Below are 1,153,433 nucleotides of genomic sequence, written 5' to 3'. Positions count from 1 at the left end.
TGTAATGTTGTAATTCCCCTCAGTTGTAATGATGTCTGCAGTTTAATTGCAGACTGAGTTTGAATGACTAATAAATTTAGACACACATATTTGCAAATTGACACCAAAGCACCGGTGAGAAAAATGACACAGCAGCTGATAGGAGCGTGGGAATTGCTGTGAACGACGTTATTATGTGAAAGCTTGATGAGTACAGATCAAATTCCTCTCTATGCATTTTTAACAGAGGCATTATCCTGTTTATTTTAATTGGGCTAATGCCTCTACTTAAGTACTGGAGAGAGGAATTTCAGAGTGACATGTTACGCGATCGTATATTAGTATCATATGGTGTAATATCATGGACACAATGGCCTCGATACTAATCCACCATGATGGGGTTAAATAGTTAAATAAGGGGAATGCAACCCCAACACGCCTCACACATGCCCGCCGTCTTTTTTACAGCGGCTGATATCGGGACGTCCAAGTGTCCCACCGTGGAGAAACGGGATACTTAATTAACATATTTAATTTGGGCTCCTACAGTGTAATTGGGAGCCCAATTTAAAATTTACTGTTGCTGCATGGGTTTCCCAGGGGTCAGGAAACTCGGCAGTGAAAGGAAGGCGGGAGCAGCCGACTCCACAAAGTAAGTGTCTCTTTCAGCATTCCTTGTGGGCCAGGAGGAGCAGGAGTGCTCCCTCTAGGCCCCTCAAGGAAACCTTCGGTCTCCTCCCTCCCGATCTTGGGCCTCTCCCCCCTGCCCCAGCCCCAGCCCCGATCATGGGCCTCTCCCCCCTGCCCCAGCCCTGATCGCAGGCCTTTCTCCCCAGCCCTGATCGCGGGCCTCTCCCCCCAGCCACAATCGTGGGCCTCTCCAACATCCCGATTGCCGGGGACCGGCCCCAAGGGTACCCAGCTGCGGACTCCTGCTGCTGCTGTTCCCTTCCGCTTGCAGGAGCTCCGGATCCCCGGCCTTGCTGGGTTCTTCAGCCATTTTCGGCCTCACCCATACGGTCCCCGCCTCCCCGTAAATATCGGGGCCAACATTTCATTTGGTGTTTTCATGTAGCTGTATGGATAGAGGGTTGCTCTGGGGAGAGAAAGCAAAGAATACAGGTGAGGTGAGAGTAAGTGCCCTTGACATCAAGGCAGCATTCGACCGAGTGTGGCAACAAGGAGCCCTATTAAAACTGAAGTCAATGGGGATCAGGGTGAAAAATCTCCAGTGCTGGAGTCATACCAACTCGAAGGAAGATGGTTGTGGTTGTTGAAGGCCAATCATCTCAGTTCTAGGACATCACTGCAGGAGTTCCTCAAGGCAACGTCCTAGGCCCAACCATCTTCAGCTGCTTCATCAATGACCTTCCCTCCATAATAAGTGAGACTGTTCGCTGATGATGGCACAGTGTTCAGCTCCATTCGCAGTTCATCAGATAATGAAGCAATCCATGCCCGCATGCAATCACATCTTTCCTGTAATGTGGTAACCAAAATTGTAAGCAGTACTCAAGCTGTGGCCTAACCAATGTTTTATACAGTTCTAGCATAACCTCCCAATAGCACATAGGGCTATTGAGTATAAAAGCAAGGAAGTGATGTTGAATTAGTACATTTGGTTAGACCACAGTTGTAGTATTGCATGTAATTCTGCACACAGCATTATAAGAAGGGCATAAGAGATATGGAAAGGGTACAGCAAAGGTTCACTGGAGTGACACCAGGAACAAGGAGTTGGAATTATAAAGAAAATCTCGAAAAAATGCAGCTTTTCTCACTGGATCATAGAAGGTTAAAGGGCGTCTTATAGAAGTTTATAAGATTATGAAATGTTTTGCGAGGGTACATAGTGAAAGATTGTTTCTACTGGTTGGCGAGTCACTAGGCTCAACATTATCTTGAGAAGAATAAAGGGAGAAGTTAGAATTTTTATCACAGAGAGGGTGGTTAGAATATGGAATCCCCTTCACCACAAGTGGCGGTGGAGGCAAAGACCATAACATAAATTAAAATGGAATTGGATAAATATTTGAAAAGGAAGAATAGAAAAGGATATGGAGAAAGGGCAGGGAAATGAGATTGGAGTGGACAGCTCCAGTTAAAAAGCTAGCCTGGCAACTGGCATGATAGGCCGAATGGGATGCCCCAAGCTGTAATTTCTATGATTCAATGCTTTCAATGACATTCATAGTTTTATCATAGTTTTTTAATGGGGGCAGTTTTATCACCTGGTTTGAATGTATTAATCCCTTGGGTCCTTGGGGTGACCATTATGACTCAAACCTCCCATTTCTTGTTCTACCCTCCTTAAGCCCAATGTATTTTTCCACATTCCCATGAACATTTGATGCTACCCTGGATTATTATTATACACCAGCCTTTTCAGATTCATATTGGTAAAATATACCTTCAAGGGAGGCACAAAATGGCCGGTAGTAGATCGGCTGCCCGTTATATATGCCGACTGGTTTTCCTTTCTATTGACTTCAATGGCAAATAAGATTGGGCGGAGTGTATAATGGGCAGCCAATCCACTATCACTCGTTTTAGACCCATGTTGAAATTGTATTTCAGCCCCAAAGTATTCATGAATGCATTCCCCCATTAGGCTCTCCGTGTGGAGGATCTGAATTCTACCCTAACCAGTGATGATGAGAATAATATTTTTGCACAACTTCTGAGCCTAGAAGCAAAGGGGAAGGGTAATAGTTACCCCAGTTATACCAGCAAGCCTCCTCTTCACCTCACCCAACAAGCCACCTTTGAAAGAAGACTAATCTTTAATAGCCTTCTGGGTGTCAGTTGCTCTCTGTGTAGGATTTCAATCTGAATAGGTTATGATCTCACACTTTAAGATGCCTGATTCCCAAGTCTCAATGATATAACTGTTCTATTTCCTAGGCAACTAGGAATTGATGCACCTTTCATTAAAAAAACAATTAAGGCTTGTTGTTTGAATCAACTCCTCAAACATCTGCTTATGGAATCTATTACATCCCAGTCTGCAAATACTGATAAAAGTGACAGACAGGAAATCTATAACACACCTTTACCTTTCCAGGAGCAACCTCCTTCCCCTTTCCACATATTCTTGACTGTAGGAACTTCTACGTCCTTGCAATTTTGAAAGTTGAAGGTTTGATTACCAACCCACAGAATTCTCCCAGAAAGAGGAATTCCTTGAACTAGAACCATCAGCCTTCAATTGATAACCTTTGTGTAGATTCAGGTACATTTTATGACTTTACTGTATGCCCTGCTTCCTGCACTAGTGAGGGGAAGAGAACATTCAAGTCCACGTAGTTAGCTCTTCCATTCAACTGATTTATAAAAAAGATCTTCCATGATGTTTGCAGATGTACAAATCTATTTCCCAGGGAGAGTAATTGAATTGAAAGTAATGTGCACAATTATTGTCAAATTGATAAGTAGGTAGAAATTGCTGGTTTGATGCAAGTAGTCATCACTAATTCAGGACATTACACAAGATTGTATTCATTTGCTTCAGTACTGGTGCAGTGCTAGTACTAGCAGCAGATAGCTTAGTTGGCAGCATGCTCATCTCTCAGACAAAAGGTTGTGGCTTCAAGTTTCACATAATCTAGACTGATACCTCAGTGCAGTACTGAGGGAGCACTGCACTGTCGGAGGTACTGTCTTTCAGATGAGACATTAAACTCAGGTGAACATAAAAGATCCCATGGCACTATTCGAAGAAGAGCTCTCCCACTGTTTTGGCCAATATTTATCCCTCAACTAACATCGCCAAAATCAGATTACTTGCTCATTCATCTCATTGCTGTTTTGGGACCTTGTTGTGCACAAATTGGATGCTGTGTTTGCCTACATAACAACAGTGTCGGCACTTAAAAAATAATGTATTGGATGTGAAGTGCTTTGGGATGTCCTGAGGACGTGAAAGGCTCTTTATAAATGCAAGTTTTTTCTTTCCTTCTTACTTTATAACTTGAGAATGGTACTGGTTTCCTTTAACTTTCTTTTAACCTGTCCTTAAATGTCTCATTAGTTGGAAGAACTACTGCTTGATATATTTAATATAATAGCTTGTTATATTTTTACTGGTATGTTGTCCAACTCACACTTGTGCCCATAAATTCTTGCTCCTGGTAATGTACCGAGATTGGCATCTTGTATATCTATCTGTTTAACTCAACCTTTTCTATAATCCTATCCTCACAAATTTAGGAACTCTATAGAAAGGGTCTTTTGCCAGTACAACAAAAACAGGCTATGTAACTGAAACTGTGATTATGCAATTGATTTCAATGATGTGAAAATCGGTCGGGTTCTGCAATAGCCTGGCGATCTGCTTCGCCAGATTACTGCTCAGGAGGTGAAGGTAAAAATTACCCCTGATGTGCCTGTAGTTTGCTGTAATGAAATAAAAGATGGTTTTAACATGCAATGCTGGTCGAGTACAAAGCCATTAGCGTTGGTCTATCTAGAAGCATCCCTGATATCTATCTGTACAGGTGTTGGTGCCCTACATCACAGATATGAACTTCAAAGGGTGCAAGGGGTTGCCCTGTTTGGCAAATATTCTGTGGATGTCTGACAGCTTATTTGATTTTCTTTGTTCAAAACTGCCTCCTCAAAAAAGCCACATTCCACCCCTCTGTTCTTATAAACTACCACCCGTTCTCCAACTCCCTTCCCTTTCTAAGTTCCTTGTATGTATTGGCACCTCCCAGATCTCTCCCGCAACTCCTTGTTTGAACCTCTCCAATGGGGTTTCCGCCCCTCCTATAGGCCTGAAATGACCCTAACCAAAGTCATGAACGACTTTCTCTGTCATTGTCACTGTGCATCATACGGAGATGTATGATGGGGTCAGCTTCCACACATAAGCTGATGATGCCCTCTCTACCATCTCCCTTAACCGCTCCATTGCCTCTATGCTGCCAAACAAAGTTGAGTTGAACTGAGACATTATGGAATGCTTCAAGCTGCTCAGCCTTTCATAGAGATACATAGAATTCCATAAAAGTTACAACATGGAAACAGGCCATTCAGCCCAACCAGTCCGTGTCAGCATTTACCCTCCATGCGAACAAATAGTTCTAATCACTTCTAACCACTCTATTCCCATAAGCCTTCAACCTCTTTTCCTTCAACTACTTTTCCTTCAACCACCTATCTAATATAACCATGAATGTTGATGTAGTTTCTGCCTAACCACTAACTCTGGATGTGAATTCCACAGCCTCACAACTCTCTGTGTGAAGTTTCTCCTGCCTTGTGTTCTAATTCTCTTACATTTAATCCTGTATCTGTGGACCCTCATTCTTGACCCCTTAACTACTGGAAATGGTCTGCTTCTGCCCTGTCCCATCCTTTTGTAATTTTAAAAACATCTATTATATTGCCCCATAATCTGCAATGTTTTAACAAAAATAGACCCAACTTTTCAAGTCTTTCTTCATATTTGTATTTCCCCATACCAGGCAGCATCCTTTCTTCCCTTCTGTAATCTGTAGGCTTTTAAATCTCAGTCTTGGTACCACCCAATCATTACTTTAATGATGGGTTTAACCAGCATAGCCAAGAAGGAAGCAGATTTATACATATGCCCTCACGAGGCAATGAAGGCCATAAGCAGAAGAAGAGGACACAGTGAACATGATACCCTTTCTCCTACTTTTGGGAAAATGTTCTTTGACACCAGCAGGATGTGGATTTAGCCATGGAACACTTGTGGACCTGTGTGTGACAACTCATGCAGAGCCTATAATCCACTTTGCGTGTTGACATTGCCAATGTCAAGGTGCGGACAGGGATGTTAGACATGAGGGGCATGGTTTATTAAAATTTAGTATTGCAGACCTTTGGTGCTCTCTGAAGGTTTTCCAACCGATAAGGGGATAAAATTACAGTCTGCTCTGTACTTGACTTTAAAGTAGTAAGTTATTTACGAGGATGTTGCCAGGGCTGGAGAATTTTAGCTATGAGAAAAGATTGGATAGGCTGGGGTTGTTTTCTTTGGAACAAAGGAGGCTGAGGGGAGATTTAATTAAGGTATATAAAATTATGACAGGACTAGATAGAGTGGATATGAAGGACCTATTTCCCTTAGCAGAGGGGTCAGTGACCAGGGGGCATAGATTTAAAGTAATTGGTAAAAGGATTAGAGAGGAGCTGAGGAGAATTTTTTTCACTCAGAGGGTGGTGGGGGTCTGGAACTCGCTGCCTGAAAGGGTGGTAGAGGCAGAAACCCTCAACTCATTTAAAAAGTACTTGGATGTGCACTTGAAGTGCCGTAACCTACAGGGCTATGGACCAAGTGCTGGAAAGTGGGATGAAGCTGGATAGCTCTTCTTCGGCTGGCAGGGACATGATGGGCCAAATGGCCTTCTTCTGTGCCGTAACTTTCTATGATTCTATGATTATGATTTCAGAGTTCCCATGTGAAATTTGTAGACGAGCCTTGATGAGTAAGGTTAAATGCAATGTGTTAGGCACATGATTTTAATATCCTTAAACCTTGAAACTATTTTATCTAAGCGTGCAAGCTTAGGTTCAACCCGAGACTTGTTGCTATCGGTGCTCCTGTGGGTGCCTCTCAGAGCCAGCATTGTGCCTTTAAACCGTAGAAGCCCCTTCCCACAAGTACCTTTTGTTAATGATTACAAAAGGAACGACTTTAATTGTTGTGAATGACATTATGAAGGGCCGATTCCATCATCCTGTGCTCCTAGCAGACAGCCACAGTCGCAGGGAGTGCATTGTGAGAATTGGTCTGCGATTTTTCTGTCCGTTAAAATGATCTTGCCATTTCGGGCAATAAGCTTAAGGGGTTAAGCTATGCACTCGTGATTTCTCATCATGCACTCCATCATGAATGAGCTCAGAGCTTAATTTGCCTATTTATAGCTTATACAATTTATAAATCGTACCACTCTAATACAGCAGAAATAGGCTACCCAAAGGAGAATAGTAAATGATGAAATTTATCTCTCATGTATTCTTGCTCAGTCAAGGAATAAACCTCATATCCCATTACCAGATCATAACCAGAACAGTCAAGTGCAGTACTTTAGCAATGTAACGGTAGAACTAATTACCAGAGACATTTTATTAATTTAAAGTTTGACTTGTGGAGGGACATGTCTCAAAGAAGAGCAGAGATTATAGATATGTATTCTACTGCTGGAGGCTAAATTATTATTGACATTTTGTAAATCATAAATTAACATGATGTGAAATGGATTATTCACGCTGCAGCTTCCAATGAAAAGTAAATGCCAAAAGATCTTCTTCAATTCTCAGTCCATTTGTAATATGCATAAATGACTAATAAAACAAAAGAGCTCATTAATATTTCAACCTTACTGAAAGAAAGTACTCAGTTCACTGCTGGGTGCAATGTCAAGGGTGTTCATGTTCAAATCTTCTATACAGTTGATCAGTTGAAATATCTCAAATAAAGTGGATTTGTTGTTTGTGGGACTTTGCTGTGCACAAAATAGCTTCCATGTTTTCCTGCTAAACAATAGTGATTACGCATGGAATGCAATTTATTGGCCGTGAAGCCCTTTGGGATGTTCGAAGTTTGTGAAAATTCTTTACCTCTTCTTGTTGGTAAGAGTTGAACTGATATACCCTCAGTTATCTGAACTTGGACATTTTGTGCTAATTCTGTCTAGTTTTGATCAAGAACGTATTGTATTTGACTTTTAAAGGAAAGTATCACAAATGTCCAGAGGGATAAAACACTTTTTTTGTATAAGTGCACCTCCATTTTCTGAATTCCACCATTTTGTTTACATTTGGTTTATGGAAACCAGGGAGAAGATTCCTTTCATATGTCATAAAGCTTGGGAACACATTCCTTCATTTGATGTTGACACATAACTTGAGCAGCCCATTACGTGCTTTTTATCTTGCAGAAAATCTTCCGTCAGTGAGTTCAAAGATCACAAAATAAATATGGATGAGGAAGGCCATTCAGCCCACCTTAGTTTATCCATCCAGACAGACCCTACAGGGCCTCTGTTATGGCATTCTATTATCTCCTAAAAGATCCCTTGAACCAGTATCCCTTGGTCATACTCTCACAATTTCATTTGAAGTCATTTTCTGAATTTACCTTTTCCATACCGTTTACTATCTTATGTATCTCTTTAAGGACCCCCTTGGTCGCTTCCTCTTGAGGCTGAAAAGCTCAATTTTCTCCAGTCTTCCATCATACGCCTGACACAGTGGATTCATTTTCTCCAAATGGCCTTCAGAACTTGAATGTCTCCCTTGACAGAACCTCTGCCAGTGGAGTACTGCATTGAACTATCAGCCTAGATAATGCACTTAAATCCTGGAGTGAGGCAGAACCTTTTGACTCAGAGACGAGAGTGCTACCGACTGAGCCAAGCTGACACTAATTTCCCACTCCCGCGGACTCTGAAAATAAAGGCACTTGCAGGCCTTCTTGTGTTTAATAAATAAGAGAGCAGATGTTCCTGTTTTGCGCACAGGAATTAAATAATGCATCAAGAAGATCGCAAGACTTTCCTCTACGTGCTAAGGCAATTATTTAACACCTGAGAGGAAGGTCAATCCGTCTGTGTTTCTGAGAACTTCCAGCATCTGAAGGATTAATAATCTGCTGTGGGCAGAAGATGAATTCTGTAAAAATGCTGCAGAAAAACAAAGAGAAAACAAACAGGAAAAAACAAAAATAAAGGCCGGGAATTTCCTTGGAACCGCTCCTGCTCTGCCTCCGTTACTTACATGCGGAAATGGCGTCTCTGACGCACTTCTGGTGAAGTTACGGTGGTGCAGTGGGGGTAGATCAAGGAAATTCCCAGCCAGAAACTAAACTGGACCAGCTACATAAATACTGTGGCTACAAGAGCAGGTCAGAGGCTGGGTATTCTATGGCGAATGACTCATCTATTGACTCCCCAAAGCCTTTCCACCATCTACAAGGCACAGGTCAGGAGTGTGATGGAATGCTCTCCACTTGCCTGGATGAGTGCAGCTCCAACAACACTCAAGAAGCTCGACACCATCCAGGACAAAGCAGCCCGCTTGATTGGCACCCCATCCACCATCCTAAACATTCACTCCCTTCACCACCGGCGCACAGTGGGCTGCAGTGTGTACCATCCACAGGATGCACTGCAGCAACTCGCCAAGGCTTCTTCGACAGCACCTCCCAAACCTGCGACCTCTACCACCTAGAAGGACAAGAGCAGGAGGCGCATGGGAACACCACCACCTGCACGTTCCCCTCCAAGTCACACACCATTCCAACTTGGAAATATATCGCCGTTCCTTCATCGTCACTGGGTCAAAATCCTGGAACTCCCTTCCTAACAACACTGTGGGAGAACTTTCATCACACGGACTGCAGCGGTTGAAGAAGGCGGCTCACCACCACCTTCTGAAGGGCATTTAGGGATGGGCAATAAATGAGTTCTCCCTGGTGTCCTGGCCAATATTTACTCCTCAACCAACATCACTAAAACAGATTATCTGGTCATTATCTCATTGCCGTTCGTGGGACCTTGCTCCGTGCAAATTGGCTTCCTTGTTTCCTACATTACAACAGTGACTACACTTCAAAAGTACTTCATTGGCTGTAAAGCGCTTTGGGATGTCTTTCTTTCTTTCCCCCGTTCTTTCTACATAGGCCTGCAATTTTTATCCTTTTCATGTATTTATGCAATTCCCTTTTGAAAGTTACTATTGAATCTGCTTCCTCCACCCTTTCAGGCAGTGCATTCCAGATCATAACAACTCGCTGAGTGAAAAAAATTCTTCTCCTCTCCCCTCTGGTTCCTTTGCCAATTATCTGAAAATTTCCTGGGAGAAACGGCGTAAATGGCGTAAACAGCCCCAGCGGAAATTTAACCCCTCCCCCATGGCTTTCATTTGGCACTGAGAGACTTCTGTGACCTGCTAACACCAAACTTAAGTTGTAATCGGCATCCTGTTGTTTATAACAATTCTCAGACTACTGGGGCCCATGTTTTGGTGCAAAAGTGGTGTAGTTCTGGCAGAGGGGATCAGAATTTGGGGGTAAGTCAGATATGCCAGAGTTACGCCTGTTCTGAAACACACGCTAAATTCTGGTAGAATTGGCTGCTGGCAAAAGATGCGTCTGATCCCAAACTGGTGCTCATATGCAAATGACAGGGCAATGAGGGCCAAAGCTACTGTCTCTGAAATACAGGACTGCCATTTACACCAGAACAGCACCTGACTTAAGTTAGGCCTGTAGAAATGAAGGGGTAAGTTACCTGCATGCCTTGTCCAACTAGGAAGTGGTTGAGTTCACAGGCTTTGAATGTCCATAAACTTTGTCTGAAACATCAGGGGAGAATCTTGTAAGAACATAAGAACATAAGAAATAGGAGCAGGAGTAGGCCAATTGGCCCCTCGAGCTTGCTCCGCCATTCAATAAGATCATGGCTGATCTGATCCTAACCTCAAATCTAAATTCATGTCCAATTTCCTGCCCGCTCCCCGTAACCCCTAATTCCCTTTACTTCTAGGAAACTGTCTATTTCTGTTTTAAATTTATTTAATGATGAAGCTTCCACAGCTTACTGGGGCAGCAAATTCCACAGACCTACTACCCTCTGAGTGAAGAAGTTTCTCCTCATCTCAGTTTTGAAAGAGCAGCCCCTTATTCTAAGATTATGCCCCCTAGTTCTAGTTTCACCCATCCTTGGCAACATCCTTACCGCATCCACCCGATCAAGCCCCTTCACAATCTTATATGTTTCAGTAAGATCGCCTCTCATTCTTCTGAACTCCAATGAGTAGAGTCCCAATCTACTCAACCTCTCCTCATATGTCCACCCCCTCATCCTCGGGATTAACCGAGTAAACCTTCTGTACCCCCTGAGCATAAAGCATCACCTGGGCAATAAACAGAGTGGAACATCGGGCGGCGAGGATCGCATGCCCACAATGGATCCTGCTCAATTTTCCCTCTGTTTAAATGAATGGAAGGAAAATCAGATGGGCTCTGTTACTAGCGTGCGATCCTCTCCACCTGATTTTCCTCCCTGCCCTCCACCCAGGCGATGATTCATACCGAGGCAGCATAGCTGAAAATCTCCCTCCATTAGTTGTGACTGAAGCAATCAGGAAACTCAGACTCCCTCTGGAACTATGGTGTAATTCTGCCAAAATGGCCGAGTAAATTTGTGGTTATTGTTTTGCTTCTGTCCTAAACTATTAGATATGAGGAGGGCTATTTACCAAGATTTATTTGTTGTTCTTGGGATGTGAGCAACACTGGCAAGGCCGGCATTTATTGCTCATCCCTAGTTGCCCTGAGAAGGTGGTGGTGGGTCTTCTCCTTGAACCGCTGCAGTCCTTGTGATGATGGTGATCCCACAATGCTGTTAGTTATGGAATTCCAGGATATTGACCCAGTGCTGATGAAGGAATGGTGCTCGGCTCAATGGGCCGAATGGCCTCCTTCTGTGCTGTAACCATTCTATGATTCTATGATATGGCCAAGTTAGGATGGTGCGAGACTTGGAGGGGAACGTGCAGGTGGTGGTGTTCTCATGTGTGTGCTGCCCTTGTCCTTCTAGGTGGTAGAGGTCACGGGTTTGGGAGGTGCTGCTGAAGAAGCCTTGGCGAGTTACTGCAGTGCATCCTGATGGTGTTCCCATGAACTTACCGTTCTTGTCCTTCTTGACAGTAGGAAACCTCACCGCTGCCAACATATATCACAACTCACCGCAAGCATGTACCCATAAGGTAGCAATATCTCGGCAGTGTTTAGTGAGTAGTAATCCTTGTTAGTGAATGGTGATCCGTATTAATGAGTGGCGATCATTGTTAGTAAGTGGTAATCCTCCTTAGAGAGTGGTAATCCTTGTTAGTAAATGGTAATCTTCATTGGTGAGAGATACTCTTTGTTAGTGACTGGTGATCCTTGTTATTAAACGGTGTTTTTCATTAGTGAGTGGTAAGCCTTGTTAGTGAGTGGTAAGCCTTGTTAGTGAATGGTAAGCCTTGTTAGATCCCACTCCAGTTCTATTATTCTTTAAACTGGCTGTTAAATTACGACGTCAGCTGTGGATCAATGGTGGCACTCTTGCCTCTGAGTTAGAAGGTTGTTGGTTCTAAGCCCCACTTCAGAGACTTGAGCATGCAGTCTTGGCTGACACTTCAGTGCATTACTGAGGGAGTGCTGCACTGTCAGATGAGATGTTAAACCGAAGCCCTGTCTGCCCACTCGGGTGGATGTAAAAGATCTCACTGCACTATTTTGAAGAAGAGCAGGGGGGTTCTCCCCGATGTCCTGGCCAATAATTATCCTTCAACCAGCATCACTAAAACAGATTATCTGATCATTATCTCATTGCTGTTTATGGGACCTTGCTGTGTGCAAATTGGCTGCTATGTTTCCTAAATTACAGCAGTGACTACACTTCAAAAGTACCTCATTGGCTAGAAAGTGCTTTGGGGCGTAATGAAAGGTGCTATATAAATGCAAGTCTTTCTTTTTAAATGGTAGTCCTCATTGGTGCTCATTATTTGAGCTTTACCTATTTTTCACTGTTGCTCCCTGCACCATATACTCTGTGTAACTTGCTGAACTGTTATTTTTTCTCACTCTGAGTATTCCTGGGTAGAGCAGTATCCATTTGTGCAAATTGTCAGCAGTACTTTATTTAGAAGGCACACATTTGGAAGTCATGAAGTGAGACAATCCTGTCCCAGGTGGAGAAGTTCCTGAGGAGGAACCCCTTTGACCACAAGGCCGTCAGACAGTGGTCGACACGGAACATTGTGGGGGTTCTGCAGGGAAAGGAGAGGGTGGATCCGATCGGGCAGTTCCCCGACCAGACGGTCGATGTCATTTGGCAGAATGTCTCATCACCGGAACTGAGCAACAGGCACCAGGAAGTATCTTGGATGTTGGTGAGAAGGGCCGTCCCCGGGCGGTCTTTCCTATACACATGGAATCTCAGCACCACCACGGGCTGCCCTCGAGGCTGCGGCGGGGACAAGACCATTGTCCACCTCCTGGTGGACTGCCCCTTTGTGCAGAAGGTGTGGAGAGAGATGCATTGATATCTGACTCAGTTCATCCCCAAAAGCTCGTTAACACAGGACGCTGCGCTATACGGGCTGTTCCCCGGGACGCAAACTGAGACAGATATCACCTGCTGCTGGTATCGGTGAAGGAGGCCCTTCGGTCTGCCCGAAACCTGCTGGTCTTCCAGCTGAAAGAGCTGTCCATGACCGAGTGTCCAGCAGTATCCACACTCCAAGGTCCAGGAGTACGTGCTGCGGGACGCACTGAAGTGAGGTGCGGCCTACACAAAGGCTCTATGGGGAAAGGCCACCATGTAAGGCCATCCCACTTTATATTGTACAGAATGTATTAGAAGATATATAATGTGTTTTGAATTGTAATGATGGGATCGGAGTGTGTACGATCTGTATTGCAGTGGTTTGAGTTGTAATTGTGTATTTACTTTGAACTGTGTGCATCCTTAAATTTTATGAAATAAAGTATATTTTGAAATTTAAAAAGTTCTGACTAGGTTCTGTGGGACTGGATAGGGCTAGACCTACTGGAAGTGAACAAGGGTGCGCTTCTGGCAGGCAGCATGTCAGAGTCCATGAGGAAAAGCATCATCACCCTCATCTACAAGCGGAAGAGGGAGAGGGAAGAAATCAGAAATTAGCGACCCATTTCCTTACTACAAGATTCTGTCTAAGGTCATCGTCAATGGGCTTAAGTCTGCTCTGGAACCGGTGATCCACCCCGATCAGACCTGTACTTTACCCGGCAGGAAGATCTCTGATAGACTTGCGCTGCTCAGGGATATGATCGCCTACGTGCAGGACTGGGGGGTGAACACCTGCCTCATCAGCTTGGACCAGGAGAAGGTCCTCTACAGGCCATGTAAACAGTATAAGGTTAGTAAAGGAGGGGTGAGACCAATTAGGGACCATAAAGGAGATCTACTCATGGAGGCTGAGGGCATGGCCGAGGTACTAAATGAGTACTTTGCATCTGTTTATACCAAAGAAGAAGATGCTGCCAGAGTCTCAGTAAATGAAGATACAGTTGAGATTCTGGATGGGCTAATGATTGATAGAGAAGAGGTACATGAAAGGCTATCTGTACTTAAAGTAGATAAGTCACCCGGTCCAGATGGGATGCATCCTAGGTTGCTGAGGGAAGTAAGGGTGGAAATTGCACAGGTACTGGCCATAATCTTCCAAACATCCATAGATATGGGGGTGATGCTAGAGGACTGGAGAATTGCAAATGTTACATCCTTGTTCAAAAAAGGGTGTAAGGAGGCGCTCCCTCTCCATAACCAGCAGGAACCTGGTGATAAGGTGTGAGGTGCTCATGTTGTTGCTCTACGTGGCCAGGGTCTGGCCCATTCCCCGCCGCTCCACCATCACCCGAGCTATCTTCCACTTTGTCTGGAGGTCCAAGGTAGAAGGCATCCGCAGGGACACCCCATGTACAAGCTCCCAGACAAAGGGAGGAAGGGCATCCCCAATGCCACCCTGATCCTGATGGCCACCTTTGTGTGTTGCTGCCTCAGGATGTGTGTAGAGCCCCAGTATGCAAACACCAAGGGTCACTATGTGCTGAGTTTCTACCCGTCCAACACACTGAGAAGACTAGGTCTGGCCACGCTGACCGAGCAGTCACAGGATGTCCCGTCCAGCTGGACCGGGCCCCCGCCCCCACATACTAAGCTTCTGTTTGGCCTTGGTGACCCACTCCTCCCAGTTCTTTGTGCAGGCCTGGGGCCCCCCAATCCAGATCCCTAGCACCTTCAGGTAGTTGGACCTGACGGCGAAGGGGACAAAGGACCGGGTCTCCCACCTTCTAAAGAGCATGGCCTCACTCTTGCCACCGTTCACTCTGGCCACTGAGGCCAGCTCAAACTGCTCACAGATGCAGAATGGGTGTGTAAATGACAAATGAATTTCAATATAGATAAGTGTGAGGTGGTGCATTTTGGTAGGAGGAATAAGGAGGCCACATACTCCTTGGATAACAAGAGTCTAAATGGGGTGGAGGAGCAAAGGGATCTAGGGGTACAGATACACAAATCATTAAAAGTAATAACAAAGCCATAAAAATGCAAAGAACTGGGGTTTATTTCTAGAGGAATAGAATTCAAAAGCAGAGAAGTTATGTTAAACTTATATAGAATCTTGCTTAGACCACACTTGGAGGACTGTACACATTTTTGGTCTCCATATTACAAAAAGAATATAGAAGCACTAGAGAAAGTGCAAAAAAGATTTACAAAGGTGATACCAGAACAGAAAGGGTACAACCATCAGGAAAGGCTGAACAGATTGGGGCTCTTTTCTCTAGGAAAAAGAAGACTGAGAGGTGACCAGATGGAGGTCTTTAAAATTATAAAGGATTTGATAGGGTAGATGTAGAGAAGATGTTTCTTCTTTTGGAAGAGTCCAAAACTAGAGGTCATAAATATAAGATAGTCACTAGGAAATCCAATAGGAAATTCAGGAGAAACTTCTTTACCCAGAGAGTAGTGCGAATGTGGAACTCGCTACCATAAGGAGTGGTTGAGGAGAATAACAGATGCATTTAAGGGGAAGCTAGAAAAGTAGATGAGGGAGGAAGGAATAGAAGGATCTGTTGATAGGGGGATATGAAGTAAATAGAGTGGGAGGAGTCTCGTGTGGAGCACAAATACCGTCATTGGGCCGAATGGCCTGTTTCTGTGCTGTAAATTTTATGTAATTCTATTAAATCTCCCCTTTACCTTCTCTTCTCGAAGGAGACAACCCCAGCTTCTCCAGTCTCTCCACATAACTGAAGTCCCTCATCCCTGGTACCATTCTAGTAAATCTCCTCTATACATGCTCCAAGACCTTGACATCCTTCTTTGGTGTCCAGCATATTTTTAAAAAATTCATTCTTGGGTTATGGGCACTGCTGGCAAGGCCCCCATTTAATGTTATAAGAACATAAGAACATAAGAAATAGGAGCAGGAGTAGGCCAATCAGCCCCTCGAGCCTGCTCCACCATTCAATAAGATCATGGCTGATCTGATCCTAACCTCAAATTTAAATTCATGACCAATTTCCTGCCCGCTCCCCGTAACCCCTAATTCCCTTTACTTCTAGGAAACTGTCTATTTCTGTTTTAAATTTATTTAATGATGTAGCTTCCACAGCTTCCTGGGGCAGCAAATTCCACAGACCTACTACCCTCTGAGTGAAGAAGTTTCTCCTCATCTCAGTTTTGAAAGAGCAGCCCCTTATTCTAAGATTATGCCCCCTAGTTCTAGTTTCACCCATCCTTGGGAACATCCTTACCGCATCCACCCGATCAAGCCCCTTCACAATCTTATATGTTTCAGTAAGATCGCCTCTCATTCTTCTGAACTCCAATGAGTAGAGTCCCAATCTACTCAACCTCTCCTCATATGTCCACCCCCTCATCCCCGGGATTAACCGAGTGAACCTTCTCTGTTCATCCCTAGTTGCCCTTGAGAAGGTGGTGGTGAGCGGCCTTCTTGAACCGCTGCATTCCGTGTGGTGACGGTTCTCCCACAGTGCTGTTAGGAAGGGAGTTCCAGGATTTTGACCCAGCGACGATGAAGGAACTGCGATATATTTCCAAGTCAGGATAATGTGTGACTTCGAGGGGAACTTGGAGGTGGTAGTGTTCCCATGCATGGGTTTTGGAGGTGTTGTCGAAGAAGCCTTGGTGCATTGCAGTAGTGCGTCCTGTGGATACGACACACTGCAGCCACAGTGCGCCGGTGGTGGAGGGAGTGGATGTTTAAGGTGGTGGATGGACTGCCGATGAAGCTATGGTGGTGTCGAACTTCTTGAGTGTTGTTGGAACTGCACCCATCCAGGCAAGTGGAGAGTGTTCCATCACACTATTGACTTGTGCCTTGTAGATGGTGGAGAGGCTTTGGAGAATCAGGAGGTGAGTCACTCACCACAGAATATCCAGCTGTTGAGCTGCTCTAATAGACACGGCATTTATGTGGCTGGTCCAGTTGAGTTTCTGATCAACGGTGAGTCCCAGGATGTTGATTGTGGGGAATTCGGTGATGGTAATGCCGTTGAATGTCAAGGGGAGGTGGTTAGACACTCTCTTGTTGGAGATGGCCATTGCCTGGCACTTGTCTGGCACGAATGTTACTTGCCACTTATCAGCCCAAGCCTGGATGTTGTCCAGGTCTTGCTGTATGCGGGCACGGACTGCTTCATTATCTGAGGAATTATGAATGGAGCTCAACACTGTGCAATCATCAGCAAAAATCCCCACTTTTGACCTTATAATGGAGGGAAGGTCATTGATGAAGCAGCTGAAGATGGTTTCGCCTAGGACGCTGCCCAGAGGAATTCCTGCAGTGATGTGCTGGGGCTGAGATGATTGGCCTCCAACAACCACTACCATCTTCCTTTGGGCCAGGTATGACTCCAGGCACTGGAGATTTTCTCCTTGATTTCAGTTTCACTAGGACTCCTTGGTATCATAATTGGTCGAAATGCTGCCTTCATGTCAAGGGCAGTCACTCTCACCTCATCTCTGGAATTCAGCTCTTTTGTCCATGTTTGGACCAAGGCTGTAATGAGGTCTGGGGCCAAGTAGTCCTGGCGGAACCCAAACTGATTATCAGTTGGCCTGGTGAGTAAATGCTGCCTGAGAGCACTCTCGATGACTCTTTCCATCACTTTGTTGATAATTGAAGGTAGCTTGAAAGGGTGGTCCTTGGGTGGGCTGGATTTGTCCTGCTTTTTGTGTCCAGGGCATACCTGCACAAATTTCCACATTGTCAGGTAGATGCCAATGTTGCAACTAGAACAGCTTGGCTAGAGGCGCGGCTAGTTCTGGAGAACAGGTCTTCCGCACAATAGCTGGGATGTTGTCGGAACCGGTGCCTTGCTGTGTCCAGTGTATTCTGCTGTTTTTTGATATCATGTGGAGTAAATCAAATTTGTTGAAGGCTGGCATATGTGATGGTGGGGACCTCAGGAGAAGAATCATCCACTCGGTACTTCTGGCTGAAGGTGGTTGCGAACGCTTCAACCTTGTCTTTTGCACTCCCCCTCCCATTAATTGCTTAATTGTCCATACCCATTCGCGACTGGATGTGGCAGGGCTGCAAAGCTTTGACCTGATCCGTTGGTTGTGGGATCGCTTAGCCTTGTCTATAACATGCTACTTCTGCTATTTAGCATGCATGTGTTGTAGCTTCACCGGGTTAGCACCTCGTTTTCAGATACGCCTGGTGCTGCTCCCGGCATGCTCTTCTACATTCCTCATTGAACCAGGGTTGTTCGCTTCACTTGATGGTGATGGAGGAGTGAGGAATATGCTGGGCCATGAGGTTACTGATTGTGCTGGAATACAATTCTGCAGCCGCTGATGGCCAACAGCGCCTCATGGATGCCCAGTTTTGAGCTGCTAGATCTGTTCTGAATCTATCCCATCTAGCACGTTGGTAGTGCCACACAACACGATGGATGGTGTCCTCAGTGTGAAGACGGGACTTGTTCTCCACAAGGACTGTGCGGTGGTCACTCCTACCAACACTGTCATGGACAGATGCATCTGCGACAGGTAGATTGGTGAGGACGAGGTCAAATAGGTTATTCCCTTTTGTTGGTTTTCTCACCACCTGCTGCAGGCCCAGTCTGGCATTTATGTCCTTCAGGACTCAGCCAGCTCGGTCAGTAGTGGTGCTACCGAGCCACTCTTGGCGATGGACATTGAAGTCCCCCACCCAGAGTACATTCTGTGCCCTTGCTACCCTCAGTGCTTCCTTCAAGTGCTCAACATGGAGGAGGACTGATTCATCAGCTAAGGGAGGGCGGTAGGTGGTAATCAGCAGGCGGTTTCCTTGCCCATGTTTGACCTGATGCCATGAGATTTCATGGGGTCTGGAGTCAATGTTGAGGACTCCCAGGGCCACTCCCTCCTGACTGTATACCACTGTACCACACCTCTGGTGGGTCTGTCCTGCTGGTGGGACAGGACATACCCAGGGATGGTGATGGAAGAGTCTGGGACATTGGCTGATGGATATGATACTGTGAGTATGGCTATGTCAGGCTGTTGCTTGACTAGTCTGTGGGACAGCTCTCCCAATTTTTTCACAAGTCCCCAACTCTGACTGAGGAGGACTTTGCAGGGTCAATTGGGCTGGGTTTCATCGTGTCCGATTTCAATGCCTAGATCAAAGCCAAGTGGTCCATCCAGTTTTATTCTTCTTATCCTGTTTTGTAGCAGTTTTTGATTCAACTGAGTCACTTGCTAGGCCACTTCAGAGGGCAGTTAAGAGTCAACAATGTTGGTGTGGGACTGGAGTCATATCTAGGCTAGGCCAGGTAAGGACGGCATGTTTCCCTCCTGAAAGGGCATTGGTGAACCAGTTGGATTTTTATTACAATCCGACAACTTCATGGTCACTTTTACTGGTACTGTTCTTCCAATTTTACTAGAAGCTGCTGTGACTTTCCCTCCCAGGCTGAAGCAGGGCTGTCAGGAAGAGCAGGAGTGTTTCTCTGGGCCACACAAAGAAAGTCGCTGCCTCCCTGTCCCAGATACCCTCCTAGGAGGCCCCCTCAAATCTCCCTTCCCGCAACTTACCTGCTGTCTGGCAAACCTTTCCTTTATTGCCGGTTGGTTGCCTCTGGCCACCCAAACTTCTTCTCCCACCTGCCTGCCAGCTGCCACTTAAAACTTTCCTCCTGTTTAGAGCGGGCAGCTGTCTGGTGGCATGCAGATGAGTTAAAATACTCCGGGCCTCAAACTTACGCCAGCAAGTGTGTTTTGCACCCTCCTCATCCCCTGTCTGCCCGAAACCCGTCAGGGGCTAAAGTTGACCCTTCTGTGATTTACATGTCCAGCCTGAGACTTGTTACAGCTGTGAGGAATGTGTGTGTGAGTGTGAGAGAGATTGGGGAAATATGAAGATACTTCTGATCTTCTCAGCTCACATGTATATGTTTCCCTTAGGTTGGCCTCCAAACATCACTATTCCTCTTATGCCTTTTGCTGCAGGACTAGGAAGACTGTCGTTAATACCAAGTGATCTGAACTGGGCCAGTTTGAGTTATGTCAACAGATATCTGTACCGATGGATGTGCAAGGCCCCTTAAAATACAATCTGAGGCTAACTTTCCGCCTTCAACAGTGCTTTGACTATAATGAGCAGAAAATCACGGATAGCGTGCATCCAATTTTCAGGAATGCGTTTCCGGAATGCAAAGCTCAACAGGAGGTGAAAATTTTCCACATGTTGCCTTTCGGAGCCCTCTTGAGTCCACTAGTGGTCTTTCTGTGGGGATACTCGACCGCCTACCACCGCTACTGTGGATGAACTGGTCAACCCTGTGGAGAATCATTCTGTGGTTCTATCAAGCTCAAGAATGGGATTAGGCTGGGTGGCTCATCTGGAGAAAAATACTTGAGAGGCTGAATGGCCTGTTTCTCTGCTGGAACATTCTATAGGGCCAATTTTCCTGACTCTTGCCCCTGGGGCTTTCCTAGGGGAAGGGAGTGAGACGTGGTGGTGCAATAGGTACAGGCCTCATTTTCTGACTGCAAGGCTTGCTGTGTGCCTCAGCACAGGGGCAATGGGTGTAATCAGACAATAACTGACACTGAGCCAAAGAAGGAGACATTAGGACAGGTGACCAAAAGCTTGGTCAAAAAGGTCGGTTTTAGAGGGAGAGCGGTGGAGAGGTTTAGGGAGGGAATTCCGGAGCTTAGGGCCTAGATAGCTGTCAACGATTTAACAGTGGAGAGTTTAAATACTATTATATAATCCTCTTTGCTTGACAGCCTGTGCTGTGTTCTTCTGGGATAATTTCTGATTGATGGAAACCATTAAATTACTGCCTTGTACAGATAATGCTTAATGAGATGATGGTGCTGGAATTGTTATTTTAAAATCTACCACATTTATCTAAAGCTACCGAACCAGAAATTTATAATAATAGTCTCATTCGTCTGATTGGATGAGATGAAAATAGACTTATGTACATGTAAAAAGAGTATTAGTCATTCACTCACCGACTCCCATTCTTGTCTGAATGTCAGTAAAATCTGCCTCTCATTGAATCTGCATCAAGCTCCTTGTCGATGAATTGAACTGCGTGTGGGTGGGGGAGGGGTGCACCATGTCCAGCAGCCATTCTTCTACGTCATCTTAATCTATCATTCTCCAATTTTCTGTGCATTATGTCCAATTAGTTGCAGATGTCCTGGGCCAACTTGCATGATGTACAAATTTACTTCAGATGATGAAGTGAATTAAGGGTTATGCTTTGCTCTTTTCATCAATCAGTGGTTAATTACCCATCCATCGTAGAAATGAATGAACCAGAATCAAGATGGTGGCTGTGATTGATTTTGTTTCCAAAGTCTTAGTGCAGTCTGAGTATTAATGAATGCAAACCAGCCAATCAGGACCCGCCCTTAATAATCATGCTTTCGCACAGTCTAACAAAAGGTAGTTCTTCCCCTGTGAAACAATAATTTAATGACCAGTTTAAAGAAAGATAGAACTTGCATTTATATAGCATCTTTCACATCCTCAGGATGTCCCAAAGCTGCACAGAAAATGAATTACTTTGGAAGAGTAGTCACTTATGTTTTGTAGGGAAACCTGGCAGTCAATTTGCACACAGCAAGGTCCCACAAATAGCAGTGAGATAAACGAGGTGATGATAGGGGGAATAAATGTTGGCCAGGATATTAAAGGAACTGCCCTGCACTTGGAATAATGCCATGGGATCTTTAATGTCCACCTGAACAGGCAGATGGGGCCTCAGTTTAACATCTGTGAAAAAAGCACCTTCAACAAAGCAACACTCCTCAATACTGCACTGAAATATCAGTTTAGATTATGTGCTTAAGTCTTTAGAGTTTGGCTTGAACCCACAACCTCCGGAGGTAAGAACACTACCACTGAGACAAGGCTGGCACTTAATGACTGCATGAATATTTACAAAGGTCATCGCACCCCACATACACTCCCCTACCCCACCATTCTGGTGAGGCTTATTCCACTCCCTGAGACCAGGGTGGTCGTGGTAAAGTGAAAAGTTAAGAAATTGATACATTGCCTGCAAAGTCTCACCTTGGAATGTCTGCAGACACCTGGATAAAATTAAATGGTGTGTCAATCAGTTGTCTTACTTAATCTATATTCTCCTTACAAGGGAAATGGCCACGCACGATCAGGTGCAAAAAAGTATCACAGAGGGGACAAATGGCTACAATCAGGCTCTGAATCACCCATGAGGAGGAAACTCTTCAATTCCTTGACAGACATACTGGGGAATGTGGGAGATGGAGAAGTTGGAGGATAGCTGTCAGAAGCATGTTAGTAACAGTATGGATCAGTGAGTTGTTACTGTCTGCACGCCTTCCCATTAACCATAAGGCCTCCTATTAATCTCCTTTTAAGTCACATGGGAGTCCTCCCTCCTAAAAGTCTTCTCTTTGTAACCCTCCTAGGTGCAAAAGTCCTAAAGAGTAGTCAGGCAGCTCCACAGCAACCACTCCAGCAGCATCACCACCATATCCGTCATGGAACCTTACCTGTTCCAGCACTAGCCCAGATACACCCATTGGAGGGATTGTAGATAGCGAGAGGGTTTATCACAGGGTGAAACACAGAGCACTGGTGAGCAGAAGGAGCTTGGAGGAGACAAACAATTAGGGAGCATTGCACTCATATAGTTTCCTGGCACGTAGTGGGGATAGTGGATAAATTGGAGGAGTCCACTATCTGTATCTACAACACTGCAGGAAGTTTGCCAGTCCATACAGAAGGCCCCAGAGAATGAGCCAGTCTAGGAGATATCTGCAGTGACAAGATGACAGGAGAAGGTTCTGAGGACAATTGTAACTTTCGTAGCGGGTGGCTATGACAGCTTCTATAGATGGTTTGCAAGATACACTTAATAGCAGAGGGCTTTCAAGGTTTAATTTGATCTGCTGTTCAGCCATCCGTTAGCCCAAATGTGTCCATGCCCATTACAAGTGGATTGCAAGGAATGGTAAAAGAAGGCTTTGTCTCTCAGGATAGTGACACTGATCTGATGCCCCATCTAATGCCAGTACATGAAGGAGCTTTATACCAGGGTCCAGCAACCCTTGCAAGGGCAACAAAGGTGCAGCCGGAAGCAGGTCTTTCAGGGGACAACAACTTCACTGTAATGAGTGCCACCCTCCTCTCAACCATCTGTCACTCAGGGAGCACTACGTAGAAGTAAGGGTTTAGAAGTACGTATTAGTAAGAAAGTAGGTACGAGGTGTAGTTATGATATTAGGAAGTAGAAGTAGTCTTATGTGACCTACTATAAATCTGAAAATTATCAGCCAAAGTATGTAATTGTGTATTATTATACCACCATTAGTAACTCCTTGTTCTTAATATAGTGAGGGAGTGATTTATCCCAGAAAGGGCCAAAGATTTATTTCACTGGGGCACAGTGCTCATATTAAATTGATTGAGGGAGCTCTCTCAGTGTCTCATGGTCTAATATGAAAGCCATGAAGGATTTTTTTTGGAAACAGTTGGTGATTATTTCCTATTGTTTTACATCGAGCTACATCAAGTTACATTGAAACTACAGCACAGAAACAGGCCATTCGGCCCAACTGATCTATGCCGGTGTTTATGCTCCACACAAGCCTCCTCCCTCCCTACTTCATCTAGCCCTTTCAGGATACCCTTCTATTCCTTTTTCGCTCATGAGAACGTACGAACATAAGAACATAAGAAATAGGAGCAGGAGTAGGCCATACGGCCCCTCAAGCCTGCTCCGCCATTCAATCAGATCAGATCATTCCCCTAGAGTCCAAAAATCTATCTATCTCAGCCTTGAATATTTTCAACGACTCAGAATTCACAGCCCTCTGGGGTAGAGAATTCCAAAGATTCACAACCCTCTGAGAAAAGAAATTGTTCCTCATTTCAGTCTTAAATGGCTGACCCCTTATCCTGCAACTATGACCCCTAGTTCTAGACTCCAGCATGGGAAACAGCCTCTCACCATCTACCCTGTCTAGTCCCCTCATAATCTTATATGTTTCATTTGGAACACCTCTCATTCTTTTAAACTCCAGAGAGTCCAGGCCCATTCTACTCAACCTGTCCTCGTAGGACAACCCTCCCATCCCAGAAATTAATCTAGTGAACCTTCATTGCACCACCTCTAAGGCACGTATATCCTTCCTTAGATAAGAGACCAAAACTGTACGCAGTACTCCAGGTGAGGTCTCACCAAAGCCCTGTCCAATTGTAGTAAGACTTCCTTACTCTTGTACTCTAACCTCCTTGCAATAAAAGCCAACATGCCATTTGCTTTCCTAATTGCTTGCTGTACCTGCATGCTAACTTTTTGTGTTTAAAAAGCTTATCTAGCTTCCCCATAAATGCATCTATGCTATTTGCCTCAACTACTCCTTGTGGTAAAGTTTCTCCTGAATCCTCTATTGGATTTATTAGCGACTATTTTATATTTATGACCTCTAGTTTTGGACTCTCCCAAAAGTGGAAACATTTTCTCTACGTCTACTCTATCAAATCCTATCGTTATTTTAAAGACCTCTATCAGGTCACCCCTCCGCCTTCTCTTTTCTAGAGAAAAGATGTTCCAGCTTGTTCAGCCTTTCCTGATAAGGATATTCTCTCAGTTCTGGTATCATCCTTGTGAATCTTTGTTGCACCCTCTCCAGTGCCTCTGTATCCTTTCTATAATTTGGAGACCAGAACTGTGCACAATACTCCAAGTGTGGCCTAACCAAGGTTCTAAACAAGTTTAACATAACTTCTTTGTTTTTCAATTCTATCCCCCTAGAAATGAACCCCAGTGCTTGATTTGCCTTTTTTATGACCCTGTTAACCTGCATCACTACTTTTAGTGATTTGTGTATCTATACCCCTAGATCCCTTTGCTCCTCTATCCCGTTTAGACTTAATGGGCTCGATGTTAGCAGGGCTGCGGGTTTGCGGCGGGGGGGCTATCGGGCGCGTGGGTAACGCGCCCGGTGAAATTAGTCAGCCACCCGCGCGATCGCAGCCCAATTGGATCCACTTACCTGGTCTTCCGGGTTCCCCACTGCTGAGCTGCGCGTCGGGCGGGCTGCGCATGCGCAGTAAGGTCTGTCAGCTGGAGGAGCTCTATTTAAAGGGGCAGTCCTCCACTGACAGATGGTGCAACAAATAGAAAAAATTACAGCATGGAGCAGCCCAGGGGGAAGGCTGCTCCCAGTTTAATGATGCCTCACTCCAGGTATCATTGGATGGGGTGAGGAGGAGGGGGAGGACAGAGATCTTCCCCCCGGCGGGCGGGAGGAAGCGACCTGCCTCTGCCACCAGGAAGGCCTGGCTCGAGGTGGCAGAGGAGGTCACCTGCACCACCAACATATCGCCCACCTGCATACAATGCAGGAGGCGCTCCAATGACCTCAGTAGGTCAGCCAAAGTGAGTACACTTACTCATTCCCCTACACTCCATCTGCCACATCACCGCCCCCACCCCACACCTCCTTCTGCACTGCCAACACTACTCTGTCACATCACCCCTCATACCCACTCAAAACTCATCCACACTTACTCACCTCGCCAGTACTCATCCCGCCACTACCACTCAACCCAATCCTCATACAATCTCATGGCTCTTTCTCATACTCACCCTCTCGTGCATCTCTTTCACGGTCAGCCTCACTCAACCTGCCACTACCTGTGCTGCAGCCACAGGGCATGCATCACATATGTGCAGTAGGCAGCGTAAGGCAAACGTGTTGTGAGCATGAAGGGGATGCACAAGGGTGTTTGAGGGTTTGTCATGGTTGTTACTTATATTGAATTTCTGACCAACTCACATTACATATTATATTGGCACCACTACTGCCACGTCTTTGCGAATCTTGTCTGGTTTGTGCAATAATGCCCTTTCCTGAGGATCACTATGAAGACCCACAACTGATGCCGCCCATTGTGTCACTGCAGAGTGGGTGTAGGTGTATTTGCAGGGCTCTTTTGTGCAGACGGCTGAGAGATGTCGGCGATGTCCCCGGTGGCACCCTGGAAGGATGTGGAGAAGTTGTTGAGGGCAGTGGTGACTTTGACAGCGACAGGTAAGAAGATAGTGCTCGGGCCAGCCAGGAGCAGCTTGGCATGATGGAGGCTGCAGATGTCCACGACTACATGTCGAGTGACTCTGAGCCTCCGTGTGCACTGCTGCTCAGAGAGGTCCAGGAAGCTGAGCCTCGGTCTGTGGACCCTGTGGCGAGGGTAGTGCCCTCTGCGACACATCTCTCTCTGCGGTAGCCCTCCCTCCTGCTGTACAGGTGGATGTGTCACAGCACTCTGTTGTGGAGCTCCATGTGTCAGAGGTGGACGGCGTGGATGGCGAGGCTGGTGATGTTGTTCGCCCTCCGAGGAGGTCATGACTGCAGCTAAGGTGGCCCCCATCCGGAAGATGTACATCTGAGGGGGTTCACAAGGTAGGTACATGTCTCTGGACCCCGGGGTACGTGTGCAAGTTGGTGACTTTGATTGTCAGGAGGAGGGTGGTGGAGGCCAAACTTTGTCCCAAGTGACAGAGTGGCCTCCTGCAATGAGTGAGGGTCTCCCCCAACCCACCTGTCAAATGGACCTTCGCAGCTGCCACAGGCTGATGGCTGCAATAGGTCCATTTGAACTGGGAGTGTTTCCCCCGGTACAGGAAACAGTCCCAGTTTTCTATAAAATCCCACCCCTCCTCACATAATCCCTTAATCAGGTCAGTTAATGACCTGAACAAGCAAAATAAATACCTTCAAGTGGAACCCCGCTGGCTTTAATTGCCTGCGGGATTCCCACCAGCGGGGGCTGCGCGCGCACGCCGGCGCGTCAGTGGGGAACCCGGAAGTGGGCGGGTTGGAGCCGAGCTCCCGACCCGCTCTGGGATTCTCTGATTTTCGGAGCCCCCCCGCCAGGAACGCACCCGATAGCGAGTGCTAAAATGATGCCCATTATCCAAGAAGTATATGGTCTCCTTATTCTTCCTACCAAAATGCGCTGCTTCACACTTATCTATATCGAAATTCATTTGTCAATTACACGCCCATTCTGCAAGTTTATTAATGTCCTCTTGCATTTTGACGCATTCTTCCTTTGTATTAACTATACCCCCCCCCCCCCAAATTTGGTGTCGTTTGTAAATTTTGAAATTGTACTTCTGATTCCCGAGGCCAAATCGTTAATGTAAATTGTGAACAACAATAGTCCCAGCACCGATCCCTGTGGAACACCACTTCCCACCTTTTGCCAGTCTGAGTAGCTAACCTTAACCCCTACTCTCTGTTTTTTGTTTTGTAGTCAGGTTGCCATCCATTCTGCTATCTGTGCCCTGACTCCACATGCTCTGATCTTAGCCAGGGAGAGCTGCTTCCCTCACCCACCTCTTTGTTCTCATCATCATCACCTGGGAGGATGAACCCTTTCTGAGTTGCATAGTTCTGCAACCTGCAGCAGGCAATGGTTATTCTTGAAGCCCTTGCCAGGTTGTACTGCAAAGATCTTCCAGGCCTATCAAGGCACATGAAGTGGGAGCTCAAAATGCTGATTGCTTGCTCTATGACAACTCTGGTGGACCTTGTTATTCCTGTTTTCTGCTGTGAAGGTTGGATCCCAGAGAGATGTCACCAGCTGGGGCTGCATGGGAGGTCCCACCTTGATTGCTGGGATCCATGGCTGGATTTTCCTTCTCCACACCACCCAAAAAATGGGCAGTTTGGGGAAGGAATGTCCAAGCCTGTAATTTCCAGAGACCCTCATGTTGGATGGTTCTGTTACAGACAGCAGTACAAGCCAACTGCCCCAGGCTCCTCAACGGAAACATGAAGAGGACACAAGGACGGCTATCAATGGCAGGCTAGCTATGTATAAATTTTTGACACAGCTATATTATGTATAGTGGAATATTCTAACCTTGTAAGAGGGTATATTGGCCCAGAATTTGCTGGAGCGGGGCATCTCATGACGTGCCCAGTTGTTGGATGTTTTCCCTCACCCCTCAGCTCGAAAAATTTGCTGGAAGTGCGAGCTGATGGTGAGGTCAACAGGGCACCTGTGACCTTGGTGAATGATAGACTGTTGGTCCTATCTCCTCAACCAATTAGATAAAGAAATAGGAACAATGGAGAAGGAAATCAGGTATTAGAGTCAAATTAGATACAGAAAGAGAAATAAAGAGAGGGAAAGAAAGATTGGATTAAAAGAGAGAGAAAAAAGAGACAGAAAGGAAAAGCAAGAAAAAATTAAAAAACCTCTAGGAGCAATTTTCTATCTACAGGAATGAGGCTCCACAATTTCAATTGTTTGCTTTCTGGATCGGAGGGGTTGAGTGGCATTGCAGGATCATAAATCTAGTCATTGAAAGGGTCCTTATGTCGTTAAGTACCAACCGTAACTTTCTGTGGCAGTTTAATTCGTATTATGGCGCAAATGCAGCAATTTTTGAAACACACAGGGAGGTTGACGGCGAGCTCCCATTTTCGCGAGGCTAACGTTGGAGCAGCACAAATCATCCAGCAACTTTTGGCGATTCGCAACACACAGATTATCTCTCCCTCTCCACAAACTGCTGAGTTATTTACACACTAATAACAGCATGCGAATTAAACTCGCCGTTATTTTCTCAGCAAATTCTGGGTTGTTGAGCTTGACCCTTATGACCCTTTCTACAATTTGGTTTCTAGTCTTGTGATTTAGGTTCGAGAACCTGCAATGAAACACTCCACGACACAAAGTTACTTTAGAAGATTTATTCCATAGACACAAACAGATCATACATTACCGATCCGGGAGCTACTAACAATCCTCACTTGGTCTTAGCTGTAAGCTTGTCTCTTCTTGGGTATAGGCTCAATTCAAGCAACCTGTACTTTCGCTATTTAAACTCTAAAATCACAAACCTATGTGACCACTGGCTTCCTGTTAACAGTTAACTCAGTACACCTGCTCCTCACATGATTATATCAAGAGGAAAGAAACAACTCCATATAAAGTAAACTGATAAGACAAAACTAGAAACTAATTAAGACCGCATCTATCACAACAGGTAGCAGCAGCTAATGATACTGGTTCTTTTGGTTTTAAGGTTAGCTTGGCCTGGGCCTAAGCAAGGTCATGGAGCTATTATTATATTCACATCCAGACACTGTGGTTTTACCTGTCTGGTTCTTGACCGTTCTGCTTAGTGCAGAATTGTCGAGAGTTGCTAACATTTAACATTAACTGTTGAAGTTCTGCTGTCCTTCAATGTGACCAGAATGCCTCTGGCATGTTTCAACCTCTTCAAAATATCCCAGAATCTGATATATTTTGTATGAATCAGAAAAAAAACATGGCAATAAAACAAGTGAACTGGGATATTAACAAATGGGTTCCATTTTCAGCATGTTACGACAGAAAGTTGTTGCAGCACAGCATCCCCAGTGAGTGTGTGTGGATGGGATATACAAACAGGCTGTGGATTACAGCAAAAGGCAAGATAAAGAACCCCCCACATTAAAAAGATAAGTATACCACAACAGCAACAGCAACAGCAACGACAACGGCATGCATTTATATAGCACCTTTAACATAGAACAAAAATCTCTTCAAGTATAAAACTGTTGTAGTTGCATCGATAGAAAATAACAGTTGTTGCCATGAAAGATATGGTGAAGCAGTTTGAGCTGTACTCTAATGAGTTTCCAATATTTCATTTAAAGTAGAGTCCTTTGCAGATGTTAAGCCTTGGGCTGTCTTACCGTGGATAACATTGCTGGTGGCCATAGACATCTGGGTTCTATTTTATGACTGAGGTTTTATGGTCAGGGCAAAGAGAGAAGGAAAGAGGACAGCTCTGTGGAATTTCTCATCAGAGAGGACACAGGGGGGCACTAAAGTATGCTTCTCACTGAGAATATGTGGTGTCAGGTTAGCATTCCGAATGTGGTTACATGGGGAGTAGGAAACCACAATCTTTTCCTGAATCGTTAAACAACCTACTTGATTAAAGCCCATTTGATCAGGTGCAGAGGCTGGGGGTCGTTTTGTCTAACCTGAAGCCCAGGATTTTAGTCAGTCACTGTTGAGGAAGGCTATAGGTCTGCCGCAAACACTTAACATGAGGTCGTTGGCTTAAAAGGTGTCAGAGAGGTCTCTAGTGTGTAAAGGAAAAGTTTCAGGAACAAGGACATGAACTCTGGTTAAAGAAGCTCTGCAGTGAGCCAGTAGGGTCCTGGGGAATGACCATGTCCCTTAACGGGGCTCATCAAGCAGGTCTTCAACTGCTTTTTGGATTCCACTGGCCAGCATTGGAGAGCTCAGTACCTGAGGCGAGAGGTCTCCATGTGAGAGCTGGGAGAGAAGGTCGTCCAGGCTTCCAGATTAGGTGCCTGTGATTTGGAGGTGTACAGTGATGCATAAATGTCTCTGAATTCCCAGTCAATATCAGGGGCTTGGAGTTGAGTTTGCAATCTGCAATGGTTCTATTTTGTGTTCTTGTTTCTTTACATGAGGAGCTTTCCAGGCTTGTTGCTCCAGTGTACCAGAGGAGATATCTAAGCCCGTTTAAAGCAAGTTTTTTAATGTTTCTCTAGCCTTCTGGTGCTTTCTGACCAATGCTTCTTTGTTGGATTACTAAGTCTCTTGTCCTTTGTTTCAGCTATCACTGGGTTTGGGCACTCTATACTTCTAGATGTGGTGTAGGTGATTAGGAAAGATTTTTTTTTATTCGTTCATGGGATGTGGGCGTCGCTGGCGAGGCTGGCATTTATTGCCCATCCCTAATTGCCCTTGAGAAGGTGGTGGTGAGCCGCCTTCTTGAACCGCTGCAGTCCGTGTGGTGAAGGTTCTCCCACAGTGCTGTTAGGAAGGGAGTTCCAGGATTTTGACCCAGCGACGATGAAGGAACGGCGATATGTTTCCAAGTCGGGATAGTGTGTGACTTGGAGGGGAATGTGCAGGTGGTGTTGTTCCCATGTGCCTGCTGCTCTTGTCCTTCTAAGTTGTAGAGGTCGCGGGTTTGGGAGGTGCTGTCGAAGAAGCCTTGGCGAGTTGCTGCAGTGCATCCTGTGGATGGTACACACTGCAGCCACAGTGCGCCGGTGGTGAAGGGAGTGAATGTTTAGGGTGGTGGATGGGGTGCCAATCAAGCGGGCTGCTTTGTCCTGGATGGTGTCGAGCTTCTTGAGTGTTGTTGGAGCTGCACTCATAGGAACATAGGAACAGGAGTAGGCCATTCAGCCCCTCGTGCCTGCTCCGCCATTTGATAAGATCATGGCTGATCTGTGATCTAACTCCATATACCTGCCTTTGGCCCATATCCCTTAATACCTTTGGTTGCCAAAAAGCTAGCTATCTCAGATTTAAATTTAACAATTGAGCTAGTATCAATTGCCATTTGCAGAAGAGAGTTCCAAACTTCGACAACCCTTTGTGTGTAGAAATGTTTTCTAATCTCGCTCCTGAAAGGTCTGGCTCTAATTTTTAGACTGTGTCCCCTACTCCTAAAATCCCCAACCAGCGGAAATAGTTTCTCTCTATCCAACCTATCTGTTCCCCTTAATATCTTATAAACTTCGATCAGATCACCCCTTAACCTTCGAAACTCTAGAGAATACAACCACAATTTGTGTAATCTCTCCTCGTAACTTAACCCTTGAAGTTCGGGTATCATTCCAGTAAACCTACGCTGCACTCCCTCCAAGGCCAATATGTCCTTCCGAAGGTCCGGTGCCCAGAACTGCTCACAGTACTCCAGGTGCGGTCTAACCAGGGTTTTGTATAGTTGCAGCATAACTTCTGCCCCCTTGTACTCCGGTCCTCGAGATATAAAGGCCAGCATTCCATTAGCCTTCTTGATTATTTTCTGCACCTGTTCATGACACTTCAATGATCTATGTACCTGAACCCCTAAGTCCCTTTGGACATCTACTGTTTTTAACTTTTTACCATTTAGAAAGTACCCTGTTCTATCCTTTTTTGATCCAAAGTGGATGACCTCACATTTGCCTACATTGAATTCCATTTGCCACAGTTTTGCCCATTCACCTAATCTATCAATATCACTTTGTCATTTTATGTTTCCATCTACACTGCTTGCTTACAATCTTTGTGTCATCGGCAAACTTAGGTATGAGACTTTCTATGCCTTCATCTAAGTCGTTAATAAATATTGTGAATAATTGATGCCCCAAGACAGACAAATGGCAAATGGAGAGCATTCCATCACACTCCTGACTTGCGCCTTGTAGATGGTGGAAAGGCTTTGGGGAGTCAGGAGGTGAGTCACTCGCCACAGAATACCCAGCCTCTGACCTGCTCTTGTAGCCACAGTATTTATATGGCTGGTCCAGTTAAGTTTCTGGTCTATGGTGACCCCCAGGATGTTGATGGTGGGGGATTCGGCAATGGTAATGCCGTTGAATGTCAAGGGGAGGTGGTTAGACCCTCTCATGTTGGAGATGGTCATTGCCTGGTACTTGTCTGGCGCGAATGTTACTTGCCACTTATCAGCCCAAGCCTGGAGGTTGTCCAGGACTTGCTGCATGCAGGCTCGGACTGCTTCATTATCTGAGGGGTTGCGAATGGAACTGAACACTGTGCCATCATCAGCGGACATCCCCATTTCTGACCTTATGATGGAGGGAAGGTCATTGATGAAGCAGCTGAAGATGGTTGGGCCTAGGACACTGCCCTGAGGAACTCCTGCAGCAATGTCCTGGGGCTGAGATGATTGGCCTCCAACAACCACTACCATCTTCCTTTGTGCTAGGTATGACTCCAGCCACTGGAGAGTTTTCCCCCTGATTCCCATTGACTTCAATTTTACTAGGGCTCCTTGGTGCCACACTCAGTCAAATGTTGCCTTGATGACAAGGGCAGTCACTCTCACCTCACCTCTGGAATTCAGCTCTTTTATCCATGTTTGGACCAAGGCTGTAATGAGGTCTGGAGCCGAGTAGTCCTGGCGGAACCCAAACTGAGCATTGGTGAGCAGGTTATTGGTGAGTAAGTGCCACTTGATAGCACTGTCGACGACAGCTTCCTTCACTTTGCTGATGATTGAGAGTAGACTGATGGGGCGGTAATTGGCCGGATTGGATTTGTCCTGCTTTTTGTGGACAGGACATACCTGGGCAATTTTCCACATTGTCAGGTAGATGCCAGTGTTGTAGCTGTACAGGAACAGCTTGGCGAGAGGCGCAGCTAGTTCTGGAGCACAAGTCTTCAGCACTACAGCTGGGATGTTGTCGGGGCCCATGGCCTTTGTTGTATCCAGTGCACTCAGCCGTTTCTTGATATCACGTGGAGTGAATCGAATTGGCTGAAGACTGGCTTCCGTGATGGTGGGGATATCGGGAGGAGGCTGAGATGGATTATCCACTCAGCACTTCTGGCTGAAGATGGTTGCAAATGCTTCAGCCTTGTCTTTTGCACTCACGTGCTGGACTCCGCCACCATTGAGGATGGGGATGTTTGCAGAGCCTCCTCCTCCCGTTAATTGTTTAATTGTCCACTACCATTCACGGCTGGATGTGGCAGGACTGCAGAGCTTTGATCTGATCCGTTGGTTGTGGAATCGCTTAGCTCTGTCTATAGCATGTTGCTTCCGCTGTTTAGCATGCATGTAGTTCTGAGTTGTAGCTTCACCAGGTTGGCACCTCATTTTTAGGTACGCCTGGTGCTGCTCCCGGCATGCTCTTCTGCACTCCTCATTGAACCAGGGTTGATCCCCTGGCTTGTTGGTAATGGTAGAGTGAGGAATATGCCGGGCCATGAGGTTACGGATTGTGCTGGAATACAATTCTGCTGCTGCTGATGGCCCACAGTGCCTCATGGATGCCCAGTTTTGAGCTGCTCGATCTGTTCTGAATCTATCCCATTTAGCACGGTGGTAGTGCCACACAACACATTGGATGGTATCCTCAGTGCGAAGATGGGACTTCGTCTCCATGAGGACTGTGCGGTGGTCACTCCTACCAATGCTGTCATGGACAGATGCATTTGCGACAGGTAGATTGGTGAGGACGAGGTCAATTAAGTTTTTCCCTTGTGTTGGTTGGCTCACCACCTGCCGCAGGCCCAGTCTGGCAGCTATGTCCTTCAGGACTCGGCCAGCTCGGTCCGTAGTGGTGCTACCGAGCCACTCTTGGTGATTGACATTGAAGTCCCCCACCCAGAGTACATTCTGTGCCCTTGCTACCCTCAGTGCTTCCTCCAAGTTGTGTTCAACATGGAGGAGGACTGATTCATCAGCTGAGGGAGGGCGGTAGGTGGTAATCAGCAGGAGGTTTCGTTGCCCATGTTTGACCTGATGGAGTCCAGAGTCAATGTTGAGGACTCCCAGGGCCACTCCCTCCTGACTGTATATCACTGTACCGCCACCTCTGGTGGGTCTGTCCTGCCGGCGGGACAGGACATACCCAGGGATGGTGATGGAAGATTCTGGGACGTTGGCTGAAAGGTATGATTCTGTGAGTATGGCTATGTCAGGCTGTTGCTTGACTAGTCTGTGGGTCAGCTCTCCCAATTTTGGCACAAGTCCCCAGATGTTAGTGAGGAGGACTTTGCAGGGTCGACTGGGCTTGGTTTGCCTTTGTCGTGTCCGGTGCCTCGTGGTCCGATGCCGGGTGGTCCGTCCGGTTTTATTCTTATTGTGACTTTTTTTAGCGAGATTTTACAACTGAGTGGCTTGCTAGGCCATTTCAGAGGGAAATTAAGAATCAACCACATTGCTGTGGGTCTGGAGTCACATATCGGCCAGACCGGGTAAGGACGGCAGGTTTCTTTCCCTAAAGGACATTAGTGAACCAGATGGGTTTTTACGACAATCCAGTAGTTTCATGGCCACCATTACTGATACTAGTATTTTAATTCCAGATTTTTTACTTAATTAATTGAATTTAAATTCCCCAGCTGCCGTGGTACGAGGTACTTGCTACCTGTATGGATGAGAGCAAAGACTGCAGGGGGGATTGGCAAACTGACCATGGCACTGTGGTACAGGGGGCCATTCAAGTGGGGGGTGTGAAAAGGAATGTGGTAGTGGTAAGGGGTAGTATAGTCAGGGGGATAGACACTGTTCTCTGCAGCCGCAACCGAGAGTCGCAAAGGCTGTGTTGCCTGCCCGGTGCCAGGATTAAGGACATCTCCTCGTGGCTGGAAACGCTGAGATAGTTTGAGGAGCTAGGGTAATAATCTCTGGATGACTACCTGAGCCATGTGCAAATTGGCATAGGGACAAATAGATCAGAGAATTAAATGCGTGGTTCTAAGAGTGGTGTGGGACACAGGGGTTTCGATTCATGGGGCACTGTCACCAGTACTGGGGAAAGAGGGAGCTGTTCCGTTGGGATGGGCTCCACTTAAACTGGGCTGGGATCAGCATCCTGGCGAATCGAATAACTAGGGCTGTAGATAGGGCTTTAAACTAAAAAGGATGGGGGACGGGTCAGGTGAGGAGAAATTCAGAAATCAATGAGAAAAGTCAAGGCAACAGAGCAGTGTAGTGATTTGGGTAAAGATAAGCAGAGTGTGGCAGGAAGAGACATAGAATTTACCAATAATACAGCATCAACAGGTAAGGTCAAAGCAGGCAAAAATAGTAAAATGTCAAAATTAAAAACTCTTTATCTGAATGCACGGAGCATTCATAGAATCATAGAATCATAGAAGTTACAACATGGAAACAGGCCCTTCGGCCCAACATGTCCATGTCGCCCAGTTTATACCACTAAGCTAGTCCCAATTGCCTGCACTTGGCCCATATCCCTCTATACCCATCTTACCCATGTAACTGTCCAAATGCTTTTTAAAAGACAAAATTGTACCCGCCTCTACTACTGCCTCTGGCAGCTCGTTCCAGACACTCACCACCCTTTGAGTGAAAAAATTGCCCCTCTGGACCCTTTTGTATCTCTCCCCTCTCACCTTAAATCTATGCCCCCTCGTTATAGACTCCCCTACCTTTGGGAAAAGATTTTGACTATCTACCTTATCTATGCCCCTCATTATTTTATAGACTTCTATAAGATCACCCCTTAACCTCCTACTCTCCAGGGAAAAAAGTCCCAGTCTGTCTAACCTCTCCCTATAAGTCAAACCATCAAGTCCCGGTAGCATCCTAGTAAATCTTTTCTGCACTCTTTCTAGTTTAATAATATCCTTTCTATAATAGGGTGACCAGAACTGTACACAGTACTCCAAGTGTGGCCTCACCAATGCCCTGTACAACTTCAACAAGACATCCCAACTCCTGCATTCAATGTTCTGACCAATGAAACCAAGCATGCCGAATGCCTTCTTCACCACCCTATCCACCTGTGACCCCACTTTCAAGGAGCTATGAACCTGTATTCATAACAAGATAGATTAATTCATTGCACAGAGATAAATGGGTTTGATCTAATAGCCATTACAGAGACATGGTTGCAAAGTGACCAAGATTGTGAACTAAATATTCCAAGGTACATGACGTTTAGAAAAGACAGGCAGAATGGAAAAGGAGGGAGTGTAGCCCTAATAATAAAGGATGACACAAGGACAGTGGTGAGAAAGGATCTTGGCTCGGAAGATCAGGAAGTAGAATCAGTATGGGTGGAAATAAGAAATAACAAGGGGCAGAAAACGCTGGTGGGAGTAGTTTATAGGCCCGCTAATAGTAGCTATACCGTTGGACAGAGTATTAATCATGAAATAATAAGAGCTTGTAACAAAGGTAATGCAGTAATCATGGGGGACTTTAATCTTCATATAGACTGGGCAAATCAAATTGGCAAAGGTAATTTGGAGGACGAGTTCATGGAATGCATTCGAGATGGTTTCCTAGAACAATATGTCATGGAACCAACCAGGGAACAGGCTATTTTAGATCTTGTATTGTGCAATGAGACAGGGTTAATTAGTAATCTCACAGTAAAGGATCCTCTGGGGAAGAATGATCATAATATGATAGAATTTCACATTGAGTTTGAGAGTGAGGTAAATAAGTCCGAAACTAGAATCTTAAACTTAAATAAAGCCAATTACATAGGTATGAGGGGCGAGTTGGCTAAGGTAGATTGGGAAATTAGATTAAAGGGTATGATGGTTGAAAAGCAATGGCAAACATTTAAAGAAATATTTCAATATTCTCAACAAATATACATTCCATTGAGAAATAAAAACTCCACAGGAAAAGTGATACACCCATGGCTAATTAAAGAAGTTAAGGATAGTATTAGATTAAAAGAAGAGGCCTATAATGCCAAGAAGAGTAGTAAGCCTGAGGATTGGGAGAGTTTTAGCAACCAGCAAAGGACAACCAAAAAATTGATAAAAAGGGAGAAAAGAGAACATGAAAGTAAACTATCAAGAAATATAAAAACGCGATTGTAAGAGCTTCTACAAGTATGTAAAAAGGAAGAGAGTAGCAAAAGTAAATGTTGGTCCCTTAGACCCTGAGACAGGAGAAATTATAATGGGGAATAAGGAAATGGCAGATGCATTAAACAAATATTTTCTATCTGTCTTCACAGTAGAAGACAAAAAACATTCCAGAAATAGTGGGGAACCCAGGGGCTAATGAGAGTGAGGAGCTTAAAGTAATTATTACCAGTAGAGAAAATGTATTTGAGAAACTAATGGGACTAAGAGCCGATAAATCCCCTGGGCCTGATGGCCTACATCCTAGGGTTCTAAAAGAGGTTGCTGCAGAGATAGTGGATACATTGATTGTGATCTTCCAAAATTCCCTAGATTCTAGAATGGTCCCAGCGGATTGGAAGGTAACAAATGTAACCCCGCTTTTCAAGAAAGGAGGAAGAGAGAAAACAGGGAACTACAGGCCAGTTAGCCTGACATCAGTCATCCAAAAAATGCTGGAATCCATTATTAAGGAAGTGGCAACAGGGCACTTAGAAAATCATAATATGATTAGGCAGAGTCAACATGGTTTTTTGAAAGGCAAATCATGTTTGACAAATTTATTAGAGTTTTTTGAGGATGCAACTAGCAGGGTAGATAAAGGGGAACCAGTGGATGTAGTATATTTGGATTTTCAAAAGGCATTCGATAAGGCGCCATGTAAAAGGTTGTTATGCAAGATAAGGGCTCATGGGGTTGGGGGTAATATATTAGCATGGATAGAGGATTGGTTAACGGACAGAAAACAGAGAGTAGGGATAAACGGGTCATTTTCAGGTTGGCAGGCTGTAACTAGTGGGTTACCACAAGGATCGGTGCTCGGGCCTCAGCTATTTACAATCTATATTAATGACTTAGATGAAGGGACCGAATGTAGTGTATCCAAGTTTGCTGACAATACAAAGCTAGGTGGGAAAGTAAGCTGTGAGAAGGACACAGAGTCTGCAAAGGAATATAGACAGGTTACTTAAGTGAGTGGGCAAGGTGTCAGATGGAGTCTAATGTGAGGTTATTCACTTTGGAGGGAAGAATAGAAAAACAGAATCTTTTTTAAATGGTGAGAAACTGTTAAATGTTAGTGTCCAGAGAGATCTAGGTGTCCTGGTATAAGAAATACAAAAAGTTAGCATGCAGGTACAGCAAGCAATTAGGAAGGCAAATGGCATGTTGGCCTTTATTGCAAAGGGGTTGGAGTACAAGAGTAAGGAAGTCTTACTACAATTGTTCAAGGCTTTGGTGAGACCTCACCTGGAGTTTTGGTCTCCTTATCTAAGGAAGGATATACTTGCCTTAGAGGCGGTGCAATGAAGGTTCACTAGATTAATTCCTGGGTAAGAGGGTTGTCCTATGAGGAGAGGTTGAGTAGAATGGGCCTATAATCTCTGGAGTTTAGAAGAACGAGAGGTGATCTCATTGAAACATATAAGATTCTGAGCGGGTAAAGGCTGAGAGGTTGTTTCCCCTGGCTGGAGAGTCTAGAGTTGCAGGCTTAGTGGTAGGCGATTTAATACTGAGATGAGGAGGCATTTCTTCACTCAGAGGGTTGCGAATCTTTGGAATTCTCTACCCCAGAGGGCTGTGGGTGATGAGTCGTTGAGTATATTCAAGGCTGAGATAGATAGATCTTTGGACTCTCGGGGAATCAAGGGATATGGGGATCGGGCAGGAAAGTGGAGTTGAGGTTGAAGATCAGCCATGATCTTATCGAATGGCGGAGCAGGCATGAGGAGCTATACGGTCTACTCCTGATCCTATTTCTTATGTTCTTATGGTCAGGGTGAGCAGGAGGGTGACCAAGGTCTGGGCTGATATAGATGTGGGACTGTTACTGCAGCTCGGGACTCTTGACATGTGCGACTGCTTCAGAAAGAAGGAGTTTATTCTAGACTCTGCCTCATGTGGGTTTGAGTGGAAGGATTGGAAGTTGAAGGGAAATGTTCAGAGTCTACAGTGCTGTGTGAAGTAACTGGTCTCAACCTTCTCAAATTCTACACAGGCAAGCACCGGAGAAATCAAGTTGGGCGAGAGTATTCCTACAGCCTTTCTGAGAGGCTAAACATTGCAGGACGATTCACAAAACACTCCGACTACAGTCTTTTCCTGTAGATTTCAACAGTTAATTTATTTTCACTGCAAGAAAGTTCTTGGATACCAGAGCAAACTGGGAGAAATCCTTGGTCTGTTACATTTTAGCTTTGACTCCATTACAGAATATTACATTTTATTACTGTGAAAAATAGAAAAACATTCAAGATATGTGGTCCCAGCAGAAAAAAAGGAAAAGTGCAAAGAGGAAATGTGTTTTTGAAAAATTAACTCAGTCGAATGTCTGCTATCTGAACCCTGAATGTCTGAACTGATCCATTATCGCAACAGCCTAATATGATATTGGAATAATTGATGGAATTGAATGTATTGAGGGCACAAATAAATTAAATTACCCTTTTGTGTATTCCTAAAACTCAGGTTGCAATTCAGTCCGTTTTACAATAAAAGGAAAAGTCTGTTATATATTTTTCCCAATTACTGTTTGACTATCAGAATTCCCTAGGTTCTAATTAGCTCAGACAATTGATATCATGCTGTGAGTGGAAAGATGCCAGTTTAAAGCTTGCTGTATTGAAGATTGATGCATACAGGTACAGAGTCAACCTGTCGGCATGAACTGACTGAATTCTAAGAAGCAACACAAGTTAGAACAAAAACATACATTCGCAACTGCCAACAGCAACACACTGAAAAGAAAAATTTGCACTCATATTGTGCCTTATCACATCATTGAGAAACATTCAAAGGACATCTTGCAAATTAATTTTTGATATGTAGACAAACATAGTAGCCAATTGGCACACAGCAAGATCCCATGTTGTTAAATCGGCACATCTAGCAGCTAATTTATACACAGCAAGGTCCCATGCTGTTATATAGGCAAATACAGCAGCTAATTTATACACAGCAAGGTCCCATGCTGTTATATAGGCAAATACAGCAGCTAATTTATACACAGCAAGGTCCCATGCTGTTATATAGGCAAATACAGCAGCTTATTTATACACAGCATGGTCCCATGCTGTTAAATAGTTAAATACAGCAGCTTATTTGTACACAGGAAGATCCCATGCTGCTACATAGGTAAATACAGTAGCTAATGTGCACACAGCAAGACCCCAAATTGCTATATAGGCAAATATGGCAGCTAATTTGCACACGGCAAGATCCCATACAATTTTATAGACAAATGCAGCAGCTAATGTGCACTGGGTCTTTTGTTTTTATAAATTCTCCTTAAACTATATGAATCAGAAGGGTTGGATTCAGGCCCCACGCAAGACAGCCCCAGCGAGTGGAGACTGGATCACCGGCTCTGAATACTGGATTGATATCCAATGGGGGTACTTGGGTACGATGGATGCAGGTTGTACCCCCACCCCTCATTGTAAAGGGTAGGTGGGGCTCTTTATCCTTTTGCCGCCAATCCAGGAGAAGGTACTCCGAAGATAAAAATGGTGAGGAAGACAATGGGAAACCACCTCAGCTACTCTTCCATATTAAGTGGCTCAAGAATCTCATGTGTGAGATGAGCTGGGACCGGCCCTAGGGCAGAACACAATGGATAGATGGACTAGTGACAGTAATAGGGCTGTTCAGGCCACTGTGAACTTAGAATTTTACATTCACATTAACTCATTTCCACTAAATAATGAACAATTAGTACATTAGCAATCACATGAATGAAAATGAAGATGTGGACTGGAAAATATTTTTAAAAAATCACTATTAATATTTACTTAACATATAAAATTGGGTCTGTGATTAAAAGTCTTATTGCATTTGTTGTTTTCTTTCGTGGTGAGGGGTGGGGTGGAGGGAGAAAACTGCTATTTTCATTTCCTCCCTTATCCTTCCATAAATTCTCCTCAAACCATTGGGCGTAATCGGACAGGTTCCCTCATTGCTGCAGAACCAGGGCTGCCGATTCACTATCATACATTTTATACTATCGCACAAAGTCACAATTACCCCCATAGAGTGAACACAACTTTATCTTTTGTAATCACTAAAAGAATTCCTTACCCAAAGTAAGGGTAAAGAACTAACAGAATGAAACAGGTGTAAGGAATCTTACAACACCAGGTTATAGTCCAACAGTTTTACTTTAAAATCACAAGCTTTCGGAGGCTTTCTCCTTCGTCAGGTGAGTGTGGGATTCCTTGAAAGTTACCGCATATATAGTCAGAGAACAATGCCTGGTGATTACAGATAATCTTTCCAACTGCCTGTTATCAAGGCAATCAAAGGAATTGAATAGTGTTCAGACAGAGAGACATTAGATACAAGACTACTGAATATACAAACGGCCAGAACCAAAGTCAGAGAGAGAGAGAGAGAGAAACATCCGAAAGGAAGAGAAAGAGAGAGAATGTCAGTTGTATTAAAAATAGATAACTTTTTTTTCCCGCTGGTGGGGTTACGTGTAGCGTGACATGAACCCAGGATCCCGGTTGAGGCCGTCCTCATGGGTGCAGAACTTGGCTATCAATTTCTGCTCGACGATTTTGCGTTGTCGTGTGTCTCGAAGGCCGCCTTGGAGAACGCTTACCCGAAGATCGGTGGCTGAATGTCCTTGACTGCTGAAGTGTTCCCCAACTGGAAGGGAACCCTCCTGTCTGGCGATTGTTGCGCGGTGTCCGTTCATCCGTTGTCGCAGTGTCTGCATGGTCTCACCGATATACCATGCTCCGGGGCATCCTTTCCTGCAACGTATGAGGTAGACAACGTTGGCCGAGTCACAGGAGTATGAACCATGTACCTGGTGGGTGGTGTCCTCTCGTGTGATGGTGGTATCTGTGTCGATGATCTGGCATGTCCTGCAGAGGTTGCCGTGGCAGGGTTGTGTGGTGTCGTGGACGCTGTTCTCCTGAAAGCTAGGTAATTTGCTGCGAATTTCCTCCTCAGAAGACTAACACGGGACGCAACCAACAGAGTACCCTTCGTCATCCAGTACTTCCCCGGAGCGGAGAAACAACGCCATGTTCTCCGCAGCCTTCAACATGTCATCGATGACGACGAACACCTCGCTAAGGCCATCCCCACGCCTCCACTACTCGCCTTCAAACAGCCACCCAACTTCAAACAGACCATCGTTCGCAGCAAATTACCCAGCTTTCAGGAGAACAGCGTCCACGACACCACACAACCCTGCCACGGCAACCTCTGCAAGACATGCCAGATCATCGACACAGATACCACCATCACACGAGAGGACACCACCCACCAGGTGCACGGTTCATACTCCTGTGACTCGGCCAACGATGTCTACCTCATACGTTGCAGGAAAGGATGCCCCGGAGCATGGTACATTGGCGAGACCATGCAGACACTGCAACAACGGATGAATGGACACCGCGCAACAATCGCCAGACAGGAGGGTTCCCTCCCAGTCGGGGAACACTTCAGCAGTCAAGGACATTCAGCCACCGATCTTCGGGTAAGCGTTCTCCAAGGCGGCCTTTGAGACACATGACAACGCAAAATCGTCCAGCAGAAATTGATAGCCAAGTTCCGTACCCATGAGGACGGCCTCAACCGGGATCTTGGGTTCATGTCACGCTACACGTAACCCCACCAGCAGGAAAAAAAAGTTAACTGTTTTTAATACAACTGGTCATTCTCTCTCTTTCTCTTCCTTTCGGATGTTTCTCTCTCTCTCTCTGTCTTTGGTTCTGGCCGTTTGTATATTCAGTAGTCTTGTATCTAATGTCTCTCTGTCTGAACACTATTCAATTCCTTTGATTGCCTTGATAACAGGCAGTTGGAAAGATTATCTGTAATCACCAGGCATTGTTCTCTGACTATATATGCAGTAACTTTCAAGGAATCCCACACTCACCTGACGAAGGAGAAAGCCTCCGAAAGCTTGTGATTTTCAAATAAAACTGTTGGACTATAACCTGGTGTTGTAAGATTCCTTACATTTGTCCACCCCAGTCCATCACCGGCATCTCCACATCAGAATGAAACAGGATCAGAGGAGATATTTACAAGGCTGTAAAACACCTGTAAAATTTCTGTAAAAATGGAACATGATCTAGCAGTCTGTCTACTCCAGATCTGTTCTCTCTGACCTGGATAACAGATTTATTTAATTCACATTAAAGGATGCAAAGTCACTTAAGAAAGTATTTTCTTATTTACCTATTAATTCTGTTTAAGAAGGCTTAGATTAGCTTGCTCAAGGAGGAGAATTAGCATTCTCAAGCTTCAATTGTGAAAAAAGTAAAATAAAATTAGAAACTTTTTGTTTGGACTGGCACAGAATAATCTCACAACAGAATTATAATATGAGGAAAAGACAGTTTAATAATAAACATTTAACTTTCATTGATAATTAATATTTGATTTTGGGTAAGTGCATTTTTTTTTTCTTAAAGTTTAGATATCTGGATAGGTCTAGAGAAATGACTGTCTCCCTAGGCTGGCCAGTTACTTAAGTTTTCAGCTCATACATTGTGATGGTGAAGCATACTGTAAATTATACAAATAAAGCTACTAAACTGTCAGGAGCTGTCCTATTACTTTCATCCTACAAAAATAATCACCAAAAACACATTTTCAATAAGAATGTAAACACTTAAATTCTGCTTAAACTGTTCTCTCTCTTCTATTTTCTTGCTTTTATTTTTATTTCTAACCTTTTAATGAAATGAATGAATTGGATCAATTTTAGCTCTTTTCTAACTTTAAACCTTTTAATATCTACATCTTTCACCTGGTTCCCACCCTCCATTTTGGAAAGGGGAGTTCCAAAAAAGTAGATTTTCATTGACTGAAAGCAGGCTTTAAAGACAGGTTTCATATCCAATAAGATTGCTCTAAATCTGAAGAGTGACTCGGTTGTGTCAAAGACATGATCGGTTCGACTGCCGATGAACAAAAAGGCATCAAACCAGGAACAGGGTCTACCAAGCTAATCTGCTTAACAATATCTCCCAGAACCCAGAAGCACATAGATGAGTGAGTTTTTCCAACAGGACTGTAGCTGGATTGGTTAAAATGAGGCTGCTTCTTTTTAAATAAGTATGTTTTTCATCTGCTCCTTGATTGGTCTTCATTTAAGTCAAGAGGGCAGTTGAGTAGCCTGTTCCTTGACCTCTCCCAGTGCCACTCTGAAGCTGACTGCTAGGAGATATATGAGGACAGTCCGGGGGTCTCTGCGATTGTTTCAGGCTCCTTATGAGAAAGTGCCTGACCTCCACTGTCTCCCCTTAGCAACATGGCTGAGATCAGACATTCACCATGTGAGGGAAACTTATTTATGTTCTTGTAGATTTTATAATGGTCCACAGGCAAGCATTATCCTTATTTATACCTACATAATTTTGGAGATAATAAAAACTTAAATGATTTGTGTCTGCACTTATGTCTAATTGATAATCAACCGGACTACATTCAACCATCCATACCAAATGCCCAACATCACCAGATCCAATAACAAACAAACACATATCTTATGTCTCGTGCTGCCTCATCCTTTGTAGAAGTACGTCAAGGTTTTGTCAAGGTTTTCTCTGGGTATGGTGTCGTCTTTATGCAAGTCACTGAGACATCACTTTAGATAAGAATGTCTTCAAAAACTGTGAGCTGCAGTGAATAACAATTGATATTCTTTCCTTTGCCATAAAACTCTTTACAAACAAATGTTAAATTGCATGGGATGATATAAAATACAATTCACACTCAGATGAGCAGCTGATTTTTTTTGGGTGACTAAAATTGACAATTATGATGTTGCTGGACGTGAATATTCTGGAGCATGTCCCAAGTAGATGAGTTCAAAACAGTTGCGTGATCTCGGGAGCTGTTCAAACACCGAGAAGGCAAACGATTTTGGGGTTAAACCACAACTCACTTTGGCCGAGAAACTGTAAGATAGTCACATGTTAACACAACCAGCAAATATGATGCAGGAACAGCTGTCGTCTGAAAACACACAATACAGCACATACTCCATGAGAACACACGCAGGTTAAAAAATCCATCCCTGTACTGGATTAGCTACTTTCTATTTGGAGCTCCAATAACATGTAAATGGACAATAAAGACATTTAAACTGTTCTTGCCATTGTTAGATTTTATAGGGATAGGATATTACTAAACCCTATATACAACTGCAGATAATACTGAACTATCTCTCCAATCTGGGAAAGGAATGACAAGATTTCCAGCATATCTGGGTTTTATGAAGCATTGCTGAACTTCTTCATTGTTTCAACACACTCTTTTGGTAGTCTGACTGTCCATAATGGACCACAAGACAGTTCATCTTTGCTGATAATGTAAGACAAGTATGGCAAGTACCACAGTAAGTAACGTCACCTTCACTACACAGACTCGGTGTAACATCAGATATTGACAAGGATATCAAGTGGCACAAAACCCTTTTTCTTCCCGCTGCACACCTTAATGAAGCCGTTATTCTCTTCACCCTTGTCCACACAGATCTGCAAATAGAGGGAAGCGTTTAACAGCGAGCTGCATGGCGATTCACATGGCGACATTAAAACTAGCGGCAATACGCTAGAAGCTAATTCTCATGAGCTGTGACAATGAAAGTGCACACGTGATGCCTAGTTTTAATGCAAATTAATCCGTCAGTCTTATTTCAGATCTGGACATGTGACAATATCAAAGCCTAATCACAAGGTCTGATGAAACTGCGGGTCATTTTTAACTGTACTGCCCGTGTGGTGACCTGTACTGCCCGTGTGTGATCCACTCTGCCAAGTTACCATCCAGGCTGTGAAGCTGAAAATTACCCTCCCCACTATCTTTGAAGGTGAATATATTATTCAAACTTTTGTGTACATTGCATAAGGATATTAACTTCTCAGTCAGATAAAGCAGGATCCAACGTTGCTATGGCGCAAGTGGTAGGAAATACGATGATGTATTTCCATCATTTGAATATTACAATATACCCATTCATAAATGGGTGGACATATTACACCCGCCACTTCTGCTGGGAAATTGGAGAATGGGCCCCTGATATTTTCCCCACCCAGTTCTTTGTCAATTTGTTATAACTGATACTCCTTAAAACTTGAGGATTCACACAATGGTATCGTGAACCAGGATGTAAACCCATATCCAAGCCCAGGCAGAAGCCAAAAAAATGGAGCTGGCCATCTCCCTCAAATACATAAGCAGAGATGAGTTGCTCAAAACAGAAACAGGCAGATGCTTATCCTGGGAAAGTTGGCTCAAACATTACACAGCCTGGATTTTCATAGGCTCCTGTGGAATATTTGCTGTGTAATGTATAGAATGTTCCGTACACATTCTGTGCAATACACTCAGATCCTAGAGACAATCCTCTTGTTGCTGAACTTTTGGAAAGTGCATGAATTTGGATGACCTCATCAGTGGTGAGTCCGCTATCTCCTGCATCCTATTGGACATGGTGGGCTGTGAGGTGTCAATATAGTCACTGCAGAGAACCGGGGAGGAACCTGTGGTGTAAAATTTTAGTGCTGCTATAAATTGGCAATTAAACAGAGTTAGTCATGGGTTAATATGTAGCTGATAACGTATGAGGTGAAAATGACAAATGCCGCTGTCCTGTCAGTGCCAAGCAACTTATCCTTGGCCTGAGAATTTGATGATTCCTTGTCCTAGAGACTCTTTCTCCTGCCTTTGTTCCTTTTCTGTTGCTATAGAAATATAAGCTTCGTTCACTGCCGTTGACTATCCACTTCAGCAGTATTTAATCCTCTGTGGAAAACATAAAGTTGGGGTAACTTCAGCAAAGGTAGAACTAGCATTAAACTAATCACTACTGCAACACTCACTGCCACTGACGGGATCACTTGGCCATGTGTTGCTGATGGGGAACTTCGCTCCTGCGTGTCAGGAAATTGCAGGGGGCACTGCCCTCAAAAATCACTGGCATCATACCCACAACTTCTTGATATGTGTAGCTGGCGAGTGAGATAGCATGCAGTCAGAAAAATCAGCCCTAATATCTCAGGCTTACAATTAAATGCACCTCTGTACAGAATCAGCCCTCACATTCCTCAGTGAGAGAACTTCATGTTCTGGAATATTTAAAACATTTCTTCCAAAACCAAGAATGTGATCCTTGATCACAAATCAATTACTCTGACCCAATGACTTTGTGGGGTGAAATTTTTGCCCTTTTATACCAGACTAATAATGAGCCAGATCCACTACCCAGTTAATACGGAATTTGAAAGGACTTGTCCTTTAATGATCAGGAAATGATCCATTAATTACATTAACACAACCATATGAACCTTTAAGTGAGGCTTCATTTACTATTGTTTTATTTACACGGCATAGCTGTGATATGATTGAATAGGGCTGATTTTCTGAATGTGTCCTCTGGGAACGGATATTGGGAAATCGCTCCATAGTTTTCTGGATCGAAACCATGGGAAACCATGCCTTTGTCTAGCGTTAACGGGACGGTAACGGCCTCAAAATGGAGTCAGTAGCCTTAGCGTCCTGTTAACATCAGAAATGTGTCCAGCTCCACTTTGAAATGAGGCCTAACCGGCGGGTGTCCAAAGGGCTCATCTGTTTCAGGCGATAAGCACCTTTTAATATGGAAATCGGGGTTCTGTGACATAAATTGGGCCCCGATTGCCATTTTAGGTTGACCTGGTTGGAGTTTCTGCAGTGTGCAGGGTGATGGAGCTTTTCATTTTTCACCTAGAGGCAGAATCCTATTGTATGTTTCCATGTAGGAGATCCATGGCAGGATTTTTGGGGAATTATTGGAGACAGGAATAGTGTCTTAGGGTTGAAGGTGGTTCAGGGCAAATATAATGTTAATTTATAAAAAGGGAACTACAGACCAGTGAGCCTAACATCTGTAGTAGGTAAAATATTGGGAAGTATTCTCAAGTAGGGAGTAATGAAGCTCATTGAGAAATATGGAATAATATAGAGGAAGTCAGCATGCTTTAAGGGAAATTGAAACAGAAAATGCTGGAAACACTCAGCAGGTTAAGCAACAAGGAACCAAGGAGCCCTAGTAAAACTGAAGTCAGTGGGAATCAGGGGGAAAACTCTCCAGTGGCTGGAGTTGTACCTAGCACAAAGGAAGATGGTAGTGGTTGTTGGAGGCCAATCATCTAAGCCCCAGGACATTGCTGCAGGAGTTCCTCAGGGCAGTGTCCTAGGCCCAACCATCTTCAGCTGCTTCATCAATGACCTTCCCTCCATCATAAGGTCAGAAATCGGGATGTTCGCTGATGATTGCGCAATGTTCAGTTCCATTCACAACCCCTCAAATAATGAAGCAGTCCGAGCCTGCATGCAGCAAGACCTGGATAACATCCAGGCTTGGGCTGATAAGTGGCATGTAACATTCGTGCCAGACAAGTGCCAGGCAATGACCATCTCCAACAAGAGAGAGTTTAGAGAGTTTAACCACCTCCCCTTGACATTCAACGGCATTACCATCGCCGAATCCCCCACCATCAACATCCTGGGGGTCACCACTGACCAGAAATTTAACTGGACCAACCATATAAATACTGTGGCTACAAGAGCAGGTCAGAGCCTGGGTATTCTGCGGCGAGTAACTCACCTCCTGACTCCCCAAAGCCTTTCCACCATCTACAAGGCACAAGTCAGGAGTGTGATGGAATACTCTCCACTTTCTTGGATGAGTGCAGCTCCAACAACACTCAAGAAGCTCGACACCATCCAGGACAAAGCAGCCCGCTTGATTGGCACCCCATCCACCACCTTAAACATTCACTCCCTTCACCATCAGTGCACAGTGGCTGCAGTGTGTACCATATACAGGATGCACTGCAGCAACTCGCCAAGGCTTCTTTGACAGCACCTCCCAAACCCGCGACCTCTACCACCTAGAAGGACAAGAGCAGCAGGCACATGGGAACAACACCACCTGCACGTTCCCCTCCAAGTCACACACCATCCCGAATTGGAAATATATCACCGTTCCTTCATCGTTGCTGGGTCAAAATCCTGGAACTCACTTCCTAACAGCACTGTGGGAGAACTTTCACCACACGGACTGCAGCGATTCAAGAAGGCGGCTCACCACCGCCTTCTCAAGGGCAATTAGGGATGGGCAATAAATGCTGGCCTTGCCAGTGACGCCCACATCCCATGAACGAATAATAATAAAAAAAAATCTATGGAGCAAGGTAGGGTTAACATTTCAGGTCGATGACCTTTTGTCAGAGTCTGACGCTTCAACCATTTTACAGGTGTTAAATGGGCACCTAAGGGTCCAATGTGGCGGGGGACGTGCCTGGGCTCATTCTGCGCCAAATGTCCGCTGCCCGCCATATTGGTATAGGTCCTGACTCCACATTAAATCCACGTGCCACTGTCGACCATCGTTTGCCCCCTCCCCACTGATCGCCTCCTAGCCTGGACTCTCCTTATCACCTCGGCTGGTATCTGAGCCGGCCAATCTTCCTGCCCTTCAGGTCCGGTGAGCTGCCTCTGAGGCCGTGACTGGTGTCTGCAACTCTCCGGTAATAAACAAAGGAGGCTGGCAGACCGATTTCCCTCGGTCCTGTCACCGGCCTATTTAGGCGCATGTGCTGCACTCGGATCGTGTCCCAATTCAGGCATGATTCAATTTCTAGGCCAGTGATTTTTCATTTACATTGGGAGTGGATTGATGTACTTAAATGTTCTTTCCCAGTTCTGTAAATTTCCTGGAAACTTACTATGGGAATAGGGAAAGAATAGTGATTGAGCAAAGGCAAGGGTAAACAAAGCCTTGCATAGGGCATGCTGGCATACCCCAGGTATGCCGAAATTCCCCAGGCATGCCGGAATTTTTGGGGCTTGCTGGCATTCCTGGAGAATGCTGGATTTCATGGGGCTTGCTGACATTCCTGGGGTATGCTGGATTTCCTAAGGTTTGCTGGATTTCCTGGGCTATGCTGGATTTCCTGGGCTATGCTGGATTTCCTGGGCTATGCTGGATTTCCTGGGATATGCTGGATTTCCTGGGCTATGCTTTTGTGTAATTAAAAACAATTGCAGGATGCAGCAAAGCAGTTGAAAGGGAAAGAAACCGCTGACTGAATGTGGATGAGCTAGGAGAGCAGGTGGGAAAATCTATCGTTGAGCTCAACTTGTAGTGAGTTAGTCACAGTCTGTCAGTAGAGAGACCCAAGATTATTCTGTCCACTTTGCTGATGGAATAAATTCAGAAATTATCAGCAACAAAACCTTGTGACTACCACCTACTCTTAAAGGTGTGCTTTCTTTAAAACGTCGAGCCATAATTTGATGAAAGGATATTTTGGAGATGTTATTGTGCAGACTTTATTTTTTCATTGTTAGGTAGTTAAATTCAACATAAAACTGAAAGGGTTTTAGGCATTTTTTACCTGATTTTCTTTCAAGTTTATCTGTCCTTCTTCTTTACAGCCTGTGAATGTTTTGGTGCATCTGAAGACCTTTTCATCTGCCATCACTCTCTGAACAAATGTTGCAGGAAAATACCCAACTCGGTCAGCAATTTTACCCTGGCAAATGGAAAAGAAAAATAAATGAGTAAAGAAGGGATAATTTCACATGGCTCCACTGCTACAGAAGAATCAGGACTATAATGTTACAGCCCTATCTCTGACCTGTGCTGGTGTCCAGCCAGGCTCCTTACTGGCACTAGTGTGTCATGACGTTACCTCAGCTCTAATATCCACGCCCTTCTCCATTGAAAATGTTTGTTACTATTTAAATGAGGATTGGAGGGGGAGAGGGACACCAGATGGCTTGTGCTCTGACCATTCATGTTTTTCACTCAACCCAGACTGATGGGATGAAAGTTTTCCTTTGTTGGTTCTAAGGGTGAAATGAGCCCAGGCAGTTTCAACCCAGGTCCTAATAGGCATTGTCCACAACAGAAAGTTGCCTGTACTTTAGCACTAATAAGCACTAAATAGGCAGACTGACTCAGAGACTGAACGGGTTGGCTGGTCTAGGAAATGGGAATGTCGTGCTGTAGGTTCTGTTCAGAGGTTGTGGTTGAGGCATACTGCTGGGTAGAGTAGAGGGAGCTTTACTGTATAGCCCCAAAATTGCAAGACTCCATCTGATTGTCCGATGGGAGCACAGATCAAGTGTGGAGGTCAATGCACCTGATTCACTGTACTCCAGCTTTTCCGGCCATTAAAATTGGGAGCATGGGAATCAAGTCAAATTGGAAAGCCTGAAACGGGGACGGTGACCTCTGTGCTTGGTCTTCCAAAGGTGCTAGTGCATTTGGTTGCTATATCATGCTGTATAGTAAGAGAAAGAGTAGACAAGGGTAATACAGTAGATGTAATATATTTGGATTTTTGAAAGGCCTTCGATAAGGTACCGCATTGAAGACTCATGACTAAGGTCAGCACATGTGGAGTCAGGGGACAAGTAGCAGAATAGCAAGCTGGCCTCAAAACCGAAAACAGAGAATAGGGGTTAAGGGTAGCTACTCAGACTGGCAAAAGGTGGGAAGTGGTGTTCCACAGGGATCGGTGCTGGGACCACTGTTTACCATTTACATTAACGATTTGGACTTGGGAATGGGAAACACAATTTCACAATTGGCGGTTGACACCAAATTGGAGGGTATAGTTAGTACTGAGGAAGATTGCGACAAAACACAAGAAAACATTAATAAACTTGCAGAATGGGTGTGTAATTGGCAAATGAATTTCAATATAGATAAGTGTGAGGTGGTGCATTTTGGTAGGAAGAATAAGGAGGCTACATACTGCTTGGATAATAAGAGACTAAATGGGATAGAGCAGCAAAGGGATCTAGGGGTACAGATACACAAATCACTAAAAGTAGTGACACAGGTTAATAAGGCCATAAAAAAAGCAAACCAAGCACTGGGGTCCATTTCTATAAGGATTGAAATGAAAAGCTGAGAAGTTACATTAAACTTATTTAGAACCTTGGTTAGACCACACTTGAAGGACTGTGCACAGTTCTGGTCTCCATATATAAAAAGTATATAGAGGCATTATAGATTTACAAGGATGACACCAGAACTGAGAGGGTATATTTATCAGGAAAGATTAAACAGGCTGGGGCTCTTTTCATTAGAAAAGAGAAGGCTGAGGGGTGACCTGATAGAAGTCTTTAAGATTATGAAAGGGTTTGATAGGGTAGACATAGAAATGTTTCCACTTGTGCGGGAGACCAAAACTAGGGGCCATAAATATAAGATAGTCACTAATAAGTCCAATAGGGAATTCAGGAGAAACCTCCTTACCAAGACAGTGGTTACAATGTGGAACTCGCTTCCACAAGGAGTAGTTGAGGTGAATAACAGAGATGCATTTAAGGGGAAGCTAGATAAACACGTGAGGGAGAAAGGAATAGAAGGATACGTTGATAGGGTTAGATGAAATATGGTGGGAGGAGGCTCGTGTAGAGAATAAACACCGGCATGAACCAATTGGGCCGAATGGCCTGTTTTGTGCTGCACCTTCTATGTCATTTTATGTAATCATAAGGGGTTATTCATCGATCTTGTAGTCCAAGTGTGAAACTGAGCTTGCAGGGTCTGTGAGGTCAGAGATACGATTACAACACTGTAGCCCCATTTCTCTAACCACTGCTCCCTGAAGGTACAGCTCCCCGCAGGGACTGCAGGATCGTGGAATCCCAATCTGATCTTGCAGACCTGCCTGCAGAGCCTGCTCTTTATTTTTCTGCAAATAGAAAAATAATAAAAGTTCCATTATAAAAATGTTCCTATACATTCCAGTGAGGTAATTCTCGAGTCATAGACAAAAGCACATAAGTAACAGTCTTCATTTTTCTATATATCGTAACATTTTGCATTTTATTCTGCAACTTCTTATTAGTTATAAAAATATAGAAGATGGGAAAAAAGGCCGTTTGATTGACAGTCAAGAATCATCCAATTGGGTAACAAAGAGTCTTTTCGCTTTCCAATTGGCGTGGGAAGGCGGTGCCCCGTGAGAATGGATTTGTTGGGCGACTGATGGCAGGAGCCTGGGGGCAGAGCAGTTGGAGGCAGGAGGTCATGTGATGAAACCTCCAGGAATACATTCAACTAGAGTTCGCAACTCTAAATGCACTACATCTGAAATATCAGCAGCGTGGTTTTGGTTTCTGTTTTTTTTAAACATAATGATTCAAAATGTGATTACTTAACAGCAAATTATTTTTTAAATCTATGTATTAACTACAGCAGTAGTCATACTTCTGCCACCTAAAAATCTACATTGATAATTGTCCAGCAGCTTTATTTAACTGATTCAAATAACTTCTCGGGGGTCAGCCTACAAGGCTCTGCTACCAGTGCAGAGCCTTGATAGTGTTGAGCGCAGGTCAAAGATTCAGGCCTAGAGTATTACACGCCTAATGCTGATCCGATAGTGTTGAGCGCAGCTCTAAGATTCAGGCCTAGAGTGTTACACCCCTAATGCTAATCCCATAGTGCTGAGTGCAGGTCAAAGATTCGGGACGAGAGTGTAACATCCCTAATGCTGATCCATGCTTGTGTCTAGTGTGACTCTACTACACAATGCAGCTGCACTAAATGACCCCTGGTATATCATATGGGAGATGTCACCCATCATTCCCTTTAATTACATTCATGGCAGCTCCATACAGTTAACAAAAATACTGTGGGAAGGTTTCCTCTGTAGAGCAGTGTAATGAAATCATAAACCTGTTCCTTATAAACTCCCCCCTTTGTTGTATTATTTTTTGGTATGACTGACAGGCCATGGGTGATAACATATTGGATTTGTCAGTCATTCTCTGCAGTGTTGGTAACTGGCACAAACAAAATGTGGAAACAGTGATTCAATATGTACTTCAACATGCTGCCCCGTGAAATTACTGGATGCTGAGAGACATATTGAGCAGTGGCCTGTGAGACTGATTGCTCCAGCAATTGTGAAGCTTAGCAGTGAGTAGAGGGAATTTAACACCACGTTTAATTTTTTTCTTCATGTCTTCATTTTCATCAGTGAACAAAGTAAAACCCTTAATCCTCTTAGTGGTGGTGCTACACGGCTGATCATGTAACTTATTATTCGATTCGTCCTTCCCCACACACCGTCTGTAAAATCAATACAAGTCCAGTGTTTCAACAGTACAGTCATACTACATTTTAATTATTAATATTATTTATTAATGATAGCAAAATATAGCACTGGAGCCATTTTGCAATACCAGCTTGTCTCAGTAGCATTTTTGACACTGAGTCAGAGGGTCGTGGGTTCAGGCCCCAGTTCAGGACTTGAGAACATAACTTAGGTTGATACTCCCCTGTCATACTGAGGGGGCGCTACATTGTTGGAAGTGCTGTCTTTCTGATGAGACATCAACTGAGGTTCTATCTGGGTTTAAAGATCCCATGGGATTATTTGAAGAGCAGCAGGGGAGTTCTCCTGATGTCCTGGCCAACATTCCTCCCTCAACCATGAGTAACAAAAATAAATGACCAGGTCACTATCTTATTGTTGTTTGTGGGACATTGCTGTGTGCAATTGCCAATGTAACAACAACAATGATCACACTTCCAAAGTAAAGTAATTCATTGTACACGAAGTGTTTTGGGATGTCCTGAGGCACTATAAATTCTTTTTCTCTATTGATTTTGGGGTAGATGCATGAAGGAGAGATGTGCTACCAAGCAAGCTTCAAGATCATCTGTGCACGGCCAGCTGGTAGTAGAGGGGGGAATGAAATACAAGTATTAAGTAACAGATTAACTTTTCATGGACCAAAATGAAGAAATCCAGTGCTTAAAAACTAAATAAAGTGCTAATAATATGCTAGTATTCACTGCTAAATGGCCTGCATTTTAAACCAACAGAAAGAGTAAGGAATGTAATAGAACTAAATCTGGAGGAAATGATGTGCTTTTGTTACACTGGACTGCATGCTGTAATGGAGTTTGTCACAGCAAGGCTACTGTATATTAATCAATTGCAATTTCCTCTTCCAAATATATGGCCTGGAGCTTGGTGAAGACAAGCAGTAAAAGCAGGCCTGATATTTACTATAACAGGATAGGCAGACCAAAGATTATTGACACTGATTGTTGTCTCCACAGGAAGTCTATTGAAAAATTCTGCAAAATGTTGCATCCCGTCTGGTCATAAGTCCATGGAGCAAAACCTTTGTCGCAATTTTATTTCAACAGTTATTCATATTAACATGATTGATAAAAAAACAAAATAAATATAACTGAGTATAATTTCCGCAGGGTTCTCACCGTAATTTCTGCAGAAACCTGGAAGAATGGGGCAAACAGCCACTTAATTTCTCTGGGGTTTCCACTGATCCTCCACTGATGTAACGGCAGACGGTTGGGAGCCCCCAGTGGAAATTACTGATGATGCTATATGTAGCATAACAAACTTAACAAGAACCATTAAGGGTTACGAAGGGAAACTTTCTGGTCCTGGTACCATCGTTCATAAGAGTAAATTTTCAAGTTGCTAAGGCCGATGACACAGGATCCGTACCGGCACTAGAAAATGTTGCTTCAAACCATACAGTCCGATCTATGCCTTTGTGGCGTGGAGGGTGGGGCTGGATGTGTGACAGTGACTGCTGAGGCAATGTGTATGGAAGTGAGGGCCTAGTTGGTCCGTTGAAAATCCAACTGTCACTTTGTGTTTGCTTTCTTTTATATTAAAAATCTGGGCATTATATGAAGTATATAAAATGCCTGAAATTAACCAAAATGTATATGGTAGAATAGTGGTTATGTTACTGAACTAATAAGTCAGAGGAAATTAGTTCAAATCTCATCATAGCAGTATGAGAATTTGAATTTAATTTGAAGAAAAAAACAAAAATCTGGAAATAAAAAGCTGGTGTCAGTAATAGTGACCAGGAAGCTGTCGGATTGTCATAAAAACCCAACTGGTTCACTAATGTTCTTTAGGGAAGGAAACCTGCCGTCCTCACCCATCTGGCCTATATGTGACTCAAGTCCCACACCAACGTGGTTGACTCTCAACTGCCCTCTGAAGTGGCCTAGTAAGTCACTCAGTTGTATCAAAACCACTACAAAGGAACAAAAGAATAAAACTGGACGGGCCATGTAAGAAATATGATTTCTAGACCAAATCATAATCATGCAAAGCTTCAGGCGCTTGGCTAAAAAGCGATGCTGTGGGAAGTGCAGACCGTAAACCCGTGAGACAAAGGGAGCCAACATTCCACAGGAAATGATAAGTGATTGGGAAGATTGCAGAGACAATTGAAGCGTGAAACATACACATTCAAGACCAACTATCAGAAACAGATAACAAGAAGTCCCAAGGCATAATCAAAGACTCAGGACATCGACACAGACTAAGTCTGATATGTTAATTGAAGGAGCTTTATTCAGATAATTAGATAACCTTTGTGATTGGCATAGACAGGATGAGACATCTTAAATGTCTGCATCCGAACAATCCAAATTAATATTGTGGCGCAAAAACAGGACACAGTGGGGCCTGCCTACACAGAAATATAAGGGCACGTTCCTCCCACATACACTAGATAGAATTGACAACAATTAACCCCACAGAAAAAGTGCCTGACAAACAGTTAACATCATACAATCAATATCCGAAAGATGTCTGGAACAATGGCCACCCTGGGGGGAAAATGTCCGGGACAGACAACATCATGGGGCTAATGTCGTTAAGCTACTAGAAGCAAATACACTTCAGAAAGATATAAGAACTGGGGCATTATCCCATTAAAAGTTAGAAGCTTCTCAGGATGGCGGAGGTCCACACACCCTACGAGCGATGTCTGATCAGCTCGACATCTCCTAGGGATGGAGCAGATTGTACAATACTTGTTTATTTGATATAATTGTATTAGAACATTGTTATATAAATACTTGTTGTTTGGTATAACTGCATTGTTCTTGTGTCTATACTAAAGCTTGCATGTATGGTCACTCTCGGGCCCGAATCATCGTGGAAGTTATTATTAAGAAGGATTAACAACCCTTGGTAGCATTAATAATAACATATTTCCAACAGACCACTTGGCTGTGACCTAGGCATCGAATCAGGACACAACAAAGGCACACCCAGCCCAATTGACCTTGCAAAGTCCTCCCCATTAACATCTGGGGACTGGTATCAAAGCTGGTAGAGCCGTCTCATAGACTAGTCAAGCAACAGCCTGACATTGTCATATTCACAGAATCATATCTGTCAACCAATGCCCCAGACTCCTCCATCATCATCCATGGCAGGTCAGGCCCATCACCTGACGAAGGAGGAAGCCTCCGAAAGCTTGTGATTGTCAAATAAAATTGTTGGACTATAACTTGGTGTTGTAAGATTGTTTACCAGAGAGAGGGGGGTGGATATGACCCTGTGAGTCCTCAACATTGACTCCGGACCGTGCAAGGTCTAATGGCTTTAGGTCAAACATGGCAAGTGAATCTCCTGCTGATTACTGCCTACCACCCTCCTTCAGTTGACGAATCAGTACTCCTCTGTGTTGAACGCCACTTGAAGGTAGCAAGGGCACAGAATGTACTCTGGGTGGGGGACTTCAATGTCCATCACCAAGAGTGGCTCAGTAGTACCACCACTGACCGAGCTGGTCGAGTCCTGAAGGACATAGCTGCCAGACTGGGCTCGCAGTAGGTGGTGAGAGAACCAACACAAGGAAATAACCTACGTGACCTCGTCCTCACCAATCTACCTGTTGCAGATGCATCTGTCCATGACGGCATTAATAAAAGTGACCACCGCACAGTCCTCATGGAGACCAAGTCCCATCTTCACACTGAGGACACCTTTTGCATGTTGTGTGGCACTACCACCGTGTTAAATGGGTTAGGTTAAGAACAGACCTAGCAGCTCAAAACTGGCCATCTATGAGGCACTGTGGGCTATCAGCAGTAGCGGAATTGTATTCCACCACAATCTGTAACCTCATGGCCTGGCATATCCCTCGCTCCTCCATCACCTCCTCCCGATATCCCCACCATCACAGAAGCCGGTCTTCAGTCAATTCGATTCACTCCACGTGATATCAAGAAACGGCTAAGTGCACTGGACACAGAAAAGACTATGGACCCCGATAACATCCCGGTTGTAATGCTGAAGCCGCGTCCCTAGCTAAGCTGTTCCAGTACAGCTACAACACTGGCATCTACCCGACAATGTAGAAAATTGCTCAGTTATGTCCTGTCCACAAAAAGCAGGACAAATCCAACCTGGCCAATTAGCGTCCAATCAGTCTACTCTCAATCATCAGCAAAGAGATGGAAGGAGTCGTTAACAGTCCACCACGTACTTGGCTAGTGCCTTTTAGGCACAAGTCAGAATTGTTAGATCAGTTACTAAACTAGTAAGACGGGGGGGGGGGGGGGGAGGGGCGGGGCGGGGCGGGGCGGGATCTGGTGAAAATAACATAAGTCTGATGATAAAAGAAATACATAAGTACAAAATGACTGTTAAAAATAAAGTGAGGGGAACAATTATTAAAAACAATTTAAATTGTTTGTACAGCAATGTGCACAGCATCTGAAACAAAACGAGGGAACAGGAGGCAATAATTTGTAGCGAGGAGTCAGATGTAATAGGGATAACTGAAACACGACTACATAAAGAACAGGACAGGCAGTTAAATATTGCAGGATATAATGTATTTAGAAAGGATCGGGAAGGAAGGGCGGAGGGGTAGCTCTATTAATTGGAGACAACATAGTGGCAGTAGAAAAAAGGGACATAAGTAACATTAAGACAGAAATAGAATCCATATGGATTGAGACTCTACCATTACCAACAAGCCAGGGGATCAACCCTGGTTCAATGAGGAGTGTAGAAGAGCATGCCAGGAGCAGCACCTGACGTACCTAAAAATGAGGTGCCAACCTGGTGAAGCCAGAACACAGGACTACATGCATGTTAAACAGCGGAAGCAACATGCTATAGACAGAGCTAAGCGATTCCTCAACCAATGGATCAGATCAAAGCTCTGCAGTCCTGCCACATCCAGTTGTGAATGGTGATGGACAATTAAACAACTAACGGGAGGAGGAGGCTCTGTGAACATCCCCATCCTCAATGATGGCAGAGCCCAGCACGTGAGTGCAAAAGACAAGGCTGAAGCATTTACAACCATCTTCAGCCAGAAGTGCTGAGTGGATAATCCATCTCAGCCTCCTCCCGATATCCCCACCATCACGGAAGCCAGTCTTCAGCCAATTCGATTCACTCCACGTGATATCAAGAAACGGCTGAGTGCACTGGATACAACAAAGGCCATGGGCCCCGACAACATCCCGGCTGTAGTGCTGAAGACTTGTGCTCCAGAACTAGCCGCGCCTCTAGCCAAACTGTTCCAGTACAGCTACAACACTGGCATCTATCCAACAATGTGGAAAATTGCCCAGGTATGTCCTGTCCACAAAAAGCAGGACAAATCCAATCCGGCCAATTACTGCCCCATCAGTCTACTCTCAATCATTAGCAAAGTGATGGAAGGTGTCGTCGACAGTGCTATCAAGTGGCACTTACTCAACAATAACATGCTTGCTGATGCTCAGTTTGGGTTCCGCCAGGACCACTCGGCTCCAGACAACCTTGGTCCAAACATGGACAAAAGAGCTGAATTCCAGAGGTGAGGTGAGAGTGACTGCCCTTGACGTCAAGACAGAATTTGACCGAGTGTGGCATCAAGGAGCCATAATAAAATTGAAGTCAATGGGAATCAGGGGGAAAACTCTCCAGTGGCTGGAGTCATACCTAGCACAAAGGTAGATGATCGTGGTTGTTGGAGGCCAATCATCTCAGCCCCAGGAAATCGCTGCAGGAGTTCCTCAGGGCAGTGTCCTAGGCCCAACCATCTTCAGCTGTTTCATCAATCACTTTCCCTTCATCATAAGGTCAGAAATGGAGATGTTCGCTGATCATTTCACAGTGTTCAGTTCCATTTGCAACCCCTCAGATAATGAAGCAGTCCGTGCCCGCGTGCAGCAAGACTTGGACAACATCCAGGTTTGGGCTGATAAGTGACAAGTAATATTCGTGCCAGACAAATGCCAGGCAATGACCATCTCCAACAAGAGAGAGTCTAACCACCTCCCCATGACATTCAACGGCATTACCATTGCCGAATCCCCCACCATTAACATCCTGGGGGTCACCATTGACCAGAAACTAAACTGGACCAGCCACATAAATACTGTGGCTACAAGAGCAGGTCAGAGGTTGGGTATTCTGCAGCGAGTGACTCACCTCCTGACTCCCCAAAGCTTTTCCACCATCTATAAGGCACAAGTCAGGAGTGTGATGGAGTACTTGCCACTTGCTTGGATGAGTGTAGCTCCAACAACACTCAAGAAGCTCGACACCATCCAGGAGAAAGCAGTCCACTTGATTGGCACCCCATCCACCACCCTAAACATTCACTCCTTCCACTACCGGTGCAGTGTAGCTGCAGTGTGTACCATCTAGAAGATGCACTGCAGCAACTCGCCAAGGCTTCTTCGACAGCACCTCCCAAATCCACGACCTCTACCACCTAGAAGGACAAGGGCAGCAGGCGATTGGGAACAACACCACCTGCACGTTCCCCTCCAAGTCACACACCATCCTGACTTGGAAATATATCGCCGGTCCTTCATCGTCGCTGGGTCAAAATCCTGGAACTCCCTACCAAACAGCACTGTGGGAGAACCGTCACCACACGGACTGCAGCGGTTCAAGAAGGCGGCTCACCACCACCTTCTCAAGGGCAATTAGGGATGGGCAATAAATACTGGCCTTGCCCGCGACGCCCACGTCGCATGAATTAATAAAAAAAAAGATAAAGGATAATAAGGAATTGATCACGTCAATAGGTATATTCTACAGACCACCAAATAGTGGAAGTGCAGGAAGAAATACGTAGACAAATCTATAAAATGAGCAAAAACACTGAATAATAATCATGGGAGATTTCAACTTCTCCCAAACTAACTGACGAGAAGAGGTAGGGAAAGGGGAAAGGGGAATGGAGTTTTTACAGTGTGTATATGACTCCTTTTTTACCCAGTATGTGAGAAGCCCAACAAGTGAGGAATCACTGCTGGATCTAGTAATGGGAAATGAACCAGAGCAGGTAGTAAAAGTAGCTGATGGGGAACATCTATGGGATCATAACATAATGAGGTTTAAAATAATGATTGAGAAAGATATAAGTAAGACAAAGACCAAAGTAATAGATTGGAAAACAAGCTAATTTTGAGGGGATGAGAATGGAACGAGGGCAGGTAAACTGGAAAAAACTTTTGACAGATCAAGAGATAGAACAGCACTGAGAAATGTTTAAAATGGTGATCAATAGAGTTCAGGAGAAATATATTCCTCTAAAAAACAAGAACTAACCAATAATGAAACACCATCGATGAATAAAGAGATAAGGGTAAAATGGAAAATAAAGGCAAAGGTATACACTAAGTACATAAACAATAAAGGAGAGGATGACAAAAGGGAATACGAAGGAAAGAAGTCAAAAAAACAATTAGGATAGCAAAGAGGAAGTACACAATTAAATTATGAAGGAATATAAAAAGAAATAGTACATTATTCTACAGACACATAAATAACAAAAGAAAAATCAGGATAGGGATAGGGCCACTAAGGAATGCACAAGATAAACTCACAGGTAATGTCAATGAAATGGCAGAAATATTGAATAGTTACCCTGCCTTGGTATTTACCAGGGAGTTTAACAAGGTGAGTACGACATTAGAAGAAGGGATCAAAAACGATATAAAGACATTTAAGATAGAAAGGGGGGAGATAATTGATAAACTGATCAAACTTAGAGAGGATAAAATCCCTGGTCCAGAATTGTATCTGGGCATATTAAAAGAAGTTAGGAAAGAGATAGCAGAGGCACTATTACATATACATCAAAATTCATTAGAAAAGGTATTAGTGCCAGAGGACTGGCGGACAGCTAATATTATTCCTATATTTAAAAAGGGAGATAGAACAAATCCAGGGAACTATAGCTCAATTAGCTTAACATTGGTGGGAGGAAAGAAAATGGTATCTTTACATAAAGATGGACTTGTGTATAGAGGGTATAATTTCAAAGTTTGCGGATAACATGAAACTCAGAAATGTAGTAAACAATGTGGAGGATAGTAACAGACTCCAGAAGAACATAGGAAGACTGGTGAAATGGACAGACATATGGCAGATTAAATTTAACGCAGAGAAGTGTGAAGTGAGGCATTTTGTTAGGAAGAATGAGGAGAGGCAATAAAAACTAAATGGTACAATTTTAAAGAGGGTGCAGGAACAGAGAGACCTGGGGGTGTATTTACACAAATCTTTGAAGGTGGCAGGGCAAGTTGAGAAGGCTAAAAAAGCCTATGGAATCCTGGACTTAATTAATAGAGGCATAGAGTACAAAAGCAAGGAAGTTATGCTAAATCTTTATAAAACACTGATTAGATCTCAGCTGGAGTATTGTGTTCAATTCAGAGAACCACACTTTAGGAAGGATGTCAAGGCCTTAGAGAGGGTGCAGAAGAGATTTACTAGAATGGTGCCAGGGATGAGGGGATTCAGTTATGTGGAGAGACTGGAGAACCTGGGGTTGTTCTTAGAGCAGAGAAGGTTAAGGGGAGATTTGATAGAAGTGTTCAAAATCATGAACGGTTTTGACAGAGGAAACAAGGAGAAACTGTTCCCAGTGGCAGATGGGTCGGTAGCCAGAGGACACAGATTTAAGGTGTTTGGCAAAAGAGCCAGAGGTGACATGAGGAAATATTTTTTTACGCAGTGCGTTGTAACGGTCTGGAATGCACTGCCTGAAAGGGTGGTCAAATGTAAGGAATCTTACAACACCAGGTTATAGTCCAACAAATTTATTTTAAAATCACAAGCTTTCGGAGATTATCTCCTTCGTCAGATGATTGAATGAAAAGGTTCTCAAATCGCATATCTTATACGATGTTGGGACAGCATCACACCAATCAAAAGGTGTCGTTGTTATTCAAACAGGCCAGTCACGGAGAACAGCACGTCCCAGTTGCAGGAAAGGATGCCCCGGAGCATGGTACATTGGCGAGACCATGCAGACGCTGCGACAACGGATGAACGGACACCGCGCAACAATCGCCAAACAGGAGGGTTCCCTCCCAGTCGGGGAACACTTTAGCAGTCAAGGACATTCAGCCACCGATCTTCGGGTAAGCGTTCTCCAAGGCGGCCTTCGAGACACACGACAACGCAAAATCGTCGAGCAGAAGTTGATAGCCAAGTTCCGCACCCATGAGGACGGCCTCAACCGGGATCTTGGGTTCATGTCACGCTACACGTAACCCCACCAGCAAAAAGGGGGAAAAAAATTTATATGTTTTTTAAAATTCTCTCTCTCTCTCTCTCTGCCATTTTAAGTTTCTTTCTGCCTGCCTGTGTAAAAGACACAATGTATATTGAGTGTACTGGGACGTGCTGTTCTCCGTGACTGGCCTGTTTGAATAACAACGACACCTTTTGATTGGTGTGATGCTGTCCCAACATCGTATAAGATATGCGATTTGAGAACCTTTTCATTCAATCATCTGACGAAGGAGATAATCTCCGAAAGCTTGTGATTTTAAAATAAATTTGTTGGACTATAACCTGGTGTTGTAAGATTCCTTACATTTGTCCACCCCAGTCCATCACCGGCATCTCCACATCATGAAAGGGTGGTAGAAGCAGATTCAATAGTAACTTTCAAAAGGGAATTGGATAAATACTTGAAGGGAAAAAAATTACAGGGTTATGGGGAAAGAGCAGGGGAATGGGACTAATTGGATAACTGTGCCAAAGAGCAGGCACAGGCACGATGGGCTGAATGGCTTCCTCCTGTGTTGTACCTACTATGATACTATGATGACTATGAAGATGTAATAGAAAAACATCTAGTAAACGAAAATATAATAAAGAGTAGTCAGCATGGATTTCAGAAGAGAAAATCATGCTTGACCAACCTTATTGAATTCTTTGAAGAAGAGAACGAATAGACAAGGGTAATGTAGTAGATGTAATATATTTGGATTTTAAAAAGGCCTTCAATAAGATACTGCATTGTAGACTCATGACTAAGGTCAGGGCATGTGGAGTCAGGGGACAGGTAGCAGAATGGATAACAAGCTGGCTACAAAACAGAAAACAGAGAGTAGGGGTTAAGGGTAGCTACTCAGACTTACAAAAGGTCGGATGTGGTGCTCCACAGCGATCGGTGATGGGACCATTGTTGTTCACCATTTACATTAACGATCTGCTTTCGGGAACTGGAAGTACAATTTCAAAATTTACGGACGATACCAAATTCGGGGATGTTGTTAATATAAAGGAAGAATGCGTCAAAATGCAAGACATTAATAAACTTGCAGAATGGGCATGTAATTGTCAAATGACTTTCAATATAAATAAGTGTGAGGCATTTTGGTAGGAAGGATAACGAGGCCACATACTGCTTGGATAATAAGAGTCTAAATGGGTTAGAGGAGCAAAGGGATCTAGGGGTACAGATACACAAATCATTAAAAGTAGCAACGCAGGATAATAAGGCCATAAAAAAATACACCAAGCACTGGGGTTCATTTCTAGAGGGATAGAATTGAAATGCAGAGAAGTTATGTTCAACTTGTACAGAACATTGGTTAGACCACACTTGGAGTACAGTGCACAGTTCTGGTTTCAATGTTTTAAAAAGGATATAGAGGCATTGGAGAAGGTTCAAAAAAGATTCACAAGGATAATACCAGAACTGAGAGGATATACTTAGCAGGAAAGGCAGAGCAGGCTGGGACTCTTTTCTCTAGAAAAGAGAAGGCTGAGGGGTGACCTGATAGAGGTCTTTTAGATAATGAAAGGGTTTGATAGGGTAGACGTAGAGAAAATGTTTCCACTTGTGGGGGAGTTCAAAACTAGAGGCCATAAATATAAAATAGTCACTAATAAATCCAATAGGGAATTCAGAAGAAACTTCATTACTCAAAGAGTGGTAAGAATGTGGAACGCGCTACCACAAGGAGTAGTTGAGGCAAATAGCGTAGATGCATTTAAGGAGAAACTAGATAAGCACATGAGTGAGAAAAGAATAGAAGGGTATCGCCGAGGTGGGGGGAGAGAGAGAGAGAGAGAAAGAGCGAGACGTCATCCAGTAGTGGAACAAAGACTGGAGGGCGCTGAAGATCGGGGTGGGGGGGAGAGGGAAAGATCGGGGGGGGGGAAGGGGGAGATCGGGGGGAAAGGGGGAGATCGGGGAAAAGGGGGAGATCGAGGTAGATTTGGTGGGAGACGGGGAGATCTTGGGGGGAGAGGGGGAGATCGGAGGGGGTGAAGGGGTCATTGGGGGGGAAGAGGGAGATTGGAGGAGAGGGGAAGATCGGAGAGGGAGATATTGGGGGCTGAGAGGGACATTGGAGAGGGAGACATTGGGGGCTGAGAGGGACATTAGAGAGGGAGTTATTGGGGGCTGAGAGGGACATTGGAGAGGGAGTCATTGGGGGCTGAGAGGGACATTGGAGAGGGAGACATTGGGGGCTGAGAGGGACATTGGAGAGGGAGTCATTGGGGGCTGAGAGGGACATTGGAGAGGGAGACATTGGGGGCTGAGAGAGGGACATCAGAGAGGGAGACATCGGACATCGGAGCAGGGGGGTGCAGGTGACATCGGTGGAAAGGTAGGTTTATTTTGTTTTGTAACTTTGTGTAATGGTTTTCTATTTAATTTATTTTGTTTATTTTTGCCTGATCCGGGAAACCAGGCGTGAATCGGAAGCCGTGGGAAAGCCGCCCAGGTAAGTTTAAAACCCTTTTAACTATCTACTATGTCAGAAATAAAGTACCTTAAGTTCCTCAATGAGGTACATTTGGTTCTTTAACTTCCGCATTCGGGAAGCGCGCGGCACATGGGCGCGTCTGTGGGAAACCCAGAAGTCGGAGGGTTGGGACCAGCTTCCTCACCCGCTTGGGATCTTTCCGATTTTCGCGGTCCCCCGCCCCCAATACACCCGCAATTTGATTTGAAAATTGGGCCCATAGTCACTGTTGGAATGTAAGAAATGATTGTAAACAATTTTACAACACCAAGTTATAGTCCAACAATTTTATTTTAAAATCCACAAGCTTTCGGAGGCTTCCTCCTTCCTCAGGTGAATGTGGAACTGAAATCCACATTAAAATAAAATTAAAATGGAATTAAAATAAAATTGTTGGACTGTAACTTGGTGTTGTAAAATTGTTTACAATTGCCAACCCCAGTCCATCACATGTAAGAAATGAGGCAGCCAATTTTTGCACAGCAAGTCCCACAAACAGTAATGTGATAACGATCAGATAATCTGTTTAGTGATGTTGTTTGAGGGATAAATATTGACCAGGACACTGGGGAGAACTCTCCTACTCTTCTTCGAAGAGTGTCATGGGATCTTTCTCGTCCACCTAAGAGGGCAGACAGGGCCTTGATTTAACATCTCATCCGAAAGACAGCATCTCCAACAGTGTAGCACTGAAGTGTCAGCTGAGATTATGTGCTCAAGTCTCTGGAGTGGGATTTGAACCCATGACCGTCTGATTCAGAGACGAGAGTGCTACAATTGAGCCAAGGCTGACAATGTTCAATACAGAGGGAGTGCTGCCCTGTCGAGGTGACAACTTTCAGATGAGATGTTAAAACTGAGGTAGACTTTAAAGATCCCATGGCACTATTCGAAGAAGAGGAGTTCTCCCGATGTCCTGGCCGATATTTATCCCTCAAAAACAGATCATCATTTATCTCATTGCTCTTGTGAGACCTTGCTGTGCACAAATTGGCTGCCATATTTCCTTAATTACAACAGTGACTACACTTTAAAAAAAAAGTACTTCATTGGCTGTAAAGTGCTTTGGGACATCCTGAGATCGTGAAAGGCGCTACATAAATTAATTCTTTCAGCTCTGCCCTCTGAAATCCCCCGTCACCCTTTCCTGCTTCTCTTTTTCCTTCAAGCCATCTGCTGATACAAAAGGAAAGTTCTGCTGGCTCCCTCTGCTGCACCACCTTTTATCGTTAGTTATACGTGAAATATATGTGGGAAGTCCAATGCTGCAGAAACTTGCACGGGACACCCTTAACTGACCCTTAACATGACTTTAACATGCTAAACACGACTTACTCTCAGACTTTGATCATTACACTGGGTGCACAGGTAGAGTTTAAGAAGATGAATTAAAAGTGGACAAATGCTCCAAAAGGCCCAATCCACAGCAACGCTCAATTTGCATGTGACATAAATATATTAACCAGAGGAATGTCTAGATTAAGTGTTTGTGTAAAAGCAACTTTCTCTCTCTAAGTCTCCTTCTGAACCAGACCATCTGTCATCTTATTTTAAAAAAATGTGCAGAATGAACCAGCTATCAACCATTTCTTGCTAGAAACGTTTAGCAGAGAATCTGCTACTGCTACTGCGATGCCTGACTAACGCATCACTCCCCAAGGAGGGAGAAGCTGGGACTGGCACCCTGATGGGGAAGAGTGGTAGCGTTAACTGGAATGGAAGGGGTGGGGAGAATGCCAGCACTAACTGAAAGAGAGGAAGGCAGGGAAGAGTGCCAGCATTAATTGAGAAGAAAAGTGAAGGGGAGCCAGCCTGAACTGGGGAGAAAACAGTGCCAGTTTGAACAGGATGTGCAAGAGCACCAGTTCAGGCTGGGTTGGTGGGGAGAAGGATGCCAGGTTGAATTGGAGGGGGTGATGGGGGGGTGGGGGGTGAGAGGGAGAAGAGTGTCAGCATGAATTAATGGGTTGGAGAGGCAGAGAGTATCTGTGTGGGCAGGATGGGGGTGGGGGGGGGGTAGGGGAGGGTGGATGGAGTGCTGGGACTCTATGAACTGCCTCTTAGAGCTGGGTTGGAGGGAGATCAGATGCTGGAGAATGACTGTTGAGGTAGCTTTTGAAGAATTGTTTGTCTGTTAAGAACCCAAATAGCATTTTGTTGTTCCTTTTCTAGATTAAAAATCTATCAACTGTACTTTAAAGTGTTTTAAATTAACCAAAATGCAACATTTTGAATGTAAAAAATCCAAAATTTTCCAGGTTGAGAATGCCCCCATAGCCCTCCAGAAAAGCATCACTAATTTCCATACTTTTAGGCTTGGAGGAGGGGGGTGAACACATTTGAAAGGAATGCATACAATTTTAAGTTTGTGGCCTGCAGCCCTGACTGGAATGATCCCACACTCAACAAGGTGAGGTTCAAATCCTCTATTTGCTACTAGACAATTGATTTGAAAAAGAAAATTAATTAAGACTTTTATTCTCCCTGTGATAGATTATTTGCTGCTACTAGAAGAAAAAGGTTTTAAAATAGAAAGAGAAATAATTAATTTCGAAATGACAGAGAGTCATTTTCAATACAATTCAGCAATTGTCCATTTTTAGAAGAAAAAGGGGTAATTTTTTGTCTTTAGTGCAGGGGCAGTAATCTGGTGGAACGGATTTCCATCTGATATAGAACCCATCCGATTTTCATTCCATTGAAATCAGTGGAAACGAAAATCGGGTGGATCCCATAACAACCGAGTGATTTGCTCCACGAGATTATCACCCATGCGGTGAGGACAAAATTTTATCCCAAAAAGTGCTGTGCCCTTTGGAAATGCACCAAATAAAGTCTCAAGTATAGGGGTACCCCTAGAAAATAAATGTACATTCAACATTTGTATTTCCTTTAAGAGTGAATAGGAAAGACTATTTCCTCTGATTGGGGAGTCACTGACGAAGAATGAGGAGAGAAGTTTGGAGAAATATCTTTACACAGAGTGTTGTTGGAGCATGGATTGGATTGCCACAAGGAGTGGTAGAAGCAGAGACACTTGTATATTTTAAGGGAAGAGTAGATAGACATTTGAAACAGAGAAAGATACCGGGCCATGGGTGAGAGCGGGGCAGTGGGATTATTTTTGGATTGTTCTAGCAAAGAGCTGGCACAGGCTCAGATGGGACGAATAGCCTCCTTCTATGCTGTAAACCTCTATGGTTCTATGGTAAGCCAATTTTTTCTCCTGAGTTCTGCACATGGCTCTTACAACAGTCAGCGCAATGGGTTCACGAACTCAAACCTCCCATTTTGATCTATAAATGCTCTTATACCATTTTCCATGCTACTGGCAGCCATTCTGATGAGCACATTAAGGAAGGTCTAACTGCAACCTCTATGTGAAGTGTTGTTTTTATTTTGTGCAGTGAGTGTGTTTAGGGTTATGAGGGACCGCTGCTGTTCCACCTTGTAACTCTTGAACTTGGTGTGACATGGTCTGCCTCGGCACGACAAAGTGATCCATTAATGGAAACAATAAGTATGGTGGTTAGCTGCGAGGTTTCCTCATGTGCTTTTTGGGATTCTGCTGGCCTCTATGAGCTGGTGAGGATGAGGGTCCTATATCTTGCCTGTACTTGCTGTGTGGAGTTTTATGCTTCTGGAGATGTACCTTGTCACTTGTGCAGCTTCTTGTGGAAAATGCCATGAGAAAGGCAAATGGGATTTTGGTTTTTATGTATAGAGACACTGAATAAAATATAAGGAGGTGATGATGAATCTGTACAAAACATTAGTTAAGGCCACAACCAGAGGACTGTCTGCAGTTTCGAGCACTTTGTCCTATAGTCACCGACCCTCCTGCCAATGGGAACATCAAAACGCCTCATAATTTTGAACACCTCTATTAAATCTCCCTGTAACCTTCTTTGCTCTAAGGAGAACAATCCCAGCTTCTCTAGTCTCTCCACATAACTGAATTCCCTTATCCTTAGTACCATTCTGGTAAATCTCCTCTGCACCCTCTCCAAGGCCTTGACATCCTTCCTAAAGTATGGTGCCCAGAATTGGACACAATACTCTAGCTGAGGTCTAATCAGTGATCATAGAATCATAGAATGGTTACAGCACAGAAGGAAGCCATTCGGCCTGTCGAGCCTGTGCCAGCTCTCTGCAAGAGCAATTCAGCTAGCCCCACTCCCCTGTCTTTTCCCCCTAGTGATTCATAAAGGTTTACCGTAACTTCTTTGCTTTTGCACTCTATGCCTCTATTTATAAGCCCAAGGATCCCGTATACATAAACAGGCTTGCAGTGTGGGAGAATAAATGGAAAATAAAATTGAATATAGTGAAGTGTGAAGTGACTTACTTTGGTAGGAGAAATAAGGAGACCACTTATTCCTTGAAAGGTAAGAAACTAAATGGGGTAGAGGAGCAAAGAGATTTGGGAATACAGATACATAAATCTCTAAAAGCAACAACACAAATTGATAAGGCTATAAGGAGTGCAAACAATACTGGGGTTCATTTCTAGAGGAACAGAATACAAAAGCAGGGAGGTAATGTTACATTAATATAGAACCTTGGTTAGATGGAGCCGTATGTACAGTTCTTGCCTCCATATTACAAAAAGGGTATTGAAGCACTGGAGGAAGTACAGAAACGATTTACAAAGATGTTACCAGAATTGGGAGGATGCAACTATCAGGAAAGATTAAGCAGGCTCAGGCTCTTTTCTCTGGAAAAGAGAAGACTAAGAGGAGACCTGATAGAGATCTTAAAAATATGGAGGGGTGGAATGTTAAAATATGGTTTAAAGCCAAGCATGGTCAATATCCCAACTCGCATAACTCGCATAAAGCTCCCAAACATTTAGCAAAAGGGTGCTGTTAATAAGAGGGGGGACAAAGTTGTATCTCGGTGTGTGTGAACAAAGACAATTTGTAAGAGACAGAGAACGCTGAAACTTCAGAACTATGAACACCCAAGAGGTCATTGAAAGAACGCTGAGGCATTAGAATAGTGAAAAACAAGTAAGAAGTCAAGAGACAGGACGTACTACCACGATATAAACATATTAAGATCTGATAACAGTGGAAGGCTTCATAAACAACAAGAAGGCTGAGGTGGAACAAACTGTTTATGCAGCAAATAGTATAAACAATCCTTGATGTTTTCTGAGAGTCAGCAAAGTGGGATGGTTTACGGCCATGAGATAAGACCAGCGGTGCCTAAGTACAGATCAATGCAGCCGAATAGTATAAAGATAGGGCGTGCTCCCTCCCAAAGGTTAGAACTCTCAAGAGGGGATGGTCGGAACTCCATTGCCACAGGCAGTCCACGAAGGCTAAGTCTGATCAACTTGGGTTCGTGGACAGATCAGGTTGTACTGATTACTTGTCATTTAATGTAATCTGTGGGCAGCGGTATTATAACTATAATACTGTTGAATATAATGTTGAAGTCAGCTGTAGTACAACTCTGTTGTAAATCAATCTATTAAGCTTGCTATTTTATAACCACTTAAGCTAGAATCAAGCGGAAGTTATTGTTGAAGGATTAACAACCGATAGTTGCAACAGTAACGGGGAAAATCCGCTAACAGTGGATATGGAGAAACTGTTTCCACTTGTGGATGAGTCCAGAACAAGGGGGGGGGCTTAAATATCAGATAGCCATGATCAGATCAAATATAGAATTTCAGAGGAATTTCTTTACACAGAGAGTGGTGAGAATGTGGAACTCATTGCTACGTGGAATGGTTGAAGCAGATAGCACTGATGCATTTAAGAGGAGGCTTGATGCAAATCTGAGGGAGAAGGGAATAGAGATATATGGGGACACAGTGGGCAGAAGTAATTAGAGTGCAACCAGGCTTGTGTGGGGTATAAACACTGGCATAAACCAGTTGAGCTGAATGGCCTGTATCTGAGCTGTCGATTCTATGTACTTCTATGTAAGATGCACACAAGGAACAGTTGCCGTACCAGTCGACAACAGGATTACCTTGGAGGCCAAAGCTCAAAAGAGATGAAGTCATTCAGAACATGGCCCCACCCCACCAGATGCACTTCCAATATTAACATTAGGGAGCAGTTGCCATCCCCGAGAAGGTCCTCCTTTAGTTCAGCCTTTATGAATGATAGCTCCTGCCAGTTTGCTAGAGGGGAGGAGAGTGCGGTGGGATAGGATGACATTATTGCTTCACCTCTGGAGTCTGGGCTCAAATTTAGGCCGTATTGATGAAATAAAAGTGTTTTTTGTTAAAGCACCTAAAAATTTGGGCTGTCGCAACTCTGTTCCCATGGGGACATGAGACAAAAAATCCCTCCCAATGAACATTGAGAGGGGGGGGTGAATTTCCCTGGGGGAACTCCTGCTCGATTGTCGTAACTTAGGCGGAAGAGTCAAGGACACCCCAGAGAAACAGCGTAAATGGCATTTAGAACATTTTCCACGGCTTCTCTGCTGAAGTTAGGGCGGATGGGCAGGAGAACTCCGGTAGGAATTCACCCTCGACTTTACTAAGGTTGCTTAGAAGAATGGGGGTGAAGCTTTCAACTTTGGTGGGGGTGTAAAACCGAAGGTATAGGATCGGACGCCCGTTATACACCCCATCCAAAGTTGAGAGTTCAGCCCCAAGAGAGAGAATGGAAAATGGTAACCTTGGAGCTTGGAGTCCAACCAGGGTAATGAAAGGAAAACCCCTAGCTTGTACATGACCTGTGTTGGATCTGAAAAGGGGCTGTGTACTGCTGCGTTTGGGTCAAAGAGCAAAAGTATTCCATTCTCTTTAACACTGTCATGGACATGTCGAGGAGGGGCCATGTCTTAAATAATATTTGAAAACAAATTCCCTACAGCACCCTGCACACCTAACATGTTCATTATGATCATCTAATCTGAGATAACCACATTTAGTAAGCAGCCTTGAATACAGGCTTATTACTGATTGCATATGTATTCTGCAATGCTATTATTACAAAATGCATCCTGATCATTTCTTTTTTTTTTCATTTCTTGGGATGTGGGCGTCGCTGGCAAGGCTAGAATTTATTGCTCAGCCCTAGTTACCCTGAGAAGGTGGTGGTGGTATCATTTAGCTGTTATACCATCTAAGTAATTACATGAGTGTTTAAGATTCTTCTTAAGTAGACGTCATCATACTTCAGGAGTTGCGTGGAAAACTTTGGACAATGTTTGTATACGGACAGAATCGTAGAATTCGACTACACAGGAGGCCAGTGCTAGCTTTCTGGAAGAGCTATCCACTTGGTCCCATTCCCCTGCCCTTTCCCCGTATCCTTTTAAATGTTTCTTCTTCAAATATTTATCCAATTCCCTTTTAAAAGCTATAATAGACTCTTGCTTCCACAACTATTTCTGATGGGGCATTCCGTGTCCTAGCAACCCTTTGCATAAAAAAATTCTCCTAACATCTCATTCATCATAAAAAAAAAACTATTACAAAAACTGTTTGTGAGTGAAGTGATTTTAATACATATCAGAGACGATCCTGGCTGGCGCTGGGAATGTGCGGTTGGAAATATTGGCCTTTATGTGTCTGTGACCGCATAATATTTTTACTCATTATTAACGTGCTTTAGATTTTCTGGTTATTGAGGGGTAGAATTTTCACTGGGTTTTCCCAATCTTCCAGCGTGTATGTCATTTCCCTGGGGTCTCCGCTGGTCTTCCTCTAAAGTTATGGTGGGAGATTTACCCCCAGGTGTTTATCAGCTGGTGGAATAATTTCTCGTTACAGCCTACAAGATTAAGGAGCCTTACCTTCCACCATTCTTCATTAGAATCATCTAGCAGAGAAACTCTGTCTCCAGCCCTGTGATTTTAAGCAAAGAGATAAAGTTAGCCTCCAACTGAATTTAACAACCTTAAAACTTCCTCAAATGATAGAGAAGGAAGGATCCTTATTTAATATGAATATTATTCCTCAAACCAGGATCTGAGCACATATCAAGGCCGACACTTCAGTGCAGTACTGAAGGAGTGCTGCACTGTCGGAGGTGCTGTCTTTCAAATCAAATGTCTGACTACTCAGAAGGATGTAAAAGACCCCATGTCACTATTCTAAGAAGAGCAGAGGAATTCTCCTGGTGTCCTGGTCAGCATTCTTCCCTCTATCAACACCAACAAAAATAAATTACTGGGTCATTTATTCACTTGCTGTTTGTGGAATCTTGCTGTGCACAAATTGACTGCTGCACTTGCCTAAAAAACACCAGTGACGGCACTTCAAAAGTGATTCATTGGTTCTAAACTACTTTGGGACGTCCTGAGAATGTGATGAGGTGTTATATAAATGCAAATTCTTTCTTTAAGTGGAAACAAAATGTGAGCTGCAAGAAATATATTTTGCTTATCAGAAAATGTCACAAGTATTGAACTACCCTGATGACTCACTGACTAAATGCATTATAAATAAAAAAAACTCTGGAAATGTAGTCTGTCATGGAGCAGTGCCCTCAGGAGAAAAGAGGAGCTAACTTTAGAAAGCAGCATGGGTTGGGGTATTGGGGATACAGTGTTCCTGCCATATCTCTGGTGCACAGGATTTCAGAAGAACTGGCCGCTCTTTGTTGGATCTTGCTGTGCAGATATTGACGGCTGTTTTTGCCGATAAAACAATAGTGACTACATTTCAAAAGTAATTCATTGGCTGTGAAGTACTTTGGGGAATCCTGAGGATGTGAAAGAAGCTGTAAAGGACAAGGGAACATAGGAATTGCTCGATGAGAAAAGACCAAGATCCATCTAGTTCGTCTTCTACCATCCTGGTAGTTGCATGATACAATGATAATGGAGTTGCGAACTAATCATCTCCCTGGTGTCCTGACCAATATTTATCCTTCAACCAACATCACTAAAACAGATTATCTGGTCATTATCTCATTGCTATTTGTGGGAGCTTGCTGTGTGCAAATTGGCTGCCGTGTTTCCCACATTATAACAGTGACTACACTGCAAAAGATCTTCATTGGCTGTAAAGCGCTTTGGGATGTCGTGAAAGGTGCTGTATAAACGCAAGTCTTTCTTTCTTTCTTTTCTTTCTATCAATTAGTTTACACAGACCCAGAAATTATATGAGCTTTGGGAACCATAGCTCCAAAGTCACCTGTTCCTCCCAAACGTGCTACACTTACCAGATGCCATGTCTTAAATTACTCATAAACTATATCCCAAAATGTTATTTTCTGAAAGAAATCTATCAAATTTGCATTTGAATGAATCAACACTACCTGCTTCCATCGTCTCCCCAGGGAGTCTGTTCCATAGATTCACCACTCGCTCACTGAAATATTGTTTCTGTAGATTAGTTTTGAATTTCCCCCATTTCGAATGTAGGCCATGTCCTCTGGTTCTACTTTTCTGGGCAAGGTGTAACAGCTTGTCATGGTCTACACTATCTACTCCCTTTAGAAAGCTAAAAACAGCAATCATTTCGCCTCTCAACTTTCTCTTTTGCAGTGAGAACATGCCCAATTTACGTAAACATAAATGTAAGTTCTTTCTTCCTATAAGCACGGCCGGTGAGCGAGGCTCCCTGCTGGTAGCATACAGATTGGAAAATCAGCCCTGTTCAGCATCTCAAGTATGTTGAAGCACTGAAGTGATTAGCGATTTCTATGAACCCAACCCTAACCCGACTGGCGAAGTGCTAGATATCTATCTGTTCCAACGTCTGTTTGTTTGGTATTACTTTCTGCTGAGGAATGGAACTTTCACAGACACTTGTAAAGTTTCCATTATAAATCACGCTCAGGAGAACAAGCCAGTTACATCATAGCATTAGCTGCGGTGACAATACATCTTACAATGAAACCTTGCAGACTCTTAAACCACAGTCTCTAGAACACAAGCTGCATTCATTTGAAATGGTGCCAAGAGCAGCTTTGACAAGTAAAATTGGAACTGCTGTTACTTTGGAAAGAGGGAAGATGAAATTAAAAGGGGCCGATTTTGACTTTCGAGCGACCGACCAGCGAAGTGCACTGGCGGGCCGTCCGTTCCGGCTGCAAAGCGACAGCTGCCATTTTGAGGCCCCAAATCAAACTGGCGAGCTGTGGGGCGCCAAACGGGTTGGCCAATATTGAGATTTGGTAACATTTTACTTGTTTTGGGTAAGGACATGGGAGGGGGGGGGCTGCTGTCTTTACAAGGCAGTGTTCTCGGCACAGTGGCAGAGTGTATATTAGGTATTCGGGCTGGAGGACTGTGCACCCCACGCAATTTCTCCTCTGAATTCCTGATATGCGCTTCCGTCACACAAAGCTCTATGCTAGGAGCTCTGACTCTATCGACTGGATTCTCCTCTCTGCGGCGGTATCACAGTGAGGCAGGACTTCTGCCTGCCGCCCCCATACCTGGAGCAGGTTGTTTATTTTAGCAAGGCTGGATTCACCACCAAGAGGGAGCCTGCTAGGAATATACAATGAGTTACATCGAACTTACAGCACGGAAACAGGCCATTCGGCCCAACTGGTCTATACCGGCGTTTATGCTCCACATGAGCCTCCTCTCTCCCTACTTCATCTAACCCTATCCGGATACCCTTCTACTCCTTTCTCACTCATGTGTTTATCCAGCTTCTCCTTAAATGCATCTTTGCTATTTGCCTCAACTACTCCTTGTGGTAGCGTGTTCCACATTCTAGCCACTCTTTTGGTAAATAAATTTCTCCTGAATTCCCTATTAGATTTATTTATGTTTATGATCTCTAGTTTTGGACTCCCCCAAAGGTGGAAGCATTTTCTCTACGTCTACCCTATTACTATCTTAAAGGCCTCTATCAGGTCACCCCTCAGCCTTCTCTTTTCTGGAGAAAAGAGTCCCAGCCTGTTCAGACTTTCCTGATATGGATATCCTGTCAGTTCAGGTAACATCCTTGTGAATCTTTGTTGCACCCTCTCCAATGTCTCTAGGTCCTTTGTATAATATGGAGACCAGAACTGTGCACAATACTCCAAGTGTGGTCTAACCAAGGTTCTATATAAGTTTAACATAACTTCTTTGCTTTTCAATTCTATCCATCTAGAAATGAACCCTAGTGCTTGATTTGTCTTTTTTAGGCCTTATTAACCTATGTTGCCTCTTTTAGTGATTTGAATATCTGTACTCCTAGATCCCTTTGCTCCTCTACCTCGTTTAGTCTCTTATGATCCAAGCAATATATGGCCTCCTTAGTCTTCCTACTTAAATGCACCATCTCACACTTATCTATATTGAAATTCATTTGCCAATTACACACCCATTCTGCAAGTTTATTAATGTCCTCTTGCATTTTGACACATTCTTCCTTTGTATTAACTGTGCCCCCCTAATTTGGAGTCGTCCGCAAATTTTGAAATTGTACTTCTGGTTCCTGAATCCAAATTGTTAATGTAAATTGTGAACAACAATGGCCCCAGCACCGATCCCTGTGGAACACCATTTCCCACCTTTTGCCCGTCTGAGTAGCTACACTTAACCCCTACTCTCTGTTTAGGAATATTAGAAACAGGAGTAGGCCATTCAGCCCCTTGAGCCCGCTCCACCATTCAATTAGATCATGGCTGATCTGTATCTTAACTCCATTTACCCGCCTAAGCTCAATATCCTTACCTAACAAAAATTTAGCGATATCAGTCTTGAAAACTCCAATTGACCCAGAATCCACAGCCTTATGGGGGAGAGAGTTCCAGATTTCTATTACCTTTTGTGTGAAAAAGTGCTTCCTGATTTTGCTCCTGAATGGCCTAGAGCTAATTTTAAGATTATGCCCCATCTTGTTAATCCCCTCACCAGAGGAAATAGTTTCTCTGTATCTACCCTATCAAATCCTTTCAACATTTTAAACACCTTGATCAGATTACCCCTCAATCTTCTACACTCAAGGGAATACAAGCCAAGTTTATGCAACCTGTCCTCATAATTTAACCCTTTAAGCCCCGGTATCATTCTAGTGATTCTCTGATTCAGGGCACAAACTCCTGGTGGTGCAGCACTGGAAGAGGCGGCAGGGCGTTGGAAGGGGGACAGAAGAGACCAAAAGAGGATCCCAAAATGATTTTTCGGCCTCAGCGAGACTGGCAGCAGAGGAAAATCCAGCCCATAAAGTCTATCTCACTGCTTCAGTCAGATTTGCACACACATGGATTTAACTACGTGGGAAAGGCCAACTCATTGTAGTGAAACAGTAACTAACAGTTTATGTTATGGGCAAAGTGTTTTTAAGTAGTTTTGTAAAAATACTTCACTTAAAAAGACTAATGCAGTAATGTCATCACAAAGTGTAGGTGTCTTTTATCATTACAGCAAATTATTTTGCAGTGCTGGGAATGAACTGCTGTTACAAGAAAGAGAGTGAGTGGGTGTAAGACAGAGAGAGAGACAGAGAGATAGTCAGAAAGAAAGAGAGGAAGAGACAGGGAAAGTGAGAGACAGAGAGACAAGCAGAATTTTTTTTTCTAGTTGCACTTTTTTCAGTATCACACAGAGGCCGATAATATTCAGTGTAACTGAAGCTCTGAATTTATTTGAATGGACTGTGTCTGTTTTTATCACAAGTCTCATTTCTAGACAACCTCTTAGTTTAGATGTAAGTGCAAATCCACACAAAATAATTGGGATAAAGTTGGTAAAATTGGATTGAATCACAATTCAAGTCAAATGCTTCAGCCGTGAAATGCAGTTAGTTTCATTATTGTTTCAACTTGAATTCACTTCATAATTGGGGAGATTCCTAGTGAAACGGATTAAACAATTCTACAGCTCTTCACACCAGCACCAGGAACGGCACGTGGCACATTGTGGGCACATATTCTGTTTCTCAAGGGGAGGGGGATCCACTTTCTGTTGCTGTCACAGACGAGCTTTTGGATTATTCGGGATGATTTTACAGGGAGTGGCGCTTGCAGCTTGTGCATCTTGGGAAATCGCAGGCACACTGCAGTGGCTTTCTGTCCTTTGGAATTGTTGGCCTGCACGCCCAAGATTTCCCTGGATGTATTCTCTGCAACCATTGGCAACAACGGATCACGGAATTACCCCAAATGAATACAAGTACCATTGCACTCCCTAATTGGATACCAACCAAAATGAAAGGCCCCATTTCTCCTCTCGCAGGTACTCTGCACCCCCAATACCTACCCCAAACACTCACTATTCTTCTTCCTGGCTTAGCTCCCCCTTGAACAAACCCATAGCTGCTCTCTATGCCTCTCTCAGCATTCTACAACAGGGTCATTAAGACTCCTTAACAGCAGTAACCTCAACTGCACCATTCTCCTTTCCCACACAGTGCACTGCAGTCCCGCTCACCCCACCCACCACTGCCTCCGATCAACAATAACCCCCCCACCCTCCATATTTCTCTTCAAAATGTCCGTTCACACGCGATCAAGGACCTCGCCATCCACAATCTCATTGTGGATAATAGTACTGACATCCTGGATTTTCCTGAAACTTTGTTTATGGGTGGCAAAACCTTCTCCATACTGAAGCCTCCCTGCCTGGCTATAGTTTCCACCACCTGTCCCACCTAAACCCCATGGTAGCTGTGTGGCCCTTATCACACCTCGGTCTCTTCCCCTACTCCTCCAGCACCTACCCTTCCTTCTACCACCTACCTTGTTGCAGCTTTTTTGTCTCACCTTTAAAATAACGCCCCACCAAACCCCTTCTCAAGTTTTTCTCTGAGATACCCAACCTCCTTTCCTCCCTTAGCCTTTGCACTGAGCTGCTCCTCATTCCCGGTGATTTCAACTTCCATCTCAACTCACCTTATGCTCTCTTCTCTGATTTCATTGCTCTCTTGTCCTCCCTAAACCTCTCCCTTCGTATAAACCCACCTATCCACACTCACAGCCTCCTCCTCAATCTTGCCATCTCACATGTCTGCTTTGTTCCCATGGTCTCAATCACAGGCAAGGCCATCTCTGACCACTTCTTTTTATCCCTCACCACTCACATCCCACTAGTCCCTCCAACCCCACTTCGTTCTGCAGCCACCCTGGAAACATTCTCCCCCAAGACACTAACAATTACACTTTCAAACTCCCAACTGCCCAACCTTTGGCCTTTCATTTACCGTGATACTTCTGCAGCTGTTGATATGCTCATCCACTCCCCCACCTCCACCTTTGATGTGTTTGTCCGCATTAACACCCGTCCTATAAATTCCTCAGGTATGGGCCCCATCTTCATTCCATCTAGTCCAATGGGCACAGTCTTGAGCGTGTCATAGAATCATAGAAACTTACGGCACAGAAGGAGGCCATTTGGCCCACTGTGTCTTTTTTTTTGATTTGTTCATGGGACGTGGGCGTCGCTGGCGAGGCCAGCATTTATTGCCCATCCCTAATTGCCCCTGAGAAGGTGGTGGTGAGCCGCCTTCTTGAACCACTGCAGTCCATGTGGTGAAGGTTCTCCCACAGTGCTGTTAGGAAGGGGGTTCCAGGATTTTGACCCAGCGACGATGAAGAACTGCAATACATTTCCAAATCGGGATGGTGTGAGACTTGGAGGGGAACGTGCAGGTGGTGTTGTTCCCATGTGCCTGCTGCTCTTGTCCTTCTAGGTGGTAGAGGTCACAGGTTTGGGAGGTGCTGTCGAAGAAGTCTTGGCGAGTTGCTGCAGTGCATCCTGTGGATGGTACATACTGCAGCCACGGTGCGCTGGTGGTGAAGGGAGTGAATGTTTAGGGTGGTGGGTGGGGTGCCAGTCAAGCGGGCTGCTTTGTCCCTAATGGTGTCGAGCTTCTTGAGTGTTGTTGGAGCTGCACTCATCCAGGCAAGTGGAGAGTATTCCATCACACTCCTGACTTGTGCCTTGTAGATGGTGGAAAGGCTTTGGGGAGTCAGGAGGTGAGTCACTCACCACAGAATACCCAGCCTCTGACCTGCTCTTGTAGCCACAATATTTATGTGGCTGGTCCAGTTATGTTTCTGGTCAATGGTGGCCCCCAGGATGTTGATGGTGGGGGATTCGGCAATGGTAATGCCGTTGAATGTCAAGGGGAGGTGGTTAGACTCTCTCTTTTGGAGATGGTCATTGCCTGGCACTTGTCTGGCGAGAATGTTACTTGCCACTTAACAGCCCAAGCCTGAATGTTGTCCAGGTCTTGCTGCATGCGGACATGGACTGCTTCATTATCTGAGGGGTTGCGAATGGAACTGAACACTGTGCAATCATCAGCGAGCATCCGCATTTCTGACCTTCTGATGGAGGGAAGGTCATTGATGAAGCAGCTGAAGATGGTTGGGCCTAGGACACTGCCTTGAGGATCTCCTGCAGCAATGTCCTGGGGCTGAGATGATTGGCCACCAACAACCACTACCATCTTCCTTTGTCCTAGGTATGATTCCAGGCACTGGAGAGTTTTCCCCCTGATTCCCATTGGCTTCAATTTTACTAGGGCTCCTTGGTGCCACACTCGGTCAAATGCTGCCTTGACGTCAAGGGCAGTCACTCTCACCTCACCTCTGGAATTCAGCTCTTTTGTCCATGTTTGGACCAAGGCTGTAATGAGGTCTGGAGCTGAGTGGTCCTGGCGAAACCCACAGAACCCGTCTGTGCCGGCCGAAAAAGAGCTATCCAGCCTAATCCCACTTTCCAGCTCTTGGTCCGTAGCCTTGTAGATTACAGCACTTCAAGTGAACATCCAAGTACTTTTTAAATGAGTTGAGGGTTTCTGCCTCTACCACCCTTTCAGGCAGTGAGTTCCAGACCCCCACCGCCTGCTGGATGAAAACATTTCTCTTCAGCTCCCCTCTAATCCTTCTACCAATTACTTTAAAACTATACCCCCTGGTTATTTACCTCTCTACTAAGGGAAATTTGTCTCTCCTATCCACTCTATCTCGGCCCCTCATAATTTTATACACCTCAATTAAATCTCCCCTCAGCCTCTTCTGTTCCAAAGAAAACAACCCCAGCCTATCCAATCTTTCCGCATAGCTAAAATTCTCCAGTCCTGGCAACATCCTCGTAAATCTCCTCTGTACCCTCTCTAGTGCAATCACATCTTTCCTGGAATGTGGTGACCAGAACTGTACGCAGTACTCAAGCTGTGGCCTAACTAGTCTTTTATACAGTTCTAGCATAATCTCCCTGCTCTTATATTCTATGCCTCAGCTAATAAAAGAAACTATCCAGTATGCCTTATTAACCACCTTGTCTACCTGTCCTGCGGCCTTCTTGGATCTGTGGACATGGACTCCAAGGTCCCTCTGTTCCTCTAAACTTCTCAGTATCGTACCATTTATTGTGTATTCCCTTGCCTAGTTTTTCCTCCCCAAATGTACTTCCTCACACTTCTCCGGATTGAATTCCATTTGCCACTTTTCTGCCCACCTGACCAGTCCGTTGATATCTTCCTGCAGTCTACAGCTTTCTTCCTCACTATCAACCACACGGCCAATTTTTGTATCATTTGCAAACTTCTTAATCAAGCCCCCTACATTTAAGTCTAAATCATTGATATATACCACAAAAAGCAAGGGAACCAGTACTGAGCCCTGCGGAACCCCAATGGAAACAGCCTTCCTGTCACAAAAACACCCGTCGACCATTACCCTTTGCTCCTTGCCACTGAGCCAATTTTGGATCCAACTTGTCACTTTCCTTTGGATCCCATGGGCTTTTACTTTTCTGACCAGTCTGCCATGTGGGACCTTGTCAAAAGCCTTGCTAAAATCCAGATGTAGACTACATCAAACGCACTACCCTCATCGACCCGCCTTGTTACCTCCTCAAAAAATTCAATCAGGTTAGTCAGACACGACCTTCCCTTAATAAATCCATGCTGACTGTCCTTAATTAATCCGTGCCTTTCTAAATGATGATTAATACCGTCCCTCAGAATTTTTTCCAATAATTTGCCCACAAATGCCCATCTCACACACAACTGGTTTAGCCATCCATCACCAGGTCTGGCTGGACCACATCAAGTGCTATTGGGCCTCATTCTCCTCTGTCAAAACCATCCACTATGCCAGGATCATCCTGGAGACATAAGTTAACCCATGGTTTCTTTACTCCACTACCAATCGTCTCCTTAAACTCCTCCCCCACTCCACCCTCACCTCCCATAACAAGTGCAAGGAACTCATGGACTTCTCTGTCGCGAGATTATGATTATCTGTTCAGCTGCCTCTACTGATTCCATATCCACATCCCCTTGCCCACCAGGCCAAATATCCACACAGGCTGCCCCCACCCTAACTCTGATCCTGCATCTTTCCCCCTTGATGCCCTCTCTGAGCTGATCTTGCCCTACTCCCTTGACCCCATTCTCACTAAACCACTGGTCACCCAACTTTCCTTTCTGGCCCCCTGCTAGCTGACATTTTATTAGTTCTTTCTCCTCAGGTACTATGCCTCTCCCTTTCAAAACCGCCGTCAACACCCTTTCCTCAAAAAACCCACCCTTACAAACTACCGCCCCATCTCCAAGCTCCCTTTCCTCTCCAAAGTCCTTCAGCATGTTGCCACCTCCCAAATCTGTCCATCTTTCCCACAACTCCATGTTTGAACCCCTGCAATCAGGTTTCTGCCCCTGGCACAACTAAAATGGTTCTAATCAAAGTCACAAGTGATTCTTCAATTCCCAACACGTACTCCAGACAGGCAAAGTGGGAGTAGAACTTGCTGTTGCCTTTGGACATCAGTCGGAATGCCCGTAAGCCAGTAGTTACTGTAACCTGCCCTCAGCTGTATTCAACCATTCTCATTCAATTTTCCCTCTGCTTCTCCTCATTTACTGATCTGGTCATCCTTAATACTGAATTTTTTGCCAACATGAATTGACTTTAAACAACTAAAATTAATAAAAGAACGAACTTGCATTTATATAGCATCCTTCACAACCTCAAGATGTCCCAAAGTGCTCCGCAATCAATGAGGTACTTTTGAAGAATAGTCATTGTTGTAATGTAGGGAAATGCAGCAGGCAAATTGCGCTCAGCAAGGTCCCACAAACAGCAATGGGATCAATGGCCAGATAATCTGTTATTGGTTGAGGGATAAATATTGGCCAGGACACTTGGAGAACTGCCCTGCCTTCTTTAAATAGTGTGTTGGGACCATTTATACCCATTTGAACAGACAGGCAGGGCATTGGTATAACATCTCATCTGAAAGATGGCTCCTCCAACAATGCAGCACTTCTTCAGTATTACAATGAAACGGCAGCTGATATTACATGCTCAAGTCCTGGAGTGGGGCTTGAACCAACAATGCTCTGAATGAGAGGTGATACACTGCTGCCACTGAGCCACTGCTGTATTTGCACAGAGAAATGTTAGCAAGGTTGTTGTAAGTAAGGTAGTAGTAATTAAAGTAGCAGTGTTATTGAAAGTTCATTATACAGCCATGATGGGAAAGCGAATATGCTGCAGGAAGGAGTTTCCAGGGGCCAAATCACCCTCTCTTAATCGACACTGCTCTCATGTTTAAAGGCTATATAACTAGAGGTCACAGCATGCAACAAGCGAAGGTACTCCACACATAAAATAGCTCACTCCTGGTGAGGAAAGAATAGCCAAGTTGTTTGGGAGTGACGACTCGGAAGATGTGTGGTCCTCACAGATGGTAGCAAAATGCAGAGCTTGCGGTATGTGCAATGGGGTAATTGTCTGACTAGATGCTGCCAGTAGGGAGCCTCACCGGCTGGAAGCACATATTGCTTCTTGGGCACAACTTGGGAACACATTGTGCCTGATTTTCCAACCAGTAATTTGGAAAATGACCTCTCATATCATTTGTACAATAGGTTCATCATGTCCACACAGTGATCGTGAACAAATGCACATGACAATGCGGTACCCTTACATTTAAATGTGTTTACTCCTAATGCACCATCTGCTCTCCACAACAACTTGCATTTATATAGCGCCTTTAACATAGTAAAACATGCCAAGGCACTTCACAGGAGCGTTATCAAACACTGAGCCACATAAGGAAATATTAGGAGAGGTAACCAAAACCTTGGTCAAAGAGGTAGGTTGGGGAAGGTTTAAACTAGAATGGCAGGGGGATGGGAACCTGAGCAGGGAGACAGAGGAGGGGGAAACAAGGATAGAAACAAAAGACAGAAAGGGAAGAAGCAATAGTGGAAGGCAGAGAAAACAAGGGCGAAAAACAAATAATGCAAAATAAAACAAAGATGGCTAGCAATCTTAAAAAGACAAGTCTAAAGGCATTTTGTCTTAATGCGCGGAGCATTCGCAATAAGGTAGATGAATTAGCAGCGCAGATAGATATTAATGGGTATGATATAGTTGCGATTATGGCGACATGGCTGCAGGGTGACCAAGGATGGGCACTGAACATCCAGGGGTATTCAATATTTAGGAAGGACAGGCAAAAAGGGAAAGGAGGTGGGGTAGCGATGTTAGTAAAGGAGGAAATCAATGTAATAGTGAAGAAGGATATTGGCTCGGAAAATCACTATGTGGAATCTGTATGGGTGAAGCTAAGAAACACCAAGGGGCAGAAAACGTTGGTGGGGGTTGTCGATAAGCCTCCAAACAGTAGTGGAGATGTAGGGGAGGGCATTAAACAGGAAATTAGAGACACATGCAAGAAGGGTACAACTATAATCATGGGTGACTTTAATCTACAGATAGATTGGTCAAACCAAATTAGCAATAATACTGTGGGGAGGAATTCCTGGAGTGTGTACATGATGGTTTTCTAGACCAATACGTTGAGGAACCAATTAGAGAACAGGCGATCCTAGACTGGGTATTGTGCAATGAGAAAGGATTAATTAACAATCTTGTTGTGCGGGGTCCCTTAGGGAAGAGCGACCATAACATGATAGAATTCCTCATTAAGATGGAGAGTGAAGTCGTTGAATCCAAAACTAGGGTCCTGAATCTAAATAAAGGAAATTACGGAAGTATGAGGTATGAGTTGGCTAGGATAGATTGGGGAACTTTACTAAAAGGGATGACGGTGGATAGGCAATGGCTAATATTTAAAGAACGTGTGCAGGAATTACGACAATTATTCATTCCTGTCTGGCGCAAAAATAAAACAGGAAAGGTGGCTCAATCGTGGCTTACAAAAGAAATTAGGGATAGTATTAGATCCAAAGAGGAGACATATAAAATTGCCAGAAAAAGTGGCAAGCCTGAGGATTGGGAGCAGTTTAGAATTCAGCGAAGGAGGACAAAGAGATTGATTAAGAGGAGAAAAATAGAGTATGAGAGTAAACTAGCAGGGAACATAAAAACTGACTGTAAAAGCTTCTCGAAATATGTCAAGAGAAAAAGATTAGTGAAGACAAATGTAGGTCCCTTACAGTCAGAAATGGGGAACAAAGAAATGGCAGAACAATTAAACACATATTTTGGTTCTGTCTTCACAAAGGAGGACACAAATAACCTCCCAGAAATGTTAGGGAACCAAGGGTCTAGTGAGAGGGAGGAACTGAAGCAAACCAGTATTAGTAGAAAAATAGCGCTAGGGAAATTAATGGGGCTAAAGGCGACAAATCCCCAGGGCCTGATAATCTACATCCCAGAGTACTAAAGGAAGTGGCCCTGGAAATAGTGGATGCATTGGTGATCATCTTCCAAAATTCTATAGACTCTGGAACAGTTCCTACAGATTGGAGGGTGGCAAATGTAACCCCACTATTAAAAAAAGGAGGGAGAGAAAAAACAGGGAATTACAGACCAGTCAGCCTAACATCAGTAGTGGGGAAAACGCTAGAGTCTATGATAAAAGATGCGATAACAGAACACTTGGAGGGCATTAACGGGATTGGACAAAGTCAGCAAGGGTTTATGAAAGGAAAATCATGCTTAACAAATCTACTGGAGCTTTTTGAGGATGTAACTAGTAGAATAGATAGGGGAGAACCAGTGGATGTGACGTATTTGGATTTTCAGAAGGCTTTTGATAAGGTCCCACACAAGAGGTTAGTGTACAAAATTAAAGCACATGGGATTGGGGGGAATATATTGGCATGGATTGAGAATTGGTGACAGACAGGAAACAGCGAGTAGGAATAAACGGGTCTTTTTCCGGGTGGCAGGCAGTGACTAGTGGGGTACCGCAGGGATCAGTGCTTGGGCCCCAGCTATTCACAATATATATCAATGATTTGGATGAGGGAACTAAATGTAACATTTCCAAGTTTGCAGAGGACACAAAGCTGGGGTGGAATGTGAGCTGTGAGGAGGATGCAATGAGACTCCAATGTGATTTAGACAAGTTTGGTGAGTGAGCAAGAACATGGCAGATGCAGTATAATGTGGATAAATGTGAGGTTATCCACTTTGGTTGTAAAAACAGAAAGGCAGATTATTATCTGAATGGTGATAGATTGGGAAAAGGGGAGATGCAACGAGACCTGGGTGTCCTTGTACACCAGTTGCTGAAAGCGAGCACTCAGGTGCAGCAAGCAGTTGGGAAGGCAAATGCTATGTTGGCCTTCATTGCAAGAGGATTTGAGTACAGGAGCAGGGATGTCTTACTGCAGTTATACAGGGCCTTGGTGAGACCACATCTGGAGTATTGTGTGCAGTTTTGGTCTCCTTATCTGAGGAAGGATGTCCTTGCCATGGAGGGAGTGCAACAAAGGTTTACCAGACTGATTCCTGGGATGGCAGGACTGATGTATGAGGAGAGATTGGGTCGACTAGGCCGATATTCAATAGAGTTTAGAAGAATGAGAGGTGATCTCATCAAAACATATAAAATTCTAACAGGACTGGACAGACTAGATGCAGGGGGGATGTTCCTGATGGCTGGGGAGTCCAGAACCAGGGGTCACAGTCTCAGGATATGGGATATGCCATTTAGAACCGAGATGAGGAGAAATTTCTTCACTCAGAGGGTGGTGAACCTGTGGAATTCTCGACCACAGAAGGCAGTGGAGGCCAAGTCATTAGATGTATTCAAGAAGGAGATAGATATATTTCTTAATGCTAAAGGGATCAAGGGATATGGGGAAAAAGCGGGAACAGTGTACTGAGTTAGACGATCAGCCATGATCAATTTGAATGGCAGAGCAGGCCCGAAGGGCTGAATGGCCTACTCTTGCTCCTATTTTCTATGTTTCCACGTTTCTATGTTTAAGGAGCGCCTTTAAGGAGGAGGGAGAGGCGGAGAGGATTAGGGAGGAAATTCCAGAGCTTAGGTCTAGGCAGCGGAAGGCACGGCTGCCAATGGTGGAGCGATTAAAATCGGGGATGTGCAAGAGGCCAGAATTCGAGGAGAGCAGAGATATTGGAGGGTTGTAGGGCTGGAGAAGGTGACAGGGATAGGGAGGGGCAAGGCTATGGAGGGATTTGAAAACAAGGATGGGAATTTTCAAATCGAGGCGTTGCCGCACCGGCAGCCAATGTAGGTCAGTGAGCACAGGGGTGATGGGTGAACGGACTTGGTGCGAGTTATGATACGGCAGCAGAGTTTTGGATGAGCTCAAGTTTATGGAGGGCGGAAGTTGGGAGGCCGGCCATGAGAGCATTGGAATAGTCAAGTGTAGAAGTAACAAAGGTATGGATGAGGGTTTCAGCAGCAGAAAAGCTGAGGCAGGGGCGGAGACGGGCGCTGTTACGGAGGTGGAAGTAGGGGGTCTTGATGATGGAGCAGATATGGAGTTGGAAGCTCATCTCAGAGTCAAATAGGACACCAAGTTTGTGAACGGTCTGGCTCAGCTTCAGAGAATGACCAGGGAGAGGGATGGAGTCGGCAGCTAGAGAAAGCCAGAGGGACCCAATCAACCTGTAACTGAACCAGAACCGCACCAAATATAATCACATTCACTTGGAACAAACACCAGCTCAGATCAACACTATGCGAAATTCTGACACTTACGGTGAGTCACTGAGCATTGGTGAGGAAGGAGCAACAGTGGTGGTGGTTGATGAGGGCTCATCTGGTACTGGGTTGGGTTCCAGCATGGTGCATGCCCCTTCTGAGTTGCATATGGATGTAAACTTCAGTATGCCAGCTTTCATGAGAAAACTGGCGTAGTATCAGGCCCATATTGAGGAGTCTTTTGTCGCCTTTTAAATGACACTGCGAGGTAGTGTGGGTAATGTGGATGAGTCCAACACCCAGTCACGGCTCACACTCATGGCATGGACACTTGGGCAAGGTTGGGAGCACTAATGGCACCTATGGAACTGTACCTTGCATCATCCTCACTGTTTCTGTGTCTCACCATCTCAGACTCACCCACTCCCTACCTGTTTCTATCCTTTTCATTATGTGTCTCCCTCTACTTGCGTCTTGTTTTTCTGTGTGCTTTCCCGTACCTTTTCATCCTCTGTCTTTTTTCTGTCTCTTTTTTGTCATTTTCATCTTCACCACTTGGCCGTTAATCTAGCAGGTGGATCGCCCGCCGGTCACAGAATCCACCCTATTTTTACTTCCAAATGGAAATTGGGTGGCTTCTATAATGGGCAGGCGATCAACTCCACTAGTTTATCTCCCAAACGGTGAATGTAAAAATTTCCCCAGTCACAGTTAAAATAGGCAGAGAGAAGCCTATATATGCTAGTCGATTTATGGTGGTGCGTATGGGGAGTCAAGACCAAGGGTAGACTTCAGGTGAAGTGGGGTTACAGGGTGTGGGACAATTGGACCAGGGTGCGAAGACATAATTCAGACCCCATTTTAAAGTCCTGCATTTTGTCCTTATTTTTATACAGTATTTTGATTTTATCTTATTATTTGTAGTTAAAAAGCAAAATTTACAGCAATTTGGGAAGCAAAGATGTGGGAATTTTAACCCCCACGACGGGCGGGAGAGGGGGGGAGGTTAAAATTTCAAAAATCTGAAACCCGACCCCCCAACCCACCTCTAACGGAGTTCACGGAGGTGGGTTGGGGGTCGGGTGGCTAACCTGCTCCCGAGAGGCAGGTCAGTTATTTAAATATGTTAATGAGGCTGTGTTGCCTCAAATTTTAGCAGACTTTTACATTTAACGGCTGTTTCCGAGGGCTCTCAGGTACCTGTCAGCTTCATTTTATTACTGCATTCATGTTAGTGTTTTGCTGCAAAAGGCAGCTCTAAACTTAGGGGGCCGGGGGAGGGGTCAACATAGTAATATAAACCAGACAGTGCTCATTCCCTTAGCGACATGGAATACCAGCTACAACATACAGCTACAACACTGGTATCTACCCAACAATGTGGAAAGTTGCCCAGGTATGTCCTGTCCACAAAAAGCAGGACAAATCCAATCCGGCCAATTACCGCCCCATCAGTCTACTCTCAATCATCAGTAAATTGATGGAAGGTGTCGTCGACAGTGCCACCAAGCGGCACTTACTCACCAATAACCTGCTTACCGATGCGCAGTTTGGGTTTCGCAAGGACCACTCGGCTCCAGACCTCATTACAGCCTTGGTCCAAACATGGACAAAAGAGCTGAATTCCAGAGGTGAGGTGAGAGTGACTGCCCTTGACATCAAGGCAGCATTTGACCGAGTGTGGCACCAAGGAGCCCTAGTAAAACTGAAGTCAATGGGAATCAGGGGGAAAACTCTCCAGTGGCTGGAGTCATACCTAGCACAAAGGAAGATGGTAGTGGTTGTTGGAGGCCAATCATCTCAGCCCCAGTACATTGCTGCAGGAGTTCCTCAGGGCAGTGTCCTAGGCCCAACCATCTTCAGCTGCTTCATCAATGACCTTCCCTCCATCAGAAGGTCAGAAATGGGGATGTTCGCTGATGATTGCACAGTGTTCAATTCCATTCGCAACCCCTCAGATAATGAAGCAGTCCATGCCTGCATGCAGCATGACCTGGACAACATCCAGGCTTGGGCTGACAACTGGAAAGTAACACTCGTGCCAGACAAGTGCCAGGCAATGACCATCTCCAACAAGAGAGAGTCTAACCACCTCCCCTTGACATTCAATGGCATTACCATTGCCGAATCCCCCACCATCAACATCCTGGGGGTCACCATTGACCAGAAACTTAACTGGACCAGCCACATAAATACTGTGGCTACAAGAGCAGGTCAGAGACTGAGTATTCTGCGGTGAGTGACTCACCTCCTGACTCCCCAAAGCCTTTCCACCATCTACAAGGCACAAGTGAGGAGTGTGATGGAATATTCTCCACTTGCCTGGATGAGTGTGGCTCCAACAACACTCAAGGAGCTCGACATCATCCAGGACAAAGCAGCCCGCTTGATTTGCACCCCATCCACCACCCTAAACATTCACTCCCATCACCATCGGTGTACCGTGGCTGCAGTGTGTACCGTCTACAGGATGCACTGCAGCAACTCGCCAAGGCTTTTTCGACAACACCTCCCAAACCTGTGACCTCTACCACCTAGAAGGACAAGGGCAGCAGGCACATGGGAACAACACCACCTGCACGTTCCCCTCCAAGTCACACACCATCCTGACTTGGAAATATATCGCCGTTCCTTCATCGTCGCTGGGTCAAAATCCTGGAACTCCCTACCTAACAGCACTGTGGGAGAACCTTCACCACACGGACTGCAGCGGTTCAAGAAGGCGGCTCACCACCACCTTCTCAAGGGCAATTAGGGATGGGCAACAAATGCTGGCCTTGCCAGCGATGCCCACATCCCAAGAACGAATAAAAAAAAAACATCTTAGTAGGTGGTGCTCCTCGTTACTGGAGGCGAAGTGCTAGCGACTGCAGACACAAAGACCAGCACCGTATTTTGCAGCCGCAGACAGGCCAAGCTGTCAACCCTACCATACATAGCCATCAGTGCAGTTTTTCTGCTCTGCCGCAGAAGACCTTCTACATTTCCTCCGATTTCCCCTCCCGCCCTGTGGGAAATTGCCTGGCCTCAGTTTGATTTGTTGGCCTACTACAGCATGGCCAACATAACTCGATATGGGGAATTGCAGATGTGAACCCACAACCTACCATTCCATGGGGCTGATATTCCGACCCGCGGCACTTGAGGACCAATAACACTTTGGGCGCTGGGACCCTGCATTGTCTTGCTCAGAGGCCTATCTCACACCCTATCCCTCATGTGCTTGGCAATACTGGTGGGGTAAGCCTACGCCACTAGGATTCTGTGCGCCAACTGTATGCAAGAATCATAAAGGCATGATTTATGATTCGTGCGCACCCATGAGGACGGCCTCAACCGGGATCTTGGGTTCATGTCACGCTACACGTAACCCCACCAGCAAAAAGGGAAAAAAAAGTTACGTTTTTAATATTCTCTCTCTCTCTGCCATTTGGGTTTCTTTCTGTCTGTCTGTGTAATTGACACAATGTATATCCAGTGTACTGGGACGTACTGTTCTCCGTGACTGGCCTGTTTGAACAACAGCGACACCTTTTGATTGGTGTGATGCTGTCCCAGCCTAGTATAAGATATGTGATTTGAGAATCTTTCACTCATTCACCTGATGAAGGGGATAATCTCCGAAAGCTTGTGATTTTAAAATAAATTTGTTGGACTATAACCTGGTGTTGTAAGATTCCTTACCCTAAGGTTTGCCATCAAAAGGCGAATGTGCTGCCATCATGTTCCCTCCTCTAAAATATGGTACTGTCAAAATTGGAACTCCAACACACTTCCCCACTATGCAGTCCTTATGTGGTTTTAGTTTGGTTAAAGTTAGCCTCTGATCAGTTCCTGTATCCATCAGTAAAGAGGGAAAGGGAAAACTACAAATGTCGCAAATCTGAAATCAAAATAAAAGTGCTGGAAATTACACAGCAGATCAGTCTGCATCTGAAAGACAAAAGTCTCTCCTGGTACAGGCTCAGTTTTGATGAAGGTTCTGGGACATTAATCTGTCTCTTTTCGTTTTAGATGCTGATGGACGTGATGGGGCTGTTTTTACAAAGGCAAGGCTCCATGAAAGGAAAATCAGGGGAGCGCACCTGCGATTTCTTGAGATGCAATCCTGTGGGGCACAGCTCCCTTCTGTAAAATCAACCCTGATATATATCCCAGCATTTCCTGTATGTGCTGTATTAGTACCCATAGCTTATAGCTTTGCTTTTTTGTGTGCCTGTATCTATACATGTAGAGCTGATTCAAATGAATACCTTCATTATTACACCATCTAGTTCACCAACACAACACAGGCCTCGCTGTCAGCTCATCCTGTTGAGTCTCACATAGAAAACACAAAGCAATGTGGCAGTGCAATAAATACAGAGAGGAAAAGATGTAAAAGCTCTCTTGTTCTTTCTCCCTTCCTTCTTTCTAAGGTCAAATTAAACTTCATTATGCACCTTTTGCTTCAGTAAGTCATAGAATCATGGAAATTACAGCACAGAAGGAGGCCATTAAGCACATTGTGCCTGTGCCACTGCTAGCTCTGCAGCTGCAGACTTTCACTCTAATATCCCATTCTCCGTGATTGACTAATGCAAAGGAAGGAAATAAGACTGTGAAAGAAATAAATTTTAGCAATTTAAAGAGGAAAGGTAATAGCTCGTGTGGGGTCAGCATATCTTGGGCAATTATAATTATCTCTTACAGATACACAAAGCAAGGAGACTGTCATCAGGAAGTGAATAGACATGCAGCATCTAGTCTGAAGTATGCTGAATAATTCAATACAGCAGATTATCGTGCTGTTAATGCTGTTGTTGAACCCAGACAAAAGCTAACATGAATAGTTTGACAGCATAAAGTTTCTGATACAGACAATTAAATCGGATTATACTGGATACATGCTGGTGCTTTAATTATTCGCCTAGCGGCTGGAAAATTACAAGAACATTTTGCTAGATAAGTCTGAGGTCAGGAAAGTGACAATAAAATTGCTTTCCGGCAGTTATACTTACTGCATTTCCAGATCATCATTCTCTTGTGGTACGAATCTGTACAAGGCGACATAATTGAACTGCTGCAATATGTCCTTGTTTTCTGGCCCTTTCAGCTACAAAAAAAAAGAGAAATGTAAGTAAATAAGTCACAAGAAACAAGGTGACTTGGACCGTCAGACTCCCTCCTGCCCAATTAACACCCCTTCACTTTGTCTCTTCTATCATATCTTTCATTGCACATTGTCCTACCCACTTTCCCATGATTTGTACACTTCACCCAATTCTCATTTAACCCAAACGATATTCTGCATTTTCAATTCCCCAATTGCTCGTGCAACAAACCCTTATCCAGTGCTCTTTTGGCTCAGTGATAGCACTCTCGCCTCTGAGTCAAAGGGTCGTGGGTTCAATTTCGAGTACACAGACGTGACCCGATACTTCAGTACTGAGGGAGTGCTACATTGTCCGAGGCGCTGTTTTTCAAGTGAGATGTTAAACTGAGACCCTGTCTGCCTGCTCAAGTCCCATGCCACTCTTTGAAGAAGAGCAAGGGAATTCTCCTGGTGTCCTGGCCAACATTTATCCCACAACCAACACCACCAAAACAGATTAACTGGTTACTTATTTCATTGCTATTTGTGGGACCTTGCTGTTTGCAGATTGGCTGCTTTGTTTCCTTATATCACAGCAGCGACTACACTTCAAAAGTACTTCATTGGTTGTGAAGCGTTTTGGACATCCCAAGGATGTGAAAGTTGCTATATAAATGCAGGTTCTTCTTTTAAAATGTCTTGATTGCTTTTACACCTGATGGCTCACTGATTTAAAGTGCTCTTTAGGAATGGCACTGAATGATCAGCAAGATTCAAAGTTCAATTACAGGGTTGTGGTGAGTTTTGCCAATATTAGCCAGGGTGCTAATTAAAAGAGGGGGATGGGGGTGAAGGGACTAAAATTGACATCATTCTCTTTATGGGAGGATGGGATAGCAAAATCAGCCAGCGCTCCCACTCCTGATTGATTGCAATCCAGTGATTCATGCTGGAAGTCTGTCTATACGAATGACAGCTGAAAGCCGCACCAAACTCACCTATGAAGGTCAAGTAGTCCAGTATAGAGTGCACAGGTTCACACATAACAACAGCTACTGAGATGCAAATTGGCTGCCATGATCACTTACATAACGTGGAGAGCCGGTGATGGACTGGGGTTGACAATTGTAAACAATTTTACAACACCAAGTTATAGTCCAGCAATTTTATTTTAAATTCACAAGCTTTCGGAGGCTTCCTCCTTCCTCAGGTGAACATTGTTTTCCAACAACATTCACCTGAGGAAGGAGGAAGCCTCCAAAAGCTTGTGAATTTAAAATAAAATTGCTGGACTATAACTTGGTGTTGTAAAATTGTTTACACCTATATAACAACAGTGCCTGCACTTCAAAGAGACCCAGATGTTATGAGATAAGGAGCTATATAAACAAAAGTCTTTCTTTTACTTAATGTGTCAGCCATGGTTCAGTGGTAACCCCACTCCACAGACTTGTGCACATAATCTAGGCTGACACTTCAATGCAGTACTGAGGGAGTGCTGCACTGTTGGAGGTGCCACCTTTCGGATGCAACGTTAAACTGAAACCCCGTCTGCCCTCTCAGGTGGACATTAAAGATCCCATGGCAGTATTCGAAGAAGAGTAGGGGAGTTCTCCTTGGTGTCCTGGCCAATATTTATCCCTTAACCAACATCACTAAAAAACAGATTATCTGGTCATTATCTCATTACTGTTTGGAGGATCTTGTGTGCAAATTGGCTGCCGCATTTCCTACATTACAACAGTGACTATACTTCAAAAGAAAAAAATACTTCATTGGCTGTAAAGTGCTTTGGGACGTCCTGAGATCGGGAAAGGCACTATATGAATGCAAGATCCTTCTATCAGGAGGAAAGGGCTAAGATCATGATTTCAAGGGGGGAAAGGAATTGATGATTAAAGTATTAACTGAGCTGCACAGTAATTTATTTCACTTTTCTAAAGTGCTTCAGAGTAAAATCAGTTTTAAATTCTTGTTAAATATCTCCGTCAAGTATGACACTTTAACGCTCTTGCTTTCTGGCAGTTTCTGTTTGGTTTGCACAGCAAGACACTTGCATCCTGAATTCTATTTCAGTTTTATATAGTGTGGGAACGTAGAAGATGGAATTCAGACGTCACTTTACCAGTCTAAGTGCTGCCCCCTCTTCACACCAACTGTGTTAAATGACTACAGTGCACTTTTAGTCATAGGCAGGTGCAGGAGCAGCTCTTTATGTCAACAGCTTTATGCTACGTGAAGCCTTGTTGTAGCATTTCTATCTCTTGTGAAGTATAATAAAAGGACTGGTTCCCTGACCGGGCACTCTCCACTCACGGGGAATCACGGATTTTCAACACCTGATTCTCTGTCCGTTTAAATTAGTGGACAGAAAATTAGGGCCAGTGGATTCATGATTTACCCCCAGTCTCCCCATGAGGCCGTTCTGCACTGAGATTATCCAAAGGGACAGGTACAGAAGGTGGTTAAGAAGGCATATGGAATACTTTCTTTTATTAGCATAGGCATAGAATATAACAGCAAGGAGATTATGCTAGAACTGTATAAAACACTAGTTAGGCCACAGCTTGAGTACTACGTACAGTTCTGGTCACCACATTACAGGAAAGATGTGATTGCATTAGAGAGGGTACAGAGGAGATTTACGAGGATGTTGCCAGGACTGGAGAATTTTAGCTATGTAGAAAGATTGGATAGGCTGGGGTTGTTTTCTTTGGAACAAAGGCAGCTGAGGGGAGGTTTAATTGAGGTGTATAAAATTATGAGGGGCATGGATAGAGTGGATAGGAAGGGTCGCCCGTTTGGGACGGAGATGGGGGGGAGTTTCTTCTCCCGGAGGGTCCTGGGTCTTTGGAATTCTTTGCCTGGGGGGCTGTGGAGGCCGAGTCATCAAATGCGTTCAGGGCTGAGTTAGACAAATTTTTGATCAGCGAGAGAGTCAAAGGATATGGGGAAAGGGCGGGAAAGTGGAGTTGAGGTAAAAATCTGATCAGCCATGATCTCATTGAATGGCGGAGCAGGCTCGAGGGGCCGAATGGCCTACTCCTGCTCCTATCTCTTATGGACCTATTTCCCTTAGCAGAGAGGTCAATAACCATGGGGCATAGATTTAAAGTAATTGGTAGAAGGATTAGAGGGGAGCTGAGGAGAAAATTTTTCACCCAGAGGGTGATAGGGGTCTGGAACTCATTGCCTGAAAGGATGGTAGAGGCAGAAACCCTCATCACATTTAAAAAGTACTTGGATAAGCACTTGAAGTGCCATAACCTACAAGGCTATGGACCAAGTGCTAGAAAGTGGGATTAGGCATGATAGCTCTTTCTCGGCTGGCACAGACACAATGGGCCGAATGGCCTCCTTCTGTGCCATAAATTTCTATGATTCTATGAAATGAGAGAATCAACCCTTAAAGTTCTACTCTTTTGGACACAGGTCCAATTTTCTGAATGCCATGTCTGAATATTGGGAAATTGTGGGCATGCTCCAAACAATTTTCCATCTGTTCATTTTAAATGGACTGAAAATCGGGGGAAGTACAGTTGCCATTTCCTGCTATGCGTTCCTGCTGAGCGAGGCTCTCAGTTGGCAGCCCACATTCAGAAAATCCGACTTTGGGGAACCCACAATACGACTGAAGATCCCAGAATTTGGAGAATGCATCTGGAAATTTATGGCTGGGAATTTCCTCGGAGTTGCTCCCGCTCTGCTGCTGTAACTCCGTTGGAAGTGCGGAAGAGTGGGAGCACCGGAGAAAATTCCCAACCCAAGCTTTTTAAATGTCTCGCTTGTCCATGTACTTGTATTGTCTTTATCTATCCGGGTAAAAATTCCCAGTGGTAAATTTCACATGCAAGCTCTTCGCGTGCTTGTACTACCCGGGATATCAGGATCTCTTCAAACAACCAAGAAAACTCAAAGTGCAACATCATATTTATTTAACAGTAACAGTGATCCAACCTACTTATTATCACTGTGTGACCCTTGGGTTCCTAGATGTGCTTCTCTAAGTCTTGGCTCAGTGGTACCACTCTTGCTTCGGAGTCAGAAGGTCGTGGGCTCAAGACTCACTCCAGGGACTTGAGCACATAATCTAAGCTGACACGTCAGTGCAGTACTGAGGGAGTGCTGCACTGTCAGAGGTGTTGTCTTTCGGATGAGACGTTAAACCAAGCCCCATCAGCCCTCTCAAGTGGACATAAAACATCCCATGGCACAATTTGAAGAAGAGCAGGGGAGTTCTCCCCGGTGTCCTGGCCAATATTTTCCCCTCAACCAACAGCACTAAAAAGCAGATTATCTGGCCAGTATCTCATTATTGTTTTGTGGGACCTTGCTGTGCACAAATTGGCTGCAAGTTCTTTTTTTATCCTGTTGCTGTGTCTAGGCACCACCTGAGGGTTGGTGTCACTACAGGTGGTTGGCTGTTGCTCTGGTATAAGAGGCTTTTGAGACCGACGTGGATCCCATCTCCTGACGGCTGAGGCGAGACTCGCAGCGGGCTGTATCTCTTGTGTGACTGCCTGAATGGCCTGCCCCTGCCTCTTACATGCTCTTGCAGTAGGTCACTGAGGGGCTAAGCTGGAAACCTGGCATATGCCACTATCCTGAGAAACAGCAGTATTATGTCAGTCAATTCTAATCATGCCTTTGTTAACGGGCTGTGTTTCAAGGTAACCAATGATCAGCAGGATAGCAGATCTAATGGTTTTCACTAGATCCTGAAAGCCCTGGGAGAGTGTCTAAAGGTCAGAATTCAGAGCTCTTTCAAGCTTGTACCTCAGGGTTTTTGTGTCAGCTCTGGCTCATTGGTAGCACTTTTGCTTCTGAGTCAGGAGGTCAGGGGTTCACGCCGTACTCCAGAGACAGAATCTAGGCTGACACTTCAGTGCAGCACTGAGAGAGTGTTGTGCTGTTGGAGATGCCGTCTTTTGGATGAGATGCTAAACCAAAGTTCCGTCTGCCCTCTCAGTTGGATGTAAAAGCCTCATGGCACTATCAGAAGAAAAGCAGGGAATTCTCCTGGTGTCCTGGCCAATATTTTTCCCTCAACCAACACTACTAAAACAGATTCTCTAGTCATTTATCTCATTGCTGTTTGTGGAATCTTACTGTGTTCAAATTGGCTGCCGCATTTGCCTACATAGCAACAGTGACTGTACTTCTTAGGATGCAAAAAGCAATAAATACAAGTTCTTTCTTCTTTCCAATGAGGATGAGGCAGTGACTTGTCCTGGAATGTTGCTGCGGGAGGGGACGGTTGCAGAATGGAATGAAACTGCCACAAGCTTCATTGATCTCTGATGTGAGGCAAACAACCTCCCTGGTGTTGTTGCGTATAAATCCAGTGGACCAAATCAAGGCCCCTGTCATATGCCACACATCCTGGTGGAGCGATCCTAAGGTGTGATGTTCAGCGAACATCCATCTTTTCAAAGCAGGACCCGTGATATCTGAGTTCGCAGCTTCCTCAGTCAAGGCAAGGAATCTCTGCAACCTCCCTCGTGCTCAGTGAGTCATCCAGTGCAGTATTCTCATCCCCACAATCTAGAGATCCCCCCTCCACCCCAGGTGAAAGTCTCTGAGCGGGTGTGTGGGGCAGTTAAGTCATGTGATGATGGTGGTGTTATAGAGAGGAGTGAAGCACCAGAGGTACAAGGGCCAGGACTGTCATCATCATCCTTGTTGCCATTATCATCATCATCATCATCATTTTCACCATCAACACTTAAAGGACTTCTTTCCATCTCGTCCTCATCATTATCCTCTTCCACTCCCTGTGCTGTGCAGGATCTACAGATGAAGATGAAATGAGGTAAGAGTGACAAGATAGAGACAGCTCCTGAGTTTAATGGCAACTTGGTCTCATAAAGTTCTGTAACAGGTGCAGGTACAGGTTAGCACCCACTCACCTGCAGCCTGCGCTGACCCACAGACCTTGCCATCGCTGACTACCAAAGACGCTTGCCTCTCCTTCAGCTCAGGTGCCTGCTCCTTGAGATCTGTCAGGTCCTTTTTGGCTGGGAATCCACCTGCCAGTGGCCTGCCTTTCCTGAGCTTTGTGTGTCAGTTTCTCCTAGAACAATATGAACAGCGAGAGGTGAAGGTAAGAATATGAAGGCAATCTTCCAGGTGGCAATAGGCAGGAAGGACAATTGCTAGAAGGACCCTGTGATATGAGAAGTTGAAGTTGTAAGAGGCAACAGGCGAGAAGGGTGTCTGAGGGGAGATCCAAACATAGGGTCCAAGTGGAAGAGTTAGAAAGCCATTGAATCAGGGTGCACTGTCAATGAGGACTTGTCATTTCATTCAAGAACTCAGATTGGTTACTTGGAGAGGTTCCCATGGTGTCAAAGTGAAAAGGGGATGGTCATCCTTCTCTTAACGTGCCTGCCTTGGTCAGGTCAGTGCACTTTTTCCAACACAGTTCCACTGTCCTAAGAGTGAGAGTTAGCACTCAGCGCCACTGTCACCTCCCGCCACATGGCTCTGGTCACTGCCTTCGGTGGCCTCTTTCCCTGTGAGCCCAACAGGTGGCCTCACTACCTAGCGGATCTTATCCAGGAGGATCCTAAGGTCGGATCTGCAAAATTCTGCCAGCCTCTTTCTGCCTCCACTTGCAGGCCTAGTGTGTGAAGTTGAAACCATGATGAAGTCTTGAGAATCACAAATGAATCCTGTGATAAGAAATCACTGCAGTGAATGTGTTGACAATAGTTGGAGGAGAAATCACACATCACTTATCTGCTGTCACCTTTAAGTTGCTGCAATCTTTTAGATTCTACAGCAGCAAGTTTCCTGCCTCTACCCCCAACCCCACCAATGATTTACTCCCTTGCCTGCCATTCAATATATAAATAAGCTGACCCTGTGAATTCTGGAGGGGTCAGTGGCACAAATCACTGGTTAGGTGGAGGTCCTATCCATCCAACGAAACTGCAGTGCAAACAGCAGCACGGATTTTCGGGATAAGTGACACTGATGGATATGCACTCAACAGACATTGGCATATTAAACCACCCTTTTGTTCCTCAGGAGCAATCTTCACATGCTTACGGTATAAGAAACTGGGATTTATATTCTCTGTAGCCTGCAGAAGTAGCTAGCAGTAACCAATTTTAACAGTGGGGGAAAAATTGGACCCTGCTTCACCTGTTTATCGTGTGTAGAACAGGAGCAAAAATGATCAGTTTAGCAGCGCAATGTCCCATGCCAGAACGACGCCTGAAACATGTCCAACACCATATTGCCTCGGGCGACATTCAGGCGTTCCTGTCAGTCACCTGGAACAGATGTTAGGCCCCTGGCATTTGCTAATGAGAAGCCTAACATCCGTTTAAGGATCACACTCTGAAATTGATCAAAAGCTAGGTGGATTTTGCGCTGCTTAGGTTCTGACTAGATTTTCAGGCACTACAGCAGCCTAACTAAAGGGACCGCTGGAGGCCACCAAAGACAATTTATGTATCCTTTTTTTCACATACCTTAATGTGGAGCCAGCTCCACATGCCGGAACGCTAAGCTGCATCAGCACGGCCAATTGGCCCCGGTTAGTAACGAAGGCCGAGGCCCAATTTTGAGCCCTCCTCTGGCCAGATTCTCTGGCTGCGCGTTGCAGTCGCACCACCCATTTCGTGCCCAGAGTTGGGCACTAACCAATTTCTCCCCCAGTGCGTGCTGTGTTCAGCAAGAAAGAATGCAGTTAAGTAATTCATCTTAGGCAAAAAAGCTTCTGTAACCATTTGGCTTTGTGGTAAGACCCAAGTTATCAATGAGGTGACCTTTAACAAGGGGTAATCTAACTTTACCCTTTATTTTGGACATCAGTGCATAATTCTGTGCAGTCTGTTCATCATTGAAGATTTCCTACAAGTTTATTAACTGTCTCCAATTTTGAAGTGCAGGTGGGACATCTACTTAATGAAGTTCTCAAGTCTTATCCTTCAAAGTCCAGTAAAAAGGAAGTCCCATTCTATCCACTCACAAACTAGCTGTGCGTCAAGGAAAAGAGGCGCTCTGTGTTTGCCTTGCATTTTAGGCTTGTGCATGACATTCAGTGGCTGATGGCCATTGCTTAATGAGTGCTGCCCACAGATAAACCCTGTTTTGTCAGGGTGGATTTTTTGATGATTGGGCATCTGGCTGACATCTTCATTGCGATTTCATAGTTCCCATTCAAGTGTGAGATTGGCCTATGGGAAAGGCCAGCTTCCTGAAAAAGGAAGAGTGTAAGATCCCATGGCACTATTTGAAGAAGAGCAGAGGTGTTCTCCCCGGTGTCCTGGTCAATATTTATCCCTCAACAACCATCACTAAAACAGATTATCTGGTGATTATCTCATTGCTGTTTGTGTGACCTCGCTGAGCACAAATTGGCTGCCATGTTTCCTACATTGCAACAGTGACTACACTTCAAAAGTACTTCATTGGTTGTAAAGCGCTTTTGAATGTCCTGAGGTCGTGAAAGGAGCTATATAAATACAAGTCTTTCTTTATGTCAAGGATAGAGTCCATGTTTGTCATTTGACAAAAGATATTGGAGAGTTTTTATATAAGAAATATCTGCTGTAGGTTCTAGAAACATAAGCAGAATATGGCTAAAACAGGTATTGTGGGTAGGTGAAGCCCGTTAGTACAGTCACGTAGCCCAACTGACATTTGCTGATTTTGCTATCTATTTTTACATTCTTGAACAACACCAGTTAGAAAAAGGATGAACTCAGTTGAACAGAAAGGAACAAAACCGTAAGAATCACAGATAGGGACGGGGCCCAGTGTCACTGGTCTGTGCCTCGTATTGCTGTGGCAATACACTTTTATCACTAAAAAAATGGAAACCTGTAAATATGATAGTGTTTTCTTTACTATTATTTTGCTTAGTGTTACTCAGCATTGTTTTTCATCGATTCCATATAGTACATTATTTAATCACCGCTGAACAGAATTACAGAAATAACACAAATTCCAAATTTTATAAATGCATGCTCCCGGCACTGAGTCTTGCCTACTGGGGGAGCATATTGGGAAATCAGTCCTTTGGAGTAAATAGAAATAATAACATCCACGGTTAATACAAAACAGAAGTCAAAAACAACTAATGCAATTATGTAATTATGAGCCATATTTTTGGCGCTAATACTTGGAGGATATCCTTATTAGGAAAGGCTGAACAGGCTGGGGCTCTTTTCTCTAGAAAAGAGAAGGCTGAGGGGTGACCTGATAGAGGTCTTTAAGATAGTGAATGGGTTTGATAGGTTAGACATAGAGCAAATGTTTCCACTTGTGGGAGAGTCCAAAACTAGAGGTCATTAATATACAATAATCGCTAATAAATCCAATAGGGAATTCAGGAGAAACTTCTTTACCCAAAGAGTGGTAAGAATATGGAACGCGCTACCACAAGGAGTAGTTGAGGCAAATAGCATTGATGCATTTAAGGGGAGGCTAGATAAACACATGAGGAAGAAAGGAATAGGAGGGTATCCTGATAGGGGTAGATAAAGTAGGGAGGGAGGAGGCTTGTGTGGAGCATAAACGCTGGTATAGACCAGTTGGGCCGACTGGCCTGTTTCTGTGCTGTAGTTCCGATGTAATTCGATTTTCCTCTTTTTGTCAATAAGAGCCATGAATTTCCTCAGGAGTTCCACAAGACACCTACTATAACTCTGAGTTGCCGCTATTTCTGCAATTTTCTACTTGGCCTTGTCACGGGTAGAACTTCCACCTGCTTCTGGTAAGGCCAATGACATTAAGGGTGTCCCTGGGCCTCAGTCTGGACCAGACATCAGGCCGGAGGCTGGTACAGCAAGAGAGAAGAGACATACCCATTTCCAGACAGGCTCAAGTCGGCCCAAGTCCAGAAAAGCTGTCTGGACCTCTTAAGATTGGAAAATTGGATTGCACCCTTCCTTACATTGGGTGCTGAAGGGTGGGCAGGCCCGGGATTTTCTTGCTGCCTGTGTCAAGTGGGTGCGGGAGAACCACCATTAGTGATGAGGCTACCTGCCAACTCCATGTAAATTAGATGCCCTCCCACTGATCCCGCAAACTCCCACCGCATCAACGCTGGACAGTACCAGCGGGCACAATCCCGGCATGACTGGCAAGATCATGACCACATATTCTCAGGGCCAACGGAGTAATTTGCCTTACTGCATTGGTTTAACAAGCCAAAGTCAAGGGGTGAGCAATTTTGCTGCAGATTGCTTTGTGCAACACAAATCCATTAAATTCAGAACACTTCTTTCAGCTATTGTGACAGTCTCACAGGTATGCTAGGGAGCAAAAAGCTTGTAAAATGGAAAAACCTCAGGGCCAAACGGGTTACTGAAACTGCTGAAATTCTTGAAACTAAAAGGGGGTGTGTTTGGGGATTGGACATTACTTACTGAATGAAAGACAACCAGAATGTAATTGTAATTATATCTTTGGACTTGTTAGGCAACTAAACTAGTTATTGGCAAAACAGCCAGAAATTCTCTAATCCATCAGTGGGGTGCGCAAATCATATTCATAGTGTTTCCTCAAAAAGTTAGTAAACAAGGCAAAGGAAAGGAACTAAATATCAGCAGAAACCTCGACGTGTTACTGTCTGGAAGCAGGAGTCCTCCAACATGATGCTCTTTCTCGCTCAGGATAGCGGCATATGCCAGCTCTCCCGTCAAGCTCAATCCATGCCTATTCCACTTGCACCTAGGAGGCAGACTGCCCAGGCAGCAGCAACAGTGATGCAGCCCACAGCAAGTCCTTCCTAAGACTCAGTTGCCATGAGGCAAGGGCCACCTCAGTCCTAACAGGCTCTTATTCCACACGTGTAGCCAACTACCTCTTGCAACACTGGCTTTCAGACTGCACCTAGAAGAAGCGCTAGGATTGGTCATTGGAAAGCACAAGGGGCACCCAGGAAAGTATAGTGATAAGAAGTGGTAGAAATGTGAACGGGACATGATGGGCCAATCATTAAAGTGATGGGCTTGAAATCGCTCACCTTGGGACGCCGTATGGCAATGGCGTCCTCTCTCTCCGCCGGCGAATCCAGGAAGCAAGTTCGCGAATGCGCACGTGTGCACTAAAACCAGGAATTCGTGAACTTGCTCCCATTGGTTCGCCGGCGGTTTGACAGTTCCAAATTAAAGGGGCATGGTATGCTAAAATCAGAGAAATCATTAAACATTCATAAACTTATCCATCTGCCCAGCTGGAACGAAAATGCATACGTCAAATGGAAAATACCAGCCCTACACTACTTTTTAAAAGCGCGATGATAGTTAATGACTGCGAAACAAAAAAAAATTAAATTTTAAAAGTGTGGAATGTCATATTACTCTTATTTTAATATTTTTTGATCATTAAAAAACAATTAAAAATTAAAAAACGTTTTTTACTTTTAACTTCTGTAAGTTTCATTACATTAAATCATTTGCTTGGCTTTTTATAATAAGGTATATTAAATTTTTATTTAAACATACAGAAGTTAACTGTAAAGGAATGATTTCTACTCGCCTGCTTGTGGGAGTGACTTCTCTTCTTGACAGATTCTGTGGGCATGACTTCCATTCCCACAGTCTGTATCGGATCCGAATTAACCTGTGCTGAATTCACAGCGCACAAATTACAAAAGAATCGAAGAAGGAGGAAGTGGACATCAGGAACCATGAGGTAAGTATTTTCCACAGGATATGCAGACAGCCTCGCCACGCCGGTCGGAGCAAGTTCCAGCCTGAAATTATCCTGTTGTTCAATCATCTCCCTAGTTTTAAGACGTATTAGTGGGCAATGTGGCATGTTTCTTTTATGAGACCCAAAGATCGATGATTTCACTATTAGAGCAGCCATGAATGGGAGCCATATTAGTCCATGTAGAATGAGTATCTAATGATCTGTGTATGTATTTCTCTGGCACCCAGGGCTGTAAACTCCACTAAATCCAAACCATCCTGCTGCAGGCCTGCAGTCCTTCCCTCACCTCCTGCAGGGATTCCAGTTCTGGGCTGACAGTCTGGGTCAAATAGGTTAGGGACGCTCCAAAAGGGGCAGGCACAGAAAGTGCCCATCGCCATCTTCGCCAGAAATGTTGTCGGGGGCAAAATTGGGTGGAATCCCAGCAAGAACAGGTCCCACCCAAAAATCCGTTACACTAAAGGATTCCCCACCATCATTGTGCCCCACTTTTGTGAGGAAGTATCAAGGAAATTTGGAGTGAGAGTTTTCTACCAGTTTAAATAGATACAGATCCTCAGGCAGTGGGATACTGAAACGAGAAGAAACTCCACGCAGCCAGCGATACATATATTACAGATGTTTAATGATCTATCTACAAAGGCAAATGTTCTGAATCTACGATTAACTGATTTTTGGGTCTTGTATAAACTTCCTATCAGAGATTATTATTTCACCTCTTGTATCTTAGATCTCTCCCATGGGTGAGTCCCAACTCTCCGTGCCTTCGAGAATATCTAACATTGCCTTGAGAACTAGGTTAGCTTTCAGTAACGTGCCGGAGATAACAACAGCAAACCATTTCTGGTAATTGTTTTTAGCGACTGGACTTATTTCATGCCTTCATAAGGTCTCACTTCACTCTTCAAAAGTGGTAGAGCATCACACCAGTCCTTGTCTTAAGTTTATTTTACAAAAGCACGTAAAACGCAGTCATATAACATAATTCTACATTTCCAGAAGGCAACCTTCCATCTAACTCCAGGAACAGGCAAAATAATAAAGAAAGAATTTGCATTTAAATAACACCTTTCATGACTTCAGGACGTCCCAAAACGCATTACAGCCAACAAGTACTTTTGAAGTGTTGTAATGTAGGAAACGCTACAGCGAATTTGTGCACAGCAAGATCCCATAAACAGCAATGAGATAATGACCAGATAATCTGTTTTTTTTTAAGTGATGGTGGTTGAGGGGTAAATATTGGCCAGGACTCCCCTGCCCTTCTTCAAAATAGTGCGATAGTTACGTCCATCTGTGACATGGTGTCATCTGAAAGACAGCACCTCCGACAGTGCAGCACTCTCTCAGTACTGCAGTGAAGTGTCAGCCTGGATTTTCGTGCTCAAATCTCTGGAGCGCAGACTTGAACACACAACCTTCTGGCAAGAGTGCTACCACTGAGCAAAGGCTGACACTTAAAAAGACAATTAAAAAAATTACAACTCTAAGAACTAAGCTAATCCTTTGTAAAATCCACACAGGCCAGATTTTCCTCCTCGGCCGGTGTTCCAGTCCACCCGGTGCTATGAATCCGCCTGGGTCGGGGTCATTAGAGATGCATAGTGGGCTCCCGGTGGGATTCCTGTCATGAAGAGGGAACCCATAAGTGCTAAGTGGGCGATCCCAATGGAGCTGCAGAAGATCTGGCAAAGGATCTTAATAGGGCAGAAGCGCCCCAAAGATCAGAAACCAAAGCCCACCGGAGGTCTTGGCCGAGACTGGGGCCTTCAACAGGTAAGTTTTTGTGGTGGAATTGAGAAGAGGAGGCCTCTCCCTTCATAGGAGTAACTCAGGGCCGTTACCACAGCTTTCCGGGCCTATTGCCACTTTTCACACGGCAACTCGAGAAGCTACCGTAAGAGAGGCAGATAGGATGGATTTCTGCCAGGGACCCAGGTCCCGCCCTATCGCTATTTATATGTGGCAGGTGGGGAAGAGGAGACCAACGGCAGTGGGAAATGTAGGCCGGTCAGTGAGGTGGTGGTAAGCGTCATCGCTCACCTTTTCCTTCATTCCCCACCGCTATGCCACCTGGAATCAAGCAGGATCATGGAGGAGAATATTGACTACAGTGTTTTTTCTTTCTTTAAGGAAAATCAAACTAACTGGTACTGACGGTTGCTTCTGAGATTTCAAATTATCACTTCTGATGGGACTTTCCAACTTGAGCAGAACAATCTTTTTTTAAATCTCGTAAAAGAGTTACCGGGACTTCATGGCTTTTGATTATCTTAACTCCCAAATTCAAATTTTTGTCGTATATATCAATGAATTAGACTTAAATGTAGGGAGCAGATGATACAAAAATTGGCCATGTGGTTGATAGTGAGAAGGAAATCTGTAGACTGCAGGAAAATATCAATGGACTGGTCAGGTGGGCAAAAAAGTGGCAAATGGAATTCAATCTGGAGAAGTGTGAGGTAATGCATTTGGGGAGGGTAAACAAGGCAAGGGAATACACAATAAATGGGAGGATACTGAGAGGTGTGGAGGAAGTGAGGGACCTTGGAGTGCATGTCCACAGATACCTGAAGGTAGCAAGACAGGTAGATAAGGTGGTTAAGAAGGCATACAGGATACTTTCCTTTATTAGCCGAGGCACAGAATATAAGAACAGGGAGTTATGTTAGAACTGTATAAAACACTAGTTAGGCCACAGCTTGAGTACTGCGTACAGTTCTGGTCACCACATTACAGGAAAGATGTAATTGCACTAGAGAGGGTACAGTGGAGATTTACGAGGATATTGCCAGGACTGGAGAATTTTAGCTATGAGGAAAGATTTGACAGGCTGGGGTTGTTTTCTTTGGAACAGAGGAGGCTGAGGGGAGATTTAATTGAGGGGCCTAGATAGAGTGGATAGGAAGGACCTATTTCCCTTAGCAGAGAAGTCAATAAACAGGGGTCATAGATTTAAAGTAATTGGTAGAAGGATTAGAGGGGAGCTGAAGAGAAATGTTTTCACCTAGAGGGTGGTGGGAGTCTGGAACTCACTGCCTGAAAGGGTGGTAGAGGCAGAAACCCTCATCGCATTTAAAAAGTACTTGGATATGCACTTGAAGTGCTGTAATCTACAGGGCTACGGACCAAGAGCTGGAAAGTGGGATTAAGTGGGATCGATCTCTTTTGGCCGGCACAGACACAATGAGCTGAATGGCCTCCCTCTGTGTCGCAAATTTCTATGATTCTATGATTCTAAAAAGGAACTGTCAGTCAAATACAAACTGAACAAATCACACTGCATTGTTGAAGACTGAATTATCATTCTAGCCTAGAGAGTTAAATAATTTGGGGCAAATTTGCATGTACCCACTCACATTTGGGCAGGTGCATTGTAAGTCCCTGAGTGCACCCATTGGGAAATGATGGGAGTTAAGGCTATGGCAGAGTGCACCCCATGAACAACTTTCCGCTTGCACCCATCCCAGATTCGCTGAAAAATCGGCAGGAGGCAGATGGAAAATCTAGCCCTATTTGTTTACTTTCCAGGAACCAATCAAAAAACACTTACTTCGCTGTCTTTGGAGATGACTTATAAGCTCCTTTCCAAATTCTTTCTGTGGAGGTGTACACCCCTCCCTCGCTTCCTCACCCTTGCACCCCCCAGCTTGTGACAACCTAACCCCTGACTCACTGTCAGCATTGCTACTGCGTCAGCATTAATGTTCAGAAATAATGAACCAACACATCTTTAAAAATATGGCTTGTATTTTGATTTGACATTAATTTTTTTCCCTTAATTAACTGTTACTTATATAATCTTCCTGATATATAATGCAAAAATCATGAAGAGAAACTGGTTTTAATGAACGTTCTCACGTGTTCTAACTTTAACTGGACAGAATAAGTATTGAGACATGGGCCAGGATTTCATTGGAGCTGCTCTCGCAACTTGGCCGGAAGTGCAGCGTAAGCGGTGTTTCTAACACTTCTGGCGAAGGTACGGTGGAGGCCATAATTTTAATCAAAAAAATTCATATTGATGCAAAATTCATGCCACACACATTCGATAGTCTGCATCTTTTAATATTTACAAAGGGGAAAAAAACAATGGCCCAGAAATTATTCGGAGAGGCGAACCAACAGTGCTTGCCGCTACATAGATTTTTACTAACCCACTAACTTTATTGGGTACACTTCCCCTAATAGGAAGTGGAGAAGAGCCCAGCGTTAGCTCCAGAGAAGCTAGGACCCATGGGAGAAGTGACAGGAGCACTCTCTTCCCTCAACCAATCAGATTGCAGAATTGTTGACAAGCTGTGAAGAGTTTCTACAAGCTGGAACATGAAATCCAGGAAGTGAAAGGTACAATATTAAAATCATTCGTAAAAACAGTTATAGACAGTGAAAAAAAAGTGGGTAAGAAATAATCAAATTAAATGAAAGAGACAGAAGAGAAAAGTAAAAAAAAATTGTTCATTTTAATTTTTTTTTAATGACCAAAAACTATTAAAATAAGGATTAATGAGAGGCTACATTTTTAAAAGTTAATTTTCAGTTGTTTCGCAGTCATTAAGGCTTAGTTTAGACCTGGTATTTTAAGCATACCTGTTTTGTGACGATATTAATTACTTTCCAGGTGGGCAGCTGAGCAAATTGGCACTGGTCCTTTGCGTCTACTGATTCCAGCCAGTGATATCCCTTTAATTCGAAGCTGTCATGTCGCCAGAGAACCAGGAGGAGCAAATTCTGGATTTCCGTGTTTCACTGCACACGTGTGAACACCGGAATTTGCTCCTGTATTTCACCACTAACAATCGTGAGCACTGTTGAGCTCACTGTTTTTTTTAAGCAAATTCTGGAAATGTATCAGAATTACGAATGACATTTCACTTCCAATAATTATTTCCCAGTCAAGGGAGAATTATAACTCAATTTGCTTTTTGTGTAAAGTTATAATAATGGATCCAGGTGCAGTCACTCTAATTTTGATCGAGTAGGAGAGAGACTGATCGGCACAGGATGCTGACTGCCTCTCAGCATCACATGACAAAGGGTGATTAGCCTCTGGTAGAATGGACCTTTTGCACAAAGCGCGACGTAAAAAGTACCCTTTATTCTGCAGGCCGACTATCTTCTTTTAGAATCACATTTGATCCTCTTGCATAAGTATCCATCATGTCCTGACAGATGCTGCTTATTTATCACAGAGCACAGAAACAGTGGTAACACCTGAACTAATGCTGTTGGCCGAAGCATAATTTGATTTGTGTACCTTTCTTTTTTATTCGTTTATAGGATGTGGGCATTTATTGCGCATCCCTAATTGCCCTTGAGAAGCTGGTGGAAGGACGCCTTCTTGAACCACTGCAGTCCGTGTGGTGAAGGTTCTCCCACAGTGCTGTTAGGAAGGGAGTTCCAGGATTTTGACCCAGCAACGATGAAGGAACAGCGATATATTTCCAAATCGGGATGGTGTGTGACTTGGAGGGGAACGTGCAGGTGGTGTTGTTCCCATGTGCCTGCTGCCCTTGTCCTTCTAGGTGGTAGAGGTCGCGGATTTGGGAGGTGCTGTCGAAGAAGCCTTGGCGAGTTGCTGCAGTGCATCCTGTACATGGAACACACTGCAGCCACGGTGTGCTGGTGATGTAGGGAGTGAATGTTTAGGGTGGTGGATGGGGTGCCAATCAAGCAGGCTGCTTTGTGCTGGATGGTGTCGAGCTTCTTGAGTGTTGTTGGAGCTGCACTCATCCAGGCAAGTGGAGAGTATTTCATCACACTCCTGACTTGTGCCTTGTAGACGGTGGAAAGGCTTTGGGGAATCAGGAGGTGAGTCACTCTCCACAGAATACCCAGCCTCTGACCTGCTCTCGTAGCCACAGTATTTATATGGCTGGTCCAGTTAAGTTTCTGGTCAACGGTAACCCCCAGGATGTTGATGGTGGGGGATGCGGCGATGGTAATGCCATTGAATGTCAAAGGGAGATGGTTAGACTCTCTCTTGTTGGAGATGGTCATTGCCTGGCACTTGTCTGGTGCAAATGTTACTTGCCACTTATCAGCCCAAGCCTGGATGTTGTCCAGGTCTTGCTGCACACAGGCATGGACTGCTTCATTATCTGAGGGGTTGCGAATGGAACTGAACACTGTGCAACCATCAGCGAACATCCCCATTTCTGACCTTATGATGGAGGGAAGGTCATTGATGAAGCAGCTGAAGATGGTTGGGCCTAGGACACTGCCCTGATGAACTCCTGCAGCAATGTCCTGGGGCTGAGTAGATTGGCTTCCAACAACCACTACCATTTTCCTTTGTGCTAGGTATGACTCCAGCAACCGGAGAGTGTTCCCCCTGATTGCCATTGACTTCAATTTTCCTTGGTGCCACGCTCAGTCAAATGCTGCCTTCATGTTAAGGGAAGTCACTCTCACCTCACCTCAGGAATTCAGCTCTTTTGCCATGTTTGGACCAAGGCTGTAATGAGGTCTGGAGCCGAACGGTCCTGGCGGAACCCAAAGTGAGCATCGGTGAGCAGGTTATTGGTGAGTAAGTGCTGCTTGATAGCACTGTCGACGACACCTTCCATCACTTTGCTGATGATCGAGAGTAGACTGATGGGGCGGTAATTGGCCGGATTGGATTTGTCCTGCTTTTTGTGGACAGGACATACCTGGGCAATTTTCCACATTGTCGGGTGGATGCCAGTGTTGTAGCTGTACTGGAACATCTTGGCTAGATGCACAGCTAGTTCTGGAGCACAAGTCTTCAGCACTACAGCTGGGATGTTGTCGGGGCCCATAGCCTTTGCTGTATCCAGTGCACTCAGCCGTTTCTTGATATCACGTGGAGTGAATCGAATTGGCCGAAGACTGGCTTCCGTGATGGTGGGGATATCGGGAGGAGGCTGAGATGGATCATCCACTCGGCACTTCTGGCTGAAGATGGTTGCAAACGTTTCAGCCTTGTCTTTTGCACTCACGTGCTGGACTCCGCCATCATTGAGAATGGGGATGTTTGCAGAGCCTCCTCCTCCCGTTAGTTGTTTAATTGTCCACCACCATTCACGACTGGATGTGGCAGGACTGCAGAGCTTTGATCTGATCCGTTGGTTGTGGAATCGCTTAGCTCTGTCTATAGCATGTTGCTTCTGCTGTTTAGCATGCATGTAGTCCTGAGTTGTAGCTTCACCAGGTTGGCACCTCATTTTTAGGTACGCCTGGTGCTGCTCCTGGCATGCTCTTCTAAACTCCTCATTGAACCAGGGTTGATCCCCTGGCTTGTTGGTAATGGTAGAGTGAGGAATATGCCGGGCCATGAGGTTACAGATTGTGCTGGAATACAATTCTGCTGCTGCTGATGGCCCACAGCGCCTCATGGATGCCCAGTTTTGAGCTGCTAGATCTGTTCTGAATCTATCCCATTTAGCACGGTGGTAGTGCCACACAACACGTTGGATGGTGTCCTCAGTGTGAAGACGGGACTTCGTCTCCATGAGAAAGATACCCGAAAGGCAGGGAGAGAGAGAGAGAGAGAGAGAGAATATCCAGTTGTATTAAAAAGATAACTTTTTTTTCCGCTGGTGGGGTTACGTGTAGCGTGACATGAACCCAAGATCCCGGTTGAGGCCATGAGGACGGCCTCTACCGGGATCTTGGGTTCATGTCACGCTACACGTAACCCCACCAGCGGAAAAAAAAGTTATCTGTTTTTAATACAACTGGACATTCTCTCTCTCTCTCTCTGCCTTTCGGGTCTCTTTCTCTCTTTCTGTCTTTGTAATCTTACCCATTGTGTATTCAGTAATGTTTTCCGTGGCTAACCTGTCTGAACACCAACGACACCTTTGATTGCTGTGATCATCTCCCAACCTAATATATGCTATGCGATTTTAGAACCCTTCACTCACTCACCTGACGAAGGAGGTAAGCTCCGAAAGCTTGTGATTTTCAAATAAAACTGTTGGACTATAACCTGGTGTTGTAAGATTCCTTACATTTGTCCACCCCAGTCCATCACCGGCATCTCCACATCAATGTACAGAGCCTTGGTCAGACCCCATCTGGAGTATTGCGTTCAGTTTTGGTCACCAAACCTCAGGAAAGATATATTGGCCTTGGAGGGGAGACAGCACAGATTCACCAGAATGATATCAGGGCCTAAAGAGTTAAATTATGCAGACAGGTTACATAAACTTGGTATGTATTCCCTTGAGTTTAGAAGTTTGAGGGGTGATTTAATCAAGATGTTTAAAATGACAAAGGGATTCGATAGGATAGTTACAGAGAAACTATTTCCTTTGGTGGGGGAGCAAGGGGGGCAAAATCTTAAAATTAGAGCTAGGCCATTAAAAAGCCAAGTCTAGATGAAGTTTGCAGCTACAAGCTGGGATAAATAGGAAAGTGCTTGTCTCAGTAAGTTCTATTCTGACAGGACTAGACAGACTGGATGCAGGGAGGATGTTTCCCCCAGTTGGCCGGGTGGGGGGGGGGTCCAGAACGAGGGGTCACAGTCTCAGGATACGGGATAGGACATTTAGGACTGAGATGAGGAGAAATTTCTTCACTCAGAGGGTGGTGAACCTGTGGAATTCTCTACCACAGAAGGCTGTGGAGGCCAAGTTGCTGAATATATTTAAGAAGGAGCTAGATAGATTTCTAGAAAGAAAAGGCATCAAGGGGTATGGGGAGAGAGCGGGAATATGGTATTGAGATAGAGGATCAGCCATGATCATACTGAATGACGGAGCAGGCTCGAAGGGCCGAATGGCCTACTCCTGCTCCTATTTTCTATGTTTCTATGTTTAACTGTTGCTTCTATAATGGATGGCTCATGCGAGGTTTTTGTACCACTTTTAAAGCATGTCTTCAAGTGAAGGAAGTGGCAGAAGCCCCCAAAGAAGGGAACAGGATATTGCAAGGAGGCAGAAAAGAAGAGAACACAATATCAAGTGAACTTTTCTGACACAGCACTCCTCACTGAGGTCTTCAAAGGATCTGCATGACCTATAAATTCTTTGAGGATTAATATCTCATATGGGACTGTTTCCTCAAATATTGCCTCCCTCTCCTTTCCTCCATCCTGCAATGCTCCTCCTCATCCATTAAAATAGCAAACAAGGGAGTCCCAGTTGGAAATCCCATAGTTGGTTTTCAAAATCTCTTACTGTGGGTGGGGGCAAAAATATCCAGTTGTCTTAGTGGCTCTCAGGCTGTCAAAGGCAAATTCAGTTCCATCCACAAGTAAGGTCAATAAAAAAGGCTTTAAAAGATCTTCTGTTACTCCAGCAATCTCTCCTGAAAGTTTCTTCAGGCTGCAGGCTTCAAAGTAAAGCACTTCCAGCAGTCTCAGCTGTTACTGGAAACAGGTATCTCTCATTTTATTCATTCTGTTACCCTTGGTGCAATGGAAACACAAGACATTGGATTTGGGGACTCCACTGCCATTGCCCCTCAATATAACTGCCTGTACTGAGTTCCCGGAATCAGCAGCAAACACAATTGTGTAAGGCCCAGATCTCAAACTACAGCGCACCCATTACGGGGCAGACATCCAGCGGAAATTGATCCTGCCCCAGCAACCACCTCCAAAAATGCCAGTCGGCTTATTTAAAGGCAGAAATTTGCCCCAAATGGCGAGTAAACTCAGGAACACTATCTGTGGAAGTTAGAGTAACTACTGCACTTTGTATGACCACCTCCCAGATACCAACTGATGATGAAGCAGAAATAAGCCAAATGAAAAACTGCTCCAAAATGGAAAGTAACAGGTGTGAATGAGAGAATCCAGCAGGAATGTGAAATAGACATTTTGATTATCAAGTCAATTAGAAGGTATTTTCTATTGCTGACCATAATTCTCTATCCATTGCTTTTTTAAACACTGAAATTTGCATGTGTGTCAGACATGTCTCAAAACTGTTACACACATAAATAAATGGCTGGGAGTGCGGTTTTTCTGCCTTGTGGGGGTGGGATTCACCCAAAAGACCTCATTAACCTTAAGCTGGAGAAACCTCTGCTACTTGAAGCAGAATTGATGCTTATACTTAGAATCATAGAAAGATTACAGCACAGAATGAGGCCATTTGGCCCATCGAGTCCGCACCAGCTCTATGCACGAGCAATCCAGCTAGTCCCACTCCCCTGCTCTATCCCCGTAACCCTGCACCTTTTTTCGTTTCAAGAAGTTATCCAGTTTGCTTTTGAAGGCCATGATTGAATCTGCCTCCACCACTCCCTTGGGCAGTGCATTCCAGATCCTAACCACTCGCTGTGTAAAAAAGTTTTTCCTCATGTCACTTTTGGTTCTTTTGCCAATCACCTTAAATCTATGCCCTCTGATTCTTGACCCTTCTGCCAATGGGAACAGTTTCTCTCTCTCTACTCTGTCTGGATCCTTCATTATTTTGAATACCTCTATCAAATCTCCTCTCAACCTTCTCTGTTCCAAGGAGAACAATCCCAGCTTTTCCAGTTTATCCACGTAATTTAAATCCCTCATCACTGGAATCATTCTAGTAAATCTCCTCTGCACCCTCTCTAAGGCCTTCACATCTTTCCTAAAATGCAGTGTCCAGAACTGGACACAATACTCCAGTTGTGGCCGAACTAGTGTTTTATAAAGGCTCATCATGACTTCCTTGCTTTTGTAATCTTTGCCTCTATTTATAAAGCCCAGGATCCCGTATGCTTTCTTAACTGCTTTCTCAATCTGCCCTGCCATCTTTAATGATTTGTGCACATATACCCCCAAATCTCTCTGTTCCTCGACCCCTTTAGAGTTATGCCCTCCAGTTTATACTGCTTCTCCTCATTTTTCCTACCGAAATGCATCACCTCGCATTTTTCTGCATTAAACTTCATCTGCCACGTGTCCACCGTGACTATATCCTCTTAAGTCATGAGTGCTATTTGCAATTTAAATAATGGAGCACCTCAAATTTCAACAGACGGAGAGGAAGTCAACGATGGATAACAGCCTTTATGGTGCTTGAGCAACACCCCCACCCTGACTATAAATCAGTGTCCCTGATAATATAGTGTTCATTACAATTTTTCATTACACAGCTTAAAATAGCTCTGACTTGATGAGCAATGCCATAGGAGATCTACTAATATATATCACACGCATATACATATATATTACTTACGTTAAGTCAAAGGACACACTGGAGTAGATTTACTGCCCGGGCGTAAAACACCACCTGGGCGGTGCGCAAGGCTGAAAATCAGGTGGAGAGGATCGCATGTCCATAACGGATCCTGTCCAATTTTCCCTCTTAGTAGAAGGAAAATCAGGCTGGCTCTGGTACTGGCATTCAATCCTCCCCGTGCGATTTTCCTCCACCCAGGCGATAATTCACTCCATGTAATGATTGTAGCGTCATACCCTGTAACACATAGTGTATCATTCATTCTGCTGGAAAAGTGCAGCTGTATGTTATCAGGTGTGTCCCTTTCAGGCTGCATGGTCTAATTACTGTGCCTTGCTGAGGTCAGTTAGAGGCTAATTGCTCTTAGTCTTTTTCTTTCTCGGTTATAATTTCTTTAAAGTGTGATCCCTAATGGATAACGTTATGAATTTACATCGCTGGTACAGAGCTTCGCTCGTTGGAGCGGATATCGGGAAACCAGGTTCGCACTCCCCATGGTTTTCTGCCTGTTAATTTTAAGGGGCAGAAAATCATTGGGGAGCAGCCATTAAATTCCTAATATGCCCTCCCAGTGGGTGAAGTTCCATCCCAGGAGTGCCAGTTCATAAAATTCATGAATTACAAATGCAAAAAAGGGCAGAGGAGATTATGGGGTGATTTGATAGAGGTGTTTAAAATTATGAAAGGATAGGACGGGATAGGTAGAAACAGCCTGTTTTCAATGATTGTGGTGTCTAGAACATTGGGACAAAGATATAAGATTAAATGCAAGAGGTTTGGGACAGAGAGCAGGAGAAACTTTTTCTACTCAGAGGGTTGTGGAATATATTATCGGGCTGAAGCTGAGACCATGTTCTACATTTTAAAATAGGTTGGATAGGTGATTGAAGGAAAGGCTGATAAAGGGATATGGGAAGAGGGCGGGCACTTGGGTTTAGGCACTGCTTGTGTGGAGGATAAACACCAACACGGACTGATTAGGCCGAACGGCCTGTTTCTGTGTTGTTACTTCTATATAACTTCATGTAAACCCCATTAAGATCAATTAGAAGTGATATTTCTGTTACTAGGGAACTTACTCTGTAGATTGGAAATGATTGGGCTTCTTATGTTTCACTATGACCATTTGTGACAGTGTGACACGTGAAGTGTGATGGTCACATCTCGAAACAATTATATGGAGAGATAATCCTTCATGTCATGCAGTGTGTTTCAATCTCTGAATTGCCTTGACCATGAGGGGAGGGGATAGGGCGAGAAAGTGGAGTTGAAGTAGAAGATCAGCCAGGATCTGATTGAATGGTGGAGCAGGCTCGAGTGGCCGTACTCCTGCTCCTATTTCTTATGTTCTTATGTAACAATGTGTTGCCAGACCAACTTTGTGAGGGTTGTTTCTGCCTTTGCCAAAGAGCCTGTCCTTTTTTCTGACCTTGTTCTGATTTCTGGCTCTGTAAAATCTGCTTTTCAGCATTAGGGTAAATTTTTGTCGGTGATGTCTCTACATTATCTTCAAGAGAATTCACAACCCTTATAAAGATTGTGAAGTGCCATCATTCCAAAGCATCATCATGGGCTCAATTTTGAAATGGTGGCGGGTTGGCAGCAGTGGGGGGGGGGGTGTGGGTGGGGGTGTGAAGGTGCACGTGGCAAACCTGAATAAAAATAAACTTACCGTTTCCGACGCGATTGCAATGTAATTGATGGTGATTCAAATTCTTTCCGGGTTTCGGGCCCGGGAGCCAGCCTGATTGACAGGCTGGCTGGCGACAGGGGCTGCAACGCCGAGATGGGGGAGAGAAAGAGAGAGAGAGAGAGAGAGAGGGAGAGAGACATCATCCAGCACTGGAACAGAGACTGGAGGGCGCTGAAGATCGGGGTGGGGGGGGAGAGGGGAAGATCGGGGGGGGGGGGGGGGAGGGAGTGGAAGATCGGGGGGAGAGAGTGGAAGCTCGGGGGGGGGGGGGGGGGAAGAGTGGATGATCGGGGGGGAGGGGGTGGGAAGAAGGGAAGATCGTGGGTTTCACCAGGCATGAATCAGAAGCCGTGGGAAAGCCGCCTAGGTAAGTTAAAAATTGTTCTAACTACCTAATGTGTCACAAGTGGTGGTAGAAGTTTGGAACTCTCTTCCGCAAGCGGCAATTGATACTAGCTCAATTGCTAAATTTAAATCTGAGATAGAAAGCTTTTTGGCAACCAAAGGTATTAAGGGATATGGGCCAAAGGCAGGTATATGGAGTTAGATCACAGATCAGCCATGATCTTATCAAATGGCAGAGCAGGCACGAGGTGCTGAATGGCCTACTCCTGTTCCTATGTTCCTATGTAAAGTGCCTTATGTACCTCAATGAGGTACATTTGATTCTTTAACTATTATCCCGCCAGCTTTAATTGCCGACGGGACTTCCGGATTCGGGACGCCCGCGCGCACACAGGTGCATCTGTGGGAAACTCGGAAGTCGGCTGGTTGGAGCCGGCTTCCGAACCCGCATTGCATTTTTGCAATTTTCACAGCCCCCCCGCCCCTGCAATTTAAGTTTAAAATTAAGCCCCATAAGTCTAAACAATTCACAACGCTTCTGAAAATACCAGGCTTGCAAAAACTGCAGCAATGACACATATATTTGCAAGAACACTACAAATCCTTTTAAATACTGAAATTTGGAATTTGAAAAGTTGTCACGTTATAGTTTCGATTATTCCTACAACTTCTTCGAAAGTATCAGATTCAGTAAAAATTGTGGCCCTGAATTTCCTTAGGGTTCCGCCCTATTTCTGCCATAACTGGTGGAATCAGGAATCTGGCAGAACCCACCGGAATAAAGGACGAGACCTGGTAATGCCAGTTCCCTGCCAACTCCAGGAGTCCCAGGTTGGCCTTGTAACGGCAAAGTCTCCTTTCACTCCCTACGAGACCAATGGCGCCAAGAGGATGGACCCAGGGACAGGGACTTCCTACGCCGGGAGTTCAGGCTTCCTTGGTTTGGAAGATACCTGGCTTATTACTGGAGCCTGGTACGCTGGGAGAGACGAGGTACACCAGGCTCCAGTTGAGTGCAGGTGAGTTCCACCGGGGGTGGGGGGGTTCCAGGATGGGGACCTGTGAAGACAAGGTTGGTCATTTAAGAAAAAAATTGGATCAGGCCCCTTAGGTAGAGAGGGAGCTGAATGTGGTCCCGGGGGGGCTGTCAGCGGACTTTCCGGCCACATGGGGCGCTGAAGATGTGCCTGTAAAGGCACAGATACCCTCCGACCTTATACAAATGCGGTGCCCTACTGCTGACCCTCAACACCAGTGGGGTCAGTGCTGGAGGGCACCAGCAGGCAAGATCCCTGCATAGCTGCTGGGAACGCAGCTTTCCGGGGCCTATAACTTTGTATTTCGAACAGGAGAATTTTAATTATTGACAAACCAAGGGGGAGGGTCAAGGGTCATAGTGCAAGAGATCATCAAGGTTGAAAATACAACAAGAGGCGAAGCAAATCAGAAAGTAGCGATGCTAAATTTGGGTTTTAAAAGCCTGATTGTAGGAGGAAGGATCGATTGCAGGAGGCAAGGAATTCCACAACTTTGAGGTCCTCGGAGAGCATGAATTAGAGGATGAAACAATGCGTCTTCATTTCAATGAAGGTAGAAGGAAGATATTGTAGAAGAGCTTAACAGAGATACAACAAAACTGTGCAACAATTACACATTTTTTTCTAAGGAATGTAAATGGGAGGGGGAGGGTGTAGGAGGAGTGAAATGGTTGGTGAATGGAGCTGTTGTCCCACAAATGGTTTCTAAGATGATCTTATCAGAATTGTCCTCATATTCTTACCAGAGAACTGGAAGGCTTCCTTTCCTCCCTGATGATATTTTCGAGCCCATTCTCTAGAGAGCCAAAAACTACAAAGGAAAGAAAAGCATGTGCTATTGCTGACAGCTAAAACTCACTCAGTTCTGGTTTCATTTTCCACACCAGGTTTAACATTGCACTTCACGTCTCATTAAATTGGAAAAGAATGGATTTTAATATTACTCATTGACAATTTTCAAAAAGCAAAATGTGAAACATGACAATACATAGAATGTGAAAACTGATAAATTACAAAGAATCGTGCTCACATACCACTGAGGTCTGGTTCAATTACTGACATTAATTAAATGCTGCTTAAAATTTATATCAAGAAGTCTGATAAAAGAACACAGGCATGCTATGAAGAGAAGAATGTACAGGCGCTAAGCCTTCAGGATCCTGAGTGCTTCTAACACACAGATAATTGAAATATAGATTTTAGTTTCATGCTTACCGCTGTCACTATATTTCCTGCTCAAACTCAACAGTCCGCCAGGAACATCGACGCCTTCCTCTGGGACTTCAGCCAGATCAGAAGCCTGAAATAAAACGAAGAGAACAGTAAGGGTGTGCAATCGCAAACGGAAATTAAAACCAGTCGCAAAGGTGAGGGTTCAATAACTTCAGTATAATGCTAGTTAAAAAAAATGTAAAAATACCACAGATGCTGGAAATTTGAAACAAAAACATAAAAAGATGGAAACGGACAGTGGGTCAGTCAGCATCCTGTGGAGAGGGTAGTCTGACAACATTTTGGCTATGTACCCTTCTTCAAAACTGAAAAATAAGAAACAGACAGGATCATCGATATGATCAGAAAAAGCGGGAAATATATATATATATATATAAAATAAACAGACACAGAGAGCAAAGACCGATGGAAGGATTTAATAGATCATCTCAGTTAATCAATAGGCATTTTCTTACATTTTCCTCAGACCTCACTTCCTCAGTTATTCATACACTCTTTGTTTTGCTAACGTCTTTTATTTCTTCACTGCTTCTATTACTTGACTGAGATGATCTATTGTATCCTTCCACTGATGTTTCAACTATGTCTGTTTGAACATTTGTGTTTTTATATACATTTCCTTATTTTTCTGAACGTATTAATAGGCCCATCTCTTATTTTTCAGCTTTGAAGGTTACGTACCCAAAACATTGACTGCCTGGGTTTACCATATCTATATTATTTAATACCTTATATACATCAGTGAAGTCCCCCACTCTTCCACTTAACTACCTTCTTTCTAGACAATAGTTTAAACTTCTCTAATCTTACTGCTCACTTCTTTGCCTTTACACCTGTTGCACCCTCTGCAATTCTATCTGCAGCATGGTGACCAAATATGTGGTAAATTTTACAATTTGGCACTCACAGCTCTGAGCTTTGGCGATGGGAGCGCATAGTGGGAATTTTGCCGTGGATAGAAAATTGTGTTGGCTACAAATCGGGCACACTGACCTCTGCGCCCAAATTCCTGGTATGGGCTCCCATTATAGGATCCTCTGCGCTTGGAGTGCTGAATCATTAAATTTACTTCAATTTTCCAGGTGTGCATTGACCTGTGAACTGTAGAGTTCCAGGATAACCTCCATGGTCATGTAAGGGAGGGGAGAGGACAATTCTGCGATTTGGTGCTGACAGCAGGGAGCAATATTTGTAGGAAGTACCTGCAAGTGCAACTCCCCGCTGGAAATGCCAGGTTGGGGAATCATTCCGTGCTCTATTGTTCTGGTTAGAGCTCTCCTTGCTTTCTTAACTGCTTCATCAGACTGTCCAGAGATTGAAAACAATGGGTCAATTCCAATTACCGAGTCCCTTTCTAATTCTCCCTCTGCCAATTCAGTCCCATTTAACCAATGTGGAATATTATACATTAATCATTGCTGAATTTCACTTCTCACTGTCTGCCTGATTGAACAGCCGTGTCCAAACCCATGTGCAAATATATTGCTGTATCCACTGCTTTCCTCATTTTACTGCTAATAGCAAATACGGGCAGCTGATATTTAGTTTAGACATCAATACTGTGTTGAAAAAAATTAAATAAAGAATGTAAAAACATTTTTTAAAATTGTAATTTAAGATCTTGGGGCCGGCTTTCTGAGTTCGAGCTCCCGACAGGAAATCTCAACCATTGGCCGCACATATCAGGAAATTTTAATGGATGGAATATCGTGAGTACGGTGCCCACAGTTTCCAGATATGCATGGCTGGTGGGCAAGGCGCCCTGCTGGCAGTGCGCATTTGGAAAATTGGCCCTCTCATGTAACTATATCAGCTCCACCACTAACAGCAAAAATAAAAATGGGAACAAGGTACAAATGTTCTTAGCTCGGGCTAGTGATCAGTGGGAGGGTTAAGCTTCTACTGGGGTCAGCCGGAGTTATTGAAGTCACAGTTTAACAATGAACTGAACGTGATTCCAAAAGGGTTATTTACGGAGTTGCGCTGAGGCGAATCGGATCCACTGCCAGACCCTGACTTCTTGGTTCTTTGAGCCAGGGAAGTCCCGAACCGGAGGGCTTCATACACTGGATCTACTTTACTGCCGCAAGCTTTATCAGAAAATAAACAGAAAGAGACAAGTGAGCAGGGGGAAACTGGCAGCAACGAGCTACACAAATAAACAAGACATGCTTCTGCCCTGAATACAAAGAAGCTCAGTACTTACCAATAGGCATCACCTCTTTGATGCACCCATATTGTTCATGGATTAATAATGGGGAGCTATAGTAACGCCGGAACCCCTTTGGCTATCAATAGAGAAAATGCATCCAAATAGTGATTAGTACAAGATGATAACAGAGGATCATACAGCACAGGAGGCCATTCGGCCCATCATTTCATTTGAGACACCTGAGGTTGTGAAAGGCGCTATATAAATGCAAGTCTTTCTTTCCTTCTTTCATGCCCTCAGGGCATCCCAAAGGGCTTCACAGCTAATGAAGTACTTTTGGAGACTAGTCACTATTGTTGTAGAGGTTAATGTGGCAGCTGATTTGTGCACAGCAAGATCCCACAAACAGCAATGCGATGAATGCCCAGTTAATCTGTGTTTGGTGGTGGTGTTGGCTGAGTAAAGCACATTGGTCAGGTCACTGCTCTTCTTTGAATAGTCCCATGGGACCTTGTTCCTATTAGTTCCCCTTTGGCAATACATTCATTTCTTAAATTGCAGTACACATCAGCAATTGTAAAAATGAATTCTTAGCAACAATAAAGTTAACTGCAAAGCTAAAAATTCTCTCTGAGAAACAGGTAAAGCTAACCTCTTCATTTGCAGTGTGTACATTGTTGCAATTCTTTGCTGCGCAGAAGGTGCCTGCTATTTATTTGTATTCTAGTTTCTCCTTTAAAAAAAAATTTTTTTTATTATTCGTTCATGGGATGTGGGTGTCGCTGGCGAGGCCGGCATTTATTGCCCATCCCTAATTGCCCTTGAGAAGGTGGTGGTGAGCCGCCTTCTTCAACCGCTGCAGTCCATGTGGTGAAGGTTCTCCCACAGTGCTGTTAGGAAGGGAGTTCCAGGATTTTGACCCAGCGACGATGAAGGAACGCCGATATATTTCCAAGTCGGGATGGTGTGTGACTTGGAGGGGAACGTGCAGGTGGTGTTGTTCCCAATGTCCTGGGGCTCTTGTCCTTCCAGGTGGTAGAGGTCATGGGTTTGGGAGGTGCTGTCGAAGAAGCCTTGGCGAGTTGCTGCAATGCATCCTGTGGATGGTACACACTGCAGCCACTGTGCGCCGGTGGTGAAGGGAGTGAATGTTTAGGGTGATGGATGGGGTGCCAATCAAGCGGGATGCTTTGTCCTGGATGGTGTCGAGCTTCTTGAGTGTCATTGGAGCTGCACTCGTCCAGGCAAGTGGAGAGTATTCCATCACACTCCTGACTTGTGCCTTGTAGATGGTGGAAAGGCTTTGGGGAGTCAGGAGGTGAGTCACTCGCCGCAGAATACCCAGTCTCTGACCTGCTCTTGTAGCCACAGTATTTATATTAAAAAAATATATATAGTAGATTCCTCCCATATTAGTAACCTATTTGCTAAAATGTCCCAGCCTTGATAACCAACAATTAAAAGAACTTCATGCCATGAAGTTTAACCAATAAATGAAAGGGGTGGAAACCAGGTGAGTGGGCATTTAAAATTGCCTATGGACTTACCCGCTGAGGTCCCGCTCTCTTCCTGCAGGTTCCAATTTTAACCTGCTCTTCTGATCAGGCGGGAAGGATGCCTGCCGACAACCAGTGGGGTCCTTCTTTAAATATGCAGATCAGGCTCCGATGTCATCAGGGCCGGACTGCTATTTTAATTAGAGGCCTGCGAATGGGAAGCTGGTGTGGATTTCCCGCCAGGTCAACCTAGCGGGAAGAGGAATCGGGGCCAGAAGTGGCCCAAAAGATAAGTGATTTTTCGTTTTGATTTACTTTCCTAGTGGGGCCAGAGGAGCAAGGGTGTCCCTCCAGGCTCCACAAAAAAAAGTTTAAATCTCCCCTACCCCTGGCTTGTCCCCTCCCTCGATCGCGAGGCACCTCCCGAACTCTCTCCCAGTACAAGTATGAATCAAAGATCATAATGCCTTTTGCCTCTTCTCAGGACTGTGCCCAGGCTGAAACTGGACATTCCACCAGGGCCACCCCCCCCCCCCCCAGTACCAATGTGAATCAACAATTGGGACAGATGCTCCTTGTATCTTCCACTCAACACCTTCAACATCTCCTCTTGGAATGTGCCAAGCCATAATACCACATTTGGAGGTGCCACCACCATATCACTTTCCAAGGTGATGGGGCTAATTTTCAGTTTAGGCACTCAACAGATGGTTATGGTAGTTTAGTGGTTATGTTACTAGACTAATAATTCAGAGAATATGAGTTCAAATCCCACCATAGTAGCTTGAAAATTTGAATTTAAAAAAATGGAAATGAAAAACTGGTATGGGTAAAAGTGTCTATAAACACTGTCGACACCAATGTAGTTAACTCTCAACTGCCCTCTGAAGTGGCCTAGCAAGCCACGCAATTGTATCAAACCGCTACAAAGAATAAATATACTGCAGTGGTTCAAGAAAAAGGCCCACTACCACTTTCTCAGGGCAATTAGGAATGGTCAAGAAATGCCAGCCTTGCCAGTGATGCCCAAAAATCAATTTTTAAAAAAACAGGAGGTCAGCGGGCAATGTGCCCGCTGCCTGCCCGTTGTAACTGCCATGAGACCTGACTCATTTGAGGCCCAGGCCTTGTCCTCAGTGCAGAATAAAGTGAGAACTGTGTTGTCAAAGATGTCACCTTTCGGATGAGATGTTAAACTGACATCCTGTTCGCCTATTTCCCTGGATATAAAGGAATCTGTGGTGTTTATTGAGAAGTAGGAAGTTCCCTTGGTGTCCTGTCCAATATTCATCCCTCAACCAACACCACCAAAAACAGATTAACTGGTCATTATTCTCATTGCAGTTTGTGGGACCTCGCTGTGTGCAAATTTGCTGCTGTGTTTGCCTGCATAACAACAGTGACTGCACTTCAAAAGTAATTTGTTGATTGTGAAGCAGTTTGCAACATCCTCTGAACGTGAAAGGTGCTATATAAATGCAAGTTCTTTCTTTTTTCTCCAGAACTGTTCAGAAATCACACTTAATATAAGCTTGTAGAGAGACTGTTTTATATAGGTTCTCAGCTAATAGGAATGAACAACTCAAGTGCATTAATAATGCAAATAGATTACTACCAAACAATAATTCCAATGCGTCAAAGGATATCAAAATAAATAGAGGGAAATATCCTATGGTATGCAAAGCCTCCAGTCAAGGCGGCATTTGTGTTACTGGGTTTCTTGCTTTAGAGATTGGTGTCAGATGGAATATTACAGTTTTCTGATTGCACACTCCAAGCCTGTCAGGAGTACATATCATATGCGTGCAGCTCATAATTTCCCGTATGTGCACAATCTCCTGATATGTACCAAGGGCTAAGTTCAGCCTCTAGCAGGGCGTGATTAGAAAATTTACCTTGTAGTGCTTTTAACCTCAGTAACAGTATAAACAAACAAAATGTTCCTGGGTTCATTCATCACTAAATTGCCTCGCCTACAATATTACTTTTTCATTTGTATGAAAACAGCAACACCAATTAGGCTGGTGAGACTATTTATTTTCTGCCACGTGCTCCCATCCAGTTTTTAGTCATTGTTTGAAGTTTGCGCTAGTCATGGAGAAGGATTTTCCCCTTTTTGAAGAATTAAACACCCCTTGTTGAAAACTGAGAGCATCAAGCAAGCCCATGTTTGGTGGTCTGCATGGAGGGCAAAAATCCTTCTAAAATAGCCTTCAGCTAGAGCCCTTAACAACCACCAGAGTGAAAAGATTTGCATTGCATGAGTCTGTGACATATTCAACCCTTGCTCCTAAAGGTGAAGGGACAGTGTTTCACCTACTTCAAAAATTAAATTTGGATTTAGTATTATAATTTAGCTCCAAAATCAATGCTGCTCAGCTATTACTGCCATGGGTCTTCAGTATAAAGCTATTTAATTGCATAATTAGCTGTGGAACAAGCTAACATTTAAAATTTTACAAATCTTAATTTCAAATTAGCTGAAAAAAAGAAAATATTTATAAATAAATCATTGCGCTCAAGTCATCTGCTTACCATGCAACAGTGTCTAGCTGTATTCGTACAGCAGTTGAAATATGCAACACAGAAACGACAGGCAAACACAATCTATTAACAACCCTTTTTAATTTAGGCTCCCGCATGCATTGTGGCCTGATGATGGCTGACTATCATCAAGCACTGAAACATTTATCAAGTCATCTCTAGGCTTTGTATTTCAAACCACTGTGATAGCAAACATTTTACAATAGTACAATGCGGTTATTTGGCATCGTCTTTCAATGACAGGTTTTATCGCTTGCCAGCTGCCTTTCACTTACAAAACACAACTTTTGCTATTTTGATTAAAAGTTAAAAGATCATCTTCTAAATGTCAATGCAATGAAACACTATACTGCGTACATAATGGTCATGCAATCCAATCTCGCCTCAGTGCTTTTAAATGAATGATGTGCCTTCAGTTACATTGTTTTAACATTCTTCACCCATTTCTCCCCCTGTTCCCTGAAGGTGTTGATTCCTTGTTGGAATGTGGTTCTAGGGTCACTGGTCATCCTCTGGTACTTTCTCCAATTGGCCACTGTTCACGTGTGATCCTTTCCGGTGAGAGTTGGCAGGCTTTTCAACTGCAGGAAGCATCACAAACGAGGCTGATCCTGTCCTCAGCTGAAGTCCACAGTAGGACTTGCTGGACAGCAAGCAGGGGCAAGAACCTTGGCCGGTTCTCCATTCCGTGACTTAGGAGTACTGAGGCCAACTGTGGTGCCTCTACTTCTGGTCCTGGCTGAGATCACCAATTTAGTACAGGCCAGGGCTAGAACCTGGGACCTTGCTAGGCTATATGGCTCATCAACTCACTCATTAACTCTTGCTTGATACTAATGTCATACCCAGGTTGCTTTTGAGATAAAGAATATAAAAACGGGTCCCACTGTGAAACCAATCACACAGTGTGCTACACCAAGCCTTCTGGTAAAGGTTTTCAGATTACATTTCTAAGTTTTTAAAGCTTGTTTTATCTGGTTAATCCAAATTATGAGCTGAGGGTGTCATTTAAATTAAATGAGTTTCCAAACAACAAAGTCAGTTTGCAGATAAATGCACATTTAGGACAGAACAGCTACATTAGTTCCTGTTGTCTTTATAGGTGCGCAGGTTAGAATCTACATTTAGATCTCCAGCTATGTAAATCGACCCCCAACTGCGGCTACTTTCAGGCTAAAACCAGCCTATAATGCCAGTTTTCACTTAACCTTTGAGCCAAAGAGCCAGACATGCCTTTCCATTTTCTTTCTGTCAATCACATTACATACTGTCAGGAGAAATTTACATGAATACTTCCCATGGGCCTGTCCCCCAGCAATCTAAAAAATCCCTCCCCCACCCTGACTGCTTTTCCCAGATTCTTTAAAACAAACTGCTGTCACAATACATTAACCTCTTTCAGGACAGTATTTGTTTTCCTGTGCCGGAGTAAAAAATACAATCGGCTTTGTGGAAAGAATTTTACGAATTAAGAAACACTCTACAGTTCTGTCACTTTGCTTTACCATTAGTTACCACTATTACCATTATTTACCATTAGTGAGTTGCATAAAATGACTTTTTTGTTAAGCTGTTACGTGATGGAAAATCTGTGCAAATTTTAAAAGCTGCAAAGCACAATCAGCCTTCAAGGGATTAACCTTCCGGCCTACAGTGTTGGGTCTATTGCTATGGTAACCATACTATATACACAGTGCTGCTTACCAGTTTGCCCATGCATCGCTGCTGTTCAACGCCGTCAATGCATTTGTGATGGATGCTCATCTTACAAGCCTTGCAGCGCAGCCCAAGTTTGGCATTGGTGCCTGTCAAATGCATATGCATCACTAGTCAAATCAATATTTTCCATTTATCTAGTTAGCAATTAAGTGATCTGAATGAACTGAGAGTGCTAACATTAACCTTAAACTAGACCACTGGAAATTAATAACAATTGAATCCTCTTAAAACCAGATCAGGTTTGAATTTTTTTGTTGGTAAGCGATTACTTTCTCTCTTTGTTTCACAGTCTCTTGGTTTCTGTTGACATTGCTTTTAACCTGTACAAGAATTGCATAGATTACAATACAGAATCAGGCCGTTCATCCCAACCAGTCACGTGTTGGTGTTTAGCCTCTATGTGAGCAGTGGTCTTAATTCCATGTGTTCACTCTGTTCCCATATCCCTTTATTCTCCTTTTCCTTCAACCACCTATCTAACCCATTCTTAAATGTTGACTTAGTCCCAGCTTTAATCGCTAATTCTGGTAGTGAATCTCACAGCCTCACAACTAGGGTTGCCAACTCTAGTTGGAGGCATTCCTGGAGGTTTGATCACGTGACAGTCTCCCCACATCATGACTGATCAAGTGACATTCGATCATGTGACATCCGACCACATGACTTCTACAAATGTTATTGCATTTACCTTATAAAGGTTGGGTCCCCTGTCGTTGAGTATTTTTGCTCGTGATTTTGCACCAGCAGCTGTTGTGCAACAAGTTCCAAGAACCAGGAAGCCACCCATGAGCAGGGGAAGAGGGGAAACCCGAGGGTGAGGAAGAGGGAAAAACAGAGGGTGAGGAAGAAGGGAAAACCGAGGGTGAGGAAGAGGGGAAAACCGAGGGTGAGGAAGAGGGGAAAACCGAGGGTGAGGAAGAGGGGAAAACAGAGGGTGAGGAAGAGGGGAAAACAGAGGGTGAGGAAGAGGGGAAAACAAAGGGTGAGGAAGAGGGGAAAACCGAGGGTGCGGAAGAGGGGAAACCGAGGGTGCGGAAGAGGGGAAACCGAGGGTGCGGAAGAGGGGAAACAGAGGGTGAGGAAGAGGGGAAACAGAGGGTGAGGAAGAGGGGCAACAGAGGGTGAGGAAGAGGGGAAACCGAAGAACCCTCCCCATTTCAAAGATCCCCCATTTCAGAAACCACCCTCATTTCCGAGACCCCCGACTGCCGAGACCCCACCGACTGCCGAGACCCCACCGACTGCCGAGACCCCACCGACTGCCGAGACTCTGCCGATTGCTGATTCTCCAGCCCCCTCCCAACCCTCTGCGGGTGACGTCACCAAGCTGGATGCTTCTTTAACAGTAGCTGGTGATGTCGTGGGGCGGGAGCGGGGTGTACTGCGGCGGGAAATTTAAAGAGCTGATCTCCCGGGCTGCTGGAGGCAACGCTTGGGGAGGGACCCCCGATTCCTGGAAATTCCCAGTTATTCCGGGAGGGTTGGGAACCCTATTCACAACCATATGCGTTCAAAAACGTTTCTCCTGCTCTCTGTCCTAAATCTCTTAGACTTAATCTCACATCTGTGTTCCCACTTTCTGGACCCTTCAATTACTGGAAACAGTCTATCCCTTCTCTTCATAATTTTAAGCACCTCTGTGTAAATGTGGCCTGGTCTGATTTGCCCTATCCCAGTTTATCCATAGAAACATTGGGCTCTGCTTGACATCTCCTGATCATGACATGACTGTGAGAACCACTGCCATGAACCGATTTCTTATCACATCTTGTCACAATTCATTGGAGCATAATAAGCTATGCCACATAGAGGGAAATGTATATTTTAAGTGTGGTGTGATCTTGCTGGCTTTTGAATCATTCACGCTCACTGGAGACCTTTAATCAAATGGAGCTCCATTTCTCAGCAATGTAAGGATTAATGTAATATTCACATGGAGTGATGAACTTCTGTCTTTGGATGTCACCAGTACTACATTTCATAAATATGGTGTGTTCTTAAAGTATGCTTTACAATCTCTAAATAATAGCACAGGTCCAAAAAAATTAAATTACAGATATTCCTACACCACTACTGTAATCAAGCATCAGAAGTCATCCTTCATTAGTCACTGTATAATTGGGGATTCTGGTTCCATATCAAGTCCTCAATATTTTTAAACATCTCATAACAATCATCAATGGTTATTTGCACACCATTTTATAAACTGCTTAACATATTTAGGTGCAATTCTTCTGTTTGTTATTTTAACATCATGTTAACAACAAGCATGGACAGATTAAGTGAGTGGGCAAAACGATGGCAGATGGAGTTCAATGTGAAGAAGTGTGAGGAGCTTTGGATCTGAGAAAGATAAATTTGAGTATTTTCTAAATGGTGAGAAACTAAGAACTGTGGAGGAGCAAAGAGATTTGGGTATCCAAATACACAAATCATTTAAAACTAGTAGACAGGTACAAAAAACAATTAAAAAGTCTAATGGAATGTTAGCCTTTATCTCAAGGGGAAAACAAAAGGGATAAAGTTATGCTTCAGTTCTATAAAGCCTTGGGTCAGACGCCATCTGGAGTAATGTGTTCAGTTTTGGTCATTGCACCTCAGGAAGGATATATTGGACTTGGAGGGGGACAGCGCAGATTGACCAGAATGATACCAGGGCTTAGAGGGTTAAATTATGAGGACAGGTTGCATAAACTTGGCTTGTATTCCCTTGAGTACAGATGATTGAGGGGTGATCTGATCGAGGTGTTTAAAATGTTAAAACGATATGATAGTGTAGATGTAAAGAATCTATTTCCTCTGATGTGGAAATCAAGAATGAGGGGAAATAATCTTAATATTAGAAAGAAAGAAAGAAAGACTTGCATTTATATAGCGCTTTTCATGACCTCAGGACGTCCCAAAGCGCTTTACAGCCAATGAAGTATTTTTGAAGTGTAATCACTGTTGTAATGTAGGAAACGTGGCAGCCAATGGCGCACAGCAAGCTCCCATATACAGCAATTTGATAATGACCAGGTAATCTGTTTTAGTGATGTTGGTTGAGCTAGGCTATTGAGTGATATCAGGAAGCATTTTTTCACACAAAGGGTAGTAGAAATCTGAAACTCTCTCCCCCAAAAAGCTGTGAATGCTGAGACAATTGGAGCTTTCAAGACTGACATCGATAGATTTTTGTTGGGTAAGTGTATCAAGGGATATGGAACTATAAATGGAGTTGAGGTACAGATCAGCCATGGTGCAGCAGGCTCGAGGGGCTGAATGGTCTACTCCTGTTCCTAGGTTAAGGACGTTGTTTAGTACAGGAATTTCACTCGAACTGGGAGGGGTCAGATATAGTGAAAAGATTCATATTAACAATAATCTTATTAACCAGTGAGCAACAAAACTCACATAAAATACATATTTTTCAGCTCCTTTAGTAAAATATTTTCTTTTGGAAATGAGGTGATATTTCTTAAGGAATGCAACTTTCAGAGCTTAACTGCACCCAGTAACATTGTTTAGTGTCATCTTTAACTCGATTGTATCATTGCTGCACAAATTAATTTCACGAGCGAACATTTTCCTTTAAACTGCTGTACTAGGCTTTCATTTTTACATGTAACCAATATTCAGATGTTGAAACCACAGAGCTTGGGATTTAAAATCCTGGATGCCGTGCACAATGCCTCCCTTTAACATTGCAAACCTCAAGAGGAACAATACTGATCTAAACCTGCATGGTTTCTGAACCATTAGGGTGGTGTCCCCGAGAATACAGAGAAGGGCCCGACTCATTGAAGTGCTCCCATCGGTAAATATTGACTCATTTAATATTCTTACAATGCTGCTTTGGTATTATCAGCACTTGCATTAGAACGTTTATTCTTTCATTGTCTACGAAAATGGTTACATTCAACGCAGTAGAATACTGCATTGAAGGATGGATAATACCTGCTAATAACAGTTCATCAATACCAGAGGTTCATCTCTATAATCATAAAGATTATCAATATGCCTGCACACTTCATTGCACAAGACACTAACAGAAGAAGGAACTGCTTACCAACAATCATGTGGTTGCAGGTATCGCAGAAGGTTGGTTTCTTAAAGATGTATTCCAGGAAGGAATGTGTCCTGTTCTCAGGCTGCCTCTGGGTTTTGGTTGGGGTGGACGTTTGACTTTCTGAGACTGGGAGCTGTCCAGTGCTGGAACTGACTCCAGGCAGCAGCTCCACCTGCAGTTTTGTCTCACTGCTCGTTCGTTGGAAGAAGTTCTCCGCACTTTTACTCCTCAGCCCTTTTGTCTTGAATGACAGTGAACGCTTTAGCTTCTGCAGCTGTAATTGAATAGAAATGGTGTTTAAGTAGATGAGAGACATGACGAGGCTGTGGAGATGTCTAGCTGTGGTTGTGTTGAGTCCCAGAACTCTAACTTTGTGTCTGAGAGAGGATGTAGGGTTACTTTAGCTGAGTTACTTTTGAAACTGTATCCTTGGAAAATACTGTAGAGATCAGATTTCTGGCCTTTCATTGTTCGGATGCAATTAATATAGTGCTGCCAAGGGCCTAGCGTACAGACAGACAAATATTGTTTGTAGTTGCTTAAAAAAATTCTCAGCACTTTTCTCTCCTACCCTCTTGAAGGTATTTGCTACAAGTGCCTGTTACCCTCTGATGCCTTGTTCAAAGGTTCTTATTTATGTGTAAGCCTAAATGGTGAGTGGTGACAGGATATTCAGGGATGAAGGGCATCACTTCTAAGCCAGATTCTGTTGCCACCCGATGTCTACAAACCTGAACTTTCAGCAGGGGTCACTGGGCAACTAAAAGGAATCGTAGAATCAGAGAAGGTTACAGCATGTAAGGAGGCCATTCGGCCCATCGAGTCCGCGCTGGCTTTATGCATGAGCAATCCAGCTAGTCCCACTGCCCTGCCCTATCCCCACAGCGCTGCACATTTTTTCCGTTTCAAGTACTTATCCAGTTCCCCTTTGAAGGCCATGATTGAATCTGCCTCCACCAACTCCTCGGGCAGTGCATTCCAGATCATAACCACTTGCTGTGTAAAAATGTTTTTCCTTATATCACCTTTGGTTCTTTTGCCAATCACCTTAAATCTATGCCCTCAGGTTCTTGACTTTTCTGCCAATGGGAACAGTTTCTCTCTATCTACTCTGTCTGGACCCTTCATGATTTTGAATACCTCTATCAAATCTCTGCTCAAACTTCTCTGTTCCAAGGAGAACGATCCCAGCTTCTCCAGTCTATCCACATAATTTAAGTTCCTCATCCCTGGAATCATTCTAGTAAATCTCTTCTGCACCCTCTCTAATACCTTCACATCCTTCCTAAAGTGCAGTGCCCAGAACTGGACACAATTCTCCAATTGTGGCTGAACCAGTGTTTTATAAAGGTTCATCATGACTTCCTTGCTTTTGTACACTATGCCTCTATTTATAAAGCCCAGGACCCCTTATGCTTTTTTAACCACTTTCTCAACCTGCCCTGCCACCTTCAACGATTTATGCACATATACCCCCAGATCCCTTTGTTCCTCTACCCCTTTTAGAATTGTGCCCTCTAGTTTATATTGCCTCTCTTCGTTCTTCCTACCAAAATGCATCACCTCGCATTTTTCCGTGTTAAACTTCATCTGCCATGTGTCCGCCCATGCCACCAGAGTATCTATATCGTCTTGAAGTCTATCACTACCCTCCTCACTGTTTACTACCCTTCCAAGTTTTGTGTCATCTGCAAATTTTGGAATTGTTCCCCATACTCCCAAGTCCAAGTCATTAATATATATCAAGAAAAGCAGTGGTCCCAGCACGACCCCCGAGGAACACCATTGTACACCTCCCTCCAGTCCGAAAAACAACCTTTCACCACTACTCTCTGTTTCCTGTCATTTAGCCAATTCTGTATCCATGTTGCTACTGCCCCATTTATTCCATGGGCCGCAATCTTAATAGCAAGCCTACCATGTGGCACTTTATCAAAAGCTTTTTGAAAATCCATATACACCATATCAACTGCATTGCCCTCATCTACCCTCTCTGTTACCTCATCAAAACACTCCATCAAGTTGGTTAAACACGATTTGCCTTTAACAAATCCGTGCTGGCTTTCCCTAATCAATCCACACTCATCCAAGTGACTGTTAATTCTGTCCCGGATTATCGTTTCTAAAAGTTTCCCCACCACCGAGGTTAAACTGGCTGGCCTATGGTTGCTGGGTTTATCTTTACACCCTTCTTTCATCAAGGGTGTAATATTTGCAATTCTCCTGTCCTCTGGCACCACGACCATATCTACGGAATGTTTGGAAGGTTATGGCCAGTACCTCCGCAATTTTCACCCTTATTCTCCTCTGCAACCTAGGGTGCATCCCATCAGGACCAGGTGACTTATCTATTTTAAGTACAGCTAGCCTTTCTAGTACCTCTTCTTTCTCAATTTTTAGCCCATCCAGTATCTTAACTACATCTTCCTTTACCGAGACTCTGGCAGCATCTTCTTCCTTGATAAAGACAGATGCAAAGTACTCATTTAGTACCTTGGCCATCCCCTCTGTCTCCATGAGCAGATCTTCTTTATGGTCCCTAATTGGCTCCTCCCCTCCTCTTACTACACATTTACTGTTAACATGTCTGTAGAAGACTTCTGGATTCCCTTTTATGTTGGCCGCCAGTCTATTCTTATACTCTCTTTTGCCCCTCTTATTTCCTTTTTCACTTCCCCTCTGAACTTTCTATATTCTGCCTGCTTCTCACTTGTGTTAGCAACCCGACACCTGTCACACGCCCCTTTTTTCCACTTCATCTTACTCACTATCTCCTTTGTCATCCAGGGAGCTCTGGCTTTAGTTGCCCTACCTTTTTCCCTTGTTGGAATGTACCCTGTCTGTACCCAAATCATCTCCTCTTTAAAGGCCGCCCACTGTTCAATTACAATTTTGACTGCCAATCTTTGATTCCAATTTACCAGGGCCCGATCTGTTCTCATCCCACTGAAATTGGCCCTCCTCCAATTGAGTATTTTTACTTTAGAGTGCTCAGAGTCGTTTTCCATAGCTATTCTAAACTTTATGATACTATGGTCACTGCTCCCCAAATACTCTCCCACTGACACTTGCTCCACTTGGCCCGCCTCATTCCCTAGAACCAAGTCCAGCGATGCCTCCTTCCTCACTGGGCCAGAAACATACTGGTCAAAAAAGTTATCCTGAACACATTTCAAAAATTCCTCCCCTTCTTTGCCCCTTATATTATTGTTATCCCAGTCTATATTAGGATAGTTGAAATCTCCCGTTATCACTACTCTATGGCTTTTGCACCTCTCTGTAATTTCCTTGCAAATTTGCTCCTCTATATCCTTCCCACTAGTTGGTGGCCTGTAGAATACACCCAGTAGTGTTTTTTTTATTCGTTCATGGGATGTGGGCGTCGCTGGCGAGGCCAGCATTTATTGCCCATCCCTAATTGCCCTTGAGAAGGTGGTGGTGAGCCACCTTCTTGAACCGCTGCAGTCCGTGTGGTGAAAGTTCTCCCACAGTGCTGTTAGGAAGGGAGTTCCAGGATTTTGACCCAGCGACGATGAAGGAACGGCGATATATTTCCAAGTCAGGATGGTGTGTGACTTGGAGGGGAATGTGCAGGTGGTGTTGTTCCCATGTGCCTGCTGCTCTTGTCCTTCTAGGTGGTAGAGGTCGCGGGTTTGGGAGGAGCTGTCGAAGAAGCCTTGGCGAGTTGCTGCAGTGCATCCTGTGGATGGTACACACTGCAGCCACTGTGCGCCAGTGGTGAAGGGAGTGAATGTTTAGGGTGGTGGATGGGGTGCCAATCAAACCGGGCTGCTTTGTCCTGGATGGTTTCGAGCTTCTTGAGTGTTGTTGGAGCTGCACTCATCCAAGCAAGTGGAGAGTATTCCATCACACTCCTGACTTGTACCTTGTAGATGGTGGAAAGGCTTTGGGGAGTCCGGAGATGAGTCACTCGCCGCAGAATACCCAGCCTCTGACCTGCTCTCATAGCCACAGTACTTATATGGCTGGTCCAGTTAAGTTTCTGGTCAATGGTGACCCCCAGGATGTTGATGGTGGGGGATTCGGCGATGGTAATGCCATTGAATGTCAAGGGGAGGTGGTTAGACTCTCTCTTGTTGGAGATGATCATTGCCTGGCACTTATCGGGCGCGAATGTTACTTGCCACTTATCAGCCCAAGCCTGGATGTTGTCCAGGTCTTGCTGCATGCGGGCTCGGACTGCTTCATTATTTGAGGGGTTGCGAATGGAACTGAACACTGTGCAATCATCAGCGAACATCCACATTTCTGACCTTATGATGGAGGGATGGTCATTGATGAAGCAGCTGAAGATCGTTAGGCCTAGGACACTGCCCTGAGGAACTCCTGCAGCAATGCCCTGGGGCTGAGATGATTGGCCTCCAACAACCACTACCATCTTCCTTTGTGCTAGGTATGACTCCAGCCACTGGAGAGTTTTCGCCCTGATTCCCATTGACTTCAATTTTACTAGGGCTTTTTGGTGCCACACTCGGTCAAATGCTGCCTTAAGGTCAAGGGCAGTCACCCTCACCTCACCTCTGGAATTCAGCTCTTCTGTCCATGTTTGGACTAAGGCTGTAATGACGTCTGGAGCCGAGTGGTCCTGGTGGAACCCAAACTGAGCATCAGTGAGCAGGTTATTGGTGAGTAAGTGCCGCTTGATAGCACTGTCGACGACACCTTCCATCACTTTGCTGCTGATTGAGAGTAGACTGATGGGGCGGTAATTGGCCGGATTGGATTTGTCCTGCTTTTTGTGGACAGGACATACCTGGGCAATTTTCCACATCGTCGGGTAGATGCCAGTGTTGTAGCTGTACTGGAACAGCTTGGCTAGAGGCGCAACTAGTTCTGGAGCACAAGTCTTCAGCACTACAGCTGGGATGTTGTCGGGGCCCATAGCCTTTGTTGTATCCAGTGCACTCAGCCGTTTCTTGATATCACGTGGAGTGAATCGAATTGGCTGAAGACTGGCTTCCATGATGGTGGGGATATCGGGAGGAGGCCGAGATGGATCATCCACTCGGCACTTCTGGCTGAAGATGGTTGCAAACGCTTCAGCCTTGCCTTTTGCACTCATGTGCTGGACTCCGCCATTATTGAGGATGGGGATGTTTGCAGAGCCTCCTCCTCCCGTTAGTTGTTTAATTATCCACCACCATTCATGGCACCTCTATTGTTCCTTAACACTAGCTAAACAGATTCTGACTTTGACCCCTCCAGGACATCCTCTCTCTCCAGCACTGCAATATTCTCCTTAATCAATACTCCCACCCCCCTCCTTTCTTTCCTTCCCTATCTTTCCTGAACACCTTGTATCCAGGAATATTTAGTACCCAATCCTGCCCTTTTTTGAGCCAGGTCTCCGTTATCGCCATGACATCATATTCCCATGTGGCTAATTGTGCCTGCAGCTCACCAACCTCGTTTACCACGCTTTGTGTGTTTACACACATGCACCGCAAACCTGTCTTAGACTTTCTTGTATTCTCTCTTGGTCTGACCCCATCTAATACCTTATTATTTTTTACTCTAGGGCTATCCTTCCCTCCTGATGCTTCGTGCCCCTTGTTTCTCCTTTCCAATGCTACATCCTGGTGCCCATCCACCTGCGAAATTAGTTTAAAACCCCCCACCCCTCCACAGTACTAGCAAACCTCCCCACGAGGACATTGGTCCCAGTTCCTTTGAGGTGCAACCCGTCCAGCCTGTACAAGTCCCACCTCCCCCAGAACTGGTCCCAATGCCCCAGGAATCTAAAGCCCTCCCTCCTGCACCATCTCTCCAGCCACGCATTCATCTGCTCTATCCTCCTATTTCTATACTCGCTGGTGCGTGGCACCGGGAGTAATCCGGAGATTACTACCTTTGAGGTCGTGCTTCTTAATCTCTTTCCTAACTCCTTAAACTCTGCCTGCAGGACCTCACCCCTCTTCCTGCCTATGTCATTGGTATCGATATGGACCACAACCTCTGGCTGTTCACCCGCCCCCTCCAGAATGTTCTGCAGCTGTTCAGTGATATCCTTGACCCTGGCACCAGGGAGGCAACATACCATCCTAGATTCATGTCTGCGGCCGCAGAAATGCCCCTATCACTATTGCTCCTGTGACCTTTCTCCTCCCCCCCGTACAGCCGAGCCACCCATGGTGCTATGGTCTTGGCTCTGGCTGCACTATGCAGAGGAACCCTCTCTCTCACCAGCATTCAGAACTGAACACTGGTTAGAGAGTGAGATGCACTCAGGGGACTCCTGCACTACCTGCCTGGTCCTCCTGGTCTGGCGGTCACCCAGTCCCTCTCTGACTGCACTGTCTTAAGCTATGGGGTAACCAACTCCTGAAACGTGCTATTCACGTAGATCTCAACCTCGTGGATGCACTGTAGTGACGCCAGCTCAAGCTCCAAGACCTGGAGCTTGAGCTCTTCCAGCTGACAACACTTCCTGCACCTGTAGTTGTCCAGGACACGGGAAGCGTACTGGAGTTCCCACATGGCACAGGATGTGCATTCGACAGGTGTGAGCTGCCCTGCCATGCCTCGATTTATTAGATTAACTAAACTTAACAAAAATAAACTAAAGACTTAAAAAAAAAGACACTCACCAGAAAAAGAAAACCTCACCAGCTAGCAGCTAATCAGCTCCTTCCCTTATGCTGATGTCACTCTTGACTTTCTTACCTCGCTCCTTCAAGCCCTGAACTCTTTACCCTCCGACGCTCCACCTCCGATTCCCAACAAGTCCACTCCTTACTTCAGGCACACCGAGGCCTACTCCCCGGGCCGCACTCTTTACCTAGTCTGGTGCTCTGTGCTCCACCCCCAATTCCCAACAAGTCCACTCCTTACCTCAGGCGCTCTGATCGATGCCTACTCCCCGGGCCTCACTCTTTACCTAGTCTGGTGCTCTGTGCTCCACCCCCAATTCCCAACAAGTCCACTCCTTACCTCAGGCGCTCTGATCGATGCCTACTCCCCGGGCCTCACTCTTTACCTAGTCTGGTGCTCTGTGCTCCACTCCCGACTCCGAACAGGTCCACTCCTTACCTCAGGCGCTCTGATCGATGCCTACTCCCCGGGCCTTGCTCTTTATCTTCTCTGGCTCTCCGACACTGCGCCCCCGATTTCGAACAGGTCTGTTCCTTACCTCAGGCACTCCAGTCAACATTCCCCTCCCCAAACCAAACCCACTGAAGGCCAACTATAATACCGCTTTCTCTGGCTCAGCTAAGATTGGCTTCTTACTTTTGGGTTTTCATTCAGATGTTTTTCTCGTGTTCAGCACCACAGATCATTCCTGTAAGTGAGGCATCATTACCTAGTTTACAGGAGATATCTATTCCTCCTCAAATATAGAAAATAATAAACACAGTGATCCTGCACTAATACCTTTCGTAAAATGGGTGCTGAGATAGTGTGCCCCTTATCAATAACTAAATGTGGAGTTATTGCCTAATTTCTCACGGAGTCTCCTGACTCTTTCTTCATGGCCTTGAAGAACTGGTGATCTGGGAGCACACCCCTTGAGATGCTCCTCTGGTCCCCAAGGAGGTCTCATCAGGAACAATGGAAATCAAAAATGTATCTCTCAAAATCATATAAAACAGCTAACCATACATGCACTTAAGGATGCAGAAAACGTCAGCAGCTCTCAAGACTACCCCCTGGACTGTCAGTAGTTTCCAACTAATCAATGTTTGATACAAATCCATTTACAACCCATTTGTAAAATCCCACTTGAAATAATTGACCATTCTCCTGAACAAAGCAACGAAAGGTTGCAACTGAAACATTAGATGCTTAATAGCTTCCTGACTCATCTGATAGACAGTTAGGCCCCGATATTTACGGGGAGGTGGGAGGTTGAGGGGGAGCGCGGCATTTAATGGCAGGACCTGATTATTATCTTTTTCTTCTGTTTCCTGCCAGGTAGCCGGCCAAATTGACTAGTTGGTCGACTGCAGGGTGGGAAAATCAGTGGCAAGAGGCCCTTGGGGATGGTTTCCAGCAATCAGATGCAAGATTAGGTCGGGACTTGGGGGTGGAGGAAGGTCGCTGATCGTGGGAGTGAGGGAGCTGGAGATCGGGGATTGGGGGGGCGATCACCGATCGTGGGGGGGGTGGAGACAGAGGCCACGATCGGCAGAGGGAAGCCTGAAAGCCTCCTTGAGGGGCTCGGGCAGCACTCCAGATCTGTGGACAGTACTCTAAGTGTGGTCTAACCAAGGTTCTATATAAGTTTGTCGTAACTTCTCTACTATTGTATTCTATTTCTCTAGAAAAGAACCCCAGTGCCTTGTTTGCACTTTTTATGGCTTTGTAAACCTGCGTTGCTACTTTTAATGATCTGTATCCCTAGATCCCATTTAGACTCTTATTTTCCAAGGAGTAGGTGGTCTCCTTATTCCTCCTACCAAAACGTACCACGTCACACTTATCCATATTGAAATTCATTTGCCGTTTACAAGTCTGTAAATGTCTGCTTGTATTTTGTCTCAGTCTTCCCCAGTATTAGTTACACCACCAATTTGATGTCATCCACAAATTTTGATATTGCACTTACGATTCCAGAATCCAAATCATTTATGCAAATGGTGAACAACAGTGGTCCCAGAATGGATCCCAGCGGAACACCACTTCCCACCTTCCGCCACCTTTAACCCCTACTCTCTGTTTTCTGTTTTGTAGCCAATTTCCTATCCATTCTGCTATTTGTCACCTGACTCCACATGCTCTGACTTTAGTCATGAGTCTACTATGCACTACCTTATCGAAGGCCTTTTGAAAGTCCATGTATCCATTGCATTACCCTTGTCTACTCTTTCTGTTACTTCTTCAAAGAATTCAATAAGGTTGGTCAAGCATGACTTTCCCTTTTGAAATCCCTGCTGACTATTCTTTATAATATTTTAGGTTTCTAGATTTTTTAAATTATATCTAGACTAATTACTCCAATATCTTTCTCAACACCGATGTTAAGCTAACTGGCCTATAATTCCCTGGATTTGTTCTATCTTCCTTTTAAATATAGGAATAACATTAGCTGTCCGCCAGTCCTCTGGCACTATTCCCTTTTCTACTGAATTTATATATAAAGAAGCTAAGGAAGAGACAGTAGAGGCACTAGTATGTATATATAAAGATATATATATATATATATATATACATACATACTCGTGCCTCTACTGTCTCTTCCTTAGCTTCTTTTAATATGCGCGAATGCAATCCATCCGGACCAGAGGTTTTATCTTCTCTAAGTTTGTCTAGTTTATCAATTATCTCCCTCCTATCTATCTTAAATGCTTAGCGTGCATTTCCTGTACACATTAACTTTACTTCCTGTGTTACGACTCTATTTCCATTGTATCATACCTGGGTATTACTTTAACTGACAAAATAATGCACCATTATACTTAGCTTTAAGTCCTCTCAAAACTACTGCTGTGCCTCAAAGCTGAGTCTCTCACATCGATTCCTCTAGGTGGGACTACAGACCAGTTTTAATAATTTAACTTTTAAATGTTATGAAAAGTAATTTTCACAAATTTAACTATTACAACATACTTATTTTGCTGTCTGCCTCAGGCCTCTTTTCCTTCAGTTGCTTCTGCTGGGCTCCCTGAGACTTCCTGGTGCTTCATAACTCCATAGGCCATCCTGGCTTGCCCCTGCCTCTTTGGTTATTTTAATATTTTCTTTGGCTATCCCCCTCAACCTTGCCATCTCACATGTCCTCTCATATTCTCATCGTCTCAATCACAGACAAGGCCATCTTTGATCACTTCCTTGTATCCCTCACCACTCTCATCCACTTTGGTAGGAAGAATAGAACAGCAGAATATTTTTTAAAAGGTGAGAGACTAAGAAATGTAGGTAGTCAGAGGGATTTGGGTGTCCTTATATGCGAATCACAGAAAGTTAACATGCGGGTACAGCAAACAATTAGGAAGGCAAATGGTATGTCAACCTTTATTGCAAGGGAGTTGGAGTATAAGAGTAAGGAGGTCTTGCTGCAATTATATAGGGCTCTGGTGAGACCACACCTGGAGTACTGTGTACAGTTTTGGTCTCCTTACCTGAGGAAGGATATACTTGCCTTAGAAGGGATGCAATGAAGGTTCACTAGATTGATTCCTGGGATGAGAGGGTTGTTCTATGAGAAGAGATTGAGTAGAATGGGCCTATACTCTCTGGCGTTTAGAAGAATGAGAGGCGATTTCATTGAAACCCTCATAAAATTCTTAGAGGGCTTGACAGGGTAAATGCTGAGAGGCTGTTTCCCCTGGCTCCCACCCTGGTCGTTCCCCACAGTGCGGTCTCCATCTTTGCTCCTTTAAGTCCAAGGGGCGCAGACTTGAAAAGTTTATGGAGCACAACTGGTTTAGCCACTCCTTGCCAGATCTGGCTGGACCACATCAAGCACAATCGGGCCCTACTCTCACTACTCCAGGATCATCCTGGAATGCAAAGATAACCCCCAGCTTCTTTACTCCACTACCACTTAACACCTCTCCCCTGCCCCTTCCATCCTCACCTCCATAAACTGCGAGGAGCTCATGGACTTCTTTGTTACCAAGATTGAGACCATCCATTCAGCTGCCCCTGCCACATCCCTCCCTTCCTCTTGCCCACCAAGCCAAGGTTCCCCCTGCCCTAGTTCTGAACTCATATCTTTCTCTAGTTTCTCTCCTATCTCTTCTCATGCCCTTTCTAAGCTCATGTTGTCCATGAGACCTACCTCCTGCTCTCTTGACCCTATTCCCACTAAACTGCTGACCACCCTTCCTGGCCCCCATGCTGGCTGATATTGTAAAGGTTCCCCCTCCTCAGGTACTGCCACCCTCCCTTTCAAATTTGCCATCATCAACTCCTTCCTCAAAAATCCCACCCTTCACCCCTCTGTCCTTGCAAACTCCGCCCAATCTCCAAAGGTTTTGAACATGTTGTCGTCTCCCAAATCCATGCCCATCTTTCCCGCAACGCCATGTTTGAAACTCTCCAATCAGGTTTCCTCCCCTGCCACAGCAATGAAACAGGCCTAATCAAAGTCACAAATGACATCCTCTATGACTGTAACTGAGGTGCACTATCCCTCCTCATCCTTCTCGGCCTCTCTGCAGCCTTTGACATGGTTGACCACACCATCCTCCACCAATGCCTTGTCTGATTCCACTATTCAGTCTTGGCAGAGAATCTCCTGCTATGGTTTCTCTTCCTGCTCCCGCACCATTGCCTCTCGTGTCCCTTAAGCATCTATCCATGGCCCCCTGTTATTTCTATCTACATGCTGCCCCTCAGCGTCATCATCTGAAGACATGATGTCAGGTTCTACGTATACGCTGATGACATCCAGCTCTACCGCATCACCAATCAACACCTCCACTGCCTCTGTGTTAGCACACTGCTTGTCCGACATCCAGTCCTGGATGAACTGCAATTTCTTCCAACTAAACACTGGGAAGACTGACGCCATTGTCTTCGGCCCCCGCCACAAACGCCGTTCCCTTGCTACCGATTTCATCCCCCTCCCTGGCCACTGTCTCAGGCTGAACCAGACTGTTCACAACCTCAATGTCCTATTTGACATTGAGTTGAACTTCCGACACCATATCCGCTCCATCACCAAGACCGCCTATTTCCAATTCGGTAGCATTGCCCATCTGCACCCCTGCCTCACCTTATCTGCTGCTAAAAGCCCTCATCCATGCTTTTGTTACGGTCAGACTTGATTATTCCAATGCTCTCCTGGCCGGCCTCCCTTCTTCCACCCTCCATAAACTTGACCGCATCCAAAACTCTGCTGCTTGTATTCTAACCCGCACCAAGTCCAGTTCAGCCATCAGCCCTGTGCTCACTGACCTGTATTGTCTCTCGGTCCACCAACACCTCAATTTTAAAATTCTCATCCTCATGTTCAAATCCCTCTATGACCTCGCCCCTCCCTATGTCTGTAACCTCCTCCAGGTCTACAACCCTCCAAGAACTCTGCATTCCTCAAATTTGAACTCATGCATCCCCCATCATTCCATTACCCCACCATTGGTGGCCGTGCCTTCAGCTGATAGGTACTTAGCTCTGGAATTCCAACCTTAAACTTCTCCGTCTCTCCACCTCTCTCTCCTCCTTAAAACTTATCTGTTTGACCAAACTTTCAGTCACCTGTCCTAATATCTCCTCCTTTGACTCAGTGCCAATTTTTGTCTTATTACGCTCCAATGAAGCACCTTGGGACGTCTTCCTATGTTAAAAGTGCTATATAAATGCAAGTTGTTGATGTTGTTATGACTGGGGACTAGGGGAGGGGGGGGGTCGTGTGATTAGGGCTCCGGGCGGGGGAGAGTGAAAATGGACTGGGAGTTGGGGGAGAGGAGAATGGAGAGAGGGAGAATGGGGTTCGGGAGAGAGACTGGAGACTGAGGGGGGTCAGGGAGTTTGGTGCTCAAGTGGGGAGGGCGGAAAGGGAGACTGGGGAATGGGATGGAGGTGGGTCCCCACATTTCCCGTAGAGCCAGGAGCAGCAGCAGCAGCAATGGGAGCAGTGCCATGAGAGGTTCGGGAAGCATTGGGGGGGGGGGGGGTGTTCCGAGAATACTGGAGAGGATGGTTCTGAGAAGACTGGGGTACATCCTGGGTTCTGGGATCAGTGGGAGAGGGATCAGTGGATCTGGGAGAATTAGGCAGTGAAGTCTCAGGGTCCGGGAGCACTGAGGGCGGTTCCGAGATTAGGGAGCACTGGGAATGCAGTCTAAGACTTTGTGAGTACTGCGATGACCCCGGATCTGGATGTGAAAGGAGGAAGCTTGAGGAGAAGGTTTTAGAGCATTGCAGGCAAGGCAGTATTCGGGATTGCTGGAATCTGGAAGATTTGACAGGGAAGCAAGTTCTAGCTGCCTTGTATGAATGGTGGGGGGGCTCAAGATGATATAACCCAAACTGCCAATGACCCCTTTCAAACCATCAGGCCCCAACTCCTCACCATGTTTCCAACCATCATCTTCCCTCCCCAACCTATCCACAGCCCCTGTTATGTCCTTAGGTACCCCCCCCCCCCGCCCCTGTCACTTTCTCCACTATCAGCCATTTCCTGTCTTTATGTTCCTGCCTTAAGGCATTTAAGTATGAATTATCTGCTTCTTAAAATTATGGATAGAAATCATAGGCTGGAAGATACACAATTTCCTGAAATGCTCTCCCAGGGTGTACCAGGAAAGCAGAAATACATAATTTACCCTTTAACGCACTATGAGTGAACTTGCCGACAAACAATCTTTAACAAACATAAATTTCCATAAACAAACAAAAATAACCTTAAAAATGCTCAAAAGCTCATTGTTTATACAGATTGTATGTTTAGATATAAAAAAATCCTTAAGCCTCAAAAATTGATCCTAGGATATATATTTAAACTCAATTTTCAGCAGTGATAAACAGCAATCCATTCTCTGTAAGCTATCTTTCTTTTCTAACAAAGAAACCATGATTACAGATGTTGCCTCTCAAATGTTGTCTGTCTGAGCAATTCATAACAGAAAACAGCATTTTGTCATCACTTGCCTGAAGTAAAGCTTTGACAATTCAATCACCAGTTTCTTTCAAAGTCTTTTGGAGAAAATAAAAAAAACCTCTCAAAACCTCACAGGATAAGATAATTCACCCTTCTACCTTCAACTCTTGTTGATACATAGATTGCATTCAGGGATATTCTGCAAATTGCACATGCTCAGAATGCAAGATTGAATCCTAGGAAATCCAGCAAACTATATACTTCAAATGCACAGTTGCAGTTGAAAGCTCTCTGTAGCTGTCGTGAGATAAAAATATTCAGTCGAAGCCTTGGCTTTCGAGATATGCTGAGGTCTTGAAATAGGCTTATGTGGAGCATAAACACCAGCACCGATGAGTTGGGTTGAATGGCCTGTTTCTGTGCTGTACATTCTATGTAAAAATGTTAATGAAGGCATCAAAAAACACAATAGCCATCATAATGAGTAAATTTAATCTTGTTATTGAGAAATATTTTTATTTTTTATTTTGTTTAAAATCTCATTTTGGATATTAGAAATTTCAGTTATTGAAGAAATGGTGGATGAAATTTTTTCAAAAACGTTTTGAGTGATTTGATTGATTCATCAACAAACTGCGATGGTGAAGGAAATCTTTTGACAGTGTGTGAAGCATTATAAATGGTTACATAGGGGTAGATGTTCGCTTTCACTGCCCGGGTGGTAATCAACCGCCCGTTATAGAACCTGCACAAAAAGAGGCAGATTCCATTAAGTCAGACGACCTGCCCTGCTAGATTATCACCCAGGCGGTGAAGATGAAAATCCATCCCATATGATTTTCAAATATTAATTGTTGACATCACAAGTGTGAATCAAAATGTGACAAGAAGAAGTAAGGTATTTGGGCAGGAAGCATGTACCGTATTAGAATTTTATTTTAATATATATAGATACATACACACAGTTGAAACAACATACATGCTATTAGCACGAGGCAATAAAGCTCATGGGCTAGAAATTCGGCTGTGTAGTGCCCATTGTTTTGGCACTATGCCACCTCCCGAAGGTCCAAAATGGTGTCCGGGATGCGCGTGCATGACATGCACTGTACGCCATCTTGGTAAAGGAGTTTGCGCAGGCGCAGATAACGAAAGCCGGCAGCGTGTAAAGTAAGGAGAATATGCATTAGATCAGTGTGTAGACACCATTTTGGTACTTAACACTGCAGCCAACGCACTGTCTTAACCACGACCAGCTAAACATGTCCTAGACGGCCTGGAGGGCCCCCCACGAGTGCTATTTAAAGGGACCATGCAGGATTTACAGGTTAGTTGCTGGATTATTGCTTCTGACTGCTGATGCATTTGTACCTGTTTTTGGTGATCTCCTTAACTTGAATACTAAGACTAGGGGACATAGCCTAACATTTAGGACTTTAAGGAGTGAAGTTAGGAAATGCTTTTACACGCAAAGGGTGAGAGAAGTTTGGAACGCTCTTCCGCAAATAGAAACATCGAAAACATAGAAAATAGGAGCAAGAGAAGGCCATTCGGCCCTTCGGGCTTGCTCCGCCATTCAAAATGATCATGGCTGATCGTCTAACTCAGTACTCTGTTCCCGCTTTTTCTCCATATCCCTTGATCCCTTTAGCATTAAGAAATATATCTATCTCCTTCTTGAATATGGAATTCCACAGGTTCACCACCCTCTGAGTGAAGAAATTTCTCCTCATCTCAGTTCTAAATGGCATTCCCCGTATCCTGAGACTGTGACCCCTGGTTCTGGAGTCCCCAGCCTTCGGGAACATCCCCCCTGCATCTAGTCTGTCTAGTCCTCTTAGAATTTTATATGTTTTGATGAGATCACCTCTCATTCTTGTAAACTCTAGTGAATATAGGCCTAGTCAACCCAATCTCTCCTCATACGTCAGTCTTGCCATCCCAGGAATCAGTCTGGTAAACCTTCGTTGCACTCCCTCCATGGCGAGGACATCCTTCCTCAGATAAGGAGACCAAAACTGCACACAATACTCCAGATGTGGTCTCACCAAGGCCCCGTACAACTGCAGTAAGACATCCCTGCTCCTGTATTCAAGTCCTCTTGCAATGAAGGCCAACATACCATTCACCTTCCTAACTGCTTGCTGCACCTGAATGCTCGCTTTCAGCGACTGGTGTACAAGGACACCCAGGTCTCGTTGCACCTCCCCTTTTCCCAATCTATCACCATTCAGATAATAATCTGCCTTTCTGTTTTTACAACCAAAGTGGATAACCACACATTTATCCATGTTATACTGCATCTGCCACGTTCTTGCCCACTCACCCAACTTGTCTAAATCACATTGGAGCCTCTTTGCATCCTCCTCACAGCTCACATTCCACCCTAGCTTTGTGTCGTCTGCAAACTTGGAAATGTTACATTTAGTTCCCTCATCCAAATCATTGATATATATTGTGAATAACTGGGGCCCAAGCACTGATCCCTGCGGTACCCCACTAGTCACTGCCTGCCACCCGGAAAAAGACCCGTTTATTCCTACTCTCTGTTTCTTGTCTGTCAACCAATTCCCAATCCATGCCAGTACATTCCCCCCAATTCCATGTGTTTTAATTTTGCACACTAACCTCTTGTGTGGGACCTTATCAAAAGCCTTCTGAAAATCCAAATACACCACATCCACTGGTTCTCCCCTATCTATTCTACTAGTTACATCCTCAAAAACTCCAGTAGATTTGTTAAGCATGATTTCCCTTTCATAAGCCCATGATGACTTTGTCCAATCCTGTTAATGCCTTCCAAGTGTTCTGTTATCACATCTTTTATCATAGACTCTAGCGTTTTCCCCACTACTGATGTTAGGCTGACTGGTCTGTAATTCCCTGTTTTTTCTCTCCCTCCTTTTTTTAATAGTGGGGTTACATTTGCCGCCCTCCAATCTGTAGGAACTGTTCCAGAGTGTATAGAATTTTGGAAGATGATCACCAATGCATCCACTATTTCCAGGGCCACTTCCTTTAGTACTCTGGGATGTAGATTATCAGGCCCTGGGGATTTGTCAGCCTTTAGCCCCATTAATTTCCCTAGCACTATTTTTCTACTAATACTGGTTTCCTTCAGTTCCTTCCTCTCACTAGACCCTTGGTTCCCTAATATTTCTGGGAGGTTATTTGTGTCCTCCTTTGTGAAGACAGAACCAAAATATGTGTTTAATTGTTCTGCCATTTCTTTGTTCCCTATTATAATTTCTCCCATTTCTGACTGTAAGGGACCTACATTTGTCTTCACCAATCTTTTTCTCTTGACATATTAGAGAAGCTTTTACAGTCAGTTTTTATGTTCCCTGCTAGTTTACTCTCATACTCTATTTTTCCCCTCTTAATCAATCTCTTTGTCCTCTTTTGCTGAATTCTGAACTGTTCCCAATCCTCAGGCTTGCCACTTTTTCTGGCAATTTTTTATGTCTCCTCTTTGGATCTAATACTATCCCTAATTTCTTTTGTAAGCACGGTTGAGCCACCTTTCCTGTTTTATTTTTGAGCCAGACAGGAATGAATAATTGTTGTAATTCCTGCGCACGTATTTTAAATATTAGCCATTGCCTATCCACCGTCATCCCTTTTAGTAAAGTTTCCCAATCTATCCTAGCCAACTCGCACCTCATACTTTCGTAATTTCCTTTATTTAGATTCAAGACCCTAGTTTCGGATTCAACTACTTCACTCTCCATCTTAAATGATGTGGAGATGCCGGTGATGGACTGGGGTTGACAATTGTAAACAATTTTACAACACCAAGTTATAGTCCAACAATTTTTATTTGAAATCTACAAGCTTTCGGAGGCTTCCTCCTTCCTCAGGTAAATGTTCAGGGATATGGGGCGAAGGCAGTTATATGGAGTTAGGTCACAGATCAGCCATGATCTCATTCAATGGTGGAACAGGCTCGAGTGGCTAAATGCCACTGCCACTTGTGGCCTTCTGTTAAGCACCACCTTCTCCTGCAAGAAAGCGGGATGTGTGTCAGTGAGTGTCCTGCAGGATGTTTGGGTGATGTGCCTGTCATGGTTGAATAGCTGCCAGTGTGTGTGACCTGTGAGTTGTGGGTGTGTGGCTTGCAACAGTGGTAATGTGTGAGGGTGAGAGGAAGCATCTGATTGGAAGAGTTGAATACTGATTGAAAGAGTTTGTTGGTATGTGGGTGATGGGGGTGTAGCGCGTGGTGCAGTGGATACGGCTAGTGGTGCAGTCGGTAGGAGATGCCACTTGACAGTTGACCTCATTCACCTTGACCACTCGTGTCAAAACATTGAACTTCTTCCTGCACTGCATCCATGTTCATGGTGCTATGCGTCTAGCATTGACTTCGTCCTCTACTGCCTCCCACTGCCTTGGGAGCTTATGTCTGGAGGGCCTTTTGCCTCCTGTGGATATAGGAGTCCTCTCCTGCTGTCCACCTCTTGCACCAAGGCATCTAGTGCATCATCAGAGAAGCTTAGTGCAGGCTCTCTCGCAGGCCCGATACAAACTCAGGTTTGGCGTGCAGATTGGAGGATGTGGGATTTAATAGTCCGCAACCTTTATTCAATGTTTTAACATAACTCAACAGTTTATAAACATAGGGATGGGACCTGCATCTGTGTTTTACGTGAGCAATGTCTGATCTCCCTTCATATTCCGAGTGGACCTGTTTCTTATTTTTTGCAAATAAGATGTGCAGGCTGCGTTTAAGAGGTGCAGCCTGCCTTGAAGAGGTGCGATCAACTCACCCGAGATTTGGGCCCCCCCGTGCTGGTGAGAAGTGGAGAGAATGGAGAGACGTATGCAGCTAGGGCTCCACACTGCGCATCAATCAGGTAACTGAAGTTGCAGCACCAATCTAACGTGCTGGCTGTGTCGATACCATCGGGTGCAGGCTAATCGTGCAGCGCGATGCCCGCGCCCAGATTCGGGGGTTCACTAATTTAACCCCCATGAGTCCAACACTAGCATTTTATATGTGGTCTCACCATCATGGCCTGTGTAAATCTGGTGTTTCCTTTTATAACCCAGCAGATCTCCCATGGCATTGCTTCAGGTGAGCCAGGAGTCATGCTGTTGCTAGGCGGGGGGGGGGGGGGGGGTGTTGGCCTGTGGAAATGGGGGAGTGCCGCACATTTTCACTGAGAGGTTGTTTGCAAGAGATCCCCAGGAATAGTGAAGATATTTTTGATTGGTTCCTGGAAAATAAACAAACAGTATTTTCCATAACCACTTCAGGTCGAGAAATAAACGTGTTCCCCTTATATACCACTGTTAATTATGTAAACAAATATCTGCATGTAATAAGGGTCAGCAGCTCTTTACCTTAAATTGTGCTCTCACTGCAGAGTCTCGTCAGCTGGGATCTCAGAGTGGGAATTCAAGCACGCGAACACTACATTTTGATCGGGTTAGTTTCCCCTTTCTCGTGTTACTAGCTGTTTCTGAGTCTGCCCATTTTTGATTTGTAGTTTTTGTACATAGTGATTGGTGGTTTTCATTTCTGATTGCTATTTCCTGATTGGGTGATGTTATCTTATGAAATTCAAGCCAATTAGGTGCAAGCGTGAAAAAGAACTGTATATCTTTAGTTGCTCACAACAATTACCGTTTTATAAGTATTCGCTGGTAAGGACCAGTTTTGTCCCTTAAATGTGGTTGCTCAGATTATTTTTGGAGCTGAGCTTTGTGACTCTTGTTTTAACATACTATTTTCTGTTAGTAAGGGAGTTTCTCTGCACATTCCAAATGACCGACTCTTTCTTTTTTTAAATATTGTTGGAAGGAATAAGCCAATCAACTGCAAGAATAAGCCAATCAACTGCTTAAAATAAATTTGCCGAGAATTAAGTATTACACATGAAGTGTGATGTAACAGACAGGAAACGTATGCATCAATACCATTTTCAATATATGACTTGCAGATGTCCCTTGCTCTCAGTAGATCTGAGGATATGCTACAAAGAACAAACAGGGAGATTCAGTTGAAAAGAGGGATAATTGGCCATATGCAAGAGTGACTTACTTTTATGAATCTGTCTTTTGGAATAAGCAAGGTTGTATAGCTTGGCTGCAGAATCGGTTTGTGTTTTTGATATAAATGTGACTCCTAATGTTGACAATTATGGATGTTTTATTACGGTTATGCATGAGTATGGTGTAGCTGAAGATTATGGTGTTCAATTCTCTCCACTAGGTGGTGATGTGGGGAATAGACCTAATTATGGGACTGCTCAATGGTACAGTGGTTGAACAATCAGGGAAGGTGCCGAGTATGAAGGAGGGCATGGTTGTGTTTGAATTGTGTGAGCAGGCTACAGGATATTGGTGTTTTCAGTTGGCAGGTGGCGGAGAGCGCACAGATATTGGCTGGGAAGGGGCTGTGGGATAGGCAACTGGTGAGGGAGGAGGATTATCAGCTGGACAGGTAGGTGGTGGGTCAGTGATAGAGGTGCAGAGTCAGATGACTGCAAAAGGATCCTGAAAGGGGAATGAGGAAATGAAATGCAGTGATAAACATACTGGGAGGTTCAGTCGCGGCTGAGAGACTTGGAGAGGTTGTAAATGTATAGTGAGATGGAGACTGGGAGAGGTTGTAAAAGGATAGTGAGATGGAGACTGGGAGAGGTTGTAAAAGGATAGTGAGATGGAGACTGGGAGAGGTTGTAAAAGGATAGTGAGATGGAGACTGGGAGAGGTTGTGAAAGGATAGTGAGATGGAGACTTGGAGAGGTTGTGAAAGGATAGTGAGATGGAGACTGGGAGAGGTTGTAAAAGGATAGTGAGATGGAGACTGGGAGAGGTTGTGAAAGGATAGTGAGATGGAGACTGGGAGAGGTTGTAAAAGGATAGTGAGATGGAGACTGGGAGAGGTTGTAAATGTATAGTGAGATGGAGACTGGGAGAGGTTGTGAAAGGATAGTGAGATGGAGACTGGGAGAGGTTGTAAATGTATAGTGAGATGGAGACTGGGAGAGGTTGTAAAAGGATAGTGAGATGGAGACTGGGAGAGGTTGTAAAAGGATAGTGAGATGGAGACTGGGAGAGGTTGTGAAAGGATAGTGAGATGGAGACTGGGAGAGGTTGTAAAAGGATAGTGAGATGGAGACTGGGAGAGGTTGTAAAAGGATAGTGAGATGGAGACTGGGAGAGGTTGTGAAAGGATAGTGAGATGGAGACTGGGAGAGGTTGTGAAAGGATAATGAGATGGAGACTGGGAGAGGTTGTGAAAGGATAGTGAGATGGAGACTGGGAGAGGTTGTAAAAGGATAGTGAGATGGAGACTTGGAGAGGTTGTGAAAGGATAGTGAGATGGAGACTGGGAGAGGTTGTAAAAGGATAGTGAGATGGAGACTGGGAGAGGTTAGAAAAGGATAGTGAGATGGAGACTGGGAGAGGTTGTGAAAGGATAGTGAGATGGAGACTGGGAGAGGTTGTGAAAGGATAATGAGATGGAGACTGGGAGAGGTTGTGAAAGGATAATGAGATGGAGACTGGGAGAGGTTGTAAAAGGATAGTGAGATGGAGACTTGGAGAGGTTGTGAAAGGATAATGAGATGGAGACTGGGAGAGGTTGTGAAAGGATAGTGAGATGGAGACTGGGAGAGGTTGTGAAAGGATAATGAGATGGAGACTGGGAGAGGTTGTAAAAGGATAGTGAGATAGAGACTGGGGCCTATGAAGAAAAACATTAATTAAGATAGTCATAGGAACAAAAAACAATTGGATAGTTAGGTTAGGTGCATCAGTGTGAAATATGTAACTTTTTAGGCTTATATTTTGTGAGAAACTTTACAGACATGGATATTTGAGTTTGTGAGAAAGAAAAATGGTGGAGGAAAGGGTTTCAAAAGTGATTTCATTGGTTTAGTTCTTCTAAATTTAAACAGATAAAAATGTGTGACAGAGTATGACACCAGCAGGACAGGAAATGTGTTCTTTGTTACCATTTTTAAGGATGTGCTGTTTTATATGATCTGGCTGGGCCACTTGAAGCGCCTATCGGGCCCTTCTCTCCTCTGCCAGAACAGCTCACTACTCCAGGATCATCCTGGAAGGCAAAGAGAACCTCCAACTTCATTTTTCCACCACCAACTGTCTCCTTAAACCCCTCTCCCCTGCCCCTTCCATCCTCCCCTCCAACAATGAGAGCAAAGAGCTCATGGACCTCTTTGTTAGTCGGATTGAGACCATCCATTCAGCTGCCTCTGCCACATCCCTCCCTTCCCTTTGCACACCAAGTCAACGTTCCCCCCTGCCCTAGCCCTTAACTTGCATCTTTCTCTAGTTTCTCTCCTATCTCCCCTCACACCCTCTCCGAGCTCATCTTGTCCATGAGACCCACCTCTTGCTCTCTTCACCCTGTTCCCACTACACTGCTGATCACCCAACTTCCCTCCCTGGCCCCCGTGCTGGCTAATATTGTAAATGGGTCCCTATCCTCAGGTACTGTCCCCCTCCCTTTCAAATCTGCCGTCATCATCCCCCTTCTCAAAAAACTCACCCTTCACCCCTCTGTCATTGCAAACTACCACCCCATCTCCAACCTCCCTCTCCTCTCCAAAGTCCTTGAACGTGTTGTTGCCTCCCAAGTACGTGCCCATCTTCTCCGCAACTCCATGTTTCAATCTTTCCAATCAATTTACGCACCTGCCACAGCTCTGAAACGACCCTAATCAAAGTTACAAATGACATCCTATGTAACTGTGTCCATGGGTGTGCAATCCCTCCTCATCTTTCTCGACCTCTCTGCAGCCTTTAACATGGTTGACCACACCATCCTCCTCCAACACCTCCATTGTCCAGCTGAGTGGGACTGCGCTCACCTGGTTGCATTCTTATCCATCCAGTCGTAGCCAGAGATTCACCTGCAATGGCTTCTCTTCCCATTGCCGCACTGATACCTCTGGAGCCCCCCCAAGGATCTATCCTAGGCCCCCTCCTATTTCTCATCTACATGCTGCCCCTCGGCGACATCATCCGAAGACATAACATCAGGTTGCACATGTACGCTGATGACACCCAGCTCTGCCTCACCACCACCTCTCTCGACCCCTCCACTACCTCTGTGTTGTCAGACTGCTTGTCCGACATCCAGTACTGGATGAGCTGAAATTTCCTCGAATTAAACATTGGGAAGACCGGAACCATTGTTTTTGACCCCCGTAAAAACCCTAGGTACCGATTCCACCCCACCCCCCCCCCCCCGCCACCAATGGCCACTGTCTCAGGCTGATACAGACTGTTCACAACATCTGCATTGTATTTGACCCTGAGCTGAGCTTCCAACCTCATATCCTCTCCATCATGAAGACCGCCTACTTCCACCTGCATAATATCGCCCATCTCTGCCCCTGCCTCAGATGCTTTTGATACCTCCAGACTTGATTATTCCAATGTTCTCCTGGCTGGCCTCCCATCTTCCACCCTCCGTAAACTTGAGCTCATCCAAACCTCTGCTGCCCATATTGTAACTCGCACAAATCCTGTTCACCCATCACCCCTGCGCTCGCTAACCTACATAGGCTTCCCGTCCACCAACGCCTCGATTTTAAAATTCTCATTCGTGTGTTCAAATCGTTCCATGGCCTTGACCCTCCCTACCTTTGTAACCTCCTCTAGCCCTACAACTCTCTGAGAAATCTGCGTTCCTCCAACTCTGGCCTCTTGTGCATCCCTTACTTCCTTCACCCCGCCATTGGCAGCCGTCTAGGCCCTAAGCTCTGGAAATGCATCCTTAAACCTCTCCGCCTCTCTCTCCTCCTTTAAGATGCTCTTTTAAACCTATCTCTTTGACCAATCTTTTGATTACCTGTCCTAATGTCTCCTTCCTTGGCTTGGTGTCAATTTTTGTCTGATTACGCTCCTGTGAAGCACCTTGGGACGTTTTACTACTTTAAAGGCGCTATATAAATGCAAGTTGTTGTTCTACAACAACTGGGGTGTTATGCCATGTCATGCACAAGGTATTATCAGGTCCATAGATTTACCGTAACTGAATCTGACATATTCAATTCGTACAATATGGTATTCAGAGATTTTTACCAATGCATTGAGGATCAAATTCTATTACTGACTATTTTTCATAAAAACCATAAATGAGTGGCCATAATCATTTTTATATATTCCCTTATCTGCGTGTTTCATTTTTATCTATTACCTTTTTTCATGCCTTGGATACTCAGGAAGATGATAGGCAACATATAGGAGATTGAAAGTAGGTATGTGGGGGGTGATTTTAGTCTGCCTACCACCCCATTCACATTGAAAAATGGGGCAGTAGGCAGACGAGATTTAAATAAAAATCTACCACTCACTGGATGCCTGAGGCCCATCCAACTCAATCTTTGAACAGGCCTCGAAATGGCGGCCAGCGCTCCTGCCCTCAAATTGCAGGTACCAATCGGTGGAGCATGTGTCTGCATGCTCTGCCCATTGGTACCGGACACAGAGTGGTCGAACCAGCCTGAAGGCCGCTCTGGAAACATTGCAACTTAAGTTTTCTAACTAATTTTTATGAGGCTATGCGTGCTCCTCCTGGCCTTAAAAAAATATTTCGGCCCGCTGCCGGACATTCCGTGCCTCTCTACAGGATTGCTCCCCCCCCCACCCCCCACCCCACCCCACCCCACCACACCACCATTTAAGTGCACACTTCGGACTCGGCTCTGCGGAAGAGCCACCGGATTCCACGCAACCCCAATCGGCAAGCTGTCTGCCAATGCTCAACCAGCAATGGAAGCTCACCGATATTATGCAGATGAGGCCTGACCATGAAAATGGGTTTGGCCTTCCGCTGGTGCCATCGGGTTGGCATAGCGGACGCTCCGCCCACCCGATTTGCACCACAGTTGAAAATCACCCCCCACCCCACCGTGGTGTTTAATTGTAGTAGGAAGGGGGGTAACTGTAGTGTTTAGCAGCAGTTATGAGGAGTGGTGCTGGATTTTTGTAACACTGGGGAGTAGCTCTGGTGTAGAGCAGCAATGTGTAGGCAGATCTGGGGTTAGGTAGCACTGGGTGGTGGGTTTTGGGATTTTGCTTATTGGTGTCTGGCAGAAGTGGGTGAGGAGAGTGCTAGGGTTTGGCAACAATAAAGGATGGGGAGGAAATATGCCACGATATAACAGAACTGAGGTGTGGGATCACTAGGTCTGTCAGCATGCAGGGTGTGGCAGAACTGGGGAGGGTGTTGAAATCTGTAACAGGGAGTAGGGTCTTTTGGTGTGCCATCATGGGGGACAATCCTGGTGTTTTGTACAACTCGAAGTTACTGGGTGTGGGTGTACTGAGGAGGGGGGTTTCCGGGTGTGGGTGTACTGAGGAGGGGGGTTGGCTGGGTGTGGGTGTACTGAGGAGGGGAGTTGCCGGGTGTGGGTGTACTGAGGAGGGGAGTTGTCGGGTGTGGGTGTACTGAGGAGGGGAGTTGTCGGGTGTGGGTGTACTGAGGAGGGGAGTTGCTGGGTGTGGGTGTACTGAGGAGGGGAGTTGCCGGGTGTGGGTGTACTGAGGAGGGGAGTTGCCGGGTGTGGGTGTACTGAGGAGGGGAGTTGCCGGGTGTGGGAGTACTGAGGAGGGGGGGTGTTGGCTGGGTGTGGGTGTACTGAGGAGGGGGGGGTTGGCTGGGTGTGGGTGTACTGAGGAGGGGGGGGTTGGCTGGGTGTGGGTGTACTGAGGAGGGGGGGTTGGCTGGGTGTGGGTGTACTGAGGAGGGGGGGGGTTGGCTGGGTGTGGGTGTACTGAGGAGGGGGGTTGCCAGGTGTGGGTGTACTGAGGAGGGGAGTTGCCAGGTGTGGGTGTACTGAGGAGGGGAGTTGCCAGGTGTGGGTGTACTGAGGAGGGGAGTTGCCAGGTGTGGGTGTACTGAGGAGGGGAGTTGCCGGGTGTGGGTGTACTGAGGAGGGGGGTTGCCGGGTGTGGGTGTACTGAGGAGGGGGGTTGGCTTGGTGTGGGTGTACTGAGGAGGGGGGTTGCCAGGTGTGGGTGTACTGAGGAGGGGAGTTGCCAGGTGTGGGTGTACTGAGGAGGGGAGTTGCCAGGTGTGGGTGTACTGAGGAGGGGAGTTGCCAGGTGTGGGTGTACTGAGGAGGGGAGTTGCCAGGTGTGGGTGTACTGAGGAGGGGAGTTGCCGGGTGTGGGTGTACTGAGGAGGGGGGTTGCCAGGTGTGGGTGTACTGAGGAGGGGAGTTGCCAGGTGTGGGTGTACTGAGGAGGGGAGTTGCCAGGTGTGGGTGTACTGAGGAGGGGAGTTGCCAGGTGTGGGTGTACTGAGGAGGGGAGTTGCCGGGTGTGGGTGTACTGAGGAGGGGGGTTGCCGGGTGTGGGTGTACTGAGGAGGGGGGTTGGCTTGGTGTGGGTGTACTGAGGAGGGGAGTTGCCGGGTGTGGGTGTACTGAGGAGGGGGGTTGGCTGGGTGTGGGTGTACTGAGGAGGGGGGTTGCCGGGTGTGGGTGTACTGAGGAGGGGAGTTGCCAGGTGTGGGTGTACTGAGGAGGGGAGTTTCCGGGTGTGGGTGTACTGAGGAGGGGAGTTGCCGGGTGTGGGTGTACTGAGGAGGGGAGTTGCCGGGTGTGGGTGTACTGAGGAGGGGGGTTGGCTTGGTGTGGGTGTACTGAGGAGGGGAGTTGCCGGGTGTGGGTGTACTGAGGAGGGGGGTTGGCTTGGTGTGGGTGTACTGAGGAGGGGAGTTTCCGGGTGTGGGTGTACTGAGGAGGGGAGTTGCCGGGTGTGGGTGTACTGAGGAGGGGGGTTGGCTTGGTGTGGGTGTACTGAGGAGGGGAGTTGCCGGGTGTGGGTGTACTGAGGAGGGGGGTTGGCTGGGTGTGGGTGTACTGAGGAGGGGGGTTGCCGGGTGTGGGTGTACTGAGGAGGGGAGTTGGCTGGGTGTGGGTGTAATGGGGAGGGGGGTTGGCTGGGTATGGGTGTACTGAGGAGGGGTGTTGCTGGCTGTGGGTGTACTGGGGACCGGGGTTGGCTGGGTGTGGGTGTACTGGGGAGGGGAGCTGCTGGGTGTGGGTGTACTGAGGAGGGGTGTTGCTGGCTGTGGGTGTACTGGGGACCGGGGTTGGCTGGCTGTAGATCTTCATCGATTCCCCTCCGTCCTGAAATTTTACAGAAGAACTTCCCCAGAGTTGACGAAGCTTCAATTATTTAGAGCACACTCTGCGGATTACTATAATTACCAACTGTATCATAGTAACAATGCAATGAACACTTAAGCAACTTAAAGCCGGTTCCTAGTCACAGCTGGGAACACAGCTTTTGGGATTTTCTTGGTGTGTGACATGGGCGGAGAAAGAAACATTTCAGGTCGATAAACTTTCATCAGAACTGGAAGAAGTTGAAGATTATCCACTTTGGTTGTAAAAACAGAAAGGCAGATTATTATCTGAATGGTGATAGATTGGGAAAAGGGGAGGTGCAACGAGACCTGGGTGTCCTTGTACACCAGTCGCTGAAAGCGAGCATTCAGGTGCAACACGCAGTTAGGAAGGCGAATGGTATGTTGGCCTTCATTGCAAGAGGATTTGAGTACAGGAGCAGGGATGTCTTACTGCAGTTATACAGGGCCTTAGTGAGATCACATCTGGAGTATTATGTGCAGTTTCGATCTCCTGATCTGAGGAAGGATGTCCTGGCCATGGAGGGAGTGCAACGAAGGTTTACCAGACTGATTCCTGGGATGGCAGGACTGACATATGGGGAGAGATTAGGTCGACTAGGCCTATATTCACTAGAGTTTAGAAGAATGAGAGGTGATCTCATCAAAACATATAAAATTCTAACAGGACTAGACAGACTAGATGCAGAGAGGATGTTCCCGATGGATGGGGAATCCAGAACCAGGGGTCACAGTCTCAGGATACGGGGTATGCCATTTAGAACCGAGATGAGGAGAAATTTCTTCACTCAGAGGGTGGTGAACCTGTGAAATTCCGTATTCAAGAAGGAGATAGATATATTTCTTAATGCTAAAGGAATCAAGGGATATGGGGAAAAAGCGGGAACAGGGTACTGAGTTAGACAATCAGCCACGATAATTTTGAATGGCAGAGCAGGCCCGAATGGCCTACTCTTGTTCCTATTTTCTATGTTTAAACAGTTTTTGAGCAAGTACAGAGCCAGGAAAGGGTGGGGGAGGGAGGAAGAAGAGCGGAGGAAAGAACAAAAGGGAAGGACTGTAACAGGGTGGAGGGCAGGAGTGATTAAATGACAAAAGGGATGATGGTGCAAGGCAAGCAGGGTAGTAATGGGACAAGAAGAAGTTTACAACATGGAAACAGGCCCTTCGGCCCAACATGTCCATTTCGCCCAGTTTATACCACTACGCTAGTCCCAGTTGCCTGCACTTGGCCCATATCCCTCTATACCCATCTTACCCATGTAACTGTCCAAATGCTTTTTAAAAGACAAAATTGCACCTGCTGTCTGACAAAATGGGAGCAGTGGTTATGATCTGAAGTTATTGAAATCAGTGTTGAGTCCAGAAGGTTGTAAAGTGCCTAAATGAAAGATGAGGTGCTATTCCTCAAGCTTCCGTTGAGCTTCATTGAAATGGTGTAGGAGGCCAAGGACAGAGAGGTCAGAGTGGGAGTGGGAAGGGGAATTAAAATGGCAGGTGAGCGGCAGGTCACAGTTATGCTTATGAACTGAGCAGAGGTGTTCAGCAAAGCGATCACCCAATCTGTTTTTGGTCTCCCCAATTTAGAGGCGATCGCATCGTGAGCAGCGAGTACAGTATACTAAATTGAAAGAAGTACAAGTAAATCACTGTTTCACCTGGAAGGAGTGTTTGGGGCCTTGGATGGTGGGAAGGGAGGAGGTGAAGGGACAGCTGTTGCATCTCTTGTGCTCGCACGGGGAGGTGCACTGAGGAGGGGAGCGGGTGTTGGGGGCGATAGAAGAGTGGACCAGGGTGTCACAGAAGGAGCGGTCCCTTCAAAATGCTGAGAGGGGAGGGGAAGATGTGTTTGGTGGTGGCATCGTGCTGGAGATGGCAGAAATGGCGGAGGATGATACATTGAATGTGGAGGCTGCTGGGGTGGAAGGTGAGGACAAGGGGGACCTATCATGGTTCTGGGTGTGAGGGGAAGGGGTGAGGGCAGAAGTGTGGGAAATGGGACGGACACGGTCGAGGGCCCTGTCAACTACAGTGGAGGGGAATCCTCGGTTGAGGAAAAAGGAAGACATATCAGAAGCACTGGTGTGGAAGGTGGCATTGTCGGAACAGATGAGACGGAGACGGAGAATCTTGGAGAAGGGAATAGAGTCCTAACAGGAAGTGGGGTGGGAGGAAGTGTAATCAAGGTAGCTGTGGGAGTCGGTGGGCTTTTAATAGATATTGGTTGACAGCCTATCCTCATAAATGGAGATAGAGAAGTCGAGGAAGGGAAGGGAAGAGTTGGAGATGCACCATGTGAAGGCGAGGGAAGCGTGGAAATTGGAAACAAAGTTTATAAAATTTTCCAGTTCGGGGCGAGAGCAGGAAATGGTGCCGATACATTCTTCAACCTGAAACGTTAACTCTGTTTCTTTCTCCACAGATGCTGCCTGACTTGCTGAGCTATTCCAACATTTTCTGTTTTTATTTCAGAATTCCCGCATCTGCAGTATTTTGCTTTTCATATAATGAAGAGGCTTTTTTCTCTTCATTGTGAAGTGTAGTATAGCACATCACTGGACTTTGGGCAATGGCAGTATTCATGAGAGATGTTCTTACTATATCTATGCCTAGGTGGTTGATGTTCTCCATGCAAATGTCAATGATATCACCACCATGCGCACTGGTGAACTGCACTGTGGGTGGCCCATTGGTCCATTCTAACCATATCAGCTTCCACTGCTGTATATCAAGTGACTGTTTAACACAAACTCTGCTCTAGCAGACTTGGTTGTAAAATACTCTCACTATGGTCTGTATTCCCGGACAATTCTGGAGGGGAACTCAGCATGATGAACTCCCATTCTGTACCAACTGGAATCTAACCAACATCCATCAGTGCGGTCCCTTCTTCACCAGTGCTTGGTGCCTCAGTCTGTGAGCCTTTCTCGACATCACTACGATCTTCTTCCATATTGTGTGTCTCTGTGCTGTGTCTGCTATGAGTGGGGCTGGTGTTAATTGGTACTGTTGCAAGCAGTGCTTTTCAAGTGTGCCTTGTAGACCACTGGGCTCGCCTTGCTCTGTGAAGACAGCAGATGGGATGTTATGAGTACACAAGCACATTTAATATTTTGGGTAATGTATTCTCATTACATGCACTGTTGCATGTTGTAACATGTTAATGAAACAAATGCAAATAACATATGACTAATATGGTACATTTTTTTTTATTCGTTCATGGGACGTGGGCATCACTGGCGAGGCCAGCATTTATTGCCCATCCCTAATTGCCCTGGAGAAGGCGGTGGTGAGCCGCCTTCTTGAACCGCTGCAGTCCGTGTGATGAAGGTTCTCCCACAGTGCTGTGAGGTAGGGAGATCCAGGATTTTGACCCAGCGACAATGAAGGAACGGCGATATATTTCCAAGTCACGATGGTGTGTGACTTGGAGGGGAACGTGCAGGTGGTGTTGTTCCCATGTGCCTGCTGTCCTTGTCCTTCTAGATGGCAGAGGTCGCGGGTTTGGGAGGTGTTGTCGAAGAAGCCTTGGCGAGTTGCCGCAGTGCATCCTGTGGATGGTACACACTGCAGCCACGGTGCGCTGGTGGTGAAGGGAGTGAATGTTTAGGGTGGTGGATGTGGTGCCAATCAAGTGGGCTCCTTTGTCCTGGATGGTGACTTCTTGAGTGTTGTTGGAGCTGCACTCATCCAGGTACGTGGAGAGTATTTCATCACAGCTACAACACTGGCATCCACCCGACAATGTGGAAAATTGCCCAGGTATGTCCTGTCCACAAAAAGCAGGACAAATCCAATCCGGCCAATTACCGCCCCATCAGTCTACTCTCAATCATCAGCAAAGTGATGGAAGGTGTCGTCGACAGTGCTATCAAGCGGCACTTACTCACCAATAACCTGCTCACCGATGCTCGGTTTGGGTTCCGCCAGGACCACTCGGCTCCAGTCCTCATTACAGCCTTGGTCCAAACATGGACAAACGAGCTGAATTCCAGAGGTGAGGTGAGAATGACTGCCCTTGACATCAAGGCAGCATTTGACCAAGTGTGGCACCAAGGAGCCCTAGTAAAATTGAAGTCAATGGGAATCAGGGGGAAAACTCTCCAGTGGCTGGAGTCATACCTAGCACAAAGGAAGATGGTAGTGGTTGTTGGAGGCCAATCATCTCAGCCCCAGGGCATTGCTGCAGGAGTTCCTCAGGGCAGTGTCCTAGGCCCAACCATCTTCAGCTGCTTCATCAATGACCTTCCCTCCATCATAAGGTCAGAAATCGGGATGTTCGCTGATGACTGCACAGTGTTCAGTTCCATTCGCAACCCCTCAGATAATGAAGCAGTCCGAGCCTGCATGCAGCAAGACCTGGACAACATCCAGGCTCGGGCTCATAAGTGGCAAGTAACATTCGCGCCAGATAAGTGCCAGGCAATGACCATCTCCAACAAGAGAGAGTCTAACCACCTCCCCTTGACATTCAATGGCATTACCATCGTCGAATCCCCCACCATCAACATCCTGGGGGTCACCATTGACCAGAAACTTAACTGGACCAGCCATATAAATACTGTGGCTACGAGAGCAGGTCAGAGGCTGGGTATTCTGCGGCGAGTGACTCACCTCCTGACTCCCCAAAGCCTTTCCACCATCTACAAGGCACAAGTCAGGAGTGTGATGGAATACTCTCCACTTGCCTGGATGATTGCAGCTCCAACAACACTCAAGAAGCTCAACACCATCCAAGATAAAGCAGCCCGCTTGATTGGCACCCCATCCACCACCCTAAACATTCACTCCCTTCACCACCGGCGCACTGTGGCTGCAGTGTGCACCATCCACAGGATGCACTGCAGCAACTCGCCAAGGCTTCTTCGACAGCACCTCCCAAACCCGCGACCTCTACCACCTAGAAGGACAAGGGCAGCAGGCGCATGGGAACAACACCACCTGCACGTTCCCCTCCAAGTCACACACCATCCCGACTTGGAAATATATCGCCGTTCCTTCATTGTCGCTGGGTCAAAATCCTGGAACTCCCTTCCTAACAGCACAGTGGGAGAACCGTCACCACACGGACTGCAGCGGTTCAAGAAGGCGGCTCACCACCACCTTCTCGAGTGCAATTAGAGATGGGCAATAAATGCCGGCCTTGCCAGCGACACCCACATCCCGTGAACGAATAAAAAAAAAAAAAAAATCACACTCCTGACTTGTGCCTTGTAGATGGTGGAAAAGCTTTGGGAAGTCAGAAGGTGAGTCACTCGCCATATAATAGCAAGCCACTACCTGCTCTTGTAGCCACAGTATTTATGTGGCTTGTCCAGTTATGTTTCTGGTCAATGATGACCCCCAGAACGTTGATGGTGGGGGGATTCGGCGATGGTAATGCCATGAATGTCAAGGGGAGGTGGTTAGACTCTCTCTTGTTGGAGATGGTCATTGCCTGGCACTTTTCTGGCGTGAATGTTACTTGCCACTTATGAGCCCAAGCCTGGATGTTGTCCAGGTCTTGCTGCATTCGGGCACGGACTGCTTCATTATCTGAGGGGTTGCAAATGGAACTAAACACTCTGCAATCATCAGCGAACATCCCCATTTCTGACTTTATGATGGAGGGAAGGTCATTGATGAAGCAGCTGAAGATGGATGGGCCTAGGACACTGCCCTGAGGAACTCCTGCAGCAATGTCCTGGGGCTGAGATGCTTGGCCTCTAACAACCACTACCATCTTCCTTTGTGCTAGGTATGACTCCAGCCACTCGAGAGTTTTCCCCCGGATTCCCATTGACTTCAATTTTACTGGGACTCCTTGGTGCCACACTCGGTCAAATGCTGCCTTCATGTCAAGGGCAGTCACTCCCAGCTCACCTCTTGAATTCAGCTCTTTTATCCATGTTTGGACGAAGGCTGTAATGAGGTCTTGAGCCGAGTGGTCCTGGCGGAACCCAAACTGAGCATCGGTGAGCAGGTTATTGGTGAGTAAGTGCCGCTTGATAGCACTGTCGACGACACCTTCCATCACTTTGCTGATGATTGAGAGTAGAGAGATGGGACGGTAATTGGCCGGATTGGATTTGTCCTGCTTTGTGTGGGCAAAACATACCTGAGCAATTTTCCACATTGTCGGGTGGATGCCAGTGTTGTCGCTGTACTGGAACAGTTTGGCTCAAGGCGCGGCTAGTTCTGGAGCACAAGTCTTCAGCACTGCAGCCGGGATGTTGTCGGGGCCCATAGTCTTTGCTGTATCCAGTGCACTCAGCCGTTTCTTGATATCACGTGGAATGAATCGAATTGGCTGAAGACTGGCTTCTGTGATGGTGGGGATATCGGGAGGAGGCCGAGATGAATCATCCACTCAGCACTTCTGGCTGAAGATGGTTGCAAACGCTTCAGCCTTGTCTTTTGCACTCACATGCTGGACTCCGCCATCATTGAGGATGGGGATGTTTGCAGAGCCTCCTCCTCCCGTTAGTTGTTCAGTGTCCACCACCATTCACAACTGGATGTGACAGGACTGCAGATTTGATCTGATCCGTTGGTTGTGGAATCGCTTAGCTCTGTCTATAGCATGTTGCTTCCGCTGTTTAGCATGCATGTAGTCCTGTGTTGTAGCTTCACCAGTTTGACACCTCATTTTTAGGTATGCCTGGTGCTTCTCCTGGCATGCTCTTCTACACTCTTCACTGAACCAGGGTTGATCCCCTGGCTTGTTGGTAATGGTAGAGTGAGGAATATTCCAGGCCATGAGGTTACAGATTGTGCTGGAATACAATTCTGCTGCTGCTGATGGCCCACAGCGCCTCATGGATGCCCAGTTTTGAGCTGCTAGATCTGTTCTGAATCTATCCCATTTAGCAAGGTGATAGTGCCACACAACACATTGAACGGTGTCCTCAGTACGAAGACGGGTCTTTGTCTCCACGAGGACTGTGCGGTGGTCACTCCTAGCAATGCTGTCCCAGACAGATGCATCTGCGACAGGTAGATTGGTGAGGACGAGGTCAAGTAGGTTTTTCCCTCGTGTTGGTTGGCTCACCACCTGCCGAAGGCCCAGTCTGGCAGCTATGTCCTTCAGGACTCGGCCAGCTCAGTCAGTAGTGGTGCTACCGAGCCACTCTTGGTGATGGACATTGAACTCCCCCACCCAGAATATATTACTGCTAGTTCTGTGCCCCTTGCTAATCCCTGCAGTTCCAATCCTTTTAGGCTCATGATCCCAAATAAATTGCTAGTCATATTGTCCACCATCTGTTTGACACTGTGCCCTCCCATTATGGGTTGGTGATTGACTCAGGGTGATTTGGCCCATGCACATTTCATCTTCCACTGCAGTTTCTTTCACATCATGGTATGTATAATGTAACGCTGCTTTGACGGCCTTGTTCCCTATATCCTTACTGATATTTCTGTCAGTACAATATTTTTTGCATAAAGATCCCATGGCATTATTTGAAGAGCAGCACGGGAATACAGGTGTCCTGACCAACATTTATCTCTCAACCAACAACAGCAAAAAGTAACAGGTTAACAGGTCATTTATCTCATTGCTGTTTGTGGGACTTTACTGTGTGCAATTTGTTTGCTGTGTTTGCCTACATTACAACAGTGATGACACTACAAAAGTAATTCATTGGCTGTGAAGTGCTTTGGGACACCTGGAGTTCTATTTCTTATATCTTTAACAACTATTACTTTCCTTCAGGCCCACATATATCCTATGTTATTTTACAATAACATTCATGCCTTATGTTTACTTTCTTTAACATGTGATAAATTGCCACAGTTGTTGTCTCCCTTGGATATTTAAGGACCATTGTCCTCCACCAAAGTCTGTTCATTTCGTTCCAAGTCACCAGTACGTGCAGACCCCTGTTGGAAAATTGGGCTTTTCTCAAAGTGAAATTGCACCATTATCTACAAATATTGTGCACAGCACCACAGGATTAACAAACATTTCAATGTTTATTATGGTTAACTGCTTGGGGAGCACAAAAGAATCATTATTGCATGTGCATCTTGATTTGCTGCTCTTTTTTCACACAAATCACATTCTACAGAAACACATGTTTCAATACTGTGCATCCCTGTGATTGTATTAGTGAGTTGTAAATTACAATGAAAAATTGACACTTCCTACATTTTAGGCCATAATTCCTAAGAACTCCCAGTCTCTGGAATGGCTTTTTACTCCATAGCAGCTTTAGTCTTTGCACAGCCAGTATCAGGATTCTTCCCTTGTGCTGACATTGTCCTACTTTTGTTCCAAATAAATCAAATCTCAATCTTGTTACACTACCATGTGCTAAATTTAATTTCCATCCCTTGTCTGTCCCTTTGCGGTTGTGCCAATTATGTAGCATTATGATAAACCCTGATTTCTGATTTATTTAAGTTACTGGCCTCACCTTAACTGCAGCAGCCAGAAAGTTCAGCATAGCTCCAAACTTGTTTCTGGGTGTACAAATGGGATGTATAAAAGGATAACCCTATTCCCCAGCTAGGTTATAGAATCATAGAAAGATACAACACAGGAGACCATTCGTCCCATCGTGCCTGTGCTGGCCCTTTGAATGAGCTACCTAATTGGTCCCATTCCCCTGCAAATTTTTCTGCTTCAAATATTTATCCAATTCACTTTTGAAAGTTACTATTGAATCTGCTTCCAACACCCTTTCAGGCAGTGCATTCCAGATCACAGCAACCCATTGTGTAAAAAAATGTCTCCTCATCTCACCGCTGGTTCTTTTACAAATTATCTTCAATCTGTGACCTCTGGTTACCGACCCTTCTGCCACTGGAAACAGTTTCTCCGTATTTACTCTATCAAAACCCTTCATGATTTTGAACACCTCTATTAAATCTCCTCTTAACCTTCCCTGTTCTAAGGAGAACAATTCCAACTTCTCCAGTCTCTCCACATAACTGAAGTCCCTCATCCCTGGCACCATTCTAGTAAATCTCTTCTGCACCCTCTCTAAGGCCGTGACATCCTTCCTAAAGTGTGGTGACCAGAATTGAACACAATACTCCAGTTGGGGCCTAACCAGTGATTTATAAAGGTTTAGCATAATTTCCTTGCTTTTGTGCTCTACGCCTCTATTTAGAAAGCCAATGATTTTGTATGCTTTTTTAACAGCCTTATCAACTTGTCCTGCCACCATCGAAGATTTGTGTGCATATACCCACAGGTCTCTCTGTTTCTGCACCCCTTTTAAAATTGTACCATTTAGTTTATATTGCCTCTCCTCATTCTTCCTACCAAAATTCATCACTTCACGCTTCTCTGCATTACATTGCATCTGCCATGTGTCTGCCCATTTCACCAGTCTGTCTATGTCCTCCTGAAGTCTGTTACTATCCTCCTCACTGTTTACTATAGTTCCAAGTTTCGTGTCATCCGCAAACTTTGAAATTATGCCCTGTATACCCAAGCCAAGGTCATTAATATATATCAAGGTTGATAGTGATTTTACTCTGCTGAGAAAAAGCTTGTTCCTGAAATTGGGAAAATGTTAGCAATTACAGTCTAATTTTCCCCCTTTTAATCGAAAAACAGGAGAAATCCTTGTTCTTCATTCTAATTTAGAAGTTTCTAATTGCCATTACAGGGGCGTACCCTTCTGAAACATTTGATTCATGAGAATGTGGCTTTTTGGCAGTAACGAAGAGAAAAGATGTACCCCCTTTGCTGATTCTTCTCATTATACCCTGCACTTGACATTAGCAAGACGTGGTGAACTTCTTTCACTGCTTTTTACTTTTAGAATAAAACTGACATCTTTTGCTAAAGTTAGCACCATGCAGTCATAATTAATTCTCCTTCTTTTGTCTGGATATGTGCAGGGACGATAGCCAATGTTTAAAAAGATGAAGTGTTATCATCAGTACTCTTTTAAGAGTACAATTAGGTAAGCAATTTCTGCTTCACACTGACTTCAAACTTGTCAAGTGTGAATTGAGTGTCAAGACCCAAACAGGCTCCGTAGTGTAGAGGAGTAACTTCCAAGGAGCCTCACTCCACTGCAGGTTGGGCCCTGACTCTGGACTCAGGCTGTATTTACATAGCAATGACGGTGTAAAGTTATGATGTGGAGATGCCGGTGATGGACTGGGGTTGACAATTGTAAACAATTTTACAACACCAAGTTTATTTTAAATTCACAAGCTTTCGGAGGCTTCCTCCTTCCTTCTTCCTCGTTCACCTGAGGAAGGAGGAAGCCTCCGAAAGCTTGTGAATTTAAAATAAAATTGCTGGACTATAACTTGGTGTTGTAAAATTGTTTACAGGTGTAAAGTTAAGCCGCTTTGCACTGACACAACTGTGGTGTAAGCGCTTGTGCTTTGAAAAACAGGGACCGTTTTCATTGGAACAGAGGAGATTAGAGGGTAATTTGATAGAGGTGTTTAAAATTATTAAGGGTTGGAACAAAGTAGACAGAAACAGACTGTTTTAGTGGTTGAGGGATTTACAACGAGGAGACATAGAAAAAAGATTAAATTCATGAGATTTAGGACAGAGAGCAGGAGAAACTTTTTTTATACAGAGGGTTGCAAGGAGATAGTGGTTGAAGCAGAGACCTTGTCAACATTTATGACTAGGTTAGATAAATGGTTGAAGGAAAGGGGGATAAAGGGATATAGGAATACGGCGGGTACATGGGATTTAAAGTCAGTTGCGGGGCAACTACTAGAATCTGTCAGTGGGATAGAGTGACTGAGCACTTGAACAGATAGGAGCTAATCAGAGAGAGCCAACATGGCTTTGTTAAGAATAAGTCATGTCTGACTAATCTCGTTAAATTTTTTGAAGAGATCACTAATGAGGTAGATAAGGGAGTGTGTCTATGGATGTTATTTATATGGACTTCCAGAAGGCAGTCGATAAGATTCCACAGAAAAGATTAATGGTAAAAATGAAAGCGCATGGAATTGGAGGTAGCTTTTTGACTTGGGTGAAAATTGGTTGAGGGGTAGGAGACAGAGAGTGGGGTAAAGGGAATGTACTCAAATTGGCAGAATGTGACAAGTGGTGTTCCCCAGGGATCTGTTCTGGGGCCTTAACTTTTCACCATATTTATTAATGACTTGGATGAAGGAATTGAGAATTAAATATCCAAGTTTGCTGATGACAGTAAGTTAGGAGGGACAGTAAGTAGTGCAGACGGGAGCAGAAAGTCACAAAGGGACAGAGACAGATTGAGTGAGTGAACAAAACTACAGCAAATGAAGTTCAATGTGGGGAAGTGTGAGGTCATCCACTTTGGATACAAGAAAGATAAATTGGAGTATTTTCTAAATGGTCAGAAACTGGGAACTGGGAAGAACGAAGAGATTTGGGAGTCCAAGTTCGCAAATCATTAAAAACTAGTAGACAGGTACAAATCCGGCCCAATGAGGAAGGAGGCTTGGTGGACTTGGTTCTAGGGAATGAGGCGGGCCAATTGGAGCAAGTGTCAGTGGGGGAGCATTTAGTGAGCAGCGATCATGGTATCATAAGTTTTAGAATAGCTATGGAAAAGGACACGGACCACACTAAAGTAAAAATACTCAATTGGAGGAGGGCCAATTTCAATGGGATGAGAACAGATCTGGCCCGGGTAAATTGGAATCAAAGATTGGCAGGCGAAACTGTAATTGAACAGTGGACGGCCTTTAAAGAGGAGATGATTCGGGTACAGACTAGGCACATTCCCACGAGGCAGAAAGGTAGGGCAACTGAAGCCAGAGCTCCCTGGATGACAAAAGATGAAATGGAAAAAAGGGGCATATGACAGATGTTAGGTTGATAACATAAGTGAGAACCAGGCAGAATATAGAAGGTTCAGAGGGGAAGTGAAAAACGAAATAAGAGGGGCAAAGAGAGAGTATGAGAATACGCTGGCGGCCAACATAAAAGGGAATCCAAATGTCTTCTACAAGCATGTAAACAGTAAACGGGTAGTAAGAGGATGGGTGGGGCCGATTAGAGACCATAAAGGAGATCTACTCATGGAGACAGAGGGGATGGCCAAGGTACTAAATGAGTACTTCGCATCTGTCTTTACCAAGGAAGAAGATGCCGCCAGAGTCTCAGTAAAGGAAGATATAGTTGAGATACTGGAAGGGCTAAAAATTGATAAAGAAGAGGTACTAGACAGGCTTGCTGTAATTAAAGTAGATAAGTCACCCGGTCCGGATGCGATGCATCCTAGGTTGCTGAGGGAAGTAAGGGTGGAAATTACGGAGGTATTGGCCGTAGCCTTCTGAAAATTGGTTAACAGACAGGAAACAGAGAGTAGCAATAAATGGGTCTTTTTCAGGGTGGCAGGCGGTGACTAGTGGGGTACCGCAGGGATCAGTGCTTGGGCCCCAGCTTTTCACAATATATATCAATGATTTGGATGAGGGAACTAAATGTAATATTTCCAAGTTTGCTGACGACACAAAACTAGGTGGGATTGTGAGTTGTGAGGAGGATGCAAAGAGGCTTCAAGACGATTCAGACAAGCTGAATGAGTGGGCAAATACATGGCAGATGCAGTATAACGTGGATAAATATGAAGTTATCCACTTCGGAAGGAAAAACAGAAAGGCAGAGTATTATTTAAATGGTGATAGATTGGGAAATGATGATGTACAAATGGACCTGGGTGTCCTTGTACACCAGTCACTGAAAGCAAGCAGTTAGGAAACTTCATTGCAAGAGGATTTGAGTATAGGAGCAAGGATGTCTTACTGCAGTTATCCAGGGCCTTGGTGAGACCACACCTGGAGTATTGTGTACAGTTTTGGTCTCCTTACCTAAGAAAGGATATACTTGCCATAGAAGGAATTCTGGAAAAGGTTCAACCAACTGATTCCTGGGATGGCAGGACTATCGTATGAGGAGAGATTGGGTCGACTCGGCCTGTATTCACTCGAGTTTAGAAGAATGAGAGTGGATCACATTGAAACGTATAAAATTCTGACAGGACTAGACAGACTGGATGCAGGGAGGATGTTTCCCCTGGCTGGGGGGGGGGGGGGTCTAGAACAAGGGGTCACAGTCTCAGGATACGGGGTAGGACATTTAGGACTGAGATGAGGAGAATTTTCTTCACTCAGAGGGCGGTGAACCTGTGGAATTCTCTACCACAAAAGGCTGCGGAGGCCAAGTCACTGAATATATTTAAGAAGGAGCTAGATAGATTTCTAGACACAAAAGGCATCAAGGGGTATGGGGAGAGAGTGGGAATATGGTATTGAGATAGACGATCAACCATGATCATATTGAATGGCGGAGCAGGCACGAAGGGCCGAATGGCCTATTCCTGCTCCTATTTTCTATGATTCTATATTTCCAAACATCCATAGATACGGAGGTGGTGCCAGAGGACTGAAGAATTGCAAATATTACAGCCTTGTTCAAAAAAGGTTGTAAGGATAAATCCAGCAACGATAGGCCAGTCAGTTTAACCTCAGTGGTGGGGAAACTTTTAGAAACGATAATCCGGGTCAGAATTAACAGTCACTTGGATGAGTGTGGATTGATTAGGGAAAGCCAGCATGGATTTGTCAAAGGCAAATCGTGTTTAACTAACCTGATAGAGTTTTTTGATGAAGTAACAGAGAGGATAGATAAGGGCAATGTAGTTGATGTGGTGTATATGGACTTTCAAAAGGCGTTTGATAAAGTATCGAATGGTAGGCTTATCATCAAGATTGCGGCCCATGGAATAAAGGGGGCAGTAGCAACATGGATATAGAATTGGTTAAGTGACAGGAAACAGAGAGTAGTGGTGAACGGTTGTTTTTCGGATTGGAGGGAGGTGTAGAGTGATGTTCCCCAGGGATCGGTGCTGGACCACTGCTTTTCTTGATGTATAATAACAACTTGGACTTGGGTGTACAGAGCACAATTTCAAAATTTGCAGAGGACACAAAACTTGGAAGGGTAGTGAACAGTGAGGAGGATAGTGATAGACTTCAAGAGGATATAGACAGGCTGGTGGCATGGGCGGACACGTGGCAGATGAAATTTAATGCAGAAAAATGCGAAGTGATACATTTTGATAGGAAGAATGAGGAAAGGCGATGTAAACTAGAGGGCACGACTCTAAAAGGGGTACAGGAACAGAGAGATCTGGGAGTATATGTGCATAAATCGTTGAAGGTGGCAGGGCAGGTTGAGAAAGTGGTTAAAAAAGCATACGGGATCCTGGGCTTTATTAATAGAGGCATAGAGTACAAAAGTATGGAAGTCATGATGAACCTTTATAAAACACTGGTTCGGCCACAACTGGAGTATTGTGTCCAGTTCTGGGCACTGCACTTTAGAAAAGATGTGAAGGCCTTGGAGAGAGTGCAGAAGAGATTTACTAGAATTATTCCAGGGATAAGGGACTTTAGTTATGTGGATAGACTGGAGAAGTTGGGGTTGTTCTCCTTGGAACAGAGACGGTTGCGAGGAGATTTGATAGAGGTATTCAAAATCATGAAGGGTCTAGTCAGAGTAGATAGAGAGAAACTGTTCCCATTGGCGGAAGGGTCAAGGACCAGAGGACATAGATTTAAGGTGATTGGCAAAAGAACCAAAGGTGACACGAGGAAAAACTTTCTTACACAGCGAGTGGTTAGGATCTGGAATGCACTGCCCAAGGGAGTGGTGGAGGCAGATTCAATCATGGCCTTCAAAAGCAAACTGGATAACTTCTTGAAATGAAAAAAGGTGCAGGGTTACGGGGATAGAGCAGGGGAGTGGGACTAGCCGGATTGCTCGTGCATAGAGCCGGCACGGACTCGATGGGCTGAATGGCCTCCTTCCATGCTATAACCTTTCTATGATCTATGATTCTAAAAGCATGTTGGCCTTTATTTCAAGAAGGCTTCAGGAGACAAAGAGGAGGAGATTATGTTTTGATTGTACAGTGCCTTGGTCAGACCCCATCTGGAGTACTGCATTCAGTTTTGGGCACAGTCCCTCAGGAAGGATATACTAGCCTTGGAGGGGGTGCAGCGCAGATTCACCAGATACCAGGGCTTAGGGGGTTAAATTATGAGGACCGGTTGTATAAATTTGGCTTGTATTCCCTTGAGTATAGAAGATTGAGGGGTGATCTGTTTGAGGTGTTTAAAATGTTGAAAGGGTTTGATAGAGTAGATGTGGAGAAACTATTTGCTCTGATGAGGGAATCATGAACAAGGAGATAAAATCTTAAAATTATAAAATCATTTTCTGCTGTCTGAGATCGTTTGTCCATTCCAGAGCAAAATCAGGAAGCAATTTTTCACAAAAAGGGGAGTAGAAATCTGGAATTTTCTCCCCAAAAGGCTGTGGATGCTGGGTCAATTGGAGCTTTCAAGACTGAGATGGATAGATTTTTGTAAAGTAAGGTTATCAAGGGATATGGAGCAAAGGCAAGTTGAGGTGCAGATCAGGCATGATCCAATTGAATGGCGTAGCAGGCTTGAGGGGCTGAACAGCCTACTCCTGTTCCAAAGTTCCTATTAAGACTACTACTCGTGGAGGATAAGCACCAATATGGAACGGTTGAGCCAAATGGCCTGTTTGTATTGTAATTTCTGTGTAATTCTATGCATCTTAAAGATGAAAGGTTGATTAAAGAAGATAACAACAACTTGCATTTATAGAGCACCTTTAACATAGTAAAACATCCTAAGGTGCGTCACAGGAGCGTTATCAGACAAAATCTGACACTGAGTTACATAAGGAGATATTAGGGCAGGTGACCAATAGCTTGGTCAAAGAGGTACGTCTTACAGAGCACCTTAAAGGAGAAGAGAGTGGTAGAGATGCAGATAGATTTAGGGAGGGAATTCCAGAGTTTAGGGCCTAGACAGCCAAAGGCACGGCCGCCAATGGTGGAGCGAAGGAAGTCAGGAATGTACAAGAGGCCAAAATTAGAGGAACACAGAATTCTCGGAGGGTTGTGGGGCTGGAGGAGGTTACAGAGATAGGGAGGGACGAGTCCATGGAGGGATTTGAAAACAAGGATGAGAATTTTAAATTTGAAACGTTGCTGGACCAGGAGCCAATGTAGGTCAGCGAGCACAGGGGTGATGGATGAACGGGACTTAGTGCGAGTTAGGATATGGGCAGCAGAGTTTTGGATGACCTCAAGTTTAGGGAGGGTGGAAGATGGGAGGGGGCCAGGAGAGCTCTGGAAGGTCAGGAAAGCATGGATGAGGGTTTCAGCAGCAAATAAGCTGAGACAGGGGTGGAGACAGGCAATGTTACAGAGGTGGAAGTAGGCAGTCTTGTTGATAGAGGATATGGGGTTGTAAGCTTAGATCAAGGTCAAATAGGACACCGAGGTTGGGAACAGTCTGGTTCAGCCTCAGACAATGGCCAGGGAGTGGGATGGAGTCAAAAGCAAAATATTGCGGAGGCTGGAAATCTGAAATAAAAACAGAAAATGCTGGAAAAGCTCAGCAAGTCAGGCAGCATCTGTGGAGAAAGAAACAGAGTTAACATTTCAGGTTGAAGACCTTTCATCAGAACTGGAAGATGGTAAAGAGTTAAAGTTTTTAAGCAAGTACAAAGCCAGTGGGAGGGGGGGGGGATTAAAAGAACAAAAGGGAAGGTCCATAATAGGGTAGAGGGCAAGAGTGATTAAATGACAAAAAGGATAATGTTTCAGGGCAAGGAGGTGGTAATGGGACAGGTTAAAAAACAAAAGGTTGGTCAGGAGTAGCTGTAAATGGCAACAGTAGAACCATTACCAGCACTAGCTGTCCGAAAAAATGGGAGCAGTGGTTGCGATCTGAAGTTATTGAAATCAATGTTGAATCCAGAAGGTTGTAAAGTGCCTAAACGAAAGATGAGGTGCTGTTCCTCGAGCTTACATTAAGCTTCATTGGAACAGTGTCAGAGGCCGAGACAGAGAGGTAAGAGTCGGTGTGGGACGGTGAATTAAAATGGCAAGGGACCGGCAGGGTCATGCTTGCGGACAGAGCGGAGGTGTTCAGCAAAGTGATCAACCAATCTGCGTTTGGTCTCCCCAATGTAGAGGAGACTAATGGAGTCAGTGGCTAGGGAGTGGAGTTTGTGGCGGGTGCCAAAGACAATGGCTTCGGTCTTCCCAATATTTAATTGGAGGATATTTCTGCTCATCCAGTACTGGATGTTGGACAAGCAGTGTGACAAATCAGATGCAGTGGAGGGTTCGAGATAGATAGTGGTGAGGTAGATCTGGGTGTCGGCAACGGTAAATGTGGAATCTGATATGTTTTCGGATGATGTAGCCGAGGGGCAGCATAAAGGTGAGAAAGAGGGGTCCCTGGATAGATCCTTGTGGGACTCCAGATGTAATGGTGGGAGCTGGAAGAGAAGCCATTGCAGGAGATTCTCTGGCTACGACTGGATGGATAAGAATGGAACCAGGCGAGCACAGTCTCACTCAGCTGGACAACGGAGGAGAGGCGTTGGAGGAGGATGGTGTGGTCAACCGTGTCAAAGGCTGCAGACAGGTTGAGAAAGATGAGGAGCGATAGTGCACCATGGTCACAGTCAGATAGGATGTCATTTGAGATTTTGATAAGGGCCATTTCAGTGCTGTGGCAGGGGCAGAAACCAGATTGTAGAGGTTCAAATATGGAGTTGCAGGAAAGATGGGCACAGATTTGGGAGGCACCAACATGTTCATGGAATTTGGAGAGGAAATGGAGTTTGGAGACGGGGCTTGTTTTCAAGGACATGATGGGTTTTTTGGGGAGTGGGGTGATGATGGTAGATTTGAAAGGGAGGACGACAGTTTAAACATCTTCTATTTTTCCTATTACTGTTGCTGTTGATTTTGGGAATAGTTAAACAATGATTGCTGATGACACAGGTTGAGTAAACAGACTTGGAGGAGTTACTGCACAGGAACATGTGAGAGACTGAATCATCATTGGTAAACACTGTCATTAATTCTGGGTGCTTCAGTGATCATGTCATTTCAATCCCGTATGCTAATTCAACCTTTTCCACACTGTTGGGCACAGTAATTCCTGCAAAACATTTCCCAAGGGATGTTGTCTGCAAATTGCAGAAAAGATACTGGCTTATAATTTCCCCCTGCACTGGTATTTTGTGACTGAAGCATTTTTCATAACCGTCGCAATGCTGATTGATGAAAATGTCTCACGACGACAGGTTTCCTTCATGGACTACAAATCTCCATAGCATACCCAGCAGTAACTGTCCATAACGCATGCAGCTGCAATTATACTCATTTTCACATCTCCTAAGCAACTAACGAGCCAAAGTTGTTAATCCAGCTGTGCACTGAGTGAACTTGACTTATGCTGCAGTGGCTGAATGTAGTGAAGGAAACTACATTTGCCGCCTTCATCCGATGGAGACCTGGTTATATTTCCGAATGAAATCTTAAACAGGCAAAACAAACAGTTCAACGTTAAGCAAAGGGCAACCACCATTCTCAAGAGAGACTGCTGCCAAGGAAGAGATTAGGAGGCAGTGTAAACCTGGGATCCAGGACAATTAGAAGGCTGTATAAAAAAAAGATAACTATCAGTTTGGCTCCACAGTAGGGTCATCATCTTATGTGGATCACCTTATACATGTTCTCAGTGTGGCAAAATCACATCTATTGCTGATGTCTGAGTTACAATTGTAGTGTGGCACTGGAATCAGATGGAGGCCAGATCAGGAAAGCACAGGTGGTTTCTTTCCCTTATGGACATTACTGAACCAGTTGGGTTTTTAAACAAAAGAACAGCTTTCGTGGTCATTTTGCTCTGGTGCCAGCCCACAAATTACCAGATTCATTCACAGAATCATAGAATCATGAAATCATAGAAAGGTTACAGCATAGAATGAGGCCATTTGGCCCATCGAGTCCACGCCGGCTCTATGCAAGAGCAATCCAGCAAGTCCCAGTCCCCCGCCCTATCCCCATAGCCCTGCAATTTTTTTCCTTTCAAGTACTTATCCAGTTCCTTTTTGAAGGCCATGATTGAATCTGTCTCCATCACCTCCTCGGGCAGTGCATTCCAGATCCTAACCACTCGCTGTGCCACTTTTGGTTCTTTCGCCAATCATCTTAAATCTATGCCCTCTGGTTCTTGACCCTTCTGCCAATGGGAACAGTTTCTGTCTATCTACTCTGTCTAGACCCTTCATGATTTTGAATATCTCTATCAAATCTCCTCGCAACCGTCTCTGTTTCAAGGAGAACAACCCCAGCTTTTCCAGTCTATCCACGTAACTAAAGTCCCTCATCCCTGGAATCATTCTAGTAAATCTCTTCTGCACCGAAGGCCTTCATTTCTTTCCTAAAGTGCAGCGCCCAGAACCGGACACAATACTCCAGTTTTGGCCGAACCAGTGTTTTGTAAAGGTACATCATTAACTTCCTTACTTTTGTACTCTATGCCTCTTTTTATAAAGCCCAGGATCCCGTATACTTTTTTAACCGCTTTCTCAACCTGCCCTACCATCTTCAATGATTTGTGTACATATACCCACAGCTCCCTCTGTTCCTTTACCCCTTTTAGAATTGTGCCCTTTAATTAATATTGCCTCTCCTAATTTTTTCTACCGAAATACATCACCTCGCATTTTTCTGCATTAAATTTCATCTGCCACGTGTCCGCCCATGCCACCAGCCTGTCTATATCCTCTTGAAGTCTATCACTATCCTCCTCATTGTTCACTACCCTTCCAAGTTTTGTGTCATCTGCAAATTTGGAAATTGTGCCCTGTACACCCAAGTTCAAGTCATTAATATATATCAAGAAAAGCTGTGGTCCCAGCACCGACCCCTGAGGAACACCACTGTATACTTCCCCCCAATCCGAAAAACAACCGTTCACCACTACTCTCTGTTTCCTGTCACATAGCCAATTTTGTATCCATGTTGTTAATGTCCCCTTTATTCCATGGGCCGCAATCTTAATGATAAGCCTACCATGCGGCACTTTATTAAATGCCTTTTGAAAGTCCATATACACCACATCAACTACATTGCCCTTATCTATCCTCTCTGTTACTTCATCAAAAAACTCTATCAGGTTAGTTAAACACGAATTGCCTTTAATAAATCCGTGCTGGCTTTTCCTAATCAACCCACATTCGTCCAAGTGACTGTTAATTCTGTCCCAGATTATCGTTTCTAAAAGTTTCCCCACCACCGAGGTTAAACTGACTGGCCTATAGTTGCTGGGTTTATCCTTACACCCATTTTTGAACAAGGGTGTAACATTTGCAATTCTCCAGTCCTCTGTCACCACTCCCGAATCTAAGGATGTTTGGAAGATTATGGCCAGTACCTCCGCAATTTCCACCCTTACTTCCCTCAGCAACCTCGGATGCATCCCATCCGGACCAGGTGACTTAGACCATAAGACCATAAGAGATAGTAGCAGGAGATAGGCCATTCGGCCCCTCGAGCCTGCTCCGTCATTCAATGAGGTCATGGCTGATCTGATTTTTACCTCAACTTTACTTTCCCCCCTTTTCCCCATATCCTTGCTGATCAAAATTTGTCTAACTCAGCTTTGAATGTATTCAATGACTCAGCTTCCACAGCTTTTTGGGTTAAAGAATTCCAAAGATTCACGACTCTCTGGGAAAAGAAATTCCTCCTCATTTCCGTCTTAAACGGGCGACCCCTTATTCCGAGACTATGCCCCCTAGTTTTAGATTCCCTCATGAGGGGTAACATCCTCTCAGCATCTACCCTATCGAGTCCCCTCAGAATCTTGTATGTTTCAATAAGATCTCCTCTCATTCTTCCAAACTCCAATGAGTATAGACCCAACCTGTTCAATCTTTCCTCATAAGACAACCCTTCCATACCCAGAATCAAGCTTGTGAACCTTCTCTGAACTGCCTCCAACGCAAGTATGTCCTTCCTTAAATAAATGCACCAGAACTGTACGCAGCACTCCAGGTGTGGTCTCACCAGCACTCTACAGTTGTAGCATGACTTCCCTGCTTTTATACTCCATTCCCCTAGAAATAAAGGCCAATATTCCGTTTGCCTTCCGGATTACCTGCTGCACCTGTACGTTGACTTTTTGTGTTTCATGTATGAGGAAACCCAGATCCTTCTGTACCGCAGCATTTTGTAGTATTTCTCCATTCAAATAATATTTTGCTTTTTTTTTCCTCCCAAAGTGGATGACTTCACATTTTCCCACATTATATTCCATCTGCCAAATTTTTGCCCATTCGCTTAACCTGTCAATATCCCTTTGCAGACACTTTGTGTCCTCATTGCAACTTGCTTTTCCATCTATCTTTGTATCATCAGCAAATTTGGCCACAATACACTCTGTTCCTTCATCCAAGTCATTGATATATATTGTAAATAGTTGAGACCCCAGCACTGAGCCCTGCGGCATCCCATTAGTTACAGAGTGCCATTTTGAAAATGACCCTTTTATCCCGACTCTTTGTTTTCTGTTAGTTAGCCAATCCTCTATCCATGTCAATATATTACCCCCAATACCATGAGCTCTTGTCTTGTGCAGTAATTTTTTATGTAGCACCTTATCGAATGCCTTTTGGAAATCCAAATATACTGCATCCATTGGTTCCCCTTTATCCACTCTGTCCGTTACTTCCTCAAAGAACTCTAATAAATTTGTCAGACACGATTTCCCTTTCATATAACCATGTTGACTCTCCTTAATTGTATTATGAGTCTCCAAACGTCCTGCTACTACTTCCTTAATAATCGATTCTAGCATTTTCCCAATGACAGATGTTAGGCTAACTGATCTATAGTTACCTGCTTTCTGTCTCACTCCCTTCTTGAATAAGGGTGTTACGTTTGCGGTTTTCCAATCCGCTGGGACCTTTCCAGAATCTAGTGAATTCTGGAAGATTACAACCAAGACTTATCTACTTTAAGTACAGCCAGCCTTTCTAGTAATTCATTTCCATTTCCATAACTTGCTCTGGATAGTCCTGAACTTACAATCTCTGGGTCAGTAGTCCAGTATCATAACGAGTACACTATCATACCCTGCCTAATGTAAGGTATCATACACGATAAAGGCAACTGTTACTCAATTTAAATGAGGTACATCCCTAGGCCCAAGTTAAGAAGAATGGCACAGGAGTAAGGAACTATACAAAATAGTGGAGTGATATGCACTGATTAATAGATGCCATGATTGTAAAGTCAAATGAAAGCAGAATACATTTAACATGGCCCAAACTACCTTGTCTCAATGCACAGATATTATTCTTACAGCTAAAATGGCATACATCTATCATGCACAAATTACCACAGCTTGTGCAACTGACGCTAAAATGGCACTGACACCTTTGAAGGATGATATCTTACATTAGCACAGACACAGTGGAAGGCCCACTTGCAGATCAGCTGGCAATCACCAAATGTATGCAATTTTCTCCTTTTTGAACAGCATATAATTACTCCCATGAATACTGATACAGCACAACAGTGCAATCACATTATAGCAATACAACACTGAAATAGAGAAGTGGGCCTAAGTACTCGCAAGTGTCCTTTTTGCTCTCTTCACGTACAAAGCAGACTGCAAGCCCCTCAAGAACACACCTCTCCTAACACTACATCATCACTCATGCTTACATTAACCAACAGCCCAGAGACAAACATCTTGGGTCTTTCAGATTTTGAGGGGGATGGGGGAAAAACATTCTCCACTAGGTGATAAGGACCCAGAAAAGGTTCCTGATAAGGAGCCACAGGTGCAGGGTGGAGGCACAGCTAACTGACTGACCCTCATGTATTGTCTCAGAACACACTGTTTACTGATTCAGCTTTCCAACAGAATATGACGTAACACCAGGACCATGTTGAAAGGTCGTTTGAGCAATATCTGTAGAGTTTCGGGGGATCGGGCAGGAAAATGGAGTTGAGGTCGAAGATCAACCATGATCTGATTGAATGGCAGAACAGGTTCGATGGGCCATATGGCCAACTCCTGCTCCTATTTCTTATGTTCTTATGTTTCAAAGAACAGATGATCAGTTATCTTCTGTGCCATGAATGATGGAGCAGCTTGACTGGGACCTCCAGTGACTATGGCAGTAACACAGCTCAGACAGTCTATTAGTGAATCACAAGAGACAGCCATCTGAGAAAAATTCTGAAGACTCATACAGCACCTTGCTGCACGCTTACGCAGATCAGGGTGCATCCAGAAGAAAAGGCCTCCTGCAGCACCATTAAGTGTCTGGGCATATCAACGGTCGAATGCCAATTGTACCAGTGGAATTATGTCTTTTGTTTACTAAAATTATTAAGGATGAACTTGTACAGAATTCCACGGCTACACTGTCAAGTTGTAAGGTGAATATATCACTCAAGATCGATTCTGAAGTATTTTCACAGCAGTTAAAACTGGGACACTAGAGCAGCCCACTGGCAGGTATATCACGGGAGGGAGATGGAGGGAAGAGGAGAGTTCAGGGAGCACAGAGAGCTTAGGAGATGTATCATTCACATGTAAAACAGCAGGCTTGGCTCAGTATCACTTCTCCCTCTAAGTCAGAAGGTTGTGGGTTCAAGCCCTACTCTAAAGACTTGGGCACATAATCTAGGCTGAAATTTCAGTGCAGTACTTTGGGAGTGCTGCACAGTCAGAGGTGTTGTAGTATGAATGAGATATTAAACCAACGGGTTCTGCCCTCTTAGGTGGATGTAAAAGATTCCATGGCACTACTTGAAGAAGAACAGCAGTAGAATTCTCCTAGTGTCCTGTCCAATATTTATCCCTCAACCAATGCCACCAAAAAAAAGACTACCTGATTATTTATCTCATTGTTGTTTGTGAGACCTTGCTGTACACAAATTGGCTGGCGTGTTTCCCTACATTACAACAATAACTACACTTCAAAAGTACTTCATTGGCTATGAAGTGCTTAGGGGCATCCTGAGATTGTGAAAGGCACTATATGAATGCAAGTTTTTTTTGTTTTCTTTACCTTAAACTACTTAGGCATGGGGGAAGGATGATGGTGTTGAGGGTCTGCAAGTTCCCAGATAACACAAACATCTGTGCTGGTGTCAGAACCCCTGTGGAGAAAAGAAGATTACATTCTGATCTAGATGGGATGGGGAGTGAGCCTACATCCAGCAGTTGACATTTAATGTAGATAAATGTACTGTAATGTAAGTGAGTAGGGTTAACGCCAAGCATGTGGACACCATGCTGGGCTCTGAATGATAGTCTGTTGAGAGGGAAAGAGACCTAGATATAATAGCGCATTAGTCTCTAAAGGTCCTTGACCATTGCTGAGAGGTTATAGCGAAAGCAAGTAGAGTATTAGGATACATAGCTAGGACGATGCAATACTTCTAGGTCATTGTTACCTCCTGGAACTCATTTTGATCGTCTTCATGAGTAGGAGAGGAATTTGCCAGAATTCTTTACCCCTTGAATTGGCCTATGTTTTTTTTAAAATCTGTTTATTTGTCTCTCCCAGGAGAGTAAATGGCAACTGGTGAGTGGAGAGCATCGTGTTGCTTTGTTGCATGGAACAGATGCAGTGGACAAAACTGGTCTTTTTCTGACTGTCTTTATCGTATGTTCACATGTTAGTGCGTCAGCCTCAGTCCCACCAGAAAAGGCTGTGACTGAGGTGTGTTGCCTAAGCCAGTGAGGCCTGCAGGGACTGTTAACTATCTGTACTGCATTATGTGTGATATTCCAAGCACCAACAGAGATATCTAAAGAGTCACTTGGTTTCTTTGCTTTTGTATAACTGACTATCTTTTCTGCACGAAGAATTACAGACTTGCAGGTATATTAAATATGAATTAATTTAATTATGTTTTGCATGGCTTGTATTAAGTGTGTTTATTGTTTTTCCATTGTGTGTAAACTGTGTGTTGGTTGCTGATGTGCTATCTTACTTGAAGAAGTAGCACGGGTGAGTTGCTGCTTTGTCAAATGATTAGTTGCAGGAGGCACAGAAGGCTCGCTACCTGTATCTGTGATTAATCCTGATGTATCTGTTAATAGTGCCCAGAGTTTATTGGAGCTGTTGTGAGTTCACTGTTTTCAAACGTAATGTCCAGTTACTTGTGCGGCGCTCCTTGGCAGCACAAAACTGTGACTGAAATGAATGCCCAATGGCTGCTCCTGTGCCACTCCATGCTTGCCACTATGCAGGGCATTTCCTCAGGATGGCCACTGATCTTTAAACAGAACACTGGGCATTTTTGATGCCTCTGAATAGCTCCCTCAGCCATGACTGCATCTTGGAGTTTGGAGCCAAAGTCCTCTTATAGTGGCAATGGAAGCTTATAAGCGAGATGCTCCTATTGCGACTATGGCCTGTGTTGCCATTTGTGGCAGCACGTACTGAGTGTCAGGCTGAAATGCAATTGGTCTAAATTAACCATGATATCTTCCAGTGTTGTGTGTGTGGAGCCAAGTGACTATTCAACACAGATAAAGTGATCTAACACCTCTGTTGGAAAGCAGACCAATTAGGATCTGTTTCCTTTGGCAACTCATGAGGGGGACTCAGGAAACTGCACCTGCTCACCCTTCATCAACCCCCACCACAGCTTCGTCAGCAGTGCTCAACCCTGTGCTTCTTCATTATAATCTTCCTAACTGTGCGTGTCTGTGCTAGTGCATCTGATTCAAGTGGGTGGTGATGCTTGATGAGTGTTGCTCTTTGGGTGTACGTTGTAAATCGCTGGGTTCTCTGTTCTGTGAAGAATGCAGATGGGACATTATATAAATACATTTTCCAATTGCACACACCAAGCACAGAGCCTCCTGTCCTGGAAATGCATACTGGAATCCGTACGTGCACAGCCCATGATGTTCAATCCATTAAAATTAACCACGATTTCCCAATATGGACTCCCGGGGGCGAAGCCAGGCAACAGGAGAATGCAATCAGAAAATGTAACCTTATGAGCACATAAGCACTCTCATCCATTTGGGTACAATACAGTGGCATAGTTGGGAATGGAAATTTGAGTGGGCCCCAACTTATAGTAGGCAGGTAATAAGCAAAGGTCTGATGTCACAGCAAATCATTTATATCGTAAATGATTTAGAACAATTAAAACGCTGAATGCATTAAATATCGCCCCAGTACTTCCATTTAACATGTTTTTAAGTAGACAAAACGACCCAGAGCACTTATGAAAACATCCTGATTAACAAAATATAAACAAGCATTGCTACAGAAAAAATTATAAATGAGTCCTAACTTTAAAACGTTATAAAACCCCATAAAACCTCTTGAACGAATAATTCAAGAGAAGTCTCTCACCCCTCTTTTTATTGCAGTCCCTGCTGCAGTGGTGGAACCAGTAGAGGGTCTGGGAGGGGGGCATAAAGATCCCTCCTGCTCCAATAATTTTGCGATCAGCCAACGTGGCTTTGCAGGACCACCTCCATTTAACTCCCAGGAACCTCTATTGCCCGTCTTCAGCCTCTAGGTTCGGCCTGCAAGTCAGGCTTTAGGACTAAATCAGCATTCCTGATTTCCCAGCACAGTCCCCTTCTTGCAGCACTCCCTGATGGTCTCTTTCTCTCCAGGCATTCCCCACTTGTCTCTGGCCCTGAGCACTCTGACTTCTACCCCTTTAGAAATGGTGGTAAAGCTATGTTGGGAGGAAGAGGCGAGGGTAGGGGGGGGGGAATCTGCTCACGGAGGGCGCTTGTTATAAGCTAAGTTGGCCAAATGTGGGGGGCTAAATCGGTCAAATCTGGCGTTCGACTCCCCTAAACCTTCGACCCTGGCTCCACCACAGCAATGCTGTTGAGTACAACGTGGAACAGCATCATTGGACGAGCAATCCCTGGAATTATTGTAACTACTTGCAGCTCCTGCGCTCCCCACTCCGCCAAATAGACATCTCGCTGGCATCTGCTGCGTCTTTCTGACTCAGTCTGCTCGCGGTTGCTATGCCATCACAACCACACAAGGAGCATTAGTGAGAGAAGGCGGCATAACAGGCGAGTGAGTGATTGCACAAAGGCTCAGGTTTGGGTGGGCCATGGACCACCCAAGCCCACCAATGGCTATGCCCCTGGTACAATGCTGTTGTTACATTATGCACAGTGTCTAAGTACACATTGGTATAATATAAGATTCAAAACATAGAATAGATGATTAATATTCCAGTTGGTCTCCACTTTTCCCACATTCACAGTCCAGTCTCTCTGATCTAATATTCCCTCCTCCAATATTGCGAGCTGTTCATGCTGATGGAGCCCACAATCCTTGCCATGCTCTGCTCACAGAATCATAGAATGATACAGCAGAGGAGGCCATTCGGCCCATCGCGCATGTGCCGGATCTTTGAAAGAACTATCCAATTAGTCCTATTCCTCTGCTCTTTCCCCATAGCCCTGCAAATTATTCCCTATTAAGTATTTATCCAATTCCCTTTTGAAAGTTATTATTGAATCTGCTTCCACCACCCTTTCAGGCAGTGCATTCCAGATCATAACAACTCACTGCATAAAAATGTTCTCCATATCTCGCCTCTGGTTCTTTTGCTAATTACCTTAAATCTGTATCCTCTGGTTACCAACTGTTCTACCACTGGAAACAGTTTCTCCTTATTTACTCTATCAAAGCCCTTCATGATTTTAAACACCTCTATTAAATCTCCCTTTCACCTTCTCTGCTGTAAGAAGAAGAATGACAGCTTCTCTAGTCTCTTCACATAAATGAATCCCGCATCCCTGGTACCATTCTAGTAAATTTCCCCTGCATCCACTCCAAGGCCTTGACATCCCTCCTAAGGTGCGGTGCCCACAATGGGACACAATAATTCCAGCTGGGCCTAACCAGTCATTTATAAAGGTTTAGCAAAACTTCCTTGTTTTTGTACTCTATGCCCGTATTTATAAAGCCAAGGATCTCGTATGATTTTTATCCTGCCATCTTCATAGATTTGTGTAGATACATCCATAGGTCTCTGTTCCTGTACCCCCTTTATAATTATACCATTTAGTTTTATTGTCTCTCCTCATTCTTCCTACCAAAATGCATCACTTCACACTTCTCTGCGTTAAATTGAATCTGCCACATGTCTGCCCATTTCACCAGTCTGATTATGTCCCCGTGAAGTCTGTTACTATGCTCCACACTGTTTACTACATTTCCGAGTTTTGTGTCATCTGCAAACTTTGAAATTATGCGCAGTATACCCAAGTCCAGGTCATTAATATCAGAAAGAGCTGTGGTCCTAATACCTGTCATTTATTACTTTTTTTCCCAAGTGACAATCAATTTTGTCTCGGATTATTGTCTCTAAAAGTTTCCCCACCACTGACATTAGGCTGACTGGCCTGTAGTTGCCGGGTTCATCCCTCTCCCCTTTTTTGAACAAGGATGTAACATTTACAATCCTCCAGTCCTCTGGCACTACTCCCTTATCTAATGAGGATTGGAAGATTGTGGCCAGAGCCTCAGCTATCTCCATCCTTACTTCCCTCAGCAACCTAGGATGCATCCCATCTGGACCGGGTGACTTTTCTACTTTGAGCGCTGCCAACCTTTTAAGTACCTCCTCTTTATCTATTTTTATCCTATCCAATTTCTCTACTACTTCTTCAATTACTGTGACATTGGTAGCATCTCTTCTTTACTGAAAACAGATGCAAAGTACTCATTTGGTACCCCAGCCATGCCCTCTGCCTCCACAAGAAGATCTCCTTTTTAGTCCCCAATCGGCTCCACCCTTCCTTTGACTGCCCTTTTACCATTTATATGTTTATATAAGACTTTTGGGTTCCCTTTTATGTTCCCTGCGAATCTAATCTCATACACTCTCTTTACCCCTTTTATTTCCTTTTTCAGTACTCTTCAGTACTTTCTGTATTCAGCGTAGTTCTCTACTGTGTTATGAGCCTGAAATTTATCATAAGCCTCCTTTTTTGTTTCATTTTAATTTCTATATCTTTAGTCATCCAGGGAGCTCTAGCTTTGGATGCCATTCATTTCCCGCTGGTGGGAATGTGCTTGTCTATACCCTTTTTGAAGGCCTCGCGTTGCTCATTTACTGTTTTACCTGCCAATCTTTGATTCCAGTCCACCTGGACCAGATCCACTTTCAACTCACTGAAATTAGCCCTCCTCAAGTTGAGTATTTTCACGTTCCTTGTCTTTTTCCATAATTACTCTAAACCTAATGATATTTTGATCACTGTTTCCTAAATGCTGTTTGACTGAAACATGCTCCACTTGGCCCACTTCATTCCCCAGAACTTGCTTCCTTTCTCATTGGGCTGGATACATACTGGTCAAGAAAGTTGACTTGTACACATTTCAGGAATTCCTCCCCATCTTTGCACTTAAACTGTTATTTTCCCAATCCATATTAGGATAACTGAAGTCCCCCATTACTACTACTATTTTGTTCTTGCATCTTTCTGAAATTTGCTCCTCTGTCTCCTTCCCACTATTTGGTGGCCTATAGTATACACCCATTAGCATATTAGCTACTCTATTATTCTTTAATTTTAACCAAGTAGACTGTCTTTGAACCCTCAAGTACGTTATCCCTTTCCAGTGCTGTAACATTATCTTTGATCAATATTGCCAGTCCCTTCCTTTTTTTCCTTCCCTATCTTTCCTGAATACATTGTAGCCAGGAATATTATGTTCCCAACCCTCTGCTTTGTGACTATGTAACAGTTTTGCTTTTAAACATAAGGGCTGTGTACAATTAGGTGAATTGGCCCATCAAAATTCCTTTCTACAGCACACATAAGAACATTAGGAACAGGAATAGGCCATTCAGCCCCTCGGACCTGTTCCATTATTCAATTAGATCATGGCTGATCTGCACCTCAACTCCATTAACTGGCCTTTGCTCCATATCCCTGGATAGCCTTACCTAACAAAAATCTATCTAGTCCTTTTTGAAAACTCCAATTGTCCTAGCATCCACAGCTTTTCGGGGAAGAGAGTTCCAAATTTCTATTACCCTTTGTGTAAAATAGTGCTTCCTGATTTCACTCCTGAATGGCCTGGCTCTAATTTTAAGATTAAAACTCATTTTGCCATTATGACACGGATATTAGAATTTGCATAACCTTTCTATTTTCACCTCAACTATCTTGCTTGCTCCATCCTCAAGATTTCTTGGTGTTTGTTTGGCATATATCTCTAAAACTGTGACTTTCACTTCATGTCCATTTATATCCTGTGCCATTGCTGTATATCAATATTACTGCCTTTCCTTTGTGCATGATCTTTAAGCTGTGCAACTCTCTATGCACCTCCTGCAAGGTCCTCCAGTTGTTAACACGGAGTTCACGTTGTCTGTGACACATTGCCATCCTCATGTTCATGCTCCAAGATAGGGTCCATACCCAAAGTGTCTTGACTGCTTTTTCTACAGATGCTGCCTGACCTGCTGAGTGCTTCCAGCGTTTTCTGTTTTGGTTTCAGATCTCCAGCATCTGCAGGCGTTTGCTTTTTGCCTCTATCATTTTTGGGGACTGTCCTCCCTCACCATAAATCTGAGTTCATTTCTCCGTCACGCAGTTCATAAGCCCCTGTAGTGCCTCGTCCTGGAATCTGGCTTTTCTCTGCATTTGTTGAGCCAATTTCAGAGGACCCCCCCCATATATGTCTTCACTTTTCAGTTCTCAATCCAGTCTTCAGTTCTGATGAATGGTTACACATCGAAAATATTAAATTGTCTTGTTTTTTTATAGATGCTAACTGATCACCTGTGTATTTCCAGCATTTTCTGTTTCTATTAAGAAAAGTGCCTGTTGCTGGACAAACTGCTTAGCATAAAGTTATGTGTACTGATCGTGAAGTAAAATACAAAGAATTTCTCTGCTACACACTTTTTTTCTTGCGTACTTTCAATTGTAATGCCGGATTTTCTGATGTGCCAACTATTTCACACGGTTACTTTTTGGTTGCGTAGTTGGATAGATGATTAAAATACTGCAAGTTGTGTAGCATGTTACGTAGAAAACCATTTTGAAACCTTAGTTGCAAACATGGTCAAGTGCATAATAGTGGAGGTGACAGGTGCTATTCACTGATAACTAAATGGCTTTTTAGCTGTTAGTTCTATCAGGAGTAAATACAGTACATGTAAACAGAAAACGGGTATAGTCATCAGCTACCACCGTTCCCAAAGCCTGCTGTCGAAGCATTATGGTATTTAAAGGAATGTTTGCAGCAATGAACTGATAGATAGAAGGGATCAGACTGTGCAGTTTAGCGATGGCTTGTCGTGAGACATCGCTGCTTACTGTCAAGCAGACCTATTAGATAAAGTGTGTGTTTTGAATACAAGGACAGACATCTCTGAAGGCTTGTTCCATACACTCAGAAATAATATTAACAAGGTAAAACTGTTTTGTTTTCTCTTCGGGCTAGACTTTCCGGTCCTTGACAATGAATGGGCAGTGACCCTGAACCAGAAGAACATTTGTCACAGGTTTACAAAATATCGACTTTAAAAGCCATAATACCCCAGGTACTACTTTAAGCCATTTTAAAGAGCCACTGCCAGCTGGTTAATGACTTCTAAAATATGAGCAATCTACATAATGATTTACAAGTGACCTGCTGAATCCCTTTTTAAAATTTGGTCTCAAACAGATATTAAAACAGCAAACAGATAACATCAACTGCAACACCTACCCATCCAAGTACTTAACCTGTCTAATATCTAACCTGAGTTTTTGGAACAAGATACTCTTGTTTGTTCCAAGAATATAGCTTGCCAAAAAAAATTCAATGAACAGGCCCATTAAAAATAAATATATATTTTTTAAAAAGCTTTTAAATTTTCTAAATTTTTAAAATTTTCCCCGAATGTGGGATCGAACACACACTGGATTCCAGGATTGAATTCCAGAATGTCTAAATCTACAAGAGTATCATGTGTAGAATCCTCATTCTTATTTAGAAAGAAAATAGGTCTGAAACGGGTTTTAACGTAAACAACTGCTGATGGGCCAACTATTTGAAGAAGTTCTAAAACGAAATAAATGAATTAGTGGGCGTTCCGCCTCTAATGTTTCTTTGAACTCAACTGTTTACATTTCTAGGAAGCTTTAAGCGTCATTTGAAAAGCCATTTATTTCCATTTGAGTTTGTGTGAGAAGCACCATCATACTAATTTACCTTTAGAATAACACAGCCCCGTGGGGGTGGGGGGAATTTCTACACAGTCCCATGTTCTGGGGGACATTACTTCTGTAAAGATTCTTGCTTTGGGGGGCAGCACCTCCCCACCGCCCCCTGTTTTGGGGGACAGCACCTCCCCACCGCCCCCTGTTTTGGGGGACAGCACCTCCCCACCGCCCCCTGTTTTGGGGGACAGCACCTCCCCACCGCCCCCTGTTTTGGGGGACAGCACCTCCCCACCGCCCCCTGTTTTGGGGGACAGCACCTCCCCACCGCCCCCTGTTTTGGGGGACAGCACCTCCCCACCGCCCCCTGTTTTGGGGGACAGCACCTCCCCACCGCCCCCTGTTTTGGGGGACAGCACCTCCCCACCGCCCCCTGTTTTGGGGGACAGCACCACCCCACCGCCCCCTGTTTTGGGGGACAGCACCTCCCCACCGCCCCCTGTTTTGGGGGACAGCACCACCCCACCGCCCCCTGTTTTGGGGGACAGCACCTCCCCACCGCCCCCTGTTTTGGGGGACAGCACCACCCCACCGCCCCCTGTTTTGGGGGACAGCACCTCCCCACCGCCCCCTGTTTTGGGGGACAGCACCACCCCACCGCCCCCTGTTTTGGGGGACAGCACCTCCCCACCGCCCCCTGTTTTGGGGGACAGCACCTCCCCACCGCCCCCTGTTTTGGGGGACAGCACCTCCCCTCTCTCAATCCCATTAGACTCAGGGCTTTCCCTGAAAGGGGAGCAGCTCCCGGCCACACCAACCAAACTGTCTGGAAAATCCCTTCTCCAGGTAGCTGCCCCTGACTCGGGTCGAGACCTCGGCCCCTATCCCCTGGTCACTTTAGATACCCCCCCCCTCCCCTCCCAATACCTTGGACTCCCGCTGACTCAGGGTTGAAGCCGGTGACACGGGCGTCTCTCCACCGATCCGCTCGTTTTCTTTCTCCATCTCGTCCATCCCCGGGTTGGCTCCGGTCTCCTCCGCTGGCAGCTCTCGGTTCGGCATCTCCCAGTTTTACTCTCCGCCTTTACAGCCGTCCAGTTCACGGCATCACAGGGAGCGGGGTCCGTCCGAGAGCCGGGGGGAGCCGAGCCCACCGGTCAGTGCGGGAATGCCGCCGTGTCGCCTGGAGTGACCGGCACCGTCCGAGTCCCGGTTCAATCCCGGTTCAGTCCGTGTCCCGGTTCAGTCCGTGTCCCGGTTCAATCCCGGTCCAGTCCCGGTTCAACCTGCTTGGTGTGACTGGCACTGTCAGTGTCCCGGTTCAGTCCGAGTCCCGGTTCAATCCCGGTCCAGTCCGTGTCCCGGTTCAATCCCGGTTCAGTCCGAATCCCGGTTCAGTCCGTGTCCCGGTTCAATCCCGGTTCAGTCCGAGTCCCGGTTCAGTCCCGGTTCAGTCCGAGTCCCGGTTCAGTCCCGGTCCAGTCCGTGTCCCGGTTCAATCCCGGTTCAGTCCGAATCCCGGTTCAGTCCGTGTCCCGGTTCAATCCCGGTCCAGTCCGAGTCCCGGTTCAGTCCGTGTCCCGGTTCAATCCCGGTCCAGTCCGTGTCCCGGTTCAGTCCGTGTCCCGGTTCAATCCCGGTCCAGTCCGTGTCCCGGTTCAGTCCGTGTCCCGGTTCAATCCCGGTCCAGTCCGAGTCCCGGTTCAGTCCGAGTCCCGGTTCTACCGCTCGCTCCTTCGCCTTTAATTATTCCCGGTTCTCTTATCCACAAGTCTCGGCGCTTTCCCAACTCTCTGGAGTTTTTAGTGGGTTTTTTCCCCTCCGACTCCTCACGTATTTCCTACAGAAAGCAGTCGCCGAGGGTGAGGGGGTGGTGGTGGTGAGGGGGGGAACATCAATCTACTGAATCCGAGGGAGATGGAGCCGCGGCTCAGACCCCGGCGGTCGCTCCGGCGCTGACTGACAACCGAGGGAGTGGGAGTGGGGGAAAGTGCAGCAACAGCGCCCAGCCACTTAGAATGAAACTTTGATGCCTGTTCGTCCCTCGCCAGCCGTTCAGCGAGGACAACTGGAGCCAATCGGTTCGGCACCTGTTGCTGGCGCGGATTAGGTTCTTGTTGAGTAAAGTTTGTACGAGAATCCTCGATTTGTTACTGTTTCCCTGCAACCTTTCGCATTCCTACATGTTGCTCAGTATATTCTCCCCTCCCGCCCGTTGATGGAAATGGTTTAACCTCATGATTTGCTTGTGCGCAAAGATACAACCATGTTCCAGGCTCAGCTTTTTGCAAAAATAACTGAAAGGCTGAATGGAGGTAGATGTCTGTGCTCCTGCCCCCTGCTCAGGTAAGTGATATTCTTGCGCAAACTGGACAAAGTTATAAATAAAAAGGAGAAAATTAAATCAACAAAACCGAAAATGCTGGAAATACACATCAGGCCTGTCAGCAGCTTTAAAACAGATTAACACTTGTGGAGTCGGACTGTAACCATTTCCATTCCTGTGTTCTGAGGCAGGTCTTAAACCCAAAGGGTTAATCTGTCTCTTTTCTCTTTACAGATGGACCTGCTGTGTATGCCCAGTGCTTTCTATTTTTGTGCACCCCTATTGCAGAGTATCAAAGACTGCTAAAAAAGAGGGGGATTTATTTTTAGATTTGAAATCGTTCGGATTTGAGGTTTACTGAAATTTCTGGTCATCTGGAGACTTAACTCAAGTGGTTAACAAATCAGAATAGTGGCTGCCCTTACTCATGCTGCTTAATACGGGCAAGATTATGGGCCAGAAATTGCTAGGAAGTCACGTCATTAGAATAACGCATTAAAGGCCTCACCACTATTCGTAAAAAATCCAGCAATTTGCGAAATAAACGTTGGAGGTCCATAAAGGGAGCAGTGAAGCTGTGAAGTATAACTCCAGCTGGTAGTGAATTTTTCCTAGAAGCTTTTAAAATTCTTTTTATCTGCCTTGGCAGTTTTTTGTGCCATTTACACACCTGTTACTATAGGAAAGCAATAACTTTCAGGATGCAAAGCTGTTTGGATTCTCAGAAGAGGATCTCTCATTCACATGCAAAGTAGATAGATTCTTCCAGAAAATAACATTTTGGGATACAGTATGTGAGTAATAAGAGACATGACATGTGTTGCATCGAGTTACGTGGAGTCTATAGCACAGAAACAGGTCTATGCCGGCACTTATGCTCCACACGAGCCTCCTCTTCATTTAACTCTATCAGGATACCCTTCCATTCCTTTCTCCCTCGTGTGCTTATCAAGCTTCCGCTTAAATGCATGTATGTTATTTGCCTCAACTACTCCTTGTGGTAAGTGTAGCATGCTTGGGAGGAAAACGATGACTTTGGATCTATGGTTCCCGAGCTCTTCACCACTGGGGGTTTCCTCGTGTCATTTCTGGCTGTGTTGTAGACTAGTTGATAGCGATTGACTGCTATGATTAGTCAGCAACTCCATTATCATTGTATCATGAGACTACCAGGATGGTAGAAGGTGAACCAGCTGGACCTTGCTCTTTTTTCATCCAGCAATTCCCATGTTCCTATAAAAGCAGCACACTGGCATACCCACTGGGTGTTCCACTGTTCCTGATGATGATGGACACTGTTACTGGTTCTATACTTCAGGGATCAAGAATGTTTATATTTTGCACACCTATCCTACCATTCACCATTAACGTCTCAAGAACCAATATATCAATTCCCAATCACAACTGGTTTGCAATGTCCTCTTCCTGTGCTTGTTCTCTTTAATTATTTTCTTACTTTTCCTTTCTGTCTCTTTTTTCTCTCTCTCTCTTAATCCACTCTCTTTCTGTCCCTTTTTATTCCTCTTTCTGTCTGTATTTCGTTTGACTCTAATTCACCCTATTACCTTCTCTGTCATTCACTCTGTTTCTTTCTCTATCCTTTTCTTTCATTGGTTAAGGAGATAAACCCTTGGGCACAATGTTCACGAGGTCCCAGATGCGACAGTGACATTGCTGCTCCATTTTCGGATTGTTGTTCCAGCAATTTGCAGCATAAATATTGTGCAATGACAGTGGTGAGTATAAAAATCCAATTAACGTCGTTCGCCGCCAAACCCGCCATTGCAACAATTTCTGGCCCAATAAATTAGTTTCACACTAAGGAGTGTGAGTGAGGACAACCAACACTTTGATCTGTATACTAATGTTTGGACCGATATGTTTGTCATTAATGATACCATAGCGTAGTGATTATGTTACTAGTACTAGTAATCCTAGAACACGTGAGTTCAAATCCCACCATGGGAATTTGAATGCAGTTTTAAAATAAGTAAATCTGATAAAGAGCTGGTATCAGTAAAAGTGACCATGAAGCTGTCGGATTGTCATAAAAATTCAACTAATTCACTAATGTCCTTTAGGGGAGGAAAACTGTCACCTTTACCCAGTCTGGCCTATACGTGACTCCAGTCCCACATTAACATGGTTGACTCTCAACTGCCCTCTCACGTGGCCTATCGAGCCGATCAGTTGTATCAAAACCACTACAAAGAATAAGAAGAATAAAACCAGATGGACCACTTGGCTGAGACCTAGGCATCAAATTAGGAATCAATAAAGGCACACCCAGCCCAGTCAACTGTGCAAAGTCCTCCTCACTAACATCTGGGGACTGGTGCCAAAGCTGGGAGAGCTGTCTCGCAGACTGGTCAAGCAACAGCCGGACATCATCATACTCACAGAATCATATCTATCAGCCAATATCCCAGAATCCGCCATCACCATTCTTGAGGTGGAGGTACAGTGGTATACAGTCAGGTGGGAGTAGCCCTGGGGCCCTCAACTTTGACTCTGGACCCCATAAAGTCTCATAGTCCTCCCTCAGCTCAACTTGGAGGAAGCACTGAGCGTAGCAAGGGTACACAATATACTCTGGATGGAAGTGAAGGCCATAGCTGCCACGTGAACAAACCAACACGTGGGAATAAACTACTTGACCTCCTCTTCACCAATCAACTGCCGCAGATACATCTGTCCATGACAGTATTGGTAGGATTGACCGCCGTGCAGTTCTTGTGGAGATCAAGTCCCAAGTTCACAGTGAAGACACCGTCCATCGTGTTGTGTGGCACTACCACCATGCTAAGTGGGATAGATTAAGAACAGATCTAGCAGTTCAAAACTGGGTATACATGAGGTACTGTGGGCCATCAGCAGCAGCAGAATTGTATTCCACCACAATCTGTAACCTCATGGTCCAGCACATCCCTCGCTCCTCCATCACCATCAAGCCGGATGACCAACCCTGGTTCAATGAGGAGTCTAGACGAGCATGCTGGGAGCAGCACCAAGGATACCTGAAAATGAGGTGCCAGCCTGGTGAAGCTGCAAGACAAGACTATATGCAAACTAAACAGCAGAAGCCACATGCTATAGGCAGAGCTAAGCAATCCCACAACCAACGGATCAGGACAAAAACTCTGCAGTCCTGTCATAGTCGTAACAGCGTCCAAGGCCCAATTATCTTTAGCTGCTCTTCAATGACTTTCCCTCCATTCAAGGTCAGAAGTAGAGCTGTCTGCTGATGTTTAGTTCCATTTGCAATTCCTCAAATAATGAAGCAGTCCATGCCCACATGCAGCAAAACCTGGACAACATCCAACCTTGGGCGAATACGTAGCAAATAACATTTGCACCGCACAAATGCCAGGCAATGACCATCTCCAACATGACAGAGCCTAACCACCTCCCCTTAAGATTTTAAAGCGTTACTATTGCATGATCCCCTAGTCAGGAGTAGATGGAATACTCTCCACTTGTCTGGATGAGTGCAGCTTTTTTTTTATTCGTTCATGGGATGTGGGCGTCGTTGGCAAGGCCAGCATTTATTGCCCATCCCTATTTGACCTTGAGAAGGTGGTGGTGAGCCCCCTTCTTCAACCGCTGCAGTTCGTGTGGTGAAAGTTCTCCCACAGTGCTGTTAGGTATCGAGTGCCAGGATTTTGACCCAGCGACGATGAAGGAATGGCGATATATTTCCAAGTCGGGATGGTGTGTGACTTGGAGGGGAACGTGCAGGTGGTGTTGTTCCCATGTGCCTGCTGCCCTTGTCCTTCTAGGTGGTAGAGGTCGTGGGTTGGGAGGTGCTATCGAAGAAGCCTTGGCGAGTTGCTGCAGTGCATCCTGTGGATGGTACACACTGCAGCCACAGTGCGCCGGTGGTGAAGGGAGTGAATGTTTAGGGTGGCGGATCAGGTACCAATCAAGTGGGCTACTTTGTCCTGGATGGTGTTGAGCTTCTTGAGTGTTGTTGGAGCTGCACTCATCCAGGCAAGTGGAGAGTATTCCATCACACTCCTGACTTGTGCCTTGTAACTGGTGGAAAAGCTTTGGGGAGTCAGGAGGTGAGTCATTCGTCGCAGAATACCCAGCCTCTGACCTGCTCTTGTAGCCACAGTATTTATATGGCTGGTCCAGTTAAGTTTCTGGTCAATGGTGACCCCAAGATGTTGATGGTGGGGGATTCGGCAATGGTAATGCTGTTGAATGTCATGGGGAGGTGGTTAGACTCTCTCTTGTTGGAGATGGTCATTGCCTGGCACTTGTCTGGCGCGAATGTTACTTGCCACTTATCAGCCCAAGCCTGGATGTTGTCCAGGTCTTGCTGCATTCGGGTAGGGACTGCTTCATTATCTGAGGGGTTGCGAATGGAACTGAACACTGTGCAATCATCAGCGAACATCCCCATTTCTGACCTTATGATGGAGGGAAGGTCATTGATGAAGCAGCTGAAGATGGTTGGGCCTAAAACACTGCCCCGAGTAACTCCTGCAGCAATGTCCTGGGGCTGAGATGATTGGTCTCCAACAACCACTACCATCTTCCTTTATGCTAGTTATGACTCCAGCCACTGGAGAGTTTTCCCCCCGATTTCCATTGATTTCAATTTTACTAGGGCTCCTTGGTGCCACACTCGGTCAAAGCTGCAACATTGAAGAAGCTCGACACCATCCAGGACCAAGCAACCTGCTTGATTGACACTCCATCCACCAGCTTAAATATCTGCTACCTCTACCACTGGCATACCGTAGCTGCAGTAGGTACTATCTACAGGATGCACTGCAGCAAGTCACCAAGGCTTCTTCGGTAGCACTTCCCAAACCTGCGACCTCCACCACCTAGAAGGATAAGGGCAACAGGTGCATGGGAACACCATTACCTCCAAGTTCCCCTCCAAATCACACACCATTCCGAATTGGACATATATCGCCATTCCTTCATTGTCGCTGGGTAAAAATCCTGGAACTACTTACCTAACAGCATTGTGGGAGCACCTTCACCACACGGACTGCAGCAGTTCAAGAAGAAGGCTCACCAACACCTTCTCAAGGACAACTAGAGATGGGCAATAAATGCAATAGAAAGAAATAATATGCATTTATATAACAGCTTTCACGACCTCAGGACATCCCAAAGCTTTTACAGCCAATGAAGTACTTTTGAAGTGTAGTCCCTGTTGTAACGTAGGAACCATGGTAGCCAATTTGAGCACAGCAAGGTCCCACCAGCAGATAATCTGTTTTATTGATGTTGGTTGAGGGATAAATATTGGCTAGGACACCAGGGAGAACTCCCCTGCTCTTCTTCAAAATAGTGCTATGGAATCTAATATGTCCACCTGAGAGGGTAGACAGGGCCTCTGACAGTGCAGTACTCCCCCAGTGCTGCATTGAAATGGGAATTGAACCCACATCCTTCTAACTCAGAGGTGAGAGTGTTACCACTAAACCAAGGCTGACACAAGGATGACAGAGACTTGTGCTGGGCTACAGTTTCACAAGCAGCAGCGGCTGTCCAATCCTCATCTCAGGAGCTGTTGTTATGTGTAAACCTGTGCACTTTATACTGGACTAATTGACCTTCATAGATGAGTTTGATGCTGCTTTCGCTTGTCATTCATACAGAGTTCCAGCATGAATCACTGGATTGCAATCAATCAGGAGTGGGAACACTGGCTGATTTTGATATCCCTTCCTCCCATGACAAAGACAATTAATGTCTCATCCAAAAGATGGCACCTCAGTACTGCACTAAAATGTCAGCCTAGATTATATGCTCAAAGCTCTGGAGTGAGATTTGAACCCATGACCTTCTAACTCAGAGGTGAGACCGCTACCAACTAAGCCACAGCTTTGCCAGCGATGCCCATATCCCAAGAATGAATAAAAAAAACATCAGGGGTAATTCACAACTTACTGCTGAGCATAACACTGGCGTTGCAGTTTGGGGACCCTTTATAGAAATCAATGGAAAGGAAAATCGAGCAGTTTATAAGGGGCACCTGACCTGAAACACCAGTTTTACACTCTGGCAGAAAGTTGAAAATGACCCCAATCATCACCACAAGAAACATGGATTGGCTTTTTAGCAAATTCAGACACACAGGTGAGATTGCCTGCTACCAGCACTTAACTGAAAAACCTCAGGCATGCTCCATCCACAATGGAATGAAAAGTGTAGGCAGCACATCCGCAATTTTCTGATATCCGCTGGTGGTGGACGATGGGGTTGATTTGAACTTTTGAGTAGCTGCACAGTGGAGTGGGCTGGCAGCCTGCCCGTTCCGACGATGAAGAGGCCGGAGCCATTTTGAGAGCCAGGCCTCATTTCAATGGAACCAATGAGTTCCAGACGTGAAACGGGCGTCCTGATGTAGCTCGCCGGATTCAGGCCGGCAAAATATTGGGCGCTGCAGCAAGGTAAGTCCAGGGAGCGTGTGTCACAATCACGGAGGGAGATGTGGGCCTCCCGGCCCCACAAAAGTAATTAAAAACTTCCCTTTTTAGGGCCGCTTCTGCTCTATCGCCAGTGAAACTGGTTGGAGAATGCACGGCGCGCAGACTAGTTCTGTCCTAAAATGGCAATCAGGGTCCTGTGTTCATCATAGAATCCTGATTTGTATATTAAAAGGGGTCTATGGCCTGATACAAGCAGGTGCTTCAGCCACCGAATTGTAGGCCTGTCAAAGTGCCAGCGTCTGCGTTAATGGGGCAGTAAGTCTACCGATCCCATTTTGAAGCTGTTACCACCCTGCTAACACTGATTTCGGCAAGTTAAAATTGACCCCGAGGATTCAGAAAATCTACCTTTCATAGCGTTCTCATAATTAGCAATGTCCTACAAGAATGCTAGGAATCAAAGCCACCTTCCGCATTAAATTAATTGTCACAACAGCTCTTTTTTCAGTCATAGTGGTAAAGCTTGTCGGAGGAGAACATACACAAAGGGCCATTTTGACTCTGTGCATGAATGGTGATTTTTCTTTTTAAAAAAGGACATGGCTGGTACAAATCTAACCCGAAGGAATAGAGCTAAATTTGGATTTTTGCAAATTAATCCGAACTAGATCATTTTAGGTTCAGAATTCAGTGTGGCTGTAAACTCCAGGAATAATATAAATCAGGCCTTGCAGTGATTGGATTTGAAAATAATGAAACCAGTCGTGTTATATAAATTGATGACTGGCAGTCTTAACAGTAAATACTTTCATTTCCGTACTGCCACTACTTTGTCTGCCTTGTAACTTTAAATAAGTTCTGAAAGAGTTAATTTGTTTTGTCAGTGGGAGCTAAATGTTGCAGCAGTTGTTCCATTGAAAGCTGCATTGTTCCTAATCTTCAAGCTGCTTTTTTGAGCTCCCTGACAAAACATGACTGAGGAGAATACAATCAAAGACATAACGCACATATTGTTTAAATACCCGGGAATAATATCTAACTGGTTCATTTTTACTAAAATAAAAGCAGAAAATGCTGGAAAACACTCAGCAGGTCAGGTAGCATCTGTGGAGAGAGAAACAAAGTTAACGTTTCAGGTCAATGACCTTTCATCAGAACTGGAAGATGATTAAATTTTTTGAACAGGTAACAAGGATGGTCGATGAGGGTAACGCGTTTAATGTAGTGTACATGCATTTTGGCAAGGCTTTTGACAAGGTCCCATGTGGCAGACAGGTCAAAAAAGTAAAAGCCCATGGAATCCAAGGGAAAGTGGCTAGTTGGATCCAAAATTGTTTCTGTGGCAGGAAGCAAAGGGTGATGGTTGATGGATGTTTTTGCGACTGGAAGGCTGTTTCCAGTGGGGTACCGCAAGGTTCAGTACTAGGTCCCTTGCTTTTTGTGGTATAAGTGATTTGGACTTGAATGTGGGGGGCTTGATCAAGAAGTTTGCAGAAATTACAAAAATTGGCCATGTGGTTGATAGTGAGGAGGAAAGCTGTAGACTGAGGGAAAATATCAATGGACTGGTCAGGTAGGCAGAAAAGTGGCAAATGGAATTCAATCCAGAGAAGTGTGAGGTAATGCAATTGGGGAGGTCAAACAAGGCAAGGGAGTACACAGTAAATGGGAGGATACTGAGAGGTGTAGAGGAACAAAGGGACCTTGGTGTGCATGTCCACAGATTCCTGAAGGTAGCAGGATAGGTAGGTAAAGTGATTAAAAAGGCATACGGGATACTTTCCTTTATTAGCCTTGGCATAGAATATAAGAGCAGGGAGGTTATGCTAGAATTGTATAAAACATTGGTTAGGCCATAGCTTGAGTACTGCATACAGTTCTGGTCACCACATCACAGGAAAGATGTGATTGCACTAGAGGGTACAGTGGAGATTTACGAGGATGTTGCCAGGGCTGGAGAATTTTAGCTTTGAGAAAAGACTGGACAGGCTGGGGTTGTTTTCTTTGGAACAAAGGAGATTGAGGGGAGATTTAATTGAGGTATATAAAATTATGACAGGACTAGATAGAGTGGATAGGAAGGACCTATTTCCCTTAGCAGAGAGGTCAGTGACCAGTGGTCATCGATTTAAAGTAATTGGTAGAAGGATTAGAGAGGAGCTGAGGAGAAATCTTTTCACTGAGAGGGTGGTGGAGGTCTGGAACTCACTGCCTGAAAGGGTGGTAGAGGCAGAAACTCTCAACTCACTTAAAAAGTACCTGGATATGCACTTGAAGTGGCGTAATCTACAGGGCTACGGACCAAGTGCTGGAAAGTGGGGTTAAGCTGGATAGCTCTTTTTCAGCCGGCACAGACACGATGGGCCGAATGGCCTCCTTCTGTGCCGTGACTTTCTATGACTCTATGACTCTATGGTAGTGAGTAACAGTTTTAGTAAGTACAGAGCCAGGGTAAAGTTGGGGGTGTGGGGGGAGTTCAAGGAGAAAGGTCTGTGATAGGGTGGAGGGCAGGAATGATTAAATGACAAAAGAGATAATGGTGCAAGGCAAAAGGGGGTGGTAATGGGACAAGTAAAGAAACAAAAGATGGGTCTAGTGGAGTTGTAAATGGTTACAGCAGAATAGCAGATGGGGAGGGAAGCATGGAAAATCTGGCAAAGAGGAGAAGGCTCCCATGACTTGGGAATGTGGCCGAGAAAGACGGATAGACCCCAGGGGTGCGGACCACCCCACCGGCTGTGTACAGATAGGGGACCCACATCCCAAGCACCAGCTCAGACCTCCTCCACTCCCAGTGGCTCTGGTGCAGCCATCCTTCATTACCAGCACCCGCTGTCCGAGAAAATGGTAGTGGTGGTTAAGGTCTAAAGTTGTAAAACTGAATGTTAAGGCCGGAAGGCTGTAAAGTGCCTAGTAGAAAGATGAAGTTCACGAGCTTGTGTTGAGTTTCATTGGAACAGTGTAGGAGGCCGAGGTCAGATTGGGAGTGCGATAGAGAATTAAAGTGGCAAGCGACCAGGTGCTCAGGGTCACACTTGCGGACTAAACAGAGGTGTTCAGCAAAGCGATCACCCAATCTGCATTTGGTCTCCCCAAAGTAGAGGAGACTGCATTGTGAGCAGTGAATACAGTATACTAAGCTGGAAGAAGTACAAGTAAATTGCTGTTACACCTGGAAGGAGTTCATTTTTACTGTTGTCTCAGACAGCTTCATAATATTCAATGGTTATTTAAATGATTGAAAATAATGCAGTCACTACAAAACCAGATGATATTTGAGCTAGCAAAGTGTAAATGCTTTTAGGAACAAAGGAGAAAGGAGGGAATTGGGGAGGGTAAAAAAGACACGGAATCAATAAAGAAAACAGAAACAGAAAAGATAAAATAATGAAAAAAATAAAAGAAATTAATAAGAAAACAGAAACAAAAAAGAATCGATAAAAAATAGAAACTGAAGGAATCAGTAAGAGAAAAAGAAATCAGTAGAAAAATCCTGGAAAGAAATAATATGAAAGAATCAGTATCAAAGAATCGGAAGGATTCAATAAAAAGCAGAAACCTTCATTAAAAAGCAAGGAATCGGTAAAACCAATTAGAGCAATTGGTAAAACAGGAGAAAATGAAACAAGGAATCAGTAAAAAAATAAAATCAGAAAGAAGCAGAAATAGAAATAGAATCAGGAAAAAAACAGATAGAAGTGATAAAAAATAGTAATAAAAAACAGGAGGAATCAGTAAAAAAAGTCGAACAAATCAATAAAAAAACAGACAGAATCAGAAAATAAACAGATGGAATCAATAAAAAAAGAGGAATCAATAAAAAAGAGAAACAGAATAAATCAGTAACAAAGGAATCAGCACAAAAATAGAAGGAATCACTTAAAGAAAACAGTAAAATCAGGAATCAGTAGCTAAATAGAAGATATCAATACAAAAGACAAAAGGAATCAGTAAAAAAACAGAAGGATCAGAAAAAAACAGCAGGAATCAGAAAAAAAACAGAAGGAATCAGTACAAAAGATAGAGAGAATGAGTCAAAAAACAGCAGGAATTGGTTAAATAAAACAGCAGGAGAGATCAGAAACAAACAGAAAGAATCAGTTAAAAAAACAGAAGGAATCAGTGCGAAAAAAGAAACAAAAACCAAGGAATCAGCAATCCAGAGAAACAAAGGGGATCAGCAACGAGACACCAAATCATAGCAGGAAAAAACCCAGCAACAACTAACATTTTCTGCAATTTGGGCATATTTTACGAATTGGTATTCTCAGTCATTGATCTTCGTACCTGGAGGACAGATTGGCAATTTGGGCATGGAGATCAATGGGCCCTGAAGAACCTTTCTGTCCACGGTGAAATTCGTAAAATTTACCCTCTTGGATTTACCCTCTTAATTTATTGGAATGTTTTACCACAAGTAGCTAGTATGGCAGACTGTGGCCTCCATTTTCTATTCATGCTGATGACGGGGAACCTCACCCAAAGTTCCAGGCATGATGCTTGCAATTTTCTTATATGCACATATTTGGAAAATTGGATATGGGGAAAGGGCAGTAACACGAGATTAAAGTAGGTAGCTTCAGTTGAAGAGCTAGCATGGGTACAGGCACAATGGGCCAAATGGCCTCCTATTGCGCTGTAATATGATTCTAGGAACTAGACACGGTGTTGTTTGGTTTCACTTTTGGGAACCGGCCCAGACTGATGGGATTAAAACCCTTTGCCCATTGACTGTAAGTATTAAGCAGAAGATAGATTAAGCAGTAGTTCCTGGGATCTGAGCATAACCTGTCTTGCGAACATGTGTGATATTTGCCATCTCCTATTCCATCATCACTTTCTTTCTCCAAACCAATTTTTAATGAACTGGGCAAGTGTTGGCAATTGTTTTGGTCAGCATCTGTTAAGGAGCTGAGTATGGATTTCACTGGCACTATTGTCACATTCACATAAATAGCAATGAATGATTATTAAAGGAGCCTTGGCCCCCAATTTCCTGCCTGCTGGAGTGGTGGAGTATCTTCGGTGGAGTGAGATCTCCACTCTACCTTTGATTGTGCCCCTGACGCTGGCCCATTTCTGGTAAGTGTTTGACCTATTTACGATGCCCCGAGGGCCTCGACGGTCCAAAAAACATTTTTTTTTAAAGTTGCCAGTTCTCTATTATACCAGTTTCTCTAAGCAGTCATTCTGTTATTATCCCATCAGTTCTCTTTGTATGCATGGAAAGAGGTGAACATTTCTTGTGCCCTCCCCATTGCCATCAGAAATTATAACTGAAGGAAAAGGGTAGAACTGGAGAAACCCCGGTCGGGGTGCAACCAAGTGGTGGGCGGAGGTCCCGCCCCAAATTCTACCCCTGAATATCATAATGTCTTTACACCGATTCGAGGGAGGAAATTTGGGGTCACTCCATTGTCTTTATTTTAAAATTCATTATCCAGTAAGAATTCGCAAACAAAATAGAAGCCCAGAAATTCCAGTTGGCAAAGAGCCATAGAAGTCCGTAGCACAGAAGGAGGCAATTCGGCCCATTGTGGCTGTACCAGTAATTGAGAAATCTAAAACTATTTCCGCTGCCCAACAGTCAGCCTTGAATCACAACTTTCTGTAACTCAACACTGGGAAGACTTAGACCATCATCTTTGACCCTAATCACAAATTCTGTTCCTTTGCCACCAATTCCTCATCCTCTTCTCCTCTCCTCCCCTCCCCCCCCCCCTCCGACTACTGTATCAGGTTAAGCCAGATATGGGCCAAAGGCAGGTACATGGAGTTAGATCACAGATCAGCCATGATCTTATCAAATGGCGGAGCAGGCACGAGGGGCTGAATGGCCTACTCCTGTTCCTATGTTCCTATTTCCAACCACTGGGGTCCTCTTTGAATCTGATCTTATTTTCTGAGTATGAATGCAAGCTGTTGTTTCCCTGCTCTTTCCCCTGTATCTTTCAATGCTTCAAATATTTATCTATTCTTCCCTTAAAAGATGCAATGACGTCTGCCTCAACTACTCAATACTAGTGAATGAATGCTTAACATGTTTATAAAACATTCTTTTTTTGAATTTGTTCTCAGGATGTGAGCAACATTGGCAATGTTGCATTTATTGCCCATCCCTAGTTGTCCTGAGTCAGTGGTGGTGGGCCTTCTTCTTAGTTTGTACAACTGAGTGGCTTTTTAGGCCACTTCGTGTAATGTGGACTGAAGTCGTGTGTAGGCCAAACTGGGCAGTGGTGGCAGGTTCCCTTCCCTGAAGGACAATAGTGAACCAGTTGGGACAGTCTGGTAGCTTTCATGGTCATGTTTTCTGGTGCCAGCCCACAAATTATCCCATTTTTTGAATTCAATTTCACAACTTCGGTAGTCCAATACCATAACCACTATACTACGGTACTCTTTTACTGGCTTCTATTTAAATGCAGGTTTTAACCCATTGATTTTTAATGGGTTAATGTCTGTGACTAAATGGCAAACCAAAGAATGTCACATAAATGAGTTACGCATTGGTCCAGTGAAAGTAATAATCGTTTCTAGCTGTAAGCTGTAGCTCTGCTATAATATAGGGGTCAATTTTCGGATGGCAGGGCGGGTGCGTTCATGGCAGGGGGGCTCCTAAAATTGGGGATTCCCGGAGCGGGTTCAGAGCTCGGCTCCAACCCGCCCACTTCCGGGTTCCCCAATGACACGAATCGGTGAGCGCACAGCCCCCGTACGCGGGACTCCCACCGGCAATCAAAGCCGGCGGGATCCCACTTAAGATCATTATCTGGGTCCTTGAGGTCGTTTACAGACCTCATTAGTTGGAGATTTTAGGAGGATTCGGATTTTAGACTACCCAGAGCGTGTTTCCCATGCTGGGGGATCTCCCTGTTTAAACAGATGTGTTGCAGCCAGTGGCAGCTGCAAAGGTCCATTTAACAGGTGCGGGGTAAACCCTCATTCATTGCAGCAGGGCACTCTGTCATCTCAGACAAAGTTTTGCCTGCCACACCGTTGTCTCCACACTCCAAATTATTAAATCATACCCTAAACTCTGCTGTCCAAACACATTTACCTACTTTGTGGACCCCCTCACACTCACACCGTCAGGATGGGGGTGGGGTTCCATTGCTACATTCATCACTCCATTGGAGGACGAGCAACATCACCAGCCTTGCCAGGCATGCCGTCCACCTCCGCCACGTGGAGCTACACAACACAGTGCTGCGCAACAGGCACCTGCACAAAGTAGTTGTGCAACTACACATACACCCACTGTAGGGTGACCCAATGGGTGGCATCAAGGGTGTTCATGGAGAACCTCATGAAAGGGCATTATTGCACAAGCCAGTCAAGAATGGCCAAGATGTGGCAGTAGTGGTGACAATATAATATGTAATGTGAGTTGATCAGAAATCAAATATAAGTAAAAACCATGACAAATCCTCAAACACCTTGTGCATCCCTTCATGCTCATGACACGTTTGCCTTACGCTTCCTACTGCACATACGTGATGCATGCCCTGTGGCTGCAGCACAGGTAATGGCAGGTTGAGTGAGGCTGACCGTGAAAGAGATGCATCAGATGGTGAGTATGAGATAGAGCCATGAGATTGTATGAGGATTGGGTTGAGTGGTAGTGGTGGGATGAGTACTGGTGAGGTGAGTAATTGCAGGTAAGATGAGGATGAGCTTTGAGTGGGTGTGAGGACTGATGTGATAGAGTAGTGTTGGCAGTGCAGAAGGAGGCAGTGATATGGCAGACGGAGTGTAGGGGAATGAGTAAGTGTACTCACTTTGGCTGATCTACTTAGGTCATTGAAGCGCCTCCTGCACTGTATGCAGGTGCGTGATATGTTGGTGGTGCTGGTGACCTCCTCTGCCACCTTGAGCCAGGCCTTTGTGGTGGTAGAGGAAGGCCACTTCCTCCTGTCTGCCGGGGAGAAGATCTCTGTCCTCCCCCCTCCTCCTCACCCCATCCAGTAGGACCTGGAGTGAGGCATCATTAATCTGGGAGCAGCCTCCCCCTTGGGCTTCCTCATGCTGTAATTTTGCCTTTTTTCTGCAGCATCAGTCAGTGGAGGACTGCCCCTTTAAATAGGGCTCCTCCAGCTGACAGCCTATGATGTGGGTGCGCAGTCCGCCCGCTGCACAGCTTTCCAGAGCGAAACCCGGAAGCCAAGGTAAGTGGCTTCAATTTACTTACGATCGCGTGCCAAACCCACCGATTTCACTGGGCGTGTTACCCACGCGCCCAGCCGACTCCCCGCTGCTAACCCGCCACCCTCCTAATATTGGGCCCATAGTATTTATAATTCTTGGACTCTGTAGTATTCATTATTAAAGTCCAATGTAAGTGATTAGTAGTTTTAATAATGCTTTCATGTGAAAGCATATGCTGTAGTTTTCATTGGATATCTGATAGTCTTCATCAGCTTGAACATACATTTCTCTCACTTGATGTCAAGTTAATTTAAAGACTTGGTGAAACTGTTCATTTGGATGTTACCATCACTATGTTTCAGCAGTCTTCGTTGGGCCAGGACTCGATGTTTCGTGCAAATGCATTTGTATTTCGAATAAAGCTTGGAATGAATTTAGCATGTTTCGTCAGTAATCTGAGATTTTAAAATCTCAGACCATTTGATGACTCCTTTGACAGAGTCTGGCCCTGTTCATTCTTAACCAAGTTACTATCGCATGGCCTTCTACCAAAGCTCTGTTAATGATGACATAGTTGGATCACTCTATCTGTTTTGTACATGATGGATCATCCTCTTTTTCCATTAACTCGGAGTTCCCCAGGGTCCTATCCTGTCTGCCACACTGTTCCATCTTCATATTAACTGCCTAGTCTGGCCCTTTTCCTTTCTGATTATGTGATCTACAGTCATCAAATTACATAGAATTTACAGCACAGAAACAAGCCATTCGGCCCAACGCCGATGTTTATGCTCCACACAAGCCTCCTCTCACCTTACTTCATCTCACCCTATTAACATAGCAGATTGCTTCAGATCATCTGCTCACTTCATTTCACGTTACTTGCAGTCAGCAGATAGCAGAGACTTTCATCCCATCGGGTTGGGGTGGTTCTGAACTCAGGTTCCAGAGCTGGAAGGTTACTGTCTAGCCCATTGAGCCCTCCAGTTCCCTTAACAAGTGTTAAAATCATACGTGGCTTTATATTGCAAAGAGGAAATGGCCTCTGCATTTGCACTGTACTGTTTGAAGCGGTTTCCTCTTTCGCGTTCGCACAAGATTCTAATGCCCAGTGGCAAAGATATACCAGAAATAGAAGTAAAATAACTTCAATTTAATATTTGGTCCTGTACCTCTAACTAGTACGGTGTAGTACTGTGTGCTGCAAAATAAAATAGAGCAAAAAAAGAATGGCTGGAGGCATTGTGAAGCACATTGTAGCAACTCCCCCCGCTGACATCCAGCTCCCAGAGGGGAGTGTAATCCGAGTGGGGAATGATTAATGAAAATGACCTCTGAAAATCCTCCATGATATTGGTAAGCGCTGATCTTGCTGCAACGTGGTGTGGCCACTTTAGCATCTATATTGAAAAATTCACCACACGTTCCAGTTCACTGTTTGCTGGATTAAACGATTCACCATCTGTCTTTTTTTAAATCTTGAGTCGGAAGCCATTATTACAATAACAACTAAAATTTTTATAGCATTCATCACATTGAAAGATGCCCACGGGTACGTTATAGGGCAACGGATAGCGAGTAGACACCAAGCAGGAGGGAGAAGGGGAAAGAGGGTTGGGAAGGAGTAAAAGTGCAGTGTAAGAGAAGAAGCTAAAGGAGATTTTTGAGGATAGGGAGGGAGGTGACATCAGTGGAGATGCTGAGGGGGCAAGTGCCAGAGGGCAGAGGCAGCAAAGTGGCTGAAAGAACAGCCACCAAAAGTGTAGCAGAGAGAACAGGGAACTGGAGGGTGCCTGGCGGACCATATGGCCAGAGAAGGCTGTTGCATTTTGGCTCTGTTCCCCCCCTTCTTATCCTAGATTCTTTTCCTTCTATATTTAGATAGAATCATAGAAAATTACGGCGCAGAAGGAGGCCATTCGGCCCATCGTGTCCATACTGGCCGAAAAAGAGCTATCCAGCTTAACCCCACTTTCCAGCACTTGGTCCGCAGCCTTGTAGGTTACGGCACTTCAAGTGCACACCCAAGTACTTTTTAAATGAGTTGAGGGTTTCTGCCTCTACCACCCTTTCAGGCTGTGAGTTCCAGACCCCCACCACCCTCTGGGTGAATAAAAGCCTCCTCTGCACCTGTCTAATCCTTCCACCAATTACTTTAAATCTATGACCCCTGGTCACTGACCCCTCTGCTAAGGGAAATAGGTCCTCCCTATCCATTCTATCTAGTCTTGTTATAATTTTATACACCTCAATTAAATATTCCCTCAGCCTCCTTTGTTCCAAAGAAAACAACCCCAGCCTATCCAATCTTTTCTCATAGCTAAAATTCTCCAGTCCTGGCAACATCCTCGTAAATCTCCTCTGTACCCTCTCTAGTGCAATCACATCTTTCCTGTAATGTGGTGACCAGAACTGTAAGCAGTACTCGAGCTGTGGCCTAACTAGTGTTTTATACATAAATGGGTCCTCCGTTCCTGGCGGCCCTAAGAGTATCGTCACTGATCCTGTTTAGGTAAAGTTTAGGTTAGGTGCCCAGGATAATGAATTGCCCGAGCTACTGGATCTATTCTGTGCCTCCACAGGGCCTTCCTCATACTTTTGAAAAGCGGTAAAGCATCATATCAGACCGCGTTGAAGACTTTAACAAGCAAATTTATTGAACAAAAGATGAATAAGCGAATACCTAACAGTAATATAATATACACACATTCCTGAAATGTGTACTAGAGAACTTTGTTGAACAGTGTGTTTCTAGCCTAACCAGGAAGGAAGCAGTGCTGGATCTAGTTCTGGGGAATGAAGTGGGGCAAGTGGAGCATGTTTCAGTGGGGGTGCCTTTGGGGAAAAGTGATCATAATATCATTAGGTTTAGAATTGTTATGGAAAAGGACAAGGAACAATTAATGTAAAAATACTTAACTGGAGGAGAGCTAATTTCAGTGAGTTGAAAAGGGATTTTGCCCAGGTGGATTGGAATTAAAAATTGGTAGGCAAAACAGTAATAGATCAATGGGAGGCCTTCAAGGAGGAAATGGTTCAGATACAGAATAGATACGTTCCCACGAAGGAGAAAGGAAGGGCATCCAAAGCTAGAGCTTCCTGGATGACTAAAGATATAGAGATTAAAATGAAACAGATAAAGGAGGCTTATGATAAATGTAAAGTTCATAATACAGCAGAGAACTAGGCTGAATACAGAAAGTACAGAGGAGACCTAAAAAAGGAAATAAGAGGGGCAAAGAGAGAGTATAAGAATAGATTAACGGCTAATATAAAAGGGAACCCAAACATCTTTTATAAACATATAAATAGTAAAAGGGTAGTCAAAGGAAGGTTGGGACTGATTAGGGACAATAAAGATCTTCTTGTGGAGGCAGAGGGCACGGCTGAGGTATTAAATGAATACTTTGCATCCGTCTTCACTAGAGAAGAGGATGCTGCCATTGTGGCAGTGAAGGAGGAGGTAACAGCGATATTGGATAGGATAAAAATAGATAAATAGGAGCTACTTAAAAGGTTGGCAGTACTCAAAGTAGAAAAGTCACCTGGTTCAGATGGGATGCATCCTAGGTTACTGAGGGAAGTAAGGGTGGAAATTGCGGAGGCTCTGGTCTCAATCTTCCAATCCTCCTTAGTACTGGAGGATTGCAGATGTTACACCCTTGTTCAAAAAAGGGGAGAGGGATAAACCTGGCAATTACAGACCAGTCAGCCTAATGTTGGTGGTAGGGAAACTTTTAGAGACAATAATCCAGGACAAAATTAATTGGCACTTGGAAAAGTTTGGGCTAATAAATGAAAGTCAGCACGGATTTGTTAAAGGAAAATCATGTTTGACTAACTTGATTGTGTTCTTTGATGAAGTAATGAAGAGGGTTGATGGGGGTAGTGTGGTTGATGTGTATGTGGACTTTCAAAAGGCATTCGATAATGTAATAGACTTGTAAGCAAAATTAAAGCCTATGGGATTAAAGGGACAGTGGCAGCGTGGATACAAAATTGGGAAAGGGACAGAAAGCAGAGAGTAGTGGTGAACGGTTGTTTTTCAGACTGGAGGGAAGTGTGCAGTGGTGTCCCCCAGGGGTCAGTATTAGGACCACTGCTCTCTTTGATATATTTTAATGACCTGGACTTTATATAGGGTATACAGGGTATAATTTCAAAGTTTGCAGAGGATACGAAACTCCAAAATGTAGTAAACAATGTGGAGGATAGTCCTCTGGCCCCTTGTTGTCTTGTGACTGAGTTGAGAGCTGCTACATCGCTTAGACTAATAAAAAGGCTTCACTTTTGTCACAGAGATCATGGTGGTAGTGAGGAGGCCAAGGTGAATCTGAAGGTGAGCACGAGAGTATTATGGTCAGTTCTCTGGGACAATGGAAGCCAGCGGAGCTTGGTGAGGACAGAGGTTATTGGGACAAGAGCCTTGGTGTGGATGAGCTGTGGCATTCTGAGGCCCAGCGAGGAGAGCTTTGGAGAAGTCCAGTCATGAGGTGATAAAAATGTGGATTGGAGAGGAGAAGAGGTAGGTAAGGATGCAAGCGATTTTTATCATTACTTCATGCCATCAATAATTCTACCTGTGAGTTTCTTAAGTCATCAAAAGGTTGGATATAACAGTCATTGCTTGCACATAATGCCACTGCTTTGCCCAGCTTGCTGGCCATGATTCTAGCTCCATCTTCTGCTCATTGCTGTTTTGCTGTGATTAGAGTCATTTTAAAGAAGAAAGAAAGAACTTGCATTTAAATAGCGCCCATGAGTACTTTATTGGATGTGTACTTCTAAGGTTAAATGTCCTCATTGCATGTTTCTGGCAGGAGCTCACATTGGGAAATCACACACAAAGGCCATAATTGAGAAATCGCACTCCCAGTTAAGGCTCCACGCCAGCAAATTGAAAATTTACCCTTGAATTCTGTGTGCAAATTGGTTGCAAATTTCCTACATTACAACAGTGACTACACTTCATTGGCTGTGACATCCTGAGGTTAAAGGTACCATATAAATGCAAGTTTGTTCTTTCTTTCTTTCTCCCGTTCATTTCTAATATCTCTTACTTTAATACAAGAAATTTCAGTTTCCTTGTTTTCCTTATCTGGCCTGTCTATCATTGTTATTTTCCTGTCTTTAAACATAATTTGACTTTTTATTTTTACTGTTTTTTGGCAATTATAATCATTTGTTTATCTCTACTTGCCAACCTTTTAGCTTCTCTCCCTCTCTGCCAAATCTCACTTAATTGAATTCTAATTTCTGCAGTTATCATCCTACATGGCGTAGACCATGTTTACCCTACAGTTGCTTATATTCATTCCCACAGGCAATTTAAATGGATGAGCCAACTTGTCAATGATGCTTAGAGGAACCTTTTTCCTTTGGTGTATTTTCGTGGTACAGCAAAGCCAGTCCTCAAACTTTGCCCTATAGCTGACAAGATCATTTTGATCTTATTAAGGTGTCTCATTTGCTGTTGCTAGCAGGCAGTATAACACTCCACAGAGAAGAGCAATGCTGTCAGGCCTTGTAGCACTGTTTTTTCCAGCGGGTGAACAATCTTATACCTTTGTAGCTTTACAGTTTCTTCTTTAAATTATCTGTGGATTTTTGTTGCAGGGAGGAAATGGCCCCAGCAATCACATCATGCCATGTGAGGCCATTTCCACTTACCTACTCATGCACAATTCTGATGTCCAGGTGCAAAGATTTACCGGAAATAGAAATAAATGACTTCAATGATATTTTTCTTCTGTCAAGTAGTGCTGTGTGCTGCAAAACTAAAATCAAGGAATAAGAAATAGTTTGGAGCACAGTGTGGTACCAGTGCACTAACAGAAACTAAAATTCAGTGCTTATTGTTGATATGAATAATTATCATCAAAATTTACTGTCTTAAAGACAAAGAAAAGGAAAACAGATGTGTTATGGATAATGGATAACTCTGATTAAATATAACTCTAGATATTGCTATTTAAGTAAAGTTCTTTGTTTATCTGTAATTGTTACGAAAATGTCACATGTTAAATAGTAATTACTGAGAGTCCATCTTTGCCGTAATCATTTTAGTTACCACACTGTAAACTGTTATAACAGGTACAAATGTTGTACTGTCGATAGAGGTGTGTTATCATTGTTATTATTCAGCAATTCATCTTTCTTTTTAAATGAAATTAATTTTTAGCTAATTTTGTGCTCATCAAAGTGAGGAACGTCACTGCCGAGGAGAAGGATACTTTTTCATCTTGCAGTCACTGTTGTTGTGTAGGTGAACATGGCAGCCAATTTGCACACAGCAAAATCCCACAAATGACGAATGAATGACCAGATAATAGCTGGAATTTCCTCAGAGCTGTTCCTGCTCTGCTGCCGTAACGTCATCGGAAGTGCAGCACGTCTGGCGAAGTTACGGCGGTGAAGTGGGAACAACTCCGAGGAAATTCCCGGCCAATGTTTTTAGTGCTGTTGGTTGAGTGAGGGATGTTGGCAAAGAAGCCAGGAGAATTCCTTGCACTTCTTCGAATTCTGGATTGACATCCAGTGGGCTATTCACATCCGATGGGTGTTAGTGGGACATAAACATCATTCTGCTATCTAGTCAATGGGCAAGGCCATATGTTTTAACTATCAAGTTAAGACACTATAGTTCCAATTAATGCCTGAAGCACAACACCTAATTGTGCGAAAGGAGCCTGCTTGTAGGACAAGGCTACATCTAAAGAAGGAAATGTAAGGAATCTTACAACACCAGGTTATAGTCCAACTGTTTTATTTGAAAATCACAAGCTTTCGGAGGCTTTCTCCTTCGTCAGGTGAGTCTACATGAAAACCAAGAGCAGGAAGCTTGAGAAACTCGGCATCACCACCAGCATCAACCAAGCCTCCCCCGGTACCACGGTTGCAACCACAGGGAAGTCTATCGTCAATTTATCCGACCATACCCTTCAACCAGACAAAATCGAAGTTCTCAGCCGAGGGCTCAATTTCTGCCCCACCACCAAAATGGCCCCCTTTGGTCTCGCGGCGGACACAGAGGAATTCATCAGGAGAATGAGGTTCCAGGAATTCTTCCACAAATCCCAAGATTTCAGCAGCGAACCCAATGAGACAATCAACGATCCGGAACAGCAGACAGAGGGATCCGCGGTACAGCAACCGAAGAAGAAAAAGTCAAACTGGACTCCTCCGGAGGGTCGCTGCCCTCAGCTTGACATGTATGCTCAAGCTGTCAGGAAATGCGTCAATGCCAGATTCATCAGCCGCACTCACAAGACAGTCCAGAATGTCACCCGAGCACAACGCAACGCCATCAACGCTCTCAAGATCAACCGCAACATCGTCATCAAACCAGCGGACAAAGGAGGAGCCATCGTCATACAGAACAGAACGGACTATTGCAAAGAAGCATACCGACAACTGGACAACCAGGAACACTACAGACGGTTACCAGCAGATCCGACCAAGGAACACACCCACCAGCTCAACAAACTGATCAAGACCTTCGATCCAGACCTTCAAAACATCCTACGCGCTCTCATCCCACGTTCTTCCCGCGTGGGAGACTTCTGCTGCCTCCCAAAGATACACAAAGCCAACACACCCAGACGTCCTATCGTATCAGGCAACGGAACCCTGTGTGAGAACCTCTCTGGATACGTCGAGGGCATCCTGAAACCCATCGTACAGGGAACCCCCAGCTTCTGTCGCGACACTACAGACTTCTTACAAAAACTCAGCACCCACGGACCAGTTGAACCAGGAACACTTCTCACCACGATGGACGTCTCGGCACTCTACACCAGTATCCCCCACAATGACGACATCACTGCAACAGCATCAGTACTCAACACCAACAACAGCCAATCCCCAGACGCCATCCTACAACTCATCCACTTCATCCTGGATCACAATGTCTTCACCTTCGACAACCAGTTCTTTACCCAAACACACGGAACAGCCATGGGGACCAAATTCGCACCCCAATACGCCAACATTTTCATGCACAAGTTCGAGCAGGACTTCTTCACTGCACAGGACCTCTAACCAATGCTATACACCAGATACATCGACGACATTTTCTTCCTATGGACCCATGGCGAAGAATCACTGAGGAGACTACACGATAACATCAACAAGTTCCATCCCACCATCAAGCTCACCATGGACTACTCCTCAGAATCGGTTTCTTTCTTGGACACACGAATCTCCATCAAAGACGGGCACCTTTTTTTTTTATTCGTTCACGGGATGTGGGCGTCGCTGGCAAGGCCGGCATTTATTGCCCATCCCTAATTGCACCTCACTCTACCGCAAGCCCACTGACAACCTCACGATGCTCCACTTTTCCAGCTCCCACCCTAACCACGTCAAAGAGGCCATCCCCTATGGTCAGGCCCTGCGAATACACAGGATCTGCTCAGATGAGGAGGAACGCGATGGACACCTACAGACGCTGAAAGACGCCCTCGTAAGAACGGGATATGACGCTCGACTCGTCGATCGACAGTTCCGACAGGCCACAGCGAAAAATCGCATAGACCTCCTCAGAAGACTAAAACGGGACGCAACCAACAGAGTACCCTTTGTCGTCCAGTACTTCCCCGGAGCGGAGAAACTACGCCATGTTCTCCGCAGCCTTCAACATGTCATCGATGACGACGAACACCTCGCTATGGCCATCCCCACACCTCCACTACTCGCCTTCAAACAGCCACCCAACCTCAAACAGACCATCGTTCACAGCAAATTACCCAGCTTTCAGGAGAACAGCGTCCACGACACCACACAACCCTGCCACGGCAACCTCTGCAAGACATGCCAGATCATCGACACAGATACCACCATCACACGAGAGGACACCACCCACCAGGCACACGGTTCATACTCCTGTGACTCGGCCAACGTTGTCTACCTCATACGTTGCAGGAAAGGATGCCCCGGAGCATGGTACATTGGCGAGACCATGCAGACACTGCGACAACGGATGAACGGACACCGTGCAACAATCGCCAGACAGGAGGGTTCCCTCCCAGTCGGGGAACACTTCAGCAGTCAAGGACATTCAGCCACCGATCTTCGGGTAAGCGTTCTCCAAGGCGGCCTTCGAGACACATGACAACGCAAAATCGTCAAGCAGAAAATGATAGCCAAGTTCCGCACCCATGAGGACGGCCTCAACCGGGATCTTGGGTTCATGTCACGCTACACGTAACCCCACCAGCGAAAAAAAGTTATCTGTTTTTAACACAACGGGTCATTCTCTCTCTTTCTCTTCCTTTTGGATGTTTCTCTCTCTCTCTCTGTCTTTTGTTCTGGCCGTTTGTATATTCGGTGGTCCTGTAGGTAACATCTCTCTGTCTGAACACTTTGATTGCCTTGACAACGGGCAGTTGGAAAGATTATCTGTAATCACCAGGTATTGTTCTCTGAATATAAATGCGGTAACCTTCCATGGAATCCGACACTAACCTGACGAAGGAGAAAGCCTCCGAAAGCTTGTGATTTTCAAATAAAACTGTTGGACTATAACCTGGTGTTGTAAGATTCCTTACATTTGTCAACCCCAGTCCATCACTGGCATCTCCACATCTAAGGAAGGAAGGCAGACAAGTGATAAGGAAGTAACACTCCTTGCAGTTCATTAGAGGGCCTTCATTAAATTTCACCCTTTTTGGTATTGTTCTGTAACTGTCCTTCAGCCTCATGATTTGATTGACAGATATAACAACAACAAAACAACTTGCGTTGACATAGCGCCTTTAACGTAGTAAAATGTCCCAAGGCACTTCACAGGAGTGTTATCAAACAAAATTTGACACTGAGTCACATAAGGAGATATTGGGACCGATTTTCGGATGACGGAGCGGGAGCGTTGTGGGCGGTGAGGGCTCCGAAAATCGCTAAAATCTGGAACGGGTTCAGAGCCCGGCACCAACCCGCTGACTTCCGGGTTCCCCAGTGACGCGATCGGATGCGGCGCGCCTCCCGAATGCGGGAGTCCCACCGACAATTAAAGCCGGCGGGATGATCATTTGCATAGTTTGACAGATAATTAAAGTACTTGAAATACTTGATTGAGTAGACATTTTGGCAGGGCTGCAGTTTTGAAGGCTCCTCAGCGTGTTTCCTGTGCTGTGAGAAACACTCCCTGTCGCATCAGACATGTTTCAGCCAGCAGTCAGTGGGAGATGCAAATGATTATTTGACAGATCGGGAGAAAACCTAATTTATTGCAGCAGGGCACTCTGTCACTTCAGACAAAGTTTTGGCTGCAAGACCTTTGTGTTTTCACTCAAAATTCTTACTTTCCATCCAAAACTCTGCTGTGCAAGTATATTTAACTACTTTGCGGACCCCCTCAAACTCACACCGTCAGGATGGGGGCGCCATGGCTGCATTCACCACTTCATCCGAGGACGAGCAACATCACCAGCCTCGCCAGGCACGGCGTCCACCTCCGCCACGTGGAGCTCCACAACACGGTGCTGCGTCACAGGCACCTGCGCAAGAGCACGGAGGGCAACAACAAAGAGAGCGACGTCGCAGGAGGCACTACCCTCGCAACAGGGTCTACAGACCGAGGCTCAGCTTCCTGGACCTCTCTGAGGAGCAGTGCATACGGAGGCTCAGAGTCAGTCACCAGGTAGTCGCAGACATCTGCAGCCTCCTTCATGCCGAGCTGCTCCCGGCTGTCGCTGTCAAAGTCACTACTGCCTTCAACTTCTTCGCCTCCGGATCATTCCAGGGTGCCATTAGGGACATCGCCGTGGTCTCTCAGTTGTCTGCACACAAGCGCATAAGGCAGGTCACCGACGACTTGTTTCGTAGGGTCTCGCACTACGTCAACTTCCCCATGGACGACCTCAGCCAGACGGAGAGGGCAGTGGGATTCCACGCTGTGGCTGGCTTCCCATGGGTGCAGGGTGTAATCAATTGCACTCATATAGCAATACGAGTACCTCCACACGAGCCAGGACAGTTCATCAACAGGAAGGGCCATCACTCCATCAACACTCAGCTCGTTTGTGACCACCGCAAGAGATTCCTTCATGTGTACTCCTGATACCCTGGCAGCTGCCGCGATTCCTTCATCCTCTGGGAGTCCAACATCCCGCCCCTCTTCCATGCACTGAACACCTGCAAGGGCTGGCTCCTCAGGGACAAGGGATAACCCCTGCACACGTGGCTCATGACACCTCTGAGGAACCCCATCATCGAGCAACAGCGTCGATATAACAACAGCCACATTGCCACCAGGTCTACAATTGAGCATGCTATAGGGCTGCTCAAGATGCGCTTCAGGCGCCTTGATCGTTCTGGGGGAGTGCTTCAATACGCACCAGACAGAGTGGGACGCATTATAGTCGTCTGTAGCGCCCTGCACAACATGACACAACAGGGAGGGGTGCCGCTTGAGGAGGCCCCATCCACATCTGCCACCCACATTGAGGAGGAGGAGGAGGAGCAACCCATGGGCAGAACAGCGGCTCACCTGGCTGCTCGTGAGACCAGGGAGTCACTGATATGTGAACGGTTCTCCTAACATCAGGCAGTGTTAAGAGTCCAGCCCTCACCACCTGGACAGAGCAGCGGCCACACCAGCACCCCACCCCAACCCCTGCATAAAACAGTCCTGCAAATACACATACGCCCACTGTGGAGTGACCATATTACAGAGGCCAGTCAAGCATGGCCAAGACGTGGCAGTAGTGGTGACAATAATAATATTTAATGTGCGATTTTTAAAAAGCAAATATAAATAAAAAATATGACCAACCGTCAAACACCATTATGCATCCCCTTCGTGCTTACAAAACCTTCGCCTTTCGCTTCCAACTACTTCTACGTGGTGCATCCCCTGTGGCTGCAGCAGAGGTAGTGGCAGGTTGCTCATGTTCATGCCCTGACCGATTAGATGCTTTGGGCCTACGCCCCCTGGGTTTTGGTGCCCGTGAGGGCCCCTCCAAAGACTGCTCCACCTGCACCTGTGCAGGGGCAGACTCGGCCACCTGGAGAGGAGGCAGCATTGCGGGTATTGGTTGAGCGGGGAGCAATGGGTGAGACGTGGGGGCGCTTTGAGTGGCGTCCCCACTTCCATGTCCCCTTTCGCTGTCATCCCTCCCCTGGGCCAGACCCACACCACTCCTACCACTCTGCTGGACAACAGTTTGGAGGACATGTGTGAAGCCGTGTAAGGCCAGTGCTAGTGTATCTGCCTGCCTGTTTAAGGCGGCAGAATGTTGTTCAACTTGAGTCCGAACGGCCGTTGTCAGGGCCTGAATGGACTCATTTGTGAGCCGTGCTTGAAGCTCCATGGAGGCTAGCCTTCCCTCCATTGCAGACATTCCCGCACTTACCCGCGACACTATCTCAGAGATGCCCTCACGTCCCTGTGACACTATCTCAGAGATTCCCTCCTGTACCTGTGCCACCATTCCATTCATGCAGGAGATGGACTCCTCCATCCTCTGCATGATTGTGGAGAGTGCGCGTGGCACCTGTTCCCGCACCTCGCAAATGTGCTGCTGCCCCTTGATCATTCTCCTTTTAAAGTATGGCCATCAGGGTTCTGCATCTGTGTCCAGCTGAGCAGAGCCTGGAGAGGAGTGCACGCACCGAGGTGGACTCTCCACAGCTGCCCCTGCTACCAGTGTCTGCTCATGCTCACGTGTGTGTGGCAACTCACCATGTGCGACCCCAACTAACTGCGGACTGGGACCCACCAAGGTGTGTGTATCTGCTCAGATGTGACGATGCACCCTCAGAGGCCGGCAGGTCCTCTGAGGAATCGCCCTCCGCCGTCACAGCAGTCGCTGAAGGCCATGTAAGAGAGCAGAAGGCAATATTAAGCATGATCACAGACGTTGACGTGCTGAAGGTGGCGAGGCTGTTAATATCAATTCGTATTGTGTGTACTGAATGTTAAAGTTCTGTCACCAGACGTTTGTCGGGTGCCAGTCTCGATGTCCCCGACGGACAGGCACTCAAGGGTGCGGCTCAGCTCCAGCACCTCCTGCTCTCCGTCTGTGAGGACCCCCTCCAGTCCTCGCCCTCTCCTGTGCATTCTGGGCGCTCCTCCTATAAGGGGAGAAAGTACAGACGTGTGAGTGAGTAATGGTGACGTGGCCAACCAATGAATGCATTGGTTTGGGTGCGGATGACCGTGATAGAGATGCATCAGTGGGTGAGTATGAGACAGAGCCGTGACGTTGTATGAGGATTGGGTTGAGTGGAAGTGGTGGGGTGAGTAATGGGGAGGTGAGGAAGTGTAGGTAAGTTGAGGATGAGGTTTGAGTGGGTGTGGGAAGTGATGTGTTAGAGTAGTGTTGGCAGTGCAGAATGAGTTGGGGGTGGGGGCGGTGATGTGGAAGACGGAATGTAGGAGAATGAGTAAGTGAACTCACTTTGGCTGACCTAGTTAGGTCATTGAAGCGCTTCCTGCACTGGATCCAGGTGCGGGAGATGTTGCTGCTGCTGGTGACCTCCTCTGCCACCTCGAGTCAGGCCTTCTTGGTGGCAGAGGCAGGCCACTTCCTCCCGTCCGCCGGGTAGAACACATCCCTCCTCCTCCTCACCCCATTCAGTAGCACCTGGAGTGAGGCATCGCTATATCTAGGAGCAGCCTTTCCCCTGTGCTGCTCCATTGTGCTGTGTGGGTGTTTGCTCCAGGAGCAGCCATTGGAGGACTGCCACTTTAAATAGACCTCCTCCAGCTGACAGCCTGTGATGCGGGTGCGCAGTCCGCCCGATGCGCAGCTTTCCAACGGCAAACCCAGAAGCCACGTTAAGTGGCTCCAATTTACCCGCAATCGCGTGGGGAATGGACAGATTTTATTGGGCGGGTCACCCACGCGCCCAATGGCCCCCCCCCCACCACCCCCAGCTGCCATTCCGCCTCCCTGCTAATATCGGGGCCATCAGGACAGGTAACCAAAAGCTTGGTCAAAGAATTAGATTTTAAGGGGCATCTCAAAGGAGGAGAGAGAGGCAGAGAGGTTTAGGGAGGGAATTCCAGAGCTTGGAGCCTAGGCAGCAGAACGCACGGCCACCAATGGTGGAGCGATGGAAATGGGGGAAGGGCAAGAGGACAGAATTGGAGGAACGCAAAGATCTCGAAGGGTTGTAGGGCTGGAGGAGGTTACAGAGATAGGGAGGGGTGAGACCATGGAGGGATTCAAAAATCAGGAGGAGAATTTTAAATTGGAGGCATTGCCAGACCGGGAGTCAATGTAGGTCAAGGGAGCACAGGGGTGATGGGTTGTGAAGCTATCGATACGATAACAAAGTTGGGGAGTTGTGTTATTTAATACCATGAAACATGCAAATTGTCACATAGAAGGAGTAAGGAAAAGGTATGAAAAGTAGGTTTTGAAACAGACACTTTAGAATTCGATTAAGGTCTGATCAACCTGTATACCGAGTTTAGAACTCTGACGTGTCTGAGTTCTCCGGTTAAAACTTGCAAGGTTTCTTTGTAAGTACTGGCTGTTAAATGTATGTTTAATTATTGTAAGCTTAGTAATTCTGTGACATCTATGTTACGAATCCTATTATTTTGCGGAGTAATTTACACCCATCTCTACCAGTTATGGCCATGGAAGGAGTGTTTATATTGTGGCCTGTCAGACTGTTAATCAGCCTGTGAATCCTTCCACTAGTTCACACTTGCATCCAAGGGAAGAGTGTGAAGATACGAAAACAACAACAACCAGTAATAAGAACAAATAACCCAGTAGGAGGCTCTGAAAAAAGGGTATATTCATTACAATGGATTGTGAGTTACTTCTTCAGAACATCTCTGCAAAATATCCTCTTTCTAGAAAAATCTATGAATAAAAATGATTATATTATATCTGTTATATTATATAGTTACACTGATTTTCCTGTAAGGTGGAGCAGATTTATATATATGGAACACATGTCAAGCTGAGATTTGTATGTGGATTGATTTGTTAGTACTGAGACTTTCTCTGCTGTAGAGATCCACTTTCTGGTGGTTGTAAGCTTACTTAAGTATTAGCTTGATTTAGTGGTATCATTCTTATTTCTGAGCCAGAAGATCGAGACTTCAAGCCCCATTATAGACACTTGAGTATCTAGGCTGACACTTTAGTGCAGTACTGAGAGAGTGTTGTATCGATGGAGGTGCTGCCTTTTGGCTTGAACCAAAGCCCTAACTACCAGTTCAGATGGTTGGGGGTGGGGGGAGGATGAGGGGCATGGGGTGGCATCGTCGGGCATGGGGGTCACCGGGGGGTTAGTCATCGGGGGGAGGGGTCAGTTATCGGCGGTCAGTCATCGGGGGGGGGGATCGGGGGTCAGTCATCGGGGGGATCGGGGGTCAGTCACCGGGGGATCGGGGCTCAGTCATCGGGGCTCAGTCATCGGGGGGATGGTCAGTCACTTGGGGGGGGGGCGGGATCGGGGGTCATCGCGGAGGTCGGCGATCATTAGGGGGGATTTGGGGGTCATTGCGGGGGTCGGCGATCGTTCGGGGGGGGTCAGGGTCATTGTGGAGTTGGCGATTGTGGGGGTGGTCGAGTGTCATTGCAGGGGTCGGCGATCGTGGTTGGGGGTTCGCTGCAGGTATGCTTGTTGGGCCTGGGGGAAGCATTCCTCCTCCTCTGGGTGCACAAGCTATGCTATAAAGGCACTTACCTACAATTTTGGGCTTTCTTGCCTCTTCTCACATGGCATGAAGGAGAAGGCCTGGAAATCCTGGCCCCTGGGGGCTAAAATCAAAAAAGCTTTGAAAATGGAGGCCCACAACCTCTTTAAAAGCTTCTAATGCCCAACCCACGTCCTAAGAGCGGGTTGGTCACCCGCCCCTCATCTCGCCCCCATGAAAACCGGAAATGGGCAGGATGGAGACAGGTTGGGGGCGAGTTTTAGGATTTTGCAATTTTTCCTGCTCCCCCCAGCCCCAACCCACCCGTTTTTCCAGGCTAAAATCATGCCCTATAGTTCAGCACTAGCTAGCACTACATTGGCAATCTCACTTCTCCTCTCCCTTTACATTACAGTTCTATCATTATTGGGAAAGCTTGCATTTTGCCTGCTCTGGTTTCACACTGCTGCCTGCACAGACGCGAATTACATGGCCAAAAATAAAGATGTAACTTGTGATTCCTAAACTTCTGTGCATGCAATATCATATATAAACAAGTCGGATTCTACACAAATACAAAATAGGCAGGGTGAGCTCCATGCACCGACAACCCCCATGCAGATGTAGGGGACATTTTGTATACAGTGCTCACACACACCTTCATGCCCAATTTGTGGCTTCTGTGATTCCCTGTCTATTAAAATAATGGGTGCAAGATTGTTTGAGTTGCAAATTGGGCAGGCTGACCTATACGCTCGAATTCCTGATGTGTGTTCCCTTCATGCAAAATTTTTAATTGGGACTGATAAATAGTAAAATTTATCCCATACAAAAAACGCTTTGATTTGAAGCAGGGACTTTAGAGAGAGAGAGAGAGAGCACACTATGGAAATAGGAATGCCAGATCAGTGCAGTAGAGGGTGCTCTTTTAATGATTTGGACAAGGTAACTTGCTGGGGCAGTGTGGAGAGAATATAGGGCTGATTCCCCAATCGGGGCTTCTGACGGGGATGAGAATCAGTCATTGTGGATCCACAATTTCTCAACCAGTGTCCTCTGAGCGCCACCTCTCACCAGGAGCACCTGATTGGGGAATCAGCCCTTTATGAAACCTGTGCTGTATCTAACCCCTTTTTTACTTTCTGTATAATGGGTGGCATCGCAGCAGGGTACTGACAGATCCGACTGTTACATAAACAGGTGTCTCATGAGTCCGATGGTTACTGACAGCACAAAACTGAAGAATTGGCGCTGGGTGTGCTCCATGCTGACACAGAGTACAAAAAATAGTAAATCTTCCCTCCTCCAGCATCTTTACGAACACAAAATGAAATAAAAATACATTTTTAAAAATCCTCAAAAAGATAATTTGCTGTTAGAAGTGGGAATGCATTGATATAGTGAAGCTGGGTTGTCATTCTGGACCCGTCACACATAAACCCTCATGTCATTGTTCAGCTTAATTGAAATCAATGGCTAGAAAATTGGAGAACTGTGACTCTGGCACGCTGACCTTGATCTGCATGACCAGCAAGCACTTGTAATGAAGTCCCACAATTTCCATAGAACCATAGTATAGAAGGAGGCCAATTAGTCCATCGTGTCTGTACAGACTCTTTGCTAATCCCACTGACCTGTGCTCTCCCCTTGGCCCTGCATCTTCCTCTGCTTCAAATATTTGTCTAATTTTCCTTAAAACAGGCAACCATCCCTGCCTCAACCTCCCCTCACCCATTGCAAAGCATTCCATACTCTAACATACCGCTGCATAAATAAATTTTATCCTGACCTCTCCTCACTCTCTAAGCGACAATTTTAAATCGATGATACCTCATCACTGACTCCCCAACCACAGTAAACAGTCTTTCCCTATTTATCAAAACCCTTCAGAATTAAAAAAAATCTTATTAAATCTCCTCTTAGCCTTCCCTGCTCGAGTCTAAATAGTCTCAGTATTTTGAGGCTCTTATATGTCTTAATATTTCTGGCAATCTAATTACAATGGGTAATGCTGACTCTTCAATATTTTATTACTAAATAGGAGGTTGATTTGAAGACTAGTATTATGCGAATGTGTTTGAATGCTGCACCTATTGCACGCATGTCTTTCATCTTCAGCAACAAAAGCTGTCCTTTTTACACATTCAGTGTGAATGTTTATTGACACAAGAAAGCTGGCAGGCAATTTTGTGCCCTGGTCTGTAAGAGTGCTTGTTTTTATGGGCACAGAGTACAAAACGGTCCCCTCACACTGCTCTTTTATCTGCCAAAAACCAGGTTCCTTTGTATTCATTTTTAAAATTGAAAGCTCGTCAAATATGCTTATTTAATTTTTTCTGACTTAACAGCTTTCTGTTTATTCATGTGAGCTCTGCGTTATCAAGCAAAGCAGTACTCAGATGAAAGAGCACATTGAATATGTCTCATTAACATATCTGGACTTTTTGCAGTCAATCATATACAAGATTTTATTGATGTTACAATATGCAGATGGACGCTGGGTATTGCATAATGCATATTCTGCCTGCGTGAGCTTCTCAGAATCGCCTGTCACCTACAATCCCCGAGACTGGTTGGTCATCTGCCTGCGGTGGTTGAGTCTGCCTGAAGCCTGTCTCCTTGGGAAAAAAAAACAAGACTTGTGAGAAAGGACACTCCTGTTTTCCATTTTGAAGTGATTCTATTATCTTCGTCTAGTTTATCGTAGATTTACCTGGAGGGGTAGACATCATACCCGATTCACCATTTTCTGTGTGGGCCACAAATTGGGAGCATTGATCTCCGCACCGAGTTCCCAATATATGTTCCTGTTGAACGAAGCTCTGTGCTGCGAGCGCTGAATTGAAAAGTTACACCATAGTACTGTTCAGATCTTTCTAAGGTCCAGTACATGCAACCCTAGAATACAGTTCCTCTGCACCTAGCATGTACTGGCTCCCACTCCCAACTTGAACTGCCCCATTCCATCTCAAGTCTCCCTCTGCCACCGTGCCCTGTCTCCGAGCCTGATCCAGGCTTGAGTCCTACCAAGGCGGTCCCGGGGCTTCCCTCTAAACATTATTTTCACCGTTTTCTGAGCTACCTTCAGCAGTCCCTTTTGAGGGACTCTGGTTTGGACACCTACCGCTCACGGGTCAGTGGACGGGGCTTGCACAGTGCAGTCACCGCGTGTTTTAGTTTGAAAATAGTACTGGGGTCCAACCTACGTCATAGGACCCCCATCTAGCCTACAGTAATGAGGCTCCCACCTGTTTCTGGTGGGAGTTTTGGCCACCTATTTCAAGGCTTGCTTGAAAATGGCAGTGGGCGAGCTTCGAGCGGGAAGACAGCGGTGAGTCATTTTCAGCAATTTTGGTCATGCTGCCACCCTGTTTCCGTCGAAAAATGGGGCAGCAGGGAAACCCAAATCGCCCCTATACTAAGGGGTATACAGTGAGAGTGAGAGTTAAAGACAAACCCAGAGAAACAGAGATGACAACCAAAGTGTGGGAGAAGCAGAGAAAGCAGGAGAATGAAAAAGTGGAAGACAAACAAAATTAGAGTGCAGATAAGCAAAACAGAGAGGGATGCCCGATTGTTTCTAATTTTTTTTTGTGAGCAGTACCACAGTAGATCAACCATATTATGGGCTGGATTCTCCTCCACAATGCCGCCCAAAGTAGAGCAGAATACTGGCAGATAATGATGGAGAATTTGGGCGGTGAGGCCTAACACTGCCTCACAACCCAACCTGCATTTCTCTACTCGTGCCTCTGCCTAAACCGCCACTGGCCACTCCTTCCCCACCCACTGCATGCAAATGGTGGTGGAGGCAGGGCCCAGGTCCCCGACAGACTTCCCTTCTGTTACCGCTTATTCCCGGGCCAGTCATGGGGAAGGTGATGGTTGGCTCTGGGGAGTGTTTGTAATGGCTCTGAGATTCCCCCACAGAGAGAGAGGGCCTTGCAGTTGCCTCCTCCCTCTCCATTCTGGTCGCCAATTACCTTGGTTTCTGCCAAGGTCTATAAAGCAGCTGATGTGCTGATCCTTGGGGCACTTTTGCCCCTTTAACTGCCCAGCCACCTCTTCTGGTGTTGCAGCGGCAGTCCTGCTGCAGCACTGCTGGGATTTTGTATCTAGGCAATGGCGGCCTCCCACTTGCTGGTGGAAATCCCGCCAGGAGCCCACCATGCATACCAGATGAACCCAGGAAACTGCATTGAGTGGTGGCAGTGTCAGAGGGACGGAAAGAAGTCCAGCCCCACTAGAACACTGCCACTAGGAAGAGAATCCCAGCCAGCATGTATTCGATTGATATCTTTAGAAGGTGTTCTTATGGAGGATGAAGGAATGGCAGAGGCACTAAATGAGTACTTTGCTTGGGTTTTCACAGAAGACTGGTCTTGGGAATGAAAGGGTGCAAGAGGGGAAGGTGGAGACTTTAGCTAGGATGACCAGATAGGGAAGTAGTATTGAAATTCAACTGCAAAAGGCACCAGGCCGTGTTGGCTTTGCACCCTAGAATTCCAAGGGAAGTCAGAGAGGAAATAGCAGAGTGTCTGACCACAACACTTTAAATATCCCTGGATATGGAAGTTGTCCCAGAAGACTGGAGGTTTGGCAATATAACACCTCTGTTCATAAAGGGAAAATTGGGTAACGATAGACTAGTCAGTCTAACATAAGTAGCGGGGCAAGCTTTTAGAGGCCATAATATGGGATGAAATGATTACTTAAAAAGACATGCGTTAATTAAGGATTTGTAAAGTGCAAGGTATGTCTGAGAAATCTAATAGAGTTCTATGAATAAATAATGGAATGTAGTGGAAGTGTATGCGGCTTTTCAAAAGGTGTGTGGATAAATATTTGAAAATAAAGTTTAAAAGGGTCTGGGGAAAAGGCAGGGAAATGCAAGTATTTATAGATAACTTTTTCAGAGATCTAGCACAGATGCATTGGGCTGAATGGCCTTCTTCTGTGCTGTAAAATTCTATGATTCCAAGTAAATGCTAATAATTTCAGCATCTAAATGCTCACTACTGATTTTTTATTTGTTTTTTTTCCCTGGTGCTTTTGAAAACGTGTTTACCTTTTGGTTTTTTATCTGTCTCAAGGCCGAGTTTGTATATATTTTATATAAAATTTGAAGTGAGTATAGGATTTTACAATTCCAGCAGCAGTGTCCCAGATATGCCCCAGATTGTGTTCCTGTATAGGATCCCAAAGCTTTCATGCACAGAGAAAAAAAGAAAATAGGAGCAGGAGTCAGCCATTCGGCTCTTCGAGCCTGCTCCGCCATTCAGTATGATCATAGCTGATCCTCTATCTCAATACCATATTCCCGCTCTCTCCCCATTCCCCTTGATGCCTTTTGTGTCTAGAAATCTATCTAGCTCCATCTTAAATATATTCAGTGACTTGGCCTCCACAGCCTTCTGTGGTAGAGAATTCCACAGGTTCACCACCCTCTGAGTGAAGAAATTGCTCCTCATCTCAGTCCTAAATGTCCTACCCCATATCCTGAAACTGTGACCCCTCGTTCTGGACTCCCCAGCCAGGGGAAACATCCTCCCTGCATCCAGTCTGTCAAGCCCTGTCAGAATTTTATATGTTTCAATGAGATCCCCTCTCATTCTTCTAAATTCAGGTGAATACAGGCCGAGTTGACCCAATCTCTCCTCATTTTTTTTATTCATTCATGGGATGTGGGCGTCGTTGGCAAGGCCAGCATTAATTGCCCATCCCTAATTCCCCTTGAGAAGGTGGTGGTGAGCTGCCTTCTTGAACCGCTGCAGTCCGTGTGGTGAAGGTTCTCCCACAGTGCTGTTAGGAAGGGAGTTCCAGGATTTTGACCCAGCGACGATGAAGGAACGGTGATATATTTCCAAGTCGGGATGGTGTGTGACTTGGAGGGGAACGTGCAGGTGGTGTTGTTCCCATGTGCGTGTTGCCATTGTCCTTCTAGGTGGTAGAGGTCGCGGGCTTGGGAGGTGCTGTTGAAGAAGCCTTGGCGAGTTGCTGCAGTGCATCCTGTGGATGGTACACACTGCAGCCACTGTGCATCGGTGGTGAAGGGAGTGTATGTTTAGGGTGGTGGATGGGGTGCCAATCAAGCGGGCTGCTTTGTCCTGGATGGTGTCGAGCTTCTTGAGTGTTGTTGGAGCTGCACTCATCCAGGCAAGTGCAGAATATTCCATCACACTCCTGACTTGTGCCTTGTAGATGGTGGAAAGGCTTTGGGGAGTCAGGAGGTGAGTCACTCGCAGCAGAATACTCAGCCTCTGACCTGCTCTTGTAGCCACAGTATTTATATGGCTGGTCCAGTTAAGTTTCTGGTCAATGGTGACCCCCAGAATGTTGATGGTGGGGGATTCGGTGATGGTAATGCTGCTGAATGTCAAGGGGAGGTGGTTAGACTCTCTCTTGTTGGAGATGGTCATTGCCTGGCACTTGTCTGGCGCGAATGTTACTTGCCAGTTGTCAGCCCAAGCCTGGATATTGTCCAGGTCTTGCTGCATGCGGGCACGGACTGCTTCATTATCTGAGGGGTTGCAAATGGAACTGAACACTGTGCAATCATCAGCAAACATCCCCATTTCTGACCTTATAATGGAGGGAAGGTCAATGATGAAGCAGCTGAAGATGGTTGGGCCTAGGACACTGCCCTGAGGAACTCCTGCAGCATTGTCCTGGGGCTGAGATGATTGGCCTCCAACAACCACTACCATCTTCCTTTGTGCTAGGTATGACTCCAGCCACTGGAGAGTTTTCCCCCTGATTCCCATTGTCTTCAATTTTACCAGGGCTCCTTGGTGCCACACTCGGTCAAATGCTGCCTTGTTGTCAAGGGCAGTCACTCTCACGTCACCTCTGGAATTCAGCTCTTTTGTCCATGTTTGGACCAAGGCTGTAATGAGATCTGGAGCCGAGTGGTCCTGGCGGAACCCAAACTGAGCATCGGTGAGCAGGTTATTGGTGAGTAAGTGTCTCTTGATAGCACTGTCGACGACACGTTCCATCACTTTGCTGATGATTGAGAGTAGACTGATGGGGCGGTAATTGGCTGGATTGGATTTGTCCTGCTTTTTGTGGACAGGACGTACCTGGCAATTTTCCACATTGTCGGGTAGATGACAGTGTTAGAGCTGTACTGGAACAGTTTGGCTAGTGGCGCGGCTAGTTCTGAAGCACAAGTCTTCAACACTACAGTCTACAATACGACAGTCCTGCCATCCCAGGAGTCAGTCTTGGATGAATCATAGAATCATAGAAAGGTTACAGCACGAAAGGAGGCCATTCGGCCCATCGATCCACGCTGACTCTAGGCAAGAGCAATCCAGCTAGTCCCACTCCCCTGCCTTTCCCCGTAGCCCTGCAATTTTTTTCCTTTCAAATACTTATCCAGTTCCCTTTTGAAGGCCATGATTGAATCTGCCTCCACCACTCCCTCGGGCAGTGCATTCCAGATCCTAACCACTCGCTGTGTAAAAAAGCTTTTCCTCATATTAACTTTGGTTCTTTTGGCAATCACCTTAAATCTATGTCCTCTGGTTCTTGACCCTTCTGCCAATAAAAACAGTTTCTCTTTAGCAAGTCTGTCTAGACCCTTCATGATTTTGAACACCTCTATCAAACCTCCTTATCAAATGACATTACCTCAAACTCCCAGACAATCTACTTCTATAGTATACCCACTTCTAAATTTGCCTCAGCATCATTGCTAAAGAACACATCAACGATGGTAGTCATCCAATGTACATCCGACCCCCAACATATGCCAGCACTGCTCTGATGGGGCCAGATTTTGCTGCCAACTTAACGGAGAGTTAAATGTGCATGCTGTTATCAGTGTGTAAATCGTCCAACAACTTGTAGTGAGGAAGATATATGCCACGAGTTGTGAATCGTCATAATTGCTGGATAATTTGTGCTGCTCCACTGTTAGCCTCGTGAAAATGGCATCTCTTCCTCAACCTCCCAAGAAATTGCTGCATTCGCAAAATAATTGCCAATTAAACTCACCGCAGAAAGTTAGGGCTGGTACTCAACAGCATAAGTGCCTTTTTAATGACAAGATTTATGTTCCTGCAAAGCTACTCAACCTCTCCGGCCCAGAAAGTGAACAATTAAAACTGTGGAGTCTCATTCCTACAGGTAGTAAATTGTTATTAGTGATTTTTAACATTTTTAATTTAAAATTTTAAAAATATTTTTCTTACTTTTCTTTTCTGTCGCTTTTTTCTCTCTCTCTTAATCTTATCTTTCTTTCCCTCTCTTTATTTCTTTTTCTGCACCTGATTTGACTCTAATTCACCCATTTCCTTTTCCTTCTCCGAGGTACGATCTCCTCCCCCCCCCCCCCCCCCACCTTCGACACCAATCCCTCCAAGAGGCCCGATCTCCCTCCCTGCCACTGATCCCTCCCCGAGGCCGAATCTCCCACCCCCACCCCCCAGGCTCAGATTCCTGGTGCTTTGGCAAATGCTGGAGTCTGTTGATGGCTTGTTATCATAATATAATACCTTCTGCATTACATCATACAACTCTCCTACCGTAAAACAGCATATCACCACGAGTAGCACCACAGGACATTCACTAATGTCACTTATTTGCACATACGCAGAGGAATTTTCAACTTTGGAAGGGGCGTAAAAAAGGCAGTTTCGGATTGCCCGCCCGTTATACACCCTGACTAATCTTCCTTCCCATTGATGCCAGGCATAATTATTTCATGGAAGAGTCTCCATCGGTAAAGGCTGAAAAAGTGAATAATTTAGAAGTCTTCATGGATGATTTGGGGGTAATATACTGGTATGGATTGAGGATTGGTTAACAGACAGAAAACAGAGAGTAGGAATAAACGGGTCTTTTTGAGGTCGACAGACTGTGACTAGTGTGTTACCGCAGGGAACGGTGCTTGGACCCCAGCTATTCACAATCTATATCAATGATTTGGATGAGGGGACCAAATGTAATACTTCCAAGTTTGTTGATGACACAAAACTAGGTGGGATTGTGAGTTGTGAGGAGGATGCAAAGAGGCTTCATGGGGATATAGACAGGCTAAGTGAGTGGTCAAGAACATGGCAGATGGAATATAATGTGGAAAAATGTGAAGTTATCCACTTTGGAAGGAAAAACAAAAATGCAGAGTATTTTTTAAATGGTGAGAGATTGGGAAATGTTAATATTCAAAGGGACCTGGGTGTCCTTCTACATGAGTCACTGAAAGCTAACATGCAGGTGCAGCAAGTAATTAAGAAGGCAAATGGTATGTTGGCCTTTATTACAAGAGACTGCAGCGGTTCAAGAAGGCGGCTCACCACCACCTTCTCGAGGGCAATTAGGGATGGGCAATAAAATGCTGGCCTCGCCAGCGATGCCCACATCCCATGAACGAATAATAAAAAAAAAAAATTGTGTACAGGAGTAAAGATGTCTTACTGCAATTATATAGGGCCTTTGTGACACTGCACCTGGAGTATTGTGTACAGTTTTGGTCTCCTTACCTAAGAAAGGATATACTTGCCATAGAGGGAGTGCAACGAAGGTTCACCAGACTGATTCCTGGGATGGCGGGATTGTCGTATGAGGAGAGATTGAGTCGACTGGGCCTGTATTCACTAGAGTTTAGAAGTATGAGAGGTGATCTCATTGAAACATACAAAATTCTTACAGGGCTCGACAGGGTAAATGCAGGGAGGATGTTTCCCCTGGCTGGGGAGTCTAGAACCAAGGGTCACAGTCTCAGAATAAGGGGTAGGCCATTTAGGACTGAGATGAGGAGAAATTTCTTCACTCAGAGGGTGGTGAATCTTTGGAATTCTCTACCCCAGAGGGCTGTGGAGGCTCAGTCATTGAGTACATTCAAAACAGAGCTTGATAGATTTCTAGATATTAAAGGCATCAAGGGATATGGGGATAATGCAGGAAAATGGTGTTGAGGTAGAAGATCAGCCATGATCTTGTTGAATGGCGGAGCAGGCTCAAGGGGCCGGATGGCCTACTCCTGCTCCTATTTCTTATGTTCTTATAACCTGAAAGTCCATGGCCAGTGTGAAGCAATTATCAATAAGGCAAATCAGGAAGCAATTTTTTCATAGAAACGCCAGTGGAAATCTCGAATTCTCTCTCCCAAAAGGCTGCGGATGATGGGTTAATTGAAATCTTCAAGACACATAGCGATCTTTTTTTGTTAGGTAAGGGAGTCAAGGGATATGGGTCAAAGCCGGGTAAATGGAACTGACGTACAGATCAGCCATGATCTAATTGAATAGTGGAACAAGCTCGAGGGGCTGAATGACCTACTCCTATTCCTATGTTCCTGCTCTTCTCCTTTTCTAACCCAGTTAAGCTGTTGCACTTTTTCCACTGACCCTTGTTCAAACTGACACACTTCCCTTCCCTCCTGCCAGAATTCCTGCTTGTATTCTTTGCTTCCATTCCAGTTCATGTTATCACTCTCCCTCTCCACTCCCTCTCAGTTAATGCTGGTACTTTCCTTCTTTCCCTGCCCCACAGCACTGTTCCCAGCTTCTCACCCCTTCCTCCCAAAGCATCTCTTCCAGTTTCATCCCTTTCCCTCTTCTCAGCCATTTTCTTCTTACCTCCATTGCCATCCATTTACCTCTCCCTTCATTGTCATCAAATCTCCCCTTCATTTTCCCCATTCCTTCTGCCCTTCACTGCCATCCACTCATGTCTCCATCTATTTTCCCTCTCCCCAAGCATTCTAATCCTTTCTTATCTAATTTTCCAGTGTAGCCTTTAGATTGTAATTATCAAAGAATTTCCTGCCTTAAGAGGGTTGGTTCTCAGGGAGAACCTGATCAGTTCATATTCTCAACCAGTTTTTCAAAATTTCAAGTGCAACACCGCAGTGTACCAGACTGGAGGAAACCCAAACTGATGCGTGTTCATCCTCTGTTAATTTAATTCATTCTGAAACGAATCTGCTCTCTTTGCGAGTGTATGGAAGAAGGACGTGACAACTGCAGACTTCAATTATTATTGATTACAGCAAACTAAGCTTAAATTACGTGGAAGAAAACCAATATGGAACATAATCTGTTTGCACAGAGAAAATGCCACAGGTTGAGGTCTTGTCATCAAGTAACTCTGTATTTATCATAAGGACTCTGTCTTTCAAAATAGTTGAAATAAAACAATCATCTTGTCATACTTGATGTTGATTTGAGGTTATTTTTACCCCTGACGTTGGATCGATTTGAAAGCGTCTGTTGCTTTGACTTCATAATCACATTCATTCTAATTAAAGTCACTAAGTGTATTACTCCACATGGAAAAATAACACCATTGAATTGGAAATTATCCAACTTTGCATATTTGATTAAAAAATTCAGCAAAGTATAATTTCTGCCTGTGTCTGAAACTAATCAAATTTAAATGTAGCCTTAACATTTCTTTCAGTGCAACTTGTGGTTAAAGCTAGTGATCTGTCATGGGAAATTTACTCCCAAATCAGAGGACAGTCCTGAGTAAAATCAGGAATACTGGTGCTGGCTGTAAGACGTGCTCATTGCCAGTGAAGTACAATCCTGTGCTGGGGCGGTGACTTGAATTTTATGATATCACATTTCAGGCGCTAAACTTTGCACGAGCGCACATTGGGAATCATATGCCACAGGATTTAAGGACGGAAAATCACAATGGGCCCCAAATCAAACCTCCACACCTAAATTTCCGATATGTGTCCCCGTCACTTGAAGCAATGCACCAGGTGACCATAAGACCATAAGAGATAGGAGCAGGAGTAGGCCATTCGGCCCCTCAAGCCTGCTCCACCATTTAATGCGATCATGGCTGATCTGATTTTTATCTCAACTCCACTTTCCCGCCTTTTCCCCATATCCTTTGACTCCCTTGCTGATCAAAAATTTGTCTAACTCAGTATTCAATGACACGGCCTTCGCAGCTTTTTGGGGTAAAGAATTCCAAAGAATCACAATCCTCTGGGAGAAGAAATTCCTCCTCATTTCTGTCTTAAACGGGCGACCCCTTATTCTGAGACTATGCCCCCTGGTTTTAGATTTCCCCATGAGGGGTAACATCCTCCCAGCATCTACCATATCGAGTCCCCTCAGAATCTTACATGTTTCAATAAGTTCTCCTCTCATTCTTCCAAACTCCAATGAGTATAGACCCAACCTGTTCAATTTTTCCTCGTAATACAACCCTTCCATACCCGGAATCAACCTAGTGAACCTTCTCTGAACTGCCTCCAATGCAAGTATGTCCTTCCTTAAATAAGGGCACCAGAACTATGGTCTTACCAGCACCCTGTACAGTTGTAGCATGACTTCTCTGCTTTTATACTCCATCCCCCTAGAAATAAAGGCCAATATTCCGTTTGCCTTCCAGATTACCTGCTGCACCTGTATGTTGACATTTTGTGTTTCATGTATAAGGACACCCAGATCCCTCTGTACCGCAGCATTTTGTAGTATTTCTCCATTCATATAATATTTTGCTTTTTTATTTTTCCTCTCAAAGTGGATGACTTCACATTTTCCCACATTATATTCCATCTGTCAAATTTTTGCCCATTCGCTTAACCTGTCAATATCTCTTTGCAGACACTTTGTGTCCTCATCGCAACTTGCTTTTCCATCTATCTTTGTATCACCAGCAAATTTGGCCACAAGACACTCTGTTCCTTCATCCAAGTCATTGATATATATTGTAAATAGTTGAGGCCCCAGCACTGATCCCTGCAGTACCCTACTAGTTACAGATTGCCATTTTGAAAATGACCCTTTTATCTCGACTCTTTGTTTTCTGTTAGTTAGCCAATCCTCTATCCTTGCCAGTATATTACCCCCAACACCATGAGCTCTTATCTTGTGCAGTAATCTTTTATGTGGCACCTTATCGAATGCCTGTTGGAAATCCAAATATACTGCATCCATTGGTTCCCCTTTATCCACCCTGCCCGTTACTTCCTCAAAGAACTCTAATAAATTCATAAAACCATGTTGACTCTCCTTGATTGTGTTATGAATCACCAAATGTCCTGCTACTACTTCCTTAATAATCGATTCTAGCATTTTAATTGTAAAATTTAATCCAATGGCTTTAATGAGAATTCTGGGAAAATTCAACAAATCTACAAATTTGCTTGTTAAATTATATCTTTTAAGTCAGCAGAAGCTCAAATTTGGCTGTTGGGTTCAGGCTATGTACTGTTTCATATCAGCTGAAGCTGTGAAGCCGACAGGTGGGAGAGGGTTGGGCGAGGGTAGGGGTTAAAATATCAGGGTTGGGCAACCCGACCCCATTCCTGCCCCTTTAAATTTTAAAGTGCAGAAATCAGGCCAAGGACAAGGCTCCCGCAAAAGGCAGGCGCAGGCCTAATTAACATGCCAAAGTCGCAGCCTCATTGGCCCGCGACTTAAATTTAATAGTAGTGAGGGGGAGGCCTGCTCTGTGGGAGTCCTGGCATCTGATCTGCCGGCTCCCCAAGTTAAGTGGCTGTTTTAGCTGTCCTTGTGGAACAGGAGGAGCACCAAGGCCCCTCAAGGAAGCCATTGGCCTCCCCCAGCCTCGATCTCCAGCCTCCCCCACCCAGCCCTCCCAATTGCCGACCTCACCCCCAGCGCTCCCGATCGCCAACCTCACCCCCCAGCCCTCCCGATCGCTGACCTCACCCCAGCGCTCCCGATCACTGACCTCACCCCCCAGCCCTCCCGATCGCTGACCTCACCCCCAGCGCTCCCGATCGCCAACCTCACCCCCCAGCCCTCCCGATCACTGACCTCACCCCAGCGCTCCCGATCGCCAACCTCACCCCCCAGCCCTCCCGATCACTGACCTCACCCCAGCCCTCCCGATCGCTGACCTCACCCCCAGCGCTCCCGATCGCCAACCTCACCCCCCAGCCCTCCCGATCACTGACCTCACCCCAGCGCTCCCGATCGCCAACCTCACCCCCCAGCCCTCCCGATCACTGACCTCACCCCAGCCCTCCCGATCGCTGACCTCACCCCCAGCGCTCCCGATCGCCAACCTCACCCCCCAGCCCTCCCGATCACTGACCTCACCCCAGCCCTCCCGATCGCTGACCTCACCCCCAGCGCTCCCGATCGCCAACCTCACCCCCCAGCCCTCCCGATCGCTGACCTCACCCCAGCCCTCCCGATCGCTGACCTCACCCCCAGCGCTCCCGATCGCCAACCTCACCCCCCAGCCCTCCCGATCACTGACCTCACCCCAGCCCTCCCGATCGCTGACCTCACCCCCAGCGCTCCCGATCGCCAACCTCACCCCCCAGCCCTCCCGATCACTGACCTCACCCCCAGCCCTCCCGATCGCTGACCTCACCCCCAGCGCTCCCGATCGCCAACCTCACCCCCAGCCCTCCCGATCACTGACCTCACCCCCCAGCCCTCCCGATCACTGACCTCACCCCAGCCCTCCCGATCGCCAACCTCACCCCCAGCCCTCCCGATCACTGACCTCACCCCCCAGCCCTCCCGATCGCTGACCTCACCCCCAGCCCTCCCGATCGCTGACCTCACCCCAGCCCTCCCGATCGCTGACCTCACCCCCCAGCCCTCCCGATCACTGACCTCACCCCCAGCCCTCCCGATCGCTGACCTCACCCCCCAGCCCTCCCGATCACTGACCTCACCCCAGCCCTCCCGATCGCTGACCTCACCCCCAGCGCTCCCGATCGCCAACCTCACCCCCCAGCGCTCCCGATCGCCAACCTCACCCCCCAGCCCTCCCGATCACTGACCTCACCCCAGCGCTCCCGATCGCCAACCTCACCCCCCAGCGCTCCCGATCGCCAACCTCACCCCCCAGCGCTCCCGATCGCCAACCTCACCCCAGCCCTCCCGATCGCTGACCTCACCCCAGCCCTCCCGATCGCCGACCTCACCCCAGAACCTCCCGATCGCTGACCTTGGCCCAGAACCTCCCGATCGCCAACCTCACCCCAGCCCTCCCGATCGCTGACCTCACCCCAGCCCTCCCGATCGCCGACCTCACCCCAGAACCTCCCGATCGCTGACCTTGGCCCAGAACCTCCCGATTGCCGACCTCACCCCAGCCCTCCCGATCGCTGACCTCACCCCAGCCCTCCCGATCACTGACCTCACCCCAGCCCTCCCGATCGCTGACCTCACCCCAGCCCTCCCGATCACTGACCTCACCCCAGCCCTCCCGATTGCCGACCTCACCCCAGCCCTCCCGATCGCTGACCTCACCCCAGCCCTCCCGATCACTGACCTCACCCCAGCCCTCCCGATTGCCGACCTCACCCCAGCCCTCCCGATCGCTGACCTCACCCCCAGCCCTCCCGATCGCTGACCTCACCCCCAGCCCTCCCGATCACTGACCTCACCCCCCAGCCCTCCCGATCACTGACCTCACCCCCAGCCCTCCAGATCGCTGACCTTGCCCCCAGCCCTCCCGATCACTGACCTCACCCCAGAACCTCCCGATCGCTGACCTTGGCCCAGAACCTCCTGATTGCCGACCTCACCCCAGCCCTCCCGATCGCTGACCTCACCCCAGCCCTCCCGATCACTGCTTGAAGCTGATATCCCCTTCCTAGTGCCGGAGATTGATCCCAAGGGTCCCCGACCGTGGCCTCCTGCTGCCAAAGTTCCCTCCTGCCCGATGGTCAAGCTGTCCATTTGACTGGCTTCCGGGTGGAAGGCAGCCCCACACAATGGCAATGAGGCCCTACTGTTATGATTGGCCTTGCCGAGTTCTTCAGGGGATTTTGGCCTCCACTGCACCCTCCCCACTCCCCGTTAATATCGGGGCCATTGAATCTGAGAGAATATCTAGCGCAGACTGAAATTTGTAACAATAGCTTTACGCCAATAGCAATTTGTGGGTTATACTGACACAAGTTATACTATCACTGATCTAAGTTATTTACAAAACTTAGTCACTGGGTGCGTACCAATGAAACATGTAACATTATAAAACTCTTGTTCGCTGGTTTTGTCTACTTGAAGAACAGCCACTTGACCAGTGCATCATTTAATTCTTTGTAAAACCATGTTTTAGTTATTGGTTGGCTGAATGTTGCCCATCTGTCCATCAAATATTGGCCATCAGCTCTTGCTGACTGGCAATTTCTATGTCTAGAATACTTTGCCTTAGGCAAAATTTCACATTCAATGACCTCGGTGCAGAGAGGAGAAATAATTGAAGATGAGCTCTGGAAAATCATATCTTGGACATCCATTGCAATGTCATTGCTTTCTGTAATATTGTTTTTGCTAAATATCAACAGCAGGAAAGCAAGTTAATACGTAACACTGATATTTTGCTTAAGGCTGTACTTTACAAAACAATTATGCTCTGAATTTTCTATTCATTACAGAGAACTTGAAGCGGGTGGGGCCAGCGAACAGTAGACCCACTGTAATCCGTCTGGAAGATTCAGGTAGAGAATTCTACCGCTCAATATTACCTCTCTACCTCTCTCTCCTCCTTTAAGACGCTCCTTAAAACCTACCTCTTTGGCCGAGCTTTTGGTCACCTGTCCTAATATCTCCTTGTGTGGCTCGGTGTCAAATTTTGTTTGATAATTGCTCCTGTGAAGTGCCTTGGGATGTTTTACTACGTTAAAGGATGAATGCAAGTTGTTGTTATATATACTATTATTAATTTAACAGCAGCAGTCACTGACAATGGCAAACCATTGATAGCCTAAAGATATTTGAGATTTGCCATGCAGCAGATTGACTTCAGGATGAGATGTATAAAAACTGCTTTGCCCATTGAAAATATGGACACCACCATCTCAGTCCCTCACATGACAGTCTCAATTAGGGCTACAGGAAAGGAAAAGAACAATGAGACTTGTCAACAGGGTATGGTAGCATAGTGGTTATGTTAGGCCTGGACTAATAATCCAGAGGCATGAGTTCAAATCCCACCACGGCAGCTGGGGAATTTAAATTCAATTAATTAAATAAAATCTGGAATTAAAATACTAGCATCAGTAATAGTGGCCATAAAACTACCGGATTGTCGTAAAAACCCATCTGGTTCACTAATGACCTTTAGGGAAGGAAAGCTGCTGTCCTTACCAGATTCTGGCCTATATGTGACACCAGACCCACAGCAATGTGGTTGATTCTTAATCGCCCTCTGAAATGGCCGAGCAAGCCACTCAGTTGTAAAATCTCACTTAAAAAAAGTCATAAGAATAAAACCGGACGGACCACTGGCCATCGGACATGACAAAGGCAAACCAAGCCCAGTCGACCCTGCAAAGTCCGCCTCACAAACGTCTGGGGACTTATGCCAAAATTGGGAGAGCAGTCCTACAGACTAGTCAAGCAAAAGCCTGACATAGCCATACTCACAGAATCATACCTTTCAGCCAATGTCCCAGACTCTTCCATCACCATCCCTGGGTATGTCCTGTCCCACCGGCAGGACAGACCGACCAGAGGTGGCGGTAACAGTGATATACAGTCAGGAGGGTTGTGGCCCTGGGAGTCCTCAACATTGACTCTGGACCCCATGAAATCTCATGGCATCAGGTCAAACATGGGAAGGAAATTCCTGCTGATTACCACCTACTGTCCTCCCTCAGCTGATGAATCAGTCCTCCTCCATGTTGAGCACCACTTGGAGGAAGCACTGAGGGTAGCAAGGGCACAGAATGTACTCTGGGTGGGGGACTTCAATGTCCATCAGCAAGAGTGGCTCGGTAGCACCACTACTGGCTGAGTCATGAAGGACATAGCTGTCAGACTGGGCCTGCAGCAGGTGGTGAGCGAACCAACACGAGGGAAAAACCTACTGGACCTCGCCCTCACCAATCTACCTGTCGCAGATGCATCTGTCCATGACAGTATTGTGTAGGAGGGACCACCGCACAGTCCTTGGGAAGATGAAGTCCTGCCTTCGCACTGAGGGCACCATCCAACGTGTTGTGTAGCACTATCACTGTGCTAAATAGGATGGAATCAGAACAGATCTAGCAGCTCAAAACTGGGCATCCCTGAGGCGCTGTAGGCCATCAGCAGCAGCAGAATTGTATTCCAGCACAATCTGTAACCTCATGACCCGGCATATCCCTCACTCTACCATTACCAACAAGCCAGGGGACCAACCCTGGTTCAATGAGGAGTGTAGAAGAGCATGCCAGGAGCAGCACTAGGCGTACCTAAAAATGAGGTACCAACCTGGTGAAGCTACAACTCAGGACTACATGCATGCTAAACAGTAGAAGCAACATGCTATAGACAGAGCTAAGCGATTCCACAACTGACGAATCAGATCAAAGCTCTGCAGTCCTGCAGTTGTGAATGGTGGTGTACAGTTAAACAACTAACGGGAGGAGGAAGCCTCTGTAAACATCCCCATCCTCAATGATGGCAGAGTCCAGCACGTGTGTGCAAAAGACAAGGTTGAAGTGTTCGCAACCATCTTCATCCAGAAGTGCCGAGTGGATGATCCATCTCGGCCTCCTCCCGATATCCCCACCATCACAGAAGCCACGGACTGCAGTGGTTCAAGAAGGCAGCTCACCACCACCTTCTCAAGGGCAATTAGGGATGGGCAATAAATGCCGGCCTTGCCAGCGACGCCCACATCCCATGAACGAAAAAAAAAAAGACTTCAGCCAATTCGATTCACTCCATGTGCTATCAAGAAATGGCTGAGTGCACTGGATATAACAAAGGCTATGGGCCCCGACAACATCCCAGCTGTAGTGCTGAAGACTTGTGCTCCAGAAATAGCCGCGCCTCTAGCCAAGCTGTTCCAGTACAGCTACAGCACTGGCATCTACCCGACAATGTGGAAAATTGCCCAGGTATGTCCTGTCCACAAAAACCAGGACAAGGACAATTACTGCCCCATCAGTCTACTCTCAATCATCAGCAAAGTGTTGGAAGGTGTCGTCGACAGTGCTATCAAGCGGCACTTACCAATAACCTGCTCACTGATGCTCAGTTTGGGTTCCGCCAGGACTACTCTGCAGCATTTGACCAAGTGTGGCTCCAAGGAGCCCTAGTAAAATTGAAATCAATGGGAATCAGGGGGAAAACTCTCCAGTGGCTGGAGTCATACCTAGCACAAAGGAAGATGGTAGTGGTTGTTGGAGGTCAATCATCTCAGCCCCAGGACATTGCTGCAGGAGTTCCTCAGGGCAGTGTCCTAGGCCCAACCATCTTCAGCTGCTTCATCAATGACCTTCCCTCCATCATAAGGTCAGAAATGGGGATGTTCGCTGATGATTGCACAGTTTTCAATTGTATTCACAACCACTCAGATAATGAAGCAGTCCATGCCTGCATGCAGCAAGACCTGGACAATATCCAGGCTTGGGCTGATAAGTGGCAAGTAACATTCGCGCCAGACAAATGCCAGGCAATGACCATCTCCAACAAGAGAGAGTCTAACCACCTTCCCATGACATTCAACGGCATTACCATCACCGAATCCCCCACCATCAACATCCTGGGGGTCACCATTGACCAGAAACTTAACTGGACCAGCCATATAAATACTGTGGATACAAGAGCAGATCAGAGGCTGGGTATTCTGCGGCAAGTGACTCACCTCCTGACTCCCCAAAGCCTTTCCACCATCTACAAGGCACAAGTCAGGAGTGTGATGGAATACTCTCCACTTGCCTGGATGAGTGCAGCTCCAACAACACTCAAGAAGCTAGACACCATCCAGGACAAAGCAGTCCGCTTGATTGGCACCCCATCCACCACCCTAAACATTCACTCCCTTCACCACCGGCGCACTGTGGCTGAAGTGTGTACCATCCACAGGGTGCACTGCAGCAACTCGCCAAGGCTTCTTCGACAGCACCTCCCAAACCAGTGACCTCTACCATCTAGAAGGTCAAGGGCAACAGGCACATGGGAACAACACCATCCCGACTCAGAAATATATCGCGGTTCCTTCATCATCGCTGGGTCAAAATCCTGGAACTCCCTACCTAACAGCACTGTGGGAGAACTTTCACCACACGGACTGCAGTGGTTCAAGAAGGCGGCTCACCACCACCTTCTCAAGGGCAATTAGGGATGGGCAATAAATGCTGGCCTCGCTGATTCCCACTGACTTCAATTTTACTAAGGCTCCTCGGTCAAATGCTGCCTTGATGTCAAGGGCAGCCACTCTCACCTCACCTCTGGAATTCAGCTCTTTTGTCCATGTTTGGACCAAGGCTGTAATGAGGTCTGGAGCCGAGTGGTCCTGGCGGAACCCAAACTGAGCATCGATGAGCAGGTTATTGGTGAGTAAGTGCCACTTCAGAGCACTGTCGACGACACCTTCCATCACTTTGCTGATGATTGAGAGTAGACTGATGGGGCGGTAATTGGCCGGATTGGATTTGTCCTGCTTTTTGTGGACAGGACATACCTGGGCAATTTTCCATATTGTCGGGTAGATGTACTGGAACAGCTTGGCTAGAAGTGCAGCTAGTTCTGGGGCACAAGTTTTCAGCACTACAGTCGGGATGTTGTCAGGTCCCAATGCACTCAGCTGTTTCTTGATATCACGTGGAGTGAATCAAATGGACTGAAGACTGGCTTCTGTGATGGTGGGGATATCGGGAGGAGGCCAAGATGGATCATCCACTCGGCACTTCTGGCTGAAGATGGTTGCAAATGCTTCAGCCTTGTCTTTTGCACTCACGTGCTGGACTCTGCCATCATTGAGGATGGGGATGTTCATGGAGCCTCCTCCTCCCGTTAGTTGTTTAATTGTCCAGCACCTTTCATGACTGGATGTGGCAGGACTGCAGAGCTTTGATCTGATCCGTTAGTTATGGAATCTCTCAGCTCTGTCTATATCTGTACCCTCTGTATACACATAAGGGTAAGTTCAGAAATCCCACACTCCCAGTAGTGAGCATTGCTCGATGGGAGTGAAGGCAGGAATGATTCTTTGATCCGCATTCCCCTCAAGTGAGGCTCGGCATTCAGAGTGCTGGATGTCTGAATTTATCCTACACATTGATGGAGATAGTGGTTGAAAGGAACCTGCTCGAAAGTTCTACAACAGATGGTGTAGAGTTTCAAGAGTTATTAAAATCATTTTCAGAAACTTTGCTTCTTCATGTCTTTACAATGTGGTGGATGTCATTCAAAAAGCTTGTGACCAAGAAGTGACCTACGCAGTGCAGTAGAACTTTGTAATCTTCTGTCAGATGCTTATCATCCTTTGTTTCCCTTAACCTAGCTGGCTTCATGTTTGACATCTATTCAAGTGATGGGATGTGACTGTTCCACCCATGCAGGATTCCAGCCCCAAATACGGAATACAGACACCGAGCAGGCTGCATATTCTGTTATGCTTCAGGCTGCCCTGTAGTGTGAAATTAAATTGTTAACAGCAGACTGCTTTTATCAGCCTTCCCTTGTAATGGATGATGGATTTATATTAAATCTGCAGGGCTTTCGGGCAAAAATAGCTTAATTTCAAGGAGACGGTATTCTCCTGAAGTAATGCAGGCGTACAATCACCAATCACTAACCCCATCATACAATTTCAGGTCACTCTCTAATATTGGATTTCAACCATTTTCTAACAGTACTATTAATCAGTTGCTTGATGCTGCAGCGTTCACTAAAAGGCTTCTCTGGCTCGTTCCATAAGCTATCTCTTGCTCTGCTTACCCTTTGAACTTTGCCATCTCCCTCCTGTGCTTTAACACTTATATCCCGAGCATCAGTGTTTTAAGCTGACAGACAGCATGTCAGCCCATGTGAGAGCTTCCTAGTGTTTCTCAAGAAATATCAGCTTTTTCCACTGGATTGGATGCTGTATCAACCAATCACATCGGTTGGAAAGCAGGATTGGACCCTGTCAGAGCCAATTAGAGGGTGGGACTGAAGACTGTCCGAAACAATCAGACGTTACTTTCTCCCACTGTTGGTTGGACTCAAACTTGAGGCAGAAAAGCTTTAAGATGAGCTGGTGGTTTAATAGTCACAGTTCCAAGAATGTTCATTTATCGCCTGCCCTCAAATAACTTATATATAACAAATAAGCTGTTAAATCGCTGCTTTTAATTATATTTTTATTTTTCTAAAAGGAAATTTCTTAGCCATTGTTATTTGTGAAAAGACCAGTTGGGTTCTTTTTTTAGATAAAGAAATGTGAATCCATTTATCTGGCATTAACCGTGCATTCCTATCACTGCACTTGCAGATCCGCCAGAGTTTGGAAATAAAATCAGGAGTATGGTTGGAGTATTGGTGTGCTTTACTTGATTTAAAAATGCCTCTGAAAATTAGGATTCTAGTACAGTGTACTACTGTGGACTGTTGGCCTGCTTGTTGGGGAGATGCTGGATGTGTTCTGTAACTTTGAAATACTGTATGCTTTTAGTTTGTTCACGCACTCAAGATGGAGCTTTATCCAGTACCAACTGGAAGAGCCTGAACCATCTGTATAAGAGCAGTTAAATGAGTGACGTGAGTAATCAATAAGAGTAGGGTTGATTTCAGACTGGTGATAGTTAGCTCCCCCGAGAGTAAGAACTCAGCTGCTCGTTTCTGTGCCTGCATTTTATGTACTGTTGATTTCCTTTTAAATGATTGCAGTGTCTAATGATTTTTATTCCCATTACAAAAATAAACTTTTTTGAAAGCCACATAGGCTGGAAATTATGGTTGGTGATAATAGGAGTTAAATGCTTAATGAATTTGTATGACATTCCTCTGTGGCTATTTTAATGAAGGAACTAACCCATTTATCTTAAAAGTGATAATTTTAATATAATATATGCTAATGTAGGTATAATCAGCACAAAGCAATTTCCCAATTTTCACATATATGGAGACAGTGATGGGAGCCAGTCTGACTCAGAGCAGATAGGGAGTGATCACTTCCTAAAGTAAACTCTAACAATGAATCTCTGAGAGCTCGATTTCTATGTGTTTGTTTTCTGGGGCAGTTTTTATTTTTCATTCTTTTATTCTTGGATTTTTGGTAGCAACATTTTTTACTGCTCCAATTAAAGATCAGTGGGTTTGATTTTCATCCCCTTCACTGGGTGGGAATGGTTTGGGGACGGGCGATTAAAATGGCAGCGCAGCAATACTGTCCTATTCCCATCGACGTCCAGGTCTTTCCCATTTTGGTTAGCTTTGAACTGGGCGGCCTGGAAGCCTCATTAGCCCGTGAATATCAGACTCCTATGATGTCAACAGTATTGGATGCAATTTTGAAGTACCAATGGGTGACCTGCACCATGCACACTCCGCCCATTGGTACTTGGCACAGAGCAGCTCAATCAGCGTTCCTTAAGGGGACCGCTGCAGGCCACTCAAAAACAGTTTAAAAAAAGATTTGTAAATGATTTCTGTGGGACTAGCAGGAATATTAATGCTTCTCCAGGCCCCACAAAATCCCCCCCCCCCCCCCCCCACCAACCGATGCCAAACCCTCCATTGTATTGCCTGCCCCATTTAACTCACTTGCACCCGGCTGGGCTCCACAGTGGAGCTGCCAGATTTCTTACCCCCTCTGATTGGTGAGCTGCTTGCCGATGGAAAGCTGATCTGCTGACAACTTGCACCACAGGGGTGGCTTTGCCAGTGGCAGTCAAGGTCACCACTGTCCAGATCTTTTATGCATCTAGCTCATTTTAAGCTAACACAAGGGAAATTAGCAACATCAGTCAACCCGCAGTACACAGATGCATCAAGCAGTTCACTGTTGCTTTAATCACTAGGGCAAAACACCTTTTTCACTTCCCCATAGAAAAACAGAAGCAGGATGAGAGAATTGCAGGATTCTTAAAGTCCAAGGTGTTATTAATGGTGCCCAAGTGACCATCTGGGTCCCTATACACAATTTCAAGGCCTCCATAATCCATTGGTGCACAGGTGATCGGTGTCCAGCCATAAAGGACAATGCAGGTCAATACCTCTTCCCAGACAGCAGTCATAACACCTTTATTTCAAGACAATCCCCTGTGCCTGAGCTTTTTGAAGGAGAAGGCAGATTACATGGATAGCTCCTAGGACACCCTGGCTCATGACACTATTGAGACAGTCATGTACAAGAGCAGAATGCAAATACAATGAGGCTCATGCATCTACCAAGATCTTTATCAAACACACTATAGACATCTTGAAGTAGCAATTCAGATGCCTAGACATATTAAAGGGTGCCTTATAAGAACATAAGAAATAGGAGCAGGAGTAGGCCAATCAGCCCCTCGAGCCTGCTCCACCATTCAATAAGATCATGGCTGATCTGATCCTAACCTCAAATCTAAAATCATGTCCAATTTCCTGCCTGCTCCCCGTAACCCCTAATTCCCTTTACTTCTAGGAAACTGTCTATTCCTGTTTTAAATTTATTTAATGATGTAGCTTCCACAGCTTCCTGGGGCAGCAAATTCCACAGACCGACTACCCTCTGAGTGAAGAAGTTTCTCCTCATCTCAGTTTTGAAAGAGCAGCCCCTTATTCTAAGATTATGCCTCCTAGTTCTAGTTTCACCCATCCTTGGGAACATCCTCACCGCATCCACCCGATCAAGCCCCTTCACAATCTTATATGTTTCAATAAGATCGCCTCTCATTCTTCTGAACTCCAATGAGTAGAGTCCCAATCTACTCAACCTCTCCTCATATGTCCGCCCCCTCATCCCCGGGATTAACCGAGTGAACCTTCTTTGTACTGCCTCGAGAGCAAGTATGTATTTTCTTAAGTATGGACACCAAAACTGTATGCAGTATTCCAGGTGCGGTCTCACCAATACCTTATATAACTGCAGCAATACCTCCCTGTTTTTATATTCTATCCCCCTAGCAATAAAAGCCAACATTCCGTTGGCTTTCTAGATCACCTGCTGCACCTGCATACTAACTTTTTGATTTTCTTGCACTAGGACCCCCAGATCCCTTTGTACTGCAGTACTTTCCAGTTTCTTGCCATTAAGATAATAACTTGCTCTCTGATTTTTCCTGCCAAAGTGCATAACCTCACATTTTCCAATATTGTATTGCATCTGCCAAATCTCCGCCCACTCACCCAGCCTGTCTATATCCCCTTGTAGGTTTTTTATGTCCTCCTCACTCTCTACTTTCCCTCCCATCTTTGTATCATCTGCAAACTTTGATATGTTACACTTGGTCCCCTCCTCCAAATCGTTAATATAGATTGTAAAGAGTTGGGGACCCAGCACCGACCCCTGCGGAACACCACTGGCTACTGGTTGCCAGTCCGAGAATGAACCATTTATCCCAACTCTCTGCTTCCTGTTAGATAACCAATCCTCCACCCATGCCAGAATATTACCCCCAATCCAGTGATTCTTTATCTTGAGCCTTACAATAATACAGCCTCACCAGGGTCTCCCAGGTTATTATAGTCTTCTGCCTGTTGCACAAATTTGCCAGTTGGAGAGGCCTAACAATGCAATAGATGGAGGAGGAGGCCTTTCAATCTCAGATCTAAAATTACCAATTGAGCTAGCATCAAGTGCCGTTTGCAGAAAAGAGTTCCAAACTTCTACCACTCTTTGCGTGTAGAAGTGTTTCCTAACTTCACTCCTGAAAGTCCTGGCTCTAATTTTTAGGCTATGTCCCCTAGTCCTAGACTCCCTAACCAGCAGAAATAGTTTCTCTCTATCTACCCTATCAGCTCCCTTTAATATCTTGAAAACTTCGATCAAATCACCCCTTAATCTTCTAAATTCCAGCAGTGATGTCTGCCCAGTCCTTGACACTTTCTGGTCCATCTACTGCCATTAATGTAAGGGTGGGAAATTCTGGATGTGGTATTACTCTGAGCTACAGCAGACTCATCCGTGCTTGTTCCAGCGATGTCCAATTATCTTTGTGGGCTGAATAGCCTACTCCTGTTCCTATTTTCCTGTGTTCTTCCTATTTTCTCTAGTAACAATGGAAGCAGTGAAGCCCTACAAAATGGCTTCCTGCATCCAATCCCCCAGCATGCTCAAGCCAAACAGGACAGCCTCTTGGAGACTGCAGACCAAGAACTGCATGGTATGTTCGCAAGACATCCTCCCATTATGATAAGGACCTCTGTCACTGGGTTGGGGTGGGGGGGGGGGGGGGGGAGGGTGGTTGCTGGAGTTCGATGTAGATGCCTCTGAATTTGCCACACATGCCATGGTGGAATGCATTTCACAAGTGTTCATGCACAGCAGTACAGATCAGGTAGTGGAATCCTCTGTAGTCACTACCCACGTGCTGTAGGTTTCTTGGTACTTCCTCTAATGGCAGCAAAATATTAGTGATCAGATAATATGCTTTTAAATGAGCTTCAAATCCCAACACCTAGCACAGGCCTTCTGGTCAGAAAGCTCCTGCCATCCTTTGCTATCACCACATATATTTGTTCATTCATGTTCTGCCAGTCTGCAGTGCACCCTTCTCAAACCAACTATCTAAATCCCTCAAAGTGGCTGTACCTGTGTTGGCATCTGTGCTTGTGGAGTGCTTGACCAAGAGTGTTGTGCGGCACTGGGCTGTTAGCCATGTGGGCACTTCATGCTTGCTCTTGGGGGGTCACCTATAGAGAAAGAAGAGGAACATATGTTAGAATGCTGACTGCAAAATACTCCTTCAAATATAGCTAGAGTGCGTGTCATGATGATTTGCTAGTGTACATGTGTACGAATGAGTGTGTAGAGAAATAATAATTGGAAAATTATGATACTAGCCCTCAGCTTTGGTGAGGCTTTCAGCTTTACCTTGACTCACTTTCCATTGTTCTTCAACCTCAAGATCTACAGCCTGGTCTGCATCCTGTTCAAGTTTGGGGAAAATAATGGGACTTAAGATAGTCAAATCTGCAGGATTTGATGGTTTCCACCCCAGAGTATTAAAATAAATAAGTAAGGAAATTGCAGAAGTAGTAGCCATAATTTTCCAAAGCTCTCTAGATTCAGGAATTGTGCCTTTGGATTGATGACTGTAAATGTCACTCCATTATTTACGAGGGGAGGGAGGGAGAAACCAGAAATCTACAGACCTGTCAGTTTAACACCAGTTGTGGAGAAGTTACTTGAATCTATCATCAGAAACAGTGTGACTAAGCACTTGGACAAGTACAAGCTGATCAAAGAGGGCCAGCATGGATTTGTGAAGGGTAGGTCATATCTGACTAATCTAGTTAAATGTTTTGAGGTCACTAACATGTTGGATAGGGAGTGTCTATGGATGTTGTCTACTTAGACTTTCAGAAAGCATTTGATAAGGTTCCACACAAGAGATCATTAGCAAAAATAAAAGCACATTAAATTGGAGTTAACCCTGTGACATGGATTGTTAATTGGTTGGGAGGATGGAGACAGAGTGTAGGAATAAATGGGATGTGCTCTGATTGACAGGATGTGCCAAGTGGTGTTCCCCAGGGATCTGTACTTGGGCCTCAGCTTCTCACCTTATACATCAATGACTTGGATGAAGGAATAGGGAGTTGAATCTCCAAGTTTGCAGATGACACTCAGTTAGGAGTGTAGATGGGAGCAAAACTGTGGCAGGTGGAATTTAATGTAGGGAAGTGTGAGGTCATCAACTTTGGACCCAAGGAAGACAAATTGGAATATTTTCTTAATGGCGAGAGACAGGAACTGTGGAGTAGCAAAGGAATTTGGGTATCCAGGTACAAAATCACTAAAAGCTAGTGCACGGGTACAAAAAGTAATCAAAAAGGCTAATGGAATGTTGGCCTTTATCTCAAGGGGGCTGGAATACAAAGGGAAGAAAGCGATATTTCTGTTGTATAGAGCTTTGGTCAGACCCCATCTGGAGTACGGAATTCAGTTTTGGGCACCACACCTCAGGAAGGATATATTGGCTTTGGAGGGGGTGCAACGCAGATTCATTAGAATGATACCGGGGCTTAGGGGGTTAAATTATGAGGATAGGTTCCATAAACTTGGTTTGTATTCTCTTGAGTTTAGAAGGTTGAGGGATGATCTGATTGAGGTGTTTAAAATGATAAAGGGATTCAATAGACTAGATACAGAGATGCTATTTCCTTTGATAGGGGAATCCAGAACAAGGGGGCATAATCTTAAAATAGAGCTAGTCCATTTAGCAGAGAAATCTGGAAGAACATTTCATACAAAGAGTAGTGGAAATCTGGAACTCTCCCTCAAAAGGCTGTGAATGCCAGGTCATTTGAAATTTTCAAGACTGAGATTGATAGATTTTTGTTAGGTAAGGGTATCAAGGGATATGGATCAAAGGCGGGTAAATTGAGTTAAGGTACAGATTAGCCATGATCTGATTGAATGATGGAGCAGGCTCAAGGGACTGAATGGCCTTCTCCTGTTCCTATGTTCATGTCCTAAAGCAGAGAAGTAATGTTGAGATGCTGGAAGTTTGAAGAACATATACAATATGCAGAAGTGTCCATTGTAGATTTGTTCAATCCAGACTTGTAAACCTACATTGACTTGATTAAAGTTGCAAATGATGGATTCAGACAGTATATGGGACTCATTAACAAAATGCACTATCTGGATTTGTGAATGGATACTATTTAAATCCACATGTTTCTTCACCAATTGTTTCACAACTGCAGTTGGTCAATTGTTTCGCACAACCCTATTGCTTACTGTTCTGGAAAATGCCTATCAACTGAATTTCAAATGGCAGTAATAAATACTTTGATGGGCTGAAAGGCAGTGTATAGCCCAAAAAGTATGAAACATAGACACATAGAAAATAGGAGCAGGAGTAGGCCATTCGGCCCTTTGAGCCTGCTCCGCCATTCGTTATGATCATGGCTGATCCTCTATCTCAATACCACATTCCTGCTCTCTCCCCATGACCCTTGATGCCTTTTGTGTCTAGAAATCTGTCTATGAGAACTAAATGGGCTTGGTGCTCTTATAGCATTCATCTGCTTTCTGGGTCTTGTGACAAATTACATAAGCACAGATCAATGTTGCAGCCTTAAATCGCCATTAAGCGGCTTTAATACTCTACCAGAGCCCTGTTGTACCAAAGGTTCCCAATCCATGGGTCTGGTGCAGCTGCAAACCTGCTGGATTCGTCAAGGCGGCCGGCAGGAAGACCCAGTGACAAACCTGTGCATCAGGAAACGACAGTTCTAGCAGGATCCTCGCGCAGTACAGAAGTAGAGAGTTTGTACAGGAAACATACTGCCTGAAGAAGATGATTTGCTCTCACGGCGAGGTGTGACTGGGAGGACAACAATAAGCAGTTGTTAAATGTATTCAGTTTATTTGACTTTGCAGATCTTTTAATTAATATTCAGACGAGTAAAATGATTAACATAGTAGAACTGAAACAGAAAGGGTTCTCTGGGGTACCAGGTGGGGCAGATGGTTAACACTTTGCCACAGAGAAAATTTGCAACATCAGTCAATCAGCAGCGCACAAGCAAGTTGCTGATATTGTTAGGAATGTGAATGAGTTCAACATGCAGTCAAACGCTTGAAGATTTATTTAGGATTAAATGTTACATATATACTCACGACAAACACTGAGATTACAAAGGATGCTTTTCCACAGGAGATACACATTACAGTCGGGTGAATTTAACCCTCCAGATGGCTCCCTTCTTCATCTTCCCTAACTCACAGTGCTATGATCTTGCTTTTAAGCTTAGCTAATAGGCCATTACATCACCTCCTCCATGACCCTTCTCCCGCTCTCAATCTTCATTCTGAAGTCTTATGTTCTCAAGTTGAACAAAAAAACATTGGTGTTTTAGGGTCAGCATTTCACAAAAGGAGCCATACTACCAAAACAACGATATTGAGTCTCCAATTTAAAGTGATAAAGCAAATCCAAATGTAAACATGTGCAAGCCCGGCCTTGGAGACTGCTGCAATAACCTTTGGCACATACACACTGTCAGTCTTTCAATTTTAGGTTTAACTACAGAACTTAATATAAACATAGGAACATAGGAATTGTTGGACCAAAAAAGACCCTGGTAGTCGCATGATACAGCGATAATGGAGTTGTTGACTAATCATAGCAATCAATCTCTATCAATTAGTCTACAACAGAACCAAACATGATACGAGGAAAACCCCAGAGGTGGAGAGCTTTGGGAACCATAGGTCCAAAGTCACGTATTCCTCTCAAACATGCTACACTTATCACATGTCATGTTTCAAGTTGCTCATATATTGTATACAAAATATTATTTTCTGAAAGAAATATAAATGAAATATAGTATATAGTATAGAATATAAGTAATCATTTTGTTTAAAATGGATTTCTTAACTATTTCTCAATCTTAATCTCTAATAACATGAAAGTGTGCAAAGATGCTTTTCTCAATGAGTTTGGACAGTTTCAGTCCAGTTTTAAGTGGGTGTGGGCCAACTGGTACCAAATGGTGATCTCACTCCAAGAGGACCACAAGGATGGCTAGTGAGGTAAATGGGAACATAGGAACATTGGAACTCCTAATCCTATGTTCCTAGGCCATTTAGCCCCTCCAACCTATTCTGCCATTCAATGAGATCATGGCTGATCTGTGACCTAACTCCATAAATCCTTCTTAGCCCCATATCCCTTAATACCTTTGGTTAACAAAAATCTATCAATCTCACATTTAAAATTAACAACTGAGCTAGCATCAACTGTTGTTTGCGAAAGAGAGTTCCAAACTTCTACCGCCCTTTACGTGTAGAAGCGTTTCCTATCTTCATTCCTGAAAGTCCTGGCTCTAATTTTTAGGCTATGTCTCCTAGTCCTAGACTCCTCAACCAGCAGAAATAGTTTCTCTCTATCTACTCTTATCAGTTCCCCTTAATATCTTAAAAACTTAGATGAAATCACCCCTTAATCTTCTAAATTCCAGGGAATACAACCCTAGTTTGTGTAATCTCTCCTCGTAATTTAACCCTTAGAGTCCAGGTATCATTCTAGTAAATCTATGCTGCATTCCCTCGAAGGCCAATATATCCTTCCTAAGGTGCGGTGCCCAGAACTGAACATAGTACTCCAGGTGTGGTCTAACCAGGACTTAGTGTAGCTGTAGCAAAACTTCTACCCCCTTGTATTCTAATATGGAGATTTTATATTGTTGCAATGGGGGACCTCTTCTGGAAATAGGATTAAGACACCTTAGTGTAGATTTTCAGCTCCACTGGCACATCGTACGATTCGCTGGGGAGCTTTAATGTGGGCTCACAGTGGTATTGCATAGTTGGTGCTAGAGGCACATCTACATACGCAATCTGATGCAAACAAAGTCATGTAATTTAACGGTGTTAACACTTGATTCATGCAGTGCATTTATCATCCCCATATAACCTGAGCATTAAAGGCTGGTCATGTCCTGCTCTTTCAGGAAGTGGTTTCTTTAAAGGGATGCTCCTCCATTTTGAGTTTTTGTTGACCAAAAAAGAGATGAATGAAGGGGTGCCAGTGAGGTTTGTCTGCTCAGGAGTAAGTTCCACCCTCACCTGCCATTATCCACTGAGTGTTTACCGATCTAGGTGCAGCTACCAAGATCACAAGAGAACTGCCTTTGCAAACTAAGGTTCACTGGGGAGGCAATGCTGAAATTGTGCCATCTGCTGCAAGCTGACCTGAGGACCACCTCAAACACAGGAACTTCATTGCCAAGGTCGTGATTGGCCTCAACGTCTATGCCTCTGGGTCCTTTTGGGCTGCTTCAGGGAGAATTTGCAACATCAGTAAATCAGCACTGCACAAGCAGATCAGTGAGACCTTGTTCACCACCTTCATCACTTTCCCCAGAGCAAAGCAACAGCAGAACGACAGTGATCTGCAATTCTTTCACGTCGCATTCAAGTTGTTATTTGTGCACCCATGTGGCCAGCTGGGCCCTAAACACAACCCCACAGCATTCATGAACCACAAGTGATTCCACTCCACCAAGTAGTCACTAACCAGGAAAAAGCAAATTCCACTTCTCAGGTAGCAGTCATATTGGGGTGAATTTCTATAGGGGTTGTCCCAATTGTCCACCGGAGTTGCTTCATCATCTTTCTTTAGCTAGTTTCCCCCAGTCCTAAAACTTTTTGCACATTCGATGCCAGTCTCTAGGTGATGCAAATTGAACTGGCACATTGCATCACTTCCTGCGAGGCACGGCCTACTGCTTCCCTGTGGGAAGGGTACCTTGGAGTACCAAACAGAACAACCCTCCTTTCCCCCACCTCTTTGAAGCAATACCTCTATCCCAGTGTGCGTTAAATCTGAGGCTGTATCTTAACATTGCTCTATTATAATTGTACACACATTTTACTGACTTGTCCCTTTAAATGGCTGCTGCAGCCCTTCAAATAGATGCTGCCCCTGAATCAGTGAGCTCACTCTGACAGGCGATCTCCCCACTGAGAGCTCACCTTGAACAAGTAATTAAGGGGGAAACAAATCATATAGAGCGGGAATAGCTGTACATAACTCAGGGGGGTACAGAGTCTACAACGCATTGTCCCCACCAACGGCATGTGGCCAATGGAAATTCCAGTCACTTGTGCACAGAAATGGAGCTTGACTCTGCAGCTGGTTGTGCTGTGCCTGATATGGAAATGCATGATGTTACCTGAATGGGATAGTATTGAATTTCCCACTAAGATTTCATGCCTGAGGAGAACAAAAAATATATTTGAAAAGGGTTCTGGTATTATGAAAAGTAAGATTTACAGATAATGGATCGCATAAAATAAGCTATTGATTTAGTTCTTCAGTATAAGTGTCGAATTTATGCTTGTGGAATGAGGTGCTAAAGCTGCTAGAGACATTTTTTCCCCTAATCCATTTATCAATCTAAACTAAAAGTAATGCTGTAATGTCTTCACAAGCAATCAGACTTGGCTAAGATCCACACCCACTTAACATTCTCTGTATATATTACAGCTCTGCTCTGTTGCAATATTCATTGGTCTCTGTGAGCATCCTTTACCTGCAAACACATTAATCATTTTTCTAACCTAACAAATGTCTTTTCTTATTTTATTAGATCATATTTGTGTACATCAGTAACTTTACATCTCAGAGAATCTTCCTGAGCCTCTAATTCTAATAGTCCTTTAATAACTATAGGAAATAACCATTCCCATTAAGAAGAGTTTAAATATCTCCTCTTGCTGCTAAATATTATTACAATCTATCTCAAGTCTGTCATATGAATTTACTCTGAATATATCTTAAACTGCTATATTATGGAGGATCACTTGCTGATATAAAGACTATCATCTGACAATATTACCGATTCACCATGTAACGATTTCAGATGACTGAAATCAGTTCATTTTTATGCAGGAGTAAGACTAACAGGACTATAATTTCCTGACTGATCATTTTACCTTTTCTTGAACAAAGGTGTAACATTTGCCACCCAGCAATTCCCATTTCCAACGATTTTAAACATCCTTACCATTCCCTCAATCCAAAGTACAAGATGGTCCAATTCATCTCTGAGTGGTCCCTCTCCTTCATTTTATTATCCTTTTTATTTATTTACTTGTAAAAGCCCTTGCTATTTCCCTGTTGACCTCCAGTCTTTTTCCAATGCTCCCTTTGGCTTGATCTGCCATTTTTCCCAACTAATTAATCTGGCCTAGGTCCCCTTTCATACCACTGAAATTAGAGGTTCAGAGGTCGTGACAAGCACTATATAAATACGAGTTCTTTCTCTCTTTATCAGACCGCTGATCACTGGGACCTCTCCAAGTTCATGGTTTAGGTATCTTGATGGAAAATATATCTTCCTTCCTTCCACTGCATTTATTTCTTGTATACTCACTTTTGAAAGAGACAGCCTAGTGAGTTGTGGTCCAATCTGATCAAACATTTGTAAACTTTTGAAGTATTCTCTCAGTGTTTGTAGACAGTAGGGTCAATTTTCCCAATGAGTGCTCCTGCCGAGTGTGGTGTTGTGCCGGGAACATTCAGAAAGCCTGCTGTAGTGTGCTTATGGGCCCATAGATAGTTTGCAACCAGTATGAGTTTTTGATGTCCACAACAGAGCAAAGTGCAAAGGTGAAGGCTGGGTAGGGGCCCCAAATGACTAACCTCACTAGGTCCCTGACATCCTAAGGCAGCTGTGCATTGAGTTCCCAAAATAGAGAGTGTTTCATTCCCCAGCAATTATATCCCTTGCCTTCAGATCACACAAATAGCCAGTAAGATTGATATAGTTTAATCTGCACAGTACTGGAGAACTGAGAGTAGGTAACTAATTGAAAAGTAAGATATTTTCCATCTTCACATTGACATACTTTCAATTCTCTGGTACAGTGCTCACAAATAGCTATCACTGCTATTCAAGTATGCTTTCTCATATTTTGCAGCAAAAATCATGCTCCTTTCATTAATGTCTACTGCTTTTTGTTAATTCCATTCAGCATTATCATCAGGGGATTTGTAATTATCAGGCCAGCCTTAGCGGGATGCTTTCTCTGATGCTACATAGGGCTCTGGGGTCTGAGGGTTTGTACTTGCCTGTCGAACATAATGGTGCATGAAACTGGTCTCATGTTATAATGCCAGGCCAGCTAAAAAGAAATATTTGGCATCCAGATGCACAGTCGATCTCAGGGCAAGGAACTTGTTGTCAGATGGCAGTACCTTCTAAAGGACTGTTGGTCACCCGTAAAGGGGAACAACATTTTGAAAGTTTACGAAGGTGCAGAAGAAGATGGGGTGTAGCTGTAAGAAGCTTTCAATAAATGACAACGTTGCAAAGCATCCGATCAGATGAATATATTAAGGAGTAAACAGGAGAATATCTAGGAACCACAGATAAAGCTGCAAACAAACAAACAAAGCAGCTACTGGCAGCAAGTGACGCTCATGGAATGAAGGACCAAAGAACCCAACATATTGAAAGGGGCTTCCCTTACAGCCCCTGTTTCACACGCTCCAAGTGCATTACGAGACATTCCCTAATTTGAATAAAATACGACGTCATATCGAGCCTAGCACACAATTGGTGGACAGGCTCAGAACATTATAGGACCTCCGGGGGTGGGGAGCTGAATATGTTATAGCGGGCTACACATACTGGGCGCCTGTGCAGGCCTCAGACTTCAACACCCCATAATGCTCATAATGCCGGACCTCAAGCATTGCATTAATGGCCCATTGTGAAATAAGAGAATTTTGTCTCACTCTTTGTTTCCTGCACCAGCTAGATATCTCTAGGTCTAGTATTGGCCTCTGTGATTGGTATCCTCAATTGCTTTTGAAAGTGCAGTGTTTATCTAATCAGAACCGTGCACTCTCCACATCTATGATTAGCTGCGATAATATCAATGGAAGTAGTTTCGGGGTTTTAAATTAAATCTTGCTGAAATATTTAGAAGCTGTCATTGATGCAATAGCACAGTGTATATATATCTTTTATACCCAATTTACCAGGACCCTTGATGATATTAAATTCGCTGTAATATTGAGAGACTTATTAAAGCAAATGACAAACAATGAAAATAAAGGAAAGAATAAGAACTCATGAAATGAAGGATGGATTTATTAGAAGGAGGTAAGTAAAAATGTAAACTAAGGGAGAGGGAGCCAACTGCTCAAAACTTGGCTATTGACACCTGTGTGGAACCATCTACCCCTCAGCAAAGGGCCTAAAGTGAGGAACATTCTGGATGAATAAATATAAAAGAACGCTTTGGACTATTAAAGCAACACTTCTGAGAGACCAAAAAATCTGATGAAGATGAGGATTTTATCATATTTTGATATCACAGTGCTGGAAACCAGTCACTGAATTGATTGTCACTTTACAACACTTTTTTCACCATGTATTTGAAGATGGACATGTAAACATTTTAATTTGGAGACACAGGGCAGGTCACCTGAATATTTTATTTAGTCAGTGAAACATACTGCTTTTTTTCTTTGCTTAAAGACTACAAAAGAAAAAAAGTCCTCAACGTATAAAATTCTGCTGCTTTGTTCAGTGATTGTGATGAGGTACTGTCCAGGTGTCCCCTTTTGATGTTTGTAATAATCTATCTAGCTCATCAGTTTTGCCTAAGTGACTCACTAACTGTGTTAGTTGCTCAGAGGGTCCTATGTCTGTGCTAGGTGTGTCCTATGATAGTCCCTATGGGGATTGCTTGCTTTCAGTGCATCTCCTGTCATAGAGATACATGCTGGCAGGAGACTGATATTAATTCAAAAATTAGCCAACTGTTCCTGTGCTACTGCATGCACGCCTCACTTAAGCCACCTGGGTCAAGCACAAACCAACTACATTGCCATGAAGTCGCTGAACCTTTCTGCCATGGTTGTCTAGATTCTGTCTTGAAGTCTATTGAATGAAACTTGCCATTATGGCCTCTTAGGTTTTAGACCCCGATACCTTGATCAGTTGAAACTTTGGCTTCCCTTACGCCAGTGCGGGCTCCACACCAGTTGCCAAGTGGTCAACAGCAGATTTCTGTTTTGACAACTGTTTTAGGATAGTACCAATCACATTACTGAAGATTACTGAAATGGGCACCCTTAATGCATCTTGCAACATGTTGCACATGGAGTCCAATAAGTGTTGGACATGTGCTTCTTTTGAAAACCAGCCCTGTAAGCTTTGATTTCTGAAGATAGCCACAGGGCTTTTGGGCATACCAGTCTTCAACCTACTAATAGTCATCACTTACCTAACCACCAGCTCTGCTCCTTTCTCCCCCGTGTTCCATGTCCCACTTCCTCAAACTCACTGCCATATTTCTGAGCTGGTACTTGCTTCATGTGTTGGTGTTGACGAAAAGTGCTCTGAAGCTGCTTCTTCCTGTAAGGGCCTGGGGTTTTGTTGGGAGGTTGCAGCCTGATTATATGAGGAAGCTATATCTTCATGTGAGGGTTAAAGTATGTCTGTAGGCCAGGTGAATACAAAGTCTGTACCTAAGAGGTTCCACTCTGCAGACAGCTGAGTAAGGCAACTTCAGTCAAATAAACACATCTTTCATGATTACATCTTAAAGTACCGGCAGGCTTGCCACTTGTTACAGGAACAGCATAGAATTAATTCTGATATCAATATGTATCTACCAGGCTGAAATCTGGCAACTGCTGGAGAGCCAGATAAGGAAAAAAAAAGAGAGGATATTTTTTCAAATGATATTATAACTATCATGTTGCCTTGCCTATCAATCCCTCGGAGTAAACTAGCTCACAGCTCTTAAACATTCCAGTAGGGAGAGTGAGGACCCCTACAATGAGCAGAATAGCACATCTCTCACCACAAACTACTAGAAGGTAGATTTCCCCTTCCCACCACAACTGCAGCACCGCTCCCCACCCCCAACAACAAGCATACGGCTGAAACACATGTGGGACATATCCTAGTCAGAATGAATGATGTTTGGCCTCCACCTGGAACTGAAGCGGACTGGGGCTCAGCACATGATGTCCGCCACCCTGTCCCAGCACCGCAACTTACCCACCCATCATAAAGGACAATAACTTCAACCAACATGTGCAAGAGTAGGTGAGGTTCTCCACCATAACCGCAGGCCTAACTAATCCCCAGAAACCAAGGCCTAACAAGCTGCCTCAATTCCTTGACCTGCACAATAGCACCAAGAAACCTGGTTGTATCAATGCACTCCTTCTGCAAACACCACGCAATCAAAATATACCACGGTTTCATGAAATATATATGCCTCTGTGGCTCTTTAAAAATTAAAAAAAATCTTCAGAAGAAAAAATAAGAATTGTAGTTAGATTGCAATCGGTACATTACAGTTAATGTTCATAAATGTTTATTTACAAACATACCTCAAACCCAATTTTCTTATTAACTTGTATTGAATTTATATATTTATTAAGTCATGATGTATTGTCACTGATTTGATAAATAAGTGCCTTAAAATGAAAATTACTATTCCAGTGCAGTAAAAAAGAAAAGGAAAACTGCAAATCCGGGAAATCTGAATTAAAAACAGAAAGTACGAGAAATACACAGGAGGGCAGTCTCTCATTTACAGCATAGAAGGAGACCATTCATCCCATCATGTCTGTTCTAGCTCCTTGCTGGAGCCTCCGTAAATTAACATAGAATCATAGAATCATAGAAAGTTTACAGAACAGAAGGAGGCTATTCGGCCCATCGAGTCCACACTGGCTCTATGCAAGAGCAATGCAGCTAGTCCCACTCCCCCGCCCTATCCCCATAGCCCTGCAAATGTTTTCCTTTCAAGTACTTATCCAGTTCCCTTTTGAAGGCCATGATTGAAACTGCCTCCACCACTACCTCGGGCAGTGCATTCCAGATCCTAACCACTCGCTGAGTAAAAAAGTTTTTCCTCATGTCACCTTTGGTTCTTTTGACAATCACCTTAAATCTATGTCCTCTGGTTCTTGACACTTCCACCAATGGGAACAGTTTCTCTCTATCTACTCTGTCTAAACCCTTCATGATATTGAATACCTCTATCAAATCTCCTCTCAACCTTCTCTGTTCCAGGGAGAACAATCCCAGCTTCTCCAGTCTATCCACGTAACTAAAATCCCTCATCCCTGGAATCATTCTAGTAAATCTCTTCTGCACCCTCTCCAAGGCCTTTACATCTTTCCTGAAGTGCGGTGCCCAGAACTGGACACAATATTCCAGTTGTGGCCGAACCAGTGTTTTTTAAGGTTCATCATGACTTCCATACTTTTGTACTCTATGCCTCTATTTATAAAGCCCAGGATCCCATATGCTTTTTTAACCGCGTCCACAACCTGCCCTGCCACCTTCAATGATTTGTGCACATATACCCCCAGCTCCCTCTGTTCCTGTTCCTTTAGAGTTGTGCCCTCTAATTTATATTGCCTCTCTTCGTTCTTCTTACTTTGAAATGTATCACTTTGCATTTTTCTGCGTTAAATTTCATCTGCCACATGTCCGTCCATGCCACCAGCCTGTCGATATCCTCTTGAAGTCTATCACTATCCTCCTCACTGTTCACTACCCTTCCAAGTTTTGTGTCATCCGCAAATTTGGAAATTGTGCCCTGTACACCCAAGTCCAAGTCATTAATATGTATCAAGAAAAGCAGTGGTCCTAGTACCGACCCCTGGGGAACACCACTGTACACCTCCCTCCAGTCTGAAAAACAACTATTCACCACTTCTCTCTGTTTCCTGTCCCTTAGCCAATTCTGTATCTATGTTGCTACTGCCCCCTTTATTCCATGGGCTGCAATCTTGATGATAAGCCTACCATGCGGCACTTTATCAAACGCCTTTTGAAAGTCCATATACACCACATCAACTGCATTGCCCTCATCTACCCTCTCTGTTACCTCATCGAAAAACACTATCAGGTTAGTTAAACACGATTTGCCTTTAATAAATCCGTGCTGGCTTTCCTTATCAATCCACACTTGTCCAAGTGACTATTAATTCTGTCCCGGATTATCGTTTCTAAAAGCTTCCCCAACACCGAGATTAAACTGACTGGCCTATAGTTGCTGGGTTTATCCTTACACACTTTTTTGAACAAGGGTGTGACATTTGCAATTCTCCAGTCCTCTGGCACCACGCCCGTATCTACTGATGTTTGGAAGATTATGGCCAGGACCTCCACAATTTCCACCCTTACTTCCCTCAGCAACCTTGGATGCATCCCATCCGGACCGGGTGACTTATCTACTTTAAGTACAGCTAGTCAATCTAGTACCTCTTCTTTATCAATTTTTAGCCCATCCAGTATCTCAACTATATCTTCCTTTACTGAGACTGTGGCAGCATCTTCTTCCTTGGTAAAGACAGATGCAAAGTACTCATTTAGTACCTCGGCCATATCCTTTGCCTCCATGAGTAGATCTCCTTTATGGTCCCTAATCAGCCCCATCCCTCCTCTTACTACCCGTTTACTTTTACATGCCTGTAGAAGACTTTTGGATTCCCTTTTATGTTGGTCGCCAGTCTATTCTCATACTCTCTCTTTGCCCCTCTTATTTCCTTTTTCACTTCCCCTCTGAACTTTCTAATTCTGCCTGGTTCTCACTTGTGTTATCAACCTGACATCTGTCATATGCCTCTTTTTTCCATTTCATCTTACTCACTATCTCTTTTGTCATCCAGGGAGCTCTGGCTTTAGTTGCTCTACCTTTCTGCCTTGTGGGAATGTGCCTAGACTGTACCTGAACCATCTCCTCTTTAAAGGCTGTCCACTGTTCAATTACAGTTTTGCCTGTCAATCTTTGATTCCAATTCACCCGGCCAGATTTGTTCTCATCCCATTGAAATTGGCCCTCCTCCAATTTCACCATTTCAGGTGTACACCGTTCTTTCATTGGAAAGGGAGACTGGAAGATAAGAGAGCACCTTAATAGGAGGGGAGAGGAACAATCTTGTAATGATGAAGTAGCAGGAATGCTGACTCTTGTCACAGAGAAAGGTTAATGGGGTCTAAATTTAGCAGCACTGTGCCCGTTTTATGGGCCTAAAATGGGCGCAACAATAACCAATTTAACAGTGTAGAGGCCCGTGCCAGGAGTGTGCCTCCTGGCTCCACAAAACAACTGCGGGGCACTGTCAGCCCACCCTCGCCCCCTCCCAATTGCCCACATCTCCCAGACTAGCAAAAATAAATGTTAAATTAAAATTCATCAGTACACTTAATTCCTGCTTCCCCCAACCCAAGCAAACTTCTTCCTCATTTGCAGGCAGGTACCAGAAGCCTCTGTGATTGCATTGACTCGGTCGGTGAACTCTTTCCATGCAGCCTTCATCTGCGCTTTTACTGGAAGGTAGTCCAAATACATCCTTTGGTGCACTTCCTGCAAAAGGACCTTCAACCCCCCCAGCATCAAAAGAGGTGGTGCTACCAATGTATCTCTGCTCTACCATTGTGAACAATTCACTGCAATCTTGTCACCACCACAACTTTCTCTTTGGTCGTGCAATGCAGCTCTTTAAGAGCTGCTGGTCACTAGATTTTCTGCTCGTCAGCCAAATGTGTGACTGGCTAAGGTTGCTGGGTAAGCTTTTCAATTTAGGGAGAGGGACTTCTGTTGGAAAATTTGACAAAGCCCAGTCCCTGAGCAGTTGGCACAGGCAAACCTGCAACATGGGCCAGTTCAACTCTATTCTTTCCATTATTGGAAAACTGGGGCAATATCCTGGAATTTCCTACCTAACACCATAGTAGAAGCACCATCACCATAAAGACCGCAGTGGTTGAAGAAGGCCCACCACCTCCACTTCACAGCAACCAGGGATGGGCTATAAATATGGCCTCCCGAGAACAATATATTAAAAAAGAGGGTCAATTTTATTGAATGCACACTCCTGGTGTGAAAACTTGCCCGTCGGGAGCACACATTGGGAAATAACGTGCATTCTACAATTTTGTGTTCAGGTATCTCAATATCCGCTCTGGGAGTGCACACTCATAAAATTTATCAATATCTTCACTTGCAAAGGTGATTATGACCCATTTGCTTATTTGGTCAGCCTTCCTTGTACAAAAGAAATGGTGCAGGGCAACAAACATTAGGGTAAATTTAGCAACCCTGCACTCCTTGTGTGAAGCCATGCTGAACAGGAGTGTGGATTATAGAATCAGGCCTATAATATTGCAATACCTAGCTGCAACCTGTGCTCCCATTGACGGAGGCTCCAAGCCTGGAGTGCAGCAGCCCCGAACTTACCCATGTCTTTGTTGTCCCAGGCAATGGGGGTTGAACAGGTTAACCCTTGAATCTGGGCGCAGGCATCGCGGTGCGTGATTATCCCATGCCCGGTGGTTCCGATACAGACAGCATGTAAGATTCGTGCTGCCTGATCATTTACCTGATTGTAGTGCAGCAGCCAGGTCTGTCTGTGATGTTCTCACCAGCTTTGCACTTCTGACCAGCAGGGGGGCCCAGATATCACCTGAGTTGCTTGCACCTCTTAAAGTCAGCCTACACCTCTTATGTGCAAAATATAAGATATGGGTCAGCACGGACTCTGAACGGAGATCAGACATCGCCCATGTAAAACACAGATGCAGGTCCCGTCCCTATGTATACAAACTGTTGAGTTATATTAAAACATTGAATAAAGGTTGCGCACTACTAAATCCCACATCCTCCAATCTGCACGCTAGACCTCACCAATCTGCCAATCTGAGTTTGTACCAGGCCTGAGAGAGAGCATGCACCAAGGTTCTCTGCTGATGCACTAGAGGCCTTGGCGCAAGAGGTGGACAGAAGAAGAGGCATATATCAACAAGAAGGCAAGAGGCCCTCCAGACATATGCTCAAGAAGTAGTGGGAGGCAGTAGGGGACGAAGTCAATGCCAGGGGCATAGCACCACGATCATGGATACAGTGCAGAAGAAAGTTCAATGCTTTGACACGAGTGGTTAAGGTGAGTGAGGTCAACTGTGAAGTGGTTGCTCCCAACAACTGCACCACTAGCTGCATCCACTGCTCCACCCACTACACCCTCATCACCCACATATCAACAAACTCTTTCAATCAGTACTCAACTCTTCCAATCAGATGCTTCCTCTCACCCTCACACATTACCACTGTTGCAAGCCGCACACCCACAACTCACAGGTCACACATACTGGCAGCTATTCAACCATGACAGGCACATCACCCAAACATCCTGCAGGACACTCACCAATACACATTCTGCTTTCTTGCAGGAGAAGGTGGCGCCTAACAGGAGGCAGTAAGTGGCAGTGGTATTTATCCCCTTGAGCCTGTTCTGCCATTGAATGAGATTGTGACTGGTCTGTGACCTAACTCCATATACCCGCCTTAGCCCTTAATACACTTGGTTAAGAAAAATCTATCAGTCTCAGATTAAAATTAGCAATTGAGCTAGCATAAAATGCCATTTGCAGAAGAGCGTTCAAAACTTCTACCACTCCTGACTTCAATTCTGCAAGTCCTGGCTCTAATTTTTAGGCTATGTCCCCTAGTCTTAGTATTCAAGTATAGGAGACCTCCAAAAACAGGTACAAATGCATCAGCAGCCAAAAGTAATAATCCAGCAACTAACCTGTAAATCCTGCATGGTCCCTTTAAATAGCGCTTGTGGGGGGTCCTCCAGGCCGTCTACGACATGTTCAGCTGGTCGTGGTTAAGACTGGTTGGCTGGAGCATTGAGTGCCATGGTACCTATCCCTTTAAATCAGCATTGCAAACTGATCCAACGCATATTCTCCTTATCTGCGCCTGCGCAAACCCCTTTACCATGATGGCGTCCGGCACACGTTGTGCTTGCGCATTCCGGACGCCATTTTGGGACCTCAGGAGACCGCGTAGCACCTGAAAAACGGGCACTACATGGCCAAATTTCTAGCCCTATTTCTTTTGTCATGGATTTTTCAAAGACTAACCATAGCATTAGAAGTGGTGTCAGGCTTGGCTCAGTAGTAGCACTCTTACCTCTAATAATAATGACAATTAATATTTCTAAAGCTCACAGCCGGCATCCATAATTGTCACCATCTTTAATACTCAAATCAGCCATTCGCTTAAAAACAAGGAGTTAGCCTTGGCTCAGTGGTAGAACTCTTACCTCTGAGTCAGGAGGCTGTGGGTTCCAAGCGCCACTCATCGACTGTGGAGCACAGAATCTAGGCTGACACATCAGTGCAGTATAGAGGGAGTGTTGCACTGTCAGAGATGCTGTCCCCCAGTTGAGATATTAAGCTGAAGCCCTGTCTGCACTCTCAGATGGATGCAATAGATCCCGTGGCACTATTCAAACTTGCTAACATATATTTATCAAGCAACACCACTGAATCAGATTATCTAGTCATTTATTTCATTGCTATTTGTGGGATCTTCTTGTATGCAAATTGGCTGCTGCATTTTCCTAATTAGCAACAGTGGCTACACTGTAAATATTTAGTTGTGAAGCACTTTGAGACATCCTGAGGATGTGAAGGGCACAATATAAATGCACGTCTTTCTTTAACTGTGGCTAATTTGGAAATGTTCTGTTTACCATGGGCCCTGAGCCTGAAATAGTGTAAAATAAGCTTTGACATGTAGTAATAACCTACGATTTCACTAATTTTTCATCTGGGGATATGTGATCTGCTGTAGTGTAATGCTGGCAGCACTCTGAGAGGTAGAGAGATGAATGACTTCACTAACAACAATAAATTTGCCAATTATTCTAATTATCTTTCCATTCTCTAGATTAAGCCTGATATGACTACATTATCTTTTACATTTGATTTCCTGCTTTAAAAGTGGTCAGTTGGTTCATATCCCTGTCTATATCTGATAGGCTGCTGGGCATCCCTTGATCCAGTTATAGAATCCTAGAATGGTTACAGTACAGAAGGAGGCCATTCGGCCCATCGAGCCTGTGCCGGCTCTTTGTAAGAGCAATCCAGTTAGTCCCATTCCCCCCACTCTTTCCCTAAGCCCTGCAAATGTTTTCCCTTCAAGTATTTATCCAATTCCTTTTTGAAAGTAATGATAGAATCTGCTTCCACCACCTTTTCAGGCAGCACATTTCAGATCATAAATATGTGCTGCGTAAGAAAGTTTTTCCTCATGTCGCCTTTGGTTCTTTTGCCAACTATCAAACACTTCTGTCAAATCTCCTTTTAACCTTCTCTGCTCTAAGGAGAACAACCCCAGCTTCTCCGGTCTATCCACAAAAACTGAAGTCCCTCATCCCTGGAACCATTCTAGCAATTTTTTTCTCTCTAGGCCTTCACATCCTTCCTAAAGTGTGGTGCCCAGAATTGGACACAATACTACAGTTGTGGCTGAACCAGTGTTTTATAAAGATTCAACATAACTTCCTTGCTTTTATACTCTATGTCTCTATTTATAAAGCCGAGGATCCAGTATTCTTTTTTAACCGCTTTCTCAACCTGTCCTGCCACCTTCAAAGATTTGTGCACATATACCCCTAGATCTCTCTGTTCCTGCACCCCCTTTAGAATTGCAGCATTTAATTTATTTTGCCTTCCTGCCAAAATGTATCACTTCACACTTCTCTGCATTAAATTTCATCTGCCATGTGTTGGCCCATTCCACCAGCCTGTCTATGTCCTCCTGATGCCTATCACTATCCTCCTCACTGTTCACTACACTTCCAAGTTTTGTGTCATCTGCAAATTTTGAAATTGTGCCCTGTACACCCAAGTCCAATTCATTAATGTATATAAAAAAAAAGCGGTGATCCTAGTACCGACCCCTGGGGAACACCACTGTATACCTTCCTCCAGTCCGAAAAACAACCATTCACCACCACTCTCTGTTTCCTGTCACTTAGCCAATTTTGTATCCATGCTGCCACTGCCCCTTTTATTCCATGGGCTTCAACTTTAATGACAAGCCTATTATGCGGCACTTTTTTGAAAGTCCATACACACCACATCAACCCTCTCTGTTACCTCATCAAAAAACTCAATCAAGTTAGTTAAACATGATTTGCCTTTAACAAATCCGTGCTGGCTTTCCTTTATTAATCCAAACTTGCCCAAGTGACTATTAATTTTGTCCCGGATTATTGTTTCTAAAAGCTTCCCCAACACCGAGGTTAAACTGACTGGCCTATGGTTACTGGGTTTATCCTTACACCCTTTTTTGAACAAGGGTCTAACATTTGCAATCCTCCAATCCTCTGGCACCACCCCCGTATCTAAGGAGGATTGGAAGATTATGGCCAACACCTCTGTAATTTCCATCCTTACTTCCCTCAGCAACCTAGGGTGCATCCCATCTGGACCGGGTGATTTATTTACTTTAAGTACAGCTAGCCTTTCTGGTACCTCCTCTTTATCAATTTTTAGCCGATCCAGTATCTCAACTACCTCCTTTAATTGTAACTTTGGCAACATCTTCTTCCTTGGTAAAGACAAATGCAAAGTATTCATTTAGTACCTCAGCCACGCCCTCTGCCTCCATGCTTAGATCTCCTTTTTGGTCCCTAATCGGCCCCACCCCTCCTCTTCCTACCTGTTTACTATTTATGTGCCTGTAGAAGACTTTTGTATTCCCTATTATGTTAGCTGCCAGTCTATTCTCATATTCCCTCTTTGCCCCTCCTATTTCCTTTTTCACTTCTCCTCTGTACTTTCTATATTCAGCCTGGTTCTTATTTGTGTTATCAACCTGACATCTGTCATACGGCCCCCTTTTTCTGCTTCATTTTACTCTCTATCTCTTTCATCATCTAGGGAGCTCTGGCTTTGGTTGCCCTACCTTTCCCCCTCTTAGGAAAGTGCCTAGACTGTACCCGAACCATCTCCTCTTTAAAGGCTGCCCATTGATGACAGTTTTGTCTGCCAATCTTTGATTCCAATTTACCCGGGCCAGATCTGTTCTCAACCCAGTTCTGGTAAACAGAAGTTGCAGTAGACCATTTAAAATATATTACGGGCAGGATTTCCCGATTTGCCTCTGCCGACTATTCAGTGGAACTGGGGTGGGCGGGGACCAGCAATGGGCCAATGTCCATTTTAGTTCCCCACCCCCCCCCCATCCGATTTCCCAACAGGCAGAGCCCAGCAGTGTGTAAAATGCCTGCACTTCCTCTGACATATTTCCCATCACTGGTGTCATAGCAATGCCGGATGCCAGGGACACCTGTTCGTCTCTGATGTATAGTGTTGCTATGGCAGTGGAGGGGAGAAAGGTATTGAGCTTTTAAAGAGCAGGAAGCGTGGCGAATTGATTTAAAAAACAATGTCTACCAATGTCTACAAGAAAAAGATTTTTATTTATACAACGCCTTTCTTGACCTCAGGACGTCCCAAAGTGCTTTGCAGCCAGTGAAGCATTTTTGAAGTGTAGTCACTGTTGTAATGTGGGAAATGTGGCAGCCTATTTGCACACAGCAAGACCTCACATATGGCAGCGAGATTGTGACCAGATAATCTTTTTTAGTGATGTGGGTTGAGGGATAAATATTGACCAGGAAAAACACCCCTACTCTTCTTCAAAATAATACCAAGGCATCTTTTACATCTACCTGAGCGGACCTCGGTTTATCGTCTCACCTGAAAGCTGGCACCTCCGACAGTGCAGCACTCTCTCAGTACTACTCTGAAGCATAAGCTTGGATTATGTGCCCAAACCTCTGGAGTAGGACTTGAACTTATAACCTTCTGACCTCAAAGGCGAGAGTGCTGCCACTGAACCACTGCTGATAAGATACACTGCATTAGGCTTCTGAGCACTACTGCAGCAAATCTATGGTCAGGCTCCTCGGTAGAGCCTGGAGGGACCACCTTAAATATATTAATGTCCCCAAAGCTGGAAGATTGACCAGTGTGAGCGGCGCATCTTTATTGTGAGTGGAAGTCCCATCATATCGGTGACAAGTGCCAAATTGGCAAAAGTGGAAAATTTAAGTCTCAGTCTCGATGCCCATTATCTTAGAATCATAGAATCGTAGAAAGGATGCAACATGGAAGGAGGCCATTTGGCCAGTTGAGTCCGGGCTGGTTCTATATATGAGCAATCCAGCTAGTCCCATTCCCCTGCCCTATCCCCATAGGCTTGCACATTTTTTCGTTTCAAGTACTTATCCAGTTCCCTTTTGAAAGCCATGATTGAATCTGCCTCTACCACCCCCTCGGGCACAGCATTCCAGATCCTAACCACTTGCTGTGTAAAAAAGTTTTTCCTCATGTTCTTTTGCCAATCACCTTAAATCTTTTGCCAATCACCTTAAATCTATGTCCTCTGGTTCTTGACCCTTCCGCCAATGGGAACAGTTTCTCTCTATCTACTCTGTCTAGACTCTTCATGATTTTGAATACCTCTATCAAATCTCCTCTCAACCATCTCTGTTCCAAGGAGAACAACCCCAGCTTCTCCAGTCTATCCACGTAACTAAAGTCCCTCATCCCTGGAACCTTTCTAGTAAATCTTTTCTGCACCCTCTCTAGGGCCTTCACATCCTTCCTAAAGTGCAGTGCCCAGAACTGGACACAATACTTCAGTTGTGGTTGAACAGTGTTTTCTAAAGGTTCATCATGACTTCCATACTTTTGTACTCTATGCCTCTATTTATAAAGCCCAGGACCTCGTATGCTTTTTTAACCGCTTTCTCAACCTGCCCTGCCACCTTCAACAATTTGTGCACATATACCCCCAGGTCCCTCTGTTCCTCTACCCCTTTTAGAATTGTGTCCTCTAGTTTATATTGCCTCTCCTCATTTTTCCTACCGAAATGCATCACCTTGAATTTTTCCGCAAAGTGGCATGGGCCGACTTGGACTACCCTTCCAAATTTTGTGTCATCTGTAAATTTTGAAATTGTGCCCTGTACTCCCAAGTCCAATTCATTAATATATATCAAGAAAAGCAGTGGTCCCATTACCGACCCCTGGGGAACACCACTGCACACCTCCCTCCAGTCCGAAAAACCATCACTCTCTGTTTCCTGTCATTTAGCCAATTCTATATCCATGTTGCTATTGCCCTCTTTATTCCATGGACCGCAATCTTAATAGCAAGCCTACCACGTGGCACTTTACCAAATGTTTTTTGAAAATCCATATACACCACATCAACTGCATTGCCCTCATCTACCCTCTCTGTTACCTCATCAAAAAACTCTATCAAGTTGGTTAAATACGATTTGCCTTTAACAAATCCATGCTGGCTTTCCCTAATCAATCCACACTCGTCTAGGTGACTATTAATTCTGTCCCGGATTATCGTTTCGAAAAGTTTCCCCACCACCAAGGTTAAACTAACTGGCCTATAGTTGCTGGGTTTATCCTTACACCCTTTTTTGAACAAGGGTGTAACATTTGCAATTCTCCAGTCCTCAGGCACCACCCCCGTATCTGAGGATGTCTGGAAGATTATGGCCAGTACTTCCGCAATTTCCCCCTTATTTCCTTCAGCAACCTAGGGTGCATCCCATCCGGACCAGGTGACTGATCTATCTTCTGGGATTAGTGCTTAAATACTTGGGCCATGATATTCCTGGAGCTGCAGACGGTGGGCAGGCATTTGGGGTGGAATTCGGTTACGCTGAGATTCCGCCCCATTTCAACTAGTCCATTAAATTCCAGTGGGAATGGGGGGGGGGTTTGTGAGTTGATCTTTTTTTTAATTCGTTCATGGGATGTGGGCGTCGCTGGCAAGCCAGCATTTATTGCCCATCCCTAATTGCCCTCGAGAAGGTGGTGTTGAGCCGCTTTCTTGAACCGCTGCAGTCCGTGTGGTGACGGTTCTCCCACAGTGCTGTTAGGTAGGAGTTCCAGGATTTTGACCCAGCGACGATGAAGGAACGGCGATATATTTCCAAGTCGGGATGGTGTGTGACTTGGAGGGGAACGTGCAGGTGGTGTTGTTCCCATGTGCCTGCTGCCCTTGTCCTTCTAGGTCGCAGGTTTGGGAGGTGCTGTCAAAGAACCCTTGGCAAGTTGCTGCAGTGCATCCTGTAGATGGTACACACTGCAACCATGGTGCGCCGGTGGTGAAGGGAATGAATGTTTAGGGTGGTGGATGGGGTGCCAATCAAGCAGGCTGCTTTGTCCTGGATAGTGTCGAGCTTCTTGAGTGTTGTTGGAGCTGCACTCATCCAGGCAAGTGGACAGTATTCCATCACACTCCTGACTTGTGCCTTGTAGATGATGGAAAGGCTTTGGGGAGTCAGGAGGTGAGTCACTCACCGCAGAATACCCAGCCTCTGACCTGCTCTTGTAGCCACAGTATTTATGTGGCTGGTCCAGTTATGTTACTGGTCAATGGTGACCCCCCAGGATGTTGATGGTGGGGGATTCGGCGATGGTAATGCTATTGAATGTCAAGGGGAGGTGGTTAGACTCTCTCTTGTTGGAGATGGTCATTGTCTGTCACTTGTCTGGTGTGAACGTTACTTGCCACTTATCAGCCCAAGCCTGGATGTTGTCCAGGTCTTGCTGCATGTTGTCCAGGTCTTCCGCCTAGCCCCCATGTTATAGGGACCTGTATGTGGGAGCTCCTGGACTTCCCTGGGAATTCTGCTATAACGCCTTTGAAGGGCGTCTTGGCAGCTGAGAGCCGGAGTAAATTCCATTGAGGGCCTTACGATCCCCCAAACCTTCTCTGGAGAAAGGTAATGGATGCCGGAGGGGATTGATTACCTTCCCCAATAGGCTTGCTTGATCATTTGGAGCAGAAGATTTGTAAGGATTTTGGACATTGGGTCAAACCTCATTTTACTCTTTTGAACTACTGGATGATTCAACATAAAGGGTTAACCAGTCTCTTTAAGGATTTGGACATTCACTTGCATAGTACATTTGCAGAACATTTGAAAGCAAGGGATAACTTGCCCTGCATATTACAGTATAAATGCACAATTGCAGAACAGCGAAGTGCAGACTGTTTAAACTGGACAGTTGGACATCCTGCAGTTTAATACTGCATGAGCAAACAGTACAGAGACTCGAGACAGGCTGCGACTGTCAATAACAAATGATAAGGAGAAGCTTCCAGAAGGTTTTCAAGGTCAACAACAACTGCGAAAGACAAAGAATTGATAGGGCAACTGGCTTCGCGTAAAGGGGTGGATATAAGGGGTTCGTACAGTCCATGAATGGTCCAACCAGCCATCCATCTTAATGCTATGAACAAATCTGGCCTTCTTGTAACTTGGTTCATGCCTATTTGCTCAGAAGCATATAAAGATAAGACATCGTAGCAGTCAAAACAGACGACAACATCGGAGAAGCTGGAAGAAGCTTCAAGAGTTAACGACTGCAGCATACGTTCCTTCATTGAGACTTTTGACAAAAAGACTTTGATTCTGAGCTCTGACCAAACCACTTTGTCTCTAAACTTTGATGAAAAGACAAACCTTGATGAGAAGAACTCCTCTTACCACTGTAATCAACTCCCTACTTTTGGACCCAAACTACTGCTTTGATGCATAAGATTGTGTCTGTTACTTGCTCACTTTGCTTTGTGCCTGCTTATGTGCTCTTTTAAATCATTAAGTAAGGAACGTTGCGAACCCCCACTTGAATTATCGGGTAGAGTAATTCACGTATTGATTGAGTTGCTTCATGCTTGCTATATGCTCTTTTTAAATTACTAAATAAAGAATCACTTTGATTCACAAAACTACCCCGTCAGGTCGCTTTCTTTGCCTGAACTATCATCCAGATCCATGAATCTCTGGGAAAGACCTTAAATTCCTTACAGATGTGAAGAACAGGATGTTCCTTCTGGCCCTTGCTGGGCCTCCTCTTCACCATTGGAGAGACGTGGCAGCGCTCCAACACTCTACCCTGGGATCTAGGTTGGGGTCTCCAGGTGCCAGCATAAGTGGGCTTGAGAGTTTGAGGAGCAGCCCAACTTGTGTTGTTTAATGAAACAACACAAAGACCAAGCATCATAGGATTCTCACAGGGGTTAGAACGTTCAGAAGATGCCTTCCAAGGAGTAGCAATGTTAGAGGATCTGTATTATTGACTATTGTCAATGAGGCCTGAAAGGAGGAACAGGTAAGATAGGTAGGGGAACAACAAAATAACTGTAACTGGAAAACAGACTCAGAACCAAGAACTGTAATTAATGAGGAGAGAGTCTGTGAGGCCTTAAATTATTTCAATCTGAGAACTGGTACATTAGCAAATGTCCATTAATGTAATTGAGACATTCTAATGAGTGCAGACCAAGATAGAAACAAATGTGTTCAGTAAAACTAAAGTCATTCATTGAATAGTTAGTAAGATATTGATAAATTATTTTAGGACATCAGTGAATTGATTGATGGTCATTATAAAAAAACTAATATCTTGTAAGAGATTCAAATATTGAAGTTTATTCAGGAGCACACACTTGAACTAGAACAAGTCAAAATATTAACTTGTAGATTACAGGCAAGCCTGGGCGTTTTAAAAGTCTTCAGTCCATGTTCTGTGACAACTGGAACGTACATTAATATTAAAGTAATAATGTTAGTCATATATTAATAGAAGCCTTGTTACTGTAGTATTAATCTTCTATCTAAACAATTTAAAAATGTTTATCTCTCTTCTTGTAACTGTTTCTTTACCACAGTTTAATTCTCTCTGGCATTTTCTCTGTTCCACTTTTTTCTCCCCCCGTCTGTCTCCCTCCGAATGGCTCTCACAGTTTTCTCATTGTGGTGCCACACCAGGGGCTGGGAGATCCAGCAGCCCCAGTAGAGGGCTGAGCCTGACGTCAGTAATAAAAGGGAGGGGGAAGGGAGGCGCACCATAGAGGGGGGAGGGGCCCACTCAGCAGCCAGCAGTGGGCCGCTGTATTTTTGTGGAGCCAGGACAAACATTCCGCCTCCTTCTGATCCCACAAAAATTCCCCCCCAAAACTTTGCAGACAATTTCTGGAGCGGCCTCCGGCAGTCTCTTTGAAGATCAATGGTTAGATCACTCAATGCCTGGTATAAATGATGTGGAGATGCCGGTGATGGACTGGGGTTGACAATTGTAAACAATTTTACAACACCAAGTTATAGTCCAACAAAATATTACAGGACATTTAAAATAAATTTGTTATTACAGGACATTTAAAATAAATATTACAATACATTTAAAATAAATTTGTTGGACTGTAACTTGGTGTTGTAAAATTGTTTACAATGGTATAAATGAAACAAAGCATGTGCAGTGTACACTCCAGCCATTTCTATGTGAAAATTGCAAACGAGGTCCTAAAACTGGCAAAGGACCCTGATTTCCATATTTAAGTAGCCTACTGTTTGTTTCGGGCAGATGTGCTGTGCACCCATTTACAGGCCAGCCTGAAAATTGCATCAGACAAAGCTTGGGTACCCAACGGGTGATCGAGGTGCGCCCACCACCAGACCCCCGATTTTCAAAACAACACGGAAAAGGGTCTGACATGTGGATAACAAACAGAAAAGAGTCTGGCATGATGATAACATACGGAAAAGGGTCTAATGATGATAACACATGGAAAAGGGACTGACATGATGATAGCATATGGAGAAAGGTCTAACATGATGGTAACACATGGAAAAGGGTTTGACATGATGATAACACATGGGAAAGAGCCAGATGTGTCCATAAAGTGTGGGAAAGTATGCATTGTATCTGTAGACTGCGAGGTGTGCTGACTGATGGTTTTTTCATGTAATTCAGCAAAACTGCGTTTGCTGACACAGCAAAGAGTGCTGGCTTTTAATTTTTCCTGCAAATACTGACATATTCCTTAGGGCCCCTTACCCTTCCAAAAGGCAGAGTCAGTTATCCAAAAGAAAGCAGTGGTAACATTACAGAAATGCGTTGTATTACACAGCACTGGGACCTGCAGTGGGCTGTGGGGAGGATGCTTATAGAAGTAGAAGAGTAATAGATGTTATAATGATACCCCTTCAAGCATTGCTTACATGGCGATATACTGTGTTCACAGTGGTGTATTGGAGTTCCTGTTTGGGTCTGATTGGATGGAAAAAGAATAACGGATGAGGACAGTACTCGCGTTGGGCTAGGATGAGGTTTCTGACTTCACTCTGCCACACTTCTTCTATGCTCTCCAGCCTCATGATTTGCAGAGTAACCTTTTCAAAAGTTTCTGAGCCTTCTTCCCATGTAGGATTGCTCCCTCCTGTTATGTGCTACCTGGTCCATCAAGTAGCAAAGTAAAGACTGATTTACCGAATGTATACACCAGGCACGGAGCCTCATGCGCCGGAAGCATGCATCAGGGAATTATTGGCTGTTCTCCTCATGGTTTTCCATATGGATGGAAAATCATGGGGAGGGTACCACTGATTTCCTGATAATTGCTTCTAGTGGGCAAGGTTCTACTCCTCGAGCCCACATTCAGAACATGAGTCCTGTAATGTTGAGATGCTGGACGTTTGAAGGGCACATACAGTGTCACCCAAGTGTCTGCCCTACATCCCAGAGTGTGTGTGAGTAAATGAAAACACATCATGCACCTGGGTTTTGTTGTAAGTTTGCTTTCTGGGCTCACCTTTACAGCTGTAAGTGTAGTAACAGTCCCAGTTTTAAGTTGCAAGTAGAAGGCTTGCTCTGGCATCCATGTGAAGCTATGAAAGAGCTGAAATGTGCAGGAATACTTTCTTTTTGGCCTCAGTTGAGGTGTAACATATTGAGAGGACACATGTACATGCTTTGCCCATCCATTCGGCATAGGGAAATGCTGGGTAGACTCACCGTGGTAGATGTTCTGATGCTGGCCAACTTCTTATTCATCTGCTTCCAGTTCCTCTGAATGTTTCAGACTACCTTGAACCTTTTTGCCACCTCCTCCCATGCAGTCTGCCTCATTGCCCTATGAGGAGAACGCCCTTCAGTGCCAAACAGCTGCGGAGTCACATCAGTCAATGAAGATATTCTTTATGGTGTCAGGCCAGCTGTTGCAACAATTTCCTGACTCCTGTCTTCCTCCTGCAGATCAAAATCAAGTCAGCTTTAATTCTCAGCTGCAGCTCTTAACACTGATTTCCCATGCCCCTACCCCCATTGAAGAAGCTCCCAGTGAGAGCCTAATCCAGGCTGAGGACTCGCTATGAATATATAATTAGGTCGACCTTGAGGTGGGTCAGCTGTTTGTTAAATGTGCGAGTGGAAAGTTCACACTCTGGACTAGAATTGGATTAGGGGATCCCCAGCAGCCTGCCAGATACATAAACATAGGCAAGTAACAGAAACCAACCAGTGGGTCTTCTGGGCCATCGGTCTTAGCAAGTCCTGACAGTTTTACATTTGGCTTTTTGCTGGCTTCATGAGACCTGTACTTCAGGAACCTTATGACTCCAGCGCAATGTAAAGGCATCTTGAGTGTCAGTACTTCACAAGATCACAATTACGGATGAGGAAGGCCGTTCAGATCACTCTTTTCGAGAAGAAGAATGCCCCAACATCAGTCCTACGTTCTCAATCTGCGTCACCTTGTCCTAATCTAACAATTTAATTTGAAGTAATTTTTCCACATTTACTTCTATGAGATCATCTCTCAGATGTCTCCTTTCAAGCTCCAAGTATCTTCGATCTTTCCCCATAAATTCAATGGTTGTGTTATTAACTAGCTGCTTCTGATCAATTCTCTAGTACTACATTCAGGGCATTCTTTATTACTGAATTACTGGTTCAGATGAGGTGACAGGTCACACAGTACACCAACCATCCATTGCCTAGTGTTTTAATAATGAGCGGAAATTCAGCAAATTAGAATGAATTATTTATATGATAATAACTGAGGAGGAGTGCACTAATCATAAGATTAACCAGCACGAGGATTTGTTTTAATAAGAGGCGAAGCTGAGTCCCAAAATGGAGCATGTCATTGAGAAATCCCAGATAAAGAGGTACCTTTAAGTTCACTATGGCTATTGCAAGTCTTTTTTTAATAATGTTTTAAATGTATTTTCAGTCACTGTCTAGTCCCTTGAGTTTGGTGCAAAACGATTATAGATGATTTTTGTTTTGGTGAACGTTTGTGCTCCTTAGGGTGAGGGATGTCGCTGGAGGAGTCGAAAACCTTTTTCACTTTGGACACTATATCAACTGTGACAAAAATAGAAGCTGTTTTAAAAAACTAAGATAACTTAGATTACAATAAATGCTGTTCCTTCCCCAAGTTTAAAATGGATTGCCCACCCACAAGAATGCCAAGAAGATTCCTTGACTGTGATCAAGATAAAGGTTTTATATGATGGGAGAAATGCATAGAGTGGAAATGAAGACTTCAAGGTGTGAGCAAACACTCTGATTACCTACTGTGAACTATACCTCAATGGCTGGGTGCTATCGTTGTATTTTTAAAAAGGTTCAATTCACTGCAGGCTCAATACAGTCCCTCCAATATTGGATTTTAATCTGAAGGAAATATTAAGAGAATTGGCATTTGATTCAAAATAGTATTCCTACTTGGATATTTGGTTTAGTTAAGCTTGTGGACAATCTTTCATTCAAAGGGAAAAGTGTGCTTATGGCTGTGTCAAAATCTAGTGTTGTGTATATCTCACAGAACCAATTGGCACTGCTGCATTATTTGGGTTGGATTTTCCCCCAGGGCAGGACTTCCACATGCTGCCCTGACCCTGACTTATTTTCATGAGGAAGCCCATCACTTACATCGAAACTACAGCACAGAATCAGGCCATTTGGCCCAACTGGTCCATGCTGGCATTTATGCTCCACATGAGCCTCCTCCCTCCTTACTTCAACTAATCCCATCAGGATACCCTTTCCCTTAAGTGCACTGTGAGGGTGCAAAACTCTGTGGTGATGCGGTAGGACAGCCATTGCAATGCCAGAAAGAGCAGGACACGCAGTTAAAGGGGACAAAAGCTCCCCAAAGAATTTTTTCAAGAGTGGAGAATAAAGGCTGTTACTGAGCTGCATGCACTTCAGGACTGGGAATGGGGGAAGAAGAGAGGGAGAGTTGACCCCTATCAGGCTTTCTCCCACCAACAAGGCCATTAGTGAGCTTATGGCCACTGCCTCGTCATGTACTGCCACCCCTCTCTTGCTGATGGCTGGATTTTGCGATACTTCAAGTGGGAGGAAGTGAAATCAGCCAGTTTCCTTGCCTTCCCCCCACCTCCCACCCTCACACCCTCACACACACACACACACAGAGTGAGCCAGACAAGGGTCAGATGGCCAAGGCTCCTGTTTGGGAGAGCAGGTAGGAGCATGTCCAGCATTACAGGGATGATGGGGTAGGACTCCCTGCTTCATTTTCTGCTGCTATACTGCCAGGTTTTGGTCGATAAAGCAGAGCAAAATCCATCCCAATTTGTGTCATTACATAACAAGACTTTTCAAAAGAAGAAAAAGTTCTCACAGCAGATGGCTGCTTCATTGAACTTTATATACCGTACATACAACAACACAGCCTTACACTGATAGCATTGCCTTGATCCTAAACTTCTGCATGTATGCTTTAAGCGTAAATAAATACCATAGCGATTTTACAACAACAAGAACTTGCATAAAGAATGTCCCAAGGCAATTCATGGATGACGATAAGGAAGACCGACACCGAGCCAGGAAGGGAGAGATTAGATGGGGCAATCAAAGGCTTGGTCAAAGAGATGGTTTTTGAAGAAAGAGAGGGAGGGGGAGGGGCAGGAACATTTATAAACGGAGTTCCAGGATGTCCGGCCCAGGGGGCTGAAGGCTCTGATACCAATAATGGGCAAAGGGAAAGGGGGAACGCACAAAAGGTCAGAGAGAGAGAAAGGGGTTGTTTGGCGGGGGAGGGGGGAACACAGAGCTGGAGGAGATTGCAGACATATGGTGGGAAAAGGCTCTGGAGAGACTTATAAACAAGGGCAAGAATTTTTAAATGAATGCGGTGGTGGAAGAGGGACCGATGTAGGTCAGAAAAGGACAGGGATGATATGGGGTAGAAATTGGCATACGTTGCACCTATTTTTTCGGTGTAAATCGTGCGCAAAGCATACCAATTTAGCATTAGTCCCACTGCCAAATTTGTGGTTTCCATTTTTTAGGCCCTGGAATATGTAAATTGGAGGCCTAACGTAGAAACATAGAAAATAGGAGCAGGAGTAGGCCATTTGGCCCTTCAAGCCTGCTCCGCCATTCAATATGATCATGGCTGATCCTCCAACTCAATACTATATTCCCGCTCTCTCCCCGTACCCCTTGATGCCTTTTGTGTCTAGAAATCTATCTAGCTCCTTCTTAAATATAATCAGTGACTTGACCTCCACAGCCTTCTGTGGTAGAGAATTCCACAGGTTCACCACCCTCTGAGTGAAGAAATTTCTCCTCATCTCAGTCCTAAATGTCCTACCCCTGATTTTCCTGAGACTGTGACCCCTCGTTCTGGACTCCCCAGCCAGGAGAAACATCCTCCCTGCATCCAGTCTGTCTAGCCCCATCAGAATTTTATATGTTTCAATGAGATCCCCTCTCATTCTTCTAAACTCGAGTGAATACAGGCCGAGTCGACCCAATCTCTCCTCATATGACAGTCCTACCATCCCAGGAATCAGTCTGGGGAACCTTCGCTGCACTCCCTCGATGGCAACTATATCCTTTCTTAGGTAAGGAGACCAAAACTGCACACAATACTCCAGGTGTGGTCTCACCAAGGCCCTGGATAACTACAGTAAGACATCCTTGCTCATGTACTCAAATTCTCTTGCAATGAAGGCCAACATACCATTTGCCTTCCTAACTGCTTGCTGCACCTGCATGTTTGCTTTCAGTGACTGGTGTACAAGGACACCCAGGTCCCTTTGTACATCAACATTTCCCAATCTATCACCATTTAAATAATACTCTGCCTTTCTGTTTTTCTTTCCGAAGTGGATAACTTCAAATTTATCCACATTATACTGCATCTGCCATGTATTTGCCCACTCACTCAACTTGTCTAAATCACCTTGAAGCTTCTTTGCATCCTCCTCACATCTCACGAACCCACCTAGTTTTGTGTCGTCAGCAAACTTGGAAATATTACATTTGGCTCCCTCATCCAAATCATTGATATATATTGTGAATGGACCCCTTTCAATAATTAGTTACTGATGAGCAGGGTAGGTGTCGGGCCTGCCCCGCTCAGTATTCTTCAGTGGCCCCTGCAGCCACCAGGAGATAATCGTTCATTTAATTTTTTTTTAATAGCACCTTTCTCCCCCTGACCACAGTCACCTGCTCCAACCACCTCTCCCGGAACTTACCTGAGGGCTGCTGCCAGCAGCTCGAAATTCATTTTTCTTTTGGGGCGAGCTGCCTGTGGAGGTACACTGAGGCCCCGACTCATTTCCACCTATAGGGTCTGAATTCCAGTTTCGGGTTGAACAGGGCAACAAGGCTGTAAATAGTCTGGTTCAACTTGAAATGGAGATGGAATCAATGGCAAGAGATTGGAGTTTGTGGTGGGGAGCGAAGTCAATGGTTTCATTGTTGTCAGCGATGGTTCAATTGGTAGCATTTTTGTCTCTGAGTTAGTAGGTTGTGGGTTCAAGTCCTAATCCAGGGACTTGAACACAAAATCTAGGCTGACACTCCAGTGCAGTACTGAGGGAGTGCTGCACTGTCGGAGGTACCATCTTTCAGATGAGTCATTAAACCAAGGCCCCGTCTGCCCTCTCAGGTGGCTGTAAATGATCCCAAGGCACTATTTTGAAGATGAGCAGGGGAGTTCTCCCCGGTGTCTTGGCCAATATTTTTCCCTTAGAAACAGATTATCTGGTCTTTATCATATTACCGTTTGTAGGACCTCGCTGTGTGCAAATTGGCTGCCGTGTTTCCTACATTACAACAGTGACTACACTTCAAAAGTACCTCATTGGCTGTAAAGCGCTTTGGGACGTCCTGAGGTTGTGAAAGGTGCTATATAAATGCAAGCCTTTCTTTCTTTTTTCAATGTTGAGCTGGTGAAAATTATGACTGATTCAAGATGGATGTTGGACAAACCGTTTGACAGCACAGAGGCACTTTAGGGGTCAAGGGAAGAAGTGTAGAGAGTGGACATCATTGGCATATATTTGGAAGATGACCTGTGTCTGCGAAAGCTGTCACCGATGGCAGCATATAGATGAGGAAGAGAAGGGGACAAGGATAGATCCAGGACCAATGGAGGTGACAGTGTGGGGGAGGGGAGAGAAGCCCTTGATGGAGATGTGTTTGGTTAGGGAGGAATGTGAGGACAGCCCCACAAAGCTGGGTCATGGAGGAGCGATGTTGGAGGAGGTTGGTACTGTCAACCATGTTGAATGCCGCAGAGAGGTGAAGAAGGGATAAAGCACCATGGGGTTACAGTCCATTTTAGTGCTTTGAGAAGTTTGGCAGCTGGACAAGAGGGATTTGAATGGGAGAGATGGACAAGGATCAGGGACTTTAGTCAGTAACAGTCTGGTCTTACTTATGATATTTCCTCATTCTAACTGATAGTAGACATGGAGTAACTCTTATGAACTCACGAACCTGCTTCAGTTCTTTCTGATCTAGGACCATGAAGCTTTGCAACGGGAACTTTAATTCATAAAATCTTCCTCATAATTGAGCTATGCAATCGAAAATGTACAATTTTGTGTCATGTGGGGTGTGACTCACTTGCAGTAAATCTGGCACAACCGCTGAAAAAGAATTGACCTCTGAAATTCCTTCTGAAATTTCTGGGACACAGCGGCACAAAACTATCGTAATCTGGGCAGGCAGGGATGGGATTTGGAGTAGAATCCATTTTCGCGGCTCCTGCCCCTTTCTCTGCCTGTCAACGATTCCGCCAGAAGTAGGGGTGGTTGCATAATATGCCCGGCCATGTATTTCCCATTATTTGTTTCCTGTGTGCCCAAAACCAACAGCTGCAAGAGCTGGCCATTTTTTACATTATATCTTGGAGTTCACACTTAAGTTTTGGCATGTGCCAGAGCACCATCCCTCCCTCTCCGCCTGAGCCAGGAACTCCATCAGCACCATAGGTGCCCACCGGTAACATGTTAGTGCATCTGACCCTGGGATATGAGCTGGGGTCAGGCACACAGTCATAGGGTAGGTGGAAATTCTGCTCGGCCTAAGATTAGCACATAAAGCACCTTCCCAGGATTACTTGGGCTATGGTGTATTGTACAATCGAAATCGAAGCATCAGAAACAGCTGCTCCCAGCTCAGAGGGTGAGGAATAAAGATCCCCCTCATTACTCCCAGCTCAGAGGGTAAGGAATAAAGATCCCCCTCACTACTCCCAGCTCAGAGGGTGAGGAATAAAGATCCCCCTCACGACTCCCAGCTCAGAGGGTGAGGAATAAAGATCCCCCTCACTACTCCCAGCTCAGAGGGTGAGGAATAAAGATCCCCCACATTACTCCCAGCTCAGAGGGTGAGGAATAAAGATCCCCCTCACTACTCCCAGCTCAGAGGGTGAGGAATAAAGATCCCCCACATTACTCCCAGCTCAGAGGGTGAGGAATAAAGATCCCCCTCATTACTCCCAGCTCAGAGGGTAAGGAATAAAGATCCCCCTCACTACTCCCAGCTCAGAGGGTGAGGAATAAAGATCCCCCTCACTACTCCCAGCTCAGAGGGTGAGGAATAAAGATCCCCCTCACCACTCCCAGCTCAGAGGGTGAGGAATAAAGATCCCCCTCACCACTCCCAGCTCAGAGGGTGAGGAATAAAGATCCCCCTCACGACTCCCAGCTCAGAGGGTGAGGAATAAAGATCCCCCTCACTACTCCCAGCTCAGAGGGTGAGGAATAAAGATCCCCCTCACCACTCCCAGCTCAGAGGGTAAGGAATAAAGATCCCCCTCACGACTCCCAGCTCAGAGGGTGAGGAATAAAGATCCCCCTCACCACTCCCAGCTCAGAGGGTGAGGAATAAAGATCCCCCTCATTACTCCCAGCTCAGAGGGTGAGGAATAAAGATCCCCCTCACCACTCCCCGCTCAGAGGGTGAGGAATAAAGATCCCCCTCACTACTCCCAGCTCAGAGGGTGAGGAATAAAGATCCCCCTCATTACTCCCAGCTCAGAGGGTAAGGAATAAAGATCCCCCTCACTACTCCCAGCTCAGAGGGTAAGGAATAAAGATCCCCCTCACTACTCCCAGCTCAGAGGGTAAAGAGTAAAGATCACCCTCACCACTCCCAGCTCAGAGGGTAAGGAATCAAGATCCCCCTCACCACTCCCAGCTCAGAGGGTGAGGAATAAAGATCCCCCTCACCACTCCCAGCTCAGAGGGTGAGGAATAAAGATCCCCCTCACCACTCCCAGCTCAGAGGGTGAGGAATAAAGATCCCCCTCACCACTCCCAGCTCAGAGGGTGAGGAATAAAGATCCCCCTCACTACTCCCAGCTCAGAGGGTAAAGAGTAAAGATCCCCCTCATTACTCCCAGCTCAGAGGGTGAGGAATAAAGGTCCCCCTCACTACTCCCAGCTCAGAGGGTAAGGAATAAAGATCCCCCTCACCACTCCCAGCTCAGAGGGTAAAGAGTAAAGATCCCCCTCACCACTCCCAGCTCAGAGGGTAAGGAATAAAGATCCCCCTCACTACTCCCAGCTCAGAGGGTAAGGAATAAAGATCCCCCTCATTACTCCCAGCTCAGAGGGTGAGGAATAAAGATCCCCCTCACCACTCCCAGCTCAGAGGGTGAGGAATAAAGATCCCCCTCACCACTCCCCGCTCAGAGGGTGAGGAATAAAGATTCCCCTCACTACTCCCAGCTCAGAGGGTGAGGAATAAAGATCCCCCTCACTACTCCCAGCTCAGAGGGTAAGGAATAAAGATCCCCCTCACTACTCCCAGCTCAGAGGGTGAGGAATAAAGATCCCCCTCATTACTCCCAGCTCAGAGGGTGAGGAATAAAGATCCCCCTCACTACTCCCAGCTCAGAGGGTGAGGAATAAAGATCCCCCTCACTACTCCCAGCTCAGAGGGTAAGGAATCAAGATCCCCCTCACCACTCCCAGCTCAGAGGGTGAGGAATAAAGATCCCCCTCACCACTCCCAGCTCAGAGGGTGAGGAATAAAGATCCCCCTCACCACTCCCAGCTCAGAGGGTAAAGAGTAAAGATCACCCTCACCACTCCCAGGTCAGAGGGTAAGGAATCAAGATCCCCCTCACTACTCCCAGCTCAGAGGGTAAGGAATCAAGATCCCCCTCACTACTCCCAGCTCAGAGGGTGAGGAATAAAGATCCCCCTCACTACTCCCAGCTCAGAGGGTAAGGAGTAAAGATCCCCCTCACCACTCCCAGCTCAGAGGGTGAGGAATAAAGATCCCCCTCACCACTCCCAGCTCAGAGGGTGAGGAATAAAGATCCCCCTCACTACTCCCAGCTCAGAGGGTAAGGAGTAAAGATCCCCCTCACCACTCCCAGCTCAGAGGGTGAGGAATAAAGATCCCCCTCACTACTCCCAGCTCAGAGGGTGAGGAATAAAGATCCCCCTCACCACTCCCAGCTCAGAGGGTAAAGAGTAAAGATCCCCCTCACCACTCCCAGCTCAGAGGGTAAAGAGTAAAGATCCCCCTCACTACTCCCAGCTCAGAGGGTGAGGAATAAAGATCCCCCTCACCACTCCCAGCTCAGAGGGTGAGGAATAAAGATCCCCCTCACTACTCCCAGCTCAGAGGGTGAGGAATAAAGATCCCCCTCACCACTCCCAGCTCAGAGGGTGAGGAATAAAGATCCCCCTCACCACTCCCAGGTCAGAGGGTAAGGAATAAAGATCCCCCTCACCACTCCCAGCTCAGAAAGTAAGGAGTACAGTTCCCCCTCACTACTCCCAGCTCAGAGAGTAAGGAGTACAGTTCCCCCTCACTACTCCCAGCTCAGAGAGTAAGGAGTACAGTTCCCCCTCACTACTCCCAGCTCAGAGGGTAAGGAGTACAGTTCCCCCTCACTACTCCCAGGTCGGAGAGTAATGAGTTCCTTCATTGTCGTTGGGTCAAAATCCTGGAACTCCCTTCCTATCAGCACTGTGGGAGAACCTTCACCATACGGACTGCAGCAGTTCAAGAAGACGGCTCACCACCACCTTCTCAAGGGCAAATAGGGATGGGCAATAAATGCTGGCCTCGCCAGAGACGCCCACATCCCATGAACGAATAAAAATAAAGTACAGTTCCCCTTCACTTTACTCTGTCCCAGCAATGTGCCTGAAGCTCAACCTCAGACAGAATTTTCACATACCAGCTTATCCTAATCTGTGTGGCCTCTGGGTGAAAATGCCAACTTAGTGCCAGAGGTGGATTAATAACACAAACAGTAGTAGAGAATGGAAGGTCCACACTGCAGAGCTTTCACTTCTGTATAGTTCTTTATTAACATGTCCCTATACAAGGCACACACAGGACCCCCAAGAGCGGGTGGGTTGGGGCGGGAGGGAGCTTAAAGGAACAGCATTATGGAGCGGGACCATATTCTGGCTCCAACTCACCCACTTCTGGGTTTAATCCAGGCAGGTTTGTATGCGTGTGCATAACAGACATCAGGAAGTCCCACCCCCACTTAAAGCCAGCGGGCTGATACTTAAAGGGGCAATGTTCCTCATTGAAATACCTGAGGTACTTAATTCTTTGTGTATTGGAAAACTTAAATGAATGTAACCTTTCCTGTTCGGGTTTCCCATCATTTCCAATTCACGTCAGGTGAAAGTGGATGGGAACGGCTGGATCCAGGAGGTGGGTGCCTTTATTGCACTGCTTGTGTGTGCAGAGACGCAGGAGTGCTTCATCCAGGCCCAACAAGCTCACCTGGCCACGATCGGCTGATTCCCCTCCCCCCCCCCCCGATGGTGGAACCCCGCCACCCCCACCCGATGGTGGCTTCCCACCTACCTCTGACTCTTCACCCGACCTCCAGCGACCTCCGATCTGTCCTGGCATCAGAACCCCCAATCTCCACCTCGCGGCCCAGCCGATCTTCTCCCCAGCCCATCTGATATCCTCCCCGGTCCATGATCCCACACTCCCTCCCTCCCTCCGATCTCCACCTCCCGGCCCTCCGATCTCTATCTCCTGGCCCCACCGATCTCCATCTCCTGGCCCTCCGATCTCCATCTCCCAGCCCTCCGACGTCCTTCCCAGCCCTCTGAATCCTCCCCGGCCCAAGATCCCACACTCCCTCCCTCCCTCCAATCCCCGAATGCGGCCAGCTACCGCAAGCCTTTCTGTCCGACAGCCAGCCAGCCTGTTAATCAGGCTGGTTGCCAGGTGCGAAGCCCAGAAGTAAAATTTGTTGACCTCACGTGACCCGCCAACTTACCTTCCAGGTTTCGTATCTGAAAATCTTCTCTCCTGACAAGTGGTCAAAATCATGCCCTTAGACACTGCATTACCTTAGTCTCATTATAATTTTGTTCTTTTGGATAATTGCGCACTGTATCAAAGAACACTCGTGGGCGTAGTATATAGGCCTCCTAATAGTTGCAACTCTGCTGGAAGAAGTATTAATCAGGAAATAGTCGGGGCGTGTAATAAGGGAACAGCTATAATTATGGGGGATTTTAACTATCATATTAACTGTACAAATCAAATTGGGCAGGGCAGCCTTGAGGAAGAGTTTATTGAGTGTATTAGGGATGGATTTCTTGAGCAGTATGTAACTGATCCTACAAAGGGGCAAGCAACCTTGGACCTGGTCCTGTGTAATGAGCCAGGATTAATTAATAATGTCCTAGTTAAGGATCCCCTTGGAATGAGTGACCATAACATGGTTACATTCCATATCCAATTAGAGGGTGAGAAGGTTGGTTCTCAAACAAGCGTACTGAGCTTGAATAAAGGAGACTATGATGGTATGAGAGCGGAATTGATTAAAGTGGACTGGGAAAATAGTTTAAAGGGTAAGACGGTACATGAACAATGGTGTTCATTTAAGGAGTTAGTCTACAACTTTCAAAAAAAATATATCCCACTGAGGAAAAAAGGGTGTAAAAGAAATGACAGCCATCCGTGGCTAAGTAAAGAAATTAAGGATAGTATCCGACTAAAAACAAGGACATATAAGGTAGCCAAACTTAGTGGGAGGATAGAAGATTGGGAAGTCTTCAAAAGACAGCAAAAAGTAACGAAAGGATTGATTAAGAAAGGGAAGATAGATTATGAAAATAAATTAGCAAAAAATATAAAAACAGATAGCAAGAGTTTCTACAGTTATATAAAAAGAAAAAGGGTGGCTAAGGCAAACGTAGGTCCCTTAGAGGATGAGACCGGGAAATTAATGGTGGGAAACATGGAGGTGGCAAAAATGCTGAACAAATATTTTGTTTCAGTCTTTATGGTAGAGGACACTAAGAATATCCCAACAGTGGACAAACGGGGGGCTCTAGTGGGGAGGAGCTGAATACGATTAAAATCACTAAGGAATTGGTACTCAGTAAATTAATGGGACTCAAGGCGGATAAATCCCCTGGACCTGATGGCTTACATCCTAGGGTCTTGAGGGAAGTGGCAGTAGGGATTGTGGATGCTTTGGTAATAATTTTCCAAAATTCTCTGGACTCGGCAAAGGTCCCGGCAGATTGGAAAACTGCTAATGTAACACCGTTATTTAAAAAGGGTAGTAGGCAGAAGGCTGGAAATTATAGACCAGTTAGCCTAACATCTGTGGTGGGTAAAGTTTTGGAGTCTATTATTAAGGAGACAGTAGCGGAACATTTGGATAAACATAATTTAATAGGACAAAGTCAGCATGGCTTTACGAAGGGGAAGTCATGTCTGACAAATTTGCTTGAGTTCTTTGAGGATATAACGTACAGAGTGGATAAAGGGGAACCAGTGGATGTAATGTATTTAGACTTCCAGAAGGCATTCGACAAGGTGCCACATAAAAGATTATTGCTCAAGATAAAGAATCACTGGATTGGGGGTAATATTCTGGCATGGGTGGAGGATTGGTTATCTAACAGGAAGCAGAGAGTTGGGATAAATGGTACATTCTCGGACTGGCAACTAGTAGCCAGTGGTGTTCCGCAGGGGTCGGTGCTGGGTCCCCAACTCCTTACAATCTATATTAACGATTTGGAGGAGGGGACCGAGTGTAACATATCAAAGTTTGCGGATGATACAAAGATGGGAGGGAAAGTAGAGAGTGAGGAGGACATAAAAAACCTACAAGGGGATATAGACAGGCTGGGTGAGTGGGCGGAGATTTGGCAGATGCAATACAATGTTGGAAAATGTGAGGTTATGCACTTTGGCAGGAAAAATCAGAGAGCAAGTTATTATCTCAATGGCGAGAAACTGGAAAGTACTGCAGTACAAAGGGATCTGGGGGTCCTAGTGCAAGAAAATCAAAAGGTTAGTTTGCAGGTGCAGCAGGTGATCAAGAAGGCCAACGGAATGTTGGCTTTTATTGCTAGGGGGATAGAATATAAAAACAGGGAGGTATTGCTGCAGTTATATAAGGTATTAGTGAGACCGCACCTGGAATACTGCATACAGTTTTGGTGTCCATACTTAAGAAAAGACATACTTGCTCTCGAGGCAGTACAAAGAAGGTTCACTCGGTTAATCCCGGGGATGAGGGGGCGGACATATGAGGAGAGGTTGAGTAGATTGGGACTCTACTCATTGGAGTTCAGAAGAATGAGAGGCGATCTTATTGAAACATATAAGATTGTGAAGGGGCTTGATCGGGTGGATGCGGTAAGGATGTTCCCAAGGATGGGTGAAACTAGAACGAGGGGGCATAATCTTAGGATAAGGGGCTGCTCTTTCAAAACTGAGATGAGGAGAAACTTCTTCACTCAGAGGGTGGTAGGTCTGTGGAATTTGCTGCCCCAGGAAGCTGTGGAAGCTACATCATTAAATAAATTTAAAACAGAAATAGACAGTTTCCTAGCAGTAAAGGGAATTAGGGGTTACGGGGAGCGGGCAGGAAATTGGACATGATTTTAGATTTGAGGTTAGGACCAGATCAGCCATGATCTTATTGAATGGTGGAGCAGGCTCGAGGGGCCGATTGGCCTACTCCTGCTCCTATTTCTTATGTTCTTATTTTCTTATGCTCTTCTTCACTGATGAGGTGCTGAAGTTAAATCCAATTACCAAGTATGCCCATCAGTATCTCATGAGCACAAAGCAGAGTTTGGGTGCTGGGCTGTGGAGTGAACTCACTCATGTTAATTAACACTGCAAACAAACTGTATAAAATGTGACTAGTGATTTTCAACAGGGGTGGACCGAGGGACACAATTATTGTACAGATACCTGTGTTTATGGCATTAAGAATATCTGGCAGAAAATAGAGAATGCAAATTGTTCCCTGTGCCTGTGATATTAAATTTCTATTGAAGGAAAACTCCCGGCTCCAAGCAGCTTTATTTCGTATACACAGAGCACTCCTTCAGTATCCTGTTCACGGCACAAATTCATTTATATAATTTATCTAAGTTGTCTGTTGGTGAATGTTTTCTACTGACTGAAATCAGCCATTACCAGCACTGGAGAGATCATCAGCAGCCACTTTGTCACAAAATCGTCACACTGCTTGCAGCTGGCTGTAATTATATGAAGATTCGGGTGTTTACAACTATTTTTTTATTTTGTTTGACTGCAGGATGGCAATTAACACACAAGAAACTCACTTCCTGTTTAATCACAAGCAAAAACCGGCTTTTAATGAGTTCTCATAACTAGACTTCATTGGTTTTTGATAGGTTATCTTCCATCAACTTGTGCTGTTGAAACTTAAAAGCCTGTGGCCTACATTCCAACATTCAGGTATTAAACTACACTTGCGACCACATGTAATTCTTTAATTTGTTCTTGGGATGTGGGTGATGCCGGCAAGACTACATTTATTGGCCACCCCTTGTTGCCCTGAGAAGGTGATGGTGGGTCTTCCCCTTGAATCGCTGCAGTCCTTTCAGTGATGGTGTTAGGTAGGGAATTTGTAGCCAATGTGTCTATCCAATTTTCTTCTAACAATGACTGAGTGGCTTGCTAGACCACTTCAGAGAACAGTAAGCATCCACCACATAGTGTGGGACTGGAGTCACATGTAGGCTAGCCTAGGTAGGTTCCTCTCCCTGAAGGACATTAGTGTCAACTCAGAAGCTTTTGTGGTTCTTTTTTCTGGTGGCAACCCCAGATTACCAGATTTATTGAATTCAATTTCACAACTTGCCATGGATGGGATTTTAACTAACTTCTGGGTTGCCAGTCCAGTACCATAACCACTAGGCGAAATACCTATCATTAGTTATACGTATCTACTGTTGAATGTCAACCGGCCATATTCTGACCAACTGCACAGCAATTTAATGCTACTGGTTAGGTAAGCTATTCACTGGAAAGTTAGCTGGAACTAGCGCTGTGAATTTCCTCAGGACCAATCAGTTGCTGTAACTTCGGTGGAAGATCGGCAGAAACCTTGTTTATGCATTTATCAGGGTTATGGTGGAGAAACCACGAGAAAATTCCCCGTATGGGTAAATATAGCCGATTAGCAACGGCGATCTTGCATTAATATAGAGCTTTTAGTATAAGAAACTGCCTTGACACTGTAGTTTCACACTGGACTGCACTTATACTGCAAACTCTAACCAATGTGAGACAACCTGGCTTCAGTGCGCTCAGGGATGAGATCAGGACATGAGTTACGCTGCCACTTTTGCAATGATGTACACCTTAAACAGCTTTGCACTGATGTGAAATTGGCAGTGTAACTGCAACCTTACAGTAAAATATTCATGCCAGCAGAACTCAATTTGATAATAATCAATTAACCGGAGTAGCATCACTGTAGTGTGCACTTTAAAACTATGTAGTTCATAGAAAATTACCCCAATTATTATACACTCAACAGAAAAGACTTCAGTAGAAATTAATGGGAGGACAGTTGTAGCTTTTTAACAGTTATGTGCTTAAGTAGAGTAAATTATAGTATTATATTAAGGTGTTGGATGAAAACACATTGTAAAAATAGCAGGATAGAAGCACACTGCTGATATCCTGAACAACACATTCAATGCCAAACAGTATTGTATGTTTTATCACTGAAATGTGATACCAAAAGATAAAGATACTAATGGTGACTGATTAACCTGAATTCTTAAACATTATTAAACACTGGTAGACCCCCCTTGGCACTGCTCACGAGTAGTGCAGAACCTGGAGTGTGGATTCTGATGTTTACCGTAATCTTGCTGCTGCCTAAACATGGCATTAGTTAAGATGTGGAGATGCTGGTGATGGACTGGGGTTGACAATTGTAAACAATTTTACAACACCAAGTTATAGTCCAGCAATTTTATTTTAAATTTAAAATAAAATTGCTGGACTATAACTTGGTGTTGTAAAATTGTTTACAACAGGCATTAGTTAACACTGCAATACAACAAATTTACCAAAGCTATATATCACATGACTAACACAAGATAAAATTATTACACACCTGACTGATGCCGAGAGATGCAGGACCCCCAGAATGAATATTTTTAATGTTATTTATCGACCACCGTACAAAACTTGTCTATATTGAAAATTACTTTTTTTGTTCTTCCCTCTCCATAGTCCTTTTATTCCCCATTATTTATATTGCCCTACCTCCCATGGTGAATTTACAATATTTGCTTAAGATGCAGGTACTTTTAATTATTTGCTTATTCTCCCTCCCTCGCTAAAAAGTCTTAATTTTTCTCAGTTATTTACATGATTGAAAAAGATATTCTTTGCCCCCCCAACCTCTATGGTAGTTTTGTTGCTGAAGCTGTTGATGGTTCACCATTGAATTAAAGAGATTTTTTTCGATATAGCTGAGTTTCCAATGCCTAGCGACTGAACAGATGGTCATTCTCCATGATCCAGTCCTGTCCTGACTGACTGTCTGATTGATTCTGGCCATTATGTCTAAAGTCAGCATCAAAGCACCTCAGAAATAGGTACCCAGGTCTGCATCCCCTAAAGATTCCAATCTCTGCTTCCTGTGAAGGTGACATTTTTTTAAAGTGACAATCTTCAGGGATCCAGGCTGTTTCCCTGGCTAGAACCCCCTCCTCCCCCCATCTGTCCCTGGTGGGACCCACATGCACCACTCATGGTGTACCTCATCTGGGTTTGTCAACCCTCCCAGATTGCCTGGGAGTCTCGTGGAATGGGGTATGAATTTTCTAGACTCATCAATGCTTGTGTAGCATGGCCGGTGGCTGTGTTTAATAGTGTTCCATTAAATACCTCATTAAAAGAGATCTTTGATGAAATGTTATCACTCCACAGGATCTTGTAACACTGATGGAATGAAATAGATCTGCCCTCATTTTTGATCATCATCTCTAATCTTGAAGAAGAGCTACAGGTTACAATATTAATTACCTATTTATACTTGAAAACACCAGCGGGTTGAGATTGCTGCTTTGTAAAGGCACCATGCTGAGGAAAGTCTAAGTGAAACCTTAAGGTTTAGTAAACTGTTATTTCAGACCATGAAAACCATTTATATCTTCCAGCAGAAAGTATTTTAAATGCACTTCAATCCTTTTTTTTTTCAAAAACTGGCTTGTTGCTCCATTTGATAACAGAAAAGAAAATGATGGTTAGTCTAGCAACCAAGAGGTCATGAGTTCAAATCGCTCCATGACAAGATGTGAAATTTGTTGTGACTGGACCAGAAAAAATGACCATGAAAGCTGCTGGATTGTTGTTACACGCACAACTGGTTCACAAATATCCTTCATGAAGAAGAGCCTGCAGAAACTAACCAGTTTTTGATAAATACATTAAAGAACATTTAAAATACCTTCCGCAGTTAGACAGAAAAAGATTTTAATGCTCTGAAATAACACGGTTTACTAAACCTTGAGGCTTCACTTAGACTGTGCTCAGCATGACGCCATCCCATGTGACTCCTCTGAAGCTGCGTAGCAAGTACTGCGTTCAGTTTGGGTCAACGCAACTCAGGAAGGATATAGTGGCTTTGGATAAGTTTGCCAACCCTCCAGGATTGTCCTGGAGTCTCCAAGAATTAAAGATTAATTTCCTTGACATTGCTACAAGCAACCCAAGAGAAAAATCATAGGGATATTAAAATAAAATTGTGTGTTTCTTTTCATTTCCTTTGAGCACTTTCAGTTTATTAATTATAAAAGTTTTGGAGATGTGGGAAAAATGGCCATATGACTGGACGGGGCAGTTGGAGACAAGAAGTCATGTGATGAAACCTCCAGGAACAAGTCCAACCAGGAGTTGGCAACCCTAACCTTGGAAGGGGTGCAGTGCAGATTCACCAGAATGATTCCGGGGCTTAGAGGGTTAAATTATTCTGACAGGTTGCATAAACTTGGCTTGTATTCCCTTGAGTATAGAAAATTGAGGGGTGATATGATCAAGGTGTTTAAAATGTTAAAAGGATTTTATAGAGTTGATAGAGAGAAACTATTTCCTCTGGTGCGGGAATCAAGAATGAGGGAGACATAATCTTAATATTCATAGTGTCATAGTAGGTACAGCACAGGAGGAGGCCATTCAGCCCATCGTGCCTGTGCCAGCTCTTTGAAAGAGCTATTCATTTAGTCCCACTCCCCTGTTCTTTCCCCATAGCTCTGTAAATTTTTTCCCTTCAAGTATTTATTCAATTCCCTTTTGAAAGTTACTATTGAATCTGCTTCCACCATCCTTTCAGGCAGTGCATTCCAGATCATAACGACTCGCTGCGTAAATAAATGTTTCCTCTTGTCGCCTCTGGTTACTTCTGCCACTGGAAACAGTTTCTCCTTATTTACTCCATCAAAAGAAGGACAAGGGCAGCAGGCACATGGGAACAACACCACCTGCATGTTCCCCTCCAAGTCACACACCATCCTGACTTGGAAATATATCACCATTCCTTCATTGTCGCTGGGTCAAATTCCTGGAACTCCCTTCCTAACAGCACTGTGGGAGAACCTTCACCTCACGGACTGCAGCGGTTCAAGAAGGCAGCTCGCTACCACCTTCTCAAGGGCAATTAGGGATGGGCACTAAAAGCTGGCCTTGCCAGCGCTGCCCACAACCCATGAATGAATGAAAAAAAACGTTCATGATTTTGAACACCTCCATCAAATCTCCCCTTAATCTTCTCTGCTCTAAGGAGAACAACCCCAGCTTCTCCAGTCTCTCCACATAACTTAAGTCCCTCATTAGAATAAGGTCATTCAGGAGTGAAATCAGGAAGCATTTTTTCATACAAAGAGGTAGATCTTGACTTTGTGCGATAGTGTAAAATGGGTGATTGTGAGTCGGCAGCCTCATGGGAGAGATGTAAAATGGGCTGCCGACTCACCATCACCCATTTTACACTATTGCACAAAGTCAAAATCAACCAAAAAGAGTAGTAGAAATTTGGAATTCTCTCCCCCAAAAGGCTGTGGATGTTGGGACAATTGGAGCTTTCAAGATTGAGATCGATAGATTTCTGTTAGGTAAGGGTATCAGAGGATATGGAGTAAAGGCAGGAAAATGGAGTTGAGGCGCTGATCAGCCATGATCCAAGTGAATGGCGGAGCAGGCCTGAGGGGTTGAATGGCCTGCTCTGTTCCAAATATTCCTAAGTTCCTATGTTACTCAAGCATTGATGTTGCCACAACAGATAAACACAAGCAGCTCCACCAGAAATGTACATTGCATCAAACTGAAGGCTTCTGTATCCTGAAATATCTTCTTACTGGCACTTTAACTGCATGACAGATTTAGTGCTGGGGTAATGATTTCTGGATCAGTGTGTTTTAGTTGTATTTATTGGTGAGACTTGCTGTTATAACTGCGCAGACTTTGACTGATAGCATTTCCGATCACTGTCGTTTGAATGAGATGCAAATTAAAATGGCTGTGATTAACTACTTTTGAGGCACATTTAAATATAAAATATTAACCAGAAATAAATATTAAATTCCTCTTTCTAGATTACATGGTCAGAATTTTTAATTTCAATATATTAATAAGCTATAGATTCAAGATGTTGAGGTTGAAATTGAACCTCGCTGCACTTGTTTTATAATTTTGGGGACCAACATCCTCCACCCAAAGAACGCCTGAAAGATATCCGACCCGATATTGGGGTGAATGATTTTTCAGGCATCCCTGATAGCCACCTAAAACAGGCGTTAGGCCCCTTACATATGGTAATAAGGGACCTAGCACCTGTTTTAGGCCCCCTTCACTAAAATGTGATATCGTGGAGCCTTACAGGAGCCAGGCCTGCTCCACTTGAGACTCTTCAGTGATTGCTGGGTGTCCGCCTCCAAAAGGTAAGTGTTTTTAAAAAAATACAAAAACATCATTGCTGTGGAGTCAGGAGGAACTGGAGTGCTCACCCCGATTCCACAGTAATCTGATCTCTCCTTTCTCCCCCCGTTGCTGCTCTACACTCCCCCTCCTGGGACTTACCTTCAAGCCATTGCCGACAAGACAAGCAGCCCGAAATGAATCTCTCTGAATGGGCAAGCTGCCGTGGAGGTGCAACAGGTGTCGGCAGTTCACCCAATTAGTGAGGCCCGAGACCCAATTTTGGGCCAGTCTTGGGCCTCCCGGTTCGGGCGCGAGTTGTGGTCACGTGTTGCGTGTTGCCTTTATGCCCGAAACTGGGCGCTGACAAATTTATACCACAGTGTGTCTGTGTTCTAGCAGTTCGTTTTGGTTTAATTCAAACACTTTCAAAAACTGATTTTTCTGAGACTCTCGTGTGTTCAGTTTGGTTCAGTCGGTAGCACTCTTAACTCTTTGTCAGAAAGTTATGGGTTCAAATCCAACTTGAGTATATAATGTTGGCTAGCACTTCAATATGGCACTGTCAACTCTACTTGGATCTTGAGATGGGTATAAACGATAGGTGTTACCCAGACTACCATTCGTCCCTCAGTTAGTACCACCCAATACTGATTAGCTGGCCAGTTGCTGTTTGTGGTATTGGCTGCTGTATTTTCCGACAAAACAACAGTGAGTCCAATTCACAAGTAAAGTAACTCATTGGGTGTGAAATGCTTTGGGAAGTCATAGGTGTGATAATGGGCTGCATAAATGCAAGTTCTTTGGGCTCGATTTTAGCACCCGCAATTGGGTGCGTAGGTGGCGGGTGGGGCTACGAAAATCGGGGATTCCCGGGGCGAGTCGGGAGCCCGGCTCCAACCCGCCCATTTCCGGGTTTCCCACTGATGCGCTCACATGCGCACGCAGCCCCCGCATGTGGGACTCCTGCTGGCAATTAAAGCCGGCGGGGTGCCACTTAAGGTATTTATTTAGGTATTTCAGGTCGTTTAGAGACCTGATTAAGGAAATAATTTACATGGGGTGGGATTTTGCAAACAACTGGGACTGTTTCCCGTACTGGGGGAAATGCTCCCAGTTCAAATGGACGTGTTACCCCGGGGTCCAGAGACATGTACCTACCTTGCGGACCCCCTCAAATGTACATCTTCCGGATGGGGGCCCCGTAGCTGCAGTCATGACCTCCTCGGAGGGCGAACAGCATCACCAGCCTCGCCGGCCACCTCTGACACGTGGAGCCCCACAACAGAGTGCTGTGACACATCCACCTGCACAGCAGGAGGGAGGGCAACCGCAGAGAGAGATGCGTCGCAGAGGGCACTACCCTCGCCACAGGGTCCACAGACTGAGGCTCAGCTTCCTGGACCTCTCTGAGCAGCAGTGCACACGGAGGCTCAGAGTCACTCGACATGTAGTCGTGGACATCTGCAGCCTCCTTCATGCCAAGCTGCTCCCGGCTGGCCCGAGCACCATCTTCTTACCTGTCGCTGTCAAAGTCACCACTGCCCTCAACAACTACTCCTCCGCATCCTTCCAGGGTGCCACCGGGGACATCGCCGACGTCTCTCAGTCGTCTGCACAAAAGAGCCCTGCAAATACACCTACACACCCACTCTGCAGTGACACAATGGGTGGCATCAGTTGTGGGTCTTCATTGTGATCCTCAGGAAAGGGCATTATTGCACAAACCAGACAAGATTCGCAAAGACGTGGCAGTAGTGGTGCCAATATAATATGTAATGTGAGTTGATCAGAAATTAAATATAAGTAAAAACCATGACAAACCCTCAAACACCCTTGTACATCCTCTTCATGCTCACGACATGTTTGCCTTACGCTGCCTACTGCACATATGAGATGCATGCCCTGTGGCTGCAGCACAGGTAATGGCAGGTTGAGTGAGGCTGACCGTGAAAGAGATGCATGAGAGGGTGAGTATGAGATAGAGCCATGAGATTGTATGAGGGTTGGGTTGAGTGGTAATGGAGGGATGAGTACTGGTGAGGTGAGTAAGTGCAGGTAAGATAAGGATGAGGTTTGAGTGGGTGTGAGGAGTAATGTGACAGAGTAGTGTTGGCTGTGCAGAAGGAGATGTGGGGTGGGGGCGGTGATGTGGCAGACGGAGTGTAGGGGAATGAGTAAGTGTACTCACTTTGGCTGACCTACTTAGGTCATTGGAGCGCCTCCTGCACTGTATACAGGTGGGCGATATGTTGGTGGTGCAGGTGACCTCCTCTGCCAGTTCGAGCCAGGCCTTCTTGGTGGCAGAGGCAGGCCGCTTCCTCCCGCCCGCCGGTGGGAAGATCTCTGTCCTCCCCCTCCTCCTCACCCCATCCAATAAGAGCTGGAGTGAGGCACCATTAAACCTGCGAGCAGCCTTCCCCCTGGGCTGCTCCATGCTGTATTTTTTCCTATTTCTCACAGCATCAGTCAGTGGAGGACTGCCCCTTTAAATAGAGCTCCTCCAGTTGACGCACCTTACTGCGCATGCGCAGTCTGCCCGACGCGCAGCTCAGCAGTGGGGAACCCGGAAGAACAGGTAAGTGGATCCAATCGGCCTGCGATTGCGCGCGAGGCAGACTGATTTCACCGGGCGCGTTACCCACGTGCGCAATCGACCCCCCGCCGCGAACCCGCCGCCATGGTAATATCGGGCCCTTTGTTTCTCTATGCAATCATAGAAGACCATTGACATGATTTCTTGGAGGTGGGCCCATTTACTAGTTGTCATGATTTCTCTACAAATAGCACACAGATGAAACTGTGCTTTTCTGTTATGCCAAGTTATCAACTTTTCTCCACTTTATTTGTAGATGGGGATTGAATTATGGGCAAAGAATTAAGGCAATCATACCTGCAGTAATCTAAAATGACTGAATCGTAGTGCTGCTAAGTTGGATGTGTTTATGATCACAATGATAAAATTATCTTGGATCTTTGAACTGCTGTTGGAATGAAATCCATTTCTTCAGAGCTGATAATCTTGGGAGAATAAATTTGAGGTAGTGAAACCACTCCCTCTTAAAGAGAAGGAGAAGAATTGGACCTCTGTCTCGATCATTTTACACTGTGGTTATTATTCCTCGGATAGATTGTATTTTAGGGACACGTCAAGGCCAGAGAGCTGAAAGCACATCTTGTCAAAAAATCTAACCATGGTCAAGTTCTTTACTCAAAGAATGATAAATGTTTGGAATAATCTATCAAGCAAGGTACCAAAGGCAAAATCATTATAGTTCACAATACAATTAGATGCCATGATAGGATAATGTACTGGAGGGTGGAACTTACATGGCTTTCCTTATGCTGTATAAATGCATAACACAACAACTTTAGCATCAGTAAGAAGCAGTTTCCAGTGTGCACTGATGCTAAATTCATACAGTGTAAATCCAGAGATAAGGACCTACTTGATTTCACCTTAGTAGCCTGTTCCAACACTTCTTGGAGTGATGGGGCGTTAGTTTTCTCCCACAGTACCCCACATGGGGTAGTTATGAGAAGAAAACTGAACGCTAATTCTACCTCAGACATACTGGCCTGGATTTTCATCCGTTATCCTGCCCCTAAGCAGACAGGAGAGTGGCAGAAACCGGAAAAAATGGTCAGCGAGCCCTATCGCTGCATCCCCACCCCAACTCCAAACTTCCTTCCCCTGCCGGGACTGCGGCTGCCCACCCCTCCCTGCCCGCTACATGCAAATGCCAGCAGTGGGGTGAGGCCCAGGTTCCTGGCTCGTTTGCCTCCACTCTGTCCCTAGGACTGTCTGGAGAAAAGTGACAGCAGGCCCAGGGCAGCAATGGTGATGGCCCCGAATGTTGTCAACGGAGGGAGAGGGCCTTGACTCCCTCCGATCCCTTGCCTGCTGAAGGCCTAAATCTCAGCTGAAGCCGACAGTGGAAGACTTGCTCCCGTTTTTGGAGCCCTGAAACTCCTTTAATGTTTCCTCACACCTCTTCTGATGCTGCAGCATGGTCCCACTGCAGCAACGCCTTAGTCTTCCTCAGGGTTACGGTGGGCTCCCACCTGCTGGCGGCGATCCTACTTGGAGACCACTATGAAAGCATAAGGAACCCGACCCAGGAAACCAGGCTGGGGCTGGGTCTGGGTCTGCAGATGGAAGTCCCCCATGGACCCTGTCAGGAAAAATTAACAGAAATCCAGCCCGATGTGTTCCTTCTCATTGCTATCAGAGTAGCATTAACAGAGACTTGAGAGGCCATTGTTTTTCTGATCTCTTGACTAGAGATTGGAGAGGAAGGGAGAGCTTTAAGCAACTGGAAGAAAAATAAATTATAACCTGGGAAGATCGAAGCTACCACAAAACTTCTCACTTATACATGGCAAAAACTGGTCTGTGGTTCAACACCGGGACACTAGATTTAGATCTCACTAATTGCATTTCCAGTGACAAACTGCTAATCGAGTGGCAGAGTAGCATTGCTGCTTCTCAGGTTAGTTAACGGAATGTCCTACTCTGGAAAAATCTGGCACTTCAGCTGGAGGTCAGGAGTGAAAATATACTTTCACATGTATTCACAACAGTGCTTTAAAGGAAGACCACCCCTCCTTGGTGATCCCCTTGGCAACCTGGTTGACTGCAAGAACTCAACATGTGGAGAATGAAAGAGATTCTGTGACACAACGGGGTAAATTTTCGTCTTGCCGCCCAGGTGTAAAACAGCCGTTCTGGATCGACCCCCACCTCCCCCCGCCCCCCCCCCCCATTATAAAGCGCCCAATTTTCATCCTATTGATTTCAATGGAAATAGAAAATTGGGAGGTTTTTGGCCGATCTGCAATGCCCAGTTGGAACGTTGAAAGTTTACCCCAGTGTGTTATCGTATCAATGTGGTTCATCGTTAGCACACCATCATCTTGTTCTTTACAAAATACTATCTTCAGTTACAAGCATTCGGTTGGAATACAAAGGGGAGGAAGTTATACTTCAGTTGTATAGAGCCTAGGTCAGACCCCATCTGGAGTAGTGCATTCAATTTTAGGCACCACACCTCAGGAAGGATATATTGGCCTTGGAGGGGATGCAGTGCCGATTCACCAGAATGATACCGGGGCTTAGAGGGTTAAATTATGAGGACAGGTTACATAGACTAAGCTTGTATTCCCTTGAATACAGAAGATTGAGGGGTGATCTGATCAAGGTGTATAAAATTTTAAAAGGATTTGATAGTTTCTCCGTATCGAACCTATTTCCTCTGGTGGGGGGAATCAAGAACAAGAGAAATTGGGCTATAAATTCGGCTGCATAGCGCTTGTTTTTTAGGCGCTACGCGGCCTCCTAAGGTCCAAAAATGGCATCCAGAATGCATGCGTGACGTGTGCCGGTCGCCGTTTTGGTAAAGGCGTTTGCACACGTGCAGATAGCGAACACCAGTACCATGTGAAGTAAGCAGAATATCCATTAGATCAATGTGCAATGCTGATTTAAAGGGATAGATACCATTTTGGCACTCAACGCTCCAGCCAACGCACGAACAGCTGAACATGTCACAGACGGCCTGGAGGACACCCCACCAGTGCTATTTAAATGGACCATGCAGGATTTACAGGTTAGTTGCTGGATTATTGCTTCTGGCTGATGATGCATTTGAATTTATTTTTGGAGGTCTCCTATACTTGAATATTAGGGCTAGAGGACATAGCCTAACATTTATAGCCAGGACTTGCAGGAGTGAAGTTAGGAAATGCTTCTACATGCAAAGGGTGGTAGATGTTTGGAACGCTCTTCTGCAAAAGGCAGTTGATGCTAGCTCAATTGTTAATTTTAAATCTGAGATTGACAGATTTTTGTGAACTAAGGGTATTAAGGGATATGGGGCTAAGGCGGGTATATGGAGTTAGGTCACAGATCAACCATAATCTCACTGAATGGTGGAATAGGCTCGAGGGGCTAATTGCCAATGCCACTTACTGCCTCCTGTTAGGCGCCACCTTCTCCTGCAAGAAAGTGGGACCCGTGTCAGTGAGTGTCCCGCAGGATGCTTGGGTGATGTGCCTGTCGTGGTTGAATAGCTGCCTGTGTGTGACATGTGAGTTGTGAGTGTGCGGCTTGCAACAGTGATAATGTGTGAGGGTGAGAGGAAGCATCTGATTGCAAGAGTTGAGTATTGATTGAAAATGTTTGTTGGTAGGTGGGTGATGGGGGGTGTAGTGTGTGGAGCAGTGGATGTGGCTAGTGGTGCAGTTGGTAGGAGATACCACTTGACAGTTGACCTCACTCACCTTGACGACTCGTGTCAAAGCATTGAACTTCTTCCTGCACTGCATCCATATTCGTAGTGCTATGCGCCTGGCATTGACTTCATCCCCTACTGCCTCCCACTGCCTCTTGATCATATGTCTGGAGGGCCTCTTGCCCCCTCTGAGGATATAGGATGCCCCTCCTTCAGTCCACCTCTTGCACCAATGCCTCTAGTAGAGCACCTTGGTGCACGTTGTCTCTCAGGGCTGGTACAAACTCAGATTGACAGTTTGGTGAGGTCTAACATGCAGATTGGAGGATGTGGAATTTAGTAGTGCACAACCTTTATTCAATATTTTAACATAACTCATCAGTTTGTAAACATAGGGACGGGACCTGCATCTGTGTTTTACGTGTGCGATGTCTGATCTCCGTTCAGACTTTGTGCGGACCTGTATCTTATATTTTGCACATAAGAGGTGCAGGCTGCCTTTAAGAGGTATGACGAGTCTCACATGCTGCCTGCATCGGAACGACCGGGCGCAGGTTAATCGCACACCACGACCCCCGTGCCCGGATTCGGGGGTCATCGGATTTAATCCCCAATATCTTAAAATTAGAGCTAGGCCATCCAGGAGCAAAATAAGGACGCACTTCTTCACACAAAGGGTAGTAGAAAGTTGGAACTCTCTTCCCCCAGAAGGCTGTGGATGCAAAGACAATTGGAGCTTTCAAGGCTGAGGTCAATAGAGTTTTCTTAGGTAAAGGATATAAGTTGAGGTGCAGATCAGCCATGATCTAAATGAATGGTGGAGCCGGCCCGAGGGGCTAAATAGCCAACCCCTGTTCCTAATGATCCTAAGAATCATTCATTATGGCTGCAAAACCACTGAGAGAGAATATAGTTCTATTAGGATTCCAAATTGTGACATATATATTCCCATTGCCTAATGACAACTTACAGAAGAGGAGCATTAGTGGCAAGAAAAAACTATGTATTTTTTAATTAATTATTCATCTGAACTCTAATTTACAGTTTTTAGCTATATAATAGCTTCAAGGGGTAGGACAGAAAGAGACTTTCAAAACATATTAAGTAAATAACAAATTAAAGTGAGTAAATAGAAATAATTTAATGAACAATAACTCTGAATTTGTCTGATAGATATACCTGTTTAGTTACCAGTGATGTGGACAAGACGTTTGGCACAGAGGAGGGTAAACATGAAAGAAAGAACTTGTATTTATATAGCCTTACACAACCTCAGAACATCCCAAAGCACTTTACAGCCAATGAGGTACTTTTTGAAGCGTAGTCACTGTTGTAATGTAGGAAATGAGGCAGCCAATTTGCGCACAGCAAGATCCCACAAACAGCAATGAAATAAATGACCAGTTAATCTATTTTAGTGTAGTTAGTTGAGGGATAAATAATGGCCAGGGCACTGGGGAGAACTCCCCTGCTCGTCTTCGAATAGTGTCATGGGATCTTTTATGTCCACCTGAGAGGGCAGACAGGGCCTCGGTTTAACATCTCATCCAAAAGACGGCACCTCCAACAGTGCAGCACTTCCTTGGAATGTCAGCCTAGATTATGTGCTCAAGTCTCTGGAGGGGGACTTGAACCCACGATCTTCTGACTCAGAGATGAGAGTGCTACCACTGAGCCAAGGTTGCCACTCATATACCTTACTCATCAGAGCAAAATGCAGCCTAGTCCTTTCTGATTTCTTTCCGGATCTCCAAAGATTCTGATGTGCATGCCATGAACCACCTTAACAGCCTCCTACTCCGAGTAGCTTTCACACTCACTCGGATCCCCCTGCTTGTGGACAGAGACTACAGAATGCACTTTGGACCATCGAGAGCATGCACATCTCAAACAGATCCTTATGCATTGCCTCGGAAGAGGCAGCTCCAAAGTGAAGCGGCGGTTTCTCCAACTGCTCTCCGAGATTGTTGCCATTCCTCATCTACAGCAGCAGTCACACACTGATAGTCGGCATGTCTGTATCTGTGACTGTCCCTATTGGCAAAGTGTGGAGTTACTGCAGCTCATTATACCTATTCTTTCCATTAGATAAGTCCCATTTCCATCTGGTAATGTCTGCATTCAGTACAATGTAACTTCCTACACAAATGAGGAATGGCACAGATGCAGGTTTTAAAAGGGAAAAACATCTATTAATGTAAAAATAATGCTCTGCATAATATTGACATATTTAAGTCAGTGTCTAATAGTCAAATGATATTCATAATATTTAAATGAAGGGTTCAGTGAGTGGGCATGTCAGAAAACATGATGGGATGTATTGGCAATTGGTAAAGAGCTTTAAAGATGCACAATCTCACAGAGGTGATGCTGTACTTTACAACTATCTCATCAATTGAATGTTATAACAAAGCCAGTCCCAATTGTTATCTGTTAAATCACCTTTCCCATACTTTCAAAAGGGAATTGGATAAATACTTGAAGGGGAAAAATTTGCAGGGCTACGGGGACAGAGCGGGGGAGCAGGACTAACCAGATTGCTCTTGCAAAGAGCTGGCACGGGCTCGATGGGCCGAATGGCCTGCTTCTGTGCTGTAACAATTCGATGATTCTATTCTATAAACCTTTACATGCGCATAAAACTCTGCACATGAATGAAACTCTGTACATGCATGAAACTGCACATGCATGAAACTCTGCATATGTTAAGAAAATTTCAAGGTGTTCTGGGACGACGTACCAACAGGTGCTTCCAACTTCCATCAGCAAATGCTGAGATGCTGACAGCATTGGGAAAACACTAACTGTCAAAGAGTACTCACTATGTTAGTTAATTTGTTGCTCACCATGTCTAAACAGTGTGAGGCAGCAACAAACAAAAATAAAGGATGTTGGGTTATGTTGCCAAATCAATTGAGTTTACATACCCAAAGGTCATGCTGTACAGTTCATTGGTCAGGCTACATCCACTGGAGTACTGTGTAACAGTTCTGGTTACTGTGACACAAGGGGCCACCCAGCTCATAGAGGAATGTAGGCAAGAGCAATGAGGCTGATCCTAACGTCAGAGCAAAGGGTTATGGGGGCTACTCTCTCTGGATGTATATTCAACACTTTGATAACTTTTTGTTTGAAGAAGAATTTCCTGATATCAGTCCTAAAATTACCTTTTACTAGTTTGAACCTGTGTCCCCACGTTCTACTTCCACAGTTTAATTTAAAATAATACGCAGGCTTATCTTTCTCTTTACCCTTAACAACAACAACAGCAGCAACAACTTGCATTTATATAGCGCCTTTAACGTAGTAAAACGTCTCAAGGCGCTTCAGAGGAGCGTTATCAAACAAAATTTGACACCAAGCCACATAAGGAGATATTAGGACAGGTGACCAAAAGCTTGGTTAAAGAGGTAGGTTTTATAGAAGGAGAGAGAGGTAGAGAGGCGGAGAGGTTTAGGGAGGGAATTCGAGAGCTTTGAGTCTAGGCAGCTGAAGGCACAGCCTCCAATGGTGGAGCGATTAAAATCGGGGATGCACAAGAGGCAAGAATTGGAGGAGTGCAGAAATCTCGGAGGTTACAGAGATAGGGAAGGGCAAGTCCATGAAGGGATTGGAAAACAAAGATGAGAATTTTAAAATTGAGGCATTCCAGGGCTGGGAGCCAATGTAGGTCAACGAGCACAAGGGTGATGGGCGAACCAGATTTGGTGCGAGTTCAGGCAGCAGAGTTTTGGATGAGCTCAAGATTATGGAGGGTGGAAGTTGGGAGGCCGGCCATGAGAGCATTGGAATAGTCAATTCTAGAGGTAACAAAGGCATGGATGAGGGTTTCAGCAGCAGATGAGCTGAGGCAGGGGCGGAGATGGGTAATGTTAAGAAGGTAGAAGTAGGTGGTCTTGGTGATGGAGCAGATATGTGGTCAGAAGCTCATCTCAGGGTCAAATAGGACGCCAAGGTTGCGAACGGATTGGATCAGCCTCAGACAGTGGACCGGAGAGGGATGGAGTTGGTGGCTAAGGAACGGAGTTTGCGGCGGGGACCAAAGACAATGGCTTCGGCCTTCCCAGTATTTAGTTGGAGGAAATTTTTGCTCATCCAGTACTCGGATAAGCAATGTGATGAATCAGAGACAGTGGAGGGGTCGAGGGAGGCGGCGGTGAGGTAGAGCTGGGTGTTGTCAGTGTACATGTGGAACCTGATGTGTCAGATAATGTCGCCGAGGGGCAGCATGTAGATGCGAAATAGGAGGGGGCCAAGGATAGATCCTTGAGGGCCTCCAGAGGCAACAGTGCAGGAGTGGGAAGAGAAGCCATTGCAGCTGATTGTCTGGCTACAAGTGGATAGATAAGAATGGAACCAGGCGAGCGCAGTCCCACCCAGCTGGATAACGGAGAACAGGCGTTGGAGGAGGATGGTGCGATCAACCATGTCAAAGGCTGCAGACAGGTCAAGAAGGATGAGGAGGGATAGTTTACCACAGTCACAGTTACATAGGATGTCATTTGTGACTTTAATAAGGACCGATTCAGTAAAGTGGCAGGGATGGGAACCTGATTGGAGGGATTCAAACATTGAGTTGCAGGAAAGATGGGCACGGATTTGGGAGGCGACAACACGTTCAAAGACTTTGGAGAGGAAAGGGAGGTTGGAGATGGGGCGGTAGTTTGCGAGGACAGAGTACGCAACACTCTTACATACTCTAGTATCACCTCTCAATGCCTCCTTTCCAGGCTGAAAAGCCCTAGGCTGAGAAGTTCCTTGGAACTGTTCCCACTCCACCACCATAACTTTGCAGGAAGTGCGGCCTGTTTATGCATGTAAATGTGGTTTCCGTCACACTTCTAGCAAAGTTATGGTGGTGGAGTGGGAACAGCTCCAAGGAAATTCCTGGTCCAAGTCTCTCCAGTTTTGCCTCATAGCACATACCCTTGGCACTGGAGATCAGCCTTCTGGCTGGTCTCTGCACTGCCTCCAGCGCTTAAATGTCTTGTGTTGTTTCGCTACCAGAATTGGTTGGAATATTTAAAGTGCAGTGTGACCAGAGTTTGAACTTCATAGAAAAGCGGTAGATGATAAATCAAAAGAGGTAATGATTGAAAAATAAAATACTGCAGACAGCACAGAGAAGCTGGCCCTAGTGTCAGGGGAAGAGTTACAAGGAATGATTTGATAGGATTTGAAATTTAGGATTCAAAAATGCACATCTCTGAGGCATCTAAGATCTAAGATACTTAATGGGTTAGAGAAAGTAAATCTGAAACAGGACATTCAGTTACCCCAGGGCACAAGGACAAGAGGGTGCCAGTTCAGGGTAGTGAGGAATAAATTTAAGACAGATGCCAGGAAATATTTCTTTACATAGAGGGTGATCAACACAATAGTATGATTGCCAGCAAGGGTATTTGAGGCCGGAAATCTGCATACTTTAAGAAACTGACAGATGTTGTAGTGGGTAAACATTAGGGCTGGTAATCTGGAAGGGTCTTCTTCATCTGAATGGATCTTGTGATTCTATCACTGAATCAACAGAGTCTTTGTGGAATATTTAAGATGGTGACAGCAGCAAGGAGAGACAATCTCTCTTTCTATTATCCTGACACTTTTTCTTGTCACCTTTGTCATTTGGTTACACTAGCATAGATTGGGAATGGTTGTTACAACACGGTCTTCTCCCAATACTCTTTACTCATGGTTATAGCAACAAAGCAGTTTCCAAGAACAGGCCCGCACCTCTTAAAATCCAAAACTTGTGCTCTGAGTAAATGGGTTCGCATGCTGCAGGACTAACAATGACCATTTTCTGGAGCTACACAATGGAAAGATTTATGGGATGTCTACGGTACCCTTCTGATTGCTTTAATGGGCAGAAAAGTAGCACACTGACAGGCCATACATTTCAGGCTAATTTAAATGAAACTTATTTACTGTGAGACATAAATCTATACAGAAGCAAATCAAATCATCAGATAAAATTGCAAAACAATACTTAACCCATATTGATACATGAAACCACTTCTGAAACCAAAATAGCAAAGCATTTCAGAATGATTAGAGCCTTTTTGCGATCCCTTTAACATTTGAATTAATAATTGGAAAATCATAGGCAGTACATGCTTGAATTTCTGATACGCCCTATATACCTTTGAAGCTCCCCACTCGCAGAACGTCAGAAATGTGTCAAATTTATATTATAGATATATTTTAGATCATGATGTAGGGTGAAGCCCATTGCTGCCACAGTACTCACCGAGCCAATGATGATAACTGAACCGGGTTTTCAACCTTTGTAAAATGGATGGGTAACATCACAATCAGTCTTTCTTTACAGAGTTGCTGACTTGGCCTTTGCATTAATTTTTTTTTATTCGTTCATGGGGATATGGGCGTCGCTGGCGAGGCCAGCATTTATTGCCCATCCCCATTTGCCCTTGAGAAGGTGGTGGTGAGCCAGCTTCTTGAACCGCTGCAGTCCATGTGGTGAAGGTTCTCCCACAGTGCTGTTAGGTGGGGAGTTCCAGGATTTTGACCCAGCGACGATGAAGGAACGGCGATATATTTCCAAGTCAGGATGGTGTGTGACTTGGAGGGAAACGTGCAGGTGGTGTTGTTCCCATGTGCCTGCTGCTCTTGTCCTTTCTAGGTGGTAGAGGTCGCTGGTTTGGGAGGTGCTGTCGAAGAAACCTTGGCGAGTTGCTGCAGTGTATCCTGTGGATGGTACACACTGCAGCCATAGTGCACCGGTGGTGAAGGGAATGAACATTTAGGGCGTTGGATGGGGTGCCAATCAAGCGGGCTACTTAGTCCTGGATGGTGTCGAGCTTCTTGAGTGTTGTTGGAGCTGCACTCATCCAGGCAAGTGGAGAGTATTCCATCACACTCCTGACTTGTGCCTTGTAGATGGTGGAAAGGCTTTGTGGAGTCAGGAGGTGAGTCACTCACCGCAGAATACCCAGCCTCTGACCTGCTCTTGTAGCCAAAGTATTTATGTGGCTGGTCCAGTTAAGTTTCTGGTCAATAGTGACCCCCAGGATTTTGATGGTAGGGGATTCGGCGATGGTAATGCTGTTGAAAATCAAGGGGAGGTGGTTAGACTCTCTCTTGTTGGAGATGGTCATTGCCTGGCATTTGTCTGGCACGAATGTTACTTGCCACTTATGAGCCCAAGCCTGGATGTTGTCCAGGTCTTGCTGCATGCGGGCACGGACTGCTTCAATATCTGAGGGGTTGCAAAAGGAAATGATGTCCAATTCTATCTGTTTCTGCCCACAGTTGTTGCTTGTCTTTCAGATAGTTAACTATTCTGACAGGGTGATCCACCAGCCTCATGTTTGATGGCCCTTGATGAGAAACAAAATGCTGCTTCCTGATGGGTTACTCTGTAATTGTTGCAAATAGAAGATAGATGTCAAATTATTGTCATTAATATTTTTCTCCTCTGAGGACGTCATCTATCCAGTTCAAAAGCTTGAGAGATATGTCAAAGGAGACCAGAAAGTCAGTGAGGCTGGAATGATTTAACCAAATAAAGCCTCTAGAAATGTCAAGAACTACCGATCCAATTTTGTGCAGGGCCTCGAAAGAACCACTTCATCTCTGCATCAAGAGACTGAGAGCTCATTGACAAGTAAATTATTTCGCTCTTAAGGTAAATTGGTAACCAGGTAACAGGTTGCTGTGTTTGAGATGTCGAGACAGTGTTCATTTGTTGTGCTTCCCATTAGCTGTGACAGAGATGGATAGCTCTGTGTCGTGATCAGAATTTGACTTTATCCCTTCTTGTGATCTAGGCACAATGGTGAACAAAACCAATCCCCTGAACTCAAGTCGATTTCACTCACCCCATAATCAGCATGTTTGGCCCATTCCAATGGAAGTTGCTGAGTTAAGATTCACGTTGCCTCATTTTGCACAGCTGCTTAGAAAAAATACACAATTAGGATAAAAACCTAAGAAAATGGCACAATATGATGTCTGCCACTTTTACTAGCAAGTCAAGATACACTAGTCAAGATATACTGGGGAGAAAAAAAGCTCACGTTCCTGTGTTAAAAACAAATGGCAAATATTGAGTGGGCGTTCACAGTATCGTAAATTCACAGAATCATGTTTTTGAAATTTTCCAAATGGTAATATTAAAGAGCAGGTGTTCTTGTCGTGACAGGGCATGTAAAGTCTATTGCACAGAGTAAGGACAACATGAAAGATGTCCAGGTTTCCATATCAGTTCATCAGCAATTAAGCAGCTGTATGAATTAGAGGGGGCCAGGAAGTGGCATTTTCTCAAAGGAATAATTAACAGTCTGACAAAGAGCTGCTTCTATTTTTCTATTTTGGGCCACTCTCACCCTGTTCCATAGGGATTAATTTCTCATGCTGTATATATTTGCAGGAGATTAAGATGCTGTGTCTAATGGTCTGAGCTACATCTGTAAATGCTCATCAATTTTCTAAGACCAGGTTCTTAATTAAATGATAAGGGGATGTAGTTTATAAACACAGCACATTTTAATTAAGTTCCTTATCAAACCATGCAAATTGCCGAAGTCTATTTATAAAATTAAAGTTATTACAACTATATTTGATGGAGAGCCTTGCTGTAAAGAACCATTCTATACGTATGTTTTCCCGTTGTAAATCTTGGGTTCAAGCATTTCAAAAAGTTCCAGGAAGGAAAGAAACAAAGAGAAAAATGGAACAAATTTCCTTGAACACAGATTCATTTCAAAATTCTGAAGAGATTGTATTCCACCTTCCTCATTTTCCCCATCAACTTTCTCCTCCATCCTGAATGCATCGATTCCTTGTTAGGGTGTAGCCCCATGGGTGCTGTGAGCTCCCTAGTGCCTCACCCAAGTGCCCATTCTTCAGGTGTGACTCTAGTTAGTTGGTGTTGGCATTTCATTTTTCCATAGAGGGCAGTTTGGGCGCACACACTTATCACTATACATATTCCGTAAACTTATAACATCTCAAGAATATTTTCTTTCCAGCTCAAATTGGGACATAATAAAAGATAAGAGACTGGAGGAGAGCCCAGAAATATCAAGCAGAGACACAACCACAATACCATCACGCAGTATATTGCAATGCAAGCATTGTTTGATGGTATCTATTGGAGACAGAACTGCAACATATGGTCCTCTACCATTATTATAGAGAAAGGAAGAAAGACTTGCATTTATATAGCACCTTTCATGACCATAGGAAGTCCCAAAGCACATTACAGCAAATTAAGTACTTTTGAAGTGTAGTCACTGCTGTGACGTAGGAAACACAACAGCCAATTTGCACACAGCAAGGTCCCACAAACAGCAATGAGATAATGATCAGATAATCTGTTTTTAATGTTGGTTGAGGGATAAATATTGAACACTGGAGAGAACTAACCTGCTCTTTTCTGAATTGTGCCATGGGATCTTTTATGACCACTTGAGAGGGCAGATGTCAGTTTAACATCTTATCCAAAAGATGGCACCTCCAACAATGCAGCACACCCTCAGTACTACACTGGAGTGTCAGCCTAGATTTTGTGCTCATGGCTCTGGTGTGAGAGGCAGTCTGCCAGCACTGTCAGTGTCCCCAAGGGAACAAGCACCCTGTGATCCATTCGGCAATGATTGCTCCACATCCTTGATCTTGACATCAAGGCAGCATTTGACCGAGTGTGGCCCCAAGGGGCCCTAGTAAAATTGAAGTCAATGGGAATCAGGGGGAAAACTCTCCAGTGGCTGGAGTCATACCAAGCACAAAGGAAGATGGTAGTGGTTGTTGGTGGCCAATCATCTCAGCCTCAGGACATTGCTGCAGGAGTTCCTCAGGGCAGTGTCTTAGGCTCAACCATCTTCAGCTGCTTCATCAATGACCTTCCCTCCATCATACGGTCAGAAATAGGGATGTTTGCTGATGATTGCACAGTGTTCAGTTCCATTCGGAACTCCTCAGATAATGAAGCAGTCCGTGCCCGCATGCAGCAAGACCTGGACAACATCCAGGCTTGGGCTGATAAGTGGCAAATAACATTCGTGCCAGACAAGTGCCAGGCAATGACCATCTCCAACAAGAGAGTGTCTAACCACCTCCCCTTGACATTCAATGGCATTACCTTTGCCGAATCCCCCACCATCAACATCCTGGGGGTCACCATTGACCAGAAATTTAACTGGACCAGCCATATAAATACTGTGGCTACAAGAGCAGGTCAGAGGCTGGGTATTCTGCGGTGAGTGACTCATCTCCTGATTTCCCAAAACCTTTCCACCATCTACAAGGCACAAGTCAGGAGTGTGATGGAATACTCTCCATTTGCCTGGATGAGTGCAGCTCCAACAACACTCAAGAAGTTCGATATCATCCAGGACAAAGCAGCCCGCTTGATTGGCACCCCGTCCACCACCCTAAACATTCACTCCCTTCACCACCGGTGCACCGTGGCTGCAATGCAGCAACTCGCCAAGGCTTCTTCAGCAGCACCGCCCAAACCTGCGACCTCTACCACCTAGAAGGACAAGGGCAGCAGGCACATGCGAACAACACCACCTGCACGTTCCCCTCCAAGTCACACACCATCCCGACTTGGAAATATATCGCCGGTCCTTCATCGTCGCTGGGTCAAAATCCTAGAACTCCCTACCTAACAGCACTGTGGGAGAACCTTCACCACATGGACTGCAGCGGTTCAAGAAGGTAACTCATCACCACCTTCTCAACGGCAATTAGGGATGAGCAATAAATGCTGGCCTTGCCAGCGACACCCACATCCCATGAACAAATAAAAAAAAACACACTCTGGAGGATGTGAGCTTGCAGATATAGCACCAGATGAGTCACAGGGCACAGCTGCTGAGGAGCAAGTGTTGATACCAGAGCAGGAGCGGAAACTTGCTGCCCAAGTGGTTAAGTAGTTAGTAGAATGATGGCAGATGAGGGACGTCTGGGTTTGCTGCCATGTGATCTCCCTGGCCTATCTTCTGTGTTCGTGTGTGAATTCCTGAGATAAGGAAGCATTGCAAACAATTCCCATGTCTGGTAGGGAAACAAAACAACAGTATGCCTTTAAGAGATCCCTTTCTGTCTGATGATAACCTTGCTAGTCTTTAGCGTACATTTTAAATGGATGAGCTTGGCTTTGGGTGGGAAAACAGATAAAAGGTCGGCTTGCTCACTGTGCCCTGAATTGGCTGTCTAATGAAGCTCTTGCACACTCTGAGCGAGAAGGAACATTGCCAGTGCACAACCTGATCGGGAGTCTTGCACACAGCACAAAGTGGGCAGTTAATTCCATGACTTGAGATTTTTGCAGCTCAGTTCACCCAGTTTTGGCTGGCAGGAATTTCTACCCTATATCTAGTGTTCAGTAATATAACGCATCACATGAGCAATGGTCCTTTTCAAGTATTTTACCACCTGGAGAAATCAGTCACTATTTAAGCAATCTGATTTATAACATACAATCCTAATTAGATACCTGAAAATCTGACACTAAGCAAAGCAAGGCATTCCTAATTCTCTGTAACTTGTTCACACAGACGACAAACTGTTTACATAGTGATCTATGAAAACAGTACATATCCAAACAGTGAGAGAAACCAAATCATGAGAGATTCCTCTTTTTCGTTAAGATAAATATGATAGTACCATGAATACTCATCTACCATCATGGACTCAGTAAAACAGCAGCCATTTGAACTGTGTATTTAAAATAAATGGGTTAACACCGGCCTTAAAATAATATTGGCTGGAACTTGCCCCAAAACATTGCCCTTCAGAAGATTTTCTCTCTTTAATTTTCTAAAACACTGTGAAAGTCAAAATATGTATCCACTGCACTGTCTTTGTTTATACTCTCAGTAATTTCCTGGAACAGTTCAATTAAATTAGGGAAGCACAAACTGCCCTTTACAAATCTGTGGTGACTCTCCTTGATTAGCTCATACCTTTCTAAGTGTCCACTAGTGCTATCCGTTATTGTTGGTTCTCCCCAGTGCCGACTCTATGACATTACACAGTTCAATTCAGGAAATTAATGTCAACAGGGTCCAGGTCATCACTCGGGTTGCCAATCCTCCCAGATTGTCCCGGAGTCTCCAAGAATCATAAATTAATTGTCCAGACACTACTGCAAGCAACCTGGGAGAAAAATCATAGGGTCATTAAAACAAATTGTGTATTTTTTTATTTTCTTTGAGCATTTTAGCTTATTAGTTATAAAAATAATGGAGAGGGGTGAAAAAGGGTGTTTGACTGACACTCAAGAATCATCCAATCAAAAAATGAAGAGTCTGACTGCTCTCCAATTGGTGTGGGAAAGCAGTGCACTGCGAGGATGACCAATGGCGGGAATGTCGGGGCAGGGTAGTTGGAGGCAGGAAGTAATTTGTTGAAACCTCCTGCAATAGTTCCAATGAGAGATGGCATGCCTTGTCATCGCTGCAGTTAGATTAACATTTAATAGTCTAGAAGTGGTGAGCTTTATTCAGAACCTCCCTCCAATAAAAGTCTTGGATTGCATTCTGATACCAAGGCTGGGTTTACTTAGCATAAAATTGACAATTAGTTCTGGCAATATTTGAAGGTGGGGAAATTCCATTAAAAGTTGAACATTTCAGCACACTTTTTCACCTGATACTGGATAGATCATCCCATGGAATGATGACACCACTCAAATCATTCAGGGAACTGTATTTTCCTTTTTTTTCATAGATTTATAACAATTATCCAAACAACGAATGACCAAGTAATTAAACGAATTGTGTGAAGTGTGTTACTGCAGTCAAAGATCATTATTTCTTGTTTTCTTGGATTTGTGATAGACTACCATGAGGGAGATTTTCACTGGCGCCACTGGGTGGAAATGAGTGGTAGCACCCCTAAAACGGTGGAGGAAAGCTTACTGCCTCGTTACTCCACTCCCGATCCTGTTTGCGCCACCTTTGGAAGGACTTACCACTTGGCAGTTGGAGCGCCTGCCTGATTCGGCTGGTTGGCCCTCTTCCTATGCGAATTGTACATAGGACACTAATTGTCATTTTGGTACACGACTGGGTAGGGCATGCGCTGTGCACACTCAGCCCAGTTTCACCTGGCGGTCCCGCTGAAGGGGAGTCAAAAATGTAAGTTTTAAATTATTTTTGTGGGGCCAGGAGGAGTAGGACCACTCCTCTGGACTCCATCGAATCAACATGGCCTTCACTCCCACGAACGCCCACCCCCAGACTTACCCTATCGCCAGCCAGGTTGGCCTCTGGGCCCGGAGCCAGTGAGCTGCAGTGGCATGCCCACTTGGCACCTGCAGCCCGTTGGCAGCATGGTAGTGAGGTCCGGCCCCCAAAATGGACCGGGCCTCCCATCAGCGATCGGCCGCCCAATAATTAAAATCTACCCCCATGATTGACAAATTCTTACACCAACACTGCAATACAGTTCAATTACTGAGGTGATTTTTGTCCTCCCGTCTGCCTGGTTGCTACTCAGGCAAAACATGCCCAAAGTGAGCTCGTGCCCGACAACAGAATTTCTGGGTTCAGGTTACCTACATTAGCCAGACATCTCCCCCCCCCCCCCACCCAGTGTAGATCTTCCCCTGGTCGGGCTCTGTGCCTGGAAGTAGGAGGAGAATCAATTGCTGAGAGGCCTGCATCAGCAGTAAAACGAACATACGAAAGTGAACAGCAGGAAAAGACCAGCTGCTCCGCACTCATAATCCCTGGAGCATCATGACTAGACACTACCTACACCTTCAGGCCATGTAATCTCCTGGGAGGGGCAAATCACCCATGGCCAAAAAGGGGGAAAAAATCTGGAAAATTCCTCTCAGACCCCCCCCCCCCCCCCCCTGCCGAGCGGTTGAATTCAGTCCAGGAGATCACATTGACTATGCGTGTGTTAACTGTTAAACCACTTACCTTTTATATGATGTGATCTCTGCTCCAGCCAAGAACCGGTCCAGCTCTTTTTTGGAGGTGTGCAGAGAGCCAGCACACACCGCACAGCTGGCAATGCATTCCAGAGGCTCGCTCCTTTCTGGGAAAAGAAGAAACACCTAACATCTATTTCCTACTCTTGCGTAGTTTAAATGCAAGATCCTTTGGCCCTTCCCAATCTGTCAAACTGAAATAATCAATCACTAAGTACGCAATCCAGCCCTTTCATTATTTTATAAACCTTTATCAGGTTGCCTCTAAGTGTACGTTGCACTAAAGTAAATACACTCAGCTCTTTAAGCCTAAGCTTAACCCTATCTCTAATGGCCATAGGATGCAGGGGCCTTCTGGCTGCTGCCCAAAAAACAGCAACCAGAAGGCCTTCAGTCACGGTCTTCTTCTTGCTGGTGCTAAAAAAGGCGGCACTTACCCCTGCCGGCTCCAACATTTGGCATTCGGGCCCTGCTATTCGAGCTGCGCTGGATGCAAGGTCTAAAGCCCAATTTTCCTCGGCACATCTCCATATGAATGCCTACATGGCATAGATACAGGAAACAGGAGGGACTATTAAGTCCCTCCCACCTCATTAAAATGGGATTTGAATTCTGCTCCCCTCCAGGGAAACCCTGGTAATTTCCGGAAAATGCAAAGAAGGTGGGGATCTGACATCACAGGTCTCCGTCTCTTTTTCCTCTGCTTTGCACCCCAGAACCAACCGGATAATTGGCCTCACTGCTGCTACCCAGGCTGAATTTGAAGATGCTTGAATTCCTAGGGGGAATTTTAACTCTCTTCACCCTGTGGCAGAACATGAGCAAAATTCAATCAATGCACTTGCTCCTTGTTTCCCGCCTCATGGCCATTTTAACTCCTCTGTTTTCTTGGGCGTTTGAGGTGCCCGCCTCACTCAGACGGAGCCTCATGGATAAATGTAAATTGGGGTCCTATGATATCATTAGGATCCCAATGCAATTTTAACTGCCAACTAGGTGGACCCTCAGCTCAGTAAAATCTGGCTGGCACTCAGCACTTTACCATACATAACAAATCAGTTAAGTTTAAAATTCATCTTTGTGGGGCTAGGAGGAGCAGGAGTTCTCGTCTGGGCCCCACAGTGACAGTTTGGGCCGCTGCTGCCCCAGGTTATCCCCCCCCTTTCAACTCAGTAAAACCCGCCCAAACATCCCCCAGCGGCCTCTGAGCTGCCCAATTTTTGCAGGCCGCAAGCTGGCATGCTGCCTCTGGACATCCGTTATGAGCAGGCAACTGACCGGCAGACAGTGAGACCAGGCTGTTAAAATGGATACTTAACAAGCAAAACTTGCTCAGTTGCACAGACAAAGGTCAAGATTTTCCAATGCTGTTTCTGTGACAACAGGAATAAATACACTGCGACTAAATTGCCTTTAAGTTTGAAAATTTACTGAGCCTTGACTAATGCGCTCTGTTACCTGGAGAAAGAATTCATCTTTCCGATGTTTTGGTGAAATAGCTAGGATGATCAGCTCAACTCCAATTTTTTCATCATAATGAAGCCTGACCTCAATCTATATCATTGATTTCAGGCTGCATCCCTAACTATTACAAGCCTTGGTGACCTATCAGTATGATACTTTCCATTTGATTTAAGGCAGGCCTTTCTCAGAACTAAAACCCTGGAAATCTGCAATCCTGAGAATGACATTATTCCGCTAATGGCCAACCCGCAAGTAAAATAAAGTGCTTAAATTCCAATTCCACAAGACTTTTTTTAGTCACCTTTTGATGAGGTAAAGGGGTCTCTTTCTGAGCATGCGCTGGTGAGAGGCAACTTTGCCTCCTGGTGGTATTTATTGGAAAATCATGGAAAATACACCGTGCTTTTCTGTTATGTGTTGACAGTGGGCAAGCTTCCTTGATGCTGACATGTACTTGGAGCTCACCCACCCCAAGTATCAGCTTGGCTCATTTGGTAGCACTCTCACCGCTGCGCTAGAAATTTGTGGGTTCAAGCCCCAATCCAGGACTTTGAGCAAATAATCTAGGCAGTACTGAAGGAGTGCTGGGGTGTTATGTCTGAAAAAACACTCAATTCTCATAGTGTCCCAGCGAACGCACCTCCCTCAACCAACGCTACCAAAAACAGATTAACTAGTCATTTATCTCATTGCTTTTTTTGAGATCTTGCTGTGTGCAATTTGCCTGCCATATTTATCGTACATAACAACAGTGCTTAAAAGTAATTAATTGATCACGAAGCACTTGGGTAAAGTGTTATCTGTCATAATGGCCCCAATATTTACGGAAGGGGGCGGGGTCACCGGTCAGCGACCGGGAAACCCAGAAATATGGGAAAGGCAGAGGTCCTGCTGAATTTAACGGCAGGACCTCATTAGAATTTTTTTTCTCAGATTCCTGCCCAGCAACTGGCCAGATTGAGAGAGTGGCTGGCTGGCGGGGAGGAAGGCCTATGGTAGGAGGCCGCAGCCAGGGACTGGGGAGGAGGGAGAAATCCTGGGGGTGGAGGTGGGAGATCATAGGGGGTTGTTAGAGATTGCGGTGGGGTGGGGGGGGGGAGACATCGGATCGTGGGCGATCGGCTGAACATGGGGGGGGTCTGGAAATCACGGCGGGGAGACGTCGGATCACGGGGGATTGGCCGATCGCGGCAGGTTTGCTTGAAGGGATGGGGGGAAGCATCCCTGCTCCTCCTTGTTAATTGTATCATGTGATTTATATCAATTAATGTTAATTGTATTCAGTGTGTATCTTGTACTCTTTTTATATGAGAGCTTGTCTAGCGTGTGGTGTGTGTGTGTGTGTGTGTGTGTAAGGGGAATCTCTGTGTGAATAAAGGCTTGGAAGCAACTGAAGACCAGGCTCCAGTATTCTATCCTTCACCACTTGGTTATCCAATTTATAAAACTCCTGGCCCACAAGCAGTGCTGGAAAAGCACTAACCTGCTGGATCCGGCGATTCTCGTCTCTCTTTAGCTGCCAGGTCTCCCGTGCTGGAGGCGTTAAATCCAAATGGCTGCTGAAATCTGAGGCACGCAGCCTTATTTAAATATTATAATTACTGACCCGCCTCTCGAGAATGGGACACTCCCCACACCCCCAACCCACCGCGGTTAAACCGGAAGTGGGCGTGTTCACAGCGGGTTGGGGTCGGATTCCCATTTTTAAGAATTTAAACCCTCCAGCACTGTGCCGCCCGTCCTGGAGGGGTTAAAATTCCCTCCAATGAGTGGGATAATTTTCCATAGCAAGTGAGCTAGATTACATTAATTGAAGGGTCCATTCAGCGAGGTGAAGTTATTTACTAATAATAATTGAGACATGCTTCCTGCTTCCTTTGAGCTTTTGCAACTTCTTATTTACACAAAAACCAGCCTCCACTTCACAGCTGGAGAAAATACATACTGAGCTTTTAAGCTGCCAAGAGTTGGACACTGATAACCAATCAATTTTCCAGCACTACTAATGAAAAAATGAGCAAATGCTCCACAACAGACCAGCGGGAGTCAAACCCCCCACACAGGAAAATGAGTTTATATTCCATCACTGGAATACCAAGAATTGCCCCCTCCCAAATACAAAAAAAACTTGCATGTATATAATTCCTTTAACATTAAAAAGTCCCATAGTGTTTTACAGAGAAAGAATAAGGGGAGAAGTGCCTGAAAACTAACTCAAAAAGATGGGTTTTGAGAAGGTTTTTGAAAAGCGAGGCAGAGGGGTTTAGGGAGGGAGTTCCAGAGAGTAGTACTGAGGCAATTGAAGGCTCTGCCCACAAATGGGATGGGGGGGTTGTGCAGATGGCTGGACAAGGTTGCAGAGTTAAGGAGGAACGAGGCCGTGGAGTTATTTGAAGATGAGGACAAGGATTTTAAATTGGATGTTTTCATGGACAGGGAGCCAGTGTAGGTCTACTAGGTTGGGGGTGATGGGTGAGTTGGATTTAGCGTGGGTCAGGACATGGACTACTGTGTTTTGGACAAGTTGGAGTTTGTGGAGGGTGGAAGGCCAGCAAGGAGAGAATCGAGTCTGGAGTTAATAAAAACATAGATAAGTGTTTCAATGGCAATGGGGCTGAGGTAGAGGCAGAGATGGGCAGTGTTGCAGAGTTGAAAGTAAGCAAATTCGTGGTGGACAGGATGTGGGGTTTGAAATTGAGCTCAGGGTTGAGCACAATGCTGAGCCTGTGCATGGTTTTGTTCAGACTGAGTAATTAGCCAGGGAGGGGTGGATTTTATGATGAGCACTGATAACACTGGTTTCAATCTTCCTATATTCAGCTGCAGGAAGTTGTGATTCCCCCACAGATTGACATCAGACAGGCGCAGGATTGAGAGAAGTGTAGAGAGGTAGAGCTGGGTGTTGTCTGTGTACATACGACCCTGTGACTGTAGATGCTGGCACATATACACACACATATACATGCACACACATTCATATACACACACTCGTGTGCACACACACACGCATGCACACATGCACTCTCTACACCATCAAGGCAGATTAGTTTGCACTCCAACACTGCACAATGAAGCATTATGTTGGTTGTAATGTGCTCGGGCAGATCCTGAGAATAAAACAGCAGCAACTACACTGAAAGTAATTATTTGGTTGTAAAACGTAGTCACTGCTGTTTTGTAGAGAAAAGCAGCAGCCAATTTGTGTGCAGCAAAGTCCCACAAACAGCGACAAGATGAATGACCAGTTAATCTGTTTTTTTGTGGTGTTGGTTAACAGTTAGCCAGAAAGCTGTGAGATCTGCCTTGCTCTTCTTCAAATCGTGTCAGTGGATCTTTTATATCTACCTAAGCAGACAGCAGGGGGTTCAGTTTAATGCCTCATTTGAAAAACAGCACTGACAGTGCAGCACTGAATTATCAGCCTAGATGACACAGTCGAGGCCTGAAGTGTGGCTCGAACCCACAATCTTCTGATTCAGAAATTACCACTGAGCCAAACTGACATCAGCTGCTAGCCAATATAATCTTTTATTACTTTCTGAACCTTTGTGATGGCTCTTTCCATTCCAGTCAGCTGTTTGCTAACTGGCACAATGGTAACTAAGTGTTGGATTTACAATGTGTTCCGCGTGACCCAGGATCAAGCTCGTAATCGCAAATCTGTATGTAGCTACAATCAACGTGCTGTTTTTTTATATAATAACCAGTGTACAAATCTTCATGAGAGAAATGATTTTCACCTGTCTTTACTCAGCACAGGCTATTCACTATGTCAGTTTCCAATTTTATCTCTAATCCCTTATTTACAGAGAGATGATGCTGGCTCCTAGAATTATTGATGATACTGTTTATATGGAATTATATTTAAACTTGCACTGCATAATGGACAGCGTAAACTCAGATTAATTAAATTAGTTTATTACATACAAACACAATAAGCTTTTGTTTAACCACTTTCCTTATTGACACGACAGCCAGACTCAATAGGTCTAGAAATTGGTCCGTGCAGTACCAGTTTTTCAGGCGCTACTAAGGCCCCAAAATGGCGGGCAGGAAGACTGCACACATTTCCAGCCGGACATGCGCTGGTGCAATTAGTGCAGGCGCAAATAACGAACGCTGGAATCATGTAAAGTAGGGAGAAAATGGCTTCAATCAGTGTTCAACGCTGATTTAAAGTGATAGACACCATTTTGGGACTTATTGCTCAACTCAGTGCACAGCCTTAACCCCGACCACCTGAACGTGTCTTAGAATGCCTGGAGGACCCCCCCATCAGCGCTATTTAAAGGGACCATGCAGGATTTACAGGTTAGTGGCTGGATTATTGCTTCTGGCTGCCGAGATATTTGTAACTGCTTTTGGAGGTCTCCTAGACTTCAATACTAGGACATGGGGATATAGCCTAACATTTAGAGCCAGGACGTGCAGGTGTGAAGTTAGGAAATGTTTTTACATGCAAAGGGTGGGGGATGTTTGGATCGCTCTTCTGCAGATGGCAGGTGATGCCAGCTCACTTGTGAATGTTAAATCTGAGATTGATAGATTTCTGTGAACCAAGGGATATGGGGCTAAGGCGGGTATATGGAGTTAGGTCACAGGTCCACCATGATCTCATTGAATGGTGGAACAGGCTCGAGGGGCTAAATGTCACTGCCACTTGCTGCCTTTTGATATGCGCCACCTTCTCCTGCAAGAAAGCGGGACGTGTGTCTGGGTAATGTGCCTGTCATTGTTGAATAGCTGCCAATGTGTGTGGCCTCTGAGTTGTGGGTTGGTGGCTTGAACAGTGGTAATGTGTAGGGGTGAGAGGAAGCATCTGATGGGAAGAGTTTATTGGTATGTGGGGGTTGTAGTGCATGGTGCAGTTGGTAGAAGACACCACTTGACAGTTGACCTCACTCACCTTGACCACTCATGTCAAAGCATTGAACTTCTTCCTGCACTGCATCCATGTTCATGATGCTGTGCACCTGGCATTGACTTCATCCCCCGTTGCCTCCCACTGCCTTTTGAGCATATGTTTGGAGGGCCTATTGCCCCCCCTGCATTCCCCCCCCCCCCCCCCCGGATATAGGATATCCCTCCTTCTGTCCACCTCTTTCACCCAAGGTCTCTAGTGCATCAGCAGAGATCCTTGGTGTACGCACTCTCGCAGGCCTGGTACCAATTCAAATCGGCAGATTGGTGAGGTCTGGCGCGCAGATTGGAGGATGTGGGATTTAGTAGTGCGCAACCTTTATTCATTGTTTTAACATAACTCATCAGTGTGTAAACATACGGATGGGACCTGCATCTGTGTTTTATGTGTGCGATGTCTGATATCCATTCAGACTCCGTGCAGACAGTAGACTGTTATTTTCAGCAAATAATAGGTACCAGCTACCTTTAAGAGATTTCTAAGAAACATTCTCCCTTTAAGAGATTGCACTCCCTCTGATGGTGGAAAGTGCAAATTACATTGATTCCACATGCAAGGCCTGGAAAGGAACGCTGATTGCAGGTAAGTGCTCTGGTGGGTCCAAACTTGCATCTTGCCTGCGCAGGGGCCATTGGGCACGGGGTACTAGTGCATCGCGCTACCCGTGTCCAAAAACGGCCCCTATCATCTTTTTCCCCCAAAGAGGCTGGAAAGGGATATAGACACGTTAAGTAAGTGGGCGAGAAGGTGGCATATGGAGTATAATGTGGGGAAATGTGAAATTATCCACTTTGGAAGGAAGAGTAGAAAAGGAGAACATTTTTTAAAAGGTGAGAGATTAAGAAATGTAGATATTCAGAGGGATTTGGGTGTCCTTGTTCACAAATCACAGAAAGTTAACATGCAGTACAGCCAGCAATTAGGAAGGCAAATGGTATGTTAACCTCTATTGCAAGGAGGTTGGAGTATGAGAGTAAGGAGGTCTTGCTGCAATTATATAGGGCTCTGGTGAGACCACGCCTGGGGTACTGTGTACAGTTTTGGTCTCCTTACCTAAGGAAGGATATACTTGCCTTAGAGGGGGTGCAATGGAGGTTCACCAGATTGATTCCTGGGATGAGAGGGTTGTCCTATGAGGAGAGATTGAGTAGAATGGGTCTATATTCTCTGGAGTTTAGAAGAATGAGAGGTGATCTCATTGAAACGTGTAAAGCTCTTAGAGGGCTTGAGAGGGTAGATGGTGAGAGGCTGTTTCCCCTGGCTGAACTAGGGGACAAAGTCTCAAGATAAGAGGTCGGCCATTTAGGACTGAGATGAGGAAAAGTTTCTTCACTCAGAGGGTTGTGAATCTTTGAAATTCTCTACCCCAGAGGGCTGTGGATGCTGAGTTGTTGAGTATATTAAAGACTGAGATAGATAGATTTTTGGGCACTAATGGAATCAAGGGATATGGAGATAGGGCAGGAAAGTGGAGTTGAGGTCGAAGATCAGCCATGATCTTATTGAATGGTGGAGCAGGCTCGAGGGGCCTTATGGCCTACTCCTGCTCTTATTTCTTACGCTCTTATGTAATACTAGAGGGCTAATTTTACCAGTGCATGTCACAGATAGGCAAGGATGGAAAATTATGAGCGTCACCACCCCGCCCCCCCAGCCCCCCACTCCTCTTCCCGATATCCTGATAAGAATGGCAGACGGCTGGGAAAAGCTGCCCACTGATAACAGGCAATTGTGAAATTGGTGTCAGAAGTGGAAAAGTCTTTCAGTCCCTAGTACTGGCAATCCTCGCTTCGATGAACATAAAATTTACTTAAAACTATAGATTTTAAAACCTACAAGCCTCTAGTTCTACATTATAGCAGGACACAAGAGCTGAATCAACATAAAACTCGATACATGATTCAACTGTTGATTTCCACTAGAATGAATCTGACTGCACAGAACCCGAATTGAACGAACCCTACCTTTCTGATGGGTTTCCAACCGAAGATAACGATTTTGACTTTGTTTTCACTATAAAGTGTGGCAGTGAAATCAACTGTCAAAGCAAAGTCAGTAGTGACTAATAAACGTGGCCAATGGAAGCAGGGGTTTACATGGGTCCAGAAAGTCATCCTGGCCTTTCAGTAATGTGAGAGTGACAGAAATTAATTATAAATATGAGTTGGAGAACTGCTGTTATAGTTATGATCTATTCCTGGCCCACATTCCAGTCCGGCGAGGCCCCGTGTTAGGACTTTAGTTCCCCTGCATTTACCCCTTATATTTGCTGCTCATCGTGTGATCTCCCCTGCATGCTGTTCCAACTGAGCTCAATGTAAGCTTAAGGAATCATTGGGGTGATTCCACAATCTGGCACTTCAAATTTCTTGAGATGCATTCCCTGTGAGCACCATTTTCTGCTGGAAATGCCTGATCATAGAATCGCCTCCAGTGACTCATCTTTCTTCTTGGCACTCTGCCATCCTCTGGTCTGAATATTGGTCCCAAAATTCCTGGAACCCCCACCTGCCCTAGCCCCAGGAAGGAGATCCCATCACTTGTTGGAACACTTCTGCTGTAACTCTGGCGGAGGTGTGGCAGAAGGGTCACAGAATAGTCCAGGAGTTGGATATCCTGGGTTCTGGCCTTTGCTGGCATCACAAGGCCAGTGATGCAAAGGGAGCAGAGCTGGAAACAGGGTTGGGGGTGCAGACTTCCAGGCCGGAAGTTTCCTTGGTCCCTGCCTGTCAAAGGCCAGGCGGAAGATTAGAGGACAGTACACCCAGTGAGACGAGGAATCCCATCCTCCAGATGAACACAAGTAGGCAGGGAAGTCGTCTGGGCAACCGAAGATCAGGAGAATTTTTTTAAAAGTAAAATCATTTTTAATTTTGGCACCCTTAAAAAAAGAGGCTAAGGGAGGTGCAGAAATTATTTCTTCAGGGAGAGTGTGGGAAAACACTCCTTCCGCCCTTCCTTGTATGTCAGCAAATGCCAGAGTTTGCTGGAGTGGGGCTGGCAGGTGCTGGAGGTGCAGCTGTAGTGGCAAATGAGGTGACCTCCTACTGACCCCACCTACTCCACTGGCGGGGTGCAAAGATCTTCTTTGAGATTCGTTCATCAGACATTCGCACCACATGACCGGACCATCATAGCCACGCCTTAACGATCAGAGTATCTATGCTTGGCATCTCAGTTTTTTTTTTAAGAACTTCGGTGTCAGGGTTCTTCCCATCTGATCTTCATTAGTCGTCTCAGGCAGCTTAGATGAATATTGGATATAGCCTCACTTTCCACTCTACAAAAATAGTTTTAAAAATAATTTTGAAATTAAATTCTTTATCACAGCCCATTTCCCTGATCCATCCTCATTCAGGTTAATCGGAGTGATGAATGAAGCAGTGTACCTGTTAATACTGATACAGCAGTGGGTGCCCAAGTATTTTATATACATGGGCTGCATAAGTTCATATCAGAAGGCTAGATATACAGTTTAAATCCAAGTCGCCATATATTTCAAGTTGCCGATACTAACAGGTCTTGATGATATGATTGAGGATTTATCCATTAATAAGGCAGCAGCACTAAAAACAGCAATTTCCAAACTTCCAGGCTCACCAATGTTCAAAGAAGACAAAGCAGTGAATGAGAAACATAAGCACAAAAAGGGCTGAGGTGTTTAGGCTTTGAGGGCTGGACTACCAGAGCTATCAGATCATATGGCCCTAGGGCTGCAGGTTGAACACCCCTGTGTTGCAGTGTCATGCAATGCCTGGGAAGACTGGAGTCCATGCAGCCCACACATTAATGATATTGGCCACTTACAGAACTGCTCTCCACCTCCAAATCCATTCATTTTTTAAGGTTTATTTTTCATTCAGAATCACATCGGTACAATCGGTACTCATCACCTTTGATGGAGTGCCTGAGTTTAAAAAGATATTAAAACTATACAGTGACAGTATAAAGATACAGAAATGACTGCAGAATACGTTTGCCCATTAAGCATTACATTGAGTTCCCAGTTGACAGTTTAAAATAGATATTTAGACAGTACTGTCATTGGGAATTTTTTTGTTGTAAATGGTTTTAGAAGTCGAGTGACATACATTACAATTCAGGGCTGCTGCTTCCTTTTCTGTCTCTGTACGATTACTTGAGTTTGAATAAAGGTCATTGTCGGTATTTTGAGCTTAATGTTTATTCCATTGAGTTCTGACATTGTTTGAAATTTCACATCTACTGCATGCAGCAGTGGAATATTTTGCTCCGACACCAGCAACTTTTCTCAAGGAGATCTCTTACTGGGACAGATCATTGCAATGCATGGCAGTTTCGAATGAGATTTTTAGTTCTTGCTCTGAAATGAATAAACTGCCCCTCGCACAAAGAAAATGGGGGCAAGTTTCCAAATTGCCTTAATTTTTAATTACAATTTACTGTTGTGTGCAAACTAGTGGGCTTGGTGCTTACCATTTCAATATGGCAGACGTGGCTCAATGGTACCATTCTTGCCTCTGAGCCAACAATTATCCCTCAGCCAACACCCATTAAAAGAGATTGGTCATTCATCTTATTGTGGTTTATGGGACCATACGGTGTGTAAATTTGCTTCTGTGCCAGCCTACGTAATAACAGTTACTGCACTTCAAAAGTAATTAATTGGCTGGGAATTGCTTTGGGATGTCATGAAAGGTACTAAAGACATGCAAGCTCGTTCTTTATAATGGCAGCATTTCTGCGGGTTCACTGTTTATAACACAGGAGTAAAATATTGTTGCTTTGGGTTGAAGGTTGGATTTGTCCAATTATTAATGTTGAAACATAAATATCACTGTTAACTCTACTTATGTGAAAAATACTAGTGAATCTCTCATGCCATTGCTCACAGATAGCATGGGGCCTGAAGCACAGTTGTGATGGTTAGCTATTAACACCTGGCCTGTCCCTTAAAGAGCAAGGCTTAACTACTCCCTGGGAGAATACAGGCTATTGTAGATGCTTGTAGTTACTCAGATAAACTAAGGGTTAGTGAATTGCTTAGAAAGATCAGGCTCCAGAAAGAAATGACAGGGTTTCTTTTTTTAGAGATTGTTTTGCACCTGTAACATAATGTGACATCTGGAGTGCCACATCTGGCTGAGGTTTGACATCTATACTGTGATTTCAAGAACGTGACATTTGAACTGTAATACCTGGGGTGTGATGGATATACGAAGACATTTTAATCTATACTGATATGTAACATAAGAGTTCCTTCATTCAACCACTAATCTACAGAATAAAAAAGGATTGTAATATATCCCACTTCTGTAGATTATAGGGTTAATTTTACAAATGTGTATTCATGATGTAGGGTTTTGCTTACCATGAGTGCATATTAAGAATTTATAGAATTAGCATAGGCTAATATATTTTTTGATGAAAAGAAAATCTTGCAGGGTTCACCGAGCTTCAAATACAAATTCTGAAAATGCATTCTTGGCAGGGTCACGAAATTGCAAAATTTACTTTTATATTTTCGCTCTTTTATTTTACAGAAAACTCTATTATAAAATTATTTTTAGACATTTTAGAGGCCAAGCAATCTGTTATCTTTTGGAAACGTTTTGACTGCAGAAATCATTTGGGACAATAATTACATTTAAGCGTTGTGCTTTAAAGCAAAGTGAATTCACACAATGCTTTTTTTTTAAAAAAGGCGCTGAGAAGAAAGGTGGCTAAAATACTAATTTTCCCTGAAGTCTGCAAGATAACCACCTCACACCCATTGTGTTTGCAGACCTCTGGTCCTAGGTATTTGGCAAGGGTAATCTGGCACAGGGAGATTAAAAAGAACAGAGACAGAAATACAAGCAGTCAGTCAGGTCAGCAAAGGCTTCGAGGTCAGTCAGGTTTTTTAAAACAAAAAGCTGTGAAGGCACGTTTTTGCCAGGCTCAGAAGGATAATGCAGCAGAATTGTTAGCAGTTATTTATTTTTAAGTGAAGCAAGACAACCCACTGATGTGGGGTAGTGTAGTGTGTTCATTATATATATATATATATATATATATATATATATGTTTGTGTAATAATATAAAATTATTACACAACAACTTGTGTTTGTGTAATAATATAAAATGTAATTATATGTTTGTGTAATAATATATAATTACATTTTATATTATTACACAAACACAAGTTGTACTGATTGTTGTTCTGTATGTACTAACTGTTGTTCTGTATGTTCACTTGCTATGGAATACAGCAGCTTAACAATTCAGATCCGGCCTCACCTTACTAAGTATTTTCTTGGTCCACCTTCAAAAAGATTGGAGAGGCACATGGGCATGCATGCAAGATGCATGACTATCCAGTTTAGATTACAAGGGAATACTATTGTTATACCCTTGGATTACCTTGCATTATGACATTGGGTTCCATTTACCGGAGCAACTGACACCAGTGAACCCAAGAAGGTATCTGAATTTGTAACTCCATCTTAATTCTGCCTTTGGTCATCATAGAAATACTCGTGCCCAATTCCTCTGGGATTAAATAGGTGCTGTGTGTATCTGTGAGGAAGGAAGGTGCACTCCATATCAGGGAGAAAGAAGCTCTACTTACATGGATTTCTCAGTAGTTTGGCTTAAATGCAGTGATGACTTTCCATGTATGTCAGATATTCAACTGACAAAAGTAATGGGAATCTTGCCTGCTTGGGAAAAGTATGGTGCTGATGAGCAGAGCTATTCCAAACGGATGCTTCTGGGTCACTCCCAAACCAGTGCTGGAGGTAAGTTGGGAATGGCTCCCAGTGAGAGTAGGAGCTGCGCGAAGGAAAACTCTGTGCCTCATTTGCCTCCCTCTGAGCCCTCACATTCCCATTCCCAATGGAGGTCCCAAATCTAGATTCCCACACACTTTATTAAATCCCTCTTTCTGAAAAACTAAAAATTCCTCGGTTGGGATTTTCATTTTTAGCATTTTTCACCCGATCTCCACATCCCTTGATTCCATCAGAGTCCAAAAATCTATCAATCTCAGTCTTGAATATACTCAACGACTGAGCATCCATAGCCCTCTGGGGTAGAGAATTCCAAAGATTCGTGACACTTTGAGTGAAGAAATTTCTCCTAATCTCAGTCCTAATTGTTCAATCCCTTATCTTGAGACTATGCCCCCTAGTTCTAGACTCTCTAGCCAGGTGAAACATCCTCTCAGCATGTACCCTGTCAAGCCCCCTTAGAATCTTGTATGTTTCAATGAGATAACCTCTCATTCTTCTAAACTCCAGAGAGTATGGGCCCATTCTACTCAATCTCTCCTTATAGGACAACTCTCTCATCCCAGGAATCAAGCTAGTGAACCTTCATTGCACTGCCTCGAAAGCAAGTATATCCTTCCTTAGGTAAGGAGACCAAAACTGCACACAGTACTCCAGGTGTGGTCTCACCAAAGCCCTGTACAGTTGTACAAGACTTCCTTACTCTTGTACTCCAACTACCTTGCAATAAAGGCCAACATATCATTTGCCTTCCTAATTGCTTGCTGTATTTGCATCTTAACTTTCTGTGTTTCGTGTACAAGAACACCCAAATCCGTCTGAACACCAACATTTAATAGTTTCTCACCATTTAAAAAATATTCTTTTTATCTATTTTTCCTATCAAAGTGAATAACCTCACATTTCCCCACATTATACTCCGTCTGCCACCTTCTTGCCCTCTCACTTAACCTGTCGACATCCCTTTGCAGGCTCTTTGCGTCCTCTTCACAGCTTACTTTTCCATCTAGCTTTGTATCATCAGCAAACTTGGATACATTACACTCAGTCCCTTCATCTAAGTCATTAAGATAAATTGTAAATAGCGGAGGATCAAGCACCAATTCCTGCGGCACCCTGCTAGTTACAACCTGCCAACACGAAAGTGACCTTTATTCCTTCTCTGTTTTCTGTCCAATTAACCAATCCTCAATCCATGCTAATATATTACCCTCCAATGCTATGAGCCCTAATCTTGTGTAACAACCTCATATGTGGCACGTTATCCAATGCCTTTTGAAAATCCAAATATACTACATCCACTGATTCCCTTTTATCTACCCTGCTAGATACACTCTCAAAAAACTCTAATAGATTTGTCAAACATGATTTCCCGTTCATAAAACCGTGTTGACTCTGCCTAATCGTATTATGATTTTCCAAGAGCACTGTTACTACCTCCTTGATAATAGATTCTAGCATTTTCCCTACTGCTGATGTCAGGCTAACTGGCCTGTAGTTCCCTGTTTTTTCTCCCCTTCCTTTCTTGAATAGCGGGATTACATTTGCTACCTTCCAATCCATGGGGACCGTTCTAGAATCTAGGGAATTCTGGAAGATAAAAACCAATGCATTCGCTATCGCTGCAGCCATCTTTTTTAAAACCCGAGGATGTAGGCTATTAAGTCCAGGCGATTTGTCGGCTTTTAGTCCCGTTAATTTATCTAAAACTTTTTCTTTAGTAATCTTAATTACTTTTTGTACCTCCCTCTCATTAGAGCCATGGTTCCCCACTATTGTATCTTCTACTGTGAAGACAGATATAAAATATTTGTACACTTATCTTAGCACTCATCCTTGTACCAGAAAACTTCTTCCTCATTTGTTCCCTGATTCCCTGATGGAGTAGAAACCTTTTCTGTTCATGGAGGCCATTGCATTGTACCTACAGGTGCCATCAGTAACCCTTTTACTTTAGGAAATCCTATACTGCAGTGAAATTGGATTGTTGTGTCATACCGCTGTTGCTGTTCAGTGGAAAAGGAGATGAAGGCATAGGTCTGTGAAACAGTGCATCAGTCATCTATTTAATAGATCTAAAGACTAGAAATTGGCTGATACTGCAAATGTCTTCTGTGATAACCTGCAAGGAGCTAGAGGCATAAAGGTTGAGGGCCATGGTGAGTTTGACATTGCTGTCAGTACCATCTCTGTGGTGGAGGCTGTCTGAATTTTTTTTGCAGCAGATAAAACAGATCTAACTGCTGAACCAACACCTGCCAGATAGATGTACTTGGGCCTGTGGATATGGTTGTTGGGATAATGGTGGGCCCAGGCAGTCCATTTCTGCTGCCATTTGATCTCGTTGGCATGCCTTCTTTGTTCTTATCATTCTCTTGAGTGAAATTGTGTGTTGGTGCAATGAAAGCATTCTCCGTATCTTGCAAATGAATTTCAGGGGGGGATGGGGGGAATGGGGGGGGGAATGAATGAAAGGGGGAAGGGGGGAGTTAACAGTGTGCCTTTAAGAGAATCCTCCCTGACATTTAACATTCATTTAGAGAAAGCAAGCTCTGCATTCACCAGAAAAACAGGAACTTCATTCTGCCTCATTTTGCCCTTATATGGATTGAATTTATCTGCATAATGAAGTTCCCACACACTCTGCATGAGAGACAATGACCAGCAGACAACCAGATCCAGAAGCTTCAGGGCAGTGCAAAGTTGGGGGGGGGGGGATGGGAGGGGAGTGGAACGAATGAGGGAGCCGTGTAGGGGGAAGGGTCACCAATAAATATTAGCATTGTCTGCAATATAGTTTATTTAGATTTTCAGAAACCTTTTGACAAAATTCTACTTGAAAGACTTCAAATTAAATTAAAAGCCATAGGAATCGGGGTTAGAAGATGGCACTGGATAAGACACTGGTTTAAAAAGTAGGAAAAAGAAGGGTAAATTTTCTGAAACACCACACCTCAGAGAATGAGGCACAAAGGTCACTGCACCAGTTTGGGCGCTCCAAATTTTCTGGTTATTATGAACATGCATAAATGACAGGCAGGAAAAGACCAACTGGTCCATCAAGCCTGTCTCACAGAGCCATGTTGCCATTAAACATCATTGTGTTCCCAGCCACCAATGGCCACGTAATCTCCTGGGAGAGGCAAATAAAAACAGATTTTAAAAAGTCCTAGGCCAATTCAGGGAATAAGAATTCAGGAAAATTCCCCCCTGTTACTTAAGGGGAACTGATAAGGTAGTTAGAGAGAAACTATTTCCGCTGGTTGGGGAGTCTAGGACCAGGGGACATAGCCTAAAAATTAGAGCCAGGGCTTTCAGGGTTGAAGTTAGGAAACACTTCTACACGTAAAGGGTGGTAAAAGTTTGGAACTCTGTTCCACAAACAGCAGTTGATGCTCGCTCAATTGTTAATCTTAAATCTGAGATTGATAGATTTTTGCTAACCAAAGGTATTAAGGGATATGGGGCTACAGCGGGTATATGGAGTTAGGTCACAGATCAACCATGATCTGATTGAATGGTGGAACAGGCTCGAGGGGCTAAATGGACTACTCCTGTTCCCATGCTCCTAAGATCAAAACAAGTTCCGGGAGATCACAGTGACCATGAGATACATCACCCAACATCCCACCTACCTTTTGCTCACAGTGATTATCAGCCTCAGCCAGGACTCGCCCAGCTCTCTTTTGAACATTTGCAGCAAATCGACACTCCCTGCTTGAGCCAGCAACCTCTTCCAGAGGTCTGATCCTCTGCAAAAGGAAAAGCCTCCCGATACTAAGTATCAATCTTGTGGCCTTCCTCTGAACCTTTTCCATGGCCTTTGTATCATCCATCATGTGAGGGGACCAAAACTGGTGTCTGAATCGATATCGCCTGTTTTACACTAACGTCCAAAGTCAAAACAACCCCCCGTGATTGAACCCCTATCATTTCGAATTTAGATAAACATCCCAAGTACTGAAATTAAGTTTCAGCTAGTAAATTTCCAGACAATATAAAAATAAGTAGAGCAGTAGACATAAAAGGTGCAGGAAAATATTTGCCAAAGGAGGCTGACTGGTTCAGCAATTGGAAAAACACGTCAAATTAAGTTTAACGCTGATAAATGCAAAATATTACACTGAGGTTTTTTTTATTCGTTCATGGGATGTGGGTGCCGCTGTCAAGGCCAGCATTTATTGCCCATCCCTAATTGCCCTTGAGAAGGTGGTGATGAGCTGCCTTCTTGAGCCATTGCAGTCCGTGAGGTGAAGGTTCTCCCACAGTGCTGTTAGGTAGGGTGTTCCAGGATTTTGACCCAGCGACGATGAAGGAACGGTGATGTATTTCCAAGTTGGGATAGTGTGTGACTTGGAGGGGAACGTGCAGGTGGTGTTGTTCCCATGTGCCTGCTGCCCTTGTCCTTCTAGGTGATAGAGGTCGTGGGTTTGGGAGGAACTGTCGAAGAAGCCTTGGCGGGTTGCTGCAGTGGATGGTACACGCTGCAGCCACGGTGCGCCGGTGGTGAAGGGAGTGAATGTTTAGGGTGGTAGATAGGGTGCCAATCAAGCAAGCTGCTTTGTCCTGAATGGTGACGAGCTTCTTGAGCGTTGTTGGAGCTGCACTCATCCAGGCAAGTGGAGAGTATTCCTTCACACTCCAGACTTGTGCCCTGTAGGTGGTGGAAAGGCTTTGTGAAGTCAGGAGGTGAGTCACTCACCGCAGAATACCCAGCTTCTGACCTGCTCTTGTAGCCACAGTTTTTATGCGGCTGGTTCAGTTAAGTTTCTAGTCAATGGTGACCCCCAGGATGTTGATGGTGGGGGATTTGGTGATGGTAATTCCGTTGAAAATCAAGGGGAGGTGGTTAGACTCTCTCTTGTTGGAGATGGTCATTGCCTGGCACTTGTCTGGCGCAAATGTTACATGCCACTTATGAGCCCAAGCCTGGATGTTGTCCAGGTCTTGCTGCATGCGGGCACGGACTGCTTCATTATTTGAGGGGTTGTGAATGGAACAGAACACTGTGCAATCATCAGCGAACATCCCCATTTCTGACCTTATGATGGAGGGAAGGTCATTGATGAAGCAGCTGAAGACGATTGGGCCTAGGACACTGCCCTGAGGAAGTCCTGCAGCAATGTCCTGGGGCTGAGATGATTGGCCTCCAACAACCACTACCATCATCCTTTGTGCTAGGTATGACTCCAGCCACTGGAGTGTTTTCCCCCTGATTCACATTGACTTCAAATTTACTAGGGTTCCTTGGTGCCACACTCAGTCAAATAATGCCTTGATGTCAAGGGCTGTCACTCTCACTTCACCTCTGGAATTCAGCTCTTATGTCCATGTTTGGACCAAGGCTGTAATGAGGTCTGGAGCCGAGTAGTCCTGGCGGAACCCAAACTGAGCATCGGTGAGTAGGTTATTGGTGAGTAAGTGCCACTTTATAGTACTGTTGATGACACCTTCCATCACTTTGCTGATGATTGAGAGTAGACTGATGGGGCGGTAATTGACCGGATTGGATTTGTCCTGCTTTTTGTGCACAGGACATACCTGGGCAATTTTCCACATTGTTGGGTAGATGCCAGTGTTGTAACTGTGCTGGAACAGCTTTGCTAGAGGTGCTGCTTGTTCTGGAGCACAAGTCTTCAGCACTACAGCCGGGATGTTGTCGGGGCCCATAGCCTTTGTTTTATCCAGTGCACTCAGCCATTTCTTGATATCACATGGAGTGAATCGAATTGGCTGAAGACTGGCTTCTGTGATGGTGGGGATATCGGGAGGAGGCCGAGATGGATCATCCACTCGACACTTCTGGCTGAAGATGGTTGCAAACGCTTCAGCCTTGTCTTTTGCACTCACGTGCTGGACTCCGCCATCATTGAGAATGGGGATGTTTGCAGAGCCTCCTCCTCCCGTTAGTTGTTTAATTGTCCACAACCATTCACGACTGGATGTGGCAGGACTGCAGAGCTTTGATCTGATCCGTTGGTTGTGGAATCGCTTAGCTCTGTCTATAGCATGTTGCTTCTGCTGTTTCGCATGAATGTAGTCCTGAGTTGTAGCTTCACCAGGTTGGCACCTCATTTTTAGGTATTCCTGGTGCTGCTCCTGGCATGCTCTTCTACACTCCTCATTGAACCAGGGTTGATCCCCTGGTAATGGTAGAGTGAGGAATATGCCAGGCCATGAGGTTACAGATTGCGCTGGAATACAATTCTGCTGCTGCTGATGGCCCACAGCGCCTCATGGATGCCCAGTTTTGAGCTGCTAGATCTGTTCTGAATCTATCCCATTTAGCACAGTGGTAGTGCCACACAACACGTTGGATGGTGTTCTCAGTGCGAAGACGGGACTTCGTCACCACAAGGACTGTGTGGTGGTCGCTCCTACCAATACTGACATGGACAGGTGAGGATGAGGTCAAGTAGGTTTTTCCCTCGTGTTGGTTTGCTCACCACCTGCCACAGTCCCAGTTTGGCAGTTATGTCCTTTAGGACTTGGCCAGTTCGGTCAGTAGTGGTGCTACTGAGCCACTCTTGGTGATGGACATTTAATTCCCCTACCCAGAGTACATTCTGTGCCCTTGCTACCCTCAGTGCTTCCTCCAAATGGTGCTCAACATGGAGGAGGACTGATTCATCAGCTGAGGGAGGGTGGTATGTGATAATCAGCAGGAGGTTTCCTTGCTCATGTTTGACCTGATGCCGTGAAATTTCATGGGGTCCAGAGTCAATGTTGAGGACTCCCAGGGCCACTCCCTCCTGACTGTATATCACTGTTCTGCCACCTCTGGTGGGTCTGTCCTGCCGGTGGGACAGGACATACCCAGGGATGGTGATGGAAGAGTCTGGGACGTTGGCTGAAAGGTATGATTCTGTGAGTATGGCTATGTCAGACTGTTGCTTGACTAGTCTGTGGGATAGCTCTCCCAATTTTGGCATAAGTCCCCAGATGTTAATGAGGAGGACTTTGCAGGGTCGACTGGGCTTGGTTTGCCTTTGTCGTGTCCAATGCCTAGTGGTCCGATGCCGGGTGGTCCGTCCGGTTTTATTCTTATCGTGACTTTCTGTTGCGAGATTGTACAACTGAGTGGCTTGCTCGGCCATTTCAGAGGGCAATTAAGAATCAACCACATTGCTGTGGGTCTGGAGTCACATATAGGCCAGACCAGGTAAGGACAGCAGGTTTCCTTCGCTAAAGGACATTAGTGAACCGGGTGGGTTTTTAACGACAATCCAGTAGTTTCATGGCCACCATTACTGATACTAGTTTTTTTTTATTCCAGAATTTTTAAATTTAATTTGAGAACTAAGTATTCCATGAATGAGAGAGAATTACACAGGGAGAATTCAAATGGGACCTATGAATAATAGCAGGCGCATCATTTTCAATATGCAGCCAGTGTAGAGAGACAATTAAAAAGCTAATAGAATGTTGGGATAAATACAGCCAACCCCTGTTTATTCAAAGTTGCTTCATTCAAATTATCCATTAATTTGATTTTTTTTCCCACCACAAATGCGTCCTGTGCTGTTTTATTTACATAGCTTAGTTTAAATTACTGAATGATTCAATTTTTAAGCAAAAAATAACTCTGAATTAAGAGTAGACTGTAACGAGAACCGTGACTCTCAATCCTTCTGCCTCTGGGGCGCAACAGAGGAAAATCAGCTCCATTGTTGTATTTTAATGAAGAGTTCCCTGTTTAATTCTTCAATTACCTCGGTGCAGTATGTATAAAGCAACTGAAATAGATATCTCTTACTCATAATATCTCCAGTTTTTTGGTAATATAGCTGTTGACTGGCTGGAGACCTCAACTGTGTGTTGCTTTCTTGGAGCTGTGCTGGCTAACTCTGAAGATGGCGATAAATTCACCAGATCATGTTCTTATCTATAGGGGAATCAAAGGATATGGGGACTGGGCAGAAAAGTGGAGTTGAGGGCTAAGATCAGCCATGATCTGATTGGGTGGCGGAGCAGGCTCGAGGGGCCACGTGGCCTACTCCTGCTCCTATTTCTTATGTTCTTAGATTAGCAAAGATCCTGAAGACCCATCTGGAAAGGTTTGGCAAGATTGATGACCAGAGACTCCTCTGCCCAGGGTGGGATATACACTTTGTTTACCTAGTTATTCTTGTACATACCCTTGGTAGGTTTGATGAAGAACTGTAAATACGGGTCTATATTGATTTTAGCACACTTCTGTCTCCACGGTGGCTGACATACATGAATGGAGAAACACATAAAAAGGAGGCTTAACAGTTTACTATTGCAAGATTCCAAATTCATTGAATTCATCACAAATTAAGCTAAATGAAAATACAAGCGCTGCCTTTCCCGATTCACTTAACTGAGCCAGAGGCAACAAAAAGGCATTTTTCAAAGGTCATATAACTCACTATGATTCAGTGCAGAGAAGACAACGAAAGGGAGATTTGGAGTGATAATGGAAGGATTTAGAGAGAGAGTGATAAGGGAAGGGAAAGGGCGATTAGGGAAGGGAGTTAAGGAAAAGGGATTAGGAAAGGGAGATGAGGAAAAGGGATTAGGAAAGGGAGATGAGGAAAAGGGGTTAGGAAAAGAGTGGTAAGGATAGGGCAATAGGGAAGGAGCAATAAGGAAGGGGCAATAACCGAGGGGTGATAAGGAAAGGGAGATAAAGAAAGGGTGATAATGAAAGAAGATGAAGAAAGGGATTAGAAAAGGGAAATAAGGAAACGAGATAAGGAAAGGGCAATAAGTAAAGGATGCTAAGGAAAGGGTGAAAAGGAAACAGAAAAGCGAATGGGAATGGGAGATGAGGAAAGGAGATTTAAAAAAAGGATTGGGAAAGGGAGATTAGAAAAGGGATAAAGTAAGGAAAGGGTGATGAGGAAAGGGAGATAAGGAATGGCTGATAAGAGAATGGGGAAGGGAGGTAAGGAAAGGAGACAAGAAAAGTGTGAAAAGGAAAGGGCTATAAGGTTAGGGAGATAATGGAAAGGGATTGGGAAAGGAAAATGATGAAAGGGAAATAAGGGAATTATCATAAGGAAAGAATGAAAAGGAAAGGTCAGTAAGTAAATGACAATAAGGAAAGGGAGATAAGGAAACGGAAATACAGAAAATTTGCAAGGAAAGACGATAAAGAATGAGTGAAAAAGAAAGGGTGGTAAGCAAAAAGTGGTAAGGAAAGAGTAGGAAGGAAACAGTGATAAGCAAAAGGGATAAAGAAAGAATGGTAAGGAAAGGGAGCTAAGAAAAAGGTGGGAGAGAAAGTATTATAAGGAAATGATGGTACGGAAAGGGTAAAAAGCAAATGGTGGTAAGGAATGAGGTGGTCAGGAAAGGAGGTGATAAGGAATGAGGTGGTAAGGAAAGGAGGTGATAAGGAATGAGGTGGTAAGGAAAGGAGGTGATAAGAAATGGGGTTGGAAAGGAAAGGGGATAAGGAAATTGTGGTAAGGAAAGGGAGTTAAGAAAAGGGTGGGAAAGAAAGCGTCATAAGGAAAGGATAGTGAGGAAAGGGTGAAAAGGAAATGGTGATACGTAAAGGATAATAAAAAGGGATAAGGAAGGGGGATAAGGAAAGGGAATAAGCACATTGTAAGAAGGAAAGGGAGATAAGAATAGGATGGGAAAGAAAGAGTTTTAAGGAAGAGATAGAAAGAAGGGCAGACTTGCATTTATATAGTGCCTTTCATGATCTCAGAATGCCCCAAAATGCTTTACAGCCAATGAAATACTTTTTGAAGTGTAGTCATTGATGTAATGTAGGAAATGTGGCAGCCAATTTGCGCATAGCAAGCTCCCACAAACAACAATGAAATAAATGAACAGATAATATTTTTTAGGTGTTTGTTGAGGGTTAAATATTGGCCAAGACACGGAGTGAACTTCCCTGCTCTTCTTCGAATAGTACCATGGGATCTTTTCTGTCCACATGAGAGGGCAGATGGGGCTTTGGTTTAACGTCTCATCCAAAAGATGGCACCTCCAACAATCCCTCAATACTGCACTGAAGTGTCAGCCTAGCATTATATGCTCAAGTCTCTGTGTGGAGGGTAAGGAAAGGGTGAAAAGGAAATGGTGATAAGGAAAGGGAAAGGAAAGGACATGACATTCCAGATGGAGTGCGCAAAGTTCTATAGCGCTGTGTCCCTAGATTTCCAAAAGATATTTCAAAGGTAGTCAAAAAGTTGGCTGCTGCTTCAGTGTCAGTGCTGGAAAGTTCAGTAAAAATGTTAAGTGAACATTTTTCTCCACAAGTCACAAAATGGCTTTATGTTTAACAGATGGAGGGCAGTCCACATAATGAGCAGACTGGTCAGTCTGCAACAAATTTATGTGAAAGTAGAATGATTTTGTAATTTCCTTTTTTTTGTTCCCTGCATAGTACATAGAAAATTAAGAGGGAATGAACTTCATGCTGACATCTGAAATGGTAAAAGAAAAATGTTCTCTCCATTATCACCATGAAATGAATTCTCCTGAAAGGGTGTGTGGGAGGAAATCTCTGAATAACGTCCTTTAATATTGCTAAGCAGAGGGAAGGATGCTCTCACACCATGTCTGACTGCCCGTGTTTATCATTTCAATTAGAAACCTGATGTGATTCCATGTTTAGCTGGGAACAGTGACTAACCAATTATTTTACTTCCTATTCATATAAATAATTAACATTCTGAGGTCGGAAGAAAGCACAGTTTGTAGCCCTAATAATCAATCACTTCAGCACAACAAAATACATTTACTGACAGGCAGCTTAATTGGTGCAGGGTTGGAAAAAGAGTACACCAAGGGGTAAGTTCACTGGACTTGCTCTCCCATTAGGGAGCCACGCTGAAGGGAGCCCAGTAGGGAGCGTGGGTCAGAGATAGGGATGGGACACAGTTACGCCGATTCTTGACCTACACTCCCTTCGAGAGCAACACCCTGATAGGAGTGGAGGATTGGTGAATTTACTCCTGACCACTTCACTGCTGTACCAGAAACTGAGTGACTGACAGATGCTGAATTTATCATAGTTGTTGGCAGTGTCAGTACTGTATGGCAGACTGTGCTTTGCTGCACTGCCATATCAAGGTCATTTTATAATGTCACCTGTGTTGCTGCATCTAAACACCAACAAATCATGAAAAAGAGCTCTTGTCACCTCCAAGGCATTCTGTAAGGATAAGAACCAAACTAAATTCTGAACCTGAAATGACTGGAATTAGGCCAGTTCAGGATAATCACCAACTGCGCTGAAACTGCTTGGCTCAGTTGATAGCACTCTCACCTATCAGTCAGAAGGTCATGGGTTTAAACCCCAATCCTGGACTAGAGCACGTAAACTAAACTGATGCTTCAGTGCAGTGCTGAGGGAGTGTTGGATTCCAATCAAGAAGTGTCAAAGCCTGGGAAATTCAGGACCTGCTGGTATTGCTGTCTGTTCAGTTGGTATTCTATTTTATAGTCTCTGATGGCTCCTGACATCTCAATGTCACAGAAGGAAAGATTTTCATCTTTAATGGTTAGGCATAAAGCATTGCCTGGGTGCAGCACAAAGCGGGAAATGAGAGGATTATAACAAACGGGTGAAGAGATTGCTACCTGTATGGATGAGATCAAAGACTGCAGGGAGGATGGGCAAACTGACCACGGCACTGTGGTACAGGAGGCCATTCAAGTGGGGGGAGTAAAAAGGAATGTGGTAGTGGTAGGGGATAGTATAGTCAGGGGGATAGATACTGTTCTCTGCAGCTGCATTCGGGAGTCCCGAAGGCTGTGTTGCCTGCCCGGTGCCAGGGTTAAGGATATCTCCTCGTGGCTGGTAAAGAACTTGGAGCATGATGGGAAGGATCCAGTTGTCCTGGTCCATATAGGAACCAACGACATAGGTAGAACTAGGAATGAGGTTCTGCTGAGGGAGTTTGAGGAGCTAGGATCTAAATTAAAAAGCAGAACCGCAAAGGTAATAATCTCTAGATTACTACCTGAGCCACGCACAAATTGGCATAAGGACACACAGATTAGATGGTTAAATGCATGGCTGAAAGAATGGTGTGGGAAGCAGAGGTTTCAATTCATGGGGCACTGGCACCAGTACTGGGGAAAGAGGGAGCTGTTCCATTGGGACGGGCTCCACTTAAACCGGGCTGGGACCAGTGTCCTGGCAAATCAAATAACTAGGATGGTAGTTAGGGCTTTAAACTAATATGAGGAGGGGAGAGTTCAGGTAAGGGTAATTTTATCAGTCTAAAAAGAAAAGTCAAGGCTTTAGAGCAGAGTAGCAATTTGGGTAAAAACAAGCAGAGTGTGTCAGGAAGGGACAGAGAGTTTAACAAAGGTAATAGGGCATTAGTGACTGAGGTCACATCAGGGAAAAATAAGTAAAAAGTTAAAATTAAAGGCACTGTATCTGAATGCACGAAGCATTCATTACAAGATAGATGAATTAACGGCACAAAAAGAGATAAACGGGTTTGATCTAATAGCCATTACTGAAACGTGGTTGCAGGGTGACCAAGGTTGGGAACTAAATATTCCAGGGTATTTCATTTTAGAAAAGATAGCCAAAATGGCAAAGGAGGGAGGGAGCCCTGATAATAAAGGAAGAGATAAAGACAGTAGTGAGAAAGGATCTTAACTCAGAAAATCAGGATGTAGAATCAGTATGGGTGGAGCTAAGAAATAACAAGGGGCAGAAAACACTGGTGGGAATAGCTTACAGGCCCTCTAACAGTAGTTATAGTGTTGGACAGAGTATGAATCAGGAAATTAGAGGAGCATGTAACAAGGGTAATGCAATAATCATGGGGGACTTTAGTCTTCATATAGCCTGGGCAAACCAAATTGGCAAAAGTAGTTTGGAGGACGAGTTCATGGAATGCATCTGAGATAGTTTTCTAGAACAATATGTCGAGGAACCAACTAGGGAACAGGCTATTTTAGATCTAGTATTGTGTTATGAGAAAGGATTAACTAGTAATCTTATAATAAAGGATGCTCTGGGGAAGAGTGATCATAATATGATAGAATTTCACATTAAGTTTGAGAGTGATGTAGTTAAGTCTGAAACTAGCATCTTAAATTTAAACAAGGCCAGTTATGTAGGTAAGAGGTGCGAGTTGGCTAAAGTAGATTGGGAAATTAGATTAAAAGATATGACAGTAGATAAGTAGTGGCGAACATTTAAAGAAGTAATTCCTAACTTCCAACGACTATACATACACTTGAGGAATAAAAACTCCACAGGAAAAGTGATCCAACTATGGCTAACTAGTGAAGTTAAGGATAGTATTAGATTAAAAGAAGATGCTTACAGTGTTGCCAAAATGAGTGGTAAACCTAACGATTGGGAAGGTTTTAGAAATCAGCAAAGGGTAACCAAGAAATTGATAAAGACAGAGAAAATTGAATATGAGAATAAACTAACAAGAAATATAAAAACAGATTGTAAGAACTTGTACAAATATATAAAAAGGAAGAAATTAGCAAAAGTAAACATGGGTCCCTTAGAGGCAGAGACAGGAGAAATTATAATGGGGAATAAGGAAACGGCAGAGACATTAAACAAATATTTTGGATTTTAATATGCCGGCAAGAAGAGTCAGTGGGGGGGGGGGGGGGGGTGTGATTTGCGGGTGAGAAACCCGGAAGGGAAGTAGGCGGGTCATGAGGCCAATCAAAGCCTCTTCCAGATTTCGGGCCTGGCAGCCAGCCTTATTGGGAGGCTAGCTGCAATAGGAGCTGCATATCCGAGAGGAGGGGGGGGAGAAAGAGAGAGACCTCATCGGCAGTTAGGATAGAGATGGGTGGGGGGGAACAAAGATTGGAGTGGAAACATCGGACATTGGGATCAGAGTGGAGACATTGGACATCAGAGATCAGAGATCGTGGTGGGGTCCAGGCAACATTGTTTTTAAGGTATAGTCATTTATTTATTTTTTTACAATGGGAAATGTAATTTTATTTAATTTATTTACTCTTTTTCACTGATCTGGCCCTTCCGCCTGCTTTCACCAGGCATGAGTCAGAAGCTGTGGGAAAGCCTCCCAGGCGACGTTAAAATCATTTTAAGTGCCCAATACACAAAAAAAAATACCTTTAAGTATCTCAATGAGGTACATTTACTCCTTTAATTATTGGCCTGCGGGATTTAAGTGGAGGCGGGACTTCCTGTTGACTGATGGCTCATTCAAAAATGTGTGGATTTCAGCCGGGATGTCTGCTCGCTCCCAAAAAAGCAATTTTGATTGCCCCCCCGACCCCCAACCCACCCGTTTTTCCCTTTTAAAATCCTGCCCTTCATATCTGTTTTTATAGTAGAAGACACAAAAAACATACTGGAAATAATGAGGAACCAAGGGTCTAATGAGAGGGGGAAACTTAAAGTAATTAAGATTAGTAAAGGAAAAGTTTTAGAAAAATTAATGGGACTAAAATCTGACAAATCGCCTGGACCTGATGGCCTGCATCCTAGGGTTTTAAAAGAGGTGGCTGCAGAGATAGCATTGGTTTTTAATCTTCCAGAATTCCCTAGATTCTAGAATGGGGATTGGAAGGTAGCAAATGTAACCCCGCTATTCAAAAAAGGAAGGAAAAAGAAAAAAGGGAACTATAGGCCAGTTAGCCTGACATCAGTGGTAGGGAAAATGCTAGAATCTATTATTAAGGAGGTAGTAACAGGGCACTTAGTAAATCATAATATGATTAGGCAGAGTCAACACAGTTTTATGAAAGGGAAATCATGTTTGACAAATCTATTAAGAGTTTTTTGAGGGTGTAACTAGCAGGGTAGATAAAGGGGAACCAGTGGATGTAGTATATTTGGATTTTCAAAAGACATTCAATAAGGTGCCACATAAGAGGTTGTTACAGAAGATTAGGGCTCATAGGATTGGGGTAATATATTAGCAAGGATTGAGACCATTTAACGGAAAGAAAACAGAAAGTAAGAATAAACAGGTCATTTTTGGGTTGGCAGGCTGTTACTAGAGGGGTGCCACAGGAATCGGTGCTTGGGCCTCAGCTATTTACAATCTATATTAATGACTTAGATGAAGGGACCGAGTGTAATGTATGCAAATTTGCTGACGATATAAAGCTGGGTGGGAAAGTAATCTGTGAGGAGGATGCAAAGTGTCTGCAAAGGGATGTCGACAGGTTAAGTGAACGGGCAAAAAGATGGCAGATGGAGTATAATGTGGGGAAATGTGAGGCTATTCACTTTGATAGGAAAAATAGAAAAACTGAATATTTTTTAAATGGTGAGAAACTATTAAATGTTGGTGTTCAGAGAGACTTGAGTGTCCTGGAAAACGAAGCATGGAAAGTTAATATGCAGGTACAGCGAGCAATTAGGAAGGCAAGTGGTATGTTGACCTTTATAGAAACATAGAAACATAGAAAATAGTAGCAGGAGTAGGCCATTTGGCCCTTCGAGCCTGCTCCGCCATTCAATATGATCCTCTATCTCAATATTTCAATATTCCTGCTCTCTCCCCATACCCCTTGATGCCTTTTGTGTCTAGAAATCTATCTAGCTCCTTCTTAAATACATTCAGTGACTTGACCTCCACAGCCTTCTGTGGTAGAGAATTCCACAGGTTCACCACCCTCTGAGTGAAGAAATTTCTCCTAATGTCCTACCCCATATCCTGAGACTGACCCCTTGTTCTGGACTCCCCAGCCAGGGGAAACATCCTCCCTGCATCCAGTCTGTCTAGCCCTGTCAGAATTTTATATGTTTCAATGAGATACCCTCTCATTCTTCTAAACTCGAGTGAATACAGGCCGAGTTGACCCAATCTCTCCTCATACGACAGTCCTGCCATCCCAGGAATCAGTCTGGTGAACATTCCATGGCACTCCCTCTATGGCAAGTGTATCCTTTCTTGGGTAAGGAGACCAAAACTGCACACAATACTCCAGGTGTGGTCTCACCAAGGCCCTGTATAACTGCAGTCAGACATCTTTGCTCCTGTACTCAAATCCTCTTGCAATGAAGGCCAACATACCATTTGCCTTCCTAACTGCTTGCTGCACCTGCATGTTTGCTTTCAGTGACTGGTGTACAAGGACACCCAGGTCCCTTTGTACATCAACATTCCCCAATCTATCACCATTTAAATACTACTCTGCCTTTCTGTTTTTCCTTCCGAAGTGGATAACTTCACATTTATCTACATTATACTGCATCTGCCATGTATTTGCCCACTTACTCAACTTGTAAGTTGCTCTGCGGTTGCCCTCCCTCCTGCTGTGCAGGTGGATGTGTCACAGCACTCTGTTGTGGAGCTCCACGTGTCAGAGGTGGACGGCGTGGCCGGCGAGGCTGGTGATGCTGTTCGCCCTCCGAGGAGGTCATGACTGCAGCTACGGCGGACCCATCCGGAAGATATACATCTGAGGGGGTCCACAAGGTAGGTACATGTCTCTGGACCCCGGGGTAAGTGTGCAAGTTGGTGAATTTTCTTGTCAGGAGGAGGGTGGTGGAGGCCAAACTTTGTCCCAAGTGACAGAGTGGCCTCCTGCAATGAGTGAGGGTCATTGCCTTGAACCCTCTTTGCATCCTCCTCACAACTCACAATTCCACATAGTTTTGTGTCGTCAGCAAACTTGGAAATATTGGGCTTCATTTTAGCACCCGCTATCGGGTGCGTTCCTGGCAGGGGGGGGCTCCGAAAATCGGGGAATCCCGGAGCGGGTCCGGAGCCCGGCTCCAACCCGCCCACTTCCGGGTTCCCCACAGCGCGCAGCCCCCGCAGGTGGGAATCCCGCAGGCAATTAAAGCCAGCGGGGTGCCACTTAAAAGTATTTACTGAGGTATTTCAGGTCATTAACTGACCTGATTAAGTGAATATGTGAGGAGGGGTGGGATTTTATAGACAACTGGGACTGTTTCTCATACTGGGGGAAACACTCCCAGTTGAATTGGACGTGTTGCAGCTGTCAGCCTGTGGCAGATGCAAAGGTCCATTTAACAGGTGGGGGGGGGGGGGGTGCGGGGAGACCCTCACTCATTGCAGGAGGCCACTCTGTCACTTGGGACAAAATTTGGCCTCCACCACCCTCCTCCTGACAATCAAATTCACCAACTTGCACACTTACCCCGGGGTCCAGAGACATGTAACCTACCTTGTGGACCCCCTCAGATGTACATCTTCCGGATGGGGGCCGCCGTAGCTGCAGTCATGACCTCCTCGGAGGGCGAACAGCATCACCAGCCTCACCGGCACGCCGTCCACCTCTGACACGTGGAGCCCCACAACAGAGTGCTGTGACACATCCACCTGCACAGCAGGAGGGAGGGCAACCGCAGAGAGAGATGCGTCGCAGAGGGCACTACCCTCGCCACAGGATCTACAGACCGAGGCTCAGCTTCCTGGACCTCTCTGAGCAGCAGTGCACATGGAGGCTCAGAGTCACTCGACATGTAGTCGTGGACATCTGCAGCCTCCTTCATGCCGAGCTGCTCCCGGTTGGCCCGAGCACCATCTTCTTACCTGTCGCTGTCAAAGTCACCACTGCCCTCAACAACTTCTCCTCCGCATTCTTCCAGGGTGCCACCGGGGACATCGCCGACGTCTCCACAAAACAGCCCTGCAAATACACCTACACCCACTCTGCAGTGACACAATGGGTGTCATCAGTTGTGGGTCTTCATTGTGATCCTCAGAAAAGGGCATTATTGCACAAACCAGACAAGATTCGCAAAGACGTGGCAGTAGTGGTGCCAATATAATATGTAATGTGAGTTGATCAGAAATTCAGTATGAGTAAAAACCATGACAAACGCTCAAACACCCTTCATGCTCATGACACGTTTGCCTTACGCTGCCTCCTGCACGTATGTGATGCATGCCCTGTGGCTGCAGCACAGGTAGTGGCAGGTTGAGTGAGGCTGACCGTGAAAGAGATACACGAGAGGGTGAGTATGAGATAGAGCCATGAGATTGTATGAGGATTGGGTTGAGTGGTAGTGGCGGGATGAGTACTGGCGAGGTGAGTAAGTGCAGGTAAGATGAGGATGAGCTTTGAGTGGGCATGAGGGGTGATGTGACAGAGCAGTGTTGGCAGTGCAGAAGGAGATGTGAGGTGGGGGCGGTGATGTGGCAGATGGAGTGTAGGGGAATGAGTAAGTGTACTCACTTTGGCTGACCTACTTAGGTCATTGGAGCGCCTCCTGCACTGTATGCAGGTGGGCGATATGTTGGTGGTGCTGGTGACCTCCTCTGCCACCTCGAGCCAGGCCTTCCTGGTGGCAGAGGCAGGCCGCTTCCTCCCGCCCGCTGTGGGGAAGATCTCTGTCCTCCCTCTCCTCCTCACCCCATCTAAAGATACCTGGAGTGAGGCATCATTAAACTGGGAGCAGCCTTCCCCCTGGGCTGCTCCATGCTGTAATTTTTTCTATTTGTTGCAGCATCAGTCAGTGGAGGACTGCCCCTTTAAATAGAGCTCCTCCAGCTGACAGACCTTACTGCGCAGTCTGCCCGATGCGCAGATCAGCAGTGGGGAACCCAGAAGACCAGGTAAGTGGATGCAATTAGGCTGCGATCGCGCGGGGGGCAGACTGATTTCACCGGGCGCGTTACCCACGCGCCCAATAGCCACCCCGCCGCGAACCTGCAGCCCTGCTAACATTGAGCCCATTACATTTGGTTCCCTCATCCAAATCATTGATATATATTGTGAATAGCTGGGGCCCAAGCACTGATCCCTGCGGTACCCAACTAGTCACCTCCTGCCATCCCGAAAAAGACCCATTTATTCCTACTCTCTCTTTCCTGTCTGTTAACCAATTTTCAATCCATGCCAGTATATTACCCCCACTCCCATGTGCTTTAATTTTGCATGCTAACCTCTTATGTGGGACTTTATCAAAGGCCTTCTGAAAATCCAAATAAACCACATCCATTGGTTCTCCCCCATCTATTCTACCAGTTACATCCTCAAAAAACTCCAGTAGGTTTGTCAAACACGTCTTCCCCCTCACAAATCCATGTTGACTTTGTCTAATCCCATTGATATTTTCCAAGTGTCCTGCTATCACATCCTCCATAATAGACTCCAGCATTTTCCCTACTACTGACGTTAGGCTAACCGGTCCGTAGTTCCCTGTTTTCTCTCTCCCTCCCCCCCTAAACAGTTGGGTTACATTTGCCACCCTCCAATCCACAGGAACTGTTCCACAATCTATAGAATTTTGGAAGTTGATAACGAATGCATCCATTATTTCCATTGCAATCTCTTTTAGTACTCTGGAATGCAGATTATCAGGTCCTGGGGATTTATTGGCTTTCAGTCCCATTAATTTCTCCAGCATTATTTTTTTTACTAATACCAATTTCCTTTCATTTCTCCTTCTCACTAGTCCCTTGGTTCCCCAGCATTACTGGGAAGTTATCTGTGTCCTCCTCCGCGAAGACAGAACCAAAGTATCTGTTTAATTGCACTGCCATTTCCATGTTGCAAGGGAGTTGGAGTACAAGACTATGGAAGCCTTGCTGCAACTGTAAGGGCTTTGGTGAGACCACACCTGAAGTACTGTGTGCAGATTTGGTCTCCTTATCTAATGAAGGATATACTTGCCTTGGAGGCGGTGCAACAAAGGTTCACTAGATTGGTTCCTGGGATGAGAGAGTTGTCCTATGAGGAGAAGTTGAGTGGAATGGGCCTATACTCTCTCGAGTTTAGAAGAATGAGAGGTGATCTCATTGAAACATGTAAGATTCTAAGAGGGTTTGACAGGATAGATGCAAGGAGGATGTTTTCCCTGGCTGGAGAGTCTAGAACTAGGATACACAGTCTCAGGATAAAGGGTCGGATATTTAAGACTGAAATGAGGAATTTCTTCACTCGGAGGGTTGTGAATCTTTGGAATTCTCAACCCTAGAGGGCTGTGGATTCATAGTCATTGAGTATATTCAAGGCTGAGATCGATAGATTTTTGGACTCTAAGGGAATCAAGGGATATGGAAATTGGGCGGGAAAGTACAGTTGAGGTCGAAGATCAGCCATCATCTTATTGAATGGCGGAGCAGGAAAGTATGGCCTACTGCTGCACCTACTTCTCATGTTCTTACCTATTGCAAGTTTGGATTTTGCATTAGAAATCTTCTCAGATACAACAGTGCTGATCACTCCCATAAGTGAACTGAGTGTCTTACGTTTAGGGATGTGCCCATACTTCCCAATATCTAGTTATACAATAGTGTAACTCAGGGGGTAGCAATTGTATGCCCTTATGGTCTGAACTGAATATTCATATCTTTTGCATGAGTGCTTCTTTAATCTTTTCAAAGACAGACTGAAAAAACACTTGGTACGATGAGGTCAGATACAAATCGTTAAACTGTTTTATTTCAAAGCAAGTGATCATGCAGAGCAATAGTTATGATGAAACTCACTTAGTTCAATTAGTACAACTTATCTTCATGTAATAATATAAAATAATGAATATTTCACACTTCTCTACATCAGTGGGTCACCTTACTTGACTTAAATGAAATAACTCCTAATTAATCTGCATTCTCCTAATGAGCCTGCCCTCCCAGCTTTCGGTTTTAAGAACCTGACTGACTTTACAGCCTTTGCTGGACCCTGACAGCTTGTGTCTCTGTCTCTATTTTATCTCCTGATGTTTACAGATAAAATAGAACGTCTGCCACACCATGCTTGCCGAGTGACCTGGACCATAAACCTCCCCATAACAATGGGTGAAAGGTGATTATTGATTGCCATGACAGGTTAACACATTGCTTATTATTTACAGCCGATGGGGAAACAACATCAAAGCTTACTTCATTTACATTTTAACCACTTCTTATCTCGGTGCCTTTTTTAACTTCTGGAAATACACTTAGGATTTTAAAGCAAACATTTAAAGGTAACCCTTTCTGTGGAGATCTTGAAACATGACGGTCCTCACCTTTATACACATGGGATGAAATTTTCCGACACCCCTCTCTACTCACACGTAACGGGTAACTTATCAGAAAATTGCAGGTTCACCACTTCCAATTTTAAATGAATTGGCAGTGCACCCACGTTTTTCTGATCAGCCACCGGATAAGTGTAAGGCCCCGACAGTTGCACGACGTCTCGGAATATTTTGCTCTCAGTTACTATTGGGGCATAGCATGCATGATGCAAACCAGAAGTGTGAACGGCAACATCTCAATGAGATAGGGATGTCTTAGTCCTTGTGCTCAGCCCCTCTCAGATCGGAATAGATGAGAGGGACAAGGCCATGGAGGACCTAAAAAGGTGCGTGCCCTTTTTTTCTCAGGGTCCCCATAGGTCTTTGGGGTTAGAGGTCTTGCTGTAGCTTTTGGCCAGAAGGACGATCATTACTGCTGCTGCAGGCTGAGAGGTGTGGATTTCCGCCCTTGTTTCTAGCTACAAGGCCCTGTCAAAGGGCAGACCTGTGCCTGGGGTACATGGACCTTGTAAGCACTCACACTGTGCATGGCACAGGCATGGTGGGCCGAATGGCTTCCTTCTATGCTGTAAGATTCTATGATCCTATGGTTATCCATCATAAGCTCCCTATCAATGGGATTCCAATTGGCGAACAACACAGTAAGAAATCGACAGGGCTACTTGCTTTGTTCAGAGTGTTATATTGAGATAGCATTGGTTTGTTTTACAGTTCACTGCTTGGGTGTTCTCCTCCAAGCAGTGCTGATGTTGTGTGAGTCCCATTCAACTCATATCTGATCAGGGAAAAGCAGGGACAATCTGGCTTTATGTCGGTTGAGTTACAATGGGTCAGACGTTACTGGAGCAGGGCATTTTGTGACGTTACAGCCGTCCGTGATCTCTGCGCTCCTTCAGTTCTGGCTTCTTGCGCATCCCTGATTTTCATCGCTGCACCATTGGCAGCCATGCCTTCAGCTGCCCAGGCCCTAAGCTCTGCAATTCCTTCCTTACACCTCTCTGCCTCACTCTCCTCCTTTAAGACGCTTCTTAAAACCTACCTCTTTCACTAAATTTTTGGTCACCTATCCTAATATCTCCTTAAGTGGTTCGCTGTCAAATTTTGTTTGATAATGCTCCTGTGAAGCGCCTTGGGACGTTTTACTATGTTAAAGGTGCTATATAAATGCAAGTTGTTGTTATTATTGTTGCTGTTAATTACTTTTTTTCTGCACCCTTCTGCTCAAAAAATTTTTGCCCTAACTTGCTGGAAGTGTGAGCTGGTAACGGTGCAGTGAGGGCAATGGGGCATCTGGGACCTCAGTGAACAGTGGGACCAATAGTGTATCTCCTTAACCAATGAGATTTAAGGATTGAGAAAGAAACAGAGGAATCACAGAGAAGGAGGGTGAATTAGAGCCAAATCAGGCACTGAATAGGTATCTGATTTGAGGTATCAGGTAGAAAGAGGGATGAGGTCCTGCAGGCAGAGTTTAAGGAGTTAGGAAAGAGATTAACAAGCAGGACCTCAAGGGTAGTAATCTCCGGATTACTCCCAGTGCCACATGCTAGTGAGTATAGAAATAGGAGGATAGAGCAGATGAATGCGTGGCTGGAGAGATGGTGCAGGAGGGAGGGCTTTAGATTCCTGGGGCATTGGGACCGGTTCTGGGGGAGGAGGGACCTGTACAAGCCGGACGGGTTGCACCTCAACAGGGCCGGGACCAATATCCTTGCAAGGAGGTTTGCTAGTGCTGTTGGGGAGGGTTTAAACTAACTTGGCAGGGGGATGGGAACCTGAGAGGAGATTCAGAAGGGAGAGGAGCAAAGCTGGAAGTGGAAGGCAGAAAAACAGTAAGTGAAATTGGAAGGCAGCAGAAACAAAGGCCAGCAGCAAATAAGGTCAAAATTGGAAAAAATGTTAAAAAGGCAAAATTAAAGGCACTTTATCTGAATGCACGCAGCATTCGCAACAAGGTAGATGAATTGACAGCATAAATAGAAGTAAATGGGTATGATCTAATTGCCATTACAGAGATGTGGCTGCAGCATGACCAAGGCTGGGAACTGAATATTCAAGGATATTCGACATTTAGGAAGGAACAGGCAAAAAGGAAAAGGAGGTGGGGTAGCGCTGTTAATAAAGGATGAGATCAGTACAATAGTGAGAAAGGATCTTGGCTCAGAAGATCAAGATGTAGAATCAGTTTGGATGGAGCTAAGAAACAGCAAGGGGCAGAAAATATTGGTGGGAGTTGTTTATAGGCCACCAAACAGCAGTGGTAATGTAGGGCACAGTATAAAGCAGGAAATTAGAAGGGCATGTAACAAGGGTAATACAGTAATCATGGGGAACTTTAATCTACATATAGATTGGGCAAACCAAATTAACACACATACTGTGGAGGACGAATTCCTGGAATGTATACGAGATGATTTTCTAGATCAGTATGTTGAGGAACCAAATAGGGAACAGGTTATTTTAGATCTAGTATTGTGCAATGAGAAAGGGTTAATTAATAATCTTGTTGTAAAGGAGCCCTCAGGGAAGAGTGACCATAATATGATAGAATTCTTCATTAAACTACATCACTTTCAAACTTAATCTGAAACTAGGGTCTTAAATCTGAACAAAGGAAACTACGAAGGTATGAGGCGCAAGTTGCCATGGTTGATTGGGGAACTATATTAAAAGGTATGATGGTAGACAGGTAATGGCTAGCACTTAAAGAATTAATACATCATTTGCAACAAATATATATTCCTCTTAAGGCACAAAAACCCAACAGGAAAAGTGGCCCAACTGTAGCTAACAAGAGAAATTGAAGATAGTGTTAAATTAAAGAAAGAGGCATATAAAGTTGCCAGAAAAAGCAGTAAGCCTGAGGATTGGGAGCATTTAGAAATCAGCAAAGGAGGACCAAGAAATTGATAAAGAAAGGGAAAATAGAATATGAGAGTGAACTAGCGAGAAACATAAAAACGGACTGTAAAAGCTTCCATAGGTAGGTAAAATGGAAAAGACTGGCAGACAGAGATGGGACAATTTATAATGGGGAATAAGGAAATGGCAGAGAAATTAAACAAATACTTTTTAAAAAATTTGTTCGTGGGATGTGGGCGTCGCTCGCGAAGCCGGCATTTATTACCCATCCCTAATTGCCCTTGAGAAGGTGGTGGTGAGCCGCCTTCTTAAACCGCTGCAGTCCGTGTGGTGAAGGTTCTCCCACAGTGCTGTTAGGAAGGGAGTTCCAGGATTTTGACCCAGCGATGATGAAGAAATGGCGATATTGTTCTAAGTCGGGATGGTGTGTGACTTGGAGGGGAACATGCAGGTGGTGTTGTTCCCAAGTGCCTGCTGCCGTTGAGCTTCTAGGAGGTAGATGCAGCGGGTTTGGGAGGTGCTGTCGAAGAAGCCTTGGTGAGTTGCTACAGTGCATCCTGTGGATGGTACACACTCCAGCCACGGTGCGCCGGTGGTGAAGGGCATGAATGTTTAAGGTGGTGGATGGGGTGCCAATCAAGTGGGCTGCTTTGTCCTGGATGGTGTCGAGCTTCTTGAGTGTTGTTGGAGCTGCACTCATCCAGGCAAATGGAGAGTATTCCATCACACTCCTGACTTCTGCCTTGTAGATGGTGGAAAGGCTTTGTGGAGTCAGGAGGTGAGTCACTCACCACAGAATACCCAGCCTCTGACCTGCTCTTGTAGCCACAGTATTTATGTGGCTGGTCCTAAGTTTCTAGTCAATGGTGACCCCCAGGATGTTGATGGTGGGGGATTCGGCGATGGTAATGCCGTGAATGTCAAGTGGACGTGGTTAGACTCTCTCTTGTTGGAGATGGTCATTGCCTGGCACTTATCTGGCGCTAATGTTACTTGCCACTTATGAGCCCAAGCTTGGATGTTATCCAGGCCTTGCTGCTTGCGGGGCATGGACTGCTTCATTATCTGAGGGGTTGCGAATGCAACTGAATACTGTGCAATCATCAGTGAACATCCCCATTTCTGACCTTATGATGGAGGGAAGGTCATTGATGAAGCAGCTGAAGATGGTTGGGCCTAGGACACTGCCCTGAGAAACTCCTGCAGCAATGTCCTGGGGCTGAGATGATTGGCCTCCAACAACCACTACCATCTTCCTTTGTGCTAAGTATGACTCTAGCCACTGGAGAGTTTTCCCCTTGATTCCCATTGATGTCAATGTGGCACCTTGGTGCCACACTCGGTCAATTGCTGCCTTGATGTCAAGGGCAGTCACTCTCACCTCACCTCTGGAATTCAGCTCTTTTGTCCATATTTAGACCAAGGCTGTAATGAGATCTGGAGCCGAGTGGTCCTGGTGGAACCCAAACTGAGCATCGGTGAGCAGGTTATTGGTGAGTAAGTGCCTCTTGATAGCACTGTCGACGACACCTTCCATCACTTTGCTGACGATTGAGAGTAGACTGATAGGGCGGTAATTGGCTGGATTGGATTTGTCCTGCTTTTTGTGGACAGGACATACCTGGGCAACTTTCCACATTGTCAGGTAGATGCCAGTGTTGTAGCTGTACTGGAACAGTTTGGCTAGAGGAGCGGCTAGTTCTGGAGCATAAGTCTTCAGCACTACAGCCGGGATGTTGTCGGGGCCGATATCCTTTGTTGTATCCAATGCACTCAGCAGTTTCTTGATATCACATGGAGTGAATCGAATTGGCTGAAGACTGGCTTCTGTGATGGTGGGGATATCGGGAGGAGGCCGAGATGGATCATCCACTCGGCACTTCTGGCTGAAGATGGTTGCAAATGCTTCAGCCTTGTCTTTTGCACTCACATGCTGGACTCTGCCATCATTGAGGATGGGGATGTTCACAGAGCCTCCTCCTCCCGTTAGTTGTTTAATTGTCCACCACCATTCACGACTGGATGTGGCAGGACTGCAGAGCTTTGATCTGATCCATTGGTTGCGGTTTCGCTTAGCTCTGTCTATAGCATGTTGCTTCCGCTGTTTAAAATGCATGTAGTCCTGTATTGTAGCTTCACTAGGTTGGCACCTCATTTTTAGGTACTCCTGGTGCTGCTCCTGGCATGCTCTTCTACACTCCTCATTGAACCAGGGTTGATCCCCTGGCTTGTTGGTAATGGTAGAGTGAGGAATATGCTGGGCCATGAGGTTACAGATTGCGCTGGAATACAATTCTGCTGCTGCTGATGGCCCACAGCGCCTTATGGATGCCCAGTTTTGAGCTGCTAGATCTGTTCTGAATCTATCCCATTTAGCACGGTGATAGTGCCACACAACACGTTGGATGGTGTCCTCAGTGTGAAGATGGGACTCTGTCTCCAAAAGGACTGTGCGGTGGTCACTCCTACCAATACTGTCATGGACAGATGCATCTGCGACAGGTAGATTGGTGGTGAGGACGAGGTCAAATAGGTTTTTCCCTCGTTTTGTGTTTGTCTTCACGGAAAAAGACACAAAAAGCCTCCCAGAAATACATGAGAACCAAGAGTCTGGCGAGAATGAGGAACTGAAACTCAATAAATCCCAAGGACTTGATGATCTACATCCCAGGATTTTGAAAGAGGTGGCTATAGAGATAATGGATGCATTGGTTGTCATCTTCCAAAATTCTTAGCTTCTGGAACGGTTCCTGCAGATTGGAGGGTAGTAAATGTAACCCCACTATTTAAGAAAGAAGGGCGAGAGAAAACAGGGAACTACAGACCTGTTAGTCTGACATCAATAGTAGGGAAAATGCTAGAATCTATTACAAAGGCTATGCTAACAGGACACTTGGAAAATAATAATAGGATTTGGCAGAGTCAACATGGATTTATGAAAGGGAAATCATGTTTGACAAACCTGTCGGAGTTCTTTGAGGATGTAGCTAGTAGAATAGATAAGGGGGAACCAGTGGATGTGGTGTATTTGGATTTTCGGAAGGCTTTCGATAAGGTCCCACACAGGAGGTTGGTGAACAAAGTTAGAGCACATGGAATTTGGGGTAATATACTGGCATGGATTGAGAATTGGTTAACAGACAGAAATCAGAGAGTAGGAATAAATGGGCCTTTTTGAGGTCGACAGACTGTGACTAGTGTGTTACCGCAGGGATCGGTGCTTGGGCCCCAGCTATTCACAATCTGTATCAATGATTTGGATGAGGGGACCAAATGTAATATTTCCAAGTTTGCTGATGACACAAACCTAGGTGAGAATGTGAGTTGTGAGGAGGATGCAAAGAGGCTTCAAGGGGATATAGACAGGCTAAGTGAGTGGGCAAGAACATGGCAGATGGAATATAATGTAGAAAAATGTGAAGTTATCCACTTTAGTAGGAAAAACAGAAATGCAGAGTATTTTTTAAATGGTGAGAGATTGGGAAATGTTGATGTTCAAAGGGACCTGGGTGTCCTTGTACATGAGTCACTGAAAGCTAACATGCAGGTGCAGCAAGCAATTAGGAAGGCAAATGGTATGTTGGTCTTCATTACAAGAGGATTTGAGTACAGGAGTAAAAATGTCTTACTGCAATTATAAAGGGCCTTGGTGAGACCGCACCTGGAGTATTGTGTACAATTTTGGTTTCCTTACCTAAGAAAGGATATACTTGCCATGGAGGGAGTGCAGCGAAGATACACCAGACTGATTCCTGGGATGGCGGGATTGTCGTATGAGGAGAGAGTGAGTAGACGAGGCCTGTATTCTCTAGAGTTTAGAAGAATGAGAGGTGATCTCATTGAAACATTAAAAATTCTTACAGGGCACGACAGGGTAGATGCAGGGAGGATGTTTCCCCTGGCTGGGGAGTCTAGAACCAGGGGTCACAGTCTCAGAATAAGGGGTAGGCCATTTCGGACTGAGATGAGGAGAAATTTCTTCACTCAGAGGATGGTGAATCTTTGGAATTCTCTACTCCAGAGGGCTGTGGAGATCATTGAGTACATTCAAAACAGAGATCGATCGATTTCTAGATATTAAAGGCATCAACGGATATGGGGATAATGCAGGAAAATGGCGTTGAGGTAGAAGATCAGCCATGATCTTGTTGAATAGCGGAGCAGGCTCGAGGGGCCAGGTGGCCTACTCCTGCTCCTATTTCTTATGTTCTTAGAGCAATAAAGAGAGGAAAAGAAAGAGTGGATTAAGAGAGAGAAAAAAAAAAAGAGACAGAAAGGAAAAGTAAGAAAACATTTCAAAGTTTTGAAATTTTACATTTTAAAAAATCTCTAACAGCAATTTACTACATGCAGGAATGAGAGCAAACCACTCAAATTGTTCCCTTTTAGGGCCAGAGGGTTTGATTGGCGTTGCATTAACAATTATCACATCATTAAAAAGGTACTTCCACTCTTAATTACCAGACTTAACTTTCTGCACCAAGTTTAATGGGCAATTAATGTGCAAATCCAGCAAGTTCTTAAAACTAATGGGGAGGCTGAGGGCCAGATGCCGTTTGTGCGAAGCAAACGGAGAAGTGACGGAAATCGACTGGCAAGTTCTAGAGATTCACAACTCAGGGAGTATCTCTTAGTCCCCTGAACTTGCTGGACGATTGGCACATTAATAACGGCATCCGTCGTGAACACACCGTTATATTTCCAGCAAGATCCAATCCATTGTAAAATTTACGTTGAAAACTAGAAGTGGGAGTCAACTTGCCACACCGATTTTGTTTGGCTGGTTAGTCAGAAATCCATAATTAGCATTTGCTTCGGAATACCAATGTGAAGTGAGTCACATACTCTGATTTCCACCAAAATTGAGTGAGCTATTGTGAATGCACAGGCACATTGTTTCACGTGCATTTCTACATACACAGAGCCGCACATAAACTTGTCACCGTGAGTGAGGTTGTATTGTTTAATGCTGCCTCAGTCCTAATGTGTTGTAATGTTGCATCCAAAAGACGGCACCTCCAAAAGTACAGCACTCCCACAGTACTGCACTGAAGTGTCAGCCTAGATTATGTGCTCAAGTCTCTGGAGTGGGGCTTGAACCCACAACCTTCTGACTCAGAGGTGAAAGTACAACCCCTGAGCCTAGGCTGGTCCCTAAACAACAGCCATTTGCCCCCAACTGTCAAGGTGCTTTATGATTTGGGGTTTCTTCCTCTGTTCCCCTTTCCCTCTGCCCATCCCCCCACTGCAGTATTCTCTGAGCACAAACAGGTTCTGGGGAAAGAGCCCTTTACTAATTTTACTTTAAGCTCACATCTTATTTCCTGTTTTCATACAATAACCAGAGTTGGCTGAAATGGTGGAGTGAGCTTTATTGACTTTTCTTGATCTCCAGGTCCTGTGACCTTTGCTGCAATCACACTCTGCAATCACACTCTGCAAAACTGATGACATAACCGTGCTAGGCAAAGACCCAGCACCTTGGCACCAAGGATAATGAGCAGCCATGTTGTGAGAGTCAAAAGGAATACAATAATAATTAACTTGTGCTGTACATACTGTGGTGAATTGTCCTTCGCATCATCCCAGTGGATCTTGTTGACCGGAAGTCACCGGTTAACGGTTTTGGCTTCGTACACAGAGGAAGAGTCAATTCTCTCTTAATTCTCAATTCGCTTTATTAACGTTATTAGATCATGTACATACCGCTTATACGTCTAGTTAGATATAGGCATGCCGTTTACAGCAGGTTATACAGTTTTATACTCAAACTAGGATTTAAACGCACACCCACTAGGTTTCCCTGACTAACACTCCCTGAGTATTAGGATTTAAACGCACACCCACTAGGTTTCCCTGACTAACACTCCCTGAGTATTAGGATTTAAACGCACACCCACTAGGTTTCTCTGACGAACACTCCCTGAGTGGTCACAGAATAGAAAGGATATTATATTACCTGGAAAGGAGAGATACTGCTGGCCAGGCAACTCTCTCTCTCACTCCCGACGTCGTCTCTACGTCCCTGACATAGTCTCTATGTCCCTGACGTAGGGTTCCCACTTCCACGAGGGTTAGTCTCCCTCAAAAGCACACTGGGACCAAGCCAGCAATTCTTCAGTTTTATTTCCAAGTCTGTCTTTTCGAATGATGCTGTCTTCTCCAATTGGCTCAAAGTTGCTGGAGTGGTCAATGTCATCCCCTGATTGGCTCTGTACCAAGGGCCTAGGACCTCATACTTCTTTTCTAAATAAGGACTGGTGTCTCATCACAGTTCCTTTGTCCCTGTAAGAAGCGGAACGAATTCAAACCGGTTCTGGCCAGTTCAGACCAGTGACTGAACTCCAGGTCACTCCAGTTCAAAAGTCAGTGTCTTTGTTAGCACTTCGAATTAAGCTCAATAGGTTTCTGCAGCCTCTGGCCAACAATCTTTTGATGTATTCTGCTACCAGGAGCAATGTTCCTTTGATCCCTCTATTCTCTATATTTCCCATTCTTTTTACTTAATGAGCCATTAAAACTGAAGGAAAAGGATATCTGATCCGCATTTTTTAAAACCTTTTCAGTAAAAACTGGTGATGCCACTCATTAAATGCTGCTCCGTCACATGATACAAACCGGGAACACATATCCATTCAGCATGATTTTTTGCCTCTGTCCTCTATGTCACAGTTTGTCCAAGTAAGAGTCAGAGAGATAAATTTTTGTCTTCACCGCACGGGCGATAATCTGGAAGAGCAGATCGCCTGCCATTTTTCATTCCATTGAAATCGGACAGGTTCTATAACAGACAGGCAATTCACTCCGCCAGATTACCGCCCATTCAGTGAATGCAAAAATTTACCAAACAGTGCCAAAACAGATAGGGGTTCATTTTACAACTCCACACTGCCTTGTACACCCCAGTACAAATCAGACATTTAGGAACATGCTGCCTACAATTTTACAGTCATTCAGAAAATCTGACCTGTTCTCATTCTCGTCTCCTTCAGCAATTGCCCCCCCCCCCCTCAACAACAGGTCTTACCCACCATCTGATTGCGAGCAGTAGTCGGCTGAATTTCCTCCTCACCAGACCGGTGAACTGCTGCGGGGTGCTGTTTGGCTCCAGCAGTTCGCTGATAAGTTCACCTGGCGTCCAACCTGAAAGTGGTTCGTTGGGCGGATGCCACAGGCACACTACCAATATCGTGCCCGTTCGGTGCCCAACCTGAAAGTCTCACCCAATAAATCTAATTTACCTCTATATAAGTCAACAAATTGACTTGAGGGTCACCTTGGCTCAGTTGGTAGCCCTATTATATCTGTGTTAGAAGGCTGTTGCTTCAAGCCCCACTCCAGGACTTGAAGACATATGTCAGTAGTTTCTGTGAGAGATCTCCTGCTGCAACTTTGGCAGAAACTCTGGAGAAATGGCACAAACAAGCATTTATACCACGACGGGCATTGCCTGCATGCCGCCGGTCAGCTGCCCACCTGAGACGGGCGTGAAGCGGCAGCTCGCCGGTGGACAACAGCGGAAGTTCAAGCATAAGGAGGCCGCAGGCCACCACCGAAGGAAGACTTGCCAGCAAGGCCAGTAACAGGGAGAGGGTTTCAAGAAGGGTCTCACCGGAGGGAAGGGGACACCCGGGGCAGGGGAGAAGTAAACTTTCCTTGTGGGGCCCAGAGGAGCATTCTTGCTCCTCCCGCCCCCTCAAGCAAAATAAAAAAACTTACCTTAGATGGCCACTTCTGGTCTCGGATCCCCTTCCCGCTGCTTTCACCTGGTGGGAAAGCTACAACAACTTTCCTGCTCAGGCCACAGTTAAAATTGCAGTCAGGCCATGATGACATCATCGGACTCCAATATGCATATTTAAAGAAGGACACTGCCAGTTTCAAGCAGGTGCCTTTGCTACCTGCTCAGGAGCAGGGTAAAATGGAAGACAACCGGATCCAGGCAGGGCATTGGCGGGTAAGTCACTCAGCCGATTTTAACTGGCCTCAAGTCCAGTTCCTGCCAAGCAGGTAGGGTTAAAATTGCCCCTAATGAAAGCATTTATTTCTGTACACATTCACCTCAATAAAGATGCACTTCTGATGTGTCTGTTTGGCTCAGTTGCCAAACGCCTTGCGATGCGTACACAATCTAGACTGCTACTTCAGTGAGAGTCTGCTAGTAGGTGCTGTCTTTCGGATGAGATATTAAACCAAGGCCACGTGAAGCATGTTGGAATTTACGAACATACGAAAATGACAGGCAGGAAAAGACCAGCTGGTCCATCAAGCCTGCCCCACACTCATGATGACTGGAGCATCATTACTAGACACTTCCCCCCCCTCCCCTCCCACAGTCATGTGATATCCTAGGAGAGGCAAAAAAATAGAGAAAAACCCAGGGCCAATAAGGGAAAAAATTCTCTGGAAAATTCCTCTCCGACCCCCTCAGGCGATCGAAACCAGTCGAGAAGATCACATGGACCATGTTTTATTTGTAAAACCACTTAACTTCTTTATGATTTGATCTCTGCCCTAGTCAGGCACTGGTCCAGCTCCCTCTTGAAGGCCTGCAGAGAGTCAGTAACCGTCACACCAGCCGGCAATATATTCCAGGGCTCACTACTCTCTGGGAAAAGATTAACGACCTAACATCCTGTTTATTCCTACTTTTGCATAGTTTAAACGCATGTCCCCTGGTCCTCCCCAATCTGTCAAACTAGACCAATTTATCAATAGGCATTCGATCCAATCCCTTCATTATTTTGTAAACCAAGGCCCTATCTGCCTATCATGTGGATGTAAAAGATCCCATGGCACTATTTGAAACAGAATAAGAAGTTCTCCTGATGTCCAACCCAACATTTCTACCTTAACTAACATCACCAAAAGCTGATCATGTCTCTGTTTTTGGGATCTTCCTGTGCATAAGTGGAAGGTGTTATGGACAGTGATATCAAGCGGCACTTACTCACCAATAACCCGCTCACTGATGCTCAGTTTGGGTTCTGATAGGACTTCTCGACTCCAGACCTCATTACAGCCTTGGTCCAAACATGGACAAAAGAGCTGAATTCCATAGGTGAGATGAGAGTGACTGCCCTTGACATCAAGGCAGCATTTGACCGAGTGTGGCACCAAGGAGCCCTAGGGAAAACTCTCCAGTGGCTGGAGTCATACCTAGCACCTGCAGCGTTTCAAGAAGGCAGCTCACCACCACCTCCTCTAGGGCAATTAGAGATGGGCAATAAATGCTGGCCTTGCCAGCGACGCCCACATCCCATGAACGAATTTAGAAAAAATAAATAAATTAGCTGTCACTTCAAAACTATCTAAATAGCTGTGATGTTGTTGGGGATATTCTGAGGATGTGACAAGTTGCTAGAAAAATGCAAGTTTGCCCTTATTTATTGCCAGAATTTAAAGCACACACCGATGTTTTCTGTTAATTCTGTGCCATTCATTAACATTCCTTTAATGACGAGCTTCAGCAAATGATAATCTGTGAATTTTTAAAAGAATGTAACATGATTAATGGATAAATCATCATCTCTGATTAAAAACTGAAATGTAATTACATTAGCACAGCAGGCCCCTTCTGCTGGTTGTGTTATTTCTGCATGTGACCCGTAAATATCAGTTTATCAAAAAACAAGTCATCAAGCACTTGGCCATTGTCACACAAAGGGCCATGAATTCACATAAGAGTCAAATTGACATCACCACATATTTCACCCGTATGTTGTCGATTAAACCATTGGTAATAGCAGCAAGGGTGCAAGTTTGGTGTTGGTCCATCTTATTTTAGGTTTAAAGGGGTTGAGTTTCCTCCACCCCCCAGTCTTCCTCAATGTTCAGCAGGCACAGCGCACCCAAAATGTGCTTCACTTGCAATGACCTGAATCCCCCCTGTATTTTCAGGTCCAGCTCATCATCATGCCCTTGACATACCCCCGACCAGCTCTACCACCTGCAGAGGACTGCAGCAGTGCTAATGGCCTTTGGCCATGGGGCCTTCTGGCTGCTGTCCAAAAACAGCAGCCAGGAAACCACCAGGCCCAAAGAACCCATTGAAATACTTACTAAAAGAAGAACTAACCTTCTGATGGGCTCCCTCGTGTGGCACCCAAGCTTGGGCACAAGGCACAAGGCCTACTTTTTCTCAGTGACATTCCAAATGGGTGCCCACCTGGTGATCATGAGGGAAGACCAGGAATGCCTTTCCTGCCTCATTCCCATCTGGGCATTGTCCCTTACCCTACTCTAAGGGGCATCCCAGGAGTTACCAGGGCAAAGGGGTAGAAGTTTCTGACCTCTTTTTCTCTCCTATGACGATCTCCTCCATACTTTTACTGAGGAACACGGCTCTATTTCGAAGAAGAGTAGGGGAGTTCTCTCCGTCGTCTTGGTCAATATTTATCCCTCAACCAACACCTAAAAACAGATTATCTGGCCATTTTCACATTGCTGATTGTGGGAGCTTGCTGTGTGCAAATTGGCTGCCGCATTTCCTATATTACAACAGTGACTAAACTTCAAAAAGTATTTACTTGGCTGTAAAGTGCTTTGGGGCATCCTGAGGTCGTGAAAGGAGCTATATAAATACAAATGTAGGGAGTCTTACAACACCAGGTTATAGTCCAACAGCTTTATTTAAAATCACAAGCTTTCGGAGGCTTCCTCCTTCCTCACCTGACGAAAGAGGAAGCCTCTGAAAGCTTGTGATTTTAAATAAAGCTGTTGGACTATAACCTGGTGTTGTAAGACTCCTTAAATTTGTCCACCCCAGTCCATCACCGGCATCTCCACATCATATAAATATAAGTTCAAGTTCTTTCACAGCAATGAAATACTTTTGAAGTGTAGTCACTGGTAATATAGAAAACACTGCGTTCAATTTGCCTAAAGCAAGATCCCACAAACAGCAATGAGACACATGACCAGATGATCTGTCTTTTTAGTGTTGTTGGTTGAGGGATAAATGTCACCCACAACACAGGGAGAACTCACCTGTTCCTCTTCATGTAATGCCATTGGTTCTTTTATGTCCACCTGAAAGGGCAGACAGGGCTTCAGTTAATGTCTCATCTAAAAGAGGGCATCTCTGACAGTGCAACACCCCTTCAGCACTACACTGAAGTGTCAGTCTGGATTATGTGCTCAAGTCTCTGCAGTGAGGTTTGAATCCACAACCTTCTAACTCATAGACAAGAGTGGTACCACTGAACTCACACTGACAACTGAAGAAACCCTGGGGCCAAAAGTCCTCAATCCTGCTCCATTGCCATAACTATGGCAGAGTGAGATTCTTGCCCCTACTATGTATTTAAAGCTTAATCACTCTGGAGTATCTGGGGTCTGGTCAGGGTCAGGTAATTAACATAAACCAGGCAGGCACTTATGCCAGCATAAGCGCATCTTCAATGCTGGCTTCTGGGGGGGGGGAGAGGAAGATGCAGCACTGGAAAGATGCTCAGCAGCGTAGCTCGCGTGACCAATTGCAGATGCAATTTAACACAGAGAAGTGTGAAGTGATGCATTTTGGTAGGAAGAATGAGGAGAAGCAATATAAACTAAATGGTACAATTTTAAAGGGGGTGCAGGAACAGAGAGACCTGGGGGTGTACATACACAAATCTTTGAAGGTGGCAGGACAAGTTGAGAAGGCTGTTAAAAAAGCACGCAGGATCATTGGCTTCATAAACAGAGGCATAGAGTACAAAAGCAAGGAAGTTATGCTAAGCCTTTATAAATCACTGTTTAGGCCTCAGCTGGAGTATTGTGTCCAATTCTGGGCACCACACTTTAGAAAGGATGTCAAGGCCTTAGAGAGGGTGCAGCATAGATTTGTTAGAATAGCTCCAGAGATACGGGACTTCAGTTCTGTGGAGAGACTGGAGAAGCTGGGGTTGTTCTCCTTAGAGCAGAGAAGGTTAAGGAGCGATTTAATAGAAGTGTTCAAAATCATGAAGGGTTTTGATAGAGTACATAAGGAGAAACTGTTTCCGCTGGCAGACGTAACAGTAACCAGAGGACATCGATTTAAGATAATTGAGAACAGAACCAGAAGTGAGATGAGGAGAATTTTTTTTTATGCAGCAAGTTATGATCTGGATTGCACTGTCTGAAAGGGTGGTGGAAGCAGATTCAATAGTAACTTTCAAAAGGGAACTGAATAAATACTTGCAGGGGAAAAAGTTGCAGAGTTATGGGAAAGGGCAGGGTAGTGGGACTAATTGGATAGCTCTTTCAAAGAGCCGGCACAGGCACGATGGGCCAAATGACCTCTATCTGTGCTGTATCATTCTGTGATTCTATGATATAAAAAAAGCCATTCTTTACAAATGAAACACTGCTTTGTAAAGTGGTTTGCATGTGGCAGATTCAACACATCATCAATTGACAGTGTTCTCCAGTTCATTCCGAAAAATCTTCCAAAGTGTGTTGCTCTGTCTGTTTTGTGACTTTTCAACATAGCCTCTAGTTGTCAGTGCCCCAGGCTCAACGCTGGATCAGTGATAATATACCAGAGATGAAAACTGAGTGACTGAATATGGTGAGACATTTAATCACACTGCTGTCTACTCTCAAGATCTTTCTTTATAATGATGTTCTGGTGTCAAGTAAAGGCAATGACTCCATATTTTACTAAAACACAGGTAGATTTAGTAGCACTGTTTAAATGGTCTGCTGCTTTCAATCAACGAGCTCCAAGTATTTCAAATAAGCATTACAAATATGGTAATAGGAATTCTAAAATCAGTTGATCAAAATTAGGATCAAAAGGTGTTTAGCTCTTTCATCAACCATTCAAATCCTGTCAGAATGGTACTAAGGACTAGCGGTTATAAGGTTATCTACAAGCATTGGTTTTATCTGATCATTTTTAATTTTCCTTTTGACAAAATTCATTTAATTCTAAAAAAAATGTCTTGCATATATAAAATTCAAAAAATTACACACTACTGTGATATTAGAAGTAAAGGTTACTATGTATTAGGAGTTCGCCTTGCTCAAACACTCATGCTGCTTTGCATCAAAGCTCCAATTCTGAGATAAATTACTTTCTCTCACTTGAAAGTAAATTACTTCAGAATTGTAAGTGTAAAACCCCATCAGTGAGACAGCTTTATGTGTGTTTGACCAAAGCGAACTCCCAATAGGTACTATCTCTTGCTTTTAAGTTTATATGGTACAAAAATTGAAACAGGAAAAATAAAAACCGAACCAACTGTTCAAGCAGAAGTTGCCAAGTGAGTTGTACATGTTGGGTTTCAGTCATGAGTAGGTATGACTGATGTTAAATTTATCCAGTCACTTGTTGCATTCAAGCAGGTTTCATTGAAGGAAGTGGAGAGGATACATTGAACTAATAGTGAAATTGAACAGGATATATTCAGGGGGGCAGAATCTACTCCAGAGGTTCCAGCAAGCTCTGTTTCCCCCCTCCCTAACCCTCACCCCAGCAATCCCAAGTGACAAGCACTACTCTCAATCCAGAATGGTGCTCTAAGTGGAGTTTATGCTCTGATACAGAATGCTGAGACACAACTACAGCAGATATTTAGCTTTTGGAAGGTCAGGTTTAAGCTCTAGCGACTCTTGTGCTGCTGCTGCTTTGGTCGTGGGCTTGTAGAAGACCAACAGTCTTGTTGTATCTCTTTGATGTTGGATAGCGGCCTACAGAAGTCCATCCAATCCACTAGTCTGTATAACTTTGGAACTGTACTAACTCCAGTAGCAAGACATGGTTTGAGGATTTCCTCGGATTTGCTCCCACTCTGCTGCAATAACTTTGGCAGAGTGTGGCGGATGCATAAAAACGTTTCCACCACACCTCCGGGGAAGTTACGATGGCAGAGTGGGAACAACTCCAAGGAAATTCCCAACCATGAGTTTAATAAGCAGGCTTTCAAACAAGGCTTTAGCATTCTGATGGATGATGCCAGCCAAAGCATGAACCTGTCTTTTCTCTTCCAGATGCTGATTGATGCACTTCCCGGCATTTTCTGTTCTTTTTTCAAATCAACACTATTTCATAACTGGACACATATGTCTAGACAATGAAGAATGTTGGAATTTATAGCCAAAGCAGTGAAGTACAAAGGTTATTCTAAGCCTTTCTGAGACCTGCTCAGCCACACAATAGGGAAGCTGGTCAGGCCACTCTAACTCCTCCATCCAAAAAAAACCTATAGTCTGCCTATCACAGTATCTACTGTTTCTTAAATGATTCCAGGGTTTCATCTCCACTACACTACCCACAAGTCCTTCCCATATATTGTCCATTGTCCATTCCTTGTGTGAAGAATAACTTCCTAACATAAATTGTAAATTTGCCTTTTGCCCATTTGAAATGCTATCTCCTTGTACTACTGCATCAGTTTAGTTTAGCAGTGTTTGTAGACTTACCTTTTCCATATCATTTACTATCTTATGTACCACTAGGCGTTCTTCTCTCAATCACCTCCCCTCAAAGCTCAAGTTTCTCCAGTTTTTCCTCATAACTCAGTCCTCTGATGTGAGCGAATAGCCTTATGGCTCTTCTCTGCACCACCTCAAGGGCTTGAGTATCTCCCTTGGGTCTTGATGACCAGACCTTAACGTACAGTCTGGTCAGTGCGCTGCGGTTTTAACAGACTTGGAGTGCAGTGTTCACTTTTCATCATCGTGCTACCTAAAGGATATAGGTACACTGGAGAGAAAACAACATGAATGATCTCAAGTGTGAAGAGGATGAGCTGTGAGAAAAGATTAGGGAAGCCCAAGTTCTAGAATCCGGAAAGAATAAGGTTGAGAGGGTCCTCTTGAGACACATAAAATATCACGTACCCATTGCACCTCTTCATTTCTTAAATTAATCCATTTTACAATCTTCAACCATTGTTCCCGTTGAAAAGAAATAGGAACATAGGTGCATAGGAACAGGAGTAGGTAATTCAGCCTCTCGAGCCTGTTCTGCCATTCAATTACATCATGGCTGATCTGTATCTTAACTCCATTTACCAGCCTCGGTTCCATATCCTTTAATATCCTTACCTAACAAAAATCTATCAATCTCAGTTTACAAATTTTCAATTGACCTCAGTAGCGTTTTGGGGGACAGAGTTCCGGATTTCCACTACCCTTTGTGAAGAAGTGCTTCCTGACATCACCCCTGAACGGCTTAGCTTTAATTTTAAGGTGATGCCCCCTTGTTCTAGTCTCCCCACCAGAGAAAATAGTTTCTCACTTTCTACCCTACCAAATCCTTTAAACATTTTAAGTACCTCAATTAAATCACCCCTTAATCATCTATACTCAAGGGAACACGAGCCTAGTCTATACAACCTGTCCTCATAATTTAACCCTTTTAGCCTTTGTATCATTCTGCTGAATCTGCGCTGCATCCCCTCCAAGGCCAATCTATCCTTCCTGAGGTCCGATGCCCAGAACTGAATGCAGTACTCCAGATATGGTCTAACCAGAGCTTTATACAATGTAGCATAACTTCCACCCCTTTGTATTCCAGCCCCCTTGAGATAAAGGCTAACATTCCATTAACCTTTTTAAGTCCACTAGTTTTTAGTGATTTCTCTACATGGACGTCTAAAAGAACACGGTCGCTGAAATAATTTTTTTCAGGGAAGTGATTGGATCATTTTTATGAATAGGAAACTTTGAAACGTAGTTTAAGTATTTTTTTTGGATTGGTTGCTTTTTAGCATATATGAAATCTGCAAGTCAATCAGCAAGCTTTGTGCCCTACAAACACATTGGACAGTGTGAATACAGATGCAAAACTGATGTAAATTCTGTAGTTTGTCTTTGGTTTTGTATTTCCTGTCTAGTTTCTGAGGTAAGTACGTGTGTTATATCTGCTCTGTGGTGACACCTGCTGACCAGTTTTTCTACTGCCGTTCCTTGACTGACCTGCATGACTTCTATGGAATATTTAACCAGAAGCAAACTACAATCAGTATATACCGTGTTTTATGTTTGAACAGTGGAATCCAGTTCAATTCCAATTCATCAGAATGAACAAAATCTTGCAAATAATGAAATACGCAAATGATAGGACTTACTGTATCATTGCTTACTAGAAATTATAAACAATTTTACAACACCAAGTTATAGTCCAGCAATTTTATTTTAAATTCACAAGCTTTCGGAGATTTTCTCCTTCCTCAGGAAACATTTGCCTGAGGAAGGAGAAAATCTCCGAAAGCTTGTGAATTTAAAATAAAATTGCTGGACTATAACTTGGTGTTGTAAAATTGTTTACAATTGTCAACCCCAGTCCATCACCGGCATCTCCACATCAATACTAGAAATTAGTCCACGAGGCTGCTCTCTAACATGGAGCCTCACTGAAGGAAACAAAAGAATGAACTTGCATTTATATAGCTCAGGATGTCCCTCAGCTCTTTACAACCAATGGGTTACCTCTAAAGTGCAGTCACTGTTATATGGGTAAACACAGCAGCCAACTTGCATACTGCAAGGTCTAATGAACAGCAAATGAATGACCAGGTTTTCTGTTTTTGATTGGACCATTGACCAGGAGACCAGAAGTCCCTCCCCGTCTTGGAATAGTGCCTTCTTTAACGTCCACCTGAACATGTTGGTTTAACATCGCATCAGAATGGCAGCACCTCCGAAAATGCAGCACTCCCTCAGTACTTCACTGAAATGTCAACCTACGTCTGTAATGGGGCTTGTGACTCAGAGGCAAGAGTTCTAATGACTGAGCCAAGATGACTTTCATGTTTTGGGATTTTTGATCTTTTTTTTCTTCATGGAAAGAACTTTGTTTAAGTATTATGTTTTAAAACAAAGTGAATTCACATAGGCTTAAAAAAAGGCATCAGACTGCAGGCATTGAAGTTGTGTACTAAAGCCAGACAGGTCAATTTGTGGAATGTCACAGCTCACTGTCTATTTCAAACGGATACACTAAGGGGCAATCATCTCTTCCCTCGCCTAGTAGCCAGGGATGTTTGAGAACAGCAGAAGATGTCCTCCTTAAACACACATCACGGAGGGAGAGAAGCTTTTTTATCGACAAGCCTGGTTGGTGAATCACTGAATGGAAAGGCAGTCAGTATCTCCGCCCTCCCTCTGTCTGGAAACACAGAGAAAAGGTGAAGGGACACATGGGCAATTAGGTTTTAAACAAGAGACTGTGAGGTGTGAGCCTAGGGCCTAGTGCTGGAAGCTAAAGGGCAGGATGTTAGTTTTTGCAGTTAAACGTTGTTTACAGCAACAACAACCTGCATTTATGTAGTGCCTCTAACATAGAAAAATCTTCCAAAGTGCTTGAACAATGCAGAATCAGAAAGAAACAAAGGTAATGCCAAAAATAAATGTCAGCCCACAAAAGGGACAGGCTGCGTAGTTTATTATTTTTCCCATTTTTTGAGGAGACAAGTGAGACTGAGTGAAGTAATTGGAATTTGTTTTGATTGTTACTCTGTTCATATGCCGACTATCAAATAAAGCAGCTTAATCATTCGTATCTGGCCTTATCTCATCAAGTGTTTCTCAGTCCATCTTCAAGAAAATTGGAGAAGTGCATGTGAATGCACTTGTGAAAGACACAACACTCAGTGCAGATCACAGGGAGGGCCTATTGTGACAACCCTGCCTTATATTATCAAATAATTATATACTGAACAGTATGGGTGCACACCTGAACGTAAGATGTTCAGACCGGTTATTGGCGTGACTAGTATTGCTGTACCCAAGAAAATATCTAAGGCGGAGCTCAAATTTGTACCAATGACACTTTGGTTGACACTGGATGGGGGGTTTGGGTCAGAGATGAACACTGATTCAGTGACCTGCACTGCCATCTACTGGGGCTTCACCCAGGAGTAGCGCCCCACAAAATTAGTCCTGTAATGTAAAATTTTCAATCAAAACTAGGCAAATGTTTTTGTATGGCTGGATCATTCCAGAAAATTGTTTGCAGCATCAAAATTGCAAATGCGACTTCAGCAGCAGTTTGAAGTTGTTAAACATGGTGACTTGTTCCCGGAGATAATGCCCAGTTCAAAATTGAATCAATAATCTCAGTCCCAAATCAAATCGTTTCTGAAGGGAAAAAGAGCTATAATGTGTCAAACAAGAGATAAAACAGATGTTAGCTGATCTCAGTAATTTCTTTGTGAAAGGTTAATTAGTGCATCTGTATGCGGCGATAGAGGTTGTTACTCTGGTGGAATATTCCATGATTATACTCAAGCTAGTTTGTTAGTTTGGTCAGCTGGATATCTCACACATGCAGATCCTGTCGCAATGTACAACAGTTTCTGAATCAAACTGCTGAATAATCCATTTAAATAGTTTCTATTGCCTGATATGGAGTGCATTCTCTCGTTACAGGAACATACATTCACATAGGTTAGCAAGAACCAAGCCTTAGAGTCTCTTGAGTGTGCACAGGGGTAATGTTGGAATTTAGCCAGCTAAAATCCCTTGGTTCATCCAGGCATAGTAGGCTTTGTCTTCACTAATCATCTGCCAAAGAAAAAGAAAGAACTTGCAATTATATAGAGCCATCCGTGACCTTATGATGTCCCAAAACAAATTACAGCTAATTAAGTACTTTTGAAGTGTAGCCACTGTTTTAATGTAGGAAACGTGGTAGCCAATTTGCGCACAGCAGGGTCCCACAAGCAACAATGAAATAATGACCAGATCATCTATTTTATTGATGTTGGTTGATAGACAAATATTGACCAAGACACCGGGGAGAATGCATCTGCTCTTCTTCATGGAATCTTTCACATTCATCTGAGGGGGCAGACAGGGCCTCAGTTTAACATTTCATCTGAAAGACGGCACGTCCCTCAGTACTACACTGAAGTACAAAGCAGAGCACCTCCCAAGCAGCATGACCTGTCTGGCATCCCTTTGTAGGTCCTCCTTACCTCCCAAATCTGATGAGGGGAATTCACTTTGGGAAACCCATTTATGCCAGTAATGTTGCTGGGGGTGGAAAATAAATAATTTACAACAAGTGGTATAAAGGTCCATGAGAACCTAAGTACCAGCAGGAAAACAAATAAAAACTTTTCGGAAATGGCTGAAACACTTGTACTTGTACAGGAGCAAGGATGTCTTACTGCAGTTATACAGGGCCTTGGTGAGACCACACCTGGAGTATTGTGTGCAGTTTTGGTCTCCTTACCTAAGAAAGGATATACTTGCCTTAGAGGGAGTGCAGCGAAGGTTCACCAGACTGATTCCTGGGATGGCAGGATTGTCGTATGAGGAGAGATTGGGTCAAGTAGACCTGTATTCACTCGAGTTTAGAAGAATGAGAGGGGATCTCATTGAAACGTATAAAATTCTGACCGGGCTAGACAGACTGGATGCAGGGAGGATGTGTCCCCTGGCTGGGGGGTCCAGAACGAGGGGTCACTATCTCAGGATACGGGGTAGGACATTTAGAACTGAGATGAGGAGAAATTTCTTCACTCAGGGTGGTGAACCTGTGGAATTCTCTACCACAGAAGGCTGTGGAGGTCAAGTCACTGAATATATTTAAGAAGGAGCTAGATAGATTTCTAGACACAAAAGGCTTCAAGTGGTATGAGGAGAGAGCAGGAATGTGGTATTGAGATAGAGGATCAGCCATGATCATATTGAATGGCAGAGCCGAAGGGCCGAATGGCCTACTCCTGCTCCTATTTTCTATGTAACTGTGTCCTTTCCATGACTTTCCTTACACTTAATGCTACATAACAACCCTAATGGCCATTTTACATAGATGTAATTTACATTTTGTACACCAAAATGGTGAGAAATGTTGTCCCTGCTCCAAAATGTATATATAAAGGAAATACCCACCTGTTTGAGGTGGGAGTTTCCTACTCTATTGGTCTCCACCCCTTGAAAACTAAGCCGGGTGTACAGTGGGACAAAACTCCCCACCCATTTTCTGCTTTCAGCCACCGGATTGACACCTCTACACCATGCACTCATGGGCAGATAATCTAGGGTCCACTCTCTGGGCTCACACACAAGAAGTGTGTCCATGAGGGAGAGGAGGAGAGACCTCCTAGGGAGAAAACATGAAGGCAAGGCAGCAGTAACATTCTGCATGTATTGTTATTTGATTGATTTCCATTCTCTAACCAATGTTACAGCTCCCATTACAGCATCTCTTACAAGGTTGTACAGCAACAGTCAAGGCGATTGTTAAATTGTGATGGGGAAAGGAGCAAGGTTTGACTTGGCTCAGAAATGACATTCCTAATGAAGACACATCATAATTGCCCACAGAATAGTCACCTGCAGGAACGAAAAAGGATTGGGCTTGTGAGGGTGGAAAAAGAGATGGAGAACTTTCATTGATATAGCGCCTTATCACATCCCAAGGATATCCCAGAATGCTTCAGAACCAGCACCCACCTGTTTGAGGTGGGAGTTTTCAAGTGTAGTCACGATTGTTACGTAGGCAAACGCTGTGCCCAACGTGAGGGTAGCAAGGTCCCACAAACAGAAAATGAGATGAATGACCCAATTGTTTGTTTTTTTTGGTGGCGTTAGTTAGGGGAGGAATCTTGACTAGGACATCCCAAGAACCCCCTGCTCTTCTCCAAATAATGCCATGGGAATTTTTTACATCTGCCTGAACAGACAGACAGAATCCCAGTTTAACATGTCATCCGAGAGACAGCACCTCTGCCAAACATTTCCTTTTCCTTCAAGACAAGGCGGCCTGGAATTTCCTACGTATTTGTGCCCAGAGACACGCGAAATTGGGACGCAAATCAAACGCGCGGCATAAAAGATTGCAGAATTTGGGCGTAAGTGAATTATGTGCGTGGGTATCAAATCTCCCTCGATTTTTTACCATCGTCTATTGATCCCTCCACTCGAACAAATCTCCACCCATAAAACTGGCCCCACCCCCAAGTTACAGAGCCAAATATGCAAATTTCCTGCAATTATGCTTGCTCAGAGGCTATCTTCAAATTAAAACCAGATTTTCAGGTGCAGAAGGAAACACAATCATTTTTCTGCTGTTTTATTGCAATATTTTGAGCTTTCATTTTTTAAAAATTTATCCTCATTGAGACCTGCTCTGCATTATCTGTTTCTGTGAATACATTTTTATGGCGCCAGTGTAAGGCACAATAAAAATTGAAAAGCTTCCCTGATCACGGGTTCTTAAACATGCTGGGTGTTAAATTGGTTAACCCCCAAAACTGGACGCGGGTACCGCGATCTGCGATTAACGCGTGCTCAGCGCTTCCGACGCAGGCAGGACGAGGCATTCGTCCGGCCTGAACACTTAATGGAACGCAGCGTTAAAAACTAGGCCTGACACGAGGATTCAAGGACATGTGCACCTTCTGCCAGCAGGGGGAGCCTGAATCTCTTAAAGGGAGGCTGTCTCTCTGGCAGACAGCCAAAATCTCCTAAAGGTAGCCGGTATGTGTCTCTTATTTGACGAAAATAACAGTCTGCTGTCTGCACGAAGTCTGAACGGAGACCAGACATCGCACATGTGAAATACAAATGGCCCTATGTTTACAAACTGATGAGTTATGTTAACGCATTGAATAAAGGTTGCACACTAATAAATCCCACATCCTCAAATCTGCACGCCAGACCTCACCAATCTGTTGGTCCGAGTTGGTACCAGGCCTGCGAGACAGCGTGCACCAAGGTTCTCCGCTGATGCACTAGAGACCTTGTTGCAAGAGGTGGACAGAAGGAGGGACATCCCATATCCACATTGGGGCAAGAAGCCCTCCAGACATATACCCAAAGGCAGTGGGAGGCAGTAGGGGACGCAATCAATGCCAGGCACATAGCACCATGAACATGGATGCAGTGCAGGAAGAAGTTCAATGCTTTGACACGAGTGGTCAAGGTGAGTGAGGTCAGCTGTCAAGTGGCATCACCTACCAACTGCACCACTAGCCACATCCACTGCTCCACGCACTACACCCCCCATCACCCACATACCAACAAACTCTTTCCATCAGTACTCAACTCTTCCAATCAGATGCTTCCTCTCACCCTTACACATTACCACTGTTGCAAGCTGCCCAACCACAACTCACAGGCCATACACACTGGCAGCTATTCAACCATGACAGGCACATCACCAAGACACACATCCCGCTTTCTTGCAGAAGAAGGTTGTGCATAACAGGTGGCAGCAAGTGGTAGTGGCATTTAGCCCCTCTAGCCTGTTCCGCCATTCAATAAAATCATGGTTGACCTGTGACCTAACTCCATATACCTGCCTTAGCCCCATATCCCTCAATACCCTTGGTTCACAGAAATCTATCAATCTCAGGTAGCATCAACTGCCTTTTGCAGAAGAGCGTTCCAAACTTCTCTCACCCGTTGCGTGTAGAAGCGTTTCGTAACTTCACTCCTGCACGTCTGGCTAAAATGTTAGGCTATGTCCCCTCGTCCTAGTATTCAAGTATAGGAGACCTCCAAAAACAGGTACAAATGCATCAGCAGCCAGAAGCAATAATCCAGCTACTAACCTATAAATCCTGCATGGTCCCTTTAAGTAGCACAGGTGGGGGATCCTCCGGGCACTCTAAGACATGTTCAGATGGCCATGGTTAAGACAGCGCATTGAGTGAAGTGTTAAGTCCCAAAATGTTATCTATCACTTTCATAGAATCATAGAATCATAGAAGTTACAACATGGAAACAGGCCCTTCGGCCCAACATGTCCATGTCGCCCAGTTTATACCACTAAGCTAGTCCCAATTTCCTGCACTTGGCCCATATCCCTCTATACCCATCTTACCCATATAACTGTCCAAATGCTTTTTAAAAGACAAAATTGTACCCGCCTCTACTACTGCCTCTGGCAGCTCGTTCCAGACACTCACCACCCTTTGAGTGAAAAAATTGCCCCTCTGGACCCTTTTGTATCTCTCCCCTCTTACCTTAAATCTATGCCCCCTCGTTATAGACTCCCCTACCTTTGGGAAAAGATTTTGACTATCTACCTTATCTATGCCCCTCATTATTTTATAGACTTCTATAAGATCACCCCTTAACCTCCTACTCTCCAGGGAGAGTAGGAGGTTAAATCAGCGTTGCACACTGATCGAACGCATTTTCTCCTTACTTTATATGCTGCCGGCATTCGTTGTTTGCGCATGCGCTATACCTTTTACCAAGATGGCGCCCGGCGCATGTCATGCCAGAAGTGTGCGTGCGCATCCAAGACGCCATCTTGGACATTTGGGAGGCCACTTAGTGCCGAAACAACAGGCGCTAGATGGCCTAATTTCTAGCCCCATATGCCTGATGTGCATGAATGATAGTTAAATAAGTTGCAACTTTAATTTTCATACTTAAAGAAGGAATATATGATGTGGGCCCTGATTGTTTACGCCGATTTCTGCTGATTTACTTGCATTTTATGTTCATGCGTATTCTAATAAGATACACAGGAAATTTGAGCGTGACTTGACATCAGCAGAATGGGTGCATTTTCGGGTCTAACTTCCGGGTTGTGCCTATGGAGGAAATTCCAGGCCGATGGGGGTATCTGTGTAATCCTTTGGGGGTTTTTTTGCCTCCAGTTTCCCTTTAATAGAAACTAAATTAAGCATAAAAAGTATATTCATAAAAATATTCACTAAATGATTTATTAGTGTAGGGTTAGTGACTAGGACAAATATAAACTTCAACTTCAATGATAGGATCTGATGCTCAGAGGACATTTTTCCCCTGTTTTTCTTTTCTTTATCTTCTCTCCTTGATACTGTCAATCTGAATAGTTCACCAATGAATTCAGCTAGAGATAGACAGTTATAAAAATAGATTCTGGTGCTGGCTCAGGTGCAGCTGAAATCAAACTCCATCGGGCATCACTTGAAGCTTCAATGTATTATCTTGTCAGTCAAAGCTTTCCATCTAAGTGACTGCATAATAATGTGGTGTGTCTTGTAGTAAGCAGGTACTGTTCGATTTTACTTTCTGTTAATCAAGGCAGTTGTTTGGAAAACAGGGATGCCCAAGTGTTTTGTTTTTTGTAGTTCACATAGGTTCTGAGCCTCGCCAGGTAGGAGTGTAGCCATAGAATTGGTCCTAAGTGTTAGAGGCCTGTCTTCAACCCATGCTCACTGCTGGTCAGATTCCATTCCAGCAGCTGAGCCTCGCGATATATACCCTACAAAGTTTAATTCTGCGTTCCCATTAGTTTGCATATATCTCAAGTTACTGACACAAACAGATCTCAGTATTCTGATTTAGGATTTATCTGCCAATGAGGCAATGGTGCTGCGAACAACCCTTTGAAAACCTCCAGGCCCATGAGATTCAAACGGGACAAGCCAGCAAGTAAGAAATATAGGGATGATTTTGTGACACTGGACTCCTGGTAGGGATCCTCGCCCACCGAGAATGCATATCGGCAATTACTCCTTATAAATACAAATAGAACTCAGACGCCTGGGCTTCAAGAACAGATTGCTGAGGGGTGAGGGGGAGAGATGTGGGGGGGGGTGCAGGGGGGGCAGGGGGGGGCTGCAGTTTGGAGACCACTTGGTATAGAACACCTAACTCCAACAAGTAACCACAAATATGTGTGGTGTATCATAATTAAATCAAGAAACAGTCGATAAAATTCAAGGCAAAAATTTAATTTTAAAAATTTAATTTAACTTCACACACAGAATGTTTTATAGAAAATCCATTTCCTTTGTATCTACGGCCTGTCATCTAAAGGAGCTTCAGGCACACAATGCAGTGACCTTTTCATGTGAATCTTATTAAATTAAACTGGAAAGGAGCAGTCAATGGAACACAAAATCCTCAGCAGGGTGCAATTTCTGTTAGTGGATTTGTTGCTATAGGACTCAGTGCTGTAGAATGTCGTTACGTGGCTTAATTCATCTGGGATTAAGGTATTACTGACGCTGAGGGTTAAAAATATACAGTGAAAATTAGCTGACAGCAAAATCAAATGTCTGCATTTTTGCTACCAGCTGATTATGTAAGTACAGTAAAGGGGTAATTCCACAATGCCGCACCAGGTAGGGCCACTATGCCTGAAAGGAGGACGGGATGGAGATGGGGCTACAACAATGCAGCTCTGATCCTCCAGCTTGCGTTCCCTATGAGCACTGTTCTTCACTGGAAGCACGGGATTGCAGAATTACCCCACAGTCATTAATTTTGTTATGAGGGCATTTCAATAGCTGCAAATTTAAATTCCAGAGACAAACGTTTCTTTATTTAAAGGTTACACAAGCATAAAAGTTAGCCAAATTTAATCTTTATTTAAAAATTTGGAATTTTCACAATACACCTTTTCCCCCAGAATTGCAAATACTGATTTACTCAGATCTATTTTTGAAGTGTTTGACTCGTATGTTTTAATGCACCAATGTCATTGATTTTTCCAATCTATTTCTGTTGACATGTGTTACTTGGTTACGAAGCAATCCTGTACCTAGAATATTAACCAATCAGAATGATTGTCATTAATTAGTAGGCAAAAGTGCCAAGTTACATTGCTACCCTGGCAACGAGCTGCTGCCACAGTCTGTGCAGAGACGAGTCAGGTTGGAGCCTGTCAACCTTTCCGTCTGTGGGCTCAACTGTTTTCAATTGCAGCTCCTCTAATAGATCATACAAAACTCTCAATCTCCTTCAATGAGCCTGCAAAAATCAGGGATGCAGCTGGGAAAAATCAGGGACAAAAGATCGAAATCACGGACAAAAGGCCAAAATCAAGGACACAATCCACAAGTGATTAAAATCAGTAACCCGCTTTTTGCGTGCAACATTTTGTTTGAACTGAAGGGGTGATTCTGTGTTCCGGGGTTTCTGGGTGGGGCACGTGACACTTGCAGGGGGCCCATTTCGGGTGCACAGTCCATGATTTCCTATCCGTAAATTTCAATGAAAGGAAGTGGGTTCCATAAGAGACGTGTGATCCTCCCCGCCACACTTTCATTTCCATTCCCAGGTGATGCTGAATGCCCAGGTGGTGAAGACAGAAACCATTTTCCCTCCTGCCACCATTCGAAGAAGAGCAGGGTGTTCTTCTGGTGTCCTGGCCAAGATTTATCCCTCAACCAACACCATCAAAACAGATTTACTGGTCATTTATCTCACCACTGTTCGTGGGATCTTGCTGTGTGCAAGTTTTCCTACAATAACAATAATGACTACACTTTTAGAGCAATTCATTGGCCATGAAGCACTTTGGGACGTTTCGAGGATGTAAAAGGCAATGTATAAATGCAAGTTCTTTCCTTTCCTAATAGACTGAAACTCATGAGCTCCCAAGTTGCGCTCGGCATGAGCACTGATTTCTACCTTATGAGCACCAGGTCACAGAATCACCCCTTGAATGATTATTTTATGATTGTACTGTAACTAACAAACTTTAAGGGGTGAATAAATATACAACACATGCAGCCCATGCACTAAGGATAAATTTTATGAAGTTGCACTCCCAACAAGGAGCTTCACCGCCGGGAGTGCTTATCTGGAATTTTGGTGCAGAGTTCAGTGGGTCCTGCAATATGTCACATCTATGAAAGTTACTCTGCATGTCCTTATGGCCCTGTTCTATTGAAGTTTTTGCAGTTATGTGATATGGTTTCCATGTGGAATGCCCTTGAGGAGGTAAACTTGGCTCTGTGAAGTAAACGTTTCAATTTTTTAGACTCAGTTGTTTGTCGATATTATAAATCAACCTCAGTGCGAGTTATTCTCTGACATTACACTACCCCTATACTGCTCAAATTTAACTGCATTCTGTGCATGATTTTCCAACCGTTAATTTGTTATGTGCCCAAATTTCCATTATGTGATCTGTGAAGTCGGAAATTACTTCTCATAAGTCTGTGCTGCTAACTCGCACCTATTGAAAGCAGGCACTCGTGCCAAACCAGTGTCTGTTCTATATCGACACTAAGTAATTTGGAGAACAAAAGCTCTAAAAACTAAACATTTTTCAAAAAAATCACAATTTTTTTGTTACTTTTTATAATCTAATAATGAACACAGGTATCCACATTTTAGAAAAAAAAATCAAAACCAACATGAAGCAATATAAAATAAATAAAGCACAGAAAACAACAATTTGCACTTATATAACACCGTTCATATAACAAGTGTTCCAAGGTGTTTACTGGAGATTGGGAGACACTGGACAATGGCTCAAAACGGGTGATAACGAATTGGCTGCCCCTTTACATTACACCCGATTTGAGAAAATTGGGCGGAGAGCAAAACGGATTGCTGAGTCTCTATCACTCGTTTTGAGCCTTCGTCCAAGATGAGTTTGTACCCCACTGAGCATGACACTGGAGAGAAGTCACAGGAGGTGATTAAAGGTAAGGTCAGCAGTATGTTTTGTAGAGGCGTTTGAAAGTGGGGGGAAAGGTAATAAGACACAGGGCGCTTAAGAAGTGAGTTTCAAAATGCAGGAATGTGGTTTCTGAAGGCTCCGTCACCAACAGTTGAGTGTAAAGAGGGGAGAGATCCAGTAGGCCAGAGTCAGAGGAGTGCAGAGTGAATACAGAGATGTAGGGCTGGTAAAGATTACTGAGGTAGGTTGTGACAGGGACATTGAAAGACTTGCAAATGATAAGGAAGATTTAAAAGTTGATGCACTGGGGGATGAGGAGTCAATAGAGATTGCGGATGAGTTGGAATTATGTTGGGTGTTGCTCGGAAGATAAGCGAGGCCAGCATGGATGAAATAAAGCCTTGAGATGATCAAGGCATGGATGAGACTCTCAGTGGCAGTGAGTTTGGCAGTGTTAAGGGGTGGTAGAACTGACTACAGGTGGGGCTTGCAGGTCAGCTTGGATTTGAACAGGACACCATCGTGTTCACACTGAGAAAGCTTACAGGTAACAGGATGAAAACAGCACCTTCAGTTTCTGTGGTGTAAGGTTTATGGCACATCCATATAGGATGGCTTCCATCTTGTTGATGTTGTGCTGGACAAAGTTTTGGCTCATCCAGGATTTGATGTCCAACAGGTAGTCAGACAGCACAATGGAAATAGTGGATCAAGGGCTGGCTGCCGAATGCTAAAATTGGGTGCCATTGGCACACAAATGGGACCTCACCCTTTATTTGTAGATGATCTTGCCTTGGGTCAGTATGTAGATGAAGAAAAGAAGAAGCCAAGGATGGAGACTTGGGGCACATTGGGTGATCATGTGGGAGTGGCAGGAAAGCTGTTGAAAGAGATGTGCTGACTACGTTGGGATAGATAGGAGTGGAATTAAACCATGATAGTGTTACAGGCTGGATATCCCAGTGGTGAAGGATTGAATACTAGAGCCTGGTCTTCAGTTGCTTCCAAGCTTTTATTCAAAGAGCTCCACATTACACACACCACACCCTAGATAAGCTCTCTTATAAATGGATACAAGAGAGCCCCAAATGATACACACCACTGAATACAATAACACTAATTGATATAAATCATATTGATACAATTAACAGAGAGGACAGCACCATGGCAGTGGAGCCTGGAGGAGAGACAAAGAAGAAGAATGGAGTGATCAAAAGCCATGGAAAGGTTGAGGAGGATGAGGATGAATAGCATGTCATGGTCACAGTCAGGTAGGATATCATTCTTCACTCAGAGGGTGGTGAACCTGTGGAATTCTCTACCACAGAAGGCTGTGGAGGCCAAGTCACTGAATATATTTAAGAAGGAGTTAGATAGATTTCTAGACACAAAAGGTCTCAAGGGGTATGGGGAGAGAGTGGAAATATGGTATTGAGATAGAGGATCAGCCATGATCATATTGAATAGCGGAGCAGGCTCGAAGGGCTGAATGGCCTATTCCTGCTCCTATGTTTCATTAGTGACTTTGACCAGAGCAGTTTTTGTCCCATAGGTAAGTGGAAACCAGCTTCAGATTAAAACAAGTTGTGCTGACAGAATTCAACATTGTGTTGAATGGCAATGACGCATTTGAAAACTGCAGAGAGGAAGGGGAGACCCTGAAGAGGGCAAAGAAATTGAGGGTAGACTTTTTGAGGAATAGGGCGATGACAGCAGTTTTGAAAGGGGGAAACAATGAATAAGGAAAAGGAGAGGCTGATGATATCAGCAAGCATGGGATCAAGGAGATGTCTGATGTCAACCAACGGTGCAACCTCCCTTTTGACGCACATGTTTTAGCTGCTGCAAATTGCGGTGAACCTGAAATTATGGCCCAAACTTGCTCATGATGAGGCTCTATGCCAACAGCGAAGACTTTCATCTTCAGGAGCTATATCGTACAAGCCCTTAGATTCTGACATGTTATTTTATAGGAGAGGCCAGAAATTACGGTGATATTCCGGGATGGATGCCTGAAGTGATCGTTATGACATTCACTTGTCTTTAATTTGAACTTAGGTGTTAATTTGAAACCATAAATTCTAGTACTGTCATTCACTGTACAAAACTCGTGTCTGGCCAGAATCAACTGTGCCTTTCTAGTTAATATACTCTAAATAACAAATAGAGTGCCTTCAGATTAGCAATTGTATTATTCTTTTCAGCTACAGAGCTTCAAATGTAGCCTGGGCACTTCTGCAGTGTATGCGAGGGTGAAAAAAGGACTCAAAGTAGAATGAAATTATATAGAGTGTTTCACGTAAAAAGGGCAGAGAGGATTGCAGCCTTTCTTGGTTGATATTTGTATAGTCAATTAGGAGTAGGAGGACTTGCAGTGTATTGTTTTCAAGCTGAACTGAAACAACAGAATGTACTTTAATCTGTGAAATAATCCAAACCTGCCAAACACCATTTAAATTGCTCTACTTAGCATTCAGCCACTCAATTGGCATCAGTCGTCCCTCTGTGTTGAGCAGCCTTGTATCGGGGCAGGGCTGGAGCTCTTATTTCTTGTTGCCTCCACACATTCTCCGTGAAATTAATAGATCAGAGTGCACAAGGTCTCTGCAGAACAATTACAAAGTGTGCAACAGCTGATCAGCAATACAGTTTTACTCAAAATACTCAATTGTCCCTCAAGGAAGTACAGAGAGCTCAAATTAGGCCCAGATACCTCTCATCTAAATTGCTTGAGGAAGGCATGTAGATCCTTCAAATTAGTCCCAGATGTCCTTCAACTGAAATGGTTGAGGTTGTTACATGTTCCTTGTTGAATGTTATGGTAGGGCTGCTGTTAATTCTGACAGCAGTTCATGAGTAATGGGTATCCTTGCATCTTCACAGAATGACCCTCTGGGCTGAACTTGACTCCACTTTGCATCACCAATTTTAGGTAGAGCAATGGGCACAGTTGGATAAAAGAAAGTAGTTTGCTGAGAAACAGAAAGCTGACTGCCAAGCAATCGAGCAGAGCACTTGCTGTGCTGCAGTCAAGCTCAAAGATACACATAATTAGACCCACTCTGCATGCAGCTGAGCGAGGAAACTTCAATCAAATAAACTCTTCTGCGACACAAATAATAACATATTTAAGTTACTGATGTAGAAACCAGTAATTACAGAGCTACATGTCATCGAATCTGGCTGCAATGCACACGAGCCCCGGAATTCCATGGGCCGCCATCCTGGGATCATGCCTGTCGGTACAGCCAACACTGACCGCACTAGTGTACATGGGGTCAGGAGAAGGGCATCTAATTAGCATGGGGCTGGTGAATGCTTGCTTCAATCGGGGGATAACTGGGGCACCCCACCTTGCCCCATTGGCCAGAGAGTCAGGTGGTGCTCGGCTTTCGCTCCTAGAAAAAACTTTGTATTATCCCCCAATAGCCTCATTTTTCTTCATGGGTTCAGGCCAAAGTCATGGCTTGGACCATTCCACAGCACTCCCCCACCGCCACAGTGGAGTCCACTTCTGCTCTTCAAGAGGACAGTATGCCTCTTCTCACTTGACATACTGGTCGACAAAGTTACTTTGACTCCCTGTGAGGCGGAGGATATGTTTACCCAGATGAAGGTTCCCACCTCTTACAAGGCCCTGTGGATATTGGCTCTCAGGCCGGCACCCGGCACATCTGGGTCCAGCCTGTTTTCCCGCTCTTCCCCACCGGAATTGTAGTGGAAGAGCGCCGGAAAGGCTGTGGAATTTCAACTTTGCGCTCTTATTACATGGTACCAACTAGTGAGGGAGAGAGAGCAAGAGAGCTGAGCTAGACTCAGAAATACAGGAGATTTTTCAACTCCAGTTTAATGATAGCATTTAGGCTGTCCAAGTTGCTAATCAATCACTACCAGGGAGGCTTCTCCACGGTTGGCTTATTTCCAGCTTCTACTTCTTCCAAAGTCTATTGGTAATAGAGGGATGAACAGTCAGCAGTAGCCAACACATAACTCCCAGGCATAATGATGTCTCCGACAATGGATTTGTAACTGGCTTCTTAACCTATCCCATTGTTGGTCATTGTAGATTTTCTTTATCCAGGCTACTTCAAATGGTCTTTTGAACATAGTTCCCCAGCATCTCCTCCTTCATAATCGGGGAGCAATTTAAACACTTCCAGTCCTGTTTTGAAAGGTTCCATTTACAAATTGAGGATGACAGAAAATAGGAAATGCAGGAGAGTAAGTATATGGATCAGATTAATGGCATGTGTGGTGGAACAAGAACCCTTAACGGGATTCAAAAAGGAACTAGACAGGTTCTTGTCAACAAATGGAATTCAGAGTTATTAGAAATGCACCAAAACAATACTGTGGATAGGTGGGCTAGATGGACCGAAGGTCTTCTCCTGCCTAAAACTGTTACTATATTGTTACTATGCTACAGTTTTAACATTTGCTCTACCTACTGTATAGTTTGTCCGTCACATAGCTGAGCTTAGTTAGTTTGGATGTTTCATTAAAATAGTAACAATTCTGCATCTGCCTGCAATCGATAAATGTAACAATGGTTTTCTTGTGTAGAAGTTGAATCCAACCTCTGCCATTTGTATTCATGACCTGATTCCTACGTTACTTATTCGCCTAGCCATAATACATTTGCTGTACAAAAATTGAAGTTTATAGCAGAGTTATCAAAATCCAAAATTAAGAACTTCATTACTTCAGGACTTTGTGTTAGTCACAAGATTGCCCCAATGTACTTTGTTTATTGCCTGAAGCCTACCAACACAATTTAGATTGCCCTTGTTGTTAAATGACTGATAAACTGTGTCAATGTGCTGTGATCTGTTGAATTACACTGATCAAAAGACGGATCAGTTGGTTGTTAACTGAGGAAGTGGGGAGTGACACTGCATAAACATGTAAAATTGCAGCTGTAGTTTACGTAAATTAGCAACCTAGAGGTCTTGTGCTCAAATCCCACCACGGCAAGTTGTGCAATTGAATCCAATGAATCTGGTCATTTGTGGGCTGGCATCAGAAAAAAAAATGACCATGAAAGCTTTGTTATTAAAAACCCAACTGATTCACTAATGTCCAGGGAAAGAAACCTGTCACCCCTACTTGGCCTGGCCTACACATAACTCTAGTCCCACACCATGTGGTTGACTCTTACGCTATTCATTTCCGCAGGGATTCTTCGGATCGTCTGCCATAACTTCAGTAGAGAAATGGCGTAAACCTGTTTTAGGCGTTTCTCCAGAGTTTCTGTGGATCTTCCACTGAAGTTGCAGCAGATAGATGATCAGGAGAACCCCAATGCAAATTCAACCCTTTAGGGCAACTAGAGGTGGGCAATAAATATTGGTTGCCTGTGTCACCCATGTCCCAAGAACAAATTTAAAAATTACAAACTTTTAGGAGCCTGTCACTGTCTGAGGCTGAACCAGACCGTTCGCAACCTTGGTGTCCTATTTAACCCTGAGATGAGCTTCTGACCACATATCTGCTTCCAACACCAAGACCACCTACTTCCACCTCCGTTACATCACCTGTCTCTGCCCCGCCTCAGCTCATCTGCTGCTGAAATCCTCATCCATGCCTTTGTTACGTCTCCTGGCTGGCGTCCCATCTTCCACCCTCCATAAATTTGAGCTCATCCAAAACTCTGCTGCCCATATCCCAACTCGCACCAAGTCCCGTTCCCCAACACCCATGTGTTCGCTGACCAACATTGATTCCCGGTTTGGGAATGCCTCGATTTCTTGTTTTCAAATCCCCTCATTGGCTTGCCCCTTCCTATCTCTGTAACCTCCTCCAGCCCTACAACCCTCGAAGATCTCTGCGATCCTTTAATTCTTGCCTCTTGCGCATCCCTGATTTTAATCGCTCCATCATTGGTGGCCATGCCTTCAGCTATCTAGACCCTAAGTTCTGGAATTCCCTCCTAAACCCCTCTGCCTCTCTACCTCTCTCTCCTCCTCTAAGATGCAACTTAAAACCTACTTCTTTATCTGTCCTAATATCTCTTTATGGGGATTGGAGTCAAATTTTGTTTGATAATCGCTCCTCTGAAGCGCCTTGGGATGTTTTATTACGCTAAAGGCCCTATATAAATGCACGTTGTTGTTGTTGTTGTTGTTGTCGTCGTCGTCGTCTGTCAAAGGACACAGTCTCCTACAGATTATAATGTGTTCTTCAGTCATAGCTGGTACTACCACTGTATTTTAAATAGAAATTTAATTGATTTTCACAACAACAACACTTTTAACTCAGATAAACATTCAAAGGAGCTTCACAATGGCGTAATCAGATAAAAATGGATGCCGAGCCAAAGAAGGTTATATTAGGATGAGTAACTAAAACCTTGGACAAAGAGGTGGACTTTAAGGAAGGTCTTAAAAGAGCAGAGGGAGGTGGAGAGGCGGAGGGGTTTAGGGGGGAATTTCAGAGCATGAGGCCCAGACGACCAAAGGCACAGCCACTATTGGTGGGGCAAAGGGAGTGGGGATGCACAAGAGGCCAGAGTGACAGTTGGAGGGGGAGGGGTTTGTAGGGCTGGAGGAGGTTACAGAGAAAGGCTGAGAACATGGAGGGATTTAAACAAAACAATAAGAATTTTAAATTTGAGGCATTAGGGATCTGGGAGCCAATGTAGGTCAGCAAGGTGTAGGGTGAAGGATGAATGGGCATTGGTGCAAGATATGATATGGGCAGAAGAGTTTTGGATGAGCTGAGGTTTATGGAGGTTGGAGAGCACTGGAATAGTCGAGTATGGAGGTGAAAAAGGGAAGGATGAAGGTTTCAAATGGGCTGGGGTAGGTGCAGAGGTGGGTGATATTACACAGGTGGAAGTGTGATGGAGAGGATATGGGGTATGGAGTTTGGCTCAGGATCGAATAAGACACTGAGGTTCTGACCAATCTGATCACCAGCCTGAGGCATTGGCTAGGAAGTGAGATGAAATCAGTGGCAAGGGTACGGATTTTGTAGAAGAGTCCGACAACAATGGCTTCAGTCCTCTCAATGTCTGGAAGAAATTGCAGCTCTTCTAAGGCTGGATATCAGACAAGCAGTGGAGAAGGTGAGAGAGCTGAGCGTCATCAGCAAGGTCCCACAAATAACAATGAGATAAATGACCAGCTAACCTATTTGCTGATGTTGGTTGAAGGATGAATGTTGGCCAGGACACAGGGAGAACTCCCTTAAGTCTCTCCAAATAATACATGGGATATTTTGCATCCAACTGAGCTGGAAGACAGTGCCTCTGTTTGACATTTCATCTGAAAGACAGCACCCCCAACAGCCCTAGCCCAGCCTCAGTACTACAAAGCCTAGATTATGTGCTCATGTCTTTGGAATGGGGCTTGACCCTTATGACTCAGAAGTAAGAGTAATACCACTAAGCCAATCTGACCAACCTAGCTAAAACTTTACTTATACAACAGTGGAATATCAAGCCACCAAATAGCCACATTCTACCTTAATAAGGGACTGCCCTTGTTGATGGGTTGTTGGAAGACCCAAAAGGTACTGTGGCACTTCTGGTACAATGACCATATGTGCAAATAATTCAAAGGTAAAAAAAATACTACTGGGGATGTAATCATGCAAACACTTAATGGCATTGCCCTGGATTCCCTCCATAATTATCACATAGAATCACTGCCTGTTTCAAATTTAAACATTCCATTGAAATAACAGTGAGAGGAATGTCACATGGGTGGATTTAGTATTTGTTTATTAACATCGTTGCCCGTGCTTTCTACGGTCTGGTGGTGGTGTCTCTGAGATCAATTCCACACGTTGGCACAACTTATATCAGCTGCTTCTATAGAGTTTGAAGTATAGTTTCGTAGTGCTTGTTATTTTTGTGGCATAACAGAAACTACTAAAACACAAACTGCGGCCCTTTAAACACAAACAGTGCTAACCGTTTGGAACCCCAACCTATTATAAAGATAAACAGTATCAACCACTTGGAGCCCCGATCCATTAAATACAAACAGTGCAAACCATTTAGAACCCAACCCATTAAATACAAACTCAACATCATCCAGCTCAACACCATCCAGGACAAAGCAACCTGCTTGATTGACACCCTACCCACCACCTTAAACATTTACTCCCTCCACCACCAGCGCACCGTGGCTGCAATGCATACCATCTGCAAGATGTACTGCAGCAATTCACCAAGGTTCTTTGACAGCACCTCCCAAACCCACGTCCTCTACCACCTAGAAGGACAAGGGCAGCAGGCACATGGGAACACGATCTCTTCTACGTTCCTTCCAAGTCACACACCATCCCGACTTGGAAATATATCGCTGTTCCTTCATCGTCGCTGGGTCAAAATCCTGGAACTCCCTACCTAACAGCACTGTGGGGGAACATTCACCACGCGGACTGCAACGGTTCAAGAAGGCGGCTCACCACCGCCTTCTCCAGGGCAATTATGGATGGGCAATAAATGCTGGCCTTGCCAGCGACGCCCACATCCCATGAATGAATAAAAAAAACAGTGCCAACCATTCGGAACCCCAACCCATTAAACACACAGTGCCAAACATATAGAACACCAATGTATTGAACAGAAATAATGTGTTGGAATTATGTTATTATTAACTAAGGGTTGTTAATCCTTCTTAATAATAACTTCCACGATGATTCGGGCCCAAGTGTGACCGTACATGCAAGCTTTATTATAGACACAAGAACAAAGTTCTAAAGCAGTTATACCAAACAACAAGTATTTATATAACAACGTTCTAATACAATTATATCAAATAAACAGGTATTGTACATCTTGCTTGTCCCTAGGAGATGTCAGGCTGATCAGACATGGTTCATGGGGTATATAGACCTCTGCCGTCCCGAGAAGCTTCTATCTTTTAGTGGGACAATGCCTCATTTCTCATATCTTTCTGAAGCATATTTGCTTCTGGTAGCTTAACGACGTTAGCCCCATGATGACATCTGTTCCAGACTTTTTCCCCCCAGGGTGCCCATTGTTCCAGACACCTTTTGGATATTGATTCTATGGCGTTAACTGTCAGACATCTTTTCTATGGGGTTAACTGTTGTCAATTCTATCTAGTGTATGGGGGAGGGACGTGCCCTGATATTTCTGTGTAGGCAGGCCCCTGCATGTATTGTTCGGATGCAGATATTTAAGATGGCTCATCCTGTCTATGCCAATCACAAAGGTTATCTAATTATCTGAATAAAGCTCCTGTTAGCATAACAGGGATCAGTCTGTGCCGATGTCCTGAGTATTTGATTATGCCTTGGAACTTCTGTTATCTGTTTCTGACAATTGGTCTTCACTGTGTATGTTTCACGCTTCTATTATCTCTGCAATCTTCCCAATCACTTTGCCTGATGTCAGACTTATCATTTCCTGTGGAATGTTGGCTCCCTTTGTCTCACGGGTTTATGGTCTGCACTTCCCACAGCATCGCTTTTTAGCCAAGCGCCTGAAGCTTTGCATGATGGGATACATGATTTTGATTTGATCTAGAAATCGTATTTCTTACATCTCCCTCCTTTTGACCCTGAATGCGACCACTCTGGGTCATATTTCACTTTACACCCCCTCCTTTTAATGTTTGTCTTGGTCTTACCTAAGATCACCGAGGGTTTACGTTTTATCAACATTATGTTCACATAAACAATCATAGACATATATGTAAACATATTGCTTTAGCGGGCCCCGTTTGTCTTAAGGGCCTGCCCAATCAACATGTACAAAATAATTAGCAGCCACAATACCCAGCATTGAAAAATAACTAATAGTTGTACCACCGTTTTTGTCTGCGGCTGGACAGAGAAATTCACGTATTCAGCTCTTAATACATTGAAAATACTGCACAAAACATTATAACAGCAATTATAATCAGGACAAACTGAACAAAGATTAAAACCTGTGAGAGAATTCTGGATTTTGTCCTATGTTATGTATTATTTCCCACCATTTAGGATCCCCTAGCTGTCCCGCATCGCTTCCTATGGCCACATTTTGTTGTTGTAGATCAATTAGGTGACGCACTGATGTGACCGTCTGTCGAGTATAGTTTTAAGATTCAGTAACAGTGATAATCGGATGTCCAAATTATATAACCATCTTCTGAGCTTCCTCTCTTAAACCAATTTCCTGCTGAATTTCCATAGCATTAAGAATGTTCACTGGGATCAGAACTGAACTCTCAACTCTCGTAGTTAATTCAGAGGTAAAGCAAAACGATGGTATTAGTACAGAACACTCCTGTTTCCGATGACAGTAAGTCAAATCTGATGTTATCACACAGTAGCGATCCCTTCTCATGTATCCATGCTTTACCTGTCCCGATTTCCATCTTCTAATACTAACAGTACAGTTAAAGGGGGGTGCTCATCTAGGGTGAAACCACAAGCTGGGACACTATTCTGGGTGACATTGCACCGACACATCCATGTGTCCTTGAGCTGAGTACAGCAAGATAAATTTGGTGCCACCCAGGTTTCACCATCCTTTGTCAATACCTTTGGATAGTTGGCAAATTCTTTATGTATGTCACCTTTAAGGACGCCTATAGAGTCCACCATGAAGACCTCTGAAGGCTTCTGATTGAGTGAAAGGTTTGGAATGGCAATAGCCACAGCGAAAACATGTCCATCTTTTCTGTTTTCACAGGATGTCTCACTGGGTATACAGATCCCAGGCACCTGATATTACAATGGTTGCCTCCGTTCTCACAGTCCATTTATCTAGCTGTTCATCTGTTATAAAAAAAAGGGATGCAATTTCTCTCAATGTCTTCCAATAAAAATAAAACCGGATGGACCACCTGGCATCGGATCACTAGGCACCGGACACGACAAAGGCAAACCAAGCCCAGTCGACCCTACAAAGTCCTCCTCATTAACATCTGGGGACTTATGCCAAAATTGGGAGAGCTGTCCCACAGATTAGTCAAGCAACAGCCTGACATAGCCATACTCACAGAATCATACCTTTCAGCCAACATCCCAGACTCTTCTATCACCATCCCTGGGTATGTCCTGTCCCACCGGCAGGACAGACCGACTAGAGGTGGCGGTACAGTGATATACAGTCAGGAGGGAGTGGCCCTGGGAGTCCTCAACATTGACACTGGACCCCATGAAATCTCATGGCATCAGGTCAAACATGGACAAGGCAACCTCCTGCTGATTACCACCTACCTCCTTCCCTCAGCTGATGAATCAGTCCTCCTCCATGTTGAACACTACTTGGAGGAAGTACTGAGGGTAGCAAGGGCACAGAATGTACTCTGGGTGGGGGACTTCAATGTCCATCACCAAGAGTGGCTCGGTAGCACCACTACTGACCGAGCTGACCAAATCCTGAAGGACATAGCTGCCAGACTGGGCCTGTGGCAGGTGGTGAGTGAACCAACACGAGGGAAAAACCTACTGGACCTCGTCCTCACCAGTGTACCTGTTGCAAATGCATCTGTCCATGATAGTATTGGTAGGAGTGACCACCGCACAGTCCTCGTGGAGGCGAAGTCCCGTCTTCGCACTGAGGACACCATCCAACGTGTTGTGTGGCACTACCACTGTGCTAAATGGGATAGATTCAGAACAGATCTAGCAGCTCAAAACTGGGCATCCATGAGGCGCTGTGGGCCATCAGCAGCAGCAGAATTGTATTCCAGCACAATCTGTAACCTCATGGCCCGGCATATTCCTCACTCTACCATTACCAACAAGCCAGGGGATCAACCCTCGTTCAATGAGGAGTGTAAAAGAGCATGCCAGGAGCAGCACCAGGCGTACCTAAAAATGAGGTGCCAACCTGGTGAAGCCACAACTCAGGACTACATGCATGCTAAACAGCGGAAGCAACATGCTATAGACAGAGCTAAACAATTTCACAACCAACGGATCAGATCAAAGCTCTGCAGTCCTGCCACATCCAGTCGTGAATGGTAGTGGACAATTAAACAACTAACGGGAGGAGGAGGCTCTCTAAACAACCCCATCCTCAATAATGGCGGAGTCCAGCACGTGAGTGCAAAAGACAAGGCTGAAGCATTTGCAACCATCTTCAGCCAGAAGTGCCGAGTGGATGATCCTCCTCCCGATATCCCCACCTTCACAGAAGCCAGTCTTCAGCCAATTCGATTCACTCCATGTGATATCAAGAAACGGCCGAGTGCACTGGATACAGCAAAGGCTATCGGCCCCGACAACATCCCGGCTGTAGTACTGAAGACTTGTGCTCCAGAACTAGCTGTGCCTCTAGCCAAGCTGTTCCAGTACAGCTACAACACTGGCATCTACCCGACAATGTGGAAAATTGCCCAGGTATGTCCTGTCCACAAAAAGCAGGACAAATCCAATCCGGCCAATTACCGTCCCATCAGTCTACTCTCAATCATCAGCAAAGTGATGGAAGGTGTCGTTGACAGTGCTGTCAAGCGGCACCTACTCACCAATAACCTGCTCATCGATGCTCAGTTTGGCTTCCACCAGGACCACTTGGCTCCAGACCTCATTACAGCCTTGGTCCAAACATGGACAAAAGAGCTGAATTCCAGAGGTGAGGTGAAAGTGATTGCCCTTGACATCAAGGCACAATTTGACCGAGTGTGGCACCAAGGAGCCCCAGTAAAATTGAAGTCAATGGGAATCAGGGGGAAAACTCTCCAGTGGCTGGAGTCATACCTAGCACAAAGATGGTAGTGGTTGTTGGAGGCCAATCATCACAGCCCCAGGACATTGCTGCAGGAGTTCCTCAGGGCAGTGTCCTAGGCCCAACCATCTTCAGCTGCTTCATCAATGACCTTCCCTCCATCATAAGGTCAGAAATGGGGATGTTCGCTGATGATTGCAAAGTGTTCAGTTCCATTCGTAACCCCTCAAATAATGAAGCAGTTCATGCCCGCATGCAGCAAGACCAGGAAAACATCCAAGCTTGGGCTCATAAGTGGCAAGTAACATTTGCGCCAGACAAGTGCCACGCAATGACCACCTCCAACAAGAGAGAGTCTAACCACCTCCCCTTGACATTCAACGGCATTACCATCACCGAATCCCCCACCATCAACATCCTGGGTATCACCATTGACCAGAAACTTAACTGGACCAGCCATATAAATACTGTGGCTACAAGAGCAGGTCAGAGGCTGGGTATTCTACGGTGAGTGACTCACCTCCTGACTCCCCAAAGCCTTTCCACCATCTACAAGGCACAAGTCAGGAGTGTGATGGAATACTCTCCACTTGCCTGGATGAGTGTAGCTCCAGCAACACTCAAGAAGCTCGACACAATCCAGGACAAAGCAACCCGCATGATTGGCACCCCATCCACCACCGTGAACATTCACTCCCTTCACCACCTACGCACAGTGGCTGCAGTGTGTACCATCCACAGGATGCACTGCAGCAACTCGCCAAGGCTTCTTTGACAGCACCTCCCAAACCCGCGACCTCTGCCACCTAGAAAGACAAGAACAGCAGGTACATGGAAACAACACCACCTGCACGTTCCCCTCCAAGTCACACACCATCCCGACTTGGAAATATATCGCCGTTCTTTCATCGTCACTGGGTCAAAATCCTGGAACTCCCTTCCTAACAGCACTGTGAGAGAACCTTCACCACACGGACTGCAGCAGTTGAAGAAGGCGGCTCACCACCACCACCTTCTCAAGGGCAATTAAGGGTGGGCAATAAATGCCGGCCTCGCCACAACACCCATATCCCATGAACGAATAAAGAAAATAATCCCTTCTGCACCTGAGGCAGCATAAACGCACGATACATGCTGCACTTAATTCCTTTGGAGATCTGAATCTTAGATACCTCCATGTCACTGATCATTGTATTAACCTTTTCCTGAGTCTGTCGAAAGTTGTCGACCATCTCCTTCAGAGACATTAAAACTTGTTGCTGTTCATACAATGGCCCTGTCTCTCTACCCTATTCTCTCCTTTCATAATGCCTTTTAATTGCTTTTGTACGGCTTCATCATGTTCCCACATGATCTCTGTCTATCCTGTTTTAAGCCACCATTCTTGCTATAGCCCCTATAACCAACCATTCAGCCACTTCCCATTTTCTTTTCTGTCTACGGGGGGTGTATGGGATTATTCCTTGGGACTTTGTTTATGTCCCGACTTGAGTTTCTCTCCATAAACTGTCTAAGTTTCTCGGACAACATCTGTGGTTGAATCTCTCATAAGTTTCATTGCACAAACCTGGTAACAGAGCAACTTTTGAAAAATTAAATAGAACAGGGAAGATGTCAAATCTCACATCATTGTACAGGGTCTGATACATTTTGAAAATCAATGAACCATTTTTGGGACCTTTGTCCGCAACCAGGCACCCAGTGGAGGCCGAATGGGCAGTTGCACCTGACAACTTTGCGTTCTCGATTACTTTAAAGCAGAAGGACCAGGATGACAGCATTCTGGTTTCTTCACTGAGTAGGCGCCCCTAGCAATCAGCATATCACTTCCAGACCTGAAGGAAATTGAGAAAGCTTGTCGTTGATTGTGTCCCATTAGGGAACGCAAAGGTGTCCTTAGTATCCCCCATATGGGGCATGCCAAAAGGCACCAGGTCACTTTCCCCTCGCTGAAACATGTACGTGTCAATCAAAGCCCTTTCCCTGTGGATACATGTGCCAAAAAGTCTCATGTTGACCATGGCCTGGTATCATTGGTGCTATAACTCATAATGATACAGTCCCAGTAGTTCCAAAGGTGTTCGGCTTCACCGAGGGGCAAGACGCATCCCAACACAGCAGGTCATCAGTATGTTCATGATCCAACCTTGGTAATGTGTAATATACCTGCAAGATGTAATATATGCTCTTGGTGAATATCTGATACCATTATTTATTTTGTTGCATGCAATAAATGATATAAGACTTGCCAGACCAGATTAATAAAATGGTGCTTTGTGCCAATATAAAGCACAAAAGTTTTCCTTAAATTTAATTTGAAATGATCATCTTTTATACACTTATAGCAAGAATGCTTTAAAACCCTGTCATAAAAGACAAGACCACAGAGGGTTAAACTGCTTTTAGCTCTGTGGAAAGAAAAGGGTGGAGCCAACACCATAAAGAGGATGGAGTTGACACCGAAAACAACATCACACAGATATATTTTTTAAAAGATGCTTTTAAACGAAAGAAATGCAGCAACTTTTTAAACGTTTGCAGCATTCTTAATGTTATACCATCAGCGAATTTACCATTTGCTGAATTCCGGACTAATCGACACCCTCCTAACCTTCCTTCTTAGTTTCCGTTGAGGGGGTCTCACATTACAGACTTATTCATCTGAGGCAAGCCATTGTGGTTTTGTGCTAGGTCAAGCTCGAAGCTCCATGTTTGTAATGTTCATGGGATCAGGGTACGGCCACCAGTCATCCGCACTCTCTATTGTTATAAGTCTCACGCTGGCCACACTATTCTTAAGTTTGGGTCTTGTTGTACTGTTTTAGCTGATTTGAATAAATCCAGCGATTGTGGGATCGATGGGTAGATCCTTGACTGTGTATTTTGTATACCTGTGGACTTAATTTGCCGATATTGGGATACGGGCCTTCAAATTTTGGGTTCTATTTTCCTTCACACCTGTTAAGATGGACCATCAATTAGTTGCCTATCTCATACCCTTCTGAGGTGGTCTGAGTCTAGCCCGTGGGCCTACTCGGGCATGTCCCATATTTCGGGCTGTCGATAGTTGTACTTTTACACCCTCTAGCTGAGGTCCTGATAAACGACCTGCCATCCACACTTCAGGGAGGTCCATCTTTCTGCCGGTCATTATTTCGAAGGGGCTATACCCCGTGCTTTTAGAAGGAGTGCCTCGAATGGCCTTTAGAAGGATGGGTAGTAAGCTAGCCCATTGTTTTCCTGAATCGGAGATGGACTTGACAAATCTATTCTTTGTGGCTCGATTCATTCATTCCACTATTACTGCTGCTTGAGGATTATATGGAATGGGGAATCGCTGCTGGATTCCTAATAATCACAGTGTTTCTTGCATAACTTCCCCAGCGAAATGAGTTCCTCTATCTGATTCAATAGTGTATGGCAACCCCCACCGGGTGAATACATGTTCAGTCAAGACCCTCGCTGTTTGATAGGAGGTGTTTCTTACCACTGGGAAGGCCCCCCTACCCATTTTGAGAAACAGTCTGCCACTACCAGGGCATATTCCTTTTATCATACGGTGCGAGGCAAAGGCCCAACGTAGTCGATCTGCAGGCATTTTCATGGCCCTAATCTGGATTTAATATGTCCTGGTGGAATTTTAATTTTTGGAGCGGGTCATATTGGGCACAAGTGATACATTGGTTTACCACTTCCCCAACACGTTGCCCATTGCGGGCCATCATATATTCTGGAGTAGCCTCTGAATCAGGCCATCTCCCTTCTGATGTTTGCTAGACGTATGAGTCCACCGGACAATTTCCATGCATAAGGTGGTGGGAATTATCACTTGTTCTTGGTAACATGCAAGGCCATCCGGGCTTACTGTGAGTCCCTCACCATTTTAGGGACTTTAGGAGGCCATGATGCCATGACCGTAATGGTCTGTTTGATCCAGGAATCCTGGTCCTGTAACTCTATTAAGTTCAGTGGGTTTTGGTATAGGGATAACAGGGGTCATTGGGGTGTAATCGGGAAGGGTTGGGCTCCAACTTTCATCACTCTGCTGGAAAGTGCGGGCGAGTTTGTCTGCTATTCCATTTTTGTTTGCCCGGGGGGTGTTTTTAGAGCGTGCCTTTACCTTTACTATAGCAACTAGAAGCATGTGCCCCTTCACCATCGGCAAGATATCTCGTAATAGGTTAGTGGTGGGGAGTGGTTTACCGTCGGCCAAGGTAAAACCCCGCTTTTCCCAAATGGGCAAATAGTCTATTAGTGATAGGCATGTAAAACAGCTGTCAGTCTCTGTCTCTCCTTTCATTCTAATGTGCACTATATTATGATGGTAGTCATATTTCCTATGGTTAGACCTGTTTCCACTATTTCCCGTTTCTCTCCACCTCCTCCAACTTCTATAAATCCCTTAAAACCAAACTGATGTGGTATGTCTCTCCACGGACATTGGAGAGATGCTCCAGTGTTGAATAATAGAACTCTGGGACGGCCTCCTACCCATGCATCTCCATGGGGTCTACTGTGGGGGTCCATACATAATCGACTAATGGATCCCTCTTCAGGTGAGGCCGAGGACTGTCAATTTGTGTGCTGGCCGTGATCATCCGTACTTAACGGCTGGGTGTTATCTATCCACCCCCTTTTCCAGAATTACCCATATGCCTTTCCAGTTGTTCCACCTTTTTTCTCAAGCGTTCTAACTCTGACTCGCCTTCCTTACTATTTCTGTTTAGGCAAGCTGCGCCCGCCACTTTCTTAGGACATTGCCAGGAGAAATGACCTGCCTGGCCTGAATACTGACACTCTGGTCCCGACTGGTCTCTGGTTAGGGCCGATGGGGCAGGACGGTACTGGGATCTTCCCTCATTCCTCCAGGCTGGGGCCGTTGAACTTCTCTGGGATTGTACCACATGTATCTTGGCTGCCCTTGCCTTATAGCGTTCCCATTTGCAGTTAATACACCCCACTACCCATGTCTCATCATGGGTTACTACTGTGGGATCATTTATATCACTAGTGGCCCCATATTTATCATTTAATGCCCTAGGAGATATTGGACCCACTACCTTGTGCCGGGACGGTCTAAATTATTACAGACTTCCGCTGGGAAGGCACCTTTATAATGGTTCCATAACCTGTCTGCCAATGCCTGTAGGTTTTTGTTATTTTCCTGCCTACATTGTAGTTACCCTTTCAAGTCAGGCCAGTTTGAATCTGTTCCGTGTCCCGTGGCTTTCCATAACATCCCTCTAGCTTCCCATTTTTAAGGTTGCCTGGTAGTGCCTTATATACCCCGGAGTGACATACGCGAAGTAATAACTTTATCCTTGTTATTACATTCGTGTAGATCGGAGGCTTGCTCGATCATAGCCAAGCTGGTACCAGGATCCTCTCAGATCTTTATTATCAGGATGTCATGCGCCATCTCCTTTAACTGCCGGCCATCGTATGGGATGGTCATTTCGTCTATGGGCTCCGCTGTCCCACTCAGCTTAAGTGGGACAGAGGGCTTTAGATTCCTGGGGCATTGGGACCAGTTCTGAGGGAGGTGGGACCTGTACAAGCTAGATGGGTTGCACCTCAACAGGGCTGGGACCAATATCCTTGTGGGGAGGTTTGCTAGTGCTGTTGGGGAGGATTTAAACTAGCTTGGCAGGGGGATGGGAACCTGAGTGTATATTCAGATGGGACAAAATCAGAAGTGGAGATAGAAGGCAGAAAATTAGTAAGTGACTTAGGAAGGCCGAGGAAACAAAGGTTAGAAAATAAACAGCAAGGGAGTTTGGCATTACTTAAACAATGCAAGGAGTATAGTGAATAAGGCAGATGAGCTGAGGGCACAGAAAGACATGTGGCAGTATGATATCTTAGCTAGGACAGAAACATGGCTTAAAGAGGGGCAGGAATGGCAGCTCAACATTCCTGGTCACAGGGTTTTCAGACGAGATAGAGAAGGGGATAAAAAAGGAGGGGGGTGGCAATTTTGGTTAAAAATACAATTACATCTGTAAGGAGGGATGATACGTTAGAAGGATCATCAAATGAGGCCATATGAGTTGCGCTAAGGAACAAAATTGTGCAGTCACACTACTGGGAGTGTACTATAGAGCCCCAAACAGTCAGAGGGAGATAGAAGAGCAAATATGTAGGCAAATTTCTGAGAAGTGCAAAAACAATAGGGCAGTAATAGTAGGGGATTTCAACTACCCCAATATTAACTGGGATACAAACAGTGTGAAGGGTATAGACGGCGCAAAATTCTTAAACTGCATTCAGGAAAACTTTTTTAGTCACTATGTAGCAAGCCCAACAAGAGAGGGAACAGTTCTGAATTTAGTTTTAGGAAATGAGGCTGAGCAGGTGGAAGAAGTATCAGTGGGAGAGTATTTGGTGGTAGTGATCATAATTCAGTTAGTTTTAGCATAGTTATGGAAAAGAACAAAGATAGAACAGGAATTAAAGTTCTCAATTGGGGAAAGGCCAATTTTACTAAGCTAAGAAGTGATTTAGCAAAAGTGGACTGGAAATAGACTGGAAACTGGAAACAGAAGGTAAATCAATTTCAGAGCAGTGGGAGGCATTCAAGGGGAAGATTCAAGGGTGCAGAGTAAACATGTTCCCACACAGAAAAAGGGTGGGACTGCCAAATCTAGAACCTCCTGGATGTCAAGGAGCATATAGTGTAAGATAAGGCAAAAAAGTAAAGCTTATGTCAGACACCGAGAACTCAATACTACAGAAAGCCTAGAGGAGCATAAAAAGTGCAGGGGTGGGGTGAAATTAAAAAGGAAATTAGGAAAGCAAAGAGAGGGCATGTAAAAATAGTGGCAAGTTGCGTCAAGGAAAACCCAAAGATGTTTTATAAATACATTCAGAGCAAGAGGATAACTAAGGAAAGAGTAGGGCCTATTAGAGACCAAAAAGGTAACCTATATGTGGAGGCAGAAGATGTTGGGGGTATGGTTCTTAATGAATACTTTGCGTTTGTCTTCACAAAAGAGAGGGACGATGCAGATATTGTAGTTAAGGAGCAGGAGTGTGAAATATTGGATGGGATAAACTTAGAGAGAGAGAGGAAGTATTAAGTGGATTAGCATCTTTGAAAGTAGATAAATCACCAGGGCCGGATGAAATGTATCCCAGGCTGTTAAAAGAAGGAAGGAGGGAAATAGCAGAGGCTTTGACCATCATTTTCCAATCCTCACCGGATACAGGTGTGGTGCTGGAGGATTGGAGGATTGCTAATGTTGTACCATTGTTTAAAAAGGGAGAGAGGGATAGACCAAATAATTACAGGTCAGTCAGTCTAACCTTGGTGGTGGGCAAATTATTGGAATCAATTCTGAGGGACAGGATAAACCGTCACTTATAAAGGCATGGAGTAATCAAGGACAGTCAGCATAGATTTGTTAAGGGAAGGTCGTGTCTGACTAACATGATTGAATTTTTTGAGGAGGTAACAAGGAGAGTCGATGAGGGCAGTGCCTTTGATGTCGTCTACATGGATTTTAGCAAGGCTTTTGACAAGGTCCCACATGGCAGACTGGTCAAAAAAGTACAAGCCCATGGGATCCGAGGGAGAGTGGCAAGCTGGATCCAAAATTGGCTCAGTGGCAGGAAGCAAAAGATAATGGTCGACGGGTGTTTTTGTGACTGGAAGGCTGTTTCCAGTGAGGTTCCGCCAGGCTCAGTACTAGGTCCCTTGCTTTTGTGATATATATTAATGATTTGGACTTAAATGTAGGGGGCATGATTAAGAAGTTTGCAGATGTTACAAAAATTGGCCGTGTGGTTGATATTGAGGAGAAAAGCTGTAGACTGCAGGAAGATACCAATGGACTGGTCAAGTGGGCAGAAAAGTGACAAATGAAATTCAATCTGGAGAAGTGTGAGGTAATGCATTTGGAGAGGGCAAACAAGGCAAGGGAATACACAATAAATGGGAGGATACTGAAAGGTGTAGAGGAAGTGAGGGACCTTGGAGTGCATGTCCACAGATCCCTGAAGGTAGCAGGACAGGTAGATAAGATGGTTAAGAAGCCATATGGAATACTTTCCTTTATTAGCCGAGGCATAGAATATAAGAGCAGGGAGGTTATGCTGGAACTGTAAAAAACACTAGTTAGGGCACAGCTTGAGTACTGCGTACAGTTCTGGTCACCACATTACATGAAGGATGTAATTGCACTTGAGAGGATACTGAGGAGATTTATGAGGATGTTGCCAGGACTGGAGAATTTTAGCTATGAGGAAAGATTGGATAGGCAGGGGTTGTTCTCTTTGGAACGGAGGAGGCTGAGGGGAGATTTAATTGAGGTGTACAAAATTATGAGGGGCCTAGATAGAGTGGATAGGAAGGACCTATTTCCCTTAGCAGAGAGGTCAATAACCAGATGGCATAGATTTAAAGTAATTGGTAGAAGGATTAGAGGGGAGCTGAGGAAAATTCTTTTTTTTCCAGGGTGGTGGGGGTCTGGAACTCACTGCCTGAAAGGGTGGTAGAGGCAGAAACCCGCAACTCATTTAAAAAGTACCTGGATGTGCACCTGAAGTCCCATAATCTACAGGGCTGCAGACTAAGTGCTGGAAATTGGGATTAGGCTGGGTGGCTCATTTTCGGCCAGCACGGACATGATGGGCCGAATGGCCTCCTTCTGCGCTTCCCACAGCATCGCTTTTTAGCCAAGCGCCTGAAGCTTTGTATGATGGGATACATGATTATGATTTGGTATATTTCTTACATAGTGTAAACCAGTTAAAGCCCTAACTCATCAAATACAAACAGTGCCAACCATTCAGAACCCCAATCCATTAAACACAAACAGTGCCAACCATTCAGAACCCCAATCCATTAAACACAAACAGTGCCAACCATTCAGAACCCCAATCTATTGAACAGGAACAGTGCCAACCATTGAAAACCCCAACTCAGCAAACAGAAACAGTGCCAACCATCCAGACCACTGCCTGATAGGTTCAGAAATCTGTATTTTGTTTTTGCTGGTGGGACAGATTGGCATTGTCATCCATCTCCCTAATCTCCTTTGAAGTGTTTGTTATTAGAACTCCTGGAACGAGAGCCCCATGCAATTAGAAACATGATGAAGCAGCATTGATGCGCATATATGAAGGGTCATATACATGCAGGAAAATACTTAAATAAGATAATTGTTACATCTTTTCCATGTGATTTAATTGATTTGTGAACCTCTCTTTCTTGTTCTCCACGCCTTGCTCTAAAACTTTACTTCATACCAGCTGCTCTTCAATTGCGAACAGCTGCCTTTTCTTTCTTACAGCAATAATAACTTTCCCTTGAGGATGAACTCTTGTCTAATAAAATAACTAGCTCAGTGCCATCACCATAGAGGTAGCAACATGAGCAATAATCCCCACAGAATCTGTGACACTTCAAAACTAAATACTGGGTCAGACAGGTTTAATATTCTAGTTCCCATTTGTGATGGATCTTTCACCAATATAAATCTGTGCAACAAATCCATCTTATCAACATGAACGGTACCACTTGATTAGATCATCCTCATTTTGCCAAAGAAAAACAAACCTTGACACAGTTCCACATCTGCTCTACTTATAATTGATAGGATGGGGTAATTACAAATTCGAGCTTCGAGTAAAATATTCAACAATAATGAGAATGGAAGATGTGAATCCTTGAATAAGGTTTCATAGAATCATCCTCTGCTTTCAGTGCACTCCACAAACACCTCAGCCCTGCAAAATATGGTGTGTTTTTACATTTACTCTGGATCTTGGGAGACCAAAGTGACCTCCGTGCGCTGCAAGGTGGCATTTATACTGCAATGTCCTCCATTATTGCCAACCATTTTGCCCAGCATACTCCCACTCCACGTAATCCTCCCACCACTGCCCACTCCACGTACCCCTCCCACCACTGCCCACTCCACACATCCCTCCCACCACTGCCCACTCCACACATCCCTCCCACCACTGCCCACTCCACACATCCCTCCCACCACTGCCCACTCCACACATCCCTCCCACCACTGCCCACTCCACGTAATCCTCCCACCACTGCCCACTCCACACATCCCTCCCACCACTGCCCACTCCACACATCCCTCCCACCACTGCCCACTCCACACATCCCTCCCACCACTGCCCACTCCACACATCCCTCCCACCACTGCCCACTCCACGTACCCCTCCCACCACTGCCCACTCCACACATCCCTCCCACCACTGCCCACTCCACACATCCCTCCCACCACTGCCCACTCCACACATCCCTCCCACCACTGCCCACTCCACGTACCCCTCCCACCACTGCCCACTCCACACATCCCTCCCACCACTGCCCACTCCACACATCCCTCCCACCACTGCCCACTCCACACATCCCTCCCACCACTGCCCACTCCACACATCCCTCCCACCACTGCCCACTCCACGTACCCCTCCCACCACTGCCCACTCCACACATCCCTCCCACCACTGCCCACTCCACGTATCCCTCCCACCACTGCCCACTCCACACATCCCTCCCACCACTGCCCACTCCACACATCCCTCCCACCACTGCCCACTCTACACATCCCTCCCACCACTGCCCACTCCACGTATCCCTCCCACCACTGCCCACTCCACACATCCCTCCCACCACTGCCCACTCCACGTACCCCTCCCACCACTGCCCACTCCACACATCCCTCCCACCACTGCCCACTCCACACATCCCTCCCACCACTGCCCACTCCACACATCCCTCCCACCACTGCCCACTCCACACATCCCTCCCACCACTGCCCACTCTACACATCCCTCCCACCACTGCCCACTCCACACATCCCTCCCACCACTGCCCACTCCACGTATCCCTCCCACCACTGCCCACTCCACGTATCCCTCCCACCACTGCCCACTCCACGTATCCCTCCCACCACTGCCCACTCCACGTATCCCTCCCACCACTGCCCACTCCACGTATCCCTCCCACCACTGCCCACTCCATGTATCCCTCCCACCACTGCCCACTCCACGTATCCCTCCCACCACTGCCCACTCCACACATCCCTCCCACCATTGCCCCTTAAACCCTCCGGCAATTTCTGTCTTTCACTGTATTTCCCTCCAAAATGTTTGCTCACTTGGGAACAAGACTCTTGTCACCATGACCTCATTGTATACTGACACCCCGGCACTAACAGGATTGTGTATGTTGGGCACGACCCCTTTCCCCTTACAGAAACCGCCCCACCTGACATTACTTTGCACCACTGGTTCTGCCCAAACTGCTCTGATGGCATCATATGGCCCTTATCAACAAGTCACATCTTGGCCTCTCCTCCTACTTTTCCAATACCTTCTCATCTTTTGAGCACCTCCCTTCTTCCACCCCTCAATCCTCACATTCAAAATCCTTATCATTAACTGCTCATACAAAGCCCCACGCCAACTTTCTCCCTGAGATGAGCTCCCTTCTCAGTTCCTTCAGCCTTTGCACCCAGCAACTCCTCTTTCTTGGTGATTTTAATCATCACCTCAACTTCCTCTGTTTTGAGTTCACCACACTCCTGTCTTCCCTCAATCTAACCCTTCGTGTAAATTCCCCAAACTAAATCCAAGGCCACCTCTTCAACCTCACCACCTCTCATGGCTCCCTGCATCCATGGTCTCAATCTCTGACAAGGCTATATCTGGCTACTTCTTTATGTCCCTCGCTATCCATATGCCTTTACCCTCCTCCGATCCCACTACATTCACCATCCACCCTTCGGGCAAAAAACTAGCCCCCAGTTCCTTTACAGCCTCACTCAAAATTCCCAAATCCCTTGTCTTTGGCCCTCTCCTCGTCGCAATCCCTTCGCTGCTGTCGACTTACTTAACTGTTCCCTAATTTTTATTTTCAATACCCTCGTTCCCAGCAAAACTATCACTGGCTCCCACCATCCTTTCAGATACAACCCCCACATGTGCTCCCTCAAGTCTGAGGGGCTCAATCTCAAGCATAGTTACTGCACAACTGGCCGAGCCATGCCACAGCAGAACAGTCTTGCCCACGTTAACACTATCATGCTTCATTCTCCTCAGTCAGAACCACCCACTATTCTAGAATCCTCCTGGAGGGTAAGGGTAGCCCAATGTTCCTTTTTTCTATGATGAACCGATTTTGCTTCCCTCAAACCCTCACTTCAAACACCAAGTGCAAGGAGCTCATGATTTTTTCATCACCAAGATCAAGTCTCTCTCGCACATCTCCCACACCTCCCCTGCCCTCTCGAAGCTCATCCTCTCATTTAGACCCACCGCATGCTCCCTTAATTCTCTTCCCAGTCAACTCCTGACCACCCAACTCTCTTGGCTCCATGCTAGTTGGCATTGTTAATGGTTCTTCTCCTCAGGCACTGTCCTTTGCATAACTACTCTCATCATTTTGCACATCAAAAACCCACCATCAACCCTTCCGCTAACTATCATTAACTATCGCTTAGTCACCAAGCCCCTGTTGCAGCTTTCCCTTTACTGCAGCTAACCCCTATTCCTTTCTAAAGTCCTCAAAAGTCTATTGCTTCTGTGCCCATCTCATTTGCAACTCTGTCTTTGAATCCCTCAAGTCAGGCTTCCACCTTTCTCAAAGCACCAAATTGTCTGTTGCCCTTGAGAAGGTGGTGGTGAGCCTTCTTCTTGAACCGCTGCAGTTTGTGTTGTGAAGGCACTCCCACGATGCTGTTAGGCAGGGATTTCCAGAACTTTGACCCAGCGATGATGAAGGAACGGCGATATATGTTGGTCAGGATGGTGTGTGAATTGAAGGGGAACTTGGAGGTGATGGTGTTCCCATTCACCTGATGCCCTTAACCTTCCAGGTGATGGAAGTTTCAAGTTTGGGATGTGCTGCCGAACAATCCTTGGCAACTTGCTGCAGAGCATCCTGTAGATCGTACACACTGAAGCTACGGTACATGGTATATGGTGGAAAGATTGGTTAAATAAGCTAGTGGATAGGGTGCCGATTAAGCGGACTGCTTTATCCTGGGTGGTATCGACCTTCTTGAGTGTTGTTGCAGCTGCACCCATCCAGGCAAGTGGAGAGTATTCCATCACACTCCTGACTTGTGCTTTGTAGGTGGTGGAGGGGCTTTGAGGTGACAGGAGGTGAGTCACTCATCACACAGTATACAGCCTCTGACCTGCTCTTGTAGCCACACCATTTATGTGGCTGGTCCAGTTGAGGTTCTGGTCAATGGTAGCCCCCAGGATGTTGATGGTGGGGGATTCGGCGATGGTAATGCCATTAAATGTCATGGGGAGGTGGTTAGACTAATTCTGTTGGAGATGGTCATTGCCTGGCACTTGTCTGGTGTGAATCATACTTGCCACTTATCAGCCCAAGCCTGGATGTTGTCCTGGTCTTGTTGCATGCAGTCATTGACTGTTTCATTATCTGAGGAATTGCCAATGGAGCTGAACACTGCAATCATCAGCGAAAAGTCCCACTTCTCACCTTATGATAAGAATATAAGAACATAAGAAATAGGAGCAGGTGTAGACCAGACAGCCCCTCGAGCCTGCTCTGCCATTCAATAAGATCATGGCTGATCTTCGACCTCAACTCCACTTTCCCGCCCGATCCCTACATCCCTTGATTCCCTTAGAGTCCAAAAATCTATCGATCTCAGTCTTGAATATATTCAACGACTCAGCATCCACAACCCTCTGGGGTGGAGAATTCCAAAGATTCACAACGCTCTGAGTGAAGAAATTCCTCCTCATGTCAGTCCTAATTGGCCAGCCCCTTATCCTGAGACCATGTCCCCTCGTTCTAGACTTTCCAGCCAGGGGAAACAGCCTCTCAACATTTACACTGTCAAGCCCTCTCATAACCTTATATATTTCAATGAGATCACCTCTCATTTTTCTAAACTCCAGAGAATATAGGCCCATTCCACTCAATCTCTCCTCTTAGGACAACTCTCTTACCCCAGGAATCAATCTAGTGAACCTTCGTTGCACCCCCTCTAAGGCAAGTATATCCTTCCTTAGGTAAGGAGACCAAAACTGTACGCAGACTCCAGGTGTGGTCTCACCAGAGCACTATGGAATTGCAGCAAGACTTCCTTACCCTTGCAGTCCAATCTCCTTGCAATAAAGACTAACATACCATTTGCCTTCCTAATTGCTGCTGTTAACTTCCTGTGATTTGTGTACAAAGACACCCAAACCCCTCTGAATATCTACATTTCTTAGTCTCTCACCTATTAAAAAATATTCTGCTTTTCTATTCTTTCTACCAAAGTGAATAACCTCACATTTCCCCACATTATACTCCATCTGCCACCTTCTTGCCCACTCACTTAACCCATCGATATCCCTTTGCAGACTCTTTGTGTCCCCTTCACAGCTTGCTTTCCCACCTAGCTTTGGAAGGAAGGTCATTGATGAAGCAGCTGGATTTAGTTGGGCCTAGGACATTGCCTTAGGGAACTCCTGCAGGGATATCCTGGGCTGAGATAATTGACCTCCAACAACCACTACCATCTTCCTTTGTGCTAAGCATGACTCCAGCCACTGGAGAATTTTTCACCTGATTCCTACTGACTTCAGTTTTACTAGGGCTCCTTGGTGAATTTCCTCTCTGCTCGCAATACTGCCCAATTCTGTCCTTACCGCAGCCCCCTTCACCTTCATCACCTTCAGTCTCAACTACACCAAAGCTCTCCATCCTGACTCGTTGTCCAATTCCCTTGTGCCTATCTATGAAGCACCTTGAGACATTTTTACATTAAAGGTAAAAAAATGTAAGTTTTTGTTGTTATTATTTTGTCTTGTGGCTTGCCTTTCCTGTAGGACTACCGGTGGCTAGTTTGAAAAATAGATACCCTGCTATGCATGTGCAGAAGACTCAGGGGGTGATTGTCATCTCACTACTGCCACCTTTACACCTTCACAGTTACATTTGGCAGGACCAAATCGTAAGAGGGGTTGATTCGATGATTAAGCTCTGGATGTCCGCCCATTCCCATTTTCAGGCGGAGCTTAATTAAGTTGGCCAAAGTTCCCAGCAGAAGCAGGCGAGAGCCTCATTAATATATGCAAATCAGGGTCAAATGATGCAGTTAAAACCCCAACACCACTTCTGTCTCTACCCACGTTGCTACCACCAGTTCCTCAACCTGCCCAAAAACAATGCGTACAATTCGGGAGGCGGCCATTTCCAACGTCCTTAGCTGCAGTAAAGGGAAAGCTGCAAGTAGGTCTGGCATTCATTTTTATTTGTGCATTTTAAACCTTCAAGTCTTCCAATATTTGATTTTCTTGCTGCTATAGATGCTGCAAAAGTTTTCCCTGCCACTATAAACTGCTGTTCCCTTTTACTACCAACGGTTCCATCCCTCCCCTTTAAAGTGCTGCAGGCCCATCAGTGTGGCCGTCCCAACAGATTGCCAGGCCTCCCAGTTAGCGAGTTGCCTGTAAGGAGCACGATTAGCGCTGGCACCTCACCCAATCAATGTTAATGATGGGGGAGGGTGGGGAGGATGGGGAGATGGGGGGGATGGGGAGGGGATTGGGGGATGGGAGAAGGGGATTGGGGAGGGGGATTGGGGGGAGGGGGATGGAGGATTGGGGAGGGGGATGGGGGATGGAGGATGGGCAGGGGGAGGGGGGATGGGGAAGGGGAGGTGGAGGGGGATTGGGGAAGGGGATTGGGGAGGGGGGAGGGAGTTTGAGGGGGGTGGGGATGGGGGATTGGGGAGATGGGGATGGGGAAGGAGATTGGGGAGGGGGTAGGGAGGGGGATTGGGGGGTGGGGGATGGGGGAAGGGGATGGGGGAGATGGGGAGGATTGAAAGTTTAAAATCCACTCTGCCGGCCGTTGCAATGCTACACATCAGTTCAATGCTGGTGTTGCTAGCATGCAGTATTGTTATGACAAGAAAGCAGAAACTGTGGCATGAGTTGTAACTCCATCATTACCAGCTTGAATACCCTCCGGCCCATATTTAAGGGGCGCTTCTGCGATCTGATGTAAATGAAACCAGAATATTGCTATGGGGAAAGAGAATGGAGAGTTATTTTGCATCAGAGAATGGAGAGATATTTTACATCAGAGAATGGAGAGAGATTTTGCATCAGAGAATGGAGAGATATTTTGTATCAGAGAATGGAGAGATATTTTGCATCAGAGAATTAAGAGATATTTTGCATCAGAGAATGGAGAGGTATTTTGCATCAGAGAATGGAGAGATATTTTGCATCAGAGAAGGGAGAGATATTTTGCATCAGAGAATGGAGAGAGATTTTGCATCAGAGAATGGAGAGAGATTTTGTATCAGAGAATTGAGAGATATTTTGTATCAGAGAATGGAGGAATATTTTGCATCAGAGAATGGAGAGATATTTTGGATCAGAGAATGGAGAGATATTTTGCATCAGAGAATGGAGAGGTATTTTGCATCAGAGAATGGAGAGATATTTTGCATCAGAGAATGGAGAGATATTTTGCATCAGAGAATGGAGAGATATTTTGCATCAGAGAATGGAGAGATATTTTGTATCAGAGAATGGAGAGATATTTTGCATCAGAGAATGGAGAGATATTTTGTATCAGAGAATGGAGAGATATTTTGCATCAGAGAATGGAGAGATATTTTGCATCAGAGAATGGAGAGATATTTTGCATCAGAGAATGGAGAGATATTTTGCATCAGAGAATGGAGAGATATTTTGCATCAGCCTCCTGTGTTCCAAACAAATTTGTTGCCACAGTATCTTTTACAGGCAGGAAATGGTCACCTAAGGAAATGTTTTACCCCTCAGATATTGCTAATAGAATGGCAGAACTCGAAACCTCTCAGCCAGCATGCTAGACTTAAGCAACACATAGCTTTGATTTCAATGCACATCTTGCAAATGAAACAGATTCCATTCTCTTTTATCACTGCCCTAACCCTTGAAAGTTTGGAAATGTCTAATGAGTATGTGAAGTCATCATGCATGGGACTTGGGTTCTGTTGGAAAAGCTCCCTACAAATGCCTGGAGATGTTTAAAACAGTCATGCTGAACTTTGGGGAAATAGAAGGGGTTAAATGGGCTCCAAGACAGCACTGTGAGGGTAAAAGGATCTTTCACAGTTAGAAACTGGTTTCCATTAATGGCTGGAGCTAGGCCCACTCAGGCTTATTAAGGTTGACTGTTAAGGGTTATGTTAAGATAAGAAGGGCCTGGAATGACCTAAAGAGGAGCCATTCTTTGCTTATGTTCTTGGGCCATGATTTAAAGCTAGTCAAAGTGAAAGGGGTTTTCATGACTAGACCTGGGAATGACCTAATCCATATCTGGATTGTTTTACCATAATTATTTACAGCCGTGCAAAGTAAGAAATTTTGTAATTAATAAGTAGATCTGATTTCTCAAATAATTAAAAATTTGCTCATTATAATTACTTGATATGTAAGTATTGTCACCAAATAAGTGGAATCCTTGCCACAAGGTTTATCATACAGATTGGTCAGTATAGGAATAAATAACATTGAAAGTGTTTACCTTGAGAATCAAAGGTATGAAACACAGTGGGGATGATTTTTGCACCCCTACCGCCCTGTTTGCACCTAAAAGTGGGGCAGTGTTGGGATCAAAATAGCAGGGGAAATGGAAGCACTGACATACTGCTAAAATCCCTCCTAGCCTAATTCCCAGGCAGACCTCGATCCTGGAGGCCATAGGCGGGAGCCTCATTGTTAATTGTAAATTTGGGTGAGATGACACAGTCTCGACCCCCATTAGCAATTGAATCTCTGCCCACTGGATTACCGCCAATTCTTGCTCCTGCCCACCAAGAATTGGTGGTAGAAGTTGGGAGGCAGCCATTTTGAGCATGCATTAAAAGAATTCCTAGCTTCAGTCAGGGAAAGCTGGAAGAGCAGGTTTGACATTCTATTTTTACTTCAGTTGCTTGGGGGTTTTGAGCTTTCAAGACTACCATATTTAATCTCCTAGCTGCTATATGTGCTGTAAAAGTTTTGCTTGCTGCTATTAACTTCTGTTCCCTTTCACTCCTGATGCTTCCACCCCTCCACTATAAGGTGCTGCTGCAGACCCTTCAGAAGTAGGCCACCACACTAGATTTTCTGCTCTTAGATTGGTGAGATGCCTATAAGGAGCATATTTTGCACTGGCAGCTTGTCAAATTAATGTGAATGAGATCTGACCATGAAAATGGCTTGAGCACAGCACCCACCAGACTTACACTGGACTCGAAAATCAGGCCCAGTGCTTTCACACAATGACAGCACAGAAGCAAGAGTGAAAATGGATAGAAGGCTTTTGAGAGAGAGGTTCCAGGAGTTCAGAGAAACTTAAGAATTTTACTAGCTAGGAATAAGCAAGTAATTCAATGTATAATTTGTGTGTAAAATTTAAGTTCCTGGGAACAGAAGCAAGGTTACTGTTACCAAGAGAGAACAGATATCAGGATAAGGCAGAAATATTACGATGACAGATGGCGATTCTTTACAGCGATGTCCCAGATAGACCCTAGCATCCCAGAGGGAGTTGAGACCACAAACTCGGAATGATGGGGTTGTATAAGATCTGGAAATCTTTACTAAAGCTGCAAGCTTATCAGCAATAAGCAGAACTAGCTAGACTTTTAAGTCTTTTTAGATTAGACTGGAGTCTAATTAGCCTTACTGACTTTATGTCAATCTTGGATATTGAGTAGAATATGAACTGGTAATAAGTAGAACCCAGTTGATGCTGAGTTACTTTGATACACTTGAACTGCCTTTGTAACCTCAGATATTATTTCTGTGATTTAATAATATCTGCGTAACTATTTGAGTACTCTTATTATTTGATATTAAGATGCCTTCCAGTGAAGAGTGTGGCTACCACCAGACCTTATGGTGGTTTTTCTGGCCTCTGCCCATTTAACCATTTTTCACTGCGCACTCATCTGTAGTGGATTATATCAGTCGTGGTTGGGTAGTGGAAATTCTTAGAAGAAGTTGCTTTTCTCTGTGCTGGATCTGTGGCTTTATTGTAATGTAATTTATCAGCATTACAGAACCTTCCTCAGTGACCAATACTGAAAGAGGGACCAGTGGTAGTAATGGTACCATGGTAGTAATGCCATTCAAACTCATTATAATGGGACCTTGTAATGGAGTGGGCCAGAATACTGTCCTCCTAGGCTTTTACTCATGTTTAAATCCAGGCCACACCATTGTGACGAAAGTTTCCCATCTCTGATGGCTGTTACAGTACAATTGTCCCAAGGTAATTGCTGGTGGCCAATGGTCCAATGCAGAAAACTGGCCCTAATTCAGAAATATCACCATTAAATTGGCAATTTTGCTGGGGAAGCCACAAAGTTGCTGATGTAGGAAATGTCACACTAATGATGACAGGATTCAGGTACACTGGGGTAAAGATTTTGAAGTGCCCGCTCCTGGCAAGCACTGGGAGCACACATTGCAAAATTGCACACTCCCAAACTAAAGAAAGAACTTGCATTTATATAGGGCCTTTCATGACCTCTGGACATCCCAAAACACTTTACAGCCAATGAAGTACTGCTGTAATGTGGGGAAACGCGGCAACCAAATTGCGCACAGCAAGATCCCACCAACAGCAATGAAATAACCAGATAATCTGCTTTTTATTGATGTTGGTTGAGGGATAAATATCGGCCAAGACACCAGAGAGAATTCCGCTGCTTATCTTCAAATAGTGCCTCTCCACCTGAGAGGGCAGGGATGACCTCAGTTTAACATCTCATTTGACAGTGCAGCACTCCCTCATTACTGTACTCAAGTGTCAGTCTAGATTATGTGCTCAAGTCTCTGGAGTGGGAGTATGAACCCACAACCTTCTGACTTAAAGGCAAGAGTGCTACCAACTGAGCCACGGCTGACAATACAATTTTTCCAACCATTAAAGTTAATGGCCAGAAAACAACAGGCTGGGGGGGTGCACAATTTTGCAATAAGTGCCCCCACCACCCAGCAGGATCAGGTGCAGTCGAACTTTTAGCCCTTTGTTGGGGCAGAGCGGAGAGAGCTTTATCTCATATCTAATTCAAACTATATTGGGACTGCATAAATAGAGAAATCAGCAGCCCTGGTCTGATGAGATCAGCTAGGGTTCCTGCTCCTGTTTGCTATCCAATAACACCCTCCTAAAAACTGGATGTGAGTTTTTAATTAAATTTACTGTGTTACTAACGCATAGCAAGGAGGAAAAATATTTCTCCTGATGAGCAAACTGTGCATTAAGAATTGCTAATTTGCAGCTGTTGCCTCGTCTCGTTCTTTCTGAAAGGGTATGGTAGCCTAATGGTTATGGTACTAACAACCCATGGGTCGTGAGTTCAATTCCTGCCATGGCAAGCTGTGAAATCCACCTTGGGCAGTGGTGCAAAATGGGCAATAGCAAATCAGCAGCCCATTTTGTACTCCACTCGATTTTCCACATCAATGGAAATTGGACGGAGTGTAAAACGGGCTGCCGATTCACTTTCGCCTGTTTGGCGCTATTCCCCAAGACAAATTTATACTCCAATAATTCTGGTAATTTGTGAGCTAGCACCAGATAAAATGACCATGAAAGCCACTGGATTACTGTAGAAACTGTAGAAACCCAATTGGTTACCTAAGGTCCTGCAGGGAAAGGATCCACCAACCCTAACCTGATGTGGCCTACATGTGACTCCTGTCCTACATGCTGTGATTGACTCTTAATGCTCTCAGGGTAACTGGAGATGGACAATACATTCTGCCTTGTCACTGTCACCCACAAACAAAAAAAAAATGCATCTATAACTCTGCTACAAAAGGCATCTTCCTGCTATGTTTATAATGCTGATAACACAAAGGAAATTTGATCCCAATATACTATAATAATATCACAACCAAAAATTAACCAATGCAACTATATTTGCCAAAATAGATTAAAGTTTTTTTTAAAATTTGCAAGAAATGACGATAATCAGAATCATAGCTGCCTCTTCTTTTTAAGCACAGTGTACACTTCCTTTAAAAACAAAGATAAATTTGCAAGGCCACATTCCTAGTTACTGGAGCATGTACCATATATGCAGTGCTCACAACTTCCCAGTTATTAATATTACTCACCAGAAAATCGAGAGCACTGCGATTCGGGAGTGCTCACCTCCATATGTCAAATTGCTCGATCTCCTGTTGAGCCTCACCAGTTGTGTTGATGTAGGACACCATGTGAAATTTTACAAGCGCCAAAGGGCATTTTTAAAAGACGATGTATGATTTGTAATAATAGCAGTTTAAAATAGGGGGTAGGACCCTAACATCTGGATAAGGTGTTATCCTTCTATTATCACTTCTATTATTAGACCTAGATAATTAAAACCTGATTAAAATCAGACATTTTTACACATTTTCTAATCACCAGACCTCTCATTATATCTGTGGAGAGTTCCGTTTTCAGAACCTAATTCACCCGCTAGATCCGAAGCTCACAGGTAGACATCAATCTGAGAAAAGTTAAGTCTCAATATAGTTTTTCTTTTATTTACGATCCTGCGCTTTACAAATTGATTTACCCTCATACACAACACGAAGTGTGATGCATACAAAGATAATGAGAGTTTAACATTTAGCCCCACAAACAAACCCACCTCATATCTGGACTGGGAGAGTGCAGTGGGGTGGGAGAGTGCAGTGGGGTGGGAGAGTGCAGTGGGGTGGGAGAGTACATTGTTGCATTGATTACATTGAGTCTACAGCACAGAAACAGGCCATTCAATCCAACCAGTCTATGCTGGCGTTTATGCTCCACACGAGCCTCCTTCATCTACCCCTATCAGCATATCCTTCTATTCCTTTCTCCCTCATGTGCTTATCTAGCTTCCTCTTAAATGAATCTATGCTATTCGCCTCAACTACTCCTTGTGGTAGCGAGTTCCACATTCTAACCACTCTCTGGGTAAAGAAGTTTCTCCTGAATTCCCTAATGGATTTATTAGTGACTATCTTATATTTGTGACCTCTAGTTTTGGACTCCCCCACAAATGGAAACATTTTCTCTACGTCTACCCTATCAAACCCTTTCATTATCTTAAAGACCTCTATCAGGTCACCCCTCAGTCTTCTCTTTTCTAGAGAAAAGAACCTCAGCCTTACTTAATCTTTCCTGATAAGTATATCCTCTGAGTTCTGGTATCAACCTTGTGAATCTTTTTTGCACCATTTTTACAGTGGATGGAAGAGTTCAAAGAAGCGTGGAAGCTTACAGCAGAGAAAAAAAGCCATTTGTTCTGTCATGTCTGTGCTGGATCTTTTCTAGGGCAATCCAAAATGAATCCCACTTCCCTGCTTTCTCCCCATTGCACCCTGTATCGTCGTCTGCTTCGGTTCAGTGGGCTGGGAGAGTTCAGTAGACTGGGAGAGTTCGAAGGGCAGGGAGTGTTCAATGAGACTATCTTTAATTTCGTACACCTCAATTTTAGTTAGCAATAGATGGACCTACCTCCACCCTTAACACTTTTTTACTCTCTATTACCCTTGATACCATCCAAAGCTTTTATTTTTATCCTTCCTTACTATATTCTTGTTTCCTTTTGATCCTTTCTTTAATCCTCCTAGTCCTCATTCTTGTGACAATTCTTTGTTGTTTATATTATTCTTCTGTCGTTTAATATTGATCCTCCCCACTCCATGGTTGCATCTCCCAAAGCTACCTCTTTTCTTTTAGGTGTATTTGTGTTATTTTATTTGTAATACTCCCAGCACTGGTATAAAGGCACCTTGTTTAACTTATATTTGACAGGGTAGATGCTGAGACGTTGTTTCCCCTGGCTGGAGAGTCTAGAACAAGGGGGGCATAGTCTCAGGATAAGGGGTCGGCCATTTAAGACTGAGCTGAGGAGAAATTTCTTCACTCAGAAGGATGTGAATCTTTGGAATTCTCTGCCCCAGAGGGCTGTGGATACTGAGTCGTATATATTCAAGGCCTAGATAGATTTTTGGACTCTAGGGGAAACAAGGGACATGGGGGTCAGGCGGGAAAGTGGAGTTGAGGTCGAAGATCAGCCATGATCTTATTGAATGACGGAGCAGGGGCCGTATGGCCTACTCCTGCTCCCATTTCTTATGTTCTTACGTTCTTATTGACTGATATAAAGGCACCTTATTTGGTTGAACCTTAGCTGTGGCTCAGTGGTAGCACTCTCACATCTGAGTCAAAAAGTTGTGGGTTTAATTCCCACTCAAGAGACTTGAGCACAAATCTAGCCTGATACTCCACTGCAGCACTGAGGAAGTGCTGCACTGTCGGAGGTGCCAAGTCTTAGATGGGACGTTAAACTGAGGTCCTGTCTACCCTCTCAGGTGGACATAAAAGATCCCATGGCACTATTCAAAGAGCAAGGGAGTTCTCCTGGTGTCCTGGCCAACATTTATCCCTCAACCAACACCAAAAACAGATGATCTGGTCATTATGTCATTGCTGTTTGTGGGACCTTGCTGTGTGCAAATTGGTTTGCCACATTTCCTACTCTACAACAGTGACTACACTTCAATAGTATTTAATTGGCTGCAATGCTCTTTGGGACATCCTGAGGTCATGAAAGGTGCCGTATAAATACAAGTTCTTTCTTTCTTACTCCCGTCTTTTGGTCCCTGCGGTTCTGGTAATGTACCACCTCGCTGAAGTTCTGTAAAACTTTACACCTCCAACATCCCAATGTTTTCCCTCCCCCATGCTATCTGTTTTAAAATTTTGATTTGCCTACCCCTTGTCTAGCTAGTTTAAATCCTCCCCCAGTACTTTGACCAATAGGAGGCAGTCCTGTTGTGGTGCAGCTTGTAGTTTGGATGTTGTGGATGATTGGATGACAAACATCCTTAAACTACAGAGATCAAAATAGCCACAAACTGAGGTCCAGAGAGAAGAACACAGGGGAGTTGGAGTGGCAAAAAAACCAAGGCCAGAGCTTTCTGCTTCAGCCCTTCTGGTCCATGCCGGATTGGAAAATTCAGCACACTTGCTCAGGATTTTCTGACTATTACTTTAAAGGGTCAGATACCTGCCAGTAGGTGTTGCAGAGATTCCTGATGTGCGGTTCCACCATCGAACAGGAATGCTGAAGCAAAAAATTGCAACCACATTGTCTAACTTGATGATGAACAGAAAGGTATTAATAGGGACATAGGATTATTAGTAGTAAACCTAGATTAATGAACGCAATGTAGAACCTGTTACAATAAGAAGTCAAAAATAAGTGAGCTGAGCACAATTTAACGGTATTGAAATCAACCCAATCAAACAGTAGCTACAAAAACCTTTTAGAAATTCTCAGAATTAGCCCTGACTTTCTGACAATCTCATGGTCAAGGTTAATATTGAGGTAAATATGTAAGTATTTACCTCTGTTGTGTAAAACTTTCCTAAGACTGTTCTCCCATCAGCATCAGCACCATGGCCTTTAAGGCAATCACGTTTGGCTCTATCGCACATTAATTTCCCCTCTTCTCAACTGTGGTTTCATTCATTTTTTTATTAGCAAGAATCACACTGCCGTCCCTGTTCTGATTGAAAACTAGGTTGTTACACTGGGGACGACTGCAGGTTATCTTCATGGCCCACAGTAGTGTTAAGAAAATGGTAAATTATTTTTAGTCCAAAGATATGGTCCAAGGTCACACATATTCAGATCATTTATTCAGAGAAAGATGTTTTCAAAATGAATAAGCATATGGAAACTTATGCTGAAGCAGACATTTGTAGCTCTAGCAAATGCAATGTATTTATTGGATAGTGCAAGAAAAAGATACCACTGAACAATAAAATAGTAATTAGGGTCTACAGAAGTATTGAGGGAGCTCTGTATTGTCAGAAGGGATGAGACATTAAACCGAGGCCCCAATTGCCTGTTCAGAAAAACATTAAAAAATCCCATAGCACTATTTGAAAAGCAGTGAGTTCTCTGAGTTCTCCTGGTGTCTTGGCCAACATTCACCCCTCATCCTTACTCTTTACCCAGAGAGTGGTGAGAATGTGGAACTCACTGGTTGAGGCAAATAGCATAGATGCATTTAAGGGGAAGCTAAATAAGTACATGAGGGAGAAAGGAATAGAAGGATATGTTGATAGGGTGAGATGAAGTAAGGTGGGAGGATGCTCATATGGAGCATAAACACCGGCATAGACCTGTTGGGCCAAATGGCCTGTTTCTGTGCTGTAAAATTCTATGTAATTCTATGTAATCCAACATCACCAAAACAAATTAGCCCCGATTTTAACTCGGGGTGGGAATTGGGTGGGTGGGGGCCGAGGCAAGCAGCAGGGAAGCAGGAGGCTGCCATCAGGGGTCGAAGGAACACTCTCTGGCACTCATGTAAGTCGGGGCAAGGGATTTCTGGGAGGCCACGTGATCAAGAAGGAGAGAAGCTGGGGCCCCGTCTTTTCCGCCCAATAGCTTCACCTGATAGGAAAGCCATAACAGCTTTGCCACTCAGACCACTGGTTTAATCAGCAGTCGGGCACTGATGATGTCATCGAAGCCCAATCTACATATTTAGAGAAGGACCCTGCCAGTTACTGGTCGGTGTCCTTGCCACCTGCTCAGAAGAGCAGGTTAAAATTGAACACTGCGGGAAGGGCACGGAACGTCAGCGGGTAAGCCTCCCGGGTGATTTTAATTGCACACCCGCCCAGTTTCTGCCAGGTGGGCAGGATTAAAATTGCCCCTATTAACTGCTCATTCATGCCATTACTGTTCGTGGAACCTTGCTATGCACAAATTGGATGCTGTGTTTGGCCACAGGGCAGCTGTGACTGCATTTCAAAAGTAACTTGTGTGAAGACGTTTCTCAGAGACATAAGGAGCAATGCACATGCAAGTCTCTGCTTTTTTTCTATTTATTATAGAGTGGAAGGGTGGATCAGACGAAGGTCAGCACGCCCTACTCATGACTTTCCTGATTCTCCGGTTATCAATTTTACTGACAGGAAAATCAGGAGGTCTGCAAATAGGGCATGCTGTCCTCCATGGACGATTGCCTAATCTGCCCTCCTGGCTCCGCGCCTCGGGCACTAATTTGTTACATATACCCCATCATCATTTAATCTTGTTCAGGGACGTGAAGCACTGCCTCATGTCAGTGCACAATTATTAAAATTAGCAAAGATTTCAAGAGTACTTTTCTCTAAGTGTTCTGGCATTTCAGAGGGGCATCAATGATGCAGTGATCCTGTACTACGCAGCCCGGATGAGGGAGCCATTACTTCCCCTTGGTAAGGAATTGGAAAAAAAATATATAGAGGAGGCGATTTTTGTTTCACTACCGCTTTGTGTGTGTTTAAAACCGCTGGCAGGTAGTTGCGCCAAATTATCACTGCGTTGATGGCCAGAGCTTGTGTCAGAAACAGGCTGGAGCCTCATACATATGTGAAAATACCTCCCCTTTATAGTGCTCCCCTTCATATCCAGCTGCCCCACCAGAATTCCCACTTTCAGGTCAGTGAGTTCTCTACTGGTGAGCATAATTCAGCTACAGATCCAGGGCCCAAGACCAAAATCAATTGGGACCCACATTGATTCCTCCAAGCGAGCTGCCGCAGATGCCTTGCCCAATTAACATGCAGTACAAAAATCGTCCCGACACAATGTCAAGTCATTAAATATGGAATATATCCCACTATTAAACAGAACTAATAACTCATAAGCAATGAAAACTTGAGCGAGCTTATGACTGCAATAAATTCTACATCCAATCCTTCGCCATCGTTATGATCAGTCAACAACCTCATTATCATTGTATCATATGACTACCAAAGTGGCAGAAGGCAAACTAGATGGACTTTGGTCTTTTTTGTATAGGAATTCCTATGTTCCCATGTACCATCTGTGCCAGAATAACAAATTATTAATATATTAGGTCTGGACTAAGGCCTGAAAGTGTGGAAGCCCCTTCATGTGAAGTACCTTTCGCCTCTCTCCAGAAGATTTGGTCAGCCATCTTTAAAACACGGTTTAGAATGATAAAGAATGGAAATTATAGCAGATGGCCTGTGGCCCAGATCTTCTGCTTGGCTGTTTCACCAGTGGAAGAACGGCAGGGTTCCTGTACTACGCAGCCCGGATGAGGGAGCCATTACTTCCCCTTGGTAAAGAATTGCAAGGATGCGCCCTTGATCTCGTCTGATTTCCCATCCTCAGGGTCATTTATATAATTTTAACCGGCTTTTGGCCTGTGCTGGGTAACAGCGGGGGGAAGGGATGGGGGGTGTGTGGCGCAGAGATATCTTCGGCAGATCTGAGACCCTCTGCAGCTGAATGTGGTTGGTGGCCTCTGTGTCATCTGTGAAGTAGACAGAAAAGGAATTAACATTTTAAAAAAGGCCCCAAGCCTATGTAATAAATCACTCTGCAATTAATTGTGTAGGCTTTTAACATTTTAAGGGGCTCCTTTCCCATCCATAACAGTGGTCGCCAGGAACAAACAGGCATCGCTTGAGTCCAGAGTCACTCGGGTGCAAATGGCAAAAATAATGTTGTATGTTGTACTTCTGTCATTTGCATAGCATTTCAATACACCTGCCCCTATTTGGACGGAGGTATCCTATATGCCCCAATGCTCCTGATGGAAAATCGCAGAGGTGGTGTGGACAAGCAGAGAGCTAGTGGGGCAGGAAATTTCGGCTGCATTCTGCTGGAGTTATGTTGACTCATCAGGTGCAAATGCAGCAGAAAATCTAGGCCTAGTTATTAATCATTTTTTACGTCATATCTTTTGAAACATATCTTTCTTTTAATTATCTTAAAAAATGTTATGTCCTTTTAGGTGAAGGACGTCAATGTTGGGAAATGGAGCACTTTCCATTTCAGACTCCATGGCCTCGATAGTAACTCCCCCAACCCACCCCCCCACCCCCCGCCCCGCTCCGATCCCAGGGGAGAGGGTCAGGTGGGTTAAAAATTAGAAATCGGGGAACACGTCCCCAACCTGCCGCGTACACGTCTGCCGCCATTTTTACCGTGGTGAGTTGCGAGCCGTCTTGGAGAGGCGGGACGCTTCATTATAATATTTAAATCAGGCACCCACAGTGCAATTGGGAGTCTGATTTAAATTTAACAGCTTCTGGCTGGGTTTCCCAGGGCTCGGTAAACCCAGCAGCGAAACGGAGGTGAGAGCTGCAGGCTGCAGCAGGTGAGTGCTTTTTATAGCATTCCTTGCGGGCTATGGAAAGCAGGAGTGACTCCCCCCCACCACGCCCCCTTCCACCCCCCGGCCCCTCAAGGAAACCTGCGCCCATCCTTCTGCCAATTGCAGCCACTCTTCGCTGCTGTGATTGTCAACACCACCCCCCCACCAAGCTCTGATTCCAAGCCTCCTGTCAGAATCTGACTCCACACCCCCCACCCCACACCAAGCCCCAATCTCTCCCAGGGTCCATCACCAACAATCCCCGGCTGTGGCCTTCTGCCTCTGCTTTTCTGGCCAGCTGCCAGGCGGGAAACGGAAGAAGAAAATGTTAATATCGGCAGGACCTCCGTGTCCCCAGGCTTTCTGGGTTTCAGAAGAGCTACCACGCTCCCCCGCACCCTCACCGCCTCCCCGTAAATATCGGGGTCCCTGTGTCAGCATTGAGTATTCGCAAGTCAAGTATAGCACAGAGAGGCAGAGCAAATGTCTCTCCAATCTGCATCCATAAATAGAGCCTTAGCCCTAACCTTAGAAGAGCAGCCTTGAGGCACCAGTTTTCTCCTATTTCCTACACTAGGCATCCTGCAGAGGCCCAGATTAACATTGCCAATTGGTACTGAATTAGGGGTAGTTTAGTGCCAAAGGCCCATGCCCACTAGGAACAGGATTGAGGCTGGCCAAATTCATTTCAAATAGGACCCTTACATGCAGCAGACTTAGGAAACTTTCATACCGAAAAGTTTGGCTGCATTTGAACCCAGATGCCACAGGTGAAAGGCCATTGTCCAACTCACTGTGCCAGCCTATTCTGCTCTATCTATATAAACATGTTTTGTCTGTCACATCACATGCCCTGTCACTGTTATGTTTTTGGGTCTTGTTAAACTTTTGTATCTTGGGTCTTGGTTCAACCTCATGAGTGAGTCCCAACACCTCACACATTGGAGCATGTCTGTCCTTGCCTTGAGATCTAGGTAAACACTTTTAAAAAATTGGTTCATAAGACATGGGTGACACTGGCAAAGTCGTATTGACTGCTTATCTCTAGATGCCCTAAAAGAATTAAGAATCGACCGCTTGTGTGGGACTGGAGTCCGAGGTAGGCCAGACCTAATAGATTCCCGTCCCTTAAGGATATTGGTGAACCAGTTGGGTTTTTACAATAACACTGCACTTTTCATGGTCATTTATTGGTGCCAGCCCACAAATTACCAGATTTATTAAATTCAATTTCATAATTTGTTATGGGACTTAAACTCACGACCTCTGGATTGCTAGTCCAGTACCATAACCACAGCATTATTATGCCCTCATAATGCGGCCAAGGAAACAAGCAGCAAACTTGTTAGAGAACCATCTTATGCCTCCATAAGGCATCACTTCAATCTTCGAAAGTTGCAGAGCATCACATCAGACCTTGTTCATTACTTTAAGATACCAAGCAAATGTATTAAGCAACGAATGAACAAGTGAATTATCTGACTGTAAGATAGTTATATATTTACAGAAACGTTTATCCAGCTCCTCAAGTAGACAAAATCATAACAGTCACAATCTGCTATACTACTCTTTTATAGATATTTTAAAGATGTGGTAGTTTTCTTCGAATATATTCTGACTATAGGGGTTAGCTGGTCCACTTTATCTCTTCCTGTGAAGTTTCTAATCGGTTTGACAACCATCTGGTCACTCAACTCAGCTCAATAAACAGATTCAGCCACTTAAATATCCTTTCACCCAGTTGCCATGGCTTGTCTAGATTTTTTCATATCCGACAGTTGGATTCCAAGTAATTGGCTGTCATGCAATTAACAGAAGAAATCACACAGTCTGTGCTTGTTCAAAGTTAATTTGGTTCCTCCGCTCAAATCTACAGTTGGAAAGTCAATTTGAACCAACCTTGCTAAATATGTATCTGAACTGCAGTCATTGTTTTAAACTGCTTATGTACAGTGACTGCATTTAAAGGGACAGCCACTAATTAAAGCCAGACAAAACTACATAATTTTTGTCACGGTCACACTTTGATGTCAAATTTTGCTGTCAGATAGCAGAAATGATGTAAAAATGATGTATTTCTGCAATTTGCATTTCAATACGTCTGGCCATACTTGGCGGAAGTATTCTATGTCCCCCGGGAGACAGTTTGAGGAAGGAGCGTGGATAATTCACAACTCATAGTGAGAAGGGGCAAGTGGAGATATTAGAAGATTTGACCAGGCTGCGAGAACAGGATTTATCACTGATGTTTTGGCAAGGAATTGGGTCTATCTTCAGGCAGGAGCTAATGCTTGAGCAGAAGTAATTTTCCACTTGCTTTGATTCCACCATGAGCAGCAAGCAGCTGGTGGAGAATGTACAGCAGTGCTTTTCTGACTCCCACTGGGGTGGACTGACTCCCCTTCAAAAGGGCACGGGAATCTTTTGGATTCTCAAGGAAAAAGGGGGGACGCCCATAACATAGCCCTATGGAACCATTCGTAGGGGCACTCGGGAAGTCTCCCATTTTCCCATATGGCCGGTCCATCCCTGCTCCACACAACTTTCCACATTCCATCTCTTCTCCTCCATCTTCTCTTTCTTTCTCCCTTCATCTTCCTTCTTTCTCTCTCCCTCTCCTTTATCTCTCCTACCCCTTCCTCTCCCTTTCTGCCCGCTCTCTTCTACCCTCCTCATTCTCTCTCACTTTCTCTTTCCTCTCTCTCCTCCCGCTCTTTCTCTTTTACCTCCTCCACCTCCTCCTCTTCCCATCTCTCTTCTATCTGTTCCTCTCTCTCTCTCTTTCCTCTCTCTTCCCTCCTCCTTTCTTTCTCTCTCTCTCTCTTTCTCTCTTTTATCCCCTCCTATCTCTATCTCCCATTCTTCTCCAAGCTCCATTCTTGAAATGGGTGACTGGGAATGCCAGACACATGAATTTTTTGATCTGATAAACAGGTGTAGTTACCACACTGGCAGAATATTGTTAGAAACAGGAGGACTGTACGATGTTAGTACATTCCTTGAAAAGAACTTTAAAATGTTGATCTACTCACTCCCAAGCATGCAACAGACATACAAATATCAGAAAAAGAACAGGAAAAGACCAACTGATTCACTGAGCCTGTCCCATCCTAGTATGGTGTAACTGCTGTACAGCATCACCTGCATTCCTCCCCCACCAACACAGTCTCCTGGGAGAGGCAACAAAACTTAGACCAATTTAAGAAAAAACTCCTCTCCAACCCCCGAAGACAATCACGCAAGTTCCAGGAGACCACAGTGACTGCGTGATGCAACCCTCACTGATCCACTTGCTTTCTATATATAGAGATCTTTGCCTGTCAGGAACTCATCCGACTCCCTTTTGAGTGCTTGCAATGAATCAGCACTCATTGCACTTATTCTAGAGGTCGTTGACTCTCTGTGAAAAGACGTACTCCCTAGCATCTAACTCAGTTTTTTGCTGATGTGCCCTGGTCCTCCCCAGCCTATCTAGCTCAAATAACCTATCTATTTGGACCGAATCTAATCCTTTCGTACGAACATACCAATTAAGAGCAGGAGTAGGCCATTCGGCCCCTCGAGCCTGCTCTGCTATTTGATAAGATCATGGCTGATCTGATTGTGACTTCAACCCTACTTTCCCGTCTACCTACTATAACCTTTGACTCCCTGGTTAATCAGGAATCTATCTAACTCAGCCTTAAAAATATTTAATGGCACTGCCTCCACCCCTCTCTGGGGAAGAGAGTTCCACAGACTCACGACTCTCTGAGAGAAAAAAATTCTCCTCAACTTCATCTTAAATGGGAGACCCCTTATTTTTAATCTGTGGCCCCTCGTTCTGGTCTCTCCCACAAGGGGAAACATCCTTTCAGCATCTACCCCTTCAAGTCCCCTCAGGATATTATATGTTTCAATGAGATCACCTCTCATTCTTCTAAACTCCAATGTATACAGGCCCAACTTGTCCAACCTTTCTTCATAAGATAACCCCCTCATCCCAGGAATCAGTCGAGTGAACCTTCTCTGAACCGTCTCCAAAGCAATTATGTCCTTTCTTAAATAAGACCAAAACTGCACACAGTATTCTAGATGTGGTCTCACCAATGCCCTGAACAACTGTAGCAAAACATCTCTCCTTTTATATTCCATTCCCCTTGCAATAAATGACAACATTCCATTTGCCTTTCTAATCACTTGCTGTACCTGCATACTAACTTTTTGTGATTCATGTACTAGGACACCCAGATCCCTCCATACCTCAGAGCTCTGCAATCTTTCTCTATTTAAATAATATACTGCTTTTATAGGAACATAGAAACATTGGAACAGGAGTAGGCCATTCAGCCCCTCGCGCCTGCTCCGCCATTTGATAAGATCATGGCTGATCTATTCCTCTTGCCAAAGTGGACAAGTTCACATTTTCCCACATTATACTCCATCTGCCAATTTTTTGCCCACTCACTTAACCTATCTATATCCCTTTGCAGACTCCTTGGGCTCGATTTTACAATGGTGGCGGGTTGGCAGCGGGGGGGGGGGGGGGGTGAAGGTGCGCGTGGCAAACCCGCAGGAACAAAACTTATCGTTTCCAACTTGATCGCATGTTGATTGATGGTGATTAACGTCCTCTCTGGGTTTCGCGCCCGGCAGCTAGCCTGATTGACAGGCTGGCTGCCATCAGGAGCTGCAACACGAGGTGGTGTGCGAGAGAGATCGGGGGGGAGAGGGGAAGATCGGGGGAGGGGTAGCTCAGGGGGGAGAGGGAAAGATCAGGGGGGAGAGGGAGAAGATCAGGAGGACATCAGGGGTAGATCGGGGGGTGAAGAGAGGGACATTGGGGGGACATCGAGGGGATGAAGAGGGGGACAATCATTACGGGAGACATCGGACATCGGAGCAGGTTTCAAAGGTAGATTCATCTGGTGTTTTCATTTCCTTCCATGGTTTTTTATTTAATTTATTTAGTTTATTTTTGCCTGATCCAGCCCTTCACGCCTGGTTTCACCAGGCATGAATCAGAAGAGGGGGGCAAGCCGCCCAGGTAAGTTTAAAAATCTTTCTAAGTATTTAATCTGTCACAGGTAAAGTGCCTTAAGTACCTCAATGAGGTACATTTGGCTCTTTAACTGTCATACTTCCATTTGTGGGTCACCCGTGCACACACAGGTGGGTCCCTGGGAAACTCGGAAGTCGGTGGGTTGGAGCCGGCTTCCGAACCCGAACGGGATTTCCGCGATTTTCGGAACCCCCTGCCCCCAACGCACCCGCAATTGCCTCCTAAAATTACCTCCCTTATGTCCTCTTCACAACTTACTTTCCTACCTACCTTTGTGTCATCAGCAAATTTAGCAACCATACATTCGGTCCCTTCATCCAAGTCATTGATATAGATTGTAAATAGTTGAGGCCCAAGCACTGATCCCTGTGGCACTCCACTCGTATCATTAGTTTGAAGACATCAATCATACTTCCTCAAAGTCCATGCATTTCGAAAGCAAAAGCCCAAGCTCTCTAATCCTGTCCTGGTAACTGAGGGCCCTTAAACTAAGTATCAATCTAGTGGCCCTTTTCTGAACCTTTTCCAAGGTTTCAATATCCCTCACCATGTGAGGGGACCAAAACTGGTCACAGTGTTCTAGCTGTGGTCTGACCAAGGCTTTATACAAAGGAAAGGTACTGTTTCTTGTTTTGTATTTAATTGTCCTGGCAATACATCCTAACACCCTACTCACTTTCACAATAGCCTTGTGACATTAGTCATGAACCTTCAATAACTCATGCACTATAACTACCAGGTCCTTCTCCTGCTCAGCTGCCTGGAGTACGCAACTCTGCACCTTGTACATCTGCTTTGAGTTGCCCCAAACATCACGCTATATTTGTCTATATTAATATTGACAAGGGCACATTCTCCCATTCTATCTAGATCCAGTTGAAATCTAACTTTTTCCATCTAAGGTCCTTACACCTGTTCATATCTTTGTGTCATCTGAGAAATGGCAGATTGTCCCCCTGACACTTTCATCCAAATCGTTGATCAAGAATGTGAAGAGAAACTGCCCTAATACCGATCCCTAGGGACTCCATTAGTGACCAACCCATGCCATTACCATTACTAACCATCTCCTGCCTACATCAATGTAACCAGTTCCTTCTCTAACCTAAAATCTGCCCGCCAATACCACAAGACTCAATCTCACTTAGAAGCCTTTTGTGTGGCACTTTTTAAAAGTCTGAATGCACAGTGTCAACCGGCTTTCCAGCATCCACAAACTTTATAACTTCCTCAAAAAGGTCAACCACATTGGTGATGCAGGACCTTCTTTTCCAGAAGCTATCTTGAGATTCCTTAATAACCCCTTCTGTTTTCAGGCGATCATATGGTACATATCTAATGATTTCTTCTAGCAACCTGCCTATAACCATAGAATCATACAGCACAGAAGGAGGCCATTCGACCCATCATGCCTGTGCTGGGTCTTTGAAAGAGCTATCCAATTAGTCCCACACCCCTGCTCTTTCCCCATAGCTCTACAAATTTTTCCTTTTCAAGTATAGAATCATAGAATCATAGAATGGTTACAGAACAGAAGGAGGCCATTTGGTCTGTCAAGCCAGTGCCGGCTGTCAGAAAGAGCAATCCAGTTAGTCCAACTCTCCCGCCCTTTCCCCGTAGCCCTGCAAATTTTTTCCCTATATTACTTATCCAATTCCCTTTTGAAAGCCATAGTGATTTCCGTACATGGACTCCTAAATCTCTCTGTTCATCCACAGTTCCTAGCTTCTCACCATTTAGGCAAAACGTGTTTAACTAACTTGTAGGTTTCTCCTACGTTCAGGATTTAATTCAATCCAATCTCAAGAGACTTGTCCGTGAGTACAACAAACAACTATGGGTACAGGTATATTGGTTATAAGTAAAACAGATTTATTAAGTAAAATGTTACGTCCAGTACAAAAGAATACTTAACAGGGCAATAGTCACAGTCTGTTCCTTGGAATCTTGGCAGTCGTCCACCTAGCGACTAAGGTGCGGTCTCTCTTTGTCTTGCTGTGTTCTGTTAACTGAAGATTCTTTTCTTCTCTTCCTCTCTTGTGCATGCTTAATGTGTTCAGTAGCTGTACCTTTATACCCGTTTTCCCCTCATGTGCCAACATGGCAAATTAGCAGTTGCCTGGACTATCTCACCTTTACTGTTAATCATCATTCTCAACCTTCAGTGGTACATTCTATGCTTAATCTCAGTATCACCCTGTTCCTTCTTTGTGCAGACTGGGCTATCCCTTATCTGTAGATTTACACAAACAGTCTTTACATGATTTAATACAAATGTCTTTTACTCCAGTGATAAGGAATTTCAGATGTTTTTACTTTGTAACTTACTCAGTGTTCTGTCCTTCACTGTCTACGTGTTGTTATCATAAACCGGCCTCAGCTCATTATTTGCCGTTCACATCATTTTGGTTAAATGCTGTTCACATCACCTTGGCATAATTTACCATCATGCTTTGCTTCTCGGCTTCATACTAAGTTAACATAAGCTTATACACATTGTAGCTACCTTAACAATATTTAGAGACATTATTACATATTAAAGACATTTTTAACTAACTCATACATACTATTATCACATCATGCATGTAGGCTCTATCTTACAAACTTTGATTGAGTTTTTTGATGAGGTAACAGAGAGGGTTAATGAGGGGAATGCGGTTGATGTTGTGTATATGGACTTTCAAAAGGCATTTGACAAAGTGCTGCATAATAGGCTTTTCAGCAAAATTGAAGCCCATGGAATAAAAGGGGCAGTGGCAGCATGGATACAAAATTGTCTAAGTGACAGGAAACAGAGAGTGGTGATGAACAGTTGTTTTTCGGACTGGAGGGAGGTATACAGTGGTGTTCCCCAGGGGTCGGTATTAGGGCCATTGCTATTTTTGATATATATTAATGACTTGGACTTGGGTGTAAAGGGCACAATTTCAAAATTTGAAGATGACACAAAACTTGGAAGGGTAGTAAACAGTGAGGGGGATAGTAATAGACTTCAAGAGGATATAAACAGGCTGGTAAATTGGGCGGACACCTGGCAGATGAAATTTAATGCAGAAAAGTGCGAAGTGATACATTTTGGAAGGAAGAACAAGGAGACGCAATATAAACTAAATGGTACAATTCTAAAAGGGGTGCAGGAACAGAGAGATCTGGGGGTATATGTGCACAAACCTTTGAAGGTGGCAGGACAGGTTGAGAAAGTGGTTAAAAAAGCATACGGGATCCTGGGCTTTATAAATAGAAGCCTAGGATACAAAAGCAAGGAAGTTATGTTGAACCTTTATAAAACACTGGTTCAGCCACAATTGGAGTATTGTGTCCAAATCTGGGCATCGCACTTTAGGAAGGATGTGAAGGCCTTAGGGAGGATGCAGAAAAGATTTACTAGAATGGTTCCAGGGATGAGGGACTTCAGTTACATGGATAGACTGGAGAAGCTGGGGTTGTTCTCCTTAGAGCAGAGAAGGTTAAGAGGAGATTTGATAGAAGTGTTCAAAATCATGACGAGTTTAGATAAAGTAAATAAAGAGAAACAGTTTCCATTGGCGGAAGGGACAAGAACCAACGGACACAGATTTAAGGTGATTGGCAAAAGAACCAAAGGCGACGTGAGGCTAAATATTTTTAGACAGCGAATAGTTATGATTTGGAATGCGCTGCCTGAAAGGGTGGTGGATGCAGATTCAATCGTGGCTTTCAAAAAGGAACTGGATAAATATTTGAAGAGAAAAAATCTGCAGGGCTACGGGGAAAGAGCGGGGGAATGGGACTAACTGGATTGCTCTTACAAAGAGCCAGCACAGGCTGAATGGCCTCCTTCTGTGCTGTAATGATTCTATGATTTGGAAAGTACTCTGATCTATCTTTCTTAGGTCCAAAGTGGATGACCTCACACTTTCCCACATTGAACTCCATCTGCCACAGTTTTGCCCACTTACTTAATCTATCAAGGTCCCTTTGCAACTTTCTGCTCCCATCTACACTATTTACTGTGCCACCTAACTTGATGTTGTCAGCAAACTTAGATATACGACTCTCTATTCCTTCATCCAAATCATTTATAAATATAGTGAAAACCTAAGGCCACAACCAGTCACATCCTGCCAATTTGATTACATACCCATTATCCCTACTCTCTGTCTCCTACCTCCTAACCAATTCCCCATCCAAGCCAATGGGTTGCCTCCAATTCCATGCGCTTCCATTTTTGTTAACAGTCTCTTACATGAAACCTTATCGAATCCCTTCTGGAAGTCCATATAAATAAGATCCATGGACACTCCCTTATCTACCACGTTAGTTACCTCCCTAAAAAATTCAACTACGTTCATTAGACATGACTTATCCTTTACAAATCCATGCTGACTCTCTCTGATCTGCTCATATTTGTCAAAATGCTCAGTCACCCTGTCCCTAATAACAGATTTTAATAACTTCCCCACAACTGATTTTGACAAATAGGCCTATAATTTCCCAGTTTATCTCTCTTACCCTTCTTAAATAGTGGTCTCTAGTGTGCTTTTGGGTGCTCTGATTACGTCTTTCATTGCCTTCAGCTGATGTTCAATACGAACATGCTAACTATAATCTCCTGGTGTGACTTCATTCTCACACTGCTATATGCAGTACATTCTCACACTGCTATATGCAGCACAGTTACAGATTACTGCCACCACAAAGAATATCAAAATCAGTCTTAGTGACATTTACTCCGGACGTGGAAAATCATACACATTCCAATGACTCCCTGCAATCTACTCAACATGTACTCTGCTTAATTTTACTTCATAGGTCATAGGTTTTTAATGCAGAGTAAAAGAGCAGAAATGCCAATGAGGAATTAGCAGTGATGTCAGTAATATAATGTCAGTCTCTTGTTGTATTACCAACATCACTGCTAATTTGCCAAGAAACTACATTTGCCAGAGAACTATGGCTAAACCACCTAGTCCCATGCAGTTCTTCAAACAGGCCTTCAATTTCCCTCGGTGTTGTCCCAATCTCTTACCCTAACTTTGGCTGTTTTCAGCCATTTACGCCATTTCTCGGGGGTTCCACCGATTCTACCACCAAAGATATGGCAGGAGTTCAGGTACAGTAGGTTAGTGGTTATGTTACTGGATTAGTCATCCAGTAGAGCATGAGTTCAAATCCCACCATCCCACCATGAATTCGGTTTTTTTTAAATCTGGAAATTAAAAGCTGCCATCAGTAAAAATGACCATGTAGCTGTCAGATTGTCGTGAAAACCCAACTGGTTCACTAATATACTCTAGGAAAGGAAACCTACCATACTTACTTGGTCTGGCCTATATGTGACTCCAGTCCCACACCAACGTGGTTGACTCTTAACTGCCCTCTGAAGCTTGTATCAAACTTGCAGCGTTTCAAGAAGGCGGCCCACCACCATCTCTTCAGGTCAACTAAAGATGGGCAATAAATACAGGTCTTTCCAGCGACGCCCACATCCTAAGAATATTTTTTTTAAAGAAGAACCCCTGCAGAATTCAGGGCCATTTTATCCTGGGCTCCTGCTCTATTGTGACCAATGTTAAATAAATACTCAGCAAAACGTTCCAATCATCTGCATATATTTTCTCTCCAGTGTAGTTTCTGGAGATTGGCAGATTGAGTTGATATCGTATCAGACGTGTGACACCTAACCCAGAGCTATTCCCTTGCAGAAGCCGATTTTAACTCATGGAAACCAGGCAGGGGGGTGCTGCGGGCAGTTAAAATGGAATGGGTGAATTACCCACTCCTTTCATGTGCCAATCTGACGGATTTCTATTTTAAATTGCAGGCAGCAAAGACAGACACCCCAAGCAGGCGGGGTCCTCTTTAAATGTGCAGATTGGGCTCTGATCATAGAATCATAGAATCATACAGCACAGAAGGAGGCTATTTGGCCCATCGTGCCTGTGCCGGCTCTTTGGTAGAGCTATCTAATTAGTCCCATTCCCCTCTCTTTCCTCCAGACCTGTAACTTTTTCCATTCAAGTATTTATCCAATTCCCTTTTCAAAGTTACAATTGAATCTGCTTCCACCACCCTTTCAGGCAATGCATTCCAGATCATATCCACTCGCTGAGTAAAATTTTGTTTCCTTATGTCGCCTCTGGTTCTTTTGCCAATCACCTTAAATCTGTGTCCTCTAGTTACCGACTCTTCTGCCAATGGGAACAGTTTCTCTCTATCTACTCCATCAAAACCATTCATGATTTTGAACACCTCTATCAAATCTCCTCTTAACCTTCTCTGTTCTAAGGAGAACAACCCCAGCTTCTTCAGTCTCTCCACATTACTGAAGCCCCTCATTCCTGGCACCATTCTAGTAAATCTCTTCTGCACCCTCTGCAAGGCCTTGACATCCTTCCTAAAGTGTGGTGCCCAGAACGGAACATAATGCTCCACCTGAGGACGAGCCAGTGTTTTGTGAAGGTTGGCATAACTTCCTTGCTTTTGTACTCTATGCCTCTATTTATAAAGCCCGGGATCCCGTATGCTTAACAGTCTTCTCAACTTGTCCTGACACCTTCAAAGATTTGTGTACATACACTCCCAGGTCTCCCTGTTCCTGCACCCCCTTTAAAATTGTACCATTTAGTTTATATTATCTCTCCTCATTCTTCCTCCTATTATCGGGGCCTGATCTGCTATTTTAACTCAAGCTTAAGCGGGGGAGCAGTGGTGGTTTCCCCGCGAGCTCAAACCTGCCATATCGAAGGCCAGAGGAGGCCCAGTGAGGTGACTTTTAAACATTTTTTTTAAAGTTTCCTCGTGGGCCAGGAGGAGCAGGAGTGTTCCTCCAGTCCCTATAAGGAAATCATGGGACTTCCTTGCTTCCCCCCATCACCCTGATCACGATCACATCTGGACCCGCCACCTCACCACTTACCTGACTGCCAGGGACCGTTCCCATGGGTGCCTGGCGGTGGCCTCCTGCAGCCCGAACTTCCGCTCCCGCCCACTGGCCAGGTAGTGGTTTCTGCCAGGTTCGGGTGGGAGTCGGAGCCTGAATTATGGAAATAAGGCCCGGGAGTTCAAATCTCTCCAGACCTCGACATGTGAGTGTGTCTCTCATCCCCGCCCCCCCGCACGCACCGATCCTGCCGAGGCTCATGAGTGTGTTGACTGATTGCAGGGTTTCACTGCTGGGATTCTAGTGTCTAAGACCTTCCAGAGATGAGTCAGCCATGTCTGAGTCTGTGGTGACTGACTGGAGTTGCTTGTTTGAAACGACCGTCCCCCATGCCTGGTGTACCAGGAACTCCAAGGATGGGCGGGGGGCAGAGAGTGACCATTAGACCCTTAAGTTGTCTGCCTTCTCTCCCTGAGTCGCTACAACTCCTGGCCTGTAAACCCAGTAATACCCAATTTACTCATTGAATACAGTTCACAGTTCATTTGGAGGATCAGTGCGACTCCCTTTTCATTGGCCAGGAGAGAAAGTCTTAGATCAGGGATTGTAAACAACAAAGCCTTGTGCAATCCAGCAGGAGTTAAATTTTCCCAGAAACTTTTAGAAACCTGCAGTTCACTCCTGAGTAACACACATAAAGCCATTTCTAGCCTGTAGTTATTTTATAACTTGGAAAATTACTGTTTAGTGTATCAAATGAGAATTAATTGTACTTAGGTTTAGATTTGGGAGTGTTATGTGTACTACGGAGCTGCCAGCTGGAGTGTGGTTGCAATCTGGTTTAAAGAAGCACATTAAGGGTGTTAACAGGCCCATTAAAAGCTTTTGCAAGAGTAGAACTTGTTTGTGGCCAGCAATTTTGTAACATAAATGAACTGCAGTAGCTAGAGTCCTCCTCACTAACATCTGGGGACTTGTGCCAAAACTGGGAGAGCTGTCCCACAGACTAGTCAAGCAACAGCCTGACATAGCCATACTCACAGAATCATACCTTTCAGCCAATGTCCCAGACTCTTCCATCACCATCCCTGGGTATGTCCTGACCCACCAGCAGGGCAGACTCACCAGAGGTGGCGGCACAATGATATACAGTCAGGAGGGAGTGGCCCTGGGAGTCCTCAACATTGACACTGTACCCCATGAAATCTCATGGCATCAGGTCAAACATGGGCAAGGAAACTTCCTACTGATTACCACCTACCGTCCTCCCTCAGCTGATGAATCAGTCCTCCTCCGTGTTGAGCACCACTTGGAGGAAGCACTGAGGGTAGCAAGGGCACAGAATATACTCTGCGGGGGGGACTTCAGTGTCAGCAAAAAAGGACCATGGGATTAATTAAGAGGGGAGAAATAGAGTATGAGAATAAACTTACAAGGAACATAAAAGTGGACTGTAAAAGCTTCTACAAGTATGTAAATAGAAAAAGATTAGTGAAGACAAATGCAGGTCCCTTATAGTCAGAAACCGGAGAATTTATAATGGGGAACAAGGAAATGGCAGAGCAATTAAACAAATACTTTGGTTCTGTCTTCACAGAAGAGGACACAAATAATTTCCCAGAAATGCTAGGGAACCAAGGGACTAGTGAGAAGGAGGAATTAAAGGAAATTAGTATTAGTAAAAAAATAGCGCTGGAGAAATTAATGGGACTGAAAGGCGATAAATCCCCAGGGCCTGATAATCTGCATCCCAGAGTACTAAAAGAGGTAGCCATGGAAATAGTGGATGCATTAGTTGTCATCTTCCAAAATTCTATCGATTATGGAACAGTTCCTGCAGATTGCAGGGTGGCAAATGTAACCCCACTATTTAAAAAAGGAGCGAGAGAGAAAACAGGGAACTACAGACCGGTTAGCCTAACATCAGTAGTAGGGAAAATGCTAGAGTCTGTTATAAAGGATGTGATAACAGGACACTTAGAAAATATCAAAGGGATTAAACAAAGTCAACATGGATTTATGAAAGGGAAATCATGTTTGACAAACCTACTGGAGGTTTTTGAAGATGTAACTGGTAGAATAGATAAGGGAGAACCAGTGGATGTGGTTTATTTGGATTTTCAGAAGGCCTTTGATAAAGTCCCACATAAGAGGTTAGTGTGCAAAATTATGGGATTGGGGGTAATACATTGGCATGGATTGAAAATTGGTTAACAGACAGGAAACAGAGAGTAGGAATAAATGGGTCTTTTTTGGGGTGGCAGGCAGTGACTAGTGGGGTACCGCAGGGATCAGTGCTTGGGCCCCAGCTATTCACAATATATAGCAATGATTTGGATTAGGGAACCAAATGTAATATTTCTAAGTGTGCTGACGACACAAAACTAGGTGGAATTGTGAGTTGTGAGGAGGATGCAAAGAGGCTTCAAGGCGATTTAGACAAGTTGAGTGAGTGGGCAAATACATGGCAGATGCAGTATAATGTGGATAAATGTGAAGTTATCCACTTCGGAAGGAAAAACAGAAAGGCAGAGTATTATTTAAATGGTGATAGTTTGGGAAATGTTGATGTACAAAGGGATCTGGGTGTCCTTGTACATCAGTCACTGAAAGCAAACATGCGGGTGCAGCAAGCAGTTAGGAAGGCAAATGGTATGTGGGCCTTCATTGCAAGAGGATTTGAGTACAGGAGCAAGGATGTCTTACTGCAGTTATACAGGGCCTTGGTGAGACCACACCTGGAGTATTGTGTGCAGTTTTGGTCTCCTTACCTAAGAAAGGATATACTTGCCATAGAGGGAGTGCAATGAAGGTTCACCAGATGATTCCTGGGATGGCAGAACTGTCATATGAGGAGAGATTGGGTCGACTGGGCCTGTACTCACTCAAGTTTAGAAGAATGAGAGGGGATCTCATTTAAACATATAAAATTCTGACAGGGCTCGACAGACTGGATGCAGGGAGGATGTTTCCCCTGGCTGGAGGATCCAGAATGAGGGGTCACAGTCTCAGGATATGGGGTAGGACATTTAGGACTGAGATGAGGAGAAATTTCTTCACTCAGAGGGTGGGGAACCTGTGGAATTCTCTACCACAGAAGGCTGTGGAGGCCAAGTCACTGAATATATTTAAGAAGGAGCTAGTTTGATTTCTGGACAGAAAAGGCATCAAGGAGTATGGGGAGAGAATGGGAATATGGTATTGAGATAAAGGATCAGCCATGATCATATTTAATGGTAGAGCAGGCTCGAAGGGCCGAATGGCCTACTCCTGCTCCTATTTCCTATGTTTCTATGAGACAGTGGAGGGTTCGAGAGAGGTGGTGGAGAGATAGCGAACACCTGAAAGCTGACCCCATGTCTTCAGATGATGTCGCCAAGGGAAAGCAAGTTGACGAGGAAGAGGAGGGGGCTAGGGATGGATCCTTGGGGATTCCAGAGGCAACATTTGGGGGACAGGTACAAAAGCCATTGTTGGAGATTCATTGCAGATCCACTCACCCATGACTGATTGGATAGGTATGAGTGGAACCAAGTGAGTGGACCTGAGCTGGATAATGGAGGAGAGGCATTGGAGGAGGATGGTGTGGTCAACCATGTCAAAGGTTGCAGAGACATTGAAGAGGGTGAAGAGGGATAGTGCTCCATGGTCACAGTCATAGAGGATGTCATTTGTGACTTTGATAAGGGTCATTTCATTACTATGGCAGGGGTGGAAACTTGATTGGAGAGATTCAAACATGGAATTGCGGGAAAGATGGACATGGATTTGGGAGGCAACAACACATTCAAGGACTTTGAAGGGGAAAGGGAGGTTGGAGATGGGGCCATAGTTTGCAAGGACAAAGGGGTTGAGTGTGGGTTTTCTGAGAGGGGGTGATGATGGCAGTTTTGAAAGGGTGGGGGACCTGAGGAGAGAGAACGGTTTACTATGTCGGCTAGTATGAGGCCCAGGAAGGGAAGTTGAGTGGTCAGCAGTTTACTGGAAATGAGATAAAGAGAAGTAGAAGAATGTCTAATAGACAAGATGAGCTCAGAAAGGCCATGAGGGGAGATAGGAAAGAAGCTAGAGAAAGACTCGGGAGCGGGATTAAGGCAAGGATTGCCTGAGGTGTGATATTTGATTTGGTGAGCAAGGGGAAGGGAGGGAAAGCAACAGAGGCTGCTGAACAATTGGTCTCAATCCACATTTAACCTTCCATAGTGTACGCTCCATTTATAATAACTCTATTACAACCCTGGCTGAGTCTAACTCAGCACAGACCATGTACACATGCTCTGCATCACAGAAACATTGCTTAAATATTTGTTGGGAAAGGGGCTACATTAGCAAAGTACAATTGAATGCAGTGTTTTGATATGTGGCTTCGGCAAGTCTCAATTTTCCCTAATGTAGTTTTATTATTTAGATTCTGGTTTGGTTGCTATGACTCATGGCCGATGTTCCATGTGATGGGGTTTCAGTGCAACTGATAGCTTTGCTCTTTTGAGATAATGTTGAAGGAAATGGTTGACTCACAGAAAAATCTATTAATAAACCTTCTGCTATTTTGGCAACAAAAAGCAAGAATTAACTGTGCACTATGGCACACTGAAAATCGCTGGCCTTTAATGCACAAACAGGATGTACCTTAGCAATAAAAAACATGAAATGCTGGAAATATTCAGCAAATCAGGCAGTATCTGTAGAGAAAGAAACAGAGTTAACGTTTCAGGTCGATGGCCCTTCGTCAGAACTAACAAACTGACCCGTTCTGACGAAGGGTCATCGACCTGAAATGTTAACTCTGTTTCTTTAGAGTCATAGAGTTATACAGCACGGATGGAGGCCCTTCGGCCCATCGTGTCCGCACCGGCCATCAAGCCCTGTCTACTCTAATCCCATATTCCAGCATTTGGTCCGTAGCCTTGTATGCTATGGCATTTCAAGTGCTCATCCAAATGCTTCTTGAATGTTGTGAGGGTTCCTGCCTCCACAATCCTTTCAGGCAGTGAGTTCCAGACTCCAACCACCCTCTGGGTGAAAAAGTTCTTTCTCAAATCCCCTCTAAACCTCCCGCCTTTTACCTTGAATCTATGCCCCCTTGTTATAGAACCCTCAACGAAGGGAAAAAGCTCCTTAGTATCCATCATATCTGTGCCCCTCATAATTTTGTACACCTCAATCATGTCCCCCCTCAGCCTCCTCTGCTCCAAGGAAAACAAACCCAATCTTCCCAGTCTCTCTTCATAGCTGAAGCGCTCCAGCCCTGGTAACATCCTGGTGAATCTCCTCTGCACCCTCTCCAAAGCGATCACATCCTTCCTGTAGTGTGGCGACCAGAACTGCACACAGTACTCCAGCTGTGGCCTAACTAGTGTTTTATACAGCTCCATCATAACCTCCTTGCTCTTATATTCTATGCCTCGGCTAATAAAGGCAAGTATCCCATATGCCTTCTTTACCACCTTATCTACCTGTTCCGCCGCCTTCAGGGATCTGTGAACTTGCACACCAAGATCCCTCTGACCCTCTGTCTTGCCTAGGGTCCTCCCATTCATTGTGTATTCCCTTGCCTTGTTAGTCCCTCCAAAGTGCATCACCTCGCACTTTTCCGGGTTAAATTCCATTTGCCACTGTTCCGCCCATCTGACCAACCCATCTATATCATCTTGCAGACTGAGGCTATCCTCCTCGCTATTTACCACCCTACCAATTTTTATATCATCAGCGAACTTACTGATCATACCTTTTACATTCATATCCAAGTCATTAATGCAGACCACAAACAGCAAGGGACCCAGCACCGATCCCTGTGGTACCCCACTGGCCACAGGCTTCCAGTCACAAAAACAACCTTCGACCATCACCCTCTGCCTTCTGCCACTAAGCCAGTGTTGTATCCAAAGTGCCAAGGCACCCTGGATTCCATGGGCTCGTACCTTCTTGACCAGTCTCCTGTGGGGGACTTTATCGAAGGCCTTACTGAAATCCATGTATACCACATTCACTGCGTTACCCTCATCCACACGCCTAGTCACCCCCTCAAAAAATTCAATCAAATTAGTCAGACATGATCTTCCCTTGACAAAGCCATGTTGACTATCCCTGATTAATCCTTGCTTCTCCAAGTGGAGACTAATTTTGTCCTTCAGAATTTTTTCCAATAATTTTCCTACCACTGATGTTAGGCTCACTGGCCTGTAGTTCCCCGGTTTTTCCCTACTCCCCTTCTTGAATAATGGTACTACATTAGCGGTTCTCCAGTCCTCTGGCACATCCCCTGTGGCCAGAGAGGTTCTGAATATATGTGTTAGAGCCCCCGCAATCTCCTCCTTTGCCTCACACAGTAGCCTGGGATACATTTCGTCCGGGCCTGGGGATTTATCCATTTTTAGGCCTGCTAAAACCGCCAATACCTCCTCCCGCTCGATGTTAATATGTTCGAGTATATCACAGTCCCCCTGTCATATTTCTATGTCTACGTCGTCCTTCTCCATAGTGAAAACAGATGCAAAAAATTCATTTAGAACCCCTCCTACATCTGCCGGCTCCACACACAGATTGCCATTTTTGTCCCGAATGGGCCCTATTTTTTCCCTCGTCATCCTCTTACCTTTAATATACTTATAAAACATCTTAGGATTTTCCTTTATTTTGCTCGCCAGTGTTATTTCATGGCCCCTCCTTGATCTCCTAATTTCTTTTTTAAGTATCTCCCTGCACTTTTTGTACTCCTCTAGGGCTTCCTCCGTCTTTAGCCTTTTGTATCTGCCAAAAGCCCTCCTTTTTTTCCTAATCCATTCTCGTATATCCCCTGACATCCAAGGTTCCCTGGAGTTCTTGGAACCACCCTTGACCTTTACGGGAACATGTTGCCATTGTATGGTCTCAATCTCCCTTCTGAAAGACTCCCATTGCTCCGATGCGGATTTTCCTACAAGCAGCTGATCCAAGTCCATTTTGGCCAGATCCTGCCTTATCCTATTAAAATCGGCCTTCCCCCAATTTAGAACCTTTATTTCCGGCCCCTCCCTGTCCTTTTCCATGACCACCTTAAATCTCACCGAATTATGGTCACTGTCACCAAAGTGCTCACCTACTAGCACTTCTTCCACTTGGCCGGCCACATTCCCTAGAATTAGGTCCAGTACCGCCCCCTCTCTTGTAGGACTTTCTACATGCTGGCTCAAAAAGCTCTCCTGGATGCACGTTAAGAATTTTGTACCCTCTAAGCCTTTTACACTCTGAGTATCCCAGTTAATATTGGGGAAGTTGAAATCCCCCACTATTATTACCCTATTATTTGCACAATTTTCTGAGATTTGCCTACATATCTGTTCCTCTATCTCCCCCTGACTGTTTGGGGGTCTATAGTACACTCCCATCAAAGTGCTTGCCCCTTTTTGTTTTTAAGCTCCACCCATATGGCCTCATTAGAGGAACCTGCTAATATATCATCCCTCCTTATGGCAGTAATTGATTCTTTAATTAATATTGCGAACCCCCCTCCTCTTATACCTCCCCCTCTGTCTCGCCTGAAGATTCTGTACCCCGGAATATTGAGCTGCCAGTCTTGCCCCTCCCTCAACCATGTCTCTGTGACAGCAACAATATCATACTCCCATGTGTTTATCAACACCTTCAGTTCATCCACCTTATTCGCAAGACTCCTTGCATTAAAATAGATGCCATCCAGCCTTGCCCTTACATATTTGCCCTGTCTTCCAAGCTGACTTGTTTTTTTCTCTATATTTGGCTGCACATCACCCCCGATTGTAGCTCCACTCTGTATCCCATCCCCCTGCCAAGTTAGTTTAAACCCCCCCCAACAGTGCTAGCAAACCTCCCCGCAAGGATATTTGTCCCGCTCTGGTTCAGGTGCAACCCGTCCGACTTGTACAAGTCCCACCTTCCCCAGAAGCAGGCCCAGTGATCCAGGAAACTGAAACCCTCCCTCCTGCACCAACTCTTTAGCCACGCATTCATCTGTTCTATCCTCCTATTTCTATACTCACTAGCCCGTGGCACTGGGAGTAATCCAGAGGTTACAACCTTTGAGGTCCTGCTCTTTAATCTGCTACCTAGCTCCCTAAATTCTTGATGCAGGACCTCATCTCCCTTCCTACCTATGTCGTTGGTCCCAATGTGGACCACGACCTCTGCCTGCTCACCCTCCCCCTTGAGAATGCCCTGTAGCCGCTCAGTGACATCCATGACCCTGGCACCAGGGAGGCAACAAACCATCCTGGAGTCACGTTTACGGCCACAGAAACGCCTGTCTGTTCCCCTTACGATAGAATCCCCTCCCACTATAGCTCTTCCACTCTTTTTCCTCCCAGCCTGTGCAGCAGAGCTACCCCTGGTGCCAGGAAGTTGGCTGCTGCTGCCTTCCCCTGATAAGTCATCCCCCTCAACAATATCCAAAGCGGTATATTTGTTTGAGAGGGGGACGGCCACAGGGGACCCCTGCACTGCCTGCCTGCTCCTCTTACTCTGCCTGGAGGTCACCCACTTACTTCCTGCCTGTACAACCTTTACCTGCGGTGTGACCATCTCACTAAACGTGCTATCCACGACGTTCTCAGCATCGCGAATGCTCCATAATGAATCCATCCGCAGCTCCAGTGCCGCAATGCGGTTTGTCAGTAGCTGCAGCTGGATACATTTCCCGCACACATGGTCGTCAGGGACACCGGAAGGGTCCCTGATTTCCCACATAGAGCAGGAAGAGCATAACACGGGGCTGGGCTGTCCTGACATGACTTACCCTTTAACTAATTAATTCAAATTAAATGAATCCCACCAATTTCACTTCAATTAAAAGGTATACTCAAGGGCCCTTGCTGAACAGCAGTCCCCCACTACACAACAGAGACCAGAGAATCCACAAACTCTAACCTTAGACAAATTCAGCAGGAAAATACTCACCAGCCAATCACTTACCTCTTCCTTGGTGACGTCCCACTTGGATTACTTTTTGCTTCTTATTTATCTTAGGTCCAGGAGTTAAGTCCCTGTGATGTCGCACAGTAGTTGTCTCTTGGTGCAGGTCTGCTGCTGCTTTTATTCCACAATCTCAGTTTTCTACTCTCAGGTCCACTACCGCTCTGCAGGAAAAGTTTGGAAAAGCAAGGCAAAGCAGCACCTCCTTCCCCCACTTCACCAAACTCCCACACTTACCGAACTCTCAGCACACTTTCTCCGCAGATGCTGCCTGATTTGCTGAGTTCCAGCATTTTCTGTTTTTTATTTCAGATTTCCAGCATCTGTAGGATTTTGCTTTTGATTTAGTGTACCTTAGCAATAGTCATTTCTACCCTCAAGCAATCGCTCAAGCACTCCCAGCCGTCATTCTAAACTATACAACAGTCATACTGTAAAATAAAGTATTAATACTTGGATTCTGCAAAGCTAAAACGCCGAAGCCTAGAAATTCGATGGCACTGTGCCTGTTTATCAAGCACGAAACGGGCACCTAAACTTCCAATATGGTGGCCAAGAAGCGCGCGGACATTACGAGCTGGTAGTGCATCACCGCCATATTGGAATAGGCAAAAAATAGGCATCCAGGTCCCTTGCCTAAAACAATAGTTAGGCCCTTTGCATATACAAATAAGAGGCCTGGAGCTTGTTTCAGACCCCGTATGCAAAATTGGGTTGCCCTGAACGCATCTGGTGCCGGGCCGGCTGCATTCAGGAAAACCAGGTCTTCATGCGTCCTAACCAGTGGTCCTTAATGGGACTGCTGCAGGCTACCACCAAAAAAGTAAGTTTTTAAAAAATACCTGAATGTGGAGCTGGGAGATGCTCCACATAAGAGTGTAAGAAATAGGAGCAGGAGTAGGCCACATGGCCCCTCGAGCCTGCTCCGCCATTCACTAAGACCATGGCTGATCTTCAAACTCAACTTCACTTTCCTGCCCGATCCCCATATCCCTTGATTCCCCAAGAATCCAAAAATCTATCTATCTCAGCCTTGAATATATTTAATGACTCAGCATCCGCAGCCCTCTGGGGTAGAGAATTCCAAAGATTTACAACCCTCTAAGTGAAGAAATTCCTCCTCATCTCAGTCTTAAGTGGTCAACCCTTATTCTGCAACTATGCCCCTTAGTTCTAGACTCTCCAGCCATGTGATACAATCTCAGCATCTACCCTGTCAAGCCCCCTCAGAATCTTATATGTTTCAATGAGATCACCTTTCATTCTTCTAAGCTCCAGAGACTATAGGCCCATTCTACTCAACCTCGCCTCATAGGACAACCCTCTCATCCCAGGAATTAATCTAGTGAACCTTCGCTGCACAGCCTCTAAACTAAAACCACGGGCCGCTGTTGACCACCACTAGATCCCCCTCCCAGCCGACCCCTCCCTCCCCATCCCGATGTTCCAATTGATCTCCCCATCCTGATCACCACCCTCCCTCTTCACCGCCCCCCCCCCCCCCCCAACTCGGCCCGATCGTCACCCGTCCCGGTCACCCGATCGACCTCCACAGCTGGTTGGCAACCAAGCTGGTACTAATATGAACAGTGTCACAACTTACCTCTGCAACACCCTCCAGTTTTCTTTCCAGCTCAAATAAGTTACCTGTCCCTTCCTTGGTAAAAACTGAGGCAAAAAATTATTTAGCACATTTGCAGTCTGTGTAGCATCAGTTGCATTGCCCTCACCTGATCCCCCTTTCAGTGGCCCAACTCTATCTCTCACTTTTCTTTTTTTCTTAATATAACTGTAAAACCTTTCATTATTATCCTTCACTTCCCTTGCCACATTCAATTCAAAAGTTTTCTTTGCTATTTTGATGCCTTTTTTACAATTCTGGCATGCCTTTTGGTATAGAGGTGTCTTAATTCTCTGCCGTTTTCCTTTGTGGTCATAAGTGCTATTTCTTTCTTCTTTATGAGTTGCTTGGTAGTCCCATTAAACCAGGCACTTCCAGTCTTAGCGTCCTTTCGTGCTTTTCTCAATTTTGCCTATGCTAAGTACTCCTCTGAACCTTCCTCTCGTTCTTTCTAAAAATGCTATTCTCCCTGCTCTTCCTCCTCAATACGTTTTGACTGTGCGGATTAGTTTACAGGGCAGTCTGACTGCTGATGCAACTAATCTAATACCTTACTTTCTTCACCATTGGCAGCTGTGCCTTCAGCTGTCTAGGCCCTAAGCTCTGGAATTCCCTCCCTAAACTTATTTGCCTCTCCACCTCTCTTTCCTCCTTTAAGACACTCCTTAAAACCTATCCCTTTGACCAAGCTTTTGGTCGCCTGTCCTAATGTCTCCTCCTTTGGCTTGGTGTCATTTTTTGTTTGCTTATGCTCTTGTGAAGTGCCTTGGAACTTTTTACTATGTTAAAGGCGCTTTATAAATATAAGATGTTGTTGTTCCTCTATCTTGTCTGTGATGTGCAGTTGTCGGCAACAAAAATGAGCACTCCTCCAATGCAAGGCTTTTCTAACCTGATAGACAGAATATCGAGTGTCTGGCCAGCAATATTGAACCTACTGCTTTAACTGGTCATTCATCTTGTTTGATGTTTGTGGGATCTTGCTGTGCATAATTTGGCTGACACGTTTGCCTACATTGCAACAGTGACCGCACTTCAAAAAGTAATTCATTAGTTGTGAAGGATTTTGGGACATCCTGAAGGACATGGGTTTTATTTTCATTTATCCTTTCTTTCCTTCCCTTACTTCCTTTCCTCCTTTCCCCTCCTGGACAGTTACATGGGGAAGATGGGTATCGAGGGATATGGGCCAAGTGCAGGCAATTGGGACTAGCTTAGTGGTATAAACTGGGCGACATGGACATGTTGGGCCGAAGGGCCTGTTTCCATGTTGTAACTTCTATGATTCTATGATTCTATGATTCTTCCCCCCCCCCCCCACCCCACTCCCTCCTGCTGTATGGATCACTTACTGTGGAGAATATTGTGCTAATTTAAACCAAGGGAGAATTAACCCTTCAAGCACTATTACAGCATTTATTTGTCTGTGCTGTTAAGATATGGGGGAATGCATTGCGATATTTGAACCTGATTTTTACATCATTATGCACATTCTAAGCTTTTCATTTACTGAAAACGGCCTTAAATGCTTAATTAAAGGCGATGCAAACCTTTTTTTTAAATGAGCGTTGAGAGCAGGGAAACAAAAGAAAAGAGATAAGAAGACATTTTAAACTTAAAACAAATAGCATGATAAGAGATTTTATAACTAGAAACAATTACAATTAAATTTAATATAAAAAATACGAAAAAGAAAGAATTTGCATTTTTATAACGCCTTTCACAACCTCAGGACATCCCAAAGTGTTTCATAGGAACATAGGAAGGAACATAGGAACAGGAGCAGGCCATTCAGCCCCTCGAGCCTGTTCCGCCATTCAATTAGGTCATGGCTGATCTACCCGTCTTGGTTCCATAACCCTTAATACATTGCCTAACAAAAATCTATCAATCTCAGTTTTGAAATTTCAAATTGACCTAGCCTGAACAACTTTTTGGGAGAAGGGAGGTCCGGATTTCCACTACCCTTTGTGTGAATAAGTGCCTTCTGATATCACCCCTGAATGGCTTAGCTCTAATTTTAAGATTATGCCCCCTTGTTGTGGACTTCCTTCACCAGAGAAAGTAGTTTTTCTCTATCTATCCTATCAAATCCTTTAATCATCTTAAACAACTTAATTAGATCACCCCTTAATTTTCTACACTCAAGGGGATACAAGCCTAGTCTATGCAACCTGTCCTCATAATTTAACCCTTTTAGCCCTGGTTTCATTCTGGCGAATCTACAGTGCACCCACTCCAAGGCCAGTATATCCTTCCTGAGGTGCGATGCCCAGAACTGAATGCAGTATTCCAGATGCGGTCTAACCAGAGCTCTGTACAGCTATAACATAACTGCCACCCCTTTGCAATCCAGCCCTCTTGAGATAATGGCCAACATTCCATTAGCCTTTTAAATTATTTTCTGTACCTGTTCACTAGCTTTTAGTGATTTCTGTACTTGGACCCTTAAATCTCCCTGCTCCTCTACAGTTACTAGCTTCTGAACATTTAGAAAATACCCTGATCTATCATTCTGCGATCCAAAGTGGATGACCTCACACTTCCCCACATTGAACTCCATCTGCCATAGTTTTGCCCACTCATTTAATCTATCAATGACCCTTTGAAACTTTCTGCTCCCATCTACACTATTTACTGTGTCACCTAACTTAGCGTCGCCAGCAAACTTAGCTATACGACTCTCTATTCCTTCATCCAAGTCATTTATAAATATAGTGAAAAGCTGAGGCCCCAGTACAGATCCCTGGGAGACACCACTAGTTCACATCCTGCCAATTTGAGTACATACCCATTGTCCCTACTCTTTGTCTCCTACCTCCTAACCAATTCCCCATCCAGGCCAATAGTTTGCCTCCAATTCTATGCACTCTTATTTTTGTTAACAGTCTCTTATGTGGAACCATATTGAATGCCTTCTGGAAGTCCATATAAATAACATCCATAGACACTCCCTTATCTACCACATTAGTTACCTCCTCAAAAAATTCAACTAGGTTCGTTAGACGTGACTTACCCTTTACAAATCCATGCTGGCTCTCTCTGATCAGCATATATTTGTCTAAATGCTTCGCAACCAATGAAGTACTTTTGAAGTGTAGCCATTGTTGTAATGTAGGGAAATTAAAGGGGGCGGACACAGTAGGCTAATTACTATTATATTCATTTGAGCGTCACGTTGCATGAACTGAAAACAAGCAATAACTAGTCAGCCCGGGATGAAGGACTTTTCCTGAGCCTGCTGGTGGTCTAAGGGTTAAAATAACAGGGCGATTCCACTGTCACTGCAGAGCCTCACTAGATGGGAGCACAGATTGAGAAATTGAGCTTTACTGTTCACACCCTTTCGCTGATCCATGTGCGGGTCTGCGCCAGGAGAGTGGCTACCTGAATTTACCCTCACATTTCAGTAATAATGGTTCCAAATAAAAAATTGTAACTGCACCAAAAATGAATGTGTTTTTTGTAAGAGTACGTGTAGAAATTAATCAACAAGGCTTGTAAGCAAGATTGGACAATCATTATGACACCTCTCACCAGCTATATAACTCTTAGCTACTGTTAGTATTGCCACAAGCATACTCTCCACACATAGGAGCTAAGCATTTGAATTTGAAGCTTTGGAAATCTGCACGGAGAAAGCTTGCAAGTGCCTCAGGACTTGCTGGTGAACATCGCCACCTACTGGCCCTCCGGTGGGTAGACACACTATCTCGTGCCACGAGTTTCTTGGCCTCACCAATCAAGCTTTCAAATAAGTCAAATGAAATAAATTAACCTCAGGAAGATAAAAGATTGCTATGGGGCAGGATGATGAAAACTATCCCAAAAGATGCTCGGACTATGACACACCAATCTAGCTGTATATACTAACAATACTGATACACGGACAGGACCTTAGTTTTCTTGAATCAACAATGTTAGCCTAGATTTTCTGATCAGGCGTAGGGCTGACTAGAACATGGGCTGAACATGAATCACACTCGCCCAATGCAAAGTCTTCTGATCACAGAAGAATTTCCCCAGTCAACCTAATTATAATATCCCTGGAAGCTTGTCTGTTGGCGATGAAGAATTATGTGCTTTTAAAGGCTTGAAGCAGCTTAAATGGGGCAAGGATACAGATATTTCACAATTACAAAGCAGCAGGCTTGTTGTGGGAGACAATGGGAGCTATTTTGAACTGCCGCCTGGTAGCCAGCTGTAAATTGAATAGGTCCCGCTCATTGGCCACCCAAGAACCTAAGATAAGAACATAAGAAATAGGAGCAGGTGTAGGCCATATGGCCCCTCGAGCCATATGGCCTACATTCAGTAAGATCATGGCTGATCTTCTACCTCAACTCCACTTTCTCGCCCTATCCGCATATCCCTTGATTCCCTTAGTGTCCAAATATCTATCGATCTCAATCTTGAACATATTCAATGACTCAGCATCCATAGCCCTCTGGGGTAGAGAATTCCAAAGATTCACAACCCTCTGGGTGAAGACATTTCTCCTCATCTCGGTCCTAAATGGCCAGCCTCTTAACTTGAGACTTTGACCTCTAGATTCTCCAGCCAGGGGAAACAGCCTCTTAGCATCTACCCTGTCAAGCCCTCTCAGAATCTTATATGTTTCAATGAGATCACCTCTCATTCTTCTAAACTCCAGAAAATATGGGCCCATTCTACTCAATCTCTCCTCATAGGACAACCCTCTCATCCCAGGAATCAATCTAGTGAACCTTAGTTGCACCCCCTCTAAGGCAAGTATATCCTTCCTTTGGTAAGGAGACTAAAACTGTACACAGCACTCCAGGTGTGGTCTCACCAGAGCCCTATATTATTGCAGCAAGACCTCCTTGCTCTTATACTCCAACTCCCTTGCTAAAAAGGCTAACATACCATTTGCCTTCCTAATTGCTTGCTGTACCTGCATGTTAACTTTAGTGTACAAGGACACCCAAATCCCTCTGACTACCAACATTTCTTAGTCTCTCATCTTTTAAAAAATATTCTGCTTTTCTATTCTTCCTACCAAAGTGGATAATTTCACATTTCCCCACATTGTACTCCATCTGCCACCTCCTCGCCCACTCATTTAACGTGTCTATATCCCTTTGCAGCCACTTTGTGTCCTCCTCACAGCTTACTTTCCCGCCTAGCTTTGTATCGTCAGCAAACTTGGATACATTACACACGATCCCCTCGTCTATATCATTGACCTGCCTGACTCGATTTTCGACTGGATTAGGCATGGATGAGGTTACTGTCTCACAGAGTAAAGCCACTTAGGTTTTTCCAGTGCCCTCAGTGCAATTGTCAGTTCAGTCAGTAACCTGCAGCAACAACTGACGTGGCTGAAACAGTTGCAGGCCATGCCAGGTTGTACCTGAATGCCATGCAGCTCCTACTGAGCAACCAGCCAGAATACTTATTGCACAGGGGAGACACTTAGAGAAAGTTGTAGATTTGGAGTTAGAAGGTCTGCAAAATGCTGTAGCATTAAGAGGAAGCACCAGCAGTAAAAACCTTGCAATTATTGACATATAACACAAAGTGGTGTAATAAATTGGTTCAACCGTATTCGAACTTTATTCAGAGTTTCTTTTTGATCGGGCGGTATAAGATAGCAGCTTAGCAAAGGATGGGCAGTGATGGGAGCTGAGGTAGAGGACAGTGTTGGTATTGGTGCTGTGGGCCAATTTATTGTGTACATGTAGACAGGGGGGTTCCTTAAAGACCAGTTCAGGCACTGAGCTGATTGTGTCTTCCATGACTGCCTTATGCTCTACTCTTTCTGGCTGCCCTGGTGTCTCTGAAATGACATCTTCTTTGTCTGTTTCTGTGTCCTGATCTGCCCTTGATTGTATTCCTCCTCCATGATTAGTCCTCTTTGGATTGCAAAGTTGTGCAGCATGCAGCAGATGACAATGATCTTAGAGATCTTGGGAGGGTGGACTGTAAAGTTCCCTTGGTGTGCCAAGGCATCTGAAGCACTGCTACAGGGATATACATGGGAACATAGGAAGATAAGAATAGGAGTAGGCCATTCAACCCTCAAGCCTATTTTGCCATTCAATCAGATCATGGTACCTCAATTCCATTTACTCACTTTCTCTCCATATCCCTTGATACCCTTACCCCACAAAAATCTATTGATCTCAGTCTTGAAAATTTCAATTGACCCAGTATCCACAGCCTATTGGGAGAGTGTGTTCCAGATTACCTTTGTGTGAAAAAGTGCCCCCTGATTTCATTCCTAAATGGCCTAGTTCTACTTTTAAGATTATGCCGCCTTGTTCTGGATTCCCCACTGGAGGAAATAATTTTTCTGTACCTACGCTATCAATTCTCTTTATCACATCATAGATCTTGATTAGATCACCGCTCAACCTTCTAAATTAAAAGGATTACAAACCAAGTTTATGCAACCTGTCCTCATAATTTAACCCTCTAAGCCTGATATTCTGTTGAATCTGCGATGCACCCTCTACAAGACCTTCCTGAGGTTCGGTACCCAAAACTAAATGCAGTACTCCAGATGGAATCTGATCAAGGGTCTATACAACTGAAGCATCACTTCTTCACTTCTATATTCCAACCCCTTTGAGATAAAGGCCAACATTCTATTAACCTTTTTGATTACTTTTTGTACCTGTGCACTAGCATTTAGCAGTTTGTGTACATGGACACCTAAATCCCTTTGCTCCCCAACAGTTCCTAGTCTCTCACTATTAAGAAAATATTCAGATTTGTCTTTCTCAGAACCAAAGATGATGACCTCACACTTCCCCACATTGAACTCCATCTGCCATAGTTTTGCCCACTCACTTAGTCTGTCTATGTCCATTTGTAACTTACTGCTCCCATCTACACAACTTAGTGTGCCTCCTAACTTAGTGTCTTCTGCAAGCTTGGATATACAACTCTCTATTCCTTCATCCAAGTCAATAATAAATATGGTGAAAAGCTGAGGCCCCAGAACAGATCTCTGTGGAACACCACATGTCATATCCCGCCAATCAGTGTAAATTCCTTTTATCCTTCCTCCAAACCCATGTCACAAGGTTACTCTTCAATTCTCTGCGCTTTCATTTTTTGCTAATAATCTCTTGTGCAGAATTTCTCAAATGCCTCTAGAAGTCCATCTAAACAATGTCTATGGGCACTCTCCTCTCTACCGTATTAGTGGCCTCCTCAAAAATTCAACTAGATTTGTCAGACATGACCAACCAAATCCATGCTGAGTCTCTTTGATCAGCTCATATTTGTCCAAGTGCTCAGTCACTCTGTCTCTGGTGATAGATTTCAGTAACTTCCCCACAGCTGATGTTAAACTATCAGGTCTGTAGTTACCTTGTTTGTCCCTCCCTCCCTTCTTAAATAATAGAGTGATATTTGCAATTTTACAAACTAAGGGCATAATTGCCGAATCTAGAGCCCTTCGGAAAATTATGACTAACGCACCTGCAATTTCCTCACCTATTTCTTTTAATTTGCTAGGGTGGATGCCATCATGTCCTGGAGATTTGTCTATTTCAAGTCCCATTATTTTCTCCATTATCATTAAAAAAAATTATATCCACAAAGAATTTCCCCTTGATTAATTTTTAGGTTCCTTGTACCGCTGGTATTTTGTACTCTTTCTCCACTGTGAAAACATATACAAAGTACTCTACTCTATGCATTTTCCCCTCCCATCCCCCTAACTAGTTTAAACAAGGAAGTTATGCTAAACCTTTATAAATCACTGGTTAGACCTCAGCTGGAGTATTGTGTTCAATTCTGGGCACCACACTTTAGGAAGGATGTCAAAGCGTTGGTGCAGAGGAAATTTACTTGAATGGTACCATGGATGGGGGACTTCAGTTTTATGGAGAGACCAGAGAAGCTGGTACTGTTGTACTTAGAGCAGAGCGAGTTAAAGGAAAATTTAATAGAGATGTTCAAAATTAGAAAGGATTTTGATAGAGTAAATAAAGAGAAACTGTTTCCACTGGCAGGAGGGTCAATAACCAGAGGACACAGATTTAAGATAATTGGCAAAAGAACCAGAAGGGCGATGAGGAGAAATTTGATCTGGGATGCACTGGCTGAAAGGGTGATGGAAGCAGATTTAATAGTAACTTTCAAAATGGAATTGGATATATGCTTGAAAGGAGAAAATTTGCAGGGCTACAGGGAAAGAACAGGGGAGTGCTCCGCTGGATAGCTCTTTCAAAGAGCTGGCACAAACATGATGGGCCAAATGGCCTCCATGTATGATTCTATCCTCATTGTCCCTTGTGCCCAGAATTGCTATGGCAGTGATGAGGGGAAATATGCCATATTATTTCATCTCACTGACTTTGAATCGACCTGCCCATGTTCAATGGCTGCCATCAGTTGCCACTAGTGAGACGCTGTGCCAATAGTGGAGTCACAAGAACTGACCGATTTACTCTTTTAGTGATGTCCTGTGGTATGGGTGTTGGGCTTTGGTTTCTCAGTTAAAAACAAATAGCCTGGATTTGAAATAGCCACACTTTGAAATGTGTTTATTAGGACGTTGCTGGTTGAATTCATGAGCAGTTAATTAATTCATTTTAATTGGTGTTAAATCATTTTGGGAGGGGAAGACTGCAAAGTTAAAGGAAAAAAATTGTTTATCTTGGAGTTATCCAAATGTGTGATGTGCTTGAATATCAATTATTCCCTCATGAAACAGCTCATATTTTCTGTGAAGAACTGATTCATCCAGGAAGACTTAACTCTTATTCCCTCATCACAAGGGTTTGTTGTTAATATGTTTTCTCATTAATGTTATCTCCTCTGTTCCTTGTCTTGAGGCATTTGTTGGGTTACAGGTTGATAGGCACCGGCTGACATCTGGTATCAACATTCAAGATTTGATTGGATAGGTGGATGAAGGAAAAGGGTTGAAAGGATATAGGAACAGAGTGGGTAAATGTGATTAGGACCATTTGGTCATGTGGAGGGTAAATGCAAACACAGACTGGTTGGGCCGAATGGCCTGTTTAAATGTTGCAACTTTTATGTATGTTGCCCACGTTGCCATTTTTTTTGTATGAGGCTTCACAGTGACAGGGGACATCACAGACTAGCCAAATTCCACTTCCATCAAACATTCAGACGTGCACACTTTCAGTAGGGATCACTGGGAAGAGATCAGATATGGGAAACTTAGTTTTTTTCACCCTAACCCAGGGGCGCTGGGGACAATTGTAGCCCTCCTTCCCCCCACTGTCAACCTGACAGAGATCAGCTTTTTTTTTATTCGTTCATGGGATGCGGGCATCGCTGGCGAGGCCGGCATTTATTGCCCGTCCCTAATTGCCCTTGAGAAGGTGGTGGTGAGCCGCCTTCTTGAACCGCTGCAGTCCGTGTGGTGACAGTTCTCCCACAGTGCTGTTAGGAAGGGAGTTCCAGGATTTTGACCCAGCGACGATGAAGGGACGGCGATATATTTCCAAGTCGGGATGGTGTGTGACTTGGAGGGGAACGTGCAGGTGGTGTTTTTCGCATGTGCCTGCTGCTCTTGTCCTTCTAGGTGGTAGAGGTCGCGGGTTTGGGAAGTATTGTCGAAGAAGCCTTGGCGAGTTGCTGCAGTGCATCCTGTGGATGGTACACACTGCAGCCACAGTGCGCCGGAGGTGAAGGGAGTGAATGTTTAGGATGGTGGATGGGGTGCCAATCAAGCGGGCTGCTTTGTCCTGGATGGTGTCGAGCTTCTTGAGTGTTGTTGGAGCTGCACTCATCCAGGCAAGTGTAAAGTATTCCATCACACTCCTGATTTGTGCCTTGTAGATGGTGGAAAGGCTTTGGAGAGTCAGGAGGTGAGTCACTCGCCGTGGAATACCCAGCCTCTGACCTGCTCTCATAGCCACAGTATTTATATGGCTGGTCCAGTTAAGTTTCTGGTCAATGGTGACCCCCAGGATGTTGATGGTGGGGGATTCGGCGATGGTAATGCCCCTGAATGTCAAGGGGAGGTGGTTAGGCACTCACTTGTTGGAGATAGTCATTGCCTGGCACTTATCTGGCGCGAATGTTACTTGCCACTTATCAGCCCAAGCCTGGATGTTGTCCAGGTCTTGCTGCATGCGGGCTCGGACTGCTTCATTATTTGAGGGGTTGCGAATGGAACTGAACACTGTGCAATCATCAGCGAACATGCCCATTTCTGACTTTATGATGGAGGGAAGGTCATTGATGAAGCAGCTGAAGATGGTTGGGCCTAGGACACTGCCCTGAGGAACTCTTGCAGCAATGCCCTGGGGCTGAGATGATTGGCCTCCAACAACCACCACCATCTTCCCTTGTGCTAGGTATGACTCCAGACACTGGAGAGTTTTCCCCCTGATTCCCATTGACTTCAATTTTACTAGGGCTCCTTGGTGCCACACTCGGTCAAATGCTGCCTTGATGTCAATGGCAGTCACTCTCACCTCACCTCTGGAATTCAGCTCTTTTGTCCATGTTTGGACCAAGGCTGTAATGAGATCTGGAGCTGAGTGGTCCTGGCGGAACCCAAACTGAGCATCGGTGAGCAGATTATTGGTGAGTAAGTGCCGCTTGATAGCACTGTCGATGACACCTTCCATCACTTTGCTGATGATTGAGTGTAGACTGATGGGGCGGTAACTGGCTGGATTAGATTTGTCCTGCTTTTTGTGGACGGGACATACCTGGTCAATTTTCCACATTGTCGGGTAGATGCCACTGTTGTAGCTGTACTGGAACAGCTTGGCTAGAGGCGCAGCTAGTTCTGGAGCACAAGTCTTCAGCACAACAGCTGGGATGTTGTCGGGGCCCATAGCCTTTGTTGTATCCAGTGCACTCAGCCGTTTCTTGATATCACGTGGAGTGAATCGAATTGGCTGAAGACTGGCTTCTGTGATGATGGGGATATCGGGAGGAGGCCGAGATGGATCATCCACTCGGCACTTCTGGCTGAAGATGGTTGCAAACGCTGACTCAGTACAAACCATGGATTAGACCTGGTCCTTCCTAGTCTGTGTGGCTCAGCCACTCTTTGGATAAACTTGCTCAGCCCTCTATCTCCCTAAGCGTCAATGAATAATCCCTTTCCAAAATTGGTCTAACAGTATAATTAATGGCCTTTAAAACTGAAAATTGCAAAGTAAAGGGTGTAAGTTCCTTTTCTTATTATTTTCAATTTTAACATGGTCTCCAATGAACTGAATCAGGGCCTCTCACAGCCACTGGTGTCACAGATTATGGAAGCTCGCTCCCTCAACTACACTTGGTGCAAAAAAAACCTCCTGAATTCCAAAGGTGATCTCCACTGATTCCATGAGGAGACACTGGGCAGCAGCAACAGGTCTTCTGGCAAAGGACTGCTTTTGCACACCATTACACGGTTAACTAAGGGCAGTATCAGCAGTCGGGTGGTATCAAGCTCCCCATCCCACACGTTCAGCCATAGTAGGTGCACCACACTTTGGAAATGGCTGGGGGGGTGGGGGGTTAGTAGCAAGAGGGAAACCTCTCCCCACCCTTCCACTGAGGAAGTCACCTGGCCTTGCTCCCTACCCACTCCCCACTAAGGTAGTTATCGAGCCTTCCGCCACTCCTGCTAAGATAGTTTTCTGGCTTTAACTACTCTCCATTCTCTCTATCTCTCTCCATCCTATTCCCACTCTGCCTACAAGCTTCTCAGGGCAGTTTAGCATTAAATACACACATGTGTGAATGCAGTCTAAAGATTAAATAAATAAAACTTTAATTGGACCATCAATTAGGACTGTCGTTGGGTTCATTTTGGTGTTGAAGGTGCTTTGTAAGTCAAATTGAAAGTAGGGGTTCATAATGACTCACACTCATCTTTGTCTATCTCTTTTACCTGTTTCCATTAGTATTAATTTGGCATAATGAACATAATTCTAGATCCTTATTAGCCTTCAGTATTTATGTAATGACTGATGCATTTTTCTTTTATTAACCAGAATTTCCTTTTACACAAAAGACTCCTTTTAATTACATTGAAAGGTGCACATGTTTGAGCAAACACAAATAATACTGAATTGATTTTGCATAGCATGTAGCAATTTTTTTGCTAATTAATTGAAACCAGTCAAGCCACCTTTGATAATCAGCATTAATTTATGAATGGGGATCCAGAGAATTAAAGAGCCACAACAATGTAGAAATAGATATAGATTACTTCCCTATTACATTATAGAGTGTACATTCTTAATCTAATTATGTAAAAGAGTCTTTAATATGGTGAAGCTCAGAGGAAAGGTGACACATCAGCCATATTAGCCATTGAGGTTAAATATTTGAGGGAGCAAATGATTGATGGGTACTAGTTTTTGAGACTGGCCAAAGGACTGCAATTTTTTTTCAAACCTTTACTTTTCCATCCCCTCAAACCCAACCAGTTGTGCACAGGATGACTTCATAGAAGTCTGAATAGATACCTGGTTGCAAGGAAATGATTGGGATAGTTGTGCACTAATGAAGCCAGATAGAACAAAGTGAGGTGCTCGAAGGAGGAGAAGGTACTAGAGGAGTAGCAGGACAGAACAAGGTCAGAATTGGTGACAGGGTCCACACCACCACGCAGCGGTTTGGGTGGGGCAAATGACGGAAAGTATAGCCAAGTGGAGATGCGTCAGTAAGGGGCAAGGTGTTGCCACCCGTGAGCCAAGTCTTAGTCAAAGCCATGATGTCAATACAATAGTCCACATTAAGGTCATGGATGACAAGGGCCTTGTTGGCAAGTGAATGGACATTCTAGAGGGAAATGCAGAGAATGGCGGTGATTGCTGATCTGCTGGCAGAGCCCAAAGGGACCTTAGTGGGTGGAGTGAATGCGATAGGAATTTGGCAAAATTATCTGCAAATAGTCGCGCTGGTCGAGAACATTGGCAAGAGTGTAGGATTAGACAGTTGAAGTTGCTGCTCATAAGGAATCAGCGACAGGTACCTCTTTTGGCCCATTGGAGAATGTTGAGAAAAGTATAGAGAGTAGTTCTTCATCTGCATGAGAAACAATGATGATTTCTTCACCAGAAAAGGCTTCAATAAACTGGAAACATCTCTGAAGGTAAAAAGAATTTTGAACCTGTTTTTGAAAGTCGACTCCATGGGGTGATTCTTTAATAAGACCTTCCCTGCTCGTGTTCCTAACAGTTGGAGGAGTAAGGGGCTGCGTGCAAGAAAGGGGGAGGGGATGTCAAATATAGATTCCAGGTGAAAGAGTGACTCAGCAATAGAACTACAGTACATTGGGCATTATGATTATGATTCCATTGAGGGAGTGAGGCTGAGCCAAGGATGGGGATCGATTACCTACTTGACTAGGGGTAGATGGCTGCTTTCTTACCTAGCTTGCCCTCATCATATCATTCAACTTCTTAACGCACTGGTTTGGAATCTTGGTTGTGAGAGAGGTAACACTCAGAGCTATTAACAACTCTCCACACACGACTCTCCCCATTCACTTTACTGGCGTCCTACTGTGACTACCCAGCATCCATTCACTTTGCATCCTCCACCTGCTCCATTAGCACTTGCAGGCCAGCAGCTGAGAGATAATGCGCTCAGCACTTTGGTCTTTCGCTGCTAAGGAATTGGCTGGGGCCAATGAAGAGGAATCTGCTAATGAAGCCTCTGGCCACCTTGTGGTACTGCTCCTTCGACTGATTCCATTCTTGTTATAGACGAGAAAAAGCGTGGTACGAATTCAGTGCAGATTCAAATTCTGCCAAATGTTGCTGGAGAACTCACTTACTTGCTTTCCCTCCATGAAGCTGCTACCACATTAAGCTTTCTCTCTCCCATCCTCACTGTAATTCGCCCGTTTTAATCAGAAGCTGTGCTCTCGGCCAGCCCATGAATTTGCAGATGAGCTGTCTCCAGAATTCCAGTGGGGTCAGAGGCGTATGTTACTGTCGGGCAAGAAGTACTGCCCCTCGGCAGTTCCAACATCTCCGGAAGACCCTAGGCCATTCTGGACCGTCATAGGTCGTTATGATAAATTGGCATAATTTTATCCAGTTTGCTGTTGGATGTGATAGAAATTGATATTTTTGGTAAATTACTATTCAATGATGTAGACAAATACTGAACTTCCCATTTACCAAGCTTTTCTCTGTATATCTCCCTTCCTGTTTCTCTTAATACCTACCGTCACCCCCAATCCCCAATCCCCATATACCCAGGTTACTTGGTCCTTCTCTCTTTTCCTATCCCCTCATGTTACCAGGTCCTACCCTCTCTAGTCCCATTACTGCTGGTTACGAGGCCCCTTTCTCTTCCTCCCCCCTCCCAGCTTACCTTTGATTACGAGGCTTTATCTCTCGCTACGTCATTATTCTTGGTTACCGGACACTCTATCTCTCTCTCTCTGTCTCTCTCCACTCATTACCCTTGGTTATCAGAGGCCTCTCTCTCTTCCTCACAGTTTTAATCAGATTGTGCTGTCAGAAAGTTCACTAAAATAGGAACATTATTCAGCGCTCCAGTAGCATTGGAACTGGTAGAGGAGGACCAGCAATAGAAGGAAAGGATGGTCTGAGATGTTGGGCAGCAAGCATATCATGCCATCAAATCTTGTCACAGCGCACCACCACCCCCCCGCAACCCCCATACTGGGCACAGCTACCCAGTAATGACAGTAGAGACGTGCCTTAGGAGGTTGAGGTTTAGTGGGTAGGCTGTGACAGAACTTTGCCTTTATGAATGTTATATATGGACTGCCAGACAGGAAACGACTGAATACTTGCAGTTGCTTATAAGCTTAATTGGCTGGGATTCACATTACACCTAATGCATCCCTCACACCACAACCTCTCCCCAAGCCTACTCCCTTATATCTGGAAGCCAGAGAGTTCCCAATTACTCTACCATTACCAACAAGCCAGGGGATCAACCCTAGTTCAATGAGGAGTGTAGAAGAGTATGCCAGGAGCAGCACCAGGCATACCTAAAAATGAGGTGCCAACCTGGTGAAGCTACAACTCAGGACTACATGCATGCTAAACAGCGGAAGCAACATGCGATAGACAGAGCTAAGCGATTCCACAACCAATGGATCAGGTCAAAGTTCTGTAGTCTTGCCACATCCAGTCGTGAATGGCGATGGACAGTTAACGGGAGGAGGAGGCTCTGTAAACATCCCCATCCTCGATGATGGCGGAGTCCATCATGTGAGTGCAAAAGACAAGGCCTTTGCAACCATCTTCAGCCAGAAGTGCCGAGTGGATGATCCATCTCAGCCTCCTCCCAATATCCCCACCATCACAGAAGCCAGTCTTCAGCCAATTCGATTCACTCCACGTGACATCAAGAAACGGCTTAGTGCACTGGATACAGCAAAGGCTATGGGCCCCGACAACATCCCGGCTGTAGTGCTGAAGGCTTGTTCCAGAACTAGCTGCACCTCTAGCCAAACTGTTCCAGTATAGCTACAACACTGGCATCTACCCGACAAGGTGGAAAATTGACCAGGTATGTCCTGTCCACAAAAAGCAGGACAAATCCAATCCAGCCAATTACCGCCCCATCAGCCTACTTTCAATCATTAGCAAAGTGATGGAAGGTTTCGTCGACAATGCTATCAAGCGGCACTTACTCACCAATAATCTGCTCACCGATGCTCAGTTTGGGTTCTGCCAGGACCACTCGGCTCCAGACCTCATTACAGCCTGGGTCCAAACATGGACAAAAGAGCTGAATTCCAGAGGTGAGGTGAGAGTGACTGCCCTTGACATCAAGGCAGCATTTGACCGAGTGTGGCACCAAGGAGCCCTAGTAAAATTGAAGTCAATGGGAATCAGGGGGAAAACTCTCCAGTGGCTGGAGTCATACCTAGCACAAGGGAAGATGGTAGTGGTTGTTGAAGGCCAATCATCTCAGCCTCAGGATATTGTGGCAGGAGTTCCTCAGGGCAGTGTCCCAGGCCCAACCATCTTCAGCTGCTTCATCAATGACCTTCCCTCCATCATATGGTCAGAAATGGGGATGTTCGCTGATGATTGCACAGTGTTCAGTTCCATTCGCAACCCCTCAGATAATGAAGCAGTCTGTGCCCGTGTGCAGCAAGACCTGGACAACATCCAGGCTTGGACTGATAAGTGGCAAGTAACATTCGTGCCAGACAAATGCCAGGCAATGACCATCTCCAACAAGAGAGTCTAACCACCTCCCCTTGACATTCAACGGCATTACCATCGCCAAATCCCCCACCATCAATATCCTGGGGGTCACCATTGACCAGAAACTTAACTGGACCAGCCACATAAATACTGTGGCTACAAGAGCAGGTCAGAGGCTCGGTATTCTGCAGCGAGTGACTCACCTCCTGATTCCCCAAAGCCTTTCCACCATCTACAAGGCTCAAGTCAGGAGTGTGATGGAATACTCTCCACTTGCCTGGATGAGTGCAGCTCCCACAACACTGAAGAAGCTCAACACCATCCAGGACAAAGCAGCTCGCTTGATTGGCACCCCATCCATCGCCTCAAACATTCACTCCCTTCACCACCGGCGCACCGTGGCTGCAGTGTGTACCATCCACAGGATGCACTGCAGCAACTCGCCAAGGCTTCTCCGACAGCACCTCCCAAACCCGCAACCTCTGCCACCTAGAAGGACAGGGCAGCAGGCACATGGGAACAACACCACCTGCAGGTTTCCCTCCAAGTCACACACCATCCCGACTTGGAAATATATCGCCGTTCCTTCATTGTCGCTGGGTCAAAATCCTGGAACTCCCTACCTAACAGCACTGTGGGAGAACCTTCACCACACGGACTGCAGCGGTTCAAGAAGGCGGCTCACCACCACCTTCTTTAGGGATGGGCAATAAATACTAGTCTTGCCAGCGATGCCCACATCCCATGAACGAATAAAAAAAAAATGCACCTTAGCTTAATCATTTATCAGTTGATGTAATTCCTTTATATACAGGTAACAATGATGACCATTACACAACATATCACATTAGGGGGTATGGCACTGCCAGTGGCCATCAAAATCAGAGAGGCCCCTAATTTTTTTGAGCCAGAATTGTTCCAGGCTAGCAATAGGGACATCTACAGGGTCAGTCAGTTAGCTGTGCAACAGGGGTCAACAACTTCATCACATTCACCACTGACCAACAGCAGCAATGTCAGAGGGCAACACAACTCCACAAACTGCTGGTTTTCCACAGTCCAGAAGTTCACCAACTGCACCCATGTTGCAATTCGGGATCCTGTGCAAATTCTGTGCGTTACATGACCCAAAAGGGTTTTTGTAAATTTAGTGTTAATGTGGAAAGTGACCATCAGCACAGAATCATGCCCTCTTCCCCAGGAGCTCTCATCATGCTTTCATCTTAAGTCTATCATCTGTGCCACCCTTATTTGAAGGGAAATGAGGAGTGGACGACCAGCACTAGGGAGATCGAAGCAACACCATGCAGCCATGTCTCAATCACGGACAGAAGCAGAATGCCAGCACAACAAAATTCATGCTTAAAATGCTGTGTTAACTTTTTGGTCATCGTATCACAAAATGAAAATTTACAAACATTAGAAAGGGTGCAGTAAAGAGCAACGAGACTTATGATAAGTTATCAGAAGGCGAGTAACGAGGAAAGATCAGAGAAGCTTAAGATTCAAGGTCTAGAAAGAAGGTGGTTAAGGGGAAAGATAACCATAAATATGAGGAGGATGCAAAGAGGCTTCAAGGCGATTTAGACAAGTTGAGTGAGTGAGCAAATACATGGCAGATGCAGTATAATGTGGATAAATGTGAAGTTATCCGGAAGGAAAAACAGAAAGGCAGAGTATTATTTAAATGGTGATAGATTGGGAAATGTTGATGTACAAAGGGACCTGGGTGTCCTTGTACACCAGTCACTGAAAGCAAACATGAAGGTGCAGCAAGCAGTTAGGAAGGCAAATGGTACCTTGGCCTTCATTGCAAGAGGATTTGAGTACAGGAGCAAGGATGTCTTACTGCACTTATACAGGGCATTGGTGAGACCACACCTGGAGTATTGTGTGCAGTTTTGGTCTCCTTACCTAAGAAAGGATATACTTGCCATAGAGGGAGTGCAGCAAAGGTTCACCAGACTGATTCCTGGGATGGCAGAACTGTCATATGAGGAGAGATTGGGTTGACTGGGCCTGTATTCACTCGAGTTTAGAAGAATGAGAGGGGATCTCATTGAAACATATAAAATTCTGACAGGGCTCGACAGACTGGATGCAGGGAGGATGTTTCCCCTGGCTGGGGGTCCAGAACGAGAATAAACAAAGACTTGAATTTCTACAGCACCATTCAGGACCTAAGGATGTCCCAAAGTGCTTCACAGCCAATGAAGTGTTTTCTGAAGCGTCGTCACTGTTGTAAAGTAGGAAACGCAACAGCCTATATGCGCAAAGCAAAGTCTCACAAATAGAAAAGTGACAATGACCAGATAATCTGTTTTAGTGATGTTGGTTGAGGAATAAATATTGATCAGGACACCAGGAGAACTCCCTGCTCTATGGAATATGGTTATGGGATCTTTTACATCCACCTGAGAGGGCAGACTGAGCCTCAGTTTAACGTCTCATCCGAAAGGCGGCACTCCGACAGTGCTGCACTCCCTCAGTACTGCACTGCAGTGTCAGCCTAGATTTCGTGCTCAAGTCTCGAGTGGGGTTTGAACCCACAGCCTTCTGACCCAGAGGCGAGACTGCCATGGCTGACGCCCCAGTGAAAAGTGAACACATATCAGGAAAAGTATGTTTATTGAAAAAGTGATAAATGTTTGGAATAATCTACCAAGGAAAGAAACAGAGAAAAGCCTTGGGGTTATTCACAATACAATTACACATGTCACGATGGAAGAATGAATGGGATGCATTTCATTCCCTGCTGTTTTTTATTATCTTACGTTTGTCATTGCAGAAATCACATTAAGTTTTCAATATGAGCCACTAGCACCCTTCTGATTTCCTTCACTTAAAATGCAAAGTCCTTCTAAAAACACCCATTAAGAACACAGCAGTTTAAGTACCACTAGAGGCTGGGATACAGGCTCGAATTACATAGTCCAAAGTTTAAATGCTGGAGTTACTGAGCCAGTTGATTCTTAGATTTTAGGGTAACTTTTATGAATTTGTGCTCCTGGCTTGGAGCATCAGCCCATTTTAATGGACAAAAAAAATCACACAGGCCTCTGACCTGCACAACTGAATTCCCAAATTGCACTCCTGGCAGAAGAAGCTCCGTGCTGGGAATGAAAATTCGTAAAGCGATCTTTATCTGCTACCAAAACTGAGAAGTTATACCTAGCAGAAAAGATTGAACAGGCTGGGGCTCTTTTCTTTAGAAAAAAGAAAACTGAGGGGTGACCTGATAGAGATCTTTAAGATTGTGAAAGGGTTTGATAGGGGCCATAAACGTAAGATACTCACTGATAAATTCAATAGGGAATTCAGAAGAAACTTCTTTACCCAGAGAGTGGTTAGAATGTGGAACTCGCTACCACAAGGAGTGGTTGAGGCGAATAGTATAGATAAATTTAAGGGGAAGCTAATTAAACACATGCGGGAGAAAGAAATAGAAGGATATGCTGAATGGGTTAGATGAAGAGGGGTGGGAGGAGGCTCGTATGGAGCATAAACACTGGCATGGACCAGTTGAGCCAAATGGCCAGTTTCTGTGCTGTACCTTCTATGTAATAATATACGTGATGTGGAGATGCCGGTGATGGACTGGGGTTGACAATTGTAAACAATTTTACAACACCAAGTTATAGTCCAGCAATTTTATTTTAAATTCACAAGCTTTCGGAGGCTACCTCCTTCCTCAGGTGAACGATGTGGAAATGAAGTCCTCGAAATGAAGTCGCATTTATAATTCACAGAACAATGCTGGTGATAACAGACAGTTTTTTCAACTGCCCGTTGCCAAGGCAATCAGTGTGCAGACAGACAGGTGTTACCTGCCAGGTCTCAGAATATACAAATCACCAAAAAAAACAACAAACAAAAAAAAAAAAACAGAGATAGAGAGGTAGAAACATAGAAAAGACAGCAACTGACCCGTTATATTAAAAACAGATAACATTTGTTCGCTGGTGGGGTAACGTGTAGCGTGACAGGAACCCAAGATCCCGGTTGAGGCCGTCCTCATGGGTGCGGAACTTGGCTATCAATTTCTGCTCTACGATTTTGCGTTGTCGTGTGTCTCGAAGGCCGCCTTGGAGTACGCTTACCCGAAGGTCGGTGGCTGAATGTCCTTGACTGCTGAAGTGTTCCCCGACTGGGAGGGAACCCTCCTGTTTGGCGATTGTTGCGCGGTGTCCGTTCATCCGTTGTCGCAGTGTCTGCATGGTCTCGCCAATGTACCATGCTCCGGGGCATCCTTTCCTGCAACGTATGAGGTAGACAACGTTGGCCGAGTCACAGGAGTATGAACCATGCACCTGGTGGGTGGTGTCCTCTCGTGTGATGGTGGTATCTGTGTCGATGATCTGGCATGTCTTGCAGAGGTTACCGCGGCAGGGTTGTGTGGTGTCGTGGACGCTGTTCTCTTGAAAGCTGGGTAATTTGCTGCGAACGATGGTCTGTTTGAGGTTGGGTGGCTGTTTAAAGGCGAGTAGTGGAGGTGTGGGGATGGCCATAGCGAGGTGTTCGTCGTCATTGATGACATGTTGAAGGCTGCGGAGAACATGGCGTAGTTTCTCCGCTCCGGGGAAGTACTGGACGACAAAGGGTACTCTGTTGGTTGCGTCCCGTGTTAGTCTCCTGAGGAGGTCTATGCGATTTTTTGCTGTGGCCCGTCGGAACTGTCGATCGATGAGTCGAGCGTCATATCCCGTTCTTACTAGGGCGTCTTTCAGCGTCTGTAGGTGTCCATCGCGTTCCTCCTCGTCTGAGCAGACCGCGCAACAATCGCCAAACAGGAGGGTTCCCTCCCAGTCGGGGAACACTTCAGCAGTCAAGGACATTCAGCCACCGACCTTCGGGTAAGCGTACTCCAAGGCGGCCTTCGAGACACACGACAACGCAAAATCGTAGAGCAGAAATTGATAGCCAAGTTCCGCACCCATGAGGACGGCCTCAACCGGGATCTTGGGTTCATGTCACGCTACACGTTACCCCACCAGCGAACAAATGTTATCTGTTTTTAATATAACGGGTCAGTTGCTGTCTTTTCTATGTTTCTACCTCTCTATCTCTGTTTTTTTTTTGTTTGTTGTTTTTTTTGGTGATTTGTATATTCTGAGACCTGGCAGGTAACACCTGTCTGTCTGCACACTGATTGCCTTGGCAACGGGCAGTTGAAAAAACTGTCTGTTATCACCAGCATTGTTCTGTGAATTATAAATGCGACTTCATTTCGAGGACTTCATTTCCACATCGTTCACCTGAGGAAGGAGGTAGCCTCCGAAAGCTTGTGAATTTAAAATAAAATTGCTGGACTATAACTTGGTGTTGTAAAATTGTTTACAAGTAATAATATACAGCAGTGGCTCCAAATACACACTCCGAACCCTTTTGTCACTTCTATGCAGATGTTATTTTTATTGAAGCAATAAACTGCATCTCCCACTGTTCCTCATTTTAGGTCCTCTATATACTCACATGTCAAGCAACTTACAAACTGAAAAGCAACGTGTAATAAATGTAAATCTTTCTAATCTTGTACCAGAGGCTTATTTTTGAATAGGACTGTGAAATAGGTTTCTCAATGAATCATTTAAATTCCACCCACAGTGAGCCAAGAAAAAGAGATGCTGTATCGTTAATAAAGAAGGAAATCTGTGTAGCACAGTCTAGGAGAAAGGGCCACTCTTTTCAGCTCTCAAGAAAATAAGCTTGATTGATTGACCGATTTCCCCAGTGTGATTTCAAGCCTCGCTGGCTTGAATGCAGCAGTGCAAGGGATTCCTGAGGTCAAACCCACTTAATTTGCTTTTCTATTTTTAGCCACCTCGCTAGATGAATGCCGTGCTGAATTGTCAGTTGAATTATTCATGGTTCAGCAGAGGAGGGAGCCTGCATTCCTCTGACATTTGAAAGTAATGATAACAGGCTCTCGCAGATTGCAAAAATCCTCCCCGCTGTCAGTCAGCACATCACAGTATCAGGGAAGTGCTGCAGGAATTGTAACAGGACTGACAGGAGCAGTGACAGCAACGCATAGGATTGAAGTGATGATTAAACTGAGGGGCACCGTCACCTCCTTGCCAGAGTTGGAGACTGCAGCCAAGTTTACACATACTATTTCGAGCTCGACACGATGCTGAGCTCTTCTTCCGTCGCCTCCGCGCCCACTTCTTTGGCCAGGAGTCTTCCCCCCGCACAGCGGACCCTTTCTCCCATCTTCAGAATTCTCGTTCTGCCTGGACCCCTCCCTCTGGCCTCTTACCCTCTCTTAATCTTTTCATTGCGAACTGCTGGTGTGACATCGGCCGTCTCAATTTCTCTCCTCCCCTCACTCACTCTAACCTACCTCCCTCCGAACTCGCAGCACTCCGTTCTCTCAGGTCCAACCCTGACATTGTCATTAAACCTGCTGACAAGGGCGGCACTATTGTGTGGCGACCAGACCTATACCTTGGGGAGGCTGAACGCCAACTCTCCGACACCTCGTCCTACCTCGTCCTACCCCCCCCCACCCCCCCGGGCCATGACCACACCTCTGAACATCAAGCTACAGTTTCCCAGACAATGACTGATCTCATCTCCTCTGGAGATCTTCCCTCCACGGCCTCCAACCTCATAGCCCCCCAACCCCGCACAGCCCACTTCTACCTTCTTCCCAAGATCCACAAACAGGACTGCCCTGGGAGACCCATCGTTACAGCCTGTTCTTACCCCACGGAACTTATTTCCTGCTATCTCCACTCTATTTTTGCTCCCTTGTCCAGTCTTTTCCAACCTACATCCGCGACTCTTCCGACGCCCACCGCCACTTTAACAGTTTCCAGTTCCCCGGCCCTAATCATCTCCTTTTCACCATGGACGTCCAGTCCCTCTACACCTCCGTCCTCCATCAGGTCGGCCTGCGGGCCCTCCGCTTCTTCCTTGAACGGAGGCTCACCCAGTCCCTATCCACCACCACCCTCCTCCGCCTGGCTGAACTTGTTCTTACATTGAACAGCTTCTCCTTTGACTCCACTCACTTCCTCCAAATAAAAGGTGTCACGATGGGAAACCGTATGGGTCCTAGTTATGCCTGCCTTTTTGTGGGATATGTGGAACATTTCTTGTTCCAGTCCTACTCAGGTCCCCTCCCTCACCCCTTTTTCCGGTATATTGATGACTGTATCACTGCCGTTTCCTGCTCTCACTCCAAACACGAAAATTTTATAAACTTTGTTTCCAATTTCCACCCTTCCCTCGCCTTCACATGGTCCATCTCCAACTCTTCCCATCCCTTCTTCGATTTCTCTATCTCCATTTATGAGGATAGGCTGTCAACCAATATCTATTATAAGTCCACCGACTCCCACAGCTACCTTGATTACACTTCCTCCCACCCCGCTTCCTGTAAGGACTCTATTCTCTTCTCCCAATTTCTCCATCTCTGTCGTATCTGTTCTGACGATACCACCTTCCGCACCAGTGCTTCCGATATGTCTTCCTTTTTCCTCAACCGAGGATTCCCCTCCACTGTAATTGACAGGGTCCTCGACCGTGTCCATCCTATTTCCTGCACTTCTGCCCTCACTCTTTCTCTTCCTTCCCAGAACCACAATAGGGTCCCCCTTGTCCTCACCTTCTACCCCATCAGCCTCCACATTCAATGGAACATTCTCCGCCATTTCCACCAACTCCAGCACAATCCCACCACCAAACACATCTTCCCTTCTCCTCCCCTTTCAGCATTCTGAAGGGACTACTCCCTCCCCAAAACCCTGGTATACTCATCCATCACCTTCCTGTGCGAGCGCAGGAGATGCAACACCTGCCCTTTCACCTCCTCCCTTCCCACTGTCCAGGGCCCCAAACACTCCTTCCAGGTGAAACAGCGAATTACTTGTACTTCTTTCAATTTAGTAAACTGTATTCGCTGCTCACAATGCGATCTCCTCTACATTGGGGAGACCAAACGCAGATTGGGTGATCACTTTGCTGAACACCTCCGCTCTGTCTGCAAGCGTGGCCCTGACCTGCCGGTCACTTGCCATTTTAATTCCCCGTCCCGCTCCCACTCTGACCTCTCTCTCCTCGGCCTCTTACACTGTTCCAATGAAGCTCAATGTAAGCTCGAGGAACAGCACCTCATCTTTCGTTTAGGCACTTTACAACCTTCCGGACTCAACATTGATTTCAATAACTTCAGATCATAACCACTGCTCCCATTTTTTCGGTCAGCTAGTGCTGGTAATGGTTCTGCTGCTGCCATTCACAGCGACTCCTGACCAACCTTTTGTTTCTTAACCTGTCCCATTACCACCTCCTTGACCTGAATCATCATCCCTTTTGTCATTTAATCACTCGTGCCCACTCCCCTATCACAGACCATCCCTTTTGTTCTTTCCTCCCCTCCCCTCCCTCCCTCCCTCCCCCCCCCCACTCCCCCGGCTCTGTACTTGCTCAAAAACTTTAACTCTTTTAACATCTTCCAGTTCTGATGAAAGGTCTTCGTTCTGAAACATTAACTCTGTTTCTTTCTCCACAGATGCTGCCTGACTTGCTGAGCTTCTCCAGCATTTTCTGTTTTTATTTCAGGTTTCCAGCATCTGCAGTATTTTGCTTTTGATTTACACATACTAGGCTGCGCTCAATTCAGATCATGAACATCCAATGGATTGCATTCTCTCAGTGTGTGCCCTCACCATCCTCCCAGTTCCAATGGTGTACCAGGATAGAATTAAAGGGGTGCTGTTATTTACAAGTCATTTTACCATGATTAGCATATACAATGACCCATGAGGAGGCATTGTGCCAAGAGATAGAAATTAGTTATTTTGAAATTGTAGATTAATAAAGAGCAAAGTTAAGCGTCAAGGAAACCAGTTTGAACTCTTGTGTTCTACAGGAAGGACAGGGCCTACTGCAGAATCTTTCTAGCAGTTAACACCATCCCAGCTCTTCTCGGTTCTCCGACTGCCTCAACTTGAAAACCTCCAAACACAGCCGTTGTTTCACTTTAAATTACAGCATCCGAATGCTACGTGTGCTGTTTACTTGTGGCATGAACTTAGACTGATCACATCAACCCCATAGCAAACTCACTGGGCAGTTTCACTCCAAACTGAAATTGGACTAAGCTCTTCAATATTTATGCTGGAAATTTGGATCAAAATGCACTTCATGGATCACTGGACTGGCTGAATTTCCTATGATGGTGATACATTCTGTTGCTTTTAAAATCTAATTATTGCAGGGGAACATAGGAACAGGAATAGGCCATTCAGCCCCTCGGGCCTACTCCGCCATTCAATTAGATCATGGCTGGTCTGGACCTCAACTCCATTGACCTGCCTTAGCTCCATATCCCTTGATACTCTCACCTAACAAAAATCTATCGATCACGGTCTTGAAAGCTCCAATTATATCTGTTTGAACATTCCCAACGTGAAGTATCGAAAAGAGGAAGTGCATTTCGGGAAACCATGTGCACACAGTCCCTGATTTAATGGATGGAATATCAGGGGCTGGGCGATTTTACGATAGGCACTCTCAGTGGATGAGGCTTGCAAAAATCAGAAAATTTATTCGATAGGAATCTTTCCCCCAAAGAACACCAGTCACTATCTCGAGATTGGAACCGTGGCCGGGAATTTCCACCACCATAACTTCACCGGAAACCCCAATTACGCACATTAAACGGGGTTTTTGCTGGACTTCCGGTTGAAGTTACGTCAGCGGAGTGAGAGCAGCTCTGAGGAAATTCCCGGCACTGAGAAATATTCCTATGAATTAGTACCATTAAAACAGATGAGTCATATCTGGCTGTGATATAACTTGGAATTTTCAAGACTGAGATTGATAGATTTCTGTTAGGTAAGGGATATGGAGCAAAGGCAGTAAATGGAGTTGAGATGCAGATAAGCCATGGTCTAATTGAATGTCGGAGCATGCCAGTGGGGCTGAATGGCCTACTCCTATTCCTATGTATCTTACTGTGGCTACAGTCTGCCTGATACAAGGGGACAGTTTCAAAGGCTAGAATAGGATAGGTGTGGAATGGGCGACGCTGTTTTTTCACTGTGGTTTAGGAATTAAGTTGATGTCTCCTCTGGCTTAACAGCTGGAAGTGTCTGAAAAGCAATGAGTTTAGGCAGGCAATCAGTTTCTGGTGGGTACGACTCCTTAGCACAAAGCTGCCCATAATTTGACACTAAGTTAGCAATCTTACTTGAAGCACGTTAAAAACTGATCGATGTGGGAAATTGAAGTGTCCCATTTACTCAGGAGAGGGTCCGCTGTCGATATTGCTGGACTAGAGGGGAAGGAGGTTCATTTCACATCGAATCCGTGTTATACTTCTTCTCAATAGATACTGAAACCAGGAGGAAAACAATTAGCCTCGTTGCTATGTGTAGTCGAATTGCCAACACACCAAGGCCGATTTTTGTCTCACTCCTGCCCTGTTTTTAGATCTAAACAGGGAGGTAACAGGATGAAAATTTAAAAATATATAAATCGCTGACTTGTCGCTGGAGGTCTGCCCGTTCCAATTTATGGACTGACCTCGATTTAGGCAACCAGCACTCTTGCCCGAAACAGACAGGGGCCTCATTAATATATCAGAATAGGGGCGATTGACAGAGTTAGGAGCCCGATACAATTTTTGTGTCACCTCTACTTCCTCAACTGGCCCATATCTAATTACATGTTATACTTCTTCTCAGTAGTCGGTACAGGTCGGGAGGCAGCCATTTACAGCACAACATAAAGGGATCATAAGTTGCAGTAGGGTAAAGCTGGGAGCAGGTACGGGAATGACATTTTCTTCATTCTTTTTGGGACCATAGAGCCTTAAAGCCATTCTGAAGTTTAGTTGCTTGCTGTTTGGTGTGCTCTTTACATTTCCCTTAAATTTGCTGCTCCGTTGACCTCCTGATCTTTTCAGCCTTCCCCTTTAAGGTGCTGCTGCAGGCCCACATCAGTCTAGGCTCCTCCAGGTGCTGCTGCAGGCCCACATCAGTCTAGGCTCCTCCAGGTGCTGCTGCAGGCCCACATCAGTCTAGGCTCCTCCAGGTGCTGTTGCAGGCCCACATCAGTCTAGGCTCCTCCAGGTGCTACTGCAGGCCCACATCAGTTTAGGCTCCTCCAGGTGCTACTGCAGGCCCACATCAGTCTAGGCTCCTCCAGGTGCTACTGCAGGCCCACATCAGTCTAGGCTCCTCCAGGTGCTGCTGCAGGCCCACATCAGTCTAGGCTCCTCCAGGTGCTACTGCAGGCCCACATCAGTCTAGGCTCCTCCAGGTGCTACTGCAGGCCCACATCAGTCTAGGCTCCTCCAGGTGCTACTGCATGCCCACATCAGTCTAGGCTCCTCCAGGTGCTGCTGCAGGCCCACATCAGTCTAGGCTCCTCCAGGTGCTGTTGCAGGCCCACATCAGTCTAGGCTCCTCCAGGTGCTGTTGCAGGCCCACATCAGTCTAGGCTCCTCCAGGTGCTGTTGCAGGCCCACATCAGTCTAGGCTCCTCCAGGTGCTACTGCAGGCCCACATCAGTCTAGGCTCCTCCAGGTGCTACTGCAGGCCCACATCAGTCTAGGCTCCTCCAGGTGCTACTGCAGGCCCACATCAGTCTAGGCTCCTCCAGGTGCTGTTGCAGGCCTACATCAGTCTAGGCTCCTCCAGGTGCTGTTGCAGGCCCACATCAGTCTAGGCTCCTCCAGGTGCTGTTGCAGGCCCACATCAGTCTAGGCTCCTCCAGCTGCTGTTGCAGGCCCACATCAGTCTAGGCTCCTCCAGGTGCTGTTGCAGGCCCACATCAGTCTAGGCTCCTCCAAGTGCGGCTGCAGGCCCACATCAGTCTAGGCTCCTCCAGGTGCGGCTGCAGGCCCACATCAGTCTAGGCTCCTCCAGGTGCTGTTGCAGGCCCACATCAGTCTAGGCTCCTCCAGGTGCTGTTGCAGGCCCACATCAGTCTAGGCTCCTCCAGGTGCTGTTGCAGGCCCACATCAGTCTAGGCTCCTCCAGGTGCTGTTGCAGGCCCACATCAGTCTAGGCTCCTCCAGGTGCTGTTGCAGGCCCACATCAGTCTAGGCTCCTCCAGGTGCTGTTGCAGGCCCACATCAGTCTAGGCTCCTCCAGGTGCTACTGCAGGCCCACATCAGTCTAGGCTCCTCCAGGTGCTACTGCAGGCCCACATCAGTCTAGGCTCCTCCAGGTGCTACTGCAGGCCCACATCAGTCTAGGCTCCTCCAGGTGCTGTTGCAGGCCTACATCAGTCTAGGCTCCTCCAGGTGCTGTTGCAGGCCCACATCAGTCTAGGCTCCTCCAGGTGCTGTTGCAGGCCCACATCAGTCTAGGCTCCTCCAGCTGCTGTTGCAGGCCCACATCAGTCTAGGCTCCTCCAGGTGCTGTTGCAGGCCCACATCAGTCTAGGCTCCTCCAAGTGCGGCTGCAGGCCCACATCAGTCTAGGCTCCTCCAGGTGCGGCTGCAGGCCCACATCAGTCTAGGCTCCTCCAGGTGCGGCTGCAGGCCCACATCAGTCTAGGCTCCTCCAGGTGCGGCTGCAGGCCCACATCAGTCTAGGCTCCTCCAGGTGCTACTGCAGGCCCACATCAGTCTAGGCTCCTCCAGGTGCTACTGCAGGCCCACATCAGTCTAGGCTCCTCCAGGTGCGGCTGCAGGCCCACATCAGTCTAGGCTCCTCCAGGTGCGGCTGCAGGCCCACATCAGTCTAGGCTCCTCCAGGTGCTACTGCAGGCCCACATCAGTCTAGGCTCCTCCAGGTGCTACTGCAGGCCCACATCAGTCTAGGCTCCTCCAGGTGCTACTGCAGGCCCACATCAGTCTAGGCTCCTCCAGGTGCGGCTGCAGGCCCACATCAGTCTAGGCTCCTCCAGGTGCGGCTGCAGGCCCACATCAGTCTAGGCTCCTCCAGGTGCTACTGCAGGCCCACATCAGTCTAGGCTCCTCCAGGTGCTGCTGCAGGCCCACATCAGTCTAGGCTCCTCCAGATTTCCCAACCTCCCAAATGGCAAGCAGCCTATTAGCAGCGCAATTAATATTCTATTTAAGTGAGGTCTGACCACAAAAATTGATCAGACCTCCCACCGACGCCATCAGGTGGATGAGCGGTCATCCTGCCCACTCACTGCCCGACATAGGCCCGATACAAAAATCAACCCCATTCTTCTTGATACATTTCCAAGGCACACATACCGATCAGAGACCACCCTCAGAAATTGAAAATAGGCTGTAGTTTTGGCAAAATGAGTACAAAAATCACTTAAACAACTTGCGCTTATATAGCGCCTTTAATGTAGAAAAACATCCCAAAGGATTTCACAGAGGCGTAATCAGACAAAAATGGATGCCGAGCCAAGGAAAGAGATATTAGGAGGGGTGGGGTGACTAAAAGCTTGGTCAAATAGGTGGGTTCTAAGAAAGGCCTTAAACACAGACAGGGAAGTGGAGGACGGAGAGGTTTAGGGAGGGAGTTCTCGAGTGTCGGGCCTAGATGGCAGAAGACAGGGCCACCAATGGTGGGGCGAAGGGAGTAAGGGATGCACAAGAGACTAGAGTTGGAGGGAGGATTTGCAGAGTGCGAGGAGATTACGAAGATAGGGATGGGTAAGGCCACGAATGAATTTAAACATGAGGGTGAAAATTTTAAATCGGACTTGTTGGGGGACTGAACACCAATGTAGGTCAGTGAGGATAGGGATGACGGATGAGTGGGACTTGGTAGGGATACGGGCAGCTGAGTTTTGGATGAGCTGAAGTTTATGGAGAGTTGAAGGTGGAAGACCAGACAGGAGAGCATTGGAATAATCGATCCTGGAGATGACAAAGGCATGGGTGAGAGTTTCAGCAGCAGATGGGCTGAGGCAGAGGCGTAGACGGTGATATTACAGAGGTGGAAGTAGGCAGTCTTTGTTATGGAGTCAGAAGCTCAGCTCGGGTCAAATAGGATGCCGAGGTTGCAATCAATTGTCTTCAGCCTGAGACAGTGGTCGAGGAAGAGGATCAAATCAGTGGTAAGGGTACAGATTTTGTGGCTGGGGGCAAAGACAATGCCTTTAGTCTTTCCAATGTTTAACTAGAGGATTTTGCAGCTCATCCAGGACTGGATGTTGGACAAGTAGTCTGACATCACAGAGACAGTGGGGGGTTTGAGAGAGGGAGTGGAGAGGTAGAGCTGGATGTTGTATGCCTACATGTGAAACCTGACGCCATGTCTGCAGTTGATGTTTCCAAGGAGCAGCATGTAGATGAGGAAGAGGAGTGGACCGTGGATAGACTCCAGAGTTAGCGGTGCAGGGGTAGAAGGAGAAGCCATTGCTAGAGATACTCTAACTATGATTGGATAGGTAAGAGAGCACCACAGTCATAGAGGATGCCATTTGTGACTTTGATTAGGGCTGTTTCAGTGCAGGGGCAGGGGCAGAAACCTGATTGGAAAGATTCAAACATGGAGTCCCAGGAAAGTTGGGCAAGAATTTGGGAGGCAACAACATGTCCAAGGACTTTGGAGAGGGAACGGAGGTTGGAGATGGGGTGATAGTTTGCAAGGACAGCAGGGCCAAGAGTGGGTTTTTTGAGGAGGTGGGAGATGATGGTGGTTTTGAAAGGGAGGGGGACAGTACCTGAGGAGAAGGAATCATTTATAATGTCAGCTAACATGGGGGCCAGGAAAGGACGTTGGGGTTAGCAGTGTAGTGGGAATTGGGTCAAGAGAGCAGGAGGTGGGTCTCATGCCAGGATGAGCGCGGAGAGGAAATAGGAGAGAAGCTAGAGAAAGATACGGGTTCAGGTCTCAGGCCGGTGGGGGGGAGCTTTGGGGGAAATTTGTCTTAGTGGACATGGGGAAGAGGGGTTGTGTCATAGACAACTGAATGAATGGCCTCAATCTTAGTGACAAAGATGTTCATGAGCTCCTCCTGCTTGTTGGAAGTGAGAGCGGAGGGGGAAGGGAGAGGGGTTTAAGGAGATGGTTTGTAGCGGAGAAAGGAAGCTGACTTTGCAGAAGTGCTGCTCTGAATCTGTCCATACAGCCAGTGGCAATTCCACCAGCCTCTAAAGGGGACACCCAAGTATAGGGGCCCACACAGACACAGCTTCCTTCACAGATATTGTGACTATGGCTAATGTGTCCTGTAGTATCAATTTACAAGAAGCTCTTACTTTGGGCCTGGGGTTCACCTTGAGAGTACTTTGATGGTAGGCTTCACACTCTTAAGTGGTGGCCAAGGTTCTGTTCCCAGGCAGATCTCTCACCATCCACAAGGGTTACCCAGTAGCCAGGACATGGCAAGTGGCAGGGTGGATGAGGCAGCTATCACCCAGGGTGATGTCGCTTCTACCCAACCCAACCAGTCCCCTCAGAGGACGGAAGAAGTGGTAGGTAGCAGAGAGGAGCAGCCAAGCAAGTGGGGGGAAAGGTTTTGGCACTTCCAGGGCCATCTCAGGACTCAGCACTACAACCGTGTCATGAGGCTCCCATTGAGGGGCAGTACGTTGCCACCACACTTACTTCCCCCACTGAGATAGCACTTAGAAGGAGCACAAGATTAGGTAAGAGACACCACAAACTCTCACCAAAAACAAGCACCAGGGAAGCAACCGTAAAAGCATATACACATACTGGCAGTAGGGGAATAAACTGGTTGGACCTTTTTTGGAATGTAGTGTGGAGACTTATTTTCAGAAGGAACGTTGGAGGGTCTACCTCACCACTACCTCTCTCGACCCCACCATTGCCTTTACTTTGTCACGCTGCTTGTCCAACATACAGTATTGGAGCAGAAATGTTTTTGATTAAATATTGGGAAGACCGAAGCCATTGTCTTTGGTCCCTGCCACAAACTCTATGCCCTCGCCACCAACCCCTTCCCGCTCCCTGGCCACTGTCTGAGGCTGAACTAGACTGTTCACAACCTTGACATCCTATTTGACCCTGAGCTTAGCTTCTGACCCCAAATCTTCTCCATCACCAAGACCACCTATTTCAACTTCCGTAACATCGCTCAGCTCTGCCCCTGCCTTAGACCACCTGCTGCTGAAATCCTCTTTCATGCCTTTGTTACCTCCATACTCGACTATTCCAATGCTCTCCTGGCCAGCCTCCCACCTTCCACACTCCGTAAACTTGAGAGCTCGTCTGTGTCAAATCCTGCTCACTCATCACTTCTGTGCTCGCAGACCGAGTGTAACATATCAAAGTTTGCAGATGATACAAAGATGGGAGGGAAAGTAGAGAGTGAGGAGGACATAAAAAACCTACAAGGGGATATAGACAGGCTGGGTGAGTGGGCGGAGATTTGGCAGATGCAATACAATATTGGAAAATGTGAGGTTATGCACTTTGGCAGGAAAAATCAGAGAGCAAGTTATTATCTTAATGGCAAGAAACTGGAAAGTACTGCAGTACAAAGGGATCTGGGGGTCCTAGTGCAAGAAAATCAAAAAGTTAGTATGCAGGTGCAGCAGGTGATCAAGAAGGCCAACGGAATGTTGGCTTTTATTGCTCGGGGGATAGAATATAAAAACAGGGAGGTATTGCTGCAGTTATATAAGGTATTGGTGAGACCGCACCTGGAATACTGCATACAGTTTTGGTGTCCATACTTAAGAAAAGACATACTTGCTCTCGAGGCAGCACAAAGAAGGTTCACTCGGTTAATCCCGGGGATGAGGGGGCGGACATATGAGGAGAGGTTGAGTAGATTGGGACTCTACTCACTGGATTTCAGAAGACTGAGAGGCGATCTTATTGAAACATATAAGATTGTGAAGGGGCTTGATCGGGTGGATGCGGTAAGGATGTTCCCAAGGATGGGTGAAACTAGAACTAGGGGGCATAATCTTAGAATAAGGGGCTGCTCTTTCAAAACTGAGATGAGGAGAAACTTCTTCACTCAGAGGGTAGTAGGTCTGTGGAATTTGCTGCCCCTGGAAGTTGTGGAAGCTACATCATTAAATAAATTTAAATCAGAAATAGACAGTTTCCTAGAAGTAAAGGGAATTAGGGGTTATGGGGAGCGGGCAGGAAATTGGACATGAATTTAAATTTGAGGTTCGGATCAGATCAGCCATGATCTTATTGAATGGCGGAGCAGGCTCGAGGGGCCGATTGGCCTACTCCTGCTCCTATTTCTTATGTTATTATGTTCTTATGACCTACATTGGCTCCCGGTCCAGCAACACCTCAATTTTAAAATTCTCATCCTTGTGTTCAAATCCCTCCACGACCTTGCCCCTCCCTATCTCTGTAACCTCCTCCAGCCCTACAACCCTCCGCGATCTCTGCACTCCTCCAATTCTGATCTCTTGCGCATTCCCAATTTCCTTCGCTCCACCATTGGCGGCTATGCCTTCAGTTGCCTAGGCCCTAACTTCTGGAATTCCCTCCCTACTTCTTTACCTCTCCTCATTTAAGATATTCCTTAAAATGCTCTACTTCTTTGACCAAGCTTTTGGTCACCTGTCCTACTATCTCTTTATGTAGCTAGGCATCAAATTTTGTCTGGTAATATTCCTGTGAAGTGCCTTGGGACATTTTTACTACGTTAAAGGTGCCCTATAAATGCAAGTTGTTGTTGTGCCAGTATTTTTTTATTCATTCTTGGAATGTGGGCATCGCCGGCGAGGCCAGCATTTATTGCCCATCCCTAATTGCCCTTGAGAAGTTGGTGGTGAGCCACATTTACAGAGTTAAGTAAAAATTTTGTCATTGAATGATTTGCACACCAGCTTTGATGGATGCACATCGCCCTGAATCATTTTTTCTTCATTCCCACCCCCCACCCTTTGTCTGTCAAACCTCCTTGAAATCTGTGGGTTCATTTTTGACTGGAGTCCCCCGCCAGCGGCTGGCCTCTTCCAGGTCACCTTCTCCTCGAGCAATAGTAGCAGCAGTGAGTGAAAATAAGTATCCAAGGGCTATCTCCCAGTTGGCAGTCAACAGCTGATGCAACAGGGTGGCCAAGTGCCAGAAGGACCCTGTAACATGAGAGTTTGGAGTTGTATGGGGCCGCATGCAAGAAGGACTTGTGAGGGAAATTCCAACACAGGCTCCAAGTGGAGGAGTTTGAGATCCATTGAACTAGGGTGCACTGTCAATGAAGATTTTTGTCCCATTTTGGATCAGTGGAGCAGATCCCATGGTGCCAAAGGAAAAAGAGAAAGGTGGCTGTTCTCTTAACTTATCGTCCCAGGGGTCACTGTACTTTTTCCGGCACTGCTCTGCTGTCTGGGGACTGAGAGAGATGGCACTCAGCACAACAGCTACTTTCCTCCACATGGCTCTGGTGACAAATTTTGTTGGCCTCACTCCCTGCGAGGCCAGAAGGCAGACTCTCCTCTGGCCAATCTCATCCAGAAGGACCTGCAAATCCAGGTCAGAAATATTCTGGGCTCTCCTCCTTGTTTTGCCAGCACTTGCCTGAAGCCTTCCTTGAGATCCTCTAGTGCCTGATATGAATACCATGAGGTCTTGAGAAAACGCAAAGAATCCTTTGGTAAGAAATCATTGAATGCCCTTGTCTTCCAGAATTGACTAGATTTTGGAAAGGTTGCAACAGATTGGAAAACTGCAAACGTGACACCCCTATTCAAGAAGGGAGTGAGACAGAAAGCAGATGACTATAGACCAGTTAGCCTAACACCCGTCATTGGGAAAATGTTAGAATCCATTATTAAGGAAGTATTGGCAGGACATTTGGAGACTCATAATACAATCGAGGAGAGTCAACATGGTTTTATGAAGGGCAAATCGTGTCTGACAAATTTATTGGAGTTCTTTGAGGAAGTAACGGGCAGGGTGGATAAAGGGGGACCAATAGATGCAGTATATTTGGATTTCCAAAAGGTATCCGATAAAGTGCCATACATAAGGTTACTGCACAAGATAAGAGCTCATGATGTTGGGGGTTATACACTGACATGGATATAGGATTGGCTAACTATCAGAAAACAAAGAGTTGGGATAAAAGGGTCATTTTCAAAATGGCAATCTGTAACTAGTGGGGTGCCGCAGGGATCAGTGCTGGGGCCTCAACTATTTACAATATATATCAATGACTTGGATGAAGGAACAGAGTGTACTGTGGCCAAATTTGCTGATAATACAAAAATAGGTGGAAAAGCAAGTTGCGATGAGGACACAAAGTGTCTGCAAAGGGATATTGACAGGTTAAGCAAATGGGCAAAAATTTGGCAGATGGAATATAATGTGGGAAAATGTGAAGTCATCCACTTTGGGAGGAAAAAAAAGAAAGCAAAATATTATTTGAATGGAGAAATACTACAAAATGCTGCAGTACACGAAACACAAAAAGTCACACGCGTGCAGCAGGTAATCCGGAAGGCAAACAGAATATTGGCCTTTATTTCTAAGGGGATGGAGTATAAAAGCAGGGAAGTCATGCTACAACTGTACAGGGTGCTGGTGAGCCCACACCTGGAGTACTGCGTACAGTTCTGGTGCCCTTATTTAAGGAAGGATATACTTTCATTGGAGGCAGTTCAGAGAAGGTTCACAAGCTTGATTCCGGGTATGGAAGGGTTGTCTTATGAGGAAAGATTGAACAGGTTGAGTCTATACTCATTGGAGTTTAGAAGAATGAGAGGAGATCTTATTGAAACATATAAGATTCTGAGGGGACTCGATAGGGTAGATGCTGAAAGGATGTTACCCCTCATGGGGGAATCTATATCTAGGGGGCATAGTCTCAGAATAAGGGGTCGCCCGTTTAAGACAGAAATGAGGAGGAATTTCTTCTCCCAGAGGGTCGTGAATCTTTGGAATTCTTTACCTCAAAAAGCTGTGGAAGCTGAGTCATTGAATACATTCAAGGCTGAGTTAGACAAATTTTTGATCAGCAAGGGAGTCAAAGGATATGGGGAAAAGGCAGGAAAGTGAAGTTGAGGTAAAAATCAGATCAGCCATGATCTCATTGAATGGCGGAGCAGGCTCGAAGGGCCAAATGGCCTACTCCTGCTCCTATCTCTTATGGTCTTATTGTCAAAAGGTGGAGAAGAAAACAAGCAACACTTAACTGCTGTCTCTCTCGGAACTGTCCCCTTAAGTTGCCACAGGCTTTTAAAATCCCCAGCCGTTTACTTCCATGTTAAACAATAGTTAGGCTCGAGGTCCACCTTCTGAAGGGTTCAGTGGTGAACCTGCCATGCAGCGGAAGCCCTCCCTGTACACCCGCAGCATAAACTGTCCCGCAGATTTTCGGCCCCTTGGTTATGAATTATTTAATTTGTTCTGTCTTAATTATGTTTGAATTTTTTTTAGCAATATACCCTCGGGTTAGTCAGATGGCAGTTGAAAGCACTTTCAAAGAATATGTTGAGCACTTTTGATTATATTAGTGACTTTTTCCTGCTTGCTGATTGTTGACTGGCAGCTTTCCTGCTGGTTCAGTTAGATTTGAGTTGGCAGTGATTAGTTGCTTTTTATGAATATGATATTTTAGCTAATCAGGACTTCAAGTTTTATGGACCGATGTGAGATGCTTTGTAAGTGTGATGGACACTTTGTAAGCGTGACACTTTGAGGTGTAACAGAAACTTTCACGTTCCCTATAGGTGCACACTAGGCACAGATTTTTAATTATCTATAATGGAGGAGGCTACAATGGTCACAGCTCTCACTCAACCTTGCTCTCTCATGGCCCGTTGCCTGAGGGAATGAAATGTTCAAGGCCTCATTCAAAATTATCAACATAGATGCTTCTCCCAGCTCAACCAATAGGGGGTACCCTAGCTCAGTAACAGAAGGAGCTGGATCACTGAAACATTAGGGCTCCTTCAAAGCAGCACAGCATTTTCAAGAATGGTTTTGGTCACAATTTAAAATTTCTATTAAATGGTAAGAAGTAAAAGATCACAGAATGTGACTGTAAATTCAGTCAGAACTTTGAAATTCTGTATATTTTTATGGGACAGTCAAGGTTTCCTTACCGTAAAGGCTCGAATTTCCGAGGCCCCACCGACAGCACGGGGCTTTGCTGCGCAGGTAGAGTTGCCAACTCTGGTTGGACTTAATCCTGGGGGTTTTATCGCATAACCTCCCACTTCCAAATGTCCCGTCCCCAAGCTCCCACCGTTGATTGTTCAACATCCTTACGGCCCACCGCTTTCCCACGCTAATTGCAAAGCGAACAGACTCTTCATTAACCGATTGGATGATTCTTGATTGTCAGTCAAACAGCCCCTTCTTCCCCCATCGCCAATATTTTTATAACGAATAAAGGAAATTGTTCAAAGAAAACTTTAAAGACTCTCATTTTTTTTTAAATGCCCCCACGATTTTTCTCTCTGGTTGCTCGCAGCAGTGTTCAGGAGATTAATTTTTAATTCCTGGAACTCCAGGACAATCCTGGAGGGTTGGCAGCTCTATGCACGGGTCAGGAAACCATGGCTCTGATCTCCCATGCAGCTTTCATACCATGCCCAATTTTCTGACAGGCGAATTTGATGGTTTACAGATGGACATGCTTCAGGCGTTCAAAACCACACTTATCATAGCAAATTTATTCAAATGAGATGCCACACCAAATTTCTCGACGTTGTGTTAGGCTCCACCCACAAAGCAATCCTTGCCCAAGGGAATTTACTTACTCATATCCGATTTTTCCACTGCTTTAGTGGACTGGGATTCTTTGTGCTGCTGAATTCCACTTTGTGCATGCTTGTGCAAACCTCCATTTTGTTTGTGTTTCCTGAAGCCTGAATCTTAACAACAGTCCATTGCTCGCAACCTTTGACATTACTGCAGGTGCACAAGGTGCTGGGAAAGCAAAGTGGAGGATGGGGATAAAATAGATCTGCTTTACCTGGAGATAGAGGGTGAATTCATAATGAGAAAGGCCCCCTTCCTGTTCTTCTCCTCCCCACCCATCTCAGGACCTATCTTAGGGCCGATGCCAGCTGATACATATTGGAGGGCACCTTTGGAGGCATGACAAATGCCAGCGGCTTGCCCCAACTATTAGGATGAGGCCCAAGGAACAATTTTGGGCTGGCCTCTTCTGGCATGTGCGATGCCTGGTTTGCAGCTGAAAACTGACCGAGACAAATTTCGAGGCCACAGTTTCTTCATGTATCTCAGAAGTCTAACCAATAGCACCATCTGTTACATTTAATGGCTGCGTACTTAATCCTCATTCAGCTGTCAACATTCTTGGCATCTTTATCAGGCAGATGCACTTGCATCTCAGGCATCTGGCGCCCACCCATAGGTGGCACAGGAATTGCATGAAATGACCTCGTCTCAACTACCTGGGGATGCCAGCAGAGATGTGCTTTCACCATTTACAATATCCTAAAGCTATGAATGAATTACTTTTCAAGTGCAGTAAGCAAATACAGTAGTCAATTTTGCACACTACAAGGCCCCATAAACAGCAAATGAGGTGAATAACCTACTATTCTGTTTTCAGTGGTGTAGGTTGAGGGACGACTGTTAACCAAGACACTAGAGAACTTTACTACCCGTTTTTGACCCATATCCTGGGATCCACATCCACCTGATCCAGCAGACAGAGCCTCATTATAACGTTGTTCCAGAAGCCAGCCCCTCCGACAACGTACCAGCGCTCCCCTCAGTACTGCACTGAAGCGCCAGTGCAGATTGCGGGCAAAACTTTCCAAAACCCCGAGCCACCAGCAGGGCCTTGTGTGCAGCAGACAGCTTATCGTGAAAATTGCATGGTATTTGAAATTTTCGCCCATTGCTCAGTCCTGGAGTTTGACTCCACAGCCTCCTGACTCGGTGATGATTGTGAGCCAAGCTGACACGAACAACAGTTATCTCTCAGTCATGAGGCTTGGACTAAATTTACCCTTGGAATTGTCACAAAGCACTCTTCTACATGACTCCATGTTGCTGATGTAAGACATCTTTTCCTGTATAAAACCTCTGTCTCATTCAGCAGATTTTAGCAATTAATTTTAAGATGTGCACAGAAGCATCAGTAATATGATTGAGTAACAATTCAGACAAAGCTCACTTCTGCATACATTGGGCCATCATTCATCTGGGTAGTGCACTCACCAACCATCAACACTAGGCAATACATAGCCCTTCACCAACACAATGGATCCTTTTCAAACCCATGAGGTTTAACCATCCTGTGGGTGTTTTATGTAAATAATTACACATCAGGGTCAGCTGGCCTTGGTTTCTTATTATAAATTCAAGAGCAGTGTCCTACCAAAACAGTTAGCAAGTTTGCAACGAGGACGTGTAGTGGGATTTGGTTGTAATGATCCATTTGGGCAGAGCCCCAAATGATCACACCACCTGAAGATGGCAAGTGATCAGTTTGGATGGCAGTTTGAACAACAAATACCTGTTGCACTGGGGAAAACTTCCTGCGCGCGTCCAAAATACGCTCCTATAGAAAAGGTCAACGTCACTTAAAGTCAATTGAATTAAAGCATTAAAAGATTAAACATTTCTTTCAGGCCTGCTCTCAGTGCTGTTGAGCTGTTGAAAGTGCCAGTGAGCAGCACTAAGAGGAAGCAATCTCATGACACTGGAATTTAACTTTTAGACATTCGCCCTTCCTCCCAGCAGAAGGCTAATGGGGAAAAAGCCTGCTAAATTTGAATGGAACAATGAAAAATCAGTTCACTTGGACGTCTGCCTCACCTTTCATCTCTTACTCTTAAGCCTGCACATGCACCTCTTTCTCCATTTAACTCTTATGTTGGCAAGGATCTCAGACTCCCTGAACCGAACTGATCACCGTGAGTGACGATCATTAAAAGTAAATGCAATTATGTTTCCATTTTAAATGTTGAACAACAACGTGCATTTATAAAACATTTTAACGTAAAAAGTCTCAAAGCGCCTCACAGAAGGGATTGGGCAAAACAGGCGCTGATGTCAACAAAAGGGAGAATTAGGAGGGGTGACCAAAGGCTTGGGTAAAGAGTTGGACTTTAAGGAGGGTCGCAGAGGAGGAAGGTGGACAGCTGGAAGGGTATGGGGAGTGAATTTCAGAGAGCAGCACCTAGATAACTGAAGGCATACTTTCCAAAGGTGGGGGGAAGGGAGGAGGAGGAATGCACAAGAGGCTGAGAGGAATGTAGAATTCAGGGCAGGGTTATAGGGCTGGAGGAGGTTATGGAGGTAGGGATGTTTCAAGGCATGAAGGGATTTAAATATAAGGACAAGACTTTTACATTTGAGACTTTGGGGGACTAGGTGCCAATATGGGTCAGTGATGATGGGGGTAATGGGTGAGTCCTGCAAGGCATTAGTACCCCTAAAAAGATAAAAATGGGGGAAGACCTTGTAAAAAGAAAGTAATTTGCCGAAGCGTACCTCTTTAATTATAAAGGTAAGCTTGTGGTGAACATTATATTTTATGTGCTATACCTGAACAGTATGTTTTGATATTTGTTTAAATATTTACCAGAATGTGTTGGAGGTGATTTTCAACTTCTTTTAACGGAGAGGATTACATTCAATTGCTCAGCAACATCTGTTGATTGTGTTCCACAAGCTGGAAAGGATAGATTTATGGTTTTTTTTATTTGTTCATGGGATGTGGGCGTCACTGGCAAGGCCAGCCTTTATTGCCCATCCCTAATTGCCCTTGAGAAGGTGGTGGTGAGCCGCCTTCTTGAACCGCTGCAGTCCGTTTGGTGAAGGTTCTCCCACAGTGCTGTTAGGAAGGGAGTTCCAGGATTTTGACCCAGCGACGATGAAGGAACGGCGATATATTTCCAAGTCAGGATGGTGTGTGACTTGGAGGGGAAGGGGAGTGCAGGGGTGTTGTTGCCATGTGCCTGCTGCTCTTGTCCTTCTAGGTGGTAGAGGTCGCGGGTTTGGGAGGTGCTGTCGAAGAAGCCTTGGCGAGTTGCTGCAGTGCATCCTGTGGATGGTACACACTGCAGCCACAGTGCGCCGGTGGTGAAGGGAGTGAATTTTTAGGGTGGTGGATGGGGTGCCAATCAAGCGGGCTGCTTTGTCCTGGATGGTGTCGAGCTTCTTGAGTGTTGTTGGAGCTGCACTCATCCAGGCAAGTGGAGAGTATTCCATCACACTCCTGACTTGTGCCTTGTAGATGGTGGAAAGGCTTTGGGGAGTCAGGAGGTGAGTCAGTCGCCGCAGAATACCCAGCCTCTGACCTGCTCTTGTAGCCACAGTATTTATATGGCTGGTCCAGTTAAGTTTCTGGTCAATGGTGACCCCCAGGATGTTGATGGTGAGGGATTAGGCGATGGTAATGACGTTGAATGTCAAGGGGAGGTGGTTAGACTCTCTCTTGTTGGAGATGGTCATTGCCTGGCACATGTATGGCGTGAATGCTACTTGCCACTTATGAGCCCAAGCCTGGATGTTGTCCAGGTCTTTCTACATGTGGGCTCGGTCTGCTTCATTATTTGAGGGGTTGCGAATGGAACTGAACACTGTGCAATCATCAGCGAACATCCCCATTTCTGACCTTATGATGGAGGGAAAGTCATTGATGAAGCAGCTGAAGATGGTTGGGCCTAGGACACTGCCCTGAGGAACTCCTGCAGCAATGTCCTGGGGCTGAGATGATTGGCCTCCAACAACCGCTACCATCTTCCTTTGTGCTAGGTATGACTCCAGCTACTCGAGAGTTACCCCCCTGATTCCCATTGACTTCAATTTTAGTATGGCTCCTTGGTGCCACACTCGGTCAAATGCTGCCTTGATATCAAGGGCAGTCACTCTCACCTCACCTATTTTTGAAAGTGAGTCTACAAGAATTGTAAGCATTTTTTTTTATTCGTTCATGGGATGTGGACGTCACTGGCAAGGCCAGCATTTATTGCCCATCCCTAATTGCCCTTGAGAAGGTGGTGGTGAGCCGCCTTCTTGAACCAATGCAGTCCGTGTGGTGAAGGTTCTCCCACAGTGCTGTTAGGTAGGGAGTTCCAGGATTTTGACCCAGCGACGATGAAGGAACAGCTATATATATTTCCAAGTCGGGATGGTGTGTGACTTGGAGGGGAACGTGCAGGTGGTGTTGTTCCCATGTGCCTGCTGCCCTTGTCCTTGTGGTATAGGTGGTATAGGTCGCGGTTTGGGAGGTGCTGTTGAAGAAGCCTTGGCGAGTTGCTGCAGTGTATCCGGTAGACGGTACACACTGCAGCCATGGTGCGCCGATGGTGAAGGGAGTGAAAGTTTAGGGTGGTGGATGGGGTGTCAATCAAGCGGGCTGCTTTGTCCTGGATGGTGTCGAGCTTCTTGAGTATCATTGGAGTTGCACTCATCCAGGCAAGTGGAGAGCATTCCATCACACTCCTGACTTGTGCCTCGTAGATGGTGGAAAGGCTTTGGGGAGTCAGGAGGTGAGTCACCTGCTGCAGAATACCCAGCCTCTGACCTGCTCTTGTAGCCACAGTATTTATGTGGCTGGTCCAGTTAAGCATGTTATTATTTCTGACGTGAGAAATACCAGTTTGTGATGAAGACATTGTGGATATCAGACTAAAATAATTGAAAGGCAAAAGCAAGATTATACAGATAGTGCAATATTGCATGCTTCAGATCGCGGCGTATATGGTCATGTTTTTATGCTAATGCAATCCGATTGTCCTATTTTATTATTTTTCACAAACAGTGGAACAGAGTTGAACATAATGAAACAATTATGATGGAGAAAAATCGTGACAGCATTAATTAAACTGCCAACATTTCCTGACTAGGAATATGGAAGCATACAGAGTCCTCCACCCAAACTGGGAAATATGTCAGCTGCAATTGAAGCACTTTCCCACAAAGCATTGCACCCTCAAACTTGCTCAGTGGGAGGATTCTGTGGCAACTTGCTGAACTGTCGTTCACAGCAGTTCACGTGAAGTATTAATAGCTGCTCTTGTAACAACCAGTTCATTATTTATCACAGGACACAGAATGTTCTAGTTAATTATAGCCCCGAGTTCTGTTAGTTCATGGGTCAATTAAGTGACTTACGTGGGCATTGGAAAGTGGCAGCTGGCCAGCAAGGGGGTATGAGAGACCACCTGCCGGCACCAAGAGAAGTCTCCAGGCAGGAAGGTAAGTCCGGGAACTTACCTTACAGTGTCTCGCTGGCGTCACAGCAGCTTTACCTGGCGGGTTGTCTTTGGAAGGCGTCCCACTCAGGAATGGGTTAAAATGCCATCGGGATCACATGTACCTGAATTTATTAATGAGGCTCCCGCCTGATTCTGCCGGGAGTCTCATCCGCCGCCAAAACCAGTGTCGTTAAAATGGGGAATCGGCGGGAAGGCAGCGGGAAATGAAGCTGCTCCATTTGAACTACTAACCCTCTCCTTTTCCAGCCGATAAGGAAGAATTAAAATTGCCTCTCTTATTCAAAAGATTGTGTTCAGAGGTTCACCACGTGACGTATAAATTTACCCTTCCCCTGCCACGGCAGCTTGTGTGATTCCCAGTGTGCAGGGGCTCCTTGGTGCCAACACCAAACTCCCAATGGCAAAGCATCACTTCACACTCAGAATATTCCACTTTCTTTCATCTGCTGCGTGTTTTACATACACTAATGTTATTTGAAGGTTTTTTTTCTATTGTTGAAGGGGCAGAACTTGCAATCAGCCTCATATTCCATTCAATCCACTATTACCAGAGAAACATATCATGTAATACTGTATTTTCCAGAGTAGATAAGAAAGTAATTTCATTGGAGTCATCCCTTCGGTCATGTCATGATCTGTCGGATAAAGTGTGCTGTGTCAGAAGTGACAGCAAAACAAATACTTAAAAAATCACCCTGTATGACGTCTCTTATTTTCGTGGGATAAGGGAAACAAAGAAACAGCGGGATTAAGATAATCAGTGTTAATAAGGAGATAATGGGATGCTCTTGTACAAATGCCTTCTCACACGATTCCCTTAATAGGCTACTTCTCAAGCTAACAATTAACAGTTCCTCGCATCAATCTGCTCCGATCCTTTAAGCACTGAGTTTCATTTTGAACCATTCATCCCTTTATATAAGCTCTTAGAACCTGATTTTCTGCATGCTTATACTGCAGAATATTAGCCATGATGTGGAGATGCCGGTGATGGACTGGGGTGGACAAATGTAAGGAATCTTACAACACCAGGTTATAGTCCAACAGTTTTATTTGAAAAAAACAAATAAAACTGTTGGACTATAACCTGGTGTTGTAAGATTCCTTACATTTGCAGAATATTAGTCACTGGGTTCAATAAACTACAAATGTATTAACCTTTTCATTTTGTTCAAACAAGTGACAGTGCACCAATTAAGAAAGGGGACTGGTGTGTTCTTCCCCATTTTCAAAACGTTGCCTTCCTTTTCTCCAGGTCTCCCAGGTCACACATCACTCTGCTGTCAAGATCATTATATGCATTATCAGAGCTGCTGTCTGTTAGATGAGATGTTAAACAAGGCCTCGCCTGCCTGTTCAGGTGGATGCGAAACAATTCCAAGGCATTACTTGAAGAAGAACAGGGAGTTCACCCAGTGTCCTGGATAGCATTCTTCCCTCAACCAATACCATCAAAACAGATTCAGTAATCGTTCATCTCATTGTGGGACCTTGCTGTGTGCAAATTTCCTGCGTATTCGCCTACACAACAGTGACTACAGCTAAAAATAATCCATTGGTTCTAAAGTGCTTTTGTTAAATCTGGGAATGTGACAACAAACTATATCAATGCAAATTATTTCCTTAGGAGGTGGCCTTGGGGAAAAACAGCCACCAATTTTCCCTTCCACCCAAGGATGAAGTTGTCTGGTTCTCACCGATAAGAACATAAGAACTAGGAGCCGGAGTAGGCCATCCGGCCTCGAGCCTGCTCCGCCATTCAACAAGATCATCGCTGATCTTCTACCTCAATGCCATTTTCCTGCACTATCCCCATATCCCTTGATGCCTTTAATATCTAGAAATCTATCAATCTCTGTTTTGAATGTACTCAATGACTGAGCCTCCACAACCCTCTGGGGTAGAGAATTCCAAAGATCCACCACCCCCTGAGTGAAGAAATGTGTTCTGGGATTGAGAACTTTCCATGTGGGGAATTTGTGGGGATGAATCCATGTCCTACCGTTGTGTGGCACTTTGACATCGTACAACTCCAGATTTCTTTTTTCCTGGCCCCAAATTTCTCTCCCCTTTTTCCTTCTTCTCCTCAAAGCAGTCATTCATGGTAGACTACAGTACCAGCAACCCTCGCGGAGTGGCTATTATCATTTGGATAAGTATCTGAACAACCAGTGTTACTGAACTATGCAACTGCATCACAACTTAGCCTAATCCTATTCTCCCTACATTCACATGCACACACTTTGCAGAAGAGGTCAGTAGAAAGTAGGAACCGGGACTTATTTTTCATCTCCAAAATCCACGTGCACTAGGGTCGATTGTAACAACCCTCAGCCCACTCCAGACACAGATTAGCGATTGAAACTGTCACTTTCCCGGTCTGTTTGGCGCAAAATTACAACACGTGGTACATCTACCCACTGAGCCACCGGGAGCAATGCAATGCCATATCCACAGGGACGTACAACTTAATGACCCAAACAGATTTATCCCTGTCAGAGAACTGGGTAATGCTCCTGAGGATTTTTTTTTGGCTTTTGACATCAGACTCCACGATTGAACTAAATTGCTGTTCATTCTACGGTTTAACTGCTGAGGTGAGCATTCTGCCTAGTCCAAACTAAATTGGCTGAAAGTTATCCCAATTCTAACAGGTGAGTTGCAGTGATAGGCAGCCCTAGGGCTGGAAGCATCACCAACAGCTTCTCCCATAAAATGTCAGCCCACAAATTGAAAGATGCCATGCGTGGCGAGGAGTCTCGCTCAACTGGAGCAAAGCAATTGCTAGACGACAAAAGACTAAGGTCCATCTAATTTGCCTTCTACCATCCTGATAGTCACATGATACAATGATCATAGAATCATAGAATCATGGAACATTACAGCGCAGAAAGAGGTCATTCAGCCCATCAAGTCCATGCCAGCTCTATGTAAGAGCAATCCAGCTAGTCCTAATCACCCGCCCTTATCACCATAGCCCTGCAATTTTTTTCCTTTCAAGTACTTATCCAGTTCCCTTTTGAAGACCATGATTGAATCTGCCTCCACCACACCCTCGGGCAGTGCATTCCAGATCATAACCACTCGCTGTGTAAAAAAGTATTTCCTCATGTCACCTTTGGTTCTTTTGCCAATCACCTTAAATCTATAGCCTCTGGTCCTTGACCCTTCCGCCAATGGGAACAGTTTCTCTCTATCTACCCTTCATGATTTTGAATACCTCTATCAAATCTCCTCGCAAGCGTCTTTGTTCCAAGGAGAACAACCCCAGCTTCCCCAGTCTATCCACGTAACTAAAGTCCCTCATCCCTGGAATCATTCTAGTAAATCTCTTCTGCACCCTCTCTAGGGCCTTCACATCTTTCCTAAAGTGCGGTGTCCAGAACTGGACACAATACTCCAGTTGTGGCCAAACCGGTGTTTTATAAAGGTTCATCATGACTTCCATACTCTATGCCTCTATTTATAAAGCCCAGGATCCTGTATGCTTTTTAAACCACTTGCTCAACCTGCCCTGCCACCTTCAACGATTTGTGCACATATACCCCCAGATCTCTCTGTTCCTGTACTCCTTTTAGACTTGTGCCCTTTAGTTTATATTGCCTCTCCTCATTCTTCCTACCGAAATGTATCACTTCGCATTTTTCTATGTTAAATTTCATCTGCCATGTGTCCTCCCATGCCACCAGCCTGTCTATATCCTCTTGAAGTCTATCACTATCCTCCTCACTGTTCACTACCCTTCCAAGTTTTGTGTCATCTGCAAATTTTGAAATTGTGCCCTGTACGTCCAAGTCCAAATCATTAATATATATCAAGAAAAGCAGTGGTCCCAGCACCGACCCCTAGGGAACACCACTGTACACCTCCCTCCAGTCCGAAAAACAACCATTCACCACAACTCTCTGTTTCCTGTCACTTCCAATTCTGTATCCATGTTGCTACTGCCCCCCTTTATTCCATGGGCCGCAATCTTGATGATAAGCCTATCATGCAGCACTTGATCATATGCCTTTTGAAAGTCCATATACACTATATCAACTGCATTGCCCTCATCTACCCTCTCTGTTCCTCATCAAAAAACTCTATCAGGTTAGTTAAATAGGATTTGCCTTTAACAAATCTGTGCTGGCTTTCCCTAATCAATCCACACTCATCCAAGTGACTGTTAATTCTGACCCAGATTATCGTTTCTAAAAGTTTCCCCACCACTGAGGTTAAACTGACTGGCCTATAGTTGCTGGGTTTATCCTTACACCCTTTTTTGAACAAGGGTGTAAAATTTGCAATTCTCCAGTCCTCTGACACCACCCCCATATCTACGGATGTTTGGAAGATTATGGTCAGTACCTCCGCAATTTTCACCCTTACTTCCCTCAGCAACCAAAGATGCATCCCATCCGGACCAGGTGACTTATCTACTTTAAGTACAGCTGGCCTTTCTAGTACCTCTTCTTTATCAATTTTTAGTCCATCCAGTACCTTAACTATATCTTCCTTTCTGAGATGCTGGCACCATCTTCTTCCTTGATAAAGACAGTTGCAAAGTACTCATTTAGCACCTCGGCCATCCCCTCTGCCTCCATGAGTAGATCTCCTTTATGGTCCCTAATTGGCCCCACCCCTCCTTTTACTACCCATTTACTGTTTACATGCCTGTAGAAGACTTTTGGATTCCCATTTATGTTGGTCACCAATCTATTCTCATACTCTCTCTTTGCCCCTTTTATTTCCTTTTTCACTTCCCCTCTGAACTTTCTATATTCTGCCTGGTTCTCAATTGTGTTATCAACCTGACATTTGTCATATGCCCCTTTTTTCTGTTTCATCTTACTCTCTATCTCTTTTTGTCATCCAAAAAACTCTGGCTTTCGTTGCCCTACCTTTCTCCCTCGTGGGAATGTGCATCGACTGTCCCCGAACCATCTCCTCTTTAAAGGCCGCCTACTGTTCAATTACAGTTTTGCCTGCCAATCTTTGATTCCAATTTACCCAGACCAGATCTGTTCTCATCCCATCGAAATTGGCCCTCCTCCAATTGAGTATTTTTACTTTAGAGTGGTCCGTGTCCTTTTCCATAGCTATTCTAAACTTTATGCCTTGTGCCGGGTACGGGAGCATAGTGGTTATGTTACGGGACTAGTAATCCAGAGGCCGGGACTAAAATCCAGAGTCATGAGTTCAAATCCCGCCACAGCAGCTGGGGAATTTAAATTCAATTAATTAAATTCAATTAATTAAATAAAAATCTGGAATTAAAATACTAGTATCAGTAATGATGGCCATGAAACTACCGGATTGTCGTAAAAACCCATCTGGTTCACTAATGCCCTTTGGGGAAGGAAACCTGCCGTCCTTACCCGGTCTGGCCTATATGTGACTCCAAACCCACAGCAATGTGGTTGATTCTTAATTGCCCTCTGAAATGGCCTAGCAAGCCACTCAATTGTAAAATCTCGCTACGAGAAGTCATAATAAGAATAAAACCGGACGGACCACTAGGCACCGGACACGACAACGGCAAAACACCAAGCCCAGTCGACCCTGCAAGGTCCTCCTTACTAACATCTGGGGACTTGTGCCAAAATTGGGAGAGCTGTCCCACAGACTAGTCAAGCAACAGCCTGACATAGCCATACTCACAGAATCATAACTTTCAGCCAATGTCCCAGACTCTTCAATCACCATCCCTGGGTATGTCCTGACCCACCAGAGATGGCGGTACAGTAATATACAGTCAGGAGGGAGTGGCCCTGGGAGTCCTCAACATTGACTCTGGACCCCATGAAATCTCATGGCATCAGGTCAAACATGGGCAAGGAAACTGCCTGCTGATTACCACCTACCGCCCTCCCTCAGCTGATGAATCAGTCCTCCTCCATGTTGAACATCACTTGGAGGAAGCACTGAGGGTAGCAAGGGCACAAAATGTACTCTGGGTGGGGGACTTCAATGTCCATCACCAAGAGTGGCTCGGTAGCACCACTACTGACCGAGCTGGCCGAGTCCTGAAGGACACAGCTGCCAGACTGGGCCTGCGGCAGGTGGTAAGCGAACCAACACGAGGGAAAAACTTACTGGACCTCGTCCTCACCAGCCTACCTGTCGCAAATGCATCTGTCCATGACAGTATTGGTAGGAGTGACCACCGCACATTCCTCGTGGAGACAAAGTCCCGTCTTCGCACTGAGGATACCATCCAACGTGTTGTGTGGCACGACCACCGTGCTAAATGGGATAGATTCAGAACAGATCCGGCAGCTCAAAACTGGGCATCCATGAGGCGCTGTGGGCCATCAGCAGCAGCAGAATTGTATTCCAGCACAATCTGTAACCTCATGGCCCGGCATATTCCTCACTCTACCATTACCAACAAGCCAGGGGATCAACCCTGGTTCAATGAGGAGTGTAGAAGAGTATGCCAGGAGCAGCACCAGGCGTACCTAAAAATGAGGTGCCAACCTGGTGAAGCTACAACTCAGGTCTACATGCATACTAAACAACGGAAGCAACATGCTATAGACAGAGCTAAGCGATTCCACAACCAACGGATCAGATCAAAGCTCTGCAGTCCTGCCACATCCAGTCGTGAATGGTGGTGGACAATTAAACAACTAACGGGAGGAGGAGGCTCTGCAAACATCCCCATCCTCAATGATGGCGGAGTCCAGCACGTGAGTGCAAAAGACAAGGCTGAAGCGTTTGCAACCATCTTCAGCCAGAAGTGCCCAGTGGATGATCCATCTCGGCCTCCTCCCGATATCCCCACCACCACGGAAGCCAGTCTTCGGCCAACTCGATTCACTCCACGTGATATCAAGAAACAGCTGAGTGCACTGGATACAGCAAAGGCTATGGGCCCTGACAACATCCCAGCTGTAGTGCTGAAGACTTGTGCTCCAGAACTAGCTGCGCCTCCAGCCAAGCTGTTCCAGTACAGCTACAACACTGGCATCTACCCGACAATGTGGAAAATTGCCCAGGTATGTCCTGTCCACAAAAAGCAGGACAAATCCAATCCGGCCAATTACCGCCCCATCAGTCTACTCTCAATCATCAGCAAAGTGATGGAAGGTGTCGTCGACAGTACTATCAAGCGGCACTTACTCACCAATAACCTGCTCACCGATGCTCAGTTTGGGTTCCGCCAGGACCACTCGGCTCCAGACCTCATTACAGCCTTGGTCCAAACATGGACAAAAGAGCTGAATTCCAGAGGTGAGGTGAGAGTGACTGCCCTTGACATCAAGGCAGCATTTGACTGAGTGTGGCACCAAGGAGCCCTAGTAAAATTGAAGTCAATGGGAATCAAGGGGAAAACTCTCCAGTGGCTGGAGCCATACGTAGCACAAAGGAAGATGGTAGTGGTTGTTGGAGGCCAATCATCTCAGCCCCAGGACATTGCTGCAGGAGTTCCTCAGGGCAGTGTCCTAGGCCCAACCATCTTCAGCTGCTTCATCAATGACCTTCCCTCCATCACAAGGTCAGAAATGGGGATGTTCGCTGATGATTGCACAGTGTTCAGTTCCATTCGCAACCCCTCAAATAATAAAGCAGTCCGAGCCCGCATGCAGCAAGACCTGGACAACATCCAGGCTTGGGCTCATAAGTGGCAAGTAACATTCGCGCCAGATAAGTGCCAGGCAATGACCATCTCCAACAAGAGAGAGTCCAACCACCTCCCCTTGACATTCAACGGCATTACCATCGCCCAATCCCCCACCATCAACATCCTGGGGGTCACCATTGACCAGAAACATAACTGGACCAGCCATATAAATACTGTGGCTACGAGAGCAGGTCAGAGGCTGGGTATTCTGCGGCGACTGACTCACCTCCTGACTCCCCAAAGCCTTTCCACCATCTACAAGGCACAAGTCAGAAGTGTGATGGAATACTCTCCACTTGCTTGGATGAGTGCAGCTCCAACAACACTCAAGAAGCTCGACACCATCCAAGATAAAGCAGCCCGCTTGATTGGCACCCCATCCACCACCCTAAACATTCACTCCCTTCACCACCGGCGCACTGTGGCTGCAGTGTGTACCATCCACAGGATGCACTGCAGCAACTCGCCAAGGCTTCTTCGACAGCACCTCCCAAACCCGCGACCTCTACCACCTAGAAGGACAAGAGCAGCAGGCACATGGGAACAACACCACCTGCACGTTCCCCTCCAAGTCACACACCATCCCGACTTGGAAATATATCGCCGTTCCTTCATCGTCGCTGGGTCAAAATCCTGGAACTCCCTTCCTAACAGCACTGTGGGAGAACCGTCACCACACGGACTGCAGCGGTTCAAGAAGGCGGCTCACCACCACCTTCTCAAGGGCAATTAGGGATGGGCAATAAATGCTGGCCTCGCCAGCGACGCCCACATCCTGTGAACGAATTTTTTTTTAAATCCTATGATCGCTGCTTCCCAATGCTCCCCCACTGACACTTGCTCCACTTGGCCCACCTCATTCCCTGGAACCAATGCCTCCTTCCTCGTTGGGCCAGAAATGTACTGGTTAAGAAAGTTATCCTGAACACATTTCAAAAATTCCTCCCCCTCTTTGCCCCTTATATTTGTATTGTTATCCTAGTATATATTAGGATAGTTGAAGTCCCCAGTTATCACTAATCTATAGTTTTTGGACCTCTCTGTAATTTCCCTGCAAATTTGCTCTGCTAAATCCTTCCCACTAGTTGATGGCCTATAGAATACACCTAGTTGTGTAATGGCACCTCTTTTAGTTCTTAACTCGAACCAAATAGATTCTGTCCTTGACCCCTCCAGGACATCCTCTCTATCCGGCATTGCAGTATTCTCCTTAATCAATACTGCCTCCCCCATTCAACACCCCCCCCCGCCCTCCGAGAGGTGAGCACAGTGTAAATCTAAGGCAAGTCATGTCAGCAGAGCTCGCACCCGTGATATGCTCCACCTGCACTATGTGGGAAGTCATGGACACTACCAGTGTCCCTGGCGACCATGTGTGCAGGAAGTGTGTCCAGCTGCAGCTACTGGCTAACCGCATTTCGGAGCTGGAGCTGCAGTTGGATTCACTGTGGAGCATCCGTGATGTTGAGATTATCGTGGATGGCACGTTCAGTGAGGTGGTCACACCGCAGGTAAAGATTACGCAGGCAGAAAGGAAATGGGTGACCGCCAGGCAGAGTAAAAGGACTGGGCAGGTAGAGCCCCTGGGGCCATCTCCCTCTCAAACAGATGTATCGCTTTGGATACTGTTGGGGGAGATGGCTTATCAGGGGAAAGCAGCAAGATCCAAGTTCGTGGCACCATGGGTGGCTCTGCTGCACAGGAGGGGAGGAAGAAGAGTGGCAGGGCTATATTGATAGAGGATTCAATTGTAATTGGAACAGATAGGCATTTCTGCGACTACAAACGTGACTCCAGGATGATATGTTGCCTCCCTGCTGCTAGGGTCAAGGATGTCACGGAGCGGCTGCAGGGCATTCTGGAGGGGGAGGGTGAACAACCAGTAGTCGTGTTCCATATAGGTTCCAACGACATAGGTTAAAAAAAGAAATGAGGTCCTGCAAGGTGAATTTAAGGAGTTAGGAGATAAATTAGAAAGCAGGACCTCAAATGTAGTGATCTCAGGATTACTACCAGTGCCACATGCTTGTGAGTATAGGAACAGGAGAATAGACCAGATGAATGCGTGGCTGCAGGGATGGTGTAGGAGGGAGGGATTTAGATTCCTGGGACATTGGGACCGGTTCTGTGGAAGGTGGGACCTGTACAAGCGGGACGGGTTACACCCGAGCAGGACTGGGACCAATGTCCTCGCGGGGGTGTTTGCTAGTGCTGTTGGGGGAGGTTTAAACTAGAATGGCAGGGGGATGGGAACCTGAGCAGGGAGACAGAGGAGGGGGAAACAAGGATAGAAATAAAAGACAGAAAGGGAAGAAGCAATAGTGGAAGGTAGAGAAAACAAGGACGAAAAACAAATAGGGCCATAGTGCAAAATAAAACTAAGATGACTAGCAATCTTAAAAAGACAAGTCTAAAGGCATTGTGTCTTAATGTGCGGAGCATTCACAATAAGCTAGAGGAATTAACAGCGCAGATAGATATGAACGGTTATGATATAGTTGCGATTACGGAAACATGGCTGCAGGGTGACCAAGGATGGGAACTGAACATCCAGGGGTATTCAATATTTAGGAAGGACAGGCAAAAGGGAAAGGAGGTGGGGTAGCGTTGTCAGTAAAGGAGGAAATCAATGCAATAGTGAGGAAGGATATTGGCTCGGAAAATCACCATGTGGAATCTGTATGGGTGGAGCTAAGAAACACCAAGGGGCAGAAAACATTGGTGGGGGTTGTCTATAGGGCCCCAAACAGTTGTGGTGATGTCAGGGAGGGCATTAAACAGGAAATTAGATACGCATGCAAGAAGGGTACAACTATAATCATGGGTGACTTTAATCTACAAATAGATTGGTCAAACCAAATTAGCAATAATACTGTGGGGGAGGAATTCCTGGAGTGTGTACGTCATGGTTTTCTAGACCAATACGATGAGGAACCAACTAGAGAACAGGCGATCCCAGACTGGGTGTTGTGCAATGAGAAAGGATTAATTAACAATCTTGTTGTGCGGGGTCCCTTAGGGAAGAGCGACCATAACATGATAGAATTCCTCATTAAGATGGAGAGTGAAGTAGATGAATTCAAAACTAGCGTCCTGAATCTAAATAAAGGAAATTACGAAAGTATGAGGTGCGAGTTGGCTCGGATAGATTGGGAAACTTTACTAAAAGGGATGACGGTGGATAGGCAATGTCTAATATTTAAAATACGTGTGCAGGAATTATTTATTCCTGTCTGGCGCAGCCATGGCTTACAAAAGAAATTAGGGATAGTATTAGATCCAAAGAGGAGGCATATAAAATTGCCAGAAAAAGCAGCAAGCCTGAGGATTGGGAGCAGTTCAGAATTCAGCAAAGGAGGACAAAGAGATTGATTAAGAGGAGAAAAATAGAGTATGAGAGTAAACTAGCAGGGAACATAAAAACTGACCTGTAAAATCTTCTCTAAATATGTCAAGAGAAAAAGATTAGTGAAGACAAATGTAGGTCCCTTTCAGTCAGAAATGGGGGAAATTATAATGGGGAATAAAGAAATGGCAGAACAATTAAACACATACTTTGGTTCTGTCTTCACAAAGGAGGACACAAATAACCTCCCAGAAATATTAGGGAACCGAGGGTCTAGTGAGAGGGAGGAACTGAAGGAAACCAGTATTAGTAAAAAAAAAATAGTGCTAGGGAAATTAATGGGGCTAAAGGCTGACAAATCCCCAGGGCCTGATAATCTACATCCCAGAGTACCAAAGGAAGTGGATGCATTGGTGATCATCTTCCAAAATTCTATAGACTCTGGAACAGTTCCTACAGATTGGAGGGTGGCAAATGTAACCCCACTATTTAAAAAAGGAGGGAGAGAAAAACCAGGGAATTACAGACGAGTTAGCCTAACATCAGTAGTGGGGAAAATGCTAGAGTCTATTATAAAAGATGTGATAACAGAACACTTGGAGGGCATTAACGGGATTGGACAAAGTCAGCTTGGGTTTATGAAAGGGAAATCATGCTTAACAAATCTACTGGAGTTTTTTGAGGATGTAACTGGTAGAATAGATAGGGGAGAACCAGTTGATGTGATGTATTTGGATTTTCAGAAAGCTTTTGATAAGGTCCCACACAAGAGGTTAGTGTACAAAATTAAAGCACATGGGATTGGGGGGAATATACTGACATGGATTGAGAATTGGTTGACAGACAGGAAGCAGAGAGTAGGAATAAATGGGTCTTTTTCCGGGTGGCAGGCAGTGACTAGTGGGGTACCGCAGGGATCAGTGCTTGGGCCCCAGCTATACACAATATATATCACTGATTTGGATGAGGGAACGAAATGTAATATTTCCAAGTTTGCAGACGACACAAAGCTGGGGTGGAATGTGAGCTGTGAGGAGGATGCAAAGAGGCTCAAATGTTTTTTTTATTCATTCATGGGATGTGGGCGTCGCTTGCGAGGCCGGCATTTATTGTCCATCCCTAATTGCCCTTGAGAAGGTAGTGGTGAGCCGCCTTCTTGAACCGCTGCAGTCCGTGTGGTGACGGTTCTCCCACAGTGCTGTTAGGAAGGGAGTTCCAGGATTTTGACCCAGCGACGATGAAGGAACAGCAATATATTTCCAAGTCGGGATGGTGTGTGACTTGGAGGGGAACGTGCAGGTAGTGTTGTTCCCATGTGCCTGCTGCTCTTGTCCTTCTAGGTGGTAGAGGTCGCGGGTTTGGTAGGTGCTGTCGAAGAAGCCTTGGTGAGTTGCTGCAGTGCATCCTGTGGATGGTACACACTGCAGCCACAGTGCACCGGTGGTGAAGGGAGTGAATGTTTAGGATGGTAGATGGGGTGCCAATCAAGCGGGCTGCTTTATCTTGGATGGTGTCGAGCTTCTTGAGTGTTGTTGGAGCTGCACTCATCCAAGCAAGTGGAGAGTATTCCATCACACTCCTGACTTGTGCCTTGTAGATGGTGGAAAGGCTTTGGGGAGTCAGGAGGTGAGTCACTCGCCGCAGAATACCCAGCCTCTGACCTGCTCTCGTAGCCACAGTATTTATGTGGCTGGGCCAGTTAAGTTTCTGGTCGATGGTGACCCCCAGGATGTTGATGGTGGGGGATTGGGCGATGGTAATGCCGTTGAATGTCAAGGGGAGGTGGTTAGACTCTCTCTTGTTGGAGATGGTCATTGCCTGGCACTTATCTGGCGCGAATGTTACTTGCCACTTATGAGCCCAAGCCTGGATGTTGTCCAGGTCTTGCTGCATGCGGGCACGGACTGCTTCATTATTTGAGGGGTTGCGAATGGAACTGAACACTGTGCAATCATCAGCGAACATCCCCATTTCTGACCTTATGATGGAGGGAAGGTCATTGATGAAGCAGCTGAAGATGGTTGGGCCTAGGACACTGTGATTTAGACAAGTTGGGTGAGTGGGCAAGAACATGGCAGAGGCAGTATCACGTGGATAAATGTGAGGTTATCCACTTTGGTTGTAAAAACAGAAAGGCAGATTATTATCTGAATGGTGATAGATTGGGAAAAGGGAAGGTGCAATGAGACCTGGGTGTCCTTGTACACCAGTTGCTGAAAGCGAGCACTCAGGTGCAGCAAGCAGTTAGGAAGGCGAATGGTATGTTGGCCTTCATTGCAAGAGGATTTGAGTGCAGGAGCAGGGATGTCTTACTGCAGTTGTACGGGGCCTTAGTGAGACCACATCTGGAGTATTGTGTGTAGTTTTGGTCTCCTTATCTGAGGAAGGATGTCCTTGCCATGGAGGGAGTGCAACAAAGGTTTACCAGACTGATTCCTGGGATGGCAGGACTGATGTATGAGGAGAGATTGGATCGACTAGGCCTATATTCACTGGCGTTTAGAAGAATGAGAGGTGATCTCATCGAAACATATAAAATTCTAACAGGACTAGACAGACTAGATGCAGGGAGGATGTTCCCGATGGCTGGGGAATCCATAACCAGGGGTCACAGTCTCAGGATACGGGGTATGCCATTTAGAACCGAGATGAGGAGAAATTTCTTCAGAGATGGTGATGAACCTGTGGAATTCTCTACCACAGAAGGCAGTGGAGACCAAGTCATTAGATGTATTCAAGAAGGAGATAGATATATTTCTTAATGCTAAAGGGATCAAGGGATATGGGGAAAAAGCGTGAACAGGGTACTGAGTTAGACGATCAGCCATGATCATTTTGAATGGTGGAGCAGGCCCGAAGGGCCAAATGGCCTATTCTTGCTCCTATTTTCTATGTTTCTTTCCTGAACACCTTGTATCCAGGAATATTTAGTACTCAATCGTGGCCTTTTTGAGCCAGGTCTCCGTTATTGCCATGACATCGTATTCCCATGTGGCTATTTGTGCCTGCAGCTCACCAACCTTGTTTACCACGTTTTGTGTGTTTACACGCATGCACTGCAAACCAGTCTTAGACTTTCTTGTTCTCTCTCTTAGTCTGATCCAACCTAATACTGTACTATTACTTGCTCTAGTGCTATCTTTCTCCCCCGATCCTTTGTGCCCCTTATTTCTCTTTCCAATGCTACATCCTGGTGCCCATCCACCTGCCAAATTAGTTTAAATCTTCTCCCCCCACGACAGTACTATCGAACCTCCCCGCGAGGAAATTGGTCCCAGCTCCGTTGAGGTGCAATCCGTTCGGCCTGTACAGGTTCCACCTTCCCCAGAACTGCTCCCAATGCCCCAGGGATCTAAAGCCCTCCCTCCTGCACCATTTCTCCAGCCATGTATTCATCTGTTCTATCCTCTTATTTCTATACTCATTAGCTTGTGGCACCGGGAATAATCCAAAGATTACTACCTTTGAGGTCCTGCTTCTTACTCTCTTTCCTTACTCCTTAAAATCTTCCTGCAGGACCTCATCCCTCTTTCTACCTATGTCGTTGGTACCGATATGGACCACGACCTCTGGCTGTTCACCCTCCCCCCACAGAATGTTCTGCAGCAGCTCAGTGACATCCTTGACCCTGGCACCAGGGAGGCAACATACCATCCAGAAATCATGTCTACGGCCGCAGAAACGCCTGTCTGCTCCCCTAACTATACAATCTCCTATCACTATTGCTCTCCTGACCTTTCTCCTCCCCCCCCTGTACAGCTGAGCCATCCATGGTGCTGTGGACTTGGCTCTGGCTGCACTCCGCAGAGGAACCCTCTCCCTCACCAGTATTCACTGGTTAGAGAGTGAGATGCCCTTAGGGGACTCCTGCACAAGGAAACCCCCAGTGGTGGAGAGCTTTGGGAACCATAGGTCCAAAGTCACCCGTTCCTCACAAACATGCTACACTTGCCATCTTATGCCTCAAATTACTCCTATACAATGTCCCAAAATATTTTTTCCTGAAGGAAATCAATATAATTTGCATTTGAATGAATCAACACTATCTGCTTCCACCGTCTCCCCAGGGAGCCAGTTCCATAGATTCACCACTCGCTCACTGAAATAATGCAGCATAGTTTGCAGATGTAATTGGCTGGAAAATCGGGGCACAATAAATCAGGCACTTAGTTCCACTCCTGATTCTCCTACTGGTCCAGGGAGACTCCCCACCAATAATAGAGGCTCACAGTTTAGGATGTTTGGGGTATAAGTGACTCTCCTATACATCAAAGAAATAAAAACATATATGTGAAGACACCATATATTCTCCAGCTTTTCCAGAAATTGTAAAACCTATGCCAAACCACGAGAGACCCTACAAATTCTCTTTAAAATGTTGTGAGTGTCAAGCACCAACAATACTCAATTAATGCTTCAGACCTATACATGTCTTGGACCATTAATTCTCATAACAGTGCTGTTATCTTTGGGATCAGATATATTTCAGAGAGACAACATAAAAACCTAGGGGTTCTCTCAATCACCCGCCATAAGATCGGCAGAAACCCTGTAAAAATGGCATAAATGGCTATTTTACTCCATTTCTCTGGGCTTTCCACCAATTTCCCACCAAAGTTACAGTTGGAAATCAGGAGAAACCTTGTGGAAATTTTACCCCTGGGTCAGATGTTCCAAATGGGACTGGAGTAATTTTCAAAGTTTGTTTTCTATTTTTCAACGAAAGGGGATGGCCCCTTTAAACTGCCAGCTTAATTCAGTGGTAGCAAACTCAAGTGCCCTGATAACCCCCTCCACGACGGGCGGGAGAGGGTCGGGAGGTGGTTAAAAAATTAAATACCGGACCGCGACCCCAACCCATCGCGCACACACCCCCGCTGCCCTTTTTATGGTGGCGGATATCGGGGCATCCATTTAATTAACATATTTAATTTAGGCTCCCACAGTGCAATTGGGAGCCTGATTTAAAATTTACTGTTGCTGCATGGGTTGGGAGACTCAACAGTGGAAGGGAGGGGGGAGCTGCCGGCTCCACAAGGTAAACGCCCCTTTCAGCACTCCTTGTGGGCCAGAAAAAGCAGGAGCGCTCCTCCTGGCCCCTCAAAGAAGCACTCGGCCTCTCCCAGCCCTGAATGCCAACCTCCCCCAGCTTTCCTGATCGCCGGCCTCTCCGACCTCCCGATCGCGGGCTTCTTTGACTTCCCGATTGCCAGGAACTGTCCACAAGAGTCTCCAGCTGCAGCCGAATGCCGGGTGGGAAACGGAGCTAAAAAATGTTAATGAGGTCCTGCTTGTAAGATCGGCAGGACCTCCGCGCCACCGGCCTTGCCAGGTTCTTCAGCGATTTTCGGTCTCACCCGCACTCTCCCCGCCTCCCCATAAATAACGGGGCCTCTGAGTCAGAATGTTGTGGGTTCAACCCCACTCCAAGACTTAAGCACAAAATCTAGGCTGACATTTCAGTGCAATACTAAGGGAGTACTCTATTCTCAGAACTGCTACCCTTTGAAAGTCACGACTACTTTCATCTCCAATTCTGCATCTGATCCACCTTCCCGTCACACGACACACCCCAACAGCAGCGCTAACTTCTAAAAGTTACCTCTTTTTCTTAGCTATATTCTGCATTTAGATTGCTCATTTGTCTGCACTACAAATCTATCTGTACTATTCATTTCATAATAAATGGGAAAGAAATGTTCAACCATCCCTCTCACCCCATTCTATATACCTTACCTCTCCCTAATAAGAATTTTTGATGGGTGTGTTATTTTCAGCCAAGAAAGAGCAGTTGAAGCTTTATCATCATCATTGTCATCTCATTTGTTGGTACAATCACATGGTTACCACAGACCAATGAGCAGGGGCTACCATAGGCCAATGACAGATGAGAGCTTTCCAGTCACTGTTCCCATGGACCAATCACAAAGCACTATAAAACAATGATGGTGAGTTACCATGGAAATGGTCCAGTGGTTACCAGGGACCAAGTAGTTATTACAGTATGACTTGTCTGAACTAAATATATCTCTGTTAATTTAATAATAAATGGGAGAAAAGTGCTAAACATTCTCTTTGCAATTTATGATCCTAGAAACACATTTATGTAGGGAATTAATTTTGCAGATCAAGTCCATTGCTACTTAGCCTGGTACACAGTCCTGTCAATCAAACTCAGAGCAATCGGGATGGTTATGTGATTAATTGTAGCTAATGAGATTACTAGAAAGCGATATGGACAGAATGAATGCATAAACGCCACGGCTAATGAAATTGCTGAGAAACACATACACCAGTGTTTTTATGACAGACTCGTCCATCTCCCATGTGAGGCAAACAGCCCGAAATCCACTCCTGCACAAGGGCGAGTTGCCTGTGGAAGCACGACAGGCTCTGGCAGCTCGCCCAGATTGCTTAGATGAGGCCCGAGGCCCAAGTGGAGTTCGAGGAGGCACAGTAACAGCAAATGGCATCATCCTTTGAGGAAGAATTGGGTGAAGGTGAGGGACAACTGAAAAAAGGAAGGCAACTCAACACCTGTCAGCCAGAAAGAACAGGGAGCAGTTGATCGCTCAGTGCTTTTGTTGACCTACTCAATCCACTGACCCGAAAAGTAACAAGGAGCCGCTTTGCATTTACAGTTCTTGTTACCCCTTTCATTCTGCATTAAAGAACAGTCAAACCATTCAGCCAATCTCTACATCACTGACATTCTGACAATACAGACTAATTAGCTGCAATCAAAAGAGACCAAACATCAAACTCCCAATTTTGAAAAATGGTGATGAATTTATTTACAAACAGGAGAGCGACACCCAAGTGCTCAACTCATGGTGCTTTTCTTAACAGAAGGTTTCCTCACTCTACAACCCCTATGTGGTGCTGCCCCCAGTGGCTCAGCTGGTGGAAGGCTGCTGTGGCTCATGTGGGGACCCTTGTGGTTGGCAACTCCAGGATGCTCGAGCCTGAGAGGGCTCGGCTGCAGACTGCAGATGGCTACACTTTGGCTTCTGCAGGAGCAGTCTGGCCCAGCGGCTTTTTGGCGCCGTACTGGGCATTGGTTGAGAAGGGTGACGAGGGACCAGAGACTGCACGACATCAGTTTGAGCTTCCAGAGTGCTGATGCCATGCGAGATGACACCACACAGGCTGAAAGTGGACTCCTCCATACTTTCAACCATGGTGGTAAAACTCCTTGGCAGGACTGTGTGAGGCAAGCAGTTATCTTCTCATTGCTGGACCCCTGAGATCTTCATCTCTGTCTTCCTCTGCAGAGCTGGGAGAGGATCTCGCCCTCCAGAGAGCTGTCTCCTAGACTATCTTTTCCACCACTAGCTGCACACTAGTGCTCGGTGCATCACCATGTGTAGATGCCTCTACCTCGGTCAATAACCCAGCTGCCATGCCAATCTCTGTGCTGCTACTTGGGAGTGATAAAGCGCGTAATGATGCCTCCTCAGAAGGACTCTCCTCCTCTGAGGTGTCTTCTTTGGGGGGCTATAGCTGTTGAGAAGGATCTAGACAAAAGAGAAAAGGAAGAAGAGTTGGATGGCTTTGGAAGACTGTACAGTTACAATATTACTTAAAGGGTAAGTCATGTCTGATTAACGTAGTTGAATTTTTTGAGGAGGTAACTAACATGGTAGATAAGGGAGTGTCTATGGATCTTATTTCTATGGACTTCCAGATGGCATTCGATAAGGTTCCACACAAGCGACTGTTAGCAAAAATGAGAGCACATGGAATTGGAGGCAACCTATTGACATGGATAGAGAATTGGTTAGGAGGTAGGAGACAGAGAGTAGGGATAATGGGTATGTACTCCATTTAGCAGGGTGTGACTAGTGGTGTCCCCCAGGAATCTGTACTGGGGCCTCAGCTTTCACTATATTTATCAATGACTTAGGTGAATAGAAAGCCGTATATAGGAACTGTGGATGAGCAGAGAGATTTAGGGGTCTAATTACAGAAATCACTAAAAACTAGTGGACAGGTACAAAAAATAATTAAAACGGCTAATGGAATGTTGGCCTTTATCTCAAGTGGGCTGGAATACAAAGGGGTGGAAGTTCTGCTACATTTATATAAAGCTCTGGTTAGACCGCATCTGGAGTACTGCGTTCAGTTCTGGGCACCAAACTTCAAGAAGGATATATTGGCCTTGGAGGGGGTGCTGCGCAGGTTCACCAGAATGATACTGGGGCTAAAAGGATTAAATTATGAGGACAGACTAGGCTTGTATTCCGTTTAGTATAGAAGAATAAGAGGTGATCTAATTGAGGTGTTTAAGATGATTAAAGGATTTAATAGGGTAGAAAGAGAGAAACAATTTCCTCTGGTAGGGGTGTCCAGAACAAGGGGGCATATCCTTAAAATGAGAGCTCGGCTGTGCAGGGGTGATGCCAGAAAGCACTCCTTCACACAAAGGGTAGTGGGATTCTAGAATTCTCTCCTCAAAAAGCTGCTGAGGCTAGGTCAATTGAAAAATTCAAAACTGAGATAGATAGATTTTGTTAGGTCAGGGTATTAAAGGGTATGGAGCAAAGGTGGGTTCATCGAGTTACATTGAGTCTCCAGCACAGAAACAAGCCATTCAGCCCAACTCGTCTATGCCAGGGTTTATCCTCCACACGAGCCTTCTCCCACCCTCTTCATCTAACTCTATCAGCATATCCTTCTATTCCTTTCTCCCTCATGTGCTTATCTAGCTTCCCCTTAAATGCATCAATGCTATTTGCCTCAACTACTTCTTGTGGTAGCGAGTTCCACATTCTAACCACTCTTTGGGTAAAGAAGTTTCTCCTGAATTCCCCATTGGATTTTTTAGTGACTATCTTATATTTATGACCTCTGGTTTCGGATTCCCCACAAGTGGAAACATTTTCTCTACGTCTATCCTATCAAACCCTTTCATTACCTTAAAGACCTCTATCAGGTCACCCCTCAGTCTTCTCTTTTCTAGAGAATAAAGCACCAGCTTGTTCAGCCTTTCCTGATTAGTATATCCTCTCAGTTCTGGTATCATCCCTGTGAATCTTTTTTGCACCTTCTCCAATGCCTCTATATCCTTTTTATAATATGGAGACCAGAACTGTGCACAGTACTCCAGGTTCTATACAGGTTTAACATAACTTCTCTGCTTTTCAATTCTATCCCTCTAGAAATGAACCCCAGTACTTGGTTTGCTTTTTTTATGGCCTTACTAACCTTTGTCGCTACTTTTAGTGATTTGTGTATCTGTATCCCTAGATCCCTTTTCTCGTCTACCCTATTTAGACGTTTATTATCCAAGCAGTGTATGACCTCCTTATTCTTCCGACCGAAATGCACCGCCTCACCCTTATCTATATTGAAATTAATTTGCCAGTTACATGCCCAATCTGCAAGTTTAGTCTTCTTGTATTTTGTTGCATTCTTCCTTTGTATTAACTATACCCTCTAATTTGGTGTCGTCCGCAAATTATGAAATTGTATTTCCAATTCCCGAGTCCAAATCATTACTGTAAATTGTGAACAACAGCACCGATCCCTGGGGAACACCACTTCCCACCTTTTGCCAGTCTGAGTAGCTACTTTTGACCCCTACACTCTGATTTCTGATTTCTAGCCAGCTTGCTATCCATTCTGCTACCTGTCTCCTGAATCCACATGCTCTGTCCTTAGTCATGAGTCTACTAAAAACATGTTCACTTACTAAAGTCTCCCTTGCAGATGCCACTGATGCTGCGTGCTGTTCAATGGCATTCTGCCGAGTAGAGAACAACATCAGCTAACTGTATACCAACCATTTGAATCATGTTCTGTGTGAGTGATGGACCCTTTCATGCCCCTATAGTACCTTCCATTTCATAGCTGGCTTCGGTAGTTCCGAGTCACAAAGTGACTCAACAGGGACTGTGCCAAAGCTATGAATTCACCCTCTATTTCTCACGAGTGCCCCTTTCTCACAATCATGTGGAATGACCTACTCTGTGCTTCTTCCACTAAATCAGGGAAACCTTTCAGAATATATCTCTGGGCTGGTGCCCGCTTAAAGTTTTTAAAATTTCTTCTTAGGATATGGACAACACTGGCATGGCAGTATACACTGACCATCCCTCATTGCCCTGAGGGCATTAAGAGTCAACCACATAGTGTGGAACTGGAGTCACATGTAGGCCAGACCAGGTATAGGAGGCAGGTTCCCTTCCCTGAAGGAAATTACCAAACCAGTTGGGTTTAACTAACAATCTGGCAGCTTTCATGGTTATTTTCTGGTGCCAGCCCACAATTTACCAGATTTATTGAATTCTTGCCAAGTGAGATTTTAACTCATGGACTTAAAAATTGGTTCATGTCGCACCTGTTTTACAGGTGTAAAATAGACGCCTAAGCGTCCAATATAGCGGGCGGCATACACATGCGCATTCCACGCCGGAAGTCCGTCATCTACCATATTGGTAAAGACAAGAAAAAAGGAGTATGGAGCCGTGCCTGAAACAGGAGTTAGGCCCATTGCATATGTAAATAAGGGGCCTAATGTTTGTTTAAGAACCCCCTTTGCAAAATTAGTCTGCAATGAATGGCTCCACTCCAGTGCCGAAGACCATTGCCGGCTCCCACTCAGTCCCCCGGCTCCCTTCCGATCACCTCCCCACCCCAACCGATCGCCCCCTCCCTCCCGATTGCTTTCCCCCCTCCTGAATGCTCTAACCCTCCCATTAGCCCCTCCGAATTGCCTCCCTCACTCCCAGCACCTACCGGCATAGCGGCCCAATGCTGATTTTCCAGTAAGCTACCTGGAGACACCCATCATGTGTCCGCAGCAATGTCAAAGCTGGCAAAATGTAAGAATAATGGAGCAGAACAATGAAAAAAAAATCCAAACCTGGAGGAATACCCATCAAAACCAACTAATCGAGGCAGCAAAATGCAGTAAAGCATAAAGGCGAAATGCAGATAGAAAAAATAAATCAACAAGCTAACTTCTCCCTTTAAGAAGCCTGCTTCAACAGGCCAGGTCCTGGGATTCCAGCCCGTACAGATTTAAGGGTGTGGTTTGCATTGTGAGTGGACCCTCACCCATACTTAAATAAGACTGGGCATGCCAGTAGCCCAGTCGCATTATTCACCTCCAAATCACCTGTTGGAAAATTGGATGGCCCATGAATCGCTCATTCGAGGTTGGACCCTTGATTTTTTTCTCCACAACTGGTGTTTGCAAGACCATAAAGGGCACGAGCCCTCCCTAAATTGTTTGTTTTCATCTTTCCAAAATATTAACATTTCTTTGCTTTCACTGACCTACATTGGCTCCCAGTCCCACCACCCCTCTTATCCTTGAGTTTAAATCCCTCCCTGGCATTGCCCCCTCTACCTCTGAGCCTCCTAAAGTCCTACAAACCCTCTGCCCCGACTCCAGCCTCTTGTGCACTCCAGCCCCTTTTCCCCAACACTAGTGGCCGTGCCTTCAGCCACATAGGCCCCACGCTCTGGAATTCCCTCGCTAAATCCTTCCACCTCTAACCCCTGTTTCTTTGGCTCAGCGTCCGTTTCTTCACGCCTCTATGAAGCCTTGGGATTTTTTTTATGTTAAGGGCTCTATATAAATGTAAATTGTTGTTGTTGCTGTTGTTGATTAGAAGTAGTTTGAATCTCAATATTGTACCCCCCCCCAAAAAATGTATAAAATTAAAAAAAACACAATGGTGCCATAACACAGTCGTCAGTGTGAGATGTGCCAATCCACAGGGCAGCACTGGTTCATCTGATATCTATTAGTCCTGCAGGGTGAGCTCTGATCTAAGCCAGACCACTGTATGCAGTCAGGGAGCAGAGAGGGGAAACTGGAAGGCAACATATTTAGACCCTTCACAACAACCCTCACTTGCCAGTAGAATGGAACTAGCAGAGGCCTGGAAGTAGGTCACTGACCCTCTTTATTTGTACGTGGCAAAACAACATAAGCAGGTGCAGTACTGGTCTAACAATCCATAATTTGCAAGTTCAAATCTCACCATGGCAAGTTGTGAAATTTAACTTTTTAAAAGTCTGGTAATTTATGAAAGTTGCCAGATTGTTGTAAAAACCCAACTGGGTCACTAATGCCCTTCAGGGAAATGAACCTGCCACCCCTACCTGGTCTGGCCTACTTGTGACTCCAGTCCCACATAATGTGGTTGACTTTCAATGCCATTAGGGCACCCAGGAATGGGCAATAATTATTGCCTTGCTAGTATTGCCCTCATCACAGGAACAATTTTTTTTTAAGTTAGAACTGAGAGAAAAATAATCAACCTAAATGACTTGCTAGTATTGCCCTCATCACAGGAACAATTTTTTTTTAAGTTAGAACTGAGAGAAAAATAATCAACCTAAATGAATTCAACTTTAAAAACACAGACGTCTGATCTAACACCACCAATGATCTCATCCAACTTCCTCAACTTATTCCAATTAGTGTCTGCCGGCCAAGGGTGTCTCGTGTGCAGGCAGCACTGGTCCCAAGTAAATAATTAATCAGGTCTATTTTTGTAGAATACATCAAAAGAGCCTATCTGCTGCTTCTCTCATCGTCAGGGCGACTGCACACTGGCACCACGACTACTGCAAGATGTAGCATTCTGCTCTGTCTTCTGTTTGTCGCCATTCCTGCTAATTAGCATGAAAATGTCAGGAAAGGAATAGCTCCTCAGGGGCTGTGACAAGCTGTCAGTTTGGCATAAAGCAATTTAAATCCTCCGATTAGACTAGTGAGCAGCTATGGTGAAACAAAATCCTGTACAGTAATCATCAGCAAAATCAACTGCCCCAGTTGCTCCAATCTTTTTGCATCAATCCCAGTATTATTTAAAATTAACTCTTTCAGCAGTGAATGTTCTTTCCACGTGAATTTTGTCATCTAACCATGAATAGATAGAATGTTGTGGATGTGTGAGACTGTATTATGTACGATTAAAGAAACTTGCACGTTGTCAGAACATGGTACTTAAGAACCATTCTCGTTTTCAAAGGGCTAATGAGGACTGATGTACCTACAGGAAATTTAATGCTTCCATTATATCAAAAGTTTTTTTTCCCAAGCAACGCTGAGATGGTATTTCTATGATAAAATAGCAATGTTTCTAAACAGCTTTAATGCCGAATATCAATTCTAAGACCAGAGTGTTATAAATTGGAAGCCCAGCATCGTGGATTATTCAAACTTGCTGTCCTAAGAAGAATGGAATCAGAAAATACAATTTGTCCATCAAGCCCCTTCTTTTGACAAGTGTACAATCAGTTCCATCCTAGATTTAACCCAATCCTGAGCAACAGTTGTGCAAAGATTCCCTCTGCTTCCCCATGATAAATGAAGACAAATTTCAGAATGTCTATCTAACTTTACATCCTACTATTTCATCCTTGACTGGTTGGCATGGAAGGGTATGTTTTCCTGCCCAGGTGCTGAAGCAGTGAGACTGGAATGTGGGGAGCATAAAGTTCAATGAATTTCCTCCTCTCCTCTTCCACCCCCTGATTTTCCAGAGTTGGTCCTTGCTTAGACATGGTGATATCCTGACCCATAATATGTCTGGAGTTCGCCAAGGAAATACGATGGGAAATTGAGCACTTCAGCAGCGTTTACAGAGCTGTGGGTAAAATTTAACGGGATGGAGCCACTTAATGGTAATAGTGATAAAAATTGTTATAGCTTTATTTAATGGCTGGTAGAATGGAGATAATATTGCATGAGGCAGATGTGAGGAGGGTTACCCTGCCAGGAAGTGGCGGCCATGGTCAACACTGCGTATAGTACCTGCAGGACCTGGGAATAGATCTGGAAGAAGATGCTACACCTTAAAGAACCTGCCAGGGTAAGACCACCCAACAGTGCCATTTACCAGGTAGATGGATTAAATATGCTTGCCACAGAGTGTTGTCTGTCAACTTATTCCACATTTACTGCCAGCCCATGCCAAACCCTCATCAACCTTACAGGTTTTTCATTGCTTATCATGCATGCCTATTCTCTTATGTTGCAGGTTGGCTGCAGGTGTGCTTGAAGAAAATAGTAAAGCTCTGTAACTGGCTCCCTGTTTATCTGGAGCCTATGGAGGCAATTGTCCTTGGTCACTGGCGGGTAAGTACACCAAGTCTTCCAGGTATGAGGAATAATAGCAAGTGCAGCCAGTGCAACTTAGTGAGGTACATGCCTTTTTTCATCTTGTACCACTTCAGTGATGGAGTACTGTATTTGGGACGTGTCCCAACCAACCCCCTTCATAAGACTTTACCTTGCTGCCCATCACAGGAGTCTGCAGATTGCAGCTAGGCACCTTATATCAGCCTGAGCTCCTATGAAAGTTAGTAGTGGAAGTTTTCCTTTCATGTGCCTTCTTCTTTTCATCTATTTCTGTTCTGCTGAAGTCCTCAAAAGAAAGAAAGAGAACTAGCATTTATATAGCACTTCTTATATCCTCGGGAAATCCCAAAATGCTGCACAACCAATGAATTACCTTTGAAGTACAATCACTGCTATGTAGGCAAACACCACAAACAGGAAATAAGATATGTGTCCAGTTAATCTAGTGTTGGTTAAGGAGGAATGTTGACGAGGACACTGGGAGAACTCCCTGCTGCTCTTTAAAAAAGTGCCATAGGACGTTATACATTCTCAAACTTCAGCTGTAAATGATTCACTCACAGTCCTCTGTTTGTTGGTAGCTAGTCCCAGCTTTCTAATTCACTGTAAGTGCCCAGCCCCTGTAACTCAGCACAAAACTAATTTATATTAAATTGACAGCATTCAAAGTGATCTGGAGAAATTGAAGAGATGGGCTGAAGAATGGCAAATGTGGATAAATATAACACAATGTACATTAGAACAGCAAATAAAATGTGTGCACACAAAGAACGGGTGTCCACTGGCACATTTAAAATAGACGCCTACAATTTCCACTGGGATAAATGGCTAAAAATGGCTGTTTCCGCCATTTCTCTAGGGTTCCCATCAACTTTCTGTCGAAGTTACAGTAGGAGATTGGGAGAGCCCTGTGGAAATTCTCCCCTAGATTGTTTTGGCTGAAATTACTGAAAGTGCCCAGTTAATGTGAAGCTGCTATAAAACAAGGCAGCTCACCAGACGGGCAAAGTCAGAATTACCACCTAGGTTTCAAATGTAAGAGCAGGATGAGCTCTTACTTGTTACTTTAATGTTCTTCATTTGAAATTCAATCATGATGTACAGCGAGATATGTGCACCTGGGTATATTTTTCGACAATTTTTGATGAGTTTCCTGGCTTAATAGAGGATTTGAATGAAAGATTTTCCACTACAAAAGGTAAAGAGCCTAACTGTAATGTGAGTGAGGAAGTGACTGCTGTATGGGGAAAAGGACTGACTGTGTTTTGAACATGGGGGAGTTGTGCTACAAACATTGCTAACACTGCAACAATTTTTCCAATTCCATTTTTCTTGTTTTGGGGAAAGGGAGCTTAATCCCTGCTCTAATCAAACTGAATTATCTCATAGCTGATAATAGAACCCGTTTTTAAACCAGTGTCAACATTAAACACTCCAAATGTACAACATAGCAAGACATAGAATATAGGGTTCTCTTTGCATCTTGACCCCAGTCTTGAAAGACCTCCCCCTTCTCCTCCTGATGTGAAGTTCCTAATTCCCAAACTATCCATCCATTTTACTTCCTGAGTGAAGCTACCAAATTATGAAGAGTGTGTGATGTGGCTGCATGCCAACTAGGAACGTAAGAGTGTCTAATTTAGCCAGGAACTAGATGAGGCATTTGGACTATCTTTAGAATCATAGAATGGAAAAGGAGGAGGTGTAGCCCTAATAATGAAGAACGACATAAGGACAGTGGTGAGAAAGGATCTTGGCTCAGAAGATCACAAAGTAGATGGAATCAGGTGGAAATAAGAAATAACAAGGGGCAGAAAGCTCTGGCACCCTAACAGTAGCTATACCATTGGACAGAGTATTAATCATGAAAAGTTAGGAGCTTGTAACAAAGGTAATGCAGTAATCATGGGGGACTTTAATCTTCATATAGACTGGGCAAATCAAATTGGCAAAGGTAGCCTGGAGGACGAGTTCATGGAATGCATTCGAGATGGTTTCCTAGAACAATATGTCAAGGAACAACCAGGGACTAGGCTATTTTAGATCTTAATTATTGTGTAATGAGACAGGGTTAATAGTAATCTCACAGTGAAGGGACCTCTGGGGAAGAGTGATCATAATCTGATAGACTTTCACATTGAGTTTGAGAGTGACATACTTAAGTCAGAAACCAGAGTCATAAACTTAAATAAAGCCTATTACATAGGTATGAGGGGCAATTTGGCTAAGGTAGATTGGGAAATTAGATTAAAGGGTATGACGCTTGATAAACAGTGGCAAACATTTAAAGAAATATTTCAATATTCTCAACAAATACACATTCCATTGAGAAATTAAAACTCCATGAGAAAAGTGATCCATCCATGGCTAACTAAAGAAATTAATGGTAGTATTAGATTAAAAGAAGAGGCCCGTAATGTTGCCAAGAAAAGTAGTAAGCCTGAGGATTGGGAGAGTTTTAGAAACCAGCAAAGGATGACAAAAAAACTGATAAAAAGGGAGAAAATAGAAAATGAAAGTGAACTAGCAAGAAATATAAAAACGGATTGTAAGAGCTTCTACAAGTATGCAAAAAGGAAGAGTAGTAAAAGTAAACGTTGGTCCCTTAGAGGCTGAGACAGGAGAAATTATAATGGGGAATCAGGAAATGGCAGATGCATTAAACAAATATTTTATATCTGTCTTCACAGTAGAAGACACAAAAAGCATGCCAGAAATAATGGGGAACCAAGGGTCTAATAAGAGTGAGGAACTTAAAGTAATTAATACCAGTAGAGAAAAAGTACTTGAGAAACTAATGGGACTAAAAGCCAATAAATCCTCTGGACCTAATGGCCTACATCCTAGGGTTCTATAAGAGGTGGCTGCAGAGGTAGTGGATACATTGGTTGTGATCTTCCAAAATTCCCTAGATTCTAGAATGGTCCCAGCGGTTTGGAAAGTAGCAAATGTAACCCTGCTATTCAAGAAAGGAGGGAAAGAGAAAACAGGGAATTACAAGCCAGTTAGCCTAACATCAGTCGTCGGGAAAATGCTGGAATCCATTATTAAGGAAGTGATAACAGGGCATTTAGAAAATCATAATATGATTAGGTAGAGTCAACACAGTTTTATGAAAGGGAAATCGTGTTTGACAAATTTATTAGAGTTTTTTGAGGATTTAACTAGCAGGTAAATAAAGGGGATCCAGTGGATGTAGTATATTTGGATTTTCAAAAGGCATTCGATAAGGTGCCACATAAAAGGTGGTTATGCAAGATAAGGGCTCATGGGTTTGAGGATAACATATTAGCATGGATAGAGAATTGGTTAACGGACAGAAAACAGAGAGTAGGGATAAACGGGTCATTTTCAGGTTGGCAGGTTGTAACCAGTGGAGTGCCGCAAGGATCGGTGCTTGGGCTTCAGCTATTTACAATCTATATTAGTGACTTAGATGAAGGGACCGAGTGTAATGTATCCAAGTTTGTTGACAATACAAAGCTAGGTGGGAAAGTAAGCTGTGAGAGGGACACAAAGAGTCTGCAAAGGGCTATAGACAGGTTAAGTGAGCAGGCAAGAAGGTGGCAGATGGAGTATAATGTAGGGAAATGTGAGGTTATTCACTTTGGTAGGAAGAATAGAAAAACTGAATATTTTTTAAATGGTGAGAAACTATTAAATGTTGGTGTTCAGAGAGATTTGGGTGTCCTCATACAAGAAACACAAAAAGTTAGCATGTAGGTACAGCAAGCAATTAGGAAGGCAAATGGCATGTTGGCCTTTATTACAAGGGGGTTGGAGTACAAAAGTAAGGAAGTCTTACTACAATTGTACAGGGCTTTGTGAGACTTCACCTGGAGTACAGTTTTGGTCTCCTTATCCAAGGAAGGATATACTTGCCTTAGAGGCGGTGCAATGAAGGTTCACTAGATTAATTCCTGGGATGAGAGGGTTGTCTGATGAGGAGAGATTGAGTAGAATGGGCCTATATTCTCTGGAATTTAGAAGAATGAGAGGTGATCTCATTGAAACGTATAAATTTCTGAGGGGGCTTCACAGGGTAGATGCTGAGAGGTTGTTTCCCCTGGCTGGAGAGTCTAGAACTAGGGGGCATCGTCTCAAGATAAGAGGTCAGCCATTTAAGACCGAGATGAGGAGGAACTTCTTCACTCGGAGGGTTGTGAATGTTTAGAATTCTCTACCCCCAGAGGGTGGTGGATGTTAAGTCGTTGATTATATTCAAGGCTGAGATTGATAGATTTTTGGACTCTAGAGGAATCAAGGGATATGGGGATCGAGAGAGAAAGTGGAGTTGAGGTCGAAGATCAGCCATGATTTGATTGAATGGGGGAGCAGGCTCGAGGGGCCGTATGGCCTACTCCTGATCCTATTTCTTATGTTCTTTTAAGTAGAAATGCTCTGACAGGAATAATTCAAACTGAAATGTGGAAGCTATGAATCTAATCTATTTTCTGAAAAAGACAGACAAGCAGAGGTTGTCGTAGTGGTCTACGTGCAACAAAAACAACAACTTGCATTGATTTAGCAACTCGAATGTAGCAAAATGTCCCAAGGTGCTCATGTAAAAACAAGGCGAGCTATCCGCAGAGACAAGCAATCATCTATGTAGAGATAAGCAATAGTTTATATAGGGATAAGTAGTGGTTTGTGTAGGGAAAGCAATGGTTTGTGTAGGGATAAACAGTGGTTTGTGTAGAAACAAGTAGTGGTTTGTGTAGAGACTGGTAATGGTTTGTGTAGAGACCTGCAGTGGTTTCTGTAGAGACAAGCGATGGTTTGTGTATAAACAAGCAATGGATTGTGTAACGACAAGCAGTGCTTTGTGAAGCGACAGTCATTTGTGTAGTGACAAGCCTTGATTTGAGTAGAAACCAGCAATGGTTTTTGTAAAGACAAGCAATTGTTTGCATAGAGAGAAGCAATGGTTTATGTAGAGACCTGCAGTGGTTTCTGTAGGGACAAGCAATGGTTTGTGATGAGACAAGCAATGGTTTGTATAAAACCAATCAGTGGTTTGTGGAGAGATGTACAAAGGTTTGAGTAGAAACAAGGATTGGTTTGTGTAAGGATAAGCGGTGGTTCGTACAAAAACAAGCAGTAGTTTGTGGAGAGACAATCAGTGGTTTGTGTAGAAGCGAGCAATGGTTTGTGGGGGTGAGACAAGTAGTGGTTTGTGTAAAAACAAGAAGTGGTTTGCGTAGAAAGAAGCAGTCATTTGTGGGCGGGTAAGCAATGGTTTGTATGGGTACTAGCAGTGGTTTGTGCAAGGAGCAGCAATGTTTTATGTAGAAACAAGCAATGGTTTGTGTAAGGACAAGCAATCGTTTGTGCAGGGAGAAGAATTGGTTTGTGTAGGGACAAGCGATGATTTGTGTCGAAACAAGCAATGGTTCACATAGAGACAAGCAATGGTTTCTGGTGAGACAAGCAATGGTTTGTGTTGAGACAAGAATTGGTTTGTGTAGAAACAAGCAGTGGTTTGTGGAGACACATGCAATGGTTTGTGTAGAAACAAGTATTGTTTTGTGTAGGGACAAGTAATGGTTTGTGCACAATCAAGCATTGATTTGTGTAGAGACAAGCAATGGTTTGTGTCGAGACAAGCAATGGTTTGGGTAGAGACAAGCAATGGTTTGGGTAGAGACAAGCAATGATTTCTGTAGAGACAAGCAATGGTTTGCGTAGAGACAAGCAATGATTTGTGTCGTGACAAGTAATGGTTTGTGTAGTGACAAGTAATGGTTTGTGTAGTGACAAGTAATGGTTTGTGTAGAGACAAGTAATGGTTTGTGTAGAGACAAGCAATGCTTTCTGTAGAGACAAGCAATGGTTTCTGTAGAGACAAGCAATGGTTTCTGTAGAGACAAGCAATGGTTTTGTGGGGAGTAGCTGTGGTTTTTGCAAGTAAAAGCATAGTTTTGTGTTGAAACAAGCAGTGGTTTGTGTAGGGACAAGGAGTGGTTTGTGTAGGGACAAGCAGTGGTTTGTGTAGGGACAAGGAGTGGTTTGTGTAGGGACAAGCAGTGGATTGTGTAGGGACAAGGAGTGGTTTGTGTAGGGACAAGGAGTGGTTTGTGTAGGGACAAGCAATGGTTTATGTAGAAACAAGTAGTGGTTTGTGTAGGGACAAGCAATGCATTGTGGTGAGACAAGCAATGGTTTCTGTAGAAACAAGTAGTAGTTTGTGTAGGGACATGCAGTGCCATGTGTTGATATAAGCAGTGGCTTGTGTAGATGCAAGTAATGGTTTGTGTAGAAACTAGTAGTGGTATGTTTAGAGACAAGCACTGGTTTGTGTAGAAATAAGCAGCAGCTTGTGAAGAGACAAGTAGTAGTTTGTGCAGGGGCATGCAGTGGTTTGTGTAGAAAGAAGCAGTGGTTTTTGGAGAGACATACAAAGGTTTGAGTAGAAACAAGTATTGGTTTGTGTAGGGACAAGCAATGATTTGTGTAGGGACAAGTGATGGTTTGTGTAGGGACAAGCGATGGTTTGTGTAGGGACAAGTGATGGTTTGTGTAGGGACAAGTGATGGTTTGTGTAGGGACAAGCGATGGTTTGTGTAGGGACAAGCAATGATTTGTGTAGGGACAAGCGATGGTTTGTGTAGGGACAAGCGATGGTTTGTGTAGGGACAAGCGATGGTTTGTGTAGGGACAAGTGATGGTTTGTGTAGGGACAAGTGATGGTTTGTGTAGGGACAAGTGATGGTTTGTGTAGGGACAAGTGATGGTTTGTGTAGGGACAAGCGATGGTTTGTGTAGGGACAAGTGATGGTTTGTGTAGGGACAAGTGATGGTTTGTGTGGGGACAAGCAATGATTTGTGTAGGGACAAGCGATGGTTTGTGTAGGGACAAGCGATGGTTTGTGTAGGGACAAGTGATGGTTTGTGTAGTGACAAGTAATGGTTTCTGGTGAAACAAGCAATGGTTTGTGTTGAGACAAGTATTGGTTTGTGTAGAAACAAGCAATGGTTTGTGTAGAAACAAGTATTTTTTTGTGTAGAGACAAGTAGTGATTTGTGTAGAAACAAGCAATGGTTTTTGTAGAGACAAGCAATGGACTGTGTACAGACCTGCAGTGGTTTGTGTAGGGACAAGCAAAGCTTTGTGTAGAAACAACAACCCCAACAATAACAACTTGCATTAATATAGAGCATTTCACATAGTAAAACATCCCAAGGTGCTTCAGAGGAGCGTTATCAAACAAAATTTGACACCGAGCCACATAAGGAGATATTAGGACAGGTGACCAAAAGCTTGGTCAAAGAGGTAGGTTTTAAGGATGTGCCTTAAAGGAGGAGAGAGAGGTAGAGAGGGGGAAAGGTTTAGGAAGGGAATTCCAGAGCTTAGGGCCTAGGGAGCCAATGGTGGAGCGATTAAAATCTGGGATTTGCATAAGGGAAGAATTGAAGGAGCGCAGAGATCTCAGATGGTTGTGGGGCTGGAGGAGGTGACAGAGATAGGGAGGGCGAGACCATGGATGTATTTGAATACTAGGATGAGAATTTTAAAATCAAGGCATTCCCGGACCGGGAGCAAATGTAGGTCAGCGAGCACAGGAGTAATGGGAGAACGGGACTTGGTGCGAGTTAGGATATGGGAGGCCGGCCAGGAGAGCATTGGAATAATCGAGTCTAGAGGTAGCAAAGGCATGGATGAAGGTTTCAGCAGAAATGAGCTGAGGCAGGGGCAGAGACGGGCGATGTTACGGAGGTGGAAGTTGGCGGTCTTGGTGATGAAGTGGATATGTGGTCGGAAGCTCATCTCGGGGTCAAATAGGAAGAGAAGGTTGTGAATGGTGTGGTTCAGTCTCAGACAGTGGCCAGGGAGAGGGATGGAGTCAGTGGCTAGGGAACGGAGTTTGTGGCGGGGACTGAAGACAATGGCGTCGGTCTTCCCAATATTTACTTGGAGGAAATTTTTGCTCATCCAGTACAGGATGTCTGACAAGCAGTGGGACAAATCAGAGACAGTGGAGGGGTTGAAGGAGGTGGTGGTGAGGTAGAGCTGGATGTCGTCAGCATACATATGGAATCTGACGTGTTTTCGGATGATGTCGCCGAAGGACGGCATGTAGATGAGAAACAGGAGGGGGACAAGGATAGATCCTTGAGGGACTCCAGAGGTAACGCTGCGGGAAGAGAAGCCATTGTAGATGATTCTCTGGCTACGACTGGATAGATAAGAATGGAACCAGGTGAGTGCTATCCCACCCAGCTGGACATTGGAGGAGAGGCGTTGGAGGAGGATGGTGTGGCCAACCATGTCAAAGGCTGCAGACAGGTCGAGAAGGATGAGAAGGGATAGTTTACCATGGTCACAGTCACATTGGATGTCATTTGTGACAAGCAATGGTTTGTGTAGGGAGCTGCAGTGGTTTTTGTTGTGACAAGAATGCTTTGTGTAGAAAGAAGCAATGGCGTGTGTAGAGACCTGCAGTGGTTTGTGTAGAGGTGAGTAATGGTTTGTGTAGAGGTGAGTAATGGTTTGTGTAGAGGTGAGTAATGGTTTGTGTAGAGGTGAGGAATGGTTTGTGTAGAGGTGAGCAATGGTTTGTGTAGAGGTGAGCAGTGGTTTGTGTAGAGGTGAGCAGTGGTTTGTGTAGAGGTGAGCAGTGGTTTGTGTAGAGGTGAGCAGTGGTTTGTGTAGAGGTGAGCAGTGGTTTGTGTAGTGGTGAGTAGTGGTTTGTGTAGAGGTGAGTAATGGTTTGTGTAGAGGTGAGTAATGGTTTGTGTAGAGGTGAGGAATGGTTTGTGTAGAGGTGAGGAATGGTTTGTGTAGAGGTGAGCAATGGTTTGTGTAGAGGTGAGCAGTGGTTTGTGTAGAGGTGAGCAGTGGTTTGTGTAGAGGTGAGCAGTGGTTTGTGTAGAGGTGAGCAGTGGTTTGTGCAGAGGTGAGCAATGTTTTGTGTAGAGTTGAGCAGTGGTTTGTGTAGAGGTGAGCAGTGGTTTGTGTGGAGGTGAGCAATGGTTTGTGTAGAGGTGAGCAGTGGTTTGTGTAGAGGTGAGCAGTGGTTTGTGCAGAGGTGAGCAATGTTTTGTGTAGAGTTGAGCAGTGGTTTGTGTAGAGGTGAGCAGTGGTTTGTGTCGAGGTGAGCAGTGGTTTGTGTCGAGGTGAGCAGTGGTTTGTGTGGAGGTGAGCAATGGTTTGTGTAGAGGTGAGCAGTGGTTTGTGTGGAGGTGAGCAGTGGTTTGTGTAGAGGTGAGTAGTGGTTTGTGTAGAGGTGAGCAGTGGTTTGTGTGGAGGTGAGCAGTGGTTTGTGTAGAGGTGAGCAGTGGTTTGTGTAGAGGTGAGCAGTGGTTTGTGTAGAGGTGAGCAGTGGTTTGTGTGGAGGTGAGCAGTGGTTTGTGTAGAGGTGAGCAGTGGTTTGTGTAGAGGTGAGCAGTGGTTTGTGCAGAGGTGAGCAGTGGTTTGTGTAGAGGTGAGCAGTGGATTGTGTGGAGGTGAGCAATGGTTTGTGTAGAGTTGAGCAGTGGTTTGTGTAGAGGTGAGCAGTGGTTTGTGTAGAGGTGAGCAATGGTTTGTGTGGAGGTGAGCAATGGTTTGTGTAGAGTTGAGCAGTGGTTTGTGTAGAGGTGAGCAGTGGTTTGTGTAGAGGTGAGCAGTGGTTTGTGTAGAGTTGAGCAGTGGTTTGTGTAGAGTTGAGCAGTGGTTTGTGTAGAGGTGAGCAGTGGTTTGTGTAGAGTTGAGCAGTGGTTTGTGCAGAGGTGAGCAGTGGTTTGTGTAGAGTTGAGCAGTGGTTTGTGTAGAGGTGAGCAGTGGTTTGTGTGGAGGTGAGCAGTGGTTTGTGTAGAGGTGAGCAGTGGTTTGTGTAGAGTTGAGTTGTGGTTTGTGTAGAGGTGAGCAGTGGTTTGTGTGGAGGTGAGCAGTGGTTTGTGTAGAGGTGAGCAGTGGTTTGTGTAGAGGTGAGCAGTGGTTTGTGTAGAGGTGAGTAGTGGTTTGTGTAGAGTTGAGCAGTGGTTTGTGTAGAGTTGAGCAGTGGTTTGTGTAGAGGTGAGCAGTGGTTTGTGTAGAGGTGAGCAGTGGTTTGTGTGGAGGTGAGCAGTGGTTTGTGTTGAGGTGAGCAGTGGTTTGTGTAGAGGTGAGCAGTGGTTTGTGTGGAGGTGAGCAATGGTTTGTGTAGAGGTGAGCAGTGGTTTGTGCAGAGGTGAGCAGTGGTTTGTGTAGAGTTGAGCAGTGGTTTGTGTAGAGGTGAGCAGTGGTTTGTGCAGAGGTGAGCAGTGGTTTGTGTAGAGTTGAGCAGTGGTTTGTGTGGAGGTGAGCAATGGTTTGTGTAGAGGTGAGCAATGGTTTGTGTAGAGGTGAGCAATGGTTTGTGTAGAGGTGAGCAGTGGTTTGTGTAGAGTTGAGCAGTGGTTTGTGTAGAGGTGAGCAATGGTTTGTGTGGAGGTGAGCAGTGGTTTGTGTAGAGGTGAGCAGTGGTTTGTGTGGAGGTGAGCAGTGGTTTGTGTGGAGGTGAGCAGAGGTTTGTGTAGAGGTGAGTAATGGTTTGTGTAGAGTTGAGCAGTGGTTTGTGTAGAGGTGAGCAATGGTTTGTGTGGAGGTGAGCAGTGGTTTGTGTAGAGGTGAGCAGTGGTTTGTGTAGAGGTGAGCAGTGGTTTGTGTAGAGGTGAGCAGTGGTTTGTGTAGAGGTGAGCAGTGGATTGTGTCGAGGTGAGCAGTGGTTTGTGTAGAGGTGAGCAGTGGTTTGTGTAGAGGTGAGCAGTGGTTTGTGTAGAGGTGAGCAGTGGTTTGTGTGGAGGTGAGCAGTGGTTTGTGTAGAGTTGAGCAGTGGTTTGTGTAGAGGTGAGCAGTGGTTTGTGTAGAGGTGAGCAGTGGTTTGTGTAGAGTTGAGCAGTGGTTTGTGTAGAGGTGAGCAATGGTTTGTGTGGAGGTGAGCAGTGGTTTGTGTAGAGGTGAGCAATGGTTTGTGTGGAGGTGAGCAGTGGTTTGTGTAGAGGTGAGCAGTGGTTTGTGTGGAGGTGAGCAGTGGTTTGTGTAGAGGTGAGCAGTGGTTTGTGTAGAGGTGAGCAGTGGTTTGTGTCGAGGTGAGCAGTGGTTTGTGTAGAGGTGAGCAGTGGTTTGTGTAGAGGTGAGCAGTGGTTTGTGTAGAGGTGAGCAGTGGTTTGTGTAGAGTTGAGCAGTGGTTTGTGTAGAGGTGAGCAGTGGTTTGTGTCGAGGTGAGCAATGGTTTGTGTAGAAGTGAGCAGTGGTTTGTGTAGAGTTGAGCAGTGGTTTGTGTAGAGTTGAGCAGTGGTTTGTGTAGAGTTGAGCAGTGGTTTGTGTAGAGGTGAGCAGTGGTTTGTGTAGAGTTGAGCAGTGGTTTGTGCAGAGGTGAGCAGTGGTTTGTGTAGAGTTGAGCAGTGGTTTGTGTAGAGGTGAGCAGTGGTTTGTGTGGAGGTGAGCAGTGGTTTGTGTAGAGGTGAGCAGTGGTTTGTGTAGAGTTGAGTTGTGGTTTGTGTAGAGGTGAGCAGTGGTTTGTGTGGAGGTGAGCAGTGGTTTGTGTAGAGGTGAGCAGTGGTTTGTGTAGAGGTGAGCAGTGGTTTGTGTAGAGGTGAGTAGTGGTTTGTGTAGAGTTGAGCAGTGGTTTGTGTAGAGTTGAGCAGTGGTTTGTGTAGAGGTGAGCAGTGGTTTGTGTAGAGGTGAGCAGTGGTTTGTGTGGAGGTGAGCAGTGGTTTGTGTTGAGGTGAGCAGTGGTTTGTGTAGAGGTGAGCAGTGGTTTGTGTGGAGGTGAGCAATGGTTTGTGTAGAGGTGAGCAGTGGTTTGTGCAGAGGTGAGCAGTGGTTTGTGTAGAGTTGAGCAGTGGTTTGTGTAGAGGTGAGCAGTGGTTTGTGCAGAGGTGAGCAGTGGTTTGTGTAGAGTTGAGCAGTGGTTTGTGTGGAGGTGAGCAATGGTTTGTGTAGAGGTGAGCAATGGTTTGTGTAGAGGTGAGCAATGGTTTGTGTAGAGGTGAGCAGTGGTTTGTGTAGAGTTGAGCAGTGGTTTGTGTAGAGGTGAGCAATGGTTTGTGTGGAGGTGAGCAGTGGTTTGTGTAGAGGTGAGCAGTGGTTTGTGTGGAGGTGAGCAGTGGTTTGTGTGGAGGTGAGCAGAGGTTTGTGTAGAGGTGAGTAATGGTTTGTGTAGAGTTGAGCAGTGGTTTGTGTAGAGGTGAGCAATGGTTTGTGTGGAGGTGAGCAGTGGTTTGTGTAGAGGTGAGCAGTGGTTTGTGTAGAGGTGAGCAGTGGTTTGTGTAGAGGTGAGCAGTGGTTTGTGTAGAGGTGAGCAGTGGATTGTGTCGAGGTGAGCAGTGGTTTGTGTAGAGGTGAGCAGTGGTTTGTGTAGAGGTGAGCAGTGGTTTGTGTAGAGGTGAGCAGTGGTTTGTGTGGAGGTGAGCAGTGGTTTGTGTAGAGTTGAGCAGTGGTTTGTGTAGAGGTGAGCAGTGGTTTGTGTAGAGGTGAGCAGTGGTTTGTGTAGAGTTGAGCAGTGGTTTGTGTAGAGGTGAGCAATGGTTTGTGTGGAGGTGAGCAGTGGTTTGTGTAGAGGTGAGCAATGGTTTGTGTGGAGGTGAGCAGTGGTTTGTGTAGAGGTGAGCAGTGGTTTGTGTGGAGGTGAGCAGTGGTTTGTGTAGAGGTGAGCAGTGGTTTGTGTAGAGGTGAGCAGTGGTTTGTGTCGAGGTGAGCAGTGGTTTGTGTAGAGGTGAGCAGTGGTTTGTGTAGAGGTGAGCAGTGGTTTGTGTAGAGGTGAGCAGTGGTTTGTGTAGAGTTGAGCAGTGGTTTGTGTAGAGGTGAGCAGTGGTTTGTGTCGAGGTGAGCAATGGTTTGTGTAGAAGTGAGCAGTGGTTTGTGTAGAGTTGAGCAGTGGTTTGTGTAGAGGTGAGCAGTGGTTTGTGTAGAGGTGAGCAGTGGTTTGTGTAGAGGTGAGCAATGGTTTGTGTAGAGGTGAGCAATGGTTTGTGTAGAGGTGAGCAGTGGTTTATGTAGAGGTGAGCAGTGGTTTGTGTAGAGGTGAGCAGTGGTTTGTGTAGAGTTGAGCAGTGGTTTGTGTAGAGGTGAGCAGTGGTTTGTGTGGAGGTGAGCAGTGGTTTGTGTAGAGGTGAGCAGTGGTTTGTGTGGAGGTGAGCAGTGGTTTGTGTAGAGGTGAGCAGTGGTTTGTGTAGAGGTGAGCAGTGGTTTGTGTAGAGGTGAGCAGTGGTTTGTGTGGAGGTGAGCAGTGGTTTGTGTAGAGGTGAGCAGTGGTTTGTGTAGAGGTGAGCAGTGGTTTGTGTAGAGGTGAGCAGTGGTTTGTGTGAAGGTGAGCAGTGGTTTGTGTAGAGGTGAGCAGTGGTTTGTGTAGAGGTGAGCAGTGGTTTGTGTAGAGGTGAGCAATGGTTTGTGTAGAGGTGAGCAGTGGTTTGTGTAGAGGTGAGCAGTGGTTTGTGTAGAGGTGAGCAGTGGTTTGTGTAGAGGTGAGCAGTGGTTTGTGTGAAGGTGAGCAGTGGTTTGTGTAGAGGTGAGCAGTGGTTTGTGCAGAGGTGAGCAGTGGTTTGTGTAGAGTTGAGCAGTGGTTTGTGTAGAGGTGAGCAGTGGTTTGAGTAGAGGTGAGCAGTGGTTTGTGTGAAGGTGAGCAGTGGTTTGTGTGGAGGTGAGCAGTGGTTTGTGTAGAGGTGAGCAGTGGTTTGTGTAGAGGTGAGCAGTGGTTTGTGTAGAGGTGAGCAGTGGTTTGTGTAGAGGTGAGCAGTGGTTTGTGTAGAGGTGAGCAGTGGTTTGTGTGGAGGTGAGCAGTGATTTGTGTAGAGGTGAGCAGTGGTTTGTGTAGAGGTGAGCAATGTTTTGTGTAGAGTTGAGCAGTGGTTTGTGTAGAGGTGAGCAGTGGTTTGTGTCGAGGTGAGCAGTGGTTTGTGTCGAGGTGAGCAATGGTTTGTGTGGAGGTGAGCAGTGGTTTGTGTAGAGGTGAGCAGTGGTTTGTGTAGAGTTGAGCAGTGGTTTGTGTAGAGGTGAGCAGTGGTTTGTGTAGAGGTGAGCAGTGGTTTGTGTGAAGGTGAGCAGTGGTTTGTGTAGAGGTGAGCAGTGGTTTGTGTAGAGGTGAGCAGTGGTTTGTGTAGAGGTGAGCAGTGGTTTCTGTAGAGGTGAGCAGTGGTTTGTGTAGAGGTGAGCAGTGGTTTGTGTGAAGGTGAGCAGTGGTTTGTGTGGAGGTGAGCAATGGTTTGTGTAGAGGTGAGCAGTGGTTTGTGTGGAGGTGAGCAGTGGTTTGTGTGAAGGTGAGCAGTGGTTTGTGTAGAGGTGAGCAGTGGTTTGTGTGGAGGTGAGCAATGGTTTGTGTGGAGGTGAGCAGTGGTTTGTGTAGAGGTGAGCAGTGGTTTGTGTAGAGGTGAGCAGTGGTTTGTGTAGAGGTGAGCAGTGGTTTGTGTAGAGGTGAGCAGTGGTTTGTGTGGAGGTGAGCAGTGGTTTGTGTAGAGGTGAGCAGTGGTTTGTGTAGAGGTGAGCAGTGGTTTGTGTAGAGGTGAGCAGTGGTTTGTGTAGAGGTGAGCAGTGGTTTGTGTAGAGGTGAGCAATGGTTTGTGTAGAGGTGAGCAGTGGTTTGTGTAGAGGTGAGCAGTGGTTTGTGTAGAGGTGAGCAGTGGTTTGTGTAGAGGTGAGCAGTGGTTTGTGTAAGGTGGATTCAGGGTGGTAAACAGCGTAAAATGGGTTCTTTGACGTTACCACCTCAGATCTACTGCCAAAAATCTGCGCCTGAATTATTGTCCCAAAAAATTGGATATCCCTTTCAGATCTATCTGGAGTCTATTCTGCCTCATGGAAATGAGGTCAAGAGACCTTTCCGATCCACTCCCATGGTCCTCAATCTCACTAATGCTTCACCCAGTGGCAGCCATTCTGACTCACCAGCGACCTCCTCCGAAGTGGTGTCTCCGTGTTGTTACTTGCACTGGTAAGATGCCATGAAGCAGTTGGTGAGGAAGTGGCTGCAGTTGAGGCTATGGTTCCAGCAGCAAACTCCACAGTGGAAGTGGCCATGCAGTGATCAGATTGGCTAGCCTCTTCCTGCAAGGCAACCCCTATGATGTGAAACACAAAAGAGCTTGCTCAGCTGCACCCACAGTGCCATATTCCCCTTGAAAAAATCATTGTTAAGTGTAAGGGCATTGCAACACCGAGAGAAAGGACATAAAATTGACTGATGAGCATTTTCCATCTCTTACTAATCTCCTATTGGCACCGCCACTCCAACCTCACCCTTTTCCATCGGCTCTCTTGGCTGCCTGCCCACAATGTGCAGTGCCTCCTCTGCATGTGCGCTCAGAGTTTTCAATACTGCTACTCATCCCCAGGTTGTATTTCTTTCCCACTGCTTGTGAGTCATCTTTTCCTTTGGAGGGAGAGAAGACAATGTTAAGGGCACATGTGTGGTATTGACACTTTCCACCATACCAGTGCATGCCCCCCCGTGATGATCAGCTGTGAAGGTGCACTGTGCCTTTATTTCAGGTGTCCTTGAGGCAGGAAATGTGAGCTGCCAGTGCGGTTTAGAGTAAAGATGGTGCTTGGATGTTTGCAGAGGGTGCTCTTTGCATTGGTGAGTTCTCCTGACACCCTGCTGCTGAGAGAGAAAGAGTATGAAAGGTAAGGAGGTGAGTGAAGATTGTTTGAGTGGTGGAGGATGTGTTTTGGCAAGAATGCTTAAACTTGCTACAGCCACCTCTGAACCTTTTCTGGCACTGTTTGGCACTTCTTGGAGGTTGCATTGATTGTCTCTGCCACCTCCTTCCAGACAGCCCGCACAACCCTCCTGCCCTCAGTGCCCAGCAATCTTGCCCTTCTGTCCCTGTCTTCTGCCAAAAGGACCTCCAGGGCTGAGTCTGAGAATCTGGGGGCTCTTCCGGCTGCTGACACCCCTGAGGCTGCTGCTTCAGTCATTCTTGCAGAAAAAGTGATGTCGGCTTCAACTGGCTGAGGTCTTTTAAAGGCTCTACCAGAACTGCACTCCCGCCTTCTCAGTGGCGCTGAACCTATCTGGAGTGGTATTACCGTTCCGAACTCACCCTGCATAGTAAATGAGGGCCCGGGGGGAGGGGGTAAATTGGAGTGGGCTAACAGAGATTCACATTGACGGGTGGTATTCCCATTCCACCAATGGGACGGAAATCCAGGCCAACGTTGGTCTACATAGAGACGAGCAGTGATCTGCACGATAATATCTTATGGTAATAGTGTGAAAGCTTTCTCATCAAAGAAAAACTGTGGGGTAAAATTCAATTTCACAAAGGTGCAAAACGGGTGGTAGTGGATCAGCGGCCCATTGTACATCCTGCCCGAATTTCCTTTCCATTGTGGAAGGGGAGATCGGACGGGGTTTATAAAGAGCAGCCAATCCGCTACCACCCGTTTTGCACTCCTGTCAAAGTTGAATTTCAACCCGAGTTCATAAAAATATAATTTAATTGAATTAGAATGGAAGAATTTCAATTTAATTGGAGAGGAATTTAATCATTCGAAGTTAAGGGTATGTTTGTATTTCCTTTAGCGTTCAGATCTCTCTGCGTGTCAGTGTTGGCTGAAATGAATGTACAGCATGAGAAAATGGAGTAATGTTACCATGGCAACCTCACAAATGAAATCACTCTCCATGTAATCGCCACCTATTGACATCCACACTGCATCAAAACTCAGCTGCCCTATCGCATTACAGCGTAATGTGGAAAATCAGGCAATGTGTGAACGGAAAGAGTAGGTGGAAGAGTAATTATGACATCTTGTAAAATGCTGCCTGGCACTGATATAGTGGTGCAGCATGCAAAGCTGCAGGGTGCAGTTTCAGAAATGCTTTCACTGTGCCCCCGAATCCATGAGGATAAACCATGGTTATTGTTGCCTCCGGTGTTGACAAGCGTTTTAGATCAATGGTTTCAAGTAACAAGCCCTTGATGTAACAGAATGTTCTCTGTTAGCCAATAATTAGGAGCCGAGGCCGCTGACATTGGAAGAATTTAGTAAGTTACAGCATTTCACCTTTCCAGGGCTGAATATCATTTTCAGCTTTCGGAATGCCCTGACTTTTTTTTAATACAATACAAGTCTCTCTGAATTATGAATATCACCTTGTGTATTGTAAAGACGAACTGGAGGAATCGGTAGACCATTTCTCCATCAATGTATTTTTTATTGGGTTGCAGAAATGCTATTGTGGCCCTAAGAGAAATCGGTGATACTATAATGCTGTGGACATTTCAGCAAACGACCTTCCATTATGATCCCATGGTCGGATACAGTTATTTTACAATGATCTCTTCCTGTAAAAGACTCGGTCTTCTGTATTGGTTCATATTAGATCCTGCACCTGGGAGCTCAGCTCTTAATATTGCAGCAACTGAGATAAATATTGGATGAGCATATACAGTTCTACAAAATACCATAAAATATTTCTCATCATACTTTGCCACAACAACGTGTAATATCCTTTGGATTGCAGGGAGTACATTACCATGGGAGAGGTGCAAATCACAATACTAGGTGCCCAAATATTTCCCTGATTACAGGACATTTTAAAAATAATTAATAACAACATCATACGATAAATAGCATCTGTTAATGGACTAATTTTCTAATCAACAAAATTATCCTTGAATAAAAGAATATAGGAACCTGGAAGCAGGAGTAGGCCATTCAGCCGCTCGAACTGATTCTGCCATTCAATTAGATCATGGCTGATCTGCATCTCCATTTATCCCCCTTAGTTCCGTAATCCTTAATACCCTGACCTAACAAACATCCATCAATCTCAGTTTTGAAGTTTTCAACTGACCTAGCCTCAACAGCTTTTGAGGGGAGAGTGTTCGAGATTTCCATTATCTTCTGTGTGAGGAAATGCTTCTTAACATCACCTAGCTCTCATTTTAAGGTTATCAGAGTATCATTTTTTTTATTGTTCGTTCATGGGATGTGGGCGTCGCTGGCGATGCCAGCATTTATTGCCCATCCCTAATTGCCCTTGAGAAGATGGTGGCGAGCCGCCTTCTTGAACCGCTGCAGTCCGTGTGGTGAAGGTTCTCCCACAGTGCTGTTAAGAAGGGAGTTTCAGGATTTTGACCCAGCAACGATGAAGGAACGGCGATATATTTCCAAGTCGGGATGGTGTGTGACTTGAGGGGAACGTGCAGGTGGTGTTGTTCCCATGTGCCTGCTGCTCTTGTCCTTCTAGGTGGGAGAGGTCACGGGTTGGGAGGTGCTGTTGAAGAAGCCTTGGCGAGTTGCTGCAGTGCATCCTGTGGATGGTACACACTGCAGCCACAGTGCGCCGGTGGTGAAGGGAGTGAATGTTTAGGGTGGTGGATGGGGTGCCAATCAAGCAGGCTGCTTTGTCCTGGATGGTGTTGAGCTTCTTGAGTGTTGTTGGAGCTGCACTCATCCAGGCAAGTGGAGAGTATTCCATCACACTTCTGACTTGTGCCTTGTAGATGGTGGAAAGGCTTTGGGGAGTCAGGAGGTGAGTCATTCGCCGCAGAATACCCAGCCTCTGACCTGCTCTTGTAGCCACAGTATTTAAATGGCTGGTCCAGTTAAGTTTCTGGTCAATGGTGACCCCCAGGATGTTGATGGTGGGGGATTTGGTGATGGTAATGCCATTGAATGTCAAGGGGAGGTGGTTAGACTCTCTCTTGTTGGAGATGGTCATTGCCTGGCACTTGTCTTGCGCGAATGTTACTTGCCACTTATCAACCCAAACCTGGATGTTGTCCAGGTCTTGCTGCATGCGGGCTCAGACTACTTCATTATCTGAGGGGTTGCGAATGGAACTGAACACTGTGCAATCATCAGCGAACATCCCCATTTCTGACCTTATGATGGAGGGAAGGTCATTGATGAAGCAGTTGAAGATGGTTGGGCCTGGGACACTGCCCTTAGGAACTCCTGCAGCAATGTCCTGGGGCTGAGATGATTGGCCTCCAACAACCACTACCATCTTCCTTTGTGCTAGGTATGACTCCAGCCACTGGAGAGTTTTCCCCCCTGATTCCCATTGACTTCAATTTTACTGGGGCTCCTTGGTGCCACACTCAGTCAAATGCTGCCTTGATGTCAAGGGCAGTCGCTCTCACTTCACCTCTGGAATTCAGCTCTTTTGTCCATGTTTGGACCAAGGCTGTAATGTGGTCTGGAGCCGAGTGGTCCTGGCGGAACCTGAACTGAGCATCGGTCAGCAGGTTATTGATGAGTAACTGCCACTTGATAGCACTGTCGACGATATGGGCAGAATGAATTACTTTAAAATGGGTAATTCATTACCTTTGCATGCCCTGGTTTATTTCACTTCGGCTTTAAACCTGCTGCACTTGAAAACTACACAGCCTAAACGGCCTCCCAGGCCTCCAATATCGCAGGCAGAAAGCACATGTTCATTACCAAATGGAAGTGCACTGCCCACCATATTAGTAAAGGCCAAAAAATCGGCATGCAGTGCCCACACCTGAAACCTGTTTGAGGCCCCCACTGCAATATCGGTTTGCCCTGAGGCAGCCGGCGCCAACACTGGCTGCAGTCAAGAAAACCAGGCTTACATGCGGCCTAACGTGGTTCTTAAAGGGACCGCTGCGATCCGCAACCACCAAGGTAACTTTTTGGAAATATACTTACTTGAATGTGGAGTCCGGTGGAGCACATTCAAAGAACACGGGCTGTGCCAAATGCTGATCCTCCCCCAGATTGCCGCTGCCCACCCCAATGGAGACCAACACCCACCCATCCCACAATTGCCGCCACTATCTCTCCCTGACTGCCTCTACAACCTGACCCAATCGCCCCCGTTTCCCAGTCGCTCTCCTTCCTTATTTACCTGAGGGCCGCCGCGATGCCAGTAGCATCTTTCTCACTCCGTCTGCGAGCTACCTGTTGCTCTCCACAGTTTGCTGACACAGTGGAAATGGGGACCGTGTTCCAAAAATAAATTAATTTTTCTCCCCCACTTGGGCTCAGTTTTCTGCCCCCATTCTGTACTTGCTTTGACTGTTACTTTGTGTTTTCACTCGCTATATGTGCAGTAAAGCAGCATAATTATTGGCATCCAGTCTCAGCTCATTAAAACATTTCTCAGTTCATCTACTAACAAATTGCTTAGAGTCCCTGGTCATTGTAGACAACAATAAGGATAATTGGCTCTTTAACACCTCGGTTTCAGTGTTACAACCTGTGTTATTTTTTACTTTGTTTTAAAACATAACCCTCAAACATCTCATTCTCATATCCTCTCTTTGTGAGGAATAGAAATGATTATATATTTATACACACACACGCACACACATATAGATATACACAGAGGGCCGGATCATGCTGAAATGGGGCATCTCGCAGCGTGCCCCGTTAATTACTTTTTTTCTGCACCCTCCAACTCAAAAGTTTTTTTTGCCCCTAACTTGCTGGAAGTGTGAGCTGATAACTGTGTGGTGAGGGCAATGGGGCATCTGGGACCTCAGTGTATCTCCTTAACCAATGAGATTTATGGATTGAGAAAGAAACAAGAACGACGGAGAAGGAAGGTGAATTAGAATCAAATCAGGTACAGAAAGAAACAAAGAGAGAGAAAGAAAGATTGGATTGGGAGAGAGAGGAAAAAAAGACAGAAAGGAAAGGTAAGAAAAAAAATTAAAATTTTAAATTTGACATTTTAAAATCTCTAACAACAATTTACATGCAGGAATGAAATTGAACACTTTAAATTGTTCTCATTCTCGGCCAGAGAGGTTGCTTGGCATTGTATTAAAAATATCACATCATTAAAAAGGTTCTTAGGCTCTTAATTACCAGACTTAACTTTCTGCACCAAGTTTAATGGGCAATTAATGTGCAAATCCAGCAGGTTCTTAAAACTAATGGGGAGGCTGAGGGCCAGATGCCGTTTGTGCGAAGCAAACGAAGAAGTGACGGAAATCGACTGGCAAGTTCTAGAGATTCACAACTCAGGGAGTATCTCTTAATCCCCTGAACTTGCTGGACGATTGGCACATTAATAACGGCATGCGTCGTGAACACACCATTATATTTCCAGCAAGATCCGGCTCAGTATGTGAGCACAGAAGGGAGAACGGGACAGCACATGAAACATGAAACAAATCCATTACATTATTATTAATAATAAAATAAAACTTCAAACTACAACCAGTCTATTAAACTGATCTATCACACACAATATTATTAGATCTTTTTAAATTACTAGCTGAGGCAGGGAGCAAAACCAAATATAACAACCAGTTATAGTTCTGAAAGCGCCTTTAATGTAGAAAAGCATTCCAAGATGCTTCACAGAAAAATGGACATTCCAAGGAAGGAGAGACCTGGAGGGGTGTCTGAAAGTGTGATCAAAGAGGTGGGTTTTAAGGAGGTTCTTAAAAGATGAGAGGGTGATGAAGAGGTGGAGAGATTTAGGGAGGGAATTCCAAACAGTGGAACCCAGGCAGCTGAAGGCATGGCTGCAAATGGTGGTCCGAAGGGAGGGAGGAATGCAGAAGTGGCCAGAGTCAGAGGAATGGAGAGTTGGAGGAGGTTATGGAGATGGGGGCGGGGGGGCGGTGAGCAAGGCCATGGAGGGATTTAAAGACAAGAATGAGAATTTTAAATTTGAAATGTTGGGGAACGTTGAGCCAATATTGATCAATGAATGAATGGGCAAGTAGAGCTTGGTGTGTGCTAGGATATGAGGAGCAGAGTTTTGAATGAGCTGTAGTTTATGGAGGTTTGAGGTTGGGAGACCTGCCAGGAGAGCATTGGAGTAATCAAACCTGGAGGTGACAAAGGCATGAATGAGGGTTTCAGCGGCAAATGGGCTGAGGTAGGGGCAGAGGTAGGTCATGTTACAGAGGTGGAAGGAGGAGTGGTCTTTGTGTTGCAGATGATATTCACAATTTAGCCATGATTGATTCTACTTCCACCACCCCCTCGGGCAGTGCATTCCAGATCCTAATCACTCGTTGTGTAAAAAAGTTTCTCCTCATGTCGCCTTTGGTTCTTTTGCCAATCACCTTAAATCTATGCCCTCTGATTCTCCACCCTTCCGCCAATGGGAACAGTTTCTCTCTACCTACTCTGTATAGACCCCACATGATTTTGAATACCTCTATCAAATCTCCTCTCAACCTTCTCTGATCTAAGGAGAACAACCCCAGCTTCTCCAGTCTATCCATGTAACTGAAATTCCTCATCCCTGGAACCATTCTAGTAAATCTTTTCTGCACCCTCTCCAAGGCTTCACATCCTTCCGAAAGTGCGGTGCCTAGAAACTTCAGTTGTGGCCGAACCATTGTTTTATAAAGGTTCGCCATAACCTCCTTGCTTTTGTACTCTATGCTTCTATTTATAAAGCCCAGGATCCCCGTTTGCTTTTTTAACTGCTTTCTTCAATGACCTGTGTACATATATCCCCAGTTCTCTCTGTTCCTGCACCCCCTTTAGAATTGTACCCTTTAGTTTATATTGCCTCTGCTCATTCTTCCTACCAAAATGTATCACTTCACATTTCTCTGCTTTAAATTTCATCTGCCATGTGTCCGCCCATTCCACCAGCCTGTCCTCTTGAAGTCTATCACTATCCTCCTCCCTGTCACTACATTTCCAAGTTTTGTGCCAAATTTTGAAATTGTGCCCTGTACATCCAAGTCCCCAAGTCATTAATTTATATCAAGAAAAGCAGTGGTCCTAGTACTGACCCCTGGAGAACACCAGTCTATACCTTCCTCCAGTCTGAAAAACAACCATTCACCACAAATCTCCGTTTCCTGTTACTTAGCCAATTTCGTATCCATGCTGCCACTGCCCCTTTTATTCCATGGGCTTCAACTTTGTTGACAAGCCTATTATGTGGCACTTTATCAAACGCCTTTTGAAAGTCCATTTAAAACACCTCAACCACATTGCCTCATCAACCCTCTGTTACCTCATCAAAAAACTCAATCAAGTTAGTTAAACACGATTTGCCTTTAACAAATCCGTGCTGGCTTTCCTTTATTAATCCCCACTTCTCCAAGTGACTGTTAATTTTGACCCAGATTATCGTTTCTAAAAGTTTCCCCACCGCCAAGTTTAAACTGACTGGCTTGTAGTTGCTGGGTTTATCCTTACACCCTTTTTTGAACAAGGGTGTAATATTTGCAATTCTCCAGTCCACTGGCACCATTCCCATATCTAAGGATGATTGGAAATTTATGGCCAGCACCTCTACAATTTCCACCCTTACTTTCCTCAGCAACCTAAGATGCATCCCATCCTGACCGGGTGACTTACCGACAGCTAACCTTTCTAGTACCTCCTCTTTTTAGCCCATCCAGTATCTCAACTACCTCCTCTTTTACTGTGACTTTGGCAGCATCTTCTTCCTTGGTAAAGACAGATGCAAAGTATTCATTTAGTACCTCAGCCATCCCCTCTGACTCCATGAGTAGGTCTCCATTTTGGTCCTTAATCGGCCCCACACCTCCTCTTACTATCTATTTACTGTTTATATGCCTATAGAAGACTTTTGGATTCCCTTTTATGTTAGTCGCCAGTCTATTCTCATTGCCCCTCTTTTTTCCTTTTTCACTTCCCTTCTGAACTTTCTATATTCAGCCTGGATCTCACTTGTAATATCAACCTGACACCTGTCATACGCCCCTTTTTCTGCTTCATCTTACTCTCTATCTCTTTCGTCATCCAGGTTAAGCCTGCAGCTCACCAACCTTATTTACAATGCTTCGTGTGTTTACATACATGCACTCTAAACCTATCTTAGACCTTCCCCTCTTCTCTTAGTCTGACCCTATCTAATACCGTACCATTTCTTACTCTAGTGCTATCTGTCTCTCCCAATCCTTTGAGCACCTTGTTTCTCCTTTCCAATGCTATATCCTGGTGCTCATTCCCCTGTTAATTAGTTTAAACCCTCCCATACCCACAGCACTAGTGAACCTTCCCGTGAGAACATTGGTCCCAGCTCGGTTGAGGTGCAACCCATCCGGCCTGTACAGGTCCCACTGCCCCCAGAACCAGTCCCAATGCCCCAGGAATTTAAAGCCCTCCCTCCTGCACCATCTCTTCAGCCTCCAGGATGTAGCTGGTGAGGAATACAAAGAAGTGGTCAGAGGTGTATTTGAGACCATGAGAGTATATGCCATGAGAGATGGCAAAGGGGTGGCAATGAATATAGATAGGAGAGTTTATATGGAGGGAGAGGTTTAGGGAGGACAGGAGAGCAGTGAAATCAGAGGAGAGAGGGCAAAGTGAGCTGAGCTGAGCTGTAGATTAAAATCACCAAGGATAAGGAGTCACTAAATGCAGAGGCTGAGGGAGGAAATGAGGGAGGATATCTCAGTGAGAATCTCAGGATGGAGTTTGGAGGGGCAGTGGACGATTAGGATTTTAAAAGAGAAGTGAGAGGGTTGGAACAAGGTAAAGTGCTGGAAGGAGAAGAAGGTACCAGAGGAGTAGTGGAAGAGATCAAGGTGTGATTTGGTGATAAGGGCCATATCCCCACCATGGTCGTTTGGGAAGGACAGGTGGTGGAATGTATTGCCAAGCAGGGAGACTTCAGTAAGGGGCAAGGTGGTGCCAACCATGAGCCAAGTTTCAGTTGAAGCCAGGAAGTCAATGCAATCATCCACAATAAGGTCATGGTTGACAAGAGTCTTGATCACGAGTGAATGGACATTCTGGAGAGAAATGCAAAGGGGGTGGTGAGTGTTGATCTCCTATCAGAGTCCAAGGGAGCAGTGATGGGTGGGATGAGTGGAATGGGAAGGAAGTTGGTGAGGTTAGCCCCCAACTGTCATATTGGGCAGAAAGGTCAACGAGAGAGGCAGATGGAACGAGAGAGGCAGTGTAATAGTGGCTGAGCTACTGGAGGTTGTCCAGTGGAATCAGAGGGCCAAGGAGGAGAGGAGGGTCAAACATGAGCCAACAGATCCCGAGGTCCAGCAGAAGTGCATAGTGGCTTCAAATGTTAACACTGCGCACCAGCAGTTCAGGTACACCAGCAGTTCAGGTACACCAGCAGTTCAGGTACACCAGCAGTTCAGGTACACCAGCAGTTCTGGTACACCAGCAGTTCAGGTACACCAGCAGTTCAGGTACACCAGCAGTTCTGGTACACCAGCAGTTCAGGTACACCAGCAGTTCAGGTACACCAGCAGTTCTGGTACACCAGCAGTTCTGGTACACCAGCAGTTCTGGTACACCAGCAGAGGAGCGAAGAGCAGTGAGAATGAAACCCAAGGACCAAGAGCAGTGAAGTTCAGGAAGCCAGGAGAGGCTGAAAGATAAATCCACAGGATCAGTGCAGATGAGGAACTAGTCCGATGGAGGAGAGGAGCATACAAGAGGAGCAACAGCAGGATCTTGAGCTGGGAAGCAAGCGGAAAGCAGCAAAGCACTCTCACCTGAGTCAGAAAGCCATGCATTCAAGCCCCACTCCAGTACTGAGGTAGTGCTGCACTGTCAAAGATGCCGTCTTTCGAGAATTGCAGGTGTGTCTTTCAGATGAAATGTTAAACCAAGGCCCAGTCTGCCAGTTCAGGTAGATGTCAACGATCACATAATACTACCTACAGCAGAGCCAGGGCTCTCCCCGTGCCCGGCCAACATCCCTCCCTCAACCAACACCACCAAAAAAAGCACATTGACTCGACATTCACCTCATCTCCTGGTTGTGGGACATTGCTGTGTGCTATTGGCTGCCACATTCACCAAAAGTTATTCATTAGTGGTGAAATAGGAATGTCCTGAGCATGGTAAAAGGGTGGTAAATGTGTGGAACTGAGTGCCAACACGAGTAATGGAACAAGAAACTTTAATGGGTTTCAAGAGGAACAAGACAGGTTCTTGTCAACAAATGGGATTCAGGGTTATTAGAAATGCACCAAGGGAATACTGTGGACTAGACTGACCAAAGGTCTTCTCCTGTTTGAAACTGTTACTATGTGATGAAGTGCATTATAAATGCAAGTTCTTTCTTGGTGAGTCTAAAGCTCAGACAGTGCCAATTAGTTAATCCATAAAAGTCATTGCTCTGGAGACCTATCTTCTCCTGGTGAGCCTCCTCTTTGCTCTCACTTTCTCTTCCACTGACATGACAGCCACCACTCCTTCTGTGTGAGATACTGTGGTAACAGCTTGTAGCTTGCAGCATTGCACTGATAGCAGTAATTAAAGGTTACTTGGAATTAGACTTTCAGTTCACGTGGAGTAAATGGTTTGAAGAACCTGGAAAATGGCAGCCTGGCCAATTAAAATTAAATCCCACCCATAAACAACAAGGTTATGTGGTGTTTTTAGCTCAAGAGCAGTAATCAATTATCATTTGGTCTTGGAGGGAATGCAGTGTAGATTTACTAGAATGATACCTGGACTCTAAGGGTTAAATTACAAGGAGAGATTGCACAAACTAGAGTTGTATTCCCTGGAATTTAGAAGATTAAGGGGTGATTTGATCAAATTTTTCAAGATATTAAGGGGAACTGATAGGGTAGATAGAGAGAAACTATTTCCGCTGTTTGGGGAGTCTAGGACTAGGGAACATAGCCTAAAAATTAGAGCCAGGACTTTCAGGAGTGAAGTTAGGAAACACTTCTACACGCAAAGGGTGGTAAAAGTTTGGAAATCTCTTCCACAAACGGCAGTTGATGCTCGCTCAATTGGTAATTTTAAATCTGAGATTGATAGATTTTTGTTAATCAAAGGTATTAAGAGATATGGACTGGTACATGGAGTTAGGTCACAGATCAGCCATGATCTCATTGAATGGTGGAACAGTCTTGAGAGGTTAAATGGCCTACCCCTGTTCCTATGTTCCTATGTCCACTGTGCGAAACCCTTGACAAAAATGTGGTAATATCACTTAAAATATTCTTGCAACTAAAATTACCATTCTCTACTTGGCAATTAGTGGGCAGTAATATTGCCACATATCCAAACACATCTCCAAAGAAAGTTATATTGGTGATAAGTGATTGACTATTTTGGAAAACCCGAGAGCAAATACTTATGTCACCTTTTGGAGCCTGTTGTCCTGTCATTCACAACAGCATCAATGGTAAGATTTAATGGAACATGGACCTCTTTTAATATAAACTACACAGTGTAAAATTTTCTTTTTTATTGCTTCTAATGTGAGATTAATGTTATCATAATAAACCTTGTGCAGACATGTGTCTGTCTGACACTTGCCATGGTCTGGCTGTGTGTCCACTGAGATTGGCACTCCTGCCGTCGTGAATGAGAAGGCAACTTGTTTTTATTATTCCCTGTGCTTCCCACGTGTATTTATCATCAGAAGGAAGGCTACCTCCCAGTTACATCTACACACCAGTGTAAAAGGAAAAGGATTAGTGCAACATTACCAATTAAAGGAAGAGGCAGCAAATTAGAAAATGGCAAAATAAACTTTAAAGAAGCTGGGCAAAGAAATGGGGCGAAACAAAATCAGAAAAAAATGATAAAACACAAGAAGAAGATAAAAGCTGGCCTTTTATTACTAAGTCCGTGGGTTCAAATGCAGTCCTGTGTAGGGAGATGAAAATATTTTCTGTCTGATATCTGTGAGGCTCCTGTCTGTCTGTCTGTCTATCTATCTAATACATTAAAAGTCTTGCATATAGTGTGTACTTTCAGCAGCACATTTCTTTACCACTTCTCTGTCACCCTTTCAGTCACTCAATCATAGTCAAATTTATTATAATCAGCCCAAATTTTTTCTAATCAAGGCCATTTTCTTTTACCACCATTCTGCTAACATGATTGACTTGACTGAGGTGGCGAGGGGGTGGGGGGAGGGGGGGGAATCCCCCCGCCCACCGATTGCTTCCCCCACCTCCTCCCCCCACCCCCTCGCCACCTCAGTCACTCCTCCCGGCTCCAAGTTCAGCTAAGTATGGGGGTTACCTGCCAGTTAGCACCACGTTGTGCTGTACGAGTTCAGCACGTGGTGAATGAAACGCTGGGCCATTCCAAAATGGAAAATGGATTCTGCAATGCAAGACGCACTGGACCTTAATTTAAATAAATTATTCTGCACTTTTCATGTTCCTGATGTGAGCTCCAGCCGCCAGCTTATTGACCTTATCCAATGTGGCGGGCAGCACACTTCCAGCCAGCAATGTTCACCAGCTCCCTGCCTGCCATATTGGGAGCTCAGTAGGCCAGTTAGAATATCCTGAACCTGAAAAAATGAGCATGCTCTGTCTCAACCTGAGCAGCACTAGAGAATTCACATATACATATATATTATATATAAAATGATGCATGCGTGTGCATTTTCCCCATCACATTAGGTTAAAGATGCAAAATAATCTTAACAAAAAAGAGAAAGCCAGTCATTTAATGCTGGGTGCGTCTGACTTGGAGTTTGAAATTGGCAGGTATTTTCTAACTTCCTCAGTCCCCTCATCGAACAACAAATAAACTCTGAATAAACTGAAGCTGCCTTTATTTTACAATAGACTCTGTGGCCTTAAAGGTTCACAGCTTCATTTTAGGAGAGGAATAATACATTGCGCATTACATGGTATCCATAAGGAACACCATGGGAGATCTGCCCCAGATAGAGATATCTATATTTATATAAAAGTGTTGCATCAAATCCTGTGTCCATCACACCCGATGTCACAAAATGTCACACTTTGTTACAGGTGCACAGCAATCATTGATTGTTACCATTGATCTGTAGCCTTAAATGTACAAGAACCTTCCAATCAGCAAATTTTCTTCTCAAAATAAAGTCTGATGAATCTCACACTTTGCTTACTTAACAGCAATTAGACTTTGTGGCCTTAAAGTTGTATCATAGCAGCAGAATAATACACGGAGGCAATTTTAGGCTTCCGCCCGACTCGGTTGGAGCCAGTAACATAAGGGGTTGAGCATAGGCTGACAGTGGCCCACAGTATTTTGTGGAGCCAGGGGGAACACTCCTGCACATCCTAGCACCAGAAAAATTCTTCCAAAAGACCACTGGGTCACTCAACGCCCGATATAAGTGGGCAGAAGCAAAGAACGGTTCTCCCAATTTTAACCTGAAAATTGCAAATGGGATCCTACAATCGGCGTAGGACCCTGAGCTGCATATTTAAGCATCCTCCTGCCAGGTGTGCTACCCACTTGCAGGCCCACCTGTATTAAACACTGCATGAGACAAAGCTTTTAAGTGGATTTATTTATCTATTTGAAGGATTTTTGGACTTTACCTGGCTTTTGACATGGTCTCACATGGCAGACTGGTCACAAAAGTAAAAGCCCATGGGGTCCAAAGGAAAGTGGCAAGTTGGATCCAAAATTGGCTCAGTGGCAGGAAGCCAAGGGTAATGGTCAACGGGTGTTTTTGTTACTGGAAGGCTGTTTCCAGTGGGGTTCTGCAGGGCTCAGTACTAGGTCCCTTAGTTTTCGTGGTATGTATCAATGATTTAGACTTAAATGTAGGGGACATGATTAAGACTTTTGCAGATGATACAACAATTGGCCATGTGGTTGATAGTGAGGAGGAAAGCTGTAGACTGCAGGAAGATATCAATGGACTGGTTAGGTGGGCAAAAAGGTGGCAAATGGAATTCAATCTGGAGAAGTGGGAGGTAATGCATTTGGGGAGGTCAAACAAGGCAAGGGAGTATACAATAAATGGGAGGATACTGAGAAGTATAGAGGAAGTGAGGGACCTTGGAGTGCATGTCCACACATCCCTGAACATAGCAGGATAGGTAGATAAGGTGGTTAAGAAGGCATATGGAATACTTTCCTTTATTAACCGAGGCATAGAATATATGAGCAGGGAGGTTATGCTGGAATTGTATAAAACACTATTTAGGCCACAGCATGAGTACTGCGTACAGTTCTGGTCACCACATCACAGGAAGGATGTAATTGCACTAGAGAGGGTACAGAGGAGATTTACGAGGATGTTGCCAGGACTGGAGAATTTTAGCTATGAGGAAAGATTGGATAGGCTGGGGTTGTTTTCGTTGGAACAGAGGTGGCTGAGGGGAGATTTAATTGAGGTGTATAAAATTATGAGCGGCCTAGATAGAGTGGATAGGAAGGACCTACTTCCCTTAGCAGAGAGGTCAATAACCAGGGGGCATAGATTTAAAATAATTGGTAGAAGGATTAAAGGGGAGTTGAGGAGAAATTTTTTCACCCAAAGAGTGATGGGGGTCTGGAACTCACTGCCTGAAAGGGTGGTAGAGGCAGAAACCCTCATTGCACTAAAAAAGTACTTGGATACACACTTGAAGTGCCGTAACCTACAAGGCTACGGACCAAGAACTGGAAAGTGGGATTAGGCTGGATAGATCTTTTTCGGTCAGCTCAGAAACGATGGGCCAAATGGCCTCCTTCTGTGCCGTAAATTTCTATGATTCTATGATTCTAATTACCTGCTAAAGGAGAGGAGTATGGTTAAAAGAACTGTTAAATGGAACGTTAAAGAGGGCATGCTGGGAAAGTTGACCAAACTCAAAAAGTGTTATGCAGACTGTCTGGAAGGCTACAGATAAGGAGGCCTTGAGAGACTATGGGAAACCACCGTTAACATCAGTCTGTATAACCATGGGAAAGGAAGAATGGAAAATTACTGAAAGAGGTTATTTTTATCAGCAAGAATGGTACAAGAGACAGTCCACGAGACCGATCAGGGCTCAGTGCACAAGTCAGACCAGAAGAACACAACGCAGGATGTCGGTGGATTATTAACCTCTTACCATGCAGAATGTCGGTGGAGAATTAACCTTTCAGTGTTCATGAAGCAGAAGAATCGTCCATTGTGAGTTTCAAATTGTACAACTGATTTAAAGCTGGTATACATCTCTATCTGTTTTAATGTTAATAAAAACATTAGAAAGAAAAGTTTAAAGTCTCGATTGATCTCACCTCTGATTATCCTAAAGAGTAAAGAACATAAAAGCAAATTCTGTACATATTTAATAAGTGGGGAGGAAGTGAGTGTTCTTTAAATTTAGGTATTTACGGAGTGACTGCAGAGCATCTGTGTTTGATTGCCAGATACTTTAACAAGTAATTCTCCTCTATATTGCCTTTTATTCAGAATAAGATTGACTGCTTAGAATGTATAGAATATAGGGGTTCGTTTTCAACTTTGCCCTTCTGGCAGGGAGCCTTGCCCATCGCAAATGTCTATCAGAAATTTGGATGCATATAGCGCATGTATCTTATTTGTCTGCTGGGCACTCTGCAGCCTTCTGGTCAAGCATTGAGTTTAGGAACTTCAAACGTTGATTATAGTCTCTATATTCTTTGAACCAATGGGTGCTGGCAATTTGGGATGGGTCTATTGGTATCTGTTGAGAAAGGGAGATGGGTTGGCATTTGGGGTGGAAAGCTTTCATTGGAACACAGTGCTGGCGGAGTCTATGCTTGTGGTGTTGTCCTGTTTTTCCTCTTTTTGAGACTGGCTATGTAGTGCCAGCATTTTCTGTTTTATTTCATATCTGCTGCACGTACAATGCATTCAAGTGTGATGGAGCTGCTAGACACAAGACTTCAATCTCTGTAGATAGACTGAATGACACCTAAATACGCTAACAGAAATCTTTTGTTTTGAATACTACCATACGGGAAACTAATAAGATCCAAAGACCAACCATTTTATATCTTTTAAGATCAGGGAGAATTCAAAGATCAAACAAGTAACGGAGAGGGTTGATGAGGGTAGAGTGGTTGATGTTATATATATGGACTTTCAAAAGGTGCTTGATAAAGTACCACATAATAGACTTGTTAGCAAAATTGAAGCCCATGGGATTAAAGGGACAGTGGCAGCGCAGATATGAAATTGGCTAAGAGTCAGAAAGCAGAGAGTAATGATAAACGGTTGTTTTTCAGACTGGAGGGAAGTATACAGTGGTGTCTCCTGGGGTCAGTATTAGGACCACTGCTCTTTTTGATACATATTAATCAGCTGGACTTGGGTATTAAGGGCATCATTTAATAGTTTGCGAACCTCAGACACAGCTTGTGTGCATGTGTTCTCGCAATTATTCTCCTTTAAAATCGTGCATATTGTTAATTTATGCCACTTTTGATCTTTGGGGAATGTTCGTTATTGTTGCTGTGTGAACTATACATTTTCAGTGCAGCTCTTACTGTCTTTGCTAACTAATCCTGGCAACAGGGGTCAAACCCTTATCACTCTTTGCATGGGTGACTTGGTGACATCATCCCCACCATCCAGGGTTTGACCACAAACCTCCGATCTTGCACCGAAGGGCTGGATTCAGAATTGATTCTCCTCTCACCCATGGTGCTGCTGCTTCTCAGTTTCATTCTGCATTCGACAAGGCACCAGTATTCACGGGCATCTGAATTGCACTGCACTTTGAGGCAAGGATATTTTGTTAATTTGAAACCTTGCATTGCTCCTTTGTAAGGAAATGCAATTTTCTCCATCGAAACATTGCAGTATGTATTGGAGCTCCTCAACCTTTTCTTTATGAAGAGAAAGAGCTGACCCTGTATTTTAAAAAAAATGATTATTCCTTACTGCACTTCCCTGTATTATCCCTGACAATTGGCAACCCTCCATACTACTGAGGGATCTTAATAACAAGACACTAAGGGACAAACAGTAGCATTGTACAATATAAGTGGAGCCAGCAGTGGTAATCCGAACCCATTAATAAACTTTTAATGGTGCAGCAGCTAGACTGTCAATTAGCATTGCCATTTTCATTTGGATAGAGTGAAAGCTATCTGCTTTCAGAGGTCTGCTGCTGTGACCTCCCTCTCACCCCTATACATGTTGTGCCTGAAGCATAGTCCATGCCCCCGTAATCTGTAAAAACATATTAATGCTGTACTTTGATAAGCATTAAATCCTGGTAAAACTTGGAATTTCTATCCAACATGTGTAAAAATGCTGAATTTGCTAATCTTGCAACACAGTCCACTCAAGCAATATTTTAACAATTCAATCTTAACAACAACAATGGAAAACACTTAACCATTGCTTCTACATAAGTTTGGCTCAATGATAGTTCTTGCATGTCTGAGACAAAAGATCCACTGGCACTTCAGTGCAGTACTGAGGGAGTATTGCATTGTCAGAGGTGTTACCTTTTGTAAGAGACTTTAAACCAAGGCCCCATTTGCTTCTTCAGGTGGATGCAAATGGTCTCAATGCACAGCTTGGAGAAGAGCAGGGAATTCTCCCAGTGCCTTGTGCTAATAGCCAGAACAGATTACTTGGTCATTTATCTATTCACTGTTTGTGGAAACTTGTGGTGTGCAAATTAGTTGCTGTGCTTGCCTACATTACAATGGTGACTGCACTTTAAAAACGTAATTCATTGACTGTGAATTGATTTGGATGTCCTGAGGATGTGAAAGGCACTCTAGCAATATGTGTGAGTGATTTCTGTCAGTGGATTTACTGCGCTCAGGCTGTCACCAGCACTTCGGTAAAGTGTACGGTTCATTGTCCTCACCGAGGGATGAAGTAATTGCAATATTCCCCTCTACTTTTCTTTCTTCTTGTTATTTTTCTTCCATGCGTGCTTTTATTTACATTATTTGTCTCACCCTTCTACCTCAGGAGGTTAAGAGGGAGCCAGTTTCATATTAATGGAGGGAAAACTTGCCCATACTGCTCAGCAAGCGTGAACTGCTCTATAACCTGCAGTAATTAATTTCACCTTCACTAAGGAATATGGGTAAACTTCACCTTCATTCTCATGAAATTGATTCTCTCTGAACTTGTATAAGCAATGGGAATACTACTGTATCATTGAAGTGTATGGGCCATGTGTAATATATTGTGTCTGATGGGCCTAGTGAGAACAATGGCAGTATTTAGTGGAGTTGTCATTGAAGACCAGATAAGTAGGCTTGGATCAGGATTTTGTTTGTAGATTTCCCTAAGCTGAACGTAATGTTTTTGCCATATTATTTTCATTCAGGTTTCACACTTTTCTATCTGTTGCTTTAGGTTTTCATTGGCCCAATAGATGTCTTTGATGAAGAGAGACTGTTTTCAAGTAACTAAAGTTATAAGTAATGTTGGAGACTTTACTTCCCAATTTCCTCTTCTTTTCTCCTTTACTGTCCTGCAGACAGTGACTCCTCCTGGGATACAATTCCAAAGGTGCAGGAAGCTTCCAGGACCTCACCTAAGAGATCATTCTTCATATTTGAGCCTAGACAGAGTGTTGGTGAGCCATTTGATAGTGGAGGGTATCACAGACGAGCATGATCCTCACCTTCTCTGATAAGAACACAAGAACATGTCAGGAGCACAAAGCCTGGCTGATTTCTACTTGTCCCTAATTGTAGCATGTCCTAAGTGTCAGGCTAGGGATTGAACTTGGTCTACCTGACTCACTGTCACATCACACAGTCTATTACATCACTTAAACACTGTGTGTGGAGGATTCTTCTTCTGGGAGACTACGTGTATGCTGGCAAGTCATGCACAGTCCATTTAGCACCATCTGTGCTTGAGCGCACAGCAGATACTGGGAATTCAGTTCACGTTCATATCGCTATACCCCAGATAACATGAGTATTTTGCCACAGTGCCTTTCCCTAACAGTTGTGCACTCATAAGCAATCTACACCCCAACTTTGATGACATCACTGACCTGGTAGCGTACAGAACTTAACGGCTACAACTTGGCTTCATTTCAACCACCTTATTCAGGAAGAACGTAGCTGGAAAATACCTTTACTGTAAGTAATATTTTTATATGAAAATATACTTGATTAAGCATTAAAATGAACAGTAGAAAGGGAGCTGAAAGGTAGAGTGAGTTAGGATAGGACATCAATGTCCCTTTAGGAATTACAGCCTGTCTAAATTCATGTCATGGGCCTCCTGTCATGGGATCAATCCTCAGTTTTTTTTGAAAGAGGAGACCTAGTATTTTTTAAAACTTGTTCATGGGATGTGGTCAACACTGGCAAGGCCACATTTATTGTCCATCTCTAGTTGCCCCAAGGGGATTAAGAGTTAGCCACCGAGCATGGAACTGGATTCACATGTAGGCCAGACCCAGTGGGGCTGGTAGGTTCTCTTCCCATTAGTGAACCAATTGGTTTTTTATGTCAATCCAGCAGCTTTCATTATCATTTTCCGCTGATATCCCACAAATGACCAGATTCATTGAATTCAATTTCACAACTTGCCATGATGAGATTTGAACTCATGATCTCTGGGTTGCTAGTCCAGCAATATAACCACAAGGCTACCATACCAACGTAAGCAGAAAATGTAAATATAAGAGAACATGGAATGAGAATAGATCTTTTTGTTTATCAAGCCTGTTCCTTTTACAAAGCCGGTATAACTTGCTCTTCATAGACCCTACCCAACTTGTTCAATCTCATAAAATGATGGGAATTGTAAAGAAATATTAGTTGAAAGATATCAGATCAATCTTTCCTTCTCTCCTAATGTGCATACCAGAGAATTCAGTTGGAATTTACCATTCATGCTTAAGCTTTATAAGATGCTTAAATTAGCTTGCCTCTGAGTCATCTTACATAACCCAGTCCCAAACTTACACAAACCAAACCAACCACTGCAGGGATGCAGAATGACGCTGAGGGAAACAGTTAACTCCTACTTGCCAATGTCATCAGAATTGCATTAACGAACACATCTATGATAACACAATTAGCATCATCACAATGTTAAGCTTAAGAACACAAAGCACTTAGTTATATATTATTAACCAACGGAGTCTAAACCATTACAGGCACACACATAGCTTAAGTGTATTTCAGTATCTTAGCACGAGCTGCATTCTACTTAATGCAGTATAATGGAGCCATTTTCAATGTCCAGCATTACGCTACTGCTTAGCAGGGTAAAGTTTATGACTCATATTCAATATATCACAGGTAAATTTCCAGTGTTTGAGCACCCAGACTATCCCTCCATGATATAAACATAAGACATACAACCTTGTCCTTTTGGTATGTTGGCTGTTGTAGTGTTGGATGGTCCCCTGGGATGCTCTGATTTACCTTTGGGAACATTTGTGGCCAGTTGCTGCCTGTTATAATTGTTTTATTTCTTTGTTCAGTTTTCTCCTTGTCCTTACTTAGCTAATCTTGCACATATTTTATCTCTCTGTATTATCATACTGTTCATTTTCTCTCTCTCTGCTCAAACTTGAGCTCTTACAAAATAGTTGTGATACATTTTACAAGTTTTGCTTCTGTCAGTTCGAACTCTTAACCTTTCTCACCCTTACAACATTCACCCCTAACACTTCCTCTGCATTTGAGATGAGCTTCCAAAGCCCTTTATAACATTCTTTTTCACCTTCTAGCCTTCTGAAAGACCTTCCAAGAATGTTCTTCCATTTTCCTGAAACCTTTTGATTTGGATGTTAAAGTGTGACCTTTTATATCTTTCATTTAACAAAATAAACCCCCTTTCAGGATAAACCATTTTTAGTGGTCATGTATCACTTGGATGCATTCTAAAGTGTCATTCCATTAGACAAGTCCGTGTCAGAAACTATAATGGTCAGATTTTAATGAGTTAGATGAAGAACAAACTTCTTGTTAGGTACTAAACTTCCTTACTTTCTCAGTAATTCAATCTGATATCAATAATCTTTTTTTAAGGACCTTCCCTTCACTGTTCCTCTATTTACTTAGGCAGCATGACCCATATGTAGTCTGTAGGTTTGTAACTTTGACAAGTCCATGTTCACCCAGCATCAGTCCTTTCTTTACAAACATCTGATGGTTCCAAATCAGTCTTTTGTTTGTCTCAACTCTCTATGGGTTCTTGGTCAGCTATTCCTTTTGGTTTTGCCAGAATTTAGTGGTATGGTTTAGAAGGGTTAATACTCCTAAGGAAGGGTTACTTTTCCTGAGGAAAAGTCCTGCCAAGTTTCTCCAGGTGTGACTTCAAAATATCTGTCTAACCTTATATCATTGTCCTTGACAAATTGTTTTCCAGAGCATGACGTTTCCATAGTTTCAGCAGCTCAAGAACCATCATATCCACACAGTATCTAATCATCTCTCTATACTTGGTGTTATAACCTTCAATTCTGTTCCTAATCAGATAGCTATCCAACTCATTTTTCAAGGTGTTAATCAACACAGCATCAACTGCTCCTGGTGGGAGTCTGTGCCAGTATTCTACAGGGGAAAAAAAATCTAATCTTCAGACTTGTTAATTCTTTTTACTAAATACCTTGTTCTGTGCTTACAGTCTGAGTTAAATGGCTTTTCTTATATCTTTATTATTTTTGCCTCTCAGCAAGACCTGAATCATATCTTCTCTCAATCTTCTTTGCTGCTGTGAAAACCATTTCTGTTCTGGAATTCTCTCTTCATGATCCAGAGCTCCAAATCCCAGAATCATTTCGTCTCCCTGCACTGAATTCCTGCAGTGTTTTAATGTCTTTTCAAAAGCAGGACACACAAAACTTCAGACAATATTCTAAATGTGGCCTCACTACTGATCTATATAATGTCAATATAAGTTGGTTCAGCTTGTATCAAAATGCCCTTGAGATGCATTCTGGTATTTGATTAAACTCGTTGATAAAAGCTTCATGTTGACTGAATACCTTTTGTGAATGATAATAATCACACAAAAATCCTCTCTTCCATTCCTTATGTGTGTTTTATATTCTTTATTTTAATATTACACCTACTCTCATTAACATCCACTTGTCTCTTTCCATTTGTTTAATTGGTCAAGATTCCTCTAAATGTTTTTTTAATCTCCCTGCCCACACACCTTGGTGCGATCAGAAATTTTCTATTCTGATTTACACTCCCCCTATCATTTGTGACTAGAATAAAGGTCAGGATAATTCCACTAGTTTTCATTTCTCACATTGACTTTCAATAGCTGTTAGAAAGCACTGTCCCTTACCAATAATGCCACCGTTGTGTTCAGCTTAACAGGCTTAACTATGCAAACCATTCTCTACCCCCTTAGCACTTGCCCACTGCCAGCTCTCTGCCACGTTTCCCAAATGCAGGTATTTTCACCACATGTTCACATCCCTAATTCCAGAAATTCCCTTCCCTTTCAGCACATAGACGCAGATCTCCCAGAAGAGCATCATACCACAGGGAAAGGATCTACAGAGGCAGAGTCTCACACTTGGATCTGACACAGAACAACGTCACTTTAGTTTAAAATTCTCCAGGGAGGCAATCATTGAATAGTCAAGTGGCAGAAGGTGTCATAGAAACATAGAAACATAGAAAATAGGAGCTGGAGTGGGCCATTCGGCCCTTCGTGCCTGCTCCGCCATTCAATATGATCATGGCTGTTCCTCCATCTCAATACCATATTCTCGCTCTCTCCCCATACCCCTTGATGCCTTTTGTGTCTAGAAATCTATCTAGCTCCTTCTTAAATATATTCAGTGACTTGGCCTCCACAGCCTTCTGTGGTAGAGAATTCCACAGGTTCACCACCCTCTGAATGAAGAAATTTCTCCTCATCTCAGTCCTAAATGTCCTACCCCGTATCCTGAGACTGTGACCCCTCGTTCTGGACCCCCCAGCCAGGGGAAACATCCTCCCTGCATCCAGTCTGTCTAGCCCTGTCAGAATTTTATATGTTTCAATGAGATCCCCTCTCATTCTTCTAAACTCGAGTGACTACAGGCTGAGTCGACCCAATCTCTCCTCATACAACAGTCCTGCCATCCCAGGAATCAGACTGATGAACCTTCTGTGGCACTCCCTCTATGGCAAGTATATTCTTTCTTAGGTAAGGAGACCAAAACTGCTCACAATACTCCAGGTGTGGTCTCACCAAAGCCCTGTATAACTGCAGTAAGACATCCTTGCTCCTGTACTCAAATCCTCTTGCAATGAAGGCCAACATACCATTTGCCTGACGAAGGAGATAATCTCCGAAAGCTTGTGATTTTCAAATAAAATTGTTGGACTATAACCTGGTGTTGTAAGATTCTTTACATTTGTCAACCCCAGTCCATCACCGGCATCTCCACATCATGTATTTGCCCACTCACTCAACTTGTCTAAATCACCTTGGAGCCTCTTTGCAACTTCCTCACAACTCACGATCCCACCTAGTTTTGTGTTGGCAGCAAACTTGGAAATATTACATTTGGTTCCCTCATCCAAATCATTGATATATATTGTGAATAGCTGGGGCCCAAGCACCGATCCTTACGGTACCCCACTGGTCACCGCCTGCCATCCCGAGAAAGATCCATTTATTCCTACTCTCTGTTTCCTGTCTGTTAACCAATTTTCAATCCATGCCAGTATATTACCACCAATCCCATGTGCTTTAATTTTGCACACTAACCTCTTATGTGGGACTTTATCAAAGGCCTTCTGAAAATCCAAATAAACCACATCCACTGGTTCTCCCTTATCTATTCTACCAGTTACATCCTCAAAAAACTCCAGTAGGTTTGTCAAACATGATTTCCCTTTCATAAATCCATATTGACTTTGCCTAATCCCATTGATATTTTCTAAGTGTCCTGTTATCACATCCTTTATAATAGACTCTAGCATTTTCCCTACTACTGATGTCATTATCTTATCTTTCCAACTTGCCTGATGAGAAGGGTGAAAGAGACAAAAACTAAGAAGTGGAGAGCAGGAGGAGCTGGCTACCACTGTCACCATGGGATGCCATACAATATCAATTGGGATCAACACAGCTGACAAGGAGAGAGCCCCTGGACATCACATTTGGGTATTCTCCACAGTGACACCTTACAAAAAATGAGAGTGTTGCTTGCTTGAGTAAATTATGAAAGGATATGCAAGCTACAGGGATCAAGAAGTGCCTGGTTCAACATCCCATCCCACACCTAGTGGCATTCATCACCTGCTTATTGATCTTACAGTTGGATTTTAGAAAATGCACTCCCTGTGTTCAGCTTCTTTCCCTGTGAGTGCATATCAGGAATTTGGGTGCAGAGGTCAACAGGCTCCACAGCTTTTCCCATCCATAATGGACACAAAATCCTGTTGGGCCCACTGACCTCCCGAATTCCCCATATGCAGACCCGGCGTGCAAAGCATGGTGCCAGGAGCACAGATTGGTAAAATCTACACTTACATTCTTAATGACACCACGCAATACGGATGGTCACAGGTGGCCAATAGACTGATTCTGTGATCACTCCACTCATCAGACTGGTCTGTCACCTGCTTGTATAGCTCAGATTTGTCAGCAAATTGCTGGGAACTTCAAGCACTACCAATGCTCAATTTGCCAATCTCCTCACAAGCCGATGCATTGCAGAGTCCCTGAAATGGTGCCTTATCCAAAAGTTCTATCAGTGGCATTTAGGTTCGCTACATAGATAATTGTTAATGAAGTCAACGACTAACCTTTTCTTTTCTCATTGTCTCTTCCAAGCTATAATGCTCCACATCCTCTTAATTGTTTATTTGGAGAAAATTAAGAGATTTATGAAGGACATCCAAAGATTATTATTTATGAGAGAGGTGCTCAAATAAATGCTTGCTGGGTATAGATGTCTGTGTGATAATCACTGTGACTTAAATGTGGAAAGATCTATAACCTGGACCTGATGCTTTCAGTCCACAGGGAGTGCAGAGTAGTAAGGCTAAAAGCCTTGAGGCTGAAATCACTATCTTCTGTGCTGGCACTTATATAATGAGCTTACTATTTTATAAGCTTCACAGAGTCATGATCATGTATCATGCTGATCATATTCTTTTTTTTCCAATCTTCTGAATAGAATTTGCAACTTTACAATATTAAAAGATGTCCAAATTTCATAAAAAGATTCTTTAATTGAGGATTATATAACATACTGTTTGTTCACCCTGGGACCTGGATTTGAATTCAGGCCAGATTGCTGGAATCAAAACCTTCTCTCTGTCAATTGTAAGGATCTTGAATGAAATGAGCTTCAAAGGTCCCAGCCCAGGTTCTACTGAGTGTGAATTCACAACATAAAACTGCTCTTAACTTGGTGCTAAATTGGTACTGGGGCAGCATTGCTAACACTTACAGTTTTTCAAAGGGCGTCATGACACAGCGTCCGAATGGGAGTCTCTTGTTACGATTTGGACTCTCACCAGATGTTGCTTTTCATGCCCACCATAAAGGGCCACTTCCACAGGCAAGACCATACCTCCTTCGAAATGAAACATGAACATATGCACACAGTAATCTCGAAGGTAGTTTGCCCGGGGTGAATAATAAATCCCTCATGTTGCCGATCAGTTCACTGTAAATAATATAAGATGCCTCATGTTTTCCTAGTCTGACAGACCAGGTATCTCGGGCTGTAAATTATGAATCAGCTTTACTAAGAAGTAAAAAAACATTAGATTTCACTCCATTACAAAACTTTACTTAAAATTATATTCAATTAACATTTGTTAAGCAATCTACCTAGACAGAGGTGACTCACCTACCCTATTAAAGTTGTGATGTGGAGATGCCGGTGATGGACTGGGGTGGACAAATGTAAGGAATCTTACAACACCAGGTTATAGTCCAACAAATTTATTTTAAAATCACAAGCTTTTGGAGATTATCTCCGTCAGATGAATGAATGAAAAGGTTCTCAAATCGCATATCTTATACTATGTTGGGACAGCATCACACCAATCAAAAGGTGTCGTTGTTATTCAAACAGGCCAGTCACGGAGAACAGCATGTCCCAGTACACTAGATATACATTGTGTCTATTACACAGGCAGGCAGAAAGCAACTCAAAATGGCAGAGAGAGAGAGAGAATTTTAAAAAACATATAATTTTTCCCCCTTTTTGCTGGTGGGGTTACGTGTAGCGTGACATGAACCCAAGATCCCGGTTGAGGCCGTCCTCATGGGTGCGGAACTTGGCTATCAACTTCTGCTCGACGATTTTGCGTTGTCGTGTGTCTCGAAGGCCTATTAAAGTTAACATGTGAGATACATATAGTGTATTTCAGATACCCATCCAGAATGCAGTAAACAACTTAAAGCAGTTACCAGTTGACCACTTACCAAAACTCCAGAAACAAACATAGAATCTTTAATGATTTTAATGTTTAATGATAACGCTCCTGTGAGGCACCTTGGGATATTTCATTAAATTGAAGGTGCTATATAATGCAAGTTGTTGTTGATGATTAAAAGCAAGGTGGATCTCTGGTCTTTCACATTCTTGACTTCTTCATCTCTGTTTCAGTGTCCCTTTTAGACTTGTACTTGGTTATCTCACTAGATTCTCTTTCAAAACCACCATTATTAGCAATGCTGTAGAATTGTCAACCTTACTCACAGTAGTCGCCAAGATGGCTGGTGTGAGAAATGGGAATTCACACCAGTGCTTTAAGGAATGCTCTCCTGAGGTTGGATTTAAGACATGTCTTGGAGCTTTACTCTGCATCTACTCTGTACTATAACTGACCTGACAACATTTGATGCTGATATAAGAAGTGCTACGGCCCCAAGCACTGTCTTCACCATAATGAGCACACACATGAACTTCACCAAAGATATGGGCAAATAACACTTAAACTTGCATACCACTTGAGGCAGAACAGAGACTATTAAATAACTGTCTATTATTCAACTGTCTTTTATTTGCATAATTTATTCAATGGCAATGCAGTTATTTCCCTATATCCACTCCAGAATATCTCAAGCAAAGTTCCAAACCAGTATGGGCGCTAAATTGGGCCGTGTAGCGCCCGTTATTTCAGCGCTACATGGCTTCTCCAACATCCAAGACGGCGTCTTGGACGTGCACGCACATTTTCTGCGTGACGTGCGCCAGACACCATCTTGGTATAGGAGTTTACGCAGCATTCGTTATCTCCTATACTTGGTATAGGAGATAACGAATGCTGGAATCATGTAAAGTAGGGAGAAAATGGCTTCAATCAGAGTGCAACACTGATTTAAAGTGATAGACACCATTTTGGGACTTAAAAAAATTATCACACAGTTAATTGAAAATTCTAGCTCCACGTGCTCTGTCAGTAATAATATTACAAGGAACCGAAATAGGCTGCAATCTTAGAAAAGCATCACCTACTGCACCACTGTGACCATTTCCATTTCTTGCACCTACCATCTTTGTGACCTTTCGTGGAGATTGCCAATTTGGTGCAAGTTTTATACTGTGGGCCCACAGAGTATAGGGTGATCAGCTCTGGTTGGACCCATTCCTGGAGGTTTCATCACATGACCTCTCGAATCCAACTACCTCGCTCAGTAAAACATCCTTTTCCCTCCTCCAATATTTTTACAACTAATAAAGTGTTCAAAGATAGGGAGAAACTGTTTCCACTGGCAGGAGGATCGTTAACCAGAGGACACAGATTTAAGATAATTGGCAAAAAAGCCAGGAGGGAGATGAGGAGAATTGTTTTTAAGCAGCGAGGTGTTATGATCTGGAATGCACTGCCTGAAAGGGTGATGGAAACAGATTCAATAGTAACTTTCAAAAGGGAATTGGATAAATACTTAAAAAGGCTATGGGGAAAGACCAGGGGAGTGGAACTAACTGGTAGCTCTTTCAGAGAGCCGGCACAGGCACGATGGGCCGAATGGCCACCATCTGTGCTGTACGATTCTATGAAAAGCTCCTCCAGTTGCTCAGTTCCAAGTCTGATCCCAGTTGGCACTGAATTAGTCTCCCTCATCTGGGGACACAGTGGGGTTTCTACACTTGCCTACAATGCTGCTGGATTAAGGAGCAGAAAATTGTTTGACTGGCTCCAAACCCTTCAGGAATAGTAATGCAGTGTACATTAAAAAAAAGACTAAGGCCAGAGAATGAGTTACTATATAAAAATGTGAGGCAATCATTTCACATTATAGTGGAATTTAAACCCCTATGTTGTAACTCATTTGTAGCCATCCATGTATATTATATTGATTTACTTTTCATGATAAGAGTAATAGATACCTGTAAGTGGATTGCAGAACAGTAATCAAATGAAGGGATTGAGATTACACCATAAATAATCAGTGTAATGCAAGACGTGTATCATCTGAAGCAAGAGGCTGGCTAACTACACTGCAAATCACTACAGATATTTGTCAGAAGATAGAGTCACTGCTAAATTTTACTTCCACACTTTTCTGCTACGTTTTTTTGACATAAATGTTATTCAGTATAGTTGCCCTCTTTCCCTGATTACTTTATTTTCTCTCCCTCTTTAGTTCTATCTGTGTCTGCACTATACCCTAGCAAGGAGAGCAGTTCTCTCTTTTGATCCTGCTCTATATCCAGTGGTAGGAGCTGTATCAATGTCTCTGCCTAGTCTCCAATCGACACCTCCCTAATGACACAATTGAGTTTGGAATCTCGCTGTGAAAGCAATCACATGTTAATACGACTATCTGACAATCACATGGCTTCTGATATCTGCACTGGAACAAAGAACTAACCTAGGCCTGGATCCTCTTTTGCATATTGCCCAATTTTCTCCTAGTACTGGGGGTGAAATGTGGTGAGGAGCCCCAATGTCAGATCCCTCACCCATTTTTCTTATGTTACTTCTGCCCAAAGATGGAAGCACCTGCCTGTTCGCCTTATATTTAAATGCCTACCGTTAATGAAGTCATTACCACCCATTAACAGTAGATATAAGTTACCTCCATATAAAAGGTAGAATTGCATTTAAAGGGCCCAGATGTTGTTATAAGTTAATTCTGAGCCAATTTCAATACATTTTTTAATTGTTTTTTTCCACTGCTGATATCTTCTTCACGTTCTATCTTTGTCCCTTCTGCTAGGGGCTCCCATTTTAGCAGCTTCCTTAATTGTAAAGAAGCCACAATGGATTTGCCATTGGGAATACCCGTATCTATCTTTGTTTTTTGGAGGAGGTACAGCAGGAGGATTGGAGGAAGGCCAGGCTGGTCAGGCACCAAGAGAGGGGTATGGCACCCACCCGTTCAAATTCCAGCTGATCCAGGAGCACGACCCTGATCCAGGAGCATGACACTGATCCGGGAGCAAAACCATGATCCAGGAGCATGACCCCGATCCAGGAACACGACCCTGATCCAGGAGCAAAACCATGATCCAAGAGCACGACCCTGATCCGGGAGCACGACCCTGATCCAGGAACACGACCCTGATCCAGGAACACGACCCTGATCCAGGAGCAAAACCATGATCCAAGAGCACAACTCTGATCTGGGAGCAAAACCATGATCCAGGAGCACAATGCTGATCCAGGAGCACGACCCTGATCCAGCAGCACGACCTTCACAAAAGAAGCCACTAATGAGGTGTGCCAAATGCTGCAACCTGACCTGCAGCTCACCTCCACAGTAGGCACAGCTCTGCCATTGGATGTGATGGCTACAACCGTTCTGAATTTTTATGCTAAAGGATCATTCCAGGCCACCTCTGGGAACATAAGTAACATGAATCAATCAGCCACGCACAAATGCATCAAGCGAGTCACAGATGTGTTGTTTGCTGCAGCAAGCCAACTCATCATCTTCCTCACGAACAACCTGTAGCAGTAAGGATACGTGTGCCAGAATTCCCCAGTACGAGATCACCTCGCTATACGTGTTGCTTTGATTAATCCCATCACCATGTCAACAGGAAAGGATTCCACTCTCTCAACATTCAGCTCGTTTCTGACCAGCATCATTACATCAGCTGCCATGATGCCTTCATTTTAAGTGTCTTGCACTCTCTCAAACAGAAAGGCAAGTGTCTGGGTGATCGAGGATACCCTCTACAGTCATGGCAATTGACATTTGTGTGCTTTCCCAGGAGATTAGTTGAGCCCTTCTATAACAAGACCCATTCTGTTACTAGAGTAATTATAGAGCATACAATTTAAATTCCAAGGGCATGTTTCTGGATGAGTCTGGGGTGTCCTGCAATATAGTATGGCAAGGGTCTCAAGAAACGTGCTAGTGTGCCACATGCTGCACAACTTTGCATAACAAACAGGCCTCCTCATGGAGATGGCAATATGTACAGACATTTCTTTGAGCATATCAACTTGCATGGATCTCATTCATACCCCCTCATCAAAACCATTTCCAAACCTACACCAAGAATAATGTCTGCACAATTATCAACTTTAATCAAAACCCATACTGTGTGTGCACCTAGTGCTTCCTTCCATTCTGCTTCCCTTTGATGCCAATATGTGATCTCTTATAGCTAACCTTGTGCTTCTCAGAGGTGCTACCAGGATTGTGGAAGGTGCTATTATGAACATTTACAAGTGGTGACTCTCGTGTCATACCAGTTAAGACCTGAGATGGACCTAATGCAGGCTGCACCTCTTATGCTGTTGCGTGGGCAGCCTGGGCATGTTCCCTTTCTGGCAAATGTACAGACATATAGGGGAGGGGCTGGCAGGAGGGACTGCGTGTGCTGCTGTCCTAAGATACAGCAGCATCTTGTGAGAGCATCCCTGCCACGCCAGTAACAGGGGTGTGAATTTCTCCCTGCTGTAATTTTGGTGGAAGATCCGTGGAAACCGCAGAAAAATGGCACTAATTCTGCATGGTCACTGATCCCACTAATACTTGTCTGCATCCGAGCCTCAATCACTTGGAAGCTGCAAGCGACTGCTCTCTCCACTCTGGTGTTCAAGGCCTTTATGACAGAAACCTGTGTATCCATGGCAGAAGCTAAGACTGACCTTAGGGCCTCTGTGGTGGTGGGGCCAGCACTGCACATTGGCCTGTCTCTGCCACATGATCCAGTTGGGCTGCAGTGCTGAGAAGTCATCCATCATGGTGCTCCAGATGTGTGTCGTGAACTCTACAATTGACCTTCCAGCTGCTGCATGTTGCCCACTGGCTGACACCCGAGACGTTCTGTAAATGTTTTCAATGCTGCTTTCCAAAAAAGCTTCTCTGGGGATGCTTTAAGCTGCTGTAGGTGTTTAAATCTGGCAGCGGCATGCCACTTCCTGCCCCCACCCGTACCCCCCCCACCCCTCAACAGGGTGAGCTCCCAATTGCAGGCAATGATAATGCCAGGAACCCACCACAATACTCAAATGTATCTGACATCAGAAAATTCGGGGTGGGGGGGGGGGGGGGGAGTGGGGAGAGGAAAATCCACACTTTTGTCTCCAATCAGTTTCCTTCCCCTGAGCTTCTTTACAGGACCTGCACATAAATTTGATAATCTGCAAGCACCCATCATTTAAAAACAGGACCTATCAGATCTATATCCTAAGGCTCTTATCTTCCATCCCCAATTGTTCTTGCTCACTCATGCTCAGTGCAATACCCTGTGCACTCACCACTGACACGCTCTCCATGGCTCTGGGATAAATGTCCCTGGCCTGGAGCTTGGCTGGGAGATGATGATTTACTGCATGTGCAATAAATCTGGATCTTCTCCCTCCTCTGCTTCTTCTTGGGGAAGAAGAGGTTACAATGGGTTGCTGAGGAGCTGGGTTCACACATGACTTTCAGCACATGAAGGTTTCATGATCTAATTTGCTTGCAGGTAATGGAGGATACAATAGATTGAGAATGATGAGAAGTTGAATGTCTTAACAAACCTGCAGTTGGCAGCTGCCCTCCAGCATTCTTGCCTCCAACTGACTCTGTTGACTGCTTCCCCAAGAGCTCCATTGCTTCCCCCTCATAGGGGTGAAAGGGCAGAGATTGCAGCAGCCAGAATTATGGCCAAACTATCTCTTGTTATGGGCTGGTCTCTTCTTTAAGAACACAAAAATGAGAATATCCTCTGGTTGCTCTGAGATGCAGTAATACCCAAGTGTCCACGGAAAGACCATGTTGGACTATGTACCAAGTGAGGCTTATAGTGAGGTATATGCAAATAAGTCTGAGTGAAGGCTAGATGTGTGAAGGTACCTCTGGGGCATTACTTCAACAGAGTGAGGAGGAGGTGGCTGTAAGTGACTGACAAACTTGGTACAGTTCATTCTTGGCAAGTGTGGCAGCCTCCTCTAACTTTGCTTGACTTGGTACGGTCATTAAATTGCTTGTGGCACTGCGTTGCCATCTGTGAGGTTGTGGAGTTGGCACTGACTGCCCTGGTCACTTTCTTTGAGTGCCTGGTTCAACCTTTTGGTGACCCTCTCCATTCAGTCCTCCTTCCACTGCCAGCAGCACTTGCACTGCAGCGTCTGAAAACTTGGGAGCTGACACCCAAGACATTCTGTAAATATTTTCAATCTTGCTTTCCAAGCAATCTTCTGTGGGGATGCTTTAAGCTGCTGTAGGTATTTAAATCCGGCAGCGGCATGCCACTTCCTGCCCCAGCTGCACCCCTCCCCTCCACCCCTCAACAGGGTGAGCTCCCAATCACAGGTAGTGATAATGCCAGGAACCCAACTACAATACTCAAATGTATCTGACATCAGAAAATTCAGTGGGGAGAGGAAAATCCACACTTTTGTCTCCAATCAGTTTCCCTCCCCCGAGCTTCTTTACAGGACCTGCATGCAAGTTCTCTCTAAGGGAGATGAGTTTGGAACTCTTTGTGGTTAAAAATGTGCGCAGTTGTTAAATGTGGAGTGAATTTCATACCTCTGAAAGTCACAGGAGTTGGAAGGCAGCATAGTATTGAGAGAATTAGTCCATTGAACAGGATTCAAATATGGAAACCAAGAATCAACAGTGACACAAGTCCCTGGTAGGCCAAACGGGATATAGGAGAAAAAGGAAGATAACATTGAAATTTATGAAAATTAAACACATCATTAAATTCAGGAAAAGTCCAAAAGACATTTCTACTTAAATAAGCAGCCAAACACTGTTAACCCAACATGACAGTGGAAAAATAAGCAGAAGAGATGGAGCTCAGACTCTGGTGTGTGTAGGGTTGCCAACCCTCCATGATTGCCTTGAATCTCGAGGAATTAAAGACTAATCTTCAGGACACTGCTGCGAGCAACCCAGGGGAAAAATCATTGGGGCATTAAAAAAAAATTGTGCTTAAAAAATTTTTCAAACACTTTTGTTTACTAGTTATAAAAATATTGCATGTGGGGGCAAAAAGGCTGTTTGACTGACAGTCAAGAATCATCCAATCGGGTAACGAAGAGTCTATTCGCTTTCCAATTGGTGTGGGAAGGCAGTGCCCTGCGAGTATGGACATGTTGGGCGAGCAATGGCAGAAGGCAAGAGGTCATGTGATGACACCTCCAGGAATATGTCCAACCAGATTTGCAACCATAGGTGTGTGACAGCCACGTCTACTGCCAATGGCACAAGAAAGCATATTGAGAACAGAGACCTAAATACAGCTGAGTGGGAGAAGTAACCACTTGTGTGTGAAAGGGACATTCTTTTAAGAATTCCTTGAATGACTTTTCTCTTGAATGTATATTTTCTTTGTATGTGGAGATTGATGAATGAAAAAAGATCTCCTACCTTCAGTATTGTCTTCTTTCTTTGATGGTGTATTTTTCTCCACATAAGGACAGACCTATTCTAGGGTATGGGGAATTCACAAGCTCAGTGTAACTCCAGAATTTAACTCTAGACCATCTCAAGTCATGTGATATGTCATATAAACATTCCCCACTCCCATACTGCACATTCAACACAAGTGAAATCAGGCTCCATGTTATTTGGTGGTTTTCAATTTGCTACTTCATAACTTTAAAGATTGTGTGGGACTGACAAATGAATAGATGTAATGAAGTAGCCAAAATCGGACTCACATGGTTTTTTGAATTACTGTAGATGCTGTGTATCCAATAGGTGCTGATGATGATATTTTGCCTACAGCTCATAGATTGGGAAATGTGACTGGCAAAAAAAAAGACCACTCTTGTTGACTTTGATGCCCAGAAAGAAAATATAGTGTTAGAAGATCTAATTTCCATCCTTCTAAGTAAATATTATAATTGATTAGCTGAGCTAAAAAAGCAGGCACTGAAAATGAGAATACAATTGGAGTCATACACTACCTGGGGTGGAAGACAATACACATGATTATAGTCATGAAGAGAATGGATCCAGCATGTCAATATAGAAGGAAGACTTCCATTTTGATTTAAAATAAACGCACTTTGGGTCAGGGTGAAGCTCCACTTTGGTTATCAAGTGGAAGTGTTTGAATGTATGAAATAGAAACAGGTGATACAGTTATTGTTGAAGCCACAATTCACCACAATCATTATAAGAGAGAAGAGGTAGAGATAATGGACAGGAACTAGCAGAAAATCAAATTTCCTGTTAAATAACTGAGTCATAGAGAGCTTTAAAATTTTAAGTATTTACACAACACTGTTTATTGAAGCTGTACAAATGACTGTGTCATTATACAATTTTTTTTTCATTTGCTATTATTTTTCAAATAAAAAAGCTTATTATAAAAAAAATGAAAAGTACATTCTACTATCCATCTAGAAAAACATTGGTTGGTGATGGAGTCATCTAAAGTTTTATCACCAAATAAAATGAATCATTGTTTAGATTTACAGATACCTTTATTCTTAGTGATATAGTATGACAAAGCTCTAAAGACATGTACACAGTGAAATCTGTGTTCAACATCCAAGGGAACATTCTGAGATGGTAAAAAAGAATTTCAGCACCATAAAGTCTCCAGAAAGATGGGAATGGACTGTTTCAGGCAGAAATCTCCAAGTGAGGTTTAAGAGTAGCCTGGTGTGAGTGTTAAATAAAAAATGATGGATCTACTGTAACAGTTTGAAGCTCACTGACTCAAAATGTTTCAACTAAGGCCAGGAGTGTGACTGTGCTCAGAAGAAGAAATTTAAGGCCACAAGATGACAAAGGGTAAAAAGGGAGCGCACATAAGTTCATGGAAAACAAGATTAAGATCTCAGCATATTGCTGGGAGTCAGACAAAATGATTGATCTTCAAGGCTCCTTTTATGAACCTCTACATGAGCAAGTGATAACCGTTGAATTTTCCATATACAAGAGGTTAGAAGGCTGCAATGATTTTAATAAAATGTTAGAGTCCAAGTGCAAATAAAGGAAGATCATTGAATGTCAGAATTGATGGCTGTGAAGTAATTGTCTTGATATCATAAAGTTAATCTCCTCCACTTGCTGCTTTACATATTTAGAATGGATGCCAAAATTCTGTTAACCATTGGAAGCAGAGGACCTATACTAACTAACAGTGTTCTCCTCTCAAGAACCAAACCATCTTGAGAGTAACTATGCCAGATACAACTGCCATGATAGTGAAGCGAACATACCTTGTGAGAAGAGTTGCAGGTTGAAAGTATCGAGATCTGAGAATGTGAGCATTCAATGCTGATCCACTTAGCAGAGATACTATAAAAGATTCAAAGTGAATAAATTAAAGGATCTTGGAAAAACAGGAGATCAAAGTATATTATACAGGCTACCAGAGTATGATCTCATCTTAATTGCAATAACAGGTCATATTAGAAGTTTGAGGTTGTGCAGCATGAGGCTATCAATCTCTCATAGGAGCTTGGGCAACCCGACAATGGATTTAGTCTAAGGCACCTTTTGGTGGATAATTATGTAGCCATTCCTACTCCTACAATGTACTGCAAAGTACACACTACTGCCCCAAGTATCCATTTTCTTGTATTCCTTCTCAGGAAGTACTGAATTCTTTCTTCACACAAGAGACTTCCTATATTTATTCTGTACTTGGAATTGCACTGAAAAATGCATAAGTTGAAGTCATAAGAACTTTCTCAGTGGACATTCATTCCATTAAGCACGTTCACCATGGCCAGGTTCACACAGGTGTGGACTTTTCCAAATAAAATCTATCATAGGTCATATGCAGATGGATGGGGAAATCCAAGAAAACTGATGGTGGTAGGTTACTCTATTGAGCAATGACTAGAAATTTCAGGTAAGGTATATCTAAAACTAATGCTATTTAAACATCAAACTTATGAAAAAGTATCTGCTGAGGTGGGATTGAGCTAGAAGTGGCAGAAAGAAGCATACTCTTTTCAACCTCTTGCCCTCTTCAGCTTTGCCTGGCAGTAGATAAGAAATTTGAGGCTAGGTGTGTCAGTGGATCAAGATAGCTTAAGAAACAGTACATGCTTCCTTTGTTTGCATTTGCAGCAATTTTGCAGTCTGCAAAGTGTTATTCATTCAGGGATATATTAAATTTCTTAGATAATCTTGGGAAGCCCTGGACAGTGTTTGTGTCTCTGGCACTTGCTGGTGCATAAACAGTACCTGGTGTGCTTTCATCTTCATTGGAAGGACCCCTTCACTCAAGGGATGTCCTTCACTCAAAATGCCCCACTGCCTGGACTCATTCTCATGGCAACAGGAAAAGAAAGATGTTGAGGTAGTCAAATGTGCCAGTCAATGCTGATTGAAGCAGCATCAATGTTGACAATTCTAGCATCTAAGCCAGGACAAATTTCTGAAGCAAAATCTCTACTGATTGTAGATATTGAGACAAGCCCTTGCATCATGAAAGAATGCAGAAGGAATGAAACTTTGAGCACATACCAGGTTTGCTGGTGGGGTCTGTGTTCTGTCCAGCGTCAGCGACACTGAATAACTTGATGATTTAATTTAACCGATCTCTGCATCCATAGGCTGGGAAGGGGAAAATTAGTTAGAATTCTTGTTCCTGATCGCTATTCAGTGAGCACTGGTGGAAAGTGCAAGTATGTGGGTGTTGGGCAAATGTGGCATAATGGGCTTGATTTTCTGCCTAATGCCTAAAAGATGGTAAATCTAACCCTGTGTCCCTACCATTCCCCTACTGTATGAATGGAGTAATCCATTGATACATGGAGAATAAATCTGAGGTTGTATTCATTGCAAACTGCTTTTCTTTCAAAACTAAAAGCAGTTATTGAAAAAAAGTTTAAAAATCAACATACCTTTGGACTCCACTTTACTTTAATGATAAAACATTTAAAAAAAAGTTAAAAGTTGTAAGTGAACTCAAACACTGAAGGGTTCTTTTAATGGAATACAGCACTTTCTTACCATCATTTGGGTTTAACCATGTTTTTATATACTTTTTTTCCTTACTGCCCACCCCCCCACACAATAAATTACCCAAAACATAAGAGGGTTTAAAAAAACACCTTTAAGTTGTGACTTTTACATGCATAAGTTAAGGATAGGCAATAGCTGGAAATTCTATTATGCATTTACTTGGAGTTCAATTCCTAGTAGCAAATGTTGAAATGAAACTGCATTTGTTACCTTCCCTCGGAGATGAGCTTTTAGAAACCTGGAGAGATCTGTCCAATGAGCAAACTGTGAGTAAGATGGATTCAGCTGCAGCGGTACAATCTGTCACAGAAACACCCCTACATGGAGACCAGCTGGCTGGGATTTCTATAGGAACCTATTTGAAAACTTTTTTCGAGCATCTCTTACCAACTCCTCAGAAACAAAAATATTAAATACTATCAAGTTGTAGCTCAAAATTTCCAATGGGTATTTCAATTGGGTCACTTAGAAATATCAACCAACAATTAGAAAAGCTTAAGAGTTTGCCCACAAACAGATGTGCCCTTGGATGGATCACAGTAAAGTTTTCTGATACAATAGGAAGTTTAGAAAGTATTTGCAACAATTTCTAACATTAGAATCTCTGCTCTCAATGAAAAAGTTAAATCACATCACACAAGCTGCATTCACATTATGAAGATTAACAATATCATTGTTCCAAAATATTTACCCATTATATAAAAATACCGATCTACTTAATGCAACATCCACATTAGACATCTTTCATATTTTGTTTGTGTGGGGGGGGGGGGAAATCATCAAATTTACCTTGGATCTATTGACATGTCTTAGAGGTGCACAAAATCAGGCTGTTTGCTTAAGCTTGCATCTAATCATTTTGATTCACAATTGGCTTAAAACTGGGACCATGAGGCATTTATATTTACTGTACAGTAATAGCAATGTAAACAAATTTGCAGTTTCAGTGTTTTAATTCAGTAACAGCTGCAAAAGTACAAAAATGAATTAGCAGTTACTTTGTGAACAAGGTTTCAGCTACTGTCAGAAATACCTAAATTGGTACTCAAAAAATTAAAACATCAAGAGAAGAGACAACTCACATGGTAGAAATGTGACCTTTATCCATGAGGTCAAATAGTTTTATTGTGATTAAACACTACAATACAGTATATATCCATAAAAAACTCTATAGTGTATATAAATTATTCCTTCCATACAGCAATTCTTTCCATTTCAGCTTTGGTACAATGTGTATTTTATTATAATTGTAATACTTTTCAGCTTCACAAACTCAACACAAAGTACAAAACTAATCAGTATTGGGGTATTACAATCTACACAGTGGTGCTCAGTGGTAGGGAGAGGTCTTACCTCAGAGAATCCATGTCACTTAGCTAAGCTACAAAGGCATACCTAGCAGGGACATGACTAAAATGCACCAGTAACCAGCAAACATTTTTAAAAATTTTTATTTTTTTAACAGAATACCAGCAGTGATCAACTGAGAACTTAACACTTCATTTCCTCAACTGACGTCCCGTCTTTTTTTTGAAGGCCATAGTTACTATGTCCCATAATGCATTTTGATATGATTTTATTCACACACAGCCACAGTGTCAGTATTTGACCTGCCATCCAGTGCTGCTAATACTTGTACAGTTTGTTCTGCAGTTAGCAGGGATCACTGGTACATTATTGGTAGGACAGTGGGGTGCTACCAACCTTAGGTTGTTTTGTGGAGAAGGAGGTATAACATTACAATAGACAGGCATTCCAGTGGCTGGAAGTGTTCCTTGACCTGACTGGTTGGGTAGCATGATAGCTTGTGGATAAGATTGTTGAGGCATTCCTTGAGAACCCTGGGTCATTGGCACCTAACAATAAAATATTAAAGAAATCAGAACAGAGCTTTTTATTTAAAATTAATGCACAATCTACTTATATTCATGCAATAATGTTTTGGATTTTCAATAGATCTGGAATTTACAATTAGTAACACAAGTTTCATTAATCCCATCTTTCCCAAAGGAATTCACTGGCATTATTAACTTGCCTAGTCTAAAATTGTATCATTACCTCACGATGTGGGAGAATAAAACATGAACTGGTAGCACTCCTATTTCAAAGGCATGTATTTAACTCTTTCCAGCCTGAGCTGAAGCACAGCATAGCATTACTTTTATTAAAGTTATTCATAAATTTCCAGTTCTTAAAGCCCTTGTATCATTGATTTTCTTGCTTTCTGCAGGAAAACAGACAGTTAGCACCACTGTGTGTAGGTTCTGGCTGCTGATGTAGCAGGTTTAACAAGATAGAAATGAAACTGCAGCCAAATGCATCAATATATTCCTCAGCTTTATATAATGTTTTATAATGACATGTTTGCTGGCATATTTTTACCTCTGTGACGGAAACAAACATTTTTGGCCTATTTCGTGTGATTTCAAAACAGCTAGATTCAAAAAGCTCTCTCTTTGTTAAGTTTCAAAACAGAAGACAGGAGATAATTAATCTGCTAATAATATACCAATGCCTTGTGTTTGAAAATGAATTACGAAGTACCTTTGACGGGTGATATTGAAATACTAACATTTGACAGATGGAATTGATGAGGTGTTAAGCACAGTCTCAGAAAAATATGCGAAGGAAGATGCTAATTTCAAGCCTTTACCACTTTGCCTAGAAAGCTGTTGTAGCTGTTAGCAGTAATTCAGCAATAAAAATGTTAAGAAATTGTTTGATCGTCAAAAGAAAAGATAGCTTTATAATCCAGGATCTATCTTGTCATCTTTAATTTTTCTCCCAGCATCTTTTGTGTAAAGGAGGCAATGTGACATCAGAAACGGTGTTTCTAAGAACATGCTGAGAGGAGCTGCAAGAAATATGGATACTGATTCTTTTGGAGTCTTGGTCTGTGAGCAGTGACCGAGCAGTGTCAGCTTCCGAGATAATGGGAGAACTCGGAGTGCGTTCCACATATAGTTAAATATTCTTAAATTAGCATTTTACTACAGTTTGAAACTCAAACTGGGTAGAGAATAAAGGTGCTAGTTTTGGTGTGACGCAATCATAGTTTTTGCCCTTTATTTCCTACAGTAAATTGAAGTAGCTAGACCTAAAATGAAAGTTCTCTTCCATTACGCAAATTTCAACTTGAAAGTCAGGAAAACAAGCTGCCCGGGGTGTGTGGGGGGGTTGGTGTGTGATAAAACTGGCATTGTGAATCGGCCGCCCGTTATAGAAACCTCCCAGGCCAAGTGGATTATTTTATAAATTAGACTGGAGGGACGCAAGGGTGGAAATTGCGGAGGTACTGGCCATACTCTTCCAATCATCCTTAGATACTTGGGTGGTGCCAGAGGACTGGAGAATTGCAAATGTTAGAATCTTGTTCAAAAAAGGGTGCAAGGATAAACCCAGCAACTACAGGCCAGTCAGTTTAGTCTCGGTAGTGGAGAAACTTTTAGAAACGATAATGCGGCACAAAATTAACAGTCACTTGGATAAGCGTGGGTTAATTAAGGAAAGCCAGCACGGATTTGTTAAAAGGCAAATCGTGTTTAACCAACTGGATTGAGTTTTTTGATGACGTAACGGAGACAGTTGGCGAGGGCAATGTGGTTGACGTGGTCTATATGGACTTCCAAAAGGCATTTGATAAAGTGCCAGATAATAGGCTTGTCAGCAAAGTTGAAGCCCATGGACTAATGGGGGCAGTGGCAGCATGGATACGAAATTGCCTAAATAATAGGAACCAGGGAGTATTTGTGAACGGTTGTTTTTTGGACTGAGGGGAGGTATATAGTGGTGTTCCCCAGGGGTCAGTACTAGGACCATTGCTTTTTTGATATATATTAATGACTTGGACTTGGGTGTACAGGGCACAATCTCAAAATCTGCAGATGACACTGAACTTGGAAAGGTAGTGAACAGTGAGGAGGATAGTAACAGACTTCAAGAGGACATAGACCCGCTGGTGGAATGGGTGGACATGTGGCAGATGAAATTCAACGCAGAAAAGTGTGAAGTGATACATTTCAGTAGGAAGAATGAGGAGCGGCAATATAAACTAAAGGGTACAATTCTAAAAGGGGTGCAGGAACAGAGAGATCTGGGGGTATATGTGCACAAATCGTTGAAGGTGGCAGAGCAGAATGAGAAAGCGGTTAAGAAAGCATATGGGATCCTGGGCTTTATAAATAGAGGCATAGAGTACAAAAGCAAGGAGGTTATGATGAACCTTTATAAAATACTGGTTCGGCTACAACTGGAGTATTGTGTCCAGTTCTGGGCACTGCACTTTAGGAAGAATGTGAAGGCCTTAGAGAGGGTGCAGAAGAGATTTACTCAAATGGTTCCAGGGGTGAGGGACTTCAGTTACGTGCATACACTGGAGAAGCTGGGGTTGTTCTCCTTACAGCAGAGAAGGTTGAGAGGAGATTTGATAGAGGTATTCAAAATCATGAAGGGTCTATACAGAGTAGATAGAGAGAAACTGTTCCCACAGGCGGAGGGGTCAAGAACCAGAGGACATAGATTTAAGGTAAAAGAACCAAAAGTGACACGAGGAAAAACTTCTTTTTTTTACACATCGAGTGGTTGTGATCTTGAATGCACTGCCTGAGGGGGTGGTGGTGGCAGATTCGATTGTGGCTTTCAAAAGGGAATTGGATAAGTACTTGAAGGGAAAAAATTTGCAAGGCTACGGGGATAGGATGGGGGAGTGGGGCTAGCTGGATTGCTTTTGCATAGAGCCGGCACAGACTCGAAGGGCCGAATGGCCTCCTTCTGTGCTGTAACCTTTCTATGATTCTGTGGTCTGCTCACCAAAATGTTTTTTTTTGCCATGAAGACAAGATGGGCACTGGGGAAAGCTCAAACTGTATTATCAAAATTATTTGATAAAACTTTGTTAAGTAGAGCAATACAGTTTCATACTGATGACAAAGTACCTCATCTAGAAGTCAATTTACAGATCTATCTTAGTACTTTGGTAGGACTCCATTTAATGTAGTGCACAGTGGCGACTTGGAAATAAGTCTTTTTGATACACCAACAGTGACATTAGTGTTGTTAGACTATCTTGTACGACATATAGTATTCAATGAACTGAAAAACTGTCAAAAAACTAGAGTTATTTTATTGTCGGTTACTTAGAAGTTACACGTGTTAGTTTTAAAAGGGGAAATAGAAATGTAAAAACTGTAGGAACAATGAAAACAAAAGCATGATTTTTCAGTGCATCAATAGATAAACGATACGGTGAGGGATCACTAAGTTTAGCCTGTTTTAAGATTTAATGCAATTTTAGTCCTGCTATTCATCCTCAAGAATGGTTTATCTAACACATCTTGGTAAATTGGGAACTTTACAAGATTTAGGCATCATTTAACAGAATGGAACTGGCTGCCTGTTTAACTTTCCCAACAGTTGATTGAGAATTAAAAATTACAATAAGGAAATTGGGGCAGAGGCAAGAGTTATTCTCTGTATATGGTCAAAATATACTACTACTGTACATTGTAAGCTTGGTTATTTGTAGTTAACCTTCACAGCATTTAAACTGCAACACATCACATTTTGCTTTTTTAAGCCATTATTATACAAACTCTCTAAACAAATTCAAAACACCTTCAGATTGGAAGAGCAACTGGAAGACTTCCGCTAATGACAACCTACTTGGTAAGAAGACATGGCTGGATATTGGACCATCACACCTGGCACCTGATTTCCCTGCTGGTTGTTCAACAGGTTCTGACTCTGGGGTGGCTGCTGCACTCCCATCAGGCCTTGGAACCCTTGCTGCTGATTAGGCAAGACAGGTTGAAAACCTGGAAGGGGAAAGAGTCGGGCACATCATTTATCTTTGAACTCAACCTCGTCTTCCGAAGCTCATTATAAGCTCAACATTGTGAAGTTACAAATACATATTATTTCGCCTGACAAGAAAAGACTTGGGTGTAAATATATGGAAAAAAAGCAGCTACAGTAGTAATTAAGCTGTCTGAAGATAATAGCAATTAAAACAATAATGGTGCATTCAAGATGCCTTACACTCAGAATATCTCTGCCAAAGACAATCATAATTAAATGTATATGCCCCTAATTAACCCATTAGCATCTCATGCAGAAATATTTTCACCGATCAGATTTGAATTTAATGACATTTTAGGAGAATCCTCAGAGGACTGGGGTAAAAGCCTCTAGTGGATCTTCCCGATGCCCACTGATTGAATATTCCTAATGTGATTTTGTACCTTAAATATCCCTGGGTTCATTTAGTTACATTCTGGAGTGGATTGCAGTGTATAAGGTGATTTATTGGTGCCTTTGATTTGTTGGAGAATCAGCGTCCAGTTACTTTGTATGGCTAAACGACCACAAAACTACATGATAAATTACTATGACACAGTTCTGTAGATCAAATTAATCATCAGAATTATTCAATTTAGTGGTAAACTAGGTGAGGGAGGGATAAGTATAATATACAATAGCTTCAGTAATTAAAATTCAAGAGCATACTTTAATAAAGCAGAGGGTTGATGAATTTAGTGTATTATAAACAATTAGATTATTTGAAAAAGAAAGTATTCAATTAGTGTTTTTCTTTGTTACTCTTCACATTTAGGAAAATTCTTTCACTACAAGTGTTGCTATCGCAAATATTGCCAATGTACTCACATCCAAAAATACTTATTTTACATGAATATTTGTGCTCAAACTCTCCCAGATCAGATCTAAGGGTAGAAATAAAACGGGTGCAACGATGGAAGATTTTGGGAAGCAACGTCCCACGCCCGATCCGTACCAGGGTACGGGTGCTGCCATATTGGTTTAGGTGGCTGCCCAGGTGCCCGTCTAAAACAGGCGCTAGGACCTTTACATATGCAAATGAAGGGCCTAATGCCTGTTTCAGGACCCCTGCACTAAATTGGTGAGCGACGAGCAGGGCAGGCTTCTTTAGCCGTTGCTGCGGCCTAAGCAGCCACCGCCAAGAAAAAGTAAGTTTAAAGATAAAACATTCCTGTGGAGTCAGGAGGAGCAGGAGCACTTCTCCTGGCTCCGCAGCAATCCCGCGGATCGGTGCCGGCTTGTGATCGCCCGCCCAGGGTCTTACCTGAGGGCGAGGCAGGCAACCCAAAATTGGAATTCTGGCAATGGGTGAGCTGCCTCTGGAGGAGCGACAGGCGGCGGCCAATTTATATGAAATAAGGCCATAACCAACTTTTACCTCATAGTGTGGCTAGTTGTGTAAAAAATAACCTCCCTCGACACTGCCCCAACAATGTGTCCTAGCCCATCTGCTACTGCACCAATGTGAGATTTCCCACTTCCCATACCACCTTTCCTGCGCCCTTTAAGAACAAGATTGACAATTTAGTGCTAACAAAGGGTAGTTTTATACTGTTGGTCCAGACCTAGTTGAAACTGGGTTGAGATGCCCAAAACTCATTTCACATAGGACCGTCAGAGCCAACAGAGGGAAAAGACTTTCATCTCATCAGAAAATCTCTTTTCTTCATCCCATCAAAAGATCCTAAGTGAGATGAGTTTGTCCAGTGTCAACCTCGTTCCTAGTAAGCAAGGGCCAACAGCACAGGTCAGAATAGGTTAGATATGTGGTTGAAGGCAAAGGGATTAAAGGGATTTGGGAAAAGGACAGCACATGGGATTAGGACTAGTGCTCATGTGGAGGATAAACACCAACATGGTCTGGTTGGGCAGAATGATCTTGTTCCGTGTTGTAATTTGTATGTAACGTAACTCTATGTAACAGACCATAATACAACTCTATCTAACTGCCAACCCCCCAATCGAGAGCATAAAGATGGCAGGTAGAAAAATTCACACTGATATAAGTGATGGGTTCTTTTGAGGTTTGGGTTAAAGACTACTGTGGAAGATGCATCTGTTTCTGGCTATGCCATTACCATACCAGACTGATTCCTGGGATGGCAGGACTGACGTATGAGGAGAGATTGGGTCGACTAGGCCAATATTCACTAGAGTTTAGAAGAATGAGAGGTGATCTCATCAAAACATATAAAATTCTAACAGGACTAGACAGACTAGATGCAGGGAGGATGTTCCCGATGGCTGGGGAATCCATAACCAGGGGTCACAGTCTCAGGATATGGGGTATGTCATTTAGAACCGAGATGATGAGAAATTTCTTCACTCAGAGGGTGGTGAACCTGTGGAATTCTTTACCACAGAAGGCAGTGGAGGCCAAGTCATTAAATATATTCAAGAAGGAGATAGATATATTTCTTAATGCTAAAGGAATCAAGGGATATGGGGAAAAAGCGGGAACAGGGTACTGAGTTAGACGATCAGCCATGATCATCTTGAATGGCGGAGCAGGCCCGAAGGGCCGAATGGCCTACTCTTGCTCCTATTTTCTATGATTACTTGACATGAGAGTTCTCATGCTGTCACACTGTGGCCAGAATTATCCACTTCGGAGCGGAGTTCTGGTGGGGGGTGGGACTTCCATCCGGCCCTCCATTTCCCTCGGTTGGGGCTCAGTAAACATGCACAGCGGGTTCCTGGCAAGATTCCCACCACCAAGAGGGCACTCGCCAGTTCAAAGAGGGAAGAGGTGGGAACGGACTTAAAGGGGCAGAAGACTGATGGAGCTGGAGCCTTGTCAGGTAAGTCTTTAGGGGCTAGACTGGAGGGAAAGGAGACCACTACAAGGCTCTCTCCCTCCATTAGAGAAACATAGAACTGCTATTACTGCTTTCTGGGGCTTACCATCACCTACCACAGCACGGCACTTGGAAGCAGCAGTAAGTGGGGTAGTTGGGAGAAAAATCCACCAGTATTTGTATGCGGTCGGCTGGAAAGGAGTGCTCAGAGGCAGTCTCGGCGGGTATGGGGGGGGGGGGGGGAAGGGAGAATGCTGTTCCCCAACATTGCGACCCCTCAGTTTGATGAACACAAAAATAAAGGATAGGAAATCACCAAGAAATGTACATATATAAATAAATTACGTTAAAAAGTCTTTAATGCATTTGACAAGGGAACGCACAAAATTATGTAACATTAAAATATTTCACTATTCTATGATCTAAAATTACCTTTATTAGAATTCTGATCCTAGCTTTTTTTGCCAGATCAAGTTACCACAGTGCCCCAGACTTACGAGTCCACTTGGACATCTTGTTGCAAAGATAACCATCGTGACGACTGAACATTGTTTTCAACAGTCCACTTGGAATGTGGTTGAGAACTTGTGAAAATTTATCCATATGCATTAGTATCTTTTAGGCTTGGAGACTAAGTACAGTCTACTCCTGAGAATTCCATTGTTTTTGAATTATCCAATAATTTGAATTATGCAACATACAGAAAAGAGAGAATTTAGAGCTAAAAAATTGAAATTTCAGATAACTTGAATTAAGTAAATTTAAATTAAAAGGAGTAGACTAGTACTCTACTCAGACACTTAGTCCACCTTTAGTTATTGATGTATTGTTGTTCTGTGTTTTGGAGTAATGCACAAAAACAACTTGCATTTATGTAGTGCCTTTAATGTAATAAAAGGTCCCAAGACGCTCCACAGGAATATTATCAAACAAAATGTGACATTGAGCACGTAAGGAGATATTAGGACAGGTGACCAAAAGCTTGGTCAAAGAGGTAGGTTTTAAGGAGCGTCTTAAAGGAGGAGAGAGAGGTTGAGAGGTTTAGGGAGGGATTTCCAGAGCTTAGGGTCTAGGCAGCTGAAAGCACGGCTGCCAATGGTGGAGCAATGAAAATCGCGGATGCGTATGAGGCCAGAATTGGAGGAGCACAGAGATCCCGGAGGGTTTTAGGGCTGGAGGAGGTTACAGAGATAGGGAGGGGGTGAGGCCATGGAGAGATGTGAAAACAAGGATGTGAATTTTAAAAATTGAGGCGCCGCCGGACTGGGAGCCAATGTAGGTCAGCGAGCAAAGGCCTCTGAATATTGATGGTATAATCTTTGTCACATGCAAGTGAGTTAATCAATATTCTAGGGGATCTACTGGATAGCAATTAGATATATTTTTATGGCTCCACCCTTAGTTCTTCTTCATCTATTAACACTGTCGCCTTTTACTATTTACTCTGTCTGACCTCAAGTGGAATTCCTACATCTTCGCCATTGCTAAAGCTGCCTCCAAGAAACTTGGTTTTCTGTTGTATCTCTCAACAACTTTTCACATACCTAATAAGCACAGGAATGAACACTGCTCCCATTTCTTGGAAAATTCTTGTAGTGCTAGTCACATACAACTGGACAGGACACAGGAAAAAGCTTCATATCCGATAGGCGATCCTTCACTTCTAGCCTCCAAACTTTCTTACACTTTCTGGCCCTTCTCTATTTTACTGATACTACTATAATGATTGAAAAAGGCCATTCAACCCATCAAGAGTCCATGCATGATTACAAGCTTTATGGATTGTTCACAAAGACTATGCGTGCTACCATGACTGGTGATCCAACATCCCCCTTCACTCCTCTAGTGATAATCCTCATTCTGTGTTCCCTTGTCACCAATTTGTCAGCAGCGAAAACAATCGTTCACTGTTTACCCTCAAAACCTTTCAGAATCTTGGAAATTTCTGTTAGGTCCATCCTTAACCTCTGTCTAGTGAGAAAGGGCCCAATTTTTTAAGCCTTTATTATTATAACCGCTTATATCCAGTATCATTCTAGTGAATATTCATTGTACCTTTCCATGGCTCTAATATCCTTCCTATATGGGATGTCCAGTACTCCAACCAATGTCTTGAACAAATTCAACATCACTTCCTTGCTTTTAAATTCAGTGGTGCTACGTATAAAATTGGGCCAGGCCGGGCCAGCTTCTGTGCCTACAGGCAAGGGCGAGCCTGCATATTGAACCAGCTCAACCCTACTTTTCCTGCACTCAGAAGATTGTGGCTATATATACTAACGTACACTCTTTGGCTAGTGCACATCTAAAAACAAAAGAATACCTTGCATTAACAACATTTATTTTCTTTGTTAAAGAAGCTAGTCTCATTAATTTAAATGCGGTATTGCAATGTGCATAAAAGTACATTTATAAATAACACTGTCTGCAATACCTGATCAATTATTTTAATATAGGATGCTGAATGGAAATATTCATTCTGCAGCATATCTTTAAACAAAACGGCCACATTATAGTGAAATTTCTGAAGAAGTTTACAAAGTTGTTGAATAATAAATTCTAACTAAACTGATTATTACATCTGCCTGTCTAAGTCAAAAAAAACCCCGTCATTACAGTACAGGATTTCCCCTTGAAAAGCTTTCATGGGACCAGGCTCTATTTCTCACTACATTTAGAATTCAATACTTGATCAGACAACAACCTGATGAGACAAAAAAAAGTCACACATCTGCCAAAATAACACCCCCCTCGCTCATTAGCCATCACACTGCATAAAGGATAACCTATAAAAGCCTACTTAAGGTCTCTTGAGAAGAGATATAAATGAAAGATACTTTTAATGGCTTTAATGAGCTGTTCTGCTACTGCAAGCACCATGGCCTCTTTTTACTACTATCATATAATTCTACCAGTTTGCATCTTTCTCTACACAGGGCAATTTTCAGGCAAGTTCAACAAGCATCCTTAGGTTTCTGAAAGCTGCAATTGTGCAGTGAATGTGAAATCATATACTCTACAACAAAATAGTCATGGATTCAGTCTGAAAAGCATTATCAGGGGTCAGGGTTCCTTCTTAAATTCTAACCATTTCTCTCTTTTGTTTTCCCTGTTTGATTTGCATGTTCAGCTCTTTACAGATGAATCCTAAAACTGTTCTGATATCTTTTCAGGGCCAAAGGGGTCATGGAATTGACGGCATTTGCAACGATTACTGTGGGCAGAATATTAACAGACAATAAATATTTGCCTACAAACAAAAAATAAATCAACTTGTCAACAGAAAATTATTTAATACATACACGTACAATTCAAATAAAGTACAGGATAACCTTGTAACATTCTGCAAAAATAAACTGTTCGGTTGAATCTTGAGGGCATCCCCATGGAATTAAGGCAACAATCTTTCATGGTAGTCTATCTCATATAGTTGCCGGATTAGACAAAGCCCCGCTACTGGTAAATTTGAAAATGTGATCCTTACAGGCAAACCTGGAAGTACCCGAGTGACAATGAGGAACTGCTGGGGTGCAGAAGCAGATGGAGATTTCCTTTTGATCTTTACCTATGTTTTCTTTGAAAAAAGACAAAGGTGGGCTTTCTTTTAGGAAGTCCAGGCCTGTCTGAAAACAGTGGACATCTGACTCTATGGGGGGATTCTCTGACTTACTGCCCATAAAAAGAACAGAATGCCTTCTTTAAGACTACCACCTCAAAAAATCTGCACCTGCATTCTCCTCCCCCTAAAAAAGCTCCAGTCCTGTTTAAGATCCGCCAGAAGTGCTTATCACCCCAAATAAATGGTGGCATCATTCAACTCCCACAGGTTGAACGCATATTTAGAAATGAACTCATAACTCTATCTGATCAAGCCGTGTTTACTTTAAACAGCATTCACCAGGAAAATCCATTCTCTCGATCTACAACGATTCCTCGACAGCGTGATTTCCCCCTTGTGCCAGCTAACTTACTTGTTCTGGCTCTCAAGCTACTACTCCTACGAAGCGCTCCCTGAGTGAATTAAGGTTGAATGGTGGATGACTGCAATGGTTCCCTGGAGTCTTAGAGACCTGAGGTGACTCTTCCTTAAGGGCAGCTGATGTCCTAGAGGGCAGTGGCAAGGGATGTTGGGCCATGTTTGGAGCTCCCTCACCTTAAGGCATTGAAGAATTCTTCATGAAATAGGCTCAACGCCACTATCAAGAGAATCAGTGACATCTGTGCCCATTTCTTGCAGCCCACTGGTGCAGGGCACAGGCTCAGAGCTGCTACTCGTCAGTGTCATCACATAACAAATAGTTCCAACCAGCTCTTGCAAGACCGGTGAAATTGTCCTGCTGAAAGCATCTATTGAAGCACTGTTGTCTGCGAGCCCGGAAGCCACCAATGTCCTCCAGCCAGACTATTCCATCACCTTTTGGGGCTCATGAGATGGTCCATCCTGGCCCTGATTTTTGCCAGCACCACCTCCAGAGATACATATGAAAACCTTGGCGCCCTTGTTGCTGCTGCCAGGTCCAAGACTGCTGCTCCTTCAGACATCAGTGTCTGGAACTGTAAATACAAGGTTCTCCTCTAACTGACTGCATCCAGTAAAAGGCAGCACCAGAACTGTATTTCCCTCAGTTCCAGAAGCAATAAGCCAATGAAGGGTAGTTTTCTGACCAAAAACCGTTTTCAAACCACCCTACATAGTTCATGAGGATCCTGGGAGGAAACAGCAGTTTCACATTGATGGGTATTAGGACTACCACACCGCAAATCCGCCAAGGAGAGAAGAAACCAGACGTGTGAGTCTAAGCAGACCATGCAGCCTTTGGAACCATGCTGAGGACTGACTTTGAATTTAGGGAATTTTACCTGTAATTGGATATCCAGGTTGGAAGGGAACTTGGTGTTTGCGGTCAGGTATATCTGTGAATTAAATTCAATAGGCTGCACTTCATTCTTTTCTCTGAGGAATTAATAGTAGATTGATGCAACAATTTAACAGTATATTTTATACAGTCTACATTGACATTGATGGCATCAGGGGTGGGGTCACGATACAACCATTCAAATTATTTGCTCGTGAGCAAATTTATGCTAATGAGCGTGGGGGTCGCAAACCTCATTTAAAGACTTCCTGGATATTTAGCCCTTTTTCCAATTTTTAATCCCAAGTTATCAAGCTGTTTGGATTTTTTCCTCAGGATATTGCCGCTGTGCCCTACTCTGGCCATTTTTTTTTTATTCGTTCATGGGATGTGAGCATCGCTGGTAAGGCCGGCATTTATTGCCCATCTTAATTGCCCTTGAGAAGGTGGTGGTGAGCCGCCTTTTTGAACCGCTGCAGTCCGTGTGGTGAAGGTGCTCCCACAGTGCTGTTAGGAAGGGAGTTCCAGGATTTTGACCAGCGACGATGAAGGAATGGTGAGTGACTTGGAGGGGAACGTGCAGGTGGTGTTGTTCCCATGTGTCTGCTGCCCTTGTCCTTCTAGGTGTTAGAGGTCACTGGTTTGGGAAATACTGTCGAAGAACTCGCCAAAGCTTCTTCGACAGCACCTCCCAAACCTGTGGATGGTACACACTGCAGCCACGGTGCGCCGGTGATGAAGGGAGTGAATGTTTAGAGTTGTGGATGGGGTGCCAATCAAGCAGGCTGCTTCTTGAGTGTTGTTGGAGCTGCACTCATCCAGGCAAGTGGAGAGTATTCCATCACACTCCTGACTTCTGCCTTGTAGATGGTTGAAAGGCTTTGCGGAGTCAGGAGGTGAGTCACTCGCCGCAGAATACCCAGCCTCTGACCTGCTCTTGCAGCCACAGTATTTATGTGGCTGGTCCAGTTAAGTTTCTGGTCAAAGGTGACCCTCAGGATGTTGATGGTGGGGGATTGGGCGATGGTAATGCCGTTGAATGTCAAGGAGAGGTGGTTAGACTCTCACTTGTTGGAGATGGTCATTGCCTGGCACTTGTCTGGCACGAATGTTACTTGCCACTTATCAGCCCACGCCTGGATGTTGTCGGGGTCTTGCTGCACGCGGGCACGGACTGCTTCATTATCTGCGGGGCTGCGAATGGAACTGAACACTGTGCAATCATCAGCGAACATCCCCATTTCTGACCATATGATGGAGGGAAGGTCATTGATGAAGCAGCTGAAGATGTTTGGGGCTTGGACACTGCCCTGAGGAACTCCTGCAGCAATGTCCTGGGGCTGAGATGATTGGCCTCCAACAACCACTACCATCTTCCTTTGTGCTAGGTATGACTCCAGCCACTGGAGAGTTTTCCCCGATTCCCATTGACTTCGATTTTACTAGGGCTCCTTGGTGCCACACTCGGTCAAATGTTGCCTTGATGTCAAGGGCAGTTACTCTCACCTCAACTTGGGAATTCAGCTCTTTTGTCCATGTTTGGACCGAGGTTGTAATGAGGTCTGGAGCCGAGTGGTCCTGGCCGAACCCAAATTGAGCATCAGTGAGTAGGTTATTGATGAGTAAGTGCCGCTTGATAGCACTGTCGACCACACCTTCCATCACTTTGCTGATGATTGAGCAGGGTTATGTTACTGGGCTAGTAATCCAGAGGCCTGGACTAAAAAATCCAGAGTCACGAGTTCAAATCCCGCCACGGCGGCTGGCGAATTTAAATTCAATTAATTAAATAAAAATCTGGAATTAAAATACTAGTATCAGTAATGATAGCCATGAAACTACCGGATTGTCGTAAAAACCCATCTGGTTCACGAATGTCCTTTAGGGAAGGAAACCTGCCGTCCTTACCCGGTCTGGCCTATATGTGACTCCAGACCCACAGCAATGTGGTTGATTCTTAATTGCCCTCTTAGGGATGGGCAATAAATGCCGGCCTTGCCAGCGACGCCCACATCCCGTGAACGAATAAAAAAAAACCCCTCTCGATTTTCTTTTCTATTCACTTCAAAGGACATGAAAGACCAATTTCACCCCTCCATGTTAGGATTGATGGCCAGCCAATTGAAACACATTAAAATGGATGACTTCCTTCTCTGAACAATTTGTGTATTTGTACATGAATATGAATAAAAAAGACCTTATTTGCATACAAATTGTTGTTCTGCAATTTCTTGAAATCTTACTGAGTAAGCTCATAATGGCTTATCAAGGGTATCAAGAGTACCATTGGTGGAACGAAGGAAATGAGCAGCAACACATTAGGCAAATATCCAGGTGCATATTGAGCTGAGGTAAAATCTCATGCAATGAGTATGTTTACATGAGAAAAGATGGGACACAAAGTCAGTGTTTCAGAATGTTACAGTTACATGATAACTGGGAAAAACTGTGTGATTCACTGTGATTATGTCCAGAGATGGTATAGAGGACAATGGTCACTGTTTTCATTACGGAACAGTAAAATATTTCTCTCAGCTCCCCACAGGTACAATCTATTATCGTGTCCCATTACATCTTGAAAATAACCAAGCAGAAAAAATTTCCACTCGGCAATGAATAAGTTTATGCTTTGGTCAGTGAGAACCAAAGCAAATAGCTGAAGTCCCACCACCTATTTTACTGATCCAATACAATGATATGATACAATACCCTCATATATATATATTTATGATGATCTCCACATATAAATATCTTCATTGGGCTATTTGCTGCCTTACAATATGTTCATATATATCAACTACTCTATGATATTTTGTTGAAATACTTCCCTTACAAAGTAATAAGAAATATTCCCCAGAAATGATACGGATTTCACCCCTCCCATGCAACACATCAGCCCGGATTTTATCTCGGGGCAGCAGTTGTGTGGGCAGGGGCCGAGGAGGTTCAATGACCTAACTAGGTCAGCCAAAGTGAGTACAATTATTGATTCTCCTACATTCCATCTTCCACATCACCACCCCCATCCCCACCTCATTCTGTACTGCCAACACTATTCTATCACATCACTCCTCACAACCACTTAAGGCTCATCCTCAACTTACCCGCACTTCCTCACCTCCCCGTTAGTCATCCCACCACTACCACTCAAACCAATCCTCATACAATGTCATGGCTCTGTCTCATACCCTCTGATGCATCTCTTTCACCGTCAGCCTCACCCAAACCAATGCATTCATCAGTTGGCCACTTCACCATCACTCACTCACACACACACATCTCTACTTTCTTCCCTTATAGGAGAGAGCTCAGAATGCGAGGACTGGAGGGGGGCCGCAACAAATCGTTGTCCTCACAGAGACGGAACAGGAGGCACTGGTGCTCAGCCGAACCCTCGAGTGCCTGTCTGTCAGGGGCGCTGAGACTGGCACCCGACAAACGTCTGGTGACACAACTTTAACATTCATCACACACAACATGAATTGATGTTAATATGCCTTGCCATCTTCTTCACCTCAGTATGCTCATCGCAACATGACACATCTATGATGATGCTTAATATTGCCTTCTGTTCTCTTAAAGGGCCTTCAGCGACCGCTGTGGTGGCAGAGGGCGATTCCTCAGAGGACCTGCCGGCCTCTGAGGGTCCACCGTCACATCTTAGCGAGTCATCCACCAGTGCAGATACACCTCGGTGGGTCCTAGTCCTTAATTAATTGGCTTGGACCTGGTGAATTACCACACAAGTGAGCACGAGCAGACACTGGTGGCAGGGGAAGCTGTGGAGAGTCCGTGTCAGTGGGAGCACTCCTTTCCAGGCTCTGCTCAGCTGGACGCAGATGCGGAACCCTGGGGGCCATCCTTTAAAAGGTGAATGATCAAGGGACAGCAACACATTTGCGAGGTACTGGTACAGGTGCCACGCACACTCTCCACAATAGCGCAGAGGATGGAGGAGTCCAACTCCTGCATGAGTGGAATGGTGGCACAGGTATGGGAGGGAATCTTTGAGATAGTATCACAGGGACGTGAGCAACTCTCTGAGATACTGTCATAAGTAAGTGCGGGAACGTCTGCGATGGAGAGAAGGTTAGCCTCCATTGAGCTTCAAGCACTGCTCACAAATGAGTCCATTCAGGCCCTGACAACGACCGTTCGGACTCAGGCTTAACAACATTCTGCCGCCTTAAACAGGCAGATAGATACACTAGCACTGGACTTACAAGGCATCGCACATGTCCTCCAAACTGTTGTCCAGCAGAGTGGTAGGAGTCAAGTGGGCCTGGCCCAGGAGAGGGATGATGGCGAAAGGGAACATGGAAGTGGGGACGCCACTCAAAGCGCTCCCACATCTCACTGTTGCCCCCCTCTTAACCAGTACCCGCAATGCTGCCTCCTCTCCAGGTGGCCGAGTCTGCCCCTGCACAGGTGCATGTGGAATAGTCTTTGGAAGGGCCCTCACGGGCTCCAAAGCCCAGAGGGCGTAGGCCCAAAGCATCTAAGCAGTCAGGGCATGAACATGAGCAACCTGCCACTACATCTGCTGCAGCCACAGGAGATGCACCACGTAGAAGTAGTCGTAAGAGAAAGGCGAAGGTATTGTGAGCACGAAGGGTATGCACAAGGGTGTTTGACAGACTGTCATGTTTTTCATTTATATCTAGTTTTTGTTAGTGACTTTAAATTTTATGATTGTCACCACTATTGCCACGTCTTGGCCATTCTTGACTGGCTTTTGTGATAGGGCCCTTTCATGAGGTTCACCACAAACGGTGACATTTGATGCAACTCATTGGGTCATTTTACAGTGGGTCTATGTGTAGTTTAAGGACTGTTTTGTGCAGGGAGGGCTGGGCATCCTGGTGTGGGTGCTGCTCTTTCCAGGTGGTGTGAAGACTGGACTGTTCATACTTTCTGATGTTAGGAGAACCGTTCACATATCAGTGACTCCCTGGCCTCACGAGCATCCAGGAGAGCCGCTGCTCTGCCCATGAGTTCCTCCTCCTCCTCCATGTGGGTGGCAGATGTGGATGGGGCCTCCTCAAGCAGCACCCCTCTCTGTTGTCGCCCTCTGTGCTTTTGTGCAGGTGTCTGTGGCGCAGCACTGTGTTGTGGAGCTCCAAGTGGCGGAGGTGGACGCCATGCCTGGCGAGGCTGGTGACGTTGCTCGTCCTCGGATGTAGTGGTGAATGCAGCCATGGCGCCCCCATCCTGACGTGTGAATTTGATAGGTCCGCAAAGTAGTTAAATATGTGTGAACAGAAGAATTTTGAGTGGAAAGTAAGAATTTTCAGTGAAAATGCAAAGAACTCGCAGCCAAAACTTTGTCTGAAAGAACTGAGTGCCCTGCTGCAATAAGTGACCTTTTCTCCCCATCTGTCAAATAAGCATTTGAATGTCTCACTGGCTGCTGGCTGAAACACGTCTGTTGCAACATGGTGTGTTTCCCACAGCACGGGAAACATGCTGAGGATGCTTCAAATTCGCACCCCTGCCTCAACGTGAAGAAAATTAAGTAGTTCAACTACTTAAACTATCTAAACAACTGTGTCAAGTACCATCCCGCCGGCTTTAATTGCCGGTGGGGCTTATGCATTCGGGCGCACGCACCCAGACGCGTCAGTGGGGAACCTGGAAGTCTGTGGGTTGGAGTCGGGTTCCGAACCCGAGTTCCCTGATTTTTGGAGCCTCTCCCGCCCCCAACGCATCCGCTATTTCCTGGGAAAATTGAGCCCTGGTCCCATTTGGTTGGTCTGGGGGAAAAGCCACATCGGCTTCCCTGCGCTGGCCTCCGCTTATGATAGCAGTTGGGGCCCGATGATGTCATCGGAGCCTGATCCACAAATTTAAAGAAGGACCCCACCGGTTTCCGTCAGGTTTCCCTCTTGTTTGATCAGAAGAGGAGGTGAAAGCGGGAAGATAGCAGGACCTCAGGAGATAAATCCAGGTGGGCACAGTTAAAATCCCCCTCACCCCGGTCGTGATACAGGAGTATTTCTGCAGTACACTATCTGAATTCCAATTAACCAAGCCACTGCAATTCCCCCCCTTCTCAACCTCAACTAATTGTTTTTGTATTTAAGCCAATCAAACACAACATTTCATTAACAGCTTACCAAATCTCTTTACTGTTGCCACAAATAAACTATAATAAATTTCAGTGATGTTCAATATTAGTCACAAACCAGACAAAACAAATTTTCTTCCCGTGTGTCTCCTCATGCAAAGAAGCAAAAGCCAATTAGGAATTAGCAGCATCACTTATTAATGCAGTGAAGGTGAGCTAACGCGAACATATGCTCCAATAACATCCTGATTTTTAAACTCCCCTCACCTCCCCCACAAACCCATATATTTGATTACATCGAATAAGGAAACATTAATAAGAAAATCCCATTAATGGTTTAACCCGATGTTACTGCGATACTAAACACTGTCAATTACATTAACCTCTACCGCCGCAGAAATGTATTGATGAACTTTTAATAATGAAGGGCTAAATTCTCAAACATCAGTAGACAATTTTCCTTCATTTTGCCAATATTCTACGTTACAACATGTTCTGCCTTTGTTAGGTACATTCAGCTTTCTCCAAACGTTTCTGCACTGTGATTGAAATACAAAGCAGGGGCGAGGGAAGAACTTAAAATGTTTGTGGCTGACCAATGCAAAGCAATTTTGCTTTGTAAATTACATTGGAGAACAATATTGAGAAATATAGGAACAGGAGGAGGCTATTCAGCTCCTTGAGCCTGGACCGTCATTCAATTAGATCATGGCTGATCTGTACCTTAACTCCATCTACTTGCCTTGGTTCTGTAGCCCTTAATACCCTTGCCAAACAAACATTTTTCAATTTCAGTTTTGACCTAACATTAACAGCTTTTTGGGGGAGGGAGTTCCAGATTTCCACGACACTTGGTGTGAAGAACTTCTTTCTGACATGACCTCTGAATGGCCTACCTCTACTTTTAAGGTTATGCCCCCTTGTTGTGGACTCCCCCAACAGGGGAAATATTTTCTCTCTATTTACTCTATCAAAACCTTTAATCATCTTAAACAACTCAATTAGATCACCCCTTAATCTTCGATACTCAAAGGGATACGAGCCTAGTCCATTCAGTCTGGCCTCATAATTTAACAGTTTTAGCCCTGGTATCATTCTGGTGAATCTGCACTTCATCCCCTCCAAGGCCAATATATCCTTACTGTGGTGTAGTGCCCAGAACTGAATGCAGTTACTCCAGATAGGGTCTAACCAGAGCCCTGTATAGCTGTAACATAACTTCCACCCCTTTGCAATCCAGCCCCCTTGAAGAATAAGGCCAACAATCCATTAGCTTTTTAAATTATTTTCTGTACCTGTCTACTAGCTTTTAGTGATTTCTGTACTTGGACCCTTAAAACTCCCTGCTCCTCCACAGTTCCTAGCTTCTGAACATTTAGAAAATACCCTGATCTATCTTTCTTAGGGCCAAAGTGGATGACCTCATACTTTCCCACATTGAACTCATCTGCCATAGTTTTGCTCACTCACTTAATCCATCAATGTCACTTTGCAACTTTCTGGTCCCATCTAAACTATTTACTGTGCCACCTAACTTAGTGTCATCAGCAAACTTGGATATACGACTCTATTCCTTCATCCAAGTTATTTATAAATATAGTGAAAAGCTGAGGCCCCAGTACAGATCCTTGGGGGACGCCACTAGTCACATCCTGCCAATTTAAGTACATACCCATTGGGCTCGATTTTCGCGTCGGGTTACCTGCGGGTTTCCAGCGGGGGGGGCCCCGAAAATCCCGATATCCGGTCACGTGACCGGATCGCGCCGAAATCCCGCCCACTTCCGGGTACCGCGCTGACGTGCGGGGCTGCGCGCGCAAGCCCCATTGGTGGGAATCCCGCAGGCAATTAAAGCCAGCGGGGTTCCACTTGAGAGTACTTACCTTGCTTGTTGAGGTCAGTTAATGAGCTGAAGCAGCTGTCAAAAGAGGAAGTGTGGGATTTTGGGTTCAAGGCAGTGAGTTTCCCACACTGGGGGAAACAGTCTCTCTCCAACCAGGCGTGTTGCAGCCAGCAGCCTGTGGCAGGTGCCAAGGTGCACTCCACGGGGGAGAGCCCTCACCCACGCAGGAGGCCACCGCGTCACATAGGGCAACCCCTGCCCTCCACCACCCCCCGCCAAGCCAGAGGACAGACCGACACAAAACCGCAGCCCTAGTGCGAGGAACCACCCACCTACCCTGCACAACCCCTCAGACCAACACCTGCCAGATGGGTGGTGCGTGGACACCCTCGGAGGACGAACAGCATGACCAGCCCCAGCAGCCTCGCAGTCCACGCCGTCCGCCGCAGAGACGTGGAGCCCCCCAACACGGTGTTGTTGCACGCCCACCTGCACAGGAGGGCTACCGCAGGGAGAGACGCATCGCAGAGGGCACTACCCTCGCCGCAGGGTCCACAGACCGAGGCGCAGCTCCCCGGACCTCTCCGAGCAGCAGTGCACAGGGAGGCGCAGATTCGCTCGACATGTAGTCGTGGAGATCTGCAGGCTCTTTCATGCCGAACTGCTCCTGGCTGGCCCCAGCACCAACTGCTTACCTGTCGCTGTCAAAGTCACCACTGCCCTCCACAACTTCTCTTCCGCATCCTTCCAGGGTGCAGCCGGCTACACTGCCAATGTCTCTCAGTCGTCTGCGCGGAAGAGCCCTGCAAATACACCTGCACCTACTCTGCAGTAACACGATGGGTGGCATCAGTGGTGGGTCCTCATAGTGATACCCAGGAGTGGGCATTATTGGACACAACGGACAGGATTCGCGGAGACATGGCAGTGGTGGTGTCAATATAATGTGTGCTGTTTGTTGCTCTGAAATTCAATATAGGTAACACCCAGGACAAACCCTCAGACACCCTTGTGCACCCCCTTCATGCTCACGACACGTTTGCCTTACGCTGCCTACTGCACATATGTGATGCATGCCCTGTGGCTGCAGCACAGGTGGTGGCAGGTTGAGTGAGGCTGACCGTGAGGGAGATGCACGAGAGGTTGAGTATGGGATGGAGCAATGAGATTGTATGAGGATTGGGTCACGTGTTAGTGGCAGGATGAGTACTGGCGAGGTGAGTAGGTGGAGGTAAGATGAGGATGGGGTTTGAGTGGGTATGAAGGGTGATGTGACAGAGTAGTGTTGGCGGTGCCGAAGGAGATGTGGGGTGGGGGCAGTGTTGTGGCAGACGGAGTGTAGGGGAAAAACTTTGTGTTCTCACTGTGGCTGACCTACTGCGGTCATTGCAGCGCCTCCTGCACTGTATGCAGGTGGGCGATATGTTGGTGGCTCAGGTGACCCCCTCTGCCACCTCGAGCCAGGCCTTCTTGGTGGCAGAGGCAGGCCGCTTCCTCCCGCCCGCCGGGGGGAAGATCTGTGTCCTCCCCCTGCTCCTCACCCCATCTGATGATACCTGGGGTGAGGAATCATTAAACTAGGAGCAGCCTTCCCCCTGGGCTGCTCCATGCTGCAATTTGTTCCATTGGTTGCAGCATCTGTCAGTAGAGGACTGCCCCTTTAACGAGAGAGCCTCCAGCTGACAGATCGTACTGCGCATGCGCAGCCCGCCCGACGCGCAGACCAGCGCCGTGGACCCCGGAGGAGCAGGCAATTGATTCCTATTAGTGTGTTGCCTGCTACGATCGCGCGGGCAACCCACTAATTTCGCCGAGCGTGTTGACCATGCTCCCGGAGGACCACCCGCTGGGAACCCGCAGGCCTGCTAAATTCGAGCCCATTATCCCTACTCTCTGTCTCCTACCTCCCAACCAATTCCCCATCCAGGCCTCCAATTCCATGCGCTCTCATTTAAAAAAAAAAGTCTCTTATGTGGAACCTTATTGATTGCCTTCGGGAAGTCCATATCAATAACATCCATAGACACTCCCTTATCTACAACGTTAGTTACCTCAAACAATTCAAATATGGTTTGTTAGACATTTGCAATTTTCCAATCCAAGGGGACAGTCCTGAATCGAGAGAGTTTTGGAAGATCATGACTAAAGCATCAACTACCTCACCTACTTCTTTTAATGCCCTGGGGCGGAAACCATTGGATCCTGGAGATTTGTCTCTCTTTAATAACATCAGTTTCTCCGTCACAATTTTTTTACCTTATATTGAATCTAGTTAGTTTCTCCCCTTGATTTATTTTTAGTTTTCCTTGTATCTCTGGTATTTTATCCTCATCCTCTACCTTAAAGACTGATACAAAGTAGCTATTTAGTAAATCTGCCATTTCCTGATTTCCAATTATATCACCTGCATCTGTCATTAAGGGCACCACATTACCCTTAGCCACCCTCTTTCTCCTAATATATTTGTAAAAACTTTAATGTTGTTCTCACAAGCCTTTTCTCGTATTCCTTTTTTGCAGCTCTTACCACTTTCTTTCTATCTCTTTGCTGTTGTTTATATCTCTCCCAGTCTGCGGGATTGCTACTGTTCTTTGTCTTTGTATAAGCCCTTTCTTTTAGTTTTATACCATCTCTCACTTCTCTTGTTGTCCAAGTTTGTTTAATTACACAAGTAGAGCTCTTGCCCTTTAGGGGTATGCACAGATCTTGTATTTTACCAAATACTTCTTTGAACACTGCCCACTGTTCATCCGTAGTTTTATATGTTAGTGGTTCTGCCCTGTCTATTGTAGTCAATTTCTGCCAGTCTTTTTGAAAATTAATGTCTCCCATTATAACTACTCTGCTTTTGTAACAAGCTTCTCTGATCTCCGCGTTTATGTATCCTGCTACTTTATCACTGAAACACGAGAACTCATGGCTCAGAAATTGGACTGTGCTGACCCATTGTACAAGGGTTCATTCCGCACCAGAAGTGCGTTGCCCACCATATTGGTTAGGGCTCCTCTGCAGGCATCCAGGGGGTGCACTGACGATAGGCTCAATGCATATGCAAATCATGGGCCGAACGCATATTTCAGGTCCCTTTGCGAGATTGGACTGTGAGTGACTGCAGCATGCAACGTACATGCTGTGGTCAGTATTCTCAGGTGCTTAGCAGCCAGACCAGTGGCCTTTAAAAGGACCGTTGGAGGCTGCAAGCAGAAAATTAAGTTTCACAGCAGGTATGTGCCTTCCGGCTTCACATTAAAACCGTGGGCCGCTGGCAGCCACCGCTCACCAGTATCCCGACTGCCTCCCCCATGCCATCCCAGGGCTCTCTTGAAGACCTAGGCCTGCGTCCAACCTGGTAATCTTGCTGGGCCCCTGCGATCGGCGAGCTGCCTTTGAGGCCACGAATGGCGCCCACAGCTCGCCATTACTTTCCTAATGAGGCCGGCGGACCAATTTGCCGTGCTCCTTCCACCGTCCTCATTAGGCACCTATGGTGTGCGCGGTACCAGAAATGTACCCTGATTCAGGCGCGATCGAATTTCTAGGCTCTCGACTACAAACAAAAACTGGTCAAACTGCCTATGAAAGGTTTATTTTTTGTTAAATGAGGAAAAATGAAGAAGGAATTGTTTTGGTAATTCAACAGATCAGTTCTTCAACGCACTGTGTCACGTAGATTGACAAAAAAAGGTAGATTACAGAGGAAAGCAAGCAATTAGAAAGGTAGGAGGTGGTTTTGATCAATGCATAAAATCTGTTTACAGCTTTGTTTAGTTTAACTCTTGATATATACATTTGACGGCAAAAAAGAACTCTCTAACCACTATCTGATAATTTGCCCACTCAATGACAGGGGCCTGCCAACATTTGGTGTGGCAGTTAGATTTTCTCCAAAGAGTTCAGGCAAGCTCAAAGTCAGTGAAAGGGCTTCAAAACTTTTACAACTGTGAACAGTTGTAAGTCAAGTAACTTTCTTTGAAATAGTGCACAAGTCTTAGCAAACTACAGAAACTTTATTTAGTCGGCTGTTGGAATATTTATACCAAGGAACTGATACCACAGGTGGCGGACTGCCTGCTTTCAAGCCAGATGGTCATAGTTTTGAGTCCCAATGCTAGAAAGCACAGGAGAGCAACCATAATCAATTTGATTTCCAATTTCCTCCACCCTCCTGTGGTGAAGCATCTTGAGTCTGCTCAGCGCTATCGCCACACTGCGAGCTGAAGCAGGATCTCCATGTGGGGTAATGCAGCACAAATTCGAGCCCTGTTATTCTGTGGGTGCAGCATGTTACATATAGCATACAGTCGCACTGCACCACTGAATTATCACTCTCTCATTTTAAACACATGACCAATCATATAACAAGCCAAACAGCAGTAGCCATGATGGATTGATCACAAAATTGCAATACTGTTAAGGTTCCTCAGATTTATACATTGTAACTCAATTGGCCTCTTATTATAAAATCGTATAGCACAGAAGGAAGCTACTTGGCCCATCGTGCCTGTGCCAGCTCTCTATCCAATTAGTCCTGCACCCCTGCTCTTTCCCCATAGCCCGAAAAATGTTTCCTTTTTAAGTAGAGATCCAATTCCCTTTTGAAAGATACTATTGAATCTGCTTCCACCACCCTTTAAGGCAATGTAATCCAGATCATAACAACTCAGTGAAAAAAAATTCTCATCTCCCCACTGGCTTTTTTGCCAATTATTTTAAATCTGTGTCCTCTGGTTACCGACCCTCATGCCAGTGGAAACAGTTTCTCCCTATCTATTCTATCAAAGCCCCTCATAATTTTGAACTCTATTAAATCTCCCCTTAACCTTCTCTGCTCTAAGAAGAACAATCCCAGCTTCTCCAGTCTCCCCAGATAACATCCCTGATACCATTCTTGTAAATCACTTCTGCACCCTTCCTAAAGTGTGGTGCCCAGAATTGAACACTCCAGCTGAGGTCTAACTAGTGTTTTCTAAAGGTTTATAGATTCTTATATGTTCTTATACGTACTTATAGATAGATTTCTGGACTCTATGGGAATCAAGGGATATGGGGATAGGGCAGGAAAGTGGAGTTGAGGTCGAAGATCAGCCATGATCTTACTGAATGGCGGATCAGGCTCAAGGGGACAAGTGGCCTACTCCTACTCCTATTTCTTATGTTCTTATGTTCAGAGCAACTTCCTTGCTTTTGTACTCTGTGTCTCTATTAACAAAGCCCAGGATCCCGTATGATTTTTTAAACAGCCTTCTCAATTTGTCTTGCCACCTTCAAAGATTTGTGTGTGAAAACCTAGGCTTTCTGTTCCTGCACCCCCTTTAAAATTGTACCATTTAATTTGTATTTCCTCTCGTAATTTTTCCTTTCAAAATGCATTACTTCACAATTCTCTGCATTAAATTTCATCGGCCATGTGTCTGCCCATTTCACCAGTCTGTCTATGTCCTCCTGAAGTCTGCTACTATCATAGAAAATTTATGGCACAGGAGGAGGCCATTCGGCCAATCATGTCCGTGCCGGCCGAAAATGAGCCACCCAGCCGAATCTCACTTTCCAGCACTTGGTCCTTAGCCTTGTGAGTTATGGCACTTCAGGTGCATACCCTGGTACTTTTCAAATGTGACGAGCATTTCTGCCTCTACCACCCTTTCAGGCAGTGAGTTCCAGACCCCCACCACCCTCTGGGTGAAAATTTTTTTCCTTAGCTCCCCTCTAATCCTTCTATCAAACACTTTAAATCTATGTCCCTGGTTATTGACCTCTCTGCTAAGGGAAATAGGTCCTTCCTATCCACTCTATCTAGGCCCTTCATAATTTTGTACACTTCAATAAATCACCCCTCAGCCTCCTCTGTTCCAAAGAGAGCAACCCCAGACTATCCAATCTTTCCTCATAGCTAAAATTCTCCAGTCCTGGCAACATCCTCGTAAATTTCCTCTGTACCCTCTCTAGTGCAATCACATCTTTCCTGTAATGTGGTGACCAGAACTGTACGCAGAATTCAAGCTGTGGCTTAACTAGTGTTTTATACAGTTCCAGCATAACCTCCCTGCTCATATATTCTATGTCTCAGCTAATAAAGGAAAGTATCCCGCATGCCTTTTTAACCACCTTATCTACCTATCCTGCTACCTTCAGGGATCTGTGGACATGCACTCCAAGATCCCTCACTTCCTCTACACTTCTCAGTATCCTTCTATTTGTTGTGTACTCCCTTGCCTTGTTTGCCCTCCTCAAATGCATTACCTCACACTTCTCCAGATTGAATTTCATTTGTCACTTTTCTGCCCACCTGACCAGTCCATTGATATCTTGCTGCAGTCTGCAGCTTTCTCCCTCACTATCAACCACATGGCCAATTTTTATATTATCTGCAAACTTCTTAATCATGTCCCCTACATTTAACACCAAATCATTAATACATACCACAAAAAGCAAGGGACCTAATACTGAGCCCTGTGGAACTCCACTGGAAACAGCCTTCCAGTCACAAAAGCACCCGTCGACCATTACCCTTTGCATCCTGCCACTGTGACAATTTTGGATCCAACTTGCCACTTTGGCTTGTACTTTTTTGACCAGTCTGCCACGTGGGACCCTGTCAAAAGCCTTGCTAAAATCCGTGTAGACTACATCAAATGCACTACCCTCATCGACCCTCCTTGTTACCTCCTCAAAAAATTCAATCAAGTTTCCCTTAACAAATCCATGCTGACTGTCCTTGATTACTCCATGCCTTTCTAAGTGACGGTTTACCCTGTCCCTCAGAATTGATTCCAATAATTTGCCCACCACCGAGGTTAGACTGACTGGCCTATAATTACTCGGTCTATCCCTCTCTCCCTTTTTAAACAACGGTAGAATGTTAGCAATCCTCCAATCTTCCGGCACCACACCTGTATCGAGGGAGGATTGGAAAATGATGGTCAGAGCCTCCGCTATTTCCTCCCTTGCTTCTCTTAACAGCCTGGGATACATTTGATCCAGACCTGGTGATTTATCTACTTTCAAAGATGCTAATCCCCTTAATATTTCCACTTTAACTATGTTTATCCCATCCAATATTTCACACTCCTCCTCCTTAACTACAATGTCTGCATCGTCCCTCTTTTGTGAAGACAGACGCAAAGTATTCATTAACAACCATACCAACATCTTCAGCCTCCACACATAGGTTACCTTTTTGGTCTCTAATAGGCCCTGCTCTTTCCTTAGTTATCCTCTTGCTCTGAATGTATTTATAAAACATCTTAGAATTTTCCTTGATTTTATTTGCCAATATTTTTTCATGCCCTATCTTTGCTTTCCTAATTTCCTCTTTAATTTCACCTCTGCACTTTCTATACTCCTCTAGGCTTTCTCTAGTATTGAGCCCTCGGTGTCTGACATAAGCTTTCCTTTTTTGCGTTATCTTACCCTGTATTCTCCTCACTGTTGACAACATTTCCAAGCTTTGTGTCATCTGCAAACTTTGAAATTATGCCCCGTATCCCCAAATCCAGGTCATTAATATATATCAAGAAGAACAGTGGTCCCAATAACGACCCCTGGGGGACACCATTGCACAGTTCCCTCAAGTCTGAGAAACAACTGTTCACTACTACTCTCTGCTTTCTGTCTCTTAGCTAATTTTGTATCCATGCTGCCAATACCCCTTTAATCCCATGGGCTTAAATTTTGCTAAGCCTATTATGTGGCACTTCATCAAAATTTTTGAAAGTCCAAAAACACAATAACAACAGCACTATTTTAATCAACCCTCATCGTTATTTAATCGAAGAACTCAATCAAGTTATTTACCACATGAAATTTAATGATTGACACCATTTTTTATATACTTTTAATGTGGGTAAATTATATCTCCAATTTCACATGAGATGAATTTCCTGTGTAAGAAATCTTACCCACTACAACCTGAAGCATTTTATTTTGAAATCCTTGACGTGGTTATTGAAATTTTATTTCATTGTTTTCTCATCCACTTTTCTCCCTTCCTGAAGACACTGACACCTGTGGTTGTCCTGCCTTATTTCACCCATGGTCACTATTCTCGTGTGCTGGTAGAGTATGCGACCAGAGGAAGGGACTATCAGAGCTGAATTCAATCCTCTTCTCACCCATACTGATTATCAGTACCACCAAAACAGATTACCAGCTCATTTATCTCATTGCCGTTTGTGCAGCTTTGTTGTCCACAAATTGGTTGTTGTGTTTGCCTACATAATGAGAGTGACTACACTTCACAAATACTTTATTGGTTGTAAAGTACTTTGGGGCACCCTGAGGTTGTGAAAGGTACAGACCATTGCAATTGCTTTCTTTATATTTGTTGCAGTGCATTGCTAATCAGGGTACCCAATTACATTCAAAGGAATTGTTGTCAGATAGCGCAGCAACCCTGTGGGAATAGTGCAGCTGCTGTTTGCTAAGCGTGGGGGAGGGGGACAAATGAGAGAGAAGCAATTTTGTATTTAAACAAAGTGCTACATGATCAATTTGTGTTATCTCAAGTGAGAACATTTCTCAGATTACATTATTTGCATAATTTATGAAACTTTTCATTTTTAATGTTTAATTCATAAAACATATTTTGAACATGTAGGCAACAGTTCTACTGAAATCAAAAACAAATGAGTCTATTGGTGAAATACAGGCTCATTGAAATTGTTTAATGAGAGTCATTATTTGAAGTGCTTCAAGTAGATTTTGAAAAGGGAACAGGATCACGGAGATGAGAAAGCTCATTTTCATATTAGACGCCAACTCCCTAGACACCAATCTGGAGAATAATGATACCAATCATCAACTTTTCATACTGACAGTCAACATTTCCCATGTAGTGTCCATATTGTTTGTTGACAAAATTCAGCTCGGGATTCTCACAATGCCCTGAGGTTGTCCCTGAATCCTGCAGGACAAATGCCTTCTGCACATGAGCAGATCCTGTGTGTATGTGTGGTCCTATGAGCAGGAGACTCCCGTGCTTGTGACCGAACGTGAGGCAGCTGGTGGCGAGTCAGTGCAGAAATGCTTTAGCAGCACTGAGGTTTGTGGTGGAGTCTTTCTCTTGCTGAGGTTTGAAATGCTAAATGCTTCTGAATTAACATGAAAGCATGGCATTAACCATATAGCAATGTTACAGAAATAGTTGCTGTTTTCTTTCATTCTGGTTTCCTACTCTGAAACGCTAACTCAGAAAAGAAAAATAGCTTTTGATCGGCCGCTGCTGATGAATAAGCACACTAGGATAAACCGTTTCAATCTTCAGTAACTTCTTTTTTTCGCCACTTCATTTGCAGAGCTAAAAGAAACAATCTCAATGTCTCATCCTGTATTGTCATAGAAGTGATATGATTCTCTGTTGTAGCATAATTGCTGGAAAGGTGTGTACAAACACCAGGCCTTCCAGGTCAGGACCAGTGCAGATGAATGCTCCAATGCTGATTGTACCACCGTCACAAGGAGGGAGAGTTTAGGACACACAGTAAGAAGCCCAGGAGACATTGTGCCACGCCTACTGGAGTGCTTAGTGATTTTATGGATTCCACAGAGCACCCTCTGCTATCAGGGCAGGGTTTTTACAACAAAAAAGGATATTCTATTTATTCATGATTTTTTCCACTATGATGCAACTTTTTCATATTTGTAGGTTAGCCCTTTCTCTGTAATATTAACCAAAAATGACTTATTTAATCAACATAACAAAGGCTGGCAAAATGCTAAATCTCACAATGTTCTTTTTGTGCCTGATGTGAACAGCAGACAAGAACATGCAGATAAATCAACTAATTAAACTAGGTGTTGCTTGGTTGAGAACCCGACCATCTGTATCACAATTAATGAATACAGTTACACAAACGTGGATTGTGTCACCCCATCGACCAGAGTTCCTGACAACTGTTTTAAGCCTCAACTAAAATGCCACAACCCAATGCTTCAATACATGTTATATCTAACAATATACAGGTATTAATGAGACAGAAAGGAGATTGCTGAGTACTGATGGAAGTAATGAGCACTGCTTCATTCATCATATGTCAATTGAGGTGCTTGTTCTGCCTAACTGAATATCATAATCAGTGTCAACCAGACCATCACCTGGCGCTTCCCATTTCTTGTCAGATTTGTTGAAAGAGAAATGAACAGCCATACAATATTACCTGCCTGTTTGGGTGATTATGATCAACAAAAGAATTAGAGTTTCGTTGAAGTTTAAACACATTGTGCTTCATGCTGTATTATCCATCTTTTCACTGCAGTGTGACGATTCCTGCTCATCTAGCTCCACTGGTTGAATCATTGCCAAGGCTACAAAATGTGCCTGCTGCTTGCTAAATATAGACCCCTAAGCTTGTGAAGCTCTTATTGCTGAGATTCTCAGTAATGACAGCCTAGCGGTTTACTCCCTTGCTTGGATGATGGATTGACTACCACCTTAGTCCATCTGCTGCACAACTTAATAGTTCTAAATTAGCTACCACGGCTGATCCCATGACCTCACAAGGACATGCACATCAATCAAAAACCTGTAAAAATTGTCTAGATTTTGATAGTGTGCATTGCCACTGCTTTTATTTATACTAAAGGCAGACTAAATTGTGAACAGTTTTTCAACAGAATCCAAAAAATTCACCAATCTCAAAATTCATTCCGGTCACTGAAGTGGCTTACACTGGTAAAATTGGATAATTTTACGAACTGGATAATTTTCAATTTACTCAATAGGTCAGATGATTGAGATACTACAAAGTTAAATATAGAAGATATTATTGTACATTATTACAGCTGTAGCACTTTATGTTTTGACCCAAGGTTCTTTTGTAGCTTTTGCCACCGCGCAACAATCGCCAGACAGGAGGGTTCCCTCCCAGTCGGGGAACACTTTAGCAGTCAAGGACATTCAGCCACCGATCTTCGGGTAAGCGTTCTCCAAGGCGGCCTTCGAGACACACGACAACGCAAAATCGTCGAGCAGAAATTGATAGCCAAGTTCCGCACCCATGAGGACGGCCTCAACCGGGATCTTGGGTTCATGTCACGCTACACGTAACCCCACCAGCAGGGAAAAAAAAGTTATCTGTTTTTAATACAACTGGAAATTCTCTCTCTCTCTGCCTTTCGGGTATCTTTCTCTCTGTCTGTGTAATTTGACACATTGTGTATTCAGCATACTGGGATCTACTGTTTTCCGTGGCTAACCTGTCTGAACACCAACGACACCTTTGATTGGTGTGATGGTGTCCCAGCCTAATATAAGATATGCGATTTGAGAACCTCTCATTCATTACTCACCTGACGAAGGAGATAATCTCTGAAAGCTTGTGATTTTAAAATAAAATTGTTGGACTATAACCTGGTGTTGTAAGATTACTTACATTTGTCCACCCCAGTCCATCACCGGCATCTCCACATCAAAAAAAAGTAGAAACAGGAGTAGGCCATTCAGCCCCTTGAGCCTGTTCTACCATTCAATTCATGGCTGATCTGTACCTCAAATCCATTTACCTGCCTTTGTTCCATATCCCTTGATATTCTTATCTAACAAAAATCTGAGTCTTGAAAATTTCAATTGTCCGAGGATCCATAGCCTTTTGGGGAAGGATGTTCCAGATTGCCACTACCCTTCGCGTGAAAAAGTGCTTCCTGATTTCACTCATAAATGGCCTAGCTCTAATTTTAAGATTCTTCCCCATTGTTCTGGATTTCCCCACCAGAGGAAATAGTTTCTTTGTATCTATCCTATTGAATACCTTAATCGTTTTAAATACCTCGATTAGATCACCCGTCAACCTTCTAAACTCAAATGAATAAAAGCCAGGATTATGCAACCTGTCCTCATAATTTAACCTTTAAAGCCCTGGTATCCTGAGTTCTTCACTCTCATTAGACCCTTGGTTCCCCACTATTTTCGGTATGTTTTTTGTGTCTTCCACTGTGAAGACGGATACAAAATATTTGTTTAACATCTCTACCATTTCCTTAAACCCCATTATAATTTCTCCTGCCTATGCCTGTAAGGGACCCACGGTAACTTTCGCTAATCTCTTCCTTTTTATATACTCATAGAAGCTCTTACAATCTGTTTTTATATTTCTTGCTAGTTTACTCTCATATTCAATTTTCTCCCTCTATCATTTTTTGGTCATCCTTTGCTGGTTTCTAAAATTCTCCCAATCCTCAAGTTTACTACTTTTTGGCATTGTAAGCCTCTTCTTTTAGTCTAATACTATACTTAACTTCTCTAATTAGCTACAGTTGGATCACTTTTCCTGTGGAGTTTTTATTCCTCAAGGGAATGTATATTTGTTCGGAATTATGAACTAATTCTTTGAATGTGCGCTATTGCTTATCTACCGTCGTATCTTTTAATCTAATTTGCCAATCTACCTTAGCCAACTCGCCCCTCATATCTACATAATTGGCCTTGTTTAAATTTAAGACCCTAGTCTCAGACTTAACTACATCACTCTCAAACTCAATATGAAATTCTATCATATTTTGATTACTCTCCCCCAGAGGAACATAGGAACAGGAGTAGGCCATTCAGCCCCTCGTGCCTGCTCCACCATTTGATAAGATCATGGTTGATCTGTGATCTAACTCCATATACCCGCCTTTGGCCCATATCCCTTAATTGCCAAAAAGCTATCTATCTCAGATTTAAATTTAGCAATTGAGCTAGTATCAATTGCTGTTTGCGGAAGAGAGTTCCAAACTTCTACCACCCTTTGTGTGTAGAAATGTTTTCTAATCTCACTCCTGAAAGGTCTGGCTCTAATTTTTAGACTGTGCCCCCTACTCCTAGAATCCCCAACCAGCGGAAATAGTTTCTCTCTATCCACCCTATCTGTTCCCCTTAATATTTTCTAAACTTCGATCAGATCACCCCTTAACCTTCGAAACTCCAGAGAATACAACCCCAATTTGTGTAATCTCTCCTCGTAACTTAACCCTTGAAGTTCGGGTATCATTCTAGTAAACCTATGCTGCACTCCCTCCAAGGCCAATATGTCCTTCCGAAGGTGTGGTGCCCAGAACTGCTCACAGTACTCCAGGTGCGGTCTAACCAGGGTTCTGTATAGCTGCAGCATAACGTCTGCCCCCTTGCACTCTAGTCCTCTAGATATAAAGGCAAGCATTCCATTAGCCTTCTTGATTATTTTCTGCACCTGTTCATGGACACTTCAATGATCTATGTACCTGAACCCCTAGGTCCCTTTGGACATCTACTGTTTTTAACTTTTTACCATTTAGAAAGTACCCTGTTCTATCCTTTTTTGATCTAAAGTGGATGACCTCACATTTGTCTACATTGAATTCCATTTGCCACAGTTTTGCCCATTCACCTAATCTATCAATATTGCTTTGTAATTTTATGTTTTCATCTACACGGCTTACAATCTTTGTGTCATCGGCAAACTTAGATATGAGACTTTCTATGCCTTCATCCAAGACGTTAATAAATATTGTGAATAATTGAGGCCCCAAGACAGATCCCTGCAGGACTCCACTAGTCACATCCTGCCAATGTGAGTACCTAACCATTATCCCTACTCTCTGTTGCCTTTCGCTCAGCTAACTTCCTAACCAAGTCCGTACTTTTCCCTCAATTCCATAGGCTTCTATCTTAGCTAACAGTCTCTTATGTGGGACCTTATCAAATGCCTTCTGGAAATCCATATAAATAACATCCATTGACATTCCCCTGTCCACTACTTTAGTTACCTCTTCAAAAAAAATTCAATCAGGTTTGTCAGGCACGACCTACCTTTCACAAATCCATGCTGGCTCTCTCTGATTAACTGAAAATTCTCGAGGTGTTCAGTCACCCTATCCTTAATTATAGACTCCAGCATTTTCCCCACAACAGATGTTATGCTAACTGGTCGATAATTCCCTAGTTTCCCTCACTCTCCTTTCTTAAAAAGCAGAGTGACATGTGCAATTTTCCAATCTAGAGGGACAGTTCCTGAATCTAGAGAACTTTGAAAGATTATAGTTAGTGCATCCGCAATGTGCTCACCTACTTCCTTTAAAACCCTGGAATGGAAACCATCTGGTCCTGGGGATTTGTCACTCTTTAGTGCTATTATTTTCTTCATTACTGTTGCTTTACTTATGTTAATTTTATTGAGTCCCTGTCCCCGATTCAATATTAGTTTTCTTGGGATTTCCGGCATGCTATCCTCTTTTTCTACTATAAATACTGACGCAAAGTAATCGTTCAACATGTCCGCCATTTCCCCATTGTCAATGACAATATCCCCACTTTCAGTTTTTAAGGGGCCAACACTGCTCCTGACCACCCTCTTTTTCCTAATGTAACTATAAAAGTTCTTCGTATTGGTTTTGATATTCCTTGTAAGTTTCTTTTCATACTCTCTTTTTGTAGCTCTTACTCTCTGTTTTGTGACCCTTTGTTGATCTTTGTATCTTTCCCATTCGCCAGGATCTGTGCCATTTTTTGCCTTTTTATATACCCTTTCCTTATGTCTTATACTGTCCCTTACCTCTTTAGTTGTCTATGGCTGTTTGTTATGGCAAGTAGAGTTCTTGCCCCTCAGGGGTATAAACCGATTCTGTATCACGTTAAATGTTTCTTTAAACATTTTCCACTGATCGTCAGTCGTTTTACCCATTAACAGATTTGCCCAGTTTACTGTGGACAGTCTCTGTCTCATCCCATTGAAGTCGGCCTTACCCAAATCTAGAATCTTAGCAGCCGACTCACTTTTTTCCCTTTCAAATACTACATTGAACTCGATCATGTTATGATCGCTATTGGATAGATGTTCGCATACAGTTAAGCCGTTAACTAAATCTGGTTCATTACTCATTACTAAATCTAGTATGGCTTGCCCCCTTGTTGCCTCTCGGACATACTGCTGTAGAAAACCATCCCGGACACACTCAAGAAATTCACTACCTTTCTGACAGTTGCTAGTCTGCTTTTCCCAATCTATGTGAAGGTTAAAGTCCCCCATTAAGACCACTATGGCTTTCTTACACGCTTGTCTAATCTCTGCATTTATACAATCTAGCACTTCAGAGCTGCTGCCAGGGGTCCTATACACAACTCCCACTATAGTCTTAGATCCTTTCCTATTTCTCAATTCAACCCATAAGGTCTCTGTTGGCTGCTTACCTCTCATTATATCCTCCATTGTCATTGAAGTGATTTCATCTCTAATCATTAAGGCTACTCCTCCCTCTCTTCCATTTTCCCTATCTTTCCTGTAGACCTTATAACCCGGTATATTTAGTTCCCAATCCTGACCGTCCTGCAGCCATGTCTCAGTAATAGCTATCATGTCATACCCTCCAATTTGAATTTGAACCTGTAGTTCATTTAATTTATTCTTTATACTCGGTGCATTTGTATATAGAACTCTTAGTTGGGCCACACACCCTAGCCTGACCTTCAGCTTTGATGCTGGGTTAGTCACCTTATGCCTTCTAGTTTTCACTTTATCTGTAGTGTCCCCTTATTATAAGATTACTAATTAATCTTGTCTCATTACACAATACTAGATCTAAAATAGCCTGTTCCCTAGTTGGTTCCTCGACATATTGTTTTAGAAAACTGTCGCGGATGCATTCCATGAACTTGTCCTCCAAATTACTTTTGCCAACTTGGTTTGCCCAGTCTATATGAAAATTGAAGTCCCCCATGATTATTGTATTACCCTTGTTTCATGCTCCTCTAATTTCCTGATTTATTCTCTGTCCAACACTATAACTATTGTTAGAGGGCCTGTAAACTACTCCCACCAGTGTCTTCTGCCCTTTGTTATTTCTTGGCTCCACCCATCCTGATTTTCTGAGCTAAGATCCTTTCTCAGTACTCTCTTTATCTTATCCTTTATTGTGGAGATGCCGGTGATGGACTGGGGTTGACAATTGTAAACAATTTTACAACACCAAGTTATAGTCCAGCAATTTTATTTTAAATTCACAAGCTTTCGGAGACTTCCTCCTTCCTCAGGCAAACATTTGCCTGAGGAAGGAGGAAGTCTCTGAAAGCTTGTGAATTTAAAATAAAATTGCTGGACTATAACTTGGTGTTGTAAAATTGTTTACAATTATCCTTTATTATCAGAGCTACCCAACCCCACTTTTCCATTTTGTCTATCTTTTCTAAAAGTCAAATACCCTGGAATATTTAGTTCCCAACCTTGGTCACCCTGCAACCACGTCTCAGTAATGGCTATTAGGTCAAACCCATTTATCTCTATTTGTGTTGTTAATTCATCTATCTTGTTACGAATGCTTCGTGCATTCAGATACAGTGCCTTTAATTTTAACTTTTTATTTTTTTTCCATCATGTGACCTTAGTCACTAATGCCCTGTTACGTTTGTTAAACTCTCTGTCCCTTCCTGACACACTCTGCTTGTTTTTACCCAAATCGCTGCTCTGGCCTACAGCCTTAACTTTTCTTTTTAGATTGATAAAATTACCCTTACCTGAACCTTTCCCCCCTCTTATTAGTTTAAAGCCCTATCTACCGCCCTAGTTATTCGATTCATTGGGACACTGGTCCCAGCCCGGTTTAAGTGGAGCCCGTCCCAACGGAACAGCTCCCTCTTTCCCCAGTACTGGTGCTAGTGCCCCATGAATTGAAACCTCTGCTTCCCACACCATTCTTTCAGCCACGCATTTAACCATCTAATCTGTGTGTCCCGATGCCAATTTGTGCGTGGCTTAGGTAGTAATCTAGAGATTATTACCTTTGAGGTTCTACTTTTAAATTTGGTCCCAGCTCCTCAAACTCCCTCAACAGAACCTCATTCCTAGTTCTACCTGTGTCGTTGGTTCCTACGTGGACCATGACAACTGGGTCCTCCCCCACCATGGTCTAAGTTCTTTTCCAGCCGCAAGGAGACGTCCTTAGCCCTGGCACCGGGCAGACAACACAGCCTTCGGGACTCCCGATCACGACTGCAGAGAACAGTATCTATCCCCCTGACTATATTATCTCCTACCACTACCAGATTCCATTTTACTCCCCCCACTTGAATGGCCTCGTGTACCATGGTGCCATGGTCAGTTTGCCCATCCTCCCTACAGTCTTTGCCCTCATCCATACAGGTAGCAAGTACCTGTTGGACAAGGTCAAGGGCTGAGGCTCCTCCATCACTGCATCCTGGGTCCCCATACCTGCCTGACTCGCAGGCACATCCTCCTGTCCCTGACCAACTCGATTAATCAGACATGACCTACCTTTTACAAATACATATTGACTCTCTTTGATCAACTGATACCTACCCAAGTACTCAGTCACTCTGTCAAGACAAAGCAAAGGTTTGAGATTGCAAGTGTTGGGCTGCAATTATATTGCAGACTTTGGTCTGAGACTGACGTATGTAGAGAGAGATGTTCATCCAGCAGACCAGAGTTACACTGTTGGCTGCACTTTACTGCAGATTGCAATAATTTCAATAAAAGAGCTCTGTGCCTGTCCATGCATGTGTGCGCTGACCTCCGATCCTTGGCCGGTTAATTTTTTCAAATCATCAAAAACATTCCACACTAAGCTCAAAGCACTCAGGGATCCAATAAGCTGGTTTGGCACTTTTAAAGCACAACTTCACAACTGGCTGGAGTTACACTGTACTCAGTACAAAGCCAAATGGTGTAAGACCATCAGCAGAAGATGATCTCACATCCCTTTCTACACCTCCCCCTAAGCTTTGTCAGGGGTTAGATCAGAACCTGACTTCCAAGTTATACTGTGGAGATGCCGGTGATGGACTGGGGTTGACAATTGTAAACAATTTTACAACACCAAGTTATAGTCCAGCAATTTTATTTTAAATTCACAAGCTTTCGGAGATTTTCTCCTTCCTCATTTACCTGAGGAAGGAGAAAATCTCCGAAAGCTTGTAAATTTAAAATAAAATTGCTGGACTATAACTTGGTGTTGTAAAATTGTTTCCAAGTTATACTGCTGCTTTTGAGTCAATATGCACCTAATAAATGTAAAAACTGATGTGAAAATAATAGCGCAACTTGGGAGTCCGGTCCGAAGCAGAGTCAGGACCACAATGAATCTGGGAGGTTGAGACAGCAGCCTTATACAATTCACTGGCAGATTCTACCTTTCTGTTTTATTTTAATACAATCTTAAGATCTAAATAGAAAAAGTAAAATAGAAATGGAAATTCCTTAGTCATATCAGTGACCTTTTTTTTCCAGAAAATACGTTTGCACTGCCTGATCAAATGTTCTTCAACAGTTTATGATGCTTTAGAATTCACAGGGGAAAAAATAGCCTAGAGCATCTTAAGGCTATAAAGCATAAAAATAATGTACTGCAGTGGTAAATAATAAAATGTTTTACAGTGACAGCTGTGATTTATTGAAGCAATTCAGGTGCATTTGGAAACAATATTAACTTCACCCATACCCTAAAACAGGCAAGATACACAATTTAAGTTGATCACTAATCTAGTGATGGATTGCTCAGTTGTCAAGGCTCAAATGTACCCTCTCAACCAGGTGATCTTCTGGGATTATAGTCTAAGGTGCAAAACTAACAGTCATAATCTACCAACCAAGCAACTGTTGCAAATCCGCCAACATACATCATTCACCCTCCAACAGCCAACAGCACATTTAACCAATTTTTAAAAAAAATCTTGTCCGCTTTCAGTTACTAAGAATAATTTTGGTTCCTTTTTTTTTTGAGATTACCCAGCATCAGGCATTCAAGCAATGAGGCAATAACTAAACCAGGCAAGCGTGATAACTCGGTAAACTCAATCTCAAGGCGCTCAAGGTGCCGAGTTGCTTTAGAATCCACAGTTGCCCTTCCCCTTCCCTGTGAGGAAAAGAAAAGTCAAACTGCTAACACCCCAGGGTGCTCCAACACATCACTCAACAGCTGATTTCCATGCATCCTTTTAGTTGGAGTCAGGCAAGAAAAGTCTAGTGTCACCCTAAAATGGAACAAAGAATGGCATTGGAAGAGAGCTCGTATGTAATTTCCTTCCTTATTAGATCTGCACATAGCTCAGCACCACACCTGTTTATTTCCATTTCATTATGACTTTTATTAAAATATCTATTACAGTAATAACTTTTAACCAAAAGCAATCTATCCTCTAGTTGAATCAATCCATGATTCACAATTTTTGGTGATCAATAATTGGATAATTGATCAAATCAAAAGCCACTATCTTTAAATCAACTGACATATTTTGATACCTTCCACCAGGTGAAAACACCAGAAGGATCAAGTAATCATTTTCAGTCCCTAAAATGTTACAATCAATTTTAATTTAAACAGATGATTAGGCATAAATTCTATCCTTCTGCTGAGAGCCCTTTCTCTTCTGTAATGAGTAAGGCAAAGCTTTGACACTTGGTTTTAAACTGCCAACTTCCTGGAAAAAAACAAACTCAAAACTCAATTTAAATTATTCACAGGCAACTATGCGGATTCCAAAAGATATTTAAATGCCTTACTGGCTGAAGAAAATAGTAAAACAAATGAACTATTTCAGTCTTACTGGATAGATTCATTGCAACAAACTGCTAACAATGGGGAGAGGAATGGATGAGTATAGTACTAAGCAGGGTATGTCCACAGGGCACAAGCTCTGTGTAACAATGTGAGAACAGCTTAGGGAAATTCAAATACAAATTGATAAAAGCTCAGATGCCTGCCTTCAGCCATCTGGAGTGCTGGTTTTGGAATTAAGTTTATAGTATGTATTAGATGACCTGAAATGAAGAGAATAGTATTGTTGTAGCACTAGAAAACACAACTATTGGTAATAGTCCCAAAAATCTCATTAAAAGGGTTTACAGAGAAGATTGTAAAAGTGATTCAAAAAGGTCTAAAACATCACAAGAAACAATTATGCAAATACCTGTAAATGTCAAAGGAAGTTAAGAGCCAGGCTTTCTAGTTTCTTCCTGGTGCAAATGGATTTCAAATATTTAATTACAAAAAACAGTGTTATTTTAACAGTTGCACATAATTTTTAGGTGTGAATTTTCTAATACCATTATGGATAGGCACTTAATGTACAATTTTAGCAGAACTTTTATGGGGCTTAATCAGTAGTTAAACACATATACATGCACACAGATACACAGACACGTGCAGATACACCCTCAGACAAAAGGATACACATACACAAAGTTATGAAATATTTTTTTTTAAAAAGGATAAAAATTAAATACCAAGAAGCTAAGTACAAGTTCATGAATATCACTGTGGGATACTAATTTACAAACACTAATTTGTCTGAATTTCCTCTGTTATGAGGTGTTAATCCATTTGTTATGCCTCCATTAAAATAGCAGGGACAGAAATTTCAGACTAATGTATTTAGAGTTTGTAATTTTATCCTAGTGTATACCAGTGTAATTTCAGAACCTTTAACTAAATACAATTCGGTATTATTGTTGCTTAGATCTACCAATGTATTGTTTCTGGTTTGCCTAAAATTAAAAGGAATCAAGAGTGTAATGGGAAAACATCCTATTAAATGTTTTGTCAGATCTTGTTATACTTAAGTGTTTGACTAACTTGATTGAGTTCTTTGATGAAGTAACGGAGAGGGTTGATGAAGGTAGTGCAGTTGATGTGTATATGGACTTTCAAAAGGCGTTTGATAAAGTACCACATAATAGACTTGTTAGCAAAACTGAAGCCCATGGGATTAAAGAGGCAGTGGCAGTGTGAATATGAAATTGGTTAAGAGACAGAAAGCAGAGAGTAGTGGTGAACGGTTGTTTTTCAGACTGGAGGGAAGTATACAGTGGTGTTCCCTAGGGGTCAGTATTAGGACCTCTGCTCTTTTTGACATATATTAATGACCTGGACTTGGGTATACAGGGTATGATTTCAACGACTGCAGATGATAAGAAACTCGGGAATGTAGTAAACAGCGAGGATGATAGTAACAGACTGCAGGAGGACATAGACAGACTGGTGAAATGGGCAGACACAAGGCAGGTGAAATTCAACGCAGAGAAGTGTGAAGTGATGCATGTTGATAGGAAGAATGAGGAGAGGCAATATAAATGAAATGGTACAATTTTAAAAGGGGTATAGGAACAGAGGGGCCTGGGGGTGTACGTTCAGAAATCTATGAAGGTGTTAAAAAAGCATACAGGATCATTGGCTTCATAAACAGAGGCAGAGTACAAAAGCAAGGAAGTTATGCTAAACCTTTATAAAACACTTGTCAGGCCCCATGTGGAGTATTGTGTCCAATTCTGAGCACCACACTTTAGGAAGGTGTCAAGGCCTGAGAGAGGGTGCAGAGGAGGAATACTAGAATGGTATCAGGGATGTGGGACTTTAGTTACGTGGAAAGACGAGAGAAGCTGGGGTTGTTCTCCTTAGAGCAGAGAAGGTTAAGGGGAGATTTAATAGAGGTGTTCAAAATCATAAAGGGTTTTGATAGAGTAAATGAGAAACGGTTTGCAGTGGCAGAAGGACTGGTAACCAGAGGACACAGAATTAAGGTAATTGGCAAAAGAGCCAGAGGCAAGATTAGGAGAATTTTTTTTACCCAGTGAGTTACGATGATCTGGAATGCACTGCCTGAAAGAGTGGTGGAAGCAGGCTTAATAACAACTTTCAAAAGAGAACTGGATAAATACTTGAAGGGGAAAAATTTGCAGACCTATGGGGAAAGGGCAGGGAATTGGGACTAATTGGATAGCTCTTTCAAAGAGCCGGCACAGGCACGATGAGCCGGATGGTCTCTTTCTATGCTGTATTATTCTATGATTAAGTCAAAAAATTGAGAATTTTAATTGTAGAATGTTTATAGATACACAATGAAATATTATGACAGTTGTCATCCTTAATACTTATGAAAGGAACCTTGACAATGATGAGAGGAAGCCTGTTGGCAGGTTTGGTGAAAATTCTTTAAAATTTGTTTGCAAGTTATTTGGGTGATGCACCACAGATGAGTGGCTGATGTTCCGAGCCTGCCCACTTTTGAAGGAGCTTTCTTTCCAAGGAAGGTGAAAAGTTTTGAAATTTAATTATGAAAATGAATTAGGTTAAGGATTTTGAAGTTATTTAAATGAACTGATTATGAAATATAAATGACTATTCTCTTCTCAGAATGGGATATTAAAAAGAATGTTAACAAAGGTAAAAGGATCCTCCTTTTCCACCTGATTAATGATCACAGTATACGGTAGATTTTACGAGTCCATGCCTACTGGAGGTATTTGAAAATACTGAGTACGTGCCCGTGATTTTCCGTCCATTGACATTAGTGGTTTCCGATAGGCACTTAGTCAGTTCTATTAAATTCCAGATCACAGCTGTGTGGCAAGTGGAAGAGGAGACTTTGAAGACTTACAATACTGTTGGTGAAGAGAAATGGGCCAGGTTTTACTCGCTAAGGAATAGCAGAATAAAGATGATGTGTTATTCACTTACTAGCAGATCCCCTGTATCGTTGCTCAAGGATTGGTTTGGGGTTGTCAAATGGTTTTGTTGTTTAGCTCATGTTTCTTTACGGAAATTGATGAAGTACTGCCTGTGGGAAAGTAATCTAAATTGAGGTCAGAGCTTAAATTTTTGTCTCCAGGTCAGAAGAGTCCTTCATTAAATGATTAGCTTTCTCCTTTTTCACATTATTTAGTTTCTGTAACATAGTTGAACCCTCTGAAGTGTGAAATCTGGTGTGCAATTTAAAAGCCTCATCTTAGAGGTTCTCATTCACCTTCATTTTGAGAAAACAAGGATAAAACCCAAGGTTAAAAAAGTAAAATAAGAGTGAAGTTAAATCAAGAGTAATGATTTGGTGACAGTAAGCTTAGATTTTAAAAAGCCCGATGACTGTGAGAGGAAGGACAGACTGAAGCACTTTTAAAGTTTGAAGTCCTGGGAAAGAATGAGTTAGAGTAGGAGACTTTAGTTCAAAAAAATGGGGAGGTAGAGAGGAGGGTAAACATGTAGAATGGTGCATTTGGAGCTTAATGGAATGAGAGGGGAAAATTCAGAGGTCCTCCCAATAAAATAAAGACAATAAAGGGAGTGAGAGGTTAAAGGCTAGAGATGAGAGAAAGATATATCGGATGATGAGTTTGTTTTTGTATCTTGCCCAGGAGTACACAGGCACCGCAAGAGCCACCCAAGATACAGGAGTAGTATTCAAGTCTTGAACAAGCTTGAGATTTATATAGAGCTGTTAAGGGACAAGTAAGTGTTTAGCATGAAAGAAGAGCATAAATTTAAGATCATCATCAAAAGAGTGAAGGGAGAAGTTAGAAGAATTTTTTTTAAAATGAGGAAGGTACCGAGGACCGACTAAAAAGTGGTGGAAGCAGAATATATAACAGCTTTTAAAAGGCAAGTGAATAAATATTTGAAAAAGAAAATCAAGGGGTATTGGGAGGGACTAAGTGGATAGTTTTATCAGAGAGCTGGCACAGGCATGATGGGTGGAATGGCCCTCCTTCTGAGCTGTAAAATTCTAGGGAACATTGGCAGAGTTCCTACTGCTGATTACTATCTAATGACCCCTTGTGTGTTTGGATATTGGGTGAGGACAGAATCAAGTTCGCTGTGATTTCACCTACAACACTCACACATCAATAAGGTGCCAAAAGATGCTCTGTCCTGGCTGAACTGTACTCCAACAAAGAATCAACAGAAATAGAGAGAAGGAAAGAAAAGTTAATGGGGAAATTCTGCAAGGAAATAAAACAAAAACACAAAAAAAAACTCCACTTGGGATAAACATGAAGAAACTGTAGGGGGAACTTTAATTCCCAGGTGGTTTGGCTGGGGGGACGCATGGGCCAGCTTCTCTCGCGATCCTGCGAGAGGCCCGGTCCATTTACATAGAGGTGGCGAACAAGTGTCCAGAGGCAGCTCGCTGGGTTCCGACTGGCGAATATCAGGTGGCCTGGAGACATCCCAACTCCATCATGGGGAGGGGGAGGGATGGTTTCGCGAACACGGAAAGGGGAGGAGCCCGGGTTGGCAGCGGCCCAAACTTTCTTTGTGGAGCCCAGAGAAACACTCCCATTCTTCCTGGCCCCACAGAAATAATTTTTACACTTACCTGTAAAGGCCTCTGCTTCTTGCCTGCCAGGTTTTGTAGAGCAGTGCATCTGTGGTGGACTCTACGCCCAGTACAGCGTTAAAATATCTTCAGGTTTTATGCACATTATAGGATGTCAATTTACAAGTATTCTTGATGCTCCCGCCAAGTCAGATGGAAGCCTCACCCGTACAAGAAAACAGCAGCATTAAAATGCCTATGGGGCTGTAAAAGAGCGGTAAGCATATTGCTTGAATTTTAACTCCTGTACTGCTCGGTTTCTGCTGGGCAGAGGGAGTTAAAACTCCTTGTGTCTTTGAAGAATAAAAGAAACAAGATTTTCATTAAATATTTAAAGGGCATGAAGGAGGTCAAGTGTAATTAATTCAGCCATTGCATTGCAAGAGGATCTGAGATTATGAGTTCTAAGGACATGCAATCTGAGGGAAGCTGGTGAATTATCAGCAAGAGTAGAAAGGGCTGGATGATGTGTGAAGGATTAGGGAATCAGTGAGATTAGTGCGTAAGTAGTACAATCCTATCTGTCCCTCCCAACCAATTCTCCCTTCAAAGCAGTTAAACTCTACACTTAGGATCTTTTCCCTGTGAAAGGTCAATTCAACTCAGCCTGGTTACTTGCAACTCTGGACCATACTATGATTGCTAGGAAAATCTCGAATGAAACCGAAGACAACAGATGTTTGAACTTCTCACGGACCTCATTCAGGTAGTCCCACCATTTTTTGGAAAGCAAACTAGCTTGCTGATTATAATCAGAGTGTATCATTAACTAGAATACCAGACCATTTTTCCGGCATTTCCAAGGATCTTCCGCCAAAGTGACAGCAGAAGATCGGAACTCCTCCCATGGAAATTTAAGCTTTCTTCTGCCTTTTTAATTACATTTTGCTCCATTCACTGGCTGGTTTTGCCCAGGATTCCCTTCATCTTTAAACTTTTTGTGCTTTTTCTTGCCACTGCTTTCCTTCATTATTATTGGCTGCTGTTAGCATTTTCACACTGTACAAAGTTGCAAAGATGGGAATTCCTTTTGGCGTGATGATGATGTGGAGGACATAAGGGACCAACAAATGCAGATGCAATGACACTTGAGATGTTTGGTCCGTATGTGTCACTATCATGGGAACCATGGGTACAGATCCCCCCACACCTACCTGGACATGTCAGCTGACCTGTCTTCACTGCCTCTGCTATACAAGTGTGGCTGCCACAGAGTTGTATCACCTGCTGCAGGATAATCTACAGGTACATCTGGAACAGGGAGGTCTTCTCATGGAAGGAAAGGCTACCATAGCATAAAGCTTTCATGCCACCGCATTCTTCCAGTCCACCAAAGAAGACATCTGCCACATCAGACAATCTACAGTGTACACCGATATCAAGCATATGACAAACACTTTGGAAAGGCGGCATCAATTGAACAATGTTCTCAGCCTTCACTGGGGTGGCAGAGTTCTCTAGAGTGCCAGGGCGTTGTAGCTGGCATTAAGGATCTTCATGTCGATTCCATGGGTAACATCAAAAAATAGGGCTTGTACTTAATAACTGTTTGGGTGGCATCTGAGAACTTCTTTCTCATTTGGAGCCAGGACTGCACTAAATCAGTCAGCAATCTCACTGTACACAGCAGCCACCTACGCTTTTATTGGAATGTGCCCCTTCAGTCCGAAATTGGGCCACTCTCCTTTGGCGCACTTTCCACAGCAGGACCTCCAACTCTTCATACCAAAAGTGGCTATACTGCCCACATGTCTCCACTGTACAAGTAGCCAACTGTTCTGATACCATCACAACTCCCCTTTAAAGGTGAGGTGCAGTGCTTTGAGAGCCACTGCCTTGCTGGATTTTCCATTCCCCGGTCAAGTGTCCTACGGGTAAAACTTTTCCTATGCCAGTAGCCCATTCAAATTAGGGTCGGACTTTTGTTGGAAAATTTGTTGCAGCCCACCCTCTGAGCTGTAGCCGCAAGCAAGCCTGCACCATGGGCTAGAACACCCACATTTGTGCCTTTAACAGAAAATCAGCTCTTTAGGATACTGTTCTGCCTATATATCCTAGCATTCTATTAGCTTTTTAATTGCTTCACCACATTATCTGGATAGTTAAAGAGACATGTCCACTATTATTCCCAGCTCCCTTTCCTCTAGTTCTTCTGCTTTCCCTAATTTAGTGCCACCAGCAAATTTCTTCCCGAGTCTGACACTGCTTTTTTATTCTTTAAGTAGTTCCATGTTTCTTATCCAGTCCCATGCTCTACATTGAATTATTGAGGCTTTTGCTTTAATTAGAAACCTTTCACATGGATTTTTTTCAAAATCTTTCTGAAAGTCTAAATCAACACCTATAACATCTTCAAAGAGTCAAGGAGGTCTGCCAGGTAGGATTTTTCCCACTTACCACAATCACCATCCTGAACACTGCCAAACCTGTGATCCCTGACCTCCAGGCCCTGGCCCCGACATCCTACGTCTCCCACCTTGACAGCCGATGTCGCCCTCCCCGAGGCCCCGATCGCTCCCCCCTCAAACCCAACCCCATCACTTACCTGTCATAAACTTGCAGCATAAACTTGCGGCCTCCTCCCGCAGCACTGTCTTCAGTTTAACGAGGCCCAATAATCAGAGCTCTTCGGACCTCATCTGCACGGGGTGGGGGGGCGGGGAAGAGAAGGCACCCAATCCCAAATTTTTCGCCCCTCCGTCTCTTCCAAATGCTTCTATTCACTCACAAAGTGCAGCCATTCAACCCTTATCTTGCACGTTCCAGGCAATACGCCTAAATCTATTTTTGAGCAAGTCTTAATGCTTCTGATGTTGTTAATTCTGCCAGCAGCTCCTTTCCCACACTTGGCCTCCTGTACACAAATCACTACCCTCTTAACTTTATCTTTATGACAAAAATAATTGTCAACAAGTCACATCCATGAATCCCCTACTATAACATGCCTTTTCTCCTTATTCCACCAAGCTGCTCTGACATTTCCTCAATTCTCTTGCTTTTCCTAACACCTCAATATTATCCAAAACCCATTTGCCACTGTTGGTTTCTGCATTACTCCAATATTCTTCCTGCCTTTTTCACTGTAACCAAACCCTGACTCCTCTGTCAGTCTCTTCACCCACCCATACTTCTTCAATATGTTCTTTATTCATCTCTTCTAGCAGGTCTCCATTCTCTGTCTCTCCTACTAAGCCCAATACCAGCCATGTGAGCAACTTAACCATAATATCCAATTCCACTCTCATCTCCTTCAGACCTTTGATCGACAAACAAACAATGTTCACAGCAATAGCCCAAGCCCAAGGGTAGGTGCCTGAAGGCCAGATGTCCCCTTTCCTTCAACTAGGTTCCCTTCTCTCCTCCTTTCCTATCTATTTCCCTCAAAAATAGACTGGGCCTGCGGCAGGTGGTGAGCGAACCAACACGAGGGAAAAACTTACTTGACCTTGTCCTCACCAATCTACCTGTCACAGCTGCATCTGTCCACGACAGTATTGGTAGGAGTGACCACTGCACAGTCCTCGTGGAGATGAAGTCCCTTCTTCGCACTGAGGACACCATCCAACGTGTTGTGTGGCACTACTACCGTGCTAAATGGGATAGATTCAGAACAGATCTCGTAGCTCAAAACAGGACATCCATGAGGCGCTGTGGGCCATCAGCAGCAGAATTGTATTCCAGCACAATCTGTAACCTCATGGCCCGGCATATTCCTCACTCTACCATTACCAACAAGCCAGGGGATCAACCCTGGTTCAATGAAGAGTGTAGAAGAGCATGCCAGGAGCAGCACCAGGCATACCTAAAAATGAGGTGCCAACCTGGTGAAGCTACAACTCAGGACTACATACATGCTAAACAGCGGAAGCAACATGCTATAGACAGAGCTAAGCGATTCCACAACCAACGGATCAGATCAAAGCTCTGCAGTCCTGCCACATCCAGTCGTGAATGGTGGTGGACAATTAAACAACTAACGGGAGGAGGAGGTTCTGTAAACATCCCCATCCTCAACGATGGCGGAGTCCAGCATGTGAGTGCAAAAGACAAGGCTGAAGGGTTTGCAACCATCTTCAGCCAGAAGTGCCGAGTGGATGATCCATCTAGGCTGTCTTCCGATATCCCCACCATCACAGAAGCCAGTCTTCAGCCAATTCGATTCACTCCACGTGATATCAAGAAATAGCTGAGTGCACTGGATACAGCAAAGGCTATGGGCCCCGACAACATCCCGGCTGTAGTGCTGAAGCCTTGTGCGCCAGAACTAGCTGCGCCTCTAGCCAAGCTGTTCCAGTACAGCTACAACACTGGCATCTACCCGACAATGTGGAAAATTGCCCAGGTATGTCCTGTCCACAAAAAGCAGGACAAATCCAATCCGGCCAATTACTGCCCCATCAGTCTACTCTCAATCATCAGCAAAGTGATGGAAGGTGTCATCGACAGTGCTATCAAGCGGCACTTACTCACCAATAACCTGCTCACCGATGCTCAGTTTGGGTTCCGCCAGGACCAATCGGCTCCAGACCTCATTACAGCCTTGGTCCAAACATGGACAAAAGAGCTGAATTCCAGAGGTGAGGTGAGAGTGACCGCCCTTGACATCAAGGCAGCATTTGACCGAGTGTGGCACCAAGGAGCCCAAGTAAAATTGAAGTCAATGGGAATCAGGGGGAAAACTCTCCAGTGGCTGGAGTCATACCTAGCACAAAGGAAGATGGTAGTGGTTGTTGGAGGACAATCATCTCAGCCCCAGGACAATGCTGCAGGAGTTCCTCAAGGCAGTGTCCTAGGCCCAAACATCTTCAGCTGCTTCATCAATGACCTTCCCTCCATCATAAGGTCAGAAATGGGGATGTTCGCTGATGATTGCACAGTGTTCAGTTCCATTCGCAACCCCTCAGATAATGAAGCAGTCCGAGCCCGCATGCAGCAAGACCTGGACAACATCCAGGCTTGGGCTGATAAGTGGCAAGTAACATTCGCGCCAGATAAGTGCCAGGCAATGACCATCTCCAACAAGAGAGAGTCTAACCACCTCCCCTTGACATTCAACGGCATTACCATCGCCCAATCTTCCACCATCAACATCCTGGAGGTCACCATTGACCAGAAACTTAACTGGACCAGCCACATAAATACTGTGGCTACAAGAGCAGGTCAGAGGCTGGGTATTCTGCAGCGAGTGACTCACCTCCTGACTCCCCAAAGCCTTGCCATCATCTACAAGGCACAAGTCAGGAGTGTGATGGAATACTCTCCACTTGCCTGGATGAGTGCAGCTCCAACAACACTCAAGAAGCTCAACACCATCCAGGACAAAGCAGCCCGCTTGATTGGCACCCCATCCACCACCCTAAACATTCACTCCCTTCACCACCGGCGCACAGTGGCTGCAGTGTGTACCATCCATAGGATGCACTGCAGCAACTGGCTAAGGCTTCTTCGACAGCACCTCCCAAACCCGTGACCTCTACCACCTCGAAGGACAAGAGCACTAGGTACATGGGAACAACACCACCTGCACGTTCCCCTCCAAGTCACACACCATCCCAACTTGGAAATATATCGCCGTTCCTTCATCGTCGCTGGCTCAAAATCCTGGAACTCCCTTCCTAACAGCACTGTGGGAGAACCTTCACCACATGGACTGCAGCGGTTCAAGAAGGCGGCTCACCACCACCTTCTCAAGGGCAATTAGGGATGGGCAACAAATGCCGGCCTCGCCAGTGACACCCACATCCCATGAACGAATAAAAAAAAAGGCTTTGTTTGCTTTCAAAATCCAGCGTACTTTTAAAAAAATCAAATTAGAATAAAGAAAGACACATCTCCCTTTCTCAGCCCTCTATTACCTTAGTCTGTGAATGTACAAAGTACAGCAATTGCTTGGCTTTCTCTAGGGTTTTATCATTTGCCATGGCAATCTGGACATCATATATTAAATTTCTATTATATCCACATCGATCTGAAATTACTTCGGGCTAATACTCATCATATGTTTGGGCATATTTCAGCAACATCAAACTAACTGCAGGCTGCATCATATCAAATGTGAATTTATGAGCAACATTTTTTCCATCCTAACATTTCCTTTTGAATCTAGTCATTGCCTCAGCAAGGGGCATCTGGCTTGGACCAGTCCCATTTTTCTATTAGATAGGTTCTTAACTCTGATATGAGTATAAGTGTTCAGATATATTGGTTGCAGTGATTCCAGTGCAAATGGTATTTGCTGTACAGTAATATTGCAAATTAAGATTTTATCACCTCATGTATCCTCAGCGATAAAATATATATTCCAGAGTCTTATCGCCCAGAGCTTTGGATCTCAGGTGAATCTCTACATAGAAAAGTCAGTGAGTGGACATGCAATTAACCTGCAAAAGGAAATGTGAGGATGAATCTCATGGTCATGAGTTTATTGGTGCAACTGTGCAGGCAGAAGTTAGTTAAAATTTTAAAAATCACAAGGATGGACTTATGAGGGCCGATTTTTTTCCTCCTCCACCTTCCGGTACCTGGGGTCTAGTGAGACGGGGTGAATCTGAAGTGCACTCTACCTGACATGAACGGAACCCGCCAGGATTGCTAGGTTCAGGTCATTAATCTATGCCAGATGCTCCGACGCAGGCACACCCTTGGAAGGGCTTTGCGCCTGGAAAGTGGTGGAAATCCTACAACTGGTGGCAACCACGGCAATGGCCGTCGGCTGTAGACCCTCCGGCGCCCTGACTAAAAACAGCAGTTAGAAGGCCTTCGGATGGTGTTCGTTATTTGTAAATGAAAGGAAGTTACCTTTTTCCAGGCTCCATTTTCTGATCTAAAAGAGGCTGGACGCTGGGCCTAAAGACCACTTCTTCTGGACACTCCTGAAAATGGGCGTCATTCTGGTGCTGGGAGAGGAAAGTGAGATGGGGGGCCCGATTATGCTCTCTCCTGCCTCATTGTTGTGCTTTCTTGGAACGTATCAGCTCTGCCTTTCCTCCCCCAGGGCTCTCCAAGAAACCTCTACACGACGTAAAAGGGAGGGGAAACAGATCATCCTCTCTCCCCATTATTTTCTTGTGCTTTGTACCCAGGCACAAAGCAATCCCCAGATACAAAGGAGAAAAAAAATCGGCTCTAAGGAGAGCTCCTGCTGCCAGTCTGTTCCAGAAATCTCAAGGTGAAAATAGCCCTTTTCATATATCTCATGTGTTTTATCTGTGTTGTCAAAATTTACCCTGACCACAAAGTTTTGGATTCGGTTTTCAGGCTTTCTTAGTTAAACCCAAAAACCGGAAACAATAATTATGAAACAGTAGAAAAAGATGACAAACCAAATCCTGAAATGCAAAGCTCAAGAAATTTCCTCTCACTATCAGTGGCAATTCTTCCATCTGATTGAAATTATAATCCTCATGTACTGCTTTTAGAATTTATTTGAGGAGCATAGATTATTCTTTATCAGCTCAATGATAGTTGTTGTGTTTCAATGGAATGTGAAATTTAAAACAATAATTCTGTGTAATACAAAAAATAGATACTTCTACTTCACCGAACACCACAATAGGGTTGGTACAACTTGATGGGTTAAAGTGGAAAAAAATCTAATTTCTTTGATATTGGTTCTTAAGGACATTCACTGCAGGTAGACCTGTAACCAAACATTCAACTGGGCTTGGATTCACTTTGACTGGTACATTGAATCCATCATGTTTTTATTTTTGTAACTTCATTTTGATTAATGCTATCTGTAGAGCACAAGAGATACTGCTCATCATCATTTCTTAAACCTTGTACAGCTTTTTTTACAATGAAGAAAAGATGCATCTCTTGCACAATAAGATCAGTTTCATTCTGCATATAACATACAAATTCCCTGGAATAACAAAAATCAGGCTGCAATGCACCTCATTTTTCTTATAAATGATCTTTATCACAGCTCCTTCATTAACTTCAATAGTGAAGCAAAGAGCAAACAAATTTCATCGTAACGATCACTTAAACAGAACACTGGCTTTTGGAATTTTCATCTCTTTCCCACAACACCCCAGAAAATGTGGTCAGTTCCAAGTCTGTAATCTGGAGCAGAGCTGGAAGACGACTGTTAATGGGAAAGAATCAAAAGGTACCAATGATTGTACAACTTTGCTATAATGCAACCATTCTAAATAATGAAGTGAACCAGAATCTCAATTTATACCCTGTTTATTAAAGTTCACCTTTTCACCTGCTACAGCTATTTAACTTGATACACTTTGTCTCAACTCTCTCTGCTGAAAATAGAAATCCATTCAACTATTCATCTCTGCTTTTATCTAGACTCAATGGTGTCATACATTTGTAGAATCTCTTATGAAATAATCTCAGCTTGAAGTTCAGCTTGATTCTGCATCAAAAAAACAAACTAACACAAAAAGTGCTCAAGTAATACATATTGTGCAACTTAGGTTAGTCCTCAGCAGTTTATTGATTACTCAATTCTGTTCAATACCATGGCAAATAAGCAATACAAAAGGCAACAGTAACCATCTAGTATTGATAGCGGTAAACCCCATTATAATTTAACTTGAACCACAACAGCTGTTAGATTTCTTTGGACATGCATTTTCTTTTTATTGATCTTTTTCTCATCTCCTGTGGTGTTGCTCACACTGAGTCAGGGGATATGCCATGGGGTCCAGGGCCTCGAAGTATTGGGGAGGTGCAATAAATTGGGTGCAGGGGTATGGTAGTATTGGGAGTGAGGCAAGTCCATTGGATCATGGCAGCAGATTGGTTCTTTAAGTACAAAATCCGCTGTTATCATGCTTGCCAATTACACGTACAGGCGGCAAAGACAGTTTTCAAAACTCTTTTGTGTTTAACACCAGCTTCTCTCAGGGATCTCGACTGTTGGGATCTCGTAGGGGAGGGGACTGCTTAATGGCTGAGAACAATCCAAAGATATGTGGGGAGGGGGTTTGCCTAACAATTGGGGGCTGATTGGGTGGAGGTGGGGTCTAACAGCCGTGCCTCTCTGCATATTCTCTCTCTCACTCATACACCTCGTCTAATTTTCTTTTCCATTGAAGTTAATGGAAAGGAAAATTGGACAGGTTGTATAATGGGCAGCTGATAATAACCAGCTTTCTACCCCCGCCGAAGTTGAAAGTTATACCCTTGGTCGCACACCTCCTTCCCTTCTCTCACTCTCTGCTTCATCCTGTCTCTTTCTCCTTTTATTTCTCTGCCTTTTTGTTTGGTCCTCTCTCTCTTCTCTTCTAATTCTTGCTTCCTCTCCTCACTCACTTCCTCCTCTTCTGCATACCTCTCCCTTCTCTCACTCTCTGCTTCTTTTATCCTGTTTCGTGTCTTTTATTTTTCTATTCTTTCTTGGTTCACTCACTATCTTCTTCTGATGCTCTCTCTCCTTTTCTGTTTTGCCAACTGCCCTTCTGCCTCTCTTGTTCTCCTTTCTTCTGCTTTGCTCTCCCTGATCTTTCCACCTTCCCTTTTCTTACCTTTCTCTGTCACTTCTTCGGTAATTCAGGGAGTAGAAGGGATCAGACAGGGCCACAGGCCGGTGGTTTGGGAAGCGGGAGAGATTGGCCAGAGTTGCAGCCTGATATCGGAAGAAATTGTGGGGACCAGGAGCGGAAAACGGATCTTCCCGAAAAAGGGCAAGGATCAAATAATCAGCAGAGAATAGGGCTTGAAAAAGCAGGCAGTGTATAAGTGGAACAAGTTACATTTACTTCCTGTTACACTGACAGGAAGTGCGAACTCTATGCAAGACTTTATATGGTACTAGTTGAAATCGTGAAGCATTGCACATAGGGAGTCAAGATCAAGTGCAGTCTTCAGATGGAGCGGGATTAGAGGTCCACGATAATTGGACTAGGTTGCGCAGACCTAAATCTGTCGCCATTTTAAACTCATACAGTCCTTCCTTTGTGATGCAACACCTTCACTGGTGGGAGGAGTGTAATTACAGTGCGACAAGTTTACATAGACAGTATCCATTATAAATGCAGAAGTAGCAATTTATAATGGAAAAAGTTGGCAGGAAATGCGTGAAGGTGCAAGATTTTTAATATATTACATAGAAAGTTAGATATATTTAGAATTCCACTTTGTTACTTTAATGCATACATTTGAGTAAAAGAGATTTCCACAAGTTCATTGTTCCTGTACAAAATGCCTGCTCAAGAGTTTGCATTAATGGAAGTATGAAGCCAACAAAGTTGTAGTGAAATATTCTGAAACCATTAGCGTAAAATATTACCTGTATCATAATTACACAGTAAAGATAATCTTAAAAGGAGGGCAAAATCAGTGTGAAAACTCATAGTATTTAACACTTCAATCTGATTTTTTTTCACATAGAGCGTTGGGTGGGAAAAGGAGAGCAATTTAATGGTTTTAAGATCCAGCCCAGGCAATTTCCTGAATGGAACAAGCTAGAATCAAACTTTCCCTATCCCTTCAAAAATAAAAGCAGCCCAGGAACAGGGGGACTCATGAGGATTTTTCAAAATGCACTAACAAAACCTATACAAATAAAACCAGCATTAAATGCATTCAATTAATAATGCATCAAAAGTGTAGTTATTTTACATAATATTTATTGGATCAGCATCTGCCTGACAGGATCTGAACAACAGCATATCATCAAGGTTTTTAACAAGAGCAGCTTGCTGAATCGTGCATACAAGAATTTGATCTAGCACATTTCAAGAAAAAAAAAGGAGCAACTAGCTGAAAGATACGGGAATAAAATGATCCCAAATTTTGATTCTACTCTTTTTTAATAAAGCAGCAGTATTTTTGTCAGATGAGGGTGTGGCTTCTGGGAAAGAGACCGGTTCACTGTGAGACCTGCTACTCACTCTCTTACAGTGTAACGGCCCCCTCTCCAGATGCTTGGTACTGTGTCCAACGAGCCGACTCTTCAAGGGGTACATACTAAGTAGCTCCCACCTTAAATATGTATCATTCTTACTGTGGAAATACAATGTTCCCCAAAATAAAATCTTTAATTTAGGTAGCCAACTAAATAATATTACAACCTTGAACACTGTAGAGGAAATGGTGATATCACGTGGATATAAACTGATTATTTTACAACATTTTATTTAATTGCTTAGAAATTCTGTAATAGCTTTGTGTTTTGTTGGCATGATTTCTAATTTAAGAATGTTTGTTTTGCATTTATACTTCACTTTCTTTCTCCAATATTACATAAGTGTTGATGCACCTGCAGCTGTTACCTGTATAGAGCAGCGTCATGCTGCCACAAATAGCAATATTGGAGCTGTTTAATTGTTAGGATATATAAAAAGAATAACAGAAATATTAATTCGACCAAGTTTTAAAAGCGGCCGATTGCTTTCTTTATTGCAAAGGGCGTGACTGACCTTTGTTCCTGGGAAACTAGCTTACTTAGAAATTTTAAAGTGATAAATCTAAATGCCAGGCGCTGTGTTTTGCAGAAGTTAATATGATGAGACTCTAAATTGGACCCAGCCATTTAATTCTGAATCAGAAACTGTTTGTAGAAATGTAATTATTGTGCAATATCAGACTTAAATTTGATGTTATGGTTATGCAGTGAAGCTGGTAGATGTGAGAGTGACAACGGGCAGTTGTAAATCTATGAAGCATTATTTTAAGGTATTCCTGTTTGTAAATATTTAAGTAGATAAACGCAGAGCCTATCTGCAGATTCTGTAGTTCTTGCTGGATTCTGACGGTTGTTCAGACCATTTACCTAGGTAGTGGTTAGAATGTAGAACTCGCTACCACATGGAATAGTTGAGGCGAATCGCATAGATGCATTTAAGAGGAAGATAGATAAGTACTTGAGGGAGAAAGAAATAGAAGGATATGCTGATAGGGTTAGATGAAGTAGGACGAGAGGAGGCTCGTGTGGAGCATAAACATCGGCATAGACCAGTTGGGCTGAATGGCCTGTTTCTGTGCTGTAAATTCTAGGTAATTCTATGAAAGGGAGCTAGCTACATGAGTGATATGGTGCAAGACAATATTCTGCTATTAAGAAGCATGTAAAGACCAGAAAGTTGACATTCACTGTGCCAACAGCCTTATTCACTATATTGCAGAACTTTACCTGGTTTAATACAAATAAATTTGGTTATTTGTTTTAGCTTGTCAAATCTCTGATCTGCGATTTCCACTTACTCAAACAGACTGAAGGCATAGTGGGAATCCTGCATAATTCGCAGTACTAGTACTGCAACTGGGATAATCGTTAATCTTTAGGTTCATGCACTCTGCTGGGGCAGAAAGCGAAAAGTCGCAGATTTCAGATTGTACGGGCAAGGTCCACTTACAGAAGCAGTCATCAGGGACACTGAACAAGATTATGGTGAAAAAGAACCCAAAACTGTAACACATGCACATAAACAAACATTACAGGGAAGTGAAAGGGAAAGGCAGTGATGCATACTGGATGTGAAGCTTAAAAAGTGCTCGCCATTACCTTCCAAGGTTTTGATCCATGGACGAGTATAAGATGCGGCTGTGGGCATCTGTTTTTCATTTGTCCCTAATTCTACTGACTCCACGTCAAGATAAGGCACAAACACTAGGGGCGAAATGCAGGGTTCACTTGGGGTAATCAGAAACAATACAGCAGAAATGACATACCTGTCTGTTGTGTGGTCTGTGGTATCTGCTGACTTCGCTGTGCATTGTATTGAACAGAAGCAACAGGCCTGAACTGTTGGGCTGCTGAGGTAGGGTACTGGCCAGATGGATAGTAATACACTGGCATCTGAAAGAGATTCACAGAAAACATCTTAAGTTTCAATCCTTAAGAGTGCATAAATAATTACTTGGTAAAATATTCAAGAACGTAAGTAAGATTCTAACTAATTTCATTAGTCTATGACACTTAATAAAACAAATAAGAGCATTTACTGAAAAGCAAAAGATTTAATAGATTAAAAAATATATTTCCCCAACATTGTTATTCATCTGATAAATTATTTTCTCTTTTGGATTCCTCTAAATAACCTATTTTCAGATGCATTATGCTGTCATCAATCTCATTATCGCTGTGTGAAGCCATAAATCAGGATACCGACTGCTGTGTTTTTACTTCAGCCCAATCCCCAACACAATTAGTTCAAGCTCCAGGGAGGCACAGGCAGCTAGTAACGTGATAATAGAATATACAATGTATATATATACACACAAAATTAACAGTTAGATGCTTCTAGATATACAACACTATCCACGGTAGATTACTTATTTTTTTGGTATTTAATGACCTGGGAAAGCAGTCTGTTCCAATAGGTTCCAAACAGGTCAAACAGGAAGATACGTAAAGATTGTATATATTGGGAAATGAATGCAGATCACAGAAAATAATCTTTTTTTGCCTGACAGCTCCATAATCCATTTAGGACTATCTTGGAAAGACAGATGTGCAGATATTTCAGCTTTCGAGTCATTTTTGTCAAAGGGAGCAATTTGCTGGTTCATGAAAATTCAAGTTTACAAAAATTCCACTCAGCCTAAGTTGCAACTAATTGCTATGGGGAAACAAAATAATTATTCACACACCAGGTTATGTCTTTAAAAACTTGCCGATAAGCATTTGCACTAAAGTTCATTGCTCTGAGCCCACATGTTAAATGAATAAACATGCAAGGAAATAACTTTCTGCATCATTTCTCGACACTGGCCCAATTTAATATTCAGCTTTTAGCCTGGTGAGATGTCTTATTCCAAGGAGAGTATTAGTAAGGTATTGTGAAATACAATCAGTCTTTATAAAGACAGAAAATCACTGACCCTGCATGTTCAAGTCAATTAAATATGATTAATGGAAGCTTGTAACCTCCATATGGGCCTTACCTAGATATAACAAAAGGAATTTCAATCAAAGCTGCTTGCTTAATAATATTAGTTCAACACAATGAAGCAGTATGTTAACCATTTGGGAACTGATTTACTGTTTCTATGGCAAATCCAACATACTGATATTATAACTCCCCCCACCCCCGCCCCCAACACCCAACCGCCTTTAGATTTTACTCTGACTACAGACAGGCTTCATTCTGCATTTCTTTCCCCTTTTCCTCTCACTTTTTTGAGATATTCATGTTTTAAAACACATACTAATGCCTGTATATCTCTCACAAGACAGATGCAATTAGTGGGTAACATAAAACTGGGAGGTAATGTTAGAGATAAAACAATGGATCTATGCTAGCGATCCTTGCCTCATTAGTGTAGGCCATGTGTATGCAAGACTTTCCTTGACTTATTTTCCTCAGGAGATAATTGGTGCCCTGAAGTTTACACCTATGCCATTGCACACAGTTATCTAAACATCGGAGCATAGGAACAGGAGTAGGCCTTTCAGCCTCTCGAGCCTGTTCCACCATTCAATTAGATTATGGCTGATCTGGATCTAAACTCCATCGAACCACCTTAGTTCCATAACCCTTAACACCCTTGCCTAACAAAAGTCTATCAATCTCAGTTCTGAATTTTTCTCTTGACCTAGCCAACAGCTATTTGCAGGAGAGAGTTCCAGATTTCCACTACACTTTCTGTGAAGTGCTTCCTGACATCACTCCTGAACGGCCTAGCTCTAATTTTAATGTTATGCCCCCTTGTTCTGGATGCTCCCACCAGAGGAAATAGTTTCTCTCTATCCACCCTATCAATTCCTTTAATCATATTAAACACCTCAATTAGATCACCCCTTAATCTTCTACACTCAAGAGAATACAAGGCTAGCCTATGCAACCTGTCCTCATAATTTAACCTTTGTGGTCCCAGTATCATACTGATGAATCTGCGCTGCACTCCTTCCATGGCCAATATATCCTTCCTGAATGCAGTACTCTAAATGGAGTCTAACCAGAGCTTTATACTGTGACATAACTTCAACCCCTTTATATTCCAGCCCCCTTGAGATAATGGCCAACATTCCATTAGCCTTTTTAATTATTTTTTGTACCTGTCCACTAGCTTTTAGTGATTTCTGTACTTGGGCCCCTAAATCTCTCTACTCCTCCACAGTTCATAGCTTCTCACCATTTAGAATATACTCTGATCTGTTTTTCTTAGGTCCAAATTGGATAAGCGAGTTGTGGCTTATCACTAGTTTTAGAAAAAACAGATGTGCAATTCAACATTTTTCTCTCTCATACTCTTTCAAATTTCCAATCCAAAAACCATGAGATAAAACAATGTGAATATACTTATTCTCAATGGTGAAACTAAGAGGTACAATGAGCTTGATATTAAAATCTTGGAGAGGGGTTGGGATATAGGAGGACAAATCTGAACCTTTATTAGACCAACTTAAGTCAGTTTTGAAGGTGGTCACTGAATAGGATCATCTGCAAAGTATTTGTACTTCACAGATTCTTTATTTCCATTTAGACAGTTGGAAAACAATGGTAAAAAAACCCCCCAGAAACCTCTATGTATCTACAGTGCATACATAAATTGAATACAGACTGTGATAACAGAAGCCCATTTGTCATTTCAATAATTTATTTCACATTTTGAAGTTTTATTTACATAAGCCACATGGTTTATAATCAAAATACTCAATGATGAGCTGTGGGAAAATTAACTCAATCTACTCATGAGGATTTGCAGAACTAATTTGTGACTTTGATATCTATAAGTTTTCAGATCTTTCTCATTCATGAAATAAATTCTAGTTAGGTTCCCCAGTAACAGTAAAAAAGAAAAGTGCTGTTCATAGCAATAAAAAAATAGAAATGACATCTGTGTATTCTGTTTAAAAGCTGCAGTGAATTTATAGGATGTCACTGGATCAGATGAGACCTTCAAAAATTTAGATAATGAAAAATATCAGAAAAAGGCATTGTCTAATTTAAATATGTATATATGGAGCAGCCTCTAGTAGAAACAAAATCCTGCTCGTCTGTTCACTTCTTCTGTGTCTTTTTGTAGGTCAGTCTCGAGACTGAAAGTAAATTGATTATTCACACACACAACACACAGTGCTTTTTGTACTTGTTTCAGGGAAATGAAGGCAGCAGGTACATGGGCAATCTTCCATGACAGGTTGCAGTAGATTAGCAACATTTTAGAATCGCCCATAAATCAATGGATGCTTGTATACCAGAGTAATGTGAAATTAAGCTGTCAGTGCAGTACAACTATTAACTGTACATAAATGTCAAGATGTTCTTTTGATGTACATTATGGGATGCTTAACCTACAGCATAACACAAACCAAAATATAAATCAATTGCTAATTAGTTGCTGGGAAGCATTATACCTGATGTGACCATTACATACATCAGATTTAACAGGCACTGCTATGATGAACTGCTTGTGATAACTGAACTGCAACTTTTGTTCTCATGTCCTGACAAATTTTGCAGTTAGCTCAGCACCTTTTGATCATTCAGATATAAAATTTGCTAATTGAGAAAGCTATCTGATGTTCCTATTTTCAAAATCAACTTATCAGAAAACTCTGGCAAGAAATTGTAAATTTGAGCTTTCAACTACTCTTTGGGATTGACAGCGTTAAGATGTTAGAATATCAACCTTTACGTAGTATTCTTTACAAGCTACTCATTGGTAACCATGCTAGATCACTTCAACTATGTTTAGCACTAATGAATATGAATATTTTAAATTAAATCTCACAACCTAAAACTATAATGTGTACTTCCAATCCAGTACTAATTAAACAGGAGACACAGAGTGAGGTCAACTTAATTGAATCAGAGCACAGAAGGAGGCCATTCGGCCTATCGTGTCTGTGCCGGTTCTAAGAGCTACAAATTGGTCCCACTCCCCTGCTCTTTCTCCAAAGTCCTGCAAATTTTTCCTGTTTAAGTATATATCCATTTTCCTTTTGAAAGTTATTATTGAATCTACTTCCACCACCCTTTCAGGCAGTGCATTCCAGATCATAACTCGCTGAGTAAAAATAATTCTCATCTTCCCCCTGACTTTTATCTTAAATCTGTATCCTCTGATTACCGACCCTCCTGCCACTGGAAACAGTTTCTCCTTATCTACTCTATCAAAACTCCTCATAATTTTGAACCCCTCTATTAAATCTCCCCTTAACCTTCTTTGATCTGAGGAGGCCAATCCCAGCTTCTCCAGTCACTCCACATAACCGAATTCCCTCATCCCTCGTACCATTCTGGTAAATCTCCTCTGCACCTTCTCCAAGGTCTTGACATCATTTCTAAAGTGTGGTGCCCAGAATTGGACACAATACTCAAGCTGAGATCTAACCAGTATTTTATAAAGGTTTACCGTAACTTCCTTGCTTTTGTACAATTTTGGTCTCCTTACCTAAGAAAGGATATACTTGCCATAGAGGGAATGCAACAAAGGTTCACCAGACTGATTCCTGGGACGGTGGGATTGTTGTATGAGGAGAGATTGAGTAGACTGGGCCTGTATTCTCTAGAGTTTAGAAGAGTGAGAGGTGATCTCACTGAAACATACAAAATTCTTACAAGGCTCGACAGGGTAGTTGCAAGGAGGATATTTCCCCTGGCTGGGGAGTCTAGAACCAGGGGGTCACAGTCTCAGAACAAGGGGTAGGCCATTTAGGACTGAGATGAGAAGAAATTTCTTCACTCAGAGGGTGGTGAATCTTTGGAATTCTCTACCCCAGAGGGCTGTGGAGGCTCATTGAGTACATTTAAAACAGAGATCGATAGATTTCTAGATATTAAAGGCATCAAGGGATATGGGGGTGGTGCAGGAAAATGACATTGAGGTAGAAGATCAGCCATGATCTTGTGAATGGCGGAGCAGGCTCGAGGAGCCGGATGGCCTACTCCTGCTCTTATTTCTTATGTATTGAATGCCTCTATTTATAAAGCCATGGATCCCGTATGCTTTTAATACTTACAAAAGATCTTTATTTGAACAGAGAACTATTGTGACAATTTCTTTTAAGTCAACTGTTGTGTTTTTCCATTCATACGATATTTCTTTAATTTAATTTCTTTAATTGAAAAGATGTGTTTTTAGGTGTTGTTTTAAATTTGACTAATTTTAGTCATAGACCACCATGACACAGATATCCCATTGATGAGCACTGGGCTGAATTGCCTCTATCTATACCGTAACTTCTATGATTCTATGAAATATTTTAGCAACGGGGTCAAGTCAGAACCCAGACTGGTATATCAAGTCTGTAGTTTGAAAGTAGTGACATATGCCAAGGTACAGTTCACAGATGACAGAATCCCTCATTTCCTAAACTGACTATCTTTATATGGCAGTCTAGATAGGAGTTGCTGACAGGATATTCAACCAGAGGAGGGCATCACAGTCAAGCTCAATCTTGTTTCCACTCAACAACTACACATGTTGTTCCACCATGGATAGTGATCCATAGGAACCCGAGCCCAAAAAACACTTAGGGCCACCATAGTGTCGTCACCACTACCTTAGCTGGGGTCAAATGGTTCAGCAAAGACGAGGGACTGAACTGAGATGTTCCTGGCCCATGTGCCACACTGTGTGGAATATTTATCCAATGAATCATTGGAGGAGTCTGGTTAGTGCTAAAGTGATCTGGTTGTTGTGCAGTTCTCATAGTTGCAATTGGTTTGATTAGCCTTGTTGCTTATACTAAACAAAATTGCAAGATTCTTCAACATGCAGATCCAGGTCACTAACAGCAAAACAGACATGAAAAACCAGCATATGCCAAATGAGCTGTGAAATAATGTAACAAAGGTAAGTCTAGCAGCAGTTTACTCAACAGAATGTGTTGATGTCCCTCTGTACACTTAGTAAATGAACATCTGGTGGACTGAGTTTGCAAAAGTTAGAATGATAGTTATATCAAAAGAGCTTTTGCTACAAAGTGTATATTTAGGTTGCAAGTAGTCCCATTCAAAATATTCTAGCAAAATGGGTGTTATATTAATCACCAATCCATAATTCAAGAATTAGCTGGAAAAAGACAACGGCCCAGAATTTGCTGCCAGAATAACGGCAAGTTTAATGCGAATGTCATTATTGATGTGTAAATCGTCCAGCAACTTGTGGCAAGGAAGAGATACCCCGTGAATTGCGAATCGCCACAAGTTTCTGGATGATTTGCACCGCTCCATTAGCCTCGTGAAAACTGCAGCTCGCCCTCAACCTCCCCGTGAGCTTCATGAAATTGCTACTTTTGTGCATTAGTTGCCAATTAAACTCGCCGGAGAAAGTTAGGGCTGCTACTTAAAGAGTAATTACCTTTTTAATGAGGAGATTTATGTTCCTGCAATGCCACTCAACCTCTCTGGCCCAGAAAGTGAACAACTTAAACTGTGGAGCCTCATTCCTACAAGTAGTAAATTGTTGTTAGAGACTTTTAAAATTTTAATTTTTCAAAAATTCTTTTCTTGCTTTACCTTTGTCTCTTTTTTCTCTCTCAATCCAATCTTTCCTCCCCGCTCCCTTTCTCTTACTGATTTGACTCTAATTCACCCTATTTCCTTCTCCATCATTCCCCTGGTTCTTTCTCAATCCTTAAATCTTATTGGTTAAGGAGATAGACCGTTGGTCCTGTCGTTTACCAAGGTCCCAGATCCCGTATCCCTCGCTGCGCCATTATCAGCTTGCACTTCCAGCAATTTACCAGGCAGGACATTTTCAAGCTGAAGGGTGAGGGAAAATGTCTAACTAACGGGGCACATCGCGAGATGCCCCGTTCCAGCACAATCTGGGCCAATATATTACTCACGACTCCCTTCTAGAAAATGTACCAACGCCTTGCCCACAGTTATGCAGAGAATTATGTTGTGGCACTAGCCAGACGAATAATGAACTTGTATAGAGCACTAATTTAGCCCCACCTGGAGCAACTGTGTGCGGTACTAGTCACCGAATTACAGTTAAGATATCCTGGTTTGGGAGAGGGTACAGAGAAGGGCAGCTAAACAGATATTGGGGATTAGATAACTGGGCTATAAAGCGATATTCAGAAAATTGGGAATGTTTACACTGGTGTAAAGGCGGCTCAAGGGAATCATGTCAATGTTTTAAAGGGTAAAGATAAACTGAACCCTAACATTGTTTGATACAATTACAAACTCTTCAATTAAGGGGAAGAGTTTTTGAGCTTTTATTTTTGAGATGCAGCCATGGAGATAAGCCCAGCAGCAGGATTCGACTGGCAAAAGTCAAGGTGAAGGCTATCCAGGGTCAAAATTTCTTTCCATCTTCACTGTCCTCTCTGAAGCACCTGTTGTTAGTGGGCATCTCAACAACTGGAGCATTACTCAGGCAATCCAGCTACATTCTGGGGAGACACCCTCATCTGCATAATTTATGAATCCTCAATGAGCCTTGTGCACAGTTTGCATGTGTGCTCCCAGCACGCTATGCATTGTCTAGCTGCATTTTGATGCAGTGAGTACCTTGGGTGTCTTGTAAACCTCTTGCTCTGCTCTCAATGACACTGAGCACCAGTCATCACATTATTGGCCCCTGTGTTTTAAAAATAAACAACTGCTGTACTCTTGCACAAAATTACAGTCACGGAGCTCATCTTAGGAACATAATTGTCCTTTAGCCAGAAAGTTGATTATGGCCTTCCTATAACAAAAATAATCAGACCAAACTTTTCAAGGCTAATCTGCTAAACAACTTATAAATATTCATTTGAAATCTACTAAAATATTTCTTTTTATTACAGCTCACTCTTTTCCAAGTGTCATCTTCCCTCCAAAGGTCAAAAACATCCATTGGCAAACTTCTTTCTCATTTCACTGTATATAACTAATCACAGGGATAAAAGGATTCCCTGATACAGGGAAAGATTTAAGTCATGCTCATGTTAATATCGAGCTAATTTGTTTTAATTGAGAAACAAAGCTGAAGAGACAAAGCCTTATAGTGCAGGACATTCCAAGGTTGAAAATAGCAAAATAGATAATGAGGAATATCAGGTAGTAACGATGGGTGTGGGTTTTAAAAGGCAAAAGATCGAAGGAAAAAGACTGAAGGAGATAAACAGTTCTCAAGTTTTGAGGTACTAGGAAAGGATGAGTTAGAATAGGAAATTCCAACAAGTCTTGATTTCAACATAGTAAAGTTACAGAAAGGATGAAGAACTTGTGGAACAGTAGTTCATAGAATTGAAGGAATAAAACAAGAAAATACTGACCGTATTAGTAGCGATGAAATTAGGATGGAATAAAGATGGTATGGGTGGGAGAAAGACAAAGATATTGTGTATCAGATGACAAGCTTTTTCTTGAATTTTATCCAGCAGTATGAGACCAATGTTAGAACACCCAACCAGATTTGTGGACAATATTTAAGTCTTAGGCAGGCCTTGGCATAACAAAGACTCAAGAGTCATTGGGGGAAGCTTCAGCAATGGAAGAGATGTGGGAATTCCATATGTCAGAGGAAATAATGCTGCCAAGACGTCAATACAGGAAGGAGTACAGGTGGAGATATGTGGTAACAGACAGTAACTGTTGGTTAGACTTATGAGAGATAGAAAGAAACAATGCCCAATATCACAAAAGGGTCCTACAACAAGCGTAGCATCCTAATTTACATAAGTTATTCATTGCTTTGAACAGTTCTGACATGTGCCCTGGATGCCTGCGGAGAAGCCCAATTCAATGTGGCGGGTGGTGCACTTCCGACTTGTAATGAGTTTGCGCTTCCTGCCTGCCACATTGGACGATTATGCGCCCATTCAGCATCCAAAAAACGTGAATGAATTTCTATGCCAGTGCCTTTGAGTAATCCAGAGAAACAAAGTAAATTTTCCAATTGTGCACTCCTAGTGTGGAGCCTTGCCTGCCAGGAGCATATATGGGGAAACTGTGTGCTCAGTCTCCGATTTTACGTCCATCAAAATTATAATGGAAATTTGAGAATGGTTTCTCGACAAGTGCTCCCAGCAGGAGAGAGTCCAAGTTGGGAGCGTGCGCACAAAAAATTTACCCTAAGATTTTCATTAGCCCATTGAAGGGCACGGACGAGGTTCAGATGTAGCGCTCCAGCGATTGCACTGAGTGAGCACCAAGGATGAGCAATTTGAAAGACAATGGTGAATGCGGAGTGGAATCTAGGGATGCCAATATGTAGTGCCCTGATGAGTGAAATATTGCCTTTGAAACATTTCAACTTTTTTTTAAACTTTTAAATAGAAAATACTTATAGAAAGCAGAAGCTGTTGATATTTATAAAGGAAGAACAAACTTGCATTTATATATCGCCTTTCACAACTTCAGGATGTCCCAAAGCACTTTACAGCTAATGAAGTGCAGTCACTGTTATAGTGTAGGAAACGTGGCAGCCAATTTGCAAACAGCAATGAGATAATGACAAGATAATCTGTTTTAGTGATGTTGGTTGAAAGATTAACTTTGTCTAGGACAGAGGGGAGAATCCCCCTGCTCTTCTTAGAATAGTGCCATGGGATCTTTTACTTCCACATGAAAGGGCAGTCGGGGCCTCGGTTTAATCTCAATCGGCACCTCCTACAGTGCAGCGCTCTCTCAGTACTGCACTGAAGTGTCAGCCTAGATTAAGTGCTTAAGTCTCCGGAGTGGGACTTGAACCTACAACCTTCTGACTCAGAGGCAAGAGTGCTACCACTGAGCCATGGCTGACACTAGGATGCTGCAGATCTTGGATGATAGGCAGATCCTTCGCCTTCATACAAATACCTTCATCACTAACCTGGCAGCTAATTAAAAGGATTCTTACTGGTGAGGGCAAATGGTTAATACTTGCCATTTTCCCTTTGCGAAGGCTTTCACATTAATCCAGTCAAAAATTCCATTAACACAAAAACAAATTCAATAGTAATTTACTTAAACTTTTTATTGCTTCAGTAAAATGAGTTACACATCCGATATGCAAATCTTCCATTTTTCCCAAATGTAGCGCATTCAGGACTGGTTACTGTATTAACTATAAAATCCATAATATGCTTGAGCTAGTTGAGAATCAATTTGTGCGTGTGTGATTGATGCCACGGTTTTGTTTCAGGTGCAAATGATGGTGGGACTGGGAAATTGCAAAACTTGGTTCAACTATGACATTGTAAATTCATCTGTGCTGAGAAGAATGCTACAATGAAGCAAAAAAACCACACACGTTAAATAATCAAGTTAAAATGTAAATCTGTTGGCAACTAACCCAAAAAACAAACCCAAAAAAATACTTAAAAACAGCAAGACAATAAATGAAAATCTTCAGATATCTGATCTGTGCATTTATCATTGCAGCAGTGATTTTTCTTAGCTGCCACCAGTGTGTACCTCAAAGGCCAGTAAATGTAGTCTTTTCACTGTCACGCTATTTTTATTCCCCTCTAATTGGCAAAATAGCTGGATTTCTATCCCACTCCAGCAGGACTCCAACCCCATTAACTTGCCTGATCTTTGCTATTGGTTCAGCAGAAATTAGAAAATAGGTATGATACATCAGTTAAGGAGAGTTCAATTATAATGTCACCTCTGCTCGTTGTCATTTTATTCCCCCCCCCCCACTTTGTATGTTGTACTTTGTATATGTATATTGTATAATATATACAGTAAACATGAATGTTCACTTCTCAGGTCTTCGGAGATGGATAAGCACTGCAACCAGCAGCAGAGAGGTGAAATGCCAAACTTTACTGAAACACAAGCACTCCGACAACAAACATTAGTAAAACATCTATGGAATATGTGAGAATCCAGAGACATGATGAACTGCATCTGTATGGAATTAAGAAAATTTCCAGGCAACCAATGTCCCCCATCTTAGAGGTCTACTTAATGAGAACAACTCTCCAGGAATGTGTCAACACCCCTATAAAAGACAAGCACAACCAGAACAAAAATCAGCACCTCAACCCAACTTGGAATGCCCACCTCCTTTTGAATAGGAGAGATGATGAGCTAGTAATTAGGCAGAACTTAGCTGGTGTATTAAAAGATTAAAGTTGCTGGATGAAGGGAAGAATAAGGGAGGTAAGGAGTTCCACTTTTGAGGATCTGGAAAAGAATGACAGAGCGGGAGCTGGTGTGGTGAGTCTTGACTTCCAACACAGTGTGGACGCAGGGAGATGAAAGAATGTGCAAGATGGTATATTTAGAGCTTAGGGGGAAACAAAAAAGTGAAAGCACAAAGGAGGATTGGCCAAAATATTAAAATAGATGATAAGAAAGGTTGCAAAGAGAAAGGTAAGTTGAAGGTTAGTAGTGCGAGAAGGATTGCCCATCAGACACCAAGCTTTTCTTGTATCATGTCAAGAAGTGCGAGAATGGTGTTAAAAGCCTCCCCAGATATGGGAATTATATTCAAGTTTTGGATGAGTTTGGGCTCTGTAGCAAGCTAAGAACTGTTAATGGGAAAAGCTGTGCGTAGAATTCAACGTGAAACTGAGCATCTTTGAGACAGCCTTAGCAATTGATTTGTGGGGTTTCCATTTGAGCTCAGAGGAGAGAAACAAAAAGAAACGAGAGAAACAAGTAGTCTCCCACTGAATTAGTTGCAAATATGGGCTAAACCTGAGTCAACATTAGGCTAAATCACAAGATAGTTATGGATGAGGAAGGCTTTTTGGCCCATCTTAATGCATCCACCCAGAGAGCGACCATAAAGTGCCCCTACCATTCAATTTTTTCTTAAATGATTCCAGGGATTTTTTTGCCTCCACTATTTTATCTGGAAGCTTATTCCACACATTGAAATCCTAATTATTAAGACCAATACTCCTTCTCCAGGCCAATGACAAAGTGAAACTTAGCCCAACTTCCAAGTTTCTATTATACTATTTTAAAATGAGTCCACATGCAGTAGAAAAAATGTTTTTGTTTACTTTTTTGTCTTCATTGTATTTAACAGCCCATATGCAGATAAACTCTAATTTTAAGCATTGGTAATTTTGCCATTCAATTGATATTAATGTTGAAAGAAGTGGAGTAGTGACACACAAGCTGTATCACACAGTGATAGGACGATGGGACAGATCCAAAGTTCCTGAGAAGACGAATTCGCAGCCTGGACATTAGGGGAAGGGTGTTGAACAGACACTGGACATTTCCCCATAATGAGAGGAGGAAGACCGCCAATCAAGTTCCCAGGGACAACAGTCTTTTAAAATACTGTGAGTATTTTCTTACATAACAACAGTAACTGTACTTCAAAACTAGTGACACACTTTAAGGCCATCTGATGTGATACAGCACTTTATAAATGCAAGTATTATTTATTATATTATTTATTTGGATTGCTGTCAGGCACCTTTTAGCAGCCAACAATGGAGTGGCATTGAGAGGAATTGGGAAACGGTTTTTTTTACCTGGCCTTTTAGTCAGGGAAGGCTGAAAGGTACCCAAGATAGAAGAAAATATATTTTAAAAAGGGAGCAGATGGAAAAAGAAAATAGTAAACTATAAAATGATTGCTTAGAAGAGCTAATTGACAATAATCATCTGCTGTTTTTCTACAGGCTGGCCCTGCAGCAGGCTCGTTTCAGGGAACTGCAGGGTACTTGCAACTGAAGTGGTCATAACATCCTTCCGTCTGGTTCACCGCATTATAAATACAGCTACAAATGTATCAACAAAAAAAAATAAGAGGCATTTGTATGAAAATAGATTCTCTTCACGGCCAATAGCAACCATTGACTCACTAAGTTTAGTCAGTAATACATTGTTTACTATACCAGGAATGAAGTTGGAATTGGATAAATTCACATCCATTTAGTTCTTAAAACTTTTCCTGTGACCTTTATGTTCATCAAGGTGATAGATGCTAGTGCTGGATATCTGGTGTCAGCATCAAACACTGTCAGGCCGAGTATAGCACAGCCAGACACAGGGTAAAATTCCCTTTATTCTGCCTCAAAAAAGCACCCCAACCTCCAACCTTAGAAGAGCGCCCCACTATAGCAGCAGTGTGGCATTTTTCAATTTCTCGCACCACCCATCCTCTGGCCACCTTTGAACGGAATTGCCAATTTAGTGCAAATTGTGCTGGCTTTGAACAAAGCTCCTCCTCCATCCATTTTGTAAATAAGCAAGACAAATTCCATACTCCTGAACTGGTTCAAATTTCATTTAAGCCTTGGGTGTGAAACATGGAGCAATTTGGAGGCGAGAGGGGAAATGCTGCACTTGATGAAATCCTTTAAACTTAAAAAGTGTGCTTGCTGCTTCTACTTCTACCATTCTGCACAGTGGTTCTCCCACTCCCCCATACTTTATGCGTTTTATTTTCCTTTTCTATTTTTTTCAGCCCAAACCCATGCAGCATCACACATTCATCCTATCTCTGCCAACACATGAATCCATCCTTGGTTAAAAAAGATGAATTTCACAAATGAACAAAAACATGGGCATGAGATTCGTGTGCGACTTCTGACATAAGAAATAGGAGCAGGAGTAGGCCATACAGTCCCTCGAGCCTGCTCCGCCATTCAAGAAGATCATGGCTGATCTTCAACCTCAACTCCACTCTCCTGCCTGATCCTCATATCCCTTGATCCCCCTGGAGTCCAAAAATCTATCCATTTTAGCCTTGAATATATTCAATGACTCAGCATCCACAGCCCTCTGGGGTAGAGAATTCCAAAGATTCACAACCCTCTGCTTGAAGAAATTCCTCCTCATCTCAGTCTTGAATGGCCATCCCCTTATCCTGCGACTATGTCCCCTAGTTCTAGACTCTCTTGCCAGGGGAAGCAATCTCTCAGCATCTATCCTGTCAAGCCCTCTCAGAATCTTATATGTTTCAATGAGATCACCTCTCGTTCTTCTAAACTCGAGTGTAGGTCCCATGCTGATACTACAATATGGTGTTGAGACATTCATCCAGCTGCAATAACTTTATGTATAGTAAAGTTGTGCATTATGGAGATAGCTAGACAGGAGTGTATGTACATAACTTGTATTATACCATATACGCCACATCAATTAATCAAATGGGTACATTCTGATTGGCAGAAGACACAAAAATTCAGCAAGATATAATGTTTAATATCTTCACATCACAGAGGATTTGCTTTATCATCTGAATAACTTTGTTTTAGCTTTCCAGGATAATATTTTCTTTATTATTTCAGAAAATAGTATAGATGGTGCTAACCACTATGTCTACACTTGCTTACTGTTTGGAATCGGATGCAAAACTTGCAATCATGCATTTGCATTTGAGATTCAGTGCACCCTTCCCATTATTTAACTAGGTTATTCTAATCCCGTTTCATTCTCTTACCTGTGCAGGTGGCTGTTGTACATATCCTTGTGGCGGCTGTAGCACTTGCTGAGACATGGGCTGTCCAGTTCCAGTAAAACCTCCCGGAGGAAGCTGTTGACTTGGTGATGCCATGACGTAGCTAGTTTGTTGTGGCTGAGGCAAGATGGGTGATGGATAGACAGAACCAGAAGGTTGCTCAGGGGCATCTCCTGATGACTGACGGCTTAAACTCATCTGGTTAAACTGGGAAGCCAAGTCTTCTCGCTGTGATGCAGACAACAAAAAATAATGAGTACCGGCTGCTAAATGATACATCCGAGTGTAATAATGAAAGAAAAACCTTTGACACCAAATGAGTTAGGTGCAACACAAACATCACCACAAAGACACCACAATGTAGAACAGACATTCACAGAAAATCATGCTGTGTTTGGCTCCATGTCAGGGTTATAAACCACTATAAAAACAGAGTTCAAAACTAAATAATAAACTTAATGAAAAAAAAGTTCTGAATTTAGTAACAAATCTTCCGAGCCTAATTGTGTCCTGACCTGATGTCTATACACACACAAAAGCACACACCCTTCCATCAAGGGTTGCCGGATAGTGATCAGAGGAGGGAACCATGACTGATTTGATCTTCTTTAATCTAGGGGCACTAAGGCCAATTGTAATGCCCCTACCACTGCATCAGCTGTGATTAACTAGCTCAGTGAAGACCACAGATCAAATCTGGGATCTTCTAACTCTGTATGTATGGTCTACGCACTGGATAAACTCACAGCAGTAGATGTTGACTTTGTGCAATAGTGTAAAATGGGTGATAGTGAGTCAGCAGCCCATTTTACCTCTCTCCCGATTTATTTCCATTGAAGTCAATTGAAATAATAATCGGGAGAGATATAAAACGGGCTTCCAACTCGCTATCGCCTGTTTTACACTATCGCACAAAGTCAAGATCTACCCCACAGTCTCATGTGGGGAACACAAGTCTAATCTTTAAACTTGAGGTCGTCCACTTCATTGAACTCAAGTTTTTCAGCTGATAGGCATACAAGGAAAAGGAGTTGGGCCTTCTATACAAACTTAGTGGTTAGAGTAATATATAAAGCTCAATGTTTTAAAAAATAGTAAAATGTCACAAATTTACATTTTCTGCCATCAGAACAGCATAAGGTACAAGAATTCAGTGAAACTAACCGTGCACTGAATGTGGAAAATATATATATATATATATATCTTTGATGAAGTAACGGAGAGGGTTGATGTTGTGCATATGGACATTCAAAAGGCATTTGATAAAGTACCACATAATAGACTTGTTAGTAAAATTAAAGCTCATGGGATCAAAGGGACAGTTGCTGCGTGGATACAAAATTGGCTAAAGGTCAGAAAGCAGAGAGTAGTGGTGAACGGTTGTTTTTCAGACTGGAGGAAAGTATACAGTGGTGTTCCCCAGGGTCCGTATTAGGACCACTGCTCTTTTTGATATGTATTCATGACCTGGACTTGGATATAGATTACACGAAACTTGGAAATGTAGTAAACAATGTGGAGGATAGTAACAGACCTCAGGAGGACATAGACAGACTGGTGAAATGGGCAGACACATGGCAGATGAAATTTAATGCAGAGAAGTGTGAAATAATGTATTTTGGTAGAAAGAATGAGGAGAGGCAATATAAACTAAATGGCACAATTTTAAAGAGGTTGCAGGAACAGAGAGACCTGGGGATGCACATACACAAATCTTTGAAGGTGGCAGGATACGTTGAGAAGGCTGTTTAAAAATGCACATGGGATCCTGGGCTTTATTAACAGAGGCATAGAGTATAAAGAGAAGGAAGTTATGCTAAAACTTTATAAAACACTGGTTAAGCCTCAGCTGGAGTACTGTGTTCAATTCTGAGCACCACACGTTAGGAAAGACGTCAAGGCCTTAGAGAAAGGGTGCAGAAGAGATTTACTAGAATGGTACCGGGGATGAGGATCTCCAGTTACGTGGAAAGACTAGAGAAGCTGGGATTGTTCTCCTTAGAACAGAGAAAGTTAAGGGGAGATTTGATAGAGGTGTTCAAAATCATGATTGGTTTTGATGGAGTATATAAGGAGAAACTGTTTCCAGTGGCAGAAGGATCAGTAACCAGAGGATACAGATTCAAGACGATTGGTAAAAGAGCCAGAGGCGACATGAGGAAACAATTTTTACGCAGCGAGTTGTAATAGTCTGGAATGCACTGCCTGAAAGGGTGGTGGAAGCAGATTGAATAGTAACTTTGAAAAGGGAATTGGATAAATACTTGAAAAATTTACAGGGCTATGGGGAAAGAGCTGGGGAATGGGACTAATTGAATAGCTCTTTCAAAGAGCCGGCACAGGCACGATAGTCTGAATGGCCTCCTCCTGTGCTGTACCTACTATGATACCATTTTAATGACATGGAAGTTTTGAAAGTGAAAACCATCACTTCTGACTACTGTAAATATCACTTCACTGCTTTAACCTCAACATAGAGTCAAACAAGTTTCTCACACACAGTGGACAAGTATTTCAGCAAGTAATACAGATTTACCCTCAGCCATGAACTGCCAACTACAGTTAATGCAGTGAACAATCACCACTGAAAGTGAAGCAAAGCACACAAAAACATACTGCAGTTACATTTATACACACATTGCAAATGTTAGAATTACTGAGTAAAAGGGATAAAATGAAACTATGATTAAGTACCACAGGAAACTGCTGCGTTGGTGAAACTGGCAGAAGATGCTGGGGAGGATAAGAAACCGTTGGATACTGGACAGACTGGGAAGAAGGCTGCATAGCCTGCACAGGCTGAGAAAAGAATTAATCACCAAAGTCAGATATAGAAGATACAATTCAGAGATATGCAAAGAATAGAAATTTAACAAGCAAGAAAATCAAAGGAAACAAGAAATCACAAACACAAGTGTTAAGATATTAAGAAGTGATAGCTCTTTGTGTTTATTAGTATGCATTATTACACATGCCACATATTTCAACATTGATACAAGTCATCAAACAATTTGGTTACTATTTAATGACAGAACAAAAATCTCTAGTTTGATTTAGAGTAAGAAAAACCTAAAGAGATTAAAGACAAAGAACAAAAAACACAGACCCTGGCTCAAAACATTTAGTTTTATTTGAATTTGTTTTGGAAGGAATAGTGCTGCAAACAAAACAGGCCCTGAATTATCACCAACAGGCAAGCTATCTCCTGATGCAAATATGATTCTGGTGCATGCAAGAGATGTATCCCTTTTTAAACAAGTTTTCCCGATTGTCACATTAGATTTGCTAGATTGTTTGAAAACATAATTTTCACCACACTGTTACGCTGCACATGAAAGTCCTGTCGAAATAAGGAATCTCCAGTTTGGAGGGTGTGGATGGGGTAAACAATGTACACGTGGTTGATTTAGTAGGTGTACAAAGTGTCTGACTCACCTGTGGTACCAGATGACCGGGCATCTGTTGCTGCTGCTGTGGCTGTGAAGCAGGCTGCTGTTGAGCCTGTCCAGGAAGCTGATTTCTAATTGATTGCGGGCCACCAGGAGGATTGTAAATCGCGGGTGTACCGTCAGGATTCACAAAAGGTTGACCTGCAACAGATGCAGCGAAGTCAACAAATCAAACACAGAAAATTGGTGTAATTTAAACCTTTTCTTTGAAAGTACACACACTACAATATATACAAATTCAGACTGTATCAATGTATTACACATACTTTACTACAAAAATACATATTTCTTCTCTTCTTAAACATTTGCAAATTTGGAGATGATTTATGAAAACCAGAATTAAACTTCTAGCAGAAGGACACATGACAAAAGATCACACATTTCAATTCAATTATAGAACAGTGACCAAATAATGAACCACAGAATACGTCCAGTGCTCCTGAGCTCCCAACAGGGAGCTACAACTGAAGGGAGTGTAAGTTGTAAAATCAGTGCTAGCGTTTTACGGCCTATTTCTGACATTCGCGTGCAGCTCTTCACTGTAAATTTACCCTCCTGTACTGAGACAAAATGTGATGCACCATCCTATTCATATCTCGAACTTTCAGTTAGCATGCTTCAATGTTGCTACAACTGTCTGTGTGGCTCCATGTCACTTGATAGAAGACTCATTTTATGTGGTGCAACAAATCTCTGACAGTGTTTTCTTCCCTCCCACACTCAATCACTGCAAGACACTTAATCTAACAGCCCAGGTGAGAACCAGCAAAACTCCTGCATGGAAGGTGGCTACTGCACTTGTTAAACACATTATGAGAGATATGATTAAGATTCAATCTCGCATATAAAGACATTTTCAAACAGTGGAATTTAATTTTGAGCACTTGTAAATCTCAAATACAACTGTGACTCCACAAAATGAATCCCAAAAAAATACTTGGCAGACTCAGACAATTCTTGGTTATTAGTTTTTCCATTGTGGAAAGAATAGTTTTCAGCATTCTTGCTACACTATACATATGTACATATTACAAAAATCAATGTATCACGCCAATAACACATTTTCTTTTCTTGTCTGCAGCCGGGAGAGTCCAAGCTTTTGTCTTCGTGGGGCATGTAAGTGCATACTATGAAGCTACATGTAAAATTTAGATTCATGTTCCCATTAATTTGCAACCCTACTGAGTGTAATTATTTTTGCTTCCGGGTTTCTCGAGCGACAGCCAGCCAGATTGACAGGCTGGCTGCTGTTAATTGTATGATTTAAATCAATGAGTGTTAATTGTGTTCGGGTGGTGGGTACTGATTGGGGACCCTCTTGTATCCTTTTTATAGGCGAGCTTAGCTAGGGTGTGGTGTGTGTGTGTAAGGGAAATCTGTGAATAAAAGCTTGGAAGCAACTAAAGACCAGGCTCTGGTATTCTAACCTTCACTAATTCTATCCAATTTTAACAGCAACCTGTCGGGAGGGGTGGTTTTCTGGGTTTTGGACGAGGACGCATCCAACGTGTCTGGGTTAAACCCATTAGTGGGTGCGTTGGAGCCAGGTTGCGGTCCCACTTAAAAAAAAATATTATTTTTACCTCCCACCCACCCATTCTTTGGGGTTAAAATTAGCCCCTCTGTCTTCCTTTTTATGTAATGCTTTGACGTTCTGATATAGCTAAATTGTAAAACTTATGGCAATTTGGGAAGTAGAGTTGGTTGGAGCATGGGAGTTCCTCTGCAGTACAAGTTGTGGAGGTAGAAGATGTAAAACTGAGGTACTACACTGCTACTGCTAGCAGAAGGGTTGAATTACAATATTAAATGTTTACATAGGAAATTTCTATTACAAGTGTGGACATAAGAAACTATAATGGGAAAAAGTTGACACAGAAGTGACAAAATGTGACATTAGGAAGTAAGGTTTTGTAGACACAAATGCATGATTTTTAAAAATATATTCTAGATAAGAGAAGGGCGTTCAGGAATTGATGATTGCACCTGCAGGGTCAGTTGAAATGAACCACTCACACTAGAAGCTCAGGTGTCCTCCTAGATGCTGAGGGCAGGAATTTCCTCTGTTTTTGCCCATTTTCTGGCTGAACAGGGGCAGGAGTGGAGGTAGAAAATTGAAATGAGTGCTGCTCAATCCCTGCCCATTTGTACAACCATCTCAATCTTCCAGCATCACTTCTGCCAGATGTGCACAACCAAATATGGGCAGGCATATTTAAATGAGGCAGTCACTTGGGTTTGATGGGATAGACAGCAGCAATGCTGGATATAAGTGATGCCTGTATACAACAGACAACTAGCATTGCTAGGGGTTGCAAAATGTAGAAGAACAATTAAATGGCCACAGCAGGAACTTAAAAATAAATTGCTAGCTCCAATTGCTTTATTATAGACTCTTTATTGGAGCATGTTTTGTGTTTGTTTGGGAGGTTACCTAGCCCATTAGGCTTTGTGGTGAGATTCCAGCAGCAGCAGCCTTTTCCCATTCTCCTTCCCTCCATTTGTGTCTCGTCCCCCCCGCCCCCAGCACAAGCTCCCAAGCACAGGCCCGCTGAAAATATATAAATAAGCCTCAGCTGAAAAATTTACTCCCTTGCCACAGTTTTGCCAATGGGCAAAATGTAAGCCTGAGTCTTACTGCACATGCACAGCTACATGTATATACAATTATATTCAAATAAAATGGGAGAAGCAATCAAAAGATACACTTGAGGTCAGATATATATAATCGCACAAACTCAACTCTATTACAAGACATACCAAGGGAGCATCCATAATTAACCGAAGAGAGAGGGGTTTAATACACCCATATATATATATACACACACATAAAACACATTTACATTGTTTTTAGAAATAGCTTTTTGACAGTTAATAAAAAGAGTATTGTTTGTACTCTTGTGAAAAGGACAATTATAGATGGCCCCTAATATTGCTAAGATTTTTACTAGCCTTGAGCTGTAGTAACAGTTGCACTAACCTGTGTGTGGGTTTAACAGAATACTGCCAGGTGGTATACCTGTAGCTTCCAAAGGAAGCAAAATGTAGCTGGTGTTGGTAGGTGCCACCTGTCCACCCATTCCACCATCTGGGTAGGAGACTGAGCCTGTAGAGCTGACTGGTGCTGGGACAACAGGTGCACTCTGCAATGGCTGATGGTTCCGTGACAGTGAACCTGAGGAGCCTGCGCTACTGGAAGACTCTGAACCTGGAGAATGCAAAACAGTTGTCAAACTTTACTTGTCGGAAACAGACCTTGCTTTTGCATGTATTAATGGCTCCTTTCCTACCATTATGGAAGGTTTCACCAAAACCGAATGAAAGAGCCTTGCTCTCATTTTCATCTTTTAATGCAACAGGGGAGGTGCATTTCCCCGGGGCTTCTCCCACTCTGCCAAGGTCACGGTGGCGGAAACACCGTTTACATGAGTAAACAAGGTTTCCGCTGAAGTTACGCACGTGGATTGGGAGTAGCCCCAAGGAAATTCACCCCGTGGAAATATAAGCACGTTCTGACAATCCAATCATATAGAACGACCTCAGGTGTGAGTTCTCCATTCTACAATAGACAGCAGAGACATCTTAATGGTTTTAAAACAGTGAACAAGATCCCCAATCAGAATCAATGCGCTCCTGTTGCAGGAAGAATCACCAGATGGTGCAGAGAGCCTATCATTACGTTTGGCAAGCCTTGCACAACAATTCCATTTTGTATCCCATTGCTAAAAAACACACCAGTTGTTCAATAAACACAAGCATAGTAAGTCTGAATCCTATTTACTATTTACAAAAAATGTGGTTTCTCATATACTCAATTGAAGTTTGAGATTGGAAAAGCTGACAACGAGCTGTGATATGTGCCCTCCAATCTAGAAACTGCCTGATTAACAAATTAAAACAAAACTATTGCACGAATGTAAGTGGCTTTGCAAATTGGATGAGGTAAGGACAGTGCAGGTTGATTTCAACCAAGCCTCTGGGGAGCTGTCAAGCAGACAACACAGGCTTCATGACAGGGAGAAAAGAAAAAAAATGGAGGAAGAGAATGCATGCCACTCTTGTGCAACTCTCAGCTCCAGTTACAAAATAGGACTGGCAAAAGTCTGAGTATGCTGCTTATCTGCTCTAGCAGTTAGGAAATGTTGAGTAGAGGGGGTCAAATCTAAAAGTAAACAAAGAAACAGAAAATGGCTTCTCTCACCTTTAACAAGATCTGCTCTGTGGATGCTTTGTTAAAATGTAAATGGCATGATCAGCCACAATTAAAGCTTACAATGCCTTAGCAACTGGCATACAGTTCATCATTCCAGCCATTGATAATACACTGAATTAGTCACTTCAGGCTATATGGGCTATTTCCCATTTGCTATCATGGAATGCAATGGAGCAGGACTCAGCTACAGAACCTATCGAGTACCAGCTACCTGTTTTAGAGAGTTTGCCCGTACTCCTGTTACTGTTTGTGCTGTCACCACGCGTTAATACAGTTATGCCACCGATACTTGCTGTCTTCGTCACAGGAGGCTTCAAGTTTCGATTTGAGCTGTCTGAGTCAGTACTACTCCAGGGTCTCTGATCTGTCCATTTCACATCCGTCTCTGTACTGCTCTGCCGACTACCTGATGTTTTTCCTGTTCCATCTCTATTACCCCTAAATCAAAAAAAAAACCAAAAAGGCATCATTAATACCAATTTTGCTAATGAATTGATTGAAATCTCATCTTTATTTGCCTCATAACAAACCTAAATAGCTGCCTCTTCTTCTGTGTGTCATTGAATGTATTGATATCCTCTAGAATTCGGCTGGGGAAAACAAAAAGTAGTGGTAAAAATTCTGTATCGAGCACAATATGCTTCCCCCCTTGACAAACACCTTTCAAGGTGGCGTAAAACTGTACACACAGCAAGTTTCCAATCTTGGATGCCCCATCATGAGTAGGCATCAAGTGAAGGCACGACACTTCACCATAGGGTGGGACGAGAGAAAGTCAGAGATTCTCGCAAAAAACAAAATCAGCCCAGGTTGCTTCACTTTGTACAGTTCAGAGAGAGGCATTACCAGAGCCCTGGCAGAAGGTAACTGGTCAGAGAATGACGAGTGCTATGGAACCAACTTGGGGGGGGGGGGGGAAGGGGAAGGAATACGTTTACAAAAGGGTGAGCAATTAAAGGAACTACATTCCTCCTGCAGTCTGACTCCATTCCCAGCCTGATACAATAGGTTATTATGTCACTGTTCCAAATCAGATGGAAACAAGGTGGGGGAATACAGAACTAGCAGGAATAGGGGATCTACTTGCTAATTATAAAATTTGTTGAATAGAGTAACGTACTGACAAGGTCTAGACATGTTAAATTTACATTTTAAAAAGAAAAGGAAGGGATGTTGGGCCTCCTTAATATAATTACAAGTTGTGCAAACAGCAGTAGAATAAAAGCTGCAAACCAATGAAAATCTTGTTAAACTCCACAACTAATCTAATTGAATGGATTTGACAATAAAAATATTGTAGCATGCTTTCACAATTCAGTATTAATATCAATGGATATCAAATGTTGTATATACTCAGCATCCCGTTCTACCTATCTAAGCCGAGGGGGAACGTGCGTACATAGATGGTCACAAAGATTGAGGTGAACTAAGAGAGGAAGGGAACAGCATTGGCATTGCTGCACAGTTCAATGCATTTGAGAAAACTGTACTGCTGTTCCTCTGCAGTTTGTGGTTTTAAAAGCAGACTAGCAGATCTAAATGGGAATGTATTCACTTCAGCATACTTGCAAGTACAATTTGCCTCAATTATTCTTCAAGTGTAAAATCTAGCCTTCAACTCTAAAGGAGTTTAAAGTATTATGTAGAGGTTTCTTTTGGAAACAAAATTACATTTTCGGTTAACCCTACCTAGCTGGTGGAAACCGAATGGGTGGGCAGTTAAAATGTCCCTGTTAAGTTACCCACAGGAAAACCGCCTGGATCCCGCCGTTTCCAATTTTAACAGAGTCTTCAGGACAGGCAGCTAAGCCTCCCACCCAAAGATGGGGCGGGGGGTTTAATTAACATATACTAATCAGGGTCCAATGGTGTCATTGGACCTCGACAGCGATTTTAACCTAGGTCTGAGTGGGGAGGCTGCGGCGGCTTTTCCACCAGGTGAAGACCATCACGGAGAGGATCGGGAAGTTGAAGAGGCCCTCCAGGTAAGTATTTTACTTTCCTTTGTGGGGCCAGAAGGTGCAGGAGTGCTTCTCTGGGACCCACAAGCTTAGGCCTGCTTCACTGGACCCCCCCCCCCCCACCCCACCACCCTGGAACCCCCTTCCCCACACTCATCTGAATGCCAACATGCAGCCAAGGGCCTCCCAATCTTCTGGAGACCGACAGCTGCCTCCCACCCACTTCCCGGCCATTCTGAGCCGGCAGTGGGCCAGTGGCATGTTAATGGGGCCCACTCATTAAAATTGCCATGGCCTCACACTACAGCAGACGGACATGAATCTAACTGAAACCAGCAGTTTCCCGCCAGAAACCCACTGGCAGTTAAAAACCCCCCATTGTCAGAAATTTCAACTGGCTGAACAGTTTCGATAACCAGCCTACGTCTTATTGTCCACTATTTAATTATACTGAATAAGTGCCTACCTGTTTTCCACATACAGGCTGTCCTGGGAACATGTGGACTGTAAAGAAAAATGGAACATTTCAATATATAACCAGCTGCATATGCTTTCATTCCAGCTGAACTCGCCAGAAAATAGTTCAGTAGCACTTTGTAGACCAATATTAGGTTTGAAAAATTGATAAGGATTTTCAGGAGAACACAATCTGGTACCTCTACCAGTCCAGTACTGGACTCCAATCCAGAAACCACACGGGTTCAAAATCCTGGTTTGGCTAAAGCGCCATTAGTCGGATCATTTTATGGTAAAATGCACTCCATCTGCCAACAGACTGGACAAATGGACTGGACCACTGGACTAGTATGATTGACAGTAGCTATTTATGAGGTACCCAGTGCAGACCAACCTGGCCTCCCATATGAAGGAGGAAGCATGACAATGGTCATTAGAAAAGGAAAGAATACAAAAATATTATAGAAGATTTACCACAAGGACTCTTCCTGTGTTTAGAAACATTAGAAACATTTTTTTTTTGCCTATTTGTCTTGATATTTGAACAGTTTTGTTTAATCAGATGATGCTTATGGCTTCATAAAGGATACTGGTTTATAAGGTTACTATACTCAACAGGCTGAGGATGTTAAATTGGCATACATAGCTTATCGTGAAGCACCCAGGTTAATGAATCTTTGTTGATATTTATTCAGCCCTCACACATAGTTGAACTAAATAACTTTTCTAACTGAGTATCCATCATGATTTCATTAGCACTCATTCTAAACAAAAATATCAAAAATACTGAAATAAATTGAACAAAGGGATCTTAAAAATCATAACTTTTTGCAACTGATTTTCAAAAGGAGTGGCAATGGTAAGACTCAAGTAATAATACAAAACGTTGAATTAAAAAAAAATTCTAACCTCAATCAACATGGAAAATTTTGCAAGGCTCAGCTCCTGACATGGAGCCTCACTCAGTGGGAGGGAGGAGTGAGAATTGGGATTGGAGGTCAGTGTGTCTGATTCACGGCGCTCCCAATTTTCCAGTCATTAAAATGAATGCCTAGGATATTAGGATTGCTGAGCGTTGGGCGCATTGATCTCTGCATCGATCCAGTGTTGGGAGCCTTGCCCTGCAAAACTTACCCATACTCCGTCAAATGCCAAAAGAGTTCATGAGGTAGATCAAAATAGATTTCAATTTAACTGCACTTCTTCTAATAAACTCATGGTATCACTCTTAAACAGGAACAAAAAGATTTCAAATCTGAATCTGGTTATACATTATGATGTCTGCAAGTTGCTTAAAACATATACGAAGTCCATAATTATACTACTGAAACGCTTTTCTGCACCCATTGAAACAGGATACAGGCATAAAGAGAGAGGAATGGGGATAGAGGGAGAATCAAGAAAAAATGCAGCGGCAACAGGTTTAAGCTCATCTCTAACGTATAAGATAATGAACAAACAAATGCAGCAATTTAATTGAAAAAAGAAACTAAGATTCATGTTACAAAAGTTATTTTCTTATGTATTTAGTTGTTCCACTTTAACTGCAATGTTGCATCATTTGTACAGATTATCAGCGAACCACAATTTAGTACTTGGGATTAAGTACGATTAATTTTAAATGTTTAAAAAGGTACATGGCCAGAGCTCCCTGATAGCTCAATCAGTAAAGGCAGTGAATAACTAAACCATACAGACCGGAAGGTCCCAGGTTTGATTTCTGGTCTGTGTTCAGTCAGCTGTAGTGACAGAAGGGGCATTACAACCAGCCTCAGTGCCCTTGATCGAGGGAGAGGATATCAGCCAGGGTTCCTGCTTCTAGTCACCATTCAGTGATCCCCTGCTGTAAAGTGCCTGTGTAGACATCGGTGGAGGACAAAGTTGGACTTGGATATGATGATGCTCCCCATGGTCCGGTGGCCTTGGTCCAGTGGGCTGCCAACTAGACTCACATGGTGAACTGCCACTTGAGCGAGGTACTCGAGGGTTCCCAATGCCCTGGAACTTTACCTCAGCAAATGTCAGTGCAATCAGAAGAGGAGGAAGCAAATTGCCAAAAAAAAACACATTTAAAAGATAGCCATGATGGATATTTAAACTCCTCAAATAATGAATCTTCCTTTTTAGATCCCAAATTATTTATAGGGATGAGAAAAAAAAGTGAATGCTGGAAAAACAGAAAACAGCATGATTGTAAGCATCTGGAAGTAGGAAAGGCTGGCAAAAGGTTTTGGGTTGAGATTCTTCATGAGAATGAAAGGTTTCAGCCTTAGGCATTAACCTATCTTTTCTCTTCACATACTGACAGGTCTGCTGTGTACGCCCAGCCTTTTCCATCTTTATTTTAAATATATATCCTTCAGTATTCAGTTTCAAGACTAACTCTGGTATGCAAACCTGTAGATTTAGCAATAAAATACATAGGAACATAGGATTAAACTGAAAGGCGTATAGAAAACATTATATGAATAACCTCCAATTTCTTATAACAGTAGAAAAATTGGTTTTGATTTTTCAATAGAATCTTTTTGTCTAATTCTCTCAAAGTGCTGCATGGGTTTATGATTGATTGCAAATTAATTTCTTTGTTTTAAACTCATTTTCCATCTGCTTAATATTTGCTAATGGTTCCTTGCATTGAAAGATATCAGCTGATGACTGATAAATGGCTTTTATACATGACTGAAAGCACTCGTGTGACAATTTTTTTTATTCTGATGGGTACAGTACAAATTACTTTTGTAGTCTACATTAAAACCTCGTCAAATTACACTAATTTAAAACTTCACTTAATTTGAATAGCATTAGGCAACTTCTAATCCCAACTATTTAGTAAAACCTCCTTTGTTATTTTTAATATGTGTTTATCAATTTGAATTTTGAAAAGCATTTATGGGATGTATAATATAGAACTTCACTTATGACCTATTTATTTGGGATATTAGCCATATTTACTTTATCTAGTTATGACTTTAGCCTGTCTACAGCCCCGTTTACACTACAGCTGTAAATTTGAAATTGTTTTGAATTTACAGCTGTTTTGGTTCGACAATTGAATGATAGCAATTTATTTACCCGGATATAAATCTCTCACCCCGACACTGGTTTAAATCCAGCACAGAAGCAAGGGATCTGAATCAGCCTGGTATGAGCAGTCTGATCTAAATCCCTGCTGAATTCTTGTTCTGCCTGATTAGCCAGCACATCCCTCAGACAGGTAATTTAATTTAATCCTGTTCAGACACATGTACTGGTTCAGGGTAGAGGTGAGTGCAAACGCTAGGGAGGCCAAATTCAGTTCAGATCAATGAATCCGAACTCAATTTGAGATCCCCGTGTAAATGGGGTACGAGGCTAGCAGAGAAATTACTTACATCTTGTGCAAAAATTCTCTCTCTTACTCGTTGATATTCCTCTTCTCTCTCCTCAATTGATTTACTTCTTCTATCATCTCTAAATGGATGAATCCTATTTTGCTGCAAGGTAAACATTTCCTGAAAGGATATGAAATACTGTTCATTTACACATAAACCTATTTAAAATCCCATCCAATTGAATTAGTTGAGGTTTGAGCAGATTAGTTAAAGTACACACATTACTGCCGTCATATGTACAAAAGGTTAACTGACTGAGCGGATTAAAAATTGAATAGCTTTTGCTGCTGGATATTATCAGGAAAAGTTTTATTCTCAAGCTTCACACAGTATCACGTACCTGATTGTCTTCTTTATCCATACTAGAATTATCTCGTTTTAAAATAAATCTCTTCTGGGAGTCATCATTCTTCTCATCTTTTATGTGTTCACAGAACCTTTGCTCTGGTCTGTTGGCATATATAAAAACACAGAAATGTAATCAAATCCAGTTTATCTGCATAGGTGATTCATTATCATTCTTCAGAATATTTTCTTGTACCACTGACACAAAAAAGTCCACAATTACTAATCTGTATTGGGACTTTGGAAGCCTGTGATGGATGTTGAGCCTGTAGATAATGCATAGGCTGCAGCAGGAAGGGGCAGAACTAAGCTTTGCAAAGACTAGATTATTGTGCTAGACTAGGTGTTGTGACAGAATCATGTGCGAAAAGGAACAATAAAAGAGATTCACTTAATATAGAAGGCTATGGGCCCGATATTACCATGGCGGCGGGTAACACGCCTGGTGAAATCAGTCTGCCCCGCACGCAATCGCAGGCTAATTGGATCCACTCACCTCTTGTTCCGGGTTCCCCGCTGCTGAGCTGGAAAGCTGTGCGGCGGGCAGACTGCGCATGCGCAGTAAGGTCTGTCAGCTGGAGGAGCTCTATTTAAAGGGGCAGTCCTCCACTGACTGATGCTGCAAGAAATAGGAAAAAGTACAGCATGGAGCAGCCCAGGGGGAAGGCTGCTCCCAGGTTTAATGATGCCTCACTCCAGGTCTTATTGGATGGGGTGAGGAGGAGGGGGAGGACAGAGATCTTCAGATCTTCCCCACGGCGGGCGGGAGGAAGCGGCCTGCCTTTGCCACCGCTACCAAGGCCTGGCTCGAGGTGGCAGAGGAGGTCACCTGCACCACCAACATATCGCCCACCTGCATAGAGTGCAGGAGACGCTCCAATGACCTAAGTAGGTCAGCCAAAGTGAGTACACTTATTCATTCCCCTTCACTCCGTCTGCGACATCACTGCCCCCACCCCACATCTCCTGCACTGCCAACACTACTCTGTCACATCACCCCTCACACCCACTCAAACGTCATCCTCATCTTACCTGCACTTACTCACCTCGCCAGTACTCATCCCGCCACTACCACTCAACCCAATCCTCATACAATCTCATGGCTTTATCTCATACTCACCCTCTCGTGAATCTCTTTCACAGTCAGCCTCACTCAACCTGCCACTACCTGTGCTGCAGCCACAGGGCATGCATCACATATGTGCAGTAGGCAGCATAAGGCAAACGTGTTGTGAGCATGAAAGGGATGCACAAGGGCGTTTGAGGGTTTTTCATGGTTTTTACTTATATTTAATTTCTGACCAACTCACATTACATATTATATTGGCACCACTACTGCCACGTCTTTGCGAATCTTGTCTGGTTTGTGCAATAATGCCCTTTCCTGAGGATCACAATGAAGACCCACAACTGATGCCACCCATTGTGTCACTGCAGAGTGAGTGTAGGTGTATTTGCAGGGCTCTTTTGTGCAGATGACTGAGAGACGTCGGCGATGTCCCCGGTGGCACCCTGGAAGGATGTGGAGAAGTTGTTGAGGGCAGTGGTGACTTTAACAGCAACAGGTAAGAAGATGGTGCTCGGGCCAGCCGGGAGCAGCTCAGCACGAAGGAGGCTGCAGATGTCCACGACTACATGTCGAGTGACTCTGAGCCTCCGTGTGCACTGCTGCTCAGAGAGATCCAGGAAGCTGAGCCTCGGTCTGTGGACCCTGTGGCGAGGGTAGTGCCCTCTGTGACGCATCTCTCTCTGCGGTTGCCCTCCCTCTGTGCAGGTGGATGTGTCACAGCACTGTGTTGTGGAGCTCCACGTGTCAGAGGTGGATGGCGAGGCTGGCGAGGCGGGTGCTGCTGTTCGCCCTCCGAGGAGGTCATGACTGCAGCTACGGCGGCCCCCATCCGGAAGATGTACATCTGAGGGGGTCCACAAGTAGATACATGTCTCTGGACCCCGGGGTAAGTGTGCAAGTTGGTGAATTTTATTGTTAGGAGGAGGGCGGTGGAGGCCAAACTTTGTCCAAAGTGACAGTGGCCTCCTGCAATGAGTGAGGGTCTCCCCTCCCCCCACCTGTCAAATGGACCTTTGCAGCTGCCACAGGCTGATGGCTACAACACGTCCATTTGAACTGGGAGTGTTTCCTCCAGTACCGGAAACAGTCCCAGTTGTTTGTAAAATCCCAACCCTCCTAAAATACCTCGTTAATCAGGTCTGTAAACGACCTGAAATACCAAAATAAATACCTTAAGTGGCACTCCGCCAGCTTTAATTGCCGGCGGGAGTCCCACATGCAGGGGCTGCGCGCGCATGTCAGCGAGTCAGTGGGAAGCCCGGAAGTGGGCGGGTTGGAGCAGGGCTCCTGACCCGCCCCGGGAATCCCCGATTCTCGTGGCCCCCCCGCCAGGAACGCACCCGATCGCGGGTGCTAAAATCGACCCCTATATCTGAAAGAGAATCAACATTAAGAATAAGCAATACTTACATTCTAGTATTGCTAGTTTTGTTGATTATAACAGATTTTCCAGTTTGATCTACATTATGATCCATTCCAAAATAAGCTGCTACTCTGTGCACCAACATCCGGTGATATGACGACATTGGAGGGAATTTCTTATAGTGATTGCTAGAAGGAGAGGAGAAACAAATAATGTCAACTTTTTTCCCTATGAAGAGAATGCTTCAGGATGTGACACTAGTTTGTAGACTTACTTGAAAATAGTAGATCTCTCATGCTGATGCTCACGGGTAATTCGGGGCAAGGCTGGGAGTGGAGCAGTCGGATGGGAAATGGGCGCAGCAAGAGCAGTCAGGTGAGCAATGACATATCGGGCCACGGAGTGGAGCAGTTGGGCACAATAGGGGCTGCAGCAAGGATAAGTGGGACACGAGGCCTGAGTAGAAGCAGGGCTGGACCATGGCCAGTTTCCTGTTATCTGGTAATTCAGAGCAGCAAGGTCTGAGCCTGAAGTGGGCAGGGGTGTTCCTCAGGCTCAGGCCAAACAGCAGAGTTATTTCCTGGGGTTAAGGATGAAATAGAAGGTGATGACCAGCTCTGTATAATACATAGCATGTGTCCATTAAAACTCTTTATCATACATTGCAAGCTTTGTTCAAGTTACACTGGGCGTGAAATTTCCAAGGAGTTCTGCCAAAGTTAGAGTGAATGAGCGGCAGAAGAGCCGTGGTGACCCTGGAAAAACAACTCTTTCACTGAGATTATGGTGGACAAGCAGGAGAACCTCAGCGGAAATTCATTCCCATTATTTTTACTGTCAGTTATTTCAGATGTAGATCAAATATTCATACTTTACTCTGCTTTATAAAAATGTTCACTCATACCGTAAATATTTAACGGACCTCTTAATAATGGATCCCCCTGTTTTTAATGCAGTCAGACCTTCTCTATTGTTCAACTAGGAAGGGAATGAAAATTACTAACAGCAAGTATCCTCTGTCAAACATAAAAAAGCCCTACTGTGTTATGCACCTCTCCCAGATACTAAATGTGGTGGTGGTCATAAAACTCAGAAGGGAGGTAGACTGGGAGCTGCAGTGCACAGAGTGATACTGGTACATTTTACAAATTGTTAAGCATCTTTATTCAGGATAGGTTGAACAACGTTAGCTGTGGGAAAGCTCATGAACTCAAGTCCCAGGCATCTGAAAAAGAAATCGGCCTCTGGCAGGAAGCATTATTAATACCGTGTAGTTATGGTACTAGAATCCAGGATCTGAGTTCCATCCCCACATTAGCAAATTATGAAGGTGAATTCAATATATCTGATAATTTGAGGGCCAGCATCAAGAAAAATGACCATGAAAGCAGCTGGATCATTGTAAAAACCCAACATGTTTATTAATGTCCTATGGGAAGGGAATCTGCCATCCTTATCTGGTCTGGCCTAGACTTGAATCCACGCTAATTGGTTAACTCTTAGTGGCTTATGAAGTGGTCACTCAGTTGTAAAAAAATTGCAATGAGACACAATAATAAAAGTATCGGGCGGACCTATTGGCAATGACCCAAGCACTTTATCAGGTCAAGACTCAGACAATATCAGCCATGTCAACTCTGCAAAGTCCTTCTCACTAACATCTGGGGTCTAGTGCGTAAGCTGAAAGAGCTGTTCCACAGACTAGTCAAGTCACAAGCTGACATAGTCATTCTCACAGAATCATATTTTATCAGCCAATATCTCAAAGTCCATCATCACCATCCATGGGCATGCTATGTCCCACCAGAGGGGAGGGCACAGTGATATGCAAGCCGGCCTAAAAGGTCGGCATTTGGGGACCTGAGGGAAGAGAGAGGTAACCACTACTGGGCCTTCTCCCTCCAAATGCGACATTAACCACCTCTCTCCTGGTGGTTCCAGGAGTTATCAGGATTAGCAGTGGAAGGCAGGGGAATCAGCCTCGTTGCCCAGCCCTGACTCCTTGTCACAATTTACAGGCAACAAAGTGTTGAAGAGTTTGCCTTCGGCCTTCCCTGCTGTGGCAGGAGGAAAATTTAGGTCAGGGCAGGGATGTGGCAGTTGGCCTTCTCTGCCCCATTTTCCTGCTGTTTCTGCCACAATACTGCGTGACTTGAGATGATATCGCAGAGGAAATTCCAGGCCATTATTTCCACTATCTGTTCACAGAGCACAATTTTTTTTTAAAAATGGAAAAGTGAGTTCGTAAATCTGTGCTCAGAGTCACTGTGAGTTCCCAAGGATGCTTACTTTCAAAAAAACCTTGAATCTGGAGAATGGAAGTTATGACTCAGACTTGGTGAGATATAATAAAGCTAAGTTTTTAATGAATATATCCTTTTCAGTCTAAAACAGATCAGTACTCTGAACAGAAAGTACTCTATCAAAATAAAAATATGGTAACTTATCCGTCCCTTTCCTGCATGTCTCCTTCAATACTCTGTTAATGGAATTTAATATCTATATGTACCTCCAGTTAATAATCCCAAACACAAAATTCACTTACAAACTACAACTATTTAAATATTATCTAAAAACTGCAGTAAATGGCATGACTTTCCATGAGAAGTTAATAAAATAAACTTCTAAAATAAAATAAACCTAATCTAAAATGTTTTTGTTCAACGCAACAGATTCAAATGTAATCACTTACTTGTTATCACTGATAAAATCTATTAGTTCCTGTTCCATTTTTAATAGCATCATTCTGTCCCTGCAAAATGATAAACATTAAGTCAATATAAATATAGACATTAATGATAAACAATAAATTAATACTTTCCCCTACTTTCATCTCAGTTGTTCTGCACACCCCGACACACCATTCCCCAACCAATAGAATGAGCAGGCCACTTGCTCTCAGGTCTCTGCCAATGAGGTTCTTGAACTGACTGCTACACATTTGACAATCTCAGATTGTCACCATCTTCCATTTGTTGCTGCTTTTTCCCATACTGGCTTACACTGAGAACTCAGTGCATGGGGAAATCGAGAGCACCCACCTAATAACACTCAGTGGCACACAGGGATCAGTACTATACTACCTCAGGCTACCTTTATTGAATCTATCTTAATGTGAATTTTCATACCTGACTAGGTTGTTTAAAACTGCTCCATTTTGCTTAAACAAATCCAGTGCCAGTAAGAGGCAGTATTCAACCAAAACTATGCGTGTTCATTGGGTCATACGAATTGCTCTTCAATACTTAATGTTTTAGTCTTTTCTTGGACAATCTGTCTTTCCAAGAACAAAAGATGTCAAAATGATGATCAGGCAAATACCTTACAGAAGTTGAGTTATCAACTGAAGATGAGAGTAGTACTTTCCATCATGGCTATATTAAGTTTTTAAAAATATATTTTACTTTTTAAAAGTCAATTTTTTTGAACCTATTATATTCCCAATTTCCCCCACATCCTTCAGCTAGGGCAGGAAGGGGGACTAGCCTGGGTAATTTTCAATTGCTCTGGACCGACTCACAAGGAGGTCATTTTGTAGGGTCAGATTGGTCTTCCAGATACTCCCCCTTCTCTCCCAAAGCCATGCAAGCAGTCCATTAGAGTGACGTACAGCACTCAGCAACCGGCTTAAGACCAGCGGAACATGCCCACAAAAGGTGGCATATTTTGAATGGCAGTCAGAGAGAAAACATTAATCGAAATATGACTATTTAATGACACCCTGGAGTTTAACTGTAGAGATGATTGTAGAGCCGCCTGAAATGATCATACTTCAATTGTTTTGAGATCCACTAACAGCTGTCATTGGGAAATAACCTTACTTCTTTTGCATGGGCTACATTCAAACTCAGGTTTCAGAACTAAAGCCACTGATGAAGATAGTGGTTCTTTTAAATCGACCTTTTCTAATTGTATAGTCATTTCTTTCCAGAGAGTGGGAAAGAGGCACAGTATGGGAAGATCACAGTAATTTGTATATTTAAGTAACTAAGAAGCATTTAAATTTTATCATTGATGTCACAATCATATAAAATTATGCAACTCACAATAACAGAAGCAATGATGTCATGTGAAAACTATTAATTATACTGTTGAATACTGTTCAAATCTGTTGCTGCGCCAACAAATAATATACCCAGGATATAATTTTTTTTATTCCTTTCCCGCCTTGTTTGTGGTTGTCCATTTGCCCTTAAACTTTTACCTTCTTGTTTTCGGACAGTTTATTTGCCAAAGGGTTGGGTATACACCCAAAATGTTAACCTTTCTTTTCTCCTTACATTTGTGGTGGGCCGCTCTGTAATTCCAGCATTTTCTATTTTTATGGCAATTTCTTTTGTTGGAATGCAATTTCAGTAACAACAGATGCTGCATCTAACCAACAATGTTGCCAATTTTTGGCAGTTAAAAATTAAACAGGGTTTTGCTTCAATTTTCCCAATACTAAACAACAGGCGCATTATTCCAGTTCCATGATATACCTAAGTGCAAGTTAAATTTGCTGTTTCATCTTTTAATAGAAGAGATATTTTGGTAATCGTAATACAATTTGACGGTGCAAAGTTTTAGAATATATATTTAAATACTGTAAAAACATATGTTTAGTGGGTACATTTATCCCTTTAAACATGGGAGGTACCTACCTGGGATTATTCTTTAATGTATTAATAAGAAATTCATGCAAATCTATCCCTGTGGAGTCTGTATACTCTTGACTGCAATCTGCAACATAAGAACACATTTTCAACAAAGACATTCATTATACATTTAATCTAAGTTTCCAATCTGCAGAATTAAATGTTGGTTTGATGTGGACCTTTGAGTTGGAGATAGTGACCTTCATGACTCATCCCTAAATTGGTAAAGCAGAGGTGAAGGATCATAACTCAGGCAAACTCTAAAGCAGCCTGCATTCGTTTGGAATCGGTTCTGAATTCACTCAAAAACATCTGAAGCGATTCAGATTGGAATGGATGCTAGGTTAATGGAAAGCAAAGGCTTTAAAACATAAGCAATTAACTAAATGGAGCAGCACATTTATGTGCATATGCCATGCAAGGTACAATGGCCCAGAAATTGCTGGAGCGGCGCATCTCGCGGCGAGCGCCATGAATTGGATTTTTACCTCATCCTTCAATCATATTTTTGCGTCGCAAATTGCTGGAAATGCAAATTGATAATAGCGCGGTGAGGTCAACGGGGCATCTGGGACCTCATGAATGTCAAGTCCAATGGTCTATCTCCTTAACCAATTAAATTTAAGTTTAGAGAAAGAAACTGAGTGAGCGACAATGAAGGAAATAGGGGTAATTCGAGTCAAATCAGATAGGGAGTGGAAAGAGACAGAAAGGAAAAGTAAGAACATTTTTTAAAAACCTCTAGGAACGATTAATGACCTGCGGGAGTGATACCCCAGTCTCATTGTTCCCTTTCTGGGCCTCCAAGGATGAGCGACATGTCAGAACCATAATTACATCATTAACCGGGTCCTTACGATGTGAATTACCAGCCTTAAATGGCTGCGGCGAGATTAATTTGTGTTTAGGGCGCGAATCCAGCAATTTCTTGACACTCAATGAATGTCAATGGGGAGGTCGATGGCGAGCTCACGTTTTTGCGAGGTTACCCGCGGAGGGGCGCAAATCATCCAGTAATTTGTGGTGATTCACAACTCATGGCGTATCTCTTCCTCGCCACAAATTTCTGTATTTTTTTTTAAAACGCAACTTTATAAAGACGGGCGCCATGAACTCGCCGATATTTTTCCAGCAATTTCTGGCCCAACATCTACATGTTGTGAAGTAATTTCCTTTGCTACTATATTTCCTGCATCTTAGGAGTGTGGGTTTACTAACATAAGACAACCCAGATCGGGGTGTTGTGGAAGTCTGACCACAAAGTAAAATGTCCTTTAACCTGTCCTTTGTTCAGATTGACTCCTATTGGACTGGTGCCGTGCTCATAAATGCTGCAGCATACAAAAGTATTTGCAACATTCAGGTTTAATAAAAGGTGTCATCATCTGTGCAAATTCACAGTCATTAAGCTCTATTGTATGTTCCTTCGCATTATAGGACTTGTCTTGATGGACTTCATTAAACTGGGAAGAAATACACAAGGTTCTCCTTTACCAAAGAAAAAAACAACTTAATAGCACGCCCATAATCCAGAAAAAGCACAGGGTTTTTGAAATTTAAATCACAATATTAAAAGCCTCTATAAAACTGTTTTACTGAGTCATTCATTGTAGAGCATGTCGGAGCTCCATGGAATTGCAGGATATGGCTTTGCACCCCCAATCCTCCACACGTCAAGTGGCTGATGCTTGGAGAGGTACTGTGCAGAGATATGGTGCTTCTCTACAGTGAGGAAGAAGACGGAAAACATTAATCAGAGGAAGGCTCACCAGGGCCATACCCACCCAGTTTCTCACAGCTGATTTCATAATGACATTAGCAAAGGTTGTACCCTTGGCTGAGAATATTGTGGGGCCCAGGGAAATCCAAGGACGGGGATTGGAAGATGATGCCAAGGGAGTGTCACAAAAAAAAGTTTTAAGTGATGGAACATTTAGAAGTATTTCATAGGTTTTTGACTGTCAAATTATAGAAAAAAATATCAATTTTAAAAAGTTTTTAAAATATGCAATTTGTAAATCCTATGACAACTCAGATAAATGTATTACACAATATATTTACCTCCCCAAAAATAAATACCAGAAGCAGGGAGATTAGAAGAAATGTTTTGGATTATAAGCGCACTTTAAATGAGAGTACAATTCATTGTTCAACTCTCTCAGAAAGGGAAGAAACTATGGGGAGATTTTACGAATTCGGACACTGTGGTACAGAGCTTTGCGTGATCTGAGTGGATATCGGCAATTTAGGTGCTAAAGTGAGCACACCCTGCATGATTTTCTATCTGTTTGGACAGAAAAACATGCTGACTTTTGTGCCCGAATTCCTGATACGCACTCATGCTGTGTGAAGCTCTGTGTGGGTACATTAATACATAAATTCTACCCCTTTGTATAGAAGAGACGGACACCAAACCGTAGCAAAACACAATATTTTAATACTACTAGCACTCAACATATTATACTCAGCCACATTATTTATGTTCGCAAGCATTACAAAAAAAAGCAGGCAATATGCTCAAAAGATTTATCAAAAATACTGATTATTGTTTATCTTTAGGTGATCTACAATAAATTTCACAGAGCACTATAAATATCCAGCAAGTGTACTTTGTCAAGCTGCTGCTGAGAATCTGCTGTTAAAGTAATGGAGTGGCAATTTATGGAGAGGAAAGCTAATAAATAAGCAAGAGCTTAATGCACTGGTTCTGTGCAAACGAAAGCAGCATCACATGAAAAGGTTCATACAGAGCACTCACACTTCCCGGCCCTACAGCCAACATGTGCCTTTCTTTCATATTCTATAATCCTGTGCATCCTTCCCTTTGCTCCACCCTTGGTAGCACAGCCTTCAACTGCCTTGCTATCCTCTGGAACTCCCTCCCTAAACCCCACTGCTTTGTCAACTCTCTTTTCGTCTTCAAAAGCTTCCACAAAAACTATCCCTTTGACTGTGCTTTCATTCACCTCCCCACACTCTCCTATTAATGTTCAGTGTCTGTTTCTCCACTGTAAATGCATTGTGAGTTTACTATATAAAAGGTATTGCATAAATAAAAACTTTTTAAATGTATGTTTAAATGTAATATTTTGCTGTAGTGGTATTAAAAAGTGGCTGTTTCGATTATTAATAGCATAATTGTGGTAGCAGCATACTGAGAACTTGGTTAAGTCTGACTTTCAAAATTCAGACAGCTTATTTGTGTTCTTTATTGTAGGGAGGAGAGAGAGCTTTTCTGAGTATTTGTTCTATATCCAGTCTCCATCCCTCAGATTTTGTGGATAAAAATGACAAGGATTTCATGATTGTACAATTTTTTTTAAAGTAGGGAAATAAACCTTCCTCTAAGGATAGCAGAGATAAGAAGTGGTAAGGTTCTCTCTCACTGGTTACTATTACCATACCGTTATTTTTCAGTTGAAACCAGAAAGGTTAATGGCATTTGAAACAGTCATTATTGGGGGTGCCCACTTCTCAGTACAGTCAGATTTTCCTTAAAAAGTCCATTTAAAGGAGTACTCTGAGGAAGTTTCAGAATTATATTTGAGAGTGTAAATCCAATCAGTTTTGGTTTCTGATGTAAATTATTAACTTTACCGTTAGCCTCTCTTAATTAAGAGTTTTTATTCCCTGATGGCAGTTCCGCATATCCCAGCTGTTGCCACTGTTACCTACCAACACCAATTCTGAACTGTTCTGGCACTTGTTCATAACAAAGGATTGAGAACAAGGAATATTTTAAACCAGGAAAATCCCATAATATAATTAACCAGGAGGATGTTATAGTACAGTTTAACTCTGCTCCGACCTTCAACACTATGCTTGATTCTTTATTACAATGAAATCAAAGTTTAAGAGCTAGGTTGTTAGCCGAAGCGGTAGTCCAGTTACACTCTACATCTAACGAAAATGGAAGGCACTGCTAACTGCACTGATGATAATATCCACGGCACATCGTAGAGGAAGCAAACAGGCTAATTCAGATGATAGAAAAGGGCAACTTTGGGGTTTACACAAAAAAAAGTTAGTCATTGTGCATAGGCTCACAATTGCTATGACAAATTTCAACTGTAGCACTGTATTGGCCTGTTGATTTTTTAAAAATGTATTATAGTTTAAAATTATTTTAATTAGTCATAGCGGGAAAAAAATTCCTTCCAGATTTTTATGCCAACATAATGAAGTCTGCTGTGTATGCTGGAAATTGTACACAAGAAAAGTTGAGGAGAAAAGAGCACTGAACCCAAAGTTTATCCCTCTTTTCCATCTTTGGATCCAACGATACTTCGACCATGCCTAATGTTTATGACTCTATTATCCCATTTGCCATTTATTAGTCTTTGAGCAAATAAGTTCTTCCTGATGCTCGTTTTAAGTTTACTTTTCAATTACTTTAAAGTGTCAGACTGGCCTCAGAAGTAGCATTCTCGCCTCTGAATCAGAAGGTCGTGGGTTCAAGATCCACTCCAGACTTCAGCATATAATCTAAGATGACACTTCAATGTAGTACTGAGGGAGTGCTGCACTGTCGGAAGTGCCGTCATTTGGATGAGACATTGAAGCCTCAGGTGGATGTAAAGTATCCCATGACAATTTTCGAAGAAAAGCAGAGGAATTCTCCCGATGTCCTGGCCAATATTTATTTCTCAATCAACATCACAAAAACAGATTATCTGATCATTTATCTCACTGCTGTTTGTGAGTCCTTGCTATGTGAAAATTAACTGCCGTGTTTCCTACATTACATAACTCAGCTTTGGGACATCCTGAGTTATGAAAGGTGTTATATAAATGCAAGTTCTTTCTTTTTTACTTAAATTTGTGTTCTGTGTACTACCTGTCTTGCTTATTTTGAAGCAATATTTAGATTTTGTTGTTGTATCCTTCAATCAGGTATGTCCACTGCCCCCTACCTCCCCTTAACCACCTTCTGTCTGTGCTGCAGAGCTTGAGCTTCTGCAATCCTTCCTCATAGCTCATCCCCATTGCACTTGGGATCAGCCTTACTGCTGTTTCTATACTCTTTCCGATGCATGTATATCTTTTTCTGTGGAGTGGTGTGCTGTGGTGAGCAGAACTTAACACAGCGCTCCGTGTTTTTTTTTATTCGTTCACGGGATGTGGGCGTCGCTGGCAAGGCCGGCATTTATTGCCCATCCCTAGCGAGATTTTTACAACTGAGTGGCTTGCTAGGCCATTTCAGAGGGCAATTAAGAATCAACCACATTGCTGTGGGTCTGGAGTCACATATAGGCCAGACCGGGTAAGGACGGCAGGTTTCCTTCCCTAAAGGACATTAGTGAACCAGATGGGTTTTTACGACAATCCGGTAGTTTCATGGCTATCATTACTGATACTAGTATTTTAATTCCAGATTTTTTAATTTAATTAATTGAATTTAAATTCGCCAGCCGCCGTGGCGGGATTTGAACTCGTGACTCTGGATTTTAGTCCAAGCCTCTGGATTACTAGCCCAGTAACATAACCACTACGCTACCGTACCCTCAAGTGCATTGTAAAGCTGTTGCATACCCTCTGCAGATTTGTACTGTGCTGTTCTGATTATAAATCCCATCATTTTATCCCATTTATTAATGGTTTCACCATGTTGTGTACTGTCAAAATGTCGACTTACAGAACTTAAATTGAGACCTAACAAACTTACTTGATCTTAAAGTAAGCACAGTAACTTTTAATAACTTCCATGGGAGATTTCTTACATCTGACCCCAGATCAGTCAAGTAAGTGCTTTAGAAACATAGAAAATTCGCGGCACAGAAGGAGGCCATTCGGCCCATCGTGTCTGTGCCAGTCGAAATAGAGCTAGCCAGCCTAATTGCACTTTCCAGCACTTGGTCCGTAGCCTTGTAGGTCACGGCACTTCAAGTGCATTTCCAAGTACTTTTTAAATGAGTTGAGGGTTTCTGCCTCTACCACTCTTTCAGGTAGTGAGTTCCAGACCCCTACTATCCTCTGGGTAAAAAAAAAATTTCCTCAGCTCCCCTCTAATCCTTCTACAAATTACTTTAAATCTATGTCCCCAGGTTATTGACCTCTCTGCTAAGGGAAATAGGTCCTTCTTGTTCAATCTATCTTGGCCCCTCATAATTTTATATACCTCAATTAAATCTCCCCTCAGCCTCCTCTGTTCCAAAGAAAGCAATCCCAGCCTATCCAATCTTTCCACATAGCTAAAATTCTCCAGTCCTGGCAACATGCTCATAAATCTCCTCTGTACCCTCTCTAGTGCAATCACATCTTTCCTGTAATGTGGTGACCAGAACTGTACGCAGTACTCAAGCTGTGGCCTAACTAGTGTTTTATACCGTTCTAGAATAACCTCCCTGCTCTTATATTCTATGCCTCGGCTAATAAAAGAAAGTATCCCGTATGCCTTCTCAACCACCTTGTCTGCCTGTCCTGTTACCTTCAGGGATCTGTGGACATGCACTTCGAAGTCCCCCACTTCCTCTACACCTCTCAGTATCCTCCCATTTATTGTGTATTCCCTTGCCTTATTTGCCCTTCCCAAATGTATTACCTCACACTTCTCCGGTTTGAATTCCATTTGCCACTTTTCTGCCCACCTGACCAGTCCATTGATATCTTCCTGCAGTCTACAGCTTTCCTCCTCACTATCAACCATACAGCCAATTTTTGTATTATCTGCAAACTTCTGAATCATGCCCCCTACATTTGAGTCTAAATCATTAATATATACCAAAAAAAGCAAGGGACCTAGTACTGAGCACTGCCGAACCCTACTGGAAACAGCCCACTAGTCGCAAAAACACTTGTCGACCATTACCCTTTGTTTCCTGCAACTGAGCTAATTTTGGATTCAATTTCCCAATTTCCCTTGGATCCCATGAGCTTTGACTTTTTTGACCAGTCTGCCATGTGGGACCTAGTCAAAACCCTGGCTAAAATCCCTGTAGACTACATCAAACACACTTTACTTTTCTCTACAGACTGTTCAATTCTTGATTCATCTCAATCCTTTGTAACGATTGAAGTCCCAAGTAATCAAATTACATAGAATTTACAGCACAGAAACAGACCATTCGGCCCAACGTTTCAGTCAATGCCGTTGTTTATGCTCCACACGAACCTTCTCACAATCTACTTACTTCATCTCACTCTATCCACATATCCTTCTATTCCTTTCTCCCTCATGTATTTATCTAGTTTCCCCTTAAATGCATCTATGTTATTCGCCTCAACCACTCCATGTGGTAGCAAGTTCCACATTCTCACCATCCTTTGAGTAAAGAAGTTGCTCCTGAATTCCTTATTGGATTTATTAGTGACTATCTTATATTTATGGCCTCTAGTTTTGGACTACCCAACAAGTGGAAACATCTCTCTACATCTACCTTATCCAACCCTTTCATAAGTTTAAAGAACTCTATCAGGTAATGTCTCAATCTTCTCTTTTCTAGAGAAAAGAGCCCCAGCCTGTTCAGTCTTTTCTGATAGCTGTATCCTCTCAGTTCTAGTATCATTCTTGTAAATCTTTTTTGCACTTTCTCCAGTGCTTCTAAATCATTTTATTAATATGGAGACCAGAACTGTGCACAGACTCTAAGTGTGGCCTAACCATGGTTCTATATAAGTTTAACATAGCTTCTCGGATTTTGCATTCTATTCCACTGGAAATGAACCCCAGTGCTTTATTTGCACTTTATATGGCTTTGTTAGCCTGTGTTGCTACTCTTAATGATTTGTGTATCTGTACCCCTAGATACCTTTGCGCCTCTACCCCATTTAGACTCTTATTTTCCAAGGAGTAGGTGGTCTCTTTATTCCTCTTACCAAAATGTACTACCTCACACTTATCTATATTGAAATTTATTTGCCATTTACACGCTCATTCTGCAAGTTTGTTAACATCTTCCTGTATTTGTTGCAGTCCTCCTCAGTATTAACTGTACCCCCCAATTTGGTGTCATCTGCAAATTTTGATATTGTACTTCCGATTCCAGAGGCCATAATCAGTTATGCCTATTCATTTTCTAATCCTTTCACAGCCTTGATGTGCTATTTTGATGTGTCTACATATTAAGAGGGTTAATTTTCTCTAGTTGCTTTGTTAAAGCAAAAAATTGAAGTAGGGCCTATTGTGTTTCTGATTACAATCTCGTTTTGTTTTGCTCTGCTGTATCTTTCATTGGTATAGACTTCTTCCACTTAATTTCTTGAAGTTTCCTTTGCTATTTTTCTTATAATAAGCAATTTTCCATGGGATTGAGCTATGGGGTTCAAAGTCAATTTTGTGATATGCTACAGCAACTTTTTTTAAAAAGGAGAGATGTGATTTAGACATTGTCACTGGATATCATAATGTACAAGTGTTAGACTTGCTGCTTTGCAGCTGTCTACTATTGAAGGATGATAACATGCCTACCTACGTTGTTCTATGGCCATTGTCCAGTTAAGTGTAAAGTGCGTAAGTGTAGCAAAATAGAAGTGAGATTATAATTTGTTTTCATGTTTATTATTTGAATTCCAGTTTGATGAAGAAATTGTCATTCACTCTCATATTAAAGCTTTCAATGCCTCAGAATGCATTTATGGAAAAATTAATACATCAAAGTGCTTCCTTTTACTTTCCTAATTCATGTAAATATAATGGTTTGAAATGTGAAAATGTTGAAATGCATCGCATTTTGAGGTTGTGAACATTACCAATATACTGGTATAAATTAATGGAATACATTGCTCCAGTAAAACATGGCAATCTATGTATAGTTTCTTGTACAGTAAATCATTGATTTTCTATTAAAATGTGAATTGCTTTGTGTAGCTAACTGTAATGCTCATTACATGTTCCCAGGAGCTATTGCTAAGGACTACAAACAAATGCATTTTCCCCATAATCATGCATATTTTTTAATTCAACATTTTTGGATAATGCAGCCTTTATATGAATTAAAGTCAAATAAAGTGCATCAACACACATCTCCTTAAAAATAGCTTTCATAGGCTATCACATAACGTCAACCTAAACCACCCTTTGAATACAACCATCTAAAGTTATTTTGCTCACCATACAGATTGCCAAGTAGGAAGAACTGCTGCACCTATTGCTTTTCTTTGAGTAATGAAAGGGGGTTGATTGCAAATGCATACCTTTTGACAACATTCTTATTTTAGGTTTTTCACTAGTTTTGTCTTTCTCTCTGTTTTTATCCTTGTCCTTTTCTTTCTCCAATTCCTCTTTATTAGTTTTATCATCATCTTGAAAGCTTGGAGAGCTGGTGAGCTGCAGCTGAATTGAATCCTGCAACACAAAAATTACTAAGAAATAATATTTCCTTTCATCTGTAAAATTACTGGCTATGTCGTTATCATTTACAATTAACTGTTAATCTATAGATCGTCCATTTTATATTGGTTGCTGAAAATTGCCTTCTAAAGAGTGCCACAATGGTGGTGCTACAAAACAAACCATGATAATTTAAGCACAGTTTGAAATTAACAGTATTAAATGCCTTCCTCAGCTGAGAACAAGTATGACAAATTTCCTCAATTTAAAATAAATTTTATAACACACAAGATTGTCCTTCACAGAAACAAGTGTATGACCATGATAACTTGCAATTTGCAATATCTGTCTTTTACAAATAACACTCAAATCTCACCAACAGCAATGGGAATGAACGGCAGGCAACAGTATACTCCCTCAGTTTTTATATAAACTGGGACTGACGGCCAGTATAAGGAAATTATTCCACATTATTAATGAATATCCAAGGCAAAAATGACAAAAATTGTACAAAAGTCCACAATAACAGTTAGCAGAATCTGCTGAAAGATTTGGTCTTTGGAATAACAAAGTACATTTTATCTCAAAACATTGGTAGCATAAACTAAGCAAGCGCAAAATTCCATCAATATACTTTGGACGTACAATAATCCAAACAATTGAGAATTTAATATTGATATAATGGAGACCTGAATGGAAAATTTCACCACAATCCTCATTGTAACAAGCGTTAACCATATAATATGGAGATTGGACATTGGATTTCGCATGGTCTAAAATGTTAGCTCTACAGTTCAACAAAACATGTCCTGTGGTTAAAAGCTGGTTGTAAGCAGGCTGCAATTGACCAATATAATGCTATACACATGATGATATTGGTCTCGCTCTTCAGCTTCGAAAAAAAAATGTTTCCCCATTGTTTTTGCCCCTTTCTCCCCCCAGGAGGGTTGGGTGGTTTGGATTACTTCAGAGTCACTCCTGGCTCTGCTGCTAGGAGATATTGTGATGTACTGATAGGTCCTCCTCTCCTCTTCCTTTAACCAAGCACCTCACTTCCACCTAAACTTGGCTAGGCCACTGGTCTCGGTATCAAGACTTTCAATTTGCCCAGGTATAAAGGCCAACACTGCTAGGATTTTAATCTAAATCGTTCAGTCCTTCAACAGTGAACAAATACGTACGCCACCAGGCCAACGTAGCCAGCTTTTTAAAAATAATAGAACTATAAAGCAGCATTTCTTCCCTCCTTATGCTTCTCCTGTCCCCAAAAGAGGTTTCTGAATTAAGATTGCTTGGCTTCTTGTGGCAGAATCCTTGGTCCATAAAGATTTCAGAAACAACGTTCAGCCCATGGCAGTCTTAAGTAAGTGAAGCATATGTCCTCAAATGCTTACATTTGACGTGATGCAGACATCTGGAAAGCGCGTGCGTTACAGAATAGTTAAAGCTCTGTTGATGCTGAAACAGAATATTTAGTACCAGAATTCCACTAGGAAAAGCATATGAATTATAGGATGCATTGTTGTCTTTTTGTTCAGTACTCCTCTTAGTTATCCAAAGTCCTCTCCATATAGCTGGAATGCTTCTGAACTGGTTTAATGCCTCAGCCTGCAATTGTTTCAATGTTACTATTTCCTCCTTTTGAGGACTGAGGTGAAGAAAATCTTGCAGAGAAAAGCAGCGTCATCATAAGCAATCCTTCCTTGTGTTACGGAGCCTCCTCCCTTACAGCTTTGCAGCATGTTTGATAAAATAGTACAGTATGAAAGTGAGTTGAACTTGCAGAGAATTACAACCCCTTGGCTGCACAGCAAGAGGACACGTTTGAGGTATAACAGAAAATATTTGTACAATACAAGCTCATTTTGCAAAATTCCATTAAGCTAATAATACATTGCAGTCTCAACAGGCACAGGGTGTACAGCATTTAAACCAACCCACATCACTTTTGAAAAATATGTTCATAATAGTTTCAAGTTCAGGAATATAAACAAGTTTCATTGTCTGTGAACATTTATAACCCTTTTAAACATGCAATGCCCTAATACTCTTAATACACTAGACTTTCAATGCAACACTTACACTGACATTTTCCTTAAGGCAGTGTGAAGTGACAAGCACCCTCCCTCCTCCACCTTACAGCTTTCAACATCCTTTTGAGTCAGATGCTAGGAAATGTTGTGCAGTGTAGATAGGCCCAATTCTTTCCTCTTGTAGAAGTTTAAGATTAAACAAGGCAAGCTCTTACAATGCCCCAAATACAAGTATAATTTTTATGTACATCCCTGATGAGTATCGTAATGCTAAACAAAATTAAAGGAAATAATAACACTACACCAGACATTTTATTTATAATAATGAACTTAAAATGACAAGCTGGTTGTATTATATACCAAAAGACCCAAAGCTAGATTAGTGCTTAGCGTTACAAAACTCATTGAGGATGTTAGTAGAAAACCTGAACTTTACATTTTGGGGGCTGAGGGCTGGGCGGGGTTACATTTTTGTTTTTTCAGGATTCATGAGTACTGTCCCATTGCCAAATATTTTCAGGGCAGCATTCAGCACAATGTTTAAATCAACGGAGGCTTTTACATAATGAAGCAAAGAGGGTAATTTGAACTTTGGGCAATAGTGTAAAATGGCCGACATCGGATTGGCTGCTCGTTATGTACCTCTCGCTATTTTCCTTTCCATTGACTTCAATGAAAACAAAAATCAGGAGAGATGTATAACAGGCGGCTGATCCAATATCGCCCGTTTTACACTATCGCACGTTATAATTACCCCCAAAGTTTCTAAAGGTTTCCAAAGAAAAAGAATTTTCAAAACCTTAAGTTCATTTCTAATACTGTATTAAAATGATATAACAATTATTCATCAATATTTTCATCGAAGATGGCATTGATTGGTAACAGTTAAGATACTTGCATGTGCACACACATCAGTGCAGTTGCTCCCAGATTTGAAACCTGTTGGGGTGATCTGATGTGTGTATTACTAGTTGTCACCACTAAATTCATTTCATCTGAACTTAATGTAACTTGTTCATTGCATACAGACATCCATGCAATATGGAGGTCCAAGGCTGTCATGCTCAGACTAAAGACACTTGCCTAGAAAACAAGCAATGTCTATGAAGGTTAGACATATATGTCGTTGATTGCTGCAAAGAAACTAGACACTTCCTAGCAGTGCCCATATTTAGTTGGTCAATGGGAAAAAAATAATCACACCAAAGGACATCTTTTAAAAATATCATATGGCTTCTTTTGTAAAGAAACAGACCCGTGAACTTGTATGGTTATTTCATTGAATTTACTGGGAACAATGTAGACGGCAAAAGTGAACTGGATGATTTCAAACTATATATCAGATGAGAACATGGCAGATTGACAGATGCACTACTCACCGCTAATTCTTGTTACAATTTTAAGGCCTTTGCTTAGTTATTCGCTCATGTACAACAATGCTAGTCACTCTTGTAAGTGGTCTGAGCATCTGACGTTTAGGGTTATACCTATACTCTCCAATATCTGACTACAATAGCATAACCCAGGATAGTAGCCCTTTGTGATCTGAACTATGTATTTCTGTCTTTCGCACGTGTGCCTCTTCAATCTCTTTGAAGGCAGATTGAGAAAACACTTGGCAAGATGAGGCCAGATACAAACCATTAGATGTTTTATTTCACAGCATGCAAACTTACAGAATAAGAGTTATGATTGGATTTACTTATTTGAAGCAGTACAACTTGTCTTCACATAATAATGCAAAATAATGAATTTGCTACGCTTCCCTACATCAGTGGGGTGGCTTACTTGACTTAAACAAAATATCTCCCAACTACTCTCCTACATGCTACTTGTGAACCTGGTCAAAGCTTGCCCTCAGTTTTCTGATGGAAGACCTTACTTACTTGCCTGTCTCCTTTTTTATTATTTCCTGTTTACAACCAGAAAGGACCAGAAACTTTCCAACACAATGGGTGTTAAGTGTTTATCAATTACCGAGACAGACTAACAATTGCTTATTATTTATAGTCTATGGGGAAACAACATCAAAGCTTAGATTATTAACATTTTAACCATCTATTATCTCTACGTATTTTTTAAACTTGTGTGAATTCACTTTGCTTTAGAAGCCCAATATTTAAATAACTCTTTATTTAAATCCTTTTTGTGGAAAGATGGGCAAAAAAAAAGCTTGAAACGTGATATGGATGTATCTCTGCAATGGGTGGAAGTTCATCCCTGACTCCTAGGGATATGCACCTCAAAAGTGCAGAAAACATAAACTAGGTTGTCTGACACCTGACAAGTGAATTAACTCGTGTGGAGCATAAATGCCGGTGTAGACCTGTTGGGCTGAATTGCCTGTTTTTGTCCTGCAGACTCAAGTTATTTGGTGCAGAATACACTTTTTGGAAAAATAACACAGGGGCCACAAACCAAATGATAATGAATAAACACACGTTGGAAGAGAAAAAAAGAGAGCGAGCAGGTGAGTAGTATAAAATAGCTGATCAACAGCTCCGTTTGAAAAATTGCATGGCCCTGGCTTTTATGGAAACTCTAAATGTAGAATCATAGAAAATTCACGACACAGAAGGAGGCCATTCGGCCCACTGTGTCTGCGCCGACTGAGAAACGAGCCACCCAGCTGAATCCCACTTTCCTGCATTTGGTCCGTTGCCCTGCAGCTCACGGCTCTTCAGGTGCACATCCAGGTATTTTTTAAAAATGAGTTGAGAGTTTCTGCCTCCACCACCCTCTCAGGCAGTGAGTTCCGGACCCCCACCACCCTCTGGTTGAAAATTCTTTTCCTCATTTCCCCTCTAATCCTTCTACCAATCACTTTAAATCTATGCTCTCTGGTTATTGACCCCTCCGCTAAGGGAAATCGGTCCTTCCTATCCACTCTATCTAGGCCCCTCATAATTTTATACACCTCAATCAAATTACCCCTCAGCCTCCTCTGTTCCAAGGAAAACAACCCCAGCCTATCCAATCTATCATCATAGCTAAAATTCTCTAGTCCTGGCAACATCCTCATAAATCTCCTCTGTATCCTCTCTAGTGCAATTACATCCTTCCTGTAATGACTCAGCTAATAAAGTATTCCATATGCCTTCTTAACCACCTTATCTATCTGTCCTAGTACCTTCAGGGATCTAAAGACATGCACGCCAAGGTCCCTCACTTCCTCTGCACCTCTCAGTATCCTCTCATTTATTTTGTATTCCCTTGCCTTGTTTGCTCTCCCCAAATGCATTTACCTCACACTTCTCCAGATTGAACTCCATTTGCCACTTTTCTGCCCACCTGACCAGTCCATTGACATCTTCCTGCAGTCTACAGCTTTCCTCCTCACAAGTTTATCCCATCCAATAGTTCACACTCCTCCTCCTTAACTTGAATCCCTGCATCATCCCTCTCCTTTGTGAAGACAGGTGCAAAGTATTCATTAAGAACCATACCCACATCTTCCGCCTCCACACACAGTTTACCTTTTTGGTCTCTAATAGGCCCTACTCTTTCCTCAGTTATCCTCTTGCTCTTAATGTATTTATAAAACATCTTTGTGTTTTCCACATACAGATCAAAGTAGAGCAAGGGAGAAATAGCAACACATTCACCAAGTGGCCTCTCCATAGCTCGCACTGCGACAGCACACCAATCTTTCCCACGATATGATTTGTACTTTGCTTTCTTCATTTTTTAAGCACTTCGTGCCAGCCAATATGCTGTGCTTCGGATATACATGCTTTACACTGGATATAATGTGCAGGGTTACTATATTACTATTACCTTTTACTCTCACCAAGAGACCAACACAAAGCACTACTTAGAAAACTCATCTTTAATGAGAATAATGATTATATCCTTTACTGTCACAATGGTTCAGTTGGTAACGGTAGTGTGTAACTGCGCCATATAGGCCCCGGGTTTGATTCTCAGTCTGCTTTCAGTAGCTGATCTCACCCAGAGGCAGCATTTGGGGTGCTATGATTGGCTCAGCCCCTCTGGCTAAAAAGGAGAAATCAACTAAAGTACTCAGTCCTGATCACTATCCAGCAACCCCTGCAGGAAAGTGTGCCTGTGTGAGAATGTCAGGTGAGGACAGGAGTGGGACTCTGTTGTGACACTCCAATGGATGAATAGCCAGTTGATACTCACAGTCTAGGTGCATACACGAAGAATGGCTAATTCAGCATGGTATAGAAGGGGAGCTGGTGCCCGTGGAAGCATACCCCAAGTAGGAATCAACTCCTTCAAAGGGTGGCGGGGGAGGGGGGAAAAGAGATAAAGTGGAGAAAATTAGGTACAAAAAAAATTATGTTGCGGACAGGAATAATGTAGTGCTGGAAATCCAAGTCTTCAATCATTAAAGGCTGCTGACATGATAGTTGAGAGATTTCTGAATCATTAACAAATTGATCTATCTGTTGCTTGGGTTAGTTTTCTTAGGCTACTCCATTATATTAATACAAGTCTGTCTGTATGATTCAATCCTTTAAGAAGGGACCTGACAAGTTCTTAATGGAGGATGACATCAGGGTGTATTGTGTAGAGTGAGTTAGTTATGTTTTGCCAAGTGATTGGTAAGCAGAAAAGGACCATGGTAACCCATCAGGCCACATTTGAATCTTAACACTATTCATCTTGATTTTCGATATTGCTCGTTATTTTTGATTCTGAGATCTTAGCATTTATCTTAAATATGACAGCTTGGCTCGGTGGTAGCAATCTCGTCTCAGAGTCAAAGTCATGAGTTCAAGCCCCACTCCAGGACTGGTGTGTATAATCTAGGCTGACACTTTAGTGTAGTACTGAGTGCTGCATAACGGAGCTGTCTTTTGTCAGATAAGACGATAAACCAAGGCCTTGTCTGCACGCGCAAGTGAATGTAAAATATCCCATGACACTATTCAAAAAGGAGGGTAGTTCTCCTGGTGTCCTAGTCAACATCTGTCCCTCAACCAAAACCTCCAAAATCTGATTAACTGGTCATTTATGTCATTGCTGTTTGTGGGACCATATTGTGTGCAAGTTGGCTGTCGCAGTTGCCTACAAAGCAGCTGTGACTACCCTTCAAAAGTAATTCATAGCCGGTGAAGTGATTTGGGACCACCCGAGGTCATGAAAGGTACTTTATAAATGTAAGTACTTTCTCTGAGCTAGTCTAGGCACATAGTAAGTTTGATATACCTACACTAGCACTAATCAGTGAGCAGCACACAATGGAGGCTGATAGAACAAAGGTAACATTTCTTGAAATTACATAAAATCCAGGTGAAAGACTGCTGAGATTCAAGTTTCATCTAATATTAAAAAGAAACATATCCTTTAAGGCATCTTCAAATCTGATCTGTCAAGGTATTGTTCATTTGCCCATTTGTCTAACTATTTATGAATTCTGCTATAAAGAGAAACATTAAACCATGGTACTTAATGATACAGCTCCCAGACCAGTTGGAGTTCTTGCAGGCCTCTGCTGCGGACCCATCTTTTTTGATTAACACCATTATTTTGCTGGTATTGACTAACCCTTCAACACCCCCCCCCCCTCTCCCAACCTTAGCACTGACAAAACCAGTTAATTTCTGAGGGGGTCAGGAATGTATTCCCTGTGGTCCCTCCAATCAATAAATGGTGCTGTATTTGGGATGACTCTTCTATGAAATAAAGATTTCCCTTCTCTTCCTACTGATTCACCCTTCAGGATCTCAGAATTCTGAAGACAGCTGAGGCCGTGGAGGATGTGGAACTAGGAGAAAGAGAGCTGCAAATTACTGGGCTCCGTTTGCTAGCTTCTTGCTTGCAATGCAGCAAAAGAAGCAGTTGAGAAATTTGTACTTTTTTTTCATGTTGGAGAACTATCAGAGCACAAACAAAAACAAATAGAATTGAGGCAATTTGTCAGAGAAAATCATGTTAAACACACACAGACACACACACACACAATAGCGGAAAGCACAAGAATCTTACAAACTTAGAAAAAGGACAATTAAAGACCAACCCATCTCACCCCGGTGCAACCTCTGCACATTATCACCCCCATGCAACCTCTTGGGAGAGGCAAAAGAGAGAAAATACCGTAGGCCAATTTAGGAAAAACTCTGCAAAAATTTCTCTCCAACCCCTAAAAGCAATCAAACAAGCTCCAGGAGACCAGTGACTGGGTGACACAACCCCCAATTACCTACCTACCTACCTTCTATATGTAGAAATGTTCGCCAGTCTCAGGAACTCATCCAGCTCCCTTTTCAATACTTGCAGCGAATCTGCAATCAACTTATTCCAGAGGTTGACAATTCTGCAAAAATAAGTGCCTCATAGCATCTAACCCAGTTCTTTGCTTTCATAACATACTTATGTCCCCTGGTCCTTCCTAACCTATCTAACTTTCTTAGCCTATCCACTTGGACTGAGTCTAATCCTTTCATTATTTTAAAGCTCTCACTCAAATCTCTGCAAAGTAAAAAGAGCCAGTTCTCTGCCAATCCTGATAACCAAGGGCCCTTATGCTAGCTATCAATCTAGTGGCCCTCCTCTGAAGCTTTTCCAGGGCTTCTATGTTCCCCACCATCTGAGGGTACCAAAGCTGGGCACAATATTCTAGATGTAGCATGACCGAGGCCTTATATAGAGAATGGATAGTGTTTCTCGTTTTATATTTAATTGTCCTGGCAATACATCCTAATACCCTACTCACTTTCACAATAACCTCATGGTCATGAACCTTCAATGACTCATGCACTATAACCCCCAGGTCCTTCTCCCACTCAGCAGCCTGGAGCATGCAACCATGCATAGTGTCTACTTGCTTGGGGTTGCCCTTTCCCAAGTGCATCACCTACATTTATCGAGATTAAAAGACATCTGCCAGATATAGATCCATTCCCCCACCGCATCTAGATCTGCCTTCAATCTATTTTTATAACCTCAAGTCCTTAATCTGCACATATTTTCATGTCATTCTTGAACATGCATAGTTCTCTCAATGTCTTCATCCAGATCGTTGATAAAGATGGTGAAGAGCAAGAGCCCTAACACTGATCCTTGCAGGACTCCATTAGTGACCAGCCCCTGCAGAACCGCTAGAATTAATAACTATCTTCTGTTCAAAAATGCAGCCAGCTCCAGCCCAATATCTGCCCACCAAACTGACAAGGTTCAACTTTGCTTAGCAGTCTTTTGAGCAGCACTATGTCAAAGGTTTTTAAATGTCATGATACACAATGTCGAATGGGTTTCCAACGTTCACCAACTTTATAACTTCCTCATAAAATTCAACCAAGTTGGTGAGACAGAGCCTTCTTTTCCAGAAGCTATTTGAAATTCCTTAACCATAAACTTTGTCTAGAGAGAAACCATAAACTTCACTTTGTTGCCAAAACTTGCAAGATATTCAGCAAGGTAGGAGACAGTACAAGATCTGGCAGAAGGATTTCAGAGTGGAAGTAATTTGATGTACAATTTGGTTAAATGTATATTTAGCCCCTAAGCATACAGAGATAAGGTCAATTCAACTGAAGATACTCCACAGATTCTATTATACAGTGCACACACTGGTTAAACTGTGCAACTAACCAAAAGGTACTTGTTGGCACTATGGCTCAGAAGAGACCGCCATTTTTACCACATTGTCCCAAAATCTTTCCCAATTGGGAAGCACTTGTATGCAAGGAAGATGTGATGGCCATGGACAAAGATGCTAGGATATGCTTTTTGAGACTGCTTTCGAAAGCTAAAGCTCGACAATAACCACACAGGAAGATTTGGTTAAAACCATAAGCAGTGAAGAGGCGTATTATTCTTCTGTGCCTAGCGAAGATTATCCCATAGGGTAAATGCAGTCATGGAGAATGTTAACCTGAAGAACTGGCATTTGACTCGGGACAGAAGTTAAAAATTAGGAAGTTAAAAATAATAAGAAAAATCAGATGCAACGTTTTAACGAAAAAGGGTAATGCAGTGACTTACACGGGGGGGGGGGGGGGGGGGGGGAGGGGAGGGGGCGGCAATTTAAGTGTTCAAGAGGCAATTGGCTGCATTTGCAGAGAATCAATTGGGCAATATAGTAAGAAAATAGATAGTTGGTGCAAGATGTGGACTTGTTGGATATATTTGGCTTTTCCTGTTCATAAAAAGTCAAATTCTTATTCTGTAACGTACAAAAGCTGGGACTCTGCCAATGAATTTGGGAAGGAACGAGTGCAGGGTTGAGGGGATGAAGATCAGCTGCTGAGTAAGGTGACCCATCCCTTGAAGTCAGCCCTCAACCAGCATGGAGGGGACTGATTCTGAATGCTCCGTGTGGACGTGGATCAGGGAAGGGGAATATTTAGAAGGAAGAATGGAATTGTATTGAAGATGGTTTGGAACACTGATGTTTTACATAAGAACAAAATAAATAGGAACAGGTGTAGGCCATATGGCCCCTCGAGCCTGCTCCGCCATTCAATCGGATCATGGCTGATCTTCGACCTCAACTCCACTTTCTCGCCCTAGCCCCATATCCCTTGATTACCTTAGGGTCCAAAAATCTATCAATCTCAGTTTTGAATATACTCAATAACTGAGCATCCACAGCCCTCTGGGTGAAGAAATTCCTCCTCATCTCGGTCCTAAATGGCCGACCCCTTATCTTGAGACTATGACCCCTAGTTCTAGACTCTTCAGCCAGGGGAAACAGCCTCTCAGCATCTACCCTGTCAAGCCCTCTCAGAATCTGATAACGTTTCAATGAGATCACCTCTCATTCTTCCAAACTCCAGAAAAAATAGGCCCATTCTATTCAGTGTCTCCTCATAGGATAACACCCTCATCCAGGAATCAATCTAGTGAACCTTCGTTGTACCCTCTCTAAGGCAAGTATACCCTTCCTTATGTGAGGAGACTAAAACTGTACACAGTACTGCAGGGGAGGTCTCACCACAGCCCTATATAATTGAGACCTCCTTACTCTTATACTCCAACCCCCTTGCAATAAAGGCTAACATACCATTTGTCTTCTTAATTGCTTGCTGTACCTGCATGTTAACTTTCTGTGATTTGTATGCATGGACACCCAAATCCCTCTGACTACCAACATTTCTTAGACTCTCACCTTTTAAAAAATATTCTGCTTTTCAATTCTCCCTACCAAAGCACATAATTTCACATTTCCCCCACATTATACTCCATCTGCCACCTTCTCGCCCACTCACTTAACCTGTCTATATCCCTTTACAGCCTCTTTGCATCCCTCTCACAGTTTATTTTCCCACCTAGCTTTGTATCATCAGCAACTTTGGATACATTACACTTGGTCCCCTCATCTAAGTCATTAAAATATATCGTAAACAGCTGATCCTTGCGGCACCCCACTAGTTACACCTGCCAACCTGAAAATGACCCGCTTATTCCTACTCTCTGTTTTCTGTCTGTTAATCAATCCATGCTAGTATATTACCCCCATCCCATGAGCCCTAGTCTAGTGTACCAAACTCTTGTATGGCACCTTATCGAATGCCTTTTGAAAATCCAAATAAAATACATCCACTGGTTCCCCCTTATCCACCCTGCTCGTTACACCCTCAAAAATCTCTAAGATTTATCAAACACGATTTCCCTTTCATAAAACCGTGTTGACGCTGACTAATCATATTATGATATTATGATTTTCTAAGTGCCCTGTTACCACGTCCTTAATAATAGATTCTACCATTTTCCCTACTACTGATGTCAGGCAAACTGGCCTGTAGTTCCCTATTTTCTCTCTCCCTCCTCTCTCAAATAGCAGTGTTACATTTGCTACCTTCCAATCCATGGGGATTGTTCTAGAATCTAGGGAATTCTGGAAGATGAAAACCATGCATCCAATATGTTGGGCTGTTTACTATATTTTGTTTCTTTTTCTTTTGTCTGTTCAAAGGTTCAGCAATTTTTTTTGTGACGATCGCATCCTTTAAAAAAAAATGTCCTTATTGTCATTATGTTCTTCAGTGACAATAGGACATTTCAAGAGGAAGCCACTTATTAAATTTGAAAATCTGAAAGCATTTTAGTTACTGAACAAAGAGCTCTCCTCTCACCTGTAAAATCTGACCATTCACAGAATGTCTATTTTTCACTGACAGAAGTAGAACATTGACGTTCAAAAAACAATGGGTTTACAGACACATAATTGAATACACAATTATTCTGGCACTCCCATTTTTGATAAGACCCCAAAGACTGATCAGATGAACCCAACAATCAGTTTTGCTGGAAGTTCAACAGTTTAACTTACAAAACATCACAGCTTACTGACACGCAAATGGAACACATCAACGGTTCTCACCACGTTTATTTAAAAAAAACGGAGTGACTAATGAGGAGTCATACTCAGGTGTGGCTAGTGTGGACAAACACACGGAAGGATAGAACCACAGCACGTACAGCTCAAGCTTCAGAAGTATGAATTACTAGAGCTCCGTATTTTCAGTTTTTTTTTTAAATGGAAAAAATTTCCAGGGAATTTCTCATTAACTGTTAATTTCTCATTGGACTGTTCAAAAGTGGGTAAAAATTTAAAGAATAACACAAAAGGCAAAGTCCAGTGGAAATAAAAAATAAGATTATGTTATACTGTTAAAGAAAAAACAATGTTAAAACTGCAATACTGTGTGTGTAAAAAGCAAATACTGTATTTCATTCGGACTCCTTAACTGATTCCTTCTTTTTATTAACAAAATACACCACTATTCATGTACCATTTTTTTTGTTTTCTGGTCATCTATCTTTTGCAATTAAATTGGTAATGATAAGCTCTCTAAATTCAAACACTTTTCATGTTGCAGTAAGTAAAACAAAAAAAACAAAAAAGAATTGGAAATCAGAGGGGAAAAAAGTAGAGTTACAAGTGGTATGAACTGGTAATCAATTATATTTTCCCCTGGACTTTTGGTTTCCTAGTGTGTGAAGCAGTTTTTACAAGACCTTAGCCTCATCCTCATTTACCAACTGTCCCGAAGATGGGACATGTTTGAGAATATGCGTTCAAAACCAGCCAACATATAGAGATGCTTGGAAAGTAATGTGGCTAAGGTTTGGCAGCACAATGAGTTGCAACTGCCAGAAGTCCAATGTCCATCATCCAAGGTTGGCATTCCCATTTGGGCAGTAAATTAATCACTGAGTTTTCCTTCCTCCTCAAGAGTTGCAAAAGGACAGAACACTCACTGGTATTGTTGATGTTGGCATTAAAGGTCGTTTTGTAGGTGTCGACAAGTAGTGTGACATTCCAAAAGAAGTTATCGGCATGAACAACTTTTGAATTCATATTTTGAGCTATGGTGGCTTCCCATTTATCATGTAAGTTGTTGCAGAAATCTACAATACAGAAATTACCACTCTTTGGTCTTCTTCAGGTAGTATTTCAATGAAGAGTTGGATTTTGTTGCCACATTCAAGATTTTCTTCCTTGGAATACAACTCAGCATTCAATTTGATCATCAAGAAGAAGAACCCCATTATGCTGGAGAAATCCTTAATGTTGGTGAGCAAGACAGTCAGCTGCTTCTTCACATTTGCCAGGGTGAAAGATGCTCCACCAGGAAGTCCATTTCCCATCTGGAACTCTGGCTCTGTCCTACTTTTCCACCCAGCTCTTAGAGAACACTTACTTTTGACCTGCTAAATTACAGACTACCCAAAATGTACACAAACACATTCCATGCATTGCAACTTGGATGGCAGCATAGTAGAGATTCATCCAGTGGTGTGGGACAACTATTGGAGGAGGCCGCATTCGAGGTGTGTGTTGGCTCCTTACATCATAAAAGAGGATCATTTTTACTAGCATGTTAAGCCTCAAAGCTAATCAGAGAGAACGCTACGTCATTCAGTCCTTTAGTGGAGGTTGCTGCATTTGCAGTGAGGGTGGTGAGCTCGGAGAAGATCTGGCTTCACATTGAGTTTTATTTCTCATGTATATTTTGGCAGAAGCTAAATCTATGGTAAACATCACTACTTGCTCCTGCGTTAAACCATGTTGCACCATAGCAACGTTAAATGCAACTGCTCACCAACTCAGTAACAGACGATGGAAATGAAATATTTACACAAACCTTTATCACCAAAACAATTAAAGGGAAAGAAAAAGAAACACAAGAGAAGGATGATTCAAAGAAAACTGCGATTCATCAAACGGAATGCTTGACACAAAAACTGCCTTCAATGCATCCCAGTATCTTTCCAATCAACACACTGCCACTTTCAGACAGGTACTTGGGCATTAGATTGCTTGCATTAGGAAGGAATTTTGCACCAAAGCAATAGTTCTGCATGAAGTTCAAATGGGCATTTTAGCTAGATACATTAATTGTACAGCAAAACACAGTACATAATGAAAGCATCCCTATCAGTACCCTCATTTCTCTCTCTGTGGCACTGGAGAAAGAAGCTGCACTCTTCAACTTTTCCAAGCTTGAAGCCCTCAATTTGGCCTGTCGTTTGCTGGAAATATGTTCCATGATTTTATTTGCTCTGCAGTCAACTCGTAGGTAACAAAATCTGCAGGAAATTGCCTCTTCTTCTTTGACCTCTCTCCTTCCTTGACCAGATTTCTTACATGCTCCAAAATTGTTTTTGTTCTCATGCACATAGGGCACTGTAACCTTTTGTTTACTTTCCATGGTAGCCAGGAGCTGGCTAAAAATGATTATACCTCAGAACTGGGTACAAGGAGAAAATGTGAGGCTTTGGGTCACCGTGATCAGTATTTCAGCTCAAATTGATAGAAAAAAAACGTGGGTTTTTAAATCGAATAATAAAACAAGGAAAAAAAATTAAGTTGAAAATTGGAACAACAACAAATATCATAGAAAAACATGACTCTTGGGCAGGGAGAAAAATAAAACCAACAACACGGAGCTCTATGAACTACATATGTAAAAATTAAAATTGAATTTGCTACAGCAGCATAGAAGCCATACCTGATTCTCTGGAGTGGCTTCTGTTGGCAGAGGCAGATTAGACTCTTCACAAACAGCAAGACTTCTCACTAGTTTACCTTTGGCTCCTGACTGAGAGGCACAGAAAAAGTGATCATCTTATTATTGGTCGAAAGTACTTTTTAAACATCCACATACTTCAATTATATTACAACCAACTTAAAGGGCATAGATTTGTTATGAAATAAACTGTAAAATCCCTTTTTACCTACATTTGGCATTTCTTGAATAAAACACCTTACCAACATTCTGAGCACATCACAACAAGTTAACAGCATGGCATGTGGCTCCAATAAAACAAGGTTACTAATCTTATTTCTAATTCAGTAAAAGGAATTAATACAAATTTAAGAAGTTTTTTTTAATAAAAAAGTTAAATGAAAAAGCACCTGAAAAAATAATGAAATCAAGCATTGCCTAGACTACAATCTGGGAACCTCCTGTAGCACAGAAAAAATTACATTACACCACACAGGTTTATTATTTAGACCACCAACACTAAAATCGACACCCACAGCAGTTAAACATACAGAAAGTGACTCAATCAAGCCTCAAAGCTAAGATCTGCATTCAGAGATGATCACATTTTTTTTCCAAATATTTGCTAAAAGGTCAGATTTACATTTAGAATTACCTAACTCTACAAATTGGCATTCAAAATTTAAGTGAATAGGATTATCTGGCTTTTCCTCTGGTTTAGGTTTAGTGACAAGTGAAGATGAAAATAGATAACCAAGACTGGTCAAAAAAAGTAATGAATTCTTTATCCATTTTAATCATACTCTGAGTCTTGTGCCCATCATAAAACATGAATAGGGGAAGACTATTTCCTCTGGTTGGGGCATCAGCAACAAGGGATCATCAATTTAAAACTGTCACTAAAAGAGTGAGGAGAGGCTAGGAGAATTAACACAGAGCGTAGGTGAGGCAGAGGCCACTGCATCTTTTAAGAAAATATTTGAAGCAGAGGAAGATACAGGGCTATGGGGAGAGACTGGAACAGTGGGATTAGTTTTGGATGTCTCTAATCAAGAGTCAGCACAGATGTGATAGGCTGACTGGCCTCCTCCTGTGCTGTGAATTTCTCTGGTTCTAGGTCAGAGCAGATTGGTGGAGATTTTTTTGACCATTGTTCAAGCTTTTTCCTGAGAAATGTGTGCAAGTTCTCTATTTCTTTAGAACTGTGTAAAAGAGGTGGAGGTGGGAGGAAGGGATATAAACAAAAAGATAGTTCTGAACCCATGTTGAGAACTGGTGTCAGTTGCTCAAAGAAAGTGAGAGATTTTGAAGTATTAGCACAGCAGGCACTTACAGTTTAAGGTTGGCACAATAAAAATATTTTAATAATACTACAACAATATTATACACAATTCAGATGTGTTTTCTAAAAATGTAATTGTTGCAATTTGGCTTCTGACCCTACACTTTAAACTTGGGCTCATGACAAAAAGGCAGTTTCCAGTGGCAGACCAGTGTCTCCTATGAATTGAAACTTGCTCTCTTATGTTTAACATGAATGGGAATGGTGTATTTCAGGACTAACAATTACCCATTTACTCCGTATTTTGCATCGGAGATTGTGCGGGTTGTCCTGTGTTCTCCTGTCCACTCTGAAAGGGGAAAATGTCATGTTGTCAAATCATATTTTTCAGGCTAAAGCTAATCATCAAGGTTATTTACAAGCATATAATTACACAGAAGGAAATGAATATAGCCAGTAACTAGCAGTACAGTATTTGACTAACACAACATTTAAACTGCTCTGAAACAAAATAAGAATCCAAAATCTTAGTAGTTCCATCTAAAATCTTTTAACGGAGTCTCTGGTGAACATAGCATCGACACTGAACTCCATGGAGCCCCTTCCCCGCCTCTCTGTGGAACCAGATAGGCAAACAGGAGACTAGAGATAGCAGGAAAAGCAGCAGCACTCGTACAATTTCAAAGACAGGCATCAACACTTCAGATTAAAGAAGCTCTTTATCTAGGCAGGCAATCATGTTATTAGCCAATTCTACCATTCAAGTAGACAGAGTGTGAACAGCAGTTTCCTGGCTATCTGTGGAAATTTTTATTTTTGATACCTCCCCAGTGGATAAAATATTGCATAGTGGAATTTCAAATTGTGTGAAACTCCAATGATGGTTCAGCAATCAAAGGTGACTAGTTTTGTATTCTTATCCAACTGGTAACATTCCTACATTAATATTTGAAGGATACAAGGTTAATCAGCAAGGTTAGATGGCCCCTTATTGAGATGTATAAATCTTTAGATGACTCTGTCTACCATTTACCCCTGATATCAAGATAAAGGCGCTCTCTCGCAAAAAATAGTGACCCAAAGTCCATTTTAAATACACAGTATTTTGCCTGGCTAAACTAAACAAACACACAGAAATTTTACTGTTTGAGGCATGATGTAGTTCTGTAAAATAATGTACTTTATAAATTATTTACACACAAGAGTATCATAAGAAGTTTAAATGCAAACCCCAATTATAAATTCATGTTGTTAGAATCGGGACTAATATAAAACAATTGTCACTGCTCTAACCATGGCTCTAATCATTACCTTTTGGATAACAATTGGATGTACAAATTGTAATGGTTTTCTTATGAATAATTTAGAAATATAGTGTGTGCATCAATAAAGGGCCCTTTATTACTTGAATTTCAGGATTTTTGTTTAGGACTTACGTGCTAGCCGTAATCTCCATACAGAAACTACATTTTGGTTGATACTTTTCAGAGTTCTATAAATACTGTACTAGTAGCCAAGGATTGGAGGATAGCAAATGCAGTCCCAATATTCAAAAAGGAGTGAGACATGAACCTGGTAAATCAGGTTGGTTAGGGTAATATCCAAAGTGGGAAGAATGCTTGATTTACAAGATCCTGCTGGTGAAGATTTAAAGATCTTTGTTTACATCTTGTGGGTAAATCTAGATTTTTTTTTTATTTCCGTGAAGGCATAAGATTTGTGCATGCCACAGTTGGGTTACTGAACTTGACATCAGTTATATCAGTTATGTGGCAGTTTAGTTGTCTGAGAAGCATAAAAGGAAAGTCATTACAGCTCCAACATGACTGAGCGGTTTTCTGTTCCTGATAAGTAATTTATGTTTCACTACAGTGCCCACAAGAAAATGGCATTCTTTTGTTTGATGGTCATTAAATTATATGAAAAATATAGGGTTATTAACACTTTTTACACAAATTAAGAAAATAAGGTCTTAGTCAATTATCGTCCCACAAGTCAAACTTATATCATTTGATTTCAATTCACATAACTTTATTACTATTTTATTTTCAAGGTGGAATATTTTGTATTCCGCACTGCTCTCATTGTAAAGTATTGCCCATTTAGCACTAATCTGTGCAGTGCTAATCAGTCGACTTGGTTTAAGACAGATGCATCCAACATCCAGTGAAATCAGGATTTCACTGCAGTAAAGCCAAAGTATTCATTTGATGCATTCTGTCTATTTTGAATCATGCCACTGCATTCCATGGTCTACATCACAGAACCACAGAAGTTTACAGCGCAGAAGGATACTATTCGGCCTATTATGAAAGTGTTGGCTCTCTAGGGCAATCCAAATGAATTCCACTGCCTTGCTCTCCCCCATAGTCCTGTATCATCCGCTGCTTCAAATGTTTACCTACTCTTCCCTTAAAAGATTCACTAGTCTCTCCCTATAGCTAAGCATTCCATGCTCTAACAACTTTCTGAGTAAGGAAATAAGGAATAAAGAAATTTCTTCTAATCTTTCTTCTCTCTCTCAATAGCAAATTTAAATTGATGAACCAGAGGAAATTGTTTTTTTTTCCTATTCAGTCTATTGAAATCCTTCATAAAAGTCAGCTGTTAAGCATTTCATTTTGGCGGATAAAACACAAATTCATGATGTGAAGCTATCATTGAAGAATTAACACTATTTATTAATACTCGATTTACTGCTTCATAAGGGCAAACTTTATGAATGGAACATTTTGGGAATTCCCATATGTGCCCCATGATTTCAGCGCCCCATAATTTCACATCCATTAAAATGAATGGATAGAAGAAGGTGGCGTGCGCATGATTTCCCGATATGTGCTCCTGAAGGGTGAGATGCCAGAAGCATGCATTTTTAAAATTTATCCTACAGTGTCTATCTAGTAAATAGATCAACGCATAAGGCTGCGCTTTACACATCTGAGCTCCGAGCACAGAGCTTCGCACACCGGTAAGATACATCGGGAATTTGGGCATGGTGCCTGCAAGGTACCGCATCCATTAAAATGCTGGAAGACGTGCACTTCTTAGATTGTGTAATGGAGCATCACAAAGCCTTTTTTTTGGTGATAGTGGGTGTGGGGTAGACCCTGAATATGCAGAAGTAAAGCATTTGTGGAAATGTGTCACGAACATGGTGAACATTCTCTCAACAACAAAAGTAGCACGGCTGGAAGTGAGAAAAAAGTTCAATAGCTTAAGGAAACGCACAAAGTTACACCATAGATATCATTGTAAAGTAGTTTTACAGAGCATAGGTGTATGGAAAGCTGTATTTGTAAAAGATGTTTGCAAAAAAAACTGTACGAATGTTAAGGTGGTGAAAAAGAGAATGTACTGTAGGACGATTTCCATGGAATAAATCATCCCCTCACAATTCCCACTGTTCTCATGTTTAAAAGCAAAATTCACATATAATCAGAAGGTGCAAAAAGTAGTCCAAACCATTGTTGCACAGGAGAGCGCTTTGAAGGTATGGGGTCAGTGCAGGTTGGAGGAGAGCGCAGAACTCATGCTAAGTTCCATATGATTCATATATTATATGATTTACACAATGTATTCATATGCACAAACAATAATTGTAATCAAGCACATAATGCAGCATATAATGAAAATGCAGTATCCAAATGGACAAATGAGCTTATTTACTCATAATGTACCATCTGTTCTCTTCACACAGAAAGAAGAACCTAGTCACCCTCAAGCAGCCCTGAAGAGCAACATATACCACAGCATCAACCTTCACCATCTCCACTTGAAGCAGTCACCACCATCACCAATGCACTTACTTTAGGGGAAGTACATAGTGACATTTAGGAGGAATCGCAGGTGAAGCAGAGTGCTGGTGCAAAAGGGACAGCAATGGTGATGGTTAATGAACATCTAGCTGGTGCAGGGTGGACATCCACTATGTTTGGCATCCTCTTCAGTTGCAGAGGCATACAGACCTTAGTGGACATATTTTGAAATTGAGGCTGGTACAGCAGCAGCAATCACTTTCCTCCTTGCATACAGCAGTGGAAGTTGGTCTGGCAATGTGGGGCAGTCGAATAGCCAGATATGCAATGCCAGCTCCCACAAGAGTGATTCCATAGAGAAATGTTGTCTGCACTTCAGTCTGCAATTGAGCATAAGGCAACATCTGCACTAGTGACTTTAGTCACACAGGTAATAGGCACAACAGAAATATCTCTCATCAGTGATCTCACTGCTGACAGAAGCTATGGATCCAAACTACAAGCAATATTCATGGCCAGCTTCAACTCTTGAAGAATAGCTACAGGCAGCCACGAGAGAGAAATTCTGAAAAGTTAATGGTAGCATAAGATCAACATTCTATGTTCTGACAGAGATCAATATAAATTGGGAAAATCATTTCACCTTTCCTATCTCATCCACCCAGAAAGAACTTAACAATCCCTCAGCACGGCATCTAGCTGTTTCTTAAATGACTATGGTCTCTGCCCCATTCTCACATGGTAGTCCATTCCATATGTTGACCACTGTGTGTGAAGAAAAAATTCCTAAATTCAGCCATAAATTTGCCTTTACCCAGTTGGAACATGTGTACTTTAAAGTAGTGATCAAGATTTAACTTTTCTATACCATTTAACATCATTAACACATTTATGAGATCCTCTCTCAGTTGCCCCATTTCAAGGCAGAAAAGCCCATGTTTTTCCAGTCTTCTTCGTAACTCAATCCTGTGACATTAAGGATGTTAGGTAAGTCAGCATGGTGAGGAGATGCCTCAAGCGGTGGAGTAGTATGGGAGCAGTTGATTAGCCCTCAATTTATTGGCAGTTTTGACTAAGGGTCTACACCTGAGATGTTAACCTGTCTTTTCTCTTTACGAATGCTGCAGGACGTGCGGTGCATTTGTTTTGATTTTACATTATTTGTAAATGACACAGGAAAATAAAAAACGTAACAGTCTAACATTTTAGATTTCTTAGTCTTTTTTTAAAAACACAAATTATAATATTTTTGACAATTTAGCTTAATAGTGATAACATTTAAAACTGCACATTTATTGTGAACAATAAATGGGGGGGGGGGGGAACAGTATCATAAATTTCAGGCTTAAATGAAACATATCCTTTTTATTTTTGGGAATTCTTTCTATGGCCGTTATTTTCACTGACCAACGGTTTACTACTAATCTCTAACGGTACCTGCAGGTCATCTCATTTGAAGCTTGAATGTGCAAGTTTGCATTAGTCCACATAAAAAAGCGAGATGCTTTCACAACACAAAGTGAATCAAAGTAAATACAGCAACATGAAATGCACAGCTGCCCTTCACTCCAGCACTTATGCTTCTAACTGAACACTTTGCCAACTGAACTGCAAAGATTGACATAAGTTTCATTGCTATATCCAAGAACAATCACATGGATATTAATTTATTCCATCATTTCAGCTTTGACATGCTTCTGCACTGAAGATGGCCCTACCTTTGCTCTTTTTCTCTGCTGCCCCTGGTATACCGTTCTTTTCTGTGCAGCAAAATTACAAACAATTATCATTCATTGGACAAAAGTGACAAGAAAATTAGAAATGTCATGGTTTTAATGATCTAATTTTTGTTTCAATGAAATGTTATAGTATAGCTTCATTGATTATGATAACATTTGCAATCTGCTCTACAGAATGAAGTCAATACTGCAAAGTCATGTTTGTTAGTTTCTAATTAAAAAAAAACATAATTTGAAGATAACTGTGGAACTTATTCCATGTTTTCTCACAGTTCCAAAAAGGCCTTATTCCAAATGATACTTTCCATTTGATTTTTTTCCCCCTATCAAAAAGCCAAGTATTTTACTTATCAAATGCAAGCATCAAAGTTACAATTTTTAGGAGAGTGGTTTTCGTTAAAACAATGCAAAAAAACCACTTATACAAAATAACACTTTGTATAAGCAAAACAAGTCTGTGCTTCATTTGTACGAGGTCAAATTAATAATTTAGTAGAACAGATGAAGCATACACAAAGACAAAATGAAATTATCCTGTATTATTAAGAGCACATCAATCAATAAAATTAGCAGTTGGACGTACAGGCACTCATATCCTACGGGACACCTCACCTGATGGTCAGCCTTTGCGTCATTTGCTTTATCCTCTTTTTCCTTCTCTTTCTCCTCTACCTCCAAGCTTTCAGTTCTAATGATGCACGTCTCCGGGGAGGGTGGAGAAATCTCAGTCTCTTGCTCATTTCCAGCTTTCTCCACTGTCTCATGGTTCAATATGCCTTTCTCAGACATTCTCACAGAAAAGAATTACACAAGTAGAAGATGCAGTGACCTATGGGGTCAAAACATCAAAAAAGAGTATTTTATTCCCAGAATGAGTCCCCTCATTTCTTTTTGACATTCATTATGCAGAAAATGAATATTATAGTTGCCCGTTTGAAACAAATTGTGTAGACAGCACAATATAAATTCAACACATCACCATTCAATTCCAAATGTAATATTTCAAACAAATATAAAAGATAAATTTGGCAAGTCAACCCTTGTGGTCAACATTCTTAGCCATCAAACTGACAGCTCTATTATTAATACTATAAGGCTCATTTCAAAATCCTTGTCAGTTTCATGTTTGTGAAACTCCAGCAAGAAAAATTTCAGCTAACTCAAATGTAGACCTGTTAATGCTGGTGCATTTTCTGGAAGCTCAGTGGGAAATTATTTTTCAACCTCACCAATTGATTCCAAAATGAATGCCTTGAATTATTTAGGTTTGCAGGCACACATTCTGGGCAACAAGATCAAATTAAATTACAAGGTCGATTACTCACTTCAAGAATAACATTACAGGTTATGTGTGAATGCTAAAAATAAGAATCACCTGTATAAGAGGACCAAGACATCATCTTTTAAAGTTGAATTGCACGATTGTGTAACCAAATCTCCCACAGATGCTAGACCATATGAAAATCTCAACAGGATATATGTACACCAGCTGAAGTGTTATGGGCAGGAGGTACAGTAAGATATGAAGCGGAAATTGTTGGGAATGAATACTCTAGTGCCAGAATTGTAGTCAGTAGAGAAGAATACACTCATAGTATTATTGTCTGCCCTAACTGTTGTAAATCTATGAGTCTACAGATCCTCCTCATAAGTGAAAGAAAAGGTGCAATATATTAATGCACTCTTTATGCCTTGATTTGTGTATGGCAACACCCTATGTAAACAAGAACATTGATCAGTTTTTGTGACATCACACTATTAGCAATGTCTTCACTGTATTGCTTATAAATGTGAAAATAATGCAACACTGTTGGCAGTGGGTTTAACAAATACTGCTGCCAAATGCATATAATTAAGCAACAGCTTCGATTTCTCAGGGGCAAATGCAAGGCAAACAATTCCTGAAACCTACCTATTGGACCGAATCTGCAGGCCAACTTGTCTAATCAATGTATTTTTGTTACCATGAGAAAAAACTGTTTCAAAACAATGAATTTAAGTTGATAATATTATCTGGAAAAACTGATGGTATAAATTGAGTATTTTGTTAGACATTCTGACATTGTGTGACAAATCTACATTGATAATTGTAAATAGCGAACACCAACAATCATGGGTCAGACCAAGCATGGTTAATAGAAAAATTACATAATTTTGCCAATGCAACTCTTTGAAGATCCTTTAAAATTAAATATTTCATTCTTAAAATACAACACAGGTGTAAAATTATAAGCAGCTGCATTTGGATTCAAAGTACGCAGACTTGGACTTGGGTGTACAGTGCACAATTTCAAAATTTGCGGGTGACACAAGACTTTGAAGGGTAGTGAGCAGTGAGGAGGATAGTGATAGACTTCAAGGGGATATAGACACTCTGGTGGCATGGGCGGACACGTGGCAGATGAAGATAATGTGGAAAAATGCGAGGTGATGCATTTCGGTAGGAAAAATGAGGAGAGGCAATAAAAACTAGAGGGCACAATTCTAAAAGGGATGGAGGAACAGAGGAATCTGGGGGTGTATGTGCATAAATTGTTGAAGGTGGCAGGGCAGGTTGAGAAAGCGGTTAAAAAAGCATACGGGGTCCTGGGCTTTATAAATAGAGGCATAGAGTACAAAAGCAAGGAAGTCATGATGAACCTTTATAAAACACTGGTTCGGCCACAACTGGAGTAGTGTGTCCAGTTCTGGGCACCACATTTAAAAAGGATGTGAAGGCCTGAGAGAGGGTGCGGAGGAGATTTACGAGAACGATTCCAGGGATGAAGGATTTAAATTACAAGGATAGATTGGAGAAGCTGGGATTGTTCTCCTTGGAACAGAGAAGGTTGAGAGGAGATTTAATAGAGGTGTTTAAAATCATGAAGGTCTAGACAGAGTGGATAGAGAGAAACTTTTTCCATTGGCGGAACCAGAGGGCATAGATTTAAGGTGATTGGCAAAAGAACCAAAAGGTGATATAAGGAAAAACTTTTTTACACTGCGAGTGGTTAGGATCTGGAATGCATTGCCCGAGGAAGTGGCGGAGGCAGATTCAATCATGGCCTTCAAAAGGGAAATGGATAAGTACTTGAAATGAAAAAATGTGCAAGGCTACGGGGATAGGGCAGGGCAGTGGGATTAGCTGGATTGCTCGTGCATAGAGCCAGCGTGGACTCGATGGGCCGAATGGCCTCCTTCTATGCTGTAACCTTCTATGATACTTGGTAATATCCAGCTCCGATTAAACTCCTAAACTTGCAGATGGTGTATTGAATCACCATAGGCATGATTTAAATTTTCTCTATAGAGTGCCTGGCAAATGGAACCTGTTGTTTAATTTTGTAGTCACGTGGCCATCAGCTTTTGTTCCAATTGGCTGGTAATTACATCACTAAGTATATAATTGATATATAGGAAAGAGCTCCAAGACAGTAATCACTTTCCTGGGACTAATAAGGCACTAAATCAGAAGAGCAAAGCTTTATACGGTGACGTGGCCACATTGCTTGATACCATCAACATTCCGCTATTGCTTTTAACTTGCTAAATAATTAGGAGGCCCAAGAAGATTTCTTGTTTATTTTTTATCAGTATGTCTAATGGTGTTGAATAACCAGTCCACTGAATAAAAAAACCTGACACAATATCTTACCGTAATACATGTAATGTAATATACAATAATGATATTTAATGGTTCTCAGAATTTAAATTGAAAGAACAGAGTTCTTGTTATGTACAGGTAATACACTGCTGCAATCAAAACAGCAGTTGCTCTTGATGTGACACCAAAACATCATCAGCAATTAACCTAACTGGGGTAATTTTAACCTAACTGCCCTGTGGGAAACTCACGCGAACAGACCAGGTGCCTGTTTTGCACACCGCACGATTATACTTTCCACTGATGGGCGGTGTGTAAAATGGGTAACTGATCTGATCATATCAGCTTCCAACCATGGGGTTTAGGTTAACATTCTGCCTGTATTGATGATGTGATTGTGTGCAAGGTCAACAATTCAATTTAACTGGTACCAGAGGGGCGGGCGAGGGGAGGGAGGGGCGAGGGGAGGGAGGGGGGAGAGGCAGGCGAGGGGAGAGACAGAAGGGCAAGGAGACAGAGAAGAGCAAGGTGAGAAGGGCTAGGAGAGAGATAGGGGAAGTGGGAGAGGGGAAGCGAGAGAAAGAGTGAAGGGGAGAGGGGAAGAAAGGGATGGGAGAGATATAGGGGAAGTGAAAGCAGAGGGGACGGGAAGGAGGAGATTGGGAGTGAGAGTGGAACAGAGGAGAGGAGGGCCTCCAGAAATGATACGGCAGAGGCTACTAATTTACTGTTGACACCGAACAATATAGCCAGGTCACTATTACAAGGGAGATTAATTGCATTGCAAGGGAATAGAAAAGTGGGTGAATTAAGGAACAGCAAACAAATTTTAAATTAATAAATCAAATGCATGCTGGAACAGGAAATTATCAACAGAGGATTGGCTGCTGCGTTTTCCACATTACAACAGTGAGTGCACTTCAAAAAAGTACTTCATTGGCTGTAAGGTGTTTTGGGATGTCCTGATGCTGTGAAAGACGCTATATAAATGCAAGTTCGTTCAATTATCAAGATTAAGGAAAGTTGCTCCATAGTATACAGTGGTTGCTGTACCACTGAGACAATGGAGCAATCACTCTGTAGAATACAAGCTGGAAGCCCAACTTGTTAAAAAAAATTATAAATATATAAATATACATATACCCAACTGCCCAAACTCCAGCTGAGTGCTGACCGTTGATTAAATATTACAAGTACTAATGTTATCAAATGCATTATGTTGGTCACATGACTGGTACAAAAAGCTATGAGGTTCCATTTTATTCAGTACTTTGTTTTCATGTTAATAGGATATTATGTACAAAGAGTTTTGATGAAGCCTGCTTTCTATTCTGTTGCTCTGGTACCTGTATGATCGCACATTTAATCAACTAAAACTGAACAGCTGATCCAAGTCAGACCAGATTAAAATCTTGTGGTACATAGATTGAAAGCTAAATTTAATCCACAGGGAGAAACAAACATTCAGTTTGCAGACACCATCTAAAAATATCAATAATTTTTAAGCATTAATGGTAAGTTCACAGAATGCAAACTTGAAAACATAAAGGGGCAAATAGTCTTCCTAAATGGCCCATCTTTATCAGATAAAGGTTGTTTGGAGATGAAACGCTAATCATCATTGCATGGGGCGTGATGCTGGACTGTGTGGTGGAAGATAAAAAGTAATTGGTTTGTTATTATTATTAGATGTGTACAGAACTGTACCAAGCATTTTACCAATAATCCTTCAGTTAGGTGTGCAAAACCATTAAATGTTTTCAGGATTTTGCAAAATGTCTCATTTAAACTCCAGTTAAAAAGTAGATACCTGGATAATTCTTGCCTGAGCACACTAAAAGTATCCAGAGCAATCGAGCAGCGAGGCCTGCAACACCACTGTATGCACCTCGGCTTGCGTGTGTCTGGTTTTCATAAACCTACATATAATTCTCTTTGTCCTTTGTTTATTTTGAAGCATCCAAAATACAAAGGTTATGTATGTGAGATAGGATAAATATTTCAAAAATGAGACATTGAAACCAAGAGAGTCAGGGTCAGCCTCAGTGATATCCATAGATCACTTGCCAGACATATTCAACATGTTTAAAATACAATGTTTAAGTTATTTGTCCCTCCAATTCTCCTTCTTTCTCTTCTGAAAGCAGTAACTCGCGTTGAGCTCCTAGTTGCCTAATGGGGGATACTTTGCTCATGAGCCTAAACAATGAGTGGCAACAGGCTATTCAAGCTTCGGGGAAGGGCATCAAAAGTTGAGCTTGACCTTGTCTTTACACAATACATATGCACGCACACACACATACAAGTTTTCCAACAGGTAGCAGTTAGGAATGAGAACCATGGCTTAGTACCATACCAGCATTGCCTTTAACCATTCAGTTACAGGAAGATCCTGTTATTTATATTTTTTAATTATCAGTTGATCTCCCATGGTGGTGTTCAGAGATTTATATGTATTGGGCTCTTACATTCCTGCTAATCGGTGGTTCACAGTGCGCTAAGATCCCAAGCCTACTCAGTTGTGCCATTACTTGATTTGCTGAACAGTTGTACTTCTTTTGGCCCGCTTGTTCTCAACTGCATTCCATTTGTTTTCCTAAGCTACACGATTCAAAAAAATAAAGTCGGGAGTCAACTGGCCAATTTGCACACAACTTGGGAGTCCCAGCTAAATGGTAACTCCCAAGAATGGTAATCTCATTGGGAGATGTGCATCAAAGTGCATTGGGAGTTAATGTGAGGCTTCAGATGGCCGTCTATGAAATACAGGAGAGTGCACTGAGATGTCAGGATGTTCAGGTGTGCAGCAGGATGTATCGTACTGTTTGTGGAAGCTGGGGAGAGATTTGTTGGAGCTAAGTTGACGGTCACATTTGTTATTTGTGATTCTTTTTTTAAATGGCTTTACGATGTGAAAATAATTATTTTCAGAAATATATAGTGGAGTATAGTAGCAGCTACATCTTATTTTTTTACTGTATATACTTGAAAAAGAAAAATTTGCAGGGCTATGGGGAAAGAGCAGAGAAATGGGACTAATTGGATAGCTCTTTCAAAGAGCTGGCACAAGCACGAAGGGCCGAATGGCTTCCTTCTGTGCTGTATGAATGCAATTTGTGTAAATGGGTTCTCGCCTCTTCTCAGAGGGGAATGGCTGCCATCTTGAAAATCTCAAATGTAAATTATGATGCATTATATTTGCAAGATTAGATGAATCAAGTTGAACTTGGAACAACAATGACTCAAAGGAACATTTAGCTCCATGATCCTATATAAATTAAAATATTAAATATCCATATTCATTTAACATTGCTGTGTAAAAATAAAAGCTACAGTCAGAAGTTCAATTCCACATTGTGGGCCATAAACACAATGTACATATATATATTATACAGTTGCATTGCCAGCTAAAGCTAAAGCAGAAGGATTCTGAATAAATTATGAAATACTACTACACCAAAACTGATTCTATTTTATACCGAATACGTTTTACAAGAATTCCCAAAAGACACATGGTGAGTTTTCGAAACTGCTTAAAGAGGTTAACAAGGAAAAAGCCCATTAGAAAGCAATCCACCTTTCAGCAGTGCCAGCTAATGGCGCCCAATGTAAAGGCAGCCCTGTGTGGTTTAGAATCTTAGTGGGATGAGTGCTTTTAATATCAACCTACAATAAGGCTGGTCATTGATCATGCCCATTCTTAGCAACATATGCAGGTGTCAACATAAGGAATAATGATCTACATTACTCCTCAGGCACATCAGGTTAAAAAAAGGAAACTATACTATAACTACAGACAATCTATACTGTATAGTTACTGTATAGACAAAAATGAATTTCTACTTTCAAAACACAAATGCAAGAAAACAGATTTATTTTAAATCATTTTCATGCTAGATGTATATATTAATTTCTGTTAATTTGCATGAAGTAATATGTATTAGTTTAACAATTTAATGTCTTTTTTCTACTACATTTTTGGCCAAGAAGATGGTACTACAAAAAGAATGAAGATTTGGCTAAATGGTGAGACTTAATAGATTTAAACACACTTGCATGCACACACACATCCCATCATCATCCTAAAGGTTTATTTTATACAAGTGACATTTTACAATAGTGGAAAAAATTGCTATTGACATAAGTAAAGGAATGAAGGTTAATTTATTCACAAAAGATTAAAATCTGGCTAACTTGTCACTAAATTTCTCACAACCCTTCCCAGAGATCACTGCCTTTTCTCGAAAATCTCATGATCTGCAAATCATTCTGCTTTCTGATGTATAAAGGATGGTGAATCTGTATAATTTAAGCACCATCCATGGATTGTTACTGCATATTGGTGAAATTTAGGCAATAAAGTATGGCACTATTTAATAATCCAAATTCAATTGTGCCTTCAAATCTCTCTGCTTCTCTTCACTCAATTAAAATAAAAAGTAACCCATTTGCAATCCCTACTTCAGTAAAGTTAGACAATCAGATTTTACATTCACATTTTGGAAAAGAAAATTACCTTCAGTACACGGTTTCTGTGTTGGTTTGTTGATGCTTTCTATCTGATGCTGTTCACGGTTGAAATCAACACGACTGATCAATGACAAAGTGAGTCCCATGTCCTCATCAACAGTCCAAAATGACAACCTCCATGCTGTTCCCAAAGAGGATTTGATGGACCATTGTCAACCTGAAAGAAATGACGAAAATAATAGAAGGGTTAAGGAAAGTCTTGAGTAGAGGCAGATTTCCTGCACTAATGACCTGCTTGAAGCAAATCTGCTTCACAGTTTGAATTAGCTCCACCTGTCTCAAACTGCTTGCTGCTTCTCTAATAAAGGCAAGAAACGGCTGTTCAATCATAACAGCTCCTACGCAAAGAGCTAAAATTAACAATTATTTTACACTCGACGATTACGCATTTCTAGTTGTGTGCTGCTTTCATTCAGGCTCTTGAAAGACTCTTACCTCTGTACTGATCAAGCAATCTGTAATAGAATCGCATGTACTCTCACTGTTTTTCCAGGCAAATTAAACATCTGCGTTTTTTTTGTAACTACAGTGATTTTACAATGTACTTTGGTAGACTACTATTGGTTAAAAAATGTTGTTCAGGCTTGTTCTTTAAAGCAATAGAATATAAAAGGAAGTGATCAAAGAGTGGCAAGTAAAATAGTATTGAATGAACATTCTGTATCATGCGTCAGGAGTAACGCTCATCGCCGGCTGTAGATCATGGCACAAAAAAAATTACCAAATGCAATTCCTCTTTCTTAAATGTTAAAATTATACAATCTGCATTGTTGGTTTCTTTTATCTGAATACAGAGAATCATCATTTGTGCAACCACACAACACTTTCTGTACACTTACTACATAAACTTAAACTAATTACAGTACTTTCCATTTAAGATAGGTCACATGCACCACGAGTAAAACATGAGTGGGTCACAGAGCCATATGTCTCTTGGCATTATTGTGCTGTTTAGTATTGTTACTTTGGTACATGAGAGAACGATGTTGACTATAATTGATGAACAAATGCTCCAATTATAGTCAATGCAGGAAACTTTCATCAGGACTTTCCTGTTTGCAGCGAAAGTTAAGGATTTAACTGAGAATAAATTGTCTGATCAGGTGCTAAAAGCTACTACAAAAATATAAGTATTATTTTGAAGCTACTGGAATATACAAATCTGATTTTCAGGTTATATTATGGTAAAAGGTCAGAAACAGTTTTGAAATATTTTAATAAAAGAAAATATTTTAAAATGAGGCTGAGCATCCTATTCCAATTGTTACACAATTCAAGATTTGGCCATGCAAGTTCCAGCAGCAAAATTAAAAAAAAACACTATTTATATAGCATCTTTAACAGAGAAAAACATTCTCTCTTTTACGTACACTCAATAGGCAAATGGAGCCTCAGTTTAACATCTCATCTGAAAGACAGCAGCTCCGATAATACAGTACTCCCTCAACATAGCACTGAAGTGTGAGCCTAGATTATGTGCTCAAGTTCTGAAGTGTGGTTTAAACCCATATCCTTCTGACTCAGACACGAGTCAAGCTGACACTTATTTAAGAGAATGGCTGAACTAATTTGACATAGAAAAAAATATAAATGCACTTTAATGAGTTTGCAGAGTATCAACTGCATGACGGAATTTACAGTCATGGGGTTGAAATTCACCCCGTTAATAAAATTAAAAAGACAAAATTGAGTACAAAACAAGATTTCCCATCCTGTACTCAGGTTTCTTTTTTAGTATCATTATTGACTAAAAAAATTTCATCTCCATGATGATTTACAATAAAGCCCATTTGTGGGGCACATTAGCAATGTTTGCATTCCACTGAAATGTAACTAGTAAACAGGTATAAAGGGTTCCCATTGTAAATGCAATATAAAACTATTAAAAAGCTGACATACAGTATCAATTTAATCAATCAATTTTGCAACATGATGCATTGGTGCAAAAAATAATGATAAATGCAGTGCCAGAACTTACACTATTCTATAACATTCACTGCATGTTGCAAGTAGAATCAGGAACAACTTAAGAAATATGAAAGAAATCAATGCCAATGGAGCAATAATTTAAAATAATGCTAATTTGTCTCATCTTTCTGGAAACAAGTGACAATGTATTAAAGCAAAACAAAATTACAATTAAGATTTCTTGCTAGTCTGAAAGCCTTAGAAATACAAGCCAGCTATATCTAACAAATCATATGCCATTTTAGGCTATGGCATCCTCACTTTAGTGGCTTAAATTACTTCTCGTAGACTACCTTCACACCAGTGTGCCATGATGCAACGCTACCAACCTAGTTTAGTACAAACCATGGAATAGGATCATTCCATAAACACCTAGAGAAAAGTACAGCCCAACACACCTGCTGGATCCAACAAAGCCCAGTCTAACAGTTTTTAAGCATACCGTTTAAAAATATATTTTTTGCGCACAGTAAATTGTTTCCCATTTCAGTGTAAAAATCCAGACTTTAAAGAATAAATGCAAAACCCAATTTGATTCAAATCTGGTGACATTACGATTGATTCTTTCACCCTATGATCTGACCGAAAACATCCACTGAAGAATACATTATTAGAAATACCTCACTGAGCGCATCCTGAAGTAACACTTGCATTGGAACAGCAAACAATTGAGAAAATAGTTACGAAGCTATTGCTAATTTTGAGGCACTTGGAAATAATCAGGTTTTGTTTCTGTCAAAACAGATGAAGACAGCCATCTGCCTAAAACGCAGAGACAGCTGCAAGGTGGGCTGCTAGCACATTCTACCATTGTCACAGAAGCAGCATAGGAAATAAAGTCTGCATCAGCTATGTAACTGATAACTACACAGAAGGCTTTTGACAGGTGTACTCTGGGTATTTCTTCACCGTAACATTTTTTTTAAAAATTGACAATTTGTCACAAATTACTAGAAACATGTACAAAAATCACAAAAATCCCCCCTCCCCCCTGAGAAAAGTGCTCATAGGTGAGAAAATCATTTAAAATACAATCAAATGGCAGAAGAATGTACACAGGCACATCAACATTGCCTACTAAAAGAACTTGATTATCAAACATTTTGTACTAGTCTACAGGGCCTATCTGTTCCATTTTCAAAAGTGAAAGATGTGCAAAGCCAAAGGTTTAAAAAAAGGGGAAAGATCTTTAAAATGAAAGAGAAATCTGAATGTATGCCCATAGGAAACAGAGCAGCCAGTTCTTACTTTGCATATTGAGAAATGATCGTGGTTACTCACCATCTAAGATGTTCCAACTGAGGTCTTCAGAGCAGACCAAGAGCAGTCATTTTTTGAACCTCTATCATTTCTGTTTAAGATGTTACTTCTTAGAAGTTTGAGACCAAACATAAATAATTATTTGAAGCAAACATTATTTTTAGAAGCCAATTCATATCTGCTGACAGTTGGCAATATTGGTCATTTAAATTTGCTAGTTACTGGTGTTCCAACAAAAGCACAAATTCAAGCAAAATTTGGCTTGTTTGCAGCTCCCCCATTTTCCTGTTAATACATACCTAATAGCAGGTTATTTCAAAAATGGCATTTACTTACTGTGAACACTATTCTATCCCTTAACAGTGTGCTGTCGTATAAAAATGACCTCATTTTTAGCCTTCAAAGTTCTATAAGGAAACAAGAGATATAGAGCAACCAGAAACAAAAGTGTGGAGACACCATTCAGTGGAAGCAAAAATACTTTTTCACACTCTCTCAAGTGTGTTTGCAGAGGATAATTTGATGATGCAAAAGATAATATATTTCTCATTTCCATTAATTTGTTCCATTTTATTTCAGACTTTCATTCAACCCTTCATTTAACCTAAAAGCATAGAAGAACTTAAGATCCTAATCACAGAAGTTCAAAAACAGGCTGTGTGAAAAATACGGGAGATAAAATTATAGAAAAGGTTTAGCAGAAGTTCCACAGAGACTGGAAAAATACGCAGTGCATCTGGAAATGTTGGTGTCGCATATTGAATATTGAAAGTATAATAGATTTCAGAGAAATGCAAAATCATAAGATTAATAAAAGCAATATTTGAAAAATGAAAGGATGAAAGAGAGCTAAAGTTTGAAATAAAATGAAAGGAATTAGTACAAATGAAAAATGTTAATGTTTGCCACATCACCAACAAATTATCCTCTGCATAGAAAATAGAGATACCGAAACATAGATTTAAGTTAGATAACTCACAAGAGGGACAATAGAAAATAGGACATACAGAAATAAGTCGCAAATTCAGAGAGATAAGCCAAATAACCCTCTGCAAGACACTGAAAAAACACAGCAGGGTGGGATGATGGACTTCTCTGTCTGCTGGCTGTAAGTGGGTGCTACAAGAAATCTTAATCAGAGAGGTCACAGGATGATTCATGTGGGAAATGGGAAAACGACAGTGCTGATATAGTAAGGGTTGCTCTTCTGAAGCTGGAACTAAGGTCCATTGTTTAAGGGCAGAGTACAGGGAGTCTTATGTTGCGTCTGACTGTGCTACACCTGACCCAGATGTGCTCGATGCTGACACTGTGTGCTTAAAAGGGAAAGTGATCCATTCTCCAGCACTAATACCCCTAACCTCGATGAGCCAAAAAACATTCACAGAAAAAAAACAAATAGGACAAGGAATGAAAAAACCTTCCCTCGCAAATTTAAATGAATCAAAAGTTACTTCAACATAAATAAGATAATTACACACCATAGGACTGATTTTCACCTACTGGTGTCAGTTCTAAATGTATAAGAAATGGTGCTAAACTTGCCAAAACAGTAATGTGCTAAAAGCACCCAACTTTCATGGGCATTCATTTGCCTAATTATTCGCAGATCCAGGTGCAGATTTGGGCAAGTGCAGGAAGCACAAAAGTGGGAGCACAGAGTGAAATTTAGAGGGACAGGTACAATTAAAGGGGTATTTCACAATAAGGTGCAAAAATTCTGAAAGCCTTTAGAAAGACACAAAAGGCAAGTGATGATGTAGCTCAGCACCCCATTTAACAGCTGCTGAAGTGGAGGTGGTGCTGCTTGAGGCGGGGTCAAGGAGCAATACTCTCTGCCACTCCATAGTATCATCCTTGTAAGTCCACACTACAATATGGCTGGAAGGAGGTGGAGGCAGGAATGAGGCCACAGCTGACGGGTGCTATCACTGGCTGTGCCTGCCCTATGCTGCATGTTAGCAGCAAGTGCACTTATAGCAGATGGCATAGTTCTGCATCTACGTCTTTGCTGACTGACTCTCCAAAGACAATACCGCTAAGTCATTGCCAAGTAGCACAGCATTGCCTAAAAATAGGTTAGCAGCATCATGGCCAGGTAGATCAATCAGGCTTTGCTGGCTGATGATCAGCATGGCATGCCTTCTTTCATGCAGTACCACATAAAGCACGACATGCTGTTATTGGGGTGCTACCGAAAAATCATTCAGCAGCCAGTCAGGCCTTCACACGTATACATATTGGGGCTATTTTGGGGTTATAAATTGGATTCAGTGAAGGGAGAGTTAACGTATGAAGGGACTGAACTTCGCATCCCTGATTTCTTTTCTGTTCGTAAATGCATTTAATCTGCAGCCGTTATTTACATGTAGATGCGAAGGCATTCAAAAAAAATATTCATAATTTCTAATTCCATGTAGGAAATATACTGAAATTATGAGTCATCTGTAAACAATTCAAGATATCCCTAAATTATCTCAAACATCTTAAATTTTAACCATTTCGGAATGGCCATTTGGCATGCTATGGACGTTTAATGAAGACCTGCTAAAGAATTTTTTTTTTCCCTAAGATGATTGGTAACACACTCTAAAAACAGATCTAAGGTACAAAAACTGTGAATCAGAAAATAATTGGGCAAATAATCATTGTAAAGGTCACTGCAGCAGCCGGTCTAGATTGCAAGTAAACAGAAGTTCCTAACTTCCAATCCTGCCAACTTCATTAGCCAGCTGATTTTTCAAACTAAAGATCATACTGAAACATATGTTCACAATAAGTCATTCATTTATCTTCTATATACTGAAAGATTGCTGAAACATTTATTCGTATTTGTTTCCTTGCTCAAATTCACTAACATTCTTCCCCTCAAGATCTGATGCATTCCTTCATTCCACCAGCCTTCTAATTACTCCACACAACAGCTATTCCCTAGTGGATGCACTCTTAAAATACTCTAAACTCCATTTGTATTCTACAGTATAACAGTGACCACACTTCAAAAGTGCTTCATTGCCTATAAAGTACTTTGGGGTGTCCTGAGGTTGTGAAATGCGCTATATAAATGCAAGTTTTTCTTCATTTTTTTTTACACATCAGTGTACTGTGCAATGCAAAATATTCTAATAACAGCAAACAGCACTAAAAAAAAATCATAGCAATAACAGCGCCAAAGAAGGTTTGGCCCATCAGTCCTGTGCCATGCACAGGGATGGGCAATAAATGCTGGCTTTGCCAGCAACGCCCACGTCCCATGATCGAATAAAAAAAAATGCTAGTTACTGCGCTAACTACTCCAATCCCATTTCCTTGCCCTTTCCCAGTATATAGAATGAAAAGAAAGAGCTTGCATTATATAGTGCCTTTCAAGAAGTCAGGACAACCCAAAGTGTTTCACAGTCAATTAAGTACTTTTGAATTGTACTCATTATCCTAATGTAGGGAAACATGCTTCCTTTTCAAATACTTATCCAAATCCTTTTTAAGTGATATTAAAAGGTGCGATTTTAAAATGGCGGTTGGGTGCAACCCACCGCTTTTGTGCCTGCTGCCATTTTAACTCCCGGGTGTTGGGGAGTGTCGAGGCCAGCAAGGGGCCTCATAAATATTCAAATATTGGGGTCCAATGCGATTTTAATTGGGGATCACAGCTGTCGAAGCTGCCAGGTAAAGCTAACAGCAGACAGGGTCCAGGGCCGGCAGAGGCCCACTTAAGTGACTTTTTAAAGTCTTTTAAGAGGATCTCCCAGTCCCAGATGGAAACGTTGGGCCACCCCGCTCCCGGGCATACCACACCCCCATCCTCAGCCGCAATTCCCAACTGCGCCTCCCACCACTTGACGACTTACCATCCTGCCGGGGACCGTTACCTTGCCACTCTTGCCCACTGGCCTCCACCCCATTCCGCCAGCTTTGGGTGGGAGTCAACCTGGAGACGTTTAAATGAGGCCTGGGAGTTAAAATTGTCTGAGCCTCACACTGGCGCCATCGTGGGAGCTTCCCTCCCACCCTGCCCCCGGTTAAAATCAGGGCAACAGTCTCTGCCTTGTGGCAAAGCACTCTATGTTCCAATAACCTGTGCCAGTAAATTTCTTTTTAAGTATTTGCTTTGAGTAAAAAACACATTCTATCTCCATTTTTCTGCTTTCCTACTTCTGTTGAATTTTACTTCAGCCAATAGAGCAAAATGGCTTGCGATGCAGCTACTCTCAATACCACTCTATTAGAATTTGTAACAACTAATAGGTACGTATGGGATGTAAGATTAATCAAACAGGGCTGGATCAACAAGCTATGTTAATTTTACTGCAGCCAAACACTAGACTAATTATTTGACAGTTTTATCTACAATGATCCCTAGATCTTTTTTCTGATCAGTACATTTGTATGAGGGCAATTAGGGATGGGCAATAAATGCTGGCTTGCCAGCGACGCCCACATCCCATGAATGAATAAAAAAACTATTCCTTTTACCATACCCACACAGCTGTTTGCTCCCATACTAATTATTTAATTTATCTATATTAAACTTCATTTGACAACTATTGGCCCCGTTACCTAAAAGCACATCCTTCCAAATCTGGTTGCATTGTTCATTATTATTGGCTCTAATTTTCATATCTTCTTCAAACCTGGAAATTTTGATCATAATAACTTTGTCCAAGTCATAAAGGTCCCAAGACTGAGCCCCTTAGTAAACTATTCATTACCTTGAGAACATTCCCAAATTTGGCTGTGTTCTGTTTCCAGTTTGTTAGCTAAATTATACATCCAGTGCCATGTGTTATTTCCTATTTCATAACTCTTTACCTTAGCTAATAATTGGCAAAGTCTCTCTGAAAACCCAAATATACAATATAAATTTCACTACCTTTGCCTATCATGTTAACAATATCTGCAAATAAATTTCACCCGGCTAATTAAACTTAACTTTTTAAAAATTCATTCATGGGATGTGGGCGTCGCTGGCGAGGCCAGCATTTATTGCCCATCCCTAATTGCCCTTGAAGAGGTGGTGAGCTGCCTTCTTGAACGACTGCAGTCCATGTGGTGATGGTACTCTCTCAGTGCTGTTAAGTGGAGAGTTCCAGGATTTTGACCAACGATGATGAAGGAACGGCAATATATTTCCAAGTCAGGATGGTGCGTGATTGGAGGGGAACATGTATGGTGTTCCCATGCGCCTGCTGCTCTTGTCCTTCTGGGTGGTAGAGGTTGCAGGTTTGGGAGGTGCTGTCGAAGAAGCCTTGGTGAGTTGCTGCAGTGCATCTTGTAGATGGTACACACTGCAGCCACTGTGCACCGGTGGTGGAGGGGGTGAATGTTTAAGGTGGTGGATACGGTGTCAATCAAGTGGGCTGCTTTGTCCTGGATTCTTGAGTGTTGTCGGAGCTGCATTCATCCAGGCAAGTGGAGAGTATTCCATCACACTCCTGACTTGTGCCTTGTAATCATAATTCACTTTTTTTTCCCCTCATGTTGCCTCTGGTTCTTTTGCCAATTACCTTAAATGGATGTCTTTTGAACAAATCGGGGTGGTAGACATTTGAAAATCCTAAGGGGGGGGGGGAGGGAGGGGGTGGAAATGAAGGTCACGGCCATTGGCCAACTGAGGTTTGCCCAACTCAATTTTTGAGTGGGTCTCAATGTGCTGCTCATGCCCCCGCTCCAAAACAGGTGTGAGCCTTATTAAAAATATCAAAATCAGGGTCCTAAACTGCTGCAATTTTCAAGTATGAAGAGGTCAAGCATAATACAATAAAGAATTCAGGAGAAACTTCTTTACTCAGAGAGTGGTTAGAATGACAAACTTGCTACCAAAAGGAGTAGTTGAGGCAAGTAGCATTTAAGGGGAAACGAGATAAGTACATGAGGGAAAAAGGAATAGAAGGATATGCTGATAGGGATGGATGAGTACAGTGCGAGGGGACTCAAGTGGAGCATAAACACCAGCCGAGACCAGTTAGGCATTTTGAGATGAACACTCTAAAATCTAAAGGTTTGGTATACAAATTATGCTTGTAAATTTTGTTTCATCTTAACATTGACTGGACAATAAACCATGATTCACACAGGTACAAAAGTCATATTCCAGAATTACAGATCATTGAAAACCCCATTAAGGTGTCACGAACACCCAAATTGATGAAAGTTGCTTTTGTATTCTACTTGTTTGCTGTGCTGTATTAACAGAAGCATCATACTGTTAAGAAAGAACTTGCCTGACCTCAGGATATCGTAAATCACTTCACAGCCAATCAAGTATTTTGAAATTTAGTCACTGTTGCAATGTAGAGAAACGCAGCAGTCAATTTTTGCACAGCAAGTTCCCACAAATGGCAGTGAGATTGTGACCATATAATCTGTTTTTGGTGGTGTTGGTTGAGGGATAAATGTTGGTCAGGACACCAGGAAAAGTCCCTGCTCTTCTTCAAATAGTGCCATGGAATCTTTTACAACCACCTGTGAGAGTAGACGGGACTACGGTTTAACGTCTTATCCGAAAGACAGCACCTCCAGCAGTGCAACACTCCCTCAGTACTGCACTGAAATTACCACAATGCAACTGTTACTGCCACCTTAAGTGTTAAATTATTGCAGCAATAATATTGCAGGATTTTTAAAAACATAAGTTGCAAGCTGTATGTTTTTTTCTCCTTGTAGCTGTGAGTCATCCTTTGAAAATAGATGAGATGAGCTGCAGATGTATTAACAATTAAATTATGAACTTCCACAATTTCATGTGTGAACACCCACGCATTGCTTCTCTCAATTAAAAAATGATGGATGCACGTCTCAGAACAGCTGAGGGCTTAGATTCTGTGCTGAACTAGGTCCCTTTTATCGAAGTGCTTTGAAAGTTGTATTTCAAATACAGTTCTACATTTAGTTCAATTGTATTCCTAAAATCATGTCTTCCTAAATTTTTTAAAAATGTATTTGTATAATAAAAAAGCATATTACACTGTATGGCTTATGATGATCATTTATGACCTTACTTTGGCAGATATCCGAGATATTACAGAATCTGAAGCAGTCCACAGGTAACCGTAATTATTGGGTAAGGGAGGGACTGTGAGGGATGTTGAAGGTGAAATGTCTGCTAAAAGTTTTAAAAACTGTGGGCCCCAAATTTCATGGTCTTTCTGGCGCACTCCCATCAAAACTTCAGCAGAAGTGCGGCACAGGGAGCGGAAGACAGCCTGGGACCCGGATACGGTGCCAGTATTTCGGATTTTTGTAAGGGGCAGAACCAGAACCTCCATCCGCCCTTACAAGGGCACCCCCATTAGAGGGTCCTTGGACTCCCTACGTGGGGAGTACCCGGATCCTTGGCATCGCAGGGACCCAGCATAACTTTGGAGGCCACTACGCTAAGTGAGAAGAGCCTCTTGAAGGGTGGAAGTGGGGACAACCATGATGGTCCAGGCCATCAAAGTGGCTCACACCCCCAGAAGACTTATAAAAGATCATTCATTTGTTTTTGATCAATGCAGCCTCTTTACAAAGGAAGCTGTGTAGGATGATTTTAAAAGTTACTGGATGTGGGCGGGTAATACCACGGCTTCATCCAGACATGGCAGCAGAGGCCAGATTTCCTGGCCGCTTGGGGTAGGCAGGAGCCCAGGATGTGTCCATTGCGGTGCAGAATCCGCCAGCCTTATGCTAATTAGTTCCCGTTCTCCACAAATGCCAGGATTGTCACCTGGGTGATTTCAAGCTTTGCATTGTTTGGCTAGGCTGGGGTGTCTCGTTTTTGGTTGATAGAAACATTTGCCAGCATTGAGGGAGAGGGAAGGAGAATTGAAGAAACCTATCTTATGCTGAAATCTCCCACTGCATGACGATGATTTTAAAAAAAAAACAACCACCTCAAAGATCCTAACACAAAAATATAAACCTGTTAAACATTGCTGTAAGGAACATCTTTGAAATGATTTTGGGATATCCAATGGATGAAGACCTGGGAAAGCTGTTACAGGGAAGATAGCATAGATTCAGGAAGTAGACTTGTACTCCAGAACTAGCCGTGCCTCTAGCCGTGCTGTTCCAGTATAGCTACAACACTGGCATCTATCCGACAAAGTGGAAAATTGCCCAGGTATGCTCTGCCCACATAAAGCAGGACAAATCCAATCCAGCCAGTTACCGCCCCATCAGTCTACTCTCAATCATCAGCAAAGTGATGGATGGTGTCGTCGACAGTGCTATCAAGCGGCACTTACTCACCAATAACCTACTCACCGATGCTCAGTTTGGGTTCCGCCAGGACCACTCGGGTCTAGACCTCATTACAGCCTTGGCAAAAACATGGACAAAAGAGCTGAATTCCAGAGATGAGGTGAAAGTGACTGCCCTTGACATCAAGACAGCATTTGACTGAGTGTGACATTTTTGTATTCATTCATGGGATGTGGGCATCGCTGGCAAGGCCAGTATTTATTGCCCTTCAGAAGGTGTGGTGAGCCACCTTCTTGAACCGCTGCAGTCCGTGTGGTGAAGGTTCTCCCACAGTGCTGTTAGGTAGGGAGTTCCAGGATTTTGACACAGCGACGATGAAGGAATGGCGATATATTTCCAAGTCTGGATGGTGTGTGACTTGGAGGGGAATGTTGTTCCCATGCACCTGCTGCCCTCGTTTTTCCAGGCGGTAGAGGTTGCAGGTTTGAGAGGTGCTGTCAAAGAAGCTTTGGTGAGTTGCTGCAGTGCATCTTGTAGATGGTACGCACTGCAGCCACAGTGCGCCAGTGGTGGAGGAGTGAATGTTTTACGGTGGTGGAGGGGGTGCCAATCAAGCGGGCTGTTTTGTCCTGGATGTTGTCGAGCTTCCAGGCAAGTGGAGAGAGTATTCCATCACACTCCTGACTTGTGCCTTGTAGATGGTGGAAAGGCTCTGGGGAGTCAGGTGAGTCACAAGTAAATTTGCAGTGCTATGGCGAAAGAGCAAGCGAATGGGACTAATTGGATAGCTCTTTCAAAGAGCCGGCACAGGCACAATGGGGCAAATGACTGCCTTCTGTACTGTATCGTTCTATGATTCTATGTAAGGGATCCTGTTCAGGTGCATCCATTATAAGTATCTCACGTTGAAGTGCAGTGGTTAGTTATAGCGGCAAATATGGCAGCTATTTGCATCAGTAATGTCACCCAAACAGCAATGGGCTGCATCATCAACTAGTCTGGTCTTATTTTGGTGGTATTCATTGAGGGAAGCATGCTAACCAGGAACTGGAAGAGCTCCCTGATCTTTTTCAAATGGTGCCCTGGGGTCTCTGAATCCAGCAGATGGAGCCTCGGTTAAACATTCTCATGTGAAGGACAGCACCTCCATCAACGTGGAACCTCAATACTGAACTGAAGTGTCAAAGTACATTATAAATGCAACGCCCAATACTGGGTTCAAATACAAAATCTTCTGACCCAGAGGTCAGATGCCACCAACTAAGCTAAATGGCTCTTTACTGTCTTGTTTAGGAAATGGAGGGCACTCAGAGGTCCATGAAGGAGTCTTGTAAATGACAATAACTTTGAAGTGATGGATAAGACAAAACACTCACCTTAGGAAAAGGTTTAAAATATTAAAAGAAAATATTTTAAAAATGAAATGTTGCTATATTAATCCAGTCTATGCAGCACAAGAGGTTTTAACGCCACATTAAGACTGAAAAGATGTATTATGGATCTCTCATATTTTGTCTGTGATGAAAAGAAAGGTAGAAAACAAAATTTCTGATATTTGGAAATTTTAGTTATTGGCTCCCCTTCAGTTTTGGCAGCACGATAACTGTGTATTGTTTATGGATGTAGTGAGGTGAGGAGATGCATTTCATACATTCTACTGCACTGGGATGTGGCCGTACAATATTTCAGTCCAATTGATCAGTTTGTCTTTGTAATACATTTTCATTTTGATATAATTTTAATGCCTGCTCTATAGCAGGCTAGAAAGTAATGACATGTTAAAATGTGGTACAATGGCTGGTAAGGGATAATGGCTGGTAAGGGATACATTTCAAATATGTACGCAGCTTGTAATTGATGGGCTATGATGGGCACAACCGGGTACAACCACCAAATGCTCATTGAAGCCTGAGCCCAAAGAACGGAGCATATGTCGTACCTTCACAACGCTATCCTAGCAGTTTGTTGTTTTATTTCAGAATACAGAGCAAACTCTCCGGGCTTAGCATTTCTAAGGCTGAATGGGGAAGAAGAGGGTTTGTGATTTAAAATAATGGATGTTAGATGTTCACAGGTACAAAATTGCAAGAAAATCTTAGCAAGCACTCTGACAAGTCAGCAAATAAAATGCAACAGAGACCGGTCTTACCCTGTTGTTGGATGTAGAGCTGCACTGATGGGCACGATTGGCAGATTTTCTTTCGCCTGCAGCAGGGTACCTTAAAGGATTTTTATTTATCAGTCTTGATCTCTTGATCCACAGGCATAAAGGCCTGACCAGAAAGTGGCCAGATGAAAATGTTATTCTGGCAAGGGGTTGGGGTGGGAAAGGTGAGTGAGTATGTAGGCTTTCATTTTTCCCCTTTTCCAAATTTAGATTTCTCAATTTCACACATGATTACTGAGAGTAGTCTACTCCCAAATTTCTTCCAAAGTGGCTGTGTAACTGGTTGCCTAGAGGTGCGCGATGGTGACATGGTGACTCGCCTGATAATTTGTTCCCTTCCTCTGGGAAGCACCCGATCTCTGCTCAATACCACTTCCTGATGGCAGAGTCTAGATCAGGAATTGGACACAAAACAGTCAGTCTTTCAATCACAAAATTGACTGGACAAGCATTACTCATCCTCTGTGGGCTTGCTTGCGGCTGTGCAGCCCAATCCCTGAAGCACCAGGCTTCCTGCAAAGTTCGTAAGAGCAACTTGTCTTGGTCATTTGTTTGTTGATGCCATTTCCACAGCAGTGGCTTTGCTTGCTGCTGAATTTCAAAGTTGTCCCCTCTGTGTCATGTGCCCAACCTGCTCTATCTGCTGCAAGTATCTCCTAGTTGTTTGCAGCAGTGCTACACAGCTTCAGGTAGCACTTAAAATGCATCCTCTGCCCATGCTGTTAATGCTTGTCATGTGTGAGCACAGAAAACACATGGAAAGTTTGCTGTTATCAACATATTCTGTCTGGCACAGCTGTTCTCACATTATTACATTACTGTTTGATTTTCTACATTTCAGCACCTTGTAATTGTTATCTTAGTCCCGTTATTTGATATGCACAAGGGAAATGACTTGGCCCAGATGGAGCACATTGTACTCTTGACAGCAGTAGTACAGCCAGGTTGTTGTAATTGCAAAGAAGAATCGAGATCGCAGCTTTGTGACAAATTTTGAGCCTAGTGTGTAACCTATAACTCACTCTTTCAGTTTGCCAAAGGAAAAACTGTCCTTCCTGATGTGGAAAAGCATTCTTGATCAATGAGAGAGGTGCTCAAAAGGAAGCTTCGGACTTAGGTGAAATGCAGTTCAGTATTGTTAAAGATGATGGATGGTTTGATATATCGTTTTACTGGGTGCCAGTTGGTACATCACCTCCGTTTTGCTTAGGTTGATGGTATACTTGTAATTCTTTACCACTGCTGCAATTCTATCTACGATCAATTGTCGATCCTTCTGGGACTGTGCTTCAAGTATACCATCAACAGAAACAGGAGTTTGTGAATGAGCTCCCTACAACACTTGGTGAAAGTGCAATGTGCTCAAATTGAAGAGCTTGCCAGATGTACAAATTCCAATGTGCTCACCTACATTCAGATTATTTCTGACATCACCAATCATTGCTGCAAGAATAGACCAAAGAGACTTGGTGCAAGAACATGGCTCTGCTTGACCCCAATGAAAACGTTCAAGGGTTTGCAAAGGGCACCAACTGCATAAAAGCTCCATGACGTTAGTGGCAAATAATCTGAACATATTTTTTATGCATGGCAAACTGGAATCGCATTTTCCACAAACCAGGCCTGCTGGCTGTGTCAAATGCTTTTGTCAGGTCAATGAAGACATTGGTGATAAAGTAATTGAGAAGCGCTCTGCCAAAAAACTTCATGTAAGGAATCTTACAACACCAGGTTATAGTCCAACAGTTTTATTTGAAAATCACAAGCTTTCGCAGGTAAGCTCCGAAAGCTTGTGATTTTCAAATAAAACTGTTGGACTATAACCTGGTGTTGTAAGATTCCTTACATTTGTCCACCCCGGTCCATCAACGGCATCTCCACATCAAAAAACTTCATGTCAGTGGACAAGAGGGAGATGTGTTAATAGTTCTTACAGCCTCTTGAATTGCTTAAGAGCATGTTCATAACTTCTAACTTTGCAAGTTGGCAAAACTCATACAATATACAGATACCAAGAGAATAAGTAACAATCATTGTACCTTTAAGGTTCTGATGGCCACCTCCTCAAAACCATCTCTTCAGATTGAAAAAAATTAATAACACCCATATTTTTTTTTTTAGCTCTGTTCATGTTCCATCAGGCCCAGTGTTATACACGAATATTTTACTATATCAGATTGAATATAGCGTTAGTTAGTTATTTAGCCTTTACACATAAAAAAGTAAATCTAGGCTCAAAATAAAATCAATTCTTTTTCTTAGCTGAGGTTGGAGCTTATAAAAATTCATATTTTATATTGTAAGGAAGTTGTTTTGTACAGGGAAAATCATTTTATCTTAATTACAATATGATCTTTAAGGAATGCATTTTAAAAGGAGAAATTAACCCCACCCTCTCTATCCTTTTTGTTACTTTGTGTAAGGTTCATCTGCTCCAGTATTTCTGCTCCCTCATTGTGAAACTAACTTCTGAACTCTTGCAATATCAGTAGCTGATTGATGATCACTGACATCCCATCTATTTCCTGCAATACACACTGTCCTACGAATTCAGATATGGGCTTGCATCGGGCAGTTTGACAATAAGCAATTTCAGTAATTTGTTCTTCACACAGTATTCTAACTTAACTCAAGGAAGACCTCGCCTGCAAGCATCAAACAAAGGAATCTCACCTGCAAGGAACACTAGTCACAAATAGGATAAATAGATCCAAACTATTGAATTACAGAACTACTTTTGCCATTTTGCTGCTGCAAAGTAATAAATTGCCCAGTCTGTTGCCAAGACCTGAATGCATTGGATGGAGAGGCAATAGGAAGTTTATATGTCAAATATATTTGCATCCTGCATATGCTTTAAAAGAAAAAGGAAAAAAATTAAGTATTGGCACCTTTGGACGTTTTGATGTCCTCAGTTTTAATACCCTTCCAACCACTTCCCATTCTCCTTAAAAAAAAGATAAAATTCCATGATAGCATAATCTCTCAAAACCAAATTTATCAAAGTATCTTCTATAAATTATGTCACCAATGTGAAATGCAGTAAATGGTTTACTTTTCAGGAAAAATGTAAGCCAAACTAACGTTACAGAACTAGTATTTACAGCATAGAAGGAGGCCATTCAGCCCATTGCATCTGCGCCAGCTCTTTGCTACAACAACCCAAAACTAATCCCACTGCCCTGCATCATCCTCTGCTTCAAATGTTCATCTACCATTAAAAAAAACAATGTTTTCCGCCTCAACTACTCTGTAACAACGCATGCCATGCGCCAACAGCTTTGTGTGTAAAGAAATTTCTCCAAACTTCTCTTCCCCCTCCCTTGGAGACAATTTTTTTAAATTGATGATCCAGCATCACTGACTTCTCAGCTAGAGGAAATAGTCGTCTTTTATTCACCCGAACAAAACCTTTTGTAATAACTATGTAACAACAGTAAAAGCCAAATAAATTTCCACAGATTAGGTACAGAATTTCAACAGTGGCAGCAATACCATTCAAAAATGACTAGCAAAAGCCACTGGTGTCCTGAGCAGTCAGTGTGTGATTACTTGGTACAGCAATTTGAAGTCCAAGCAGGCCAAAAAAAGAAGAAAACAACTGATTTATTGAGTCACAGAAAGGAATCACCTCCTTGCTGGATCAGAAATACAGGTCTGTTTACCATTGTGCATTTTGCTGGACAGTCAGTTTAAACAGCTCTCATCCTAATAATTATCTTTAGTTGCCCCACAATCCTGACAAACTGTTGGAACACAAGGCTGAAGTGTGGCCTTGTTACATTAATGTACAGCAGTAGAGTTCTACGTTAAAAGATTGGAGGCTTACTCTGGGTAAACTGAATCCCTGCAAAGAACAGATGAGAATGAAGTGGACGGTGAAAGAGACCACTAGTGTAGGAGCATTCAGCCTCAAGAACTTGAAGGTGCTTTGGGAGGAGAGGGGTTATTAAAAAAAAAGTATGCAAGCTCAAATTAAACCCTAAGCACAATAATAGGAACTAACATTTTATAGCTTTTTCCCAATGTTCTACTCCATGATAATAAGTGGAATGGGGGGGGGGGGGGGGGGAGGGGGAAGGGATGTGATATGAGTTTGCATGTGTTTTGCCTCAGCACATGCTCCCAAAAAACAGACCAACAAATTGCACATACACTATGGATTATTTAAATGCATTAAAAAAAAGCTTCATTTTTTCCTTTTTAAAAAAAGTGGCTGCGGAGTTACATTGTCAGGGAAAGATGCTTGTGACTGATTTGAGTGTGTTAATTAAATTGATGTTGCAAATAAATTCATGTGGTTTCTAAAATGAAAGCGGTTAAAAAGACAAAGTCTTCCAACTTACAACCAACAAGTCACTTTGATTCTAAATGCAGGAGCAGGAAATGCAATTTAGAAGAGAAGAACTAGGCTATTCTTACCAGGACTGGATATTACCTGTTTCACTAGACAACAAGGGGTAAATTTTAACCCCCAAGAACAAGTGGATTGGGGGCAGGTGGTGAGTAAAAATACTCCCTTTTCAGAGCGGGACAGCATCCCAGCTCCAACACGCCTGCTTCTGGGTTTAACCCAGGCAGGTGTGTCCGTGTGTGTAGAGCAGACACCAGGAAGTCCCGCCCCCACTTAAAACCAGTGGGTCGATTCTTATATGGGCAATGCACCTCACTGAGATACTTGAGATACTTAATATTTTGTGTATTGGAATAATAAGTTTAACCTTACCTGTCCAGGTTTCCCATCGCTTCCAATTCACGTCAGATGAAAGCAGGAGGGAAGGGCCGGATCCATGAGGTGAGTGCCTTTATTGCACTGCTGGTTGGCCAGGAGGAGGAGGAGTGCTTCATCCAGGCCTAATAATCTCACCTGGCCGACAGGACCCCACGATCGGCCGCCCCTCCCCTCCCCCACCCATGGTGACCCCACTTATCTCCAGCTCTTTACCACCCCCCCCTCCCAATCTTCTCCCTGCTCCCCCCACCCCGATCTTTTCCCTGGCCACCCGCACCCCCCCCCCCATCCTCCCCACCCCCCCCGATCTTCTCCCAGGCCCCTGAACCCTCCCTCCCTCCCGCTGATCCCCGGCTGCGGCCTGCTGCAGCAGGCCTTCCTGGCCAACAGCCAGCCAGCCAGCCAGCCAGCCAATCACTTACCTTCCGGGTTTCGTACCCAGAGATCTCCCTCCCCGCTCCCTTCTTGTCTCTCCATTAAAATTTACCCCCAAATGTCACAAATTGGTCTTAGATGGACTTCCTCTGAATTGGTGGAGGCTGGTGGGTCTTCAACTAAGTTATTTTTCTACACTAGACTTAAAATAGCTTAAGAGTATCTAAGGGGTGTTTTAATTATCAAATTTTAAAGCCAATGTCACTTTTCAGCTTATTGCAAAGAATTTATTAAGAAATACCAGCTTCCTGCATATAGAGATGTTACAGCGTGATACAGTGCAAGTATATCACGACATACAAAATCCCTGGTCATATTTTCTTTTCTTCAGTGACGACAGAATAGCAATTGATGAAAATCAAATCAATCGAAAAGACTTTAAAAACAAGAAAAAGCAGGATTAGCAGTAATTGTGAGCATGCTTTTCTTTAATTTGTGGCATCAAAAATTGCAACACCTCTAACAAAGGAGAAAGTATGTCAGCACTTCACCATCGCAATGCAAATGCCTCTGAGTCAGTGGTATTCAAACCTTTCTGGGTTTGTGGAGGGAGTGGGGGGGTGCCTGCAAATATTGTTGCATTCCCATGGACACATTCCCAGAGACCGCCTGCCTTAATTAAAAGCAGTGACAGCTATCCAAAAGAAATTAACACTGTTCTAGCAGAAGGATAATTTTGTGAGTTTACATCAGAAATAATGTAAGCCAATAAGTACAGAAAAAAAAACAGAATACAGAATGCTTTGCACATTGTGCTCCCCGTTTGCCAATCCCCAAATGGACAAAAAAATCTAATGACCTTGGGGACTCCTGAATTGCAGAAACCAATGGGTTTGGGGATCCCATTTTGAAAACCTATGCATTAATATACCATTAAGAGTACAACCAACACAACAAATACCAGAAAATTTAGTTTACAGATTTTCTTCTACAACAGAAACTACAAAGTTGCCCCAGTGTACAAGTCATAATTGCATGAAGAACATAAAACCTGCCTGAAGGTGGAACTCATCCCCTAGATTTTACAGTACCTTGCCGCGTTAAACATCAGCTTTTACAAGCAATTCTTTTTTTTTTGGTCTTTGTTTTTAATGCATGATTTATAACAGCATATCATAAGCTCTGAATTTTGCTTCACAATGAATAAAAACAATATTAATATTTTTGCCAAAATGTACAACATCATTCACTTGATGGAGGCATCAAGGAGTTGGAATCTTCATTCATCTGTAGGAATTTGCAGTTGTGCTCACTTAGCACCGACAACGAGCATTATGACAACCCTCAAAGAAGTAAAACCATTTTTGTTTCCTTATGTCATGGTTCCTGACAGAAATCCAACTATCAATCTTTAGCAGACTTTCTTAGATTCTGTGACTTGCAGCTCTTTATAATATTGCACCTCATAAACTAACAGACAAAATTTTGATAGTTTACGAGATATTGAAAACAAAATGAAAATCCACATTCTAGTAATAAAATACTCTCTTTATTCATCAGCATTTCCTAAACAAAAAAAAACCTGTCTTGGTAGCATTGTATTGGGGTCAGTTATTGGCAGTCAATTATATATGGTGTTCTCATGACCTATTTGCATTATGATCTAACACCCTACTCAACCGTTTGAGCCCCAGAAAAATGTACTAATTCCACTTAGGTTGGCACGCAATTACCAAGCTAAGATTTGTCACTGAGGATTTTAGGTGCAGGGCAATGTTTACTCTAGGTTAAAGGATTACCAATGTTTAACTAATTTGCTGAGAAAAACTAGCTTCTTTTACAAATGACTTGGGTAAAACCTCTGGGCACTAGTGAAACTGCTGCCAAGTGGACAAAGTTCAAACACCTAATATGTAATTAGAGCATTTAAACGTACCTATCTGCAACTCTTTTGAAAAGTACAGCCAGTAAATTTGAAAAATAGAACACAACACAAAAATAAACTGGTAAACGCACTGCGGCGTATTCTTGATGCATGAACAGTACATATCTTTAACAACTCTAATAAAATTTCTCATTATTACAAGGGGAAGAGGGAGTACTACAATACAATGTTCTGCATTATTGCAGACTTAAGAATGATGCCAGTAAAATTATTTGAGAGTTGGTCATTGAAACCGCAAAAATAACATGGGCTGACTGTAACAGAATATTAAATTAAAACCAACATTTTAGAGAGCTGATCTAAATAATTCACTACTTGTGGGTTAAAAAAAATCAAAGTGTCAGCCACAGTTCATTAAAACATTAAATTTAAGCAATAAGCACTAAAAACTTAGTATCAACAAATAGAAACACAATTTTGATGTCACCCACTCGAATATGTATAAGTACCGGCAGCGCATATACATTTGAAGATTGGGGAAAAAAGGAAGATATGCAGCATGCTGTTTTTCTTTTACAAGCAGTTTTTCAGTATTACGCAGAGAAATACAGGACAAATTGACATTTTTAAATAGGGCTTGGATTTTTCCTCATTGGCTCCCCTACATGTTGGTGAAAAAAACATTTCTTTGTGGAATTTTTATTTTTAAAAAAGGAAACTTGAGCGAGTAACATACACACACAACCTGCACAATACGCCGCAAGATATTTAATGTTCTGCAACAATAGTGCATTGGTGTCTTGAATCGAACTATAAGAAGTTGCAAGCTTAACACCCTCGTATCGCACACTTGATAACAGCTTCGCTATGTCAAAGTTATGCTGATGATTGATAGATGTCACAGTCGCTGCTTTATTCAAATCTCATCTGCTCCTTTCCAATGGCTCAGATACATTTATCATCTGACTCTTTCATTCATACTTGCACCCTTTGCACAACAGTGTCCTATATTATTTAAATGATATTAAAAACTGCTCTATGGTGGATGCTCAAGTACAGCTTGCTCTAACAAAGAAGAGGGCATGGTTGTCTAGGTAACAAAACTCTTAACACATAAGAGAATTCAAATACAAAGCAAAGAATAAATTCTGCTATCACAAGCTCTGTAGTTCCCACACAATACTGTTACAATATTTGGCCATTCAATTAGTAAAATAAACTATTAGATTTAAATGAAATGATATACACCACACTTCACAACATCTATTTCTACAGCACATTACCTGTCCTCTTTCTGTAGGAAATTTCAAACTAAGTGCTTTCTAATATCAACAAGTCTGAAGTATGGTATTGAACACAAGATTTTTCTAGTCATCAGAGATCTTCATAGCAAAAAAATCATAACTAAAATTCCAGACAAGCCCTGACTGAGACACTGAAATTAATAAAGGAGTGCTGTCATAAACAACTCATATGCTGTTCTATTCTCACAATCTTCTATAAATATGGACTGAACACATTTATCTTGGGAGTATAGACTCTGCTTATTTTGCAACTGCGACTACTATACTGGTTTGGCAATGCATAACTGACCTTATTATGGTGTTTCAGCTTTCAGTGTGGAACAGTACTGAGTAGCTAGATCAGCACTTCAGGATGATAAGATTCCAGAATAAGAGAAGGTGCATCGTTACAGTGAAATACAGCAAATAAAGAAAAGGGCTCTTTTTGTCTCAACAGTTTTCTTCAAGCAAATTATGCTTACAATGCACTGCAAGATCAGCACTAAAAGCTAACAGGATATCAAATCTGGAGAAGGAATTACCATATGCTGCAGACAACTTCTGAACTAGTATATGTATTATTTTGGTTTCTGAAGGCTGGTCCTGAAGCACTGTTAACATGCAATATTACAAAACCAATCTACAAGAAAGCCAACTTTGAAAAAGGAATACCATTTCTTACCTCAGCTAAATTTCAGAAGCCAAGTTTTTTTTCACAAATTCACAGTTCAATGCTGCTATGTATCTGCCTTCCTGGAAGACATGATTTTTCCCTTCTCCCCTGCTGCTCTCAAGAATGAGAGCTCACTCCACCCACACACAGGGCTGTTAAGTCTACTGTAGCTATGTGATAACCATCCTCTTGCTCACAACCAGTTTTGGTCATGACGCTACAGAGGCAGATGATTGTCTGGTATATAGCCATTGGTCGCTGGATCTTTAAAGAGCTGCTTCACCTACAACAGGCTGTGCTGTTCATTCACAAGGTTTCAACAAAAGAGAAGCTTATGCAGCTTAAAGCAGCTGAAGCTGTTATCTAAAGCCTGATGACAATTTGATTTTTTTCCCATGTACTGCATTACTACAGCCCAAGTACAAAAGAAAACTTTGAAATGATCATAAAAGCTTGTTTTCTAAATACAGTGCAGCCTTCTTAAAAGGCTGGTACCCATGGCAACAACAAAAAAATCATTAGTGCTGTAAATCAGCCTCAGGACAAGTATCCAGTTTATAGCTATACACCTTAAAAGGTAATGAATGATTACAAGGGCTAATAAATGCCTTTTGTGCCTATTAATATTCACACACCGAAAAGCACAGAATAAATATCTAGCTTCTCTGCCATAAATGAGAGCAAGCCAATAAGCAGCACCCACAGGATAACCCATTTACTCTAAACCTTGTCTACTACAAGAGAGGTTTACCTGGGTCTGCATCCAGGTGCACTGGATCACTTGGGTGTAATAAATATTGGAAAATTGGGTGCATTGGAGCACATGCCTAGAGAGGAACCCGCCCGGCATTCCTTTCATTATTTTCCTGGGTGCAGACCCAGAAAAATCTCCCCTCTAATATCCAAAGCACAGGTCTCGAAAATTTATTCAGTTTCCTTAGGGAAAAATTAACCAATTAAATTATTTTGTATTTTCCTCTTAGTTCGTTCCTTTACTGATATTTTCCCTGTTTTCTCCCTATCTTTCTGTCCTTCTGACCCATGAAAGAAAGATAATTAAAAGGCCCAGAACACGAGGTGCAGGGTGGTGTGTTGGGTTAACACTCTATCCTTTGCCTCTGGGATTAGAAGTGTAATCCACCCTGCAAAATGGGACTGAAGTCTCTTGTGTAAAGTAGGTTTGGTAGTCTCAACCTACTTTGTATTAGGTGTTGCTCCAAAGCACAATGTGGCCATAATTTGGCACAAAATAGGTAACCTCACTAAGGGTAGCTGGAGTAGCAAGGGAAACATTCATAACTGATGCAGTAATAAGTACTCTTGAGGTTGGGATTAAGGTATGTTATTGGAGCAGAATAAAGAGGAGCTTACCCTGTGATTGATATTCTTACTTCTTCCAAAGGTGGCACTACAACCTCTTAAAAAAAAATCAATGTTGTAAGAATGCCTGTTATCTTTACTTGCTACAGAGGTGGCACTGTAACCTCTCTCAACCTGTTACCATAAACACTGCTAAATGACATACCATTTCCTCCAACTAACCATGCGAAAGATCACAGGAGATTCACTGGGAAGTGTAAAACAAGGGAGACATGACAGCATTAGAAGTCGTGCCTGAGCCAGTCGTACACATCCAAATCACACTAAATCCATTCAGACCAGCTTGGTTAGCTCATTCAGAAGTCCATTTTGATGCTTGGCTGGGAAAGTGAGAAGACCAGAGGGACAAACTTCAGGAACTGTATTGTCTTTCCTTGTCTTTGCCTTTTCTACATCCTTAAATTGGTGTTTATTTTAAAAACTCTTGTTTTGACTGATTTTCTTAACACTTTATTCAGCCACTAACTAGCATTTTTAGTTTCAAGTATGAATATCTCAGGTCTATTTCTGTACGGATAATCTACTTAAAATTAATTCTCATTATATTCCATAATACTAGAGATGTAAGAACAGAACACATATATAAAGCACTAAGAGATGCAAATGTTAATAAAGTTCTCAAAAAAGAGTTAAGGTCAACCCTGTGGAGGTGCATAGAAACCCGAGGCAGATTCTCAACTTTAAAAAAAAATGCAGACTTAACAAATACTATCCGTGGACAGACGGAGGGCCATCCTACATCTGCAGGGGGGGCAGGAGACCCTCCAGACACAGAGGCTGTGGCGCACGAGGTCAATGCCAGGAGCATCACTCCACACACATGGATGCAATGCAGGAAGAAGTTCAATGATTTGACACGAGTGGTCAAGGTGAGTGCGTTCAACTATCACGTGGCATATCCTGCCAACTGCACCACTAGCCTCATCCGCTGCTCCACACACTACACCCCCCACCCCCCGTCAACCATCTTCCAACAAACTCTTTCAATCAGTATGCAACCCTGCGAATCAGATGCTGCATCTCACCCTCACACATTATCACTGTTGCAAGCCGCACACCCACAACTCAAGGGTCACACACACTGGCAGCCATTCAACCACACAGGCACATCACCCAAACATATTGCAGGACACTCACTGACACACTTCCCTTTCTTGCAGGAGAAGTTGGCGCATAACAACAGGCAGCAGGAAAGACCTGGGAGAGGATAGGCACGCCTACACGTCCTCACCCCCTTGGAGGACACTGTGCTGGCGATGATCGGGCGGGCCATTGCTGTGGCTGTGGCCAATGGCGGTGTCGATGACGGTCTCTGCATACCCATTCCTCCTTCTCACTTCTCCCTCAGCCTACAATCTTTTCTGACTCACGTGCTGCAGATAGTGTCAGCACGCATGTCTTACTTTCTCCTCTCCCCTCACTACAACTCAACCAGTGTCGCTTTGTCATTTCAGATACCCAAGAACTGGAACTGGCCCAGTCAGAGGAGGCAGAGGAAGATGATGCAGACACACCATCACTCGATCTTACACTCCCAGCCACCAGCTCAGAGACTGACACTGCGCGTAGTTTAGAGGTTAGGATAGAGTCATAGAGTCATAGAGTTATACAGTACGGATAGAGGCCCTTCGGCCCATCGTGTCCGCGCCGGCCATCAGCCCTGTCTACTCCTGCACATGGTGAGACACCGAACACAAGTGCGCAGGAGCTGGGGCAGGGGGGAGTAGATACCGCAGGTGCCAGCACGCCGGAGGGGCGAGGTCGCACACTAGTTCAGCTGCAGAGGAGTCAGATGAGGACTTCAATGGGCCAAGTTACAAGATGACTCATGGGCGTACGCAACCAATGTGCACTGGAAAGCCTGCGCCCAATGTCAAGGGGCATGGTGGAGTCCAGTTCCAACTTGGCACAGGGCTTTGCGCTGAGCTTGGAGCCCATCCTTTCCCACATGGAACAGGTGGTCACCTCCAACAGTACACCTGTGGAACCCACCATGATGCAGGGTCTGATGACCAATGTGCTGCAATGGAAGCTGACACAAACAGCTTCCACTGCAGCACAAACAGTTGCTACCAAAGATCTGACTGCTGCATTTGAAGCTCAGACTGCTGCTTTGGAAGCTCAGACTGCTGTCATCGTGGCCCAGGGTACCATTGTGGAATGGGGCTTCCAGAGCGTCACAGCACTCCAGCCATCTGTTCTCCAGCTGTCTGCTCGCAGGATGACAGCATTCCTGCTCCCAACCCTGCCACTCCACCCGTGCCCTTCCTGTTGCCTGTCAGCCAGCCAGCCCAGACTGCTGAAGCCCAGGCCGAGATGGTGCAGTCTGCAGCTGGGCCCTCTTGGCCCAGAGCTGATCGAGGTTGTCCTCCAAGGCCATCTGCACTCTCCTCCATTGAAGATCAGCAGCCTTCCATCCAGCCATTGGGGATGCAACTCGTAGGAGCACTAAGAAAGGAAAAGGCACACGAACAACAGGCACGAAGCGAATGCACAAGGGTGAACAGTCTCATTTTGTTTGCTTCATTATATATGTTAACTGATACATTTGGATTTGCATATAGTGTTGGCTTTCATTTCTGCGATGAGCTGAGGGAGGAAGCAATGTGTAATCCATAAGGATGATGATTTGATGGTCATGTGGGAGCAGAAAGGTAAGGAGTGTGAGACTGTTGCTGAATGGGGAGGTATCCTCGAGGTTACTGATATCTCACATTGATAATCTGATCATGGGCAGCCCTGGCAGACATGGCCTGTCTACCTCCTCCTCCGCCTCAGGTTCTCGCTGGATAGGCAGTGGCAAGGGCTGTCTCCTCATAATGGTGAAGTTGTGGAGCATGCAGCATACGACGACAAATCTTGATACCTGCTCAGCTGAGTACTGCAGGGCTCCTTCAGAGCGCTCCAGGAAGCAGAAGCGTTGCTTGAGGGCACCTATAGTGTGCTCGATGATATTCCGTGTGGCAGCATGGTCTCGTTGTACGGCTGCTGTGCACGTGTGCGTTCGTTCCGGACTGGAGTCATGAGCTACTTCATGAGGGGATAGCCATTGTTGCCTTTAATTTACCGTGCTGGTTGAAATATAGGTGACACGTTGGACTGCCACAGAATGGAGGAGTCATAACTGCTGCCAGGATAGCGGGCATTGACCTGCGTGATGCACTGCGCGTGGTCGCACACCAGCTGCACATTGAGGGAGTGGAATCCCTTTCTGTTCATGAATATGGTTGAATTCTGAGTGGAGCACACAAGGCAATGTGTGTGCAGTCAATGGCACCCTGCACCATAGGGAAGCCTGCAATGCGAGCAAACCCTCGTGCTCACTCTTGCTGCTTGTCTTTGTCCAGAGGGAATGAGATGAATCTGTTTGAGTGCGTACAGAGCCTCAGTGACCTCCCTTACACAGCAGTGCACTGCAAACTGCGAGATGTTGCTTATATCGCCAGCAGCAGCCTGTAAGGAGCCAGCGCCGTAAAAATTAAGCGCTACGGTTACCTAGACAGGCACAGCAATGCTGTTCATGCCCTGCTCTGAGGCTGCAGTTGTGGTTGCAGCAGTTGACAAATCTCAGTTCAGCTGTGCGAGGTTAAGAGAGTGTGTTGACTGGAGCAGGGAGTTCGAAAATGGCACCGGCTGCTTCAAATCAGCGTTGCACACTGATTTACGTCACAATCTCCTGAATTTACATGCTGCCGGCGTTCTTTAAGTGCGCGCACACCTCGGACACCATTTTTGGGGCTTAGGGGTCCACGTAGCGCCTACACAATAGCCGCTACGCATCCCAATTTAGCCCCCGGAATGTTTAAAAAAGGCGGTAGGTGACATTCTGAAATTTCATATTGTCCAATATTATTTGTTGTGTTAAAATGCATACTGTTTGAAAGTGGCAATAGCCATTAACTTCCATATGTATTCACTAACAAATGTTGACAAATAGTCTTGACTACAGAAGGAATCAGGTTAAGTATGAAGTATCAAAATTAAAATCCTTAGAAATTAATCAATGTAGATTTTTTGTTTCATAATTTTGGAAATTTGTGCAATGTACAAGTCAATTAATACCCATTCTCTTAATTTATAAGTATATTTGTTATAAATGGAAAAAAATAAGTTCCAGTTGACTACATTTGTATATTCATACATTTATGTAACACAAGAATTGTGGCTCACTTCCCCCCCTTACATAAATAACTTGGTTCAAGTTGTCAATCTCACCTAAAGAAATAACTTGCATTTATATAGCGCCTTTCACAACCTGAGGATGCCCCAAAGCGCTTTAGAGCCAATGAAGTAGTTATGAAATGTTGTCACGATTGTAATGTAGGAAACACAGCAGCCAATTTGCGCACAGCAAACTCTCACACACAGCAATGTGGTAATGACCAGATAATCTGTTTTTAACGTGTTGGTTGAGTGATAAATATTGGCCAGGACACCAGGAAGAACTCTATGGGTGGTACCTCAGCAACCAGATTACCAAATATGTTCAGCAACAACTGATGCTGTGTGGTACAATAAATGAGGAGATATTATGGACATAATGGTTTGTTGACTGTCAAATTAGTTTAATAAGCGTGGTGACGAGACCAACAAGCTGTCTGATGTGTATTTTATATGCTGGCAGTAGGCTGGTGAACAATGCAATGAAATAAGAACGTATAAATTAGCAAATAAAATCTGAATAAATTGTTTTTTTATGTAAACTGATATCTTATTGTTTTGATATTGGCAAAAAGTACATTCAGTTTTGCACTGAATGTTCAATTTAATTTATTTCAATATTTGCAAATTCACTTAACTTTTTTTTACTATTAACAATGGTGAGTGTAAGTCAGAAGAAGAATAAAGCCAGACGGACCACCCGGCATCGGACACGACAAAGGCAAACCAAGCCCAGTCGCCCCTGCAAAGTCCTCCTCACTAACATCTGGGGACTTGTGCCAACATTGGGAGAGCTGTCCCACAGACTAGTCAAGCAACAGCCTGACATAGCCATACTCACAGAATGATACCTTTCAGCCAATGTCCCAGACTCTTTCATCACCATCCCTGGGTATGTCCTGTCCCACCGGCAGGACAGACCCACTAGAGGTGGCAGTACAGTGATATACAGTCAGGAGGGAGTGGCCTTGGGAGTCCTCAACATTGACTCTGGACCCCATGAAATCTCATGGCATCAGGTCAAACATGGGCAAGGAAATCTCCTGCTGATTACCACCTACCATCCTCCCTCAGTTGACGAATCAGTCCACCTCCATGTTGAGTACCACTTGGAGGAAGCACTGAGGGTAGAAAGGGCACAGAATGTACTCTGGGTGGGGGACTTCAATGTCCATCACCAAGAGTGGCTCGGTATCACCACTACTGACCGAGCTGGCCGAGCCCTGAAGGACATAGCTGCCAGACTGGGCCTGCGGCAGGTGGTGAACGAACCAACACGAGGGGAAAAACCTACTTGACCTCGTCTCTGCAGTTCTGCCACATCCAGTCGTGAATGGTGGTGGACAATTAAACAACTAACGGGAGGAGGAGGTTCTGTAAACATCCCCATCCTCAATGATGGTGGAGTCCAGCGCGTGGGTGCAAAAGACAAGGCTGAAGCGTTTGCAACCACCTTCAGCCAGAAGTGCTGAGTGGATGATCCATCTCAGCCTCCTCCTGATATCCCCACCATCACAGAAGCCAGTCTTCAGCAAATTCGATTCACTCCACGTGATATCAAGAAACGGCTGAGTGCACTGGATACAGCAAAAGCTATGGGCCCCGACAACATCCCGGCTGTAGTGCTGAAGACTTGTGCTCCAGAACTAGCCACCCCTCTAGCCAAACTGTTCCAGTACAGCTACAACATTGGCATCCACTTGACAATGTGGAAAATTGCCCAGGTATGTCCTGTCCACAAAAAGCAGGACAAATCCAATCCGGCCATTTACCGCCCCATCAGTCTATTCTCAATCATCAGCAAAGTGATGGAAGGTGTCATCCACAGTGCTATCAAGAGGCACTTATTAACCACTAACCTGCTCACTGATGCTCACTTTGGGTTCCGCCAGCACCACTCTGCTCCAGACCTCATTACAGCCTTGATCCAAACATGGACAAAAGAGCTGAATTCCAGAGGTGAGGTGAGAGTAACTGCACTTGACGTCAAGGCCGCATTTGAACGAGTGTGGCATCAAGGAGCCCCAGTAAAATTGAAGTCAATGGGAATCAAGGGGAAAACTCTCCAGTGGCTGGAGTCATACCTAGCACAAAGGAAGATGGTAGTGGTTGTTGGAGGTCAATCATCTCAGCCCCAGGACATTGCTGCAGGAGTTCCTCAGGGCAGTGTCCTAGGCCCAACCATCTTCAGCTGCTTCATCAATGACATTCCCTCCATCATAAGGTCAGAAATAGGGATGTTCGCTGATGATTGCACAGTGCTCAGTGGCATTCACAACCCGTCAGATAATGATGCAGTCCATACCCACATGCAGCAAGACCTGGACAACATCCAGGCTCGGGATGATAAGTGGCAAGTAACATTCGCGCCAGACAAGTGCCAGGCAATGACCATCTCCAACAAGAGAGTGTCTAACCACCTCCCCTTGACATTCAACGGCAATACCATCACCGAATCCTCCACCATCAACATCCTGGGGGTCACCATTGACCAGAAACTTAACTGGACCAGCCACATAAATACTGTGGCTTCAAGAGCAGGTCAGTGGCTGGGTATCCTGTGGCGAGTGATTCACATCCTGACTCCCCAAAGCCTATCCACCATCTGCAAGTCACAAGTCAGGAGTGTGATGGAATACTCTCCACTTGCCTGGATGAGTGCAGCTCCAACAACACTCAAGAAGCTCGACACCATCCAGGACAAAGCAGCCCACTTGATTGGCACCCCATCGACCACCCTAAACATTCGCTCCCTTCACCACCGGCGCACCGTGGCTGCAGTGTGTACCATCCACAGGATACACTGCAGCAACTCGCCAAGGCTTCTTTGACAGCACCTCCCAAACCCATGACCTCTACCGCCTAGCAGGACAAAGGCAACAGACACAAATGAACACCACCACCTGCACATTCCCCTCCAAGTCTCACACCATTCCGACTTGGAAATATATCGCCATTCCTTCATCGTCGCTGGGTCAAAATCCTGGAATTCTCGACCTAACAGCACTGTGGGAGAACATTCACCACATGAACTGCAGCGGTTCAAGAAGGTGGCTCACAACCACCTTCTCTAGGGCAATTAGGGATGGGCAATAAATGCTGGCCTTGCCAGCGACGCCCACATCTCATGAACGAATAAAAAAAATCATTCTACTGGTACTGTACCTGTAGATGGTGTGGTGAGGGACACATTAAGTACAGTGGGGTTTAACTAATGTTATGTGACAGCCCCACTTTACTGACCCTGAACTCCCCCATCTTTGTATACTATGAAGCTTACGTAAACATATCGGACTGAATTCCCATTTCACAGTTCCTCTTTGTTACTTTTCCCTTAACCTTAATCTGAACCTGAAAGATTCAACACTTTCGCCATTCTTCTCCTGTTTGTTGAGTTGTATAAAAGTGCGCTCTTCCTGATCCTGTGTCTACCATTTATCTCTGGTCCTTATGTTGTTTTAAAGTGCCTCTTGCAGATCATGTACACACCTTTCATCTCCTGTCTCTAAAATCCTTTTTTGCTGATCAAGTGCATACTGCCAATTCTTCAATTGTGAAATCCTGTTAAAATATCCTCTTGCCCCTCTTCTCTCCAACATTTTAAACTTCCATCTTGCTGATCATATGTTAGAAGTTTCTCTGGGGCCAAATCCTGCCCCCTTCCAAACTCACCAGTAGTCCTGACTTGGGCCAAATTTCCCCCTCCCCCACTGAACAACAGTCCTAGACTCCTCCCCTGCAGGAAAACCAGCCTCGACAGTTTTCTCTTCCTCACTGTGTATCCAAACTGATCTCTGTACATTGACTCCCTTCCTCCACTAAGTAGTGGGGTGGAGACAGTGCAGCTCTCCCAAACGCCACCCCCCACCCCCACAATCCCCAGCCCCACCTCCTGTGCAGGGTCAGATTTTCTGCTTAGCATGAGAAAATTCTCACTAACCAATTCCCTCCCCAACTTCAGTGAGAAACCCAAGCCAGATGGAAGGAAGAACTCCCTTCCCCATCCCCACTAAGAGAGGTTGCTGACATCTTCCATCCCCATTCATCCCCTCTCCTCCATACTTCCCCCCCCCCCATCCATCTTATTCCACCATTCTCCTCCACTGCTCTTCTCCTCTTATTCTCTTTTCTGTATCCCTTTTCCTGTACATCTACCCCATCCTCATCTCCCCTCCCTATCCCTCTTCCCTGTTCTTCCACTCACCTCTCCCATCCCCTTTCCCATCTCCTTCCACACTTCTTTATTTGCATTATTCCCAGGACCAAAAATGGGAGGTTGAATCCTGCTTCAATTATATATTTACATCCTACAACATATCTTAGATTACATCAAGCCACTAAAAGCTGCCTCAATAAATGTATGTTACACTGTAATTCACAATGTGCAAAGAAGTCATGATTTCTGTCACTCCTGTTTTTTTTTAGATGTTCAGTGTTAGACAGTGTTCTGCATTATTGGATACTATACCCTCCAGCTAGAATGACAAAGTGAACCATTTTGCATGTGCCAGTGATTGTAAAGCAGTAGTATACATCTTGGAGCAAAACAAAATACTGTAACTTACTGAGGCACCTGAGGAGTAATTTTAAAGTTTGTACTCTTGGCACGGAGCCTTGCCCACCAAAGATGCATATTGAGAATTCAGGCTTGTCCCCAACCTATTAAAAGAAATCAAGGGGAGCATGCACTCAAATTCTTGATATGCATTCCCAGCAGGTTAAACTCATGAACTAGTAAAATTAGCCCTCTGTACTTCAGACATGTCCCCATCTTGAGCAACTAAATTTTTATACCATCTATTAAAATGCAGCTTTCTTTATATTTTGTAAATTCTCAAACATAAAGGGCTAGAGTAGAGGTTGCTCAGGAACTATACCCACAACCCACTAGGAAGGAGGCAGGCAGTGTTCCATCTGTGTTGTTGTTACACATGTTTTTCATACTCTATTTAAAAATGGGAAGTGATTTCAGGGGTATGGGTGATGTAGGGGTCAGTGCACTGTCCTTTCACTTCTTGGACCCAAGTTCAAATCCAATCCAAACTGATGAGATGAAAATATTTTCTGTTGGCTGTGAGAGTGCTATGTGAAATGCACATCGTGCTAGAGGTGGCGGAAATGGCAGAGGATGATCCATTGAATGTGGAGGCTGGCGGGGTGGAAGATGAGGACAAGGGGTTCTGGGAGGTAGGGGAAAGGGTAAGGGCAGAACCTTCCAGGGCCCCAAACACTCCTTCCAGGTGAAACAGCAATTTACTTATACTTCTTTCAATTTAGAACACTATCCGCTGCTCACGATGCAGTCTCCTCTATACTGGGGAGACCAAACGCAGACTGGGTGATAGCATTGCTGAACACCTCCATTCATCTGCAAGCATGACCCTGAGCTTCCGGTCACTTGCCATTTTAATTCTCTGTCCCACTCCCACTCTAACCTCTTTGTCCTCGGCCACCTACACTGTTCCAATGAAGCTCAACGGAAGCTTGAGGATCAGCACCTCATCTTTCTATTTGGCACTTTACAACCTTCCGGACCCAAAACTGATTTCAATAACTTCAGATCATAACCACTGCTCCCATTTTTTCGGACAGCAGGTGCTGGCAATGGTTCTGCTGTTGCCATTTACAGCTCCTCTTGACCCATCTTTTGTTTCTTTACTTGTCCCATTACCACCTTCCTTGCTTTGCACCATCATCCCTTTTGCCATTTAATCACTCCTGCCCTCCATCCTATCACAGACCTTCCCTTTTGTTCTTTCCTCCCCTCCCCCCACCTTTGCCTGACTCTGTACTGGCTTAAAAACTTGAATCTCTAACTATTTTTAATTCTGAAAAGTTCATTGTCCTGAAACGTTAACTCTGTTTCTTTTCTCCACAGATGCTGCCTGACTAGCTGAATATTTCCAGTATTTTCTGTTTTTCGCTCCATATGTACAGTTTGGTTATACCTGACCCCATACATATGATACACACTTGTACTGCTGTACCATTTTCATCTTCTAAAATACCAAAGTGAAATGTCCACCCAAATGGGTTAGTTGAACATTGGTAAACCACCTCAGCTGTAAATTTTAAACAAATCTTCCAATTGCTAACTGTAAACAATGGGTTAGAATATCCGTGGAGCCTCTCCCAAACTCCCGCCACAACCCTGTATAAATGGCGTAAACAGATGTTAAAGGCGTTTCTCCAGGGTTTCCGCAGAAGTTACGGCGGGCGATCGGGAGAATCACCACGAAAAATCCAGGCAATACTTTTTTTTACAAAGAGGGAAACAAATAATTACTGCACAAAGGTAGAATACTGAACTTTAGATGTTGCTCCATCATTTCATAGGATAAATTTGCCTCCAGATACCATTGGTTGATGAAACAAAGCAACAGTAGAAATAACTGGGACATAATCTTTCTATGGGTCTTTTTGTGGTCATTAGGATATTGTCAAAATGGTCTCCTTTGTGTCCATGAGGACTTTGCATAACCTGTCAATACCAACTGGGGCCCAGGAACATTGATCTAGGCTGTCCCACACCAATCTGATAGAGAGCCAAATTAGTGGGAAAAGAAACTGTGTTAAACCTGAAAGACCCAGGCAGGTTACAGTGCCAGCTCAAGAAAAAGTTATCAAAGAGAAGAACACCCATTTTACTGCAATATAGGTTTCATATTTAAAGGAAATTAAAAGTACCCTTTCAGAAGGTTTTCAGAAGAGGGTAATCCTCATTTGGCACTCCGCCAAAATTCAGTGAGGCAAACTTACTCATGAGCTGAGAGAAAGGTTGAAGTCTATGATCTCTGTATCCGTATCACTTGAAGCTGCAGCATTTCTCAATACTTTGTGACTAATCAAAACTCTAGCAGGGCTAATTCAAAAGCAGAGAGCATATTAACCAACACCTCTGTGTTTAAGTGCTAGTTAAATCTGTTTTTCCAATATGAATTAGTACTGAAGGTTCTGGGCAAAAACTGGAGGAGCCTTGGAAGCCACTGAGGGATGTCATACCTTCACCACCGCCACCACCCCAACCTTCGGAGCGAACACAAAAAAAAACTCATCAGTGCTTTTTCAATAGAAAATTGAGGCAAATTTTTAAAATTGCAATGCAAGGAGAGGAAAACCAGAGTCCAAACTTCTGCACCGACCACATACCAAGCATCGCCAATCGATCTCACAAACTGGCATCTTTCAATATGGATGCCAAATACCGCTGGACTTCAGCTGGACTGAGTGTTGCCTGTTCTATTGTGCAGACTAACAAAAGGATATCACAACCACAAGCAAGAACGAACTTAAGTGATCCAGTCTGAAACCAGCCGATCCTGAGGCTCAGCCACTGCTACACCCCTTTCAATGACTTCTCATGAAGATTTTTTTTTCAGAAAACCAGTCAGAACGGTCATGGATTCACATCCCCTAAGCCCAAGCAAAAGAAAATTTGCAGTACATTGCATTCCATTCCTAACACAGGGAACAATCACTCTCACTAACCTGTCGACTATGCCATTATCTTACGTAAGTCACAGGATTACTGGCATCAATCAACGAGACCTCAAGGAGGCCAGAGTGAGACTTTGATTTGAGCAAGACTGAATTGACACATGCTTTGGTAAAGCAATTCACCACTAAAATAACAGAGCATCAACTCTTTCAGGACAACAGCTGTGGTTTGCTACAAACTATCAGGCCAAAATAAAGAAACAACTCATCACCTTAAAGATTTTAGCCTTCAGGACCACTACGAAACTTGTTTAACGATTTCAGTGGCAACAATTCTATCATAAGGTTAAATGAGGGTACCCTGTAACCAGGGTAATACACATCTTGCAAAGGTATTTACTTTCAGACACCTGGGCATTAAGGTATTTTAGACAATTCTTCATCCATGAATACTGCATACTCTGTACCGGGGTCTTTCAAGACAATCAGCACATGGCTGCAGTAACTATATTTCAGCAAGCAAAGAAAGTGACACACCTTCAGTCTATAAATCAGTGCACAATAATTACTCCAACTGACTTTTCCAACAAGGCAACAGTATCTCAATAAAGCTGAAGGGCCTAATCCTCGGAGCATTAGCTGTGCCCGATTATGGACAGTCAGTGGCTAGGAAGTGTCTTTTGCTTCTGTCTCCCAATTTTGAACCCCTTTTCTCTCCTGAGGGGATGAATCATGTAGCGTTTTGGTTTCATAGGTGCCAGCTGTCCTCCAGTATCTAACCCAAGTGAGCATTCTTCATATGTGACAACAGTATGTGGCCAGGTAGTGTCTTCTTCTGTCTCCCAATTTGGCTCTGACACCCTCAAAGATTGAAGAGCCTGTTAATATTTTATATTCAACTTAATTGCAATTCAACCTGAAGCTCAATGCAAGCTCGAGGAACAGCACTTCATCTTTCGATTAGGCATTTTACAACCTTCCGGCCTCAACATTGAGTTCAACAACTTTAGATCATATCCACTGCTCCTATTTTCTCAGAGCAGGTGCTGGTAATGGTTCTGCTGTTCCCATTTACACCTTCTCTTGACCCATCTTTTGTTTCTTTACTTGTCCCATTACCATCCTCCTTGCCTTGCACCATCATCCCTTTTGTCATTTAATTACTCCTGCCCTCCACCCTATCACAGACCTTTCTCTCTGTTCTTTCCTCCCCACCCCCTCCCCCATTTTTCCTGACTCTGCACTTGCTTAAAAACTGCTAAATCTCTAACTTCTTCCAGTTCTAATGAAAAGGCATTGGCCTGAAACATTAACTCTGTTTCTCTCTCCGTAGATGCTACCTGACCTGCTGAGCATTGCCAGCATTTTTTGTTTTTAAGCCAAACCTGACCCTGGCCGTTCAGAACATCAACACTTTTCACTGGCTAGTGATCAAGAGTCAGAACTCTGATTGATTTATTCCTGCCCTAAGGCCAGGAATGCTAAGGCCACTTTCCTGTTGGCAAATGTTCACGTGTGGATATTGTTTGTATAAGGGCATGATCAGGTTAGGCTGTGATGCCCTCCAAACTAGGACCAGCGCAGGTCAAGGATCAAGCAGTGATGATGAGTTTAAAAATGAAGAAATTAGAAGTAAATAGGCAATTCAAACAGAGTTATATTATACAAAGCTATCGCCAGTGTGGCACTGGTAAGTCAAATATAGGCCGACCTTCTCTCGCTGTGGTGTTCTAACCATGCTGGTTGAACATTTGACAGACATGACTCTTCCACATTCAGGACCATGTGATGATATAAGTCATGATTAAGGCTGTTTAAATACCCATCAGTAACTGCTTACCTAAAGTTGATTGGTTAAAGCTTGACTAATGCAAGAAACTAATAGGTCAAGTGGCAACATTTCATCAATGAAGTTCAAAATTTTAAATCTACGAGATAACACATTCAGAGGTTGTGTCATACCTCCATGTCAACCTTTACATTCTAGACTTTAAACTGGCAGGAAAAAAAAGTGTCTTTGGGACTGATTTTTAAGCCAGAGGCTCATTATAAATGATGACCATTCCACTTTCATTGGGTAGAGGCTCAGTAAAAGGTAAATGATAAACTTTAAAATTAGTGGGGATAGGTTTGAACAGATATTAGCACCCGCTATCGGGTGCATTCCTGGCGGGAGGGGCTCCGAAAATCGGGAAATCCCGGAGCGGGTCGGGAGCCCAGCTCCAACCCGCCCACTTCCAGGTTCCCCACAGACTCGCTGACGTGCGCAGCCCCCGCATGTGGGACTCCCGCAGGCAATTAAAGCCGGCGGGGTGCCACTTAACAGTATTTATTCTGCTATTTCAGGTCGTTAACAGACCTGATTAAGGGAATATTTCAGGAGGGGTGGGATTTTACAAACAACTGGGACTGTTTCCCGTACTGGGGGAAACACACCCAGCTGAAATGGACGTGTTGCAGCTATCAGCCTGTGGCAGCTGCAAAGGTCCATTTGACAGGGGGGGAGGGGGGCGACCCTCACTCATTGCAGGAGGCCACTCTGTCACCTTGGACAAAGTTTGGCCTCCATCACCCTCCTCCTAACAATCAAATTCACCAACTTGCACACTTACCCCGGTGTCCAGACACATGTACCTACCTTGCGGACCCCCTCAGATGTACATCTTCCGGATGCAGTCATGACCTCCTCGGAGGACGAACAGCATCACCAGCCTCGCCGTCCACCTCTGACACGTGGAGCTCCACAACACAGTGCTGTGACACATCCACCTGCACAGCAGGAGGGAGGGCAACCGCAGAGAGAGATGCTTCGCAGAGGGCACTACCCTCGCCACAGGGTCCACAGACCGAGGCTCAGCTTCCTGGACCTCTCTGAGCAGCAGGACACACAGAGGTCAGAGTCACTCGACATGTAGTCGTGGACATCTGCAGCCTCCTTCATGCCGAGCTGCTCCCGGCTGGCCCGAGCACCATCTTCTTATCTGTCGCTGTCAAAGTCACCACTGCCCTCAACAACTTCTCCTCCGCATCCTTCCAGGGTGCCACCGGGGACATCGCCGACATCTCTCAGTCGTCTGCACAAAAGAGCCCTGCAAATACACCTACACACCCACTCTGTAGTGACACAATGGATGTTCGCTGATGACTGCACAGTGTTCAGTTCCATTCGCAACCCCTCAGAAAATGAAGCAGTCCGAGCCTGCATGCAGCAAGACCTGGACAACATCCAGGCTTGGGCTGATAAGTGGCAAGTAACATTCGCGCCAGATAAGTGCCAGGCAATGACCATCTCCAACAAGAGAGAGTCTAACCACCTCCCCTTGACATTCAACGGCATTACCATCGCCGAATCCCCCACCATCAACATCCTGGGGGTCACCATTGACCAGAAACTTAACTGGACCAGCCATATAAATACTGTGGCTACGAGAGCAGGTCAGAGGCTGGGTATTCTGCGGCGAGTGACTCACCTCCTGACTCCCCAAAGCCTTTCCACCATCTACAAGGCACAAGTCAGGAGTGTGATGGAATACTCTCCACTTGCCTGGATGAGTGCAGCTCCAACAACACTCAAGAAGCTCGACACCATCCAAGATAAAGCAGCCCGCTTGATTGGCACCCCATCCACCACCCTAAACATTCACTCCCTTCACCACCGGCGCACTGTGGCTGCAGTGTGTACCATCCACAGGATGCACTGCAGCAACTCGCCAAGGCTTCTTTGACAGCACCTCCCAAACCCGCGACCTCTACCACCTAGAAGGACAAGGGCAGCAGGCGCATGGGAACAACACCACCTGCACGTTCCCCTCCAAGTCACACACCATCCCGACTTGGAAATATATCGCCGTTCCTTCATTGTCGCTGGGTCAAAATCCTGGAACTCCCTTCCTAACAGCACTGTGGGAGAACCGTCACCACAAGGACTGCAGCGGTTCAAGAAGGCGGCTCACCACCACCTTCTCGAGGGCAATTAGGGATGGGCAATAAATGCCGGCCTTGCCAGCGACGCCCACATCCCGTGAACGAATAAAAAAAAAAGATGTGGGTCTTCATTGTGATCCTCAGGAAAGGGCATTATTGCACAAACCAGACAAGATTCGCAAAGACGTGGCAGTAGTGGTGCCAATATAATATGTGATGTGAGTTGGTCAGAAATTAAATATAAGTAAAAACCATGACAAACCCTCAAACACCCTTGTGCATCCCCTTCATGCTCACAACACGTTTGCCTTACGCTGCCTACTGCACATATGTGATGCATGCCCTGTGGCTGCAGCACAGGTAGTGGCAGGTTGAGTGAGGCTGACCGTGAAAGAGATGCATGAGAGGGTGAGTATGAGATAGAGCCATGAGATTGTATGAGGATTGGGTTGAGTGGTAGTGGCGGGATGAGTACTGGCGAGGTGAGTAAGTGCAGGTAAGATGAGGATGAGGTTTGAGTGGGTGTGAGGGGTGATGTGACAGAGTAGTGTTGGCAGTGCAGAAGGAGGTGTGGGGAGGGGGCGGTGATGTGGCAGATGGAGTGTAGGGGATGAGTAAGTGTACTCACTTTGGCTGACCTACTTAGGTCATTGCAGCGCCTCCTGCACTGTATGCAGGTGGGCGATATGTTGGTGGTGCAGGTGACCTCCTCTGCCACCTTGAGCCAGGCCTTCTTGGTGGCAGAGGCAGGCCGCTTCCTCCCGCCCGCCGGGGAGAAGATCTCTGTCCTACCCCTCCTCCTCACCCCATCCAATGATAGCTGGAGTGAGGCATCATTAAACCTGGGAGCAGCCTTCCCCCTGGGCTGCTCCATGCTGTAATTTTTCCTATTTCTTGCAGCATCAGTCAGTGGAGGACTGCCCCTTTAAATAGAGCTCCTCCAGCTGACAGACCTTACTGCGCATGCGCAGTCCGCCCGACGCGCAGCTCAGCAGCGGGGCACCCGGAAGACCAGGTAAGTGGCTCCAATTAGGCTGCGATCGCGCGCGGGGCAGACTGATTTCACCGGCCCCCCGTCGCGAACCCGCCGCCCTCCTAATATTGAGCCCATTATGTTAGTTTGACATAAAATAAGGGTAAATTTAAAATAAGGGAAAGGGGAGGACAAGTGAGCAGAAGTGCTTATTTTTATAACCTGTGTTTGTTTTAGCCGTATCGGGTGAATACGACAGTAATAGTGCCATTAGAGAAATTTTATTAGCGCTTGCTTCAGTATCCTGGTGCGTCAGCAAAAAGAGAGATTAAAGCAAGGAACTTGGAACTTCAAGGAGCCTAAGGATGAATGGCTACTGTTACTTTCACTGTTGGAATGAAAGGTCATTCTTGCAAAGTAACTTCGAGCTCTACATATATCTACTTCTCCTTAAAAAGTTTGAACCTCCATATCAAGTGCTCCTCTAAGACAGAATAGGTCTACAGTCTTCTCATTACCCTCCTGTGTACTTGTACCTTCCTATATTTTTGTTACTTCTCCAAAAGCACTGCTGTTGCAGCACAATTATTATGGTATCATTTTTTAAACAACCTACAGGCCACAACCACTCGAGGCATCAACTGCAATACATCAGATTCCTTTGTAGCCAAGCTATGAGAAAAGGAAAGAGAATAGTTTAACCAAATTGAGAAACGTGATAATTCCCTTGTCACATACATTAAGCACACTGTCCCTTAATTTTTGTGCTGGATTTGAATGCAGCCCAGACCGATGACATGGAAGTCTTCTCTTTTTGCTGGCTGTAAGCATCTTAGATCATTCAAGTTTGTACACTCACAACTCAGTTCCTAGGTACTGTGCATGAGCCCACACAGAAGCTGTTCACAGAGAGGCCATAAAGATGCGCTTCTCTCCCATGGGATTTTCGTTTGTATCCTTTATCCTGGAGTTCTGATAAAAGTTCATCGACCTGAAACGTTAACTCTCTTTCTCTCTCCACAGATGCTGCCTGTCCTGCTGAGTGCATCCAGCATTTTCTGTTTTTATTCCATAAAAATGGTTGGTGTGGCAAGTGGAAAAGTTCACCATTATATAGTTTGGCACAAGCAGCCAATGTTTCTGGCTCATTTGCACTGCTCAAGCTGGGACCCAAATATGAGCTTGTTCTGGAAAAATAGTCTAATAAAACATCACATTATGTCTTTTTCATCTGGCTGATGTTTCAGCACATGTGCAGAATACATAACCTACGATACTTTATCAGGCGAGTTCAGCCAGCTAATGGTGCTGTGATGCAGGGAACACCATGCTCACAAGTAATGCTCCAAGAAGGATAGAATGAGGAACTAATAGCCCAAAACTAGAAGCTTTCATTAAAATGCCAACTAATTATGTTACCCTTGCTATCCTTTAATCCTACCACAGCATATTAATCAACAGCACATGGAAAGAGATTGAGCCAGGTACACCTTCTGCATCAGGAATATCATCACAATCACTTTTATGACAAACTTAAAAATAAATTTGATATTGTTGCGAGAAATATCTACTGACAATTGCTGAATTATTTCTGGACCTCCTTTACTGTTGCAATCCGTGTAATACAGATTTATAACATACTGAGTTCCACTTACATAAAATGGAGGCCTGATTCTATAGTCCGATACCATTCCCCGCATTTCTAACCCCATTTGTACTTTACAAAGCCCGAATAGTGCAGGCTGTTCACACTGACCTGAACTCAAAATGATTCCCTCCAGTGTTTGTAGTGAGGCTTATTTAGGAGGGCAGACTGAAGTAAAGCACAATTACAGATTAAAAACAAAACGATATGCCTGCTGAGTAGTAATCAGTGGTTCTCTGTGAACTGGTATTACTTTGGAACTCTGGTTCAACCTACAACTTGTTGCAACTGTGTTGGAAACTTGAACAACTATTCATTTCAATCTGGGCTGCTCTCAAACCAAGTGAAAAGGCAGTGCTCATACCACCCACGCCAACCAATTCCCCAAATATCCACAGCCATTCTTTTCCATGTCTCATACCTGCTACAGTTTCAGACTAGAGAATGCGCTGTTTAAAGACGTGCCGTTTATTGGTTTCACAATTTGATTCTGGGGTCCTAATAACCTCATAATTAAGAGTTTCAAATCTCTGAACTATGCTGTTAAAATTTTGAAGCTGCTAGAAGCAAGATCTGGTAAGAGAAACATAATGTGGGTCTGACTCAGTTCATGATGATGACCTTTGCTGACTTGCTGATCCTTTCGTGTCTTACAGTATGCACAGTAACTCGCTTTGGAAGCTGCAATGTAATTGAGAATATTCCTTTCCAACCCACTTTTCTCTCCTTACCATATTTCCTGTCTGGCCAGATTTATCTACCAGCTTTAAATTGTTATCCTTCCATATCCATGTGAGAGATTTAGCTGATACTGAATGATGGTGGGGAGAGTGAGAGATAGTTCAAGGTGGGGATAAATGGAAAGTAACGTTTCACAGAAAAACAAACTGAATTGCAGAATGTAATCTCAAAACACAAATAAAAAACCTGAAATCCAATGTAATAAAAAGAAATTTCACTTATTTAGTTACCATGAAGCTTGGTCATAGGACTTTATTCAGGGCTGTTTTTCAGCTGTACGTTGTCAGCTTTTTTTTGAAGCTGCTCATTAGCTCTTCCGAGTTTTGTAGGTTGGCATTAGTGCAACTAGGAGGTTCAGGCTAAGACGCATCATTAAGACAGAGTACAGCAAGCTTTCCTGTGCAAATTGCTGCGTTATTCCTCACCCAAGAATGCTTGCTGATGACACTGGGTGGCAAAATTAGAAAAGTGCTCACTGCCCAGCCCTGGCATTCTTCATCTTGAGCAAAGAAATGCACCCAAATTAAAAAAAACACTTCGAGGAAAGATCTGCTCTATTTGCAGCAAAATCATAAATGGAAGCAGACACCAAGTTTGGTAGCATAATAAACAGTGTAGATGGGAGCAGAAAGTTGCAAAGGGTCATTGATAGATTAAGTGAGTGGGCAAAACAGTGGCGGATGGAGTTCAATGTGGGAAAGCGTAAGGTCATCCACTATGGATCAAGATAGATAGATCAGAGTTTTTCTAAATGGTGGGAAGCTAGGAACTGTGGGTCTAAGTACAGACATCACTAAAAGCTAGTGGACAAGTACAAAAAATAATTTAAAAGGCGAATGCAATGTTTTCCTTTATCTCAAGGGAGCTGGAATACAAAGGGGTGGAGGTTATGCTACAGTTGTATAAAACTCTGGTTAGACCCCATTTGGAGTACTGTGTTGAGTTCTGGGCACCGCACCTCAAGAAGGATATATTGGCCTTGGAGGGAGTGCAGTGCAGATTCACCAGAATGATACCAGAGCTAAAAAGGTTAAATTATGAGACCAGGTTGCATAGATTAGGCTTCCCATGAGTATAGAACATTAAGCAGTGATCTAATTGAGGTTTTTATAGGAATTGATCGGGTGGTGGATTCCAGACGAAGGAGGCGTAACCTTAAAATTAGAGCTAGGCCATTCAGGGGTGATGTCAGGAAGCACTTCTTCAAACAAAAGGTAGTGGAAATCTGGAACTCTCCCCAAAAAGCTGTTGAGGATTGGTTGATTGAAAATTTCAAAACAGAGATTGATAGATGTTTGTTAGGCAAGGGTATTAAGGTTGATGGAACCAAGGCAGGTAGATGGCGTTAAGATACAGAGCAACCATGATCTAATTGAACGGCGGAACAGGCTTGAAGGGCTGTATGGCCTTCTCCTGTTCCTATGTACCATTTATTTTCATACTGCAGTCAAGTGTTGTACACTGTTTTAGTTTCTTGACCCAATTTGTCACTTAAACAGAATTCTTTGCAGCTGAAGTGCCTGTGTGAAGGGGTGACACAAGTGCTGGCCATCTTGAGATAAGGGGCACTTGATCACACTGACTGCACAGTTTGAACTTGACTATTTTGTCCTGTAGCTCCATTGTGGCGCTACAGGATTTCTCCGTTCTCCCTGGGTGGGAGCAAGGAAACTTATATAAAATAAGCTGCGCCATTCAATTCCACACATTCAATTTCTTTCAGAAAATGCGCACACTCTGATGCATTAGTCTTTATTTTAATATCATCTCCTTAGGTTAGACAATATTCCATATAAACTCTGCAGGATACCATTGTCACCTCAGCGGCTAGAAGGTACTGGGTACGGTAGAATAGTGGTCATGTTACTGGACCAGTAATCCAGAGGCCTGAACTAATAATCCGGAGTCCCGTCTTCACACTGAGGACACCATCGAACATGTTATGTGGCACTACCACCGTACTAAATGGGATAGATTCAGAACAGATCGAGCAGCTCAAAACTGGGCATCCACGAGGCGATGTGGGCCATCAGCAGCACCAGAATTGTATTCCACCACAATCTGTAACCTCATGGCCCAGCATATTCCTCACTCTACCATTACCAACAAGCCAGGGGACCAACCCTCGTTCAATGAGGAGTGTAGAAGAGCCAGGAGCAGCACCAGATGCACCTAAAAATGAGGTGCCACCCTGGTGAAGCTACAACACAGGACTACATACATGCTAAACAGCGGAAGCAGCATGCTATAGACAGAGCTAAGCGATTCCACAACCAACGGATCAGATCAAAGCTCTGCAGTTCTGCCACATCCAGTCGTGAATGGTGGTGGACACTTAAATAACTAACGGGAGGAGGAGGCTCCGTGAACATCCCCATCCTCAATGATGGCAGAGCTCAGCACGTGAGTGCAAAAGACAAGGCTGAAGCGTTTGCAACCATCTTCAGCCAGAAGTGCCGAGTGGATGATCCATCTCGGCCTCCTCCCGATATTCCCACCATCACAGAAGCCAGTCTTCAGCAAATTCGATTCACTCAACGTGATATCAAGAAACAGCTGAGCGCGCTGGATACAGCAAAGGCTATGGGCCCCGACAACATCCCAACTGTAGTGCTGAAGACTTCTGCTCCAGAATTAGCCGTGCCTCTAGCCAAACTGTTTTAGTGGAGCGACAACAATGGCATCTACCTGACAATGTGGAAAATTGCCCAGGTATGCCCTGTCCACAAAAAGCAGGACAAATCCAATCCGGCCAATTACCGCCCCATCATTCTACTCTCAATCATCAGCAAAGTGGTGGAAGGTGTCGTCGACAGTGCTATCAAGCGGCACTTATTCTCCAATAACCTGCTCACCGTTGCTCAGTTTGGGTTCTGCCGGGACCATTCGGCTCCAGACCTCATTATAGCCTTGGTCCAAACATGGACAAAAGAGTTGAATTCCAGAGGTGAGGTGAGTGACTGCCCTTGACATCAAGGCAGCATTTGACCGAGTGCGGCATCAAGGAGCCCTAGTAAAATTGAAGTCAATGAGAACCAAGAGGAAAATCTCCAATGGCTGGAGTCATACTGAGCACAAAGGAAGATGGGTAGTGGTTGTTGGAGGCCAATCATCTCAGCCCCAGGACATTGCTGCAGGAGTTCCTCAGGGCAGTGTCCCAGGCCCAACCATCTTCAGCCGTTTCATCAATGACCTTCCCTCCATTATAAGGTCAGAAAGAAGTGGGGATGTTCTCTGATGATTGCACAATGTTCAGTTCCATTCGCAACCCTCCAGATAACAAAGCAGTCCGTGCCCGCATGCAGCAAGACCTGGACAACATCCAAGCTTGGGCTGATAAGTGGCAAGTAACATTCGCGCCAGAAAAGTGCCAGGCAATGACCATCTCCAACAAGAGAGAGTCTGACCACCTCCCCATGACATTCAACAACATTACCATCGCCGAATCCCCCACCATCAACATCCTGGGGGGTCACCATTGACCAGAAACTAAACTGGACCAGCCACATAAATACTGTGGCTACAAGAGCAGGTCAGAGGCTGGGTATTCTGCAGCGAGTGACTCACCTCCTGACTCCCCAAAGCCTTTCCACAATCTACAAGGCACAAGTCAGGAGTGTGATGGAATACTCTCCACTTGCCTGGATGAGTGCAGCTCCACCAATACTCAAGCAGCTCGACACCATCCAGGACAAAGCAGCCCGCTTGATTGGCACCCCATCCACACCTTAAACATTTACTCCCTACATCACCAGCGCGCCGTGGCTGCATCTACAAGATGCACTGCAGCAACTCGCCAAGGCTTCTTTGACAGCACCTCCCAAACCCGTGACCTCTACCACCTAGAAGGACAAGGGCAGCAGGTGCATGAGAACACCACCACCTGCACATTCCTCTCCAAGTCACACATCATCCTGACTTGGAAATATATCATCATTTCTTCATCGTCGCTGGGTCAAAATCATGGAACTCCCTACCTAACAGCACTGTGGGAGAACCTTTACCACACGGACTGCAGCGGTTCAAGAAGGCGGTTCAAGAAGGCGGCTCACCACCACCTTCTCAAGGCAATTAGAGATGGGCAATAAATGCTGGTCTTGCCAGTGATGCCCACATCCCATGAATGAATAAAAAAAATGCCAATTACCCCACGATAGTAGTTGTTTCTTTTCATCTTAGAAAGTGGTTGTCCTCCACTCCAGTACCTTTCTCTGGTTGTAGTCAAAACAGAAAATATTCATGGTTATTTGAGAGTGGCCGAATTAAATCCCACCACTTCGTAGCATGGTGGATCAGTGGTCCAATGTGCTGCCCCACAAACACTGAACAAACGGAATAGTGCTCCAATGAACTCAGAGAAAAATAAAGCTTAAAAAAAACATTTTATTGAGCAGTATGGTAGCCTGGTGGTTATGCTACTAGACTAGCAAGCCAGAAATCATGGCCAAGAAATTTGCATAAATCAGGCACCTAAGGGTGACGTGCTAACATTCAGTCCTTTCCAGAAGTATGCAGCCCACCATATTGGTTAGGACACTTCCGTAGCCATCCAGCATATGCAAATCGAGGCCAAACACCCGTTTCAGGCCACTTTGAGAAATTCAATTGCAAATGACCACAGTATGCGCTGTGCAAGCTGCAGTCAGTTTCTTCACGCACATAGCACCCAAACCTCAACAGGACCACTGGAGGCTGCAACCTGTAAGGTAAGTTTGAAGTTTTTTTTAAAACTTACCTTACCTTGAAGCGGGTAGGAGCAGGAATGCCCCTCCTGGCTCCACATTAAATCCAGCGACCACTTCCAGCCATCGCTCGCTCGCCACCCCCCACCCCCAGACTATCTTGGATTTTGGCCAGTGTCCGAGCCGGACAATCTTGCTACTCATCTGCGACCGGCCCATGAGTATAAATCTCACCACGGCAAATTATGAAACTGATATCAATAAATTTGGTAATTTGTCAGCTGGCACCAGAAAAATTATCAGGAAAGCAGCCGGATTGTTGAAAAGAACTCAACTGGTTCACTAATGTCCTTCAGGGAGGGGCCTGCCATCAATTAGTAAATCACAATTTTTGAGACGGAATTATTACAATGACAAGAACAACAACAACTTACATTTATATAGTTCCTTTAACGTAGTAAAACGTCCCAGACGCTTCACAGGAGCGACTGTCAAACAAAATTTGCCACCAATAAGGAGATATTAGGACAGGGAAAGAGGTAGTTTTAAGGAGGGTCTTAAAGGAGGGGAGAGAGGTAGAAAGGCGGAGAGGTTCAGGGAGAGAATTCCAGCGCTTAGGGCCCAGGCAGCTGAAGGCACAGCCACCAGTGGTGGGGCGATTAAAATCGGGGATTCACAGGAGGCAAGAATTGGAGGAGCGCAGAGATCTCGGAGGGTTGTAGGCCTGGAGGAGGTTAGAGATAGGGAGAGGCGAGGCCATGGAGGGATTTTAAAATCAAGGCATTCCCGGACCGGGAGCCAATTTAGGTCAGCGAGCAGTGGGGTAATGGGTGAACGGGACTTGGTGCAAGTTAGGATATGGGCAACAACGTTTTGGATGAGCTCAAGTTTATGGAGGGTGGTAGATGGGAGGCCGGCCAGAAGAGCATTAGAATCTTCAAGTCTAGAGGTAACAAAGGCATGGATGAGGATTTCAGCAACAGATGAGAGCTGAAACATGGATGAGGATTTCAGCAGCAGATGAGCTGAGGTAGGAGCAGAGACGCTCGATGACACGGAGGTGGAAGTAGGTGGTCTCGGTGATGGAGCAGATATGTGGTCGGAAGGTCATCTCAGGGTCAAATAGGATGCCAAGGTTGCGAACGGTCTGGTTCAGCTTGAGACAGTGGCCAGGGAGAGGGATGGAGTCGGTGGCTAGGGAACAGAATTTGTGGCAGGGACTGAAGACAATGGCTTCGGTCTTCCCAATATTTGGTTGGAGGAGATTTTTGCTCATCCAGTACTGGATGTCAGACAAGCAGTATTCCAAATCAGAGACAGTGGAGGGGGTCAAGGGAGATGGTGGTGAGGTAGAGCTGGGTGTCATCAGCATACATGTGGAACCTGGCGTTGTGCTTTTGGATGATGTCACTAAGGGGCAGCATGTAGTTGAGAAATAGGAGGGGGCCAAGGTTAGATTCTTGAGGGACTCCAGAGGTAACGGGTGCGGGAGCAGGAAGAGAAGCCATTGCAGGTGATTCTCTGGCTACGACTGGATAGATAAGAATGGAACCAGGCAAACGCAGTCCTAACCAGCTGGACGATGGAGGAGAGGCATTAGAATCATAGAAACATAGAAAGGTTACAGCACGGAAGGAGGCCATTCAGCCCATCGAGTCCGCGCCAGCTCTATGCAAGAGCAATACAGCTAGTCCCACTCCCCCGTCCTATCCATGCAGCCCTGCAAATATTTTCCTTTCAAGTACTTATCCAGTTCCCTTTTGAAGGCCAAGATTGGATCTGCCTCCACCACCCCTTCTGGCAGTGCATTCCAGTTCCTAACCACTCGCTGTGTAAAAAGGTTTTCCTTATGTCACCTTTGGTTCTTTTGCCAGTCACCTTAAATCTATGTCCTCTGCTTTTTGACCCTTCTGCCAATGGGAACAGTTTCTCTCTATCTATTCTGTCTAGACCCTTCATGATTTTGAATACCTCGATCAAATCTCCCCTCAACCTTCTCTGTTCCAAGGAGAACAACTCCAGCTTCTCCAATCTATCCACAAAACTAAAGTGCCTCATCCCTGGAATAATTCTAGTAAATCTCATCTGCACCCTCCCTAAGACCTTCACGTCTTTCCTAAAGTGCGATGGCCAGAACTGGACCCAATTCTCCAGCTATGGCCGAACCAGTGTTTCATAAAGGTTCATCGTGACTTCCATACTTTTATACTTTATGCCTCTTTTTATAAAGCCCTGGATCCCGTATGCTTTTTTAACCACTTTCTCAACCTGCTTTGCCACCTTCAACGATTTGTGTACATATACCCCCAGATCTCTGTTCCTTTACCCCTTTTAGAATAGTACGTTGGAGGAGGATGGTGTGGTCGACCATGTCAAAGGCTACAGACAGGTCGAGAAGGATGAGGGATAGCTTACCACGGTCACAGTCACATAGGATGTCATTTGTGACTGTGGCAAGGACGGAAGCCTGATGACAGTAACCACATTCACATACAAACATAAAAAAAATCTTCAGTCGTCATTCAAAGACTGCTTTGATTGGTTTTTAAATCCTGAGTTTCAGTAATTTTCTGGAAGCCATTTTCAGCGATTTTTTATAGATTGTGAATGCACAGAGTCTTTTTTTCTCAGCAGTCAGGAATGAAGCTTCCAATGCCTCCTGCTTAGCCATATTTTTGCACACCGCAGCATTAGACAAAGGAAGACTCAGCACATTAATCCAAAGAGAAAGAGATGATTCTTTTACACATGGGAATGAAATACCTCCCTTGTGGCATCATAACAATGCCAGTACTGTATACTGAGATCCAGATTGCCAGAACATCTAATTTCTTCTGTCCCCCTGCTGCATTATAATCTCCATAAAACTGCCTGGTGAATCAAATCAGGAATTAGTATAGCTGAAGTCCACAGAGATGTCCACCAAGTAGCTTGCCCTGCTGCCCTGGTCAAGGAGATTAGAATAGATGTGTGGGTTTTTTTTTTAAAAGGAGCATAATAGGAGTGCCTTAACAGTGATTGGGTCTAACTGAAACCTAGCTCACCGACTGATTCTTTCCCCCCTCACCAAAGCTGCCCCACATAATTACACATTCCATTCCATTTCTCACACAAACACAGTGACTCTCAACTTCAAGTTCCCTTACTCCTTTGGCACTTACTCACTGGTTGAACATCTTACAGTTGACCACCAGTCTTGGCTGTCCTTCAAAATTTTCATTATCTATCACCCTCCCAAGATCTCCCACACCTCTCTGGTGATTTTCTCACTGAAATCTTTGCCCCATTCTCCTCACTCAGTCTGCCACAATACTCTCTCCATCAACCTGTTCAACAACAGCCTTGTTTCTGCCCTCGAAGCCTTCATCTTCACCAGGTTGTTACGATCACACTCTCCTGCCATTTCCCGTTAAAATGTGTACTGTTACAATCTCAAATCATGTTTCAGCCTAAACGGCAAGATCTAACTTGACTACCTCAGGTAATATTGCTTCTCCCTCAATGGACAAATCCTCCTGCTATTCCAGGATCAGCTTACGGCGCGAAGACAATGCCAAATTCCTCTTCATACAATTCACATCCTTTGACTCCTACCCTGCCCCTCCATCCTCATCTCTCACTCCAAGTTTAATGAGCTCAGGGATTTCTTCATCTCCAATACAGAGACCATTTGGTCAGCTGCCTCACTCTTCTCCTGTCCATGCTCTGTACCAACTCTTTGCACCCCCACTATGGAACATTTAGCAGGTTCTTCCCCTCATCTGGCTTGTATCCTCCAGAAGATCAGCACCTGATCCCTTGATGTCTTTGCTACTCAGCTACGTATCACTTAACTATCTTCCTTCGACCCAAAGTTCACCAACATTATCAAGAGCTCCCCCTCCTCTGACATTATTTCCCTTCAAACTGATATCAATTCCACCCCTTAAGAAACCTACCTTGGACCTCTCCAACCTCCCCCACGACCAATCCAATTCCAATTGGCCCCCCACTCTAAGGTTCTTCACTGTATAATTATTGCACGTCTCTTTGCCCACTCTCCTATCACTCCAGTTTCAGTCTCACTCACAGCGCCAAAACTGTCCTGGTCAAAGTTACCAATAGTCTGTGTGACTGCGTCACCTTATCACTCCTCAGCGACCTCTCTTCTGTCTTCGACAATTAACCACGCTATCCTCATACTGCCCCCTCCTCTGTAGTCTACATCAATGGCAATGCTCGATCAGTGTTCTGTTCCTACCTATCCGAACATAGCTAGCACGCTCATCTCCAGCATACTCCATCCTTAGCCCTTCCTGTTCCTTGTCTTCCTTGATCATCTTCCATACGTATTTCGCTGATGTCCAGCTTCACCCTCCACAAACACCCTCGACTCTATAGCTGTTGTTGTGCTGTCATGTGGAAGCAAGTTTTGGATAAGGCAGAGCTTCCTCCAGCTAAACACTGGCAAGTCCAAAGCATTTCCGCTGGGTGGGGAGTCTAGAATTAGGGGACATAGCCTAAAAATGAGAGCTAGGGCTTTCCAGGAGTGAAGCTAGGAAATGCTTCTACACGTAAAGGGTGGTAGAGGTTTGGAACTCTCTTCCGCAAACGACAGTTGACGCTAGCTCAACTGTTAATTTTAAATCTGAGATTGATAGGTTTTTGTTAATCAAAGCTATTAAGGGATATGGGGCTAAGGCGGGTATCTGGAGTTAGGTCACAGATCAGCCATGATCTCATTGAATGGCGGAACAGGTTCGAGGGGCTAAATGGTCTACTCCTGTTCCTTTGTTCATATGTTCGTAATCGTTCTTGGTCCCTGCCAGAAACTTTGCATTTTAGCTCCTAGTACATCTCCCTGCCTGACTGCTTACTTAGGCTAAATATGATAGGGCAACAGGAGCGTGCACAATTTCACACTGAACTGAGGTTTAAACTTACAGCCAGTCCATTACTGTCTAAGTCCTCCTCTGTAATATCACTTCCACTCCTACCTCAGCTGCATGATTGCTGAAAGCTTCATCCTGGCCTTCATCACCTCCAGGCTTGACTTCTTGCATGCCTCTTGAGCTCCACTCAATGCAAATTCCGACTCATCCAGAACATCTGCTGCTCACATCTCATCCCCACACTAAGTCTCACTCATCTATCACCCTGTCCTCACAGTCTCCCCATCTGCCAACACAGTGACTTTAAAATCCTCATCCTTATTTATAATTCCCCCCAGTGACCTTGCCTCACCCGACCTCTGCCACCTCCTCCAAACATACATCCTAGTTCATATCCTCCACTTCTCTGATCTTCTGTGTGCCCGCTTCCTCCACTCCACTTCACAGCCTTCAATCTTCATGCCCAGCACTCTGAAACTCCCTTCCTAAAGCCCTCTGCCACGTCACGTTTCTCTCCACTTTCAAAAACTTCCTCCAAAAGTACCGCTTCAACTATGCCTTCAGCTGCCCTTTGCAAAGCATGTTGCAGTATTTCACTACATTGAAGGTCCTATGTAAGTACAAGTTGTCATTGTTGAATGCAAGTATAAAGTCAGACGGAAAAATTGAAGGCGTCACACAGCAAAATCGACGGCCGACATAAAAATCTGATTCATTCACTGAGGAGGTAGCCAAGATTAAACAATATAGATCTGATGGCGACAAAGGAAGAACACTTGAGAACTGCAAAGGTGACTGGGGAACTGGGCAGTCAAAATACAGTAGTGTAAGATGGAAGTAGAACATTACATTGTACAGGCACATGCAGTTTCATTTCAAAGGTTGTTTCTGCTTGAAAGATGATTCATTACTTGGCCCATTCTAACAGTACCACCCACACAAACACCACACACTATATTGTTACCCTTCTCTCTCATACTCTCTGTTTAACGTTCCCCTGCTCAAAGCATTACCATCTGCCATATTTGTTGTTATGGCAACAAATTGCAGTCATTTACTTGTTTAACCATGATACAGCAGCTAATCCTGTATTAGATAATAGTACATCCCCAATATATTAGTTTTATGTGTTGAAGATAGACAAGTATACATTTCACGGTGCCCAAAAAGGCTTCCAAGATAAAGGAGCTTTTTTGTTTAGTAATATGAGAAAATACAAAGCCAAATAGAAAACAAACCCTATCATGGACAAAGCACATTAAATCTAAATCTTCCTCTCTTGTGTATGTACAAGCTAATACATGTCTTTCTAATTAAGTTATCCTATTTATAGCCTAGATACGCTTGAAGACTGAAAAGGGGAGAAAAGGTATGGGGTGCCCCAATGGCACAGTACAGCAGTGTACCAAAATGTGCTGGATGGGTAAACGAGGCTATGAATCTAGCTCTCCCATGATTTTACATAGACAAATTCCTGATCTCAGTTGCAATTATTTGACCACATTTTTACTTCGTGGGGAGGCCAAGGTGTATGTGAACAAAGGTGGAAGGCTAAAATTCCATCACCCTCGCTCTAAGTGGGGGAGAAAGAAAAACAGGAATTGTTTAAGGTGAGGGCAAGGAGGAAACAATAAATACTGGCGGGAAAGAAGAATAAATTTATTTCAAAATACCCTGCTGTATCCCCCAATGGTTCGGTGAGTTTAGCCAGCAAGTAGCCGAATCTGTCTGTGCTGAGTCAGCTGATTTTAACCGAGGCAACATTAGGAGTGCTACATCTGACCTCAGCATCCCCGGGATGGGGTGGGGGTAAAGAGAAGATATCAGCCAAGGTTCCTCCCCACAATTAAAATCAAGCTGACGTGTACATGTGTGTTCATTGGGTGAGGTTCGGCTCAGCTATGATGTTCTCTGCAACACTGTGTCAAGGTTCACACTTGAATAATGACTACTTTGGCAAAGTATCAGGGAACAACTGGTGCCCCAGAAATGAGTTAGTACCTTCAGCAGCAAGGGAGCAGAAAGTGAAAGAGGACAAAACCCCTAAATTTTGTGGATCTTTCAGGTTGCAGACTTTTTTTTAATATTAAAAACAGCACCACATCCTTGAATTGTTAGTCTTCCCTGTTTTCCACAGTGAGGTACAAGTGCAGAGATCATAGTGGTGATATCATAACGTGCCATTAGGAAATATAATCAGGTTTCAGAGAATATGCTTCTGCAGCTCTCAAGTGGCTCTGTGGGACTGGATAGGCCCAGACCTGCTGGAAGTGTACAGGGGTATGCTCCTGGCAGGCAGCATGTCAGACTCCATGCGGAAAGGCATCATCACCCTCATCTACAAGCGGAAGGGGGAAGAGGGAAGAAATCAAAAATTGGCGACCCATCTCACTACTTAACGTGGACTACAAAATTCTGTCCAAGGTCATCGCCAATTGGGTCAAGTCAGCCCTGGAGGTAGTGATCCACCCCGATCAGACCTGCGCCGTACCCGGCAGGAAGATCTCTGATAGCCTGGCACTAATCAGGGATACGATTGCCTATGTACAGCACAGGGGAGTGAATACTTGCCTCATCAGCCTGGACCAGGAGAAGGCCTTTGACAGAATATCCCACACATGCATGATGGACGTGCTCTCCAAAATGGGGTTTGGGGAGGGAATCCGCAATTGGATCCAACTGCTCTACACAAACATCAGTAGTGCCGTTTCAATCAACGGGTGGGAATCAGAAAGCTTTCCGATCAAATCTGGAGTCAGGCAGGGCTGTCCTCTCTCCTCCGTCTTGTTCGCGTGCTGCATCGAACCCTTTGCCGAGTCCATCAGAAGGGATGCGGGCATAAGAGGGGTGACGATCCCAGGCAGCGAAGGCACTCAGGTCAAGGCCTCCCTGTACATGGACGACGTCGCCGTCTTTTGCTCGGATCAACTGTCGGTCCGCAGATTGATGAGCATCTGCGACCAGTTCGAACTGGCCTCAGGGGCCAGGGTAAATCGTACCAAGAGCGAGGCCATGTTCTTTGGGAACTGGACCGACCGATCCTTTGTTCCCTTCACCGTCAGGTCGGATTACCTGAAGGTGCTGGGGATCTGGTTCGGGGGGGCCGGGGCGTGCACCAAAAACTGGAAGGAGCATATTTCCAAGGTGAAGCAGAAACTGGGACTGTGGGATCGACGATCCCTCTCGATCATGGGAAAAAACCTGGTCATCAGGTGCGAGGTGCTCTCGGTGTTGCTGTACTTGGCACAGGTCTGGCCCATACCTCGCTCGTGCGCCACGACAGTCACCTGAGCCATCTTCCGCTTTATCTGGAGATCAAAAATGGACCGTGTCCGCAGGGACACGATGTACAAATCACTGGAGAAAGGGGGAAAAGGCGTGCCCTGCCCAACGTGGCCCTCATCCTGATGGCCACTTTAGTGTGCGGCTGCATCAAGCTTTGCATGGACCCTTGGTACGAAAACACAAAATGTCACTACGTGCTGAGGTTCTACCTATCCCCCGGGGTTGCGAAGGATGGGCCTGGCCATGCTGCCACGGAACACTCCATCCAGTTGGACCGTTCCGCCCCACCTGTCCCTTGTCGAAAAGTTTACGCAAAAAAACACTTTTGACCACAAGGCGATCAGTAAGTGGTCCGCATGTAACGTCCTCGAGACCCTGCGGGAAAAGGAGATGGCGGATCCTGTCGGCTGGTTCCTCGAGCAGACTGTCAATGTCATTTGGCAGAACATCTCATCGACAGAACTTTCAAACAAGCACCAAGACATAGCTTGGCTGGTGGTGAGAAGGGCCCTTCCTGTCAGATCCTTCATGCACACCCGGACTCTCCGCACCACCGCATACTGTCCCCGAGGAAGCTGCGGTGCAGACGAAACCGTCACCCATCTCCTTCTGGAATGCGCCTTTGCAAGGAAGGTCTGGAGAGAGATGCAGTGGTATCTGTCCAGGTTCGTCCCGAGCAGTTCCGTAACACAGGACTCTGTGCTCTACGGGCTGTTCCCGGGGACGCACTCCGAGGCAGACATCAACTGCTGCTGGAAGACCATTAACTCGGTGAAAGACGCCCTTTGGTCTGCCCGAAACCTGCTGGTCTTCCAGTGCACGGAGCTGCCCTCGACCGAGTGCTGCAGACTGGCACATTCCAAGGTCCAGGACTACGTGCTCAGGGATACACTGAAGCTAGGTGCGGCCGCCGCAAAGGCTCTGTGGGGAAAGGCAACCATTTAGAGCCTTCCCGCCATTGTATACCAAGGGGCTGCAATCAGGGAAAAAAAAACCCAGGCAGAATGTAAAATTCAAATTGCTGTAATGTACCTGTAATGAATCTGTAATCAATAATCTTTATTGAGTATAATGCAATGAGACACCCCAGAGTGTCATGAACTGTAATTATGTACAATGTGTTCATTGAACTGGACTTGATGTAACCTGCAAATTGTATAATCTGTATTGCATACGTTTGAAATGTGATATGACAACTGTATTGTATGTTTTGCTGCAAATTTTATGAATAAAGTATATTTTTTGAAAAAAAGCTAGCTCAAACAGTTCCAATCAACAAGCCTCAAGGAGAGGGAAAATATTCCTGTAAAGAGGAGATAGCAGAGGCTTTTTCAATCTTCCTTAAATATGCAAATTGTGCTGAGACTAGCTGATGTAACACACTTGTTCAAGAAGGGAGGGAAGGACAGACTGGACAACTGGTGAGTCTGTGTCAGTTGTGGGCAAACTCAAGATAAAATTAGTAAACATTTAGAAATGCATGGGTTAATTAAGGGCAGCCAGCAGGGATTTGTTAAAGGCAAGTCGTGTTTTTTTTTAAAAAAGTGACCGATTGGATAAAGAAAAAGATCTTGCATTTATGTAGCGTCTTTAATTGCCCATTCCAAGTTGCTCTGAGGTAGTGGTGGTGAGCCTTCTCCTTAAGCTGTTGCAGTCCTTGTAGTGATGGTGCTCCCATAATTATGTTAGGTAGGGAATTCCAAGATATTGACCCAGCAATAATGATGGAATGGTGATATATATCAAAGTCAGGGTGGGTGCGCAACTTGGAGGTGATGGTGTTCCCATGATCTTGCTGCTCCTGTCCACCTTGGTGGTAAAAGTCACGGGGCTGGGTGTTTCTGCTGAAGTAAGCTTGGTGAAATGCCATAGTGCATCCTGCAGATAGTACATACTGGGGGTGGCCAATGAATCCAGTGGCAGGGGCACTGATCAAGAGGACTGCTCTGTCCTGGATGGTGTCAATCTTTTTGAGTGATGTTCCAGTTGCACCCATCTAGGAGAGAGGTGAGTATTCGATCACATTCCTGACTTGAGCCCAAAGATGGCTTTGAGGGGTCAGGAGGGCTCACCTGGCCTCTGCCAGGCTCTTTTAGCCATGTTGCTGACATTGCTGCTCTAGTTCAGCTTCTGGTCAACAGTGATGGTGGGAGAACTCAGCGATGGTGGCGCTGATCAAGATGAGGGAACAGGTGGTTGGGTCTTTTCTTGTCTGGCAGACAGACCTATTGGCCGCTTCCTTGAGAGTAAACTTGTAAGGAACATAAAAGCAGACTGTAAAAGCTTCTACAAATATGTAAAAAGAAAAACATTAGTGAAGACAAATGTCGGTCCCTTACAGTTAGAAACAGGAAAATTTAAAATGGGGAACAAGGAAATGGCAGAGCAATCAAACAAATACTTTGGTTCTTTCTTCATGGAAAAGGACACAAATAACTTCCCAGGAATGCTAGGGAACCAAGGGTCCAGTGAGAAGGAGAAATTAAAGGAAATTAGTATTAGTAAAAAAAAGTGCTGGAGAAATTAATGGGACTGAAAGACAATAAATCCCCAGGGCCTGATAATCTGCATCCCAGAGTACCAAAAGAGGTATCCATGGAAATAGTGGATGCATTAGTTGTCATCTTCCAAAATTCTATAGATTATGGAACAGTTCCTGCAGATTAGAGGGTGGCAAATATAACCCAACTATTTAAAAAAGGAGCGAGAGAGAAAACAGTGAGCTACAGAACAGTTAGCCTAACATCAGTAGTAGGGAAAATGCTAGAGTCTATTATAAAGGATGTGATAACAGGACACTTAGAAAATATCAACGGGATTAGACAAAATCAACATGGATTTATGAAAGGGAAATCATGTTTGACAAACCTGCTGGAGTTTTTTGAGGATGTAACTGGTAGGATAGATAAGGGAGAACAAGTGGAGGTGGTGTATTTGGACTTTCAGAAGGCCTTTGATAAAGTTCCACATAAGAGGTTAGTGTGCAAAATTAAAGCACATGGGATTGGGGGTAATATACTGGCATGGATTGAAAATTGATTAATAGACAGGAAACAGAGAGTAGGAATAAATGGGTCTTTTTCGGGTGGCAGGCGGTGACTAGTGGGGATCAGTGCTTGGGCCTCAGCGATTCACAATCTCATTCAATGATTTGGATGAGGGAACCAAATGTAATATTTCCAAGTTTGCTGACGACACAAAACTAGGTGGGATCGCGAGTTGTGAGGAGGATGCAAGGAGGCTTCAAGGAGATTTAGACAAGTTGAGAGTGGGCAAATACATGGCAGATGCAATATAACATGGATGAATGTGAAGTTATCCACTTCGGAAGGAAAAACAGAAAGGCAGAGTATTATTTAAATGGTGATAGATTGGGAAATGTTGATGTACAAAGGGACCTGGGTGTCCTTGTACACCAGTCACTGAAAGCAAACATGCAGGTGCAGCAAGCAGTTGGGAAGGCAAATGGTATGTTGGCCTTCATTGCAAGAGGATGTGAGTACAGGAGCAAGGATGTCTTACTGCAGTTATACAGAGATTTGGTGAGACCACACCTGGAGTATTATATGCAGTTTTGGTCTCCTTACCTAAGAAAGGATATACTTGCCATTGAGGGAGTGCAGGGAAGGTTCACCAGATTGATTCCTGGGATGGCAGAACTGTTGTATGAGGAGAGATTGGGTTGACTAGGCCTTTATTTAGAGGAATGAGAGGGGATCTCATTGAAACGTATAAAATTCTGACAGGGCTAGACGGACTGGATGCAGGGAGGATGTTTCCCCTGGCTGGGGAGGGTCTAGAGCGAGAGGTCACAGTCTCAGGATATGGGGTAGGACATTTAGGGCTGAGATGAGGAGAAATTTCTTCACTCAGAGGGTGGTGAACCTGTGGAATTCTCTACCACAGAAGGCTGTGGAGGCCAAGTCACTGAATATATTCAAGAAGGAGATAGATTTCTGGACACAGAAGGCATCAAAGGGTAAGGGGAGAGAGCGGGAACATGGTATTGAGATAGAAGATCAGCCATGATCATACTGAATGGCGGAGCAGGCTCGAAGGGCCGAATGGCCTACTCCTGCTCCTATTTTCTATGTTTCGATGTTTCGACGACACAAATGACTGCATCAACAATCTCAGCAGCACAATTTAGCCCAGAGGAGGGGAGAGGCTTTCCTTGATTGACATGGACAGTTACCAATCAGAAGGAACCAAGTAAATTAATAAAAATGGACAGCTGGGTCCAAGCCAATAATTCAAGCTCCAATTGATTGCTCCAAACTGAGAACTGAACTCGCAAGAAAACATTTTTAAGGGATTTACAACCATGTGCAGGGAACTCTGCATGAGAATAAGTAATCCTCCAACGTACAATTCTAAAAGGGGTAAAGGAACAGAGAGATCTGGGGGTAAATGTGCACAAATTATTGAAGGTGGCAGGGCAGGTTGAGAAAACAGTTAAAAAAGCATACGTGATCCTGGGCTTTATAAATAGAGGCATAGAGTGCAAAAGCAAGGAAGTCATCATGAAGCTTTATAAAACACTAGTTCGGCCACAACTGGAGTATTGTGTCCAGTTCTGGGCACCACACTTTAGGAAAGATGTGAAAGCCTTAGAGAGGGTGCAGAAGAGATTTACTAGAATTATTCCAGGGATGAGGGACTTTAATTACGTGGATAGACCGGAGAAGCTGGGGTTGTTCTCCTTGGAACAGAGAAGTCTGAGGGGAGATTTGATAGAGGTATTCAAAATCATGAAGGGTCAAGACAGAGTAGATAGAGAGAAACTGTTCCCATTGGCAGAAGGGTCAAGAAGCAGAGGACATAGATTAAAGGTGATTGGCAAAAGAACCAAAGGTGACATGAGGAAAAACCTTTTTTTTACACAGCGAGTGGTTAGGATCTGGAATGCACTGCCCAAGGGGGTGGCGGAGGCAGATTCAATCATGGCCTTCAAAAGGGAACTGGATATGTACTTGAAAGGAACAATTTGCAGGGCTACGGGGAAAGTGCGGGGAGTGGGACTAGCTGGACTGCTCTTGCATAGAGCTGGCACGGACTCGATGGGCTGAATGGCCTCCTTCCACGCTGTAACCTTTCCAATGAGTCTATGATTTCGATGATTCATTGATTGATTATGCTGACTCCACATATTTGATTTGTTGTTTCCAAATGTCCTCAGTGCTTTCTGATTGGAAGTTACATACCACTTTCCTTGAGTTTTATGCATATGTTGAATATACCTTGAATTGTGATTTGTTGTTTTGCACACAGGAAGTGTATCATCTGGTGGCCAAAACACACTATATACACTTTAGCCCCCAGTAAGTCAGATGATAAGGTAATGAATTTTGCACCACACAATGCATTATTCTGCTAAGATGGAGCTGTATCCCTTTAAGGCAATAAAGTCAAATTGTTGCTGAACTGAACACAAGCTCTGGTCATTGAGTTTAATTGTTTGGCTCCGGAACTTTGAAGATTGTGGAAGTGGAGTCGGTTTTGACAGGATTGAAACACCCAAAATTAAGTAACTGGCTTTAACATTATGTTGCAGCTGTTAAGGAAGTGAGACATTTGGTGCATGGTGGTGTGCTTTTTAATGCATCTCCTGTGGTGCTGCTTATAAGTCAGAAGATGCACTATTTAATAAGAATAGATGCATTATACCATCTAAAGCACAATGTATTATTCTGCTGCTAAAATGTAGATCTCTTTCTCGAAGGCTAAAAGGTGTAATTGCTCTGCATTCTTGAAATGAATGATTAGGGCCATTTTCCATCAGACTGGCTTTTAAAAAGGTCTAACATAGACTTAATGGTGACTCAGAGTTTAATTGTTGTTTTGACAAGGAACTGTGGAGTTTTTAGTGTATTCATTAGTTTTAGACTGCAGATGAGAAGCAAAGTATAATATCTGGAGTGTGATCCCAGTACCTGCAGACACATCATTTTTAATATATTGCAAGCAAATCCCATTGTGGAACTGCTCCAAGTTATAGGCATGTGCTGTTTCATAAGGATGGAATAATTAAACTATGCAAAACACAATGGCCTGGAGTTTGCGCTTTGGGCACAATTGGCATTTAGGGGGAAAAGTGCCCCAAAAATTGTGCTGGCACATTTTATGCCGAGTTTCCACTAAAATACATTAACATAATCACAAACGTAAAATTGCGCTGGCAGCTTAACATAGTGTAATCATTTATATTTTTGCAATAAAAAATATTAATACAGCTGAAAATGGGTTTATCACTAAAAACAAGCATTTTTAATAAGTGTCTCGTCCTCCACCTGTGAGTTACCTGATTTAAAATCACCTGAAAATGACAAAAAAACTATTCTGAAACATTTACTGCTTTCATTAGTGTACATTAGTCAGTTTCTTAGTAAATTAATATTTTTTAATATTTAAAAACGTTTAAACCACGCCTACTAGTGCCTTTGCGCCTAAGAAAGCTAGCTTAATTTTAAAATCTTCCTCAAATGGCCACAGGCTGGCGCAATTGGTGGAAATTCACCATCCTCGTTGTTTCAATTGGGGGACTTGACCAGTTTTGTGGGTGGGGCCGGCTACAGTGCGGTTTCTTTCTAGCCAGCAAAAAACATTGTGGATACTCGAATTATGCTCGGCATAAATTACGGCAAGTGTAAATCGATATTCTGCGATGTTTGGCACTGATTCATCCGGATTGCACTGAAAAGTCAGTGCAATATAGTGGAAATTCTGGGCCAATGTAATGGGCTGGAAATTGCGCTGAGCGGCGAATGGATGTCACCCGCCACTCATAAATAACTAACTCACCCACAAACCTTTTGCGGGCTTCTGGGCACCAACTTGCTTTAGTTGAGAGCTGCAAGAAGTGCAGCGGTCGATCCCGGGCTTCTTTGAGCAGTGAGAGGTGGAAAGGATCTCTCTGCCCCCTCCACCAATCAGCTTGAAGCAAGCCGTGTTGTGAGAACCAGGAAGTGAAGCTCATTAACAAACTGCGCAAACTAAGAACCAAGAAGTGTCAGATAAGGTTGGTAAATGTACTATAAAATCAGATAGAGAAAGCAAAATAAAGAGGGTAAGTTTAAAAGACTGAGATGAGACAGAAAGAAAAAAATTAAAATTTAAAATTTAATTAAAAAAAAAAATCTTTAAATGTCCAAAAACTATTACAATCGGGAGTAATGAGACTCCACATTTTTAAAAGTCAATTTTCAGTGCCAGAGAGGTTGTTTGGCAGTAATTAATACTCACCATGCTGTTAAAAGTTAGTTTAGACTTGATCTAACTCAGCGCACCTTTTTTCTAGCAAGAATAGTTAATTTCCAGCAGGGCAGAAGGGCAAGTTCACACTGGTCCAATGATTTCGGTCTGTGATATCTCTAATGCAATGCTGTCAGATCAGCAAGGAATCACAAAGAGCAAATTCTGGATTTCTGCGTTTGATGCATGTGTGCTCACCGGAACTTGCTCTTCCATTTCACCTGAAATAACGGTGAGCCCTGTTAACCTCACCATTATTTCTTAGGCAGTTTCCGGGCCATTATTCTTCTGCTAAAGAGCACGTATGAGCTCCTTTAGGCAACAAAGTCCAATTATTGTTAAGAAAACAATAGGTAAGTTCATACAGAGGTCAATTGAAAAGACTGTAGACAGTCTTGCTCTGGTATTCTGTATTCCTGGAGAGTTCCTTTGTTTCTTTATTCCTATTTGAAGTGTGGCACAGGAATTTCAGTGTGATATTTAAAGTGTCACAGATAGGGAATGCTTTTCTTCCCTCTGTTTAACTGGGGACCCCCGGTGGATAATCAAAATTGGTACATAATCAAGATTCTCTATTTGCATTCCTGCTCCCTAAGCAGTTGAAGTAGTTGATCTACCAGCTGATCTGGCGGCTCTAAGCTTCATGTATCCGATGTGACTACAAATCCTGGACCAGAGACAGGTTCTTAGAAGATCTCCCTACAGAAACAGCTCAGTGGTTGAGAGCTAAAAGTAGCATGCACTTATCTCCAACCATCCTGTCAGCAGTCTCTGGAGCGCTGATCTCGGTGGAACTGCTGAGTTGAAAATCAATAGAGATCTTGTTTTTTTAATGTGCTACCGCACCTGTGAGCGGAAAACATGTCACATCTAACACCAGCTAGTAAGTAGCTTGTGAAAGATAACTGAAAGGTGTAATGATACTTCAATTAAATAAATCCAGATTGGACACAATCTGCTATCTTGGCCATCCTTAGTCTAGGTTTTGGTGGTCAGTTTGTAAGTTCTATTTGGCCAACTTGTCACATCTTTTCTTTCTACTTTGATGCCATTACTTGTATACAATACTAAATTTTAAAAATGGAATGAATGTTTTCGCTCTTTAGTCATTAATACTAGAAAACATCCATGCCGTTTTATGGTCTGCACCACCAAATCTCATTTTACCGTAAACTTGTACAACCTCACATAATCATTACAAATAAGTTATTTTCTTCCCTCTGCTTAACTAGGTCTCATTATGCTATCCATAATTTAGAGGTCTAGCGTGTGACCTGCTCTCAGGCCTCTGCTAATGTTTCTTGGAGACTGATGGTGGGATGTGTAAGAAAGTGACACTCGGACTACTCTCCCCGATTTCTCATTCCTCGAGGGAAGCAGTGTTCATACACTTTTCTGCTAATTGGTAAGCTGTAGAAATCAACCTGACCTACAAAAATTTCTCCAAATAATTGCATTTGACAAGAAATGTTTGGCTGTCAGTTTTTAAAACATTTCAAAAACCTAGAAAATGTAAAAAGTGAGCTACTATTGTATCTATCACTGCCTGCAATATCAGTGAGCTACTATTGTATCTATCACTGCCTGCAATATCACAGTGAGCTACTATTGTATCTATCACTGCCTGCAATATCAGTGAGCTACTATTGTATCCATCACTGCCTGCAATATCACAGTGAGCTACTATTGTATCTATCACTGCCTGCAATATCAGTGAGCTACTATTATATCTATCACTGCCTGCAATATCACAGTGAGCTACTATTGTATCTATCACTGCCTGCAATATCAGTGAGCTACTATTGTATCTATCACTGCCTGCAATATCACAGTGAGCTACTATTGTATCTATCACTGCCTGCAATAGAGAGCTACCCCTGTACTATCTATACCTACAATACAGTGAGCTACTACCACACCTATCATTACCTATATTAATGAATTACTGTTGTATCTATCACTACCTACATTACAGTGAACTACTCCTGTATCTATCACTACCTACATTAGTGAATTACTACTTAAACTATCACCAACGAGGAAGGACGCATTGCTGGACTTGGTTCTAAGGAATGAGGTGGGCCAAGTGGAGCAAGTGTCAGTGGGGGAGCATTTAGGGAGCAGCGATCATAGCACCATACGGTTTAGAATAGCTATGGCAAAGGACCACTCAAGCAATAATACTCAATTGGAGGAGGGCCGATTTCAATGGGTGAGAACAGGAGGTGAATCGGGTACAGACTAGGCACATTCCCATGAGGCAGAAAGGTAGAACAACTAAAGTCAGAGCTCCCTGGATGACAAAAGAGATAGTGAGTAAGATGAAATGGAAAAAAGGGGCATATGACTGATGTCAGGTTGATAACACAAGTGAGAACCAGGCAGAATATAGAAAGTTCAGAGGGGAAGTGAAAAAGGAAATAAGAGGGGCAAAGAGAGAGTATGAGACTAGATTGGCAGCTAACATAAAAGGGAATCCAAAAGTCTTCTACAGGCATGTAAACAGTAAACGGGTAGTATGGAAGGGTGGGGCCAATTAGGGAACATAAAGGAGATCTACTCATGGAGGCAGAGGGGATTGCCGAGGTACTAAATGAGTACTTTGCATCTGTCTTTACCAAGGAAGAAGATGCTGCCAAAGTCTCAATAAAAAGATATAGTTGAGATATTGGATGGGCTAAAAATTGATGAAGAATTTCTTGAAATGCTAGCTGTACTTAAAGTAGGTAAGCCATCCGGTCCGGATGGGATGCATCCTAGGTTGCTGAGGGAAGTAAGGGTGGAAATTGCGGAGGTACTGGCTATAATCTTCCAATCATCCTCAGATACAGGGGTGGTGCAAGAGAACTGGAGAATTACAAATGTTACACCCTTGTTCAAAATAGGGTGCAAGGATAAACCCAGCAACTATAGGCCAGTCAGTCAGTTTAACCTGAGTGGTGCAGAAACTTTTAGAAACGATAATGCGGGTCAGAATTAACAGTCACTTGGAAGAGGGTGGATTGTTTAGGGAAAGCCAGCACGGATTTGATAAAGGCAAATCGTCTTTAACTAACCTGGTAGAGTTTTTTGATGAGGTAACAGAGAGGGTTGATGAGGGCAATGCAGATGATGTGATGTATAAGGACTTTCAAAAGGCGTTTGATAAGTGAAGGGGGCAGTAGCAACATGGATACAGAACTGGCTAAGGGACAGGAAACAGAGTAGTGGTAAATGGTTGTTTTTCGGACTGGAGGGAGGTGTACAGTGGTGTTCCCTCGGGGTCCGTGCTGGGACCACTGCTTTTCTTGATACATATTAATGACTTGGACTTGGGTGTACAGGGCACAATTTCAAAATTTGCAGATGACACAAAACTTGGAAGGGTAGTGAACAGTGAGGATGATGGTGATAGACTTCAAGAGGATATAGACAAGCTGATGGCATGGGCAGACACGCGGCAAATGAAATTTAATGCAGAAAAATGCAAAGTGATACATTTCGGTAGGAAGAATGAGGCGAGGCAATATAAACTAGAGGGCACAACTCTAAAAGGGGTACAGGAACAGAGAGATCTGGGGGTAAATATGCACAAATCGTTGAAGGTGGCAGGGCAGGTTGAGAAAGTGGTTAAAAAAGCATACGGGATCCTGGGCTTTATAAATAGAGGCATAGAGTGCAAGAGTATGGAAGTCATGGTGAACCTTTATAAAACACTGGTTCGGCCGCAACTGGAGTATTGTGTCCAGTTCTGGGAACCGCACTTCAGGAAAGATGTGAAGGCCTTAGAAAGGGTGAAGAAGAGATTTACTAGAATGATTCCAGGGATGAGGGGCTTTAGTTATGTGGATAGACTGGAGAAGCTGGAGTTGTTCTCCTTGGAACAGAGAAGGTTGCGAGGAGATTTGACAGGTATTCAAAATCATGAAGGGTCCAGGCAGAATAGATAGAGAGAAACTGTTCCCACTGGCGGAAGGGTCAAGAAGCAGAGGACATAGATTTAAGGTGATTGGCAAAAGAACCAAAGGTGCCATGATGAAAAACTTTTTTACACAGCGAGTGATTAGGATCTGGAATGCACTGCCTGAGGGGGTGGTAGAGGCAGATTCAATCATGGCCTTCAAAAGGGAACTGGATAAGTACTTGAAAGGAAAAAATTTGCAGGGCTACGGGGAAAGGGTGGGGGAGTGGGACTAGCTGGATTGCTCTTGCATAAAGCTGGCGCGGACTCAATGGGCCGAATGGCCTCCTTCCATGCTGTAACCTTTCTATGATTCTATCTACATTGCAATGAGCTAGTCCTGTACTATCACTACTTACATTTCAGTGAGCTATTCCTGTATTTATCACTACCTGCATTTCAGTAAGGTACTCCTGTATCTATCTCTACCAACAATAGCGAGCTACTACCGTACCCATTACTATCTACGTTACAGTGAGCTACTACTGTATCTATCACTACCTACATTACAGTGAATTACTGCCAAATCTATCACTACCTACAATATTAGTAAATTACTTAGAAACCTAAGCCAGGCCTAAAACTGATGGAAAGCAGCTTCAATTTTTCTTCTTCCACTACAGAGTGGAGGAGGCAAACAGTGCAGCCTTGGCTAATCATTGTTTCAAGTGCCAGGGATTCAGCCACAGAGTAGTGAAGTGTAAGGATAGCACAAAATATGTACAGCGTGGAGGGGGTTCACACAATCTCAGCCAAAGCACAATGTCACCTGTGCCAACTGCGGAGGACCACACCAGCATAAGCACGAAGCTGCCCTCAATTCCAAGAAATCACAAACATCCAGAGGGCAAATCTAGCCAGCATGAAACCTGAAAAGCATCAAAGAGGCTGATGGCAGCATCTTGTGAAAGTACAGAGACGAGCACTGTGAGCAGCAACACAGGTAACGAAGGGGCAGGAAACGTGGAATCTAAAGCACTCTCTGCTCATTTTCCTGATAGCACCATTAAGCAGTATGGTGACAATGCAAAGCTTATTAAGCAACGCCATAAGTTACTAGTGAGCCCAACTTGAGGCTAGTGATGGCTGCAATCAGTCACATAAAAACAAAGTCCCACCAGTGTCCCCTGTGAAGGAATAAACATGTTACATGTGAACAATAGAGGCATTCGGAATAACAATGAGAACTGTACAGAAAAACAATTTCCTCATAGCCTAGTAAATGAGACCTATCTTTCTAGCAAAGGCCAATTCAGACAGGAAGAGAGGTGGCGCAGCCCTCCTCATGCAGTGCAGCCTGAAGTATGAAGTTACTGGCCCAGATTTTGCTGGAACGGTGCAGCGAGGGAAACAGGGCATCTGGGACCTTAGTGAACGACAGGACAAACAGTGTATCTCCTTAACCAATGGGATTTAAGGATTGAGTAAGAAACAGAGGAAGGACTGAGAAGGAGGGAGACTGTGCTTCCCTCATTTTAACGAATCTGGCATATGCCATCCCACACATTTTAGGCTGCTGGAATCCTCTCCCGAAAAGAGAGAGCAGGGGCACAGCAGAGCTGGAATGCCTAGGCCACTATTTAAGCTACAGGGCAAAGTCTGGAAGCTTGGTATATCTCTCACCCATTCTCCATTAACGGGGAGTTTTGACCATTGGTAATTCTGACAGATGTCTTGTTTTAATATCTGCATCACCACACTGCAAGTTTTAAATAGTGCCAGTGTCTGGATCTCAGCACACCATGCTGAGGGGGTTGAATTCCTGCCCTACTTAACAGCATGCAGTCAGCAGGATTCTTGCCCCCCATCCCCCTCCATACGCCCTAACCAACTGCAGCAGTTATAAAGCTTCACTGATATTTCTCACTGCATCGAAGTATCCATTCGCTGGCACAGCACAGGATCTCCCCCACCCAGTACCTGTTAAAAAAAACACTAGGGCTTCCTTATCTTTTTCTCCTCTCAATAAAAATTCTTTCCTTTACTTTTTCCCTCTCCTCTCTTCCTTAACTTCACTTTCTTCTTCCATATTTTACCTTTATCTTTTCTCCTGTTTTTTGTTTTTTTTTCCCCGCTTGAGAAGTTAGGGCACTTTTCACTGGAAGATTGATATCCTGAAGATTATGAAGGTTTATGATTCAGCTTGTTACCACTGGATGGCAAGACAATAACAAGAAAGCACAAATTTAAGATCACAAAAAGAATCAAAGAGGAGGTTAGAAAACATTTCTTTACACGAGAGTGGTTAGAATGTGGAATTCTTTGCCACAAAATGTTGTTGAAGCAGAGTCAATAAATACTCTTAAAAAGGTATTAGATAGGTGCTTGAAAAGGGAGAATATTAAAAGGGTATGGGGAGCGAGCCGAAGAGTGAGATTAGGCTAGGTGGCTCACATCGAGAAAAACACCAGCGCGAACTAAATGGCCAAATGGCCGGTGGTGTAACATTCTATGTTTCTAATGGGTTAGACTGTGGATAACTTTAAGGACTTGTTTTTAAGAAGTATGTAACGCTTAATGGGGATGTATTTATATTATAAATGTAATTGATAGGGATATATAGTGCAATGCATCAAAAAGAAGTATAGTCTCAAAATTACTTTTGAGTGATTTGATTGGTTAGTGATTTTGTCCGTTCAGATTGATAGCTTTAAAACAAATTGAGAGACATTACTGGCTCGTTGTGCAGCTTCCTCATTTGCGATTAGCAGAGATAATTGTCCCTACATGTCCAAACTTTTAGTGACAATTAGATATTCAAGCAAATCAACTGAACAGATGGTGGTTAAAGCAATCATTAAAGCATGACATTCAGATTTAAAGTGCGAAATGTACTAGATACAAGGGAGAGTGAATTAAATTCTAATATAGATACAGCACAATAAATTCTATCAGCAACTTGCACTTATATAGCATCTATAATGCAGATAACATTTCAAGGCACTTCACAAAATGGAGGGTGGGACCTCAGCCAAACAAGAGTAGGGAATCGAGTTTTGGAAGGCTGCCTTGTTGAAAAGGTATTAAGGAAGTTTTTGAAGATGGGAAAGATAGGGCAAGGCAAAGAGCGTATTAAAGAGCTCTGTCAGCAGTGCTAGTGTAGAGGGAGTATTCGTTATTGTTGTTGACATGTGGAGCACTCAGCCTGTTCCCAGTCCACAAAAGAGCTTTTCTCTGCAACTGATCCACACTATATTTAACTTGGGAGTGCTTGATCCTGGTTTTAGGTGCCCAAAATAGGGAAATGCTCTATATTCCAGGAGTAAAAACCTCTACTTTAACAGACATGGAACAGATACATCTATTGTTTTAAAGCCTTTCAACTATTATATCACTGGAAGTCAAATTTCGATTATTTTTCTCTACCATCAACATGTCAAAGGAATATTTGGCTCCAGCAGCAGAATCTACATTAAAGACTGTACGGTGTATTGACCTTACTGACAAAATTTTAAACAGTTTATTAGCACATGAGTTACAAAGCCTTTCCTCCTTTGCAAGTATAGCAGCAGGTGGACACAGAAGACAGTAATGAATTGCTGCTAAAATGATAGCAGTGTAGGAAGCACCAGTCTACTAATGGACTACACTGGCTACATGGAGAAACATTTGCTTTGGATGATGCTGCTTATGAAATAACAATTTATCGGATACAATGACGGTCTTATTTTATGATAATTAGCTGCAGAATATGACTCGATAAAGCTGCAGTGATTACTTTTATTGTTTAATGTGAATGTCACCATGCATTGATTCCATGGGGACAACAACTTCTCCAGTTGCTTAGTGGGTAAATTCATCACATGGTGTGGTGTAAAGCCATACAGACCAGAAAGCTCCCAGGTTCAATCCCTGGACTGTGCTGAATTGTCTGATTTAGTTGGAGGCTACAACAGTCTTCAACACCACCCTGTTAGGGAAGGGCAACAACCAGGTTTCTGTTCCTGCTTCTAATAGAGTGATTCCTACAAAACATTTGCATGCATGGATGTTGAGTAATGATGGGATCTGAATCGACTGCAGTGCCTTCCTCGATAAATAGCCTGCCGAGACTCACTGTCTAGGCTCACACTTGGTTGAGTACCCATGGAATCACAGAGCTGATTCCCCACTCGGGCACTTGTGGCGAAACAGTGCTGGTAGGAATCACTAGTCTGCATTCCAATTTTTCCATCCATCAATTTAATTAGACGGAGCTGTTTGTGGCACCCATTTCAGGCCTGAAAAAGGGCGTAAAACAATTTCACCCCTGGGGTATTTGCCAATCTAGCTGTTCTAGCCAGACTAATTTTCATGTTCAAATTGTAGTTTGCTACCTGATAGTTCACAAGCATGTGCTCATTGAAAAAAAATTGAAAGAGTTGTGTTTGCAATATTACCCCTCAACCATGTAATCAGCATTGGAACGTGTTACAATCGTATCACCACATGCTTACAGTGGTCTCACCAAGCGCACCACTGCAACACAGGTTAATGGATATTCTCTAATATACTAGTCCAGCTATAACAAACTGTATCGCTCTCTCCCAAAGAGCCAAGGAGGAGGCTGAATTTCATTTTAAAATATTACAGCAGAATTGGTGGCATAGTTTCAAAGTTAGTCGATAAGATTGTCAGTGAAATCTGCAAACATTTAATATTTACACCATATCACACTTACCATGTTAAATATATCTAATTACATCTCAGTTTCCATACTGTCCTATCAAACTTAAAATAGTCAATAAATAATGCCACATTATTGTTGATCTCACAGACTGGCCATTATTGATAAGCAAGGCCATTGTGCTGAGACACTATCAGTGTTATAACCAGCCCATGGCAAACACATTACCACAAGGCACAAAACATCCACCAAAATTCACAATATCTGGAAAATTGAATAATTTCTGTGTCAGAGCTGCCCTACACCCATAACACCCTTTGAGCAAAGAGCCGAGCCGAACGTCTGAATTGACACTCTAAACAATGTACAACTCTAATCCTCTGATCACCTGCCTCCTCTTCCTCGAGTTTCACAATCATCTGGCTCCTTCTTCCCAAATCCCAAAATTTGGGTTTGGTCTGAAATTCCACAATCACTCCACATGTATGCAGTCATGCCAACAAATCTAATGCATCATGCTCTCCTGCAAGGACTGTGCAATCAAAATCTATAAAATTTCATAAAATACATATGCATTTATGAAAACTTATTTAAAACTAGCAAATCTCCCTGGTGCTGGTCATGGTGAAGTCAGAGGATGTGTCATTTTATAAGTTCAAGAACATTAAACCATGTAAAAAGCCGTTTTGTAATCTGCTGCCAAAGTGTAGATGTACGTCCTTTTAAGATTACGAAGTCCAATTCCTTTTAAGTAAGCATTGGGTTTACACAGATCAATTAAGAGACAGTGTCAGCTAACCCAACATTGGGTGAGTATTTTAGGGTCAGTACAGTGAGGGTTATAAGCATTGGGTGGAGGTGGACAAGGCACAGTTGACACTTGAGTTAGGAGCTAAGTAATGGGCATGGAGGGTCAGTGGGAATTGGGAGGTAGTTGGTAATAAGTGGGAGAGCAGAACATTTTTTACTCAAAAAATCCTCCTTACACACTAGACCTAGATATATAACGAGTACAGCTGTGATTAATTAAATTTTTTATATTAAATTAAATTGTTTGTTTATTAAATTATTTTACTGTCTGTGTATCTGTTTCTCTCTCTCTCTCTCTGGCTAGCCGTCATTGGCTTATGTTATCAGTCTGAATTTTAAAATTAAACAGTTTACGACTATAAAACTTTACATGAAAAATGTATTGTGTAGCTTGTTTTCAAATATTCTGGGAAAAACTCAAAAATCATTTTACACCATGCGGAGATACAGCTTCTAGTTGTGTAACAGCCTACCACTCACTGATACATGATGGGAAATTCTGCACATGCTTAGATTGTGCCATCTCCCTGAAGCCAACAGGATGATAGCTCTGGTCCAAGATATCAGCTTCAAGTCCAGGCTTTTGAGAGAGGCTGAGACCTTCCTGTAAAAACATTAACGAAGCTACTCAACACAACTTCATTGATACATTTAATCATAATTGTGAAATATATAATATATAATTTATGCTTTTATTATGTTAGAAACATTATTTTTATAGCCCACACTTGCTGAGTTGAGAGCAAAAAAAATGCTGGATGAAAATGTTTTTTTTAAAAAAATTGTTTAGAGCAATTTGATTAGTTTGCTTTTTTTTAAATTCATCAGTTATCCAGGCTGGTCATTCAGGATTGGTTGATTGCTCCTCTGACAATTTTCTACCCAATGTCTTTGCTTTCGATTCCTGTGTCTTCCTTAGATCTGAATTACCGCTATTTTGGTTAGAGCCAATCAACAAAATGTGACAGCAGTGTGCCACCTGAAGTGTGCCAGTTACATGACAAAGTGCATGCAGACATACCATTTTTATAATAATGTAGACAGATACAGGCGTACATTAAAAAAATTGCCCATACCACTCCATTCTGATCAATTTGGCTACACAATTAAAGTGTTCACACATTTCAACCAATTAGTAGACTAGCTTTTCTGGTTTCCTAAGCAACAAAAATGTGACATGCTCATGCACTAAATTAGCAAAGCCATTAAACCACAGTACATTCAAATTGCTTAGGCAGAAAAAAAAAGGTATTTTTAGCTATTAATAACCACAGTGGGTATTTTGCAGCAAAACTGCACATGAAATGTAACTTTGAGCATTCAATTAATTGTGGTGCACAAATCTTCAGATCCCTTGTATTTTTCATTAAAAACAGCCACAAAAACAAAAATATATATGACAGAATAAATACGGATACTTATTGTGCAGTGTAAGTATTATATCACACACTAAAGACAATTATACAAAAGGTATAACTACCATTACAAGACAAACCTTGCTATAATGTTACCAAATGGCATGATGAAGTCTCAGGTGCTTCACTCACATCCATTCATTCATTTCCCAAGGAGAGCAAACTGGCTGAGGGGGGGGGGGGGGGGGATGAGCAAGGGGGAAAAAGAGAGGTTGGCAGAAGAAAGTACAGTTCCACTCTTGAACTCGTCTGAAAACAAGTAATTAAACCATTGACCAAAGTATTAGTTCTTACTAATAAGTATACAAGTAAGAATACTTATAAACCAGCTGGCCAGATTTGGAGTTTTTTTAAGTGTCAAATTGCAGGACATCTTCCAAGCACTTTTACAAGAAATAAGACAAAGGAAATAGGAGCAGTAGGCCATACGGCCCCTCGAGCCTGCTCCGCCATTCAATAAGATTATGGCTGATCTCCAACCTCAACTCCACTTTCCTGCCCGATCCCCATATCCCTTGATTCCCTTAGTGTTCAAAAATCTATTGATCTCAGCCTTGAATATACTCAATGACTGAGCATCCACAGCCCTCTGGGGTAGAGAATTCCAAAAATTCACAACCCTTGAGTGAAGAAATATCTCCTCATCTCAGTCCTAAATGGCCAACCCCTTATCCTGACACGATGCCCCCTAGTTCTAGACTCTCCATATCCTACGGGGAATTCTTCAGTTTGTACTGCCTGTTGCCATATTACTTCAGCTCCTCGTATAGAGACGTATACAGCTGAAGAACTGATTTCACTGGTTTGCTTATGCCTACCTCAAATTATAGAAGGCTCTGATCTTATTATGGGCCTTCTATAAGCTACTGGTTTAGTATTTAAAATTATTCATCAAAATCATATAAAGATTCCATTATATAAGCATTAATAGAAAAAGTCAGGGATGAGGAACAGCCATTTGCATAATGAAGCTCATCCCTCTAGATCCCTTACTCTTCCATCATAGCAGTCGAATGTATATTGAACAATCCGTGTTCATGCCTTAATTATCCTGCTTTGCAGATCCTTTTTTCACTAAGTACAGGTTTTCTGATATTGGCTTAAATTTACTTTTAAATCCTTTGGTATTAATTTTCCTGGCTTACTGTGAAATAATCTAGTTTTACTTTATCTCCGCTATTTCATAATTTATTAAGCTTGATGAGGTTCCGCCCAGCCACCTTCTTTCTAGACTGCAAAACGTAAGCTTCTCTACTCTCTCCTCATAGTTCATCTGCTTTACACTTAAGATCAATCTTGCTGCCATTCTCTGTACCAATTTCAGTACAAGTATATATTTTATGTGGCATGGCAACCAAAACTGAACACAATACCCTAAGAGTGGTCTGACCACTGCATTGTAAAACCCTAGAAAAACTTCTGTGCACTTGAATTCTACTATTCTGACGACATATCCTAGCACAGATACAGGACTTCAGTTATGTGGAGAGGCTAGAGAAGCTGAGGTTGTTCTCCTTAAAGCAGTGAAGTTTAAGGGGAGATTTCAGAGGTGTTCAAAATTATGATAGTGTAAATAAGGAGAAACCGTTTCCACTGGCAGGTGGGTCGGTAACCAGGACACAGATTTAAGATAATTGTCTCAGGAACCAAGGGAGGAAATGAGGAGAATCTTTATGCAGTGAGTAATTATGATCTAAAATGCACTGCCTAAAAGGGTGGTGAAATCAGATTCAATAGTAACTTTCAAAAGGGAATTGGATATATACATTTGCAGGGCTATGGGAAAAGAGCAGGGGAGTTGGACTAATTGGATAGCTCTTTCAAAGAGCCAGCACAGCCACAATGGGCCGAATGGCCTCTTTCTGTGCTGTAACATTGTACAATTTTATTATTCATTCTATTAGCTATTTGCATCGCTTCACCATATTGTTTCGATATTGAAAGTAATGTGCCTACCATTACTTCTGGGCCCCCTTGTAAGTCACCCTGTGTCAATTCCATTCCATTCTCTGTATACTTACGACTTTCATTTCTTCACCGAGATGCATTGCTCTACATCAGTTCCACCTGTTATTTGATATTTGTCTGCTCACAACCAATCTAAATTGATTCACAATTCCTTAGCTGCATCCTCTGTCTCAACTACTCTCCTTACTTTAATTTGATCATTTTACGTTTAATCCAGACCATTTACATGGATGAGCAACAATAAGGGTCAAAGAACTGACTGCTGAGGGATTCGTCACATTTCCCCCCCTCACCAAGTCTGACTTGCAAGTTAGAATATCCTATATTGGTGCCCTGTGGCCGAGAGGATCCGGCTGCCTGTGTTTTTTCTCTCACGGGCCATTTGCTGTCCCTTCGGTGATGCTTGCACCTAAACATTAGGGAGGAAATGCGGGTGCACCTATTCAGTCCCCAGAAGCAGTGAAGGGAAAATCTACCATCATGATTATTCTCGGTTTCTTACTTTCTTTAAATCCACTCTAAACTCAGGGTTCAGCAACTCACCAAGATTACTTGACAGCATCTCCCTCCCCTATGACCTCTATCACTGAGAAGGACAAAAGAAGCAATGTCTTGGGAACACTATCACCTCCAAGTTCCCCACCATCCTGACTTGGACATATATCACTGTTTCGTCATTGTTGCTAGAACAATATCCGAGAATTCCCTAACTAGCACCATTGTGGGAGCACCATCACCACAAGGACTGCAGCAGTTCAAGAAGATGATCCATCACCACCTTCTCAGGGCAACTAGGGATGGGCAATAAATGTGGCTTTGCCAGCACCGCCCACATCCCTAGAACAAAGAAAAAAAATCAGCTTCACGTCCTCCTCTGGGCTTAAAGTAGCATTATAATCCGTATTTTTTTCCATACTTTTGGAAAACATTCACTCCCTTTATTATTCCAATTATTTTGTCAAAAATCTTCAATTTCACTGCCATTTTTATCTCTTAGAATTCTAATTTTCTCTTTAATTATTCTTTTGCTGCTAATTGACTGGATTTTTAAAAGAAATTGTTGTGCTTAACATCTTTGGCTATATACATTACTAGGGCTGTCAGTGTCTCCAATATCCTCTTTGCAACTTATTTTAGCAGCTTCCCACATTCCTACTCCTCTTTTCCCCGCTGTAGGTGTGTAATTCATTTTCTAAATCCCATTTTAATTGCTCAATTCATCCATTTTGGAGACAGCTTCTTTAGCTTATACTCACTTTTCTTGGGTATATATTTATTCTGCATAATCAACATTATAGTTTCAAAAATGTTCCATCTTTCCTCAGCAATATTTTGCCTGTTAATTTCTTTTAGTTAATCCGTTATTCATTTGAATTTTGTCTTTTTCAAATCACATATTTTGTCCTGGCCCTGACTAGAGCTGATTTATTCATGTTGCAGACACTAGTCTCTACAGACCTCACTATTTCTATACTATGAACACATCCTGATCACTTGTAAAAACTATTGAGGGCGGTTTCCTCAGATTTGTATGTGTAGCAACATCATAAGCATAATAGGAACATTTCCTATGTTCACTATTACTACTTGAAATCATAACTATGTTTAAAAAAGGACATTTATGACAACTGAAGTTTATGATTTCAGTAGAAATACTGAACGTCGGAAATCTTGTTGCTATCTTTATAATGTTCCCACATAGAACAACCAGACGAAACCTTCCCAACAGGTCCAGATGAGTGTTTGCCCCCTTCTGAGGTCTGCTACAAATGTGATCAAAAAAAGAAATTCATGCCCTATCCATTCAATCTGATTCTGTTGCCCCACTTCCATTAAGGAATTCCCAGTTATGTTGGGTTGATTGCAGATATCCACGATAACAGCAATATTGTTTTTGCATACCCTTCTGAACAGACGTTGCCATCCTTATCCTGGGGAGCAAAGGAAGCCTGCAGCTGACTCTATTGTTAATCTGGTTAGCCGCCTGCTTGTTATCTCTAGCCAAGTCTACTTTGTGTCTTCTTCCAGGATATCAAGTCACATTCCTTAATTTTCAAATTCTCTTGAAGATATAAAGCTACTCTTCTCCTAGCCAGTCTTTCCTATCCCTCTAGTACATCATACACACCTGCATACATTTGCGATGACGAACACAATTGTCAAATCTCCCATAACCATTGCATTCCTGCACTTAACTACCTGCCTTGGGGCAGCCACCTTTCCCACTGTACCATAGCCTTGCTTGTGATTGCCTTTCCGAGTCATCGCCTTTGGAACCAGCATTCAGTAGCGAGAACATTTGCCATGGCAATGCCCCCAGGGGACCCTTGTACTTCCTCCTTACTCCTCTTCACCTTGATGGATGAACACCTGCTCCCAGTCCTTACCCTCTATCACTGTCTGCCTGTCAGGTGACCACCACATAGACAGTGGGTTCCAGAAACCCCCTTGCTTCGCTTCTCCTGCCATTCCTTAAGCTCAGTAATTTTGATTTTGAGTGCATGCAGCTGCAGACATTCTCTGCAAATGTGCTTGCCTCCAAGTGCTCAAACTATCCAGGAACTCCCACATCCAGCAAGATTGGTACAACATGGGTCATTGCTGTCGTTGCAGCCCTACAAACTTTATCTAACTTGTATTATAAAAATGTAAACTTATAATACAAAATATATCATATAAATGGAACAGTGAGTCCAGCTATTACTAATGAATCCTGAGACAAAGTTGAACTTTACTTGAAAAAAATTCAAATCCAGTCTCCGCTCTAGCTGTATTAGTGACACTGAAGTCACCCCCAAAAGTACATTTGAAACTTGAATCTAAAAAATACTATTAATGAGATGCTGTTGCTCCCCTTGCTTGGGAGGCTTCAAAAATGTGGATACTTCATTCCCTAAATGTTACAGTATCTGATTAACCAACTCTCACTTTTACAGGTGTAAAACTGCAATGTTTTAATATTTTTAACAAACACCAAGGGGGCAATTTTAACCCCCAAGAACAGGTGGGCTGGGGGCAGATGGGTAGTAAAAATAGTTGATTTTTGGAGCGTGACCGCATCCTGGCTCTAATGCGCCCACTTCTGGGTTTAACACAGGCACATTAGGACACGTGCAAGCAACAGAAACCCGGAAGTCCCATCATCACTTAAAGCCAGCGGGTCGATACTCAAAGGGGCAATTGTACCTCACTGCGATAGTTGAGGCACTTAATTTTTTGTGTAGTACAAATATAAAACAAATGTAACCGTACCTGTTCGGGTTTCCCATCACTTCTGATTCACGTCATGGCTGGATCTATGAGGTGAGTGCCTTTATTGCACTGCTTGTGGGCCCGGAGGAGCAGGAGTGCTGCATCCGGGCCCAACAAGCTCGCCTGGTGCGATCGGACTCCCACGATCGGCCGACATCACCACCCCACCCCCCCAACCGCCATGGCCGAGATCCCTCCATAGCTCTGACTCCTCCTGACCTCCGATCTTCTGGCAAACTGATCACCTTCTGGCCTGCGTTATCCTCCATGGTCCACAATCTCTCCCTCCTTCCTCTCTGATTCCCGCCAGCCAGCCTGTCAAACAGGCTGGCTGGCTGCTGGACGCAAAACCCAGAAGCTAAATTTATTGTCCTCATTAAGGTCATGGTCACAGATCGCGTCCCGCCAACTTTACTTCCGGGTTTCGCATCCGATTATCTTCCCCACGCCCTGTCCCCCCAATCCCTTCCTGCCTCCATGTTAAAATCATGCCCCAAATTTCTGCATTCCCCAAAGCGTGACTCTAAAAGAGCATCTCCTTCTGTCCCCGATCCTCTAATCTATCCCTTCTCCCATCTCTGATCCGTTACTGTGTTTCACCCTCCTTCGGGAGATCTGTCGGAGTGAACTCTGTAAATCTTCCAAGTACTAGTAATAACATTCTCTTTCAATTCCCATAAAATATGCCTAAAGCTATTTTTGAACACCTCTGTCTACTTCTTTTCCATGTCTAATTTCCAGATGGACCACTACCAGCTTCTCTCCCATTAGCTTTTCTTCAATACCCATAATCGAAGTCGTGTAAACAAATTACTGACCCTTTAGCTTGAGCCTTACAACTAAAGTGATTGTCCAACAATCGCACCAATGAATCTTTTACAACTGCAATCTCTCTTTTCTAACTACAGCTTCACTAATCTCCCCCAAGCTTCTCTAATATTTCTTCAGTTTCCTCTTCCTAACACCCTCAGCATTATCAAGTGCCTAAAACCTACTGAACACCATCACTACTGTTCTTCCTATTTTTCCTACCTTTACTATAACAAAGTTCTTGCCTCCTTTGTCAGCCATTTCCATAGCATGCTCTCTATATACCACAGTTGTCTCTCCTACTGAGTTCAATAGCAGCCATGTGTCCTCACACTCACCAATCCCCATGAGCACACCAACCCTACTCTCCAATTCAACTATTACCACAAGGAGTAGTTGAGGCGACCAGCATAGATGCATTGAAGGGAAAGCTGGATAAACACATGAGGGAGAAAGGGATAGAAGGATATGTTGATGGGGTTAGATGAAGAAGGGTGGGAGGAGGCTCGTGTGGACCATAAACTCCAGCATGGACCTGTTGGGCTGAATGGCCTGTTTCTGTGCTGCACATTCTGTGTAATTCTATTCCTTTCCTTCAGACCCTTGATTAATCTAACAGTGTTTAGAATAGCCCTGACTGAATTCTACAGTTCTAATAACCATAAAGAAAACACAGCACACACAAACTACTGCTCTCAATTCACCTTCCATACCCCTCAGCAACTGAGAGCTTGATCTAAAATATGTATAAACTCCATTCGATCTTAAAATATCCTTTCCTGCTCTAAAAAGTGTCCCAAATAGACATTAAAAATGCCATTTCTAGCTTGGCCTGGCCTGATCCATCTCCTGGCTTGGCACTGCTCTCTTCAGGATATACTGCCATGGTTTTCTTCCACTAGTGGTGCTTCTGCCATTTCGCACACTTTCTCCGAGACAGCTCTCTCCCTCTCCTGTCCCCACCGCTACTAGACATGTTCTGCTACTACTGTCCCACTGTCTTTCAGTCTCTGGATTGCTGCCACTGCCCAGTTCCCGCCCCCCCCCCCCCCTCCTCTCCATTATCTCACTAGGAAGGAAGAAACTGAACAAAAGTCAGCACAGACCTCTGTGGCACCTAACTGGCCACTCACTACCTTAGGAGTGCCACAGGCCTGGGAACAGGGCACCCATCTGACCTCTTGGCTACAAGAGATGCATGGCCTAGTTAGAACAAAATCGGGGACAATGCGGGAAGGAATAAAGAGGTGACAAATCCTCCAAACAAAAGCACTACTGTTTTGAAATTTCAATAATAAGCTATTAAAATATCCATACAACCAAGTTAATTAAATGCTGAGCACGTGTATATTTTTCACATGATATAAAATCAAAAGAACAAATTTATAATATTGAAACCTTTAGAATTGTTTTTACATACCACAATGCAAATTGAATGGTTTGTTTCTGAACAACTTTTTTTTAGTACTTTGCTGGCTGAATCCTATCGCTTTAAAAAGGTAAAATAAACTGTTTATAAATGTACACCTATAATCCAAGTTCAAAGCAATAATCCATTCAAGGGGCTCGTAAACCAAGAGCAGGCATTCAACAGTTTGGAACATAGGGATTGGATTAGAACATACTTTTCATCTAGAATATGAAACATAGTGAATTTTCTTTTTAAAATGATTTTCTTACCATTGTAGAGCAGTCCAGAATTCCTTTTGTTTGATGTGAAAGTTTTCCAGTACCGTTTGAAGACGAAAGTTGTCCTGTATGACGTTGGGCAAAGGGTATTACCAATGTTATGGTGTAGAACCTGTAGGTATATGGGATCATGTGATAGGACCGGCAGTATTACCAGGTTATAGTTAAACAGTAAATAGGATAACAGACAGGACTGTACTAAATACAAAAATATATTAAGGAGTTTTGATTAGGTCTCAATCAGAACACTCCTTGATACCTCAAGAACACATCTAAAAAAAACTTACTGCTTTTCAGAAGTTAAAAAAACATGCATATATTCAGTGTTTAGGTGTACCGAGAAGAAAATTAAAATACACACATTCACAACTGAGACACAGTTACGTGCAGACTCTGAAGGTGTATATCAATTGGGGAAATCAAAAACCTGAACAACAGAAAAAGCACAGATATGAATTACAGGCCACGGTGAAAAAAATGGGGGACGGGGGAAGGAGAAGGCTGAAATGACCTGGTTTAGAAATGAGCAACGATGACAGCAACCAGCAGCTCCTCACAATTCCTAAACCAACTCAAGACTCTTGGTACGTATTTTCAGACAACGCTAACTGGCGGATCTCTCTCAAATTATAATCTCTGTCTAAGTTTAGCTCTTCAAGACAAGAGTTAATTTAAAATAACCACAAAACTCAGAAGTCTGGTAAGTATTAATAAATCCAACACATTAGGCTGTTGACATTCTTGGCCTCAATGTCTCTTGATTGGAGATGGAACTCTCACATCTCCAAGAAGCTCAATTTCCCATTTTGTGCCACACACTTCTTTTTCTTTCGTAATCTGTCAAAGACTTACATAATGTTGTTATATCTGGGAAGGCTGCTCTTTGACCTTCCTTGCACTCCTGGACAGGACACAAGTAAAAGTTGGTCATCTAATAGGCAATTCTCTTTCATCCTACCCTCCAATTTCTCGGTCATCATCACAACCTTTCCTGTCTTTCTCTGTTTTCATTCAAATTATTATGTTTGGTGCCTCTTGTTTCTACTGAGCTCCAAGTTCTAGATGTTTTATCTCCATCCTGCATCCTCACTGTTGAAATAAAAGACTTCACAGGCCAGGTCCTGCTCTAACTTAAATTTTTGCAGGTCCTCAAAACTATAGAAGTCCTTATACCTTCCTCAGTCTTCCCTTCTTACAACAATCCACAGAATTTTATAACCATACTATTTCTTGATCTACCTTGTCTTCTCTCTACTCTTTTGTACCTTGGCGACGTCCTTCACTATTAGCCTCAGCCTTGCATCAAGATTTTTAAAAAATGATTCAATTTTTGGGCTTCCTGCTCACTTAATGGACTCTATTTAATGAGAGTGACACTGGCCTTCAACCTGTTACAACAATCTGGGGTGAGACAATGATTTGAAACACTTGATGATCCAAACTGTTATTCTGTAAAAAAAAAACTATGCCTGACCACCAACCAAATGAAAGCACCTAAGCTAATCCAAACCACTGAGAAGACATTTAAATGTGGGTTAACAGCTCCATAGGTCACCCTATTCTTTTGCTTCTGAGCAGCAACACTATCCAGCCTTTCCAACAACACTATCCACGACTGAGCGATCCTTATCAAGTATTTTGAGAAGACAAGGGATAAGCTTCCATAAATCATAAAAAGAATCAAAAATTATCAAGTGCGTAAATCGGTCGATAAAAAAGCACAAACAAAAGCTGTACAGTTACCTCCAATATAAGCTCATTCTCTGTTGGACCATCACACCCATCAAAACAAAAAGCAGGTAACAAACAGGAACATTGCAGACAAGCAGCAGCAACAAAAATGAAACTGGGCCTAAATTAAAATTGATGAATCAATTCCTTGCTTTCCAAATGTGGCCAATTTAACCAGTCCCTCATTTCAGAGCCATAAGAATAATCACAAAATCCAGACACTAGCTCGAGATTTACTAACTGGCCAATTACTGCCTCAAAGCCATTCACGGTCAGCTTATGTCAACGCAAACATTTCCAGCATTAACATATTGTTTTGTGCATCATTCTGGTCTCCCCAAGGCCATCCGTGAATTTCTGTCCCTCAGTTGGCAAGGTAAAGACCCAAAGGCCATCAACACGTTTACCTTGGATTTTGATGGGCGCAGCATTGTACTACAAGCCAAGTAGTTCCATCTGCTTTTAAAATTTTTCAACAAAGGTAATAGGGCATTAGTGACTAAGGTCACAGAAGGGAAAAACAGTAAAAAGTTAAAATTAAAAGTGCTATATCTGAACGCACAAAGCATTCGTAACAAGATAGATTAATTAATGGCACAAATAGAGATAAATAGGTTTGATCTAGTAGCCGTTACTGAAATGTGGTTGCAGGGTGACTAAGGTTGTAAGTTAAATATTCCAGGGTTCTTGACTTTTAGAAAAGATAGCTAAAATGGCAAAAAAGGGAGGGTAGCCCTGATAATAAAGGATGAGATAAAGGCAGTAGTGAGAAAGGATCTCAGCTCAGAAAATCAGGATGTAGAATCAGTATGGGTGCAGCTAAGAAATGAGAAGGGGCAGAAAACTCTGGTGGGAGTAGTTTATAGGCCCCCTATCAGTAGTTATAGTATTGGACAGAGTATAAATCAGGAAATTAGAGGAGCATGTAACAAGGGTAATGCAATAATTGTGGGATACTTTAATTTTCATATAGATTGGGCAAACCAAATTGGCAAAAGTAGTTTGGAGGATGAGTTTATGGAATGCATTCGAAACAGTTTTCTAGAACAATATGTCAAGGAACCAACTAGGGAACAGGCTATTTCAGATCTAATAATGAGACAGGGTTAATAAGTAATCTTATAATAAAGGATCCTCTGGGGAAGAGTGATCATAATATGATAGAATTTCATATTGAGCTTCAGGGTGATATAGTTAAGTCCGAAACTAGGGTCTTAAATTTAAACAAGGCCAATTAAGTAGGTATGAGGGGCGAGTTGGCTAAGGTAGATTCGGAAATTAGATTAAAAGATATGATGGTAGATAAGCAATGGCGAACTTTTAAAGGAATAATTCATAACTCAACGAATATACATTCCCTTGAGGAATAAAACTCCATGGGAAAAGTGATCCAACTGTGGCTAACTAGAGAAGTTAAGGATAGTATTAGATTAAAAGAAGATACTTACAATGTTGCCCAAAATAGTAGTAAGCCCAAGGATTGGGAGGGTTTTAGAAATCAGCAAAGGATGACCAACAAATAGATAAAGAGGGAGAAAATTGAATATGTAAGTAAACTAGCAAGAAATATAAAAACAGATCATAAGAGCTTCTACACCTATATAAAAAGGAAGAGATTAGCGCAAGTAAACTTGGGCCCATTAGAGGCAACGACGGGGGAAATTATAATGGGGAATAAGGAAACGGCAGAGACGCGAACAAATTTTTTTTTATCTGTCTTCAGAGTAGAAGACACAAGAAACATACCAGAAATAGTGGGGAACCAAGGGTCTAATGAGAGGGAGGAACTTAAAGTAATTAAGATTAGTAAAGAAAAAGTACTGGAGAAATTAATGGGACTAAAAGCTGACAAATCTCCTGGAACTGATGGGCTACATCCTAGGGTTTTAAAAGAGGTAACCTCTTTTAAAACCCTAGGATGTAGCCCATCAGGGTTAGGGTTAGGCAGAGTGTATGCATTGGTTTTGATCTTCCAGAATTCCCCTAGATTCTAAAACGGTCCATGCTGATTGGAAGGTAGAGAATGTAACCCCGCTATTCAAGAAAGGAGGGAGAGAGAAAACAAGGAACTATAGGCCAATCAGCCTGACATCAGCAGCCGGGAAAATGCTAGAATCTATTAGTAAGGGCGTAGTAACAGGGCACTTAGAAAATCATAATATGATTAGACAGAGTCAACATGGTTTTATGAAAGGGAAATCATGTTTGACAAACCTATTAAGAGTTTTTTGAGGGTGTAACTAGCAGGGTAGGATAAAGGGGAACCAGTGGATGTAGTATATTTGGATTGTCAAAAGGCATTCGATAAGGTGACACACAAGAGATTGTTACACAAGATTGGAGCTCATGGGATTTTAGGGTAATATATTAGCATGGATTGATGATTGGTTAATGGACAGAAAACAGAGAATAGGAATAAACGGGGCATTTTCAGGTTGGCAGATTGTAACTAGTGGGGTGCCACAAGGATCAGTACTTGCGCCTCAGCTGTTAACAATATAGATCAATGACTTAAATGAGGGAACCAAGTGTAATGTATCCAAGTTTGCTGATGATACAAAGCTTTGTGGGAAAGTAAGCTGTGAGGAGGACACAATGTGGTTGCAAAGGGATATAGACAGGTTAGGTGAGTGGGCAAGAAGGTGGTAGATGGAATATAACATGTGGAAATATGAAATTATCCACTTTGGTAGGAAGAATAGAAAAGCAGAATATTTTTAGAAGGTGAGAGACTAAGAAATGTTGGTAGTCAGAGGGATTTGGGTGCCCTTGTACACGAATCACAAAAAGTTAGCATGCAGGTACAGCAAGCAATTAGGAAAGCAAATGGTATGTTAGCCTTTATTGCAAGGGGATTGGAGTATAAGAGTAAGGAGGTCTTGCTGCAATTATATATGGGTTCTGGTGAGACCATGCTTGGAGTACAGTGTATAGTTTTGGTCTCCTTACCTAAGGAAGGATATACTTGCCTTAGAGGGGGTGCAACAAAGGTTCACTAGATTGATTCCTAGGATGAGAGGGTTGTGTAAAATGATTGAGATTGAGTAAAATGGGCTTATATTCTTGGAGTTTAGAAGAACGAAAGGTGATCTCATTAAAACGTGTAAAATTCTTAGAGGGCTTGACAGGGTAGATGCTGAGAGGCTGTTTCCCCTGGCAGGAGAGTCTAGAACTAGGGGTCACAGTCTCAAGATAAGAGGTTGGTTATTTAGGACCGAGATGAGGAAAAATTGCTTCACTCAGAGTTATGAATCTTTGGAATTCTCTACCCCAGAGGGCTGTGGATGCTCAGTCGTTGAGTATATTCCAGACTGAGATCGATAGATTTTTGGACACGAAGGGAATCAAGGGATAAGGGGATAGGGCAAGAAAGTGCAGTTGAGATAGAAGATTACCCATGATCTTATTGAATGGCAGAGCAGGCTCGAGGGGCCGAATGGCCTACTCCTGCTCCAATTTCTTATATTCTTAAATTCACGTTTGTCGCTCACAAGGCCAGCATTTATTGCCTATCCCTAGATACAACAGAGTGGCTTTCTGGGCCACATTACAGGGCAGTTAAGAGTCAACCACATTGGTATCGGAATGGAGTCAAGTGTAGGCCACACCGGGTAAGGATGGCAGGTTTTGTTTCCTAAAGAACATCAGTGAACCAGTTGAGTATTTGCGACAATCCGACAGCTTCATGGTCACTTTTACGGATACTAAATTTTTATGTCCAGATTTTTAGAACTGAATTGAAACTGCCATGGTGGGATTTGAATTCACATTCTCTGGATTATTAGTCCAGGCCTCTGCATAACTAGTCTAGTAGTACAGTCTATATAAATCAGAGTCAATTGAACCAATGGTACTGTAGGACATCCAAATAACCCCAAAGTAACAGAATTCTTAGCTTATCGTAAATCAGGAGCCTGACCTTTCTGGCAACCTGGAGTACAGAAGTACAGACTTGCAACCAGTTCAACAAACTTGATTTAACAGTCACCTTCCAGCTTTCCACCTTTAATTCATTTCTGAAACCCTACATTTCACAAAAGTACTTGTAGCCTCAAATGAGTACTACAAGCAGCTACCTCTTCTGTCTGGGCTGTGATTGCTCATGAAATACCCTCACACATTCTCGACTCCTGCAGCACTGCCATCATACTTGTGCTGTAGCAGAGCTGGAGTGGAGGGGAAGACATAGAGCACTTATTTGACTTTAAAGCATTCGGCTTAGCATATTTTTTAAACTTTTAACAAAGGTTCTTTGCTTGATCCTGTTATGGTTCCAAAATCTTGAAAAAGGATCATTTTTGAGATTTCAGGTAGTACATGAGGGAGCTTCAGGGGTTTACAATCAGCTCAATCCTTCCCTAAGCCATTTCAGTCCTTCTATTATGTAGCTACCAAGAAATGTATTTATTACCTTTATAATAGATAATCTTTTATTTTAAATTCCTGAAGAAAATTATAGCCACAGACAAAATAGGCTTGGATGGTTTCCTTCTGTTTTGAAATCTCTATGATCTCAATGGCAAGTTCCCAAATGTCCCAAGTTGCACACATGAAAACACATATTGATTATGTGACTCTTAAATGCAGTGAAAAAAATAAAACTACAAACTACATAGGTTTCTAAACAAGCTGGTATTCATACTGTATTTGTTTGACAAAATACAAAACAAATATTTCAAATCACTGCTTGCGCCGATCCCTTTATCTTGCCACTGTATCTATTTCTTAATTATCAATGCAATTTCTGCATGTCTCATTATTCAGTCCGCTGTCACTAAACTATTTCTCAAAATTTCTCCTCACAAAAGTTCAATCACTTGTAGTTTTTCACTGATGGTATACTCATTAGCAACCTCATAAAAATGGAAGGTCTCAAAGCTTTTATTAAATTTATTCTAAAGGTATCGAAACAGATTTTTCTTATTACAAAATAAATAAATGATATTCAAATCACTTCAACTCAATAGGATCGCAACTATTTTTCTATTTCAGCACTTTCTTCAGCAAAATAAATTCTAAATCCACCTAATATTATGGTTACAAAAGTGCAAATCAAACTAAGGTTCTAAAGCTGAAATGTTAGTGCTGCTCAATTATATCTGTAACGTATTAAAAACAGTTCATAGGTCACAACATTCCATTTCAATATGCATTGAAATGTTCTATATCAAACTTTCTCCGAGAACAATCATTGCAAAAGTGTCCACGTTTACCTGCAATATCAGTTATGCACGTAAGTGGTAATATGACAGATGTGTGCAATGCTACAGTCTGTCTGTCACATAGCATTATGCGATGGAACAGCTGCTAACACAATAGCTGCTATTTTGCAATAAGGGTATGGTTTAAAAAAAGACTGGGGGTAATTTTGACTTTGGGCGACAGAATAAAATAGGTGCTATCAGATCAGCCGCCAGTTATACATTTCTCCTGACTTTCATTTCCATTGACTGGGCAGCTGATCCGACAATGCCCATTTTTCACTGTTGCCCAAAGTCAAAATTACCCCCACTGTTTTCAGTGATTGAAATTGCAGGCTTCGGTCATTGGGTATTACCCAAGAACAGGCTTCTGAAATGTTTCTGCCAGCTCCAACACCATTTTGTTTACCTCTGATGTTAGTAGAGTTAGGTTCTTTTAAGTTTTTATTTTTTGAGATGAGTTAAAAAAACATATTTCACTTTTTATTCTTTTTAAAAATTACTTTTTGTCCCTCTCAACCCCTTCTGCCCCCACTGCCATTATCAATCCATCCTCCAGCCTGGCTGCCAGCTTACCATTTACTCCAGCATCAGGCCGTGATCATCCTTTGCTCACCCACTGTTCCAAAGTTTTTTTCCACTGCCTCTCCCTCTCCCCCTCCTCTTAAACTTCTGATTGCCTGCCTGATGTGGTATTTGCGTCCTCCTTGCTATCCTCCACTAATTTTCCTGGCCTGGTGCGTGCTTCTGTTGCAAGCCACTCTCCTTGTTTCTTTCCCATTGGCTTTCTCGCATGATGCCTCAGACATACCCAGGCATTGAACATCTTCATGCTCCACTGGCTATCCTGTTAGCTGCCTACCAGAGGGTGTCTCTGCTGAATGCCTCAGCCCTCCTAGTCTGCCCCACCCCATGATTTCAGTATCTTTCAGACCCACAGCTGCCAGTCCTCATCGCTGCCTTCCTGATGGCGCCCCCTCATCGCAATAATCAGAGAGAAAACAAATACAGTGAAACAAACACCACAGAAAAGGTGGCAAACAAACAAGGAAGTGGACTATCAACACTAAAATACATAAGGAAAACATTTAGAAACAAAGGTGCATTATACAAGTGCTGCATTAATGAGGGAGCCATTGAAATGAGTCACTTTATATCAGGGATTGTGATGAATGGGAGGACCTGGTGTGATTTTAATATATTATTTATATTTTTAATCAAAGATTTAATTCAGCTCTGATGGCATTTGATGCAAAGTGCCATATTATTTTTTTAAACAAATTAATTTCTCAGTCACCCCGTATTGTATAACATTTGGAAAGCAAAGGCTTCTACTTTCTTTCAAAGGAGTTTATATGAAAAATCAGTATAATGGTTTTATTTTAAGCTCTGGCAATATTTGGTGCAAAATGGCAATGCAACTAATTTTGAAAACATTAATGCATTGGCATCTTAAATAAATGAATGCATGCGTTGAGTTTTCCTGCTGAGGCAGACAAACATCAAAAAATAAATGTTTTATAATTTTTCAACTTTTGTTATTTATTCAATTTCTTTTTCATTTAGGTATTGTATTAGTTGGAGTTTCTTTACTTCAACTTCGTTAAGGCCTGATGTCACTTAATTTAGTGATCGAGGTAACAAAGGTCAATATTAAAATCCAATGGTATTTGATCACAACTGCTGAAAACTATAAACATTTACATTTAGTGATATATAGTTAAGGAAAATGAAGATAATTTGCTCTATCTACAAATTTAGCATACTTTATTGACTGCATTTAATAGTCAATTTCCTGCCTGATTTAAATAAATTACTTTTTAAAAAAAACTCTATACAGGAACATAGGAACTGCAAAGGATGATCAAGAAATTGATAGAGGGAGAAAATTGAATGAGAGTAAACCAGCAAGAAATACAAAAACAGATTATAAGAGCCTCTACAAGTATGAGAAAGGGAAGAGATTAGCGAAAGTAAATGTGGGTCCCTTAAAGGGAGAGACAAGAGAAATTATAATCGGGAAATTATAATTACAGCGAGGCAGTACTCAACTATTCTGTCTGAATATGGAAACTAAGCAATAATTCACTTTTATAAGTTCTTGAATGAGATTTGTTCAAAACTCTATAGATTATACAACTGTATCTACCTAATAAAGCACTGAGTTAAGGTTAAACAAATATTTTGTACCTGTTGTCACAGTAGAAGAAACAAAAAAATACCATAAATAGTGGGGAACCAGGGTCTAATGAGAGTGAGGAACTTAAAGCAATTAATATTAGTAAAGAAAAAGTAATGGAGAAATTAATTGGACTAAAAGCTGACAAATTCCCTGGGCCTGATAGCCTATTCATGAAAGAAGGGAGAGAGAAAACAGGGAAGTATAGGCCAGTTAGCCTGACATCAGTAGTAGGGAAAATACCAGAATCTATTATTAAGGACGTAGTAACAGGGCATTTAGAAAATCATATAATTAGGCAGAGACAACATGGTTATATGAAAGGGAAATTGTGTTTGACAAATCTATTAGAGTTTTTGAGGGTGTAACTAGCAGGGTAGATAAAAGGGAATCAGTGGATGTAGTATATTTGGATTTTCAAAAGGCATTGGATAAGGTGCCACACAAGAGGTTGTTACACAAGATTAGGGCTCATGAGATTGGGGTTGATATACTAGCATGGGTTGATGATTGGTTAATGGACAGAAAACAAAGAGTAGAAAAATAAACTGGTCATCTTCGGATTGGCAGGTTGTAACTAGTGGGGTGCCGCAAGGATCAGAGCTTGGGCCTCAGTTGTTTATAATGTGTATCAATGACTTAGATGAAGGGACCGAGTGTAATATATTCTAGTTTGCTGACGATACAAATCTAGGTGGGAAAGTAAGCTGTGAGGAGGACCCAAAGAGGCTGCAAAGGGATATAAATAGGTTACGTGAGTGGGCGAGAAGGTGGCAGATGGAGTATAATGTGGGGAAATGTGAAATTATCCACTTTGGCAGTAAGAATAGAAAAGCAGATTTTTTTCTAAAAAAAGGTGAGAGACTAAGAAATGTTGGTAGTCAGAGGGATTTGGGTGTCCATGTACACGAATCACAGAAAGTTAACATGCAAGTACAGCAAGCAATTAGGAAGGCAAATAGTGTGTTAGCCTTTACTGCAAAGGGTATTGGAGTATAAGCGTAAGAAGGTCTTGCTGCAATTATATAGGGCTCTGGTGAGACTACATCTGGAGGACTGTGTACAGTTTTGGTCTCACTACCTAAGAAAGGATATACTTGCCTGAGAGGGGTACAACAAAGGTTCACTAGATTCCTGGGATGAGAATTTTTTCACTCAGGGGGTTGTGAATCTTTGGAATTCTCCAGCGCAGAGTGAATGCACACTCTGAGTATATTCAAGACTGAGATCAATAGATTATTGGACACTAAGGGAATTAAGGGATATGGGGATAGGGCGGGAAAGTGGAGTTGAGGTAGAAGATCAGCCTGATCTTATTGAATGGTCGAGCAGGCTCGAGGGGCCATATGGCCTACACCTGCTCCTTGTTCTTATGGACGAAGAAAGACCAAGGTCCATCTAGTTCGCCTTCTACCGTCCTGGTAGTCACATGATACAATAATGGAGTTGTTAATATACTGAATATATTTTATAAGTCAATTAATTTTTCACTATAATATGTTTAAATTTAATCAAGTTGTAACTTCAGAACTATTAGAAACATGTACATTTAACCATGAGCAATGCCACGGGAGATAATCTATTACTAAACAAACAATACATAGATAGGCTTTAGGTCATGTTTAAAAACTGCTGTTCTATTAAAAACTCTATGTTTATAATCTTAATCTTATTAAGGAAGAAAGCCTTTACACTTTTTTTTAAAAAGTGCACCCGGGTTCTTTACTATACCCAATCATTCTACTTGACTTTGAATTGTAAATTACCAAAATTAGTTTAAAAAAGATTAAAATATAAGAGACTAATTTTACAAGTTTTGTAATTTAAGAAACTATCACTGTATTTAATAGCATGTTTTACTATTTTGCAAGATAAATGTTTAAAATTCTACTCAATACCCAAAGGATCCAAAATAGCAACAAACCTGAGCTTTTCAATGTTACTAATCTTTAGGCCAGCTGAAATAATGAAGGACTTTTTCTTTTCAATGCTGTTTTGGCAGTGACATATGTAAGTGAATCTTATTTATAGCAGGTTTATTTTATTTGCTTTGTCTTTTGACAGAAACACATTATGGGTTGATAGGAGCTACAGATCAACATTACTGGTTACACATCTCTTGCTCCCAACCCCCTTACCCCATAGATTTTACAATCTGTCTACTGAGAAAACACTATGCAATTGCACAATTGGTTTTCTTAAGAATCTTAACCTAGAAAGATAAGAAACATTCACAAATACTGCAGACCTTAAGAAAAGTATTACTAAAAAAGTCAGCCTAAAAAAAACAGTAAAGAAATTCAAAGTATAGAAGTATAGAAATGCATGTTTTAAATTCTGTTAACAAACATGTTTTTAAAAAAATTTTAATCACAGCAACGTTATACTATTTTGATGCTTGCATTTTTCACAAATAAATATTCATGTGTGTGAAAGCCCCAAAAAGGCATTTGAAAAGACAAAAAGGAGCAACTCTTGCAAGGTAATCACATCACTACACAGAAAGTGGTCATTGTCCCAATGCAACTCTGGTAAAAAAAAGAAATCACATATGTTTAGTAGAAAAGAAAATTTGGTCTTTGATTAATGTATTAAGGTTACAAGTCAGTGAATATGGGAGAATAAATAGCCATGCTCTTAGTGTATTTAGCAAATTATCAGAAAGCTAATTATCAGGTGTGACTCAGTGACTGTAGATGGGTGAGTTACATAATTGTTATAGGTGAGTTTCACCCTTTATAGCGTAGCAGACTTAAGATACTTTTGCATTGCTGTAAAGCTGCAGTCTGACTTTGCAGTTTAGTGCTTGGGCTTGATACTGTGGTGCCAAGGTGGGTTAGAAATGTTGGACCTCCTGGGTACTTCATAAATTTATGCAGAAGTTTTCCAATGTATTGAGAAAGTTGACCTTCTTATCTGTGCTTTCAAAACATTAAAGATTTGCCGGCTGGGGAGTGGAACTCTGCATCCAGGTGTATGCACCCATATGCGAAGATCTCCCGGGGTTATTAAGAGTGCAGCTTGCATTCCCCAGTATAACTTTGGTGCTGCTAGCTGTGCTTCACACTCTGCACCTACCAAGCTCACACCAGTAATGTATTATAACTGTAGCATAAGAATAGTTGCTTTGGAAAATACTGCACAGTATGTAGGAAAAACTTGACTGCCAGCTGACATCCCTGTATTAACCAACCCATCTGCATTACAACTAAAGATATAAAGTCACTGATGCAGTCACAAAACTAAAATAAAACAGTAAACAACTCAAAGTAAAACATTTCATACTCACTCACCAACACCACCAATTTTAGAGCTGTGCCAACCAAATATTCTTCAGATATATTAAAACCATCTGAAAAAGGACAGGATATAAATTGCAGTGTCTGGCACAGCAATGTGTTAATAACATATTGGACAAATCCACAACTTGCCCAGATTTAACATTTCTGACAACACAGGGAAAATGTTATCAGTGAATTGGTACCTTAGTTCCCAGTACCTTGAAGAATTGCCTCACCCATTTTATCAATACTTTCACATGTATTATTGAACCCTTCATTACCTGTTTCCCGTGTTAATTTTGTAAGACCATCACAGTGGAAGTCACCTCGGATGGAGCATCTTAGGCATTTACATTAGGGGAAGGAGAACAATCCTTAAAGTTTAAAAATACAATGCACTAAGGACGTTTTAGTTCAAAGCTAAATTTCAAAGCATCACATAGTAGTGAGTCAGTAGCTTGGTGTCGCAAAGTGCTGCGTCACACATCAATTGGATCAACATTTGCACTGCGATTCTCCACACAGTGGGCTTAGCAAGGGACATCACATTACAGGAAAAGAAAGTCCAACAACATGATACAGCATGTACCATCTCCCAACCCACAAAATATCAGGAACATTTAAGCTCCTCTACAAACTAAGGAACATGGAGAGTCCTCTTTAGAAAATGTTAAAAGGGGTAATTTTACAAAATTGCACCGTGCTTTAGAACCTCGCCCATTGGGACTGCATATCAGGAATTCAGGTGCACTCCCAATGAATGGACACAAAATTGTGGGGAACGCATCTCCAAATTACCAATTATGTGCTCCCAAAAGGAGACGCTCCACGCTGGGAGCAAGATTTTGTAAAATTACTCCATTACTCTCTGTTCCTTTACAGTCAAGCCTCTCTGCCACAGACCATAAACTAAGACCATCATATTGCAGCTTGCTTCGGTGGGCTCTAAGACCAGAAGGCTAAAGAGGGAAGCTCAGCCCATTAGCCTCAGTATCATCAGAAAGGAGCATTCTCTGTGTACTGGTAAGAATTACTGCACTACCATGAGCCAAACGCAAGACAGGTCACCACCAAGCCCAGCAGAACCATCTGAGCCACAGTAAGGGCACAGGTCATTGTCCATACAAGTCCTAAGACAAAGGGAGAGGTAGCAGCTCGATGCATAAATATTAATTGTAAACAATTTTACAACACCAAGTTATAGTCCAGCAATTTTATTTTAAATTCACAAGCTTTCGGAGGCTTCCTCCTTCGTCATGTGAACATCGTTCACCTGACGAAGGAGGAAGCCTCCGAAAGCTTGTGAATTTAAAATAAAATTGCTGGACTATAACTTGGTGTTGTAAAATTGTTTACAATTGTCAACCCCAGTCCATCACCGGCATCTCCACATCATAAATATTAAAACATTCAATCAAATCAGTTTATACTCTATTATGTGTGCATGAGGAGTAAATTGTACTGCTGTCAAAGAACTGTTTTGATGACTATTACTTCTGCTCTATCTAAACCTGGGGCAAAGGTCACAAGCAACAGCTACCATAACTCTTACATAAGCATCAACTTAACTGTGGCTATGTAATGAATCACCAAGTCCAGTCATTGCCCTGTCATTTTCTTCCTTCTATTTGTTTTTCTTTCTTTCACTGTTTGAAGAAAACTAAAATGCTTCCTCTTCTTGCCCCCATCCCCTTCTTAAATCACAGGTATCATGCTGCGGCTGCTGTTCTTAAGTTCTGCCACACGGTGCCCCTGTAACATTACAGCAACACCTAGTGGCAGAAATTAGGTCCTCTGTCAAGAATCGTTCATGTTGCTTCTGCCTAAAAATAGCTAGTCCCAGGCCTCAGATCAGTGGAATTTTGACTCCTGTCATCTTAAGACCATTGCCAACTCATGTGTTGGTCACATACTTCAAGCAGCTGACATTGCCATCATAGCAATATGGTAAAAGAACTTTCTGATGTTTCCCTTTAAGCTTCCAATGCAGCACCGATGCTTTGAATGTCCACAGATCAGCAGTGAAACCTAATGAAGGAATTGGTGTTCCATCATTCGCAAACTGTCAACGCCATTTTCAACTGTAATGTCTACCCTACTGTTGCACTGAGACACTAAGTTTCTTTAGAGTAGAAAGTTTAAAAATATTTTTGGCAGTGAAATGACCTTCAAAACTGACAGACTATTAGAAATATATAAAGTTTCTTAAAAAAAAAATTCACCATCTTAATCTGCACAAGTCTATTTGAAACTGTTTGATAATCAACAAATTCAACTTCCTGGTAATGAACTGCACCTCATCTCTCAGTAAGTGTACAGTACTGAGATCATAATCATTAATTCTGTTGGATTTTTCAGGAATTGAAAGTGCATGTACCAGGGATGTCCAAGCTTTTGTCTCCATGTGCCACATAGGTGCAAACCATGGAGTCTCAGGGGCTGCACATAAAGTTTAATCCCATTGATTTACAGATATCTCAAATTGCTGATATTAACAGATCTCAGTGCTCTGATTTAGGATTTATCCACCAATGAGGCAGCAGCATAAAAAAAATGTCTCTTTCAAACCTTCTGGCTCACTAAATTCAAACAGAACAAACAAGTAAATAAGAAATATAAGCATATAAACAACTATATAATATGCTACGGAGTGACTTCAAGACTTTATCTAGTATCAGGCTTCATTCTCAATGTAACCATCTGAAATCCATAATTAAATTAATGCTTTGTATTACAAAGATCTGACATACAGCACATCCAGGAAGCTCAAAATAATTTAGTTGATAAAGAATTAAATATTATGTTATCTTCTCAGTTCTTACCTAGGATTTAAATTATTCCCTTTAAGCTTCCAATGCTGCACCGGTACATCATATTAACCTAACCATCCGCTCCCCCACCACCAGCGCTCCATGGCTGCAGTGTGTACTGGATGCACTGCAGCAACTCGCCATGGCTTCAACAGCACCTCCCGAACCCATGACCTCCGCCACCTAGAAGGCCAAGGGCAGCAGGTGCAAGGGAACACAATCACCTCCAAGTTCCCCTCCAAGTCATAAAGCATCCCGACTTGGGACATATATCGTTGTACCTTAAGTTACTAGCCCGTAAAGTACCATCCCGATCGCTGCATCTCCTGAGACCCCCGACCTCTAGGCCTGGCCCTGACCTCCGACTCCCTCCCCATGTCACCGATCCCTTGACTTCCAATCTCCCTCCCCCAGGCTCCAGCCCCCAACCTCCCTCATCCACCCCCCTAAATATTTCTAGGCCAATGTCTTCCTTTACTGTATGGCTCACTGGATAAAATTGTGCATCACTGAAGGTGCCATTGTGAATCACTTTGAACTGCAAGTGCTGCTCCCGTCCACATCTTTTCCTTTAACCAGTATCAAAGACTAACAATCAGTGAACCAAGACTACAATATATTACAGTGGTTTTGAGAGTCACACATGTGTGAATCATTTCATTAATAAACAGTAGGATAGATTTTAATACAGTGGTGTATTACAGATAAGAGATATGGAGCTCTCCAGCAACATTAAGTTCCATAACAAAAATAATCAGAAGTCTCACCTTATTTACAAACAGCAGGATTATCATATCATGTATTCTGCAGTTCAATCAGGCAGAAATGCCGTTGGGAACAGACATCAAAACCTCAGATTATTTGGCTGTAATTGGCTTGTACAAATCGAGTGTCAAAAGATTGGACAATAGTTGGACAATTGCAGTATGCAGTGAGACATACTGTTACATTAATACTGGATATTCAATGTGGGCTTTTAAACAATGAAAATAGAAAAGATGGCTCATTTTAGTGAAGTAAAATGTAACGACCTCAGTGTGCATGCATGACTATACTGACACTAAAATTCTTAAAGATGAGAGAGTAGAATTTCTGCAAAAACCTTGGAGAAATGGCATGAACGGCTGTTTACCCCATTTTTCTGGGGTTTCCGCTGAAGTTACAGCAGAAGATCAGAAGAACCTTCACAGAAATTACTGGTGATGGCACAACCACAAAATAAATTAAGCTACTCCGTTAATTCTGCAGTGTTCTGAGTGACTCTCCGTCAATTCTATCTCAAACAGTATCACCACAGTCTCCAGACTTATTGGTTTGCTACCTTACCCGTTCTCAGCAATGCTTTTAAATGTATTAGATTCTTTAATTGGCATGTTTGTATGGTGATGCAAACCAATTCTCTTTTTTGAAAAAAGTGGAAAAGAGGAAACCGAGAAATTATCAAAAATAAATGCTGCAAACAAATTGTTAGCCAACACCTTCTCACGTCAGAACATGCACAATTACATGCCATCTTCCCCATATCAAGCTTCAGTGTTATACTTCACCGTTGACATTGTTCATTGTCAACATTCTCCTCACCCTGATACTGCTCTGCAATAGAAGGGAAAAGGTAATATAAAGCACCCTAAACCTGTATTCTAAAACAATAGATGGCCAGGGGATAACTCAAACAGATGCATATGGTTTAATTAGTTTTGAAATTGTACATGCCGGCCCAAAACCAGCCCCAGACTGCATACACATTTGAACTTCACCACTGACCATCTGTTACTCTATACCTTGCTTCTTCAGGTTAGAATTTCAGAATCAACGTATGGAATAATTTTATGCCATTCAGCCCAGACATAATCACAGTAATGAAACAGAAAGGAAGTATTACCTAGAATTTACAGCACAGAAACAGGCCATACGGTCAGTGTATATGCTCCACACGAGCCTCCTCCCACTCTATGTACTGAGAGCAATTAAACAAATATTTTGGTTCTGCCGTCACGGAAGTGGACACAAATAACTTCCCAGAAATGCTAGGGAACCAAAGGACTAGTGAGAAGGAGGAATTAAAGGAAATTAGTATTAGTAAAAAAACAGTGGAGAAATTAATGGGACTGAAAGCCGATAAATCCCCAGGGCCTGATAATCTGCATCCCAGAGTACTAAAAAAGGAAGCCATGGAAATAGTGGATGCATTAGTTGTCATCTTCCAAAATTCTATAGATTATCGAACAGTTCCTGCAGATTGGAGGATGGCAAATGTAACCCCACTATTTAAAAAAGGAGGGAGAGAAAACAGGGAACTACAGACCGGTTAGCCTATCAGTAGTAGGGAAAATGCTAGAGTCTATTATAAAAGATGTGATAACAGGACACTTAGAAACTATCAACGGGATTAGACAAAGTCAACATGGATTCATGAAAGGGAAATCATGTTTGACAAAACTACTGGAGTTTTTTGAGGATGTAACTGGTAGAATAGATAAGAGAGAACCAGTGGATGTGGTTTATTTGGATTTTCAGAAGGCCTTTCATAAAATCCCACATAAGAGGTTAGTGTGCAAAATTAAAGCTACTGGGATTGGGGGTAATATACTGGCATGGATTGAAAATTGGTTAACAGACAGGAAACAGAGAGTAGGAATAAATGGGTCTTTTTCGGGATGGCAGGAGGTGACTAGTTGGGTACCGCAGGGATCAGTGCTTGGGCCCCAGCTATTCACAATATATATCAATGATTTGGATGAGGGAACCAAATGTAATATTTCCAAGTTTACTGACAACACAAAACTAGGTGGGATCGTGAGTTGTGAGGATTTAGACAAGTCGAGCGAGTGGGCAAATACATGGCAGATGCAGTATAATGTGGATGAATGTGAAGTTATCCACTTCAGAAGGAAAAACAGAAAGGCAGAGTATTATTTAAATGGTGATGTACAAAAGGACCTGGATGTCCTTGTACACCAGTCACTGAAAGCAAACATGCAGGTGCAGCAAGCAGTTAGGAAGGCAAATGGTACGTTGGTCTTCATTGCAAGAGGATGTGAGTACAGGAGCAAGGATGTCTTACTGCAGTTATACAGGGCCTTGGTGAGACCACACCTGGAGTATTGTGTGCAGTTTTGGTCTCCTTACCTAAGAAAGGATATACTTGCCATAGAGGGAGTGCAGCGAAGGTTCACCAGACTGATTCCTGGGATGGCAGGACTGTCGTATGAGGAGAGATTGGGTCGACTTGGCCTGTATTCACTTGAGTTTAGAAGAATGAGAGGGGATCTCATTGAAACATATAAAATTCTGACAGGGCTAGACAGACTGGATTGCAGGGAGGATGTTTCCCCTGGCTGGGGGATCCAGAATGAGGGGTCACAGTCTCGATACGGGGTAGGACATTTAGGACTGAGATGAGGAGAAATTTCTTCATTCAGAGGGTGGTGAACCTGTGGAATTCTCTACCACAGAAGGCTGTGGAGGCCAAGTCACTGAATATATTTAAGAAGGAGCTAGGTACAAGACACAAAAGGCATCAAAGGGTATGGGGAGAGAGCGGGAATATGGTATTGAGAAAGAGGATCAGTCATCATCATATTGAATGGCTCGAAGGGCCGAATGGCCTACTCCTCCTGCTCCTATTTTCTAAGTTTCTATCTCACCCTATCAACATATCCTCCTATTCCTTTCTCCCTCTTGTGTTTATCTAGCTTCCCTTTAAATGCATCTATGCTATTCACCTCAACCATTCCATGTGGTAGTGAGTTCCACATTCTCATTATTCTCTGAGTAAAGAAGTTTTTCCTGAATTACCTATTGGATTTATTAGTGACTATCTTACATTTATGACCTCTGTTTTTGGATGTCGCCAAAAGTGGAAACATCCTATCTATGTCTACCCTAACAGACCCCTTCATAATTTTCATAATAGGTTACCGCTCAGTCTTCTCTTTTCTAGAGAAAAGAGCTCCAGCCTGTTCAGTCTTTCCTTATAGTTGTATCCTCTCAGTTCTGCTCTCATCCTTGCAAATTTTTTTGGACTTGCTCCAGTGTTTCTATATCCTTTTTGTAATGTGGAGACCAGTAATGTGCACAGTCCTCTAAGTGTAGTCCGTCCAAGGTTCTATATAAGATTATCTTCTAGAATTCCCTAGATTCTATAACGGACCCCGTGGATTGGAGGGTAGCCAATATAACCTCACTATTCAAGAAAGGAGGAGAGAGAAAGCAGGGAACTATAGGCCAGTTAGCCTGACATCAGTAGTACGGAAAATGCTAGAATCTAAAAGTAAGGACGTAGTAACAGGGCACTTAGAAAATCATTATATGATTAGTCAGAGTCAACATGGTTTTATGAAAGGGAAATCGTGTTTGACAAACCTATTCGAGTTTTTGAGGGTGTAACTAGCAGGGTAGATAAGGGGGAACCAGTGGATATAGTATATTTGGATTTTCAATAGGCATTCAATAAAGTGCCACACATGAGGATGCTACAGAAGATTAGGATTCATGGGATTGGGGGTAATATATTAGCATGGATTGAGGATTGGTTAACCGACAGAAAACAGAGAGTAGGAATAAAAGGGTCATTTTCGGGTTGGCAGGTCGTAACCAGTGGGGTGCGGCAAGGATCAGTATTTGGGTCTCAACTGTTTACAATATATATCAATGACTTCGATGAAGCGATTGAGTGTAATGTATCCAAGTTTGCTGACGATACAAAGCTAGATGGGAAAGTAAGCTGTGAGGAGGACACAATGTGGCTGCAAAGGGACATAGACAGGTTAAATGAGTGGGCGAGAAGGTGGCAGATGGAGTATAATGTGGGGAAATACAAAATTATCCTCTTTGGTAGGAAGAATAGAAAAGCAGAATTTTTTTTAAAAGGTGAGACACGAAGAAATGTTGGTATTCAGAGGAATTTAAGTGACCTTGTACATGAATCACAGAAAGTTAACATGCAGGTACAACAAGCTATTAGGAAGGCAAATGGTATGTTTTCCTTCATTGCAAGGGGGTTGGGGTATAAAAGTAAGGAGGTCTTGCTGCAATTATATAGGGCTCTGGTGAGACAAGACCTGGAGTATTGTGTACAGTTTTGGTCTCCTTCCCTAAGGAAGGATACACTTGCCTTAGAGGGGGTGCAACATAGGTTCACTAAACTGATTCCTGGGAGGAGAGGGTTGTCCAATGAGGAGAGATTGAGTGGAATGGGCCTATACTCTCTGGAGTTTAGAAGAATGAGGGGTGATCTCAAAGAATCATGTAAAATTCTAAGAAGGCTTGACAGGGTAAATGCTGAGAAGCTGTTTCTTGTGGCTGCAGAGTCTAGAACTAGGGACCATGGTCTCAAGACAAGGGGTCGACCATTTAGGATCGAGATGAGGAAAAAACTTTTCACTCAGAGGGTTGTGAATCTTTGGAATTCTCCACCCAAGAGGGTTGTGGATGCTCAGTCGTTGAGTATATTCAAGACTGAGATCGATAGATTTTTGGACACTAAGGGAATCAAGGAATATGGGGATAGGGTGAGGTGAGAGTGACTGCCCTTGACATCAGGGCAACATTTGAACGAGTATGGCACCAAGGAGCTCTAGTAAAACTGAAGTCAATGGGAATCAGGCGGAAAACTCTCCAGTGGCTGGAGTCGTACCTAGCACAAAGGAAGATGGTAGTGTTTGTTGGCGGTCAATCATCTCAGCCCCAGGACAATGCTGCAGGAGTTCCTCAGGGCAGTGTCCTTGGCCCAACCATCTTCAGCTGCTTCATCAATGACATTCCCTCCATCATAAGGTCAGAAATGGGGATGTGCGCTGATGACTGCACAGTGTTCAGTTCCATTCGCAACCCCTCAGATAATGAAGCAGTCCGTGCCCGCATGCAGCAAGACCTGGACAACATCCAGGCTTGGGCTCATAAGTGGCAAGTAACATTCGCGCCAGATAAGTGCCAGGCAATGACCATCTCCAACAAGAGAGAGTCTAACCACCTCCCCTTGACATTCAACAGCATTACCATCGCCAAATCCCCCACCATCAACATCCTGGGGGTCACCATTGACCAGAAACTTAACTGGACCAACCACATAAATACTGTGGCTACAAGAGCAGGTCAGAGGCTGGGTATTCTGTGGCGAGTGACTCACCTCCTGACTCCCCAAAGCCTTTCCACCATCCACAAGGCACAAGTCAGGAGTGTGATGGAATACTCTCCACTTGCCTGGATGAGTGCAGCTCCAACAACACTCAAGAAGCTCGACACCATCCAGGACAAAGCAGTCCGCTTGATTGGCACCCCATCCACCACCCTAAACATTCACTCCCTTCACCACTGGCGCACCATGGCTGCAGTGTGGATCATCCACAGGATGCACTGCAGCAACTCGCCATGGCTTCTTTGACAGCACCTCCCAAATCCACGACCTCTACCACCTAGAAGGACAAGGGCAGCAGGCACATGGGAACAACACCACCTGCACATTCCATCCCGACTTGGAAATATATTGCTGTTCCTTCATCGTCGCTGAGTCAAAGTCTTGGAACTCCCTACCTAACAGCACTGTGGGAGAACCTTCACCACATGGACTGCAGCGGTTCAAGGTGGCGGCTCACCACTACCCTCTCAAGGGCAATTAGGGGTGGGCAATAAATGTTGGCCTTGCCAGCGACGCCCACGTCCCATGAACGAATAAAAAAAGGGTGGGAAAGTGGAGTTGCGGTAGAAGATCAGCCATTATCTTATTGAATGGTGGAACAGGCTTGAGGGGCCGTATAGCATACTCCTGCTCCTTTTCTTAAGTTCTTATTTCTTATGTTCTTGACATAACTATTTTATTCCTCTAGATTTGAACCCCAGTGCTTTGTTTTATTGCATTGTTAAACTGCATTGCTACTTCCAATGATTCTGTGCCCCAAGATCCCTTTGCGCCTCTACCCTATTTAGACTCTTACTTTTCAAGGAGTGGGCAGCCTTCTTATTCTTCCTACCAAAATGTATCACCTCACAATTATCTATACTGAAATTCATTTGCCATTTACATGCCCATTCTGCAAGTTTATTAACGACTTCATGTACTTTATCGCAGTCCTCCTCAGTAATAATTATACACCTCAATTTGGTGTCATCTGCAAATTTTGATATTGTACTTCCAACTTATGTAAATAGTGAACAACAGTTATGCCAGCACTGATCCTTGTGGAACACCACTTTGCACCTTCTGTCAGTCTGAGTAACTACCTTTAACCCCTGCTCTCTGTTTTATAGCCAGTTTGCAATCCATTCTGCTACTTGCCACCTGGCTCCACATGCTCAGATCTTAGTCATGAGTCTACCTTATCAAAGGCCTTTTGAAAGTCCATGTATATCATATCCACTGCATTACCTTGTCTACACCTTTTGTTACTGCTTCAAAGAATTTACTAAGGTTGGTCAAGCATGACCTTGCCTTTTGAAATCTTCAATGCTTTCCCCCCCTCAGCCTCTGCACCGAGCGACTTCTCACCCTCGGTGATTTCAACCTCCATCTCAACTCATCATGTCCTCTCTCATCTGAGTTCACTGCCCTCCTATCCTCCCTTAATCTTTCCCTTCATATAAACGTCCCAACCCATATTCACGGCCACCCTCTCGACCTTGCTATCTCACGTGGCCTCTCTACTCCCATCGTGTCAATCACAGCTAAAGCCATCCCTGATCACTTCCTTGTATGCCTTTTCTCCTCATCCCCCTTTCCCCTCCCGACCCCATTTCCTTCTGTGCCCACCCCGGAATAAATTGTCCCCCAAATCACTTACAATAGCACCTTTAAATTCCCAACTGTCTAGCTTTGGCCCTCCATTCACCACAACATTTCTGCAGCTACCGATCTGCTCAATCAAACCCTCACCTCCACCTTTGTTGCCCATGTCCCCATTAAAACCATTACTCTCTCTCACCCTGATCGTTCCCCCTGGTACGGCACTCATCTCCGCTTCCTTAAGTCCAAGGGACACAGATTTGAATGTTTATGACAGACAACTCGTTTCGCCTATCATTGCCAGATCTGGCTGGACCACGTAAAGCACTATCAGGTCCTATTTTCCTCTACCAAATCTGCTCACTATTCCAGGATCATCCTGGAATGCAAAGATAACCCCTGGCTTCTCTTCTCTACTACAAACTGTCTTCCTAAACCCCTCTCCCCTGCCTCCTCCACCCTCACCTCCAACAAGCATGAGGAGCTCATGGACTTCGTCAATAAGATTGAGACCATCCGTTGAGCTGTCTCTGCTGCTTCCCTCTCTTCCCCAAGCCCACCAAGTCAAACTTCCTCTAAGGTTCCCCCCTGCCCTAGCCCTGAATTCGCATCTCTCTCTAGTTCATGCCCTCTCCAAGCTCATCTTGACCATGAGACCCACCTCCTGCTCCCTCAACCCTATTCCCACTAAACTGCTGACCAGCCAACCTCCCTTTCTGGCCCCCACGTTAGCTGACATTGTTAATGGTTCCCTCTCCTCAGGTACTGTCCCTCTCCCCTTCAAATCTGCTGGCATCACACTCCTCCTCAAAAATAAGACCCCTGACCCCTCTGTCCTTGCAAATTACCACCCCCATCTCCAACCTCCCTTTCCTCTCCAAAGTCCTTGAGCCAGTTGTCGCCTCCCAAATCCATGCCCATCTCTACCTCTCTCTCCTCCTTTAAGATGCTCCTTAAAACTTACTTCTTTGATCAAGCTTTTGGTCAATGTTCGACGCCGGTTTTGCCTGCCAATCTTTGATTCCAATTTACCCGGATCAGATCCGTTCTCATTCCACTGAAATTGGGCCTCCTCCAATTGAGTAATTTTACTCGAGTGCTCCTTGTCCTTTTCCATAGCTAATCTAAACCTTATGATACTACAATCGCTGTTCCCTAAATGTTCCCCCACTGACATTTGCTCCACTTGGCCCACTGTATTCCCCAGAACCAGATTCAGCAATGCCTCCTTCCTCAAAAGAAAAATGAATACACTAAGTGCACAGACAATAAAGGAGGATGACAAAACAGGATACAAAGATGTTAGGAAAGAAGTTTTAAAAAGAACAATTAGGAAGGCAAAGAGTAATTACGAAATGAAATGATCAAAGACTATAAAAAGAATTAGTAAAGTATTCTATAGACATAAATAACAAAAGGAAAATTAAGATAGGGGTAGGGCCACTAAGGAATGCAGGAGATAAACTCATAGGAAATGACAGTGAAATGGCAGAAATATTGAATGTATGTATATTATATAAATATATACAGACTGACAGAGAAAAAAAAGATTTTATCCTCTCTAAGTTTGTCTAGTTTATCAATTATCTCCCTCTTTTCTATCTTACATGTCGATATTCTTTTTGATCTCTTCTAATGTCACGTCTACCTTGTTGATCTCCCTGGTAAAAACTGAGGCAAAGTAACTATTCAATATTTCTGCCATTTCACGGTCATTACCTATGAGTTTATCTCCTGCATTCCTTAGTGGCCCTATCCCTATCTTAATTTTCCTTTTGTTATTTATATGTCTATAGAATACTTTACTAAATTCTTTTTATATTCTTTGATAATTTAATTTCATAATTACTCTTTGCCTTCTTAATTGTTCTTTTTAAAACTTCTTTCCTAACATCTTTGTATCCTGTTTTGTCATCCTCTCCTTTATTGTCTATGCACTTAGTGTATGCATTTTTCTTTTGAGGAAGGAGGTATTGCTGGATCTGGTTCTGGGGAATAAGGTGGGCCAAGTGGAGCAAGTGTCAGTGGGGGAACATTTAGGGAACAGCGATTGTCGTATCATAAGGTTTAGATTAGCTATGGAAAAGGACAAGGAGCACTCGAGTAAAAATACTCAACTAGAGGAGGCCCAATTTCAGTGGAATGAGAACGGATCTGATCCAGGTAAATTGGAATCAAAGATTGGCAGGCAAAACTGGCATCGAACAATGGGCAGTCTTTAAAGAGAAGATGGTTCGGGTATAGTCGAGGTACATTCCCACGAGGGGGAAAGGTAAGGCAACTAAAGCCAGAGCTCCCTGGATGACAAAAGAGATAGAGTGTAAGATGAAGCAGGAAAAGGGCACATATGACAAATGTCAGGTTGATAATACAAGTGAGAAACAGGCTGGATATAGAAAGCTCAGGGGAGAAGTGAAAAAGGAAATAAGAGGAGCGAAGAGAGAGTATGAGAATAGACTGGCGGCTAACATAAAAAGGGAATCCAGAAGTCTTCGATAGGCAAAGTGAACGGGTAGTAAGAGGAAGGGTAGGACTGATTAGGGACAAAAAAAAGAGATCTATGCATGGAAGCAGAGGGCATGGCCAAGGTACTAAATGAGTACTTTGCATCTGTCTTTACCAAGGAAGAAGATGCTGCCAAAGTCACCGTAAGAGAGGTAGTTGAGATACTGGATGGGCTAAAAATTGATAGAGGAGGTACTAGAATGGCTGGCTGTACTTAAAGTAGATAAGTCGCCCGGTCCGGATGGGGTGCATCCTACGTTACTGAGGGAAGTAAGGATGGAAATTGTGGAGGTACTGGCCATAATCTTCCAATCCTCCTTCAATACAGGGGTGGTGCCAGAGGATGGGAGCATTGCAAATGTTACACCCTTGTTCCAAAAAGGGTGCAAGGATAAACCCAGCAACTACAGGCCAGTCAGTTTAACATTGGTGGTGAGGAAACTTTTAGAAACAATAATTTGGAACAAAATTAACAGTCACTTGGACAAGTGTGAATTAATTAAGGAAAGCCACCACAGATTTATTAAAGGCAAATCATGTTTAACTAACTTGATTGAGTATTTTTGATGAGGTAACAGAGGGTCGATGAGGTCAATGCAGTTGGTGTTGTGTACATGGACTTTCAAAAGGCGTTTGATAAAGTGCTGCATAATAGGCTTGTCCTCAAAGTTGAAGCCCATGGAATAAAAGGGGCAGTAACAGCATGGATACAAAATTGGCTAACTAACAGGAAACAGAGAGTAGTGGTGAACGGTTGTGTTTTTCAGACTGGAGGGAGATATAGAGTGGTGTTCCCCAGGGGTCGGTACTAGGGCCACTGCTTTTCTTGATATATATTAATGACTTGCACTTGGGTGTACAGGGCACAATTTCAAAATATGCAAATGACACAAAACTTGTAAGTGTAGTGAACAGTGAGGAGGATAGTGAAAGACTTCAAGAGTATTTGACAGGCTGGTGGAACGGGTGGAGACATGATAGATGAAATTTAACGCAGAGAAGTGCGAAATGATATGTTTTGGTAGGAAGAATGAGGAGAGGCAATATAAACTAAATGGTACAATTCTAAAAGGGGTGCAGGAACAGAGATCAGGGGGTACATATGCACAAATCATTGAAGGTGACAGGGCAGGTTGAGAAAGTGTTTAAAAAAGTATACGGGATCCTGGGTTTTATAAATAGAAGCATAGTGTACAAAAGCAAGGAAGTTATGAAGAACCTTTATAAAACACTGGTTCGGCCACAATTGGAGTATTGTGTCCAATTCTGGGCACCGCACTTTTGGAAAGATGTAAAGGCCTTAGAAAGGGTGCAGAAGAGATTCACTAGAATGGTTCCAGGGATGAGGAACTTCAGTTACGTAGATAGGCTGGAGAAGCTGGGTTGTTCTCCTTAAAGCAGAGAAGGTTGAGAGATTTAATAGAGGTATTCAGAATCATGAAGGTTTAGACAGTAGACAGAGGGAAACTGTTCCCATTGGCAGAAGGGTCAAGAACCAGAAGACATAGATTTACGGTGATTGGCAAAAAACCAAAGGCAACATTACGAAAAACTCTTTTACACAGCGAGTAGTTATGATCTGGAATGCACTGCCTGAGGAGGTGGTGGAGGCAGATTCAATCTTTCAAAAGGGAACTGGATAAGTACTTGAAGGGAAACAATTTGCAGGGCTATGGGGAAAGGGCGGGTGAGTGGGACTAGCTGGATTGCTCTTGCAGAGAGCCAGCACAGACTTTTTTCTAAAAATTTGTTCATGGGATGTGGGCGTCACTGGCGAGGCCGGCATTTATTGCCCATCCCTAACTGCCCTAGAGGTGGTGGTGAGCCGCCTTCTTGAACCGCTGCAGTCCGTGTGGTGAAGGTTTTCCCACAGTGCTGTTAGGAAGGGAGTTCCAGGACTTTGACCCAGCGATGATGAAGGAATGGCGATATATTTCCAAGTCGGGATGGTATGTGACTTGGAGGGGAATGTGCAGGTGGTGTTGTTCCCATGTGCCTGCTGCCCTTGTCCTTCTAGGTGGTAGAGGTCGCGGGTTTTGGAGGTGCTGTCGAAGAAGCCTTGGCGAGTTGCTGCAGTGCATCCTGTGGACGGTACACACTGCAGCCATGGTGCGCCAGTCGTGAAGGGAGTGAATGTTTAGGGTGGTGGATGGGGTGCCAATCAAGAGAGCTGCTTTGTCCTGGATGGTGTCGAGCTTCTTGAGTGTTGTTGGAGCTGCACTCATCCAGGCAAGTGGAGAGTATTCCATCACACTCCTGACTTGTGCCTTGTAGATGGTGGAAAGGCTTTGGGGAGTCAGGAGGTGAGTCACTCGCCACAGAATACCAAGCCTCTGACCTGCTCTTGTAGCCACAGTATTTATGTGGCTGGTCCAGTTAAGTTTCTGGTCAATGGTGGCCCCCAGGATGTTGATGGTGGGGAATTCGACGATGGTAATGCTGTTGAATGTCAAGGGGAGGTGGTTAAACTCTCTCTTGTTGGAGATGGTCATTGCCTGAAACTTGAATGGCGCGAATTTTACTTGCCACTTATCAGCCCAAGCCTGGATGTTGTCCAGGTCTTGCTGCATGCGGGCACGGACTGCTTCATTGTCTGCGGGGTTGCGCGAATGGAACTGAACACTGTGCAATCATCAGCGAACATCCCCATTTCTGACCTTATGATGGAGGGAAGGTCATTGATGAAGCAGCGGAAGATGGTTGGGCCTGGGACACTGCCCTGAGGAACTCCTGCAGCAATGTCCTGGGGCTGAGATGATTGGCCTTCAACAACCACTACCATCTTCCTTTGTACTAGGTACGACTCCAGCCACCGGAGAGTTTTCCCCGATTCCCACTGACTTCAATTTTACTAGGGCTCCTTGGTTCCACACTCAGTCAAATGCTTGATGGGCCGAATGGCCTCCTTCTGTGCTGTAACCATTCCATGATTCAATTTTACCCATATCTCTTTATTCATTCATGGTGTCTAATTATTGGCTAATTTGTTGTTTTCTTAGTGGAATACATTTCTCCTCAAATCTATTGATCACTTTTTAAAAATATTTCCCACTGCTGTTCTATCTCTTTGTTTGTCAATATTATTTTCCAGTTTACCTTCCCTAATTTCATCCTCATCCCCTCAAAACTGGCTTTTCCCAATCTATTACTTTATCTATCTTATGTCTCTCTAATAATTATATAGGTATAAATTTCAACAAAAAGACAGATACATCAACTATTGTAGCCACACCCTGAGGAAAAAAGGATCTGTTCTATATTTCTAGGAACTTACACACTCTATGCAATACTAAACCTCACAAGATAATCACTGACAAACAATACAATGAAGAATAAGCCAGCTCTTCTTCCTGCATGCAATCATAGTACTCTCATGTCATTCTCAGAAAATGTAGGAGGGTAAAGGAATGAGCACTATGATATATTAAATTAACATTCCTTACATTTATAACAATCTACTGAGTCATCACACAAAAACAAAAACCTGAGACTGAGCATTCCTTGTGTGTATATGTGTGCGTGTGTGAATTAAATCCACAACAAATGGTTGGCAGTAAATAAGCTGTAGTTGAACTATAGGCTTTCTGCTGCCATTCATTAATCACTGAACCATGCATTTGTGAATAATATACAAAGGTGGCTATAGACGGGTACAGCACAATATTCAACATTTCACGGTTATCACACCTGCAGTAAAATTCCACAAAAAAGAGTAATTGAAAATGGCAGTGAAAAAAGTAGCTTGCTTACATTTGCCTGCATAAGAAGTCACTGCATTCCAAAAGTAATTTGCTGTGTGATGATCTTTGAGACATTATTGCAATGTGATATGGTGCAAGTATTTCTTTCAAAAAATCAGAGTATAAAAGACTATCCCAAGAAAAGTCTCTGCATTTACAAGTATAGCACATCGTAAATGCAGAGGTGCTCACCTTATACATGGGGAATATTTTAAAAAGTATTATAGCAGTAAAATGTCAATATTTTCTCAACAATTTACAGTGAATTGACTCAAAGGTGCAAGACAATTAAAATGCAAAACAAAAAGGGGTCATGATGAGTTCAGGTTACTTTAACATCAAGCAGCACACTGCAGATCGTCACCACAGCTGCTCTTCGATTGCCCTTTTAATTTGGACCGTGTGAACCCTGCATCTGTGATCCGCCCCTTGTAATTACGCTGTTATATCCGTTTCCTGTAGTCCAACAGCAGATGCATAGATCCAGGTAAATTTGTTTTCTGTAGCCCAGCAGCAAATAAAACCAGATTCACAAATTTGCCACCAGGTTTCAGAAAACAGAATTTAAAGGGTAAGCAGCAACAGCTAGCTCCCAGTATCCAAATTAGAAGAATATAACAGCAGCTTTTAGTGATTCTTATTCGAGATAAGATCCTCGAGAAGAGGAGAATAATTGGTTTTCAAACATACGAACATACGAATTCAGAGTAGGCCATTCGGCCCCTCGAGCCTGCTCTGCCATTTGATAAGATCATGGCTGATCTGATTGTGGCCTCAACCCTACTTTCCCATCTACCTACTATAACCTTTAACTCCCTTGTTAATCAGGAATCTATCTGACTCAGCCTTAAAAATATTCAAAGACCCTGCCTCCACCACTCTCGGGAAGGGAGTTCCACAGACTCACAACCCTCTGACAAAAAATTTCTCCTCGTCTCCGTCTTAAATGGGAGACCCCATATTTTTAAACTGTAGCCCCTAGTTCTGGTCTCTCCCACAAGGGGAAACATCCTCTCAGCATCGATCCCTTCTAGTCCCCTCAGGATCTTATATAGTTCAATAAGATCACTGCTCATTTTTCTAAACTCCATACTGGCCCAACTTGTCCAACTTTCCTCATAAGATAACTCCCTCATCCCAGCAATCAGTCGAGTGAACCTTCTCTGAACCACCTCCAAAGCAATTATGTCCTTTCTTAAGGAGACCAAAACTACACTCAGTATTCTAGATGTGGTCTCACCAATGCCCTGTTCAATTGTAGCAAAACATCTCTATTTTTATATTCCATTCTCCTTGCAATAAATGACAACATTCAACTGAAGGTGGGATTAGAATGGGCACCTGGTTGTTCTTCGAGCCAGCGCGGACACGATGGGCCAAATGGCCCCCTTCTGTGCTGTATCTTTTCTATGGTTCTATTCCATTTGCCTTCCTAATCGCTTGCTGTACCTGCATACTAACTTTTTGTGATTCATGTACTTGGACACCCAGATCCCTCTGTACCTCAGAGTTCTGCAATCTCTCTCCATTTAAATAATATACTGCTTTTCTATTTCTCCTGCCAAAGTGGACAAGTTCAGATTTTCCCACATTATACTCCATCTGCCACATTTTTGCCCACTTGCTTAACCTATCTATATCCCTTTGCAGACTCCTTATATCCTCTTTACAACTTACTTTCCTACCTACCTTTGTGTCATCAGCAAATTTAGCAACTATACATTCGGTTCCTGCATCCAAGTCATTAATATAGATTGTAAATAGTTGAGGCCCAAGCACTGATCCCTGTGGCACTCCACTGTTACATCTTGACAACCTGAAAATGACCCATTTATGCCTTCTCTCTGTTTCCTGTTAGCTAACCAATCCTTTATCCATGCTAATATGTTACCCCCTACACCATGCACTCTTATTTTGTGTAGTAGCCTTTGATGTGGCACTTTGTCAAAAGCCTTCTGGAAATCCAAGTACACCACATCCACAGGATCCCCTTTATCCACGTTGCTTGTTGCTTCCTCAAAGAACTCTAATAAATTAGACAAACACGATTTTCCTTTCACAAAGCCGCGTTGACTCTGCCTGATTGCATTGAGATTTTCTAAGTGCCCTGCTATAACTTCCTTAATAATAGATTCTAGCATTTTCCCTATGACGGATGTTAAGCTAACTGACCTATAGTCTCCTGCTTTCTGTCTCCCTCCTTTCTTGAATAGAGGAGTTACATTTGCTATTTTCCAATCTGATAGGACCCTTCCAGAATATAGGGAATTTTGGAAAATTAATACCAATGCATCTACCATCTCTGCAGCCACTTCTTTTAAGACCCTAGGATGAAATCAGTCAGGACCTGGAGACTTGTCAGCTTTTAATTCTAATAATTTTTTCAGAACCCTTTGCCCGGTGATTGTAAATGTTTTAAGTTCCTCCCTCCCTTTCATCTCTTGATTCATAATTCTTTCTGGCATGTTATTTGTATCCTCTACAATGAAGACGGACGCAAAATATCTGTTCAATTCATCCGTCATTTACTTATTCTCCATTATTAATTCCCCAGACTCACTCTCCAGAGGACCAACACTCACTTTACCTACTCTTTTCCTTTTTAAATACCTGTAGAAACTCTTACTATCTGTTTTTATATTTCTAGCTGGCTTTCTCTTGTACTCTAATTTCTCACTCATTATTATTCTTTTGGTCATTCTTTGCTGTTTTTTTATACTCTGTCCAATCTTCTGACCTGCCACTAATCATCGCGGAATTGTATGCTTTTTCTCTCAATTTGATACTATCTTTAACTTCCTTAGTTAGCCACGGATGGTACGTCCTTCCCCTAGAGTCTCTCTTTCTCACTGGAATGTATCTTTCCTGAGTGTTATGAAATATCTCATTAAATGTCTGCCACTGCATCTCCACTGACCTATCCTTTAACCTAAGTTCCCAGTTCACTTTAACCAGCTGTGTCTTCATACCCTCATAATTGCCCTTACTTAAGTTTAAAACACAAGTCTTAGACTTACTATTCTCTCCCACAAACTGAATGCGAAATTCAATCACATTGTGATCACCGCTACCTACAGGCTCCATTACCAGCCATACAAATACTGTGGCTACAAGAGGTCAGAGACTCACTATTCTGTGGCGAATGACTCGCCTCCTGACTCCCCAAAGCCTTTCCACCATCTACAAGGCATAAGTCAGGAGTGTGATGGAATATTCTCCACTTGCTTGGATGAGTGCAGCTCCAAAAACACTCAACAATCGTGACACCATCCAGGATAAAGCAGCCAGCTTGACTGGCACCCCATCCACCACCTTAAACATTCACTCCCTTCACCACCGGCGCATTGTGGCTGCAGTGTCTACCATCCACAGGATGCACTGCAGCAACTCGCCAAGGCTTCTTCGACAGCACCTCCCAAACCCATGACCTCTACCACCTAGAAGGACAAGGGCAGCAGGCATATGGGAACAACACCACCTGCACGTTCCCCTCCAAGTCACACACCATTCCAACTTGGAAATATATCGCCGTTCCTTCATCGTCGCTGGGTCAAAATCCTGGAACTCCCTTCCGAACAGCACTGTGGGAGAACCTTCACCACACGGACTACAGCGGTTCAAGAAGGCGACTCACCACCACCTTCTTGAGGGCAATTATGGATGGGCAATAAATGCCGGCCTCGCCAGCGACGCCCACATCCCATGAACGAATAAAAAAAGGTCATTAATTAATCCTGTCTCATTACACGTTACCATCTAGAATAGCCTGCTCTCTGGTTGGCTCTAGAACGTGCTGCTCTAAGAAACTGTCCCGAAAGCACTCTACGAACTCAGTCTATCTTTGCCAATCAGATTCTTCCAATCTACATGTAGATTAAAATCACCCATGATTATCGATGTTCCTTTCCCACAAGCCCCCATTATTTCTTCCTGTATACCCTGTGCTACAATGTGGTTACTGTTCGTGGGCCTATAAACTACTCCAAGTGACTTCTTGCCTTTAGTATTTCTTATCTCTACCCAAACTGATTCTACATCTTGGTCTTTAGAACTAAGATCATTTCTCTCTACTATACTCATGTCATCCTTAATTAACAGAGTTACCCCTCCACCTTTTCCTAGCTTCCTGTACTTCTGAAATACCAAGTACCCTTGAATATTCAGGTTCCAGGCTTTGTCATCTTGCAGCCTTGTCTCTGTAATGGCTATCAGATCGTACATATTTATTTCTATTTGAGCTGTCAATTCATCCATTGTTACAAATCTACACGCATTCAAATACGAAGCCTTTGTACTGTCTTTTTACTATTTTTGCAACCTCTCGCCTTATCTGCTGGCGCACTCTTACGTTTGCATGCTCTGTCCCATCCTGCCATTCTCTGATTATCATCTCTCTTATTGCTACCTTGCTCTCTTGCCTTGTCTTCTTTCTTTAATTTATCACATCTTCCCTTACTTGATCCCTCGCCCTCACTATTTAGTTTAAAGCCTTCTCTACCGTCCTAGTTATACGATTCGCCAGAACACTGGCCCCTGCACGGTTCAGATGAAGCCTGTCCCAACGGTACAGCTCCCATTTTCCCCAGTACTGGTGCCAGTGCCCCATGAATCGAAACCCATTTCTCCCACACCAATCTTTGAGCCACAAATTTAACTCTCTAATCTTATTTACCCTATGCCAATTTGCTCGTGGCTCAGGTAATAATCCAGAGATTATTACCTTTAAGGTTCTGCTTTTTAATTTAGCCCCTAGCTGCTCACACTTCCTAAGCAAACCTATAATAATCCTCAATTATTTCTGGCATTACTTTCTTTCTACAAAAATCATTAAAAATGTTATAAACCAATACTTTTTCTTCTACAGCTATTTTCTGCACCAATGTCTAGGCAGTCAGAAAAGTATTAAATATCTCCCATGTCATTACAGTAGGCTGTGCTTACCATACCCAGTCAACTGGTTAAGTGGAATAGCTTAGCGTTTGCAAAAATAATTTTTATTTTTCTTGAATAAAACACACATTTAGGATAATTGTTTCTCATCAGCTCTTCAATAATTTACTCCATAAACAAGATTCTTACATTTACCATGTATTTCACACATCCATGTGGTAATATAGAAGTCAGTCAGTAAATCACATGAATGTGTGCAAGAGTAGTGTACTATATTCTAGAGTAGTCAGTTGCATAAAAGTGATAGCTAAAAACTCTCAGAAATTTCAATCCATCAGAAAACCAATAATTTGGGAGAGAGGTGCATAGTTTGCAATTAAGCTAATTAAAGATTGGGCAGCCAAACACAAAGGAAACAAATCCAAGCTTCACACTTAAGAAAACAAAATTGTGAGGGTAAGGATATTGATGGTTCAAACTTGCTCAAAGGAATCAAATGTTTCAGGTCATGTTTAGTTAGCTAAAGAAGAAGCTACTGCAATTCATAACAGGAGAGAAAGCACAGGAAGGGTTGGTTAGTCCAATGCAAGGACAAGCACAACAGAAAGAACTTGCATTTATATAGCGCCTTTCACAACCTCAATGTTGCAAAGTGCTTTACAGCCAATTAAGTACTTTTGAAGTGTATAATGTAGGAAATGCGACAGCCAATTTGCACACAGCAAGGTCCCACAAACAGTAATGAGATAATGACCAGATAATCTTTTTTAGTCATGTTGGTTGAGGGATAAATATTGGCCAGGACACCGGCTTCCCTGCTCTTCTTCAAAATAGTGCCATGGGACCTTTTAAGTCTACCTGAGAGGGTAGACGGTTTGATGTCTCATCCAAAAGATGACACCTCCGATAGTGCAGCACTTCTTTAGTACTACACTGAAGGAAACAATCCATTTCAAAAGAGCACACAGTTCGCAGACAGACAGGCTCTGCATCAGCAGCACAATAGGTTATATGGTGCTGGCGTCAGCACTGGTTTCTTATGCACCAAAAGATATATTTAATACAGCTGAAGCTGCATTTTTGAAGAAAAAAGGTTTACCCGAGGAAAACTAACTTTTGGATAAGGATTTAGGCACACGTAGAAATCACCAAAAGTAGAAAACAGCAGTTTATTAAGATACAAGTGACACAAGTAAAACACCTGAATGAGAAATGCAAAGAAAAATATTTCATAATTAGTATATGCCGTTTGCATACTAAGTACATCAACAGCCATTACTACTGGATAATGTTTAAACATCCAGACACCAACTTACGCATAGTAGGCAAAAAAAATTGCCTTGGTGGTGGATGGTTATTCAGGTCGCCGTCCTCCCCCACTCATCCTATAGAGAATAAAATGTGATTTCCTCCCCCTGCAGAGTTCAATATTCAAAACAAGGAGACATGCATAATCTAACAATATAACACAAAAAGAGGATGATCACAAAGCTGATTGAAATGATAAAACAATGGGGAGGGGCTCAATGCATGTGAGTGCAGAACGTCAAATACCTGACTTTGATTCACTTGTTCAAGTGTGCATGGGACACAGTTTGGAACAGTATGGTTCAAAATTAAAGCATGATTCAACACTGTAATAATCAACAAATTGAGGAATTGGCACAATTATTCATCCTCTCCACAGCAAAGCAAATGGCAGAATTTGAAAATAAAAGGAATGCAGCTGTTTTGTGTATTGAAGACATTATTGTGAAGAACTGAACTCAAAAAATCAGATGTTTCAAAAACAATGAAGCAAATGAGCTCAATGCCTACACAGGTACTAACAAAACAGATTGACTGGTCATTACTGCTCATTGAGATAAAGGCTAACATTCCATTAGTCTTTTAATTTTTTTTTGCTCCTTTACACTAAATTGTGATTTCTGTACCTGGATGCCGAAATCTCTCTGCTACTCCACGGTTCCTAGCTTCCCTTCATTTAAAAAATCGTCTGATCTATCTTTCTTAGGTCCAAAGTAACCTCGCACTTCCCCAAAAACTGAATTCCATCTGCCACAGTTTTGCCGATTCACAATCTATCAATGTCCCTTTGCAACTTTCCGCTTCCATCTACACTACTTACTGTGCCACTCAACTTAATCATTGTGAAGTTTTTGCTTTTACTACCCGACGCAGAAGTCCATTCCACATGATGATTACTCTTTGCATGAAGAGCCACCTCCTGACATCCATACTAAATTGACATGTGTTAGTCCAAACCTGTGCACCTTGTCCTATTGTTATGATTTAAGCTGAAGTAGTATTCTGGACTTACTGTTCCTCACTTATTTCACTTCAAATTCTGTTTCCCACCACAACCTCTGAAGGGAACAACAATCTATTTCAGAAGTAACAAATATAGTTTATACAGTCAACAACTTTGTAGCCTTAATCCAAAACTACTGCAAATGTTTGCATTTTATTTTATCTTGCTGGAAAATTATGAATGGTAGCATTTTTAGAAACAGTTTTGGAGTCTAGTGTTGAGGACCGTATAACCCGTGCACCCTGATCTCAACTTAGTGAATATATATGTCCCCAAATGAAGCCGCCTTAGCAAAGAAACACAACAGCCACCCAAAGGGTACTAAGATATTTTCAGCTGCAGCAATGAGACGCCTTCCATTCGGAAAATCATCCAATAGATTGAACTTAATGTACACTTAGTTCCATGCAGTGTGAGAAAAGACACAACTTTTGTGGACGTTTGTGAAATTATGAAAACCTCCAATGTCTGTCCTAATGGGTTTTGCTCAACAATTCTTTCTTTGCATCATTACTGTCAATCTCTCTGATTTAATTATCTAATGGAACTTCAACGAGGACACTGGAACCCATGAAAAACCTATTACAATGATGCAATTTTTGACATTACTGTAGACTGCTATTGGAAAAATATGGATTTTTCAATACAAGTCCAGATCATTCTTCCATTGGATCTTCGATCAGTTAGCTAATTGTTTGATTTAGCCTTAGAAAGCGACAACAAGCATTTTGCACCATTAAAAAAATTACAAGGTTAGAATTTTATACTTTTTGAAAGGACGGGTTTAAATCCTGGCAAACACGGTCAGTGGCAGAAGGGTCGATAACCAAAGGACACAGATTTAAGATAATTGACAAAAGAACCGGAGGGCGACAGGGTTCCAAAAAACTGAGGCAAAACTTCAGTGTTTTTGAATCTTGGAGATGTATTTAATAAGACCATAAGAGATAGGAGCAGGAGCAGGCCGTTCAACCCCTCGAGCCTGCTCCAACATTTAATGAGATCATGGCTGATCTGATTTTTACCTCAACTTCACTTTCCCGCCCTTTCCCCATATCCTTTGACTCCCTTGCTGATCAAAAATTTGTCTAACTCAGCCTTGAATGTATTCAATGACTCAGCCTCCACAGCTTTTTGGGGTAAAGAATTCCAAAGATTCACGACCCTCTGGGAGAAGAAATTCCTCCTCATTTCTGACTTAAACGGGTGACTCCTTATTCTGAGACTATGCCCCCTAGTTTTAGACTCTCCCATGAGGGGTAACATCCTCTCAGCATCTACCCTATCGAGTCCCCTTAGAATCTTGTATGTTTCAATAAGTTCTCCTCTCATTCTTCTAAACTCCAATGAGTATAGATCCAACCTGTTCAATCTTTCCTCATAAGACAACCCTTCCAAACCCAGAATCAACCTAGTGAACCTTCTCTGAACTGTCTCCAATGAAAGTATGTCCTTCCTTAAATAAGGGCACCAGAACTGTACACAGTACTCCAGGTATGGTCTCACCAGCATCCTGTACAGTTGTAGCATGACTTCCCTGCTTTTATACTCTATCCCCCTAGAAATAAAGGCCAATATTCAGTTTGTCTTCCGGATTACCTGCTGCACCTGTATGTTGACTTTTTGTGTTTCATGTACAAGGACACCCAGATCCCTCTGTACCGCAGCATTTTGTAGTATTTCTCCATTCAAATAATATTTTGCTTTTTTATTTTTCCTCCCCAAGTGGATGACTTCACATTTTCCCACATTATATTCCATCTGCCAAATTTTTGCCCATTCGCTTAACCTGTCAATATCCCTTTGCAGACACTTTGTGTCCTCATTGCAACTTGCTTTTCCACCTATCTTTGTATCATCAGCAAATTTGGCCACAAGACACTCTGTTCCTTCATCCAAGTCATTGATATATATTGTAAATAGTTGAGGCCCCAGTACTGAGCCCTGCAGCACCCCACTAGTTACAGATTGCCATTTTGAAAATGACCCTTTTATCCCGACTCTTTGTTTTTTGTTAGTTAGCCAATCCTCTATCCTTGCCTGTATATTACCCCCAACACCATGAGCGCTTATCTTGTGCAGTAATCTTTTATGTGGCACCTTATCGAATGCCTTTTGGAAATCCAAATATACTGCATCCATTGGTTCCCCTTTATCCACCCTGCCCGTTACTTCCTCAAAGAACTTTAATAAATTTGTCAGACACGATTTCCCCTTCATAAAACCATGTTGACTCTCCTTGATTGTATTATGAGTCTCCACATGACCTGCTACTACTTCCTTAATAATGGATTCTAGCATTTTCCCAATGACAGATGTTGTTAGGATTACTGGTCTATAGTTACCCGCTTTCTGTCTCACTCCTTTCTTGAATAGGGGTGTTACGTTTGCGGTTTTCCAATCCGCTGGGACCTTACCAGAATCTAGTGAATTCTGGAAGATTACAATCAATGCATCCACTATCTCTGTAGCCACTTCCTTTAAGATCCTCGGATGCAAGCCATCAGGTCCAGGGGACTTGTCAGCCTTTAGACCCATTAGTTTACCTAGTACTTTTTCTCTAGTGATAGTGGTTGTTTTTAGTTCCTCCCTCCCCTTTGCCCCTTGATTTTCTACTATTATTGGTATGTTATTAGTGTCTTCTACTGTGAAGACAGATACAAAATATCTGTTCAATTCCTCTGCCATTTCCTTGTTTTCCATTATTATTTCCTCAGTCTCATTCTCTAAGGGACCAATGTTTACTTTAGCTACCCTCTTGTGTTTCATATACGAGGACACTCAGATCCCTCTGTACCGCAGCATTTTGTAGTATTTCTCCATTCAAATAATATTATGCTTTTTTATTTTTGCCATGGAGGGATTGCAACGAAGGTTTACCAGACTGATTCCTGGGATGGCAGGGCTGACGTATGAGGAGAGATTGGGTCGACAAGACCTGTGTTCACCAGCGTTTAGAAGAATGAGAGGTGATCCCATCAAAAAATATAAAATTCTAACAGGGAGGATGTTCCCGATGGATGGGGAATCCATGACCAGGGGTCACAGTCTCAGGATACAGGGTATGCCATTTAGAACCGAGATGAAGAGAAATGTCTTCACTCAGAGGGTGGTGAACCTGTGGATTTCTCTACCACAGAAGGCAGTGGAGGCCAAGTCATTAGATGTATTCAAGAAGGAGATAGATATATTTCTTGATGCTGAAGGGATCAAGGGATATGGGGAAAAAGCAGGAACAGGGTACTGAGTTAGACGATCAGCCATGATCATTTTGAATGGCGGAGCAGGCCCGAAGGGCCGAATGGCCTACTCTTGCTCCTATTTCCTGTGATTCTATGATTCCTTTTTATATACTTGTAGAAGCTTTTACTGTCATTTTTTATATTTCTTGCTAGTTTACTCTCATAATTTATTTTCTCCCTCTATTATTCTTTTAGTCATCCTTTGTTGTTTTTTTAAGTTTTCCCAATCTTCGGGCTTACCAGTAATCTTTGCCACGTTGTATGCTTTTTCTTTTAAGCTGATATCATCCTTGACTTCCTTAGTTAGCCATGGTTGGTTCACTCTTTTTGGGGAGTCTTTCCTCCTCATAGGGATATATTTTTGTTGCGAGTCATAAAATATCTTTTTAAATGTTTGCCTCTGCTTATCCACCATCATACCATCTAATCTGTTTACCCAGTCCACTTTTGCCAATTCCACCCTCATTCCTTTATAATTGCCCCTATTTAAGTTTAATACAGTAGTTTCAGAACCAAGATCCTCGCTCTCAAACTGGATGTGAAATTCTATCATGTTATGATCACTGCTTCCCAAGAGATCCTTTACTTTGAGATCATTAATTAATCCTGTTTTGTTACCCATTACCAGATCCAAAATGGCCTGTTCCCTGGTTGGTTCCCTGATGTATTGGTCTAAAAAACAGTCCCTAATACACTCTATGAACTCTTCCTCGGGGCTATTTTTTGCCAATTTGATTTGTCCAATCTATGTGAAAGTTAAAATCGCCCATGATTATTGCATTACCTTTTTTTTTTAAAACAAGACCCCCTTATTTCCTGATTTATATTTTGCCCTACTGTTAGGGGGCCTATATACTACTCCCACCGGTGATTTCTTTCCCTTGCTATTTCTTACCTCCACCCAAATTGATTCGAAATCTTGATCTTCTGAGCCAAGATCATTTCTCACTATTACACCAATTTCATCCTTTATTAACAGAGCTACCCACCAACCTTTACCTTTTTTCCTATCCTTCCGAAAAGTTAAATAACCCTGAATATTTAGCTCCCAACCTTGGTCACCTTGCAACCACGTCTCTGTAATGGCCACGAGATCATACCCATTTGTTTCTATTTGTGCCGTCAATTCATCTATCTTATTACGAATGCTGCGCGCATTTCAGATAAAGAACCTTTAATTTTGTCTTTTTACCATTCTTTCCTACCTCGGCCCCATTTGCTAGTGCACTCTTGTTTGTACGCTCTGTCCCTTCCTGACACACTGTTTATCATCATTACCCCCATCACTTTCCTGTACTACTTCCTTGTCTTTTCTCTATCAATCTAAACTTCACCCTACCTGAGCCCTCCCCCCCCCCCCCCCTCTATTTTGTTTAAAGCCTTCTCTACCGCCCTAGTTATTCGGTTTGCCAGAACACTGGTCCCAGCATGATTCAGGTGAAGCCCATCCCGACGGAACAGCTCCCTCTTTCCCCAGTACTGGTGCCAGTGCCCCATGAATCGAAACCCAGTTCTCCCACACCAATCTTTGAGCCACGCATTCATCTCTCTGATCTGAATTACCCTGTGCCAATTTGCTCGTGGCTCAGGTAATAATCTGGAGATTATCACCTTTGTGGTTCTGCTTTTTAATTTAGTCCCTAGCTGCTCAAACTCTCTCAGCAGAACCTCTTTCTTAGTCCTACGTATGTCGTTGGTAGCTACATGGACCACGACAACTGGATTCTCCCCCTCCCACTCCAAGTTTCTCTCCAGCCCTGAAGAGATGTCCTTAACCCTGGCACCGGGTAGGCAACACAGCCTTCAGGACTCTCGCTCTTGGCTGCAGAGTAGAGTGTCTATCCCTCTAACTATACTGTGGCCTACGACAACCACATTCCTTTTTACTCCCCCCACTTGAATGGCCCCCTGAATCACGGTGCCATGGCCAGTTTGCTCATCCTCCCTGCATTCATCCACAAGGGCTGCAAGAACCTCGTATCTATTGGACAAGTGCAGAGGCTGATGTTCCTGCAATGCTACCTCCTGGATCCCCGTATCTGCCTCACTCGCAGTCACACTCTCCTGTCCCTGACCACATGCCAATTCTACAGTATTTAGTCTAAGGGGCGTGACTGCCTCCTGGATCAAAGTGTCCAGCTAACTTTCTCCCTCCCTATTACATCGCAATGTCTGCAGCTCGGACTCCAGCTGTTCAACTCGGAGCCGAAGTTCCTCGAGCTGCAGACACTTATGATTACCCTCCATGATTTTGAACACTTGTATTAAATCTCTCTTTAACCTACTCTGCTCTAAGGAGAACAACCCAGTTTCTCTAGTCTCTCCACGTAACTGACGTCTTTTATCCCTAGAACCATTCTAATAAATCTTCTCTGCATCCTCTCTAAGGCGTTGATAGCCTTCCTACAGTGTGGTGCCCAGAATTAGACACAATGCTCCAGCTGTGGCTGAACCAGCGTTTTATAAAAGGTTCAACATAACTTCCTTGCTTTTGAACTCTATGCCTCTATTTATAAAGCCAAGGATCCAGTATGCCTTTTCAACAGCCTTCTCAACTTGTCCTGCCACCTTCAAAGACTTGTGTACATATACCCCCAGGTTTCTCTGTTCCTGCACCCCCTTTAATATTGTAGCATTTGGTTTATATTGTATCTCCTCAATCGTCCTACCAAAATGAATCACTTCTCACTTCTCTGCATTAAATTTCATCTATCATATGTCTGCCTATTTACATAGAATGTACAGCACAGAAACAGGCCATTCAGCCAGACAGGTCCATTGCGGTGTTTATGCTCCACACGAGCCTCCTCCCCCTCATCTTCATCTAACCCCTTCAAAATATCCTTCTATTCCTTTCTCCCTCATGTGTTTATCCAGCTTCCCTTTAAATGCTAGGTTAGTTGCCTCATCTACTTCTTGTGGTAGCGAGTTCCATATTCTAACCACTCTCTGGGTAAAGAAGTTTCTCCTAAATTTCCTATTTGGATTTATTAGTGACTATCTTATATTTACGGCCCCTAGTTCTGGTCTCCCCCACAAGTGGAAACATCTTCTCTACATCTAGCCTATTAAGCCCTTTCATAATCTTAAAGGCCTCTATCAGGTCACCCCTCAGTTTTCTCTTTTCTAGAGAAAAGAGCCCCAGTCTGTTCAATCTTTCCTGATTGGTAAAACCTCAGTTCTGGTATCATCCTAGCAAATCTTTTTTGCACCTTCTCCAATGCCTCTATATCTTTTTGATAATATGGAGACCAGAGCTGTTCACAGTCCAAGTGTGGTTTAACCATGGTTCTATACAAGTTGAACATAACTTCCCTGCTTTTCAATTCTATCCCTCTAGAAATGAACCTCAGTGTTTGGTTTGCTTTTTTTTAAAAAATGGCCTCATTAACGTGCATTGCTACTTTTAGTGATTTGTGTATCTGTACCCCCAGATCCGTCTGCTCCGCTACCCCATTTAGACTCTTAATTTTCAAGGAGTATGTAGCCTCCTTGTTCTTCCTACCAAAATATACCGCCTCACACTTATCTATATTGAAATTCATTTGCCAATTACACGCCCATTCTGCAAATTTATTAATGTCTTCCTATATTTTGTCAGTCTTCTTCAGTATTAACTATACCCCCAATTTGGTGTCTTCTGCAAATTTTGAAATTATACTTCCGAATCTGGAGTCCAAATTGTTTATTTTCGCCAGTCTGTCTAGGTCCTCCTGAAGTTTGTTGGTAACCTCCTCACTGTTTACCACCTTTCCGAGTCATTGCATGTCATCTGCAAACTTTGAAATTATGCCCTGTAGACCCAAATCCAGGTCTTTAATATATATCAAAAAGGAGCAGTGGTTCCAACACCAGCTCCTAGGGGAAACCACAGCACGCTTCCGTTCAGTTTGAAAAATAATCGTTCACTGCTCTCTACTTTCTCTCCCATAGTCAATTTCGTATCCACGCAACCACTGCCCCTTTAATCCCATGGGCTTCAATTTTGCTAGCAAGTCTATTAAGTGGGACTTTATCAAACACCTTTTGAAAATTCATATACACATCAACTGCACTACCCTCATCATCCCTCTCCATTACTTCATCAAAGAACACAATCAAGTTAGTCAAACATAATTTGCCTTTAACAAATCTGTGCTGGCTTTCATTTATTAACCCACATTTTTCCAAGTGCCAATTTATTTTGTCCCAGATAATGTCTCAAACTTTCCTCGCCACTGACATTAGGCTGACTGGCCTGTAGTTGCCAGTTGTGGGTTTATCCCTCTCCCCCTTTTCGAACAGGGAAGAAATATTTGCAGTCCTCCAGCACCACTCCCATATCTAAGGAGGATTGGAAGATAGTGGCCAGAGCCTCGGCAATTTATACCTTCACTTCCCTCAGTAACCAAGGATGCAGCTCAACCGGACCGGATAACTTTTCTACTTTGAGCACTGGTCAACCTTTTTAATACCTCAATCTATTTTTATCCCATCCAACTTCTCTACTACCTCCTCCTTTACTTTGATATTGGCAACGTCCTCTTCTTTAGTGAAGAGAGATGCAAAGTACTCATTTAGCACCTCAGCCATGCCCTCTGACTCCACAAGATGATCTCCTTTTTGATCCCTAATCGGCCCCACCCATCCTTTGACTCTCCTTTTACTATTTATATGTTTATGAAAGACTTTTGGGCTTCCTTTCATGTTATCCAATGATGTATTCTCATACACTTTCTTTGCCCCTCTTATTTCCTTTTTCAGTTTTCCCCAGTACTTTTTGTATTCAGCTTGGTTCTCTACTGAATTATGAACCCAACATTTCTCATAAGCCTCCTTTTTCTATTTCATTTTAATCTCTCTATCATTAGTCATCCAGGGAGCTCTTTGGATGTCCTTCCTTTCCCCCTCGTGGGAATGTGTCTAGTCTATACCTGAACTATCTCCTCTTTGAAGGCCTCCCATTGCTCATTTACTGTTTTACCTGTCAATCTTTGTTTCCAATCCACCAGGGCCAGAGCCCTTTTCAACTCACTGAAATTAGCCAGTTGAGTATTTTCACATTTAATTTTTCCTTGTCCTTTTCCACAACTACTCTAAATTTAATGATATTGTGATCACTGTTTCCCAGCAACAGAGGGGAAGACCCAGGGGAAATTTACAATACAAAAAGTACAAACAGTTGTTCAAGAACAAGTGAAAGGGAAAAGCGTAGAGCAGCGGAAAGAAAGTGTACTTTAGGCACGACAGATGAAGTAAAAACTAGAAGGCGTAAGGCGATTAACCCAGCATCAAAGCTGAAGGTCAGGCTAGGGGGTGTGGCCCAACTAAGAATTCTATATACAAATGCACGGAGTATAAGGAATAAATTAAATGAACTGCAGGTTCAAATTCAAATTGGAGGGTATGACATGATAGCTATTACTGAGACATGGCTGCAGGATGGTCAGGATTTGGAACTAAATATACCAGGTTATAAGGTCTACAGGAGAGATAGGGAAAATGGAAGAGGGGGAGAAGTAGCCTTAATGATTAGAGTTGAAATCACTTCAATGATAAAGGGGGATATAACGAGAGGTAAGCAGCCAACAGAGACATCATGGGTTGAATTGAGAAATAGGAAAGGATCTAAGACTATAGTGGGAGTTGTATATAGCAGCCCTGGCAGCAGCTCTGAAGTGCTAGATTGTATAAATGCAGAGTAGACAAGCGTGTAAGAAAGGCATAGTGGTCTTAATGGGGGACTTTAACCTTCACATAGATTGGGAAAAGCAGACTAGCAACTGTCAGAAAGGTAGTGAATTTCTTGAGTGTGTCCGGAATAGTTTTCTACAGCAGTATGTCCTAGAGGCAACAAGGGGGCAAGCCATACTAGATTTAGTAATAAGTAATGAACCAGATTTAGTTAACGGCTTAACTGTGCGTGAACATCGATCCAATTGTGATCATAACATGATCGAGTTCAATGTAGTATTTGAAAGGGTAAAAAGTGAATCAGCTGCTAAGATTCCAGACTTGGGCAAGGCCGACTTCAATGGGATGAGACAGAGACTGTCCACAGTAAACTGGGCAAATCTGTTAATGGGTAAAACGACTGACGATCAGTGGAAAATGTTTAAAGAAACATTTAATGTGATACAGAATCGGTTTATACCCCTGAGGGGCAAGAACTCGACTTGCCAAAAAAAACAGCCAGGGACAACTAAAGAGGTACGGGACAGTACAAGACATAAGGAAAGGGCATACAAAAAGGCAAAAAATGGCACAGATCCTGGCGAATGGGAAAGATACAAAGATCAACAAAGGGTCACAAAACAGATAATAAGAGCTACAAAAAGAGAGTATGAAAAGAAACTCGCAAGGGATATCAAAACCAATACGAAGAACTTTTATAGTTACATTAGGAAAAAGAGGGCGGTCGGGAGCAGTGTTGGCCCCTTAAAAACTGAAAGTGGGGATATTGTCATTGACGATGGGGAAATGGCGGACATGTTGAACAAATACTTTGCATCAGTATTTATAGTAGAAAAAGAGGATAGCATGCCGGAAATCCCAAGAAAACTAATATTGATTCGGGGACAGGGACTCGATAAAATTAACATAAGTAAGGCAACAGTAATGAAGAAAATAATAGCACTAAAGAGTGACAAAACCCCAGGACCAGATGGTTCCATCCCAGGGTTTTAAAGGAAGTAGGTGGGCACATTGCGGATGCACTAACTATAATCTTTCAAAGTTCTCTAGATTCAGGAACTGTCCCTCTAGATTGGAAAATTGCACATGTCACTCCGCTTTTTAAGAAAGGAGAGAGAGGGAAACCGGGGAATTATAGACCAGTTAGCCTAACATCTGTTGTGGGGAAAATGCTGCAGTCTATAATTAAGGATAGGGTGACTGAACACCTCGAGAATTTTCAGTTAATCAGAGAGAGCCAGCATGGATTTGTGAAAGGTAGGTCGTGCCTGACAAACCTGATTGAATTTTTTTGAAGAGGTGACTAACGTAGTGGACAGGGGAACGTCAATGGATGTTATTTATATGGACTTCCAGAAGGCATTTGATAAGGTCCCGCATAAGAGACTGTTAGCTAAGATAGAAGCCCATGGAATCGAGGGAAAAGTACGGACTTGGTTCGGAAGCTGGCTGAGCGAAAGGCAACAGAGAGTAGGGATAATGGGTAGGTACTCACATTGGCAGGATGTGACTAGTGGTGTCCCGCAGGGATCTGTCTTGGGGCCTCAATTATTCACAATATTTATTAACGACTTAGATGAAGGTATAGAAAGTCTCATATCTAAGTTTGCCGATGACACAAAGATTGGTGGCATTGTAAGCAATGTAGATGAAAACATAAAATTACAAAGCGATATTGATAGATTAGGTGAATGGGCAAAACTGTGGCAAATGCAATTCAATGTAGACAAATGTGAGGTCATCCACTTCGGATCAAAAAAGGATAGAACAGGGTACTTTCTAAATGGTAAAAAGTTAAAAACAGTGGATGTCCAAAGGGACCTAGGGGTTCAGGTACATAGATCATTGAAGTGTCATGAACAGGTGCAGAAAATAATCAAGAAGGCTAATGGAATGCCGGCCTTTATATCGAGAGGACTAGAGTACAAGGGGGCAGAAGTTAGGCTGCAGCTATACAAAACCCTGGTTAGACCACACCTGGAGTACTGTAAGCAGTTCTGGGCACCGCACCTTTGGAAGGACATACTGGCCTTGGAGGGAGTGCAGCGTAGGTTTACGAGGATGATACCCGGACTTCAAGGGTTAAGTTACGAGGAGAGATTACACAAATTGGGGTTGTATTCTCTGGAGTTTCGAAGGTTAAGGGGTGATCTGATCGAAGTTTATAAGATATTAAGGGGAACAGATAGGGTGGATAGAGAGAAACGATTTCCGCTGGTTGGGGATTTTAGGAGTAGGGGGCACAGTCTAAAAATTAGAGCCAGACCTTTCAGGAGCAAGATTAGAAAACATTTCTACACACAAAGGGTGGTAGAAGTTTGGAACTCTCTTCCGCAAACGGCAATTGATACAAGCTCAATTGCTAAATTTAAATCTGAGATAGATTGCTTTTTGGCAACCAAAGGTATTAAGGGATATGGGCCAAAGGCAGGTATATGGAGTTAGATCACAGATCAGCTATGATCTTATCAAATGGTGGAGCAGGCACGAGGGGCTGAATGGCCTACTCCTGTTCCTATGTTCCAAATGTTCTCCCACTGAAACATGCTCCACTTGGCCCACTTCATTCCCCAGAACTAGATCCAGCACTGCTTCCTTCCTCGTTGGGCTGGAAACATAATGATCAAGAAAGTTCTCTTGTACACATTTCAGGGATTCCTCCCCCTCTGTGCCCTTTACAGAGTTATTTTCTCAGACTATTTGGGATAATTGAAGTTTTTTTTTTATTCATTCACGGGATGTGGGCGTCGCTGGCGAGGCCAGCATTTATTGCCCATCCCAAATTGCCCTCGAGAAAGTGGTGGTGAGCCGCCTTCTTGAACCGCTGCAGTCCGTGTGGTGACGGTTCTCCCACAGTGCTGTTAGGAAGGGAGTTCCAGGATTTTGACCCAGCGACAATGAAGGAACGGCGATATATTTCCAAGTCGGGATGGTGTGTGACTTGGAGGGGAACGTGCAGGTTGTGTTGTTCCCATGTGCCTGCTGATCTTGTCCTTCTAGGTGGTAGAGGTCGCGGGTTTGGGAGGTGCTGTCGAAGAAGCCTTGGCGAGTTGCTGCAGTGCATCCTGTGGATGGTACACACTGCAGCCACAGTGCGCCGGTGGTGAAGGGAGTGAATGTTTAGGGTGGTGGATGGGGTGCCAATCAAGCGGGCTGCTTTATCTTGGATGGTGTCGAGCTTCTTGAGTGTTGTTGGAGCTGCACTCATCCAAGCAAGTGGAGAGTATTCCATCACACTCCTGACTTGAAGATGGTGGAAAGGCTTTGGGGAGTCAGCAGGTGAGTCACTCGCCGCAGAATACCCAGCCTCTGACCTGCTCTCGTAGCCACAGTATTTATATGGCTGGTCCAGTTAAGTTTCTGGTCAATGGTGACCCCCAGGATGTTGATGGTGGGGGATTCGGCGATGGTAATGCCGTTGAATGTCAAGGGGAGGTGGTTAGACTCTCTCTTGTTGGAGATGGTCATTGCCTGGCGCGAATGTTACTTGCCACTTATGAGCCCAAGCCTGGATGTTGTCCAGGTCTTGCTGCATGCGGGCTCGGATTGCTTCATTATTTGAGGGGTTGCGAATGGAACTGAACACTGTGCAGTCATCAGCGAACATCCCCATTTCTGACCTGATGATGGAGGGAAGGTCATTGATGAAGCAGCTGAAGATGGTTGGGCCTAGGACACTGCCCTGAGGAACTCCTGCAGCAATGTCCTGGGGCTGAGATGATTGGCCTCCAACAACCACTATCATCTTCCTTTGTGCTAGGTATGACTCCAGCCACTGGAGAGTTTTCCCCCTGATTCCCATTGACTTCAATTTTACTAGGGCTCCTTGGTGCCACACTCGGTCAAATGCTGCCTTGATGTCAAGGGAAGTCACTCTCACCTCACCTCTGGAATTCAGCTCTTTTGTCCATGTTTGGACCAAGGCTGTAATGAGGTCTGGAGCCGAGTGGTCCTGGCGGAACCCAAACTGAGCATCGGTGAGCAGATTATTGGTGAGTAAGTGCCGCTTGATAGCATTGTTGATGACACCTTCCATCACTTTGCTGATGATTGAGGGTAGACTGATAATTGGCCGGATTGGATTTGTCCTGCTTTTTGTGGACATGACATACCTGGGCAATTTTCCACATTGTCGGGTAGATGCCAGTGTTGTAGCTGTACTGGAACAGCTTGGCTAGAGGCGCAGCTAGTTCTGGAGCACAAGTCTTCAGCACTACAGCTGGGATGTTGTCGTTGGCCCATAGCCTTTGCTGTATCCAGTGCACTCAGCCATTTCTTGATATCACGTGGAGTGAATCGAATTGGCCGAAGACTGGCTTCCGTGACGGTGGGGATATTGGGAGGAGGCCGAGATGGATCATCCACTCGGCGCTTCTGGCTGAAGATGGTTGCAAATGCATCAGCCTTGTCTTTTGCTCTGCCATCTTTGAGGATGGGGATGTTCACTGAGTCTCCTCCTCCCGTTAGTTGTTTAATTGTCCACTACCATTCACGACTGGATGTGGCAGGACTGCAGAGCTTTGATCTGATCTGTTCATTGTGGAATCGCTTAGCTCTGTCAATAGCATGTTGCTTCCGCTGTTTAGCATGCATGTAGTCCTGAGTTGTAGCTTCACCAGGTTGGTACCTCATTTTTAGGTACGCCTGGTGCTGCTCCTGGCATGCTCTTCTACACTCCTCATTGAACCAGGGTTGATCCTCTGGCTTGTTGGTAATGGTAGAGTGAGGAATACGCCGGGCCATGAGGTTACAGATTGTGCTGGAATACAATTCTGCTGCTGATGGCCCACAGCGCCTCATGGATGCCCAGTTTTGAGCTGCTAGATCTGTTCTGAATCTATCCCATTTAGCACGGTGGTAGTGCCACACAACGTTGGATGGTGTCCTCAGTGCGAAGACGGGACTTCGTCTCCACGTGGACTGCGCGGTGGTCACTCCTACCAATACTGTCATGGGCAGATGCATTTGCGACAGGTAGATTGGTGAGGACGAGGTCAAGTAAGTTTTTCCCTCGTGTTGGTTCGCTCACCACCTGCCGCAGGCCCAGTCAAGCAGCTATGTCCTTCAGGACTCGGCCAGCTCGGTCAGTAGTGGTGCTGCCGAGCCACTCTTGGTGATGGACATTGAAGTCCCCCACCCAGAGTACATTTTGTGCCCTTGCTACCCTCAGTGCTTCCTCCAAGTGGTGCTCAACATGGAGGAGGACTGATTCATCAGCTGAGGGAGGACGGTAGGTGGTAATCAGCAGGAGGTTTCCTTGCCCATGTCTGACCTGATGCCATGAGATTTCATGGGGTCCGGAGTCAATGTTGAGGACTCCCAGGGCCACTCCCTCCTGACTGTTTATCACTGTACCGCCACCTCTGGTCGGTCTGTCCTGCCGTTGGAACAGGACATACCCAGGGATGGTGATGGAAGAGTCTGGGACGTTGGCTGAAAGGTATGATTCTGTGAGTATGGCTATGTCAGGCTGTTGCTTGACTGGTCTGTGGGACAGCTCTCCCAATTTTGGCACAAGTCCTCAGATGTTAGTAAGGAGGACTTTGCAGGGTCGACTGGGCTTGGTTTGCCGTTGTCGTGTCCGGTGCCCAGTGGTCCGATGCCGGGTGGTCCGTCGGGTTTTATTCTTATTATGACTTTTCGTAGCGAGATTTTACAACTGAGTGGCTTGCTAGGCCATTTCAGAGGGCAATTAAGAATCAACCACATTGCTGTGGGTCTGGAGTCACATATAGGCCAAACCAGGTAAGGACGGCAGGTTTCCTTCCCTAAAGGACATTAGTGAACCAGATGGGTTTTTACGACAATCCGGAAGTTTCATGGCCACCATTACTGATACTAGTATTTTAATTCCAGATTTTTTTTTATTTAATTGAATATAATTAATTGAATTTAAATTCGCCAGCTGCCGTGGTGGGATTTGAACTCATGACTCTGGATTTTAGTCCAGGCCTCTGGATTACTAGTCCAGTAACATAACCACTATGCTACCGTACCCTTAGTTCCCCATAATCACTACTCTGAAGTACTTGCATCATTCCACAATTTGCTCCCCTATCTCCTTCCCACTATTTGGAGGCCTATAGCATACACCCAGCAACACAATAGCTCCTCTATTGTTCCATAATTCGAACCAAATAGATTCTGTCTTTGAACCCTCGAGTACACCATCCTTTTCTAGTGCTGTAATAGTGGGCCCGATATTAGCACCCGCTATCGGGTGCGTTCCTGGCGGGGGGGCTCCGAAAATCGGGTAATCCCGGAGCGGGTCGGGAGCCCAGCTCCAACCCGCCCACTTCCGGGTTCCCCACAGACTCGCTGACGTGCGCGCGCAGCCCCCGCATGTGGGACTCCCGCAGGCAATTAAAGCCGGCGGGGTGCCACTTAACAGTATTAATTCTGCTATTTCAGGTCGTTAACAGACCTGATTAAGGGAATATTTCAGGAGGGGTGGGATTTTAGAAACAACTGAGACTGTTTCCTGTACTGGCGGAAACACTCCCAGTTCAAATGGACGTGTTGCAGCCATCAGCCTGTGGCAGCTGCAAAGGTCCATTTGACAGGGGGGGAGGGGGGCGACCCTCACTCATTGCAGGAGGCCACTCTGTCACTTGGGACAAAGTTTGGCCTCCACCACCCTCCTCCTAACAATAAAATTCACCAACTTGCACACTTACCCCGGGGTCCAGACACATATCCCTACCTTGCGGACCCCCTCAGATGTACATCTTCCGGATGGGGGCCGCTGTAGCTGCAGTCATGACCTCCTCGGAGGGCGAACAGCATCAACAGCCTCGCTGGCCACGCCGACCACCTCTGACACGTGGAGCTCCACAACACAGTGCTGTGACACATCCACCTGCACAGCAGGAGGGAGGGCAACCGCAGAGAGAGATGCTTCGCAGAGGGCACTACCCTCGCCACAGGGTCCACAGACCGAGGCTCAGCTTCCTGGACCTCTCTGAGCAGCAGGACACACAGAGGTCAGAGTCACTCGACATGTAGTCGTGGACATCTGCGGCCTCCTTCATGCCGAACTGCTCCCGGCTGGCCCGAGCACCATCTTCTTACCTGTCACTGTCAAAGTCACCACTGCCCTCAACAACTTCTCCTCCGCATCCTTCCAGGGTGCCACCGGGGACATCGCCGACGTCTCTCAGTCGTCTGCACAAAAGAGCCCTGCAAATACACCCACACCCACTCTGCAGTGACACAATGGGTGGCATCAGTTGTGGGTCTTCATTGTGATCCTCAGGAAAGGGCATTATGGCACAAACCAGACAAGATTCGCAAAGACGTGGCAGTAGTGGTGCCAATATAATATGTAATGTGAGTTGCTCAGAAATTAAATATAAGTAAAAACCATGACAAACACTCAAACACCCTTGTGCATCCCCTTCATGCTCACAACACGTTTGCCTTACGCTTCCTACTGCACATATGTGATGCATGCCCTGTGGCTGCAGCACAGGTAATGGCAGGTTGATTGAGTGAGGCTGACCGTGAAAGAGATGCATGAGAGGGTGAATATGAGATAGAGCCATGAGATTGTATGAGGATTGGGTTGAGTGGCAGTGGCGGGATGAGTACTGGCGAGGTGAGTAAGTGCAGGTAAGATGAGGATGAGCTTTGAGTGGGTGTGAGGAGTGATGTGACAGATGGAGTGTAGGGGAATGAGTAAGTGTACTCACTTTGGCTGACCTACTTCGGTCATTGCAGCGCCTCCTGCACTGTATGCAGATGCGTGATATGTTGGTGGTGCAGGTGACCTCCTCTGCCACCTCGAGCCAGGCTTTCTTGGTGGCAGAGGCAGGCCGCTTCCTCCCGCCCGCCGGGGAGAAGATCTCTGTCCTCCCCCTCCTCCTCACCCCATCCAATGATACCTGGAGTGAGGCATCATTAACCTGGGAGCAGCCTTCCCCCTGGGCTGCTCATGCTGTAATTTTTCCTATTTGTTGCAGCATCTGTCAGTGGAGGACTGCCCCTTTAAATAGAGCTCCTCCAGTTGACAGACCTTACTGCGTATGCGCAGTCCGCCCGACTCGCAGCTCAGCAGCGGGGAACCCGGAAGACCAGGTAAGTGGATCCAATTAGGCTGCGATCGCACGCCGGGCAGACTGATTTCACCGGGCACGTCACCCACGCACCCAGTCGCCCCCCCGTCGCGAACCCGCCGCCCTCCTAATATCGAGCCCAGTATCTTTGATCAATACTGCCACCTCCCCCTTTTTTTCCTTCCCTATCTTTTCTGAATACATTGTAGCCAGGAATATTAAGTGCCCAATCCTCCCCTTATTTGAGCCAGGTCTCTGTTATTGCCACTATATCATAATCCCCTGTGGTTACTTGTGCCTGCAGCTCACCAACCTTATTTACCATGATCAGTGTATTTTTGCACATGCACTTTAAACACATCTTAGTCTGCCTCGCATTTCCCCCTGTCTGATCCCTCCTATTTCTGTACTACTCTTCATTCTAATAATTGTTCATCTCTCCCAGTCCTCTATGCATCTTGTATCTCCTCTCTAATGCTTGATCCTGGTTATTTTATAACGCAAAATGATTAAGATATAATGGAATCGACTGATCAGGAGCACTCATTGTGAAATACATTAATTGAAAGTAAAAGAAAATATATTGTACAGAGAGAATATGGCTGGGAGCATAATGACATCATCTTAAGGGGTGCCACTAATGAAACAAACCACAAGAATTAAGCCTGAGTTGTTCACAAAGAGTGTTTTTTCCCCTCAAACACTTACATTTCTTTTAACATATAAAGAGATTCTTTACCTTTTTGGGACTATTCAGTTTTAGCTTTAGGGTTCCTGTATTCCATTACTCCCCTGACCTGCCATCATTTCAGTTTTAGATTCAGAACCCCTAATATTTACAGGGAGGCAGGGAGGGAGCGGGGAGGTCCAAAACGGCCAAAGAATCGGGGATCCATGGGGACTGTCCCCGACAATCAGGAGGTGAGCAGATCAGGGCTTGTGGGGGGTGGGGGATTGCTGATCGCAGCTCGCAGCAGGTACTGGAGAGAGAGGCTGCAATCAGCAGAAAGGAGACCGAAGGCTCCTCCTGGCCCACAAGGAGTGATATAAAAGGCACTTACCTTCTGGAGCCGGTCGCACGTCTCCACTTCACTGCTGGGTTTCCCAAAGCTTGGGAAACCCAATCAGCAACAGTTAAATTTAAACAGGCTCCCAATTGCACTATGGGAGCCTGATTTAAATATGTTAATGAAGTGTCCCGCCTCTCCAAGACTGGACACTTGCTCGGCACACTACCCGCCGCCGTAAAAATGGTGGCAAGCGCATACTCATTGGGTTGGGGTCGTGTTTTGTGTCTTTTCAGGTTTAACCTCCTCCCACCCATCATTGGGGGGGAGGGGTTAATATCGTGCCTAGGGTTCCTATATTCCACTACCCTGCCACCATTTCAGTTTTAGATTTAGGGTGCCTATTAGGGATGCTAACCTTCCGGTTTGCTAGGGAGTCTCCCGGAAATGGCTATTCATTTCCCAGGCACTGCTGCTGCCAACTTGGGTGAAAAGTTTGTTGTATGGGCAGTTTGCGCATGCGCATTATCTGGAGCGTCGCCACTTGCAGCCAATCAGCTGTTTGGCCCTCCGATGATGTTACTTTGGTATTGCTCCAAACGCGATTCTCCCTGGCCTGATCTTATGAGCCTTTCCGTAATCCTGGTCCCTAATGGTGGATGCCCCTACCCACAATGCACTGCATAACAGAATATGCCCTATCCATTTTAGTGGAAACCGTGTGCAGCCACTTGAGGGGCCCTTTGTACGTGGAAGAAGCACTTCACCAGTGCAGCAAGTCTGGGGGGAATTTTAACCCCACAGGACAGGGGAGGGGCGGGGTTTAAAAATCTCAAAAATTGGAAACCCGACCCCAATGCGCCCATTTCCGGTTTGGAGTTGGGGGCCGGGAGACTAACCTGCTCTCCAGAGGCGGGTCCATCATTTAAATATTTGAATGGGGCTGCACGCCTCAAATTTCAGCAGGCTTTTAGATTTAACACCTGCGAGCCACGTTTCCCAGGGCTCGGGAAACCTGACAGCTGGAGGAGTGCGAGAACAGTCTGATCTAGCAGATAAGTGTCTTTCCAGCACTGCTTGAGGGCCAGGAAGAGCGGGAGTGCTTCCCCCCGGCCCCCAAGCAAACCTGCTTTCCTCCCCACAATCATCCGACCCCCTTCCTCTTCCCGAGATTTCCCCCCCCCACCCCCTGGCCCCTGGCCTCTGATCTCCCCAAGGCCTCCCTCCGCTCCCCAGCTGTGGTCTGGTGCCGTAGGCCTTCCCACACGGCAGCCAGCCAGCCTCTCAATCTGGTTTGCTGCCGGCAGGGAACAGAAGGAAAAAATTTAAATGAGGTCCTGTCATTAAATTCGGCAAGACCTCCAGGTTATCAACATTTCCGGGCTGCCACCCCTCCACCCCGTGAATCCCCGTATTAATCCTACGTGTTAATTTATTGATTATACTGACAACTTCACCAAATATGCAACAACCAGTACCGACTAAAATGCAACATTACTCTGGTGATCGGTTATAATTATGGTGCATGGAGCATATTTAGTCTTACTTATCACAAACTTCACACTACACAAGTCTGGATGTCTGGTGAATTTGCTGAGTTTTTCTTCAATCAAGTTGTCAGTTAAAACCTTGCATATCAAAAAATCCACTGAATGCACTGAATATACTCATATTATTATGGCCTGGAATTTGCTCAGAGCGGCGAACGAACACGCCCATCGCTCATTAGACTTAAATTTGCCCACAAACGATCTACGGACTTTAGTGCGGGAACTTCCTCTATCAATGAGCTGCAATAAGTGCAGCGTCCTCTCCCGGGAATCTGTGAGCTGCGTGAACAGGGAAAGGATCGCTCTGTCCCCTCAACCAATCAGAATGAAGCATTCTTGACCAGCAGAGTCAGAAGCAGGAAGTGAAAGCTACAACAGTTAATCCAATGTTAAGTCAGTTAGAGAAAGTGAAATAAAGAGCAGGTAAGAAATATTGAATTAAAAGACAGAAAAAAAGTAAAAGAATAAAAATTGAAAAAAACATTTTTAAAAAAATCTCCAACAATTAAAATTGGAAGGAATGAGACTCCTCATTTTTAAAAGTTGACTTTCAGTGCCAGAGGGGTTGTTTGGCAGTCATTAACACTTAGCACACTATTAAAAGTTAGTTTAGACCTTAAAATAAACCCAGCGTACCTTTTTCTGTGTAGATTAATTTGTTTCCATCTGGGCAGTGTAGCAACATCAGGCAGGTCCATTTATTTCACAAGCGAGCTATCCTACCCACGCAGCTTTCAAACGAGCAGGGAATCGCATAGAGCAACTTCCAGATTTGCGTGTTTGACTGAGCATGCGCGCTTGCCGGAAGTTGCTATTCCATTTGCCGTTGAATAATGGTGAGCGCTGTTCGGCTCTCCGTTATTTTTAGAACAAATTCCGGGCCAACGTCTTAGGAAAATGTTACATTTCAAGAAAGAGAATTTCAAAATTGTAGAGAAGCATTTAAATTTACTCTTGGGGGAAAAAAGGTAACAGTTTTCTTCAAGAGACTGCTAACGGCTTCAATGCGCAAATTAACAGGCATTTAGGAAAGGTCAGACTGTTGTTCTTAATAATGTGATATCTGAATGATAAAGCTGACAACCTTTTTCCTGAACCCTCTTCTGATGCCACAGTGACTGACCTCATGAGAGGTCGGTGTGGGAGAGAAAACCCCGAAATCTGTTGAAATTTGATTGGCAATTTACAGAGATGTTTTCCACTTTTAGAAATCGGGATATTAATCTTGCCACTTTTATTTTAATGATAACTAATAGAATTACACGGAATGTGCAGCACAGAAACAGGCGATTTGGCCCAACTGGTCCATGATGGTGTTTATGCTCCACACACGCCTTCTCCCACCCTTCTTCATCTAACTATTCCATTCTCCCTCAGGTGTTTATCTAGCTTCCCCTTAAATACAAGTGCTAACTACTCCAGTTTCTGCTGGGTGAATTTGGTCTACACTATAGGATTTCTTTAGCCTTACCAGCAGAAATCTGGCCAATCAGGACTCACTTGCAATAACACTCATTTTGCACCTCAAGTGGTTTGATGGCCTGTTAACTACTAAAGCAATGGCCAAGACAGTTAATCCTGCTCTAAATATTAGGAAATAAATTAAGCATAGCATTGAAATGGTACAGCCTGATTGACAATTCTGTTTGTCCGATTTTGAAAGACAATGTTATTATCTCAGGTGCTAGTCGCAAAGTATTTACTCTCGTGTGTAATCAAACATCTGAATTTTGAAATCAGAAACAAAGATTAAATTTACAAACTGTATGCATCATCTACTTGTCATGGTTGCATTAAAAACTGTGGGGCAATAATGCAATAACATTTGCAAACTGTAGGCAGATGTCTTTTGATCGCATGTCATGTGATCCAATGCCACATGATCAGACCTCCAGGAATACACCAAACCAGAGTTAGTAACCTTAATTCCTATATTCCATTACTCCATGACCTGCCACTATTTCAGTTTTAGATTCAGGGTTCCTTTATTCCATTACCCCCATGACCTCAACATGCAGCTGTCAGGTCACACAACAGGAAAACCTCGTGTTTTATAACTTTATGATGTCAAACCGGCAATAGAATAGGGTTGCCTAACAGAAAAATAATACACTCCATTTTACTAAGGACTACCATGACTTCCACATTGTTTGAAAATAATGGTCTTGTTCTCTAGGAGAAAAAATGCCTTCTAATACTCTTGACTGGATTTACAACAACTCTAATAACAGAAAAAGCAGCTGCTGCTATTTACTTACCTTAAAACTCCAGCCCAGCATATTCCAATTATCAAAGAGAGTTTCTATTAATAACAAAGCAGCCTCTGGGTCTAACCCGTTCCTCTCCCTTCCAAAAATTCTCCTTGCTATTATGCTTCACTGTCAATATTGAAGAAGCAATACTGTTTACTTTTTACTTCTTAAAAATGTACAGCATAAAGAGTTTTGTTTTATTTCTTCGTATAAAATAATCTCTTAATTGGGGCCTGAATCCTTCAGCACATCAAAAGTGATTCTGGGTGATGTACTGAGACAGATTAAATCAGCTCATTGCATTCAGCACTTTAGAACAAGAAAAGCATTGAAAAAGAGCATTTTTAATTTTGAGGGTACAGTGGAAAGGAGTGAGACAATTTTTTTTTTAAATTGACAACTTTTTTTCTGCTCAGTGTCAGAATCACCTATTTCTTTGCTAATTGGATTTACACAGGATTGCTCCTTAACTGCAAATATACTAGGGGTGCAAAAACATATTCTTTTCAAACTCGCTTGTGAAATTTCACACATACTATTATATTAATGCAAGTGATCTGTACTAGCACAGACCCTAAAACCACCAGAAAGTAGTTGCCAAAAACTTTCTCTTTTAACCCTTCAAAGTAGGGCCAAACAACAAATACCAACACAAAATAAGAATGCATCATTGCATTCACGTCGAGCACTGAACACACCCAATTAAACTAAGAATCAGAGGGGAAAATTAACATATACACTTACCACATCTTACATCTTTTGTCCTCAAATGTTACCAGAGCACATGAAGCAACCTATAACCAAAAGAAATGTAAATCAGACTCGGAGCAGAGTAACATTTTAAACCACGATATGTATACATTAGTATCCAAGAATTGAAAGAATGTTATGCAGCACAGGAATGAACTGAATGCTGACATGCAGTGTGACGCTACAATTCAGGATTACACTTATATAACAAGGTCAATCCTGCCAAGCTAACAACTTTCCTAATCAAATGCTGCACTACTGAGATGGAGATCTCCGGGGAAGCGGTAGTCGTCAACAGTACTTGCAAGCAAAAACACCCAAACAGTTCCATGGACATCTGCTCAGAGGGACCGGCAATGAGTTGAGATTAAACTTTATTTGTTTCATTTATTTGAAAGGGGTTGGGAAAAGGGCTTTCCAATTTTCACCCTCACACAGCACTTTCCTGGCACTAAAGTTGAACAAAATTACAAGGATCGGCGACATAAACAAAACCATAAAAGTGTCTTGCAAGATCAGTAAGTTCAAAAAGACACATCGTTTAGTGAATTTAGATTTTTTTTTCATTTTTTGGAGTATATTCACCATCAAATCTTTCAACTTCTTAAACAGATCAGCTGCAGTACACATACACATATGAAACAGTCTACACACTACTGGCAGTGATCTTACTGGTACGCAGACATCTACATCTGCTCTCTTTCCAAACCACTGATCTTGGATACTATTACTGAACATTTTCCAGAGATCAGACTTCCAAGATGACAACATGGGGCTCCATTAAGGATTATACTTCCTTAAAACCGTATGTAATATTCTCATTAAACATGACCGTCCGTTCAATTCCCCCACCCCTAATTAAATACAAACTCAGATTTCAGCTTTCAAACATCACTCACCTCATAGACAAAGAACATATGAAGTTCAGAAACTAACAGAAATACAGACCCTTCCTGATATAATAGTGTGGACCATGCCAAACTGGCGACACGAGGATATGTCAGATACCAAGCGCAATACTGCACCAGCACCTGTTGTGAGACATACACTGACAATCGGCCATTTGACTACCATTAACCAATCACATTGAAGTACTGAAGTGGAACAGTTCTGACTATCTCTAGGCTGTCTAGCTGTGTGCTTAAACAAGACTTTAATGTGTTAGATTTATGTTCTTCAAAAATTTGCACACTATGGATTTACAGCAGCTTCTGTAAATTCCAATACAAAAGAATAATACAGCAACGCAGCAATCTCGTCCACTGTTAATTTTGCAATGATTTTCCTTAATTAAGTATTTTCATATTTGCATTATAACTTGTTCTTGATGCATTTCATTAAAAAAGTTTTCACAGTTTGCTACAGCTTAGTAACAATAAGTTCAGCTGCAAACACACTTTGCTGCAGATGGACCAAACCCAAATCGTGTTAAAGTGTGAATTTACATTCCCCACAAAGATATCAAGCTTTCCAAATAATGAAACTAAATCTTTTAGAATAATTAACTGGTACCTACATTCTGATAAAAAAAAAGGGGGATAAAAACATTTGAACATCTTGCATTATCAATAATGAGATGATGGGACTGAAGGAAAAAGGATTTCAATTCTCATAATTTTAAACTTTTATTTAAAACATACCACATAAAAGAGGACACAATTACTGCTTCTCCTCTGTGGTACATCCACAGCGGCTGGTTACTGTGGTTCTCCGTATCCGCTTTCTGGATCTTAGTTAAATAAGCTCTGATTTTGACCCTGTCCGACTGATGGAAATGGGGCGGATGGGTGATTAAAATGGCAGCAGACTGCCTATCTTACTGCCCACTGCCATTTTAACCTCGTTTTTCTCGGAGGAGGCTGAGGTGCCCGACACAGGCAACCCTGGGGCCGCATGTATATATTAAAATTGGAATCCCATGGAGCAATTACAGACCCCAAAGAAATTTTAACTAATCGCGGCAGTCCCACCCAGTGCTGGACCCACCAGTAAAACCTGGCAGCAAGCGAATCTGGGGCCAGGATTGCTCCTCCAAGCCCCACAAGGAAACCTTGGACCTCCACTTCTTCAAGCTTCCCTCCCCCTCCCCCAATCTTGATGCCCTCCCTTCCAAGGTGACATGAGGAAAAACATTTTTTTACACAGCGAGTGGTTAGGATCTGGAATGCACTACCCTAAGGGGTGGTGAAGGCAGATTCAATCATGGCCTTCAAAACAGAACTGGATAAGTACTTGAGAGGACAAAATTTGCAGGGTTATGGGGAAAGGGCAGGGGAAGTGGGACTAGCTGGATTGTTCTTGCATAGAACCAGCGCGGACTCGATAGGCCGAATGGCCTCCTTCTGTGCTGTAATCTTTCTATGATTCTATGATTCAACCCTCCCGCCTAAGTACTTAGCTGACTGCAGGGGACTGTTACTTTCGGGACCCCAACAGCTGCCTCCTGCCGCCTAAAATCTTGCTGGCTAGCTAGCACTTCCCACTGGGTTCAGGCAGGACACTGACTGGGCGCATGCAGATGTGTCCCAGGAGTTAAAATGTCCCAGGCCTCATGCTACAGAGGGCAGAATGCTTTCCAAACCATCTCGACCCCCATCCACACAATTCCTGCCAAGAGTTAAAATCCAGTATATAATGTTTACATGAAATTATCATATTTAAGCTATAAATTTGTTGGGAGGGAAGATCTCAGTTTTTTCTAGCTTTATTAGACTCCATGAGTATCACTACATCATCATGTCCTATGGGAAAAGTTTCAAACACCTACTGATTACAGTAGCTGTTGCTATAGTCTGTTAACTATACTACAATAGTGAAATACCAGAATAGAGGTATAATACAGCAATTTCATTGGGGCTAAACCCAAGGAATTCTACTTCCTAACTGTCCAACCAGAACAACACAATCCAGATCTCAGCAGAACTCCAACGCTATTGGCGTATCAGCTGCTCATGTTATCCAGTGCTACAGAAAGCAAAATGAGATGTTCAACATTATAAGACATCATGATAATATAAATAAGGAAAAACTACTTCCACTGATCAGTGAGTCAGTAACTAGAGGGAATAAATTTAAGATTGTCACCAAAAGAACAAAGTGAGAGGTTAGTAGAACATTTTGTTTAGGTAGAGGGCTGTTAGGACATAGAATGCCTGGAAGCAGAACCTACAATGACTTTTAAAACATAGATAACTATTTGAACAATAAAAAATGTAAAAAGGTGTGGGGAAAGTGCAAGAGAATGGGAATAAGTGGTTAGCTCTTTCAGAAAGTAGGCACAGGCACGATGGGCCAAATGCCCTCCTACTTTGCTGTAAAATTCCATAGTTTACAATTTATATGCAATTTTTCCTCATCTCCTGGATAAAAGCCAAACCACAACCCAAAACCACAACCAAATAAAAACATATACATCACCCTTGCAGAACAAAGAAAATGACATAACATATTGTAACAAATGTTCCTTTGTTCACAGAGAAGGTGGGGAAGGTTGACTCTAAGATGCTAATGGCCACATAGATGAGAACGCAAATTCTTCCTATATCCTCAATGAGACAGTGACTCATCTATCGTGAATATGTGCAAACAGGCATCATGTGCAATACGCGCGCAAATGTCTGTTTCGCCAACGAGATCTTTTATGTCCACCCAAACAAATAGACGGGGCCTCGGTTTAACATCTCATTCAAAAAAGCACTTCCGGCAATGCAGCACTCTTTTAGTACTGCACTGAGGTGACAGATTCACACGTCACACTAGTTGCAACCAACATTACGTGCTGAAATCCTAGATTGAAGCTTGGAACCACAATCTTCCGACTTAGATTCGAAAATGCTACTACTCATTACTGTAAGCTCATCCTTCGTGTACCCTTGTTGTGCTATATAGCATCTGCCTAATGTCTTTGCTTCTGTAAATCATAATTATAAATAAATTTGATCAATAGTTTTAACCTGAATAAAGTGAATCTAGGCTTTGATATTTGCTGCCTTCCAATTGACAGGTAATGTAGTGTAGATACTACACACATTCCAGTGCACAGTGTTACTACTAAACAGTGTAATTGTTAGCCCTGAGCTAATCAAACCCAAGAAATATGCTCTCATATCATGAGGAGTAGGGTGATCTGCTTACGGCACAACTATTGAAAGAGAAACATTGTGTACAAACTGCATTGTGTTCTTGTTACAATACAGTTTATTGTTCAGGAAACCCATCCACGGGTCATCAGCATCTTCTTCAGGATGTCCATGCACAGGCATTCCTAAGCTATGACTTGCTATTACTTTATTAAATTAATAACTTAAACTAGATAAATTAATTAGTTAATAGAACTAAAAATAATCGAATGAATAAAAACTTTAACTAATTAAATATATAAAACAAGGTTAGATAAGGATGGCAGGGCACGTAGTGTGTCGTAACTGCAGCATGTGGGAGTTGGTGGAGACCAGTGAGATCCTGCACAACCACATCTGCAGTAAATGTCTGCAACTCGAGGAACTTTGGCTCAGAGTTGGTGAGCTGGAGTCCAAGCTGCAGACATTGCAATGCATCAGGAAGGAGGATGAGTTATCTGGACACTTTGATCCAGGAGGCAGTCACACCCCTTAGGTTAGGTAGTAGTTTAGATTTGGTCAGTGGTCAGGGACAGGAGGATGTGACTACGAGACAGGCAGGTAGGATATAATGATGGAGGAGCCTCAGCCTTTATCCTTGTCCAACAGGTGTGAGGTACTTGCTACCTGTGTGAATGAGAACAAAGACTGCAGGGAGGATGGGCAAACTGACCACAACACCCTGGTACAGGAGGCCATTCAAACGGGGGGAGTAAAAAGGAATGTGGTAGTAGTAGGGGATAGATACTGTTCTCTGCAGCCGTGATCTGGAGTCCCAAAGTCTGTGTTACTGCCCGGTGCCAGGGTTAAGTACATCTCCTCGCGGCTGGAAAAGAACTTGGAGCATGAGGGGGAGGATCCAGTTGTCGTGGTCTATATAGGAACCAATGACATAGGCAGAACTAGGAATGAGGTTCTACTGAGGGAGTTTGAGGAGTTAGGATCTAAATTAAAAAGCAGAACCTCAAAAGGTAATAATCACTGGATTACAACCTGAGCCACGTGCAAATTGGCATAGGGACAAACATATTAGATGGTTAAATGCATGGCTGAAACAGTGGTGTGGGAAGCAGGGGTTTCAATTCATGGGGCACTGGCACCAGTACTGGGGAAGGAGGGAGCTGTTCCATTGGGACGGGCTCCACAAAAACCGGGCTCGGACCAGTGTCCTGGCAAATCAAATAACTAGAGTGGTAGTTAGGGCTTTAAACTAATAAGGAGGGGGGAGGGTTCAGGTGAGGGTAATTTTATCAGTCTAAAAAGAAAAGTCAAGGCCATAGACCAGAGTAGCGATTTGGGTAAAAACAAGCAGAGTGTGTCAGGAAGAGACAGAGAGTTTAACAAACGTAATAGGGCATTAGTGATTGAGGTCACATCAGGGAAAAAAAGTAAAAAAGTTAAATTAAAAGGAGCTGTATCTGAATGCACAAAGCATGCATAACAAGATAGATGAATTAATGGAACAAAGAGAGATAACTGGATTTAATCTAGTAGCCATTACTGAGATGTGGTTGCAGGTGAGGCAAGGTTGGGAACTAAATATTCCAGGGTACTTGACTTTTAGAAAAGATAGGCAAAATGGAAAAGGAAGGAGGGTAGCCCTGATAATAAAGGATGAGATAAAGACAGTAGTGAGAAAGGATCTTAGCTCAGAAAGTCAGGATGTAGAATCAGTATGGGTGGAGCTAAGAAATAACAAAGGGCAGAAAACGCTGATGGGAGTAGTTTGCAGGCCCTCTAACAGTAGTTATAGTGTTGGACAGAGTAAATATCAAGAAATCAGAGGAGCATGTAACAAAGGCAATGCAATAATCATAAAGGACTTTAATCTTCATATAGACTGGGCAAATCAAATTGGCAAAAGTAGTTTGCATCTGAGACAGTTTTCTAGATCAATATGTCGAGGAAAGAGAGAGAATCATAATGTGATTAGGCAGAGTCAACATGGTTTGATGAAAGGGAAATCATGTTTGACAAATCTATTAGAGTTTTTTGAGGATGTAACTAGCAAGGCAGATAAGGGGGAACCAATGGATGTAGTATTTTTGGATTTTCAAAAGGCATTCGAAAAGGTGCCACATAAGAGGTTGTTACACAAGATTAGGGCGCATGGGGTTGGGGGTAAAATATTAGCATGGATTGAGGATTGGTTAACAGACATAAAAGAGAGAGTAGGGATAAACAGGTCATTTTCAGGTTGGCAGGCTGTAACTAGTGGGGTGCCGCAGGGATCGGTGCTTGGGCCTCGGCTATTTACAATCTATATTAATGACTTAGACGAAGTGACCGAGTGTAATGTATCCAGGTTTGCCAATGATACAAAGCTAGGTGGGAAAATAAGCTGTGAGGAGGACGCAAAGAGTCTGCAAAGGGATATCGACAAGTGAGTGAGCAAGGTGGTAGATGGAGTATAATGTGGGGAAATGTGAGGTTATTCACTTTGGTAAGAAAAATAGAAAAACTGAGTATTTTTTAAATGCTCAGAAACCATTAAATGTTGGTGTTCAGAAGGATTTGGGTGTCCTTGTACACAAATCACAGAAAGTTAACATGCAGGTACAACAAGCAATTAAGGCGGCAAATGATATGTGGCCTTTATTGCAAGGGCGTTGCAGTACAAGGGTAAGGAAGTCTTGTTGCAACTGTACAGGTGCTTGATGAGACCACACCTGGAGTACTATGTACAGTTTTGGTCTCCTTATCTAAGGAAGAGTTATACTTGCCTTGGAGGCGGTGCAACAAAGGTTCACTAGCTTGATTCCTGGGATGAGAGGGTTGTCCTATGAGAAAAGATTCAATAGAACGGGCCTATTCTTCTAAACTCCAGAGAGTATGAGAGGTGATCTCATTGAAACATAAGATTCTAAGAGGGTTTGACAAGGTAGATGGTGAGAGGCTGTTTCCCCTGGCTGGAGAGTCTAGAACTCGGGACATAGTCTCAGGATAAGGGATTGGCCATTTAAGACTGAGGTGAGGAGGAATTTCTTCACTCAGAGGGTCGTGAGTATTTGGAATTCTTTACCGCAGAGGGTTGTAGATGTTCAGTCGTTGAGTATACTCAAGGCTGAGATGGATAGACTTTTGGACTCTTAAGGGAATCAAGGGATATGGGGATCGGGCGGGAAAGTGGAGTTGAGGTCGAAGATCAGCCATGATCTTAACGAATGACGGAGCAGGATCGAGGTGCCATACAGCCTACGCCTCCTCCTATTTCTTATGTTTCTTATGAATCTTTATTTACTTCTATTGGAGAAAAGACCTCAGTTGAGAATCCCCAGGAAGGATTGCACTGTTGCATTAACAGGCTAAAACCTGGAGTTTTGCTGTTCATCTCTGAGTCCTGAGATTGAATCAGAGAGAAGAGACTCCTCAATGTGGGTGTGTGTTTCATACAACAGAATTTACATCTAAGGGGCACCGAGACCAGTCAGGTAGATTATGTCCATCCAAAGACACTGTTGCTGTAAGGGTTTCACAATACTTCAAAAGATACTGAGAAAGGTAATTAGCCTTTTACTTATCAATTATATTTGCATTTAAATTTGTGCCCTTTAATATCTGGAAAATTCTTTTCATGTTTGATTTTTCTAAGTAATTGGAACCAATGAATATTTTAGTTGCTTTGTAGGGGAACAAAACACCCTGGTTTATGTTTGATATTCTGCCAATTTGGAGAGTAACATTGCAATGTGATACCTTAGTTATTCTAGTGTGCAGATTACTCAATAATAGGGTAATTGTTAATCCCACAGGTCATGCTCAAAGCAGGACATCAATAAAAATACAAGATCAGTTTACAGAATTACTGTGAAAGCTGAAATTGGTCTAATTCATGTAGCAATTGAACTGAAACAAAAATAAAATACTAGGGTACAATACCAGAGAATGAATCAGCACAAGCTGACCCACTGTCCAAAAGAGCACTCCAACTTGAAGTACACAAACTGGAGCTGAACTTACTCAAACATGAGGCTGATAAGAAGAGACAACAGCTCCAGTGTAAGGCAGAGCGCAAATAGATGCAGACAATAAGGAGAAGCAACGGCAGCATGATCACAAACTGAACAGGATGCAACAGAAATTCAAGATGCATGGAAAGTGTGGTTAGAAGGAGAAAATGTAAAGTATTTCAAGGATTTAAGCGAATTAATGTTAAGAAATCATTTTCTAAAATTTGTGTCAAAGTCTTGAATATTTTTGTTGATCCAAAACTTTAAGCATTACGTGTTCTCTCACGATTCAAGGAACCAGTGAGAGGACTGACTTCCATTTAAGGTTGCGTGGTGGTTGATTCACACAAGTGGTTCATCGACCGCAACACCCGAAGCCAGGGTGTGCATGGCCCAACAGGTCTCAAAGTGACTCCAAGAATATGGTGTTCCAAATGTAATGTGGTGGGATACAGAGTAAAGAAATATTGGTGCCACCATGAAACTTGATTACACCATACTTGAGAAAAATCCTAACTCGCAAAATGTGCAATGTTATACACTCTCAATTACCATAAATCAATGGTTCTCAACATTTTTTTTTTAAAATCACAAAAAATCTGCATTCCCTCCTTTTCCTTGTAATCATAATGCATCAATGACTGACTAAAAAGTCATTTAACAGCCACCCTGCTCCCTGGGGCATTCCTGTTGCCTGTCCCAGCCCGATTATGTTCCTTTGCTCCAACAGTGAATTCTCTGCCTCGGGTTGCAGGCAGAAATTTTTGGTGTCACAAAAATTACTGCAAAATCAGGAATTCCTGCCTGCAGTGCATGGCAGAGTGTCCACTCCTTGAATGAAGCAACAGCATTGGGTAGGAACATAACAGAAAGAAGTGTAGCAGCATCTTCCCAGACAGACCTTGCAAGTTCCAACAGATTGAGAACTATTGCCACAGACTAAAGCCAGCATCGAGCTTATGAGATATAGGATGTAGCCTCATATTAGCATTGTCACTTATGGTAGAGGATGATCGGTACTAAGAGGAAAGTCCAAATTAAGTGTCTAGCTAAAGTAATACTGAATTGTCCATAGATGGGTGAACAAGTGGTAGGAATTAAGGAGCCTTTATACGAGTTGGATCTGAACTCAGTGACAGACGATAACTGAAAAGCACAGTCAAGCAGATGCAGCATCAGTGCAGCTGACTGTACAACCGACTTTGCTGCTCCGGAACAAAAGCTTCCAACATCCAAATTGGAGACAGTAATTAGGAAAAACAGCAAATGCTGGAAATCAAATTAAAAACAGGAAATGCTGAAAAAATACAACAATTATGCAGAATGATACTGGGGCTTAGAGGGTTAAATTATGAGGACGGGTCGCATAAACTTGTCTTGTATTCCTTTGAATGTAGAAGAGAGAGGGGTGATCTGATCGAAGTATTTGAAATGATAAAAAGATTCAACAGTGAATCCCCCACTATTTTCTCTGGTGGGGGAATCAAGAACAACAGGACATAATCTTAAAATTAGAGCTAAGCCATTTAAGAGGGAAATCAGGAAGCATTTTTCACACAAAAGTTAACAGAAGTCTGGAATTTTCTCCCCCAAAAGGCTGTGGATGCTGTGACAATTGGAGCAAGATAGATTTTTGTTAGGTAAGGGTATCAAGGGATATGGAGCTATGGTGGGTAAATGGAGTTGAAGTACAGATCAGCCATGTTCTAATGGAATGGCAGAGCAAGCTCAGGGGGCTGAATAGACTATTTCTGTTCTTACGTTCCTATCTGTGAAAAGAATGGCCGATTATGGTTTCAGGTATAGACCCTTCATTACTGCCTTGGGGGGAGAGCTAATACTGCTTGGGATGGAGGCCCCTGACGTAGTTGCTCAAAAAGGAAGCATGTGGGGAGATCAAAAATCCCCTGCACATAATGCATAGTACAGCTGACCAGGAAGCCTGGGAGGTTCAAGGAGAATGAACCTGACTGAGGATCAGCAGGCTGATCTCACACTACAGGCTGTGAAAGTTCAGGTCATGTGAACCAATGGCAAAACAGTGGGATTATTCAGTTGTAAGAAAGGGTTATTGGTTGTTAATTTTATCCATATGATTTATATCAATTAGTGTTAGTTGTATTCAGGTGATGCATATCAATTGGGGACTCTCTTGTATCCATTTATATGAGAGCTTATCTAGGGTATGGACTGGGTAATGTTGGGCTCTGTGAATAAAGGCTAGGAAGCAACTGAAGACCAGGCTCTAGTATTCGCTCCAATTGTCGCAGCATCCACAGTCTTTTGGGGGGAGAGAATTCCAGACTTCTGTTAACCTCTGTGTGAAAAAATGCTTCCTGATTTCCCTCTCAAATGGCCTAGCTCTAATTTTAAGATGACATCCTGTTGTTCTTGATTCCCCCACCAGAGGAAATAGTGGGGGAATTCACTGCAGTATTTGAAATGTTAAAAAGATTCAACAATCAGATCACCCCTTTCTCTTCCATATTCAAAGGAATACAAGCCAAGTTTATGCAACCCGTCCTCATAATTTAACCCTCTAAGTCCCGGTATCCTTCTGCATAATTGCTGTCTTTTTCCGAGCTATCCAGTTTATTACAATGGTCCAATATGGGAATTTTAGCACTCCAACACCATAAATCCGGGCTTCCCCAGACGTCCAGTGGATCAAACCCCACCCCGTGGCAAAATGCATCAGACAGGTCTTAAGTAGACCCCTGCTAGAAATGTTTTCACAGGTCAGATTTCCAGAAGAAATTCGGTCCAACCAGGGCACTATTTTTACATCCCACTTAGTCAGGCAATTGTGAAAGCAGTGTGACACAAGGCGGCTCTGGCCCACCTTGTATCACCCTCAGAAGAATAGGTTGGTGGAAAGGGTTAAAGACACGCTGAAGTAAATACTAAGCACATAGACTAAGCAGAACCCCTGTGACTTGGAGAAAGAGTTGCTGTAACTCTTTTTTTAAAAAACATGGGCAGGTACAAGATGATTAACAAGGATCTTGCCCAGAGACTTCAGTCAGTTTTCAGGTATACCAGGTTGCACATAGCAGTTCCTACCTGGGGTCAAGATGAGCACTGTGACTCAGGTACATCCCTGTCCCCCTCCTGGCCCCTTTCGCTCGTTGGATCACACAGAAAGAGAAATGGGAGATTCTAGGATTGGGATTGCAGAGCCTGCTCCCATTTCCTGAGTGTGATAAAAGCTTGACTATGGGATTACCAACCCAGTGGCAGCACCATGGTACGACTAGTATTGAAAACCAACCAGGGAAGAGGGCTAGAGAGCAATACCAAATTGTTTAGTGTTCCAACGTTTGGTGCATTAGCACTCATTAAGAGGAAGGGTGGTAGTGCTGGAAAATGGAACACTGTGTGCTCTTTTGAGCCAATAAAAACATTGAGCACTGCTGGGACTAGTATAACACACATCTGTTAAAGCTTCCCTTCAATAATTCACCTAAACTCCAGCCTTGGGTCACCACTTATTGCGCCAGTGTGACTCTTCCACCCACCACACTGTTCTTTACAGCTCTTCTAAGTGAGACCACCAATTTAGTGTGGATTGTTAGTGAACCAGTAGAAAATGAAAACTGGAGTCAATCCTGTCTTGGAATATTTTCACGTGAACACAAAGAACGTGTGCGTGTGTAGAGAGGGGGATCTCCAGGCACATTAGTCAGTTTGCCTGCGCAACAAGGCAGTAGAAGGCAAAGACAAAATCTCTCACTCATTTCAGCCTGCTAGTGAGTTCATTAAACTAACAAAGATCATCTATTAAAGAGTTTAGCTATTCAATCTAATTTCCACATGCCAATTATCTTTAAATAACTTAAACGATATAGCCATTGTACTCCATAACATATGAATTGTGCTAAACACACTTAACTATGCAGATTAAGTCACTCCGAAAATATGTTCATCTATAAAACTCAAATTCCAAAAATGCTTTGGGACTCTTAAAAAGTTGGTACTAGATCTGAACCAAGGATTCAGAGGCAAAAGTACAACATTAAAACACACTGCTATTCAGTCTCCACAATTGTGAGGCTTAATTAACATTACTGTGCAGACAGGTCTCCCCGGTGAATCTATCCAGCGAGTTACAGAGCCATGAAAAGCTGGAAGGTCCCATGTTTGATGCCCTGTCTGTCTGTGGCTAGGTCAGTCGATCAAAGCCAGGGTAGTTTTAGAGGCACTATAGGAACATAGAAAAAGTGACTATAATTGAGATTGGGGGAAAAGAGAAAAAAGCAATGCCATCCAATGATCGTCGCTGGAGTGGCAGGCATGTAGATGCTGGGTGAGAAGATCAGGATCTGAGATGATGCTCCCTGTAGTTGAGAAGATCAGGATCTGATATGATGCTCCCTGTAGTTGAGAATCTGCCAACATTCACTGTCAAGTCTCACATTTGAATAATGACAATTTGGGCCAAATACCACATGGAGAAAAATGCTTGTGGAACTGTATTGTAGAAAGGAGGAAAAGTAGTGAGAAAAAAGAACAGACACCAATATCTACAGTAATGGTGAGCTGAAATGACTGCCAGCTATGCTCTGCTTTCTTTTTGAAATAATGGGAAAGCACAACTTTGAATAGTGGGACGATACGGTTACTAGCACATCACAACAATGGTTCAAGGCACTCCAAGCATCAGAAATTGTTGCCAGCACCATAACAACCCCTTCATTAAAACATAATTGTACTACAATGTGGAAGATCCTCAGTCAGTAACATATAATAGGAGGGGAATACGGGTGGGGGAAAGAAACAATATTTCTGCTTTTGTAATAGGAAGGAGACCTCAGGCTTTGCAGAACAAAGTTGTTTTTAGATCTATAAAAAGGGATTCAGAAATGGAGGCTTCAAAAAAGCAAATGCAAGAACACAATTTTTTTAATTTAGAAAATTCAAGACTCCTCCATTCAGAAACAAATCTCTGCTTCCCTCTCTTTTTACAAGTCCTCTACTTCTACTGACCACTATATAGGTATCAAAGGAAAAGTGGACAAACCTACTATGCCTGTCTGCGCTACTAAAGGCAGAATGAAACACTGCACCAAAAATGTCATTTTAACCTTAAAATTTCATTACAACTACCAGTACACAACTAAATACCCTACAGTATTTACTCTAGAAAATTATAATTTGATAATGATCACACATTATGTGAATTATTATGCTGAGCTCGCCATGCCCATCATTCATACTTCATTGACCCCCCTAATCAAAGTCAGGAAAGTCACAAACTTGAATCTGTGTGTCATGGCAATATAGATAGAGAAGGTCCACATATAGCATGATGCATTTTTCAAAGCTTATATGAAACAACTATTAACCTAAATGGTTCGCTGACATATATTCAGCTCTCTATAATATCCAAAAAAGATAAATTGTGGTATAAGTTATAGGAGGTTGGGGGGGACTAAGAACATTGAATGGAGCTGAGGTGCGGGAGAGTAGAGTAGCTGGGGGGGGGTTAGGAGTGTTGGGGAGGAAGCAGGCAGCACGAAGGGCGGGATGGGGGACTTGAAGCACTGAGGGAGGTCTGACATCACTGAAAGGGGAATTGGACAGAAAAACATTGAGCTTTTGGGGCTAGAAGCTGATCAGAACACACTCCTGGGCACCCAGTAGAGATTCAAGTCCAAGAGTGGCCAGACATGGAAATGGAGCTCTGATGCTAACCTTATGTGCCACAGAGGTGTCATGCCAGAGCACAGCAGTCATCAGCAATGGCAAGCAGCAGAAATGTTAGGAAGCAGAGAGGTGGCTCTAAAGAGGATTTTAGATGAGGACTGAGCCAAAGGACCAGAAGGTACGAGCATGATAAAAGTCTGGCCACCAAATCTATTGGAACTGAACAATAGTGGGCACATCTAATTTTATTGGAGAAAGGTTCTGGAGCTAAATATTTTGTCTTCATATTTTTACATCCATCTTTGCTCACAGCTTGCTCAACAACATGTCCATTATTGACAATATATAATCACAAAAACTTAATTCAATAGTTCTCAAAACTTTTTGGGCTAAGCAGAAAACCCTCATGATACAGGACACTAATGCTAGTAAGTATGCAAAGTCTCTCTCTCTCTCTCTCTGCTCCTCCGCTTCAGACTCTTTTCCTCTTCTTCCACTTAGGTCTACTTCCGCCTTGTTTTCTTTCACTATTTCTTGACTTCTCTCCATTTGTTTTCTTCTGCTTCTCGCTTTCTTCTTGTCCTCGTTCTCTTCCATCACACTCACTCCCTTTTACTCTGCTTCTTCACTTCTTAAATCTGTTTTGCTTTCTTCCTTCACTCACTAATTTCTTGCTCTCTTTCTCTCACTCTTTCCCTCTCTTCCACTCTACTCCTTCATTTCCAGTTCGGTTTCATTCTCTGTCTCCATCCCTTGAAGGGTCTGTGAGAACAAGAAATGTATTGTAATAGGCAACTTCAATCATCCAAATATAAATTGGTTCAGAGTCAAAGCAAATGCTTCATGACCCAGTGCGTCAGGGAAGCTACAAGAGTCGATGCTCATCCTGAGCCACTACCTATAAATGACCCAATGTTCAGTAACTGGAAGTCGTGGCAACACTGGGCATGGCAATAAGCACAAGATGATCAAATTTAATATGTAGGATTCAGCAGTTCCAAAGACAAGGAGCCAGGCAGATAACATTAAAAGGGCTAACTTGAAAGAAATGAGGGGATAACTCACAAATTGATTAGACAATTCAGTAGATGACAAGTGGACAGTTTAAAGGAATAATGTTGGCCATGCAGGATAAATGGTCAGGGAAAAGAAGAGAATCATTAAAGATGCAAACAGGCTGGAAACAAAGGACGAGCAAGAGGCAATAAACTTTCTGAATATTGACTTCGTCACAGTATTCACAAGGAAAGATACAAGCAACATGCCCTGCTCAGACAGAGATAACATAGGCAAATTAATGACTGATAAAAATGAGATCGAAGACCTGGACAAAGCTCAAACCTAATAAATCCCCAGCAATAGATGGTATTTACCCAACAGTGCTATAAGAAATGAGGGAGAATATTTGTGAAGCATTAACAATCATGAGGGAGTAGCTGGACAATGGGAAGGTACCAGTGGCTTGGAAACTGGTCAACACGGTGCCCATATTCAAAAAGGGAAACAAAACCAACATAGGCAACTGCAAACCCACCAGACTGACTTCACTCCCATGTAAAATAATGGAATTAATAATCACCAGTAAACTTGAGGATGATCTGTACAATCGTTGACTGCTGTTTACTAGGTCATTAGAGTTCAGACGGGCAAGCTATTTCATGACCAACTTTCTTGACTCAAGGAAGAGACATCCACAGCGGACAGGAGAAATCTCTACAATGTGTTGTTTCAAGACTTCCAAAAGGTGTTTGCCAAACTTCGACAAAACAGGCTATTAATTAAATTCAGAGCTTTGGAGAATTAAAGAAAATCTTGAGAATAGTTAAGAAATTGGCTGAAGAATAAAAGACAACTGCTACTTGTTAGAGGAATTATAGCCAGGGTGGGGAGGGGGTGGGGCGGGGGTGTAGCACTAAACAGGGTGCCTCCAGGGATCAGTTTGGGGACCACTACTGTTTCTAACTTGCAGCAAAGACCTGGATTCAGAAACTTAATGCAAATTGGTAAAATTTTCATATGATACCAAACTAGGTGAGGCAATGAAATTGAAGGAAGCAGCTCAAAAATTATAGAATGAATTGGATAAAATATTGAAGTGGGCAGAAAATGTCAAATGAGATTTAATGCAGACAAGTGTACGGTACTGCACATGAGAAAAAATAGTCAACATATGTACACTATCAATGGTGCTGAAATAGCCAATGAGGAAGGAGCCATTGGTGGATCTGGTTCTGGGTAATGAGGTGGGTCAAGTGGAGCAAGTGTCAATGGGGCAACATTTAGGGAACATTGATCATAGTATCATAAGGTTTAGATTAGTTATGGAAAAGGACAAGGAGCAATCTAGAGTAAAAATACTTAATTGGAGGAGGGCCAATTTAAGTGAGTTGAGAGCAGATCTGGCCCAGGTAAGTTTGAATCAAAGACTGGCAGGCAAAACTGTCATCGAACAATGGGCAGCCTTTAAAGAGGAGAAGGTTCAGGTACAGTCTAGGTACATTGCCATGTAGGGGAAAGATAGGGCAACCAAAGCCAGAGCTCCCTGGATGACAAAAAAGATAGAGAGTAAGATGAAGCAGAATAAGGGGGCATATGACAGATGTCAGGTTGATAATACAAGTGATAATCAGGCTGAATATAGAAAGTACAGAGGAGAAGTGAAAAAGAAAATAAGAGGGGCAAGAGAGTATGAGAATAGACTGGTGGCTAATAATAAAAGGGAATCCAAAAGTCTTCTATAGGCATATAAATAGTAAACGGGTAGTAAGAGGAGGGGTGGGGCCAATTAGGGACCAAAAAGGAAATCTATGCATGGAGGCAGAGGGCATGGCTGAGGTACTAAATGAGTACTTTACATCTGGCTTTACCAAGGAAGAAGATGCTACCAAAGTCACAGTAAAAGGGGTAGTTGAGATACTAGATGGGGTGAAAATTGATGAAGAGGAGCTACTAGATAGGTTGGCTGTACTTAAAGTAGATAAGTCACCCGGTCTGGATGGGATGCATCCTCGGTTGCTGAGGAAAGTAAGGGTGGAAATTGCAGAGGTGCTATCCATAATCTTTTAGTCATCCTTAGATAATACAGGGGTGGTGCCAGAGGACTGGAAAATTGTAAATGTTACATCCTTGTTCAAAAAATGGTGTAAGGGTAAACCCAGCAGCTAAAGGCTAGTCAGTTTAACCTCGGTGGTGGGGAAGCTTTTAGAAATGATAATCCGGGACAAAATTAATAGTCACTTGGATAAGTGTGGATTAATAAAGGAAAGTCAGCACAGATTTGTTAAAGGCAAATCATGTTTAACTAACTTGATTGATTTTTTTGATGAGGTAGGAGAGGGTTGATGAGGGCAATGCGGTTGATATTGTGTATATGGATTTTCAAAAGGCATTTGATAAAATGCCACATAATAGGCTTGTCAGCAAAATTGAAGCCCATGGAATAAAAGGGGCAGTGGCAGCATGGATACAAAATTGGCTAAGTGACAGGAAACAGACAGTAGTGGTGAACGGCTGTTTGCCGCCCAGGGGCCGGTTCTAGGGCTGCTGCTATTTTTGATATATATTAATGACTTGGACTTGGGTGTACAGGGCACAATTTCAAAATTTGCAGATGTCAAAACTTGGGTGTGTAGCAAACAGTGAAGAGGATAGTGATAGACTTCAGGAGGACACAGACAGGCTGGTGGAATGGGCAGACACATGGCAGATGAAATTTAATGCAGAGAAGTATGAAGTGATACATTTTGGCAGGAAGAACAAGGACAGGCAATATAAACTAATTGGTACAATTCTAAAGTGGGTGCAGGAACAGAGAGATCTGGGGGTATATATGCAGAAATCTTTGACGGTGGCAGAACAGGTTGAGAAAACACTTTAAAAGCATACGGGATCCTGGGCTTTATAAATTGAGGGATAGAGTACAAAAGCAAGGAGGTTATGTTGAACCTTTATAAAAGACTGGTTCGTCCACAACTGGACTATTGTGTCCAAATCTAGGCACTGCACTTTAGGAAGGATGTGAAAGCCTTAGAGAGGGTGCATAAAAGATTTACTAGAATGGTTCCAGGAATGAGGGACTTCAGTTACGTGGATAGACTGGAGAAGCTGGGATAGTTCTCCTTGGAACAGAGAAGGTTGAGAGGAGATTCGATAGAAGTGTTCAAAATCATGACTAGTCTAAATAAAGTAAATAAAGAGAAACTGTTCCAATTGGCGGAAGGGTCGAGATCCAGGGGAAACAGATTTAAGGTGATTGGCAAAAGAACCAAAGGCGACATGAGGAAGAGCTCTTTTTTAAAATGCAACGAGTAGTTATGATCTGGAATGCATTGCCTGAAAGGGCAGTGGATGCAGATTCAATCGGGGGTTTCAAAAAGGAATTGGATAAATATTTGAAGCGAAAAAATTTGCATGGCTACGGGGAAAAGAACAGGGGAATGGGACTAACTGGATTGCTCTTACAAAGAGCCAGCACAGGTTTGATGGGCCGAATGGCCTCCTTCTGTGCTGTAACGATTCTACGCTAAAGCTGAGAGTCCTAGAGTCGTAGCAGGCTTGACAGTTAACTTGTGCAAACAATACAGAGCAGCAATCAACAAAGCCATAACAGTAGAATACAAGTCAGAGGAAGTCCTCATCAAATTGTAGAGTGCTCTGGGCATACCACACCTTGAATACTGTGTTCAGTTCTGGTCGAGAAACAAAGAAGACATTCCAGCATTGGAAGCAGTGGAGAGAAGAGCTGCCAAGAAAGGAGATGTTCAAGAGGTAATCTCGTAGAAGTTTAAAAGGTAGTTAATGGTATAGTAAAAGTAAGTGCGAAAAATTACTTCAAAGTAAACTTTGTGAATAGAGCAAGAGAACACTGGTTCGAGCTAGTAAAGGGCACATTCTGGACTGAAATCAGGAAATTCTTCTCAACACAAAGAATGATCAGCACATGGAATGGAATTCTAGTTGAGTGGTAAAAAGAATCAATTGGATTCTGCATTGTGGGTGTGTAGGGTATCTCGAGATATCGGTCGAGTAACCACCCACGACCATAATTATCACGATCTTCCCTCACATCTCACTCTCTTCCTTCACTTCTTGTTTTCTCCTTTGATCGCCTTCACTTTTCACTCTCCTCTCAAACCCTCTTGCTCCTCTTTCACATCTTGGTGCATTTAGGCAGGCGGGCAAGATAGGAAGCACAGTGTGAGTAGGCAAATCAGGAAGCTCTCTGGCTGGACAGACAAATGAACAGGGAGGCCCAGGAATCAGTCAATGGAGGTCGGTTAGGAGGCACGGGGTGAATAAGCAAGTGGGTCAATAAGACTTCCGATAGGCAAGTTTGCAGGTGGGCTGGAAAGCACTTGAAGCAGAGACAAATGAACTGATGGGGCTAGAAAACATTCTGTGCACGCACGCAAGTAGGAGTTTTGTATCATCTGCAAATTTAGCCATTTGCTTATAACCCCTAACTCCAGGTCATTTATGAATATATTAAACAAAGGAGATCACAAAACAGACTTCTGTGTGACCCCACTGGCAACATTCTCCCAACCTGATAACAGTCCCTGTACCATCACCCTCTGGGTTCTATTGGCCAATCAATTACGTATTCATTGTAAAATATTTCTGCTGATTCTCGCTTTCTTTATTTTCAGTACTAGCCTTTTCAGAGGAACTGTATCAAAGGCCTTACTGAAATCCAAGTATACACATCCACTGCCTTACCCTTATCAAGTTCGTTTGTCACACCCTCAACGAAAACCAGTAGACTGGATTGACAAGACCTCCCCTTCATGAATCCACATTAACTATATTTCATGATTTCATTTCTATCCAGCTGCTCCATGATTTTTTTTTAAAAATAAGGTTTTCTATAAACTTTACCCACAATGGATGTCAAACTCACTGGTCTGTAGTTTCCTGGGCCACTTTTGCTATTTTTTTTTTTAAAAAGGAGTAACATCTGCCATTCTCCAGTCCCCCAGCACCTCTCGGTATTCAGTGATTTCTGATAGATTTGTGCCAAAGTTCCTTCAATTTCCTTCCTTAGTTCCTTAAGGATCCTCAGATGCATCTTAGCTGGTCCCTGAGATTTATTTACCTTAAGTGTGCACAGCTGTTTTGCAACCATGCTCATAGTAATATGAACAGTGTGACAATTTACCTTTGCAACACTCTCTAGTTCAATTTTCAGGTCAAATAAGTTACCTGTCTCAATCTTGGTAAAAATGGTGGCAAAAAACTTATTTAGCATATTTGGAGCCTGTGTAGCATCAGCTGTCATTTAATATTGCAATATATAATCGTAAGTACAATAGAAGAACAATAAAGAACAACTGATTGGAAAACTGTGGGAGCCATGACTGGCACAGATACAATGGGCCAAACCAAAATTTCTATTGTTTCTATCATTTCTAACTGAAGGTATCCAATCGTCTATAATTTATATAATGTTGAATGTTCCTGTTGCTTCTCTTCATAAGCAGAACTTTTTTTTTGTTATTGGACACTATTTCAAAATACAAGTGACACAATCAGAAAGGTTCTTTAGAACTAGTGACATTCTCTAACCATTTAATGCACAATATCCCAAGCAATATTGCACAATTTTGAGTACAGCGTAGAGACAAGGTCTCCTTGGCACTGCAACCCATAAATAATTGGCCTAGCACTGTCCTACCGAATTATTTCAAAAACTGATCCCTCGATTTCCTGGATACACAAAGTTCAATGCAGCAATGTCTCATTGCCAGCGTCAAGAAAATAGGATTATCTGAAATTCCCAACTTTAGAAATAAATGCTACAAAATTGATTTTTTTTAAAAAAGGGACATAATTATATAGTGGCACCCTGGGGGAATTGTGTTGTGACAGTAGTCACCCAAATACATTGCTGGATTAGCAACCTTCCTTTACATTGTTTGCTTTCTTGCTGTACATCATCTTCCACCTTTTGAAAAATGTAAATATAATTAATATGGCATTTGAGGTGTTGGCACCTTGAACATTTATGGGGCTACTTCTGTCCCTACATAATGGGAATTAATATAATCTTACATATTGGTATGATACCTAGCTTCTCAAGTACTGTACTGTATTCATATAAAACAGTAAAGAAACTCAGGGATATGATGTTGGACTCTTATTCAAAAGGTTCGTCATTACCAGCATCATAGGACTGACCTACTAGGGTGCGACAGAGAAAGTGACGATATTTAGCCTTGAAAAATGGTGACTGGGGAAGAGAACTGATACAACATGGAAAAAAGCAACCCCAGAACATTTCAAGGTAAACCATAACAGTAATTATGGTATACCTTTAACCAGAACAAGGGGGCACAGTTTAAAAGTGAAAAGTAAGTTTGGGTCTAATGTCAGGGAAAGTTATTTTACATAAGAGTAATTAATACTTGGAACAGGCTTCCAGGAAGTGTTGCGGAAACAAAAACCTGTGTAATTTAGTACCAGTTGGAGAGTCTGGTGTGGGAGCTGAATGGTCCTGCTCATCAATATTCATCTTGTGAACTCTTGCCTCTCAGCTGCGCATGTTGATAATTCTCACCCAGGCAGCTCGATTGAAATCAACAGCTGTATCACAAGGGAAAGGAAGCTAGAAGTAGTACTGTGGCATTGTGCCCTGGTAACCCAAAGCCTGGAGCAGTTCGTGGTTTTTATTGTAGCCTTCCTCTCAGATCCCAGAACTCCTGCTGTCACTCTGAAGCAGCATTTTCACTGTGCCCCCTCACTCAGATGGCAGCAAGACTTTATATGGGGAATGAAGTTGGTGCACAAGATGGACTGGGCAGACGCAGTGTTGGACAGGGAGGGAACAAGCAGCCTGGAGTTTAGGCCTGTGGTCGAGAGTGTAGAAGAAATATGAGACCTCACAGCATTCAGAGATCTGGGGCCTGGAACCTAGTTGTGCTTAGGTGGGTAAGGATAGGGCTTAGCAGCATTTAGGAGTTATGGCCCTAGGGCCTGCCAGAATTTGAGGTAGCATCCAGCAGTCTACTGATTTCATTAGTAAGGCTCTCTGCCTGCAGGCCAAACAATATTATTGCACCCAATTAATAAATCCAGTGTTTAGCAATTTCCTGAGTGAAAGAGCTGCTGCCAGACTGTATTATAAATCAGCACAGTCAAGATTGCCCCTTTCATTGAGCTGTGTCAGAATCGGAAAGCAACGCCAACATAAGCAGCAACATCCATGTGATGACTGTAACAGCTCTCAATTGCCTAAACAAATCCCTAGGGTATATTTGCCGATGGACATTATTTTACTGCCAGTATTAACCCATTTATTTTAGCACAGATTAATGATGACATTAATTAACGATGATTAGAAAATATACCCACTATTGCTGCAATGAGTAATGGGCTGACCCTTGAACAAAGGACTAACCAGCTTCTTGTTCCGTGAAGCATTGAAAAACAGGCACACACTTACAAGATAGATAAAAGGAAATCGAGAAATTCGATGTGTTGCCTCATGTAAGGGCTTGTTGCTGACAATGTGCTGCTGTAGCTCTTCATTCATTCTTCTTGTCAGAGATGCTTCCTCTCTGCTCAATCTCTATGGTGCACTTGCACATGGCGCACCCACTCACCCCACGCACTCACACCCTCTCACCCTGTGACTCACTCACTGTGCTTGTCCCTCTTGCTCCTGCCCATGTCTCTGCCTGCTTCTTCCCACATCTGCTCACATGCTGGCCGACGAACTATGGGATCTGGTGTTATAATATGCTTTATGTGAATTATTATACATTTTGTTTTAAGTTTTCAGTAACAGCTGGCCGCAAGAAGGAAAGAAATCAAAAGGGAAAAAAAATAGTTTGAAAAAGAACAAGTAGGGGCCTGAGTCACACACGTGCAAAGCAACAGCGAGGGGCACTGACTATCTGTATGTGCGCAGGGGCCTCAAAAGAGGTACTGAACTCGCACATGTGTGGAACTCGGATTGTCAGCAAGGAAGACATAGGTAAAGGGGCTAATGGAGTGAATCAGTCTAGTTAACAGATAATTGTTATTTAAACTCAATATCCACCCCCTCCATCATCAGCACACTGTGGCTGCAGTATATACAATCTATAGGATGCACTGCAGCAACTCAGCAAGGTTACTTTGTCAGCACCTCCCTTACCTGTGATCTCTACCACAGAGAAGGACAAGAGCAGCAATGTCATGGAAACATCATCACTTCAATGTCACACACCATCCTGACGTGAACACATATCACCATTCCGACATCATTGCTGAATTCTCTACCATCACAAGGACTGCGACAATTCAAAGAGAAGGCCCATCATCACCTTCTCAGGACAACTTGGGATGGGCTGTAAAGACGGCCTCGCCAGTGCTGCTCTCATCCAGAGAACAAATAAAAGACTGCTAGCACCAGGAGTGGCCAGAGAGAAAGGTTTACCTAGGAAGGTTGGGCAGGGAATACTAACATGTAGTGGGTAAGATTTTAGTAAGTTTAATGATTTTGTTTGTTAATTATGTAATTTTTAATCTATTTATATTACAAATATAATTGTTATGAGAAAGTAAGGTCATGGAAACTATTTGAAAAAAAAGTGAGCAATTTGATTGATAGTTTTATTCACCTGTCCAGTGAATGCAAATGATGTTTAAGAGCTTTACATTTATTCGACGGGCTGTTTGAGTGAATCAGAATGGTTAACTTAACAGATATTGGTTATTTGAACATATGACAAATATATGACATACACATTTAAAAGTGTGATGCTCTATCAACACACATGCGACACAGGACATTTAATTACAAAATAAAATATAAACACATTCACTCTATAGTTCAGCTAACCTGCAAGTGAAGATTGTTCATTTGCAATATTACATTTTTTCCCCCTGAAACAGGCCATAATAAACTGTTACTGCAAAGAAAAAGTGTGGAACTATATATAAAACCAGCATTATGACAAAATGTGGGACTGATTCATTGACTTTCTCTGTGAATCTGTATACTTCAAGTAAATTCAGGAGCCAAAAGGTAATTCTACTTGATGGGATGCTTTAGCTCAGTGAACCAATAAAAAAAGCAGCATTGTATTTAATCTAACCCGATGGAATCTGATGGTTTTAGACAATAATTAAAAAGGAAGCACATTTCTAATGATTCTTTAAGATGCTGCAGAATAATAAAACAAATCTTAACACAGTAATAGTAGATAAAATTAATGATGCAGCAGCACATGAAATGAGCCCAAAGTCAGCAGTTCACCTCATTCTGCAATAATGCCTCAAAAAAGCAAACTTATTATTCAGATATCCAGGCCACAGTGAAACGACAGGCTGTGGCTCATAGCAGCCCAAATTTCCATTTCATCAGTACCTGTGAGCACTGTAGGATCTAGGACTTTACTGTAACATTATCCAACTATTCAGTTCCTTCAGATCTGCACAGCACATTAGCCGTTACCAAATCACACACAGCAATCCCCACAAAAGGGTTAAAATAACCCTTTAGTGGACCAATGCACATGAAATCAATTCATCATACATCAAATTTTTTGAAGAAAGTGTAGTTTCTTTAGATTCAAATTCACCATACATATCGATGACTTGGATAAAGGAATAGAGAGTTGCATATCCAAGTTTTTTTTTATTCGTTCATGGGATGTGGGAGTCGCTGGCGAGGCCGGCATTTATTGCCCATCCCTAATTGCCCTTGAGAAGGTGGTGGTGAGCCGCCTTCTTGAACCGCTGCAGTCCGTGTGGTGAAGGTTCTCTCACAGTGCTGTTAGGAAGGGAGTTCCAGGATTTTGACCCAGCGACAATGAAGGAACGGCGATATATTTCCAAGTTGGGATGGTGTGTGACTTGGAGGGCAACGTGCAGGTGGTGTTGTTCCCATGTGCCTGCTGCTCTTGACCTTCTAGGTGGTAGAGGTCGCGGGTTTGGGAGGTGCTGTCGAAGAAGCCTTGGCCAGTTGCTGCAGTGCATCCTATGGATGGTACACACTGCAGCCACTGTCCGCCGGTGGTGAAGGGAGTGAATGTTTAAGGTGGTGGATGGGATGCCAATCAAGCGGGCTGCTTTGTCCTGGATGGTGTCGAGCTTCTTGAGTGTTGTTGGAGCTGCACTCATCCAGGCAAGTGGAGAGTATTCCATCACACTCCTGACTTGTGCCTTGTAGACAGTGGAAAGGCTTTGGGGAGTTAGGAGGTGAGTCACTCGCCGCAGAATAACCAGCCTCTGACCTGCTCTTGTAGCCACAGTATTTATATGGCTGGTCCAGTTAAATTTCTGGTCAATGGTGACCTCCAGGATGTTGATGGTGGGGGATTCGGTGTTGGTAATGCCGTTGAATGTCAAGGGGAGGTGGTTAGAGTCTCTCTTGTTGGAGATGGTCATTGCCTGGCATTTGTCTGGCACGAACGTTACTTGCCACTTATCAGCCCAAGCGTGGATATTGCCCAGGTCTTGCTGCATGCAGGCTCTGACTGCTTCATTATTTGAGGGGTTGCAAGTGGAATTGAATACTGTGCAATCATCAGCGAACATCCCCATTTCTGACCTGATGATGGAGGGAAGGTCATTGATGAAGCAGCTGAAGATGGTTGGGCCTAGGACACTGCCCTGAGGAACTCCTGCAGCAATGTCCTGGGGCTGAGATGATTGGCCTCCAAAAACCACTACCATCTTCTTTTGTGCTAGGTATGACTCCAGCCACTGGAGAGTTTTCCCCGATTCCCACTGACTTCAATTTTACTCGGGCTCCTTGGTGCCACACTCGGTCAAATACTGCCTTGATGTCAAGGGCAGTCACTCTCACCTCACCTCTGGAATTCGGCTCTTTTGTCCATGTTTTAGTCCAACGCTGTAATGAGGTCTGGAACAAAGTCGTCCTGGCGGAACCCAAACTGAGCATCGGTGAGCAGGTTATTGGTGAGTAAGTGCCGCTCGATAGCACTGTTGACAACACCTTCCATCACTTTGCTGATGATTGAGAGTAGACTGATGGGGCGGTAATTGGCCGGATTGGATTTGTCCTGCTTTTTGTGGATAGAACATACCTGGGCAATTTTCCACATTGTCGGGTAGATGCCAGTGTTGTAGCTGTATTGCAACAGCTTGGCTAGAGGGGCAGTTAGTTCTGGAGCACAAGACTTCAGTACTACAGCTGGGATGTTGTCGGGGCCCATAGCCTTTGCTGTATCCAGTGCACTCAGCCGTTTCTTGATATCACGTGGAGTGAATCAAATTGGCTGAAGACTGGCTTCTGTGATCGTGGGAATATCGGGAGGAGGCCGGGATGGATCGTCCACTCGGCACTTCTGGCTGAAGATGGTTGCAAACGCTTCAGCCTTGTCTTTTGCACTCACGTGCTGGACTCCGCCATCATTGAGGATGGGGATGTTTACAGAGCTTCCTCCTCCTGTTAGTTGTTTAATTGTCCACCACCATTCACGACTGGATGTGGCAGGACTGCAGAGCTTTGATCTGATCCGTTTGTTGTGGAATCGCTTAGCTCTGTCTATAGCATGCTGCTTCCGCTGTTTAGCGTGCATGTAGTCCTGAGTTGTAGCTTCACCAGGTTGGTACCTCATTTTTAGGTACGCCTGGTGCTGCTCCTGGCATGCTCTTCTACACTCCTCGTTGAACCAGGGTTGATCCCCTGGCATGTTGGTAATGGTAGAGTGAGGAATATGCCGGGCCATGAGGTTACAGATTGTGCTGGAATACAATTCTGCTGCTGCTGATGGCCCACAGCGCCTCATGGATGCCCAGTTTTGAGCTGCTAGATCTGTTCTGAATCTATCCCATTTAGCATGGAGGTAGTGCCACACAACACGTTGGATGGTATCCTCAGTGCGAAGACGGGACTTCGTCTCCACGAGGACTGCGCGGTGGTCACTCCTACCAATACTGTCATGGACAGATGCATCTGCGACAGGTAGATTGGTGAGGACGAGGTCAAGTAAGTTTTTCCCTCGTGTTGGTTCGCTCACCACCCGCCGCAGGCCCAGTCTGGTAGCCATGTCCTTGAGGACTCAGCCAGCTCGGTCAGTAGTGGTGCTACCGAGCCATTCTTAGTGATGGACATTGAAGTCCCCCACCCAGAGTACATTCTGTGCCCTTGCTACCCTCAGTGCTTCCTCCAAGTGGTGTTTAACATGGAGGAGGACTGATTCATCAGCTGAGGGAAGGCAGTAGGTGGTAATCAGCAGGAGGTTTCCTTGCCCGTGTTTGACCTGATGCCATGAGATTTCATGGGGTCCAGAGTCAATGTTGAGGACTCCCAGGGCCACTCCCTCCTGACTGTATATCACTGTACCAGCACCTCTGGTCGGTCTGTCCTGCCAGTGGGACAGGACATACCCAGGGATGGTGATGGAAGAGTCTGGGACGTTGGCTGAAAGGTATGATTCTGTGAGTACGGCTATGTCAGGTTGTTGCTTGACTAGTCTGTGGGACAGCTCGCCCAATCTTGGCACAAGTCCCCAGATGTTCGTGAGGAGGACTTTGCAGGGTCGACTGGGCTTGGTTTGCTTTTGTCGTGTCCGGTGCCTAGTGGTCTGATGCCAGGTGGTCCGTCCAGTTTTATTCTTATTATGACTTTTTTTAAGCAAGATTTTACAACTGAGTGGCTTGCTCTGCCATTTCAGAGGGCAATTAAGAATCAACCACATTGCTGTGGGTCTGGAGTCACATATAGGCCAGACCGGGTAAGGACTGCAGGTTTCCTTCCCTAAAGGACATTAAGAACATAAGAACATAAGAACATAAGAAAATGGAGCAGGAGTAGGCCAATCGGCCCCTCGAGCCTGCTCCGCCATTCAATAAGATCATGGCTGATCTGATCCCAACCACAAATCTAAAGAACACAAGAAGTCGGAGCAGGACCCGGCCACATAGCCCCTGGGCCCTCTCCGCCACCCACAGGGCATTGACCGATCCGAACTCAGCTTCATGTCCAATTTCCTGCCCGCTCCCCAGAACCCCTAATTCCCTTTACTTCTAGGAAACTGTCTATTTCTGTTTTAAATTTATCTAATGATGTAGCTTCCACAGCTTCCTGGGGCAGCAAATTCCACAGACCTACCACCCTCTGAGTGAAGAAGTTTCTCCTCATCTCAGTTTTGAAAGAGCAGCCCCTTATTCTAAGATTATGCCCCCTAGTTCTAGTTTCACCCATCTTTGGGAACATCCTTACTGCATCCACCCGATCAAGACCCTTCACAATCTTATATGTTTCAATAAGATCGCCTCTCATTCTTCTGAACTCCAATGAGTAGAGTCCCAATCTACTCAACCTCTCCTCATATGTCCGCCCCCTCATCCCCGGGATTAACCGAGTGAACCTTCTTTGTACTGCCTCGAGAGCAAGTATGTCTTTTCTTAAGTATGGAGACCAAAACTGTATGCAGTATTCCAGGTGCGGTCTCACCAATACCTTATATAACTGCAGCAATACCTCCTTGTTTTTATATTCTATCCCCCTAGCAATAAAAGCCAACATTCCGTTGGCTTTCTTGATCACCTGCTGCACCTGCATACCAACTTTTTGATTTTCTTGCACTAGGACCCCCAGATCCCTTTGTACTGCAGTACTTTCCAGTCTCTCGCCATTAAGAAAATAACTTGCTCTCTGATTTTTCCTGCCAAAGTGCATAACCTCACATTTTCCAATATTATATTGCATCTGCCAAATCTACGCCCACTCACCCAGCCTGTCTATATCCCCTTGCAGGTTTTTTATGTCCTCCTCACTCTCTACTTTCCCTCCCATCTTTGTATCATCTGCAAATTTTGATATGTTGCACTCGGTCCCCTCCTCCAAATCGTTAATATAGATTGTAAAGAGTTGGGGACCCAGCACCGACCCCTGTGGAACACCACTGGTTACTGGTTGCCAGTCCGAAAATGAACCATTTATCCCAACTCTCTGCTTCCTGTTCGATAACCAATCCTCCACCCATGCCAGAATATTACCCCCAATCCCGTGATTAGTGAACCAGATGGGTTTTTACGACAATCCGGTAGTTTCATGGCCTCTGATACTAGTAATTCCAGATTTTATTTAATTAATTGAATTTAATTGATTGAATTTAAATTCTCCAGCTGCCGTGGCGGGGTTTGAACGCACGACGAGGGATTATTAGTCCAGGCCTCTGGATTACTAGTCCAGTAACATAACCACTATGCTACCATACCCTGGTAGCTTGCAGAGAACACTAAGCTAGGAGGTACAGTAAGTTGTGTAGATGGGAGCAGGAAGTTACAAAGGGACACAGACAGATTAAGTGAGTGGGCAAAACTGTGGCAGAGTGTTCAATGTGGAGAAGCATGAGGTAATCCACTTTGGTTCAAAGAAAAACTAATCGGAATATTCTCTTAATGGCAAGAGACTAAGAATGTTGGAGGAGCAAAGGGATTTGGATGTCCAGGTACACAAATCACTAAAAGCTAGTGCACAGCTACAAAAAGTAATCAAAAAGGTTAATGGAATGTTTGCCCTTATCTCAAGGGGGTTGGAATTCCACAGAATAGATACAGAGAAGCTGGTGGAGGAATCTAGAACAAGGGGGCACAATCTTAAAATTAGAGCTAGGCCATTTAGAAGTGAAATCAAGAAGCACTTTTTTTGCACAAAGGGTAGTGGAAAAATGGAATTCTCTCCCCCATAAGGCTGCGGATGCTGGGTCAATTGAAATTTTAAAGACTGAGATTTTTGTTAGATAAGGAATTCAAAAGATATGGATTGAAGGCAGATAAATGGAGTGAAGATACAGATCAGCCATGATTTAACGGAATGGCAGAAGATGCTTGAGGTGTTGAATGGCCTACTATGTTGCTGTGTCCTGTGTTCTTATGCATCCAAAGTACAGGTGTTAAAATGATATGCAAATCGAAAATCTGATTGTCTTTACTCACACATGACCATATGTAAAACAGCTCTATGAAGGTGAGCAGTACTGTATTTTAGCTATGCTAAGGACCATGGATGACAAACCGTTTACTTGCAAAAAGCAGTTCAAACAGATGCATCACACACAGAAGGCCAACTTCCCCCAGCTGGTGAGCCCATATTGAGGAATTATTTGTATTTCTATGCATAAATGAAGAAAAAATTAAATGCCAAACCAAACTTTTTTTTTAGTATTTGACAAATGACCTCACAATGCCCTAATTCAGATCACTGCTGCTTTAGTTTGACTCTTCACCATAATTGCTTCCAAGATTAAAATTACACCAAGGATCCAGGCCAACGTTTTCTGGTCAGAATGCTGGCAGGATACCATATAACCCGAGCTTCATTCATGAATATAGAAAATAAGTACTACAATATATGCATACATAAAATGTCATCAAGAGTGATTATTAAGCTTCAATCTGACCACGGACTTCCGATATGCTAACCACAAGAATGTAATTTATACCAAACATGTGAAAGTAGAATTTAAAAATCACAACTTCTATTGGTTGCAATACATGCTGGACCTTCTTGTTTAAAGTTATTCATTAGTTTTGCTTTTTTTAAATCCATATTCCTGTTCCTAGAATGAGAGAGATAAGTGCTGCAAACATCTATTATGTCAACATCTACATATTCACATGATGTGGAGATGCCGGTGATGGACTGGGGTGGACAAATGTAAGGAATCTTACAACACCAGGTTATAGTCCAACAGTTTTATTTGAAAATCACAAGCTTTCGGAGCTTACCTCCTTCGTCAGTGAGACAATAACCTGGTGTTGTAAGATTCCTTACATATTCACAGCATAACCTCTATATGAATTATATTCCCCTCAGAGCAATTATATTAAAATATTTTGGTAACAGTGAAAAATATCAGTTTGGCAGAGGCAGCAGTGACTTACATTTTGAGGCTGAGCTGTCGTACAGTTCATGCCCTTTGTGGGTGCCATTTGGTTGCTCCCCTCTTTAGGTCTCCATAGAAGGCTTATATACCAAGTGCCAGCTGGGCTAAGTGGTAGCACCGTCACCTCTGAGTCGGAGGCACATGGATTCAAGCCCCAATCCAGGACTTGAGCACATAATATAGGCTGACATTTCAGTGCAGCACTGTCGGAAGTGCAGTTTTTCAGATGAGACTTTAAAGTGCGGTCTCACATGGCACTATACATACAAGTGCAACTGAGCAAATGAACCAACACCATCAAAACAGATTAACTGGCCATTTACCTCGTTGCTATTTGTAGGGCCTTGCTGTACTCAAATTGGCTCTTGCATTTACCTTTAAAAAACAAGTAACTGCACTTCAAAAGTAATTTATTGGCTGTGAATCATTTTGGGTCATTGTGAAGATATGAAAGGCACTATATAAGTGCAAGTTCTTTCTTATACTTGCCTTCAGACCAATCCCTTATTCTTTAACTTCCTGCTTAAATCATGGTTTATTTTAAATTTAAGGTGTCAACGAAGTTTGCAACTGTTGCACTAAGAGGTTGTCTATTCTATAATTTAATTATGGTGTAATTACTGCTTACAGTACATTCAGTTTGCAATTTCCTCTGTCTATTATGTTCCAGTTCTCTAGATCACACAAAAAGGATTTCTCCATTATTGATTCTCTTTGTGATTGTAAAAACACTGATTGTGTCCTAGTTGGTCTACTTAGGTCCAGTGAAGACAGATAGAGCTCTCTCAGCTCCTCTTCATAGCAATCATATGTATTCATTGAACCCTTTCCAAAGCCTCTATTGTCCTTCCATTAATAGTTACCACACTAGACAACATATTCCAAAGTATGCCTCACCGATGTTTATAAAATGCCAATCACCTTTTGAATTTATACACCATTCTATGTATCTTGGCAACTGCTGCCCTACAATGCAATGCCACTTTCAACATTTGGTCAAAAAGCACACCTAGATCCTTTTTATGGTACAACTCATTTAACAATAAACTATTTATTGTGCAATTAAATTTGCAGTTTTTAGCACCATCATGAATTTCCCAGTATTAAGTGCTTTTTGCTACTCATCTGCTCAGTTGCCATTGGTATCTCTGAACAGTACTTCCTTCTTGAAATATCCTTCTTTCTCACAGAACTTAGTGAGGGGTGACCTGCTAGAAGTCTTTAAGATTATGAAAGGGTTTGCTAGGGTAGACGTAGAGAAGATGGTTCCACTTGCGAGGGAGACCAGAACTAGGGGCCATAAATATAAGAGTCACTAATAAATCCAATAGGGAATTCAGGAGAAACTTCTTTACCCAGAGAGTGGTTAGAATGTGGAACTTGCTACCACAAGGAGTAGTTGAGGCGACTAACATAGATGCATTTAAGGGAAGCTAGATAAACACGAGGGAGAAAGGAATAGAAGGATATGTTGATGGGGCTAGATGAAGAAGGGTGGAAGGAGGTTCATGTGGAGCATTAACTGGCATAGACCTGATGGGCTGAATGGCCTGTTTCTGTACTGTACATTCTATGTAATTCTATATAAGCCAGGTTTAAAAAAAACTCAGGAGGTTGCACTTCATAAAATTAGGTGGAGTTTAGCAGGAGGTGAATGCCAGCGTTTTACAATTGTGCTCTCAAAACAATTAAAATTTACCATCCGAGAGTAGTGTTCTACAGATGCTCTGAGTGTTCGATTCAGAGTCAGGCAGTGTAAACGAGGTACTGCTCAGCTGGAAATAATTCTGCAACTACCAGCCTCACACCACTAGTTAAGGTAAACTGCCCTAACCAAAGTCATGACGGACATTCTCTGCGGGTGTGGGCGTGGTATGTTAATTGCTCCTCGTCCTCTCTGCACCCGTGGACACAGTTGATGACACTATCTTTCTCCAACGTCTCTCTTTTGTCCCCCTTGTTGAGGAGTACCCTTGCTTGGTTCTACTCTTACCTGTCCAAACATAGCCAGTACATCTCTAACAATGGCTTCTCTTCTCACCCCTTCATATGGAGTTTCCTAAGGATTCATCCTTGGGCCCTCCTCCTCCTCCTCAACAACATCAAGGGGGTACGGTTGTGAAGTGGTTATGTTACTGGACTAGGAATCCAGAGGCCTGGACTAATAATCCAGAGAATGTGAGTTCAAATCCAACCAAGGGAGTTTGAGAATTTGAATTCAGTTTTTAAAATCTGGAAATAAAAAGCTGGTATCAGTAAAAGTAACCACAAAGCTGTCGGATTGTCGTAAAAACCCAACTGGTTCATTAAATGGCCTTTAGGGAGGAAATCTGCCCTCCTTACCTGATCTGGCCTACATGTGACTCGAGCCCCAAACCATCGTGGTTGACTCATAACTGCCCTCTGAAGTGGCCTGGTAAGCCACTTAGTTGTATCAAACTGCTAAACAGCATTGTGGGGGCACCTTCACCACATGGACTGCAACGGCTCAAGAAGGTGGCCCGTCACCACATTCTCAGGGCAACTAGGGATGGGCAATAAATGCCGGCCTTGCCAAAAGAGGTTGTGTTTTAAGGAGGGGAAGATGGAGGTGGAGGGAATTCGAGAGCATGGGATCTAGGTGGCTGAAGACACAACTGCAATCTTGGGGCGAAGGGAGGAGGAATGGACAAGACGACAAAGTCAACAATAAAAAAAAAAATGCAGAAATGGGGTCAGCTTCCACTTTGGTAGGAAAAACAGAAATGCAGAGTATTTTTTAAAATAGTGAGAGATTGGGAAATGTTGATGTAAGGGACCCTGGTTGTCCTTGTACATGAGCCACTGAAAGCTAACATGCAGGTGCAGCAAGCAATTAGGAAGGCAAATGGTATGTTGGCCTTTATTACAAGGGGATTTGAGTACAGGAGTAAAAATGTCTTACTGCAATTATATAGGGCCTTGATGCGACCGCACCTGGAGTATTGTGTACAATTTTGGTCTCCTTACCAAAGAAAGGATATACTTGCCATAGTGGGAGTACAACAAAGGTTCTCCAGACTTTTTTTTTTATTCGTTCATGGGGTGTGGGCGTCGCTGGCGAGGCCGGCATTTATTGCCCATCACTAATTGCCCTTGCGAAGGTGGTGGTGAACCGCCTTCTTGAACCGCTGCAGTCCGTGTGGTGAAGGTTCTCTCGCAGTGCTGTTAGGAAGGGAGTTCCAGGATTTTGACCCAGCGACGACGAACGAACGGCGATATATTTCCAAGTCGGGATGGTGTGTGACTTGGTGGGGAACGTGCAGGTGGTGTTGTTCCCATGTGCCTGCTGCTCTTGTCCTTCTAGGTGGTAGAGGTCGCGGGTTTGGGAGGTGTTGTGGAAGAAGCCTTGGCGAGTTGCTGCAGTGCATCCTGTGGATGGTACACACTGCAGTCACTGTGCGCCGGTGGTGAAGGGAGTGAATGTTTAGGGTGGTGGATGGGGTGCCAATCAAGCGGGCTGCTTTATCTTGGATGGTGTCGAGCTTCTTGAGTGTTGTTGGAGCTGCACTCATCCAAGCAAGTGGAGAGTATTCCATCACACTCCTGACTTGTGCCTTGTAGATGGTAGAAAGGCTTTGGGGAGTCAGGAGGTGAGTCACTCGCTGCAGAATACCCAGCCTCTGACCTGCTCTCGTAGCCACAGTATTTATATGGCTGGTCCAGTTAAGTTTCTGGTCAATGGTGACCTCCAGGATGGTGGGGGATTCGGTGATGGTAATGCCGTTGAATGTAAAGGGGAGGTGGTTAGACTCTCTCTTCTTGGAGATGGTCATTGCCTGGCACTTATCTGGCGCGAATGTTACTTACCACTTATCAGCCCAAGCCTGGATGTTGTCCAGGTCTTGCTGCATGCGGGCTTGGACTGCTTCATTATTTGAGGGGTTGCGAATGGAACTGAACACTGTGCAATCATCAGCGAACATCCCCATTTCTGTCCTTATGATGGAGGGAAGGTTATTGATGAAGCAGCTGAAGACGTTTGGGCCTAGGACACTGCCCTGAGGAACTCCTGCAGCAATGTCCTGGGGCTGAGATGATTGGCCTCCAACAACCACTACCATTTTCCTTTGCGCTAGATTCCTGGGATGGCGGGACTGTCGTATGAGGAGAGATTAAGTAGACTAGGCCTGTATTCTCACGTTAAGAAGAATGAGAGGTGATCTCATTGAAACATACAAAATTCTTACAGGGCTCAACAGGGTAGATGCAGGGAGAATGTTTCCCCTGGCTGGGGAGTCGAGAGCCAGGGCTCAGTCTCAGAATAAGGGGTAAGCCATTTAGGACTGAAATGAGGAGAAATTTCTTCACTCAGGGGGTGGTGAATCTTTGGAATTCTCTACCCCAGAGGGTTGTGGAGGCTCAGTCATTGAGTACATTCAAAACAGAGATCGATAGATTTCTAGATATTAAAGGCATCAAGGGATGGTGCAGGAAAATGGTATTGAGGTAGAAGATCAGCCATGATCTCGTTGAATGGCCGAGCAGGCTCAAGGGGCCGGATAGCTTACTCCTGCTCCAATTTCTTATATTCTTACGTTCTACATGTATGCTGATGACATCTAGCTCTACTTCACACCAACTCTCTTGACCCCCTCCACTGTCCCTGTGTGGTCAGATTGCTTGACTGACATCCAGTCTTGGGTGAGATGCAATTTCCTCCAGCTAAACATTGGACAGACCAAAGCTATCATCTTCAGCCACCACCATAAACTCTGTGCCCTCACCACTGGCTCCATCTCCTCTCTGGCTACCATCTGAGGCTGAAGCAGACTGTTCGGCACCCTATTTGACCCCGAGCTGAGCTTCCAATCCTATATCCTTTTCATCACAAAGACTACATTCTTCCACTTCTGTAACATCGCTTGCCACCATCCCTATGTCAGCACATGTCCTGATAAAATCCTCACCTATGCCTTTGTCACCTCCAGACTCGAGTATTCTTATGCTCTGCTGGCTGGCATTCTATTCTCCACCTCTGCAAACTCAGCTAATCCAAACTTCCCTGCTTGTACCTTAGCCCACATCAAGTCCCACTCACCCATCACCCCTGTTATCACTGACCTACACTGGCTCCCTGTCCATCAACACCTCAAATTTAAAATTCTCATCCTTGTGTTTTGCCCTTGTTTATATTTGTAGCCTGCTCCTGCACCATCACATTCTCTACCCCCTTCACCTAGGTACCATGCTCTCAAATTCCCTCTAAACCCCTCCACCTCGATCTTCCCCTCCTTAAAACACAACCTCTTTTGTCAAGCTTTTAGTCACTACTTCTAATATTTCCCAGATTGGTAAGGTGCCCATTTTTTCCTTAGTCATCTGTAAAGCACCTGGTGATGTTTTATCTACATTAAAGGCAATACATAAATGCAAGTTATTGCTATATAAATATACCTAAGACATTCTACTTACCTTGAGGTTATTATGAGCAGCAGAGATTCAACTTAGCCTATTCCTGGGAGCAAATATACTGGGTGCAGCTTCCTATTTACAACTATTAACATTGATAATTATTCTGTCTAAAATTGTTTAATCATCTCGTAATGAAATTTACAGCTTCATCTTTGATCCCATGAGCTTTAGCTTTAGCCACAAATCTCCTGTGAATGACGTCAAGTACTTTCCGTTAATCAAGGTATCCACCAGCTACCCAAATCCACTAACCATGTGGGTTTCTATAACGGGCAGGTGATCTGCTCCACCAGATTATCGCCCAGGCAGTGCAGCCAAAAATCTACCCAAACGAGTCTATCACTAATTCATAGGTCCTGCAGACAGCATATGAGGAGCGAGAAGCTAAATTAAAAAGCAGGACCTCAAGGATAATAATCTCGGCATTATTAGCCGAGCCACATGTAAATTGGCACAGCGACAAACGGATCAGGAAAGTAAATATGTGGTTGAAGGATTTGTGTGGGAAAGAAAGGTTCCATTTCATGGGATTCAGGCACCTAGTGCTGGGACAGGAAGGAGCTGTACCCGGCTGGGACCAAGGCTCTAGCGGAAAGGATAAATAGGGCTATAAAACCAATAAAGGACTCTAAACTAAGGGGAAGAGGCCTCAGACAGAAATAATAATAAGTGAAAATAGCCTAAAGATAAGAAAAAGGGATGAGAGCAAAGTCCAGATCATAAATAGTGTTAAAGATACTGGCCCAGAAATTGCTTAGACAAGAACAGTGAGCTCAACAGCGCTCACCATTGTTGGTGGTGAAATAAAGGAGGAAGTTCCGGCATTCGCACATGCTCAGTGAAACACAGAAATTCGGAACGTGCTCTTCCTGGTTCACCGGCGATATGACAGCTTCAAATTAAAGCTATATTGCCAGCTGCAATCAGTGAAATCATTGAACCAGCACCAACTTGCTCATCTGCCCAGCTGGAAAGCAACTAATATTGCCACAAAACAGGTACACTTAAAAATACCAGGTCTGAACTAAGTTTTAATAGGTAAGTCGTAATGACTGCCAAACAAATAATAATTAACTTTTAAAAATATGGAGTCTCATTACTTTTATTTTAATAGTTCTTGGTCATTAAAAATTTTTGTTTAAATTTGACATTGTTTTTTACTTTTCCCTTCTGCCTCTTTTATTACCCTTCTTTTTTTGCTGTCTATGCCTGTTTTACAATGATTTTAATGTTGTACCTTCCACTTCCTGGATTTTAGGTTCCAAGCTTTCAGAGACAGTTTCGCAGCTTGTCAAAAATGGTTGAGGGGAGAGAGTGATCCTCTCGCTTCTTTGGAGCTAACGCTGGGTTCTTCTCCACTTCCTATGAGAGGAAGTTCACCCAGTAAAGACTGCTGTAAGTTAGTGGGTTAGTATAAATCTATGGAGCAGCAAGCACTGTTGGTTCGCTGCTCCAAGCAATTTCTGGGCCAATATAAATACTTCAGGTTCAGAAAAAAAATAGGAAAAATAACAACAGGAGTGATGAAAAACAAGAAGTGCAATAAGTTAAAAAGTGTGAGAAAAAACAGCATCAGGGCAAAAGTGCATCTGTTGCCCAAATAAGAGTTTTATACATAAATGCACAAAGCATAAAGAATAAAACAAGCGAATTAAAAGTGCAAATCCAGCTTAAAGGGTGTGATGTAGTGGCCATCACTGAGACCTGGCTACAAGCTGAGCATGACTAGGAGATAAATATTCCAGGTTTTAAAGTCTTCAGAAAGGACAGGGAAATTGGAAAAGGAAGGAGTTGCAATATTGATAAAGGGCACTATTACAAAATTAGAAAGAGGGGATATCAGTAAGGTTGAACAGGGTGTAGAAACTCTCTGGGTAGAATTGAAGAATAGAAAAGATGCAAGACTTTGGTGGGAGCTGTCTACAGACCTCCTGATAGCAGTGGTAGAGCAGCGAGAGGCATAAATACGGAGATCAGAGAAGCTTGTTGCAAAAGCGGAGTGATTATAATTGGAGACCTTAATTTTCACACAGACTGGGAGAAGCAGAACAGCTCGAGTTCCAAAGGTAGCGAATTTCTGAGTGTGTTCGAGACAGTTTTCTGGAACAATATGTTCTTGAAGCAACAAGAGGACAGGCCATACTAGATTTAGTGATGAGTAATGAGCCAGAATTAGTCAGCAATCTAATGGTAAGGGAACACCGAGCTAACAGTGGCCATAACATGACCGAATTCGATATTAGGTTTGAGAGGGAGAAGAGTGAGTCACGAACCAAGGTTTTAAATTTGGGTAAGGCTGACTTTGATGGGATGAGGCAGAAATTGACCATAATAGACTGGGAATAACTAACTGCTAATGGATAAAACTACAGATAAACAATGGAAGGTGTTCAAAGAGGTATTTGGTACAAGACTTGTACATACCCCTAAAGGGCAAGAGCTCTACTTGTGTTATGAAACAACCTAGGTCAACAAAAGAGGTGAGAGATAGCATAAAACTAAAGAAAGGGCTTATACAAATGCAAAGAATAGTGGAGATCCTGTCGACTGGGAGAGATATAAACAACAGCAATGGGATAAGAAGAACATAGTAAGAGCTGCAAAAATGGAATAGGAGAAAAAAAACTTGCAAGGTATGTCAAGGACAACACTAAAGGTTTTTACTAGTATACTAAGAGAAAGAGGGTGGCTCAGGGTAATGTGGACCCCTTAGAGACACATGCAGGTGATAGTGTAATTGAAAATAAAGAAATGGCAGATCAAAAGCAAAATACTGCGGGTGCTGGAAATCTGAAATAAAAACAGAAAATGCTGGAGAAGCTCAGCAAGTCAGGCAACATCAAGAAACGGCAGACTTGCTAAATAATTACTTTGTATCGGTCTTCACAGAAGATATGAGGAAAACTAAAATTAAATCAAGGGAAGGAATTTACTAGATTTAATCTAAGTAAAAAAATAGTAATGGAGAAAATAATGAGACTGAGAAATCTCCAGGACCTGATGGTTTCCACCCCAGGGTATTAAAAGAAGTAGACAAGGAAATTGCAGATGTATTCGGCACAAACTTCCAAAACTCTCTCGATTCAGGAATTGTCTCCTTGGTTTAGAATATTGAATGACTGAGCACTTGGACAAATATGAACTGATCAGAGAGAGCCAGCATGGATTTGTAAAGGGTAAGTCATGTCTGACCAACCCAGTTGAATTTTTTGAGGAGGTAACTAATGTAATAGATAAAAGGGAATGTCTATGGATCTTATTTCTACAGACTTCCAGAAGGCATTCGATAAAGTTCCACATAAGAGACTGTTCAGAAAAATGGAAACGCATGGAGTTGGAGGCAACCTATTGGCTTGGATAGGGAATTGGTTAGGAGGTAGGACTCAGAGAGTAGGGATAATGGGTATGTACTCAAATTGGCAGGATGTGACTAGTGGTGTCTCCCAAGGATCTGTACTGGGGCCTCAGCTTTTCACTATATTTACAAATGACTTGGATGAAGGAATAGAGAGCCGTATATCCAAGTTTGCTGACACCAATTAGGTGGCACCGTAAAAATAGTGTAGATGGGAACAGAAAGTTGCATTGGGACGTTGAAAAATTGGGCAGAACTTTGGCAGGTGGAGTTCAACGTGGGGAAGTGCAAGGTCATCCACTTTGGACCAAAGAAACATAGATCAAAGTATTTTCTAAATGATGACAAGCTAGGAACTGTGGAGCAGCAGAGAAATTTAGGGATCCAAGTACAGAAATCACTAAAAACTAGTGGACAGGTACAAAAAATAATTTAAAAGGCTCATGGAATGTTGGCCTTTATCTCAAGGGGTTGGAATACAAAGGGGTGGAAGTTGTTACAGTTATATAGAGCTCTGATTAAATCGCATCTGGAGTAACTGCGTTCAGTTCTTGGCACCACACCTCAGGAAGGATATATTGGCCTTGAAGGGAGTGCAGCGCAGGTTCACCAGAATAATACCGGGGCTAAAAGGGTTAAATTATGAGGACAGATTGCATAGACTAGGCTTGTATTCCCTTGAATATAGAAGATTAAGTGGTGATCTACTTGAGGTGTTTAAGATGATTAAAGGATTTGATAGGGTAGATAGAGAGAAACTATTTCCTCTGGTGGTGAAGTCCAGAACAAGGGAGCATAATCATAAAATTAGAGCCAGGCCTTTTCAGTGGTGATGTCAGGAAGCACTTCTTCACAAGAAGGGTAGTGGAAATCTGGAACTCTCCCTCAGAAAGCTGTTGAGGCTAGGTTAATTGAAAATTTCAAAACTGAGATTGATAGATTTTTGTTAGGTAAGGGTATTACGGGTTCCGGAACCAAGGCAGGTAGATGGAGTTAAGGTACAAATCCACCATGATCTGACTGAATGGGGAAAGCTAGAGGAGATGAATGGCCTTCTCCTGTTCCTATGTTCCTTGATTTATTGGCCCCGATTTTAACTACCTCTGCATGGCAGAAACTGGGGGTGGGGGGGGGGCGGGGGAGAGGGGGGAGTGTTAAAATGAGGCCAGTCACTTACCCCCTCTGATCCTGCTGCCTTCCCGTTGTGTCCCGATCCTAACCTGCTCTTTTGAGCAGGCAAGTGGAACACCCACAGGAAGGCAGAGAGTTCCTTCTTTAAATATGCAAATCAGGTCTGATGATGTCATCAGGATCTGATCTGCAATTTTAGTTGAAAGCCTGAGTGGGGTAGCAATGCCCGCCCTCCCTTTAAAATCGGGGCTATTGTCTTCATTCTTATTAAATGCTTTTGAATGATTCCTTTATAATGAACTCAAAAATTTTTTTTTTTTTACTATTGATGTCAAGTTAAAGGCCAACAATTCCCAGGATTATGCCACTGACCTTTCAAGACTCCAATCTATAATAGCCATTCTCTGGACCCAGTCTTGTGTTCAGTGAACTTGCTGAATATTCCCTTTCTGCAATCAGTTTGTCTATCCTCATTTGTTTTGTTTCCTTTGATGCATTCCATGTGGACCTGATGCTTTAAATACTTTGGTTTCTGGAACATTTCATTGCTGGCCACTACTTTCTCCACAGTCTTGTTTGTATCCCCATTATATGAGCTGTTTGCTTGGGAGTACTACAGAGATGTTCTCTGGTAAAAATGATTATAGAATAAAACTATATACATAGAAAAAGGGTGGGGCTGCCGAATCTAGAGCCCCCTGGATGTCAAGGAACATACAGGGTAGAATAAGGCAAAAAAGGGAAGTTTATGTCAGATACCATGAGCTCAATACTGCAGAAAGCCTAGACGAGTATAGAAAGTGCAGGGGTGAAATTAAAAAGGAAATTAGGAAAGCAAAGAGAGGGCATGAAAAAAATATTAGCAAGTAAAATCAAGGAAAACCCAAAGATGTTTTATAAATACATAAGGAGCATGAGGATAACTAAGGAAAGAGTAGGGCCTGTGTGTGGAGGTGGAAGATGTGGGCATGGTTCTTAATGAATACTTTGCATCTGTCTTCACAAAAGAAGGGGACGATGCAGAATTGTAGTTGAGGAGGAGGAATGTGAAATATTGGATGGTATAAATGTTGAGAGAGGAAATAGTAAGGGGTTTAGCATCTTTGAAAGTAGACAAACTGCCAGGCCCGGATGAAAAGTATTCCAGCCTGTTAAGAGAAGGGAGGAAGTAGCGGAGGCTCTGACCATCATTTTCCAATCCTCTCTGGCTACAGGCGTGGTGCCGGAGGATTGGAGGACTGCTAATGTTGTACCGTTGTTTAAAAAGGGAGAAAGGGATAGACTGAGTAATTACAGGCCAGTCGGTCTAACCTCGGTGGTGGGCAAATTATTGGAATCAATTCTGAGGGACAGTATTAATCGTCATTTAGAAAAGCACAGATTAATCAAGGACAGTCAGCATGGATTTGTTAAGGGAAGGTCGTGTCTGACTAACTTGATTGAATTTTTTTTGAGGAGGTAACAAGGAGGGTCAATGAGGGTAGCACGTTTGATGTAGTCTACGCGGATTTTAGCAAGGCTTTTGACAAGGTCCCACATAGCAGACTGGTCAGAAAAGTAAATGCCAATGAGATCCAGAGGAAAGTGGCTAGTTGGATCCAAAATGGGCTCAGTGGGAGGAAGCAAAGGTGTTTTTGTGACTGGAAGGCTGTTTCCAGTGGGGTTCCGCAGGGCTCAGTACTAGGTCCCTTGCTTTTTGTGGTACATATTAACGATCTAGACTTAAATGTAGGGGGCATTATTAAGAAGTTTGCAGATGATACAAAAATTGGCCGTGTGGTTGATAGTGAGGAGGAAAGCTGTAGACTGCACGAAGATACCAATGGACTGGTCAGGTGGGCAGAAAAGTAGCAAATGGAATTCAATCCAGAGAAGTGTGAGGTAATGCATTTGGGGAGGGCAAAAAAGGCAAGGGAATACACAATAAATGGGAAGATACTGAGAGGTGTAGAAGAACAGAGGGACCTTGGAGTGCATGTCCACAGATCCCTGAAGGTAGCAGGACAGGTAGACAGGTGGTTAAGGCAGCATATGGGATACTTTCCTTTATTAGACTAGTCAGGCCACAGCTTGAGTACTGCGTACAGTTCTGGTCACATTACAGGAAAGATGGGAGTGCACTCGAGACGGTACAGAGGAGATTTCCGAGATGTTGCCAGGACTGGAGAATTTAAGTCATGAGGAAAGATTGGATAGGCTGGGGTTCTTTTCTTTGAACAGAGGAGACTGAGGGGAGATTTAATTGAGATGTATAAAATTATGAGCAGCCTAGATAGAGTGGATAGGAAGGACCTATTTCCCTTAGCTGAGGGGTCAATAACCAGGGGACATAGATTTAAAGTAATTGGTAGAAGGATTAGAAGGGAGTGGAGAAGAAATTTCTTCCGCAGAGGGTGGTGGGGGTCGGGAACTCACTGCCTGAAAGGGTGGTAGAGGCAGAAATCCTCATCACATTTAAAAAGTACTTGGATGTGCACTTGAAGTGCCGTAACCTACAGGGCTACGGACCAAGAGCTGGGAAGTGGGATTAGGCTGGATAGATCTTTGTCAGCAGGCACAGACACAATAGGCCGAATGGCCTCCTTCTGTGCTGTAAATTTCTATGATGCTATAAACCTCAGCCAAAGCATGCCCACTATTTCACTTCACTTCCCTGTAAGACACCTCACTAGATTAGTATTTTGCCCGCAATGAATTTGCCCCCCAAAACACATAACTTGTGCTAATGCCCCTCAAGTTCTCTCTCATTATCAGTTCAGTATGGCTTGTTTTGCTTTTATATGTTTGTTTTCTAATCACTCACGATTGGTTGTCTTAAAACATTTTTGTTAATCTAATCTTCCTATTTAATCACCTAGGCTTACCATTATCTTCTTACTTCTATGTGTGATATACCTGATCTCTACTCTCTCCAATAAATCCAGGAACAAGACAAATCAATTTAAGGCAGTCCATCTTTCTCCACCTTCAAAATTCCACTTCAGAATCTGCTTTCAACATTTTCATATCTAAAACCCATAATCCTGCACTTCCTCACTAATCAGAAATCCATACAAATCTTTGTTGAATGTTTCAATGGCCATTGGGAGTGAAATTGGACCCTGTTGCTCATGTTTTCCAGGTGGGAAACAGGGGCACAGGTCAAATTTTGGGGTTAACCTCCCACACCCGAACAGCATCAGAAACACGTCTGACATCATTCTGATTCGGGCGTCAGCCTCAAACAGATGATATTTGGCTGCCTGGATATGTTAACAACACCTAATGCCGGTTTTAGGACCCCTTTTCGAAATTGGTAAAAAAAAAAATCGCACAAGCTCCAACTAGTTTTTCCCAGTTCTACAGCAGCCTAACCAGCGGTCCTTAAAAGGGACCGCCAGACGCTGCCAAAGACCAAAGAAGAGCAGGAGAATTCTCCCAATGTCCTGACTAACATTTATCCTTCAACCCACAAACACATTTATTACATTGCTATTTTTGGGAGCTTGCTGTATGCAAATTGCTGGCTAGGTTTGACCACAAAACAACAGTATCTATACTTAAAAAGTATTTCATTGGCTGTGAAGTATTTTGGGACATCCTGAGGACGTGAAACGCGCTATATGAAAAAATACAAATCCAAAATGGATGTGAACATCAGGAAATAATGGCGACATTTTTATGACATCATTATCCCTGGGAAGATTTTCCATCACAAGGCATACAGTAGCATTCCCCAGGGGTCAATACGAGGACCACTGCTTTTTTGATATACATTGATGACATGGACTTGGGTGTACAGGGCACAATTTCAAAATTTGGAGATGACACAAAACTTGGAAGTGTAGTAAACATTGAGGAGGATGGTAATAAACTTCAGAGGACATAAACAGGCTGGTGGAATGGGTGGGCACATGGCAGAAAAGGGCACAATTCTAAAGGGGGTGCAGGAACAGAGAGACCTGGAGGTAGATATGCACAAATCTGTGAAGGTGGCAGGACAGGTTGAGAAAGCGGTTAAAAAGCATACGGGATCCTGGGCTTTATAAATAAAGGCATAGAGCACCAAAGCAAAGAAGTTATGTTGAACCTTTACAAAACACTGATTTGGCCACAACTGGAGTAATCGTGTCCAATTCTGGGCACCGCACTTTAGGAAGCATGTAAAGACCTTTGAGAAGGTGCAGAAAAGATTTACTAGAACAGTTCCAAGGATGAGGGACTTCAGTTACCTGGATAAACTGGAGAAACTGGGGTTGTTCTCCTTAGAGCAGAGAAGGTTGAGAGGAGATTTGATAGAAGTGTTCAAAATCATGAAGGGTTCAGATAAAGTAAATAAAGAGAAACTGTTCCCATTGGCGGAAGGGTCGTGAACCAGAGGACACAGATTTACGGTGATTGGCAAAAGAACCAAAGGCGACATGAGGAAAAGCTTTTTTACGCAGCGAATAGTTATGATCTGGAATGCGCTGCCTGAAAGGGTGGTGGAAGCAGATTCAATCGTGGCTTTCAAAAAGGAACTGGATAAATACTTGAAGGAAAAAAATTTGCAGGACTACAGGGAAAGAGTGGGGGAATGCGACTAACTGGATTGTTCTTACAAAGAGCCAGCACGGGCTCGATGGGCCGAATGGCCTCCTTCTGTGCTGTAACCATTCTATGATCATTCAAAATAATCCACCGGGAAATACATGTGATCCTCGCTACACATTTGATCCTTGTTACAAGCAGGAATACAGTGCAGCAGATTTCCACCCACATTTCTGCTCTATTATGCCCAAGTACACCTGTTTATGGGGTGTAATGGAACCCAGAATTAGGACCCTTGGTTCAAGAAGCAGATCTGTATAAACTCCACTAATCCACTTCCTGCTTTTAAAATATTTCCAGTCATTCCACCTACAACTGCACTTTCCCTTTGTCCAATGCTCCCCTTTTTGCTTGAATAAATCTATAATTTACTCCATTTGTTCTAGCAGTTCCCTTAGCATCACCAAACAGACACCCTCCTCGCACCCCAAGGATAAATTTCTATAACCCATAGATCCTATCTTATTAGCAACATTATCCCTCTCCTCAATCTGTGTTTGTTATTTTCGCTAAACATCACTATATGAAGCATGTCCATCTTAGGTTGTTACATAAGGTTAAATCTCATGGGATCCAAGGTGAGGTAGCCAATTGGATACAAAATTGGCTTGACGACAGAAGACAGAGGGTGGTTGTCGAGGGTTGTTTTTCAAACTGGATGCCTGTGTCCAGCGGTGTGCCTCAGGGATCGGTGCTGGGTCCGCTGTTATTTGTTATTTATATTAATGATTTGGATGAGAATTTAGGAGGCATGGTTAGTAAGTTTGCAGATGACACCAAGATTGGTGGCATTGTGGACAGTGAAGAAGGTTATCTAGGATTGCAACGGGATCTTGATAAATTGGGCCAGTGGGCCGATGAATGGCAGATGGAGTTTAATTTAGATAAATGTGAGGTGATGCATTTTGGTAGATCAAATCGGGCCAGGACCTACTCCGTTAATGGTAGGGCGTTGGGGAGAGTTATAGAACAAAGAGATCTGGGAGTACAGATTCATAGCTCCTTGAAAGTGGAGTCACAGGTGGATAGGGTGGTGAAGAAGGCATTCAGCATGCTTGGTTTCATTGGTCAGAACATTGAATGCAGGAGTTGGGATGTCTTGTTGAAGTTGTACAGGGCATTGGTGAGGCCACACTTGGAGTACTGTGTACAGTTCTGGTCACCCTATTATAGAAAGGATATTATTAAACTAGAAAGAGTGCAGAAAAGATTTACTAGGATGCTACCGGGACTTGATGGTTTGACTTACAGGGAGAGGTTAGACAGACTGGGACTTTATTCCCTGGAGAGTAGGAGGTTAAGGGGTGATCTTATAGAAGTCTATAAAATAATGAGGGGCATAGATAAGGTCGATAGTCAAAATCTTTTCCCAAAGGTAGGGGAGTCTATTACGAGGGGGCACAGATTTAAGGTGAGAGGGGAGAGATACAAAAGGATCCAGAGGGGCAATTTTTTCACTCAAAGGGTGGTGAGTGTCTGGAACGAGCTGCCAGAGGCAGTAGTAGAGGCGGGTACAATTTTGTCTTTTAAAAAGCATTTGGACAGTTACATGGGGAAGATGGGTATCGAGGGATATGGGCCAAGTGCAGGCAATTGGGACTAGCTTAGTGGTATAAACTGGGCGACATGGACATGTTGGGCCGAAGGGCCTGTTTCCATGTTGTAACTTCTATGATTCTATGATTCTATGATTCATCCTCAGGCTGCAACCATGCGTTAAGTCAATTAAATCTACTGTGTCCTACCATGCATAATCTATGTAATTTGATACTTATTTTTTTTTCTAATTTAACATGAGGAAATAATGTACACCATTTGGGTATGGTAGCATAGTGGTTATGTTACTGGACCAGTAATCGAGAGGCCTGGACTAATAATCTGGAGTCATGAGTTCAAATCCCGCCACGGCAGCTGGGGAATTTAAATTCAATTAATTAATTAAAATCTGGAATATAAAAAAAACTCGTATCAGTCATGGTGGCCATGAAACTACCAGATTGTCATAAAAACCCAACTGGTTCACTAATATCCTTCAGGGAAGGAAACCTGCCGTCCTTGCCCGGTCTGGCCTATATGTGACTCCAGACCCGCAGCAATGTGGTTGATTCTTAATTGTCCTCTGAAATGGCCCAGCAAGTCACCAGACGTGACAAAGGCAAACCCAGCCCAGTCGACCCTGCAAAGTCCTCCTCACTAACATCTGGGGACTTGTGCCAAAATTGGGAGGGCTATCCCACAGACCAGTCAAGCAACAGCCTGAAATAGCAGTACTCACATAATCATGTCTTTCAGCCAACGTCCCACACTCTTCCATCACCATCCTTGGGTATGTCCTGTCCTACCGGCAAGACCGACCCACCAGAGGTGGCGGTACAGTGATATACAGTCAGGAGGGAGTGGCCCTGGGAGTCTTCAACATTGACTCTGGACCCCATGAAATCCCATGGCATCAGGTCAAACATGGGCAAGGAAACCTCCTGCTGATTACCACCTGCCGTCCTCCCTCAGCTGATGAATCAATCCTCCTCCATGTTGAACATCACTTGGAGGAAGCACTGAGGGTCGCAAGGGCACAGAATGTACTCTGGGTGGGGGACTTCAATGTCCATCACTAAGAGTGGCTCGGTAGCACCACTACTGACCGAGCTGGCCGAGTCCTGAAGGACATAGCTGCCAGACTGGGCCTTCGGCGGATGGTGAGTGAACCAACACGAGGGAAAAATTTACTTGACCTCGTCTTCACCAATCTACCTGTCGCAGATGCATCTGTCCATGACAGTATTGGTACAAGTGACCACTGCACAGTCCTTGTGGAGACTAAGTCCCATCTTCACACTGAAGACACCATCCAATGTGTTGTGTGGCACTACCACCGTGCTAAATGGGATAGATTCAGAACAGATCTAGCAACTCAAAACTGGGCATCCATGAGGCGCTGTGGGCCATCAGCAGCAGCAGAATTGTATTCCAGCACAATCTGTAACCTCATGGCCCGGCATATTCCTCACTCTACCATTACCAACAAGCCAGGGGATCAACTCTGATTCAATGAGGAGTGTAGAAGAGCATGCCAGAAGCAGCACCAGGCGCACCTAAAAATGAGGTGCCAACCTGGTGAAGCTACAAAACAGGACATGCATGCTCAACAGTGGAAGCAACATGCTACAGACAGCTAAGCGATTCTACAACCAACGGATCAGATCAAAGCTCTGCAGTCCTGCCACATCCAGTCGTGAACGGTGGTGGACAATTAAACAACGGGAGGAGGCGGCTTTGTGAACATCCTCATCCTCAATGATGGCAGAAACCAGCACGAGTGCAAAAGACAAGGCTAAAGCGTTTGCAAACATCTTCAGCCAGAAGTGCCGAGTGGATGATCCATCTCGGCTTCCTCCCAATATCCCCACCATCGCAGAAGTCAGTCTTCAGCGATTTCGATTCACTCCATGCACTATAAAGAAACGGCTGAGTGCACTGGATACAACAAAGGCTATGGGCCCCGACAACATCGCGGCTGTGGTGCTGAAGGCTTGTGCTCCAGAACTAGCCGCGTCTCTGGCCAAACTGTTGCAATACAGCTACAACACCGGCATCTACCCGACAATGTGGAAAATTGACCGGGTATGTCCTGTCCAGAACAAATCCAATCCGGCCAATTACTGCCCCATCAGTCTACTCTCAATCATCAGCATAGTGATGGAAGGTGTTGTCGACAGTGCTATCAAGCGGCACTTACTCACCAATAACCTGCTCATCGATGCTCAGTTTGGGTTCCGCCAGGTCCACTCGGCTCCAGACCTCATTACAGCCTTGGTCCAAACATGGATAAAAGAGCTGAATTCCAGAGGTGAGGTGAGAGTGACTGCCCTTGACATCAAGACAGCATTTGAACAAGTGAGGCACCAAGGTGCCCTAGTAAAATTGAAGTCAATGGGAATCAGGGGGAAAACTCTCTAGTGGCTGGAGTCATACCTAGCACAAAGGAAGATGGTAGTGGTTGTTGGAGGCCAATCATCTCAGCCCCAGGACATTGCTGCAGGAGTTCCTCAGCGCAGTGTCCTAGGCCCAACCATCTTCGACTGCTTCATCAATGACCTTCCCTCCATCATAAAAGGTCAGAAATGGGGATGTTCGCTGATGATTGCACAGTGTTCATTTCCATTCACAACCCCTCAGATAATGAAGCAGTCCGTGCCCGCATGCAGCAAGACCTGGATAACATCCAGGCTTGGGATGATAAGTGGCAAGTAACATTCAAGCCAGACAAGTGCCAGGCAATGACCATCTCCAATAAGAGAGAGTCTAACCACCTCCCCTTGACATTCAACGGCATTACCATCGCCGAATCCCCCACCATCAACATCCTCGGGGTCACCATTGACCAGAAACTTAAATGGACCAGCCACATAAATACTGTGGCTACAAGAGCAGCGAGTGACTCCCCTCCTGACTCCCAAAGCCTTGCCAACATCTACAAGGCACAAGTCAGGAGTGTGATGGAATATTCTGCACTTGCCTGGATGAGTGCAGCTCCAACAACACTTAAGAAGCTCAACACCATCCAGGACAAAGCAGCCCGCTTGATTGGCACCCCATCCACCACCTTAAACATTCACTGCCTTCACCACCGGCGCACTGTGGCTGCAGTGTGTACCATCCACAGCATGCACTGCAGCAACTCGCCAAGGCTTCTTCAACAGCACCTCCAAAGCCCGTGACCTCTAACACTTACAAGGACAAGAGCAGCAGGCACACGGGAACACCACCACCTGCACTTCCCCTCCAAGTCACACACCATCCCGACTTGGAAATATATCGCCGTTCCTTCATCGTCGCTGGGTCAAAATCCTGGAAGTCCCTACCTAACAGCACTGTGGGAGAACCTTCACCACACGGACTGCAGCAGTTCAAGGCGGCGGCTCACCAGCGCCTTCTCAAGGGCAATTAGGGATGGGCAATAAATGCTGGCCTTGCCAGCGACGCCCACATCCCATGAACGAATTTTAAAAAGCATTACATTGATTCCTTGATTTTATTGATTTTAAGGACTGGTTTCTTAATTTCTCTCCTCTCTCTCATCATTATTAGTTACCCTGTTATTATATATTTTTATTATTAGCCATTTACTGTTATCCTTGTTGACTTCCAGTTTAAATATCTTACAACTGAACTTAAAACATTTAGGATAATATCCTAGCTCTGCCTCTTTAGATACAGCCAATCTGTTCTGAAGAGTTTATGCCGTTCTCAAAAAAAAAAATCCCAGTTTGGATTATGGATTCTTCTACTCTACTTGCACCAATCTCTAACCAACCAGTCAGTCATCTAACTCAGCATGTCATAGTTCCAGTTCAGCACAGGCAGTAGCCCAGGTTTCATTAAATTTGCAGTTCTTTCAACCTCAGAACCATATATCCATAATTCTTTATGAGGACAGTCAATTGCCTGGACCATTGGCCTCCAGTATAAACCAAGCTATATGAGCACTTTGTCAGCCTCTTTAGTGTAGGGTCACAACACTATCACTATTCTGCTAAGCCAATAGAAAACACAAAATTCACTCCAACACATCTCGATCACACATAACTAATGATGGAATCTCAATCACGATTACTTGCCTTGTGCTGGAGTCTCTTAGTAGCTTCTACTTGGAGCCTTGCTGTCTGTTAATGTTTATAATTTCTCACTCTTGTTTCATACTCCCCACCCCCATAATGTCAGCTGTTTTCTTCCCTCAACATTCTTCTAGTCATTAAATCTAGTATCTATTTATAGTCCTATAAATAAGTCATTCTTACTTTTCTTCTCTATTTTTCATGGAACCTTCCCATCTTATGTACTGTGCAAATTTTTATTCTTCACCAGAATATGAATCGCTATCAACTGAAAAATTTAACTCCACATATCTCACAAACATATATATGACTGGACTGCATCTCCTTGGGCACATACATTCTACAATCATTGTATCTTTTCATATTACCTACTGCTTCTTTCATTGCTTCATTATCATCAGTAACTTCTTTTTAAAAGATCTGTGCAATTGGATCTTATAGACCTCATTCTTTCACTTCTCATTGAGAATTGGGGAGTGAGCAGAGAGACCAGGAAGCACTTGGGATGAGAAGATCAGGAAAAACTCAAGCTGGGTGGGTGAGTGAACAGGGAGCTTGTCCACTGTCCAATGCAGGCAAGCATTGGACAGTGGACAAGCAGACAGGCTGGTAAAGCATTCACGGCTGGGGAGCAGACGAGTTGTGATGGATTCACGGCAGATGAGTCAAGCAGCAATTTGGACAGGTGAATCAGCGGGTGGGCCGGAAAGTACATGGGTTGCAGAAGCAGGGTAGGGAGCACAGCTGAGTGAGGAGGCAGGAAAAGAAGCACATTTCCCTGGGGAGAGGGATGGAGAAGAGATGGGTGAGCGGCACAGAAGTTGAACACCTCATCTGAAAAACGCCACCTCCAACAGTACACCTGAAGAGCAACAGAAGGCAGGCATCTACAGGGCAAGATTAAAGGCCAAGATCAAACTGATTGGGGAGCGGGAAGCAACAGGTCCCAGTAGTAAAAAAAAATTAAAATAGCAAGGTGTAGAAGAGGCTAAGCAGCAAGGCTGCAAAGAAAGGTGGTAGATTGGGTCAAGGGCAATTACGGGTTGGATAAGCTGGAAAGACGAGGCACAACAGCGCCACTTACTGTTAGGTGACCTGCACTGCAGTATTTATAAATATGTAAACAATTTTACAACACCAAGTTATAGTCCAGCAATTTTATTTTAAATTCACAAGCTTTCGGAGGCTTCCTCCTTCCTCAGGTGAACGAAAGCTTGTGGAGGAGGAAGCCTCCGAAAGCTTGTGAATTTAAAATAAAATTGCTGGACTATAACTTGGTGTTGTAAAATTGTTTACAATTGTCAACCCCAGTCCATCACCGGCATCTCCACATTATAAATATGTAGCCATTTTTTTGTGGCATTTTGTGGCAACAGGCATTACCTCAGACATGAGAAAAGTCACACCAGATGTAATTAAATCATGACACAGGAAATAATTGTGACAAACAGGATGTGCACTCAGACTGCATTTGGGGTTGGGCTGTAAGGAAAGTGTGGTCTTCAGGGGCTCCCTTCCCATCCCCTCATCACAATTACTCATGCTTCTTCTCATTTCCTCAATCCCACTGCATCCCTGATCCGTTTAATCTCTCACCATCTTTTCCTCTTCCTATTACCCACTTACTCCCATCATTATCCTTACCTATTCCTTTTTGAACTACCCACTCAATCCCTATATAGACCCCATCCCTTGTTCCACTGTCACTCACCTCACCCTGAACCCACTATCAACTCCCCCCCCTCCCCCGAATAATAGTCTCCCTCATCCTCAACCTACTTCCATTCTCCCCTCCCTTCCTAATTGTTTCACTCAAAAAGGCTTCATTTGCTTTCAAAATTCAACTTGTTTTTTTAAAAAATAAATCAAATTAAAATGAAGAAAGATACTGACTATCTGCCTTTCTCTCTCTTTTAGGTGTACGGGATTAGTAATTACCTTTCCTAAATGTCAAAACTGGTGAGATAATTAGTTGGCTTCAAGATTCAACTGATTAGTTTTGAAAAATTAACATTTTTTCCCTCCTTCAGCTTAATACAGTTTCTAAAGTTTATAAAACACAAAGGAAAAGCTACAATAGTTGTGTAATTGGAACATTGTCATTTTTTTTCTTATTTTCTCACTTACACATGCACAGATACACAGCTTTTTTTTAAAAAATGCACTCTATATAAATTCTACCTCAGTAAAGCTTTTGAAATTTGTCCTCTTGCTTTTCAAAGTTATTTATAGAGGAGCCACTGGTCAGAAAGCACTATCAATGTCGCTGACTGAACAGTTCTGATGCATCCTGGGAATTCAGGCAAACTGGACCTGGTCAAACTGCAAAATCCAAATGTAGCTCGCAGTATCACAGATCTGGGCAAAAATCTTAAGTTCATGCCCAGGCTCTTGGAAAATTTTGAGACCTGCAAGTGAAAATGTTAATGAAGGCATTAAAAGATACAAAAGATAATTCAATGGATCAACTTAACCAGCTGTCGAAGCATATTTTACAAGCAGGAGGTGGGAGATTGAATATTAAAGTGCTTGACCATCCCCAGAAAGTCTGAAATCACATAAAATCTGGTCAGGAGAACAATATAGTCAATATCAAAATAGAACTTTAGACCTAACTGCTGCAGAAGACATTTAAAGCCAATATAGAACACACCAGACCCATGTTAACTGGAGAAATTTGGTTCATCGAAAAACTGCTGCTGGTACCAAATAATGCAGTTCACCTATTTTGTGCCATTTTAAAATATGCACTTTGTGATTCACATTTGGTATTGTACAAATAAAATACAATACTTAAGAATGTTAGGTTAGTAATCATACATATATAAATGTTAACATTCCAATTACTTCTTTTTTTAAATAAACCATGTTTCTAACAGCGAATTAATATAATATCTACCATGACCTTGTTTCTGAGAAGTACGCTGACAAACATTGAGAAATGAAACAGACTCATGGGGTGCTTGGCATACTGGAACATGCAGCCACAGCCATGACGTAAAAGGCCTTTGATTTTATTGCCAACTGAGAAAGCACTCCAGCTGATTTTAGATATCCAAGAAAGTCCCTCAGTAGCAAGACCTTTCACTGAGCAATCGCCAACTAGGCTCCTAAGAGTTTGTTACAGATGGTCTCACCTAGGTTTACCAGATGTCTCCAATGTCTGAACAGAAGGGCTCTGTGTTGGACTTGCTCTTGGGAAGGATTCCTCACTTAATCAGTACACATGATGACTTTCCACTACTGGTAGGAACTTAGTGAAGATCTGGTCACAGAAGTCAAAGATGAAATTCTAAATCAACAAATATCTGGTAATTTAATGGACCTCTTCTGGATTGTGCTGAAGGCTACAAGGAATTAAGCATCATTAAATCTAAGGTGTACAACCATGGAAACAATACTGAAATGAAGGACAGAATCCACATTTTTAGTATTCTATCATTCAGAATTTGTCTAGGTTTCAAAAGGCGCATTTACAGAGTTTGGCCTCACACCAGTGCTACAGTTACAGTTTAAATACACCCTGAATCCGGCATCAGGCCCTGACCTGACACCGAAGGAAATTCGAGGAGGAGCTAGTCTCATTATGCTTCGCTTGGGAATCAGCTCAGACCTTGATACCTGATTTACACTACAATTTTATCATGGTGCGAAGCGGTTCACACACTGTGGAGCATGAATGCAACCAAAGATTAACAAATGATCTAAGTGTTTACAAACCTTCTATGCATACAAAAAGGGATGGGGGTGGGGGAATAAATCAAAATATACACTTATACAATGTCTGTTTACTTTTGGAAATACTATTGTCGCTAAGACAAAAAGAACTTGCATTAATATAGTGCATTTCACGACCTCAGGACGTCCCAATGCACTTTATAGCCAATTAAGTACTTTTTGAAATGTAGTCACTGTTGTACTGTAGAAACGCGGTAGCCAGCAATCAAGGTTCCACAAACAGCAGTGAGATAATGACCATTTAATCTGTTTTTTTTTAAAGTGATGTTGGGCAGGGCATGCTCAGTGGCTGCCCAGAGAAGTCAGCGTGGGGCTGGCGTCATTTTTGGAGTTGGCCCCTATTGTCACACAGTCGGTGAACTGCCAGTGTGAAACACACTCCCAATAGGCAGCTCGCTGATTTGGAGGGGAGAAATCGAGCAGGAATGCCACTCGTCAAGGGCCTGCAGCAGCAGCTCAAAAGGGGAGATGTATTTTTCGTCGGGAACAGTAAGAAACACTGTGGAACACCAGGCAATAAGCGCAGAACCTACAGCAGCAAGTATATTAGCTTTCAAATCCTTTAAAAAAGGTGGAAAAGCTACAAGTGACTCGCAGAAAAATATCTCCAAAAGCTCCATCAAGCTTTACCTGGCAGCAGCTGAGGATCCCATTAAAGTATCGCTGGAAATAGCTGCCTCACGACTTGCACGGACCATGGTTGGTGGGCAGGAGTAGGAACGGAGTCAAGTGAACAGAGACGAAAATGCAGTCACGGTCTAAATGATGTCAGATGCACGTACGCATGAGGCTCAAGCCTGTTTCAGACAAGGGTCTGGCCGCCAGGATTCAAGCCCACCCAAAAATTGGAATGAACATCACAGCAACAGTAAGTCAGCGGGACTAGCAGTCACTCCAAAAACGGAGCGGTAGCAGATCCAAAATGAACGCAAGCAGGGTGGTAGTGAGCTGAAAATCACCCCCAATATCAACACCAACCAGCGGAGCTAAATGTCCATGTTGTTTTGCCACCCAGAGGTACTAACTGAGGAACAGGTTCAAGGGGCTGAATGGCCTAATCCTGTTCCTATGTTTCTAAATAATTTCCTCCATTGTCACAATCCTTTCCCACATTAAAATAAACTTGCCATATTAAATAAATGTCAGGAAGCTAATCTTATAAAATAAACTGACAGTAGTGGTTATGTTACTGGACTAGCAATCCAGAGGCCTAGACTAATAATCCAGAGAACGTGAGTTCAAACCCCACCATAGCAGTTTGAGAATTTGAATTCAGTTTTTAAAAAAAATCTGGAAATAAAAAGCTGGTATCAGTAAAAGTGACCATGAAGCTGTCAGATTATTGTAAAAACCCAACTGTTTCACTAATGTCCTTCAGGGAAGGAAACCTGCTGTTCTTACCTGGTCTGGCTTCTGTGACTCCAGTCTCACACCAAAATGGTTGGCTCTTAACTGCCCTCTAAAGTGGCCTAGCAAGCCACTCAGTTGTCCAAGGCAACTAGGGATGGGCAACAAATGGCAGCCTTGCCAGCAGCGCCCATCCCGATGAATGATAAAAACAAAAATCTAATCTTATGAATTTAGCCAATTTAAATCAACCATAAGCAGTCACCACCATCTTAAAAGTATCAATGCAGTACATCTCTTGCAAAATCTTAGAATAGTTAGCTAGAACAAACTGTACCAGCAAAGACCAATAAATCATTAACAGCACATTGGTCTGCACTATAATTATCAGTTCATTATGTATTAATGTGCAGCAAAAATGTGGCATCTAATGTGCATTTTTAAAAGGTGCCCTACATAATGGTGACCTACACTGGCTCAACTCCAAAAATATCAGCATTTCTTTGAACAGTTTATGATATAGCCTGGGCAAATCTCTATTAAAATACATCCTTAGATGAATATTTAATCAGTTCTTTTATCAAAAAGCTGACATTATATTTTAGTAATTAGACTAACCCAATTAAAGCTTTTTTCTGTACTAAATAAATTAAGTTTTAATGGTACTTAGCAATTCATCTGGGTCCAGATATTATTGCAAAACAGCAACTATGTACAGATATCATACAGTGAAATGGTTCAAGTGATTTATCGAAGCTCTCACTCTTTCCCCTGACTACCTGAGCAATCACGTCAATTAACATCTGAATGTTTGAAACAGATTTTTTAATAAAGCCAATTTTACACTCACTGGTAGATAAGAAGGTAGAGCAAGAAAAGACAATTTGGCTGATCAAGCCTATTCCTTCCATGGGCATAAACTAGCAGGGGGGAGGGGGAGAATTTAACTCCCACTGCCCAGCAGAAATAGGGCAGAACGGAAGCTAAAATGAAAGCGATGCACTCACCGCTGTATCCGCCCTGCAGCCTTTATCAGGCCACTGTTCTCCTGGCCAGTTGAGGTGCCTACCTGATGCAGGCGGTCGCTTCAAAAATATATGCAAATAGGGGTCCTAATACTACGGCAGGGTCCGGAAGCCATTTTAACAGCCTACTGAGCAATGTGTCTGTCGTGGATTCTCTGTTCAGTAGAAGCGGTCAGAGCAGAAGTGGCGACGCCAAAAGGTAAACACAAACCTTATCTTTGTGGGCTAGGAGGAGCAGGAGTGCTCGGCTGGGCCCCACAAAGACAGTTTGGGCTGCTGCCACCCTTCCCCCTTTGCAAGACCCTCCCAACCCTCCTCTGCGACGACTTACCCAAGTGCCAGCTGGGAGCACTTCTGGGCCGCCCAATATCGGCCAGCCAGGACCAAGTGAGCAGCCTCTGGATGCCTATTTCAAGCTGGCAGCTCACCTGTTGGCTTTCTACCCAGGAGTTAAAATTCTCCCTACAACTATCTTTGGCATGGACTACCCAAACTATTTAATCACCCGAGGGAGGTGAAAAAGCACAATCAAAACTTCCAATGGGATAATGCTCTGTGAAATTTTCCCATGACCTCAAAGGTAATCTGGTGAAACTCCAAGATATTATCCTAACATCAAAACGTTACATTATTTCATCCTGACCATTTTCATTCCAACAGATGGCTCCATCATCCCAGCAGCATGGAAACACATGCATTCAGTATGATTTTTGATCACCTCCATCTACTCTTATCCTGATAATCTTTAATCCATTTCTTAGACCATTATTTACCCAGCTAACTGTTAAGAGTTCATCAAGACGGCATTAAATAGTTTTGCTGTAGTCTATACTGTGAGGAAAAGAAATTTCAATCTTTGATCTCACGAGTCTTGCAAATATTAAGCTCGCATCTTCTAGTTCTTGCTCATGGTTGAAATTGAGTAACCTGCTTAATTTTAGATCAACATCCTATATTATTTAAAAGACCTGATCATGTACCCTCTCAATTTTCTCCAATAAAAACAAGTTCATTGTTTTTCTCCGCATCATTTCAGAGTTTCAGGGTCAGAATTATCTCCACCATTGTTCTCTACATGCTCTTCAATGTCCGTTTGAAGACAGGGTGTCCAAAATTGCACAGATTAGAGTCAACCCCACTTAACAAACACTCTGTTATAATGAATCGCCATCTAATATACAGACATAAAGGTCTTGAATTGCCTGTGATGTTGTTTGACAGCAATACCGCTTACCTTATATGTAACATGTATTACCATGCATTTAAATTTGCCAGAGCTATTTCTTATGTCAAAGCATTTGGTTTTCAGTACTGGAGATCGATGGGAACCAGGACTTTAGTCAACAGGGCAGCGGCAGCAGAGACTGAAATCAGGAACAAGAGTGCAACTATTAGGATTGCTATTTAAATAGCGCAGTGCTGGAGAGGAGCAGTTCTGCCAAGGCTCCTCAACTGATAGGAAACCAGATACTGTCAATCTGCATTTTAGGAACTTCTTCAAATAAACTTAGTGTAGGAAACTGCAATTTATAATATATGAGGTTGAATATACTTTAAACCTAGTCTTACTAACGAATTATATAGGATTGAAATAACTTTTTTCAATATCTAATGAAATGCCCTCAAAAGATGTTTCCTGTGTTAACATGGGCAGTGGGAGACTGCTGGCTGGACTCACTGAAGCAGCACGGAGAGCGGGAGAGAATGCTTCAGCTTTTCAACATTGGCGGGCCTGGAGGACGCAAAGGCTGCCACCTCATCGGTCAAAATCACCAAGAAGAGTAGACAGGTTAACTTACTGACACTATGGCAAGACAACATTAAGGTACGCCTACGTGTTCATCCACTACCAACAGTGAATATGACAAGAACAAACATCATGCTGTTACAGTAGATGCAAGGAGTTGTCAGAGGCACTGTGAGTGGGGTTTCCTACCTTGTCATGGCTAATGAAATCGTGGAACCTATCCTCAGAACAATGCTGTTAGTTAGCACTGACGTGATTTGCCACTCCTGTCAGGCATACTGACCGACTCTCCATGAGACAAGGTGATCATTCACAAAGATTAGGGCTTCCTTCCTCTGCTGCAGTTAGTCCAATTAAAATGGGCACGATGTCAATCCCAAGCATGAGTCACATCTGCAGCTCGCCCACTCAATTGGGTTTAGCAATTATGGACTCCGATTATTCCTGCCACATCTACCTCCTGCCAGTCCCAACACCAGATACTCAAATTGCTCCATGGAGTTGCAGAAATAGCTACTTTAAGTAAGTACTGTTTTATGGCACAGAATTTTCTACTATTCTTGCCCAACATCATCATCTAACAATCTTTCTAAATACATCACTATCATGTTTCCACACAAAGTAGCATTCAACAGAGCCTTTAAAGTGCGGAACTACATCGGCAAATTAGTTGAAAACAAGTCAGAAAAAGTCATGATCAAGCTGCAGAGCACTCTGGTCAGACCACACCTGGAGTACTGGAGCCAGTTCTGATCGCCCAGACGTAACGGAGACATCCAAGCGCTGGAGGTAGTACAGTGAAGAGCCGCGAGGCTGATCTCCAGTGTTAGGGGTCTAAGATTTGGGGATGTCTGGAGAGACCCTGGCTTTTCAAGGAGGCATCTGAGAGGTGAGCTTATAGATGTATAAGATACCAAATATTAATAAGTTATATCCAGAATATTACTTTAAATTAAAATATGAGAGAAGGACAGGCAAACGTAGCTTCAAACTAGTATTGGGTAACTTTAGTAACTATCGGGAAGCTCTTCTTCACACAAAGTGTGACCAACTTAACAGAGTAGTAGAGGAAAAACCTGGATGGATTTAAGAAAAAACTTGCTGCAGTAAAAAGGTGGGGGGGGTGGGGAAACTGTAGGGTGTTTCAGCATGGATACATTAGTATGGGCCGAATGGTGTCCTTCATCCACAATTATCTTGTGATCTTAACAGTGGTGTGGCTTCAGCTGGAGCATAGAATTGTTAAACAGCCATTTTAGAAGGGAAATAGGTGGATGTCAAAATGTAATCTTTGTAGACTGGTATATAACATTCTTAATTATCAGGGTCCTCTAGCTGAAAGTTTTACAACACAATGAGTTAAAAAGTACAAAAGGCTCGACAGCTATGTTAGCCACCACAAGGACAAAGGGATCAATTTTAATTGTTCCTGCCGAGCAGGAAACAGGCGGCAGCAAATCGGCCGTCCATTTCACATCCCCCCTACCACCTGTTTCCTGCCAGCAGAAACAGTTAAAATCAACCCCAAAGTAACATGTGATTGAAGCTCCCCCAATGGTTCAGCTGGTTGTAACAGTAGGTAGCTGAACCACCAAGATCAGGAAGATCCTAGATTAGATCGCTGATTCGTGCCAAGAAAGCTAAACTCCTGTATAACAGAGGCAAGCAACACTACATATGAATTGTTGAAAGGGGCCTTTGCATTGCTGCATGACCAGCTGAGTGTTTCCAGTATTTTCTGGTGTCAACCATGGCTCAGAAGTACCACTCTCACCTCTAAGTCAGAAGCTCTTGGATTGAAGGCCCATTCCAGAGACTTGAGCACATAATCTAGGATGACACTTCAGTGCAGTACTGAGGGAGTGCTGCACTGTCAGAGGTGCCATCTTTTGGATGAGACCCCGTCTGCCTTCTCAGGCGGATGTAAAATATCCCATGGCACTATTTTGAGGAGCAGGGGTGTTCTGCCCAGTGTCCTTGCCAATATTTATCCCTCAACCAACATCACCGAAAACAAGTTATCTGGTCATTATCACACTGCCGTTTGTGGGAACTTGCTGTGTGCAAATTGGCTGCCGCATTTCCTACATTACAACGGTGACTCGGCTTTATTAAAAAAAGTACTTAATGCTTTACAGCTAAATTTGAGATGTCCTGAAAGGCACTGTTTAAATGCAAGTTCTTTCTTTCTTTTACAGAGGAAGATGAAGTGGGTTGTGGAGAAAAAATGGCCCAGATTTGCTGTCAAAATAACGGTGAGGGTATTGGCGCTCTCCATTATTTATGCGTAAATGACACAGGAACTTCAGACAAGGAGTAGATGCGCGGTTAAACGCCAATATCCAAAAGTTGCTGTCCGAATCGCACCGCTCCGTTAGTTTCGCGAGAACGCATTTCGCTGTCTGCCTCACCATTGAAATTGCTTTATTTGTGAGGTAGATACGAACTAAACTCGCCACAGAAAGTTAGGTCTTGTCATTTCAAGCGCAAGTACTCTTAACAATATGATAAGTGTTAATTACTGCCAATCAACCTCTCTGGCACTGAAAATTAACTATTACAAGTGTGGAGTCTCATTCCTTCAGGTATTAATTGTTATTGGAGATTTTTAAAATGTCAAATTTAAAATTTTAATTTTTTTAATAAAAAAAACTCCTTTGTCTTTTTTTTCTCTCTCAATTCAATTTTTTTTCCCTTCTCTTTATTTCTCTTTCTGTACCTGATTTGACATTGAATTCACCCACTCTAATTTACACTTTCTTCTTAGTCCTTGCACGGTTTATTTCACAATCCTTCAATCTGATTGATTAAGGAGATACAGTCGGTTGCCCTGTTCACTCAGGTCCCAGATACCCTGTTTCCCTCGCTGTGCCGTTATCAGCTCACACTTTCAGTAACTCAATGTTTTGAGCTGAAGGGTGCAGGGGCAAGTCTAACAAAATGCCAGACCATAGCTGCAGTGTGTACCATCCACAGGATGCAGTGCAGCAACTCGCCAAGGCTTCTTCAACAGCACCTCCCAAACCCACGACCTCTACCACCTAGAAGGACAAAGGCAGCAGGCACATGGGAACACCACCACCTGCATGTTCCCCAAATCACACAACATCCTGACTTGGAAATATATCGCCGTTCTTTCATCGTCACTGGGTAAAAATCCTGGAATTCCCTACCTAACAGCACTGTGGGAGAACCTTCACCACACGGACTGCAGTAGTTCAAGAAGGCAGCTCACCACCACCTTCTCAAGGGCAATTGGGGATGGGCAATAAATGCTGGCCTCGCCAGCGACGCTCACATCCCATGAACGAATGAAAAAAAATGCCATTAGATGCCCTGCTACAGCAAAATCTGGCCCAATGTGCTTGAGAGCAAGTGAACATAACTGGAAAAAATACCTGCATACATGCCAATTTTGCTGCTTAAGGAGAGGAAAGTAATAATGAACCAATACGATAACAAAAGCTACAATTATACAAGTCTTAACTTGATCTTGCCTGGTCACCCAAAATGTATATGTTTCCTAAACAACTAAACATTTAATGCTAGCATACGGAGCACTCACCCGGTATTTGTTGGTTAGTACGGAGAGAATGTACATATTTGCATCATGTGTAGGTTGTCCAGCAGTAATTCATGGCTGATAATTTAGATATCAATTGCTACTGCTGGAAATACTTTCACAAGTTAGTAAATATTCCATAATCTTTTCTCTGGATGATCCAGAGTTATATTCATGCCACCCTGCTTGCAAGAACAAAGATTTTTTTTTACCTAATCCACTTTACAGACTGTACCACAAGCAAGAACCCGGACTGAAGTACTAGCTCTTTTTCCAAGCAGACATTTTGCCTACAAAGCACAAGTATTTACAGGAACCAAAATATTCCAACTGTGAATATGCTGGGAGAGAACATGATTATGAAGGACAATAAACAAAAATCTCATAGATGAAGCTTATTATGTAAAAATATTACATTTGGTAAAATATGCCTTCATTCACTGCATTAGGCTTGTACATATTCACTTCAGTTCAGAGAACAGCTGTACCCAGGGTATCTGCTACAACTGATCAATCCTCATAAATAATAATGATTAAGACTTGCTTCTCAGTCCAAATTTGTAAAATCTTACTGCCTTGTCTCCAGACTGTAGAACTAAATTAGGTAAAATTGGAACAGGGCAATTTTTTTCTTAGAAAACACAGTCAAGATCCCGCAAAACACTGAACCCCTGAGTTTGGATTTAATTCTAAGGACATGAAAATCCATACTATTATAAGTAATGCACACAAAGCAGAAGTTATATTTAACAGTGGAGATATACAAATCATTGCATTTGAAAACCTGAATATTCATGTAGTCCCACAGAAAAACAGACTGTGCTGATTAGCTCGGATTTAAAACTCAACAGATTACCATATTTATCCTAATCATTACCATTCCACTGTCCCCTCCCACTATTTTTTTTAAAAATTAGGTATCGAGATAACAAAGATACTTTGCCAAGCCAAGCAACTGTTACTTTGGATACGACATAACTCATCGGGGTGCTAATTAATCTTGATTCAATAACTGCCACCAAAGCAGAATGTGGAGCTCCGTCCAGCTGGCAATTCAGAGCAATTTTTTTTTAAAACTGCTTATCGCATAGCATAAATTAAAGAAATGAATAGCCCCCTTCAGATATCAATTCTAATTATGCTTACTATCTGTTTTAGTCAGACCAACTGAAAAAGAACCATATTTCAAATTTACCTTAAGAATGTAAGGATTAATGAAACAGTATTTTACTGCCTAGCTGGTGAAGTGTATTGCACTGTACCTCTGGGACCGGGGTTTGATTCTAGCCCAAATTTGATTCTCGACTGTGTCAGAAGGTTATGGGTTCAAGTCCCTCTTCAGAGACTTGAGCGCATAATCTAGGCTGGCACTTCAGTGCAGTATTGAGGGAGTTCTGCACTGTCGGAAGTGCTGTCTTTCGGCAGAGACGTTAAACCGAGGCTCCACCTGTCTTCTCAGATGGATATGAAAGATCCTATGGCACTGTTCAAAGAAGGGGAGGGGAGGGGAGTTCTCCCTGGTGTCCTGGCCAATATTTATTCCTCAAGCAATATCACTAAAATAGATTATCTGGTCATTTATCTCATTGCTGTTTGTGGGACCTTGCTGTGCGCAAATTGGCTGCTACATTTCCTATATTACACTTCAAAAGTACTTCATTGGCTGTAAAGCACTTTGGGACATCTTGAAGGTTAAGAAAGGCACTATATACAGGTAAGTCTGTCTTTCAAATGGAGATGAATGTCGACATTCTCTGATGGCTCTATGGGTCTGACCAGTTTCAAGATCATTCCTAGTAGGAACATACTGCACACAAATTGGCAGTCTCACCCAGAGAGGCCATTAGGAGGGTAGGTGTGCAAAACTGAGGTCACAAAAGACTAAATAAAGGACACACCTATGGTTGTCTCCCAGCTTGATTTTCTTTAATAAAAAGAAATGAAAATTGTAATTGGACTGTCATCTGGGAAAGCAGCATATCCTCAAAATGAAATTTTACAGTAATGGAAGGCCAGGTTCAGCAATGAAGATAAGGGAATATAGATTTTAGTACATAACCACCATCATCCCATGCCACAGTTGACTGTAGAACTCCAAAATTCAAGGTAAGAAGACAAGTGTTGCACCAATCTAGACGTGCAGCACAAGCATTGGGAAAATAAAAAGACAATTTAAAAGACAAGCAAATGGGAAGTGTGTGATCTCTGAACCATCTCTCAGTACTAATAACAGCAGTGTTGATCATTTCTACTGAACTCTGATTAAAGGTGACATTAAAAATTACTGCTTTATAATACTTCGAGAAGGGTTATCTCCCCATTAACTACTGGAGATTGAATTTCTGTACCATGTGATCTTACAGTGATGCTGTACATTTAACTCTTCAGTAATGATGTTAGATGGTGTAACTTCCTAGCTATCAACATTCAGCTTGGAAGGCTATAAAATATCAGAACAAGTACTAACAGTTCAGAAAAGAACGGTGCCTCTCGAAATGACAGCCCAGCAACTATTTCTGCTAATCTTCAATCTGTATAGTTTCTGACAGAAGTTACTAGAACTGCCACAACCCTATCATTAAATTCTGCAGCCTATGTGAATGCAGTCTAAATTATTATAAATATTGGATATTTATGAAATGCTACTTTTTGGATGTATATTTAGAAATGATTAATTCATTACTTCGGTTAATATTTCTATATTCCTATTACTGCACTGAACTTTTACACATATTACAACCTGTTATATAGCAATGTACAGACAGCAGCACAACTGGTTACACATCCATTTCTTTTATTACACTGCTAAATTTATTTACATATTTATATTTAAAGTTCTGAGTGTGCCTCCAGACATCACACTTTAAAGCGTCAAAGGTACACTGCTTTTTTCTGACCGGCGGCCGCATAAGAACATGAGTAGGCCACTCAGCCCCTTGAGCCTGTTCTACCATTCAATTAGATCATGGCTGATCTGTACATCAACTCCATTTATTCACGTTTGCTCCACATCCCTTGATACCCAGAGAACCGAGAAGGTCAAGACGAGATTTGATAGAGGCGTTCAAAATCATGAACGCTTTTGATAAGAGTAAAAAAGGAGAAACTATTGCCAGTGGCAGCAGGGTCGGTAACCAGAGGACACAGATTTAAGGTGATCAGCAAAAGAGCCAGAGGCAACGTGAGGAAACATTTTTTACGCAGCGAGTTGTAATGATCCGGAATGCACTTCCTGAAAGGGTGGTGGAAGCAGATTCAAAAGTAAGTTTCAAAAGGGAATTGGATAAATACTTGAAGGGAAAAAATTTACAGGGCTATGGGAAAAAAACAGGGGAATGGAACTAATAGGATAGCTCTTTCAAAGAGCCGGCTGAGGCACGATGGGCCGAATGGCCTCCTTCTGTGCTGTACCTACTATGATGCCCTTACAATGGCAATCTGTAAGTTTTTCTCACCAAACAGCAATTAAACTCAAATTGGCCTCAGGCCACTTTCCCATAGGCCAGGTTAACAAACAAACATGACAATCATGCTCCAAATGCCAGTGATCAATTTTAACTTTTGCCGCAGGTCGGGAGACAGGCAGCAGTGGGTCAGCCGTCCATATTACACCCTGCCTAATTTTCCATTCCACTGACTTAATCTCTCACAAACTTCTTTCTAAGATCTTTCAGCAGGACATGTGCACCACTCCCCCATTGTCACATCTCAGAATTCCTCACCCTTGCAACAGGGCAAGCTCACTCACTATGCAGCAATGCCTCAGGGGTCCACTAGTTTTAACGAAAAGTTTCCATCATTTTACACCCCACTCATCAGATGGCAAACAGGTTCCTTAAAATGACAGAGCAACTAAAAAAATCCTTTATATTTTCCTGATAGGGTAGTATTGAAATCACAGTTTTAAAAAAATTAGGAAATACCACCAGATACTAAGAAAAAGTTCAGACATCTTACAATTCTGAGACTGTTGTTCTAAGAGATTGTAATCAATAAAAAATTACATCAATGAGCAATATCCTTGGGCTGGTGGGGGGAGGACATCAAGGCAATACAATATTTGTATAGTTTTTTTTAAATTTACGGACACCATCTTAATTGATATTAACTTAAAAAAATGCTACCAGTGCCCAAAATGGCACAACCACACCACAAGAGTTTTTAAAATTGCAACATCAACTTGCAAAGGTTTTAAAATTAACACATTTTGAAGTGTTGTAGGAAAGCTTTTAAAGACAACAAAATAATTTAAATGGTGGGAAAATATTACACACTTAGAAAGAAAAAGGATGTGTGTCTTTGTACAATACCCTTAACACATCTCAGAAAGGTCTTGTGGCACTTCATGAAATGAATTCGTTTGAATTGCAGAATTGCTATTATATAAGCATGATGTGGAGATGCCGGTGATGGACTGGGGTGGACAAATGTAAGGAATCTTACAACACCAGGTTATAGTCCAACAATTTTATTTTAAAATCACAAGCTTTCGGAGATTATCTCCTTCGTCACTCACTCACCTGACGAAGGAGATAATCTCCGAAAGCTTGTGATTTTAAAATAAAATCACAATAAAATTGTTGGACTATAACCTGGTGTTGTAAGATTCTTTACATTATATAAGCAAACATAGCAGTCAGTTTATTGGCAGCATGATCCTCCAAACAACGACAAGATGAATTATCAGTTAATTAGTTTTGGCAAGCACTAAATGTTAGACAGGACATCAGGAGTACTCCATGCTCCTCTTCCAACCAGCAGGCAGGCATGTCCTCCGTTTTAACATCTCATCCAAAGGACAGAACCTCTGTCAATGCAGCACTATCTTCGTATTGCTCTGGAATGTCTGCCTGGATTAGATGCTCAAATCCTGGAGTGGGCTTGAGCTCACAATCTACCGATTCAGAGATGAAATGTTACCAATTGAGCCAAGCTGGTATTTAGCATTTCTAAAAACATTGCACATCTTTACATACTTTCTTTTGCACACGTTGAACAAAATAATTTAAAACCAAAAATGCTAGTGAAGACTGTAACATATCTAAAACTCCTCCTATTAACATACTTGAATTATTTTTAATTAGTACAAAGTAATTTTACAGATAGCATGTCATACTTATCTTTTTATACTATTAACATTACAATTCCAAAGATCTTACATGAGTTGATCGTTATGTTATCAACACAAGGGAAACAATATCAGTAGCACACTACTAATGGTACTACAGTATGTATTAATGGGTTATCTACATTTTTTTAATGAATTGTTGAATTAAGTTATCGCATGAGTAAGTGAACTGGTTCTAATTAGGGGGCCAGTAGTCTTTAATTGCTTTTGATTGAAGGATCTTTTTAAATTCTGAACTACCAATGCGGGAGGAGGAAATTAGGAAAACGTCAAAATAGCATCTCATCCTGAAGCTTGAGTAGCAGCTCAACAGGCTTTAAACAGATCAAAGTGCTCACAATTAAAATACTGAACTCTCACTGGTGCTTTGAAATAGCTCTCTATACCGTAGGCCAGCATAAAATGTACTAGGTTTTTCATCATCGTCTTCATTCAGTACATTGGATCATCATTCATAACCTTGAAATAATTCCTCACTGGAAGAAATAATATAGCACATGAAATTATTTAACAAAATCTAGACAATGGCCTAGATATTAGACAAACTGTAGTTTTATAAATGAAGAACTACAGTGGACAAAATGGAATTCTGTGTTTTTAGGGGAAAGGTACATATATTTGTGCTTTTTTAGTGAACTAAGACAATATAGATAATCCAGTAGATTTTATGCTGTGCTAAAGGATGGAGAACTATTTTGAAGCACCAGTGAGAGTTCAGTAATTTAATTTGGAGTACTCTGAACTAGTTTAAAACAAGTTAAGCTATTATTAAATGATCTAGGATGATGTTCCTTATCTTTTTGTGGAGTTTTGCTCATGCCAGGTGAGCAGTTTCTCAACATTATCTACCATCTTCAAAATCCAGTCAGAATGAAAGTAATATTCATTGACCCAACACAGATGAGATTTTAATTCTGAGCTTGATGTAAAATAAAAAGATTTTGAAAACACTTTTTGAAACAAAATCGGCTGCTGGAATAAAATCTTGAGGGAATAGCGCTGGACAATTAGATTCTGTATTAAAATCACAATTTTTTTTTTACAGTGCACATGTTCTTGTTCATCCTGTCATCGTTGATTGGTACTTTAGGCTAGGACCTCTTATTGGAGCATATATTGAATGAGCTAGCACAACCAGTAGCAGAATTGCCAAATATTCCAAACGTGGGTTGACAACCACCCACGGACAAGTCTTTGAATCAAGCACCTTTGCAGTCCATTGGATTGAAGCATTCTTCAAGGAGAGGTAAATATTTCTGCTTAACAATTTATGATCCACCATATGCTGATGACTACATTTCTACATGTCATATACCTTTCAACAAAATGAGAAAGACCTTGCATTTATATAACACCTATCATGACCTTAGGATGTCCCAAAGTGCTTTACAGCCAATGAAGTACTTTTGAAGCCTAGCAAGGTCTCACTAATAGCAATGAGATAATGACCAGATAGTTTGTTTTAGTGATGTTGGTCGAGGGCTAAATGGTGGCCAGCACACAAATTCTTCGAATAGGGAACAGAGAATATGGGATTTTAACATCCATCTGAGGGGGTAGATGGGGCCTCAATTTAATGTCCCATCGAAAAGACCACAGCTCCAACAGTGAAGCATTCCCTCAGTACTGCGCCACCTTAAGTCCAGGAAGCCCTGCTGGTTAGCAGCCGAATCACTCAAGACCTCGGAACTCTCACCTAAAGTGATGGAGAAAGCAGGAAACCAACGGAGTCGAGAATCAGGACCTGATCATGGAGCCTGCAGATCAACCACCTGGCATCACAATGCCACTTAACATATGGGTCACTGCAAACTACATCAGAACTGCAACCACTGCTACATAAATGGAAGTTGAAGGCTAGACTGATGTGCGACGGTGCAGAGGCTATCCAAACCATGGACATCTTGTGAACCATTGCTTTCCAAGATCGTTCTCTAGTTAAATAGCTCCTGTCACGCCATATCACCAGAGGCCACAGAGTGGACAACCAACTTGGATGTGGACATCAGGAATAATCACCATTGCTATGGAAGATAGATGAGAGAAGCTTAAGGTCTACAGTCTAAAGAGAAAGTTAAAGGGCAACTGCATTAAGATGCATAAAGCATTAACTAGCATAGAGAAGGTGAAGCCTGAATATTACTTCAAGGTAGAATCAGACGGCATAAATCTAATTTAGTCAAAAGTAAATTAAAAATTGATCTGAGAAACTAATGTCTTTATTCATTTGGAATAATAAAGCAGATGAAGTATTGGAGCCAAAGACATTATATTATTTCAAAATGCAGATGGATGCTATGCTGGATATGTTCGGATATTAGAGGAATCAGCTTGATTCCTCTAATATCAAGAGGATATTAGAGGAATCAAGCCTCTAATGATTCAAGTGGACCAAGTGGGCTTTTCTGTCCTTCAACTGCGTTGGCTTTGATCCACAGGAAGGATGTATTGGCCTTGGAAGTGGTGCAGGGCAAATTCACCAGAACGACACCAGAGCCTAAAGGGATAAATTACTGCATAAACTTGATTTCTAGTCTCTTGAGTTTAGAGGATTGAGGGATGATCCAATCAAGGCCTTCAAAATGATAAAGGGATTAGATAGGGTAGATACAGGGAAACTATTTCCTCTGGTGGGGGAAACCAGAATAAAGGGGCATAATCTTAACATTAGATCTTGGCCATTTAGAAGTGAAATTCAGAAGCACATTTTCACACAAAGGGTAGTGGAAATCTAGAACTGTCTCCCCAAAAGGCTATGGATGCTGGGTCAATTGAAATTTTCTATACTGAGATAGATAGATTTTTGTCAGTTAAGCATATCAAGAAGTATGAGCAAAGGTGGGTAAATGGAGTTGAGGTATAGATCAGCCATGATTTAATCGAAATGCAGAACAGGCTCAAGGGGCTGACTGGCCTACTCCTGTTCTTATGCAAGTTTTGTTGCGTTAAGCTGCTTTTTGCTCATATGTTATAATGGTTTATAACAACAACTTGTTGTTACGCAGAACTGAGAGTTAAGAAAAGCAGTTTAAAGTTGATCTTATATTGATGCCTCTAGTGCACTGATTACTTTCTCTCAATATTATGGTCCAAAGCATCAACTGACTTGATGTCTTACTTTAACTCTCAAGAGTTCCCTAAGCATTCAATTGGATATAGCTCTCTTATTGAAAACGTGGTCTCTTGTAGTAAACTTGGTCACTGTCAAATTGGATCTGTGATTTTTCAGATCTAATTAATGACTCATGCTCAAGTCCACTCAGTAGGACATAAAAGACGAGCCTGGTTGACAACTCCTCCTCCTTCCCAGCAGAAAAGTATCCATCCTCCAATTGGGCCTTCTCTCTGGCAGCTCTTCCAAAATCAGAGACTTATTATATCAAGAAACCATTGGTGTGAACACATATTCAACCACCGTTATAACATGCTGGTCAGTGCAGAGTTGAACTCCAAAACATAAAAGCGTCTCTCAGCTATCTCTCAATGCAGATGCCATTCATTGTTTACTATATGTTCATTGGACATTAGTTGGCCACGGCTCCCAAAGGTAAAATTTAAAATATTATATTTAATGGAGTGTATTCATGAATACACACATTTTAATTGAACTTTAAGCATAAAACATATACTACAACATAGTGAAGAGTGTGTATATTGTGATACCCACAAGGTATCACAATTGTGCAGGACAGGCTGGATGGACCAGAGGATCTTTTCCCATCCATCATCATTCATATGTTCATGTACTATTGAAGCGATTTTAAGTGCAGTGTTTTACTTACGTTTAAACTGCAGCCAACAGACACAGAGGACAAAGGCACATACTGCAACATAGCTGAGCTTTACAAATCATAGAGTAAAGAAGATCGATCAAATGTCATCCAATCACCCATCAATATAAAAGTAACATTTTACACAGAATCTTTTAAAAAAATGAACAAGTTTGCCACACTTTTAAAAGTATAATATATATAAATGTGTTTTTAACCATTGTCCCGTTGTAGATTTTTTTCAGTTGCGTTACCCATAGCATAGCATGAGTCACATTCTTAGACAAAGAATCTTTTTTAAAAAAAAGCCTTCTGCAAAACTCACCAAATTATTCAATCCATTTACCAATATTCCACAGTTCACTGCAAATTTTTGCCTTATTACTTTTTGACTCCAGTCAAATATTTATATCCTTTCCATTAAAAGCAGAAGCAACTGCCAATCCGATGACTTGAATACGAATGAACAAGCTTTCAGTCCTTCTTCTGCATAAATTCAATAGGTATCATTTGTGTGAAAAGGTCTACATGCAACAGAAGTAATTTGTTATCCAGTTACAGTTAAGGGCTTTCATGGTACTGTGCCAGTGTATATTTTAGTGCTTATCATCAATGTACATCCTTTGCGAGATGAAATTAATTCCTTGCATCTGTCAGAAGTGAACACAGTAAATGCACTACATAAAGACAGTACTATGGCAGGTTCACCCATTCCATTGCGTGACTAGATTGTGGCCTAATCTAGTTGAGGGAACTGTCACACCTCCCCAGATGCAGCCAACACAGAATTCACTGAACTTCTGGCATCAGTGAGTGGCTCTCTAAGCAAATGATGTTTGACAGGCAGAACAGCAGTGTTATACCTACAAGCTAAACATCAAGATAGAATAAATGCAGTAACCTGGAGGAAGCTTCTAGGGTGTAATTTAATGGGGGAGGGGCAGATTGCTTTATAAATTACATTATAACCCAGAAATTGAATTTATAGCTTCAACACATTACCTTCCCAAACATATCACAGCAGCATCTGATGCATGTACAATCAAGATAGATAAGAGTTGAGACAGGAAGATTTTTCCACGATGGATGTTCAAATCATAAAATTGGTAGAAAACCAAAGTGTTGTCATATGTCTCAGAACTACTGCTGAACAGTCGGTGATTCCAAAGATTTCAGTAACAATATAAGTTGGTCACTTTTGAGATGTTTGATAACAGCTGCATTTATCCAGTAAGGAGATACCCAGAGAAGGGCAGGCACAACAGGCATAGTGGGGACACCGGCACTTTAGAGATCTCAGAGCAGGACTGAATGTTAGAGAATACATCTAACAGACTAGTCAGGTTACAACAGGCTTTGTTTTGACAATGGCAGTCACAATGTATCTTCTGCTACCACCATTAATTTTTGCCACTTCTTCCTGCAATTCTTTTCCATTGTTTTGTCTGGTTTTTAAGCTTATGGTGAGAGACTGCCAATTAGGACATTATTGAGGGGGGGGGGGGGGGGAGAAATTCGAGCACGCCATCTTTGGGCACCCCTCACCCGCTCGCAGAAATGGTGCGTTCCGAGGAGCTCCGCATATTGGGCCTCGGATCTCATTAGACTGAAGACAGTGCTGCGGGAGGAGGCCATAAGGCAAATACTGCAAGTTCAGCAAGTGATCAGTGGTCGGAGGGGTGGGGGAATCGCGATCCGGCCTTGGGTGGGAGAGATCAGGCCTCGGGTGGGGGGAGCGATCGGTCGTTGGGGGAGGGAGCAATTGGTGTTCGGGAGGACAGGAAATCGGGACGCCTGGAAAAGGGGGGGGGGGGGGGGGTGGGGGGAGGGTTACTGGAGGTCAGGGCAAGGAGGCCGGAGGTCGTAGATCGCTGGTCCAGCATGGTGATTGTGGTAAGTAACTTAGCTTTTTTTTTTAAAATGCAGACAATCTTTAGAATTGATTTCCCTGCATGCAGCCAATGCTAACAGGGCAAACCAATGTTGGAGTGGAGACTTGAAGCAGTCGTTAGGCCCCTTATTTGCATATACCCACGGCCTAATGCCTATTTCAGGCATGGTTAAAGGAAGCCTCTTGTTTGTCCTTACCCAATATGGCGGCGCCGCACTTCCAGTCGAAAGTGCGCACACGATTCCTGCTCGCCATTTTGGGGCCTTAAGAGGCCGTAAAATTGAGCACTTATAGTATTAGATTTTTGGGATCACTTTGGGATTCAGATGACCAATATTTACCTCCAGGCCTCCTCTGTTATTTGGAAAAACACTGCAATTAAGGATTATGAGTCAAGAATGTATCGCTGTGAGGATTAAGGTGCTGCTAAATTAATAAAGGATGGAATCACATCCCCTGCTGAAATATATCATCACTACTGGCACTCATCGCAGAATTGTTTTTGGACAGTAAATTTATTTTTTCAAATACTTTTTACATTAAGTACTGCTAATTAATCAAATGAATTGTGATTGTGGGAACCTTGGGCACATCCAGTTTCAATTCATAAAAAATTCTACAGCTTATCTTTTATATGAATTTGTAGCTTGGCCTAAGCACTGGAATATTTAAAATGAAAACCATTCCAATCACTAACATCAATTAAGAATGGGGTCAGGCTATCTCTGAAAAATTTGGTCAGACTGTTTGTAAGACAGAGCAGATACACATTGTGTCGAATTAGTATTGCCAGAGTATCACGACATTTGAGTGTCATTTCTCATTACTATGGTATGCTGTGATAACAGGACACTTAGAAAATATCAGCGGAATTAGACAAAGTCAACTTTGATTTATGAAAGGGAAATCATGTTTGACAAACCTACTGGAGTTTTTTGAGGATGTAACTGGTAGAATAGATAATGGAGAACCAGTGAATGTGGTTTCCTTGGATTTTCAGAAGGCCTTTGATGAAGTCCCCCATTAGAGGTTAGTGTGCAAAATTAAAGCACATGGGATTGGCGGTAATATACTGGCATGGATTGAAAATTGGTAAACAGACAGGAAACAGAGAGTAGGAATAAATGGGTCTTTTTCGGGGTGGCAGGCAGTGACTAGTGGGGTACCACAGGGATCAGTGCTTGGGCCCCAGCTATTCACAATATATATCAATGACTTAGGTGCAGGTGCAGCAAGCAGTTAGGAAGGCAAATGGTATGTTGGCCTTCATTGCAAGAGGATTTGAGTACAGGAGCAAGGGTGTCTTACTGCATTTATACAGGGCCTTGGTGAGACCACACCTGGAGTATTGTGTGCAGTTTTGGTCTCCTTACCTAAGAAAGGACATACTTGCCATAGAGGGAATGCAGCGAAGGTTCACTGATTCCTGGGATGGCAGGACTGTCGTATGAGGAGACATTGGGTCGACTTGGCCTGTATTCACTCAAGTTTAGAAGAATGAGTGTGGATCTCATTGAAACATAACATTCTGACAGGGCTAGACAGACTGGATGCAGGGAGGGTGTTTCCCCTGGCTGGAGGGGTCCAGAACGAGGGGTCACATTCTCAGGATACGGGGTAGGATATTTAGGACTGAGATGAGGAGAAATTTCTTCACTCAGAGGGTGGTGAACCTGTGGAATTCTCGACCACAGAAAGCCGTGGAGGCCAAGTCACTGAATATATTTAAGAAGGAGCTAGATAGATTTCTAGACACAAAAGGCATCAAGGGGTATGGGGAGAGAGCGGGAATATGGTATTGAGATAGAGGATCAGCCATGATCATATTGAATGGCAGAGCAGGCTCGAAGGGCCTACTCCTGCTCCTATTTTCTATGTTTCTATCCTACCAACGTATCTTTGTTCTGATTTTGACTGACAGCTAGCCAGAGGCTGCTCGAACTTGGGAATAAATATACCAAGTTTTCACTAGTTCTTTAGCGCAGTCGACTCATTTATATCACATGTCCAATTCACTGTGGTGAGATGGGACTTCATGGAGTCTGACGTGTCAATGATTATATATTTCTAAAACACAATTGAGGTCTTTGTGAAAGAACTAAGAATCTTGATGATGATTCGTTATGTTAGATTCAGAAAAGCAGTTAATGTACCAATTGAAGTTAAATGATATACTGCTGTCTAATTTGATTTATCCTTGCTTCAGTATAATTTTATTTTATTTTTTTAACATAACTTCCACTAGCAGTTTTTAGCCTGAGCTATATGGTCTGCCAGAATGGTGTTTTCCATAGACTGACACAAATCAGAGGCTAAATGGGCACAGATCTTGGGCAGGGCAGAACTTCCGCCGCCGCCCCTACTACAGGGTCAGGGCAATAAACATTTCTGGGCGGGTTCTAGTGCCATTTACAATCCCAATAGGGAACATGCCTGAGATGAGGGTAGGGGGAAGGAACTCAGTGGTGTCTTGTTGCAATGTATGTCAGGCTGCAGGCCACCAGACTTGAGAGTAAGTTATTTTTAAAAAAATATTCCAAGTGGACAGTTTTGAAATATCAATTGCATTGCTGAAACTTTTTTTTAAAAGTTGCTACAGCGTAAATGATAGAAAATACATTGTATGGAGTATTTCCTTGTGATTACAATATGCCCTCCCATATTTGGTCAGCACATTTTGTGCCCAATGTCACTTATGGTGGAAAATGCCACAAGTGCCATAGGGGTTTGGAGAACTGGGAAAACAGCTCATCACCAGATTTCCTGTCCCTACCCAGGTTATGCCAGTTTCTAAACATAGCCTGATCAGAATTTTGCCTCTCTGGAGTATACCATGCTATCCAGTACACTTTCTAGTGTTTGCCCTGTGATCTGCTATGCCAGTTATGTTGTGCAAAACATCAAGTTTCAGCAGACATGTCATCCAAGAGCCATCTCAACCTGAAACTGTTTACTTCCCTCGCTGTAGTTACTTGTTCGCCATTAGGCAACAGAATAGCATGGGTTTCAATCCTCACTAAGCAGGCACCAGGTACAAGACCTCCACATGAGTGACAGGCTGACCAACACAACTCACCATAAAATGTATGAGTGCTATGCCACCATTTTTCTGGTCATTGCATGTACATACACCATACCCCATCAAACAGGATCCACCAGTCAGAGGTACACAGAGCTTCAACAGAAGTTACTTGCCTCTCTGGAATAGTAGGTACAAAACCTTGGATATATTAATGCATTCTCATACGCAGCATCCAGTTAATGCCTTGCAGCTGCTGTCATCACGTCTCAGAGTTTCCTCATCAGCTATATGACAGATGTACTCTTTCAGCATGATGGAAGAACTTGGCTGGAATGTAGCAAGCTGTCTTGCCCATGTTCCAGTCATCCAAACTTACTTGTCACCCACTGCTTATCCAGATCATGTCAAAATGGTTAGCTTCATAGAAGCCCATCATTACAAACTAATCACAAAACAGCCTTTGTTTTTGTAAGCTTTTGTTCAACCCGTTACACTGGTAAAGTTATGTAGTATGCTTAAAGGGTAAATGGAAATTGCACTCTATCCAACTCTTTTGATGAATATTGCCCTGATATAATGCAACTTACCTGTTACATATATAATGCAAATGGATTCTGATGAAAGGTCATTAACCTGAAACGTTAACTCTGTTTCTCTCTCCACAGATGCTGCCTGACCTGCTGAGTGTTTCCAGCATTTTCTAATTTTATTCTTTTTGATGTATAACCTGATATAAGGCTGTTACACATATAATGCAGGATAAAAACAGGACACATTTGGAATAATACTCCAGAAAGTGAAAGCACAGGACACAGGACTATGTGAACATTGCCTCCATATTTTGAAATGGTAACTAGCTCTGTCAATCACTGCCTAATGACGACCAGAAAGCAGGAAATTATGTTTTCTTAAATAAATCTTCAATGAAAGATAAAATACAAGGAAAATTTTACTTCATTAGTTGAATCCAGTCTGCACAGCATCAAATTCTATTTTGGTTCCCTGAGCTCTACACATTCCCATCTCCGATGACTCATTGTGAGAAGAGGAACCCCTGATCTGCACATTTTCCAGGTGCAAAACTTAATGTCCTTATCTTTCTGTGAGGTATCACTCTATGATTTCTCATTTGTTGGCTGTGTTATAGGGGATGCCTTAGATAGCATTTCACTCTGCTAATAGCGTTCACCACTTCTGCTTCTTCCCTGGAATTTTGATATCTGAGGAGCAGGAATCCAACAGGATTTGGGATATGAACATGGCTTCATTCACTGTTAACATGAAGTTAAAACAGAAAAAGGCACTAAATGGTGTGTTAGTCCTTTGCTAATAAATGCAGAAAATTAAGCCAAATTTACTTCTCAAATAGTCTTTATGGCTACACGAAGACAATTCTGTCATAGAATCTTTATCAGACAGATACCACAGTGCAGGGCATTATCCTTAAATTACCAAAGGCTGAAAAGGTCTGAGCACTGATCCCAGATCAAAATGAAAGGCTGGAACTTGTTTTAGATTTAAGTCTGGGTCTAATTTAGAACTGTATAGCACACTATCAGCACAACTCAAATTTAAACATTAGATGAGATACATCTATTGTCAACACTCTCGGACCACCAGTGTAAGCACAATTACAGTAAAGTTGATGGTAAACTAGCCTACTTCCACCTCCATAATATCGCCCATCTCCGCCCCTTCCCCAGCTCATCTGCAGCTCAAACCCTCATCCATGCCTTTGTTACCTCTAGACTCGACTATTCCAATGCTCTCCTAGCTGGCCTCTCAGCTTGCACCCTCCATAAACTTGAGCTCATCCAAAACTCTGCTGCCAGTATCCTAACTCGCACTAAGTCCCGTTCTCCCATCACCCCTATGCTCGCTGACCTACATTGGCTCCCAGTCCGACAATGCCTCGATTTTAAAATTCTCATCCTCGTTTTCAAATCCCTCTATGGCCTCGTCCCTCCCTATCTCTGTAACCTCCTCCAATTCTGGCCTCTTGGACATTCCCGATTTTCTTCACTCCATCATTGGCAGTCGTGCCTTCAGCTGCCCAGGCCCTAAGCTCTGGAATTCCTTCCCTAAACCTCTCTCTTTTCCTTTAAGATGCTCCTTAAAACCTAACTCTTTGACCAAGCTTTTGGTCACCTGTCCTAATATCTCCTTATGTGGCTCGGTGTCAAATTTTGTTTGATAATTGCTCCTGTGAAGCACCTTGGGGCGTTTACTACGTTAAAGGCGCCATATAAATGCAAGTTATTGTTAATTGTACACTAGTAAGGAAATCAGAGTGCTCCTAGACGTGTTTATTCAAACCAGGGTATCCAATGCAAAATTATCACTGGATACTTATTTAAAATGTTATTTATAACCAGCCACAGTACATATTCAATTATGAAAAGGTGCATTACTTCTTTGAGGGAAATAATTGTCGATCGCTATATATATATATATATATATAAAATCAAGCTTGGTTGATTACTTTTGAATAATAATTCTCATGTCCAGAACTTTAAATTGTGTAAATTTAGTAATGATGGAGCTCAACAATTTTCTGCTCATCATGCCAACTCTGCATGACACACAGGGTAACCACAAAATAGATTTAGACATTCAACAATGTCCTACTACAGTAAGTGCCCGAGGATCGTGATAACACTTTTATAGCAGAACTTCAAAAGCCCCATACATGCAGTTCCAACCTTTTGTACTGTATGACAATCAGCACTTCCACAATTCCTTTAAGTTCATTGTGAATTAGCTATATGGTGTTCATTTTTTTCTTTAAGCTCAAATTTGTCTTTGGACTGGAAGGTAAACCATAAAAAAATGGAGGTAATATTAACTAATTAAACAACATATTACACATAGCCTTAACTCAATTATACCACGAGCAATTTTTGAATAGCACTAATTGAAACAACTTGAAATTAACATTGCAGATTTAGTCTTCAGTATTAACATACATAAATATATCTATTTTACATCAGTATCTTACATCAGGGGCTCGATTTTACCGTCGGGTTTCCTGTGCGTTTCCAGCGGGGGTGCCCCGAAAATCCCGATATCCAGGCACGTGACCGGATCGCGCCACGATCCCGCCCACTTCCGGGTTCCCCGATGACGTGCAGGGGTGCGTGCGTAGCCCCCGCTGGTGGGCATCCCGCAGGCAATTAAAGCCAGCGGGATGCCACTTGACAGTATTTATTTCGCTTGTTCAGGTCATTAAATGACCTGATTAAGGGACTGTGTGTGATTTTGGAGAAACATGGGACTGTTTCACACACTGGGGGAAACAGTCCTAGTTGAACTGGACGTGTTGCAGCCGTCAGCCTGTGGCAGCTGCAAAGGTCCATTTGACAGGTTGGGGGGGGTGGGGGGGGAGACCTACTCACCCATTGCAGGAGGCCGCTCTGTCACTTGAGACAAAGTGTGGCCTCCACCAACCCCTCCTGATGGTCAAAGTCACCAACCTGCACACTCACCCCGGGGTCTGGAGACATGTGCCTACCTTGCGGACCCCCTCAGATGTACATATTGCGGATGGGGGCCTTCGTAGCTGCAGTCATGACCCCCTCGGAGGGCGAACAGCATCACCAGCCTCGCCATCCACGCCGTCCACCTCTGACACGTGGAGCTCCACAACAGAGTGCTGTGACACATCCACCTGTACAGCAGGAGGGAGGGCTACCTGAGAAAGAGACGCGTCGCAGAGGGCACTACCCTCGCCACAGGGTCCACAGACCGGGGCGCAGCTCCCCGGACCTCTCCGAGCAGCAGTGCACACGGAGGCGCAGATTAACTCGACATGTAGTCGTGAACATCTGCAGCCTCTTTCATGCCGAGCTGCTCCTGGCTGGCCCCAGCACCATCTGCTTACCTGTCGCTGCCAAAGTCACCACTGCCCTCCACAACTTCTCCTCCGCATCCTTCCAGGGTGCTGCCGGGTACACCACCGATGTCTCTCAGTCGTCTGCGCGGAGGAGCCCTGCAAATACACCTGCACCTACTCTGCAGTAACACGATGGGTGGCATCAGTGGTGGGTCCTCATAGTGATACCCAGGAGCGGGCATTATTGCGCAAAACAGACAGGATTCGCGGAGACATGGCAGTGGTGGTGCCAATCTAATGTGTGATGTGAGTTGTTCTGAAATTCAATATAGGTCACACCCATGACGAACCCTCAAACACCCTTGTGCATCCCCTTCATGCTCACGACACGTTTGCCTTACGCTGCCTACTGCACATATGTGATGCATGCCCTGTGGCTGCAGCACAGGTAGTGGCAGGTTGAGTGAGGCTGGCCGTGAGGGAGATGCACGAGAGGGTGCGTATGGGATAGAACCATGGGATTATATGAGGATTGGGTTGAGTGGTAGTGGCGGGATGAGTACTGGCGAGGTGAGTAGGTGCAGGTAAGATGAGGATGGGGTTTGAGTGGGTATGAGGGGTGATGTGACAGAGTGGTGTTGGCGATGCCGAAGGAGATGTGGGGTGGGGGCAGTGTTGTGGCAGACGTAGGGGAAAGATTACATGTTCTCACTGTGGCTGACCTACTGCGGTCATTGAAGCGCCTCCTGCACTGTATGCAGGTGGGCGATATGTTGGTGGTGCAGGTGACCTCCTCTGCTACCTCGAGCCAGGCCTTCTTGGTGGCAGAGGCAGGCCGCTTCCTCCCGCCCGCCGGGTGGAAGATCTCTGTCCTCCCCCTCCTCCTCACCCCATCTGGTGATACCTGGGGTGAGGCATCATTAAACTGGGAGCAGCCTTCCCCCTGGGCTGCTCCATGCTTTGATTTTTTTCTGTTTGTTGCAGCATCTGTCAGTGGAGGACTGCCCCTTTAACTAGAGAGCCTCCAGCTGACAGATCGTACTGCGCATGCGCAGCCCGCCCGACGCGCAGACCAGCAGCGCGGAGCCCGGAGGAGCAGGTAAGTGGCTCCAATTAGTGGTTTGCCTGCTACGATCGCGCGGGCAACCCACTAATTTCACCGAGCGTGTTGACCACGCACCCGAAACCCAACCCGCCGGAAACCCGCAGGCCTGCTAAAATCAGGCCCCAGTATGCACTTCCTGTCAACTTTTCCCATTATAAATTCCTGTCAACATTTGTAATGAAAACTATATGTAAACTGGTCATGCTTTAATTACATCCTTCCATCAGTTTACATGAGCAGTTCCCATTATGAATTTATAATGGAAACATAAAAAATTACGGCTTGAATATATGATTTCAAATGGTGATTGCATTACGTCCACCCACCCTGATCCAATTATCCTCTGCCCTCTCACCCTTTTACAGACAATTGAAGGCATGGTTTTGACATGGAGCTGGGAAGAGAGCGGGTGGGTAGATTTTCGTGCGCGAAGCCCGGAAGTGAAGTGAGTGCGTCGGAATCTGTAATCGCAACTCAATTGAAGGCAATTTATTTTGCTTCAAGGTTTCCCCTGCAGCAGCCAGCCAGGTTGACAGGATGGGTGGGGATGAAAGAGGAGGGAGGGAGAGATTGTGGGTTGTGGAGGACACTGGCTGGAGGTGGGGGGGGGCTCGCATCGTGGATGAACAATCGCGGCAGGTAAGCTTGTCGGGTCTGGAGGAAATGTTCCTGCTCCTCCTGGCCCACAAGCAGTGCAATAAAGGCACTTAACTGATGAAGCGGCCCTTCTCGCCTCCTTTCACGAGCCCTGGAAAAGCTGTCCTGGAGCCGTTAAATTTAAAAGGTGAGTCACATTTTTAAAAAAACCTACATTAACTATCTCATGTAGGTAAATAGCCCCTTTAACAATCCACCCGCCGGCAGTAACTGGGGACGCGACTTCTTGGATGCGCGCGCGAGCAGCCGAATCCCAACGCACCCATGTTAAACCCGGAAGTGGCTGCGTTGGAGCCAGGTTGTGGTCACTACTTAAAATGCTTCAATTTTTACCTCCCACCCACCTGTTCTTGGGGGTTAAAATTACCCCCTTGGTCTTTGCTCCCTATGTGCAATACCAAGGGAAACTGACTAGTAATTTAAGAAAGTAATCACTGAACCAGAAATCCTCTCATTTCATAAAGCAGATTTAAAAACTAAACTGCCTAAACTGATTTTCTTTTGCCACTGGAAACAGTTTCTCCTTATTTATTCTATCGAAACCCTTCATGATTTTGAATACCTCTTAACCTTCTCTGCTCTAAGGAGAACAACCCCAGCTTCTCCAGTCTCTCCACGTAGCTGAGGTCCCTCATCCCTGGCACCATTTTAGTAAATCTCTTCTGCACCCTCTCTAAGGCCTTGATATCCTTCCTCAAGTGTAGTGGCCAGAATTGGACACAATATTCCAGCTGGGACCTAACCAGTGTTTTATTTGTGATTTAGTATAACTTCCTTGCTTTTGTACGCTATGCCTCTATTTATAAAGCCAAGGATCCCGTATGCTTTTTTTAAAAAAAGCCTTCTCAACTTGTCCTGCCACCTTCAAAGACCAATGTTCGTACATGCCCAGGTTTCTCTGTTCCTGTATCCCCTTTAAAATTGTACCATTATAATCTGGAGATATCACAGATCCAATAATCTAGTATCACAGGGTGTCGTAACAGAGTGCCCACAGGCCATATTCAGTCCCCGAGCCCTGACAATACAGCCTCTATAACCAAAGCAACCCAGTTCTATTTGCACTTTTTTATCCTACTTGCTGGCTTGTTCTGTTTGAACGTCGGAGTTTTGGAAAGGGCTGTTAGTGCTGTTGCATCATTAATGGATAAATCCTAAATCATAACACCAAGATCTGTTTGTACTCTCAGCTTGAGATATACGCAAACTAACAGGACTATTGATTAGAAAAAAGGATTAAATGGTCACAAAATAAAAGGACAAAAAAAACAAACTTGAATACTTCTGTAACATATGAAATTATTGCAAAATAGCTTATAAATAACAAAATTTAGAAGAAGTAATTTGTAACAGTCACGAACACCCTTAATACCTTCCTGGGAACATTATATTGGTCTGCTCTGTTGTTCGTTAAATTTTAGTGCAGAAACCTGAAAGATACCAAATCAGAACGAACTCAAGAACTGTCTATCGTTATAATTGAAAATCTAGTATCTAACCCATATCACACAAAGTGTGTCTGTCACACCTATATCAAACATCATTTGATGTGAGTATGTGTCGCCATTCTGTTTTGTTTAAATCACCACCATCTGGCTGGTTACCATGCTGGTTTGCTCAAATCTTCAGTCATCACTGGACAGGTGAAAAAAACTACCACAATCGATGAGGAATCACAACCTGCCAAAAGCAAAATTGCAGAAATGATTTTTTTTCCCCAAATCATTTCAACAATCAGTTCCCAATACACTGCAATATATTCCTAAATTAAATTTATAACCTCATACAATAAAATTACATAATTCTTTAAAAAAAAACTTAGCTTACTCATTGCATGTTTGAACTCCCTGCACGACTATTCCATGGACAGACCTGCCCATCTTTTCCACTCCTGCAACTTGTGAGGCCCGATGTTACCAGGGCTGCGGGTTCTTGGTGGGGGGGCTATCGGGCGCGTGGGTCACGCGCCCGGCGAAATCAGTCAGCTCCCCGCGCGATCGTAGCCCAATTGGATCCACTTACCTGCTCCTCCGGGTTCCCCACTGCTGATCTGCGAGTCGGGCGGGCTGCGAATGCGCAGTAAGATCTGTCAGCTGGAGGAGCTCCATTTAAAGGGGCAGTCCTCCACTGACAGATGCTGCAACAAACAGAAAAAAATCAAAGCATGGAGCAGCCCAGGGGGAAGGCTGCTCCCAGTTTAATGATGCCTCACTCCAGGTATCAATACACGGGGTGAGGAGGAGGGGGAGGACAGAGATCTTCCCCCCGGCGGGCGGGAGGAAGCAGCCTGCCTCTGCCACCAGGAAGGCTTGGCTCGAGGTGGCAGAGGAGGTCACCAGCACCACCAACATATCGCCCACCTGCATACAGTGCAGGAGGCGCTCCAATGACCTCAGTAGGTCAGCCAAAGTGAGTATACTTACTCTTTCCCCTACACTCCGTCTGCCACATCACCGCCCCCACCCCACATCTCCTTCTGCACTGCCAACACTACTCTGTCACATCACCCCTCATACCCACTCAAACTTCATCCTCATCGTACCTGCACCTACTCACCTCGCCAGTACTCATCCCGCCACTACCACTCAACCCAATCCTCATACAATCTCATACTCACCCTCTCGTGCATCTCTTTCACGGCAAGCCTCACTCAACCTGCCACTACCTGTGCTGCAGCCACAGGGCATGCATCACATATGTGCAGTAGGCAGCGTAAGGCAAACGTGTCGTGAGCATGAAGGGGATGCACAAGGGTGTTTGAGGGTTTGTCATGGTTGTTACTTATATTGAATTTCTGACCAACTCACATTACATATTATATTGGCACCACTACTGCCATGTCTTCGCGAATCTTGTCTGGTCTGTGCAATAATGCCCTTTCCTGAGGATCACTATGAAGACCCACAACTGATGCCACCCATTGTGTCACTGCAGAGTGGGTGTAGGTGTATTTGCAGGGCTCTTTTGTGCAGACGGTTGCACCCTGGAAGGATGCGGAGGAGAGGTTGTTGAGGGCAGTGGTGACTTTGACAGCGACAGGTAAGAAGATGGTGCTCGGGCCAGCCAGGAGTAGCTTGGCATGAAGGAGGCTGCAGATGTCCACGACTACATGTCGAGTGACTCTGAGCCTCAGTGTGCACTGCTGCTCAGAGAGGTCCAGGAAGCTGAGCCTCGGTCTGTGGACCCTGTGGCGAGGGTAGTGCCCTCTGCGACGCATCTCTCTCTGCGGTAGCCCTCCCTCCTGCTGTGCAGGTGGATGTGTCACAGCATTCTGTTGTGGAGCTCCACGTGTCAGAGGTGGACGGCGAGGCTGGTGATGCTGGTGATGCTGTTCGCCCTCCGAGGAGGTCATGACTGCAGCTACGGCGGCCCCCATCCGGAAGATGTACATCTGAGGGGGTCCGCAAGGTAGGTACATGTGTCTGGACACCGGGGTAAGTGTGCAAGTTGGTGACTTTGATTGTCAGGAGGAGGGTGGTGGAGGCCAAACTTTGTCCCAAGTGACAGAGTGGCCTCCTGCAATGAGTGAGGGTCTCCCCCCCCCCACCCCCACAGCCGACCTGTCAAATGGACCTTCGCAGCTGCCACAGGCTGATGGCTGCAACACGTCCATTTGAACTGGGAGTATTTCCCCCAGTGTGGGAAACAGTCCCAGTTTGCTCTAAAATCCCACCCCTCCTCACATAATCCCTTAATCAGGTCAGTTAATGACCTGAACAAGCCAAATAAATACCTTCAAGTGGCATCCCGCTGGCGGGTGCTAAAATGCTGCCCGTGGTCTTCACCCTTCTTCCTTGCTGCCATTTCCCAGGCTCCCTGCAAGCATAAGCTCAGTCCCCCCTCAATGGCTCTTGTAGGCATTTGCACATTCAGACAGTGCCCCTCATCACCACTTTGCTCAGGGAAAATTACTGTTCTGACTTTCCCCACTTATCCTCAACCTGATTTGTTTTTGCCAAGTATATATTTCAACTCCAGTCCATTTATGATCTGGTCTATTAGGAAGTTTCATTTATTATATTTTGCCTCCGGTTTTTAAATTGTCCATCAACATTACTAAAATAGGATTGTCACCTCGCAGTGCAATACGACCCAAGGGTGAGGACCCGCAAAATAATGTTTGCATTACTCATCAGAAAATGGAAAGCTCACTGACTGGACAATTGTATTTTTACCTCCATGATTTGAGTTTTTTTTGGATTGGGAGGTGTTCCTTTACACTTTCATGAAAAACAAAATGCACTTTTGCTGCTGCCTCTTCCTTCACATGCATCTTCACTACTACATCAATGCATCTATATCTATTGGAATTTACATTTATTGGAATTCCACAATTACAATAATTACATTTGTGCACATACATACAATTAACTTGTCTGACTTGTACCTAGACTTGTAGGTGATTTCTACCTTCCACTGCTGTTGCAAGGCTCTCAGTTCTTAGTCTTGACCCTCACTCCTCCCTCTCCCAGGTCACACCCCATCCAGGTAACTTGGACCCATCTTTCTCACTCTGGCTAACCCAGATCTATGTGACTGCCTCCTTCTGACCCCTCACTCCTGGTCTTGGCCCTCAATACTGGTCTTCAGCATCAGGCCTGCTGCCCCTAAGTTCAGCCATCACCTGGCTTCCAACCTCAAACTCAAGCCAAAGTGGTCCACTCCCCATCCAATTACTATAAAGATCAATATTAATTCATTATGACTGCCACATACTAAAGTCCTTTTATTACATAGGTAGATTTATGCTATCTACAGCACCCTGGCTCATTCCTAAATCATTTTTTAAAAAATTAATGCAGATTAATATTTACAGCACATGACCGATGGGAATTAAAGCCTCCATTATTTTGTTAAAATTGGTTGTGTGTTAACCCTTAGAACACCGAAAGCCCCTTTCAGGTTTCAAAATTCCCGCCTCTCTTTAAAAGAGCACCTTTGAAAACTATCTTATGTATATATACACACAGCAACAGATCTTCCACGATGCTGCTGATGGGGAGTCAGCGATTATGTTGTTGCAAGGCAGGGTGCTGGAGTGAGGGAGGGGTTCACACCTCCACTGAAAGAACTGGGAAAGAAGTTTGTAAGAGAGCAGCTCAGAAACAGAGTTAAGATGGACAAGGTCTTACACACTGGAAGAAAAATGGGGGGGGGGGGGGGGAAATAATATTACTATTAATGAATGGTGTTGAACTTGCCAGAGATCTGGGAGCGATGGCAAGACTCAAGGTTGACTTTGTCCAGTCAATGCAGAGTAACAATCAACAAAACAAACAGAATGCTAAACTCCATTACCAAATCCAGGGCTATATAATGCTCTGGTCAGGCTGAATTTTAAATACTGTGTTCAGTTCAGTTTGTTGAAATGCAAGGGAAGCATCCAAGCTCTGGAAGCACTGCAGAAAAGGTTCATGAGGCTGAATCCTAGTGTCAGAGGACTAAGTTGTGAGGAAAAGTTAGAAAAACATGGACACTTCAGCCTTGAAGAGGCAAATGAGAGGGGGCCTTCTAGAGGTATATAAGCTACTAAAATGGAATGGCAGTATTTCAAGTTAAACAATAAGTAGGAAACAGATCCTGGGGGAGTAGTTTACATCTGCAACATTCTTACTCTTTTCAAAAAAAAAATTAAATTTTGAAAACAAAAAATAGGATTACATTTCTCTTGAATAATCACCTATATATTTATCATCTTTATATCATTTTATCATCTATATATCCTATTTATCCACCTATTTAGAAGTATCCTGGCTGATTTTCTGACAGAACATATTTGATAACTTCAGGTTTAAAAGGTTCTTGAAACATATCACTGTATTGCACAAGAAATCATACTCCCAATAACTATATTATCCATCAATAGATGAGCCAAATGGTCTTTGCCTATTCTCAACAAGCTTTTATGTCCCGAAGCCAACACTACAACATTCTCTGTACAGTATAGGAAGCACTGTAGGGAAACATTGAAAATGTGTCAACCCTGAATCAACATTTCCTATAAAATTAGAAGAGATCTGTATTTTAGTTTCATTTCACTCCTGCATGGAAAAAGTAACAGGAAGATAGCTTCATTTATTCAGCAAGGAATAGAACTATACAGGAACAAGGATGGACAGGGAGGGGCCTCTCCTGCAAACATTGACACAGCTTGCCTAGAAGCTGGTTAAGTAGAAAAAGTTACACTCAGAAACTGCATTTCAACCGTAACAAAATTTGTAACACATACATGAGGAAATGCCAGTGAGACAAAATCTCAGATTTCAACAGGATGTGACAGCGCTTTGTTAAAGTAACATCACAAAGTGCCTTCAACTACATTTTCTTGGGCTCAAAAATCGGGAAAATATCTACAAGGAAACCATTGATTGAAGTACATTATAGCCAGAAACGAAATAAGATGCATAATTTTACTTGTGGGGTGACAAAATAATCTGGTCAGTACCACCTATGTTGATACTGATTGAGTCATGGAAATTCTACATAAAAGGTATTACCACTGAATGGCCATATCCTCTCCATCACCAACACAGCCTTCTTCCACCCCCTTAACATTGTCTATCTCCAGCCATGTCTTTGTTATCTCTAGACTTGACTATTCCAATGCTCTCCTGGCCGGCCTCCCACTTTGCACCCTCCATAAACTTGGGCTCATCCAAAACTCTGCTGCCTGTATCCGAACTCATACCGAGTCTCGTTCACACTTCACCAGTGCTCGCTGACCTACATTGGCTCCCAGTTCGGCAACGCCTCTATTTTAAAATTCTCATCCTTGTTTTCAAATCCCTCTCGCCCCTCCCTATCTCTAACCTCCTCCGGCTCCACAACTCAGATCTCGGCGCTCCTCCAATTCTTGCCTCTTGCACATCCCTGATTGTCTTTGCTTCACCATTGGCATCCGTGCCTTCAGCTGCCTAGGCCCTAAGCTCTGGAATTTCCTCCTGAAACCTTTCTGCCTCTCTCCTCCTTGAAGATGTTCCTTAAAACCTACCTCTGACCAAGCTTTTGGTCAACTGTCCTAATATCTCCTTAATGTGGCTCGGTGTCAAGTTTTGTTTAATAATCGCTCCTGTGAAGCGCCTTGGGAAGTTTTACTATGTTAAAGGCACTAGAAAAATGCACGTTGTTGTTGGTATATTGAAACAACCTGACTAATAAGGAAAATCCAAATCAGCCAGTGTAGATGCTACTTTCAACTACAAAATCTAGTTTACAATCATCTTTACGATGAAGCAAACAATCAACGTAAAGCTACCTACAAATTGTTACCACAAATATTTTTTCATTATCTGATTACTTCTGTTCTTTCACAGACCACCAAACATTGTGTTTTGCAGTGTGCTGTGCAGATGCTTCCAGGCAACAGCTAGAGCCTTGTCTAAAAATAGCCTTTTTTTCCTCTCAGGCGAATTGATTTACACAGGTAACAAAGTCCTTTCTGCAGCATATGCAGCTGGCATATTACTACAGCATGTGCTTGAGGGACAAAGGAAATCTATCAAAGAGAATAATAGTTGCACAGAAAGCAAAATAAACAAATAAGTGGGAAAGATCACATTTCAAATAGAATGCATAATCTTTCATCTTATTTTCACAAATGCTGCATATAAATATTTCAGATTCCGTTTTTTTGGTATGTGCACTGCATGGTATAAATACAAGCCTTTCTTAAAAAAAATACATTGTTGCTCACAATTTTTTTTCCTCTTAATTTCCATTGTGAATTTAAAAGAGTGAACCAATAACACAGACATGTGTCAGCCTTAGCAATCTTACCTCTAAGTCAGAAGGTGATGGGTTCAGGCTTCACTCCAGAGACTTGAGCACATAACCCAGGCTGACACTTCAGTGAATTATTGAGGGAATGCTGCACTGTCTGAGGTGTCATCTTTCGGAGGAGATGGTAAACCAAGGCCCCATCTGCCCTCTCAGGATGTAAAAGATCCCTTGGCACTTTTCAAAGTATGGTCATTTATCTCATTGCTGTTTGTGGAACATTGCTATGCGCAAATTGACAGTGACATTTCCCTATATTACAACATTAACTATACTTCAAAAGTTGCAAAGCGCTTTGGGACGTTCTGAGGTTGTGAAATGTGCTATATAAATACAAGTTCTTTCTTTCTTTCCTGCCTTTTTAATTTGTCTGACCAACAAAAGCTGGAACTTATACAGCACCTTTAACGTAACAAGACATCACAAGGTGCTTCACCAGGGTGGGATGAGACAGTGAAAAGGAATTGAAATAAGAATTGAGGAAGATAACAGAATCTGTGGTAACAGATGTAGCGAGGGGGAAGAGGTTTAGGAAGAGAATTTAGGAAGAGCGCAAAGCTATGTTTGCTTACAGTTCGGTCGTGGATGGTTGGTAGAGGGAGCGCACAATAAAGCATAGGAACATAGGAAGATAGGAACAGGAGTAGGCCATTCAGCCCCTCGTGCCTGCTCCGCCATTTGATAAGATCATGGCTGATCTGTGATCTAACTCCATATACCTGCCTTTGGCCCATATCCCTTAATACCTTTGGTTGCCAAAAAGCTATGTATCTCAGATTTAAATTTAGCAATTGAGATAGTATCAGTTGCCGTTTGCAGAAGAGAGTTCCAAACTTCTACAACCCTTTGTGTGTAGAAATGTTTTCTAATCTCGCTCCTGAAAGGTCTGGCTCTAATTTTCAGACTGTGCCCCCTACTCCTAAAATCCCCAACCAGCGGAAATAGTTTCTCTCTATCCACCCTATCTGTTCCCCTTAATATCTTATTAAGCAGAGTCAGAAGCATGCACAATGCAAGCTAGGGTATAGGAATGGAGATGGTTACAGGAGGTATGGTGAAGGAAGACCATGGTCAGATTTGTAAACAAGGAGACGGGTTCTAAAATCAATGCATCAGAGAACAGGACCAGCAGGTGACCAAACTGCCTGTTTAGATGGACATTAAAAGGTCCTATAGCATTATTCAAAATGAGCAGCAAGTTCTTCCAGTGTCCTGGCCAACATGCCTTCAACAACCACCACCAAAAAAGCAAATTAACTAGGCATTAATCTCATTGTTACTTGTGCGCTACATAGCTCTCACAATTGCCTACATATTATCACTGTAGTTCAAAGCAATTGATGAAATGCTTTCGAGACACATAATAAAAGGTGCTATATACATGAAAGTATATCTTTTTCTATTGACATGTAAAGTAACAATGGTGTTCCCTCAAATAGGATAGAAATTATTTCGTCATCTCCCTGCCCCATCAAAAAGAATATCTTTCAATCTCTTTCAGGTTTAACCTAAGCAATAAGGGAAGATATCAATGTAATTTGGAGGGCTAGGGATAATTGTATCCTCACAGAAAAGGGTAATGAAGAATAAATGGTCTTTAATTGTTCATTTCTAGTTTTCATCTCATTGAACATTTGCATGTTGTGCAATCAGGTTATCAGCACAGTTATTTATAGATTGTTAAACATTTGCCTCAAACAGTATGTGCGACGATATAATGGCAAACAATGAAATATCCAGTTCACTCTTCAAACAAGACCATACACTGTAAAACGTGGGGGCTCATACTGTTTTCCAATTTCGAAAAATTGGATACATATAATATGAATTGTTATAACAAAGTGCACCTAAAGCACTGTGTATGTTCACTAAGGTGATACGTGACATAGCAGTAGGACATGGGTTTTCTAGCTCAGTTTTCCACAAGAATTCCCAGTCATAACTAGAGGACTAAAGAGAGGCTTCAAACATGGAACTGGCACTTTTCCAATAGCACGGATGAAAGCTACAATGCAAGGCCAGCCTGAGCTGCTCTCATGTATAACATACTGGCCACATATGCAGCATCACTGCCAAAACCTTGAGCTCTTCTCACCAAGGAATGATGTACTGCATAGCACCTGCCATAAGGAGTGAAGTTGTTTTATCACGGACAATGTCGAGTAAGATTTTGTGAACATGTTCCCTTGCACACGTGTGAGAAATCTTTACACAAAAATGAAAGGAAGGTTTATTTTGCTTAAGAAATATACTGCACTGTTGTCTATGAGATCATCATTTTCACCATTGGCAACAAATGGGTTAAAATTAATGTGCGGTTACTATAGGAAATATATGTACTCTGCTTGTGCTGAGCTCGTAATGGAAAACTACTGGGTACTGTTAAACAATAGCGGCTAGGAACTGTTATCTCTTGTCTATAACCGGGATGGGCATATACATGAGGAGTAGAGAAATCAGATCCAACGGAGAAGGGCTAAGAACTTTAAAATAAGGCCCAAGGGCTGTGCAACAAACAAACTTGAGAACTAGAGTTGACTGGTTTTGGCAAAGGAAGAAACCTAACATTTATGAGGGACATAATATTCAATGTTAATGAAAAGGCGAGTATTTTACTGTAAGTATATGAAGCCTGTAAGGGACAGCGGCAGACCCTATTGTGAGGAGCTCAGAAGAAGGCAATCCTTGGTTATTGGAAAATTCCTTATGGTTATTCCATTTGTAAGTAACTAGATGTAGTGCTTAGGTATGTGAAAACTGCTACTGCTTAACTTAATAAAATCTTGTAGCAACTCACTTTAGCCTTCGGACCTTATTCTGCATGCCAATAATTATCACCATTTTCATCAAGAGGTTTGTAGATGCCACATGCTGACAAGTATTCACAGCTTCAAAAGAAAGGCTGAACAAAAACAACACATCACTTATAATGGCAAACAATGAAATATCCAGTTCATTCTATGAACATAGGATTAACAGCACAGAAACAGGCCATTCGGCCCAACAGGTCTATGTCAGTGTTTATGCTCCACACGAGCTTCCTCCCACCCTACTTCATCTAACCCTATCTGTATATCCTTCGACCTCCTGTATCTAGCTTCCCCTTAAATGCATCTATGCTATTCGCCTCAACTACTCCATGTGGTAGAAGTTACACATTGTAACCCTTCATTACTCTGGGTAAAGAGGTTTCTCCTGAATTCTTTATTTAATTAATTAGTAATGATCTTATATTTATGGGCCCAAGTTTGAGACTCCCCCACATCTGTCCCTTCATAATTTTAAAGCCTTCTATTAGGTCACCCCTCAGCCTTCTCTTTTCTAGAGAAAAGAGCTCCAGCCTGTTCAGTCTTTCCTGGTAGTTATAACCTCTCAGTTCTGGTATCATACTTGTAAATCTTTTTTCACCTGCTCCAGTGCCTCTATATCTTTTTGTAATCATAGAAAGATTACAGCACGGAAGGAGGCCATTCGGCCCATCGAGTCCTCGCCAGCTCTATGCAAGAGCAATCCAGCTAGTCCTGCTCCCCTGCTCTATCCCTGTAGCCCTGCAATTTTTTTCCTTTCAAGTACTTATTCAGTTCCCTTTTGAAGGCCATAATTGAATCTGCCTCCACCACCCCCTCGGGCGTTGCATTCCAGATCCTAACCATTCACTATGTAAAAAAGTTTTTCCTCGTGTGACCTTTGGCAAAAGAACCAATCACCTTAAATCTATGTCCTCTGGTTCTTGACCCTTCCGCCAATGGGAACAATTTCTCTCTATCTACGCCCTTCATGATTTTGAATACCTCTATCAAATCTCCTCACAACCATCTCTGCTCCAAGGAGAACAACTCCAGCTTCTCCACGTAACTAAAGTGCTTCATCCCTGGAATCATTCTAGTAAATCTCTTCTGCACCCTCTCTAAGGCCTTCATATCTTTCTTAAAGTGTGGTGCCCAGAACTGGATGCAATAGCGTTTTATAGAGGTTCATCATAACTTTCATACTTTTGTACTCTATGCCTCTATTTATAAAGCCCAGGATCCTGTATGCTTTTTTAACCACTTTCTCAACCTGTCCTGACACCTTCAACGATTACTGCACACATACTCCCAGATCTCTCTGTTCCTGTCCCCCTTTTAGAGTTGTACCCTCGAGTATATATTGCCTCGCCTCATTCTTCCTACTGAAATGTATCACTTCGCATTTTCCTGCATTAAATTTCATCTGCCACGTGTCCGCCCATGCCGCCAGCCTATCTATATCCTCTTGAAATCTATCACTATCCTCCTTCCAAGTTTTGTGTCATCTGCAAATTTTGAAATTGTGCCCTGTACACCCAAGTCCAAGTCATTAACATATATCAAGAAAAGCAGTGGTCCCAGCACCATCTCCTGGGGAACACCACTGTACACCTCCCTCCAATCCAAAAAACAACTGTTCACCACTACTCTCTGTTTCCTGTCCCTTAGCCAATTCTATATCCCTGTTTCTACTGCCCACTTTATTCCATGGGCCACAATCTTGATGACAAGCTTACCATGCGGCACTTTATCAAACGCCTTTTGAAAGTCCATATACACCACATCAACTGCATTGCCCTCATCGACTCTCTCTTACCTCATCAAAAAACTATCAGGTTAGTTAAACACGATTTGCCTTTAACAAATCTGTGCTGGCTTTCGCTAATCAATCCACATTCGTTCAAGTGACTGAATTCTGTCCTGGATTATTGTTTTTAAAAGTTTCCCCACCAGAGGTTAAACTCACTGGTCTGCTGGGTTTATCCTTACACCATTTTTTGAACAAGGGTGTAACATTTGCAATTCTCCACTCCCCTGGCACCACCTCCACATCTAAGGATGTTTGGAAGATTATGGCCAGTACCTCTGCAATTTCCACCCTTACTTCCCTCAGCAACCTAGGATGCATCTCATCCGGACCAGGTGACTTATCTACTTTAAGTACAGCTAGCCTTTCTAGTACCTCTTCTTTATTATTTTTAGCTCATCCAGTATCTCAACTATATCTTCCTTTACTGAGGCTCAGGCAGCATCATCTTCCTTTGTAAAGACAGATGCAAACTACTCATTTAGTACCTCAGCCATCCCCTCTGCCTCCCTCCTTTATGGTCCCTAAATCAGCCCAACCCCTCCTCTTACTACCCATTTACTGTTTACATGCCTGAAGACAACTTTTGGATTCCCTTTTATGTTGGCCGCAGTCTATTCTCATACTCTCTCTCTTTGCCCCTTTTATTTCCTTTTTCACTTCCCCTCTGAACTTTCTATATTCTGCCTGGTTCTCACTTGTGTTATCAACTTGACATCTGTCACACGCCCCTTTTTCTGTTTCATCTTACTCTCTATCTCTTTTGTCATCCAGGAAGCTCTGGCTTTAGTTGCCCTACCTTTCTCCCTGTAATATGGAGACCAGAAGTGCACACAGTATTCTAAGTGTGGTCTAACCAAGGTTTCATACACGTTTAATATAACTTCTCAGCTTTTCAATTCTATTCCTCTAGAAAGGAATCCCAGTGCTTTGTTTGCATTTTTATGGCTTTGTTAACTTGCGCTGCTACTTTTAATGATTTGTGAATGTGTACTCCTAGAACCCTTTGCTCCTTTACCCCATTTAGACTCTTATTTTCCAAAGGAGTATGTGGCCTCCTCATTCGTCCTACCAAAATGCACCACCTCACACTAATATATATTGAAATGAATTTGGCATTTACATGCCCATTCTGCAAGATTAACATCTTCTATTTTGTTGTAGTCTTCCTCAGTATTAAATTACCCTCCAATTTAGTTTCATCTGCAAATTTTGAAATTGTACTTCCAATTCCAGAGTCCAAATCGTTTATGTAAATTGTGACCAGCAATGATCCCAGCGGAACACCTCTTCCTACCTTCCGCCAGTCTGAATAACTACCTTTAACCCCTACTCTGTTTTCTGTTTTGTAGCCAGCTTGCTATTCATTCTGTTACTTGCCCCAGACGCCATGTGCTCTGACTTAGTCACGAGTCTACTCTGCGGTACTGTATCGAAGGTCTTTTGAAAATCTAAGCATATTACATCTACTGCATTACCCTTATCTACTCTTTGTTACTTCATCAAAGAACTCAAGATTGGTCAAGCCTGTCGTTCCCTTTTGAAATCCGTATTGACTATGCTTTATCATATTTCCGTTTTCTAGATTTTTTCCATTGCATCTTTAATAGAATTTTTTTTTTATTCGTTCACGGGATGTGGGCGTCGCTGGCGAGGCCAGCATTTATTGCCCATCCCTAATTGCCCTCGAGAAGGTGGTGGTGAGCCGCCTTCTTGAACCGAATGAGAGAGATGATACAAAATCAGGAGTGCATTATTAAAATCTTGCGCACTGCCATTAAAACCCAGAATCTTGACGTTTCAGTGCCTTAATTATATTCCAGCTGATGGGAAGATCAAAACCACAAACATAATTACAGCTGGAGGAAACAAAGTCACCCACAGAGGGAGCAAAAAAAGGCCTCTTTTCAATGCTGAATTTTTAACTTCAAAACCAAGTAGAATGAGTGACGCTTTGCAACTTCAGTGCAATTCTTCCCTTGTCACTCTTCCTATCCTGGGGAGATGATCTTGAATGACCAGCTTTCCAATGAGAATTTGGTAATATCTGTTGCAGTGCATGGCTTGTGTTGAACTGTAACAAAGTGAAAATGCAGGAGGGCTTTTATTTGGGCTTAGCCATGCACGGTAAAACTGAGCATCAACCATATAGGAATATGCAACATTTTTAAACTGCTCTTCCCAAGAACAACTTCCATTTTCTCTGAAGCATTATTAAAAGTACTAAATCCTATACTCCAGGGAAATATATCACTTTAGGTGGTTAAAAGATAGTTGGCATACTGTAAAAAGAACCAAGACTATTTTACTGCAAGTGAATGTTTTGCAGATCTAACCAGAGAAACCCAACCGCATGTTCCCCCTTTATTACAAGATGGCAAGTTAGTTTTTGGGCTGCTGTCCAGCTGAATACCATACTGGCTGATAGGAATTCCATCGCAATGGCAATGTAGACTTGGAAACGTCCAGTTTTAAATATTTAACTGAAGGGAACATCAATAAGATAACACCAATTTTTTTACATGTTTATAAGTCAACACCTTCTCCCTGCTGGTGTGGAGATGAGTTCTAACCACAGAACATAGAAATCGGTAAATGAAAAAAAACACGGTCCATCCAGTCCACCTTCTATCATCCTGGTAGTCACATGATACACACTAGAGTTGTTGACTAATCATAGCAATCAATCTCTATCAGTTAGTCTATAACAGACCCAGACACGAGGCGAGGAAACCCCCAGTGGTGGAAAACTTTGGGAACCTAAGAACCAGCATCACCTGTTCCTCCCAAGTATACAATGGAATTTTATGTGCTCAAACTAACAGGAAGAAGGTATGTTCTGGCTTTATAATAGAATATAATTTGTATTGTACTGTGAAATTAAGAAAAATACTACCTTCCCAAGAAGCAAGGCTTAAAATCAAGAGCATCTACATTTACATGTATGTATAGCTCAAACAGCCAAATTTTACTGGGGCACAGCACATGGAGACAAATTAGGAATAATTTGTTTCTCTTCAATCATTATTGTCAGTCAGACTCAAACTCGCCTTTGTTAAGAATGCAAATAACATTTGTAGTTGTTCTTAAGTGTGCATTTGTTGTACCAAGGGAAAGAAACCACTACATTAATTCACATTAGTTCCTAGGCAGCTAAACCAGAACTAATGGCATTGCATTTAACCACTTACTCAAACAGATTTGATTTGTTCTTATTAGGGAACTGCAAACATCAACAACTTGCATTTATATAGCACTTTTAACACAATAAAATGCCCCAAGGCACTTCACAGGAACGTTATCAAACAAAATTTGACACTGAGCCACATAAAGAGATATTAGGACAGATGACCAAAAGTTTGGTCAAAGAGGTAGGTTTTAAGGAACATCTTAAAGGAGGAGGAAAGAGAGGTAGAGAGGCGGAGGAGTTTAGGGACTGAATTCCAGTACTTAGGGCCTAGGCAGCAGAAGACATGGCCGCCAACGGTGAAGCAATTAAAATCAGGGATGCGCAAGAGGCAAGAATTGGAGGAGCGCAGAGATCTCGGAGGGTTGTAGGGCTGGAGGAGATTACAGAGATAGGGAGGGGCGAGGCCGTGGAAGGATTTGAAAATGAGGATGAGAATTTTAAAATCAAAGCATTCCCGGACCAGGAGCCAATCTAGGTCAGCGAGCACAGGGGTGATCGGAGAACGGGACTTGGTGCAAGTTAGGGTACGGGCAACAGAGTTTTGGAAGAGCTCAAGTTTATGGAGGGCGAAAGATGGGAGACCAGCCAGGAGAGCATTGGAATAGTCCAGTCTGAAGATAACAAAGGCATGAGCGAGGGTTTCAGCAGATGAGCTGAGGCAGCAGCGGAGACGAGCGATGTTACAGAAGTGGAAGTAGGCGGTCTTGGTGATGGAGCGGATATGTGGTCGGAAGCTTATCTCAGGGTCAAATAGGACGCCAAGCTTGCGAACAGTCTGGTTCAGCCTCAGACAGTGGCCAGGGAGAGGGATGGAGTCAGTGGCTAGGGAACGGAGTTTGTGGCGGGGACTAAAGACAATGGCTTCGGTCTTCCCAATATTTAGTTGGAGGAAATTTTTGCTCATCCAGTACAGGATGTCAGACAAGCAATGTGACAAAAAAGAGACAGTGGAGGGGTCGAGGGTAATGGTTGTAAGGTAGAGCTGGGTGTCGTCAGCATACATGTGGAATCTAACGTGTTTTCAGATAATGTCACCAAGGGGCGGCATGTAGATGAGAAATTGGAGGGGGCCAAGGATAGATCCTTGAGGAACTCCAGAGGTAACAGTGCGGGAACAGGAAGAGAAGCCGTTGCAGGTGATTCTCTAGCTACGACTGGATAGATAAGAATGGAACCAGGCGAGCGCAGTCCCACCCAGTAAGACGGAGTAGAGGCGTTAGAGGAGGATAGCGTGGTCAACTGTGTCAAAGGCTGCAGACAAGTCGAGAAGGATCAGGAGGGACAGTTTACCATGGTCACAGTCACATTGGATGTCGTTTGTGACTTTGATAAGGGCCGTTTCAGGACTGTGGCAGAGGTGGAAACCTGATTGGGGGATTCAAACATTGAGTTGCGGGAAAGATGGGCACGGATTTGGGAGGCGACAACACGTTCAAGGACTTGAGAGGAAAAGGAGGTTTGTAGATGGGGCGGTAGTTTGCAAGGACAGAGAAGTCAAGGGTGGGTTTTTTGAGGAGGGGTGTGATGCCAGCAGGTTTGAAGGGGAGGGGGACAGTACCTAAGGAGGGAACCCCGTTAATAAAATCAGCTAATGTGGGGGCCAGGAAGGGAAATTGGTTGGTCAAGTTTAGTGGAAATAGGGTCCAAGGAGCAGAAGGTTGGTCTGATGGTCAAGATGAGCTTGGAGAGGGCATGAGGAGAGATAGGAGAGATAGGAGAAAAACTAGAGAAAAATGCAAGTTCAAGGCAAGGGTAAGGGAGGGAAACTGTAGGGGAAATTTGGCTTAGTGGGTTAGGAGAAGGGAGGGAAGCAGCAGAGGCAGCTGAACGGATGATCTCAATCTTAGTGACAAACAAGTCCATGAGCTCCTCATACTTGTTGGAGGTGAGGGTGGGGGCGCAGAGGAGAGGGGTTTAAGAAGATGGTTTGTAGTGGAGAAGAGAAGCTGGGGGTTACCTTTGCATTCCAGGATGATCCTGGAATAGTGAGCAGTTTTGGCAGAGGAGAGCAGGATCCAATAGTGCTTTATGTGGTCCAGCCAGATCTGGCGATGAACGGTTAAACCAGTTGTCCATCATAAACGTTCAAGTCTGCGTCCCTTGGACTTAAGGGAGCGGATATGAGGGCCGTACCTGGGGAACGACCAGGGTAAGAGAGAGAGTAATGGTTTTAATGTGGACAAGGGAATCAAAGGTGGAGGTGAGGGTGTGATTGAACAGATCGGCTGCACAAATGTCATGGTGAATGGAGGGCCAAAGGCTAGACTGTTGGGAATTTGAAAGTGCCATTGTAAGTGACCTGGGGGAGGAGTTTTTCCCTAGGGGCAAACACAGAAGGAAGTCTGGTTGGGAGGGGGAAAGGAGATGTGGGTGGAGAGGGATACAAGGAAGTGATCAGAGATGTCCTGATCCGTGATTGACACGATCAGATTAGAGAGGCCATGTGAGATGGCAAGGCCGTGAATATGGGTAGGGGTATTTATATGGAGGGTGAGATTAAGATTGGAAAATTGCACATATCACTCCGCTTTGTAAGAAAGGAGAGAGAGGGAAACCGGGGAATTATAGACCAGTTAGCCTAACATCTGTTGTGGGGAAAATGCTGGAGTCTATAATTAAGGATACGGTGACTGAACACCTCGAGAATTTTCAGTTAATCAGAGAGAGCCAGCATGGATTTGTGAAAGGTCGGTCGTGCCTGACAAACCTGATTGAATTTTTTTGAAGAGGTGACTAACGTAGTGGACAGGGGAATGTCAATGGATGTTATTTATATGGATTTCCAGAAGTCATTTGATAAGGTCCCACATAAGAGACTGTTAGCTAAGATAGAAGCCCATGGAATAGAGGGAAAAGTACGGACTTGGTTAGGAAGTTGGCTGAGCGAAAGGGATTCTTGACAATCACCTCTTTGATCGAAGGATCGAAGCCTCTGGTATTAGTGGTATTATATTGAGCTGGATTGAGAACTGGCTGGAAGGCCGTAAGCAGAAAGTAGTTATAGATGGATTTGGATCTGTTTGGAGATCGGTCGCCGGTGTAGGGACCGTTGCTCTTTACTATTTATATTAGTGATCTAGATGTTGGTGTTGGGGGTACGATCTGCAAGATGCAGTTGATACAAAGATCTGTGCAAGTGTCAGGACTGTTGACGATGTTCGACTGCTTCAGGTGGATCTTCATGTATTGGGGGACTGGGCTCATGGCTGGCAAATGATGTTTAATTTGGAGAAGTGCAGTGTTATGCTTGTGGGCAGGAAAATGCTCAACATACATACACCCTTCAGGGAAAAGCATTAAAGCAGGTGGAGAAAGGAAGAGATCTGGGCATTCTAGTGCATAGATCTGTAAAGGTTCATGAGCAATGCCGTGAAGCGATAGCTACAGCGAAGAGTGTGTTGGGGTGCATTTATAGGACAATTGACTATAAGGCAAAGCATAGTATTTTGTCCTTCTACAAGACCTTGGTCAGGCATATTTGGAATATCATGTCTGGTATTGGTCTCCTCACATGGTGGGTGATACTGAGGCTTTGGAAAGGGTGCACAGGAAGACCACTAGATTACTTCCCAGCTTAAAGCATTTTAGTTGTCAAGATAGGTTAAAAGTGCTGAGACTCTACAGTTTAGAGAATCGTAGAATTTAGGGCAATCTGATCGTGGTTTATAAGATGATGAAAGGAATAGATTGTGTTAAAGTCGACAGTTTGTGTCAATTAAATAGGTTACGGAGGACCAGGGTTCACAATTTTAAGTTGTATAAGGCCAGATCTAGGTTAGATGTCAGGAGGTGGTTCTTTTGCCAGAGAATTTTGGAACTCTGGAACAGGCTGCCGACTCGTGCGGTGGACGCTGATTTGCTGAATTCCTTCAAGCCAGAGCTCTGGACCTGTTTCTGGCTGGGGCGAAGATCGCCTCTTACAAAAGCACGGTAATGCACAGAATTCAGGGCCAGAGTGATCTCCTGGAATAGTTTCGATTGCCAAAGTGGGGGTCGGAGAGGAATTTCACAGATTTTTTCCCCCCAAATTGGCCTGGGTTTTTAAATCTGGTTTTTCGCCTCTCCCAGGAAATCACATAGTTTTGGGTGGGAAAGGGAGTGTATATTTTGCGATAGACAAGGTATCACAATTGTGTGGGACAGGCTGGATGGACAAGAGGGTCTTTTCATATATTCGAGTCATTTTTCATATATTCGAGCCTTGGCTCTGCAGACATGCAGTTAAGATCTCTGAATTTAGGTAAGTTTAACATGTCCCTATGAGGAGAGAGTGTGAGCTCCATATCGGGCAAATGGAAATACTAAAGATAGATTAAGATTTCACAGTACCTTGAACTGGAGACTCAAACATGATAATGGGTTTCCATGTGTCAGACACTCTGGATAACCACAAAAGAGAGCTGGTGAAATTTATCATTGCTTCGATGTGATGGCATAGCTGGATCCTCCCTTTTCTATTAACCACGGGGTACTGAGGCTAACTATACCACCAGGCAACTAAGATCAGCTACCTCAGCACAGAGTTTTATTTTGTATGTATAAATGAAGAAACACGGTGTAATTACACAAGTGATAAAATCACAAGTATAATGATGCAACAAAAATTGCTGGAAACACTCAGCAAGTCAGTCAGCTTATGTGGAGAGAACAGACCAGTTAGCGTTTCAGGTACAACCTTTCAACAAGAACAGGGAGGGAAAAAAAGGGATGAATGGTTATATCTGGAATATTAAACTTATCCATTCACTTCACGGATGTTGACTGGCATGGTCAGTATATCCAATATTCTCTGTTTTTGTTTCACATTTCCAGCATGTGCCATTTTTTAATGTGTAGTATAATGTTGGATTGATGAATTATGGCAAATAAAGCCAAACACCGGGATAGCAGAACAGTCACCCCCGATCTGCACTTGGCTCATCTATGGATAAAACATACTCTCGCCTCTGAGTCAGAAGGTTGTGGGTTCACACCAGACACTTCAGCATGAAATCTAGGCTGACCCTCCAGTGGAGTACTGAGGGAGTGCTTTACTGTCAGAGGTGTCATCTTTTGGATGAGACATTAAACCAAGGCTCCATCTGCCATCTAGATGGATGTAAAAGATCCCATGGCAATATTTTGCAGAAGAGCAGGGGTGTTCTCCCAACGTCCTGGCCAGGACACTGGGGAGAACGCCCTGCTATTTTGCGAAGGGACCATGTGGATAGGCTGTCCACCAATATCTACTATAAGCCCACCGACTCCCACAGCTACTTTCATTACACTTCCTCACATCCCACTTCCTGAAAGACTCTATTCAATTTTCCCCATTTCTCCGTCACATCTGTTCCAACAATGCCACCTTCAACACCAGTGCTTCCAATATGTCTTCCCTTTTCCCCAACTGAGGATTCCCCTCCACTGTGGATGACTGTGTCCATACTTCTGCCCTCACCCCTTCCCTTCCAGAACCACGATAGGGTCCCCCTTGTCCTCATCTTCCACCCCACCAGCCTCCACATTCAACAGATCATCCTCTGCCATTTCTGCCATCTCCAGCATGATGTCACCACCAAACACATCTTCCCCTCCCCTCCCAGCATTCTGAAGGGATCGCCCTCCACGACACCCTAGTCCATTCTTCCATCAACCCCAACTCCTGATCCCCTTCCCTAAACACCTTCCCACAGGAGATGCAGAGCCTGCCCTTTCACCTCCTCCCTTCCCACCATCCAGGATCCTAAACACTCTTTCCAGGAGAAACAGCGATTTACTTGTACTTCTTCCAACTTAACATACTGTATTCGTTGCTCACGATGCAGCCTCCTCTACAATGGGGAGACCAAACACAGATCGGGTGTCACTTTGCTGAACACCTCGACTCGGCGGCATCGTCCAAAAACACGTCAGGTTCCACATGTACGCCAATGACACCCAGCTCTACCTCAACTCCACCTCTCTCACGCCTCCACTGTCTCATTTGTCCGACATCCAGTACTGGATGAGAAAAATTTCCTCCAATTAAATATTGGGACAACCGAAACCATTGTCTTCGGTCCCCGCCACAAACTCCGTTCCCGAGCCACTGACTCCATCTTTCTCCCTGACCACTGTCTGAGGCTGAACCAGACCATTCGCAAGCTTGGTGTTCTGTATGATCAAGATGAGCTTCCAACCACATATCCACTCCAACACCAAGACCGCCTACTTCCACCTCTGCAACATCGCCCATCTCCACCCCTGCCTCAACTCATCAGCTTCTGAAACCCTCATCCATGCCTCCGTTAGCTCCAGACTGCACTATTCCAATGCTCTCCTGGCTGGCCTCCCATCTTCCACCATCCATAAATCTTGAGCTCATCCAAAACTCTGCTGCCCGTATCCTAACTCGTACTAATTCTGTACATATGGAATCATAGAATCATAGAAGTTACAACATGGAAACAGGCCCTTCGGCCCAACATGTCCATGTCGCCCAGTTTATACCACTAAGCTAGTCCCAATTGCCTGCACTTGGCCCATATCCCTCTATACCCATCTTACCCATGTAAATGTCCAAATGCTTTTTAAAAGACAAAATTGTACCCGCCTCTACTACTGCCTCTGGCAGCTCGTTCCAGACACTCACCACCCTTTGAGTGAAAAAATTGCCCCTCTGGACCCTTTTGTATCTCTCCCCTCTCACCTTAAATCTATGTCCCCTCGTTATAGACACCCTTACCTTTGGGAAAAGATTTTGACTATCTACCTTATCTATGCCCCTCATTATTTTATAGACTTCTATAAGATCACCCCTAAACCTCCTACTCTCCAGGGAAAAAAGTCCTAGTCTATCTAACCTCTCCCTATAAGTCAAACCATCAGGTCCCGGTAGCATCCTCGTAAATTTTTTCTGCACTCTTTCTAATTTAATAATATCCTTTCTATAATAGGGTGACCAGAACTGTACACAGTATTCCAAGTGTGGCCTTACTAATGTCTTGTACAACTTCAACAAAACATCCCAACTCCTGTATTCAATGTTCTGACCAATGAAACCAAGCATGCTAAATGCCTTCTTCACCACCCTATCCACCTGTGACTCCACTTTCAAGGAGCTATGAACCTGTACTCCTAGATCTTTTTGTTCTCTAACTCTCCCCAACGCCCTACCATTAACGGAGTAGGTCCTGGCCCGATTCGATCTACCAAAATGCATCACATCACATTTATCTAAATTAAACTCCATCTGCCATTCATCGGCCCACTGGCCCAATTTATCAAGATCCCGTTGCAATCCTAGATAACCTTCTTCACTGTCCACAATGCCACCCATCTTGGTGTCATCTGCAAACTTACTAACCATGCCTCCTAAATTCACATCCAAATCATTAATATAAATAACAAATAACAGCGGACCCAGCACCGATCCCTGAGGCACACCGCTGGTCACAGGCCTCTAGTTTGAAAATTCCTGATTAACAAGGGAATTAAAGGTTATAGTAGGTAGATGGGAAAGTAGGGTTGAGGTCACAATCAGATCAGCCATGATCTTATCAAATGGCAGAGAAGGCTCGAGGGGCTGAATGGCTGACTCCTGCTCTTAAGTCGTATGTTTGTAAGTCCCTTTCACCCATCACCCCTCTGCTCACTGACCTACATTGGCTTGATTTTAAAATTCTTATCTTTGTTTTCAAATCCCTCCATGGTCTCGCCCCTCCCCATCTCTGTAACCTCCTCCAGCCTTAAAACCCTCAGAGATCTCTGTGATCCTCCATTCGTGGCCTCTTGCGCATCCCCGATTTTAATCTCTCCACCACTAAGCTCTGGAATTTCCTCCCTAAACCTCTCCGCCTCTCTACCTCTCTATCCTCCTTTAAGACACTCCTTAAAACCTACCCCTCCAACCTCACCCTGAGTGTATTCACCCTATAGTTGATCCTTCAGTGGTTTCTCCAATTTTTTGTATAAAAGATGGACAAACCAAATCATTCTAGAGTTATAGGTGTGCTCAATAGAACTCTAAGGATAATTAATGAAATCTGTCAAAATAAATTACAGACTCATTCATTTTAGCTCAAGAATTTATTGTACAGGTAAATATTAGCAGAGCATGCATTAAGAATGAACTCAAAGGTGTACAAGGTGCCTGAATCAGATCAAATAAATCCAAAGACTTCTTAAGAAAATCAGGGAGGAATTAAACAAGATTCTGGTAAATATTTTCTATAAATATATACTGGAGCTCTACCTGAAAATCTGATCTCAATATTCAAAAAAGGAACAAGAAATGATGCAATTCTACACCAGCAAGCCTCACATCTGTAGTAGATGAAAAGCATTCAGAGCATTATATGGGATGCTATCAATGCTCATCTAAAGAGATCATTAGTTATAGGGGCAGTTGACATGGATTTAGAGGCAATCCTCAGTAATCTACTGCAATTCTTTGAGAAGGGGACTTCTTCTGGAAGCCATTTGCTAAAATCCCATATGAGGCTTTCAAGAAGATTAAGGCTGAAGAAAATTAGCTACCTGGATTGAAAACAGGCCTTACAATAGGTGGTGATAAATGGGGGTGGGGAGGGGAAAAGAGAGGCTTGCAGAGTTTCACCAGGGTCTGTTCCAATTCCTTGCTGTTAATGCTATGTACAAATGATTTGGAGGAGTGTACTACTTCTACATAAACTTCACTGATGGTACCAAGCTACCTGGCCTGGTGGCAAACATAAGTTTTGGGGAGGTAAAACAGTATTCAAAAAGATCTGGAACAATTAACGAACGAAGTATTAAAAAGTGTAAGGACTAAGGAACAGCAAATGAATTTGGTGCCAATAAGTGCAAAGTAATACATACTGGAACAATAAATATGGAACATTACATGTTGAATGGATGTTCATTGACGAAGGAAAAGGACAAGGAATTAGGTATGATTACTGACCATTTAGTGCTTCCGGTCAGTGTGCTGTTGTTGTCAACAAGGTTAATCATGTAGAGAGATGAATTTCAATAGTGTAAGTTGAAACAACTTATTCTAACCTTGTTTTCGACATTGGTGAAGCACCATTTGGAATATCATGTGCAATTCTGGGCATCCTACTCCAAAACTGCATCACACTGGAGAGGTAAAGATTAACAAGAATGATTCTGCATTACTTTTTCTAAGGAGATTAAACAAACGGGGTCAAGTCCATGATAACATGATCTATGGTAGGAGTGGGCTTGAGTCAAAAGGCCTTTTCTCATTTCATTCTTTATGTTCAGAGCTGTTGCTGTGCTGGGTCAAAAATATCAAGCTCCACATAATCAGACAGAGGCAAAAGCTCTTTTCTATAGGTGGGGTCACCACATCTTCCAGTGACCTACCAATGTAACAAGATTGAACATATTCATTTACTGGATGAAAATTTAGACCTACTTGCTGCAGCTGAAGATAGCCATACCCATACCCTAAATACCTGTACAACCTGCCATCACATTAATGTGAGAAACAACCATCTTGTATATCTCCCTCCAAACATATTGATCACTCAGCTACTGGATCAAAGTATTATTATAAAACATTTTTAATCACACCACTGCCAATATCATACTTTGTACCATCCACATTACAGGAATGGGACACGGCTCCCATGGCCATCAAAAAATTATTTCAAAGCTCACAATTTGCCCACATTATTCTTGCTAAAAAAACCTGTGCTAAATATTACTCTGCCACAAGGGATGTCTCCCAAGACGTTTATGTGGATGTCCAAAAGCCAGTGACAGAAGGGATATGCAATACAAATATTTTGCAGACAGTTTATCAGTCTCTTGAAGACAGTGCAGATAAAAATAACAATATTAATGAAACCCTACCAATCCCTAGAGGGAAGGAAATCGAATGAGCACTTTTCACAATCTGTTACAGGCTAGAGTTGGATGATCCACAAGGAATAGTTTTCCACATCTACCAGCCAAATGACAGCAGTGCAATGACAATTTGAGAGCAGGCCAGTCAGTTAGAAGTACAGCTTTTCTTTAGACACATGCAATTGCACTGTACATACAATACATGGGGTGTTTTGGGACTTTTTCTATGTTAAAGGTGCTATATAAATGCAAGTTGTTAGAATTGCTATTGTTGCTATATATTACAAAATGCAGTTTTTTCTAGAACTGAATGGAGTTTCTTTTGACTGCAATTTTTAGTTACTGTATTTAATAATAGCACCCCATAGTAGGTAAGTATTAAGATACCAAATCAATGAAAGGTGGAAATTAGCTACTGTAATTGATTCAGTGAAGTCGTGATCAAAGATTTAGTGTGATCTAAACCAATTTTACTACAGTGAACGGCCAGAAGTTGTAGTCCATGTGAGTACCAACGACATAGGAAAGAAAAGGGATACGGTCTTGCAGTCAGAGTTTCAGGAGCTGGGGGAAGGGAGGGGGGAGGAGTTAAAAAGCAGGACCTCAAAAAGGTATTACCTCTGGATTACTCCCAGTGCCACGCGTGAGTGAGTACAGAAATATGAAGGCAGGTTAATGCGTGGCTAGAGACATGGTGCAAGAGGGCTCCAGATACTTGTGGCATTTGGACCAGTTCTGGGGCAGGAGGGACCTGTTCAAGACGGACAGGTTACATCTCAACACAGCTGGGACCAATGCCCTCGCAGTGAGGTTCACTAGTGCTGTGGGAGAGGGTTTAAACTAATTTGGCACGAGGATGGGCACCAGGATGTACCATTAGAAAGGAGAAACAAGGTGCACAAAAGAATTGTGAGAGAAAGATAGTACCAGAGAAAGAAATAGGTGGGATCACACTAAGAGAGAATACAAGAAGGTCGAAGATAGGTTTAGAGTGCATGCGTGTAAACACACAAAGTGTGGTAAATAAGGTTAGTGAGCTGCAGGCGCAATGGCCACATGGTAATATGATATAGTGGCGATAGCAGAGACCTGGCTCAAAAAAGGGCAGGATTGGGTACTAAATATTCATGGATACAAGGTGTTCAGGAAAGATAGGGAAGGGAAAAAAAGGAGGGGGAGGTGGCAGTATTGATTAAGGAGAATATTGCATTGCTGGAGAGAGAGGATGTCCTTGAGGGGTCAAGGACAGAATCTATTTTTTAGAGTTAAGAAACAATAGCGGCGCCATTACACTACTGGGTGTATTCCATAGGCCACCAACTAGTGGGGAGGATGCAGAGGAGCAAATTTGCAGGGAAATTACAGAAAGGTGCAAGAACTATAGAGTGGTGATAATGGGGGACTTCAACTATCCTAATATAGACTGGGATATTAATAGTGCAAGGGGCAAAGAGGGGGAGGAATTTCTGAAGTGTGTTCAGGAGAACTTTCTTGATCAATACGTGTCCGGCCCAATGAGGGAGGAGCCATTACTGGATCTGGTTCTAGGAAATGAAGTGCGTCAAGTGGAGCAAGTGTCAATGGGGGAACATTTAGGCAACAGTGATCATAGTATCATAAAGTTTAGATTAGTTATGGAAAAGGACAAGGAGCAATCTAGAGTAAAAAAACTCAATTGGAGGAGGGCCAATTTCAGTGGGTTGAGAACGGATCTGGCCCGGGTAAATTGGAATCCAAGATTGGCAGGCAAAACTGTAATCGAACAATGGGCAGCCTTTAAAAGAGGAGATGGTTCAGGTACAGTCTAGGTACATTCCCACAAAGGGGAAAGGTAGGGCAACTAAAGCCAAAGCTCCCTAGATGATGAAAGAGATAGAGAGTAAGATGAAGCAGAAAAAGGGGACATATGACAGATGTCAGGTTGATAATACAAGTGAGATCCAGGCTGAATATAGAAAGAACAGAGGAGAAGTGAAAAAGAAAGTAAGAGGGGCAAACAGAGAGTATGAGAATAGACTGGCGGCTAACATAAAAGGCAATCCAAAAGTCTTCTATAGGCATATAAATGGTAAATGGATGGTAAGAGGAAAGATGGGGATTAGGGACCAAAAAGGAAATTGACACACGGAGGCAGAGGGCATGGCTGAGGTACTAAATGAATACTTTGCATCTGTCTTTACCAAGGAAGAAGATGCCAAAGGAGTAAGAGGAGGTGCTTGGGCTATAAATTGATAGAGGTACTGGAAAGGCTAGCTGTACTTACTTAAAGTAGGTAAGTCACCTGGTCTGGATGGGATGCATCCTAGGTTGCTGAAGGAAGTAAGAGTGGAAATTGCAGAGGTGCTGGCCATAAACTTCCAATCATCCTTCGATATGGGGATGGTGCCAGAGGACTGGAGAATTGCAAATATTGCACCCATGTTCAAAAAAGGGTGTAAGGGTAAACCCAACAACTACAGGCCAGCCAGTTTAACCTCCATGGTGGGGAAGCTTTTAGAAAACGATAATCCAAGACAAAATTAATAGTCACTTGGAGGTGTGTGGATTAATAAAGGAAAGCCAGTATGGATGTTAAAGGCAAATCGTGTTTAACAAACCTGATAGAGTTTTTTGATGAGGTAACAGAGGGTTGATGAGGGCAATGCAGTTGATGATGTGTATATGGACTTTCAAAAAGTGTTTGATAAAGTGCCACATAAAAGGTTGGTCAGCAAAATTGAAGCCCATTGAATAAAAGGGGCAGCATGGATACGAAATTGGCTAAGTGGCAGGATAGAGTGTAGAGGTGAATGGTTGTTTTTTGGACTGGAGGAAGGTATACAGTGGTGTTCCTCAGGGGTCCAGTACTAGAACCATTACTTTTTTTGATATATATTAATGGCTTGGACTTGGGTGGACATGGCACAATTTCAAAATTTGCAGATGACACAAAACTTGGAAGGGTAGTAAACAGCTGAGGAGGATAGTAATAGACTTCAAGAGGACATAGACATGCGAGTGCAATGGGTGGATGTATGGCAGGTGAAATGCGAAGTGATACATTTTGGCAGGAAGAATGAGGAGAGGCAATGTAAACTAAATGGCACAATTCTAAAGGGGGTACAAGAACAGAAAGACCTAGGGGTATATATGTGCACAAATCTTTGAAGGTGGCAAGACAGGTTGAAAAAGCAGTTATAAAAGCATGCGGGCTTTATAAATAGAAGCTTAGAGTACATAAGAACATAAGAAATAGGAGCAGGAGTAGGCCAATCGGCCCCCGAGCCTGCTCCGCCATTCAATAAGATCATGGCTGATCTGATCCGAACCTCAAATCTAAATTCATGTCCAATTTCCTGCCCGCTCCCCATAACCCCTAATTCCCTTTACTTCTAGGAAACTGTCTATTTCTGTTTTAAATTTATTTAATGATGTAGCTTCGACAGCTTCCTGGGGCAGCAAATTCCACAGACCTACTACCCTCTGAGTGAAGAAGTTTCTCCTCATCTCAGTTTTGAAAGAGCAGCCCCTTATTCTAAGATTATGCCCCCTAGTTCTAGTTTCACCCATCCTTGGGAACATCCTTACCGCATCCACCCGATCAAGCCCCTTCACAGTCTTATATGTTTCAATAAGATCGCCTCTCATTCTTCTGAACTCCAATGAGCAGAGTCCCAATCTACTCAACCTCTCCTCGTATGTCCGCCCCCTCATCCCCGGGATTAACCGAGTGAACCTTCTTTGTACTGCCTCGAGAGCAAGTATGTCTTTTCTTAAGTATGGACACCAAAACTGTATGCAGTATTCCTGGTGTGGTCTCACCAATACCTTATATAACTGCAGCAATACCGCCCTGTTTTTATATTCTATCCCCCGAGCAATAAAAGCCAACATTCCGTTGGCCTTCTTGATCACCTGCTGCACCTGCATACTAACTTTTTGATTTTCTTGCACTAAGACCCCCAGATCCCTTTGTACTGCAGTACTTTCCAGTTTCTCGCCAATGAGATAATAACTTGCTCTCTGATTTTTCCTGCCAAAGTGCATAACCTCACATTTTCCAATATTGTATTGCATCTGCCAAATCTCCGCCCACTCACCCAGCCTGTCTATATCCCCTTGTAGGTTTTTTATGTCCTCCTCACTCTCTACTTTCCCTCCCATCTTTGTATCATCTGCAAACTTTGATATGTTACACTCGGTCCCCTCCTCCAAATCGTTAATATAGATTGTAAAGAGTTGGGGACCCAGCACCGACCCCTGCGGAACACCACTGGCTATTGGTTGCCAGTCCGAGAATGAACCATTTATCCCAACTCTCTGCTTACTGTTAGATAACCAATCCTCCACCCATGCCAGAATATTACCCCCAATCCAGTGATTCTTTATCTTGAGCAATAATCTTTTATGTGGCACCTTGTCGAATGCCTTCTGGAAGTCCAAATACACTACGTCCACTGGTTCCCCTTTATCCACCCTGTACGTTATATCCTCAAAGAACTCAAGCAAATTTGTCAGACATGACTTCCCCTTCGTAAAGCCATGCTGACTTTGTCCTATTAAATTGTGTTTATCCAAATGTTCCGCTACTGTCTCCTTAATAATAGACTCCAAAATTTTACCCACCACAGATGTTAGGCTAACTGGTCTATAATTTCCAGCCTTCTGCCTACTGCCCTTTTTAAATAAGGGTGCTACATTAGCAGTTTTCCAATCTGCCGGGACCTTTGCAGAGTCCAGAGAATTTTGGAAAATTATTACCAAAGCATCCACAATCCCTACTGCCACTTCCCTCAAGACCCTAGGATGTAAGCCATCAGGTCCAGGGGATTTATCCGCCTTGAGTCCCATTAATTTACTGAGTACCAATTCCTTAGTGATTTTAATCGTATTTAGCTCCTCCCCCCCCAGAACCCCCTGTTTGTCCAGTGTTGGGATATTCTTAGTGTCCTCTACCGTAAAGACTGAAACAAAATATTTGTTCGGCATTTTTGCCATCTCCATGTTTCCCACCATTAATTTCCCGGTCTCATCCTCTAAGGGACCTACGTTTGCCTTAGCCACCCTTTTTCTTTTTATATAACCATAGAAACTCTTGCTATCTGTTCTTATATTTTTTATTTTTTTTTACAAAAGCAAGGAAGTTATGTTGGACTTTTATATAACACTGGTTTGGCCACGACTGGAGTATTGTGTCCAATTCTGGGCACCTCACTTTAGGAAGGATGTGAAGGCCTTAGAGAGGGTGCAGAATAGATTTACTAGAATGGTTCCAGGGATGAGGGGCTTCAGTCACATGGATAGACTGGAGAAGCTGGGGTTGTTCTCCTTACAGCAGGAAAGGTTGAGGCGAGATTTGATAGAAGTGTTCAGATAAAGTAAATAAAGCGAAACTGTTCCCATTGGTGGAAGGGTCGAGAACCAGAGGACACAGATTTAAGGTGATTGGCAGAAGAACCAAAGGCAACATGAAGAAAAACTTTTTTTTTAAAAACACAGCGAGTACTTATGATCTGGATTGCGCTGGCCTGAAAGGGCGGTGGAAGCAGATTCAATCGTGGCTTTTAAAAAGGAATTGGACAAATACTTGAAAGGAAAAAATTTGCAGGGCTACAGGGAAAGAGCGTCGGAATGGGACTAACTGGATTGCTCTTACAAAGAGCCGGCACAGGCTCGATGGGTCGAATGGCCTCGTTCTGTATTGTAACCATTCTATGATACAAACATTGTGCCACATTTGTGTAACAGAATAGCTTTGTCCTGCTTTGCACAACCAGAAAATTGTCAAATTTTAACAAACATTTATTTGATCCATCTGAGAAATGATCAACTGGAATCATTGAAATGCGCAACATTTTTGTTGGGAATTTCAGCCAATTCAAAATTACTGAAGTGACAAGCTATCACCCACAGGCAGGCAGCATTTTTACTTGTCTATCCTGACAGCCTTTCCCCATTTAGATCAAAACAACTGGAGAAGTATGAAGAGGAGGACAAACCTTGTGGACAAACAATCGTCTAGATTAAGGATGTCCAACCTATGGCCCTGGAGGCTTACAATCTAACTCTCAAAGCCAAAGTCACTGGGTCTTTTTTGTGCTTTAAATTCTTACTTGCCTGGAGATTTTAAAATGGCTGTTCTATTACTAGTAGATAAATCCAAATTCAGAACACTAAGTTCTGCCAACCTGGTGAAGCTACAATTCAGGATATACATGCATGCTAAACAGCGGAAGCAACATGCTACAGACAGAGCGAAGCGATTCCACAACCAACGGATCAGATCAAAGCTCTGCAGTCCTGCCACATCCAGTCGTGAATGGTGGTGGACAATGAAACAACTAACGGGAGGAGGAGGCTCTGCAAACATCCCCATCCTCAATGATGGTGGAGTCCAGCACGTGAGTGCAAAAGACAAGGCTGAAGCGTTTGCAACCATCTTCAGCCAGAAGTGCCGAGTGGATGATCCATCTCGGCCTCCTCCCGATATCCCCACCATCACGGAAGCCAGTCTTCGGCCAATTCGATTCACTCCACGTGATATCAAGAAATGGCTGAGTGCATTGGATACAGCAAAGGCCATGGACCCCGACAACATCCCAGCTGTAGTGCTGAAGACTTGCGCTCCAGAACTAGCTGCGCCTCTAGCCAAGCTGTTCCAGTACAGCTACAACACTGGTATCTACCCGACAATGTGGAAAATTGCCCAGGTATGTCCTGTCCACAAAAAGCAGGACAAATCCAATCCGGCCAAATACCGCCCCATCAGTCCACTCTCAATCATCAGCAAAGTGATGGAAGGTGTCGTCGACAGTGCTATCAAGCGGCACTTACTCACCAATAACCTGCTCACCGATGCTCAGTTTGAGTTCCGCCAGGACCATTCGGCTCCAGACCTCATTACGGCCTTGGTCCAAACATGGACAAAAGAGCTGAATGACAGAGGTGAGGTGAGAGTGACTGCCCTTGACATCAAGGCAGCATTTGACCGAGTGTGGCACCAAGGAGCCCGAGTAAAATTGAAGTCAATGGGAATCAGGGGGAAAACTATCCAGTGGCTGGAGTCATACCTAGCACAAAGGAAGATGGTAGTGGTTGTTGGAGGCCAATCATCTCAGCCCCAGGATATTGCTGCAGGAGTTCCTCAGGGCAGTGTCCCAGGCCCAACCATCTTCAGCTGCTTCATCAATGACCTTCCCTCCATCATAACGTCAGAAATGGGGATGTTCGCTGATGACTGCACAGTGTTCAGTTCCATTCGCAACCCCTCAAATAATGAAGCAGTCCGAGCCCGCATGCAGCAAGACCTGGACAACATCCAGGCTTGGGCTCATAAGTGGCAAGTAACATTCGTGCCAGGCAATGACCATCTCCAACAAGAGAGAGTCTAACCACCTCCCCTTGACATTCAACACCATTACCATCGCCGAATCCCCCACCATCAACATCCTGGGGGTCACCATTGACCAGAAACTTAACTGGACCAGCCATATAAATACTGTGGCTACGAGAGCAGGTCAGAGGCTGGGTGTTCTGCGGCGGGTGACTCACCTCCTGACTCCACAAAGCCTTTCCACCATCTACAAGGCACAAGTCAGGAGTGTGATGGAATATTCTCCACTTGCTTGGATGAGTGCAGCTCCAACAACACTTAAGAACTCGACACCATCCAAGATAAAGCAGCCAGCTTGATTGGCACCCCATCCACCACCCTAAACATTCACTCCCTTCACCACCGGCGCACTGTGGCTGCAGTGTGTACCATCCACAGGATGCACTGCAGCAACTCGCCAAGGCTTCTTCAACAGCACCTCTACCACCTAGAAGGACAAGAGCAACAGGCACATGGGAACAACACCACCTGCACGTTCCCCTCCAAGTCACACACCATCCCAACTTGGAAATATATCGCCGTTCCTTCATCGTCGCTGGGTCAAAATCCTGGAACTCCCTTCCTAACAGCACTGTGGGAGAACAGTCACTACACGGACTGCAGCGGTTCAAGAAGGCGGCTCACCACCACCTTCTCGAGGGCAATTAGGGATGGGCAATAAATGCTGGCCTCGCCAGCGACGCCCACATCCCATGAACGAATAAAAAAAAACTAAGTCTGTTACCAATTTAAGGTACATTTTTTACATGGAATTTACAGCATAGAAACAGGTCATATGGCTCAACAGGTCTGCTCCAGTGTTTATGCTCCACATGAGCCTCCTCCCACCTTACTTCATCTCACCCAATCCTTCTATTCCTTTCTCCCTCATGTATGTATCCAGCTTCCCCTTAAATGCATTTACGTTACTTGCCTTAATTAGCCTACAAGGTAGCAGTTCCACATTCTGACCACTGAGTAAAGAAGTTTCCCCGCAATTCCTTATTGGATTCATTAGTGACTATCTTATATTTATGGCCCTTCGTTTTCGACTTCCCACAAAGGGTAGATGTAGAAAAGATATTTCCCCATCAAGTCCCTTCATAATTTTAAAGACCTCTATCAGGTCACCTCCCAGCCTTCTCTTTTCTAGAAAGAAGAGCCCCAGTCTGTTCAGCCTTTCCTGATAGGTTATAACCTCTTCGGATATCATCCTTGTAAATCTTTTTTGCACCTTCTCCAGTGCCTCTGTATCCTTATTGTAATATGGAGACCAAAAGTGAGCATAGAGTTCAACTTTATGGAGGGTGGAAGATGAGAGGCCAGCCAGGAGAGCATGGTAACAGTCAAGTCTGGAGGTAACAAAAGCATGGATGAGGGTTTCAGCAGCAGATGAGCAGAGGCTCTACTCATACAAACCTGTCTGTGCAGCTTGACCAGCACTTTTCAAAATAGTGTTTTGTTTGAATACACAAAAGTCTATAACTGGAGTAATTCAAAGTCTTGAAAGGGTAAATGCCACTTCCAAGTGAGTTTAAGTATTCAAGTCTGTTTTAAAGGAGTCAGCTGCAATATTGGGCGAAGAGGGTGATTAAGTAGTTCCAAAACCCATAGCCAATCTGAAGTACATCATGACAAATAGATCATAACTTTGTCCATTCTTGTTTGTTGATGAAACAGACCATAGTGTTGTTGCCTACGAATGCTAACTGTACCTTACCAAGTTCAAGCCAATTTACAATGCACATGAAGTTTGCTTGGATCCAAAATTCTTCAATCCATCGACCTTGCTTTTAATCCTGCTCCTCTTAAGACAAACCAATTACCAGCTGCAGTCTTAATATTGTATCTGGTTATTTATCTGCCTAAAATATTTCATCCAGTTGAGATACAATAGGAGGGATTTTCAGAGATGGGCACAGTTTATACCCAATTAGAAATGGGTTTTGCACCGACATGAATAGAAATGTATTATTTACCCTTAGTTTTCCGAGGTCAGCTCATCATCATAATTCAGGAAACCTCCACATGCAGGGTGGTCACCAGTGGCAGGAGCAGAAAATTGAGAGTCAGTCAAATATAAGGGGATGGGAACAATGAAAGAAAAGGGCCACATTAGGGAGACAAAAATTCTGAAAGCTCTTGGAAAAGCTCAAAAGGCATGTGAAGCTATTGGCAGCCTTTGCCAATGCTGAAGGAACAGGATCGAAGAAGTGGCAGACTTAACTACACTGGCTCCTGGTCCGGCAACACTTCCATTTTAAAATTGTCATCCTAGTTTTCAAATCCCTCCATGGCGTCGCCCCTCCATATCTCTGTAACTTCCTACAGTCCTACAACCCTCCAAGATCTCTACATTTCTCCAATGGGGCCTTTTGTACGTCCTGAATTTTCTTCGCTCCAACGTTGGCGGCCGTGTCTTCAGCTGCCGAGGCCCCAAGCTCTGGAATTCCCTCCCTAAAACTCTCCACCTCTCTACTCCTTTAAGAAGCTACTTAAAACCTACCATATTGACAAAACTTTTGGTCATCTGTCCTAATATCTCCTTATGTGGCTTGGTGTCAAATTTTGTTTGATAATCACTCCTGTGAAGCGCCTTGAAATGTTTTACTACGTTAAAGGTGCTAGAAAAATGCAAGTAGTTGTTGCAGATTTGCCAGGGCCTGCAGATATCATTGGTGACATCTTCGTAGTTGTAGCCAATTAGGGCACACTAGCTTTTGATCATCCTGGCATGCCTTTCTTTATGCAGTGCCACTAAAAGGATGATAAACTGTGATTGCAGTGCTTGAGAGGAGGCATCCAACATTACACTAGTTAGGCATTCACAAATCTTCATGGTTCTATCGAAGCCTCTTTTTGGAATAAGAACTTCCACATGTACTAATCCTCTACCTATCCACGGTTCTTAGTTTCCCCAATCAGAATTGTCCAATTTGTGCATACAAATCACGCGATCCCAATTGGAAAAATCCCTGCTATTTTACGCAAAAATCTGCTCCTTTACATCGCTTGATAACATTTCATATTACAAAGTCCATTGCAGTTGAAAAGGAGATACACACAGCTGAAAAGCAAGATAAGGATTTCAGAACAATGCATTAATTGAATGTAATAGTTATCGTACAACTTTTGAATCAGAAAATTCAAGCTGATTTTAATCACCGTAAAACTGTGAAATGCAGCAACTATATGCACGAGCAAAATTAAGAAACTTTTAGTATCAACTTGCAGAAGTGGAGGCTTACAAAAAAATGTTCATTACAATATAGCTAGTAACGTCCAAAAGAAACACACCTACACACTTCATTTTTACAAATTTAAAATCACATATACATGTATAGGAGTACACTTACCTGGAATTATTTTGTTCAGTTTATTAAACTCTGATGGTTTTGGAAGCCTCCTGCAATATAAGACAGATTTAAGTTTACAAGGTAGGAATTATACATGCAAAACTGATATGACACAGATTGTGTAATTCACTTTACAGAAACACAACAGAACTGAGGAATTATTACAACTGCGATATATCATGTTAAGTTTAGTGGACCTACAGATTATAATACATGAAAATACGTGGTGTAATGTGTATATAGCACAATACTTGCAAATTTGAACTATTTGACTGTTCTGATAATCAAGGTACAAGTCACTGGAAGTCCATGAGGATAACATTAACAAAAGGCATCAAAATCAATTTGTATAATGCAGTCATTCAGGTACCTGGAGGCTGAACAATCAGAAGTGTTTTGTAATAGCATGTTGAGACACTCATGCAAGGCTCAAGCACTGGATGAAGCCAAGCTAATAGCTTACACTGCAGATGGTAAAGTATGTAAAAAAAAATAAAACATTAGAGTAACTAAATATGGAAAACATTCAATGAGTGACCCACTTTGTGTTACGTTATAAAATAATTGTTTTCTGCTTTCAATAGTTCATTGATTCATTTTTTTTAATACCACAAAGTAACCAACTACACTAAAACAGATTATCTGGTCATTGTCACATTGCGCACAGCGAGGTCCCACAAACAGCAAGTTGGCTGCCGTGTTTCCTACATTACGACAGTGACTACACTTCAAAAGTACTTCATTGGCTAGGAAGTTCTTTGGGACATCCAGAGGTTGTGAAAGGCGCTATATAAATCTAAGTCTTTCTTTTCTAACAATTACTGGCATCATAGGTGACTTCTTTGAGCAACTTTTTATTCCACTAACTCAGCTAAAAATACATGGGACGGAGGTAGAATGGCACAAAATAACAGGGAGGTTCTTTAAAAAACAAGGAAGAGCACGTGTTATAATTCAGAATCTCTCCCAAATCTCTATGTTCAGATCAAAGTGCAGTTTCCATAGTCAGGCAGACACCTCCTGTGATCGGAAACTTACACCCTATGGATGCCACGAATAGCAGTAGCTTGCGACAGATTAACAATTACCCTATTACCAAGTTATCTCTCACTGGAAGTTGCACGAGTTGCCCACCTGCAAAAGGTGAAAATAAATCACACCATATAATACTGCCTAAAACTAAATAACTGAATTTATTTACATGATTTTTATTTACACAGAAGCAAAAGGAATATAGCAGAATAATCAGCAATATTTGCACTCTACTTTAAACTATCTCAAAATTAACAGCATCCAAAATCTTCAGTCCTTTTCAGAAGCTTTAAGAGAGTCTTTAAGAATCATAACACAAGAGTCCAGTCTCACTGCCACAACTTTGAAATAAATGGTGGAAACAAGAGAATTGCTGAATAGATAAAACCAATGATTCTTATATTTCTCCACACAGGCTTTTGCCACCCCAGTTAAAAGCAGTCCTTTCCTACTAGGCATGTAACCATGTTTTTGATCAATTTTACCTTTCAGGCAGACACAGCATAAACTGCTGGCTTCAGGAATTTGGATGGGTTTCGTTGTCCTCTTAATATCTAACTTGTGTAACAAATAGTCTGGTCTCAAGAACGATCCTTCAGCACCATTATGCATCTGAAGGCTTTCTGCAATCCAATATTTCAAAGACAAGGGAATTTCCATGCAATTAGCGCATGATGACATCTCTCCAGGAAACTAGTAGCTGCTTCCATTGTTGCACTCTCTTCCCCCTCCCACGCAAACACAAATTGAGTTACTTTCTGAAAGCAGCAGAGTTTTCCTGGAATTTTCCAGATTTTTTTCTCCACAAATTAGTCTGGGTTTTAAATCTGGTTTTTCGCCTCTCCCAGGAGATCACATGGTTCTGGGTGGTGAGTGTATATATCGTGATACACAAGGTATCACAATTGTGTGGGATAGGCTGGATGGACAAGAGGGTCTTTTCCTGTCAGTCATTGTTCATATAAGTGAATTAGGAAAATGGAAGTACTGAGGGCAATAACAATTATCATTTGTCGCTCCATAGAAGTGATTGTGAAAAGTTAATTTTTTTTTTAAGATGTCGTCTAATGCAACAGATTACACTGCGCAATTCAATAAGTTTTGTTTACCACTGTTTAATACTTCTAATTAAGTTAAGCGCCTATTTTACATATCGACCTCACCTGACCCCTCCACTGATTTGTCACGCTGGAACCAGCTACTAGTATTGGATGACAGAAATGTCCTCCAATTAAATATTGGGAAGTCCCGAATCACTGTTTTTGGCCCCCGCCACCAACTCCATCCCTCTCCGTGGCCAAAGTCTGAAGCTGAACCAGACTGTTAGGAACCTCAGTGCCCTATTTGACCGAGCTGAGCATCCAACCCCATATACTCTCCATAACCAAGACCGCCTAACTCCAACTCTGGAATATCCATCTCGGCCTCAGCTCATCTGCTGCTGAAACCCTCATCCATGCTTTTGTTACCTCCTCTCCACTATTTCAATGCTCTCCTAGCCGGCCTCCCATCTTCCACCCTCCATACACTTCAGCTAATCCAAAGCTCTGCTGCCCATATCCTGACTTGCATCAAGTCCCATTCACCCAACACCCCTGTGCTCGCTGACCTACACTGGCTCCCGGTCCGGGGACAACTCAAATTTAAAATTCTCATCCATGTGTTCAAATCCCTCCATGGCCTCGCCCCTCCCTATCTCTAATTTCCTCTAGCCCTACAACCCGAGAAGAAATCTATGTTCCTGCAACTCTGGCCTCTTGTGCATCCCTGATTTCCTTTGCCCCTCCATTGGCAGCCGTGCCTTCAGCTGTCTAGGCCCTAAGCTCTGGAATTCCCTGTTGAAACCTCTCCACCCCTCTCTCTCCTCATTTAAGACATTCCTTAAAACCTGCCTCTTTGACCAAGTGACCTTAATATCTCCTTATGTGGTTCGTGTCAAATTTTGGTTGGTAATGCTCCTGTGAAGCACCTTGGGACATTTTACTACGTTAAAGGCACTATATAAATGCAAATAGTTGTTTTTCCAGCACATAATGCAATAATAAGAGAAATTAGGTCAAGAGATTGGTCTCATTGTTGCTAAGGATACTTTGGGGTCCAAGATCCAAGAAGCAGCCAAGACTCCTTCACTTACAGACCACCTGGTAGAAACCATATTAATCATATATACTTGATCAGTAGTGCAGATCCAGACATTTATATGCATTATTTACCAATACAGAGGTTGCACAGCTTACTGGTGATAATGCTTTTGCAGAGGTGGTGGCTGTTGAGGGCCAGCAGATATACAGCAGAAATTCAGAATGCTCCATTCCAGTCCTCTAACATGCACCTGCCAGATACCCCTTCAGTCCTCAATGGGTCTGTTTTCCAACAGACGATGTTAGAACATATGAACTGCTGTGAACAGGCACTTGGCTCTATTCCTATGGTAGGGCAAGTGATGGCTCTCTGCAATGCAGCCTGCAAACGGCAACATAAGTGACTCAAGTTCATAATCACCACAGTATGAGCAACTCTCATGCACGGTCTCATTCTTGCTGATGGAAACCTTGGGGTCCAAGATCCAAGAATCAAAACAAACAAAGCTGCCTTTCACTTACAGATAAACAATTCAATAGCCTCGTAGAGGACCACTGTTTTCCACTCACACTTGCAAAGCGGTAGCTTTCAGCACTGAGATTTGTGCAGAAGTACAGGAGCAGTCAAATGACAGAAATTCTTCTCACTGGCAGTTCTGAGATCACATAGCTGCATGCATCGTCTCAGAATGCAGTAACCGCTCCCCCCCCCATCCCCGAGAATATGGAACTGGGGACATCAAAGTTAGTCGCTGATGCAGGTGATGCTGGTAGCTGGACTTCTTAATCAAAGGCAGCTTGCGAATTGGCTCAGCAATCTCCTTGCTCAAAAACCAGCAATAAGCACACAACTCACGGAGTAATTTAAAACAGACTTAGAAATACAAAATTAAAAATCATCGCATTCATTCACTATATAAAATTATGCCACTTTTAATGCATCATGCAGTCTATTATTTTGTTATGTAGAAAGGTCAGTGATCGGAGAGGGCTGGGGATTCCCTCGCAGTGCACGATCGGGGGAGGGCCAAGGATTCCTTGAGGGGCCTTGGGAGAGTACTCCTGCTCCTCCTGGCCCACAAGGAGTTCTTAGAGAAGGACATTTTTGAAACTTGCCTTGGCTTCTTCTGGCCAGTCGGCTCCTCCAGCCCTGGATCCGTGGAACTCGGGACTCCCCCAGGTTTTGCCGTTGCTATTGCCGCCGCGACGTAATATTATCATTGGGCCGCGGCTTTTGCATCTTAAGTAGACCCTCACCTGCTTTTGGTGGAAGCCTCGTCATTAATGCCGTTAATATTACAGTGGCCGGGAACGTGGCGGGTTAGAGGCGGGATTTGATTTTCAAGATTTTAACTCCTCGTCTGACCCTTTTCCGCTCATGGGTAGTGGGGGGCCCACAAAGGTAAAAACCTTTGGTAACTTCTGTTCTGAACCAACTAGGGAACCGTAACCAGAAAGAACACTGATTAGTTGGTTATTAGACAGCTTTTTGTGTTGAAAAGCCAATGGTGGGTCTGCAACATCTGCAGACTGAAGTGCAGAACTATTCATGGCCCTGCAAAGTTGTGTATTACTGTTTTATGCTACACTGCACTTGTGTTTATACAACTTCCTTTATTCTCTAGAGTTTGACATTATAGTGTTTACCTTGGCAACTGTAAATTGTGACAATGCTGCAGACACTGCTGAATGGTATAGATTTGTTACACTTATGTATGTTTTTTTTCAATAGGAAAAAGCCAATTTTTTTTTCCAGAAGCATCTGTTCTTGTTTTTTCCAGTAGTGTGAATGAGGTTTTCAGTTATTAACTTCATAGGTAACAGTGCCAAGAAGAGTCATTTCCAAACTTGCAGCCTCGTGAGGTTCAAACAGGACAAAGCAACAAGAAATAGAAGTGTAACGAGGACTGAGTTGTTTGGGCCAGGCTGTCAGGGCTGGTGGCTCATGGGCAATAATCCCTGGTTTAGAACCAGCAAAGTAAGCTTCTGGAAAAAAAGAATTGGCTTTATCGTATTGAAAAAAAACATATATAAGTGTAACAAATCTATACCATCCAGCAAACCCTTAAAATGAAAATTAAGATTTGTTTTTTCCCCCCTTAATTTTATTAGCCATTCATCATTTCAGTATCAATGGGGGCAATGACTTGGAGCTATTGAGCCAGACAGCATGAAGGGACTGAGCGAATATCAACAAGCACAGTCACTAACCCAAGAGGCTTCAGCAGATGAATCATTAAATCTTTTATGATGAAAATTGAGAGATGGTAAAAAGGTCTCATGTTTGAGATTTTCCATTGATTATAATATTCACAAAGAGCTCAAAATAATTTATTTTTAAAAAAAACTTTACAGTTCTTACCACACACATTGTCTGTGGTATCTGCTTCCTTGATTTAATGAATGCAGAAGTGGCCTTCATACATACCAGAGTTATTAATTTTTCCTCCAGCAAGCTTAGTTATAATTTTAGCCACTTCAGCCAGCCTCCACACATTTCCTCATGTTCCTACCTCCATCAGCCACTCTACACTGGGAGCCTTCACCAACTACATGTACCTGATGTCACAGTACCGTTATGCACTCCTTCAGCCAGAGAGTAGCTGATAGAGAGGACACCACAGCTTAAAATACAATAAGATCCACCACAAAGAGAATGGGAAGGAATAAAAGGGATCATCTACTTTCAATTGCAGGTTAGAAGATTCTGACAGTTATTGTTGTAATACAAATAGTTACAGCATTCACTTGAGCATTAAATCCAAGACATGAAGTAAAAGCTTGGTTTGCAAAAAAAATGGTACTTTCAGGAGTAAATACAGTAAATTTATTTTGCTGCACCTCACCATTTTTGTTTGAAGTATCACTGGGACCAAAAACTAGTACAAAATACAATTTACTGTGTTTGCACCCATAACAATTCAGAGAAACTTGGCTCTTCTAGGGATGCTAATAAATGACCAGCCAGCTCACCATTCTGGCAAACAGTGTTTAACAACTCTTTGATAGTTAGTGTATAGGTACAGATAGAAAATACATACTAGAATATTTCACCAATTTTTGAAATTCTGGCATAGAGTTTCAGTTTTGAGCGCAATTGGTAATTGGGCACTAATTGCACTGGATAGGTTACAATTCAAATTTCCACTAAAATGTATTTGCATAATCACAAATGTAAAATCTTCCATGAACCAGTGCAATCGGTCAACATAACAGAACAGTCGTTTTCTCTGCATTAAAAAATATTCATTGATGTATTTAAGAGTGGAACCTGGTACAGTTTTGTTAAGACAGCTGAAAATGGGTTTATCACAAAAAATAAGTATTTTTAATAAGTGTGTCTACTCCTCCACCTGTGAGTGACCTGATGATAAATCACTGAAAATGACTTTTAAAAAAACTATACTGAACCATTTACTAATTTCATTGGTGTACATTAGTCAGTTTCTTAGTAAATTAAATATTTTGGAATATGTAAAAACTTTTAAAATGTGCCTACTAGTGCCTGTGAGAATTTGTGATGTAGAATCTGTGAAAGAAAAAAGATGAGAATAAAAACTCCCATGAAGCATCTCACACAGAATTCATCAGAAGGGGTTGGAAGTCAGTTCTTTTCTACTTGGTTGTCATGGTAGACTTTAGATACTGCAAAGGAAAGGGATGAAAACTAAAACTCCCTTGATGCATCACTCTCTCACACATATGATAAATGTTCACAGCACCCAAGGCCCAGGAGAAATCCCCCAACTCGAGCCCCTGGCTGCAGCCAGAAGGGTGAGATTCCATGGGAGAAACTTTATGGATATTTGTAACATTAAGTATCCAATTTACAAACATACAAATTAAGAGCTATTTCTAGCTATATAAACTGATCCAAGTGAAGAAGGAAAATAATTGACGTGTTTGGTTGCATAGTTTTCTACTGGTTTATTTTTCCTCACTGCTTTTGATTTGTTTATATTTAGTCAGTCAGATATTTGTTAACTTAACAGATAAATAGCTAGTTGATCCAATCATTAATTTTTGCCCAACCACCTGTAAAATTTTGGAAGTGTGCCACCTCAGACCAGACTTTCAAAAGTTATGACACAATGGATGCATGCTAAACTGAAGAATTTTAATTTTATAGATAGATGATACCACCATATTAGTAAGGTTTTCACACAATATAATCATCAATCTTACAAGTTACCTCAGAATACAATATCCTAAAAAAAATGAACAGGATTTTTAAAAGTTCAAAGATCCCCAGTTAGTTAACGCACAGAGTTGCTTAAGCACACAGACTAGGAAGATGCTAGGTTCAATCCCCAGTCTGTGCTTCACGAGCTAATCTCATCCAGGGTAGGAGTGCTTGAATTGATATCTGCACTCCTGGGTTAGGGCATAGGAACATGAGTAGGCCATTCAGCCCCTCGTGCCTGCTCCACCATTTGATAAGATCATGGCTGATCTGTGATCTAACTCCATATACCTGCCTTTGGCCCATATCCCTTAATACCTTTGGTTGCCAAAAAGCTATCTATCTCAGATTTAAATTTAGCAATTGAGCTAGTATCAATTGCTGTTTGCGGAAGAGAGTTCCAAACTTCTACCACCCTTTGTGTGTAGAAATGTTTTCTAATCTTGCTCCTGAAAGGTCTGGCTCTAATTTTTAGACTGTGCCCCCTACTCCTAAAATCCCCAACCAGCGGAAATAGTTTCTCTCTATCCACCCGATCTGTTCCCCTTAATATCTTATAAACTTCGATCAGATCACCCCTTAACCTTCGAAACTCCAGAGAATACAACCCCAATTTGTGTAATCTCTTCTCGTACCTTAACCCTTGAAGTCCGGGTATCATTCTAGTAAACCTACGCTGCACTCCCTCCAAGGCCAATATGTCCTTCCAAAGGTGCAGTGCCCAGAACTGCTCACAGTACTCCAGGTGCGGTCTAACCAGGGTTTTGTATAGCTGCAGCATAACTTCTGCCCCCTTGTACTCCAGTCCTCTAGATATAAAGGCCAGCATTCCATTAGCCTTCTTGATTATTTTCTGCACCTGTTCATGACACTTCAATGATCTATGTTTTTTTTTTATTCGTTCACGGGATGTGGGCGTCGCTGGCAAGGCCGGCATTTATTGCCCATCCCTAATTGCCCTCGAGAAGGTGGTGGTGAGCCGCCTTCTTGAACCGCTGCAGTCCGTGTGGTGACGGTTCTCCCACAGTGCTGTTAGGAAGGGAGTTCCAGGATTTTGACCCAGCGACAATGAAGGAACGGCGATATATTTCCAAGTTAGGATGGTGTGTGACTTGGAGGGGAACGTGCAGGTGGTGTTGTTCCCATGCGCCTGCTGCCCTTGTCCTTCTAGGTGGTAGAGGTCGCGGGTTTGGGAGGTGCTGTCGAAGAAGCCTTGGCGAGTTGCTGCAGTGCATCCTGTGGATGGTGCACACTGCAGCCACAGTGCGCCGGTGGTGAAGGGAGTGAATGTTTAGGGTGGTGGATGGGGTGCCAATCAAGCGGGCTGCTTTATCTTGGATGGTGTCGAGCTTCTTGAGTGTTGTTGGAGCTGCACTCATCCAGGCAAGTGGAGAGTATTCCATCACACTCCTGACTTGTGCCTTGTAGATGGTGGAAAGGCTTTGGGGAGTCAGGAGGTGAGTCACTCGCCGCAGAATACCCAGCCTCTGACCTGCTCTCGTAGCCACAGTATTTATATGGCTGGTCCAGTTAAGTTTCTGGTCAATGGTGACCCCCAGGATGTTGATGGTGGGGGATTCGGCGATGGTAATGCCGTTGAATGTCAAGGGGAGATGGTTAGACTCTCTCTTGTTGGAGATGGTCATTGCCTGGCACTTATCTGGCGCGAATGTTACTTGCCACTTATCAGCCCAAGCCAGGATGTTGTCCAGGTCTTGCTGCATGCAGGCTCGGACTGCTTCATTATCTGAGGGGTTGCGAATGGAACTGAACACTGTGCAGTCATCAGCGAACATCCCCATTTCTGACCTTATGATGGAGGGAAGGTCATTGATGAAGCAGCTGAAGATGGTTGGGCCTAGGACACTGCCCTGAGGAACTCCTGCAGCAATGCCCTGGGGCTGAGATGATTGGCCTCCAACAACCACTACCATCTTCCTTTGTGCTAGGTATGACTCCAGCCCCTGGAGAGTTTTCCCCCTGATTCCCATTGACTTGTACCTGTACCCCTCGGCCCCTTTGGACATCCACTGTTTTTAGACTCCTGCCTGCTATTTGTAAGAATAGGTAGAATAGCCTCACAAATGTTAAAACTAATTCTGTAGTAGTTGCAGGGGTTCATCAGGACAAGATCAGTCTCTGAGTCATGTGACAGGCAGGACTCAACAACAGTCTGTAGGAAGAGAGGAGAAAGGAATGTTAACGAACGGGCATGGCACCAGATAGTCTCGGTGTAGAAAGGGAGTGTAAGGCATGAATAAAGATTGCTGTAAAATATATCAAGAGGTAAGAGAGTGAGGCCATGTCTGACAGCCGTGGTTACTCACGTAAAAAGAACAATGAACAGAGTTCGATGGCATTGCGCAGGCGCGTTTCAGGGAAGTACATAGGAACATCATTTGATGTAGTGACTTGTTAGGTAAATGTAATCACACATTACTCGTAGGTAGATTGGAACGTGCTTACGTAACATTGGGGAAACGTAATTAACTCTATACACAGCGTACCGCAGCTTCTTAGGGACCTTTACCTAGTCTTGCTCAGGCTAGCGTGAGCAGTCAAGATGACACGCTTACGATACCCGATGAGTCTGTTGCACACGAGTTACTTTTGCTACCAATCTCATGGGCATTGCATATAATGGATTGGATGAATGTTTTGATAAATAAAAGATATTAATCAGATATCTTAGTGTTTCCTGGTCCTCAAACTTGTACTAAGGGTAAGGATAAATGACTAGCTCATAAACCCAACACTAATGGGGAGAACAGGATCGAACCTGGCTGTGATGACCCCATGATCAAACAGATTCGCAGCTATCACTGTCTAGATTTCCATATAAAAGGATAGCAACTTGGATCACCGCTGCCCTGGCTTAGATCAGCAAATGTAGCATAGAATGGGAATTGATTTTGGGCCTTTCTGGTCTGTTCAGTTACTCCTTAACCAGCTGTACCTTTGAGGGAGCTTTAAACTTTTTTTAATCCCATGGTTGGCCTCTGTGGAACTTTATCCCACATGAAATTAATGTGTATAGAAGAAAATTAGAAAAATAAGAAAAAAAAGTTGAGGGATACAATTTACATTAAAATCCAGGGGAGTGTTTAAACTAATTTGGCATGGAGATGTGCACCAGGATGTAGCATTAGAAGGGAGAAACAAGGTGCACAAAGGATTGGGAGAGACAGATAGCACTAGAGTAAGAAACAGTACAGTACTGGATGGGACCAGATTAAGGAGAGAACACGAGAAGGTCCAAGATAGGTTTAGAGTGCATGTATGTAAACACACAAAGCAATAAATAAGGTTGGTGAACTGCAGGCGCAAATAGCCACATGGGAATATGATATAGTGGCGATAAAGGAGATAACGATCCTAATATAGACTGGGATATTAATAGTGCAAAGGACAAAGAGATGGAGGAATTTCTGAAGTGTTTTCAGGTGAACTTTGATCAATATGTTTCCGGCCCAATGAGGAAGGAGCCATTACTGGATCTGGTTCTGGGAAATGAGGTGGGTCAAGTGGAGCAAGCATCAATGGGGGAACATTTAGGCAACAGTGATCATAGTATCATAAGGTTTAGGTTAGTTATGGAAAAGGACAAAGAGCAATCTAGAGTAAAAATACTTAATTGGAGGAGGGCCAATTTCAGTGGGTTGAGAACAGATCTGGCCTAGGTAAATTGGAATCAAAAATTGGCAGGCAAAACTGTAAAGGCCGTCCGCTTTTCGACTAAAGAAGAGATGGTTCGGGTACAGTCTAGGTACATTCCCACGAGGGGGAAAGGTAGGGCAACCAAAGCCAGAGCTCCCTGGATGACAAAAGAGAGAGAAAGATGAAGCAGAAAAGTGTGACAGTTGTCAGGTTGATAATACAACCGAGAACCAGGCTGAATACAGAAAGTAGAGAAGTGAAAAAGGAAGTAAGAGGATCAAAGAGAGAGTATGAGAATAGACCGGCAGCTAACATAAAAGGAAATCCAAAAGTCTTCTGTAGGCATATAAATAGTAAACAGGTAGGAAGAGGAGGGGTAGGGCCGATTAGGGACCAAAAAGGACATCTACGCATGGAGACTGAGGTACTAAATGAGTACTTTGCATCTGTCTTACCAAGGAAGAAGATGCTTCCAAAGTCACAGTAAAAGGAGGTAGTTGAGATACTGGATGGGCTAAAAATTGATAGAGGTACTAGAAAAGCTGGCTGTTCTTAAAGTAGATAAGTCACCCAGTCTGGATGGGATGCATCCTAGGTTGCTGAGGGAAGTATGTGTGGAAATTGCAGAGGTGCTGGCCATAATCTTCCAATCCTCCTTAGATATGGGGGTAGTGTCAGAGGAGTGGAGAATTGCAAATGTTACACCCTTGTTCAAAAAAGGGTATAAGGATAAACCCAGCAACTACAGGCCAGTTTAACCTTGGTGGTGGGGAAGCTTATAGAAATGATAATCCAGGACAAAATTAATAGTCACTTGGATAAGTCTGGATTAACAGATTTGTTAAAGGCAAATCGTGTTTAACTACCTTGATTGAGTTTTTTGATGAGATGACAGAGAGGGTTGATGAGGGCAATGCGTTTGACGTTGTGTATATGGATTTTCAAAAGGCGTTTGATAAAGTGCCACATAATAGGCTTGTCAGCAAAACTGAAGCCCATTGAATAAAAGAGGCAGTGGCAACATGGATACAAAATTGGCCAAGTGACACAAAACAGTAGTGGTGAACGGTTGTTTTTCGGACTGAAAGAAGGTACAGAGTTGTGTTCCCCAGAGGTCATTCGTAGGACCACTCTTTTTTTTGATATATATTAATGACTTGGGTGCACAAGGCTCAATTTCAAAACTTGCAGATGACACAAAACTTGGAAGAGCAGTAAACAGTGAGGAGGGTGGTAATAGACTTCAAGAGGACATAGACAGACTGGTGGAATGGGTGGACACATGGCAGATGAAATTTAACGCAGAGAAGTGGGATGTGATACATTTTGGCAGGAAGAATGAGGAGGGGCAATATAAACTAAATGGTACAATTCTAAAGGGAGTGCAGGAACAAAGAGACCAGAGGGTATATGTCCATAAATCTTTGAAGGTGGCAGGACAGGTTGAGAAAGTAGTTTAAAAAAGCAGACCGGATTCTGGGCTTTATAAATAGAGGCATAGAGTACAAAAGCAAGAAAGTTATGTTGAACCTTTATAAAATACTGGTTAGGCCTCAGCTGGAGTGTTGTGTCCAATTCTGGGCACCGCACTTTAGGAAGGATGGGAAGGCCTTAGAGGGTGCAGAAAAGATTTACTGGAATGGTTCCAGGGATGAGGAACTTCAGTTCTGTGAATAAACTGGAGAAGCTGAGGTTGTTCTCCTTAGAGCAGAGAAGGTTAAGAGGAGATTTGATAGAAGTGTTCAACATCATGAAGGGTTTAGATAAAGTAAATAAAGAGAAACTGTTTCCATTGGCGGAAGGGTCGAGAACCAGAGGACAAAGATTTAAGGTGATTGGCAATAGAACCAAAGACGACATGAGGAAAAACTTTTATTTTTAAAACGCAGCGAGTAGTTATGATCTGGGATACGCTGCTTGAAAAGGGTGGTGGAAGCAGATTCAACCATGGCTTTCAAAGAGGAATTGGATAAATACTTGAAGGAAAAAATATGCAGGGCTACAGGGAAAGAGCAGGGGAATGGGATTAACTGGATTGCTCTTAAAGAGCCGGCGTGGGCTCGATAGTCCGAATGGCCTCCTCCTGTGCTGTAACCATTCTATGATTCTATCATAAATACAATTATAACAAAATAGCCACAGAACTTGACTTTGAACGTGTTCAAAATTAAACGTGGACTTCATCAACTCTATTACACCAGAGAGAAGGGTGCCATCAAAATACTGCAAAGTAGCACTAGTTTTAACAATTGCTAAACATATTGCAGTACATGCTAAAACTGCTTCTGGTTTGGAAAAATACTGAAACAAAAATTTAAAATTGTAATTTGTTTTATTATTTGAGCAATCAAAGTTAAACAACTATTAGAAATAAGAAGTCATGTTCACAAAGTCCCTGGGTTTGATTCCCCCGTCTGTGCTGTGGGCCACTATGATTGAACACAGTATCCTTAGGTTGAGAGGAGGGAAAGAAAAGCCAAGGAAATGTGCAGGCATTAGGAAAAGAACAGATCAGGTTTGGCTATGATGCTGCCACCATCCCCCCCACCACTCCCACACCCCCTCCCCCCACCCCAAGAATTAAAATATCAGTGCAACTGAACGAGCTAAACACATTGTATCAGCATATGTCCAGGAGTGTGTAATCAGTCATGTAAGAGGGCCCTGAGAGAGTGTAAAATATGTAACTGTACAACCTCGACAGACATATCAACACCTTAACATTTCTCAAATCCACAACCCAACTTCAAAAGCTAAAATTTTCACCTCCTTCTGTAAAATTTGACATAGATTAGTAACACTGTTCTTAAAATTTAGCAAGCATGAACGGGCAGATGGATAGTAGATTTCCCATCATCAAAATAGAGACCGAGAATGTACCTTGAGAATAATTTTTTTAAAATCTATCCATATAATTAAGAGTTCTGCGTCTGTAAGGCTTGGGGAAGTGTATTAAATGCCCACGGGATGCAAAACTTACTAAATGGTTTTTAGTGAGAGGGATATCTGACCCAGCAAAAAATTCAACCAAATACCACTTATCTAAAAAGTCACTTTTTTTTTTAAAAATGACTGCATTATTAACATTTTTCATTCACTAAAGTAACGTACAAACAACCAGCCACCACCGCAAAAAAAGCAACCAATCAAATCCCAGAAAATAGTTCCCATGCACCCAATTACATGTTTCTAAAAATGTAATATAAAAGCAAAACACAGTAAAAAATTTAAAATAATGTTGAAAAAAGATTACCAATAATCTTGCCATTGCTATTTTCGACGACATACAATGCCTTTCATCCACAGAGTCCTTCCCACTCTGTAACTATCTTATTTGTAAATAACTGTGACTATTACTTTTGGTATAAATGTAATAATCTGGCAGTGCCCACTTTTGGAATAGACAAGAAAATATGGAGAGTATCCTACATGGTCTCCAGTGTGATATTATATAGTTACAAATAATTGTTAATCTTATGTCATGTTATCCAGTTCATGGCACACATAAGGATGCAATTTTCATCTCATGCAAGACACAGCCTGCCTATGGAAACAGCAGCCCCGATTTTATCACAGAGCAGGATCATTGCATTTGTGGGGCCTGGGCGAGCAACACGCTTGCAAGTTGAGGCTCGGAGCGATTCTAACTCCTTTGCCTCATGTCCGTATCCAGGCCCCGGTTCCCGCCAAACCCGGCAGAAATCACTGCCTGGGCAGGGGTGAAAATTCAGGCAGCAGGAGACCACCGCCACCAGGAACCCACAGGAATGGTCCTCAACAGTCAGGTAAGTGGTGTTGGGGGGGCGATCGTGATCAGGTGAGGGAAGCCCAGGGCAAAGGAGGCCCAAGGTTTCCTTGTGGGAGCCCAGGAAGAGCACTCCTACCCCTCTTGACCCACAAGAAAACCGAATAAAAAATTTTTTGAAACTCGCCTTACCTCTTCCAGCCCACGATCCAGCTCCCAACAGGTTTGGCCTGACGGTGATGCTGTCGCTGCTCCCCCTGCTCAGGCCTTCAACTAAAATTGCAGATTGGATCCTGATGATGTCATCGGAGCCTGATCTACATATTTAATGAGGACACTGCCATCTTGGGGCTGGCATCCTTGCCACCTGCAATTTAAAATTGCAGCCGGTCAGATTTGGGCAGGAAAGGAATGGATAAGCCCCTACTCCATTTCAACTCTTCCCTTCCCCCCCCCCCTCCCCTCCCCCCCCTCCAAAGCCTGGTTTCCACCAGATGGGGGGAGGGAGGGATTTACAGTTAAAATCAGGGCCAGCCTCTCCGCTCTGGGCACTAGGCAAAAATGTCAGGAGAAAGGCAAAAAGTTTGCGATGGCCATTGAGAGACAAAAAAAGAGACAATTGCAGGAAGAGATTTTTAATTTCCTCTGCAAGGAACATCACAGCAGATCAACGCTTATACTATCACACAAAAGATAGGGCATTGGAAGGTTTTCAAATAATTAAGGAAATCAATGAGATGGATGTTGAGATGCATCTTATATAAAAAAAAACCAGGAGACACAATTATAAACTTAACAGGTTAAAAAGGCTTAAGGAATAACACCTTCATGAGTAAGTCCTAACACTATTAATATTGACTAAATTGAACCATTCAACAGGAATTGATTCCCAATTTAGCAGAGTGGAGTCATTTTGGGTTTGGAGTATGTAAGCTGGATAGCGGTCAGACTGAGATCTGATATTGGATCTGGATGACAGAAAGTTGGATTGATCAGTGGCCTTTTCTCTCAGCTACATTATTAAAAATTGTGCATTTTGTTGCTCAGGCAAGAGAATACTGGTGTGAGCGAGTGGAAAACTTTCCATTTGACCATCCATTGTCAACATAAGATAGTTAAATACAACATTTTGCATTCCGCCCTAACAACCTCCAAAAAAGCATCCCTTGATACAACTGTGTGCCATTTTTTGCACAACAAGCATCATATATCTTATGAGTTAAAGTACCAATTTACTGTCAATTATTGTAAAGCAAAGGACAGTTTTGGGCTGTGGGCCCTTGACCAATGGGAACTGAATTCTTTAAGTAAAAGGGAAGGACTTGCATTGATATTGCACTTTTCACCACCTATTGCCGTCCAAAAGCGCTTTAATGCCAATGAAGTACTTTGAAGTGTAATGTACTTCATTGGCAGCCAGTTTATGCACAGCAAGGTCCCACAAACAGCAATGAGATACATGACCATATAATCTGTTTTTATAGTGATGTTGGTTGAGGTATAAATATAGACCAGAACATTGAAGAACTCCCCTGCTCTTCTTTGAATAGTGTCATGGGATCTTTTACATCCCCGAGAGGGCAGACAGGGCCTCAGTTTAACATGTCATCTGAAAAACAGCACTTCGCACAATGCAGCATTCCCTCAGTACTGCACAAGTGTCAGCCTGGATTTTGCGCTCAAGTCTCCGGAGCGAGGCTTTAATAGACGACCTTCTGACTCAGGGATGAGAGTGCTACCACTGAGTCAAGGCTGACACCTTAAATTCTAATGTGACGTAAGAATTTGCCTCCCAAAAAAAAAAGTTAGGCACTTGTAAAACTTTGATCAAAACATATCTAGTCGAACAAATGCACTCCTGCCCATTTAGAATAAATGCATTGAGGTAGATTTTCTGTGTGCAAGGTTAAAAAAATATATATTTTACTAAAACTGCCATCATAAACTAGTGACTGAGGAAGTTATACTTCATAATATTGGATTGAATACATTGGCAGTGTGTAATAAACAAACAGCCTTTCACAAGAACTGCATTCCATTTCACCCTCGATGGGTAAAACATGCAAATTTGTTTTCTTTCTTTTTGATAGGGATTCAAAAGGGAGGTTGAGATTGGGCAAGCTCATTAAGCCCAGCAGAGATTGAATTTTGCTCGGCCTAGTTTCCAAAACCAGGTGTATAATATGAGCCTATAGCCTGTACTACTCGCCATCTGACCCAAAAGGTTATTAGCTCAATAACCTTTACAATATTGCACATAACAGTAAACAAATTCCCTTTTTGAAGCATTACTTATAACATGGGCGATAAAGCTGTGTAATACAGGGACACCGTACGAGGTACAATAGGAAAGAAAGTACAGATGCAAAGCATCATACAAAATCCCTTTCCTTCAGGCCTCTTCTACCTACTGAAGTCTTTAAGCTGCAGTTTACTTTTGCAATCCGCTTAGTTTTTCCTGTGATCACTGTGGAGATGAGCCTGAACTACTGGTGAAGAACATAGGAACAGGAGTAGGCCATTCAGCCCTCAAGCTTGTTCTGCCATGCGGATTAGATCATGGCTGTATCTCAACCTCATTTACCCGATTTTGTTCCATATCGCTTGATACCCTTACCGAACAAAAAAAAAATCTATTAATCTCAGTCTTGAAAGCTCCAATTGTTCCAGCATCCACCACCTTTTGGGGGAGCGTGTTCCAGATTTAAAACTACCCTGTGTGAAGTGCTTCCTGATTTCCTGAACGTTCTGGTTGTGGTGCACGGTCAGTGGAAGCAGAACTGGTGGCAGAAAGAGGACAATCAGCTGAGGCTCACAAAGGCCACAATTCAGCCATTAGCTCATATTCCTCGACCAACACTAAAAAAGTTCTCATGCAAAGAATTTTTAAAACCCTCAAGCGTGCACTACAGTTCCTATGGAAACCATTTATATTGTTTAAACATACTCAAATATATACAAGATAATAATAGTAACCACCCCCAGGGGGAAAAAACAAACAAAAAACGAATACTGAAGTAAACTCCGACATCGAAATAAGAGATTAAAGAAAAACTCAGAAAAATAGAAGATTTATAACAACTTGCATTCACCCAGCATTTTTAATGTAGAAAATCGTCCCAAGGCGCTTCACAGAGCGTAATGTAAAACAGACGTCAAGCCAAAGAAGGAAAGATTTAGAGAGGTGATCAAAAGCTTGCTCAAAGAGGTGGATTTTGAGGAGGGTCTTAAAAAGGAGATGGAGGTAGAAAGGAGAGGGGTTGAGGATGAGAACTCCAGAGAGTGGAGCTTAGGCGGCTGAACAAGAAACCAGAGTCAGAGAAACCGAGATTGGAGGGACAGGGGTGTAGCTCTAGGAGGAAGTTACAACAGTAGAGAGGGACAAGAACATATTGGGAGACTAATATAAACTGTACAAAAATGAAATACAACAAAGCATATCAACTAACAGGAATCAAAATGAGCAACAACTGGCAAAGCCCCTTCCACAGGAAAAATCACTACAAATTATACTGTTGAGCTGATTTTCCAAATGCATGATATTGGCAAGGAGCCAAACATATCAGAAAACCAGCCCCTACAAAGTCATGACAGGACTCCCTGAGTTTGTGCTGTTATAGAATAGCATGGAAGCAGTGCTTTTTAAAAAAAAGATGCTCATGGTTACTCCAAAGTAAAACTATTGTTTAACTTCCCTTGAGAAATGTCAGGACTTGCACAACACCAGGTTATAGTCCAACAGTTTTATTTTAAATCACAAGCTTTCGGAGCTTACCTCCTTCGTCAGGTGAGTGAAGGAAACAACTGGAACACAAGAACATTGGACAAGAAACTAAACGCTTTCAAACTACACCATCAAAATCAGCAAACGTATTCCCAAATCGCTAACCGTGTTTCACAATAGCATAGGTAACTGTACAGCAAGGAATAGTTTCTGCAGGGTGATGGTTAAGGAACGAGAAGTCTGAAATAGAGAAATGATTGCAATTGCTTTCCTCTGTGAGTAACCAGAGGCAGTCAGTAGATTCACGGCATCATGCTACAAGGCTCTTCATTGGTGAAGCTGATTGTAGTTGTGGATTGTAATGAATGGCCTCACCGGCATTCCTGCTAGGCGACATTCTTTTCAACAGGCAAGACCTCATTTTCGTTTAAAACTTCACAAATTTCAAGGTATGTCACTCTTTAAAATATAAACACAGCTACATGGATTATAAATCTTGACCATCAAAATATCACTAACAACCAGAGTGTTGGAGCTCTGCACCCACCTGCCCAAAAGTCCTTTAACAGTTGCATCAGGACTCAGTTTTGTCCCCTTCTATACAAAGTGAAGTACTGTATAGCCCACATTTTTCCACACCTTGCTTAGGAATAAGTAACAACTCAAAATTAACAGATAGGTAGTGAAATATTCAGATTTACACCAATCCATGGAGCTGCTCAAAATGTTACAGGTCTTCCGCAATTTGTATGGGGAGAGGAGCTGAAGGAGCCTGAAAGAAGCTAATTGTTAAGATAATGTGTATGAGGTAGTGCTAGGACAATCAAATAGAAAACTAGGTCAATTACTCCTCAATTAGTCAGCAAAATGTCATGTTATTTAGATTTAGAGCCTAAGGCCAGGTAACAAAAAAAACAGGAAGGAGGGCAAGAAGAACAGAACTGCACTAAATTTAAAATTCATTGGTGAAGATGTGCTCAGTCAGCATTTTGCTGGCAATCTACAGGCCTTCCTAGAAATACATGATGTGATACACGAGTGTTGAACCGCTGATATCTTTGGCAATAACATCTAGGAAATGCACTCAGACATTCTAACCTCATCATTCACTAAGAATTGAAACAGCTTTAACCTTTAAAATGTATTTTCGAATTGGTGGCAAATATATAATTACTGTGCATGATGAGTACAGATGAGGGAGGCCACCTGGCTTATTTTTCCCATAGAAACAGAGAATCCTCCCAATCACACCATCTAACTACATTCTGGATGACTGGAGCTTTTGCCCCCACTATCATTCCAGGTGTTAATCACTGTGTGTGAAGAAGTGCTTCCTAACATCAGTTTGTATCTATGTTCCCTTGTCTTACATCGTGGTTTAATTTAAAATAGTGCTGCAGATTAACCTTTTCTATTGTGCTTACTATCTCAATAAGATGCTCTCTCATCTGCCTCCTGTCCAAATTGAAAGGTCTGAGTTTTTCTAGCGTATTCTCAGAACCACCACTAGGAACCAGCCTCCTGGCCCTTCTCTACCTTCATCGTGTAGATGGTTCTCTTGAGAACTGAAAACAGTATTCAATATGTGGCTTAACAGAGCACTGTACAGCTTATCTTCATCAGGGTACATTCAGGTGCAATGTCCACACTGGTAGACAAGGGCATAAAGTGCTCTACTAAACCTAAAAACAAAACTAACGTAAAAATAAAACCAGGAACTGCACAGCAGCATGATCAGAGGAAGATAGGTTTGATAAAGGGTTACATCCAAAATGTTAACCTATTTATCTATTTTAGATGCTGATCGACCTACTCTGCCTTTCCAGCATTGTTAGATCTTAATACCACATTTGAATATAAATCAACAGTACTGTGAAAACTTAGAGCAACAATCCTATATTATTCAGTTAACTGGATCTTTTTCAACAAACATATTTTGGCCAAGATACCCAAGGGCCGATTTTACGAAATTCTGCTCCCAGGAGGGAGCCTCATTCACTGGTGCACACACGATATCACAGGCATACTCCCTACAATTTTCCATCCATTGCAATTAATGGAGAGAAAATCACAGGGAACACATTTCCCGATACGTGCTCCAGCACACAAAGTGCCTTACCAGGGGCATGCATTCATAAAATCGGCCCTCTAGACTGAACAGCTATTTTACATCCCATGGGAAGGAAACAGATCCTTATAGGTACTTCAGCTTTGTAAACTTCTCATACATTCTGCTAATACAGTCACATTATTAGAACAAAGCAATACTAATAGTTCCTCAGAAATAATATATTGATCTGCTCGATTCAATTAAGACTACCACTAACCTCAGCCTATTAAAACCACAAAGATTGAAATTAACTGCATTAAACATGAGTGAACCACATAGCTTGTTGCATCACTTCACTTTTTAAACCAATTTTAAGGCACTCATATGCATAGTATGAAGAGAATAAACCAAAATTACATATTCAGTACAGAGCAACCCTAATACAAGGAACTGTAATACATACTACAAAAGAAGACAAACTGCAAATCTAAACACCATATATTTGGATTTTCTTAATCCAGATTTTAAAATGCTGTACAGTACATTAAACAAAACACAAGCTATACTTTATGCTTTCAATTTTTCTTAAAAAAGGTACAAAGCTAAAAGAATTTTAGTATAGTAAGTCTGTTGATCATTAAGACTTGTATTGTTAGGTAGCCAGTCATAATGAAATTTTACACATTCAGATATCAACTCATGGCGATAACTAAAGAGGGACTACGATGGGAGCATTGCTATTTATCGAACTAGGTTCTGATAAAACTGAAATCACTTCCTTTTCAAGATCATTCCATCTTCATTCTTTCGTTGCAGGAGCCATTTTTCTAACTTGAAAATCACCCACATTTTAGCTGGTTTACCCAATGAATGGCAGTATTGCCTCCAAGACTAACTCCCTCTGCTGGATTCAGATGCAACTACATAATACAGCCCCAAACATTACAGGAATAATAAATCCCCTCTGTGGTACCACTGCTGCTATGTCACTAACGCAGTGGCAATTGTTAGTATGGATCCTTCAAAGAGTGACAACTCTCAAGCTAGGACTAAACTCTACCAAAGAGAAACTTCATACATTTTTACACAGCAAGTGGTTTGGATCAGGAATGCACTGACCTTGGGGGTGGTGGAGGCAGATTCAATCATGGCTTCCAAAAAGGGAACTGGATAAGTACTTGAAAGTAAAACATTTGCAGGGCTATGGGGATAGAGTGGGAGGAGTAGGGCTAGGTGGATTGTTCTTGCATAGAGCCGGCGCGTACTCGGTGGACCGAATGGCCTCCTTCCGTGCTGTAACCTTTTTATGATTCTATAAACAAGCAGCCTTTCGCTCATCTGCAAGAAAGCTTCAGAATGCTTTGTCTATAATGCAAAGGTAGCATTAGTAAAAGTACAAAGTAGTCTTATCTTGGTTTTGTTTCGGGGCGGAGGAAAACGGTGGAAGCAACTGCCTGAAATTTAATGAGTACCGCATACTTATTACTTTTTGAAACCAAACTAAGGAGCTCGGAGCTCCTTCAACTCACAGCAATTTCATCCCACGGAACCATTATGGGATACGTAGTTCTAGAATAACTGCGACTAGTCACCAGCTTATGTTCTCTAGAGGGTGGTAAAATTACAAATTGTTTTCTGGGACTCCCAGAACAAAAACCATATTGGATATAACACTTGCATGAGGTTGGAATCAGATGATTGCTTTTTATAAAAAATAAATTTCTTAATTATGAAAATCTAAAATTAACCACCATAAAAATATTTAAATGACTGAAATTGTTGCATAAGTCATCGAAATGATCCACTCTGGGACATGCAATATTTCAGACACCAATGTCTAGTCTAAAAAAATCATAATTACTATTTTGAGGGAACGTTTCCCTCTTTTAGGAACCAGGCTCTTAACTTTGCCTTTTTTCTGGAAAAAAACTACACTGAATAGAAATGGAAATTGCTTCAGTTTTGCACTGGATGAGTTTGTTCTACGGGATTTTGTTAGCTTTACAAGCAGAAACCTGGCCAAATGGGACTCAACTCCAACAATGCTCATTTTGCATCTCTCAAGTAACAACAGCCATTAAACTTGTCATGTAATGGCCATGGGTATCAGCCCAGATAGCACAGCCCAAAGCAGGAAACCATACCAAATTAAGAGCTGTGAATTTGTACTGCAGGATTCACTGATATCGCTGTTTGCCAGGCTTTGAAAGAATGAATTACAGATCCATGGCACTAGAACCAAAGTATTGTGTGTACTCAACTCCGAATCTTAAAATCAGAAACAGAGCGTCAACTACCTTTCAGGTTCAGAAAATGATGTTGCATTCTCTGCTTGGGTAGTTTGTGTTGAAAATGATATTTGCAAATTCATTTCTTGGTTAGTTTGGCCTTCTTTGTGATGGTTTAAACAACCAAACAGTGAGATTTTCCATTTTCCATGACTAAGATGTAAATATACAGTCAGCAGTGCATGAGAGCTTTTAAACAGCTCACATGCTTAAAGTGCCTGCGGGCAGGGCTGCTCAGCTCATTAAGATGACACCGAAGGCAAAGTAGCAAGCTGCTTAAAAGCCCTGATGGTACTTAATCTCTTTTTCATTCCCTTCCAGCAGAAAGCTCAATAATAAGTTCCTAACAAAGAATTGCAGATTTTTCAAAATAAAATGTACGAATTTCACTCTTTTTTTGTTGGGGGGCCGGGGGGGGGGGAAGGAAATCAGAAAGTAAGGCAGAGGGAAAAACATTAGCATATTACCCCTTTCCTTCAAACACCTATCTAACCTATTCTTAACAGCATAAATAGTTTCAGCTCATCTCCCAGTTTTCTGCCAATTTTAATATCCATCCCCACTATCTCCGCTGTTAAATGGCAGTGGAAATCAGTGTTGATTTGTGTATTCCTTTTTATGTTTAATTACTGTGCTCCAAAGCAAGGAAATGAAAATGTGAATCATGAGCTTCTTCATGTAACTTGGCTTTTGTAAGGACATCTATAGAGTGCTTTTTGCCCGAATTTATTTATGTTGCTTCAGCTGCACTCTCACCGCCACTCTGGATTACCAAGCGGGACAGCTGCAGCATTGGAACTCTTTCAGATTCATAGGACCACCAGCTCCTGGAAGTGACATAAAAAAATCCTTGGCCAATAATCTTGGAGCAGGAAAATTACAGGAGTGTTCTTCAAGCAAACATATCCAGCCATCTTCTTATGTATTTTTTTTAAATAAAAAGGTCTGCAAGCCAGGAATGTATTCTTAATATCCATTTTGTTTCCAAAATACAAGCTAGATGTCCCTGAGAGAGTTAGCACTGACTGTCCCACACATGCACAGAGGGCTGAAAGGCATTCACTTGCAGGACGAGGCAGGGGACCGAGGAAAAGCGAGGCTGCGGAAAGGAAGTCAGGTCATGCAGGTTTCTGGGAACAGAGCACAAGACAAGACCCAGCACCCGAGAGAGAAAAGGTCTGTGAGGAGAAAGCTGTTGGATACAAAAGTCCATGGCAAGTTTAAGGATAATTTTAGTTTATGTATTCGCTGAATCATTAAATTGTTCACATATCATGCTAGAAATATTTCCAGCTATATTTATTGGGGTTTGTTCTCTCCTCATAAATACATGGCTGACACTTCGGAGTTCAACAGCATGGGGAGAATCTCTTGAAGGCACTTTAAGTGCACTCACTACAAATTTCTAAGTTTTACACCCAGTTCTAATTTGTAGCCCTAAACAGAGGATTGAATTGGATATTCCATAATGCATTGAGCTGCACAACAAATGTGGGCCTCTTATAGCAAAATCCTGCAAACGGTTAGAATGCATATGATGATATATACACAAGACAGATCTGCATGAAGTTACCATTAAAGACAGAAATGTTCCGGCACATAGATTATATTTCATGGGGGAAAAACTAACAGGTAAACACAAATTGAATATTGAAAATCAATCTAGTAGCAAAAGCTTCAAATTGAATTCCCTGTCCAAGCTTGAATGTGCTATTCTGTTTTTCAAACGATTTCTCATAAATGTTTTAATCTTGGATGCATTTTTTTTGTATTACTATTGATCTTATTACCTTTTGGAACTCAACAAATAATACATCTGAAACAAAAATAAAATTGCTCGAAACATTCATTACAGGCAGCATCCGTGGAGAGAAGAGACAAGTCGACATCGTCTGAGGCTCCAGGCAACCAAAATGTTGGCTGGTCTGTTCTCTCCACAGGTGCCGCGTGACTTGCTGAGCATTTATCATTTTCTGTTTTATTTCAGATTTCCAGCATCTGTAGTATTTTGTCTTTTGTTCGAATAATTTGAGAAATGGGATTAAATTGACAGCACTTTCAAAGAGCCAACACAGTCACGATTGACTGAATGACCTCCTTTTGTGCGATAACATTCTATGATTCTGAAAATATATAGATATGAAATTGTAGATAGCTGTTTAATGACCAGTCATATCAGAGCTATTCATCTTGAAAGCTCCTTTGCAGTATTTTGAAGTAAACTAGAACATTCTGTTGTAACTGTTCCAAGATCTTTCATTTTTAGGTAATCCTAAGTACACAAGTGCAACATTAGGCTTCAGAAAATTCTGCTGGTTTTTAACTGACATTTGTTGTTTGGGTATAAAACATCTCAATTGCATATTGACTTTTTTTTTAATTGAGAAACCAAAAGGTGATAGACAAAGCCCCATAATACAAGGTACCAGCAAGGTTGGAAACAGTAAAAGAGATAAATCAGGAATTAGTGATTAAACGATAGAACTGGGCTTGAAGATTGTCGAAGGAAGAAAAGACTGAGTGAGGTATGGGGTTCAACAGTTTTCAGCTTCAGTAGGACACTGTGCAGTAAGTCTTCATTTCAACACATTGAGGATATAGAGAGGAATTGGAATACATATGTCAGCAAGAGAAAGTACAAAGGAGCGCTGCCCATGATTGTATCAATAAAGTAGAAGGATACAAGGTTGGAATTGAGAGAGGGGTACTGGAGGCTGGAAGGGAGAGATTTCCTATCAGATAACAAGCTTTTTCTTGAATCTGTACAGGAACAGTTGACAGGTATTAGAAGAGTCTCCCCAGACATGAGAGCAAGTCTTAAATGAAGGTTGGAGAGAAAGTTAAGAGTTGTTCAGAGGAAAAGAAGCGTTTGGCACAAAGGAGGCAACCAACTTCTTAGAGATTGCCATTGCAATCCAGGAAATGTGGAACCAAAGGACTATAGACCCTAGTACAGAAGGCAGCCACTTGGCCCATCGTGTCTGTTAGGGTAATTTAAAATAACCCCATGGCCCGACTCTCTTCCCATAGCCCTGTATCTTCCAGTTTCAAATGTTTATCCATTTTTCCTATAAAAGTGCAATGGTCTCTCCCTCAATACTGACTATGACAACATCCCTCTGTATAAAGAAATTTCTTCGAGCCTCGCTCAGTGAGGATTTCAAAATGATGGCCCCTCGTCACTGACTCCACAACCAGAGGAAATAGTATTTCCTTATATACATCGTCAAAACCCTACATAATTTTAACAACCTCTTAAATCTCCACCTATCCTTCTCTGCTGCAGCGGAAATAGTCCCAATCTCTCAACTTTCTCCTCATAACCATAGCTTCCCATCCTTGGCATCATCCTAGTGTATCTAGATACACTTTAGGCCCTTTGCATATGCAAATAAGGACCCTGAACACCTGATTGAGGTACCCACTGCAAGATTGGTTTGATTGTGCCGGTTGCACTGAGGAAAAGCAGATCTACATGCAGCCTAACAGGTGGTCCTTAAAAGGGACTGCTGAAGGCTGCAACCAACAAGGTAAGTGTTTAAAATATACTTACTTGAACGTGGAGCCGGGAGGAGAAGGAGTGATCCTCCCGACCCCACATTCAAAGAATGCGGGCCGCTGCCGGCCCCCCCAATCACCGCCGCTACCAATTCCCCCTCACCTCTTCCACCGCCCCAGCTACCTCTTCCTTCCCAACCTGAAATACCCCCCATCCCAGTCACCCCCTTACCCGAAGGCCACTGCTGGTGTCACAGTGGCTCGATCGTCAATCATGCCTCGTCGGTGAGCTGCCTGTTAAGTGTCCGCAACTCGCCAGGCCTATGGTAATGACCATCCCTGCACCCCCAAAAATGGATGCGCCTGGATTTCTAGGCCAATGACTTCAATGTGATGCAGTACTCCAACTGTCCAACCTTGCGCAAATGGATCATTACTGCTGTACCTATTTATAAAACCCAAAATGCTATTGGCCTTTTTTCAATAGCTTTAATCTACCTACACTTGCACTTTTAGGAAATTATGCATTTGAATCCCTACATGTCTTTACTTCATCCACAACTTTCAGTATCTTTCCACTGAATGTCCACTTCAGTTCTTTTCTTTCCCCCACTTCCCAAATGCATTATTTCACACTTCTCTACATTAAATTGCATCAGCCATCCTTATGCCCATTCCATTAACCTGTGCCTTCCTGAAGTTTTTTTTTAAAATCTGCTTCGGTGTTTGCTAAACATTATCTACTTTTGTGTCAACGGCAAATTTCAATATCATGTTCTCCGTGTCCAAATCATCAAAAACAGACCCGCCACTGTATCCCACTTCCAACCCTTCTAAAATATGAGTACACCCATTTACCCTAATCCTTTGTCTCCTATTTATCAACCAACTTTCTATCCATGCTGCTACATTTCCTCTTATACCATATGCATGAATGTTGTAACAAGCCTTCTGTGAGACTCTTATAGAATGTCTTCTGAAAAACCTAAAATATCTATTGCATTCTCTTCATCCGTCCAAATTGGTCACTTCAAAAAAAACTTTTAAATTTGTCAAACATGACTTGCCTTACTCAAATCCATGCTGGCTGCCCTTGATTAACCCATGCATTTCTAAATGTTTCCTAATTTTATCTTGAGTTATGTATTCCAAGAGTTTGTCCACAACTCGCAGTAAACGGGAATATATTGAGAGGGGTAGAGGAAGTGAGAGACCTTGGAGTGCGTGTGCACAGGTCCTTGAAGGTGGCAGTACGGGTTGATACGGTTGTGAAGAAGGCTTACGGAATGCTCTCCATCATTAGCCGAGATATAGAATACAAAAGCAGGGATGTAATGATGGAACTGTATAAAACATTGGTAAGGCTACAGCTGGAGTATTGTGTGCAGATCTGGTCACCACATTACAGGAAGGATGTAATTGCTCTGGAGAGGGTTCAGAGAAGATTTACAGTTGCCAGGGCTTGAAAATTGCAGCTACGAGGAGAGATTGGATAGGCTGGGGTTGTTTTCCATGGAGCAGAGGAGGCTGAGGGGAGACTTGATTGAGGTGTACAAAATTATGAGGGGCTTAGATAGAGTAGACAGGAAGTACCTGTTTCCCCTAGCGGAGAGCTCAAGAACTAGAGGATATAGATTTAAGCTGATTGGCGGAAGGATTAGAGGGGACATGAGGAAAAACTTTTTTACCCAGAGGGTGATGGGTGTATGGAATTCGCTGCCCGAATTGGTGGTAGAAGCAAGGACCTTTAACTATTTTAAAAAGTACCTGGACCTGCACCTAAAGTGCTGTAAGCTACAGGGCTATGGACCGGGTGCTGGAAGGTGGGATTAGAATGGGCACCTGGTTGTTCTTCAAGTCGGTGCAGACATGATGGGCCGAATGGCCCCCTTCTATGCTGTATCTTTTCTATGGTTCTATCTGATGTTAAGCAACTGGTCTATATTGACCCAGATTACTTCCCTCTCTTGAACACAGCTGTGACACTGGATATCCTTCAGTCCCACAGCACAATTTTCATTATCTTAAGGATTGAAAAAAAAATGTGGGCACAGCCTCTGCTTTCTCGTTTCTGACTTCCTTCAACAGCCTAGGATGCATGCCATAAGGACCCAGTGACTTATCCACATTGAGATCAAAAGAGATAATCAAGCATTTCAATAAATGAAATGGACCAAGACTCCAGGCGGTTCAGTAAGTTTATTCATTATCCAGCTGGGAAGGCAGGAGGGGTGCTATAATTGGCCTCATGACCCCTAAGTTAAGGATGGGAAAAATAGCCAGAATTCCATGCTCATGATTGCTATCCAGTCACCCATGCTGGAAGTGTATATATATGGATAACTGGCATTGGCATCATCTGGCTCAGCTGTGATTTCCCCTGGGGCTCAATAGCCAATATGTGAATACAGTCATTTAGGTAAGGTATCAGAGAAAGAGCGGTGTCCACAGAATGGTCCGCCAATGAGAACTCAATGCCACCAAGAAAGAAAATTGGCACAAAGAAAAATGAAAAATTAAGGAGACAGCCTTTAAACCTCAATGCTGGTCGCTAGTAATTTGACTTGCAAGACATATGAAAGAAACTGTCTCTTTGAAGAATTGAAAAAAAAGATTTGAATGCCGCAAAAGACGAGGAGACTAAAATGCAGTAATTCAACAACTGAAGTATGAGAGGACAGGAGGTTTTGTGCACTGAAGGAATGCGATGAAGGTTGAGTGGAATCAAAAGCAAAGCAAGAATACGGTTGTATGGTGAGAGAAAGACCATTTATATGAAGCAGCAGAGTTAGAGAGAGGCTGAGATTTGTGGAACTGCTGAATCAGAGAATGAGCCAACTACAGCACAGAGAGAACAGTTTCAGGAGAAATTGGATATCCACAAGCATAGCTCTGGTGTGAGACTATAGGGTAGAAACTTGCTCAAAGTTCATGGTGCCAGATTCTGGAAAAGACTTGAGATGCCCAATGCAATGACAGTTGATTCACAAAAGTGTTCAAGAGTGAGTTTCAGATGTGCATAACATAGCTAACAAGATCACCAGTGGAATAGCAATGCTGAAAAGCATAATACTGATCATGGATTAGGCCAGAACGTTCAAGGTGAATAATAATCCGACAGATAACAGCACCTTCCATAGATTTAGAAAATATTAATGCAAGGGCATTAGTGAGAAGGTGAATATGAGCAAATTTATAAAATGAAAGAAAGATGGACCTGAGAATTAGAGAGACTGTAGAGATGACAATGGACAGGGGTATACTTCTTGAAGAAAATAGGAGAATACCATCAGGGCCATAGGTCCTACTGAATTCTAGCGACACCCAGTGGGGATAAAACTCAATGTTGGTAACATTGGTTGAGCAGAATGGGGAGAAGGAGGTTCTTTAGCAAGATCATTCAGATTAGAGCTGGAGGAAAAGGTAGGCCAAAAAAGGTCAGCTTTCTCTTCAGGAGAGTTAGTAAACTGCACCATCAAGCTGAAAGATAAGTGAGAAACAGGACTCAAAAAAAAGATAACTTTAGTGAAAAAAACAGAAAGAAAGGCTGTTGGAGGGACAAAAGGGTAACAGTTCACACTTTTTTTTCAATAAAGTTGCATTTAGCAGCTCTAATAGTGGATTTTATGTGGTTTTTTTTATTCGTTCACGGGATGTGGGCGTCGCTAGCGAGGCCAGCATTTATTGCCCATCCCAAATTGCCCTTGAGAAGGTGGTGGTGAGCTGCCTTCTTCAACCACTGCAGTCCGTGTGGTGAAGGTTCTCCCACAGTGCTGTTAGGAAGGGAGTTCCAGGATTTTGACCCAGCAACAATGAAGGAACGGCGATATATTTCCAAGTCGGGATGGTGTGTGACTTGGAGGGGAACGTGCAGGTGGTGTTGTTCCCATGCGCCTGCTGCTCTTGTCCTTCTAGGTGGTAGAGGTCGCGGGTTTGGGAGGTGCTGTCGAAGAAGCCTTGGCGAGTTGCTGCAGTGCATCCTGTAGATGGTGCACACTGCAGCCACAGTGCGCCGGTGGTGAAGGGAGTGAATGTTTAGGGTGGTGGATGGGGTGCCAATCAAGCGGGCTGCTTTATCTTGGATGGTGTCGAGCTTCTTGAGTGTTGTTGGAGCTGCACTCATCCAGGCAAGTGGAGAGTATTCCATCACACTCCTGACTTGTGCCTTGTAAATGGTGGAAAGGCTTTGGGGAGTCAGGAGGTGAGTCACTCGCCGCAGAATACCCAGCCTCTGACCTGCTCTCGTAGCCACAGTATTTATATGGCTGGTCCAGTTAAGTTTCTGGTCAATGGTGACCCCCAGGATGTTGATGGTGGGGGATTCGGCGATGGTAATGGTGTTGAATGTCAAGGGGAGGTGGTTAGACTCTCTCTTGTTGGAGATGGTCATTGCCTGGCACTTATCTGGCGCGAATGTTACTTGCCACTTATGAGCCCAAGCCTGGATGTTGTCCAGGTCTTGCTGCATGCAGGCTCGGACTGCTTCATTATCTGAGGGGTTGCGAATGGAACTGAACACTGTGCAGTCATCAGCGAACATCCCCATTTCTGACCTTATGATGGAGGGAAGGTCATTGATGAAGCAGCTGAAGATGGTTGGGCCTAGGACACTGCCCTGAGGAACTCCTGCAGCAATGCCCTGGGGCTGAGATGATTGGCCTCCAACAACCACTACCATCTTCCTTTGTGCTAGGTAGGACTCCAGCCACTGGAGAGTTTTCCCCCTGATTCCCATTGACTTCAATTTTACTAGGGCTCCTTGGTGCCACACTCGGTCAAATGCTGCCTTGATGTCAAGGGCAGTCACTCTCACCTCACCTCTGGAATTCAGCTCTTTTATCCATGTTTGGACCAAGGCTGTAATGAGGTCTGGAGCCGAGTGGTCCTGGCGGAACCCAAACTGAGCATCGGTGAGCAGGTTATTGGTGAGTAAGTGCCGCTTGATAGCACTGTCGATGACACCTTCCATCACTTTGCTGATGATTGAGAGTAGACTGATGGGGCGGTAATTGGCCGGATTGGATTTGTCCTGCTTTTTGTGGACAGGACATACCTGGGCAATTTTCCACATTGTCGGGTAGATACCAGTGTTATAGCTGTACTGGAACAGTTTGGCTAGAGACGCGGCTAGTTCTGGAGCACGAGTCTTCAGCACTACAGCTGGGATGTTGTCGGGGCCCATAGCCTTTGCTGTATCCAGTTCACTCAGCCGTTTCTTGATATCACGTGGAGTGAATCGAATTGGCCGAAGACTGGCTTCCATAATGGTGGGGATATCGGGAGGAGGCCGAGATGGATCATCCACTCGGCACTTCTGGCTGAAGATGGTTGTAAACGCTTCAGCCTTGTCTTTTGCACTCACGTGCTGGACTCCGCCATCATTGAGAATGGGGATGTTTGCAGAGCCTCCTCCTCCCGTTAGTTGTTTAATTGTCCACCACCATTCACGACTGGATGTGGCAGGACTGCAGAGCTTTGATCTGATTCGTTGGTTGTGGAATCGCTTAGCTCTGTCTATAGCATGTTGCTTCGGCTGTTTAGCATGCATGTAGTCCTGAGTTGTAGCTTCACCAGGTTGGTCAAGGGACTAAGTGCTGAAATGCATTACTGGATATGACAGAATGGAAAAGCGAGGTTGTAAAACCTTCCATACAGTATGAACAACATCTGCAGAAGAATGAAGGCAAGAATTGGACCAGGAAAAAGCAGAATTGTCTGGACCTTTCCGGGTGGCTTACTTAGCAGGGTATAACATGGGAGAGGTATGTATAGAGTGTGATTTGTTGCAAAGTGTTCTGCAAGAAGCAGTTATCAGACATCTGTGAAGGTGGCAATTATACTTCTAATTCCCAACACCCCTCAGAACTCTCAATGTTAGTTTAGAATACCTCATATAAGACAGTTGCTCCCAAATGGCATGATGATGTGTCTTTTAAAATGGATTTCTCAACACAACGTTCAGAATAATAGGAGACCAACTTTTTGAGTTACAGTTTTCCCTTTAAATGACAGTTAATTTTGTTAGTCTTATTAAAGGAATAATCCAGGGAAGAATAAAAGCAAATTGTATTTGTGAGGCTAAACCACAAACACTTTTAGGTTAAAAACCTGAAATAAAATCGACCCACATTTGAATACCAATAGCTGTTCACGTTATCAGCATTGTTCCAACCTGTGGAAACCCTCCCAAACTGATTCTCAGATCTCTATGGTGCTGAAAAACAGCATGGAATGGTGTGATGAGTTCCCACTCCTCCAGCCAGGTGTAGGATTAAAATATCATACCATCCTCCCAATGGGCAGTCCTTTCACACTTTTCACAAAATGGAGATTCAGCACCCAGCATCCCCACTTTATCTCACATTATTTTCAAATGCTCTGAAAATAAAGAGAGGCAGACAAAATAGCTGCAACGACACAAAGTGGGAGACCTGACAGCACAAGAAAACAGTAATTACAAACACATTTAACTTTTTACCCAAGGACCTTGGAGTTACTGGAGTTTCATTTGCAAGTGTTTTTCACTAGTGTTCCTTTAAAACTGAATTAAGACCACACAAGGATAAAGAAAAAGCTATCAGGCGCTTTTTCTATTATAGGACTGCAGCTGACAGGAAACATATGGGTCTCCTTCCATTGGCTGCACTCCACAGCATAAATGCCTCCATGGTCAGGGAACCAATGTCGGAGACTCGTGAAAAGTTAGATTAAGAGAGCTTTTTGCAACTCCCTTAATCCTTAATAGAGTGTTAACATCCTCACACTACACAGCAGAACCCAGCATGACCAGCAACAGAATTAAAAATAAAAAAAGGAGAGAGCGACAAATGGAAGTCATTCTCTTTAAACAGTAACAGTCGGAAGTAGACAACATAAAAGTGCCTGTAATCAAGTCACTCTGTACTGGAGTTCGAAGATTCACTAGGACAGCTGCAACTCCTTTCTAGACAACTCATATAATTTAAAGTGCAGAAAAAAAATTGCATGGTTCACTTTCATTTACAGGCACCAAAAATGTGAAAGTTTTTGCACTAACAAATGTGACAAACAGAGGTCAGCTTTTCAATCATACAGCATATATTAGAGATAGTCTATCCAAAAAAGAGCAATGGTTTCTTGTCTTTGGCTTTTTGGGGGGGAGGGGGTGGGATTTGAGATCATTCACCATTTTGTGATTGCAAGTCAAGGTTCATCAGTGCTTTCCATTTTCATTGTGTTAAAAGCAGAATGTCGAGCCTGAGCAAAATCAGGTGAAATCTTGGCACAGTTTCTGAAGGTTAGTTTGACAATGTTGTTTATAGAAAAGAAAAAGAAAATGAGCCTGAGCTGTCACTAAAAGTGGGAGTTTTCTTTTATTCATTCTTGGGATATTGGAGTCATTAGCAAGGCCAGCATTTATTCCCCATCCCTAGATGCCCTTGAGAAGGTGGTGGTGAGTGGTTTGCTAGGCCATTTCAGAGGGCAGTTAAGAGTCAACCATATTGGTGTCACATATAGGTCAGACCGGGTAGGGACGCAGGTTTCCTTCCCTAAAAGGACATCAGCAAACCAGTTGCGTTTTTATGACAATCCAACAGCTTCGTGGTCATTTTTACTGATACCAGCTTTTCATTTCAGATCTAGTTGTTTTTTTATTAAACTGAATTCAAATTCACAAACTCCCATTCTCTGGATTATTAGTCCAGGCCTTTGGATTACTAGCCCAGTAATATAACCACAACACTACTATATCTGTGACCTACAGGTACAGGTGGCCTAAGAGTTGTCAGCTCAGACTATTAGTTACTGATGTTTGTGGCTCCAAGACAGATCCAGCACCAAGAGCTAATTCTTTGCAAAAAGCTTTCCATAGCCTAGCTGGCACACTCCAGCAGTATAACAACAAATTGCTGAGCGACATGGGGTTCACAAAGTTAACTGGTTACCTTGGTGTGTTTAGCCACTGTCACATGAACAGAAGGGCATGTGGCAAGATCAGGTGCTCATCTATACAAGAGTGCCAGACATTGGGGAAAACAGGAGCTGAAAGCGAGATCCAAAGTTTTTTTCCACGTGAAACAGTTAGCACTATTATCAGTGATAAAAGGCATAAATGCACTCAGTATAAGTGAACTAATGCTAATTTCAAAAATTTTGATGGAGGAATGGACTTTTATCAGTTTAATACAAAATCTAGGAAGCCTGATTATAATCAAAAAGAAAACAAGAAAAAAAGCAAGTCAATTGAATCTACAACTTCATCCTTCAGGTCAACCTGCCTATCCTCAATAACTCAGTGCAGCACAGGCGGTCATCCATCATTATTCAAATTGCTAACAGTGTAATAAAAAAGTCCCGAGATGTTTTGAAATGGAAATAAATAGGTTAAAAGGATACTGAGCTATGAGAGGGGGGACGGGGGAACATTATTAGGGGTGAATGAAAGTTGGGTCACAAAGGGTTTTGAGTAAGTTTTTAAAGGCGAAAAGAGAAGTGGAGAGGCAGAGGGATTTAGGAAAGGAGTTCCGGGGGCGGGGAGGGGTGCGCGGGCTGAGGCAACTGAAGACTAGAACACAAAAACTGCTGAAGTGACTTTACATTTGGCAAAATAACTTCGCAAAACAGAGCGTCATTTCAATTATTGTGTACAATATCATTAAAGGTATGATATATTACGGTTACCACAGAAAATTCCACAAACCTCACAGCGCATCCTTATTGTCCTTAATGGCTTCTCTTAGATGAACGCCTGATGTTGCCATGTGCCTCTCTGTTCCTGTGACAGGAGAAGGAAAAAAAGGAGGGGGACAGTGGCAGTATTGATCAAAGATACTGTTACAGCACTAGAACGGAATGATGTACTTGAGGGTTCAAAGACAGAATCTATTTAATTACAATTAAGGAACAATAGAGGAGCTATCATGCTGTTGGGCGTATACAATAGGCCACCAAATAGTGGGAAGGAGCTCGAGGAGCAAATTTGCAGGCAAAATTGCAGAAAGATGCAATAACTTCACAGTAGTGATTATGGGGAACTTCAATTATCCCAACATAGTCTGGGAAAATAACTGTGTAAAGGGCAAAGAGGGGGAGGAATCCCTGAAATGTGTGCAAGAGAACTTTCTTGATCAGTATGTTTCCAGCCCAAGGAAGGAAGTAGTGCTGGATCTAGTTCTGGGGAATGAAGTTAGGCAAGTGGAGCATGTTTCAGTGGGGGAGCATTTGGGAAACAGTGATCACAATATCATTAGGTTTAGTGTAGTTATGGAAAAGGACAAGGAAAAAAAAAAATCAGTGAGTTGAAAAGGAATCTGGTCCAGGTGGACTGGAATCAAAGATTGGCAGGTAAAACAGTAAATGAGCAATGAGAGGCCCTCAGAGAGTGTTTGAGTACAGAGTAGACACATTCCTACGAGTGGAAAAGGAAGGGCATCCAAGGCTGGAGCTCCCTGGATGACTAAAGATATAGAATAAAATGAAACAGAAAAGGGAGGCTTATGATAAATGTCAAGTTCATAATTCAGTAGAGAACCAAGCTGGATACAAAAAGTACAGGGGAGAACTGAAAAAGGAAATAAGAGGGACAAAGAGAGTGTATGAGAATAGATTAGCAACTAACATAAGGGAACCCAAAAGTCTTTTATAAACATATAAATAGTAAAAGAGTAGTCAAAAGAAGGGTGGAGCCGATTAGGGACCAAAAAGGAGATCTTCTTGTGGAAGCAGAGGGCATGGCTGAGGTACTAAATGAGTACTTTGCATCTGTCTTCACGAAAGAAGATGCTGCCAATGTCACAGTAAAGGAGGAGACAGTACAGAAACTCGAAGGGATAAAAATAGATAAAGAGGAGGTACTTAAAAGATTGGTAGCGCTCAAAGTAGAAAAGTCACAAAGTCACCCAGTACAGATAGGTTGCTGAGTGAAGTGAGGCTCTGGCCACAATCTTCCTTAGATATGGGAGTGTTGCCAGAGGATTGCAAATGTCACACTCCTGTCCAAAAAAACGGGGAGGGGGATAAACCCAGCAACTACAGGCCAGTTCGTGGTGGGAAAACTTTTAGAGGCAATAATCTGGGACAAAATTAATTGGCACTTGGAAAAATATGGGTTAATAAATGAATGTCAGCACAGATGTGTTATGGGCAGGTCATGTTTAGCTAACTTGATTTACTTCATCAAAGAACTCAAGGAAAGGGTTGATTAGGGTAATGCGGTTGATGTTATGTATATGGACTTTCAAAAGGCATTCGATAAAGTACCTCATAATAAACTTGCTGGAAAAAGTGAAGCCCATGGGATTAAAGGAGCAGTGAATGCGTGGAGGCGAAATTGGCTAAGGGACAAAAAGCAGAGAGTAGTGGTGAATGGTTGTTTTTCAGACTTGGGGGGCGGGGAGTAGGCAGCGGTGACCCCCGGGTGTCAGTATTAGGACCACTGCAATATGTATTAATGACCTGGACTTAGGTATACAGGCTATAATTTCAAAGTTTGTAGATGACACGAAACTCGAAAATGTAGTAAGCAGTGAGGGGGATAGTAACAGACTGCAGGAAGATTTAGTGAAATGGGCAAACACATGGCAGATGAAATTTAATGCGGAGAAGTGTGAAATGGTACATTTTAGTAGGAAGAATGCGGAAAAGCAATACAAACCAAATTCTACAATTTTAAAGGGGGTGCAGGAGCGGAGAGACCTGGGGATGTATGTCCACAAGTCTTTGAAGGTGGCAGGACAAGTTGAAAAGGCTATTAAAAAGGCATAGGGGTCCTTGGCTTTATAAATGGAGGCTAGAATACAAAAAGGAAGGAAGTTATGCTAAACCTTTATAAAGCACTGGTTAGGCCCCAGCTCATTCTCATGCACTACACTTTAGGAAGGACATCATGGCCTTGAAGAGGGTACAGAGGAAATTTATTAGAATGGTACCAGGGATGAAAGACTTCAGTTACCTGGAGAGAGTAGCGAAATTCCAATTGTTCTCCTTAGAGCAGAGAAGGTTAAGAGGAGATTTGATAGAGGTGTTCAAAATCATGAAGGGTTTTGATGGAGTAAATAGGGAGAAACTGTTTCCAGTGGCAGAAGGGTCAGTAACCAGAGGACACAAATTTAAGCTAATTGGAAGAAGAACCAGAGGCTACAGGAGGAAAAAAAAATATGCAGCGAGTTGTAATGATCTGAAATGCACTGCCTGAAAGGGTGGTGGAAGCAGAGTCAATAATAACTTTCAAAAGCGAATTGGATAAATACTTGATGGGGAAAAATGTGCAGGGTTTTGGGGACAGAGCAGAGGCGTGGAACTAATTGGATTGCTCTTTCAAAGAACCGGCACAGGCACGATGGGCTGAGTGGCCTCCTCTGTACTCTATGATTCTATAATCTGGCTGTAGCACAATTTTTAAAAAGCAGAAGAAAAGAAACTCCAAGATATGAGCATTATTAATGTTCCTTCCTCAACACACTTAGGTAATGAAGTAAGGATTGTGGGCCTTTTTGAGCTTTAATATGGTTGGTAGCTCTCCATCTACTAACTACCAGTGTCAACTTGGTTCAGCTGGTGGCACACTCACTTCCAAGTCAGAATACTGAGTTCAAGCTCCGCTGTGGACTTCAGGACATAACTTAGGTGGACACTTCAGTGGATTATTCAGGGAGTGCTGTATTGTCAGAGGTGCCATCTGTGAGATGGGATGTTAAACTCAGGCCCTGTCTACCTGCTTAGGTGGATGTACAAGATCCTTGGGCAATATTCAAAAGAAGTGTTGAAGTTCTTCTGGCATCTGGCCAATAATCATCTCTCAACCAACACCACCAAAAATAAATGATCTGATCATTCACTCATTTTCTTTGAGAGATCTTGCTGCATGCAATTTGGGTGGTTGCCTGCACAAGTGACTTCACTTTCAAAGTAATCCACTGGCTGTAAAGTCCTCGGGGTGTCCCAAAGTAAATCATGAGGCGCTGTATAAATGCAAGTGGTTTGCCTTGTTAATCTAATTCTTTTCTTTCTATAAACCATTTTTTTAATGAAAAACCCTGCCCCTGCTATTCTTGAAATAAATTGCTCTTCTTTATACCAATTTGCACAACTATGTTCTCATCTAAGGGAAAAATGTCATTTACCAGATCAACAGTAATTGAACATAACCCTCTCAGGACAATGTGATGGTGACAGTGTTACATGTATTCTTTCACAGTTTTGAAAAAGATGTTTTAAAAGAGCTAGAATGTAATAACCTTTCAGATGAGCAAAAAGCATGTCAACTAAACACCATTAATGTTACAACCTTGTATTTTTTCAACAGGATCACTTTAACACATCATTCAGTGCATGAGTTAAGTGATAATTAACTGCAGTGGAAATAAAGGTCACAAACTGCAGTTAATTATCAAGTACCTGTGGAATTGTCCCGAATAAGTTTTCTCTGTCATTAACATTTGAAATACAAATCACTGCAAATAAAAGTTCTGCTTTACTTCTAATTAGCTACAGTGTATGCATTAAATTACAGAACACTGCTGTATTAATAAATAGAATCAAATGAAAGCCATAGTTTAACGATAATATTGTATTGCTACCCAAAGGCACTGAAGTTTTTTTTAATCATGCATTAGCTGATTGAAAACCCACAGGAAATATCTCTACAAAGCATCTTTAAATGGGATAACTTGCAAACCCTCACTTTTTGTTCTGCTCTAATTGCAACGGTGATTCTTTGAGACACGTGCAGGAAATCAGCAGACAATCAACCCTCTTTTGAAGTGATTAAGCAGTAAGAAAATAATTAACTTTCTACTGCATCATTACACCAATTTCCTCTGCCAGACAATGGTCCCTATAAGTTGATCATTGGACATCAATTTAATGGTTAAATTACAGCAACAACAGAACATTTATGTAATACATTACTCACTTTGTAGCATTTAATGCATTTTTTTCCATTTTAATTACAGAAGTACAAGTAGGTTTTACCTGCCAATAGAAAAAATATTTTAAACAGACTTTTCTTCCATATAGCATATTATTTAAGCTAAACCTAAAAAAAAAATCAAAGTTTAAGTATCGTCATTTTAGTCAGGTCCAGCAGGGTTAAAACTAACTTTCAATCTAAATATTTTGATACAAAAAAGGAAAATCTTCTTGAACATTAAAATAATGTTCACTTTTTCAGTGCACTAGAACAGATCACAATGATCATGTTGTCCTTGATGAGATTGTGGAAAAAAATAAAGGCAACTGCAGCTATGAACACCAAAAATGCTCATATTCTGGATATTAAATAACTGGATATCAGTATCATATGATACCTAATACTTGAAATTTCAGAGGTTATTGAGGCTGAAGCAGATGAATGGTTTAATACAAGGTAGTTTGACAACAAAGTCCATTCATGTCAAAAATATGGTTACCATCAAAGCTCAAAACTCAAGCCAAATTGAGACACTTCTGTTCAGATATAAGCAAGATACTACGCCTATTATATGCATATAAGTGTATGAATTGTTGTTCTGTGCATTTGGTTTCAGATGTACACAGTAAGATACTTGCATATTGCACAAATTTTCTTGGTGGGAAGATAACACTGCTGCTATTATAATATTTTTTTTAAAATTTGCTAATACTTGAATCAACTCAGTTCTTCAAATGCAGCATCTTAAACACTTCACCACCCCAAACTATGTAAGGGGCTTGCTATTTGTACTTTAGTACTGTTCAGAAGTATACGGTACATTCAGTTGATAACATAAGCAGTAGCCTTATAACATAGCCAATCTAAGCTGATCAGCTACAAAGAGAATAATCCAATATGTACTTCAATGGTAGGGGGGGGGTAGGGAAGAGAGGAACTGGAAATCTCATTTCAAAATATAATTTTTCCTAACATTGCAACATAAACATTTCCCCCAATCCTCACCCAGTTTGTCCAACCCACATCAAGCTACATTTCTCAAATTTACTGCCATAGGACTAAAGGGCAAGAGAGCATGAAGCTATTTACCAAATTATTCTGTCTGTAAGGCCAGCCTGCTACAGTATTAAGAAGGGGGCAATGTTGGAGCTACAGACTCATGCCTACGGCCCTTCTTTTAGCCTCCCATCTCTTACAACTTTTCATTGTCAAATCGCCACACCTTCTCCACTGTGGTTCTTGAGGGACGTCTGTGGCATAATCACTATTTTACCCTCAAATCAATATCAATCTTGGAGTGAAACCTCTCCATTTACCCATGGTTTCTCATTCCCAATTTGGGATGCGCTCTTACTGGAGTCAATGAGGAGCCAATTATTACAACATATATCCTGTTCAAATTCAGTTAGTGTTTAGTTTATACAATGACGCATAATTTTAGAACTGTGTGTCTGCAACCGTGAAATGTTGTAATGATCTAAACGGTTATTGCTTGGGCCATTGTTAATTACTGTAGGAGCTCTGTTACCCATTCAACCTGCATCAGCTTGAAATTATGTATAGAGAAGGGTTGAAATACACCAGCTGGTCCCCATTTAGTTGGCCACGTAAAATGTATAAACAATCATAACTGTAACTGTGAAAAAATTACATGAAAGAAAGACACACAGAAAGATTGCCCTGCTAATCAACTCAAAGCTGGCATCCATATAGGAATTGGCAGTATCTAGATCTGTTCTTATCTTGTTTTTATAATGGTGCATCATAGGCACATCAAATGCTCAATATATATTATTCCCTGTACAATATTCAACACATTTAATAATTCAAACACACTATATACACTCAAAATGGTTATTTGTCCAGCTGTTGTAGAAATTCTATGTCCAAAATCTTGGTTAAATCAAAGTTTCCAAAATTAAAATATCTTAACTGTTAATGAAGCATTCTTTCACTGTTAATTGATTTAAGTGCAGTAACAGCAAAATGGAGTACGTTCTCTTTGCAAAGTTGAAAACTATACCCTAACTACTACTGCTAATGGCCTTTTCATTCTATCATAGTAGGTACAGCAGAGGAAAAGGCCATTCGGCCCATTGTGCCTGCGTCAGTTCTTCGTCTGAGCTAACCAATTAGTCCCATTCCCCTGCTTTTTCCCCATAGCCTTGTAATTTTTTTCCTTTCAAGGATTTATCCAAATCCCTTTTGAAAGTGACTAATGAATCTGCATCCACGACCCTTTCAGGAAGTGCATTCCAGATCATTACAACTCGCTGCTTAAAAAAATGTTTCCTCACATCACCTCTGCCTCTTTTGCCAAACACCTTAAATCTGTGTCCTCTGGCTACTGACCCTTCTGCCACTAGAAACAGTTTCCCCTTAATCACTCTGTCAAAACCATTCAACGCCCCTATCAAATCTCCCCCTAACCTTCTCTGTTCTAAGGAGAACAACCCCAGCTTCTCCAGTCTCTCCATATATCTGAAGCCCCTCATTCCTGGTAGCATTCTAGTAAATCCCTTCTGCACCCTCTCTAAGGCCTTCACATCTTTCCTAAAGTGTGTTGCCCAGAATTGAACACAATACTCCAGCTGTGGCCTAACCAGTGTTTTATAAAGGTTTAGCATAACTCCCTTGCTTTTGTACTCTATGCCTCTATTAAAAAAGCATATGGGATCCTGGGCTTTATTAACAGCCTTCTCAACTTGTCCTGCCACCTTCAAAGATCTGTGTATGTGCACCACTAGGTCTCGCTTTTCCTGCACCCTCTTTAAAATTGAATCATTTTGTTTATATTGTCTCTCCTCATTCTTCCTACCAAGATATATCACTTCACACTTCTCTGCGTTAAATTTCATCTACCATGTGTCTGCCCATTTCACCAGTCTGTCTATGTGCTCCACATTGTTTACTACATTTCCGAGTTTCATGTCATCTGCAAACTTTGAAATTATACCCTCTATTCCCAAGTCCAGGTCATTAATATATATTAAAAACAGCAATGGTCCTAATACTGACCCCCAGGGAATACCACTGTATACTTCTCTCCAGTCTGAAAAACAACCGTTCACCACCACACTCTGCTTTCTGTCCCTCAGCCAATTTTGTATTCATGCTGCCACTTCCCCTTTAATCCCATGGGTTTTAATTTCGCTAACAAGTCTATTATGTGGTACTTTATCAAATGCCTTTTGTAAGTCTATATATACATCAATCACATTACCCTCATCAATCCTATTTGTTACTCAAAGAACTCAATCAAGTTAGTCAAACAAATCAGTGCTGACTTTCATTTATTAACCCATACTTTTCCAAGTGCCAATTAATTTTGTCCTGGATTATTGTCTCGAAAGGTTTCCCCACCACCAACATTAGGCTGACCGGCCTGTAATTGCCAGGTTTATCCCTCTCCCCTTTTTTGAACAGGGGTATAACATTTGCAATCCTTCAGTCCTCTGGCACCATCCCCATATCTAAAGGAAGATTGTGGCCGGAACCTCTGCAATTTCCACCCTTACTTCCCTCAATAACCTAGGATGCATCCCATCTGGACTGGGTGACTTTTCTACTTTGAGCGCTGCCAACCTTTTAAGTACCTCCTCTATCTATTTTTAATCCATCCAATAAATCGCTACCACCTTTTCCTTTACTGCTACAATGGCAGTATCCTCTTTAATGATGCAAAGTACTCATATAGTACCGCAGCCATGCCTTCTGCCTCCACAAGAAGATTTTTTTGTCCCTAAATCAGTCCCACACTTCCTTTGACTATTTATGTTTATAAAAGACTTTTGGGTTCCCTTTTATGTTAGCCGCTAATCTATTCTCAGTCTCTCTTAGCCCTTTATTCCCCCTTTTAGATCCCATCTGTACTTTCTGTATTCAGCCTGGTTCTCTACAGTATTATGAACCTTACATTTGTCATAAGCCTCCTTTTTCTGTTTCATTTTAAATCTCTATATCTTCAGGTCATCCAGAGTGTTCCAGCTTTGGCTGCCCTTCCTTTCCCCCTCGTGGGCATGTGAATACTCTGTACTTGAACCATCTCCTCCTTGAAGGCTTCCCATTGTTCAATTACTGTTATCCCTACCAATTTTTGACACCAATCCACCTGGGCAAGATCCCTTTTTAACTCACTGAAATTCTCTCCTCCAGTTAAATATTTTCACATTTGATTGTTCCTTGTCCTTCTCCATAACTATTCTAAACCTAATGATATGATCACTGTTTCCCAAATGCTCCCCCACTGAAACATGCTCCACTTGATTCCCCAGAACTAGTCCCAGCACTGTTCATTCCTCATTGGGCTGGAAACACACTGTTCAAGAAAGTTCTCTTGTACACATTTCAGGAATTCCTCCCCCTCTTTGCCCTTTACACTGTCACTGTCCCAATCTATATTGGGATAATTGAAGTTCCCCATTTTCACTACTCCATAGTTCTTGCATCTTTCTGTATTTGTTCCTCTATCTCCTCCTCACTATTCGGTGGCCTATAGTATACACCCAGTAACGTAATAGCTCCTCTACTATTCATTAATTCTAACCAAATAGATTCATTGACCCCTCAACTACATCATCCCTTTCCAGAGCTATAATAGTTATTTTGATCAATACTGCCACCTACCCCCTCAGTCTTTCCTTAATACCTTGTAGCTGGGAATATTAAGTACCCAATCCTCCCCTTCTTTGAGCCAGGTCTGTTATTACCATTATGTCGTAGTCGCATGTAACGACTTGAGCCTGCAGCTCACCACGCTTATTTACTATGCTACGTGCATTTACGCACATGCACTCCAAACTCATCTTAGACTACTTCGCTTTTCATAGAGATCATAGATCATAGATCATAGAGTTATACGGCACGGATAGAGGCCCTTCGGCCCATCGTGTCCGCGCCGGCCATCAAGCCCTGTCTACTCTAATCCCATATTCCAGCATTTGGTCCGTAGCCTTGTATGCTATGGCATTTCAAGTGCTCATCCAAATGCTTCTTGAATGTTGTGAGGGTTCCTGCCTCCACAACCCTTTCAGGCAGTGAGTTCCAGACTCCAACCACCCTCTGGGTGAAAAAGTTCTTTCTCAAATCCCCTCTAAACCTCCCGCCTTTTACCTTGAATCTATGCCCCCTTGTTATAGAACCCTCAACGAAGGGAAAAAGCTCCTTAGTATCCATCCTATATGTGCCCCTCATAATTTTGTACACCTCAATCATGTCCCCCCTCAGCCTCCTCTGCTCCAAGGAAAACAAACCCAATCTTCCCAGTCTCTCTTCATAGCTGAAGCGCTCCAGCCCTGGTAACATCCTGGTGAATCTCCTCTGCACCCTCTCCAAAGCGATCACATCCTTCCTGTAGTGTGGCGACCAGAACTGCACACAGTACTCCAACTGTGGCCTAACCAGTGTTTTACACAGCTCCATCATAACCTCCTTGCTCTTATATTCTATGCCTCGGCTAATAAAGGCAAGTATCCCATATGCCTTCTTTACCACCTTATCTACCTGTTCCGCCGCCTTCAGGGATCTGTGAACTTGCACACCAAGATCCCTCTGACCCTCTGTCTTGCCGAGGGTCCTCCCATTCATTGTGTATTCCCTTGCCTTGTTAGTCCCTCCAAAGTGCATCACCTCGCACTTTTCCGGGTTAAATTCCATTTGCCACTGTTCCGCCCATCTGACCAACCCATCTATATCGTCCTGCAGACTGAGGCTATCCTCCTCGCTATTTACCACCCTACCAATTTTTGTATCATCAGCGAACTTTCTGATCATACCTTTTACATTCATATCCAAGTCATTAATGTAGACCACAAACAGCAAGGGACCCAGCACCGATCCCTGTGGTACCCCACTGGCCACAGGCTTCCAGTCACAAAAACAACCTTCGACCATCACCCTCTGCCTTCTGCCACTAAGCCAGTTTTGTATCCAAAGTGCCAAGGCACCCTGGATTCCATGGGCTCGTACCTTCTTGACCAGTCTCCTGTGGGGGACTTTATCGAAGGCCTTACTGAAATCCATGTATACCACATCCACTGCGTTACCCTCATCCACACGCCTAGTCACCCCCTCAAAAAATTCAATCAAATTAGTCAGACATGATCTTCCCTTGACAAAGCCATGTTGACTATCCCTGATTAAAGCTTGCTTCTCCAAGTGGAGACTAATTTTGTCCTTCAGAATTTTTTCCAATAATTTTCCAACCACTGATGTTAGGCTCACTGGCCTGTAGTTCCCCGGTTTTTCCCTACTCCCCTTCTTGAATAATGGTACTACATTAGCGGTTCTCCAGTCCTCTGGCACATCCCCTGTGGCCAGAGAGGTTCTGAATATATGTGTTAGAGCCCCCGCAATCTCCTCCTTTGCCTCACACAGTAGCCTGGGATACATTTCGTCCGGGCCTGGGGATTTATCCATTTTTAGGCCTGCTAAAACCGCCAATACCTCCTCCCGCTCGATGTTAATATGTTCGAGTATATCACAGTCCCCCTGCCGTATTTCTATGTCTACATCGTCCTTCTCCATAGTGAAAACAGATGCAAAAAATTCATTTCGAACCCCTCCTACATCTGCCGGCTCCACACACAGATTGCCATTTTTGTCCCTAATGGGCCCTATTTTTTCCCTAGTCATCCTCTTACCCTTAATATACTTATAAAACATCTTAGGATTTTCCTTTATTTTGCTCGCCAGAGTTTTTTCATGGCCCCTCCTTGATCTCCTAATTTCCTTTTTAAGTATCCCCCTGCACTTTTTGTACTCCTCCAGGGCTTCCTCCGTCCTTAGCCTTTTGTATCTGCCAAAAGCCCTCCTTTTTTTCCTAATCCATTCTCGTATATCCCCTGACATCCAAGGTTCCCTGGAGTTCTTGGAACCACCCTTGACCTTTACGGGAACATGTTGCCATTGTATGGTCTCAATCTCCCTTCTGAAAGACTCCCATTGCTCCGATGCGGATTTTCCTACAAGCAGCTGATCCCAGTCCATTTTGGCCAGATCCTGCCTTATCCTATTAAAATCGGCCTTCCCCCAATTTAGAACCTTTATTTCCGGCCCCTCCCTATCCTTTCCCATGACCACCTTAAATCTCACCGAATTATGGTCACTGTCACCAAAGTTTTTGTCCCCTGTCTGATCCCTCCTATTTCTGAACTATTCTTTGCTCTAGTGCTATTTGTCTCCCCCAGTCCTCTGTGCACCATGTTTCTCCTCTCCAATGTTTCATCCTGGTGCCCATCCCCCTGCCAAATTAGTTTAAATCCTACCCCACAGCACTAGTTAACCTCCCTGCAAAGACACTGGTCCCTGATACTAGGGCGGCCACTCACCATGCAGAACTCATGTCAGCGGTTACAGAAACACCTGTCTATCGAATCCCCTATAACCGCTGCATTTCTTTTACCCAACCTGTGCAGCCGAGTCTCCCACGGTGCCATGGATTTGCTCCTGTCTGCACTCCGGAGGTGTCAATACCCTCACTGAATACCGGTTTGTGAGTGCCACACTCCCAGGGGATTCCTGCATTGCCCGTCTGTTTCTCCTCATCTGTCTGGTGGTCACCCACACCCTCTCCGCCTGAACTCTCTGTAGCTGCAGGGTGATTACCTCCTGAAACGTACTTTCCACAAAACTCTCAGCTTTTCATATGCACTGTAATGACACCAGCTGCCCCTCAAGCTCAAACTCTGATCTCGAGCCATTGGCGGCATTTCCTGCACATGTGGTTTTCCAGGACACACAAAGTGTTCTGGAGTTATCACATGGCACAGGGGGTGCATGCGAAGGGCCCCAGCTGTCCTGCCATGTTAGCTAACAGTTATTTGAACTGTTTGTTTAGCTTTAAGGCAATCTACAGTTTAGCTAACACGAAAGCACTAACCACTAAAAACACTGATCAATTAACTAAATACTTACTGACTTACCCTCAGCGCTGCTCCATGTGCTGTGACATCACTTGGACTTTTTCCTCAATTCCGCTCTCGCACCGCGGTCTCCCTCATTTTCACAGCACTCTTTAAACCCATCGGTTCTCCTGCCTACTCTATTCTTTTACAACTTACTCCTTCTTACATGGACAAAATGTCGTTACCAATCCCCATTTATAATTGCATGCCAGCACAGCAGTGATGATTTGCAATAATGGGATAGATTTGCTAAATGGGATAGATTCAGAACAGATCTAGTAGCTCAAAACTGGGGCATCCATGAGGTGCTGTGGGCGATCAGCAGAATTGTATTCCAGCACAATCAGTAACCTCATGGCCCAGCATATTCCTCACTCTACCATTACCAATAAGCCAGGGGATCAACCCTGGTTCAACGAGGAGTGTAGAAGAGCATGCCAGGAGCAGCACCAGGCATGAAGCTACAACTCAGGACTACATGCATGCTAAACAGCGGAAGCAACATATTATAGACAGAGCTAAGTGATTCCACAACCAATGGATCAGATCAAAGCTCTGCAGTCCTGCCACATCCAGTCGTGAATGCTGGTGGACAATTAAACAACTAACGGGAGGAGGAGGCTCTATAAACATCCCCATCCTCAATGATGGCGGAGTCCAGCACGTGAGTGCAAAAGACAAGGCTGAAGCGTTTACAACCATCTTCAGCCAGAAGTGTCGAGTGGATGATCCATCTCGGCCTCCTCCTGATATCCTCACCATCACAGAAGCCAGTCTTCAGCCAATTTGATTCACTCCACGTGATATCAAGAAACGGCTGAGTGCACTGGATACAGCAAAGGCTATGGGCCCCGACAACATCCTGGCTGTAGTGCTGAAGACTCGTGCTCCAGAACTAGCCGCGTCTCTAGCCAAACTGTTCCAGTACAGCTATAACACTGGTATCTACCCGACAATGTGGAAAATTGCCCAGGTATGTCCTGTCCACAAAAAGCAGCACAAATCCAATCCGGCCAATTACCGCCCCATCAGTCTACTCTCAATCATCAGCAAAGTGATGGAAGGCATCATCGACAGTGCTATCAAGTGGCACTTACTCACCAATAACCTGCTCATCGATGCTCAGTTTTGGTTCCGCCAGGACCACTCGGCTCCAGACCTCATTACAGCCTTGGTCCAAACATGGACAAAAGAGCTGAATTCCAGCGGTTCGGTGAGAGTGACTGCCCCTGACATCAAGGCAGCATTTGACCGAATGTGGCACCAAGGAGCCCTAGTAAAATTGAAGTCAATAGGAATCGGGGGAAAACTCTCCAGTGGCTGGAATCATACCTAGCACAAAGGTAGTGGTTGTTGGAGGCCAATCATCTCAGTTCCTGGACATTGCTGCAGGAGTTCCTCAGGACAGTGTCCTAGGCCCAACAATCTTCAACTGCTTCATCAATGACATTCCCTCCATCATAAGGTCAGAAATAGGGATGCTCGCTGATGATTGTACAGTGTTCAGTTCCGTTCGCAACCCCTCAGATAATGAAGCAGTCCTTGCCCGCATGCAGCAAGACCTGGACAACATCCAGGCTTGGACTGATAAGTGGCAAGTAACATTCGCGTCAGACAAGTGCCAGGCAATGACCATCTCCAACAAGAGAGTCTAACCACCTCCCCTTGACATTCAACGGCATAAATATCGCCGAATCCCCCACCAACATCCTGGGGGTCACTACTGACCAGAAACTTAACTGGACCAGCCATATAAATACTGTGGCGACAAGAGCAGGTCAGAGGCTGGGTATTCTGGGGCGAGTGACTCACCTCCTGACTCCCCAAAGTCTTTCCACCATCTACAAGGCATAAGTCAGGAGTGTGATGGAATACTCTCCACTTGCCTGGATGAGTGCAGCTCCAACAACACTCAAGAAGCTCGACACCAGGACAAAGCAGCACGCTTAATTGGCACCCCATCCACAACCCTAAACATTCACTCCCTTCACCACCGGCGCACTGTGGCTGCAGTGTGTACCATCCACAGGATACACTGCAGCAACTCGCCAAGGCTTCTTCGACAGCACCTCCTAAACCCGCGACCTCTACCACCAAGAAGGACAAGGGCAGCAGGCACATGGGACGTTCCCCTTCAAGTCACACATTATCCCGACGTGGAAATATATCCCCGTTCCTTCATCGTCGCTGGGTCAAAATCCTGGAACTTCCTTCCTAACAGCACTGTGGGAGAACCTTCACCACACGGACTGCAGCGGTTCAAGAAGGCGGCTCACCACCACCTTCTCAACGGCAATTAGGGATGGGCAATAAATGCTGGCCTCGCCAGCGACGCCCACATCCCATGAACGAATAAAAAAAATTGATCCACCTTCACATCACAGAATATCAAGAACAAAATCATTGTTTCTCAATGCCGACATATATTTATCAGATTTGTTTTACTCTTTTTGCAAATCTATCAGTTTCTCACTCATAGGAACAGATTGACAAGCTGCTTCACGAAAGAGCAACCGTGACAACAGCAAGGTTGCTGTACATACAGATGCTTCTCATTCATTGAATGAGATCTGACTGCTGATAGAATCAACCTATTAAAAGAGTATCTTTGATATGGGCATTAATGGTAATCAAAAGCATTATTAAAATATTACAGTTACTAATGAGTCACAGAGTGAAATGTTAGTTTCATAATCAACTACTAAAAGGAAGTCAGAACGTTGGTCCTAATCATGCAAAAAATTTTTAATACCCAAACAGAACACCCTTGAAGATAAATGGAAGCAGACATGGAGATTATGACCATAGAAAGTATTTAAGTGCCCTCCCTGCTTATCATAATCTCTGAAAATGCAAACATTCAATCAAGAAAGGATTTTATAGTTATAGAAGTATTTTAAACAGACGACGCATTGGCCAAACATGGAATACCATGTTTATTCCACAAGTGAGAGGCAGGTGTCTCGGTTCACATTTTAGATAGAAATATCAATGGTGTATCTTAAGTCCAGGTCGGTCCCATCAGTAGTAGTCTAGTCCTAACCCCAAGATGACGAGCACAACAGTTCTCATAGGATCTAAAGAGGATTGAATGTGAAAGATATCGGGGCATGACCAGGGAGTGCAGCTCGATTTTCAAACTAAAGAAACTTGACAACATGAGCAAAAGGATGAGACAGCACAGTAGCATCCGAAAAACACAAAGATGAGAGGTAAAAGCAGCAGATAAAATACATGTGTGGTACAAGGACTAGCTAGTGGGTGACAGCATAGCACTATGTGGGAAATGCTAGCATGAGTGTACTTGTCTGCCTTGTGCTCTGCATATACTTTTGAAAGTTGTGGACTCGTACTGACAGCCATCTTTCATACTTGTATAAATAAACTTTGTGCTATGGGTTCCAGCTCTGTATAGAATGTTTGTTTAGCCTATTGAATTACACAGAACTACAACAGGGAACAGGCTGTTGGGCCCAACCAGACCATGTTGGTGTTCATCCTCCACACAAGCAGTAGTCCTAATCCCATATTCCTGCTCTGTCCCCTTATTCTTTTATTCCCTTTACATAACTTATTTTTAAATGTCGACATGGTCTTGCTTCAATCACTAACTTCAACAGTGCATTCCACAGCCTCAATGCTGAGTAAAAAGTTTCTCCTGCTCTTTGTCCTAAATCTCTTACATTTAATCTTATATCTATGTCACCTTGTTCTACACACCTCAATCACTGGAATTAGTCTGTTTCTATCTGCTTTGTCCCATTCTTTTATCATTTTAAACATCTATCAAATCACCCCGTAATCTCTTCTGCAATACCAATGGTTGTGGTAATACGGTTGCCTTTTTAAAAAAATAAAACGTGTTTTTGTCTTCTGTGTCTGCCAAAAAGTGTTCTGGAACTCTTCTCCTGTTTCAGTGTACATTCTATTTTGAGGTTAGTTGGTGGCCGACTGACACTCCGTGGCTATCTCTGTTTATGGTCCGTTTCCTGCAGTAACTTGTAGCTGTTCACTCAACTGAAATACTTGTTCAAGCTGTTCACATGGAAAGCCATCTTTGGGGAGAATTTTTTTTTTAATCGTGACTTCTCATTTCATGCAGGTTTTATCCCTTTTATTAATACTCGGTTGTGTGTTGCCATGGTAATGATCTCAAGAACCAACATCCCTGGCAGCTAGGCTAACACTATAAGGGGCACGGGTTCTGTTGCTTCTTCTCACATGCTTTTAAGACTGGATTTATACTATCAATTCCACACCCATGAAAAAGGATGTACAACAAATCCTGAAACACTAGACACCTAGTATAACATGATGGCGGCTGCAGCAGTAAGGTAGTTCGCTAAAATGGCATATTAAAACAGGTCTTAATTTGCTGTTCTTTAGAACTTGCAGGGATAGTACAGCAAGTGTAGGGGTGGGGCTTCGTAATCCTGTAGGCATACCTCCTCAGCTAAATCCATAATCACTCTTTACTCAAAGAGTCACCACTTGTAACTAATGTTAATAATTATGTAGTGCCAAGCTTACTATTATGTTTTAACTAAAATATATTTATCTCAAAAAGTCACATCAAGCTACAGTTCTTTTGCTATCAGTCTTCTGCAAACAGAGTTCACAATTACTGTTGCACTAAGCTTTGTAGGTGTGCACAGAGACAAAAATAAATTTAGGGACTGACTAGAAAACTATGAAATACTCACCAAGACATTAAAGCTGTCTCTGAAAAGCATTTAAAAGATTCCGTATTCTAATAATTACTAGTACAAAATTAGGCTTTTTTTTTCCTGCTTATTTTGACGATTTTCTATTGTGTTATTTTTGGTGTGGGGAGAAAGACGGGTTCAATGCTTCCCATTTTAAAAAAAAATGCAAAATCAGAGCGAATGTTTTAATTTACTCATTTCATTGGACTGCAGAGTTCAGTTCACAAACTCAAGGATTGGCAGCATTCTGCTGCAAATAATGATCCCGTGCAGCAATTCTCTTTTTCTATTACTTTGGAGAGAGCTCAGAAACATAATGTGACATTAAAAGTAAAATCATTTATATAATGTAATAGCATTATTTAAAGAATACATTTCTGGGTTTTTCTGATGTTGACAAATAAACATTGATTTCAAAATGTTTCCACATGGGGAGAGGATTTAATCAGTGTAACCCTAAAAGCAGAAAAGTCTTTTACAAATTAGTTAGCAGCAAAATTATGAAATAAAATTACAAGTTAATACTGGACACTAGTTTCAATTAAAAGTCGCTTCAAAATGATCATTTCCTATAAAGGCTGTGCTTCTGCACTATTACAATGTTCTGAATTATTTGTATCGTGTGTTCTCATAGAAAATTATATCAAAATATGACTAGTCAGGAAAAGATGCAAGACCTTTGGAGAATCAATACATAATACTCCGCTTTCAATCCAGTTGACTCATCAGCCTTCCAGAAGAGAGATTGTTAATTCCACAAGTGAGGCTATCCGGGGACTTGATAATGATTAAGAGGTGAGTGAGATACAGTCACATATAATGTTTAATTTATAACACTAAATGTCAAGATCCAGAATAAGATTAGTGGAGATCATGGGCTAGGACATATGGCTGAATATAACTCAGTGCAGAATGAGGCCACTGGGGGGGCTTGAAAACGGGAGTGTTGGTTGTGGGATGGCTTAGCTCTGTCTATAGCATGCAGCTTTTGCTGTTTAGCATACATGTAATCTTTTAATCTAGAAATTGATTCCCTGGAGTACAAGCCACCCCATGGTGAGGACAGGAGTAATGGGTGTGCAGGAATTAGTGCAGGAGAGGACACTGACTGCAGAGTTCTGGATTAGCTGACTTTTGTAAAGGGTGAAAGAGAATGTTTGATAAATCAATCCTTAAGGTGCTGAAACTGTGATTTAGGGTTTCAGGAGCCAGAGGGTAAGAAATAGGGGCACAATGTTCCAGATATGGTAGAAGGCAATCTTGAAATGAACCAAGTGTGGAGTACAAAGCTCAGCTCAGGGTCCAACCAAACAAATTTACAAGGTGTTTAAATAAGAAAAACATTTCCATTCACAATTGTCAAACAGATATGCTGTAAATTAACAGCTACTTCTGAATGGGATTCAAGGCAGTAACACATCAAAAAGTATCAAGGTCTCAAGCTACAAGAACGAAAAAAAAGTCAAGCTTTGAACCTTTCAACGTGTTGCAGCTATTAAATTAATTCATAAGATACACGCAACACATGCAAAATAACATTTGTTTTCATTTTATTTGGGTATAGTGGCGAGAACACGATTTAAGGATCTTAACGGTGAATGGCAAATAGCTAAAAGGGCCAAGAGTCAGCCACAGTCATGTAAGTCTACTGCCATAGATCAATCAACTGTATCAAGATATCTTAACGAAAAAGTGATATAATGTTGAAGCCATGTTAGATGCTAGTGCATTATACTTTTATTTGAAAGTTTCATACTGGTGTATAGTGTATGTATTTTAATTAACAAAACAATGAACCACTCATAAGAAATAAGAGAAGTAGGCCATATGGCTCCTCGAGCCTGCTCCACCATTCAATAAGATCATGGCTGATCTTCTACTCAACTCCACTTTCCTGCCCTATCCCCATATCCCTTGATTTCCCTAGAGTCCAAAAATCTGTCGATCTCAATCTTGAATATACTCAATGACTGAGCATCCACAGCCCTCTGGGATAGAGAATTCCAAAAATTCACAACCCTGAGTGAAGAAATTCCTCCTCATCTCAGTCCTAAATGGCTGACCCCTTATCTTGAGACTATGACCCCTAGTTCTAGACTCTCCAGCCAGGGGAAACACACAAAGCTGATGGAGTTTAGCCCAAAGCGAGATTCTGACGGAACAGTCTCCATCGTACCTGACGGGGGTGTGGTGTCGGAATTATGCATGGCTGTGATCCCACTGCAACCGTTGTCTCAGGGAGGGAGGGAGGGAGGGATATAAAAACAGGTCATTCAGCCCAACCAGTCCATGTTGGGGTTTATCTTCAAACAAGCAGTAGTCTTAATCCCATGTGCCCACCCTGTTCCCATATCCCTTTATTCCCCCTTTCCTTCAACCACATATCTAACCTATTCTTAAATATTGGCACGGTCTCTACTTCAATCAATAACTCTGGTAGACATTGAGAGCACGTGACCTCTGGCACTACAAACGCAGCAAGTGTGAGTCCCAATTCTACACTTTTCTTTTCTGGAGAATACACCTTTGCAAGATTATCAATGCCAACCATTTGATATGGAAATTAAGCTAGAATAATGAACAGGGTAGGGTGAGGTGCAGCAAAAATATTTTTAGTCCAATTTATAGGCACTGCTATTATAAATTGGCACGAGCAGACTTCCTGTGGCATTGCTCAGTGGTAGTCTCAGGTTTGGTTTACATCTGTAACAGAGTTCGGGTGGGATGTATAATGAGCGGTCTATCCGCAACCGCCAGTTTTCTCCCCCCATCGAAAGTGAAAATTACCCCCATAGTCTTGGGGGATACTCCAGTGAGGGAGTGCTGTATTGGAGGTGGTGCCGTTCCTGTGTAAGAAGTATTAAATTGAGGCCCCATCAGCCTGTTCTGGCAGTTCACGTGGATTATAAGGATTCTGTGGCATTATTCAAAGAAAACAGGGATTTCTCCCGGTGTCCTGGCCAACATTCCTCCCTCAAATCAACATCACCAAAAAAAGATTTATCTGGTCATTCATTATATCGCTGTTTGTAGGATCTCGCTGTTTACAAAATGGCTACTGTCTTTGCCTATGTAACCATAGTCACTACATTCCAAACCAATTCACAATGTGAAATGCTTTGAATGTTTGAGAGATATATTAAGGTTCTATAAAACTGCAAGTCTTTTCATTCAAAATACTTCCCAATTTTCTAGTGCAGAAAAATATAGTTAAAAAAGATCTTGTTTGAAACATTTTCCATGGAGGTCAGACACTAACCTTTTCTTAAAAAGAATCAAACAACATTCATATAGATATAATCAAACTCTTGTATAGTGAATTAAATTACCTGAGTTCCATAAAATTCAATGAGACATTACAATCTATTGCAGATGGGGTTTAATTAAAAATGGATAAACAGTAAGGGAGGACAATTGCACACATCTTCATTATAAGATGGGGGAGTACTATGAACAAAGAGAGGTCGATATTTACTTGAGACTGGGAATCAGGGTCCAAAGCAGGCAGCAATCTGCCTGAACGCCTGGAGCGTGAGGCCCAAGAAATTTTAACTCCCGGGCCTCATTTGAATACCCCGAAACTGACTCCCACCTAAAGCCAGCAGGACTTACATCAACGCAGAGGGCGGGAGTGGAAAGTTGCAAGAGGTCAGGCCACCGCCGGGGACCCACAAAACAGCTGCCAGCAAGGTAAGCGAGGAAGGAGTGGGAATGGGAACAATCACGCTCGGGGGTGGGGTGGTGTTTGCGGGAGGAGAAGCCCAAGGTATCCTTGCAGAGCCAGGGAAACAACTGCTGCTTCTTCTGGCCCACAAAGATTCCACATAAAAAGAAGTTTTTTTTTCAAACCTTGGCCTCTTCTGTCCACTCCGTGGACTCCCATCATGGTTGAGGTGTTGGGGTTGGCCCTGTGCAGGCCTCCCGAATGCGGAAGTTAAAATGCCATCGCAGCACCGATGACATCATTGGACTGCGACTTTAGGATTTTAATTCAGCCCCCACCTATCTGCAGCGGGAGCTTCAGCCAACTTCAGTCGACGCCCTGTAACGGTGCGGCCTCAGATCGGTAAAAGGACTCAGATGATTTTAACCCCTCCCATGCGCTGCTCCCGCACAACCAGGGGTGGGGGGGGGCGGTTAAAATGGACCCCAGAGTCTTCCCCGAGACCATCGTTTCTTTTTAAGCTTGGTATACCAAGGGGGCATTTTTAATCTCCATTGATTTCATAGGGAGGGTTGTAAAACCGGCATTGCACCCGATCCTGTGGGTTTCCCGCCTGGTGAGGTAGTTAAAATTACACCCTAAATCTTTGTTAAATGCATGAGTTGGCTGTAATCACAAGTATCTTATCTACCACTTCCAAAGTAAAAAAAAATTAAGGCCCCAATATCAATGGGGAGGGTGCGGGGGAGCCCAATAGCAGGCAGTGAACCCAGCAAGGTCGGGAATGTGGAGGCCCTACCGATCTTAACAGCAGGGCCTCATTTAAATAAATGAATTCAAAGTCCCACACCTGAACCGGTCAGATTGACAGCCTGGCCGGAAGGCGGGAGGTGTAACTTGCAGCAGGAGCCACGGCCAGGGGCCCACAGGAACAATCCCCAGCAGTTAGTGGGGAGGTCCAGCTGCAATCAAGGAGCCTGGCCGTGATCGGTGGTGGTGGGGGGGCCCCAAAGCTTCCTTGAGAGGCCCGGAGGTGCACTCCTGCCCCATGAGGAAACCTGAAAAATAAATGTTAAAATTTACCTTCTGGACCGAGATCCTGATGACATCATCACCTGATCTGCATATTTAAAATAGGACCATGGTTCCTTCCTGTGGGTGACTTGCTCATCTGCTTAAAAGAGCAGGTTAACATGAGGACATGGCAGGAAGGAAGCGAGGGGGTAAGTGACTCCCGTTATTTTAAACAGCAACCCCCCCTCTCCCCTGCCCAGTTTCCACCAAGTTAAAATCAGGGCCTAAGTTTCAGTGTCCTTTGCTGTTAAATTTTCAGCTTACAATAATAGAATGTAGTGGGCTATTTAAAAGTATGTGTGGGAGGTTTTGCTGGGGAGCCAAGTAAATAAAAATTGCCATGTCGCACTGGGGTCCGGGCATTGTGTTACTAAATGGGTCCAATATGGAGACCAGCACGGTTCTGAGTTAAAGTTTAGATTGGTGCACAGAACTGGTTGTGTTAAGTCCGGTACCTCTGGTCCAGCTCCCAAATTAAACTGTACTAGACCTGTGCTGGCACTCACTTCATGTCTGGCTCCTGGTCAAATTTAGGCATAGGTTCCAATGGTGCCAGGTGAGTTAGGCTGTTCTGCCGTTCCATTCTTCTCTTTTTATGACTCCATGCCAAGCAACTTGAAAACAACTTCTCAGAGTATGACGTGACAGAAACAAGTCAGTAGACCAACAATATGGAAGTACAGCAGTGCAAATAGACGTTCAGCTACAGATCGGAGGAAAAGACTCCAGTCCAGACTGCCAAATGTGGGCAGCAATTTGAACAAGAAATACACCCCTATCCCCTATGCTTTTCCTTTCTCTTGAAGATTCTTATAGTATGATATTACAAAGCAAATATTAAGGGAATAAAATAACAAAGGTTTGAGAGTAAATGCTTTATGATTAAATTCAGTCGCTGAAATTCACAACGGAACCTTACTGCCAAAGATTTAAACTAACTGAAACTTCCACGGACAACATTTTGTAATGAATTGCTGGATAAAGCAGCCACACCCAATTACAGTCCCATCCCCTTCCTTTTTCCTGAGGGCACAACCTACATCCAACCACTCTCAACCATGATGTAGTAATGCAGAATATGATGCCCGAACAAGCCACGAGAGCTAACTGCAGTTGTGATAAATAATAGCAATATGAAATATATGATACATATAACTGCACAAATGTCAAATGCATTCCAGGGGGCTCTATCAGTTCCTCAAGACTGATAGTTATTTGCATCGGTGCTACTTACACATTGATGAGTTTGCACACCTGCAAAATAATTTCCATAATGGTATGCTCCGCTAGATTTATTCAACAAATTGTATTCAGGAATGGTGAAACAATTGATAATCTAACACTGTATCCCACATCTATGATGAATAAAACATGAATTAGTATGATACAGCACAGAAGGAGGCCATTCAGTACATTGTGCCTGTGCCAACTCTTTGGTAGAGCTATCCAATTAGTCCTACTCCCCTTCTCTTTTCCCCCTGGGCCTGTAAATTTTTCCCTTTGAGTGTTATCCAATCCCCTTTTGAAAGGGACTATTGAATCTGCTTCCACCACCCTTTCAGGCAGTGTATTCCAGATCATTACAACTAGTTACGTTAAAAAGTTTCCTCATGATGCCTCTGCCTCTTTTGCCGATCACCTAAATCTCCGTCCATTGGTTACCGACCCCTGGGAACAGTTTCTCCTTATTTACTCTGTCCAAAATCATGAAGGGTTTTAACACCTCGATCAAAACTCCTCCAAACCGTCTCTGTTCTAAGGAGAACAATGCCAGCTTCTCCAGTCTCCCCACATAACTGAAGTCCCTCATCCCTTGTGCAATTCTAGTAAATCTCTTCTGCACCCTCTCTAATGCCTTGTCCTCCTTCCTAAAGTGTGGTGCCCAGAATTGAACACAATACTCCAGCTGAGGCCTAACCAGTATTTTATAAAAGGTTTAGCATAACTTCCTTGCTTTTGTGCTCTATGCCTCTATTAACAAAGCAAAGGATCCCAAATGCTTTTTTTATTAAAAAAAAGCAGCCTTCTCAACTTGTCCTCCCACCTTCAAAGATTTGTGTACATACAGCCCCAGGTCTCTGTTCCCGCATGCCCTTTAAAATTGTGCCATTTAATTTATATTGCCTCTCCTCATTCTTCCGACCAAAATGCATCACTTCACACTTCTCTGCGTTAAATTTCATCAGCCATGTGTCGTCCATTTCACCAGTTTATGTCCTCCTGAAGTCTGTTACTATCCTCCAAATTGATTACTACATTCTAAGTTTCGTGTCATCTGCAAACTTTCAAATTATACCCAAGTCCAGATCATGAATATATATCAAAAAGAGCAGTGGTCCTAATACCGACCCCTGGGGAACAACATTGTATACTTCCCTCCAGTCCAAAAAACAACCGATCACTACTCTCTGCTTTCTGTCCCTTGAGCCAATTATGTATCCACACTGCCACTGTCCCTTTGATCCCGTGGACTTTAATTTTGCTAACAAGTCTATTATGTGGTACTTTATCAAATGCCTTTTGAAAGTCCATATACACAACATTAACCGCACAATCCTCAACAACCCTCTCCATTACTTCAGTGCCTGTGCTACTCATTCAATTAGTTCAACATTTCAAAACAAAACAAATCAGAAAATCATTTTCAGAAATCAAGTATCTTCACACAAGTATCTTAAGCAGAATCTGAATTAATGTTGATTCAGAACTACAGCTTTATTGCAGGATACAACATTAGCCCATCAGCAGTGTCTTTCTTTTTCCTGCTGATAATTGTATCAGTTACTGGACTGCAGTACACTCACCCTGTATGATTGATTGCTTACAGCTCTGCAGCAGACATCACCCTGTTCTACAGCACTTGTAGTGCTGTTTATAGAAATTCTCTATCAACCTCTGGTATGCAAGCCAGCTTTGCTGTATTTATTTCAGCTATCCTTTCCATCTACGCTCCTCGTCTTTGACATCAGAAGGATGGTACAACACGGCACTTGCATTACACACACCCCAGGCCTGGACTGCAGAAATGCGCTACCTGCTAAAAATGTGAAATGACTGCCTATATAGCCCGTTTACCACAGATGTGGCCAGAACACCAGTGTTGTATTTACAGAGGTGTTTAACACCAAATGAGAGTAAACTGAATCAAATAATAAAGCACCAGTCCACAACATGAAAGATCTGCCCAGACCCAATTACCAGATAATAACAGCCATTAAAAATGCCAACCTGCAGCTTGAACAGCACACAGCTTTTAAAATAAATCAGAGAAACAAATCCAGGCCCAGCTCACCATCCTGGAAAACTAAAATAACAATGCAAATTCAATGTTCCATTCACATTATTACTATCAACAGCCTGAACAGCACAAGCCACAATGAGGCGCAAACACCTGCAAACATGACTTGCACTCAGACATCAACAGGTGAAATAAGCTGGAACTCTCAAGAAGCGTTTCATGTAAAGTTATAAAGTACCATCGGCAAAACGGGTACTAGAGCCCAGTAGTTATGGTACTGCACTGGCATTCCAGAGGTTGAGAGTTCAAATCCCATCATGGCAAGTTGGAAAATTGAATTTAGTGAAATCTAGTAATTTGTGGGCTGGCACCTGATAAAATAACCATGAAAAGCTGCCAGGTTGTCGTTAAAAACCCAACTGATTGGGGAGGAACCTACCACCCATATGCGGTCTAGCCTCCATGTGACTCAGTTCCACACTACATAGTTGACGTTTGATGCCCTCTGGGCAACTAGGGTTGGGCAATAAATACGGCCCTGCCAATATCACACACATTCCGACAACAAATTTTTTAAAAAGGCATATTAGTTCTCAGGCATTGAGTGATGCGCTCATCAACTATTATGTAACATTGATATATATGGAAAATATACCAACCTGCTTAAGAATTATTTGTGCACAGTGCTGCTTTCATATTTCCATAACCTACTATTAGTGCACAAGAGATGGCACAATATAGGCAACAAGTACCTAATATGCCAAAGATACAAAACTAAAATTGATGTAAGACATTGGAGAAAATTTAGAAAACATTTTAGCGTGTAAAAGGGTAGCCAGTATCCTGCATTACAGCCAGCAACTATAATGCATGCACGTGAAAAGGAACACACCCAGATGCAGTACCGACATTAGAACATGTCTCAATATATATGCAAATAAATTTCCAGAACAAAGTTACAAAACAGTAAATCACGTTTTAGAGTCAGAATTTATGTTTAGCATGACACAAAACTGGAAAAGTGAAAAATTACATTTTTAAAAATTATATTCTACACATGCTTATATGGTACTGGACTAGCAACCCAGAGGTTATGAGTTCAAATCCAACATAGCAAGATGTGAAATTGAATTAATTAAATCTGGTAATTTGTGCACAAACACCAGAAAGTGACCGTGGAAGCAGCAGTGTTGTTGTAAAAACCAAATATTGATTCTGGAGATGTGGGCATTGCTGGCAAGGCCAGCATTTATTGCCCATCCCTAGTTGCCCCGAGATGATGACAGTGGGCCTTCTACTCGAACCGCAGTGTCACAACCGCAGTTTGATACAACTGAGCGACTTGCTAGCCTATTTCAGAGGGCAGTTAAGAGTCACGTTGGTGTGGGACTGGAGACACACAGGCCAGATTGGGTAAGGATGGCAGATTTCCTTCCCTGAATGAAGGAAGCTGGGGTTTTGCGACAATCCAACAACTTCATGGTCACCTTTTTAAACTGGGCTTTTTATTTTCAGATTTTTTTTTAAAAACTGAATTCAAATTCTCAAACTGCCACATTGGGCTTTAAACTCTCATATATTAGTCCAGGCCACCAGGTTACTAGTTCAGTAACATAACCACTGCACTAACATAACTAAGGCTTACTATTGTCCTTCAGGAAAGGTAACTTGCCATCCCAATGACTCCAGTCCCACAGGGCAACTAGCAATAAATGCTGCCTGGCCAGTGTTACCCACACCCCGATAATAAATAAAATGTATTAGAATTGATAAACATTATTAAGAATTTTGCATTGTTGAACAACCCATTTTTTCCTCCTGCAGAAAAATGAATTACCAAAGTAGATATAAAGTACAACAACATCATATATATATATATATATATATATATATATCACACCTTTAAAAATAGAAAAATCTCGTCATGTCAAAGCACAGCCCTTCCAGCACGGAGGAAAAGAGAAACAGATACCAAGGATTTCTAGGACCATTTTATTGGACCATTAGCTCCATGAGAGCAAAACTAAAGGCTTATTTCTCTCCCAAAGTAAAGAAAATACACTTGCCACGTGCCAATACCGCATTTTGGGAGCTGGAATCTGAAACAATCAACCCCAAACCCAAAAGTAAAATCAGGAAAGTTGAATTTCTCTCATATAAGTCCACTCTACTGGATAACGTGTAACTAGATTCACTTTCTCAATGCGGTCATCGGTCCTGCTAACACTGTATGAACTATGTTGGAGCATAGGTTTTCCCCTCATACAACACATAACAAAATTTCACTCACAATACACAAACTGATGAGACAGCACTGGCATAACATACGGTCCCACTCATACTGTGTGTCGGCACGAACTGCCTCTTACATTGTCAGCCGTGGCTCAATGGCAGCACTCTTGAGTCAGAAGGTTGTGGGTGCAAGTCCCACTCCAGCAACTTGAGCACAAAATCTAGGCTGACGCTCCAAAGCTCTCCAGCGGCTGGAGTCATACCGAGCACAAAGGAAGATGGTAGTGGTTGTTGGAGGCCAATCATCTCAGCCCCAGGACATTGCTGCAGGAGTTCTTCAGGGCAGTGTCCTAGGTCCAACCATCTTCAGCTGCTTCATCAATGACCTTCCCTCCATCATAAGGTCAGAAATGGGGATGTTCGCTGATGATTGCACAGTATTCAGTTCCATTCGCAACCCCTCAAATAATGAAGCAATCTGAGCCCACATGCAGCAAGACCTGGACAACATCCAGGCTTTGACTGATAAGTGGCAAGTAACATTCACGCCAGACAAGCGCCAGGCAATGACCATCTCCAACAAGAGAGAGTCTAACCACCTCCCCTTGACATTCAACGGCATTTCCATCGCCGAATCCCCCACCATCAACATCCTGGGGGTCACCATTGACCAGAAACTTAACTGGACCAGCCACATAAATACTGTGGCTACAAGAGCAGGTCAGAGGCTGGGTATTCTTCAGCGAGTGACTCACCTCCTGACTCCCCAAAGCCTTTCCACCATCTACAAGGCACAAATCAGGAGTGTGATGGAATATTCTCCACTTGCCTGGATGAGTGTGGCTCCAACAACACTCAAGAAGCTCGACACCATCCAGGACAAAGCAGCCCGCTTGATTGGCACCCCATCCACCACCCTAAACATTCACTCCCTTCACCACCGGCGCACTGTGGCTGCAGTGTGTACCATCCACAGCATGCACTGCAGCAACTCGCCAAGGCTTCTTCGACAGCACCTCCTAAACCTGTGACCTTTACCATCTAGAAGGACAAGGGCAGCATGCACATGGGAACAACACCACCTGCACGTTCCCCTCCAAGTGACACACCATCCCGACTTGAAAATATATCGCCATTCCTTCATCGTCGCTGGGTCAAAATCCTGTGGGAGAACCTTCACCACACGGACTGCAGCGGTTCAAGGCAGCGGCTCACCACCACCTTCTCAAGGGCAATTAGGGATGGGCAAAAAATGCCAGCCTCACCAGCGACGCCCACATCCCATGAACAAATTAAAATAAAGTACTGAGGGAGTGCAGCACTGTTAGAGGTGCTGTCTCTGGAATGAGATGTTAAACCGAGGCCCTGTCTGGCCTCTCGGATGAATGTAACAGATTCCATGGCACTATTTTGAAGAGCAAGGGAGTTCTCCCCAGTATCCTGGCCAATATTTATCCCTCAACAAACATCGCTAAAAAACAGATTATCACACTGCTGTTTGTGGGACCTTGCTGTGTGCAATTTGGCTGCCATGTTTCCTACATTATAACAGTGACTATACTTCAAAAGTACTTCATTAGCTGTAAAGTGCTTTTGGATGTCGTGAGGTCATGAAAGGTACTACATAAATGCAAGTCTTTCTTTGGTCTTCTGTAACACTCACACCGACAGCACTGGCCACTCATACAGATCATAAACCACAAACCCCACTCATACTGGCAACACTGGCCCCTCATACAGAACATAACCCACAAACCCCACTCATACCAGTAACACTGGCCCCTCATACAGAACATAACACACAAACCCCACTCATACCAGTAACACTGGCCCCTCATACAGATCATAACCCACAAACCCCACTCATACCGGTGACACTGGCCCCTCATACAGATCATAACACACAAACCCCACTCATACCAGTGACACTGGCCCCTCATACAGATCATAACCCACAAACCCCACTCATACCGGTGACACTGGCCCCTCATACAGATCATAACCCACAAACCCCACTCATACCGGTGACACTGGCCCCTCATACAGATCATAACCCACAAACCCCACTCATACCAGTAACACTGGCCCCTCATACAGATCATAACACACAAACCCCACTCATACCAGTAACACTGGCCCCTCATACAGATCATAACACACAAACCCCACTCATACCAGTAACACTGGCCCCTCATACAGATCATAACCCACAAACCCCACTCATACCAGTAACACTGGCCCCTCATACAGATCATAACCCACAAACCCCACTCATACCAGTAACACTGGCCCCTCATACAGATCATAATCCACAAACCCCACTCATACCAGTAACACTAGCCCCTCATACAGATCATAACCCACAAACCCCACTCATACCAGTAACACTGGCCCCTCATACAGATCATAACACACAAACCCCACTCATACCAGTAACACTGGCCCCTCATACAGATCATAACCCACAAACCCCACTCATACCGGTGACACTGGCCCCTCATACAGATCATAACACACAAACCCCACTCATACCAGTAACACTGGCCCCTCATACAGATCATAACACACAAACCCCACTCATACCAGTAACACTAGCCCCTCATACAGATCATAACCCACAAACCCCACTCATACCGGTGACACTGGCCCCTCATACAGATCATAACCCACAAACCCCACTCATACCAGTAACACTGGCCCCTCATACTGAACATAACCCACAAACCCCACTCATACCAGTAACACTGGCCCCTCATACAGAACATAACCCACAAACCCCACTCATACCAGTAACACTGGCCCCTCATACAGATCATAACCCACAAACCCCACTCATACCAGTAACACTGGCCCCTCATACAGATCATAACCCACAAACCCCACTCATACCAGTAACACTGGCCCCTCATACAGATCATAACCCACAAACCCCACTCATACCAGTAACACTGGCCCCTCATACAGATCATAATCCACAAACCCCACTCATACCAGTAACACTAGCCCCTCATACAGATCATAACCCACAAACCCCACTCATACCAGTAACACTGGCCCCTCATACAGATCATAATCCACAAACCCCACTCATACCGGTGACACTGGCCCCTCATACAGATCATAACCCACAAACCCCACTCATACCAGTGACACTGGCCCCTCATACAGAACATAACCCACAAACCCCACTCATACCAGTGACACTGGCCCCTCATACAGAACATAACCCACAAACCCCACTCATACCAGTGACACTGGCCCCTCATACAGATCATAACCCACAAACCCCACTCATACCAGTGACACTGGCCCCTCATACAGAACATAACCCACAAACCCCACTCATACCAGTGACACTGGCCCCTCATACAGAACATAACCCACAAACCCCACTCATACCAGTGACACTGGCCCCTCATACAGAACATAACCCACAAACCCCACTCATACCAGTGACACTGGCCCCTCATACAGAACATAACCCACAAACCCCACTCATACCAGTGACACTGGCCCCTCATACAGATCATAACCCACAAACCCCACTCATACCGGTGACACTGGCCCCTCATACAGATCATAACCCACAAACCCCACTCATACCGGTGACACTGGCCCCTCATACAGATCATAACCCACAGCCGCACTCACACTGACAGCACTAACCCCTGATGAAATAACATACAGCCCAGCTCAAGCCGGCCGGCCTGCACTGTCCCGGGGCCGCCAGCTCTCCGCCCTCTTCCACCCCCGCTCCCGCTCCCGCTTTCTTACCGCGGTGCCGCTCGCCCGTTCCGCTGCTTTCTCGTGGGACCCGGCGCGCTCTGGCTGTGCTCGCTCCCGCCCTGTGCTCGCTCCCGCCTGTCAGTGTGCGCGCCGCACCAGCAGCTCTGGAATCTCGCAGGAAGTTTGTCCTCCAGTCCGCTCACACACGCGCACGAATCCTCTGACGGGGCGATGGGGCGGAGCTAGTGAGCGAGCCGGCACCGAGATTTCAATGCAGTGCGCCTGCGCGCGGAGAGTACTCCCCCCGGGAGTGGACGGTGCGGAGGTTCTTTTGATTGACAGGCACGCGGTGGTTCCGCGTGGACCTGGACTGCAGTTGAACAACATTCGTGCGCCGACCTGTCGAGAGTGGAGTGGGCCCAGGGTTGGGTTTTTAATGTTTGTTGAGAACGTCTCTGGGATTCCTCTGCACAAAGTGCGGGGAGGAAATTTCCCCCCTAGACTGAAAATACTTCCGTTTTCTCAGTTTGAACAAAATAAACATATTTGAACTGGGTTGGTGATTTCTCACGAATTCTTGGCTCATGCATCAACTTGCTGATATTCCTTTGCTCTTCAAGTCTCTGGTTATTGGTGCTGAAGAAAGTGATGTTAACCTGCCTCTACTACATACCCGCGAGGGGCAAACGCTTGAATCCAGAGTTCATTTCACAAGTGAAGGGAAACAAAGAAAGCCACTAAAACAAATGGAATAAATGCTGTATTCAATTGGTTTGCAATATTTGCATTCCATACCTAAAGAACGGTCTCAATTATATTTGGTATTTTAACTATTTTTGTTTACTTATATTATTTGTTGAGATTGAGTTGGATCCAAGATGACACCTGGGGATGGGAGATTGGAAACAAGCGGATTTTCTGTGGCAGACTTGGTGAATCAATACCTGTGCAAGGAGCTCTGCACCCTTAAGGATGCTAATGCTATTGATTGGACATTACACCAAGGAGCTGGAATTGTTCCCACTGAGCTTCAGGTAACCCTGAAAGCTATTGCCCTAATAGGTATGGTGGTCCCTGTTTGACAAGCGAAATGAATCTTATCAGTGCTGTGTGCTGTTAAGCTGCATGATTTTACTCCTACACACACTTAGTATCATAGAACTTTATAGCATAGAAGGAGACCATTCAGCCCACTTACACCTGTGCCGGCTCTCTGAAACAGCTTTCCATTTTGTCCCATTCCCTGTTTCACCACTGTTTTTGGTAGGGCAATCCATGTCCTAACAATCATCTGTGTAAATAATTATCTCCTAGCCTCTTCAGTCTTTAGATGATTTTAATTATGTCCTTTGGTCATTGACACACTGATCAGTAGAAATAACTTTCCCCAATTTACCTTATCAAAACCCATCATAATTTTGAACACTTTAATCAGATCTTAAGAATCCCAAAGTGAGCTTTTGCCAACCTCACTTAATTTCTCTTGACTTAGATAAGTGGCATGTTTCCCTACAGGGAGAGAGCTTGCGATCCATATCAAGCAAACAAATGACTTAAGATAGATTTCTTAGTCATGGGCATTATCATCAATGGCATATAGTTTAATTCTTATGGGGCTTTTTGAGGTCTCTATCTCTAAGTGCTCCTATCTTGTCCTTGTGCCAATAAATGATTTGAGAATACCAAAATGGTACAGGTAGATTAGATGGATATGCCTGTTTTTAGCTTACCTATCTGAGGAAATTGTTTAATATCAAACTCTTTCAATCAGAAGAAACCAACATGATGAAGTTTACTAAATGAACAGCCAAAACCGTGCAAGTTGGCAATTATGAGGTGGGTCACAGTTTAAATGGAGAACAACAGGCTAACTGGATGTACAAATGTATTTTTGTATGTCAGATACCCAGCTATTTTTTAAAAAAAGTAGGTGGGTTGAATGTATGGGAAAAATGGTGATTCTTTTTTACTCTCCTATTCCAGTTTTCTTTAGTACCTCTATTAGTTTGATCCAGTTCACACTCTCGTAGGCTTTTCAAAATCTATAAAGCAAATGTGCACCTCTTGATTATGTTCTATAATCCTCTCACACAGAATTCTCACTATGCCCATTGTTTCTCTTGTTCTACAACCTCTGTGAAACCCAAAATGACCTTTGCCAAGACATGGTTCTGCTTTAGCTCTTAACTTTCTTGTGATTAATCCGAGCAGAATCTTTGAGGCACGTGGAATCAAACTGATGGTACGAAACTTATCACATTCACTAGCATTTCGCGTTTTTCTCAGAGGTATCATGATTATTTTCTTGAAATCATCTGGCCATTCCCCTTTCAAGTATATGGCTTTACATCTCATTCACCAGCCTACACACCCACCACTATGGCTGCAGTGTATACTATCTGCATGATGCATTGCAGCAACTCACCAAGGCTTCTTCGGCAGCACCTCCCAAACCTGCAACCTCCACCATCTCAGAAGGACAAGGGCAGCAGGTGCATGGGAACAACAAACTGCAAGTTTTAGGGTAGCAGGTGGAGAGCCAGAACCAAAAGTTATTGGAAGAGGAGTGCAGCAAGGATGCTGTCTGTCACCTGTGTTGTTCAATGTATTTGTAAAAGCAATGGTAAGAGAAACGCTTAATCGGGTAGGGGAAGGAGTGAAAGTTGGAGGTCAGCTCAAGAAAGCTGTCAGATTTGCTGATGAGTAAGTCTTGGTAGCAAGTATCATGAGTTGACTGCAAATGTTGATAGACAGCCTGAATGCTGCAGCAATGGATTATGGAAGGAAGATTAACATGGGCGAGACCAAAATTGTGAAAATTTCTAAGAATGCAGGTGAAAGAGTAAGCATTTTAATAAACAAGGAAACAGTTGGATCAGGTGAGACAATTTAAATACCTGAGAAGTAGAATGACTGAAGTTGGCAGATATGCCAAGGAAGTGGAGCTAGGATTACAATAGAAAAAGTTGCATTTAATAGAAGGAAGCGAATATTGACTGGACAATTGAACAGATAACTGAAGAAAAGATTGCTGAAGAGTTTGATATAGGGTGTGGCATTGTATGGTACTGAAACATGGATGCTGAAAAAGGAGAAGGTCAGGATTCTAAAGAGCTTTGGAATGTGGATTTGGAGAAGCCTGGAGAAAGTAAAGTGGATAGACAAGAAAAGTAATGAGGAAATGTTGCCAATGACGCAAGAAGAACATAATTTAATTGATGTCATCAGAAAAAGGCAAATGAATCAGATTGACCATGTGTTCAACAATTGTAAACAATTTTACAACACCAAGTTATCGTCCAGCAATTTTATTTTAAATTCACAAGCTTTCGGAGGCTTCCTCCTTCCTCAGGTGAACGTTGTTGGAAATGAAATCCTCGAAATGAAATCGCATTTATACATCACAGAACAATGCTTGGTGATTACAGACAGTTTTTTCAACTGCCCGTTGCCAAGGCAATCAGTGTGCAGACAGACAGGTGTTACCTGCAAGGTCTCCGAATATCCAAATCACCAAAAAAAAACAGAGATAGAGAGGTAGAAACATAGAAAAGACAGCAACTGACCCGTATATTAAAAACAGATAACATTTGTTCGCTGGTGGGGTAACGTGTAGCGTGACATGAACCCAAGATCCCGGTTGAGGCCGTCCTCATGGGTGCGGAACTTGGCTATCAATTTCTGCTCGACGATTTTGCGTTGTCGTGTGTCTCGAATGCCGCCTTGGAGTACGCTTACCCGAAGGTCGGTGGCTGAATGTCCTTGACTACTGAAGTGTTCCCCGACTGGGAGGGAACCCTCCTGTTTGGTGATTGTTGCACGGTGTCCGTTCATCCGTTGTCGCAGCGTCTGCATGGTCTCGCCAATGTACCATGCTCTGGGGCATCCTTTCCTGCAAGGTATGAGGTAGACAACGTTGGCCGAGTCACAGGAGTATGAACCATGCACCTGGTGGGTGGTGTCCTCTCGTGTGATGGTGGTATCTGTGTCGATGATCTGGCATGTCTTGCAGAGGTTACCGTGGCAGGGTTGTGTGGTGTCGTGGACGTTGTTCTCTTGAAGGCTAGGTAATTTGCTGCGAACGATGGTCTGTTTGAGGTTGGGTGGCTGTTTAAAGGCGAGTAGTGGAGGTGTGGGGATGGCCATAGCGAGGTGTTCGTCGTCATTGATGACATGTTGAAGGCTGCGGAGAACATGGCGTAGTTTCTCCGCTCCGGGGAAGTACTGGACGACAAAGGGTACTCTGTTGGTTGCGTCCCGTGTTAGTCTTCTGAGGAGGTCTATGCGATTTTTCGCTGTGGCCCATCGGAACTGTCGATCAATGAGTCGAGCGTCATATCCCATTCTTACTAGGGCGTCTTTCAGCGTCTGTAGGTGTCCATCGCGTTCCTCCTCGTCTGAGCAGACCCTGTGTATTCGCAGGGCCTGTCCATAGGGGATGGCCTCTTTGACGTGGTTAGGGTGGAAGCTGGAGAAGTGGAGCATCGTGAGGTTGTCCGTGGGCTTGCGGTAGAGTGAGGTGCTGAGGTGCCCGTCTTTGATGGAGATTCGTGTGTCCAAGAAAGAAACTGATTCTGAGGAGTAGTCCATGGTGAGCTTGATGGTGGGATGGAACTTGTTGATGTTATCGTGTAGTCCCTTTAGTGATTCCTCGCCGTGGGTCCATAGAAAGAAAATGTCATCGATGTATCTGGTGTATAGTGTTGGTTGGAGGTTCTGTGCAGTGAAGAAGTCCTGCTCGAACTTGTGCATGAAAATGTTGGCGTATTGGGGTGCGAATTTGGTCCCCATGGCTGTTCCGTGTGTTTGGGTAAAGAACTGGTTATCGAAGGTGAAGACATTGTGATCCAGGATGAAGCGGATGAGTTGTAGGATGGCGTCTGGAGATTGGCTGTTGTTGGTGTTGAGTATTGATGCTGTCGCAGCGATGCCGTCATCGTGGGGGATATTGGTGTAGAGTGCCGAGACGTCCATCGTGGTGAGAAGTGTTTCTGGTTCAACTGGTCCGTGGGTACTGAGTTTTTGTAGGAAGTCTGTAGTGTCGCGACAGAAGCTGGGGGTTCCCTGTACGATGGGTTTCAGGATGCCCTCGATGTATCCAGAGAGGTTCTCACACAGGGTTCCGTTGCCTGATACGATAGGACGTCCGGGTGTGTTGGCTTTGTGTATCTTTGGGAGGCAGTAGAAGTCCCCCACGCGGGGAGTACGTGGGATGAGAGTGCGTAGGATGCTTTGAAGGTCTGGATCGAAGGTCTTGATCAGTTTGTTGAGCTGGTGGGTGTGTTCTTTGGTCGGATCTGCGGGTAACCGTCTGTAGTGTTCCTGGTTGTCCAGTTGTCGGTATGCTTCTTTGCAATAGTCCGTTCTGTTCTGTATGACGATGGCTCCTCCTTTGTCTGCTGGTTTGATGACGATGTTGCGGTTGGTCTTGAGAGCTTTGATGGCGTTGCGTTGAGCTCGGGTGACATTCTGGACTGTCTTCTGAGTGCGGCTGATGAATCTGGCATTGACGCATTTCCTGACAGCTTGAGCATACATGTCCAGCTGAGGGCAGCGACCCTCCGGAGGAGTCCAGTGTGACTCTTTCCTCTTCGGTTGGTGTACCGCGGATCCCTCTGTCTGCTGTTCCAGATCGTTGATTGTCTCATTGGGTTCACTGCTGAAATCTTGGGGTTTGTGGAAGTAGTCCCGGAGCCTCATTCTCCTGATGAATTCCTCTGTGTCCGCCGCGAGACTAGTGGGGTCCATTTTGGTAGTGGGGCAGAAATTGAGCCCTCGGCTGAGAACTTCGATTTCGTCTGGTTGAAGGGTGTGGTCGGACAAATTGACGATAGACTTCCCTGTGGTTGTAACCGTGGTACCAGGGGAAGCTTGGTCGATGCTGGTGGTGATGCCGAGTTTCGCAAGCTTCCTGCTCTTGGTTTTCATGTAGGCAGCATAGTTCCGTTGCCTCGTCTGTCTGGCGGTATCTCGTAGCTGGTCTGCTGTGTCCTGAGTACAGGTTGAGAGTATGGACTCTATCTTGGTTTCGAGGTTGCGGGGTCTGCTGTAGAGTTGGTGTATGAGATGGTTGCGGAGTGTGCGAGAGGTACGGCGGCAGAGTCTCTCAGCGTAATCCGAGTTGTATGTGGACTTGAGTGGGTTCGTGATCTGTAGTCCTTTCGGGATCTTGTCTGCTTTCTTGCAGCTCTGTAAAAACTTGATGTCTGTGTCTATATGCGCGATCTTCTTGGATATCCTTTCCACTGTGTAAAATTGTTTACAATTGTCAACCTCAGTCCATCACCGGCATCTCCACATCATGTGTTCAACAAAGATGGGATGCTGAAAGAGGTGTTTGAAGAGCGGATGGAAGGAAAAAGACCAAAAGGGAGGAAAAGAAGGATGCTTCTGGATCATCCAAATAATGGGAGATCATATGGAGAATTGAAGAGAGAAGCACACCATAGAGTTGTTTGGAGAAGGGGGAATTGAGCAGGAACCTGCCTTAGGCAGACCACTGATCATTACATAGACGCAGAATTACATAGAATGGACAGCACAGAAACAGGCGATTCGGCCCAACTGGTCCATGCCAGTGTTTATGCTCCACGTGAGCCTCCTCCCTCCCTACTTCATCTAACCCTTTCAACATATCCTTCTATTCCTTTCTCCCTCATGTGTTTATCTAGCTTCCCCTTAAATGCATCAATGCTAGTCACCTCAACTACTCCTTGTGGTAGCAATTTCCACATTCGAACCACTCTCTGGATGAAGAAGTTTCTTCTGAATTCTCTATAGGATTTATTAGTGACTATCTTATATTTATGGCCCCTCGTTTTGATCTCCCCCACAAGTGGAAACATCTTCTGTATATCTACCCTATCAAACCCTGTCATAATCTCAAAGACTTCTATCAAGTCACCCCTCAGCCTTCTCTTTTCTAGAGAAAAGTGCCCCAGCCTGTTCAATCTTCCCTGATAAGTAAAACCTCTCAGAACTGATATCATCCTTGCAAATCTTTATTGCACCTTCTCCAGTGCCTCTATATCTTTTTTATAATATGGAGACCAGAACTGTGCACAGTACCCCAAGTGTGGTCCAATCAAGCTTGTATACAAGTTGAACCTGAGAAAGTTTTAATGGCATTCCCACATTACAATGTGGAAGGAGGCATCTTTTATGTCTATAGCCACATGTCATAATGAACAGACAAACAAAGGAATTAAGAGCGGGAGTAGGCCATTCAGCCCCTTGAGCCTTCTCTGCTATTTGATAAGATCATGGCTGATCTGATTGTGACCTCAACCCCACTTTCCCGTCTACCTACGATAACCTTTAACTCCCTTGTTAATCAGGAATCTATCCAACTCAGCCTGAAAAATATTAAATGACTCTGCCTCCACCGCTCTCTGGGGAAGGGAGTTCCACAGACTCACGACCCTCAGAGAAAAAAATTCTCCTTATATCCTTAAATGGGAGACCCCTTATTTTTAAACTGTGGCCCCTAGTCCTGGTCTCTCCGACAAGAGGAAACATCCTCTCAGCATCTACCACTTCTAGTCCCCTCAGGATCTTCTATATTTCAATAAGATCATCTCTCATTCTTCTAAACTACAATGTATACAGGCCCAACTTGTCCAACCTTTCTTCATAAGATAACCCCCTCATCCCAGGAATCAGTCAAGTGAACCTTCTCTGAACCGCCTCAAAAGTAATTATGTCCCTTCTTAAATAAGGAGATCAAAACTACACACAGTATTCGGGGACGCCGAGACTGACACCCGACAAACGGCTGGTGACAGAACTTTAACAATAAGCACTCACAATAGCAAATGATGTTAACATGCCTTGCCATCTTCACCACCTCAACATCTGTCATCATACTTAATATTGCCTACTGTTCTCTTGCAGGGACTTCAGCGACTGCTGTGACGGCGGAGGGCGATTCCTCAGAAGACCTGCCGGCCTCTGAGGGGGCACCGTCACATCTGAGCGAGCCACCCACCAGCGCAGATACACACACCTCGGTGGGTCGCCGTCCTCAGTTAGTTGGGGTTGCACATGGTGAGTCACCACACGCAAGTGAGCACGAGTAGACATTGGTGGCAGGGGCAGCTGTGGAGAGTCTGCATCAGTGGGTGCACTCTTCTCCAGGCTCTGCTTCGCTGGACACAGATGCTGAACCCTGGAGGCCATCCTTTTAAAGGAGAATGATCCAGGGGCAGCAGCACATCTGCAAGGTGCTGGAACAGGTGCCACGCGCACTCTCCACAATCGCGCAGAGGATGGAGGAGTCCAACTCCTGCATGAGTGGAATGGTGGCACAGGTACAGGAGGGGAATCCAATCCAGCCAATTACTGCCCCATAAGTCTACTCTCAATCATCAACAAAGTGATGGAAGATGTTGTCGACAGTGCTATCAAACGGCATTTATTCACCAATAACCTGCTCACCGATGCTCAGTTTGGGTTCCGCCAGGACCACTTGGCTCCAGACCTCATTACAGCCTTGGTCCAAACATGGACAAAAGAGCTGAATTCCAGAGGTGAGGTGAGAGTGACTGCCCTTGACATCAAGGCAGCATTTGACCGAGTGTGGCACCAAGGAGCCCTAGTAAAATTGAAGTCAATGGGAATCAGGGGGAAAACTCTCCAGTGGCTGGAGTCATACTTAGCACAAAGGAAGATGGTAGTGGTTGTTCGAGGCCAATCATCTCAGCCCCAGGACATTTCTGCAGGAGTTCCACAGGGCAGTGTCCTAGGCCCAAGCATCTTCAGCTGCTTCATCAATGACCTTCCCTCCATCATAACGTCAGAAATGGGGATGTTCATTGATGATTGCACAGTGTTCAGTTCCATTCGCAACCCCTCAGATAATGAAGCAGTCCGTGCCCGCATGCAGCAAGACCTAGACAACATCCAGGCTTGGGCTGATAAGCGGCAAGTAACATTCGAGCCAGACAAGTGCCAGGCAATGACCATCTCCAACAAGAGAGAGTCTAACCACCTCCCCTTGACATTCAACGGCATTACCATCGCCGAATCCCCCACCATTGACCAGAAACTTAACTGGACCAGCCATATAAATACTATAGCTGCAAGAGCAGGTCAGAGGCTGGGTATTCTGCGGCGAGTGACTCACCTCCTGACTCCTCAAAGCCTTTCCACCATTTACAAGGCACAATTCAGGAGTGTGATGGAATACTCTCCACTTGCCTGGATGAATGCAGCTCCAATAACACTCAAGAAGCTCGACACCATCCAGGACAAAGCAGTCTGCTTGATTGGCACCCCATCCACCACCCTAACATTCACTCCCTTCACCACCGGCGCACTGTGGCTGCAGTGTGTACCATCCACAGCATGCACTGCAGCAACTCGCCAAGGCTTCTTCGACAGCACCTCCCAAACCCGCGACCTCTACCACCTCGAAGGACAAGAGCAGCAGGCACATGGGAACAATACCACCTGCACATTCCCCTCCAAGTCACACACCATCCCGACTTGGAAATATATCGCCGTTCCTTCATCGTCGCTGGATCAAAATCCTGGAACTCCCTTCCTAACAACACTGTGGGAGAGCCTTCACCACCGGACTGCAGCGGTTCAAGAAGGCAACTCACCACCACCTTCTCAAGGGCAATTAGGGATGGGCACTAAATGCTGGCTTTGCCAGCGATGCCCACATCCCATGAACGAATAAAAAAAAGGATCTCCGAGATACTGTCACAGGGACTTGAGGGCATCTCTGAGATAGTGCCGTGGGTAAGTGTGTAAATGTCTGCGATGGAGGCAAGGCTAGCCTCCATCGAGCTTCAAGCACAGCTCAACAATGAATACATTGAGGCCCTGATAACGGCCCTTCGGACTCAGGGTGAGCAACTTTCTGCAGCCTTAAACAGGCAGGCAGATACACTAGCACTGGCCTTACAAGGCTTCACACATCTCCTCCAAACTGTCATCCAGCAGGGTGGTAGGAGTGGTGTGGGCCAGGTCCAGGAGAGGGATGATGGAGAAAGGGGACATGGAAGTGGAGACGCAACTCATAGTGCTCCCACGTTTCACCCGTTGCCCCCCTCTCAACCAGTACCCGCAATGCTGCCTCCTCTACAGGTGGTCGAGTCTGCCCCTGCACAGATATAGGTGGTGCAGTCTTTGGAGGGGCCCTCACGGGCACCGAAACCTAGAGGACGTTGGCCCAAAGCATCTAATCGGTCAGGGCATGGACAAGAGCAACCTGCTACTACCTCTGCTGCAGCCACAGGGGATGCACCACGTAGGAGTAGTAGGAAGCGTAAGGCAAAGGTTTTGTGAGCACAAAGGAGATGCACAAGGGTGTTTGATATTTGGTCATGTTTTTTATTTATATTTGATTTTTTTTAATGGCACATTAAATATTATATTGTCACCACTACTGCCATGTCTTGGCCATTCTTGATTGGCTTGTGCAATAAGTCCCTTTCATGAGGTTCACCATGATAACCCACACTTGATGCCACCCATTGGGTCACCCTACAATGGGTGTATGTGTAGTTGCACGACTATTTTGTGTAGGCGCCTGTGGCGCAGCACTGTGTTGTGTAGCTCCACGTGGCGGAGGTGGACGGCATGCCTGGCGAGGCTGGTGATGTTGCTCGTCCTCGGATGAAGTGATGAATGCAGCCATGGCACCTCCCCACCCCCCCCCACTCCTGATGGTGTGAGTTTGAGGGGGTCCGCAAAGTAGGTAAATGTGTTTGCACAGCAGAGTTTAGGATATAAAGTAATAATTTTGAGTGGAAAGACAAAGGTGTTGCTTTGTCTGAACTTTGTCTGAAGTGACAGTGTGCCCTGCTGCAACAAATGAAGTATTCCCCCCAACTGTCAAAAAATCCTTTGCATCTCCAACTGGCTGCTGGCTGAAACACGTCTGCTCCAACAGGGAGTGTTTCCCACAGCACGGGAAACATGCTGAGGATCCGTCAAAATTGCACCCCTGTCAAAATCTCCAGTCAATGAGGTCTGTCAAGTACCTCAACCAGCTAAATAAGTATCTAAATTATCATCCCGCCGACTTTAATTGCCGGTGGGAGTCCCGCATGCGGGACCTGTTCACGCACCCGAACGCGTCATTGGGGAACCTGGAAGTGAGCGGGTTGGAGCCAGGCTCCAAACCTGCTCCGGGATTCCGCCATTCTCGGAGCCCCCACGCCCCCAACGCACCCGCTCAGCCATCCGAAAATCGGCCCCCTTATGTCCTCCTCACAACTTACTTTCCCATCTACCATTGCGTCATCAGCAAATTTAGCAACCATACATTCGGTCCTTTCATCCAAGTCATTGATACAGATTGTAAATAGTTGAGGCCCAAGCACTGATCCCTGTGGCACTCCACTCCTCACATCTTGCCAACCTGAAAATGACCCATTTATGCCTTCTCTCTGTTTCCCGTTAGCTAACCAATCCTTTATCCATGTTACTATGTTAGCACCTATACCATGAGCTCTTATTTTGTGTCATAACCTTTGATGTGGTACCTTGTCAAAAGCCTTCTGGAAATCCAAGTACACCACAGCCACAGGATCCCCTTTCTCCACATTGCTTTCGTGCGGGGGGGTTCCAAAAATCCGGGATTCCCGGGGCGGGTCTGGAGCCCGGCTCCAACCCACCCACTTCCGGGTTCCCCAGTGACGTGCTGACATGCGCGCGCAGCCCCCGCATGTGGGACTCCCGCCGGCAATTAAAGCCGACGGGGTGCCACTTAAAGTATTTAAACAGGTACTTCAGGTCGTTTACAGACCTGATTGACCTGATATTTTAGGAGGGCTGGGATTTTGAAATGAACTGAGGTTGTTTTCCGTAGGGGAAACACTCCCAGTTCAAATGGATGTGTTGCAGCCATCAGCCTGTGGCAGCTGCAAAGGTCCATTTGACAGGTGTGGGGGAGACCCTCACTCATTGCAGGAGGCCACTCTGTCACTTCGGACAAAGTTTGGCCTCCACCACCCTCCTCCTAACAATAAAATTGACAAACTTCCACACTTACCCCGGTGTCCAGACACATTTACCTACCTTGCGGACCCCCTCAAATGTACATCTTCCGGATGGGGGCCACCGTAGCTGCAGTCATGACCTCCTCAGAGGACGAACAGCATCACCAGCCTCGCCGTCCACCTCTGACACGTGGAGCCCCACAACACAGTGCTGTGACACATCCTGTACAGCAGGAGGGAGGGCACTGGCAGAGAGAGTTGCGTTGCAGAAGGCATTACCCTCGCCACAGGGTCTACAGACTGAGGCTCAGCTTCCTGGACTTCTCTGAGCAGCAGTGCACACAGAGGCTCAGAGTCACTCGACATGTAGTCGTGGACATCTGCAGCCTCCTTCATGCCGAGCTGCTCCCGGCTGGCCCGAGCACCATCTTCTTACCTGTCACTGTCAAAGTCACCACTGCCCTCAACAACTTCTCCTCCGCATCCTTCCAGGGTGCAACCGGGGACATCGCCGATGTCTCTCAGTCGTCTGCGCAAAAGAGCCCTGCAAATACACCTACACCCACTCTGCAGTGACACAATGGGTGGCATCAGTTGTGGGTCTTCATAGTGATCCTCAGGAAAGGGCATTATTGCACAAACCAGACAAGATCTGCAAAGACGTGGCAGTAGTGGTGATAATATAATATGTTATGTGAGTTGATCAGAAATTAAATATAGGTAAACACCATGACAAACCCTCAAACACCGTTGTGCATCCCCTTCATGCTCACGACACCTTTGCCTTACGCTTCCTACTGCACATATGTGGTGCATGCCCTGTGGCTGCAGCACAGGTAATGGCAGGTTGAGTGAGGCTGACCGTGAAAGAGATGCATGAGAGGGTGAGTATGAGATAGAGCCATGAGATTGTATGAGGATTGGGTTGAGTGGTAGTGGCGGGATGAGTACTGGCGAGGTGAGTAAGTGCAGGTAAGATGAGGATGAGGTTTGAGTGGGTATGAGGGGTGATGTGACAGAGTAGTGTTGGCAGTGCAGAAGGAGATGTGGGGTGGGGGCGGTGATGTGGCAGACGGAGTGTAGGGGAAAGAGTAAGTATACTCACTTCGGCTGACCTACTTAGGTGATTGAAGCGCCTCTTGCACTGTATGCAGGTGGGCGATATGTTGGTGGTGCTGGTGACCTCCTCTGCCACCTTGAGCCAGGCCTTCTTGGTGGCAGAGGCAGGCCGCTTCCTTCCGCCCGCCAGGGGGAAGATCTCTGTCCTCCCCCTCCTCCTCACCCAATCCAAGATACCTGGAGTGAAGCATCATTAAACCTGGGAACAGCCTTCCCCTTGGGCTGCTCCATGCAGCATCAGTCAGTGGAGGACTTCCCCTTTAAATAGGGCTCCTCCAGCTGACAGACCTTGCTGCGCATGCGCAGTCCGCCCGCCGGGCAGCTTACCAGCGGGAAGCAAAGGTAAGTGGCTCCAATTAGCCTGCAATTTCGTGCAAAGCACCCCGATTTCACCGGGCGCATTATCCACGCGCCTAGTCGACCCCCCGCTGAGAACCCGCCGCCCTGCTAATATCTAGCCCAAAATATTTGTTCAATTCATCTGCCATTTCCTTATTCTCCATTATTAATTCCCCAGACTCACTCTCTAGAGGACCAACACTCACTTTACCTATTCTTTTTCTCTTTAAATACATGTAGAAACTCTTACTATCTGTTTTTATATTTCTAGCTAGCTTTCTCTCGTACTCTAATTTCTCCCTCATTATTCTTTTAAGTCATTCTTTGCTGTTTTTTATATTCTGTCCAATCTTCTGCCGTGCCACTAATCTTCGAGGAATTATATGCTTCTTCTTTCAATTTGATACTACCTTTAACTTCCTTCGTTAGCCACGGATAGCACGTCCTTCTCCTAGAGTCTTTCTTTCTCAATGGAATGTAACTTTGCTGAGTGTTATGAAATATCTCATAAAATGTCTGCCACTGCATCTCTACTGACCTATCCCTTAACCTAATTTCCCAGTTCATTTTAGCCAGCTCTGTCTTCATGCCCTCATAATTGCCCTTATTTAAGTTTAAAACATTAGTTTTAGACTTAGTCTTCTTTCCCTCAAACTCAGTATGAAATTCAATCATATTGTGATCGCTGCTACCTAGAGGGTCTTTTAGAATAAGGTCATTAATTAATCCTGTCTCATTACACATTACCAGATCTTGAATAGCCTGCTCTCTGGTTGCCTCTAGAACGTGCTGCTCTAAGAAACTGTCCCAAAAGCACCCTATAAACTCATCTTCCAGGCTACCTTTGCCAATCAGATTCTTCCAATCTATATATAGATTAAAATCCCATGATTATCGCTGTTCCTTTCTCACAAGCCCCCCATTATTTCTTCCTGTATACCCTGTCCTACAGTGTGGTCACTGTTCGGGGGCCTATAAACTACTCCCACAAGTTACTTCTTGCCTTTACTATTCTTTATCTCTACCCAAACTGATTCTACATCTTGGTCTTTAGAACTAAGGTCATTTCTCTCTATTATACTCATGTCAATCCTTTGGACATATTTTCTAAATAACCTAAGGCAGTGTTAACACCTTGAACTTTTCTTGTTTGAGATAACAGTTCAAGACCTAACTGTTGCATTAGGCAGAGACCATGACCCCGATATTTAAAGGGAGGCAGGGAGGGTGCGGGGGAGGCTGAAAATGGCCAGGGTGATGAATATGAATCTAGTTTTCAGCCATTTTCAATATTACCAATTGTATTGCAATTGAAGCAGGTTACTGGATCAATGGGGGTTAAGTATAGATAAGAAATAAACAAAGAATTTGCATTTATATAGTGTCTTTTACAACCTCAGAAAGTCCCAAATCACTTCACAGCCAATGAAATACTTTTGAAGTATCATCACTGTGATAGTGTTGGGAAACACAACAGACAATGGGTGTATGTTTGGTTGAAGGAATGTTTGTGCAAAGGGGTGGGGTGCTGAGAGTGGGCCGGAGGATTTCATTTTTTATTTTTTGCAGTGTGAGTCACTAGCTGAACCTTTGAGCTATTAAGGCGCCTTTGGCATCCTGAGCAGCAATGTATGCAGTTGGTCTTGTGATGGGTGCCTCCTCTTCATATTGCTCATCATCCTCCTCCTCCTCCTTCTCTTCTTCAATGTTCTTGTCATCAGAAGATGATTAGCGAGTGCGTCTTCCACCTCTAAACCTCTCTGCTGCGCAATGTTGTGCAGGGCGCAGCACACCACCATGATTCTCAACATCTCCACTGGCTAGTACTGAAGGGCGCCTCCAGACCTATCCAGGCACCTGAAACGCATCTTCAACATGCTGATGGGTTGCCCAATGACACACTTAATGGTTGTGTGGCTCTCGTTGTAGTGCTCTTGGTGGGGTTCCTCACAGGTTTGAAGGGGGTATCCCCTTCAGGGGGTGAGCCAACTTTGAAGGGGGTATCCCTTGTCTCCAACGAGCCAGCCCTTAAGTCTGTTTCCAGGTAGGAAGAGGTTTGGGACGTTGGACTGCCACAGTATAAAAGCATCATGACAGCTCCGTGGGAATCTGGCACGCACCTGGATGATGTGGTTCTTGTGGTTTCACACCAGCTGAACATTGATGGAATGAAATCCCTTGCGGTTGACAAATGCTCCTGGTTAATCTGGTGGTCCTTGAATTGTGTGCAGTCGATGGCTCCCTGTACCTGTTGGAAGCCAGACAGAGACACGAATCCGACTACCCACTCATTCTGGCTATTGTCGTCACAGGGGAAGTTGACATAAGTCGACGCTTTGGCAAACAATTCATCCGTTACCTGCCTTATACATTTATGTGCAGCTGACTGCACCTCGCGATGTCTCTGGTGGCGTATTGGAAGGAGCCAGAGGCAAAGAAATTGAGGGCAGTGGGGATTTTCACAGCGATGGGCAATGCGTGGTCACCGGGTTCAGCAGGGAGTAGCTCTTCTTGAAGAAGGCTGCAGATGTCTGCGACTACCTGGAGTATTGTGTTCAATTCTGGGCATCACACTTTAGGGACGATGTCAAGGCCTTAGAGTGGGTGCAGATGAGATTCACTAGAATGGTACCAGGGATGAGGGACTTCAGTTATGTGAAAAGACTGGAGAAGCTGGGGTTCTCTTTAGAGCAGAGAAGGTTAAGAGGAGATTTGATAGAGGTGTTCAAAATGAAGAATGGTTTTGATTGAGTAAATAAGGAGAAACTGTTTTCAGTTGCAGAAGGGTCAGTAACAGAGGACACAAATTTTTAAAATGATTGACAAAAGATCCAGATATGAAGAAACATTTTTTAAGCAGCGAGTCGTTATGATCTGGAATGCACTGCCTGAAAGGGTGGTGGAGGCAGATTCAATGGTAACTTTCAAAAGGGAATTGGATAAATACTTGAAGGGAAAACATTTACGGAGAAAGAGCAGGGGAGTGGGACTAATTAGATAGCTCTACCAAAGAGCCGGCACAGGCATGATGGGCTAAACGGCCTCCATCTGTGCTGTATCATACTATGATACTATGATACCTGCCATGTCAACCTGAGCCTGCGAAAGTGCTGCTCTTCAGATAAGTCAAGAAAGCTCAGCCTCTGTCTGTAAACCCTCTCACATGAGTAGTGCATCCTGTGACTCAGCCTCTCCGTTGCTCTCCTGTCTGCTGTTCTCCATTCTGTTCTCTCTACTGTTCTCCACTCTTCTCCTCTCTGCTGTTCTCCTAGAATAGAATCATACAATGGAGCCATTCGACCCATCAAGTCCATGCCTGATCTTTGCAAGAGCATACTCCCCCGCCCTTTTCCCGTAGACCTGCAAATTTTTTCCCTTCAAGTACTTATCCAATTCCCTTTTGAAAACCACAATTGAATCTGCCTCCACCACTCCCTCAGGCAGTGCATTCCAGATCACAACGACCGGCTGTGTAAAAAAGTTTTTCCTTATGTCGCCTTTGGTTCTTTTCCCAATCACCTTAAATCTATGTCCTCTGGTAATTGACCCTTATGCCAACGGTAACAGTTTCTCTCTATCTACTCTGTCTAGACCTTTCATGATTTGGAATACCTCTATCAAATCTCCTCTCAACCTTCTCTGTTCCAAGGAGAACAACCCCAGCTTCTCCAGTCTATCCACATAACTGAAGTCCTTCATCCTTGGAATTCTTCTAGTAAATCTCTTCTGCAGCCTCTCTAAGGCCTTTACATCCTTCCTAAAGTGCCAGAATTGGACACAATATTCCAGTTGTGGCCAAACTAGTTTTTTATAAAGGTTCATCATGACTTCCTTGCTTTCGTACTCTATGCCTCTATTTATAAAGCCCAGAATCCCGTTTGCTTTTTTAACCGCTTTCTCAACTTGCCCTGCTACCTTCAACGATTTGTGCACGTATACCCCCGGATCTCTTCTGGAGTTGTGCCCTCTAGTTTATATTGCCTCTCCTCGTTCTTTCTACTAAAATGTATCACTTCGCACTTTTCTGCATTAAATTTCATCTGCCACGTGTCCGCCCATTCCACCAGCCTGTCCTCTTGAAGTCTATCACTATCCTCCTCACTGTTCACTACACTTCCAAGTTTTGTGTCATCTGCAAATTTTGAAATTGTGCCTGTACACTCAAGTCCAAGTCATTAATATATATTAAGAAAAGCAGTGGCCCTAGTACTGACCTCTGGGGAACACCACTGTACACCTCCCTCCAGTCTGAAAAACAACCGTTCACCACTACTCTCTGTTTCCTGTCACTTAGCCAAATTCATATCCATGCTGCCACTGCCCCTTTTATTCCATGGGCTTCAAAACTTTGATGACAAGCCTATTATGTGGCACTTTATCAAACGCCTTTTGGAAGTCCATATACACATCAACTGCGTTGCCCTCATCGACCCTTTCTGTTACCTCATCAAAAAACTCAATCAAGTTAGTTAAACATAATTTGCCTTTAACAAATCTATGGTGGCTTTCCTTAATTAATCCCCACTTGTCCAAGTGACTGTTAACTTTGACCCAGATTATTATTTCTAAAAGTTTCCCCACCACTGAGTTTAAACTGACTGGCCTATAGTTGCTGGGTTTATCCTTACACCTTTTTTTGAACAAGGGTGTAACATTTGCAATTCTCCAGTCCTCTGGCACCATCCCTGTATCCAAGGATGATTGAAAGTTTATGGCCAGTACCTCTGCAATTTCCACCCTTACTTCCCTCAGCAACCTTGGATGCATCCCATCCTGACCGGGTGACTTATCTACTTTAAGTACAGCTAGCCTTTCTAGTACCTCCTCTTTTTCAATTTTTAGTCCATCCAGTATTTCAACTATCTCTTCTGTTACTGTAACTTTGGCAGCATCTTCTTCTTTGGTAAAGACAAATGCAAAGCACTCATTTAGTACCTCAGCCATGCTCGCAGCCTCTATGCACAGATCTCCTTTTTGGTCCCTAATCGGCCCCACCCGACTTCTTATGATCCGTTTACTTTTACAAGCCTATAGAAGACTTTTGGATTCCCTTTTATGTTACTTGCCAGTCTATTCTCATACTCTCTCTTTGCCCCTCTTATTTCCTTTTTCACTTCCCCTCTGAACTTTCTATATTCAGCCTGATTCTCACTTGTATTATCAACCTGACATCTGTCATATGCCCCTTTTTTCTGCTTCATCTTACTCTCTATCTCTTTTGTCGTTCAGGGAGCTCTAGCTTTAATTGCTCTACCTTTCCCTCTCGTGGGAATGTACCTGGACTGTACCTGAACCATCTCCTCTTCAAAGACCGCCCATTGTTCAGTTACAGTTTTGCCTGCCAATCTTTGATTCCAATTTACCCGGGCCAAATCTGTTCTCATCCCACTGAAGTTGGCCCTCCTCCAATTGAGTATTTTTACTCTAGAGTGCCCCATGTCCTTTTCCATAGCTAATCTAAACCTTATGATACTATGATCACTGTTCCCTAAATGTTCCCCCACTGACACTTGCTCCACTTGACCCACCTCATTACCCAGAACCAGATCCACCAATGCCTCCTTCCTCATTGTGCCGGAATCATACTGGTTAGGAAAGTTCTTCTGAACAGACTTCAAAAATTCCTCTCCCTCTTTGCCCTTTACACTATTACTATCCCAGTCTATATTAGGATAGTTGAAGTCCCCCATTATCACAACTCTATGGCTCTCGTACCTCTCGGTAATTTCCCTGAAAATGTGTTCCTCTATACCCTTCCCACTAGTTGGTTGCCTATAGAATACACCCAGTAGTGTAATGGCACCTCTTTTATTTCTTAACTCTAAACAAATAGATTCTGTCCTTGACCCCTCCAGGACATCCTTTCTCTCCAGCACTGCAATATTCCCCTTATTCAATACTGCCACCCCCCTCCTTTCTTTCCTTCCTTATCTTTCCTGAACACCTTGCATCCAGAAATATTTAGTACCCAATCCTGCCCTTTTTTGAGCCTGTCTCTGTTATCGCCATGACATCATATTCCCATGTGGCTAATTGTGCCTGCAGCTCACCAACCTTGTTTACTATGCTGCTCGCATTAACATACATGCACTGTAGACCTATCAGAGATCTTCTTGTATTCTGTCTTAGTCCTTTCCCATCTAATACCGTACCATTTCTTACTCTAGTGCTGTCTGTCTCTCCCAATCTTTTGTGCACCTTGTTTCTCCTTTCCAATGCTACATCCTGGTGTCTACACCCCTGCCAAATTAGTTTGAACCCTTCCCCACAGCACTAGTGAACCTCCCCGTGAGGACATTGGTCCCAGTTCTGTTGAGGTGCAACCTGTCTGGCCTGTACAAGTCCCACCTACCCCAGAACTGGTCCCAATGCCCCAGAAATCTAAAGCCCTCCCTCCTGCACCATCTCTCCAGCCACGCATTCATCTGCTCTATCCTCCTATTTCTATACTCACTAGTACATGGCACCAGGAGTAATCCGGAGATTACTACCTTTGAGATCCTATTTTTAAATTTCTTTCCTAGCTCCCTAACATCTGCCTACGGGATCTCATCCCTCTTTCTACCTATGTCATTGGTACCGATAGGGACCACGACCTCTGGCTGTTCACCATCCTCCTTCAGGGTGTTCTATAGCCGCTCAGTGACATCAGTGACCCTGGCACCAGGGAGGTAACATACCATCCTGGAATCATGTCTGCGGCCACAGAAACGCCTGTCTGCTCCCCTAACTATTGAATCCCGTATCACTATTACTCTCCTGACCTTTTGTTCTCCCCCCTTGTACAGCTGAGCCGCCCATGATGCTGTGGACTTGGCTCTGACTGCACTCCCCAGAGGAACTTTCTCCCTCACCAGTACCAGTTAGAGAGTGAGATGCACTCAGGGGACTCCTGCACTATTTGCCTGGTCCTCCTTGTCTGTCTGGTGGTCACCCAGTCCCTCTCTGCCTGCACTCTCTTAAGCACTCTCAGTTGTTCTCCTCTCTGTTCTCTTCTCTGTCATTCTCCACTCTGTTCTCCTCTCTGTTCTCCAGGTCTGTGTTGTCCAAATCAGTGTTGTGCACCTCTCAGTTGTGCACCTCTCTTTTGCATCTGCAGATCCCATCACAGCACGACATTGTTACTGTGGATGGTGATTATCTTTCTCGTCCGATATCATATTGAAAACCAGAGGGAACTGAGAAAGCAGCTGTAAGCACTGAGCCTTTATTCATATCAGGCAATCAGAACTTCAAACACCCCCATGAAGTGCCGTTCAATCTTGCCTCTGTTTCACTGGCCAGTTTTCCGAGCCTGGGGAAACCCTTGCTGGAGGCCTTAAATTCAAATCCCTGTTGAAATCTCTTCAACTGCACCTTATTAGCATGTGATAATAATCAACCTGTCTGCGGTGAGCAGGTTATTCACATGCAGCCAAATACGCTACCATTGAAATGGAAATGGGCGTGTTGGGGGCGGGTTGGAGTTAGGTTGGAGAATTTAAGGACTTTTACCTTCCCACCTGCCCCCAATCCACCCGTTCTTGGGAGTTAAAAATCCGCCCGCTGTCTTTCGGATGAAACGTTAAATCGCCTGCCCTCTCAGGTGGTTGTAAAAGATCCCATAGCACTATTCGAAGAAGAGCAGGGGAGTTCTCCCTGGTGTCCTGGCCAATAGTTATCTCTCAACCAACATCACTAAAAACAGATAATCTGGTCATTTATTACATTGCTGTTTGTCAGACCTCGCTGTGCGCAAATTGGCTGCCGTGTTTCCCACATTACAACAGAGACTACACTTCAAAAGTACTTCATTGGCTGTAAAGCGCTTTGGGACATCCTGAGGTTGTGAAAGATGCTATATAAATACAAATCTTTCTTTCTTTCTTTTTCCATCCAAAGCTCCACTGTGAACTGCTACTTGATGCACTTACTTTGACTCAGAATGCTCCTTATGAGTTTGGATATGGGTTACAATCATTGTTTGGAAAGCCCAAATTTAAATTTAAGCTATTTTCACCAAAAGCTGTTCAGTAGTAGCACTCATGCATCTTCACCAGAAGTTCTTGGGTTCAAGCCACACTCCAGAGACTTGAGCTCATAATTTATGCTGACACTTTGATCCAGTAATGAGCGAGTGATATAGTGTCATAGGTGTCATTTTTCGGATGAGATATTAAGCCAAGACTCTCTTAAGTGGATGTCAAAGATCCGACAGCACTATCAGAAGAAAAACAGGGGGGTCCTCCTGGTGTCCTGACCAATAATTATCCCTCAAGCAACATCGCTAAAAAAACAGATTATCTGGCCATTTTTCTCATTGCTGTTTGTGGGACTGTTCTGTGTGCAAATTGGCTGCTGTGTTTTCCCACATTGCAACAGTGGCTACACTTCGAAAGTACTTTATTGCCTGTGAAGCACTTTGGAGTGTCCAGGGGGTTGTAAAAGGAACTACATAAATTCAAGTTCTTTCTTCTTTTCTTTTAAAAATACATCAGGTCAAATGAACAAACAACAAAGTACATGGCCTCCTTTATGTTCTTTCTAAAACAGGCTTCAATAGGTATTCTGTACTCAAGTGCAAGAAGTGCATTTGCTGTTCATCCTATGGTTCTACTATCTTGTTTTGTCTTTATTAATTGTTCCTCTTCTTCCGTATGACTCATTATTTTCTGATTTGCCCCCATGCCTCTGTCTGTCCCATTGTTTTACCGGACACAAGGGCCCTGATATTAGAATGGAGGCGGGATGGCAGCAGGGGGGTGAATGGGCGTGTGGGTAACCCGACCAATAAAAAATGTACATTTCCCACGCGATCACAATTGAATTGGTGCCACTTAACGTGGCTTCCGGGTTTGCCGTTGGAAAACTGCACAGCGGGCGGACTGTGCACCCGCATCACAGGCTATCAACTGAAGGAGCTCTATTTAAAGGGCCATTGCTCCAAAGGCTTTTGCTGGACCAAGGACTCAGAAACCACAATGGAGCTGCACAGGGGCAAGGCTGCTCCAAGGTTCAATGATGCCTCACTCCAGATGCTACAGGAGGGAGTGAGGAGGAGGAGGGAAGTGTTTTACCCCGCGGATGGGAGGAAATGCCCTGCCTCTGCCACCAAGAAGGCCTGGCTCGAGGTGGCAGAGGAGGTGACCAGCATCAGCAACATCTCCCACACCTGGGTCCAGTGCAGGAAGCGCTTCAATGACCTAACTAGGTCAGCAAAAGTGAGTACACTTATTGATTCTCCTACATTCCGTCTTCCACATCATCGCCCCCACCCCAAACTCATTCTGCACTGCCAAGACTACTCCATCACATCACTCCTCATACCCACTTAAGGCTCATCCTCAACTTACCTGCACTTCCTCAGCACTTCCTGAGAGATTGGATAGGCTTGGAGCAGAGGAGGCTGAGAGGAGACTTGATTGAGGTATACAAAATTATGAGGGGCTTGGATAGAGTAGACAGGAAGTACCTGTTTCCCCTAGTGGAGAGTTCAAGAACTAGAGGACATAGATTTAAGCTGATTGGCGGAAGGATTAGAGGGGACATGAGGAAAAACTTTTTTACCCAGAGGGTGGTGGGTGTATGGAATTCGCTGCCCGAATTGGTGGTAGAGGCAGGGACCCTCAACTCTTTTAAAAAGGACCTGGACCTGCACCTAAAGTGCTGTAAGCTGCAGGGCTACGGACGGGGTGCTGGAAGGTGGGATTAGAATGGGCACCTGGTTGTTCTTCGAGCCGGCGCGGACACGATGTGCCGAATGGCCCCCTTCTGTGCTGTATCTTTTCTATGGTTCTATAGTTCTGTGGTTCCTCACCTCCCCATTAGTCACCCCACCACTACCACTCACCTCAATCCTCATCCAATGTCATGGCTCTGTCTCATACTCACCCTCTGATGCATCTCTTTCTCGGTCAGCCTCACCCAAAGCAATGCATTCATCGGTTGACCATTTCACCATCACTCACTCACACGTCTGTTCTTTCTCCCCTTCTTGGAGAAGAGAGCGCAAAATACACACGAGAGGGCGAGGACTGGAGGGGGGCCACAACAAGTAGTGGTCCTCACAGACGTGGAGCAGGAGGCGCTGGAGATCAGCCGTACCCTCGAGTGCCTGTCCGTTGGGGACGGTGAGGCAGGCACCCCACAAACATCTGGTGACACAACTTTAATATTCATCACACACAATATGAATTGATGTTAATATGCCTTGCCATCTTCAACACCTCAGTATACTCATCGCAACACAACACATCTGTGCTGATGCTTAATATTGCCTTCTGTTCTCTTACAGGGTCTTCAGTGACCGCAGTGACGGCAGAGGACGATTCCTCAGAGGTCCTGCCGGCCTTTGAGGGTGCACCGTGACATCTTAGTGAGCCATCCACCAGTGCAGATACTCATACCTCGGAGAGTCCTAGTACTCAGTTACTTGGGCTGGCACCTGGTGAGTTACCACACGTGAGCACGAGCAGACACTGGTGGCAGGAGCAGCTGCGGAGAGTCCGCGCATTGGGCGCACTCCTCTCCAGGCTCTGCTCAGATGGACGCAGATGCTGAACCCTGGCGGGCATCCTTTAAAAGGAGAATGATCTAGGGACAGCGGCACATTTGCAAGGTACTGGAACAGGTGCCACGTGCACGCTCCACAATAGCAGAAAGGATGGAGGAGTCCTACTCCTGCATGAGTGGAATGGTGGCACAGGTACAGGAGGGGAATCTCTGAGATACGTCACAGGGACGTGAGCAACTCGCTGAGATACTGTCACAGGTAAGTGCAGGAATGCCTGCGATGGAGAGAAGGCTAGTCTCTGTTGAGCTTCAAGCACAGCTCACAAATGAGTCCATTCAGGCCCTGACAACGGCCGTTCGGACACAGGGTGAACAACTTTCTGCCGCCTTAAACAGGCAGGCAGATACACTAGTACTGGCCTTACAAGGCATCACACATGTCCCCCAAACTGTTGTCCAGCAGAGTGGTAGGAGTGGTGTGGGTCTGGCCCAGGGGAGGGATGATGGCGAAAGGCGACATGGAAGTGGGGATGCCACTGAAAGCGCTCCCACGTCTCACCCGTTGCCCCCCCTCTTAACCAGTACCCGCAATGCTGCCTCCTCTCCAGGTGGCCGAGTCTGCCCCTGCACAGGTGCAGGTGGAGCAGTCTTTGGAGGGGCCCTCATGGGCTCCAAAACCCAGAGGGCATAGGCCGAAAGGATCTAAGCAGTAAGGGCATGAACATGAGCAACCTGCCACTACCTCTGCTGCAGCCATAGGGGATGCACCACGTAGAAGTAGTCGTAAGAGAAAGGCAAAGGTTTTGTGAGCACGAAGGGTACACAAAAGGGTGTTTGACAGACTGTCATGTTTTTCATTTATATTTGCTTCTTGTTAAAGTCACATTAAATGTTATGATTGTCACCACTACTGCCACGTCTTGCCCAATCTTGATTGGCTTTTGTGATAGCGCTCTTTCATGACGTTCACTATGAACGGCGACATTTGATGCAACTCATTGGTCACTTTACAGTGGGTGTATGTGTATATGCAGGACTGTTTTGTGCAGGGAGGGGTGGGCGGCCTGGTGTGGGCGCTGCTCATTCCAGGTGGTGTGAGGACTGGACTGTTCACACTTTCTGATGTTGGGAGAACCGTTCACATATCAGTGACTCCCTGGTCTCACGAGCAGCCAGGTGAGCCGCTGATCTGCCCATGGGTTCCTCCTCCTCCTCAATGTGGATGGCAGATGTGGACGGGGCCTCCTGTTGTGCCCTGAACGATCAAGGCACCTGAATCGCATCTTGAGCAGCCCTATAGCATGCTCAATTGTAGACCTGGTAGCGATGTGGCTGTCGTTATATCGACGCTGTTGCTCGGTAATGGGGTTCTTCAGAGGTGTCATGAGCCACGTGTGCAGGGGGTATCCCTTGCCCCCGAGGAGCCAGTCCATAAGGGTGTTCTGTGCGTGGAAGAGGGGCGGGATGTTGGATTCCCTCAGAATTCATGAATCGTGGCAGCTGCCAAGGTATCTGGCGCACACGTGAAGAAATCTTTTGCGGTGATCACAGATGAGCTGAGTGTTGATGGGTTGATAGCCCTTTCTGTTGATGAACAGTCCTGGCTCGTGTGGAGCTGCTCGTTTTGCTATATGGGTGCAATCGATTACACCCTGCACCCATGGGAAGCCAGCTACAGCGTAGAATCCCACTGCTCTCTCCGTCTGGCTGATGTCGTCCATGGAGAAGTTGACATACTGTGAGCATCTGCGAAACAAGCCATCAGTGACCTACCTTATGTACTTGTGTGCAGATGACTGAGAGACCCTGGCGCTGTCCCTGGTGGTACCCTGGAATGATCCAGAGGCGAAGAAGTTGAGGGCAGTGGTGACTTTGACAGTTATGGGTAATGAGATGGCGCTTGGCCTAGCTGGGAGCAGCTCGGCATGAAGGAGGCTGCAGATGTCTGCGACCACCTGGCGACTCATTCTGAGCCTCCGTATGCACTGCTCCTCAGAGAGGTCCAGGAAGCTGAGCCTCGGTCTGTAGACCCTGTGGCAAGGGTAGTACCTCCTGCGACATCGCTTTCTCTGTTGTTGCCCTCTGTGCTCTTGTGCAGGTGCCTGTGGTGCAGCACCGTGTTGTGGATCTGCAAGTGGCGGAAATGCATGCCATGCCTGGCGAGGATGGTGATGTTGTTCGTCCTCAGATATAGTGGTGAATGCAGCCATGGCAACCCCATCCTAATGGTGTGAGTTTAAGGGGGTCTGCAAAGTTGTTAATTATGTGTGAACAGAAGAATAGTGAGTGGAAATTAAGAATTTTCAGTGAAAACACAAAGATCTCGCAGCCAAAAGTTTGTGTGAAAGAACTGAGTGCCCTGCAGCAAGAACTCACCTTTTCTCCTCATCTATCAAACAAGCACTTGAATGTCCAACTGGCTGCTGGCTGAAACATGTCTGGTAGAACATGGAGTGTTTCCCACAGCACTGGAAACATGCTGAGGATGTTTAAAAATCGGACTCTTGCCTCAATGTGGCCAAAATTTAGTACTTCAACTATCTAAATAAGTCTCTTAACTATCATCCCGCTGGCTTTAATTACCGGTGGGACTTCCGCATATGGGAGGGGCGCGCGCACCCTGACGCGTCAGAGGGGAACCCGGAAGTCTGTGGGTTGGAGCCGGGTTCTGAACCCGCTTGGGATTTCCACGATTTTTGGAGCCCCCCCAGCCCCCAACGCACCCACTATTTCACTCGAAAATTGAGCCCAAAGAGATGCAAAAGAACATCAAGGCAAATCTCCTTATGATTTATGTTCTGGGAAAAATCCAGCATCCATTATTTCTGTATTGAGAGACCAAAGTGAAAGGCCAGTCCCAAAGTGCATAACACCAAAGTTAAAAAGAACACAAGAGAAAATGAGAATGTAGTAATTAGGTGACGTCAAATTTGGGTTTTGAAAGTCTGAAGGTTGTCGAGGCAAGGAAATAAGAGGAGTGTAAGGAGTTTCACAGTTTAGAAGTTATGGAAAAGAATGAACACTCTGCAATAATTCTTGGTTTAAACACTGTTTCTATATCTGGAGAAGCACTTCTAATACCTCTCACACATTCCGGGTGGATTCACTGTGGAGCATCTGCGATGCTGAGATTATCGTGGATAGCACGTTCAGTGAGGTGGTCACACCGCAGGTAAAGATTACGCAGGCAGAAAGGAAATGGGTGACCGCCAGGCAGAGTAAAAGGACTAGGCAGGTAGAGCAGGAGTCCCCTGGGGCCACGAGACCTGGGTGTCCTTGTACACCAGTCGCTGAAAGCGAGCATTCAGGTGCGGCAAGCAATTAGGAAGGCGAATGGTATGTTGGTGCTCATTGCAAGAGGATTTGAGTACAGGAACAGGGATGTCTTACTGCGGTTGTACAGGGCCTTGGTGAGACCACATCTGGAGTATTGTGTGCAGTTTTGGTCTCCTTATCTGAGGAAGGATGTCTTTGCCATGGAGGGAGTGCAACAAAGGTTTACCAGACTGATTTCTGGGATGGCAGGACTGATGTAGGAGGAGAGATTGGGTCGACTAGGCCTATATTCACTCGAGTTTAGAAGAATGAGAGTTGATCTCATCAAAATATATAAAATTCTAACAGGACTAGACAGACTAGATGCAGGGAAGATGTTCTCGATGGCTGGGGAGTCCAGAACCAGGGGTCACAGTCTCAGGATACAGGGTATGCCATTTAGAACCGAGATGAGGAGAAATTTCTTCACTCAGAGGGTGGTGAACCTATGGAATTCTCTACCACAGAAGGCAGTGGAGACCAAGTCATTAGATGTACTCAAGAAGGAGATAGATATATTTCTTAATGCTAAAGGGATCAAGGGATGTGGGGAAAAAGCAGGAACAGGCTATTGAGTTAGATGATCAGCCATGATCATTTTGAATGGCAGAGCAGGCCCGAAGGGCCGAATGGCCTACTCTTGCTCCTATTTTCTGTTTCTATGTTAACTCTTGCTACCTGGAATTATCAAGCAGTGCACAATAGCATATTAAATGGAAGTTACTGTTATTTAAACACCACTAGCAAGATAATATCACTATCAATGTAATCATTACAATAATGCAAAGGTTTAGTTCAAGATTACCACAACAATTGATTCGGTTCAATATAACATATTAGATTCAAAAGAGGTTTTATTACCTTCTTAGTCCAATGGTAATTTAGAAAGATCCTGCAGTTACTTAAAGTTGTGTTTACTCTAAAAACATTACATTTTTCTTCATGACTGTTATACAACTTAGGGACTACGACCTCAGCAGTTTATCCTCCAATCCCTTCTCTCCCTAGTGTCAGCAGATATCTTCTCAAGTTACTGTGGAAGGAGTCTTCTCTTCAGAGTGGAGTTCCGGGAGTGGAGGACCTCTGCCTGCTCTTCCATTATCACCCCAACCCCAGCCCATTTTCCTGGCTGGTGGCTTATTGAATATGTATGTCGGGCTCCCGGCAGGATTCTCTCTGTCGTGAGAACATGCCAACGCAACCAAGGAATCCAGAAGAGGTGACTGCATTCGTTTCTCGACACCGCACCTCAGGATATTTGCCTGGGAGGGGATGCAGCGCAGGTTCACCAGAATGATATTGGGGCTAAAAGGATTACATTTTAAGGACAGGTTGCATAGACCAGGCTTATATTCCCTTGAGTGTAGAAGATTAAGTGGTGATCTAATTAAGGTGTTTAAGATGATTTAAGGATTTGATTTGGTAAATATAGAGAAACTATTTCCTCTGGTGAGGGAATCCAGAACAAGGGGGCACAACCTTAAAACTAGTACTAGGCCGTTCAGGAGTGAAGTCAGGAAGTCAGGAAGCACTTTTTCATGCAGAGGGTAGTAGACGTCTGGAACTCTCTCCCCCAAAAAGCTGTTGAAGCTAGGTCAATTGAAAATTTCATCACTGAGATTGATAGATTTTTGTTAGTTAAGGGTAATAAGGTATATAGAACCAAGGCAGGTAAATGGAGTTAAGATACAGATCAGCCAAGGTCTAATTGAATGGTGGAAATGGCTCAAAGGGCTGAATGGCCTACTCCTGTTCTTATGTTAAAGGGGCAGATCTGCCTCGTAGATTCGAATCAAGGTCCCCAGCCACCCAAATTTTCTGTCGTTGTCCATCACGATCCGTCCGATTTCGGGCAGGATTGCAGTGAAGAATTCCCCCTGCATTTCTTACACTTTGAAAATTGGGGATACTATTGAATTAATTTTTTTGCACCTCTTCTTCTCTTTAAATATTCTTTACAATTTTCTACTATTCCTGGTCCTCTTCGTCTTCTCACATTCTCCCCAGCACTTGCCTTCTTCTCCAGGCAATCTTTCCAATTCCAGGAAGGTCAATGAAAAGTAAAATCGGGTGGGTGTAAAACGGGCGGGTGATCCGATCCTGTCAGTTTCTCACTGGGTGATTAAGGTTAAAATTACCCCCAACTATTTAACTAAGACTCCAACAATACCTTCAGCAACACTAATACTAACAAACGATAAAATTCAACTACATAGAATTACAAAGAATTTACAGCACAGAAACAAGCCATTCAGCCAACAGGTCTATGCCAGTATTTATGCTCCCCACGAGCTGCCTGCTGCCTTACTTCATCTCACCCTATCACCGTATCCTTTTATCCCTCATGTACTTATCTAGCTTCCCCTTAAATGCATCCATGTTATTTGCCTCAACCACTCCATATGGTAGCAAGTTCCATATTCTAACCACTCTCTGAGTAAAAAAGTTTCTCCTGAATTCCCTATTGGTTTTATTAGTAACTGTTATATTTATGGCCCCTAGTTTTGGACACCCCCACAAGAGGAAACATCTTCTTTATGTCTACTCTATCAAACCCCTTCATAATCTTAAAGACTTCTATCAGGTCACCTCTCAGTCCTTTCTTTTCTATCTTTCCTGATAGTTGTAGCTTCTCAGTTCTAGTATCATCCTTGTAAATATTTTATGCACTTTCTTCAGTGCTTCTATATCCTTTTTATAATATGGAGGCCAGAACTGTGCACAGTACTCCAAATGTGGTCTAACCAACTACTGCTACTAAAGCACAATCTCCTCTGTATATGTCTCAAGATCACTCTTTTTTCAAATACTCTGAACATCAATAATTTTTTCAATTTTGGAATGCTTGCTTTCTAACTCATTTAGGCCCTTCTGTCAAAACACTAACCATTGATATGTTTTGGCTCCCACTATTAACCTTCTGCCGACAATTAATAATCAATGCTAATACATTATACTGGTTGTTAATTATATTGCATCCAAATTTATTTAAAACACAACTATCAATTATTAAGAAGGTGCCTGACACAACACTCACCCAGTATATTTTCAGGATCGGTTAACCAAAGCTGACAAAGGTACTTTTTCATTGTTACATTTGCTGATACATTTTTTCAGGGTCAACAGTTATTTTGAATGCCAATTTACAGTTTAATCTTATCTTGTCTGATTCTCTTACAGCACAAAAGAGGAAACCAAACGGGGGTGGGGGGAGGTTTTTATTCTTCAGGTGTATATCAGTTCTAATTTGATTAGCACTGCTTTAAGACCCACCTGAAACTCACCTGCTAATAGCACTGAATTTTGCAATCTAGTCTTATTTGCATAATTATTCACAACTCCAGGTGCAAACTCATATTTGGCTCGGGATTATGCCATTTGTAGGAGAGGAAAATTGTGTTCCAGTCAAATTTAAAAGGATGAGGATAGTTAAAGGTAGGGTTGCCAACCCTTCCGGATTGTCCTGGAGTCTTGTGGAATGAAAGATGAATTTCCCAGGCACTGCTGCGATCAACAGGGAAAAAAATCATAGGGACATTAAAAAGTTAGCGGAAATGGGAAAAAGGCCATTTAACTGAGAGTCAAGAATCATCGAATCGGGTAACAAAGGGAGTAATTTTAATCACCAAGAACGGGTGGGTTGAGGGCGGATGGGCAGTGAAAATAACAAGAAATCGGTGCGGGGCCGCATCCGGCTCCAACACGCCCATTTTCAGGTTTGACCCAGATGTGTTTGGATGTGCGCGCGCTACTGACACCCAGAAGTTCCGCTGGCAGGTCGATATTTAAAGGGCAAATTATTGAGCCACGCAAACCATTTTAACTTTCCCTGAATATGTCTCCCGTGGCCTCTGAAAAATGCCATGGAAAGGAAGGCGAGTTGCAGCCAACCCTCATTTGGACCTTTAAACCAGTGATTGATACATGTGAATAAAAGGTGAGTTTTTGCAGCAGGGCACTTAGTTCTCTCAGACAAAGCTTTGGCTGGGAGTTCTTTGTGATTAGACTGAGATTTCTTTGTTCACACTGAGAGTTCTTGTGCTCAGACAAATTTACGTACATTTTGGACCCCCTCAAACTGACAACATTAGGATGGGGGGTGCAATGGAGCTATCCCACAGTACATCTGAGGTGGAGGCACAGCGCCATCCATGGCAGGCACGATGTGCAGTTCTGGGAGTTGCAGCTCCACAGGACAGGAGTGCTCCAAAAGGACATTGAGAAGAGCAGAGAGGGGACCAACGGAGGGGCTGAGGTTGCAGGAGGGCACTCCCCACGTGAGAGGGTGTACAGGCGGAGGCTAAGCTTCCTGGACCTCTCGGAGGAGCAGTGCCTACGCAGGCTCAGATTGAGTTGCCCAGGTGGTCACAGACATCTGCACGTTCCTTCATGCAGAGCTGCTCCCGGCTGGGCCTGGTTGCCACACATAGCTCATTGCAGTTAAAGTCACCACTGCTGTCAATTTCTTTTCCTCCGGATCCTATCAGGGCGCTACCGGTGATACCTCCAGGGTCTCTCAGTCGTCTGCACATAAGTGTATATGACAGATGACGGATGGCTTGTTTGCCAGGGCATCCGACTACATCAACTTCCCCATCGACGACATCAGCCAGGCTGAGAGGGCAGTGGGTTTCCACACTTCCCACGGGTGCAGGGCACAATTGATTGCACACACGTAGCAATCTGGGGACCTGCACATGAGTGAGGAATATTCATCAACAGAAAGAGATATCACTCCATCAAAGCTCAGCAGGTTTGCCACACTGGAAGAGATTTCTGCAGGTGTGTGCCAGATTCCCTTCCAGCTGCCATGATTCTGTCCTATTGCATGACTCCAACATCCCGGCCCTCTTCCATGCACAAGACAGACTTGAGGGCTGGCTCCTTGGAGACAAGGAATACCCCCTGCAGACGTGGCTCATGATACCTGTGAGAAACCCCGCCAACGAGGCACAGCAGCGGTACAACGACAGTCACATCACCATCAAGTCTGTCATTGAACAAGCCATAGGAATGCTGAAGATAAGAAGATAAGAAAGGAAATAGGAGCAGGAGTAGGCCATATGGCCCCTCGAGCCTGCTCCGCCATTCAGTAAGATCATGGCTGATCTTCGACCTCAACTCCACTTTCCCGCCCGATCCCCTATCCCTTGATTCCCCTAAAGTCCAAAAATCTATTTATCTCAGCTGTGAATATACACAACAAGTGATCATCCACAGCCCTCTGGGGTAGAGAATTCCAAAGATTCACAACCCTCTGAGTGAAGGAATTTCTCCTCATCTCAGTCTTAAATGGCCGACCCCTTATCCTGAGACTATGCCCCCTAGTTCAAGACTCTCCAGTCAGGGGAAACAACCTCTCAGCATCAACCCTGTCAAGCCCCCTCAGAATCTTATATGTTTCAATGAGATCACCTCTCATTCTTCTAAACTCCAGAGAATATAGGCCCATTTTACTCAATCTCTCCTCCTAAGAATCAATCTAGTGAACCTTCATTGGACCGCCTCTAAGGCAAGTATATCCTTCCTTAGATAAGGAGACCAAAACTGTGCACAGTACTCCAGGTGAGATCTCACCAAAGCCCTGTACAATTGTAGCAAGACTTCCTTACTCTTATACTCCAAATCCCTTGCAATAAAGGCCAACATGTGCATCAGGTGCCTGGATTGATCTGGGGGAGCCCTTCAGTATTCACCAGCGAGGGTGTGCAGAATAATAGTGGTGTGTTGCGTCCTGCACATCATCGCTCAGCAGAGAGGGTTACAGTTGAAGGAGCTTGAATGCACTCATGAAGCATCTTCATCTGCCAGCAACAATGAAGAAGATGATGAGGATGAGGAGGATGTAGATGGGGAACCCATTGCCAGAGCAGTGGCGTACATGATTGCTCGTGATGCCAGTGATTCACTCATATCTAACAGGTTCTCATAATGAGATCTGCAAACTGAAGCTAGTGAAATACTCAAACTGCCTGGAACAACCACCACCAGCAGCCCCCCCACTCCCCCCCCATTTGCACAAAACAGTCCTTCAACCACACACACACCCATTGTACATGCACCCAATGGGTGGCATCATGTCTTGGCATTCATGATGAAGCACATGAAAGGGCACTTTCACAAAAGGGACTCAAGAATGGGCAAGGCATAGCAGTGGTGGTGAGAATTATAACATGTAATGTGCATTTAACGAAGAACAAACATAAATGAAAAACATGGCATTCTGTCAGACACCCTTTTGCATACCCTTGGTGATTGCAAAACCTTAACCTTCCTCTTCTTAGCGCTTCTACATGGTGCATCCCCTGTGGCTTCAGCAGAGGAAGTGGCAGGTTGCTCAAATTCATGCCCTGACTGCTTTCAGCCTATGACCTCTGGGTTTTGGAGCCCGTGAGGGCCCTGCCAATAACTGCTCCACCTGCACCTGTGCAGGGGCAGACTCGGCCATTGGGAGAGGAGGCAGCATTGTGGTTACTGGTTAAGGGGGGGCGGGGCAATGGGTGAGACGTGGGAGTGCTTTGAGTGGAGTCTCCATTTCCATGTCCACTTTCACCATCATCCCTCTCGTTCGGCCGGCGCAACATTATCCCCACCACTCTGCTGGACAGCAGACTGGTGAGGAGATGTGGTGCTTTCTAAGCCCACGGATGAAGTTTCTGTCTGCCTGTTTAAGGCGGCACACATGTTGGCATCCAGAGTCCACATGACTCATTTGAGATCCATGCTTGAAGCTCAATGGAGGCTGCCACTCTCTCCATCGAAGACATTCCTGCACTTAACTTCACCACCATTCTACTAATGATGGAGTTGAACTCCTCCATCCTATCCAGTATTGTGGAGAATGTGCGTGACACCTTTTCCATTACCTCGCAAAGATAGAGGTGTACCTTGATCATTCTCACTCTCAACGATGTCCCCCGGGGTTTATCATCTGGGTCCAGCTGAGCAGAGCTTGGAGACGATACCACCACCCCAACATGGACTCTCCACAGTTGCCCCTGCCACTTATGTCTGTTTGTGCACACTTGTGAGTGTTGAATCACCAGGTGACAACCTGGTCGAACAGGACCCACCGCAGTGCCAGTATCTGCACTGGTGCATGGCTGGATATGATGTGACGGTGCACCCTCAGAGGAATTGAGCTCCTCTGAGGAATTGCCTTCTTCCATAGTGCCTGCCTTGTCATCAATCCATGAAGGCCCTGGAAGAGAACATAAAGCAATATTAAAAAATCATTGCAGAAGTTAGTTTGCAATGAGCAGACTGACATGTGCAATAGTTTAATCATTGATAATATCAATTCATGATATGTGTGAAGCATGATAAAGTTCTGTCACTAGCCATTTCCGATGGCTGGGCATGCAACCATGCGGCTGATGTCCAATGCCTCCTCATCCGCATCTGTCAGGGGTACCACTTTTGGTGCGCTCCCTCCAGTCCTACTCCTCTCTTGTGCATTTTGCGCTCTCTTCTACTACAATCTCAGGCTGCCTGAGAGGTGCTCTGTGCCCTCCCACTGGCAACCACATCCTCACATCTGCAGAGAGAGGTAGCCGAGTGGATGATCCATCTCAGCCTCCTCCCGATATCCCCACCATCACGGAAGCCAGTCTTCGGCCAATTCGATTCACTCCATGTGATATCAAGAAACGGCTTAGTGCACTGAATACAGCAAAGGCTATGGGCCCCGACAACATCCCAGCTGTAGTGCTGAAGACTTCTGCTCCAGAACTAGCTGCGCCTCTAGCCAAACTGTTCCAGTACAGCTACAACACTGGCATCTACCCGACAATGTGGAAAATTGCCCAGGTATGTCCTGTCCACAAAAAGCAGGACAAATCCAATCCGGCCAATTACCACTCCATCAGTCTACTCTCAATCATCAGCAAAGTGATGGAAGGTGTCGTCGACAGTGCTATCAAGCGGCACTTACTCACCAATAACCTGTTCACCGATGCTCAGTTTGGGTTCCGCCAGGACCACTCGTCTCCAGGCCTCATTACAGCCTTGGTCCAAACATGGACAAAAGAGTTGAATTCCAGAGGTGAGGTGAGAGTGACTGCCCTTGACATCAAGGCAGCATTTGACCGAGTGTGGCACCAAGGAGCCCTAGTAAAATTGAAGTCAATGGGAATCAGGGGGAAAACTCTCCAGTGGCTGGAGTCATACCTAGCACAAAGGAAGATGGTAGTGGTTGTTGGAGGCCAATCATCTCAGCCCCAGGACATTGCTGCAGGAGTTCCTCAGGGCAGTGGGCAGTGTCCTAGGCCCAACCATCTTCAGCTGCTTCATCAATGACCTTCCCTCCATCATAAGGTCAGAAATGGGGATGTTCGCTGATGACTGCACAGTGTTCAGTTCCATTCACAACCCCTCAAATAATGAAGCAGTCCGAGCCCGCATGCAGCAAGACCTGGACAACATCCAGGCTTGGGCTCATAAGTGGCAAGTAACATTCACGCCAGACAAATGCCAGGCAATGACCATCTCCAACAAGAGAGAGTCTAACCACCTCCCCTTGACATTCAACGGCATTACCATCGCCGAATCCCCCACCATCAACATCCTGGGGGTCACCATTGACCAGAAATTTAACTGGACCAGCCATATAAATACTGTGGCTACGACAGCAGGTCAGAGGCTGGGTATTCTGCGGCGAGTGACTCACCTCCTGACTCCCCAAAGCCTTTCCACCGTCTACAAGGCACAAGTCGGGAGTGTGATGGAATACTCTCCACTTGCCTGGATGAGTGCAGCTCCAACAACACTCAAGAAGCTCGACACCATCCAAGATAAAGCAACCCGCTTGATTGGCACCCCATCCACCACCCTAAACATTCACTCCCTTCACCACCGGCGCACTGTGGCTGCAGTGTGCACCATCCACAGGATGCACTGCAGCAACTCACCAAGGTTTCTTCGACAGCACCTCCCAAACCCGCGACCTCTACCACCTAGAAGGACAAGAGCAGCAGGCACATGGCAACAACACCACCTGCACGTTCCCCTCCAAGTCACACACCATCCTGACTTGGAAATATATCGCCGTTCCTTCATTGTCGCTGGGTCAAAATCCTGGAACTCCCTTCCTAACAGCACTATGGGAGAACCGTCACCACACGGACTGCAGCAGTTCAAGAAGGCGGCTCACCACCACCTTCTCGAGGGCAATTAGGGATGGGCAATAAATGCTGGCCTCGCCAGCGATGCCCACATCCCGTGAACGAAAAAAAACCTCATTTGGCAGACATTTTTGGTGCAGGCGCCTTTTCTGAAACAGACGGCACCTTCAGTGGCATCGTGGTTGGATATGAATGCCTGATTAACACTCATGCTGAAATTTTCTTCAGAAGCACCCCAATCACAGCATGTCATGCTTTATATAGTACCGCATGAAAGAAGCTCCCTTTTCTAGGATGATCAGGAGCCAGTATTATCTGTTTGGCTGTAACAACCCTGCAAGTATCGCATACAGCACCACTTTGATCTCAACAGCCATCAGAGAGGAGGCGAGTGCTGGGCTGCGCTGTCACATATCTATAGATTCATTCCGATACCTTTGCCTTCATCTTGTCCTGCCACTTCTTATTCCCCAGCTCCTTCAGTTTTCATAGAATCATAGAAAGTTACGACACAGAAGGAGGCCATTCAGCCCATCATGTCCGTACCGGCCGAAAAAGAGCTATCCAGCTTAATCCCACTATCCAGCTTAATCCTACTTTCCGGCACTTGGTCCATAGTCCTCTAGGTTACGCCATTTCAAGTGCACATCCAAGTACTTTTTAAATGAGTTGAGGGTTTCTGCCTCTACCACCCTTTCAGGCTGTGAGTTCCAGATCCCCACCACCCTCTGGTGAAAAAATATCTCCTCAGCTTCTCTCTAATCCTTCTACCAATTACTTTAAATATATTCCCCCTGGTCACTGACCCCACTGCTAAGGAAAATAGGTCCTCCTTATCCATTCTATCTAGTCCCGTTATAATTTTATATACCTCAGTTAAATCTCCCCTCAGCCTCCTCTGTTCCAAAGAAAACAACCCCAGCCTATCCAATCGTTCCTCATAGCTAAAATTCTCCAGCCCTGGCAACTTCCTCGTAAATCTCCTCTGTACCCTCTCTAGTGCAATCACATCCTTCCTTTAATGTGGTGATCAGAACTGTATGCAGTACTCAAGCTGTGGCCTAACCAATGTTTTGTACGGTTCTAGCATTATCTCCCTGCTCTTATATTCTATGCCTCGGCTAATAAAGGAAAGTATCACATATGCCTTTTTAACCTCCTTATCTACCTGTTCTGCTACCTTCATGGATCTATGGACATGCACTCCAAGGTCCCTTTGTTCCTCTACACATCTCAGTATCCTCCTGTTTATTGTGTACTCCCTTGCTTTGTTTGCCCTCCCCAAATGCATTACCTCACACTTCTCTGGATTGAATTCCATTTGCCACTTTTCTGCCCACCTGACCAGTCCATTGATATCTTCCTGCAGTCTACAGCTTTCCTCCTCACTATCGACCGCACGGCCAATATTTGATCATTTGCAAACTTCTTGATCAAGCCCCCCACATTCAAGTCCAAATCATTAATATATACCACAAAAAGCAAGGGACCTAGTACTGAGCATTGCAGAACCCCATTGGAAACAGCCTTCCAGTCACCAAAACACTGGTCAACCATTTCCCTTTGCTTCCTGCTACTGAACCAATTTTGGACCCAACTGGCCACTTTCCCTTGGATCCCATGGGCTTTTATTTTTTTGACCAGTCTGCCATGTGGGACCTTGTCAAAAGCCTTGCTAAAATCCATGTAGACTACATCAAACGGGCTACCCTCATTGACCCTCCATGTTACCTCCTGAAAAAATTCAATTAAGTTAGTCAGACACGACCTTCCTTTAACAAATCCACGCTGGCTGTCCTTGATTAACCCATGCCTTTCTAAATGATGATTTATGCTCTCCCTCAGAATTGATTCCAATAGTTTGCCATCACCGAGGTTAGACTGACTGGCCTATAATTACTCAGTTTATCTCTTTCGCCCTTTTTAAACATTGGTACAACGTTAGCAGTCCTTCAATCCTCTGGCACTACGCCTGTAGCCAGGGAGGATTGGAAAATGATGGTCAGAACCTCTATTATTTCCTCCCTTGCTTCTCTTAACAGCCTGGGATACTCTTCATCCGGGCTTGGCGATTCACCTACTTTCAGAGATGCTAAACCCCTTAATACTTCCTCTCTCACAACGTTTATCCCATTTAATATTTCACACTCCTCCTCCTTAACTACAATCTCTACATTGTTCCCCTCTTTTGTGAAGATAGTCGCAAAGTATTCAATAAGAACCATACCCACATCTTCCACCTCCACACATTGGTTACCTTTTTGGTCTCTAATAGGCCCTACTCTTTCCTTAGTTATCCTCTTGTTCTTTATGTATTTTGCCAAGCTTGCTGATGGGTTAAGTTACCTTTTAATGCTCTCCACAAGCTTTCTAAACTTTTGACTCCCTCCTTGTGACTCTCCCCTCTAACTAGGATTACCAACTCTGGTTGGATGTATTCGGAGAGGTTTCATCACATGACTCCTGCCTCCAATTTCCCCATCCCCATCGTCCTGCCATTGTCCATCCGACATGTCCATCCTTACGACGCATCGTCTTCCCACACCAATTGGAAAGCAAACAGACTCTTTGGGCATGATTTTAAACATGGTGGCGGGAAATCAGCAGGTGGGTGAGTAGTCGTGTGGGAAACCCGGAAAACCTTTCTGCGCGTCGGCTTGAGCGATGACTAAATTGAAGGCCCTTAATGTAACTTCCGGGTTTTGCGTCTCCAAACTGCGCAGTGGGCGTACTGCGCATCTGAATGACGTGCTATGAACTGGAGTATTTAAAGGGCCATTGCAACCATGGATTTTGAAGGAGAAAGGAGGAAAATTGAAAAATCCAGCATCACAGGTCTAAGACAGCACCCTGTTTTAGCGACTCCTCTCTTGAGTTGCTACTGGCTGGTGTCAGGAGCAGGAGGGAGATAGATCCCCTTTTCATGCCCTGGATTGCACTGTAACACATTAACGAGAAACCTCATACATGCATCAGCATGTTTGACCCAGCTCCACTGATGGTTCAGCGAGTTTATCCACTGACTCGCTTGGACACACAGGTTAGGAAGATCCCAGGTTTTATCCCTGCTCCATGCTGAGTTTGTGATCTCAGCTAGGGCAGCAGCCAAGGCACAATTAACTTCAGTGCCATTAAGTTTGGGTGGAAAATTGGGAAAGGTTACTACCCTTGATCATTATCTAGTGATCCATATCTGCTGATCTGGAAAAGCAGCTAAAGCTGCCTGATAGCTTCAAAAAACTGACACAGCCTCAAAAAAACAGACATCTCAAAAACAGCCCTGAATATGTCCTATAACATTCAGTTACACTAAAAGTGAAAGGGGACGCGGGACTGTCGTAACCTTAACATATTGGGAAGTTGCAGGTACTTTCCCCATTTGTGCTTATTTAAAACAAATTCTTTTTGCTAGGCCCTAGGCCCCCTGTTCGCATATGTAAAGGGTTAATGCCTGTTTCATGCACGGGCCCTGAATACCTAGACTTCAACCTTTACCAATATGGTGGGCGGTGTATTTTTAGCACGGATGTGTGTGCACATGCCACATGCCATATTCGACGCTTAGACACTTGTTTTACACCTGTAAATTTCTGGGCCACCAACAGTTGAACATTAGTAACCAAGCAAAATTATGCCTCAAATAGTTTGAGCAGCATTGGACGGTAAACTGGTGGAGCCAATGGCCTGCCCATTAGAGAACCCGTGTGATTTTTATTTCTATTGGCTTATGTTGGACTAAATAGGTGAGGTGCATCAGGGGAGGCCCACTGGAAGCAGGTTTGAAGTGGTGAGAATATGCCAGATAACACAAAGGCAAATTCAGCCAGGCTGTGCTCCCAAATAGGAGCCTTGTTAAATGGAAGCACGAGTTGGAAATTGGGGCGAGAGTGTGATCTCCAATGCAGATGCCTTTCCAGTGACTCAGGATCTGTGAATTTGCCATAAAGTTAACAATAATGCCTCAATGTGGAGATGATAGAACATAATTTATATTTTCTTGAACTAACAAACTATGGCTATGCACAAACCAACATCATAAAACATTTCAAGGCCCGTCCCCAGCAGATGTTTCAGTGCTATATTTAAAATCCTAAAATCAGGATTAGTGAAATAACATTGATATTTATTGCATATATGTTTTGCTATGAAATGCATGACAGATCCCCAAAGCATTTTTTAAGTACAACTGAGTCATTGAATTAAATTTGTTAGCGACAATAAAATGACCTTAACCAGCCCACGTTCTTCAATATAAACTATCAGCGTTGAGAATTATCAGTGTGATAGCAAAGCACTTCGAAAAGGAGGTAAAAGGCACTTCACCCACCTGTCCGCAACTAAAATGAAATTAAACATATTTTTAAAGTAAATATATATTTATGATAGTGATAATGTGATTAAAATAGTCACTAAATAACTGGAAAAACATAACATACTTCTGAGGATGACCTTTAACCTTTTATAATTGGATCACTAATGAAATATGTGGTCTCTGTCATTCACACAACTGAAAATAGCTTCCACATAACACCTCTGAGTATTTATTTATCCATGCTCAGGATACAGAACAGAAAAGAATTAGACGTCACAAAACCATCAAAGACTGCTTTAAATGGACAAAATAAGTTTTACTAAGATAAATGCAGGAGGAACGGAAAATCATGAATTTATAGGCTCTTTGCTAGTCCCTTCTACACGTAATCCCCAACCTGATACAATTATGCAGCGTGATCATTTAAAAAAGATTATAATTTTATTTTGATGTAGTGCACACGTGCAATAGGTAGTTTTGCATCTCGTGGTGAGAAAAATAGAAACTCAGAATCAAAAGGCTTCAAACTGTAAGGAATTGAATTAAAGTTCTAAATCTTAGATGCATAATTTGAAAGTGTATTGGATAAATAAACAATGTAATTCAGATCTGCGGTGGCCAAGCCAGGCTGTTCAGGTTATCTGTAAAGTGAATTGGCTGAAAGGACCAAAATCTCCCAACACTGGAAACTATTTTCTTCAGAATGAACCTGATATAGGTCTAACTGTGTGTAAGGTCCTCTCAGCAATGTGAAAACCCCAGTGGTAGGAAACAGGTTTCAGTGGAGTGCAAATGTCTGTAAAGTGACAGTGTACACCTACACTACTAAATTCAGAGGTCTGCAGTGCTGTAATAGCTATGATAACCTTGGGTGGTTGCTCAGCTCAATCTGGACTGAGCCATACCTGATTCACTCTATGTGCATGTGTAATGGGAGATTTCGAAATCTATTAGTCAATCTCCTGCAGCGTTCCACACAGTCAGGCGGAGAATACGGTTACAATCTTACCTGACTCTGTTGCTGATTTTCTCTCTCTCTCTATCTTCCCAATTTCTCTGGCCCCGTTCTATTTTCTTCCCTCAGCTTAATGCACTTTCTGAAGTTTGTAGAACACAAATCAAAATCTATAACAGGTGTCACTTCTCATTCTCACAGACACAAAGGCAGCCTCTTTTTTAAAAACACATTCAATATAAATTTTACCTCAATAAAGGTGATCGAATTTGTTTCTTTGTTTTCAAAATTGTTTGAAGAAAAACTATAAAGTAGAATGTGCTAGAAGCTAAAGAAAATGTCCTTTTAGTATAGATGACTGAATGGTATGGATGCATTCTTGGAAATTAGGCACATTGCCTATGCTCAGACTGTACAATCTAAATTTATCTCACAGAACCATTGCTGTAGGTAAAAATATCAAGTCCAATCCCAGGCTTTTGGCAGAGGCTGGTGCCTTCAAGTAAAATCTTTAGTGAAAGCATTAAAAGACATTTTAAAAAAAAATCAGTGGAGTAAATTTAATCATGTTATTGCCAAATATGTAACTTTTACATTTTTAAAAAAATTGCTTAATCTCTTATTTTGGACAATGGAAATTTCAGTTAGAGAAAAAAATGGTGAATGAAAATAATTTCAGAAAGCATTTTAAGCCGTTTGCGGGAACTGATGGACAGATTGTGAAATCACAGGGTAACACACTCTACCTATAAAATAGCTATTGTGCGCCACACAGCATGACGTCTTTGGCAATCAAAAGGCATGTCACAGTGCCGCCTATAGAAATAACAGGTACTGCAGGTACTTATAATGAGTTTTAAATGAAATGTGCACCTCACATACCAAATTTAATATATAATAAATGTATAATTGTGGCAATGAAATAGATATGAGTAGTAAGATCATAATTAACAGATAAGTACTCATTAAACAGCAAGTGCAATAGATATGAATTGTGGAGAGTTAGACTTTGCAGCCAAAGAAACCTTGGCGGTCTTCTCAGTGGCAAATTTTAATTGAGGAATACAGTAAGATTCAAGACAATATTATGCAAAATTAAGAAAGTAAATAAAAGGAAGTGCAGCACATAGACTGTATTTTATCATTGATAGTGTTTACTAAATTAATCAAAATTAAGACCTCGCATTTTTTTTGCAGTTATTTCTTTTTATTTATTCGTTCATGGGGTGTCGCTGGCGAGGCCAGCATTTATTGCCCATCCCTAATTGCCCTTGAGAAAGTGGTGGTGAGCAGCCTTCTTGAACCACTGCAGTCGTGTGGTGAATGTTCTCCCACAGTGCTGTTAGGAAGGGAGTTCCAGGATTTTGACCCAGCGACGATGAAGGAACGGCGATATATTTCCAAGTCGGGAAAATCTGTGACTTGGAGGGGAACGTGCAGGTGGTGTTGTTTCCATGTGCCTGCTGCCCTTGTCCTTCTAGGTGGCAGTGGTTGCGGGTTTGGGAGGTGCTGTCGAAGAAGCCTTGTGAGTCGCTGCTATGCATCTTGTACACGGTACACACTGCAGCCATGGTGCGCTGGTAGTGAAGAGAGTGAATGTTTAAGGTGGTGGATGGGGTACCAATCAAGCGGGTTGCTTTGTCCTGGATGGTGTCGAGCTTCTTGGGTGTTGTTGGAGCTGCACTCATCCAGGCAAGTGGAGAGTATTCCATCACACTTCTGACTTGTGCCTTGTCGATGGTGGAAAAGCTTTGGGGAGTCAGGAGGTGAGTCACTCGCTGCAGAATACCCAGCCTCTGACCTGCTCTTGTAGCCACAGTATTTATATGGCTGGTCCAGTTAAGTTTCTGGTCAATGGTGACCCCCAGGATGTTGATGGTGGGGGATTCGGCGATGGTAATGCCATTGAATGTCTCAGACAAATAAGAAGGTGCAGAAAAGACATGGGATCTGAAATATGTAAAGCTACGATTAGTTTCTCCCTCTCAAACCTAATATCAAATTGAATCATATTATGGTCACTATTTAGAAGATGGTCCCTTACAGTCAGATTGTTAACTAATTCTGGTTCGTTACTCATCCCGAAATCTAGTACAGCCTTATCCCTTGTCAGTTCTAAAACATACTGTTCCAGAAAACTGTCCCAAATACATTCTAGAAATTTGTTGCCTTTACTACTTGAGCTATTTTGTTTCTCCCAGTCTGTGTGAAAATTAAATCTCTCATTATAACCACATTGTTTCTGCTACATGCTTCCCTAATCTCTGTATTTATACACTCCCCCCACTACATCACCACTATCTGGAGACCTGGAGACAACTCCCACCAGAGTCTTGTACACTTTACTATTCCTTAGTTCTACCCATACTCTTTCCACTGCTTGTTCACCCTGACCAATGTCTTTTCTTTTCACTGCTGTGATTTTGTCCTTTAACAATATTGCTGCTCCGTCCCTTTTCTCAATTTCCCTGTCCTCCTTGAAGATCCTATAGCCTGAAATATTTAGCTCCCAATCATGCCCAGCTTGTAGCCGGGTCTCTGTAATGGCTACTACATCATATACTTTAAGTTGAATTTGTGCTTCTAACTCATTTATTTTATTTCTTATGCTACGTGCATTTGTGTACATAACTCTTACTTTGGTAACTGTCCCCACCCTGCCCATATGCCCTGATGGTATATTTCTCACACTTTCTGACCTATCATACTTTTGGTTGCTGATGCTCTGTACATTGCGAAAGAGACAATTTAATGTGTTTTTACTTTTCACCACAGGTAATTTAATATTATAACAGGTAATTTAATATTACTTCTTCATCATCCTTGTCATTTTTTTCTAAACCATGTTCAATGAATAAAATGTTAAAAAAAAGAACTGACCTGTGCTTTAGAAGAACATTCAAATCCTTTCTGCAGTACAGAAGCAGATATATTTTTCCTGTTTTTCCCTTCACTTCTCATATTCCCTCATAACAGTCCAATGAAACTAAAAGAAGAAAAGCAGAATAATTGTTCTAATTTTATCATGCTTTTATTTCCTGGTTAATCGAAGGCCTAACATGTTCATGTTACAGTCATACTGAGCACCACAATGTTTACAACATCCATTTCACTAGGTTACATATCTATAAATCTTCCCAATGGCTTTGAAAATGGCTCGCAAAAGATACAGTCCATCAGTCTAATCCCAAACATTACAGTGAGAAAAAATTACTGCTTCAGGAAGACTCAACGTAAGAAGTGCCTGTTATGAATGTTTATTCCACCAGTCTAAAAATGGCTACCACCACAAGCAAACTGATCATTGGATTTCAGCTGAAATCTGTCATAGAATTGGCCCTAGTGATAGACGAGAAATACAGATCTCTTGCTGAGATATGCAGACGTTCTGATATGCAATTAGTAACAACTGTTCATGCTTGTGATAAGCTATTTTCTTCCCCTTGACTGAAGTCAATCAGTCAGAATTAATCATCAATTGGTTAATATTCTTTCTGAGCTTTAAACAGATTTTAATTTCTGACAATCGAGATGGCTTAACTACCCATCTTGGTTAAGTGATGACAGAGTCATCCCTCCCTTTTTATAAGATCTCTTTATTAGTATAATCCAAAATCAATTTTTCCCTGGTCGACATTAGAAAATACAGGCCCCCATTTAAAATGGCAGTCGAGCCACAATGACTTCATTGGAGACTTTTCTCCATATTCAAAGAAGGACCTGGGCCTCAGCTATTTACAATCTATAGTCACGACTTAGATGAAGGGACTGAGTGTAATGTATCCAAATTTGCTGACGATACAAAGCTAGGTGGGAAAGTGAGCAGTGAGGAGGACACAAAGGGCTCAATTTTGAAAGGGCAGCAGGATGGCAGCGGACGGGAGTGGTGGGGGGGGGTTGCAATGGGTGCGTGGTTAACCCGACTATGACATTTTTTTTATTCATTCATGGGATGAGGGCGTCGCTGTCGAGGCCGGCATTTATTGCCCATCCCTAATTGCCCTTGAGAAGGTGGTGGTGAGCCATTTTCTTGAACCGCTGCAGTCTGTGTGGTGACGGTTCTCCCACAGTGCTGTTAGGAAGGGAGTTCCAGGATTTTGACCCAGCGACGATGAAAGAACGGCAATATATTTCCAAGTCGGGATGGTGTGTGACTTGGAGGGGAACGTGCAGGTGGTGTTGTTCCCATGTACCTGCTGCTCTTGTCCTTCTAGGTGGTAGAGGTCGCGGGTTTGGGAGGTGCTGTCGAAGAAGCCTTGGCGAGTTGCTGCAGTGCATCCTGTGGATGGTACACACTGTAGCCACTGTCCGCCGGTGGTGAAGGGAGTGAATGTTTAGGGTGGTGGATGGGGTGCCAATCAAGCGGGCTGCTTTGTCTTGGATGGTGTCGAACTTCTTGAGTGTTGTTGGAGCTGCACTCATCCAAGCAAGTGGAATGATTGGTATGTTCAACTCCTCAGTATGCTCATCGCAATATGACACATCTGTGCTCTTTCAAGCCCTTCAACAACTGCTGTGACGGCAGAGGGCGATTCCTCAGAGGAGCTCCAGGCCTCTGAGGGTGCACCGTCACATCATAACGAGCCATCCACCAGCGCAGATACTCACACCTCGGTGGGTCCTAGTAGTCAATTAGTTGGGTTGACACCTGGTGAGTCACCACACACTAGTGAGCACGAGCAGACACTGGTGGCAGGGGCAGCTGCGGAGAGTCTGCATCGGTGGGAGCACTTCTCCCCAGGCTCTGCTCAGGTGGACGGAGATGCTGAACCCTGGGGGCCATCCTTTAAAAGGAGAATAATTGAGGGACAGCAGCACATTTGCGAGGTACTGGCACAGGTGCCTCGCACACTTTCCACAACAGTGCAGAGGATGGAGGAGTCAAACTCCTGCATGAGTGGAATGGTGGCACAGTTATGGGAGGGAATCTCTGAGATACTGTCGCAGGGACGTGCGCAACTGTCTGAGATAGTGTCGCAGGTAAGTGCGGGAATGTCTGCAATGGAGAGAAGGCTAACCTCCATTGAGCTTGAATTACGGCTTACAAATGAGTCCATTCAGGCCCGGACAATGGCTGTTCTGACTCAGGGTGAAAAACATTCTGCCGCCTTAAACAGGCTGACAGATACTCTAGAAGTGGCCTTACAAGGCTTCACACATGTCCTCCAAGCTGCTGTCCAGCACGGTGGTAGGAGTGATGTGGTCCTGGTCCAGAAGAGAGATGATGGCGAAAGGGGACATGGAAGTGGGGACGTCACTCAAAGCGCTCCCACATCTCACCTGTTGGCCCCTCTAAACCAATACCTGCAACGTTGCCTCCTCTCCAGGTGGCCGAGTCTGCCGCTGCAGGTGCAGGTGGAGCAGTCTTTGGAGGGGCCCTCACGGGCTCCAAAACCCTGAGGGTGTAGGCCAAAAGCATCTAAGTAGTTAGGGCATGAACATGAGCAACCTGCCACTACCTCTGCTGCAGCCACAGGGGATGCACCACGTAGAAGTAGTCGTAAGAGAAAGGCCAAGGTTTTGTGAGCACGAAGGGTACGCAAAAGGGTGTTTGACAGACTGTCATGTTTTTCATTTATATTTGTTTTTTGTTATACTCACTTTAGATGTCAGCATTCTCATCACTACTGCCATGTCTTGCCCATTCCTGACTGGCTTTTGTGATAGGGCCCTTTCATGAGGTTCACCAGGAACGGCGACACTTGATGCCACCCATTAGGTTACTTTACAGAGGGTGTATTTATAGCTGCAGGACTGTTTTGTGCGGAGGGGGGAGGGGTGGTGTGGGCGCTGCTCTTTCGAGGTGGTGTGAGGACTGGACTCTTCACACTTTCTGATGTTGGGAGAACCGTTCACATATGAGTGACTCCCGGCCTCACGAGCAGCCAGGTGAGCCGCTGCTCTGGCCATGGGTTCGTCCTCCTCCTCCTCCTCCGCTTCCTCCTCCTCCTCCTCCTCATTGGGGATGGCAGATGTGGTTGGGGGCTCTTCAAGTGGCAACCCTCTCTGTTGTTCCATATTGTGCAGAATACAACACACGACTATAATGCGTCTCACTCTGTATGGTGCGTATTGAAGCGCTCCCCCAGAACGATCAAGGCACCTAAATCACATCTTGAGCGGTCCTATAGCATGCTCAATTGTAGACCTGATAGCGATGTGGCTGTCGTTGTATTGACGCTGTTTCTCGGTGATGGGGTTCCTCAGAGGTGTCATGAGCCATATGTGCAGGGGGTATCCCTTGTCTCCAAGGAGCCAGCCCTTAAGGGTGTTTGGTGTGTGGAAGATCCCCGGGATGTTGGATTCCCTCAGAATGAAGGAATCGTGGCAGCTGCCAGGGAATCTGGTGCACACGTGAAGGAATCTTTTGCGGTGGTCACAAATGAGCTGAGTGTTGATGAACAGTCCTGGCTCGTGTGGAGGTGCTCGTATTGCTATATGGGTGCAATGGGAAGCCAGTCACAGAGTGGAATCCCACTGCCCTCCCTGTCTGGCTGAGGTAGTCCATGGAGAAGTTGACATATTGTGAGGCCCTGCGAAACAAGCTGTCGGTGACCTGCCTTATGCACTTGTGTACAGATGACTAGTAGACCCTGGTGATGTCACCGGTGGTACCCTGGAATGAACCGGAGGCGAAGAAGTTGAGGGCAGTGATGATTTTGACATCGACGGGTAATGAGATGCTGCTTGGCCCAGCCGGGAGCAGCTCGGCATGTAGGAGGCTGCAGATGTCTTTGATCACCTGGCGACTGACTATGAGCCTCCATATGCACTGCTCCTCAGAGAGGTCCAGTAAGCTGAGCCTTGTAGACCTTCTGGTGAGGGTAGTGCCTCCTGTGATGGCGCTCCCTCTGTTGTTCCCCTCTGTGCTCTTGTGCAGGTCTCTGTGGCACAGCACTGTGTTGTGGAGCTCCAAGTGGCAGAAGTGCATGCCATGCCTGGCGAGGCTGGTGATGTTGCTTGTCCTCGGATGTAGTGGTGAATGCAGCCATGGCGCCCCTCATCCTAATAATGTCAGTTTGAGGGGGTCAAAAAGTTGTTAAATGTGTGTAAACAGAAGAATTCTGAGTGTAAATCAAGAATTTTCAGTCTAAACACGAAGATCTCCCAGCCAAAAGTTTGTCTGAGAATCCTGAGTGTCCTGCTGCAATAACCCACCATTTATCCCCATCTTTCAAACAGGGATTTCAATGCCCAATTGGCTGCTGCCTGAAACACGTCTCCTTGAACATGGAGTGTTTCCCACAGCACGGGAAACACGCTGAGGTTGAATTAAAATCGCACTTCTACCTCAATCTCCACAAAATTAACGACTTAAACAAGATCAACGATGTCAATAAATGGATTAATTATTGTCCCGCCGGCTTTAATTGCTGGTGGGACCTCTGGATTTGTGAAGCGCACGCACACAGGCGCGTCTGTGGCAACCCCGGAAGTCGGCGGGTTGGAGCCGGCTTCCGAACCCGCTCGGGATTTTCCTGATTTTCTCAACCCCCACCCCCAACGCACCAGCAATTTGATTTTAAAATCGTGGCCAAAGAGTCTGCAAAGGGCTATAGACAGGTTAAGTGAATGGGCAACAAGGTGGAAGATGGAGTAAAATGTGGGGAAATGTGAGGTTATTCACTTTGGAAGGAAGAATAGAAAAAGAGAATATTTTTTAAATGGTGAGAAACTATTAAATGTTGGTGTTCAGAGAGATTTGGGTGTCCTTGTACACGAAACACAGAAAGTTAAGATGCAAGCAATTATGAAGGCAAATGGTATGTTGGCCTTTATTGCAAGGTGGTTGGAGTACAAGAATAAAGAAGGCTTGCTGCAATTGCCTTGAGGCAAGTATATCCTTCCTTAGATAAGGAGACTAAAGCTGTACACAGTACTCCAGGCGTGGTCTCAACAAAGCCCTGTACAATTGCAGCAAGCCTTCTTTATTCTTGTACTCCAACCACCTTGCAATAAAGGCCAACATACCATTTGCCTTCATAATTGCTTGCATCTTAACTTTCTGTGTTTCGTGTACAAGGACACCCAAATCTCTCTGAACACCAACATTTAATAGTTTCTCACCATTTAAAAAATATTCTCTTTTTCTATTCTTCCTTCCAAAGTGAATAACCTCACATTTCCCCACATTTTACTCCATCTTCCACCTTGTTGCCCATTCACTTAACCTGTCTATAGCTCTTTGCAGACTCTTTGGCCGCGATTTTAAAATCAAATCATTTTAACTGCTCGCCTGGTTTCTGCCGGGTGGGCAGGGTTAAAATCGGCACTTATGTATTTGAACCCCTAGTTCTCTCTGTTCATCCAAATCCTTCACCGTCTTTGCATTGAGTGTATACTCCCACTCTGTTTTTCTTCCCAAAATGTAAAACTTCACTCTTATCCACATTAAATTGCTTCTACCTCTCTGCCTATTCCACTAATCTGTCTATATCTTTTACAATCCTTTTCACTGTTTGCCAAACCCCAATTGATCAACAGCTTCTTTTGTGAAGCATAGCCTTCTCATGCATCGCTCATCAGGGAGGTCAAGGTAGCTCTGCTGTATGCTGCCTTGGGTTGTAGTGGGCTCAGATGTTCTCCCTCTTATGGCCTTGGACTTCCCTGGCTATCCACTGCTGCTCTTCCTCCTACTTGTCCAACACGCCTGGCATGGTTAGGCTTACTGGCGCACCCATGCTGGTGTGGGAAATTAAACAATTGTGTCACTTCTTGCACTATCTTCTGCTGCACTGCATGCTGGACCTCTACTAACTCTCCACCACCTCAACTTCACTTTTATGGCAGGCACATTAATGTGATGTGGGCCAGAGGGCAAGTATGTGCAAGTTTGCATAGTCACCTTTAATTGGTGCTTAATAAGTCCTAACAACTCTAAAAAAAAATTAATGCAGGGTGCAAAACTGAGCTAATGCTCCATTAATGCCAACACAACATATTACTACGTATTAACAAGAACTTAACACAGGTGTTAGCTCTAACGCATAGAGCAATTTCAACTCCCTGATGGGCAGCACCATCCATGCTTATTTCATAGGAACAGGAATTATGAGACCAAAAAAGGCCAACGTTCATCTAGTTCAACCTCTAACATCCTGCTAGTTGCATGATACAACAATGATGGATTTGTTAACTAATCATAGCAATCAATCTCTATCAATTAGTCTACAACAGACCCAGACATGAGGTGAGGAAAACTCCCAGTGTTGGAAAGCTTTGGGAACCATAGGTTCAAAATCACCGATTCCTCGCAAGCATGCTACACTTACCATATGTCATGTCTCAAATTACTCCTATACAATATCCCAAAATATAATTTTTTGAAAGAAATCTATCTAATTTGCATTTGAATGAATTAACACTATCTGCTTCCACCGTCTCTCTAGGGAACCTGTTTCATAGGTTCACTACTCACTCACTAAAATAATAGTTCCGTAGATTAGTTTCGAATTTATCCCCCTTCGAGCACAGGCTGTGTCCTCTGGTTCTACTGTTTTGGAAAAGGTGAAACAGCTTGTCATGGTTTACATCATCTAGTCCCTTTAGGATCCTAAATACAGCAATCATAATCACCTTTCAATCTTCTCCTTTCCAGTGAGAACGTGCCCAATTTATGTAATCACTTCTCATAATCCAATCCCTGCAACATCTCAATCATTCTGGTTGCCCTCTTCTGTATACTTTCAATAGCTGCAATATCCTTTCTGAACTTCAGTGACCAGAACGGTACATAATATTCTACCGGATCAGACCAATAATTTACTCAGTGGCAGGATTATCTCACTATTTCGGCACAATATTGACCTTAGTATATCTCAACATCTGATTTGCTTTACTCACTGCCACCGAGCATTGTTGCCATAGTTTCAATTTATTGTCAATCAGAGTTCTTTCATTTTCCATACACATTATTTTCTTTCCAAATAAGTAATAATCGCTTCCTGGATTTTTTTTTCCTTATGTGAAGTACTTTGCGTTTCTCTACATTGAATTTCATCTGCCTCCTGTCTGTCCAATTCCCAAGTATATTTAAATCCTCCTGTAGCTTATCCTGTTGAGCTTTGCAGTCTACCATCTTCAGCAGCCTTTTATCACTTGCAAATTTAGCCACTGTACTTGTGACTCCTAGCTCCAGGTCATTTATGAAGATAGTAAATAAAAGAGGTCACCAAACAGACCCCTGTGGAACCCCACTGGTAACATTCGCCCAGACTGATGACATTCCCTGTATCACCAACCTTTGGGTATTTCTTCTATTTTTGGATAATTCAAGACTGGTAGGGTTTAGCCTATCTCAGATATTGAGCTTAATTTTGTATTAGATACAATTTCACAGATATTACCTATCCAGGCCCTGACGGTTAATTAAGATATTAGATCATGCAAATCTTACTTCACATGCAAAAGTTAAAAGCAACAATTTGAAATTGCCACTAAGGGATACCTGAGCAAAGAGGAACAGGCTGAACTTTGCCCATTCCTTCGTGTTGCAGGAATGGTGCAGAGCTAATATGATTGGTTGTTCATCATGATGTATGAGCTGTAATATATAGTAACTATCCTTTTGACAAATAATTCTATAAAACCAAAAGCCTATTGTACTACAAGCTTATCAAAGGCCTTTTTCAAATCCACAGAGTGCATAAGGCATCAGTTTCCTGCACCTTTACTGCCTGATTTTGGTTTTTAGTGGAGTGAGGGAGGTGGGTAATCTGTCAGGGAGCCACTTCCAGGATTTTTTGCTGGAAATAATGACAAATATGAAACCCATATTTGGGCAAATGTATTCAGGAAATAGGCTAATAACAGGAATACATCATCCGACATATTTACCATCACTCACCTGAGCAATGCTGTTGTGTTCCTGGTGTCCAGTACTGCTAAGATGGCAGAAGGGAGAGGTGGGCTTTAAAAACCAAAGAACCTCCATGCCCAGTGCAATTAATTGCAGCGTGATTAATTGCACTCAGCAAGGCATGCATTTAAAACATTTTTTGAAATATTTTTTCTTTATTGTGGCCCTGAAAACTGTTGGCAGAAAAAACACCTGCCATCAAAGTGGTTTACGTACGCAAATGATGGAATAGTAACAGGATGAAGTTATCCATCAAAAATACCATCAGTACTGCACTTGGCTTGACTCCACCTATATAGAACAGACATGAGTTGCTAGGATCACTTGCCTAAGCTGAAAGTGGCTGACTTCAGCATGATTGGGAGGAAAAAGGTGTCTTTGGACCTGTGGTTCCCCAAGCTCTCTACCACTGGGGTTTTTCTCGGGTTATTTCTGGGTCTATTGTAGACTATTAATAGAGATGATTGCTATGAATAGTCAACAGCTCCTTTATCATTGTATCATGCGACTACCAGAATGGTAGAAGATGAACTAGATGGACTTTGGTCTTTTTTCGTGCAGCAATTCTTATGTTCAGAGGCTCTGACTATCCAGAGAATTTTCTGTCTCATATCTCAGATTTGACTGGACTGTTTTGCATTATTTTATTGTGCTCTGCTGCTAAGAAAAGATTCTACGAGCTCCTTTCATCAGTTTACGGCAGGATTTTTTTCCTATATTTATTCCATTGTGTCATTATTATGAGGTTCCCTATGGGCAGTCCCATGGTGGCAGAACAGGAGTTGGATGAAGAGGAAATGAGAGAGGCACATAATTATAGGTGCTCTTCAACCAACAACATAAGATCTTCCACATCAACCTGCAGGAAGTTGCCATGACATCTTTATCATGAAGAATTCCATTGTTCCTGCTCTGTTCCAGAGAGAAGGAGAAGGGTCGTTTGGCTCCTTGGCGATAAGGGCTATCCCCTGAAGCCCCATCGAATGACCCCTGTTCATCTCCCCTCCACCTCTGTAGAGGAAAGGTATAATAAGGCACATGCCAAGTCTTGCATAATTGTACAGCACATCATTAACATTTCTGCTACCTCCATCTATCGGGGTGGTGGGGATTGGGGGGGGGGGGGGGGTGGTTGTATTGGAGTATAAATGAGCTAGATTCTTCAGAATGATTGTGGAAGGCTGTATGCTGCATAATGGCCATCTGATGGAGAACCCAGGAGATGAAGGGGATCGAGCAGTGAGCTCAGCAGAGAAAGGGTGAATGAAAGGCATGGGTGTGCTCGGCAAGGCAGATGTGGAAGGGCAAGGTCCACTTTTGACTTGCTCATCACCTTCCTCCTGTTCTTCACCAACATCTTGTGGTGATGTATCTGGAGAGGAAACAAAGGAATAGATTTTAGAAGTTTAGGCTGGTTGCTGGATTCCGTTTCAGTCCCATTTTGAAAGCGGACGATCAGATTGCTGGCTTAGATGGTAGTGTCCTTAAGCTGTGACTCTGGGAAGCTCCTAATGGTTCTGGCAAACCTGCAGCTGCCATAGGTCCTTCTACTTCTCCAACTTTAAAAAGAGTCTGCGTCTCCAAAATCTGCAATGTTTCCTCTTTCTGTGACGTTAATGGTTAAAAATCTGATGGTCCTCTGCCTGTAGCCTGCGACTCTCTGTTGTTATCATAGAATCATAGATTGATACAGCAAAGAAGGAGGCCATTTGGCCCTTTGTGCCTGTGTTGGGTCTTTGAAAGAGCAATTCAATTAGTCTCACTCCCCTGCTCTTTCCCCACAGCCATGCAAATTTTTCTACTTCAAGTATTTATCCAATTCCCTTTTGAAAGTCATTATTGAGTCTGTTTCCACCACCCTCCAGGCAGTGCATTCCAGATCATAACAACTCGCTGCGTAAAAATATTTTTCCTCATGTCACCTCTGGTTCTTTTGCCAATTAGCTTAAACCTGTGTTCTCTGGTTACTGAACTTCTTGCCACTGGAAACAATTTCTCGTTATTTACTTGATCGAAACCCTTCATGATTTTGAACACCTCTATCAAATCTCTCTTTAATCTTCTTTGCTCTAAGGAAAACAACGCCAGATTCTCTAGTCTCACACCATGTAACTGAAGTCTTTCATTCCTCGTACCATTCTAGTAAATCTCCTCTGCACCCTCTCGAAGGCCTTGACAGCCTTCCTGAAGTGTGGTACCCAGAATTGGACACAATACACCAGCTGAGGCCTAACCAGTGTTTTATGAAGGTTTAGCATAACTTCCTTGCTTTTGCACTCTATGCCTCTATTTTTAAAGCAAAGGATCCCGCATGTCTTTTTAACAGCTTTATCAACTTGTCCTGCCACCTTTGTAGATTTGTGTATGTACACCCCTGGGTCTCTCTGTTCTTGCAACCCCTCTAAAATTGTACCATATAATTTATACTTCCTCTCCTCATTCTTCCTGCCAAAATGAATCATTAAATTTCATCTGCCATGTGGCGGTCCATTTCACCAGTCTGTCTAAGTCCTCCTGAAGTCTGTTACTATCCTCCTTATTGTTTACTACATTTCTGAGTTTCTTGTCATCTGCAAACTTTGAAATTAGACCCTGTATACCCAAGTCCAGGTTATTAATAAATATCAAAAAGAGCAGTGGTCCTAATACTGACCCCTAGGGGACACCACTGTATACTTCCCTCCAGTCTGAAAAACAACTGTTCACTACTACACTCTGCTTTCTGTCCCTTAGCCAATTTCGTATCCATGCATCAACTGCCCCTTTAATCTCATAGGCTTCAATTTTGCTAACATGTCTATTATATGGTATATTATCGAATGCCTTTTGAAAGTCTATGTACACAACATCACCTGTACTACCCTCATCAGCCCTCTCCATTACTTCATCAAAGAACTCAATCAAGTTAGTGAAACACAATTTGACTATAACGAATCCATGCTGGCTTTCATTTATTAATCCATATTTTTCCAAGTGCCAATTAATTTTGTCCTGGATTTTTTCTTATTCATTCGTGGAACGTGGGCATCGCTGGCGAGGCCGGCATTTATTGCCAATCCCTAATTGCCCTTGAGAAGGTGGTGGTGAGCCGCCTTCTTGAATCGCTGCAGTCCATGTGGTGAAGGTTCTCCCACAGTGCTGTTAGGAAGGGAGTTCCAGGATTTTGACCCAGCGATGAAGGAACGGCGATATATTTCCAAGTCGGGATGGTGTGTGACTTGGAGGGGAAAGTGCAGGTGGTGTTGTTCCCATGTGCCTGCTGCTCTTGTCCTTCTAGGTGGTAGAGGTTGCGGGTTTGGGAGGTGCTGTCGATGAAACCTTGGCGAGTTGTTGCACTGCATCTTGTAGATGGTACACACTGCAGCCGCGGTGCGCCAGTGGTGAAGGAAGTGAATGTTTAAAGTGGTGGATGGGGTGCCAATCAAGTGGGCTGCTTTGTCCTGGATGGTGTCGAGCTTCTTGAGTGTTATTGGAGCTGCACTCATCCAGGCAAGTGGAGAGTATTCCATCACACTCCTGACTTGTACCTTGTAGATGGTGGAAAGGTTTTGGGGAGTCAGGAGGTGAGTCACTCGCCGCAGAATACCCAGCCTCTGACCTGCTGTCGTAGCCACAGTATTTATATGGCTGGTCCAGTTAAGTTTCTGGTCAATGGTGACCCCCAGGATGTTGATGGTGGGGGATTCGGCGATGGTAATGCCGTTGAATGTCAAGGGGAGGTGGTTAGACTCTCTCTTGTTGGAGATGGTCATTGCCTGGCACTTGTCTGGTGCGAATGTTACTTGCTTATCAACCCAAGCCTGGACGTTGTCCAGGACTGCTTCATTATCTGAGGGGTTGCGAATGGAACTGAACACTGTGCAATCATCAGCGATCATCCCCATTTCTGACCTTATGATGGAGGGAAGGTCATTGATGAAGCAGCTGAAGATGGTTGGGCCTTGGACACTGCCCTGAGGAACCCCTCCAGTGATGTCCTGGGGCTGAGATGATTGGCCTCCAACAATCACTATCATCTTCCTTTGTGCTGGGTGTGACTCCAGCCACTGGAGAGTCCTCCCCCCTGATTCCCATTGACTTCAATTTTAGTAGGGCTCCTTGGTGCCACACCTGGTCAAATGCTGCCTTGATGTCAACTCTTTTGTCCATGTTTGGACCAAGGCTGTAATGAGGTCTGGAGCCGAGTGGTCCTGACGAAACCCAAACTGAGCATCGGTGAGCAGGTTATTGGTGAGTAAGAGCCGCTTGATAGCACTGTCGACGACACCTTCCATCACTTTGCTGATGATTGAGAGTGGACTGATGAGGTGGTAATTGGCCGGATTGGATTTGTCCTGCTTTTTGTGGACAGGACATTCCTGGGCAATTTTTCATATTGTCGGGTAGAAGCCAGTGTTGTAGCTGTACTGGAACAGTTTGGCTGGAGGCATGGCTAGTTCTGGAGCACAAGTCTTTAGCACTACAGCCGGGATGTTGTCGGGGCCCATAGCCTTTGATGTATCCAGTGCACTCAGCCGTTACTAGATATTACGTTGAGTGAATCGAATTGGTTGAAGACTGGCTTCCATGATGGTGGGGATCTCGGGAGGAGGCCGAAATGGATCATCCACTCGACACTTCTGGCTGAAGATGGTTGCAAACGCTTCAGCCTTGTCTTTTGCTCTGCCATCTTTGAGGATGGGGATGTTCACTGAGTCTCCTCCTCCCGTTAGTTGTTTAACTGTCCACCACCATTCACGACTGGATGTGATCCCTTGGTTGTGGGACCGCTTAGCTCAGTCTTTAGCATGCTGCTTCCGCTGTTAAGCATGCATGTAGTCCTGTGTGGTAGCTTCACCAGGTTGGCACCTCATTTTTAGGTACGCCTGGTGCTAATGTCTCTATTGTCTCTAAAACTTTCCCCACCACTGACATTAGGCTGACTGGCCTATAATTGCCGGGTTTATCCCTCTCCCCTTTTGGAACAGGGGTGTAACATTTGCAATCCTCCAGTCCACCAGCATTGTCCCCATATCTAAGGAGGATTGGAAGATTGTGGACAGAGCCTCCGCAATTTCCACCCTTATTTCCCTCAGTAACCTAGGATGCATCCCATCTGGACATTTTGACTTTTCTACTTTGAGTGTTGTCAACCTTTTTGGTACCTTCTCTTTATCTACTACCTCCTCCTTTGCTATGACATCGGCAGCATCCTCTACTTTAGTGAAAACAGATGCCAAGCACTCATTTAGTATCTCAGCCATGCCCTCTGCCTCCACATGAAGATCTCCTTTTTGGTACCTAATCAGCCACACCCTTCCTTTGACTACCCTTTTACTATTTATATCTTTATAAAAGACTTTTGAGTTCCCTTTTATGTTACCCGCTAATCTAATCTCACACTCTCTTTGCCCCTCTTATTTCCTTTTTCAGTTCTCCCCTGTACTTTTTGTATTCAGCCTGGTTCTCTACTGAATTATGAACCCGACATTTATCATAAGCCTCATTTTTTCTGTTTCATTTTAATCTCTATATCTTTAGTCATCCAGGGAGCTCTAGGTTTGGATGCTCTTCCTTTCCCCCTCGTGGGTATGTGTCTAGTCTACACCCGAACTATCTCATCTTTGAAGGCCTCCCATTGTTCAATTACTGTTTTATCTGCCAATCTTTGATTCCAAACCATCAGGACCAGATATTTTCCAATGCACTGAAATTAGCTCTCCTCCAGTTGAAGATTTTCACATTTGATTTTTCCTTGTCCTTTTCTATAACTATTCTAAACCTGATGACATTAAAATCACTGTTTCCCAAATGCTCCCCCACTGAAACATGCTCCACTTGCCCCACTTCATTCCACAGAACCAGATTCAGCACTGCTTCCTTCCTCGTTGGGCTGGAAACATACTGATCAAGCAAGTTCTCTTGTACACATTACAGGAATTGCTCCCCCTATGAGTGATGAAGGGTAAAAATAGGGCAGAACATGATTCAACATTGACAGTAGGTCAGCATCTCTTATTCTGACATCTCCCCACCCCCCACCCAACCCTCTCATCAGCTTTAGACAGGGGCTGAGACCTGTGCAGTTCAAATGCTGGCATTGGGCAGACATGCTCTTGCATGGCACACTCAGAGAGGGAGGGTCAAACTTTACATAGTAATTTCTGTGGGGTGCTGATAAGGGAGGATGTCTGACATTTGGATCCTACATCACAATGAAGGTCATTACTCAAGGTGACACCTAAATAGAGTGCAGGTGACAACATGTAAATTGAGTGCAGAGAAGGGTTACAGGTCATTACCTTTGCTGTTGTGGTGAACTTGCTAATTTTTTTCAGACTCTACAAAGGAGTCCAGGGTATATTGGACGAGGGATTGACTACCACTGCTATCTCCATCTAGATTGCTTTCACTTTCTGCTGCAAAAGGTCTCCTGCCCCCAACCCCAAACAGCTTGTCCTTTCCGGTCCGATGGATCTCAGCCAGCAGATCATCAAAGTCAGACTCACTGAAATTGAAGGTTTTTCTTTTTGGCTGCTGACCCCTTCCTCCAGTGATGTCATAACTCCCTTAATCAAGAGCAGATTTTAGATCTCTGTCTCTCATTCACAAATTTCCTCCCCCTCCCCAGTGGTGTCCTCCAGTCAGGGTGCTTCATGAACCAAATTCTCACCTCACCTGTGCCCCTCCCCCCTCCTCCGCAATGTGATGTGGCATGATATATTTGCACTGCCCATCTGCCTAATATTATCTAAATGCATTGATCTTCCGATTCTTGGAGGGCTCAGTGCCATATCAAATGCCAGCTGGAAGTCCCACCCTGCCTCATGCCGCTGAATTTCTAGGCTGTAATCTCTTTCTTATCCAATTTGCAAGGATATCTATCCAGCTCATTGCTGTACTCATCCACACTGGTTTCTGCAGTACAAATTATCTTGTATATAGTGATGCTACCTTTTAGTTGTGCGTCAGCCAAACCACTTCTCTGAGGCGAAGCCACCTGCTGCTGTGTACTGTTTCACCTTATCTTCTTGCAAAGCTGTATGTGCTTCACACAATGTGCAACAGAAGTGTAGCAATATGCAATTAATTTACTATGCCCTGCATATTTCCCCAAGTGCTCTGATATTGGTGAACTGCTATTGCTTCAGCTAATATCATAGAATCATAGAAATTTGTGGCACAGAAGCAAGCCATTCGGCCCATCATGTCTGTGCCAGCTGCAAAAGAGCTATCCAGCCTAATCCCACTTTCCAGCTCTTGGTCCGTAGCCCTGTAGGTTATGGCACTTCAAGTGCATATCCAAGTACTTTGTAAATGAGTTGAGGGTTTCTGCCTCTACCACCCTTTCAGGCAGTGAGTTCCAGACCCCCACCACCCTCTGGGTGAAAACATTTCTCCTCAACTCCCCTCTAATCCTTCTACCAATTACTTTAAATCTATACCCCCGGTTATTGACCTCTCTGCTAAGGAAAATAGGTCCTTCCTATCCACTCTATGTAGGCCCCTCATAATTTTATACTCCTCAATTAAATCTCCCCTCAGCCACCTCTGTTCCAAAGAAAACAATTCCAGCCTATCCAATCTTTTCTCATAGCTAAGATTCTCCAGTCCTGGCAACATCCTCGTAAATCTCCTCTGCACCCTCTCTAGTGCAATCACATCTTTCCTGTGATGTGGTGACCAGAACTGGTCGCAGTACTCAAGCTGTGGCCTAACCAATGTTTTATACAGTTCCAGGATAACCTCCCTGCTCTTATATTCTATGCCTTGGCTAATAAAGGAAAGTACCCCGTATGCCTTCTTAACCATCTTATCTACTTGTCCTGCTATCTTCAGGGATCTGTGAACATGCACTCCAAGGTCCCTCTGTTCCCCTACACCTCTCAGTATCCTCCATTTATTGTGTATTCCCTTGCCTTGTTTTCCTCCCCAAATGCATCACCTCACACTTCTCCAGATTGAATTCCATTTGCCACTTTTCTGCCCACCTGACCAGTCCATTGATATCTTCCTGCAGTCTACAGCTTTCTTCCTCACCATCAACCACACGGCCAATTTTTGTATCATCTGCAAACTTCTTAATCATGCCCCCTACATTTAAGTCCAAATCATTGACATATACCACAAAAAGCAAGGGACCTAGTACTGAGCCCTGCGGAACCCCACTGGAAACAGCCTTCCAGTCACAAAAACACCCGTCGGCCATTACCCTTTGCTTCCTGCCACTGAGCCAATTTTGGATCCAACTTGCCACTTCCCTTGAATCCCATGGGCTTTTACTTTTCTGACCAGTCTGCCATGCGGGACCTTGTCAAAAGCCTTGCTAAAATCCATGTAGACTACATCAAACGCACTATCCCCATCGACCCTCCTTGTTACCTCCTCAAAAAATTCAATCAAGTTGGTCAAACACGACTTTCCCTTAACAAATCCATGCTGACTGTCCTTGATTAATCCATGCCTTTCTAAATGATGATTAATACTGTCTCTCAGTATTTTTTCCAATAATTTGCCCAGCACCGAGGTTAAGCTGACTGGCCTGTAAATACTCGGTCTATCCCTTTCTCCCTTTTTAAACAACAGTACAACGTCAGCAGTCCTCCAGTCCTTTGGGATAAGAGATAACTAGGTTTAATTCTCACACTCATAATACTAGGTATCTGGTGAATCTTAGCACCTGATTATCTGTTAAACAGTGACTGATACATAGGAACATACAAAAAATGATTGCCAGGGTAAGACCTACTGGTCCATCCAGCCTGTCTCACACAAATGTATTGGGCTGGAAATTGCTTTTAAAATGACGGTGAGCCTAACAGCGCTCACCATTATTAATGGCGAAATCGAAGAGCAAGTTCCAGCGACCGCATATGCGCAAATGTGAAAGTCCAGAATTTGCTCTTTCTGGTTCACTGGTGATCTGTCAGCTTCACGTCAAAGGGACCTTGTGACTGCAATCAATGGACCAGCGCCAACTTATTGCACTTCCCAGCTGGAAAGAAACTAATCTCGCCGCAAAACAGGTACGCTGAGTTTTTTAGATCTATACTAAGTTTAAACAGTGTGGTAAGTATTAACAACTGCCAAAAAACCTCTCTGGGACTAAAAATTAACTTTTTAAAATGTGGAGTCTGATTACTCCTGATTTTAATAGTTTTTGGTCATTTAAAAAAATTTTTAAATTAAATATTTACATTTTTAAAAATCATTTTCTTTCTGTCTCTTTTATCTGAGTCTTTTTAATCTTACTCTCTCTTTATTTGGCTTTCTCCATCTCATTTTATTGTACATTTACTAACCTTGCCTGGCACTTCCTGGTTGTTAGTTTGCGCGGTTTGTGAATGAACTGCACTTCCTGGTTCTCACAATGTGGCTTGCTTCAAGCTGATTGGTTGAGGGGCCTTCGAGATCGTTTCACAATTCACACAGCCCGGGAAAGAATGCTGAAGTTTTTCGAACTCGCAGTTCAATGAAGTTACCGCCAAAAAGAAAGCTGCAACTTAGTGGGCGACTTTAAATCTGATGGGCGGCGAGCACTGCTGGTTCACCACTCGGGCCAATTTCTGGCCCAATGTCTTGTGCACCACAATACATACACTCTCCACCCCACCCGAAAGTCATGTAGTCTCCGGGGAGAGGCGAAAAATCCAAATGACTTAATGTTGTTGCAGACCATTGAATATTATTGACTTGAGAAAATCCTGACTTTGTTTCAGCACAGGGAGAAGTTATAAAACAATCGGTGAGCATAAGTCAGGCCCTAAGGTTTCATGTACTTGCAATCATTTTCATTTGGAGAACCCGAGGTTTAAACTTTCTCTCTGGACAAGGATCGTTAATTCTGATTAGTCAATCCTAGGTTAGATTGACCAATCCTTGCACTAATTGGTTAGACAAATGTCACTCACTAATCTCACAGGACTAGAGCTTCTGTTCTCTGACACCTAAGAGTTTGGCTAAAGAAAATGGACAAAACTGTTAAAATATATATTAATAGACAAGACTCAGATTAACAGTAGAATAAACTAGAAAAAAAAGTCCAAAATTCAAACGTTGTCAGCCAAGCCAATTCTTTTGCAGGCACAAGAGGGCTGATTCACTGACAGTGAGCCCAGTGCCCATCACATCTCGGATCAGAAGGTCCAAAGTCAGTGAGCTGCAACTTTTGGATGCCTCGCACAAAGCACGTGGTACATTCATTACAGGGTGATTTTCCAAATTTCCGCTGGGAGTTCCACATGATTTTTGGTATATTAAGATGAAAAATAGCAGTGTCTGCACATCCAAATTCTCAATATGCAATCCGGGTGGAAGAAGCTCCACACCAAAAGCTCCAATTCATAAAATTACCCTGCACATCTTGCAAATTTGGGCAATCCAATGTAAACTGGTCTCACACCAAAACCAGCAATCTTTTTTACCTGCACACTCCTTCAGCATTGCCCTATAAATTGGGCACGGTTTGGCTATCCTGCCCTACTCTTTAGGAGTTTGATTCCTAAAGATGTCATTGATAGCTTAATATTGTGTTTCTAATTCAGCCTTTTTTTTTGCTTTGCACATAGCTGTATCTGAATTACTTGTTGGTGTTTATAGCTGCAGTTTTGCATTGCAAGATTCTTTTTGCAAATATCTGCTGCTGCATCAGCAGCAACCACAGAGTTGAGCATGGGAATTTTATTGGGTGTTCCAATATCAGTGCTGGATTTGGATAAGGAAGATGAGTTCATACTGAGGGAAGAAAGGAAGGTGTGATTACACCTCAAGCATCTGGCACCTACTGAGCAGTATCTGAGTCTTCACAACAAGGCACACCTACTTGGGGATGCCAGAAAGGACCTGCCTTTGCTGTCTATGCTTCATGAAGGAGACTGTTAGTGTTATGAGGGGGAATTTTAACTCCTTCCGCCTGGCAGAAACACGGTGGGATGATAGTTAAAATTCAAGTGGTGCACTTACCACTTGTTTCCTTCCATGTGACCATTTTAACATCACTGTTTACTTGATGGTTGATGCATCCGCCTGACTCAGGTGGGAGCCTCATAAATATATATAAATCGTGGTCCTATGACGTCATTAGACCCGGATTTTAACTACCAACTGAGTGGAGTGTCCGTCACACACGCTCCACTCAGTAAAACCTGGTGGGCACTCAGCGGAGGTCCTGTCAGGTAAGTTTAAAATGTATAGTTGTGGGGGTCTAGACCTTCGTTGGCCGCAATCTGGCGAGCTGCCTCTGGATGGCTGTTTTGGCGGACAGCTGGCTGACAATGTTAATGAGGTCCAACCGTTAAAACGGCCTAAGCCTCCCACTGCAGCTCTTGGACGGGCAAGCTGCGTGTCCTTCCGGTGTCTGCCCGGGGTTAAAATTCCCCCTATGGTGCTTCCTCTATTCTTACCTCCAGTGAAGAGCTACCACAGGGACAGCCCTATCTGTGGCTGTAAAGGTTATCACTGCATTAAATTTTATATGACTGATCCTTCCAAGCCACCACTGGTAACATTTGCTGCATTAGTCAGTTGTCAGTCCACTCCACTAATGCATAAAACAAGTGACAGAAACCTTGTTTGCCAAAGGAAACATATTCATGGTGTTGTGGCGGCTAGGCGCGCTGAAGCATACCAATAAATCTATAATATATTGAAAATCTTACATCTGAGTAAATTTCCTGTGTCAACTTATCCCATTATAAATTACTATGTTTACATTTACAATGGAAATTGCCTATGTAAACTTGTCACATTGTAATTGCACCCTCCTGCCAATGGTGGCACTTTAGCACCTCAATTTTGCATCTCCCTGTTTCTTAACCTGTACTGCAGAGAAACTTTTTTTTTTACACAGAGAGTTGTTAGAACATGGAGGGCACAACCAGTAACAGTTGAGGGGGGGGGGGGGAGGGTGTGTGGAATCCATAATAGCTTTTAAAAGGCAAGTGGGTAAACATTTGAAAAAGAAACATTTAAAAGGGTACGGGGAAAAGACAGGAAATGGGACTAAGAACATCGAACTTTCAGAGCAGTGGCACGATGGGCTGAATGGCCTCTTTCTGTGCTGTAAAATTCAACGATTCTATGATTATCAAGAACTCCTCCAAACCAGTTTTCTAAGATGATGTCAACAGTCATAGTAATATTTCAGATTTTAACAGAAGAACTGGGATGGAGGAGAACAGATTTGTACAATATATAAAAGGAAGAGGGTGGTCAGAATTTACCCTACATTAGGAACCAGAATACAAATAAATAGAGCTGTTGATGAGTCTCTTTAGTTGAATTGCTCATTATATTTTGCACAGAATTAGGCTATTTACATTATTGGGCTCTGAGGCAATACAGAAAACTGTATGTAATTATGCTTTACATTAATTATAAATTCCCTATGAATTAAACATACATATCACCTCAACAGAATACATAAATCATGTCTACTTTGCATTAATAATAATAAATGAAAGAATGAGCTGGTGTATATATAGCAGGAAAGGAAGGAACAGAATTGTGTTCTTTAATGGTGCATTTACATGACACTAATACCCTGCGGCTCACAGGCACTGTCTGAGCTGCTTCATGCTGCTGAATAAATTTTAGTTGCTAATTTAACTCCAAAAATAAAAATTAAAGGAGGCACTGAGGAGAAAGCGCATGGCCCGCCCGTTCTAGAACCTGCCTGATTTGCGTTTCATTGATTGGGAGATCCGTTCCGGCAGATTACCACCTAGGCAGTGAAACTGAAAATCTAGCCCAATCAGTCTCCAAAATCTTTTACGCTGCATCACTGAAGAAAAATCAGGGCACATGTCCTGATTGAGCACCTCGTTAGTGCTGGTGCCAATCGGGCAATTGGTACTCGGAGAATCGGCCTTTGCCTGTTTCTTGCCCAACATGCAGCAAACGGTATTTTCTGCCATTTCGTGTGCTGAGGCCTATCGCAAGTTTCATATGACAGCCTCATTAAGCCCTCAAAATGCACGATAGCGTCAAGGCTTTCGGGTGCAAGCGTTTTGCAAGGGGATGGTCCTGTACTGGGTGAGTGTCAGGGCCATTATAATTACCTGAAGCCGCAAATATGGGTAGATTCATGTCAATCAGGCAGTGTGTGCTCTAGGGGGGTAATTTTAACTTTTATTGCCAAGCGAAAAATGGGCAATAGTGAATCGGCTGCTTGTTTTACACCCCGCCCGTAATGGAAAACAGTTCTCTGGTGTCCGTGATTGTGATCACAGCCTTGGATGTTTATGTAATTGGATCATTTCAAGCCACTTGTGGGGGTATATGTCAAATCAGCCAATCTGTAGTGCACCAATGTATAAAGTAGGTGACAGATGCCTTCTTTGCCAAGAGGATTTATTTCTCCTTACAAAGCTGCCAGCAGCATGAGAGGCACTGCTCTTCTTCTATGTGGCAGTACTGCCCAAAGTGCAGGTATTATAGATGGCATGCACGTGGCCACCCAGGCTCCTACCACCAATCACACGGTCTTTGTGATGGAAGACATGGAAGTACATGTATGCTTACAGTAGGCAATTTCCTGATATCCTGACCTTGGCAAATTTCCTGAGTCCAGAAAGCACTTTTGGAATTGGTTCCAATGATCTGTGCATTCACTTGAATGTGATCTCCATCCAGGCATTTCTCACACTACTCCTGATAGGAAGGTGTCCCTCAACTCTGAAGAGAGCAACCATCCCCTGATGATCCTCTTGGAGCAACATCTTGAGGACAGCATCCTCAAATGGGATAGTCCTGTTCCTTTGCCTCTGCCCTCCATTCTTCTATAGTGTAAATCCTGCTTTCCACTCTTCCCCTTTAAATGTGAGCAGCAGTCCTTTATCCCTATTCACACGTGAAGCACATACCTTGTGGCTGGGCCAATGTGAGCAGGGAATGTGTACAAATCATTATAATGAATTGACCTTGCAAAATCACACCAACACTATGGAGATGATTTTAAACCCCAAGAACGGGTGGGTTGGGGGGCGGGTGGGAGTTGAAAATAGTTGTTTTTTGGGTCGCGGCTACAACCCGGCTTTATTCCCGGGTTTAACGTCGGTGCAAAGAAGTACAAGCTTCCCACTGGGAATGCAAAGTCTGAAAATGTTGCAGTTGCGACCCAAAAAACCAACTATTTTCAACTCCCACCTGCCCCCAACCCACCCGTTCTTGGGGTTTCATTTCACCCCTTATTTCAGGGCTGGATAAATGGCCCTGTGATGCTATGTGAATTGGGAAGAGGCATTTCGTACACAATGCAATGCAATATTATTTAGACCAGAATCTTTTAGAGAAAGAGCAACGGTGTTACAATATCTTGGACTTTTATAACCATAATGGTAGATTCAGACTAGCTTTCTGGGACAGACATAGTGGCATCATATCACTGCTTACTTTTACATTCTTCCCAGTTTTCTGTATAGCATTACTGGCCTCAAAACTCCTCGTGGCCATTTTCCCTGATGTTGCGTTGCTGAACCAGGTCTTCCGCGCAACCATCCACTCTAGTGTTCACCTCCAGCTCTTCGCTTTCCCTCTGGAATTGGCTGAATGCAACTCCCAGATAACATGGGACTACAACACTGTGGGGGTGATGGGGAGGGGGGTGGTGGGCGTGGAGAAGGAGGGAGGATTCAAAGTTTGAAGCGCAGCCTTTAAAAAGCTGACAATGGTTGAAGTTTTCAGCAGCAGGCTGGGGGACAAACAGATAATTAGTTAACATTTTTAAGACTGAGTTGACCATCAAGTTACTGTAATGGATGCCCAACACTTTTAAAGTAAGTTTTCAAGTGGAGGAACTGACAGAGGCCCCCAAAGAAGGGTGCAGGACATTGGAAGGAGGCAGTAAAGAAGAGCACAACATTTTAATAAGCTCAACCTTCAGACACCCTTGGATGAAGGACAGCAGAGTGCCTCGTGTGCCATTATGGAAGGAGGTGGCAGTGGCACTGAGCGCCCGCTCTCGCACCTTCTGAATCATATCTGACCAGGCGAGGGCAGGAAAGGTAACAAACAAACTGCTCTTCCTTTTCTTCTTTGGGCACCATGGACACAAACATACTGTTCATCCTCTAAAATGAATAGCTGAACAAGTCACCCATCACACTGCACCGTGATTAAAGGGTTCACTAACTCTGTATCTTACAAAAGGTGCTGCCAACTCCCCTAACAGGAATTACTTGCATGCAGAACCTGAAAACTCCTTTGTCCACTGTAACAGAGTGCTACCAGTAGATCTATTACATCCACTGTCTGATGTCGCCTGGGAGACATCTTTCAAATGCTGGCCTTAATCTAATTAACACAATCTTGTTGCAGGACAAAATTTGCACACAATGCCAACTTCCCTAAGAGCAATGATGCACTGGGAATGGTGTGTAAAATCATTCCTATACTCAGTTCAACTTTGATTTTGTTATGGACAATTAACGTTCTTTCCAGCCGCAATTTTCCTGCATTTCTTTTTTGCGCTGCTGTAATCCTTTTTAAATCCCCTTATTATTCCTCTTATATAGTTTCCTGGCCAACATTTATCCCTCAACCAACAGCACTAAAACAGATTATCTGGTCATTATCACATTACTGTTTGCGGGACCTAAAGTGTGCAAATTGGCCACCGTGTTCCCTACATTGCAACGGTGACTACGCTTCAAAAGTACTTTATTGGCTGTAAAGTGCTTTGGGACACCCTGAGGTACTGCACTTACATCAAGTAACTGGATACATTAGCCTTCACAACTCTCTTTGGTGAACTGAGGCAAATATCATAGTAGTTACAGCACAGGAGGAGGCTATTCTGCCCATCATGCCTGTGCCAGCTCTTTGAAAGAGCTATCCAATTAGTCCTATTCCCTTGCTCGTTCCCGATAGTCCTGCAAATTTTTTTCCTTCAAGTATTTATCCAATTCCCTTTTGAAAGTTACTATTGAATCTGTTTCCAACATCCTTTCAGGCAGTGAATTCCAGATCATTACAACTTGCTGCGTAAAAAAATGTTTCCTCTTGTCGCCTCTGGCTCTTTTGCCGATCACCTTAAATCTGTGTCCTCTGGTTACCGACCCTTCTGCCACTGGAAACAAATTCTCCTTATTTATTCTATCAAAACCGTTCATGATTTTGAACACCTCTATCAAACCTCCCCTTAACCTTCTCTGTTCTAAAGAGAACAACCCCAGCTTCTTCAATCTCTCCACATCACTGAAGTCCCTCATCCTGGCCACCATTTTAGTAAATCTCTTCTGCACCCTCTCTAAGGCCTTCACATCCTTCCTTAAGGTGTGGTGCCCAGAATTGAACACAATACACCAGCTGATGCCTAACCAGTGTTTTATAAAGGTTTAGCATAACTTCCTTGCTTTTGTACTCTATGCCTCTATATCCAAGTCCAGGTTATTAATATATATCAAAAAGAGCAGTGGTTCTAATGTTGACCCCTGGGGAACATCATTGTATACTTCCCTCCAGTCTGAAAAACAACCGTTCACCACTACTCTCTGCTTTCTGCCTCTTAGCCAATTTTGTACCCACGCTGCCACTGTCCCTTTAATCCCATGGGTTTTAATTTTGCTAACACATCTATTATGTGGTACTTTATCGAATGTCTTTTGACCGTCCATATACACAACATTAACCACACTACCCTCATCAATCCTCTCTATTACTTCATCAAAGAACTCAATCAAGTTAGTCAAACACGGTTTGCCTTTAACAAATCCGTGCTGACTTTCATTTATTAGCCCATACTTTTCCAAATGCCAATTAATTTTGTCCTGGATTATTGTCCCTAAAAGCTTCCCCTCCATTGATGTTAGGCTGATTGACCTGTAATTGCCGGGTTTATCACTCTTCCCCTTTTTTTGACAAGGCTGTAATATTTGCAATCCTCCAGTCCTCCAGCACTAGCCCCATATCAAAGGAGGATTGCTCGTCTATAGCAAAATAATGGTTTAACTGAGTTTAGGAAGCTACTCACATCACTTGGCAAGATAATTCACATTCCAGTCTATGACTATAAAAATTCACACTGTGGTGCAAGCCTCACTATTATCTGTCAAGTCTTTTGTCATTCAGTGCACACCATTCTTTTCTTTGTAGAAGAAATTTGCTTGCATTCAATGCTCAGCACCCAAGGTCCTGTGGCAAGAAGCCTTAACAATCTACATCATTGTCAAACACATACATGAATAGGTATGTAAGGCAATTAGTACTGACATTGCTTACCTGCTCAGTTTCCTATAAATCAAAGATCTTCTTCTGCAGATGCCTCCATGTGGGATTAGTGATACATGGAGAGTTGATCCACCAGGCTATTGCCTCCTACATTCATTGTACCTTCTGGTTATTTGTGGGGTGCCCTCCTGATCTGTAGAGGGCATTATTCATGCCATGCAGCCTCCATTGCAGAGCCTTAATCATAACATCCCCTTATCAGTGCACAAGTTCACCCTGTGCACAGCTACATTTTCCCACCACCTGTTACTTGCGCTGCCAGTTTAACTGGCAACATTCTTTCAGTTGTATGCTGATCAGCTCTATATGTGTGTGTTAATACTAATGCATCCAGACTTGTGTGAGTTGGATAAAGTAAAGTTACCTTAAAAAAGCTCCTAACTAATGCTCCATTTATGCGGAAAGGGGGAATTAGCACCAGGGAGGAAGCACTGTGACCCCGAATTCAGGCAGAGTTCAGGGAGGTGAAGAAATGAAGGGTAGCAATCTTTGCGTTGGAGGGACACTCTCTACAGAAGGCAGCTGCTTGAGTTATGTGGGAAGCGATGGCAGAGCAGGTGAATTTAGTATTTGTGGTCAGGAAGTCATCATTGCAGACGCAGAAAAGTTTAACACCTTGAAGACGTTTGCCAAGGTAAGTGCGTGCTGACGTTCTCTCTTTCCAGTATTCTGGTACGGGATGATAGAAACATATACCCTCACCAGTTACATCTACAAATGGGCTACTTGCTTATCATTTGGGAGCCGTTTGGTCTATCCTAAAGTATCACAAGGCAACCCTATTCATGTTCTTGCACTCTTGTTTTGGGAGGCATAGTGGACAATTGCATATTAAGACAGGGCTCATGAACAAGCTAGCAATTCCCCAATCTCTTCAAGATTGCAAGAAAAAGTATCCCGCAATAAAAGGGAGAAGATGCCATTGGTAACAAGACACCTAACCTCAATGGACCCATTGGATAAAGCTCCTACAGATGGCCAACCTGCATCTCCAGACTAGTGCTTATCATTGCTGGTTTTTCTTCATTTGTCACACACTCAAGCATTCAATTAACAGAAAACATAGCAGGCACCAGAACATCATAGAATGGCATGTGTTGGGTAGTGAAATGTGTTACATAGAGTGTGTTGCAGATTGCAATAAATGCCACTTCCCATTGCACTTCCCGAGGAGCCGCAGCTTGCAACGACCAAGGCTGCAGGAGCATGTTCCCCACAACACACAGAATTACTCAATTCACCTGCAGCAAGCAGCAGCCCAGGAATATCCATCCCAACAAGTCAAATTTAGAGTTAGAGTTAGACCACGGAGCACTGGGTCAAACACAAAGCAGAAGGGAGGAGCAGCAAGTGTAGGATGCAGCTCAGCAGCAGGAAGGAGTTGGCTGGAGGTTGTAGGTTTTAGGGGTAATAGTATTAAAATGGCTAACATACATTGACAGAAAATGGCTGATATGGTATGAATTATGGGACAGAGAAGTTAGCCTGAGTTAGAAACTCAGACAGGCACTTCATTGCAGACAGATCACCAAGGCAACAATGATAAAACATTCCTCGGAGTTGGCTAGCTGGAACCTTAATGAGATAAGGAGGAAGAACAGGGCCTTGTCTGTTATTAACCACAATATAAGCTTAAGCAAGAGCAAATAATCAAATAGAGTAGATTATAATATATGATGTTTATACCAATGATTGTGAAACTATAAGAAATAACATAATTACCAGAAGGTAAGTTAGTCGAGGGGTAATGAGAGAATTACTGAAGAAATGTGACTGAATGTGTCCTAGTGAATCACAGATTAGAGAAGTTCCAGCTGGTATTGCTGGTTTTGCGCCAAAAATAGGAGAAGACACAGAAGGGTCAGGTGTCATAGATAGATCATCATAGAGTATAAAAGTGAGAACATGTTGAGGACATCGGAGATCAACCTTCCAAGGTTCCACCAAGCGGGCTGACTTATGTGAGTATACAGACGTGTGAAATTTGCATGCTTGCTATGATTGATATGTCAATATAAGATAAAGCTAAAGAAAAGTCTTTTAATAAAGTATTAAACTTGCTGAATCTAGACTTTCAAACCTATTAAGTAATAGGATTGGCCGGAGTGGCTATAATCTGACAGAGGTCCAGCTCCAGGCCATCCTCAGATATCAAGTTCCTGGTTCGATGGCACCCAGGACCTGTGTACAAAATAAATCTGCTTTCTGAGCATTGTCAATTTATTGAGCCCAATGGGAGTATGCAAACTGTGATGGCTAATATGAAGTGGCCCATTACCTGTATCTATGTAGTGTTGTTTGACCGCTTCACAGAACTGCAGTCCCTCCTAGAGGCAGACCTCCAGGGCATCTGCATTGAAACCCACCCCCCACCCCCCACAGCTGAGGTCCTAAGCATTGCTGTGGGTTCGCTCAGGAATGTCATAACTGATGCTATAGAGTCCTTAGATTCCAACGTCCGTGAATCTGATCTGTCTGGATTCACCAAGCTGGGGAATCGTGTGGACAGGACCCTGACTTGGGACTTCAACAATGTCACTGCAGCTCTGTGGTCTGCTCCCATACAGATGATAGGACATACAGAAGGAGTGCTTAGCAGTAATGGCATCTCAGGAGTAGGCACAGTTGAGGCAGCTGTCTCTCAGGATGACTTTCCATCCATGCCACCCAGATGTTTGACTTAAGTGACTCATACAGAGCCAGAAAACAGGCAGGCACAGACTGGCACCACTATAACTTGCAATTGCACAAACATCTTATGACCCCGCAGAAGGACATACATGGCCACCACCATCCCAGGATGCTGGGGACACCCAGCAGCCATCTCACTCCCTTCTCCCATAGGGTAGCACCAATAAGGAGCACTTGAATGGGGCAGTAGAATACATTCACCATACGCAGTCACTAATGGGAAACATTGGGGTAAGAGTCAGAACCAAACACCCTTCCATTAATAAGGGTTTGCCTTTGGATTTTGACTTTCTTGTCCAGGACCACATTTCTGCATCAGAAGATGAATGGATGTACATGCATGATTGATGAGGTGAACTATAGGGTCATAATGTCATTTGGGTTTGGTGTAACACTTTATTGGATCATGATACAGGAATGCTTCTGCCAAAGGCTTTCAGGTTTGAGTGAGAGGGCTCTCCATTGAATGTTGTTGGATTTGTCTTCCCTGCTATTGCTTCAGTTGAGCTGTCAACTTCTCTGCTTCGACTTCATTGTCTTCATCTTCTTGGCCGACTGCACGATGACTCCTTTCCTCTAGCATAATTGTGCAGCATACATTACATCACTATCATTTTGGAGATCTTTTCACCCCAGGACCTATCCAGGTGCAGGAATCTTCATTTCAGCCATGCCTATTGTATGCCCTATTAGTATCCTTGTGGAGTCACATATCTCCTTATATTTTCTTTCTCTTGTAGTTTTTGCAATCCACATCGGTGTCACAGGGTATTCCTGGTCACCCAAGATTCGATTATGGCAGCAATGCCATGAAATAATGGTAGGACCATTGACTGGAGTAGATTAAATGCATCATGGCAGCTTCCAGGGTCCCTGGCACCCAGCTGCATGATAGCCACATAAATGTTAATGGAGTGGAAGCCCTTTCTATTCATAAGTGCCAGAGCATTGATGCAAGTAGCCTGTATGATCACATCGATTCCATCAGTGAAACCCTGCACTCTTAGGAAGCCAGTTACTCTGAAAAAGTGAAGAGTTCTCTCGTACTGATGGTCATTGTTCTTTGAAAAAATGATGAGGTCTTCAACCACGACAAGTTATTCATCAGCAACCTGACGTATACAATCTGGCTGATCTGATAGATATCACCCAAGGTAGTTTGGATGGAAGCCAGAGGCTTAGAAATGGAAGGCAGTGATGACTTTTACTGCCATGGACAGAGTGGTTCCAGTCATGGAGGAGGCTTTACATCTCACTGTAGGAGACAGCCCAATTTTGAAACCACTTCCAAGGTGAAGTGTAAACGTTGAATGTAGAGCCCCTCAGACAGGCCTACGTAATGGTGGTGTTGTCTCTACACCCGCTTCCTTGGATAGGAGTGAATCCACTGACCTTCCTGCATAGGAACACCAAACTCTACTCCCTATAGTAGAGATCCCCTACTAATTCTCTAGCTCTTTGAAGATGAAAGGAATTTCTAAAGAAATGCCCAATCTATGCTGCAGAGGTTGGTTCTAAACAGAGGGTAATTCACCAAAATATTAAGGTGTAGATACATTTTAAAAAATCACTAGGAATCTGACATCTGGCCTGAAAACACTGGGAGGTAAAGAAAGGCAGCAAGGGTGTGAATGATGTCTTCTGTCTCTATAGCTCAATGTTAGACCTCGCCACAGCACTTCCTTCCCCAACAACTCAAACACTTCCCTGTCCCCTGCTCCACCTGCTTCTCCTCCAATCACAATGGCACACTGCACCAACCCTCCTTTTTATTCTGATCACACTCACCTATTGCTGCCCTCAGAACAGGCACCAGATGACCACACCATCCTCTTCCAATGCCTCGTCTCTGTTGTCCAACTGAGTGGGACTATCCTCGCCTGGTTCCATTCTTATCTATCCAGTCATAGCCAGAGAATCACCTGCAATGGCTTCTCTTCCCACTCCCGCACTTACCTCTGGAGTCCATTGGAAAAGAGAATTGGGTGGGGTGTAAAACGGGCTGCCAAATCACTGTCGCCCATTTTGCACTACCATCCAAGATCAATTTCAAGGCCACTGAGAGTCTAAAAGCCGACAAATCTCCTGGACCTGATGGCCTACATCCTAGGGTTCTAAAAGAGGTGGCTGTAGAGATAGTGGATGCATTGGTTTTGATCTTCCATAATTCCCTAGATTCTAGAACGGTCCCCATGGATTGGAAGGATATAGACAGGTTAGGTGAATGGGCAAGGAGATGGCAGATGGAGTATAATGTGGGGAATTGTGAAATTATCCACTTTGGTAGGAAGAATAGAAAAGCAGAATATTTTTTAAAAGATGAGAGACTAAGAAATGTTGGTATTCAGAGAGATTTGGGTGTCCTTGAACATGAATCACAAAGAGTTAACATGCAGGTACAGCAAGCAATTAGGAAGGCAAATGGTATGTTCGCCTTTATTGCAAGGGGTTGGAGTATAAGAGTAAGGCAGTCTTGCTGCAATTATATAGGGCACTGGTGAGACCACACCTGGAGTACTGTTTATAGTTTTGGTCTCCTTATCTAAGGAAGGATATACTTGCCTTCGAGGGGGTGCGATGAAGGTTCACTAGATTGATTCCTGGGATGAGGGGGTTGTCTTATGAGAAGAGATTGTGTAGAATGACACTATATTCTCTAGAGTTTAGAAGAATGAGATGTGATCTCATTGAAACATATACAATTCGTAGGGGGCTTGACAGGGTGAAAAGCTGTTTCCCCTGGCTGGAGAGTCTAGAACTAGGGGTCATAGTCTCAAGATAAGGGGTTGGCCATTTAGCAGGTTCTGAATTTTTGGAATTCTTTACCCCAGAAGGTTGTGGATACATCAGTCGATGCTCAAGACTGAGATTGATAGATTTTTGGACACTAAGGGAATCAAGGGATACGGGGATAGAGCGAGAAAGTGGAGTTAAGGTAAAAGATCAGCCATGATCTTATTGAATGGCGGAGCAGGCTCAAGGGGCCATTTGGCCTACTCCTGCTCCTATTTCTTGTATTCTTATATAGTGTGATTAGTTGGCTCCTTCACTGGCATCATCAGTGCACAATTCATTACTAGCACAAGTATAAAGTTGCAAACCCTTTTTTAATTCTACACAAAGATCATAAATTATCTGTTGTTAAAATCTAAATCTCTGAGAATAATACACGACTGTCTAAGCAACAAGTTGGCCATTAACACGCTGTCTGTATGCCGGAAGGTTTATTATATTTCTATGGTATGACCATGGGATAATATTCCACAGGACTAACAATTATCCTTTTAATTACAATATATGGGATGCCCACCAATTCTTCTATTTAGTCCAAAATGGGGTAAGTACCACACTACCAGACCATTACATTCAGACTAAAACTAATGGTCAGGTTTATTTACAAATAGGACAATTACACAGAAGCATAAATACACAGCCAAATACTAATAGTACAAATACTTACAAAGCATTAAAGGCTGAATCAATTCACAAGAGGTTCAAATGTTGTGCTCACAATGTATTTCTTACAGAGTCTGATACTCTTCAAGAACCTTGAAAGAAACAGCTTTCTGTCGACTTGTTAATGTAATATTTATACATGATCGAGGAGACGTTTTTGCCCACTTCATGGAATTCAATGTCAATTCCAAAAACCAAAACTGAGCTGACAGCTGAACTAAAGTTGAGCAGCTATGGTAGGGCCTAGATGTCAACAAAGCTGTTCCTGTCATAGGCATAAAAGTTAAGGCACTAACTAGCTTCCTCTCAAGTATACGCCGATGGGTCAGCCACCAGAGAAAATATGTAAAACGCTCTTCTCTAATGGCAAAGCTGCTGGAAGTGTGGCAGGGCAAGTCATGACTACCTGACTGACCTGGTGCTGATCTTGGCAAATTTTCCAGAGTTAGCCGTGAAGGATTTTGAGCTTTTCGATATGGGCTTTTTGGTGCTTGGTCTTAAGGAGGACTAAGTAAGGCCTATGGAGCAGGAACTGTCATGGTGACACTCGTCCGGGAACCGTGAGATGGATAAAGGAATGACTTGAAACTCTGGGTTAGTGGGGTGAATATTTGGTAAAAGAGCATAATGGGTTAAAAGTATGAACAGTACAGGAAGGATAACTCGTGCAGCCAATACAATCGAAACAAAATTACAAGTAGACTATTTTGAGATTAATAGCCTACCGAGGTACATGCCAACATACGAAATTGACGAGCAGGAAAAGACCAGCTGGTCCACCAAGTCCGCCCCGCACCTTATGATGGCTGGAGCACCATGACTAGACATTTCCATCCCCTCATCCCCCCATCGGATCATTGTATCAAAACACCAATTGAGCAAAGGCCTCTTTAACTTCACCAAGATCAAAAAGAATGATGGGCCTGTTCACAGCTCAAAGATGCCTTGAGAAACTTGTTCTGCCATACAAGGACACTTATTCGTAACAAGAGAACAGATAAAACAGCTGCTCTGCTGAATCCAGAATAGCTTTTAAAAGGGAAGGGCATAAATATTTGACAAAGAAGCATTTTAAAGGCTACGAGGTAAGAGCAGAGGAATGGGAATAGGTGAAGAGCTCTTCCATCGAGCTGGCACAGGTACATCGGGCTGAATGGCCTCCTTCTGTGCTGTAAATTTTTATGATTCTATGATGAGAAAAGAAAGAAAAACAAGTCTGTGCTGCCAAGCAACAGACTTAGAAAGGAAAGATATAAAACATGCAGGTTTGCAGTGATTTTCAGGAGACCACAAGTAGCATTCGAGGAAGACATTAATGAACAATTAACCCCCTCAACTCTCCCTGAACAAGAGCTTGATCACCCTTGCTTCTGAGTTGTGCTCCCAGGATAAGGTTGTATGACATTGTTATCTGGAAAAACTGTCCTGTCTTAATGTCAATAAAATCAGAAAACCATATTAAAGACTCGTTTGATTTTTAACCTTTCGGGTCAATAAGAAAATCCTACAGCCTTATTAAAAAAAATTTGGTGGTATTCCCGCCTGTACTTGGGAGCTTTCCACTGGCGAGGAGGGGGAATAGATATTGGCGGTTGCTGCAAGAATTGTACATCTACAGCAGCTTAAAGTGCCAGGCAGCATTGTCAACTGGGTCTATTGATGTTGCTAAATTCCAGTAATAAAGGAATGCTGAACGCAAAATCATTCACTCCATTATGGGGCCTGTTGTGGACATTTAAAGTTTCCTCTGCACTTCCCATTGTCTAGTCATGTTGGACATCTGTTGAATACTGCCAAGAATAGCGTTCAGCATTACCGAGGTGATAGTGATTGACCTTGGGATGCTTAATATCACTGGGGCATTATTGCTTCATTTAAATGCACTAGCTCAAATTTGGGCCGGTGCTTCTGAATCCCAGCAAAAATGACAACAGAAAATAAATCAGGTACAAAAATGAGTAGCTAGCTTGTGTAACCGGCTGCCGACCCATCTACTCACATCTACCCACCACCCCATTACCATGCTAACCAATTGAAAACCTTAGGAAAATTCTACCTAATGAATGATCAACTTTCCCCAGTCTACAAACTTCGACATATTAACATTTCAAGGAAACAATTGCTTAGCCACCAAACAAACAACTTAATTAGTTTCTAACCACGGATAGTGGCACAACGAAGGAAGTATGCCAACTCTTATTGAAACTGTAGATGAGTTCGCACAGTTTCATATATGGGCCTCAATGGAGAATTGGAACTCTTTAAAGACATAGGGGTAAATATTGGATCTTGTTGCACCCATTTTACTGACACAAAATGCATCCGAGGGGCGCTTGAAATACACCCAATGCCATATTGGCTAGGCAAAATTCAGTTGTCCCTGTTGGCTGCCTGAAACAGGCGTCAATCCCTATGCATATGCCAATGAGTGGCCTAATGCTTGTTTAAGAGCCCATCTAAGAAATTGGTCCGGAGCTGGCCTACACCGCTCAGTTTTTTGGTTCCTTCTGTGGCCTAACTAGCGGTCCTTATGGGGACCACTGAAGGCCACCACCAAACATTTAAGTATTAAAAAAAAACTTAATGTAGAGCCAAGAGGAGCAGGAGTGCTCCTCCCTGCTCCACAGCACTACTGCGGGGTGCTGCTGGCCCGCGCTCACCCCTCTCCTGTTCGCCTTCCCCCAACCCAGAACCTACTTGAGGGCCATGGTCGGAAATATTAGGATGATGCCCAATTTCAGAGAAGCCTTGGGCCTCTGGCGCGCACTCTGACCATGTTGGCCACTCATAGAATCATAGAAATTTACGGCATAGAAAGAGACCATTTGGCCCATTGTGTCTGTGCCGGAAAGGCCCCCAAAACGGGCCTAAACCAATTTCTAGGCTGTAGGCTCTGCCCCTGTAACTTTGCCAGAAGTGAGGCAGAAAATCTGTTTCCTTGCATAATCAAGGTTTCAGCTGCATTTTCCGTCGAAGTTACAGTGGCACAGTGTGAGCAGCTCTGAGTAAATTTCAGGCCAAATTTATCGAAAGCCAATTTTAAATTCACGTTCATCAAAATACATTAAAATATAATACAGAAATGTTTCCCCTTTTAATGTAGGACAAGTTTCATCACAAACCAGTCTGAATTTGTTCAGACTGTAACTATTCAGCCGCAGAATGTATCAAAGGAACTAATTTCTTTGAGTGGCCAATGCAATGGTGAGCCAGGCATGTGCGAGTATAACATACAACCGTTAAACGTGGCACAGCACAACCATGCAAATCCTGTTTGTTGCTGCAGCACCGCGCAGTTTGAAACACTACAAGTGGAGAAGGTAGTCGAATTTTATTTCCACCTTACTTTGCAAATCAGTCATGTGCTGACCTGAATTCAATTCCTGTGATACATTTGCTCCTGTAAACACAATGATGCTAAAATAAGATCATAAAACTGAAATCTTTAATGGACACTGGTGAATTTGTGTTACAGAGTAAGTTTACCTCTAACATGTTTGTATTAATGGTTGAAAGGATATAATTCATCATAAAACGATAAACACAAGCCTCATACAGAAATAGGTTTTGCTTTGAGCTAGGGTAAATAACAAGAACGATCTGACTCTCGAGGGTGAATCTCAGCACCTATTAGCATAACCAAACTGACTTGATTTAATTGCGTTACTATGGTTGTGTGTTTTGTGTCTAGTCTCCATGGAAACTGAGGTTAATGGTATAACCTCTTTGTTAAGATATATAACTCCTACTGCACCCTGTAAACGTATTGCATTTTTGGCTCTTATTTATGCTTAACTCTCCGTGAATGTTAAACATTATCCTAATGAGGTGCACAAGTAACAGGTTTATAATACTCGATGGGGTTGATTTTAAGAGCCTTCGCCTGGTATTAATGGGGTGGGAATGGCCTCAAAATAGGCTTGGTAGCCTAACCGCCCCATTAACACCAGCGACGTGGCTGGCTCCATTTGAAAGGGATTTATCGTCGGGAGCCCAAAGCGCCTGCCTGCTTCAGCCGATAGACCCCTTTTAATATAGAAATCAGGGTCCTAGGATGTAAATAGAACCCCGATTGCCATTTTAGGTCGGAACTGGCCAGAGCCTCCCTAGTTCCACGGACGATGTAAACAAACAGATTCGCCAAAAGTCAGTGTCGAAATAATTTGGGCCGCTGCCACCCTGGGACTCCCACCTTCCGCGGTCACGACCCAGCCCCCGCAACTTACCGCGGCTGCACTGGCCCAATCTTGAGGCCTCAATCTGGCGAGCTGCACCAGGACGCCAGTTTGGTGCCCTGCTGCTTGCCTGCGGATCCTCAAAATCACGAGGGCCTCTTCGTCACCAGAATGGGCGGCCAACCATCTCATTACGCCGGTCAGTCGCCCACAAGTCAAAAATGACCCCAATGTCATTATCATAGGGACTTCAAGGCTGATTTTACAAAATTGTACGCCTGGTGAGGAGTCTTGGGAGGAGTGCATTTTGGCAATTCAGAAGCATACTCATCTCCCATGAGTGGACAGAAAATTGTGTGGAGAATGTATTCAAATTCCTGATAGGTAGTCCCGGCGGGCGAGGCTGACCGCTGGGAGTGCCGTTTCAGAAAATTGGCCCTGGGTGGATTTTTTTCCCCTCCAAAAGTGTTTAAAATGCAAAGGTTCAGCCAAGGTTTCTGTTCCTGATCACTACCTGATGCTCAATAGAGTGCACGTACAAATGTCGGACAAGGAAAGGCTGTGATGTCCACTACAGCGACGATTTGCATTTATATAGTTCCATTAATATATAGAAACCTCCCAAGGTGCATCACAATTAGATAACAACAGTATGGCACCTTTAGCATCGTAAAAACGTCCCAAGGCGCTTCACAAGAGCGATTATCAAACAAAAGCTGACACTGAGCCACATAAGGAGATATTAGGACAGGTGACCAAAAGCATTGTTAAAGAGGTAGGTTTTAAGTAGCATCTTAAAGGAGGAGAGAGAGGTAGAGAGGCAGAGAGGTTTAGGGAGGAAATTCCAGAGCTTAGGGCCTAAGCAGCTGAAGGCACAGCTGCCAATGGTGGAGCAAGAGGCCAGAATTGGAGGAGCGCAGAGATCTGAGAGAGTTGTAGGGCTGGAAGAGGTTACAGTGATAGGGAGGGGCGAGGTCATGGAGGGATTTGAGAACAAGGATGAGAATTCTAAAATTGAGGTGTTGCCAGACCAGGAGTCAATGTAGGTCAGTGAGCACGGGGGTGATGGGTGAGTGGGACTTGGTGCGAGTTAGAATATGGGCAGCAGAGGTTTGGATAAGCTCAAGTTTACGGAGGGTGGAAGATGGGAGGCCAGCCAGGAGAGCATTGGAATAGTCAAGTCTAGAGGTAACAAGGCCTGGACGAGGATTTCAATAGCAGATGAGCTGAGGCAAGGACGGAGATGGGCAATGTTACTTGGTGATGGACTGAATATGGGGTTGGAAGCTCATCTCAGGGTCAAATAGGACGCCAAGGTTGCGAACGGTCTGATTCAGCCTCAGACAGTGGTAAGGGAGAGAGATGAAGTCGAAAGCTGGGGAAAGGAGTTTGTGACGGGGACCGAAGACAATGGCTTTAGTTTTCCCAATATTTAGTTGAAGGAAATTTCTGCTCATCCAGCATGACAAATCAGAGGCAGTGGAGAGGTGGAGAGAGATGGTGGTGAGGTAGAGCTGAGTACGTGTCAACGTACATGTGGAACCCGATGTTGTACTTTCGGATGATGTCGCCGAGGGGGAGCACGTAGATGAGAAATAATAGAGGGCCAAGGATTGATCCCCATAGAAAAACATCTCAAGGTCCTTCATGGAAGCGTAATCAGATAAAAATTGACACTGAACTAAGGAAGGAGCTATTAGGAGGGATGACTAAAAGCTTGGTCAAAGAGATAGGTTTTAAGGTGGGTCGTAAGAGAGGAGCGGAAGGTGGGAGGTTTAGGGCATCAGGATATAAGGAAATGAATGTCAAGCCAGGAAGTGAGAGGTCAGGAGGGATGACTGAATGCTTGGTCAAAGAGACTGTGGTTGAGAAGGTAGAGAGAGGGGGAGAGAGGTAGAGAGGTTTAAGGAAGTAGTTCCAGAGAGTAGCGCTGAGGCAACTGAAAGCTCTGTCACCCAATGGTGGGTCAAAGGGAGATCGGGATGGACAGAAGACCAGAGTCAGAGGGTGGGGGCGAGGCTGTGCAGGTATTTATAGTCAAAGAAGAGGATTTTAAGTGTAATGTTTTGGGGGATGGGGAGTCGGGTGTAGGTCTGTCATGGGTGAAAAGGACTTAGCATGGGTCAGGATACATGCAGCATTGTTTTGACAAGCTGGAGCTTGAGGGTGGATTATGGAATGCCAGCAAGTTGAGTGTTAGAACAGTTGAGACTAGAAGTAGAATAGCAGTCATATACTCAAATCTAAGCTCACACATGAGGAACAAACATGAGAGCAAAGTACTGGAGGACTGCTGATGGCTGTGGGAAATAACTCAGCATCAACTGAGGGGAAAAACATTTGGAATCTCTCTCTTCCTCTTGACATCCAAAAAATTACCCCCATAATATTCTTACACTAAACAGTTCACTTGTACTTTTTTTCACCGTGTTACACTATTTCTCCAGGGGTTCCACCGATCTCCTGTGAAGTTACAACAGAAGATTGGGACAACATGGAGGAAATACAGGTACCTTGTATTGTGACTGTTTTTAAAGGGAGAGCCACCAAGCCAAAATTAGACCAATAAAAATACTACATTTCTTGTCACAAGGAGCGTTATGACAAATGTAAGGTTCATAATTCAGTAGGGAACCAAGCTGAATACAGAAAGTACAGAGGTGATCTAAAAAAGGGAATAAGAGGGGCAAAAAAAAAGTATGAGAATAGATTAGCGGCTAACATAAAAGGGAACCCAAAAGTCTTTTATAAACATAGAAATAGTAAAAGGGTGGTGAAGGAAACGAGGGGCCGATTAGGGACCAAAAAGGAGATCTTCTTATGGAGGCAGAGGGCATGGCTGAGGTACTAAATGAATAATTTGCATGTCTTCATTAGTGTACCAGTAAAGGAAGAAGTAATAGTGATATTGGATAGGATAAAAATAGATAAAGAGGAGGTACTTAAAAGGTTAGCAGTACTCAAAGTAGAAAAGTCACTTTTAGAGACAATAATCGGGACAAAATTAATTGGCACTTGGAAAATTATAGGCTAATAAATGAAAGTTAGCAAGGATTTGTTAAAGCAAAATCATGATTGACTAACTTGATTGAGTTCTTTGATGAAGTAACGGAGAGGGTTGATGAGGGTAGTGCGGTTGATGTTGGGTATATGGACATTCAAAAGGCATTTGATAAAGTGCCAAATAATAAACTTGCAAGCAAAATAAAAGTCCATGGGATTAAAGGGATAGTAACAGACTTCAGGAGAACATAGGCAGACTGGTGAAATGGGCAGACTCATGTCAGATGAAATTTAATGCAGAGAAGTGTGAAGTGATACATTTTGGTAGGAAGAATGAGGAGAGGCAATGTAAAATTAAATGATACAATTCTAAAGAGGGTGCAGGAACAGATACTCCTGGGAGTGTACGTACACAAATCTTTGAAGGTGGCTGGACAAGTTGAGAAGGCTGTCAAAAAAGCATATGAGATCCTTGGCTCTATTAATAGAGGCATAGAGCACAAAAGCAAGGAAGTTATGCTGAACCTTTATAAAACTCTGGTTAGGCGTCAGCTGAAGTATTGTTTTAAATTCTGGGCACCACACTTTAAGAAGGATGTGAAGGCCTTAGAGAAGGTGCAGATGAGATTTACTAAAATGGTGGCAGGGATGAGGGACTTCAGTTATGTGGAGAGACTGGAAAATCTGTGGTTGTTCTTCTTACAGCAGAGAAGGTTCAGAGGAGATTTGATAGAGGTGTTCACAATCATGAAGAGTTTTGATAGAGTAAATAAATAGAAACTATTTTCGGTGGCAAGAGGGTCGGTAACCAGAGGACGGAGATTTAAACTAATTGGCAAAAGAACCAAAGGTGACATGAGGAAAAAAAATTTTACGCAGCAAGTTGTAATGATCTGGAATGCACTGCCTGAAAGGGTGGTGGAAACAGATTCAATAGTAACTTTCAAAAGGGAATTAGATAAATACTTGAAGTAGCAAAATTTGCATGGCTATGGGGAAAGTGCAGGGGAGTGGGACTAATTGGATAGGTGTTTCAAAGAGCCAGCACAGGCACAAAGGGTCGAATGGCTTCCTCCTGTGCTGTATTATTCTATGGTTCTATGATATTTCAGCTGATCAGGTGCACGTATCTTGCTCACCTTTAGCAGTGACACTTTGAGGTGTGACAGGCAGGTGCTTGATGCAAAACTTTTAATGATATAAATAGATTTTTTTGCCCGAGATATGCTGTACAGACCTTATGAATTTCACAGGGAACTTATCACTGAAGAAAGATTCTTGCAGCTTTGAACCAAATAATGTCATTTTGTTAATGTTATTTATATTTTAGATGAAAATGCTGCCTGAGCTGACACATACCAGAAATGGAGATTAGTCCAGTTTTAGGTAGTTTACCTCTTATGCATGGATCAGGGTACTTAACAATAATTGAACTCGACAGCCATGTCAAAACACTGTATGGTTTAACAGAGAATGGCAGCAGCAAGCTGACAGCTTAGGAGTACCATTGTGAAGGATTAGCTTCTACCTGGAGAATCCTCTGTTACGCATGAAGTTGCAATTACATCATATAGTGCATGCATAATCGAGCTACTGTCCTGTCAGAACTTCCACTGATATCCAGTTGAAAAAAAAAGATACTTTTGATCTAAAACTCACAGCTGAACACTTGTGAACCTACCAACAATCAATGATTCTTAGCTTGAAATTTGTCTCTTGCCCTTATGTAATAAACATGGCTGACCCAGGAAGGATACCCAGTGAGAATACTCCATGTGATATATTTACATCCACATGTGTCACCTATGGGTCCAGGAGAATTGCTGTTTCCTCAGCGTTTCCCTCAGCAACTGCATATTTTCAACGCAGATTTTCTGTGGAGTTGCAGCATGATCAGGCGATGCAACATGTTGAGTCCATCTCCTTATGATCACCATTGGCAACTTCCAGCCGTTCCATGAGCTTTTTCATTGTAGCAAAAGAAAAAAGACAGCATTTATATAGCGCCTTTCATAACCACAGGATATCCCAAAGTGCTTTACAACTAATGAAGTACTTTTGACGTGTGATCACAGTCGTAATGTAGGAAATGCGGCAGCCAATTTGCACATAACAAGCTCCCACAAACAGCAATGAGGTAATGTCCAGATAATCTGTTTTAGGGATAAATATTGGCCAATAATACACATTTATACCATGTGGAATTTTTGCAAGCAGGCAATATTATAGTTCAAATTTTAATAATAAAAGCTGGCACTATATGAAGTGACAGAATATGGCTTCATAAAATAATTGAACTCTTAGATTGCTGCTGGCTCCAGGGAATTTTGTGCTGACTGGCTGGCCAGTTCTATTTTGATGTTTCAGTTCATGCATTGTGATGCTGAAAAATATTTCTAATACTTCATTAATAATGCCACTGAAATATCAGGAGTAGCTTTATTATTGTAATACTAATATTGCTCTATTAAAGTTAATGCTTAACACATCTAAATATTGTGTGGGATGAATTTCCAATGGGTCTTGTTCTGCTGTTTACACTGTTTTCAAGGATTTCTGTGGCTCTTCCACCGAAGTTACAGAAAACAAGTGGGGGGGTCCTCTGTGGAAATTCACCCCCCCCCATTACTTCAGGGCTCCCCAATGGTCTAGTGGGTGATGTAAGAAATTAAGATTGAGAAATAGTAAGGGAATCCATTTATATTCTTATATTATATTCCATTTTAATTCTGTAGTTAAAAAAACTTATAGTTAGAGTTGAAAGACTGCAAAAAGGCTGAAAATGTGTCTGTACAGAGGACGTGTGCAGCCTGCTTCTGCATTGTTTACATTTAGATTCGCGTTATCACCACAGCTGGAGACTCAGTTAGCTTTTCATGCCTTGCTAACCCAAACATTTCTGTGCACCTTTGGGATCATAATATTTAGCAGGCCTAGGAATATCTTGATAGGGACTGGTACCGAAAGTCTGTAAAAGATTATAGAATGCAGATGCCTATGGAGTAGTGCAGCTAGCAACAGTATAAATGGAGTAAGATTGTAGCCATAGGTTGGGAGCTGAAGAAGGGATGCATCTGGAGGGTTGAACTCAACTGGCTGTAATGTGTGTATCTTCCGCGGCCGCATCTTATGTGATCTCAGTGTTGGCCGTGAGTATGTTGGTTCATTAAACCTTTAGTAAACTTTCAAGCGTTTGACTACGTGTTTGAACTCATTATTGGTACAGGCACAGGACTACAGCCTTTGTCTATATATTGAAACAGATTTACATTCCTAACAGGTAAGGTCACTTTCTGCCAGTATAATACTAGACCATACAGTTCAGAAAGCTGTGCATTTGATTTCCAGTCTGTGCTGAGTTATTTGTATAGCAGTAGGGTCACTACAATTAACCTCCCTCCTGATTGGTATTCAGTGATCCTGCTGAAAAGTACTCAGGCAAGGATAGCATGAGCTTTGGAGATGCCCTCCACCCTCATGTCAATTAATCTTCTGATACTCACTACATAAGCTCATGAAAGGAGAATGGCCACTTGTATGAGTTACCAGATGGGAACTGTGGCCTTGTGGAAATCATACATTCAGGACAGGAAGTCGGGAGAAAAATTGTGAAAAATGGATGAATGAATGTTTTATATTCACTTCATTCTCCACCTACTAGTTTTGCTTCTACCATTACCTCTACTTTTAATATTTTAGCTTTATTGTTAAAAAAATAATATTCAGTATTCAGGAGCTGGGCCTACACTATCAAATATTGACTTCTTATTGGCTGAAACCTGACTCTACAACATTGTGGTTTGTTCTGAAAGTATCATTGAAGTGACCATGTCTAATTTCTGACTGTTCTTTGAGCCTAATATTAGGTGCTATGGCCAGATGAAAAATTCTTATCGACACCATTTTTTCAGTCTGTGTTAAGGTTTTCTTTTTCCTTGGGCAAATCACGAGAGTCTGACATTGTAGATCTTTTTGTTGATTGAAGTTTTTAACATCGCTGAAGATCATAGCCATGCTCGTGGCAGTTCTCAGTGGCACATTAAGATACTTTTCATTAACTTCATTTGTTATCAAATGCTAATGCCACTCACTAGTCCTGTACAGTAGCCACTTATCCTTTATCTGTCATAGCGGAGGGAGTTTGTGTTCTGTTTGAATGCAATTTACAATATGCGGAGAACAAAATTGCATAACTCAAGTGGCTTTTTTAGTCAATTTGAATGGAACTGGCTGCCAATTTGATTTTTAACTTTCCATCCGGAGGAATTTTCAAAGTGGTTGTATTAGAAAACCGGGTGGACACAGACCAGGCATTTCCTTTCTTCTCTCAAAATATCTAAATTGCAAGGTACAGGGGACAGTAGCTTTGTTTATTTTAAGAGCATCAAACTTCTTTCTAACAATATTCTTTGTTGTTTGCATACTGCCTAGCTCCTCCTGGTGCTCCTGAAAATCTGATATCTGACTTTGCCAACTTTCCCTCCTTATCCTGACAAGGTCCCAAGTGGAAATAGGGTGGTGCATGAATCATGCTCGCTTGATGGGAAGTGTACTGACCGTGCCAGGGTCTGGAAAATCTAGGCTCATGATCCTGGCCAGTTGGGTGCTCATTCCCAGTCATTCTGGACTGGACTTTGCTGGGACTGGAAAATCTGCCCTGTCAAAGTCTTCAAATATGTTTTGGAAGTGGATTTAACCCCATTTTTGAACCACGCCTCTCACCAGGTCTTGTTGTGACATTAATAATTTAAGGAATGGTAGAAAGTAGGAGCCTTGTCAAGAGGATAATGGGACAAACCAAACTTAACAACCTGTTCTGATATGCTCATTGTCTAACAGCGCATTACTTGCATTAATCAAACTCTGAGCTATTCTTGTGCTTCATCACTCACTCTATGTTTTCTGGCGGCTTATATAAATAATTACAGATGTCTGGGAGTGAGTAATAACATTGTAATTTAAATGGAGTGTTCAGATGGTATCATAAATCATAAAGGCAAAACTTGATAATGTTGCAGCTTTATTGCTGTCTGGCCGTTAATTTTATAGTACACAAGATGGGCTACATTTCCTTCTTTAACGCTGCTGGTGTAAAGCTATGCACACTGGGAATGCACATTGGGAATGCGGGCTTGTGCCCGATTGAAAGTCCCTACAAATTTACACCCACTAAAACTACACTGAAGGTCCACACATGCAGCACTAAAAGGTGATAATTTGCCCAAGGTGGTTAAATAAAATGAGGTCCATGCTTCTGACAGAAAAGAAGGAAGGAAGGAAGAACAAAGGAAAAAGAAAGGAAGATGGAAGAAGAAATGAAGAAGAAAGGAAGAACTTGGATTTATCTAGTGGCTCTTATGACCTCAGGACATACCAAAGCGCTTTATAGCCAATGAAGTATATTTCAAGCGTAGTCACTGTTGTAATGTAGGAAAACGCAGTTAATGGTAGAGCTGACACAACACTGAATGCATATGGTGACAGGCCACTGTGAAGCCATCACCACTGAATACAATTCACAGGCTCCAATTACTCGGACAATGGTCTTCTTACCATTTGCCCGTCTGCTGTTGGCTATAGTCTGAGGAGATGGGCAGCAGTGTCCCAGCTTTCTCCACCCAAAGACTTCTTGGTTGTGCCACTGTGACAGGGTGTTGAGTGAAGAAGAAAGATGGAGAATCAGAGGGTCTCTCTAGTCCTTGTTCGAGAATCTCCCCATACCACTTCAAAAACACCGACAGTGGTCTAGGAATAGGATCTTGCTCAACCTCTCAGTTGGAATCTTGTGTGGTTCAGGGACGTAATGGCCCCGATATTAGCAGGAGGTGGGATGGCAGCGGTGGGGGGGGGGGGGGTTACTGGGCGTGTGGGTAATCCGCCCAATAAAATCTGTCCGTTCTCCACGCGATCGCGGGTAAATTGGAGCCACTTAACGTGGCTTCCGGATTTGCTGTTGGAAAGCTGCGCAGTGGGCGGACTGCACACCCGCATCACAGGCTGTCAGCTGGAGGAGCTCTATTTAAAGGGACAGACCTCCAATGGCTGCTCCTAGAGCAAAGGCCCACACAGCACATTGGAGTAGCGCAGGGGAAAGGCTGCTCCAAGATTTAGCGATGCCTCACTCCAGGTGCTACTGGATGGGGTGAGGAGGAGGAGGGATGTCTTCTACCCGGTGGATGGGAGGAAGTGGCCTGCTTCTGCCACCAAGAAGGCCTGACTCGAGGTGGCAGAGGAGGTCATCAGCAGCAGCAAAATCTCCCGCACCTGGGTCCAGTGCAGGAAGCGCTTCAATGACCTAACTAGGTCAGCAAAAGTGAGTACACTTACTAATTCTCCTACATTCCGTCTTCCACATCAGCACCCCCACCCCCCCAACTCATTCTGCACTGCCAATACTACTCTATTACATCACTCCTCACACCCATTGAAGGCTCATCCTCAACTTACCTGCACTTCCTCACCTCCCCATTACTCACCCCACCACTACCATTCACCCCAATCCTCATACAATGTCATGGCTCTGTCTCGTACTCACCCTCTGATGCATCTCTTCCACAGTCAGCCCCACCCAAACCAATGCATTCATTGGTTGGCCATGTCAACATCACTCACTCACGTGGCTGTACTTTTTCCCCTTATAGGAGAAGAGAGCCCAGAATGCACAGGAGAGGGCGAGGACCGGAGGGGGGCCGCAACAAATCGTCGTCCTCACAGACGCGGAGCAGGAGGCGCTGGAGCTGAGCCGCACCCTCGAGTGCCTGTCTGTCGGGGACGCCGAGACTGGCACCCGACAAACGTCTGGTGACAGAACTTTAACATTCAGTACACACAATATCAATTGATGTTAACGTGCCTTGCCATCTTCAGAACCTCAGTATGCTGATCGCAACAATACACATCTGTAATCATGCTTAATATTGCCTTCTGTTCTCTCACAGGGCCTTCAGTGACCGCTGTGATGGCAGAGGGTGATTCCTCAGAGGACCTGCCGGCCTCTGAGGGTGCACCGTCACATCTGAGCGAGCCATCCACCAGCGCAGATACACTTCGGTGGTCCTAGTCCGCAGTTAGTTGGGTTCGCACATGGTGAGTTACCACACATGTGAGCACGATCAGACACTGGTGGCAGGGGCAGCTGTGGAGAGTCCGTGTCAGTGGGGGCATTCCTCTCTCGGCTCTGCTCAGCTGGACACAGATGCTGAACCTTGGTGGCCATCCTTTAAAAGGAGAATGATTGAGCGGCAGCAGCACATTTGCGAGGTACTGGAACAGGTGCCACGCGCACTCTCCACAATAGCGCAGAGGATGGAGGAGTCCAACTCCTGCATGAGTGGAATGATGGCACAGGTACAGGAGGGAATCTCCGAGATAGTGTCACAGGGATGTGAACAACTCCCTGAGATACTGTCACAGGAACATGAGGGCATCTCTGAGATTGTGTTGTGGGTAAGTGCGGGAATGTCTGCGATGGAGAGAAGGCTAGCCTCCATTGAGCTTCAAGCACAGCTCACCAATGAGTCCATTGAGGACCTGACAACCGCTGTTCGGACTCAGGGTGAACTACATTCTGCCACCTTAAACAGGCAGGCAGATATACTAGCACTGGCCTTAAAAGGCATCACACATGTCCTCCAAACTGTTGTCCAGCAGAGTGGTAGGAGTGTTGTGGGCCTGGCCCAGGGGAGGGATGATGGCGAAAGGCGACATGGAAGTGGGGACACCACTGAAAGCGCTCCCACGTCTCACCTGTTGCCCCACTCTCAACCAATACCCGCAATGCTGCCTCCTCTCCAGGTGGCCGAGTCTGCCCCTGCACAGGTGCAGGTGGAGCAGTCTTTGGAGGGGCCCTCACGGGCACCAAAACCCAGGGGGCGTAGGCCGAAAGGATCTAATTGGTCAGGGCATGAGCTGCAGCCACAGGGGATGCACTACGTAGAAGTAGTCGGAAGTGAAAGGCGAAGGTTTTGTAAGCACGAAGGGTATGCACAAGGGTGTTTGACGGTTGGTCATATTTTTTATTTATATTTGCTTTTTGTTAAACTCACATTAAATGTTATTATTGTCACCACTACTGCCATGTCTTGGCCATTCTTGACTGGCTTCTGTAATAAGGCCGTTTTATGAGGTTCACCATGAACGCCAACACTTGATGCCATCCAATGGGTCACCCTATAGTGGGTGTATGTGCAGTTGCAGGACTGTTTTGTGCAGGGAGGGGTTGGGGGTGGGGGGAACTGTTGTGGGCGCTGCTCTTTCCAGGTGGTCTGAGGCCTGGACTGTTCACACTTTCTGATGTTAGGCGAACCGTTCACATATCAGTGACTCCCTGGCCTCACGAGCAGCCAGGTGAGCCGCTGCTCTGCCCATCGGTTGTTCCTCCTCCTCTGCCTCCTCCTCCTCAATTTGGGTGGCAGATGTGGATGGGGCCTCCTCAAGCGACACCCCTCCCTGTTGTGCCTTGTTGTGCACACGACTATAATGCGTCCCACTCTGTCTGGTGCGTATTGAAGCACTCCCCCAGAACGATCAAGGCACCTGAAGTGCATCTCGAGCGGCCCTATAGCATGCTCAACTGTAGACCTGGTGGTGATGTGGCTGTCGTTATATCGACGCTGTTGCTCGGTGTTAGGGTTCCTCAGAAGTGTCATGTGTCACGTGTGCAGGGGGCATCCCTTGTCCCGAGGAGCCAGCCCTCAACGGTCTTCGGTGCATGGAAGAGGGGCGGGATGTTGGATTCCTGGAGGATGAAGGAATCGTGGCAAATGCCAGGGAATCTGGCACACACGTGAAGGAATCTTTTGCGGTGGTCACAAACGAGCTGAGCGTTGATGGAGTGATTCCCCTTCCTGTTGACGAACAGTCCTGGCTCGTGTGGAGGTACTCGTATTGCTATATGGGTGCAATCGATTACATCCTGCACCTGTGGGAATCCCAATGCCATCTCCATCTGGCCGAGGTCGTCCATGGGGAAGTTGACGTAATGCGAGGCCCTGCGAAACAAACGGTCAGTGACCTGCCTTATGCACTTGTGTGCAGACGACTGATAGATCCCGGCGATGTCCCCGGTGGCACCCTGGAATGTTCCGGAGGCAAAGAAGTTGAGGGCAGTGGTGACTTTGACAGCAACAGGTAAGCGGATGGTGCTCGGCCCATTTGGGAGCAGCTCGGCACGAAGGAGGCTGCAGATGTCTGCGACTACCTGGCGACTGACTCTGAGCCTCTGCACTGCTGCTCAGAGAGGTCCAGGAAGCTGAGCCTCGGTCTGTAGACCCTGTGGCAATGGTAGCGCCTCATGCGATGTCGCTCTCTCTGTTGTTGCCCTCCTGTGCAGGTGCCTGTGGCGCAGCACTGTGTAGTGGAGCTCCACGTGGCGGAGGTGGACGGTGTGCCTGGCGAGGCTGGTGATGTTGCCTGTCCTCGGATGAAGTGGTGAATGCAGCCATGGCGCCCCCATCCTGACGGTATGAGTTTGAGGGGGTCCGCAAAGTAGTTAAATATGTTTGCACAGCAGAGTTTTGGGTGAAAAGTAAGAATTTTGAGTGAAAACACAAAGATCTTGCAGCCTAAACTTTGTCTGAAATGACAGAGTGCCCTGCTGCAATAAATGACGTTTTCTCTCCATCTGTCAATTTAGCATTTGCATCTCCCACTGACTGCTGGCTGAAACACGTCTGTTGCAACAGGGAGTGTTTCCCACAGCACGGGAAACACGCTGAGGAAGCTTCAATATCACACTCCTGCCAAAATGTGGAGACAATTAAGTACTTCAACTAGCTCAACAACTATGCAAAGTATCATCCCGCAGGCTTTAATTGCCGGTGGGACTTACGCATTCGGGAGGCGCGCGCACCCAGATGCGTCAATGGGGAACCTGGAAGTCTGCGGGTTGGACCCAGGCTCCGAACCCACTCGGGATTTTCGGAGCCCCCCCATCTCCAATGCACCGCTACTTCACCCAAAAATCGAACCCCATGAAACAGGGGAAGGAGAGAAAATATATTTACAATAAAAACACAACAAATTAGAAGGAGATTGAAGTATCCCTGCATAATCCCAAGCTCAAAGCAGTAACTCTATACTCAGGCAAATTCAAGTGCCCTGGGAATAAATGTTCGACTGGTATTTCAAGTCTCCAGTTTATTGGCCAAAGTGATGTTGTTGCAGCCATATTCACCACCTCAATGGGGGAAAAAGGATCTTTGAACCAACTCTAATTCTTATGAGGGGTGACAGATATGATAGAGTACCCTTTTATTAATGTCAGCCTTGGCTCAATGGTAGCACACTTGTCTCTGAGTCAGACAGCCATGGGTTCAAGCCCTACGCCAGAGACCTGAGCACATAATTTCGGCTGACATTTTAGTGCAGTACTGAGGGAGCTGCATTGTTGAAGGTGCTGTCTTTCAGATGAAAGGTTAAACCGAAGCCTCATCTGTGTGCTCAGGTAGATGAAAAAGATGTCATGTCACCATTTGAAGAAGAGCAGGTAAGTTTTCCCAGTGTCACTGTAATCATTTATCTCACTACTATTTGTGAGACTTTGCTGCATGGAAATTGGCTGATGCATTTTGCTACTTTACAACAATGATTACACTTCAAAAGTACCTCATTAGATATTAAGTGCTTTGGGAGGTCATGAAAGTAGCCATATAAATGCAGCTTTTTGTGAGCACAATGGTGGCACAGCCAAAGATGCACTGGTACACCTTGCACTGCGAGTGTGGGGATGGGACTCCCCCAGGGTATTTTCTGAGATCTCCTCATTTTAAATAGTTATGAAGTGGTGCCAACACTGAAAGGGTCCAGAGCTGGGACTTTGGCTGGGGCAGCTGCATACAACAGCTATTACACTTTAAAGCAGCACCTGCACGTCCTGTGTTGTTAAAGTGGGATTGTTCCTCCTTGATTTTTGTTAACATTGCTGAAGATATCTGAGGAGTCAACACGGCCCCAGTGATGCGGAGAACTACTGCCTTTTCAGACAGAGGTCCTGGGATTATGCTCAGGGAGGTGAGACAAAGAGGGAGCTGCCATCTTTGGGCTGGAAGGCCACCCTGCTCAAAAGGTAGCTGCTTGGGAAGAGGTGACAGAACAACAGTTCAAGAAGGCTCACCACTACTTTTTCAAGGGCAACTAGGGATGGGCACTAAATGCCAGCCTTGCCAGCCATGCCCATATCCATTAGAATGATTTTTTAAAAAAAAACAAGTGAACAGGATTTCTGCAGTCAGGAGGTCAACATTTTAGATGTGCAAGAAATTTAACACTTGAAGAAGTTTGTCAAGGTAAGTGTGCACTGAAGACCATTCTTTTCACTAGTCTGGCTTGGCGGCAACACATAGGTTCACCTCCACCAGCTACATACACACATGGGATGCTTTTACTTTTATAGGGAATCTTACTGCCTAACACGAGATCAAGGCAACCCCTATTTATGCATGACACACCCTCCACAATACTAGAATATCTTTCAGTGATGGTGGGCAGGGCCATAAGAAATCTCCAGCAGCACCCACTGCACGTTCTTGCACTCTTGTTCTGGGAGGCACAGTGGCCAATTGCATAGTAATGGCAGGGCTCATGAACAAGTCAGGTACTTGACCTATATCTTCACAATTGCAAGAAAAAGAAGAACAGAAGGGAGAGGTTGACAACTGGTTGCGAGGCACTCACCATCAAGCCCCTAACCAGCTGGAGGAACTAACCTTAAAATGAGTGGGCTGCCACTCCATAGATCCCTTTGGAAAGAGACACGCAGGTGGACAACCTGCAACCTCATGCCAGTACCCATTATTGCTGCTCTTTCTCCCATCTTTCAATTTCCCACACACTTTGGCATTCTGCCTTTTGGAAAGTTAATGAGCGCCAACACATCATAGCACACCATGTTAAAGTGTGAAATATGTTACAAAGAGTGGCTGGCTGATAACAGTAAATGCATCTTTCTATTGTGTTTCCATAGAGATGGCTGAGGATGAGCAGATTGCAAGGCCGAGGCTGTGAGGGCATCTATCTCTCACCACACAGCATCACTCATTTCACCTGCATTGAGCACCAACCCAGGAGTATCCACTTTGGGGGAATCAGATGGAGTCAGAATTAGAGTAGGGAGCGCCATGTGAAACTCACAGCCTGGGTGAAAAGGAACAAGTTGAGATGGCAGCAAGGGAGCTGGAAGGTGTTAGCCAGAGGGCCAATTGCAGGCCACCCTCAGATGCTGAGTTGAAGTGGAGTCATTGGACTCAATTTTGAAATGGTGGCGGGTTTATAGGGGGGGGGGGGGGGGGAGGGTGAAGGTGCGTGTGGCAAACCCGAATAAAAAAACTTACCTTTTCTGACGTGATCGCGATGTAATCGATGGTGATTAAAGTTCTTTCCGGGTTTCGCGTCCAGCAGCCAGCCTGACTGAGGCTGCTGACAGGAGCTGCAACACTGAGAGGGGTGGGGGGGAGAGAAAGAGGGAGAGAAAGATGTCATCCAGCGCTGGAACAGAAGATCAGGGGGGAGAGTGGAAGATCAGGGGGGTGGGAGAGGGGAAGATCATGGGGAAGAGAGGAAGATCGGGCGGGGGAGAGGGGAAGATCGGGGGGGGGAGAGGGGAAGAGCATGGGGAAGAGAGGAAGATCGGGGGGGGTGGGAGAGGGGAAGAGCATGGGGAAGAGAGGAAGATCGGGCGGGGGAGAGGGGAAGATCGAGGGGGGAGAGGGGAAGATCATGGGGAAGAGAGGAAGATCGGGGGGGGTGGGAGAGGGGAAGATCATGGGGAAGAGAGGAAGATCAGGGGGGTGGGAGAGGGGAAGAGCATGGGGAAGAGAGGAAGATCGGGGGGGTGGGAGAGGGGAAGATCATGGGGAAGAGAGGAAAATCGGGGGGGGAGATAGGAAAAACGGGGGGGGGAGAGGGGAAGATCGGGGGGGGAGAGGGGAAGTTCGGGGGGGGAGAGGGGAAGATCGGGGGGGGGAAGAGGGGAAGATCGGGGGGGGGAAGAGGGGAAGATCGGGGGGGGGAGAGGGGAAGATCAGGGGGGGAGAGGGGAAGATCATGGGGAAGAGAGGAAGATGGGGGGAGAGGGGAAGATCGGGGGGGAGAGGGGAAGATCGAGGGGGGAGGGGAAGATCGGGGGGGAGAGGGGAAGATCGGGGGGGAGAGGGGAAGATCGGGGGGGAGAGGGGAAGATCGGGGGGGGAGAGGGGAAGATCGGGGGGAGAGGGGAAGATCGGGGGGAAGAGGGGAAGATCAGGGGGGAGAGTGGAAGATCGAGGGGGAGAGGAGAAGATCGGGGGGGAGAGGGGAAGATCAGGGGGAAGAGGAGAAGATCGGGGGGAGAGGAGAAGATCGGGGGGGGAGAGGGGAAGATCGGGGGGAAGAGGGGAAGATCGAGGGGGAGAGTGGAAGATCAAGGGGGGAGAGGGGAAGATCAAGGGGGCAGAGGGGAAGATCGGGGGAAGAGGGGAAGATCAGGGGGGAGAGTGGAAGATCGAGGGGGGAGAGGGGAAGATCGGGGGGGGGGAGAGGGGAAGATCGGGGGGGGAGAGGGGAAGATCAGGGGGGGGAGAGGGGAAGATCAGGGGGGAGAGTGGAAGATCGAGGGGGGAGAGGAGAAGATCGGGGGGAAGAGGGGAAGATCGGGGGGAAGAGGAGAAGATCGGGGGGAGAGGAGAAGATCGGGGGGGGAGAGGGGAAGATCGGGGGGAAGAGGGGAAGATCGAGGGGGAGAGTGGAAGATCAAGGGGGGAGAGGGGAAGATCAAGGGGGCAGAGGGGAAGATCGGGGGAAGAGGGGAAGATCAGGGGGGAGAGTGGAAGATCGAGGGGGGAGAGGGGAAGATCGGGGGGGGGGAGAGGGGAAGATCGGGGGGGAGAGGGGAAGATCAGGGGGAAGAGGAGAAGATCGGGGGGAGAGGAGAAGATCGGGGGGGGAGAGGGGAAGATCGGGGGGAAGAGGGGAAGATCGAGGGGGAGAGTGGAAGATCAAGGGGGGAGAGGGGAAGATCAAGGGGGCAGAGGGGAAGATCGGGGGAAGAGGGGAAGATCAGGGGGGAGAGTGGAAGATCGAGGGGGGAGAGGGGAAGATCGGGGGGGGGGAGAGGGGAAGATCGGGGGGGGAGAGGGGAAGATCAGGGGGGGGAGAGGGGAAGATCAGGGGGGAGAGTGGAAGATCGAGGGGGGAGAGGAGAAGATCGGGGGGAAGAGGGGAAGATCGGGGGGAAGAGGGGAAGAGGGGAAGATCGGGGGGAGAGTGTAAGATAGGGGGGAAAGAAGGGAAGATCAGGGGAGAGAGTGGAGATCAGGGGGAGAAGAGGGGAGGATCGGGGGGAGTGGGTAAGCTCTGGGGGGGGGGAGAAGGGAAGATCGAGGGAGGGGGAGAGGGGAAGATCAGGGGGAGAAGAGGGGAGGATCGGGGGGGAGCGGGGAAGCTCGGGGGAGAGGGGAAGATCGGGGAGGGGAGAGGGGAAGTTCATGGGGCAATCAGGGGAGGGGGAAGATCGGGGAGATATCGGGGGGAGAGGGGAAGATCAAGGGGACATCGGGGGGAGAGGGGAAGATCGGGGGGAGAGGGGAAGATTGTGGGGACATCGGGGGGAGAGGGGAAGATGGGGGGACATCGGGGGGAGAGGGGAAGATGGGGGCACATCGGGGGGGTGGGGGAAGTTCAGGAAATCGGAGAGAGACATCGGGGGCTGAGAGGGATATTGGAGAGGGACATCGGGGGAAGAGGGGGAGATCGGAGAGGGAGACATCTGGGGCTGAGAGGGACATCACAGAGGGAGACATTGGACATCGGAGCAGGTTGGAAAGGTAGGTTGATTTTTTGTTTTAACTTTATGCAATGGTTTTTTAATTTAATTTATTTAGTTTATTTTTGCCTGATCTGGCCCTTCACGTCTGGTTTTACCAGGCGTAAATCGAAAGCCATAGGAAAGCTGCCCAGGTAAGTTAAAAATCATTCTGATTACCTAATATGTCACAAGTAAAGTACTTTAAGTACCTCAGTTCTTTAACTATCATCCCGCTGGCTTTAACTGCCGGCAGCACTTCTGGATTCGGGAAGCACGCATGCACGCTGGCGCGTCTGTGGGAAACTCAGAAGTCGGCGGGTTGAAGCCGGCTTCCGAACCAGCTCTGAATTTTTGCAATTTTCACAGCCCCCACCCCCCCCCTCCCCCAAAAGCACCCGCAATTTAAGTTTAAAATTGAGCCCATTGTTGCTATTAAAGGCAAACGTGGCAGCCATTTTGAGCAAAACAAGGCCTCACAAACAGAAATGAGATGAATGACTGGTTAATCTGTTCTTGGTGGTGTTGTTTGAGGGAAGTGTTGTCCAGGAGACTGAGATAGCTCGCTGCTCTTCTTGAAATAGTGACAAAGACTATTTAACATCAAACTGAATAGATAGATAGGGCCTTAGTTTGACACCTCATCCAAAGGACAGCCCCTATGGCAATGCATCACTCCTCAGAACTGTACTGAAGTACGGCCTACTTCTAATAAATTGAAGTCATTTTTTACATATGAAAAACTTGAATTATCCAGCAATTCCAATTAACCAGCTTCAAATTAAGAGGAAACAATGGTATCAGCGTAGATTATGTGCTCAAGTTCTGGAAGATCTAAATTGTAGGACCTAAAGACAGAACATTTAATATCTATTACCAAAACCACAAGAACCTGAAGAGGTGTTGCCTTAAAGGTTGGTCATGTTTCTGTTCTCCTCGGCTTTTTTTCTTCTGTAAGATGGGGCAAGCGTCACCGTTTTTAATTATTAATTCTATATTTTTAATTATTATGTGTTATCATTATTCTAGCATCATGTTTTAGCATAATTTCCTCTTCCACAATCTTTTGTATTCTTAAAACTTTGCTTACTTTGTTGATTCTAAAAAGCCACTGCCTCTCCACCGCCTTTTGTCGTGCTGCTTATTCTTGCTGTGGTGCCAAAAAACAATTGCTTTGATTTGTTCAATGTATTCCTTGACTAGAATGTACAATTCTGTCCAACTGGAAGTTTTTTTGTATTAGAATTTGTGCTCAGTTACCATTTTATGCTTTAATTTGGTCTTAAATCTAAGGAAGGTGCCAGTGTATAGGGACAGATTTACTGCAGCTATAATGTTTTGGAGTGTTTGCATGTCCGATAGACTTTGAGCTGTATTGACCTGGCATGTAGTAAAACCTCACCAGGAAAATCCAACACAGTGTGTTTGCATAAGCTTTCAGTGCTGTTAAATATACTGAAAGACAGAAAACCAGTTTTGACATCAAAAGTGCCTCCCCTTCCTGGAAGGAAGAGTCAGCATGGGTTCGATGGGGCGTGTGAAAATTGATGACCTGTTAATCTAGCAAGTGCATTTTTGGCACATTTCCTCCTCTGATCTTTCTCAGATGAGTGTGATTGAGTAGATTTCTACATAAGGTGGAGTTTCTGGGTTAGTCATCTGCCAAATGCAGATAGTGAGGTAGTGGAGGAACAATTGCCTTTGTCAGACTGAAGCACATTGTAAAACTCACACATCCGGAAACCTTTGGGGACGTCTCATCAAGCGATAACCTGAATCCTTTGTACATTATCTGTATTTCTTTACTTATAATGCAACCCTTTCACCTGCTGCTAAGAGATACTGTCAGTCACAATTTTCCCAGCCATGAATTGGAAGATAATAGTTGTAGTTGTGCTCTTGGATCAACCTTTACTGATAGTAGTGGAAAGATGTTTTTTCATTATTTATGGCGATGCTCCTTTCTCATTGGACCTCGAGTACCAAATTACAGGCATAATGATGTTACAAGGCCCATTGATTAAAGCACATGCAGTCTTTGGACCAGACTGACACTACAGAATGATTCTGTAATTTATTTCTTTGCATGTTTTCAAGATTAGGAATAGAAACACAGAATGCTCTATAAGGAAATTATTCAGGTTGGAGCAAGATGGAATACAAAGTACATTTTTGCACCCCCCATTATTATTCTAATAGTGGATGGTTTACAATTTGTGCTTTCATATCATCAGCATAATTTATTATTGCCTTTAAATCTATTCCCTGATTGGTACTTCTAGTTAATATGAACTAACATTGATATGACACCACACATTTGTGACAGCTTTCGGGATAAATAACCTTGTACTGGATCTGTCATCTTTAACTAATGCAGCTTTTCACACCAGGTTGTCTGCAAGAACAGGCCAATACAAATAAAAAACTGAAAGTAGTCGGACAAGAGAACAACAGTTCCAACCAGATATTCAAGAGACCTGTCACTGGGACATTTAAAATGCTCCTATACTTCTTCCTCCTGAAACAGTCACATTGTAGAATCATAGTATCGTAGAATCATAGGGGGTTAAATTGGATGGCCCCCGAAAACGTACGTGGGGAACGCAGTACGTGATTAACCTGCGCCCGTTCATTGCATTGCAGGCAGTACGTTAAATTGGTGTGGCCTGCTGTTTTAAATGATTGCTGCGTGCAGCCAACATTACCTGTGCTGTTCATTGGCTGCATGCATCAACAGGGGGCCCGATATTGTGAGTGGCTTGCGCTACTTAAAAGCAGCCTGTACGTCTTAAAGGGGAGGTGCATTGTGACTGCAAGAAATGGTAGAAGTCAATTGTGAACTGAATCTGTGCTGCAATATATTGAAGAATGGCCGAACATACGAAAGAGCGTGCACCAAGGTTCTCTGATAATGCACGGGAGGCCTTGGTGCAAGAAGTGGGGAGAAGGAGGGACATCCTGTATCCACAAGGGGGCAGGAGGACGTCCAGAAATATGCTTAGGAGACAGTGGGAAGAAGTAATGGAGGAGGTCAATGCCAGGAGCATAGCCCCAAGAACATGGATGCAGTGTAGGAAGAAATTCAATGATCTGACATGAGTTGTCAAGGTGAGTGAATTCAATCTTAAAATGGCATATTCTACCAACTGCACCACTAGCCTCATCCACTGCTCAATTCACGACACTCCCATCACCCACCTACCAACAATCTCTATCAATCACCCTTCAATTCATTTGCTTTACCTCACCCTCACACACTTAGCACTGTTGCAAGCTGCACACCCACAACTCACAGGTCACACACAAACTGGCAGCTGTTTAACTATGACCCAAACATCACCCAAACATATTGCAGGACACTCACTGAGACATTTCCCTCTTTCTTGCTGGAGAAGGTGACGCCCATGGAGGAGACAGTGCTGGCCATCGTGGGAAGGGGCATTGCTGAGGCCGTGGCTACTGGCAGCGCTGGAGGGATCGTGATGAGGGTCTCTGCATATCTAAAACTTCTTCTCTCTTCCCACTTCTCCCTCATCCCTAATCTTTTCTGACTCACGTGCTGCAGATGGTGTGAGCACGCACGTCTTACTTTCTCCTCTCCCCTCACCACAACCCAACCTTTGTCCCTTTTTCATTTCAGATACTGAAGAACTGGAACCTGCCCTGTCAGAGGAGGCAAAGGAAGAAGACAGTGATGATGAAGAGCCATCATCACTCGATCTTGCACTCGCAGCCATCAGCTCAGAGACTGACACTGCACGTCCTTTAGAGGGTAGGATAGAGGAGGGATCTGCACATAACGAGATACCAGGCACAAGTGCACAGGAGCCAGGGTGGGGGGAAAAGATACCGCAGATGCCAGCTCGCCAGAGGGCGAGGTCGCTCACTAGTTCTGCTGCAGAGGATTCAGATGAGGACTTCGATGGGCCAGGCTACAGAAGAAGGCTCACGGATGTACACAATCAAAGGCGTGGTGCACGGGAAAGCCTGCCAGAAAGCCTGCGCAAAATGTCAAGGGGCATGGAGGAGTCCAGCTCCAACTTGGCACAGGGCTTTGCGGAGAGCTTGGAGCCCATCCTTTCCCACATGGAACGGGTGCTCACCTCCATCAATACATCTGTGGCACCCACCATGATGCATTGTCTGATGACTGATGTCTGCTTCCATCAAACGTCTGACTGCTGCTTTGGAAGCTCTGACTGCTGCTATCATGGCTCTGGGTTCCACTGTGGAACGGGGCTTCCAAGGTGTCTCAGCCATCCAGCAATCTGTTCTCCAGCAGATCACCAGGATTGCTGTGGCATGGCCCTGGGAGAGTGGCACTGGCTCCATGGAACAGGAACCTGCTGTCCTATCTTAGGATGACAGCTTTCCTGACGGGATGTGGGCGTCGCTGGCGAGGCCAGCATTTATTGCCCATCCCTAATTGCTCGAGAAGGTGGTGGTGAACCGCCTTCTTGAACCGCTGCAGTCCGTGTGGTGACGGTTCTCCCACAGTGCTGTTAGGAAGGGAGTTCCAGGATTTTGACCCAGCGACGATGAAGGAACGGTGATATATTTCCAAGTCGGGATGGTGTGTGACTTGGAGGGGAACGTGCAGGTGGTGTTGTTCCCACGTGCCTGCTGCCCTTGTCCTTCTAGGTGGTAGAGGTCGCGGGTTTGGGAGGTGCTGTCGGAGAAGCCTTGGTGAGTTGCTGCAGTGCATCCTGTGGATGGTACACACTGCAGCCACATTGCGCTGGTGGTGAAGGGAGTGAATGTTTAGGGTGGTGGATGGGGTGCCAATCAAGCGGGCTGCTCTGTCCTGGATGGTGTCGAGCTTCTTGAGTGTTGTTGGAGCTGCACTCATCCAGGCAAGTGGAGAGTATTCCATCACACTCCTGACTTATGCCTTGTAGATGGTGGAAAGGCTTTGGGGAGTCAGGAGGTGAGTCACTCGCCGCAGAATACCCAGCCTCTAACCTGCTCTTGTAGCCACAGTATTTATAAGGCTGGTCCAGTTAAGTTTCTGGTCAATGGTGACCCCCAGGATGTTGATGGTGGGGGATTCGGTGATGGTAATGGTGTTGAATATCAAGGGGAGGTGGTTAGACTCTCAAATCCCACTCAGCTGAGTACTGCAGGTGCCTCCAGAGTGGTCCAGGCAGCGGAAGTGTTGCATGAGGACGCCTATGTTGTGCTCTGTGATGTTCCGTGTGGCAGTATGGCTCCCATTGTGGGCCTGCTGTGCAAGTGTGCGTGGGTTCCTGACCAGAGTCATGAGCCATAACACGAGGGGATAACCCTTGTCGCCCAGTAGCCAGCCTTTGACTTGCTGTGCTGGTTGAAATACAGGTGGAACAGAGGACTGCCGCAGGATGAACGAATCATGACGGCTGCCAGGATAGCGGGCATTGACCTGCGTGATGCGCTGCATGTGGTCACACACCAGCTGTACATTGAGGGAGTGGAGTCCCTTTCTGTTGATGAATATGGCTGAGTGCAGATGTGGAGCACACAAGGCATTGTGGGTGCAGTCAATGGCACCCTGCACCATGGGGAAACCTGCAATCTGAGCAAATCCTCGTGCTCGCTCCTCCTGCTTGTCTCTAGCAAGAGGGAATAAAATGAATGTGTTTCTCATTGCATAGAGAGCCACAGTGACCTCCCCTATACAGCAGTGCACTGCAAACTGTTGCTTATATCTCCAGCAGCAGCCTGAAAGGAGCCAGAGGTATAAAAATTAAGAGCCGCTGACACCTTGACAGCCATAGGCAATGCTGTCCTTGCCCTGCTTTGAGGCTGCAGTTGTGGCTGCAACAGTTGACAGATTTAAGTCACGACCTCTTTAGTGAACCACAGACGTCAGATGCACTGGTTGTCGCTGAGGTTGAGGTAAGAGAATTGCTCCCTGAAGACCCTCTGCGGATATGGCCTCCTGATGAGAGCCCTGCTGCTCCTCCTTCTTCTCCTCCCTCTTCTAGCAGCTTGTCCTGCTCTGTGTCGTCTCTTTTCATTCTCCCAGTCATGTTCAATTCCCAGAGGAAGGCCTACCAGGCCACCCATGTCTGGAAGCAACTTTTTTCAGCACAATATTTTAAATGACGCAAAAAGTACTACAAGACCAGCCAGACAACTCTCTATAGAGTATTGAAACTTTAGTCAAGTATAGGAAACTTACAAAAACGTGTGTGATTGCATCAGCAGCCAGAAGAAATAATCCAGCAACTAACCTGTTAGTACTTCATGATCCCTTTAACTAGCACAGGTAGCGGGGTCGGCCGGGGAGGTCCTTCATGCTGTTGAAGACCCCAATGAGCAGTGCAAGGTTAAGACAGGCTGGAGTGTGGAGCTGCAAAATGGCTTCAAATCTGCGTTGTACACTGATTGGCTTCATATTCACCCTACTCTACATGTTGCCGGTGGTGGTTAGGCGCGCGCCCAACCCCTTTACCAAGATAGTGTCCTGCGAACTTCTCATCATGCCTGTGCCGGCTCTTTGAAAGAGCTATCTAATTAGCCCCACTCCCCTGCTCTTTCCCCATAGCCCTGCAAATTTTTTCCCTTCAAGCATTTATACAATTCCCTTTTGAAAGTTACAATTGAAACTGCTTCCACCACCTTTTCAGGCAGCGCATTCCAGATCATAACAACTCGCTGTGTTAAAAAAAATCCTCATGTCACCTCTGGTTCTTTTGCCAATCACCTTAAATCCGTGTCCTCTGGTTACTGACCCTTCTGCCACTGGAAACAGTTTCTCCTTATTTACTCTATTAGAACAGTTCATGATTTTGAACACCTCTATCAAATCTCCTCTGAACCTTCTCTGCTCTAAGGACAAAACCCCAGCTTCTCCACATAACTGAAGTCCCTCAGCCCTGGTACCATTCTACTAAATCTCTTCTGCACCCTCTCTAAGGCCTTGACTTCCTTTCTAAACGTGGTGCCGAGAATTGAATTGAGGCCTAACCAGTGCTTTATAAAGGTTTAGTATAACTTCCTTGCTCTTGTACTCTATGCCTTTATTAATAAAGCCCAGGATCCCGTATGCCTTTTTAATAGCCTTCTCAACTTGTCCTGCCACCTTCAAAGATTTGTGTACATACACCCCCAGGTCTCTCTGTTCCTGCACCTCCTTTAGAATTGTACCATTTAGTTTATATCGCCTCTCCTCATTCTTCCTACTAAAATGTATCACTTCACACTTCTCTGCACTAAATTTCATCTGCCATGTGGCTGCCCATTTCACCAGCCTTTCTATATCTCCCTGAAGTCTGTTACTATCCTCCACATTGTTTACTACATTTCCAAGTTTTATGTCATCTGCAAACTTTGAGATTATGCCCTCTATGCCCAAGTTCAGGTCATTAATATACATCAAAAAGAACAATGGTCCTAATACCGACCCCTGGGGAACACCACTGTATGTGTCCCTCCAGTCTGAACAACAACTGTTCACCACTATTCTCTGCTTTCTGTCCCTTAGCCAATTTTGTATCCATGCTGCCACTATCCCTTTAATCCCATGGGCTTTAATTTTGCTAACAAGTCTATTATGTGGTACTCAGTCAATCGCCTTTTGAAAGTCCATATACACAACATCAACTGCACTACCCTCATCAACCCTCTCCATTACTTCATCAAAGAACTCAATCAAGTTAGTCGAACACAATTTGTCTTTAACAAATCCATGATGACTTTCAGTTACTAGCCCATAATTTTCCAAGTGCCAATTACTTTTTTCCGATTATTGTCTCAAAAAGTTTCCCCATCATCAGCGTTAGACTGACTGGCCTGTAGTTGCCGAGTTTATTGCTCACCCCTTTTTTGAACAGGGTTGTAACATTTGCAATCCTCCAGTCCTCCAGCACCGTCCCCATATCTAAGCAGGATTGGAAGATTATGGCCAGAGCCTCCGCAATTTCCACCCTTCCTTCCCTCAGTAACCTAGGATGCATCCCATCTGGATCAGGTGACTTTTCTACTTTGAGGACTGCCAATTTTTTAAGTACCTCCTCTTTATCTATTTCTATCCTATCCAATGTCATTACTACCTCCTCCTTTACTGCTACATTGGCAACATTCTTTTCTCTAGTGAAGACCGATGCAAAGTACTCATTTAGCACCTCAGCCATGCCCTCTACCTCTACATGAAGATCTCCTTTTTGGTCCCTGATCGGCCTCAGCCTTCCTGTGACTACCTTTTTACTATTTATATGTTTATAAAAGACTTTTGGGTTCCCTTTCATGTTAGCTGCTAATCTATTCTCATAGCCTCTCATGGCCCCTCTTATTTCCTTTTTTAGATCTCCTCTGTACTTCCTGTATTCAGCCTGGTTCTCTTACTATATTATGAACCTTATATTTGTCTTAAGTCTCCTTTTTCAGTTCATTTTAATCTCTATATCTTCAGTCATCCAGCTCTAGCTTTAGATGCCCTTCTTTCCCCCCTCGTGGGATTGTGTCGACGCTGTACCCGAACGATCTCCTCTTTGAAAGCCTCCCATTGTTCAATTACTGTTTTGCCTACCAATTTTTGATTTCAATCCACCAGGACAAGATCCCTTTTTAATTCACTGAAATTAACCCCCCTCCAGTTGAGTATTTTTATGCTCGATTTTTCTTTGTCCTTTTCTATGACTATTCTAAACTTGATGATATTGTGATCACTGTTACCCAAATTGTCTCCCACTGAAACATGCTCCACCTGCCCCACTTCATTCCAGAGAACTAGATCCAGCTCTGCTTCCTTCCTCATTAGGCTGGAAACACACTGATCAAGAAAGTTCTGTTGTGCACATATCAGGAATTCCTCCCTCTCTTTGTGCTTTACACTATTACTATCCCAGTCTATGATAGGATAATTGAAGACCCTCATTATCATTACTCTATAGTTCTTACATCTTTCTGTAATTTGCCTGCAAATTTGCTCTTCTATCTCCTTCCCACTATTTGGGGGCCTATAGTATACACCCAGTAGCGTAATTGCTCCTCTATTGTTCCTTAATTCTAACCAAATAGATTCTATCTTTGACCCCTCAACTACATCATCCCTTTCCAGTGCTATAATAGTTTATTTGATCAATACTGCCAAACCCCTGTTTTTTTCCTTCCCTATCTTTCCTGAATACCTTGTCGGCAGGAATATTAAGTGCGCAATCCTCCCCTTCTTTGAGCCAGGTCTCTGTTATTGCCACTATATCATAGTCCCATGTAGCGACTTGTGCCTGCAGCTCACCAACCTTATTTACCAGGCTATGTGCATTTATACACATGCACTTCAAACCCAATTGCCTTGCATTTGGCCCCTGTCTGATCCCTCCTATTTCTGAACTATTTTTTGCTCTAGTGCCATTTGTCTCTCCCAGTCCTCTGTGCACCTTGTTTCTCCTCTCAAATGTTTTATCCTTGTGCCCATCCCCCTGCCAAATTAGTTTAAACCCTCTCCCACGGCACTAGTTAACCTCCCTGCGAGGACATTGGTGCTAGCTCTGTTGAGGTGCAACCCATTCATCTTGAACAGGTCCCTCCTGACCCAGAATTGGTCCCAATGCCCCAGGAATTTGAAGCCCTCCCTCCTGCACCATTTCTCCAGCCACAGGTTAGCCTTTTTAACCCTACTATTCCTATACTCACTAACATGTGGCACTGGAAGTAATCCAGAGATTACTACCTTTGGGGTCCTGCTTTTTAACTTCCTCCCTAGCTCCTGAAACTCTGACTGCAGGACCTCAACCTTTTCCTTCCCATATCATTTATTCCCACATGGACCACGACTTCTGGCTGTCCCCCTTCCTTCCTCAAAATGTTCTGCACCCTCTCAGTGTTATCCTTACCCTGGCACCAGGGAGGCAACACACCATGCAGAACTCACATCGGCAGCTGCAGAATTACCTGTCGGTCCCCCTGGCGATTGAATCCCCTATAACCACTGCATTCCTACACTTCTTTGTGCGCCACTGTGCAGTCCTTTGCTCCATGGTGCCGTGCTCCGGACTGCACTCCTTCAAGGAATCGTCACCCTCACCCGGTATTCAATACGGAAAATCAGTTAGCGAGTGCCACACTCCTGGAGGATTCCTGCACTGCCTGCCTCTTCCGACCTTGCTGGATGGCCACCCACTTACTGCCCAGAGCTCTCTGTGGCTACGGGGGGTGACCACCTCCTGGAACGTACAATCCAGGAAATTCTCAGCCTCCTGTATGTCCTGCAGTGATTCCATCCGCTCCTCAAGCTCAGAACCTCTGAGCTCGAGCTCGAGCAGCTGGAGGCACTTCCTGCACACGTGGCCATCCAGGGCACCTGAAGCGTCCTGGAGTTCCCACATGGCACAGGAATTGCAGGCAACGGGTTCAGCTGTCCCTCCATTCTTTTTAGTGTCTACTTATATATATATATGCCTCTTATGTTACATATATGTTTTAACTTAATGTCCCTTTAACTCCTATTTATTATTTATTTAATTAATATTTATATATAGATTCTTATCTAATACAATTTCAGATCCCTTTAGTGTTAGTTTATTTTACGTCCTTAGATCTAATGAACTTATCTGATTATTTATTTATATATTTCCTTGTTTAACTACTGGTAAATGGATTTAATGTGGTTTGTAATTAGTAAGTAATTAATTTATCTGATTACTTTTAACTATTTCTTAATCTACTTGCCCTTTTATTCTGGGATTCTCAGAGCTCCTTCTTTTCTGTCACTTTCTCAAATTCTCCCGGTGTTTGTTTTATGTCTCAGGCCTCTGTAAAGTAAGATTGAAACATCAAAGGCTATTGTAATGCAGATATATATTTACAAAAACAATAAATGGTGGGGACAGTACTTTAAACAGAAAGTTATTTCCTTTCCCTTCAAGGTTCTTTGGACTTGACGGGCATCTCCTGAATGAAAAATATTCACCATTGCTAAGCGTAGGAATTACTACTGAAGGCCCCTTATAGCACTGGTATCCAATATTCTCAACGCCGTTGTGTCTGTCAGGGTGCAATTTGCAGAATAATCAGTCAGAAGGTACTGCACCAAATCTACTTACATTACATAAAGAAAGAACTTGCACCTTTCACATCTTTAGGATGTCCCAAAGCGCTTCACAACCACTGAATTACTTTTGGGGGTTGATTTCAACGCCAGGTGGATTTTGGGCAGGTGTTGGAGGGGGGGGATGGGGGGCAGGGTGAGTTGGAAACTCACTCACTGGAGAAAATCTGAGACCCTGCACTAATTTTAACTTGTGGGCGGGAAGTGAGTGGAAATCAGCTGCCAGTTTCCAGAAGAGGGGTTCCAGGAGGGTCTCATGAGAGGGAGGGGATGAGTGTGGGGCAAGGGAGGCGGCAACTTTCCTTGTGGATCCCGGAGGAGCACTCCTGCTTCGGGTCAGCAACTCTGGTTGGACATATTCCTGGAAGTTTCATCACATGACCTTTCACCTCCAACCCTCATGACCTTCTGACGCCGAGGTGATATAAACCTTCAGTAAAAAAAAATCACAGTGCACCATTCAGCACTTGGCAGTCTGGCATTTTGCAATAGAATAAAGGGAATTTAAGTTTAAAAGGAACTTATTTAGTTATATAGAGACAATAAAACACAGTGGCAGCAAAAACATTTCCCAAAATGATTTGTATTTTTTTAACAAAAGTAATGATTTGATTTAAGGTGAGCAAATTATATTACCCACTGCCTTTGTTATCAAAGACCTGAAGGAAGACTTGATGGGCAATTTTCTTGTTGCATGAAGAGCAGAGGCTGATATTGATGTGTCAGCAGATTAGTCAGAGAAACAACTTTCTAGGCGTCAGCTGTTGCTCAATAGTTTCACTTTTGCCTGAGTCAGAAGATTGTGGGTTCAAATCCTACTCCGAAGTCTGAGCACAAAATCCAGGCTGACACTTCAGTGCAGGGACAGTGCACTGTCGGAGATGCCATCTTTCGGATGAGGTGTTAAATCAAAGTCCCATCTGCCTTCTCAGGTGGTTGTAAAGGATCCCATGGCATTATTTCGAAGAAGAGCAGGGGCATTCTCCCCAGTATCCTGGCCAATATTTATCCCTCATTTATCACCAACATCACTAAAACAGATCATCTGTTCATTATCACATTGCTGTTTGTGGCACCCTGCTTTGCGTTAATTGGCTGCCGCGTTTCCTACATTATAACGGTGACGACACTTCAAATGTACTTCATTGCCTGTAAAACACTTCAGGATGTCCTTAGGGAGGTTGTGAATGGTGTTATATAATGATGTGGAGATGCCGGTGATGGACTGGGGTTGACAAATGTAAGGAATCTTACAACACCAGGTTATAGTCCAAGTTTTATTTGAAAATCACAAGCTTTCGGAGGCTTCCTCCTTCGTCAGGTGAAGTGTGTCAGAGAAAAATACCTGGTGATTACAGATAATCTTTCCAACGGGCAGATGGAAAGATTATCTGTAATCACCAGGTATTGTTCTCTGACTATAAATGCGGTAACATTCAAGGAATCCCACACTTCACCTGACGAAGGAGAAAGCCTCCGAAAGCTTGTGATTTTCAAATAAAACTGTTGGACTATAACCTGGTGTTGTAAGATTCCTTACATTTGTCAACCCCAGTCCATCACCGGCATTTCCACATCATTTCTTAGATCTCTCCAGTTGGCCTGCACATCACGTGCATGTGGCCCAGAGGGCTATCCCACTAGATTAAGGCAATCCACATGGTGTCCCATAGTTCTCCAAAACACAGAGTAATCTGGTCATTCCCCGCCTCAGGCAGTCTGAGGGTATTGATGTTGGAACCCTATGACTGCTGTGGCTTGAAGATTCCTTCTCTCTTTTTCAACTGTGACAATGAAGGGCAATTCTGATGTTGTGGGTTTCCTTTGAAGGCTCTTGAAAAGAATTTATGTGAAGATTGCCTTCTGTACAGGCTATGCAACATTGAGTTGGAGTGTTGCTGCCTGTTTCTGAGTCTTGTAACTTTGGGCTTATCATGGAGATGCAGAACCTCGGGGCTGGATTTTCCTCTTTGGGCAGGACTTCCGCCCACCGCTCTGACCCCGTTGTAACCCTGGCCCATTTTCCTGGGTCAGGGATCATTTATAATGCAGGGTGATTTCCCGTCACTGCATCTTAAGGACAGTGGGTGGCCCTACGAGTGGGACCGCCGCTGCAGCCCCCAAAGACGTGGCGTGGGATGTTAAAGAAGCAGAACAGCCCCGAAGATGAACAAATCTATCAGCCTTGTCGGCTTGGCTGAGTCCAAGGCCTATAATGGTAAGTGTATGGGGCAGGAATTAAAGGGAGGGGAGCCCTCTACCAAACCCTCTGCCGCCATTTTGAAAAATCGGGACCTTCCCGCCGATTCGCCAGGCCTACCACCACCTTTCACCAGGGAGCCACAGATAGCAGCTGTAAGAGGGGTGGATAGGAGGAGAATGGGCTGGGAAGCCAAACCCCTCCCACCACCTAGAATTTACATGCAGCAAACAAGGAAAGGGCAGCCAGCCGCGGTCCTGGCATGGGCGGGAAGAAGGAAATGTAGCTCGGCGTGGGGAGGTGGTGATCGGCATTGCTGTCTAATTTTCTCCGTTCACTGCCACTATCCCACCCAACTCTGGGCGGTATCACGGAAGAAGATCCAGCCTTTGGTATCCAGCTCAAGCCAACCTGAACTTCCTCCTTCATATCTGACCTTCCACCTCTGAAGCATTGGCTGCTTCCATCCTGTCTCTCCCCCACTGCTGCTGAGATCCTAATCAGTGCTTTTATTAGCTTAAGGAATATCTACACCAAAATTCTTCACTTGTCTCCCCATCTCCACCTTCCACAAATTACAACGCATCCAGAATGCGGCGGCCCATGTCCCCTCCCTCCCACACCTCATGATCACAATCCTTCACAAGCTCTTCAATCATGGTATAACACGTGTCAGCTTTGGCTCAGTAGCAGCACTCTCGCCTCTGAGTCAGAGGGTCTTTCGGATGAGACACGAAACCAAGACCCCGTCTGTCCTCTCAGGTGGATGTAAAGATCCCATGGTACTATTTGAAGAAGAGTGGGAGAGTTCTTCCCTTGTCCTGGCAGATATTTATTCCTCGACCATCATCGCTAAAACAGATGATTTGGTCATTATATCAGTACTGTTTTTGGGACCTGGCTGTGTGCAAATTGGCTGCCGCAGTTCCCTACAACAGTGGCTACACTTCAAAAGTACTTCATTGGCTGTAAAACGTTTTGGGACATCCTGAGGTTGTGAAAGATTCTGCATAAATGCAAGTCTTTCCTTTCCTTTAGCAGTTTGACAAGAAGCATTTTGTGACCTGCAGAATTTGCATAGACAAGAATTGGAAAGCTTTGCCTTAGCTGACTTCCTGAGGGGATTAAGCTTTTTCTCATCTTCCCCCATGTCCTTTGGGTATTGGAAACAGCACCAATTTGTTGGGCCACCTCCTTCCAAACTGAGTGCACTCTGTGGCAAGACAAAATACTCCTTCTCCGCACATCCAGCAGAAGCATCTCTAAGTTAGCATCCGGAAAGGGAGCTTTTCCAGCCATCTGTACTTTTCTTCAGCAGCACTAGTAAATCGAGTGTAAACTTACATTTTTCCCTTAAAAGTTGGTTAACAAGCAGTTAATGAGTAAAAAAATGTGTTAATGGCGATAAGTGCATTAATGTGCGTTAGACCCAAACCCGTGACCTCCACCACCATGGGAACACCATCACCTTCAAGTACCCCTCCAAGTCACACACCATCTCCGACTTAGACATATATCGCTGTTCCTTCATCGCCACTGGGACGGAATCCTGGAACTCCCTACCTAACAGCACTGAGGGAGTACCTTCGCCACACGGACTGCAGCGGTTCAAGAAGAGAGCAAGGGCAACTAGGGGTGAGCAATAAATGCTGGCCTTGCCAGCGGTGTCCTCATTCCAAGACTGAATTTTTAAGAAAGGACTTATTTGCTACCAACAGCACATTATGTAGCCTGGCCAAAAATTAGTGGCTGAGATTTTCCACTTCTGTGGAATCTCAGCGCATCTTGGTCGTGGCGGGAGTTCTACCCGTCATAATGATGCGCCCCTGCCCCTGACCCCGGCCGATTTTCCGGGATCAGGACTCAGGCACCCACTCCAGGGAAGAAAAACAAGTTTTAAATTATTTTTTAAAAGGAACGCATTAGCCTATGCAATAGAGAGCACTACAATCGATTCTGTAGGCTCTCCGGCCCTTTAATTTTTAAACCCCTCCCCCTTCTCTGCCCATAGCAATGCTGCCCATAGCATTGCTGCCCATAGCAACGCTGCCATAGCAACGCTGCCCATGGCAATGCTGCCAATAGCAACACTGCCATAGCAACGCTGCCCATGGATACGCGGGGTGCCAGTGACACATCAGCATCCCTTGTATCCAGGGCAGCTAACACACAAATGACATAGTATAACGTATTCCCATTATTTGCGTCTAATTTTAATTTGCCCGGCCCATATTTTTATAGCTGTATTATAAAAGTAGGAGGGACAACTGGGAGTTTGGTGGAGCAGTGTAATTCCAGTGGAAAACCTTCCACTAAAACTGACTCCTTAACACAGAATCAGCCTGTGCGCTAACTGTAATGGTCAGCTCAGGTCAATCTCCATCATTCGATCACGTAGCTGATAATGGAGTTAGCTTTATGAATTAGTGTTCCTGGCGCAAAGCTTTGATCCCATCACGATGAAACTCTGCCGCCACGAACACGAAATGTAAAATCTGTGCCAATATCTCAAAATAAAGTTATGATATTCATCATATAATGCAGAAATGTGTGGATTGTCACATAAGGCCGCAAGAAAAAGGTATAAAAAGTGAGTATTGGAACGGATACATAGGATTTGATAAGGTCTGATCAACCTGTATACCAAGCTTGGAACTGTGAGTCCCCCAACTAAACCAGTTGTAATTACTATCTCTTAAGCGTATATTTAAATACTATCGCATATACTGTATTCTCAATAACCTTACTGATTTGAGAAGTAAATCATAAATAAGAACCATTCCTCTAGCAGTAATACACGCAACATATTTCATCTTAATTGTAACTATATTTTAATGAAATATTTGCACCCACTCCCACCCCTACTTGACGATTCACTCCCATTCCTAATTTTCTTCTTTCCTATAAACTGTATGTACTGCATGCTCATTTATCATTAATTACACTAACACTTGCTTTTCTGCAGGAAACTGAGTGCACAGCCCATGGTCTGTCTTCGCTGTGATCAGGCATCTGTCATTACGTACAGTGAGCATTAGGGAATAAACCTACAAAATCATAATCCCACTTATCTCAGCTTTCTTTTGTGTCATTTATATTCTAGCGGTATTCCTGCATTTTATTGCAATAATCTAGGAAGCAGCTCAATAATTATTGAACGGTGCCCTTATTTATTGATGCATGTATTAAATTCAGCCACCTTGTTTGGTTGTCATGGGTGACTCACAGCAGAGCACTGCCTTACTCAGGGCTGCTGATAACAAATGGTTAATGAACCTAAATTAGAATAATAGAATCATAGGAAGGTTACAGCATGGAAGGAGGCCATTCAGTCCATCGAGTCCGCGTCAGCTCCATGCCACAGCAATCCAGCCAGTCCCACTCCCCTGCCCTTTCCCAGTAGCCCTGCAAGTTTTTTCCTTTCAAGTATTTATCCAGTTCCCTTTTGAAGGCCATGATTGAATCTGCCTCCACCATCCCCTCAGCTAGTGCATTCCAGATCCTAACCATTCGCTGTGTAAAAAAGTTTTTCCTTATGTCACCTTTGGTTCTTTTGCCAATCATCTTAAATCTATGTCCTCTGGTCCCTTACCCTTCTGCCAATGGGAACAGTTTCTCTATCTACTCTGTCTAGGCCCTTCATGATTTTGAATACCTCTATCAAATCTCCTCGCAACCTTCTATGTCCCAAGGAGAACAACCCCAGCTTCTCCAGTCTATCCACGTAACTAAAGTCCCTCATCTCTGGAATCATTCCAGTAAATCTCTTCTGCACCCTTTCTAAGGCCTTCACATCTTTCCTGAAGTGCGGTGCCCAGAACTGGACACAATATTCCAGTTGTGGCCGAACCAGTGTTTTATAAATGTTCATCATGACTTCCATACTTTTGTATTCTATGCCTCTATTTATAAAGCCCGGGAGTATGCTTTTTTAACCACTTTCTCAGCCTGCCCTGCCACCTTCAACGATTTGTGCACATATATCCCAGATCTCTCTGTTCTGTACCCTTTTAGAGTTGTGCCCTGTAGTTTATATTGCCTATCCCTGTTCTTCCTACCAAAATGTATCATTTCACATTTTTCTGCGTTAAATTTCATCTGCCACATGTCCACCCATGCCACCAGCCTTTCTATATCCTCTTGAAGTCTCTCACTATCCTCCTCACTGTTTACTACCCTTCCAAGTTTTGTTTCATCTGCAAATTTTGAAATTGTGCCCTGTACAAGTCATATATATATATCAAGTCCAAGTCATATATATATATCAAGAAAAGCAGTGGTCCCAGCACCGGCCTCTGGGGAACACCACTGTACACCTCTCTCCAGTCCGAAAAACAACTGTTCACCACTACTCTCTGTTTCCTGTCCCTTAGCCAATTCTGTATCCATGTTGCTACTGTCCTCTTTATTCCATGGGCTGCAATCTTGATGATAAGCCTACCGTGCAGCACTTTATCAAATGCCTTTTGAAAGTCCATATACACCACATCAACTGAATTGCCCTCATCTACCCTCTCTGTTATCACATCAAAAAACTCTATCAGGTTAGTTAAACACGATTTGCCTTTAACAAATCCATGCTGGCTTTCCCTAATCAATCCACACTCGTCCAAGTGATTGTTAATTCTGACCCGGATTATCGTTTCTAAACGTTTTCCCACCACTGAGGTTAAACTGACTGGCCTATAGTTGCTGGGTTTATCCTTACACCCTTTTTTGAACAAGGGTTTAACATTTGAAATTCTCCAGTCCTCTGGCACCACCCCTTTATCTACAGATGTTTGGAAGATTATGGCCGTAATTTTCACCCTTACTTCCCTCAGCAACCTAGGATGCATCCCATCCAGACCAGGTGACTTATCTACTTTAAGTACAGCTAGCCCTTCAAATACGTCTTCTTTACCAATTTTTAGCCCATCCAATATCTCAACTATATCTTCCTTTACTGAAACTGTGGCAGCATCTTCTTCCTTGGTAAATACAGATGCAAAGTACTCATTTAGTACCTCAGCCACACCCTCTGCCTCCATGAGTAGATCTCCTTTATGGCCCCGAATCAGCCCCACCCCTCCTCTTACTACCCATTTACTGTTTACATGCCTGTAGAAGACTTTTGGATTCCCTTTTATGTTGGCCACCAATCTAGCCTCATACTCTTACTTTGCCCCTCTTACTGCCTTTTTCACTTCCCCTCTGAACTTTCTATATTCTGCCTAGTTCTCACTTGTGTTATCAACCTGACATCTTTCATACGCCCCTTTTTTCCATTTCATCTTGCTCACTATCTCTCTTGTCATCCATGGAGCTCTGGCTTTAGTTGCCCTACCTTTCTGCCTCGTGGGAATGTCCATAGACTGTACCCAAACCATCTCTTTAAAGGCTGCCCACTGTTCAATTACAGTTTTGCCTGCCAATCTTTGATTCCAATTTACCCGGGCCAGATCTGTTCTCATCCCATTGAAATTGGCCCTCCTCCAATTGAGTATTTTTACCTTTTCCATAGCTAATCTAAACCTTATGATACTATGATCACTGCTTCCTAAATGCTCTCCCACTGACACTTGCTCCACTTTGCCCACCTCCTTCCCTAGAACCAAGTCCAGCAATGCCTCCTTCCTCGTTGGGCCGGAAACGTACTGGTCGAGAAAGTTATCCTGAACATATTTCAAAAATTCCTCCCCCTCTTTGTCCCTTATGTTATTGTTATTCCAGTCTATATCAGGATAGTTGTAGTCCCCCGTTATCACTACCCTATAGCTTTTGCACCTCTCCGTAATTTCCCTGCAAATTTTTTCCTCCATATCCTTCCCACTAGTTGGTGGTCTATAGAATACACCCAGTGGTGTAATGGCACCTCTTTTATTTCTTAACTCTAACCAAGTAGATTCCGTCCTTGACCCCTCCAAGACATCCTCTCTCTCCAGCACTACAATATTCTCCTTAATCAATACTCCCACCCCCCTCCTTTCTTTCCTTCCCTATCTTTCCTGAACACCTTGTATCCAGGAATATTTAGTACCCAATCCTGACCTTTTTTGAGCCAGGTCTCCGTTATCGCCATGACATCCTATTCCCATGTGGCTATTTGTGCCTGTAGCTCACCAACCTTGTTTACCACGCTTTGTGTGTTCACACATGCACCGCAAACCTGTCTTAGACTTTCTTGTACTCTCTCTTAATCCGATTCCATCTAATACTGTACTATTACTTGCTCTAGTGCTATTTGTCTCCACCGATCCTTTGTGCCCCTTGTTTCCCTTTTACATTGCTACATCCTGGTGCCCATCCCGCTCACAAATTAGTTTAAACCCCCCACCACAGCACTAGGGAACCTCCCCGCGAGGACATTGGTCCCAGCTCCGTTGAAGTACAACCCATCCGGCCTGTACAGGTTCCACCTTCCCCAGAACTGCCCCAGGGATCTAAAGCCCTCCCTCCTGCACCATCTCTCCAGCCACGTATTCATCTGCTCTATCCTCCTATTTCTATACTTGCTGGCGCGTGGCACCAGGAGTAATCCAGAGATTACTACCTTTGAGGTTCACTTCTTACTCTCTTTCCTAACCGCTAAAAATCTGCCTGCAGGACCTCATCCCTCTTTCTGCCTATGTCGTTAGTACTGATATGGACCATGAGCTCTGGCTTTTCACTCTCCCCCCACAGAATGTTCTGCAGCCGCTCAGTGACATCCTTGACCCTGGCACCAAGAATCACGTCTGTGGCCACAGAAACGCCTGACTGCTCCCCTAACTATAGAATCCCCTATCACTATTACTCTTCTCACCTTTCTCCTCCCACCCCCACCCCCGTACAGCTGAGCCACCCATAGTGCTATGGTCTTGGCTCTGGCTGCACTCCGCAGAGGAACCCTCTCCCTCACCAGTATTCAGAACTGAATACTAGTTAGAGAGCAAGATGCACTCAGGGGACTCCTGCACTACCTGCCTGGTCCTCCTTATCTGTCTGGTGGTCACCCAGTCCTTCTCTGCCTGCACTCTCTTAAGCTGCGGGGTGACTGCCTCTTGAAACGTGCTATGCACGTAGATCTCAACCTCGCAGATGCACTGTAGTGAAACCAACTGCTGCTCAAGCTCCAAAATCCTGAGCTCGAGCTCCTTCTGCTAACGACACTTCCTGCACCTGTGGTTGTCCAGGACACGGGAAGCGTCCTGGAGTTCCCTCGTGGCACAGGCCGTGCATTTGACGGGTCTGAGCTGCCCTGCCATGCCTCGACTTATTAGATTGTTTACTAAACTTAACAAAAATAAATTAAGCCTTAAAAAAAACTCAACAGAGAACGAAACCCTCAGCAGCTACCAGCCAATCAGCTCCTTCCTCTGTTTATTTGGTTTTGATTGGTATTTATTGCCCTTTGCTTTCTTAGCTCCTTTACAAAGGATTTTGGCCCTATAGGTGGGAGATTCTGTTCATTTGCAAGCATGCTCATAACTCAATGGGAGGATCATCTTCAATTTCAGCAATGATGGAAATATGCTGCTTTTCCCTCACAGTTTCTCCAGTGAGATAGGCAGGAAAAGGAGAATATTTTATTCAAAAAGAGTAAGGATTTGTAAGCCCCCGGTAGCATTTATACAGAGCTTTCTTCATGCCTATTTAAATGATGACACCTAGGCCTGGATTTTCCTCAGAGCTGCTCCCACTGCTGTAACTTCACCGGAAGTGTGGTGAAAACTCAGTTTACCAGCTTAAACGGGACTTCTGCCGCACTTCTGCAGAAGTTATGGTGGCGAAGCTGAAGCAGATCTGAGGAAATAGAATTCCCGTTATGCTCAAAAAACAGGGATAACTTGGGAGAACCCGACAGGAAGTTAGATTGGAGAATCACCACACCGGGTCTCCAACCACTTAGTGCCCCATTCACAAGTCTGCTGGTACTTTGTTTTGGTACCAATGGAAACTGTAAATTTGATAATTTTCATATGTAAATGAGGCCCCAGTGTTTGCATGTAAATGAGACCCCATTTTTTATAAAGAAAGAACTTGCATTTATATAACACCTTTCACAACCTCAGGACGTCCCAAAGCTCTTAACAGACAATTAAGTACTTTTGAAGTGTAGTCACTGTTGTAATGTCGGGAAACGCACAATTTGCACACAGCAAGGTCCCACAAACAGCAATGTGATAATGACCAGATAATCTGTTTTAGGGGTGTTGATTGAGGGATAAATGTTGGCCAGAACACCAGGGAGAACTCCCCTGCACTTCTTTGAAAAAGTGCCATGGTATCTTTTATGTCCATATGAATGAGGCTCCAATTTTCATATATAAATTAGGTCCCAATTTTTGTGACCCTAAATTCAGCAGATGCTGCATGTTCTCTGTGCTTTGATGGTGCTTGATTAAGCAAGCCTGGATCTTGTATGAAATTTTTACAACAACAACCTGAACTTACATCATAATCCTCAGAACACTCTACAAGTTAGAGATTGTTAATTGTATCCATGTGATTTATATCAATAATGTTAATTGTATTCAGGTGGTGCATATCAATTGGGGCTCCCTTGTATCCATAGGGAGCTTATCTAGGATGCGGTGTGTGTAATGTTGAGCTCTGTGAATAAAGGTGTGGAAGCAACTGAAGACCAGGTTCTAGTGTTTATCCTTCACCACTGGGCTATCCAATTTAGAACAGAGATGTCGCTGTTATATTATAATGTTTCCTTTACTCTTTTTTACTCTATTTTCACAGATCAGCCCACAGATCAAGCTCCCCTTGTCCCAACGTTGTTTTCACTTGCCTCGATGTCTAGGTAAATTCATAGAGTGCCTGGGGAATGAAGAGAACCCTCTTCAGTTTATTTCAGCTTTCATATGATCTTCCTTTTCTTCAGAAGATGGTAGAATAACACTACATTGCACTTTAAATTCAGCTTTAGCTGCCAAATGTGTTAATAAACAGTAGAGCAACAGGTGAATAACAATAGTAACATAACATGTATTTTACAGTAATTGTTAAGCTGAGCTAGCTCCTTGTATAGTGCAAAAAAAATAGTTCTTGACTGCTGTGCTAAACTATGATATAAATAATATTCTTGCATAACAGTTCTTCTCCCTTTCTCACTTTGTAAGCCTGACTATCTCTCTTCAAAGGTCACACACACACACACACTCCAATTTGAACAAGTCGGATTGATAAATACCTTGAAAAATATGACCAAATAACCAACTGTTAATTTTTTTTAAAAGCTGCCAATTAAACATATATTTAAACAAATCTAACAAGATGTTTATATTTGAATTGAAGATGCCTTTCCCTCAGTTATCCGGCATAGATAAACTGTCTAAAATCTATAACAACTTTATCGAATTAAAGAAACCAATATCGTGCTAAATCTTAGACAAAATGATTTTTTTGTCACAACAGATGCCAAACATGAAAGAGCAACATTTAGTGTGTGTGTGAGTGTGAGTCTGTCTGTGTGTGTGTGTGTGTGTGTGTGTGTGTGTGTAGGGAGAAGGTAGGCTTTTAGGACCATTCAAGACAGAACAGTTCGATTGATCAGTCCCCCTGCGATTGGACTCAATATCCAACTCCTCTATTACTGATGCACTGTGGCTGTTGTGTGTACAATCTACATGATGCACTGCAGCAACTCACCAAGGTTACTTCTACAGTATCTCCCTCCCCTGTGACCTCTACCACCGAGAAGGACAAAAGCAGCAATGTCGTGGGAACACCTTTCCTTACAAGTTGACTGAATTCTCTATCTGACACCATTGTGGGAGTACTATCACCATAAGGACTACAGTGGTTCAAGGAGAAGGCCCACCACCGCCTTCTCAAGGCAATTAAAAAGAAAGAATGACTTGCATTTATATAGGGGTGGGCAATCAATGCACACATGCCAGCATCACCCACATACAGAGAAGAAATAATAAAAAGGAGGATTTTGAAGGCATGGAGGGAGGTGAAGTGATTTTCAAAGAGAATTCCAGAGGGCCGGAGAGTAGTGACTGAATGTTCGGTTTCTGATGTTGGAGGGAGTGGCAGATGAGGTAATCTGGAGTCGGTGGAGTGGAGGGTGCAGGCAGGAACATATGGATGTAGACAAACACACAGATTTTACTCTGCACTTCTCGATGTCAGTATATCTGAGATCAGGAGCCTAATATATAGGGAATCACAGATATGACCCCACATCATCAATACTATCTTAAATATAGCTTACTTAAGTTCAAAGTCCAAAAAACAAAATGAGCTCTTCCGATGCACACCTTCACATGGGCCTGAATTCCCGGTGCAAACTTCTGCATCGGAAGCACGAAAGAAAGCAAGAGCTTGCATTCATATAGCAACGTTCACACCTTCAGGATGTGCTAAAGTACTTCACCGCCAATTAATTACTTCTGAAGTGGAGTCACTGTTGTATTGTTAGGCAAGTGTAACAGCCAATCTGCGCACAGCAAACCCCCTCAAATACCAAATGAGTCAATGATCAATTATTCTGTTTTGGTAGTGTTGGTTGAAGGATGAATGTTGGCCAGGACATGAGGAGAACTCCCCTGCTCTTGTTCAAATAGTCCCTTGGGATCTTTTGCACCCCACATTAATAGGCTTTGGTTTAAAGTCTCATCTGAAAGTGGGCCATATATTTATGGCCCCAAAACTAGGGGCCATAAATATAACATTGTCACTAATAAATTTTCCAGTACAGCTACAACACTGGCATCTACCCGACAATGTGGAAAATTGCCCAGGTATGTCCTGTCCACAAAATGCAGGACAAATCCAATCCGGCCAATTACTGCCCCATTAGTCTACTCTCAATCATCAGCAAAGTGATGGAATGTGTCGTCGACAGTGCTATCAAGCGGCACTTACTCACCAATAACCTGCTGACCAATGCTCAGTTTGGGTTCCGCCAGGACCACTCCGCTCCAGACCTCATTACAGCCTTGGTCCAAACATGGACAAAAGAGCTGAATACCAGAGGTGAGGTAAGAGTGACTGCCCTTGACATCAAGGCAGCATTTGACCGAGTGTGGCACCAAAAAGCCCTAGTAAAATTGAAGTCAATGGGAATCAGGGGGAAAACTCTCCAGTGGCTGGAGTCATACCTAGCACAAAGGAAGATGGTAGTGGTTGTTGGAGGCCAATCATCTCAGCCCCAGGATATTGCTGCAGGAGTTCCTCAGGGCAAAGTCCTAGGCCCAACCATCTTCAGCTGCTTCATCAATGACCTTCCCTCCATCATAAGGTCAGAAATGGGGATGTTCGCTGATGATTGCATAGTGTTCAGTTCCATTCGCAACCATATAATGAAGCAGTCCGAGCCCGCATGCAGCAAGAACTAGACAACATCCAGGCTTGGGCTCATAAGTGGCAAGTAACATTCGCACCAGACAAGTGCCAGGCAATGACCATCTCCAACAAGAGAGGGTCTAACCACCTCCCCTTGACATTCAACGGCATTACCATCGCCGAATCTCCCACCGTCAACATCCTGGGGGTCACCATTGACCAGAAACTTAAATGGACCAGCCATATAAATATTGTGGCTACAAGAGCAGGTCAGAGGCTGGGTATTCTGCGGTGAGTGACTCACCTCCTGACTCCCCAAAGCCTTTCCACCATCTACAAGTCACAAGTCAGGAATGTGATGGAATACTCTCCACTTGCCTGGATGAGTGCAGCTCCAACAACACTCAAGAAGCTCGACACCATCCAGGACAAAGCAGCCCGCTTGATTGGCCCTAAACATTCATTCCCTTCACCACCGGCGCACTGTGGCTGCAGTGTGTACCATCCACAGGATGCACTGCAGCAACTCGCCAAGGCTTCTTCGACAGCACCTCCCAAACCCGCGACTTCTACCACCTAGAAGGACAAGAGCAGCAGGTACATGGGAACACCACCTGCACATTCCCCTCCAAGTCACACACCATCCCGACTTGGAAATATATCGCCGTTCCTTCATCGTCGCTGGGTCAAAATCCTGGAATTCCCTTCCTAACAGCACTGTGGGAGAACCTTCACCACACGGACTGCAGCGGCTCAAGAAGGCGGCTCACCACCACCTTCTCAAGGGGAATTAGGGATGGGCAATAAATGCCGGCCTCGACAGCGACGCCCACATCCCAGGAACGAATAAAAAAAAATCCAATAAAGAATTCAGAAGAAACTTCTTTACCCAGAGAATGGTTGGATGTCGCTAACACATGGAATAGGGGAAGCTAGATAAGTACATGAGGGAGAAAGGAATAGAACGATATGCAGATAGGGTTAGATGAAGTAGGGTGGAAGGAGACGTGTGTGGAACATAAACACTGGCATAGACCAGTTGGACTGAATGACCTGTATCTGTGCTGTAAATTCTATATAATATAGCAGGCGTGCTCCTCCCTTTTCAAGCTTCTTTGTGAAATTGGATGGTGAGTGATTGCATGCTGCGGTCAGTTTTCTTGGGCCTAAAGCAGCCAAACCAGTGGTCCTTACAGGGACTGCTGGAGTTTGCCACCAAAAAGGTAAGACTTAACTGAACATGGAGCCAGGAGGAGCATTCCTACTCCTCCAGGCTCCACTTTGAAACTGTGGGCCGCTGCCGGCCACCAGTCACCTCCCCCTCCCGATCTCCATCCCCCCATCGGATTTACCAGAGGCCCGGTGCCAGCATCCCCACCGGCTGACTTTGCTCCTCTTCCCGACCGGCGCACTGCCTCTTGGGGTATGACCTGTGCACCCAGCACACTGCTCACGTCCTGATAACACAACAGGCCCGATTTCACGTGGTCCTCTTGCGCGTCTGTTTTGGTGCACCATTGCTGCCGCTGGGCTTGTGCTCGAATTCAGACGCAAACCAATTCCTAGACCATTAGCTCTGAAGTTAGCCTGATGTGAACACTTAACGTGTTTGTCTGAAATTTCCCTCAGTGCTATTTAAGCGGGTGTGTCAACCACTCCATTTTAAACAGGTTGATGCCCCCACAAGACAGGAAAGAGAGGAAATGCAGTCAAATTCAGTAAAGAGGTGATCTCATGCTCCCAGAACGCAGCCAAGCTCACAGGGAGTGCGAAGCGGAGCTACACTAGTGTAGCTTTATGTCCAACCCGTGCTCCCTATGAACATGACTTTGCTGCTGTGTGCCTGGGATCATGAAGTCACCCATGTATTCAGACTCTGGTGTCCGACTGAGCAGTTTCGGTGCCTTTGTCACATATTTTCTGGCTGTTTTCATTTCCAGCACTTCTTGCATAACTCCTAGTGATCAACTGAAGAAAGGCATTGGTGATGACCTAGGAGTTGACTATCTAGCTGCAGGCTTGCCCCTTTCGCTGGCAACGCAGAGCAAAGGGGCATAGTACAGAAGGAAAGGCATTTCCCAAACATTGTTCTTATGCCATTTTTCCTGGATTACTTTTTAGCGTCAATAACAAGCAGATACAAATACTCATTTATACTGATGACATAGTAAGTACCATTTTCTCTTCTCGATTCTGTCTCACACCCTGATACGCTGCATGGCTTCAATTATGCTTTAGATTCCCTCTTCTGCTCATGGATATTGTGGAACATGATACAGTGTGTTGTCTTCACATGGGGTAGAAAGCCTGAGCTTGTGATATATTATTGGGATTCAACAGAAAACCTGCACCTTCTTTCAATATACAGCTGGTTGTTGCTGCAAGGAACTGAGAGGCCAGTCTGGTTGGGGGTTTCCATTCCATCAATCCATTTGTTTCCCTGAATTCTCAAAAGCTTGACCTTTTCCTTTCAATCCTAGACATTAATTCTTACACTAAGACAGGGTGGATTTCCTGACCAGCTGTGTCCACAGCACAGGTGCAAAACAGGCGGACAGGGATCAGAATCCTAGGCGAGCAGGCCTTCGGTAGGTTTCGTCCCTGATTCTTTCTAGCTGTTAATTTTGGCCAGCTGCTAAAGGCTCGTGCACATTTGATGCCACAGGAACAGAAAGATTCCAGAAATCATGTAGAAATGTTTAAATAAATACCAGGTGCAATTTATACTAGAATGCACTGTTTACCTTCAAAGCCCATTTTGAGTGGACACAACGGAAGCTGCGTGTTTGATGGAGTTCTTAAAGAGGGACAGATGTAAAATTTACAGCTCAGAAACAGGCCATTCGCCCAAATGTTTTATGCCAGTGTTTATACTCCACAAGAGCCTCTTTCCACTCTAATTACCTCTTCCTATCCTACCCCCATATCCCTTTATTCCCTTATCCCCCATGTCTGCATCAAGCCCTTAAATGCGTCAATCTTATCTGCTTCAACTATTCCATGTGGCCACATTCCCCCTAAATTCTTCATTTGTTTTGTTAATGGCGATCTTGTATTTATGCCCCCTTGTTCTGGACTCACCCCCAAGTGAAAACAGTTCTCCATATCTTCCCTATTGAACCCCTTTATAATTTTAAAGACCTCTATCAGGTCTCCTATTAGCCTTCCCTTCTCCAGAGAAAAGAACCCCAGCCTGCTCAATCTTTGCTGATAGTTACATCCTCTCAATTCTGGTGACATCCTTGTAAATCTTTTCTGCACTTTCTCCAATGCTTCAATATCCTTTTTGCAGTAAGGAGACCAGAACTGCACACAATACTTCAAGTGTGGTCTAACCAAGGCACCATATAAATTTAACATTACCTCCCTGCTTTTTTATTCTGTTCTTCTACAAATGAACTCCAGTACTTTGTTTGCACTCTTTAAGATCTTATCAACTTGTATTGCTACTTTTAGTGATTTACGTGTCTGTATTCAGAGATCTTTTTGCTCCTCTATCCCATTTAGTTTCTTACCATCCAAGGAATAAGTGGCCTCCTTATTTCTCCTACCAAAATTAACCACCTCACACTTTACTATATTCAATTTCTTTTGCCATTTATCCACCCACACTGCAAGCCTGTTTGTGTCTTTCTGTATTTTGGTGCAGTCTATTAGCTTTACCCCCCTAATTTATATCATCTAGATATTACGACATTAAACCTCCAATTCCTCGGTCCAAATCATTTCTGTATATGGTGAACAACAGATTCCTGCGGGACCCCACGTCTCACTTCCTGTCAGTCTGAGAAACTTCCCTTAACTCCTACCCTCTGTTTTCTGTTTTGTAGCCATCTTTCAATCCATTGTGCTACCTGGCCTGGACTCCACACACCCTGACCATTGTCATGAGTCTCTTATATGGCACCTTATCTGAAAGTCCATGTGTACCAGATCCACTGCATTGCCCTTGTCCACTCCTTCTGTTACTTTGTCAATGATTAAAGAGCTTGAGTTGATACGGTCATTTTAATCAGATTTATTGAATTCAGTTTCACAACTTGCCATCGTGCGACTTGAACTCACAACCTCTGAGTTGCGAGTCCAATACCTGAACCACTAGATTATCAAACTCAGACTTTGCATTTTTGGCGGTTTCTGTGACCCTGCGGATATCTACCCTATAATCTTTCTAATTGTATCCAACAATGTATATAACTATGTCTAACAGTCGTCTGTCACACCCTGACACACATGTAAAGTATCCATTATATGTGCAAAGTGGCACAGATGGAAAATGCCCCAGAGCAAAAAGTCTTGATTGATTCAAATAAATAAAACAATAAATCACAATAAATCATTGTCAACTGAACTATCCTGATTGCCCCCACTATGACTACACAGGTAGGAAAGCTACTGATAAACAACTAACAAATAGTTAATAAAAAGAGGTACTAATGAGTAAGTAATAAGTGGCACCAAGGTAATTAATGAAATTACTTAAAGCATTAATTTTCAAAATTATTTCAGTGGTCATTTTGGTTTCTTACTGAGGGTGAAATTTGACCTGGGCAGGGACACAAAATGGGCGGTATCACAACTGCAGCCAGTCATACGTCCCGCCCGGTATTCAGACCCATTGGCGGTAGGTGCGATACCACAAGTTTTTCATCCCCGCCCAAATCAAATTTCACTCCCTATATATCTAAAAATTTCATTTATAAATAATACATTAAATTAAATTATAGCTTGTATGATGTGGCAAATCGCTTCAGCAATGTTTTGCTGTAGAGGCCTACGGTTCTTTGAGGAATCTGGGCCTAGTATTTTTCTCCTTTTATGCAGGTTATCGTCTTCAGGCGGCTTTTGCAGCCCGTTTTTTGCCTTAAAATTGGCTGGTTCGCACATGACCTCAGACCCAACAGGGCCTGGAATCTGTTACTTTCGTTTTCATTACACAGCAGTTTGGAAGATTTGTTGATTCTTTGTAATTGTTCCTCTTTTTAACAAACTTTGGTTTAGAAAGGGTCCAGTTGCACAGGTGCAAAATCTGGTCTTTGTTTGCTAAACCCCAGCCAAGTCCCAGATCTCATCCTCCTTACCACCTCCTGCTGCCTCTGCTCACCTCAACCTATGCACCTAACCCTGGCCCCAGCCCCCCACTGCCTCAACTCCCAGCCCCAATACTCCAGTCTCTGTCTTGCTTGTATGTGCTGCACCAGTTCCCACAGAGTCTGTTCTCACCTGATCCAGGACTCATTTCCAACCCACTACATGTTTACCGCTATTTTGCTGCATACCCTACGCTGTAATGAATGTAAGATATAAAAACGTGAGTACCTTGCTTTCAGAGGGATTGAGAGATATACAGAGAGAGGAGACAGACAGAAGGAGAGATTAATGTAAAAATGATAGAGAAAGAGTGAGAAAAAGAATCAGTCACAGAGAAATACAAACAGTGAAATAAATGTGGAAAGCTATACAGGGAGAGAAAGAGTGGAACAGAAAGAAAGAGAAAGGCACACAGAAAGAATTCCAGAGTAAGAAAGGAGCAGAGAAATTGCTATAGAAAGATAAAAAGATTTCCATTTTTATATTACATCGGGGCATTCAAACTAGAGCCCATGGACCACCTGTAGTCCATGAGCCCTGGTAATCCAGCCCATGAGTACCAGGTAACTCAGTCCTATTTTCTCTCATGGGGTAAGTTGCGCATCCGTAATTTCTAGGAATGTGCTACCGGCAGGTGAGGCTCCTCGCCAAGAGCGTGCAATCAAAAATGTACCCATATATTTCTTACGTGTCACTTTGTCCAGTTTGAATTTTGTGAGTCTGGAGGTTTGGAAAGGGCTGATCTTAGTGCTGTTACTCCATTGGTGGATAAAACCCAAATTAGAAAACCAAGATCTGTCAGTATCAGCAACTTGAGATATCTGCAAATTAATAGGAACTTGGATTTAAATGTTATATGTGGCTCTGACAATCCATTGTATATACCTAACTGGCTTGGTCACCCTTGAGTTACATCAAACATTTCATTGTGCTTCATATGCAACAAATTACTTTTGAGGTCCAGTAACTGCTGTGATGTGGCAAGTTGTGGGCCAGCCATTCAGCACAAGCAATATTCAACAAGGAGCAATGGGCCAAATGGCCAGTTAATCTGTTTTTGGTGCTGTTGTTTGAGGGATGAAAGTTGGCCAAGACATTGGGAGAATGCCCTTCTCTTCTTCAAATAATGCAAAGGGATCTTTAACATCTACCAGAACAGGCAGGTGGAGCCTTGGTTTAATGTCTCAACTAATGATTGATACCTCCAGCAACCCTCAGTACTGTACTAGAGCGCTAGCCTAGATTGCATACTCTAGAAGGAATGATACTAATGTATTTTTCCACAGGAAATCAACTATATTATATGATCATACATTGTACATTATATGGGCCGGGAATTTCCTTGGAGCTTCTCCTGTTCAGCCTCCTCAGCGGTGGAAACTCTGTTTATGCACTTCCAACGAAGTTATAGCAGTGGATCTGAAGCAGCTCCAAGGAAATTCTTGGCCATGATATAACGCTCCTATAAAACAGCATATCCACCAACCCACTGTGAGTAACACCACAAGAGATTTTCTAGTTTTTACTACAACAGTACCTCCCAGGCCTACGAGCTTTACTACCGAGAAGAACCAGAGCAGCCTCATCATGGAACACCCTCCCCTCTTAGTTTCCCTCCAAGTCACCCAACCTGACACGGATATACATTGCCATTCTTCCATCACTGCTAGCTCAAAATCCTGGAATTCCCCACCTAACACCATCACAGGATCACCATCAGCAGAAGGACTGCAGTGGTTCAAGAATATGGTTCCTCAGCTCCTTCTCAGGGTAACTAGAGATGGGCAATAAGTGTGGCCTTGCCAGTATCACCCACATCCTTAGAATAAACATTTTTTGGAAAGATAGATGCATGTTCAACCAAAGTCTTTAAGCACTTTGCCCCTGAAATTTCGCTAGGGTTCTCTTGCTGTAATTCTGGTGGGAGATCACACAACCCATAAGAAATGGTGGGGACCAGGAGGACCCCAGTGGAATTTCAGGGCTTTTGTACAACAATCAATAAACAAATGATTACAATTAAGCATTACCTTATGGCAGGGTGGGGTTAAAAGGCAATCTGATGGAGTTCTTGGTTTGAGGTGTTATAGTTCAGGCTTTTTCCCAACACCTTTCTTGCGTTTACAGCTGGACTGCATTATCTAAAACAGAAAGAACTTGCCTTTATATAACATCTTATCACAGTCTCTGTGTGCGCCAACGTGTTTTGCAGCTAATGAATGACTTTTGAAGTGCAGCCACTACTGTTATGTAGGCAAACCTAGCAGCCAATTTAAACACAAACAGCAAACGAATGGATGAGCAGATAATCTGTTTTTGATGGTGTTAGTTGAGGGAAGAACATTGGCCAGGAAACAAAGAGAACTCCTTGCTTTTCTTCGCAAAGTGACATGAAATCTTCAGCATCCACATGAGTAGGCAGATGTGGCCTTGATTTAACATCTCTTTCAAACTATGGCACCTGTGAACCTACAGCACTCTTTCAGTACTGAACCAAAGTCCCCGTTCCACGTGTTTCAATGACCTTGAAAGGGCATCACCTCAAACAGGCCTTCCAGGAAACTCCAGTGGATTTACCGAGGGAGAGTGCTGGAAGGCCTATGTATTTTCAGCCTGTTTTTTTTTACTGATTATCTCTGAATTTACCCAGGTTTTTTGGGATCCACTTTTTCCCACTGATTTGTTTCTTTTTTTTAACAACTAAAATAAAACCAGAAAAAACCCTCCAAAAAAACTCAGGTTTTTAAATTAACAATAAAAACTTTAATGACTCTTAACTGTACATGTAATACACATATACATACACATACAGCATACATATTAATTTGCTAAATATATGTAATATATATTCTATACAATATATAAACTAGACACTTACATTTGCCAATAATATACATAATACATATACTATGATGTACATATACACATATTATACATATTTATGTGCATGCCTCACAACTGGAACTAGATGCATGATTTGAAGTTGTTCTACTATAAGATACTGGAAATTTGACAGATTGACATAACATTTGCTATCTCTGAATTAGTTTCTTCAAAAACAGTTACAGGAATTGTAAGGATTGTAGTGTCGGAAAAGATTGAGTTTACAGGGCAATAGACAAAGAGACAGCACAAAGAGAGATCAATAAACACTCTGGAGATGATTGAAACATGATCTTAGTGGACTTGATTGCAACTCAATACCAGCAATTACCCGATAACCAAAAGACCTTAACAATAAAGTTAGTCTGAATATTATAAAATCTGTCTGCTTCGCATTCAAACAACTAAAGCTGTTATGGCCACAATTTTGGAGTGTTATAAATACATCTTTAAAAAAAAAATTGGGCCTTCTATATTTTTCTAGTAAACAACTGCTTTATTATCGCCAGTACGTAAGAGTTTAATAGGAGTAAGGGACAGAAGAAATGTGTAGTCCAGAATTGGAGACATCCAAGTGAGATGCCAATGGAAAGAGATCAGTGAGATAAACAACAGATAGTGACGACTGCAGA

General features: G+C 43.8%; 2 protein-coding genes and 3 long non-coding RNA genes across 24 annotated transcripts; 2 read left to right on the top strand and 3 right to left on the bottom strand.

The window, feature by feature from the left end:
* Positions 1-39,508: 39,508 nt before the first annotated feature.
* On the bottom strand, positions 39,509-193,953 carry stac (SH3 and cysteine rich domain). Of its 2 annotated transcripts, XM_067981301.1 has the most exons (12): positions 192,746-193,953; positions 133,164-133,437; positions 129,101-129,201; positions 123,411-123,492; positions 123,179-123,294; positions 121,187-121,271; positions 120,715-120,782; positions 94,012-94,106; positions 74,027-74,078; positions 50,823-50,960; positions 45,873-45,914; positions 39,509-41,007 (listed from the first exon to the last, which is right to left on the bottom strand). In XM_067981301.1, exons 1-12 carry the CDS (start codon positions 192,878-192,880, stop codon positions 40,945-40,947), a joined length of 1,251 nt encoding a protein of 416 aa, XP_067837402.1. In that variant the 5' UTR covers positions 192,881-193,953; the 3' UTR covers positions 39,509-40,944. The 2 variants fall into 2 exon arrangements, with proteins under 2 accessions (XP_067837402.1, XP_067837411.1); XM_067981310.1 differs by lacking the exon at positions 39,509-41,007 and having other exon boundaries at positions 43,378-45,914.
* A 103,756-nt stretch (positions 193,954-297,709) lies between these two features.
* LOC137318391 (uncharacterized) lies at positions 297,710-598,995 on the top strand. 2 transcript variants are annotated; one of them, XR_010961876.1, is made up of 4 exons: positions 297,710-297,798; positions 383,256-383,375; positions 513,474-513,571; positions 598,594-598,995. It is a non-coding gene; the product is annotated as an uncharacterized lncRNA (long non-coding RNA). The 2 variants fall into 2 exon arrangements; XR_010961875.1 differs by lacking the exon at positions 598,594-598,995 and adding an exon at positions 578,913-582,027.
* On the bottom strand, positions 567,477-1,022,766 carry LOC137318255 (cAMP-regulated phosphoprotein 21-like). Of its 18 annotated transcripts, none has more exons than XM_067981189.1 (26): positions 1,022,611-1,022,766; positions 971,762-971,936; positions 956,872-956,921; positions 839,296-839,345; positions 792,810-792,868; positions 780,397-780,517; positions 699,028-699,198; positions 691,541-691,757; positions 690,908-690,949; positions 684,156-684,245; positions 669,055-669,205; positions 659,929-660,007; positions 657,978-658,037; positions 655,333-655,473; positions 652,849-652,957; positions 652,509-652,628; positions 649,145-649,182; positions 647,248-647,307; positions 646,926-647,155; positions 645,485-645,712; positions 642,491-642,645; positions 641,750-641,854; positions 639,038-639,283; positions 624,473-624,599; positions 572,050-572,201; positions 567,477-568,244 (listed from the first exon to the last, which is right to left on the bottom strand). In XM_067981189.1, exons 8-26 carry the CDS (start codon positions 691,715-691,717, stop codon positions 567,987-567,989), a joined length of 2,568 nt encoding a protein of 855 aa, XP_067837290.1. In that variant the 5' UTR covers positions 691,718-691,757; positions 699,028-699,198; positions 780,397-780,517; positions 792,810-792,868; positions 839,296-839,345; positions 956,872-956,921; positions 971,762-971,936; positions 1,022,611-1,022,766; the 3' UTR covers positions 567,477-567,986. The 18 variants fall into 18 exon arrangements, with proteins under 18 accessions (XP_067837290.1, XP_067837313.1, XP_067837325.1 ...); XM_067981212.1 differs by having other exon boundaries at positions 646,929-647,155; positions 1,022,611-1,022,765; XM_067981224.1 differs by lacking the exon at positions 647,248-647,307.
* Positions 1,022,767-1,065,337: 42,571 nt separating this feature from the next.
* On the bottom strand, positions 1,065,338-1,102,711 carry LOC137306957 (uncharacterized). The gene is made up of 3 exons (XR_010958976.1): positions 1,102,606-1,102,711; positions 1,067,050-1,067,155; positions 1,065,338-1,066,119 (listed from the first exon to the last, which is right to left on the bottom strand). It is a non-coding gene; the product is annotated as an uncharacterized lncRNA (long non-coding RNA).
* LOC137306966 (uncharacterized) lies at positions 1,083,960-1,142,581 on the top strand. The gene is made up of 3 exons (XR_010958980.1): positions 1,083,960-1,084,032; positions 1,105,002-1,105,063; positions 1,142,275-1,142,581. It is a non-coding gene; the product is annotated as an uncharacterized lncRNA (long non-coding RNA).
* Positions 1,142,582-1,153,433: the final 10,852 nt, after the last annotated feature.

The sequence above is a fragment of the Heptranchias perlo genome, chromosome 3 (assembly GCF_035084215.1).
Source record: "Heptranchias perlo isolate sHepPer1 chromosome 3, sHepPer1.hap1, whole genome shotgun sequence".
NCBI classification, from domain to species: domain Eukaryota; kingdom Metazoa; phylum Chordata; class Chondrichthyes; order Hexanchiformes; family Hexanchidae; genus Heptranchias; species Heptranchias perlo.
Note: the sequence above shows the minus strand (reverse complement) of the source record. Positions and strands in the feature narration are given on the sequence as shown.

Coding starts and splice junctions, on each gene's coding strand:
- stac (XM_067981301.1), bottom strand. CDS start 192,880: ATGCCGAACCGAGAGCTGCCAGCGGAGGAGACCGGAGCCAACCCGGGG. Junction 133,438..192,745: donor TGAGTCAGCGGGAGTCCAAG/GTATTGGGAGGG, acceptor ATTCAATTACAG/CTGCAGAAGCTAAAGCGTTC. Junction 50,961..74,026: donor CTAATGAAGAATGGTGGAAG/GTAAGGCTCCTT, acceptor TCCATTTGCCAG/GGTAAAATTGCTGACCGAGT.
- LOC137318255 (XM_067981189.1), bottom strand. CDS start 691,717: ATGTCTGAGAAAGGCATATTGAACCATGAGACAGTGGAGAAAGCTGGA. Junction 669,206..684,155: donor AAGCCACTCCAGAGAATCAG/GTATGGCTTCTA, acceptor TTTGTGTTGCAG/GATTCAATTCAGCTGCAGCT. Junction 647,308..649,144: donor AGCCTGTATGTGGAAAACAG/GTAGGCACTTAT, acceptor TGTTTTCCCCAG/CCGAATTCTAGAGGATATCA.